At 41.8% G+C, this 1,153,433-nt stretch overlaps 1 protein-coding gene and 2 long non-coding RNA genes across 5 annotated transcripts in view; 2 read left to right on the top strand and 1 right to left on the bottom strand.

Moving 5' to 3' along the window:
• The window catches only part of LOC127529769 (uncharacterized), a 669,280-nt gene extending 519,005 nt beyond the window's left edge, over positions 1-150,275 (top strand). The window contains exon 3 of the long non-coding RNA XR_007936374.1: positions 150,196-150,275. This is a non-coding gene — a long non-coding RNA (uncharacterized LOC127529769). The remainder of the gene's footprint in view (positions 1-150,195) is intronic.
• Positions 1-178,933, bottom strand: part of LOC127529770 (uncharacterized) — a 703,801-nt gene extending 524,868 nt beyond the window's left edge. The window contains exon 1 of the long non-coding RNA XR_007936375.1: positions 178,890-178,933. This is a non-coding gene — a long non-coding RNA (uncharacterized LOC127529770). The remainder of the gene's footprint in view (positions 1-178,889) is intronic.
• A 128,324-nt stretch (positions 178,934-307,257) lies between these two features.
• lrfn1 (leucine rich repeat and fibronectin type III domain containing 1) lies at positions 307,258-941,166 on the top strand. 3 transcript variants are annotated; one of them, XM_028795486.2, is made up of 6 exons: positions 307,258-309,114; positions 441,583-441,689; positions 576,120-576,179; positions 722,592-722,742; positions 855,716-857,108; positions 939,509-941,166. In XM_028795486.2, exons 5-6 carry the CDS (start codon positions 855,736-855,738, stop codon positions 940,416-940,418), a joined length of 2,283 nt encoding a protein of 760 aa, XP_028651319.1. In that variant the 5' UTR covers positions 307,258-309,114; positions 441,583-441,689; positions 576,120-576,179; positions 722,592-722,742; positions 855,716-855,735; the 3' UTR covers positions 940,419-941,166. The 3 variants fall into 3 exon arrangements, with proteins under 3 accessions (XP_028651319.1, XP_051789953.1, XP_051789962.1); XM_051933993.1 differs by having other exon boundaries at positions 722,592-722,732; XM_051934002.1 differs by lacking the exon at positions 441,583-441,689 and having other exon boundaries at positions 722,592-722,732.
• Positions 941,167-1,153,433: the final 212,267 nt, after the last annotated feature.

Below are 1,153,433 nucleotides of genomic sequence, written 5' to 3' on the forward strand. Positions count from 1 at the left end.
ATAGATTCTCTGTCCAACCCCTACAGCCAATAGGACATCATGGTACTTGGTATCCAAGCCAATTCCAAACTGCCATACTTCAGACCAATGGACAGCATCTTAAAACCTGCCACCCCCAAGACCATATGTCTTTATGGCTTTTTTGCGGGGTTGAAAGACTTTAGCAGAGAAACACTCGCCAAACTGGTTTAAGGCACACACCCCCCAACTCTGTCGTAAAATTCAAAAAGAGGGGGGGTAAACACGAATGCCTCTCATCAAAGTAACACTAAATCACATTGCTTTGCCTAAATTACAAATAAAGACATACAAAATATTTATCAAGTTATATGCAAAATCTCACATCACAACAGATGCATAACCTTAAACTAAGGGCAGTCCTTGTCACCTGAACATCTGGTCACTTTACTAAATCACAGTGACAGTGAAATAGCAAATCATTATAATTTGTAGATAGTGGAGCTGTGAACTTGGTTAACTTTGTGTAAGTTAAATGTTTATTAGCTTGGTGTGCAACGGCTTACACTCCACAGAGTACTTTGTTCGTATCTAGATAATCCTTTGTTTTCCTTGCTTGCATTTCATACTTTTCAGGTTAGTAAGATCATTTAACTTACATTGTCACACACGTGCGCTTAGGAGGCAGTCAACAAGCCCTGAGGTGAGTGAAACATCGCGTGATAAAGGGTTGATTTATGGTACTAATGCCTCTCTCTCTTTTTCATCAGATCCAAAGAGGAAAAATAACCCCATTCACTCACCATCACAACTTCCAGATTCACAAAATGGCCGCCCAACATCATTTCCACTCATCTTCTGAAACATCACTACCATCAGCAATTTTTTGTGTAAATACCGCCATGTTCCTGATGTATACTGTCAAATACTTTGGTTTTGATCAATTTCTATTTTCCTTACGTCTGTTGGATGTTATACGGGGTCATTCCCCAACTCTTTATTTTTACGACAACATGTTATGACTTAAAGCATCAGGGACAGGGGAGGGAGATGCTTTAAAAAAGATGGCCGCTTGTCTCATTAATTTATGTTTTTATTTTGTCTTTATGTGTTAGTTAACTGTTCTATGATGGTGTTTCTTTTTCTTGTATGCTTTCTTCTCAGTATTCTTCTTCTGATGGGACTTTATTCAAACCTCCACCCTTGTTTAATTCATCTGAAGACTTCTTTACCTGGACGCCAATATTCACCTGTATGACTGAGCTGGGTTCCCCTCAGAGACACAGACGCTCCCAGCGCCTTCATGGAAGGCATGCTGGCTTTGCTGTTAAACAATGCCTGCTCAATTTTTTTGGATTCTCGATGCCTGGGAGTCGTCTTTGACCCATGCTCTGCACCCCTGGCCCTTGGGCACTGGATACTGGATTTAATTTTTCCATCTCATGGTGGAATCACTCTTTCCCTGTGTGTTCTAGTAGAATAAATGCTGCTAATCTTCAGACGGTCACCCAAGCCTGTCTGGCAGAAAGCTTTTCTATGCCTATCAAGGTTGCTCGCCATAACATGAGGTCAGTGCCCAATAAAAGTCTTTATTACCTCAAAGAAACTGGACTTCATCACCAAGACCTGTATTGTTAATGATGACTCTTCATGTTTTACTAACTTGGGATCACCAGGTTTTTCATTTTGAATTCTCCTCGGCTGTTGCACCATTGCATTGCCACTGTTTTAAAAAGTATGTACTTTTGTCGCAGCCGTACAAGGGGTCAGTTTCCGGTTAGTAGCTTTGAAGTGCAACTTTTCAAAGTGTCTCGCTCTTCCTCTTTGCTGTGTGCTGTGGTTTATAGGCCTCTTGTAATTAATGATACGTCCATTTCTGAATTCTCAGATCTTCTGGCTGATATTACGCTCTCCTATAATAAAGTACTTATTGTTGGCGATTTTAACATACACATTTGTTGTCAATCTAAACCTCTGGTCAATGACTTTTTATCATTAATGAACACATTTGATTTTATCCAGCATAATAATACTGCTATATGTGATTTCCTTTTACTGACCACTTTTCTCTAACGATGGATTTGAATATTACCGTTGACGTTACTACTGCAAGCTGTGCCCCGCGCTTTTCTCGTATTTTTAAATGCTTGTGTTATATCTGATTTTAAAACCATATTCTCCAGTCTTCAGCTTGTGATAGTTAGAGGTAAATGAACCCGTCATGATCAGGGATGAATTTAAGGGTGTTATGGCTTTTTTCTATATTAGATGCCATTTTTATTATCATCGTTAGGGTCTGGCGTTTCTAGGGGTGTGGTCTCTGGAGTCGTGACCTTGATTTCATTAGCATGACGGACTAATAGGTCAGCCTTTGCACCAGGCTTTGTCCAATCTGCAGATAAATCCTTTAAAACTCTATAAGGATTGATATTTGAGGATTGCCTTCTTGCCTGAATTTTGCCTCTCATCTAGGTTTTGGTCACTTTGTTTCTGTTTTATTTGTTTCGTTTTAACTTTTGCGCGTACCTCCCAGTTCGACTCAAAAACAATTAGCTATCTTTTTCCAGCCATTGTGAGAGCCATTTACTTGTTTATTTGATTTGGTTTGTATTTTGGGCTTTCATTTGCTTCTTACTGATTACTGACCTCAGCGTGATAAACAATGACATATTTGACAGCTTTTTTGCTTCTTCCATTTCCTTTTAGTTAGTAAAGAGATACAAACAACCTTGAACACCTTTCTTTTTCTGGTATTCATAATATGGATACAAACCACAAGGATAAAGTACCTCATCTTTGGCAGGGATTCAGATGTTCCATTTGCGTCTATTTTGTTTGAATTTTATGTTAAGAGTGTTAATCATTTGGTTTCTTTATGTCAATGCGTATTTCTTTCTGTTCCTTGTGCTTTATGGGTGGGTTCCCAAGAGACGGGGCCACCTGCCCATTGCTGTCAGGGGACTTCCCTAAGCTTTATGAAGATGATGAAAACCAACAGTCCCCTGCGGTTCATTATGAATGTGTTCATAATGGTGGTGGTGGTGAGTTCTTTCAATTATTCTGTGTTTTTTGTGAATTGGAATTCTATGAGAAGGCAACAAAAGGATACGATCAAAGTGGAGCAGATGATATTATTTATCTGGACTTTCAGAAAGCATTTGATAAGGTGCCACATGAGAGGGTGGGCATCAAACTAAAAGAAATGGCAATTCAGGGTGTGGTGTGCAGATGGGTTGCAGAATTGGCTCATACACAGGAAGCAGAAGGTGATGGTGCGAGGAATCTCATCAGAATTAGCCGATGTGAAGATTGGTGACCAGCAGTAGTCAGTGTTAGGGCCGCTGCTATTTTTAATATATATAAATGATTTAGATAGGAATATAAGTAACAAGGTGGTTAAGTTTTCAGATGATACCAAGATAGGTGGATTAGCAGATAATTTGGAATCCGTTATATCATTACAGAAGGACTTGGACAGCATACAGGCTTGGGCAGATTCGTGGCAGATGAAATTTTATGTCAGTAAATATGAAGAATTACACATAGGAAGTAAAAATGTTAGATTTGAATACACAATGGATGGTCTGAACATTGAAAGTACACCTTATGAGAAGGATTTAGTGGACAGAAGCCATTAAGAAGGCTAACAGAATGTCAGGTTATATAGCGCCTTGATGTGAGGAGTACAAGTCACAGGAGGTTCTGCTCAAGCTTAATAACACACTGGTGAGGCCTCATCTGCTCATCTGGAGTCCTGTGTGCAGTTTTGGTCTCCAGGCTACAAAAAGGACATAGCAGCGCTAGAAAAGGTGCAGAGAAGAGCAACTAGGCTGATTCAGGGCTACAGGGGATGAATTATGAGGAAAAATTAAAAGAGCTGAGCCTTTATAGTTTAAACAAAAAAAGATGAAAAGGTAGCATGATTGAGTGTTTAAAATTATGAAATGGAGCTGAGTTGACCAAGTGGAGGTAATTACCCGCCAGGCCAGGGGGTGGATTGGGGTGCACTAAACCTATGTCTGTTATGTCTGCAGGCCAAATAAGGGAAAACCTGCCTGATTCAGCTTGAATTCCGTTTCTGGCACCCAGACTGACGTCACTTCCAGTTCTGGCCAAATGACATCACTTCCACTTTTCGGCTTATAAAACCGCCATTTTTTCTAAACCTCATCAGTTCAGTTCAGGACTCAAAACAATGCACATGAGTGCTCTTTGAAAACCCTTTTCCAGCCAGGGACAATATATGGGTGGCTGACCCAAACCTTTTTGTGTGTGTCGAGGCTATTCAATTAGTCCAGTGGATTGAGACTGTTATTTTAAAATGAGTTCATCAAGAACACGGGGACACAGTTGGAAACTGTAAATTTCGCCCAAACATGAGGAAGTTTTTCTTTACACAAAGAACGATAGACACTTGGAATAAGCGACCAAGTAGTGTGGTAGACAGTAAGACTTTAGGGGCTTTCAAAATTCGACTTGATGTTTTTTTGGAAGAAATAAGTGGACAGGACTGGCGAGCTCAGCATGACCTGTTCTCGGCTCATGTTCTAATGTTCTAGTTTGCTACATTTTTGTCCTTTGTGCTTTTTTTTTTTATGATTCCTGGATTTCAGATTAGGAGTTATTTGCTTTAGTATTGCCTTTTAGCCACTCCTATCTTTGTATATTTTCGAATTTTTAAAATGAAAACCCTTTCATTGATAAAGATTTTGTGATGTCTTCTGTGCACAAGCCGAGGTTTTCGGTCATCCTCCTCATGTGGGGCTTCTGATATATCTTTGGGATATTTTAAGTGTACTTTTGAGGTTTCACTCCTTCACTTTGCCAAGTTGTTGAAGAATGGTGTAATCCCGCAGCAGGGTGTCTATGTTCATTTTGACAGTAACTGCTCTGTGAATGTTCAAACTACCCACAAACCATTGTGAACGTGTTGTATTGTATCAGCTTTGCATTGCAGTCATTTTCAGATTGCCTTTACTTTTTGATTTACCTTCGTAGTATCTTTTTTATTGTAGATTACTGTGTGTCCAGATAAGTCAGAATCAGAATTTGGCCTAGACTCTTAAGGTTTTATGACTTCAGGTTCAGGTAGGGGGAAGTCACTGAAGGGTCAGGGTCAAGGTTAAGGATGAGAAGTAGAGGATGACAGCAGCTAAGCAAGCCGTATGTCGAGGCATGTCACAGTATGACTGATTTATCATATCGTCTAGTGCCATTTAACTATTTATGGCTCACAGATTTGTAAACAGTTAAAGGCTGCACATACCTTTTTCTTGCACTACAGAGCTTTGTGCCAGGGACACACTTCAGTGCAGAATTGCTCGTTGTTAATATCATGCAGAAGCTTTGGCTCCAGCTTGGCCCATAGAAATTGTCCCAAAAAGAGACCAACAGACGGACACTCGACATCAGACATGACGCTATCAGCCTTGCAGCGGTCTGCCATTACGGAGCATGGTGTGTACAAGTACAGCCAGCAGAGGGTCCATAAAGAGAGAGAGCTGTGGCAGGAGGGCTGTGGAGTGACTCTCATGCTCATGCATGCCAGTAGAGTTTGAATTAAGTAAAAGTTCCTATTGGGTCGTCGAGGCATAGCGTGGCTAGCGTCACTACGTACGGGATGATCACACAGACTCCAAGGGGATTGGTGAGTGAACAGATGCCAGGGGTCTTCTTCAGGCCGATCCAAACAGCAGTGTTGCAACAAGGATTGTAAAAGGTCCCTTGTGAAGTGGCCCTCTGATTAAGAGAATGATGGAGGCACTCATGGGGAGGGGAGCTTGAAGCTGTGTGATTATTCTCATCCTTAATGTTTTTGTAAATACTTGATTTTTCACCTTTTTTATTTCTTTGACTTCAAGAAACTTCCCATGTTTTTAATTTTCCCTATTACCTTCTGTGTGGGGTCTTCAAAATCATGTTTCCTGAATGGAATGATTAATCATATATGGTGGCGCAGCATTATCTTATAATCAAGCAATGTAAGGTTTCTATTCCCATTACCGGTCTGTGGATCCTGGTTGCAAACGGAAGTTACGTAGCATGACACCACGTCTAGCGTCATCAGCATGACCCTTTAAATCCAGCACAAAAAAAAAATATAACCGGCCATTTCATAAATGGGCGAAACTGGCCAAGGATAGGTGTGCCAAGCGTGTGGCATCATATTCAACAAGACTTGAGGCTGTAATTGCTGCCAAAGGTGCATCGACAAAGTATTGCGCAAAGGCTGTGAATACTTATGGCCATGGGATTTATCAGTTTTTTTTATTTTTAATAAATTTGCAAAAACCTCAAGTAAACTTTTTTCACGTTGTCATTATGGGGTGTTGTGTGCAGAATTCTGAGGAAAAAAATAAATTTAATCCATTTTGGAATAAGGCTATAACATAACAAAATGTGGAAAAAGTGATGCGCTGTGAATACTTTCCAGATGCACTGTAGATAGATAGATATTTAGATATGAAAGGCACTATATAATAGATAGATAGATAGATAGATAGATAGATAGACAGACACATATATAAAAGGCACTATATGATAGATAGATAGACAGAAAAGGCACTATATGATAGATAGGTAGATATGAAAGGCACTGTATAATAGATAGATAGATAGATAGATAGATAGATAGATAGATAGATAGATAGATAGATAGATAGATAGATAGATAGATAGATAGATAGAGTTCCATGAAAAAGTTTGAACACGTCTGGCCAAATTACATATTTAAGCGCCTTGAGCATGGGAAAGGTGCTATATCAATAAAATGTATTAATATTATTATTACTTTGAGAACAAACAAACAAAAACAATGGTTGCCATGGAGGTTACATAGCACGACGGCACGTCTAGCGTCATCAGCATGACCCTTTAACACTAGAATTACCAAAGCCTATGAAAAAACTCGTAAACCCGGCCCACCTTAAATCCGTTCACACCTCCTCATAAGCGTCTTTTGTTTTGTAAATGTGTCGATAAGCCCAAGCAGAAAGCAGCCTGCTATCCCATCACCCCTCCCACTGCTGCAGGAAGGGCAAAAAGCTCTCTCAGCTCAAGCCTTGATTATCTGTTAGTGAGGTGCCAGGACCTGTAGAGGGTAAATAATATCTTGTTATTTGGAACACATGCATTTCATGTGTGTTCTGTGTCTACAAAGAAAGATACAGAAGAGAAATGTGTTTTTCTTTTCTTATAGTCTTGAATAAAAGCGCACTTGTTTTGTTATAGGCATACCTTTTGTGAAAGTGTTTATTTGATATTTGGACTTCAGTCTTCACACATTATATACTTCATGTCTACATTTTGTCGTTAGTACTAAAACATGAAAAAGTTTGTCTTTTAGGTATGCGTTCAACATTTCCTGTCATCCTACACTTACACAGATCTTTGTAGACACTGAACACACGTGAAAAGCATGTGTTCCAAATAATGACATACTGTATTATTTACCCTCTACAGCTCCCAATACCTCACTCCCTGATAAACAGTGCTTGAGCTGAGAGCGATTTTGCCCTGGTGGGCAGGGGATGGGATAGCAGGCTGCTTGGGCTTATCGACACATTTACAAGACAAGAGACACTGACGGAGTGGTGCAAATGGATTTAAGGTGAGCCGAGTTTACGAGTTTTTTCGTAGGCTTTGCTAATTCTAGTATTAAATCCAGCACAAGAATTCTTTTGGTATCCATGATTGGGAAAAAAAAACTCTCAAATGAAGCCTGCATGCTTTCTCTTCTTGCTGCTTTCTGATTCTTTCCTTTTTCTGCCTCTGAGGTTTTGAACATGATTAGCCTTTAGTGTTTAGAGTGTGGTCTTTACATTTTCGACTCATTTCTGATTTGAAAAACATTTCATCTCCTGGTCTTTTTTCTCAGTCTCACCTTTGGGCAGAACATCCAGAAAACATTATTTATTTATTTATTTTAAGGAGGAAAACACATTTTTTTTGCTTTACATTATTTTCCTGTGGAACTCCAGAAGTGCAGAACTTTGAAATACTCATTAATAGTTCTTTATTTTTGCACCTTGACTTGTGGATTTACTTGTTTTTCTGTGTGTCTTCACTGAACTGAATACAATACAGAACTGCTTGACACTTTTTTAAAAATTTTATTCTTGCTTTTGTACTTTGTTGTAATAACAGACAGTGGTTTGCACCTCATCAAGTGTGACTCACTCACTACTGGCTTTCATTTGGTTTCCAAACTACAGGAGGCCCAAGGGTCTCCAGTACAGAAGCACCAGACATCACAAACCTTGCAAAGCCCCCCTCACCAGGCACCGCACTTTAAAGTCCTTCAGATGGCCTCCCATTCTTATAGCTGGGAAAGTCAGGCAGAATAACTTGGACGTCCCTGCAGGTCCACCTCTAGTCAGCTTTCAGATGGTTATTTTGTTCTATACAGATTTTGCTTTCGACACTTTAATTACTTCAATCTAAATGTATAAGCCCTCATCTAATTCCTGCTCTAAACTGTTAACATAAGTGAGAACAGATTATGCCTGCTAATATGTCATTAATTTAATAAATTGACTAGAAACAGATGGGGAGTGTCAGGGACTCCTTGATAAAATATCATTCTAATAGTTGTGTTACAATACAAGGGTAGTTGTGTTTTTATGGTTGGAAATGTAAATATTCTGATTCAAATCAATTTGATATGTATTCATAAAATCTCTTGGTTGAACATCCCCAGATATGAGTCCTCTACATATACGTGATAAAAAGAGCAACAAATTAAAATACAAATCCTGATATTTGTACTTCATAAATATATCATGACAATAAATATTGCAATACCCTACTGTAATAGTTTTAACTCCTCTCATAAGAGATGAATGTGAATGGCGCTATCTTTATAGCTTTCTCTGCTCTTCTTTATCCAATTCTCTGTGGTGATGATCTGCACCACCACCAGTACCTGATCAGTCCTTACATTGATGGATGGAAGAAAAGAGGTCCACATGATCAACACTATCCAATAAACCAGGAGGACTGATTGAGATCATTGATGTTAGGGGGGCTGGGTGGTCTCGTGGCCTCGGAACCCCTGCAGATTTGTTTTTCTACGGCCCTCTGGAGTTTTTTTGTGTTTGTTTTTTCTGCTCTCCTGGCCATCGTACCTTACTTTAGTCTTTGTTACATGGTATTGCCTAACTTTTATTTTGTGGACGAAGGTTCGAGGCAAACAGCAGGCAGACAGCAGATGTAGAGTAAAAAAGCAATTTCTTTATTCTTGGTGAGCAGAGAGACTGTACAGAGCCTGTTAGCTTGTCACTAACAGTATCACGTCACAGCCCGCTTTTCCTCTTTTCACAGCAGGCTTTTATAAGTTGGCTGTTACGTACAAATCATGCAAACACCCTAAGTAACAGACACATGACTATAAAATTATGATAGATAGATAGATAGATAGATAGATAGATAGATAGATAGATAGATAGATAGATAGATAGATAGATGATAATTTTTTAAAAAAAACAACTTTATTAAATTCAGTATGAAATTCTTTAAAAACACAAAATCTAACCACAGAAAAAAAACATAATAAAATCACATTTTGAACTTCTACAGCAAATGCCCCCAGTCCATCCCTTCTTCATTTCATAAATACCCACCCAAACCCTTGCCCCTTCATTCGTCCCTTCCATTCCCACAATTCCACTCATGTATTACAATACTCTATAGATTTCTGCTCATATATATTCTATAATAATAAAATTAGAATTAGAATACAAAGTAAAGTTCATCATTGTCATAATTACACAATACATTATTTACACACCACTTATCCTTAAACTGTGGAAGATTTCTAGTAGATTTATAAAAATTCAGATCCACTTCTATTCTACTTTTACAAGTCATTTTAAATAATACTGTGGGGTCTGTGGTGCCTGCTCCCTTAACCTTATTTTTCTGGGTTTTCCATATTCCCAGTTTCGCCTGTACTAAAATGAAGTTAACCAGGTTAATATTTGTATTTGGTTTTTTTTGAGCTCTTTACCTCAAACACAAACATCATTCGATTCTAACAGACCCCCAGACCCTTAATCAGCTGCTTTATCATTTTAAAAAAGCCCCCAATCCGTCACACAACATAAAACAGTGACATACAGTCTCCCTTAAACCACAGAAAGGGCAGGTATCTGAAACCCCTGGACAAATTGATAAAAAGGAGTTCACAGCAACTATACAATGCAATATCCTCCACTGTAAATCCCCTACCCTACTGGTCAATGGTGGTCTATATAGCGCTCTCCAGGCTGGCAGTGTTCCTTCAGGAATGGCAATCTTCTTCCTCCTCGGTGTGTTGGCCTTCAGTGCTTTCAGTTGATCCTGATTCTTTACTTTTATGCAGATCCTGTAGAGCTGTTTTCCTCTGATGGTGTGTAAGGGCAAGTCTCTCAGATCTTGTGTCGAAAGTAATCTGTTGGAGTCACTATTGTCCCAATCTCCTACTGGAGACACCACAAGTGTAGTGAAAGTCGGATCTTCAGGTGGCTTCAGCTGGTCTTTAAAGTTGGTTTGCAGGAGTGTCCTTACTTCATTTCCTAGAGATGCTTTAACTTGTGTTAGGAAATTCCCCACAAGCCGCACTGAGTGCACTTCTGTCTCTGCTGCTACTGTTTCTGTACTTTTCCAATTAAAATCATCCCAGTTGATTAAATGTTTTAATTGTGTAATGTTATTTCTACAGAGACTATGAATAAAGCTTGCAGACTGTCTTATTGTAGTGCAGATATTTGGATTAAATACAATAGGCTCTTCTAGAATCCAAAACAATAAGAGGTCATCACAGTCTCTTTGAATTAATAAAAATTGCCAAGCTTTAAAAAGACTCCTGTAAAAGTCTGGTACTTGTAAGGTCTCAGGTTTCTCAGGACAACATCATATTAAGCTTTTGCTTAGGCGTTGTGGAGTATAACAGTTTTTGCATGGTCTGAAGGCGGAAGGCAATAATTCTGCTTTCAATGTCCATAATCCCCAGCCCACCTTCATCAAGTGGCAAGTATAATACGCCCCTCCTCAACCAGTGAAGTCCGTCCCAAAAAAGTTAACAACAGTCTTTTGAATCTCTTGAATAATCTGTGGTGGAGGCTCCAAACAGATACACAGGTGTCACAGACTCGAAGTCACCAGATTGTTAATTACTAACATCCGACCTCTGTATGATATTTCGGATAGTATTCATTTCCATCTGGCCAACCGAGCTACCACTTTCTCCAAGAGTCCATCCCAGTTCTTCTGGACATAGTGATCATCTCCTAGATGTACTCCCAGGTAGAGAATCCCTCCTGTGCTCCATTGCATCTCTCCTTGTAAACTCGGCGTCTTATATCCAGCCCAGTCTCCAACTAACAAAGCGTTGCTTTTACTCCACTTTATTTTAGCATTGGAAATCAGTTCATATTTCCTTTGGCAATCACTGAGATTATCAAAGTCTTCTTGATTTGTGATAAAAACAACAATGTCGTCTGCGTAGGCCGTGACCTTTACAGGATTCCCAGTACAGTGAGGAATGGAGAGACCAGTCAGCACTTTTTTCAGGTTCACTAAGAATGGCTCTAAGGCGAGGGTGTACAGCATCCCTGATAACAAACAGTCTTGTCGGACTCCTCTTTGGACACTGAAAGGCACACATAAACCACCATTGACTTTAACTATACCAGAAATGTCACAATACAACAGCTGAATGTACTTTATAAATTGTTCCCCAAATCCAAAGACCTTGAGAGTGTTCCATAGATATGAGTGTTTGACTCTATCAAAGGCTTTTTCTTGGTCAATTGAAATAAATCCTGTCCTAAAATTGAACAGTTTTGCTGCAGCAATAATATCTTTGACTAAAAAAATGGATCTATCAGGGATGCAATAGCTCTGGTCAGGATGCACCAGTTTCACTAACACTGTGCACATTCTGTTAGCCAAGGCTTTTGACAGGATTTTATAATCTGTGCAAAGTAAAGACACAGGCCTCCAGTTCTTAATATGGCACAAGTGACCTTTTTTAGGCAGAAGTGTGATCACTGCCCTTCTACAGCTCTGACGTAGCACACCTGATTTAACACTGTGTTCAAACACTTCTAACAAATCCTGGGCAATGACATCTCAAAATTCTTTATAAAATTCAATTGGAATACCATCAATCCCAGGGACTTTTCCATTATGAAGTTCATTCACTGCTACCGAGATTTCTGCCATAGTGAGCTCTTTGTTCAGCTCGATGGCATCTGTTTCAGAAAGCTGTGGTAAGTCCTCTAAAAAGGACTGTAAGTCTTCGTCACTACCACATCCTTCAGCAGAAAACAGATTTTCATAAAACTCATGGACCTCAGTTCTTATCTCACCCAAGTCCTGTGTCTTTTCACCATTAGCTTTACTCACACAGTGTAGAATTTTACTTTGAGAATTCTTTGTTTCCAGACTAAAAAAATATTGTGTTGGTGCATTCATTTGAGTTAACTGCTGAAACCGAGCCCTTACTAGAGCCCCCTGAGCTTTTGTATCTAATAAATGTGAGAGCCCCCTTTTTGTTGCTTTGAGACTCTCTGTAAGTGTTTCATCTGAGCCATTCCCTAATAGCAGTTCAATATGAGATATTCTGCCTTCCAGTTGTCACACGGTTGTTACAGTCAGAAATAACACATTTCTGGTATATTGCTGATACAAGGATCAAATGTGGTTCTTCCCCATTTGCCACCATTGCTGTAAGCTGGTGAACTCCTTCCTCGAACCCCTCCAACCTCTCCAAAAATAATTAAAAATATCTTTAAATTGCTGATCCTGTTGTAGGAGTACATTAAAATACCAGTATGCGCTGCGGGGCCTGTAGGTGCTTGATAGAACTGTACAGACCACTAGGCTGTGGTCTGAGAAACCAGTGGGGACAATGGAGCATTCCTTAAATAGACCCAATAGGTGCTTAAGGGTGTAAAATCTATGGAGCCTCGCCATTGAAAGGATCTCACTAGTTATCTTTCCCCATGTGTACTGCCTGCTGCAGTCTCCATGTTTACTCCTCCACACATCCACCAGCCCCGTCTCCCCCACTATCCTTCCCCATTCCCGTGCAGATTGGGGGTGTGTGCTCCAGGCTGTTTCTGTCCCTCTGAGAGTCAAGGGTACAATTAAAATCCCCACCCAATATCAGCACTTCCTCAGGGTCACACTGACTTAAAACATCTGCCAATACTTTATACAAATCAAGTTTCTCATTCCCATTATTTGGAGCATATACATTAAGAAAAGTGAACCAACCGCCATTTACTTTCGTTTTTACTTTCAGTCGCCTTCCTTTCACTACCTCATGCACATTATGATCCTCCGTTCGAAAACCGCTGCGAAACAAGACCGCCACCCCTGCACTGACATTTGTCCCATTACTAAAGAAGCTGTCCCCCTTCCAGTCCCTGCTCCACTCCCACTGGTTTGTCTCATCTATGTGGGTTTCCTGTAAAAAGGTGACTGTCAGATTTTTCTAGGTTAGAAACTCAAAGAGTGTCAGCCTCTTACTTGGATTCCTCCCACCATTAATATTTAAACTTCCCAATTTCAAGTTCGCCATACTGATTAAATGTAAACAGCAACTTAGCACCAAACCAAGTGACCACCACAGATACAACGGCGGAAAATTCCTAAAAATGTTATCCATTACACTTTTCATTTTTTAGCCTGTTTCCTCAACCTATTCGTCATATTCTTTAATCTCAGGAGCTCTTTGATGTTAAACATTGTGGCCATGGTCTTGTCTTTTCTCAAACTACTCACTGACGATATAAAAAGATTCACATCGGGAAAAAAATACGCTACATTCACTCTTCTCCTGCCCTCCGTCGCCTGTAAAAACTGTTAATGCTCTGGGCGCTGTAACCACCCCTGCCACTTAAATCCTGGGAGTTTGAGATGGTTGAACAGTCTGACATTTCTCCATCACCCTCCTTCCCTGCGCTCACCACGGCACAATCGTCATCAACCGTCTCTGTGAGAACCACAAAAGCCCCCTTAGCATTAAACAGAGGATCAGCAGCATCTCCGCCTTCTACGCCCGATCCCCGACTCGTGTTCATCCGCTTTTTCGTTGTACCACCGTATTCTATTGCATGCCTTTTCCGCCCTGGGCGTCTAAACTCGCTGTCTTTCTCAATACCAATATTTCCATCCTCCTCTTCCACATCCACATCTCCCCATGATTTGCCCGGTACTGTTACGGAAATCTCCGTATTCAAACCACTTTCATTCTCATCTGGATTACCTTTTAGAATGTTTTCCTCATCCCCCTGATGCATTGCCTCCCCCTCGTCTACAATCTCTCGGCTCCCAGCTACTTCATTGCAATATTAAGATTCTCATGCATTCTGTTCAAAACCATGTAAACCTGCCTTCGGACGGACAGAACATGTTTTAATGCTGGGGATTTACACCCCAATGGAATAAACCAAATTTTAGAAACAAGTCTGCCATGGCGCTCCAGTTCTTTATCAATAGTTTCATTCTTTATAAACGGCGGTACATTTGAAATAATTACTTTGCGTGCTGGGGTGCCCAGGGGAGTTACCTGTACGAAACATCCATCAATAACTACACCTCTTTCCACCACTATTGAGACCAGATCTACTGAACTTAAGAATAAAACAATCGAGCTGCTCATTCTGGAAGCCGATTTAATATTTTCACAACCGACCACTTGCCCGAATGCTAAGACTGCCGTCTCCAACGGGACAAACTCCTCTAACAGAAGTTTTATCTTGTGGTGGCGGCTCAAGTCTCTAAATTCACAGCCATACCGGCTGCAGTGTCCAGAACGCCTCTCAGTAGAAACAATGCTCAAAACCTTTCAATAATAGTTTAAAAGCATGACAGAATAATGAAAAAAGGAATGAAAAAAAGAGATAAAGATTAGGAAAAAAACACTCACCACACTCAGAGTCCACCACAGCCACTTGCACCAGATCAAACACCCAGCATGCACAGCGAAAGAGGAAGGAAGTGGATAGATAGATAGAAAGAATGATGTGAAAGGCACTATATAATAGATAGATAGATACTTCTGCTGAATAATTTGTAAGTCCTCTGCGTTTTCGTGTCAGAGATGAGATGTGCAGCATTGTTCATAATGACACTCAGTGTTTGTCCTCATTGTCTCCTCCACTTTTCCCCCCCAGGGGGTCCAGAGTGTGCTCCCTAACTGCCTGCCTTTTTAATTATCTTGTTGATTTGGTGGGCCTCTCCTAATGTTACCAGCCCAGCATGTCACAATGTAGAAAATCAATTTGATTTTAAAGTCAATTAAGTTTGCATGACACATGTGAAAAGTGCAATAATAATAATAATTTTTACGTCATTTCCACACACACACCCAAAATGCTTAAATCAACCTTTCTCGATTTTTTCCACACCATAGAATCAGAATGTTGCTCGATGGCAAGTTTTTGACCCCATCATTAAACTTCCAGTTATACTGAACCTAGAGTAAGGATGGGGCAGCACGGTGGCCCAGTGGTAGCACTGCTACCTCACAGTAAGGAGACCTGGGTTCGCTTCCCGGGTTCTCCCTGCGTAGAGTTTGCATGTTCTCCCCGTGTCTGCGTGAGTTTCCTCCGGGCGCTCTGGTTTTCTCCCACAGTCCAAAGATGTGCAGGTTAGCTGGATTGGCGATTCTAAATTGGCCCTAGTGTGTGCTTGGTGTGTTTGTGTGTGTCCTGCAGTGGGTTGGCACCCTGCCCGGGATTGGTTCCTGCCTTGTGCCCTGTGTCGGCTGGGATTGGTTCCAGGAGACCCCCGTGTCCCTGTGTTCAGATTCAGCGGGTTGGATAATGGATGGATAGAGAAAGGATTGTTTGTTAAAATGTAATTTAAAGACTTTTCTTTCCATAAATGATTTGTATAACCCTGTACCTGTGTTGTGTCCAAACAGACATATTCTCTAATAATTTTGCTTTGCATTTTTTCCGTTGCCCCAGTGGCTGCAGTTTTAAATTTACAATCAAGACTCTACTTAACAGCAGCTATTTACAGAGCAAATGAATGAACACTAAAGTTGTGAAATAAATAAATGTCTGGCATAACATTCAGACGTGTCTGGGAACTTTGTTAGCAGTTTTTAAAAGCTGGAACATTTTAGTTACTTTTTTATGAAAGACAGTTTTGCTTATTAAATATGTATGTAACAACAAGTCATATTCAAACATAACACTGATAACAAAAATGCAATTTCATCCTGTGGATTCAGGAAGTTTTTAGATGCCTTCACTTTCTGCACATCACTTTGGCCACTTTGCCCCCCAGTCTTTGCTCAATAACCCAGAATGACAAAGTGAACACGTGTGACCAGAAAGGCTTGCAAATGTATTAAAAATCAAAAAGTGAAATCTCTTCAGGTCCTTGAAGTATTCAGACCCTTTCCTGTGGCTCTCCAAATTGTGTTCAGGTGCCTCCTTTTTGCTTTCATTCTCCCGATCAAGAACTTGATTGGAGTCCACTTGTGGCAAACCACATTGATTGGACATCATTTAGTAAGGCTCATGTGCATAGAAGATTCCAAAGTTTACACTGCAGGTCGGGACAAAAAGCAAGCCATTAAGTCCAAGGAACTCTCTGTAGATCTACACAATCAGCTTGTAGTAAAGGCTTATCTCAGGGAAAGGGTACACAGCCATTACTAAGGCTTTGAGTGGTCCAAGGAGCAAAGTTGCCTCAATAATTGTGAAATAGAAAAAGTTTGGAACCACCAGGACTCTTTGAAGAGTTGGTCGTCTGGGAGAAACCGAGCAAGAAGGGCCCTGGTCAGGGAGGTGACCAAGAACTCAATGATGACTCTAACAGAGCCTGAGAAGTCCTCTACTGAGATGAACAAATTGTCAAAAGGATGACCATCTCAGCAGCACTCCATCAATTAGACATCTATAGTAGAGTGGGTAGATGAAGCCACTCTTGAGTAAAAGGCATGTGACAGCATTTAAGGAACTCTGAGAGGCTGAAGAAGAAGATTCTCTGGCTGGATGACTCAAAAAATACTCCTTGGGGAGAACATCAAGTGCACTTGCTCATGCACCTGTCTAATGCTATGCCTTCAGTGAAGCCTCATGGTGGGAGCATCACACTGTGGGGGTACAGGGGACAACAAGATTTGCTCAGAACTAAAGGAAGGATCAATGCATCCAAATACAGAAAGGTTCTCTCAAGAGATAGTGCCACCTCCAAATGGGGCAACAGTTCACCTTTCAGCATGAGAATGACCCCAAAGTATACAGCAAAACAATATCTTAGTGGCTACGGGACAGGTGTCTGAGTGTCCTTGAGTGGCCTGGCCAAAGCCCAGACTTAAAACACAATGAACATCTGTGGAGAGGCCTGAAGATGGCACTTTACAGATGATGCCCATGCAATCTAACAAAGCTTGAGAGGACCTGCCAGGAAGAATGGGATAATAATAATAACAATAATAATAATAATAATATATGGTTGAATAAAGGACTGCAAGATCCTCGATCATCTCTGTTTAATCCAACTAAATATAAATAAACAAAAAATGGCCACTATGAGCACAAATGTAGCTGAAAAGATTCAAAATGAAAAGAAAAACCGTCAGGTTTGGCAATTCTTCTGTTTTTGGTCACCAGATAGGAGATCCGTCCTGTGGTGCGTTCTGTTCAAAATGGGACTCCTAATTCCAGTAGCAGTGGGATTTATAGGTGGGGGACCAGAAGGGGTGGAGTCAATTGACCTCACTGGGCATCTTCTCTGTACTGCGATGGAATAGAAGAGGACACCTGGGGCGGTAGTACATACCTTAGATGAGTCCAATAGGTGATCCACAAACGTGCATATGTGACAAATAATAATAATAATAATAATAATATGTGGTTGAGTAAAGGACTGCAAGATCCACAAAGAAATGTTGGGGTACCAACCCAGCCATCTCTATTTAATCCAACTAAATATAAATAAACAAAAAATGGCCACTATTGGCACAAATGTAACTGAAAAGTCAGTTAGGCAATCATTGTCTAACCTGCTATATCATAACTACAGGGTCACGGGGGTCTGCTTGAGCCAATCCCAGCCAGCACAGGGTGCAAGGCAGGAACAAACCCCGGGCAGGGCGCCAACCCAACACAGGACACACACACACACGCACACACTAAGCACACACTAGAGATAATTTAGGATCACCAATGTACCTAACCTGCGTGTCTTTGGGCTGTGGGAGGAAATCCATGGAGACATGGGGAGAACATGCAAACTCCATGCAGGGAGGACCCGGGAAGCGAACCCAGGTCTCCTTACTGCGAGGCAGAAAAGCTGTCAGGCTTGGCAATTCTGCTGTTTATGGTTACAAGATAGGAGCTCCATCCTGTGGTGCATTCTGTTCAAAATGAAACTTCCCATTCTAGTAGCTGTGGGATTTATAGGTGGGGAACCAGAAGGGGCGGAGTCAATTGACCTCACCGGGTATCTTCTCTGCACTGCGAGGGAACAGAAGAGTAGAAAGTTAGCACCCACACCTCCTCTTGACCTCAGATATGCCCAGTATGTGATCCACAGACATGCATGTATGACAAATAATAATAATAACAATAATAATAATACAGTTTATTTATGTAGCTCCTTTTCATATGCTCAAAGTTCTTCACAGATATTCAGAACGATCAACAGGACTTATACAACATTGGATGCAACTTACTATCTACACAAAATCCTAAATAAACATAAATACAGAATATGCAAGGCATCTGCCCAAATGCAGGTGTGTAAAGCTTGTAGAGACTTAACCAAGGAGACTTAATTTGTGTTTTTACAAAGCACTGAATGGAGGGTCCAAATGCAAATGTGAATGAGAGATTTCAGTCTGCAGTTTATAATATAGTTATAAACCTTTCGGAACACAATTTCACTTTGTCATTGTGGGTTATCAAGTAAAGACTGAAAGGCAAAAATATTAAATGTATCCATTTCAAATTAAATCTAAAACACAATTGTAACGGTTGGGTGCCGCTATGATTCACACCATCAATATGACGGTGATGTATTTATTTATTTTTTTGGTGGCGATTCCAGGGATTAACCCAGCCTTGGCCTGACCCGCACACACTCACAAGCAGTGACAAAAAAGCAACCTGTAAAAAACAGCAATTAAAGAATGTATTAAATAATAATAAATGAAACAATGATCCCACACCAGTTCCCCTTATGGCTATGTACAATAAACACGAATTCGACAATAACAAACCACTAACAAAAACGACACACTATGAAGTCCATGAAAACGGCAACTGATGAAATACAATGATGGAGGTAGATAGTCCAGAGATCAGCACACTGTATTTGAATGTAGAGGTCAGTCCTACCGGTATTTCCTGATAAGATGATGGCGTATGAATGGGATCAGGAGCGCGCCTTTCTTCACAAGATGACAACAAATCCTCAGACAGTCCTCATGCAGCAGGAAGACACCAGACAGTCAATACACTCAAAACAGGAGAGAATCGAGGACAAAACAAGAATCCACAGGTATTAAAACAGAAGGCAGATAGACAGGCAACTCCAGACATGAAACACAAAAGATGTCTCCCCTTTTGGTATCACTAGCCCCCTTTTAAAAATCACGCTGGTCTCCTTGTACCCAGCAGCCCTTGCACCCCCAGCAGACGACCAATCAGAGCCACTGCAGAGACTGCTGGGATTTGAAGTCTCAATTCCCAGGAGCACCACTACACAATAAAAGTGTGCAGAAAATAAAGGAGTCTGACTACTTTCTGAATGCACAGTATATTAGTAGAATACCTAAAATACATGCTTTAATTACAATTTCAAGTGTCATGTAGCTAAAAACATGTCCAAAAACCCTTGTGGTAGGTGGATTAGCTTTCAAAGTGAACAGATTTCAACTGAAGTGACGTTAAAATGGCACTGAGTAAAGCACCACTGTTAGTGGTTGCTTGTGGAGGGCCTGTGGTTCATCGTCATTTCCATTTCATAAGCAGAAAAGTTTGAAAAAGCACACCCAGTGAAGAGTTAAAATCCGCCCGCACATGCAGCTCGATGGCCGTTTCAAGCTTCCATTGGGAATCTGTTTTGCCGTTGGGTGCTGTCAGTTGAAGTAACCTCTCTCGGGGAAAATTTGAAAGAGAAAATTAATCAGTAATTGAGGTCAGACAGAATGTTTCTCTGTTCTAAGATAGATGATGTAAAAGTTGGCAATGCTTTTTAAAGTGGATTTTTAAAATGTCAAAAATGTGTATGGTGTACTCTATCTGAGATATTGAAATGAAAACTGAACTTTCCCAACAACTTTCTCTTGAAGAGTAAGTGTACCAAATGTCAACGTAATGAGTCTGCAGGGAGCGAAGCTGTTTCATTCAGACAGACAGATTTGATTATGACAGGAGGCACTTCTTGCAGTTTATGTGAACTTGCTTAAAATAAGAGACTTCAGAAACACCCAAATTATCCTTTTTAACACGTACTGTGATAAACAAAAAACAGATAAATGACTTGGTGCCCAGAGACTGTGAATAGCCTTGTAGTAATAAAAACAGCAGCTCACCACTCAAAATGATAACTGGTGGACCCGGGAAATGAACCATCGACCTGACGACTTAACAAGTCAGCAACTCTTACCGCTGCACCACCCAAGCAGACATGTCAGCCACTTACCCTAAGCCAACTTCTTTTTCTTTGGTTATACTCTTGAATAAAAGCGCACTTGTTCAGTTCTATTTGTACATTTTGTGAAAGTGTTTATTTGATATTTGGACTGCAGGCTTCACACGTTATACACTTCTTGTCTACATTTTGTCAATTATTACTAAAACTAGGGGTCTACGCCCCCTGCTCGCTTCACTCGCCAACCCCTTTCCCCCCACCACCTGCGTTACGCTTCGTTGTGAAGAAGGGGGCTGAATGCACTCCAAGGAGACGCGGTCGCTCCTTCGAAACCCCCTCTTAAACAGTGATTCAATGGGAAACAAATGCATTTTTTTTACCACCTCCTTGTTCAATCAGCTGCTGGCTTGCTGCTGCTGCCGTGCCGCATGATCTACATCTGGTGCGGCGCTTCAAACGTTTAAAAGCCTGTACAGCAGCTGTCCTTTTTTCTCTTTTGTCCCCCAGACATCCTCAAACACTACGCAATCTCTTTTCACTGCTCAGTTATTTCACCGAGTAATATTTTCCGTTTGTTTGTGCTAATGCAATCTTTACTCTCATTTTTTTGAGACTTTCGAATTTTCCTACTTCCATTATCTCTAACCTGCTCAGCATGTGTATAACAGGACTTACTTCCAAGGGTTGTAAGTATGACGTGACTTGTCCATCTCGCGGAACGTGAAAGTGTCTCTCTGCCTCTGCTTCCAAAGATCGCGTCTTGTCGCAAGATTTTTTTTTATAATAGAGAGACATAAAAAATGTTTCTGTTTTAGTGATGTGCTTACACAGATCGCTGTAGACACGGAACACACATGAAATGCATATATTCCAAATGACGATATATTATTTACCCTGTATAACTCTAGGCACCTCACTCCTACATAAAGCTCTGAAAATCTTCTTTGCGACTTGAGCTGAGGTAGTGGTGGGGGGGAGTGGGACAGCAGGCTGCTTGCTGCTTGTGCTGATCGACACATTTACAAAACAAAAGACGCTGATGGAGAGTGAGACAATGCGGGTTCTACTCCATGCTCCCATCTAGGCTTCTGGGGAGCTCTCGAACCCGACACCATTGGTAATGTCACTAATGAGCTAGACAGTGAAGACATCAACAACGAAGCAAGGGGATGGTGCAAAAAATGCAAAGTGCTTTTATTAAAAACAAAACCAAAAACAGTGACCAAGTAAATAAGTGCAGTGTCTCAAATAGTTCTTAAATAAATAATCCATTAAAACAGGTGAACTGTGGAGGTTTAAATACAATAAATACATCCTTTTAAAATGAGGTTAAAATGATAATGGCTGGAAGCAGTTTTGTCTTAAAACTTTGGTGCTTTCTTCTTTCTACTGGCAGCTCCCCTGCTTCTCCCATATGGGCCCCACAACAGGGTAGTCGCCCTAGCAGAAAATGCAAACTCTCTCCTATTCTGACCCAGTAGCACTTCTGATCGCCAGCTACGTAAGGCTACAGCTGGACCGAGACTTGGGTTTCCCTCCCCAGCAGCCAGGGTGCTCACGCTGGGGTGCAACATGCCCAAAGCGTCCTCGAAAGCCGCTCCCTTCAACGGCCAGTCATCTCCTCTGCCACTCACTCCAGCTCCTCAAAACTGCTCAGCTGGAGCGACCGCTTCAGTCTGCCCCCCCGAGAATTGACCAAACACTCCTCCAGGGCTGTCCTACCAGCTGCATTCAACCTTCAACGAGGCTGCTTTCGCTCGCGCTCTCACTCGCTCATGCACCGGCTTTCTCCTTCCTGCCACCTTCTTCTCCCTTAACCTCCATTCCCTTTCTTTCCTTTTTTCTGACCACCCTATATTACGGGGAAGTGGATCAGGTGTGACAATTAGCAGCTCCAGGCATCATTTACAGATGCGCCCGGGAACCTCTCCAGCCACACTACCACGCCCCCTCTTTAAACCGCAAGTGCAGCGATTATCTATCTAAAAAACTGGCCTTTTTTAATCTGAGCTGTGGACCCGCTATACCACAGAGAGGTGCAATGGAATTTAAGGTGGGCCGGGAGTACGACTTTTTTTGTAGGCTTCATTGTAAGATTTCCTTCATCAATGCCTTGACGGATTTTAAATAACTGAGTGATGTCCCCAAGTGGCCTCCTCTGTTCGAGACTAAACAGGTTCAATTCTCTGATTCTGTCACAGTAGGACATGTCTTTCAGTCCTGGGATGCACTTGGTTGCTCTCGTCTGCACAGCTTCAAGTGCTGCTATGTCTTTCTTGTAAGCAAATAAATGTAAATGAAAGATTACAGTTTTGGCAGCCTCACCTGCCAAAAGTGTTTAGTTAATTTAGAGTTGGTCGGGAAAACACGTGAATTGGAGGACCGCATTAGGAACTTGATAGCAATTAGGCAAACTGAAAATTGGATCGACTCGGTTTGTTTAGACAATTCGGCTACTTCTGATTCAGCTTCAATCTCTCCAGGTCCCACTGTAGTCAGTGCACGGCCGAAGTCAGCAGCACCAATTCAGCCACAGGGTGAGTGGGTAACAGTAAGACGGGGGTCTAAGAAGCCAAAATATAGTCCCTCAGCATCCAGGTCAGCAATTCGGACCCAGAACAGATTCTCAGCACTCCGCAGCGTGCCTGTGGAAACTGAGAATAAGAAAGTGGTCATAATTGGCGATTCCATAGTGCGGAATGTTAGAATTCCAAACTGTGTTAAACCAGCAGTTAATGTTAAATGCCTCGCAGGGGCCAAGATTTCTAACATAGAGGCCTCATTGGACCGTGTCACTGACGATGAAGTATCTACCTTATTGCTGCATGTCGGCACTAATGATATTTATTTACAGCAATCTGAGGTATTAAAGAGGAACTTCATCTTTCTATGCACCAAAGCTAAAAGAAAATGTCGGAATTTGGTCGGGGGAAGCCAGCCCCCATTTCCCATGGGTTCAACGGATTTAACATTCGTTTCCTTGACTTTATCACTAAATTGCATAAAATGATTGACTAACCTTGTCTATACTTGTCCTACTTTGAAGCTTTTTTGGGTTTGCAAATGATGTAAAAGTTCACCCTAAAGGGTATGTGGACATATTTCCTGGTGTATTTGGTGTCTAAAGTATCAGAGGAACATTTTGAGGCATAAACTTGCAACAATCCGGTGCCACTGAGATTCACCTCGTTGATGGAACAGTGATTTTTTAATTTTTTTTTGGTGGAGATTCCACTCACTCATGGACAGAAACACAAATGAAATAAATGAATGAGTAATATATTAAACGGAAATTAAATAGAAACAACAAAACAATCAGATAACCCTCCTCTTCCCCTTCGGCGATAACAAAAACAATACACAACAATAAACACCTAAGGTAAAACACAAACGACAATATCCATGAGTCAGTCCCAATGCAGCAGTAACGGAAGAAGTGATATGAAGTGGAAGATGACGGTCCTGCTTTCCGTAAGTAACATAATAAACAGTCCAACCAGTAGTCCTGATGTGGCGATGGGTGAGATTAGTGGGAGCGCTCCCTCCAAAGAAACACGACAACTAATCCACCACTATTCACATGGCAAGCAGACACGAGACAGTCCACACATCCTTATTGGAAATGATCCAGAGTATAAACGATATTCCACAGGAGTTATATTAGGCAGGACGAATGGGTAAATAGAAACAAAGACCCTCCTCTTGCTCTTTCCTTTTCAAGATTCCCACTGGCCCCTCTTGTCCCCAGCAGCCCTTGCACCTGTTTCTCTGTCCCATGAGGGCAATACCCTTCAGGACAGCTGGGAAATGGAGTCCATCAAGTTGTAGCACTGCTACGTCTTGATAATTTCAATTCAAGTACATTCTCTCTGTTCTTTACCATTTTTACAATTCCCTAATTGTAGTCCTGTTTTTTTTAATGCAAACATACAAATGTGATGGAGAAATTAGTAAGCGATGCAGCTCATTTACTGCAAAATAATAACAACAAGCCTTTGGCACTTAAAAATACAATTAAGCCGTAAAATCAAATATTAATAATTGTAAAAATATATATATATATATTTTTTTTTTTTTACAAAATGCAAGGAATTGATTTGATTCATTTAGCATGGAAGATTTAAAGCCTAAAGCTTATTCTACTTATTTATAAAGCTCAGTCAGTAGAGTCATAAGATTAAAATGTTCCAATTTAAGTTAATGTGGAAAAAAATCACATTTTCCAGAATTACTTTGATTAAATTTGCTTACAGTCATCCATTTTGTAGGCCGCTTATATAGTTACGAGTAACAGAGGAGAGAGCTTATCTTGGCGGTACTGGGAGGACAGCAGAGCCATCCATTTTCTGAGCCTGCAACTTCCATATAAGGGCTTCAGGGAGCCAAGGCCTTTTTCTGGGTACAACACAGGAAGGAACCCTTAATGACATACCAGCCAATGACAGGGCAGAATAAGCCACCCACCGTTAACTGTGCGGAAGCACAGAGCGGAGCAGTGAGCGGAAGCACAGAGCAGCAGTGTCTCCCACAGGCACGTAGCCCTTCGCAAACACCCGAGTAAGTTCAACTGAAGTAAAGCCAGCTGCTGACCAGGAGAAATAACTGGTAGTGAGAAATCAAAGTTGATCGCTCAGTGGGTGGTGGAAACTTAAAGCCGACAATCTCTTAGTGATTCAGCTGAACGCGGAAAGCGCTGAAGCACCAAGTTACTACAAAAATGGAGAAGATGACATCAATACTAAACATAAGTTCTATCTGCTCTCTGCCCGTTGAGGGCACATTTATATGTTGTGTGTCCTGCAGCATGTACAGTTCAGGTTTTCCTGCTGACAGTGTAGACAGCTTCACCTGCCAAAAGTGTTTAGTTAATTTAGAGTTGGTCGGGAAAACACGCGAATTGGAGGACCGCGTTAGGAACCTGATAGCAATTAGGCAAACTGAAAATTGGATAGACTCTGTTTGTTTAGACAATTCGGCTACTTCTTGATGGAGGAGGTCTCCAGGACTCTAAACATTTCCAAATCATATTATGTGATATCATCTACTGTTAAATTCTGCTACGTACTTCTAAAATTTTTATTTTTATACTGTATTGAGGATTTGATCTGTTCTGTGTATTGTATTGTATTATATTGTATTGTATTTACCCTCCTTCTTTTTTGACACCCACTGCACGCCCACCCTACCTGGAAAGGGGTCTCTCCTTGAACTGCCTTTCCCAAGGTTTCTTCCATTTTTTCCCTACAAGGTTTATTTTTTTGGGAGTTTTTCCTTGTCTTCTTAGAGAGTCAAGCCTGGGGGACTGTCAAGAGGCAGGGCCTGTTAAAGCCCATTGCGGCACTTCTTGTGTGATTTTGGGCTATACAAAAATAAATTGTATTGTATTGTATTAATTGCTTATCCTCTTCATTCTTCCATCTCATCTTGTTTGCTGTTTTCATGTGCCTCCAACCCACTTGTCCATGTCTTTCTTTACAGTCCTTTTCTTTCTGTTTTGTAGTCTTTCTCTTTTTTCTCTGGGGGAAAGTGCACCAGGGTCCAGAAGACACCCTCAATATATCCATGCATGGAGTGATGAGCTATCTATCTAAGGATGCTATTTGTCGATTATAGCTTGCCGTTCAATACAATCACCCCTAGCAGACTAATCAGTAAGCTGCATAACAGGCATCCCCCCCCCCCCCTTCTTCTTTGCTTAGACAAAGGCTTTCCTTACTGGCCACCTATAAACTGTTAGAATTGGCCCCCTTAGCCCCTCTACCCTCTTAGCTCCACTCAGGGCTGTCTACTTCTCTATGCCCAGTACACTTATGACTGTACATCTAATCACTCCAGCAACCCTATCATCACGTTCGCTGATGTCTCCGCTGTGGTGGGTCTCATAACAGGTGATGAGGTGCAGAAGCTGTCAGTGTGGGGCTCCAGGAACTATCTCTCACTCAACAACCACAAAACTAAAGAGATGGTCATTGACTTCAAGAACCACAGACCAGAGCCAGCCCAAGTTTACATCAATAGAGATCTGGTGGAGAGGGTCACCTACTTTAAGTTCCTGGGAGACTTACATCCCTGAGGACCTGTCCTGGATAGCAAACACTCTGGTGATGGTCAAAAAGTCCCAGGAGTGACTAAATTTCCTGAGACTTCTCCAGAAAGTGGAAATGAAGGGGAAGCTTCTATTGACCTTCTACTGCTCAACCATTGAGAATGTTTTAGCATACTGTATTTCAACATGGTATGCTGGATGTACAGCAGCAATACAATACAATATAACAATGTGTGCAGAATCTTCGAAACCACTATATGTGCAAGAACCTCTCTAAAGGTGCATAGAGGAGACCACACTCATTAGCTTTATAACATCCTGCTAAAGCACCTTTTCAGTCCCCAAAAAGCACTACATATGATTTTTGTTCAGGACTTATATAACACATGATGATTTAGAAGAGCAAACAGTGCTAGTAAAGACCTCAATAAACCTCAACAGGACCATTATTAATTATACCAGGAGATTCAGGGATGACCTTCTTCATCAAGAGGAACCAATCAAGGTTGTTTGGGCATCCAATCTAAATGCCTCCTGGACAGTTCCCCTTTGGAAGTTTTATGGGCACAAGCAAATGGGAGGAGACCCCGGGGAAGACCCATGCCTCCCTGGGAGGATTATATCTCCCAGATTCCCTGGGAACACCTGGAGACCCCATTGTATGAGTTGGCAAGTTTGGCTGGGGAAAGGGATGTAAGGGCCTCACTCCTAAGACTGTTGCCCCCACAATCTGGCTTTGGATAAGTGATGGAAAATGAAAATTAATGAATGAATTAATTGTTCATAGATAGTTTTCAGAATGTTAAATCGCTTGATAAGAACAGACCATTCAGCCGTACCTGCTCATCAATCCTGTTCACCAAATTTCAAAGTTGAGTTTTGAGGTTCCGTAAAGTCTTCCTGTCTTCCAGTGCATGTTCCATGAGTCTGCGCTCCTCTCTGTGAAGTAAAACTATCTAATAATTGTGCAAGAATTGTGCATTTTTGCTGAATGGTTCATTGTCTGAATGTCCTCAGGACTGGTGTGTCACAGAGAGGATGTGTAGCATTGTTCATAATGGCACTCAGTTTTGTCTTCATTCTCTCCTCTGCCACTAGTACCACTCTTTACAGCTCTAGGCCAGTGGAGCATGTCTTTGATGTAGACTCCCAAGTATTTGTAGGAGTGGACCACCTCTACATCGTCTAACTGAATAGTGACCGGACGTAAATGCTTTTGGGTGTGGTGAAAGTCAATAACCAATTCCTAGGTTTGCTAAATTACAGATGATTCTCTTTGTACCATGAAAACAAAGTTCTCCACCTGACTCCTCTCCCTTGCCCCCCCCCCATTATCAATGCACCCCATAAGTGCAGAATCACCAATCATTTCCTTTTAAATAGCCCAATGATTCAGTGGGCCTCTCTTGAAGTGGTCTTACCAGCCCAGCACACCACACTGGCCATCACGGAGTTACAAAAGATGTAAGTTGTCACTTCCCACATTAACCCTTAAACTGCCACATTAACCCTTAAACTGCCACATACTTAGGGGTTAATGCACCCCTGGACGCCAAATACTTTTTTGCTGCACTTTTTAAGTAAACGTCACAATTTGCAAAGAAAATGTGAAATTTTATTGGCACATATTTTTTAGATACAATTACTGCAACACTGATCATGTCACACACTGCCAATGAACTGTAAAAACTTTTAAAAAAAACTACTGCATCCATCCATCCATCCATCCATTTTCCAACCCGCTGAATCCAAACACAGGGTCATGGGGGTCTGCTGGAGCCAATTCCAGCCAATACAGGGCACAAGGCAGGAACCAATCCCGGGCAGGGTGCCAACCCACCGCAGAAAACTACTGCAACAATCTATTATTATATGTACAAGGTGCGACTGACACCATTGATGAAATTCAGTAAATCACAAAGCCAACTGCCTGTGAACTAGCTGCACGCAAGCACACAGAGGTAAACGCTGATGCTCTCAGACCAGTCTAGTGCAGCGACTGAATCCCAGGGTGTTCAACGAATGTAGTTTGCCGAATATACTCTGGTCCGACGTGCTGGCAAATTGCAATGGGAACTGACTATAGCCGGTTCCGGCGGTTTAAGGGTTAAAAGATTGCAGTCTCCTAAAGAAGAAGAGCCCATTCTACCCCTTCCTATGTAGTTCTTCTGTGTTCCACCACCACCTTTACATCCACTCCCTGAATAATGACTGGTGTCGTAAATAAAGATTCTCCACAATATGCAAAGGGTCGGGGAATGACCCTGTATAATTTCCTGTGGACGCAGCAAAGAAATATTTGCACAAATGATCAAAAACCCAAACACAACTGACAAATTGTAACAGTGATATGGCATGTATATACAAAAATATGGCTGATGGAAGTGATGTGGCAGGAGATGATGTCATAACGGGGGACGGGAGTGACGTCATCATCGAGAGACCGGAAATGATGTTATCGTGGTTGTGACAGAAGTGACATCATCATCAGGAGAGCGGAAAGTGATGTCATCTTCGGGAGACTGGAAAGTGAAGTCATCATCTGGAGTCAGAAGTGGAAGTGACGTTGGGCGGCCATCTTGTGAATCCGGAAGTTTGCGTGGTAAGTAAATGGAATTATTTTTCTTCTCTTGGTCTGATAAAAGAGAGAGAGAGGCGTTAGTACCAGAAATCAACCCTTCAGCCCCTGATGTTTCACTCACCTCAGGGCTTGTTGACTGCCTCCTAAGTGCATGTGTGTGACACTGGACATAGAGTCTCTTTGGTGTGGTGAAAGTCAATAAGCAGTTCCTTGGTGTTGCTAATGTTAAGTTACAGACAATTCTCCCCCTGACTCCTCCCATAAGTGCAGAATCATCTGAGAATTTCTGCAGGTGACATGACCTGCTGTTACATTTATAGAGTGAGGTGTACGGAGTGAAGAGTAAAGCAGAGAGACCTGCTCCTTGTGGTCTTCCTCACACAGTCCTTGAGTCTCACAAACTTCAGCCTGCCTGACAGATAGTCCATCATCCAGGACACCACAGGATTATCCACCTGCATATCTCTGAGTTTACCCTTTAACAGAGAAGGCTGGATGGTAATGAAGGCACTGGAAAAAACAAATAAATAACAGGTAAATAAACAGATAGTGTCATTAAAAGTTCCTGCTACACACAGCTGTACAGTCATGCGTCAGCAGAGTCAACAGAAGAGTCTGATAATGCAGCCCTGATGAGCACCAGAGCTCAGTGTGATTATGCTGGAGATGATGTTTCTGATATGGACTGTCTAGGCAGACTGATGCAACAATCTGTCTCATAATGTGGATAAGATGAAAGAGATGATTGTTGCCTTCAGAAAGGCCTCAACCCATTTTACGCTGAGGCCTCTACACAGGGATTGGTCAAGAGCAGCCAGTTCTTTGGGATGAACTTAGCATCTGACATTACTTGGTCAGTTAACATCACCTCCATAGCCAAGAAGGTGAAACAGCGTCTCCACTTCCTTCGGTGGCTGAGGAAGGTAAGTCTACACCCCCACCCCATTCTCACCACTTTCTACAGGGGCCTCCATGGAGAGCATTCTGACCAGCTGATTCACTGGTTTGGGAACTGCGGCATCTCCGAATACAATGTCACACACACAGAGCAGAAAAGACCATTGGGACCTCTGTGCTGTTACTGAAGACACGTTTATTAAGTGCTGCATCAGCAAAGCCCAAAGCATTGTGGTGGACCAATCGTACCAATCTCTTTATCCCACTTCCATCTGGAAAAAGGCTCTGCAGCATTCCAACTAGACTTGTCTTGGTTCTTCAACAGATTTTATACATCTCTAGTTTCAACTTGTGCAATATTGATTTGTGTCTTGCAATTTGACTTTGATGATGGTGCCATTCCTCTGTGGTGTTGAATGCTTTTTTGGTCTTTTTGACAGCATGCCTTCTTCTGGTCACTTAATAAATTCTTGTGAATAATGTTTAGCATAACAGCATCTTAGTGTGTAGTGGCTTATTTACACTTCTTTGGATTCCTGACACTGAAACACACCCACCAGGTAGTGTGGGACAGACTGCACACTCACTGGATATGGCACAGGAAAGGAGATGATGGCAAACTAAGGAGCCATTAAGCATTAATCCTACTGTGGAGTGACAACAAGTGCTACTGGAGCTCTACGGCCATCAGACTCTATAAAGCCTCCTCCCACCATGCCTACCTTGTCCCTAGCCAATTATCACAGACACATTAGCACAGGGGAATATTTCCTTAGAGACATTAAAGGTACCCTGGAGACATTTTATGTTGCTTTTTTAAATGTGTATTGGTGTGCACTTCCCCCAAGAATCATTAAAGTACTTCTATCTATCTATCTATCTATCTATCTATCTATCTATCTATCTATCTATCTATCTATCTATCTATCTATCTATCGATCTATCGATCTATCTATCTATCTATCTATCTATCTATCTATCTATCTATCTATCTATCTATCTTTTTTATAGTGCCTTTCATATCATCTATCCATTTATATATTTATTGTGGAAACCAGGGGCACTCCTGCCACCCCAACCCCGACACAAACAGACAGAGACATGAGATCTAGCATGTTTATTTACAAGTGGGGAAGCGCTTTTCCCTCGCTCCCCACAGCAGCACAGTACAATGGAGCACCAAATACACCGTCCCTACTGTCTTATTTTCCTCTCTTTTCCACCTACACTCCTCCACTGGTAAGCTTCATCCCTCTTCCTCCCGACTCTGGCTCCCTAAATGGAGTGAAGCGGCTCCTTTTCTGTTACACCTGCGAGTGATCCAGGTGGCTCATCAGGATTAACTGAAACTACTACCAGGTGTGAAGGAAATACAAAGTAGTATTGTACAGCTCCCCCTGGTGCCCACCATGGAACCCAACAGAAAGTAGTATGGTGTCACAAACTCCACAAAGAGCCATAGCAAGGTTTGGGGCAGCCACCCATATATTTAGTTTCCTGGCTGCAAATTGCAAGTAAATGGTAAAAAAGAACTGAGGGAATAGGGGAAAGGTGTAGGCTTTTAAAGACAGGAAGACAGGAAGTGAAGTCGGGCTCATAAAAGTCTTCAGCCATAGGCTTGAGCCTGGACATGACATCACAGTTGCTGGAGCCAGCAAGGTCTTCTTCCATAGGCTCGGATCCGAAAGTGGGCCAGGTGGAATCTCCCATGAATGGTCTGCAGGAAAGGGAGAAAAAGAGTCAATGCACTCTGTCACATCCTAGTCTGATTTGGAATTGCCCTTACTCAAGCCCCTTAGCTGCCTCCTATGCGCATGTGTGTGACAATGGACACCTGTCAGAGTCCTTGGATGCCGTTAGGGGGTGCTCTGCGTAGTGGACATTCTTCTTATGGGCAACATCTGTGTGACCCAGAAGTGCTTCCATCATGCAATGCTGTGGTGCCAGAAGTACTCCTGGGTCCAATATAAAAGCTGGCATGTTGCCGCACTCAGGGAGTGTGAGGTTGGATGTAGAGAACAAGGCTTGGCAGGAGGAGAGTAGAGGGATTATTATATTGGACGGAGACTGTGATTTGTATTGAAAGAAGAACCTGTGGAAGGTATTTAGTAAAATAAATTCAATTTATTTGTACGCTATCTATCTATCTATCTATCTATCTATCTATCTATCTATCTATCTATCTATCTATCTATCTATCTATCTATCTATCTATCTATCTATCTATTGTGATAGTTGCCCGGACACCACCAGTCAGAAACCACTTCTTTATAAAACACACACGTTTATTAAACATTAAATAAACAATTCCACCACTACCCACAAAGCACAAAGCAATAATCACCCCAATATCTCAGTCCTTTGCCGCCTCTATCCTCCTCCAGGGAGCTTCGTCCTACTCCCACTCCCAACTCTGGCTCAATGACTGTAAGGAGTCGGCCCCTTTTATTCCTGCCCGGATGTGCTCCAGGTGGCTAATGACGTCCATCCGGCAGCACTTCCTGGTGTGGCAGAAGTGCTGCCCTTTGCCCCGGAAACACTCCGGACTTTCCTGGCAGATTACTCCACCATCTTGCTGAGTGTGGTGGAAGTACAAATATCCGGGTCCCACGAGGTTTATAGCGCCCCCAGGCGGTGGCCACGGGTCCCAACAAGTCCAAGAGGTCTCTCTCCTTTCCCGTGGTCCTCTCCTGATCCATGGCGGTTGTGCTCTCATGGCCCGGAAGCTATTCCCGCCACCTTCCGGTCCTTTCTGGTGACCCAGCCAGGTAATCATCCTGGCCACCTGTGAGACTATCTATCTATCTATCTATCTATCTATCTATCTATCTATCTATCTATCTATCTATCTATCTATCTATCTATCTATCTATCTATCTATTGTCATGTGTGTGGGCCCTGGTGACAGTTCTTCTCCACCACTCCAGGGGTTGGCGCTCTTAGTTAACGCCTTCCCCCTTTCCCCCTCTGCAGGCTTGAAGATTGACAGCTGATGTCACTTCTGGTGTCCGTCCAGCTGACACCAACCTCTTGCTGCTAGAATCGCTCATAACCAGAAGAAGCACCATCTTTGGTAGTCGTAACCAGACTCCCATCTGTAAAGGTGCATCTTAATGCTCTTACCCACATTTCTTTTATTGCTTTTTTGAGATATCAATGGTGTCGGTCCACGGGTGCCCCAATACTTCTTACTGTCTCTGCTGGTTAATTACATCATCTGTCTGTAGTGATGCTTATTGCTAGTTGCTGCACCATCATAAAGTTCAGATGGAGTTTGTCACTTATGAAGAAGTGATGAAAATATCAGAATTAGGTAGCTGATAAAGCATCATCTGAGAAGACCTATTGCTTGACATTGCTAAATGTATAATTTATTTCTTTACTCTTTCTTTTAGCCTCATTATCATATCAATACACAAAAGACAGCAGCTTGACAACAAAAAGAAGAACGAGTATTTCATTTTCCAATGCGGTCAGTTCTGCAGAGAGAATATTCTAATATGGCAGAAATACATCAAAGAACCCAAATCACTTGCTCTTCATTGAAATGATGACTAAATGTGCTCAATTGTGAATGTTTTCTGACCTCTGAAGCAACATCAGCTGAAACAAAAAATCATTTTCAGTTGCCAGCACTCATTCATTCAGCTTACTGCAAGTTGCTGCTGATTGTCAGAGCTGCCAACTCAAATGTTTAGTCTTTAATTTCATAACACTTCAGAACCAGAAAATAGCCCCCAATCCTTGGTGTTTAAGTGTTTTCTCACAAACTGAAACATTTCTATTGATTTTGGTCTTTGTTTTGGCCATTTTCCTACTCTAATACAATGATTTTAAAATACAAAAAATATGAAAAATGTATTATTCTGACTTGCATACTCCAAAAAGCTGACATGGACTCAACTTATATGTATTTTACTCCAAGATTTATATTAGGTCCACCTGCAGTCACTTCAGAAGACCTCCACCTGCTTGTGTGATGTTCCACAGTCAGCCAGAACTCTGCCATGAAGACAAGCAGCTCAATGGAGAACTTCATGATAAAAGTGCAAGGAGCCATAAATCACAAGAAGATGCAAAACTCTGTTATGGTGCAGTCAAATTCATCGTTAGGTGGCACAGAAAACCATAAACACACGAAGTAAATTAGTAAGTAGTGTGGTACACTACTTACATTAGCAATTTGTTCTGTGCTCAAGAACTTTGTCCACATGTAACCCCTCCAAAGTCTCATTCGTTTAACTAATGTGATCACTCCGTGCCAGGCCACCCATACCATGTCCTGGTCTTCTTGGAAGATGTGAGCCTTGGCAAAAGCTCAGTAGTATTCCGACACAGTGTGATCAGTAAATGTGCCCGAGCATGGAACACAGGCATGATGCCAGAACGCAACATCATTTTATTTCATACCATTTGGGTTAAAAACAGGTTTTTATCCTCACCTTACCAATGAATGTGAATTGTAGTTGGCAAGAAAAACTGCAAATTCATCCTTTATCATCATTCATTTTTGTAAAAATCTTCTCGTACGTGCAGCACAATTAATAGCAAAATGCTATGCTACACACTCAATAAATCTGTAACCAGGTAGAACGTTATCCTGCTCTACACAACTCCAAAAAAAACACAAAATAAGGAAAGTCATTTCGATGTGCATGCTGTCTCTCTGTGTTCGGCTCTTGTTTTAGCTTTACACGAAGTCGCATGGTGACGATGAAAGCTTGCCCAGGTCCAAAACGTTAAAGCGCAGTGTGAGTGCAGGCCAATGGGGAAGTATTGAGAGGGGACAATTGTGCTTGGGCACGGAATGGAGCAAACAGGTCTAGTGTGAGTACACCCTAAGACTTTATGGACCTTCAACACTCGACCTGATGTTATTTTAGAAACATTACATGGATAAGACTGGCAGGTTGTCTTGGAGTGAATGGCCTTTTCTTAACAGAATTGTTGTTATTTGGATTTTATTCTGCATATATATCCATCCATTATCCAATCTGCTATATCCTAACTACTGGGTCACGGGGGTCTGCTGGAGCCAATCCCATCCAACACAGGGTGCAAGGCAGGAAACAAACCCCGGGCAGGGTGCTAGCCCACCGCAGTATGTATATATATATATATATATATATATATATATATATATATATATATATTGTCATGGGTGGCCTGGGCCTCTGCCTTGGAAGGACCTGGGGAGCAAGTGTGGACTGAGCATCACCTTCCCCAGAACACTAGATGGCAGCCCCCATGGATGGCAGCGATACCTCGGACTTCCGCAGGGCTTCATGAGAATTGGAGTTCGTTACAGCCCTGTTGGGATCCGGGGGTGCCACCAGGATGTGCTGCAACTGTCCTTGAGCCTGTATGGGCGGTTCTTTCGCCACACCCGGAAGTACTGCCGGAAGAGGGTCAAAGAGCACCTGGAGCACTTCCGGGTGACCTATAAAAGGGACCAGCAGACACTACTCTGAGAGCCAGAGTTGGGAGAAGGGAGACAAAGCTTGCCGGAGAGGAGTGGAGGAGATAAAGAGACAAAGTATTGTGTGTTTGGTGCTTACTGGGACTGTGTTGTGCCTGTGAGAATGAGGAAGGCGTTTCCCACAGGCAGAAGAAAAGAAAAACAAAACATTTATTTGTTTTATCAGTGTGCCTCCTGCGTCTGTCTGTGTCGGGTCAGGTGCTTGTATAGTGCCTTTGTTACAATATATATATATATATGGTTGAAAATAGTTTACTGTCAAATAAATGCAAAGAGTACGCGACACGTGTTTCGCCCTCATTCTGGGCTCATCAGGCATACACACTCCACTGCACTCCCTCTCGGGAATCGAACCTCGGACGTCAGCGCCAGAGGCGATGCCCCTAACGAGTGAGCAGGGGGGCTGATTGCACCCCTAGAGAATATGGATGCTCCACTAAAAAACGCTGAAAGACTACCTTCACATTGCTCCCTTACTTGCGGCTGCTCTGTCGCGCGATATGCTTCCCACACGATACTTCGCATAATTAAAAGCCCGAACAGCACCTGTTGGTTTTGGATTGATTGATTGCTTTTCTCTCTCTCTCTTTCTCTCTCTGACATTCTCTGTTCCTGACGCACACTCGTTTGAGGAGGAAGATATGTTTGCATTCTTTTAATTGTGAGACGGAACTGTCATCTTTGTCTTGTCATAGAGCACATTTAAACTTTTGAAAAAGAGACAAATGTACATTTGCAGTGTTTGAATAAAGTTCCCGTCTCTACAACCTCCTTTGTTTCTGTGCAAATCTGTGACCCAAGTGTGACAAGTGGTACCAGAAGTGGTTGAACAGATGAACGCAGAGGAGTTGTTTCAAATCGTTCAGAATGTTCCGCTTCCTCCCGACCCGGAGGATGATCTGGTTCCTGCTCCACCTGCGAATTCCAAGGATGTGCTGATGAAGATGGGTCCTTCTGATGACCCAGAGATGTTTCTTTTAGCTTTTGAGCATGTGGCAACGTTGATGGGATGGGACAAACAAAACCGAGCGGTTATCGTCACCCCTTTTTTGTCTGGGGATGCCTTACTTGCCTTACAGAATGTGCCTCATGATAAACTCGGCTATTATGATTTCTTGAAGCGACAAGTTGTTTTACATAAAACTACGAGCTTTTTGTCTAAAGGTTTCGCGCTTCATGATGGGAAACTGAACATGGACGGTCCCATTCGTGCGCAAATACAAGATTTGATTCATAAAGTTCATTGCTGGTTTGAAGGAAACGAGATGGAGCGCGTTGTGGAAAAGGTTGTCATGAATATACTGCTGGCAGGGATACCTGCAGTTCTCCGAGATGAATTTCTTCGTCAGGACGATCATAGCCAAACGTTTGGAGGGTTCTCAAACTGTTTGGAGAAAAAGAAGTGGATTTGCTCCTCCTTATCCTGTTTTTCAGCCTCCGAGGGATCGCCCAGGGAATGCTTGTCGGTTTGAATGGAAGTTAGAGCATCAATGAGATGTAAAACTTGAAAATCGGGTTTCATCAGAAAGGCCTCCAGGGGATCCAGTTGTTGATGTAGTGTCCACATCTGGGGAGGCAGGAAACTGTGGACATTGCCGTGGATATTTCGGCAGTGGAACTGAGCGAAGAGGCTTCTGGTGTGATCAACCCAGCCACTTGGTGAGGGTATGTTGCCTATCTCCTGCTCAGTCAATGGAAATTGGTTTCCTGGCCGAGGTTTGTTGCTCCCATGTTCCTTATTCTTCAGATAAAAAGGATGGCTTAATGATCTCAGTTAAGTTGGGGGGTCGTGAAATCTCGGCATTAGTGGACTCAGGAAGTGACCTTTGTATTGTCAGACGGGACTGTCTTGACGACTGGTACCTGTGTAACACTAAAACTGTAAACATACAGTAAGTTGTGTACATGGAGATGTTAAAGACTATCAGACATTGCTTCTTCCTTTAACATATAAGGGTTGGCACTTGAAAGTTCAGTCTGCCGTTTCGGACTCCTGCCCCTGGCCATTACTGATCTGCAGGAGGAATGCCCTTTTTCATAAACTCATGACCGAATGTCGAGCGCCAGTCAGTGAGCCTCCTGTCAGTCTTAGCTGGAGAAGAAGAACTGGTGGCTGTCGGGGAAGATCTTGAGCCCCGATTAAATGTTGAACCTGATCTCTCCAGCGAGACCGAGGGAAACACCCCCAATTTCCTAGAGCGAATGGCTGACCCATTTACAACTTCTCAGCTTGCAAATGCCTCCGAACACAAACCGAGCACTGGTGACCAGACAGATTTTATCTCCTGCTCAGTCAATGGAAATTGGTTTCCTGGCCGAGGTTTGTTGCTCCCATGTTCCTTATTCTTCAGATAAAAAGGATGGCTTAATGATCTCAGTTAAGTTGGGGGGTCGTGAAATCTCGGCATTAGTGGACTCAGGAAGTGACCTTTGTATTGTCAGACGGGACTGTCTTGACGACTGGTACCTGTGTAACACTAAAACTGTAAACATACAGTAAGTTGTGTACATGGAGATGTTAAAGACTATCAGACATTGCTTCTTCCTTTAACATATAAGGGTTGGCACTTGAAAGTTCAGTCTGCCGTTTCGGACTCCTGCCCCTGGCCATTACTGATCTGCAGGAGGAATGCCCTTTTTCATAAACTCATGACCGAATGTCGAGCGCCAGTCAGTGAGCCTCCTGTCAGTCTTAGCTGGAGAAGAAGAACTGGTGGCTGTCGGGGAAGATCTTGAGCCCCGATTAAATGTTGAACCTGATCTCTCCAGCGAGACCGAGGGAAACACCCCCAATTTCCTAGAGCGAATGGCTGACCCATTTACAACTTCTCAGCTTGCAAATGCCTCCGAACACAAACCGAGCACTGGTGACCAGACAGATTTTGTGCGCTTGCAGCATGCCGATAGCTCATTAGAATATGCATTTAAACAGGCTCGCTCTGCTACTGACTCTTATTACCAAGAGCGTGCATCCGGGGGCTTAAAAACCCCGCACTTTCTTGAGAAAGACGGCTGCCTTTTTAGAGTAATATCAGATCATTTAGTGGGGGAATTTATTGAACAGTTAGTTGTACCTGAAGTACATAGGGACATTCTTTTGCAGTTAGCTCACTCCCACATCTTGGGTGGGGACCTGGGGGCTGATAAGACTAGAGAACGTTTATCAAAACGATTTTATTGGCTGAATATGGGGAAAGATGTGGAGCGATTTTGTACTTCATGTCCTGATTGCCAGATCGTCTCTGCTTATGGACGTCCTTGGGCTCCCCTTTCTCCTATGCCTATTTTGGAAGTCCCCTTTCAATGGGTGGGATTAGATATAGTAGGCCCTCTACCAAAGACTGAAAATGGGTATCAGTATTTGCTTGTTTTGGTTGACTATGCAACGCGATATCTGGAAGTGGCTGCTTTGAAAAAATCCAATTCCTTGACTGTAGCCAAAGCACTGTGCGAGATTTTTACTTGTATTGGCATCCCTAGAGAAATCTTAACTGATCAGGGCACACCTTTTACTTCTCGCGTGATGAAACAATTGTGTGACAGCTTTGCTATTATGAAATTGACTACCACTGTTTGCCATCCGCAGACGAATGGTTTGACTGAACGATTTAACAAGACTTTTTAAACAGATGATCAGGCGAGTAGCTCACAATAATCTGACATCTTGGGACTTTGTCCTGACTTTTATTATGTTTGCTGTGAGGGAATCGCCGCAGGCGTCCACTGGCTTGAGTCCATTCGAGTTGCTGTTTGGTAGCTGCCCAAAAGGCATCTTGGATGTTGTATGAGAGAAATGGACAGGAATCGGGACAACAGCTCACGGGACGAGCTTTGCAGATCGGGTAATTTCATTGCAAGATAGAATTTCTAAAGTTTCTTCTATTGCTGTGGAGCATCAGTGACATGAACAAGAAACCCAAAAATGTCTTTACAATAGACACTGTAAGCTCCGTGAATTCAAACCTGGTGATTGTGTTTTGGTTCTGATTCCATCTTACCCAGACAAATTCCTAGCCAAATGGCAGGGCCCTGCCATTATTGAGGAGTGTATGGGGCTGGTAAATTACAAGGTTAGAATACTGGGCCAGTGCAAACCGTTCCGGATTTTACATGTTAATCTCTTGAAGGAGTGGCATGACCCACAGGGGGTTTACGCTTCCTTGCCTGCCGTCTCCCAGACCAATGTTGCCATTGGAGATGATTTGACTGACTCGCAAAAGACAGAGATGTTAATCTTTGATTGAACGGAACACTGATTTTTTTCAGATTTGCCAGGCGTGACTAACCTTGCAGAACATAAAATCACTACTGAAACCGGTGTTAGGGTGCAGATGTGCCCGTATCGGATTCCAGAAGCGCGACTGAATATTGTGTGCGAGGAAGTCAAAAAGATGCTGGCATTGGGTATAGTTTGTGAAAGTAAAAGTGACTGGTGCAGTCCGGTCGTATTAGTCCCAAAACAAAACGGTTTGGTTTGCTTCTGTATCGATTTCACGCGCTTGAATAAGGTCTCTAAATTTGATGCTTATCCAATGCCCAGTGTTGATGAGCTGTTGGAAAAACTGGGTCAGGTGACCTATATCTCCACGCTAGATCTCACGAAAGGTTACTGGCAGGTGCCTCTTGAGGCTGGCAGTTGTGAGAAAACAGTATTCGTGACTCCTGAAGGACTTTATGAATTTACTAGACTCCCATTTGATCTTCATGGCGCACCTCTAACTTTCCAGCGTCCTCATTCCGAATATTCCGGGGCATACCTCAATGATATTGTGATTTTCAGCAATGATTGGCAGAATATCTCCAGGCTGTCCTTGAAAGTTTGAGACAGGCTGGCTTGACAGCTAACCCTAAGAAGTGTAAGATGGGTATGTCTGAGACTCGTTATCTGGGTTATTCAATGGACAGGGGTTTACTCTGGCCACAATTTAGAAAATTGGAAGAGATGCTGGCCTAGCCACGTCCAGAAACGCAGAAACAAGTTTGTGCTTTTCTGGGGCTTGCTGGTTATTACAGAAGATGCATCCCTGACTTTGCAAATAGGGCTGCTCCTCTTTCAGATCTTACTAGAGGCAGGAAAAACCGCCCTGTTTTATGGACAGAAGTTTGTGAACGTTCCTTTTGTGATTTGAAAACCGCTTTGTCTTCTTATCTGGGTTTGCGGAATCCCGACTTCTCTAAGGATTTTGTTGTACAGATGGACGCAACTGCATTTGGTTTAGGCGCCATCCTGTCCCAGGTTTTTGATGGGGAAGAGCACCCTATCGCACTTTTGAGTAGGAAATTGCTTCCTAGGGAACACAATTATTCAACTATTGAGAAAGAATGCTTGGCTATTAAATTAGCTGTGGAAGCGCTTCGTTATTATTTATGGGGTTGAAATTTCACATTAGTGACAGATCACGCTCCACTTCAATGTTACACCATCAGAAAGATATGAACTCTCGTTTCATGAGATGGTTTTTGAGCTTGCAACCTTATAGTTTTACTGTCAGGCATCAACCCGGCTCTGAACACATTAACACTAGAATTACCAGAGCCTACGAAAAAACTCGTAAATCCGTCTCACCTTAAATCGCGTCTTAAATCCGTTTGCACCTCTCCGCCAGAGTCCTTTGTCATCTAAATGTGCTGATAAACACAAGCTACTAGCAGCCAGCTATTCCATCCCCCCGCCGACTTAGAATGAACTTCTCTCCTAGCTCAAGCCTTGCCTTGATTTGATTACCTGGGATTGAAGTGGAGTTTTACAGTGGAAATAATTCTAGCGTTATTTGGAATACACGCATTTCATGTGTGTTCCATTTCTATAGTAGGCTGTGCAAACACATTTTTAAAACAGAAACGTTTTTCATATTCTAATAGTAAATGACAAAATGTAGGCATAAACTATATAACGTATGAAGCCTGAAGTCCATATATCAAAGAAACACTTTCACAAAAGGTACAAATAAGAGAACACGTGTGCCTTCATTCAAAAAATGTAAAAAAAAAAGCAGTGTTAGCATGCCACATTGACACACTTATTACAACTGCCGTGGTAGCGTAATGGTATCAGCTCCTGACTGGGGATCAGAGGGTGGCGAGTTCGATCCCGCACGGCTCCACTTCAAGAAATGAACTGCATTTATTCTTACAATTTTAGAATAACAACATAAATTTGATTTCAGTCTGTAACAGGCGGTGTAACTTATGATACTGGGAAAGGTTAGCTTTTTTTTTTTTTTTTTTTAATTCACTTTTCATTCTCGCAGTCGCATTCAGAATCAATCCATACAACCCCATCTGACACAGCTGGTTTCACATAAATAAAAGTGCACTTTTATTCAAGACTATAACCGAAGAATAAAGAAAGCAAGTTACAGTTGGTGGTTGATACAACAGCTTGCGTGGTGCAATGTTAAGAACTGCTGATTTCCGATCCGTGCTATATAAAATCATCACATTCAAATATTAACAGTTCCCACACACCCAAGGTCCGCCATTCCTACATTTACAACATGTGTACTTGTTGCAGTGTACACACCTCTCTGTGCTATGGTTCCTATTACAGTGAATGAGCACCTGACACTGTACTTTCATCCCTGGGGGAAGCTGAGGTCTTAGAACGGAAGTTTGTTGACGCTGTATCATCTTTTCTTTTTCCATCGCCTTTTCCTGTAAGAAGCGACGACGAAGTTCCTCTGCAAGGTGAGCCATGAACACTCTTCTTTCCTCAGCGGACCCCGTGCATGCCTTATACACTACGTGTGCGTTCATCGCTGCTAGGTCAAGGATGTTGTACAACACAGCAACCGGCCACCTGCGTGTTCCTGTTCGAACTGAACAAGCACGCGCCTTCTGGTCCATGATGTCAACGCCACGCTGGGGAAAAAAGAAAGACAAATATATGTGACATTTTGAATAAATCATTTTATCACCAGAATAGCACCAGAAGCTAAAGTCAGTTCAGTACACGAACAATTCTCCACGCTGGTGTTTAGATCTCCCAGTGCCATGCTGACAGTGTATGTGCCCAAAAAGATGAAGTCTGTCTGCAATCTCAGCACAATGCACCATGATGTGGAGATTGTTTTTTGTTTTTTTTTATCTTGCCCAAACACGGTCACAGACTACAACCACATGAAGGTATGCTAATGAAAAACATATTAGTGTGACGAAGTATTCTGGTGCTATTCTGGTGATAAAATGATTTCTTCAAAATGTCACATATATTTGTCTTTCTTTTTTCCCCAGCGTGGCGTTGACATCATGGACCAGAAGGCGCGTGCTTGTTCAGTGCGAACAGGAACACGCAGGTGGCCGGTTGCTGTGTTCTACAACATCCTTGACCTAGCAGCGATGAACGCACACGTACTGTATAAGGCATGCACGGGGTCCGCTGAGAAAAGAAGAGTGTTCATGGCTCACCTTGCAGAGGAACTTCGTCGTCGCTTCTTACAGGAAAAGGCGATGGAAAAAGAAAAGATGATACAGCGTCAACAAACTTCCGTTCTAAGACCTCAGCTTCCCCCAGGGAAGAAAGTACAGTGTCAGGTGCTCATTCACTGTAATAGGAACCATAGCACAGAGAGGTGTGTACACTGCAACAAGTACACATGTCGTAAATGTAGGAATGGCGGACCTTGGGTGTGTGGGAACTGTTAATATTTGAATGTGATGATTTTATATAGCACGGATCGGAAATCAGCAGTTCTTAACATTGCACCACGCAAGCTGTCGTATCAACCACCAACTGTAACTTGCTTTCTTTATTCTTCGGTTATAGTCTTGAATAAAAGTGCACTTTTATTTATGTGAAACCAGCTGTGTCAGATGGGGTTGTATGGATTGATTCTGAACGTGACTGCGAGAATGAAAAGTGAATTAAAAAAAAAAAAAAAAAAAGCTAACCTTTCCCAGTATCATAAGTTACACCGGCTGTTACAGACTGAAATCAAACTTATGTTGTTATTCTAAAATTGTAAGAATAAATGCAGTTCATTTCTCGAAGTGGAGCCGTGCGGGATCGAACTCACCATCCTCTGATCCCCAGTCAGGAGCTGATACCATTACGCCACCGAGGCGGTTGTAATAAGTGTGTCAATGTGGCATGCTAACGCGGCTTTTTTTTTTGTGCAGTTATACTTTTGAAGAAAAGCGCACGTGTTCTCTTATTTGTACCTTTTGTGAAAGTGTTTCTTTGATATATGGACTTCAGGCTTCATACGTTATATAGTTTATGCCTACATTTTGTCATTTACTATTAGAATATGAAAAACGTTTCTGTTTTAAAAATGTGTTTGCACAGCCTACTATAGAAATGGAACACACATGAAATGCGTGTATTCCAAATAACGCTAGAATTATTTCCACTGTAAAACTCCACTTCAATCCCAAATAATCAAATCAAGGCAAGGCATGAGCTAGGAGTTCATTCTAAGTCGGTGGGGGGATGGAATAGCTGGCTGCTAGTAGCTTTATCAGCACATTTAGATGACAAAGGACTCTGGCGGAGAGGTGCAAACGGATTTAAGACGCGATTTAAGGTGGGACGGATTTACGAGTTTTTTCGTAGGCTCTGGTAATTCTAGTGTTAATGCTGATCTCCTGTCACGTCTGTTTGAACCTGGTTTGGAGAATCGCTTAATTCACGAGAATGTGAATAAAGCTGATGGAGGGGGTGTGAGCAGGGGGGCTGATCACATCCCTAGAGGATACGGGCGCTCCTCTAAAAAACGCTGAAAGACTACTTAAAAGTCCGAACAGCATCTATTGGTATTTGATTGATTGATTGCTTTTCTCTCTCTCTGACATTCTTTGCACCTGACATGCACTCCTTTGAAGAGGAAGATACTGTATGTTTGCATTTTTTTAATTGTGAGATGGAACTGTCATCTCTGACTTGTCATGGAGCACGTTTAAACTTTTGAAAAAGAGACAAATGTTCATTTGCAGCGTTTGAATAAAGTTCCTGTCTCTACAACTTCCTGTGTTTCTGTGCAAATATGTGACCCAAGCGTGACAATATATATATACTGTATATATATTGTGAAAACCACTGGGACGTACAGCTCCCCAAACTCGGACACAGACGGGCACAGAGACAAAAGTCCAAGCACACCCTTTTATTTTCCTTTTACGTCGTGGGAAACACCTTCTCTGTTTCCCACAAGCACAATACAACACTCTATAGCAATACTGCTCAGTCCCTTCTCTCTCTCTCTTTCTTTCTTCTTCCCTTCTCTGTTTTTACTCTGCCACCTCCTCTCCTCTCCCAGCAAGGTTTGTCATCCACCTCCCGACTCTGGATCCCGGATTAGTGTCTGCTGGCCCCATTTATAAGGCTCGTTGATGCACTTCCAGGTGTGGTGGAAGAGCTAGGATGCCCATCTGTCCTCCATGGCAGTCACACTATCTAATTTTTCATTTTTTTAATTTACCAAATACATGCGGGTTCAGTAAATTGGTGATCCTAAATTGGCCTAGTGTGTGGTTGGAGTGTGTGAGTATTTGCTCTGCGATGGACTGGCACCCTCTCTCCAGGGTTAATTCCTACCTTGTACCTATTCTAGTTTGGGATAGGCTCCAGCAGACCCCCGTGACCCTGCTCAGGACTAAGCAGGTTAGTAAACGACTGACTGACTTTTTACCTGTAAATTTGTTACTGTGCTTTGATGCTGTACCCAGTACAGAGTGCTATACAAAACTAAACTGAACTGAAATGAATTCACCACAGCAGCTGTGTGTTGCCTGGTATTGTCCCAGTGAAGGGTCAAGTCGTGTTAGACAGTGTTTGTCAATTACAGGGTTGCCATCGGTGGGTCACGAGTGGCTGTCTTCAGGTCACAAACTTATCCACTGGGAAAAAAAAAAATTGGTTTTAACAACTGAGTTCCTTCCCTTCTGGTCCAGTGAAGTGATCTACAGCACTGCGCTTTATTTTTCCCTGTTTCTAGACTTGCTTATTTACCCAAGGGACCACCCACCCCCCTTTCAAATCGCTGTGATTTCATCACATTGCTTTGATCTTCTCCCTACTGTTCTTACTTAAAAAGGTAAAACTGGCCATAAAGGATTGAGAAACACTGGTGTAGGAGGTGTGAGAGAAGGACCTTTGACAGATTGCCTCTCTGTCAGACCTTCTCCCTCCCTTTCTTGCCCCACTTTGTGTTCTTCCAGCCCATTTTTCTACCAGACATCCAAGTCTGAAATTCTGAAATGGGCCAGCCTGATATTCCAATCCCGTTAGGGAGTGTCTACTCGAGGACAACCAGATCCTGGATATGATCTGTGATGCCAGTCCTACTGGCATAAGAGTGCTTTAATACAGTGTGCAGGGCAATGCTGGAGCACAACATGTCCTCCTGCAGCATGTCAGTGACCATCTCCCTTTAGGGTGACACTACAGATTGCACAACAAAATGACAAAGTGTTGTCCTAGTCTTGCTGTGACCTAAAGCATCTGTTAAATGACCTGATCAGAGACCTCCTTGGGTAAAGGGAATATGAAAAAAGAATTTTGTGTGTTTGGCTTGACAAGCTGCCTTACAGGTCATAGGACTACGAAAAATGGGGAACTTTTTTGAAAATACACACGCTAGAACCAGAGCTTTCCTGGTCCAGAAAATGTTGATTTTCTTTTTTTTGTTGTTTCATCAGTATATGAACCAAGACTTACTGATCTTGACATTGCTAATGATGATGTGATCTTCACGGAGTCAACAGAGGCTCTGATCGGGGCTCTCGAGAGACTGAGCGAAGAGTCTGAGTGTTCTGATAAAAACAAGGTCCAGGCCTTTAATGATCTCTTTGGTACGGCCATCAGCAGTCTACTTTGCAGAGAGAGTGTCAACCTCATTGAGAGGTTTACTTACCTTGGCGGTGACATTCATGTCTCTGGTGGCTCTTCCGATGAAGTCAGTAGACGGATTGGGAGAGCATGGGGAGGTCATTAGTTCTCTGGAAAGGGGTGTGTGACACTCCTGATATCTATGCAAAATGATGAAGGTCCAAGTCTTTAGATTCCTGGTACTTTCTGTCTTGCTATATAGTTATGAGATATGGACGCTATCCAGAGACCTGAGATGAAGACTGGACTTCTTTGGTACTGCGTCTCTTCGGAGAGTCCTTGGGTACCGCTGGTTTGACTTTGTGTAGAATGACTGGTTGCTCATGGAGTCCCAAATGAGGCACATTACCTACAGTGTGTTGGAGCGTCAGTTGCGGCACTACGGCCATGTGCTGTGATCCCCCGAGGGTGATCTGGCTTGCAGGATCCTCATTGTTGAGGGCCTGGGTGGCTGGACCAGGTCAAAGGGACGCCCACGTAAAACACCTGGCTGCAGCAGATAGATGGTCATTTCCGAATGGTGAGACTGGACCGCATGTTCGCCTAGGGGGTTGCCAACCGAAATCCTGAGCTCTTTCGTCGTGTGGTGGGTGCGTCAACGCGTTGTACCAGTGCATGCTCCTCAACCTGACCTGACCTGATCAATACATAAGAAAAATTCAAATCCTCTCAAAGGGACAGCCCTGGTCAAAACCCAGCAAAATAAGAAATGAGTAGCCCTGAAATGACCCCCTAAACGATTACTGCATCTACAATTAACCCCCGTCGGTCAGCTCATTTTTTTTTTTTCAAAAATCCGTTCAATTTTCAGGGCAGCACATTCATCATTTCCTTATCAGTTGCCTGACCCTCTGGCAGAGAGTCCATCAAAGAGTAACACGGCCGCTCCAGGCTCCATTTTGTTGCTCTTTATGCGCCCTTAAGGCAGAATTGTAAAGGATAGCCGGGTGCAGAGCTTTTCCACTGTAGTGGTTTAGAGGTGTTGTGCTCTAGCGGCTGCAGGTAATTAGGCTTTATCCATAATTTAATGCCATTGATGGGCCTCCACCTTTTGCCAATACTGAAAACAGATCACCACAAACACACTCGGGAGTCTGCTGAAACTGCAAGCTTGCATACGGTTTAGGGCTGCCGGTGTATGCCATATACACGTTATATATATATATAAAAAAAAACATAAAATCGCTTTTAGGTGTAAGAGCTCTTTTTGTGCCACCAGTCACGTTTGCAGTGGCATCTCTTATTGGCTCTCTGAGGTCATTAAACCACCCGACTGTGTCTCGCCTTCGTTTTATTTTTAGGATTTAAAATGCATTCTCCTACTGAGAGAGACATGCAGTCGAGGTTTGCTGTGCATGACATGTGATTCATGATGAAGTTTACGATGATAATAAAAATGTGCATTTACCAGTTAAACAAATGGCTGGGGTTTTTATTACAACTGTTATTAAGTGATTTTGTGCCAATGTGAAGCCTGGGATGCTTGTATAAGGGAACTGAAATCCTCGGCCCAAAGCCCCTCAGCTGAAGTATTCGTCTTTTTAATCCAATCCTATTGTTGTAAGGCAGACAACATAAAAAGAGGAACTTCTGCTGAGGTACACTGAAGATTCTTCACTCCAGTAGTCTTCTTCTCTCCTTAGAATATACACTGCTCAAAACAATTAAAGGAACACTTTGAAAATGCATTAGATTTCAATGGGAAAAAAATCCTGCTGGATATCTCTACTGCTATGGACTGATATGGTAATGTGTTAGGAACTAAAGGATGGAAATGAAAATGATCAACCTACAGAGGGACACCCCGAAAATCAAAGGGAAAAAATGATGTGCCAAAATTTCATTGCAGCATCTCCAAATCATACTCAGTAGTTTGTATTCCCAATGTACTTGTATGCATGCCTGACAACGTCCTAATGAGACGATGGATGGTGTCCTGGGGGATCTCCTGCCAGATCTGGACCAGGGGATCACTGAGCTCCTGGACAGGCTGAGGCATCAGATGGGCCGAAAGATAATGTCCCACCCAGAGGTGTTCTGTTGGATTTAGGTCAGATGAGTGAGCGTGGGGGCAAGTCAATAGTATCAATTCCTTCATCCTCCAGGAACTGCCTGCATACTTTCACCACATGAGGCCAGGCGTTGTCGTGCACCAGGAGGAACCCAGGAGCCACTGCACCAGCATAGGGTGTGACAATGGGTCCAAGGATTTCATCTAGATACCTAGTGGCAGTCAAGGTGCCGTTGTCTAGCCTGTAGAGGTCTGTGCGTCCCTCCATGGATATGCCTCCTCAGTCCATCACTGACCCACCACACCAGTCATGCTGAACGATGTTACAGGCAGCATAACGTTCCCCATGCCTTCTCCAGACCATTTCACGTCTGTCACATGTGCTCAGGGTGAACCTGCTCTCATCTGTGAAAAGCACAGGGCGCCAGTGGTGGACCTGCCAATTCTGGTATTCTAAGGCAAATGCCAATTGAGCTCCACGGTGCCCACTAGAGGACGTTGGGCCCTCAGGCCACCATCATGAAGTCTGTTTCTGATTGTTTGGTCAGAGACATTCATACCAGTGGCCTGCCTGCTGGTTGTCATTTTGTCGGTTATGGCAGTGCTCATCCTGTTCCTCCTTGCCCAAAGGAGCAGAGTCCAGCTGATGGGTTAAGGACCTTCTACGAGGGGCCCGGTCCAGCTCTCCTAAAGGAACTGCCTGTCTCCTGGAATCTCCTCCATGCCCTTGAGACTGTGCTGGAAGAGACAGCAAACCTTCTGACAATGCCACGCATTGATTTGCCTGCCATCCTGCAGAAGTTGGGCTAACTTTGCCAGCTCTGTAGGGTCCAGGTATGGCCTCAGGCTACTAGTAGTGACACTGACTGTAGCCAAATGCTAAAAGAGTGACAAAACAGATGAGGAGGGAAAAATGTCAGTGGCCTCCCTCTAGTTGTTAAACTATTCATTCCTGTTTTGGTGGTCGTCTTACTGTTGCCCCCCCACCAGTGCACCAATCAGCTGAAACTGATTAACAAGCCCCTCTGCTACTTAATTGACCAGATCAATGGCCCAGAAGTTTCATTAACTTGATGCTGTACTCTCATTCAAAAGTGTGCCTTTCATTTTTTTGAGCAGTATACAATGCAACATTGTGCTTAGAAAACATTCCTTTATTCCGAAGGCTTTAATTATAATTAAACCCAAACCATGCTGCCAACACACTGCACTCAACATATGAAATAAACGTACTTATTAACCCTTTGAACCCTGACCTCCCCACCCTTTCCCATCCATAACCCTGGGCTGCCCACCAATATTCAAAGATTTTTGAAACATGATATTTTGAACTTGAAAAGTGAAATTTTACTACAGAGTGACAATTTACACTGTTCTAACACCATATTTATGAATCTCAGTACACTCTCTGTAAGATATAACAGGTACCGTCAATGGCGCTGCATTTTGATGACCTATCACCAGAACTGAACCTTTGAATGAAATGCCTCAAAACTATTTTTGTTGCCTGAACCAATGCACAGAAACACCTCGCACAATTTTGTGGAAGAATAATTTTAGAGTAACATTGCATTTGTCTTTAAGAAATAGCATAAAGGGTAAATAAATGTCGGAAACGAGATAAAGTTCAAGGGAACAACAAAATGTACACTGAAATATAAGAATTGGTTTAGGAAAAATACTGAGATGGTCAAAATAAATAAAGAATGTACCAGAAGAAAGGTTTATGTAACATATAAAATGAACTGAAGGATGACGCGGGCTTTTGGGGGATTGGGTTAGGAGCACCAGCTGACTTTGAAGTCAGCAGATGTCCTATAAACTAGAATGGACAGTTGTTATATGCACAGAAATTTCCAGGGTGGTGGCTCATCACAAAAGGTAGAAGAAGAACCAGAATATAATATAATAGATTTTTATTTTATATAAGTCATTTGGGTGTTGTGGCAGATGGCTGGGGGTTCTGCCCAGCCGGGACGTCTGGAGGGACCGAGAGAGGAGCAATACCTTACCCGGGCCACGAGAGGGCAGCTGCCCTGGCCGGCGTGGGGGCCACGGGAGCAGAGCTTGGAGGCTCATCCCAGTTGGGGCCTGTGGTCACCACCAGGGGGTGCCCAGATAATTATGATTTTCCACTACTCCAGGAAGTGCTGCAGGGAGAAGATCAGGAAGCACCTGGAGCACATCCAGGGGATGTATAAAAGAGGCCGCCTCATTCCATTTCAGAGCTTGGAACAGAGGAGTTGGAGGTGGCTGAAGAGAGAGAAGGAGGTCTAAAGGACTGTTTTAGATAGATAGATAGATAGATAGATAGATAGATAGATAGATAGATAGATAGATAGATAGATAGATAGATAGATAGATAGATAGATAGATAGATAGATAGATAGATAGATAGATAGATAGATAGATAGATAGATAGATAGATATATGCTTTATTAATCACAAGGGGAAATTCCCATACTCCAGCAGCAGCATACTGATAAAAAACAATATTAAATTAAAGAGTGATAAAAATGCAGGTAAAACAGACAATTAATTTGTATAATGTTAACATTTAACCCACCCCCCCCCCCCCCCCGCAGGTGGAATTGAAGATTAGTTTAGTGGTGTTGGGAAAGGGGTTGTAAATAAACATGTGTGATTTGAGACATTCTGTGTCTGCCTGTCTGTGTCCGGGTCTGAGATCTCCACAGTGTAAACCAACGAACCAATCAGAGTAAAATGTATGCATTGATTGACACTGAATGTAAATTCAACAGTTTATAGATAGATAGATAGATAGATAGATAGATAGATAGATAGATAGATAGATAGATAGATAGATAGATAGATAGATAGATAGATAGATAGATAGATAGATAGATAGATAGATAGATCCTTTGTTTCTCTGATCATTCTGACCAGGTTGGAACTGATGGCTTTTGAAGAATGCTTCCTCCAAGGTATTTTGCTGAGGAGTCATTAAAAGATACCATGAACAGCTTTCCTCCTGCCTGATAACTGAATTGTCCTGTTAGAGGATGTTTCTTTCTTTAATAAGACTAAGGGGCTTTGCCCCTTGTTCGCTTCGCTCGCTCACCCCCTACCCCTAAACCAAACCCCCCCCCCCCCCCCAGGGCACGCTATGCGCCAGCCACTTCATGTCTCTGACACTCGCGTTGTGAAGAGGGGGGCTTAACGCATGCTAAGGAGATGCTGTCGCTCTTCTGAAACCCCCTCTTAAGTTGTGATACAATGGGAGACAAAAACATTTTTTGTACTTCCTCTTTGCTCTATCAGCTGTTGGCTTGCTGCTGCTGCCGTGCTGCATGATCTGCATGTCGTGCTGCGCTTCGAACATTTAAAAGCCTGTACAGCAGCTGCCCTTTTGTCTCACTGTTTTGTCTCGCGGGACGCTAAAGTGTTTCTGACAAAATCATGTGTTGTCTCCTTCCTAGCCTTCCAAGATTTTTTTAATAATAGAGAGATGTTAAATTTCAATCACAATTTGCACCAGTACACAGTATTACTACACTTTGGGAAGTCCGTGTCACTATCTTCTGGATGCAGTCTCTTTGCTTGCTTGTACTTCTCCGAACAGACAGCATATGTGTTGTTTGGAGTTGCTCCTTGTGGTCGCTCAGGTAAGTGTAGTGGGATTTTGGCTTCATTCTGCAGCCATGGTTCATCTGCACCAGCCTTGTGACATTGTGTCCACACCAAGTCATGACACAGTTCATCAACAAACATCCGGAGCCTATGAATGCTCTTTCCAGGTCTGGTGTGGGGCTTGTAGTGGTTCTGTATGAATTATTATTATTATTACATACGCATTGAATGCACATCACACAAAGAACTTCACCATGAGATGTCTCAGCCACTTGTAGTGGTGTCTGCATCTTTGTAACTTGGTCATTTGGTCATTCTTGTCAGTGCCACCCCTGCAGGAATTGTAAGCCTTCACCAAAGCTGGGCACAAGACTGGCATGCGCTTGTGTTCCTTGGCACCGTAGCGCAAAATGATGATGCTTGTGTCACTGACATATTTGGTCACCAGGAAATAGATTGGTTTCTTGTCACACCAAACAACAGCAGCTGTCTTACTGTTGAAGAGCAGTGAATGAGAACCAAGTTCCATCTTTTTCTTCACCATTTCTTTGGGAGACTTCTTTCTGTTGGTCAGCGCGGTACCACAGAGTCATTCACATTGTTTTTTCAGCAAGTATTCTCCGATAGTTATGTCAGTGTGAAAACGGTCAGTAAATATACAGTGATTTTATACTTTGAAAGGCTTGCACAACCAAGCTACCAAGGAAACAGTCACTCCCAGTTTAGCAGGCAGATGCAAATCATCATTAACACTAAAATTACCAGAGCCAACAAGGACATTAGAGGGTCAGCTCAGGTTGGCAGACAAGAGGCGAGATTGCATTGGTTTGGACATGTAGAGAAGAGAGATGCTGGGTATATTGGGAGAGGGGTGCTAAGGCTAGAGCTGCCAGGCAAGAGCAGAAGAGGAAGGCCTAAGAGAATGTTTATGGATCTAGTGAGAGAAGACATGAAGGTGATGGGTGTGACAGAGCAAAATGACGAGGACAGGAAAATATGGAAGAAGATGATCCGCTGTGGCGAAAGAAGAAGAAGAAGTGTCTGCCATTCCTCCAATTTTAGTGCTATCTGTGATTTCACAAACTATGCTCTGTCATTTAGCAAATCAAAGAAATCCCCAGTCCATTATATAAAATCTTATTAGAGTCCCTTCCTATCAAAGATCCAAGAGGACATTGGGAAAAAGATCTCTTAATTAATATATCAGAAAAGGAGTGAAAGGTAGCATTGCAGAGAATTCATTCGAGCTCCATATGCGCAAAGCATAGAATTATCCATCCATCCATTTTCCAACCCGCTGAATCCGAACACAGGGTCACGGGGGTCTGCTGGAGCCAATCCCAGCCAACACAGGGCACAAGGCAGGAACCAATCCTGGGCAGGGTGCCAACCCACCGCAGGACACACACAAACACTAGGGCCAATTTAGAATCGCCAATCCATCTAACCTGCATGTCTTTGGACTGTGGGAGGAAACCGGAGCGCCCGGAGGAAACCCACACAGACACGGGGAGAACATGCAAACTCCACACAAGGAGGACCCGGGAAGCGAACCCAGGTCCCCAGATCTCCCAACTGCGAGGCAGCAGCGCTACCCACTGCGCCACCGTGCCGCCCCATAGAATTATTCAACTAAAAATTAGATATCATGCTCATCTGTCTTGCTTAAAACTGTCCAAAATGTTTCCAGGGCAAAATCCAACCTGCGAACGCTGCAACCAAGCTCCTACCTCACTTGGTCACATGTTCTGGGTCTGCACCAAACTAACATCATTTTGGACAAAAATTTTTAAGTGCCTTTCAGACAGCCTTGGTGTCACAATCCCTCCTAACCCATTGACAGCTGTGTTCGGTGTTCTTCCAGACGGACTTGAAGTGGAGAAGGACAAGCAAACTGTGATTGTATTCACTACACTTTTGACACGCAGACTTATTTTGTTAAATTGGAAGAATCCTAACTCTCCTCTGATAAGTCAGTGGGAAACCGATGTTTTATATTATTTGAAATTGGAAAAAATCTAATTCTCAGTTAGAGGATCTGTGCAGAATTTTTTCAAAACCTGGCAGGATCTAATCAATATTATTTTAGAATAAGAAGAAATAATTATTTCCGCATTTCTTTCCCTTCTCCATTTTTTATTTATATATATATTTTTTCCTTTCTTTTGTTTATTTTTGTCCTATTAAAAAGCCCTAAGCAATTCTCCTTTGGCTAAGCTCTCCTTCTCAAGGGTTGGGTTTGATTTGTCTTCAATTCTTTTTTGTATAAATTAATCTATTTGTATGGAATGATTACAATAAAATTAATAAATAAAATTAAATAAAAAAAAAAAAAAAAGAAATCCCCAGTCCAAGAACAGACCCCAGAGAGACTCGACTGATGACCTCACTCCATTATTGTCTGCTGCCGGTTAACCAATGAATGTAGCAATCCACTTTTGATTTTTTTTAGAACTAATTTTATTATTAAAATGACATTCAGATTCTTGCATTGGCTCATTTGTGAGTAGAGAGACGCCAGAGCCCATCCCAACAATACTGGGTGCAAGACTGGGAATACTCACAAGTAACACAGTCACATTTACACGTCTAGAAGGCCGAACATTTTTAAAAATAGACTCCGTTAAAATGAAACCCCAAAAACATTCTGCAATATGAACATTTACATTTATTTACATATAAAAGGAAGAGAACAGGCCAAATGAATTCCATTACAATCTGAGAGAGTGGTTCAATGCATAGAAAAATCTAATATATGAGAGTTGGAGGAAGAGGAACAGTAATGAAGAAATGATTAAAAAACAATAAGCAAATATTTTATACATGAATAATGTGTAAACAGAAAAAGTGTAGAAAATAAAATCACAAACCAAAATAAAATATTAAGGCTACAAGTGACACGATGTCAAAGATACGTCAACATAATTACAATCATTTGTGTTTTCAACAAGTAAATGAAATTCCAGAAGTAAATGACAACATTTCTGTGCAGAGTTTACACAAATCTAGTTGTGATAAAAGATGTCAAGAAAATCTACGACTAATAGTCAAATCATCAATGCCCAGTGATGAAAGTCAGTGATAGAAAACACTATTGAAGAAGAATCAGTTGGTACGCTTTGAGACCTACGGTCACTTCTTCAAAGTCAGTCTACTAGAGAGTGTCCAGCGGCAGTCAGGACAGTTTTAGGCCTCGGACAGTCCCAAGCACTTTAGACACTATGAGGTCCATAAATTGATGCCCCCTCCTGGAGCCCCTCTCCTGTTTCGCTGGTGAAACTTATAGCAGGGCCACATAACTGTTGTTTATTGTGTTTGCACTCTGTCTGTCGCTTCTCGTCACATCACCCTATTTAAACTATGTAGCAGTAGAGGCGTGGAGCCACCTCTAACACCCTCAGGTACCACTCCAGACACTGGATAAAAGTCCAAGACTTCTTTATTAAATAACAATAACGTGCACAAAGCACCCTCCACTCCACACTCATAAATCACAATTAACTCTCTTCCAAACCAATCCTCCTCGCCCAGACACTTCGCCCTCCTACCTCCCAGCTCAGCTCAATGTCTGGGCTTTCCCACAATCCTTTTATACATCCTGACTCGGAGGTGTTCCTGTCCAACAGTCCACAGTTCCTTATTCCTTCCTGGTCAGGGTAAACAGTCCTTTTCTTAACCCCGGATCACGTCATTTCTTCCCGTCACGTGACCATGACGTTCTCCCGGGTTATAGGGCACATCTGAGCCTACGAGCCCCCCTACAGCGACGCCTGGTGGCCCCCAAGGTATCCAGCAGGGCTGCGTATAAAAACTACATAGTCCATAAGGCCCTGCTGGAACTCGGGGGATGTTCACGCTGTTGGGAGAGCTCCTCCTGGTGGCCTGGGGGTGAGAGCCGGAATTGAAAGCCGGCAATCCACCACAACTAGTATGTATTTGTTTAAATGTCGTCCCCATAAGAAGATATAGATAGATAGATAGATAGATAGATAGATAGATAGATAGATAGATAGATAGATAGATAGATAGATAGATAGATAGATAGATAGATAGATAGATATGGAAGGCACTATATAAAAGATAAACAGATAGTGTGGCGGACGGCCGGGGCCCATACCCGGCTGGGACGCCCCTTCTGTATATGTTCTGGGGGAGCAGGAATGGGCTGCACAGTACCTCCCCCGGACCACTTGGTGGCAGCCCCCCTGGGTGACTGTGGTGCCTCAGATACCCGCAGGGCTCCATGGGAGATGGAGTTCTCCACAGCCCTGTTGGTATCTGGGGTGGCCACCGGAGGCGCTACAAGGGTTCCTGGGCCCATCTGGACCGTAGTTCAGCCACACCCGGAGGTGCAATCCAAGGCAGGTGGTCAAGCACCTGAAACACTTCCAGATGTACAAAATAAGGAGCCAGCAGCCACCACTCCAGGAGCCTGAGTCAGGAGGAGGAGGAGGAGGAGGAGGACAACGCTTGACACGAGGATGAGTGGTGGTGAAGAGTAGGGTGTTTTTGTGCTTTGCTTTTGGTGCTTGTGAGACTGTGTTGTGCCTGTGGGACAGCTGAGACCCCCGCCTTCATTCCATCATCTCAGGGGGCTGCATGGTGTCCTGATCATAAAGAACCGATAAAGACAACAGAGAACAGTGGAGTTTTTGCGGAACCTTGAAGAAAATGATAATTCCATACCCATTGGGAATACATCTGCCTTTTGGGAATACAACTAAAATGTAGCTATGAAAAAGCCCTAATAAAATAATGAGTTTGTAGCAGTTTTTTTTAAATGTTGCACAATATTAGCCTGGTGAATTTTATAGGTAACGTATTCCAGAATTTAGGTGCATAACAGCAACAGGCCACCTCACCACCTCTTATAAGTTTGGCTTTAGGCATAATAAGCAGACCACCATTTGAGGATCTGAGGTTACGATGTGGAGTGTAGGGAGACAGGCATTCCAAATTATTGGACGGAGCAAGATTATTTAAAGCTTTATAAAGCATTAGTAGTATTTTAAAGTCATTTCTGAACGACACGGGTAACTATTGTTGTGACGTTAAAACTGGTGTGATGTGCTCATATTTTCTTTTTCTAGTTAAGATTCTGGCTGCTGCCTTCTGCACTAATTACAGCCGATTGGTGTCATCAAGTACCACAATAGGACACAGTAATAGCGGTAATTATTAAGAAGCAGTATTAGCAGCTGCAATGAGTGTACGAATTGCTAAACCAGAAATCACTTCACTTTAGTTTAAATGCCACCGATAGCAATGAGGCTTCTGTAATAAAGGCTGTAGTACTAGGGTGTTGTACCGTGTTAGCCATTATGAATGTAGAGAAAAGCCAAGCAAAATGACACCTTTTATTGGCTAACTAAAAAGATTACAATAAGGGGCCTGAGTTGCCTCAAAAGCTTGCATATTGTAATCTTTTTAGTTAGGTAATAAAGGCTGAAAGATCATTCAGAGTGTGACTGCCTTATAGCTACAGGCTCTTCTTACAATAACAATTTTATTAATCTGTAAAAGTTACAGAGGCCAGTGTCTTGTCATTATGCTGTTTGTGATTCAGAATGAAGGCATTTGCAAATTCTGGAAAGTAAAGGTGGAGCTGTGTAGGTCAAAAAGAAGATTGTAAAATTGTATCTAAGCTTAACTGGAACCTAGTAAAGAGTGGCTTGACTTTCTGGTATGTGATGCAGCTTGCTATTGTTAATCAGGTCTATTTCATAAAATCTCTCCCTATTTCATTGAGATAAAACAGGCAAAGAGGGATCAGGAGGTTGATTATAAATTAAATTATCAAAAATAACTGAGGGTTCAAAATAAATTAATGGCTAAACCGATGCTCTATCCAGAATCAAAGTCAAAACAGAATTGTTGGGTCGGGTTATCCTTTACAATCCACTATTTGTTTAGCCAGGGCTTCCAGTTTCTTTGGGTCAGCCTAATAAGGTGCTCTGCCAAACTAATTGTGGTAAGGTAGATGGTTAAATCCACAAAGACATTCAAGTGAGGACGTTCCAATTGACATTCTAGTAAATGACTTGCGGGTAAATGTGGATAGAGGCTGTTTATCTGTTCTCATCTTCCTAGATCTGAGTGCCGCATATGATACCACTGATCACAATATTCTTACAAATCGCCTTGGATGGGCCTCTCTGGTAATGTATTGACAGGTAGAAAATTCTTTGTTAGTTGTGGTAATTATACTTCAAAGACCCCTGATATTCCATATGGTGTCCCACAAGGATCTATCCTGGGTCCACTGCTCTTTTCGATCTCCATGCTTCCATTGGGCTCAACGTGAGCTACCACAGCCATGCTGACGACACACAGCTGTATATATTAATAGCGCCTGATGACCCCGACTCTCTTGGTTCACTAACCCCAATGTTTTACTTGTGTTTCGGAGTGGATGAGTCATCATTTTCTCAAACTAAATGAGGACAAATCTGAAATCTTAGTGATTGAGAAAAATTGATATAGTGGATATAGTGAGGGAATTAGAGATAAACTTGATCCATTAGGCTTAAAAGTCAAGACAGAGGTTAAGAATTTAAGAGTAATTATTGACTCTGACCTAAATTTTATATTCACATATTAGTCAGATCACTAGGACAGCATTTTTTTAATAAAGAAATATAGCAAAAGCTAGATCTCTTATAAGGTAGTACTCTTATAACTTTGCAAGATGCTGAAAAATTACTTCACACTTTTGTTTTTAGACGACTAGATTAATGCAACGCACTCCGCTAAGGACCACCCAAGAAAGACATCAATTGATTGTAGTGAGTGCAGAATGCAGCTGCCAGAATCTTAACTAGGAAAAGAATATCCAAGCACATCACACCAGTCTTAGCATCATTACATTGGTTACCTGTGTCATTTAGAAATGACTTTAAAATACTGCTTATGGTTTATAAAGCCTTCAATAATCTGCTCCATCCTATATCTTGGAACGCCTTTCACCTTGCACACCAAATCGTAACCTTAGATCTTTAAATGAGTGTCTGCTTAGAATTCTAAGAGCTAAACTTAAAAGAAGTGGTGAAGTGGCCTTCTGCTGTTATGCACCTAAAATCTGGAATAGCTAACCGATAGAAATTCACCAGGCTAATATGGTGGAGCATTTTAATAAACTGCTAAAAAGTCATTACTTTAATGTGGCTTTCTCACAGCTTCATTTCCGTGTAACCTTGATATTATGTATATGCATTGAATTATCATTTTATCAAATCTCCACAATCCATTCTATCCCCTACTATTCTCTGCTTTTCTTTTTCCACTTTTCTGTGGTGGTGATCTCCAATCCCACCACCTGATCAGGGCATCATGCAGTCCCTACATTGATGGATTGAAGGACAGAGGTCCACATGACCATCATCATCAAATTCTTCCATGTTAAGCCTGAAAACCATGAGGACTGATTGAGATCATTGATGTTTGGTAGAATGCCCAGTGTGGGCTGGGTGATCTTGTGGCCTTGGAACCCCTGCAGATTTTGTGTTTTTGTTTCTCTAGCCCTCTGGGTTTTTTTTTGTTTTTTTCTTTCCTCCTGGCCATCAGACCTTACTTTTATTCTATATTAATTAGTATTATTTTTTTCTTTTTTCTTTCTTCATCTTGTAAAGCACTTTGAGCTACATAATTTGTATGAAAATGTGCTCTACAAATAAATGTTATTGTTGTTAATCCTGGGTGAACTTGGCCAAGGGTAAAATAGCACTACATTTACAATGAAAAATGTCCACATTTTCGATATTTTGCTGAAGTTGTATTTACTTTTCCAGTTTGTCCATTTGCCTAAGGGTGATAACCTGAATGCTGAATTTTAACAACACTCTTATTATTTTCCACAAGAAGTGCCAGAAGGGAGAAACAGATTGAGGACCCCTGTCAGAAATAATTGATGAAGGAAATTCATGAAGTCTGAATATGTTAGCAATGGAATTGTTGGTCAATTCCTTTTGCTGTTTGGAGCATTTTCAGAGGTACAAATTGAATACTTGGTCCACTATTACTGGGATGGTGGTGTGGTGTCCAGTGTTTAGAAGATCTACTGTAAGATTAATTCTAATGCTTTCCCAAGGTTAGAAGAATGAATTGTCTGTAACAACCCAAAAGTAAATCTGGGTTGCATTTTTTTGTCCTGGCACAAGCTTTGCATGGGATTACATAATCATGTACATCCTGTTACACGTGCTTCCACCAAGATATCTCTGGAGGAGTTGTGGATGTTCTTGGTCTTGATATCCAAAAGTTAAGCTTAAATGTCCACACTTCTTTTTTTCAAATTTCTGGGGGCACATAAAACTTTTGCCAATACTAAAGTGGCCCTCATGTGTGGTTGGTGTGAGTGTAAGGCCGGGTTTATCCTTTATGTGATATGACGTGTGCTTCTCCAGACGCTACTGCTATGCAAGCATTGTACTGTTTACACTTTCGTAAATCTGGAAGATTCCACCAGGTCGCAGTGTGAGATATCATCACAGTGAGAACACATTTAGAGCATTGAAGTGGCTCCCCACTTTAGAGCATTATAACAGTCTGGATGAGAACAGGCCATTCAGCCCAACAAAGCTCGCCAGTCCAATCCACTTCCAAAATAACATCAAGTCGAGTGTTGAAGGTCTCTAATGTCCTCCTGTCCACCATGCAACTTGGTCTCTTATTCCAAGTGTCTGCGGTTCTTGGAATGAAGAAAAACTTCCTGATGTTTGTGTGAAATTTCCCCTTAACAAGTTTCCAGCTGAGTCCCTGTGTTCTTGATGAACTCATTTTAAAGTATTTGCCTTCACTGTGTTGTGAATTGCCTGAAACATCCATTAAACTCCAAGGACGCCTTGCCACAACATCTCTGAAAAAGATGGATGTTTAATTATTAAAACTATCAATCCAGTGATGCGCCCATTCCAGCAAGCATCAGGCACAAGGCAAAAACAATACCAGGACAGTAAATCAAAATCAAGGTACAAGCACTCATATACACTAGCGTCATATTAGCATCACCAAATCCCCAAACCTGTATGTCATTAGAAGGACACTGTCGAAACCCACCAGGAAAACATACAAACTCCAGGCAGGGAACACCTGGGAAAGCGAGGCAGCAGCAATACCGCTCCGCCACCGGGTCGCCCTCACATGTGTCATTACTGACAGTATTCATTATTTAAATGAAGTTAACGATTTATCTGTAAAATGTAACATATATACTTTAACACATTTCATCATTAAAGTGATATCAAGTATAAATCTAAGGATTTTTAAATGTGCCGACAGCCGGAATATCATACATTGAATTTTGTTCTGTGTGGCGATTGCTGCTTGCCGCTGCTGTCAGTTTGGAAGGAATCCTGAGAAGCACGTAGCGATTAACAAGTGGGTCTGTTTTAAGATGATGTTTATTGTGGTCTACTTTAACAATAAAATAAACTACGAGATTAAAGTGGACATTTCAAGATTTAAGACAAAATTTCCACTTTAATCACAAAATACACCTTTTCATTGTATCCTTTGTGAGACTTGCCCGAAGACCACATATTTATACAAAAATGCCCGTTTATTTGCAGTGCTCCAACAAACACAACACTGTCCCGCACAACACACTGTGCTCCTCAGCCAAATCACCTTTCTCACGGGTCTTTCTCTCAATGTCCCTGGGCCACCTTTCCTCTCTCCACGGGAGCTTCGTCTTGCTCCCACTCCCGACTTCATCTCTCTGATTGGAGGGAGGCGGCCCCTTTTATTCTCCAGGTGGTCTGCCTGACCCGGAAGCACGTCCGTGTTCCCGGGTGTGGTGGAAGTAGATGGTTCCCGGGCTCTCTGAGGCTTGGGGCACCCCCTGGCAGTGACCAGAGGCCCCAACGGGCTTGAGCCTCCTTGCTCCCCTTCCGTGGCCATCTCGCGATCCAGGGCGGTTGACCCCCTCATGGCCCGGAGGATGAATACGCCACCTCCCTGTCCTTCCAGGCATCCCGGCCGGGTCTGTCCCCCAGCCTCCTGCGACACCTTCGTTTTTTTTTTCCCCTGTGGCTCAAATACGCCGCCATACATTCTGATGCTGTTGTGAAGGTGCAAAAAAAAAAAGACAGCACAGAAGATGGTATGTGAGACCTTTAAAATGTATTGCATCATTACGATTGGGAATATGCGACGCTTGAATATAAAAGCACAACGAATGCATTTGTATGCTGCCATTTTGCTTCACCTCATCGAACCATCCATCAAACATCAAAGCACACACATCAATCCTCAAAGCGGCTTTCTGTCGCATGTAGATAGGATAGGAAATAGAGACTCTGACGTCATATTCTGACTTGATCACAATGTGCCCCATCCATCCATCCATGTACCAACCCGCTGAATCCGAACACAGGGTCACGGGGGTCTGCTGGAGCCAATCCCAGCCAACACAGGGCACAAGGCAGGAACCAATCCTGGGCAGGGTGCCAACCCACCGCAGGACACACACAAACACACCCACACACCAAGCCCAATTTAGAATCGCCAATCCACCTAACCTGCATGTCTTTGGACTGTGGGAGGAAACCGGAGCGCCCGGAGGAAACCCACGCAGACACGGGGAGAACATGCAAACTCCACGCAGGGAGGACCCGGGAATCGAACCCAGGTCCCCAGATCTCCCAACTGCGAGGCAGCAGCGCTACCCACTGCACCACCGTGCCGCCCACAATGTGCCCCCCCACCCCTAATTATTTTTTGCTGGTACTGCAACTTGTGTATGCATCACATTCATTTTTGAGGACTTGCTCGGAGGACGTGTCAACTGAATGTCAGAAGCGCATGGAAGCCATGATGCGTGCGTGTTCTGAGCATGAAGTATAAACTGGCTCTAAGTGTGCTCGCCCTCCAATGCACTGGCATGCTGTCCAGGATTTGTTCCTGCTTAGCACCCTATGCTGGCTGGGATAGGCTCCAGCACCCCATCTAATAATAATAATTCATTACATTTATATAGCGCTTTTCTCAATACTCAAAGCGCTATCCACACAGGGAGGAACCGGGAAGCGAACCCACAATATTCCACAGTCTCCTTACTGCAAAGCAGCAGCGCTACCACTGCGCTACCTTGTTAACCATTAAGATGTTTGTGGTATGCACAGATGACAAATGGGGACTATGCCCTTCCTAATCAGGCCTTCCATTCTTCTGATTTCAGATTTTCGGCAACAGTTCTCAATCCCCTATAATTCTTCACCACGTACTTTTTTTGCACATGAATGCAATTTATTAGATTTATCAGCCATTAGTGAAAGTATGGGCGGCACAGTGGCACAGTGGGTAGTGCTGCTGCCTTGCAGTTAGCAGACTCGAGTTCACATCCCGGGTCCTCCCTGTGTGGAGTTTGCATGTTCTCACCATGTCTGCATGAGTTTCCTCCCACAGTCCAATGACATGCAGGTTAGGTGCATTTGCGATTCTAAATTGTCCTTAGTGTGTGTGTGTGTGTGTGCCTGCCCTGCGGTGGGCTGGTGCCCTGCGTGGGGTTTGTTTCCTGCCATACGCCCTGTGCTGGCTGGGATTGGCTCCAGCAGACCCCCGTGACCCTGTGGGTTGGATGGATAGTGAAAGTATTATATCTACCCTCATAGTGAAAATATCTACTTCTACTAAAAATTGCTCATCTGGGTCTGACATAGAATAGAGGCTTTCATGAATAATTGTTTCAGTTTTCTCTCTGCTTTAGAAAACCAGATAAATCTTTTATGAAACTTCTTTGTCAATGACGTGATTGGATGGATGACAACCATAAGGACGGTGGAGTTGGAAGTTCAAAAAGTTTCTGTTTTATTGAAAACATCCAAACAGTCAACATAACAGGAGAGCAGCACATGAATGTTAGACAAAGGGAGTGAAGCCAATTCAAAAAGGGCACAATTGAACAATATCTGTCAACTGCCACCAGGCGTGACCCAAAATGAAACAGGCATGGACACAGTCCACATTGAAGTACTTGGTTTTGAGCCAAACACTTTGACATTTAGAGTTGGCTTCGCTCTAAACCTTCTTTTCCTTAAGTGGATTGTGTCACACGCGTGTGCATGGGATGCAGATAAAGGGCTCAACTGAGGGTTATTCCACTCCAGACCAGGGGGTGGCGGAGTAAACTAATCCTTTCTGTCTTTCCACTTCAGACCAGTTACTGTATGGGAAATTCCCCCTGACTCTGATGATGTCACTTCCGGTCCTAGCCCCGATGACACAACTTCCAGTCCTGGGCTCGATGACGTCACTTCTGGTCTTAGTCCCAGTGACATCACTTCCTCTGCCTTGCTTTAAAGCCGCCATCTTTACACTCACCCAAGCAGTTCTGTTTTGGACTCCAATCTGTTGTGACGGGCGGCCAGGACGCCCCTGCTGCATATCTGAGCAACCATGGGCAGCTCAGTACCTCCCCCGGGACGCTTGGTGGCAGCCTCCCTGGCAGACGGTGATTCCCCAACCTCCCGCAGGGCTCCATGGGAGATGGAGTCCTCCACAGCCCGGTTTGGAGCTGGGGTGGCCGCAAGGGGGTACTGCATGGGTTCCAAAGCCCAGCTGGATAAATTTTCAGCCCGACCCGGAAGTGCAATTGGAACCAGGTGGTCAAGCACCTAGAACACTTCCGGGTGGGCTATAAAAGGGGCCAGCCACTACCACTCAGTGGCCAGAGTCGGGAGGAGAGAATGAATCTTTAAGGGAGGAGTGGTGGTGCCAGAAGGGCGTGTTTGTGTTACTGCTTATTAGTAGTGCTTGACTTGAGACTGTGTATTGACTGTGGGTCACGGGGAAGATGTGTGCTCACAGGGGAAGAAAAATAGAACAGTTTTGTGTTATTTTATACGTGCCTTCGAGTGTAATCTGTACCGGGTTGGGTGCTATATAGCATTATTGTTACACTGTACACAACTGTACAATCGATTTATCAAAATTTGCAGCCGGGTTCAAGTATACGGGAGGCTGCCCCAAACCTTTTTGTGGCTCATTTTGTCTTTCTTTGACAATTGATATTGACTGACACAGTTCAGCATTAATTTGTGAGTTAATAAAATTTCCCACAATCCCAGTGCTTTGATCCGTCTCTATTCAATATGACTTCTTTTGAGAGATTTTAGACAGAAATGGACTGTAAGTACTGAAAATTGAAAGTCTGACGGCTGGTTTATTTGATAGTTTAGGGCACGTAGCACCAAATCACCCTGTGTGACCGCAATAGAAGCGGCACCCCTCATCCAATATCCTCTTAAGCTCTAAAGTGCTTATTTGCTTTTCTTTACGGTAGTATTTACAAAAAGATGTGTCTGAGATTGCATCTGATAAATTGTTACTGCCAATCCTACTATATTGGGTGTAATGTACAACATACTGGAATTTAATTCTCTTAATTTGGCTTTTATAGGTTACTGTTCTTTTTGAATCCATTCAGGTTAGTTCAAAAAGATACCCATCTTGCAATCCAGCGTGTAAGATCCAACTTTCTGTTCTGCCATGGGAATAAAAGGCAGGCAAAGCAAAGATTCTTTCAAATGCGAGAGAAAAGAGCTAACAGATCTGATGGGCCACAGCATAGGCAGCGCTCACATGCTTTTTAAATTCTGCACTTCCCTACTACAGGACTGGAGTTGAGGACGCCTGTTGTACAAAAATGGAAAACAGGAGGTTAGGTTAGCTGTGGTGGGCTGGCGCCCTGCCTGGGATTTGTTCCTGCCTTGTGCCCTGTGTTGGCTGGGATTGGCTCCAGCAGACCCTGTGACCCTGTGTTAGGATATAGCGGGTTGGTTAATGGATGAATGGAGGTTAGGTTAGAGTTATGAAGAATTACGCCCTCTCGAGGACAGCATGGCCTGGGCACACTAACTGTCAAAATAAACTCTTAATTAAGGCGTCAGTAGCTTACTCCTCCATCACTCAAAATCTAAAAGTGCTCTTTAAAAATCCTTTAATAAATACCTCTAATAAGTAAAATATGCACATACTGTTTAAGATATCTGCCTCTAAAATAGTTTAAAAGTGCAGACCTTAAAACACAGGAGCAAATGCTTTAAAAAAAAAAGGGTTAACAGTCTAAAAGGCATAAAAAAAAACTGAATTTGATAAAAGGAGCCCCATAAATATTTAAAAGATTTCAAAGAAGGTGTCTTAAAATTACAATAAAAGAAAAAAGGAAGGTTTTAGGGTTACTATGACCCCAAGGAGTATCTATTAACCCCAGGGCCCTAGATAAAGTTATAAGATTAGGGTTAGTTTAAAAGGATTTTAACATAAGCGAAGGGATGGAGAAGGGGGAGACAGCCAAACAACAGTGAGGTTAAGTTAAGGATAAAGGGAGGGGAAGGACAGTCTAAAAAAATAATATATATATAAAAAAATACTTTTTAATAACCACGCTTATATTAAGTTAAAAAGTGTACTAAAAAGTATGCATGGGTGCTTTTGCTAAGATTTTAAGAAGTGTTTTTTGAATGTTGATTGATGAAAAGCCGCCACGCTTTTATTTTACAAATGATGTATGAGAGACTAATTTTTTACTTTTTAGTACACTTTTTAACTTAATATAAGCGTAGTTTTTAAAAAGTATTTTTTTATATATATATTATTTTCAACTTTTTAGTCTTGGGTTTGTTTTAATATAATTTTGTAATCAATATTTTAACACTGCCTTTAATATTTCTATCCGTTACTAGCGCCATCTATTGGTGAAACTATCCTTTATATGAAAATTTAATTTCTTAATTAATATGGATTAATCGATCAGTTAGTGAAACTGATTATTGATTCATGTATTGTCATCGGAAGTGAGTAATTGTGTAAAATTTTAAGTCATTGGAAATTAGGAAGTGGGTTAAATATCGATTACAAGATTTGTAACATAACAGACAACAAACAGGTGAAGTTAAACTAAGCATGGTAATAATAAGAACCAACATTCTGTAGCCAAGAAGTCAACAGGCACCGTGCAGACTCCCGAGTTAATGAATATTCAGTCAGTCAGTCAATCATTCTCCAACCCACTATATCCTAACTACAGGGTCACGGGGGTCTGCTGGAGCCAATCCTAGCCAACACAGGGCTCGAGGCAGGAACAAATCCTGGGCAGGGCGTCAGCCCACCGCAGGGCGCACACACACACACACACACACACACCAAGCACACACTAAGGACAATTTAGGATCGCCAATGCACCTAACCTGCATGGTTTTGGACCGTGGGAGGAAACCCATGCAGACACGGGGAGAACATGCAAACTCCACGCAGTGAGGACCCGGGAAGCGAGTTTTAAGTGATAAAATTTTAACCAAATTACACAGTTTTCTTGAAAGGTGTGAATTAATAGAATCTGTACTATCTGTATATAAATGCAAAGAATTAGGAATGTTCAATAAATACGGAATGGCATTAGGAATGTTTGACTAATACAACACAGCAGATGGAAGCATTTTTTTAGGGCCTTGAGCAGGGCGATAAAATTGAAATGACCCTGCCCTGTTTAAAAACATCCATCATTCCTACCAACACCTCTACTTTTTTAATTTGGGTTTGGGGCTGAAAGTCTTGTAAAAAGGATGTTAAGTTCCCAATAGTAAGATTCCTAATAATCTCCACCTGCCATGCCGCAGATGGACACGCATCCAAAGACCAAAGATTAGCATCTGCATGGACAATACAAGACTCCAAAAAGGCTGGATGCCATTATTCAATACTGGGACATATTTTAATTTTAATTTTTGATTTATTTTTAAAGTTAGCCTTCGGTCTTAGGGGTAGGGTTAGGGTTAGATCTACGGAGCTGTGGGTATAGATAGGCGTGGTGTGGAGAATAAAACCTACTGAGGAACAGGATCAGTTGTATAGAGAACTTTGAATACTGAGATAAATAAAAAAGGAATATCATGTTAGGCAGGACATGTGCAAAGAATGCCAGAAGAAACAATTATGAAGAAGACTTCAAGGTAGACCAGGAGAAAGACGTTTAAAGGAAGACCAAGGGAAAGAAGGAGGATCTAAGAAGAGCAGATGTTCTGATGTGGAGAATCGAGAGGAGAAAACACAGACAATTGTTGTCCTGGAGGCCATGGTCCTTCATGGGTAGTAGCACAGACAATGATGATGATCAAGAAGAATTCAGAAAAATCAACAAATGGGCATTACCCCAAGGACAACACATTTGGATTTCAGAGCTTCCCATACTCATAGTCTCTGGGCAGAAAGAAATGTGTCCCTTTGTAGATTACATGCTGATTTGGGTGGTAGGTCAGTCCCATTCAGGTTGGTCTCCTTAGCCTAATTAAGTATTATTACTTAAAACAATTAGTTAATGGGATATGACCCATGAAATTAAGAAGTAATTATGGGTTTGGTAACATGTTGCAAACCCTCTCTCCACCTTGACATGGCTTTGCTTTGCATCCTGGATTTCTCATAATTTACAGACCATACATTTAATGCCTCAATAACAACTAACTTAAAAATAAACAATTCTGATTAGTTCCTATTAATAACATTGCACATCAATTGTTATTGACCCAGGTGAAGTAAAGGTGACCCAGATATCTACCCTCTGGCATACTCAGTCTAAGTAATACAGATAAATGATGGTGTGACATTAATAGCCCTGTTTAAAACCATTTCACCCATGACTGAGCTATGAAGGATGCAGTCACTCAAGCAATCGACGGTCTTTATTTTACACCATGTCTTTCATGGTGCACTCCACCATAATGAGTTCGTAGACTGTAAAATCAGTTTTTATTACAAGGTAGTAGATTCACTCATCTAATTACTGAAACCCATTACACGTTTGGGGGTCACCACTACCAGAATGTTAGAGAGTAAACACCCCAGACCAGGACAAATTAGACTCACAAGTGAAAGTAACATACACACCCTTGGATGGAAAAATCAATGCACAGAGAAAACCAGCGTGGACACAAGGAGAAGGCAAAGGGCTAGAAACCGACCTCAGGTCCTTAAAGCTATTAGGAAAGAGTGTTAATAAATCCACCAAATAATCAGTAGATTGAAAGCTCGTTAAATCAACATTTCTTGGAAAGACCGAACCTTCATAAGAAGGCTTGAGGACTATTTTAAGGAAAGAGATATATTAGTTAGGTATGTTAGTGAGATGTGTTTCAGCTGCAGTCTAAGGTCCTGTACTCCTACTCGGGTCTGCTGTTGTGTGGTGATTTGATAAGATGTCCGTGACGAAGCATGACTTGAAATACCGTATCTACTCGTGTTTAAGTTCTCCTGCGGATAAGTCGGGGCTTGATTTTACTGTATAATTTCCGGTATTTTATACTGTCTGTCATATAAGTTGTGGTAACTGGCGCCGACACAGACAGGTGGACACTGAATGTTCAACAACCAACACACGTTTATTATACATACTATTTAGTGTGACGCACACAACCCAGTACTCCCATACAAATCACCCACAAAGTTCTGGCCTCTCACAATGCCTCTCTCTTCTGGTCCGTCTCCACTCCTCTCATCCGAGCTCTGTCCTCCTTCCACCTAACTCCAGCCATCGAATGGAGGGAGGCGGCCTCTTTTATCTTCACCCGGATGTGCTCCAGGTGCCTCCCAATGAGCTCCTGCTGGCACTCCCTGGAGTGGCAGAAGTGCCGGCTGTGCACTGTGTCCCTGGTCTTCTCCCCCACAGCACTTCTGGGTGTGGCGGTAGTGCTGAGGACCAGGGCTCTACAGGCATCTGGGCACCCCCTGGCGGTGACCACTGGCCCCTATAGGGTTGAGCTTCCATGTTCCTTTCCCATGGTGCCATAGCCACCAGGGCGGTCGCCCCCTCGTGGTCCAGAGGAGGCGTAATCCCTCCTTCGGTCCTTCCGGGCATCCCGGCTGCGTACTGCCCCCAGGCCGCTCGCCACAAACTCGAATGCGGAAAACTCACGCTATTGGTCCAAGAGATTATGATATGCTAACGCCCATCAGTGAGAGTAACCACAGAGCATACTGCCTTTTTTCTTCTATGTATTATTCCTACATGACCACACGGTAATACCCAAACTATTCCGAAGTGACGCTTGCACTGTTTTGTGTTTTTTGTCGTAGTAGGGCTACATAATAATATGTATTTGTTTCTTTGTCTGTGCTGAGTGCGTTTTGTTTTCATTGTCCCGTTTGCTATACTATATGTGTGTATCAGTAAATGTTGCCCCCATAAGTTAAAAGGGGTAGGATGATGAAGGGAGACCGCAACCCCAAGACGGAAATTACTTGTTGAATCCACCAGTTAAATCCGGGACATGCTGTATTTAAACAAGAGGACTGTAAGGCAGAAAAAGAAGGAGAGGAAAGAGATAGAAGAAAAAGAATAATTTATGCATCCATATTTCAACTCTTTTCCATTACTTGCTTCTTAAGGATCTGGATCATTATCACAACTGAAAGGCAACGAGAAACCCCGGGGTTTGGATACTTATCAACCATTGCCGAGGACACTTATGATGAGGTCGTTTTTTGTATTGTCGGGAGGAAGCAAAATATCACATCTGCCAATATTCAACTATTACCGGACTTTATTAGCTTTTGGACTCACTTTTATTCCAATTGCCGTTTATCATTCATCTGTGCTTGTGTTTCGTGTTTATTCATTTATTATTTGGGGGCAAGGGAGGGTTTCTGTAAATATCATGTATTTGTGTTTTCGTATAATTCATAATTATTCACTGGTGTTATTGGGATAGTGATGGTTTGTGTGCACATATATATAATTGAATATTCATCTGTCCTCGTGTGTATTTATATTTATCACTGTCAATATATCCGTATTTGGTTTTACATATCTGTCTACTGTTTGCTTGTTATTTCGTGTTGGGAAAAATAGGACAATCTGTAAGGAGTATGGCTTGCTATCATCTTGAGAGTCTTCAGGCTAATCCAAGGAAATAGTCTTGGTATTGTGGTGGCCGGTCACACCCTCATACACCATTATTGTAAAAGCATCTCTTATCTCCGATGGAGTGTTTGATCAGATGAAAATGTGAAGCTGGTTTTCAATTAAAAGTCACTGAAGTGGCAAAAGAAATTGGTAACTTTGATGTGTCGATGTGTCTGAGAAACTGGTGTGAGACTGGAGGAAGCAAGAAGATGTAAAAAAGAAATAATTAAGTGTTATTTTTTTAACGGGTGTATAAGTTATGATCTGGTTTTATGATCAATTTTTCAAGACCCAACTTATACGCGAGTATATACGGTAAATAAGCAGCGTACAGGCTCACATGCCACTCTGAAGCTGATTGGCGTGCTTGGCTGATAGCTCATTCACGTACAAATGCAAGTGGGTCAGTCGAATGCTTCGTTGAGATATTGAACTAAGTGGAGGACATCACCTGCACTCAAATCAGGGCTGTAAAGGGAGAGAGGGGAGAACCAAAAACAAAAAAGAAAAGGAAAAACAAAGGCATGGAGATTAACAGAAATCAAATGGAGAAAAGGGAAGGAACGGGTTGGAGCCAAATCGGACAGTGCTGTACCGGTGGGAAACAGAAAGAAAAATAAAAACGTGTGCCTTGAACTTGTGTCCCAAGTCTGTCTGTGTCGGGATTGGACAGCGGTGCACCCCCTGGTAGTTCACAACATGTTGCCCTCCCACCGTTATACTGGCACGTTAATTATGTCATAGGATGAAATTACACTGGTGGGATCCAGACTAAACACCTCCCAATTAATTTTTAATAACCAATGGGTCAAATGAAACAATTATAATTATCCATGTTGTAAACACTCACCATTTTGTTAATTATACAATACACCCCTTCCCTTTTCTGCACATACAGTCAAATGAAAAAGTTTGGGAACCCCTCTCAGACTGCATAATAATTGACTCTCCTTTCAACAAAAAAGATAACAGCAGTATGTCTTTCATTTCCTAGGAACATCTGAGTACTGCGGTGTTTTCCGAACAAAGATTTTTAGTGAAGCAGTATTTAGTTGTCCATCCATCCATCCATTTTCCAACCCACTGAATCCGAACACAGGGTCACGGGGGTCTGCTGGAGCCAATCCCAGCCAACACAGGGCACAAGGCAGGAAACAATCCTGGGCAGGGTGCCAGTATGAAATTAAATCAAATGTGAAAAACTGGCGGTGCAAAAATGTGGGTCCCCTTGTAATTTTGCTGATTTGAATGCCTGTCACTGCTCAATGCTGATTACTTGCAACACCAAATTGGTTGGATGAGCTCGTTAAGCCTTCATACAGGTGTGTCCAATCATGAGATATAAAGGGATTTAAGGTGGTCAATTACAAGTTGTGCTTCCCTTTGACTCTCCTCTGAAGAGTAACAGCATGGGATCCTCAAAGCAACTCTTCAAAGATCTGAAAACAAAGATTGTTCAGTCTCATGGTTTAAGGGAAGGCTACAAAAAGCCATCTCAGAGGTTTAAACTGTCAGTTTCAACTGTAAGGAATGGAATCAGGAAATGGAAGGCCACAGGCACAGTTGCTGTTAAACCCAGCAGGTCTGGCAGGCCAAGAAAAATACAGGAGTGGCATATGAGCAGGATTGTGAGAATGGTTACAGACAACCCACAGATCACCTCCAAAGACCTGCAAGAACATCTTTGCTGCAGATGGCGTGTCTATACATTGTTCTACAATTCAGCGCAATTTGCACAAAGAACATCTGTATGGCATGGTGATGAGAAAGAAGCCCTTTCTGCACTCACGCCAAAAACAGCTTGTTGTATGCCGATGCTCATTTAGACAAGCCAGATTCATTTTGGAACAAAGTGCTTTGGACTGATGAGACAACAATTGAGTTATTTGGTCAGAACAAAAAGAGCTCTGAATGGCGGAAGAAGAACACCACATTCCAAGAAAACACCTGCTACCTACTGTCAAATTTGGTGGAGGTTCCATCATGCTGTGGGGCTGTGTGGCTAGTAAAGGGACTGGGGCCCTTGTTAAAGTCGAGGGTCGGATAAATTCAACCCAATATCAACAAATTCTTCAGGATAATGTTCAATCATCAGTCACAAAGTTGAAGTTACGCAGGGGTTAGGATATTCCAACAAGACAATGACCCAAAACACAGTTCGAAATCTACAAAGGCATTCATGCTGAGGGAGAAGTACAATGTTCTGGAATGGCCATCACAGTCCCCTGACTTTGAATATCCATCGAAAATCTGTGGTATGATTTGAAGCAGGCTGTCCATGCCCGGCAGCCATCACATTTAACTGAACTGGAGAGATTTTGTATGAAGAATGGTCAACAATACCTCCATCCAGAATCCAGACACTCATCAAAGGCTATAGGAGGACAGCGTCTAGAAGCTGTTAGATTTGCAAAAGGAGGCTCAACTAAGTATTGATGTCATATCTCTGTTGGGGTGCCCTAAAGGTATGCGCCTGTCTAATTTTGTTATGATGTGTATTGCATATTTTCTGTTAATCCAATGAACTTAATGTCACTGCTGAAATACTACTGTTTCCATAAGATATGTCAGATATTAAAAGGAAGTTGCTACTTTGAAAGCTCAGCCAATGAGAAACAAAAATCCAAAGAATTAAGAGGGGTTCCCAAATTTTTTCATATGACTGTTTATGTATACATACTAGCCGTGTAAGCCGCTGCTGTAAAAAGCCCTGGCTCCTAGAAACCATGGATTCTAGCACTTCAATCAATCAATCGCATTGGTTGTATATTAGCAGCTAAGCAAGGTTCTCTCTCCTCTGAGGTTTCATTTTGTCGATGTGCTCACCTCACTTGTGTATTAGCGGTTAAGCGAGTTTTTCTTTTCTCGGTGGTTTCACTTTGGTGACAGAGTCACTTTCCTTGAGAGTCATGCTGTAGCCTCGCACTTCCAGTCCGGACAGACAGACAGACAGACACACACACACTTCCACACATAGATATTTATATATAAGACACATTTCATCACTTATTTGTATGCAGTCAGCATATAAGTACCCCACACAATCGTGGAAAGGAAACAAAAAAAATTAAACACATTTATACATATACATAAATAAATAAATAAAAAAGAAATCGTTGGTACGCTTAATTGGAGCTCATATGCAGTACACAAATCCTCAAGAACTCACGGTGTCTTTCTAAAACTTTCGCCAAGCTTCACATGTACATCCGGTAGCTTCATCTTGACGCAGGATTAATTTGCGTTCCCTTTTTCATCTATCTTTTCGCTAGCTTTGTCTGTCTGTCACTTTTTTTTCCCAATGAGCCAGAACAGCTCAATTCCTCCTCTCATTTAAAAAAAATAAACTCTTCTCTTTTTACTAGTCTCACTCTCGTTCTTCCTCCTCAACTTAGTTCAAGCTTTCTTTACCCCTATTTTTCTTACACTCTCGTTTAACACTCTTCCCCGTCGCTCTTCTTCCATACCTTCTCCCTCTCATTCTCTCTCCCTTTTAAAAAACAATGAATGTCATTGGAGAACTAAAGGCACGCTATACTTTGATTGGTAGTAAAGAGCACCAATCACATTTCTCTGCTGTTCCTGCTTTCCCCGAAGAAAAGAAAACAAGAAACGTGTCACTAAGGCTAACTGTTAAGTTTACTATGATATCCAACTAGTAGGGCGCTACAGAGATAACAAAACCATGTTAAATAAAAGTAAACTTTTAAACAGAGGCTCTGATCAGATAGATAGATAGATAGATAGATAGATAGATAGATAGATAGATAGATAGATAGATAGATAGATAGATAGATAGATAGATAGATAGATAGATAGATAGATAGATAGATAGATAGATAGATAGATAGATACTTTATTAATCCCAATTGGAAATTCACAAGGAAATAATAAAATAATTATATTCTCTGGGTATACGATACCAAGAACATTTTTATACTGCAGACATAACTGACACTTGTGTTTCAACATTCTGTTATCTTCTCATTTCTCCCTGATCCTCTGACTCCAGGATGCCAAGCCAACCCCAAATTGTTTAGGGACCTTATTAGCCATTCCTGTCTCCACTGAGATGTGCCCCTCGACCCCTCTCGTCTTCCACTGGTGCCATGCAGACCCTTAAACTACATGAGTGAACGGCACTCTCATGCGCCGTGTGCGATTACCCGGATTTGAACTGTGAGCCCTTGTGAGTCCCTGGACATTGTGTTTACGGACATCTTTATTTATTGTGATTATTGTTATGGCACGGATATATTGGTCATAATTTTCTTGTGATACGAGAACTTCTTTGATTAAAAAAAAAGGGGACGAGTCGGAGCAGTTAAACCTGTCAGCCGCGCTTTATGAGCCCAATATAAAAGCACACGTAAGCCTCCCTTTTTATGAGGTTGCTGATCGCGGACGATATAAATCCAGCTGGGTCCGCGCAGCCCGTCAACGGAGGTTTTTTTTCTTTTACGAGGCCACTTTTTCAGCTCGTTGAAATTCCAGGGTCATTAATGAGCTCTGTTGAATAGCCATTGTGAGCAAGAACAATATCTAGCAACATGTTTAGCCGTGTGAACAATGAGGCGCGCCGCCGAGGGCCTCCGATCGCTCTTTGTTCGCCTCCATATGACTCACCAGAACAATGAGGGAAATGTGAAGTGCATCTTATTTCATTTATTTCTTTTCTTAAGCAACCCTTCATGCAATTCATTTTCTTTTGGTCTTCTTATTTTTAATTTTCTCTGTGCTGCTTAAAGCCTCTGTCTGTTCTCCTCCTGTTTATCTGGATTTCTGCTTCCCTTGTTGTTTGCCATTCTCTCCATTCAGTGCTGTTCATTTTTTTAAAACTCCTTTTATGCTTCCAGCTTTTCTTTATTTTTACTTCTCCCACTAAAAAACTGGTCGTGCAAGACCACTGGCAGACACACATGATGAAGCCTGTTATTCTTGAAGGCCGTGACCTGCTGTCTAAAAAGCAGGCCAGGCGACTGCAGAAAATCTGCTCGTTATTCAGGCGCCTTGTGCAGCCAGGATGAGTGTGTGTGTGTGTGTGTGTGTGTGTGTGTGTGTGTGTGGGATCTGCTTTGTGTTATGCAACTTTTAATGGGACAATCGGAGGAAAGGTGCACTAGAAATGAGGATCTCATCAAGAATTGAGACATCTGTCGGTCCTCACAGTGAAGGCACTATATCCAAAAAAAAAAACAATAACACATAATGCAAAAAAGAATTTGACATAGAAATGACAAATATAACCTAAACATATTCAGAAAGCATTCCGAGCCCTTCACATTGCCACATTTGTGATGTCACAGCATTGTGCCAAAATTGTCAACATTCATTTTCCCTCATCAAGCTACACTCAACAACCCAGAATGATACACAAAAACAAGATTTTGGATTTTTAATTTGTAAAAAATTTGCTCTGCTTGTCAAAAAAGATGGGTGTAGCTGCTGTCATACACATATGCATGGGAGGCAGCTAAAGGGCCTGAATGAGAGTAATTCCATCTCATACCAGGGGGTGCACCAACTCCTTCCCCTCACTTCTCTGCAGACCAGATAGGGAAATTCCGGCTGGCCCCAATGACATCACTTCCGGTTTTCAGTGCCACAGATGACATCACTTCCAGTTCATTGGCCCAATGACATCATTTCTGGCCCCGACCCTATTGATAACATCACTTCTGGTACCCGGCCTCCAATGACACTACTTCCGGCTCCAGCCCTACTGGTGACATCCCTTAAAGCTGCCATCTTTGTGACAAGCAAATCAGTTCTGTTCTGGACTCCAACCTGTACATTTCTGTACAATTATTCATTTAATTTTGCAGCCTGGAAATAATATATGGATGGCTACCCCAAAACAAGTTTGTGACACTGCGTTTTTTTTTTTCAAAATTACCAAAGTTCTGCAGCTTTTAGATGGCTTCATAGGAAGATTCCAGCATCCATCCGCGATCTCCTTATATTCTATCACTGTCTCTTAAGTCCTCATAAATTCTGGTATGGCGACTTTGCTTTCAGTTCCGTTCATGCATTAAATAGAAAAGAAGAGCACAGTACCTCGTAGTAGCTCAGGTCTTTTTCTTTCTTAGATGAGTCCTCAGATGGTAGTTTTCTAACAAAAATGTATCTGCATTTTTCCAAACTTACCAAAGTTCTGCAGGTTTTAGTTTGCTTCATAGGAAGATGCAGACAATAGTGTGGCACATATTCAAATCCATTGACCACATTTTTTCGTTTTAAATGTTTTATTAAAATTCAAGGCAAAGCAGTTCAGAAGCTCCACGCAACTGTTGTTATGGTTCTGCCTTTGTCCAGAAACGGTTTCATAAGCTTTATGACCTTAGTCTCGGAAAGTCTTTCTCCCGTGGGGCGACTGGAATCTTATCCTGAATAAGGGTGTGACAGGAGCTTCCACCTGCAGCTGAAGTCACTTCAGCACACGTGTAGTTTGTCGATCAAACACAGGAAGCTCTGCAGTCTACTTGTGACTTTACGCTGTAGGAAGATAAGTAAATAAATCAAGGTAAATAACATTCGATCTGACTTTTATATAAGTAACATATAAATGTTTTTATATAAAGATCATCACATAATCGCAAACTGAACTTTGCACGATATGTTGGCAAGCTCTGTAAGCCTGTGCTTTTTCTTTGAAGGACAGGTGTGGGGCAGACTGACTGGCAGGATGACGCCCGACCTCTTGCTGCATCCAAACGGTGCCATTTTTTGCCTTTACATCTGGTGCAGCTGTGTTGTTCTTATATATGAGTGGATGTTTCTTGCGGGGAGGGCTTCTGTTCTCTTTCTCCAATGTAGATCTGAGTTCACCTCTGTTAGAGCACATCATTAATTGAAAACAGCAGTGTCAGATTGGGATGAATGTGAACGTGACTGAGAGAATAAAACTGAATAAATAAATAAATAAATAAATAAATAAATAAGCTAACCTTTACAAATACCATAAATATACACTGGCTGTTACAGACTCAAATTAAATGCATGTTTTTATTGTATAATAGTAACAATAAGAGCAGCTCACTACTCAAAATGGTAATTCTGGGAAGCGGCACGGCTCAAACCCGCAACCTTTTGATTATGAGTCACAACCCATGAGGTCATATCAATGTTGTATCTTAACTCGAATTCTTTTTTCTCTGGTTATATTCTTGAATAAATGCACACTTGTTTTGTTATATTTGTACCTTTTGTGAAAGTGTTTTTTTGATATTTGGACTTCAGTCTTCACAAATTATACACTTCATGTCTACATTTTGTCAATTATTACTATCCATCCATCCATCTATTACCTAACCCGCTATATCCTAACTACAGGGTCACGGGGATCTGATGGAGCCAATCCCAGCCAGCACAGGGCACAAGGCAGGAACAAATCCCGGGCAGGGAGCCAGCCCACAGCAGGGCACACACCAAGCACACACTAGGGACAATTTAGGATTGACAATGCACCTAACCTGCATGTCTTTGGACTGTGGGAGGAAACCAGAGTACCCGGAGGAAACCCACGCAGACACAGGGAGAACAGGCAAACTCCACGCAAGGAGGACCCGGGAAGCAAACCCAGGTCTCTTTACTGTGAGGCCTACCACTGCGCCACCATGCCGCCCTCAATTATTAGTAAAATATAAAAAATGTTTCTTTTTGTAGTTGTGTGTTCAACAATTCCTGCCGCGCATTTCATCCTATTACAAGTATTTTCGTAGGCTTCAGGAATTCTAGTGTTAAGAGATTTAGATCTGTTTTTTTTCTATAATTTGCTTGAACATTCCGGCTGATTTTACAACTTCTCTCATCATGCTACGTGTCAGAGTTTACTTGGGGTACCGATTTATTTGTTCGAATGTGAGAGAGACGCAGCAGACTGAGGGGAAGGGGGTGGGGCCCTCCTCACTCACGCACCAGCCTCGGGGTGTACCTTACCTCCGCTTAGCTAGCAAACAAGAGAACTACTTAACGAATTTTTTCTATAATTTGCTTGAACATTCCGGTTGATTTTGCAACTTCTCTCATCGCGCTAACAATCATAGTTTGCTTGCAGGAGCGATATATTCGTACTAATCCAAAACAGAAGCTGCAGGCTGAGGGGAGTAGGAAGCTTGATGTCAAGAGTAGGGAGCCGGGCAGGGCCCTCCTCACTCACGTGTCAGCCTCCGTTCAAGTCAGTCTACCTGTGCCTTTTGGAGTGTACCTTGCCTCTGCTTAGCTTGCGATACCTGTTTGTTAATTACAATACAATACAATGCAATTTATTTCTATAAAGCCCAAAATCACACAAGAAGTGCCGCCATGGGCTTTAACAGGCCCTGCCTCTTGACAGCCCCCCAGCCTTGACTCTCTAAGAAGACAAGGAAAAACTCCCAAAAAAAAACCTTGTAGGGAAAAAATGGAAGAAATCTTGGGAAAGACAGTTCAAAGAGAGACCCCTTTCCAGGTAGGTTGAGCATGCAGTGGGTGTTAAAAAGAAGGGGGTCAATACAATACAATACAATACACAGAACAGAACAAATCCTCAATACAGTATAAAAATAAAAATTTTACAAGTATGGAGCAGAATTTAACAGTAGATGATATCACATAATATGATTTGGATTTGTTTAGATTGATAAATAAAATTTGTCCACAGGAGAAGGCTAGTATATAATATATATAATAGTGACACAGAAGCTTCTCCTCACTACAAAAACAAATGGAAGCCATCTTGGCATTTGCAAAATTGCACCTATAGGTTTATGAGACTGGGAGAAAAAAGATTCTCAGGTCTGATGAGGCCAAAATTGAACTGTGAGGAGGAAACCAGGCACCACTCATCACAATACCATTCCAGCAGTAAAGCAAGATGGTAGTAGTATCAAGGACAGGGAGATGAGGATCAGGAGACATCTAAATAGAGCAAAGAATTGACCTGATCTAGAGAGCTCAAGACCTCAGACTGGAGTGATGGTTCACCTTACAACAGGACAAAGCCATAGGAGTGACTTAGGGTGAACTCTATGAGTGTCCTTGAGTTGCCTAACCTGGGCCCGGATTTGAACCCAATCAAACACATCTGGGGTCTCACATATAACACCGTGCGTAGAATTTGCACTATAACGTGACGTAAGCACAAAAGCCGAAATGTGCTTACACACAGAAAAATCCAGATGGCAGGAATCTATGCGTACGCAAACTTTCACATTCTTTTGCTACATAAATTCCAATCATTGCAAAAAGTAACCCTCGTGCACGCGCCTGCTGTCCCGGCCCAACTCCTCCCAGAATTACGCAATATAAATAGCCCTTAAGCTCAGCATTCTGTGAAAAAGGCAATGGCAAAAGTATGAGGAAAAATAGAAGAATTTCAGTGAATATCAAATGGAGGCAAAGAAAAACGTACTATTTGTTTAAACAGTTATATAAGCAACAAAAGGAAGTTGATCGAGTGACATAGCATGCCGGAGAAACTCGAAAGCTCAAGTTCACAAAGTCACACAGTGCCCAAAATAAAAAAGAAGTTGTCGGCGTGAAAAGGCAACTCGTAGCCCACCATCTGAGTGTCATATGAAAGCTTATTAGGGTACAGTGAAAAAAAGGCACACAGTGTGAAAAAAGCACGAAATGTCAACTTTAATCTCAAAATTTCCACTTTAATCACGTAGTTTATTTTGTCATTGAAGTAGAACATCATAAACTTCATCTTAAAATCGTTTAATTTACTAGTTTCTCAAATCCCATCGTAACTAAAGTAGCACGTTAAATGCTTTGTTGTGTATTTGATCTTATATGTGCTCTATGTGTGTGAATCACTACGTGCTCTTCCTCCGACAGGACACAGAATCCATTACATTTGTAATATTACAGCTCTCTGAATAATTAAAATACTGAGAAGTATACGTGATGATATGAGTTAAAGCATGTTATTAAACATGGGAACACAGTGGCGCAGTGATTGTTCATGTCTCACGCAAGAGGCTTGCTGCGCCATGCGCGACCTTCGATGAAATGCTTTATTACAGAAGTACTGTCTTTTTCAAACATACTAACCCCCAATTCCTGTCCTTACTTTTCTTTCTCCAAATACCCAATCGCCACACAATCAGCTCTGTAATAGACGTTAAGTCATCTGTAAGCTTAGAACGCCGATGCTTCAAAACTTTTAAGGAACATCGAAATATCTTCGTAACGTTTAATTATTCTATCCATCTATCCTTCCAGTGTCGTGCCAGCCACAGCATGAATACAGTGTGAGGCAGGAACAAACTGTGAACGAAGCTCAAGGTCGCTAGCGCTGCGGCACCATTTAGTTAAAGTATTATCTGTATAATATAATAAACGTATTTTGCTGCATTTTATCTTAAAAATTATATCGTCAGGGCAGCACGGTGGCGCAGTGGGTAGCGCTGCTGCCTCGCAGTTGGGAGACCTGGGGACCTGGGTTCTCTTCCTGGGTCCTCCCTGTGTGGAGTTTGCATGTTCTCCCCGTGTCTGCGTGGGTTTCCTCCGGGCGTTCCGGTTTCCTCCCACAGTCCAAAGACAGGGAGGTTAGGTGGATTGGTGATTCTAAAGTGGCCCTAGTGTGCGCTTGGTGTGTGGGTGTGTTTGTGTGTGTCCTGCGGTGGGTTGGCACCCTGCCCGGGATTGGTTCCTGCCCTGCGTTGGCTGGGATTGGCTCCAGCAGACCCCCGTGACCCTGTGTTCGGATTCAGCGGGTTGGACAATGGATGGATGGATGATATCGTCATCATATGTAAATACGCGCTTTATAAAATGGCTCAGGTTGTGCAATATTATAACTGTATCATAAGTACAATTACCTCACGGTAACTTGCAAGTACAAATAGTTCTACAAGGAGATGGACTGATTGAGTGCGTGTATAGTTCTTGGGATGAAACTGTTTGTGAACCGCAAGGTCCGAACAGGAAAGGTTCTGAAGTGTTGGTCGGATGAGAGCAGTTCAAATAGCGAATGGCTGAGGCAGCGTGTGCTTGTTGCTGTATACCGATAATTCTCTTTCCAATCGCTGTAGATCTGTGATTCACACTCAGATACAGTGATATAAATACTCCAAGTGGTGCAGTGAGAGTAATATGGGAAAAGATGATCCGCTGTGGCAACACCTAACGGGAGCAGCTGACAGAAGAAGAAGAAAGTGCAGTGAGAGTAACAACGCTAAAGCAGTTATGGTATTTAGAATAGTTTGACCATTCTGTGGACCATTATATTGTTACAAGTTAATTACAATCAGATGCATTAAACTTATAAACAATATGCGATTAATTTCAATTTATTTATAAAGCCACGTCAGGGATGTGGATCTAAAAAAGAAAGGGAAACCACACTGGAACAGTAGCACTGCTTTGACGCTGGGTGCTGCCAATCTGCAAAACCAAGCAGAGAACTTGTGTACGACAGGGTATGAGCTACCGTGGAAATGTGCGTGGCTTTATGCCAAGTGTAGGTTTTATACATTGCGATTTGAACATGGAAACGTTCTTACGCAACATTTCTCTGCGTATGCAATGTTTATACATGAGGCCCCTGGAGAGACCAGAATACAGTTGCTCACCGATGGTCTCCATCCAACCTGTGAGAGCTTGAGAGGATCTGCAGAATAGAATAGCAGAAAAATCCCAAATTCAGACCCAAGAAGACTTCAGGCTGGAATCGCTACCAAATGGTGCCTACTGCATAAAGGGCCTGAATAGTTGCGTATCAATTTTTAACAAATTTGCAATCATTTCTAAAATCCTGTGTTCGGTTTTTGTCATGTTGGGGCATCAATTGTTGTAAGATCAAGGAAAAAATATGTTTAAATGATTTAACACAAAGCTACAACATAACAAGATGTGAAAAAAATACGAAGGGGTCTGAATATTTTCTGAATCCACCGTATATTTTAATCATTTCCAAAAGGAAACAGCAAACTTCTCCGGCGTATGTTGAACCTCATAACAGAGAAATCGACACAACCAGACAGACGCTCTGCTCTCCTTGTTTCTCATCTTTTTATCTTTTTTTTATAAGCTATGCTCTTACCAATCAAATAATTATTTTATGTAAAGTTAATTTTTCCACTTTGATTTTTTTTTTATCTCATTACATGGAAATCAAATTCTCAACCCTTTAATCACATACAGAGTAGCAAAAAATGGAATTCATTATTAAAATTGAAGTGAGATGTAATCAGATGTAATAGAGTGATGGAAGGCACCAGTGCTCAAGAGGAACAAAAAGCATACAGAGCAGCCCAGCTGACAAATAGCTTTATCTGCTACTGGGAGGGCAGAGGCTGAACACAAGAATAAGAAGAAGAAGAAGACAGACTCGACATACATTTTCAGGTTACAAGTCCTGGAGCCTATCCTGACAGCACTGGACACAGGAGAGGACCCTGGATGGTGTGTGGGCCTATTGCAGTGGTCAATCATGTAGGGCAAATTCACAATCACAACTTAATGTAACCTCAGGATGGTGGAGAATAAACAAAATTCACGAAAGCACAGAGAAGAACATGCATTGTCCACATAAACACTGACCAGATGCAGAACGTGAACACATTGGATACTGGATCCATGAAACATTAGAACTTAAGGACATAAGAACTTTGGTACATGAGAGAATAGGCCATTCAGGACATCAAGCTCATTTATTTATCTAATAGCTATGCTGTCCCAAAGAATCTCATCTAGATTCATCTTAAAGGTTGTCAAGTCTTTTGCTACAACTCCATGGGTTGGTAGTTTGTTTCAGATTCCCAAAACTTTCTCAAAAAAAATTAATAATAAAAATACATTTTATTTATATATCACCTTTTTTCATGCTCAAGTAAAGGTACCCTTAATTTCTACTGATGTCCTCCAGTTAGTGGTTCACCATTAAGTTGTAAGAATTCTGCTGGATCTCTGTTGCCAATGCCTTTGAGTACGGGTGTCAAACTCCAGTGGCTGCAGGTTTTCATGCTAACCATCTTCTTCATTAGTGAGCCATTTTTGCTGCTAATTAACATCTTTTACCTTAGTTTTAATTGGTGTGACTCAGACCCTTTAGTTCATGAGTGTCAAACTCTAGTCCTGGTGGGCTTCAGTGGCTGTAGGTTTTTATTCTAACCATCTTCTTCATTAGTGAACCTTTTTTGCTGCTGATTAACTTCTTTTGCCTTAGTTTTAATTAACTTGACTCAGGCCCATTTGTTGTCTCTTTTTCTTTATTTAGCAGCCACCCAATAATGAGACACAAAACGAGCTGCCACATGACCAGCTCCCCTGTGCCCGTCACACAATATCTGACAATAAAGAAAGGTGAAGGTCTTGGTAAGGTTGATCTCTCAGGTCACCAAAACATTTTGACTGTTCTTAGAAAAAACAGAAAAATCAACAGTTTTGGAAATGTCTGCTGTGGCAGAAAAAAAGAGCAGCAACAAGCCTTGGAATTAAATAATGGCTTTAATTAAAGGTAAGAATCGGCTTCACATTAAGAGATTGGTTGAAGTTTGAAGCTCCAACTTAGCTGGTCATCTGTCGGCTCGTTTCATGTCACATTTATGTTTGGCTCTCACTTAATGAAAAAAAGAATCAATTCAGAGGACTGAATCCTTAAAATCAAGGCTATTTAAATGAAGGGAAAAGAAATGAATAAGTAGTGAAAACTTGTCACTTGAAGCAGCCACTGCGGCCCTCCAGGACCGGAGTTCGACACCCGTGCCTTTGAGGATTGTGAAGGCCTGGATTTGGTCCTCACACAGAGGTTCCAACCTGATCTTAAGTTGATGTGGTAACCACTGTGCCATCAAAAATGGTAATGAAAATAATTATTCTTTACATTTATACGAGGGGGTACCCAAAAATAACTGGAATCTCTACCTGGCATGCAATCTCGACTTAGCTGCAAATTTCGGTGTAGCATACTTACAGTATTCTGTGGCAGTGTGCCAAGTGGCTTTGCTCTGTGTTGTTCGTACACCATTCCAGGTCGGTTTTTCTTGGTGCTTATTAAACGTGTTCTGCGGTTTTTCTGATGGTTGATCATAAAGAACAGCGAGTCTGCGTTAAATTTTGTTTTCTCTTAGGGAAAACAGCTGCTGAAACTGTAGTGATGCTTGAAAATGCTTTTAAAGAGGAGACTTAAAGTACAGTATAACACAGGTCTACAACTGGTTTTCACGTTTTGAATGAGGGGAAATGTCACTTGAAGACCAACCAAGATCTGGTGACCTTCCACAATTAGGAATGACGAAAATCTTGAAAAAGTTTACAATGCAATTTACAAAGATTGGCATCAGACAATTGAAGAGATTTCTGAATTGACTTGTGTGTCTTAGAGTTCTTGTCACCGTTCCTACTCGCCTGGGGCCTCATGTATAAACGGTGCGTACGCACAGAAATGTTGCGTATGAACGTTTCCACGCTCAAATCGCGATGTATAAAATCTAAACTTGGCATAAAGCCACGCACATTTCCACGGTAACTCATACCTTGGCGTACGCAATTTCTCCGCTCGATTTTGCAGACTGGCGGCACCCAGCGTCAAAGCAGTGCTACTGTTCCTGTGTGGTCACCCTTTCTTTCTTAGCTCCACATTCCTGACGCGGCTTTATAAATACACTGAAATTAACTGCATATTGTTTATTAGTGTAATGCATCTGATTGTAATTAACCTGCAGCAATATAATGGTCCAGGGAATAGCCATAGTATTCCAAATACCATAACTGCTTTAGTGTTGTTACTCTCACTGCATCTTCCTCTTCTTTCAGCTGCTCCCGTTAAGAGTTGCCACTGCGGATCATCTTTTTCCATATTACTCTCACTGCACCACTCGGAGTATTTATATCACTGTATCTGAGTGGGGAATCACAGCAGCGGCTGATCGGAAGGAGAATTATCGGTATACAGCATGAAGCAGACGCTGCCTGAGCCAAGGCAAAACGCTTCAGAGACTTCCCTGTACGGACTTCGCAGGTTTAGAAAAAGTTTCATCCCAAGAACTATAAACGCACTCAATCAGTCCATCAAGTGCTCCTTGTAGAACTGTTTGTACTTATAATTACAATCATCTCACTGTAAACTTGCACTACAGTTATAATATTGCACAACCTGCGCCACTTTATGAAGTGCGTATTTACATATGATGACGATATCATTTTTAAGATGAAAGGCAGCAAAATATGTTGATTATATTATACAGATAAAACTTTAACTTCATTTAAATAATCTTTATTGTTAATAATTAAACATGTGAGGACACGGTGCCGTAGCGCTAGTTCAGGGATTGTTCCTGCATTGTGTTGTATTATTGCTGGTGATGACGCGACACTGGAAGGATAGACGGATATAATAATTAAACATGTACTATGAAGATATTTCAATGTTCCTTAAAAGTTTTGAAGAATCGTCATTCTAAGCTTACAGATGGCTTAATATTTATTACAGAGCTGATTGTGTGGCAATTGGTTACTTGGAGAAAGAAAAGGAAGGACAGGAATTGGGGGTTAGTTCATTTGAAATAGACAGTACTTCTGTAATAAATTATTTCATCGAAGGCGCCGCAAGCCTCTTGCGTGAGACATGAACAAGCACTGCGCCACCGTGTTCCCATGTTTAATAACATGCTTTCATTCCTATCATCATGAAAAAGATATCACATATACATCTCAGTATTTTAATTATTCAGAGAGCTGTAATATCACGAATGTAATGGATTATGTGTCCTGTCGGAGAAAGAGAAAGCCCGTTTAAGAAGCAGGTAGTGATTCACACTTGTAGAGTACATAGAAGATCAAATACTGAACAAAGCATTTAATGTGCCACTTTAGTTACAATGGGATTTGAGAAACTAGTAAATTAAACGATTTTAAGATGAAGTTTATGATGTTCTACTTTAATGGCAAAATAAACTACGTGATTAAAGTGGAAATTTCGAGATTAAAGTTGACATTTCGTGCTTTTTTCCCACTGTGTGCCTATTTTTTTTCTCTGTAATAAGCTTTCATATGACACTCAGACGGTGGGCTACGACTCGCCTTTTCATGGCGACTTTGATATGTGATTTCTTTTTTATTTCAGGCACTGTGTGACTTTGTGAACTTGAGCCTTCGAGTTTCTCCGACACTCTGTCACTCGATCATCTTTCTTTTGTTGATTATACCACTGTTTAAACCAACAAATAGTACGTTTTTCCTTTGCCTCCACTTGGTATTCGCTGAAATTCTTATATTTCCCCCCGTGCTTTCCCATTGTCTTTTCACAGAAGGCTATTTATATTGATTTGCATATTCAAAGAGGCGTAATTCTGGGAGGAGTTGGGGCGGGACAGAAGGCGCGTGCACGTGCGTTACTTTTCATGCTGATCGGAATTTATGTAGTGGAAGAACATGAAAGTTTGCATACGTACAGATTCCTGCATCTGGATTTTTCTGTGCGTACGCACATTCCCGCTTTTGTGCTTATACCATGTTATAGTGTGAGTTCTACGCACGGCGTTATACATGAGGCCCCTGATCTTTGCTCCATGCGACTTTTACTTCTTCCTGCATATGAAAAAAGAACTCAAAAGAAAGCATTTTTGTACCGTGGAGAAAGTCAAAGAAGAATTGTTGCAGGCTTTGGACAACGTTCCTCTTCAGTGATTCCAAAAATGTTTCCACCAGTGGGAAAACCTTTGGGACAAGAGCATTCATTCACATGGAGAGGACTTTAAAGGAGACTAAAGTTTCAGTGAGTAAAAATTATTACAACAAAACAGTTATTTTTGGGTACCCCTCGTATAGAGCTTTTCTTGCTATCCAAAGCAGTTTACACAGTGAGTGGGCAGCCATTTCAACCACCACTCATGTGTAGCATTCACCTGGATGATACAATGGCAGCCATTTTTGTGGCAGAACACTCGCCACACATGAACTATTAGGTGGTGAAGTGATGTGTGAGATAGTTAGCCAATTAGAGACAGGGGATGAATTGGGGGCCAGAATGACTAGGTCATGGAGTACATTGGAATGCACCCTATTCTTTGCCAAAGGTACCCGGGGATCTTTAATGACCACCAAGAGTCAGGACCTCAGTTTTATGTCTCACTCGAAGGATAGTGCCGTTTTTACAGCCGGGTGTCCTCATCACGGCACTGGGGCATTTGGATCCCCCTGCTGGCTTCACTAACACCTCCTGCAGAAGCAACCCAAGCTTTTCCCTAGATGGTTTCCTATTCAAGTACTGGCTGGGCCTGAACATGCTTAGCTTCAGGTGGATGACATCTTCTGAAGTGCATGTGGCATGGCTGCTTGATGATGATGATGTTATGAAGTGGCACAACACAGAAATTACCTCTTAATTTTAAAGCTTTATTGTTACTAGGTGGTTGCATCATGCAAAATGTGTGTTGGGAAACTTCCCAGTTGTTATGTATCAATGTATATGTACATATTACATTGTTATTTTTGTCGTCCTTGAGTAACGTTGGTATGGGTAACTTGCAGTGTACCTGAGACAGCACCATACCAGCTGACCAAGACCAGACCATGTAGTATGGTACTCAGTGGAAGAGGAGATCCTCAAGTCTGAGTGCTGTCTCAGTGAACAGCAGACCAAGATCAGTCTATCAGTTTACCTAATCCACAGCTAGTCTTCTTTTGCCCTTATGTTTCTCCTCTGTTTGCTCAGCTAGCCGTCTGATTACCCGTTAACGACAATTAACTTCTTGCCGTCTTTCAATTAATGACGTGCCGCTGCACTTTCCTCTATGTTGAAAGGAGCAGAAAACAGGGAAAAAGTACATCCTCTAGTAAAGTTCATCAAAAATTCTTGCAATTGCTAAGCTACGTTGGATGAAAATGGTTGTCATCATCCCCTGGTTCATTTAATGATAAGGGGGCATTTGAAATGCTAGGTGGGGCGTAGTGTGATAAAATCTTAAAACCCCAACAGTAGGACTGGCACATTAAACAGTACAAGTGTGAAGCCATCAAAAGCTAGCAACTGAGAAGTAGCATAACCATCAAAGTGCTCTTCATAAAGCCACCAGAGATAAGGTGCATTTCTGCAGCCCGTACTAACACCAGATCAGCACAGTATGATCCCGAGCTCACAGAGCAGTGTAACCAACCCATCGTGGTTTTTTTTTACACATTTTCTGTTATGTTTATAACTGCATACTGTTTCTTTATATTTTCTTCTTAGTGGGTTTGAACCCCCTAAAGGAGAGACCATCCTGACATCTCCACACCTTGGTCCTCCCTCTTGCTATATAATTGAGCTGAGAAGATCTAGGAATAGATCAGTCAGTCAGTCATTTCCCAACCCACTATATCCTAACACAGGGTCACTGCTGGAGCCAATCCCAGGGTGCAAGGCAGGAACAAATCCCTGGGCAGCCAACACGCCCACCCACACACCAAGCACACACTAGGGACAATTTAGGATCACCAATGCACCTACCCTGCATGTCTTTGGACTGTGGGAGAAAGCCGGAGCACCCGGACGAAACCCATGCAGAGAACATGCAAACTCCACGCAGAGAGGACTCAGGAAGCGAACCCGGGTCTCCTTACTGCGAGGCAGCAGGAATAGATATCATCCATTTTTCATTATCATTGGAGTAGCTTTTAGTGAGTATTGCTGCTCTTGGTGGATGATCTGGTGTTTGTGATTTCCTGCTCTAAAGGATTCTTCAGTCTGGGGACTGGTTTATTTAGGACTACCTTTTGGAAAACTTCTTTTGTTTCTCTTTTGCTCTGTTCAGCTTTGCCCTGTACATTTCTGTTTATGTTAAATAAATCATTTATTTATAAAGATGTGCCTTATTCATACAAGCCAAAGGTTTACGGTCATCCTTCCTCTTGCGGAGCTTTTTTATAGTTTTTGAGATATTCATAATTATTTTGTCAGCTCCCCATGTTTATGTCTGTTCCAGCAGAACCCAGCAGGTTGACTTATTGATCTGACTGAAGTCCGGGTTGATTTTGCTGAGCAGACTAGGTACGATTCTGGCCTGCTCCCTAACTGTTTTTGGAGGCTTGCTGCCGCATTCCCAAGAGATGGTTTCTGCTTCTCTGCTGAAGTCAACAACCCTGAGACTCCAATGGACTTGGAATGTTTGAAGGTGAGTTTTCTCTTTGCAAACTTCCACAGGGGTCCACAGGGGTCAGTGCTAGGACTGCTGCTATTTTTAATATATATATACAGTTAGGTCCATAAATATTTGGACAGAGACAACTTTTTTCTCATTTTGGTTCTGCACATTACCACAATGAATTTTAAATGAAACAACTCCGATGCAGTTGAAGTGCAGACTTTCAGCTTTAATTCAGTGGGGTGAACAAAATGATTGCATAAAAATGTGAGGCAACTAAAGCATTTTTTTAACACAATCTCTTCATTTCAGGAGCTCAAAAGTAATTGGACAATTGATTCAAAGGCTACTTCATGGGCAGGTGTGGGCAAGTCCGTCGTTATGTCCTTATCAATTAAACAGATAAAAGGCCTGGAGTTGACTTGAGGTGTGGTGCTTGCATGTGGAAGATTTTGCTGTGAACAGACAACATGCGGTCAAAGGAGCTCTCCATGCAGGTGAAAGAAGCCATCCTTAAGCTGCGAAAACAGAAAAAACCCATTCGAGAAATTGCTACAATATTACGAGTAGCAAAATCTACAGTTTGGTACATCCTGAGAAAGAAAGCAAGCACTGGTGAACTCAGCAATGCAAAAAGACCTGGACGTCCACGGAAGACAACAGTGGTGGATGATCGCAGAATCATTTCCATGGTGAAGAGAAACCCCTTCACAACAGCCAACCAAGTGAACAACACTCTCCAGGGGGCAGGCAGGCGTATCGCTATCCAAGTCTACCATAAAGAGAAGGCTGCATGAAAGTAAATACAGAGGGTGCACTGCTAGGTGCAAGCCACTCATAAGCCTCAAGAATAGAAAGGCTAGATTGGACTTTGCTAAACAACATCTAAAAAAGCCAGCACAGTTCTGGAAAAACATTCTTTGGACAGATGAAACCAAGATCAACCTCTACCAGAATGATGGCAAGAAAAAAGTATGGAGAAGGCGTGGAACAGCTCATTATCCAACGCATACCACATCATCTGTAAAACATGGTGGAGGCAGTGCGATGGCTTGGGCGTGCATGGCTGCCAGTGGCACTGGGACACTAGTGTTTATTGATGATGTGACACAGGACAGAAGCAGCTGAATGAATTCTGAGGTGTTCAGAGACATATTGTCTGCTTAAATCCAGCTAAATACAGCAGTCAAATTGATTCATGATACAGATGGACAATGACCCAAAACATTCAGCCAAAGCAACCCAGGAGTTTATTAAAGCAAAGAAGTGGAAAATTCTTGAATGGCCAAGTCAGTCACCTGATCTTCACCCAACTGAGCAGGCATTTCATTTGTTGAAGACTAAAGTTCAGACAGAAAGGCCCACAAACAAACAGCAACTGAAAGCCGCTGCAGTAAAGGCCTGGCAGAGCATTAAAAAGGAGGACACCCAACATCTGGTGATGTCCAGAAGTTCAAGACTTCAGGCTGTCATTGCTAGCAAAGGGTTTTCAACCAAGTATTAGAAATGAACATTTTATTTCCAGTTATTTAATTTGTCCAATTACTTTTGAGCCCCTGAAATAAAGGGATTGTGTTCAAAAATTGCTTTAGTTGGCTCACATTTTTATGCAATTGTTTTGTTCACCCCACTGAATTAAAGCTGATAGTCTGCACTTGAACTGCTTCTGAGTTGTTTCATTTAAAATTCATTGTGGTCATGTACAGAACCAAAATGAGAAAAACGTTGTCTCAGTCCAAATATTTATGGACCTAACTGTACATGATTTAGATAGGAATATAAGTAACAAGCTGGTTAAGTTTGCAGATGATACCAAGATAGGTGGATTAGCAGATAATTTGGAATCCGTTATATCATTACAGAAGGACTTGGACAGTAGACAGGCTTGGGCAGATTTGTGGCAGATGAAATTTAATGTCAGTAAATGTAAAGTATTACATATAGAAATTAAAAATGTGCAGTTTTAATACATGATAGGAGGTCTGAAAATCGAGAGCACACCTTTATAAGAAGGACTTAGGAGTTATAGTGGACTCTAAGCTATCGACTTCCAGACAGTGTTCAGAAGCCATTAAGAAGGCTAACAGAATGTTAGGTTATATAGCGCCTTGATGTGCGGAGTACAAGTCCAAGGAGGTTCTGCTCAAAGCTTTATAACACACTGGTGAGGCCTCACCTTGAGTTCTGTGTGCGGTTTTGGCGTCCAGACTACAAAAAGGACATAGCAGTACTAGAAAATGTCCAGAGAAGAGCGACAAAGCTGATTCCAGGGCTACAGGGGTTGAATTATGAGAAAAAATTAAAAGAGCTGAGCCTTTACAGTTTAATTAAAGATGATTAAGAGGTGACTTGATTGAAAGCAGAAGCCAAGTGGGTGCATGGACATACCAGTCAATAGAGGGGACGATTTTGTGCTCAGACGGGAACCTCCAAGACATAACTAAGACCCTTCCCCTTTTCTAACATACATACAGAAAAATGTTCATATTAAGTAAAATAAACATAAATACAGAGTGAGCCAAAATGAAGTACCACATTTTTCAAGGTAATTGTGTGAAGTAGAGGCAGCCATGTGTATTGAGGGGTCCTTTGATGAGTGATCCCTTGTGATTTTCAGTCAGCAACATGCCTTGGTCTGGTGCGCAATGCTTTCACTGTCAAAGAGTTCTTCAAAAATAACGACTCCATCATCACTACGCACTTCAGCAGTCCCCCGAACAGTGACGTCCCTAATCAGAAAACAATTCTTCAATAGGTGGTGTGACAAGAATGACACTTAGACATAATAAAGGTTTGGGGCAGCCTCCCCTATAATGTCCTTTAGCTGCAAAAAGGTATTTTAAAGGTTAGAGAGTTGTTCACTAGACTGAGTCCAAAACAGAACTGTTGAAGAAAGACAAAATGGCAGCTTTAAAGGCCAGTGTAGCAAGTGACCAAAAGTGACGTCGTCAGAGGCATGATTGGAAGTGACGTCATCGGCGGCACTGGAACTGGACGTGATGTCATCATAAGCATCAAAACTGGAAGTGACGTCATCAGGGACACCAGGGCCAATCCCTGCGGGATTTCCCAAGAATGGTCTGTAAGGGATCGAGTGACACAGTTAGTGCACCCCGCCACCCCCTGGTTGGATGTGGAATTGCCATTATTCAAGCCCTTTAATTGACTCCTACTCGCACGTGTGTGACAGTGGCTAAATTTAGACAGACGGGTACAACATTGAAGAGAAAATCTCCAGGCCATCCTCGGACTGTACGAACACCTGAAAATATCCAAGCTGTAAGAGCATCCACTTTGCAGTCTCCTAGACAACAACAACAACATTTACTTTTATAGCACATTTTTATACAAACAATGTAATAATAATAATAATAATAATTCATTACATTTATATAGCGCTTTGTAGCTCATGACGAAGAAAGAGAAAAAAAAATTAAAATTAGGGAACACTAATTAACATGGAATAAGAGTAAGGTCTGATGGCCAGAGAGGACAGAAAAAAAAAAAAAACTCCAGGCGGCTGGAGAAAAAAATAAAATCTTTAGGGGGTCCAGGCCACAAGACCACCCAGCCCCCTCTGGGTATTCTACTTAACATAAATGACCTCAATCAGTCCTCATGGTATTCAGGGTTCTCATGGAAGAATTTGATGATGATGGTCATGTGTACTTCTGGCTGTGTAATCCACCAGTGTAGGTCCATCACGGTGCTTTGATCAGGTGGTGGTGGCGCAGATCACCACCACAGAAAACTGGAAAAAGAACAAAAGAGAAAGTAGGGGATAGTACGGATTTTGAAGCCATCATGAATAATAATGATAATTAATTGAATATACAGAGCATCAGGATTTAATTAAGATGAAGCTCTGAGAAAGCCATGTTACAGTAATGTGTTTTCAGCAGTGTTTTAAAGTGCTCCACTGTATTAGCATGGCGAATTCCTGTTGTTACCTAATTTTAGGTGCATAACAGCAGAAGGCTGCCTCACCGCTTCTTTTATGATTAGCTCTTGGAATTCTAAGTAGACACTCATTTGAAGATCTAAGGTTACGACTTGGAGTGTAAGGTGTAAGACATTCTGAAATATAAGATGGAGCAGATTTTTTAAGGCTTTGTAAACCATAAGCAGTATTTTAAAGTCAATTCTGAATGACACAGGTAACCAATGTAGTGACATCAAAACTGGGGTGATGTGCTCGGATTTTCGTTTCCGAGTTAGGATTCTAGCAGCTGCATTCTGTACTAGTTGTAATCGATTGATGTCTTTTTTAGGTGGTCCTGAGAGGAGTGTGTTACAGTAATCGTTCCTCCCCCAAACTATGCGACTCTTCAATTCCACCCAGGGGGTAAATGTTAACATTTAACATTATTTAACATTATGCAAAGTTATTGTCTGTTTTTCACCTGCATTATATCAATCTTTAATTTAATATTATTTATTGTATCAGTATGCTTCTGCTGGAGAATGTGAATTTCCCATTGGGATTAATAAAGCATCTATCTATCTATCTATCTATCTATCTATCTATCTATCTATCTATCTATCTATCTATCTATCTATCTATCTATCTATCTATCTATCTATCTATCTATCTATCTATCTATCTATCTATCTATCTATCTATCTATCTATCTAGCCGACTGAAAACAAAAACGTGAACTAAGTTTTCAGCATTTTGCAATGTTATAAGAGGTTTAACTTTTGCTATATTTCTTAAGTGAAAAAATGCTGTCCTAGTGATCTGATTAATATGTGATTTAAAATTCAGATCAGAGTCAATAGTTACCCCTAAATTCAGTGCCCTTCTGCCTTCGGCATTTCCAACACGTCTTTGAGGAGGATTTTGCATGATGATCTAAATTTACATCCATACAAAATGATGGCAGTACAGGAACTTACTGAGAGAGACTGGGAGAGCTGGAGAGAGTTGTGCACCAACATTCTGTGAACTATTCATCGAGACACCATCACCATGTGCACATTTCCATTTGAATGGTTGCATAAATAAACAAAACTTTCGCTATTGGGCTGAAACCAACCCTCGTGAACTTCATCAGAGACCCCTGCACAGTGAGCATGTTACAGTTTGGTGCGCTGTTGCAGAATTTGGCATTGTAGGCCTTTACTTTTTTGAGGAGGAGGGAGCAAGAGTCACTGTCACTTCATAACATTACATTGAAATGCTAAAAAACATTTTCAGCTCCAACTGGAAGAAATGGATGTGGTGGATGCCTAGTGTCAACAGTTTGTATGGCAAGGAGATCCATATAAGTTTTGCAGGGAGATGTTTCTGGGGAAGCTGATCTCCCTGCACGGTGATGTCGGGTTGCTTTCATGTTCAATTGATCTCCATGCGGTTACTTCTTGTGGGGCTCTCTCAAGTCGAAGGTATACACACACCGACCTCAAAACTTTGAATCCCTCAAGGACGCTATTCGTCACGAAATTGCCGCTACTCCCCTTGAAATGGATGAACGAGTCATGCGAGTACTCAGAAATTGTCTTGAAGAGTGTATCGCTAATGATGGCCACCACCTTGAAGACATCATTTTTAAAACACAGTGAAAAAAGTCTATTTTGTATACCCTTTCTTATGTCGTAATGAAGATTATTTTATCTTGTAGCGTTTTTGTAGAATAAACATTTGAAATGCGGTACTTCTTTTTGGCTCACCCTGTACAATTAAATGGTAGAAAATTAAACAAGATAGGCATGAAACACAACTGTGTTTCAGAATGCTGGCTTAAACATTACAGGGGAGGATTTTTTATTTGTGGGAAACTCTTCCCAAGCTTATATACTCTAAGTGTAGAGGAATTGGATAAACCTCTGACACTATCAGAATTACTAGATGCTATAAACTCACTTCAGAGTGGGAAAGCAGCAGGCCCTGATGGCTTAACCTGCTTAATTTTATAAAAAAAAATCAATTAAGTTAGCTCCCCTCTTATTAGCAACAGAGCCAAAAAAAACTGTGGCATTCCACTTAATCAGGTGCTACCCCTCATTTCCAAAAGTGGGGAGGCTTCCCCTTGGTGTCCAGAAAATGCACCCATTCATTAGCACAAGCAGCGCCTTTTTGTGTTGTGGCCTATAGGGAGCTCCCCAAACCCGACACAAACAGGCTCTGGACACAAGTCTTGATAAAACAAGAGGATGTTTTATTCATGAGAAACTCTTCCCAAGCATTTCCCACCAGCAAACACAATGCACAAGCACAGGAATAAACCACAGCAAACACTCAGCAATACTTTTAACTTCTCTTCCTCTCTCTCTGCATCCTCTACTCAACCACCAAGCTTTGTTCATCTCCTCCAGTGTTCTAAAACTGTAGCCTGGAAGCACTTAATGGTGAGGTGAGAGCCAAACAAAGTAGTGCTCTCCAGTCCCCACAGCACCCCCTGGCAGCGCCCATGGAACCCAACAGGGCTGAGTCTGCAAACTCCAACTCCCATGGTGCCCTGTGGGAAACTGCAGTGCTGCCACAACCCAGGGGAGCTGCCATCAAGCAGTTCAGGGGAGACAATGCCTCATACATGCGGTCTCCCCTTGTTCTTCCATGATGAGGGCGTCCCAGCCAGGCAAGAGTCCTGGCTATTTTTCACAGTGTATATACTGTGGACTTTAAGGAGTGACCGTCCCAAAGTGGATATAGAGCATCAGCACTTTTAATTTAATAAATGGCGCTCAGCGGGTAACACTGCCCACTCGGTATCATCAGAGTTTGACATCCTTCTGTGTCCTCCCTTTATCTTTCATAAATAGTGCCGTCAGTTTACTTTGCCCTATGTGGCCACCTACAGTCTGTCACCTAATGGATTGACTGGCTCTGCCTCCACTCAAGCTCTTTAGACAAAAACAAATAACTAAATGAAAAATAAAAGATGAGTAAATGTAACCTGAATACAGTGGAACCTCAGTTCACGAACACATACAAATCGGGTTACGACCAAAAAAGTTTGCCAAACTTTTGCATCTGTTCACGACCACACACTCGGTATATGAACAAGCCAGTTTCCTTTTCGATTTGTGCGCGCCGATGATTTCCGCACATGTTCAGTCTCAACTGTAAAACATAAATAGGTACAAAATGAAGAACACAAATACACACTCGCACACACACACACACACACAAAGTCCAATATAAAAACACCGTAATTACAGGGAATGAAACACGGATGGAAGCCATCAAAATCCAAGTGATCAAACAAATGAGAAAATGCAGTTCCAACACAGTTTTGAAGCAACTCACCAGTGTGTCCAGGCAGCAGTCTGACAGCCCTGGACAATGGATGATGAAAAGTCCTAACCCCCCCTAACGTCATGTGCAACTGCATGAAAAGTGATGATCTCTTGTTCCTTTCAGTTAAATGATGGCAGCGTTACTGAAGCCTCCTTTTCTCTTGAAATGCGTAGCCCCGTTCGTTAAACATATGAAATCCCGAGTCTGACATCTGGAAATTCTCACCTCTAGTAAAGGTCAAGCATCGCTGTTGGTGATGTTGTTTGCAGAAGGAAACCTTTCTTCAGGTATTTTTTTTAAATATACGAGATAAAGGTCAGAATAACACAACACTCATGAGCTTTGAACAAACACCAATGACATTTCATGAAGCTCCGCTGCACGCTGACTTGTGCACGTTTGAGTGCCATTAATTTAAATTGAATTATTTTATAAATATCAGACATCTATTGAAAGTGCAAGTCAAATCTTCTGCATTAACTGAATAATCAAAAGGTACTCCATTAAGATATCAAACAAGTACAATTATTTTGCATTAATTGGAAAATAACACCAAATTACTTATCACTTCTTATTTGTTGCAGTTAATCTTGATCCAGTGTCACACCTCACATGACCACAATGTTTACATGGCCACAATGCTGCCTAGCTATGAATCACACCCATTAACCTCCTTGGCCTTAAACCACACTTTGGCTTGGCCTTGAAATTCTATGTCATTATGGTTAAGCCTGAGTCAGACTCTGGGTGACATACAATACAATACAATACAATACAATACAATACAATACAATACAATACAATACAATTTATTTTTGCATCGCCCAAAATCACACAAAAAGTGCCGCAAAGGGCTTTAACTGGGCCTGCCTCTTGACAGCCCACCAGCCTTGACTCTCTAAGAAGACAAGGAAACTCCCAAAAAACCCTTTTTGGGAAACAAATGGAAGAAACCTTGGGAAAGGCAGTTCAAAAAGAGACCCCTTTCCAGGTAGGTTGGGCATGCAGTGGGTGTCAAAAAGAAGGGGGTCAATACAATACAATACACAGAACAGAACAAATCCTCAATACAGGATAAAGGTAAAAATATTATAAGTATGAAGCAGAATTTAACAGTAGATGATATCACATAATAGGATTTGGTTTTGTTCAGAGTCCTGGAGACCTCAGCCATCAAGCTGTCTCCCCCAATTGGCCATTCCACAGCTGAGACAGAGCTGGGCCAGCCAATCCAATGAAAGGACATCTCTTCCGGACGATTCCTGCAATCCTCCATCGGGGATGACTTTACCTTAGGCAGGCGAAACAACTTGGCAGATGAGTCGAGGTAGATAACATCCTATGCGGAAGAGTTGATCTGAAGGAGATTGAAGACTGCAAAGTGGTGGCAGGGGAAAGTGTAGTTAAGCAGCATAGGATGGTGGTCTGTAGGATGACGTTGGAGATCAAGAAGAGTCAATAATAGGTGAGGGTTAGTAACAAATTATAACTATCATGTTAGTTATGTTTTAGTGCTAATTACTAACAGCAGAGATGCAGTCTGTACAGATAATCAGCAGCTCTAGTCAGGATATGCTAAACTGAAGTAGAGAGTCTTCAGCTGGGATTTGAAAGCTCAGACCGAAGGGGCATCTTTTATAGTAGCAGGCAGACCACTCCACAGTATAATGAGCCACCTCAGATTGTTAAGCACAAGTAACTCCTGGGACTTTATTTTGCTGCCATCTACTGGATAATATAACATAATGCTGCAAAAAGTCATGAATAGCTGTGTTCTGAAACTCTAGTTTAATTTATCAATATTCATGAGTAGGGTGGAGCCTTCAACCAAAACACAATGGCATGTAAATAAGAAGCTGCAAGTTTTAGAACTAAATGAAACTGAGCCATTATTTGAATCGAACAATAGTGGTCCCATGTGAATTTGTCATCAAACTTTGACACAGGTAGCGTAACTGATGCGTACGGCACTGTACCACCGAACTGCTGTCCTATGCCTGGTGAATGTGGATGCCTGAAGGTTCATTGTGATACATGTAGGTCACTGACTTAAAATCTGTCATACGTCTCTAATGGATATCATGATGTGGGCTTGGGAGTACGTCAGTCAGTGTTGTGCAAGTTCATACCTCACAAGAACTAGCTCAAAGTTCAGTTCACACAGATTAAAATGAATAAATTCACGTTCATAGTTCACCTTTTCAATTTTGAACTAGTTCATGCTTAGTTTATTTTGTATTTTTAAGGAGTGACAATAAATGACCCATGAGTTTTTTTTTTCAATTTTGCATGCCTTATATTAGGCAAATACAGTGTTCTTGAAAAAGGGATGCACAAACCAGTGTGTTTCTTCGTGCTGGTCCCAAGCCGGATAAATGGGGAGGGTTATGTCAGGAAGGGCATCCAGTGTAAAATTTTGCAAAATCAATATGCGAACAGCAATACAAATTTCCATACCGGATCAGTCGAGCCCCGGATTAACAACGACCGCCATCAGTACTGTTAGCCAACTGGGTGCTGGCGGAAATTGGGCTACTGTTGGCCGAAGAAGAAGAAGGAGTATAAGAGGGGGGAGACGTGTCTGGAGGCAGGAGGAGAGGAGGAAAGTAAAGAGAGTGGAACTGAGGGTAGGGACTTTGAATGTTGGCAGTGTGACTGGTAAGGGGAGAGAGTTAGCAGATATGATGGAGAGAAGGAAGGTTGATATATTGTGTGTGAAGAGACTAAATGGAAGGGGAGTAAGGCCAGGGGGATTGAAGGTGGATTCAAATTGTTCTATCATGGTGTGGATGGGAGGAGAAATGGAGTACGAGTTATTCTGAAGGAACAGTATGGCAAGAGTGTTTTGGAGGTGAAAAGAGTGTCAGGCAGAATAAAGATTATGAAGCTGGAAATTGGAGGTGTGATGATTAATGTTGTTAGTGCATCTGCACCACAAGTTGGGTGTTCAATGGATGAGAAAGAAGATTTTTGGAGTGAGTTGGATGAAGTGATGAACAGTGTAGCCAAGGCACAGGAAGTGATGACTGGAGCGCATTTCAATGGGCATGTTGGTGAAGGTAACAGTGGAGATGAGGAGGTGATGGGTAGGTATGGTGTCAAGGAGAGGAATGAAGAAGGTCAGAGGATAGTGGATTTTGCCAAAAGGATGGACATGGCTGTGATGAATACGTATTTTAAGCAGAGGGAGGAACATAGGGTTACGTACAAGAGTGGAGGAAGATGCACACAGATAGATTACATCCTATGCAGAAGAGTTGATCTGAAGGAGATTGAAGACTGCAAAGTGGTTGCAGGAGAAAGTGTAATTAAGCAGTATAGGTGGTCTGTAGGATGACGCTGGAGATCAAGAAGAGGAAGAGAGTGAGGGCAGAGCCAAGGATCAAATGGTGGAAGTTGAAAAAGGAAGACTGCAAGGTTGAGTTTAGGGAACTGGTGAGACAGGCAATGGGAGGCAGTGAAGAGTTACCAGACAGCTGGGAAACTACAGCAGATGTAGTAAGGGTGACAGCAAGAAGGGTGCTTGACGTGACATCTGGAAAGAGGAAGGAGGAAAAGGAAATCTGGTAGTGGAATGAGGAAATACAGGAGAGTATACAGAGGAAGAGGATGGCAAAGAAGAAGTGGGATAGTCAGAGAGATGCAGAAAGTAGACAACAGTACAAGGAGATAAGGCGCAAGGTGAAGAGAGAGGTGGCGAAGGCTAAAGGAAAGGAATATGACGAGTTGTATGAGAGGTTGGACACTAAGGAGGGAGAAAAGGACAGATGGGCTAGACAAAGGGGCAGAGCTGGGAAAGATGTGACAGCTGGTTTGGGTGAAAAGATGGAAACGTACTCACAAGCGAGGAGAGTGTGTTGAGCAGATGGAAAGAGTACTTTGAGAGGCTGATGAATGAAGAGAACGAGAGAGAGAAGAAGTTGGATGATTTGGAGATAGCGAATCAGGAAGTGCAACGGATTAGCAAGGAGGAAGTAAGGACAGCTATGAAGAGGATGAAAAATGGAAAGGCCATTGGTCCAGATGACAAACCTATGGAAGCATGGAGGTGTTTAGGAGAGATGGCAATGGAGTTTTTAACCAGGTTGTTTAATGGAATCTTGGAAAGTGAGAGGACGCCTGAGGAGTGGAGAAGAGGTGCACTGGTGCCGATATTTAAGAATAAAGGGGGTTGTGCAGGACTGCAGTAACTACAGGGGAATAAAATTGATGAGCCACAGCATGAAGTTATGGGAAAGAATAGTGGAAGCTCAGTTAAGAAGTGAGGTGATAATTAGTGAGAAGCAGTATGGTTTCATGCCAAGAAAGAGCACCACAGATGCAATGTTTGCTCTGAGGATGTTGATGAAGAAGTTCAGAGAAGGCCAGAAGTAGTTGCATTGCGTCTTTGTGGACCTGGAGAAAGCATATGACAGGGTGCCACGAGAGGAGTTCTGGTATTGTATGAGGAAGTCGGGAGTGGCAGAGAAGTACGTAAGAGTTGTACAGGATATGTACAACGGAAGTGTGACAGTGGTGAGGTCTGCGGTAGGAGTGACGGATGCATTCAAGTTGGAGGTGGGATTACATCGGGGATTGGGTCTGAGCCAATTCTTATTTGCAATGGTGAGGGACAGGTTGACAGACAAGATTAGACAGGAGTCCCTGTGGACTATGATGTTTGCTGATGACATTGTGATCTGTAGTGATAGTAGGGAGCAGGTTGAGGAGACCCTGGAGAGGTGGAGATATGCTCTAGAGAGGACAGGAATGAAGGTCAGTAGGAACAAGACAGAATACATGTGTGTGAATGAGAGGGAGGTCAGTGGAATGGTGAGGATGCAGGGAGTAGAGTTGGGCGAAGGTGGAGGAGTTTAAATACTTGGGATCAACAGAACAGAGTAATGAGGATTGTGGAAGAGAAGTGAAAAAGAGCGCGGGCAGGGTGGAATGGGTGGAGAAGAGTGTCAGGAGTAATTTGTGACAGACGGGTATCAACAAGAGTGAAAAGGAAGGTCTACAGGATGGTAGTGAGACCAGCTATGTTATATGGGTTGTAGACGGTGGCACTGACCAGAAAGCAGGAGACAGAGCTGGAGGTGGCAGAGTTAAAGATGCTAAGATTTGCATTGGGTGTGACGAGGATGGACAGGATTAGAAATGAGGACATTAGAGGGTCAGCTCAAGTTGGACGGTTGGGAGACAAAGTCAGAAAGGTGAGATTGTGTTGATTTGGACATGTGCAGAGGAGAGATGCTGGGTATATTGGTTGGAGGATGCTAAGGGTAGACCTGCCAGGGAAGAGAAAAAGAGGAAGGTCTAAGAGGAGGTTTATGGATGTGGTGAGAGAGGACATGCAGCTGATGGGTGTAACAGAACAAGATGACGAGGACAAAAAGATATGGAGGAAGATGATCCGCTATGGCAACCCTTAATGGGAGCAGCCGAAATAAGAAGACAGTGTTCTTGAATAAAATACAATAATTATGAAGCCTTTTTTATTTAAATACACTTTATTGAGTTATACCCAGCAACAAACACGTATAACATATATGCTAACTAGGGGGTTTCCCCCCTGCTCGCCTCACTCGCCACGGGGCCTGCACTATACTCCAGCCGCTTCCTGTCTCTACCGCTTGTGATGTGAAGAGGGATGCTGAACGCACCACAAGTAGATGTGGTTGCTCATCCGAAACCACCTTCTTAAGTGGTGATACAGTGGGAAACAAATACAGTTTTTTTTTACCTCCTCTTTGCTCGGTCAGCTGCTGGCTTGCTGCTGCTGCTGCCGTGCCACGTGATCTGCATCTTGCGTGGTGCTTTGAACATTTAAAAGCCTGTACAGCAGCTATCCTACTCTTTGTCTTTTATTTCCAGCCCCAGGCGTGGTTAAATCTTTTGGCACAAAGTCTCATCTCGTAGGACCTGAGGTCTTGATATTTTTTAGTTTATAATTTAAAAACAGAATAAGAATCTGAAAATCTAGCAACATCACATTAAAGTTCGATAAATTCTGAAAACAATGATACCAAACATATATATGTAGGTTTTAAAATAAACCTGATTTAAAGCGTGACAGAAAATGTCACATAAAAAGGTCACATAAAATCGTTGTACAAAATCGTTGCACTTTTAGGCTTAGGATTTTATATATACAGGTGCTGGTCATAAAATGAGAATATCATGACAAACTTGATTTATTTCAGTAATTCCATTCAAAAAGTGAAACTTGTATATTAGATTCATTCATTACACACAGACTGATGTATTTCAAATGTTCATTTCTTTTTATTTTGAAGATTATAACTGACAACTAATGAAAGTCCCAAATTCAGTATCTCAGAAAATTAGAATATCAATTAACACCAATGCAAAAAAAGGATTTTTAGAAATGTTGGCCAACTCAAAGGTATGAACATGAAAAGTCAATCAGTCTGGCACTGCTCAGGTGTTATGAGAACCCATGTTGCTCTGATAGTGGCCTTCAGCTCTTCTGAATTTTTGGGTCTGGCGTATTGCATCTTCCTCTTCACAATACCCCATAGATTTTCTATGGGGTTAAGGTCAGGCGAGCTTGCTGGCCAATCAAGAACATGGATACCATGGTCCTTAAACCAGGTACTGGTAGCTTTGGCACTGTTTGCAGGTGCTAGGTCCTGTTGGAAATGAAATCTGCATCTCCATAAAGTTCATCAGCAGCAGGAAGCATGAAGTGCTCTAAAACTTCCTGGTAAACGGCTGCGTTGACCTTGGACCTCAGAAAACACAATGGACCAACACCAGCAGATGACATGGCACCCCAAACCATCACTGACTGTGGAAACTTTACACTGGACCTCACGCAACGTGGATTCTGTGCCTCTCCTCTCTTCTTCCAGACTCTGGGACCTTGATTTCCAAAGGAAATGCAAAATTTACTTTCATCAGAAAGCAGCAGTCCAGTCCTTTTTGTCTTTAGCCCAGGCAAGACGCTTCTGACGCTGTCTCTTGTTCAAGAGTGGTTTGACACAAGGAATGCGACAGCTGAACCCCATGTCTTGCATACGTCTGTGCGTGGTGGTTCTTCAAGCACTGACTCCAGCTGCAGTCCATTCTTTGTGAATCTCCCCCACATTTTTGAATGGGTTTTGTTTCACAATCCTCTCCAGGGTGTGGTTATCCCTATTGCTTGTACACTTTTTTCTACCACATCTTGTCCTTCCCTTCACCTCTCTATTAATGTGCTTGGACACAGAGCTCTGTGAACAGCCAGCCTCTTTAGCAATGACCTTTTGTGTCTTGCCCTCCTTGTGCAAGGTGTCAATGGTCGTCTTTTGGACAACTGTGAAGTCAGCAGTCTTCCCCATGATTGTGTAGCCTGCAGAACTAGACTGAGAGACCATTTAAAGGCTTTTGAGTTAATTAGCTGATTAGAGTGTGGCACCAGGTGTCTTCAATATTGAACCTTTTCACAATATTCTAATTTTCCGAGATACTGAATTTGGGACTTTCATTAGTTGTCAGTTATAATCATCAAAATTAAAAGAAACAAACATTTGAAATACATCAGTCTGTGTGTAATGAATGAATCTAATATACAAGTTTCACTTTTTGAATGGAATTACTGAAATAAATCAACTTTGTCATGATGTTCTAATTTCATGATCAGCACCTGTAGAGAGTAGATATCCTCCCGGTCAAAAAAGAAATAAAATAGATGCAAGTATACATATAAATTGCCACTCTATTTGCAATCATGTGACACAAATGGTGATTGTCGAACCAGCGTGTAGGTGAACTAATCTTTTACACTGCCAGTCAAAATTCAAGTCACATATTGTAAGTCCAATGGAACCCAGCAATAGGGGATGCAAAAGCCAGCGTGTTTCTTCATGCCGGTCCCAAGCCCGGATAAATGGGGAGAGTTACGACAGGAACGGCATCCGGTGTAAAATTTTGCCAAATCAATATGCGGACAACAATTTTGGATGATCTGCTGTGGCACCCCCTAACGGGAGCAGCCGAAAGAAGAAGAAGAAGATTGCATGTCCAATGGGAAAAAATACAAAGTGGCCTCACGAAATACATCATTTTCCTAAAAGCTAAAGCGGAGCTTCATCGCATGCTCATGTCAGTGGGGGTACACCTTAAGCAGAAACAGGCAAACACAGACAGCACCTATTTGATTTTACATTATTTTTTCCGAATACAAATAAATGGCAAAAAATTTGTATGAAATAAATATTCGTAAAAATCCACTATTTGTGCTTATCCGAATACCGTATTCTGATTCGGCTCCATCCCTACGTTACAGGGTAAGGCAAAACGTTGAATCTGGACCTAAACCAGATCCGGAATGTCACCTAAAACTGAACTTGCTCATGTTGAAGTTCTTCACTTGCAAATAAGTTACATTAAGTTCACCGTTCTTAGAATAATGAGCACGTTCAATGAATGCACTTTTTTGAACTAGTTCATGCACAACACTGATGTCAGTAAACCTTTGTCAGTCTACACCATTCTCCGCTGCATCCACAGATGCAAGTTAAGGCTTTACTGTGCAAAGCAGACGCCATACATCAGCACTGTCCTTAAGCGCTATTGACTTCTCTGGGTTTGGTCTTATGGGAGATGGAAAGTAGTACAGTGGAATGGTGTTTTGTGACCTGATAAGTTCTTCCTATAATTACTTCCATTAATTCAGACTTTTAGTAAACATATATGTGTCTTGATGACAAAATGAGAGCACAGGTGGGAACACCTCCTGGGCTTTTCTGCCTAATGCACCTCCAACAGTAACACCTTGCTGGCTGAAAAGTCATCATCTAGCTGCCACCCTTCAGTGATGTTTCACTTCTTTAATCCTGGAACATCTCGAGGTGGTGGACCAGAGATAGGGACGTCACCCTACCACCCCTGCAGCCTTGTTGGTTATCCTTTCTTCTGAGCCACAGCCAGTAGCCTTCCTTTTCTGCCTTCTCCATCAAATGTTTATGGGCCTTCCTCCACTTTGAGCCTGTAATCCCAAGGGACATCAGGAACCTCTGGGAGGATGTTCCACTGAAGCCTCTCCAACCTACCTCTACTGGGAAGATGGAAGCCCTCCACCCTGCTTGTGAGCATGCAGCTAACAGTTCTACATACTTCTCGCTCTTTCTCGCACAGGCGGCCTCCATCCTGTCTTCCCAAGGAACAGTCGATTCAGCCATGATTACCGTCCTATTAATGGTAGACCAGAGCACAATGTCTGGCCGTATAGAAGTTGGGGTGATCTCTTGTGGGAACTTGATGGTTGAGAACAGCCCTCATGGTCCACTCTCCTCCAGGTGACAGGAGGAACCACATCCTTGTGCTACTGCTCTGGGCCTTCCACCCTTGCCTGTCAAACTGGATAAGCCACGGTGAAGTCACTGGGCTGGCTCTGTTTGCTTCTAACCTGTATACCTCCAGGATGTCAGCTAACTTACGCAGTACTATAGAAAAGTATATTCTTAAAGTTGATGATTTGCATATATTCAAAGTGTCTTTGTGCATGCTAGTATAGTAAGGGTTGTGATGGACGGCCGGCAACTCAACGTGGCTGGCATGGCCAAGGAATGGAAGAATCGAGGACGGCAACTACTTTTGGACACTGCCTCCCCCAGGACGCTAGCTGGTGAATTCCCTGCAGCATAGCAGTGCCCCGGAATCCCTCAGGGCACCATGGGATATGGAGTTTGGATTCACAGCCCTGCTGGGTACTGTGGGTGCCGCCAGTAGACGCTGCAGGGAGACCGGTGGATTATTGCTTCTCGTATAGCCCAAGTCACTCCCAAGTCATGGAGATGGAAGTCTCAAAATACTTCCGGGCTGAAGGAAATTCAAGCCCCCCATTTGTCCCGGAAATGCTGGCAAGTCACGTGGGAGGAAGAACAGAAGCACTTCCAGGTCAAGGACTATATAAAGGACTGTTGAGAACCCAGCAAGTGCAGCCGTATTTGGGAGGTAAAGGACAGAGCTTGCTTGGGGGTGTGGAGGACAGAATTATTATTGTTGATAAAAATTATTGTATTTATTAAATATTACTTGGTCTACGGGACGGTAGTGAGATCAGCTATGTTATATGGGTTGGAGACGGTGGCACTGACCAGAAAGCAGGAGACAGAGCTGGAAGCAGCAGAGTTAAAGATGCTAAGATTTGCACTGGGTGTGACGAGGATGGATAGGATTAGAAATGAGGACATTAGAGGGTCAGCTCAAGTTGGATGGTTGGGAAACAAAGTCAGAGAGGCGAGATTGCGTTGGTTTGGACATGTGCAGAGGAGAGATGAGGGGTATATTGGGAGAAGGGTACTAAGGATAGAGCTGCCAGGGAAGAGGAGAAGAGGAAGGCCTAAGAGAAGGTTTATGGATGTGGTGAGAGAGGACATGCAGGTGATGGTTGTAACAGAGCAAGATGACGAGGACAGAAAGATATGGAGGAAGATGATCCGCTGTGGCGACCCCTAACGGGAGCAGCCGAAAGAAGAAGATTAAATATTACTTGCCTGTGTATGCTGCGGTGGGTTGGTTCCCTGCCCGGGAATTTGTTCCTGCCTTGCGCCCTGTGCTGGCTGGGATTGGCTCCAGCAGATCCCCGTGACCCTCTGTTAGGATATAGCGGGTTGGACAATGACTAACTGACTCACTGCCTGTGTATGGTGGCTGGGGTGCTTAGAGGTTCGAAGGAAAGAATTAAAAAAACTTTTTTAGGTTTGTCTGTTGGGTGAGAGGAGCGACAGCGCCCTCTAGTGTCACAGGCTTAAAAACTTCAGTCAAGGACACTGTCTACTTTGAGAGGGCTAAACTGAGAAAAACAGGTACTTGCTACGGCTGGGCTTCTGCCTCCCTGTCTGCCGGACACTAACATTATGTGATAACAAGCCAAGGAGACCATGTTTTATAAGAAACAGCGTGATTGTCTTAGAGATGCAGCTGCCTAGACCTCTAGCCTTGAGGGGTGTGTGTGTGCAACATGAAACTGTTCATTTGAGTGGTCCAGTGCCTTATACAAGGGGGTACCCAAAAATAACCGGAATTGGAAACAAAAATAATTTTTAATTACTGAAACTTTAGTCTCCTTCAAAGTACTCTCCATGTGAATGAATGCACTTGCCCCAACGGTTTTCCCACTGGTGGGAGGAAACAACAACGCCTGCGCGATTTTTCTTTGACTTCCTCCATGGTACAAAAACGCTTTCCTTTGAGTTCTTTTTTCATACCCGGGAACAAGAAAAATTTGCACGGAGCAAAGATCAAATGTGCAGGGAGGGTGGCAAGGACTCCAAGACACACAAGTCAATTCAAAAATCTCTTCAATAGTCCGACGATGATCTTCGTAAATTGCATTGCGAACTTTTTCAAGATTTTCGTCATTCCTAATTGTGGAAGGTCTTCAAGTGACATTTCCCCTCGTTTGAAATGCAAAAATCACTCGCAGACCTGTGTTTTACTTAAAGCTTCCTCATTAAAAGCAGTTTCAAGCGTCACTACAGTTTCAGCAGACTCTCCGTTCTTTATGATCACTCATCACAAAAATCGCACATTTGATAAGCACTGTACTCTTCTCGCATTTGGTGTTTGAACCAGAAACTAAACAGCAGCCAATCTCTACTTCACAAAAGATTCATAGAGTCAGGAGATAGTGCCTTATTTTGATTTTATGAATTTAGAATTTGGGTGCTGTTTAGTTTCTGGTTCAAACACCAAAGACGAGAACAGTACAATGGAAAGGCTTTGTTTTGATGGGACTAATAAAGACTGACTAATCAGAAAACTTGCTGTCTAACTACTGACTTCCTGTAATTCTGTTTCCGCTTCCTTACAATTATTTACATGTATATTCATAAGGTTATGTTAATATTCCTTTGAACAACAATCAACTATTTTGAGAGGCAGAACAAGCACCAAGAAGAAACAACTAAGAAAGGCATATGAACAATACAGAGCAACGCCACTTGGCAGACTGCCACAGAATACTGTAAGTAAGCTACACCTAGCATCCCAATTCACAACTAAGTCTAGATTGACCACCAAGTATAGATTCTGGTTATTTTTGCGTACCCCCTCATGTAAATGTAAAGAATTATTATTTTCATCATCATTTTTGACAGCATAGTGTTTAGAACATCAACTTAAGATCAGGTCACACTCTAACAGGCTCAGAGAATTAAACCTCTGTGTGAGGACCTAATCCAGGCCTTCCCAATCCTCAAAAGTACTAATAATGGAGATCCAGCAGAATTATTACAACTTAATGGTGAATCATGTTATGGAGGACAGCAGTGGAAATTAAGGTAAAGTGCATTTAGGAATGAAGTAAGGAAACACTTCTTTACTTGAGCATGAGAAAGGTGCTACATAAATAAACTGTTATTATTATTATTATTATTATTATTTTTTTTTTTTTTTTTTTTTTATTGTTATTATGCAAAAATTCATAGGAATCTGAAGCAAACTACCAACACATAAAGTTGTAGTAGAAGCCTTGGCAATCTTTAAGATTTTTTGGGACACCTTAGCTATTAGCTAAATAAATTAACTTGATGTCCTGAATGGCTCTCCTCTCATTTATCAAAGTTCTTATGTTATTAAGTTCTAATGTTTCATGAATCCAGTGTCCTATGTTCAGGTTCAGCAGAGAAAAGAGAAAGCAAAATTTAACGCAGACTTGCTCTTCTTTATGTTGAAATGTTACTTGATCTTTGCTCTTTTTTTGTTCCCGCATATGAAAAAAGAATTCAAAGGAAAGTGCTTTTGTACCATGGAGGAAATCAAATAAAAATCGTTGCAGGCCTTCAGCAATTCCAAAAAATGTTTCCACCAGTGGGAAAACTGTTAGGACAAGTGCATTCATTCAAATGGAGAATACTTTGAAGGAGACTAAAGTTTCAGTAAGAAAAAATTATTAAAACAAGATTTTTTTCAATTCCAGTTATTTTTGGGTACCCCCTCATATGTGGGTCCTCCTGATTTCCACTTAAGTTGTATACTTGATCAATGAATGAATACATCTTGGACCCCTGCATAGGGTATGAAGTAATGATGGCAGTTTCTGTCAAGTGATGGAGATTAGGTAATGTTGGGAAGAACTAGAGGGAGGTGAGTGTTTTGCATCAGTGATAAGAATTGTAATAAATGTAAGATCGCAGAATTTGCTGATTGCTCATTTCATTTGAATTGAGACCGTGTATGCATCACACAATAAGGCTTGCTTCTGCTGCCTTCCTGAGACTCCGTGTGCCTTCTTGAGAGTGCCTTCATTTAGCAGCGTATTTTGGCCACAGCAGTACCTGGTTGTGACACCATCTATACCGTGCTAATGCTGCTGTACAGCCAGAGAGGATATGTTACAAATTCGGGTTCTGCGATTTGCAGAGTTGGCACATATCTTCTGAGTCATACTGGAGGTGCAGATTCTGAGGACTCGGAAGGGTGTCATAAATGGCCCTGATCGAGGAGTTTAACCTTGCTTGGGGGCATCCTCCACATGTCCGTCCACGTGACCACCCTGTTGATCGCCACCTCCCTTGTGAAGCTCTTATTTTGTAGCCATCCTCCTCCATCTTCACAACCTCAGATAGCACCAGGTCTTTCCTCTCCTTCTTTGAGGCTTTAGACCACACTTTGTGTGATGTTCCCCATCTAAGACCAGGCCTGACTGGTTGCAGCACTCCAGCTATCTCCTGGTGTTTCAGTTGATCAGTGGCCTGGTCTACTGCCACTTGCGTCCTGTGCAAATCTTCGACTTTGCTACTTTGGATGGACAGGTCAGGTGATTCTTTCAGCTCAAACACAAGCCTCACCTTCACGTGTTAATTATGTGACACAAGTAATGTGGGATTTTTTTTCACGAAATTGTTTGAAAATTATTTGCTGTTTTCCAGTGTTGGTCACCATAGACTCCTTTCATATGAGATTTTTTGCATGAAAACAAGAGATTTAAAATGTTCTCGGCCATCACTACAAACTGCATGATGTAAATAATGTCATTTTTGGGTGGACTATTTCTTTAATGCAGCCGGTAACAATGCATTAGTAACATGGTGACTATTCAGTCACGACTAACTACTAACAACAGCACACCAAATCAATGCCATTTTTTTCAATCACTTGAGTTGGACTCTGCTGTCTGTGAAATCTTTTGAGTCACCACAAGTATATTTGGAGTCCTACTATCTGATGTGCTGTTATAAAGCAGGTTTTCAATGTGTGGCACACTCAAAAAAAAAAAAAAAAAAGAGTGGCCACAATCACCAAAAGTGAAGCTGTTTGGGAAACAATGGGCTCCTGTTATAGAGTGGACTTAGAAAACGGACTGTGGAATTGAGCAGTAATCAGTAGGAATGTGTTTCACACTGAAGTGGTTCCGTCAGGGTTGCAGTAAAGGGATGAACTTCTGCCTGCCCCTCAGACGCAACTTGGACAACAACTGAAAGCGGTGTGCTCTCATTGCTGCTCCACTTTACCTATTCCACAGGTTAGTATACAAAAAATTAGAAGATTTTTCCTTTTAACTGAGAGTCAAGTATACTCAGAACATTATAGTAGTATGCTGATATATATTGCTACAGAGACATGAAGTTAAAACTCGCTAGATACAGGCAGCAAGCTGCTCAGTTGCAAAGACCGCCGCTGTGCTGCAGAGAGATGGCGGTGCTGTGGATCACTACCCAGACAAGAATTTTAAATAGTTGCTTGGCTCCTAAACACTTGGTGCTCTTGTTAAATGTATATCTTGTAAACTGTATTAGGTGTAAATAAGATATAGAATGGCTGAGATGTTTGTGATGAATGGTTATTGCTGTATTCTGTAATACATTGTCACACACGTGCGCATGGGAGAACATTAGAACACTCTAAACGAGAACAGGCCATTCAGCCCAACAAAGCTCACCAGTCCTGTCCACTTATTTCTTCCAAAAAAACATCAAGTTGAGTTTTGAAAGTCCCTAAAGTTCTACTGTCTACCACACTACTTGGTAGTTTATTCCAAGTGTCTATCGAGGCAGCTAAAGGGCTTGAATGAGGGCAATTCCGAGCCAGAGCTGGATGTGGCACAGTGCACTGACTCTTTTTCTCACTTTTCTGCAGATTGTTCACAGGAAATTCCGCCTGGCCCTGTTGACGTCACTTCTGGGTCCGAACCTATAGATGAAGACCCTACCGGTTCTGGCCCGCTAATGTCATTTCTTGGCACGAGCCTATGGGTGAAGACCCTACTGGTCCCGGCCCCATTGACGTCACTTCCTATACTGGCCTTTAACACTAGAATTACCAGAGCCTACGAGAAAACTTGTAAATCCGGCCCACCTTAAATCCGTTCACACCTCTCCGCCAGCGTCTTTTGTCGTGTAAATGTGTCGATAACAGGAAGCAGCATACTATCCCATCCCCCGCCCACCGCCGCAGTTCAGTTCGCAAGGAATTTTGTCAGTGCTCGGTGTTTATCTTCGAGTGAAGTGCTGGAGCTTTATACAGTAAAAAAGTACATTATCATTTGGAATAACATACATTTCATGTGTGTTCAGTGTCATCAACAATCTCTGTAAAAACGTTGTTAACACAGAAACGTATTTCATGTTTTAGTAATAATTGACAAAATGTAGACATAAAATGTATAATGTTTGAAGCCTGAAATACAAATATGAAATAAACACTTTCACAAAAGGTACAAGTGTAACAAAACAAGTGCGCTTTTATTCTCTCAGTTGCGTTCACGCTCACCCCGATCTGAACGCTGCTGTTTTCAAATAAAGACGTAATATAACAGAGGTGAACTCAGATCGGAGAAAGAGAACAGATGCCCTCCCCACAAGAAACTGAAAAAAAACCAGCTAACTTTAACTATAAATTTACAGATGCAAATCAAATGTATGTTTTTATTGTATGATATTAACAATAAGAGCAGCTCACTACTGAAAATGGTAAATTTGGGAACCAGCTGTTATCGAAACTGCGACCTCTTGATTGAAAGGCAACAGTTCTTAGCATTGCACCACGCAAGCTGTCGTATCAACCGCCTACTGTAACCTGCTTTCTTTTTTCTTCAGTTAAATTCTTGAATAAAAGTACACTTGTTTTGTTATACTTGTACCTTTTGTGAAAGTGTTTATTTCATATTTGTATTTCAGGTTTCACACATTATACATTTCATGTTTACATTTTGTCAATTATTACTAAAACATGAAAAACGTTTCTGTGTTAACAACATTTTTACAGAGATTGTTGATGACACTGAACACACATGAAATGTATGTATCCCAAATGATGATGTACTTTTTTACCGTATAAAGCTCCAGCACTTCACTCGAAGATAAACACTGAGCACTGACAAACCTCTTTGCGAATTGAACTGTGGCGGTGGGCGGGGAGATGGGATAGCAGGCTGCTTGCTGTTATCGACACATTTACACGACAAAAGACGCTGGCGGAGAGGTGCGAACGGATTTAAGGTGGGCTGGATTTACGAGTTTTCTCGTAGGCTCTGGTAATTCTAGTGTTAAAAGCCGCCACCTTTCCCCTATCCCCTCAGTTCTGTTTCGGACTCCGATTTGTTCACATCAGTGCTATTTTTTATTTCAACTTTGCAGCCAGAAAATAATATATGGGTGGCTACCCCAAACCTTGCTATGGTTCTTTGTCAAGTTTGTGACAACATGTACGAATATGAAACTGTTAGTTTTTGAAAGTATTTGAAATATAATAAGAGTAGCATTGAAAGTTTTTGGTTAATGTTTAATGCTGTTGTTTCATACCTTTAGAAATGTTATTGAAAAAAAAGAGAGTTCTATAATGAAGAAAATAGTTGTGCCTCTGCATATAATCTAATCCAGGGCAAATGTTTTGGCCCAGGACATAGCTTGTTTGAAATACAGTATTTCTGTAATCTTTTTGTATGTTACCGTACTGGCTAGGGATTACTGACTGTATGCACATGTGTATGTGTATGTGATCCTGGTTATTGAGACTCTTGGTGGAATGAAGAGGTATTGGGAACACACCTGAGAATGTGAATCCAGAATAGGAAATATACTTCTGATGGATATTTATGCTGATAAATCAAAAAGGGGAAAACACTGGAACTAAAATGGTGATATATATATATATATATATATATATATATATATATATATATATATATATATATATATATATATATATATATATATATATATATATATATTCAGGGTTATAATGACTTTATTGAATGTAAATAAAGAGACGCAACTTGGACAACAAACTAAAAGCGGTGTGCTCTCATTGCCGCTCCGCTTTACCTATTCCACAGATAGAAGACTTCAGAGCCAAAGACCCCAATTACATCACCACTGAAAAATTTCAGTTCCAGACCTGGCTAACACAGCTCATCCTCTGGTGGAAGCGAAGTTCACATACACTTTGGGATTTGCTGCTTTTGTCATTTTTGTTGCTGTGCCTCACTTGTGGGGCCCGTAACAAATGTCACCCACTTACACTTGTTGTCACATTCTATTATCACTCTTATTTTTGAATATGACTCACTGTTACCAAAATATTTAACAAACCAAATGTAATAACTAATGATTTGATGAAATCTCTTGAAATTCTAAAAATGCCCCCACTTTCAATGGAGGTAATTCACTCTCAAAATGTAACTGAATTAGGACACCGTGCAGACGTTTCCTTTGCTTGTTTTATTTTTAACTAGTGATAAGACACGTCACCTTGTAAAAAGATTCCATCAAAAGGCTCTCAAACTGGGATGATGAAAAGAGTGAGCAGTCCTTCTGATTTTATTTTAGACCTGAAGTACACCTCACGCATCAAATGATCTCCTTACATGTGTGATTTAAGCCTGGAGATTTCAAGCAGGTTTGTTTGCTTCTGTTAGTGCAGGTGAATAGAAAGCTGAGTATTTATGTTAAGTTGGTCTTGATGGATAGCCCAGGTGACAGATGATACCTTGTTTTCCCTCAGGCATGGAGAATGACAGGGCTGTTGGGGGACTCTGGGAAATGCAAATTGACATGGAGAGAAAAAACAAACTTGTTTGATTGATTTCAGGGTATTGATCGAATAGATCAGCCGGGCTTCCCTTATGACCAAGATCATTGACCTCCACTGTGACCTGAGCGCGTCACTTAATTTGCTTGTGCACACTGTCACAAGCCTCCTGGAGCGGGAGCAGATGCCCTGCTAGTAGTTTTGCGACTGACTAGGACCGAGAGTGTTAAAGAGTGGCATTGGAGAGTGCAGATGTACAAAAATAGAGCATACAGTAAGTTTACAAATTGTGAGTGGTCGTCCTACACATTCTCGTATACTTGGATATGGGGATGGATATTTGAGGAGTAAATCGTAAGACAATGATAATATTTTTATATTATGTACATTAAAGAACCATCAACAACAAATCAAATCAAATTAATATTTTGAACTATTATTATAAAAGTGAAGTTGAATAAATCGGATTCTGCAGCTGCATGAATAAAAAAGTCCCATTTCCAGTTAGTAGAAATAACCCTAAAGTTGATCGAAATCTATGTTTTCTACCTAATACTTATATTTAAAATTTGGTTGATCTAACTAAAAGCATACTTAAGTTATTCTGTTTACATACACCTAATCAAGGACTTTGTTAAATGGTGCGACTCAAACCACCTACACCTGAACACCAGCAAAACCAAGGAGCTGGTGGTGGATTTTAGGAGGCCCAGGCCCCTCATGGACCCCGTGATCATCAGCGGTGACTGTGTGCAGATGGTGCAGACCTATAAATACCTGGGAGTGCAGCTGGATGATAAACTGGACTTGACTGCCAATACTGATGATCTGTGCAAGAAAGGACAGAGCCGACTATACTTCCTTTAGGAGACTGGCGTCTTTCAACATGTGCAACAAGATGCTGCAGATGTTCTATCAAATGGTTGTGGCGAGCGCCCTCTTCTACGCAGTGGTGTGCTGGAGAGGCAGCATAAAGAAGAGGGACGCCTCACGCCTGGACAAACTGGTGAGGAAGGCAGGCTCTATTGTAGGCATGGAGCTGGACAGCTTGACATCTGTGGCAGAGTGACGGGCGCTGAGCAGACTCCTTTCAATCATGGAGAATCCACTGCATCCACTGAACAGTATCATCTCCAGACAGAGGAGCAGCTTCAGCGACAGACTGCTGTCACCGTCCTGCTCCACTGACAGACTGAGGAGATCGTTCCTCCCCCACACTATGCGACTCTTCAATTCCACCAGGGGGGGTAAACGTTAACATTATACAAAGTTATTGTCTGTTATACCTGCATTGTTATCACTCTTTAATTTAATATTGTTCATTATCAGTATGCTGCTGCTGGAGTATGTGAATTTACCCTTGGGATTAATAAAGTATCTATCTATCTATCTATCTATCTATCTATCTATCTATCTATCTATCTATCTATCTATCTATCTATCTATCTATCTATCTATCTATCTATCTATCTATCTATCTATCTATCTATCTATCTATCTATCTATCTATCTATCTATCTATCTATCTATCTATCTATTTAGATAGGAATATTAGTAACAAGCTGGTTAAGTTTGCAGATGATACCAAGAGAGGTGGATTAGAAAATAATTTGGAATCCGTTATATCATTACAGAAGGAAATGGATAGCATACAGACTTGGGCAGGTTTGTGGCAGATGAAATTTAATGTCAGTAAATGTAAAGAATTACACATAGGAAGTAAAAATGTGAGGTTTGAATACACAATGAGCTGTCTGAAAATCGAGAGTACACCTTATGAGAAGGATTTAGGAGTCGTAGTGGACTCTAAGCTACCGACTTCCAGACAGTGTTCAGAAGCCATCAAGAAGGCAAACAGAGTGTCAGGTTGTATAGCGCCTTGATGTGTGGAGTACAAGTCACAGGAGGGTCTACTCAAGCTTTATAACATGCTGGTGAGTCCTCACCTGGAGTTCTGTGTGCAGTTTTGGTCTCCAGGCTACAAAAAGGACATACAGTAGCAGCACAAGAAAAGGTCCAGAGAAGAGCGACTAGGCTGATTACGGGGAGCTACAGGGGATGAGTTATGAGGAAATGATTAAAAGAGCTGAGCCTTTACAGTTTAAGCAAAAGAAGATTAAGAGTTGACATGTGTGAAGTGTTTGAAATTATGAAGTGAATCAGTACAGTGGATTGGGACTGTGATTTTAAAATGAGTTCATCAAGAACACGGGGACACAGATGCAAACTTGTGAAGGGTAAATTTCGCAAAAACATTAGGAAGTTTTTCTTTACACAAAGAACGATAGACACTTGGAATAAGCGACCAAGTAGTGTGGTAGACAGTAAGACTTTAGGGAATTTCAAAACTCAAATCTGTCTTGTTGCAGTGAAATTGAAACAGACAGTGAAATCGAAACCGATTCTGAAGAATCCGAAAGTGACAGCTCATGTCAATTGCACATGTGCAGTGTGCTGTTCAAAAGTTGACCCGTCTGGAAAGGAAATCCGCAAGGAATCACATGATGTGTTTTTAGGAAGAAATAAATGGATAGGACTGGCGAGCTTTGTTGGACTGGATGGCCTGTTCTCGTCTAGTGTTCTAACGCTCTAATGTTACCATCGTACCTTCTCCACGAGATTCCAGGTTTACACAGTCAGTGTCAGATGAGGTCCTTGCACATGTATATCCCTGATACTGTCTAGTAATTCGAATGTTGAGCTGAGGCTTGATGTAAGCAGAGACAGATGGGAACTGAGGAAGACAGCCATGGGGAGGGAGCTTGATTCGCTTATTTAGTTTGGTTTTGGCAGTTTTCCCTTTAAGAAGGGAGTTTTCATTTGTGCTTTATTTTTCTTTAATAACCTGGGTTACGCTTGTTTATGTTTAATGGTGTTTAGGGTTTTGTTATGCCAGTCCAGTGCCCCCCTGCAGAGAGTCATTAGTAGCTCCCTACATGAGTGCAGATTAGCTTAGGGGATTTGTACTTTGTTTATCAGGAAGGGTTGGACTGTCGATCGGTAGAAGATGCAGAATGAGAGTTGGTCAGGCCTTTTTGTAGCCTGGAGACCAAAACTGCACACAGAACTCCAGGTGAGGCCTCACCAGTGTGTTATAAAGCTTGAGCAGACCCTCCTGTGACTTGTACTCCACACATCAAGGCGCTATACAACCTGACACTCTGTTTGCCTTCTTGATGGCTTCGGAACACTGTCTGGAAGTCAGTAGCTTAGAGTCCACTACGACTCCTAAATCCTTCTCATAAGGTGTACTCTCGATTTTCAGACAGCCCATTGTGTATTCAAACCTCACATTTTTACTTCCTATGTGTAATTCTTTAAATTTACTGACATTTAATTTCATCCACCACAAACCTGCCCAAGTCTGTATGCTATCCATTTCCTTCTGTAATGATATAACGGATTCCAAATTATTTTCTAATCTGCCTACCTTGGTATCATCATCATTACTTCTATTCCTATCTAAATCGATAGATAGATAGATAGATAGATAGATAGATAGATAGATAGATAGATAGATAGATAGATAGATAGATAGATAGATAGATAGATAGATAGATAGATAGATAGATAGATAGATAATTTTATTAATCCCCAAGGGGAAATTCACATACTCCAGCAGCAGCATACTGATAAAAACAATATTAATTAAAGAGTAATAAAAACACAGTGCAAGTTAAAAAGTGCAAGGTGGAGAGTGTGAGACAGGTATAACAGACAATAACTTTGTATAATGTTAACGTGTACCCCCCGGGTGGAATTGAAGAGTCACATAGTGTGGAGGAGGAACGATCTCCTCAGTTTATCAGTGGAGCAGGACGCTGACAGCAGTCTGTCGCTGAAGCTGCTCTTCTGTCTGGAGATGATCCTGTTCAGTGGATGCAGTGGATTCTCCATGATTGATAGGAGTCTGCTCAGCGCCCGTCGCTCTGCCACAGAAGTCAAACTGTCCAGCTCCGTGCCTACAATAGAGCCTGCCTTCCTCACCAGTTTGTCCAGGCGTGAGGCGTCCCTCTTCTTTATGCTGCCTCACCAGCACACCACCGCGTAGAAGAGGGCGCTCGCCACAACCATCTGGTAGAACAACTGCAGCATCTTATTGCAGATGTTGAAGGACGCCAGCCTTCTAAGGAAGTATAGTTGGCTCTGTCCTCTCTTGCACAGAGCATCAGTATTGACGATCAGTATCAGTATATAAATCGTTTATATTTATTAAAAATAGCAGCGGCCCTAGCACTGCCCCCTGCTGGACACCACTCTTAACATCGGCCAGTTCTGATGAGGTTCCTTGCACCATCACCCTCTGCTTCCTGTGTCTGAGCTAATTCTGCACTCATCTAAAAACATCACCCTGAACTCCCACTTCTTTTAGTTTGATGCCCACCCTCTCATGTGGCACCTTATCAAATGCTTTCTGAAAGTCCAGATCAATAATATCATCTGCTCCACTTTGATCGTACCCTTTTGTTGCCTCCTCATAGAATTCCAGTATGTTAGTAAAACACGACCTCCCTCTACTGAGCCCATGCTGACTGTTCAGAATAACTCCTGTCCTTGCCAGGTGTTGCTCAATTTTATCCTTAATAATTCCTTCCATTCATTTTCCTGTGATGCATGTTAATCTTACTGGCCTATAGTTGCTTGGATCTGCCCTGTCACCCTTTTTATATAATGGAACGATATTTGCCATTTTCCAGTCTTTCAGAATCTCTCCAGTGCACAGTGACTTCCTAAAAGTATGTGTCAAACTTCCTAAAATTATGTGTCAACTTCCTAAAAAGGGCGGCATGGTGGCTCAGTGGGTAGCACTGCTGCCACGCAGTAAGGAGACCCGGGTTCGCTTCCCGGGTCCTCCCTGCGTGGAGTTTGCATGTTCTCTCCGTGTCTGTGTGGGTTTCCTCCGGGTGCTCCGGTTTCCTCCTACAGTCCAAATATATGCAGTTTAGGTGGACTGGTGATTCTAAATTGGCCCTAGTGTGTGCTTGGTGTGTGGATGTGTGTGTGCGTGTGTCTTGTGGTGGGTTGGTGCCCTGCCCGGGATTTGTTCCTGCCTTGCTCCCTGTGTTGGCTGGGATTGGCTCCAGCAGACCCCCATGACCATGTGATCGGATTCAGTGGGTTGGAAAATGGATGGATGGATGGACTTCCTAAAAGTATGTGTCAAGTCCTCTACCTGAAATTACAATTTCTTCACTGCAAAAGTTAAACACCTGCCTCAAGTTGTCAAAACATTTATACTGCTGCCTGTGCTGACACTCACAAAGAATCTTGCTTCCTCTGCAGTGCTGCTTCTTATCATGGTGGAGACTCAAGGAGGCCACAGTGTCACACACACCTTCAACTTAGGCTCTCGATGTCCAGCATTCAAGAAAGAGAAAGTCCACACATCTGTTTTGCTTCCCCAAGACTTACCTAACAATAACAACATTTATTTCTATAACATATATTCATACAAACAGTGAAACTCAAAGTGCTTTACGAGATGTCAAGGAAGTAGCTACATGCAAAGAAAAACAAAATTAAAACTAATTATAATAAACAGTTTTCAGTCACATGAGCTTGGGTGACAACCTCAAGGCTTATCTAATAGTAATTCAAGGGTTGGCGCTGCTGCCTAATTCTTCTCCGCCTTTCTCCCCAACAAATCAGATGGCCGGCAGTCCCAGTGATGTCACTTCTGGGTCATGGTCCTTTGGCCCAGCCTTCTTCTTAAGGGACTCCATTTTGAGTCAAGCTATTGTTTAACTCCAGTCTGAGAAGAACTTATCGATATATGTTGTTTTATTCTTCCATCGATTTTATGACGTTCGCTTCTCGAGGTGCCCTGACATTTTATCTTATCGTATATTTTACATAATCCTAGGGGACTCAGCCCCCTGCTCGCTTTGCCCACCAATCCCAGAGGGCTAGGTGCTGGGAGCACGATATCTCACGGCAGAGCCTCTCGTAGGGCGTTGGGGTGCCCCTCCATTAGAGACAGCGATTGTATTTAAAGAAGAGTATGCGGGGCAGAGGAGGAAGATGGTTTGGTGCTTAGTTGTTATAGACAGAAAATCTGTTACTTGAGTATTTCACTGCAACTGTCTATTTTAAATACAGGGGTCTGCTGGAGCCAATCCCAGCCAACACAGGGCAGGAAGCAATCCCGGGCAGGGTGCCAACCCACCGCAGGACACACTAGTGTTTTGCTAGTGTGTGCCCTGCTGTGGGCTGGCGCCCTGCCCGGGGTTTCTTCCTGCCTTGTGCCCTGTGCTGGCCGGGATTGGCTCCAGCAGACCCCCGGTGACCCTGTGTTCGGATTCAGCGGGTTGGATAATGACTGACTGACTTTATTCTCTAACTTACCTTCTATAAACGTTGCCTTTTTGCATTTCTGTTCACACATTGTTTGGGATATTTTTGCCTTTTTCATTTATTGGACGATTCTCTTTGTACTTGATTTTTATTATATGCAGCTCTTTTTTGTTCTTTTTATTTTTTTCGATGTTGATTATCAGCTCTTGAATAGGACTAGCAAGCTTTGTTGGGCTGAATGGCCTGTTCTCTTCTCGGTTGTCCTAATGTTCTAAAACTTCAGAGCTATGATGAAGAGGCTTTAAACCTTGTGCCACCATTTTTGGTAATTGCAGTGTGTCCTTCCTCTTCACCATCCGGTTGTCAGTTGTGCTCTGACTTGGCACGTCCTTTCATCTACTATGGCGCTCTTCTTTTCAGTTAGTTACAACACATCTAATAGTCTGCATTCACAATTTAATTATTTAAGCACAATATAATTTTATAGTGTCGTTTGGTTTAATTATTACTTCCAGCAAACACTGTTTCACTTAATATACTGTGAAATTGTTTCAGATTTTATGCAAAAAACAAAAGATAAAAGCTGAGCTGAAGAATGGATGCCAGCAGCCAACCACAATGACTTCTTGTATAGGCACATCCCTTCATTTTTTGTAGGCCTAGGTCTTATATTTAACCTTATTATTGTAGTTAATGTGAAAGGCACTATATATAATAGATTAATTTATTTATAAAGTGTAATAAATCAAAGAGACAATGAGCAAGGTTTGGGGTTTTTAGCCCCGTATACTGCAACAAAAAATTCAGGTCCAATAATATTTCAAAATCATAAGACAAAGAAGGATGGGTGGATGGACAATTTAAAGTGGCCGACCAGAAATTAGGAACGTGGAATGCTGGGAAGGTGTGGTGGTGTATGGATGTTGGACATCATCAAGGGGGGACCAGAGGAAAGGAAGGAACCCGGAAGTGCTGTTCTTTGGGCTGTCCGAGCAGGTTTATGGCAGCGACGCTTCGTCTTTTCTACGGGGAAAGAGAGAGAGAGGTTAGTACGCTGCCTTTGCCCTCTGGCACAACTTGTCACGGTGCGCGTCGGGTCTTTAAACTGCTCCCCATGCACGACAAAAGCTATGAATGTTTTAGTTCTTTAGTAGTATTAGATATTTGGAGAGTACTCTATGACCTCAGGTCTGTCTCATATCATATCATAAATTCACTCACAGTAGCCACACAGCAGCGTTCAGACTTGCAATGGGGGATTGCACTTTATGTAACACTAGCTGTGCTTCCCGTCTAAGACAGGCTGACATGGGGAGAGAGGGCATATTCAGGGCAATACCTCCCCTGGAACACAGCAGGGCCACAGGTTTGGAGCTTAGAAGCTCAACCCTGCTGGGGCCCGTGGCCACCACCAGGGGGCACATGAACAGTTTCAGAGCCCTGGGTTGCAGCATTTCTGCTTCACCCGGAAGTACTGCTGGAAACAGATCTGGAAGCACCTGGGGCACTTCTGGGTGCCCTATAAAAGGAGCCACCTCACTCCAGTTGGGGAGCCAGAGTTGGGAGTAGGAAGACGAAGCTTGCTGGGAGAGGAGTGGAGGCGGCAGAGAAAGGAGAGAAGAAGGATGGAAAGGACTGTGCATTCATGTTGGTGCTTTATTTTGTACCACGGATTGTGAAAATAAAAAAAACGTGTGTTGTGTGGCAACTCGTTTCTCTTCCTGTTTATGTTGAGTTAAGGCGGCTATACATGCACCTGGTGGTCCACACATGATATCTCAAAAAGATGAAAAAAAGGGGCAAAATAAACCCCGCTGCCAGCAGAGCACTGTCCTAGATACCCATGTCTCGGAAAGGATGACACCAAACTTAATTTGTCAATACAACAGACACAGGGGTGGCACGGCGACACAGAGGTAGTGCTTCTGCCTTGCAGTAAGGAGACCAGGGTTTGTAGTTTCTGTGCCGATTTCCCCCAGGTGCTTCAGTTTCCTCTCACTGTCCAAAGGTGAGGCATGTTGGTGGTACTAAATTGGCCCTAGTGTGTGCATGTGTGTGTTCACCCTACAACTGGACTGGTACTCTGTCCAGGGTTAGTTCCTGCCTTGAACCCTATGCTATCTGGGATAGGCACCAGCAAACCCCACCAGCAATCCTGTTCAGGACTAAGCGGGGTTAGAGAACAACTGACTGACTGATGGCACATCACTGGTATTTGTAGAAATGCATTGTATTACTTCAGATGTTTGTGATGCACCATCTGTTAGAATGACAAACAATGCAACTGGACAAAAACAGATGATGAACACATGGACACTTATCTTTTTATTAAGGTGGATAGAATCAGTATTGGCACAATACCATCAGAAAATTAATACTAGAGGGGACAACATACTGGACACGTTTTATGGAAAGATCTCTAGCATCTACATAATGATAAGACTGGTCAATAAGCATTTTGCTACTGGGAGTCTTTCACTATTACTTTAACAGGTTTCACTTGCTGGCTCCAAATCTGAAAACTGTTTTCGTCCAGCACATCCCGTTTTTTAGTTATGATATTCCAGATCTTGGACAACTAGGGTGACTGGACAGTAAAGGCAGATAACAATTTTGATAAATACCCGTAATTGCACTAGGGATGCCATTGAGATAAATGATTTTGCCACACATTACTAACAGCTGTGAGTTGTTTACCTTGTCATTATTAATTTTTTTTAATTATTAATTTTTAATTAGCAGAAAAAATATTTGTTACTGATTAACAAGTCTTATATGACACAACTCAGACAAGACGTTTAACTAGGTAGTTGGTTTTACTGTTAAACTGTCGTAGGAGGCTGGGGGACAGACCCAGCTGGGACGCCTGGAAGGACCGAGCAGTGGCGCGTTAGTCCTCCGGGCCACAAGGTGGCAACCACCCTGGGTCGGAAGAGGGCTACTTAAGGGGAGCAGGGAGGCTCAAGCCCATTGGGCCCTGTGCCCACCGCTAGGGGGTGCCCCGAGCCTCTTGAAGCCCGGGACACATTTACTTCCGCCACACCTACGAATGACGATCCTTCCAGGGACACCCGGAGTGCTTCCGGGTGCTCTCCTGACACTGCCGCCACACCAGGAAGTGTCGTCAGGCAGAGCACCTGGAGCTCATCCGAGTAAGGATAAAAGGGGCCGCCTCCCTCCAATCAGGGAGCTGGAGTCGGGAGCAGGAGCAGGACGAAGCTCAGTGAGAGAAAGAGCCCGGAATAAAGTTGATTGGTGCTGGGAAGCACAGTGTATTGTGCGGGACTGTATTGGTTGGAAAGAAGATGAAAATAAACGTGCATTTTATAAAGATGCGGTGTCTGTCTGATGGTGTCTGGGCAAGTCTCACAAACATAATATTGCATTTCAGGAAATTTCATTCGTTAGAATCACCGTTACTTTGAAAATTCTGTCAAGGCGATGGACAGAAATGGCAATGCATTTAATAAATAAGTTTGGTCTCAAGAAAAGTGAAGATAAAATTAAGGAAGGTGTTTTTGTTGTTCCTGAAATCGGTGAACTGATGTTTGACGATGAGTTCAAAAGGAAAATGAACCCAACTGAATCAGCATCATGGAAAGCATTCGTGTAGGTTGTCCAGAATTTTCTTGGCAGTCACAGAGCATAGAATAATGCTGAGCTTGTGGAAAACCTCCTGAAAGCATATCAGCTTATGGGAATGTCAGCTTAATGAAGATGTCATTTTTTACATTGTCATCTCGACTTTTTTCCACCAAATTTGGGCGATGTCAATGAAGAGCATAGGGAAAGATTTCATCAAGATATAAAGGTGATGGAAAACCGATATTGGAAAAAATTCACTCCGAGCATGATGGGCAACTACTGTTGGTTCTTGCAAAGAGAGACGGATGTGCAGTACAAACGCAAAAGTGAGTGCCTCAAACATTTTGGAGCACGCTGACCTCACTTTTATATTGAGGAAAATTGACATAAATATACTTTAACGTGTCTCTGGCATTGTCTTCTGGTTTGTTTTCAGAATAAACACATCAAAACAATTTTGGTGGGACAGAGTCCAAACTCCAGATATCGATATCGATATATTATATTGATATTGAAAAGTGTGAAAACATCAATGATGTGTTTCCGATTTCATATATGGAATCAGTGTTAAAAACTTAATAAAGAGCTGGTCTGAAGTTCCCACAGCAAACAAAAAATATTTTTTGTTGACCAGTGTTAATTCATGCATTTATTTCTAATAGGATTGACTACTGCAATGCGGTGCTCACTGGATGTTCAAACTATTCTTTATACAGCCTCCAGTTAATCCAAAATGCTGCTGCAAGAATTATTACAAGAACAAGAAAGTATGAACACATAACTCCAGTTCTTAAATCCTTACACTGGCTCCCGGTTAAGTTTAGGGCAGATTTCAAAATCCTCCTTTTAACATATAAAGCATTAAATGGCCGAGGACCGGCTTACTTGTCTGAACTTAACATGACTTACAAACCAGAGTGCACACTAAGATCTCAAGATGCTGGTCTGCTTATGATTCCAAGGATTAATAAAATAACAGTGAGACGTCGAGCTTTTAGTTACAGAGCCCCTAAACTGTGGAGTGGTCTGCCTGCTACAATAAGAGATGCCCCTTCAGTCTCAGCTTTCAAATCCCGGCTGAAGACTCACTACTTCAGTTTAGCATACCCTGACTAGAGCTGCTTATTAACTGTACTGGACTGCATCTCTGTTGCTAGTCATTAGCACTAAAACATAAGTAACATGATAGTTGTAATTTGTTACTCTCACCTATTCTATTTCTCTTCTCGGTACTCAAATGTGGCACTTGGTGCCACGGCCCACCTGTCAAGTTGTTTTGCTTGCCTAAGGTAAAGTCATCCCTGATGGAGGATCACAGGAATCGTGGGGTAGAGGGGTCCTTTCATCGGATTGGTTGGCCAAGCACTGTTTCAGCTCTGGAATGGCCAAATGGGGGAGGCAGCTTGATGGCTGAGGTCTCCAGGACTCTAAACAAATCCAAATCATATTATGTGATATCATCTACTGTTAAATTCTGCTACATACCTGTAAAATTTTTATTTTCATACTGTATTGAAGATTTGTTCTGTTCTGTGTATTGTATTGTATTGTCCTCCTTCTTTTGACACCCACTGCACGCCCAACCTACCTGGAAAGGGGTCTCTTTTTGAACTGCCTTTCCCGAGGTTTCTTCCATTTTTTCCCTTTTTTTGGGAGTGTTTCCTAGAGTCAAGGCTGGGGGGCTGTCAAGAGGCAGGGCCTGTTAAAGCCCGTTGCGGCACTTCTTGTGCGATTTTGGGCTATACAAAAATAAATTGTATTGTATTGTAATGATAAAAATGTAACATGTCTTGCCACTGCATGGGCTGTAGGGAGTGGAAGCAGTGCTGTTGTGGAGTCTAGGGGGAACACTTTTTGTAAGGGCTTGGGGCACCCCCCTAGAGAGACAGCTGAGTGACAAGGACCAGGGTTAATTAATGGTGCGTGGAGAAAAGGGGAGGCGGGGTGGTCGGATGGAGTTAGTTGTTGCTGGAGCGAGAGGAGGACAGCATCAGGTTGAGAAGGGAGCAAACACTTAAAGATCAGGAAAAGGGTAGATAGGATGAAGGCAAGTTATTTGTGTTATTTTGGAGGTGTCCTCGTGACCTCGACAACGGGCAGCGGTAGGGCACCACTTATATCGCAGCATATACAATTAAAAGCCAGTCTGCATTTGGAAGACTCCACCGGACAAGCGGCCCCTGAGTCTGTTTTATTTGACAGGACATCACAATAATAATAATGATAACTAGGGGGCTCCTACCGCAGCTCACTTCACTCACCAACCCACGCAAGCATTTTGCGGCTGAGCCACCTAAAGAGCGTCGGGGTGCTCCTCCATTACAGAAAGCAATTCTCTTTAACTCTTTTAGGGCGGATGTCGACTTTTGTCGACAGGAGGGGTTGAAGGCGGATGTCGACAAAAGTCGACATCCAGGGATAGAGGGCGACAATCAGCTGTTAATGGCGACAAATCTCACTGTCATGTCACAGGCATTCCCTCTGTGCTTGGAGGAATGCTAGACTCGTTGACTCGGCAAATAAACCTTGCGTGTGCGTGAGTTGCGAAATGTAAACAGGCAAGATGGCACCGACATGTGAAAGGCAGCGAAGCAAGTGCAGAAAAGAAAACACTCGCATTATGCGCATTTGCGCATTATCGCGGAGTCGGACTCTTGATTTTTCAGAATCGGACTTTATTGGCAGTGATCAGGAGATCGAGCAAGAGAGTTAGAAGCAGGCATCAGCTGATCAGACACCAGCCGATGCCGCGCCAGCGGATCTGCTGCCAGTTGAGTGCCTTCGCGCAGCAGATGCATCTACGGCAAGGTTCGCATGGGATAAATACACAGACATTGATCCGTTGAGAGCCGATCTGGCTACCGGAGTTTACAAGACGGCATGGCTTGCTTTTGGACACGACAGATCACCAGCTGCTGTACTTCAGGCTGCTCTCTCCTGATGCTGCTTTTCAGCTACTGTCAGACGAGACAAACAGGTAGGCAGAGATTTTTTTTGAATCGCGGGCTGCGTTTGCATCGCATTCTTGTTATTCAAAGTGGAAACCCACAACGAAAGACGAGATGAAGCGCGCTGTGGCATTATAAATAGAGATGAGACAGAATTGGTGATATAACTTCAGGGAGCATTGGTCCAAATGTGTTTTGTCCCCTGGTGGCTTAGGTACGTGCTGCTGCAAAGTTTTATTCACTTCTGTAATAAACAGAAGCAAATCCCATGGGGTGAGCCAGGCTATAATGCCATACATAAAGTTCATAAAGTTTCAGAAGATGAAAAGAGGTGACAATACGGTTTTCATGCTGGCAGAAAACTTGGTGGCAGTGGCATGGCACGATGGCAAATGGGTGACTTGTCTCTCTACAGTACACACTAACAATATATATTAGAAAATGCAGCAACAGACAATTGAAAAATAGGCACCAAAGCAACACGTATTGTAAGGAGTGCAATGTGGCAATGACTGAAATTGGCTGCTTTGAGCGAGATCAGACTTTGCTGTGTAAAATGTATGTGATATGTATGTGAAATCATAGAGTATGCAGGCTCATACAACATGCAAGACAGTAACATTTGTCAAAAGTAAATATTTTTTTGTTGATTTGATATGTTAAACAATTGCTTTGTGTTCTTTTTTAAAAAATGTTAGTTTTTGGAAAAATATTCAGCCCTGGGAGAAAAGAAACAAAAAAAAAAATTAGCCCTAAAAGAGTTAAAGAGATGGAAGACAGTTTGGTCGTTAGTTATTATAGATAGAAAGTCATTTACTTGAATATTTAACTATAACTGTGTAATTTAAATACCAATGAATGATAAAACCTAGTTAAAAACTAAAAGTAAAAAAGTAAAACTAGAAGTAAATAAAAAAATTAAATTACATTAATGCCTCGTTTAAAACAATATTATGAATTACTTTATCCTTTAACCTAACATTCTATAAACATTGCTTTTTTTGCATTTCCGTTCATATATTGTTTGGGATATTTTTCTCTTTTTTGTTCATTGGACGATTCTCTTTGTTCTAGATTTTTATTATGTGCAGCTCTTTTGTGTTCATTTTCTTTTTTTCAAAGTTCATAATGCGCTCTTGCTGCTGTTTTTCTATCCCAATCTAAAATTTGATGTTCCTGAATAGATAATTTGCTTTTCTGCCTTGCCATTATAATTGACTGCATTGAAGGGCAAGTTAGCAGCACCAAGAGTGTGACGGGGTGGGACAAAGAGAGGATGTGTGCAGTAGGAGCAACAATTTGGCGAGTGGTGTGGAGGGGAGTGGTCAAGGTTGAATAACATGGACACGAAGGAAAACATTTTTAATTTAATAGATAATAATAATAATTACAGGCAGCATAACATTCTCCACGGCTCCGCCAGACCCTTTCACGTCTGTCACATGTGCTCAGGGTGAACCTTCTCTGCCCTGTGAAAAGCACAGGGCACCCGCCAGTGGTGGACCTGCCAATTCTGGTATTCTATGGCAAATGCCAATTGAGCTCCATGGTGCTGGGCAGTGAGCACAGGGCCCACTAGAGGATGTCATGTCCTCAGGCCACCCTCATGAAGTTTGTTTCTGATTGTTTGGTCAGAGACATTCACACCAGATACCTGCCTGCTGGAAGTCATTTTGTAGGCTCCGGCAGTGCTCATTCTGTTCCTCCTTGCCCAAAGGAGCAGATACCGGTGGGCCCTGCTGATGGGTTAAGGACCTTCTACGAGGGGCCCTGTCCAGCACTCCAAGTGTAACTGCCTGTCTCCTGGAATCTCCTCCATGCCCTCGAGACTGTGCTGGGAGACACAGAAAACCTTCTGGAAATGGCACATATTGATGGACAAGATGGGCTACCTGTGCCAGCTCTGTAGGGTCCAGGTATGGCCTCATGCTACCAGTAGTAACACGGACCATAGCGAAATGCAAAACGAGTGAAAAAACAGATGAGGTGGGAAAAATGTCAGTGGCCTCCACCCGTTAAACCATTCATTCCAGTTTTGGGGGTTCGTCTCAGTGTTGCCCCTGTAGTGCACCAAAGCACCCAAAATTGATTAACAAGCCCTTCTGCTACTTAACTGACCAGATCAATAGCCCAGAAGTGTCACTGACTTGATGCTATAATCTCATTAAAAAGCGTGCCTTCATTTTTTGAGCTGTATATAATACAATTGATAGATAGATAGATAGATAGATAGATAGATAGATAGATAGATAGATAGATAGATAGATAGATAGATAGATAGATAGATAGATAGATAGATAGATAGATAGATAGATAGATAGATAGATAGATAGATAGATAGATAGATAGATTCCATAGTTTTGACACACAGCAGAATGACCAGAAAGGGAGAAATTTTTAAAAAGAAACAAAAATTTCTGGCTTGGCAGTGCCAGTCCCAGTGAGGCGCTATACAGGCGTATTGCTGTTTGTATAAAGGAGCCCCAGTCATTTTTCTTGACACACTTCTACTGAGTAATTTGTTGGTTCAAAGTCCTGAGTGTTAGCTTGTCAGAAAGAAGATGTGCAGTATTGTTCATAATGGCACTCAGTTTTATTTTTATTCTCTTCTCCACTACTATCTCCTGGGGGGTCCAGGGTGTGTCCCATACCTGAGCCTTCCCTTATAATTAACTTGTTGATTCAGTGGGCCTCAGTTGAAATGATGCTAGCAGCCCAGCACACTTCAGTGTGGTCAAAGACGTGAAGGATGTCACTACTCAAATTAAAGAAACGCTGTCTCCTAATGAAACAGAGCAGGTCAGGTCAAGCCAGGCCAAAAATCCTTAATTCCATGCTATAAATCAAAAAGTCCAGAGGCTCAATGCATTTCTGGACTCCAGTCCTTCATCATGGGTAGAGTTGTGACACACACTATGTGTTCTGTTTTTTTAGCTTGTTTCTTCCTTGTAAAGTTTCCTAAAAGCAATAACATTGATAAAATTAATTTAACCTAAATTATATACGTTTGTATAATGCTAACTTTTACCAGAAATGGTCTCATCACCCTTTTATTATCTAATTCTCACATGCTGATCTTATTTGCTTTGTTACGTGCTCTTCCCCAAATGTCAGCGTTACACAGCTATTTCTATTGTATGTGCATAAAGTTGCATTCTTTCTTATTTCGGCTTCCTTTGACATACAAGACTTCCAGTGAAAGGGACTATAAAATAAAAAGTGATTTTTACGTTATTATCTTGTAGTTATGTCTACTATCCCCTGTAACCCTGAACTGGATTAAGTGGGTTTGGTAATGCATGAATGTATGGACGGACAGATGAACGTCTGCTCTTGCCGTTCCCTTATGCACTGTCTTGTCACACATTTTGACGTAAATAACTCAAACAATTCATTCAAAAAGAGTAAAGTCCGTCAATTTCTGGAGTTTCCATGCAGCGTGAGTTTGCATTTCTGCTGAACTTGTGCCTAACGTGGCTTGCCTCAGGATTATGTCTAATGGCCAAATGCCTATTCAGTTGTGTAGGACTAAAAGACTTTCACTTACAGCTGGAGAGACAGACTAATGGATTTTGCTTCTAAGTTCACTCCTTTCCATGTTGCTGCTTAATGCGTATTTTCTTTTACTTTGTGCATCCAATCGGAAAAAAAAGAAAAAGAAAAGAGTGCCATTTTTGTCAGTCGAGGTGTTTTGGTTTTATTCTTGAGCTTACAACTTACCAGAAACAGAATAAAGGAAGAAATGGATAAAAACCACAGTGATGCATTATAAGAGTCAACACACGACTGAAGAGAGCTTTTGCACATCGACATTTGAGCCCCAGACTTGAGTGTGTCACCAGCAGTAAAGTAAAACTCTTCAGGCAGCTCTCAGTATCTACAGAATGAAAGCATACAATGACCAGTTGCCTCACACCAACAACTGGAATGGCCAGTGATGAGTCCACCTCTGACCATCACTATGGACTGTCCATAACTAAAGATCAAGCAAGGTGACTACTGAGGGAGCTACACAAATACAAGTAGTCAGTCCTCGAGTACTTAAGACCTGTGCTGGCCAAATATGTGGTGTCCTCTGTCACCTGTTCAGAAAGTGCCAGTGCCATGGAAAACATCCTGCAGTGTTCCTGTTCAGAAAAGGCAGACACCTCTTCACCTAATGATTACAGACCAATGGCACATACATCTCATATCATGAAGACTATGTGAGTACATTTGTGGCAGACCACCTGGATCCACTACAGTTTGCCAATCAGCCAAATTTTGGAGTGGAGGATGTGATTATCTATCTGCTCCACAAGGTTTATTCTCACCTGGACAAAGGATGATACTTTTTTATTTCTACAGGGCCTTCAGTGCCATCCAGCCATCTCTATTAAGGGGTAAACTCAAAGATATTCAGGTGGATGAGTCAATGGTGTCCTAGATAATGGACTCTCTGTCAGGCAGACCACAGTTTGTGACATTCAAGGACTGTGTGAGCAACACTGGAGCACCGCAAAGAACAGGCCTGTCTGCTTCTCTCTTCATTCTGTACACAGTAGACTATAAATATGACACCAGGTCATGTCACTGAGATGATTCTGCACTTATGGGGTTTATTGATAAAGGGGATGAGACAGAGGAGAGCAGTCAGGGGGAGAACCTTGCTTCTTGGTGCAAAGAGCGTTGTCTGCACTTTAACATCATCAAAACCAAGGAAGTGGTTAATGACTTTCACAGTACCAGCAAGCCTCTATGTCTGGTCACTGTTAAATGAGTGGATGTAGTGGTGGTCCACTCCTACAAGTACTTGAGGGTTTGCATTAATGACAGGTTGGTCTGGTCTCATAACACAGAGGAACTACAGAAGAAAGAGTACAGCAGGCTCTCATTCCTTAGGAGACTGTGATCTTTTAATGTGGGAAGTGACATTCTTCACATCTTCTACAACTCTGTGACGGCCAATGCGGTGTGCTGGGTGGGTAACATCATTTCAAGAGAGGCCACTGAATTCACAAGTTACTTTAAAGGGCAAGCTCAGTTATGGGATGCACTCTGGAACCCCTGGAGGTCATAGTGGAGGAGAGAATTAAAACAAAACTGAGTGCCATTGATGAACAACGCTGCACATCCTCTCTGTGACACAGAAGATGCACAACTGCAGGTCATTTATACAAAAAACAATATGCCTGCACAGCGTCTCACTGGGACTGGGACTGGCACTGCCAAGTCAGAGGTTTCATTGTTTTTAGTCATTCTTGTGTGTCTTTAGACCATAGTGTGTTCGTAAATTTACTCTTTATGTATGTAATGTATCTATTTATTTATTGGAAGAGCTTTGGTTAAAAGTCAAATTTCCTCCCTGTAGACAAATAAGGATCTATCTATCTAGAATTATTATTTGACTTCTTTGGGTCTAGTAAAAGAGAGAGAGAGGCATTAGTACTCAAAATCAACTCTTCATCTCTATCTATCTATCTATCTATCTATCTATCTATCTATCTATCTATCTATCTATCTATCTATCTATCTATCTATCTATCTATCTATCTATCTATCTATCATATAGTGCCTTTCATATCTATCTATCTATCTATCTATCTATCTATCTATCTATCTATCTATCTATCTATCTATCTATCTATCTATCTATCTATCTATCTATCTATCTATCTATCTATCTATCTATCTATCTATCTATCTATCTATCTATCTATCCCACCAAAGTGTGTGCATATCTTTCTGCATTAATGGTGCCCTCACAGATGTGCAAAGTCAACCATACATGACCAGTGACACACTCCTATACCAAACCCTACAGCTTTTTGACCTGATGCTGATAAGAGATTGGGTGGTCATTTTCTTCTTTGGCCCAGAGAACATCACAAGTGTAATTTTAAACTGAACTACTTTCCAAGTCAGATGAGACTGAGCTCAGAGAAAATGGCAGCACGTCTGGATTGTGATGAAATATGGCTTCTGAATTGCATAGTAAAGCTGTAAGTTGCAACTACAGGTATGGACTGAGCAGCAAATGGCACTAACTGAAGATGGGTTACTGAGTATTCCCGAGCCTGTGTCATGATATTCATGACAGACAGATCACAGTCTTCAAGACTATGATGTCTGAGGGATTGGAGATCATGTGCATTCAGGAGTGGTTTTCAGCTTTCCCCTTTATGCACCAAGACCTGCCTGGGTTCCTTGAATCTTCTAATTATATAGTGCACTGTAGAGTGTGAGATGCCCCAATCCTAACAATTAATCTCTGGGGAATATTGTTGTCAAAGTGCTGAATTATTCAATGACACGTCAAATGATAAGCCTTGACCCATCCTTGCTCTTGAAGTACTCTGCCTTTTTTGGAGTTTCATTATGTGTTGACAAAGCGAGAGAGGTGAGATTGAGATGGTTTGGACACATGCAAAGGACAGATGATGGGTACATCGCAAAAAGAAAGTTAAAGATGGAAACGCCAGGCAAAAGGAAAAGAGGAAAGACAAAGAGAAGGTTTATGGATGTGGGGAGGGAGGACATTAAGGCAGTCGGTGTGGCAAAAAAATGATGTAAAAGACAGGGATAGATGGCGACAGATGATCCACTGTGGCGACCCCTAAATGGGAGCAGCCGAAACAAGATTATGTACCTTAACAGCCTCTTATTTCAAATTGTCATTATTTGTCTGACAACACCACTACTCCCACTTATTTGGAGTGTATTTCAGACAGAATTTCAGAATGTTTATTTTCAAAAACACCATGCAGTTGATTAGGTAAAACAGGAATACCTTGTCTAGTTGGAACACAAGTCAAACTAAATTTAGATATCACCTTTTTTTGCTTCTATTACCATCTTCCATATTGTGCCAACTTTTTTGGAATTGGGAATCATCACAGATTCCACTGATGCACACACACACAAGCACACTCAGAATTTATAACCACTGTAAGAAAGAAACACAAAGAGATCATGTCTCATGCAGCTCTTAAAGGTTGTCAAAGTTTCTTCTTCAACTTGATGGCTCCATAGTCCCACAGTACTTTGAGCAAAGAAGAGCTTCCTGGCTTCAGTCCTAAATCAATTTCCCCCTTAATTTCTACTGCTGTCCTCAAGTCTGGGATTTACAGTTAAGCTAAAAGAATCCTGCTGGATCTCCTTATCAATGCCTTTGTGGATTTAATTTCTAACGATGTCCTTAAGTATACGATTCACTGTTGGGAATGGGTTAATTTGTGATTGGGGTGTGTTTCTTAATGGACACCCTGAGAAGGGAAGGATGGCGGAAGTACGTTTAGTTACTGACTCTCCCAAGACGCTAGATGGGGACTTCCCTGCAGCATAGAGGTGCCCCAGATTCCCACAGGGCACTCTGGGATTTGGAGTTCGGCTTCACAGCCCTGCTGGGTACCATGGGTGTTGCCAGGAGATGCTGCAGGAGGACCTGGGGAGTCGTACTTCCCTCATAGCCCAGAAGTACTAGTGAGTCACAAGGACGGAAATCCAGTAGTACTTCTGGGCTAAAGAAAATTCAAGTTCTCCATCTGACAAGTTCTCCATCTGACAGGCACTATTTAAAGGACTATTGGGAATCCAACAAGTGAGCCAAAGTCAGGTGGAGGTGGACAAAGCTTGCTGGGAGGTGAGGAGGAGAAGAGATAGAATATTGTGATTATTATTGTGTTTGTTAACTTGCCTGTTTTTGTGACTGTGGTGCTTAGGGAAAACTGTTGGAGAAGAAAATAATTATTAGAACTTTGTGCTTTTACTTGCTGTCTGTCTGTTTCGTTTAAAGGAGCAACAGTGCCACCTAGCATTCACATTTGATGTAGTCAGCAGGATTCTGGCTGTCAGAAAACTTAAAAAAATTAACATGGACGCAAACCAACAGGCAGCGCTGTGACACAAAGAAGCCTGCGAGAAAGAATTCACCTTATTTCCGGCCGTAATGGGGAAGAAAAAGATTGGCAATGCTGCCCAGAATCCAGTGCTCGAGATTGTCAGTGTCAAAGAAGAGACAGAGAGCGGCCACCGACTTCAGGATAAAAACGCTCCAGATACTGACTTCCAGGATGAGGTACGTACCGGGGAGGGACTTGATCGATTTTATGAGTTAATAAACTTTGTCCCATGCTCATATCTCATAGAGGAAGATTATCCGGAGGCCTGGTGAGAGAATCTGAATAATCCCGAAGATGATGGTGGTTTCCCTAACAGACGTCTGAGCGCCAAGGAGTTTTACCAGCGGCTTGCCGAAGAGGGACACGTGACCTACCCTGAAGGACAGAGAAGGTCAGTGTTGTCCCATCTGTGAGGTCGTCAATATCCAAATGGACTCGGTCTCCCAGAAGGGGAAGGGGGAGGCGAGCGAGGCACAGCCCGCCACACACGAAGGTAAAGAGGTCTGGGACTTGACTGAATGATCTGCTGATAAATTGAAACAGGCGTATCGCAGTCGGCTACAAGCCCCATCCCGGAAATCCAAAACCCATAGTGCCCTGCAGGAATCCAGGGCACCGCTACGCTGCACGGAAGTCCTCATCTAGTGTCTTGGGGGAGGCAGTGTCTAAACGTAGTTGCCTTCCCCAATCCTTCCCTTCTCGGGGCGTCCCTTACACTATATAACAGATATATAACACAAAAGACGATATCCTTCCCTATTGATATGGTGGTAAGGAGTCACATAGGAGAAATAATGGCTTACACTGCATATAGTACAAAGACAAAGGAAGCCAGTGACAAGACCCAATCCTGGTGTGGGGGCCCGAGGAGTGGAGTCTGTCGGTGTCGTCAATGCAGATGTGGAAGGCATTCTCAGGAACAGGTGACGACATCTTCCATCCATCCTTTGGCTTCAAAAGTGTGCCGGGCAATGTTCCAAGGCATTATACTGTTTTTTCCATGTCCAAGGCCCCCTCAGATGAACATGCAATTCAAAACAAGGCAACAATTCTGTGCTGACTTAACAGATAAAAATAGCACACGGTTACAGCATCCTACAGTCTGACTGCACACGGTTTCCATTTGTTCTCGTCCATCATCTTGTCATGTTGCTTGCCAAGCAGTTCTCCATGTCAGCTTCTGTACTTAATCTGGCTATGGGTCTGCTGTATCACTTGTGAGTAAAAATCAGGTTTTATTAAGAATATTTGCACAGATCCCAGTGACATATTAAACGTATGCTTACATTTGAAAACCTGGATTTAGGGCCCCACGCAGTCTCCTCTGCTTGAGACTAAACAGGTTTAATTCTCAGAGTCTGTCACAGTAGGTCATGTCCTCAAGCTCTGAGATGCACTTGGTTGCTCTCCTCTGCAAAGCCTCATGTGCTGCTATGTCTGTCTTGTACTGTGATGACCAGAACTGCACACAATACTCCAGATATTGTCTCACAAGTGAGTTGTGTATTCTGAGATTAACATTTCTTGATTGATATTTAACTTTTAATTATATAACCAAACATTATATTTGTCTTTTTAATTACTTCTGAACATTGCTTATATGATGAAAATGGTGTGTGGACCACCAAGATGGAGTACCAGCCTCCATACCTGACACAGACAGGCAGACACAAGTTCATGTCCAGCACACACATTTATTCTCCTTTCCCTTTGCTCCGCACTACACAGCCCAGCACAGTACACAAGTAGGACAACACAGACACTCCTTTCTTCTTCTTCTCTTTCTGTCTCCACTCCTCCACTGACAAGCTTCTTATTCTCCCGCCCGACTCTGGATCCTCGAATGGAGTGAGGTGGCCCCATTTATAGGGCACTTGGAAGTGCTATAGGTACTCCCAGATCCCCTTTCGGCAGCACTTCCGGGTGTGGATCTGAAACTGACCAGGCGCCGCCTAGCAGTGGCCACGGGCCACAGCAGGGCTGAGTTTCTAAGCTCCTAACCTGTGGCCCAACTGTGAGCCGGGGTGAGTGGTTGACCACTTGTGTTCAGGGAAGTATTGCCCCTGAATATGCCCTCTCCCTTGGTCCTTCCATCACAGGGACCCCAGCAGTCCACCACATGTGTCAACATAAACCCATAAAGCCCTTTCAGAGGTTGCTTCTTTTAGGAGAGTCTCTTCCTTCTTGTCTTTAAAATGAATGTTCTTTTTGACCAGGGGCCTCATGTATAAACAGTGCATACATCCATTTCCATGCTCATATCGTGATGTATAAAAACTAAACTTGGCGTAAAGCCACGCACATTTTCACGCTAGCTCAGTCCTTTGTGTACGCAAGTTCTCTGCTCGGTTTTGCAAACTGGCAGCACCCAGCGTCAAAGCAGTGCCTTTGTTCCAGTGTGGTTTCCCTTTAGTTTTTAGATTCACATCTCTGACACAGCTTTATCAAATGCACTAAAATTAATGACATATCATTTATTAGTCTAAGGCATTTCATTGTAATCAACCTGTAACCATATAATGGTGCACCGAATGGCCAAACTATTCTAAATACCATCACTGCTTTAGTGTTGTTATTCCCAGTGCACCGCTGAGTATTTAACCCACTGTATCTGAGTGTGGAATCACAGCTGTACAGCAGCTGATCAGATTATCGGTATACAGCATCTTGCACACGCTGTCACAGCCATGCGCATAATCTATTTGAACTGTTCCCATACGGCAGATGCTTCAGAGCCTTTCCTGTAGGGACCTTGCACTTCACAAACAGTTTCATCCCAAATGCTCTAAACACACTCAATGAGTCTATCAAGTGCTCCTGGTAGAACTGTTTGTACAATCACCTCACTGTAAACTTGCACTACAGTTATAATATTGCACAACCTGAGTCACTTTATAAAGCGCATATTTACATATGATGATGACTGGCTTCTAAGTTGAATTAGATTTCCAAGCGCTATCTTCTTGGAGCTCTCGGTATCATTTTAAGATGAAATGCAGTAAAGCATGTTTATTACATTATGCAGATAAGTTTTAAACTTCATTAAAATAATATATGTGTTAATAATTAAACATGTGAGGACATGGTGGCACAGTGTTAGCAACGAGCTGGCGCCCCATTCAGGGATTGTTTCTGCCTCACACTCTATGCTTTCTGGGATTGGTGTGACCCTGGATGGATAGGTGGACAGAATAATTAAAAATGTACTACGAAGATATTTCAAAATTTCATAAACGTTTTGAAGAATTGGCGTTTTAAGCTTACAGATGGCTTGGCATCTATTACAGAGTTGATTGTGTGGCGATTGGTTACTTGGAGAAAGAAAAGAAAGGACAGGAATAGGAGGTTAGTACTTTTGAGAGAGACAGTAGTGCTGCAATAAATTATTTCATCGAAGGTCGCGCAGAAAGCATCTTGTGGGAGGCAGGAACAATCACTGGATGAAGCACCAGCTCATCGCTAATATTGCACCACCGTGTTGCCATGTTTAATAACATGCTTTGACTCCTATAATCATGAAAATGATATCAAGTATACATCTTAAATTGTTCAGAGAGCTGTAATATTATGAATGTAATGGATTCTGTGTCCTGTCGGAGGAAGAGAAAGCCCATTTAAGATGCACATAGTGAGTCACACACATAGAGCTCATAGAAGAACACATACAAAACAAAGCATTTAACGTGCTATTTTAGTTACGATGGGATCTGAGAAACTAGTAAATTAAACGATTTTAAGAAGAAGTTTATGACGTTCTACTTTAATGACAAAATAAACTGTGATTGAAGTGGAAATTTCGAGATTAAAGTTGACATTTGGAGATTTTTTCTCACTGTGTCCCTATTTTTTTTTCTTTTCTCTGTACCCTAATACGCTTCCATATGACACTCAGACGGTGGGCTACGATTTGCCTTTTCACGGCAACTTTGATATCTGACCACTTCTTATTTATTTCGGACACATTGCGACTTTCTGAACTTGAACTTTCAAGTTTCTCCTCCACTCTGTTACTCGATCAACTTCCTTTTCTTGTTTATATCACAGCTTAAACCAACAAATAGTACATTTTTCCTTGCCTCCACTTGGTATTCGCTGAAATTCTTCTCTTTCCCCCATGCTTCTGCCATTGTCTTTTCACAGAACACTGAGCTTAAGGGCTATTTATATTGATTTCCATATTCAAAGAGACATAATTCTGGGAGGAGTTGGAGAGTGGCGGCAGGTGTGTGCATGTGCCTTACTTTTCACACTGACCGGGATTTATGTAGCAGAAGAACTTGGAAGTTGGTATACACACAGATTTCTGCATTTGGATTTTTTTGAGCATACGCACATTTCTGCTTTTGTCCATACGCCATGTTTTAGTGTGAATTCTACGCATGACATTATGCATGAGGCCCCAGGTGTAGCTCTTTGCACTTTTCTGTATTAAACTTCATTTTACAATTGTTCACCCCTTTCTGAAGCTGGTCCCAGTGGTTCTGCTGCCTCCTCAAGTTTATTAACTATACCAGAAACAACATCAATAATATAAATCAGAAAAAGTAACGGCCCAGGGACAGACCCCTGAGGGACTCCACTGATGATGCCACTCCAATCTCCTATTTTCTCTACTCTTTGTGTGCTGTTGTTTAGCCAACATGAGATCCAGTTTTGTCATGTTCAAGGTCAAGGCCTGTTTATTTTCGCATGCACAATAAAACACAAAATCATTAACATTTAACATTAGCAAAAGAATAAGGTAATACTTACATCTAATTTTAATAATAATCACAGTAAATAACACTAAACACATTACGTACAAAAGAATCACAGATGTGGCACTTCATTCACACAGTTGATTACAGAGAGTTTATCACATATGAAAGGTGAGCAGCCGTATTATCTGAGAGTTGAAACTTTTCTTAAAACTCACAGTTCTGGTGTTAATAGTTCTACAGCGTCTGCCAGATGACTAAACCTTATAGTTCTGGAATTCAGTTTCAGTGTGGGACTGAAGCAAAGGCCTTTTGAAAGTCTAAGGAAATTATGTTGTGTGCTTTGCATTTTTGTCAACTATAGCACATGCCAGTTCAAAAATATCTAAAAGATTGGTTGGGCAAGATCTTCCTCTGATAAATCCAAAATGGGCTGTTATTTAGTCTATTTTTTTTCCTTTTGGTAAATTTTCAAAACTTATTATGGTTACCACAATTTCGGATGGCGCAGAAGATATTCACTGGCTGTTCTAATCCTTCTGTATGCAGCTTTCAATTCATGGAAAATGAATTATTACACGAGCCAGAAAATATGAACACGTAACTCCAGTCCTCAGGCCCTTACACTTGCTCACGGTTAAACTTAGGGCTGATTTCAAAATCCTTTTAACTTATAAATCCTTAAATGGCCGAAGCCTTGCATATCATTACCTACAGACCAGAGCACACATTGACATCTCAAGATGCTGGCCTACTTAAGATTCCAAAGATTAAAGAAATAACAGTGGGAGGTTGAGCTTTTAGCTATAGGGTCCCAAAGCTATGGAATGGTCTACCTGCTACTATAAGAAGTGCCTCTTCAGTCTCAGCTTTTAAATCTGGCTGCTCAAGAAAAATAATCTCGACTCCTCTGTTTTTGAAAATTTTAGACCTATTTCTAACCTGCCATTTCTACCAGTCATTACGCAGCTAAATGATCACTTGGATAAACATTCTGTTCTTGACAAGTTTCAGTCAGGTTTTAGAACAAATTACAGTACAGAAACTGCACTTGTTAAAGTAGTAAATGACTTGCGGGTAAATGAGGACAGAGGACTTTTATCTGTTTTCATCCTCTTAGATCTGAGTGCAGCATTTGATACCACTGATCACAATAATCTTAGAAATCTCCTTAGTCAGTGGGTGGGCCTCTCTGGCAGGATCTTAAATTGGTTTGAGTCTTACTTAACAAGTATAAAAGTCTTTGCTAGTTGTGGTAATTATACTTCGAAGACCCATGATATTCTATATGGTGTCCCACAAGGATCTATCCTGAGTCCACTGCTCTTTTTGATTTCCATGCTTCCATTAGGTCCGATTATCTCAAGGCATAATGGGAGCGACCAGAGCTATGCTGACGACACACATCTGTAATTATCAACAGTGCCTGATGATCCTGACTCTTTTCTCTCACTGACCCCCAATGTCTTACTTGTGTTTCTGAATAGATGGAGTAGTAATTTTTGCAAACTAAATAAGGAGAAAACTGAAATCTTAGTTACTGGGAAAAATTGATATAGTGAGTATATTAGAAATAAACTTGATCCATTAGGCTTACAAGGCAAGATGGAAATAAAGAAATTAGGGGTAATTATTGACTCTGACCTAAATTTTAAGTCACATATTAATCAGATCACCAGGGGCCTCATGTAGAAACGGAGCGTATGCACAAAAATATTGCGTATTCCCGTATCCACACTCAAATCGTGATGTATAAAACCTAAACATTGTGTAAAGCCATGCACATTTTCACGCTAGCTCAAACCCTGGCGTACACAAGTTCTCCGCTCGATTTTGCAAACTGACGGCACCCAGCATCAAAGCAGTGCTTTTGTTCCCGTGTGGTTTCCCTTTCTTTTTTAGATCTACATTCCTGACACGGCTTTATCATATGCACTGAAATTCACCGCATATTGTTTATTAGTTTTAGGCATCTGATTATAACCTGTAACAATATAATGGTCCACGGAATGGCCAAACTATTCCAAATACCATAGCTGCTTTAGCGTTGTTACTCTCAAGTATTTATATCACTGTATCTGAGTGTGGAATCACAGCTCTACAGCAGCTGATCAGAAAGAGAATTATCGGTATATAGCATCAAGCACACGCTGCCTCAGCCATGCTGTCTATTGAACTGCTCTCATATGGCAAACACTTCAGAGCCTTTCCTGTACGGACTTCGCGGTTCAGAAACAGTTTCATCTCAAGAACTATAAACGCACTCAATCAGTCCAGTCAGTGCTCCTTGTAGAACTGTTTGTACTTACAAGTACAATTACCTCACTGTAAACTTGCACTACAGTTATAATATTGCACAACTTGAGCCACTTTATAAAGCACGTATTTACATATGATCCATCCATCCTTCCATTTTCCAACCCGCTGAATCCGAACACAGGGTCACGGGGGTCTGCTGGAGCCAATCCCAGCCAACACAGGGCTCAAGGCAGGGAATCAATCCCGGGCAGGGCGCCAACCCACCGCAGTTTACATATGATGACGATATCATTTTAAAATGAAATGCAGCAAAATATGTTTATTACATTATACAGATAAAATGTTAACTTAATTTAAATAATCTATATTGTTAAAAATTAAACATGTGAGGACACGGCTCCATTCGTGGATTGTTCCTGCCTCGCGCTGTATCCTTGCTGGTGCTGTCGCGACACTGGAAGGATAGATGGATAGAATAATTAAACATGTACTACGAAGATATTTCAATGTTCTTTAAAAGTTTTGAAGAATCTGAGTTCTCAGCTTACAGATGGCTTAACGTCTATTACTGAGCTGATTGTGTGGCGATTGGGTACTTGGAGAAAGAAAAGGAAGGACCGGAATTGGAGGTTAGTACGTTTGTAAGAGACAGTACTGCTGCAATAAATTATTTCATCAAAGGTCGCGCAGCAAGCATCTTGCGTGAGGTAGGAACAATCTCTGGACAGGGCACCAGTTCGTCACTATCACTGCGCCACCGTGTCCCCATGTTTAATAACATGCTTTAATTCCTATCATCATGAAAATGATATCAAGTATACATCTTAGTATTTAAATTATTCAGAGAGATGTAATATCATGAATGTAATGGATTCTGTGTCCTGTCAGAGGAAGAGAAAGCCCGTTGTAAGATGGGTTGCTGTATAGCGCCCGACCTGACACAGATTGGGCACGGTAGGCACATGTAAAATTAATAAACTGTTTATTATTCTTCAGCTGGAGGGCACGTCTTCTCCATAATCCCTCCAGCCACAACACAGTCCCAAGTACAGTATACAAGTACCACCAAGCACTCTTCTTCTCTCTCTGGCACCACCACTCCTCCCAGGCAACCTTGTCCTCTACCACCCGACTCTGGCCACTGAATGGCAGTCGCTGGTTCCTTTTATAGTTAACCCAGGAAGTGTTCCAGGTACTTGATCACCGAGTTCCGGCTGCACTTCCGGGTGTGATGGATATGCTGCCAACATGGGCTCAAGAGTCCTAAGCACAGCAACCCCTGTGTTAGGGACCTAACAGGGCTGCACCAAACTCCTATTTTCATTGAGCCCTGTGGGAAACTGAGGCATCCCTCCAACCCAGGGGGGTGGCCATCTAGTGTCCAGGGAGAGGTATTGCACTGTCCAGGGCTGCACCCCCTGAATATAGTGTGCAGGGGCGTCCCGGCTAGGCATGGACCCCGGCCGCCTGTCACACCATTTAAGAAGCATGTAGTGATTCACACACATAGAGCACATAGAAGAACACATACAAAACAAAGCATTTAACATGCTACTTTAGTTACGATGGTATTTGAGAAACTAGTAAATTAAACGATTTTAAGATGAAGTTTATGATCTACTTTAATGACAAAATAAATTACGTGATTAAAGTGGAAATTTCAAGAGTAAAGCTTTTTACCCACTCTGTCCCTATTTTTTTCTTTTCTCTGTACCCTAATAATCATTTATATGACACTCAGATGGTGGGCTACGACTCGCCTTTTCATGGTGACTTTGATATCTGACAACTTCTTTTTTATTTTGGGCACTGTGCGACTTTGTGAACTTGAGCTTTCGAGTTTCTCCGACACTCTATGTCACTCGATCAGTTTCCTTTTGTTGTTTATGCCACTGTTTAAACCAACTAATAGTACGTTTTTCCTTTGCCTCCACTTGGTATTCGCTGAGATTCTTCTATTTTCCCCCGTGCTTTTGCAATTGTCTTTTTACGGAAGGCTGAGCTTAAGGGCTATTTATATTGATTTGCATATTCAAAGAGGCATAATTCTGGGAAGAGTTTGGGGAGTGGCAGCAGCCGCATGGACGTGCGTTACGTGACTGGGATTTATGTAGCGGAAGAACGTGGAAGTTAGCGAACGCACAAATTTATGCATCTGGATTTTTTTGTGTGGAAAAACATTTCCGCTTTTGTCCATACTCCATGTTGTAGTGTGAATTCCAAGCACGGCATTATGCATGAGGCCCCAGGACAGCATTTTTTCACTTAAGAAATATAGCAAAAGTTAGATCCGTTATAACTTCACAAGATGCTGAGAAATGAGTTCATGCTTTTTTTTAATTGACTAGATTACTGTAACGCACTCCTCCCAGGACCACCCAAAACAGACATCAATCAGTTACACTTAGTGCAGAAAGCTGCTGCCAGAATCTTTACTAGGAAAACAAAATCCAAGCACATCACACCAGTTTTGATGTCATTACATTGGTTACCTGTGGCATTTAGAATTGACTTTAAAATATTATTAATAGATTAACAAGCGTTAAATATTCTCACTCTGTCCTATATTTTGGAATGCTTATCACCTTACACTCCAAGTCGCAAGCTTAGATTTTCGAATGAGGGTCTGCTTATAATTCCAAGAGCTAAACTTAAAAGAAGTGATAAAGTGGCCTTCTGCTGTTATGCACCTAAAATCAGGAATAGCTTACTGATAGACATTTTCCAGGCTAATACAGTGGAGCACTTTAAAAAACTGCTAAGAACCCATTATTTTAACATGGCTTTCTCATAGCTCATAGCACACACTAGGGACAATTTAGAATTGGCCAATGCACCTAACCTGCATGTCTTTAAACTGTGGGAGGAAACCGGAGCACCCAGAGGAAACCCATGCAGACACGGGGAGAACATGCAAACTCCACGCCAAAATGAGAGGGGGCACTATTGCTAAACATTTTCTCTTCTTCCATCTGATGCACTGAGAGGGCACATGCCCCCCCCCCCCCCCCCCCCCCCCCCATTCCTTCTGGACGGGGTCCTATAAACAGGGACATCTTCAGATGGAGGCATCTCATCTCAGACCTGAGCCTTATGGAGGATGGAGCTCTTACCAGACCTACGAGAGATAGAGAGAAAGAGAAAGAGAGGCCAAAATCTTTGCTTTCTTATAGCTATTGTTGCTTGTCATAGTGTGGCGAGGGAAATGTTATCGTAACCAGCATCATTATGAAGAGCAAACAGACTTTATGCACAGAAATGAGAGGAGAGGTGCAGTTGGATTGTACGAGTGACAAATCAGATGGAAGGAGGCCCCACAAACCTGAAAAAAAGAGGGACTCATCTGTCATGGGGGGACATGCAATTGTAAGCAGTAATAAGTAATAAAGCTTTCTTTGAGGCCATATCCTTCCTAGACAAAAGGTTTTGAGAAATTCTTTATTTAGTAGGGTATTAACATGTATTTTTGAAATATTTTGGGACAAACAAAGTGATGTTTTGAGCTATGAATACCAGAATCCCTTTTAGGCCTGTGTAAGTTGAAGCCAGCGTGTAGAGTTGGCCTTGAGAAGGCCTTGGTTGTGGAGTTTTTCAATAGAATCTAGCTGTGGACCTCCAGGACTCCACTCTGTCCTCTTTATATTATATGTCATTGATGACACCTGGTTACACTATGATTGAGATTAAGGTTGGGGAAGGGTTATCTAACTCAAGTCAAGTAAACCCAGTGACAAAAACTTGCAATCTAATTGGCTGTGCAGTGGAGGTGCAGAAGTCTGCAGCTGGACCCATCTCAATTTTTGGGAGGCCCACACCTTCTTAGCTGTAGGAGTGCACTTGATTCATAGCACTAGGTGTCATGTTTGCTGAAAGCTGTCCCTCCTGAGTCATCTCCTTGAATGAGCAAACAACAATGAGAATTCATTTTTATGGTCAAATTTATGTTCACATTTTCTGCCAGTTTATATCGTATATGCAGCATAATTTAGTGTCATTGCTGCATGTACAGATATCTGTCATTAAACGTTTGTTGATTTAGTGTAAAGTCTTTCTCTGTGATTCTGTCTGCTCCCTTTTCTTCTGGCATTCTCTTAATTATTTTCTCAGGCTTCCAAAATTACAGAGAACATTTGCCTTTCCAAGGTGGTCTTTATGATGATTGTGCCCTGTGCCACATACTGTACTGTACGTGTGCCTTGGGACATCTTAAAGGATCTGGTGGCGGTAATTCCTTGGCGTCCTGCAAGGTGGCACTGTTTTCTAACACCTCTTCTCTTCCTCCCTCTACAGACCAGATGATTGACAGCCCCACCACATCTAATATCATTTCTGGTATCTGTCTCCCTGGACCCGCCTCTTCCTGCCTGGCCTGTACTTAACTGGAAGTGTCGCCATCTTGGAGCAGACAGCATTGAGACTTGTGCTTGAAAAGACGTTTTTGCTGTTCCTAATGTGTTTACACTTTGTATTTTCTGGTTTTCCTTGCGGGTGACCCAACTCTTTATGCTTGTTTGTGCTTTTTCATTACACCTATGATAGACGGAGTCATCCAGGGATGATGCCTGTCTTGTGCCCGATGCTCCTGTTTTCCTCTGAACCAGATGCTTGAAAAGGTAAAAGACACAGAAGCGTCAGAATGATGATAGATGAATCCTTAATGGAAGACGCTGCAATGCATCTCTAAGAACTGAAACATATCCTCTATGTCAGACAAGCCTGCCTAGCATATATTTACTGGTTCAACCAAGATTCAGAAACAATTTAATGGATAAATCAACAGCAATTAAATATTTATCCCCTAATTGAATTATGTTTCTGTCAGTCAATGCATAATTTAGTATTGCATTATTTAGGATCACTGCATTTAAAGAGCTACCGTGCTGGCTGAACTGAGACACATGGAAGTGTGTGTAAGAGTTACAAAGAAAGATAAACGTGCTGAGTTGCAGTGTACTATGAGGAAAGCGGGCATTCTTGGTGTTACCAATGGATTACCATAGTCCATCCACATGGGCTATGAAATCATCCAAGACCTCTCTCCTCTCCCAACACTTCAGGTCCCAGACAAGTCATCATATAAAGCTCTGGGGTGCCATAAAATACCCCCTTTAACGATAAAGTTGAAGATGGCGAGATAATTAGCTCCTGCGGTGGGTTGGCACCCTGCCCGGGATTGGTTCCCTGCCTTGTGCCCTGTGTTGGCTGGGATTGGCTCCAGCAGACCCCCGTGACCCTGTGTTCGGATTCAGTGGGTTGGAAAATGGATGGATGGATGGAGATAATTAGCACTTGCACCTCAGGTAACATTTTAGGCCACAATAATTGTCCAGAAAAGTTGGCAGATGTTTTCCAGACCTCAGGAACACCTAAAAGACCATTGTACCATTGTAATCCACTCAAATCTTGTTCAATTTCTCTTTCCCCAATAACTTGCATGCATTATGCTGAGTTTGCCGAAATTCACAAGCATTTCAATGGTCACGAGATCTCACAGGACAGCTGGCTAGTCAAATAATCAAGCCAGAAGAAGAACTACCATTAAACAATGACGAAGTCGAAGTTAAACAGGATTGCAGAGAGTTCAAGAACCAGAGAAACAAAACCAAGTAAACATATGAAAAGGTTTGAAGGATAAGAAAGTATTCCCCTTCAATGACCTTTAATGCCTCTGTGTCGTGACTGGCAGTGCCATGACCTCTAGGGACACGCCCACTCCAGGATAGCCCTGGCAACAGGAATTAACAACAACACGGTTGGAGAACAGCAACAATAAAACGACTCAAATCAAAAATCAAACTCATAAACAGAAGTATTAATCAAAGAACAAATTAAGCAAATGGGTCCCTTGGGGTAAAAACAACCCAATAAAGCAAAAGTTTACTCAGAGAACCTCCAGGTAAGATGCAAAAAATATTCATATTAGGAGACCAGAGCCGCCCCGAGGTATAAGTGAACTAAGCAACTGCTTATGGCCTCTGAGGCCACCAGAGGGCCCCCAAGAACACTTGAAATGTCGTAAATGAGAAGGTTTCTTTTTAATTATTATTATTATTATTATTATTTGAATTACAAAGTTCTAACTTGTAAAACATGAAAAGAAGCAGCAGCAAATTTCAAGGAACACAAACAGGTTATTCATAAATTGTTACAAAACACAAACTGCTGTTGTAGCAGTGTCTGCATGTGTTAGATGCTTTCTACAGTTGAACAGGTCTGGTTGCCTGATATGACAGACCTTTCTGTTGTCTATACGTTGTCACCAGAAAATGAATACTTACTTTACCATTCTCATGACAGGATCTTTCCAAGTTCAAATAACAACAACAACAACAACATTTATTTATATAGCACATTTTCATACAAAAAGTAGCTCAAAGTGCTTTACATAATGGAGAGAAGAAAAATAAAAGACAAAATAAGAAATTAAAATAAGACAACATTAATTAACATAGAATGGAGTAAGGTGCGATGGCCAGGGTGGACAGAAAAAACAAAAAAAAAAAAACTCCAGAAGGCTGGAGAAAAAAATAAAATCTGTAGGGGTTCCAGGCCGCGAGACCACCCAGTCCCCTTTGGGCATTCTACCTAACATAAATGAAATAGTCCTCTTGGTAGTTCGGGTTTTTCACGGAGTCACTTGATGCTGATGGTCATACAGACTTCTGGCTTTTAATCCATCCATCATTGTTGGAACATCATGGTGCTTTGGGTAGATGGTGGTGGCGCACGCCACCACCAACAGGACACCGGAAAAGGAAACAGAAGAGAGAGTAGGGGTTAGTACAGATTTTGAATGAATAGTTATTATAATGAATTAGATATACAGAGTATCAGGATTAAATTACAGTGAAGTTATGAGAAGGCCATGTTAAAATAATGTGTTTTCAACAGTTTTTTAAAGTGCTCCACTGTATTAGCCTGGCAAATTCCTACTGGCAGGCTATTCCAGATTTTAGGTGCATAACAGCAGAAGGCCGCCTCACCACTTCTTTTAAGTTTTGCTCTTGGAATTCTAAGGAGACACTCAGTTGAGGATCTGAGGTTATGATTTGGAATATAAGGTGTCAGACATTCCGATATATAAGCCGGGGCGAGATTATTTAAAGCTTTATAAACCATAAGCAGAATTTTAAAGTCAATTCTGAATGACACAGGTAACCAGTGTAGTGACATCAAAACTGGAGAAATATGTTCGGATTTTCTTTTCCTGGTAAGGATTCTAGCAGCTGCATTCTGCACTAGTTGCAAACGATTGATGTCTTTTTTGGGTAGTCCTGAGAGGAGTGCGTTACAGTAATCTAGCCGACTGAAAACAAACTCATGAACTAATTTCTCCGCATCTTTCAATGATATAAGAGGTCTAACTTTTGCTATGTTTCTTAGGTGAAAAAATGCTGTCCTAGTGATCTGATTAATATGCGATTTAAAATTCAGATTACAATCAACGGTTACCCCTAAGCTTTTTACCTCCGATTTGACTTTTAATCCTAATGCATCCAGTTTATTTCTAATAGCCTCATTGTATCCATTATTGCCAATCACTAAGATTTCGGTTTTTTCTTTATTTAATTTGAGAAAGTTACTATTCATCCATTCTGAGATACAAGTTAGACATTGTGTTAGCGAATCAAGAGATTTGGGGTCATCAGGTGCTATTGATAAATACAGCTGTGTGTCATCAGCATAGCTGTGGTAGCTCACGTTGTGCCCTGAGATAATCTGACCTAATGGAAGCATGTAGATTGAGAAAAGCAGTGGACCCAGGATAGAGCCTTGTGGAACACCATATAGGATATCATGTGTCTTTGAGTTATAATTACCACAACTAACAAAGAATTTTCTCCCTGCCAGGTAGGATTCAAACCAATTTAAGACGCTACCAGAGAGGCCCACCCATTGACTAAGGCGATTCTTAAGAATATTATGATCAATGGTGTCAAATGCGGCACTCAGATCTAAGAGGATGAGAACAGATAAATGGCCTCTGTCTGCATTTACCCGCAAGTCATTTACTACTTTAACGAGTGCAGTTTCTGTGCTGTGATTTGTTCTAAAACTAAAAATAAAAATAAGAACAATGTCCTTCGTTTTCTTCATTGAGCTGTAAAAAAAATACTCTAATGCATCAGGTCATGTTTCATGGCGACTCTGCCGAGTCATTTTCAACAAATGGTCAGTCTTGCTGAAAAAACAACTTCAATCAGCAATCTAACTACTACAACACAGGTAGGCTACTTCTCGGGTCTCCCGCTTTGCCAGGATTACAGGGCATGTTATTAAAACGAGGAAATAGTTTGGAGGGCACAATGCTATTCCCCTATTTCTGTATGATGCAATTTACCCAGAATATACAGGAAAATGGCTGCATTTCAGAGTTAAAATATATGTAATTCTACATGGTGTCGGACATAAAGTGTGATACATAAATCTTGGCATTGTATTCTGCCATGGATCCATGTCGCTCGGATATAACATACGAGATTTATTCAAAATCTCATTAATTATACTACGTTTTACGGTCCTGCAGCAAAGCAGTGTGGCCACTTGACAAGGAAAAGGGAAAAATGACAGGTAGAATTTTATAATATTAAGAGAACATATTAATATTTTATCTACATTAATCACACAAAGACACAATGTCATGTTAAGCTGGTGTCACGAATCATGTGCGTGAACACACATTGTAAAGGACATTACATTGGATGCGATAAGTCAGACTAACATTAGGTTATAATCTTCTCTGTAGAAAAGTTATGTAACAGAAAAGGACATACAGTATCCTTCTCGAACAGAGAAAAGAAAGAAGAAGAAAATAGAAGATGAGAAAAAACAGCATGATAAAGGTAAGTTACGTGACAAATTTCAGCATTTCACCGCAATCACTTGCTAAATAGAGTCATTCAGTTCAGTCAGGGTATGTTAGATAGTTGGGGTGTGAGGTGGAGGAATTCATGACAAGGATGTAAACGCATGTGTGTCATCATAAAATCAATATATGCCATAGACCCATTTTCTAAAAACTAAAAAGTAAGTTTATATACTGTGTATTATTATACAAAAGATGCGTCGGTTTAAAACTGCATCTGCTATTGTGAATATTGTGGTAAATAATAGAGCCTTGACAGCACAAAGAGGTTTGGGGCAGCCTCCTGTAGACTTAAAAATTAGCTGCAAAATTTGAAAAGAGATTGAGAAAATGGTATTTACAGACAAGAGTAAAAAACAGAACTGCCCAGGTTGGTAAATATGGTGGATATATAGTGTGTAAAATGATCAGACTCGACACACTTAAAAAGGTTTTATGGCAAAAAGGCCTTTGAAAGGAACAGAGATTTCACAAGACTGAGTCCAAAGCAGAACTGAAGCTGAGTTGTAAAGATGGCAGTGACGTATGGGAACCGGAAGTGGTCATCTTCTGACGTCAATCAAGGCGCCGGAACCGTAAGTGATGTCAGTCGAGGCCCTGGAACCAGAAGTGATGTTTTCAAGGTTAAGTAAAATAGGTTTTCCCACTGCTGATCTGTAGAGACAACAGGAGACGATTTAGTGCTCCCCGCCACCCCCCTGGCCTGCCATGGAATTACCTTCACTGGGTCCATACAACATCCTCCTATTTGCACATGTGTGACAAGTGAAAATTGGAAGTTGTACATTGAATATCAAGAGAAGAATCGGACTAGCTTCTATGGTATTTGGAAAACTGAACAAATTGTGGAAATCCAAGAATACAGCAATCAGTACAAAAGTAACAATGTATGAAACATTGGTAATTCCAGTTTTGCTGTATGGATCAGAATGCTGGTGCATAAGAAAGGAAGATGAAAGAAGGAATAGAAGTCACAGAAATGAGCTGGCTGCGGAGGCTTCTTAAAGTAACTAGAATGCACCGAATAAGAAACAAAGACATAAGAAATAGATCACAGCAGGAACAAACGCTAAATGTGAATGAATTCGCAAGCGACGACTCCTGTGGTTTGGACATGTCAACAGAATGGACGGAAGAGTCATGCACTGCCACATAACAGGAAGAAGAACTAGAGGACAATAACAAAAACTCTGGATTTGATAACATCATTGAAGACCTTGAATCATGGCACATTAGTCCGTTGCAAACAGTGGATTTAAGAGCAGACGGGGCTAGATGGCAACACCGGGGCCACAGGGCAACACAGATAAAACAGAGATGTTAATTGTTGGAGGGAATGACGCTGATCATAACAATATTTTGTCATCATTTAACTCAGTTAAAATCCTCATTTATTTTACTGAATCAGCACGCAATCTAGGAGTTGTCTTTGATTCTAGCATGTCATTTAAAGCATATATTACAAAGTTGTCCAAATCATGTTTCTTCCATCTTAAAAATGTTGGGAAATTAAGGCGTTTTCTAAATAAACAGGATTGTGAGAAATTAATTCATGCATGTATTTCTAGTAGGATTGACTACTGCAATGCGGTGCTCACTGGATGTTCAAATTGTTCTTTATACAGCCTCCAGTTAATCCACAATGCTGCTGCAAGAATTATTACAAGAACAAGAAAATACGAACACATAACTCCAGTTCTTAAATCTTTACACTGGCTCCCAGTTAAGTTTAGGGCAGATTTCTAAATCCTCCTTTTAACATATAAAGCATTAAATGGCCAAAGTCCGGCTTACTTTTCTGAACTTATCATGACTTACAAACCTGAGTGCACATTAAGATCTCAAGATGCCGGTTTGCTTATGATTCCAAGAATTAGTAAAATAACGGTGGGAGCTTTTAGTTACAGGGACCCTAAACTGTGGAATGGTCTGCCTGCTACTATGAGAGGTGCTTTCAAATCCCGGCTGAAGACTCACAACTTCAGTTTAGCATATCCTGACTAGAGCTGCTGATTAACTGTACAGACTGCATCTCTGTTGTTAGTCATTAGTAATATGATAGTTAGAATTTGATACTATCCCTCACCTATTCAGTTTCTCTTCTCACTACTCAAATGTGGCACATGGTGCCACGGCCCACCTGCCAAGTTGCTTTGCCTGCCTAAGGTAAAGTTATCCCTGATGGAGGATCACAGGAATTGTGGGAAAGAGGGGTCCTTTCATCGGATTAGCGCTATTTCAGCTGTGGAATGGCCAAATGGGTTAGGCAGATTGATGAATGAGGTCTCCAGGACTCTAAACAAATCCAAATCATATTATGTGATATCATCTACTGTTAAATTCTACTCTGTACTTCTAAAATTTTTATTTTTATACTGTGTTGAGGATTAGTTCTGTTCTGTGGAGGATTTGTTCCGTTCTGTGTATTGTATTGTATTGATCCCCTTCTTTTGACATCCACAGCATACCCAACCTACCTGGTCTCTTTTTGAACTGCCTTTTCCCGAGGTTTCTTCCATTTTTTCCCTACAAGGGAGTTTTTCCTTGTCTTCTTAGAGAGTCAAGACTGGGGGGCTGTCAAGAGGCAGGGCCTGTTAAAGCCCATTGCGGCACTTCTTGTGTGATTTTGGGCTATACAAAAAATAAATTGCATTGTATTGTATTGTATTTGGTGACCTCATCATTGGCAACAAACTGATTGAAGGGAAATATACAGTATATATATATATATATATATATATATATATATATATATATATATATATATATATACAGTGGACCCTTGACTTACGAAAACTCAATTCGTTCACGAGGGCTGGTTGTAACTCAAGTTGGTTGTAAGTCAAGACTATTTTTCCCCTAAGAAATAATGGAAATACCCATAATGTGTTCCGAACCTCCCACAGCAACACTTACTTAACCTTTTCATAATAAAAAAGGGTTGTATAATGTGCATAATTTACCAAAACACCAATAATTTTTCTAATGTACTAACCAAAAAGTTATAAAAAGTGCCTAGCCTACCAGAAACAACAATTTTATACTATACTCACCATTTTATTTGACATCTTTTGGCTGCAGAAAGGGAGGAGGAGGAGAATAAAATGGAAGGTGGTTATTGTTTGGAAGGAGCCTCCTTATACAAATCTTTTCTTTGTAAAATTGTCGAGATGGTGGATATCGACATGTTGTACATATTAGCGAGATCGGTCGCACGAACACCACTCTCATATTTCGGCACAATTTCCTTCTTCGTTTCGATTGTGATCGCTTTCTTTACCTTCGTTACCTTCTTTTCCTTCACCTTCATTACCTTCTCTTCCTTCCTTAGCAATTATCGAAAAAAATTATATAAATCACTGCACTGACCGAAATTACGTCCACAAACACATGTATCTAGGCTCCGACTGACGCTTATGAACGCTCTCGGCTGTTTGTTTACAATCGCACAAGCGGATACACGTGACCGCATTCAGGTCGTAACGCAAGATGCTGGTCGTAAATCAAAACAAAAATTTTGGTCAGAAATCAAGTTGTTCGCATGTCAGGCCGGTTGTATATCAAGGGTCGACTGTATATACAGTATATATATATATATATATATATATATATATATATATATATATATATATATATATATATATATATATATATATATATATATATATGTATACATATGAAGTGTAACTGCAGGAAGAGGAGGGATCTTGGAAACGGAACCAGAAATTAGGTTATCGTGTTGCGACTTCTTGGAAGGTGGAACCGGAAGTGACGTCTTTCCCGCATTTGGTCTGTGGGGAGATAAGAGAGGGGATTAATGCACTCTGCCACCCCCTGGTCAGATCAGGTATTACCCTCTTTTGAACCCTTTAGCTCCCTCCCATGCTCAAGTGTGTGACAATCTAAATAAGCTTTAACCAAGTGTAACATTTTTGAAGTATTCCAGCTTCAAAATAATACATTCAGAGAGAAACTACTCAGCATAAACACAAGATATATTTGATATATATGTTATTTTATTTTATTTCTTTTGAAGTTGATAGTTGTTCTGCACTTTTACATGTTGAAATTTTTTAACAAAAAGCAATTAAAGTGTCTAACATGTTTACAGTAAATGCAAGGCCCACTGGTTTACTTCTCAACACACCACATTCAGTTTAGAACGTATCACTGCACTGTAGTGAAAGTACTGTATCTCTTTGAATAGGGGTTTTCATCCCAGCCCTCAAGCCCCCCCAGACAGTAAAACTTTTTGCTCTCTTCTAACTCCCCTCTATTACAGAGCCAAGTAATCAGTAATACTGAACAGCTGCTTCAGGTGTGCTGAGAGTTAGAAAAAACAAAAAGGGAAGCCTGAGGAGTGGGTAAGGAAACCTTCACTTTAAATATTAAAGTGCACATGAACAGGAGACCACTTTGGTGAGATGAATCTTCTCTCTATATATCAAATCCTAAGCCTAAAAGTGCAACAATTTTGTGCAACGATTTTATGTGACTTTTTTGTCATACTTTAAAACTGGCTTATTTTAAAATCTACATACAGTAATCCCTCCTCCATCGCGGGGGTTGCGTTCCAGAGCCATCCGCGAAATAAGAAAATCCGTGAAGTAGAAACCACATGTTTATATGGTTATTTTTATATTGTCATGCTTGGGTCACAGATTTGCGCAGAAACACAGGAGGTTGTAGAGAGACAGGAACGTTATTGAAACACTGCAAACAAACATTTGTCTCTTTTTCAAAAGTTTAAACTGTGCTCCATGACAAGACAGAGATGACAGTTCCATCTCACAATTAAAAGAATGCAAACATATCTTCCTCTTCAAAGGAGTGCGCGTCAGGAGCACAGAATGTCACATAGATAGAGAAAACAATCTCTAGCAAACAAATCAATAGGGCTGTTTGGCTTTTAAGTTTGTGAAGCACCGCGGCACAAAGCTGTTGAAGGCGGCAGCTCAGGAGCAGGGAGAGAGAGAGAGAGAGAGAGAGAGAGACAGAGAGAGAGAGAGAGAGAGAGAGACAGAGAGAGATAGAGAGAGACGGAGTTTGTTTTTCAGTCAAAAATCAATACGTGCCCTTCAAGCTTTTAAGTATGCGAAACACTGTGCAGCATGTCGTTTCAGGAAGCAGCTGCACAAAAGATAGCAACGTGAAGATAATCTTTCAGCATTTTTAGATGAGCGTCCGTATCGTCTAGGTGTGCGAACAGCCCCCCTGCTCAATCCCCCTACGTCAGGATCAGAGAAACTCAGCGCAAGAGAGAGAGAAAGTAAGTTGGGTAGCTTCTCAGCCATCTGCCAATAGCGTCCCTTGTATGAAATCAACTGGGCAAACCAACTGAGGAAGCATGTACCAGAAATTAAAAGACCCATTGTCCGCAGAAATCCGTGAACCAGCAAAAAATCTGCGATATATATTTAAATATGCTTACATATAAAATCCGCGATGGAGTGAAGCCGCGAAAGGCGAAGCGCAATATAGCGAGGGATCACTGTATATATGTTTGGTATCATTCTTTTCAGAATTTATCAAACTTTAATGTGAGGTTGTTAGATTTCCATCCATCCATCCATCCATTATCCACCCCGCAGGAACCAATCCCAGCCAACACAGGGCGCAAGGCAGGAAATAAACCCCGGGCAGGGTGCCAGCCCACCACAGGGCACGCACACACACACACACCCACACACACACCAAGCACACACTAGGGACAATTTAGAATCGCCAATGCACCTAACCTGCATGTCTTTGGACTGTGGGAGAAAACTGGAGCACCCGGAGGAAACCCACGCAGACACACGGTTGTTAGATTTTCAGATTTTTATTCCATTTTTAAATTATAAACTACAATATCAAGAACGTCGTGGTTTTTACTTTTGATCGAATAAACTTTCTTTCACAGGAACAAACTATTCAAAATGATCTATTCATAACACCAATGTTTGTATTTCGGTGATTTAGTTAGCTGAAGGTCGAGTTACAATGACCCTTTGCATACCACTTGTCACACACGTGCGAGTAGGAGGATGTTGTATGGACCAAGCAAAGGTAATTCCACACCAGGCCAGGGGTGCACTAAACCTTCTCCTGTTTGTCTCTACAGACCAGCCGCAGGAAAACCTGTCTGTTTCAGAGCTGATGATGTCACTTCCGGTTTGGGCGCCCAGAAAAATGTCAAACGTGACCTCAGAAGTGCATCACTTCCGGTTCTCCTACGTCACTTCTGGTTCCTACGCATCACTTCCGGACTGATACCTTAAAGCCGCCATCTTTGAAAACCCTCACCAGTTCTGTTTTGGACTCAGTCTTGTGAATATCTCTGTTTTACTTTAAAAGCCTTTTTGCAGCCACAGAAATTATACAGGTGGCTGTCCCAAACCTTTTTGAGTGTGCCGAGGCTTATCCTTTTCACACACTTTAGTTTTCACGTGATTTTTCCTGTTATTTAAATGAGATATTTTTTAAAAAAAGTTTTTTTTTATCTATTAGAATCTCAGTTAAAACAAATGGATTGTTGATTTAGTCTCTTATAAATACTTGTCGAGCATAGTGGACCTCAGTTTAACGTGAATACTCCAATCGGTAAGATATTCTCATTTCATGATTTTTACTATGTTAAATAATAATAATTTATCTTTTACATATTTATAGAATTTTGTGATTTTTGACTCCAATAAATAATCATTTTTCTTTTGTACATTTATAGATTTTATTAATATTCTGGCCACAACTGGGGGTTGGGTGCCAAAGGCACCAGGGGACCTTCAAAGATTAAAAACCACAGAAGAGTGAAAACATGCCAGGCTGACATTGGTATGATATAAGCAACAGCAACAACTTATAAAAGTGATCATGGGTGTGTTAAATTTATAGTAGGTGTGTGAATGATCAAGCATCATCAATAGTAGTTTTGGCAGCGCCAAGGTGGTGGGTACCCCCTAATCTGGTTCTGCTTAGCGTCCCATAAAGACTTGGGCCAGCCCTGTAGGAGACCCTGACAAAGGTGAAGCAAATTTAGGAGGTTTTGTTCATCACATCTTTCTCATTTTTGCACTTTGGGTGTCCCAGACACTTTTCTCCACGTTTTGGTTCAGCCTTCCTGGTTTTCTTTTCCCATTTGGACCTTTGTATCTCGCTTCTTGTCTTCTTCCCTCTTTGTTGATATTCCGTGATTGCCTGAAATTCTAATCTTTTTCGTTTCGTCTTCCCTACATCTCACCCTATTTAAGACAGTCTTGCTGCTAAACTTCTCCTTGCTTCATGGTGGAAATCCCCAGAGACCATAGCAAAGCATCCACAAAAACTATTTAGAGCTTGTTTAAGGCTGGAAATCCTAAATAAATAATCACACACAAAAAAAAGGCAATTTAGATGTGTGAATTTTCAGCTGCTTATCTGGTGCATTAAAAACAGGTGATCAAAAGCCGCTTAGGTCTTTGAATGTGTTCATTTTCTTCTAGCAATTCACCTTTTCCAGCTTCGTTTTACTGGGGTAATTTTTCGAAACCCACAGTGTATGTCACAGGACTCGGCATAAAAGATTTTTCACAAAATCATCCATTTAGAATGAATACTTTCTATGAGATACCATAAAACAGTCCAGCAACCCCGGTTTATTGGTTGCAAATGAGATTTGTCAGCACACACAAAAAAAGCAAAACAAAATTGATTTTTTTTTAAATCAGTTGATTTAAGACCATGGTGCAAAAATGAGTCCACCCCAATAAAGGTCTCAGGAATAACACTTGACACAAGGCTAAGTAAGTGGAATTTAACAAAAGATGGGTCTGCTCGATCGTCACACAGGTGCCCACCAGGTAACTGACTCTTAAGGGTGGCATTTACGAACAAGTAAAATCCCCTGTCATTCAATAATGACATGATAGGGACAAGAAATGTCACAAGACTTGAGAAAGAAAATCAGAAAATCATTTTTTTACACAAAAAAGGTTCAAGACTACACTAAAATGAGTAAAATCATTGCCAACCAGTGATTCAGAAATTCAAAAAGGATGGACTTGTGGCAAACTCTGTGAGATGTCCAGGCCGTCCACAGAGGCTAACACTTCAGCATGAGTGTTTCATGATAAGAAGCATGGATACGGCGCATTGCTGTATCCACCACACAACAAATTACCTCAGGACCCCAAATTAGGACCCGAGTGCTGCTGCGCAACGGGTGACACCTCAGCACCACACTAGTTCAAATACAGTGGAACCGCGTTTTTTTTTACACTGGCTGGAATGCCAGTCCTGCCACCAACCAAGTGTTACCTACAAATTGGAGGAAAGTCACCATATGAGTTTATCACAATTAGCTAAAGCAGTTGAAAGCCAAATTAGCTTGTCTAGATGCTACATGGGCTGGACAGGCATCCCAGCCAGAAGAGAAGGTGGTTCCTTACCCGTACTGGAAGCTCCTAGCAGTCAGACAGACATTCTGGCCCAGGAGCAGAAGGGGATCAGACCCAGAAGAGATGGCCAGAATGAATGAATGGACAGCCAACCAGAAGCAGAAGATTTTGCTGGGGACTTTTTACTCCCCCAGCATGCTAGATGGCAGTGACCAGTAGGGAGCCAGCAGGGCATGCTGGGAGAAGTAGTCTGGCACAGCAGCCCTGATGGGGTCCATTGGGTGCCGCAAGAACTGCTCCCTGCTATATTGGACTTCCATATGACCCGGAAGTACTTCCAACGAGCAGCAGCCCTGGCAGTGGAAGTACTCCTCAATAAAAGGGACCACACTCCCTTATCCAGGCGAGATGGAGCCGGGAGGACGGAGAGCAACACTCAACTGGAGGAGGGCTGTGCAGTGGTAAGAGGAGAGGAATTGTGAGAAGTGGATTGCGGAAGAGAGATAACCTGTGCGTTGGGTTTTGCGAAAGCCCTGGAAGAACCCGCTAATGACACCACTGCTACAGAAGGTACAGAAGCATGCAGTATGCATTTGCAAAACTGAATAAAAATATTTTTAGTGGGTCAAATAGAAGATACTGTACATTTTTATTATTTTTAATGTCTATTTTGTGATTTATTGTTTTAAAGCTAATCTTTTTCATTTTTTCCAATATACATTATTTATTTATTTAATGAACTAGCTGTGCTACCTGTCTAAGATGGGATGAAGACTAAATAATCAATGAGGACCTCAGCATTAATGTTTGCAGTGCAAATGCGAATGTCTCTGTTATATGTCATTTGGCATAGGCTATGAGAAAGCAGTGTTAATGTTTGTGACGTGCCATCTATTGGAGTGACAAAATGCAATGCATTGTATTACTAAAAATCTTTGTGATGTGCCATCTTTTGGAATAACAGAGACATAGCAAACGGACAGACACACAGGTAGACACACAGACACATATCCTTTTGTTAAGGTGGATTAATTTCTTTGCTACTTTGTCCATTGTTCTGAGAGTAATTTGTATCACCTTGTACCTTATCGTGGTGGAGGGGTTTGCGTGTCCCAATGATCCTAGGAGCTCTGTTGTCCGGGGCTTTATGCCCCTGGTAGGGCCACCCAAGGCAAACTGGTCCTAGGTGAGGGATGAGACAAAGAGTGGTTAAACAAACCTCCTATGATGGAAAACAATTTTGGACGGCGTTTTCCCTTGCCCGGACGCGGGTTACCGGGGCCCCACTCTGGAGCTAGGCCTGGAGGTGGGGCTCGATGGCGAGCGCCTGCACCCATGGGGCTCGGCTGGGCACAGCCCGAAGAGGCAACGTGGGTCCCCCTTTCCCATGGGCTCACCACCTATGGGAGGGGCCAAGGAGGTCGGGTGCAGTGTGAGTTGGGTGGTGGCCGAAGGCGGGGACCTTGGCGGTCCGATCCTCGGCTACAGAAGCTGGCTCTTGGGACATGGAATGTCACCTCTCTGAAGGGGAAGGAGCCTGAGCTAGTGCGCGAAGTTGAGAGGTTCTGGCTAGATATAGTCGGACTCACCACGACGCACAGCTTGGACTCTGGAACCAATCTCCTTGAGAGGGGCTGGACTCTGTACCACTCTGGAGTTGCCCCAGGTGAGAGGCGCCGAGCGGGTGTGGGTATACTTATTGCCCCCCGACTTGGAGCCTGTACATTGGGGTTTACCCCGGTGGACGAGGGGGTAGCCTCCCTTCGCCTTCGGGTGGGGGGACAGGTCCTAACTGTTGTTTGTGCGTATGCAGCGAACAGCAGTTCGGAGTACCCACCCTTTTTGGAGTCCCTGGAGGGGATGCTAGAGGGCATACCTTCTGGGGACTCCCTCGTTCTGCTGGAAGACTTCAATGCTCACGTGGGCAATGACAGTGAGACCTGGAAGGGCGTGATTGGGAGGAATGGCCCCCCCAATCTGAACCCGAGCGGTGTTTTGTTATTGGACTTCTGTGCTCGTCACGGACTGTCCATAACGAACACCATGTTCAAGCATAGGGGTGTTCATATGTGCACTTGGCACCAGGACACCCTAGGCCTCAGTTCGATGATCGACTTTGTGGTTGTGTCGTCGGACTTGCGGCCACATGTCTTGGACACTCGGGTGAAGAGAGGGGCGGAGCTATCAACTGATCACCACCTGGTGGTGAGTTGGCTTTGATGGTAGGGGAGGATGCCGGTCAGGCGTGGTAGGCCCAAACATGTTGTGAGGGTCTGCTGGGAACGTCTGGCAGAGCCCCCTGTCAGAAGTAGCTTCAACTCCCACCTCCAGCAGAACTTCGACCACATCCCGAGGGAGGTGGGGGACATTGAGTCCGAATGGGCCATGTTCCGTGCCTCTATTGTTGAGGCAGCTGACCGGAGCTGTGGCCATAAGGTGGTCGGTGCCTGTCGTGGCGGCAATCCCCGAACCCTTTGGTAGACACCGGCGTTGAAGGATGCCGTCAAGCTGAAGAAGGAGTCCTACCGGTCCCTTTTGTCCTGTGGGACCCTGGAGGCAGCTGATAGGTACCGGCAGGCCAAGCGGAATGCGGCTTTGGTGGTTGCTGAGGCAAAAACTCGGGCGTGGGAGGAGTTTGGGGAGGCCATGGAGAATGACTTTCGGACGGCTTTGAGGAGATTCTGGTCCACCATCCGGCGTCTCAGGAAGGGGAAGCAGTGCAGTGTCAACACTGTATATGGTGGGGATGGTGTGCTGCTGACCTCGACTCGGGACGTTGTGGATCGGTGGGGGGAGTACTTCGAAGACCTACTCAATCCCATTAACATGCCTTCCAATGAGGAAGCAGAGCCTGGGGACTCAGAGGTGTGCTGCCCCATCTCTGGGACTGAGGTCACCGAGGTGGTCAAAAAACTCCTTGGTGGCAGGGCCCCGGGGGGGTGGGGTGGATGAGATACGCCCGGAGTTCCTCAAGGCTCTGGATGTTGTAGGACTGTCTTGGTTGACACGCCTCTGCAACATCGCATGGACATCAGGGACAGTGCCTCTGGATTGGCAGACCGGGGTGGTGGTCCCCCTCTTTAAGAAGGGGGATCGGAGGGTGTGTTCCAACTACAGAGGGATCACACTCCTCAGCCTCCCTGGAAAAGTCTATTCAGGGGTCCTGGAGAGGAGGGTCCGTCGGATAGTCGAGCCTCGGATTCAGGAGGAACAGTGTGGTTTTCGTCCTGGTCGCGGAACAGTGGACCAGCTCTATACCCTTAGCAGGGTCCTGGAGGGTGCATGGGAGTTTGCCCAACCAGTCTACATGTGTTTTGTGGAATTGGAAAAGGCGTTCGACCATGTTCCTCGGGGAATCCTGTGGGGGGTACTCCGAGAGTATGGGGTACTGGCCCCCTTGATAAGGGCTGTTCGGTCCCTGTACGATCGGTGCCAGAGCTTGGTCCGCATTGCCGGCAGTAAGTTGAACCCGTTTCCAGTGAGAGCTGGACTCCGCCAGGGCTGCCCTTTGTCACCAATTCTGTTCATAACTTTTATGAGAATCAGCACCTCCAAATCCGAGACCATGGTCCTCAGCCGGAAAAGGGTGGAGTGCCCTCTCAGGGTTGGTAGCGAGATCCTGCCCCAAGTGGAGGAGTTCAAGTATCTCGGGGTCTTGTTCACGAGTGAGGGAAGAATGGAGCGTGAGATCGACAGGCGGATCGGTGCGGCATCCGCAGTAATGCGGGTGTTGCATCGGTCTGTCGTGGTGAAAAAGGAGCTGAGCCGCAAGGCGAAGCTCTCAATTTACCAGTCGATCTATGTTCCTACCCTCACCTATGGTCATGAGCTATGGGTAGTGACTGAAAGAACGAGATCGCGAATACAAGCGGCTGAAATGAGTTTCCTCCGCAGGGTGTCTGGGCTTTCCCTTAAAGATAGGGTGAGAAGCTCAGTCATCCGGGAGGGGCTCAGAGTAGAGCCGCTGCTCCTCCGCATCGAGAGGAGTCAGATGAGGTGGCTCGGGCATCTGATCAGGATGCCTCCTGGACGCCTCCCTGGTGAGGTGTTCCGGGCACGTCTAACCGGGAGGAGGCCCCGGGGAAGACCCAGGACACGTTGGAGGGACTATGTCTCTCGACTGGCCTGGGAACGCCTCGGGATTCTCCCGAAAGAGCTAGAAGAAGTGGCTGGGGAGAGGGAAGTCTGGGCATCTCTGCTCAAGCTGCTGCCCCCGCGACCCGACCTCGGAAAAGCGGGAGACAATGGATGGATGGATGGATTTGTATCATGGGAATATTGTATCATGAATCTTATATCACAATGTCTAATGTATGGTAATTATTTGCATTATCTCAGGTCTCTTAAGGAAATATGACGAAAAAGAGGACATTGCGCTTATATAGCACTTTTCAAGAAACTCAAAGCAGTTTCCATAGAGAGTGAGGAGCCACTTCAGCCACTACAAAAGTGCAGCCTCCACTTGGATGATGCGATGACAGCCATTTTGCAGTAGTACGCTCACCACAGATTAGGTTTTAGGTGGTGAGGGGGTGAGAGATAGCCAATTACAGAATGGGAATGATCAGAGGGCCAGAATGACCAGGCCATGAGAGATAATTTAGCCAGGAAATCAGGAACACTCCCTACTCTCTATGAAAGATGCCCAGGGATCCTTCATGACCACAGAGACTATGACCTTGGTGTTACGTCTCACTTGACAGAAGACACCAATTTGTACAGCCCTGTGTCCCTGTCACTATGCTGGGGCATTGGAATTCACACACAGACCGCAGGGTAAGCACCCTCTGCTGGCCTCACCATCACCTCTTCCAGCAGCAACCTAAGCTTTTCCTGGATGACCTCCTATCCAAGTACTGGCTGGGCCCAAATACAGTCCTATGAAAAAGTTTGGGACCCCCTCTCAGCCTGCATAATAATTGACTCTCCTTTCAACAAAAGAAGATAACAGTGGTATGTCTTTCATTTCCTATGAACATCTGAGTACTGGGGTGTTTCCTGAACAAAGATTTTTAGTGACGCAGTATTTAGTTGTATGAAATTAAATCAAATGTGATAAACTGGCTGTGCACAAATGTGGGTCCCCTTGTTATTGTGCTGATTTGAATGCCTGTCACTGCTCAATGCTGATTACTTACAACACCAAATTGGTTGGATTAGCTCAATAAGCCTTGAACTTCATAGAGAGGTGTGTCCAATCATGAGATATAAAGGTATTTAAGATGGTCAATAGCAAGTTGTGCTTCCTTCCCTTTGACTCTCCTCTGAAGAGTGACAGCATGGGATCCTCAAAGCAACTCTCAAAAGATCAGAAAACAAAGATTGTTCAGTCTCCTGGTTTAGGGGAAGGCCACAAAAGCTATCTCAGAGGTTTATCAGTTTCAACTGTAAGGAATGTCATCAGGAAATGGAAGGCCACAGGCACAGTTGCTGTTAAACCCAGCAGGTCTGGCAGGCCAAGACAAATACAGGAGCGGTATATGCGCGGGATTGTGAGAATGGTTACAGACAACCCACAGATCACCTCCAAAGACCTGCAAGAACATCTTGCTGCAGATGGTGTATCTGTACATCATTCTACAATTCAGCGCAATTTGCACAAAGAACATCTGTACGGTAGGGTGATGAGAGAGAAGCCCTTTCTGCACTTATGCCACAACCAGAGTTGCTTGTTGTATGCCAGTGCTCATTTAGACAAGCCAGATTCATTTTGGAACAAAGTGCTTTGGACTGATGAGACAAAAATTGAGTTATTTGGTCAGAACAAAAAGCGCTTTGCATGGCGGAAGAAGAACACTGCATTCCAAGAAAACACCTGCTACCTACTGTCAAATTTGGTGGCGGTTCCATCATGCTGTGGGGCTGTGTGGCTAGTTCAGGGACTGGGGCCCTTGTTAAAGTCGAGGGTCGGATGAATTCAACCCAATATCAACAAATTCTTCAGGATAATGTTCAATCATCAGTCAAAGTTGAAGTTACACAAGGGTTGGATATTCCAACAAGACAATGACCCAAAACACAGTTGGAAATCTACAAAGGCATTCATGCAGAGGGAGAAGTACAATGTTCTGGAATGGCCGTCACAGTCCCCTGACTTCTATGGGATGATTTCAAGCAGGCTGTCCATGCTTGGCAGCCATCAAATTTAACTGAACTGGAGAGATTTTGTATGGAGGAATGGACAAAAATACCTCCATCCAGAATCCAGACACTCATCAGAGGCTATAGGAGGACAGCGTCTAGAGGCCAAAAGGAGGCTCAACTAAGTATTGATGTCATATCTCTGTTGGGGTGTCCAAATTTATGCACCTATCTAATTTAGTTATGATGCATATTGCATATTTTCTGTTAATCTAATAAACGTAATGTCACTGCTGAAATCCTACTGTTTCCATAAGGCATGTCATATACTAAAAGGAAGTTGCTACTTTGAAAGCTCAGCCAATGATAAACAAAAATCCAAAGAATTAAGAGGGGTTCCCAAACTTTTTCATATGACTGTATACGTAACCTCAGGTGGATGATCTGTTGTGAAGTTCATGTGTTACGGCTGCTGGCTAATGAAATATGGAGGAGATGGGGTTTTTCTGCATCACTCTGCGCTGTCCATGCAGCAGGGCCGCAGAGAGCTTAAACCACTTGGCACATCCACATAAAAATGACAAGGGTTGAGCTTTCTTGAAGGCTTTTTCTGGACGTACCTTGTTGTAAACTGAAATATATACAAAAGAAACATACAGGTATATACAGGTGGACAACCAAAGACAATAAATAATGGTGTACAAAGCAATACATAGCAGACAGTATACATCAAACAATAAAGCTTTAAAAGACACTTACAAGGTGAGTGATTTCCACGGTCAGATCGAGACAAAGAGAAGCATGGAGACAGAGGTTCAAATTTCTGCGCAACACAACTAACTAGACCCAGGGGTTTATATACCTTAAAGATACGCTTCGGACGTGACTGAAACAAGAGATACAGGGGTGTCTACGTGAGACTCATGGGGTGTATTGTATTTAAATGTTTATTATGGGACCTACAATCTTGACATGAGTTTCATAGACATTTATGACACCACTGTGACTGTGGGACGTGACCGACAGGTGTGTTAATAAATGACAAGACAAAGGGGGAGCACACCTCAACAAATAACAGCTAATAGCATGTGGGGCAGAACAAGGGGGGTTTGCAAAAATGGACCTACTTAATGTGCCTGCAATGGTTGGATTTGTGTAATTTATTAAATAATGAAAAGAAAGAAAAGAATTTTATATAATTAAAACCAATTAACTTCAAACCAATGTGACTTGAGATATTAAGCTTAGTTGGCGACTGTTGTTGTGCCAGCCTGTATATCCAAGCTGGGTCTATTCAATATGTCAAATCAATATGTAAGGGGGGACCAAGAGATTCCTGGAACTTTAAAATAAAAATACAAAGCAGTTCCCTTTCTGTCACCTTCAAAGCACTCTACTCTTCCAATTTTGACTTAGTGTACTTTTTTCTTAGCGTAACAGGGAGCAGTGGTACTCTACAATCGTGTCCTTCAAAGTTTCACACCCTCCCCATTTACAATTTAATTTTATTGTATTATTGTTCCCCCCTCCGCAGTCTTGAACCAAACGGCATTTTATCGCGGCTCTCAAAGTTTCACGTGGCACCTACATAGATTATTGTTCCACTTCTGTTCTGTAGCAGTGCAGTACTGTAGCAACACTACTTATAGAGGACTACAATTCCCAGCAGTCCCTGGAGTCCCACGCCATTGGAGAGCTTCAGCAAGTGGCCACCAGAGCTGCTAAATGAAACAAAAATGGGGTGCTACTTTTACATTTTGTTGCAATGCTTCATCCCACACCTGGATTACAAATATTACCACTCATTGGATGACACTTTTCTTGCATTTATGTTCGTGTTCTTTGCCTGTTTTTAAGTGTGATTAAGTCTGGATTGGAAAAGTCTTCATCTGGGGAACGCCACCAATTACTACAAATCTTCACTTAGACTGATATCACGGTAGGAGAAAACTTTGCATTTCAATCAGGGGGCTGTTCACACGGGGTTTCTTTCCATTCTTCACTATCATCTGCACATGTGGACTGTGTCATGAATGTTTACCATTGATCGTTTTGTGTGTAGTATATAGTTGGGTTTCGGGTGTTCTGTGTTAGCTAATTAATTTTCGCTCTTGGGGTTATTTGGGTGGGTTTCTGCACCAATCCATCATCCATCCATCCATCCAGTATCCAACCCGCTGAATCCGAACACAGGGTCACGGGGGTCTGCTGGAGCCAATCCCAGCCAACACAGGGCACAAGGCAGGAAACAATCCTGGGCAGGGTGCCAACCCACCGCAGGACACACACAAACACACCCACACACCAAGCACACACTAGGGACAATTTAGAATCGCCAATCCACCTAACCTGCATGTCTTTGGAATGTGGGAGGAAACCGGAGCCCCCGGAGTAAACCCACGCAGACACGGGGAGAACATGCAAACTCCACGCAGGGAGGACCCGGGAATCGAACCCAGGTCCCCAGATCTCCCAACTGCGAGGCAGCAGCGCTACCCACTGCGCCACCGTGCCGCCCCACCAATTCATCAATCAATCAATAAAAGTATAATGTGCAGATATTTGAAAATGAACTTAATGAGTACATCAAGAAAAAGCTTTAAATTTCGTGGTAGCATTGGGCAGAAAAGACCCCCAGAGATACTTCTTAGCACATGGTGGTGGAATGACCCTATGGCTAAAAGTGTTCCAAGTGAATGTCTCCTGGAGGGGATTTTTCATGATGGCATCCAATTTTGCCACAATCTTCTTTTCCACAACACCTTCCAGTGTGTCCAGGGCTTGACCTGTGATGGAGCAGGCTGTCCTGGTAAGTTTGTTCAGACATTGTGCTTCTTTTGCACTCACGTTGCTTCCCCAGAAGACTGCAGCATAGAGCACCACACTGGCTACTATGGACTGGTAGAAAATTTCCAGCAGCTTGTTGCCTATATCAAAAGATCTGAGTCTCCTTAGCAAGGTCATTCTGCTCTGGACCTTGTAAGGGACGGCCGGCAGCTCAGCACCGCTGGAACGCCCCGAGGATGGAAGGATGGGGGAAGGAAGCAACCTTTGGACACTGCCTCCCCCAAAGCACTACATGGCAGCTTCCCTACAGCTTAACAGTGCCCCAGACTCCCACAAGGCATCATGGACTTTGGAGTTCGGTATTGCAGCCCTGCTGGGTACCATGGGCACCACCAGGGGACACTGTGGGAAGACCTTGGGACTCTAATTTCTTACATAGCCTGGAAGTTCTATCAATTCATGAGGACGGGAGTCCAGAAGTACTTCCAGGCTAATGAGAAACTCAAGTTCTCCATCTGATCCAGAAGTACTGGCAAGTCACATGGACGGAAGGACAGAAGCACTTCCGGGTCAGACCATATATAAATGACTGCTTAAAACCCAGAAAACGAGCCAGAGTCGGGTGGAGGTGGACAAAGCTTGCTGGGAGGTGTGGAGGAGAAAAGAGAGAAGAATATTGTGATTATTATTGTGTTTATTTACTTACAGTATATTAGTGGTGGCTGTGGTGCTTAGGGGCACTATACAAGAAAAAAAAATTAAAAATAATTTTTGGTGCTTTTAACCTGTGTCCTGCATGTGTCTGTTGGGTTTAAGGGGCAACAGTGACCCCTAGTGTCCACACCCTTCTAGTTCAGTGGCACAGTGTTGTCAGACCAGTCTAGTTTGCTGGTATCTGTAGATCTGCACCACTTCCACGTCCTCACTCTGAATGGTGACTGGTCTTCTTGGCATGCCAGAGGTCTATGATGTTGAGTTGAGTTGCAGGTTATTGTCACTGCACCACAAGACCAAGTCCTCCAAGACTTTCCTATACTCTGACTCAACTCCATTATTAATGCAGCCTATGATGGAGGAGGTATCTGAACATTTCAGTAGATGGCAAGTGCTGGTGTTGTGCTGAGAGGTCTGTTGTGTGGAGGGTGAACAGGAAAAGAGACAGGACAGTTCCCTGAGGTACTCCAGTATTACACTCCACCATTTCTGTCACACGGTCCCTCAGCCTCATAAACTGCTGTCTGTTGGTCAGGTGGTCCATGATCCAGGAAATTGTGGGGACCTCAACATACAAAGCTTCGAATTTGTTCCCCAGTCGATGAGGCAAAATGATGTTAAAGGCACTGGAAAAGTGTTTAAAAATTCAGTGAATTGTTGGGTTCCCCCCTTCATATGGTTGGAAACCTGATATTTGGATTATGAGACACAATTAACTTGAGATTTGTATATGGATGTTTTCTTGTTGTTCACTGTGAATGAAGCTGGGTTCCCATTTAATTCTTTTGCATAAGGAATTTTGTTATTTATGATCTCTATCAAAGCATGAGGCTAACATTTTTTCCTTGGAAAAGGCTGCAAGCAACGTGGGGTGAATAGCAAATACAATTAATAATTTTTGAGTGGAGTATTCCCTGAAAAACTTGCTGGCAACACCATTTTCTGGCAGCAGTAGGAAAATACGTAGCTGTACGTTGCAAACTGAGAAGACAGTTGGCAGGGCGAGGGTCACAATCTCCATCCCACCACTGGTCTGCATCAGAGCTTCATCTGACATTCCAATCCAAGGACCTCTTGTCCATTTCAGTGAAAGTCTTTTGGTTTCTTTTCCTTTACTAAATAAAGAAAAGTGCAAAAAATTTCTGTCATTTCTCCAGTTTTTCTCGACTCATGATGAAACTTTTAATTCCCTCTAGTCAAATTAGAAGAGTCTGCCTTCTCACTTCAGTTCCCAAGAAGGTGTCCAAACAAGTTTTAGAGACAACTAATGCTATGGCTGCTTCATCCTTTTCTCCCCTACTATCACATCTGCTTAACCTCCCGAACAGGAGAATCTGCCTCTTCTTCTTTAATTCACCACTCGGAGCCGACGATTTTTGACCTCACATCATTCTCACGGTTGAATTTTTTTCAATGACTAATTTTACTTGGCTTTTGCTATTTCTGCTCACATTGCACCCGAGCGCCGTTCCGCTCTGCAAGGCCTTTCCTAAAATTTTCATCGGGTTTGACGTGATTGTGGCCACAGCCCTGAGCTCTGATAATGACATTTACAGCGTCAGGCTAACTGCTTTTGACTCGCCGCGGCTTTGGCTGATGGAAATCTCACAAGCACTGTGATGCATTTTCTATCATGTTCTCCCCAACAGAATTTTAAAGGAAAACTTTGAAGGAATTAAAAAGCACAAAGCTTCACTTTTTTTTTTCTCCTCATAATTGCTTCACTGCAATTTTCAGTGGGAAGACAAACTAATTACATTCTTTAAAATGGCATCCCATGGGGCATCCTTGCCTCTGTCTTTTTTATTTAAATTACTTGCTTTAAGCAATTTTGTAAATTAACTTAAAAAAGCAAAATTAACTTAATACTAAATCTGAATTAAAGAGCACTTACATCCATTTAATAATAATAATAATAGTAATAACAATAATAATAATAATACCAACAACAGCAACAATACCACTACTACTATTACTATTAATAATAATAATAATAAAAATAATAATTACACCAACAGCAACATCAATAATACTACTACTACTATAACTAATAATAATAATAATAATAAATAATGATAGCAACAACAATATTACTACTACTACTATTACTAATAATAATATTAATAATAGGGCAGCACGGTGGCGCAGTGGGTAGCGCTGCTGCCTCGCAGTTGGGAGACCTGGGGACCTGGGTTCGCTTCCCGGGTCCTCCCTGCGTGGTGTTTGCATGTTCTCCCCGTGTCTGCGGAACAGAGATGGGGTGCCGAATAGATGGACAAGCTGGGATAACAAGAAGGCCCACCTTTGCCAGGTTGCGTTGGAGATGGTGTTCCTTCATCCAGGTTGCACTATCAGTGAGAAATGAAGAGATTCACACTGATGCACTATGATCGTCCATAGGAAATGACAGAGACAGCTGCATATCATCAGCATAGCACTGACAAGAAAAGTCATGGAACTGGAAGATAGGGCCTAGTGAGGAGGGGTATAGGAAGAAGAGGAGCACCAATCCATATGGCACCCCCATGCTTGCCTTCTCTCCATGCCAGGGTACACAATAGGATCTTCCCAAAAGGTAGAACTCAAATCACTTGATGGCTGTTCCAGTGAGGGAGATGTTGAAAATGTGTGTTTACTCTCTAAAGATAACCTAGGTAGAGAAACACTTATCATGACAGGGCATTTTCATCATGGCATGGGGGGTCACTCAAAACAATAATGTGAATGGGAGAGATTCTGTCACTGTGCTTTAGTTTACCCAGACCACTAGAGGGCAATATATCATAACTCCATAAGGGTGCTGGGGAAGACAATCAATCTCTGGTACACATCTATGGTGAGGGGAACAGTACAAATACCTGCCATCACCTAAGTGAGTTCTCCTGAAACAACACCAGGGATTAATGGCATCATCTGCAACTCTCTAAGTGCTTACTGTGGGCTACTTGAAAGTACTAATGGGCCACAGCTTTAAAGCTATTCTGTTCCTTGGGTTGTTGACCTTGAGAGTCAAGAGGTAGCTGGTGTGGTCTATGACCCAAATGACAAGAGAGACAAAGAAAACATGAATGCTGGAAGGTTTGTATTAGAACATTAGAAAAAAAACCTTGATGGGAACAGGCCATTCAGCCCAACTAAATTTGTCAGTCCTATCCACTTATTTCCTCCAAACGAACTTTGAGATTTGGATGTCCATAAAGTCCTCCTGTCTACACTGTCTACTTTACTACTTGGTACCTTAACCCTTGTGCCTATTGTTGTCATCCAGATGAATAACATGCTAATACCACAATAAATTTTTGGGGTGCCAACCCAGCTGTGCTCGTTTACTTACAGGAAAAATTAAAACAATGTATGATGGGGTTCAATAAGGGGTTAACCAAAGGTTCCAGAATCTTGTGAGAAGGCTGTGGGGCTCCTCTCCTGGGGTCGCTTAAGGCAGAAATGATGCCTCCTTCTGGGCAGTCAGGGATCAGAAGGGGTGATTTTAGTTGTCCTCACCATGCGGTTTCTCTGTGCTGTGGATGAACAAAAAAATAAGGCATTTAGTGATAACGGCCCCTCTTGGCTAGGAGTTTTATCACATACCAGTGAAGAAGTCAGAAGATGACCCTGTGACACACATGCATGACACAACAGTTATCTATGTGAAGAAAAATGTACCAGAATTTGAGCAGGGTTTAAGTTAGGTTATGGTTAGGTTAGGTAGACTATGTGCTTGCAGCAGAAACATACAAAACATAAGACATTGTCACACAGATAAAACAAATCAACAATTGAAAACTAATGTCATCATAAGTACATACACTCATGATCAGTACAAAGAAGAACACCTTTAACAGAACACAAAATAATAATCTATATATATAATTCACTAAGCCGCCGACAAGTAAGACACCCATGGCACACGCAGGATGGAGCCACGCCCACCAACTCTAAGACCATTGGATACGATGACAACTTGCGGAGCCACGCCCACCAACTCGGACTAGATGACTCGGAAAACACAGCGTCATTTGTGTTCGTCTGTGCTAGAGTCCACATACACCTCTGAGCCATGTTGACTGTTCATAGAGGCATGTTTCTCGCGGATGTGAATCGCTGTATGCAGCGTGTAAAACAGTTTGCGAGGGGTATCTCATGGGATCCTTAAAACACTCCTTTAAAACTGAGGTTAAAACACAATGAAGGAAGCAGTTGTTAAAAACAAATAAGCCCTGTGCCTCTTTTTCATTAGCGTCTCACCTGCTTCACTGATGCAGGCCCTGCAACAGTCGAGACGCTCTCTCAGCAGCTGACCTTCTCTGTGCCTGACTCCACTACTGTCAGTCGCCTGATTAAAAATGGCCTTTTGAAGGGGAGCTATGGACCCGCTATACCACAGGAACACGTTGCCTTCGAGCCTGCTCTCGCTCACTCTAACGTACCGGGTTTCTCTCTCTCCTCACTCGCTCGCACACTGCACAGGGGAGAAATGCCCGCAGCACGACTCCACCTGGAAACCATTTCAGCCACACTTCCACACCCCACGCTACGCTGTGAGTGCAATGATTATTTATTTAAAAATGGGCTTTTGAAGGGGAGCTGTGGACCCGCTATACCACAGGATCACCTGTGACATTGCCTTCACATTGTTTTCCTTTTATTTCTGATCCCGTCGAGCAGATCAAACACCCAGGCAAACAACACTGAATAATCAATAGCTGCAACTACTTTGCCCGCCCCAACTCCTCACCTGAGTCAGTTTCGTCTCTGTTCAGCAGTGTTTGCCAAACTCGGTCCTGGTGAACCCCTATGGCTGCAGGGTTTTGTTCCAACCAGATTCCTAATCATTAATGCCGGTGAAACTCATCCGGGATAAGTCGGTTTTTCAAATGCAGCCGTGTAGCAGATTAGTCTAGCAGGATGTAATAATCCGAGATGAATGCGCGCCCCAAAACAGAACTAACTGCTGAGGTTTTGATTGTGGGTATTTAAAGTGCGCCAGAGGAAGTGAGGTAATTATAACCGGAACTGGAAGTAATGTCATGGAGGCCAGGAGGAATTTACCGTAATGGGTCTGCAGTGGTAAAAGAGAAAGGATCAGTGCACCTCGCCACCCCCTGGTCTGGCGTGGAATTGCCTTCCTTCGAACCCTTTAGCTGCCTCTCATATGCACGTTTGTGACACTACCTATCTATCTAGTATTTATGTAAAACAAGTTCCTACAATATTCAACAATAAGATGCTTTGCCAAAGACTTGTAATCTATCCAGATAGTTTGGTACCTTTCTATCTATACTAGACAAAGTGTGTTAGATGGGCTATACCATTCTGTTTGTGCTGATTGGTGTAAAATGTGACTTATAAGGCTTATGCTATGTATCTGTTATCCTATTATCCTATCTACTGTATTATCCTAGCCTTCATACCTAATGCTCTACCATTTTCCTCAGTCTTTTCATAGTGAACTGAAGTGTTTATTTGCAGGTTCCCTCAGATCTGTTGTAATAAAGGGTGTTCATTGGAACCATTGTAATGTTGATTTCAGCTCTTTATATTAAGAATTTTTTCCACGATGCTCTCAACAAGCTAATCTTAAGATTACATGGCAAAAACCTGACTTATGGCAAAAAGTCCCCATGTGCCAAATTTCAAGCCTCTGGACTGAAAAACAAAGCTGTGCATAAAGAACAAATGAACCCAAATTGTGCTTCATAGATATGGTGACTGTGTCCTGTCAATTGCATTTTACTGTTGCTGTATCGTAACACCAAGATAAATTCCTTACAACTCTATTTAATTTATCTATTTATGTTTCACATTAATTAATACAAACAATGTTTGATTGTTAATGCTATAATAGAGCTGGAGAGAGTCAAGTCAGGTCAATTCATTTTTGTGTGGCGCTCTTCACTGTGTACACTGTGACAAGTTTACAGCTAAAGTGCAAATTACAATTTTTTTCTCAAATAGCATGATGTACACATATAAAAACAGAGATTAGGTTATATGTACTGGTAATATATAGTAGAACAGAGCAATTTTAAATTGCTAATCATAAACAGATCCTGCCTATATAAGTCAATTTTTTATAGTTGAAACATAACTAGGTGACAGCAGAAACATGGAAAACAAAACCTCCAGTCAGTGGAATTCCAGGAGAAATACCATCATTAAGTTTAAGTTTGTGGATGACACAACAATGGAGGGCCAAATCAACCATGGGAATGGGAATGGGATGAGTCAGCTTACAGAAATGAAGAATTGGTGGACTGGTGCAAGTGCAACAATCAGTATCTTAATGTGCATAAGATGAAAGAGGTCATTGTTGACTTCAGGAAGGCCCAGGCTGTCCACATTCCACTGCGTATCGAGGGATCTGCGGTGGAGCACCAAATTCCTGTGTGTGCACCTGGCACCTGATCTTACATGGTCAATTACCACCACCACCACCACATCCAATGAGATGCAGCAGTGTCTCCACTTTCATTGCTGAAGAAGGCAAACCCGCTGTCACACACGTGCACATGGGAGCCAGCCACAGGGACCAACAGAAGGTAATTCCATACCCAGCCAGGAGGTGGCAGGGTGCATTCAACCCTCTTATTTTGTCCGCGCAGAACAGACACAGGAAATCCTACCTGCATATGAAGACATCACTTCCGCCTCGGCTCTGAGGATGTCATATCGTATCCCGGCCCCGAGGATGATGTCACTTCCACAAACCTTCTCTATAAAACCACACTTCCTTCCTCTGTTTATCAGTTGTGTTTGGACTCCGTTCTGTACATTGTTGTGCTGAATGCTTTGCCTTATTTTGCAGGCAAGGTCAAGTACATGGGTGTCTGCCCCAAACCTTTGTTTTGTGTCAAGGCTCTTCATTTCACACCGCCTCTTCTCATTCTCGCCGTTCTACAGTTGCACCATTGAGAGCCTTTAGACTTGCTGCATCATTGTCCGGTTTTGGAACTGCAATGTCTCTGACCCTTAATAAGATCCTGCAACAGTAGAAGTAATCATTGGAAGCTCACTGCCTTCCATTAAAGACATCTTTATAAAGCGTTGCATCCGCAAAATGTACTGCATTGTGAAGGACTGTGTGCACCATTTCCACAGTCTCTTTGTCCCACTTCTATCTGGTAGAAGGTAATGCAGCTCCTGAAATGGTTCTGACAGCCTTGTAACAGCTTCTACCCCTTGGTGGTCCAGACTCTGAAGTCTGTGCTGACCTCCTTCCCTCTGATCTGCTCCTAATAGTTTATTTATATGCAATAAATCTGTTACACTTGTTACTACTATTATATTTTATCATTAGTTGTTCTTATGATTGATTGATTGATTTAAAACTATTAATATCTATTCACTTAGGTTGTATTTATTTATAGTATAGTATCATTCCTGACCTTTCCTGTGTTTATGTGCATGTTGCACCGCAGTCCTGGAGAATGTTATTTTGTGCCACTGTATGCTGCAATATGATGTATAGATGGTATGACAATAGAGCCACTTGACTTGACTTAACTTAAGAAAATAACATCTGGAAGGTTGAGAACTAGTAATAGTAGAAAGTCTGACATAGTCACAATTCTGGAGGCCTAGACCTCTCCTGGACATTTCTAATTTGCCGGTGTGATAATAAAGGGTCCAGACATCATAAAAAAGTTTGGGGGCAGCCACCCGTATAATATCCCTGGCTGCAAAAGGCTTTTTAGTAACAGAGATATTCACCAGACTGAGTTCAAAACAGAGCTGATTACATGTGGCAAAGATGGCGGCTTTAAAGGCCCATATAGGAAGTGATGTCATCAAAGGGCCCCCGGAAACGGAAGTGATGTCGTCTGGACAGGAAGTGACATCTTCGGAGGTGCCGGAACCTTGCAGGATTTCCCGGGAAAGGTCTGCAGGGAACTGAGAAAGACCGTCAGTGCACCCCGCAGCCACCTGGTTGAATGTTTTATTACAATTATGTAAGCCCTTTAGCTGCCTCCTACTCGCATGTGTGTGACACCGGGTAGTCTAATCAATCCTTTAGTCCTTGGATATTAAGTCTCTCAGTATTTATGATGTCTTTCCTAATGTATTTTTCCTTAATTTCCACCGGTGTCCCTGAGTATGTTAATATCTACAGATCACACTGCATGTATCTGTGGAAGTGTACAGTAAAGAATGCTATCAAAAATAGAAGAAGCACTCTTGAAAAGTTCTCTAAATGGAGTCTCCTTTCATCTTAAGTAAAAATGTTGTGGTTATCTGAACAAAAAACAGGTTGGTACAACTTCGAAAATTTTGGGGTGCCAGCCTGGTTGTCCCTGTTTAGTTGCATCCATCCATCCATTATCCAACCCGCTATATCCTAACTACGGGGTCACAGGGGTCTGCTGGAGCCAATCCCAGCCAACACAGGGCGCAAGGCAGGAAACAAACCCTGGGCAGTGCGCCAATCCTCCGCAGTTAGTTGCAAGAAATTTAAAGAAAAAGAATGCACAATGGCGGTCAGCAAAGTTTAAACAAAAGAAGTTTGCCTTTTAGCAATCGGACTAGTTTAAAGACTTCTAACAAACGTTATTTTATGTCATTTTAAATTGGTCAAAGTATTCAACGTTGCCTGAGTGTATTTGTAAGAAAGAAAGGAAAGGTTTAGGAGATGTTTAAATGATGACCCTATTAGATCATTTAGTATTTGCATTATTCCAAAATAACAAAGAAACACTGCGATCCACATAATTAGCCCTGGAAGACAAGCTACCTAATAATATTTGTTGAAAATTCTCCTGTTCATTCTCAGGTTATCTACAATGTTCCAGTTGTTACTATTAAATCAATGCCTTCCTTCTCCTACAAGGATATCTAACTCAGAACACCACTATTTTTATTAATTAGAAACCATTTCTTGCTTTAAATAAAATATGTTATTTAATTCCATGATTTGCTAGTGCTCTCATTCTGCTACACCAGACATTTCCAAAATTGTTAACTTTGTTTTAAAGGATGAGAGCATATCTGCGGCCCACTGCCTGTATTTATTAAAATTACTCCTAGGAATGAGGATTAATCCAAAAATGCTGTCTACAATAAGAATTTGTCCTCTGAATAGGACATAAGAAGTATTTATGAAGTATTCTACACTTACTTCCAGCTATGAGTAAGAGCTCATATTAGAACATGAGAACAATCTGGGTTAGAACAGGCCAACAAAGCATGGTCAGTCGTATCCGCATAATTCTTCCAAAATAACATCGAGTCATGCTTTGAAGGTCCCTAAAGTCCTATTGTCTTTCACCCTACTTCCCTACTGGAGTTTTTTTTTGTTTTTTCTGTCCACCCTGGCCATCGGACCTTACTCCTTTCTATGTTAACTAATGTTGTCTTATTTTAATTTCTTATTTGTCTTTTATTCTTCTTTTCTTCATTATGTAAAGCACTTTGAGCTACTTTTTGTATGAAAATGTGCTATATAAATAAATGTTGTTGTTGTTGTTGTACTTGGAAACTTACTCCATGTGTCTGTGGTTTTCTGTGTGAAGAAAAATGTAAAGGTGGAGCGGTAAGTCTGAGGCTAAGGATCTGTGCTGGTATCTGGAAGGTTGCTGCTTCAAATCCTGTTACTGCCAGAAGAGATCCTTCTCCGATGAACAAGACCCTTAACCTGAAAATTGCTCCAGGAGTGCTGTACAATAGTTGACCCTGTGTTCTGACCTCCAAAGATCATGCTAAAAGACAGTTTCCCCTCAGAAATTCCTACAGTGTACCAAATACCAAAAATAACCCCATAATAAAAATAATCATATTTATGTGAAATTTACCCTTGAAAAGAGTCCCAATGTTCTTGATGAACTCATTTTAAAGTTACAGTCTCAATCCACTGGACTAATTCCTTTCATAATTTTAAACACTTCAATCATGTCACCTCTTAATCTTCTTTATCTTAAACTGTAAAGGCTCAGCTCTTTTAATCTTTCCTCATAACTCATTCCCTGTTGCCTTGGAATCACCCCGCTTTTTTGCCACCCCGCTGCCTGCGCTTGGGAAAGGAGATCATAACCTGGTTCTGCTTCAGCCTCACTACAAACCAAAAGTGAGAGTCCTACCTGTAACCATACGATCATTCAGGAAGTGGACCCCGGAGGCTGAGAATGCTCTGAGACAATGTTTTGGAACTACAGACTGGGATATCCTGCAGGGATCACATAGTGAGAACATTAAGGAGGTTGTTGACTGCACTACTAACTACATCAACTTCTGTATGGACATTGTAGTTCCAGTAAGAACTGTACGCTGCTATGCCAACAACAGGCCATGGATTACAAGTGACATCAAGGGCCTTTTGAACCAGAAGAAAAGAGCCTTTAAAGACGGTGATCAGCATGAGCTCAAGCGCGTGCAGAAGGAACTCCGAGTCCAGCTCAGGGCGGCGAAGGAGCAGTACAGGAGAAAGCTGGAGCAGAAGTTGCAGAACAACAGCATGAAGGAAGTGTGGGATGGGATGAACATCATCACTGGCTGCAGCTCGAAGCGGGGTACCACCATCGAGAGAGACGTGAAGAGAGCAAACCACATGAACATCTTCTTTAACAGGTTTGACCACCCTAACCCACTCTCACCTCTTAGAACTGCACTCTCTACACATCCTTTTGCTGATGCCAACATAGGAGAGACATCCCCACCCACAATTACAGTAGCGCAAGTGAGCAGAGAGCTGAGGAAACTTCGTGCCAGCAAAGCAGCAGGTCCAGATGGAGTATCGCCACGACTGCTGAAGGTCTGTGCATCAGAGCTGGGGGGTCCTCTACAGCGCATCTTCAACCTGAGCCTGGAACAGGGGAAAGTCCCGAGGCTTTGGAAAACATCTTGCATTACCCCAGTCCCAAAGGTATCACGTCCTGGTGAGCTGAATGACTTCCAGCCTGTCGCTCTAACATCACATGTGATGAAGACCATGGAGAGGCTGCTGCTTCACCACCTGAGGCCACAGGTCCAACACGCCCTCGACCCTCTGCAGTTCGCATACCAGGAGAAGGTGGGAGCGGAAGATGCCATCATCTATATGCTACATCGATCCCTCTCCCACTTGGACAGAGGCAGTGGTGCTGTAAGAATTATGTTTCTAGACTTCTCTAGCGCCTTCAACACAATCCAACCTCTGCTCCTTAGGGACAAGCTGACAGAGATGGGAGTAGATTCATACCTGGTGGCATGGATCGTGGACTATCTTACAAACAGACCTCAGTATGTGTGTCTCGGGAATTGCAGATCTGACATTGTGGTCAGCAACACAGGAGCGCCGCAGGGGACTGTACTTTCTCCGGTCCTATTCAGCCTATATACATCAGACTTCCAATATAACTCGGAGTCCTGCCACGTGCAAAAGTTTGCTGACGACACTGCTATCGTGGGCTGCATCAGGAGTGGGCAGGAGGAGGAGTTTAGAAACCTCATCAAGGACTTTGTTAAATGGTGCGACTTAAACCACCTACAACTGAACACCAGCAAAACCAAGGAACTGGTGGTGGATTTTAGGAGACCCAGGCCCCTCATGGACCCCGTGATCATCAGAGGTGACTGTGTGCAGAGGGTGCAGACCTATAAATACCTGGGAGTGCAGCTGGACGATAAATTAGACTGGACTGCCAATACTGATTCTCTGTGCAAGAAAGGACAGAGCCGCCTGTACTTCCTTAGAAGACTGGCATCCTTCAACATCTGCAGTAAGATGCTGCAGATGTTCTATCAGATGGTTGTGGCGAGTGCCCTCTTCTACGCAGTGGTGTGCTGGGGAGGCAGCATTAAGAAGAAGGATGCCTCACGCCTGGACAAACTGGTGAGGAAGGCAGGCTCTATTGTTGGCATGGAGCTGGACAGTCTGACATCCGTAGCAGAGCAACGGGCACTCAGCAGGCTCCTGTCAATCATGGAGAATCCACTACATCCATTAAACAGTGTCATCTCCAGACAGAGGAGCAGTTTCAGCGACAGACTGCTGTCACTGTCCTGCTCCACTGACAGACTGAGAAGATCATTCCTCCCCCAAACTATGCGACTCTTCAATTCCACCAGAGGGGGTAAACGTTGAACATTATTCAAGTTATTGTCTGTTTTTTTTTTTTACCTGCATTTTTTATTACTCTTTAATTTAATATTTTTTGCTGCTGGAGTATGTAAATTTCCCCCTGGGATTAATAAAGTATCTATCTATCTATCTATCTATCTATCTATCTATCTATCTATCTATCTATCTATCTATCTATCTATCTATCTATCTATCTATCTATCTATCTATCTATCTATCTATCTATCTATCTATCTATCTATCTATCTATCTATCTATCTATCTATCTATCATCAGCCCAGTCGCTCTTCTCTGGACCTTTTCTTGTGCTGCTATATCATTTTTGTAGCTTGGGGATCAAACCTGCACACAGGACCCCAGATGAGGCCTCACCCATGTGTTATAAAGCTTGAGCAGAACCTCCTGTGACTTGTTCTCCACACATCAAGGTGCTATATAACTTTACATTCGTCTTAGTGGCTTCTGCACAGTGTTTGGTGATTGATCGTTTCAAGTCCACTACGACTCCTAAATCCTTCTCATAAGGTGGACTCTCGATTTTTAGACCTCGCATTTTATTTTCAAACCTGACATTTTTACTTCCTATGTGTAATACTTTACATTTACAGACATTAAATTTCATCTGCCTCAAATCTGCCCAAGCTATTGTTCTGCTCAAGTCCCTTAGTAATGACTCATTGGATTTTTGATTATCTGCCAATCCACCTATCTTGGTATCATCTGCAAACTTAACCAGCTTGTTATTTATATCCCTATCCAAAACATTAATATATATATTTTAAAAAGCAGCGGTTCCAAAACTACCCCTGGTGGACACTGCTCTTACTGGCAGTCAATTCTGATGAGGTTCTTCGCACCATCACCCTCTGCTTCCTGGGTCTGAGTCAATTTTACACCCACCTACACACCACACCCTGAACTGCCACTTCTTTTAGTTTAATGCCCAATCTCTAATGTGGCACCTTATCAAATGCTTTCTGAAAGTCCTGATAAATAATATTATAATATACAGTGCATCCAGAAAGTATTCACAGCACATCACTTTTTCCACATTTTGTTATGTTACAGCCTTATTCCAAAATGGATTAAATTCATTTTTTTCCTCAGAATTCTACACACAACACCCTATAATGACAACGTGAAAAAAGTTTACTTGAGGTTTTTGCAAATTTATTAAAAATAAAAAAACTGAGAAAGCATATCCATCCATCCATCCATCCATCCATTTTCCAACATGTACATAAGTATTCACAGCCTTTGCCATGAAGCTCAAAATTGAGCACAGGTGCATCCTGTTTCCCCTGATCATCCTTAGCATAGTGGACGAACATCCTGGATGGAGAAATCTCCCACTATCCCATATTTGTGGCCTCCTGTCCGAGAAAGGGACAGCTGACTATTGTAGTTGGGGCAGTCTCGTGCGCAGGTCGTCCCCCATACACTGGTTGGCAGCATCCTTTGTGGGAAGCCCCTGTTAGCCAATTTGACCTGATTGTGGGAGTTTTGAGGGGAGTTTTTGGGGAGGAGGGAATAGAGACCTGATACTAGTTTAGACTTACGAGAAAGGATAAAACAAATGATTACAGGGGAAGAATTGGAATGACCCAACAATTCTTTTAGCCTTTGTCATGGACACTTGCATGAAAAACAGCCTAAGGGCTTTGGTGATTAGTAATGAACCACCAGACCAGGGGTTGGCGTTGTGTACCAATGCCTTCTCTTCTCCTCCCTCTGCAAAATGGCAGATTGACAGCCACTCTATCCACGTCAGTGTGCCTGGGTTCTTCCATTCATGCATTGTGAACTCATAACCCCGTAAATTGGCCATCTTGTTTCACTTCAATTGAGAGCTTGAGTCCTAAAAGACTACTCAGCATTTATTCTGTGTTTTATTTTTTTATCTAATTATACGTGGTCACCAAGGTGGTACCCCAACACTTTACCTTTGTTTTTGTCCTCTTTTGTACCCTCTTGATCACTTTTGTATCCTGTCTTGATGTTGATCGAGATGACTCCACTACAACTTCTCATTAGGTGTTTTTCAAGGTTCCTAATTGTCCATTCAAATTTAACATTTTTACTGCCTTTGTGTATTTGTTAACATTTATGTACATTAAATTTCATCTGCCACAAATCTGCCCAAGCCTCTATGCGGCCCAAGTCCCTCAGTAGCAATTTAGCTGACTCAACATTATTTGCCCGTCCTTCTGAAGAGGATGCAGATTACCAAGAGTATTCATCATAGCACAAGGCTCAGTAACATGCACACATGACTAAGTGATCTAAGTCAGCCATTCATGGTTTTACTGGTACAGTGAAACCCCCCCAACCCTCCAAAGGGCCTCCAGAAAAACGCACTCATTTAGCTTTTTTTTGCCAAGTGAATTAGTTTCATTGACTGAAATTTACACAATGCAGCACAGAGCCACTTAAATAATTTACCTACAATTACTGTAATGCCTTGGCCGCTTTACATTTAAGTTAAATATTACATGATATCTCTTATGTGTGCAGTTTGTACACAGGATGGTTGCCAGGCAGCGATGGCCCATGTAATGTAATGTAACTGATGTGACTGAATTCTACAATTCAGAGCATCATTCTGTTCTGTCAAATTGTGAGAATCTCAAATATGAGGCGAACATGCGATAATGTACTCTGTTGGCATATAGTGCTTATACAATTTTAAAAAAGATGTTAAAAACAAACAAAAAAAATTAAACATTAAAAAACAAAAACATACACAACTATTCAATATGCAGTTTTTCTGTTAATACCCTAATGTGTCTACTGGCGGTCCTGGATGGGACACACAGGTTAAGCACTGCTATGAAAATGAATCAAAGATAGTGTCACAGGTGGCTGGGGGGGGGGGGGGGGTGACCCGGCCGGGATGCCCCGGATGACCATAGGAGGGCTTACGCCTCCCCCAGACCATGTGGGGGGCAACCGCCCTGGTGGCTATGGGGACCATGGGTGCAGAGCTTTGAAGCTCAACCCTGTAGGGGCCTGTGGTCACCACCAGCGTGTGCTCCAAGGCCTTGGGAGCCCTGGACCTCAGCACTTCCACCACACCCGGAAGTGCTGGGGAGAAGAGAATCGGGGACACCCGGAGTGTTTCCGGGTGCGCAGCCGGCACTTCCGCCACACTGGGGATTGCTGGCGGAATATTATCAGGAGGCACCTGGAGCACATCCGGGTGACTATAAAAGGGGCTGCCTCCCTCCATTCGATGGCTGGAGTCAGGTGGAAGAGGACAGAGCCCGGGAGGAGAGGAGTGGAGGCAGTCAGAGACAAAGAAGAGGCATTGTGAAAGGGCCTGGACTTTGGGTGTTTCACCATTTTATATAGTGTTTAATAAACGTGTGTTGGGTGACAAAACAATGTCTGCCTGTCTGTGTCCGGCCTGTGCCCCACAATGTCTACGACAAAAGAGTAAATGGTCAGGAGATCAGAATCAGAATCAGATAGATGTGATGGTATGGGTTGGCGTCACTCTCCTTGGCACACCACTGGGGACCACTTCAACCCTGAACCACTGATAATATGCTCGGCAAAAGAGGACACATCGCAGTCAGCAAGACGTAGTGCAAAGTTCTTCGGTGCTTTTGTTACAGAAACAACACAAAGTGTTCAAAAAGTGCAGTGACATCTTCAATATAAATCAATAGATAAATAAATAATGTGGCCTGCAGAGGGTGCTCCACCAGACAGACGCAGGACAAAAGTTCAAGGCACACACATTTTATTTTTCTCTCTTTTACCTTGTGGGAAACGCCTTCCCCGTTTCCCACAAGCCCAGCAGAGTCTCACAGCAAGCACAACACAATTTCTTCTTCTTTTCTTACTCTTTTTCTCCCCCACTCCACTGGTCAAGCTTCGTCTCCCTCCTCCCGACTCTACTGGCTCTTTGAGTAGTGGCTGCTAGCTCCTTTTATAGTGCTGCAGGTGCTTGATGATTTATTTCCGGCAGCATTTCCGTGTGTGGCGGAAGAACTGCCCATAAGGGCTTAGCAGATCCTGCTGCAGCATCCCCTGTTGGCGCACGCAGGTCCTTTGCAAACCAGAGGGGCTGCCACCTAATGCTCCAAAGGAGGTAACGTTCTGGACACGCTTTCTCCCAAGGTCCTTCCATTGTGAAGGCTTCCCAGCTGGGCATGGGCCCCTGGCCTCATGCTACAATAATCCAAAAGATGTGCAAAGTGGAGGTTAAAATGTCAAATAAATAAATCCAATTAAAATGAGATTCAAATCACGGTCAGGAATCTGTCTATTCATTTAAAACAAACAAGAGCCCCACCAAGTGCAAAAATTAAGAGATGTCCTTTTGAAAAGCACAGCCAACCATTTAATTAGGCTTGGGTCCCTGCTCCTGCACCAAGCATCGCTCCTCCGACTCCTGCTGCCACTCTTTGCTACCTGGAATGACTTGTCACCCCTGCTCTCCAAATACAGTGCATCCGGAAAGTATTCCCAGCGCATCACTTTTTCCACATTTTGTTATGTTACAGCCTTATTCCAAAATGGATTAAATTCATTTTTTTTCCTCAAAATTCTACACACAACACCCCATAATGACACCATGAAAAAAGTTTACTTGAGGTTTTTGCAAATTTATTAAAAATAAAAAAATTGAGAAATCACATGAAATTCACAGCCTTTGCCATGAAGCTCCAAATTGAGCTCAGGTGCCTCCTGTTTCCCCTGATTATCCTTGAGATGTTTCTGCAGCTTCATTGGCGTCCACCTGTGGTACATTCAGTTGACTGGACATGATTTGGAAAGGCACACACCTGTCTATATAAGGTCCCACAGTTGACAGTTCATGTCAGAGCACAAACCAAGCACAAAGTCAAAGGAATTGTCTGTAGACCTCCAAGACAGGATTGTCTCGAGGCACAAATCTGGGGAAGGTTACAGAAAAATTTCTGCTGCTTTGAAGGTCCCAATGAGCACAGTGGCCTCCGTCATCCATAAGTGGAAGAAGTTCAAAACCATCAGGACTCTTCCTAGAGCTGGCCGGCCATCTAAACTGAGCGATCGGGGGTGAAGGGCCTTAGTTGGGGAGGTGACCAAGAACCTGATGGTCACTCTGTCAGAGCTCCAGAGGTCCTCTGTGGAGAGAGGAGAACCTTCCAGAAGGACAACTATCTCTGCAGCAATCCACCAATCAGGCCTGCATGGTAGAGTGGCCAGACGAAATCCACTCCTTAGTAAAAGGCACATGGCAGCCCGCCTGGAGTTTGCCAAAAGGCACCTGAAGGACTCTCAGACTATGAGAAAGAAAATTCTCTGGTCTGATGAGACAAAGATTGAACTCTTTGGTGTGAATGACAGGCGTCACATTTGGGGGAAACCAGGCACCGCTCATCACCAGGCCAACACCATCCCTACAGTGAAGGATGGTGGTGGCAGCATCATGCTGTGGGGATGTTCCTCAGCGGCAGGGACTGGGAGACTAGTCAGGATAAAGGGAAAGATGACTGCAGCAATGTACAGAGACATCCTGGATGAAAACCTGCTCCAGAGCGCTCTTGACCTCAGACTGGGGCGATGGTTCATCTTTCAGCAGGACAACGACCCTAAGCACACAGCCAAGATATCAAAGGAGTGGCTTCAGGACAACTCTGTGAATGTCCTTGAGTGGTCCAGCCAGAGCCCAGACTTGAATCCGATTGAACATCTCTGGAGAGATCTTAAAATGGCTGTGCTCCGACGCTTCCCATCCAACCTGATGGAGCTTGAGAGGTGCTGCAAAGAGGAATGGGTGAAACTGGCCAAGGATAGGTGTGCCAAGCTTGTGGCATCATATTCAACAAGACTTGAGGCTGTAATTGCTGCCAAAGGTGCATCAACAAAGTATTGAGCAAAGGCTGTGAATACTTATGGACATGGGATTTCTCAGTTTTTTTATTTTTAATAAATTTGCAAAAACCTCAACTTTTTTCACGTTGTCATTATGGGGTGTTGTGTGCAGAATTCTGAGGAAAAAAATGAATTTAATCCATTTTGGAATAAGGCTGTAACATAACAAAATGTGGAAAAAGTGATGCGCTGTGAATATTTTCCGGATGCACTGTAGCTCATCAGAAGCGATCTTCAGTCCTCTCTTGAGCAGTGGCCACACACTCCTCTCCTGGGACTCTTCCTGTCTTCCTAATTCTATTCCTTCTCACACCGGCGTTTCTCACGATCTTGCTTTTTTTCTTCTGTCCCTTTAACCTCCGGCTCTCTTCCTTTTTTCATCTTCTCTTGTGCTTCAGCTTCCTTTTAAAACTTTGTAGGATGCAGGTGAGGCAATCGTGAATCCAGCACTAACGAGGGAACAGGACAGTCCTGCATGTGCACATGTGAATGTGCCTCTGAAACTGCTCCCGCAAGCTAAATACACCTCACCCAACCACATTATTTATTTGTTTGTCTAAAATGCACATGTCACAATTTATATATAAACCACTCAAAAAAATTAAAGGAACACTTTGAAAACACAGATTTCAATGGGAAAAAAAATCCTGCTGGCTATCTCTACTGATCTGGACTGATATGGTAATGTGTTATGAATGAAAGAATGGCACATCATTTGATGGAAATGAAAACGATCAACCTACAGAGGGCTGAATTCAAAGACACCCCAAAAATCAAAATGAAAAAAATGATGTGGCAGGTAGGCGAGTCCATTTGGCTGAAATTTCATTGCAGTAAATCCAAATCGTATTCAGTTGTTTGTATAGCCGCCATGTGTTTGTATGCATACCTGACAACGTCCTCGTGAGACAACAAATGGTGTCCTGGGGAATCTCCTCCCAGATCTGAGCTTCTGGACAGTCTGTGGTGCAACCTGGCAGTGTCAGGTGGACCAAAACATAATGTTCCACCCAGAGGTGTTCTATTAGATTGAGGTCAGGCGAGTGAGGGTGGGTGCCAGTCAATGGTATCAATTCCTTCATCCTCTTGCCACATGAGGCCGAGCTTTGTCGTGCACCAGGAGGAACCCAGGACCCACTGCACCAGCACAGGGTCTGACAATGGGTCCAAGGATTTCATCCCGATAACTAATGGCAGTCCTAGCCTGTAAAGGTCTGTGTGTCCCTCCATGGATATGCCTCCCCAGACCATCAGTGACCCACCACCAAACCGGTCATGCTGAACAATGTTACAGGCAGCATAACATTGTCCACAGCTTTTCCAGACCCTTTCACGTCTGTCACATGTGCTCAGGGTGAACCTGCTCTCATCTGTGAAAAGCACAGGGCACCAGTGGTGGCCCTGCCAATTCTGGTATTCTATGGCAAATGCCAATCAAGCTCCACGGTGCCAGGCAGTGAGCACAGTGCCCACTAGAGGACGTCAGGCCACTCTCATGATGTCTGTTTCTGATTGTTTGGTCAGACACATTTACACCAGTGGCCTGCCTGCTGAAAGTCATTTTGTAGTTGCCAGTGCTCATCCTGTTTCTCCTTGCCCAAAGGAGCAGATACCAGTGGATCCTGCTGATGGGTTAAGGACCTTCTATGAGGAGCCCTGTCCAGCTCTCCTGGAGTAACTGCCTGTCTCCTGGAATCTCCTCCATGCCCTTGAAACTGTGCTGGGAGACAAAGCAAACCTTCTGGCAATGACACGTATTGATGTGCTATCCTGTAGAAGTTGGTCTACCTGTACAATCTGTGTAGGGTCCAGGCATGGTCTCATGCTACCCGTAGTGACACTGACCGTAGCCAAATGCAAAACGAGTAAAAAAACAGATGAGGAGGAAAAATGTCAGTGGCCTCCACCTGTGAAACCATTCATTCCTGTTTGGGGGGTCGTCTCATTGTTGCCCCTCTAGTTCACCAAAGCAGCTGAAACTAATGAACAAGCCCATCTGCTACTTAACTGTCCAGATCAATAGCTCAGAAGTGTCACTGACTTGATGCTATACTTGGACTAAAAGTGTTCCTTTAATTTTTTTGAGCAGTTTTTTCAGTTACATATCAGACATCCACACAATTGATATGGAGACTCCTTAAGATCAAGAATGTAAGAACGTGCATACAAAGTGTGCCAGCAGCTCCAAAAGTATCCCTGATGTATAATGTAAGACAACAATCTCATCAATGGAGTGGTGCTCTGGAGGTCTGCAGCTGGAGTTTTTTGGCATTATCCACAGTAGGCAAACTGAAGGGGGTCCAACAGGGGGACGACGATTTCCTTTAGGTGATCTGTAGTTATTCAGTCCTGTTATGCAGGATTTTTTGGGGATTACTATATCTGATCTCCAAAACCAATTGAGAAAAACACATACATGTACAAACATTCAATTATTTCAAGATTCCAGAAATGTGAAGGTTTCCACAACTGACAGCTTATTGTAAAGCATGGAGAGGAGAGGTAATATTGTGGGGTCCTTCCTTAAGACCACTGTTGTGTCTGTAGTTTTGAGCATGTTTAGCTCCAGATGGTTCTGATAACACCAATGAACCAGCTACCAATGAGTGAGTCCAATGAATTGAAAAAATGAATTTTCCGATGCAAATTGTGAATTTCCCCTTGGGATTAATAAAGTATCTATCTATCTATCTATCTATCTATCTATCTATCTATCTATCTATCTATCTATCTATCTATCTATCTATCTATCTATCTATCTATCTATCTATCTATCTATCTATCTATCTATCTATCTATCTATCTATCTATCTATCTATCTATCTATGATTGTTGATATTTGAGTAGTTTGATGATGGGATACATAGAGGTCAGTCAGTCGATAGTATAGAGGGAGAACAGTAGAAGGGAGAGTACACATCCCCGGTGGTCATCAGTGTTGATAGTATGGAAATTTAGATGTCAGTTTCCCCAGTTTCACCTGCTGCTTTATAGTTGTGAGAAAATTAGTAACCATCTAACAGTTGGAGTCAGGGACAGAAAGCTGGGTGAGTTCAGGGACGATTGTGTAGGTTTCTGGGTTATCAAGACGTTACAGGATGTAGCTGTAGACCCATATTGGACTGCATTTATTGAGATGGGTCCAACTGCAGACCTCCGCAGCTCCGCGATTCAGTAGCTCTGCCAATTGGATTACAAGTTTTTGTCACCTGGTTTACTCGAGTTGAGTCAGACAACCAACTCCCCTGACCCTAATCTTAACCATAGTGTAACTAGAAGTATCACTGATGTACTGTACAGTGAACCCTCGTTTATCATGGTTAATCCGTTCCAGACTCTACCGTGATAAATTAATTTTCGTGAAGTAGGATTCTCTATTTGGCGGCACGGTGGCGCAGTGGTAGCGCTGCTGCCTCGCAGTTAGGAGACCCGGGTTCGCTTCCCGGGTCCTCCCTGCGTGGAGTTTGCATGTTCTCCCCATGTCTGCGTGGGTTTCCTCCGGGCGCTCCGGTTTCCTCCCACAGTCCAAAGACATGCAGGTTAGGTGGATTGGTGATTCTACATTGGCCCTAGTGTGTGCTTGGTGTGTGGGTGTGTTTGTGTGTGTCCTACGGTGGGTTGGCACCCTGCCCAGGATTGGTTCCCTGCCTTGTGCCCTGTGTTGGCTGGGATTGGCTCCAGCAGACCCCCGTGACCCTGTGTTCGGATTCAGCGGGTTGGAAAATGGATGGATGGATGGATTCTCTATTTATAAATTGAATATTTTCGCTGTTAGAGTATAGAAAACCTGTTTACGACCTTCTAAATACGTTTTTTAACATTATTAGAGCCCTCTAGACATGAAATAACACCCTTTATTCACCATTACACTCGTATTACCCAATATATTAGACAAAATAATCTAATAAGACATATTAGACGTTACAAATATCATATTATTACTAGGCTCACCCGCCTTTTATCCTCAATTTGTGTGATCTCCATGTGTACATCAGGCATGTAAGTGTAGGGAATGAGAACATCAAAGTACCCATTCATAACATCTCCTGAAAACCTACGTTTTTTTATCACCTCGAGTGCCTGTCCAAAGTCGTACAATGTCAGCCCGAATCTGTACCGCTAAAGACGGAGTTTCATGCACTAAATAAGCTATAGATGAGAATAAGCAGGCACCATCTCCCCTGATATTTACTACACGGTGAGGCATTTGTACTCCATCAACATTAATTATTTCCAGAGACATAATTTTGTCTATTTTTCTAGCGCATCGCGCACAAAAGCAAGGGAACGATGGGAGCACCAGAGCTCTGCTCACATCGAGTCGCTTTGTACCGCAAGCCGCAAGTAGTAAGTCTGTGATAAACGGAATACCGCTACGCTTTGCACTCACGGGACAGAAGGACAATCCTGACCGCTTTTATATAGTAGATTATTGTACTGTACATTTAATTACACACACACAGTTCTTACACACAACCACTAACCTATGACGGCACCAGGTGGTGCAGTATCTTCAGCAGGTGCGTCGTTGTCTTCTTCCGCTGAAGGAGTACTAGGAGTAGGCAGTGGGTGTCTGGGTGTGTGGCTGAAGAACATCTTGATAGGCAGTTGCTGACGCTGTCTTTTCATATGCGTGAGGAGGCTTTTGTAGGGTATTGCCATCTTTGATCATATCCAAGAGTTTCACCTTCTCCTGGATAGTAAGCATCTTCCTCTGGTGCTTAGTTTTATTGTCAGAAGGCTTAGAAAAAGCAGCATGTTTAGGAGCCATCGTGGGGCTTAGATAAAAGTTCTCAGAAAGCGCATGCGTAGTGATGTAAGCGTGTATGAGAAAAAATCGCGATAGAGTGAAGCCGCGAAAGTCAAAGCGTTATATAGCGAGGGATCACTGTATAATGTAAGGTGATAATCTCCTTGACGGAGCTGGAGTTTTTTTGGTATTATCCAGAGTAGGCAAACTGAAGGGGGTCCAACAGGGAGACGGTCATTTCCTTCAAGTGATCTGTAGTTATTCATTCTTGTTATGCAGGATTTTTTGGGGATTACTATGACGGTGGCTTCTGTAAAGACAAGGGCCAGTTGATCAGCACAGATTATCAAGCAGAAAGATGAGACGTCATCCGAATAAAAAGAATTCTAATAGAGACAGGCAAGAAACACAGAACACCAGAGAAACAAACAGAAATAAACGGCAAGGCCAGAGCATTGAGCCAACCTCAAAGTCAAAGTCATGTAAATGGATAGGGTTAGCATTCAAAACATACAGTGCCCTCCCAGAATGTGTGGGACAAAGAGACATTTGTCATGGATTTAACTCTCTGCTCCTCAGTTTAAAATGACAAATCAAACCAATTCAAGTGCACATTGCATACAAGATACTGTATGTGAATTCAGTTTTTTGGTGAATCTCATAGTGTAGTTACATGTCAAACATCCACAAAATTGATATGTAAACCCCTGAGATAAATACAAGACCAAGAATGTAAGAACGTGCATACAAAGTACAAGACAGAGCAAGGAAAACAGAAGTAAATACTGAATTACACATTAGCTTCTATGTAAGAAGTCATTATGTGCCAAGACTGAGCAAAAATGGCCAAATTAAGCATATGTGAGCTTCATGGCCCATGGAATGAAATTGTTGTTATATCTGCTTGTTTTTGGCATGCTTTAGCTTATAATGCCTGGCAGATGGGAGAACTTCAAAAGAAGGTTTGCTGCCAGGATGTCAGGGGTTGGTGATGATCTTCCTTGCCCGCATCATGACTCTGGAATTAAACAGGTCCTGTAAGGTGAGAAGACTGGTGCCAGTGATCTTTTTAGCCTTTTGTAGCCTGTTCTTGTCATGTTTAGCTGCTGCTCCAAACCACACTGTAATGGAAGAACTTCGAAAGGACTCAATGACTGCTGTGTAGAACTTAATCAGCAGCTCCTGCCGTAGGTTGAACTTCCTCAGCTATTGCAGTGCTGTGCCATTTTTGTTATGGAATCCATCCATTGTCTCCCGCTTATCCGAGGTCGGGTCGCGGGGGCAGCAGCTTGAGCAGAGATGCCCAGACTTCCCTCTCCCCGGCCACTTCTTCTAGCTCTTCCGGGAGAATCCCAAGGCGTTCCCAGGCCAGTCGAGAGACATAGTCCCTCCAGCGTGTCCTGGGTCTTCCCCGGGGCCTCCTCCCGGTTGGACGTGCCCGGAACACCTCACCAGGGAGGCGTCCAGGAGGCATCCTGATCAGATGCCCGAGCCACCTCATCTGACTCCTCTCGATGCGGAGGAGCAGCGGCTCTACTCTGAGCCCCTCCCGGATGACTGAGCTTCTCACCCTATCTTTAAGGGAAAGCCCAGACGCCCTGCGGAGGAAACTCATTTCAGCCGCTTGTATTCGCGATCTCATTCTTTCGGTCACTACCCATAGCTCATGACCATAGGTGAGGGTAGGAACATAGATCGACTGGTAAATTGAGAGCTTCGCCTTGCGGCTCAGCTCCTTTTTCACCAAGACAGACCGATGCAACGCCCGCATTACTGCGGATGCCGCAACGATCCGCCTGTCGATCTCACGCTCCATTCTTCCTTCACTCGTGAACAAGACCCCGAGATACTTGAACTCCTCCACTTGGGGCAGGATCTCGCTACCAACCCTGAGAGGGCACTCCACCCTTTTCCGGCTGAGGTCCATGGTCTCGGATTTGGAGGTGCTGATTCTCATCCCAGCCGCTTCACACTCGGCTGCAAACCGATCCAGAGAGAGCTGAAGATCACGGCCTGATGAAGCAAACAGGACAACATCATCTGCAAAAAGCAGTGACCCAATCCTGAGCCCACCAAACCGGACCCACTCAACACCCTGGCTGTGCCTAGAAATTCTGTCCATAAAAGTTATGAACAGAATCGGTGACAAAGGGCAGCCCTGGCGGAGTCCAACTCTCACTGGAAACGTGTTCGACTTACTACCGGCAATGCGGACCAAGCTCTGGCACCGATCGTACAGGGACCGAACAGCCCTTATCAAGGGGGCCAGTACCCCATACTCTCGGAGTACCCCCCACAGGATTCCCCGAGGAACACGGTCGAATGCCTTTTCTAAGTCCACAAAACACATGTAGACTGGTTGGGCAAACTCCCATGCACCCTCCAGGACCCTGCTAAGGGTATAGAGCTGGTCCACTGTTCCGCGACCAGGACGAAAACCACACTGTTCCTCCTGAATCCGAGGCTCGACTATCCGACGGACCCTCCTCTCCAGGACCCCTGAATAGACTTTTCCAGGGAGGCTGAGGAGTGTGATCCCTCTGTAGTTGGAACACACCCTCCGATCCCCCTTCTTAAAGAGGGGGACCACCACCCCGGTCTGCCAATCCAGAGGCACTGTCCCTGATGTCCATGCGATGTTGCAGAGGCGTGTCAGCCAAGACAGTCCTACAACATCCAGAGCCTTGAGGAACTTCGGGCGTATCTCATCCAAACCCCCCCCCCCCCCCCGGGCCCTGCCACCAAGGAGTTTTTTGACCACCTCGGTGACCTCAGTCCCAGAGATGGGGCAGCACACCTCTGAGTCCCCAGGCTCTGCTTCCTCATTGGAAGGCATGTTAATGGGATTGAGGAGGTCTTCGAAGTATTCCCCCCACCGACCCACAACGTCCCGAGTCGAGGTCAGCAGCGCACCATCCCCACCATATACAGTGTTGACACTGCACTGCTTCCCCTTCCTGAGACGCCGGATGGTGGACCAGAATATCCTCGAAGCCGTCCGAAAGTCATTCTCCATGGCCTCCCCAAACTCCTCCCACGCCCGAGTTTTTGCCTCAGCAACCACCAAAGCCGCATTCCGCTTGGCCTGCCGGTACCTATCAGCTGCCTCCGGGGTCCCACAGGACAAAAGGGTCCTGTAGGACTCCTTCTTCAGCTTGACGGCTTCCTTCACCGCCGGTGTCCACCAGCGGGTTCGGGGATTGCCGCCACAACAGGCACCGACCACCTTACGGCCACAGCTCCGGTCAGCTGCCTCAACAATAGAGGCACGGAACATGGCCCATTCGGACTCAATGTCCCCCACCTCCCTCGGGATGTGGTCGAAGTTCTGCCGGAGGTGGGAGTTGAAGCTACTTCTGACAGGGGGCTCTGCCAGACGTTCCCAGCAGACCCTCACAACACGTTTGGGTCTACCACGCCTGACCGGCATCCTCCCCCACCATTGAAGCCAACTCACCACCAGGTGGTGATCAGTTGACAGCTCCGCCCCTCTCTTCACCCGAGTGTCCAAGACATGTGGCCGCAAGTCCGACGACACGACCACAAAGTCGATCATCGAACTGAGGCCTAGGGTGTCCTGGTGCCAAGTGCACATATGAACACCCCTATGCTTGAACATGGTGTTCGTTATGGACAATCCGTGACGAGCACAGAAGTCCAATAATAAAACACCGCTTGGGTTCAGATCAGGGGGGCCATTCCTCCCAATCACGCCCTTCCAGGTCTCACTGTCATTGCCCACGTGAGCATTGAAGTCTCCCAGCAGAACGAGGGAGTCCCCAGAAGGTATGCCCTCTAGCACCCCCTCCAGGGACTCCAAAAAGGGTGGGTACTCTGAACTGCTGTTCGGTGCATACGCACAAACAACAGTTAGGACCCGTCCCCCCACCCGAAGGCGAAGGGAGGCTACCCTCTCGTCCACTGGGGTAAACCCCAATGTACAGGCTCCAAGTTGGGGGGCAATAAGTATACCCACACCTGCTCGGCGCCTCTCACCGGGGGCAACTCCAGAGTGGTACAGAGTCCAGCCCCTCTCAAGGAGATTGGTTCCAGAGTCCAAGCTGTGCGTCGAGGTGAGCCCGACTATATCTAGCCGGAACCTCTCAACTTCGCGCACTAGCTCAGGCTCCTTCCCCTTCAGAGAGGTGACATTCCACGTCCCAAGAGCCAGTTTCTGTAGCCGAGGATCGGACCGCCAAGGTCCCCGCCTTCGGCCACCACCCAACTCACACTGCACCCGACCTCCTTGGCCCCTCCCATAGGTGGTGAGCCCATGGGAAGGGGGACCCACGTTGCCTCTTCGGGCTGTGCCCGGCCAAGCCCCATGGGTGCAGGCCCGGCCACCAGGCGCTCGCCATCGAGCCCCACCTCCAGGCCTGGCTCCAGAGTGGGGCCCCGGTGACCCGCGTCCGGGCAAGGGAAAACGCCGTCCAAAATTGTTTTTCTTCATAGGAGGTTTGTTTAACCGCTCTTTGTCTCATCCCTCACCTAGGACCAGTTTGCCTTGGGTGGCCCTACCAGGGGCATAAAGCCCCGGACAACAGAGCTCCTAGGATCATTGGGACACGCAAACCCCTCCTCCATGATAAGGTGACGGTTAAAGGAGGGGTGACGGTTAAAGGAGTGGAATCTAAGTTGGTCTTTCTCTGTCAAGTCCTGAGTGATTATAGATCTGTAATGCTAGCAAAAAGGTTTTGAGAGGGGATCAAAAGAAGAGGCTTAGCTGGAAATTCAAAAAAGGTCAATACTCTAAAGACAACCACACAGCACCAAACCCAAAATGCAAGGCAAAACCTGAAGTCAAAAAATCAGTCATGAATCCAAAAACTGTAGAATCAAAAAAAATGTGATAATTTTGCAAAGCAAGAATGTGGTTTGCGATCCAATTAGATCGAATCAGGAGGAATTTCGTAGAACAGTATTTTTTTCTCACATCCCAATCTTGACCTTCTTAGTGTCTTTGTGGCCCAGTCCATGATTTTCACTCTTCCCTCTTTCCCACTGGCCATCCATGCCCACCTCATAATCCTCCATTATCCTTAGAGAATCGTCATCATGGCGTAGCAATGTAGATTGCTCGATTGCTTTACCTGCTTGCAATGACCCAATGTGAGACACTTTGCAAACCGTACGTGACACTTTCCCATTGAAAACAACGGTAAGTCATGACCCTGTTTCGCCAAACTATAACCCAAAATGGGTCACGACACATGGTTTAACACTAGAATTCCTGTGTATGTGCCCAAAAAGAAGAAGCCTTTGATTTCAGTCTGTAACAGCTGGTGTAAAGTTTAGACGCATACACTGTCAGCACGGCACTGTCAGATCTAAACACAAGTGTGGCAAATTGCTTGCGTACTGAAGTGACTTTAACTACAGGTGGAAGTTCCACCTTACTTATTGTGCTAAGCAGAGTTGTGTTGCGTTACAGCAGTCTATTCGCTAGCAAAAGCAATGTGAAGAAGCTGTCTGTTGCTTCAGTCCTGCCTTTGTCCAGTCTGATAGCAGTCACGGGCATCCTATCTTTGATTGCCAGTACAACAAACACTTCTGAGAAGGCATCAGCCACAGCACTGCTCTTGTGAAAAGCATGGAGACAAATGGCATCAACTCAGAAAGGGAGAGGAAAGTTTGTTTACCTTGTGAACGTCACTGAGAGAATAAAAGTGAATAATAAAAAAAACATGCGTTAACTAACGGAGTTTTTCCTTGTCTTCTTAGAGAGTCAAGGCTGGGGGGATGTCAAGAGGCACGGCCTGTTAAAGCCCATTGCGGTACTTCTTGTGTGATTTTGAGCTATACAAAAATAAATTGTATTGTATTGTATTGTATTAAATAAGCTGAAATCAAACAAATCACCAGGGGCCTCATGTATAAACGGTGCGTTCGCACAGAAATGTTGCGTACGAACGTTTCCACACTCAAATCGCGATGTATAAAACCTAAACTTGGCGTAAAGCCATGCACTTTTCCACGGTACCTCATACCTTGGCGTATGCAATTTCTCCGCTCGGTTTTGCAGACTGGCGGCACCCAGCGTCAAAGCAGTGCTACTGTTCCTGTACAGTTACCCTTTCTTTCTTAGATCCACATTCCTGACGTGGCTTTATAAATACACTGAAACTAACTGCGTATTGTTTATTATTGTAATGCATCTGATTGTAATTAACCTGCAGCAATATAATGGTCCAGGGAATAGCCATAGTATTCCAAATACCATAACTGCTTTAGCGTTGTTACTCTCACTGCATCTTCTTCTTCTTTCAGCTGCTCCCGTTAAGGGCTGCCACAGCGGATCATCTTTTTCCATATTACTCTCACTGCACCACTCGGAGTATTTATATCACTGTATCTGAGTGGGGAATCACAGCAGCAGCTGATTGGAAAGAGAATTATCAGTATACAGCATGAAGCAGACGCTGCCTGAGCCAACGTTTCAGAGACTTTCCTGTACGGACTTCGCGGTTTAGAAAACGTTTCATCCCAAGAAGTATAAACGCACTCAATCAGTCCATCAAATGCTCCTTGTAGAACTGTTTGGACTTACAAGTACAATTACCTCACTGTAAACTTGCACTACAGTTATAATATTGCACAACCTGTGCCACTTTTTAAAGCGCGTATGATGACAATATCATTTTTAGATGAAATGCAGCAAAATATGTTGATTATATTATACAGATAAAACTTTAACTTCATTTAAATAACCTGTATTGTTAATAAATAAACATGTGAGGACACGGCGCCGCAGCCCTAGCTAGTTCAGGGATTGTTCCTGCCTCGTGCTGTATTCTTGCTGGTGCTGACGCGACACTGGAAGGATAGATGGATAGAATAATTAAACACATACTACGAAGATATTTCAATGTTACTTAAAAGTTTTGAAGAATCGGTGTTCTAAGCTTACAGATGGCTTCAGATCTATTACATAGCTGATTGTTTGGCGATTGGTTATTTGGAGAAAGAAAAGTAAGGAATTGGAGGTGTGAATGCTTGAGGCACGGTCGTCCTCTTGAACCCTCCGATCAGACGTCAGACACCAGATAAAAGTCCAATATGACTTTATTTTATAATAATAATGAGCACCAAGCACCCTTCTCTCCACAATACTCATAAATAAACAATACAAATAAACCAATCCTCCTCTCCCAGACGCGTTGCCACCCTTCCACCCAGCTCAGCTCGACGTCTGGGATTTCCCATAGTCCTTTTATAGTCCTTGACCCGGAAGTGTTTCGCCCTCTCTGTCCACGTGACTAGGAACACTTCCGGGTCATATAAAAATTCTTCACCCTGGAGGCACGTCGTTTCCTGTCATGTGATCATGACGCACCTCCGGGTTATAGGGCACAGCGACTCCTGGCGGCCCCCATGGTATCCAGCAGGGCTGGGCATATAACTACAGAGTCCATGATGCCCTGCTGGAATTCGGAGCATGTTCATGCTGTCGGGAGAGCTCCTCCTGGAGGCCTGGGGGTGAGGGCCGGAATATGTAGCCGGCCATCCATCACAGAGGTTAGTACGTTTGAAAGAGACAGTACTTCTGTAATAAATTATTTCATCAAAGGTCACGCATGGCGCAGCAAGCCTCTTGCGTGAGACATGAACAAGCACTGCGCCACCGTGTTCCCATATTTAATAACATGCTTTCATTCCTATCATCATGAAAAAGATATCACGTATACATCTCAGTATTTTAATTATTCAGAGAGCTGTAATATCACGAATGTAATGGATTATGTATCCTGTCAGAGAAAAAGAAAGCTAGTTTAAGAAGCAGGTAGTGATTCACACACATAGAGCACATAGAAGATCGAATACGGAACAAAGCATTTAACGTGCTGGATTTGAGAAACTAGTAAATTAAACGATTTTAAGATGAAGTTTATGATGTTCTACTTTAATGGCAAAATAAACTACGTGATTAAAGTGGAAATTTCAAGATTAAAGTTGACATTTTGTGCTTTTTTCCCATTTGCCTGTACCCTAATAAGCTTTCATATGACACTCAGACGGTGGGCTACGACTCGCCTTTTTACGGCGACTTTGATATGTGATTTCTTTTTTATTTCGGGCACTGTGCGACTTCTGAACTTGAGCTCTCGAGTTTCTCCGACACTCTGTCACTCGATCAACTTCATTTTGTTGATTATACCACTGTTTAAACCAACAAATAGTACGTTTTTCCTTTGCCTCCACTTGGTATTCGCTGAAATTCTTATATTTTCCCCCGTGCTTTTAATAATAATAATAATAATTCATTACATTTATATAGCGCTTTTCTCAGTACTCAAAGCGCTATCCACACAGGGAGGAACCGGGAAGCGAACCCACAATTTTCCACAGTCTCCTTACTGCAAAGCAGCAGCACGTTTTCCCATTGTCTTTTCACAGAAGGCTATTTATATTGATTTGCATATTCAAAGAGGTGTAATTCTGGGAGGAGTTGGGACGGGACAGAAGGCGCATGCACGTGCGTTACTTTTCACGCTGATCAGGATTTATGTAGCGGAAGAACGTGGAAGTTTGCATACGTACAGATTCCTGCATCTGAATTTTTCTGTGCGTACGCACATTCCCGCTTTTGTGCTTACGCCATGTTATAGTGTGAGTTCTACGCACGCCGTTATACATGAGGCCCCAGAACTAGATAAAATTTATCCTCGAGTTCTTAAGGAGGCTAGCGAGTACACATATAAGCCCTTGACACATATTTTTAGGAAGTCACTGCGCACTGGAGAGATTCTGAAGGACTGGAAAATGGCAAATATCATCCCATTATATAAAAAGGGTGACAGGGCAGATCCAAGCAACTACAGTCCAGTAAGCTTAACATGCATCACAGGATAATTAATGGAAGGAATTATGAAGGATAAGATTGAGCAACAAATGACAAGGACAGGAGTTATTAGGAACAGTCAGCATGGGTTCAGAAGAGGGAGGTCGTGTTTTACTAACATACTGGAATTCTATGAGGAAGCAACAAAATGATACAATCAAAGTGGAACAGATGATATTATTTATCTTGACTTTCAGAAAGCATTTTATAAGGTGCCACATGAGAGGTTGGGCATCAAATTAAAAGAAGTGGGAGTTCAGGGTGATGTTTTTAGATGGGTGCAGAATTGGAGGGTGATGGTGCGAGGAACCTCATCAGAACTGGCCGATGTTAAGAGTGGTGTTCCACAGGGGTCAGTGCTAGGGCCGCTGCTATTTTTAATATATATAAATGATTTAGATAGGAATATAAGTAACAAGCTGGTTAAGTTTGCAGATGATACCAAGATAGGTGAATTAGCAGATAATTTGGAATCCGTTATATCATTACAGAAGGACTTGGATAGCATACAGGCTTAGGCAGATTTGTGGCAGATGAACTTTAATGTCAGTAAATTTAAAGTATTACACATACTTTAGGTTTGAATACACAATGGGCGGTCGGAAAATCGAGAGTACACCTTATGAGAAGGATTTAGGAGTCATAGTGGACTCTAAGCTATCGACTTCCCAACAGTGTTCAGAAGCCATTAAGAAGGCTAACAGAATGTTAGGTTATATAGCGCCTTGATGATGGAGTACAAGTTCAAGGAGGTTATGCTGAACTTTTATAACACAATGGTGAGGACTCATCTTGAGTACTGTGTGCAGTTTGGGTCTCCAGGCTACAAAGAGGACATAGCAACACTAGAAAAGGTCCAGAGAAGAGCGACTTGGCTGATTCCAGGGCTATAGGGGATGAGTTATGAGGAAAGATTAAAAGAGCTGAGCCTTTACAGTTTAAGCAAAAGAAGATAAAGAGGTGACATGACTGAAGTTTTTAAAATTATGAAGGAAATTAGTCCAGTGGATCGAGACTGCTATTTTAAAATGAGTTCATCAAGAATACGGGGAAACAGTTGGAAACTTGTTAAAGGTAAATTTCACACAAGCATTAGGAAGTTTTTCTTTACACAAAGAACGATAGACACTTGGAATAAGCGACCAAGTAGTGTGGTAGACAGTAAGACCTTAGGGACTTTCAAAAGTCAACTTGATGTTTTTTTGGAAGAAATAAGTGGAGAGTACTGGCGAGCTTTGTTGGGCTGAATGTCCTGTTCTCGTCCAGAGTGTTCTAATGTAGATGGAGAGGGTTAGCATTCAAAACATACAGTGTCCTCCCAGAATGTGTGGGACCAGGAGTCATGGATTTAACCCTCTGCTCCTCAGTTTAAAATGACAAATCAAACCATTTAGGAATTGTAATTGAAGTGCACATTGCAGACTTTCATTTAAGGGGATCTGCATACATTTTGGTCACACAACACTTTTTTTTACATGGTCACCCATTTCAGGGCACCATGATGTTTGGGACACAGCAATGGCAGGTCAGTTAAAGCAGTTAGCTGTATATAAAGGAAATGATGTCAGCCCTTTCAATTACATTCTCTTGCCCCTTATCCAAATTTTGTTTGCAACTAATAAAAATCGTCAAGTTCACTTCGTAACTACTTGAAAGGTACTTACCATATATACTCGTGTTTAAGTTCTCCCGCGAATAAGTTGGGGCTTGATTTTACCGTATAATTTCCAGTATTTTATAATGTCGGTCATATATGTCGAATGCGGAAAACTCAAGATATTATGATATGCTGATACCCACCTGAGAGAGTAACCATGGAGCACACTGCCTTTTTTTCTATGTATGGTGCCTACATGACCACACAGTAATACTCAAACTATTCCGAAGCGACGTTTGCACTGTTTTGTGTTTTTTGTATCTCATACCCTCATACACCTTTATTGTGAAAGCATCCCTTATCTACGATGGAGCGTTCGATCACAAGAAAATATGAAGCTGGTTTTAAATTAAAAGTCATTGACATGCCGAAAGAAATTGATAAACTGCGCTACTGCAACAAAATTCGATGTGTCTGAGAAACTGGTGCAAGATTGGAGAAAGCAAGAAGTTGTAAAAAAAAATTAAAATTCAAGTGTCGCATTTTTGAACGGGCGTATAAGTCTGGGTCTGATTTTATGATCAATTTTTCGGTTTTCAAGACCTGACTTATACACAAGTATATACGGTATTTATTCTTTATTGAAATATTTCAGAGCAGAGAGCTTTAATTATGGCACATCTTTAGTACAAAACTTTATGTAAACTACAAACTACAGCTAAGGTGGTTTGTTTTATAGACGTTGGTGTTACACGCGTGTGCATAGGGGACAACTGAAGGACTCTAGTGACTGTAATTCTATCACCGCACCACAAGTTGGTGATGTGTCCTAATGCCTTTCTCTCTTGCTCTCTCTGCAGACCAGTTGATTGGCAGCTAGAACATCGCTGACATCACTTCCGGTGTCGGTCCACTGGACAGGAAGGACTGAAAACCAAACGTTCTGCCATCTTTGTTAGTTCTATTCTGAACTCGTGTCTGAAAAGACCTCTCTGCAATTATTGCACGTTTTTTTTATTTCGCTTTCTATTGAATTGTACGGGGTAACCGGTCTAGTACCCCAACTCTTTATCATTGTCTTCTTGTTTATCTAACACTGGGTAACACTTGAGAATCATAATGACGTTGTTGTGTCTATTAGTCGGGTTGTTTTTAGTGACATGATCTTAACAAGCATCATGTTTGGTGCTAATAAGGCTTGTAAAGCATTAATGACACTTTACTATAGGAACTACGTCCAGTGCGACTATTTGTCATATGTCATTATGTAGCACAACCTCAGCAAAGACTTGGTTATTGTTTAAGAACAATACGTGGGCCATACATGAACTATAAAGCTCCTCTTCTAATGCATTATCCATAAATGTCCCCTTGGCCTCCTTGCGGTTATTCTAGGTAGAAGGGACATTATGCTGTTCTTTCCCCTATGTGACATGATATTTTAAAGAATTGGATTCATGTGCCTCGTCAGTCCCCCTTCTGAAAAGATTTCAATTAATATTTAAATCATCGTCTCTAGTGAAAATTAAAAACTCAGTGTTCTTTTTAAATAAAAGATACTTGGCTTCTTTTTCAGTGCGAGTTAATCAACCCGACTCAGTATGACACTGAAAGACAATCAGCGACTGACAGGCACGGGGGGCCTGCCCTGCAGCTTTGCAAGCCGGGCTGTCATGGGGACACACACGACTGCACTAACCAAACTGTCAGACGAGTTAACCATTTCTCTACTTGCCCTTCACATACTCTTGAACCCTGAAGCTTTAAGCTCCTGTTGGTCGAATCCAAATGAATCCACAAGACTAGTCTCTCAGGTTGCACCAGAAAGTGCAAATATGATTCGATCTCCAACCCTCTCTTTTGGTTAACACAATAGCTATTTTATGTCTTATGCCAGACAAGAGAGCTGAGATATGATTCACCCTGAACAAGCCCCCTCACAGACAAACCACCATGGATCTGTGCCTGAATGATCATTTCCACAGTTAAAAATTATTCTGATGCAACACAAAGGATATAAGAACACTGTTATAGTTTGCCGGAGAACGTTATGTTCCTCCAACTTACTCCATCAATCACTGTGCTTTGCCTTCAGAAAATATTCAGAACACTCCACTATTTTCACACTTTGTTACGTTGAACAGCCTTCTGCTAAAATAATTTCAATTCTCATCAAACGACATTCAGTAGTATAGAATAACAAAACAAAAAACAGGATCTGCAAAACTTTTGGAGAATTATTAAAAATATACAGACACAAACATTCAGACACTTTGCTATGACACTTGAAATCAGGCTCAGGTGCATCCCATTCTATTCATCATCTTGGAAATGTTCCTACACCTTGTCTTGAGTCCACCTGTGGTCACTTCGATTGATTGGACTGATTAAGAAAGGCCCACAGCTGTCTTCAGAAGGCCCAACAGTGGACAACAAAGACAAACAGTCATGAGGTCTAACGAACTGCCTGCAGTGCCAAGAAATAGGATTGTGAAGAGGCACAGATCTGGGCAGCAGCCATACTACGTGCATCTCAGAATGGGTTATCCACCTGAAGTGGACCCGGTCATTACTTGGATGGGAGATCATCTTGAAAAAGCTTGGGTTGCTGCTGGAACAGATGTTGGCGAGGCCAGCAGGGGGCATTTATCATGTGGGTGCCATTAACATAACATTGCATTTCAGGATATTTCATTCATTAGATTCACCATTACTTTGAAAATTGGTGTTGAAAAAGTGTTTTTGCTGATTTATTTACCATTGACCTTTTAAACTAGTTTCCAGGCAAGAGCAGAAGACGTTGTGCTAACCACCCTGACAATTTTTGTTACGTCTACGGACAATTTTACTCCACAAGACCTGCAAGAAAATATCTGCATAGGAGCATCACTTTGGCTGTAAACCTGGTGACCAACTGTGATAAAATAAAGATCAAGTGATGGGGGAATGTCCCGTATAATGTTGATGGACCTTAATTCTGTTTTGGACTGAAGTCACGGTCAAAGATGTGTAAAACAGACATTTGACAATCAGAAAATTACTTTGCAGTGCTTTTATGGGTACATAGCAGGAAATACAATGAAAAACAGGAAACGAAATTTGACATCATAATATGGAGACGGAAATTAAGTCATCGGGATGAGGTCGGAAGTGAAGTAATCATTAGGAGCCAGAATTGGAGTCATCTTCTGTAGCCAGAATGGACTTTAACACGTGGGCGGTACGTAAGGTAGGACTGTTAATCTTCCATTTTTCTGTTGAGGAAGGGAAAAAGCATTCATATTCTGTTCCAAATCTCTACCTTTCGTTCTCTCATGCTCCATCGGGTCCTTTGGGTGTCCCCTATTTGTGTGTGTGTGACACAAGATAAAACATGTAGCATGCCTTACTGCACTATTTGCTATTTAACACAATTTGCTATTTAACACAGTGGCTGAATGGCAAGTGGAAGAAAATGCCTTTTGCTGTACCCATGGTATGGTGGGAACCAGCAAACCATCATTCAGATTGTTATTTTTGTATGAAAGTGTGGCGGGCGGCCAGGTCCCATGCCCAGCCGGGACACCCCTTCTACATATGTTCCGGGGGAGCATCCATGGGCATCTCACTACCTCCCCCGGGACGTTTGGTGGCAGCCTCCCTGGCTGACGATGGTGCCTCAGTTTCCCGCAAGGTTTTATGGGAAATGGAGTTCTTCACAACCCTGTGGGGATCTGGGATGGCCACCAGGGGGTGCTGCATGGATCCTGGAGCCCACCTGGACATCTCTACAGCCCCGCCCAGAAGTGCAATTAGCCACAGGTGATCAAGCACCTGGAAGACTTCCGGGTGGGCCATAAAAAGGGCCAGCATCCACCACTCAGGAGCCAGAATCGGGAGGAAGAGGATGAGGTTGCCTGGGAGGAGTGGTGGTGCCAGAGGAAGAATTGTTTGTGCTCTGTAAAAAATGCTTTGGGACTGTGTTGGGCCTGTGGGACACGGGGAAGACGTGCCCCATGGCTGAAGAGAAAATAAGAAACTCTTTGATTTTAGCACGTGCCTCTGCGTCAGTCTGTGCTGGGTCGGGCACTATATAGCACCTTATCACAGACAGATATTATTGGTTTTGGGAAAGATTTCATCAAGGTATAAAGGTGATGTAAAACCAATATCAGGGAAAATTCACTCCGAGCATGTCGGGTGACTCCTGTTGGTTCTTGCAAAGATAGATGGATGTGCAGTACAAGAGCAAAAGCAATGGCCTCAAACATTTCTGAGCACGTGGACCTCGTTTTTATATTGAGGTAAATTGACGTACATATGTTTTCACACGTCTCTAGCTTGTTTTCAGAATAAACACATCAAAACAATTTTGGTGGGCCAGACTTCAAACCCCAGATATCATGCTAATACAGTATATTGATATTCAAAAGTGTCAAAACGTCAAAGATGAGTATCTCAGAAACCTGATGTGCTAGGGTAATTCTTATTTCGTATATGAAATCAGTGTAAAAAACTCAATAAAGAGTTCCCAGTAGCAAATAAAAAATATTTTTTGTAAACCAGTGTTATAAACAGGAAATTATGTAGAAATGAGCGTACGCCAGGTTTTATAAATCTGATTTTCTTTTTTTGGCATAAGCATTTTCCTGCATTCCTGCATAAGCATTTTTTTTTTGACATGCATATATTTTCACGCTCAAAATCATGCAAAGTTTTATAAATGAGGCCCCTGGAGAGGGCTGTAAAAAAAACGTCTGCAGCATTAAAGGTTCCAAAGACCACAGTGCCTTTCAAAAAACGTAACTTAAATATGTTTGAAACAACCCAAGTTTTCTTAGAGCTGGCCTCCTGGCAAAATTAAGTAATCAGGTGAGAAGGGCCTTGGTAAAAGAGGTGCCCAAAAAATCCAATGGTCACTCTGACTGAGCTCCAAGAGAACCTGTATGGAGCTGGGAGAAACTTCCAGATGGACAACCACAATTCCAACATTCCACTAATCTGAACTTTATGCCAGAGTGGGCAAATCTCACATGAAAGCCCACTAGAACGTTGCAAAAAGGCATCTAAATTACTCCCAGTGTAAGAGCCATTTGCAAGTTATGTAAGTTATATTCAATTTTTGCCTATATATTAGTGCATAGTCCAGGGGAGGTTCTTATATCCCCCACAAGCAGAATTGAATTGGTATATTATAACTATTTCTTGTCCCTCTGATTATACAGTAGATTAGACTTAGTTAGTAACCTGCCTTGCCATAGGAAAGACATGGATGGCACACGGTTTTAAACCGAGCCTTAACATGCTCAGATGTATGTACAGAGCTGTACGTTTATAACGTACTGAATGTGAAGTAAAGCATAGTGAAATAATTCATCCTTAGTTATAGAAACAATTAAAGTTTAACAAGAAGAAACATTTTTCCCTTTTTGCCTTTTACTCTACGAGTGTAACACCCTTTTCTTATATAAAAACGTCTATGCCTGGAAGTGTGTGTGTCTATCCGGCCCGGAAGTGATAGGTGGAGTCGGGTAAGGTCTCCGTCTCTGAGAAAACATAAAACTCACTTAGCTTCTAATAACACAAGCAAGGTGAACACGTCAACAAAATGAAACCTCAGAAGAAAGACAAAGTTGCTTAGCCGCTAACATCGGCATAACCGTATCCCTTTTAGTTTTCCTCCCAGAACTAATGCAAAAGCAATGCGTGCACGTCTGCAAAACGAATCCTCCTTGGAGAGAGATGTACCTGACATGTCTACAATTCAGTTTTTTTTTTCTGACGATTTCAATAGTTTCTTGGACACCTGGCTTTTTACAGCACGGGCTCACACAGCTAGTTCTTAATACTTGTGTGGACTGTTTGCTTTTAATTTTCACAGCTTCTTCTTCTTCTTCTTTCAGTTAGGGGTTTCTCATTAGGGGTTGCCACATCAGATCATCTTTTTCTATATATTCCTTTCCTCTACATCTTGCTCTGTCACTTCCATCACCTGTTTGTCCCCTCTCACCACATCCATTAACCTTCTCTTAGTCCTTCCTCTTCTCCTCTTGCCTGGCAGCTCTATCCTTAACATCCTTCTCACAATATACCCAGCATCTCTACAAACCAACGCAATCTTGCCTCTCTGACTCTGTCTCCAAACCGTCCAAAATAATCCTATCCATCCTCGTCACACCCAATGTAAATCTTAGCATCTTTAACTCTGCCACCTCCAGCTCTGTCTCCTGCTATCTCGTCAGTGTCACCGTCTCCAAATCATATAACATAGCTGGTATTACTGCCGTCCTACAGACCTTGCCTTTCACTCTTGCTGGTACCTGTCTGTCATAAATCACTCCTGACACTCTTCTCCACCCACTCCACCCTGCACTCTCTTTTTCACCTCTCTTCCACAACTCCCATTACTCTGTACTGTTGATCCCAAGTATTTAAACTAATCCACCTTCACCAACTCTACTCCCTGCATCCTCACCATTCCACTGACCTCCATCTCATTCACACACATGTATTCTGTCTTGGTGATCCTACTGACTTTAATTTCTCTCCTCTCTAGAGCATATCTCCACCTCTCCAGGGTCTCCTCAACCTGCTCCCTACTCTCACTACCACACTGGTTTGTGCATCCTCTGTGGCCGGGTTTTGCTTTGATTTTTCACTAAATCTATTAAAACAAACTTTTGGACTGAGAGATATCTTTTGCCACACATTTTTCCCGTGCTTGATCCTGCCTTACTCACCAGCAGCTACACCCAGATTATGAGAAAAAAGATTGTCTGCTCTGATAAAACCAAGATCGAACTGTTTGGCATCAATTCTAATTATTACAGCTGGAGAAAATCAGTCACCTCTGATCTACTGTGCAATACCATTCCAATGGTGAAGCATGGTGGTGGCAGCATCATACTGTAGCAGTGCTACCGTGGGAAGAACTTCATTTCCCAGCAGCCCAAGGGGGTTACCTGCATAGGATGATTATAATGAAAGTAGGGACTGCTGGGAACAGAAGAGGCCAGTGGGAAAGTTGAAAAGGGGAGCCTGATAGAGCAACAGAAAATCAATGTTTTTGTGTATCCTGTCTGAAAAGTCAACTGTGCCGTGGATCGTTTCCCGTTATGATGAATGGACTCTCTTGTGCCTGCCTGTGTCGTGTGTATAGTGGTAGATTAATTGTAACGCGTCTTCAAAAGGAGCGCTTCTGGAAATCTCACCCCTCGCTGCTCAGGACTACTGGTAGGACTGTTTCACTCATTTTCTGTGGAAGCTGTTCTCGGGATTGTCATCTTCATACCATCATTTCATTTCACCAGTTGCCATTTTCATGGACTTCATAGTCTGTGGTTTTTGTTAGTGGTTTGTTATTATTGAATTCATGTTTATTGTACATTGCCATAAGGGGAACTGGGGAGGGATCATTGTAGTTTTCCTGTATTTCATTTATTATTGTTTGATACATTCTTTAATTGTTGTTTTTGTACTGGTTGCTTTTTTGTCTCTGTGATGGAGTGTGTGAAGGTCGGGCCAAGGCTGGGTGCATCCCTGGAATCTCCACCAAAAAATATATATAACTCACCATCTTATCGACTGTGTGAATCTTAGCGGTGCTGGACCGCTACAATACTGTGGGGTTGTTTTTGAGCAGTATGGACTGGGAGACTGGAAAGGATTGAAAGAAAGCTGACTGGAGCAAATTATGGAGATATCCTCAATGAAAGTCTTTTCCAGAGAACTCTGGACTTCAGACTGGTGTGAGTCCCACACCACATGCACTTCAGAACAGGTCATTTCACTTGACGCTAAGCATGTTTGGACCTGACCAATACTTGAATGGGAGACCATCTTGGAAAAGCTTGGGTTGTTGCTGGAAGAGGGGTTGGTGAGGCCAGCAGAGGGCACATTCCCTGTGGTCTGAATTTGGATCCCAAAGCCCCCAGTGCCATGATGGGGACACTGAGCTGTAACAAATGTGCCGTCCTTCGGATATTTGAATTGAGTAGGTTCACAAAGGGTACATTGCTTTACTGCCAATCTGTAATTTACTTGGGTGATTTATGGAAATCTACTATGACAAACCACAATTGGTTGTAATGGATTACTATGTCTACTCTGTTATCTAATGCAGTCACTCCACGAAACTAAAATGCTCACTGGATGAATTGTATTGACTTCAAACAAATTCTGAAATGCCTGCTGATCTGCTGCACCGCAGCATTCTCCGACGTCCGAAGTACATTCACCGAGGGTCTCGTCATCGTTTTTGTCTCAGCAGGAGTAACAGTGTTTCTATTCCTTCACTTTCTTCTGAAGGACGCTCCTTTCGATGTGTTGATCATAACGCGCTGATTCCTCTGGTAAAATCACCGGAATGTGCGTCCATAGACACTTTGAAGTTCGGATTATTTAACATTCTATTTTTCTGTAACAAAGCTCTGCTGATTGGTGATTTTATTATAGACACTAAGATGGACTGTTTATGCCTTACGGATATTTGTGCTCCCTCTTGGGTGTGTCTGCATCTCTAAATCCCGTTCTTATTGATCTCCTACAGACTGAAACTCCCTCTCGCTCCCTCAGATCCTCATCTGCAGTTCTACTTTTTGTACCAGACATCAAACTCTGTTCTATGGAAGAGCTCGAGTGTTCTCTCATAGTGTCCCTCGGCTTGTAAATTTTCTTTCCTCTCATGTCAGTCAACTTCACTCAATAACACAGTTTAAAACTGCCCTCAAAACTTATCTCTTCAAAATGGCACACTAATTATGAATTTGCCCATCACTGCCTGTTATCTTTGATGTTTGCTACTACCTTAGTGCTTTTTGATTTTATCATCCTCTTTGTTTTTATATCTTACTAGCTGTTTCAGCCCATGTTGTAAAAAGCCGGGGTCCTAGAAACTATATAAATCATCAGAAAAATTAACTGAAATGTAGAGATGTCAGGTAATTGAAAGGATCTATCACTCTTCTAGGAGGATTCATTTTGCCGATGTGCTCGCATCGCTTGTGCAAAAGTAAAAGGGATACTGTTTTGCCGATGTTAGCGGCTAAGCGACTTTGTCTTTCTTCGGAGGTTTCGTTTTGCTGACATGCTGGCCCTGCTTGTGTTATTAGAGGCTAAGCGAGTTTTCTGTTTCCTCGGAAGCAGAGTCCTTAACCTGACTCCACCTCTCACTTCCGGGCGGGACAGACACATACACTTCCACACGTAGATGTTTATATATGATTACTGTTGTTTAATTTCCTTGTAAGGTGATTTAGAGTTTTAAAAAAGGCGCCTATTAAATAAAATGTATTATTATTATTATTACTATTAAAACCAAGGTACTGACTCTCTGTGGTCATTAAAGATCCCTGGGCATCTTTTGTAAAGAGTAGGGTGTATCCTGATGTCCTTGCTAAATTGCCCACCACGGTCTGGTCATCCCCCTAATTATCCTCTGTCTATAATTGGCTAACTGTCTCTCACCACTTCACCACCTAACAGCTCATGTGTGGTGAGAGTTCTGGTCCAAAATTAGCTGCCATCATATCATCCAGGTGGATGCCAAACATTCGTAGTGGCATTAAGTGGCTTCCCACTCCCTGAGATGCTTTGAGAAAAGCGCTATATAAATGGAAAGAATTATTATTACTAAGGTTCGCCTTCCAATAGGACAGTAACCCTGAGCATAAATCAAAGACAACACAGGAGTGGCTTACTGAGAACTCTGTGAACGTTCTTGAGTGTCCCAGCCAGAGTCCGGACCTGAACTCAATCCAACAACTCTGATAGAGACCTGAAAATAGCTGTCCAACAGTGGTCTCCATCCAACATGACAGAGCTGAGAAGGTCTGCAGAGAATCACGTCAGACAAAAAGCCCCAAATTCTGGGGTGCTAAACTTGTTGCATCAAACCTACAAAGGCTCCATGCTGCTAAAGGTGCTTCGGCAAAGTACTGAGTGAAGTATCTGAATACTTGTGTCAAAAAGCGCTTTATTTTTATTACATTTGAAAAAAATTTAAAAATCTTGTTTTCACTTTGTCATTCTGGAGTGTTGAGTGTTGCTTGACAAGGGAAAACATGAATTTAAATGATTTTAGAATAAAGCTAGAAAATAACCAATGCCAGCTAAGACAACATCTGCTGAGGAAACTTTAGTATTGCAGGGATGGTGTTTGGAGAAGAGTGCGCGAGAGCAGGATGAGCCTCGAGAGATCAGAGGAGATGGAAAGGTGCTGCAGAAGGGGGAGAGTCAGATGGGATGGCATCTCTGCGGGTAGCAGCTGAGGAGTCATTAAGGGCTTTGAAAAGAATTCAATGTGGTGGCAGTGCCCTTTGGCCCCAGCATTCATCATGGGCTTCGCAGGGGGAGTTTTCCTTGGTAAGTCACATCGTGGAGTTGATTTGGATGGGATTTTTGAAATCTATATTTATTTATTATTCACTTGTGGATCGTTTTAAAGAATCTGCATTATTTATTCTTAAGAAGACTTTCAACACTGTTGGCACTTTCATTCTCTGCTTGAAATAAACCCTGATTAACCTTTTTGGACCATTGACATATTTCTTCCTCCTCACTTGTCCTGGTTCCATCTTGGTCTATGAACTACAAGGTGCCCCATTGGCTGCAGACACGGGGCATGACAGCCCCTCAATTTGTATATGAGGAGGCGGAGGAGGTTGGGAGCATGCATTGATAGCACGTTGCCGCGCGCACCACATGGCAAACCACCCTGGATTGAGATCCAAGTGCAGCCATGCAATGGGTGATGCCACACAGTGTGAGGTATTTTACAGTGGCTGGAGTGCCAATCCTGCCAACCAACCCCTGAGCCCTGTAAGTTAGAGGAACTGCTTGCAGGACTGGATACAAATTAACGTCATAGCCAGGATGGAGAAATTGCAGGTTAAGGGCCTTGTTCAGGGGCCCAATGTAGTAGTGTCATTTCAGGCATTTATGGGATTCAAAATGGCAACCTTGTGATTACTGGTGCAGATCCCTAGCCTCGGAGCAACCACTCAGAGCACCACTCAGAGCCACCACTGTATAAGAGTGCAACACACTGTAACATCACACACTGTAACCTGCCAGGCTAACTTTGAACAAACTTGAACAAATAAAGCAAAGAGAACGTGGACTCTAAGTGCCCTTCTGGATCTGCACATACAAGTGCCATTCTCTGAAGTTCAAATTTAGGACTACACCTTAACTGCTCAGTACATTTTTACATCTTAAATAAAAATACACTGACCTAAATTAAAAGCAACAAAGTCCTTCATGAAACTGATAAATCTTTACTGGGTTAGAGTAATTAAAAACCTAAGGATTTAATAGGTAAAGACGAGAGGAGGAAATGATATCAAAACCAATAAGCCAATAACCTAAATAACACCCAGGTTACAGAACATAATTTGTTTAGCCTTAAATTAAATTTAACAGAAAATTAGTACCAAAAGTAAAGAATAAAAAAAAATCTGGAAAAGAGAAAACAATTATTAGAACTCTGACTAACCTCCCTAAAAATAACACCAAATAAGAGAAGACAAACTCAAACACTGCAGAAACACAAGAAAGACCTTCACTCAGAGCTTAAGACCTAAAAACGTCAGAAACCCCAAACGACATGAAAATCAAAAAGGACGAAGCAAAACAGCAAGCAGACTCGAGAGACCTGAGACTACAGGGCAGATTGGGAAGAATGTTAGAAAAATACTTAAAGGCCATACTCCACTTTGTAAAGTGCTGATACATAAAAACACATGCACCACTCTGATCTTATCCTTTCGTTGCTTCCTCATAGAACTCCAGCTTATTAGTAAAACACAACCTCCCTAATCTGGACCCAAGCTAAACCGTTCAAGCAAAACTCCTGTTCTTTCCATTTTCCATGTGTTGCTCAAATTTTTTCCTTAATAATCCTTTCCATTAATTTACCTGTGATGCAGATTAAGCTTGCTTGGATCTCCAAGGTCACTCTTTCTATTTAATGGCATATAATATTTGCCATATTCCTGTCCTTCTGAATTTCTCCACTACACAGTGACTTCTAAAAATATCTGTCAGGGGTTTATATATGTCATTGCTAACTTCCTTAAGAACTGAAGGATAAATATTATCTGGTCCTGTTGATTTGTTTGATTTCAGCCTATTTAATCTCAGCATCTCTTCTCTCTCTATCATTTCCAAATCTCTCAGTGCCTCCCTTTTACACTGGAAGGTTATCCACTTCCTAACACGTGAAGACCAAAGAAAAATGCAAGTTTTGAGCATTTGTTATTTCACTGTGCCGCACCTCCTCCTTGACTGTTCCCTTGCTACTAAAATGCTGAAAGAATCTCTTAGGGTCGTCTTTCACCTTATCTGCTATATTCTTCTCCAACTGCCTTTTAGCCTCCCTAATATCCTTCCTAATGGTTGCCCTCATGTTCTCATACGTCCTACAATTCACATTGGAGTTATTAGTCTTACATACCATACATTATTTGACTGTTTTTTTCTTGTAGAGCTTCTTTTTCAATTAATTAACACACTGATTTTTGTTTTTTAATTTACTACTAATTCCAAATTTCAGGATGTACCTGTCCTGCATTTATATGTAAAACTCTTTAAACCTGTTCCACTGCTCTTTGGCTGTCTCCACACTTAAAAGGTCATCCCAGTTTATCCCTTTTAAGCTTTGCTACATTTGTTTAAAATGTGCCCCTCCAAAGATAATCTCAACAGTTTTGATCTTTGCCTACACACTTTTCCAGAACACTGGGAATTGTATTTTATTTTACTGATTTTGATTAAAAGCAATCCAGACAATCAAATCAAACTTAACAAAACCAAAATTCAACCCCCACCCAAAAGAAAGAGAGGACAGCCTGACAACAAAGCAAATCAAGGAAGGAAGAGTATCCTTTTCCGTGATAGAGAAGCTTATTCTAAAATGTTATTAATTAGATGCTGCCAGATTTATTTTTTAAAAAGTTTTGAACAGATCCTCTGAGTGAGAATTTGATTTTTTCTAATTTCAAATAGTATAGGACATCAGTTAGCCACTGACTTAAAAGTGGTGAGCTGGGATTCTTCCATTTGAGCAACATAAGTCTACATGTTAGTAAAAAGGTAAAGGCAATTCCACTTTGTTTGTCCATCTGCACTTTAAGCCCCTCTTTGAGCCCACTAACCACAGCTGTTAGTAGGTTAGGAAAGATTGTGACCCAAGGCTGTCTGACAGGCATTCAAAGATGTCTGTCCAAAATGATGATAATTTGGTGCACGATGCCCAAAGCATGTGGCCCAGTGAGGCTGGAGCTTGATTTCAATGTTCACAGGTTGAATCTTGTCCTGGAAACATTTTAGATACGAGGGCAATCCCAAAAGTAAGGTCTCCAAAGCGGTGGGGACGTAGAGAAACTGTTCGTACAGCTGTTGGCCACACTGTTGTGATTGGTGCTTCCTCCACTCCCAAACAAGAATGTGCGGCTTCGCTGGAATGCTCAATCTTGGCTTGGCAGCCCTTGAAAATGGAGCTCCCATTGAACGCTACCGCCAAGTGCGAAGTTCGCGCAGGAGACTGTCAATTTCCGACGAGACAGTCGTGAAAGTTGAGGAAAACATGCGTAAAGATCACCAGTTGGAACTTCATCACCCACCCACCCTATAGTCCGGACTTGACACCCAGTGACTTCCACATGTTCCCTAAGTTGAAAGAACATTTGTCCGGAAGGCGATTCTTCTCTGACAAAGAGGTGAAAGATGAGGTTCAATGCTTCCTGAAGGACATGGCGGCAAGCTGGTATGACATGGGCATTCTAAAACTACCACAGCATCTACAAAAATGCATTGACCGAAATGGCGATTATGTAGAAAAACAAATACGTCTTTAACCTTTAAAATGATGTAAACATTATAGAAAATAAACAGTTGTTTGTATTTCTAAAAAAATAGGAGACCTTACTTTTGGGATTGCCCTCGATGGTAGATTTTAAGTTGAATAACTGAGTGCTTTGCACATATGGAACTCGAGTCTATTCTGTACACGCCTGCCGTACACTCCTTTTCTAAAATACTAAGTGAAAGATATTTTCCCCACAGTGTACCCTGGGATATTTGAAAGGAAGGGACAAGTTTTTATAAATTATAGAGATGCTATCTGAATCTTCTCAAACTGTGGGGCGCATCCGAAGTAACAAAAAAGGGGGCGCGAATGTGCCATATGTGGCGTAATTTTGCTATTCGTAGGGGAAATTTTAAACTTGTAGCAGTGTATTGGCAGCAAAAAAAATATAGGAATAAATTTTATTAGGGTTTCAAAAAATGTTACAGGGCGAGATTAAAACTGTTATGAAAATATGGGTCGTAAATACTTAAAGGTTGAGAAACGCTGTCTTATGGAATAGAAATAGGTAGAAGGTGAGGAAAATTGGGTAGGTTCCATTTAGCAAAGTTTCTAGCTTGAAATTTGTGGAAAAATTGTGTTGATGAGAGTTTAATTGCTCGAATATTGCCAAAACATTATCTATGTACAAGTCTCTAAATGTTTAATCCCAAACATTTTCCAGAACACTTTGAGTTTAATATATTATTGTCACTTGACTCTAGTCGTTCAGTCACCTCAACAGTCTCAATTCTATCCTGATTATTACAAAATGCTAAATACAGACAGGCTTCATTCCGTGTTGGTGCATTAAAAGACTGCATTAAAAACAGTCACTTATACGTGTAAAAAATCCTGCTCTTGCATTCCACTACTTGCAAGGTTAGCCCAGTTATTATTCTGGTAGTTAAAGTCCTCCATTACTATAATATCCCTATGTATACTTGCATTTTTAATATTGTTAAAATGCTGTGCATTACTGTCTACATTTGAAGATCCATTGCATACCTTTAGAATAAGTTGTCTCTCCCTAATGTTTTCCACACAAATCCAGACGTTCTCACTAAGTTGTGCCTCACCGTCTAACTGAAGTTTATTTGCATTTAAATTCTGTTTTACATAAATGGTAACTGCTTCCTTTTCTGTTCAGTCTATCCTTCCAAAAATATGTACCTGTCTATGCTCTGCTCATCCCCATCTTTGTTGTTTAGCGAAATTTCTGTTATTGTTATAATATCATAATTATGCTCAGCTATGTACAGCTTCCACTCCGTTATTTTATTTTTGATATGTCAAGCATTAAGCCAGGCTATCTTTAATGTATGACTTATTTTACTTTTGCACTTAAACTTTGGGTTAAAATTTATGTTAGTATGAATATTTGTTCATACACTATTGTTCATCCCTTAATATACAATTCTAAACTGGGCCTGTCCTTAACTGTCTGTCCCCAAACCTCAACAATCCTACTCATATGCCTTCCCAATCCCAATCCATTGTTTCCCCTCTGGTTCAAAGAACAGGTGCCTTTTGTTTTAATGCCCTTTAAAAATATATCCTTATCCTTATCCTCCATATGCACAAAACATAGAATTATTCAACTCAAAATTATATATCGAGCGCATCTATCTCATTTAAAATTGTCCAAAATGTTTCCAGGGCAAGATCCAACCTGCGAACGCTGCAATCAAGTTCCAGCTTCACTGGGCCACATGTTTTGGGCCTGCACCAAATTAACGTCATTCTGGACCAAAATAATTAGATAGATAGATAGATAGATAGATAGATAGATAGATAGATAGATAGATAGATAGATAGATAGATAGATAGATAGATAGATAGATAGATAGATAGATAGATAGATAGATAGATAGATAGATAGATACTTTATTAATCCCAAGGGGAAATTCACATTCAATGCCTTTCAGACAGCCACAATCCCTCCTAATCCATTAACATATGTGTTTGGTGGGCTCCCAGAGGGGCTTAAAGGGAGAAGGACAAACAAACTGCGATTGCCTTTACTACACTATTGGCACATAGATTTATCTTCCTCAGCTGGAAGAATTCTAACTCTCCTATTCTAAGTCAGTGGGTAACTTATATATTGTTTGAAAATGGAAAAAATCTAATTTGCAGGATCTAATCAATAACATTGTAGAATAAGGATTTAAATTGAGGAAGCAGGTTCTCTCCCCTCTTTTACACCATGTATCTTTATTAATTTATTAATTTATCTATTTACTTATTTTTAGTATCTTTTAAGTTTTACTCTGCTGGGGGTTGATTTGTTTCAAACCTTTTTTTGTAAAACTTGAGTTATTTATATGGAATGTTATTTGATTTTAATAAAATTAATAAAATCAATATGCGTATATTGCGGATAAGTTCTCCCGTGGAAAAGTCGGGACTTGATTTTACTGTATAATTTCCGGTATTTTATAATGTCGGTCGTATAAGTTGAATGTGGAAAATTCCCGCTATTAGTCCAAGAGATTATGATATTCTAACACCCACCTGAGAGAGTAACCACGGATCACATGGCCTTTTTTTTCTATGCAGGTGTGGCAATGCGCTGTATCAGCGTGTGCTCCTAACCTGGGGCGGAGTGGTGGCTCTGAGGCTAAGGAGCTGCGCTGGTATCCTGAAGGTTGCCGGTTCGAATCCCCGTCACTGCCAAAAAAAAGGCCACTGCTCTGCTGGGCCCTTGAGCAAGGCCCTTAACCTGTAATTGCTCCAGGGGCACTGTACAATGGCTGACCCTGCGCTCTGACCCCAAGGGGTATGCGAAAACTACCAAATTCCTAATACAAGAAATTGTATAAGGCGAAATAAAGAACAAAAAAAATAACCTCTCTCTATTGTGCCTACGTGACCACATGGCAATACCCGAGCTATTCCAAAGCAACATTTGCACTGATTTAAGTTTTTTGTATCTCACACCCTCATACGCCTTTATCGTAAGAACATCCTTTATCTATGATGGAGCATTCGATCAGAAGAAAATATGAAGCTGGTTTTAAATTAAACGTTGTTGAAGTGGCAAAAGAAATTGGTAATTGCACTGCTACAACAAAGTTCAATTCATCTGAAAAACTGATGCAAGAAGATTTTAAAAAAAAAATTAAGTGTCGCATTTTTGAACGGGCGTACAAGTCATGGTCTGATTTTATGATAAATTTTTCAGGTTTCAAGACCTGACTTATACATGAGTATATACGGTATATATATATATATATATATATATATATATATATATATATATATATATATATATATATATATATATATATATATATATATGGTTTTATTGAATATTTCACCTCTGAAGTGGACATCATCCGCTGTTCATTGTCTGCCTCCAGCACTCCATTGCTGGATGTTTCTACATCAAAGCCAATGGGCTGCCTTTCCCAGTTCCTCTGTACCACAGTTAAAGAAATTGAGGGCATCAAACAGGGGATGAGACCTTCAACGTGTCCATTGTCTTACTCCTCTGGTAAAAGCTAATGTATCAGATATAAGCCCTCTTATTGCTGATATCATTAATCACTTTCTCCAGAGCAGCTTAGTCCCACTGGCCTTGAAAACCGCAAAAATTAGACCTCATTTAAAAAAATCCTCTTTGGATCCTGAAGTGATAGCAAACTATTGTCCAATCTCCAACCTTCCATTTTTGTCTAAGGTTTTGGAAAAGGTTGTTTTGGTTCAGCTTCAGGATCACCTCAGAAAATTCAATCTGTTTTAAAAATTTCAATCCGGTTTCCGAACTTCACACAGTACAAGCTGAACAGCACCAAAACTGAAGCTCTTTTAATTGGCACCCCCCCCCCCCCCCCCCCATCAACTTTGTTCCTCTGTAAAATTTCGTTTCCTTTCCTGACCGTACCATTACCCTCTTTAGACTCCCATCTGTCATTTGATACACATATCCATCACCTTTGTAAAATTGCATTCCTTCATCTCCAAAACATAGCCAAACTCTGGCCCTACCTCTCCCTCTGTGATGTTGAAAAGCTGGTTCATGCCTTTTTCTCATCTAGGCTGGACTATTGTAATGCGCTCCTCATCGGGATGGATACCCAACAAGAGCCTTCAAAAGCTCCAACAAATTCTAAATAGTGCTGCAAGAACCCTGAGGAGGGTGCAGAAATATGAACACATTTCACCAATCCTTCGGTCACTTCATTGGCTCCCTATCCATCTCCGTATCAAATACAAACTCTGTTTGTATATACCAGTGTATCCAAGGAAATGCTCCACAATATCTCAAGGAACTCCTTATACTACAATCCACTGCAAGAAACCTCCGTTTTACAAATACCCACCGCCTTCGCCCCCCTGGTGACCAAACTTCATACAATGGGAGTCCGAGGCTTTGCAGCCGCTGCTCCACGGCTCTGGAATGGGCTACCAGAGAGCCTGAGAACACAGCAGATTGTGGGCTGTTTTAAAAGAAACACCTAAAGGCTTTTCTATTTAGGAAAGCTTATTAATAAGAATGCTATCATTATTGTTTTTTATCTGTGTTTTTTATCTTGCTTTGCCTTTGTTTAAACTTTTTATGTTGCATTTTGAGATTTACTGCTAATGTAAAGTGCCCCTATAAATAAAATACATTGTATACAGTATATCCTTCTATCCTACATCAAGACCTGAACCACACACTAAGCCTTGTAAAGGTTAAAGTCAATGAACATTTTTTTCTAGTTTTGACATTCTGTATTTCTTATGACTATTTGATACCCATGTCCCTTCCCTGTATCAGACAGTATCTCTGATATATTCCTTTATGGTATTTAATCTCCATCTTTAATCCTTTCAGTTTTATGGCACTTACGTACCTACTAATAAATTATAACAGCCATAGATGTGGAGGAGGAAAAGGAGCAATGAGTGGAACCCAGACCAAACCATACCAATAAAGCCTTTTGCATGATAGATAGATAGATAGATAGATAGATAGATAGATAGATAGATAGATAGATAGATAGATAGATAGATAGATAGATAGATAGATAGATAGATAGATAGATAGATAGATAGATAGATAGATCTTTATTGTCATGCTGAGGTCAGAAGCGATGAGATAGTTAGCAAAATTGACAAAAACCGAAACGTTAGACAAACATCAAAGTCAAAAATAATCAAGAACAAGGATTCTCTAACCTCAAAAACCCAGTTTAAAACCATGTGATTGTAGAAAACGAATAAAAACAATCAAAATGATCCTTCCATAACATAACCTCATGCGAGCCCCTATTGTGAATTAACATGTTTGGCTCTCTTGACAGTTTCCAAGCTACCTGCCCTTTCTAACAGACTTTTGCTTTTGCCTGTCCCATATCAGAATCCTTATCTGCCATTAATTAACCTGAGGGAATTCTCCCCTGGTCTTCCCCAAGGCTTCAGGACCTGTCGTTTTTTTTGGCAGACAATTCCCAGAGGTTTTGTTTAGTTCTGAGCAGCCAAGACTTTAAATGTCTTTCAATACGGGTAGAGCATAACAACAGTCAAATATATAAGCTGAATTTGATACAAAGAATTCCTTTTATCGTTTGACAAGTTAATAAATCAAAACAAAATTGAAAGTGAAAACGCAGAATCAAGGTCTAAAACGAGACTTTCTTTCCCTTTGAGACTGTGAGGTTAAGCTATCTCTTGAGAAGCTCTCTTCTTTGTGAACAAAGTTTTGAATAGTTCTTTATGCATGTCGCCTTCTTCAACAGTGAAGTTAAGCAAAGTGGTTGGCTGGCAATGCTTCACATCCTACACCACAAAACTGACATCTCTCTTTACTGTGGAACCTTTGGTTTATGTACTTTAGAGGCACAACTTGTGCAAAAATGTCTTCTTAATTTAGATACAATGCGGGAAGCACGTATTGCGATAGCTCACGTCTATGTGGCTGCAGGAAACAGCTCGGCCTCTAGAAGACCACAATTGTTGAAATGTGTCACTCTTATTCCTCAAGCAAATTTGTCGAGATGGTTCAATTTTTGCTGAGATATCTTGAACATATTGTACTTGTACAAGATTTTGAAATTTCAAAATCTCCCATTGAAAAGCATTGGTAAATCTGTGAACTGATCTACAGTGGTGTGAAAAACTATTTGCCCCCTTCCTGATTTCTTATTCTTTTGCATGTTTGTCACACAAAATGTTTCTGATCATCAAACACATTTAACCATTAGTCAAATATAACACAAGTAAACACAAAATGCAGTTTTTAAATGATGGTTTTTATTATTTAGGGAGAAAAAAAAATCCAAACCTACATGGCCCTGTGTGAAAAAGTAATTGCCCCCTTGTTAAAAAATAACCTAACTGTGGTGTATCACACCTGAGTTCAATTTCCATAGCCACCCCCAGGCCTGATTACTGCCACACCTGTTTCAATCAAGAAATCACTTAAATAGGAGCTGCCTGACACAGAGAAGTAGACCAAAAGCACCTCAAAAGCTAGACATCATGCCAAGATCCAAAGAAATTCAGGAACAAATGAGAACAGAAGTAATTGAGATCTATCAGTCTGGTAAAGGTTATAAAGCCATGTCTAAAGCTTTGGGACTCCAGCGAACCACAGTGAGAGCCATTATCCACAAATGGCAAAACATGGAACAGTGGTGAACCTTCCCAGGAGTGGCCGGCCGACCAAAATTACCCGAAGAGCGCAGAGACGACTCATCCGAGAGGTCACAAAAGACCCCAGGACAACGTCTAAAGAACTGCAGGCCTCACTTGCCTCAATTAAGGTCAGTGTTCACGACTCCACCATAAGAAAGAGACCGGGCAAAAATGGCCTGCATGGCAGATTTCCAAGACGCAAACCACTGTTAAGCAAAAAGAACATTAGGGCTCGTCTCAATTTTGCTAAGAAACATCTCAATGATTGCCAAGACTTTTGGGAAAATACCTTGTGGACTGATGAGTCAAAAGTTGAACTTTTTGGAAGGCAAATGTCCCGTTACATCTGGCGTAAAAGGAACACAGCATTTCAGAAAAAGAACATCATACCAACAGTAAAATATGGTGGTGGTAGTGTGATGGTCTGGGGTTGTTTTGCTGCTTCAGGACCTGGAAGGCTTGCTATGATAGATGGAACCATGAATTCTACTGTCTACCAAAAAATCCTGAAGGAGAATGTCCGGCCATCTGTTCGTCAACTCAAGCTGAAGCGATCTTGGGTGCTGCAACAGGACAATGACCCAAAACACACCAGCAAATCCACCTCTGAATGGCTGAAGAAAAACAAAATGAAGACTTTGGAGTGGCCTAGTCAAAGTCCTGACCTGAATCCAATTGAGATGCTATGGCATGACCTTAAAAAGGCGGTTCATGCTAGAAAACCCTCAAATAAAGCTGAATTACAACAATTTTGCAAAGATGAGTGGGCCAAAATTCCTCCAGAGCGCTGTAAAAGACTCATTGCAAGTTATCGCAAACGCTTGATTGCAGTTATTGCTGCTAAGGGTGGCCCAACCAGTTATTAGGTTCAGGGGGCAATTACTTTTTCACACAGGGCCATGTAGGTTTGGATTTTTTTTTCTCCCTAAATAATAAAAACCACCATTTACAAACTGCATTTTGTGTTTACTTGTGTTATATTTGACTAATGGTTAAATGTGTTTGATGATCAGAAACATTTTGTGTGACAAACATGCAAAAGAATAAGAAATCTGGAAGGGGGCAAATAGTTTTTCACACCACTGTATCTTAAAACAAAGAAATGTTCTGTGACACTTCCACTACATTTTACTTTACTGTTTGTGACAGGCCAGGTCACAATAAAAGTGTTTTTAACTTTTTATAGCTTTGTTTTCTTTGTAAATAGTTATACAGTGCACTTATGTTGGTGTGAGAAAGTGTGGTGCAAAGAGTATTTGAACAGAAAGGCAATGTAGCGGCGTTGCATAAACGTCCTGAGCGAATCAAAGTGTCAGCGTTGTGCTGAACAAAGCAGGGCAGAAAGCAACCTGAGTCACCTTTATTAGAAGGAGCCTTTGAAGTTAAGAGAGAGTTCAGAGAACTAGTACAGCCATGGAAGGATAGGTGCTCGATGGAGAGTACAGAAGGGATTTCCATAATGTGTCATACCATGAAGTCCGTCATCATGTTAATACGTTAGGGAGGAAAGGCTTTGGTGAGGATTGGACAGAGAATCTCCATGTCCATATTAAACATCCCACCAACCACCAGAGGTCATATTTTGACCAACTACTAGTTATTTGGAGAGTGTAGTGCTTTTTGTGGAATAAAAACCTTTACAGGAGTTCTTTTTTTTAATACATATTTTTTGCATATAATTTTTTGTGTCTGCTATTTCCTTAAACCCTTATCCCTCACAGGGAATAAGAAGGCAATTTCTTTTGAATATTTTAAGATTATTTCATTTTTCATTCTTTTTGTGCATTTTTGTAAATATTTTTTCTGTGTGTGTCATTTGCACTTGCATGACACTGAATGGCACCCTTACTTTTAAATCGTGATTTTTGTCATAGTATTAAGTACTAAGTGCTATGATTTCATCCCAAGAAAGACCACCACAGATGCAATGTTTGCTCTGAGGATGTTGATGGAGAAGTATAGAGAAGGCCAGAAGGAGTTGCATTGTGTCTTTGTGGACCTGGAGAAAGCATATGACAGGGTGCCTCAAGAGGAGTTGTCATATCATATGAGGAAGTCGGGAGTGGCAGAGAAGTATGTAAGAGTTGTACAGGATATGTACAAGGGAAGTGTGACAGTGGTGAGGTCTGCGGTAGGAGCGACGGAGGTGGGATTACATCAGGGATCGGCTCTGAGCCCTTTCTTATTTGCAATGGTGATGGACAGGTTGACAGACGAGATTAAATAGAAGTCCCCTTGGACTATGATGTTGTGATCTGTAGCGAGAGTAGGGACGAGGTTGAGGAGACCCTGGAGAGGTGGAGATATGCCCTAGAGAGGAGAGGAATGAAGGTCAGCAGGAACAAGACAAAATGCATGTGTGTGAATGAGAGGGAGGTCAGTGGAATGGTGAGGATACAGGGAGTAGAGCTGGCGAAGGTGAATGAGTTTAAATATTTGGGATCAACAATACAGAGTAACGGGGATTATGGAAGAGAGGTGAAAAAGAGTGCAGGCAGGGTGGAATGGGTGGAGAAGAGTGTCAGGAGTAATTTGTGACAGACGGTTATCAGCAAGAGTGAAAGGGATGGTCTACAGGACAGTAGTGAGATCAGCTTTGTTATATGGGTTGGAGATGGTGGCACTGACCAGAAAGAAGGAGACAGAGCTGGAGGTGGCAGAGTGAAAGATGCTAAGATTTGCACTGGGTGTGACGAGGATGGATAGGATTAGAGGGTCAGCTCAAGTTGGACGGTTGGGAGACAAAGTGAAAGAAGCGAGATTGTGTTGGTTTGGACATGTGCAGAGGAGAGATGCTGGGTATATTGGGAGAAGGATGTTAAAAGTAGAGCTGGCAGGAAAGAGGAAAAGTGGAAGGCCTAAAAGGAGATTTATGGATGTGGTGAGAGAGGACATGTAGATAATGGGTGTGACAGAGCAAGATGAAGAGGACAGGAAGATATGGAACAAGATGATCCGCTGTGGTGACCCCTAATGGGAGCAGCCAAAAGAAGAAGAAGATTAAGTACTAAGTGCTTTACCACTCGTTTTTGTTGTCTCTGTCTCTACTTACACTGACTGGCGTATCTCAGATATGAACTGCTAGATGCCAAGTGATTGTTTCGTGCAGGGATGGCACAAAGTCAACTTCTTAAATTTTATATTGACAGTGATTACACCAACTTGTCGGCATGGTGGTGCAGTGGGTAGCGCTGCTGCCTCGCAGTTAGGAGACCCGGATTCGCTTCCCGGGTCCTCCCTGCGTGAAGTTTGCATGTTCTCCCCGTGTCTGCATGAGTTTCCCCCTGGCGCTCCGGTTTCCTCCCACAGTCCAAAGACATGCAGGTTAGGTGCATTGGCTTTCCTAAATTGTCCCTAGTGTGTGCTTGGTGTGTGTGCGTATCCTGCGGTGAGCTGGTGCCCTGCCTGGGATTTGTTCCTGCCTTGCGCCCTGTGTTGGCTGGGATTGGCTCCTGCAGACCCCCATGACCCTGTGTTAGGATATAGCCTGTTGGACAATGACTGACTGACACCAGCTTGTGTATTTTATATATTTTCCTCTCCTTCACCTCCAATAACTGCTACTGATGGCAAACAGATCCCCAGTACAAGTTAATGAAACACCAGCAGACTGTGGTAGCAAGTAGGAAGTTTTCTCACCTTCAGTAGCTGCTTGTGCGGGCAGGTCAGCATGCAATCCTCTATCGACAAGTCCAGCTGGGTGTGTGTGGAAACCTCTGCATCAACAAATTGCTTCCACTATATGAAGTTGTCCCAGCTGCTTGCACACAAAAGAAAGTGATCAGTGCACCAGCATTTCAATCCTCCTGATGGTTTATGTCATCACAGGTAACTTAAATAATATTCCTAAATGTATAAAATGTTTACCATGACATTCGCGAGTTGCACAGTGATGTATTCAGTCTCTGCAAGCAAATGGAAAAATTTGCTTCAGACCTTTACGATATAATATTTGATTTTATTGTATCTTTAGCTACAGAGATGAGTGCACTTAAGGGGGACTATGGGGCATTTACTAAAAATAAAAGTGTTCATTATAGGCAGAATCAAATTCTTGTGGAAAACATAAAAAAGAAATACAATACTTTGTTAGTTTTAAAGAAAAGCAATGGAGAAGAGAAAAATTGTCTTTCTATTGTGGTGACGCCTAGCATCTGGAGCTGAATTTCACAAAAACTAGTGTGAAGTTTAAGAATTTGATGTATGTGTGAGTTGGTGAGGTGGGTTTTAGAAGTCAAAACCTCCATAAAAACTTACTGCTGTTTCCCACATTAGTAAATGGCATGGAAGCATCTGCAATAATTAATTCTGGAGCTGCGGAGAAACATCAGTTCGGCTTTATTAGAAGCCCATCAAGTAATATGGCTGTCATAATTTGATATGATTTTGGGACCTCAGAGGCCACCAGTGTTTATTTCCATCATTAGGTCCACTTCCAGTGTTGCTAGGGGCATAGCTTCTGTGGTTGGGACCCACACATAATTGATAAAAATGGATAAAAATACAGCTGTGAGTGCAAATCCTTATCCGATCTGCAGATACCAAATCTTTGAAATATTCAAATTTTATCTTTGTAATCTTTTCTCACTCGTATTTTCAGTTTTGACCCTCTTGTTCTCTTGACCACAATGATTGTCTCTCATTTTGTCTGGATGTATGGTCTATTCATGTAATTTTGCATGGATTAGATACGTCTTCATTAGAGGGAGCGCTCCCAAACACCTAATCCCACACTGCATCAGGAAACCAGGAGGACAATCTTTACATTGGTCACAGTTCACAGGATTTTTTCACTCGCCCATCCATCATTAATTGTATCTAACAATACTGTGTTTTGGACATTGTCAATAGTGTTTATTGTTTTCTGAGCTGTGTTACAATTTGTTATTGTTGTTGAGGAACTGTGGAGGGTTGTTGCATTTGTATTTTCATTTCATTGTATTTTATGTTCTTTTTCCTTAATTTGATTAATATATTTCGTTATTATTTATTGATTCATTACACCAATAACTGTGTCTCTGTGAATGAGTGTGTGCCCACCAGGTGAAGGCTGGGTGTGTTCCTGGAGTCCCCACCATAACATAAATAAATCACTGTGGTTCTGACAGTGTGAATCTTAGCACCACTGTGACCAGTAGAGCCTCTTTTGTGGAGATAAACTGAAAGGAGGGATAAAGGAAAGAGAGCAAGTAACTATTTATCTATTCCTTTTCCTCCCTTAATTGTACGTACCAGCATAATGACAAGCTCCTTAGACTCAACAAAAACAAAGTGAAATCAGTGTCAAAACTAAATCTTGAAATAACACGCTACTTTTAGTTAAGATTACAAAACGTTCTCAAATGTCCAGAAGTATTTATCTGACCAAATATTGAACTTTATAAGCTGGAATGTCAAAGGTCTTAATCATGAGCAAAAAATGTTCTCTCACCTCACAGGCTTAAAGATTTTTACAGGAACCTGACTTAATAAGTACGGACCTGTACTGACTGCAAAGAAACTTGTTTGGCTAATTTTTTCATTACAGCTCTATTAAAAAAAAGAATTTCAACCCATCTTTTATAACTCACTGGGCAATAGATGTTCTGTAGTATTTGAAATTGAAAAAAAACCAACTCATTTTCACTTAGAGGTTCTGTCCAAAACATTTTAAAAACATAAGATTTAATTGAAAAAAAAATAGCATAAGCATTTATACAGAGGGAAGAAAATTCTGTGTGTGTGTGTGTGTGTGTTCTTTAATCTCCCTGCTCTTGGTTCTCCTCTCTTTTTCTCGGGTGGAGGTTGAATTCTTGCTCTGTTAAGCTTTATTTTTTCTATGCTTTCTTTATTTTTTTGGAGCTTTTTTCTTCCTTAAGATTGATTTACAAGTTATTTGTTATATAAGATCTGCAAATGTTATCTGTTTGGTTGTATGCTATATAATTATCTTGAAACAAAATTAAAAACAAACAAAGGAATTCAATTAATTTGGTAACTATGTGCCCCATGATGGGGATACACATCATGAAGTGAAGTGCTGCATCAGAAAGGAGCTAATGTTGCTCACCCTGGAGTCTGGAGACAACCAGGAGTAAATTTTACTTAAAACTGGGAGGGAACAAATAGATGGCTCACTGATTGTCACATTTCTTATCCAATCCAAAGTGTCTTGAAGGTGGCACTTTAAGTAGAGGCGGTGATTTTGAACTGTAAAGACCAGTGCTGCTCTCATTAACCTGATCTGGTTACGATAAACTGTCTACAGCCAAAAATGTCTCCTAAAAAGGCCCCCATTAAACATATAAATGTATGTCACGTGTGTAGAGCGAGAGCACACTGCACATGTTAAAATTAAGCATAACCTGATACAAGGGTAAAGCCTTTCTGTGAAATCAGATCATACATTGGCATTCAAAGACATCAATATACGAGTGTAAAAGTGAATGATTTGTGGTCACAGGTGCTGTGTTTGCTCTCTCTTGTTAAGTTACGACAATACTGCTGAGAAGGACTACCATTAAGAAAGCTGATAATGAAGAGCCACTGGAGAAGCAGATTTCACCACTCAGTACACCCAAATCAACAAATCTGCCTAATGACACCAGTAGAAGTACAAGGAGACTGCACAGCTGCCACCTTCTGACTGACTCCACGTTTAAATGAATAATTTAAGTAAGTTAGCATTACTTTCTAATGGGAAATATAAAGTATCATGTCAGACTGGCCGCAGGGTCTTAATATGTAGTATGACCTGTAAATGCCGCATAGGTTAGATGGCTGTGGTGTAGCGGGTCCACAGTTCACGTCAAAAAGGACACTTTTTAAATAAATAATCGCCGCCTTCGCGGCTTAGAAAGGGGGGCATGGTAGTGTGGCGGATCAGTTCCCGGGGAATTCGTGATGCGGGTGATCCTCACTTAAGTGCACAAGTGAGGAGTCGTCCGCATCCATAATTGTTCCTGGGAGCTGCTAATTGCCACATCTGATCTACGTCTCCGTGATATAAATAGAAGTGCGAGGCAGCTGGGGGGGGGGGGTATGTTGGGGGAGAATAGGAAAAGTGAATGGAGGTTGCAGGAGAAGAAGGCAGGAAGCAGTGAGAGGAAAGCCGGTGCAAAAGTGAGTGAATGAGCAAGCACAGGCTCGCGTGCAGCTGAGCCATGAGCCTGGGTGTTCGGCCGGCACCTGAGGATTGTGGTCGCTCCCGCTGAGCATTTTACTCCATAAGGCTGTGGGAGGCAGCGGGAGTCAGGACTTGGGACGTGAAAGCCCCAGCGTGAGTGCCCTGGTCGCTGGGGAGCCCAAGTCGCGGTTTAGTGAAGCCTACCGGAGCCAGGAATCGGTGAGCCGAATGAACCAACAGAAGAAAGCACAGAGAAGGTCAGCTGCAGGTAGGGTGGCTCCCCTGGTGCATAGCCTGGACGGGAGAAGCAGGCGAGTCACCAGTAGAAAGGCACCGGGTTGATTTTAAAAGACAGCTTCCAGCCATTGTTTTAACCTCATTGTTTTTTTTTAAAGATTTTTAAAAGGATTTTAACCTCCACGGATTCACTTCTGTTTTAATGGATTATTTATTTAAGGATTGTGATGCACTGCACTATTTATTTGGACACTGTTTTGTTGATTTTAAAATAAAAGCACTTTGCACTTTTTGCACCATCCCCTTGCTTTATTGTGCCTCACTGTCTAGCTCATCGGTGACATTACCGACGGTGTCGGGTTCAGAGCTTCCAGAAGCTGAATGGCAGCATGGAGCGAACCCGCATCGTCACATGCACCCTGACCAGGAAAAAGGAAGGAGTCAGACACGGAGGTAATGGCCTGGATGGGATGGACAGACAGCCCAGCAGAAATGAAAGGTGTTACAGGGGACAGGTTATTGCCCCAGGATATGAGATGGCAGCAGCCGTCTGTATCGGTGCATATTTGGGAACCAGCAGGAAATGCTGTTAGATGTAGTCCGGCAACACAGCCCTTCTGAGAAATGAGCTCCCTAATAAGTGGAACTTCCGTATGACCCGGAAGTACTTCAAACAGGCTGTGGCCCTGGCACTGGAAGACTCCCGGGTGCTTAATAAATGGGACCACACTCCCTTATCCAGGTGAGTCGGAGCTGGGAGGAAGTGGAGCAACCCACGACTGGAGGGGGGCAGTGCAGTGCAGAGAGAAGAGAAAGAAAACCTGTGCTTTTGCAACTTTGTGGAAGTGTGTGTAATAAACATTTCTTTATTTGAACCCAGGACTTTTGGTGTGATGGTGTTTGGTGCTCACTGACGCCCCTGGTTCCATCACAACCCATAGACTACAATGCTTATTTAAACTCTGCTCTGTGTTATTGCATACAGTTTATCGATGCAATAGCCAAGATATCGAGCCAGACAGAAGCATTTCTCAAGCGTGTGGAGCCAACTAGCTGTCATCTTCTGTCGCAGCAACTCATTAAAACATACAAATGAATCATTTAGCTTCAGTGACCTTGTGCTATTGAGCTCCTGAACTGATCACAGCAGTTTTAGCAATTTTAATTTTCGCTCAGTGTCAAGTTTCTCATTCAATTTCTTTAGTTCTCTCTCCCTGAACCCCAGCAAATTTCAGTGCACAGACTGGAGCGATTGAGATGGGTTTTAGGAGGAAGCCCAGTGGGCATAGTCTTTGCAGCACTGCATTTCACCTCCATTCACTACAAACCCTTTAACAGGTGTGATAGACCTTGCCCCACCGGGACGCTAAGAGAAGGGAAAGACCGGGAGCTCAACCCTGTGGGGGGATTGGCCACCGCCAGGGGGCGCCGGGACAGCTCTGGAGTCTGGGCATGTTAATTGTGGAGCACCTGGAGAACTAAAAGAGGTCACCTCACTCCACTTGGGGAGCCAGGGTCGGGTGGCAGTGGACAGAGCTTGCAAAAGGAAAGAAGGACTGTATATTGTGCTGCATTGTGCACTGTGTTTGTGCTGTGTTGTGAAATAAACGTGTGTGGTTTTGGACATCATGAGCCTCAGTGTCTGTCTGTGCCCAGGCAGATCTTTCACACAAGTTCCCCAGATATGCCGTGAAACTAGAAAGGAGCAAGACTCTTGTGCTAACCCATGGAGGAGAAATATGAGCTAGGAATAGCTTCACAGTTAAGAGAGCAGATCATTATGACAGTAAATATTTACAAAAAAATCAATAATATGAAATAGAAAGGGAAAGTCTTCAAAACAAGATTACATCAGTCAATGGGTTCACCACCAAAATTGGACTTTACCAAGCAGAAACAGCTAACTTGATCTGTACACCTAAAGACACCAATGACACCAAGCATTCCTTACAGCTCAGATAATGTAACTGCAAAAGGCATGAAGGAGAAGAAAAAGAAGAGAAGACAAGGAGCTGACACAACTAAAAAAGACCCAAAAGTGATGAACGTCACTGGGCAAGATGCTTAAGATGATTGTTAAATTATTCTTCTAGAGAGAAGTATGGTGGAGGGTGCTTGTTACTCTGAAAGGAGCACCAGTGCCAGTTGTGTCACCCACTACTTGACTGAGATTGATTCTGTTTAAAATATACAATACAATAAAAAAAATAAAAACTGAGAAATCAATGGGATGAGTGACAAGCGAGGGGTGATTACTGAGAAGTGATGAACAATGACTGAAAAATGACAAGTGATAAATGACAAGTGAAAAGTGACAAGTCAGAGGTGGTAAATGATACATAACTAAAAATAGGTGACATGGGTCAAAAATGGTGCTGGACAAATGGGAAGTAAAAATATAATGGTGTCCTAAAAAATGTAAAAAGAAAATGAAAACCCTTCTTGTTTTACACTTTAGAATTGTAGTAACTCTAAACTTCTTTAACATGATAATAATTAAAGGAAAATGACAAGTAACATATTTCAAGAACCTTATTATTTTCATAGTAATTTGTGTGTCAGTTCAGTTGTTATGTCTCTGCCATTCCAACAGATGGCATATTACATGCATTTGTGGCAATAAAACACATCGCACTTTATTTTCCAACCGATGGCGCATCACAAACAACAACACTACTTTTATAAATCCAAGTATATGTCCCTGTAACTTGGAGCCTCCACCCTGGATCTTCAAGTAGGGCAGGTTCACTCCTATTAGTGGTCCAAGTAGGTGGAGTTGACTCCAATGGGAAGTTGAAGTAGATGGATTTGACTCCAAAGGGTACCAATAGAGATCTTGCTGCACCTTCAGAGTTTCAGATTAGGGTTGTAGGAGAGTTTCTGACTCAAATAATGGCAAATACTGTTGAGTAAGCTAACTCAACCTACTTGAAGCTCCTGTGGGATATGGCTGGCCGTTCATCCCGGCCAATACCCCCAGGCCGCCAGGAGGAGCCTTTCTTGCAACATAGAGCTACTTTCCCTATAACCCAGAAGTACTTCCCAGTCATGGGAGCGGAAGAAATGATGTACTTCCGGGATAAAGAAAAAGAAGAGTTTTGATCTGACCCGGAAGTACTAGGAAGTCACATAGACTGAGGGATCAGAAGCACTTCTGGGTCAAGGACTATAAAGGACTGTGGGAGATCCCAGACGGGCGAGCTGAGTCGGGAGGAAGGGTGACAACGCGTCTGGGAGTGGAGGATTGATTATTGTTATTGTGTATTGATTTATTTATGAGTATTGTGGAGGGGAGGGTGCTTGGTGCACATTATTGTCCAAATAAAATAAGTTATTGGACTTTTATCTGGTGTCTGGCATCTGGTCCAAGGGTTCAAGGGAGCGATAGCACCCCCTATCTGTCACACTCCATAGTGGAGTCTCCAGGCTGCAGAAATACCTGATTCAAATGGCATATTACAGTCATATGCATTTTATTTGACTTTCCAACTGATGGCACATCCCAAAGATTAATAGTGCTTTTACAAATACAAGTAAATATATTTCTCTAGGTCAAAGCTTCCATCCTGAAACTGTAAGTAGGTGGAGTTGACTCCAATGGGCAATCCAAGTAGGTGGAGTTGGGAACCAATAGGGTCAAGCTGCAGACCTTCAGAGCTCAGCCCAGTTAAATTATAGTTCAAGTATTCTTGAGTAAGTTAACTCCACCTACTTAGAGCTCCATGGTGGAGGCTACAGGCTGCAGAGATACCTGACTCAAACCCATACCAAATAACAGAGTCATATGGATTGCATTTGTCATTCCAGCAGATGGCACATCACAAATATTTGCAGTAATGCATTTTAGTACTACAAATGTTTGGATGCAGCATCTGTTGGAATGACAAACAACGCATTTTGTTACTATATGCTTTACACAATACATTCCAATAGATGGTGCACTGCAAACCTTAACACTGAGGTCTTTGTTGATTAGTTCAATTTCTGTCCTTCTTAGATTGGTAGCACAGCTGTTGTTAATAATTTGTTTACAGAGCTGTTAATAAATGATTTATAATAAAGACTAAACTGTGACCAAACTACTCACAGTGCATCTATTAGTCAATGACTGCTCTGCAAGTTGAAATTTTCTAAATTTCCCCTTGAGAAAAATGAAGCATTTTCAATTCTGATAATATATCCAAATAAAGTTTGTATGATGTTTTAATAAGACTTATTACAGTCCAGTCACATTGCACTAGAAGAAGAACTACTTAAAGCATCTTTATTAGTCAGGTACTGCTTTGTAAGAAGGTCTTAATAAATAGTCGGCTTGGTCTGAAGACTTATAAAGGACCAAAGATGACACATGGAATGGTCTACCCAGGTCTTTCAGGGCTGAATCTGACCACTGATTCATTTCACTAGAACTGGTCTATTCCATGTACTGAAAGGAAAAAGTGAAAAATGATCAGGACAATGATAGTCACTATATGGGCAAAAGGTCAAAACTGGGAGTCAACACAACCAAACATCAAAGTCAAAATCACAGTCACAGTCACAGTTTGGAGAGTATCTTAACATCATTATTCAGAAGTGCAATTGGTCTCTATGATTCACACTGTAATAAGTCCTTATTTTGTTTAGGAAAGACAGTAATTAATGCTTGGCGAAAAATTTGAGGTAGAATTTTATTGTCTCTAGCTTCTGTTAATGTTTGCTAATAGGAGGAGAGTTAGCTGAGTGGAGAACTTCTTATAAAATTCGGCAGGGTAGCCATCGGGGCCTGCTGCTTTCCCACTCTGAAGTGACTTTATAGCATCTAGTAATTCTGGTAGTGCCAGAGGTTTATCCAATTCCTCTGCACTGAGTATTAATTTGTGGTATCTGTAATGCATCCAGAAATGCATTAGATTGTGTCTTGTCTTCTTTAAACTTAGTAGAATATAAGGATTTATAGTAGTCTCTAAATGTGTGCATTATATTTTTATGGTCAATGATTATGTCTCCATTTGTGTTGGTAATTGCTGGGATTGCATTGCGAACTTCTTGCTTGTGGATTTGTTGAGCTAAAACCTTATTAGCTTTCTTTCCATGTTCATAGTAATGATGTCTCGATTTTAAAATGAGTTGTTCAATTTCTTTAATTGTTAAGAGGTTGAGCTCTGAATGCAGAGCCTGCCTTTTCCTATGAAGAGCCTCACTTGGACACTTGGCATGTTCTTCATCTATTCTAGTATTTTCATTGGTTAGCTTTGATACCTGCTTGCTTTCCAGTTTATTTCTGTGGGAAAGATATGAGATTATCTGTCCTCTTAAGAAGGCCTTCAGGGTTTCCCAGAGTGATCTTTGGACTTTTTCTAGTGCTGTTATGTCCATTTTGTAGCCTGGAGGCCAAAACTGCACACAGTACTCCAGATGAGGCCTCACCAGTGTGTTATAAAGCTTGAGTAGAACCTCCTTGGTCTTGTACTTCACACATCAGAGCGCTATATAACCTGACATTCTTAGGCTTCTCAATGGCTTCTGAACACTGTCTGACACTTGACAGTGTATTGAGTCCACTACATCTCCTATGTCCCTCTCCTAAGGCATACTTTCAAATTTAATACCTCCCATTGTGTATTCAAACCTCACATTTTTAATACTTTATATTTACTTACATTAAATTTCATCTGCCACAAATCAGTCCAAGCCTGTATACTGTCCAACTCTCTCTATGATGATTCAACAGATCTGAGATTATCTGCTAATCCACCTATCTTGGTATCAGCTTCAAATTTAACCATCTTGTTATTTATATTCCTATCCAAATAATTTCTATATATTAAAAATAGCAGCAGCCCCAGCACTGTTCCCTGCTGGACACCACTCTTAACATCACCCAATTCTGATGAGGTTCCTCGCATCATCGTCCTCTGCTTTCTATGTATGAGCCAATTTTGCACCCACCCACACACCACACTCCCACTTCTTTTAATTTGATGCCCAGCCTCTCATGTGGCACCGTATCAAATGCTTTCTGAAATCCACATAAATAACATCATAAGCTCCACTTTGATCATATCCCTTTGTTGCTTCCTCATAAAATTCAAGCCTGTTAGTAAAACACGACCTCCCTCTTCTGACCCCATGCTGACTGTTCAGTGAATATATACTAGACATGTACAGTATATTAGACACATATTTCGATATATTCAGTTTCTGCTAATTGAATGTTGTATTCGCTTGGGAGAAACTGTCTAGATATTCTGAAGATCAAGTGAAAGAATTATTAGGGTCTCAACCTAGGCCACCCCTACATTAGATAAACTGTTTCTCTCTGAATGATGAGAGCTATCTAAGCGTAAAAGTACTCTAACATTACATATAACATTTTCTACTAATTCATGTTTAAATCAGCACATCCCATGGGAGTTATGTATTTTCAATAACTAATCAGAACTTGTTTCAAAATGGGGTGCTACCTTAAGTAAATGCCCATTAGATTTAATGTTATTAATATCTGAAAAACCTTAAAAAAGAAATAGAGAGTACAGATAATGAGATTTAAGTTATTGTAAAAGGTATTTGCTGTTCTTGTGATGTAGCCAGTATAGATAAGATCATCGAAGGTAATAATAAGATAATTGAAAATGTCTCTAGGGATCTCCCTGGTTTAAATCAAAAGGAAACAGAAAAAGAAATTACAGCAACGGTTATTTGTGCAAACGGCTTGCCAATCCCAGACATTGACCATGAAGAGCTACATAAAGACAATATTCTCTAATTCTGTCGACAAGGACAGCTACAGTATCTCAGATGAAACTTCTTCCTCTTCCTGGTCAGGATCCACTTCTTCTTCCTCTTCTGTTTTAGAACAGAAATTTTTACAAGACAAGAGCAAACATAACCAGAAATGAAGGTCTATCTCTACTACACCAGATGTAGAACCAGGATAAGATACAAATAATAAGCATCGTCACAAAACAGTTGTCTGTAGATTTGACCACACTGCTAAATCATCATCATCTTTTTAACACTCGTGATGAAATGTTTACATTTTCTTTGGGAAATTAAAATTATTTCAAAAGTTTAAACAGGTCTTGCAGGTTGCTGGTTATTAATTCCACCTTTTGAACATCATGGCCAAACTGATTTGTGCTTTGAAAACATTTGCAAATTTGTTTAACATGATGAAGAGAATGTTGAACTTGTGCAAAGTAAACGTTTCTAGAGGGAATTCCAGGTATTCTCTACCTGTTACATCTCTGCCGGTGCTACAGGGTCATCAGCTGGGTGCCATTCCTCGCAGATGCTTCACTCCTTTAAACCTAGAAAATTTCCAGGTGGTGGGTCAGCCATAGGGATACAGCAGAATATACATTTTATTCCACCTTGCATCTTTCCTTCAGAAACACTCTGGCTCTGTCTACTCAGTCAGCTCCTTGATTGCCTTCTTCTGTCTGGGCCCAGTGATTTCTGGTGCCTTCACAAATTGTTGGGTGGATTTTCCAGTCAAGTCTCTGCAGCCAGCCTCTACTAAATAGGTATATACCTTCCATCCTGCTTCTGTGCATGCCTCTCAAAGGCTCCCTTCATACCATCCTCCCATGGGATGGGGAGCTCAGCCATGACCACTGGGCAGGCAGAAGTGGACCCCAGGAGGATATCTGGTCATAGGGAAGTTGAGGCAATCTCAGCTGCTGGACCAGGTCCACCGGACAAACCACTCCTTCTGGTTGATGTTTTGTGTGCTCGCTCCTTGCCTGAAGAAGTGTATCCATCGCTGGGATGTGAACAGGTTGGTGTTATTCACTTTGTATCTGCAAACTAATTAAAAGGGCAGACTCAGTTATGGGATGCACTGTGGACCCCCTGGAGATAGTAGAAGTGAAGAGAATTAAAACAAAACTGAGTGCCATTATAAACAACACTGCACATCCTCTATCTAACACTGAGGACTTTCAGACAACGAATTATTTAGCAGAAGTGTGTCAAGAAATGCGACAGGGGCTCCTTTATACCAGCACCTTATGGGAACTGGGACTGTCAAGTCAGAAGTTTTCTTTTTTTTTTAATTTTCTTGCTTTAAAGCCATTCTGGTGGGTGTTCTGACCAAAGTGTGTTTGTAAATTTACTTATTTATTACCTACTTACGTATCTACCTAAGCATGTATTTCTTTATTTAAATAGCTTCTATAAATGCCAAAAGTTACTCTGGGGACAAATAAACTTTGCTAAGCTTCACTGTTGAAGAAGGCGACATGCATAAAGAACTATTCAAAACTTTGTCCACAAAGAAGAGAACTTCTCAATAGAGAGCTTAACCTCACAATCTCAAACGGAAAGCAAGTCTCGTTTTAGACCTTGATTCTGTGTTTTGACTTTGAATTTTGTTTTATTTATTTACATGTCAAATGATAAAAGGACTTCTTTGTATCAAATTCAGCTTATGTATTTGACTGTTGCTATGCTCTACCCGTATTGAAAGACATTTAAAGTCTTGGCTTCTCACAACTAAACAAAACCTCTGGGAATTGTCTGCTGAAAAAAACAACAAGTCCTGGAGCCTTAGGGAAGACCAGGGGAGAATTCCCTCAGGCTAATTGATGGCAAATAAGGATTCTAATATGGGACAGGCAAAAGCAAAAGTCTGTTAGAAAGGGCAGGTAGCTTGGAAACTGTCAAGAGAGCCGAACATGTTAATTCATAATAGGGGCTCACATAAGATTATGTTATGGAAGGATCATTTTGATTGTTTTTACTTGTTTCCTACAATCACATGCTTTAAACTGGGTTTTTGAGGTTAGAGAATCCTTGCTCTTGATTATTTTTTACTTTGATTTTTGTCTAACGTCTTGGTTTTGTCAATTTTGCTAATTTTGGAGGATGCCATCATCTATATGCTGCACCGATCCCTCTCCCACTTGGACAGAGGCAGTGGTGCTGTAAGAATTATGTTTCTAGACTTCTCTAGCGCCTTCAGCACATCCAACCTCTGGTCCTTAGGAACAAGCTGACAGAGATGGGAGTAGATTCATACCTGGTAGCATGGATCGTGGACTATCTTACAGACAGACCTCAGTATGTGCGTCTCAGGAACTGCACGTCTGACATTGTGGTCAGCAACACAGGAGCGCCACAAGGGACTGTACTTTCTCCGGTCCTGTTCAGCCTATATACATCAGACTTCCAATACAACTCGGAGTCCTGCCACGTGCAAAATTCGCTGACAACACTGCTATCGTGTGCTGCATCAGGAGTGGGCAAGAGGAGGAGTATAGGGACCTAATCAATGACTTTGTTAAATGGTGCGACTCAAACTACCTACACCTGAACACCAGCAAAACCAAGGAGCTGGTGGTGGATTTTAGGAGGCCCAGACCCCTCATGGACCCCGTGATCACCAGAGGTGACTGTGTGCAGACCTGTAAATACCTGGGAGTGCAGCTGGATGATAAATTAGACTGGACTGCCAATACTGATGCTCTGTGTAAGAAAGGACAGAGCCGACTATACTTCCTTAGAAGGCTGGTGTCCTTCAACATCTGCAATAAGATGCTGCAGATGTTCTATCAGACGGTTGTGGCGAGGACCCTCTAATACGCGGTGGTGTGCTGGGGAGGCAGCATTAAGAAGAAAGACACCTCACGCCTGGACAAACTGGTGAGGAAGGCAGGCTCTATTGTAGGCATGGAGCTGGACAGTTTAACATCTGTGGCAGAGCGACGGGCGCTGAGCAGACTCCTGTCAATCATGGAGAATCCACTGCATCCACTAAACAGTATCATCTCCAGACAGAAGAGCAGCTTCAGCGACAGACTGCTGTCACCGTCCTGCTCCACTGACAGACTGAGAAGATCGTTCCTCCCCCAAACTATACGACTCTTCAATTCCACCCGGGGGGGGTAAACGTTAACATTATACAAAGTTATTGTCTGTTTTTACCTGCATTATTATCAATCTTTAATTTAATATTTTCTTTATCAGTATGCTGCTGCTGGAGAGTGTGAATTTCCCCTTGGGATTAATAAAGTATCTATCTATCTATCTATCTATCTATCTATCTATCTATCTATCTATCTATCTATCTATCTATCTATCTATCTATCTATCTATCTATCTATCTATCTATCTATCTATCTATCTATCTATCTATCTATCTATCTATCTATCCTAGAAAACCTCTGCCATTTTTCACAGGACTCTGTCATGATGCCATTCATATTGGCCCATGGTCAAAGCTGCAAAAGAATGTGCTGCAAGCTGGGATTCTGGGCATCACAGAGGTGGCAAAAATTAATGTCATGTCTTAACAAACCTCAGTATTGATAAACCAATTACTATTTGTCACACATGCGTGCATAGGGGACAGGTGAAGGGCTCTAGTGACTGTAATTCTACTGCTGCACCAGGAATTGGTGTTGTGTCCTAATGCCTTTCTTCCTCCCTTTGCAGACTAGATACAGTAATCCCTCGGTATATCGCGCTTCGTCTTTCGCGGCTTCACTCTATCGCAGATTTTATATGTAAGCATATTTAAATATATATCGCAGATTTTTTGCTGGTTCGCGGATTTCTGTGGACAATGGGTCTTTTAATTTCTGGTACATGCTTCCTCAGTTGGTTTGCCCAGTTGATTTCATACAAGGGACGCTATTGGCAGATGGGTGAAAAGGTACCCAATAATAGCATGTATTACGTATTAAATAAAACTCCTCAAATATATTGTGAGCACAGGGGCTGTTCGCACCCCTAGAAGATACGGCCACTCCTCAAAAAACACTGAAAGATTACCTTCATATTGCTCTCTTCCTTGCTGGGCTTAAATATGGCTGTTTTGTCAAGCGATATTATCCTGCATGGTGCTTCGCATACTTAAAAGCTCGAACGGCACGTATTGATTTTTAATTGTTTCTTTTTCTCTGTCTCTCTCTCTCTGACATTCTGTGCTCCTGACGGGAGGGGGTGTGAGCAGGGGGGGTTGTTCGCACCCCTAGACGATACGGACGCTCCTCTAAAAAAATGCTGAAAGGCTACCTTAACATTGCTCCCTTCCTAGCAGCTGCATTGTCCGGCGGTGCATCGCATACTTAAAAGCCAAACAGCCCTATTGATTTCTGATTGTTTGCTTTTTTCTGTTTATCTCTGTGACATTATCTGCTCCTGACGTGCACTCCTTTGAAGAGGAAGTTGTGTTTGCACTCTTTTAATTGTGAGACGGAACTGTCATCTCTGTCTTGTCATGGAGCACGTTTAAACTTTTGAAAAAGAGACAAATGTTTGTTTGCAGTGTTTGAATAACGTTCCTGTCTCTCTACAACCTCCTGTGTATCTGTGCAAATCTGTGACCCAAGCATGACAATATAAAAATAACCATATAAACATATGGTTTCTACTTTGCGGATTTTCACCTTTCGCGGGGGGGTCTGGAACGCAACCCCCGCGATAGAGGAGGGATTACTGTAATTGATGGCTATAACACCACAGAAATCACTTCAGGTGTCCATCTACCTGGATCCGCCTCTTCCTGACAGAAAGACCCAAAACCGGAAACTCCACCATCTTGGGATGATTCTGTTCTGAACGCAAATCTGCAAAGACATCTCTGCAATACTTGCACTTGTTTTTATTTTCCAAAAACAGTTATACAGGGTGACCAGGTTGGTACCACAACTCTTTATCGTTGTTGTCTCTTTCTGTTATATATTTAAAAAGCTGTTAAAATAGGGGACATGGTAGTGATGGATACGGTGAGGTATGTAGCAGAAAGTTGGAAATGATTACCTGTCATGTCAGAGTTAAAATAGCAACACAGGTAGATCTGATAGATATGCAGCCGGCTTAGTTTTTTCATACCGCTAATCTTTAAATGAAGATGCAAAAGAAAAAACTTCAAAACCCTCCAGGCAGACTGATTGTCTCTTCTGTATTTTCTCAGTATTACAGCCTGTTACCCAAATTATTCATTTTTATTCTCATGAATATATCTGTTTAGCTTTACCATTTATTAGAGACTCAACTGATTTCATATTCCTCATACATTACATACCACACTGTCAAGATTACGTTCTGGTGGCTGTTGAAATCACATCATTACATACAATAAAAATGCACATTAGGAATATTTCATTCTAACCTTCTTATGAAATCAATTGAATTTTAATCACCTGATTTATGATCTAACTAAAATTGCACTTAACTAGAATTATTTTGTGTTTGACGGCTGTTTCTTCAGACAACATAAAGGTGTTAGCATTAAAAATCTGTATGTGGTAAACTTCAAGCAATTATTCATTTGGTAAAGTAAAGAGCAGTTCATCCAATGGGTGTTCTTTTTAATCTGAAAAGGGGACTCTCACCAATTTTTAAATACCTGCGACATTCATTTTTACCCTTCATTGTAACAGGTGAGAAAAATCATTTTTACATCTTCTGCAACATATCAAAGGTATGCTTACATTTCCCCTATACCATAAATCACTAATCACAGCACCCGTTCACTTGTTCCAGCTACCACCCGCCATCTGTTTTGGATAATTTGCCTGTTTCGCAGTTTTAATGTTGTCACAGTTTATTAGATTATTAAAAGATATGAAACGATTATTGGATTAGGACAGCTTACAAATGGGCAACTTCCACAAATAGACAATATTTTTCTCGAGTTTAAGAATTTTCAGATACAGGAAAACTGGAATACATGTTGACGAAATTGTTTGGTAATTATGAAGGAACCAATAACGGCGCACAGCATGATAACGTGCAGTGAATACACTTGACTTCAGCATTCATTGTTTTTATACTCTTTCTTTCTCTGTGCATTTACCATTTGTTTGCTCAGAGGTTAATGCGCTTGCTGCTTCCTGAGCAGCTCTTCTTTTCTCCGCCCTAGCGGCCCGCTACTTCTCTTCTTTCGTCTGAGTCTTTTCAGGTTAAAACTGATTAAGTCAGTGTTTGTGTTGCAATTACTTAGTACGTTTTCTTTCATTTTTCGCTTAACCTGGCAATTAAGTCTTCCAATTTGCCTCAAGAATGATTTAAGAATATGAAGAGGTAGGGGACGTGACGGCGAAGGTGGTAGGGATGAGAACGGCGCCCGTACATATACGCTGCATGGCCGCCCTGCTGGACACTGCCGAGAGTTGATTCTACAATAAAATAAAATAAAAATTAAAAGAGGAATAACCTTGGAGGTCAATCATCACCCAGAAAGCGGATAATAGATGTCACGTAATATATGTTTACCACATTTCAGGTCACCAGGTCAAATGATTTGTGAGCTACAGGTGATTTAAAATCCTGGACAGACAAATGAACAGCCACGGTAGCGTATTATAGATAAAGATTGCTCCATGAAAAATGTCTAGCTTTTATCTAGTGGTTTACAACAATATATTCTCCATCACTAAAATGGATTTTTGTAAGTTAAAGGAAAGAGGTGGAATAAAACATGATCCACTGTTGGTTAACAGGATGTTGGTTTACTCATCGATTTTGTTAAAAGGGATACAAAAAGCAACCAATAAATGCCAAAAAGGCCACTAAGTACAGGGAGAGTCACTCAAAAGAGGCCCTGAATATTCTGTAACTCTCGCTAGGATGAAACAATCTGAACAAAACAACATGCAATGTGCTCCTCAGTATGTGGAGCTTCGAACAAGCTGAGATGCCCCTGTGTCAGAACGATGAGGTAGGTGCCGGACAGCTGTCATGACATTTAACCTCCATTTGCAATTTCAGGGTGCATACTGCCTGTACCCCTTCACTCGGACATTCGACGCCTCATCAGGACGGTGGTGTACAGTATTGAGCAGCGTGTCTTCATGGTGTGAACCTATTGGGTCACCAATTCGTTTAAGCGATGTCAGAATCAACTGGATGATCGTGAGTTAATGGAAGATTACTTCCAGCAAGATGGAGCAACGTGTCACACATCGGCATTCCCTTCTTCGGGAACAGGGTAATTTCAAAGGGGCCTGTGCACCACGATCGCCGGATCTGACACCACCAGACTTCTTCCTTTGGGGTCTGCTCAAAGGAAAAGTGTACGGAAGAAACTTTGCATTGTGGAACATTTGAAGGAAAACATCCAAATGAAATTGTTGCTATTCCCCCGAGACACTTGCCGATACATTCAGAAACATGGAGCGCCCCGTCAAAATGTGTCTGGCAGAAAACGGAAGCCACTCCCAGCATTGCATGTAATGCAATCAATTACACTTATGTCAAGGTATATATAGTAGCATATTGTTTTGGTTCAGATTGCTTACAACAGAATATTCGGGGCCTCTTTCGAGTGAATATCCCTGTATTATCACTTTGGCGTAGTCAGGTGGGGCTTAAGTGGGCTGTCTCTCAGCAATCCCGTGAATCCCCATTAAAACCACATTCAAGGGGACACACAAAAATTCCCAAAATTGGTCAATAATACAGGAGAATGGCATGGTTATCGATTATGCAACAAGATTACAATCTATTTAATCAGTCCGCCAAGTTCATTGTGCTGAGTTGATCGAGATGCTCATTTCTGACATTTATTCAACAATCACATTTGTGATGACGTCTGTGATTCCTCTACAAGCCACTTTCTATTAGATTTCTTCAGTCTGCCATGCTATATTAGCCAGAACTTGCGAGCTCCATTTACAGGTGTAAATTAAGTACAGTAAAACCTCAATTATCTGTCACTCGATTAACCGTCAGGCCCCCCCCTCAAAAAATCGAAATATTACTGTACTACTACTGCCATGCTGTACGCTGCAAGCTACATACGTTGGATCAACTCTCCCTTGTGCTAGTGCGTAGTGTTCTTCCCCAGCACCACGTGTCATGCCACATTTTGAAATTGCAGTGTCAGTTATGTACCTTCCGTTTTAATAGCGTTTCGTAGCTTTTCACTTGTGTGGTGAAGCAAAATACTGGAGTAAAAATGGCTGCCATCACATCATCCAGGTGAATGCTACACACTAGTGGTGGTTGAATTGGCTCCCCATTCACTGAAGTATCATATGCCTAGAATCTTTTTAATGTACCCCTGGATTCCAAATACTTTTTTGCTGCACTTTTTAAGTAAACGTCACAATTCACCAAGAAAAAGTGAAATTTTAATGGAACGCGTTTTTTTTCTTGCAAAGAGCATCACAATTACTGCAACAAACGATCATGTTACACACTGCCAATGAACTGTAAAAACTATTAATAAAAAACTACTGCAACAATCTATTATTATATGTACAAGTTGCAACTGACATCATTGATGAAATTCAGTAAATCACCAAGCCAACTGCCCTTGAACTGGCTGCACGCAAGCACACAGAGACCAACGCTGATGCTCACAGGCTAGTGTAGTACAGCGGCTGAATCCCAGGGACAGTAATGCTGATTCACTAGGGGCGCCAGTGGTCATGAGCTGGCTGCTCAATGCATATATAAGGCACTGACTGATCAGCTCCGGCGTGCTGGAAAATTGCACTGGGAACCAACTATAGCCAGTTGTGGTGTTCAATGAATGTAAGTCGCCGAATATACTCAGCTAAGTTGTGCTTCTGGCAAATTTCATTAGGAACCGAGCATAGCCGTTTCCGGCGGTTTAAGGGTTAATCAGTCCATCAAGTGCATTGTGCTGAGTAGATCGAGATGTGTGTTTCTGACATTTAGTCCTCAATCACGCATGTGGTGACATCTGTGATTCTTTTCCTAAAAAGCCACAAAAGCACATCAGGTCATATCGAGCGTCGAGACCATGAGGATTGTGTTTTTTGACATTAATGGACTTGTTAATAAAATGTTAGTTTCCTCTTGAACAGAGTGCTAATCAGCGATGCTACACTGAACTGTTGAGGTGTCTGCAGGAAAGTATCCGGAAAAAAAAAAAAACATCCAGAATAGTGTGATGGTCTGAGTAAGCTCCCCACACTCAGGCTGTTTCTGGGAGCTGCTTGAACCTCGAACCATTGATAACGTACCCGAGGATCAGCCGGGCAAATGAGGACACACACATTCAGCAAGGGGTTAATGTAAAGTGGTTAAGTTCTTTTATTTTAAATCAACAAACAAAAAAAAAAACAGTGTACAAGAAGTGGAGTTCTTCCAATGAACTGTAAATGAATTATTCAATAAATGATGTGAAATATGAGGCCTAAAAATCAATAAATAATCCAATAAAAACAAGGTTAAAATCCCAGGCAGATTCTTCATTAAAAACAGTCAACAGTCTCAATGCCCTTTATGGCATCTCCTCAGTTTATCCCATCAGAACCTTGCAACATGAGGAGACACCCGCCATTAATCCCGGGTTCGAGTTTCCACTGCCAGTCCCTTGATGTCTGTAGGACTCCCCTCCAAAACCCCACTCACACCCCACCTGCCTACACTCCTTACAGCACTGGCTCCTCACCATCCTGCCTCTTTCCTCACACCCTTAATCTCCATTCCTCCTTCCTCTTTCTTGCATTTTCTTGTTTTTGTTTTTGATCTCCCATTTTGCAGTGTAATCTTTTTTTATTGCCATGAGGTGTGAAAGAAGCACTTGGCTGACCCGCTCGAATCTATCATCAGCCAAGCACCCCAATCAACCTCGGAGCGGTCCATGCGCACTCACACATACACCTGCACCCGCACAAAACCTCCACGCTCCAGGACTCCTGATTATTTATTTAAAATATGGAATGCTACGAACCTTATAACAACAACAACAACATTTATTTATATAGCACATTTTCATACAAAAAGTAGCTCAAAGTGCTTTACATAATGAAGAGAAGAAAAATAAAAGACAAAATAAGAAATTAAAATAAGACAACATTAGTTAACATAGAATAAGAGTAAGGTCCGATGGCCAGGGTGGACAGAAAAAACAAAAAAAAACTCCAGAAGGCTGGAGAAAAAAATAAAATCTGTAGGGGTTCCAGGCCACGAGACCGCCCAGTCCCCTCTGGGCATTCTACCTAACATAAATGAAATAGTCCTCTTTGTAGTTCGGGTTTTTCACGGAGTCACTTGATGCTGATGGTCATACAGACTTCTGGATTTTAATCCATCCATCATTGTTGGGACATCATGGTGCTTTGGGTAGATGGTGGTGGCGCACGCCACCACCAACAGGACACCGGAAAAGGAAACAGAAGAGAGAGTAGGGGTTAGTACAGTTTTTGAATGAATAGTTATTATAATGAATTGGATATACAGAGTATCAGGATTAAATTACAGTGAAATTATGAGAAGGCCGTGTTAAAATAATGTGTTTTCAGTAGTTTTTTAAAGTGCTCCACTGTATTAGCCTGGCGAATTCCTACTGGCAGGCTATTCCAGATTTTAGGTGCATAACAGCAGAAGGCCGCCTCACCACTTCTTTTAAGTTTTGCTCTTGGAATTCTAAGGAGACACTCAGTTGAGGATCTGAGGTTACGATTTGGAATATAAGGTGTCAGACATTCCGATATATAAGCCGGGGCGAGATTATTTAAAGCTTTATAAACCATAAGCAGAATTTTAAAGTCAATTCTGAATGACACAGGTAACCAGTGTAGTGACATCAAAACTGGAGAAATGTGTTCGTATTTTCTTTTCCTGGTAAGGATTCTAGCAGCTGCATTCTGCACTAGTTGCAAACGATTGATGTCTTTTTTGGGTAGACCTGAGAGGAGTGCGTTACAGTAATCTAGCCGACTGAAAACAAACACATGAACTAATTTCTCTGCATCTTTCGATGATATAAGAGGTCTAACTTTTGCTATGTTTCTTAGGTGAAAAAATGCTGTCCTAGTGATCTGATTAATATGCAATTTAAAATTCAGTTTACAATCAACGGTTACCCCTAAGCTTTTTACCTCCGATTTGACTTTTAATCCTAATGCATCCAGTTTATTTCTAATAGCCTCATTGTATCCATTATTGCCAATCACTAAGATTTCGTTTTTTTCTTTATTTAATTTGAGAAAGTTACTATTCATCCATTCTGAGATACAAGTTAGACATTGTGTTAGCGAATCAAGAGATTTAGGGTCATCAGGTGCTATTGATACATACAGCTGTGTGTCATCAGCATAGCTGTGGTAGCTCACGTTGTGCCCTGAGATAATCTGACCTAATGGAAGCATGTAGATTGAGAAGAGCAGTGGACCTTACTTATCACAGACCAGTAACGGCACACTTCTGGGCCAGACAGACAGACAGACGCACACACGTTTTATATTATACCAGTAACGGTGCACTGCACGATAACGTGCTGTGAATACACTTGGCTTGAGCAATCATAGTTTTCCTCCTCTTTCTATGTACGTTTAGCATTCATTTGCTCAGAGGTTGATGCACTTACTGCTTCCTGAGCAGTTCTTATTTTCTCCACCCTAGCGGCCCGGTTCTTGTCTTCTTTTGTCGGCATCTTTTCACGTTAAACTGATTAAGTCAGTGTTTGTGTTGCAATTACATTTTCTTTAAAATTTTCACTTAAGCTAGCACTTAAGTCTTCAATCTGCCTCAAGAATGATTTAAGATATGAAGAGGTAGGGGAAGTGATAGTGAAGGGATGAGAATGGTGCCCGTACGCATGTGCCGCACGGCCTCCCTGCTGGCTGCTGCCGAGCGTTGATTCTAAAATAAAATAAAATAAAAATAAAAAGAGGAATAACCTTTGAGGTCAATCATCACCCCGAAAGTGGATAGTAGACGTTACGTAGTATATGTTTTCCAAATTTCAGGTCAATAGTTCAAACGCCAATCTGCCTCAAGAATGATTTAAGATATGAAGAGTTAGGGGAAGTGACGGCAAAGGTGGGAGGGAATATGAATGGCGCCCGAACACATCTGCCACACGGCCGTCCTGCTGCCCGCTGGCAAGAGTTGATTCTACAATAAAATAAAATAAAAATAGGAATAACCTTGGAGGTCAATCATCACCCCGAAAGCAGATAGTAGACGTCACATAGTATATGTGTAGCAAATTTCAGATCAATAGGTCAAACAGTTTGTGAGCTACAGGTGATTTCAAATCCTGGACAGACGAACGAACAGCCACGCTAGCATATTAAATATTGGCATCATGACGGCACATCTGCACACAGAGCTGCCCCATGACAGCACACCGGCACTCACCATATTATCATTTAAAGAGATTTTGACCAAATAAAATGTGGTTATTGTATTCTACAGATCTCATTCCCTGTGATTTTTTTTGTCTGTTTCTGAAATTAAAATTGGAGTGAAGGAATGACGATTTACTGCCGTGTTAGAAGTCTAGGGAAAAAAAAATCACAGGAGGCTCTAGACACGGTAGCAAAAGATGAGTATAGGAAATGTTTCCATAAATGGATGAAGCGTTGGGAGACGTGTATGGCACCTCAAGGGGAGTATTTTGAAAGTGACTTAAAGGGAATTGTGATATAGCGGGTCCGCGGCTCTGAAAGACCATTCAGTTTTTAAAATAATTCCATCTGGCCATGTCAGTTTTCGTGGGAGCTCTCGTGCAGCCGTGGGGAATTGATGAGGTAGTTGGGGCGAGTCACACCTACACATGAGGGTACGATCTTTCTCAATTGCTTCATGGACTTCTTACGGTGCGTGATTGAGTGGCTGCGGCCACGGAGCCACATAAGGATGGGCCGGCATAGGAGATCCAGGAGAAAGAACAGAAAAGAGACATCTAGAGTGGGGGTTAAGGAACAGAAGGAAAGGCAGAAGTTGGAGTAAGCCGGTGCTTATTTTGGAAGAAACAGGTGAATGGGGACGGTGCTTGACGAGGAGGCACGAGGATCACTCCCGCTGAGCAGCCTGGAACAGGGGTGATTTCTGTGCTCCAGGATGTCTTCTCACCGGGTGGAGCCTGGATTGGTAGTGGTGGGAGGATGTCGCACTTTTGCTGGGAGGAGCATGGATTCGCAGCAGTGGGAGCAGGAGCAGAGTCCGGCAGCTCCCTGCCGAATGGCGTGGGTTGGGCAACAGGGACGCGTAATGGATGTCTGCGTCTGTTGGTGTACGTCTCTCCATGCTGCAAGGCCTAGGAAGGATAAGCCAGAGAGGTGTCAGCTTGAAGAGGGAAGCACCGTGGGAATGGAAGATGTCTGGGGACATTGCCCCACCGGGACACTGGGAGAAGGAAAGGACCAGGAGAGGGGCAATATTTCTCCTGGAACATAAGAAGGCAGCCTTCCTGGGTTGCATGGGGGCCACGGAGCCGGGATGCTTAACCCTGTGGGGGGACGTGGCCGCTGCCTGGGGGGCACCTGGACAGCTCCGGAACGGTGGTCAGTAGCACTTCCGCCACAACAGGACGTGCTGCCAGAAGAGGAGCTGAAGTCGTATGCAGCACTTCCACCACACCCGGAAGAGCTGCCGGATGTTAATCAAGAAACATCTGGAGCACTTCTGAGTGAAGTATAAAGGAGGCCGCTGCACTCCACTCGAGAGTCGGGAGGGAGAAGACAGGAGCTTACGAGTGAGGAGGAGAAGGTGGCTGAAGACAAAAAAGAGAGAGAGATTAAAGGGACTGTAATACTGGTGGTTGATGAATTGTGCTGATTCTGTTGGAAGAGGAAAAGAGAATAAATCGTGTGTATAATCGGGACATTTGGTGTCTGTCTGTGGCCGGGCTGGTCTTTACAACACTTCTGTCAGTATTTTAACCTTGTTTTTAAAGGAGTTATTTATTGACATTTTAACCTCCACTTCACTGTTATTAATGTGATTATTTATTGATTTTTGGTTTACTGCAATATGGACACCATTTTGGTTTGGTTTTAATAAAAACACTTGGACACTTTTCCACCATCCCCTTGCTCTGAGTGTGATTTGTCCCCATTTGCCAGTTCATCTGGTTACATTACCAATGGTGTTGGGTTCAAGGACTCCCAAATCTGGAAGAGGGAGGATGAAACTGGACCTGCACCGTCACCGTCATCTGCACCATTTTTTTACAATTCCTAGAATTTCTGGATCATCTGTCATTGCAGTTTATTTCCCAATATTTTAATAGCTCTTCTGCATTAGAAAAAGATGACTAACCCCTTTTCTGACATATTTTTAACTGTATTAGGGACCTAACAATTTTAACTTGTCATCGATATTTTATACGTTTTCAAACCAAATTAAGCCTTTAATAAGGTTGCGTTACACAGCATTAAGTACAGTACGTACAGGTTACATTTTTCTAAAAGGTTAGCCAATTCTTTAAGATCGTTAAACAGTACCTAATAGAAAGTGCTCAATGTCACAGAAGTAAGGATGTATCTGTTAATCGACTCCTCTTGAAGCAGCGCCCAGCTCATTCTGGAGTGACCTCTACAGTGTTGAGGTGCGTCGGTTATTAGAACTATCAATCACCCAACTAACATGGGGGCTCAGCTTATTGGCTTTTTTGGCTGAATAAAATATGAGAGTAAAGACTTCACTTGAACCGAATGACAAGGCTGTTGGAAAATGTAAGATATTCTGATGTGTTCGCCTTCAGGCCAGACAGTAAGAATGAAAGTTTTTGATATTAATGATGCTACTTTGGATAAAAGTGTATCTCTAATTGCATACAAGAGGCAACTCAAAAATGTTCCCTATTAACAATTAATCCATTATCAAGCCCACTTAGTCTACTCTAGGGCCTTTTGGCTGGAGCTTCGAGAGAGGAAAATGTACTTGAAACTGCCTGCCTGTTTAACTAGGACATCCTAGTATCAGCACATTTAAATTAGAAAATGAGAACATATGCAACATTTCACTTTATATTTTGTTTTCTGATGACAGTTTACATATGAGAAGTCTTATTTCTTTTAGCCAGGTATCACCCATGACTCTTAATAATTAACTATTTTGTGACTTTTAGATAATACATAATAGCAGAGGTGTGTTTCTGGTGTGTACCATTTATCTGTATGCTGATTGGTGTGTTTGATATGCCTCAAAGTCATTACATATTGTCAAACTTGGGTCGTAGAGTTGCACAGGAGACAGGATTTCAATGGAATATCAACTTTATTTAACAGGCAGAAACAGGCATTACGAGCTTATTCAACAGGAGTTTATGAGTGCACAAATAGCAGTTGGCAAAAGACGCAAACCGGCTTCACCCTTCAGCTTAAAAAAAACACAAAGTGTTGAGCAGGTTCATTGTCTCGGAAGCAGCGGCTGGGGCAGACGCGGTCTGGGAAAAAAGGACAGAAGAGTGAGGAATTTGCTGGCTGGGGTTTGGTCTTTTACGTGTTCTAAGCATCGTGCGAAAAGGGTGTTAAGTGATAAAAGAACAAAGCCGCAGGGTGTTTGTTTCCCAGTGAAATATTGTTTTAGAAGGGCAGCTGTGTTTCTTTGCCATTGGTTAACTGTTTAGCAGAGAGAAAACTTGCAGCTAAGAGAGTATCAGCATGCAGCATTACGTGGTAGGAATACTGAGCAGCGGAGCCGACGTCTAGAGCATCCATCCTGGGTGGCGAATTGGCCGGGACACAAGTCACAATGTAAATGAACTTAGCTGATTGAAAGAAGCTTTCTGTCAGATTCCTTCCGTCTGGCATGTTGCATTTAGAAGAACATGTGGGGCTCCATCTGCAGGTGTAAATTAGGTACATCAATGAAGTTCATACATAACAAGGGGCTCAAGAGTCTTCTTTGTTATTTTCCACAACAAGCTTATCACAGTCATGTCAGGAACTAACTCTAGACAAGGTTCCAGTGCCTTGTTCTTCTAGCTATTACCAGTCATACCACATGCAATTCAGTACAAGTCATTCACCTGAAGCTAAGCATGTTCAGACCCAGATAGCACTTGTATGGGAGACCATCTAGGAAAAAGCTTGGGTTGCTGCTGGAAGAGGTGTTGCTGAGGCCAGCAGGAGGCGCTTATCCTGTAGTCTAATTGTGGATTCCAATGCCTCAGTGCAGTGATGGGGACACTGTGTTGTAAAAGACCATGTTCTTCAGATAAGATGTAAAACCGAACTCCTGACATTCTGTGGTAATAAAAGATCCCTGGGCATCCTTTGTAAAGTGTAGGGTGTATCCCAATATCCAGGCTAAATTGTCCACAATGGCCTAGTCATTCTGTCCCCCAAGTCATCCCATGTCTCTAATTATCAATTCACCCCCTAATATCTTATGTGTGATCAGCATACAGAAGAAAAAATGTTTGCATCGCATCATCCAGGTAGATGCTACACACTAGTGGTGGGTGAAGTGGTTCCCCACTCACTGAAGTATTGTATGCCTAGAATCTATTTAACACTAGCATTACCAGAGTCTACGAAAAAACTCGTAGATCCGGCCCACCTTAAAACCGTTCTCACCTCTCTTTTGTCTTCTAAATGTGCCGATTAACACGAGCAGCAAGCAGCCGGCTATTCCTTCCCCCACTGCTGCAGAACGTTCACTAAGTTCTCCCAGCTCATGCCTTGTTTGATTATCTGGGAGTGACTGAAGTGCTGGAGTTTTAGAGTGGAAATAATAGATCGCTATTTGGAACACACGCAGTTCATGTGTGTTCCGTTTCTACAGTAATCTGTGTAAACACATTTTTAAAACAGAAACGTTTTTCATATTTTAGTAGTAAATGACAAAATGTAGGCATAAAGTATATAATGTATGAAGCCTGAAGTCCAAAGATCAAGTAATCACTTTTACAAAAGGTTCAAGGATGTTACAACAGCTTCATTGGCATAGCAGTAAGATTTGCTGACTTGTAATTGAGAGTCCCCGGTTCGATCCCCACTCACTCCTATATTTGCCATTTTCAGTAGTGAGCTGCTCCTTTTGTTAATATTATACAGTACACACATACATTTGGTTTGCGTCTGTAACACATGGTGTGCATTTATAGGACTTGTAAAAGTTAACGTTTTTTTTACTTTTATTCTCTCTAAATCACGATCACGATACATACTACCGCCCTCCCCCCCCCCCCCCCCCCCCCCCCAACCCAGGGATCTGACGCTGTTATTTTTTATTTGAAATGGAATAACTGGATATGTGAGTGGTGTTTTGAGACAATGGAACTGATCATTCTCTCATCTGGAGGGATAAAAGCTGACACACAAACGCTGGCGAATCTGCCTTCTTCGTATCTCACCGTCACTTGATTTTTTTTTTTATTCAGTTTTATTGAGTGTTCCTGCTCATGCTGAATTAGAGTGCACCTTATGGTGTATGATGTCAAAAAAACAAAAAAAAACCACAGACGTAGGTATATATGATATTTGGAATTATTCGTTTTATGACCTGTGTAGTACATTTCGGAAAACCTTGTGGCACGGATGCAACATTATTCATATTCATTCGCATAACATCTTTCGGTTTGTAATCAGTGACTGCGTGTTTTTTTTCCCCATTCTTGCCAGTCCCCACATGTTGCTGTTTCTTTTGTACTCCAGGACATGCAGAGGATAGAATAGTACAGAGCAGTAAGTTCAGCGCTATATGCAGTCATCAGATTCAAATGTTAACTGTTCACACACACGCAAGGATAGTCTTTCCTACATTTACAACGTGTGTACCTGTTACAATGTACACGCTTCTCTCTATGCTGTCGTTCCTATTACACACCTGAAAGAAAGAGACAATATATGTGAAAACATCATCGCACTAATGCAATATTATTTGAAAATGAACAGCGTCAGATCGGGTGTGGGTGCGGTAGTATGTATCGTGATCGTGATTTAGAGAGAATAAAAGTAAAAAAAACGTTAACTTTTACAAGTCCTATAAATGCACACCGTGTGTTACAGACACAAACCAAATGTATGTGTGTACTGTATAATATTAACAAAAGGAGCAGCTCACTACTGAAAACGGCAAATATAGGAGTGAGCGGGGATCAAACCGGAGACTCTTGATTACAAGTCAGCAAATCTTACCACTACGCCACAGAAGCTGTTGTATCATCCTTGAACCTTTTGTAAAAGTTTTTGCTTGATCTTTGGACTTCAGGCTTCATATATTATATAGGTTATGCCTACATTTTGTCATTTACTACTAATACATGAAAAACGTTTCTGTTTTAAAAATGTGTTTACACAGCTTACTGTAGAAACGGAACACACATGAACTGCGTGTGTTCCAAATAGCGATCTATTATTTCCACTCTAAAACTCCAGCACTTCAGTCATTCCCAGATAATCAAACAAGGCATGAGCTGGGAGAACTTAGTGAACGTTCTGCGACGGTGGGGGATGGAATAGCCGGCTGCTTGTGTTAATCGGCACATTTAGAAGACAAAAGAGAGGTGAGAACGGTTTTAAGGTGGGCCGGATATACGAGTTTTTTCATAGAGTCTGGTAATTCTAGTGTTAATCAGTCCACCAAGTGCATTGTTACTGAGTAGATCGAGATGTGTATTTCTGACATTTATTTATCAATCACGAGTGTGGTGATATCTATGATTCTTTTCCTACAAGCCACAAAAGCACATCAGGTCATATTGAACATCAAGACCATGAGGATTGTGTTTTTTAACATTAATGGTCTTATTAATAAAAATGTAGTTCTCCTTGAACAGAGTGTTAATCAGCGATGCTACACTCAACTGCTGAGGTGTCAGCAGGAAAGTATCAGGAAAAAAACATCCAGACTAGTAGAGTGGTAGTGGTGGATGAAGTGGCTTCCCACTCACTGAAGTGCTTTGAGTAGTGAGAAAAAGCGCTATATAAATGTAAAGAATTATTATTTTTATTATTGTTAATTAGCTGCCATACAATCAAGTTTCTAAATCAGAGTGCAAATTTCTATGAGATTGCTGAAGCGCAACAGTTGAAGGAGAAAGAGATGTGAGAATAGGATGGGAATATCTGTTATCTAGCTGGCGGCCAGTAGGGAGCAGTAGCCAGGAAAAATCAGAAATGAGCTGAATCCTCACTCCTCGACTCTCCTTTTGAATGTTACATCCTCCTAACCCATTCTGTCTTTGTGTGATGCCCTGGCGCACCACCTTCTGTTGTGACATCAGTAGTCATAAACTGAAGTGGACCATGGCAAGTGAGGAGACAGTCAAGACTTTATAGTCTGAAGTGCAGCCGAAATTTATTACCGTACAGAATTAAAGTGACACAATGCAGATAATCTTGGAATAAATACTGCTTCTTTTAAAACTAATGCCCGTGAAATACTATGTCCTTGAGTTCTCCATAAACAAACAAATACATATACAGTATATATAAAAAAAAATCCATCTTAATGTAGTCCTATATTTTTTCTGGCAGGATCCAGACATGAATACTTCCTGTTCACTCTCTGCTATGCCAGTCTGCCACCTCTACTGGTGTTGTGGTCAAGCCAGTGTTCCTCCCCGGATTGTGTTTAAAGTGCTTCTGTTTGTGTTCTTTTCATTATTATCTGTTATTTTCTGTTATTTTTATAATTATTGTTATGTTCATTTATTATATGTCTAATGTGAAATATCTGTTAAGTTTTATTCTGTTTAGTTTGTATGCAGTTTCTGTGTGTGAAACTATGTTCTCTGATGTTGCTTCTACTTTGCTGGTGGCTCCCCAAGAGGCAGAGCCACCTGTCCATCAGAATTGAGGGACTTCCCCCAGTCCTATAGCGCCTTATGGGTAATGTAGTCCTTTACTGTTTATTGTGTGTGTTCTTGGTAGTTTGGCAAGTTCTCATTTTGATTATTTGCTTCTTTGTATTTATTGGCTTTTTGTGTCTTTGCTACTGTTTAAAGAATTCTGATTTCTGTTTTTTGTATTGGAACTTTTTTGCTAAGGATTGCCCTTTAGGCAATACCCTTTGCCTCCTTTTTTGATTTTTTTTGGTTAAGTATTTTGTTTTTTTGCAATTTTTGTCAATAAATCCTCTTTTATAAAGATTCTGCTGGGACTTGTTTCTGTTCAAGTTGTTGTTTCACAGTACCCTCTTTTGTGAGACAATCTTCTTCTTCTTCCTCTTTCAGCTGCTCCCGTTAGGGTTTGCCACAGCGGATCATATTTTTCCATCTCTTCCTGTCTTCTGCTTTTGCTCTGTCACCCCCATTACCTGCATGTCTTCTCTCACCACATCCATAAACCTTCTCTTAGGCCTTCCTCTTTTCCACTTGCCTGGCAGCTCTATCCTTAGCCTCTGTCTCCCAATATACCCAGCATCTCTCCTCTGCACAAGTCCAAAACAATGCAATCTCGCCTCTCTGACTCTGTCTACAAACCATCCCACCTGAGCTGACCCTCTAATGTACTCATTCCTAATCCTATCCATCACAACAAATGCAAATCTTAACATCTTTAACTCTATTATTTATTTTACTTTTTGAGACATTTGCCTTTTCCATTTCTCAACTTTGAGGCCTAAACAGGCCTGAAGCCTCCCAATTTCCTAGGGTCAGGCTGCCCTAGAGTGAGACCTATTTAGGGGGCAATCCAGTTAGGATTCAAGCTTACATATTGTGGGTATTTTAAAAGGCAACACCTTTATGCCATTTGTGTGCTGCAGCAATCATTACAGCCTGTACCCGGAGACCCTCTTCCATTGCCTGTCACATCATGATCTGCCACCTCACTCGGTCACCACAGCTCCCTCGGCTTCTTGCCTTTAAATGATGTCTCTCCACTCTCTGTTCCAATGTGCACGCTCTACTATCTCCGCTCCCTAGCTCCAAGTCAATCAGCACAGCTGCAATGTACCACCTCCAGGATCTCATCACAATCATCGGTCCTGCTCCTTCACACTGCTCATTTGACCCTTCTAACAGGAATACATTCCACCAATTATTACTCAATTTAACTCTCCTGCCTCAATACACTAACCCAGGCTTTTATATTGTGACAACCACCAGCTGACTCATGTTAATTGTGCCACTCCTCCCATAATTAACTTTACATGGTTGATTGCACACACGCACACACACACACACACACACACGTGAACTTCTCATCTGAGGTGGTTCAGCCACCAGGAAGGTGCACTTGAACCCATTAAAATCAGTAATAAGTGAATCCCTCAATAACACCCCCAGACTCGTCTCACCATACTTCGGCAGTTGTTAGACCTTGCCTATTTTGGAGAAGTCACATGATGGAGGCAGGATACATTAAACTGAATGAGGCCTTCACTTGAGCACTCAGTACTTTTGTGCTTCTGCAACAGCCACCATTTTCAAGCTATCAGGTGCCTTTTGTTCTTATACTTTTGGTATCTTTTTTTACAGTTTGGAATTTCCTAGACGTGATTTCCTGATTCTTCACATATTGCTATGAGTTTCGAGTTCCACCCTAAATGCATTTGTGCCGATTACATTTTTTTTTTCTGTGGTATCATTGTGTTGTTATTTTGTGTTTCTTTGTTTCCAATGCCTTCACTGCTTTTTTCACTCCTTTTTAGGTGCCTTCACTCATAATGCATGAAGAACCTATTGCGAAAGTCCACATCTGTCTGTCTGTCTGTCTGCCCACATGAAACAACTCGGCCCCGGGTGGACCAATTCTGTTGAGATGGTGGTGTGTTTCTTCTTCACAGAAATTTGTGAAAACAGTTCAAGTTTTGTTCAGACATCTCAAACAGATCACGCTGTATGAAGTTTCAACATTTCAAAATCTTCCATTGAAAAGCATTGGAGAATTAGCAAGCTCGTCTATCTTATGAAAGGAAATGCCTTGACACAAGAAAAAGGTTTGGGGCAGCCACCTGTATACTTGAATAAGGCTGCAATGAAATCAAAATTGGTAGTACAGTGGTGTACAGGTTGAGTGAATTCACAAGTGGAAGTTGACTGGTATTTAAGGCAGTTTGGTGGAAGTGATGTCAGAGTGGCCAGATCAGGAAGTGATGTAATCGAAACTGGAACAGGAAGTGATGTCATTGGGTCCAGGCAGAATTTCCCATGTTTGTTCTGCAGGAATGAAATAAAGAGGTTTACTGCACTCCACCACCTTCTGGCTTGGTGTGGAATTACCTTCTTTTGGTCCATTTAGCTGCCTCCAATGCTCACGTGCGTGACAATCTTAAAGATGAGAAATGTTTGGTGTGTCTTCAACTAGGAATGTGCTTTTTGTTTCAATTTTACCTTGAGAGTGGTTTCTTGAACTCGTATATTTTGTAGATTTTCCCCTTTTACTTGTTGTACAGACACTCGGATGCCCAAAGGAAGTCTGTCAGACGCCGGGCACAAACAGCTCATACAGCAACACCCTCTCCTGGTGTTTTATGTACAAAAAAAAAATCACTTCTCTGCAAATAAATGGAAGGGGAAAGCAATTATGTAAACCTATATAAGACTGACGGAACAATATTATCTGCCGATTATTATTATAAATAACTGATGTTATCAACCTGCAGCTAAACGGTATTTGAACTAATAAATAAAACAGGAAAGGTGGAGCTGTCCTAATTGATATAAACACAGGACAGGTTTAAAAATGGACAGTAGATTCGAGAGGTGGTGGACTTCAGTGACTTAAGCCCCTGATCTCTCAGTCCCAGATATACACGAGCAACCGTAGCAGGCCCATCATCTTCTTGTCCCTTTGTGTACTTTGCATTCTCTTCATATAACTTTTCCAAGTTCTTACTTATTCATAAAGTTTTATCAAATTACTGTGGTAAACTAATATTAATAGATATTTGAGTTCATTTTATCTTTTTACTGGGTAACATTGTGGTGAGAAGTTAAGCAAAATGACAACTTTTATTGGCTAACTACCATATATACTTGTGGATAAGCTCTCTAGTGGATAAGTCGGAACTTGATTTTACCATATAATTTCTGGTATTTTATAATGTCTGTCGTATAAATTGAATGCAGAAAACTCATGCTATTTGTCCAAGGGATTATGATGTGCTAACACCCGCCTGATAGAGTAACCAACAGAGCACACGGCCTAACCTCTCTCTCTCTCTCTCTCTCTCTCTATTGTGTCTACATGACAACACAGTAATACCTGAACTTTTCCGATGCAACGTTTGTACTATTTTGTGCTTTTTGTATCTCACACCCTCATGCACCTTTATCATAAGAGCATCCCTTATCTGTGATGGAGCGTTCGATCAGAAGAAAATATGAAGCTGGTTTTAAATTAAAATATCGTTGAAGTAGCAAAAGAACTTGGTAACTGCGCTGCTGCAACAAAATTCGATGTGTCTGAGAAACTGATGCGAGATTGGAGGAACAAGAAGATGTAAAAAAAAAAAATGAAGTAGCGCATTTTTGAGCGGGTGTATAAGTTGGGGTCTGATTTTATGAACGATTTTTCGTGTTTGAAGACCAGACTTCTACGTGATGTCACACACGTGCGTGTAGGAGGCAGCTAAAGGTCCTGAGTAGTTGTAATACAACTACCGACCGGAGGGTGGTGGAGTGTACTGACTGTCTTTCTCAGTTACTTGCAGACCAATCCTGGGAAATCCCACCAGGTTCTGGTACCCTTGATGACATCATTTCTGGCCCTGACGACATCACTTCCGGGCCCGGCCCCATAAATGACGTCACTTCTGGTCCTGAGGATATCACTTCCTGTTCCAATCCTAAAGATGATGTCACTTCCTGAATGGGCTTTTAAATCTGCCATCTTTACCATATGTGATCAGTTCTGTTTTGGACTCAGTCTTGTCAGCAACTCTTTAAAAATTTCTACCTTTGTAGCCAGGACACATTATATGGGTGGCTGCCCCAAAACCTTCATGATGTCTGGAGTGTTTATTTGTGACAGTGAGTATATACGGTAGTTAGCCAATAAAAGGTGTAATTTTGCTTGACTTCTCACCACATCCAAAATGGCTAACACAGTACAACACCCTAGTACTGGGTAACATTGATGCTGATTTTGTACCATTATTGGTCTTCTTCTTCTTCTTTCGGCTGCTCCCGTTAGGGGTTGCCACAGCAGATCATCTTCTTCCATATCGTTCTGTCCTCGTCATCTTGCTCTGTTACACCCATCACCTGCATGTTCTCTCTCACCACATCCATAAACCTCCTCTTAGGCCTTCCTCTTTTCCTCTTCCCTGGCAGCTCTATCCTTAGCATCCTTCTCCCAATATACCCAGCATCTCTCCTCTGCACATGTCCAAACCAACACAATCTCGCCTCTCTGACTTTGTCTCCCAACCGTCCAACTTGAGCTGACCCTCTAATGCACTCATTTCTAATCCTGTCCATCCTCGTCACACCCAATGCAAATCTTAGCATCTTTAACTCTGTCACCTCCAGCTCTGTCTCCTGCTTTCTGGTCAGTGCCACCGTCTCCAACTCAAATAACATAGCTGGTCTCACTATGTCATTTTGTGCTAATAGATATTTTGCATTTGCAAATTAATGGATGCTACTCTACTGGGTATACTTTCAAAAATGTTACGTTTAAGAGAACTGAATACCAGTTAGCGACTGACTCTCCACCAGTGACACACATCAATCGATGAAATCTTCGAGTCACTTGAGTAGGACGCTGTATATGATAGCCATTGTGCCACCACAAGCCACTTTGTGCTCTGTTTTTTAACTCCATTATAAAGTGCTATTAAAAAGCACGGATTTAATGGAGTCTACTAACACATGTAACTGTATTCTATTATCGCTATTACGTTTGAATATAACTCATTGTTGCAAAACTCTTTGATAAACAAAAATGTAATAGCTGACTCTTGGATGAAGTAAATAAAAAAGAAAAGTAAAATGCTTTCATTTCAGTCAGCTTTGTCACCAAACTCACCTGAATTTATCTAACTTGTTTATCGAAATACGAATTTATTCTTTTGATGTTTGGTATTCTACTTTTTACTTCTTGGTTTTGGTGTTCTGCTTGTTTTATCATGGAATTGCTTTAAGGAACATCTCTCCTTATCACATAAATCCCCTTTTATATGTACAGATTCTTTTTAATGTGGACACGCAATATACTTGCAAACCTTTTGAGATATACAGCTTAACTTACTTACTTAACAGTAAATTCATCAGACTTCACCCAGGTATGACTGTCACTGTAGCTTCCCCTGATTTTTCTTTTTTTTGTGATCACCTTTTTATTAACTCTTTCACGGCAGATGTCGACTTTTGTCTAAATTCAGGGGTAGAGGATGGTAATCAGCCCTAAACTGTGATGAAACTCGCTATGTTTTCGTTCTGCTCTCTTTGCTAGAAGGAAAGTTAGCTTCGTTGAATTGACCTCGATTGTGCATGCATGAGTAGCGAAGAGAAAACGACCTCTAAAATGGCATCGACATCAGGCGAGAGACCAAAGTGAATGCACTAAGCAAAATACTCCACAGACAACATTTTGCGTATTATTGCATAAACGGACTCTGACTTGTCAGACTCCAGTTTTGATGCAAGTGATCTGAAGATGGAGATTGAAAATGAAAGTGAGGTACCGGCTTCAGCTGATTGGTCCCTAGCTGATCGTGTTGCTGAACACGCTTGTACAGCTGATGCACCAATGGCAACATTCGCCTCGGTAGGGCCGCCACTTACAATGGTAAGAGGTACCAACCAGATTGTGTTGTACTGCCATGCATTGCCTGCCACACATTCCTGCCAGTCCGCGAGCTGCCTCTGCACAGCCACCGGAGACGCGGAACAGGCGGCGACAGCACCCACAGCAACAGACGTTTTATGTTGATTTACATTTGAAATTTTTGGTTTGTGTGCTTTTCAGAAAAGTGAGTTGTCTGCAAAAAGTATTCAGCCCTCAAAGTGTTAAGTAAAGACAAATTGACAGAATATATCAATAAACAGAAATAGCATACAAAGTAACCCAACCCACCCAAATTACAAGCCAAGATTTACACAGTTAAGCCACAGCAGACCAGGGTTTAATTAGGTTACTGGAAGTACCATTAATCCACGTTGCAGACAACTCCAAATGTATTAAGTTGTAGAAGGTGGACTGGCAGTTGTCGACAGTGACGCGTTCAGGTGACTTCCAGCGGGAGGCAATAAATAGTTTGGCTTCCAGGGTACCCAGACACAATAACTTGAATTCAGAGAGTTTTAGTGGAATCCTAGAAAGGTCAAAACGAAGGAAGATTTGAGTTAACAGAGGAAGACTGCAGGAGCTTCCCTTGATTTTTCTAGCTGAGAAAAGAACCCATTTCTAAACCCCTGGTGATAAAATAGAGCAAATGTGCAAGCAGGAAAGTAGGCTTTTGAAAATTTTAATGTTTAAGCATTATTCACTCAGATAGTGTAATAAAGGAAAGTAAAATAAAGTGTGAACACCATACATTATGGTAGTGCTAGATGTTTAGTCTTTCCAAATGGCTCATTTCTCGCATTGTGGTAACTCAGAACATTCTTGCTTTGACTTTCCCCCTTCTTCCTTTCTTCTTGTGTTCCTCTTCTCCTTTTCCTTCTTTGATTGGCTCTTTTACTGACCTTATAAAGCTCACTGACATTATCCAAAGCTGTTAAAACTAAAATCAGGTTTCCAAAATTAGCTGCTTTATCTCAGTCTTCTGACATCATAAATTGGAATCAACAGTGCAGCATACTTATCGTGTCTCAGCCATGGGGTTCACATTCATGTTTTATGTCTGTTTTGTTCATTTTAGATTGTTTTATTTACTTTTGTCTCTGTTTATGTATATTAGCTACCCTTGTTATGTTCCATGTGTTTTGTGGGTTGTCCCTCAAGAGGTGAGGCCACCTATCAATCACCACCAGTAACTGCCCTACAAATCTGGAGAGCCTTCCACAGTTCCTGGTGGTTGATTTTGAATGTGCTAGGGAGCAGCGAGTTTATTTGTAATTACTGTGATTCTTTGATTTATTGGATTTCTAGATTTTTCAATCCCCTGTTTTCTATTTTGATGTTTCTTTCATTATCTGTATTGGAGCCAGTTTGATTTTGGGTTGCCTTTGGTGTTACAGATAACTCCTTTTTGGCCTTTTTGTGTTCCTGCGGAGCTTCTTTCTCATTGGAAGCACTTTTGTAAATAGTAAATCTTTTTATTTTTAAAGATTTTTTGTTTGCCCTTTTTACTAGCCAGGGTTGAGGGTGATATCCCCCTCTACTGGACATTTTTGGAAGTTTTTGGGACTACATGTTTTGGGACTTCTAGTTCACAGCAATGCTTCTATAACTTTGAAACAGCTTATGCTAGTAGATCTACATTATACATTTAATTTATACCTGTTGCCATCAACAAAAATAGCCAAGTAATGCTTTAGACTTATAACATGGCTTATTACACTTTTTAATTAAACTAATTATTAAAATATTCAGGTAATGGTTGAGCAAACTCCAAAGCATTAGCATACAAAGTACAACTTCAGTAGTCAAGTGTCATGCAGGCACATGAAGGAAATGTGTTATGGGCTTCAAATCAGGAGCCGCTGACCTCTCTTTGACGATCAATGATGTATCATCCAAGACCCCTGGAATCCCCGCCCCTTATGTTCCAGGCTGTGTGTAACCTGCATAACAGCTGGTAAAGTTATTTAACTATTTCATTATGGATATCCTACTTCTAGAGCCACACTAGTCTGCAGAAGCACAAAAACATTAAGCCCAGGAATGAGCCAGGAAATCCCATTTGCAAGTTTCTATTATCTGCTGCTGCTAATAATCGGAGATCTTAACACTTTATCACATTGAAAAGGAATGAAGCATCTTCATAAAGGTCCACACATCCAATCTTGCAAGAAAATTTTTCCTCCTTTCAGAAAAGTTCTCATCTTTACTTCAATACCCAACAACTACATTAAAGACTCTCCACTATGTTATTTTTGAATTCCCAATGGTCCTCAGCCGGAAAAGGGTGGACTGCCCTCTCAGGGTTGGTAGCAATATCCTGCCCCAAGTGGAGGAGTTCAAGTATCTCGGGGTCTTGTTCACGAGTGAGGGAAGAATGGAGCGTGAGATCGACAGGCGGAACGGTGCGGCGTCCGCAGTGATGAGGGCTCTGCATCGGTCTGTCGTGGTGAAAAAGGAACTGAGCCGTAAGACAAAGCTCTCAATTTACCAGTCGATCTATGTTCCTACCCTCACCTATGGTCATGAGCTATGGGTAGTGACCGAAAGAACGAGATCACGAATACAAGCGGCTGAAATGAGTTTCCTCCGCGGGGTGTCTGGGCTCTCCCTTAAAGATAGGGTGAGAAGCTCAGTCAGCCTTCCAGTCAGAGTAGAACCGCTGCTCCTCCGCATCGAGAGGAGTCAGATGAGGTGGCTCGGGCATCTGATCAGGATGCCTCCTGGACGCCTTCCTGGTGAGGTGTTCCGGGCACGTCCAACAGGGAGGAGGCCCCGAGGAAGACCCAGGACATGCTGGAGGGACTATGTCTCCCGGCTGGCCTGGGAACACCTCGGGATTCTCCCGGAAGAGCTAGAAGTGACCGGGGAGAGGGAAGTCTGGGCATCTCTGCTCAAGCTGCTGCCCCCGCGACCCGACCTCGGATAAGCGGAAGAGAATGGATGGATGGATGGATAAATTAAAAATAAATACCCCATGGATGTGAAATCTACATCCCATATGGCTAAGACCAATCCCTGACAGTGTTGAATGATATATACTATCTGGCCAAAAGTTAGTAGCCACCTCACCATCACATCTATATGAACTTATTGCCAATTCCAAAACCATTAATATGGGGTTGCCCCTCCTATATAACATCCCCTACTCTTCTTTCCAGAAGATTTCAGAATGTGTGTCTGTGTGCCCACTCAACCAAAACAGCATTTGTGAAGTCAGGTACTGATGTTGAATAATAAAACCACCTTTTTCCACCCTCTCAAAAGTATGCAGTTTTTAATGTCTGGAAAACATTTTGGGATTAAATCACTTGGAGATCTGTACATAGACAATGTCTTTGCATCCTACGAACAATTACACTCCAATTTAATTTAATTCCAGCAACACATTTCTTTCCCTACCTTCAAATTAGAAACTTTGTTAAACAGAACCTGCCCAATTTCCCTCACCTCCCACCTAACTCTATGCTGGAAAAAATATTGATCAGTCTTGAGAACTTAGTCAGCATTTCTGTAATATATAAAACCATTTTACAGTCTCTCCCTTTCAAAGATCCCAGAGTACAGTGAGAAAAGGATCTCTCACTCAACATCTCAGAAAAGGAGTAGAAAGCAATGCACAGAATTCACTCGAGCTCCATATGCCCAAAGCATACAATTACTTAACTTACAATTATATATCAAGCGCATCTATCTCATTTAAAATTGTCCAAAATGTTTACAGGGCAAAATCCAACCTGTGAACGTTGCAATCAAGTTCCAGCCTCACTGGGCCACATGTTTTGGGCCTGCGCCAAATTAACATCATTCTGGACCAAAATCTTTAAATGCTTATCAGACAGCCTTGGTGTCACAATCCCTCCTAATCCACTAACAGCTGTGTTTGGTGGGCTCACCGAGGGGCTTAAAGTGGAGAAGGACAAACAAACTGTGATTGCCTTTAATAATAATAATTCATTACATTTATATAGCGCTTTTCTCAGTACTCAAAGCGCTATCCACACAGGGAGGAACCGGGAAGCGAACCCACAATCTTCCACAGTCTCCTTACTGCAAAGCAGCAGCACTACCACTGCGCCACCTGTGAGGACCTTTACCTCACAACTAACACATAGACTTGTCTTACTCAACTGGAAGAATCCTAACTCATCTATTTTAAATCATTGGGTAATCGATGTTATATGGTACCTGAAATTGGAAAAAAATCAAATTCTCACTTAGAGAATCCACGCAAAACATTTTCAAAACTTGGCAGGATCTGATCGGTAACATTTTAGAATAAGCATTTAAATTGAGAATGTGGATTCTCTCCCCTCTGGTTTTATTCTATTTATTTTTGTTCATTTATTTTCTTACATATTTTTGCTATTATTAAAGTTTTACTCTGCTGACCTACCTCTCTTTCTCACGGGTGGGGGTTGATTTGTTTTGAATCTAGTTTTGTTAAACTTGACTAGCAGGTATGGAAAGTTTAAAAAAAAAAATTACAGTAGGCAATTTGGAATCCAGAAGGTAGCCTTCTTATGGGATCCGCCAAACCCAAATACATCGATCAGACTGCCAGATTGTGAAGTGTGATTCATTATTAAATTACTGATCCAGAGTTCAACGGCTTGGCATTGCTCATAGTTATCTTAAACTTGGGTGCAGTTGCTTGAGTATGGATGTCCATTTCACACCATTTTTATGCTGATGTTGCTTCCAGAGGTAGTTTGGACCTCTGCTTTGAGTCATGCAGAACAGGAGAAGCAAGCTTTTTACGCTATGAGCTTCAGCTCTTGCCAGCACCGCTCTTTGAATTTGTGTGATCTACAACTGTGTGGCTGAGCGATTGTTTCTCCTTCACAATAATAGCAATTACAGTTGACCAACGCAGATCTAGCAGAGAAGAACTTTCACATACTTTGCCATACTGTGGCAAAGATGACATCCTAGGACAATGCCATGTTAACTGTAACTGAGCTTTTCAGTATGACCAATGCTTGCTAATGGAGATTGTGTGACTGTGTGCTGCTGCAGCTCAAACACCTAGACCTTATAATTTGGAGGGGTGTCCACATACTCTTGGCCATATCATGAGATTACCCATGCTAAGGTCTGGAGTGTTCTATGAGACAGAACTGACTTCAGTGTCAGCAGTGATGCCCAAGTGGTGATCAGTGGCATACTGCTATGCATTGGGAAGGACATTCAGCCTGCATTTTCTGGCCCTTCATATAACAATAATGAGGATGTCATCCAACAGCACAAGAAGCCAGTATGTCCTAAAGACCCAGGTACACTCAACCCACATCACAGCTGTTACTCTGACCTCACTCCACACATGTCACTTGAATGGCCTCTGCCAGGAGGTGACATGGAATCAGAAAAAAGAATGGCTCACCTTGCACCGATGAATGGTACTCAGATATCAGAGTAAGATGGAAAGAAATAGGAAAGTGAGGGTAGCTTAGGAGGAGATGTGAAAGCAGGCAAGCCAACCCCATAACTAGTCAGGATCTTTTATTCCATGAGTCAACACATCCATAGCTAGATAAAAGAAGTAAAGACTTTATGAAGATCTCTGGTGCAGACCTTCTCTAACTGGGATCTTGTCTGTTACCCTAACACTGACTTTAAGCCAAGTCTTCACTACCTCATAGCTACCCTGGACAATCCTCACACACTTACTGTGGTCCTCCTTTCTCTCTCATGCACCTTCAGACCTCTTGACATGGCCTTCTACCATACTCCTTCTCCAAATCGATAAACACCTGTTGTTCATTTTTTATCAACATGTTCATGTGTACCTTAATAGATAGATAGATATCCATCCATCCATCCATCCATTATCCAAACCGCTATATCCTAACTACAGGGTCACGGGAGTCCGCTGGAGCCAATCCCAGCCAACACAGGGTGCAAGGCAGGAAACAAACCCCGGGCAAGGTGCCAGCCCACCACAGAGATAGATAGATAGATAGATAGATAGATAGATAGATAGATAGATAGATAGATAGATAGATAGATAGATAGATAGATAGATAGATAGATAGATAGATAGATAGATAGATAGATAGATAGATAGATAAGGCACTATATTATACATAGATAAGGCACTATATGATAGATAGATAGATAGATAGATAGATAGATAGATAGATAGATAGATAGATAGATAGATAGATAGATAGATAGATAGATAGATAGATAGATAGATAGATAGATAGATAGATAGATAGTGTAAGTGCCACACGAGGTTGGATGGACATTCCAACCAGGAAGGAGAATGGTTTCTTGCCCGGACGGAAGGCTTAAGGAAGTCAGTCAGGCATCCCAACCAAAGAAGGGAAAGTGCCTATACGCAAACAGGACTTCCCAGATGGACAGTCCGGACAGAGAAAAAGATTCCTGGGAGGCCCTGGGCAAATGGGCAGGCATCTCAACCAGACGTAGTTCCAGTACCTTCCCTGGACAAGGGAAAAGAAGAGAAGATCAGGGAAGGACTGTGTCCAAGGGGTGTTTTTTCTCCCAAGGCACAAGAGAGTAGCAGCCCTCCATATTAGCACCCAGTCAGGAACCAGCAGGAAATGCCAGGAGTTGTAGTCTGGCAGCAGATCTCTGCTGAAGTCCAGGAGTGGTGTAAAAGGTTGCTGCAGGGAGATGCACTTCATAATATATTGAACTTCAATAGGACCCGGAAGTACTTCCAACGGGCAGCAGTTCTGGCACCAGAAATAATCCCACATCCTCAATAAAAGGGACCGCAAGTCAAAGCTGGGAGAAAGATAAGCAACATTCAGCTGGAGAAATGTACTGCAGTGGTGAAAAGACAATTGATTTGTGGAAGAGAGATAACTTGTGCTTGGTGCTTTGTGGGGGTATTGTGGATAATAAATTATCCATTATTTGAACTCGGGACTGTGCTTGTGTCTTTGTGTTTGGGGCTCACTGGTGCCCAGGTTCCATCACGATAGATAGATAGATAGATAGATAGATAGATAGATAGATAGATAGATAGATAGATAGATAGATAGATAGATAGATAGATAGATAGATAGATAGATAGATAGATAGATAGATAGATAGATAGATAGAATACAATATACAATGAAAAAACACCAGAATGACTATACAGTCGACCCTTGATATACGACCGGCCTGACATGCGAACAACTTGATTTACGACCAACATCTTGCATTACGACCTGAATGCGGTCACGTGTATCCGCTTGCGTGATTGTAAACAAACAGCCGAGAGCGTTTGTACGCGTCTGTCGGAGCCCAGATACATGTGTTTGTGGACGTAATTTCGGTCAGGGCAGTGATTTATATAATTTTTTTCGATAATTGCTAAGGAAGGAAGAAAAGGTAACGAAGGTAAAGAAAGTAATCACAATCAAAATAAAGAAGGAAATTGTGCGGAAATACGAGAGTGGTGTTTGTGTGACCGATCTCACTAATATGTGCAGCATGTCGAAATCCACCATCTCGACAATTTTACAAAGAAAAGATTTGTATAAGGAGGCTGCTTCTAAACAATAACCACCTTCCATTTCATTCTCCTCCTCCTCCCTTCCTGCAGCCATAAGATGTCAAATTAAATGGTGAGTACAGTATGAAATTGTTGTTTCTGGTAGGCTAGGCACTTTTTATAACTTTTTGGTTAGTACATTAGAAAAATTATTGGTGTTTTGGTAAATTATGCACATTATACAACCCTTTTTTATTATGAAAAGGTTAAGTAAGTGTTGCTGTGGGAAGTTCAGAATGCATTATGGGTATTTCCATTATTTCTTATGGGAAAAATAGTCTTGACGTACAACCAACTTGAGTTACAACCAGCCCTCGTGAACAAATTGAGTTCGTTAGTCGAGGGTCCACTGTATATTAAGAAAATTAAAAAGACAAGGATATAAATAAGACTTACAGAAGCTCAAGAAAAATATAAAAGGTATAACAAACCAGAATCCCCCCCCCCCCCCCCAAACACAAAGAAGAACATCTGGCTTGGACAGTAAGAAAGCCACTGCCATTTAATAATTGGCTAGCAGGTGAGAGTAAGATGTGGTCAGATCTGCCCAGTTGTGTCACAGGTTTATATACTTTAAGGCATTTGAATAGAGCAGGTCCAGCTTGTTGTGTCCTTGCGAAGTTCCCCCGGTTGAAGTCACCAGTATTCTTGAATGATTTATCAATAGAGTGCCAGTACCAGAGTGAATAATTTCTGTTGGTGTGTTAACCCTTAAACCGCCACATACTTGGGGGTTAATGCATCCCCGGATGCCAAATACTTTTTGCTGCACATTTTAAGGAAATGTCACAGCTCACCAAGAAAATGTAAAATTTAATGGAACAAATATTTATTTCATGCAAACAGCATCACAATTACTGCAACAAACGATCATTTTACACACTGCCAATGAACTGTAAAAACTATAAAAAAAACTACTGCAACAATCTATTATGATATGTACAAGGTGCAACTGAAGTCATTGATGAAATTCAGTAAATCACCAAGCCAAGCACACAGAGGCCAACACTGACACTGGCATACTAGTCTAGTGCAGCAGCTGAATACCAGGGACAGTGATGCTGATTCGCTAGTGGGTGGCAGTGGTCACGAACTGTCCGCTCAACGAATGTACGGCACGGACTGATCATCTCCAGCATGCTGGCAAATTGCATCGGAAACCGACTATAGCCAGTTGCAGCGTTCAAAAAATGTATGTCGCCAAAGACACTTGGCTCCGGTGTTCTGGCAAATTCCACTGGGAGATGACTATAGCCGGTTGCGGTGTTCAATGAATGTACGTCACCAAAGATACTCGGCTTCGGCGTGCTGGCAAATTGCATTAGGAACCGACTATAGCCGGTTGTGGTGGTTTAAGGGTTAATAAACATTAACAAGGATAATTTAACTTATCTCCCTCAGTGGAGTTACAATTTCAATGTCTGGATTACACCTTCTAGTTCTAATTGTTTTGTGCTCAATTGCTCATTCACACAGATGTCTGTTCCCCTGTCTGCCTTTTTCCTCTCCATCCTGTCACATCAGATGAACCCCATCCAGCACTAACATAGCACCTGAGGTAAGACATTTAAGCTGGTTCTCTGCAGCATCCAAAATGTCACAGGATCTGAACTCACCATGACTCACCATGAGATGTGACAGTTCATCTAACTTGTTTAAAAGTGATCAAACGTTCCTCATTATAGTGGAGACAGGCCAGATCTGAAACCTTTCCACCTTGCTTTGATCCTCGCTCCAGATCCTTGCCCTTTTCATCCTTGAAAGAGCTGCTGTTCTGATAACATCTAACAGAGAAATAAAAGCCAACAGATTATTAGAATTGAATTTAAACCCAAATCTATTCTCCCCCTTCTTTTATGTCAACTTAATCCAAATACAGGAAACCGGGGGTCCTGGCAGTACTGGGGTGAAGTAGTAATCAACCTCAGTCCAGTACTGACAGGCATATCAATACTCACTCATACAGAGCCGTCTGTTCACCCAGCACGCGTGTGCAGTAGGAAAACTGCAGTCGTCGGACAGAAATTTGCACAGGTGTGTGGAAAACCACAGGAGACCACCAGGTTAATATTCGAACCCATAACTCTACTGTTATGAGGCAGCAGCACTAACTACCATTCTAATCCACATCTCGCTGGCGTGCTGATCAAAGCAGTCACACAACATGCTGTGGAGTCATCAAAATTTCAGACTCATCTCCTAAGTGCATAAACTTTTCATTTTTTACTCATCTTTTAAATCAGCAGTGAAGAGAATCTGAAACAAGCTATCAAAGCCGAGACATAAATTACAGTTATTACAGGAACAGTATGGAATGATAGCATTTAAAATCATATAATTTCCATAGCCATGCTTTGCAAATTCTATTTTCAAATTTGACACAATTCGACAAATGGGTTGTAAAGGATTTTTTTTTTCTGGAATTAAAATTCCATTTCCTCTGGCCACACTTTTTATTGATTATTCAAATCAAAGGTAAAGACTCATTTTATTAGCACATACACTTGTTAGAGCTGCTACGAACACTCTTAATATTACTTTACTAGTAAAAGCAGCAATTGTTGCTGAGTCTTTGCCATTCTTTGATTCTTATTCTCCTCTTGATGTCCTGCTGATGCCCTTGTAGAACCCTGGAGGGATTTGCCAATGCCAGGGAAGAAGCCAGTCATACTACCTTTGTGATTTCTGAGGAAATCGTATCCAACTACGTGCACCATATTATATACAGCTCAAAAAAATGAAAGGAACACTTTTTAATCCAAGTATAGCATCAAATCAATGAAACTTCTGGGCTGTTGATCTGGTCAGTTAAATAGCAGAGGGGGTTGTTCATCAGTTTCAGCTGCTTTGGTCCACTAGAGGGGCAATAATGAGACGACCCCCAAAACAGAAGCGGTTTAGCAGGTGGAGGCCACTAATGTTTTTCCTTCCTCATCTGTTTTTTCACTCGTTTTACATTTGGCTACGATCAGTGTCACTACTGGTAGCATGAGGCCATACCTGGACCCTACAGACATTGCAAAGGTAGTCCAACTTCTCCAGGATGGCACATCAATACATACCATTTCCAGAAAATTTGCTGTGCCTCCCAGCACAGTCTCAAGGGCATGGAGGAGTTTTCAGGATACAGGCAGCTACTCCAGGAGAGATGGACAGGGCCGTAACCCATCAGCAGGACCAACCGGTATCTGCTCCTTTGGGCAATGAGGAACAGGATGAGCACTACCAGAGCCTACAAAATGACTTCCAGTAGGCAGGCCACTGGTGTGAATGTCTCTGATCAAACAATCAGAAACAGACGTCCTCTAGTGGGCCCTGCGCTCATTGACCGGCACTGTGAAGCTCGATTGGCATTTTCTGTAGAATACCAGAATTGCCAGGTCCACCACTGGCATCCTGTGCTTTTAACAGATGAGAGCAGGTTCACCCTGAGCACATGTGACAGACGTAAAAGAGTCTGGAGGTGCCGTGGAGAACGTTATGCTGCCTGTAACATCGTTCAGCATGACTGGTTTGGTGGTGGGTCAGTGATGGTCTGGGGTAGCATATCCATGGAGGGACACACAGACCTCTACAGGCTAGACAACGGCACCTTGACTGCCATTAGGTATTGGGATGAAATTCCTTGGACCCATTGTCAGACCTTTTGCTGGAGCAGTGGGTCCTGGGTTCCTCCTGGTGCACGACAATGCCCGGCCTCATGTGGCGAGAGTATGCAGGCAGTTCCTAGAGTATGAAGGAATTGATACCACACTCACTTGACCTCAATCCAATAGAACACTTCTGGGACATTATCCAACACCGCCAGATTCGACCTCAGACTGTCCAGGACCTCAGTGATGCCCTGGTCCAGATCTGGGAGATGATCCCCCAGGACACCATCCGTTGTCTCATTAAGGGCATACAAATTACTGAGTATGGTTTGGAGTTGCTGCAATGAAATTTCAGCACAATGGAAGAGCTTGCGTTCCTAACACATTACCATATCAGTAGAGATATCCAGCAGGATTTTTTCCATTGAGATCTGATGTGTTTTCAAAGTGTTTCTTTAATTTTTTTTTGTACAGTTTATTATAGAGTGCCGGTAGTGGGGACTGGTAAAGCCCACTGACCCAGGAGACTTGACATTGTATGAAGCAGAACCAAAAGAGAACACAGAAGATGGCTCTAATAAAGAAATGAAGCCAAAATGTAGACCAGGAAATTAACCAACATGCCTAGAACAGAGTAGACAATATTTTCCATGGAATCCCACATGACCTTTTCCAGAATTGTGGGTTTGTATCCTTGGTGTTCTGGATTGAACTCTGTCCCCAACACTCTAATGATGAATCATTCTGACCTTGCAGTTCTAATATGTGGTTACCTCAACCATGTGATTTTGGACGGAACAATGGCGACCTTCCATCAGTATGTGTAACATTTCATTCAAGGAAACAACAAGCTGGGCCTGCTCTATTCAAATATATAAAGATGCCTTGACACTAGAATCCCTGAAGCCTACGAAAAAACTTGTAATCCCGGGCCACCTTAAATTCTTTCTCACCTCTCCATCAGCAACTTTTATTTTGTAAATGTGTCGATCAGCACAAGCAGCAGGGAGCCTGCTCTCAAACCCCGTCTCCCCCACCATCACCGCAGCTCAAGTCGGTCAAGTCTGTTTATAAGAGTATGAGGTACCTGGAGTTGTATAGAGTAAATAATATATTGTTATTTGGAACGCATGCATTTCATGTGTGTTCCGTGTCTACAACTATCTGGGTAAGTGTAGGATGGAAGTAAATGCAAGAAATGTTGAGCACTTTTTTTACTAGTACTATCCATCCATCCATCCAATTTCCAACCAGCTGAATCCGAACACAGGGTCATGGGGGTCTGCTGGAGCCAATCCCAGCCAACACAGGGAACAAGGCAGGAATCAATCCCGGGCAGGGTGCCAACCCACCGCAGTTACTAGTACTAATGACAAAATTTTGACATGAAGTGTATAATGTGTGAAGACTAAAGTTTAAATATCAAATAAAAACGTATAACAAATCAAGAATATAACCGCAAAAAAATAATCTGGGTTGGGTACAGCACTGACATGACCACTTGGATATGCTGACTTATAATCAAGAGGTCACAGGTTTGATTCTGGCCACTTCCCAGAATTACCATGACTTCTCCCTCTTTTGTATAGTTGAGGATCTCTACAGATTTTTATTCAATGTAGACAATGCGTTCCAGGGAATCCTGCATCAAGTATCCAAGAAGCTGTGGGTTTGGTTTCCTGGGGCCTCATGTATAACGCCGTGCGTAGAACTCACACTATAACATGGCGTAAGCACAAAAGCGGGATTGTGCGTACGCACAGAAAAATCCAGATGCAGGAATCTGTGCGCACGCATACTTTCACGTTCTTCCACTACATAAATCCCGATCAGCGTGAAAAGTAACGCACGTGCACGCGCCTTCTGTCCCGCCCCAACTCCTCCCAGAATTATGCCTCTTTGAATATGCAAATCAATATAAATAGCCTTCTGTGAAAAGACAATGGGAAAAGCACAGGGGAAAATATAAGAATTTCAGCGAATACCAAGTGGAGGCAAAGGAAAAACGTACTATTTGTTGGTTTAAACAGTGGGATAATCAACAAAAGAAAGTTGATCGAGTGACAGAGTGTCGGAAAAACTCGAAAGATCAAATTCACAAAGTCGCACAGTGCCCGAAATAAAAAAGAAATCACATATCAAAGTCGCTGTGAAAAGGCGAGTCGTAGCCCACCGTCTGAGTGTCGTATGAAAGCTTATTAGGGTACAAACAAAAAACATAGGCACACAGTGGGAAAAAAGCACGAAATGTCAACTTTAATCTCGAAATTTCCACTTTAATCACGTAGTTTATTTTGCCATTAAAGTAGAACATCATAAACTTCATCTTAAAATCGTTTATTTTACTAGTTTCTCAAGTAGCATGTTAAATGCTTTGTTCTGTGTTTGATCTTCTATGTGCTCTATGTGTGTGAATCACTACGTGCTTCCGTTCTTTCTCTTTCTCCGACAGGACACAGAATGCATTACATTCAAGATATTACAGCTCTCTGAATAATTAAAATACTGAGATGTATACGTGATATCATTTTCATGATGATAGGAATGAAAGCATGTTATTAAACATGGGAACACGGTGGCGCAGTGATTGTTCATATCTCACGCAAGAGGCTTGCTGCACCATGTGCAACCTTCGATGAAATAATTTATTACAGAAGTACTGTCTCTTTCAAACGTACTAACCTCCAATTCCTGTCCATACTTTTCTTTCTCCAATCGCCACACAATCAGCTCTGTAATAGACGTTAAGCCATTTGTAAGCTTAAAACGCCGATTCTTCAAAACTTTTAAGGAACATTGAAATATCTTCGTAGTACATGTTTAATTATTGTACAGTATTCGTCTATCCTTCCAGTGTCGCGTCAGCACCAGCAAGAATACAGCGCAAGGCAGGAGCTATCCTTGAACCAGCTATACGCTGCGGCACCGTGTCCTCACATGTTTAATTATTAACAATACAGATTATTTAAATGAAGTTAAAGTTTTATCTGTATACTATAAGCAACATATTTTGCTGCATTTCATCTTAAAAATGATATTGTCATCATACGCGCTTTATAAAGTAGCGCAGGTTGTGCAATATTATAACTGTAGTGCAAGTTTACAGTGAGGTGATTGAGTGCGTTTATAGTTCTTGGGATGAAACTGTTTCTGAAACGCGAGGTCCTTACAGGAAAGGCTTTGAGGCTTTTTGCCGTGGTTGAGGTAATGTATGCTTGAAACTGTATACCGATAATTCTCTTTCCGATCAGCTGCTGCTGTGATTCACACTCAGATACAGTGATATAAATACTCCGAGTGGTGCAGTGAGAGTAATATGGAAAAAGATGATCCGCAGTGGCAACCCTTAACGGGAGCAGCAAAAAGAAGAACAAGATGCAGTGAGCGTAACAACACTAAAGCAGTTCTGGTATTTGGAATACTATGGCTATTCCCTGGCCCATTATATTGCAGCAGGTTAATTACAATCAGATGCATTACACTAATAAACAATATGCAGTTAATTTCAGTGTATTTATAAAGCCGCGTCAGGAATGTGGAGCTAAGAAAGAAAGGATGAGCACACAGGAACAGTAGTTTGACCATTCTGTGGACCATTATATTGTTACAGGTTAATTACAATTAGATGCATTAAATTTATGAACGATATGCGGTTAATTTCAATGTATTTGACAAAGCCTCCGCCGTGGATGTGGATCTAAGAAAGAGTAACCACACAGGAACAGTAGCACTGCTTTGACGCTGGGTGCCGCCAGTCTGCAAAACCGAGCGGAGAAATTACGTACGCCAAGGTATGAGTTACCGTGGAAATGTGCGTGGCTTTACGTCAAGTTTAGGTTTTATACATCGCGATTTGAGCGTGGAAAGGTTCGTACGCAACATTACTATGCGTACGCACTGTTTATACATGAGGCCCCTCGTGTTTCCCCGGATTTCTACTCCTGCACTGTGCTCCAACCACTATATCTTGAAACATTTATTAGGATACTAAAAAAAAGTGCTCATCTCCTTCATGTTTTTTCAAAATTTATGAAGCTCTCCTTATTATTTTCCAGGCTATGAGGTTTTGGAAAGTTTTGATTTATTGATGAGCACCCATTTATTGGATGTTGTTAAGTATTTAGCAATTGAGTTGACATTGTGGGGTTTAAGAAAGGGAGAGGCCAAGGTGGTCACTGTCCACCATGACCCTCAGACCATCAGGAAGAGAGACAATGCCACATTCAGGCCATGTAAAAGGCACATTTCAGAGTCTATCAATTCTGTGAAAGAAGGACACACAAAATAGAAAGATCAGTAGGTTTAGCCCCTTGAGCCTTATCTATACTTTCCCAAAAAATTAAAAAATTCTAAAAGTCCTTGTTGAATCTCTCTCTCCTGGATTTCTCTATCTTCACATGCCTGATTCCACAAAAGGCAAATTACACATTTGTTACAGGGATGTTCCTTACCTTCTATTCTTCTTCTTCTTCTTCTTCTTCTTCTTCTTCTTCTTCTTCTTCTTCTTCTTCTTCTTCTTCTTCTTCTTCTTCTTCTTCTTCTTCTTCTTCTTCCCTTTTGCATGTATGGTGGTTCACATCCCCTTTGAAAGTGCATTTATTTCCACTGCCTACCTTACTGGAGTGTGAGACAGAAAGGGCTAATTCAGATTCTCCTATCCAGACCTGTTTTTACTATAAATGTAATTACCAATTGTGATAGAACCAGGGGCGCTAGCAATCCCCAAACCCCCAAACATGAACACACACAGAGTCCCAGGTGCAAATACAGATGTGTTTATTACACCACAAGTTACAAAAGCACAAAAACACAGGTTTTCTCTCCTCACTACAATTTCTCTCACCACCGCACTGCCCTCCTCCAGTCAAGTGTTGCCTTTCTACCTCCCAGCCTGGCCAAGGGAGTGTGGTCCCTTTTATTAAGTACCTGGGAGTACTTCCTGTGCCAGGCCATTGCCTGGAGGAAGCACTTCTGGGTCAAATGGAAGTCCATCACAACAGGACGCTTGTCTCCCTGCACTGCCCTCTTGTGGCACCCAGTGACCCCAGCAGGACTGCTCTGCCTGACAACATCTGCCTGTATGCCCTGCTGGCTTTCCATTGGGCACCGATATCCAGGGCTGCTGCCATCTAGCGTGCTGAAGGAGTTAAAAAACCCCAGAGATATTTTTCTCTTTCCATGGACTGTCTGTCCATCTTTCTCCTTCCGGGCCTGCTCCTTTTCTTCTCCTCCCTGGCCAGGATGCTTATCTGTCCATTAGGAGTCTCCAGTCCGGGCAAGGAACCATCCGTTCTCCTAGCTGGGATGCCCATAAAGCCCATATGACATCTACACACTCTCTATACCTTATTTGGCCTACATTTAACATGTAGGGTCTCTCTCATTCCAAATCCTTTTGTATTTCTCATGCTCTTGATGTTGTTCTACCGTAGGCATAGTACCCCTTTAAAAAACATTTGTAATGTCATACAGGTAAACTGTGCCACACACCAATATATACATTACGTAGTCTGTACAAGCTAGGGCTCTTAACTCACAATCCTAGAAATCAAACTTTACAGTATGGTTGAGAGACATTGCATGAATTATAATACAAATAATGACAAAAAATTGTAGTAATTATTCTGTATAGGGGATACCCAGGTGTGGCTGCATTTACCCAAAATTACGAAAGTTCTGCAGATTAAGTTCGCTTCATGTGATTCTGGCACTAGCTTGACGCATTGAAATAATTCCACAGACAATATACCTTCATTTTTAAAGCATTAGCAAAAATTAAAAGTAAAACAGTTCACACAAAAATAGAGAAAAAATTGATATGGCAAAGAAAAGTTATTGTTTAAGAGAAATTCTGTTTAAAGCTTACATACATATCTTGTTGTATTCTTTAAATTTTCTAATACAGTCGAACCATTTCTAAATGGTCAGAAAACTGTATGTCTAAGAGGGACTACAAGAGAAGGATTGAGGAGCACCTGAACAGTAATAACAGCAGGCAGGTTTGGCAAGGAGTCCTGCACTTCACCAAGTACAGGAGCAGCCATGGAGCTGCTGAAGATGATGCCTCAATGGCAGAGGAACTGAACCACTTCTTTGCTCGCTTTGAGATGGAACTACCAGAGGCAGCTGTTACACACGCAGCAGCAACTCACAACAACATCACCCCATCCCTTAGGGTGGAGGAACATGAGGTGAGACGCTCGTTCCAGGCTGTCAATCCTAAGAAGGCAGCAGGTCTCGTCGGTGTTGAGGAGCTGTGCAGAACAGCTGGCTGTTTAACATGTCACTGTCCCAGGCCTCAGTTCCTCCCTGTCTGAAATCCTCCATCTTACTCCATTTACCAAAAAAATCACCCATAACCTGCCTGAATGACTATCGGCCAGTAGCGCTCACCCTGGTGTTGATGAAGTGTTTTGAGAGACTGGTCTGGAGTCATATCATGTCCTTCATCTCTCCCACCTTTGATGCACACCAATTTGCTTACAGGGCTAACAGGTCTATTGAGGACGATGTTGCTGCTGCTCTCCATGCTACCCTGTCCCATCTCGAGCACCAGGGGAGCTACGCACATCTCCTCTTTATTGATTTTAGCTCTTCTTTTAACACCATCATCCCTCACAGATTGGTGGGCAAGCTGCTAGCCCTGGGACTCCCGTATTCCACCTGCATATGGATTAAAGACTTCCTGACAGACCATATATCTACATATACATACCATAATCTACAGCTATGAGAGAAAATTGTACTCTATTAAACACTAACATGGGTTTAACTTAAAGTGTTAACATTCAGTTGGCTACGATTTCATCAGAAGGCTCTTACGCCAGTTGTATGTCAATCACTTCCACTTAAATCGAGCCTCACCCAACACACCCATAAAAGCATGTAATATGTCTTTGTATATTACAACAGATAGAAATGCCGTACAATGTTACCTGGGTAAGTAATGTTCACCTCTGGTTATTTTGTCTGCTAGTCTGACTTCAGCCTGTTCAGATGTTTCCCCTGCTCTGATCCAGCAGGAGGCACTCATATGCAAACTGTAGTACACAGGTAGAGAAAAAACACTGGGACCCCCAGGGTCACAAAGTTGTCCACCTTGTCCATATTATCCTAGAGAGCAACTATATTCTCAAATGTGGTCCATTTCAGTCAAAGGGTGTAGGTTTGTAATATTTGTCTGTGCCAGCAGGTGGCACTGGTGTGCACACTGTAGTAGTGAGGAAAAGCAAAAACCCACTGGGAATCCCAGGGTCAAAATTTTGGATTCAAAAGTAGTCTGTTGTGTCTGTATGGTCCTAGACAGCAACAATGCCAAATCTGTTCCTGATCAAAGAGTGTAGGATTGCATGGGAAAAATACAGAAAGACAGACAGCCAGACAAATAGAAATATGTATGTATATTGTGATCAACAGAGGGTGCCACAGATCCCAAAATATGAACATACAATCCCAGGTTGAAAATGTAAACTTTTGTTCGACAAAATACCTCCAGACAGAAATATAAACCTCTTTTCTTCTTCCTTCTTTCTGCTACTCCTTCCAGAACAGTATTGCCTGTCTCCTATACATATACATACACAAGGGGGTACCCAAAATTAACTGGAATCTGTACCTGGTGCACAATCTCGACTAAATTGTGAATTTCACCATTAGGAGTAGCATACTTACAGTATTCTGTGGCACTCTGCCAAGTGGTATTGCTCTGTATTGTTCTTATGCCATTCTGTGTTGTGAGTTTTGTGAAGAATGATCATAAAGAATAGCGAGTCTGTGTTAAATTTTGTTTTCTCTTAGGAAAACAGCTGCTGAAAGTGTAGTGATGCTTGAAACTGCTTTTAAAAAGGAAGCTTTAAGTAACACACAGATCTACAAGTGGTTTTCACGTTTCAAACGAGGGGAAATGTCACTTGAAGTCCAACCAAGATCTGGCCAACCTTCCAACAATTAGGAATGGCGAAAATCTTGAAAACGTTTGCAATGCAATTTATGAAGATCGTTGTCGAACTATCAAAGAGATTTCTGAATTGACTTGTGTGTCTTGGACTCGCCTGATATTTGCTCCGTTCCAGCATATGAAAAAAGAACTCAAAGGAAAGTGTTTTTGTACCATGGAGGAAGTTAAACAAAAATTGCTGCAGGCCTTGGACAACGTCCCTCTTCAGCAATTCCAAAAATGTTTCCACCAGTGGGAAAACTGTTGGGACGAGAGCATTCATTCACATGGAGAGTACTTTGAAGGAGACTAAAGGTTCAGTAAGTAAAAATTATTAAAACAATTTTTTTTTTCAATTCCAGTTATTTTGAGGTAACCCCTGGTGTATATATATATTGTAGTGAGATAAGCCACAAAAGATACTCAAAAAAAGTTTGGGAATGTCCTCGTATATTTTCCGATGGACAAAGATGAAAATTTGGTCAGAATAAATAAAAAAAATGATCACAATCAACACACATAATCATTTTCATGGCGTTTATATAGCGATCAAGAAAACATGGTGAAAGGAAGTGACATGGCGGAAAACACGTCATTGTGAATGGCTGGAAATGATGTCATGGGGATTGGCTGGAAGTGACATCTCTGTACGGGAACCAGAAGTAACATCACGGATGTTGCATGGAGTGAGATTTTGTGAACCCAGAAACAAGGAAGGTAAGTTATGATTTTTCTTCTTTATTTCTGTAGACAAAGAAAGAGGGACATCAGTGCACATTAACAACCCCGCATCTCGCGAAACATCACTCACCTTAGGCCTATATATCCATCCATTTTCCAACCCACTGAATCCGAACACAGGGTCACGGGGGTCTGCTGGAGCCAATCCCAGCCAACACAGGGCACAAGGCAGGGAACCAATCCCGGGCAGGGTGCCAACCCACCGCAGGACACACACAAACACACCCACACACCAAGCATACACTAGGGCCAATTTAGAATCGCCAATCCACCTAACCTGCATGTCTTTGGACTGTGGGAGGAAACCGGAGTGCCCGGAGGAAACCCACGCAGACACGGGGAGAACATGCAAACTCCACGCAGGGAGGACCCGGGAAGCGAACCCAGGTCCCCAGGTCTCTCAACTGCGAGGCAGCAGCGCTACCCACTGTGCCACCGTGCCGCCTAGGCCTATATATATATATATATATATATATATCTGTGGTGGGCTGGTGCCCTGCCCAGGGTTTGTTTCCTGCCTTGTGCCCTGTGTTGGCTGGGATTGGATCCAGCAGACCCCCATGTCCCTGTAATTAGGATATAGCGGGTTGGATAATGGATGGATATATATACTGTATATATATATATATATATATATATATATATATATATATATATATATATATATATATATACTAGGCTCACCTGCCTTTTAAGGTGACCACTTCTTAAGGCAATTCAATATGTAGATCAATTTGATATTTTATACAGTGAAAAATAAAATTCATGTACCACAACTCATTAATTTGGTTATATTGAATCTGAGCCGCATTACTTTAATACTCGTAGTTTCTGTTATTTTTGCGACAAAATTTAAACTTTTGTTCTATTAAACTTCCTTGAATACTATATTCGGTGTGAAAACTCTATTAGTGCCTTTTATCAGTTTTCCCTGTTGTGGAGTGTCCACTACATGGACAACTACGTCCTCAGAGCGCTTTGCTCTTGAAAATGTTGTGTCGCAAAAGTCAATGAATGACTGCTAATAAAGTGACCAAGTTAGAAGAAGTAAGGCAGGACAAAATTTCTTTGTATACAAATCTAAAAATAGCCTACCTAATCACCAAGAACGCACACAAAAGCAAGGGAATGATGGGAGCACCAGAACTCTGCTCACATCACGTCGCTTCGTACCGCAAGCCGCAAGCAGTAAGTCTGTGATAAGCAGAATACCACTACGCTTTACACTCACGGGACGGAAGGACAATCCCCACCGCTTTTATATAGTGTCTTGATATATATATATATATATATATATATATATATATATATATATATATATATATATATATATATATATCTATAATAATAAAATGCAAAGCCCTCACTGACTGACTCACTCACAGACTGACTCACTCATCACTAATTCTCCAACTTCCCGTGTAGGTGGAAGGCTGAAATTTGGCAGGCTCATTCCTTACAGCTTACTTACAAAAGTTAGGCAGGTTTCATTTCGAAATTCAAAGCGTAATGGTCATAACTGGAACATATTTTTTGTCCATACACTGTAATGGAGGAGGCGGAGTCACGTATCGCGTCATCACGCCTCCTACGTAATCACGTGAACTAAAAACAAGGAAGAGATTTACAGCACGAGTCGCACGCGGGAACGAAGGTAAATGACATTAATTTTTTACTGTCTTTTAATACTGTGTAAGCATACATATTAACACATGTGCAATTAAACGTGTGCATTTACGGGGTGATTTCTCAGGCTTAAAAGCTGACCTTTTATCAAACGCGGGGAACAAAGGTAACTGACGTTGTTCACTGTCTTTTAATACTGTGTAACCATACATATTAACACATGTCCAATTAAACGTGTGCATTTATGGGGTGATTTCTCAGGCTTAAAAGCTCGCCTTTTACTAAAAAGGTAAATGCAAAACTATTTTCAATCAGTTTATTGAAACGCTCCCGTTAAGGATTGCAATAACATATTCGCGAGATAAAAGAACGAAGTAGGGGGAAATGGAGGAACAGCCGCAAACAGCGAAGAGCAAAAAATTAATTAAACAATTGAGAACGGAGCGAGTTAAGCATACAAGCATGTTCATAAGGGAAACAAACCACGGTGTAAAACGTAAGTTTAAATAAAGTTTATAGAAACGCTCCCGCTGCGGATTGCAATAACATATTCGCGAGATAAAAGGTTAATGAGAAGACACGAGGTATAAACGAACCACACGCCGTGGCGCAACGTTAGGGGCAACAGTTTCAAGCATTCTATGATCTGCTTCTCGCAACTGAAAGACGGCACATGGCGGATGTTAGCCGACTTGCTGACCGCAACGTTAGGGGCTTCAAGTATGGCGCTGACGCCACATCTCAGTGCCAACACTTTGCAGACTGTACTTAAAAGACACGCCCTCCTCACTGGACAGTTAAAAACACCAATCAAACTAACGATGACATCAAGTATTACCCAATCAAAAGTAGGAATGGAGGCATCTTCATAAAATGCGTGTGGGATGATTTGCATGAGACGCTGCTTTAAAAAAAAAATGATTACAAAAATACGGGATAAATCCCGTCCACTATTGATTCAAAACGGGACGCGCAATTTCATTGTCAAACGCGGCACGATTCCGTATTTTAAAGGACGGGTGGCAACCCTACAGTGCCAGGTAACCACCCATACAATCAGATTGTGATTCACACTAGGAATGCAATGAATGTAATTACCCCGATCTACATACAAGGCGAAAGTCTTGCAACATTCAAAGATGATGGATTGGGATAATTAGTACTTATTAAGTACACCATGGAACATAAAAGAGCTTATGAAGCCTTGAACCGAAAAAAGCAACATCTCAGAGATCGTACAAAAAAAAAAGGAGGTAATGTCGTTTTACTCGCTGTAGATTTTAGTGAAACATTACCAGTTATTCCACAAGGGAGACCAGCAGATGAACTCAACGCTTCTTTAAAATCCATGCTTCTCCCACGGTCGGTTATATGTCGCGTGTTCTCGGGTAGGTACACCAAAAAATGTATACATTTAAGCATGTAATGGGCAAAGAAAAAATGAGGTATACCCGAAGGCACTGCAGTAGTACTCAATGTAACTTTACTTCTTAAATGTTAATGTTTTACTGTTTAATAATTTATACGCTTCTTATATATTGTTCAAATTCTTTTATCAAAATACCAGTGACAGCGCAATGCACGATAACATGGAGTGAATACACCATACGCATCTGCCCACGGCCGCCCTGGTGTGCGCAGATAGGAGTTGATTCTAAAATAAAATAAACATAAAAAGAGTAATACAATCATCACCCATAAAGCGGATAGCAGACGTGACGTATTATATGTGTACCACATTTCAAGTCAATAGGTGAAACAGTTTGCAAGCTACAGGTGATTTAAATATCCTGGACAGACCAACGAAAAGCCACGGTAGCAAATTATACAAGAAGATTTTACTGTTTAATTATTTATATTTATATGAAATGTGCTTCTTATATATTACTTCATATTCTCATATGATAATGATGTTAATGTTGTTTATATTGATTTCTATGTTATTGTGAGTGCATCTATTTGTGTATATGTATGTATGTATGTATGTATGTGTGTATATATATATATATATATATATATATATATATATATATATATATATATATATATATAAAAAAAATATATATATAAAAAATATATGTGTATATGTATATATAATATATCTGTATATGTGTGTATATGTGTGTGTATATGTGTATATGTATATATATATGACAGCAACACTCATAACAATGACAACACAATTACATTGACAATCATGTTACGTTATTTTTAAAATGTTTCCTTTACTTTTTCATAACCTCTTTAACACACTACTTCTATTTTGCTAGTATATATATATATATATATATATATATTAGAAAAGGTGCTATATAGGCACCTGACCCGGCACAGAAGAACACAGAGGCACGTATAAAACACAAGGACTTTTTATTTTCTTCACCCGTGGGCACACGTCTTCCCCGTGACCCACAGGCAATACACAGTCCCAAAAGCAATCACAGCAACAACACACTCTTCTCTCCCACCACTCTTCCACAAGCTTCGTCTCCTTCCTCCCAACTCTGGCTCTCTGAGTGGTGGTGGTTGGCCCTTTTTATACCCCACCCGGAAGCGTTCCAGGTGCTTGATCACCTGGTCCTAATTGCATTTCCGGGTGGGGCTGAAGATTTGACCAGCTGGACTGCAGACTCCCTGCAGCTCCCCCTAGCGGCCATTCGAGCCCCCAACCAGGCTGTGGAGGACTCCATCTCCCATGGAGTCATGCGCCAGGTTGGGGAAACATCGTCCACCAGGGAGGCTGCCACCAAGCATCCCGGGGGAGGTATTGAGCTGTCCATGGTGGCTACCCCGGAACAGATGCAGCAGGGGCGTCCCTGCCGGGCCTGGGACGCAGCTGTCCTTCACAATATATATATATATATATATATATATATATATACATATATTACTTTTACATGACTACTTGACTTGGAAGTCATTGTTCATTCAATTCCTCATTTGGATGTGCTCTTCTTTGGTGCAAGCAGAGACCAAAGCTGCCATGTTTAATCCTAGAAAACAACAAGAGCAGCTGACAGCTTAAAGTGCAAATAGTTACCAGTGTGATCAGCGTGATTTACCCTCAAATAAACCACAATGCAATCACAAGCATAAACATCTAAACTAAATGGTGGTGCCAGTGCAAAATCAAAATGGTGTTTCCATATTGTCAAGCTTGGGTCACAGAGTTGCACAGGAGACTGGAAAAAGGAACCAGGTTTCCAAGGTACAAAATCATTATCACTAAACTGGCAGGTACAGACACAAGACTTTTCATTCAGCAATTCCAATGTCTCCAGCAAACAATAAACAGTCAAGAAGCAGACACAAGACTTTATTCAAAAAGAGGATTCTCTTCGGCAGGAAAGCACACAGGCTGAAATTGGCAAACGTCACGGTCCAGCTTTCCATCTTTTTCTTCTTCTTTTGGCTGCTCCCGTTAGAAGTTGCCACAGCAGATCATCTTTTTCCATATCTTCCTGTCTTCTGCATTTTGCTCTGTCAACAGTCCAGCTCCCCTTACCTGGTTAAATGAACACAAAGTCTTCTTCGTCAAGTGGGTTCAATGGCTCGGAAGTAGCGACCGGAGAAGCCGCAGTCTGAGGGAGAGAGGACAGCAGAGTGAGCCGTTAAGTTGGCCGGGGCTCACTCTTTTAAATATTCTAAACCTCGTGAGAGAAGCATGTTAGGCGGTAAGCCTGCAGCTGATCCCACAAAGGGGACAGTTAAGAGTGTGCTTGTTTCTCATTGAAATACTGCTTAAGAGGGAGTTTCTTTGCCATAGGTTTACTGTATAGCAGAGAGACAGCTCGCGGTAAACAGCGTATGAGTGTGCTGCTGCCGGTGCTATGCGGGAGGAGAAACAGAGCAGGGGAACAACTGAAGTGTCTATGAGCGATAGTTGCTGCCCATTAATGGCAGCTAACCTGTGGGGACACCAGTCACAGCATAAATAATCAATAAAATAAAATATAGTTTTGCCTTGTGCAAAGCATAATAAACATTCCAGGTAATCATGATTATTTCATCTGATTTTTACCATTATTATTAATTATTATTTACATTTATATAGCGCTTTTCTCACTACTCAAAGCGCTCTCTGCACAGGGAGGACCTGGGATGCGAACCCACAGTCTCCTTACTGCAAAGCAGCAGCACTACCACTGCGCCGCCTGTGAGGATACCATAACTGTGTTCTAATCTGGCCTCAGCTGTTGTGTTTCAGGCAGGTACCCCGTCCTGGCTGGGGTTCAGATTTCTCATTTAGGACTATTTTGCTCATTTGTTATGTTCACATTGTTGATTATTTTCTTTCATTGTGTCTATGTATCTTTTTTCTTGTGTCATGTGTTTTGTGGGAGGTTCCCCAGGAGGTGGAGTCACCTGCCCATCGTTGTTAAGGGACTGCCATCATCCCCATAAAGGGTGAAGAAAATGGAAAACCCACAGTCTCTTGCGGTTCATTTAGCATTCTGGCATTGGTGAGGTTAGGTGGTGATCATTATCAGCTTTTTGTAAATTTCTGGATTTTTGACAATTTTTGACAAGTGACTGTGTTTGCTTTTGGTGTTGACTTCTTTTGAAGGCATTGCCTTCTGTGTCACCTGTGCACTCCGGAACTTCACTGTTACAGAGGATGTTTGTAAAAAAAATTTAAAATTTTCCACATTTGCCGTCTTGGGACTAGCCAGACGGTTGACAATGACGGCCATCATTCTAGTGGGCATTTTTGAGCCATTTCGTGACTCAGTGTGATGTGGAAGCCCAAGTGCAACAACAACAGAATTGCATTATTTGACCATTGTTGTCATCTTTTCGGGGATCAGAAATCTTCCTGAACTTAAAACAAGAGAAGAGCAGCCCACTTTTGTTCCTATTTATTCTTCATGTATGACCCCCAGGTTGCCCACTCTAGAACTGCTTATTGTACACCGGTGATAGACTCACGAATGGACTCACTTGACAGGAGCTTGAACTGATAGAAAAGTGAAAGAAGAAAAAAAGAGAGAATGAAAAAAAAATGTATTTTATCCTAAATAATTAGTTCTCCATAGTAAGTTAGCAAGCCAACAATTTCTCGAATTACTTGTGGGAAAATTAATTTCATTGTGTCTCTAGTCATGCATAATAAATGATGTAGGAAGAAAGAAGAGTATATTGGTGCGACTGGATTGAATAAAAATGCCTCTGCCTGTCTTTTTTTTAAAACATTTTTGCATAGACAAGGGACTCCATGTTATAGCCGTACATCCAAATGCTGTGAATTTTGAGGTTAATTAATACTGCTAGGGAGGCTCATTGACTACAGAACCATGGAAGTCACCAGGCACTTGGTTTACCCTTTATCAAGGCAAATTATTATTCAGTTTAGCTCTAATCATTTGTATTGCCGGCACAAATTTCCAATTATTCATAACTGCTTAGCCACAATCAGCCGTGAAAACCCGGAAGCAGACAATCTGTGTTACTTTGATTCTGCATGTATTTAAAGTATGTTTTATTGAAATGAACATCCCACCCCCCACCCCACCCCCCCCTTCCCCAGAGTTGATGGGCTATAAATCCGTTCTGGAGCAGGTTGGGGTGCTTAAAAAGTTTATTTCACAGATCTGACTTGAATTTCTGAAAGAGGGGCACTGAACTGGAACCTCTAAATTCATAGCAAAGACACTGCAGTCCAAAGCACTTCTATGGTCCTGCAGTGAACTGGTTTGATTTTTTTAGCCCTCAGAATTTATCAGGCCCACCAATAAGCCAGACGCACAAACTGGGAAGCACCCTGTGTTTAAGATGTAATTTTAAACGATTGGTTTCACTTAAAAAAAAAAAAATGTGTGAATTGTCACATATGCACGTTGGAGGATCCCCTCATGGGCTTGATCGAGGGATGTAATAACCCACAAAAACAAGAGGGGCTGCTGTTGCTAACATTCTCTTTTCCTTCTCTCTACCGCAGCACCGAGAACCCGCCCATTGAGGGCACCTAGCTCCGCCTCCTCCAGTCCCTCAGATATTAGAACCCTTGCTGACTGGAAAGAGGCATCGATTTGGGCCTGAGCAACCTCAGGTAAAAAAACAGAACCCTGAGCCTGAGGCTAAAGAGTTAGGGCAAGAACTTTAGGCACCAAGAGGCGTTCATCTCTTGTTGAACGTTACCATTGATTAAATGAGACAACAAATGGCCAAAAATTGGACAAACGCTTTTCAGATTTTCAGTTTTCCATTGAAAAAAATAGAAAACATTGACATTTTTGGAAAAAAATCAAATCAAATATATTTCATTATCCAAATTCAATTTCAAACACAATCAATTGTCTCAATTTATTTCTTAGATCAGAAAATGATTTACGTTCAGAATAATTCTTGTCCGGTTCAGCCTATATACATCGGACTTCCAATACAACTCGGAGTCCTGCCACGTGCAAAAGTTCGCTGATGACACTGCTATCGTGGGCTGCATCAGGAGTGGGCAGGAGGAGGAGTACAGGAACCTAATCAATGACTTTGTTAAATGGTGCGACTCAAACCACCTACAACTGAACACCAGCAAAACCAAGGAGCTGGTGGTGGATTTTAGGAGACCCAGACCCCTCATGGACCCCGTGATCATCAGAGGTGACTGTGTGCAGATGGTTCAGACCTATAAATACCTGGGAGTGCAGCTGGACGATAAATTAGACTGGACTGCCAATACTGATGCTCTGTGTAAGAAAGGACAGAGCCGACTATACTTCCTTAGAAGACTGGCGTCCTTCAACATCTGCAATAAGATGCTGCAGATGTTCTATCAGACGGTTGTGGCGAGCGCCCTCTTCTACGCAGTGGTGTGCTGGGGAGGCAGCATTAAGAGGAAAGACGCCTCATGCCTGGACAAACTGGTGAGGAAGGCAGGCTCTATTGTTGACATGGAGCTGGACAGTTTAACATCTGTGGCAGAGCGACGGGCGCTCAGCAGGCTCCTATCAATTATGGAGAATCCACTGCATCCACTAAACAGTGTCATCTCCAGACAGAAGAGCAGCTTCAGCGACAGACTGCTGTCACTGTCCTGCTCCACTGACAGATTGAGGAGATTGTTCCTCCCCCAAACTATGCGACTCTTTAGTTCCACCCGGGGGGGTAAACGTTAACATTTAACATTTTACAAAGTTATTGTCTGTTTTTTACCTGCATTATTATCAATCTTTAATTTAATATTGTTTATTGTATCAGTATGCTGCTGCTGGAGAATGTGAATTTCCCATTGGGATTAATAAAGTATCTATCTATCTATCTATCTATCTATCTATCTATCTATCTATCTATCTATCTATCTATCTATCTATCTATCTATCTATCTATCTATCTATCTATCTATCTAAAATGGCACCTTACCTTCCTTTCATTGTGGATGACACAGACGACGAGGCAGAGCTGCACTCGTGCCAATTTTACCTGATGCCTCTGTTGCTCCTGGATGTTAGCCTCTGATTGGTTGAGGAAATCAGGTCAGGGCTTGAATAGTTCTCTGAAATGTCATTCCTATAATATTTTTTTTAGGAATTCCATATATGAAACTACCGTGTAGCTAGAGGCCAAAAAATTGAACCTACCCTGAGAGGAATGTTTGGGCCAAAACCCAAATTTCTCCAAAGTAGTGAAAAGGTAGTTCCATTCAACCACATCGAATGCTTTATCTAAGATCTATGCTCAGATCTAAGACATAAATTGACACAATTCATTGTGTTTGGAATTAAAAATGTTGACTAATACTGAAATAGGGCGGCACGGTGGCGCAGTGGGTAGCGCTGCTGCCTCGCAGTTGGGAGACCTGGGGACCTGGGTTCACTTCCCGGGTCCGCCCTGCGTGGAGTTTGCATGTTCTCCCCGTGTCTGCATGGGTTTCCTCCGGGCGCTCCGAATTTCCTCCCACAGTCCAAATACATGCAGGTTAGGTGGATTGGCGATTCTAAATTGGCCCTAGTGTGTGTTTGGTGTGTGGGTGTGTTTGTGTGTGTCCTGCGGTGGGTTGGCACCCTGCCCGGGATTGGTTCCCTTCCCTGTGTTGGCTGGGATTGGCTCCAGCGGACCCCCATGACCCTGTGTTCGGATTCAGCGGGTTGGAAAATGGATGGATGGATACTGAAATAGATGCTGAAGGCAATTTAATTTTTTCCAAAAATATTAATGTTTTATTTTTTATTTTTTTCACTGGAGAAATGAAAATTTGAAAGGCGTTTGTTCAGTTTTTGGCCATTTGTACCATTTTTGTAGCTAACCTATAATGTAGACATGGCTCATTTTTAAAAAGTACAACTTCTGCTGAAAAAAAAAGTAGCACCAGCATTAAAATTAACATGTAATAAATAGGCAGGTGTAAAAAATACTGCAAAGTACTAAAAAATGTCCGAGACTTTAGAAGGTTCATTTTTATATCTTATTCATTAACATTTTCCCTTTCACAAAGACAGTTAAGAGTTCTAGACTCACAGGATTATAATAACATTTAACATTTTTTTTATTTATTTTTTTGTTCAACGTACCATTTCTTTTTTTAAATTACATTTAGTGACTTTGCCTTTATGACTCCAGATGGGTTGTTATGGGTGTGAGTGATGTGCCATTGTCCTTCAATCCCCCCTGTACAACCTTAATCTGTGGGCATCTTGTACTTCATGAAACAAATGTAAAACCAAAAATAGAATATAAAAACATACAAAAACTAACAAACGAGAGAAGACCATTCAGTCCATTAAGCCTGTTTGTTTAGCTAAAGAGAGCTAAGCTGTTCCAGTTTCTCATCCAGGTTCTTCTTAAAGATTGTCAGGGTTTCTGCTTCGACTTCATGTATCGGTAGTGTGTTCCAGAGTCCGACAATGCTCAGTGCAAAAAGTGCTTCAGTCCTAAATGCACTGCCCCTTAACTTCCAATGATGTCCTTGACTACATGATTCACCCTTAAGCTGAAAGAATGTTGCTGGATCATATATTGTATATACAGTGTATATATGTATATATATATATATATATATATATATATATATATATATATATATATATATATATAATATACTGCTGTGGGCTGGCGCCCTGCCCGGGGTGTGTTTCCTGCCTTGTGTTGGCTGGGATTGGCTCCAGCAGACCTCTGTGACCCTGTAGTTAGGATATAGCGGGTTGGATAATGGATGGATGGAGATATATATATATATAAATATATATATATGTTGCATAGCTTACTGTCAAATAATGTAAAGAGTACGCAACACGTGTTTTGCCCTAATTCTGGACTCATCAGGTGTACACACTCACTGCACCCCCTCTCGGGGATCGAACCTTAGATGTCAGCGGTGAAGCCTCTTTACGTTGCGCCACAGTGTGTGGTTCGTTTATTTGACAGCATGTAGATCGGGGTAATTACATTCATGACATTCATAGTCTGAATCACAATCTAATTGTGTGGGTGGTTACCTACCAGGTAACGCTTGTGGTTGGTCTGCAAGTCGGCAAACATCTGCCATGGTGCCCTCTTCAGTTGCGAGAAGCAGATCATGGAATGTTGCATAGTTTACTGTCAATTAATGCAAAGAGTATGTGACACGGGTTTCGCCCTAATTCTGGGCTCATCAGGCGTACACACTCACTGCACCCCCTCTCGGGGATCAAACCTCGGACGTCAGCATCAGAGGCGAAGCCTCTTTATGTTGTGCCACAACGGTGAAGACTGAAAAAGTCACGTCTCGTCTAATCCCAGGATTTTTTATTAAAATATGTATATTGTAACAGACAGCTGGGATTCATGCCTGGCTGGGACGCCGCCGTAATGGAAGGACCTGGGGAAGGAATGTGCATGGGGCAATACCTCCCCCAGAAATGACAGAAGGCAGCCACCCTGGTGTGATACAGTGCCATGGGTTTGGAGCATAGAAGCTACCACCGGGGGCACATGGAGAACAGCTGAGCCCTCCTCTGCAGGTCTGCTGCCACATCTGGAAGTGCCACTGAAAGGAGATTGTGGAACACCAGGAGCACTTCAAGGTGCTCTATAAAAGGTGCTGCCTCATTCCATTCAGAGAGCTGGAGACGGAAGGTGGAGGATGAAGCTTGAGGGAGGAGTGGAGGCAGTAGAGACAAGGAGAGAAAGGTACCGTGGGCTATTTTACTGTGTTAGCTGGAACCTGTAAATAAAGCCTATCTAGTGCCTGTGTCTGGCATGTTGGGTTAGGAAGGCTGTACAAGCCCTGGCAATCCACTATAATATATATATATATATATATATATATATATATATATATATATATATATTGTCACGCTTGGGTCACAGAATTGCACAGAAACACAGGAGATTGCTGAGTCAGGAACTTTTATTCAAACACTTCAAATGAACATACTGTATGTCTCTTTCAAAAGTAAAACAAGTACCATGTGAAGACAGAGGGGACAGATCCATCTCTCAATTAAAAGGAAACACAAACATCTTCCTCTTCATTGGGGTGCGCGTCAGGAGCGGGACCCCCAACAGGAGCAGAGGATGTCTGGGGGAGGAGAGAGAGAGAGAAAGAGAGAGAGAGAGAGAGAGAGAGAGAGAGAGACAAAGCAAAGCCCAAAAAAGGCCAGGTGCTGTTAAGGCTTTTAAGTATGTGGAGCGCCGCACAAGACGCATACCACACGCCAGAACAGCAGCAGCAGTCCAGGAAGTAAGGGAGCAAAGTGAAGGTAAACTGAATTTTTTCCCATTGTATCAGTGCTTAAGAGAGAGTTTTGGAGGAGCGTCCGTGTCTTCTAGGGGTGCGTTCAGCCCCCCTGTTCACAATATATATAGTCACACGTGTGCATTGGAGGACCTTCTCGCAGGCTCAGTTGAGGTATGTAGTAACCCGCTGAGATAAGAGGGGGTGCCGCCGCTAACGTTGTCATCTCCTTCTTTCCCCACAGTGTCGAGAAGATGCCAAGTGAAGGTGTTTGACCCCACCCCTTCTGGTCCAGCCACCATAAAACTACGGGCATTCTGGAAGTAGGCGTCATTACTGGTCAGAAGTAACTACAACTCTGCTACTTTGTTTTGAAATACCACATATGGGACACACACCTTACAAGCGTTATTTCTTTTGTTTCATTTCGTTTCATTTCTCCATGGACAATATAAGGAACGACCCAGTTGGCATCCAAGAATTTCATCACTGTTTTCCAGACCTGTCGTACCCACACCCAGCCACAATTAATTTTTTTATCCCTGTTTGTTCCTGCTTGTTTTCATTATTTAAGTAACATCATGGCTAGGGAATGCATCAGTATTTACAGACATATGAAAAAGTTTGGGATTCCCTCTCAGCCTGCATAATAATTGACTCTCCTTTCAACTAAAAAGATAACAGTGGTATGTCTTTCATTTCCCAGGAACATCTGAGTACTGCGGTGTTTTCTAATCAAAGATTTTTAGTGAAGCAGTATTTAGTTGTATGAAATTAAATCAAATGTGAAAAACTGGCTGTGCAAAAGTTTGGGTCCCCTTGTAATTTTGCTGATTTGAATGCCTGTCACTGATCAATGCTGAATACTTGCAACACCAAATTGGTTGGATGAGCTCGTTAAGCCTTGAACTTCATAGACAGGTGTGTCCAATCATGAGATATAAAGGTATTTAAGATGGTCAATTGCAAGTTGTGCTTCCCTTTGACTCTCCTCTGAAGAGTGACAGCATGGGATCCTCAAAGCAACTCTCAAAAGATCTGAAAACAAAGATTGTTGAGTCTCATGGTTTAGGGGAAGGCTACAAAAAGCTATCTCAGAGGTTTAAACTGTCAGTTTCAACTGTAAGGAATGTCATCAGGAAATGGAAGGCCACAGGCACAGTTGCTGTTAAACCCAGCAAGTCTGACAGGCCAAGAAAAATACAGGAGCGGTATATGTGCAGGGTTGTGAGAATGGTGACAGACAACTCACAGATCACCTCCAAAGACCTGCAAGAACATCTTGCTGCAGATGGTGTATCTGGACATCGTTCTACAATTCAGCACATCTGTAAGGCAGGGTGATGAGAAAGAAGCCCTTTCTGCACTCACACCACAAACAGAGTCGCTTGTTGTATGGCAATGCTCATTTAGACAAGCCAGATTCATTTTTGAACAAAGTGCTTTGAACTGATGAGACAAAAATTGAGTTATTTGGTCAGAACAAAAAGTGCTTTGCATGGTGGAAGAAGAACACCGCATTCCAAGATAAACACCTGCTACCTACTGTCAAATTTGGTGGAGGTCCCATCATGCTGTGGGGCTGTGTGGCTAGTTCAGGGACTGGGGCCCTTGTTAAAGTCGAGGGTCGGATGAATTTAACTCGATATCAACAAATTCTTCAGGATAATGTTCAAGCATCAGTCACAAAGTTGAAGTTACGCAGGGGTTGGATATTCCAACAAGACAATGACCCGAAACACAGTTGGAAATCTACAAAAACATTCAAGCAGAGGGAGAAGTACAATGTTCTGGAATGGCCATCACACTCCCCTGACTTGAATTTCATCGAAAATCTATGGGATGATTTGAAGCAGGCTGTCTATGCTCGGCAGCCACAAATTGAACTGAACTGAGAGATTTTGTATGAAGAATGGTCAACAATACCTCCATCCAGAATCCAGACACTCATCAAAGGCTATAGGAGGACAGCATCTAGAGGCTGTTAGATTTGCAAAAGGAGGCTCAACTAAGTATTGATGTCATATCTCTGTTGGGGTGCCCACATTTATGCACCTGTCTAATTTTGCTATGAAGCATATTGCATATTTTCTGTTAATCCAATAAACTTAATGTCACTGCTGAAATCCTACTGTTTCCATAAGACATGTCAGATGTTGCTACTTTGAAAGCTCAGCCAATGATAAACAAAAATCCAAAGAATTAAGAGGGGCTCCCAAACTTTTCCATATGATTATATATCTGACATTCTTGCTTTGGTTTGATTTTGTTTTTAATTTTTATTTTTATCATTCCCTTTTTTTTTTTTTGCATTCAAATTTGAATCCATACTACCTGACATGAGTCAGCTTTAAACCCACCTCAGTATTACTTCTGTGCCAAAGCCAAGAATTCAATTTAGAAATGAAGGCACCAGGCTAGAGCTCCCTCTAGTGTTTTATCCTCCAAAATGCTTGTCTTCTTAACAAATTGACTGCTGGACCATTCATATCCAGGACACTGGAGTATAGGTCTATGTGTGTCTATATGTGATAGATAATGAACTCCATGTCAATGTAGTGCTGTCCTGACAGTCGTAACAAGTTTTTACGCCTTGTGATGAAGATAGATAGACAGATACTTTATTAATCCCAAGGGGAAATTCCCATACTCCTGCAGCAGCATACTGATAATAACAATATTAAATTAAAGAGTGATAACAATGCAGATATAACTTTGTATAATGTTAACGTTTACCCCCCGGGTGGAATTGAAGAGTCACGTAGTGTGGCGGAGGAACAATCTCCTCAGTCTGTCAGTGGAGCAGGACGGTGACAGCAGTCTGTTGCTGAAGCTGCTCTTCTGTCTGGAGATGATCCTGTTCAGTGGATGCAGTGGATTCTCCATTATTGACAGGAGCCTGCTCAGTGCCCGTCGCACTATGAAGTTGATCAACTATACTATAACTATAGTACAATTGTGTTCAGGTTGAGTCCAAAACAGAACTGAATTCACAAACGGAAGTTGACTGGTATTTAAGGCAGGTTGGCAGAAGTGATGTCAGAGTGGCTGGAACAGGAAGTGATGTAATCGAAGCTGGAACAGGAAGTGACGTCATTGGGTCCAGACAGAATTTCCCGTGTTTGGAATGCAGGAATTAAAGAGAAAGGTTTACTGCATCCCACCACCCCCTGGCTTGGCATGGAATTATCTTCTTTTCGGTCCTTTTAGCTGCCACCCATGTGCATGTGCACGACGCATCATAATATTCATCTTGCAACAAATCTAGTTGCTATAAAATATCAGCAGATGTATGCCTTATTTGTGATGAAAAACTAAGGACTGCATATTTATAGCACTATTTTCTGTAAGCTGTTGCAACCAAAGGAGAAAAAATCTATGCTTCTCCACTAGATGGCAGCACTATAGTAGGTAACTGGGACATGGAAACAAAGCTCATCAGCAAGCTGGCTGCCTATAGTGGCCTTATGCTGAAATATGATTTCTTTCGTATGTCACATCTTGGCAGGCTCAATGACATAAAACTTAACTCGTACCTCATGTTCAAAATGTTAAAGGTGCACGTTGCCTCCGCTGTTCCCAGTCACTGCCCCGTTGCTAGACCCCTTTGGCCTCACTCCTAAAGGAGGAACTTGCCATAATTTCTCTCTAGCTAGGATCCCTGTGGCTTCCTTTTCAAATCTTGACAAACCGGGTAGCTCTGGTCTTTGACACTGAAAAGAAGAAGTGAGCTGCCATTACCGGTGTAATCGTGGTGTTTTCAGACCTTTCATTACCCTTAAGATGGTAGTGGCCCCCATCTCTCTAGAAGCCATACAATGCCATGTCAAAAACAATTGTGCAGGTCAAAGTGAACTGGTGGAGAATTGTGTTATGGGAAAAAAATAATTACCTCTCTGTCCACCAGAGGGCAGCAAAGGAGCCGTCAGTGGTGAGCAACAATTGTCCTGGAGGGCTGCAGGGGCCTCAAATTTTTATTCCAACCCAGTTTCTTAATGAGGATTCACATTTTTCTGCTTGTTAAGATTCTTAAGAGTCTTAAACAGCTGCATTGTCTCTTTTTAATTGATGCTTATTAGCAATAATATGCAAATGACAAAGGAATTAGCAGTTCTCCATCTAACTTGTCTCCATTTACAACCATGCATATTCATTGTGAACTATATTTGGTTTAATAAAATACTTTGAAGAAAACTATCCAGTGGCAGAATGGCCGTCAATCCACCGTTCTGCAGGTGGACAAAGCGACATAAATAACGTCCATGTCTCGCAACCATATAGCAAGACAGGAAGCAAAAGGACTCTAACGACTTGGACCTTCATCCTTTTGCAGTGATATCAGGAGCGCTACACACTCCTTTCCAGCGACCTCATGACCCCCTCCATGCTCTCCCAATCCATCCACTGACCTCATAGGAAGAGTCACCAGAGATATGAATGTCACTGCCAAGGTAAGTACAGTGGTGTGAAAAACTATTTGCCCCCCTTCCTGATTTCTTATTCTTTTGCATGTTTGTCACACAAAATGTTTCTGATCATCAAACACATTTAACCATTAGTCAAATATAACACAAGTAAACACAAAATGCAGTTTGTAAATGGTGGTTTTTATTATTTAGGGAGAAAAAAAAATCCAAACCTACATGGCCCTGTGTGAAAAAGTAATTGCCCCCTGAACCTAATAACTGGTTGGGCCACCCTTAGCAGCAATAACTGAAATCAAGCGTTTGCGATAACTTGCAATGAGTCTGTTACAGCGCTCTGGAGGAATTGTGGCCCACTCATCTTTGCAAAATTGTTGTAATTCAGCTTTATTTGAGGGTTTTCTAGCATGAACCGCCTTTTAAGGTCATGCCATAGCATCTCAATTGGATTCAGGTCAGGACTTTGACTAGGCCACTCCAAAGTCTTCATTTTGTTTTTCTTCAGCCATTCAGAGGTGGATTTGCTGGTGTGTTTTGGGTCATTGTCCTGTTGCAGCACCCAAGATCGCTTCAGCTTGAGTTGACGAACAGATGGCCGGACATTCTCCTTCAGGATTTTTTTGGTAGACAGTAGAATTCATGGTTCCATCTATCACAGCAAGCCTTCCAGGTCCTGAAGCAGCAAAACAACCCCAGACCATCACACGACCACCACCATATTTTACTGTTGGTATGATGTTCTTTTTCTGAAATGCTGTGTTCCTTTTACGCCAGATGTAACGGGACATTTGCCTTCCAAAAAGTTCAACTTTTGTTTCATCAGTCCACAAGGTATTTTCCCAAAAGTCTTGGCAATCATTAAGATGTTTCTTAGCAAAATTGAGACGAGCCCTAATGTTCTTTTTGCTTAACTGTGGTTTGCGTCTTGGACATCTGCCATGCAGGCCATTTTTGACCAGTCTCTTTCTTATGGTGGAGTCGTGAACACTGACCTTAATTGAGGCAAGTGAGGCCTGCAGTTCTTTAGACGTTGTCCTGGGGTCTTTTGTGATCTCTCGGATGAGTCGTCTCTGCGCTCTTGGGGTAATTTTGGTCGGCCGGCCACTCCTGGGAAGGTTCACCACTGTTCCATGTTTTTGCCATTTGTGGATAATGGCTCTCACTGTGGTTCGCTGGAGTCCCAAAGCTTTAGAAATGGCTTTCTAACCTTTACCAGACTGATAGATCTCAATTACTTCTGTTCTCATTTGTTCCTGAATTTCTTTGGATCTTGGCATGATGTCTAGCTTTTGAGGTGCTTTTGGTCTACTTCTCTGTGTCAGGCAGCTCCTATTTAAGTGATTTCTTGATTGAAACAGGTGTGGCAGTAATCAGGCCTGGGGGTGGCTACGGAAATTGAACTCAGGTGTGATACACCACAGTTAGGTTATTTTTTAACAAGGGGGCAATTACTTTTTCACACAGGGCCATGTAGGTTTGGATTTTTTTTCTCCCTAAATAATAAAAACCATCATTTAAAAACTGCATTTTGTGTTTACTTGTGTTATATTTGACTAATGGTTAAATGTGTTTGATGATCAGAAACATTTTGTTTGACAAACATGCAAAAGAATAAGAAATCAGGAAGGGGGCAAATAGTTTTTCACACCACTGTATATATATATATATATATATATATATATATATATATATATATATATATATATATACAATATATATATATATATATATATAGTATATATATATATATATATATATATATATATATATATATATATATATATATATATATATATATATATATAAATTCCAACATCATTCTGCCTGTCTGTATGTCTGTCTGCTTTTCACGAGAGAACTACTTACCAGATTTAGATTGGGTTTTTTTCTATAATTTACTTGAACATCCATCCATCCTATTTTCCAACCTGCTACATCCTAACACAGGGTCACGGGGGTATGCTGGAGCCAATCCCAGCCAACACAGAGTGCAAGGCAGGAACAAATCCCGGACAGGGCACACACACACACACCAAGCACACACTAGGGACAATTTAGGATCGCCAATGCACCTAACCTGCATGTCTTTGGACTGTGGGAGGAAACCGGAGCATCTGGAGGAAACCCACGCAGACATGGGGAGAACATGCAAACTCCACGCATGGAGGACCCAGGAAGCGAACCCGGGTCTCCCTACTGTGAGGCAGCAGCGCTACCGCTGCGCCACCATGCCGCCCTCTATCAAAAAGTGCCTTTCATATCTATCTATCTATCTATCTATCTATCTATCTATAGTGCCTTTCACTCTATCTATGTATCTATTATATAGAGCCTTTCGTTACCTATCTAGCTACCTATTACATAGTGCCTTTCCTATCTTAATTTTGCAACTATACTCATTGCGCTTATTATCATAATTCGCTTGCGGTAGCGATTTATTTACGTGAATCTGAGAGAGCAGCTGCGGGCCGAGGGGAGGGAGGCGAGGCCTCCGTTTGAGTTGCTCTACCTGTCGCCACTTATTGCACCGTACCTTGCCTCCACTTAGCTAGCGATACCTGACTGCTCAACAAACATTGTAGTCTACATATTGTTAAGGAGTAACATTTGATATTTTTGAGAGAGAGATCAGAGCTACTTGTGTTTTAAAGGGTAGCTGCTGATTACCAGAGAAATCACGGCCATGTGCTTTTCCTCCCCATGTGGTAGACGCTCTCCTGTCAGAGCTGAACGCAATCAGATACGCTACCAACATTTGACAATGGAGTGTACCTCCCTTCCACTTTGCCAGAATTGCATTTTTTTTTATAGATCTTAATTAAATTGATTTTAATTGATATTTCTTGTGACCCACAGTATGCTGAACAAAAAAAAATTTGAATTACTGAAATAGGTTAAGTGAGAATTCAAGCAAAATGACACTTTTTATTGGATAACTAAAAAGAATACAATATGCAAGCTTTTGGGGCAACTCAGGCCCCTTCTTCAGGAGAGATTGAAATGTGATTTAAATGGGTTAAACATTCTCGTACTGTAGATGAACTGACTAACAGAAAGAAAGAAAGAAAGAAAGAAAGAAAGAAAGAAAGAAAGAAAGAAAGAAAGAAAGAAAGAATGTTCTACATTAACTCTAAAGCAATTCACGGTGGTTATTTTAACACCAGTTAAAACAGTTACTCCAAATGTAATGTAAAATATGGACCACATGGATCTCTTAATTGAACAATATGGAAATTAAACTTACAGTAACAATACATTACCATGTTTTATCAATGTATAGCTTTAAATATCATGACGCATGACTGCATAAAGTTAACTAAAATTGTTACGTCTGAATAGGTGTCAAATAATAGTGTGTTGTATAAAACCAAGTTAATTATATTAACTGTATTTAACATTCAAGTTTGCATGGCTGAACTGCCTTTAATCTCAAGGAGGAAAGGCACTTTGGTGCTGGGGAAAGTGTGACAGGTTTAGAAGATCTCTGTAGCCTGAGGCTGCCAGAAAATTGATCTACCTATCAAGAAGTCAGTCAGTCATTCTCCAGCCTGCAATATCCTATCACAGGGTCACGGGGGTCTGCTGGAGCCAATCCCAGCCAACACAGGGTGGAAGGCAGGAACCATACACAAAGGCAGGGCACCAGCCCACCGCAGCGCACACGCACACACACACCAAGCACACACTAGGGACAATCTATCTATCTATCTATCTATCTATCTATCTATCTATCTATCTATCTATCTATCTATCTATCTATCTATCATGTAATCCAAATCAAGGTGGAAATGTCTGATGAAGGAAGGCATCAAGGAGCACAAATTAAAAAGTGATGTAAGGCATATGCGGTGAGCAGAGGTTCATAAATGCACAACACAATTAAGCCAGTCGGACATACATTTAAGTTTGTTTTAATTGATGGGCGTTTCATTTTGCTAGTTCCATATTTTCTGTCAAGTTAAAGATCTCAGTGATGGCAGATGCAGTTCTGCCAAACAGTCCCGTAAACTCTTTGATGTAAGGGTTATGTGGCTCCTTGTAGATCCATCACCTTCACAAAGAAGTCTGTCATTCTGTGAAAAGTTCTTTATTTATGTATCTGGTTCTTTGGGCCTTGAGAAGGTTCCTCACGTTTGGCCACATCTTTAATGGATACTGAAGCAGGCTGCAGGATACAAAAGATCAAGAAAATCTGCACTTTGCCTTTATGATTTTATGCAGCACGAAGTTCTGTAAGAGTCCATTGGTCTTCACAAATCTGTTGCCATCTGCTCATAGCCATTTGTAGAGCCTGTTACAGATCAAAATAAATAAAGGGACTTTCTGGAACTTTCTGGAACTTTCATGTGGAGGGGTCCTTTAGGAGCCACAACTGGTTCAACCAAAGCACTGCTCTGAAGAACCACTTGTAGTTCTGATTGGCCGCTTTATTTGTAAGAGTGCAAAGAGCACTTGTTTATCACAGTGGATTAAAGGATTAAAAAGAAATGATTTACAGATGGATATGAAAGGCACTGTATAACAGAAAAAAGTGTCAAAATATGTTTATTTTAACTTATTATACGTGAAAAAAAGAAAAACAAATGAAAGCATAATACTGAATTTAACCAACAGTGATAACAAATTATGTGGTAAAAAAGAGAATTTAGAATAACAGAAATATAAAAAATAGACACAATCCGAAAGTTTGAGAGTCAGAATAGGCCCCAGTTACCAATCGATGTGCAATCAAACACAACACCTCCCCAGCTAAACATCCTGATATCATTCAAACATGTCTATGATGTGCACGTTGTACTCTAAACTAGCACTCCCAACATTAGTAAAACGTCACTTGTTGAGGTGTTTTCTTTGGTTATCTTTGTTCCTACTAGTTTTTAAAGGTTTAAGTTTTGACTGTCAGTCAGTCATCAGTCAGTCATCATCCAACCCACTATTTGCTAACTACAGGGTCACAGGAGCCAATCCCAGTCAGCACAGGGTGCAAGGCAGGAAACAAACCTCAGGCAGATTGCCAGCCTACCGCAGGGCACCCACACACCAAGCACACACTAGGGACAATTTAGGATCGCCAATGCACCTAACCTGCATGTCTTTGGACTGTGGGAGGAAACCCACGCAGACACGGGGAGAACATGCAAGCTCCACGCAGGGAGGACCTGGGAAGCGAACCCGGATCTCCTAACTGCAAGGCAGCAGCGCTACCCACTGCGCCACCGTGCCACCCAGTTTTGACTGTTCTAGGAAAAATTTGTCAAGTGAGAATATAAGAATTCTAGAAATCATTCAATGAAAAACAAAGGTACTTACTGCAAATTCTGCAATAAAGTTTCTTTAAAAAAAAGACTCAAATAAAGAAGATAGTCAACAACAAAAAGCAAACTTAGGACAGTTCGGCTAACAAACTCTGTGAACCTAACTTGGACACATACATACATCCACCCATCCATTTTCCAACCCGCTGAATCCGAACACAGGGTCACGGGGGTCTGCTGGAGCCAATCCCAGCCAACACAGGGCACAAGGCAGGGAACCAATCCCAGGCAGGGTGCCAACCCACCGCAGGACACACACAAACACACCCACACACCAAGCACACACTAAGGCCACTTTAGAATCGCCAATCCACCTAACCTGCATGTCTTTGGACTGTGGGAGGAAACCGGAGCGCCCGGAGGAAACCCACGCAGACACGGGGAGAACATGCAAACTCCACGCAGGGAGGACCCGGGAAGCGAACCCAGGTCCCCAGATCACCCAACTGCGAGGCAGCAGCGCTACCCACTGCGCCACCGTGCCACCCCATACATACATAAATTCATACAATAAATACATACATACATGCGTACCTTCCATTTTTAAAGATGCTTATTCAGATTAGGGTGACAAGGAAGCTTGAGCCTGTCCTAGCAAGGGAGGTACGAGGTCAGCTCAGGATGAACACACTCACACACATCAGGGGCCAAATTAGCATCACCAAGACACACCAGCAGGATACCTTTGGATTGTAGGAGGAAACAGGAAACCCCAATGGAAACCCACTTGGGGAAAACATACAAATTAATTCTTTATTTATTTGTCAAATACATAGTTATACAGGACAACACGCAGCAAAATGCATCATTTCAACATACCTCTTGGGGTCAGAGCGCAGGGTCAGCCATTGTACAGCACCCCTGGAGCAATTGAAGGTTAAGGGCCTTGCTCAAGGGCCCAGCAGAGTAGCATCTCTTTTTGGCAGCGACGGGAATTCGAACCGGCAACTTTCGGGATGCCAGCGCAGATCTTTAGCCTCAGAGCCACCACTCCGCCCTAAATTAGACATACACGGAGCACCTGGGACTTGAACCCTGCTCTTCTTGTAGATAGATAGATAGATAGATAGATAGATAGATAGATAGATAGATAGATAGATAGATAGATATGAAAGGCGCTATATAATACATATATAGATTTGAAGTTGTATCTAATCTAATGTAATCTAGATATTAAAGGTGCTGATAGATAGATATGAAAGGTAATATACAATAGATATATTGATGTGAACAGTGCTAATAGATTAACATGAAAGGCACTATATAATATAGAGATGTGAAAGGTACTATTAGATAAATATGAAAGGCACTATATAAGAGATACATAGATGTGAAATGTGGTGATAGAGAGACAGATAGACATGAAACGTACTATATGCTAGATATATAGATGTGAAAGGTGGTAATAGATGAATGTGAAATTAGTTATATAATACATAGATGTGAAAGGTGCTGATGGATAGATATCAAAGGCACTATATAATAGATTTACAGATGTGAAAGGGCACAACAGATGGATATGACAGACAATATATAATATAAAGTTGTGAACAGTACTGATAAATAGATCTTAAAGGCATTATACAATACATACACATAGATGTTAATGGTGCTAATTGATATGAAAGGCACTATATAATAGATAGTGAAGTGAGGAAGTTAACACCACAGCCCATAGAGCCCGAGGTAAAAATGCAGCCGCAGTGCACTTCATCTTAATAAATATATGTAAATAGATACAGATGTGAAAGGCATTATATATTAGAAATATAAATGTAAAAGGTGCTGATAGATACATAAGAAAGGTACTGATAGATAGATAGATAGATAGATAGATAGATAGATAGATAGATAGATAGATAGATAGATAGATAGATAGATAGATAGATAGATGTGAAAGGCACTATATAATAGATAGATAGATAGATAGATAGATAGATAGATAGATAGATAGATAGATAGATAGATATGAAAGGCACTATATAACTGGTAGATACCTACACCTGTATGGAAAGCCCTGTTTTGTAATAGTTGGCCTAACAGCAACTTTTAAACTTACAAATGCTAACTTTTAGTTAAATCAGCTTATTGCAGCTGGGTGCTATCGGAAAATTTCATATGCAGCATTTTTTGATTTTGAACAGCCTGTGTGTTTACATAAAATCTTTCTACAGCAGTTAAATAATTACAACAATCCCAGTGAATCACTTATGCCTTTATTTAGAGCAAGGAAATCCTTCAGCTTCATTTCATCTGAAATCAAATGTGTTAACATAAAATCCAAGAGTTGTACAATTTTATATGAGAAGAGTTTCAGTCAAATTAACTTAAGGCAACTGAGTAAAGATATCAAGGTGACCAGTTAATTTCTTAAAGTGCACAGCATCTCCAAAGAAATGATTGATTTTTGCATTCAAATAACATGTTCAGTGGTGTCAAATTTCTTTATATTTTCTGAAAATATTCTGCTTTGTCTGATGGGTGGAGTTTGTTTCATAATACATTAACAATAACGATGATGATGATGATGATGATTAGGAGTAGTAGTAACAACAGTAGTAGCAGAGCCACAAATGGCGTCCCATCCACGGCTGGTCTCTATCCTGCCCCTCACACTCCCGGAGTGGGCTGCAGCTCCCCCACACTCATATTTTGAAAAAGCAGCCTCGGAAAATCAATGAATGGCCGATTTCTTCTGAATCCTCTACTTATCATCGTTACTATTACTGCGTCGTGTTGTTGAATCCCGCTTATAAATAGCGGCACTGAATGTGGGACATGGCCCCTCCGGTCTAATCTGCGGCTGATTATGACCAATAGTGCGGATTTAAAGGCGGTACATCAAAGAAGTGATTAGAGGAGCGCGCCAAAGCGAATTGCTGGGATGTGGGAGCGCATCTGGATGTGTGACGCTAAGCCACTCGAAAAGGAGCCGCGCGGCACAGGATACACAGCGTAATGGAATCTGCTTTGCTGCTTTCCTGTGGCTGCCGCAGGAGCGATTAGAAAAAAAAAAAAGAATTCCGCCATCGGGTGCCACGGGCTTAGTTCAGTTATTGAGCCAATTGAATGGAATCGCGTCAGAAACGTGAAGAGTTAATCCATCCGCATCCTCCTGCCGTGGCTTTCTGACTGGGCGCTCCCGCTGCCAGGCTGCTGCTGCACTTTACGAGACGCGGACCTGTTCAGCATGCGATCGTCCGGGAGAAGCAAATCCTAAATCTACGGTGCTGTTTTGGGGTAGACTGGCAAATAATTTAGTAACACGCTACATTCTAAGAGTTTCACATTTCCCGTTCTATCCCATCTCTTTCACATTTCGGTTAAACTTCTCATTCACCGGTTACTGCAGGGGTCTTTTTTTTTTTCTTCCAGAAATAACCTGCGCCCATCTCTTAGGAATAAGAACCACTGACCGCGCCTGCAGTCCGGCACGCTATTATGATCATCTCAAGCAGCAGTCGCTCGTTAGAGCGGGTTCAACATGCTCTGTCTGTTAGGTTGTGTCGCTAAGAAGACGACAGCTTTTGAGCTTTGCCTTTAAAAAAAAAAAAAAACAAACAGGCAGCCCTCGATTATATTATTATGGGGACCTGGTGGTGCTTTGCGGCGTGTATCGCAGTCTTCGCTCCTAACGAAAAGGAGAAAACGTATCATGCTGCTGTTTCCTCCGCGCTGTGCTCAGCTCCAGTGGGCTTCTCCGGTGCAACAAGAGTTCTTGCGTGAGGATAAGCGGAGAGGAGAACTCTCCGCGGCGGCACGGCTGATCGGAAACACCTGCCTCGCGTGTTTTCTTCTCATTTCCAAGGAATAACGGGATCACGGATCGGAGCGTGTCTGCGGGGAAGTGAAGCACGAAGGATGTTTTTCTCCTGCATGCAGTTTTAAACCGTAACAACCTGGAATTTACCCAGAGGATTGTGAAGATATGATTGTAGCTGCGTGCTTCATCCGAAGGAGGGAGGTGGCGGAATTAATTCGATAACCTTTTTTTATTTTTGTGTGTGTGGACCTCACTGGACATCTCGTTGGGAACTACAGGGCTGGGCTTTTTTTATTGATATTATTTTTAACTATCTACAGATCGGAATTACTATTATTATAATATATTTTTTTTTTACTTCGGCTATCCCCTCTTTCACAGGTTAGCCTGCAATTGACCACCGTTGTCTCAGCAATACCAAACGGTTGTCGCTCGATTGTATAAGAATCTGCCGTTTATAATTCGTCTGAGCGGAGCACCGACTGCACCGGAGAGCATCTCTGCCGTCCCCTCCATGCTCGCTTATCACTGATGGCAGACTGTGCAAGCCCAAGTTAAAGGGATCGTGGATTTTCATGCATTTTGTTTCGTTCGTGAGCGGGGATGCACCATACTGAACAGCCAAATTCGACGACTCGAAAGGGATTCGGCGCGTGAGGCAGGACAGACCACAGCTTCCAGCCTCGAGGAAGGGGTCGATATTAATGTACCACTTCAAAGGTATGTAACTCCTTATGCTATCGAAACAAGCCGGGGTCCACTTTTTCTTTATTTTTTTTTAATCATGAAGCTGTCTAAGAAACGAATTTGGGTCGAAGAATACGGTGCTCAAGTATCCGCATGAAGGCGGCAGATTGTTTTGTAAAGATAGAGAATGCATTTTGAACTGTGTCACATATCCACATAATGTGGGTGTAGGCAGATTTTTTTTTCATTCTGCAGTCCTATGAAATGAAAGTCTATGCGTGTGTTGTGTGATATTGGGGGGGTGTTGGGGGGGGGGGGGGCGAGGGAGAGTGATGGTGAAGAAGAAAAAAAAATCTGTAGTGTCTATAAAGAGTCAGACGTCTTTCGGCACATAGGTGTGCCCCTCACCTGCTCGACTTCAGTGTGAATAAGAAAACGTGACTTGAAGCTTTAGGCGCTATCCAAAAAATATTACCTTATTTGGTGGGGGGGGGGGGGGGGGGTGCGTGTGTTGTATTGGCAGGTGTGGGGAGTTTCCTTGTTTAATAGTTTTTGATAGCTCTGGTAATAATAATAATAATGCAGCGAGAAATCCTTATGTCATTTCTGAATAATTCCTTAAATGAAGGTCGAAGTCTCTCACGGCACGCGCGACACGTGGCTCAAATAAGAGCGTCTAATTAACTTAAAGAGCTTCATCGGAATCATCGTAATAATAAAACTAGCCGATAAAGCTCCATGTCCGCCACACGGGAGCACGCATCGCATCTCAGACCGAATAAGATGTGCTTTGCAGAAATGCGCCAGGTGCTCGTTTTGAGCGGTCATCAGACAAGGGCTGCGCGGCGACTCCACGCCGTTCACGGGCTCAGATTGCGCACCCGCGTCGGCCGAGGTGAACTTGACACGCTGTTGAGCTCGTGCCGTGAAGAGACTCGCCGAGCTTCGCCTGCTGCTGACAGGCTGGCTTTACGGGTTTCACTGGAGTAAGAAGCAGACGCCCACCCTCCTTTCACCACGACCCCCCCCCCCCCATGAAAAAGGTTTGAGCGCAGCTGCCCCACATTCACACAACCAATCCACTGTGTACACCGAATGAAAACTTTAAAAAAAAACAACTGAAAACCCACAGCTCGATGACCTCCGCCAGCACCAGCAGCCTTTTCCAACACATTCTCACCTCCGCCATATCCATCCAAACCCACTAATTTATTCAGCCGAGCTGATCATAACTTTGTAAGAAGCGCCGTTGATGTGCATCACCTACGACCGCGTCTGGGCTTCTAACGCAGTCATAATGTGTCAACCCTTAATTACGTTTACGATCCAGCGGGGCAGCAAGGCGCTTGTTATCAACTCCACCCCCAGAAATATTTAAATCAGAAAGAGCAATGATGGGTGATACATCGTAAAGCAGCCCCAAATGAAATCGGGATCCGAAATACACGCCCACTTGACTCAAAGTATCTTTTAAAAAGAAGTCACACACAGGCGCAGAAAGCATTAAGTAAAAGAAGGCGTGGTCAAGGTAATAGTAATATAACATAATCTTGATGAAGATCCACAGCCCTTTAGACAGAATAAATTCAGCCCTTCTCCCCAAGTCAATGCCAAACTGCAGAGAAAGAAACACGAAAACGTTAAACCTCGAAACAAGAAGATAGATAGATAGATGTGAAAGGCACTATATAAGCAATAGACAGATAGAACACACTGTCCTCTTTTCTGTAAATTACAGTAACACTGCCGCTGCATGATCATGGGTTTTCCTCCCATATCCCAACTGACTTGCTGCTTATGTTAAATGGTGGTTCTAAATCACCAGCATCTTGAACATGGGAATGGCGCTATAGAAATAAAATGTATTATTATTATTATTATTAAATCTGCTGAGCATGAGTGAGAACTGGCATCCCATCTTGGGATGTTTCCTGCTCTTTGCCCACTGCTGCCTGCATAGGTTCAACCAACAAACTGTGAACCTAACTTGGATACATATATACATACATACTGTACATACATACAGCCTTCCATTGTTAAAGTTGCTTATTTGGATTAGGGTCACCAGGAAGCTGGAGCCTATCCTAGCATGGCAGAAACCAGCTTATCGCAGGGTGAACACACGCTCACATCTGGGGCCATTTTAGCATCGCTAATACACATAACCTGAAGATCGTAACTGGAGAACCCAAAAGAAAGAGAAAAGATGGGACGGAGTGGTGGCTCTGAGGCTAAGGATCTGTGCTGGTATCCAGAAGGTTGCCGGTTCAAATCCAAAAACAGATCCTACTCTGCTGGGCCCTTGAGCAAGACCCTTAACCTGCAATTGCTCCAGGGGTGCTGTACAATGTCTGACCCTGCGCTCTGACCCCAAAGGGTATGTGAAAACGAATAAATTCCTAATACAAGAAATTGTATAAGGTGAAATAAAGAACAACAACAAAAAAAAAAAAACATGAAGGGAGCACCTGGGACTTGAACCCTGGTCTTCATGTTGCAAAGTAACTCTGTGTCTACTTTTATTATATATAGAGTGTAAAATATTAGATAGATAATGTGAATGGCACTATATAACCGATAGATCATGTGCTGACAGTAAGAGAAAAACTTTAAAGGTGATATTTGTAAAGATATATATATAAGAAAGGTCCAGTGTGCTGATAGAGAGATATGAAAGGTGCTATAAAACATATAGATGTGATGCACTATATGGTAGACAGACATATGTTTGTGCAGTGGTTAAAGCTTTGGACTTTGCACTTCATACCCTGAGTTGGTGGGATCAAATCTCGCTACAGACACAGTGTGACCCTAAGCAAGTCACTTCAACTGCTTGTGATCCAATAATAAAAACAAATGAAATGCAGCCAGTTGTATCTCAAACATGTAAGTCACCTTAGTGTTGTAATACTACTACTATATTGTTATTATTATTATGGGTTTAAAATATAAAGGACGCTATCTAATACATATAGAGATGTGAAAGGTGCAGATAGATAAACATGAAATGAACTATTATCAGAGTTATATGGATGTGAACAGTGCTAATAGATGAATATGTAAGGCACTATATACTGTAATAGATACAGCGATATGAAAGGTGCTGATCGATATTAAAGGCACTATACAATAAATATATAGAGTTAAATTCCCCCAATAGATTTTTATTAATAAAGTTTTATCTAATCTAATCTAGATATTAAAGATGCTGATAGATATGAAATGTACTATATAATAGATATATTGATGTGAACAGTACTAATAGATGAATATGTAAGGCACTATATACTGTAATAGATACAGCGATATGAAAGGTGCTGATCGATATTAAAGGCACTATACAATAAATATATAGAGTTAAATTCCCCCAATAGATTTTTATTAATAAAGTTTTATCTAATCTAATCTAGATATTAAAGATGCTGATAGATATGAAATGTACTATATAATAGATATATTGATGTGAACAGTACTAATAGATGAATATGTAAGGCACTATATACTGCAATAGATACAGAGATATGAAAGGTGCTGATAGATATTAAAGGCACTATATAATAAATATAGAGAGTTGAATTCCCCTAATTAATTTGTATTAATATTATTAATATAATGAATATAATTTTTATTAATAAAGTTTTATCTAATCTAGATATTAAAAGTGCTGATATGAAATGTACTATATAATAGATATGTTGATGTGAACAGTGCTAATAGATGAACATGAAAGGCACTATATAATATAGAGATGTGAAAGGTACTATTAGATATATATATATAAATGAAAGGCACTATATAGGAGATATAAAGATTTGAAATGGGGTGATAGAGAGACATGAAAGGCACTATATAACATACTGTATGTAGATGTGAATGGTGCTAATAGATGAATATGTAATTAACTATATAATAAACAGACGTGAAATGTGTTGATGGATAGATTTGGAAGGCACTGTATTTTGGCTATATAGATATGAATGGTGCTGATAGATGGATATGAAAAGCACTATATAATAGATGTACAGATGTGTATGGAGATAACAGATGAAAATGAAAGACACTATAACATATAGAGGTGTGGAAGGTGCTGATAAATAGATATAAAAGGCATTATACAATAGATATACATAGATGTGAATGGTGCTAATAGATAGATATGAAAGGCACTATATAATAGATAGTGAAGTGACGAAGTTAACACCACAGTCCGTAGAGCCCGAGGTATTAACGCAGCCGCAGTGCACTTTATCTCGCTAAACTACCAACATCCCACCCCCTACCCCACCCGCAGCTTTCCCACATCGCCCATCTTTTATTTTTAACCGCACTTCCTCCGTCTATTGGACGGTCTCGACGTGTGGATCCCTTCTTGTCGAGATCAGCCACGAGGATGAATTAAACCCTGGTCTGGACACGTTCACCCCAACGCTCCTCCTCACTCGTACCACGCCGGTTTCAAGTTGTCGTTTCCCTTCCTGGTAGGTTTCAGTCAGCAGGACTCCTTGGCTGCTCCTGTGAGATTCGCATCGGTATGATCTTATTAAGATGCCTAGGAAATATGCGAAGAGGGCGATGCGGGTTTAAAGGATCTGCACGTGTGCCGTAATAAAACAGCATATAATGAACCCTCTGCCAGCCCATCCACCGCTCCACTTCTCTACAAACACGACACCCCTGACGGTTCGGCGGACCCAAAGCCCGCTGCGCGAGTCACGGCGAGTGCGCGCCCACGAGTCAGCGTCTCCTTTTTCTACACTGCTGCCGGAGGGACAGCGGAACGAGGCTTTTCTCTCATTGCGATCCGATCTCGTCCCATCGTATTAGAATTTGTCAGCCTGTTAGAAAGACAACTACCGCCTGTCATCTCCTCAGGACATTTATGACCATCGTGTCTTTCACGCCCGTTTCTTCTCTCCACACGCCGGCGCACCTGTCCGTGCGCGTGACTCGCCGCGCTACTCATTTGGCTCCGCACCCGACACATCAAACGCCTTTCTGACACTTCACTCGGTCTGAAGGGGTCGCGACAACATTTACATTCGCATTAACTCGCAGTCAATCACAGCGGTTGCAGGCACACTGGGCGTGTTTGTGTTTTTAGGGGGCGCGGTCCTTATAGGTGGCGCCGCCGAGCGTTCGTTTGGTCACTAGAGGCCATTGATTATTAGAAATGAAGGAGCCGAAAGGAAAGGAGCCGCCGTAGTGCTCTGCTTGGCTCCGCAGAAGAGAAGTCGCTTCATTGTGCGACAGGATGTCTTGAATCGATCGATCTTTGTATAACGAGGCTTCATCCCCAAATGTCTGCCTTATGATCTAAAAAAAGAAAACCCGAGCTAACATGATGTGTTTCAGTTGTCTAGCGTGTTGTATTTCCTCTTTCTTGCTCACATTGACATTTATCTCCATGGAGTTTTTTCATTCCCTGCATTACACGAATTTTCATTTACTGTTGCTAACTCGAGGCATTTTTTTCCTTATATAAAGTCGGTAGTCAAATCATCTCCAGAAGGTTTCACCTGTGATTTACAGCCAGCGGTGTCTTCTGTGCATTCACACTGGCAACTTAGTCTTATTTAGAATACACACATTTCAACGCATTAACCCGATTTGGAGAACAAAAAGACCTCCGTTTAAATGAGTGCATCCTCTGTTTAAGGAGATCCGGTATTTATCTCATTTCTGTGTCTGTACACAACCACTCAGCCCCAGGAGGGGAAACTGCAAAAGTGCGTAAGACACTCGAGTTCCCCAACGGCAAAACCTCAAGGCGGTCACGGCTAACAGCCTCACACACGTTTTAATGGTTAGGACATTCCTCGATAATAAAGGCAACATTCTTCCTCTTATCTCGCTTTCATTTTCACCAGTCTGAGCCTTTTGATTTTCAGCGTCTCTATCTGGTCGCGTGCCTTTGAAGATTAAACAATGAACATCTTGTCTCAGTTGCTTTCTGTTAGATTCCAATAGCCAAACATTTTGGAAATCGCTTTCTGTTGTCTTCAATCCTTTCTTAATTATCTATTTAGTCCGAGTTCACAGTTCATTGACATTCCCTCATATATTATATATATAATATTTATATACACACACACATATACATATATGCATGTGCATATATACAGTAGTGCTCTCAGACTTTTCTTTACATCTGCAGTTTTTGTCCTGCTCACTGTCTCATACAGCAGGTGCAGATAAAGCGATGCATGACTTGGATTGAGACATTGCAATTCCCTTTTAATGAAAATAACAGAATTAATGCCAGCTCAGTGTCGCGTCTTCTGCTAAATATGATCTTCTGTTCTAAAGCTGCCTTTACCTGTGCTGAAATCCATGTTATCTGAACGTCATTAAAGCTCCATGTTCAGAGACGCCTATTGTGCAGCTGCTTCAGGTTTTACTCTTTGAGTTATAATGAGCACGCTATCCTTATCATAGCAAAGTTAGCTTTTCAAAGCTCATTGTGCCAGTTCTTAAAACTGTCATTTTGTATATAAGAGACTGGAATGAAACGGCACAAAGGTTGAAAACACGGGGGTGGGGGTGGGGGTGGGGGGGTGATCTTTTTTTGTGGAGGCAGAGGAGTACGTCTGTCAGCACCCTCAGACCTTGAATGGGATTTAAGCAGCGTTGAGAATTTTATGACAGATTTTCGAGCTTGGAATGGTGGTGACGGGCTTTGTTCACCATGTGTCATGTGCCACTGATGGGCACCACAAGATGAATCTGCTTCATATAAAAGGTGCACACCTTTACACGGAAAACTGTGGCACAACTCAGAAGATCTGACCAGCAACAGATCTCTTAACATTAGCCAAGACAGAACATCGATCTACTGTATCTATCAACACTTTCACAATTATATATCTATTATATAGTGCTTTTCATATCTATCTATCTATCTATCTATCTATCTATCTATCTATCTATCTATCTATCTATCAGTGCCGGATTAACCAATAGGCACATGTAGCATATGCTACGGGCCCCGCAATTTCGGGGGCCCCCAAATGGTGGACCCAATATTTAATGAAAAGTGTAGCATTGAAAAACTGGTCTTTAAAAATATTATCTTTACGTTTTTAAACTGTAAATTTCTTACACAACAAAACTTTAGGGGCCCAACACATAAAATTCACATAAATATTATAGGATTTCTTATTATAATCAAGAGTAAAATAATTATTTAGTCCGGTTTGAACTGTTCAGAATCTAAACTTCAGATGATGCAGACCAAAAGGGCCCCCAAATTTGAAATGTGCTACGGGCCCCCAAAGCTCTTAATCCGGTCCTGCTATCTATCTATCTATCTATCTATCTATCTATCTATCTATCTATCTATCTATCTATCTATCTATCTATCTATCTATCTATCTATCTATCTATCTATCTATCTATCTATCTATCTATCTATCTATTATATAGTGCCTTTCATCTATCTATCTATCTATCTATCTATCTATCTATCTATCTATCTATCTATCTATCTATCTATCTATCTATCTATCTATCTATCTATCTATCTATCAGTATCTGTCTTATGTATCTATCAGCACCTTTTACATTTATATTTCTAATATATAATGCCTTTCACATCTGTATCTATTTACATATATTTATTAAGATGAAGTGCACTGCGACTGCATTTTTACCTCGGGCTCTATGGACTGCGGTGTTAACTTCCTCACTTCACTATCTATTATATAGTGCCTTTCATATCAGTTAGCACCATTAACATCTATCAATTATGTAGTGCCTTTCATCGATGCTAGCTGTGTTAGGCTACAGTCCCCATTTGACACTGAAAATTACATGACTCTAAAATAATGATAATAATATCCATCCATTTTTCAACCCTCTGAATCCGAACACAGGGTCACGGGGGTCTGCTGGAGCCAATCCCAGCCAACACAAGGCAGGAATCAATCCCGGGCAGGGTGCCAACCCACCGCAGGACACACACCAAGCACACACTAGGGCCAATTTAGAATCTCCAATCCACCTAACCTGCATGTCTTTGGACTGTGGGAGGAAACCCACGAAGACACGGGGAGAACATGCAAACTCCACGCAGGGAGGACCCGGGAAGCGAACCCAGGTCCCCAGATCTCCCAACTGCGAGGAAGTAGCGCTACCCACTGCGCCACCGTGCCACCCATAATAATAATAATAATAATAATAAAACTATATTTATATGGTGCTTTTCCTATGTTAAAACTTCTGCTACTACTAGTATTATTACTACTAATAATAATAAAACTATATATATATATATATATATATATATATATATATATATATATATATATATATATATAGTGCCTTTCCTGTGTTACAGCTCAGTTACTGTTTATTAATGAAATGCTTCATATCTCCTATTTTGGTGGTCTATGGTTTTTGCTCTGAATTACACACAGAGGTGCCCCATTTTAACAGCAAGATGAATATGCGAATCTTCAGGTAGACTAATAGAAGCTGAAGTTCAGAAGGACACACAGACAGTGCGTTTCTCTCCGACTGACACCGAGTATATGAGTTGCTTCCCTCAGCTTTTATTAGATGGATATTTATTGAATTTAGATTATAGGGAAGAAGGGACGGTGCCAGCCTGTTAGTTGTATCACCATTCGCTTTGCCAGTTTGTACTTTTCTTACGTGTGCCTACATTAGGTTGAGTTTCACGACCATGTTTATGGGTGCTGCCTTTAGGATCCCAAATCTGCACCCGGTGGGGGACAATACGCCATTTTCTCATGGGTGTTCTCTCTTGCCCCTAATGCTTCCAAGATGAGCTTCAGCCTCCTGTTATTCTGGACACGAGTTGAAGAGCCTCAGGTTATGTCATTTATCAGAAAGAAAGCAGACAGCACAGGGTCCGTCTCCATAGCCCCTGAACGGGTCACCCTACCTTTTGGCACAGTTTGGAAAACACTGGGATGAACATTAAAGCCAGTCTGGAAAAGGGACCACTCTGCAAAGGCACTCTATAAACTGGTATAAAAAGTCTATTTATTGAGCACCAGTGAGGATCTGTGTAACCATAAGTGAGTCACCTCATCAAGCATGAAAAACAAGCAATACCCACCAAACAGGTACGATTAGTATTATCCTTTCGTAAGTCGCTATATAATATCAGATAGAAATTCATTGACCCTGACTGAGTTGCCTCGTGTGTCAGTGCTTATAATTTAGAAACTGTTGTACTGCACACATGAAGCACTTTGGGAGAAGTTTCACCTTGGAAAGGCACTACAGTATATACAGTAAACTGACATAAGCCTGAGACAGTCCCTTCACCAACCTGGTTTCTGATTAGCTGTACAGCATGGCGTAATGCGTTATTCGATGTATGATTTAATGTTAGTGTAAGGGCCAGGATATACTTGATGCTCAGAACGCATCATGGCTGCCACACATTCCCAGAACTCTTTTGGCACATCCTCCCAGTGTGTCTTCAGAAATTAACATGACGTGTGCAGTCGCAATATCAGTAAAAACCTGGGCGGCACGTGTGTTCAAGTTTTGGTACGTGACATTGGAATCTCCAAAGTGACAAACATGCCCGTCAGAAGAGCTGGCATCAAATCACCAGCTCTTTGAAACTGGATGTTGAAACATGTAAGACAAAATAGAAGCAAATCCGAGACAGATATGGCCATGCAAAGCGGAAAATGTCCGAGAAAAGAAGTGAGGATTCGGCCATTGAAAGATAACACAGTGTGATGACAAGCCACATTGCACCACCAACAGGATCGATGTGCGCTCTTCAATGTTTGATCAATGGTTCGATGCAGTGACGTAAATCATCAAACTTGAAGGCTGACATGTGAAAGTATTTCATGGTACTTTTCTTCATCCATTTCTTACACAGGCAATACAAACTTTGTATATTCTCCATCACAACGGCGTGATACATTTAAAGGGCTCACATACTGTACCATCTTTTGTGTTGCTGTTGCCGTCTTTCTTTGCACCTTCGTAACAGCATCTCGCACTGCCACCTGGTGGAATCCCCCAGATTTACATAAAGTACACACTTGTGTATAGTCAGCACACTTCTAGCATAGCAGCAGTATCTTCAAGAGTACACGTCGTGTTGTGTCAAGTATATTTAAAAATTTTAAAAGTAACAGCAAATCGAAAAGCCTGACAATAATGCCAAGACAACACATAGAAACAAGCAATGCATTATGGTGTAGTTTTCATTCGTAAATTTCAGAGTAATCTCAGGGTCTCTATGTACTTGTCCTCCAGACTTATTCATCAGACAGGAATGTATTTACATCATGTATCTACTTATATTGAAGGTTAAAGCCTTGTAATGACGTTATGGTATTAACTCTATTTGCTATAAAAAGCTTTGTGCAAGTGTTATCAATGGGGCACATATTCTCTCTGGTGACTTGCGCACTCCATATCCACCTTGAAATGGACAACTGTCTGTGCATTTTTGCGTCTGTTTGGTTGCTCTGTCTCTTTCTTTCCAACAGATGGCACATCACAAACATTTGTCTTAATCAATTGCCTTGCATATGTCTTTCCAGCAGATGGCACATCACAAGCATTTGTAATAGCAACATGCCTTGCGTTTGTCATTTCAACAGAGAGTGTATCACAAATATTTGTAGTAGTAAAATGCATTGGATTTGTCATTCCAACATAGGACTCATCACAAATGTTTGTTTAAATAAAATGTCTTGCATTTGTCTTTCCAGTACATGCCACATCACAAACATTTATAGTAGGAAATGCCTTGCATTTGCCATTCCAATAGATGGAGCATTTGAAGTAGTAAAATTAATTGTATTTTTCATTTCAACAGATGGTGCATCACAAACATGTGTAGTAATAAAATGCAATTCATTTGTCATTCCAACAGATTGCCATTCACAAGCAATTATAGTAATAAAATGCTTTGCACTTGTCATTCCAACAGATGGTGCACCACAAACATTTGTAGTAGTAAAATTAATTTTATTTTTCATTTCAACAGATGGCACATTAGAAACATTCGTAGTAATGAAATGCTTTCCGTTTGTCATTCCAACAGAAGGTGCATCACAAACATTTACATTGATAAAATGCCCTGCATTTGTCTTTGCAGCACATGCCACATCACAAACATTCGTAGTAATGAAATGCTTTGTATTTGTCATTCCAACAGATGGTGCATCACAGACATTTGTAATAATAAAATGCATTGCATTTGTCATTCCAACAGATGGCACATTAAAAACATTCGTAGTAATGAAATGCTTTGTATTTGTCATTCCAACAGAAGGTGCATCACAAACATTTGCATTGATAAAATGCTTTGCATTTGTCTTTCCAGCACATGCCCCATTACAAACATTTGTAGTAGCAAAATGTGGTGCATTTGTCATTCCAACAGATGGCGCATCACAGACAGTTGTAATAATAAAATGCATGGCATTGTCATTCCAACAGATGGGCATTAACCAGCATTTATAGCAATGAAATGCTTTACATTTGTCATTCCAACAGATGGTGCATCACAAACATTTGCATTGATAAAATGCCTTGCATTTATCTTTCCAGCACACGCCACATTACAAACATTTGTAGTAGCAAATTGTAGTGCATTTGTCATTCCAACAGATGGCACGTCACAAACATTTATAGTAATGAAATGCATTGCATTTATCATTGCGACAGATGGCGCATTGCAAGCATTAACACTGCTTTAACAAATCCCTTACCAAATGGCATTTAATGGAGATATGTATATGCATTGCATTTGTCATTCTAACAGATGGGACATCTCAAACTTTTGTAGTAATACATTTTATTACAATTATTTGTGACACACTATTTGTTGGAATGACAAATGCAACGCATATGTCTCTGTTATATGCCATTTGGAATGGGATTCATTTAAGCAGTGCTAATGTTTGTGATATGCCATCTGTTGGAAACACAAATACAATGCATATCATTAGTGCATGTATCACAAAATACATTCCAATGGGGCACTGTAAATGTTAATGCTGAGGCCTACGTTGATTACTTAGATTCCAAGCCGTATACATTCCCTGTGGTGACTTGGGCTCTGTGTATAAGTAAACAAACAAATAGTGCATTGATGAATTGCTGGTCCTCTCGTAATTATTACCCAAAAATATGAAAAGAAAACTTTAAATAGCATTCACTTAGGAAGGCACTATATGGATCCACAGAATCAAGTCAAGTTTATTGTCATGTATACACACTACACTGAACTGCCACAGAGCATGCCAGAGGGGCTTATCTACTGCTTAAGCACATCAGAAATTCAGGTCTCCCCAGTCAGAGGTGGTGTGCACTCTGGACCTCTTGGTATTTGGTTGCATTCATCCTTCCCTCAATTCTGACCAGTCTTACTGTCCCTGCTGCTCAGAAGCTCCTCCATAACATGATGATGCCACCACCGTGCTTCAGCATAGGGATGAATAAAGGAAGGTGGTCTTTACCGGACAGAGTGTTTTGCCCAAAGGTTCAATTTTGGGCTGTCATATGCCTTTTTACCCAAGAGTGGCTTGCGCCTAGCCACTCTTGCAGTAATTGTCTGACTGAATTTGGCTGCGTTCATCTTCCCTCAGTGGTGACCAGTCTCCCTGTGTCTACTGCTGGGAAGCACCCCATAGAATTATCCAGAACCATCATGCTTCACCACATTCAGAACTTTGTAGAAGACCCTTTGGCAGCAATTCCCCTTTGAGTCTTCTGGGTAAGTCTCTACAGGCATTGCACACCTTCATGTGTGCAGTTTATCACAATCTTTTGATCAGATCCTCTCAAGTGTCCTTAGATTGGATAGAAAGCATCTGTAAAGCTGACATCTTCAGGTCTCTCCGCAGACTCTCGGCCTTTGGCTGGGCCACACAAAGACGGGGACTTGTCTCAAAGCCAGTTCAGCATTGTCTTGACTGTGTGCTTCAGGTCATCATCCTGATGAAAGGTGAACCGTCACCCCAGTCTGAGATCGCGTCCACTCTGGAGCAGGTTTTAATTCAAGGACCTTTCTGTATTTGGCCATGTTCATCTTTCCTCAGTTGTGACCAGTCTCCCTGTGACTTCTGCTGGAAAGCACCCTTATAGCATGATGCTGAAACCATCATGCTTCACCGTAGGGATAGAATTATTGAATTATGGTTTTCTCCAGACATAGTGCTTGACAAAGTCAATTTGTGCCTCATCAAGCCAGAAGATCTTTTCCTCATGCTCTCAGAATCCTTTAAATGCCATTTGACAAACTCCAAGTGAGCTGTCAAAAGCCTTTTACCGAAGAGTGGCTCCTATCTAGCCACTCTACCATAATTACTTTCTTAATGAAGCACTGCTTTGATGATTGTACTTCCAAATCGCTTCTCCTTCTCAACTGAGGACTTCTGAAGCTCTGTTAGAGGGGTCACTTGGGTTTTTATTCTCCTCCCTCACCACGGCCTTTCTTGCCCAGATGATCAGTTTGCCAAGAAAGGCATCTCTAGGAAGAGGCCTGGTGGCTCCAAAGTTCTTCCATTTCACTCCTGGGATCAGTCAAAGCTTAGGATCTATCATTCAGCACAATTTGATCATGGAGGACTGCAGAGAGTTCCTTGGACTTCATGGCTTGGGTTTAGTCGTGACTTGCAGTGTGAATTGTGGGACCTTATAGTATATACAACAGGTGTTATTCAGGTGGACACCAATCAAGCTCCGGACACGTCTTCAGGAGAATTCAAGCAAGCAAGGAGGCACCTGAGCACAATTTGGAATGCCAGGGCTGAAGAGTCCAAATAATTTAATGAATGAGAGATTTCAGAACCTCATTGTAGATTAAAAAAAGGTAACTCAGACATGGCAGTGAAAACTGGACATTAATATGTCACTCCTCTTGTGTATGGGAAGCTTTGACAGAAGACCTTGCTGTTTACTGCTGCTTTTCACTCTTACCAGTTTCCAAGAATTCACGCTTTCATTCCCTTGGGGTTAGAAGTGAAAGCAGAAGGTGACAAGTTGAAATCCCAGAAGTGGCTCACTGTGTGACAAGTCACATTGGCTGCCAGCGTTCTCTCAAATTAGTAACACTTTTTTAAAACTGTACTGAACTGGCACAATGACAGATGTGCTTCAAAATGGCGGGCTTCACGAAAAGGTAAACGGATTTCTTCATGACAGTCCGGGGCTTGTTTTTTTATGACGTGTTTTATTTAGTTAGGCCTCTGTAGTTCATCAGATCAGAAATATTTTTTCAAGCATTCCCAAAAATTCAACTTTTTTTTTCTTTTAAAGACACTAATGGTCAAAACAAATCGGTAGATGATGCAGTAGAATATTTTGGACCAACAACAACAAAAACAATTTATTTCTTCTCATTCATTCATTTAATTCATTTCTCACAAAGCCGTGGGTCTGATTAATTTTAATAAAGTCTAAAATCACACAAAGAATATCTCAATGGGTTTTAACAAGGCCAATTTAATTGACAGACCCCCAGCCTTGATTCTCTAAGACACGGGTGTTGAACTCCGGTCCTGGTGGGCTGCAGTGGCTGCAGGTTTTCATTCTAACCATCTTCTTCATTCGTGACCAATTTGTGCTGCGAATTCACTTGTTTTACCTTAGTTTGAATTAACGTGACTCAGACCCCTTAGTTGTTTCTTTTTCCTTAATTAGCAGCCAAACAATAATGAGATGCAAAACGAGTCGCCACGTGACCAGCTCACCTGTGCCCAGCACACAATACCTGAAAATAAAGAAAGGTGATGGTCTCAGTAAGGCTGATCTGCTCAGGTCATCAAGACATCTTGACGGTGTTCTTAGAAAAAAATAGAAACAGCAACAGTTTGGGAAATGTCTGCTATGGCAGAATGAGAGCAGCAACAAGCCATGGAATTAAATAACGGCTTTAATTAACAGCAGGGAGTGGCTTCTCATTAAGGGATTGGTTGGAGTTTGAAGCCCCAGTTTAGCTGCTCATCTATCAGCTCGTTTCACGTCTTATTTCTGTTTGGCTGCCATTTAATGAAGGAAGGAAGGAATCAATTCAGCAGACTGAATCCTTAAACACAGTTAATTAGCACTGAAAACTGGTCACTAATTAGGAAAAGGGTGAGAATTAAAACCTGCAGCTACTGTGGCCCTCCAGGACTGGAGTTTGACACGCCTGCTCTAAGAAGACAAAAAACGAAAAAAAATAAAACTTCCAAAAGTCCTTGCAGGAAAAAAGGAACAGAATCTGGGAAGGGCAATTCAAAGAGAGACCCCCTGTGCAAGTAGGCTGGAGGTGCAATGGGTGTCAATACAAGACGGATTTTTTTTCCCCCTAAATAATAAAAACCATCATTTAAAAACTGCATTTTGTGTTTACTTGTGTTATGTTTGACTAATGGTTAAATGTGTTTGATGATCAGAAACATTTTGTGTGACAAACATGCAAAAGAATAAGAAATCAGGAAGGGGGCAAATAGTTTTTCACACCACTGTACATGTGAAAAGTAATACATCATAGATATTTAAATGTAAAGGGTTCAGATAGATAGATATGAAAGGCACTATATAATAGATAGATATAGAGATAGATACTAATGAAAGGCGCTTTATAACAGATATGTAAATGTGAAAGGTGCTATATAATAGATATATAAATGTAAAGGGTTCAGATAAATAGATATCAAAGGCACAATATAACAACATTTTTACAACAACAACATTTATTTATATAGCACATTTTCATACAAACAATGTAGCTCAAAGTGCTTATAGATAGATAGATAGATAGATAGATAGATAGATAGATAGATAGATAGATAGATAGATAGATAGATAGATGTGAAAACCACTATATAATAGACAGTGCATTAGAATAGATATGTAAATGAGAAAAGTGCTATATACAGTAATATAATAATAATAATAATATATAAGTACAGTATACTGCGGTGGGCTGGCACCCTGCCCGGGGTTTGTTTCCTGCCTTGCGCCTTGCGTTGGCTGGGATTGGCTCCAGCAGACCCCCGTGACCCTGTAATTAGGATATTGTGGGTTGGTTAATGGATGGATGGATAGATACAGTATATAAGTGTGAAAGGTGATACATAATAGATATTTAAATGTAAAGGGTTCTGATAGATAGCTAGACAAATAGATATGAAAGGCACTATATAATAAATATATAGATTTTAATTTCCCCATGGTATTCATCCATCCATCCATCCTCTTCCGCTTATCCGAGGTCGGGTCGCGGGTGCAGCAGCTTGAGCAGAGATGCCCAGACTTCCCTCTCCCCGGCCACTTCTTCTAGCTCTTCCAGGAGAATCCCAAGGCGTTCCCAGGCCAGCCGAGAGACATAGTCCCTCCAGCGTGTCCTGGGTCTTCCCCGGGGCCTCCTCCCGGTTGGACATGCCCGGAACACCTCACCAGGGAGGCGTCCAGGAGGCATCCTGATCAGATGCCCGAGCCACCTCCTCTGACTCCTCTCAATGCGGAGGAGCAGCGGCTGTACTCTGAGCCCCTCCCGGATGACTGAGCTTCTCACCCTATCTTTAAGGGAGAGCCCAGACACCATGCGGAGGAAACTCATTTCAGCCGCTTGTATTCGCGATCTCGTTCTTTCGGTCACTACCCATAGTTCATGACCATAGGTGCGGGTAGGAACGTAGATTGACTGGTAAACTGAGAGCTTTGCCTTGCAGCTCAGCTCCTTTCTCACCACGACAGACCGATGCAGAGCCCGCATCACTGCGGACACCACACTGATCCGCCTGTCGATTTCACGCTCCATTCTTCCCTCACTTGTGAACAAGATCCCGAGATACTTGAACTCCTCCACTTCGGACAGGATATTGCTAACAACCAAGCTCTGGCACTGATCGTACAGGGACTGAACAGCCCTTATCAGGGGGGCCGGTACCCCATACTCTCGGAGTACCCCCCACAGGATTCCCCGAGGGACATGGTCGAATGCCTTTTCCAAGTCCACAAAACACATGTAGACTGGTTGGGCAAACTCCCATGCACCCTCCAGGACCCTGCTAAGGGTGTAGAGCTGGTCCACTGTTCCGCGACCAAGACTAAAACCACATTGTTCCTCTTGAATCCGAGGTTCGACTATCCGACGGACCCTCCTCTCCAGAACCCCCGAATAGACTTTTCCAGGGAGGCTGAGGAGTGTGATCCCTCTGTAGTTGGAACACACCTTCCAGTCCCCTTTCTTAAAGAGGGGGACCACCACCCCGGTCTGCCAATCCAGAGGCACTGTCCCTGATGTCCATGCGATGTTGCAGAGGCGTGTCAACCAAGACAGCCCTACAACATCCAGAGCCTCGAGGAACTCCGGGCGTATCTCATCCACCTCGGGGCCCTGCCACCAAGGAGTTTTTTGACCACCTCGGTGACCTCAGTCCCAGAGATGGGGGAGCCCAACTCTGAGTCCCCAGACTCTGCTTCCTCATTGGAAGGCATGTTATTGGGATTGAGGAGGTCTTCGAAGTACTCCCCCCACCGACCCACAATGTCCCGAGTCGAGGTCAGCAGCGCACCATCCCCACCATATACAGTGTTGACATTGCACTGCTTCCCCTTCCTGAGACGCCGGATGGTGGACCAGAATCTCCTCGAAGCCGTCCGAAAGTCGTTCTCCATGGCCTCCCCAAACTCCTCCCACGCCCGAGTTTTTGCCTCAGCAACAACCATCGCCGTATTCCACTTGGCCTGTTGGTACCTATCAGCTGCCTCCAGAGTCCCACAGGACAAAAGGGACCGGTAGGACTCCTTCTTCAGCTTGACGGCATCCCTCACCGCCGGTATGAAATACCCATGGTATTAATAAAGTTTATCTTATCTAATCTATATGTTAAAGGTACTTATAGACAGACATGAAAGGCACTATACAAAAGATATATTGATGTGAACAGTGCTAATAGATGAACATGAAATACACTATATAATATACAGATGTGAAAGTGACTTACAAATGAGGTAAACATAATGAAGAGATGTGAGATGCAGTAGTCCAAACCCGACAAGACCAAAGCCTGAACTAAAAATTGTTCTTCATGGTCTTTCAGATAAGGTCTGATCTTTATGAATGTTGTACAGTTTGAACCTGCATGAAGGAGAAATGGTAGCATTGTGGTCAGAAAAAGATAGCTTCTCATCAGTCACCACACTAAGTTTGTGTACTGACATGGCAGGTCTTAGCAGCAGTGAGCCAAACTGGACAGAGATGGGGAGTTGAGCAGACTGGCTGGCCGGGATCACACGAAGCTCTGTTTTTGCCAGGTTGAGCTGTAGATGGTGGTCCTTCATTCAGGTTGAGATATCAGTAAGACATGCAGAGACTCTAGCCCATACCATATTGTTCTCCGGAGAGAATGAAAACTACAGCTGTGTATCATCAGCATAGCTCTGATAAGAGAACCTATAGAATTAGATAATGGAGCACAGTGAGGTGGTGTACACAGAAAATAGTAGAGGACCCAGCACCGATCCTTGGGGCACCCCTGGGCATATCTGATGTGCCTTTGACAACTCCACTCGCCAGGACATGCTGTAGGATCTGCCCAAGATGTAGGACTCAAACCCTCTGAGAGCAGTCCCAGTGATTCCAATTTTAGTGAGGGTGGCAAAAAGGAGGCAGCACAGTGGCGCAGTGGTAGCGCTGCTGCCTAGCAGTAAGGAGACCTGGGTTCGCTTCCCGGGTCCTCCCTGCGTGGAGTTTGCATATTCTCCTCGTGTCTGCGTGGGTTTCCTCCCACAGTCATGCAGGTTAGGTGGATTGGCGATTCTAAATTGGCCCTAGTGTGTGCTTGGTGTGTGTGTGTGTGTCCTGCCCAGGATTGGTTCCTGCCTTGTGCCTTGTGTTGGCTGGGATTGGCTCCAGCAGACCCCTGTGACCCTGTGTTCGGATTCAGCGGGTTGGAAAATGAATGGATAAATGGCAAGAAGGATATTGTGGCTGATTGTGTCAAAGGCAGAAGAGAGATCTAGCAGGACCAGACCCGATGACATGTTGGTAGCTCTAGCAAGTCGTAGCTGGTTGACCACAGTCAGTAGACGCATCTTAGTCAAGTCATTCTGGGAAATTCAGATTTTGCATGATGTATATGACACTGTAAAACTAAACTGCCATGATATGCCTGGTGAATTTGGTTGTGTGACAAAAAGGCTAAAAGATTGCAATCAAGTGGAAGGTCAAGAAAATCATTAGACCCCTGTTCAGAATGCAGCAACTGTCAATGTTCATGTTGGGGGGAGTTGTGGATGTCACTAAGACCGCATCATCATGCAGATCAGGCTTTGACTTTCTCCTCTCTCATGCAGAAGCAACAGAAAAAATATTATAAGAAAAGTACATAAAGAAACACGTTCCTGCTGTCCCAATTGTGACGTCGGACTGTGCGATATGAAGTTTCATTATAGTCAGACAGACACATGGCATCACTTTTCTACATAGTCACCATCATTTGCGATGCAATCTTTTAAATGCTCAATTGCTACTCCTCCTGCTTTCACCGTTTCCAACAAAAATATACAAGTGTGGAAACTTTTTGAACATTCCTCGTACTTTACCTGAATTAGATATAAGGAAAGCTGAGTGGAGAACAATCCAGGTTTTTTATGCTTTACGCGTGGTGCTTTACAAAAGACTGGCAAATTGGCACTCATCAATTCCCTTAACAAAATAACTAACTACTAGCCAACCCGCGGCGTACCATACGCCGCATAATCAGGCCGCTTTTTTAATGATTTTTAAGCACAGGGAAAAAATTAACATTTGAAAAATCAGGAGGAGAGGCGAAGGACGCCCATTACGCCCCATCCGTCATGCTAGTCTGCTGATTTCTCGTTCAGTAACCTGTGAGTAGTGATGGGCGGAGTGAAGCCTCACGAAGCATCAACACGTTTGAAGCAATTGTGTCGGAAATCGTATCGAAGCTTTGAAGCATTTGACACTCACCTCTCTCGTGACACCTCCTGGCCATTTTCATTAACGTTACAGAAACTTATGATACACTTCAATGACGTCTGTTAAAAGTCGTATTGCTTTTATTTTTTCGTAGCTACAGACTGACAACGAAGAGAAGGGTTCGTCAGCAGCTTGTAGTGTGTGATGTCTAAAAAATATAAATATAACTAACGCCGACAGGCAGAATGCACTATACGATAGCAAGAGTTAAACAAAATAAGACGCCTCACCTCATGCATTCCCGGCTCTTTCAATTAGTATTTACTTTTGCACTGTATCATTATAATCGCTCCTGTTATTAGTATTATAATTAACCCTGATCTTTTCTTGAGATCACATTTAATAGCCTTAAATGTTTTCTTTGCTCTGTCTTAATTAAAACGGAGTAGACAGAAAATAAAGGTTTATCCCTGTACTTTGCCATGATATAGGTAAGCACATTTGAGAAAGAAAATGTGAAATCCTTAAATTACAGATGTCATTATTCGATCAAGTATTAAAATCTGCAGTGCTTCGAAAGCTCGACACAGTTTCGAAACCTGAGTATCGAGCGGCCCATCACTACCTGTGAGTCACGTAGAGTTTTCATTGCTGTTTGCGATTCTGGCCGCTTTTCGCGTACTGAGTTGTTCTGGAGTCACATTTGAGAAACAGTTTTTTAATGTCTTTTAAGCACAGGGGAAAAAATGAACATGTGGCCCTGTGCATTCTTTAACTGCCTTGTGGCGCTGTAGTAGTACGGATGCTTTGCAGTAAGGAGACAGTGGAAGATTGTGGGTTCGCTTCGCGGTTCCTCCCTGTGTGGATAGCAAATTATCCGCGACAAACAAACTGTTTTACATGCTGCAAACCAATCCGCACCGCTTTTTCAATGTTTTTTAAGCAGAGGGAAAAAAATGAACATTTGCAAAATCCGTAACGCTGCTTTCAGTAAGTACAATGCACACGCGTTTAATTTGTCAGCCACTTTTTGCCAGCTGTCTTTTCTGGTTTGGGCCGCTTTTGCATTGTTACCTCTTGTGTATATTATATCTTGAAATCCTTCGAGTTGCTAATTAACTAACTAACACCCACCCACTCAGCTTGTGTGAAAAAAATGCGCCCATTCTTTCATCATTTTGTTGCAGCCTATCAAAGACTTGCTGATCATGTTTTGTAGACTCAATATATATTGGCTTTTCACTCAGCGCGAGGACGCGCATTCATCTTGGATTATTACATCTTGCTAGACTAATCTGCTACACGGCTGCGTTTGAAAAACCGACTTATCCCGGATGAGTTTCACCGGCATTAATGATTAGGAATCTGGTTGGAACAAAACCCTGCAGCCACAGGGGTTCACCAGGACCGTGTTTGGCAAACACTGCTGAACAGAGACGAAACCGACTCAGGTGAGGAGTGGGGGCGGGCAAAGTAGTTGCAGCTATTGATTATTCAGTGTTGTTTACCTGGGTGTCTGATCTGCTCAACGGGATCATAAATAAAAGGAAAACAATGTGAAGGCAATGTCACAGGTGATCCTGTGGTATAGCGGGTCCACAGCTCCCCTTCAAAAGCCCATTTTTAAAAAAATAATCATCGCACTCACAGTGTAGCGAGGGGCGTGGAAGTGTGGCAGAAATGGTTTCCGGGTAGACTCGTGCTTCGGGCATTTCTTCCCTGTGCAGTGTGTGAGCGAGTGAGGAGAGAGAGAGAAAGCCGGTATGTTAGAGTGAGCGAGAGTAGGCTCGAAGGCAACGTGTTCCTGTGGTATAGCGGGTCCATAGCTCACCTTCAAAAGGCCATTTTTAATCAGGCGACTGACAGTAGTGGAGTCAGACACAGAGAAGGTCAGCTGCTGAGAAAGCGTCTCGACTGTTGCAGGGCCTGAAGCAGGTGAGACGCTAATGAAAAAGAGGCACAGTGCTTATTGGTTTTTAAAGACTGCTTCCTTCATTGTGTGTTAACTTCAGTTTTAAAGGATTGTGCGGCTCTCCCTTGCGCTGCCTGTGCGTGCCTCTGTCTCTCTCTGGCGTTGCCTCTGTGTGTGTGTGTGTGTGTGTGTGTGTGTGTGCGCCCCTCTGTCTCTCTGGTGCTGCCTGTGTGTGCGCGGCACTCTCTATCGCGCTGCCTGTGTGTGCCTCTGTCTCTCTGTGGCGCTGCCTCTGTGTGTGTGCGTGCGTGGCTCTCTCTCGCGCGCTGCCTGTGTGTGCGCTTGTCTCTCTCTGGCGTTGCCTGTGTGTGTGTGCGCGGCTCTCTCTCACGCTGCCTCTGTGTGTGTGCGTGGCTCTCTCTCGCGCTGCCTGTGTGTGCGCTTGTCTCTCTCTGGTGTAGCCTCTGTGTGTGTGCGCGGCTGTCTCTCTCGCTCTGCCTGTGTATGCCTCTGTCTCTCTCTGGCATTGCCTCTGAGAGTGTGTGTGTGTGCCTCTGTCTCTCTGGCGCTGCCTCTGTGTGAACCAAGATTCCACTGAGGTTGACTAATGAAAAGTCAACATGGCTCAGAGCTGCAAGTGGACTGTGACACAGACAAACAGAAATGACGGCATGTTTTCCGAGGCGTCGCGTCTGAGTTGGTGGGCGTGGATGTGATTTTTTTCGTCGTATCCAATGGTCTAAGAGTTGGTGGGCGTGGCTCCTTCCTGCGTGCGCCATTGGCGTCTTACTTGTCAGCGGTTTAGTGAATCCACGCCCCTTCCGGCGTGCTTTCCATGGTTGGCTACTTGTCTTCTGGCTTAGTGAATTATATATATAGATAGCTGGTATACAGAAGTACACTTCCGATGCTTAGTATGGATCATTGTGACACATCTGGTTTAATAAAAGTTATTAGAAGTTATTATTGCCTTATAGGATTGACGTTTTTTTGGGCATCAAATTTGTGCCTATCTTTTTTACCCAGAACTAAGGGATGTTCTAGAATTTATCCCAACACTTTGACTGCTTTCTGGACAGTTGATTCTGTGATATCGCTGAAGGAGGTTTATCTGTTAAACAAATTATCATATTTCGACATTTAGGTACTGTCTTTCTTGTGTTCCACAATTGTTTTGAGCTGCGTTTTTTTCTTTGAAATTTACTTTTTGCTTTTGCTTTTTTTGGTTTTGTGCTTAAAATACAGTACTTTTAGATGATTTAGTAGTCTTTGTGAAATTTTCTTCAGTGTGCTGTTTCTGAATTTCCATGAACGGTTATTAATTCATTGGCGAAATTACGCAACTTAGTGTTAATAAGTAGTTGTGTTTGATGCTTATCACATACGATTGGCTACATGTGAACACTAACAGTTGGAAAGCTTGTTTTTCATTGTTACATGTTATTTTGTCAATGAAAGAAATTTGTTTTATCGGTAATTACGATGGTTGTCTGAACTAATTTAATAACTCATTAAAAGAAACTCATTGCAAATTTAAGGCAGATGCAACCAACTAGCAATTTAATAAATTGTATTGCGATCATTGTATTGAAATCATTGTTTCATCATTTTTTCTGATAAGAGATCTTTTTAATTAAAGTATAGTGTGGCAGGTGGCCTGAACCCTTACCTGGCCGAGACGCCCAGAGTGTGGAAGGACCTGGGGGGAGAGTATTTTTGGGACAGTTTCTCTACCAGACCGACAGAGGGCAGCCCCCTTGGTTTCCAGCAGAGCCACAGATCATGAGCATGGGAGCTCAACCCTGTTGGAACCTGTGGCCACTGCCAGGGGGCGCATGGACCTTTCCAGGGCCTTATTTGGCAGCACTTCTGCCACACCCAGAAGTGTGGCTAGAAGAAGCATGTTGGGCACCTGGAGTCCTTCCCGGTGCCTATAAAAAGGGTGCCAATCCGCACCATTCTAGAGCCAGAGTCGGGAGGAATTAGCGTCTTTTGGTCCCTTTGGTTGACTCCCAAACACACGTGTGTGACAACATATTCTATAGAGCTGGAGGCGGGAGGAAGAGGACAAAGCCTGAGGAGGAGTGGAGGCGAATGAACTGGCGGCATGGAAGGGACTGTTGTGGTGTGCTGTGTCATGGTGCTGGTGGTTGTGCACTTTTATTCTGTAAATAAACGTGCGCTGGGTGCAAAACATGTCTCCTGCCTGTCTGTGTCCAGATTGGCTTCACAATAGATATTCTTTAAAATTAAAAATTTTGCAATTTACATACCGTACCTTTCTGATTTGTATTATGCATTTATTTATTAAACTAGACATTAAGCCCATTACAATAACGGGCGCTAGAACAGTAGTGTATAAACATTAGTAGGAACAGTCTATATTAAATGGCAAGGGACCTTGACCTCATTCTATTTCTTGTCCTAATTTTTTTTGGTCAAAATTATTTTTGCAAGAAGCCTAAAGTAAAATAATAATAAAAATAAAATAGAAACGTATATGACAATACAGTAAGTATAATTAATACCACAGTTATCCTCTCCTGTGTGGCTGTTGATTGATGTGTTGTGTCTGTTTGAAGATCTCCTATCCTGCCTCTCTTTATTTTAACTTGCTGTGGTGTCTCTCCAGCAAGTACTGTGCAGTTCCCCAGCAAGTATTTTAATCTGTGCTGGCGTGCAGCTGATTATTGTATGTGTGGCCGTCTCCCCAGCAACGGATTTTATATGTGCAAAAATAAATCTACTTTTAAAAGTCATCCTATTGTAATATCATGAAAATTCGTATATGTAGGAAAACCCCTTCAACGACTGACACTTTACCGGGCCAAGCTTCTTATTCGCAAATCTGACATCCTCAGAGTGAACACTTGCACAACCACAAACACTAATCCCACCTCTTTGGGGAAGCTGGTCTCCGCGTCTCAGTACCCGATTGGATTTTTCATGCCTTATGTTTTCGGTGTTAGCTCATTTACCGAAATCCGATTGGAATGGCCGCGCAATATTTTATAGGTCCCGTCCTCTCTGTCTTGTGTGACGTGTCAGGTGGCCTTTGAAGCATCTGCTAGAGGCCAGTGACTCTGCCACTCATTCTACCCTTCCCTGTACTTCCGCCTTGTCCGTAATATGCGTTTAATTTTCTGTCACAACAGTGGGCAATCAGCAGAGTCTCCCCAGGAACTGATGTAATGTGTGGCGTGCAGCTGATAATCTTGGCTGTGGCGTCTCTCCAGCAAGTACTGTGCAGTTCCCCAGCAAGTATTTTAATCTGTGCTGGCGTGCAGCTGATTATTGTATGTGTGGTGTCTCCCCAGCAACGGATTTTTTGCGCGCGGCCGCGAGTACCCAATCAGCACTCTCCCCAGCAATGATGTCCTTTATTAAAGAGTGCCCTGTGCATGCACACTTCATCAGAAGACACACACACACGGACACATGGACGCACACAGGGATTTTATTAAAGAGGATACATTTAATTCCACAAATTGTATTTCATTTATGTTTTGATCAATCAGCTTTGTACTGTTTGTGAATTAATTGACATTTCTTTTCGTGTTCTGTATTTTTTGGATCGTCTGAATTTTTTTTTTTATTACCTACATTTTTTTATTTGAAAATTAGTGTTAAAAAGCAAACTGCATTATAAAAGTAGAAGAAAAAGAATCAGTTGCATTCACATTTACGCTTTGATTTTTCATATAAACAGAATGAAAGAGTTAAAGACAGGGCTAGAATAATATAGAATTTTGGGAATATCTAATTATTCATCTTATTTACTAACAGCTTATTAACTGTGTTGCACATATTATTATTTTTAGCTGTTATTTAACTTATCAACAATGCAAAGAAATTACATGGTACAAACACAAAATATCACCGTAATTGGAAATATATCTAATCAGGTTAAAGGACTATCAAATAAAGTTGAAATTTGAATAGATACATGTTTTGTTTCACAAGCTGACGTTGTGAAATAAACATTTGGACACACACAACGAAGGTTTGGGGCAGCCACCTGTCTACTCTTCACTGGCTGCAAAAACGTAAATCCACAAACACAAATGGATTAGAGATTGGACTTCAAAACCGAACTGATCCAAGTAGGGATGATGGCGGGTTTTTAAGGTTGGTCAGGGGAAATGATGTCATTGGCACCGGGACAGGAAGTGACATCCACGGGGCCAGGACAGGAAGTGATGTCGTCAGACTGGAACCGGAAGTGCCATCCTTGGATTCAGGCAGAATTTCTCGTGTTTGATCTGCGGAGAGAAAAGAGGGAGGTTTAGTGCAACCCGCCGCCCCCTGGTCTGGTGTGGAATTAGCATCTTTTGGTCCCTTTGGCTGACTCCCAAACGCACGTGTGTGACAACATATTCATACAATTATTATGTAATCGGTATGTATATGAGAAAGTCGAGTGGAGAACACTCCAAATTTTTTTACGTAATAATTTGCACGTAGCCAATAGTTTTTGCTTTGCACTCAACCTGGGGCGAGTTTAAACAGGTTCTTAACAAACTCATTGCAAATTTAAGGCAGACGCAACCAACTAGCAATTTAGTAAATTGTATTGCGATCAATGAAATCATTGTTTTATCATTTTTCTGGTAAGAAATAATTTTTAATTAAAGTATAGTGTGGTAGGTGGCCTGAACACTTACCCGGCTGGGATGCCCAGAGTGTGGAATGACCTGGAGAGAGAGTATTTTCGGGACAGTTTCTCTACCAGACCGACAGAGGGCAGCCCCCTTGGTTTCCAGCAGAGCCACAGGTCAACCGTATTGGAACCTGTGGCCACTGCCAGGGGGAGCATGGACCTTTCCAGGGCCTTATTTGGCAGCACTTTTTCCTCACCCAGAAGTGTTACTGGAGGAAACATGTTGGGCACCTGGAGTCCTTCCGGGTGCCATATAAAAAGGGGGCCAGTCCCCACCATTCTAGAGCCGGAGATGGGAGGAATTAGCATCTTTTGGTTCCTTTGGTTGACTCCCAAACGCACATGTGTGACAACATATTCATACAATTATTATACAATCGGTATGTATACGAGAAAGTCGAGTGGAGAACACTCCAAATTTTTTTACGTAATAATTTACACGTAGTCAATAGTTTTTGCTTTGCGCTCAACCTGGGGCGAGTTTAAGCAGGTTCTTAACAAACCTATTGCAAATTTAAAGGCCTACTAGCAATTTAATAAACTAGCAAATGAACTCCTGTCTCTGTTACCCCAAATCATTTTTTCTCCTGCGACTTAATAAACCACTCCTGATAAACTGGTCTGCTAATTTACAGAGTAACTCATGAGATGATCGGGGGCCATCTTTATTTCCTCCATATGTGCTGAATGAAACTTAATCTTTTTGTAATGATGTCTCACTATTGTTGTTTCCTTCCTAATTATCGGGAAGTTAACTATATACTCATCACATTAATGTCAAATGCACCTTAAGAATTTTACATTATTTAATGACATTTATAAAAGAAATAGCATGGAACGTTATGATAAAATGTCACAACAAACTGAAATCCATTAATAAAAGTGCGTTTATCCTCATTTAACAATTAACCACTATAAATTAGTGGATCGATTCATAACTAGGCTCTTTAAAATCACAAAGGTGGCATTATAAGGGAAAATTGGCCCTTAATTGTCTGAGTTAGCAATTAGCCAAGCAAACATGTCTAAGTGGAGCAGAGCTTTCAGTGTATTTTGCACCCGTGTGGAGTTAACATGAAATGAGAAGGAATCCTTAACAATAGCACAGGAGAGCATACTAAACGTCTGTGAGACCCCAAATGAGGCTTCCAGTGGGATTTAGTTAAGTCTTGAGACTCCAGTCAAAGAAAGAGAAGTCTGAGGCACCTGAAATTCCCATGGCTCTCGCTTCCAGCATCTAAAAGTGTGCCCTCTTGTGGAGACATTTATGTAACGGGCTAAATTTTGCCTGTATTCCTACATCTTAATTTTTAGGATGACAGTCCACTTAGGTGAAATATCACTTGTTCGCTGATAATTTGCACTTAATTGCCAGTTGGCACCATTAATCTTTCATCGATTCACTTGTCGGGCAGAATGGCCTGCAGTTGTCAAAAATGTTCTGATGACCGTCCAGGCATTTTTCAAACAGGTGGTGCCAAGGAGGAAAGAGCAGACGTTTTGTTGATCCAGTTTGTCCCTTTAGCCCAAATACCCCACACAGTAAAGGAGAACATGGTGGCACAGTGGATCATACTTCTTCCTTACAGCTCCAGAGCCCTGGTTTGAAAGCGCAGGGTTGCTCACAGTGTAGAGGTTGTATGTTTCTCCACGTCTGTTTAGGGTTTTTCTCCAGGAAGTCCGCTGTCCTTCATAAGAAGTGTGTGTAGGCAAATTATCAAAATGAAATTGGCCCTGTAATTTTGATAGATTGATCCATTGATCCATCCTGGTATGGATTCCATCTTGCACATGTGGATTATCAGATTCATGCCTTTATGTATGTTTTTCCATATGCTGTGTTGTCATCACCTCATAGTAATGGAAAACATGTTTTAATATTTCATGACTCATGTCAGTGTCACAGTGACCAATTCAGTCTGCCTTTTGCCCAGTGCTGCCATGATAAACTCAATCCATGAATGACCCAGTAGTAAAAAAAAGTGTGCCTGATTAATGAATGGAAAAACAGATGGAATTATGAGTATAATGTAAAGCTGTTCACATGTTAAACTCTGTTTTATCATAGGTGTTGGGTGGCATTATGACACAATGGTTAGTGCGCTCCAGAGTCTTGGTTTCAGAATGACTGTATTTTGTGTGTGTGGGTTGCTCAGCTCCCTTTCCTTGAACTGTTCGTTTCTGCAAGTTCTAGTTTGGTTTATTTGGATTTGGGGTTTGCTGTTGAACTTACCTCCATGTAAATGGAAGGTTGGTGATGGGGACCAAAATTTGCTATTGAGTTGAGTTCAGATTCTGATTCAAGAATGTTCAGACGTTTGCGAAAACATGATTTTTAGCACAGTGACGGTATTTGTATGGACATTGTAGTTCCAGTAAGAACATTATGCTGCTATGCTAACAACAAGCCACGGATTAAGTGACATCAAGGGCCTTTTGAACCAAAACAAAAGGGCTCAAGCTCAAGTGTGTGCAGAAGGAACTCCGAGTCCAGCTCAGGGCAGCGAAGGAGCAGTACAGAAGAAAACTGGAGCAGAAGTTGCAGAATAACAGCATGAAGGAAGTTGTGCCGTCTCCTGATTCCATCCTTCTACTCTAAACTGCTGTCATCTGTTTAAGCAGGGCACTGGCCACGCCCCCCATACACAGTGTGCCGTATGGCCACGCCTCCTGCCTTCAGCTACATAACCACGGCTATCACACCACAGACACCTGTAGTCAATCCTTCTCATTTCTAGAACAGGTTTCTGAGCAAATTATGGGGGCTTTCATGTTCTTTGGTTTTCCTTCTTGTTGTTCCAAATACTGCTGTCGGTTACCCTGTAATTTCTGATTGTGAAGATTTTTTCTTATTTTTGATCAGTTCATGGCTGACCTTTCTCGCTTGTCTTCGGGTCATGTGCTGACCTGCTTTTTTTTTAATGCTATTATTTGCCAGTCTATCAATGTGTTGACCTTTTAATGAAAATGTCACCAGAAACTCTCTCACTCTCAAGCACAGGCAAGTCATCTGTGCCCCAGAATGGCTTCTCTCTCAAAGGAAAATTTCACCTTATTGTGCACAAAACAAGTAGAAAAAGGAAAGGCAGCAAGGCTGGGTGTGCCGGTGATGTGACAGCAGTTATCCCTGACGTTTATATGATATTATAAAAGAGCAGCCAGCAGACTGGATATTTTAGAAGAAGAAAAACAAGTGTGAAAATAATGCAGTGATGAGGAAGAAGGAATGCAGGGGTTTTAGTCCTCACAAACAGAATGGGGGCTTGTACAATAGGATGAAGAAAGAAAGATTTGATTTTAAATAAACACTTTATTACACAGCAACAATTGTTACACAAAAACAAACAAACAATCTTTACAGTCATGAACCCTCAAAAAGAAACAAATTTCAAAAGTTAGTATTGGAATTACATACAAAAAAAATAGTTCCTCAATCCTAATTGTGCAACCATTTTACCTAGATCAGTCTCTTTTTGATTATTCACTTTTTCTTTTCTTGACTTATCCATTTTTGCCTGGCCCAACAAACAATTGGCAGTCCTGCTATTACTCTTAATTTCCTTCAAATCAGGCACTCCACAAATAAATACAGACTCATTAAAATACAAATCTAAAGCATTAAAAATAGAATTATGAAGAATTGAAAGTGGCTGAATCCTAAAACAAAACAGAAAACAATGAAATACTGTCTCTCTCTCTCACTCAGAACAGAAAGGACACACATCACAAATCCTTGGATCAATGAGACACGCAAATGAGTTTACGGCGATGATCCCATGCAGGATCCTCCACTGCAGATCACCAGTCCTCTTATTCAATGGTGGCCTGTACAGACTTCCCCAAACTGAGCTGTAATTCCCTAGCAAAAGTCTGTCCCTCCAGGGTGTGTCCAGGGTTTTCCTGAGCTGACTTTGACGTCTCACGTGGACACACAGTTTATAAAGTTCTTTCCCTTCTGCAGCATCTAGGTCAAGTGTCGCTTCCTGTATTCCATCTGGAGTTTGAGTTTGGAAACGCACAAAGTGGTTCAGGAGTGTCCATGTTTTCAAGAAAGAAAGAAAGAAACTGAGTTGAGGTTACCATACAACAACAACAATAATTTATTTCTTGTATAACCCAAGGTCACACAAGGAATGCCTCAATGGGCTTTAACAGAGCACTAAGAAGAAAAGAAACACCCTCTAAAAAAAACTAGTAAGAAAAAAATGGAAGAAATATTGGGAAAGGCAATTAAAGAGACACTCTCTTCCAGGTAGTTTGTGGGTGCAATTATTGTAAATAAATGGGGTAAGCACAACACACAAAACAGAACACAAGTAATCCTCTTTACATAGCTGGATGGCCAATCTATCATGACTAACTCATAAATACAACATAACAGTACAAATGACTTTGTTCTTGCACAGCACTCCTCACCACGTGCAGAGGCAGAGCACCACGTCAATTCTCAAGCCAAAAATGCAAGAATGGATGATACTACTCACTAAAAACACAACCATCACATATTAGGATACAGATTTGTTCAAATAAATCAAAAACCAAAGCAGGAACTAATGAACATAAATGATAAACAACAAGGCCTGTCATTCAGTCCATTGTAGAACCACAGCCAGATTGTAGAAAAGGAGTCAGACAAGCCAGACGCAGTCAGAGTCCTGGAGACCTCGGCTAGCAAGCCACCTATTGGTCATTCTACAGCTGAGTGGGTGCTGGGCTGACTAATCAGATGGAAGGACCCTGGTGCTCCTTTATTGGGGGTGACTTTTTCATAGGCATGTGAATAACTTGGCAGTAGAGCAGCGGCACAGAGAACCACATGAGGATACTGAGAAGAGAAACAAAATCGGGGAGGGTTATTAACAGTTTATAAATCATAGTTATTAATACTAAACTATAAGTAGTAACACCAGAGATACAGTCCGCAAAGATAATCAGCAGCTCTAGTCAGGGTATGCTAAATTGAAGTTGTGAGTCTTCAGCCTGATTTAAAAGCTGAGACTGAAGGGGCATCTCTTATAGTAGCAGGGAGACCAGTCCACAGCTTCAGAACCCTGTAACTAAAGGCTTGAGCTGCCACTGTTATTTTATTAATCCATGGAATCATAATCCAGCTGGTATCTTGAGATCTTAATGTGCGCGCTGGTTTGTAAGTCATGATACGTTTAGATAAGTAAGAAGGACCTCTGTCATTTAAGGCTTTATGTGTGAAAAAGAGAATTTTGAAATCTGCCCTAAACATTACTGGGAGCCAGTGTAAGGATGTGAGGATTGGAGTTATGTGTTTGTATCTTCTTGTTCTTGTAATATTTGTTGCAGCAGCATTTTGAATTAACTGACAGCTGTATAAAGAACATTTCAAGCAGGCAGTGAACACCGCATTGCAGAAATAAATACAGGAATCTGTTTCTCAGTATGCTGCATATTTAGAAAATGCCTTAATTTTAAAGATGGAATAAACATTCTTTGAATTGTTTTGTAATTTGTATTTTAAATGACAAATGAGTGTCAAAAATAATGGCTAAACTAGTCAATAATAATAGTCAATAATGGAGAATCCACTGCATCCACTAAACAGTATCATCTCCAGACTGAGGAGCAACTTCAGCGACAGTCTGCTGTCACCGTCCTGCTCCACTGACAGACTGAGGAGATCGTTCCTCCCCCACACTATGCGACTCTTCAATCTAATTTCATCCGCGTTAAATAACAACAAAATATTGTTGCGGTCAGCATCATTCCCTGCAATAATTAATTAACATTTCTGTTTTATCTGTGTTCACAGTCAATAAGTTCTTATCCATTCACTGCTTTAACTGACTAACACATCTAATTAAAGACGATATCGGATAAGCGTCGTTTGGTCTAAACAAAAGGTATAACTTAGTGTCATCTACATACGAGTAAAAATTCTTCTTCTTCTATCGGCTGCTCCCATTAGGGGTTGCCACAGCAGATCATCTTCTTCCATATCTTTCTGTCCTCGTCATCTTGTTCTGTTACACCCATCACCTGCATGTCCTCTCTCACCACATTCATAAACCTTCTCTTAGGCCTTCCTCTTTTAATCATCCCTGGCAGCTCTAGCATCCTTCTCTCAATATACTCAGCATCTCTCCTCTGCACATGTCCAAAACAATGCAATCTCGCCTCTCTGACTTTGTCTCCCAACTGTCCAACTTGAGCTGACCCTCTAATGTCCTCATTTCTAATCCTATCCATCCTCGTCACACCCAATGCAAATCTTAGCATCTTTAACTCTGCTTTCTGGTCAGTGCCACCGTCTCCAACTTATATAACATAGCTGGTCTCACTACCATCCTGTAGACCTTCCCTTTCACTCTTGCTGATATCCATCTGTCACAATTCACTCCTGACACTCTTCTCCACCCATTCCACCCTGCCTGTACTCTCTTCTTCACCTCTCTTCCACAATCCCCATTACTCTGTACTGTTGATCCCAAGTATTTAAACTATTCCACCTTTGCCAACTCTACACTCTGCATCCTCACCATTCCACTGACCTCCCTCTCATTCACACACATGTATTCTATTTTGTTCCTACTGACCTTCATTTCTCTCCTCTCCTGAGCATATCTCCACCTCTCCAGGGTCTCCTCAACCTGCTCCCTACTATCGGTACAGATCACAATGTCATCAGCAAACATCATAGTCCACGGGGACTCCTGTCTAATCTCGTCTGTCAACCTGTCCATCACCACTGCAAATAAGAAAGGGTTCAGATCCGATCCCTCATGTAATCCCACCTCCACCTTGAATGCATCTGTCACTCCTACCACAGACAGATTTCGTACAAAATTAATGTTAGATTTTCTAATGAGAGTGCCCAGTGGAAGCGCTACTTGTACGGCCTTCGCATGGCCACTTGCTCTGTCAGGATTGCGTTATTGGCTGTCAGTACTGCCTTGAAAATCTCAAGCGGTGCTGGGAAGTCGTTATGCAATCATCTTGGCATACCCTGTGATTTCTAGTCATATAAACTGAAATACTTAGGCGACGAGATCGGCGACAGCAGTGATCAACCCATGGAGTGTGAGGTTGGCTTTAGCTGGCCTTATATTGCATATTTAGGTTCAATTTGATTGCAAGAGATGGACAGTAAACGATGAAGTGACTTTTCTCCTGATTTGTCGGTCTGTCCTAAGTGATTTGCTACAAACACAGAAAAGCTTGCATAGTGAAAGCGAAATGATTGCCTTGCCAGAACCCCACTGGAGAGTGTCTTCAGATTGTTATTATTATTATTTATTCTTTTCCTGAACCATTTCATTTCCAGTGTGATTAAAAGTGGATGTTTGTGAATATTCCCAGAAGTGGTCCGACATTCCATTCAGGTTTAGTTCCTGCTTTATGCCTACTGCATTCAAAACAGACCGTAGCCCCCCATGTAACCCTTATTATTAATTTTCTACTTATCAGCTATGTCACAGAACACTACATAAACATGTGGCCTTTACAAAGCCGTAGCGGTGAGTATTAATGGAGACAGGCCGGGCAGCCCCCAAGGTGCAAAGCAATTGTGTTACCTGACAAAGAAAAACAAAGAAAAGCAATTACTGCGTCTGCATCAACCGCATCAACCGCACCCGCTTTACCGAATAATCACGGAGGCATATATCATCTAAAAAAGAAGTAGGTCACATTCATTTGCATCTATCTGTGCTGCCGTGTGAGGACCCACCTGGATATCTGTTTCTTGTGTTCCACAGAAGGTGCTGATGGAAGCGAAAAAGGAATTGGTGCGGCTGCTTCAGCAGCTGTCGACGCTTCAAGTGTCACAGCCACATGCCATTGCACACACTGTGTGTAAAACTGACTGAGAAAAGACAACGGGTGGTGGGAGCAGCAACCCTCACCTAGAGGCACTCTTGAGATTGTGACAATAAAGAAAGTGATAGGAGGTGACATGTGGGAAGGCATTCACCATGTCGATGTGGGCTTGTTATGCGCGATGTTGATAGTCGACCAGATTTAGCTTCATTAGTTACACTTGCTCTTCCTATTGTGAATCTTTTTACCCATTCATAAACTTTTCATTGAGTCATTTTCTTTTCTCCTCCATAATGAGCCGACTTCCTTCTGTGACTGTCAGCAGGTTTCACCCTCTGCTCATAGAAATCTCTTGTTGTTCAAGAATGGTGCAATCCCACAGTGGAGCATCCATGATCATTTGAATTTGGCTTCAAGTAGATTAATGGCAGAGCACTGACTGTACTGAGTATGTCTGAACTACCCATAAGCCTTTGCGAATGTGTTGTATTCCATCAGCTCCTATCTGTTGCAATTATGGCGTATTTTCAAATTGCTTTTACTTTTTGACCTACCCTCGTCCAGGCCCTATTAGGTACAGGAGTCCATTGCTGCTTTCGGCATTGTGATTCTGGTACAACTACAGGGACCTAGGAGACAGGCACTGTCAAAGGGGGCAGAGGCATCCTGAGAAGCTGGTGGGCAGTTTGTGTGTGTGAGATAAAGAGAGTGAGACAATGGCAGAGAAATGATCGAGCAGATCTTCTGAGACCCATGTCTTTTTCTTTTTTTCTTCTTAAATCCACTGGCCTTGGTACACCGTGGCTGGCAAACTCAGAATGGATTCTGCCTTGGATCAGCTCATGTTGAAGAGTTGGGGAAAGTGAGGGCAGATGGTGTTGCCTGTGACCCCAAGTGAGCAGTGGGAGTCCGCACTGGCAGCATGAAGGTGTCGGAAGGGGACTCAGCATTGGAGCTACCTGGAAGGATCTGTGAAAGATCAGACATGATAGTGAGAGAAGGAGAAAACAGAGCATTTCACTCTCTAATTAGGTTACCAGCACCAGTGATGGTAAAATGTCAGCCAAATATTAAACCCCATTAAAAATGAAGATGTGTCAAAATATTGTCACAGGTACAACCAGCAAAGGAAAGGACCAAAAGATATACAATGCAATACAATTTATTTTTATATAGCCCAAAATCACACAACAAGAGCCACAATGGGCTTTAACAGGCCCTGCCTTTTGACAGCCCCCCAGCCTTGACTTTCTAAAAAGACAAGGAAAAACTCCCCAAAAAAAAAACCTTGTAGGGAAAAAAATTGGAAGAAACCTTGGGAAAGGTAATTCAAAGAGAGACCCCTTTCCAGGTAGGTTGGGAGTGCAGTGGGTGTAAAGAAAAAGGGGGTCAATGCAACACACAGAACAGAACACAAGTCATCCTCAATACAATATAGAGAGAGTTCCCCCCCACCCATAATTACAGCAGCCCAGGTAAGCAGAGAGATGAGGAGACTTTGTGCCAGCAAAGCAGCGGGTCCAGATGGAGTATCGCCACGACTGCTGAAGGCCTGTGTATTGGAGCTGGGAGTCCTCTACAGCGCATCTTCAACCTGAGCCTGGAACAGGGCAGAGTCCCGAGGCTTTGGAAAACATCTTGTATCACCCCCGTCACAAAGGTATCCCGTCCTAGTGAGCTGAATGACTTCCGGCCTGTCGCTCTGAAGTCACATGTGATGAAGACCATGGAGCGGCTACTGCTTCACCATCTGAGGCCATAGGTCCACCATGCCCTCAACTTTCTGCAGTTCGCATACCAGGAGAAGGTGGGAGCGGAGGATGCCATCATCTATATGTTACACCAATCCCTCTCCCACTTGGACAGAGGCAGTGGTGCTGTAAGGATTATGTTTCTGGAGTTCTCTAGCGCCTTCAACACCATCCAACCTCTGCTCTTTAGGGACAAGCTGGCAGAGATGGGAGTAGATTCATACCTGGTGGCATGGATCGTGGACTATCTTACAGACAGACCTCAGTATGTGCGTCTCGGGAACTGCAGGTCTGACATTGTGGTCAGCAACACAGGAGCGCCACAGGGGACTGTACTTTCTCCGGTCCTGTTCAGCCTATATACATCGGACTTCCAATATAACTCGGAGTCCTGCCACGTGCAAAAGTTCACTGACGACACTGCTATCGTGGGCTGCATCAGGAGTGGGCAGGAGGAGAAGGAGTATAGGGACCTAATCAATGACTTTGTTAAATGGTGCGACTCAAACCACCTACAGCTGAACACCAGCAAAACCAAGGAGCTGGTGGTGGATTTTAGGAGGCCCAGGCCCCTCATGGACCCCGTGATTATCAGAGGTGACTGTGTGCAGAGGGTGCAGACCTATAAATACCTGGGAGTGCAGCTGGATGATAAATTGAACTGGACTGCCAATACTGATGCTCTGTGCAAGAGAGGACAGAGCCGGTTATACTTCCTAAGAAGGCTGGCATCCTTCAACATCTGCAATAATATGAGGCAGATGTTCTATCAGACAGTTGTGGCGAGTGCCCTCTTCTACGCAGTGAGTGCTGGGGAGGCAGCATAAAGAAGAAGGACGCCTCACGCCTGGACAAACTGGTGAGGAAAGCAGGCTCTATTGTAGGCATGGAGCTGGACAGTTTGACATCTGTGGCAGAGCGACGGGCGCTGAGCAGACTCCTGTCAATTATGGAGAATCCACTGCATCCACTGAACAGTACCATCTCCAGACAGAGGAGCAGCTTCAGCGACAGACTGCTGTCACCATCCTGCTCCACTGACAGACTGAGGAGATCGTTCCTCCCCCACACAATGCGACTCTTCAGTTCCACTCGATGGAATAAACGTTAACATTATAAAAAGTTATTGTCTGTTATACCTGCATTTTTATTACTCTTTAATTTAATATTGTTTCTTTATCAGTATGCTGCTGCTGGAGTATGTGAATTTCCCCTTGGGATTAATAAAGTATCTATCTATCTATCTATCTATCTATCTATCTATCTATCTATCTATCTATCTATCTATCTATCTATCTATCTATCTATCTATCTATCTATCTATCTATCTATCTATCTATCTATCTATCTATCTATCTATCTATCTATCTATCTATCTATCTATCTATCTATCTTATAATAGAAATGCAATAGAAATATTACAAGTACAGAGCAGAATTCAATAGTAGCTGATATCACATAATAAGATTTGGATACCTCAGCATTAACATCAAACACTCAGCCCTGAAAGCAGAAGAACAAATCAGTATTCACAAATTTCCAATTTTTGATCATTGGGGAAAGGGCTAAATTGTACTGTGTATATGGTGGATTCAGAAAGTATTCCAGCTCTGACGTGTTATAGACTTAACTATAAATGATGACATTTTCCATTTTTGCCCAGCAACTGACTCTCAATAACCCATAATGACAAAGCGAAAAGAGGTTTTGACAAAGGTGTGCAAATGTATTACAAATCAAAAACTGAGCCCCCTCATTCATATTCAAACCCTGAACTTAGAACTTTGTAGAAGCCCTTTTGGCAGCAATTCCCACTTCGAGTCTTCTGTGTAAGTCTCTACAAGCGTTGCACACCTGCATTTGTGCAGTTTATCACAATCTTCCTTACAGATCCTCTCAAGTGTCGTTAGATTGGATAGAAAGAATCTGTAAACTACCATCTTCAGGTCTCTCCGCAGATGTTCTGCAGGGTTTAAGTCTGGGTTTTGGCTGAGCCACACAAAGACAAGGACTTGTCCCAAAGCCTGGTCAGCACTGTCTTGGCTGTATGCTTCAGGTCATTGCACTCTGGAGCAGAATTTCTTTCAAGGACCTTTTTGTATTTGGCCATGTTCATCTTCCCTCAGTTGCGAGGAGTCTACCTCTGACTTCTCCTAGGAAGAAGCCCATAGGATGAAGCTGAAACCATCATGCTTCATCGTATGGATAGAATTAGGCAGATGATGAGAAGTATGTGGTCTTTGCCAACATAGTGCTTGGAGTTAGGTTAGGTTAGGTTTCTTTATTTAGTCATGTTTACACAGGAAAACATGAAATTTGCCTTCTCAGTTGCATCTAATAACAGGTAACAGACAGAATGAAATAAAACAGACAAATAGAAATAAGAAAGGTTAAGGTAAGGCAGTTAGATAAAACATATTTATACCAAAAAAAGGTAACAGGATATATATCAAAACCTTAAACATTATCTCCGATATTTCTTATTGAAAAGTCGTATGGCACTAGGAGTTCTGCTCAAAGAAGTCAATTTTTGTCTACACAGGCCAGAGAATCTCTCAGTGTCCTTTAAATGCCATTTGACAAACAACAAGTGGGCTGTCAAATATCTTTCACTCAAGACTGGCTTCTGTCTAGCCACTGTACCATAGATGTCTTATTAATGCAGTGCAGATGGGATGGTTGTCCTTTCCAACAGGTTCTCACATCTCAGCAGAAGGCTTCTGAAGCTCTGTTGGAGTAAGCTTTCATGTTTTTGGTCAACCCGTATCTCCCACAATTGCTCAGTTTGGCCAGGTGGACACAACTGGGACAAGTTGAAATAAGTTTACTACTTATATATTTTTATGCAAAGCAGTACCAATATTTTATACAGTTGTGAAAAGAAGGACTAAAAATGTGGGCTTAAAGTGGAGAAGGACAAACAAACTGGAATGGCCTTTACTTCACTATTAGCATGTAGACTTATCTAGCCCACCTCTTTTAAGCCAGTGGGGAACTGATGTTATTATACTATTTGAAATTGGAAATAAATCTAATTCTCACTTAGACGATCTGTGCAAAACTTTTTTAAAACCTGGCAGGACCTAATCAATAACATTTTAGAATTAACATTTATATTGGGGAAAAAAGACTCCATTCTCTCATTTACTACTCACAAAAGTTTTACTCAGGCTGTTGGCCTTCCTTTCTTTCTCATAGGTGGCGTTTGATTAGAATTTAGTTTTGTTAAGTTCTGATTTGATTGCATGGAATGTTATATGTTTGTAATAAATTCAATAAAAGATAAAAAAAAAATGTGGCACATATAAGATTTGGTCAGCAGAGCACGTGTACAAAGGTGACTGTGATTACTACAATCAACTGTGAAATTAGAAGAATGTGATGATCCGGGTCAGCTCCGCACTCCTTGGTTGCTTCTGGGGGCCACCTTTACCCAGAACCATGTAACGTGTCCGAGGATGAGCCCTGACGAGTGAGGACGCACACAGTCAGCAAGGGTTGGTGCAAAGGGCTTAGTGCTTTTATTTAACAATGAAAAAAAAACAAAATTGCTGTCCAGTCCAATTCTTCAATAAATAAATAATTCATAAAAACAAGTGAGTGGGGGGGGGGGGTTGAAATGTTCAAACAAACAAATGATCCTTTAAAACAAGGTGAAAATATCCTTCTCTTAAAAGCACGAGCCTCGGTGCACCTCTCCAAAAACCAGCATCTCCTGGATTCCTCAACATGAGGAGACGTCCACCAGGCACAGACAACCCTTAAATTCAGGTTGGGTCCCTGTTGCCAGTCCCTCAGCGTTTACAGGCCACCGTGCCGAGGTTTGCTTCTCGGTCCCTCCATGCCATAGTCCATTAGGCTTTAAGGGGGGAGGCTCTTGGAGCACTTGGTCCCACCAGAGCTTCTGGCCAAATGTTGTTCTCTGGGGGCTCACTTGCCCACCTGCCTCCTTCCCCTCTCTTATCACACCGGCTCCTTCCCATTCCTGCCCTTCTCTCCTTTCCATTAACCCTCTGTCCTCATTGTTCTCATTCTATTCCTTTGTGTCTCAATCTTTTTGCCATGCAGGATCCCTTTATAGCACCGATTGGGTGCTGTGCTGTCCTCTTCCCTGCTCCGAGTTGTGAATGAAGCTCTTGACTAATTCATTCTCATTTGCATGTGAACGCACGATCAGCTAATGAACCTCGGAGCGGCGTGTGTGCGTTCACACATGCACCTGAAGTCAGCACGCTCTGGGACTCTCGATTATTTATTAAAATTGTGCTTCTCCACGGGCCTCTACTATCAAAATGACGCTTTGCTAATTACTTAAAAACAGGAGTTTACTATCAGGATATTTCATGAGGAAAACATGACATCTGAGTGTCCGCAACTTGCTTTGTGAAGCCAAATCTTTGATCTTTCTTAAATTTCTTGCCTGCAGTCTGCTTTCAGCATCCCACAAACCTGTGGGCAATTAGCAGTGTCCCACACCTCAAATTCCAGACAACAACTGTGATGTCTAATAATTTGATGGACCCCTTTCAGTCTGGTTTCAGGGCGCGGCACAGCTGTGAAACTGCTCTGCTACGGGTAACCAATGATTTGCTTATGGCAGCAGACTCTGGACAAACCAGCATATTAATTCTGTTAGACCTCAGTGCAGCATTTGACACTCAGGACAGACATGACATCCTACTGTCCAGAATGGAGAACATGCTGGGTATCTCTGGCACTGCCCTCCAGTGGTTCAAGTCCTATCTGACTGATAGGCAAGAGTTTGTTAGTCTTGGCAACAGCAGATCCAGCTCAGCGCCAGTCACACAAGGAGTCCCTCGGGGCTCTGTCCTCGGTCCTCTGCTTTTCTGTATTTATATGCTTCCCCTTTTCCATATTATTCGTAGCTATGGACTGGGTTATCATTTTTATGCAGATGATACCCAGCTCTACTTCAATGTTAAAAGTGGAACTTCATCAGAGCTTTCTCAGCTCACAACCTGCCTTAGTGAAATTAAAACCTGGATGGAGCAGAACTCTTTAAAATTAAATTGCAATAAAACTGAACTCCTGCAAATTGGGACTAAAATGCAACTTAATAAAATGAGCTCCTTCCCAGTCCATCTTGGCAGTGATCTCATCAGACCTGCCTCTACTGTAAAAAATCTTGGTGTCATTTTTGATTCCTCCCTCACTTATTCTGCCCACATAAATCCCATTAAGAAACTTTCTTACTTTCACCTCCGTAACATATCTCGTGTTCGCTCCTTCCTCTCCTTCTCTAATGCTGAGAAACTTGTCCATGCTTTTATCACATCCCGCATCGATTATTGTAATTCCCTACTGGCAGGTGCCCCTTCTAATCTTATATCACAGCTCCAGCTTATTCAAAACTCAGCTGCAAGAGTCCTTACTCGAACCAGCAGCAGCGAGCACATCACACCCATCCTGCTCCGTCTTCACTGGCTCCCTGTGTCCTACAGAATCGAATATAAAATCCTACTAATAACCTACAAAGCTTTAAATAACCTCGCACCAAACTACATCAGTGACCTCCTCCATCACTATGTGCCTGCCCGCCCACTAAGGTCCTCTGATTCTGGTAATCTTGTTGTGCCCCTCACTAATCTACACTCCATGGGTGACAGCAGGGCCTTCAGCTGTATAGCGCCCAGACTCTGGAATGACCTACCAAAATTAATCAGGTCAGCTGACTCCATGAATTCTTTTAAAAAACAACTCAAAACTCATCTGTTCAGGAAGGCTTTTAGCTCTACTTGACTTTATTACCCTTCTCTCAGTTTACTTCTCTGTCAAGTTGCTCATGTAACCTGTGTGTGTGTGCGAGACCATCGATTATGTTGTCTGTTTTTTTTTCAGAATTTACTGTTTTAATCTTCTTTATTTATTTATCTGGTTTGTACAATGCTATATGCTGTATATTCTGCCGTTCTTTATTATATTCTGTAAGTGCCTTGAGCATGGGAAAGGCGCTATATAAATAAAATGTATTATTATTATTATTATGTCCGGTTTTCCCGCAGCTGGCATACACCTCCTTATACACCATTGATAGTCATGGACTGGGTGATGAGGGCACACAAACAACAAGAGCTGGCTCATCAGAGTGCTCAGTGCTTTTATTACACAAAACAATTCTAACAGTGTTCAGAACAAGTACAGTGCAAGTCTTCTTCGATAAATAAATAAATAAATAAATAATCCTTAACCCTTAAACCGCTGGAACCGGCTATAGTTGGTTCCCAATGCAATTTGCCAGCACCCTAGAGATGAGTATATTCAGCAACATAAATTCGTTGAATGCCACAACCGGCTGAAGTCCATTCCCAGTGCAATTTGCCATCAGTCCGTGCCGTACATTCGTTGAGCAGCCAGCTCATGACCACTGGCGCCCCCTCGCGAATCACTGTCCCTGGGATTCAGCCACTGCACTAGGCTAGCCTGCCAGCGTCAGCGTTGGCCTCTGTGTGCTTGCGTGCAGCCAGTTCAAGCCCAGTTGGCTCGGTGATTCACTGAATTTCATCAATGGCGTTAGTTGCACCTTCTACATATTGTTCCAGTAGTTTTTTTGCAGTTTTTGCAGTTCATTGGCAGCGTGCAAAATGATCAGTTTTGCAGTAATTGTGATGCTCTTTGCCTGACAAAAATAGGTGATCCATTAAAATTTCACTTTTTCTTAGTGAATTGTGACGTTTCCTTTAAAAGTGCAACAAAAAAATGTATTTGGCGTCCGGGGGTGCATTAACACCCCCCCCCCCCAAAAATATGTGGTGGTTTAAGGGTTAATAAAAATAGGATTAAAGGTTAAAACAAGGCCAGGTCCCGTCCTTTAAAAAAACTATCACAAGCATCAGTGCCTACACGTCCTTGGCACTCACGACCCATGCGGTGTGCTCAACAGCAGGTGACGTGTGTCCCTGACTCCATCCCTGGGCCATTCAGTGGGGATACCTCAAGCCCTTCTCCCTTCTCCTGCTACTGTCCCTTGGTGTCTGTGGCACTTCCTAGAGTGACTCCTGCTTTTTGAGCACTCAACAAGAGGACCCTAACCCCGTAACCCCCTATTGCTCAATCCACCCAGGGCCATTCTCGACTACTTGCCTCCACTTTGCAGCAGCAGCTCTATCTTAATCCCGACGTTCCTCTATTACTTTTTCTTTCTGTTTAACCTCCCAGTTCCTTATCCTTCTTTTTGACCTCCTGTCCCTCCTTTTCCTTTTCTTGTCACCTTTTCCGCAGAATCCTTTATTACTCCTGTGAGTGCTGCGTCTATCCTTGAAATGGCAAATTGGAACAGCTGACTTCATCAATCAACCGGCTTGCCTCCACTCTGAATGCCCCACAGCCACACCCATGGAACCCGAGATGCACTCACACGCTGCCACAGACCCCTAACACCTATGCATTGCCACAACAACTATAATGCTGTATGCAGTGCGGCATTTTAACAGAAAAGCACTGTACTTTAATTATAGCAATGAGGAAAGTCATGATTTTATGCTGTTTTATTTTAACCCTTAAACTGCTGTAACTGGATATAGTTGATTCCCAATGCAATTTGCCAGCATGCCAAAGCCGAGTATATTCGATGACGAACGTTCGTTGAACGCCGCAACTGGTTATAGTCAGTTCCCAGAGCAATTTTCCAGCACGTCGGAGCTGATCAGTCAGTGCTGTACATTCGTTGAGCAGCCAGCCCATGACCACTGGCGCCCTGTAGCGAATTAGCATCAGTGTCCCTGGGATTCAGCCGCTGCAGTAGACAAGCCTGGGAGCGTCAGTGTTGGCCTCTGTGTGTTCTGAGTGTTTCATCAATGGCGTCAGTTGCACCTTCTACATATTGTTGCAGTATCCATCCATCCATCCATTTTCCAACCCGCTGAATCCGAACACAGGGTCATGGGGGTCTGCTGGAACCAATCCCAGCCAACACAGGGCACAAGGCAGGAACCAATCCCGGGCAGGGTGCCAACCCACCGCAAGGCACACACAAACACACCCACCCACACACCAAGCATACACTAGGGCAAATTTAGAATCGCCAATCCACCTAACCTGCATGTCTTTGGACTGTGGGAGGAAACCGGATCGCCCAGAGGAAACCCACGGGGAGAACATGCAAACTCCACGCAGGGAGGACCCGGGAAACGAACCCAGGTCCCCACGTCTCCCAACTGCGAGGCAGCAGCGCTACCCACTGCGCCACCATGCCACCCCTATTGTTGCAGTAGTTTTTTTTAATTGGCAGTGTGTAAAATGATCAGTGTTGCAGTAATTGTGATCCTCTTTGCATGAAAAAAAATATGTGTTCCATTAAAATTTCACTTGTTCTTGGTGAATTATGATGTTTCCTTAAAAAGTGCAGCAAAAAAGTATTTGACATCCGGGGGGGTTCATTAACCCCCAAGTACTGCATGCGACTGTTTAAGGGTTAAAGTCTAAAGGGTTTAAGTCTAAAATGGTGGGGCTGAATTTAAAGGGTTAAAATCAAATCCTAATTAAGTACATTAACAGATAATTCTTTCCATTTATATAGCGCTTTTCTCACTACTCAAAGTGCTTAGCAATTGCAGGTTAAGGGCCTTGCGGCATTTTACGGGATTCGAACCGGCAACCTTCCCATTGCCAGTGCAGATCCCTGGCCTCAGAGCCACCACTCCACCTGAAATGTTATTCAGATAACATGAAAGTTAAAAGCAGACTGTACCCCAAAATAGTATCCCCGGCTCCCCCCAACTGATCTTACCAGCAGGACTGAGATCCTAGCAATTGCAATCATTCTCCTTTTGGCTCCCGTATCCCGCCACCTTCCCTTGGCTTCCAGGAGTCCACGATCTCCCATGCTCCGTCTGCTTAGCATAGTCGATCTTTCTGGGAGCACCGTTTCCCCTCAGTCTTCCAAGGGGCTTCTGCGACAACAAGTGGTTCCATCCTGCACCACTGGCTGCACCACCTGGTTCACGTTTCCTTCCTTTGTTCCTTTCTGCAAGGTCCTTGATTTTTTTTCTTTTCCCTGTTTTATTCCTCTCAGATTCTCTGTAGGTCCCCGTGAGTGTAGGAACCTCATGTCAATAAGCGGACGCTAGAGGGCGCTGTTGCCCCGTGAAACCCAACTGACAGATGCAGACACAGGTTTAAAAGCACCTAGAAGTGTTTTAATTTTCTTCTTTACAGTGCCTCAAAGCACCTCCACCACCATAAACACAATCAATAAATACAATAATTCTCCTCCTTTCCTCCCAGCAGCTCAGTCACACTCCCTCCCAACTCCGTCTCCCATAGTCCTTTATATAGTCCTTGACCCGGAATTGCTCCTGTCCTTCTGTCCATGTGATTCAATAGCACTTCCAGGTCAGATGAAGACTTGTATTTTTCTTCAGCCCGGAAGTACTTCTGTTCTTCCGTCCCCGTGACTTGGGAGTACTTCCAGGCAATAGGGAAAATAAAAATCCCCGTGTCTCCCTGCAGCGTCATACGGCAGCACCCATGGTGCCCTGCGGGAATCTGGGGCACCTCTATGCTGCAGGGGAGATGCCATCTAGCGCCCTGGATGTGTCGGCCAGGATGAGCTGTTCGCCGTTTATCACACTCATTATCGAGCACCTACAAAGGAGAGCTGAGCCCACTGCACCCTCGCACGTGAACTGACAATCAGATACAGCGGCTGTATGGCTTCTCTTCATGCACCCACACTGCACTATGACCTGCCCCTGCGCTAATCTCTCATGGACTGCAAACACGCTGTCCCACATATCTTACTTATAGTCTGCAGCCACCTGAGAAGTGTGCCCCTGTAAGGTGCTACCATATATACATCCCATTCTTAGGTCCATAAAAATCTATTCAGGGCCAAGGATGCTGGATCATATCTCACCACTACTGAAGGCAACAACCCAGGAGATGGTGCCAGTCCATCATGGGGCAGGTAATCAAATTATATTTAAAACCATCATGGAGGTTTGTAATAAAAATCAACTGAATAGAATAGAATAGTAAATGGAAGTTGTGAGGCAAAATCTAACAAGGCAATTTTAAGGTGAGGAACTTACGGTTATTATTCCTGCTTGTCTGTTCACAGAAAATGAGAGGAATATGAACAAAAATATTAAAATGGTGCAGCACCACATGTTAGCCAAAGGATATTGGCTTTTTCATATTTATTTACAGCCCGTGAGGAGATAAGAGTTAGTTATGGCATTATTAAGAAAAAAGACAAAACAGTTGGCATCATGTTAATGCGTCTGGGGCTATTACCGGATTGAGATGGGATTGCATTTTAACACCGATAATGGATAAAGCCGTACAGTACGGTTATTTAAAGCACATCAGCAATCACCTTAGCTGAGTGTTTTATTGAACTGCTGTGATACTTAATTACTCACTTGCTGCTTTCTGTGCTGTGAAATTAGCCTGTACAAAAATGTATTGTAAAACACAAGTGGATGGGCCTGATTTGTTAAAAAAAAAAAAAAGCACCTTCTTATACTCAAAAGATCAAATTCAAAAGGTCTATGAAAGAGTGATGGGAAATTGAAATATTTATCAGCCGAACTGACTAACTGTTACATTTACATCGGAAGCTAATTGGGAGTAGTATCGTTCTTTTCTTTTGAGTCAAAGAGACTCTTTAAATGATCATTCCTATTCATGTACACTTGTTAGATTCCTACTACATGTTAATTCTAACATACTCTTTTCAGTCACGTTCATATAAAATGCAAAGGCATCTCCTGTCACCGTGTTCTGTCCACATGAAATGACTTGGCTCCAAGTTGGATAGATTTTTTGGAAATGTGATACCACTTATTTGTCAAGTAAAGTTCAATTATTTGCGGAAATATCTCAAATAGACTGCACTGTACACCATTTCAAAATGGCGTAAGAACACGGAGATCCAATAGGAAGTGTGGGGGCAAACACCTTATTATTGAATTTCAAAGAAAAGACAAAACACGATTAAGCACATTAAAGAAACGTCTTTTTAGACGGAAGTCCTGTTCTGATAGACTAGAAGATGACGGACCTTCTGGTTCTGTGGGATTCCGGCAGGCAGATGGACCCCGGAAGTGACATCGGTGGTGGAGGAAAAGCCACTTCTGGTCTGCAGAGAGAGGAAAAGAGAAGGTGTTATCAGTGCCAACCCCTGGAATGGCAGAGAATTACCGTCACCAGAGCCCTTTAAACGGTCCCCTCTATGCACACACATGACAATGAGCAAAATTCAGACATTAGAAATCTGAAAAACAGAGAAAGCGTCTGTTTCACAATGACCTTGGGAATGGTAATGTCATCTTGTATATTTGTTTTCCAAATGTCTGGCAGTTGCTCCCAATATAAGTGCTATGGTATTACGAGTGTTTATGTAGTTTGTTGTTTTTGATTAATTATGTGATAATGTTGGATTGATGACTTTGATATCAATACCACTTTTCAGACATTAGTACCGCTACCAAGACGGTTCCAAAGCAAATAATGGAAAACTCCAAATCCTCTGTCTTACTCCTAGCCTCCCTGATGCACCACAGCTTCGCTCTTGATTACCGTCCCTGGCCTGGTATTGTTCTTTAAGCCAACCCTGCCAGGATGCCAGGGTACCCACTTCTGTGCTGGCATTATCAGACAAACTCCTGGCTTAGGCAGGAAATGCCCTATGCTACTTTTTTTAGCCAGTTACAGCTGTGTATTATCAGCATAACAATGATATGAGAAACCAAGGGACTGGATGAAGGGATCTAGTGAGGTAGTCTATAGAGAGAAGAGGACAGAACCCAGGCACCGATCTTTAGGGCACCATCATGCTTGTCTGATGCATGCCTGATATTGACATCTCTCCTGTCCAGGACCCACTGTAAGATCTGCCCAAAAGGTAGAATTCAAACCACCTGATGGTGGTCATTTTTACCTTCTCGTATACGAAGTATAGGGAAAGTATTGTAATTGTCTGAAAAATTCAATGTAGAGATTTTGATGAGTCTCGATGTTTTAGACCTCCCTAACTTTCTGATATGCAAAGTATTGGGAAAATATTAGAATCCTCCAAAAATTCCACTTCAAGATTTTGATGAATCTCGATGTTTTAGACCTCGCTGAGTGCAAAAATACAATGTTTGGGATTATGTCTGTGTGTCCGGGGAAGCTCCCTAACCAGGACATCCCGAAGACAGAAGGACCGGGGGAGACGATATACTGGGGACAACACCTCCCCTGAAACATGAGGGGATGAACCCCCTGGAATACATTGGAACATTGCTGGGGCCTGTTGTTACTGCCAGGAAGTGTCTGAGGAGTCCTGGACGGCAGCACTTCTGCCACACTCGGAAGTGCTGCCAGAAGAACGTCCAAAGACACCTGGACTACTTCCGGGTGTCCATGCAGCACTTCCGCCACAATCAGGAGTGCTGCCGGAAAGTAATTGGAGAGCTCCTGGAATACTTCCGGGTGCGATATAAAAGAGGCCGCCTCACTCCATTCTGCGAGCCGGAGTCGGGAGGTGGAGGACAGAGCTTGTGAGAGAGGAGTGGAGGCAAGAGAAAGGAAAGACAGAGGAAGAGAAAATGAAAGGAAGAAGGGACTGAGCAATATCTGTGGGTGATCTGTGCACAGTGTTGTGCTGTTAAAGAAGAAGAAAATTAAAAGCGTGTGTTTTTGGGACTTGTGTCTCAGTGTCTGTCTGTGGTCGGGTTAAACTTCCATGCTGTCTATGTGTGTGTGTGTGTGTATGTAAACACGATGACTTGAGTACGCTTTCACTTAAGTCAACCGAATTTTGCACACCAGTATCAGGTACAAAATGTAGATTTCTATCAACTTTTGGCCTATTTCCGCTAACCGAAAGTGGTGCTTTACCTTTTATTCATGCAGCTGCAGAGTCCGATTTATTCAACTTTACTTTTATAATAATCGTTCAATATATTATTAGTTTGATTTGATTTGTTGTTGATGGTTCTTTAATGTACATAGTGTAAAAAATATAATCATTTTCTTGCGGTTTACTTCTCAAATATCCATCCCCATATCTGAGTATATGAGAAAGTCGTGGGGAGACCACTCCCGATTTTTTGTGATTGTCTCGCTTTAAGCGCGTGGCCACTCCAGACATCCTGCTGCTTTACCTTCACAGTCTTTTGACTCACATTTACTCATCATCTTCATATGTTTTCTTTCTTTTTCCTGCCTTTATGACCTCTTCTTTCTGCTTCTTCCCTCTCTATGTCGTTTCACATCGCCCTGTCTGCATTCTTTGATTTTAGACTTAATTTCAACCGGGTCGTATGATTTCTTCCCACTTGCGTGTTTGGTTCATTTGTTCTGTTGTTCTCTGCCTCTCCAGCATGACTGTGTTCATCTCTGAGCCACTCAGCTAAGCTCTTGTTAAAGTGATGTGTTTCCACAAGCCTAAGAAGCTCGCCGATATGGCCCGATATTGACTCATTCTTTCACTGATTGCATTTGAGAAAGAGGCAATGTTCAACAATAATTAGTGGCTTTGGATTCAAATGATTTTGCCACACTTCCACAATTTAGTTGAAAGCTTTCTCTGCGGGTTTCACCGGTGCAGCTAAGCTACTTAGTAAATTGTGGGTCATTGCAACCATCACGTTCAAGAGCGCCGCTACTTTTCTCTCGTTGACAACCTCATACTGCTCAAGCCTCTCAATAAACGTAGCCCACTCTTGTACTGTGTTATCAAATGCATCTCTTCGTTCCGCACAGCCGCACATTTTCATTTGCTTCAATAGCTCGTTTTACTGAGTTTTATTCACTTGTACTCAAATCACTGATGCTCCTTCATATTTCTTTTCCAGTCATAGCCAGTGACTCCATTACTGAAAGCCATGTAAGATATGACAAGCATAGAAGATGCAGGCAACCAAAGACATTGAGGCACCCTACCACCTTGTGTCACTGCCCAGTATATTATGGGGTGACTTGAGTGCCCATCATCAATTGTATTGTAGTTTTTCTCTCACATAAATAGACACATGTCAACACAGAGTGAACATTAGAACAATCTGGATGAGAACAGGCCACGTGGCCCAACAAAGCTTACCAATCTTATCCACTTAATTCTTCCAAAAGAACATCAAGTCGAGTTTTGAAGGTCCCTAAAGTCCTACTGTCTACCTCACTACCTGATCACTTATTCCAAGTGTCTGTGGTTTTCTGTGTATAGAAAAACTTCCTAATGCTGGTTCAAAAATTAACCTTAACAAGTTTCCAACAGTGTCCCCATGCTCTTGATGAACTCATTTTAAAGGCACAATCTTGATCCACTGGACTAATTCCCTTCATAATCACGTGTGATGATTAGAGCTACTGCTTCGGTTATCAAGAGTCTCAGGCCTGGTCAGTGTCTATGTAGAGTCTGCATGGAGTCCCAATGTCTGTGTGGATTGTTTTTTCCAGTACACCAGTTTTCCTATAACATTCCTTGTTACCCCAATTCTGTATGGATTTTTACATTTACATTTATTTGTTTAGGAGACACTTTTATCCAAAGTGACTTACAAAGAGTTCAACAAATTGAGTAACATCAGTCTGGGGATTGTTGAAAAAAGCATTTGAAAAGGCATCCCATGAAAAGATGGGCATTAAACTAAAAGATTTGGGAGTTCAGAGTGTGTTGTGTAGATGGTGCAAAATTGGCTCAGACATGGGAAGCAGAGGGTAATGATGTGAGGAACGTTATCAGAACTTGGTGAAGTTAAGAGGGGTGTCCATCAGTGCGGGGGCCATTGCTATTTTTATTCTATATAAACTAGCTGTGTAAGCCCATGCTGTAAAAAGCACGGGGTCCTAGAACCTATTGAAATCATCAGAATAAAAAATTGAAATGTAGAGATGTCAGGTAATTGAAAAGAACTACTCTGGGTGCTCTTTCTTCAGAGGTTTTGTTTTGCCAATGTGCTCGCCTCGCTTCTGCATTAGCAGCTAAGCGTGTGACTCTCTCTTTGGAGGTTTCGTTTTGCCGATGTGCTCGCCTCGCTTCTGTATTAGCGGCTAAGTCTTTCTTCGGAGGTTTCGTTTTGCTGATGTGCTGGCCTTGCTTGTGTATGCTCAGAGTTGAAGCCCTTACCCTGACTTCACCTCTGACTTCTGGGCTGGACAGACAGAAACACACAGTTCCACACATAGACATTTAAATATAAGATGATTCGAATAGTAATATAAGTAACAAACTGGTTAAGTTTTGCAGATAATATGAAACTGGGTGGACTGGCAGATAATCTAGAATCTACTGAATCATCGCAGAGGGACTCAGACAGCAGACAGGCTTGAGGAGATATATGGACAATGAAACTTAATGTCAGTAAATGTAAAGTATTACATGTAAGAAGTAAAAATGTGAGGTCTGAATATACAACGTAAGGTCTGAAAATCAAAAGTACACCTTAGGAGAAGGATTTAGGAGTCATAGTGGACTCATCACTGTCAACTGCCAGACAGTGTTTAGAAACCCATTAGCAACAGAATGTCCGATTATATAGCGCCCTGATGTGTAGAGTACTAACCGAAGGAGGTTATGCACAAGCTTTATAAGTAGGCTTATTCCAGAGATACATTATGAGGAAAGATTGAAAGAGCTGACCCTTTTCAGTTTAAGCAAAAGAAGATTGAGTGGTGACATGATTGAAATGTTTAAAATTATGAAGGGAATTAGTCCAGTTGGATCGAGACTGTTATATTAAAATGAGTTCACCAAGAACACGGGGACACAGTTCGACACTTGTTAATGGTAAATTTCTCACAAACGTTAGGAAGTTTTTCTTTACACAGAAAGGTAACTTTGTTGGTCCAAATGGCTTGTTCTTGTCTCGATTGTTCTAATGTTCTAAAACTTGTCATTGGGCAAAATCATTTAGTCTATTCAGAGGTAGAAAGAAGATGTCTAAAATGTTCTTCTCTATGCACCTGAATGCATCCATCCAAATGCCTTATTTTTATTTAACTTGAGCAAAATTACATTGATGGTCTGAAATCCACGTAAATAAAGTGTGATCGTACTTTTATAAGCTCACTGGCCACTTTATTAGGTACACCTTGCTAGTAACAAGTCCCTCTTTTGTCTTCAGAACTGCTGTAATTCTTCATGGCATACTGTAGATTCAACAAGGTGCTGGAAACCTTCCTCAGGAATGTTGGTCCATTTTGAAATGAGAGCATCACACAGTTGCTGCAGATTTGTCGGTTGCACATCCATGATGCGAATCTCCCGTTCCACCATAACCCAAAGGTGGTCTAATGGACTGAGATCTAGTGACTGTGGAGGCCATTTGAGTACAGTGAACTCATTGTCATGTTCAAGAAATCAGTTTGAGATGACATGAGCTTTGTGACATGGCACATTATCCTGCTGGAAGTAGTCATCAGAAGATGACAATCATAAAGGGATGGACATGGTCAGCAACAATGCTCAGATAGGCTGTGGCATTTAAACGATATTCAGTTTTTGTACTAAGGGGCCCCACACCGTTATACCACCAACACCAACTTGAACTATTGATACAAAGCAGAATGGATCCCTGGTTTCATGTTGTTGGTTCCATATTTAACCCTACCATCCAAATGTCTCAGAAGAAATAGATACTCCTCAGACCAGGCAACGATTTTCAAATCTTCTATTATTAAATTTTGATGAGCCCATGTTATTTGTAGCCTTAGTTGCTGCTCTTAGCTAACAGGAGTGGCACCTGATGTTGTCTCCTGCTGCTTTAAGGTTCGACGTGTTGTGTATTCAGAGATGCTCTTCTGCATCCTTCAGTTGTGACGAGTGCTTATTTCAATTGCAGTTGCTGTTCTATGAGCTTCAACCAGTCTGGCCATTTTCTTCTGACCTCTGGCATCAACAAGGTATTTTCATCCAGAGAACTGCCACTCACTGGATATTCTCCCTTTTTTAACCTGTTCTCTCTAAACCCTAGAAATCGTTGTACATGAAAATCCCAGTAAATTAGCAGTTTCTGAAACACTCAAACCACCCCATCTGGCACCCACTACCATCCCACATTTAAAGTCACTTAAATCAAATTTCTTGCCTATTCTGATGCTCGGTCTGAACTTCAGCAGGTTGTCTTGACAATTTTACAGGCCTAAATGCATTGAATTGCTGCCATGTGATTGGCTGATTAGATATTTGTGTTAATAAGCACTTGAACAGGTGTTCCTAAAAAAGTGGCCAGTGACGGTGTATATACATATAATATTATATATATATATATATATATATATATATATATATATATATATATATATAGTGAAATAATAAGTCTTGACACGCACAAAAAAATTTGGGGCAGCCACCCGTATACTTGAGATTTGCTTGCAGAAAGAGAAAATAGGTTGCACAGTTGTGTACAGATTGAGTCCAAAACTGAACTGACCAATAGAGGAAAGCTGGCGGAATTTTAAGGTCGGTCAGGGGAAGTGATGTCATCGGGCCTGGAACCGGAAGTGAAGCAGAATTTCCCATGTTTGATCTGCAGGAATAACAGAGAAAGGATTATTGCACTCTGCCACCCCCTGGCCTGGCATGGAATTACTTTCCTTTGAGCCTTTTATATATATTTTTTTTTTTTTTCTGTTACTTGAGTTAACATTTTCCTTTAACTGCAGTTTTATTATCATTTTTTTTTTTCCCACGAGAAAAGTTGATATTCCATAAGGTTGTAAGTTGAGGTTTTGGAGCGTAAAAAGGGCATCTGTTGCACATAAGAACAATTAGTCCTGTATTTCTCTTGGCACGTTAAGCACTTAACAGCGGGGATGAAAATGATGCTGGGCACTCAGCCGGGCTACATTTGGTCTTAAACACAACCGGCTGGCATTTGTCTCATTGCTTGCTAACGCCAGGCAGGTTTTCCGAGTCATTAGTGCTAAAAGGATTTAAATCCAACTGAGACACAGGGGCATAGACGACGCTCTGTCTCTGGATGACCGGCTTCTGCTTCAAGGTGCCTTTGGCTGCTCTGTTCACAAGGCAGATGACTTCTCTCGTGTCACCTGAAAGTAAAATTCTGTGCTTGTCGGAGTAGCAGTCTATGTGATCTGTCACTGCTCCTGCTGTTGTTCCATGTCTGCTTATTCAGCCTAGAGCCATTAACACTAATGTTTAAGATTATTTGCTGTTCCAAATTCATATATTTTAATAGATCAATAATTAGCCAAGAATAGAACCGCGTTGCAGAGGCTGAAGCTGTAGTCTCACATTCTCGGTATCCTGGATTTAAGTCCTGGCTGAGTTGTTACCTGTATCTGTCGGTGTTTTCCTTCAGGTGTTTCTGGTTCCATCCGCAACCCAAACATATGTGTGTGTTACTGTATATTAATTAGTTAACACAAATGGTCCTCTTGTAATTGTGAATGAGCTCTGTGACAAACTAAGTTTGGTTCTGGTCTTACAAGTTAAGTTTGAGACTGTTATAGACTGTTGGATAATCTAAATGAAAAGAATGGATGAGCTCGTTGGGCTGGATGGCCTGTTCTTGTCACAATTCATAAAAGGTTCTAATGATATCACATGACAGTTAGAGAGCAGGAGACCCAGCAGATACCAAAGAAGGCTGACCCTCTTTATAGAGAAACTGTAAAACCATGGAGGGCTGGGATAAGCACAGAAGACTTCCATACTGACAGACCCTGCACCCTCATTAGCCTTTTAAGAGTAAAGGAAACAAGAGGGTTGCCCTAGACATATGGCACTTTTGAAGGAAATGAAAACTCAAAATTGCAAAGACACCAAGGGCCTTCAGAAGGTGCTGTTTTTGTTATCTTGGGGGTTTTATGCCTACTTTGGTAGGTTTCACTTGAAACAGCAAATCATGGTGGGGCAGGACATTAGTCCTTCACAGGGTGTACTCACTCACTCACTCACTCACTCACTCACTCACTCACTCACTCACTCACTCACTCACTCACTCACTCACTCACTCACTCACGTGGGGACAATACAGAGTCACCCCTTAGACTGGGAAAATAGAGAAAGAATCTCTCTTCCATTTCTCACTCTCTGTTAGTTTAACTTCCATTTTCTAGGTTTATCCAGTTTAGCCAGGAGTCCTCTTCAAAGAAGAATATTGGAGCAGAATCTTTGATGGCTTGCTGCTTTTTCTGCCACCACCCTCCACTAACTGTCATTTCAAACACCAGGCATCGCAACATTATTAAAGACCTCAGGTCATAATGTCATGATTTTGTTTCAGTATTTAATTTTCCTCATGACTCCATGAAGTATTTGGGACAATTGTGAAAGTAGGACAGTTGACAACCAGTTAGTTGCCCTTGATAATGTCCCTAGAGTGCACTGGAGGTTCGATTCACAGGAATATTGGGGAGGACAGACAGTCTGGCCCTCCCCAGTTGCATTCTGTGGTATATGAGGTCAACAGGGAATCCTAGTGTCATTAGGGGGAGCTCCTCAGGGGTACCTGCAGAACATTGAGCACTGGTGAGGGGAAGGCTCATCCAAAAAGGCTTCCTGGATCAGACTTTAAAGACCCATGCAGTCAATATATGGGGGCCTTGGAGTTGGAAGGAAGTGGCTGCTAAATGGCTGGACAAGTACACGAGGCTAGAGGTGAACAAGTATGAGCAGAAGGCTTAGGTTTCTAGTTATTTTAAGCCCCTTATGTGTTTTGACTGTTCATCTGTTCTGGTAATAAAACCCTTTTCTTTTGTTACTTTTGTTCAATTTGGTCATCATTTGGGTATCCTGTACAGTCCACAGCATCTTTTACGGGGCTTTGACGCCTAAAGAATTTGATTCTATCACTTATTTTGTGATTTGAGACTCCTTCAGACAGTGAGTTACTTTTACCATTATGCTGCAACACCATTTTGTTTTTTTTTTGTGGGCGCCGTCATTTTGTGGTGTTGATGGCTGCCACAGCAAGGTGTTCTAGAATTCCCCGGGATTACACTATGTATGATGTCATCAGTGCTACTATGTAAAGGATGGCAAATCAATTACATTGTATCTGAGATTTGGATAAACTGTGTAACAGACGGCCAGAAACATCCCAGTAATGGAAGGATGGAGGAATGTAGTTTTTTTAGGGCACTGCCTCCTCCAAGATGCTAGATGGCAGCTCCCCTGCTTTACATCGGTGCCCACAGGGCACCATGGGACTTGTAGTTTGGTATCTCAGCCTTGTTGGGTGCCGTGGGTGCTGCCAGGGGGGTGCTGTGAATGAACCGGGGGACGTGAGCTATCTGCCTGACACAGAAGTGCTGGGAGGCCATGTGGGCAGAAGAGCAGAAGCGCTTCCATGTTGGACAATATATAAAGGACCACCTTAGGCGCAGTCAGCGAGCCAGAGCCAGAGCCGGGAAGTGGAGGACAAAGCTTGCGTGGAGGAGTGGAGGTGGCAGAGAGAGAAATAAAGAAAGAGAAAGAGAGAGGAAGAGGAAGAAAAAAGAAGAAGGGACTGAGCGATATTGGTTTGGTGATTTGTGCACTGTGTGCTAAAAAGGGAAGAAATAAAGCGTGTACTTTTGGACTTGTGTCTTTGTTGCCTGTCTGTGTCGGGGTTCACTTCCACAACTGTTATTTTCTAGAAATTGTTTCTTTGGTGCTTGTTAAAGACTTTGTGTCAGACAGCCGGGACCCATTGCCTGGCCGAAACACCCCTTTGACACTGGATCCGTGGGAGCAGCCATGGGGTGCACACTACGTCCCCCGGAACTCTTTTTGGCAGCCCATGGGGGCTACAATCATGGAACACAGGAGCTCATCTCTGTTGGGCTCCATGGCCACCACCATGGGGTGCCGCACGGCATAACGAGCCTGGGTGCACTAGAATGCAGCCACACCTGGAAGTACAGCCTGATTAGGTTAATTATCACCTGAAGCACTTCTGGGTAGGCTATAAGAACAGCCTGCAGCCACTACTCGAGGAGCCGGAGTCGGGAGGGGGAGGACGAAGCTGCCTGGGAGGAGTGGAGGAAGAAGAAAATTTTTGATTTGTTTTGTGTGGTGCTTTGTGGGACTGTGCTGTAGCTGAGGGAACCGGGAAAGACGTGACCCCCAGCGGAAGAAAATAAATCTTTTTGTTTTATTTTTACCTGTGCCTCAGTCTGTGTCGGGTCAGGTTGCCTATATAGCGCCTTTCACAAATTCTTGACTTCAATTTTTGTTTCACTCCTTGATCAGATGAAAGATTAATTGGCTTAATTGACAGATTTCGGTCCTTGCATGGCTCTGGTTTACAGCTTTCTCTCTGTCTTTATAACTGTAGTAGTAGGGGGCGCTAGAGCTCCCTTGAACTCACAGATTCCACTTCAAACACCTGGTAAAACTATAATTATTATTTATTTTATAATAATACTGTGCATAAAGCACCCTCCACTCCACACTACACATACAAGTACACTATAATCAATAATAATACTCAATCCTCCTCTCCCAGACACTTCGCCACCCTACCTCCTAGCTCAGATCAGCGTCTGGGCTTTCCCACAGTCCTTTTATATTCCCTGACCCGGAAGTGTTTCCCATCCTACAGTCCATGATTCCTTATCACTTCCGGGTCAGATAAAAAGTCCTTTTCTTCAACCCGGAAGCACATCGTTCCTTCTGGTCATGTGATCATGACGTACTTCCAGGTTATAGGGCACGTACAAGTCCTTGAGCCTCCCTGCAGAGTCCTCTGGTGGGCCTCACGGTGTCCAGCAGGGTTGAGAATAAAAACTCCATTGTCCATAATTCCCTGCTGGTCTTCGGGGCACTTCCATGCTACAGGGAGGGCTCCATCTAGCGGCCTGGGGGTATTGGCCGGGATGAACAGCCGGCCATCTCCCACAATAACACAAAAAAACACATTTACTGTTTGCTTTAGGTAGCCTGTTAAAATCTGAGATATGAGGTAAAAATAGCAACGTGCTTCTTATGTACATTAACATTTACGTTGATTTGCTTGGCAGATGCTTTTATCCAAAGTGATTTAAAAACGAAATGAATGTACTTGAGTAACGATAAGCTAGGGCCTGTTTGTTCAGAGAGTGTAGTAAGGCAGGTAACAAAAAGTTGATTGCCACAAGCGAACAGATGTACTAAGTAATAAATTTACAAATATAGATTAACAATCGATAAGACAATTAAACTTAATATATCAAAAAGTCAACCAACATTATGAAAGTTTTTCTTTTCCAATCAATTAGAGAGATACACACAGAACAGGTGGGTTTTCAGTTGCTTCTTACATACATTGAGGGAGTCAGCAGTTAAGATGGAGGTGGGCAGCTCGCTCCACCAAGTAGGAACTACAAAGGAAAAGAGTCTGGATTGAGACTTGATACCATGCAGAGGCGGCATCACCCAACGCTGTTCAATGGCAGACCTGAGTGGGCGAGAAGGAGCGCAGCACCTCATCAGTGTCTCCATGTACTCAGGTGCTAACCCACTGAGTACTCTGTAGATTAGCATCAGGGATTTGAACTTTAATGTGTGCTGCTGTAGGAAGCCAATGAAGCAACCTGAAGAGAGGATTGACATGTGCCCGTCTCAGCTCTTATAACCGTAAAGAGAATAAAATAGCTTGAATGTTGTTAAAATGTTATGTAACAGTATTTGAAATGTTCCAAGGTTAAAAGTAAAAGCTTATTATCGATTTTACCACATTGACTGCTGGACCATTTATTACAAGGATGCTGCAGTATTGGCCTATGTATTTATGACAAGTAATGAACTCTTATCAAAACTTGTCAAAAATGTATTAGAATTAAAAAGCAACGGTTTTCTTATCAAAAGTAACTCTGTCAAAACTCTGAAAATTTGAATATTCTAATGAAAAATGTAAAGAAACTGATAATTGCTTTATTTTCACCAGCAACATGATGGAAAGTCTGCATTTCGGGGTCCTAGAAGAATGGATCCACATAGAGAACAGGCCTAGAAGCACATGTGCTGTAAATATAGCGCGTTTCTTTGCTTGTTGTACACAACACATTAGGTAGTGTGGAAACCAGGGGTGCTCCAGCTGCCCCCAAACCCGACACAACAGGCACAGACCAAAGTGCAGCACAACAGTTTTATTATTCTTCCTCATGGGAACCGCTCTCCCTTGTTTTCCACCGTTACAGCACAGTTCTAAATCACAGTCCCATTCACACGATAGTTTGTCTTCTTCGTACCACCTCCAATCCCTCTTTGGCACACTTCATCCTCTTCCTCAAAAAGTCTGGCTCCCTGAATGGATTGAGGCGGCTCCTTTTAAGCAGGTCCTGGGAGTGCTCCAGATGGCTCATCAGCATTACCTGGACTCACTCCCAGGTGTGGTTGAAGTCCACTGTAGGGCTCTGCAGCTCCCTCTGGTAGCCCCCACAGAACCCAACAGGGCTGTTCCAAACTCCAACTTCCAGTGTGCCCTGTGGGAATCCGTCATGCCACAGCTTCCCAGGAGGTCTGACCTCTAGTGTCCCGGTGAAGGTAGTGCCATGTGGATACCCTCTCCCCTGGTCCTTCCATCCAGCTGGTGTCCCGGCTGGGTAATGGCTGTGGCTGCCCATCACAGTTGACTGTTTGTGTGCATCGAGCTGCAGAACATCCACATAATGCTGTCCTGACTGTTGTGACCAGTTGGATGCCTTGTGGTGAAGAAACGACATCAGTGGCAGAGCCTACAGGTTCCACATCATCGAACTGATTGTCACTATTTCAACCACTGTCTTTATCATCAAAAAATTAATCTTGCAACAAATCTAGTTGTACCCTGTACTAGTTGTAATCTGTACACTGGTACTGTGAGTGCTGTGGAAAGTGGAGCTAAAACCTCTGTTTTCACCTGTTGATACTGGGGTTCGTCAGCGGTGCGTTCTGCTCCTACTCTGTTCAGTGCTTGCATAGACTGGGTGTTGGGGATGGTCATGGGGTCCATTGGCTGTGGGGCATATTGACTGATCTTGAGATTGCTGATGATGCTGTGATCTTTGCAGAGTCAATGGAGGCTCTGATCAGGGCTCTCCAGAGACTGAGCGAGGAGTCTGAGTGTCTCGGCTTGTGAGTGTCCTGATAAAAATCAAGAGCCCGAACTTTAATGACTTCTTGGGCACAGCCATCAGCAGTGTGTCTCTCTGCAGAGAGAATGTCGACCTTGTCGTGAGGTTTACTTACCTTTGCAGTGACATTCATGTCTCTGGTGACTCTTCCTATGAAGACCGTAGATGGATTGGGAGAGAATGGGGGGGGAGGGGGGGGGGTCAGGAGGTCACTGGAAAAGGGTGTGTGGCGTTCCTGATATCTCTGTAAATGGACAAAGGTCCAAGTCTTTAGAGTTCTGGTGCTTCCTGTCTTGCTATATGGTTGCGAGACATGGACGCTATCCAGTGACCTGAGACAAAGACTCGACTCCTTCAGTACTGTGTGGGTACCTCTGGTTTGACATTGTGTTGAATGACAGGTTGCTCATGGAGTCCTGAATGAGGCACATTACCTGAATTTTGAGGAAGAGTCAGTTACGGCACTACAGCCATGTGGAGTGATTCCAGAGGGTGATCTGGCTAGCAGGATTCTAATTGTTGAGGACCCGAGTGGCTGGACCAGGCCAATGGGACACCCACGTAACACCTGGCTATGGCAGATAGATGGTAATTTCCAGGGTGTGGGACTGGACTGTGTGTCTGTCTGGGAGGATGCCAAACAGGATCCCGAGCTGTTTCGTCATGTGGTGGGTTCAACAATGCGTTCTACCAGTGCACGCTCCCCAATCTGACCTGACCTGATAAGTATGGACTGTCTATTTAGAACACTATTTTCCACAAGCTGTATCCACTAGATGGCAGCACTGTAGTACATAACTGAGACATGGCCGCAGAGATCACCAGCATGTTGGCTGTGTCTATAGTGGTTATATACTGAGGGATGAGTTATCTCATACATCATCTCATTTGGCCATTGTCAGGTCATGAAGTGGCCAGGGGAAATCATCACAGACTCCTCAAATCCAAGCCATAACCAGTTTGAACTTCTCCCATCTGCCAGGAGTTATAGACTAAACACCAAAACAAGCAGATACAGGAACAGTTTCTTTCCACAGGCCATGAAGCTACACAAATGGTTAATTTGACTGCCCTTGTTTAGTCTGGGTGCTCCCCTCATCCCCCTAGTATCTTGCAATATCCATACATACAGCTAAGGCGTAATTCAGTATTTCTTGAACTGCCTTGCACTTTGTATCCATATGTTTATGTTCTTCATCCTGTATTTATCTCAAGTGTGTATGTCTGTCATGCAGTAAAACCTTGGATTGCGAGTAACTTGGTCTGCGAGTATTTTGCAAGACGAGCTAAAATTTTTAATAAATTTTAACTTGATAAACAAGCGAGGTATTGCATTACGAGTAGTACATATACGCTTTGTCTGTTGAGCATCACGTGATCTTCTCTCTTTCTCTCACTGCGGGATTGTGGGTAATCGTCTCCCATTTTCTGTCTCAGTCAGCGTGTCTCACTCATATAGTCAACATCCGTATGAGTGTATACTGTTTACTATAGCATTGTGACCACGAGTGTGTGCTGTAACGTGTGAGTGCCTGTCTTGCACCCCAAAACACGAAGCTGAGTCTCAGTACTTTGGTAACACCAGCTTTATTCAGCTTGAAACAGGAACAGCATGGTTATTTATTGTAGTGGGATCTGCCACTCTCCTATACACAGACACAGCAATCTGGCAGGGTCATGGCCAGGTTAGTGGCCAAGTAATACTGTGCCCTGCGCATTTATAATGTTCATTGTATCACCCGTCAATGGCAGGCGCTTATAGCATGTTAGCAATCTTTTCGGATTCGCTTTTATGGCAAATTGCTTCAGCGCTGGGAGCCTGTGGTTGCTTCTGGACGCTCTTCCGTGTGTCGTTCCGTTGGGTGGAATCCCAAAAGCATTTTTTTTATTTTGTGTCCAGGTGTAGTGACTCTTCAGGCAAAAGCAACTGTCATTGGATAGATTCCTTGTTAAAGTCGCAAAAAAGAAGAAGATTCCAGTGAGCCAACCGATAGCAGGGATTCCGTTAGTTAGAGTGAAAGTCATCCTATACATTAACCCTCCTCTCTCTCGTCTCCCTCACACCAGCCATGATTCTTTTCAAAGGTAAAGTGCAGGTTGATTTGTTTTATGTATTTTTACTTTATATTTTGTATTAATCATTTTTATATAAATAGTTTTGGGTTGTGGAATGAATCTTCCAAGTTTCCATTATTTATTACTAGTCAAAGAGCCCATTTCGACAACGTAAGATGAATCGGGCACGAGTTTCTGTCAGCAGTGTATGAAGAACAAATGATAAGTAACGAAGAAGTTGTTTTGTAATGATTGTAGTCCGCTTTACTCATTACTGTACAGGCTTGTACTGTTAGTTGATGAATTTTCCAGGCCTATAGTATAATATTGAATGATGAATGTTCCAGTACAATATGGAATAGTAATAAGTATAAGAACCACAGACCTGATATAGGTGTATTGAATCAATGCGTAATTGAATCAGAATGCGTAATTAGGCCTCGAGCTGTAGTCGAAATCGCCTTTCAGGCCTCTAGAGCTTTGATCGAAGTCGCCTTTCTCTTTTTGCGGCCATAAATCCGCCGCCTGCTGCGATGTTGGGGTTGGATGTCGGTCTCGTAAGGTTTTTCGGGCAGCTGCGCAAAAGGCGACTGCGCATACGGACGTGAGTGAGTGAGTGAGTGAGTGAGTGAGTGAGTGAGTGAGTGAGTGAGTGAGTGAGTGAGTGAGTGAGTGAGTGAGTGAGTGAGTGAGTGAGTGAGTGAGGAGGCAGGCGAATTATGTATTAAGATTGGGAAATTCGCTTTGATATACAAGTGCTTTGGATTACAAGCATATTTCCAGAACAAATTATGCTCGCAAACCAAGGTTCCACTGCATAACTATACTTGGGGATCGTGATATCCCAGACTTTTCGGCCAGGGTCACCTTCCTTTATCCGGGATATCAATAGTCATGACCTGAGGATGGACCAGGGTGAGGGAGAAGAAAAGCTAGACTTACTTTACAGTAATGAGAAAAAGAGTGAAAAAATGAGCAAACCATCACATTTCCAAATAAATAATCCAATAAATATATTTATGCCATTAAAATCAAACATTGCCTTGGGATGCCAGTAAAGAAATCCAAATAAATATGTTACTCTTTGCTTTTTTGTGTATTTCACATTCTGTCCTCATCGGGACCTCAGTTGCCACATCCTGGTCTGCTACCTCCTCCAGTACCAACAGACGTGAACTGCCACCTCATCTTGTCACTACAGTTCTGAAACTGCCACCTTAGTCGGCCACCACAGCTCCCCAGGATGCCTTGCCTTCACTCCAATGCTACCGTGTCTTGACTCTCTCATCTTCTCCTAGTTTCCAGTGGTCCCTATCCATCCATGTCCTGTCCCTTGATCATCACTCAGCCTATACGGACTTCACCACACACCCGAACCTCTTCGTCCCATCCATAGTCTTGTTCTTTACCTTTTCATTCAGTGATCGCTTTACTCCTCTGGTCAGGGCTGTCTTAACAGCATTATGGGCCCCCTGGCAAAGCAGTGCTCTGGGGCCCCTACCTACACAACCACTCACAGGAGTAAAAATGTAAATGGTCGATAAAATTAAACATATATTTATTATATTGTAGCTTCAAAACAAAATCAGTGTTTAAAGTTTAAAAAACATGCTGTACAACAAAGACAAACGTTTGAACAATAAAACATGAGCCTTGAAAAACGCACAAATTTCAACATATAAATGATGCTCAATTGGTAAACCATACAGACGGAGATGGCACAGTATGAAATTACTATGAATTATTTGTTATTAATCAAATGTTCAACACAAACATTTGCGAAATTTCTTTGCAGAGAATTGAATTGAAGTGACGTTAACATATACGCTTTTACGTGTTGTCGTGTGTGACATCCGTACATGTACACGCACCGGGTACGTGATACTAAATCAGAGGAGAATGTCAATGTCCACTTGTAACACAATGACAAATATTTATAATTTAGTATAGTATAGTATTTATTTATCATGGGGCCCCTATGCTTGCGGGGCCCCCGGGCAACAGTCCAGTGTGCCCGTGAGTTACTGGACTACTCTCACAATCTACTCTTCTTTCTTGGTCTGCACTAACGCCTCTCCCTTTTATTCCACTTGCCTCACAGCTGGTACCTTCTACGGTAATTACCACGCTAATCGGTAATTAACTTAAATGTTTAACTAAAGCATGAGCTTCACGGATGAGTTGTGCTAAAATACACTAAAACCATTAAATAAATGAAACAATTAAAAACACTCCCAGCCTTCGACTCACACCAGAGAGTCATCAGAAAAAAACGGAGTCAAATTCCTTGATGAATAAATGTGAATCTGGTTCTGATTCTGATAGAGACACGTGGAAGAAACTGAGGTAAGAAGGATGTGAAAACAAGGAGACTGTAGCTGCCAGTGAGAAAAGGAGGATCAAGCATGAGCCAAACACGTACCAAAAGAAATCAATCAGCCCAAAAAAAATTGTTATAAAAAAGGTTTAGTGGAATTTCAAAGCAAGAATAAAGAGAGGTTGTTTTTCTTGTTAAACTTCAATTGTTTCTAAAATTAAGGTTGAGTTATTTCGTTATGCTTTATCACATAACCACTGAGCACGTTAAGGCAATGCAGGTCACTAACTGAGACTAATCTGCAATCAGAGGGACAAGAAATAGTTAGAATATTCCATTTCAATTCAGCTTGTGGAGGTTATTAGAACCTCCCATATAATACGCACTAATTTATAGGCAAACATTTAACATGACTAAGAAAATACTTCTATCAACTTACTATGACCAAAATAAATGAGCAAAATAAATAACGAAATAAATGAGCAAATGGCTCATACAAGGACTTTTGCATCTAAAGGGCTGGCTATTTGGAGACATCGGGTGAGTATGGATTGAGCTGTGTGTGTGTGTGTGTGTGTGTGTGTGTGTGTGTGTGTGTGAAGTGCTCTGTGGTGTCAGGGAGAGTCAAATATTGGTGGCTCACCTGTTGATCTTGTGAAGTTTGTCTTCTCAGATGCACTCCGATCAGCAGGGCGACACATTTGCCAGAGCAAAAGCCACAATCAAAAGCTTTGAGAAGTTAATCTTAAGGAATTTAAAGGTTTAGAATGCCTTTTATTTATTGTCACTATACACATGTACAATGAGATTAAAAGCAGCTCCTTCAGTGCAGACATATATGTAGAACACAACAAACAAACAAATAAACAAATGGTGCAAAAAGTTGCAAAAAAAGTTCTGCGACGCTATATACAAATGGAAAGAATAATAACTAAATGGAGTTATTGCACATTATTTAAATACTGGAAAGAATAAATAACTGTTGCCCTATTGGGTTATTGCACATAATTTAAATATTGCACAATAATGATGATCACGTGTAGTGAGTAGTGGATGTTGGACCCTGAGAGTAATGATATTGTACAGTATACCGATATTACACAGTTATTATTCAGTACCATTTAGATATTGGATATTGCACAGTTGATGGATAGAAGGAAGTCCAGGGGTTGGGGGGTTAGACTGTGTAGTCAGTGCATGTGTGAGTTTAGAATGGTTATGGCTTTTGGGAAAAAACTGTTCTTGAGTCTGTTTGTCCTTGTTGTGATGCCCCTGTAGTGCCTCATTGAGGGCAGCAGGACAAACAGATCAGAGCCAGGGTGGCAGCTGTCCTTGGTGATGTTGTTGGCTCTGCTGAGGCAGCGGGAGGTGTAAATGTCCATCAAGGAGGGGAGAGGGCAGCCGATGATCTTCTGTGCTGCCTTTACTACTCGCTGAAACCTCTCCCTGTCTGCCATGGTGCAGCTGCCGTACCATACTGTGATATAGTACGTCAGCAGGCTCTCGATGGACGAGCGGTAGAAGGTCAGTAGCAGGTTGGAGTCCAGGTTGTGCTTTCTGAGGACCCTCAGGAAGTGTAACCGTTGCTGAGCCTTCTTGATGACTGCTGTGATGTTGTCTGTCCAGGAGATGTCAGCGGAGATAAGGACTCCAAGAAACCGGAAGGTATGGACCCTCTCCACACACTCGCCGTTGATGTTTAGAGTCTTTAAGAGGCTCTACTCACTAAGTAATTGGCAGTTTCAGCCTTGTGTGTGTGACAGGAAAAGATTATATTAAAAGAACAAAAATGGCAAAAAGACACAAGTGATGAATTTAAATAAGTTTATTTTCCAGAAATTAAGAGCTGAGCTGGACTCCCCTGGGGTCCCAAGCCTACTCTGTTCTGAAATACAAGATAACCGATATCCAGCTGGTCTACATTTATGGATTTATGGTCCCTGATATCCAAAAAATATAAGAAGGTCAGGGAATTACATACTGTAGATGTATCTGTTGGTCAGTTAATTCTACTGAAACAGGAAAGGCTTCTTAGTTCATACAAAATGTATAATGACAATACATTAGGATAGGGGCTACTCAAAGAGCCCACATTAGTCAGTTACAGCTTAGGAACCACACTTTAATAACGGATTTATTAGGTCTTAAGATTTATAAAGTCCAGTTTACAATGAGGGTACTTACAGTGCATCAATTAGTGATGAGCAAAACACTCAAAGCGAATCTCAGTATCTCACTTTGTAAATAAGTTTGCAACACAAATTGTCTTTTCTTCCTGTAAAATGCATGCCATTGATTCAAGAAGAAAAGGATGTCTTTCCTGCCTGGAAGCAATTTCACGTTGTCACACACGTGCACATGGGAGGCAGCTAAAGGGTCTAAATGAGAGTAATTCCACGCCAGACCAGGAGGTGGCGGAGTGCACTGACCTTTCTTCTTACTTTCCTGCAGATCGTTCACGGGAGATTCTGCCTGGCACTAATGATGTCACTTCCATAGGTTCAGACCCTGACGTGACGTCATCAAAAGGGCCGGAACAGGAAGTCCCTTTGGTCATGGGTTCTTCACTGGAAGTGACATTAATAATAATAATAGATGACTAATACAAACTTCAACGTACAATTCCTGAGATCCTCTTCCTTTAAATAAGCAGAGGGAGGTATCTGGAGTGGTGATATTAGGGTGGTCCCCCCTCTTAGTACACCATTAATGGAAAATAAACAAAAACAAAAGTATTAACATGAACACAGAAAATAATAATTCATATTCAAACAAACCCTAATACATGCAACATTTGCTTAGCAGATTATTTTACTCAACGTAACTTACAAAAGGGTCAACATAATTGAGTAACATCAGTCGGGGGGACAATTTGGGAACAAGTGTTACAGGATAAGGCTGCAAAATTGATCACCACAAGTGAAGAGCTCAGAACAAAATAAGTATACAAGCATTACGCTTCCTTGGTTACAAATGCATAACCATTTTCAATTAGACCGAAATTCACAGAACCAAAGGGAGACTTCCAATGCCTTTTAAGTACACTGAGGGAATCGGAAGTTCAAATGGAGGTGGTCAGCTTATTCCACCAGCTAGGAGCTACACATGAAAAGAGTCACCCACTCATCGCCGTCATCCGATGCGTCTTCATTCACAGTATCATGCAGCGCACGTTGCTGCTCATCATTGTCGCTAAAATCTTCTTCAGAACTGCTACAATCATGATCAGAATTGTCCAAAATCGCCTGCAAAGCCTCACTTGAAGTCAGTTTACTTTTCGCCATATTCACAGCTTTCACTTTCGAATCACATCACGTGATCGGCCAATACAAGCGCAGAGTTGTTGAAATACAACGTAGTAATAATACCCAAGCCAAACTGTCAGTTGTACTACGTGCCAGGCATATTCACATAACCACAGGCAAATGTGCCGGATAATTCTGGCAGTATGGCGATAGCAATAAAACAACGATGCCGGATATATCCGGCCGAGGGCGGTTAAGGGGTTAATTGGTTCCTTTCAGATTTTTACAGAGACGCAGCTCTCTGTGCCACAGACACTCCCACATTTATTGGCAGCAAATTAGTATTGTTTTAGGGTGTTTTTAATCAAATGTGATTGGGCAATCGTTGATAACTGTTTCAGCTTCACAGTTCATAACCACCATTATGTTACTACAGATGAGCAAGCATGACTTTAGGGAGATGGCAACTTCAAGTGCAACTTCAGATATCAAAGAAAATTCAGTCATTTCTTTAACTCTTTTAGGGTGGATGTCGACTTTTGTCGACAGGAGGGGTTGAGAGCGAATGTCGACAAAAGTCGACATCCAGGGATAGAGGGCGACAATCAGCTGTTAATGGCGACAAAACTCACTGTCACGTCGCAGGCATTCCCTCTGTGCTTGGAGGAATGCTAGACTCGTTGACTCGGCAACTAATCCTTGTGTGTGCGTGAGTTGCGAAATGTAAACAATGGCAAGATGGCATCGACATGTCACAAGGGAGCGAAGCGAGTGCAGAAAAGAAAACACTCGGCAGACAATGTTTTGCGCATTATTGCGGAGTCGGACTCTTGATTTTTCAGAATCGGATTTTATTGACAGTGATCAGGAGATCGAACAAGAGAGTGAGAAGCCGGCATCAGCTGATCGGACACCTGCTGATGCCACGCCAGCTGATCCGCTGCCAGCTGAACGCATTCACGCAGCCGATGCATCTACGGCAAGGTTCGCGTGGGAGGAATACACAGACATTAATCCATGGGCTACCGGACTTCACAAGACGGCATGGCTTGCTGTTGGACACGACAGATCACCAGCTGCTGAACTACTTCAGGCTGCTCTCTCCTGATGCTGCTTTTCAGCTACTGTCAGACGAGACAAACAGGTAGGCAGAGAAATTTTTTGAATTGCGGGCTGTGCTTGCATCGCATTCTCGTTTTTCAAAGTTGAAACCCACAACAAAAGACGAGATGAAGTGCGCTGTGGCATTACAAATAGAGATGGGACAGAACTGGTGATATAACTTCAGGGAGCATTGGTCCAAACGTGCTTTGTCCCCTGGTGGCTTTGGACAGGTTATGCAGCGTGATGATAGGTACGTGATGCTGCAAAGTTTTATTCAGAAAACTTGGTGGCAGTGGCATGGCACGATGGCAAATGGGTGACTTGTCTCTGTACAGTACACACTAACAACACATGTGAGAAAGTGCAGCAACAGACAGTTGAAAAGGAGACACCAGTACAACACGTATTGTAAGGAGTGCAATGTGGCAATGACTGAAATTGGCTGCTTTGAGCGAGATCAGACTTTGCAGGACTTTGCTGTGTAAAATGTATGTGATATGTATGTGAAATCATAGAGCAAAACAGTAACATTTGTCAAAAGGAAATATTTTTTGTTGATTTCAATTGCTTTGTGTTCTTTTTTTTAAAAAAAGTCAGTTTTTGGAAAAATATTCAGCCCTGGGAGAAAAGAAACAAAAAAAAAAAATAGCCCTAAAAGAGTTAATGAAACACCCCTTCATATATCATTCACTTGAAGAAAAAAAAGATAAAGGGGCTTGGACCAAACCAACCTGACCTAAATCTTCTACAGCAGGCAAGCGATTGAGGATGAGCTTACACACTGACTTTTTACTGTACAAAGCTCCATAGGCAGTCAAGACCTCTCCATGGAAGACAGATATATAGTCATATGAAAAAGTTTGGGAACCCCTCTTAATTCTTTGGATTTTTGTTTCTCATTGGCTGAGCTTTCAAAGTAGCAACTTCCTTTTAATATGGCATGCCTTATGGAAACAGTAGTATTTCAGCAGTGACATTAAGTTTATTGGATTAACAGAAAATATGCATCATAATAAAATTAGACAGGTGCATAAATTTGGGAACCCCAACAGAGAAATGACATCTATACTTAGTTGAGCCTCCTTTTACAAATCTAACAGCCTCTAGACGCTGTCCTCCTATAACCTTTGATGAGTGTCTGGATTCTTGATGCAGGTATTTTTGACCATTCTTCATACAAAATCTCTCCAGTTCAGTTAAATTTGATGGCTGCCAAGCATGGACAGTCTGCTTCAAATCATCCCATAGACCTGATATTCAAGTCAGGGGACTGTGACGGCCATTCCAGAATATTGTACTTCTCCCTCTGCGTGAATGCCTTTGTAGATTTCGAACTGTGTTTTGGGTCATTGTCTTGTTGGAATATCCAACCCCTGCATAACTTCAACTTTGTGACTGATGCTTGAACATTATCCTGAAGAAGTTGTTGACATTGGGTTGAATTCATCTGACCCATGATGTTAACAAGGGCCCCAGTCCCTGAACTAGCCACACAGCCCCACAGCATGATGGAACCTCCACCAAATTTGACAGTAGGTAGCAGGTGTTTTTCTTGGAATGTGGTGTTCTTCCGCCATGCAAAGCGCTTTTTGTTTTGACCAAATAACTAATTTTTTGTCTCATCAGTCCAAAGCAACTTTCTTCCAAAATGAATCTGGCTTGTCTAAATGAGCACTGGCATACAACAAGCGACTCTGTTTGTGGCGTGAGTGCAGAAAGGGCTTCTTTCTCATCACCCTGCCATACAGATGTTCTTTGTGCAAATTGTGCTGAATTGTAGAACGATGTACAGATACACCATCTGCAACAAGATGTTCTTGCAGGTCTTTGGAGGTGATCTGTGGGTTGTCTGTAACCATTCTCACAATCCTGCTCATATGCCACTCCTGTATTTTTCTTGGCCTGCCAGACCTGCTGGGTTTAACAGCAACTGTGCCTGTGGCCTTCCATTTCCTGATTCCATTCCTTACAGTTGAAACTGACAGTTTAAACCTCTGAGATACAGTGCATCCGGAAAGTATTCACAATTTACAAAAACCTCAAGTAAACTTTTTTCACGTTGTCATTATGGGGTGTTGTGTTTAGAATTCTGAGGAAAAAAATGAATTTCATCCATTTTGGAATAAGGCTGTAACATAACAAAATGTGGAAAAAGTGATGCGCTGTGAATACTTTCCGGATGCACTTGTAGCTTTTTGTAGCCTTCCCCTAAACCATGAAACTCAACAATCTTTGTTTTCAGATCTTTTGAGAGTTGCTTTGAGTATCCCATGCTGTCCCTCTTCAGAGGAGAGTCAAAGGGAAGGAAGCACAACTTGCAATTGACCACCTTAAATACCTTTATATCTTATGATTGGACACACCTCTCTATGAAGTTCATGGCTTAACGAGCTCATCCAACCAATTTGGTTTTGTAAGTAATCAGCATTGAGCAGTAACAGGCATTCAAATCAGCACAATGACAAGGGGACCCACATTTTTGCAGAGCCAGTTTTTCACATTTGATTTAATTTCATACAACTAAATACTGCTTCACTAAAAATCTTTGTTGGGAAAAGACCGCAGTGCTCAGATTTTCATTGGAAATGAAAGACGTACTACTGTTATCTTTTTTGTTGAAAGGAGAGTCAGTTATTATGCTTTTTCATAGGACTGTACATGGAGAAGCTGGCATAAAAGCAGCTCCGTGATCCCCATATTAAAGCACTTTAGATGTGTCTCTGGCTTCTAGAGTCCATCTGTCCCAGGTGAGCCTCACAGGGCTGGTGGATAGTGAGCATACGAGTTGCCTCAGAGGCAGAGATGGGCGGGCAAAGCGGTGAAGCAGCTTGGAGATGCCACCAAAGTGTTCACTAAGTGCCGTGTCTGCAAAAGCTGAAGTCAGAGCTACTTTTTTATTGGCTTTTCCAGTAGCCTCTCCCCTTTGGGCACTTGAGCGAGTGTATGAGATATAATGTACTGTATATGTGTGTTAGTAAAATAGTGGTGTGCCTTAGGATGATTTCGGTTACAAAAAGTGTGTCACTACATAAATAAATATTGGGAAACACTGATCTAGACAATAGTGCAAGGCTAAATTTTATTTGGCAGGCTTAATAAAATGAGTCGATTTAATCAGAAAGTTATGGAGAAATCTTCAGGCCAGAAGGAAAGGAAGGCAAAATTTATGTTCAAGGAAATCTGGGTATCCTGATCATAAAGGCAGAATAAGATTTAGGTTCGACTTTTCCTTTGGGTGTAGTACAAGACAGGTTGAGGGGTGAGTTATGTTTTAAGATGTGGGGGTCCGGCCTTGGTGAGGTAAGCCTGGCAAACTTGCGTAGGATTGGGCAGACTGGCAGCAAGTTTAGAATAGAATCAGGGTAGGAATGACTCTGTGGGTGTACTAAATGATAAACTGGGATGCAAGACTTGAGAGAAATCAGAATACTAGTGATTGTATGATGTGGATTTATGGAATAGAGCGGAAATGACCAAGTACTGGGCATTCTATTAGCAGAATAAGATTTGGATTGGGCTTATGCTATCGGTGTGTTATAGGACAGATAGAAGTGCATATTATTAGAAAATTATAGAAGTAGGGTTGCGGACATTATGCTGTGGGTTTTAGCAGAATGGTGAACTGGGCAAGCTGGCAGAGGACTGAGCAATTTAGAGACAGGTGAAATATAAATTTGAATGGCAGGTGCACCTGTTCCTTTCCACATCTATAGGGCAAATTATGGGAAGAATAAGGGGACTCTGCAGTTTTGGAGTACATTTGAAATGTGAAAGCTGGCATCAGATTGGGCAGCATGGTGGAAAGAGTATAATACATTTTAGCCTGGATACATCTTATGGGTCTGGTACTGAACAGGCGAAGATATGCATTGACACTATGATGAGGACACAAGAGCATGTGGAATGATCAGATAGACAGATATGAAAGGCACCATATAATAGACAGATGTGAAAGGCTCTGAAGTGCTGCTTCAGTTTGTCCTCCCAAAATCTGCTCCCCAACCAAATTTTTTCCACCAGCTTCTACTGTTCCAGATGTGACAAAACCAAAACTTGGACCAGGAGGTTTGTTGCATACTTTGTCAGATATGATCTGAACGTATGGATGATGCAGATTCACTCTATACAAACCAAGAGGGCATGGTTGGTGAAGGACAGCTGGTCACCAATCTCCTCCCCAGTCAGTTGTGCGCTGATTTGGCAGTGCGGTAAATAAACAAGCCTTGACACAACAAAAAAGGTTTGGGGCAGAAATTGAGGAAATAGTCTTTACAGACAAGAGTTCAGTCCAGAGCTGAAACAACAGCACAGGCAAGGTGGTTTTAAAGTCTGAGGGAGAAAATGATGTCAATAAGTAGGAACTGGAAGGGGTGTCTTCTGGGGCGGAGCCAGAAGTGACATCATGGGAACCAGGCGGAATTTCCCGAATTTGGTCTGCTGGGAGATAAGAGAGTGGATTGCCGTACTCTGACACCCCCAGGTCTAACTGGGAATTACCTACTTTTGAACCCTTTAGCTGCCTCTCATGCGCATGTGTGTCAGTAGGTGTAAGCAATAATGAGCTGGGCCGAACAGTGATGCGGTGCTGAAAAGAAGGGCCACCTGGGATAGCAAGGTTTTAGTCTGTCTTTGCCCGACTGAGCAGGAGATGGTGCTCCTTCATGTAGGTTGTAATGTCAACGGGCAGAGATTCTAGCCAATACTGTGGAGGGAATGACAGGTGAAGCTTCATATCATTGGCATATAACACTGACATGACAAACCATGGTACAGGGAAGATGGGGGCCTAGTGTAGAGCTGTACATAGAGAAGAAGACAGGACCCAACACGAATCCTTGGGGCTCTTCGGTGCTTGCCTGGTGCACCCTTGACAACTCTCCTATCCAGGATGCACAATGCAGGAACCTCTCAAATCACCTGCAGTCCAACTGATGCCAAAGTCAAAAAGGGTGGCAGGGAGGATCTGATTGTTGACCGTGCAGTTGGCAGAGGAGAGATCTAGAGAGTTGAGGACAGATGCCATGTTAGTAGCCCTATCCAGCCATAACGTGTTGACAACACGTGAGTAGAGCTTCATGTAATGAGAAGACAGCCAAACAATGCTGTGAAAAGAATTATGGAAGTGAAGGTGTCAGGATAGAGGAGGACAATGGGACAAAGAAAGAGAAGGTGCATGGACTGCATGAAGAGGGATCTAAAGGTGAAAAGGGAAAGTATCAGATGAGGAAGTCTATAGGCTGGTAAAAAATAGTGACCTTATTTGAGTGATCCATGGAAGCACGATAGCTAGTCCCTAAAGGCCTTGTTCTACAATCTTATCAAAATAAAAATGAGCTGCAAACACTTTTATAGGAATATTATAGCCATTCATCATTAGAATTGCTGCTCATTAATTACTTGATGATTCACTGAGGAGTTCTTCTGATTGCCGGCTCATCAAAGCAGCTGATGTTTAATAATTAGACGCCATTTCGGAGCAGTGTGATTACATCAGGAATTAAGCGTTGTGAAGCACGGCCGAGCACCAGAAATAGGTATTAATTGTTGTTTTTCCAACAGTTAATCTACCCCAAGTAATGCAATATGGAAACACCTCACGGGAGCTGTCGGACCTGACGTCAGAAACCTCTAGAATTTTATCAAGACCACTTCTCTTTATTTTTCCCCCTTTTCATGGCTGTCCCACAGTGCATGTCGGGACAGTTTAATGTGTCATAGCCTGCCTAGACTAGATTGTTTGATATTTGCGCCTGTCTATGCTCGATTTCCTCTGAATTTATTCAAGTGTATGAAACGATGCATGAATCTGAGGGAGGACCTTTCTGAGTGCTAAGTGCTTTATCAATTTTAGGGCCCCCCCACCACTCTTCACCCTTTTCGTCTAATGTGAGTTTGGCCTTATTTAGCTGAGTTCCTAAACTACCACAGTTTTTAGAAGATCAATCCAAATTTGCTGTCATAGTGCCAATTAGTAATCAAGAGCAAAAACAGTACATGATGATAATGTACAGTAGATGAAAGCAGGCATATAACATCTTTATTTTATATAGAAACTAGCTGTCTCCCACAGCTCTGCCCATGTAGTAGTGAAACAGGACAAACTTTAAAAATCAATTAAAAAAAATGTAATTCTGGCCACGCAGAAGGCAGGTATACACCCAGTGTCAAACGTTGCCACAGTATCTGATCGTGTTCAGCTCTGACGGGAGAGCGTCACCTGTGTGGGGGGAAAAGCAAGTGCCCGTGATATCTCTGCCAATCAGCAGGTAACCTCTAAAACACACGTAGCTCTGATCTTTCTCTAAAAACGTCAAATGTTACTCCATAACAATCTCTAGATGAGAACGTCTGCTGAACAAATAGGTATCACTAGCTAAGCGGTAGCGAGGTACACTCCAACACATGGCGAGAGGTAGAGCGACTCGAACGGATGAGTGAGGAGGGCCCCGCTCCTCGCCCCTCAGTCTGCAGCCTCTCTCTCAGATTCGTGCAAATAAATCACCCCCACAAGCAAACTGTGATACTTAGCACGATGAGAGAAGTCACAGAATCAACCAGAATGTTCAAGCAAATTATAGGGAAAAACATGATCTAAATCCGTTAAGCAGTTCTTTTGTGAAAAGCAGACAGACAGATGTTGGATTTTATTTATATACTAGGGGGCTCCACCCCCTGCTCGGGTTTGGTTTACCGGATATACAATTTAAAGAGATTGTTATTTTCATGGGAATTGTTACATATGCATTATTTTCATTTTTTTTAAAAAAACTTGTGGAGAAAAGCCAAGCAAAATGACACCTTTTATTGGTTAACTAAAAAGATTACAATATGCAACTCAGGCCCCTTCTTCAGGCAAGATCATTACATCTTTAAAACTTAAAAAGTTCAAAAATTCTTCAATATCGCATTAAATTTTGATTCAGTGTTTGGACTTACATCGTGACAACGCAACGTATAACTTACCTGTGAGTGAATATCGTTTCTTTCTCTCTAATAAATAAAATGACTTTCTCAAATGTTTGTCCATGCTCTTTCTTCTTCGCTTTGTCGTTGACGTGCCATCTAGAACATATAAATTATTGTCCTGATAAAATTTATAAGAGCTGAGAGCACAGGAAGTGTGTCTGACAAAAGCATTCACATGACTGAAAATAGTTGTAAGTAGGGCGTGACTTTAAAGAATCTCATGTTAAAAGTCTCCGTCTCGCAGGAATAAATACCGCGCCGTTTTTTTGGAATCTTTTAATTCTCGCTGGCAACACAAATTAGACGATCTACAAGTCTCTGACTTAAATTTTAAATCCAAACAACATATTTGATCTTTTTTCACTGTTCCGTTATTTCACCAAGTAATAATTTCCATTTGCTTGCACTAATGCAATCTTTCCTATCATTTTTTTGAGACTTTCGAATTTTCATACTTCCAATATCTCTAACCTGCTCTTCTTGTGTACCACGCCAACGTTTTTGAATTCTTTATGATGTTCTACTTTGTCATCTACTCTTTGTGTTTTATTTCCGGCCCTGGGCGTGGTTAAATCTCTTGGCACAAAGTCTCGTCTCGCGGGACGTGAAAGTGTCTCTCTGAGAAGATCACATCTCATCTCCTGTCAAGATATTCTTTTAATAATAGAGAGATAATACAAAATTAGGTTTACAGACATTAGGCAGGGAGGATACTAATTTGTAACCCAATGGCCAGCTACAGTATATTTACAGTACTGTGCAAAAGTTTTAGGCAGGTGTGAAAAAATGCTGTAAACAAAGAATGCTTTCAGAAATATAAATAATGATTGCATTTTGTAAATTGATAACAATAAACAAAGTGAGCGAACAAAAGAAAACTCTAAATCAAATCAATATTTGGTGTTACTACCTTTTGCCTTCAAACCAGCATCAATTCTTATAGGTCCACTTGCACAAAGTCAGGGATTTTGTAGGATTCTAGTCAGGTGTCTGATCAACCAATTCTACCAAACAGGTGCTAATGATCATCAATGTCACACGTAGGTTGAAACACAGGCATTAACTGAAACAGAAACAGCTTCAAACAGGGTGAGGATCAGCCAAACTCTGCTACCAAGGTGAGGTTGTGGAAGACAGTTTCATGTCATGGCAAGATTGAGCACAACAAGACACAAGGTAGTTCTACTGCATCAGCATGGTCTCTCCCAGACAAAGATTTCAAAGCAGACTGGAGTTTCAAGATGTGCTGTTCAAGCTCTTTTGAAGAAGCACAAAGGAACGGGCAACGTTGAGGATCGTAGACACAGTGGTCGGCCAAGGAAACTTAGTGCAGCAGATGAAAGACACATCAAGCTTATTACCCTTCGAAATCGGAAGATGTCCAGCAGTGCCATCAGCTCAGAACTGGCAGAAACCAGTGGGACCCAGGTACAGCCATCTACTGTCCGGAGAAGTCTGGCCAGAAGTGGTCTTCATGGAAGAGTAGCAGCCAAAAAGCCATACCTCCGACGTGGAAACAAGGCCAAGCGACTCAAGTATGCACGAAAACATAGGAACTGGGGTGCAGAAAAATGGCAGCAGGTGCTCTGGACTGATGAGTCAAAATCTGAAATATTTGGCTGTAGCAGAAGGCAGTTTGTTCGTTGAAGGGCTGGAGAGCGCTACAATAATGAGTGTCTGCAGGCAAACAGGCATGGTGGAGGTTCCTTGAACGTTTGGGGCTGCATTTCTGCAAATGGAGATCTGGTCAGGATTAATGGTGTTCTCAATGCTGAGAAATACAGGCAGATACTTATCCATCATGCAATACGATCATCAGGGAGCCATATGATTGGCCCCAAATTTATTCTGCAGCAGGACAACAACCCCAAACATATAGCCAAAGTCATTAAGAACTATCTTCAGCGTAAAGAAGAAGAACAAGTCCTGGAAGTGATGGTATGGCCCCCACAGAGCCCTGATCTCAACATCATCGAGTGTGTCTGGGATTACATGAAGAGACAGAAGGATGTGAGGAAGCCTACATCGACAGAAGATCTGGGGTTAGTTCTCCAAGATGTTTGGAACAACCTACCAGCCGAGTTCCTTCAAAAACTGTGTGCAAGTGTACCTAGAAGAATTGATGCTGTTTTGAAGGCAAAGGGTGGTCACACCAAATATTGATTTGATTTAGATTTCTCTTTTGTTCATTCACTGCATTTTGTTGATTGATGAAAATAAGTGATTAACACTTCCATTTTGTTTACAGCATTTTTTCATACCTGCCTAAAACTTTTGCACAGTACTGTATATTTTTTTCTTCCTCCACTCTATTGTAGTATTGCAAAGATGAAACATCACAATGACATTTCTGCTGTCTCTAAAGTTCCGCGAGACTCTCCTGTCTGGGTGGGTGGTCCAGATCATCTGTTTTTGTTTAATTTCTTGAGACTGCTATTGCAGTTTTCTCTTTTCTTGTAGATTTGATTTGGCTTATCTCAGCCTGTGGTTGTCAGCTCTCAAACAGACAGGTGTTGTATCTCAGCCAGGGTTCTCCCACACTGTGAGGGCCCCTCAACTGGGTATTGAACCATCCATCCTGGGCGAGTATGCCAGCCATTCCATGTCTTTCATGACAGTGATGGCCACCAAATTGCATTCTGCTTTAACTGTAAACTCTGCAAGTTTGACAAAATCATTTCTACAACCCAGTGCTCATGTTTTGTGGTTGCACTCTACTTTCTGCTCCCAAACATGTGCTTATGAATAGGAAATAGCTTAAAATCTTCTTAGATGATTTAATTACACACAGTGACAAAGGTGACATGAATCAGCCGATTACTAAACTGAGTTTAATTTTTATCCAAGTATAATTAAAGTATAAATCAAATTTAAGGTCTACAGCCTTACCTCTGGGAAACACAACTCAATCAATATTCCTTGTTGGATTTTCAGGGTCATTACACTGTTCTAATTTCAAAAACACAAATATTGCTTTGTGGTGGAGGTGCTCCCCATTCAGGGGTTGGTTCTAGTTAAGTAGGGAATTGCTCTGTCTCTCCACGACCCTAAAACTCGAAAATGAAAAATGGATGTTGACCCTCACCATGGTGCCCACCTGCCTTTACCAGGTCAGAATCTCAAGTAACCGTCACAAAAAGTGGAACTGCGGTTAACATCATTGCCTCTCAGCTCCAGGGACCTGAGTTCAGTTTCTGGCCTGCTCAAAATCTTCTAACCCTGTCCTAATTTACAGATAGCAGTCCCATGCAGAGGAGACAGTGAGAGGGAGAGGTAAGCATAAGAGGAACTAACATGCTGGTGGAGAGTGTCATCCAGGAAGGTTTTCCCAAACTTAAATAATCCTAACCCTAACTCTATCCCTCTACCGTTATTTTCAGGGTATCACTGCAACTTCCTTTCTTTGTCCTCCATCTCATGGAAAGAAATACTTAGCAATATCTTTGTGTCATCTAAAAACCCCAATTTCCAGACATTTAAATTTGTACATCACCTGTGCCTCACCCCATGTAAATCTTATGCTGCTGTGTTGCCCGGGCACGTACAGCCACCCTAACCTCGACACAGACAGGCAGGATGCAGGTTCAGCACACTACACACACCTTTATTTACACCTTTCTCTGCTCTACACAGCATGACACAGTACAGCAAAGCACCAACACAGTCCCTTTGCCGCTATCTTCATTCCTCCACACAGGCTTTGTCCTCTTCCTTCTGACTCTGGTCGTTGGATACTGGCGATTGGCCCCTTTTTATAGGGCACCCGGAAGGACTCCAGATGCCCAACAAGCTTCTTCCAGCAGCACTTCTGGGTGTGGTGGAGTGGGTGTTACCAAATAGGGCCCTGTAAATGTCCATGTGCCCCAACAGGGTTTCTATGCTCATGATCTGTGGCCCTGCTGGAAACCAAGGTGGCTGCCTTCTGTCGGTTCAGAGAAGAAACTGTTCTGGAAGTACTCTCTCCCCCGGTCTTTTCATAATCAGGGTGTCCCGGCCGGGTAAGGAGCCCAACCGTCCGCCACACTTCATCTTTGGCTGCTGATCTCATCTGTCACTTGTTTCCTTCAAATATCCCTGCCACTTTTCCACATAAGTTTTGGAACTTTCCTCTAGTTTCTGCATTTAGGATGAATATTTCTATTTATCCCTCCACTTTCAGTTAGTATTCTGCTTTTACCTCATTTATGTTTTCTCATGGACCTCTTCTATCCAGCAAACATTATTTTGTCTGGGTACCATCTCTGCTAAAATAATCTTAGCTCCTCCCTGGGCACCCCCTCTCTGTAAACTGCTGGAATTCCTCTTTCTTCAGTCTGAACTTTTGGAGGGAGCCGGTCTGGCTGCAGTATAGGGAAATGGCAAGCTGCTGTGCATTTGGTTGGGAGCTATTTGCCTTGGGGGGTGGGGTCCGCACCCTGCTAATAACCTTAACCCTTAATGGTCTCCTATTCGCATTCCTCTCTCTCCTCTGTTGCTCACTTTTGATGTCGGGATTCTCTTGATCCTATATGGACCCCTTTCTACAGGGCAATCTTTGGGCAGGCTGGCTGCAGGGTTGTTGTTGACTACTGATATTACAGTTTCTTTGTCTGTGATTGCTGGTTGTTGTTTCTGCTTATGTAGTGGCTTTAAAATGGTTGCCGATGCTTTGAAGGAAGACAGACACACCAATATCCAGATTCTGCCGTTTATTCTGCAACAACGTCATCCATCTATAAGACAAGCAGTAAAGGGCACAGTCAACACATGCAGCGACAGGCGCTCTCTCAGTCTTCTGCAACATCATCATCTAGCATTTATATATATATATATATATATATATATATATATATATATATATTTATATATTGTGATAAATAACGTTCACAACTGCTGCTTTGCAGTAAGGAGACAGTGGAAGATTGTGGGTTCGCTTCCCATTTCCTCCCTGTGTGGATAGCGCTTTGAGTACTGAGAAAAGCACTATATAAATGTAATGAATTATTATTATTATTACAACACGTTGCAAAGGTTTGGGGTTTTGCCCCGTATAATCTCGGTTCTCAAAATTGGTCAAATTGTAATGAAAAAATTACATCAAACATTCAACCTCAACCGTGACATGAGGCTCATTTTTATACAGAGGACAAAATGGCTACAGGAAATGATGTGGCAGGAAGTTGTCGGAGACCGGAAGTGACGCCATTAGAGCGGGACTGGAAGTGATGTCATCCGTATTGGCCGGAAGGAGTTGTTGTTGCGGAGCCCTTTTCAAGTGTTGGTATTGTTGATGATGATTGTGTGTTATTATTTGTCCCCTTTGGTTCTGTAAAGGTAGAGAGAGAGATATCAGTACCACAATTCACTCACCTCCGGGCTTGTTGACTGCCTCCTAAGTGCACGTGTGTGATAATATATATAAATAAATACAATGAAATCAAAATTACACAAAATAAATAACGAAAGTAACGCCAAATGAAACAAATACATTTCAACAGAAATCAAACAAGTGCAAAATATCTCCTTCAAAAACAAAATACGTGTTCCATAAAAATAAATACTTTTAGGTATCCAAATTAACCTTTTCAAAACCATACAGATTTAACAAATGCATATGAACAATAACAACGAAGGACAAAGTATAATTAACGTTGTAACATACCTATAAGACAAGCAGTAAGGAGCACAGTCAACATGTGCAGCGACAGGCTCTCTCTCTCAGTCTCCTGTAGCAAGTGTGACAGATGTCCAGGGATCTTACCCCACCAGGATGCTGGAACTATGGAAGCACCGGAAGAAGGGCAGTGTTTTCCCTGGGCCACAAGGGGGCAGCACCCCTGGATTGTACGGGGGCCACTAAGATGGGGAATCCAACCTTGTGCTACATCGTAGCTGCCGCCAGATGGTGCCTGGATAGCCCCTGGACTTGAGTATGCAGCACTTCCGCCACACTTGGGAGTGCTGCCAGAAGGAGGACTGAATTCCCTTGCAGCATTTCCAACACACCCAGAAGTGCTGCCGGAAGTTAATCAGGGGCCACCTGCGACACATCCGTAGACTGAATAAAAGGAGCCGCCTCACTCCAATCAGGAAGCGGAATCGGGTGGGAGAAGGACGGAGCTTGCCAGTGAGGGTTTGGAGGCGGCCAGAGAAAGCAGAGAGGAGTCAAGAGAGACTGAGATTTGGGTGATTTTGTACATTGTGTGTTGTCTTGGGTTACGGGTTGTTAATAAACGTGTGTGTTTTAAGACTTCTGGTGTCAGCCTGTCGGGGTTCCAGTCCAACATGTCCACACAAGCTAAACAATACACTAATGAGGCTGGATCTCCGTCAAATTGATCACTTTTAAAATCCATTTCTGCCAACCAAAAGTGACAACAGAACCTCAAGATACATCAATAACCACATGACGTGACGTTTCTATGCAGTTTGAGACAGAATACACTATTTCAAAACTTGTCAGCTTACACGAGAGACGGAGAGTATTGAGAAGCGTCTAACCTGCAACAGTGTCATCCAGTTTTTGCCGGGAGTCTGCTGTTACGCTGCGTGTGCGCCCTATGGGTGTTTCATTAATTAACGCCCCCCCCTGCTACAACAGGCAAACAGGAACTATTATACAAAAGATACACTGATTGCATTCATATTAAACAAAATTCACAATATATAAAACAAAAGAAATTCAGTATAAAAAAAAATCCGTAGTTTTGAGAATCTTCACTAAAATAAAACATAATAAATTGACTCAGCCACACTTATTCAATTAATTAAAAAAGATCCTGTCCTCAGGTTTTTCACAATTTGAAAACTTGAAACATAAGGGTTGGATTCTGATTCCAGGTGTACAACAATCATTTGAAAGTCAGAGTGACTAGTGGACAGACTGTGAGAGAGCCGCAGAAAAACAAACAAAATTGATACTTTAGTGCCTTTGCACTCACAAGCGATAACAAAATAACCGTTGTCACACACGTATGCATGGGAGGCAACTGAAGGGCTCAAAAAGGGATAATTCCATGCCAGACTAGGGGATGGCAGAGTGCACTGATCCTTCCTCTTTTTCATCTGCAGACTAACCACGGGAAAATTCACCTGGACTCAGTTATGTCATTTCCGGTTCAGGCCCCGATGACATCACTTCCACTTTAAAACCACCATGCTTGCCTGTCTGTTTGTTCTATTGTTGGACTGAAGTCTGTTGAGACCTGTTTCATTTGAACCCAACTTTCATCGTTGGCAGCCTATTTCAAGTATACAGTCGGCTGCCGCCCCCAAACCTTTTCCTGTGTTTGTCGAATCTTTTCACACCGTCAGTGTGAAGGAACTCTGTCTCCTTTGCCATTTTGTTCCAGAATGTGCCACCATTTTTAAGGAGGACCTACAGGTATTTTTATTGTGTCCAGACCTGAAGGGCGGGGCCACCTCAGGCCTGGAGGCGGGCGCTATGCATTGTTCTGGGGCTGCCTGTCAGAACTGCAGTAAAGAAAGAAGGCAGCATTAGTGACAGTGGCCCCTCATGTTGTGGGGTGGTACTGCTTACCTCGATAGAGCCAGGAAGATGACCCCACCATGAGTGACAAGAGTTAAAGTGAACTAGATACTAGTAACAATGTCTCCATTCTTCACCAAGGACACTAAGGAAATCATTCAGAGGGAATGGTCCACTGACCTTAGTATAACTACTACTAAAAATGAAGCTGGTCATCCTCCTATGGGAAATTTGAATCTTAGTCAGATAGGGAGCCAGTGTCCAGTCCATGCTGAGCTTGAGAAAAAGGAGGTCTGTGGTTCATTCACAATCCACTTGCAGGAATGGTCCATCTGAAGGATTGTGGTCTTAATAGCAGATAACTCAATCAAGAGTCATCTGCTTAGTTGTAAAGTTTATATCAAGTTGGACAATAAGGATGACTTGTAAAAAGCTACAGGCACTTTGAAAAAAGTTTATTAAACTATGATATCTCAAGGTGATTAGGATAAAGGGTGTGGGAACACATCCCAGAGAGAAGGCCAAGTGTAAGCTTCCCCCTGCAGGGATACCAGGTGGTGATTCCGGCAAAAACATCCTTTGAATTACTCAAGAGATATAAATATGCGCCCCTATATAGTGTCAAAGAAGAGACAAGTCAGCCACAAAAAGAGTTGGGGCAGCCACACGTATATTGTTTCCTGGCTGCAAAAGAGTTAAGTTTTGTGTACAACTGAGTACAGATTTAAGTCCAGAACAGAACTGTCTTGATGAAGGCGATTTTAGAGGAGAGGACAGGAAGTGACATCATTAGGACCTGAACCTGAAGTGACGTCATTAGGACCGGAGCTGAAAGTGGCATCCTCAGAACCAGGTGGAATTTCCCATAATCGATCTGCAGTAGAAAGAGAGAAAGGGTCAGTACACACTGCCACCCCCTGGTCTGGTGTGGAATTACCCTCATTCAGGCCCTTTAACTGCCTCCCTTGCGCACATGTGTGACAATATATATATCTTTATCGAATGCTCCCATCGTATATTCACAGTGTGCTGTAGAGAAAGTAATTGAACTCTTTGGTAGCTCGTTTGTCGACAATAAACTCTAACACACACTTCTACTAGATGCTCATCAGACCTGCACAATGTTCTGGAGAAATTTTGGAGTGTTCCTTGTTCCAGAACTACTTCAGTCCTTCCATTTACTTAGGATGTCAGGTGTGCATGGCTCTGGGTTCTCTTTAGGGTTAAGGTTTGGGCCATTTTGTAATAAGTTGTGGCGGGTGGGCGGCTGGGTTCCATGCAACTATGGGCAGCTCAATACCTCCCACAGGATGCTTGGTGGCAGCTTCCCTGGCCGATGGTGATGCCTCAACATCCTGCAGGGCTCCATGGGAGATGGAGTCCTCAGCAGCCCAGTTGGGAGTTGGGGTGGCCGCCAAGGGCTGCAGGGATTCCACAGCCCAGCTGGACAACTCCTCAGCCCCACCCGGGAAGAACAATTGGACCCAGGTGGTCAAGCACCTGGAACACTTCCAGGTGGGCTATAAAAAGCCACCACTCTGGGCCAGAATCGGGAGGAAGAGGACAAGGTTGCCTCGGAGGAATGGTGGTGCCAGAGGAAGAGTGTTTGGTCTGTGCATATTAAGTGCTTTTGGGACTGTGTTGTGGCTGGAGGGTTCACAAGGATGACGTGCCCTCCAGCTGAAGAAAAATAAAAGCCTGTGTCTTTTTACACGTGCCTCTGTGTCAGTCTGTGCCGGGTTGGGCACTGTATAGTGCCATTATCACAATTTGTTCTTCAATGTTTTGGGTTATTCTCCTTCTGCATCAACCAACCTGTACTGAACCTCAGCCTGTGGACAGCCACACAGACATTATCCTGTAGGATACCGTTATAAACTTGGGAAATCACTTGTTGCTCGATGGTGGCGAGCTGTCCAAGTCCTCAGGTTGGCGAAGCAGCCCCAAAATTATGATACTCCATCCTCCGTACTTCACTGTTGGTATGCACCATATGTGCTGTTGTATATTTTTCCTGAGCAATTTAACCTTAGCTTCATCAGTGCACAAAACATTTTCCCAATGGCATTGTAGAGTGTCAAGGTGGTCTTTGGCAAACGTCAGGCACGTAGCGATGTCTTCCTTCCTCCTTCCTGTTCAATGTGTATAGTAAACTCATGAGCAGAGATGTTCACCTCTTCCAATGATTCCTTCAAGCTTGCAACTGTTACTCCAAGGTTCTTTTTTACCTCATTGAGCATTTTACATTGTACCTTTCAAGTCTAACCGAGCTCCCACTTCTAAGGAGAGCAGCCACCATACTAGACCAACTCCAGTTATGCAGTTTGTCAAACTCTAGACTGATGAATATCTAAACCAGGGATCTCCAACCTTTTTTCCCCTGAGAGCTACTTTTACAAAATTAAAATGGCAGAGAGCTACTCTTGTTTTCTAACGTTTATTCTCATAGCTCATTTCAACCCAAACAAACTTAATACGCTTGATTAGACTGAACATTTACAAAATGTTGGTGTCCACAACTCACATTTTGCATTTAAACATCACAAAAAATATTGAGTTCACCTGCAAGTGCATTTTGGATGTCTGTATGCATTTTCTAGTGTATGTCACACTACTGAATTAAAACATGTGACAGATAAGGACGCGCTCGCTCCCTTGAACCCTCGGACAATACGCCAGACACCAGGTAAAAGTCCGAATATTGATTTTATTTAGACAATAACGTGCTTAGCCACCCTGCCTCCCAACTCAGCTTGTCCGTCTGGGATTTCCCAGAGTCCTTTATAGTCCGTGACCCGGAAGTGCTTCTGAACCCTCAGTCCATGTGACTTCCTAGCACCTCCGGGTCAGATCAAAACCCTTCTTTTTCACTGGGACGTACTTCCGGGGTGTAGGGAAAATAGTCACTGCTCCTCCCTGCAGCACCTTCTAGCGGCCCCCGTGGTATCCAGTAGGGTTGTAAAGGAAAACTCCAATGTCCATAATTCCCTGCTGGCATTCGGGGCACCTCCATGCTGCAGGGAGGGCTCCACCTGGCGGCCTGGGGGTATTGGCCAGGATGAACGGCCGACCATATCTCACAACATGAATGCTGTCAAAACAAAACAATGCAATTCCAAATCCACAGATATGACTTCTTCTTTTGTCATTTTGTCACATGTCACTGTGTCACTTTATTCACAGGTCCAGTTGAATGTGTGATGTGTTTTCTAGTTAGTCAGATCACTGGCACTGAGGTATATGGTGGAGTGGAGCCACTCAGGTTCACTCGGATGGAGTCATTTAAATGTTCATCTGTCAGTCTTGTTCTGAACTTTGATTTCATGGCATTCATGTCAGACTCACAGAGGTTTGGAGACCCAAACAAAGCAGACATTTTCAGAGCTGCTTGGTGAAGATTCTTCTAGTTATCTGGCTCTACTAAGCTCCAGAAATGCTGAGAATGCTGTTGAGACTTTAACTGCACATTATTTTGAAGGTTTACTAATATATAATATATAAAATCCAATGTCTCTCTGTCTGTCCACTTTTCACGAGAGAACTACTTAACAGATTTAGATCGGGTTGTTTTCTATGATTTGCTTGAACATTCCGGCTGATTTTGCGACTTCTCTCATTTCATTATGATTCATATTTCACTTGCGGTTCCGATTTATTTGCGTGAATCCGAGAAACACGCAGCGGGCCGAGGGTAGGGGCCTTCCTCCCTCACTCGCCAGCTTCAGGGCGTGGTCCTTAACTCCGCTTAGCTAGCAAACGAGAGAACAATTGAATTCAACTTTGTTGGATATTTAAAATAAAGTGTTACTTAGGTCTTGATGAGTTTGAGTCCGGATATTCTCTTAAGTGTACGCCACATTGAAAAGATAGATTGCAATTCAGATTGTGGATCGTGATTTTATGTTAAAAGGATCGTGATATGATTTTTTGAAAAGATCGCCCACCCCTAATTTGACTAATCAAGATTTCAAATTTATGTAGGATTCATTAACCCTTTGGCGAGCTACTTGGAAAGGGGTTGCGAGCTACCGGTAGCTCGCGAGCGACATGTTGGAGACCCCTGATCTAAACTCTTTGCCATTACTTTGTAACCCTTTCCACCATATCAACAACATGTCTTAGATATTATGAGATCATCTTCTATGTGACACCAGCAGATGCTTCTTGAGAATAGCAATCACAAAATGTTTGAGTCCTTTTGATAGGTCAAAGTATCTCTAAACCACTCCTCCACTCTCGTTTCATTGGTTGGACTCCAGGTTTGTTAACTCCTGACTCCAGTTAGCCGTCAGCCAAGGACTTCACAAACTTCTTACAACCTACACTGTGAATGTTTAAATGATGTATTCAATATGTACAATGAACAATACAATAATTTGTGTGTTGTTATTTAAATCAGATTGTGTTTGTTCACTATTGTAGCTTAGATGAAGATCAGACTGTATTCTAAAACATGTTTCAATGGAAATTTGGTTATTGCCAACAGATTGACTCCTTTTTATGGCCACTGTAAGGTTCAACTTATTTCAACCCTGAATTTGGATTAAGTAGTTTGGAATCTAGATAGATGGAATGTCTTTTGATTGTTCCAAAAAAGAGTCATAGATACGGATGAACCTCCTTTGATGTGTTTCTTATTTGGTAGAAGTGGTGCAAAGCCAAGAGGCTTCATTCCACTTTTGAATATATTAGCTCAGCAGCCCCCTACTTAAAGCTGCAACAGGAGGAGACTGCGGAGAAAAAAAACAATGTCCGTCATACATGCAAACACAACGGGCTGTTTTCGAGTGCTAATTGAACACGCAGGAAACATAAAACCACAAGGAAGCAGTTGATTAAAATAATCGATTCCACTGCAGCAGCACAAAGAAAAGCAGATTTAATTTAAAGTGAGTTTAGGCTAGTGTAGAATGTACATGTTACCTTTGGTCCTCCATTAACCGAATGTTCATCCAATCAACCTCTGTGGCTGGTTCTGGGGTGGGCGGGGCCTAACACAGCAAAACTGAAAGTTAAGGCAGGAACTAATCAAGCGTAGTGTGCACACACACACACACACACACACACACATATGTGCAAACACACACAGTCACCCACACCCATCATTTTTGTCTTTGCAATCAACTGTCATGCATGTGTGTCAGAGCGTCACCCTCCGGGCTCATCTAAGGTACGTAATACAACTCCGGGATGACAGGGGAGCTGGTGCTAATCACGTCTTTTTCCCTATCCCTCCACAGTGAGGGTAACTGACTCCGCCCCTTCTGGTCCAAAGCCTATCAGTTCTGAGGCCACTGGATGGAGGTGTCATTCTATGATCACAGCACCCAGCAGGATGAGACCCTAACTTCGTGACCCATCACCACGAAAAGCCTTCACTTTAAACCCTAAGAGGCAATCTAGTTATGTCTGGATTTCATTTGCACCGCAGAGCACCTGTTTATTTTTGTTTCTATGTAAAGAACCTTTGAGAATTAAACGGAGGTTACCGAATTTGATGACCCAACATTTATTCTCTCTAGATGTGTGGTTCCTCACTCGACTGCACAAAGGTCAATGTCAATGTCAATTTATTTATATAGCACATTTAAAACAACATAGTAATGCTGTGGCCAAAGTGCTTTACAATAATAGAATAAAAGAAAAACAAAACAAATTAACATAAAACATAAATAGAAATAAAATATATGAACATAAAATAAAGTACATAATAAATAGAAGTAATGTTATATACATAAAAAATAGAAGTAATGTTGATAGATAGATAGATAGATAGATAGATAGATAGATAGATAGATAGATAGATAGATAGATAGATAGATAGATAGATAGATAGATAGATAGATAGATAGATAGATAGATAGATAGATAGATAGATAGATAGATAGATAGCGTAGTCAGTAGGATTAGATAGATAGATACTTTATTAATCCCAAGGGCAAATTCACATTCTCCAGCAGCAGCATACTGATACAATAAACAATATTAAATTAAAGATTGATAATAATGCAGGTAAAAAACAGACAATAACTTTGTATAATGTTAAATGTTAACGTTTACACCCCCCGGGTGGAATTGAAGAGTCGCATAGTTTGGGGGAGAAATGATCTCCTTAATCTGTCAGTGTTATATAATCACAAAGAGGAAACCATCAGTATTACTGAAGGTCATGGAATGCAAGTGAGTAGAAATGAGTCTTTAATCTCGTTTTAAACAATTCAATTGTAGACGACTCCTTTATGTGATGAGGTAAAGAGTTCCACAGGCGAGGCACAGCAGCTGCAAAAGCCTTGTCCCTCTTGGTTTTACACTTGGTACGAGGGACAACCAGAGACAGCTGACCAGAAGATCTAAGCACTCTAGATGGCTGATGTAAAACACACAGTTCAGATAAATAGGTAGGAGCAAGCCCATGTAAAGATTTAAAACTAGCAGCAAGATTTTAAAATCAATTCGAAAACTTACAGGCAGCCAGTGTAAAGAAGCTAAAATAGGAGAGACAGAGTCAAACTTTCTTGCCCCAACCAGAAAGCGAGCGGCAGCATTTTGGACCAACTGTATCCTGCGTATCAAGGATTTTCTAATCCCAGAATACAGTGAGTTGCAGTAATCGAGGCGAGAAAAAATAAATGCACGAGTAGCTATCTCAAGATCTCTAGAAGATAAAAAGGCTTGATCTTACCTAATAGACAAAGTTGGAAAAAGCAACTCTTGACTACAGAATTTACTTGTTTCTCAAAAGAAAGGTTACTATCAAAGGTAACACCAAGATTGCGGACTTGAGGTTTGGAAAAGACAGAGAAAGAGTCGAGAAGTCCAAGACCAATTTGGGCTTTAGCTGATGGACCCACTATAAGCACCTCCATTTTATTTTGATTTAGATCAAGAAAATTATTAGCCATCCAGGATCTTAGTTCAGACAGACAGTTGTGGAGTTGATTTGTTGTAGAGTTGTAGACAGGAATATAAACCTGAGTATCATCAGCATAGCAGTGAAGAGAAATGTTAAATTTCTTAAAAATCACTCCAATAGGGAGAAGGTATATGGAGAATAAAATACGACCCAAAATGGATCCCTGAGGAACACCATATTTAAGAGGAGCAGTAGATGAAGAAGAGGAATTATAAGTCACTGAAAAGTGTCTACCAGTTAAATATGACCTGAACCAGTTAAGAGCAGCCCCTTTGAGCCCAACAAGATGTTCAAGCCTCAGCAGCAATGTCTCATGGTCAATGGTGTCAAAGGCAGCGGACAGGTCAAGGAGGAGAAGGACTGCCACATCACCCGAGTCAGTAATAAGAGAGATGTCGTTGAACACTTTCAGGAGTGCCGTTTCAACACTATGATAACGCCTAAAGTCAGATTGGTAGATCTCAAATAAATTATTAGAGTTAAGGTGATCAACCAATTGATTATAAATAATTCTTTCTAGAATTTTAGCCAGAAATGGCAGTTGGGAAATTGGACAAAAATTAGCTAAAACTCCAGGATCTAATTCTGCCTTTTTTAGACGGGGACAGACTGCAGCATGTTTAAAAAATGAGGGCACAACCCCCGAACTAATAGACTCATTGATAATGGCTAATAAGGGTGGGCCCAACACATCAAAGGCTTCCACTAAGAGACGTGGTGGTACAACATCCAGAGGACTGGGGGCTGGTTTAAGGGTGTCAATAGTTCTTTTTAGCTGTGAAAGTGAGACAAGATCAAAGGATTCTAAGACAATGTCATGATTAACAGTAGAAAGTTCATAGCCCGTTTGAACAATGCAACGGCAGATGAGTCTCAATTTTGCTGACAAAGAATGATAGAAACTGGTCACATGAATGAACAATGCTATTTGATCCCATCGGCAGAGTGGGGGTGAATGGCCGCATTAATTGAATTAAATAAGACCCTAGGATTCTTTGAGTGACGGGATACTAAATCTGCAAAGAAGTTTTGTTTTGTTATCTTAACTTCAGCCTGGAAATTGAAAAGAGTAGTCCTAAAAATCTGTTCAGAGACAAGCAGTCCATCTTTTTTCCAACGCCGTTCAGCAGTTCGACAGGCGCGGCGCAGTGATTGTGTATTTTCATTTAGCCATTGAGCAGGTCTACCCTTATTACTGTGTATCTTGGGTGGAGCAATTGAGTCTAAAATCGTTTTACAGGAGGAATTAAATTTTACGACAGAATCATCGATACCATTATTTTGGTCATGCACATAAAGACTAGAGAAAATGGTTTTAAAATCAGATGTAATAGAAGAATTTAAAAAGTGCGAGCAGCATGGGGGACAGCTATTAGTCGGGACATCAACAGTAATATTCAGATCCATCATTATAGAAAAATGATCAATAAAAGAAACATCACATAAATCAATATTATTCACTGAAATATCACGAGTAAGAACGAGATCAAGGGTGTGGCCAAGAGAGTGGGTTGGCGTATTAATATGCTGTATAAAATCAAATGAGTTCAATAGTGATAAAAAGTCATTGACCAAAGGTTTCAATTGACAACAAACGTGAATGTTGAAATCACCAACAATAAGAACTTTGTCATGAGAGAGGGTGATATCAGCCAAGAGATCAGAGAATTCAGAGATGAAAGTATCATTAATTACAGGAGGTCTATAAACCACAGCAAACAGCAGAGAAGGGGAGCTGCACACTTCGAAAAGTTGAAGTTCAAAGCTGCTAAACGGACCCCTTGTAAGGCTCCGACACAAGAACATACTCTTAAAAATAGTGGCAATGCCCCCCCACGACGAGTCAGGCGAGGAGAGTTTAAAAATGAATAACTTGGTAGAGTCAAGTCAGTAAAACAAGAAGAGTCACCATTTAAAATCCAAGTCTCAGTGATGAAGAAGAAATCCAGATTATTTGAGGTAATAAAGTCTTGCAGAATAAAAGTTTTATTAGACACTGATCTCACGTTCAAGAGAGCAGGCTTGATAGAGATAGAAGAGCTCATTGCAGGATGAGCACGGGTGAGCATGCGAAGATTAGCAGTGTTTACTACTCGATTGTAGGCCGAGGAAAAGTGATGCTGTCTTGAAATGGAGAAATTAAATCCGGTGTCCAGCGCCCATGAACCAGTGATGGAGTCCTGAGCAGGAGAAGATGGGTCATAGACGACTCACAGGCATCGGGAAACAAAGCTCTAGGACTTGAGTCGGCGTTGTTTAACGGCAATTCCGGCTCTTTTCCCATGACGGCGGCGGGTGCGTTTGCATCTCCGAAGGGCATTCAACTCACTGATGCAGGTGAACACCGGTGTCCAGGTGAAGAAGTCAGGAGATGAATGAAAGGAACTATATAATAGATAGATAGATAGATCTGACAGGCATTATATAATAGATAGATAGATTAGAAAGGAACTATATAATAGATAGAGATAGATCAGAAAGGCACTATATAATAGGCAGATAGCTTGATAGATTGATCTGAAAGGCACTATATATTAGATAGATAGATTAATAGACAGATCTTAAAGGCAATGTATAGATAGATAGATTAGAAAGGAACTATATAATAGGCAGATAGATTGATCTGAAAGGCACTACGTGATAGATAGATAGATAGATAGATAGATAGATAGATAGATAGATAGATAGATAGATAGATAGATAGATAGATAGATAGATAGATAGATAGATAGATAGATAGATAGATAGATACTTTATTAATCACAAATGTACTTTGAGGGTTACAGCAGTAGACATAAAAAGGCAAAAATCTACAAATACACTCATAGTAACAATTAGGTGGAATGACTGATTCTAGATTCCAGGATCCCATCATCCCTTTTGCTACACCGTTCATTTACCAGGCAAGTAACCTCTGATGGTATCTGTGAATGGCACGTCTGTGTTTAGCCCCTCTACGTCTTTTTCCTTTTTTTCTGTCTTCACGTTGATGAAATGCCTTTGGTGAGGATTTATTTTAATATCAACATTATGCTAATTAGCCGGTGCTGCGTCAGAATTGCTGAGTATCAAATTCAATAAATTTCTTGAACCGTGAAGAAACACAGGGTAGTCATTATAGAGCTGCAGTTATCACTCAGGGTTCTTCCATTTATGTTCTAATTACCGTATCACTATTTTTTTTTCTTTTTGTCAAGTCCACACTCTTTTATATAGCTGGTGTTTTGGGTAAATTTAAATTGCTATGTGGAATGAGAAGAGCAGTGAACATGTTATGAATACTTTATTATCTACCGCGGGAGAGGTACGGATTGTAGGCAGAGACGGAAGTTCATAAATGAAACTATATTTAGCTCTAAGTATGCCGTCTCCTCTTTCCAATTACTCAAGAACACTTTAAAAATAAATGGATGCCTTTGAAGAAAATAATCGAGACCTATCTGCTGCTGCCAGTGCAGTACAGGGTAAAGAAGAAAACGATGTTAGAAGTCATCAGTTCATCAAAACGTTCAATCAGCTTTTAGTTTAGGTCACCAAGTCCCTTTCATGCAATGCCTCTTCACTTATGAAAGTACAGCAAGAAGTTTAACAAATGGAAGGAGACCATTCAGTTCCCTAGGCTTTTTTTTTTTTTTTTAGTTACTAACTAAGCTTTTACAAAATGTAGTCCAGATATTTTTAAAGATTGTCAGGGTTTCAGCTTTAGCTACATCACTCAGGAGTTTGTTCCTTTTATGAGATGGCAGATTTTCAACCTTTTCTGCTCTCAGCATACATTTTTTAAATCCATGCTCTGAGGTATTTTTACATAAGAATTTGATAAGAGGAGGCCATTCAGTCCATCAAGCTCATTTGTTTAGCTATTAGCTAATCTGTCCCCGTATCTCATCCAGATTCCTCTTAACTCTTTTGGGGTGGATGTCGACGTTCGTTGACAGCAGGGGTTGAGGTTGGATGCTGACTTAAGTTGACATCCAACGGCAGAGGGTAATAATCAGCTGTAGACGTCGACAAAACTCACCATCCCGTTATGGGGTAGACCCTCTTTGCTAGGAGGACTGTTAGACTCATTGACTTGACGTCAAATCTGTCTGTGTGTGTGAGAAGCGTAGAGTAAACAACATCTACAATGGCATCGACGTCGGGCAAAAGAGCAAAGCGAATGTGTAAAGCAAAATGCTTTGTGGGCATTATTGATTTTCTTGCTTTTTTGCATATTATTTCTGAATCAGACTCAGATTTACTAAACTCCGATTTTGATGCAAGTGGTCTGGAAATCAAAAACGAAAGGCAGGTAGCTGTTTTTTTTTTCCAGAAAGTGCCTTTCAGAATATAAATGGTTAGACAAACAGGTATGTAAGCCGTGTGACAGTCGATTTTAGAAAGCAACTGTATAATGTTAAATGTATATAGTGTTTGCTTTGTATGCTTTTTAAAAAAATGAATTTTTGGGAAAAATATTCAGACCTGGGAAAAAATGAAAAAAATAATAAGCCCTGAAAGAGTTAAAGGTTCTTAAGGTTTCTTCCTTAACTCCATTAACTCAGTAGTTTCTTCCAGATTCTCGCAACTCTTTGAGCATAGAAGTGTCTTCTATGCGTTTCACGTACAGCTATGCACTGCATCATGTCTGTCCAGGCAACATCTGAGTGCATCAGTGTTTTGTCTTGGTAGAGTTCTCTATTACTCTATTTTCCCCTTTTTGTATTATTAATGTGTAGCCTTTGTCAGAATGCCTCAAATCTCACAGACTTACCACTGTTTATAAGGTATTGTACCATACAACGTCTCCCCACCTTCCCTTCTACATACTGTATATAACTTCAGGCAATTTGGTGTAGTAAAAGACAAGCAGGAGTTAAGTTACACTATAAATAATGTGTTATTGATAAGATTCAGAAATAATAACAATAAGCAAAGTACAAGTGAATATTGGTAACCATACAACCTGATAAATGCTGATGTAGTTTCAGGCAGCACACAGACTTGTTTGTTACTTAAAATGTCTCCAGCTAAGGCATCATTTTTAGTCAGCTTTCTTCAGAACAGGCCACATGCCTGTCTCAATATGGCTGCGAAGCTGTGCTCTTCATTGTGTTGTCCTTTTCATGGAAATGGTGTGAGAGATGCTCCTTCATGATGATGGTGTGAGAGAGATAATTATTTATTTTATTTATATAGCACCTTTCCAATGTTCAAGGAGATAAATAAATAAATATGGGGATAAAACAATTTCTAAAGCTTTGAGTGTTTCCATGAGGCACAGTGGTCTCAATAATTATAAAAAAAATAGAAGAAGTTCGAAATCAACAGGGCTCTTCCTAGAGTTGGCTGTCCAGTCCACACTGTAGAAATATTAGGCAAGAAGGGCTTTGGTCAGGGAGGTGACCAATGGTCACTGTATCAGAACGTTCAGAAGTCCTTCTCTGAGATGTCAGAAGGACAAGCACCCCTAAAAAGTAAAGGTTCAATGAGCACCTGCTTGAAGTGTAGCTTTTTTTTTTAACACTAGGGGGCTCTGCCCCCTGTTCACTTCGCTCGCCAACCACCGGGTTTGGTTAACCGGATATACAATTTAAAGAGATTGTTATTTTCATGGGAATTGTTACATATGCATTATTTTCACTTTTACTTTAAAACTTCAGTTAAAGCAATATTTGGAATTAACTTTTTTTTTCAAGATCGCATTGAATTTTGATTCCGTGTTTGTATTTACATTGTGACAACGCAACATATAACTGCCCATGAGTGAACATTGTTTCTTTCTCTCTAATAAATAAATCAACTTTTTCGAATGCTTGTCCCTGTAATTTGTTAATTGTCATAGCAAAAGCTATTCTCACGGGAAACTATAAACGTTTTAATACGAATGGCATATCAAGATCTCCTTTGGTGTCTAATGTTATCCCCTGAACATGTACTACATTACCTTTCTTGTCGCCTGTTAAAATTTTACATGTTAGAATTGTTTGACCAACTTTTAATACAACTAATCTTGTTCCATTGCATTCCATCACTCGTATATAAATTACGCAATAACATTACGATACACCCTTCTTTCAACAGTAATTCGGCCGATGGAAGACGGGACGGTGTTAACACTTGTAGATATTCTATGAGATGTTGTAAACTGATGTTTCGTCTTCTGCACTATCAACACCAACTGCTTCAGCATAGTCTATTGATACCCATTTAATGAATTTGCTGTGTACCTGATTGACAATTTTCGCATTAATTCGTTTTACTTCATTGTTTCTCGCTGCCATATTTAGATGAATGGGTGATTCTAAACTGGATCTTCGTAAGTGAGTGTGTGTGTTCATAAGTAAGCTCTTTAATGGACTGGTGTCTGTCCAGGTTAAGTGCCGGAATGCACCTGATGACCGTGGTCTTGTTTGAAAATAGTTGTAAGTAGGGCGTGGCTTGAAAGAATCTCATGGTAAAAGTCTCCGTCTCACGGGACTTCCTTCCAAAAAGTCCCTTCCAAAAGTCACGTCTCGTCCCAAGATTTTCTTATTATAATAGAGAGATTTTATTGAATTTATTAAGATCAAACAACATTCCATACAAGCAAGTCAAATTTTACAAAATGTCAACTTTAGTGATACTTTAATAGTAGAAAAGATAAGTAAGTAAATAAATAGAATAAAAAGGGGAAGAGAATCCTCTTCCTCAATTTAAATGCTTATTCTAAAATATTATTAATTAGATCCTGCCAGGTTTTATAAAAGTTTTGTACAGATACGCTAAAGGAGTATTTCATTTTTTCCAAATTTAAGTAGTATATAATATCGGTTATCCAATGACTGAAAAGAGGTGAGTTAGGATTCTTCCAGTTGATCAAGATAAATCTACGTGCCAATAGTGAAATAAAGGCAATTACAATTTGTTGGTCCTTCTCCACTTTAAGCCCCTCTGTGAGCCCACCAAACACAGCTGTTAGTGGATCAGGAAGTATTGTGACCCCAAGGCTGTCTGAAAGGCATTTAAAGATTTTGGTCCAGAATGATGTTAATTTGGTGCAGGTCCAGAACATGTGGCCCAATGAAGCTGGAGCTCGATTGCAGCGTTTGCAGGTTGGATCTCACCCTGGAAACAATTTGGACAATTTTAAATGAGACAGATGTGTTCGATAGATGATTTTAAGTTGAATAATTGTATGCTTTGCGCATATGGAGCTCAAGTGAATTCTGTGCATTGCTGCCTTCTACTCCTTTTCTGATATGTTGAGTGAGAGATCCTTTTCCCACTGTACTCTGGGATCTTTAAAACGGAGGGACTTTAAAACGTTTTTATATGTTAGAGAAATGCTCTCTGAGTCCTCAAGACTGATCAATATTTTTTCCAGAGTAGAAGTATGTGGTAGGTGAGGAAAGTCAGGCAGGTTTTGTTTAACAAAGTTTCTAATTTGAAGGTAGTGAAAGAAATGTGTTGCTGGAAGTTTCAATTTGGAGTGCAAAGACATTGTGTATGTACAGATCTCTAAGTGATTTAATCCCAAATGTTTTCCAGACATTGAAAGCTGCGTACGTTTGAGAGGGTGGAAAAAGTCGGTTATTATGCAGAGGTGCCACAGATAAAAGCTTCTCTATCATGAAGTACTTCCTGCATTGGTTCCATATTCTGAGTCAATGAAGCACAGTTGGGTTGTTAGTATATTGGCGATAATTTGTATTTACTGGGGTACAAAGCAAGAAATATAAAGAAGTGCTGCAAGATTTTATTTCTGTTGCAGACCTGGCCTGTGTATGTTCATCCATTTGTGTTAGTGAAGTTTAGCATTTAAAGGACTCTGACCGCATAAGGAAAAAATTCTCTGGTCTTGAATTTGAAAATTGAACTCTTTGGTCAAATCTGCAAGTACTCTGTCTAACAAAGATCAAACCTTACTCATCACCAGCCCTAATACCATACTTACTGGGAAGGATGGTGGTGGCAGTATTATTTACGTTTACATTAATTTGCTTACTAGACATTGTTATCCAAAGTGACTTACAGAAGAGGTCAACCTAATCGAGTAACATCAGTCTGGAGACAATTTTGGGGTAAGTGTTACAGGATAAGAGTACAAAATCAGTCATCACAAGGGAAAAGCTCAGAACTAAATACCAGTGAGTTACAAGTCCCAGATTTACAAAACCTAACAGCTAATTATCATGTTGGACAGACAAACAAGAGGGTCTGCAGATGCTTCTTGAACACACTGAGAGTCACAGCATCATGTTGTGGGTGTGCTTCTCAGCAGGGGGGAAGAGAAAGACTTCTCAGATTGAAGGAAGGATGAATGCAGCCAAATACAGAGAGGTCTTCAAAGAATACCTGCTCCAGAATGGAGCTGTGGGAGGTCTTCCTACGATGCCACCCTGCTTTGCCCACAGTTTCCTTTATTATTGCCCATTTCCTACTCCATTTTTTTTCTTTTAAAGGGTTAAAGAAAGCTGAGCCTCCTAAGTTGTATAAATGACCAGGCAGATGCTTGGGTTCTTTCTTCTGTCGAGAGTGTGCTGAAGTTTTAAACACAGCTGCTGCACGTGTGCTTTCAATATGCCACTCAGTCTAGTGCACTGGCACCCGTTATTAATTTAAATAGATATAAGGAGAGGAAATAGAAGAGGATGTGGTACTGAGTATTGATGAACATGCAAGTCCTCTTCATCTCTGGACATCAGAGCACTTGCAGTATGAGCCTGCACTCCTGTCTGTGCCTCATGAATCGAGGTGCAAATACATAGCAGATGGCATCACTTTAAATTTTAGAAGGCCTTTTGCAAAATCCTGTCTCCCTAAACATTTTTTAATTCGTCCAGCAACTCGGCAATGGATTAAACTGCTTTGAGAATGTAAATGGCATCCTGTGTACTGCCACAGAGTGAGACTGGAAAGGCAAAATTGATCAAAACCAATTAAAAACAAAAATCAAAGTCAAATACAAGCAGTTGTATTAGCCAGAAGATAAACTTGGATAAACTGCGATAAACTATCCCTGTTCATCCACTACATCCCAACTGCCTGGACTAGGATTGAAATCATTAGCCACCTTGGAAAGGTTGTCTCCTTCCATTACACCATCCATCCATTATGGCCTCCCGATGGGTAAGGTAGAATTCTACAGCCCATTCGAGATACTGTAAAAAATCAAACAAGCAAACCAAACCAAAGGAAGAATCAAAAAAAAAAAAAAAAACAGACTAAGGTGTAAATCCTTAAATTGTTTTGAAATGCTAGTTAATTGCACCAAAGATTTAGAGCAAATCCATAAACTTGGATGCCATCTGGCCTGTATATGTATGTATATATGTATATATATATAGTCACACGTGCACTTCTGAGGTTTGCCTTCTGGGCTCATCTGAGACAAGCACTACCACTCTGTGACACAAGGGGGCGTGGTAGTAGATTCATCTCCCTTTTCTCCCACAGCCTTGAGTAACTGCCCATGGAGGGAAACTAACTCTGCCCCCTGTAGTCTCCCTCCACAATAAAAGCATGACGCTCCCAGCATGGCGTGTCTCACTTTGCACAGAGTAGACCGATGATTGGAGCTCCTTCCTGTAATTGATGCACCCAAGACACGACTGAAGAAGCGTCTTGTTTAATTTTTAATTAACCTGGTTTTTAGTTTTGCTTTATTTGACATGCCATTGCGCGGCTGTTTCTGTTTAAGGCCTGTGTAATGTGGCCATTAGGGGGCATACCAGCACCCCAAAACCCCAGACACTATTGCATCAAAGCAGTCCCACTTCAATTAAAGTGCTTTTAATTTGAACAATACCTTCAGCACAACTCAAAATACAGCAGAACTCTTCTTTTTCAACGTCTTCTCTTCTTTTTCTAGAGCTCCACTCCCTCCTCCTCATCCGACTCCAAGTCCTCCTGAGTCGAGTGGACGGCTCGCTTTCAACTCCTAACTTGGGAGTACTTCCAGTGCTTAATGTATTACACCCGGGAAGCACTTCCAGGTCAGGGCAGGATCGCAACGGTCCTTGTGCCATCACTATACAACAGCTCCTCCTGGTCGCTCCCACAGAATCCAGCAGGGGAGACCCCTGGGACCACAACTCCCATGCTGCCCTGCTGGTATCCATAATGGGGCTCACCAGACGGGAAGCTGCCACTCAGTGCACAGGGGAATGTTCTGAGTTCCCTGTGTAGCTGCTACTGCAGCATCTTCCTGTGTCCATGTCATGGCACTGCAGGGGACTGTCACCACTCCCTAGCTGACCTTCCTTTCCCATCTCCTCTTGGCCAGGTAAGGGAGAAGCATCCATCCCAGCCAGTTGGTCTCGCGCAGTAAATATTAAAAGGGGTGTCCCGGTTGGTGCCCTGACTCTTCCTATGTGACCAGTAAATTTCCTTGGTCAACAATAAGTCTAGGGTTCCAATAATTCATTTCAGCAAATACCTCCACACAGATTATTGTCAAGCACATGCACAAGTACAATTATTTCTTCTTTCTCTTCCTTCCTCTCCTTGTTCTTCTCTTTCCACTCCTCCTAGTGCGTTCTGACTCTCCAAATGGATGTGAGGATTCTCCTTTTATACAAAACCCAGGAGTTGGTGTCAGGGAATAGTCTTTTATGTTTCTGCACTATCTGTGCAGCTACTTTGGACTTTTCTCTTCAATCTAAAAGATAAAAACATCTCATAAATTGTCATCATTTTTTTATTATTATTACTATTATTATTAAGGCTTGTTTTGTGTTGCAGCTGCACATGGCTAATTATGCATGCAAATTAGCCATGTGGTGTTGAGCAAAGACTGAGCTATCATCGATATATGCACAGACACTCAGTGATCAGTGTTATAAATCCAGTGGCAATGCTTATATTATCCTCTATATGGTCAGCTAATGTAGTCCTCAAACTAAAATACTTTTTAGCGCATCATGCATGGGCAAAGCATTGACAAAGCAGATGGGCAGCAACCTTACGGTACGCATGAAATGTGTATGCATGGCTGCTATAGCACTGTAATGTAACACTGGCCTTGCAAAGCATCATGGGGTGCTGGGAAAAAAAGTTTGCCTAAGCCTGTGGCATGGTGAATTTCCAGGAAAATATTCAGCAAACAAGGTCACCAGCAAACAGCATTTTCACCGTGACCTTATTGGGAATGTTCAATGCTGCAGCTTTTCTCAGATCTTATTCTGCATTCTATTTACCGTTATGCCGGAGTTGTGAATGATGTCACATCCAAGTCGACTGCGTTCCAGTAAAACATTCAGAAAACCAATATGGATACATCCAGGAAAACCTTTGCTTTGTTTGCTCCACTGGAGTAAACTGCAGTTGATAGCAACACATTTTGTGGTATTTTGCACATCCAAACACTGTAGCAACATGTCCACAGATAGGAGCTGGACAGTACTGTGTGTACGACTGATATAATGAGACACAAGTATTTAGAAGTGTTAATAAACAATATCATACTACAGCTTCCACTAAAGTGCACGTCTCCATTTCACATTGACGTCATAATCTGAAGTCAGACAAACTTGGACTTGACAGACCATCCCCGAGTTTCTGATGCCATTCCAGTTAAATATTCCAATTAAGAACTCTGAATTCTGTCTTCCCACTTCAAAAGGAACTTTGCATTAGTCTCGACACAATCTTGCTCTATTTCTAAGCTCTGCAGACGATTCCTTTGCCCTCATGTCTTGGTTTTGGCTCACCTGTGAGGCCTTCTGTAGACAAGTATGTAGGTCTTTACTCATCAGTCGAGCTAATTGAATTGACCACAGTTGGACTCCGAAACAAGGTGTAGAAGCATCTCAATGGTGACTGATAGAATGGGATGCACCTGAATCAAATTTTAACTGTCATTGCAAGGGGCTGAATACTTGTGCCAACGGAATATTTCAGTTTTTTTTATTACTTTTAACAACTATGCAAACATTTCTAAAATCCTGTTTTCGCTTTGTCATTCTGGAACAATGAGTGTCTTGGTGTTGTGGCAAATGGCCAGGGCCCTTACCCAGCCGGGACGCCTCTATACTGGAAGGACTGGGGGAGAGAACATATTCAGAGCCGTACCTCCCTTGAAGCAATAGATGGCAGCCCTCCTGGGTGGCGGCGGTGCCTCGGACTCCCACAGGGCTCCCTGAAGTTGGAGTTTGGGGCAGCCCTGTTGGGTTCTGTGGGTGCCACCAGAGGGTGCTGCAGGTACTTTTGAGACTTGTGTGGCAGCACTTCCTCCACACCTGGGAAACGGGGGAATGCGTTTCCCATGTGAAAACGGGAAAAAAAAAAAACGCAAGCGTATGTACTGAACTTGTGTCCTGTGTCTGTCTGTGTTCAGGTTTGGGCAACAGGAGCACCCTCTGCAGGCCACAATGTAAAATGAATTTAAATTATTTTACCACAAGGCTGCAGCATTAGAAAATGTGAAAAAAGTGAAGGGGTCTGAAGGCTTACTCGGTGGACACCAGGGTCCACTGCAGCTCCTCAAACACCCAACATAAACAGGTGCAGACACAAGTTAGAAGGACAAAGAGTTTTTTATTGTGGGAAATTCTTCCACAATATGTGTGTGGCACACTCTTTGTCTTCTTTTCTCTCTCTGTCTTCCACTAGTCACTGTCCCCTCCACTCCAGCTTTGTTCACCTTCCACCCAGCTCAGGCTTGTCCACATGAGGCAGGCAGCTCCTTTTATCTTCCACCAGGGAGTACTTCCAACCTTCCGTACACATGGTCCTAGATGGTGAGATGGAAAACCTATGAAATAGGGATCCCCATTCCCTGCAGCACCCCCTGATAGCACCCAAGGAACCCAACTGGGCTGAATTGAAGAACTTCATATCCCATGTTGCCACTTAGAGCTCCAGGGGAGAGAATGCCCTGTGCATGCTCTCTGCCCCAGTCGTTCCATCTCATGGGCATCCTGGCTGGGTAAGTTTGCTGGCCATCAATTATAGCTGTATATTTAGTATTTGTGACTCTTCACTTTAAACAGGAGCCTGGTAACTTAACACATTTTCATTTGATTCACCATTTTGCCAATTAGACCCATATGTTTTTATGAATCTGAGTAAAATAGCATTACCAAGGAGGATCTCATACAGATCCATAATTAAAACAATGAGGCTTCTCGTTTAACAATAAACTATTTAAAGTACACTTTAGAAATGGCAGCCCTCTGGAATGAAGCCGGCATCTACAGCTTGTCTCACGGCAGCTCCATTTGCTTGTCAGCCTATCACTGAAGCCCCAGGAGCTCTCAGCAGGCCATCCCAGCACACTAAAATGCTGGCTCGGGAACATGCGAGCCTCTCTGATTGGCTGCCTGCTACTCCTGCCAGACTCACACCACACCTGCAGCTCTTAATTGTCGACTCGCACTCTTATTCCTTCAGAGCCTCCGCCATGCATATGCATGTTCTTGCTGCACCGCTCTGACAGCTGAGACAGCAGATGCTGGCCTATTTACTCAAAGTTGGTTTCGTTTATGGAATGAACAGACTTAATCCCGAAATTCAGTGAGTACTGCAAACACTTCTGCTCTTCATGATGGCTTTAAGTGCCTCCATCAAATGTGATCTGCTACGCTTCCCTTTCCTCTGGAGTATAGGCAGTGAATTATCTCAGCCCAAACGCAGTGTCTTCTCCTTGGTTTTTTAATGTGGTCTGCTGAATCCTTTCACTTTTGACCCCTAACTGACTTGGGGCCAGACAGCACGTTTAAAAATGTAAAATCTCTTTTATTTCATCTCCTGTCAGTTAGCAAGCAGTAGAGTTTGACTCAATGCAGTGTAATGAATTGGCCTCGACTGCAGAAACATGCTGATCACTACTGCTCACCTTCCTACCTGTCATAAAAGGCTAGGCCAATATCACCCCTCGAGTGCCCCGCCATATGTCCCCTTCTCTAAATGTTTTAATGAATACATACAATATATGGTGTCACACACGTGTGCTTGGGAGGCAGTCTGAGGGCATAACTAAGGATAAGACGCAAAGTAAGGGGTTGACGAATTGCACAAATGAACTGAAAATCCCATAGATGGAAGATCCCAGTGTACGTGAAGTGTCCCGTGGGTACAGAAACGGGCAAGCGAGAAGGAGGTCTGAGACAGGGGGAACTTCGCATTTTTTTCTTCCTTTTCACCCCCGCACGCTCTCTCCTCCTCTCGCACTATCTGGGGATCTTTCGGTGGTCGTACCCAGGGACAGTCGTGGTGGAGAGCGGACCTACTTCCTTTCTCAACATGATCGATGGGCACTCAGAGTCCAACGAGGGAGGGCCACAGGTAGGTCAACTCAGTCTGGTGCTTCAGGCCCCATGGTTCCTCCCACCCTTCGGATGCAAAGTCTCATGCTGACTTCCGGGCCTCCATCCTCCATGAGGGATAGACTGATTGGCCCTGTCTCTTCTCCTTCTCCAACAGATCACCGGAAGGGAAGCCCAACTAAAACACTTCCAGCGCCCACACTCCCTTCCTGACCACACCTCCCTGCTGACCTCACTTCTGCCCCATTCCTCATGGACCCGCGTCTTCCTGTCAAGCACCTATTAAACCCATCCACCTCATCAAGTCAGTCCTGTTCTGGACTCCACACCAGCCATTACTCTGGCATTTTTTTTGATAGAGAGATAATTGCTGTTGGCAACATATGGGGTGGATCCCCAAACCTTTTTCCTTGTTTGTCTGTTTTCTTACATGCATTTATAAGGCAGTTTCAGTAAGCAGAAAGAAATACTCAAAAAGAAAGACATTGTGATGGAAACCAAGGCGTCAGTGGCTCAAACCCCAACATGAACACACAAGCACAGTCCCGCATTCAAATAAAGGTTTGTTTTATTACACCACACTTCTTTATAAATTACAAAAAGCACAAAACCAAAGGTTTTTCTCTCCTCACTATAATTTCTCTCACCCCCTCGCCTGGATAAGGGACTGCAGTCCCTTTTATTACAGACCCGGGAGTCCGGTGCCAGAGCAATTGCCCAATGGAAGCACTTCTGGGTCACAGAGAAGTCCATTATAACAGAGAGCTTGTCTCCCTGCAGTGCCCTCTCGTGGCCCTCAGTGACTCCAGCAGGTCTGCTCTGCCAGACTACATTTCCCAGCATGCCTTGCTAATTTTCTACTGGGGCTGCCATCTAGTATAATGGGGGAATAAAAAGGCTCCAGCAACATCTTTCTTTCCCAGTGGGCTGTCCATCCATCCCTTTTGGTCCTTCCTCCCCAGACATGATGCTTATCTGCCAATTTGGAATCTCCCGTTTGGGTAAGGAACCATGCCCTCTCCTGGCTGGGAATCCCCTCCAGCCAATGTGGCATCTACAACATGAACAAGAAACACAGCAATGATGCCTTTTCTTTTTTCAAAATACAAAAACACCCTCTACGTGTAAATGAAAACATATACAGCAGAAAATACATGTCCAGCAACTTCTGAATATCACACTTTAGTCCAACAGCTGACCCAAAAGAAATTTAAGTCCTAAATGTAAAATGATTCACAGTCAGTACTGTGGCATGATAAAAAAGGACTTCACAAGCTCACCCCAGTTGAACAGGGTTCACGTTCCTGGAGACGATCGCTGAGCTTCACCTATCTAGACAGGTCTTCTGAAGCTGTAGAACCTTTTTCATGGCCAGTCTTTTTTTGCTGTCTTTTTTCCCCTGATGGCTGTTCTTCCTCTCCTTTTGAAAAACTGAGTGATTTATGTGTACAGATTCCTTGTAAAATCCGGATGTCCCACCTTCAGGGGTGTCGCTGTCCATCACCTGACAATTCCTAACACTGGATGTATGAGCTGTCTTAGCGCCTGCACAATCAGACCAGACAGACAGCGGCAAACACATGACATTTTCTATGTGACAGCGCTATAGCAGAAACAACTGAACGTAGCTATGGACAGCATAAGAAACAACCGGAGGCCAGGGTCTTGAAGAGGACTTGTCTGGCTCCGTCATATCAAACAGTACACCTAAATACAATTAACAAGCTAGAAAATATACGTATGGCGTAACAGTCAGGTGGATTCGGTGACTAAGTTCACAAATATGACAGTTGGAGCATTTCACATATTTTACTTACTTCACCCAAGAGTAATTATTTATCACATTTTTGACTATTTAACAATTTTGCAGCAATGAGTCACATTCAAAGATAACAGTAATACCAAATACCAAATAATAATAGAACGCAATCACGTGTCTTAGAAGACTATATTCAATATGTGCTTTTTCACCTCTTTGGTGTTATTTTTACCACCGGAAAAAACATTTAATTTTTTTCAACAAGAAAATTTTTTTTTATGTGTAACAGAAATATGTAAATACAAAAACATCAACATAAATAAAGTAAGAAAGTTGCACTTCAGTGCTTGTAGAAATTTAGTACACGTCCTTCTTGTGACATGTTTTAAAAACAGTCAGCAACGCATCACCCCAATGTCAAAATCAGGACAGCAGAAGCATATTTCTTTGTACACTTTTCATATAATTTATTTTTTGGTTACTTCTGCATAAGAGGGTAGAATATCAATGCCTGATCCGCACAGTCGGTGCATCCATTTGTGTTACTGTAGGCTACGACAGCTCAAGACTGAGTGGCTTTCACATATTTTTGAGTGGTGGCTTTGAGCCTAAGGCTCTGCGCTGATATCTGGATTGGTCACTGGGTCAAATCAAGTCACTGCCATAAGGGATCTTCCTCCATTGGGCCCTTGAGCAATGCCCTTAACCTGAAAATTGCTCCAGAGGGGCTGTGCAATGGCTGACCCTTCACTCTAACCTCCAAAGGTCATGAGAAAAGACAATTTCCCCTCGGAGATTAATAAAGGATATCAAAAATAAATTTTCCCACACAAAAACAACAGTTGTTGCATTGTGAACGGTGCTCTGGGGACTAATGTCTTTCTTGTCCTTCGACTCAATCACGATCATTTTGCCTTTTTGCCATGCACCTTACTTGCACATTAAAGAAATTTCAGACAACTGAATTAGCCAAATATATCATAGCAACTTGTTTGTACAACTCCGTATGCATCAGTTTCATTATCCGTGACAATGTCTGATGACCAGTTAATGTTGTCATCACTATCGCTTGATTCAACTAATGGTTCACTTTCAGTTTGTTCTAAAACTGGCTTTACAGCTACACACAACTATGTTTTGCCCCACTCATAAATATTGATGATGAGTTATCTTTGAGTGGCAAAACTCATTGAAATGTTCATAACTTTTTTTTTAAATTGCATCATATTATTTTATCTACACAGGATTATAACTTTGAAATCCCGAGAGATCAAGGTTAACCATATTTGCATGGAATTTCAAGCCCCAGAGAGTCTCAGGGTTAATGCCAAGAAAGATAACAGTACTTTGCAAGGGAGCTACAAATGGAGCACAAAGAAGATTACGAGGGGGGACCCAAAAATAACCGGAAATATTTTTAAAACGTGTTTAATTTAATTTTCTGTACAAACTACAATTAGTCTCCTTCAAAGTACTCTCCATTGGCGGAAATACACATATCTAACCGTTTGTTCCATTGTTCGAAACATTTTCTAAATTCGTCTGAAGTAATGGCCATTAATGCTCTGGTCGTTTCTTGTTTTACCTCTTCGATGTCAGCAAAACGCCTTCCTTTCAAGTCTGTTTTCATCCGAGGGAACAAAAAGAAATCACACGGAGCTAAATCCGGTGAGTAGGGTGGGTGGTTCAGGGTTGTCATATCGTTTCTTGCCAAAAATTGGCGAATGTTGAGGGCAGTGTGAGATGGAGCGTTGTCATGATGAAAGAACCAATCGCCCAACTCCCACAAATCAGGGCGTTTCTTTCTCACACTTTTGTGCATCCTACTTTTACAAAAAAATTCATTGAACACAAGCACAACCTTCCAGACTGATGGCACTTGGCAGACTGACTTGTGAGGAGTGTAACTATATTGCCCTAGCGGCCCAACCACGTACTACAAGTACCAACCTAACAACAACAAAATTCTGGTTACTTTTGGGTCCCCCCTCGTATAGTGGCTCAGTAGTTTTTATAGACAATAAGGGTTAAAGTAGCATCACTTGAAGTGTGTGAGCAGTGGAGGGTCTGTGGCGAACTGATTTTCGGTCTTCTTAAACATAACATTTTTAAAAGTATACCCAATCGAGTATAACTAGCAAATGAAAAATTTAAATACGAAATAACCAATGCTAGCATTAAATGACAATCAATATTAGGAAAGAAAGAAGGAAGGAAGGAAGCCCTTATTGTCATTGTACCAGTATAATGAAATTGTAAAAGCTACAACTGTAAACAGTGCAAGAACATCAAACAATGACAAACAAATAATATAAAAAGCACACATCTTATGAAAAATAAATACCATACATTTATAAACAAGGGATAGGAAATTAATATTCACTGAAGTAATCATCATACGTACTGGAGAAAAAACAAATTGTAACAATTAAGAGTTCTTGAAATGTAAAATTCTGATGGCCCAAGGATTAAAGCTATCTGAAAGTCTTTTTGTTTTACTTTTAACTCTCTTGTATCGCCTGTCGGAGGGCAATAGTGTGAACGGTGAGTGGCCAGGCTGAGAAGGGTCTTTAATGAGTTTCCTGGCTCTGCAGAAGCATTGGATGCTTGAAATATCTTCCAGGATGGGCAGAGAGCAGCCAATGATTTTCGCTGCCATGGATATTACCCTCTGCAGAGCTTTCCTGTCTGTTGCTGTACAGCCAGCATACCATGTTTAGACGTGGGTAGAGTAGCCAAAAATTGTACTCAAGTAAGAGTAGCGTTACTTCAAAATAATATTACTCAAGTAGAACTAAAAAGTAGTCATCCAAAAAATTACTCAAGTAAAAAAGTATTTGGTGAAAAGACTACTCAAGTACTGAGTAACTGTTTGAACAGAATAAATGATTTATTTTTTAGAAATGTTGTAATATAAACATTACACCTGTATAAATATAAAATAATGTGCAAATTCTGCAATTTCCAAATATAATAAAAAATGTGTAAGAATAAAAATTGGTGGCTCTGAGGCTAGGGATCTGCACTGGCAATCGGAAGGTGGCCGGTTCGAATCCCGTAAATGCCAATAGGGACTCTGCTCTGTTGGGCCCTTAAGCAAGGCCCTTAACCTGCAATTGCTGAGCGCTTTGAGTAGTGAGAAAAGCGCTATATAAATGCAAAGAATTATTATTATTATTATTAAATAACATTTTTACAAAATAAAGATGCACAAATGACACAAAGTTCCAACTCCCAGTTTTTCACAACAAAGCTTTTGAAGCCAATACCTACAGTAGGTAACATGTATGTTTGAACAGTGCAAACTACTTACAGTGACAAGATATACTGTACACTGACAGTAGAATACTGCATATTCACTTGCCCTCCAAATAGCACAGCTGATAGAAAATAACATTAGAACAAGGCAGCTTGTGCACGTACAAGAAGTCTCACTTTACCTTGACTGTCTGTGTCTGTGCATGTTTGCTTGTTCTTCACTCAGTGAAGTGATGGTTAAGCTTCAGCAGGAGTTGGCTCTCATTTTTCATGTATTCTTTCTTTCCCTGTCTGCTGTCTATGAGGAGTTTGTGTCGCTATGGCACCACAGTTTGTGTGTGGTCATGTGACTGCATGGCTAAGTCTGATTTGTGAAACGGAGCCATATGATTATTGTTGCTACGTCTGATTGGTGAAACGGAGTCTTGTGATTATTGTTGCTACGTCTGATTGGTGAAACAGTCATGCAGTAGATCCACTGGCAGCTTCTCTCTGGCAAAAATATAGCGTATATAATGGAAAAAAAGTAACGATTCGAGTGTTGCCTAATGTAGCGGAGTAAGAGTAGCGTTTCTTCTTCACAAATGTACTCAAGTAAAAGTAAAAAGTATGGTGCAGTAAAACTACTCTTTGAAGTACATTTTTTTTAAAAGTTACTCAAGTAAATGTAACGGAGTAAATGTAACTCGTTACTACCCACCTCTGACCATGTTGAAATACAGTATGCGAAAGCACTCTTGATGGTTGAGCGGTAGAAAGCCAACGGCACCTTCTCCTTCTTTCCACTTTCCTGAGAAGTCTCAGTTGCTGGGACTTTTTTACCACTGCCAGAGTGTTTGCTGTCCAGGACAGGTCCTCAGAGATGTAAGTTCCCAGGCACTTAAAGGAGGTGACCTTCTCCACCAGGTTCCCATTAATGTATAGAAGGACTGGCTCTGCTCTGGGCCTTCTGAAGTCAATGACCATTTCTTTAGTTCTGCAGGTATCGTATGTGAGATTGCTCCTGGAGCACCACACTGACAAATTCTGGACCTCGTCCCTGTATGCTGACTCATTATCGTTGATTATGAGACCTTCCACAGTGGAGTCATTAGCAAAATTGATGATAATGTTCCTAGAGTAATTAAATGTACAGTCGTAAGTGTATTGGCCATAGACAAATAGACTCATCACACTGCCCTGAGGGGAGCTGGTGCTGTGAGGGTGGAGGAGCTGTGGGGGCCGATTCTAATAGTTTGTGGGCAGCCAGTGAGGAAATCCTTTATTCAAGCACAGAAGGAGGGGGAAAAGTTCAGGTTATACAGGTTATCAATTGGTGTCTTAGGAATGATTGTATTAAACACTGAGCTATAATCGACAAATATTATGCTTACATAGATCCCTGAGTGTTCCAGATGGTTCATCACTATATTGAAGGCTGTACTGATGGAGTCTTCCATGCATCTATTTGATCTATAAGCAAACTGGTGAGGGTCGAAGGTGGGAGGGAGGCTGAGTTGAATGTACTGAGCTATAAATCATTCAAAACATTTCTTGATTTCCAATTTATTTTTGAGGGAAAGAGATGAAAGAATATGTCCTCCTAAGAAAGCCTTCAGAGTTTCCCAGAGTAATCCAGCAGGGACCTTTGAGGATGTATTTGTCTCTAAAAAAAATCAATTTGCTTGGATATAAATTCTGTACAATTGTCATCTGTTAATAAAAGTGGGTTAAGACGCCAGCTGCGAGATGAGCATGTGGGGCAAAGTGATTTTCGCTCCATGATCAAAGGGGCGTGGTCGAAGATAACAATAGTGCCGTACTTACAAGATTTAATCGTAGGCAAAAAATCTACAAAGAAATAATCAATTCTTGAGTAGCAGTGATGCACTGGTGAGTAGAATATATAGAATATGCTCTTGAGTTTGGGTTTAGAAATCTCCAGAAGTCTGATAAGTTGTGATAAGTTACAAACTGTGCAATTGTTTTTGCAGTGTTAGATGCTATCACCCCTGTGGCAGGAGACCTATCTAGGTCTGGATTTAAAACACAATTAAAGTCCCCAGCCATTATACTTTTATGAGTGTTCACATTGGGAATGGAGGTAAATACATTTTGGATAGAAGTCCCTATGATCCACATTGTGTACGTAGATATTTATCAAAATCATTTTACAGTTAAATAAATTACCCATGCTAATCACATATCTCCCTTCAGGATCAGATACTACATCTGGTACTACAAATGACATTGTTCTATGTATAAGAACTCCCACACCTCTAGTTTTCTTTGTAAAGCCGGAATGGAATATTTGCTCAGTCCATTCTCAGTGCAGCCGAATCTCATCCTTGCTTAATAAGTGTGTCTCCTGTAAAAATACTATTTTAGCATTTAGACCTGTTAGGTGATAGAATACTTTCTTTCTCTTTAATTCATGATTAAGACCTTTAACATTCCAGCTCACCAAGTTAACTGTTTGGTCATGGAGACATTGCTTCTGAACTTTTGTTGTCATTTTGTGGTCAACATGTCATGGCTTTTGATGTCAATGCAATCGGTCTGTTGCAATCGGTTATTGGTGACTGTTTTATTAGGAATAGGGATGATAGTAGCCGACTTAAGACTGGGGGGGAAGTGTGGCCTGAGTCAGTGAGTGCCTGAGTGGTCAACACAAGCTTTAGATACCATGCCAAATATGCCATCTAGTCCAGCAGCAATCCTCGGATTCACTGTCTTGAGCACCTGTCTGATGAAAATAATAATAATAATAATTCATTACATTTATATAGCACTTTTCTCAGTACTCAAAGCGCTATCCACACAAGGAGGAACCGGGAAGCGAACCCACAATCTTCCTCAGTCTCCTTACTGCAAAGCAGCAGCACTACCACTGCGCCACCTGTGAGGAAACCAACTGAAATGATTTTGCTATCTAGCTATTAATATTAATTCAAACACAGTAATTAACTAAAATTACATAAATAAGAACTTGCAAAGGAACTGATTGATTGTATAACAGGAGTACAAAAGGTGACAATTATGTTAAAGATTTTAATTCAGGTTTGAAGATACACAGAAACAAAAGCCTCTCTTCTGGGACAGATAAATCGCAACACAAGCTCAGGCTGTTGTACATACCGCTAAAAAAATCAGCATGGCACAAAATGTAATCCTGCTTTGTCCTTGTTATTAGCGACCTAGCGTGGTCCTTGCTACATGCCCAGCAGCTCATATTTTTTGCTTGCTAAATTCCCCACTGGGGACAAATAAAGATATCTATCTAACTGCAGTTCATCTTCTAAAACCAACCGATGTTTAAATCAAGGCAGCTACACCTTTGCACGTGATTAAATTAGCTCAAACACCACATAGCTACAAGTTGATAACATTGATTGTTTGTGATAATAATCTGAAAATAATATTAGTTCAATCAATTCAATCTTATATATACTTACATCATTTCTTTCTTCTTCCATTTACTTCCAGAGAAGTGGATTTTTTATTGTTTTGTTTTTGCTTTTTTTTGTACTTCTATGGTTAATTTACCTAAAGCAGCCAAAGATGGCTGCTGCTGTGTGAGTTGCTTGCATGCGAGCAATGTCTCTCCCCAACGTCTGACTCACTTGAACTGAACAACTGAGCAGCTGTCAGACAAGTAAAAGAGGAAAATCCACAACATTTACAAGTTCAAATAACTTCTCTCAAGATAACATTGAAACAGTAAACACAGCTCAAATTGCGGAGAACTTTTCTTGGTTTTAAAATGGATGAGTTTACAAATTTGCCAATGCTTTCTTATGGCAGATTTAGAAATTCCAAAACTTTATACAGCATGATCTGTGTGAGACAGCTCAATGAGAATTGAACTGCTTTGACAAATTTCGGTGAAGAATAAGCATATCATGTTTCAACAAAATTTGTCCATTCGGGGCCAAGTCGTTAAGTGAGGACAGACAGACATGGCAATTGCAGTAGTTACATTGCACATTATAAAAATGGGAGGCGCAATGGAAACTACTGAAATTGTTAGTTTTTAGTATTAGCCTGTAATGAATCTTTGTAGAGCTGCTGCCTTGCAGTTAGGAGACCCGGGTTCGCTTCCCGGGTCCTCCTGTGTGGAGTTTGCATGTTCTCCCAGTGTCTGCCTGGGTTTCCAAACCACAGTCCAAAGATATGCAGGTTAGGTGCATTGGCGATTCTAAATTGTCCCTAGTGTGTGCTTGGTGTGTGTGTGTGTGTGCGTGTGTGTGTGTGTGTGTGTGTGTGTGCCCTGTGGTGGGCTGGCGCCCTGCCCGGGGATTGTTTCCTGTCTTGCACCCTGTGTTGGCTGGGATTGGCTCCAGCAGACCCCCATGACCCTGTGGTTAGGATATAGCGGGTTGGATAATGGATGGATGGATGGTTGGATGAATCTTTGATTTTACATATTGGGAACTATATAGTGATGTTTTTGTACTTTTTAGGGCACTTTCATCAGTGTTTGTTGATCTCTTTGCTGCCATATTGTATTTATTTTTGTATGGCCACAGTTATGTTGCTTATGATTGTTATGCCCCACAATGGCCAAGTCTAGCGATAATGCTTAGCCTATATACAATACAATACAATTTATTTTTGTATATCCCAAAATCACACACAAGGAGTGCTGCAATGGGCTTTAACAGGTCGTTTCTTGACAGCCCCCCATCCTTGACTCTCTAAGAAGACAATGAAAACATTTTTGAAAAAAACCCTTGTAAGGAAAAAAATGGAAGAAACCTTGAGAAAAGCAGTTCAAAGAGAGGCCCCTTTCCAGGTCAGTTGGGCGTGAATTAGGAATCAAAAAAAGGAGGTAAATACAACACAGTACACCAGCGTTTCTCAACCTTTAAGTTTTTCCGACCCGAGTTTTCATAACAGTTTTAATTGCGCCCCCCTAATGTTTTTTTGAAAGGAGCCCACTAATACCAATTTGTTCTTTTTTAATTAATGATATATCATAGATGCATATTTTATTATACCTACTTAACTTTTATCGACATTTATCTAACTCTATATTTATTTTTCTAGTATTAGAATGTAGTTTAAGCTAATTTGTTTTGGTTTCAATAGATGTATTTTTCATATTTTTGATTCTTGATTTCTTTTTTTCACATCTTCATGCCCCCCTAGGGGGGCCCGCCCCATAGATTGAGAACCACTGCAATACACAAAATAGAAACAAGTAGTCCTCGATACAATACAATAGTGCACTCAAATTATTACAAGTGCAGAGAATTTAACAGTAGTTGATATCACATAATAGGATTTGTTTAGAGTCCTGGAGACCTCGGCCATCAAGCTGCCTCCCCCTATTGGCCATTCCACAGCTGAGTCAGCACTGGGCCAGTCAAACTGATGAAGGGACCCCTTTACACAACGATTCCTGTGATCCTCCCTTAGAGACAACTTTTCCTTAGGCAGGTAAAACAATTTGACAATAGGGCCGTGGCACGAAGTACAACATTTGAGTATTGAGAAGAGAAACAGAACAGGTGAGGGTTAGTAACAAATTCTAACTATCATGTTACTTATGTTTTAGTGCTAAGGACTAACAACAGAGATGCAGTCTGTTCAGTTAATCAGCAGCTCTAGTCAGGGTGTACTAAACTGAAGTAGTGAGTCTTCAGCTGGATTTGAAAGCTGAAACCAAATGGGCACCTATATATAAGATGGTGATACCCAGCAGCACGCTTTCGACTTTGGACTGAAGATAAGAAATAGTGTGAGTGCAAAGCAAAAAAAAAGCTAGTTTTAGATAATTTGCTACAATTGAGATAGATAGATAGATAGATAGATAGATAGATAGATAGATAGATAGATAGATAGATAGATAGATAGATAGATAGATAGATAGATAGATAGATAGATAGATAGATAGATAGATAGATACTTTATTAATCCCAAGGGGAAATTCACATACTCCAGCAGCAGCATACTGATACAAAAAAACAATATTAAATTAAACAGTAATAAGAATTTAGGTAAAAACAGACAATAACTTTGAATAATGTTAATGTTTACCCCCCCGGCTGGAATTGAAGAGTGGAGCAGGACGGTGACAGCAGTCTGTTGCTGAAGCTGCTCCTCTGTCTGGAGATGATCCTGTTCAGTGGATGCAGCGGATTCTCCATGATTGACAAGAGTCTGCTCAGCGCCCATCGCTCTGCCACAGATGTCAGACTGTCCAGCTCCATGCCTACAATAGAGCCTGCCTTCCTCACCAGTTTATCCAGGCGTGAGACGGCCTTCTTCTTTATGATTCCTCTCCAGCACACCACTGCGTAGAAGAGGGCATTCGCCACAACTGTCTGATAGAACATCTGCAGCATCTTATTGCAGATGTTGAAGGATGCCAGCCTTCTAAGGAAGTATAGTCGGCTCTGTCCTCTCTTGCACAAAGCATCAGTATTGGCAGTCCAGTCCAATTTATCATCCAGCTGCACTCCAGGTATTTATAGGTTTGCACCCTCTGCACACAGTCACCTCTGATGATCACGGGGTCCAGGAGGGGCCTGGGCTTCCTATATACATCGGACTTCCAATATAACTCAGAGTCCTGCCATGTGCAAAAGTTCGCTGACGACACTGCTATCGTGGGCTGCATCAGGAGTGGGCAGGAGGAGGAGTATAGGAACCTCATCAAGGACTTTGTTAAATGGTGCGACTCAAACCACTTACACCAGAACACCAGCAAAACCAAGGAACTAGTGGTGGATTTGTGGTTTGATTGTTTGATTTTGGTGAACATCATTGATGAGTCTTTTGATTCTTGCCCTTTTAGTATGATTCTGTCAAACCCTTCTACTATTATCCATCCATGTTCATAATAATAAGGAGACAACCAAGAAACTGAAAATGCCAACAGTTGATTAAGGAGAGCACATAAAAACTCCAGCTGGTGAGAAGCAGGAGAAAATAAACGTGCAGGTTTCTAGCACCAAAAGATCACCCAGTCCCCTCTGGGCATTCAACAAAACACAGTCATTCATTACTGTTACGATGTACTGTCATAAAGATTGGAGATTCTGCAGTCCTACAAACTTCACAGCTGGCCGCAGAGGATGTTGATCAGATGGCATTGGCACAAAATGCCAGTATAGAAAATCAGAAAACAGAGAATAATAGAGGTTAGGAATGATTTTAAATAATAGCAAATCTCTAAAGTGGTGGCTCTGAGGCTAGGGATTTGCACTGGCAATCGGAAGGTTGCCAGTTCGAATCCTGTAATTGCCAAAAAAGACTCTACTCTGTTGAGCCCTTGAGCAAGGCCCTTAACCTGCAATTGCTTCATCTTGGCTATGACGTTAATCTGCATCCAGCCCTGAATGTAGGCCCTCCAACCTGCAGGGAAAACCTGGGGGTTGGTGTTAGAATTGGCACTCTAGCCACCATAAAAAAGCTGACAGAGTTCCAGTGTGGTGTTGAGGTGTCACCCATTGCATGGCTGCACTCTGGTCCTAATCTGGGATCCTGAGTTGGTTTGTCATGTGGTGGGTGTGGCAATGAGCTGTATCAGGGTGTGCTCCTAACCTCCTCCACCTCTAAAATATATGACATTACAATAAATGTTTGAGGAGGGATCCAACAATTTTCAGAATCGGTCAAAAGCTCAGAACTTGGGTACAGCTATTGACTATGGTGCTAGGTTTCACATGAACAGTCTTATTAATCAGTCAGACAAGCTGCATTAGATGCACATTTCTAACATTTGTTATATAAATGTTCACATGACTTTTTTTTTCCTCCAAGGTGAAAAAAGCATGAACATCAAAACAACAGTGACCACATTTTTGAAAATTGACAGACTTGTTAATAAAGAGTTTCAGACTTTTAATCACAGCAACAATACACTGAACTGCTGATTTGTCTCTGTTAAAGTATCGGGACAAAAACAAACAAACATCCAGAGCTGTGGCTCACACAAAACTACATTCTGCACCATCACTGATGTCAAAGTTCAAATTTTGAAGCTGGTCCAGAATAAGAAGAATACCTTTATTGACAAGGAAAGATACATGGAAAGATAGGACTGACTTACTGATGGTGGTAACACTTAGATACGCTTCTTAGATATGCTTTGTCAACTACAGAAGTTCATGATTAGTTTCACATCTCATGTCCTTGCTTGTTACTGATAAACAAGACCCTAGCAGCCTGGATTCTGCTACACTAAACTACTGTACTGGTTTTCTTATTAATACTTGTCCTTGTGCTAAAGTGGCACTGGGGTGACCGATCAAGAGGCTTTAATTAAAATCCATTCTAAACACAAAAGCGAACAGTTAACAAGGACAGAAGTCATGCAATATAATTAATATATAATCACTTTGAGCAAAGAAATCATATTTATCAGTAAAACTTTCACATAGCACACTTGCACACACCTCATTGTCAATAAATGTGTTTTTGACACAATAATAATGTGGTGGTTGTTTCACAACAAAGTCGTCTTGTGACTAAGTTGCTACTGTGATAAATAAATAAATAAATAAATGAATTAATTAATGAACAGAAAAAAATTACAGGAAGCTCTAGACATAGTAACAGAAGACGAACAAAAGACACTTTATGAACCATCTGCACTATATGTACATGTATATTGTACTTATATAAATGTAATGAATTATTATTATTATTATTATTATGCCTTCATATTGTATATTTTTAATTGTTATTATCATAGTATTAATATTATTATTATTATTTTAAGTTTATGGAGGATTTGCATACTAAATCTCATTTTACCATACAATAATAACAATAAAGGAATTCAGAGCTAACTTCTTGGAGCTCTTGATATAATTTTTAAGATGAAATGCATTAAGGTATACGTATATATTACATTATACAGATACATTTTTAACTTCATTTAAATAATTTATACTGTTAATAATTAAGAATGTCGGCACAGTGATGCAGCGGTAGTGGTTAGCTGGGATTGGTCCTGCCTTGCTCTGTATGCTTGCTCGGACTGGCGCGACCCTGGACGGATAGATGGATGGAATAATTAAACATGTACTATGAAGATTTTTCAACTTTCCATAAAAGTTTTGAAGAATTGGAGCTTTAAGCTTACAGATGGTTTGACATTTCAGAGCTTATTGTGGAGATTGGCGGTTGGTACTTTTGACAGACACAGTACTGCGGCAATAAATTACTTCATCGAGGGTCATGCCAGTCCCAGCAAGCATGCAGTGCAAGGCAGGATAACCAGCTAACCACTACCACTGCATCACCGTGCCCACATTCTTAATTATTAACAGTATAAATTATTTAAATGAAGTTAAAAATTTATCTGTATACCACTGTACTACTGTGCCACCCTGTCCCCATGTTTAATACATGCTTTAACACATCTTAGTATTCTAAAATGTTCAGAGAGCTGTAATATCGTGAATGTAATGTATTATAAGTGGAGATCAGTGCCGCAAAAGAAAACTCGTTTAAGAAGCACATAGAACACATAGAATTTGAAGCATTTAACGTGCTACTTTAGTTACGATGGGATCTGGGAAACTCTAGTAAATTTAACATTGATTTTAAGATGAAGTTTACAACATTCTACTTTAATGACAAAATAAACTACAAGAATAAAGTCAACAAGTCGACTTTAATCTAAAGTGGAAAATGTTGAAAATAAAGTCGGCATGTTGACTTTATTATCGACATACACTTTTTTCTTTATTGTGTCCATATTTTTTTTCTTCTCCATGGCAATAATACGCTTCCATATTTAATCAAACGATGAATAGGGAAGGTGATATTTATATTGATGTGCATATTAAAATATGCAAAATTCTGGGAGGAGCCAGGGTGGGACTATAGGCGCGTTCACGTGTGTCACTTTTCATGCTGACCGGGATTTATGGAGCTGAAGTACGTGGAAGTTGGCTGAATTTTTTTGTGCATACGCACATTTCCACTTTTGTCTGTATGCCATGTTTTAGTGTGAGTTCTCCGCACGCCATTATGCATGATGCCCCTGATGATTTGTTAGATTTCAGCCTATTTAATCTATGCTGCACTTCTCCCTCTACAATATTCAAGTTTCTAAATACCCCCTTACTTGTCCCTTTTAATTTTGGAAACTAATTGACTTCTTCACTGGTGTAAAAATCAATAAAGTACAAGTTTAGAGCAGTTGATATTTCACTTTCTGTTTATTCTAGTTCACCCTAAGTGTTCCTAATATACTTCACTTCAACCTTGACTGTTATTTGCTAGACTTTAGTCTTTAGGAATTTTACCAGTGTGCCAATAATTTTGAAAAAAATTAATATAAACCATGAGCAAGTGTTTATAAGATCAGACAGACCTCAATAAAGAGTTGGGGCACCACCCTGGTTTCCATCTATAATTGAAGTCAAACACAAAGAAAAAACATGCAATAATTCCAGGTAGTACTTTTTCAGATTGAACTAAACTCAAGATGATGGATCTTTCGTTCTTGGGTCCTTTCTGACAGGAAGAGACAGGTTCCGGTGGACAGACACCAGAAGTGACCTCAGTGGCATTATAGTTTCCAGTCTTCTGGTCTTCAGAGGGAGGAAGAGAAAAGGGATTAGGAAGCAGGACCAACCCCTGGAACAGTGGGGAATTACAATCACCAGAGGCCTTAAGCTGTCCCATATCCACATGCATGTGACAATATTTACTCAATAATATCCTTAAGCCCTTGAGGATGATTGTTATCTGGTTCTGGTTATTTGTGAGATTTCATCCTATTTAATTCAAGCAGCACTTCTCCTTTTACTATTTCCAAATCACTAAGGACCTGCTTAGTAGTCCTTATTATGTTTGGAATGGTATCAAGTTTCTCACACGTATAAACTTCACAAAAGTGCAAATTCAAAGCATCTGCTGTTCCTCTGTCTGTGTATTTTAATTCTTTTTTATCTGTTCATAATACTCTTAACCTCTTCCTTGACTGTTTTTCTAATGCTAAAATATTGAAAGAATCAGTTTGGGTCATCTTTTCCCTTTTCTGTAATCTTTCTCTTCAACTGCCTTTAAAGGTTAATTCCCGTCTGCTCTAGGGGTTGATCCTAGTTTCTAATCCCTTTTCTCTTCCTCCATGAGAGCGATGGGTGACAACGGCATTAGTCAGTCAGTCAGTCATTATCCAACCCGCTATATCCTAACACAGGGTCATGGGGGTCTGCTGGAGCCAATCCCAGCCAACACAGGGCGCAAGGCAGGAACAAATCCCAGGAAGGTTCCTAATGCCATTTTTACCCAATGCTCTCCTATACCTTAAGGGTAATGATGGAATTATTAATCTTATATGCCTTATTCAACTGTATTTTTTTCTTTCGTAACATTTTTAGCTCCATATTTATTCATGTTGGCACCTTATGTATCCAAATACTTCCCTTGGCTTCATTGCAGGCCCCTACATGAATCAACAATAGACAGTATGGAAGTGAGTAATGATAGCATACATTTATTTAGTGCAGAGTTACCATAACCTGTCAAATTCCTTTTATCAGAGGGTCTGAAGCCAGATTCTGTGCTGTTTGCAGTGCTACAAAAGACAAAATCATCTTAGATGCATAACAGTCAGTTGCAAAGGAACTTAGTGTATTGTAGTCAGACGTGGAAATGACCGCTCAGGATCCAGCCAGTCAACCGGGTTATCCCTTTTATTGTCAAGAGACAGAAAAATTAACAAAAAACAACCAAAATTACACTTATTGGCGTGCATCCCTTCAATGGGGAATTCAAAGTCAATAGGAGGTGCTGGCCAGTTATGCCACCTCTTTTCAAGATATCCAGTGTTTTATGGCAGCTGGACCAGAACGGGAGGGGTTAAATGCTTTCGCTGGGCAGCTTCTCAGTGCGGTGGGAAAAGAAGAAGCAGCAGTGCCCCCTCTCATCTTCAGTGGGTTATTACTTACCTTGACTGAGCCTGCAAGGAGGTCCTCTGACGTTCATGTGTGACAGTATTTATCATTATCAAATGACTTAATAACATATCTGGTGTGATAGTTAGAGGCCCTTGCCGTCCTCTTGAACCCTCTGACTCGACTCCAGACACCAGGTAAAAGTCCAATAATTATATTTATTTGGACAATACAGTGCACAAAGCACCCTCCTCTCCACAATACTCAATAATAAATCAATACACAATCAATAATCCTCCACACTCCCAGACACTTTGCCACCCTTCCTCCCAGCTCAGCTCAATGTCTGGGCTTACCCATGAGTCCTTTATACCCCCTGACCCGGAAGTGTTTCTCCCTTCTGTCCATGTGATCATAAACATTTCCGGGTCGGATAAAAAGCTCCTTTCTTCAACCCGGAAGCACGTCGTTTCCTCTTGTCACATGAGCATGACGCACCTCCGGGTTATAGGGCAAGTAAGAGTCCGGCAGTCTCGCAACAGGGACTCCTGGTGGTCCCCAAGGTATCCAGCAGGGCTGTTTATATAAACTACAAAGTCCATGAGGCCCTGCTGGAATTCGGGGAACGTCCACGCTGTTGGGAGAGCTCCATCTGGTGGCCTGGGGGTGAGGGCTGGAATATTTAGCCGGCCACACACCACACTGGACTATTGTGGGGAGCATGAAGTTTCAAAAATGACCTCTCTCTCCCATGGCCACTGTTAGACTCTGAACACATAGCAGATATGCTGCTCATAGCAGATCTAGGGTTTAAATAATGTGATCTAGCCATGCCATCTGCCGTGCCCCCACATACTGTATTACACTTTTTGACTGAGTAAACAGGCCAAAGAGTACAAATCCATCAGTCTTTGGTATAAGTAAGTAAAAATAGCATAAATGAGAATAAAATGTATATACTGTAAAATAAAGTAATATTAAATAAATAAAACATGAATAGCTTAAGGACTTCCTCAGGCGATCCTGAGGCGATGGGGGCCTTGTTCCTTTCCACCTGAGAAGCCCTTTAGCAACTTGATAATTCAATTTGCAGAAGTGCTACTGAAGTATGTGAAGAACTTAGGTGGTGGTAGGAGGATGACACAGAGTGGCTAATGGATGTAATGACTGCAATCTGACCTTTCCTCCTCTTCCTAAAGCATCATCTCATCATGTCAAATGTTTTTTTTTAAACATACATATCACCAACACCCCACTGGAAGCTTTTTAATAAAAAAATAAATTCTTTGGATTGAGCATGTCTTTTACTGAGCCAAAGGGAATTAAAACAATGGAACTGATTTTGCCCAGTTGTTCACATCATTGTAAATTTGTTTGGGATGTACAAAATGGATTGGTGCTCATGAAAAATGTTTCAGCAACTAGGAATGAGCTATCTTCAAGATTTCCATTATAAAAGAACCAGCTTGCCAACTGCAGGCTTAACTCTTTTAGGGCTGAATTTCTTTTTATTTCTTTTCTGCCAAGGCTGAATAAACACAAGAATGGTTTAACACATCAAATCAACAAAAATATTTATTTTTGACAAATGTTTCTGTCTTATATGTTGTATGAACCTGAATACTATGTGATTTCCCATACATATCACATACATGTTACAAAGCAAAGTATGATAATACCACAAATCTCTATATCTCATCTTTTGTTGTGGGTTTCCACTTTGAAAAACGAGAATGCGGTGCAAGAGCACCCCACAATTCGAAAAATTGCCCAACATACCTGTTTGTCTCGTCCGACAGTAGCTGAAAGGCTGTGTCATCTTGTGAAGTCCGGTAGCCAGGTTGGATCACATGGATCAATGTCTGGGTATTCCTCTCACACGAACCTTGCCGTAGGTGCATTGGCTGCGTGACTTGCGCTCAGCTGGCAGCCGATCAGCTGGGGCGGCATTGGCCGATGCCAGTTCCTCACTCTCCTACTCGATCTCCTGATTAGTCTCAACAAAATCAGATTTCAAAAATTCAGAGTCCGACTCAGTGATAATGCGCAAAACATTGTTGGCTGTGTATTTTGTTTTCTGCACTCACTTTGCTCCTTCGAGAGATGTCAATGCCATCTTGCCTAGTGTTTACATTTCATAACTCACACACACGCAGAGATTAAAACAACAACAACATGTATTTCTATAGCACATTTTCATGCAAATGATGTAGCTCAAAGTGCTTTACATACAGTAATGAAGAAAGAGAAAGAAGAACAAAAATAGAATTAGGGAACACTAATTAACATAGAATAAAAGTAAGGTGGATGGCCAGGGAGGACAGAAAAAACAAAAAAACTCCAGACGGCTGGAGAAAAAATTAAAATCAAGTCAAGAGTATTTATTGTCATTTCATCCATATACAGTAGTAAAGCATACAGTGAAACGAAACAACGTTCCTCCAGGACCATGGTGCAACATAAAACACAGGACAACGAAGAATCCACGACACATAACATAAAGACACATAATATATAACAAGGTGCATGTGAGTCAGATGTGCAAACATGTGCAACCATGTTCAACACTGCAGAACAGAACACATGTATCAGATATCAGTCCGGTCCATGAGTGTTCAGGAGTCTGACTGTTTGGGGGAAGAAACTGTTACACATTCTGGTGGTGAGGGCCTGAATGCTTCAGTACCTTTTTTCCAATGGCAGGAGTGTAAACAGTGAATGTGAGGGGTGTGTTGGATCATGCACAATGCTGCTGACTTTGCGGATGCAGCGTGTGGTGTAAATGTCCATGATGGAGGGAAGAGAGACACCGAGGATCTTCTCAGCTGTCTTCACTATCTGTTGTAGGGCTCTGCAATCCCTGACCGTGCAATTTCCAAACCAGACAGTGATGCAGTTGCTCAGGATTCTCTCTATGGTTCCTCTGTAGAATGTTGTTAGAGTAGCTGGTGTTCCAGGCCAAATGAACTCACCAATCAGTCCTCATTGTATTCAGGGTTCTCATGGAAGAACTTGATGATGATGGTCATGTGGACTTCTGGCCTTTAATCTATCAATGTAGGAACATCACGGTGCTTTGCTCAGGTGGTGGTGGCTAAGATCGCCACCACAGAAAACAAAAAGAAGAGAAACTAGGGGTTAGTATGGATTACAGAGCCACCTGGAATGATATTGATAATTAAATGCATATACAAAGCATCAGGATTAAACTTAAACGAGTTTAATAAAAAAAAAAATGAGATTAGATGATGAATCAATGAGTCTAATGTTCCTCCAAACAAAGAGGGAATACCTTTAATGGAAAGGTGAGTTTTGTCACCGTTTACAGCCGATTATCATCCTCTACCCCCGGATGTCGACTTTTGTCGACAGGTGCCTTCAACCCCGCCCATCGACGAAAATCAACATCCGCCCTAAAAGATTTAAATAGCTACCAGCAGGCTGTCTTCAGGTTGTGCCAATCAGGTGTTTGCAAAATCCATGGAACGCTCCTTGTGAGCAAAGTAACTCCCACTGCTGTATGGATTTCACCATCTCCTTTGTCAGCGTCAGTCTTCTTCCCCACCGGTTCTGACTCATCATCCTGTTGCTTAGCTAGGACATGTTGAGTGCCTTTAAAATGACGTACAGCTGCAGAAGTTCTCCTTGCAAAAATGGACCAGAGCTCATATTTCAAAAGGTTTACAGAAAATAGTAACCCAGCTAAAGCTGATGTTATGTGACTTCAAGTTGTGGGGTATTTCAGACTTAGTGACCACAACTGCTAATCTCGTGGCTGAACTGTCTTAATGTAAACAGCTGAAAATCACTGGACATGTCTAATTTAAAGACTGAGTGCTGACGTACCAGTGTAGTTGTGCTTTCCTGTTTAGGTGGAAACCAATAGCGTGCTGTCTGACAGAGCCGCCGCTGTACAAAAGGTTTACAAGTTCAGCCCCCATCACTGCACTTTAATTTCTTTTTCCTTTCTGTTGTAGTATGTGATGATAATTCAGACAGACAAACTTCTCTTCTGTTTGTGAATTCCATGACACCTGTTTTTCTTATTCCTCATTGCTGCATTGTACGAGGTGAGACACAAAAATAACCGGAAAAAGGTTGGAAATAAAAATAACAGGTGCAAAACTACGGCATCTACTGTGATCAAAGCAAAGAATCTTCAAAAGAAAAAAGCTCTTCTGAATCAGAGCCCGTCTTCCTCAGACACGGAACCTAAAATGAGCAGCAACTCCTGTTGGCTCTTAGATTTGTGAACATTTTGTTTTTTTTAAATGACTCTTTTCAGTTAATCGTGGGAATCGATTCACAAGTGTGAGCAAATTGAATCAAAGGGAGTGCTGAAGTGCGTTAGTGTCATCTGCCTCTTTTGTTTAGATGTTTAAAGCACATGGGTAGGACGTCCCGTTTGATTCATGATTCTTGTTCATATCACTTCTAGCTAGAGCATTATCAGCACACAAGAGCTCTACCACTGATTCTCTCATTTATCATACAAGTACAATACAGCAACAACACAATTATATTAGAAAGTTTTAATAACTTATATAAAACTATTGAGGATTACTTGTATTGTATTGTATTGTATTGACCCCCTTCTTTTTGACACCCACTGCACGCCCAACCTATCTGGAAAGGGGTCACTCTTTGAACTGCCTTTCCCAGAGTTTTTCCTTGTCTTCTTAGACTGGGGGGCTGTCAAAAGTCAGGGCCTGTTAAAGCCCATTGCGGCACGTCTTGTGTGATTTTGGGCTACACAAAAATAAATTGTATTGTATTGTTTAATTTGTTGTGTGCAATTCATTATTGTATTTGTTTTAACTCTTTTAGGGCTAATTTTTTTTTTGTTTCTTTTCTCCCAGGGCTGAATATTTTTCCAAAACTAACTTTTTTTAAAAAAGAACAGAAAGCAATTGTTTAACATATCAAACCAACAAAAAATATTTATTTTTGACAAATGTTACCGTTTTGCATGTTGTATGAGCCTGCATACTATATGATTTCACATACTATGGTTTCACATACTGTACATATTACAAAGCAAAGTCCTGCAAAGTATGATATCGCTCAAAGCAGCCAATTGCATGCATCAGGAGAGAGCAACCTGAAGTAGTCCAGCGGCTGGTAATCTGTCGTGTCCAACAGCAAGCCATGCCGTCTTGTGAAGTCCGGTAGCCAGTTTGGCTCCCACGGATCAATGTCTGGGTATTCCTCCCATGCGAACCTTGCATCGGCTGTGCAAATGCGCTCAGCTGGCAGCCGAACAGCTGGGGCGGCATCGGCTGGTGTTTGATCCGCTGATGCTGGCTCCTCACTCTCTTGTTCGATCTCCTGATCGCTGTCAATAAAATCCGATTCTGAAAAATCAGAGTCCGACTCAGAGATAATGCGCAAAACATCGTCTGCTGAGTATTATCTTTTCTGCACTCGCTTCGCTCCCTTGTGAGATGCCATCTTGCTTTTGCTTACATTTGTTGACATTTCGCAAACTCATGCATACTCAAGGATTAGATGTCGTGTCAACGAGTCTAACATTCCTCCAAGCAGAGAGGGCATGCCTGTGACGTGACAGTGAGTTTTGTCGCCATTAACAGCTGATTGTTGCCCTCTATCACAGGATGTTGACTTTTGTCGACATTCGCCCTCAACCCCTCCTGTCGACAAAAGTCAACATCCGCCCTAAAAGAGTTAAAGAACATCTGTGAACATAATATGAAACTAATACATTTATGTCCCTTTGTGCATTCAACAAATTAGACACGCAAACCTCAACCTTATAAAAATATGATTATAATTCCTAACAATTATCTTGTTTTCAAAATTTGCTTTTTATGGCTCACTGAATGCACTGAGCAGGTACCATTCAATAATTCTTTCAAGTTCGAACTGAATCATTACCCGAGAATGAGACACACAATTCTCATTCGTTTGATGCACAGACAAGTCGTTGTTCATTTGATTCGTGAAATGAATCACACAGTTCTTAGTCTTATTTTAATTATGCAGTTTCAGTATGTCATGCTTCCTGCTTTCAAAGAGGTTCATAAGAGGATATAAATTATTACCAGAATGTTCAATATATACTGTAATAAATATAAATTATATTTTATAGTTGAATAAGTAATTCATTTTTGATTCAATCAATTGGACATCCCTTCCTGAAAGGTTTTATTGATGACCCAAATGAATCAAATGGATTGATTATCTTATCAGATATGAGGATTGTTTGCATCTCTCGGGACGGACCAGGACAACCTGACTATAGACCCACATTGTATTGAAAAACTCACCAGAAACTTCCCAAGACTTTGTTGGGCAGTTCTCTTATCCAAAGATCTTGACCATACATTGTTCTACTCTCTTGCTGAATGAATCTTAGCCTAAAGAGGCCTGTTATTTTTTTACATTTAAGATGTCTCGCTTAAAGGTTTTCCAATTTTGTTATTTGTCCTAGTGTGTACATGAATAATACATTTTTATTTATATAGCGCCTGTCCCATGCTCAAGGCACTTCACAGAGTTTAAGATAGAATAGCAGGGTATACAGTATATAGCATTGTACTAAACCAGATAAATAAATAAGAATATTACGACAGTAATTGATGGTCTCGCACACAGACACACACACACACACAGGTTACATGAGCATCTTGACAGAGAGGTAAATGGAGAGAAGGGTAATAAAGTCAAGTAGAGCTATAAGCCTTCCTGAACAGATGAGTTTTGAGTTGTTTTTAAAAGAATTCATGGAGTCAGCTGACCTGATTAATTTTGGTAGGTCATTCCAGAGTCTGGGCGCTATACAGCTGAAGGCCTTGTCACCCATGGAGTGTTAATTAGTGTGGGGTACAACATGATTGCCAGAATCAGAGGACCTTAGTGGGCAGACAGGCACATAGTGATGGAGAAGGTCACTGATGTAGTTTGGCACGAGGTTATTTAAGGCTTTGTAGGTTATTAGTAGGATTTTATATTCAATTCTGTAAGACACAGGGAGCCAGTGAAGACGGAGCAGGAAGGGTGTGATGTGCTCGCTGCTGCTGGTTTGAGTAAGGACTCTTGCAGCTGAGTTTTGAATAAGCTGGAGCTGTGATATAAGATTAGAAGGGGCACCTGCCAGTAGGGAATTACAATAATCGATGCAGGATGTGATAAAAGCATGGACAAGTTTCTCAGCATTAGAGAAGGAGAGGAAGGAGCGAACACGTGATATGTTACGGAGGTGAAAGTTTCTTAATGTGATTTATGTGGGCAGAATAAGAGAGGGAGGAATCAAAAATGACACCAAGATTCTTTGCAGTAGAGGCAGGTCTGATGAGATCACTGCCAAGACTGACTGGGAAGGAGCTCATTTTATTAAGTTGCACTTAATAGTCCCAATTTGGAGGAGTTCAGCTTTGTTGCAATTTAATTTTAAAGAGTTCTGCTCCATCCAGGTTTTAAAATCACTAAGGCAGGTTGTGAGCTGAGAAAGCTCTGATGAAGTTCCACTTTTAACATTGAAGTAGAGTTGAGTATCATCTGCATAAAAATGATAACCCAGCCCATAGCTACGAATAATATGGCCAAGGGGAAGCATATAAATACAGAAAAGAAGAGGGCCGAGGACAGAGCCCTGAGGAGCTTCTTATGTGACTGGCGCTGAGCTGGATCTGCTGTTGCCAAGACTAACAAACTCTATATGAACACAGGGAACTCCAGTTTCTGTATTTATTACATCTTGCCTGAAGCAAGGGTCTGAGTTGCCTCAATAGCTTGCATATTGTAATCTTTTTACTCAGCCAATAAAAGGGGTCATTTTTTTTACTTCTCACTAGATTAGATAATTTGAAAGAGAATTGAAATGCCCAGCACTAGTGACTAGCAGGGTTTTCTAGTGTCCTCCAAGATGGGACATATCTTCCTAGGTTAAATAGGAGGTGAGGTCACTCGTATTCTGGCTGGCGTACATCTTAACAGTGGATGGAAAAGGAGATGGCGTTAGCCACAGCTCCCCCTTCTTTTAACTCAGGGTAGAATTATTTACCTGCCAGGAGCCTTCAAGATGTCCCCTAAATGCCCGTACTTGACCCCTATCAGTCACGGTATGAAGGATGACCAGACACTTTTATCAGCCCCTGCACTTTGTATAAACCATAGGGAAATCAACAAATAAATTCATGACTGGTTTCTAATTTTGTCTTTGTTTTTAACGTAGCCCTTGTTGTGGAGAGCAACATTTTTCTTAGTCTGCACTGACCTCATTGCTTTTCTGATTATCTGCAAAGAAAGACACCCAGACCTCTGTTACACTCATTAAAAATAGCACAAGAGGACCTGCACAGAAAGTTCACATCAGTCAGCGCAGTTCCCAATTAGTGCGGTAGAGAGAAGGACCTCCGTCACCTTTAGATCTGACTTGCCCACCTTTCAGAACATTAGATGAATAAGAAGTGATAAGCCTCAAGGAAAGAGGCTAAGTGGTCTTCTCTTGTTGGCTATTTTTAGCTTCTAATTTTAGCATTAAAGTTTATTCTGACATTCACCTTTATATTTCATATAAAGTGATGGAAACAGAGAGCATCGGCTGAGGGTTTCGTACACTGCTTATAAAAAGTATAAATCCGCTAGGAAATTTAATTCACACACAATTTCTTGATTCACAACATTGAATCGTTTAGAATTTAATGTCAAAGTGAAAACAGCGCTCTTAATTAATTACAAATATGTTCGCCCCCTTTAATATGACACCCCTAAAATCATCACTGGTGCGGCCGTCTGGTTTCAGCAGTCACATAAGTAGTTCAATGGAGATCATCCTGTCTGGGGTTTCATTGGACTGTAGTAGGAATGCACCTGAATGTGAAAAGGCCAACTTGTGGTGAGTCAGCAGAGTGGATGAACCTACGTGGTGAAGATGAAAGAGATCTCCAAGCAACTCCATGATAAATGGAATTGAAAAGTACGAGTCCGGAGATTGAGACACAAAAATGTCCAAAAACCAGTGTCACACATTTGACAAAAAGCCATAGAAAGGTTTGGGGCAGCCACCCGTATATTATTTCCTGGGTGCAAAATTGGATAAATTGTTGCACTGATGTGTACAGATCAGAATCCAGAACAGAACTGACTTGATGCCACTTTTATAGGCAGATAGGAGGAAACGCCTCCGCCAAATTTGGGCATCGGTATCGGTCAGCACGCCCATCAAGATACGCCTCCTCAACACCATTGTTATTCTGACGGCCATCTATGCTAGCGAGACGTGGAAACATACGAAGCGGGTCGCAAAGAAAGCTGAACACATTCCAACAAAGCTGCCTGAGAAAAATTCTTCAAATCTCCTATCACGACTGCATCACAAACGATGAAGTTCTAAGAAGAGCAAACACTCGCCGAGTGGAAGCGATTGTCACTGAGCGCCGAATGTGCCTTGCAGGACATGTTCTCCGCCTACCAGAAAATCGGCACCCGAAGACCGTGATGTACTAGGTTCCCCCGGGGGGAAAAGGAATATTGGACGACCAAAGATCACCGGGAGAAGAACCCTGCATGAAGACCTCAAGAACATCGACATCAGTTGGCAAAATATGAATGCTATCGCTGAGGATCGACCTCGTTGGCAGATGCTTGTTGCCCGATGTGCGGAAATGCACAGTAGGAACTAAGTCCTAAGTAAAGAGGAAATGAAGTCACCTCTGGAAGTGATGTCATTGAGGCTGGAAACCGGAAGTGACATCATTCTGCCCAGGACCAGAAGTGACATCATCTCAGGGCCCGGAACAGGAAGTGCTATCATCAGGGCCAGGTGGAATTTCCTGTATCTGCTCTGCAGAGGAGTGAGAGAAAGAGTTAGGGCCCTCCGCCACCCCCCCCCCCCCAGTCTGGCAAGGAAGTACTCTCATTCAGGCCCTATGGCTGCCTCCCATGCGCACTTGTGTGACACCAGTTAAATCAGTCATGAAGAAATGGAAAGAGCATGGCACAGCTGTCAATCTACAAGAGCAGATCATCCACAAAATCTGAAGAAGATGAGAAAGGGAGGCCACCAAGAGAACTCTGAAAACTCTGAACTCTGAGTCAGACGCAGACAAGTTCTTCACCAGTCACAGCTTTATGGAAGACTGGAAAAGAGAAATGCATCATGGGATAGTCTGAAATCAGTTGGAAGAAGATTCTATGATGTGATGACCATCAGACTGAATGTCATGTTATGCTGCACATTATCACAAACACATCATCCCCATGGTTGATGGCAGGATCAGGTTGTGGAAATGCTGCCTTGGAAGCCTTGTGAGGGTAAAATGAATGCAGTAAAATATAAGGAAAGACTGAAGGAAAATGTGATGGTGCAAGAAACCCGCACTTTGGAAGAAGATTTTTTTTCCTGCTAGACAGCAACCCCTCAAGCATTAATCCAAAGCTATACATGAATGACTTCAAAACAACAATGTGAATGTCCTGGTGTGGCCGAGTCAGCAATTCAGATTTCAATCCAATAGAGAATTTGTGGCAGGACTTGACAAAGGCTGTTCACTCATGATCACCATTAACACCTGACAGAGATGGAGAAATTTGGCAAAGGAAAAAAATGGCAGAGATGATAGGAAGAGACCCACTGCACCAAACTCGCTGGACAAGTCAAATACAGTGGCTTTGTGATGGCTTTCTGACGCATTCTTGCTAACCCCATTTTTGTGACAGTCAATAACTTGCTGCCTGATGGAGTCGGTGCTGTACGAAGGTTTAGCAGGTACGACGAGTTCAGTCACAATCTCAGCCCTTTAATTTCTTTCTTTCATTCTGTCGTGCTCCCCTTCTCTTTGTGACGTCCATTGCTGCATTCTACACATAGTACATTGCGCATTCATTGCTTGTCATCTCTTGTGTACGGAAAGCCTTCCCCTACGGCCGAAGACTTGGGTATGTCAAACAAGATGACAGCCCTTCACGGTAGCGAGCTGACGACTGCAATGAACTCATTAAGAATATGTTAATTAAACCTGTGATTGAAAATAGCTGTAAAGGTCACCTAATGTGACAAGGCCTTAAAGAATTAACATTTGGACTTACACTCTTACAATCCCAGCTTTGGCCACTAGGGACCACAGTGACCTCATGCAGTTCTGTTTAAGGGGGCATATGTCTGATAACATATGCAGTAAAGAGAAAGTTAAGTTAGTCAAAATAAGAATTTTTTTTTGTTTTATGGTGTGCCCAAGACCTCAACTGCAGACTTTAGGGGGTGAAAAGCAACCAAATAAATACGTTGTCAAGCATACATGCTTAGGGAACATAGTCAAGGCTCCTAAAAGCAATAACACCCTGAGCAGAGAGGGGGCATTCTGACTAATTCCATCTCTTTTTTTCAATCCACAGTTTGGGCGCTCACCAACCAGACGACAAATGACCCAGCTTACATTTCTTTGGTGTAAAAACCACGAAGCCACTAGAAGAGGGCATTCACTTGAGGATCACCACATAAGGTAGAAGGATTTATCTCTATTTTGTTTTTCTTTTCACTGGCATGATGCCACTTATTTGCAGCCTCACGTGCATTTTTCTTTGCCCATTTTTATTTCCCCTCATCTTTCATTGGTGTTTTATTCTGGTGTTGAAAATATTAGACATCCTAAAAATATTTTAAATTAGGGTTATGAATGATAAAGAATTCAAATGCTTTTTTTTCTGACAATTTGTTATTGAGCTTTGTTAATTTTATTATACCTATATTTTTGAATTTTACTGTTACATGATTTTGTAAACCTGCTGTCGTAACCAATCAACTGTTTTCTTGGTGGTGCGGTCCTGAAAGGCACAAGTGATAACATCACTAGCACAACTATATAAAGATCAGTGTCACATTTGGCACTTTTGTTATAATGCAGGGAATTCTTCACGACGAAATACTCAAAGGTCTCCACACTGGCCGAGGAGCAAGCCAAGATCCTCACTGATGCACCCAGCAGCAGCACACTTGATACGGCCAAATCCAAAATAAAACCTGATGGCTTTGGGGGGTGTAGACCCTCAAAAAAGGGAAATTCACCGCAAAAGTCCAAAGATACTGTAGGAAATGCCCCAAAACTGAGAAAGGGTAACCTTTGGCTGTAAATAGCAGCAGACGAAGGAACTTCATATATAAAATCTTTATATATAATCTTCATTTGGATCTTGATCTTTGTTTGTCCGCGAATTCCACGCATGTGTAGACCACCTTCCAGTTTAGTACATTGTTGTTACTCACGGATGTCAACAATGTGCCGGAATAACGAAAGGGGTGGTGGACAGTGTTACGCTGGTTAGGTCCTGAGGCCTGGTTAGAGAATGAGATTGCTGAAGATAAAAGGTACGTGCCTACGTAACATATGAATGAAAGAAAGACAGTGGGTACAATGAATGACAACGTAACAGCACGTTCTGGAAATTATTATTGTTACGTTGTAGCCGGCGAGTGCTGCGCGTCTCACAGTTGTACCGTGGCTTGCTCACATGTCAGTGAAGTGATCCCTATTTATGCTTTAAGGAGCCTGGATACCTATGTGTCCCCCTCTTATAACCATTGCTCCATGTATATTGCCTTACTCTTTGGATTGCCACAAAGCAACCTGCGAGATTGGAGAAAGATTGAGAATCAATGTCCAAGGGTTTTCTTTTGTAATTTTGTTTCCCTTATAAAAAATCATAATGCTGTGCGACGAAGGGCCCAGTTCACAACTGGCAGCCGCGTTTAAACAGGGAGCCCTTCACAGACAACTTTAGCACGCGCAACGTAATTGGGCGCACATGGCTAGTAAAATTTATATTTTCACAAAAGCTCAAACACAGAAATGCTCCAGAAAATGCAAAAGGGTACAAATGGATATGCTTAAGAAGACAATCCAGTAATGAACAAAGCCCCCACACAGTAATCCAAGAATTGCGATTTAAAAAGCAAAGCAGAGGTCAGAAATCCATTAAACGAGGATCCCGGCTGGTTCCCTCTAACCCTTGTTATGTTCTCTGCTTTGCCTTGGAAGCTTTCATTTACAAATCACACTTTCCTGTTGCCCCACCTGGAGGCCTGGAGAAGCAGGGGACCAGGAGAGGGGCAATTCCTTCCTCAAGATGTAAGAGGGCAGCCATCCTGGATTGTGTGGGAGCCACGGAACTGGAAAGTTCAACCCTGTGGGGATCTGTGGCCACTGCCAGGGGGCACCTGAAAGACTAAGAAGCCTTGGACTGCAGCACTTCCGCCACACCAGGAAGTGCTGTCGAACCAGGAAGCAGGTACACCTGGAGTGTTTCTGGATGCCCATGCAGCACTTCCGCCACACCAGGAAGAGCTGCAGGGAGATCATCAGGGAGCACCTGGAGCACATCCGGTGTGATGGACGACCGGCTATGGACTCCGGTCACCACCCCCAGGCCACTAGGAGGAGCCCTCCGGACAGCATATTCGTGCCCCGAGTTCCAGCAGGGCCTCATGGACTTTGTAGTGTTGTGACACAGCCATGCTGGATACCTTGGGGGCTGCCAGGAGTCGCTGTAGGGGGGCTAGTGGGATCTTGCGTGCCCTATAACCCGGGAGTGCGTCTCAGTCACGTGACTGGAGGAAGCGACGTGCTCCCGGGTTGAAGAAAAGGACTGTTTACCCTGACCCGGAAGGGAAAAGGAACTGTGGACTGTTGAATGGGAACACCTCCGGGTCAGGGTGTATAAAAGGACTCTGGGAAGCCCAGTACACTGAGCTGAGCTGGGAGGAAGGGTGGCAAAGTGTCTGGGAGTGTGGAGGATTATTGTTTATTGATTATTGTTATTATTATTATTGAGTATTGTGGAGAGGAGGGTGCTTTGTGCACTTATTTATATTAATAAATATTATATTTGGACTTTTACCTGGTGTCAGACGTCTAGTCTGAGGGTTCAAGGGGTCACGGAGACCTCAAACTATCACACCGGGTACATTATAAAAGGGGCCGCCTCACTCCATTCAGGGAGCCAGAGTCGGGTGGAAGAGGACGGAGCTTGCGAGAAGTGGAGTAAAGGCAGCAAAAGAAATAAAGATAAGGACTGAGAGTATTGTCTGCACTGTGTGATATTGTGTGCTGTGAAGAAAAAGAGGAATAAAACGTGTGTGGTTTGGACATCTGGAGTCTGTCTGTGTCCTGGCTATCTTTTACACTGTGTCCAGTGTATTTTTGCCAGAATTACGTTATTTTCAATCAGGAGGAATTTTCACTTTTTTGTACTTCGTGATAAACCAAGGACCACATCCAAAATTTTTACCTTTCATACTGAGAATTAATTCTGGGGCCTATTATTATATTTTCGGTAGAGCACCCGGAATCTGATTATCTGATAAAACCGTCATGAAGCTCAGTTGTAGTCGGTAAACTGAAAATGGAAAGCAGAGCCGGCGCGGGATCAAATTCCAGACTAAAAGGACTCAAACAAGATTATTATTATTACAATACAGAAAACGCAATGGAATTAAATTTAAAAATAAAAAATGAAATGGAATGAAACTTTAGCGGTAGCTTCTTTAGAGTGGCTCTCAGTGTGCCTAATAAGTTTCAGGGCATCGTAAAATGTATTTGGAGGAAAATCGATGAGGAGGCAGAATATAATTAGCAACAAATCAGTCTATCATTTGTATAGCATCTTTAGGAGACTCAGCAAATAAAAGGAGTTCCAGTGGAATCAAAGCACATCCCACAATGCATTTCTTCATTTTTTTTTTGTTGATTCTGCTTAGTTGTCCACTTCCACTATCCTGATGATTCTACGGCTCTTATTCTGACATCTGACATCGTTCAGCTCAAAACTTTTATATCCCAACCCACTGCTGTTACTTCAGGTGGGCTCTGTCCTGGGGACCCTCCATTTCATTATTTACCTCCTTCTCCTCGGCAACATCTTTTGTAAATATAACATTAGCTTCCACTGTTACGCTGATGACACCCAGCTCTACCTCACTAGCAAACCTACTTCTTCCTTTCCACCTTCCTCGCTTATTAATTGCATAGCATAAATTAAATCCTGGTTTTCTTCAAATATTCTTAAATTAAATAGTGACAAAACTGAGGTTCTCCTCACTGGTACAAAATCAACATTATCCAAAACTGATCATTTTTCATGTGTTATTGATAATTCCTCTGTCTCCCCTTCCTTAAGAGCCTGGGTGTCATCCTTGACAGTACTTTATCCTTTCAGTCCCACATTAATAACATCTCCCAGTCTGCATATTTTCACCTGCGTAACATTAACCATATTTGCTTCTCCTTCACTCCCCACACTACTGCTATCCAGCTTCATTGGCTCCCAGTTATGTCAAATTTCCTGTTAACATTTAAGGCTCTCCACAACCTTTGCCCCTCCATATCTGTCCGACCTCCTCCATGTTGCCATTCCCTTCCGCACTCTTAGATCCTCTTCTTCCATCTACTTGACTGTCCCCTTCGTTCGACTTACCACCTTGGGGAGTAGAACATTCAGTTGCTCTGCTCCCCAGCTCTGGAACTCACTTCAATCTGAGCTTAGAAATATTGAATCATTTTCACTTTTCAAATCTAAACTTAAAACTCATCTTTGTCTCTTTGATTACATTTGCTCTGTCTGATTTTAATTTTTGTATTTTTAGTTTTGTTTATAATGTGTGTTTTATCTACTGTTCGGTTTTCTTGAGTGTTTAGAAAGGGCCTATTAATAAATAAAATGTATTATTATCTTTTTCTTTAGTAGGGTATATTATTTTTTTCAGAGTCGTCTTTCTCTCTGTTCATCTAATCAGCACTAAAGTGTGTTTCCTAGATAGATAGATAGATAGATAGATAGATAGATAGATAGATAGATAGATAGATAGATAGATAGATAGATAGATAGATAGATAGATAGATAGATAGATAGATAGATAGATAGATAGATAGATAGATAGATAGATAGATAGATAGATAGATAGATAGATACTTTATTAATCCCAAAGGGAAATTCACATTTCCTATTCAATTTCATAGAATGTCCGAGTCATTTATTCTCTTTCTCTTCAGTACTCTTCCAAAATGATTTTCTTAATCTACTTGTTTAATGATTTTCTGTTCTCGATATCTTGATCCCTAATGTTTGCTCCACCACACCCTCATTTCTTTACGTTAAATTGCAAGACTGTGGCCAGGATTGTGCTCTGATCAGTCAGCCAGGCAGTACAGCTGCCATATTCTGGGATAAGAATAAAAGATCCCCTCCAGTTAGGATGAAGACCACCTCTCTTGAAAAATACAGAACTTTCTCAAAAATCATCCCCGTAATTCTTATATTTGCACACCAGTTCTCTAACACACCAAGAAAATACAGTAAAAATGAACTGCATTTGACCTGTGGGTCCCTCCAGACTTTATAGAGCTGGGGACGGGTTCAACACTGACAGACAGGCGGCTCCGCTTCTTGGGGGGACCACCTACAAAATTCACAAGGGATCTGAGAAAACACGTGACCACAAATAGAAACACAATAATGAAAAGTGACACACATTACATAAATAAATATAATAATCTTATAAAAGATACTAGAAATTAAACAAAGAAGACATAAAAAAGGAACTTAAACAATGAATGCAGAACATAAACAAAAAGAACGGTAACACTTTACATTAAGTGTCCATAATTACACTGTAACTACTATGTAATTACCTGTATAAGTACAGTGTTAACTACGAGTTATTACTCCTTACTTACTGTGTAATACAAAGTAACATTATAGTTAATTACTCAGTTCTCATTGTTATTCCACAGTTTATATAATTACAATGTAACAATTTATCACTGATCCAAAAACAAGTGTACTTAAATAGTTACATTGTATCTGTACTTTCAAAATGTAATAAAAACATCAGGGCATGTAACTACAACTATGTAACAGATTTTACAAGGTCTGGGCAATCGTAATGGAGAATTGCAATGATAACTGCATAGGTTTTCGATGATATTTCAAGATATTTTTTAAATGATGAAAACACCTTTGCAAAATGGTTAACGCTTTTGCCTCACAGATCAATTATCCTGAGATGGAATTCTGTCTGGAGATATGTATGTAAAATTTGTGCGTTCTACCCATGTCCCCCTATGTCTTCTTCATGGGTTTTACTGCCACACCTCAGGGACATGTAGGCTGGGTTACGTGGCCATATGTGTGAGAGCATGAATGCTGGTATGTTTGTCAGTGGGCCCTGCAATGGGATGGCCCCCCATCCTGGGCTGTTTCCTGCCTTGTGCCCGGTCATGCTTGGAATGGCTCTGCGACCCTGTGTACCTTGATTGAATAATGCAAGTTTGGCAGAATTATGTTAGGGATGGATATAATAATTCAATTCAATTCTCCATTACAAGTGCCTAGACCATGGAACATCTGTTACATAGTTGGAGTTACATACCCTGATGTTTTTATTACATTTTGAAAGTATAGATACAAGGTAACTTTGTAAGTACACTTGTTTTGGGATCAATGATAAATTGTTACATTGTAATTATATAAACTGTGGAATAACAATGACAACTGAGTAATTAACTATAGCATTACTTTGTATTACACAGTAAGTATGGAGTAATAATTCGTAGTGTCACAGATGACTGAGGTCATTACCTGGCCGGGATGCCTGGAGGGACCGGAAAGGGACATTAATAGCTTCCGGGGCACAAGGGGGCAGCCGCCCTGGATAAAAAGAGGACCACGGGAAAGGGACAAAGAGGATTTGACTTATTGGGAACCGTGGCCACCGCCAGGGGGCGCTTTAAGCCTCAGGAGACCCGGATGTGATTACTTCCGCCACACTTGGCAAGATGGCGGAGGGATCGGCCAGGGACGCCCAGAGTGCTTCCGGTTCAAAGGGCAGCACTTCTGCCACAACAGGAAGTGCTGCCGGATGGACATCATCAGCCACCTGGAGCACATCCGGGTGGGAATAAAAGGGGCCGCCTCCTTGCAGTCAGTGAGCCAGAGTCGGGAGTGGGAGAAGGACGAAGCTCCCAGGACTGAGAAAGACTTGATTTTGGGGTGATTACTGCTTTGGGCATTGTGTGGTGTGAGGAACTGTGTTTATTTAATGTTTAATAAACGTGTGTCTTTTATAAAGATGTGGTCTCCGACTGGTGGTGTCCGGGAAAGTCTCACAGTAGTTACGCTGTACTTATACAGGTAATTACATTGTAGTTACAGTGTCAAGATTGCAGATAACTGAAATCTTGTGTGTGCTCTTCTTGTTTTGTTTTCGTGACATTTCTTCTACTTGGAGTCTGGTGTAGAGTTTTGGGTTCTGATGCTAAAGTCTATGTCATCGTAAAGTCAGTGGGAACGTTTAATGGGTTCATCTATTCTCACCCTTGAAGATTAACACACACACAAATACACATAGTGACCCCATCCAGACAAACTCTTGAGTTATGTCAAGTCTATACTCTGCATAAGATTCTCTGTATAGGGATTCACTATCAGCAGCACTAACTGACACGCGGGTGTTATCGTGACTCACATAAAAGCACAGCTCTCTTGGTTATATATCACTTACTTACCAAACTATGTCTTACGATTACCACAGTTGTTCTGATTATTGAGGAGCGACCTCAACAGCCTTGATAACTCCAGTGAATGAGACAGTAGCCATCAATCTCACACTTGGTACCCTTTTATTATCTGAATCACTCTAGATAAAAGACAAAGTATAGACTATATAAAAAGCAACTTGGTATTTATAAATGTATAACAAAATAATTAGCATAGTCTGGATATAAAAAGTGTTAGAAAAGTTTATTAAAAATCAGAAATACAGTATCAAAGGGGTGAATATTGTCCTGGGCTGCTTTTGGTTTAGCAGTCGGTGTTACTCATTGGTTACGTTTCCTAACGTCCAAATCAGGTGATCTCATGTCTCTTGATCTCTGATGTTACTTTCTTTGTTGCCCTTCTGTTGTTGTTTTTTTTTTTTATTTTGGTCCCTCGGATGAGCCATATTTATGTTAAAATGTACACGTGGAGTTTTGGGACATGTGACAATACACACATTTGATTGGCCCTCTTGTCCTGATGACTCTAGACAAAAGTGTTGGATCTTTTAAGTACCTCCACACTCCTTCCTTTATCAAGATGTAAACTAATTCTGTAATGCCCAGCCCTGTGGCATCCAACCGTTCCCAAGTTTTAAATTCATTAAAACGGGTTCTGTGGCATCTGTACTTATTTCCTAGGTTATAAACTGATTGGATAAGAAGTATAAGAATGCATACATTATTAGTACAATACAAAAGGATACTTACAATGCCCGTAAGTAAAGTCCCGTAAATTCAGTTCACTCTGGTTTGTTTGAGCAGAATTATTAAAATGTAATATAAACAGTCTGCTCGGTACTGTGTCTCTTCAGAGAATCCTTGGGTACCGTTGGTTTGACTTTGCGTTGAATGAGCAGTTGCTCACGGAGTCCCGAATGAGGGCACATTACCTGCATTGTGATTGAGGGTCAGTTACGGCACTGAACCCATGTGGCGCGATTCCCAGAGGGTGGTCCAGCTCTCAGGATCCTTATTGTTAAGGACCCGAGCGGCTGGACCAGGCCAAGGGGACACCAATGTAACACCTGGCGACGGCAGACACATGGTCATTTCCGGAGGTGGGTGGGACTGGACCACGTGTCTGCCTGGGGGATTGCCAACCAGGACCCCGAACTGTTTTGTCATGTGGTGGATGCGGTAACGTGCTGTGCTAGTTGTGAAAAGATCAGACTTGACACACTTAAAAAGGTTTGGGATTAGCCACCCATATATTATCCCTGGCTGCAGTGAGATTTGGAAGTAAGACAGCAGTGTCTTTGATGGAGTCCAGACAAGAACTGATGAGTAGTGGTTAAGATGGCGACTTTAATTGCCAAGATCAGAAGTGATGTAAGGGAACCGGAAGTGGCCTCCTTCTGACGTCATAACCGGAAGTGACCTCCTTCTAGGCACCAAAACCTGAAATGATGTTCTTCTAGGCGCTGGGACCGGAAGTGACGTCTTTAGGGATGAGTCAGACAGGTTTTCTCGTGTTTGGTCTGTAGAGGTAACAGAAAAAGGTTTAGTGCACCTCACCATCCCCTGGTCTGGCGTGGAACTATCCTCACTTGGTCCATACAGCTTCCTCGTACTCGCACATGTGACACAGTGCATGCTCCCCAACCTGACCCTGACCTGAGTCTGCACTTCAAAAAAATTGAAGAATTTCAATACCAGGACAAGGCTGAAAGGATATGTACCTCTTGCTTTGCATGTGTCTGTTTCTTATTTATTTGATTTCCTAGTTTTGACCCTTCACTGTTTTTTTTTTTTTAACACGATTTTTGCCACTGCCATCTCCTGGCCCTTTTTTATATAAAATATTGCTGTCTTGTAATTTATGGCACAACATTACACAGCACCTTACGTGATCCGCGCCTATAGTGATAAATAATTTAAAATAAGATGTCTGCTGACATTTCAGGCTGTTGAAATATGGAGTTATCTGACACAACATCTGCATTAGACCTCAGGGCACAAGGAAGTCGTCAGCTGGCTGCTACCTACCTCGATCGTAGTGATGCCAAATTGAGTTTTATGCTGTGCTTGTCCATTGACACTGTGCATCACCACGCAGCACAAGCTGAAATAAAAATTGGTCTTAGAAATTCAGTGTTCTCTACTTGGCATAAATGTTGGAACAGGAGATGGAGGCTTGCAAGGAAAGCTCTTTATCAGCTGGAGGTTCAGTGAAAAAGGTGGATGACAAAGCAATGGGCAGTTAACTGTTTTGGCTCAAGGAATTATTGAACTAATTACAGCAAAAAAGTACTGAAACAAATTCTAAATAAAGTGAAATTAAATAAAAATTAGGTCACATTTACTTAACCATGTAGCATCCTTAATTAGCTAATGCAAGCGATATTTTAAGCAGGCAGCTCTCTGGGCTTCTCTTCAGCAGGGCCTCATAATTAAGGAAACACCAGGCACAGACATGATTTGAGGCCTAATTAACACCGTTCATTATCTCAGAAAGCTCTTGAAACTGCCGCAGCGGCCAACTTCCAGTTCAGATAACAGTGCCAGCTTTTTTTTCCTTATATTTCAAACTCGGTTGAAAATCATAATTTAATTCCGTAGGTGGACTGTGGATAGTCCGTGGGACCAATGTAAGAGTCGATATAAATTCAAAAACGGCATTGTCACTCACACACTTGATCATTTGATAAGCATTTCATAAGGTGCCACATGAGAGGTTGGGCATCCAACTAAAAGAAGTGGGAGTTCAGGGGCTTGTGTGTAGGAGGGTGCAGAATTGACTGAAACACAGGAAGGGTGATGGTAGGAGGAACCTTATCACAACTGGCTGACTTTAAGAGTGGTTTTCATCAGGGGTCAGTTCTGGGGCCGCTGCCATTTTTCATACATTATCAATGATTTGTACAGGAATATAAATAACAAGCTGGTTGATTTCGCAGATGATACCGAGTTGTGCAGATTGGCAGATAATTGAGAATATATTGAATCATCAGAGATGGACTTGGACAGCAGACAGGCTTGTGCAGATTTGAGGCAGATGAAATTAAATGTCAGCAAATATAAAGTATTACATATCTATCTATCTATGTATATATATATATATATAGTGATAGTTGCCTGGAGACCACATCTTTATAAAAAGCACACGTTTATTTTCCATTAATAAACACAGTGTCACACAACACACAATGCACAAAGCAATAATCACCACTGATTCTCTCTTTCTCAGTCCTTGGCCGCCTCTGCTCTCCTCCTGGGAGCTTCGTCCTACTCCCACTCCCGACTCTGGCTCTCTGATTGTTAGAAGGCGGCCCCTTTTATTCCTGCCCAGATGTGCTCCAGATGATTGATGACGTCCATCCGGCAGCACTTCCTGGTGTGGCGGAAGTGCTGCCCTTTACTCCGGATGTCCCTGGCAGGTTCCTCCGCCATCTTGCCGAGTGTGGTGGAAGTAACAATATCCGGGTCCCACGAGGTTTAACGTGCCCTCTGGCGGTGGCCACGGGTCCCAGCGAGCACGAATCTTTGTTCTCTTTTCCCGTGGTCCTTTCCTGCTCCATGACGGTTGTGCCCTCGTGGCCCGGAAGCTATTCCCGCCACCTTCCAGTCCTTTTAGGTGTCCTGGCCAGGTAATAACCCTGGGCATCTGCGACAATATATATATATATATATATATATATATATATATTGTGGTACCCGGCTGGGGTTCATGCCCAGGATGACCGGAGGAGGGCTTGTGCCTCCTCCAGAACACGAGGGGGGCGTCCTCCTTGGTTGCTTTGGGGGCCACGGGTACAGAGCTTGGAAGCTCAACCCTGTTGGGGCCCGTGGTCACCGCCAGGGGGTGCCCCGATGCCTTGGGAGCCCTGGACCTCAGCACTTCTGCCACACCTGGAAGGGCTGGGGGGAAGAGGATTGGGGACACCCGGAGGACTTCCGGATACATCGCCAGAGCTTCCGCCACACAGAGGTGTGGCCACAGAAGCTCATTGGGATGCACCTGGAGTCCATCCGGGGTGGATAAAAGGGGCCACCTCCCTCCAGTCATTGGCAAGAGTCTGTTGGAAGTGGATGAAGCTTGGTGGAGAGGAGTGGAGGCGGACCAGAGACTGAAAAGGCATTGTGTTGTGGCCAAGGACTTAAGGGGTGATTGGTGCTGCAGCACTGGTTTTGTGCACTGTAAATATGAATAATAAACGTGTTGGGTGAAACCATCGTGTCTACCTGTCTGTGTCCGGGCTGTTCCCCACAATATATATATATAGTTTTACTGTCAAATAATGCAAAGAGTACACGACACGTGTTTCACCCTAATTCTGGGCTCATCAGGCGTACTCACTCATTTAACTCCCTCTCGGGAATCAAACCTCGGCGCTAGAGGCGAAGCCCTTAACGTTGTGCCACGCCATGTGGTTCATTTATTTGACAGCATGTAGATCGGGGTAATTTCATTCATGGCATTCGTATTCTGAATCACAATCTGACCAACCGTAAGTGTTACCTGGTAGGTAACCACCCATACAATCAGATTGTGATTGAGACTACGATTGCATGAATGAAATTACCCAGATCTACATGCTGTATATATATATATATATATATATATATATTTATATATATATATATATATATATATATATATATATATATATATATATATATATTGTAAGAAGAGCGCTATATAGTGCCCGACCTGACACAGATTGACACAGGAGGCATGGGTAAAATTAAACAAACTGTTTATTTTTCTTCAGCTGGAGGGCACATCTTCCCCGTAATCCCTCCAGCCACAACACCGTCCCAAGCACAGTACCACAATAACACCAAGCACTTTCTCTCTCTTTCACCACCACTCCTCCTCAGCAAGCTTTGTCCTCCTCCCACCCCACTCTGGCCACTGAGTGGCGGGCGCTGGCTCCTTTTTATTGGGTACAAGAAAGTGCTCCAGGTGTTTGATTGGCGACTTCCAGCTGCACTTCTGGGTAAGGCAAAACCAGTGCCCAAAAAGGCCCAGCAGCTCCTGCTGTAGCACCCTCTGGTGGCGCCTGCGGAACCCCACAGAGCTGTACAGAACTCCAACCCCCATGAAGCCCTGGGGGAGTCAGAGGCACCGCTGCAACCCAGGGAGCCTGCCATCTAGCGGCCAGGGGGAGATACTGGGCTTCCCACCCTTGTCCCCCTGGCAGATGTGGTAAAGGGGCATCCCGGCCAGGCATGGACCCCGGCCATCCGTCACAATATATATATACAAGCTGTGTAAGCCCATGCGGTCCTAGAAATGATTGAAATCGTCGGAAAAAAAATGTAAATGTCGAGATGTCAGGTAATTGAAAGTTTCTTCAGAGGTTTTGTTTTGCCGGCGTGCACACCTCGCTTGTGTATTAGCAGTGGGAGGAAAAGTAAATGGGATACGGTTTGCCGATGTGCTCACCTCACTCCTGTATTAGCTGCTAAGCAAGTGACTCTTTCTTCGGAGGTTTCGCTTTGCCACAGCAGAGTGAAGCTGCAGATGTGCTGACCTCACTTGTGTATCGTCAGGGGTGGAGCCCTTACCCCGACTCCACCTTTCACTTCCAGGCCGGACAGGTACATACATTTCCACGTGTAGACATTTATATATATAAGATATCTTTATATACATGGCTGTTTGTTTGTCTGTGCAGGATTTTAAGTCACCTGTAGCTCACAAACCATTTGAACTATTGATCTGAAATTTGGTACTCATATACTACCTGACCTCTACTGTTCGCTTTTGGGGTCATGATTGACCTCCAAGGTTATTCCTCTTTTTATTTTTGTTCTATTGTAGAATGAACTCTTGGCAGCGGCCGTGCGGTGCATGTGTATGGGTGCTGTTCTCATTCCCTACAACCTTCGCTGTCACTTCCCATACCTCTTCATATCTTAAGTCATTCTTGAGGCAGATTGAAGACTTAAGTGCCAGCTTAAGTGAAAATTAAGGAAAACGTACTAAGTAATTGCAACAAATACACTGACTTCATTAACGCAAAAAGATGCAGACAAACAAAGAGAAGAAGCGGGCCGCTTGGGTGGAGAAAAGAAGAGCTGCTCAGGAAGCAGCAAGCACATCAACGTCTCAGCAAACGAATGATAAATGTACAGAGAAAGAGGAGGAAAACTAGGAATGCTCAAGTCAAGTGTATTCCCTGCATGTTATCCGTTACTGGTATATTTAAAAAATTCAACATCTGTCTGTCTGTATGTCTGTCTGCCTTTCATGAGAGAACTGCTTAACAGAATTAGAGCGGATGTTTTTCTATAATTTGCTTCAACATTCCAGTTGATTTTACATCTTCTCTCATCACGCAACGTATCATAGTTCACTTGCAGCACCGATTTATTTGCATCAATCTCAGACAGTGGCTGCGAGCCAAGGGGACAGGGCAGGGCCCTCCTCACTCACGTGCCAGCCTCCGTTCGAGTCGCTCTACCTCTCACCACGTGTTGCAGCGTACCTTGCTTCTGCTTAGCTAGCGATACCTGTTTGTTCAGCAGATATTACCATCTAGAGATTGGTAAGGAGTAACGTTTGACTTTTTTGAGAGAGAAATCAGAGCTGTTTTAGAGGGTAGCTGCTGATTGCCAGAGATATCACGGCCGTATGCTTTTCTCTCCACACGGGGGATGCTCTCCCCTCAGAGCTGAACACGATCAGATTCAGTGTAAATGTTTGACATTTAAAGTGTACCTACCTGCTGCTTGGCCAGAATTATATATATATATATATACAGTGCATCCGGAAAGTATTCACAGCGTATCACTTTTTCCACATTTTGTTATGTTACAGCCTTATTCCAAAATGGATTAAATTCATTTTTTTCCTCAGAATTCTACACACAACACCCCATAATGACAACGTGAAAAAAGTTTACTTGAGGTTTTTGCAAATTTATTAAAAATAAAAAAAATGACAAAGCACATGTACATAAGTATTCACAGCCTTTGCCATGAAGCTCAAAATTGAGCTCAGGTGCATCCTGTTTCCCCTGATCATCCTTGAGATGTTTCTGCAGCTTCATTGGAGTCCACCTGTGGTAATTTCAGTTGACTGGACATGATTTGGAAAGGCACACACCTGTCTATATAAGGTCCCACAGTTGACAGTTCATGTCAGAGCATAAACCAAGCATGAAGTCAAAGGAATTGTCTGTAGACCTCCGAGACAGGATTGTCTCGTGGCACAAATCTTGGGAAGGTTACAGAAAAATGTCGCTTTGAAGGTCCCAATGAGCACAGTGGCCTCCATCATCCATAAGTTGAAGAAGTTCGAAATCACCAGGACTCTTCCAAGAGCTGGCCGGCCATCTAAACTGAGCGATCGGGGGAGAAGGGCCTTAGTCAGGGAGGTGACCAAGAACCCGATGGTCACTCTGTCAGAGCTCCAGAGGTCCTCTGTGGAGAGAGGAGAATCTTCCAGAAGGACAACCATCTCTGCAGCAATCCACCAATCAGGCCTATATGTTAGAGTGGCCAGACAGAAGCCACTCCTTAGTAAAAGGCACATGGCAGCCCACCTGGAGTTTGCCAAAAGGCACCTGAAGGCATCTCAGACCATGAGAAAGAAAATTCTCTGGTCTGATGAGACAAAGATTGAACTCTTTGGTGTGAATGCCAGGCGTCACATTTGGGGAAACCTGGCACCATCCCTACAGTGAAGCATGGTGGTGGCAGCATCATGCTGTGGGGATGTTTTTCAGCAGCAGGGACTGGGAGACTAGTCAGGATAAAGGGAAAGATGATTGCAGCAATGTACAGAGACATCCTGGATGAAAACCTGCTCCAGAGCGCTCTTGACCTCAGACTGCGGCGATGGTTCATCTTTCAGCAGGACAACAACCCTAAGCACACAGCCAAGATATCAAAGGAGTGGCTTCAAGACAACTCTGTGAATGTCCTTGAGTGGCCCAGCCAGAGCCCAGACTTGAATCCGATTAAACATCTCTGGAGAGATCTTAAAATGGCTGTGCACCGACGCTTCCCATCCAACCTGATGGAGCTTGAGAGGTGCTGCAAAGAGGAATGGGTGAAACTGGCCAAGGATAGGTGTGCCAAGCTTGTGGCATCATATTCAAAAAGACTTGAGGCTGTAATTGCTGCCAAAGGGGCATCGACAAAGTATTGAGCAAAGGCTGTGAATACTTATGGACATGGGATTTCTCTGTTTTTTTTATTTTTAATAAATTTGCAAAAACCTCAAGTAAACTTTTTTCACGTTCTCATTATGGGGTGTTGTGTGTAGAATTCTGAAGAAAAAAATGAATTTAATCCATTTTGGAATAAGGCTGTAACATAACAAAATGTGGAAAAAGTGATGCGCTGGGAATACTTTCCGGATGCACTGTATATATATATATATATATATATATATATATATATATATATATATATATATATATTTTTTTTTTAAAGTTTGTTCTGTTCCACTACTGTGTGGGTGGAGCCGCCGGGGACAACTAGTAGGAAATAAAAATGTGAGGCTTGAATACATAATGAGAGCAAAAGTGCAGATTAGGAGAATGATTTAGAGTTTAGAGTTGTAGTGGACTCATGACTATCAACTGCTAGACAGTGTTCAGAAGCCATTATAAAAACTAACTGAATGTCAGGTTATATAGCGCCCTGACATGAGGAGTACAAGTCGCAGGAGGTTATGCTGAAGTTTTATAACACACTAATGAGGCCTCATCTGGAGTACTGGGTGCAGTTTTGGTCTCCAGGCTACAAAGAGGATATAGCAGGACTAGAAAAAGTCCAGAGAAGAGCGACTAGGCTGATTCCTTGGTTACAGGGGATGAGTTATGAGGAAAGATTAAAAGAGCTGGTCATTAAAAGAAGATTAAGAGCCAATATAATTGATATGACTAAAATTATGAAGGGAATTAGCCCGACGGATCGAGATGGTGACATTAAAATGAGTTCAACAAGAACACAGGGAAGCATTTGGAAACTGGTTAAGGGTAAATTTTGAATACGCATTTGGAAGTTTTTCTTTACAAAGGGAACCATAGACGCATGGAATAAGAGACCAAGTAGTGTTGTAGACAGTAGGACTTTAGGAACCTTCAAAACCAGGCTTGGTAATTTTGGAAGAATTAAGTGGATAGGATTGATGAGGCCTGTTTTCATCTAGATTGTTCTATTGTTCTAATTTCCATTTTATATTGGGACTTTCAGAGGAAGTGCTGTCACAGAAGACTTTTGGAAGCAAAAGTATAGTGTAGTTTTATTTATCTTATCGAGCTTAACAAACTGAATGGTTTTCACTTGCTTGTTTACTTACTTTGCTCTCATATGTATAATAAGCACCAGGGCCATTCTGGGGGCCCCTATAGCTATGACGAGGGGAGTTCAAACCCTTTTCCCATAAGATCATCCGTGGCGATGCATCAATCTGTCACACTTTAAGAAGAAAACAGTCAACATTTGTAAATCTAAAATTCAAATTAGTGATCTCAAGTTGACCCAAGCAACTTAAACCTACGGAAAATAACAAAGAAAGGTAAAAATGATGCTCCTCTACATCCATAAATTCAATAGATGCAACATTTTCCTCAAATTTTCAGTTGTGTCACACTAATACAGAATTTTTTTTAAATACAACTAAACATTGCAATATACACAGTGTCCTTTTAAAGCAGGCACCCAATTTGTCACTTTCAGTCTTCTGCTTTTATCTCATTAAAGTAATAAAAACAAGATTAAATTAATATAGAGTGATACAAAGGGAGAGAATCATTATGATCACAGTGATCAGCAATCAGAGAGAGAAACAGAGACAGACAGACAGAGAGGTGAGTAGCAAGGCACTGCACAGCTTATAATCAAAAGATTTGCAGAGGTTCCAGGAGTACAGAAATGCATTACTTAAGTAAAAGTGCAAATCCTCATCTATAGAAATACTCTGGTAAAAGTGAAAAGTCAAAGTATGTGTTAATCATATTTACTCAATGTGTAAAGAACACAAAAGATACACAAAAAAGGTTTGGGGTTCCACCCCATAAATTAAGTGTCTTCTTAGTGATATTTTGCTATAAGAGTGATCAATAAAAACTGAGTCCAGATTGTGACTGACTGTGGGAGGCGAGTGGTTGACCCTATAGGCTGGGGACAGGAAGAGGCGTGTCCAGCGGGATTCGGCGGAAGTGAGGTCAGCAGGTAGGTGGGGTCCAGAGGCGGATGTGGGATCCAGTAGGTGCTTAGGTATTTTTTCCTTCCAGAGATCTTCCAGAGAGATTAGTAACAATAGTCACCTTCTAACTCAGCTACTTAACGTTAGTTGAGCCCCTCGACTGCCTCCCATGCCCATGTGTGTGATATCAAGTAAAAGTATAAAAGTTCATGTTTATAAATTTACTTTGTAGCATTTAGTTGAAAATTTCTCTGATTAAGAATCAAGTATAAGAAAGATGCTTAATAAACAATTATTTATTTCAAGTGGTAAAAGTGAAAATACATAATGAGAAATACAATGAAAACAAAGATGCGTTAAGTGCTTCGGTTACAAAAATCGGTCAAGAAGTCTTATAAATTACTTATCTGATAACTAATCTTGAATTAATTAATATTAAACAATATAAAAATTAATTGGCCTTGAATATACCTTATTTCTTTGGCTTCCATTCCAATTAATTATCTTCCCTTATCTCTGCCATCTGATATCATTATCAACATTAACCTATATATGTGTGTGTGTATGTGTGTATTTATATATATATATATATATATATATATATGAACATAAAGAAAAATCTGTTCTGTATGCTCATGCTCTCACCAATTTCAGATTAATGTGGCAATACATTGTAATCAGCAAATGCTCCCAACCTTTCTCTCTATGTCCCAATAATGTTATTGAAAAATCATATTTCTCTAATATTCATGGTTTAATTAATTTTTAGTTATGGTTTTAAAAATCAATATATCATTAAATTCAAACAAAATTTCATGTGAGCACGCTTACCTCTGTGTGTTTTTTAAGATCAGAGGATGAATTTAGAACGCTATCACCTTGTGTTTTTATGGCTGACACAAAAGGCAACGCATTTGCCAAGGCTTTTTTTTTGTACCACCCTCTTGCATGGGGCATATTTTCTGTCTTATTTGTATATTCAGTCCCAGCACTGCTTGACATTGGTTTGAAGATACCTTCACTGTTTAAATCACCACAGTTGCTGCCTGTGCTGATCCTTTCACTTCTTTTAAAGTGAGCTTAATGTTTTGTATATGAAGAAATCAAAGACGTAAAATGTGCAAATGAATATATAAGTGGTGTGACACTAGGGGTCGCTGTTGCCCCGTTAAACCCACAGACAACATGTCCAGGTAAAAGTCCCCGTAATATTTTTAATAACTTCAATAAAGTGCACAAAGCACCTCTACCTCCACAATACTCAATAATAATGCAATAAATCACAATAAATCAATCCTCCACTCCCAGCAGCTCCGTCACACTTTCTCCCAACTCCGGCTCTCTGTGCTGGGTTTCCCACAGTTCTTTATATAGTCTGTGACCCAGAAGTGCTTCTGTCCTTCTGTCCATGTGATTCCATAGCACTTCCAGGTCAAATGGAAACTCTTATTTTTCTTCAGCCCGGAAGTACTTCATTTCTTCCGTCCCTGTGACTAGGGAGTACTTCCGGGCTATAATAGAAACAATCGTGTCTCCCTGCAGCGTCCCCTGGCGGCCCCCACGGTATCCAGCAGGGCTGTGAAACCGAACTCCATTGTCCATGATGCCTTGTGGGAATCCGGGGCACCTCCATGTTGCAGGGAGGACTCCATCTAGCGGCTTGGGGGTGCTGGCTGGGATAAGCTGCTGGCCATCTCTCACAGGGGATATTCCCTCAATTTCGCATATACTGTATATGCAAATAATTTAATAAAATCAGGTCTGCAAAAGAATATTTTTTGTTGCTACTGTGAACTTCAGGCCAGCTCTTTATTGAGTTTGTTACTCTGATTTCATATATGAAATCGGAATTAAGCTATCACGTCGGGGTTTTGAGATACACATCATTAATGTTTTGACACTTTTGAATATCAATATAATATATGAACACAATATCTAGAGTTTGAACTCTGGCCCACCAAAATTGTTTTGATGTGTTTATTCTGAAAAAAAAAAACCAGAAGACAATACCTGAGACACGTTAAAACATATTTATGTCAATGTACCTCAATACAAAAGCGAGGTCAGCGTGTTCAGAAATGTTTGAGGCCCTTGCTTTTGCACTTGTACTGCACATCCATCTCTCTTTGCAAGAACCAACAGTAGTCACCCATCATGCTCGGAGTGAATTTTCGCCAATATTGGTTTTCCATCACCTTTTTGTCCTGATGAAATCTTTCCCCATGCTCATCGCTGACATTGCTCAGATTTAGTGGAAAAATGTTGAGATGAGAATGTAAAAAATGCATCTTCAGTTAGATTCTGGCTCCCATGAGCTGATATGCTTTCAGCAAGTTCTCCGCATGCTCAGTGTAATTCTCTGCTTTGTGATTGCCAAGAAAGTTCTGTTTTCCCCTGCTGCTGATTCAGTTGGCTTTAGTTTCCTTTTTGAACTCATCGGGAAGCATCAGTTCACGGATTTCAGGGCCACCTTCCTTAATTTTGGCTTCACTGTTGTCGAAACGAAACTTATTTCTTAAATGTTGAAACACATCAACGTTTCTGTCCATCGTCTTGACAAAATATTCAAAGTAACGGTGAATAGAACGAACACAATGTCCTGAAATGCAATGTTATGTTAAGGAAACAGTAAAACCGACTACCTACTGCAGCGTCATGTCTGAGTTGTGTCATTATGCGTTAGAGTCAAATAAGACTTGGTAATCAGTAACAAATATTTTTTACGCTAATAAAAAATGAAAAGATTTAAAATTAATAATAACAAGGAAAACAACTCACAGCTGTTAGTAGCAAATGTGTTTATCTCAATGGCATCCCTAGTGGAATTACCGGTAAAAATTAAAATGGTTATCCGCCTTTACTGTCCAGTCACCCTAGTTGTCCAAAACCTCAAACGTCATAACGAAAAAAACGGGACGTGCTGGACGATAACGGTTTTCAGATTTGGAGTCAGCAAGTGAAACTGGTTAAAGTACAGGTGAAGGAATCCCAGTAGCGAAATGCTTGTTGACCAGTGTAATCTGACCTAGTTTCCCCTGTTTTTCGGACACAGAAACTTGTTGGCAAGTGTAGAAGGGTACAGCCCGGACCAATCGTTGGCGGGAGGACAGGACACGCTGCCCAATCCCGTGCCTGCTACGAGGAGGGACGTTCGGTCTGCGGCCTCCTCACCCTCATTCCACACTCGAGGGCGAGGTTCTGGGCAGCTCCGCGGCTGCTGCGGCTGCAGCATCTCCTTCCAGGCAGCTCTCCTAGCTGCCGCCGCGCTCCCAAGCTGCCCCTGAAACACAAAGACTGAAAGCAGACCGCTCATGGTCTGCGACTCCACATTTCTCTGCGGGGTTCGGTGCACGCCGCCCCTGCGGCACGTGGGTGAGTTCGCCTGCTGTGCCGGGCCTTCCACAGACAATTTACTATATGCAGGTCCGCACCTTGTGCCAGGTGCAGCATCCTGCCGACTACGCCACTGTAGAAGGGTACAGCCCGGACACAGACAGGCAGACATGTTGCAGTCCATCACCACACGTTTATTTACACTACTCACTATTTACAGTCACTAAGTGCACCGCCACCAAACACCCCCCCACAGTCTCTTCACTATCCTGGCTTCTCCTCCAAGCCGTCTCTTCACTGCACACACACACTCAGGGCCTCTCCTTGCCGCCTTCTCAGACCTCGTCCACCTCCTCACCCGACTCCAGCCTTGATTGCAGGGCGGCGGCTCCTTAAATAGGCGGCTGATTGAGGGCCGCACCCGGCCACCTGCCACACAAGATAGTAGGTTACAGATGTTTTTTATTGTAGGGGGCACAGAATTTTTTTTCTTAGAAATGTAGTGAATTAAAGTGAAAAGTTTCAAACAAATAAAATACTGAAGTGAAGATACAGATATCCTACATAAAAATTTTACTTAAGAACAGTACCAAAATTGCTTTACTTCATTACTTCCCACCTCTGATCCATTGCAACATTGCTAGCAAATGCTTTACTTTATTCTGTGCACAGTTTTCTTCTCCAAGTTTCTTCTTTTTACGTTTTTCAGCACCAGAGGGATAAGCCCAATTTGATGCCATCTTACGTATTGTGGAACATGGCCTGGACACAGACAGGTAGACATCGTTTAAGCACCACAACACGTTTATTCACAGCTACTACAAGTGAACACAGCACACAACCCCAAAACTCCCCCAAAAGTCCAGGCCTCACAATGCCAATGCCTTTGCCTCTTCAAGTCCGCCTCCACTCCTCTCCACCAAGACTTCCTCCTCTGCACTCTCGACTCCAGCCATTGAACGGAGGGATGCGGCCCCTTTTATAATCACCCAGATGTGCTCCAGGTGCCGCCCGATAATCTTCCGCTGGCACTCTCCAGTGTGGCGGAAGCACCGGCCAAGCACCCGGAAGCACTCCGGGTGTCCCTGGTCGTCTTTCCAGGCATCGGGGTGCACCCTGGCGGTGACCACAGTCCCCTACAGGGTTGAGCTTCCAAGTTCAGTTCCCGTGGTCCCCAAAGCCACCAGGGCGGTCACCCCCTCGCGGTCTGGAGGAGGCGTAATCCCTCCTCTGGTCCTTCTGGGCATCCCGGCAGGGTGCCACCCCCAGTCGCTTGCCACAGTATCAATGGGGCCTTGGCTACCGTTACTTTCCTCCTCACATGATGGATGGCTGTCAGTAGACATCACTCATTGCGCGACATGACAGCCTGATGATAATCATTGATTTTGAGTTGATTACCCTACAAACACAAGCCAAAGATTCCCGGTCATTGCAGCTTAGTCTTGTTTATATCCTACATTTAATTTTTAAAACATATAAGCTTTAAGATGGCTGCAAAGAGACAGGCAATGTTAATACTCCTCAAACATATTAAGGCTGAACTTGCAGCTTGGAGGGCCCCTAGTGGCTTCGGGTGCACTATGCATCTTCATAGTCTGCACACTAGGAAGGAGCGGCTCTGATAAGCACAACTCTAAAATATGTTAGAAATTGTGAACATTATGAGGAGCTGAGTCAACAAACGTTCAAGACCACAGAATTCACAATATACACAAGGCCATGTCAACAGCCAGCTGCACTTTTGTGATAGTATCGTTAGTGTTGGCTGCACAACTTTCCCAGCACACATGTGGAAACATGGTGGTCAGTTGTGGCATACCTGAGACAGTACTGAACTAGCAGCAGAGATCAAGACCAGACTACGAAGTACGGTACTAGGAGGGCATGGTCCTCAGGGTTAAGCGCTGTCTTGTGAACAGTGTAACATGATCAGTTCCAAATTGAACTAATCCACATCTCGTCTTGGTTGGCCTTGTGTTTCTCCTTGGTTTGCTCCACCGATTGTCTGATTTCCCATTAACGGTGGGGCGCCGGCCATCAAGATCTCTCCCTCTCTTAATTAACGATGTGCCACTACACATTCCCCTCAATTTAAAGGGACATAGTGCAGGAAAAAAAGCATGTTCTCCTGTATGCTTATCAAAATATACTGCTCAAAAAAATTAAAGCAACATCTTTTAATCCGAGTATAGCATCAAGTCAATGAAACGTGTGGGCTATTGATCTGTCAGTTAAGTAGCAGAGGGGCTTGTTCATCAGTTTCAGCTGCTTTTGTGCACTAGAGGGGCAAAAATGAGACGACCCCCAAAACAGGAATGATTGGTTTAACAAGTGGAGGGAGGCAACTGACATTTTTCCCTCCTCATCTGTTTTTTCACTTGTTTTGCATTTGGCTACGGTCAGTGTCACTACTGGTAGCATGAGGCCATACCTGGACCCTACAGAGCTGGCACAGGTAGTCCAACTTCTCCAGGTTGGCACATTAATACGTGCCATTGCCAGAAGGCTTGCTGTGTCTCCAAACACAGTCTCAAGGGCATGGAGGAGATTCCAGGAGACAGGCAGTTATTCCAGGAGAGCTGGACAGGGCCATAGAAGATCCTTAACTCATCAGCAGGACCAGTATCTACTCCTTTGGGCAAGGAGGAACAGGATAAGCACTGCCAGAGCCTGCAAAATGACCTCCAGCAGGCAGGCCACTGGTGTGAATGTCTCTGACCAAACAATCAAAAACAGACTTCATGAGGGTAGCCTGAGGGCCCAACATCATCTAGTGGGCACATCATGGAGCTCGATTGGCATTTGCCATAGAATACAAGAATTGGCTGGTCCACCACTGGCAGGCACCCTGTACATTTCACAGATGAGAGCAGGTTCACCCTGAGCACATGTGACAGACGAGAAAGGGTCTGGAGAAGCCGTGGAGAACATTATGCTGCCTGTAACATCATTCAGCATGACCAGTTTGGTGGTGGGTCAGTGATGGTCTGGGGAGGCATATCCATGGAGGGACACACAGACATCTACAGGCTAGACAATGGCAGCTTGACTGCCATTCAGAATCGGGATGAAATCCTTGGACCAATTGTCAGACCCTGTGCTGGTGCAAATGGTCCTGGGTTCCTCCTGGTGCACAACAATGCCAGGCCTCATGTGGTGAGAGGATGCAGGTAGTTCCTGGAGGATGAAGGAATTGATACCACTGACTGGACCCCATGCCCTGCTCTCCTGACCTCAATCCAATAGAACACCTCTGGGTGGGACATTATGTTTCGGTCCATCCGACGCCATCAGTTTGCACCTCAGACTGTCCAGGAGCTCAGTGATGCCCTGGTCCAGCTCTGGGAGGAGATCCCCCAGGACACCATCCGTCATCTCATTAGGCATGCATATAAGCACATAGCGGCCATAGAAACTGCTGAGTACGAGTTGGAGTTGCTGCAATGAAATTTTGGCAAAATGGACCCGTCTGCCTGCCACATCATTTGTTTAATTTGATTTTTGGGGTGTCTTTGAATTCAGCCCCCTGCAGGTTGATCATTTTCATTTCCATCAAACAATGTGCCATCCTTTCGTTCCTAACACATTACCCAGTCCATATCAGTAGAGATATCCAGCAAGATTTTTTTCCCCATTGAGATCTGATGTGTGTTCAAATTTTTCCTTTAAATTTTTTATCAATTTATAATTTTGCAAACAAGTTTTATTCAGTGTTATATTAATGAACATAATATAAATCCCACAACAAGTCCTTGTCCACATGCACGTTTCTTCCCACGTCAGTGTGGATTCTTCTCCCACATCCAAAAGGATCATGTTGTAAGTTGACTTAGACCTCTAAATCAACCCCAGGGTGAATGGGTGTGAGTGGGTGCCTCAGTGGTTTTTATGATGGAGAGCGATAGGGTCCAGTCAAACCCCCAAACAAAACCCTGAATTGGATCAAGCGAGTCTGAAAAGGTTTGGGTTGTAATTCTAGAGTGTCTCTCCTGTTCAGTTTCATTTATCTAGTAGTCATACCACATGCAATTCAGAGCTGGTCTATCTACCTGAAGCTGAGTCTGCTAAGATCCAACCAGTCCCTGGATGGGAGATCATCTGGGAAAAGCTTGGGTTGCTGCTGGACGAGGTGTCTGTGAGGCCAGTAAGGGGCGCTTACCCTGTGGTCTGAATGTGGATCTCAATACCACTCTGCAGTGACGGGGCACTGTATTGTAAAAATGGCACTGTCCTTCGAATGAGATGTCAAAGTGTCTTCCTGAGTCCTTCGGAAGGAGTAGGGTGTATTCCGATGTCCAGGCTAAATTGCCCATCAGAGCCATAGTCATTCTGGCCCCCTAATCATCCCCTTTCACTAATTGACTTTCTCTCTCTCACCCATTCACCACCTAATAGCTCATGTGTGGTCAGTGTACTGGTACAAAAATGGCTGTCATTGTATCATCCAGGTGAATGCTACATATTGGTGGTGGCTGAAGTGCCTTCCCACTCATTATGGAAATGGCTTTGAATGGGGAGAAAGTGCTGTATAAATCTAAAGAATTATTATTATTATTATTGTTATTATTCAGTTTTGCTGTTTCTAATGGGTTTTCTAGCTATTTGTAATTATTATTGTTATTAACGTGACATCACTTAAGTGTAACTTTGAATATCTTTTTATAATAGATGCTGCTATTTTATGGTCATTTTGCATAGCCAACTATGACACCATTGCTGACCACATGATTCATGACCTCACTATGAGTGACATCATCATGCAGAACTTTTGAAAGATCACTACAAAACTTCGACCCATCACGCAAAAACCACTCAAGCACTCATCACACCTCCTCACACTGGAGCCAAATTATAGGCACAAATCAACCTACTAACATGTGGGGATGTGGGAGGAAAAGCCACTCAGACACGGGAAGAACGTCCTCATGGATGATGACTGGTCATGGGATTTGAATCCAGGCTGCTGTTGTGTTATATTCAGTAATATCACTATTTTATTCAGTGTAGTTAAGATCTCACAACACAGCGCAGGAAGAAAATGAGCTAATATGAGTATTAAGTGGCAGGTATGGAATGAACTCTGCCATGCATTTACACTGCAAATACAATAAAGAGCCTAAAGAGCCTTCTTACTGGAAGTGCTTTGAAAAATCAATCACTACACACAGAACAGAGTATGTGCCACACGCTGTATGACATGCTTATTAGAAGGTGAAATGAAATAGTAATTCTCTGATCATTGTACCATGTTTTGAACAGTGCAGTTTCAGTAGAAATACAAAAAAGAATTAAAAACATTGAAAAATAGGATTTATAGTGTGAAAAGAACAGCACCTGATAATGGCAAAGCCCCTCACAACGACAAGTTAGACAAAGAGTGGGCCTTATTTTGACTGGCCATTCCTGTTTCCTAAATTCTTTTTGTGGCTGTGGTTTCCTCAACAGGTAGTAATGCTATGGTGATTTTAAAAGGGTAAAATGGATGCATTTCTACTGTAATTTGCTGTAGTCCTGATGTGCTTTCTGTTATGAATTATGCCTAAAAAGTACTAATTGAGCTGACCTTCAGTTGTACACAACATGATGCATCTATGGATCTTTTTAAAAAAACAAACCCTCTGTCTGTATGGGCGAAGCTTGAAAGAAACTGATAAATCATTTCTGAAGTAGAAAGACCTCTGAATTATTTACAGATCTGGTTTGACTCGCCTTGTAAAGAAGATGTATTTTACTCTCAAATATAAGCACACAATAACATCATCACAGGTCATTTAATATATTCTTATACAAGAACTGCATTTGAATCAGCCATTTCAGGGCATCAGAAATAGACCCACCTTTGCCAAACACTTGATAAAGTGACGAGCTTCTATTTATCAGTAGGTGACTTACTGGAAGGGTGTATGGATAAAGAGTAGAGTAGATTAGACAGACAGATACTGTAGATATGAAGAGCACTATACAATAATCAATTATACTCTATCTATCTATCTATCTATCTATCTATCTATCTATCTATCTATCTATCTATCTATCTATCTATCTATCTATCTATCTATCTATCTATCTATCTATCTATCTATCTATCTATCTATCTATATTATTTACCCTGTACAACTCCAGGCACATCACATGCAGATAAGGAGCCTTGGCTTAAGCTGGGAGAACTTTTTGCCTGAGTTGAGCTCCGTCAAGGTGGGTGATTGGATAGCAGGCTGCTTGCTGCTTGTGCTGATCGACACATTTACAACACATTATCTATCTATTCTTTTCATAAAACTACCTTGCTCAGTATGATGTACAAAATGACCAGGAGACACCCATAGTCAGAACAGAAATATGGGCAAAACTGAAAATCGATTCTGAAGACAAAAGATACATATACAGTGCATCCAGAAAGTATTCCCAGCGCTTCATCACTTTTTCCACCTTTTGTTATGTTACAGCCTTATTCCAAAATGGATTAAATTCATTTTTTTCCTCAGAATTCCACACACAACACCCCATAATGACAACATGAAAAAAGTTTACTTGAGGTTTTTGCAAATTTATTAAAAATAAAAAAACTGAGAAATCCCATGTCCATAAGTATTCACAGCCTTTGCTCAATACGTTGTCGATGCACCTTTGGCAGCAATTCCAGCCTCAAGTCTTGTTGAATATGATGCCACAAGCTTGGCACACCTATCCTTGGCCAGTTTCGCCCATTCCTCTTTGCAGCACCTCTCAAGCTCCATCAGGTTGGATGGGAAGCGTCGGTGCACAGCCATTTTAAGATCTCTCCAGAGATGTTCAATCGGATTCAAGTCTGGGCTCTGGCTGGGCCACTCAAGGACATTCACAGAGTTGTCCTGAAGCCACTCCTTTGATATCTTGGCTGTGTGTTTAGGGTCGTTGTCCTGCTGAAAGATGAACCGTCGCCCCAGTCTGAGGTCAAGAGCGCTCTGGAGCAGGTTTTCATCCAGGATGTCTCTGTACATTACTGCAGTCATCTTTCCCTTTATCCTGACTAGTCTCCCAGTCCCAGTGAATTGAAACGATTTCAGTACAATGCTGCAACATAACAAAATGTAAAAAAACTGAAGGGGTTTGAATTATATATACAGTAGGTAAGTACCGTATGTATAATTTTCTTTTCTTTTCTTTAACTAGTTCATCAAAATATAAAATGATTGCTTAGTGTCATCACCCTAAGGACTTCTTGTAAGTTTTTGGATGAAATGCTCACTCTTTTGAGGTCTGTTTAAACAGGATGACTCCATTTTTGCTGATATTTTCTCAGTTGCCAGTTGCAAAGATTAAGTCCGTCACCCTGAACCGAACACACACAAACACACACACAGACACACACTCCGCCATGTGGTTCATTGGTGCCTTATAATGTTAATAGCCAGAAATATGACAGCTCAAGGCAGGTCTTATTAATACAACTTGCGATGCTTGTCTGCATTCTTATTTTGAAGGTTGTTCTGCTGCTGTGGTGTCTTTCGATCTCAGACCCTTTAAATATTCCTCTTAAAGCTGACTCTTCTGATGGCTTCGTGATAATGAGCATAGTTTCTGTACGTGACACTGACGCCCCCTCCTCATAGGCCGTCATCAGCAGGAGGACTTTGTCAGTGTTAGCGCTGGGTAATGAGGAGTTTCTTGTTAAGCCGACCGGGACAGCACACATATTTCGAGTGTTGGGGTCTTTTTGTGCAGCCTGAAACTTCAGAAGTTGTCTTCCTTAAAATTCGTCACTTTCATTTTGTTGAGCTCATTTATAGAACGTGCATGTGCTTGATGTACCACGGATCCAGAAAGTATTCAGACCCCTTCTCTTTCTGCACATTTCATTTGCATTGTAGATTTAATTTTAATTAGATGAAGTCGCCATTTTTGCCAGTTAATCTACATTGAATTACCCATAGTACATTAAAATTTGTTTCTGCAGGCGCTATCGCAGTTGCGAAATGTGGATATCAATAAAGAGATGTTTGGAGCTGAATTTTCTTTTTCTAGGTGGTAAGCAAGGAATACTGCTCCATAAAACCTCATTCACATGTTTGGGTTTGCCTGTGGTCTTTCCTACATTTGTGAATGTCATGTAATTTATACCACACCAGAAACTTTATTAGACACGGCACTGTTGTCATAAGCAGTGTGGCAGCATCCATGAAAAAAATAACTAGAAGATGGCAAAAAAAAGCAAAACACCAACAAGATTATATTGATAACAAAAATTACCAATAACAATAATTCAAAAATTCATTATGGTGCTGAATCATGATGTGGAGTCTGCAGGTCTCCATCTCCTTACTGTGTATGTGGTCAATACAGACACACGGCCTCATCCAGGCAGGTTTTTAACATCTTCAACTGTTTAATACTTATTAACTGCTTATTACAGTATCTATTAAAGACAGACAATAGATTACATTAAAAAATATTTAACATTTAGTATCTCTAGCATTATATACACTGTCAAAGATGAGACAAAAGAGTCACAAAATGGTTAGGGGCAGCCACCCGTAAAATTTTTCCTGGCTGTGAAAGAGTTAAATTATGAGTGCATTGTGTACAGATACGAGTCCAAAACCGAACTGACTTAAGGAGGCAAAGATGGCGGTTTTAAGGGAGAGCAGAGGGAGTGAGGTCATCGGGGCCGGAACCGCAAATGAGGGCAAGAACCGGAAAGTGAGATATTTGGGGTCCGGAACCAGAAAGTGAGGTCATTGGACACAGGTGGAATTTCTCATAATCAGTCTGTAGTGGAAAGTGAGAAAGGGTCAGTAAACTCCGCCACCCCCTGGTCTGGTGTGGAATTACCCTCATTCAGGCCCTTTAGCTGCCTCCCATGCACACGTGTGTGACAACAACCTCAGCATTTGTCATACGCCTTTTTTTTCGGTATCCTCGTGTGTCTTGGCCTTTCCGCTCTCGATTGCTTTCCCGTAAAGCCTGCTTCTCAGACTTTCTTGTCTTCTTTTTTGACTGCCAGCTGTGAAAACATCATTTGAGTTCTTGCAAATAAATACTTCTCATTATTGAAAGGGTCTCTCAGTGTTCCTCTTTTATGCCATTCCTTGGTATCCTAATGCGTGTCAATATGTCTTGGCTGACCCTTCCCCTCTCTTGATCACGTTCCTGTAAAGCCTGCTCTTCAGAGTTTGCTATTTTGAGGCACCTTTCTTGGCTCCTGTCCAATTTTTGACTGCCGCCAATGGCAGATGGGATTCCATTTCCTGCTGTGAAAACATCATTCATATTCTTGTGACTACCTCCTATTTTTGAAGGTGGCTGTCTTAGCGTTCTTCTTATGCTGTTCCTTGGTATCTTCATGTACATCAAACTGTCTTGCTTGGTCGTGAGCTCCCAGACTTGATCGTGTTTGACTGACCAACCAAGCAAAACTGACTAATCAGACCAAAGCCAAACTGACCAATCAGATTGCTCTGAGCGAACAGGCACGCACAAATGCACTCTCACACAGAGAAGATAGAATATTATACAGGGTGAGCCAAAAAGAAGTACCGCATTTCAAATGTTTATTCTTGCCACAGGTGGCTGGGGGTAGTACCCAGCCGGGACACCCCAGAGGACTGGAGGAGGGCTTATGCCTCCCCCAGACCACATGGGGGCGACCACCCTGGTGGCTTTGGGGACCACGGGAACTGAGCTTGGAAGCTCAACCCTATAGGGGCCCGTGGTCACCGCTTGGGGGCGCCCCAATGCGCCCAACGCCGGCCACACCCAGACACCCAGAGTGCTTCCGGGTGCACAACCATTACTTCTGCTACACTGGGGAGTGCCAGCGGAAGATAGTCGGGAGGCACCTGGAGCACACCCGGGTAGGGATAAAAGGGGCCGCCTCCCTCCATTCGGGGGCTGGAGTCGGGAGCGAAGGAAGACAAGGTCTTGGATGAGGAAAGGAGGCGGCCTGAAGAGTGAGGCATTTGGATAAGCCTGGACTTTGGGGGAGTTTTGGGGGTTGTGTGTGCACTTTATTGTATATATTTGTAAAATAAACGTGTTGTGGGTGAACCAACGATATCCACCTGTCTGTGTCCGGGCCGAGCACCACAATTCTACAAAAACGCTACAAGATAAAATCAATTTCATTACAACACAAGAAAGGAGATACAAAATAGATTTTTTCACTGTTTTAAAAATTATGTCTTCAAGGTGGTGGCCATCATTAGTGACGAGATGATTTCTGAACGCTCACACGACTCGTTTGGCCATTTCAAGTGGAGTAGTGGTGATTTTGTGACCAATAGCATCCTTAAGGGCTTCAAGGTTTTGAGGTTGGTGTGTGTATACCTTTGACAAAAAGAAATCACATGGAGATCAGGTGAACGTGAAGGCCACCCAACATCACCGTGCAGGGAGATCAGCTTCCCTGGAAACATCTCCCGCAAAACTTGCATGGATCTCCACGCCGTTTGAGCTGTTGCTCCATCCTGTTGAAACCAGGCATCCACTACATCCATTTCTTCTAGTTGGGGCCGCAAAAAGTTCACTACCATTTCAATGTAACGTTATGAAGTGACGGTGACCGTTGCTCCCCCTCCTCGAAAAAATAAGGGCCTACAATGGGAAATTCTGCAACGGCACACCAAACTGTAACATGCTCACTGTGCAGAGGTCTCTGAAGTTCAAAAGTTTTGCCTATTTACACAACCATTCAAATGCAAATCTGCCTCGGCGCCACACATGATGATGGCATCTCGAGGAACGGTTTGCAGAATTTTCGTGCTGAACTCTCTACGGCTATCCTGGTCTCTCTCAGTGAGTTACTGCACTACCATCATTTTGTATGGATGGAAATTAAGGTCCTCATGCAAAATCCTTCTCGAAGACGTGTTGGAAATGCCTAACGCAGAAGCATGTTTTGCGAGGTGAATGTCTAGGAGACTTCAAAATTGATGCCCTTACGGCTTGGATGTTTTTAGGCGTTCCTACACTGCAAGGACGGCCTGGAGATTTTCTGTTCAATGTTGTACACGTCAGTCTAAATTTAGCCACCCACTGAAGAATTGTTTTCCAATTTGGGACATCACTGTTAGGAGGAATGCTGAAGTGCATTCAGATGGAGCGTTGCGTAGTGATAATGGATTAGTTGTTTTTTGAAAGAACGCTTCAACAGCAAATGCACATTGCGTACCGGACCAAGGCATGTTGCAGACTGCAAACTACAAGAGATCATCTATCAATGAACCCCCACCCACCCAGCTACCTCTACCTCACGCAATGACCTTGAGAAATGTGGTACTTTATTTTGGCTCACCCTCTATATTAGATTGACCTAATAATGACAATGGGCATTTTCAACCATTTAGCTGTTTTCTTACAGCCATTTCCAGATTTGTGCATCTCCTTGTGATGGATGACCAAGGGAAATTAACCTGCATGTCTCCTTATATTTATACCCAAGTGAATGTCAGTCAGTCAGTCATTTCCCAACCCGCTATATCCTAACACAGGGTCACAGGGGTCTGCTGGAGCCAATCCCAGCCAACACAGTGCACAAGGCAGGAACAAACCCCAGGCAGGGCGCCAGCCCACAGCAGGACACACACACAAATTTAGGATCACCAATGCACCTAACCAGCATGTCTTTGGACTGTGGGAGGAAACCCACGCAGACACGGGGAGAACATGCAAAGTCCACGGAGGGGGAGGACCTGGGAAGCGAACCCAGGTCTCCTTACTGCAAGACAGCAGCGCTACCACTGCGCCACTCCCAAATGAATGTACTTATGTGAATGTCCAATAATCATCCATCCATCCATCCATTATCCAACCCACTGAATATGAACACAGGGTCACAGGGGTCTGCTGGAGCCAATCCCAGCCAACACAGGGCACAATGCAGGAACCAATCCTGGGCCGGGTGCCAACCCACCGCAGGACACACACAAACACACCCACACACCAAGCACACACTAGGGCCAATTTAGAATTGCCAATCCACCTAACCTGCATGTCTTTGGACTGTGGGAGGAAACCGGAGCACACGGAGGAAACCCACGCAGACACGGGGAGAACATGCAAACTCCACGCAGGGAGGACCCGGGAATCGAACCCAGGTCTCCTTACTGCAAGACAGCAGCTCTGCCACTGCGCCACTCCCAAGTGAATGTACTTATGTGAATGTCCAATAATCATCCATCCATCCATCCATCCATTATCCAACCCGCTGAATCCGAACACAGGGTCATGGGGGTCTGCTGGAGCCAATCCCAGCCAACACAGGGCACAAGGCAGGAACCAATCCCGGGCAGGGTACCAACCCACCACAGGACACACACAAAGACACCCACGGGCCAATTTAGAATTGCCAATCCACCTAACCTGCATGTCTTTGGACTGTGGGAGGAAACCCATGCAGACACGGGGAGAACATGCAAACTCCACGCAGGGAGGACCCGGGAAGCAAACCCAGGTCCCCAGGTCTCCCAACTGCGAGGCAGCAGCGCTACCCACTGCGCCACCGTGCCGCCCCCAATAATCGTGGCCCACATATATATAACTTCTTCCTTTCCATTATTTTAATTCAATTAAGGATTATATTTTGGTGAAAGATGAAGAGGACAAACTTTTTCATTGCCCATTTTGCTTTTATTTACCCGGAATGCCAATATCAGTGGAATGCAGTGTAAGCCATGTAAAAATTAGTTTTGTCATTTAACCGCTCATCCTATTCAGCTGCTCCTCAGTACACAAATACTGATGCTATGCACTTGTGGCAGAGTTTCCAGCACATACTGAAGACCCTGCAGTCCTAATGCACTGGACTAATGGCTGACCCTGGGCGTGTGACCGCTGGACTTTACATCCGCAAACCTGCTAGTCATTCTTCTGCTGTCAGCCAGGCTTCATTAATAATGCACAGGGTCTCGTTCGGGTACATTAAGAACAACGAATCTCTCCAAAGAGCTTGCTAAAATCACTCTGCAGTAGCTATAAAAGATGTAGGAGGCCATCCAGCCTTGGCTTCTGTCATCATACTTGGTGATGCACGGCCTGTCTCTATCCTCTGACACTCGCTCTCTTGCTGAACCTTTGTGATTAAAAAAAATGCCTAAGCTTCAAAATACCCATAGCTATGTAATGGATGTAAATTTCCATTTCCATTTATGTGCTTAGCAGACACTTTTATCCAAAGTGGCTTGCAAAAGAGGTCAACATAATCGAGTAAACGTTAGTCTGGGGGATTTTTTAGGACCAAGTGCTTCAGGACAAGGGTACAAAATCGATCTTCACAAATGAAAAGCTCAGAACAAAATACAAGTGAGTTAAAAAACCTAACAAAGACATTGCCAGTTAGGCAGAAATCAGAAATTCACCAAACAAAAGAGTCTTCGAACACATTGAGGAAGTCAACAGTTCAAATGGAGGTGGGATGCTTGTCCCACCAGGTAGGAGCTACACATTGTCACACACGTGCCCATGGGAGGCAGCTAAAGGGCCTGAATGAGAGTAATTCCATGCCAGTCCAGGAGATGGCAGAGTGCACTAACTCTTTCTCTCACTTCTCTGCAGACCAGTTACAGGAAATTCCACCTGGCCTCAATCACGTCACTTCCAGTTCCAGCCTCAATGGTGCCATTTACGGTTTTGTCCACAAAGATGACGTCACTTCCAGTCCTGGGCTCAATGGCATCACTTCCGGTTTAGCCCCCAGTGAGAACGTCACTTCCGACCCCCGTCTCTATGACATCACTTCCAGTTCCAGCCCCTATGATGACATCATTTGCTCAACTCCCCTTTAAAGCTGCCACCTTTGTGCCAGAAAATCAGTTCCTTCTTGGACTTGACCTTGTACACATCGTACTTGCTTAAAACCCAATTTTCAGCCAGGGAATAATATACAGGTGGCTGCCCCAAACCTTTTTGATGTCTCCAGTCATTTCTTGTAACAACATGAAAAAAACTTCAATCTGGATTGAGATTTGATACCACGCAGAGCTAGCATTACAAGATGACTTTAATCAGCAAGCAAACTTGTGGTCAAGAAGTAGCACAGGACTTCACAATTGTCTATATATATATATATATACTGTATATACTGTATATATATATATATATATATATATATATATATATATATATATATATATATATATATATATGAGTACAATGGGACGCTGTATAGCACCCGACATGACACAGATTGGACACGGCAGGCACATGTAAAATTAATAAACTGTTTATTATTCTTCAGCTGGAAGGCATGTCTTCCCCGTAATCCCTCCAGCCACAACACAGTCCCAAGCACAGTATACAAGTACCACCAAGCACTCTTCTTCTCTCTCTGGCACCACCACTCCTCCCAAGCAACCTTGTTCTCCACCACCCGACTCTGGCCACTGAGTGGTGGTTGCTGGCTTCCTTTTATTGGGTACCTGGGTGAGGCGAAACCAGTGCCCAAAAGGGGCCAGCAGCTCCTGGAACCTCTGTGGAGCTGAAGCCCTGGGAGAGTCCGAGGCACCCAGGGAGGCTGCCATCTAGCATCCAGGTGGAGATAATGGGCTTTCCACCCTTGTCCCCCTGGCAGATGTGGTGAAGGAACATCCAGGCCAGGCATGGACCCCGGCCATCTGTCACAATATATATATATATAATATATATTGTCATGCTTGAGTCACAGAATTGCATAGAAACACAGGAGATTGTAGTGACAGGAACTTTATTCAAACACTTCAAACAAACATGTTCCTTCCAGAAGTAAAACGAGAATGCAGCTAGTTCTCGTTTAAAAGAACAGGCAAACATCATAGGGGAGCACAACGGGAGTGGGACCCGCAAGAGGAGCAGAGGATGTCTGGGGGAGAGAGAAACAAAGCAATCAACCAAAAAGGACAGGTGCTGTTCAGGCTTTTAAGTATGCGTACCGCCACACGAGAAACATATCACGTGACAGAGCAGCCGCAAGAGAGCCCAGAAAGTAAGGGAGCAATGTGAAGGTAGCCTATCAGCGTTTTTAAGAGGGTTTTTTTTTAGGATTGTCCGTGTCTTTTAGGGGTGTGTTCAGCCCCCCTGCTCACAATATAGGTATATACTATATATCTTGTGACAGAAAGGTGCTGACAGACACGGGAGGCACATTTATAAAACAAATAATTATTTATTTTCTTCGTCTGTGGGCTACGTCTTCCCTGTACCCACAGACAGAACACAGTCCCCACAAGCACAACTCCACACAATAGTTTTATATTTCTCTTATTCTTCCTCCACTCCTTCATCTTCCTCCTCCCAACTCTGGCCTCCAGAGTAGTGGCTGCTGGCTCTTTTTATAAGGCACCCAGAAGTGCTCCAGGTGCTTGATGACTTCCTTCCACCAGAAGGACTACCCATAAGGGCTCAGCAACTCCAGCGGCACCTGCAGATCCCAATAGGGCTGCACCAAACTCCAACTCCCATGAAACCCTGCAGGAGTCTGAGGCACCGCTGCAACCCAGGGGGCTTGCCATCTAGCATCCCAGGGAAGGTAACTTACTGGCCACACTTGCTCCCCTGGTCCTCCTAGCATGGAAGGGTCCCAGCCACACGCTATAATCTATATGTGTGTGGGCAGAGTGGTGGCTCTGAGGCTGGAGAATCTGCACCGGCAATCCAAAGTTTGAATCCTGTAAACACCAGAAGTGACTCTGTTCCATTGGGCTCTTGAGCAGGAACCTTAACCTACAATTGCTTCATCTTGGGTATGAAGCTAATCTGCATCCAGCCTTCAAGCAGGTTCTCCAATTTACAGGAAAAACTTGGAGGTTCGTGGCAGGAGTGGCACTCCAACCATCGTAAAAAAAAACACACACTGTCCCAGGGTTGTGCTGGGGTGTCACCCGTGGCACTTGGGTCCCAATCGTGTGCTGGGTGCAGTAACATGCTATCAGCGCATGCTCCCAAACTATATATACTGTATACTGTTTTAGCACACAGGTTTTATTTTTTCTTTGTGGTAAACACTTTCCCCTGTTTTCCACCTTTACAGCACAGCTCACAAGCACCATACACAGTACAAAGCACGTTTTTCTTCCTCTTCTCTTTCCCCCCTCTCTTATTCTTTTCATCTCCACTCCTCTAGCAAGCTTTGACCACCTCCTCCCAGCTCCTCAAGTAGTGGCAGCTGGCTCATTTCATAGGGCACCCAGAAGTGCTCCAGGTGCTCCGTGACCTTTTCCGGGATCACTTCCGGGTGTGCTGGAAGTGCTGCCACAAAGTGCTCAACCGTACTTGCAGCATCCCCGGCTGCGCCCACAGAACCAAACAGATATTTTTTCTTCCTGTATATATTTTGATAAATATCTCTTGATTAGCTTTAGTGGAGGTACTGTATTTATAAGGCTAGAGTTAATGGGGCACTATTTATTTTCGTAAATACACATTTTCCTTTTTCTGTATTTTGAATATTTTTGTGGTTAAACCTTGTACTGCACGTTGTTTGGAGGAGCAGCCTCCTGACTTGGATCATGGTGGAGGAAGGCAGCTTTATTTTTTTGTACATATGGGTTTCACTAGATATTGTGCAGTTTTCTTTTTCATTTGGGACTTTCAGTCAACAGTAAATAGCGTATATCAGGGGTCCCCAACTCTGGTCCTGGAGGGCACCAGTTGCTGCAGGTTTTCATTCTAACCCTTTTTTTAATTAGTGCATCTGTTTTTGCTGCTATTTAATTTTCTTATTACTTCTTCCTTATTACTGCCTTTATTTTAAATGACTTGTTTCCCTAAATTTCTTCATTTCTTTCCTTAACCCCTTCACTGCCCTCTGCCGGATATATCCGGCACCGTTGTTTAATTGCTAACGCCATACTGCCGGAATTATCCGGCACATTTGCCTGTGGTTATATGAATGCCTGGCAAGTAGTATAACTGACGGTTTGGCGTGGGTATTATTACTACGTTGTATTTCGACAAGTCTGTGGTTGTTTTGGCCGGTCATGTGACGTGATTCGCATGTAACAGCTGTGAATATGGCGAAACGTAAACTGACTTCAAGTGAGGCTTTGCAGGCGATTTTGGACAGTTCTGATCATGATTGTAGCAGTTCTGAAGAAGATTTTAGTGACAGTGATGAGCAGCAACGTGCGCTGCATGATATTGTGAATGAAGACGCATCGGATGACGGCGATGAGTGGGTGTATCTCCAGCATCTCAGCTGGGCTGCTGCCCGTGGTGAACTACCTTTTCTGCATTCGTTTGAGGGAACGTGTGGCTTTATTGTTGATGTAAACAATTACACTGCTGAGCAGTTTTATGAGCTGTTTGTGTCACCTGATTTGATCAGACATTTTGTTCATCAGACAAATCTGTATGCAGCACAGTTTATTGAGAAAAATCCCAATTTACCTCCACATTCCCGTGTTCGTGCTTGGTTTGACACTGATGAAAACGAAATGAAAAAATTCATTGGGATTTTGATGTTGATGGGAATAATCAGAAAACCAGATATTGAGATGTACTGGTCTACAGATCCTATGTATGCAACACCTATTTTTGCAGCTGTCATGACACGTAACCGATTCTCTTTGCTGCTGAAATTCTTTCATTTGAATGACAACAGAAACGAGCCAGATAAGAAAGATCCAAACCGCGACCACTTGTTCAAGCTACGTCCTTTGATTGATCATTTATTTGAAGCATTTCAGTTGCCCTACATGCCAGGACCGTCAGTTGCAGTTGATGAAAGTTTATTGTCGTGGAAGGGCCGCTTACAGTTTCGACAGTATCTACCATTGAAAAGGGCACGGTTTGGTATCAAGATGTTTTGCTTAGCTGAGCATTCAGGTTACATTTATAGATTTCGTGTATACACTGGCAACTTGCACAACATTTAGTGGTCAATACTGCTTGAATAAATGTAAAAAATGTAAAAAAAATGTAAAAAAGTAAAAAAACAAAAATTGTTCAGATTTCGCCTGGCGTGGGGAATATTTAGGGAGTTGGTGGTTAAAGGGTTAAATGTGAGGTTAGTGAGCCAACATTAGACAAACTAAGTCAGAGCCTCAAACTCCAATCAATTTCACTCCAACCAGTTGCTTAATTAGGTCTTGTTGCAGAGCCCGTTCTTTAACTCCGTGGCTTGTTGCTACACTCATTGTGCAGCAGCTGACATTTCCAAAATTGTTGATTTTCTCTTTTCTCAGAGCAACGTTAAAATATTTTGGGGACTTGAGCAGATCAGCATTCCTGAGACCTTTACCTTTCTTTATTTTCAGATATTGTATGATGGACACAGTTTGCTGGTCATATCTTGGGCCATTTTACATCTCATTATTGTTTGGGCTGCTAATTAAAGAAAAAGAAACAATTAAGGGGTTTGAGTCCTCAAGAACAAGTCAAAAGATTTTAATTAGTAGAAAAAACAGGTCACTAATTAAGAAAAGGGTTGGAATGAAAACCTGCAGCCACTGGGGCCCTACAGGACTGGAGTTGGGGACCCGTGGCGTATATATTCATTATTTTTGGGGTCAGTTTCATAACTGTTTTTGGGGACTGTGTATTTAGATATATATTCCACAGGACATTATTTAATTATTCTTCCTTGTATACACCTGTAAATAAAACCCTTTTGATGTCCATGTCTCCCTGTTTTACACCACTGTCCTGGTCACAGTCGGTCCCGTATATTAGACCCCTAGAGTGTACACAAGTGGCCCCATTCACACATTTGTGAATTTCCCATTGGGATTAATAAAGTATCTATCTATCTATCTATCTATCTATCTATCTATCTATCTATCTATCTATCTATCTATCTATCTATCTATCTATCTATCTATCTATCTATCTATCTATCTATCTATCTATCTATCTATCTATCTATCTATCTATCTATCTATCTATCTATCTATACCATTTACCACTACACGGAGTGTCACAGCATCTAGACACCACAAGTGATGGCAGATGTGTTACAACTGTCAGTCATCTGGTCTAGGCATTAGAACACAGTGCCAACCCCTGGATCGGCGGGTAATTGCAATCACCAGAGCCCTTAAAGTGTCCCCTACGTGCACACATGTGACAATGTGCTATTTGTTCAAGTAGATCACCTTCATCTGGAGGCTCTGTTTGCATGAAGATCTACTGTTTTCCTGTTCAAAAATACTTAAAAGGTCAACAATTTCAATTTATTTACTTCAATTTCAATTTAAATATATAGATTTTCACACGACTGTGTATTTTACCGGACGGCACGGTGGTGCAGTGGTACCGCTGCTGCCTAGCAGTTAGGAGACCCAGGTTCGCTTCCTGGGTCCTCCCTGCATGGAGTTTGCATGTTCTCCCCATGTCTGTGTGGGTTTCCTCCCACAGACATGCAGGTTAGATGGATTGGAGATCCTAAATTGTGCTTGGTGTGCGTGCTCTGCGGTGGGTTGGCGTCCTGCCCAGGGTTTTTTTCCTGCCTTGCGCCCTGTGTTGGCTGGGATTGGCTCCAGCACACCCCCGTGACCCTGTGTTCGGATTCAGTGGGTTAGATAATGGATGGTTGGATGTGTATTTTACTAATCTCATTTGGTAAGTTTCTTACTGTAGCATAATCATGTTGATGCATACTGTTAATGGCGGCAAGTAAAACAGAGATGGACTGAGTGATCTCCTGCAATAATTTATAATGACCTTATCAGATGGTGTTTAGCATGGTGGGGCAGAGAGTGGAGTGCTCAAGGGTCCTGGCTTAAGATCCTGTGTTCGGTTATTTTACCTGGGTTTTTTACTAAGGTATTTTGTTTTTACTTTCCCATGTACAAAGTATAGAGAAAGTGTAGTAATCATGAAAAAATTCGACCTCGAGATTCAGATGAGTCGTGACGTTTTAGACCTCCCTGAGTCAGAAAATACAGTTTTTTGGCATTATCTTTTTGTGTGTGTGTGTGTGTGTGTGTGTGTAAACACAATAAATCTAAAACGCAACTAGATAGATGGATGAAATTCGGCATGTGGTTGTTACACTAAAATTGTACATTTGAGCCAAATCCATCAACCAGAAGTGGTCCTTTACCTGAACACAGACTCAATATTTCTTTTTATTCATGCAGTGGCAGAGTCCGATTTATTCAACTTTACTTTTATACTAATTGTTCAATATAATATTAATTTGATTTGATTTGTTTTTGATGGTTCTTTAATGTTGTGAGACTTGCCCGGACACCACCAGTCGGAAACCACATCTTTATAAAAGCACACGTTTATTTTAGCACAAATAACACTGTCCCACACAGCACACAGTGGTCCCAGCACCAATCACCCCTCTTCCGGGTTTCTATCACTGTCCGTGGCCACCTTTCTTCTCCTCACGGGAGCTTTGTCCTGCTCCCACTCCCGACTCAAGCTCCCAGACTGTAGTGAGGCGGCCCCTTTTATCCCTACCCGGATGTGCTCCAGGTGTCTTATGACGTTCTCCCGGTAGCACTTTCTGGTGTGGCGGAAGTGCTGCCCTTTGCACCGGAAGCACTCCAGGCATCCCTGGAAGGATCTTAGTCCATCTTGCCGGGTGTGGTGGAAGTAAATATTTCCCGGGTCTCATGAGGCTTAAAACGCCCCCTGGCGGTGGCCGATGGGTTGGAACCTCTTTGCTCCTTTCCCATGGTCCTTTCCTGACCCAGGGCGGTTGCCTCCTCGTGGCCCGGAAGATATAAATGCCACCTTCCTGGTCCTTCCAGGCATCCTGGCTGGGTAAGAACCCCAGCCATTTGTGACACTGTGAATGTGAATTTCCCATTGGGATTAATAAAGTATCTATCTATCTATCTATCTATCTATCTATCTATCTATCTATCTATCTATCTATCTATCTATCTATCTATCTATCTATCTATCTATCTATCTATCTATCTATCTATCTATCTATCTATCTATCTATCTATCTATCTATCTATAATATAAAAATACTAGGGGGCTTTGCCGCCTGCTCACTTCGCTCGCCAACCCCCAGGCCTGCACTACGCGCCAGCCACTTCATGTCTCTGCCGCTCGCGTATGTGGAGTTCACTTTCACCAAACAACAAATCTTTTAATTCTCGCGGATACGCCTCTTCATTGGGAAGAAGCACTACTTTTCCCTGATGGCAACACGAATTAGATGATCTACAAGTCTCTGACTTAAAGTTTAAAAATTTCTGCTTGTTTGCGCTAATGCGATCTTTACTATCATTATTTTGAGATTTTTGAATTTGAGTACTTTCATTATCTTTAACCTGCACTGCATGTGTATCGTGCCAACATTTTTGAATTCTTTACGACGTTCTATTTTCTCATCTACTTTCTGTCTTTTATTTCCGGCCCCGGGCGTGGTTAAATCTCTTGGCACAAACTCTCGTCTCGTGGGATGTGAAAGTATCTCTCTGAAAAAGTCACGTCTCGTCCCAGACTAAAAAGTCTCGTCTTGTCCCAGGATTTTTTTTATCATAATAGATAATCATATGTCTTGTGGATTACTCCTCAAATATCCATCCCCTTATCTGTGTCTACGGGAGACCACTCCCAATTTTTTTTCTCCTAAATTACCAAAGATGTGCAGATTAGATTACCTGCTGATCTGAAATGTGCCCCCTATGAGTAGGCCCTATAATGGACTGACGCCCCCTCTAGGGCTATTTCCCGCCATTTGGTTGACTCTTATGAATTGGAATAATATGAACATGAATTGGATTAACTGGGTTGGAGAACATTCTGTTCTGTTCTATTGTTGGGAGCCTAAGATAATAAAAGCAGTGTGCCCCCTGGTGCCTAAGGTGTGGTGCTGCAAGTCACAAAAGTTTCATTTCATAAACACGTCTCATAAATCTTACTGTACGTAACTCTGAGCTCCGTGTCTGACCGATCCATTTTGTGTATCTACTTCATCTTTATTCATCCTCAATTTTGCTTCGCCAACTGTACTCTTCGTGTTTTCTTTAATTTTAAATAAAATAACACTACAGACCCGCTTGTACCAGTGTCATTTGCCGTATCATTTTCCTGATTTCAGTCTCACACAATGGCAGGGGAGTGAAGAGCAGACCTGCTGCCATCCATCATCTCATTTAATCTACTCTGGGTTGAGACGCCTCGGCTAGGAAGATGAATACAATGGATTAGAAAAGTAGAAAGCTTGGGAAAAAATGCTGCTGTTCTGTGGCAGATAAATCGGCTGTCTGATAAAGCAACTTTACTTAAAGTTTGTCTTGCCGCACTCATTTTGTTTTTTTTTTATTGTCTTCTAGCCAGCATTCATTTGATGCTGTTTAAAATACAGCATGTGAACATTCATCTCTGCAGTTTAATTTAATAAAAACTAAATAGGAGCAGCATGGATGTGCATTTGTAAGTGTTACTGCCTTGTGGGTCCAGCACCCTGAGTTTGGGTACCGTGCCCATCCTAAGATGTCTCAACTTCAGTGACCTTTGGCCTGGAACTGATTTGGAGAGACTGTGCCCACCCCTTTCTTTCTTTCTTTCTTTCTTTGACCATTTTGGCTGTGCAGGGAACACTCTTCCACCCACCTTGAACAGCCTCCCTTGCCACTTATCCCAATAAGTCTTAATACTTGGTGGTATAGGAAAGACAAAATAAGAGTTGGGGAGTTGTCCTCGTATAATGTCCAGCGATCTTCAATGAAAAGTATTTGATCAAAAGCATAACAGTTCCATGACAGTAGAAGGTGGTATTTAAACAAAATGGCAACCGGAAGGAAGTATTGGTGGAAATGACGTCATTACTGTGAGACCGGAAGTGAGGTCATCAAGAGGAGACCGAAGGTGATGTCATTGGGGTGCTACCGGAAATGACATCACTGGATGTGGTGTGTGCAGAAGTGACATCATCAGGTAGGACTAGAAGTGACGTCATCTTTGGGAGTCAGAGGCGGAAGTAATAAACCGGAAGAGGAGCTCATTTTGGGAATCCAAAATGAGCTTGTTTATTGTTTTCTTTGTGGATTCTGACGAAAAAAGGAGAGAGGTGTTAATTCCCGATACAACCCCTTTGTCTCGTGAACTTTCACTCACCTCTGGGCTTGTTGGCTGCCTCCTAAGCACACGTGTGTGACAGTGGCTTTCATCTTGCGGGATTCTAGTTGCACAGTTCGATCAGGTTGACCTTCCTCACCTAATGTGAGCAGATAACAATGTCAGGCTTTAGACAAATTTGGACAATTGGAGGGAACTGCAGCATCCTCATCTGCCATCCTTGTGCCTTTTGTCTTTCTTGCAGAAGATGGCTTCTCCCCTGCCCTGATGAACTAGATAGAATGTGCTTGTTTCCCATGGGCACTCAGGGGCGCCACATTAAATTTAGGTTCAGATTTATTGTCATGTTTGCTCTGTACACTGAGAATCTTAGTTGTCACAAGTGGAGTGCTCAAGTGTCCTGGCTTCTGATCCTGCGTCCGGTTATTGTATGTGGGTTTTTGACTAAGGAATTTTGTTGTTTTTTCTTTCCCCTAAATTACCAAAGATGTGCAGATTAGATTACTTGCTGAATTTAAATGCGCCCCCTGTGAGTAGGTCCTATAATAGACTGATGCAATTTGGTTGACTCTTCCTAATTGGAATGATATGAACACGAATTGGATTAATTGGGTTTGGGAACATTCTGTTCTGTTCTCTTGTTGGGAGTCTAAGATTTTCCCAGGACAGTGAGTACTGAGCACATTGGCTATGCAGGGAACTAACTACAGCCCACCTTGAATAACGTCCCTTGCCACCATTTATTCCAGTAAGTCAATCAGCCCTCTTCTGCCACCCTTGTGCCATCTGGATGGTGTTGCTTTTTTGTCCTCCTTGCAGAAGATGGCTTCTCTCCTGCCCTGGTGAACTAGATAGATAGTGCTCATGTCCCATGGGCTCTCAGCGGTTCCACATTAAATTTAGTTTCAGATTTATTGTGTTTATTTATGTGAATTTCCCATTGGGATTAATAAAGTATCTATCTATCTATCTATCTATCTATCTATCTATCTATCTATCTATCTATCTATCTATCTATCTATCTATCTATCTATCTATCTATCTATCTATCTATCTATCTATCTATCTATCTATCTATCTATCTATCTATCTATCTATCTATTGTCATGTTTGCTCTGAAATTTTTAGTTGTCTGTCCAGTGACAGTATTGCAGTTTCATTAACAGAGAATGGATATGACACAATACATTAAATTCAACTATACATGGTAAATATGAGAAACAATGATGAATTAATATTGGCTCTGTACCAAATATTTTGACTCTGGTATCAATACCAGCTTTCAGACTTCAGTACTGGTGCCAGAATGGTTCAGAAGGAAATAACAAATAACTCCATAAACCTTCAACACACTACACAGTTGTCCACCTCCTTCGAGTGCCTCTGCACTACTCACCGCTTTCCTCTTGATAGACGTGAAGTCCTGGTCATGTCAAAGCAATCGAGTGGCCCCCGTGAAGTTCAGATCTTATTGAAACATATAGTTTCATTTTATGAAGTCTGCAAGTACAATAGTGAGTGTTGAGAGAAGGGTGGAATGAAGGGAAAATTAGGGGAAAGTGGACTTTTACTTCCAGTACCAAAAATCCCAAAATGCTGGTAGTGTACTGTTTTCATATTTGGGTTTTTCTGTGCTTTTCCAGTACTCGTATTCTGTACAACCCTACAGTATGAAGTTGTTATAATGAGTCTCTGTTACATAGCCTTGTGGCCTACTGTGGTGAAATGGTGACACAATCATGGCAAAAAAGGGGGAAAAGCCTCTAAACACACACAAAAAAAAACCCAGACCAAAGCCTTCACGGATCTCCCTAAAGATAGGCCTCACTGCAAGCAGCCTGGACCCAAATTTAACATGCAGGCTTTTGACCTGAACAGGCCCAAATTGAAGAAATTGTTACAGTCAAGCCATGGTTCATCCACAGGCTTTTCTTTGTCCTTTTCTCATTATTATTCACTGTTTTGTTTGTTTAACTCTTAAACAGCCGTAACAGGCTATATTCGGTTCCCAATGCAATTTGCCAGCGCACTGGAGCCGAGTATATTTGGCGATGTACATTCGTTGAACTCCGCAACAGGCTATATTCGGTCCCCAGTGCAATTTGCCAGCTCACCAGAGGTGATCAGTCCATGCTGTGCATTCATTGAGCAGCCAGCTCATGACCACTGGTGCCCCCTGGCGAATCAGCATCACTGTTACTGGGATTCAGTCACTGCACTAGACTAGCCTGCTGGCATCAGCATTTACCTCTGTGTGTTTGTGTGCAGCCAGTTAAAGCGCAGTTGGCTCGGTGATTTACTGAATCTCATCAATGGCGTCAGTTGTACTTTCTACATATAATAATAGATTGTTTGCAGTAGTTTTTAATACTTTTTACAGTTCATTGGCAGTGTGTAAAATGATTGTTTGTTGCTGTAATTGTGATGCTCTTTGCATGAAAAAAATGTGTTCCATTAAAATTTTACTTTTTCTTGGTGAATTGTGACGTTTCCTTAAAAAGTGCAGCAAAAAAGTATTTGGTGTCCTGGGGTGCATTAACCCCCCCAAGTATGTGGCAGTTTAAGGGTTAATGATTTTGTTCTACAGTGGACCCTTGACTTACGAACTCAATTCGTTTGCAAGGGCTAGTTGTAACTCAAGTTGGTTGTAAATCAAGACTATTTTTCCCATAAGAAATAATGGAAATACCCATAATGCGTTCTGAACCTCCCACAGCAACACTTACTTAACCTTTTCATAATAAAAAAAGGGTTGTGTAATGTGCATAATTTACCAAAACACCAATAATTTTTCTAATGTACTAACCAAAAAGTTATAAAAAGTGCCTAGCCTACCAGAAACAACAATTTCATACTGTACTCACCATTTAATTTGACATCTTTGGGCTGCAGGAAGGGAGGAGGAGGAGAATGAAATGGAAGGTGGTTATTGTTTGGAAGGAGCCTCCTTATACAAATCTTTTCTTTGTAAAATTGTCGAGATGGTGGATTTCGACATGCTGTACATATTAGCGAGATTGGTCACATGAACACCACTCTCATATTTCCGCACAATTTCCTTCTTCATTTCGATTGTGATTGCTTTCTTTTACCTTCGTTACCTTCTCTTCCTTCCTTAGCAATTATCGAAAAGAATTATATAAATCACTGCACTGACCGAAATTACGTCCACAAACACATGTATCAGGGCTCCGACTGACGCTTACAAACGCTCTCGGCTGTTTGTTAACAATCGCGCAAGCGGATACACGTGACCGCATTCGGGTCGTAACGCAAGATGTTGGTCGTAAATCAAATAAAAAATTTTGGTCGTAAATCAAGTTGTTCACATGTCAGGCCGGTCGTATATCAAGGGTTGACTGTATTTGTTTTATTATATATTATCCATTAATTGTAATAGAGTTGACAAAGGTGGATGAGTTTAAATACTTGGGATCGACAGTACAGAGTAATGGGGATTGTGGAAGAGAGGTGAAGAAGAGAGTGCAGGCAGGGTGGAGTGGGTGGAGAAGAGTGTCAGGAGTGATTTGTGACAGACGGATATCAGCAAGAGTGAAAGGGAAGGTCTACAGGACGGTAGTGAGACCAGATATGTTATATGGGTTGGAGACGGTGGCACTGACCAGAAAGCAGGAGACGGAGCTGGAAGTGGCAGAGTTAAAGATGCTAAGATTTGCATTGGGTGTGACGAGGATGGACAGGATTAGAAATGAGGACATTAGAGGGTCGGCTCAAGTTGGACGGTTGGGAGACAAAGTCAGAGAAGTGAGATTGCGTTGGTTTGGACATGTGCAGAGGAGAGATGCTGGGTATACTGGGAGAAGGATGCTAAGGATAGAGCTGTGAGTCAAGAGGAAAAGAGGAAGGCCTAAGAGGAGGTTTATGGATGTGGTGAGAGAACACATGCAGGTGATGGGTATGACAGAACAAGATGATGAGGACAGAAAAAGATGGAAGAAGATGATTCGCTGTGGCAACCCCTAACGGGAGCAGCCGAAAGACGAAGAAGATCCGTTAATTGTATTCTATCACCTTCTCTAGTATCTATATGGTATGTGTCTTGCAGTTCTCTCGTGCCGCTCGTATTTTATGGGTGTCTGTTTCTCGTACTACACACTCTGATGTCCTTCTCCTCTTACACAGTTGTCCTTTTCTTTTTCTGTACTGATTAGTTCCAGTTTTCCTTCTTCTCTCAAGACAGTAATAGACACCTTTGTATGAAAATCTTCAATTTCTTGACAGTACGTCACATGGAATCGCCTTCATGTTGCAAGAAAACAAGAAACAGACTGACGTGTTTCAGTGTAAAGTGGTTTCATATTTTAACCCAGAATTAAACTTTAGGAATGGGTTGCAACCCATGCAAAGAGAATCGCGGGTTTCAGCTGCGCTAATGCAAATACAGAGCTTCCACTAATAAACAATTAGCATTTAAAATGACTAATTAAAGGGAAGCTTGAGGAGTTGACCATTAGGGATGGCTGTAGAAGATGGTGCTTTACAGTTGTATGCAAACAGTCAATTCAAAGTCAGTCATTTCAAGCTTTAAGTCATTTAAATTGACTGCTGTCTTAACATTCCCTCTGTATTACTGCGACTGAGCAGACTGACTGCCTCTTCAGGCTTGTTTTCTGTTTTGCACTAGGAGAAATGATAATACCTTGCAAATGTTTACTGGATGTGGTGATTTCTGAAAATATGTCTAATGTGTAGAAGCTGAGATTTCCTACTGCTGAAAAATGAAACCTTTTAGTGCAGGCCTTTAGTCATACCTGGAGTGACCAGATGGGAGTCGGATTGACCTGTGTATTGTGGATCTAAGCAGGATGTAAAGTATAATCTATTTTTTTATTGCTCATTAAGATCACATAACATTAAATCAGGGGTCCCCAACTCCGGTCATGGAGGGCCGCAGTGGCTGCAGATTTTCATTCTTTCTAATCCTTTTCTTAGTTAGTGACCTGTTTTTGATGATAATTGACTTCTTTTGAATTCATTTTGATTGACTTGTTTTTTAAAATATGTTCACCTGAGTTTCTTTATTGTTCCTCTGAATTGCTTCATTTCTTTCCTTAAACGGCACCCAAACAGAAATGAAACGTGAAGTGAGTGAGCCAACTAAGTCATGGGCCTCAAACTCCAACCAGTTTCTTAATTAGGCTCTGATTCTTGTTGTTAATTAAACCCGTTCTTTAATTCCATGGCTTGTTGCTGCTCTCATTGTGCAATAGCAGACATTTCTGAAATTGATGATTTTTTCTTTTCTAAGTGCACTGTTAAAATGTTTTGTGGACCTGAGCAGATCAACATTCCTGAGGCCTTCATCTTTCTTTATTTTCAGATACTGTATGATGGTCACAGTTTGCTGGTCATGTTTCGGCTCATTTTGTAGCTCACTATTGTTTGGCAGCTAATTAAGGAAAAAGAAACAATTAAGGGGTCTGAGTCTTCAAGAGCAAGTCAAACAAAATGAATTCAAAAGAAGTAAATTATCAGCGAAAACAGGTCACTAATTAAGAAAAGGGTTAGAAATGAAAAACCTGCAGCCACTGGGGCCCTCCAGGACCGGAGTTAGAGAACCCTGATTTAGTGTTATGTGATCTTAATGAGCAATAAAAAGATAGATCCTACTTTACATCCTGCTTAGCTCCACAATGCACAGGTCAATCCGACTCCCATCTGGTCACTCCAGGTATGACTAAAGGCCTGGAGGCTGAGTGTTAATGTCAGGAAGGCACTGAGATCACAGCTCTCCCACATTTCTCAGCTTTTCCTCTGCAATGTGCTGTAGTGGTGTGGCTTGTTTCTCACCTTGCTTCTAAGCAACCATCTGAACCAGTCATGAACATCAACCACAAGATAAGAAAGATGAAGGAATTCTCAGTGGAATGTGCTAGCAGGAAGTGACAAGACAAGATAAACAGTGCGTAGCGGGCCACAAGCAGCCCCTTTTTCAAATAATTCTCAGAGTAACCCTGTCATGATGAGGGGGCTTTCCTTGTGGCAGCCCTACACACCCAGTACAGCAGACAGGTGGCACAACATAAAATTTCAAACATAACTACATGGAAGGATACACAAAAGGGAAATGTAAAAGCACTGCTGCTCCGCTTGACCCACTTTTATTAGTAGGGTGACTTGCCCACCTTCTCATTATAGTAAAGTACACCCCACTTCCACTTACATCTTCCTTTCTCTCCCAGTCCTTCAGCCAGCTAAGTGTTCACTCCACTCTCCTCCCAGTCTAAACTGGTGAAAGTTATAATCTACCCCTAATGAGGTGGTCGAAAGAAACAGAATATCCATCCATCCATCCTCTTCCACTTATCCGAGGTCGGGTCGTGGGGGCAGCAGCTTGAGCAGAGATGCCCAGAGTTCCCTCTCCTCGGCCACTTCTTCTAGCTCTTCCGGGAGAATCCCGAGGTGTTCCCAGGCCAGCCGGGAGACATAGTCCCTCCAGCGTGTCCTGGGTCTTCCCAGGGGCCTCCTCCCAGTTGGACGTGCCCGGAACACCTCACCAGGGAGGCGTCCAGGAGGCATCCTAATCAGATGACCGAGCCACCTCATCTGACTCCTCTCGATGCAGAGGAGCAGCGGCTCTACTCTGAGCCCCTCCCGGATGACTGAGCTTCTCACCCTATCTTTAAGAGAGAACCCAGACACCCTGCAGAGGAAGCTCATTTCAGCCGCTTGTATTCGCGATCTCGTTCTTTCGTTCACTACCCATAGCTCATGACCATAGGTGAGGGTAGGAACATAGATCGACTGGTAAATTGAGAGCTTTGCCTTACGGCTCAGCTCCTTTTTCACCATGACAGACCGATGCAGAGCCCGCATCACTGTGGACGCCGCACCGATCCGCCTGTCGATCTCACGCTCCATTCTTCCCTCACTTGTGAACAAGACCTCGAGATACTTGAACCCCTCCACTTGAGGCAGGATCTCACTCCCAACCCTGAAACAGAATAGCTTAGGAAATTTGACAAACATCCAGATACTCCTTAAACTCACTAGCGTTAATCCCAGGTGTCACTTGCGCAGCTGTATAGATGCGTCTCATGTAAGCATTAGACCCGAGGATTACTTGGGCTATTAAAGTGCTAACAGTGTTAGTCTCAAATATTAATTGGACAACGGTAAAGACACGTCTCGTGTTAGCGTTACACCGAAGGATTACTAAGGCTGTAAGCATGCTTGCAGTGTTAGTCCCGAATGTTATTTGGGCAAAGGTATAGGCACATCTTCATCATAACATAATGGCAATCTGGTAAGAAACATTTTTCAGCACTTCAGGTGCTGCACTCTCTTGACAGCAGTATGAGAAGGGGTGAGATTTGTCTTCAGGCAGTGAAAATGAAACAGACAGTGAAGCCGAAAACGATTCTGATGAATCTGAAAGTGACACTCAATCGTGTTTGGGTTTCTGTTGACCCTGCTTCAAATAAAGCAGCACCACCTCGGATTGATTCTGTGGTGTAGCCAGGGATAAAAGTGAACATTGACAGATAAGATCCACTTATTTGCCTGAAGTTATTTCTTAATGATGACTTGATTGAACAATTGTTGTCTAGTGTGACAGATGGCCAGAACCCATGCCCGGTCAGGACGCCCCTTTGACACTGGATCCGGGGGAGCAGTCATAGGATGCACACTGCATCCCCCAGAACACTTGTTGGCAGCCCCCCTGGGTTGCATCAGGGCAATAGTTTGGAACACCAGAGCTCATTCCTGTTGGGCTCTGTGACCACCACCAGGGGGAGCTGCACGGCCTAACGAGCCCGTCTGAGCAGGAACGCAGCCACACCCGGAGGTGCAGCCGGAAGTAGATCAATGAGCACCTGTAGCACTTCCGGATGGGCTATAAAAGAGGCCCACGGGCACCAGAGTCGGGAGGAGAAGGACGAAGCTGCCTGGTAGGAGTAGTGGAGGAAGAAAAAGAGTGTGATTTGAGGTGATTTTCCTTTGTGTGTTTTGGGGACTGTGTAGGGCTTGTGGGACACGGGAAAGACGTGCCCCACGGCTGAAGAAAAAATAAATAGTTTGTTTTTCCCGTGCCTCTGGTGTCAGTCTGTGTGGGGTCGGCGCCAATAAAGCACCTTTGTCATACTGGAACAGAAATGAGCTCCTGTGTTCCAAACTATTGCCCCAATGCAACCCGGGGGAGCTGCCAACAAGTGTTCCGGGGGATGTAGTGTGCATCCCGTGACTGCTTCCCCGGATCCGGTATCAAAGGGGCGTCCTGACCGGGCATGGGTTCTGGCCATCTGCCACACTAGATTAACCGTTATGCTGAAGAGTGTTGTGTAAATGACCGTACAACTAAGCAGTTTTAAAATTCAAACATCATCATCATTATTATTATACAACATTATACTTCTGACTTTGTACTTTTAGTGTTTTGCATGTCTTTGACAGTATATACAGTATTAGCATCATCATCATCATTATTATTATTCATTATTATTATTATTTGTATCATTTTTACATTTTTAACACTTATGATGACGTGATTAAATAATTGTTGTCGAGATTAACTATTATGCTGAACAGTGTTGGGTAAATGGCCGTACACCTAAGCAGTTTTACCATTCAAACATCATCATCATCATTATTATTATTTTTATTATTATATAACAATATTATAATTATTTGCATCATTAGTATACTTTTCACACTTCTGACTTTGTACTTTTAGTGTTTTGCATGTCTTTGACAGTATATACAGTATTGGCATCATCAATCATCAACAGTCCAAAGACATGCAGGTTAGATGGATTGGCGATTCTAAATTGTCCCTAGTGTGTGCCTGGTGTGTGTGTGCCCTGCAGTGGGCTGGCGCCCTGCCCGGGGTTTGTTTCCTGCGTTGCACCCTGTGTTGGCTGGGATTGGCTCCAGCAGACCCCCATGACCCTGTAGTTAGGATATAGCGGGTTGGATAATGTATGGATGGATTCAATAAATTATACGTTTTTCAGAAATTCACTGATACACTTCACAAGTACATCAGGTGGAAGTACTGAATTGCCTGATAGCTGTGAACAGAAGCGCTTCTTAGCACACTGGGGTGGAATGAGCCGGTGGCTAAACGTTCTCCAAGAGTGCTCCTCCTGGAGGAGATAGAGGGGATGTTTTTCCTGATGATATCCAATGTTGCCATCATCCTCTTTTCCACAACAGCTGGGTTATGGATTATCAGGTGTGGATGAATGGACTGAAGTGGCAAATGTATCTATTTTAAAAATTAATTCTACAAGACAATAATGCACACAGAAAGTGAAGGGGGTCTATTTGAAAGCAAAAGAGTCTGAATACTTTCTGAATCCATTGTACATCATTAGTTTTGGGTCATTTTAAGTTATCATTTGAAAGTATGTGTTTAAGGTGGGTTTCCGACTATAGGATGTTTAAAAACTAAAAGAAGTGGGAGTTCTGGGTGATGTTTGAAGATGGGTACAGAATTGGCTCAGATGCAGGAAGCAGGGGGTGATGGTGTGAGGAACCTCATCAGAATTGGCTGATGTTAACAGTCCAGCAGGGGTCAGTGCTGGGGCCGCTGCTATTTTTAATATATATAAATGATTTAGATAGGAATATAAGTAACAAGATAGTTAAGTTTGCTGATGATACCAAGAGAGGTGGATTAGCAGATAATTTGGAATCCGTTATATCATCACAGAAGGACTTGGACAGCAGACAGGCTTGGGCAGATTTGTGGCAGATGAAATTTAATGTCAGTAAATGTAAAGAATGACACATAGGAAGTAACAATGTGAGGTTTGAATACACAATGGGCGGTCGGAAAATCAAGAGTAGAACTTATGAGAAGGATTTAGGAGTCATAGTGGACTCTAAGCTATCAACGTCCTGACAGTGTTCAGAAGCCATTAAGAAGTCTAACAGAATGTCAGGTTATATAGCGCCTTGATGTGAGGAGTACAAGTCACAGGAGGTTCTGCTCAAGCTTTATAACACACTGGTGAGGTCCCATCTGGAGTACTGGGTACAGTTTTTGTCTCCAGACTACAAAAAGGACATAGCAGCACAAGAAAAAGGTCCAGAGAAGAGCGACTAGGCTGATTCCAGGGCTACAGGGGAAAGATTAAAAGATCTGAGCCTTTACAGTTTAAGCAAAAGAAGATTAAGAGGTGACGTGACTGAAGTGTTTAAAATCATAAAGGGAATTAGTCCAATGGATCGAGACGGTGACTTTAAAATGAGCTCATCAAGAACACAGGGACACAGTTGGAAACTTGTTAAGGGTAAATTTCGCACAAACATTACGAAGTTTTCTTTACGAAAAGAATGATAAACACTTGGAGTAAGTGACCAAGTAGTGTGGTAGACAGTCAGACTTTAGGGGCTTTCAAAACTCGACTTGATGTTTTTTTGGAAGAAAAATGTGGACAGGACTGGCAAGCTTTGTTGGGCTGAATTGCCTGTTCTTGTCTAAATTGTTCTAATGTTTCTACTGAAAATAGAGTTGGGGACCATTCCCGTATAATGTCCAAACGAAAATGAATGTAAAAAGGCAAGAAGTTGGATCAAAGTACTTTACAGTAATTGAACAATGTACATGAGAAAAGATGGCGTTTTATACAGAGAAAAAATGGCTGACGGAAATGAGTTAGCTGGATATGACGTCATAACTGTCAGACGGAAGTGACATCATCATTGGAAGTGAGGTCATCGGGGTGGAGCCAGAAGTGACATCATGTCAAAGGCGCCAGAAGTGACATCATGGTGAGGACGCCGGAAGTGACTTCGCCCTCGGGAGTTAGAGGTGTAAGTGACGATTGGACGCCATCTTGGGAACCCAGAAGTACGGAAGGTACTTTCTATTTATTCTTTTTGTCTGACGAGAGAGAGAGATCCCCCTGTCTTGCGATATTTCACTCACCTCCCGGTTTGTTGACTGCCTCCTAAGCGCGCGAGTGTGGCATCTTCTAATGTTCTAAACAAAATGGATGGAAGAAACTGATGTTCCACTTTCAAGAAATATTGTGGCAGATGGGCTCAGGTTAAAATTATCCAAGAAAGAGTCAAAACAAAATAAAACCAGGCAGAAAACACATCAACATTTATGGAAACAAAAAAAAAAAACGGACTTAATGTTTTATCCGATCCAGTTAAAAGGATATTAAAGAAATGCAGCTGACAATTAAAGAGAAAGTGATGTGCTTATTAAATAATAAAGGAGACGGCGTGTGGAGAAATGATCTTATGATTTGTCTTTGCTGGAGGTGCCGTTTGGTTTCAGCACAAATGAGCCATTTTATGGACGTGTGTGGGTTTTCTTCCTTTATTTTATTTCATGTATTTACTGTGTTGGGTCTGCAATTATCAGGTGTGCAGTGGCTTTTATTGCAGGCGAGATGCTTATGGTATGTGGAGCAAAAGACACCATAAACTGTGAAAAGCCCTGAGAGTGTGCCGAGAAATAAGACATACTGCCTGCGATCGGCCGGCAATTTGTTTGCCGTCTATTCACATCACTGGGGCTTAATGGCCTGTGTTTTGCTGCAGGCTCTATTCTCATTCATCTCTGCAACAATGTTTTCCAGCCCCTTATGCCTCACTTATGCACAATGTGTCTGCGTGACTTTGCTGTCTCCATCAGCCTTCATATCAAGGCGATGTCTGGTGCATCTTTCCACCGCCTGTAAATGCTATTAATGGCTCGATAAAGTGCTTCTCAGGGCTGCCTAGAGCCAGGGGTAGCCATAACTGAAGTGCTTTCTAATTATCATCTTTGAGGGGTGAATACAAAGCTGTGAGTCTGACCTCTTGAGAGAAATGCCAGGAAAACCAAACAAGGCTCCTTTTACAGCCCCATTCCCCCCCCCCCCCCCCCCCCCCCCCCCAAAAAAAGAGCTAAGACAAATTGTAGACTGCAAATAAAAACAGATAGTAGTGATTTGTAAATCTCTTGTACCCATGTTTAATGGGCTGCTCACAAAAATGATCCCACACTCCCACGGTTTTCCTATAACATTATTACAATGGGGTAACGTAAGACCCCTGTCTAGAGGGATACCCAGGGTATACAGTGCATCTGGAAAGTATTCACAGCACATCACTTTTTCCACATTTTGTTATGTTACAGCCTTATTCCAAAATGGATGAAATTCATTTTTTTCCTCAGAATTCTACACACAACACCCCATAATGACAACGTGAAAAAAGTTTACTTGAGGTTTTTTGCAAAGTTATTAAAAATAAAAAAACTGAGAAATCCCATGTCCATAAGTATTCACAGCCTTTGCTCAATACTTTGTTGATGCACCTTTGGCAGCAATTCCAGCCTCAAGTCTTGTTGAATATGATGCCACAAGCTTGGCACACATATCCTTGGCCAGTTTCGCCCATTCCTCTTTGCAGCACCTCTCAAGCTCCATCAGGTTGGTTGGGAAGCGTCAGTGCACAGCCATTTTAAGATCTCTCCAGAGATGTTCAATCGGATTCAAGTCTGGGCTCTGGCTGGGCCACTCAAGGACATTCACAGAGTTGTCCTGAAGCCACTCCTTTGATATCTTGGGTGTGTGCTTAGGGTCGTTGTCCTGCTGAAAGAGGAACTGTCGTCCCAGTCTGAGGTCAAGAGCGCTCTGGAGCAGGTTTTCATCCAGGATGTCTCTGTACATTGCTGCAGTCATCTTTCCCTTTATCCTGACTAGTCTCCCAGTTCCTGCCACTGAAAAACATCCCCACAGCATGATGCTGCCACCACCATGCTTCACTGTAGGGATGGTATTGGCCTGGTGATGAGCGGTGCCTGGTTTCCTCCAAACGTGACACCTGGCATTCACACCGAAGAGTTCAATCTTTGTCTCATCAGACCAGAGAATGTTCTTTGTCATGATCTGAGTGACCTTCAGGTGCCTTTTGGCAAACTCCAGGTGGGCTGCCATGTGCTTTTTACTAAGGAGTGGCTTCCGTCTGACCACTCTACCATACAGACCTGATTGGTGGATTGCTGCAGAGATGGTTGTCCTTCTGGAAGGTTCTCCTCTCTCCACAGAGGACCTCTGGAGCTCTGACACAGTGACCATCAGGTTCTTGGTCACCTCCCAGACTAAGGCCCTTCTTCCCCAATCGCTCAGTTTAGATGGCCGGCCAGCTCTAGGAAGAGTCCTGGTGGTTTCGAACTTCTTCCACTTATGGATGATGGAGGCCACTGTGCTCATTGGGACCTTCAAAGCAGCAGAAATTTTTCTGTAACCTTCCCCAGACTTGTGCCTCGAGACAATCCTGTCTCGGAGGTCTACAGACAATTCCTTTGACTTCATGCTTGGTTTGTGCTCTGACATGAACTGTCAACTGTGGGACCTTATATAGACAGGTGTGTGCCTTTCCAAATCACGTCCAGTCAACTGAATTTACCACAGGTGGACTCCAATGAAGCTGTAGAAACATCTCAAGGATGATCAGGGGAAACAGGAGGCACCTGAGCTCAATTTCGAGCTTCACGGCAAAGGCTGTGAATACTTATGTACATGTGCTTCCTCAATTTTTTTATTTTTAATAAATTTGCAAAAATCTCAAGTAAACTTTTTTTCATGTTGTCATTATGGGGTGTTGTGTGTAGAATTCTGAGGAAAAAAAATGAATTTAATCCATTTTGGAATAAGGCTGTAACATAACAAAATGTGGAAAAAGTGATGCACTGGGAATACTTTCCGGATGCACTGTATGTCTCTACAGAATGTTCTGACGAGTGATCAGATGAATTGCAATTAACAACAATAACAACAACATTTATTTCTATAGCACATTTTCATACAAATGATGTAGCGCAAAGTGCTTTACATGATGAAGAAAGAGAAAAAAGACAAAATAAATAATTAAAATTAGGGAACACTAATTGACATAGAATAAAAGTAAGGTCCGATGGCCAGGAAGGACAGAAAAAACTAAACAGCTGGAGAAAAAAATAAAATCTGCAGGGGTTCTGAGGCAACGAGACCACCCAGCCCCCTCTAGGCATTAATCCTCACATAAATGAACTCACCAATCAGTCCTCATTGTATTCAGGGTTCACATGAGATGGTCACGTGGATTTCTGGCCTTCAATCCATCAGTGTAGGGACATCACGGTGCTTTGATCAGGTGGTGGTGGCGCAGATCACCACCACAGAAAACCGGAAAAAGAACAAAAGAGAAAGTAGGGGTTAGTATGGATTATGGAGCCATCAGGAATAATATTGAAAATTAAATGCATATACAGAGTATCAGGATTAAACTAAAATGAAGCTATGAGAAAACCATGTTAAAATAATGAGATTTTAGCAGTTTATTAAAGTACTCCACCGTATTAGCCTGGCTAATTTCTATCAGTAAGCTATTCCAGATTTGAAGTGCATAACAGCAGAAGGCCACCCCACCACTTCTCTTAAGTTTAGCTCTCGGAATAATAAGCAGCCCCTCATTTGAAGATCTAAGGTTACGATTTGGAGTGTAAGGTGACAGACATTCTGAAATATAAGATGGAGAAGATTATTTAAGGCTTTGTAGACCATCAGCAGTATTTTAATGTCAATTCTAAATGACACAGGTAACCAGTGTAGTGACATCAAAACTGGAGAGATGTGCTCGGATTTTCTTTTCCTAGTTAAGATTCTGACAGCTCCATTCTGCACTTGTTGTAATCGAGTGATGTCTTTTTTTGGGTGGTCCTGAGAGAAGTGCGTTACAGTAATCTAGCCAACTGAAAACAAAAGTGTGAACAAATTTCTCAGCATCTTGCAATGTTATAAGAGGTCAAACTTTTGTTATATTTCTTATCTGAAAAAATGCTGTTCTAGTAATCTGATTAATATGTGATTTAAAATTCAGGTCAGAGTCAACAGTTACCCCTAAATTCTTTACCTCCGTCTTGACTATTAATCCTAATGCATCAAGTTTATTTGTAATAACCTCATTAATTGCAAAGTCCCTCTTTGCCATGAAATTTAAGTTAATCCCAAAAAAACCCATTTCCACTACCAGCCCTGCCACATAAGGACCTGCCGACGTCATTTCAGTGATCCTCTCATTAACACGGGTGAGGGTGTCGACGAGGACAAGGCTGGAGATCATGCTGTCATGCTGATTGAGTTTGAATAGAGAGGTTCAGTTGTTGTGAAGAAGACTTCTGGGCACCCAAGAAAGTCCAGCAAGCACCAGGACTGTCTCCTAAAGTTGATTGGCCTGGTGTCAAGAAGGGCAGCCAAGAAATACATCAGGTACAGACTGATATTCTGGGATTGGACTGCTGAAGTCTGCTGGGGTCAAGTCATTTTCTCTGATGAATCCCTCTTCCGATTGTTTGGGGCATCCAGGAAAAAAGAAAAGGTGACCGGTGCTACCATCAGTCCTGTGTCATGCCAACAGTAAAGCATCCTGAGACCATTCATGGCACGTGGGGTTGCTTCTCCACCAAGGCAGTGGGCTCACTCACAATTTTGCCTAAGAACACAGCCATGAATAAGGAATGGGACCAAAACATCCTCTGAGAGCAACTTCTCCCAAACATCCAAGAACAGTTTGGTGACCAACAATGCCTTTTCCAGCATGATGGAGCACCGGGCCATAAGGCAAAAGTGATAACTAAGCATTGCAATTTGGGGTCCATGGCCAGGAAACTCCCCAGACCTTTAATCCCATTGAGATGCTGTGGTCAATCCTCAAGAGTCGGGTGGACAAACAAAAACCCACCAATTCTGACAAACTCCAAGCATTGATTCTGCAAGAATGGGCTGCCATCAGTCAGGATTTGGCCCAGAAGCTGATTGACAGCCTGCCAGGGTGAATTGCAGAAGTCTTGAAAACGAAAGAAGGGCCAACACTTCAAAAACGGACTCTTTGAATAAACTTCATGTCATTGTCAATAAAAGCCTTTGAATCTTTGTGAAGTGCTTATAATTCTACTTTAGTATACCAGAGAAACATCTGACAAAAAGATCTAAAAACACTGAAGCAGCAAACTTTGTGAAAACCAACACTTATGTCATTCTCAAAACCTTTGGCCAAGACTGTAGTGGACAAAAGGAATTATTGGACCTTGAATATCTTGACTTGATGTTATTTTAAACAATCCAGGTGAATAGGATGGACAAGCTCAGTGGGCAGAATGGCCTGTTCTCATCACAATTTTTCTAATGTTCTAATTGTAAACAGTGCAAAGACAAAATATGTAAAGTTTCAATTAATCATCTTCTCTTACAGTATTTTGGTGAATAAACACTCATTCTAAATGTGATACCTGCTACACAGGCCTTACTTTATGAGTGCATTGTAGACCCCCCAAATGTAGACAGTAATTGCAATACACATTTTTTTAATAATATCAAAAATGTAAATTTAGAAGGGGTTATTATAGTCATGGGGGCTTTAATTACTCAAATATTAACGTGGCTAACTTTTTCGAAAAGAGCAGTGTAGGAGAAGAAGTTCTTAGATGGAATTTTTTAATAAACTCAGTATGCTAAAGCACCAGTGCATGGGGAAAAGCTGTCCGGATTTAATATTTCGTAATAACAAGGATGGGAGGAATTTTTAAGAAGAAAATCGAGTAACAAAGGGCAAACAAAGGAATTTTATAGATGAATCAGCATGAGATCCGATGTAAGAGGACATGTTTTACTGAAATGATGGAATTAGATGAAGAAGCAACTAAGGGAAATGACCAGAGTGGTGCATAGGATATGATGGGACGATGGGCATCAAACTAAAAGATGTTTGGGTTCAGGGTGTGGTGTGTAGGTGGGTGTAAAATTAGCTCAAGCACAAGAAGCAGAGGGTCATCAGAATTGGGTGAAGTTAAGAGTGGAGTCTAGCAGGGGCCAGAGCTAGGTATATATAAAGTATATTTAATATATATAAATGATTAGGTTAGGAATATAAATAACAAGCTGGTTAAGTTTGCAGATGATACCAAGATAGGTGGATTGGCAGATAATCTCAAATCCATTGAATCATCACAGAGGGACTTGGACAGCAGACAGGCTTGGACAGATTTGTGAAAGATGAAATTAAATGTCAATAAATGTAAAGAATTACACATATGAAGTAAAAATGTGAGGTTTGAATACACAATGGGAGGTCTGGAAATTTAAAGTACACCTTATAAGAAGGATTTAGAAGTCATGGTGGAGTCTAAGCTATCGACTGCCAGACAGCGTTAAGAAGGCTAACAGAATGTCAGGTTATATAGCACCTTGATGTGTGGAGTACAAGTCACAGGAGGTTCTGCTGAAGCTTTATAACACACTGGTGAGGACTCATCTGGAGTCCTGTGTTCAGTTTGGGTCTTCGGGCTACAAAAAGGACATAGCAGCACAAGAATAGGTCCAGAGAAGAGCAGCTAGGCTGACTCCAGGGGATACAGGGGATGCGTTATGAGGAAAGATTAAAAGTACTGAGCTTTTTCAATTTAAGCAAAACAAAATGAATGATTAAAGTGTTTAAAATTATGAAGGGAATTAGTCCAGTGGATCAAAACTGTTATTTTAAAATGAGTTCATCAAGAACACGGGGACACAGTGACAAACATGTTAAAGGTAAATTTTGCACAAACATTAGGAAGTTTTTCTTTACACAGAGAACCACAGACACTTGGCCAAGTAGTGTGGTAGACAGGAGGACTTTAGGGACTTTCAAAACTCACCTTGATGGTATTATGGAGGAATTAAGTGGATGCAACTGGTGAGCTTTGCTGAACTGGATGTCCTATTATCGTCCAGATTGTTCAAATGTATATTTTGGAATTTTTACCCTCTTGCTGTTTTTTTGACCACTCTATTTGGATTCTCTGCTGGGACTTTCTTCGACTTGGATTACCTTTGTTACATTCAAGTCCATTTTGCCTTTGTGCTCCATGGAGGTTCATCCATCCATCCATTTTCCAACCCGCTGAATCCGAACATAGGGTCACGGGGGTCTGCCGGAGCCAATCCACAAGGCAGGAACCAATCCCGGGCAGGGTGCCAACCCACCGCAGGACACACACAAACCAAGCACACACTAGGGCCAATTTAGAATTGCCAATCCACCTAACCTGCATGTCTTTGGACTGTGGGAGGAAACCGGAGCGCCCGGAGGAAACCCACGCAGACACGGGGAGAACATGCAAACTCCATGCAGGGAGGACCCGGGAAGCGAACTCAGGTGCCCAGGTCTCGCAACTGCGAGGCAGCAGCGCTACCCACTGCGCCACCGTGCCGCCCATGGAGCTTCATTGTGATTGGAATACCTTTTGTGAAAAAGAAATCTTTTATTTTATAAAGATTTGATGCTTTTGCTTATTATTAGCTGGGGTTTGATGATGATATTCCCCTCTAATGGGCATTATTATATGCGATTGGGACTGCATGCTTTGTAACTCTTTAGTGCTTAGGACTCCTAGTTCATGACACCTTGACAACATTAATTACAATTACAGCATATAGATATCTACTACAATAATTGACAATTTAATAATAGCAAACTCAAAATTATATACAGTAACAACAGTACAGTAAGAAATACTGGAAATATGTAACATTCATTCTGAAAAACAGAGATTTTAATCATTGTAAGAGATTAGCAGCTCAGCCCAACCAGGACGCTCTGAGCATAGAAGGATAGGGGAAGGCAGCAACTTTTGGACACTGCCTCCGCCAAGACGCTGGATGGCAGCTCCCCTGGAGTGTAGCAGTGCCCTGGATTCCCACAGGGTATCCTTGGATTTGGAGTTTGGTATTTCCACCATGTTGGGTGCTGTGGGTGCCACCAAGAGGTGCTGTGGAAGGACCTGGGGAGTCATGCTTCCCATATAGCCTGGAAGGACTAGGAACTTCCGGGCTGATTAAACACTTGAATTATCCATCTGACCTGGAACTGCTGGCAGGTCACGTGGACGGAAGAGCAAAAGCTCTTCCGGGTCGAGTAATATATAAAGGACTGCAGAACACCCAGCATGCGAGCCAGAGTCGGGTGGAGGTGGACGAAGCTTTCTGAGGTGTGGAGGAGAAAGATAATTGTGATTATTATATTTATGTACTTGTGTATTGTGGCTGTGGTGCTTGGAGGACACTGTCTAAAGAAGAGAATTATTAAAAGATCTTCTTGGGGCTTTTACCTGGTGTCCTGAGTGTCTGTCTGCTGGGTTTTAAGGGGCAACAGTGCCACCTACCATCCACACCATCCCTTTTTTAAATTCAAACCTTATCCTTGTGTAGCTGCGGGTGCGTAAGGTAGGATCAAGCACGGGTAAAATGCATGCTGAAAGAAATCTCTCAGTCCAAAAGTTCATTTTAAAAAATGTAGTGAAAATTCAAAGCCAAAAGTACACACACGTATAATAAAAGGCAAAAATAATATGTGAAAAAATGTTTCTTCTATAAACTTAGCTTTTCTTGTCAAACTTCAGTTGTTTCTAAACTTAAAAATGCTTTACTGTACGGCACTGTATGTTTAATAGAGCATATTAACTTTCATACTATTGAGCACATAAGGCCCAATTTAAAACTGTGTGCCTTCCATGCCTTACACACGGCAAGGCAGATCACTAACTGAAACTATTCTATAGTCAGATGGGCAAGAGGTCGTTAGAATATACCAATTCAATTCAACTTATGGGGGTTATAAGAAACTCCCCTAGACTATGCACTAATATATAGGAAAACATTTACTATAACTTCAATAACTGGCAAATGGCTCTTACACCTTGTGTACCCTGAAAAGATGAACTTAGTCAGACATTAATGCTCATCGAATGGGACAAAGTGTGGCCCTGACATTTTCAAAGGAGTTATCATCAGTTCCATATTCTGTTAAGGATGAGGCTGACAAATGTCATAAAAATCCCAGGAAAAACACACCCTTGGGATCTCATCCATCCATTTTCCAACCCGCTGAATCCGAACACAGGGTCACGGGGGTCTGCTGGAGCCAATCCCAGCCAACACAGGGCGCAAGGCAGGGAACAAATCCCGGGCAGGGCGCCAGCCCACCGCAGGACACACGCACACACCAAGCACACACTAGAGCCAATTCAGAATCGCCAATTGACCTAACCTACATGTCTTTGGACTGTGTGAGGAAACCGGAGCACACGGAGGAAACCCACACAGACACGGGGAGAACATGCAAACTCCATGCAGGGAGGACCCGGGAAGTGAACCAAGGTCTCCTTACTGCGAGGCAGTAGCACTACCACTGAGCCACCGTGCCGCCTACCCTTGGGACCTGTCAAATTAAAATGCATAATTATAGAAAGATTGAGCAGAGATATAATAACAAAAACATTCCCTTCTGAAGAGAGAGCTCAGAATGATTCTCTACACCATCATACAGACCAAACATGTCTAAGAAGAGATCACATATGCCATAGAAATGTTCTTTTTTCGGCTGCTCCCATTTGGGGTCACCACAGCAGATCATCTTGTTCTGTTACACCCATCACCTGCATGTCATCTCTCAGCACATCCATACACCTTCTCTTAGGCCTTCCTCTTTTTTTCTTGCCTGGCAGCTCTATCCTTAGCATCCTTCTCCCATTATACCCAGCATCTCTCCTCTGCACATGTCCAAACCAACACAATCTCGCCTCTCTGACTTTGTCTCCCAACCGTCCAACCTGAGCTGACCCTCTAATGTTCTCATATCTAATCCTATCCATCCTCATCACATCTAGTGCAAATCTTAGCACCTTTAACTCTGCTACCTCCAGCTCTGTCTCCTTCTTTCTGGTCAGTGCCACCATCTCCGACCCATATAACATAGCTGGTCTCACTACTATCCTGTAGACCTTCCCTTTCACTCTTGCTGATACCTATCTGTCACAAATCACTTTTGACACTCTTCTCCACCCATTCCTCCCTGCCTGCACTCTCTTTTTCACCTCTCTTCCACAATCCCCATTACTCTGTACTGTTGATCCCAAGTATTTAAACTCATCCACCTTCGCCAACTCTACTCCCTGCATCCTCACCATTCCACTGACCTCCCTTTCATTTACACACATGTATTACAATTTATACAATACAATACGATTTATTTTTGTGTATCCCAAAATCCCACAAGAATTGCCACAATGGGCTTTAACAGGCCCTGCCTCTTGACAGCCCCCCAGCCTTGACTCTCTAAGAAGACAAGGAAATAGTCCCAAAAAAACCCTTTTAGGGAAAAAATGGAAGAAACCTTGGGAAAGGCAGAACAAAAAGAGACCCCTTTCCAGGTAGGATGGGCGTGCAGTGGGTGTCAAAAAGAAGGAGGTCAATACAATTCTGTCTTCTGCATTCTGTCTTGTTCCTACTGACCTTCATTCCTCTCCGCTCCTCCTCATATCTCCACCTCTCCAGCGTCTCCTCAACCTGCTCCCTACTAGCGCTACAGATCACAATGTCATCAGCAAACATCATAGTCCACGGGGACTCCTGTCTAATCCCTCAACCTCAGAGCCGATCCCTGGTGTAATCCCACCTCCACCTTGAATGCATCCATCACTCCTACTGCAGACCATACCACGGTCAGACTTCCCTCGTACATATCCTGTACAACTCATACATACTTCTCTGCCACTCCCGACCTCCTCATACAATACCACAACTCCTCTCAAGGCACCCTGGCATATGCTTTCTCGAGGTCCACAAAGACACAAATCCATATGCCATAGAAATCCTTATATTAATTCCAATGATCTAAGAGAGAGAGAGAGGTTGGGATCAGGCACTGATAGCGTGTTGCCGCACCCACCACACGACGGGATTGGGACCCGACTGAAGCGGGTGACACCTTTGCACCACACTGGAACAGTGTGAGGTTTTTTTTACAGTGGTGGGAGTGCCAATCCTGCCACCAACACCCAAGTTTTCCCTATAAGATGGAGGACCTGTTGGCAGGGCTGAAGGCAGATTAACGTCATACTCAGGGCAAAACAATTTCAGGTTAAGGGTCTTGCTCAAGGGCCCAACAAAAGTAGAGTCACATGTGGCATTTGCGGGTTTCAAACTGGAAACCTTTCGATTGCCGGCCCAGATCCCTAGCCTCAGAGCCGCCACGTCTAAGAAGATAACAAAATGGCTGACTGTCCATTTGGTGAAAGATGAAAGACTTTCAACAACAGCGGTCTTAGGAAGAAGGTCCATCTTCTCCTAAAGTAAAACTTCTCACGTGAGAGCAGTTTATTGCTGTGGCTGTGACCTTCATATTTTCAGTTTCTTACATTTTCAATTAAACATTGATAAAAGAGCATTTTCAAATCACTGCTTTCTGTGTGTATTTGAATTTAACATTCTGTCCCATCTCTTTTGGAAATGGAGTTGTACAAAATAATCCCTTCCAACCCTAATTTACTTGTTAGCAGTGGTCACGAAGCATTTCTGTTCCACACAAATAAGTTTTGTCTTTCTTGTGCTGCCACTCTTGACATCTTCATCATTGGTGTAGCAAAACACATTTGACTTTTTGCCTCCCTTAGTCAAGTGTTTTCCATTTATGAATAATTTAGATGTTTATATCTTCTTCATGATTTATTTCTTGGTTATTATGGTGACATGACACTGGGTTTTGCGTGTTGTATTCTTGCTTCCATTTTGTGACTGTCCTTACCCAAGTCTTTTTGTTTACAAAGACAGAGCAGTCATGTGATGCACTTTGTCATTGTGTTCCACCAGCAGTGTGTTATCAGAGTACTGGATTCAGTTTCCTTGCCATTCCCAGCCCACGGATAGCCCCCAACACCTTAATGATTCTGCCCCATTTCTCTCTGTCTCTTAACTTTTTTTGTTCTCCATCCTCTCACTTGAAGTCACCTCAGATTTGCTTACACGTTCTCCATTCACCCCTTTCTTGGTCACCCAACACTTCTGCTGCCACGTGGGTTACGATCTATTCATTTCTTAAGGGCTTTAACACCATCTAATCTTTCCACGTGTCCCAGCCACTGCAGTCTTCTGATTTTCACTTCCGTCATGATATCGATGTTCTTATAAAGCTTCAAGTTTCAGCATTAATCCTCATTTGCCTCATGCCAATCTACATTTACGGACCCAAATAGCTTCCTCAAGACCTTTCTTTACCGGGTTTACAGCAGGTTTTCTTCACTCTCTTTTTAACCCTTTGAACCCTGCCCTCTCCAGCATTTCGGCACTATAGCCCCAACCTCCAGCAATTTTCAACAATTTGATAAACAAAACTTTGGATTTATAAAAGTCAAATTTTAATATATAATAATAATGTGATAATAAGCCCTAATGATATAACAGCAGGTTGATACTATAGAACAAGCCGTATCACTTGGAGTCTTGCAGTTTTCATCATTTTCTACCATCCATTGCCAGAAGCAACACACAAGAACACTTCACATGATTTTCACCACCTTCTGATCTAACGTTCCATGTCTCAAGTGCCTGAACTCCCTTGGATGCGATGCGACCCACTACAGAAACAGTGGTAGCTGGGGAGTTTCACTGGGGTGGTCAGTCTGTCACACGCTAATGCAGATGTTGTATATTGAGCTCAGGATGGAAAGAAACCTCTGGTGAAGCAGAAGGGCAAACGTCCCCTTTGCCTGCTTGTACAGTACTTCTCAGCACACTACGTGTCTGTTGTTTTCTGTTTTATTCTGGAAACGTAGGAGCAAGAACAAAACTAATTCACTGCTGAATAAAATAGTAGTGTAACTTGTGTAAGTAGTGAAACTAGACAGCAGCAGATTAGAGTAGATTAGATTAGACTAGATCAGACTATACTGGAATAGATTAGATTGGACTAGACTAGATTAGATTAGACTAGACTAAATTAGATTAGATTGGACTAGACTAGACAAGAACTAGACTAGATTAGAATAGATTGGACTAGACTAGAACTAGACTAGATTAGATTAGACTAGATTAGATTAGATTAGACTAGACTAGATTAGATTGGACTCTTCTACGCGGTGGTGTGCTGGGGAGGCAGCATTAAGAAGAAAGACGCCTCACGCCTGGATAAACTGGTGAGGAAGGCAGGCTCTATTGTTGGCATGGAGCTAGACAGTTTGACATCTGTGGCAGAGCGACGGGCGCTGAGCAGACTCCTGTCAATTATGGAGAATCCACTGCATCCACTAAACAGTGTCATCTCTAGACAGAAGAGCAGCTTCAGCGGCAGACTTCTGTCAATGTCCTGCTCCACTGACAGACTGAGGAGATCGTTCCTCCCCCAAACTATGCGATTCTTCAATTCCACCTGGGGGGGTAAACGTTAACATTATATAAAGTTATTGTCTGTTTTTACCTGCATTATTACCAATCTTTAATTTAATATTGTTTTTTGTATCAGTAAGGTGCTGCTGGAGTATGTGAATTTCCCCTTGGGATTAATAAAGTATCTATCTATCTATCTATCTATCTATCTATCTATCTATCTATCTATCTATCTATCTATCTATCTATCTATCTATCTATCTATCTATCTATCTATCTATCTATCTATCTATCTATCTATCTATCTATCTATCTATCTATCTAGACTACATCAGACTACACTAGAATAGATTAGATTAGATTGGACTAGAACTAGACTAGACTAAATTAGATTAGATTAGATTGGACTAGACAAGAACTAGACTAGATTAGAATAGATTGGACTAGACTAGACTAGACTAGAACTAGACTAGATTAGATTAGACTAGACTAGATTAGATTGGACTAGACTACATCAGACTACACTAGAATAGATTAGATTAGATTGGACTAGAACCAGACCAGATTAGACTAGACTAGACTAAATTAGATTAGAATGGACTAGACAAGAACTAGACTAGATTAGAATAGATTAGACTAGACTAGACTAGATTGGACTAGACTAGATTAGATTAAACTAGACTAGACTATATTAGATTAGATTACATTGGATAAACTTCAATAAACTTCAAATTCAAATGCAGCAGAAACATGAACACAGGTGGACTCCAATCGAGTTCTAGAAACATGCTGTGTGAATTGTTGGACCTTCTATACACAGGCACACATGGGCATTTCTAAATGACGTCCAATTTGCCACAGGTGGTCTCCAATCAAGTTCTAGAAACACTTCAACAAGAATGAAAACGAACAAGAGACACCTGACCCCAATTTAAGATGCCACAGTGAAGGCTCTATGAATGAGAGATTTCGGTTTATGATTTTTAATTAATCTACAGACCTTTCTGAAATGATAGCCTCCAAATTTTCCCCATCCTTTTTTCCACAACAGCTGCCACTGTGTTCAGGGTTTGCCCTGTGATGACGCTGGCTTTCCTGAGAGGTTTGTTCAAGTATTGTTCATCTTCTGAGCTCAAGTTGCTTCCCCAGGAAACTGTAGTGTAGAACACCACACCTCATACAATGGACTTGTAGAACATTTCCAGCAGCTCTCTGCATACATCAAAAGACCTGAGTCTCCTTAGCAAGTCCAATCTGCTCAGGCCCTTCTTGTCCAGCACCACTGTGTTGTCAGACCAGTCCAGTTTGTTGTTCATGTGAACCCCCAGGTACTTGTAGCTCTGCACCACTTCCATGTCCTCCCCCTGAATGGTGACAGGTCTCAGAGGCTTTCCGGCTTTTCTGGAAGTCCACCACCAGCTGTTTTGCCTTGATGATGTCGAGTTGCAGGTTGACATCCCTGCACAACAAGATGAATTCCTCCACTACTTTTCTGTACTCTAACTTTTCTCCATTTTAATGCAGCTGATAAATGACGAGTCATCTGAAAATTTCTGTAGATGGCACGTGCTGGAAGTCTGTTGTGTGGAGTGGTAAACAGGAAGGGGGACAGGAAAGTTCCCTGAGGTACTCCAGTATTACACACCACCATTTCTGACACACAGTCCCTGAGTCTCACAAACTGGTAGTCCATGGTCCAGGACATTGTGGAGGCATCAAGATATAAAGCCTTGAGCTTCTCCCCCAGTCAATGAGGCAGAATAGTATAACGTAGTCTAGCATAGCGAAGGGCAGCCAACTGGGGTATGACAATAGAGACTTGTAGTGGCCTTTTGGGAATATGTCTCTATGGCAGCATTCTGCAACATTTAGAGAGAAAAGTATTGTACCAGTAGTTTATGGAATCAGGAGGGCGACTGAAGAATTAGTGCAAAAGTGAAGGGTAAAGTGCATAAAGCAAGTGGTCATGTTATGGTCAAGGCAGGGCTCCTTCTGCTGCTCCCATTTAAACTGCTTCTTTTTGTATTCTGTGGTGGCCAGTCGTGGTCCTTGCCCAGCTAGGATGCCTTTATACTGGAAGGACCAGGGGAGAGAGCTTATCCAGTGCAATACCTCCCCCTGAATTATAGAGGGCAGCAGTACCACAGGTTTGGAGCATGGCAGCTCAACCTTGCTGGGTAGAGTGGGGTCAGTTGCACTTATTGGGTGGTTTCTGTAGACTGTGGATGAGGAAAATGACAATGACAGTTAGTGACAGCACCCCTTGTACTGGGTAGAGCATGAATGGTGACCCTCAGATGTGCATGTGTGACACATTCTATGAGTAACTGCTTGAAGTCAAGGTCAAAATAAATGACCAGAAAATGAATTATACTTAAAACGGTTCAAGAAAAAAGGTGGCATGGTGTAATAAGTACATAAGTTTAATATGTCACTGTGCTCTGTATAAAAAATATTTTATAAATCCATTCACATGTACAACTAACATGAGGCCAGATTTAGCACACAGGGGCTCATAATTTAGAACTGCTAGGCAAGCATTAGAAGACAACAAAAAGGACAACTGCAAAATGGGCATTGTACTATTTCTGGTTGTCAGAGTCAGCATGACATTGGATCTTGTTTTCCTTGTTTGGAATGGCATGATTCACCTAAGTGGGGGCCTGCACATGGAGAAAGAGTATAAAGCCTTGGAACATTGGCCGGCACACCTTTGAAGCTGACGGACGGATGGGAGATACCATCATCTGATCCTGAAAATCCTTCCAGCGCAGAGACGAAAATGGCAGACTCTCCCACTTTGGTGACGGTCTTGTCAAGGCTTCCACGTAAATCATCATTAAAGAAAGTTATTTTTCCTATGTGATTTCTTACCGCCATATCAATAAGGGAGGGGTATCGCCTTTTTAAATTATATCCATATAGTTTCGGGTTATGTAACATGCCGCGATTACAAAAGAACTTATTCCAAAAAGGGAGCTAGCGCCCCCTGCTGGATTCACATGGGAGCACTCAAAGTTCATCATATCTTGAAGAAAATCTCTATATATATAAAAGTCAATGTGTGCATGTAAGTATGTTCCAGCATCACTTCTGAACGGCTGGAGCGATTTTCTTGAAACTTGGTACACATGTTTCTCAATGGTCGACTAAAAATACTGTAGGGTGAAATCAACCCTAACCCACCCCCTTCTGGGTAGGGTGGGGGGTGATCTTGCGGTCTTGTATGCATGCTATCATGCAGTTGACATTCGGAACGACCACCAGAGGGTGAACTGGAGGTGTCTGCCAGCATTCTTTATGTTTAAGCAGCACCGCGCCCCTGTTGCTTTTCAAATTAAATAGAGTTGGCCGGTTCCGAGCGTCAACTGGATGATAACATACATACAAGACCGCAAGACAAGAACATTAGTGAATCTTTATTGTTTATTAATTTATTTTTATTTTTAAAGTTGTGTTTTTTTTATTATGTTTTTCTCAAATGATTTAAAAAAAAACACTTTATTTTCCTCCCGGGCAATGCTGGGTAGTTCAGCTAGTAGATGATAATAATGATTGCCAAAAACTCAAAAAAAAATGTTGGGCAAAATTTGTGGTGAGAAAACACAACCAGATGTTTAAATACAAAAAATCTGTCAATCCATAACAACATCTCTAGTAGCAAAGTTAATTTTTTAGAGTTTTTAATTGAAAACTAGGACATCTAAATTACCCTGCCATGTCTTATACACCATTGTTGTAACGATTTGATGCATAGCTACGTCAGTTCATGTGACTAGAAGCTGCAGACATCAGAGGTAACCTTAAAATCTGGATCTGAGGTTTGTTAACTGACAGCAGACAAATAGTACAGATAAGAGGAGAATAATAATAATAATAAATAATACATTTTATTTATATAGCGCCTTTCCCATGTCCAAGGCACTTACAGAATATAAGAAAGAACGTCAGGGTATACAGTATATAGCATTGTACAAACCAGATAAATAAATAAAGAAGATTACGACAGTGAATTCAGAGACAAAAACCCTAACAGACAACATAATTGATGGTCTCGCACACACATACAGGCTACATTGGCATCTTGACAGAGAAGTAAACTGAGAGAAGGGTAACAAAGTCAAGTAGAGCTAAAAGCCTTCCTGGACAGATGAGTTTTGAGTTGTTTTTTAAAAGAATTCATGGAGTCAGCTGACCTGATTAATTTCGGTAGGTCATTCCAGAGTTTGGGCGCTATATAGCTGAAGGCCCTGCTGTCACCCATGGAGTGTAGATTAGTGGGGGCACAACAAGATTACCAGAATCAGAGGACCTTAGTGGACGGACAGGCACATAGTGATGGAGAAGGTCACTGATGTAGTTTGGCGGACGGTCGTTTAAGGATGTGGGTTATTAGTAGGATTTTATATTCGATTCTGTAAGACACAGGGAGCCAGTGAAGACGGAGCAGGATGGGTGTGATGTGCTCACTGCTGCTGGTTCAAGTAAGGACTCTTGCAGCCGAGTTTTGAATAAGCTGGAGCTGTGATGTAAGATTAGAAGGGGCACCTGCCAGTAGGGAATTACAATAATTACAACAGTTTCTCAGCATTAGAGAAGGAGAGGAAGGAGGGAACACGGAAAATGTTACGGAGGTGAAAGTAAGAAAGTTTCTTAATGTGATTTATGTGGGCGGAATAAGAGAGGGAGGAATCAAAAATGACACCCAGATTCTTTACAGTAGAGGCAGGTCTGATGAGATCACCGCCAAGATGGACTGGGAAGGAGCTCATTTTATTATGTTGCATTTTAGTCCCAATTTGCAGGAGTTCAGTTTTGTTGCAATTTAATTTTAAAGAGTTCTGCTCCATCCAGGTTTTAATTTCACTGAGGCAAGTTGTGAGCTGAGAAAGCTCTGATGAAGTTCCACTTTTAACATTGAAGTAGAGTTGAGTATCATCTGCATAAAAATGATAACCCAGTCCATAGCTACAGATAATATGGCCAAGGGGAAGCATATAAATACAGAAAAGCAGAGGGCCGAGGACAGAGCCCTGAGGGACTCCTTGTGTGACTGGCGCTGAGCTGGATCTGCTGTTGCCAAGACTAACAAACTCTTGCCTATCAGTCAGATAGGACTTGAACCACTGGAGGGCAGTGCCAGAGATATCCAGCATGTTCTCCATTCTGGACAGTAGGATGTCATGTCTGTCCTGAGTGTCAAATGCTGCACTGATGTCTAATAGAATTAATATGCTGGTTTGTCCAGAGTCTGCTGCCCTAAGCAAATCATTGGTTACCCGTAGCAGAGCAGTTTCTCAGCTGTGCTGTGCCCTGAAACCAGACTGAAAGGGGTCCATCAAATTATTAGAGGTTAAGTAGTTGGTGAGTTTGGAAGCTACAACACACTCAAGAACTTTTTACAGGAAAGGTAAGTGGGAAATAGGCCGGAAATTGTTAAGATTGTCAGCATCAAGGCCAGACTTTTTTAACATTGGGGTTACAGAAACAATTTTAAAAGTGAGCGGCACAAAGCCAGTGTCAAGGGATAAGTTGATTATTGAGCGTTTAAAGGAAACCTCCTTATGTTTTAAAGGAGCTGTTTTATCTAATGCTGAATGAAGGGCTGTGTTATAGTGGTCAACAAGACTATCTAGTGTTGATGGAATAGGTGAAGACAGAAAAAGATCAGAAATGGATCCAGAAAGGATAGAGGGACAGATATTTTTAAGGTTTCTGTAAGAAATTTTTCATTTACAGGTAAGAGGAGGGAAAGGGAGTGAAACAGTGAAAAATACTGCTTTATGGTCAGAGAGTCCCAAATCAGTGCTGTGAGATGGAAGTCACTGACCTACACGAAGTGACCTCTGGAAAAGATTTAGGGGTTTATATTCACACAAAATATTCACCTTAGAAAGTAGGGTGAAATGACACTTTTTATTAGCTAACTAAATAGATTGCAAATACAAGCTTTCGAGGCAGCTAAGGCCCCTTCATCAGGCAAGGTGTAACAAAGAAACTGAAAAATACTCTCGCTTATATTGGGACAGCAGAGTGATTTTTTTCTTTCATCTTAACAACCTTTTTGTTCAAATGTTAGCAAAATAAATACACCTGAGATGAATTAACCCTGAAAGAAGAGAACAATGAACTAATAAAATATAGAGATAAGATAACCATCACTAGAGAAAGTCCTGTAAGGATTTTGTTGAAGTGCATTGCCTGTAAGATAGGCCTCTGATGTAGTCAGCTGGTCAGTCAGTCTGTTAGTCCACATATCTGGTCATAAAACTCTTGTCTCTATTCAGACCATTTTGTGTTGAATTTAAGCATAAGTTTGTACAGTAATCCCTCACTTATCGCGGGAGATAGGTTCCAAGGCCGACCGCGATAACTGAATTTCCGCGAAGTAGGGACACCATATTTATTTAATTATTTAACGTGTATTTGGACGTTTTTAAACCCTCCCTGTATTGTTTACAACCCAACCTTTACTCTATTAATAACAGGGACAACTGCTAAGCAATATGAAATCAGTAGATAAGTTTACACTTACTGTATAGCGAAGTACACGTAGCAGCTTGTAGGCGGTCATGACGTCGTCGACCTTGTTGCAAAGATTCCTAAAGCAGATTCCATCCAGACTACTGCCTTATTACGTCCACTTGCAACTCGTTTTGTGCCCTGGTTAAAGGACACTGCGGCCGTAGATCTTATATGCTTTTCCTCCTTTTTAAATAAAAAATAATCGTGGACTCATTGATGCTGTAATGGTGCCCTGCATTGGTGTAGCTGTTTCCTTCCTTCAACATATCCAAAACTTTTACCTTTTCTGCAATCATTTGCATCTTCTGTTGGCGCTTGGACACGGCCCCTGAAGCAGTAGCAGGAGCATGTTAATGCTGAATGAGTGAGATGAGACTTCCTGGTTAATGCAGCACTCCGTCGCTGAGCCAATCAGCAGCACACAGGAACTTAACTGCGTGCTCTGATTGGGTAGCTTCTCAGCCATCCGCCAATAGCATCTCTTGTATGAAATCAACTGGGCAAACCAACTTAGGAAGCAAGTACCAGAAGTAAAAAGACCGGCGAAGCAGTGAAAAATCTGCGTTATATATTTAGATATGCTTACATATAAATTCCGCGAAGTCGTGAATCTGCGAAAAGTGAACCGCAAAGTAGCGAGGGATTACTGCATTCCCATAATCTCCAACATATTCACCTTGTAAGCAAAGTGCAGACGTGATTAAAAAGGCAAATAAAATGTAAGGTTATATCATACAAATTGTTGAATATAAATCAAAGGATGTTATGCTCAGGTTAAGTAACACGCTAGTGAGACCACATCTGGAGTATTGTGTGCAATTCTGGTCATCACGCTACTAGAAAGACATAGCAGCACTTGTGGCTCTGAAGAGGAGAACAGCCAAGTGCATCTTGGGACTTAAGGACATGTCCTACTGTGACAGAATCAAACAGTTAAATCTGTTCAGTCTCGAGCAGAGGATACTTTATGGGGACCTAATCCAGGCCTTCAAAATCCTTAAATTATCGATAACACAGATCCAACAGAATTCTTTCATCTTAAAGTTGAATCACGTGTTGGTGGACACCAGCGGACATAAAGAGGAAGTGTACTTAGGACTGAAGCCAGGAAGCACATCTTTACGCAAAGAGTTGTGTGAATCTCGAGCAAACTACTGACACATGGAGTTGAAGAAAAAACCTTGAAAACCTTTAAGAAGAATCTGGCTAAGATATTGAGATGGCTAAGCTATTAGCTCAACAAATGAGCCTGATGGACTGAATGGTCTCCTCTCGTTTGTTCGTTTTTTGTAGAGACTTTTACTATCAACAGCATGACATGACTGAAGGGTTTAAAGTTATGAAAGAAATTAGTACCGAGGACCCCATTTCTTTAAAATAAATTCCTCTACAAGAACATGGGAACCCAGAAAGTTGGGTAATAATCAAAAGATGCAAAGACCCACAGACACATGGGATACATTATTAGGGTATCACTTATATTAGGTGTCCCTAATTACGCTGTACTTACCATGTAATTACCGGTATAATTACAGAGTAGCTAGTGTGGATGCAAGGAGTCACTGTTGCCCCTTTAATTCCAACAGACAGACTCTCAGGACACCAGGTAAACACACCAAGAAGATCTTTTAGTAATTTATTTCTTTAAACAGTGCCCTCCAAGCACCACAGCCACATTAAACAGGCAAGTAATTATAATAATAATAACCACAATTCTCTCTATTTCTCCTCCACACCTCCCAGCAAGCTTCATCCACCTCCACCCGACTCTGGCTCAATTACTGGGATTTCTGCAGTCCTTTTTATAGACCTTGACCTGGAAGTGCTTCTGCTCTTCCATCCATGTGACTTGCCAGCACTTCCAGTTTTTAATCAGCCCAGAAGTACTTCGGGGTTTCCATCCTTGTGATTACCTAGTAGTTCTGGGCTAGGTGAGAACTTCGTCTCCCACCATCTTCCCACAGCGTCCCCTGGCAGCACCCTCGGTACCCAGCAGGGCTGTGTTGCTGAACTCCATGTGCCATAGTGCCCTGCGGAAATCTGGGGCACCGCTGCAGTCCAGGGAAGCTGCCACCTAGCGTCTTGGGGGAGGCAGTGTCCTAAAAAAGCTGCCTTACCCCATCATTTCATCTCAGGGTTGTCCAGGGCTGGTTGAGATGCCGGCCGTCTCTTACACTTGGTATTATTACATTGTATTTACTATGTACCAGAATGTAATGCTGTGGGTAAGCACTCAATTGTAATTGTTATTACACAATTTATATGCATACATACTTATAAATATTGTGGAATAACAATTACAATTGAGTACTTACTTATAGTATTTGTCACACACATGTGAATAGGAGGCAGCTGAAGGGCTTAGAGAATAATGGTAACACATCTGCCCAGGGGGTGGCAGATGTTCCCTGCAGATCTTTCCCGGGAAATCCCACCAGGAGCCACTGCCTCGACTCGGGACATGCCACTTCCGGCCCTGAGGACGGCATTATTTCCAGTCCCGACCCCGAAAACGACATCACTTCCCCCAGATTTCCTACAAAGCCTCACTCCCTTCCTCTGGAATTCAGTTCTGTTTTGGACTCTGTCTTGTAAACTTTACTTGCTACCAACCTTTTTTACTTTTGCAGCCAGGACTACATTATACGGGTGGCTGCCCCGAACCTTTACAATGTCTCGGGTCTCTTCTTGTCACATCTTACACTCTGTTACACAGTACGTACAAGGTAATAACCCAAGTACCTGAGTTATTCTGTAATCCATCCATCCATTATCTAACCCGCTATATCCTAACACAGGGTCACGGGGGTCTTCTGGAGCCAATCCCAGCCAACACAGGGCTCAAGGCAGGAAACAAACCCTGGGCAGGGCGTCAGCCCACTGCAGTACTCTGTAATTATACAAGTAATTACAAGGTAAGTACAGCGTAATTAGGGACACGTAATCTAAAGTGATACCATTATTAGGTGGTGTGCTGGACAGTAGGACATCAGGGTCCTTCAAATCTCAACTCGCTTTTATTTTGGAGAATCTTCATCGATAGGATTGGTGAGCTTGTTGGGGCTGAGCGTCTTTTTCTCATCACAATTGTTCTAATGTTTTAAAATGGAAGAAAGCTGTAAAGTTCCAAAAGAAGATTCCTGCCTGATGTCAATACACGTGTCTAGGACTCTTGAGCAGACAGCCGTTTAGAGAATCTGTCAGGAATAAGCTGCACAACCTCATTTACAAGAAAGTGGTCAGTGCCCGCAGGCGGAGAGTGTACAAAGGATGACAGGAGGGCTGTCAGGGCCAATGTGGGTCGCTGACATGATCTGTCATGATGCTCCAAGTAAACAATGCTTTGGAACTTGGCATCCTATCCACACTCAGTCTGCAAACTTTTATTTTTTTTCAGAATGTATCTCAATTAAAAATGGAGAAGACTTTGCTGCTTTCATCCTGAATTTTATTAATGGCCTTGGCTGTCATTTTGTCTGATATGAAGTTCCAACAGAGTGAATGATCCGTCTCAAAGGCATCCCTCCAAAACGGGATGTGATATCACAAACGGCCTTCTCCTTTGATTGAACTGAAAGGCCCGGCTTTCACATGCAGTGTTTATGTGGTTGTACCCGCCTTTATCGCAGCCGTCAGAACTGCTCTTGATCTGCTCAGGCACCACTTTTTCTGTCGCTAATTAAAAGCCTGTCACAAAAAGACAAAAAGAAAAAGAAAAAAATCTTAGAAGTTTTCCAAAGCCCTTCTTTTATGCCATAGAGCTCAGATGTTCCTGTCTGTAGAGATGTTTCTGAGGTGAATAAAGGATGCTTAATGGAACTCCTGTGCATCACCATGGTGTAAATTGCTTATTTTTGTTCATTTATATTAAAAAGTATGAAAGATGGATTTGAAGATCTGATTGATCAAGAATAAAAACAGAGAAGGATTTTCAGATCTGATTTGATTATAATAACTACAAAGGTAGTGTAGTGGAGGGGCTAAGGCTTTCACACCACATGGCTGGTGGACTGTGTGACCGCAATTAAAATTCTTCACCTGCTAGGAATGTAAATGTAAAGAATTAGCATGAGCTGCCCTAATTTGGGGTGTTCATCAAAATGTTTTTCATGAGGTGGGAGTACATAGTAGGCAAGAATAGTTATATGAAAAGTTACAATATTTAAAGTCTAATATTCTTCATTGTAATAGAAATTTGTCATTTTTTAGCCTTGGATAGTGGTCCGTAGATGGCTAGATTTCTTGTAAAGGATTGAAATTTTAAAAAACACCATTTTTGTAATCACTGGCTTTGAAATAGTCTAAAATGATACCTCATTTGCTTAAATTTGAAATTTGTCATTTTTTAACTTTAGAACATTAGAACAATCGAGACGAGAAAAAACCTCCTAATGTTTGTGTGAAATTTACCCTTAACAAGTTTCCAACTGTCCCCATGTTCTTGATGAACTCATTTTAAAGTTACTGTCTCGATCCACTGGACCAATTTCCTTCGTGATTTTAAAAATGAATATCACCTTTTGCTTAAACTTTAAAGTCTCAACACTTTTAATCTTTCCTCAACACTCATCCCCTGTAGCCCCGGATGAGTCTGGATTTCTCTGGACTTTTTGTCCTTTTTGTAGCTTGGAAACAAAAACTGCACACGGAACTCCAGACGAGGCCTCACCAGTGTGTTATAAAGCTTCAGTAGAACCTCCTTGGTCTTGTACTCCACATATCAGTGCGCTATGTAACCTGACATTCTGTTAGCCTTCTTAATGGCTTCTGAACCCTGTCTGGAAGTTGATAGTGGTAAGCCCACTACGACTTGTAAATCCTTCTCATAAGGTGGACTTCCGATTTTCAGACCTTCCATTAGGTTTATAAACGTAGCATTTTTATTTCCTACATATAATAGTCTTACTCAAGCCTATATGTTGTCCATGATGATGGATGATGATGTTGTTTGTGATGATTCAACGGATTCCAGATTATCTGCCATTCCACCTAGTTTGCCTGGGCTGGACAGGCAGACATCCACACACTTCCACATGTAGACGTTTATATAAAAGATACGTTGTGTACTTTTGCAGCTTACAATAGGGCTTAAGGGTACACCAGTTTATAGGTGAAAGAAAAATCCTTAAACTTTACCGAATACATCCACTCTGAACAGCAAATATTTCAAGTTAAGAAGATGTGCCTTCCACGTTTATCTTGTTGACGACGAAAGAAAACTAGAAATAATTGTTGTATTGTTGTGAACTCATTTTCTTCAAGTAAGAATCCATTTCCCAATCATTTGTTTGTTCACTGCCACCATCATGGTTGGAGTTATGACAACCTAAGAGCCCCCAGCGCCAAGATAAATTCCTTCAGCCCATGAAAAGCAGATCACTGCTCGCTGCTCCTCTTTGATGACAGTGGAGCGGCCATGATTATTCCTAGAAAACGACAAGAGAAACAGACCGATCAAAGTCAAAACTTTACTACTGTGGCCCCAGACACACCAAGTTTCCACAAGTGCTTGGGGGAAGCTGTTTAGCTAAACCAAATAATCATTGACCTATCCTCATAGCTTTGTACAGATTTGAGTCTGCAATCCAATAAGAGTAATCGAAAAACAAACATCTGAAAAAACTAGTCAAAAACGTATACTCTTATTTATAGTGCAAAGTGTCAGATTAAAATAGCATGTGATTTTTTAAAAAATATGGCTCCCACCTTACCTTCTGCCCACCTTTTTCTACTTCCGATAGCAGTTCTTGGCTTCATACATGCCAGAAATAAATTAACATGAGCCTCTCTGTTCTTCTTCATATTAATTTGTCTGTCATACTTTTGTTTCAGAGCTCAGCTAATTTGGACCTGCAAATGTATTAATAGTTAATTTATTCATTTCTTTCTTCTTTTTTTTTTTTGCCATGTTCTACTTTGTGAACCCTGTCATAATAGACAGCTGCTGGCTGAAGGGCTAAATAGCACAGTGAGACCAGTGTGATTGTGAGAGCTCAGACGACGAGCTAAACTTGTCAGATTGCCTGTTGCTGTAATGACAGCTGAAATCCAAATCTCATTTCTTTAATTGGCTTCCACCACTAGATGCAGGTGAACTGAAAATCTGCTTTCCTGTCACCCTGAGTGTGGGTGACACTAATCTTCCTAAGAAAAGTGTGTGCGCAGTAATGGAAAGGAGAAATAAAAAGTGTTATTCCATATGTGAGGAGGACACGCTAACCCCAAAAAAACAGTCATTGCTTACATAGATAAAGAAGAACTTAGAGCTACTGTCATACCCAGAGGCAACCTTCTGGAATTTAAAAACAAAGACAATAAGAACTGCATTCTCCTTGTTGTCACCTATAACCCACATCTTGAAGCACTTGAAAAATTATAAAAGAACTTCAGCCAATGCTAAATAATGACAAAACACTGAAAAATGTATTTTCAGAACCTCCCCTCCTGGCATACAGACAACCGCCAAACCTGCAGCAAATAATTGTCTGAAACTCCCTAAGTGAACCAACAAAAAATGTCACATTTCCCTGCCTACAGAAAAATGTAAAACGTGCTCACATTTGTAATAAAGATTATGTAGTTATACCACACTGGCGATTAGAACATCACATACGCATAAAGGGATCATTTTCCTGCAGATCATCTAATGTGGTCTTCCTAATTCTCTGTATGAAATGTCCCGAAACTGCACTCTATGTGGGAGAAACTGGATAAACACTCGGCCAGAGAATGAATTTGCACAGGTGCCACATCAAACCTGGCAACGCAGATGTTCATATAGCAGCTCACTTCAACAGCCATGGAGAATGTGAGAGGGACTTTAAAGTCACAGAGCTTATGGGCAACTTCAGAACACAGTAAGAGAGAAAAGAATGGGAAGTTAAACTCATGCTAAAACTGAACACATTACAACACGGTTTAAATAGAGACATGGGTCTTATGGCCAGATATGAGGATTGTTCACATCTCTCAGACTGACTCAGACAACCTGACTACATACCCACATTGTATTGAAAAACTTATCAGAAACTTCAAAAGACTTTGTTGGATAGTCATCATATCCAAAGATCTTGCCTATACGAAGTGAAACACAAAAATAACCAGATTAGTAAAAAATATATATTTATTGATGAATTACAGCATTCTAAACATTGTCACCTTCTATATACTTGCCCTCCTGATCTCTACACTGCTCCATACGTATCTTCCATTGATTCAAAAAGTGCTGGAAATCTTCTTGCTCTTCAACAGGCTTGCTGTTATTGTCTAAACTTCATCCAATGAAGAAAAATATGTTCCCTTCAGGTCACTTTTGATTTTCGGGAACAAGTAAAAATCACAGGGAGCTAAATCGGGTGAATATGGAGGGTGATCGAGGACAGGAATGTTTTTTTTTAGACAAAAACTGCTTTACGGAAAAAGACATAATTAGCAAGACATTTGATGTTGATTTGCTGTTCAATTTTTTTCACAATATCGCTGCAACTTGTGTAGCAATTGTTGTGCAAATACTGACTGAGCTATTCACAGGATATACCTAGCTGGTCAGCGGTTTGAGAAGGCATGTAGGAGGAGATATGGTTCATTGATTCATGCCCAGCCAACCTCCAGATGGTTTTCCAGGAAAACCCCAAGCCCAGTCCGGTTATTTTTGTGTCTCACCTCATACATTATTCTCCTCTCTTGCTAAATGAATCTTAGCCTGGAGAGGTATATTAATTTTTTGTATTTAAGATATCTCACTTTAAGGTTTTCCAATGCTGTATCTTTCCTAGTGTCTATATTAACACAGAGAACTCCAGTTTCTGTATTATTTCTTGCCTGAAGACGGGGCCTGAGTTGCCTCGAAAGATTATTTAGCCAATAAAAGGTGTCATTTTGGTTGACTTCTCACATAGATAAACAGCAAAATATATTTTCATAAAGAACATTTCATATATTAACTGCTTGGAAGTGCTGAATAGACCTACAGAAGCGAAACCATCAAACGGGGTCCTAGAGTTCAGTTGCGGAGGACTTCAGTGGCATCAGGTTCTGCTTACAAACCAGCTGCTTAATTAGAAGACAAATCCTGGCTAAATACAGAACGGAATATCTAATCGGGTGTCTCTTAGTGTCTACCAGTGTTGATCGGTGAAATTCGCCCGATCATTTTTCACAGTGATTATGTTGTGTTTACCAGTGACCTTCTTAGACAAATATTTTCCTAGAAAATCTGACATGTGGCCCCCCCTTAGATTATTTTTTTTTCCCAGCACTCTTGGTGCTTTGTGAGGCCACAATGATATGACTGAGCTATAGCATCCAGTGTTGGAGGGGAAAAGCCTCCTCCCGAGTGCACAGTGGCCTCCGTAATGTTTGGGACAAAGACACATTTGACCTTTGCTCCCCAGTTTAAAATTACAAATGAAACAATTCAGACGTTGTGATTAAAGTGTATATTGCAGACTTTCATTTAAGGGGACTTGTAGACATTTCGGTCACACGACACTTTGTCCACATAATTCCCCCATTTCAGGGGACCGTAATGTTTGGTACAATTGGCGTCACATGTATTTGTGATTACTCAGCTGGGTTTCATGGCTTCATTAGATACCTCAGCTTGCTTCTACTCCTGGCATGGAATTACCTTCTTTTGGTCCTTCTAGCTGCCTCCCATGTGCATGTGTGACCATATATATATATATATATATATATATATATATATATATATATATATATATATATATATATATATATATATTCATGGCATTCGTAGTCTGAATCACAATCCGATTGTATGGGTGGTTACCTACCAGGTAACGCTTGTGGTTGGTCAGCAAGTCGGCTAACATCCACCACGGTGCCCTCTTTCAGTTGCGAGAAGCAGATCATAGAATGGTTGAAATAGTTTTACTGTCAAATAATGCAAAGAGTACACGACATGTGTTTCGCCCTAATTCTGGGCTCATCAGGCGTACACACTTACTGCATCCCTTCTCGGGAATCGAACCTCGAACGTCAGCGCCAGAAGCGAAGCCCCTAACACTGCTCTACGGTGTGTGGTTCATTCATTTGACAGCATGTAGATCGGGGTAATTACATTCATGGCATTCATAGTCTGAATCACAATCTGACTGTATGGATGGTTACCTACCAGGTAACGTATGTGGTTGTCTTCCATACCGGTACATACATATATACATATATACACATGTATATTGTGAAATAATCAGCCTTGACACACAAAAATAGGTTTGGGGCAGCCACCCGTATACTTATGTTGCACAGATGTGTACAGAGTTGAGTCCAAAACAGAACTGAATTCTAGTGGAGGTTGTCTGGCTTTTAAAGCAGGTCGGTGGAAGTGACGTCATCAAGGGGTTGGAACCGGAAGTGAGTTCTTGAGGCTGGAACTGGAAGTGACGTTCTTGTAGCTGGAACCGACAGTGCCATTCTTGTAGCTGGAACTGGAATTGACATCCTCAGGCCTGGACCCAGAAGTGATGTCATGAGGCCAGAAACGGAAGTGTCATCATCAGAATCAGGTAGACTTTCCCATGTCTGGTCTGCAGAGATAAAAGAGAAACGTTTACTGCAGCCCACCACCCTCTGGCCTGGCGTGGAATTACCTTCTTTTGATCCTTCTAGTTGCCTCCCATGCACACACATGTGTGACACTAGGCACAAAACAAAACCCCAGGATGATCCAGGCCATTGAAGAGGAACAAGCTGAAAACAGACACTGTGTATTATAGGGGAAATGTAACGATTCTGGCAGATGGAGAGGGGGGCCTATGTTGTAGCCTGACTGATAGACATAATGAGGCTGTAATAGAGGAATACCAAAAAAAAAAACCTAAGTAGTTTATTGATAAATTTAAAGTGAACTTTAAATTAATATTTTAATAAAGACAAGTGTAGTTTCTGCTTTTAAAACCCATTACATCCTTTTATTATTTCTCCCTTTTTGAAAAGAATACATTGACATTCCAAAGTAAAGAAGCCAAGTAAAACAGAAAATGGCCCTTATATACTCTGCAATAATATATGAATTAGGCTTATAAAAATTATAAAGTGGTTTTTCATTTTTCTACATGGGTGCTTAATGTGATTTGCACGCCTTAAGTGTTCCCTCTATAATTATTTTTCGTTTCTGCGACTGTCCTCAAAGACCAGAAGTGCAAATCATCATTAACCAGTTGGCGATAAAGATGGATTTCTAAGAATGAATAACCTGTACCATATGATCATGTCCTTCTTTTTAAAGAATCACTGAAATCATTATGAGAGGGTTGAAGAAAAAAAACTGCATTTGTTACAGAAGATCTGCTGAGGACAGCAAGTGAATGTCTGGGTCGGCTCCATACTCCCTGGCTGCTTCCAGGAGCCTCTTGAACCCGGAACTGTCGACAGTTCTAAGCCGAGATGAGCCGAGAAAATGAAGGCACACATAGTCAGTTAGGGGTTGGTGCAAAGTGCTATTATTAAAAGCAAATAGTGTCCAAATAAATAAATAATTAATCCATTAAAAGCAATGTGCCAAGTGGAGGTTAAAATCCAGTGAGTAATCCACTAAAAACGAGGTTAAAAATCCAGGCAGGTTAATTCTTCTGAAATAGACACAAGCCCCGATGCCTCTTTCTAAAAACTGGAGTCTCCTCAGATTATCCCAACAGGACCAATTAATCCCGGGTTTGGGTTTCTTCTACCAGTTCTTCATGTCTCCCCCAGCCAGTTCATTGGCATCAAAAGGGAGATGCCATACAACGGGGCCGCTCCTACTCCTCTGTGTTGTTCAATAGGGGCGCCTCCTCGCCAGTCCCACACTTGACTGCAGGCCTGTCGCTCGCTTCCATGGGTCATATTCCCAACCTCTGCCTCCTTCCCTCATCATCCTGTCTCTTTCTTCTTCCTTAACTTCCATTCTTTCTTCCTCTTCCTTTTTCTTTGATCTGAACTCCCCCTTTCTGCCATGCAGGGTCCTTTTATAGTGCCTGATTGGGTGTAGGTGCTTTCCTCAACCTGCTCTGAGGTGTGAATGTAGAACCTGAGTGACCCACTCACATTTGCACGTGAATGTGCGACCAGCCAAGACACTCCAATCAGCCTCGGAGTGGTGCCAAAACCAGCTTGGAGCATGTACACTCCGGGACTCCCCATTATTTATTAAAATTGTGCTTCTCTCTGGACCCCCTATCACTCCAGCATGGATTCTCACTCTTTAGGAACACTCCCTTTGGTAACTCACACTCACTCGGAGCCTTGCACTCTCTGGGACCCTCGATTTATTTATTTATACTGAATGCCACAAACCCCTTTCATCACAGTGAACTCGAGGGTTTTGCTTGGCTGTTCCGAATAGACAAAAGAAATACTAAACTTTGTGCAAACAGAACATGGCTTCAACCAAGAAATGTTGAGTCAGCCGATAACCCCGTTTACTACTCCAGGAACTGCCCTGTTATGGACTGGCACCCTGTCCAGGGTTTGCTCTAGCTGAGATAGGCACCAGCACCCCTAGTGTCCCTGGCCTGGATTAAAACGGGCTGGAAAATGACATGGCAATCCTGCAGGAACTAAAGATGATCAAAAGTAACAGGCGCATAAGGGCACAAATAAGCACAGCCAAGGCTGTAAAAGAGCGTCTAGTGGTCAGATCGATCTCCTGGTACTGAAAGAAAACCCACTTGTGATTGCGCTGGTCCTTTTATCTGGTGATTCCAGAAGGGGTGGGGCTTGGTGGAGGATTCAGAAGTGACCCCACTGCTCTTCCAGTCCAGAAGCTTCTGGACTGTGGATAGAAAGGAAAAATGCGTTAACTTTAGTGCCACCTCTTGGCTCGAGGTGGAACTGCTTACTTTTGTAGAGCTCTGACGATAACTCTGAATTTCTCTTGCCTGAACAATGACACAGACAAAAATAAGAAATATACGTCACAACAGAATCAACTTGGCCTAGCTCTCTTTCTCATGAGTGGAGGTTGATTTTTTGTAAAATTTGACTTGCTTATATGGAATGTTGTTTGATTTTAATAAATTCAGCTCGGCGTTTAACACTATCCTCCCACAACGACTGGTGCCTAAACTGGTAGATCTTGGACTTCCATCACTCACCTGCAGTTAGATATTGGACTTCCTGTCTGGTCGCTCCCAGAGGGTCAGGCTGGGTCCTCACACCTCCACTGCTCTCAGCCTCAACACCAGGATGCCGCAGGGTTGGGTGCTCAGCTTGCTCCTCTACACTCTCTACACATATGACTCTGTCCCTATTCACCATAGCAACAAGATTATAAAGTTAGCGGATGACACGACGGTGGTCGGACTCATTTCGGGCAAGGAGGGTGAGCTGGTATACAGGGACGAGGTGGAGTGGCTGTCAAAGTGGTGCAGAGTCAATAACCTGCTCCTCAACAACAGAAAAACGAAGGAGCTTGTTATTGACTTTAGAAAAAAACAAAACTTACATCCAGCCATTCATCATTGAAGGGTCCCGGTGTTCAGGTTTCTGGGCATTGAGATGGAAGATGACCTGACCTGGAGCGCCAACACCAAGGAGCTGCTGAAGAAGATGCAGCAGAGACTGCATTTTCTGAGAATCCTCAGAAAGAACCATCTCCCCAAAAATCTGCTCCTTGCCTTTTATCACTGTTCCATCGAGAGTGTGCTCATGTACGGACTGTGTGTGTGGTATGGTAGCTGCACCTCCTCAAAAAGGAAAGCGCTCCACAGGGTTGTCAGGACAGCGGAGAGAACAATTGGCTGTACCCTCCCCACTCTGGGACAAGTCTACACTTCCCGATGCTGCAAAAAAGCAATAGACATTTCACAGCATTCATCACAAATGCCGGTCATTGCCTCTTCCGGCTTTTGCCATCAGGTAAGAAATACAAAGCAATGAAAACCAGGAGAAACCGCCTTAAAAACAGTTTTTATCATCTCATCCTTAATAATTCCTTCCATTCATTTCCTGTGATGCACATTAATCTTACTGGCCTATAGACGCTTGGATAACATCAACAACAATAACATTTATTTCTATGGCACGTTTTCATACAAATGATGAAGCTCAAAGTGCTTTACAGGATGAAGAAAGAGAAAAATTAGGCAATACTAATTAACATAGAATAAAAGTAAGGTCCGAGGACCAGAGAGCACAGAAAACAAACAAACAAAAAAAAAAAAAACTCCAGAGGGCTGGAGAAATCAAATAACATCTACAGGGGTTCAGAGGCCACGAGACCACCCAGCCCCCTCTGGGTATTCTACCTCACATAAATGATCTCAATCAGTCCTCATTGTATTCAGGGTTCACATGGAAGAACTTGATGATGATGGTCATGTGGACCTCTGGCAGTGTAGGGACATCATGGTGCTTTGATCAGGTGGTGGTGGTGGCGCAGATCAACACCGCAGAAAGCGGATAAAGAACAGAAGAGAAAGTAGGGTTTAGTACAGATACGGAGCCACCATGAACGATAATGATAATTAAATGCATCTACAGAATATCAGGATTAAACTAAAATGAAGCTATGAGAAAGCCATGTTAATGTGTCTGCCTAATCACCCTTTTTTATATAACAGGCTAATATTTGTCATTTTTGAGTCCTTCAGAATTTCCCCAGTGTGCAGTGACTTTCTAAAAATATGCATTAATGGTGTATATCCGTACTTGCTAACCTACTTAAGAACTTGAGGGTAAACATTACCTGGTCTTAGTGATTTGTTTGATTTCAGCCTATTTAATCTGAGCAGCACTTCTTGCTCTACAATTTCTAAATCACTCAGAACCTCTTTTGTAGTCCCTTTCACCGCTGGGAGGTTATCCACTTCGTTCGTGTCAGTTGTTTCAAAGCTCTGGGGCTTATTGACGCCCCTTTCATCCACGATGGTGATTTCAGGGTGGCAATCTGGCAGAGTTTGAGTCGCGTTCACGTGTGCATCTTTAGAGGATGGTTGTGATTATAAAGGGTAAGTCGCGTACAAATGTCCCTATGGTGAACGCCTTTTCCTGTTTTTCAATGTACAAATTATTTCATGCTTAAATCCACGTAAAGTTTTGTAAGTGATGCTGTTAATCTTAACTCTTTGAGAGCTGAATATTTTTTGCAGGCAACTATGTTTTCTGAAAAGCACACAAGGCAAAGGTTTCACATGTAAATCAATGTAACATGTCTGTTTCTGTGGCTGCTGTCGGCACCTGTTCAGCGTCTCTGGTGGCTGGTCGATGGCTGGTAGGAATGTGTGGAGTGCTGGCTGCCTGGCCCGTCTTCACGTGGCAGTGCGATGCACTCTGACTTGTACCTCTTGTCATCGTAAGTCGCAGTCCTCCCAGGCGAACATTGCCGTAGGCGCATCAGCTACACAAGCCTGTTCAGCACCATGATCAGCTGAAGCCAGTCCCTCACTTTCATTTTCAATCTCCATCTTCAGATCAATTGCATCAAAATCAAAGTCCGACAAGTCAGAGTCTGATTCAACAATAATACGCAAAATGTCGTCCACAGAGTATGTTGTTTTGTGCATTCGCCTTGGTCTCTCGTCAGATGTCGATGCCATTTTAGAGGTTGTTTGCTCTTCGCTTCTCATGCATGCGCAGGTAATTGAGGTCAAATCAATGAAGCTAACTTTCCTTCTAGCAGAGAGAGTTGAACTAAAACGTAACAGTGAGTTTTGTTGCAGTTTACGGCTGATTACTGTCCTCTACCCCTGGATTTCAACAAAAGTCGACATCTGCCCTGAAAGAGTTAATCCAGTCTGTGACATTATTTGAAAATTGAGGTGCATAAGCATCAGCTGACTAACCTGATAAACCTGGAAAAAAATCTGCCTTGAAGAACGGGAGCGACGTGAACAAAGGGCGACGCTGGGCAGACCTGCTGCAGAAGACATTATGGCTGCAGAGGTTTAATATTTGGGGATTTGAATACTATGCAGATTATTTTAAATATATACAGTATATATATATATATTTTTTTTTACATAAAGCAATGATATTTTAAAAAGGTTTCAGCACTTTGAAATAAAAAATACCAAAGAGAAGAAATTACAGAGTAGGATCTGTGATTTAGTAAAATTACAGAATTGACCGAAAGACCAAATGATTCTGCATGGCACTCTATCTGCTTATTTGCTATGCATATGTATGTATGTATGTACAGTAGATGCTATGGCAACATCAGTGCAAAACTGTCTGCTAATAAAGGTTTGATTGAACAAGCTGAAGCTTAAAACTTTGCACTTAAACTGAGAGTTGCCCCAGCATGCACTTGATGGACTTAAATGGATGCCTGCTGCGTTTAAAAATAATCATGTCATGTGGGGGGTTCAAATTTTGAGAAAGTAAAAAAAGACCACCTGAGGAAGTCACTCTAATGTAGTAACTGCTTCTCACTTTTAGTGACCTGCTAGTCCAAAGGAGCTGTCTGTGATGATGACTGTTTTGTCTTGGTAGAGTAATATATTGCTCTACTTTCCCCTATTGTATTATTAATAAGTAGCCTTTGTCAGAATGCCTAATCTCACAGACTTACCCGTTTATAAGTATATAGCTTATCCCCACCTTCCCTTCTATATCTACTGTATAACCTCAGGCAATTAATTAGGTGTAGTTAAGTTAAGCAGAAGTTAAAATAATGCATTATTGATAATAATCATAAATAATAACAATATGCAAAGTACATTTGAATATTGGCAACCATACAACCTGATTAAAAGGTAGTTTCAGGCAGCACACAGACTTGTTAGTTACTTAAAAATGTCTCTAGTTAAAGCATCATTCAGCTTTCTTCAGAACAGGCCGCAAGCCTGTTCAATATGGCTGCCGAGTTGTGCTCTCTATTTTGTTGTCTTCTTCAGTTCAGTTCATGGTGTGATGGTCTTCATCAGTTTGGTAAGAGGTGTATCGCGCAGCTGTCCTCTCTACATTGCTCTACGGATGTGAAACGTGGACAGTATATCAGCGTCACACCAAGAAATTAAACCACTTTCACACAACCTGCCTCAGAAAGCTTCTCAGCATCAAGTGGCAAGACAAAGTGCCTGACACGGAGGTTCTTGCCAGAGCGGACCTACCCAGCATCTTTACCACCTTGATGTAGTCTCAACTCCGATGGGCAGTACACGTAGCCCGTATGGGTGACAATCGGCTTCCTAAAAAGCTGTTCTTTGGTGAACTCACGCAAGGCAAGCGCTCCCAAGGAGGTCAACGTAAGCGCTATAAAGACACACTCAAAGCAGCCCTGAAAGCCTTCAACATTAATCCTACTAAATGGGAACAGACAGCTCAGGACAAAACCAAATGGAGATCAGCTATCAAGAAGGGGGCTCAATCTTATGAAACCAGCAGGACCGTAGCAGCTGAACAACGCAGACAAGCCAGGAAAAACAGCATTAGACCATCGTCTGCCGCAACCATTCCCTGTCCACATTGCCAGAGACTATTCCGAGCACGCATCGGACTAGTAAGCCACCAACGCACCCACCCAGACCCACCCCACCCTTAACCAGATGACTAGATGGTCCTTGTCGATTCGACGGACGAACGAGAAGAGAGATACTTCTTCATCATATGTTGGTTAGTAAGAGAGAGAGAATGTGGTTGAACAAGCAGCTTTATAGATTCTCTGTCCAGCCCATACAGCCAATAGGACGTCATGGTACTTAAAAGCTTCTGATAGAAGCCAATTCCAAACTGCCATGCTTCAGACCAATAGGGCAACACCTGCCATAAACCAAAACCATATGCCAGCTTGGCTTCCTTGCGGGGGTTGAAAGACTTTAGCAGAGAAACACTTGCCAAACTGGTTTAAAGCTCATCCCCCCAACTCTGTCGTTAAATTCAAAGAGACCCATTCCTATAATGTGGGGGGGGGGGGTGGGGGGGGGGGGGTTGTAAACATGAATGCTTCTCACTAATGTAACACTGAATTACATTGCTTTGCCTAAATTACAAATAAAGACATACAAAATATTTATCAAGTTATATACAAAATCTTACATCACAACAATGACGATCATTGATTATACTTTTACAGCCACAGCTAATACAAATAATGAATTTTAATTATAGTAAATTGAGTCAGTTTTGAGAAAATTTAAATAAAACACAGTAATTAATTGTGGGAGATACACAAATCATTATCTTGTCCATGATCAATCAGTTGGAACTGACGTTAATTATGTTTTGGGGGATTACAACCTGAAATTGACTTGACTACATCAATTCAAGCAGGACTCTACTGGGAATATGGAGACAAAATTAGTCACTTCTGAAATGAGATAAACACATACAGTAAATATGAGGACAAAGTAGAGAAAGTCACCTTCTGTTTCTAAATTCTGCTGCAAAAATATGTTTCCGTGTTTCACAATAATCCCACTTTTGGTGCTCCATTCCTCAGAAGCATTGGGCCAACTGACTGGCAGGTCTTTCTTATTACTGAGATGTGAACTTAACTTTAGTTGTTAGAGAACAGGTGTTCCTTTCAGCTTAGATTGTGATGGTGAGGTCTAACACAGGTCCATGGTGTGGGCCATGACAGATCCTGGACCTGACCATACTGGGGGGAATCTTACTTTACTTTCCAAACAAAGTCAACCCCAAGACCATGGCTTCCAGGTTCACTGTTCCTATCACCACATTTCCTCTTAATATACCTGAATCATCTTAAGAAGAATGTAAATAAAAACCAATTAAAGGAATAGTCCAACCAAAAGAATATTTTGTTATATGTCAGTCAGTCATTTTCTAGCCCAGTTAATCCTGAACAGGGTCACAGGGGTTTGCTGGAGCCCATCCCAACCAGCAGAGGGCACAAGGCAGGAACAAACCCTGGCCAGGGTGCCGGTCCATCACAGTGTGGTTTGATAGAATTGGCATCTAAGGAGCCAAAGCTGGACCACAGGAAACAATATGAAAAACGTCTATGGAAAAAATCTCATGTTACTTGTGTCTCAGGATGAATATGTTAAGTCTTCCTGCTGTTTTGTGTCAATATAAGAGACAGTGAAAAACATTTTAATTATTAGGATCAAGAGATGAAAAATGCCCAAAAATTATGACCAAAGGTCAATACCAAAATGATAAAATTATCTTTGGCCAAATCAAACACGTAAGGTAAGAATCAGAAACTGCTGTATAAAGTCTGAACACTGAGTTTAGAAAGATGAAGACATCACATGAAAAGTATTTTTATCCAATACAAAGATAAACTAGAATAGCAAGTAAAAAAACATATAGGTTGTGCCAATGGCAACATGCAGTACTCAATACTGTGGAACTCTGGGAGAGCTGGCAGTGTCACTCCTGCCACTAAATAGCGGCACCTGTGAAGAATGCAAAATGGATTTAAAAGAAAGTCAGAGAAAGAAAAAACTAATGCCAAAATCAGATTCCATCCATCCATTTTCCAACCCGCTGAATCCAAACACAGGCTCACGGGGGTCTGCTGGAGCCAATCCCAGCCAACACAGGGCACAAGGCAAGAACCAATCCCGGGCAGGGTGCCAACCCACCGCAGGACACACACAAACCAAGCACACACCAGGGCCAATTTAGAATCGCCAATCCACCTAACCTGCATGTCTTTGGACTGTGGGAGGAAACCGGAACGCCCGGAGGAAACCCACGCAGACACGGGGAGAACATGCAAACTCCACGCAGGGAGGACCCGGGAAGCGAACCCAGGTCCCCAGGTCTCCCAACTGCGAGGCAGCAGCGCTACCCACTGCGCCACCGTGCCGCCCCAAAATCAGATTCTCTGGGTGTAAATCACCACGTAATACAAAGGAAAAGACACAAAAAATAGTAAAAAGTATCAGTCATAACAATTGTATCCTTACAGCTTGCACAACAACATTTTGTGTTAAAATATTGTTAAATAAATATTTTTGGCAAATCAGAGCAGTAAACAAAGAAGAAACACATTCACATGGGATACAAGACAGGATAATTGACCAATGAATGGGGGAGGAAGAAAGGTACAATGGCACACTCTTTACTTTGTTCATCTGGACAGCATACTGAGGTAGTTAGGAAGACCAGTAGGACGTTAGATTTTACAGGGCGTGGCGGACCTGTGGCCTCAGTTGGTGAAGCAACAGCCTCTCCATTGTCTTCATCACATGTGATGTTAGAGCGACAGGCCGGAAGTGGTTCAGCTCACTAGGACATGATACCTTTGGGACAAAACATCTTGCATCACCCCAGTCCCAAAGGTATCACGTCCTAGTGAGCTGAATGACTACCGGCCTGTCGCTCTGACATCACATGTGATGAAGACAATGGAGAGGCTGTTGCTTCACCAACTGAGGCCACAGGTCCGCCACGCCCTCGACCCTCTGCAGTTCGCATACCAGGAGAAGGTGGGAGCGGAGGATGCCATCATCTATATGCTACACCGATCCCTCTCCCACTTGGACAGAAGCAATGGTGCTGTAAGAATTATGTTTCTAGACTTCTCTAGCACCTTCAACACCATCCAACTTCTGCTCCTTAGGGACAAGCTAACAGAGATGGGAGTAGATTCATACCTAGTGGCATGGATCGTGGACTATCTTACAAACAGACCTCAGTATGTGCGTCTTGGGAACTGCAGGTCTGACATTGTGGTCAGCAACACAGGAGCGCCACAGGGGACTGTACTTTCTCCGGTCCTGTTCAGCCTATATACATCAGACTTCCAATTCCACCCATTGGGAGTGGGTAAACGTTAACATTATTCAAAGTTATTGTCTGCTTTTACCTGCATTTTTATTACTCTTTAATTTAATATTGTTTTTTATAGTATGCTGCTGCTGGAGTATGTGAATTTCCCCTTGGGATTAATAAAGTATCTATCTATCTATCTATCTATCTATCTATCTATCTATCTATCTATCTATCTATCTATCTATCTATCTATCTATCTATCTATCTATCTATCTATCTATCTATCTATCTATCTATCTATCTATCTATCTACAAGTCAAGGGAAGTTATACTTTTACTATATAACACAGTAAAGAGGCCTCATCTGCATTATAGTGTGCAGTTTTGTTCTGCATGTTACAAGAAAGATATAGCAGCACTAGAGAAGGTCCAGAGGAGAACAACTAGGCACATTGAGGACTGAGAGGAATGAGCTGTGAAGAGGTGAACCTGTTCAGTCTAAAGACATAGAGGCTAGGTGAAAGGCACTATATAATAAATAGATAGATGTGAAAGGAACTATCTATCTATCTGTTATATAGTGCCTTTCACATCTATCTATCTAACAGAATGACAAAACAGAAAGAAAACTAAAAAGAAACTAAACTTCTAATTTGGCTAAAGATAACAAGTTAGAAGATATACGCATGATGTTCAATTCAGGTGTGTTAAGTGATTAAGTTACATTAAATATAAGTTGACGCATTTCACATATTTTATTTACTTCATCCAAGAGTCAGTTATCAAATGTTTGTTTTTTTAAATATTTTTGTAATAATAAGTCATATAAAAAATAGAACACAATACAATTCCATGTGTTAGTACCCTACATTACATACAGTATGTCCTTTTGAACAGCACTTTATAATGGAGTTTAAAAACGGAGCACAAAGATGCTTGTCTTTCATACACAGCAGATTCCGATTCAAGTGATGTGAAAATGGTAGTTTGTGATTTATGTTAGTAGTGGAGGGTCCATGACTAACTGATGCTCAATTTTCTTACACATAACATTTTGAAAGTATGCCCAGTAAAGTATTATCCATAATTACCAAATGAAAAATAACTATTAATATGAAATGACTAATACTAACATAAAATCATCATCAGTATTACTAAATGACAGGAGAAAAACAAAAGAAAAAAGTTCCCCATCTTGCTATCGATATTACTTTAAACACAGTAATTTGTTAAAATTATATAAATAAGTATAAATTTGGAAAGGAACTGATTTATTGTATAATGGGAATAAAAACGGTGACAATTATCTTAATGATTTTAAGTCCATTCTGAAGATGCACAGAAGAAAAAGTGTCCCCTCAGGTACAGAGAAACCGTAACTCTCAGTCGCTCTGCTGTACCGCTAAGTAATCAGCACAGCACAGCACAAACAGCAGTCCTGCCCTATCCTTGCTATTAACGGCCAGCAACTCCAATCTTCTGATCGCAGATCAAATGCAGTTCCATTTCTATACCCGTCCTGTGTTTATATCACTTAGCACAACTGCACCTTTTCTGTGTAATTAAAGAGTTCAGCCATTGATTTACTGCAAGCTGATGATGTCGGTTCTTTACAATAATATAAGTTCAATCAATTCAGTCTTATTTAGGCTCACATAATTTCTTTCCTCTTCCATTTACTTCCAGAAAAAGTTACTTTTTTTTCTTTTATGTGCTTTATCAGTTAACCTAAAGCAAAATGAGTCGAGTGCAGCTGTGTGAGCTGTTTGTGTGTGCGCTCTCTGTGGTGTGTGACTCACTTGCATTAGGCATCTGAGTGGCTGTCAGGCTGGTACAAGAGGAAAATATACAATATATAGAAGTTTACAATATACAATATACAAGGTAAAATTCAAAACTACAAACTAATTTATAGTTGAAGTAAATATGGAACGTTTTCTGTGTTTGAAAATAGAAAATTAGGCAACCGTTCTCAAACAGCAAATTTGGTAGTGGTTCTCAAAGGGAGATTTTGAAAATTCAAAACTTTGCACAGCACAATCTGTTTGAGATATCTCAACAAAAATGAAAGTGCTGTGACCAGTTTCTTTGAAGAACAAATGTGACAGATTTCAACAAAAATAAGTTCACGGCTGAGCCAGGTTTTTTCATGCAACAGACAGACATAAATGGCTATTGCAGTAGGTGCTTCACGCAATACGTCTGAACACACCTAAAAACCACAAAAGGAATAAAAATGTAGGTAAACTCACCACAGAATCTGTAGGAAATCCAAATAAACTATAGAGGGACTCACTTTCCCAGATTACCTGTAATGGCTGGGGGTGGTTCCTAGTAGTGATGCAAGGTGTGGTACCACCTCTGGTGTTCCACCAACAAAACACAAGGAACATAATACTATTAAAAGAAACAGTACATAAATAATTCTAAACATAACAAAAACAGTAACACATTAAACATAACAACTAAAAGATAAATGAATAGAATAATATGAAAACAAATTAATATAACTAAAAAAATGAATACAAAACACAAATAAAAGAAATTTAAATATATGCCATGGAAGGAATCCAGAACTGAACAATACAATTAAGAAATAAACAACAGTTTAAGAAGAATTTTTGTGGTTTGGTCTGTCTGGAGGAAATATAAGAGTTAATGGCAAATTTTGGGAGATACTGTTATTAGAAATTATGGGTAAATCTTCTCATGTGAGAACATTAGTAACCAAACAAAATAAAAAGAAAAGGGGAATAAAAGGGGAACAACAAATATAGCATAGCAAGAAATAGGACTGCGTCTCGTCAAAAGTTGCATTTCTTACACGTGTTCTGGGAGTGTCCCACGGTTGGGGTTCTTTAGGGCAATGTGTCAAAATTTATCTCATCTATTCTCTCTTCTAACATTTTTATGGCCTCAATTATTTCTTCTTCTGGACTTTTCTGCTGTCTCTTTTTCTTCTTCCCAGCAAAGGTTATTCTCTGTTGGCATAATTGCTGCAAACTTAGCCTTAGCCTCTTGCTGGAAATCTTCTAGTTTATTATCTTTTGATTTATGGGAAACCTCCTTTTTTAAATTTTATTTTGCTTGAATTGTCTGTAGCACGGATTAATGGTTCATCTCGCACCTGGATCTTAAACTGGCAGTCAGCCTCGCAATTTGTCCTAAATCATATAGAGGGAAACTGCATACCAAAATTTACTTAGGTTATAGATCAGTTGCCATCTTATGCCATGAATCGGGCATGTATGGCAAATAAAATGATTGTGTGGTTGCCTAATGTTTTACCCTATCCTACCATTAATTTAGATCGTGTCTCAGGGAATCCTAAATATATACTTCCAGGGTCAGCAATAAAAATGATAGAATGGTGGGTGACTCATTTTTTAAACAATTCTTTTTACTTCTTATTTTTATATGTCCTTTCCCATCCCTATTCTAAACTTAACCCCAGATGACGGAGCTCTAATTTTAATAGTCATTATAGGTGGCGGAGTGGTGGCTCTGAGTCTAGGGATCTGCACTGCCAATCGGAAGGTTGCTGGTTCGAATCTCCTAAATGCCAAAAGAGCATTGGGCCCTTAAGCAAAGCCCTTAACCTGCAATTGCTGAGCGCTTTGAGTAGTGAGAAAAGTGCTATATAAATGCAAAGAATTATTATTATTAGGTTATGCCTAATGTTAAGACTTTTATTAGTAGCATTAATGTTAATATTAATTTTTTAGGTTACTTTTAGATGGCCTTCCCCAACCCTATTCTAAACTTAACCCTTGGTGACGGGGCTCTAATGTTAAGTTTTATTAAACCTGATGCCTAATCTTAAGACACTCACTAGTAGCCCTAATGTTAATGTTAATTTATGGGTCATATGTATAAAAATTTTTTTTTTTCTTTTTAAACTTCTTTTTATTCTAATTTTAGTATTATAACCCTAATAAAAAAAAATTTCAATCCCTGATGTTAAGCCTTTTTGACCTATTATTTTCTTAGCTGTTGAATATTTATTTATTTTTTCAGGAAATATCTTTTAAATGCTAAATACTCTTTTTTGAATGATTCCATATTTATAAAGTTTTTTTAATATAATTCATATTGATACATTTTTGAAATCAAGTTTGAAGTGGTGTAGTTAAAAATAGTTTTACACAACTTTCTATAACAGACAGTTAATATTTATTATTTTAAAAATGATTTAATAAAATTAGTTATCAGTTTTATGCATGGATAGATGAAACGTGGAGTATTTATAATTGGGGTGATAACGACAATATGGGTACATTCAGACTTTCTTTTTCCTCTACCCTAATGTTAGTTATTTATTTAGCTTTTCTTTCTTTTCCATTGTACCTTCCACTCCAGGGCTATCTTTGTTCATATAAGGCTATGGGTGGGCACCGTGGGGTGGGTGGTTTATTGGTATATATAACAATGTATACATTTCTGTGAGCTGTTGCAATTGTTTACAATTTATACTTTATTAATAAAAAAGTTGTTCTTCCTAGGCTAGCTCTCATTGGCCGCTCTTGTTGTGCTTCAGCAGTACCAAAATGGTGTCCATCCAACCATCCATTATCCAACCCACTATATCCTAACTACAGGGTCACGGGGGTCTGCTGGAGCCAATCCCAGCCAACACAGGGCACAAGGCAGGAAACAAACTACGGGCAGCCCACCCCAGACCAAAATGATGTGTGGCTTTTAAAAGACCCAAATAACCATTAGAAAATGCCCACTAGAAGGGTAAATCCATCAAACCCCAGCTACTAATAGGTCAAATGCAAGACCTGTATGAATAAAATATTTTTTTTTTCCTAAACTGCAGTGTATCAGAAAGGTTCCAATGCAAAAAGGAGTTTCCCACAAAACCATCCAAGGAAGTCAAAGTCCCAATTCGAAATCCAAAGTGGAGTCATAGAAAAACAGAGCAAGGAGGTCGAAATCTAGAATATCACATTAATAAAGAAAGCACAGAAAACAGAACAGAGACTCGCACACACCTCTAGCACATTTGAATGAGCCCACCAGGAACTGTGGGAAACCTTTGCCCTTCAGTGAAGGGCAGAAGGCCCCGCCTCTTGGGGAACCTCCCACAAAACTCACGGAGCATAACAAATATACATAGAAACCAAGTAAATAACAATATTCAAAGAAACAGAAAAATCCAAATTGAACAAAACAAGAATTTGAACCCCAGCTAGGGTAGGGACCCAACCTAACACATTACAGACCTTGCGATTGCCCCTTCGATCACCTAGGCCTTAGCCACTCCATTCGACTGAAGCTAATTACTCCGCTCTGGCATAGAAAATTGTACTTTTTTTTTTTTCCCAGCTTAGGCTCCTTGACATATTTATTTGCTGATGCATGGCGAGGTGTCTCAGTTCCCTGAGCGCCGGTTCTTTCCAGTTAAACACATCATTGAACACATAGATGCAAACCTGACAGAACCAAAGAGGAAAAACAGCATGTAAAATGTCAGGAGAGGCAAAAATCATTTATTACTCAGTAACACAGCAAAGACAGATAATGTAGCCTGGCGAGCAAAGGAAATTACAACATGATCAGTACGAAGTGCAGCGCGAGCAGTCGCGGTGCAGAGGCAACAAAAGGAGGTCACTGGAATGGAGGAGGCCGTTTAGAGCATCAGAGACTGTCCTTGACTTCGGATTTAGCTGGCAGGTTAACCCTCCATGCTCTGAAGGCTTCAGGAAGACAGCCATAACACAAACTAGAACTTCTCATGAGTATAGAAAGCAGGCCACTGCTTGGCAAAGCAACCCAACGATCAGCAGGTTGTGAAACGCACTTTACAAAACCAAATGTCAAACTCGGACTCCTTGTTGTATTCTATTGCCAGGTGACATCGTCTTTGTCTTTGACTTCCAGGCCACCGTTAGAAGTCGTTAGATGTCAACATCACTTTGCGTTGAGTTTACCAACATGAGACAGGCGTGTAGGCATCCGCAGGAAGAGGAAGACCATGCAGCACTTTACTTCTGGCTCCATTCCTCGACCAGTCAAGAGAAGATTAGTTGACCAATATGCATGCTATATGAAGCACAACTGGCCACGAAGTATTGGTACAAAATTTTGCCCATAATGCAAGGAGCCAGTTGGGTACAAAAGGCAAATTAACTGAAAATTAAGTATCAAAAATACAAAATTAGACAAAATCAGAGTACGAAGCACACCTCCCCAGGGAGCTGTCCATTAGACTTCCTAATCAGACTGCCTCAACTGTCTTTTTTCGATGTCGAGGAGCAGCATCTCTACTTTGAGTTCCTCCCGAATTTCTGCACTTCTCAAGCTATCTGTACGGCTGAGTTCTGATGCCTTGTGGTAGAAACTTTTACTGGTATGACATGGCCTACAGCAGGGGTCACCAACTCCGGTCGTGGAGGGCCCCAGTGGCTGCAGGTTTTCATTCTAACCCTTTTCTTAATTAGTGACCTGTTTTTGATGCTAATTAACCTCTTTTGAATTAATTGTTTTTTTAAGATTTGTTCCCCTGAATTTCTTCATTTCTTTCCTTAAATGGCACCCAAAACAGAAATGAAATGTGAACTGAGTGAGCCAACAGAAGACCAGTTAAGTCGGGACCTGAAACACCAACCAGTTTCACTCCAAACTGTTGCTTAATTAAGCTCGGATTCTTGCTGTTAGTTAAACCAGTTCTTTAATTAAAGAAACAAGGGGTCTGAGTCTTCAACAGCAAGTCAAATAAAATTAATTCAAAAGAAGTTAATTACCAGCAAAAACTGGTCACTAATTAAGAAAAGGGTTAGAATGAAAGCCTGCCGCCACTGGGGCCCTCCAGGACCAGAGTCGGGGACCCCGGTTTAAAGTATAGATACAGATGTTTATTAGACATAATGGGACAACCAGCCTCTACGAACAGCCAAGCTTGGCACCCACCCCTTATTTTGCAGAAGAGACCCCCTCACAATCATCACTTGAGCTGATTAGACTCAATCGGCCAAAATGGTTTCTTTCCAGAATCATCCTTGGCTTTAGTTTCATGAGTTTGTGTCCCAGGAACTCACTAGGAATGTACTTTGAAAGGAAATTTGCATAATACTGAAGAGTACTGTGAGAATAAGCAACCAGGAGATAACTAAGAAATAGCAATCACTGTCAAAAAGACAAGCAAGTGTCCAAGTACTGAGTAAATGAGAATGGGTGACCAGGATTATAGGGCTAAAAACAAAAATTGCAAGTAACACAAGAGGATCTTAACCAAAATACACAATCCTAATGCTAGGGCAGACATAGAAATAAAACTAACTATCGCTTTGAAGATCAGAAGATTTCTCTTCATCTATTGAGAGATAACATAAAGTTTGCAGCGCATTCCCACACCCACCACACAATGAAACACCTGCATTGGGACCCGAGTGTAGCCATGCAACGGGTGACACCACAGCCATGTGACCTTCAAAATGGCATCACGTGAAAGAAGAAAACTAAGACGTAAATGAAAATGAATTTTTATATCACAAAACAAAACGTGAAAAGAATTGACAGAAATGAAACCCTCATCAGCAAAAAAAAATACACAAAAGAGCAAACATCAATATTGTACAATGCGAAAGTGAAGAGGAGCTGGTTACACAGGTAGCATGACCAGGATATGCCAAGGACGTTCATTTTGGAAGGTGAGATTTTGAAAGCTGACAGTGTATCGGGATTCAAAAATGGTAAAGAGCCTAAAGTTGGGATGCTCTCCTAGTCAGAAGCCTGATGAGTCACTTCAGATGACAATGCCTTCCTTAGGCTGAACTTGGTGGGTTGGTTGCTTTCCGTAAGTTGCACTGGGTTGCAGACCCGAGCTGTTAAAGGAAGTGATGTCATAGTGAGGAGAATTTGGAATCCTAGTATGACTGGTTGACAGAATATCACAAGCCACTTCAAATGTTGGGGCACCAGCTGCGTGTACGGTGGCACAAACAAGAAAAGGGTATAACATCCCAACAAAAAAAGGTTTTTCAAGGTTGGGGAGGTACACAGGTATATTCAGCAGGGGACGTTAGCTCCCTGGGAATGAGTTCTTTTATAATTGTGGTGTGTTAAATACCCCAAATCTATATAGATATAATATAAAAAGGCGATACCCCTCCCTTAGTGATAGGGCAGTAAGAAATCACATAGGAGAAATAACTTAGCTTTGTTTAATGACGGCTTACGCTGCATAACAAACGAAGGAAGCCAATGGCAAGAATCCAGTTAGGGAGTGGAGGCCCAATATGTAAAGTCTGCCATTTTCGCTGTTGCAGTGGAAGGATGACGTTATCTCCCATCCGTCCATTGGCTTCAAAGGTGTGCCGTGCAATGTTCCAAGGCTTTACACTCTTTCTTCACGTACAGGCCTCCACTTAGGTGAATCATGCAATTCCAAACAAGGCAAAAGAGGATACAGTTTCATGCTGATTTTGACAGACAAAAATAGTATACAATGGTCCTCAGTCTGGCTGCCCGTTTCGCAGTTGTGTCTATCTGTCTTGTCTTATAATGCTTGCCTAGCAATTCTATATGGTGAACCCCTGTGCTAAATCTGGCTCTTTGTCAACTGTGCATATGAGTAGAAAAATGCAGATTTATAAGATATATTTGCACAGTGTACAGTGACATATTAAATTTATACAGTAATCCCTCCTCCATCGCAGGGGTTGCGTTCCAGAGCCACCCGCAAAATAAGAAAATCCGCGAAGTAGAAACCATATGTTTATATGGTTATTTTTATATTGTCATGCTTGGGTCACAGATTTGCGCAGAAACACAGGAGGTTGTAGAGAGACAGGAACGTTATTCAAACACTGCAAACAAACATTTGTCTCTTTTTCAGAAGTTTAAACTGTGCTCCATGACAAGACAGAGATGACAGTTCAGTCTCTCAATTAAAAGAATGCAAACATATCTTCCTCATCAAAGGAGTGCGCGTCAGGAGCACAGAATGTCACATAGGTAGAGAAAAGCAAACAAATCAATAGGGCTGTTTGCTTTTAAGTATGCGAAGCACCGCGGCACAAAGCTGTTGAAGGTGGCAGCTCACACCCCCTCCGTCAGGAGCAGAGAGAGAGAGAGAGAGACAGATAAAAAAATCAATACGTGCCCTTCGTGCTTTCAAGTGTGCGAAGCACCGTGCTGCATGTCGCTTCACGAAGCAGCTGCACAGAAGGTAGCCAACGTGAAGATAATCTTTCAGCATTTTTAGACGAGCGTCCGTATCGTCTAGGTGTGCGAACAGCCCCCCTGCTCAATCCCCCTACGTCAGGATCAGAGAAAGTCAGCGCAAGAGAGAGAGAGAGAAAAGTAAGTTGGGTAGCTTCTCAGCCATCTGCCAATAGCGTCCCTTGTATGAAATCAACTGGGCAAACCAACTGAGGAAGCATGTTCCAGAAATTAAAAGACCCATTGTCCGCAGAAACCCGCGAAGCAGCGAAAAATCCGCGATATATATTTAAATATGCTTACATCTAAAATCCGCGATGGAGTGAAGCCGCGAAAGGCGAAGCGCGATATAGTGAGGGATCACTGTACTCTTATTACAATAGATAACACATTAGAACTTGTTCCAGGTTGAGTTCTAGGCCCCAAGTTAGATGCCATACTCTGGGGAGAGTCCAGTTTTATAGATCTCTAAATGGTAAGGGTGGTGCCAGCTCTGGATGCTGTAGCCGGTTTAGTTGTCCACCACTGGATGGCTTCTTGGAGCTGTGGATGGAAAAGGAGAAATTGCTAGTGTGAGTACCTCCTCTCATCCTGCAGTAGTACTGAATACCTGTGATCCCATGCGTGGCCATAGGCGCATACCAATTTGAAGTACACTTCCCAAATTCCCCCATGTGGTCACCAGTTGACAGATGAATTTTGTTCTACTGCATGGCAATACAACACAAATGAGCCATACCGACCTGGAAGGAACCTTCTGGTTCTGAAGGCTGCGATTTCCTACTCCTTTTATTTTCAAAGTGAATCCTAACAAAATGCCGGGTTACTAGTGGTTAACCAGATTTCCAATTCACAGAACAGATTTCTGATAGCTTGTGATTTTCGCTTTGAAATAAGCGTGATGCTCTTCGATCTTGTTGCTGCTTCAGTAACTTCTTCGCATTGTGAGAGTGAAGCAAAACCTCTTAAGGGAACGATTGTGAGAAAGAAAGATAGCTGATGAAGGTGCTGTCTTCAGAACTCAGGCACTCATAAAAATTCCCAAGCCAGACTATTTTTAGAACATACACATCCAAGGCAAGCGGTAAAGGGAAGGCAGCTTCGGATTGAGCAGCTATTCCCTATTGGGGTCACTGCTTTTGCTTGGCAATCTTGTTTTTCATTAAAGCAAAGGCTGTGCTAATGAGGCAATTAAAGGGGGCTAACAGCGCTTAGTGATAGGCTGTGCAGAGGGGAGGACTTTGGGAAACATGGCAACCCTGGGGTCGTTACACAAAGAGCAACCTTCTAGACAATTACAAATTAATACTGTTATCAGTAATAAAAACTGTGGAAGTCTTTTGAAGCATTTTGTGGTCTTTACCATTACCATTAAATAGTAAACACCGGAATAAGACAATTAGCTTTATACTACAAAAAGCTTGCATCGGCCTCAAATGAAAGAGCTTCCGGGTTGATACCACAATAATTTCACAAATAGCATAGTGGTTAGCTTTGCTTTCTCATACCTTCCGAGTCCTGGGTTCAGGTCACTGTCTCTGTTTACACACTCCCTCTACTGACTTTCAAACACATGAGACATCCCTGGAATTTCCTAAATTTGAATTATTCCTACACCAGCTGTGTAAGCCCGTGCTGTAAAAAGCCCGGGCTCCTAGAAACTATTGAAATCGTCAGAAAAAAAATTGAAATGCAGAGTTGGCAATTTCATTTTGCTGATGTGCTCGCCTCTGTTGTCTATCAGCGGCTAGGCGAGTTTCTCTCTCCTCGGAGGTTTCGTATTGGTGATTTGCTCGCCTTGCTTGTGTATTATCGGCTAAGCGAGTATTCCTCGGCGGTTTCACTTTGGCGACAGAGTCGCTTTCTTTCAGCTTCATGCTGTAGCCTTGCACTTCATTCTTTTTCTAACATGTTAACTTGGGGCTCTTTGAGCTTCATGTTGTAGCCTCGCATTTCCAGGCCTCCTTGCACTTCTGGGCTGGACAGACAGGCACACATAATTCCACGGGTAAACATTTATATACAGTGCATCCATAAAATATTCACAGCGCATCACTTTTTCCACATTTTGTTATGTTACACCCTTATTCCAAAATGGATTAAATTAATTTTTTTCCTCAGAATTCTGCACACAACACCCCATAAAGACAACGTGAAAAAACATTTACTTAAGATTTTTTCAAATTAGTTAAAAATAAAAAAATTGAGAAAGCACATGTACATAAGTATTCACAGCCTTTGCCATGAAGCTCAAAATTGAGCTCAGGTGCATCCTGTTTCACCTGATCACCCTTGAGATGTTTCTGCAGCTTCATTGGAGTCCACCTGTGGTAAATTCAGTTGACTGGACATGATTTGGAAAGGCACACACCTGTCTATATAAGGTCCCACAGTTGACAGTTCATGTCAGAGCACAAACCAAGCATGAAGTCAAAGGAATTGTCTGTAGACCTCCGAGACAGGATTGTCTCGAGGCACAAATCTGGGGAAGGTTACAGAAAAATTTCTGCTGCTTTGAAGGTCCCAATGAGCACAGTGGGCTCCATCATCAATAAGTGGAAGAAGTTCGAAACCACCAGGACTCTTCCTAGAGCTGGCCTGCCATCTAAACTGAACGATCGGGGGAGAAGGGCCTTAGTCAGGGAGGTGACCAAGAATCCGATGGTCACTCTGTCAGAGCTCCAGAGGTCCTCTGTGGAGAGAGGAGAACCTTCCAGAAGGACAACCATCTCTGCAGCAATCTACCAATCAGGCCTGTATGGTACAGTGGCCAGACGGAAGCCACTCCTAAGTAAAAGGCACATGGCAGCCCACCTGGAGTTTGCCAAAAGGCACCAGAAGGACTCTCAGACCATGAGAAAGAAAATTCTCTGGTCTGATGAGACAAAGATTGAATTCTTTGGTGTGAATGCCAGGCTTCACGTTTGGAGGAAACCAGGCACCGCTCATCACCAGGCCAATACCATCCCTACAGTGAAGCATGGTGGTGGCAGCATCATGCTGTGGGGATGTTTTTCAGCGGCAGGGACTGGGAGACTAGTCAGGATAAAGGGAAAGATGACTGCAGCAATATACAGAGACATCCTGGATGAAAACCTGCTCCAGAGCGCTCTTGACCTCAGACTGGGGCGAAGGTTCATCTTTCAGCAGAACAACGACCCTAAGCACACAGCCAAGATATCAAAGGAGTGGCTTCAGGACAACTCTGTGAATGTCCTTGAGTGGCCCAGCCAGAGCCCAGACTTGAATCCGATTGAACATCTCTGGAGAGATCTTAAAATGGCTGTGCAACGACGCTTCCCATCCAACCTGATGGAGCTTGAGATGTGCTGCAAAGAGGAATGGGCCAAACTGGCCAAGGATAGGTGTGCCAAGCTTGTGGCATCATATTCAACAAGACTTGAGGCTGTAATTGCTGCCAAAGGGGCATCGACAAAGTATTGAGCAAAGGCTGTGAATACTTATGGACATGGGATTTCTCCGTTTTTTTATTTTTAATAAATTTGCAAAAACCTCAAGTAAACTTTTTTCACGTTGTCATTATGGGGTGCTGTGTGTAGAATTTTGAGGGAAAAAATTAATTGAATCCATTTTGGAATAAGGCTGTAACGTAACAAAATGTGGAAAAAGTGATGCGCTGTGAATACTTTCCAGATGCACTGTAGATAGATATTTGGGCCAAATAACAATTTCTCAGTGTGATATCATTAGCATGTAAATGTTTCATTGCAGAACTATTGGTGTAGAAACTTCATGACCACCAACCACATCTTTATCTTCCTTCTTTAACAACAACCACAACAACATTTATTTCTATAGCACATTTTCATACAAACAATGTAGCTCAAAGTGCTTTACATGATGAAGAAAGTGAAAAAAGACAAAATAAGTAATTAAAATTAGGGAACACTAATTAACATACAATAAAAGTAAGGTCTGATGGCCAGGGAGAACAGAAAAAACAAAAAATACTCCAGACAGCTGGAGAAAAAAAAAATCTGCAGAGGGTCCGAGGCCATGAGACCACCCAGCCCCCTCTAGGCATTCTACCTAACATAAATGACCTCAATCAGTTAGTTTAAGAACACTAATCGGTGAACAGCACTGCTCAAATGCATTCATTCTATTTATGTATTTAATTATTGTATTAGACAATGCACAAAGCGTTACTGAATAGAAGCACATTAGCAAAAACAGGTGAGGACTACAAAAAGTCACAACAAAGACTGACCAGAATCTTGCCTAAAACAGATCTCACCCTAAGGCCACCTGGCAAATGGAAGGCTTCAGGCCTGGCTAGGCCTCAAGATGAAGGACATGTGTTCAAAAATGTTCAAAAATCATTAGAAGTGTCCCAAGATATAGCCCAAAAGAGTGAGGATGACTGTAAACCTCTGGCTTAAAGATTATGTTATGATCTCGAAATTTTGGAAATTTTTGTGTGAATTCCTGTTTTATCAATGTCCCACTTTTGTTTTTGTTTCTGAATGTTCAATTATTATTTTGGCTTTAACAAAAGATTCCCATGCATCCTGGTTTTGACCTTTGGCCCCTTTGTTTGACTTTCAGTTCTCCTGGTCATGTTCATTTCCTCTACACTGTCTCTTGGAAGTCAGTATAGATTGTGACCAGAACAGAAGAGTAGAGTTGCCTCAAATGTTGGTGCACCGGTCAGGTGACCCTGTTTAATAACAGAAGTATACATACATACGAAATCTGACAAATGAGGAGACCATTCAGTCCATTAAGCCCATTTGTTTAGCTAATGGCTAAGCTGTTCTAATATCTCATCCGGGTTCTTCTTAAAGGTTGTGAAGGTTTCTGCTTCAACTCCATGTCTTGGTAGTTTGTTCCAGAGTCCCACAACTCTTTGTGTAAAGAAGTGCTTCCTAGCTCCAGTTTTAAATGCATAATCCCCTTAATTTCCACGGATATCCCTCAGTTCTGAACATGATTCGCCCTTAAATTGAAAGAATGTTGCTGGAGTAAGCAAAATTAAACAGAAACAGTGCACAATGGCACAAACACCAAGAATAAGTAACCCAGTAATGCCGTATCTCCCAGGGTTGGGAAGTGCAGGACCTTCGCCGGAGCTCAGTCTAACTCAGGTTCCAGGGCCAAAGTCAGACACTATTCTCTCGGATCATCTGGTTTTATAGAGCTAGACCTGAAGAGGCAGGGCCAGTTCTTGGCACTTACTTGCCCTCACTTGACAGGCTCTCTGAGCTGTGGGTGGGAAAGGAGAGATTGTTTGCAGCACATGGGCTTCTAAGCTGTTCTCTGAGTGGTTCCATCCTTCTAAGACTCTCATTTAACACTTTCAATGTGACGTACAAGTTAAGTCATATCTCATCGAACCTGTCAAGAAGCCACTTATGATAAATTGTGTATTTCAGTATACATCCACTATAGGCACAGTCAGCTTGCTGCTGAGCTTTGCTGCTGCATCTCAGTTATCTCCACCCAAAGTACTCATTATTCTTATTTATTTAATTATTAATCAAATGATTGATCAATTGATTGGCTATATTATCTGTCCTGAGAGTCTGTATCCTTGTTTTTTATGTTTCTTCTGCTATATGTACTGTATGTGAATTTCCCCCAGGACATTAATAAAATGTATCTATTCAAGTCTACTATAGTGCTGCCATCTAGTGGATAGCCCTAGAATTATTTTTTTTTAGACGCAACAGCTTGCGGAAAATACTGTTATTAAATAGTCCGCAGTTATGTTATCATGAAACGGTATAAAGCTGCTAATGCTTTGAAACAAGATACAAGATAAATATTTTATTTTTTTTTATATTTTAAAATTTTAATATGTTTTATGTTACAAGATATATATTTTGATGATAATGACAGTGATTGAGATAGTGATAATCAACTGGATGATGTGGAACCTGTAGGCTGTGGTACTAACCTGTAGGCCCTGCCCCCAAGGTGTTTCTTCATCACAAGTCGTCACAACTGTCAGGACAGCACAACATGAACATTCTGCAAATTGTGTTGTGTGCAACAAGTAGGACAGTGCAAAGAACCGCATTATATTTATAGCACATGTGCTTTTAAGCCTGCATGCACACACTCCATCTTTCAATGACTCTCATTCCATTGAAGACTTTGAGTCATGTGGCTGGTCAAAATAAAGTAATTAAGAGTTTCTTTACATTTTTGGCAGAGTCACCATTGCTTTCTAATACATTTATTTACATTTTACTGAATTTTGATAGAGTTCATTATTTATCATATATGCATAGGCCAATACTGCAGCATCCTGGTAATAAATGGCCCAGCAATCAATGTCATATATGATTTTTAGCAGCATAGAAGGTTGGGAGCATGCACTGATAGCACGTTGCCAAACCCACCACACGCTGAACCACCTGGATTGGGAACCAAGTGCAGCGGGTGACACCTCAGTACCACACTGGAACAGTGTGAGGTTTTTTTTTTTTTTTTTACTGTGGCTGGAGTGCCAATCTTGCCACCAACCTCCATGATTTCCCTGTAAGTTGGAGAACCTGCATACAGGGCTGGATGGGACAAAGCAATTGCAGGTTAAGGGCCTTGCTCAAGGGCCCAACAGAGTAGAGTCACTTCTGGCATTTATGGGATTCCAACCGGGACTGAAAACCTTCTGAAGGGACTGTATGTTCTCGAACCTTCCACTAATCTTTGTTGTACTGGTGGCCATGGGTGAGGGTAGGGGGTTTTGTTTTGTCTTGCAGCCTCCAACCTGTGGTTAATATGTCAATACAAATGACCCCCCTCAAGTACCTTTTTGAACTGCTTTTGACCAGTGGTGCAGTAAGCACAGCAAGCGGACAAGTTCTTATTATATATTGACTACATAGTTTACAGTGCACTGTCTTCTTTTAACTCTTTTAGGGCGGATGTCGACTTTTGTCGACAGGAGGGGTTGAAGGCGAATGTCGACAAAAGTCGACATCCAGGGATAGGGGGCGACAATCAGCTGTTAATGGCGACAAATCTCACTGTCACGTCACAGGCATTCCCTCTGTGCTTGGAGGAATGCTAGACTCGTTGACTCGGCAACTAAACCTTGCGTGTGCGTGAGTTGCGAAATGTAAACAAAGGCAAGATGGCACCGACATGTGAAAAGGCAGCGAAGCAAGTGCAGAAAAGAAAACACTCGGCAGACGTTGTTTTGCGCATTACCGCGGAGTCGGACTCTTGATTTTTCAGAATCGGACTTTATTGGCAGTGATCAGGAGATCGAGCAAGAGAGTTAGAAGCAGGCATCAGCTGATCAGACACCAGCCGATGCCGCGCGAGCGGATCTGCTGCCAGTTGAGTGCCTTCGCGCAGCCGATGCATCTACGGCAAGGTTCGCATGGAATAAATACACAGACATTGATCCGTTGAGAGCCGATCTGGCTACCGGAGTTTACAAGACGGCATGGCTTGCTGTTGGACACGACAGATCACCAGCTGCTGTACTTCAGGCTGCTCTCTCCTGATGCTGCTTTTCAGCTACTGTCAGACGAGACAAACAGGTAGGCAGAGATTTTTTTTGAATCGCGGGCTGCGTTTGCATCGCATTCTCATTTTTCAAAGTGGAAACCCACAACGAAAGACGAGATGAAGCGCGCTGTGGCATTACAAATAGAGATGGGACAGAACTGGTGATATAACTTCAGGGAGCATTGGTCCAAACGTGTTTTGTCCCCTGGTGGCTTAGGTACGTGCTGCTGCAAAGTTTTATTCACTTCTGTAATAAACAGAAGCAAATCCCATGGGGTGAGCCAGGCTATAATGCCATACATAAAGTTCATAAAGTTTCAGAAGATGAAAAGAGGTGACAATACAGTTTTCGTGCAGGCAGACTTGAGTGACTTGTCTCTCTACAGTACACACTAACAATATATGTGAGAAAGTGCAGCAACAGACAATTGAAAAATAGGCACCAAAGCAACACATATTGTAAGGAGTGCAATGTGGCAATGACTGAAATTGGCTGCTTTGAGCGAGATCAGACTTTGCTGTGTAAAATGTATGTGATATGTATGTGAAATCATAGAGTATGCAGGCTCATACAACATGCAAGACAGTAACATTTGTCAAAAGTAAATATTTTTTGTTGATTTGATATGTTAAACAATTGCTTTGTGTTCTTTTTTAAAAAATGTTAGTTTTTGGAAAAATATTCAGCCCTGGGAGAAAAGAAACAAAATTAGCCCTAAAAGAGTTAAACCACATGGATTTTGTCTAGTGCAGTACATGCTCTATGAATAGAAAGTGTGGTGAGTTACGGGAATGTCAGGTCAAACTGCAGTGAGGAAATTTTGGGGCGTCAACCGGATTGTCCCTTATCTTGTCTGGAGAGAGTAAAAATAAAATGAAACAAACACAAATGACACTCATAGATGGGCATCCCTTCAGCAGGGGTTTCAGAAAAGAATGTTGGCGGTCGCTCTAGTTGGACCTCATTCTGGTGGGCTGTTGTGGCCAGTAATAACGCCTTCTTCTGGGACACCTGGGATTTTATGGCAGCCTGACCAGATTGGGGGGTGGGGAGGGGGGGTTAAATGCCTGTGTGAAAAGGATAATAATAATAATACCTTTGTTTACAATATATAGCACCTTATCATAAATTTACATGCAACTCAAGGTGCCTTCAACCGATTAATCAACAAAAAACAAAGATATTCCACATTTACTTAGATTATTATCATTAATTAATCTTCTTCTTCTTCTTTCGGCTGCTCCCATTAGGGGTTGCCACAGTGGATCATGTTCTTCCATATCTTTCTGTCCTCGTCATCTTGTTCTGTCACACCCATCACCTGAGCGTCCTCTCTCACCACATCCATAAACCTTCTCTTAGGCCTTCCACTTTCCCTCTTTCATGGCAGCTTTATCCTTAGCATCCTTCCCCCAATATACTCAGCATCTCTCCTCCGCACATGTCCAAACCAATGCAATCTCGCCTCTCTGACTTTGTCTCCCAACCGTCCAACCTGAGCTGACCCTCTAATGTCCTCATTTCCAATCCTGTCCATCCTCGTCACACCCAATGCAAATCAACATATTTAACTCTGCCACCACCAGCTCTGTCTCCTGCTTTCTGGTCAGTGCCACCATCTCCAACCCATATAACATAGCTGGTCTCACTACTTTCCTGTAGACCTTCCCTTTCACTCTTGCTGATATCCGTCTGTCACAAATTACTCCTGACGTTCTTCTCCACCCATTCCACCCTGCCTGCAGTCTGTTTTTCACTTCTCTTCCACAATCCCCATTACTCTGTACTGTTAATCCCAAGTATTTAAACTCATCCACCTTTGCCAACTCTACTCCCTCCTTCCTCGCCATTTTACTGACCTAACTCTCATTTACACACATGTATTCTGTCTTGTTTCTACTGACCTTCATTCCTCTCCTCTCTAGAGGATCGCTACAGATCACAATGTCATCAGCAAACATCACAGTCCACGGGGAATCCTGTCTAATCTCGTCTGTTAACCTGTCCATCACCATTGCAAATAAGAAAGGGCTCAGAGCCGATCCCTGATGTAATCCCACCTCCGTCACTCCTACCGCACACCTAACCACTGTCACACTTCCCTCGTACATATCCTGTACAACTCTTACGTACTTCTCTGCCACTCCCGACTTCCTCATACAATACCACAGCTCCTCTCGAGGCCCCCTGTCATATGCTTTCTTCAGGTCCACAAAGACGCAATGCAACTCCTTCTGACCTTCTCTATACTTCTCCATCAACACCCTCAGAGCAAACATTGCATCTGTGGTGATCTTTCTTGGCATGAAACCATCCTGCTGCTCACTAATCATCACCTCCCTCTTAACTGAGCTTCCACTACTCTTTCTCCAATGCATCCACTAAATAATGTCATCTCCAGACAGAAGAGCAGCTTCAGCGACAGACTGCTGTCACTGTCCTGCTCCACAGACAGATTGAGGAGATCGTTCCTCCCCCAAACTATGCGACTCTTTAATTCCACCAGGGGGGGTAAACGTTAATATTTAACATTATACATAGTTATTGTCTGTTTTTTTCACCTGTATTATTATCATTCTTTAATTTAATATTATTTATTGTATCAGTATGCTGCTGCTGAAGAATGTGAATTTCCCATTGTGATTAATAAAGTATCTATCTATCTATCTATCTATCTATCTATCTATCTATCTATCTATCTATCTATCTATCTATCTATCTATCTATCTATCTATCTATCTATCTATCTATCTATCTATCTATCTATCTATCTATCTATCTATCTATCTATCTATCTATCTATCTATCTATCTATCTATCTATCTATCTATCTATCTATCTATCTATCTATCTTTCCCATAACTTCATGTAAGTATACCAAATACAAAATCAACCAGCTATTGTTAATCAAAATTTAACCACTAAAATGCAAAACAGACCTTCACTCTTATCAGAAAAAGGTTTTCAAATGAAAATATTTATACATTACGGTAGACAACAGAACATCTAGATCTAACTAATCTACTCTCTATAAGCCTAAAAGTGCAACGATTTTATGTGATTTTTTTATGTTACGTTTTTTGTCACGCTTAAAATTGGGCTTATTTTAAAACCTACTGTGGGAGATGGCTGGCTGTTCATCCCGGCCAGTACCCCCAGGCCGCCAGATGGAGCCCTCCCTGTAGCATGGAAGTGCCCCGAAGACCAGCAGGGAATTATGGACACTGGAGTTTTTATTCCCAACCCTGCTGGACACCGTGGGGCCCACCAGAGGACGCTGCAGGACTTATACGTGCCCTATAACCCGGAAGCATGTCATGATCATATGACCAGAGGGAACGGGTTGAAGAGAAGGACTTTTTATCTGACCCGGAAGTGATAAGAAATCACATGGACTGTAGGATGGGAAACACTTCCGGGTCAGGGAATATAAAAGGACTGTGGGAAAGCCCAGATGCTGAGCTGAGCTGGGAGGTAGGGTGGCAAAGTGTCTGGGAGTGGAGGATTGTTGGTGATTATTGTACTTGAATGTTTAGTGTGGAGTGGAGGGTGCTTTGTGCTCATAGTTATTATAAAATAAATAATAATTATAATTTTACCCGTTGTTTGGAGTGGTACCTGAGGGTTCAAGGGAGCTCTAGTGCCCCCTACTGCTACACCTACATATATATATGTTTGGTATCATTCTTTTCATATTTTATCAAACTTTAATGTGATGTTAGATTTTCAGATTCGTATTCTGGTTTTAAATTATAAGCTAAAATATCAAGAACTCATGTCACGCTAGAAGAGACTGTGCCAAAAGATTTACTACGCCCGGGGCCGGAAATAAAAGACAAAGAGTAGGACAGCTACTGTACAGGCTTTTAAATGTTCGACGGCACAGCAGCAGTAGCAGCAAGCGAGCAGCTGATCGAGCAAAGAGGAGGTAAAAAAAATTGTATTTGTTTCCCATTGTATCAAAATTTAAGAGGGGTTTCAGAGGAGCGGCCGCATCTCCTTAGGGGTGTGTTCAGCCCCCCTCTTCACAACATGAGTGGCAGAGATGTGAAGTGACTGTAGCATACCGCATGCTGGGGGGGGGGGGGGGGTTGGGGTTGGCGAGCGAAGCAAACAGGGGGTAAGCCCCCTAGTATATATATAAAAAGAAGGAAATGACAGTGTCAAGGTGGGTTATTACATACCCCGCCTGAGCCTGTGAGGCGTGACAAAGGACACCAGTCAAATGGCTGATTACAACATGAAAGCAGATGCACCTCAGAAATTGTAATCAGAATGGACTTTTGGACTTTGAGAGCAAGTGGCATTCAAGATGTGTGCATCTTAAGAAGTTGCTTTAATTTTGAAAGATTTCGAACTTGTAGGAAGTGGTTTTTGAGCGTATAAATGTGACGACTAAAGCTTAAAGCCCTTTCATGGGGGGGATACAGCTAAACTAAAGTTCAAGCCAATCATATTAAATTTATGAGATGGACGGATGAAGAAAATAATAATGTGCCAGTGTAAAAGTAAAGTAAAAATATAAATAAACAGAGTATATATCATTGTATTCTGTAGTCCCAAAGACTAACATATCCCTATGTGAGTGTAAATATATTTAGACAAGAGCATCACTGTCATGTCAATCGATTATCAGTAAGAAAAACGATGTGAAAATGAAACAACCCCAGAGGAAAACAGCCATTTAACACATTCTAGCAACGCACAGACAGATCCACACCAGCCACAGATGGGAGAAAGTTTCAAAACATGACGGCTGGTTGTCACTCCATGCCATTTTTCACAGTTTCTTTTTTATACAGAGAGACGCTCTGCACTAAGACCGTCTAATACGACATACTGTATGCCCCCATTCATGTAGATGAAGTGTAATCCTTTCAAAAGCCTTTGAGCAAAGAACAATAGGGGTATTGTTCTGGAAGGATCTATTTTAATAGCTGCAATACCAAGCATTTTGTATCTGATGATAGTCGCCTCTTGTCATTATTATAGAGAAGATAATTAAAGTCATGTTCATGAGACCAGGATCACTCTCGTGGGACTGTGAGGATGGTTGGGTCTCTCCACGATCTTATTGGGCACTGTGTTCATTTCAGATTCTGCCGAATTTGTCTCCATCAGCTTTAGTGTACACAGTTTGTTGTTTGGCCACGTTTCTCTTTTCTGTGCTCAACTCCAAGCTTCAGAATGAGTTGCAAAAGACAGCCAATGACAGCCAGTAACAAGTGTGGCCACAAGAGGGTGTCTCAGAACCCCAAACTTTAACAAAATACACAAACAAAAGTCCCGGGTTCAAATAACCATTTTTATTTTGAAGGCTGCTTCCTTACAGGCCTCTCGAAATGAGCAAACACACACACGATTCAGTGCGCTTTTCTTTTTCCTTTTCATTTATTCCCTCAAATGTCAAATGCAAGATTGGTCCTTTAACTATCCTGACTTCCTTCACCTCTCTCATTCACCGTTCTCATGGTGGTACTTTTTAAGCTGGGTCTCGAAGTATTTCCAGTGCCACAGCACTGCACAGAGGAAGCGCTGCTGGGTCAGGCGGAACCTCCTCAGAATATGAAAACCCATTGTGAGCCGATTGTGTCACCAATGGGGCCTAGGAGGACTACCAACAGGACTGCAAATCAAAAGTCACAGATCACAGAGTATCCAGCCAAGGGGTGCTGCCACTTTACGCAATTTATAAGGCACTGGTATGCAGTCTGCCCCATCCTTCCATTTCATTGTCCCATCCAGAAAAGGTAATACCATTAATCCAAGTCAGAACATCCATCCTTCACCACCTTTCATCCACTAAATGGGTCCTTCGGCCAGTCAAGGACAAAGAAACTGGTCTATCCCTGCCTTCATCTACACATGACAAGCAGCAATTCTCTGGCCACCCAGTGGCCCCACAGTTCCAGCAAACTCTAACTGTGGACCCCCAGAGCTCCCCTCCATCGAGGAGGTTGTCGCTTTATATTAAAAGTCAGTGATACCACCTGGTTACCTTATGGTTAATATTAGGATTTGGGGGGGGGGGGGGGGGGAGTTATCTGATGCAAGTCAATTGAACCATGTGACAAGAACCAGCAATCCAATTGGTAGTCCAGCGGAGCTACTGAATCGCAGCACTGTGGAGGTCTGCAGCTGGACCATCTCCACAGTTCACTAGAAAAGACAAAATTTAAGACTGCCCTGCAGACCTCCGTGGCAGGTTTTGTGATTTTGTTAGATTTTACTTTTTTTGTGTAATAATATTTAATAATCCCCGTGACCCTGTAGTTAGGATATAGCGTGTTGGATAATGGATGGATGGATGGATATTTAATAATAATTTTAATTAATATTTAATAATATGTTTTCTGTTTGTTTCCTTTAGTATGTGTATTATCCTAGTATTTCCCTCTGCTTACCCTTTATCTGTTTTCTTCGGGGTAAGTGTACTCGTGAAGTTTGTTATTGGGTTGGTCTACTGTCGCACCTTAAGATTAACACACACATATATAGCTATACGCATACACACAAATCCTAACCACAACTGTGCCCAATGAATGACACACACACAGCTGATTAACCTTTAGCACTTTAAACCACACAAGTGCCTTAAGAATAACACAGCTTGTCACTCTCTCAGCACTTCCAGAAACTTACTTATTATCGGCACGAACACCATATGATGTTTTAGTGATATCTCAGACCTAAATATTACTTTTGGTTTACAAAAATACATTTAAACATACAAAGGCTCGGCACTCTTAACTATAGACCATTTATCAGCCAAGAATACCTTACTTTACATCCTTTTCCCTACTATTGGGTGGTGCTCTCACCCTCAACCTTAATAAACCTCACAGCACAGAGGTAATGGCAAACCTCCGGTCTCAACAAGTGCTCAAAGAAATCTAACTTATTACTTCAGTCACTCTAGACATTAAGACAAAGCATAGAAAGTTAAAAGCATTGTGGTATTTATTACAAGAATAATAATACCAGTGGAACAAAGAATAATAGAAAATAGAACTGATAGAAAAGTCTGGACATATATAATCTTTAGAAAAAATTTACGAAAAAGTTACAGATGACAAGGATGAATGTCGCAGGCGGCTTGTGTTCTAGCACTCATGATGCTTTTCTGACGACCAGTGACGTCTTTAATCCTTCTTCTTCCTCCCTCCTTCCTTACTTCCTTACTCACTTACTCCCTTACTCACTGTATCGCTCCCCAGACGAGGCATATTTATTCTAAAATTCTACTGGCGGGTTTTGCAAGATGTGATTGTTAGATATTCTGATTGGCTGGCTGTCACTATGAAGAATCACTTCACTGTCTGTTTTCCCAAACAATAAAACTTATTTATCTTCTCTGAGCTGTCACTATGTCTTCCTTTCCCAGGCTATAAAATAATTAGATGTCCATCCTTTCTCAGGTTTAAAGTATTTGAGCCACTAGCATGTCTTCCTTTTTTTTGTTTGAACAGCTGTTTTAAAAGTGAGATATAACTGGGAAGAAGGCATGCTTTGATTTGTCCTGAATGTAGTTCATCTGTTGTCTTGTCTTGAACAAAATATAAATCTAAATATAAACCAAAATGTACAGATTTTGTACCCCACAACAGTGTGGAAGTGAAAGAGGTTAAGGAAACAGTCATTAAATTTATTTTTGGATTTGAAGTGTTTTTCACAATGATAAAAACAAACTACTTTGCCCACGGTGCCATTTTGTTTTTGTTATGGGTGTTGTCACTTTGCGTTGTTCGTTGTCTTTGCTGCTAGGCATTTGGTACTTCAGATGGGTGATGTCACGAGTTCATGGGTATAAAGGTTGACATTGGACACGTCATGGTTTGGGGATATTGTAACTTCTCTTTGCACTTAACATACTTGATTTCTTTATATATATAAAAATCCAATGTCTGTCTGTTTGCTTTTCATGAGAGAAATGCTTAATGGATTTAAAGCTTTATTTTTCTATAATTTTCTTGAACATTCTGGTTGATTTTGCGACTTTTCTCATCGTGCTAAGTATCATAGTTCGGTGGCAGCACCGATTTACTCGTGCAAAACCGAGAGAGACACAGCTGGCCAAGGGCAGGGGGAGGCAGGACCTCATGAGTAGGGAGCCAGGCGGGGCCCTCCTCAGTCATGCGCCAGCCTCCGTTCGAGTCACTGGCCCTCTCTCCACTTGTTGGAGCATACCTTTCCTCCGCTTAGCTAACAATACCTGTTTGTTCAGCAGACATTATCATCTGGAAAGTGTTAAAGAGTAACGTCTGATGTTTTTGAGAGAGACATCACAGCTACGTATGTTTTAGCGGGTACCTGCTCATTGGCAGAGATATCACGGCCATGTGCTCTTCTCCCCATGTTGGGGACGCTTTCCCATCAGAGCTGAACACGATCAGATACAGTGGCAACGTTTGACATTGGAGCGTACCTATCTTCCGCTTGGCCAGAGATACCTTGCCAAATTCTTACATTTTTGGCAAACAGATCACAGCTACATTCTCGCCCCTGATAACAAAACCAAAAATATTGTATATCAAGACGCCCTCGGATACAAAAGCTATCAATATAAATTATTCTCAATACAAATTATTATTATTATTATTTTTTTAAATTGATATTTAAAGTTTGTCCTGTTTCACTACTATGCGGACAGAGCTGCAGGAGACAGCTAGTATCATTATATAATCCTTCCCTTTTCTTTCACCCTCAAAATATACTGCCAAAAGGTGGTAAGATGGCCCTAAAAGGACAAATCAGAAGATGGAGTGAGAATTTATAAGTGCAGGGCTCAAAACCAGAAGGCCAATCCTATCTCTCATAAACACCAAATGTTAACCAAAACTCCTAATCAGAAAAACAGTCATTATTCTTAAATCAAAACCTGAAATATTTAGAAAGAATGCTTGGTGTTGATGAAGAACCTCTCAGTAGACTGAGGGCTGAGCACAGAGAGAGCTTAGCTTATGTCACCAGAAACCACTCCGCTTACAGCTTATTCTTCAACCTGGAGATAAGGGAAGTCCTCCATTACTTCACGCTGGCAAGGAGGTTGATTCAGAGATTGTGGGTTCACGGCTGGCCACTAGCAGTTACCACAGTGTAAATCTGCGAAATGAGAAGGCTCGTGCCATGTATGTACAGTATGTGTGTGTGTGAACCCATGACAGAACACTAGTGGTGGTCTTGTGTAGAAAAGGTGGGAACTGAGAGAGAGCTCAGCTGATGTCTCCACACAATTTGTCCAGTATAGGCACCCGCAGGGCTGCAAGGAACAAGAGTCCAGAAGTACAGCCCTGTAGGGGTCCTTGGGGAACGATAGAGGGCACTGCCAGGGGAGGATCCAGAAGTGCTTTCAACAAGCCACAATGTGGCAACGGAAGTAATTCTGGGTCCAATTTAAAAGAAATCCTCAGCCATATGTCAGTGAGTCAGAGTCGGGGAGAAGAGGAGAGTGAAGAGACCCAAAGAATGTTTAATATTTAATCTGTGCATTGGCTGTGATTAATTGTCTTATTTGAGCTGTGTGGATTAAAAAGTTGTGCATTTGAACCCTGATTTGTGTTGGGTCTTGTGTGTTTGGGGTTTGTGGGTTCAGTGGCTCCCCCTGCTGTTCACATCATGCAAAGCATGAATTTAAATATTTACTACGGCTATTATACGATCACTGTAATTTTCTTTTGCTAAGAGATATATTATTGATGTCAGTATATTTGAGATACACACTGCTACCTCATAGCCCCAGATACCTGGATTGAAATTATGGAGCCTTCACGGTCTCTGTTTTTACATTCTCATTTTTACAACTCGGGTCATTTGTGGGTTAACCATCTCCGGAATTTACTTGGATTTGTTTTTTCACACACTACAGGGTGACCCAGCAAATTCCTGGGTCAATTCCATTTCATCCCAGGAAAGTAGACATGGATTTTAAGCTTAGGTCTATGACTACTCTTTGTAGTTTTTTCTTTATGAAACAATAAAAATTCGCAAGCAGTTAGCCCTGAGTTCTGCATTCCCTTTGTTTATTCGTGTATTTCATTATTTTCACAATACACAGACACCTTCAAGATCCCTTTCCCAGCCACAAATAATGCAAAATGACCAGAACAAAAATTAAATTAACAGATCTGTTAGAAAGAAACAGAAAATAAATTACTGAAAAGGTTAATATAATTGCAAACCAATCTGACAGTATTACGGCACCAAATGCCTTTCTGTGCTTTTGCCACCTGGGTTCCTAGCCCCTAACTAGTTGTGGGGTGGCTGATCTACCTTACCCATGTGCCCCAAGTTACTCCTAACCACTACATGAACTTCTTCACGTTCTTCTCCTTGTTCTTTTTTCTTATCACTTTTCTTGTCAGAGATCGAGTATCCACCTCCATCTCACCATCTAATTCTACAGCCACCCAGCCTCTAACAGGAAGGTGGCTTTGAAGTCCCTGCCAGGTCACTTCTGGTCTTCCCTGACTCATGTACAGGAACCATAGACTACAGCTCCCTCTAGCGGTGCAAAATGAATTGTTACTGTATTTTTGTGTTAACTGTATTAGAATGTAATTGACATGATGTTATCACTTTGTTATTATTTCTGTAAATTTGCTGTCGGCACTACCATTTTGTGAGTTGATTTGTATTGATAGTTGTGAATGTCACTATTACTAAAATTATTGCTTTACTATTTTGATTTTTGATATGCACTGCAATTTTTTTAATCAGAAGTCAAGATGCTCATCCTGGTTGCCAGGGGTGTGTTTTTATGCAACATAACAGCTGACGTCATTTGCTCGATACACCATATACCAACAATACAATGCACATCATGTGTCGGGCTACTTTGCTTGGATTTTCTGTTTTTGATTTTCTGCCGTGTCTTCATCAACTTTGAGTTTGCTTAATTATTTTTGATCTCTCTGCCTGGTAACAATTATTGCTTTCATCCTTGACCTCCTTTCATTTCTAGGTCTCAGTCTAATTCCTTTTCTTCATGTTTGGCTCAGCCTTTATGACAAGACAATTTCTCCAGGGATTATAGTGAGAGACCAACTTGAGACAAAAATTTAAGTTAACACCAGGCCATGTTGAAACCAGAAGATCAAAAAGAAGCATGAGCGAACAAGGCACTGGCGCAAACCAAAAATCAAAGACAATGTCAAAATGAACGTGGTGATTCTGTGGCTAAGGGATCTGGGCTGGTAACTCGAAGGTTGCTGGTTCAAATCCCAGCAGTGACAGAAGGAATACTACTCCATTGGGCTCTTGAGCAAGGCCCTTAACCTGCAATTGCTCCAGGGATGCTGTACAAATATCTCGCCCTGTGCTCTGCCCCTAAAACTCTAAAAAAGTAAGTTGGGGTATGCAAAAAAAGAGAATTTCACCCCAGGGATTAATACAGTATACCTTACTATTTTCTTCTAGCAGGGTTTTGTATACAACTTGGTCAGCAGTAACTTGTTTAATGACAGTAGATTTAATCCTAGCCTTAAAGACCGAAGAACAGTCGTAGACTACTAAGCACTGTTGTAAGTCGCTCTGGATAAGAGCGTCTGCTAAATGATGTAAATGTAAATGTAAATGTAAAATGGAGATAACATTTTCAAAAGGAAAGCAAACAGTTGGCCTGCTTCAATTGGGGTTGGGATCGTGAACGCGACTGAGAGAATAAAACTGAAGAAAAAAAAAAACAAAGCTAACCTTTACAAGTATCATACATTTACACCGGCTGTTACAGACTGAAATCAAATGTATGTTTTTATTCTAAAATAGTAAAAACAGACTCGTCTGGGGTTGAACCTGTGAAGTTTTGATTACCAGCCAACAACTGATACCGTTGCGCCACTGAAACGGTCGTAGCAAATACGTGTCAATGTCGCACCCTAACGTGGGTTCTTTTTCTGCAGCTATATTCTTGAATAGAAGCGCACTTGTTCTGTTATATTTGTACCTTTTGTGAAATTGTTTATTTGATATTTGGAATTCAGGCTTAACACATTATACACTTTATATCTACATTTTGTCAGTTATTACTAAAACATGAAAAACATTTCTGTTTTAACGATGTGTTTACTGTACATAGATTGTTGTAGACACGGAACACACATGAAATGCATGTGTTCCAAATAACCGTATAATATTTATAAAAGGTGTCATTTTGCTTGACTTCTCACTCTATACAACTCCAAGCAACTGACACGCAGGTAAACAGACTTGAGCTGAGAAGACTGTGTGCCGGTGGGGGATGCGATAGCAGGCTGCTTGCTGCTTATCGACACATTTACAGGACAAAAGACGCTGATGGAAAGGTGCGAAGCAATTTAAGGTGGGACAGATCTACGAGTTTTTTCGTAGGCTCTGGTAATTCTAGTGTTAAAGACTTTGGAATGTTATCTAGCCGTGATGATGCTTGCATTACAATCACAACAATGATCGTGATCATGTGACATGTCTGCCATGTTGCATAAATAAAATAATGGAACGAATCAAATTTAGAAAAAAAACTTTTTGAAAACAAATAAAAATGATTAGAAAGCTCCACAATGATAAAAAATTAACAAAGATACAAAGCCCAAGTATAGAAATGTGTAATTATGTCGTGTGTCATTGCACTGGCATATTTTGTTATCGTGTTGCTGTTGTGGTGGTGCTCAATGCTAATTATTTAACTGAGAGAATCCTTCAACTGAATTTTGAGGTGTTCGTGGAAATCACTTTTACCTTTGCTTACATCTGACTTTGGCTTCTGAGATTTGTTTATATTGTGATTTGTACCAACTTGGCAACACTGGAGGAGTACAGAGTGAAGAGAAAAGCAGACAAGACTGTTCCCTGTGGTGCTTCAGTGTTGCTCACATTCATATCAGAAACACAGTCATTGTGTCTTACAAATTGAGGCCTGATGGACAGGACACCATAGGCTCATCCAACTGCATATCTCTGAGCTTACCCCTTAACAGGGACGGCTGGATATTACTGATTCTCATCTTTGTTAATGTTCTGAACTGAAAGATGGAAAATTAGCAGACTAAAGAGAAACAGACCAAGAGACGAGGAGAAAAAAAAAACACATAAATCTTAGCCAGAAAAAAGGAGCTTAAAAACCTGAAAGTTCCAAAAGAAAATTCTGCCCAATATGTAAACCAAAAACCAAAGTCAAAAGAAAACCTGCAAGAAGTTGTGAGATTTGAGAACACTAATAACCAAGTACACCAACAGAACTTCAGAGTGTATCCACAATATTGGACATAAAACATAGTGTGCCACCATCTTTTATAGGCAGGGAGTCATGACACAATATATCATGTGACATAAATAAATGAATACAGGAGCCTCCATCATGCACCTTGACACCTCTGAATAATCTGTTGACTGTAAAGATTATGTAGCCCAATATGTGGAGTACAAGTCAAAGGAGGTTTGCTCATGTGTTATAGCACACTGATGAGGCCTCATCTGTAGTATACTGTGTGCAGATTTGGTCTCCGGGCTATAAAAAGGACATAAAAGTGCTAGAAAATGTCCAGAAAAGAATGACGATGAATTATGAGGAAAGATTAAAAGAGCTGAGCCTTTACAGTTTAAGCAAAAGCAGATTAAGAAGAGACATTATTGGATCAAGACTGGGACTTTTTTATAGCACTCTCCGGCAAAATGTGTAAATATAAATTTTACAAATTATTAAATAGAAAATTAGTATACATAAAGACAAATTTGTTAAAACCCATAGAAAACAAAGTTGAAACTGATTAATAATAATCAAAACCAACAATATCTGTGCATCAATTAACTGATGAACCATGGCCAGTTGACAATGGAGGAGAGGAAAACAAAAACTCGATTAGCAGCATCAATGGAGAAAATAAACCTCTCTGGGACTCCACGGTCAATGGTAAGAAAGAAAGTCAAAGTCAGACATGGTCACAATACTGGAGACATCTGCATACTAGCCATTCATCCTCTCCTGATCATTCTATAGTGGAGACTGTGGAGGCCATACAATCTGATGAGAGTATCTTTCCATCCTATGATTCACAGTAGCTGAGATGACCTTTCCTTGGGCAGGAGAACAGCTTGTCAGTACAGCAGTGGAAGCAAGGGTCACATCAAAATAACAAGAAGAGAAACAGAATATAGGAGGGTTAGTTGTGATACTTATATTTCTGTAGAAATTACTAACAAACAGATATGCTGTAGGCCTAGCTAATCAGTGGCTCTAGTCAGGGTAGCCCAGACTAAAATCATGAGTCTTCAGCTTGATTTAAAATCTGAGACTGAAGGGGCACCTCTTGCATTAGCAGGCAGATCAATCCACGGGTTTGGGGCCCTGTAACTAAAAGCTCGACCTCCAGCTGTTATTTTATTAATCCTTGAATTTGTAAGCAGACCAGCATCTTGTGATCTTAATGTGTGCTCAGGTTTGTAACTAATGATAAGCTTCAGACAACTAAGCAGAGCCTCAGCTATTTACGGACTTATAAGTTAAAAGGAGGATTTTAAAACCAGGCTCTAAGTTTAACTGGAAGCCAGTATAAGGACTTGAGGACAGGAGTTAAGTGATTATACTTTCTGCTTTTTGCAAGGTTTCTTGCAGTAGCACTTTGAATGAAAGCTGCATAAAGAATTATTTTAAAAGCCAAAGATTGCAGTTGTTAATCCTACTAGAAATAAATGCATACATTTATTCTCACTATCTTGCGTATTTAGAAAAACTCTTAATTTTCCAACATATTTTATATATAAAGAAACCTGTTTTAGCTGTGAGCTGATTCAGTAAAACTAATGGTGATTCCAACTGAGTTAAAAAGAGACAGAATGTTGTTGAAGTCTCATCATTCCCCCCAATAAATAACATTTCTATTTTTTCTGTATTCAGAAACAAGTCATTCTCATCCATCCACTCCTTTAACTCACTGACACATCTAATTAAGGATGGAATCAGAAAAATGTAATTTGATCTTAAAAGAAATGTATAATTGGGTGTCACCTGCAAACAAGTGAAATTTAATGTGTTTTCTAATGATAATTCCCAATGAAAACATGTCAAGTGAAAGAAGTAAAGGTCCCAGTACTGAGCCCTGCGGGACATCATATTTAACTTCTGAGTATAATGATGGAGTCCTATCGGCACGTTACTGTACCTACTGGAATCGATTTGATAAATAAGAACTACATCAGGCAAGCACAGTGCCTGAGAGCCCAATGTCATTTTCCCTCCTGTGTAAAACAACAGAATGGTCAATGGTGTCAAACGCGGCACTTAAATCTAACAACATAATTGCTGTGGAATTTCCTTCATCAAGAAATTATTAGATTGTCAATTACAACGTGGGTTAGTGCAGATTTTGTACTGTGACTGATGCTGAAACCATACTTTAATTTCTCAAATAAACTGTGATGTGTAAAGTGAGACTGTTTGGTGAATACTTTTTCAAGTAATATGGAGAAAAAGGGTAAATGTGAAATTGGTCTGCTGTATAATTATTAAGCGTATGTGGGTTTAGCACTGGCTTTATAAGTTGTTTGATAGCTGAAACCTTTAGTGTATCAGGAACTGCACCATTCAGTAATGTGTTATTGATGATGGTAAGAATAGGTGCTGCCAAAACATCCATTTTAGAAATGAATGTTATAACTTCCTGTTCTGTTACCACATTAAAATGACTAAAGTGGTGCGTGCAAGGGGAGACAGGGTTTGCCAGTTTACCAATAACTTTGCATGGAGACATGGAGATCTGGAATCTCATATTGTCAATTTTCTCATTAAAGAAGTTCATAAAGTCTGCACTGCTAATGTCTGTCAGTATTTTGCATCTCAGTTCATAATTCCTATTTCGAGATAAGTCACTGCTCTAAACAGAATTATGACTGCTGTTATCTATTGTAACAGATAGCCCGGCCACAGACAGACACGACACCAAATGTCCACAATACACGTGTTTATTTACAAAGTGTACAAACTGGTTCCACCAACTCACACATGACTACTCAGTCCTTTTCCTCTCTTCGGCCGCCTCCACTCCTTTCTCTCAAGCTCTGTCTTCCTCCTCCCGACTCCGGCTCCCCGAATGGAGTGAGGCGCCCCAGATGTGCTCCAGGTGCTCTGAGATGGTCATCTGGCAGCACTTCCTGGTGTGGCGGAATTGCTGCCCTTGCACCCGGAAGCACTCCGGGTATACACAGTTCCTGGAGCAGCAGCATCTCCTGGTGTGGCAGAAGTGCTGTCCTCCAGGGCTCGGGGACCAGCCAGGTGCCCCCTGGGGTTGGCCACGAACCCCCACAGGTCCTTGATAGAAATCAGGGGCGCTGCCCTCTTGCGCCCAGGGAAGATATTGTCCCTCTCCCGGCCCTTCCCCGATCCCTGGGTGTCTGTCACACTATTAACCTACAATATCAGTCAGAGTTTTATAAAGAGAGCATTTTTATATTTTTTAACAATGTTTGTCCATGCAACTCGAAAGACCTGCAGCTTTGTTGCTTTCCATCTGCGCTGAACTTTTCGACACTCTAATTTAAGAGCTCGAGTATTCTTATTAAACTAGGATGAGTTTCTATGCGCTTTAATCACCTTTGTTTTAAGGGGAGCTACTGTATCCAAAGCATCTTTCAAAGTCACGTTCTAATTTGATGTTTGCAGATCCAAATGGTTTTCTACAATTATACTTGAGTTTCTCAAAATATCTACAAAATTTGATAACAGAGTTCCAACTTGATGTCACACTGTCCTAGTTTTAATCTGTGAGTGTATTCAAGCGTAATTAATTTGTGATCAGAAATAACTTCATTTAAAGGTGTGATATGTACTGTAAGTCTAAGTAATAATTGGATCTAAAGTGTGGTTATATCTATGATTCAGGCCATTGACAGTCTGGTAAAACCCTACTGAGTTTAACAAATCTGTAAAACTTTTGCTAACAGTGTCAGAGATCACATCAAAATGTATATTAATGCACTGGCACCCTCTGCTGCTGGTTATAGGACCCTAGGCACTGAATTGGATCAAGCGATGTTCAAGAATGTTAACATCCTAAGATATCCTGGCAGTTCCAGGTACAAGACAGGATCAAGTAACTAACTGCGACAAAAAATGGCGTACGTAAGGAAAACAAGCCCACACAAAGGGAGAACTAGCAAAGACCACTCTGTGACCAGACTGAGATTTGAACTCCGTAGCATTAACCACCGTGCCACTCTGAAGATGAGCAGTGATGGATTTTTTTTCTTCAGTGTGCTTTTCTGCTTCTCTCAATTCATTTTCCATCTCTCAATCCAAGTGGACATGGCTACACCAACAAACTGTTAGGAGACTCTAAAGAAGGTCGAGGTGAGCAAAAAGCCCTCATACCATGGGTGGGTGAGACCTTTGGACTAATCCTTAAGAGCAAATATGTTATTAGAAGTCAAAACCAGCTGAGCTTAGCAACATTTATAAATAGCAGACCTACTTGATGGAGTTTGAGACAATGAGGATGCTCCGCAGTAACAGGACATGAGAGTTTTTGCTGTAGTACACCGTCAGCAGATCTGATATTAATGCTTTGGGCAGCCCGCCAAGTTGTACTCCGCGACTTCCAGAAGCCCATCTCCTTTTCGTTTGTCCTTGCCAGGAGTCACTTGTGAAACTTATTTGGTTTCATCCCCTCAGATCAATGTACAATGTTAATTTTACTTTGGTTCCTGCAATGCAGCCCACAATCTCTGTCCATTAGTTTGGCTAATGTGAAGTCATTTCTGTTTTTTCTGACTGGCATCTTAAAAAGCCAGAAGTGGTGAAATGAACTCGAACTACCCATCTCAGATGCAGAAGTTTTCCCCCCCTTGCATCTCAGCTCTTGTCAGTAGTGTATCGGCCCAAAGAGTTGACAGGTTCAGACTTTGAACCAGCCATAGTAATCACCTTGACTTTCAGGTGGCCCATTTATGTAGGCTTCCTGTCTGTTGCAGAGTCACCTTCAGGAGCACATGGCCCACTCAGAATGTGCTCTGAAATCCATTTGTCATATCCTGGTGGCACCTTCCCTTTCTTATTCTTAAATAAAACTCCCATCCTCCTTTGTGGCTTCGATTTGTTCAAAGCCTCTGCCATCGTATGTCCATTTTGAGGCTGAGTCCTTTTATAGCTGACCTGAATGTGTCTGATGTGGTAATAATAATGTCTCTGTACCATCAACCATCTTTAACTGCCAGTAAACTCATTGCAGACCCTGACCAGATATAATTATTAATATGAGGGAAGGCCAATAATCATGGGCACTTTTGTGATAATTTTGTTTGGGCTGGCTTTATAGCTTTTCTTGCACACATGTGGAAACATGGTGTGTCTTTGGTCACAGTGGCAAACTTTCAGCCTTAACTAGTTGGTTTATCTTTCTGCCACATTTAACTCCTTTCTTTGATGGCATAAGAACACACGTTAATGAAAAGTTATGGAAAACTGGGCATTTTCATAAGCAAAAGGCCATATTTAAATATCAGTAAGCAAAGAATAGCTCTGGAAGCTAATGGGGGGCACCATTAACTGCTTTTCTCTGCATTCAACAGCTTTTCTTAAAGACTCTGTAGCCACAGCAAACCAGAACAACTAATGTGTTGAGAACCATCCAACAATAGAAGCTTTGGTTTCTAAACAATTTCTGAAGGAGAAGCCAGTGGTAGCCTTTCCTCCAATTCCGGGGTCTAGTTCTGCATCTCTTGTGGCTCTCGGTCTCTTCGGTCAAAAAATACCCAGCAGTCTGTGCTTTGCTTTGCAAGATATAAGCATAAGCCTCACATAGCATTCAGTGACAAAATAAAAAAATTCTCCTATTTCTGTTGTGTTTATTTCTGTGTTTGATATCAAGTGTGTAAAAAAGAATGTGGTACTTGGGCCTGTAGTGTATTTAATCACTTGATATATGCAGACAGAAATGAAGGAGTGACATCTTCAATAAGTTGTGCAAAGGTGAAAATACATGTAGATAGGCACAATATCACAGATAGACAGATATATACATATATAGATCTGAAAGGCACTATATAGATAGATAGAATTTAATTATAGTATAGTAGATAGATAGATAGATAGATAGATAGATAGATAGATAGATAGATAGATAGATAGATAGATAGATAGATAGATAGATAGATAGATAGATAGATAGATAGATAGATAGATAGATAGATAGATAGATGTTTTGCCTGACTAAGGACAAGTCATCCCAGATGGAGGATCGCAGGAATCATGGGAAAGAGGGGTCCTTTCATCGGACTGGCTGGCCCAGCACTGTTTCAGCCGTGGAATGGCCAAATGGGGGAGGCAGCTTGAAGGATGACGTCTCCAGGACTCTACACAAATCCAAATCTTATTATGGGATATGTCATCTACTGTTAAATTCTGCTCTGTACTTCTAAAATGTCCATCCATTTTCCAACCCGCTGAATCCGAACACAGGGTCACGGGGGTCTGCTGGAGCCAATCCCAGCCAACACAGGGCACAAGGCAGGAACCAATCCCGGGCAGGGTGCCAACCCACCGCAGGACACACACAAACACACCCACACACCAAGCACATACTAGGGCTAATTTAGAATCGCCAATCCACCTAACCTGCATGTCTTTGGACTGTGGGAGGAAACCGGAGCGCCCGGAGGAAACCCACGCAGACACGGGGAGAACATGCAAACTCCACGCAGGGAGGACCCGGGAAGCGAACCCAGGTCCCCAGGTCTCCCAACTGTGAGGCAGCAGCGCTACCCACTGCGCCACCGTGCCGCCCCACTTCTAAAATGTATATTTTTTATTTCTTACTATATTGAGGATTTGTTCTGTTCTGTGTACTGCATTGTATTGTATTGACCTCCTTCTTTTGACACCCACTGCATGCCCAACCTACCTGGAAAGGGGTCTCTCTTTGAACTGCCTTTCCAAAGGTTTCTTCCATTTTTTTCCTTTTTTTTTGGGAGTTTTTCCTTGTCTTCTTAGAGAGTCAAGGCTGGGGTGCTGTCAAGAGGTAGGGCCTGTTAAAGCCCATTGCGGCACTTCCTGTGCGATTTTGGGCTATACAAAAATAAACTGTATTGTATTGTATTGTAAGATCTATAGATAGATAGGTTTTATTTATATAACACCTTTTTCCAAAGCTTTTCACAAATGTTCTATATTGTATGAGAGCAACGAAAGCATAGAAAAAGATTCAATAAACAACAAGTGATACAAACAAATATCAAACATTAAAAATCGTATAGTACATTAATGACTAGTTATGAATTAGTAACTAGTAACAAGTTTTGAACTACAATTAGAAATAACAAGCAGGGATAAGAATACAAAAAAAACAAACTGCTAAACTGAAACCATCAACAAGTCTAATTTGTGTAAGCTAATGTGTGGTTATATCAGTGTAGATGTTGGCACACATGTGTGGCAAACGGTTGCCTTCCAGGCTCATCTAAGGTATGTGTTACCACCCTGCCTGCTTTTTCCTTCACAGTCCCTTGAGGGTAAGAGAGTCAAGGAAGCCCCGCCCCTTCCACTCTGCTCAGAATTAAAGGGAGACGCTCGTGGAAGTTGGCATCTCACTTCTGACCTGAATGTCATACAGAACGAGAGAGAGAAAGAGTGCATCCTTTAAAAAGAGCACTGTTTCATGGGAATTCTCCCAGCCAGAATGCGCCATTGAGTGCGTGTTTAACATTTTTCTTTTTTTTTTCTTTGTTTGTTAGAATTAAACAGAGTTTTGCCCAGGCGGCACCCAAAGCTTTTGCCTTTTGTCTTCCCTCATCATTTGCCTTGCTATAATATTAAACTACCTGTAAGAATGACTGTTTGCAAAAGAGAACTTAATTAGGTCAGTTGTGGCTCAGCGGTGGACAGTCTGTGAGACTATTATATTATTACTTGTTGGCATTTGAGCCAAAGTTTACTTTTATCACTTTTTCTCTCATAAGAGGTAGCAAAATAATGACCAAATTGGGCAATTAAAGAGAGTAAATGACATGCTTTGTTAAACAGAGCTCCATCTCCTTTTAGTTCATTTGGTTCCAGAATAAGCCCCCATCCTCTGGGGGTGGTCTGTTTGTATTGTATCCAGACCAGAAGGGACGGGGAAATCTCAGAGCTGAAGGTGAGTGCTAGACAGAACTGCGAGAGAAAAAGAAGGCAGTGTTACTGACAGCGCCCCCTCTTGTTGTAGGGTAGTATTGCTTACCTCAGCAGAGCCATTACAATGCATGACACAATTATAAAGTAACATCACTTTAAAAAGACCCCTTGTATTTTGGAGGGCAATAAAGAAGAATTAATAGTAAAAGACCAGACCCTAAAAAGGGCAACGTCCACTAAATGGCTATTATTTTGATGTTCTGTTCAAATCTAATAAATGCAGCCAGAGTCACTGAAATGCAAGCAGACCAAATGGAGTTTCCCCATTTAGAGATGCAAACCCATCTGTTTTTGTAATATTTCAGATAAGCCAAATATCCAAAGATTGTGGGGTGTAATAAATTCAGGCAGTCCTAGTGCTTTACTTGATGGACCTTGTGTTCAGTAAGGCCAGGCTTGCTGCACACAATTAACCAACCAGAGCTTATTTCAAAAGAGTGTGCACTGGACAAATCTGTATGATTTGTGATCTGAACCCTGCGCTGGAGTTTTTACGAGTATTTCAGGCTGACATTTGCTCTTACTGGAGTGTTTAACATAGAAGAGTTCATCATCAGAGCACCTCACCATAGTGTAAATGCAACCCTTAGCTGAGAAACAGCAAGGCAGAAGAAAATACAGAGCATGAGGTCAGTAAGGAACAGCAGTTCTTCAAACAAGGATGGCAGGCGTGTGTATGTAGCAAGTAATGTGGGGTGAGGTGGCAGTAGTGCTGCGAGTCTCCAGAGAAAATACTGTATGTGGGTAAGTAATAGACTGTATGATGCATGGAAAATGAATTCTCAGAGAACGTCAGGTTTCATTATGAACCTGGGTGTAATACACAAGTGATGGTCTTAGTGCTGTAACTCTCCACGGGAAAGCGAATGTCAGCGGGATAACAATCCACTCAAATGTCCAGAAATATAGCATGAGACGCACAGAATGCAGTCAGAAGAGTCGGCACGGCTGTCACATAACCGAAAGAATCCACAGCAGGTGTTAGTGCAGCAGGTCTGGAGATTTTAGTTAAATCAGAAATCCAACGAAAATTCAAATACGAGATAAAAAAAGTATTAAGTTAAATAAAAGTTAAAAATAGATAGATAGATTAGATAGATAGTTAGATTAATAATGTTGATTAGTAATCAACATAGACCTCATGTTTTTTATTTAATACATGGGTTGCCCATTTGGTCTGGTATGTACCCGATCCCTCTCCCTCATGATGGCCTTTTCCTCTTTGTCTAAAGCTGTCTGTGTTTCCCTGGGCGTCACTCATTCAACTCAGAGTGTTGTGGTTGCTACCGCATTGGCCTGGTCTAGCCTAGCTATATTTGATCTTTGGTTTCTCGATGTGCAAGACAACTTACTGTTATTTTCAATCATCTGTTGCCCGCCATATGAAGTTATCAGTCATTAGCAATACAGTTATGCACTTTGATCATGTGGCCTAAGCGCGGGTGCAAGAAAGTCGCTAAATCTCTGTTGTTGCCAGTGTATAAAGTCAAACAGCAGAATAAGTTAAAAAGATCAATGTTCTTGTTTTTAGTTTCCTTATTTGGTATTTTATTATAATTTTTTTACTCTTCTTCTACATGTTTTGCTATTTTTTAATTTTTTCTTCATAACCCTAGAACACAAATACACAGACACTTCTTCTTTTATCAGTGTTGATAAGCTGATTTCTGTCCTTCTGGCAGTGCATGATCTATTGGAATGTATGTTGAATCACATGTAGTAATAAAATGCTTTGCATTTTTTATTCCAACAGATGGTGCATCACAAACATTAGCACTGTTTTCATGAATCCGATGCAAAATGGCATATAACAGAGACATTGCAACTGACTGGACACACAGATATACAGACACACACAGACACTTGTCCTTTTATTAAGGTGGATTAGATGAGCTGGGCTGTCTGTATATCTAAGAACAGCAGATACACATAAAAGGCACTATACAATAAATAGATAGATAGATAGATAGATAGATAGATAGATAGATAGATAGATAGATAGATAGATAGATAGATAGATAGATAGATAGATAGATAGATAGATAGATAGATAGATAGATATGAAAGGCACTATATGATAGATAGATAGATAGATAGATAGATAGATAGATAGATAGATAGATAGATAGATAGATAGATAGATAGATAGATAGATAGATAGATAGATAGATAGATAGATAGATAGATAGATAGATAGATAGATAGATAGATAGATAGATAGATAGATAGATAGATAGATAGATAGGTGTAAGGCAGGAACCCACCATGGAGAAGATGCCATCACAGGGCCAACTCACATATGCCCCTTAACAGTTCACAATCATCATTTAAGAAGACAGGTTCACATCTTTGACATGAGTCCCCAAATTCAAAACAAAAGAAAACAAAAATATGACAGCCCTGGTTCTTCATCCACAGTGGATTCCATTTTGTGTTCTGGTTCCCCTTGACCCTGAATTGGAGTAAGTGGGTATAATAGTGCTGTATTATGTTGTGTTACAGTTGTAACAAATGACAAAGAGATCATTGTATAACTGTGGACAGAAACAACAAACTCAAATTCACAGTAATCGTGAGAACGCCTTTTCAGACACAAGTCCAAGATGGTGGATCTTCCAGCTGGATGGACATTGTAAGTGACATCAGCGGTGGTATTGCCATCAACCTTCCGGTCTTTAGAGAGAGAAAGAGAAAAGGCATTAGCACACAGTGCCAACCCCTGGAGCGGCAGAGAATTACCATCACTAGAACCCTTAAGTTGTCCCCTATGCTCGTGTGTGACACAGTCGATATCGCCAAGCATGTAATGACAGATTAAAAGGTGTTACTTGGGTGGTACTCAATGCCATTTTTTTTTTCTGTTTTTTTCTTTCAGCCAGAAGGAGAGTTGACATTGGCCAAGTCTGGAATACACAGCAGAGACCTGCTAATAAAGGTTTGTTTATTTTCTAGATGTTTCCAATTATTTTCTGTATTAAACAATTGCCACCCACTTTGCAGGCAGCACCATTTTACTATTTCCATTACTAAAACTGAAGTACCCTAAAGAAACAACAATTTTTCTGGCATGTGTCTGCTATTGGCATCTTAATTTAACATATTAGCAGCATGGTGTTGAAGGTGCAGCGGTACCACCTCACAGTTCTGGGACAGTGTACTGGAGGGGTCTCTGCTTTTCATCAGTGGTGTCTCCATACCGCAAAAATTGCTCTTTAGGAAACAAATAGGTAAAATTCACCATACGACGCATTAAAATTCATTTCAGATCTACTCATCCTACTTCAGCCAGCCATCTGCATGATTCTACTTGGAGCTGTGAAAGTGACAGCTTTGAAGTTCTCCGAGAAATGAAATTGCAGAGTTTCACGTTGCATTACTGCTGGGAGATTAAGCTTTTGTTCCTGCTGACAAGGAGCTTGTTAGCCATGAATCCTGATGAGGTGCCTTTATTTTAATACGCTTCCTTTGTTCCCATCTCCGATCAATACAAACCTTTGGTACCAACTGCTGACCATGGATAGAGATGTGCTCGCTCATTATCAATATGGGGTTGTCTAAGAATATGTGCAAGCAAGCTGTGGAGCAATGCAGCTCAAAACTCCTTAAGTTACATAAAAAATGTGATTTGGGTTAGAACTTCTTTTAGCCCATTCATTGGCATGGAAAGCTTTGACGTGAATGAAAATTTAGGTCATGAGTACCATGGACAGGATATCCTCTCCATGTGTAGCATAACAGCTGGGGCCACAAGAAGGTGTGCTTTTCTCCATTCATCCATTCATTGAATTTATTCTTATATAGCGCCCTTCACTGTGTGGCGTAGTGGTTAAGGCTTTGAACTTCAAACCCTGAGGTTGTGGGTTCAAATCCTGCTACTAATACTCTGTGACCCTGAGGAAGTCACTTGACCTGCAGAAAAGTACTCAACTGTATCATAAATACTGTAAGTCGCCTTAGATAAAGGCGTCGGCCAAATAAGTAAATATAAATGAGCAGAGGACAAGAGTGCTTGTGGAAGTATTCAAGCTAAATTGCGTTTCTCCACTTCCATTGACGTTGAGTGACAATATCAGGTCTGTTTTAAATGACATCTGTCCACTTGACAATAATGGTGGGCATGGGCGGAGTTTGACATTTAAATTAGGGGTGGGCCAAATGACCCATAAAAATTTTTTTTAAGTCACAGTCATAACCATACTGCTGCATATTTATTTAATAATCCTAAATAAAATATTATAAGTTGTTTGTAATGTAAAACCACAATATCAATTAAACCTTACATCAATTTGTGTAAAACCGTTTTACATTTTTCAAACAACTTTTTCAAGGTTTTGAAGACCAACAATCCATTGGTTATGTTTATTTTTTGAATTGCAAAGTGCTTTTTTGTTGGAAATTAATCATGCTCTCCCACGGCATTGTATTGCTTTTTCCTGATGGTTTCTGTTCAGTTACCCGGCAAGACGATCATGATTCCGCAATATGTGATGTCATCAACGTGACATCTGTACATTTCCCATAATTGTTTCAGATTCATTCATTTATTTATATTCCACCACTTATCCAAATATTTGGGATCCAAAACCAGGTAGTGTCAGCAAGTCTTTGCAGTGAGGCCCATACGTCCTTTTCCCCAGCCACATTTGCCAACTCATACTGTGGCATCCCAAGATGTTCCCAGGCCATCTTGAGATATTAATCCTCCTGGTGTGACTCGGGTCTTCCTTGGTGTCTACCCCCACCTGGTCGTGCCTGTAAAACCACAGAACCACTGAACCACCTCAATTGGCTCCTCTAGATGCGGAGGTTCAGCGGCTCTACTCTGAGCCTCTCCCAGATACCTGCATTTCTCACCTAATCTCAATGGAGAGTACTGCTACCCAAAATCTCGTTCTTTCCGTCATTACCCAAAGCTCATGGCCGAGGGTAAGGGTAGGGATGGAGATCGGCTGGTAAATCAAGAGCTTTGCCTTCTGAGTCAGCTCCCTCTTGACCACTATGGACCACTATGGATTGGTATAATGACCGCATAACTGCACTGTGCCTGTCTGTCTCACCATTCCTTTTTTCCCCAACTCGTGAACAAAACCCCAAGGTACTTAAAACTCCACCACTTGAGACAGTAACTCACTTCCATCTTGAAGAGGACATTCCACCTTTTTCCTACTGAGGACCATGGCCTCAGATTTGGAGGTGTTGATGCTTATCCCTGCTGTTTCTCACTCGGTCACAGATTCCACTTAAAAAAAAAATAGTGATTATTATTAATATATTTCGATTAAAGATTCTTCTTCTGTTCTTTAACATCTGGCTATGATTACATGTCTACTTTTGGCTATAAAAATGGAGCACTGCATCGTGATTTTGATCTTTGATTCACATCTTGAACTTTATTCATTTTACATTTTTACTGGTTTCAAACTTTAGTTTGTTATTTTGACATTGCAACTGTTGGGGTTCAAATTCTATTTTTGATGTCTTTCTTATTTAAATGTGATTTCTTTGAGTATGTTAATATTTCTTTTGTTTATATTTTGCATTATTCTTTGATTTTTATGTGTCCACATTTACGCCTTTGCTATGTGGTTTGTATTTTGTGGTTGATTGTAACCCATAGTCCTTTGCAGTTCATTCAAATGTGTTTAGGAGTGGTGAGTTGTTGCATTTGGGATTATTTCTGGATTTTAGACCCCTTTGCTCTGTATTTCAACTGTTATATTGGATTTGTGATTTGGACTTGTTCGCTGTGGATTGCTTTTGCCTTTTCAGGCAATTCCTTTTTTTGCATTTTGTGCTCCATAGAGCTTCTTGTTGTTACAGAGAATTTTTGTGAAGAATAAATCTTTTTATTTATTAAGATTCTGTGTTTGCCCTTGACACTAGACAGGTGTGACAGTTTTTCCCTCTAGTGGGCATTTTGGAAGTTTTTTGGGACTTTCAAGTTCACAACAGCAATTTCTCCTGATTCCTTTTTTCATTTGAAACTACTACTACACAGTGCAAGGAGAACAAATCCATGTTGGGGTGCAACTGTGAGAAATCTCAAGAAACAAATGATTACTCTGATTTCTCTGGTCTAGACAAATGTGTCCAATATCAGGATGCAGTTCTCAGGAATCTGAAGTGTAGGCGATCATCTTCTGTATTTGAACACTGGTTGTCCCCACAGATACACCTCATCTGATAACCACCAACGAGGTGTGCATAAATGACCCTGGAAAACCAAGGGAAGACAGCCTGTAATTACCGCTAGTAGGGAGAAACAATCCTCAGTACCTGATCGATCTCTCTGTAAGGTTTAGAGAAATCGACATCTTTTATCCTCTCAGTGTTGCATAAGTCTGTCACTTACATTTTATCAGTCCTGTACAGATGTGTGCTATTTTCTTGAGCAGGCCTTTCCTTGACATTTCCAGCCTGAAACAAAACGTTCACCTCTTTAAAATGTGAAATGGTTCTGAGTTCATTCAGGTTAAGGGTAGTCGCTGGACCACCACCACGATAATAGCTGACTTCCTGGGTGACTAATGGGAAGAGACTCCACGTAAAAAAAAAAAATCCAGATCGTCAGCGGAAAAACAGAATTTGGTTTGTTGAAAAGAATGAAAGCTTTGAGGACTGGAAGAGAAAAGTTTGGAAGGGCACAAAAAAAGTTAATTGTTAGTTTAGTAGTTATTGGTTATTATTAAAAGTGTGTTATTATCTAACAATCTAACATACCTATTAGATAGATAGATAGATAGATAGATAGATAGATAGATAGATAGATAGATAGATAGATAGATAGATAGATAGATAGATAGATAGATAGATAGATAGATAGATAGATAGATAGATAGATAGATAGATAGATAGATAGATAGATAGATAGATAGATAGATAGATACTTTATTAAAACCCCAAGGGGAAATTCACATACTCCAGCAGCAGCATACTGATAAATAAACAATATTAATTAAAGAGTGATAAAAAAGCAGTGCAAGTTAAAAAATGCAAGGTGGGGAGTGCAAGACAGGTATAATAGTCAATAACCTTGTAAAGTGTTAATGTTTACCCCCCCATTCCCCCCCCCCCTCGTGGAATTGAAGAGTCGCATAGTGTGCCGGAGGAACGATCTCCTCAGTCTGTCAGTGAAGCAGGACGGTGACAGCAGTCTGTCGCTGAAGCTGCTCCTCTGTCTGGAGATGATCCTGTTTAGTTGATGCAGTGGATTCTCCATGATTGACAGGAGTCTGCTCAGTGCCTGTTGCTCTGCCACAGATGTCAAACTGTCCAGCTCCGTGCCTACAATAGAGCCTGCCTTCCTCACCAGTTTGTCCAGGCGTGAGGTGTCCCTCTTCTTTATGCTGCCTCCCCAGCACACCACCACGTAGAAGAGGAAGCTCACCACAACTGTCTGATAGAACATCTGCAGCATCTTGTTCAGGTGTAGGTGGTTTGAGTCGCACCATTTAAGTCCTTGATTAGGTTTCTATACTCCTCCTCCTGCTCACTCTTGATGCAGCCCACGATAGCAGTGTCATCAGTGAACTTTTGCACATGGCAGGACTCTGAGTTGTATTGGATGTCCGATGTATATATGCTGAACAGGACCAGAGAAAGCACAGTCCCCCACAGCCCCGAATATGTACATAAATACTGTGATGGACGACCAGCAGTTCAACACAGCCGAAACCCCCAGGATGCTAAATGGTGACTTTCCTGCAGCTTAGTGGTGCCCTAGATTCCCACAGGGCACTATAGGAGATGAGTTCAGCTTCACAGCCCTGCTGGGTACCGTGGGTGCCGCCAGGGGACGCTGCAGGGAGACACGGGGACTTCTGTTTCCAATATAGCCCGGAAGTACTCCAAGTCATGGGGCGGAAGGACAGAAGTACTTCTGGGCTGAAGAAAATACAAGTCTCCATCTGACCCGGAAGTGCTGGTGAATCAAATGGTGGAAGGACAGAAGTGGACGCTTGGTGGTGCTGTTGCTCGCCTTTACTTCAACAGACAGATAAATACAAATCTAAATAGAGAAATAATAAACCCCCCAAAACTACCTTCAAAAGCTGAGAGTAATAAATTTGTACTGTAAATTTCTTAAAAGTTGCCAGCACCAGAATTGTGTATACATTTGTCCATTTTCTCTGCTAAGAATACATTTTACTCTGAGTCTTGTTGCCTTTTTTCCCAAGGCTTGACATTATGGAAAACGTTAAAACTGAGACATCAAAAATTCTTCAGAGCAAGAAGAAATTTCAGAGCAAAAGATTTTTTTTTATTTAATTTTATTGATATTATTTGAAGAAAATAACATTCCAAATAATCAAGTCATACTTAACAAACCAGAATTCAAATCCTACTGAAGAGAAAGAGAGGAGAGACTACAACATGAGAAAATTTATAAAATAAGCAAAGAAAGGAGAATGTCATTTTCCCCAACATGTGGTCCATTGAGGCTGGGGCTAAATTGCAATGTCCACCGATTGAATCTTGCCCAGTTTTGGTTGCAAAGAGAGCGGTCTGGACAAATTTTTCATTCTAGCTATACAAAGAAAACCAGGGGTGTGGGAATCTTAATACACAAAACTATCCCATTTGTAGTGTCAGATACAATATCTGATTCTGAAGGGCGATATATCATGGTGACTGGCAATTTATCTAATGCTAAAATGATTTTGATTAATATCTATGCACCTAATGCAGATGATAGAGCTTTCTTCCAAAATGTAATTGCATCTATCCCTAATGTGAACACTCACAAAATTATAATGGCCAGACACTTTAATTATGTTTTAAATCCATACCTGGATAGATCCTCAGATACAACGCCGATAACATCTAATACTGCAAAGGTTTGTAATGGATCATAACTTATCTGACCATTGGAGGTTCTCAAATCCTAACCTAAGAACATACTCCTTCTCACCTGTACCTCATTGTTACTTAAAAATTGTTTATTTCTTCACTGTTTACCCACTATCAAATCTTGTAAGTATGACACTATCATTATCTCTGACCATGCCCCTCTGATCATGGAGCTTAAATTACTGCATCCTACACACTCATCTTGTAGCTTTCGTCTTAAGCCCCTGTCACTAGCTGATGAGAACTATACAGAATTCATATCCAAACAAACTGATTATTATCTTGAGACAAATGCATCCTCAGAGGTCTCAGCAGGTATACTCTGGGAAACTGAACGCATTTTTTAAGAGAACAAATTATTTCATATCTTTCTCACAAAAATAAACTAGAAACCAAGAAGGCTTTTGAGTTAATCAGCCAAATTACCAGAATTGATTTAGAAATCGCCAGGGGGGTATTTTTCATACGTGGATTACTCGTTTAGCTGGATGTAATTGTTGATGATTTGGCCTGATCCTGGATCTGTCGGTTTTTCGAAACTCTTGCTGGAAGTGTTGTCATAGCAACACATCCTAATCCTCAAACCTGCTCGGAGCAGGTTTGTTCGATGTAAACAAGGATTTGCTCACACACTTAATCAGTGTCCGTGCATGGAATTCATTCAGACATGACTTCGCCGTACATGAATGAGCGACCAGTTGATATCGGTATGCAAATTATACGAAGAGAATTTCATATAGAGAGGGGTTTGCGCGATCGGCAAGATCCTTTATTACTCCCGGAGGAAGTTCTTTTCGAAAGATACCGCTTTAGCCGAGGGGGAATATTGTACCTCAAAAATTTATTAGGACCTTATATTCGAAGTCAAACTCGGCGAAGTCGGGCTCTCACAACCACACAGACAGTATGCATTGCTTTGAGGTTTTTTGCAAGCGGCACTTTTTTTATATACTGTAGGCGATGCGGAAAATCTATCTAAAAGTGCAGTTTGCCAGGCAATTCATAAAGTCTGTTTGGCTCTGAAATATTTCCTTCGGGTTTTCATTGTGTTTCCTGGACACCTGTGTGTGCAGACAAAAGAGGCGTTTCATGCCATTGCAGGTAGGTAATACACAGGTAAAAATACCCACAGTTCCATAAAGAATCTCACAATCAGCCTAACATTCTCATTACCCAGGGTTTCCAAATGTGATTGGGGCACATGGGACCGATCAGAGTGGAGTTTGATTTGGAAAAAGTACCTCTCCTCCTGATGAATAATCAGACACAGTGTCTTCATCAAATATTTCACCTTTGTCAATATCTTGTTGTTCAGACACAGGTTCAAGGGATATGACATTCCCTGCAACTGACCCAACAAAAAAGAGGGCTATATGGAACATACCTATGGCACACAGTGAGAACAAATATATGCAATGACCATCCTTTACCTGAAAAGAAGTGACCACTGCATCCTGCCACTAGTTCTGAGGAGGAGCTTCCCCCTGGAATACCCTCAGAAACAGGGCGATGGGCATTTTGCTGGAGAGCCAACTCTTCTGCAGGGGTTAGGTCTGGACCACATGGACCTCTACCTGTTTTTTTGCTTGTCTGCCTTCTTATTAGCTTTAAAATTAATATTCTTTACATTATATATGATTCTTTATGTCAACAATTCTTTAAATAGTTATATACCAATATTTACCAGTTTGAAGTATAGTCTTGTACTTGAATTATGACATATTAAATAATAAATAATCTGACACATAAGAAATGAAACGTTGCTTTCAGTAAGTACAATGCACATGCATTTAATTTGTGGGACACTTTTTGCCAGCCGTCTTTTCTGGTTTGGGCTGCTTTTGCAGAGTTACCCCTTGTGCATATTAAATCTTGAAATTCTTCATGTCCTTCGAATGAAAGGTCTTGCTCCGCTTGTGTGAAAAAAAAATGCGCCCGTTCTTTCGTCATTTTGTTACGGCCTATCAGAGACTCGCTAATCATGTTTTCTAGACTCAATATATATGGGTTTTTCCATCAGCGCAGGCACGCGCATTCATCTCGGATGATTAGATCCAGCTAAACTAATCTACTACACGGCTGCATTTGAAAAACCGACTTATCCCGGATGAGTTTCACCGGCATTAACTCATCCAAGATGAGGCATCTGACCTCGGATGATTTAAGCGATGTATGGAAAATACCCCCCAGGTCTCCAAATGAGGCACTCCATTGGAAAAGACAGGATTTGTAATCACAATTTAACCTCTTGACTACTAAAGATTCTTATCCTGGATACATTTTAAACAAGATAAATGTGTTCAATAAAAGATTTTAAGTTGGGTGATTGAATGCTTTGCACATATGGATCTAGAGTGTGTTCTATGTATGACTGCCTTCCATTCCTTTTCAGTGAAGTTAAGTGAAAGAGCCTTTCCCTAACGTACTGTAGGATCTTTGAAAGAAAGAGACTTTAAGATGTTTTTGCTTAGAGTTGAGATGCTGTTTGAGTCTTCAAGAATGATCAGAATGATCTTGAATAGGAATGGGTGGGAGGTGAGGAACATTAGCGAAGTTTCTGATTTGAAAGTAGTGGAAAATTTGTGTTGTTGGGAAGTTAAATTTGAAGTGTATTTGTTCATAAGATGTAACAATATTATCTATATACAAATCTCTAAGTGTTTTAACGCCGGATGTGTTACAAATATTAAATATTTTGTATGTTTGAGAGGGTAGAAAAAGGTGATTATCATGTGAAGGTACAACACATAACAACTTCTCAGCCTTAAAGTTCTTCCTGCATCGGTTCTGCATGTGATGAACAATTGCATTATCGGTATATTGACGATAAATTGTATTTACTGGGGCACAAAGCAGGGCATCTAAAGAAGTACAGCAAAATTGTATTTCTATTGCAGACCAGGCTTGTGTATTTTTAAATTTTGAAAACCTTTTCACTTTCTCATTGTGGATTATCAAGTGCAGATTGATCGGACAAAAATGGAAACTGCATCCATTTAAAATTAAATTCACAACATCGTAAATGGGCAGACACTGAAGGGGTCTGAATACTTTCTGAATCATTGAACTCCAAAACCCCCAAAGAGAAGGTTCAAATATTTTTACTGTAGAAAATTCAATCAAATCAATTCATGGCATCCTTCTGCTGGTTTCCTGACTACTCTCTGTTTTGGCCCCAGAACCGGACACCTCCTGGTCACATTCTTTATTTTGTCCTGCTGGGCAGATCATCTTACAAAACCATTGCACGGGTTTGGCTTCAGCACCTCGCAATCCTTAAATTGGATTAAGTGGATTTAAAGTGCAGGTGGATTTTGTGCTATGAAAAGAGTTCAGTGTCCATATCATTCTTACTAACAGACAGAGGTCTTTAGCACATTTATTAAAAAGATAATATGAAGGATTATAAAAAAAAATGAAGTGTATATAAAAATGAGGCTTCACTACTCTTAATTTGTAAAATTTGTGTTTAAACCGATTATCTCCAGTTAATCTGTCCATCCAAGTCTAAAATCCAATTAATCTTTTGCTTTGGAGCAAGATCAATGTTCATTGTAACAGAACTTATTACGGAAGAAATGATAGCAATATAAAAAAGTGTTAATGACTGTAATTTTCATATTTCAAAAAGGGAATGTTTACAGATATAAACACAGTGGAAGAAAAGAGCAAATTCCACATTTCTTTCTATTCCATTCTAAAGGCCTTTTTTTTTTTAATTTCTTAATGACATTTAATCTTCAGAGAATTCTTTTTGAAGGTGAGATTTAATTTTAAATGTAATGAACAGTTTCCTTTTTGGGCTGCAAATTCTAGAGGGGCCTTAGCAGAATTTCCTCTATATGTGATTTCTCTAACCCGAACATTATTAATACTACCTGTCCATCTTTTGCTAATGACTAGCAAAACATACAAGTTCCTGTACCTTTTATTTCACAAACAAAAACAATTGAACACTGGTTCTGATCTGTCATGACCAGCATCAGCTCGTTGTGATACCCACTGATATCGTCGTCATCTGATAAAACACAGCCATGGAGATTTAAATGCATAAGTAAAGTAAGTTTTACAGCCACCCACTGCTCATGAAAAGATGGTACAGGGAGATTCACTCGAAAGAGGCCCCGAATATTTTGCTGTAACTCCCGTTAGGATGAAGCAATCTGAACCATAAAAATATGCTATATACCTTGATGTATGTGTAATCGATTGCATTACATGCAATGCTGGAAGTGGTTTCCATTTTCTGCCAGACACATTTTGATGCAGTGCTCCATGTTCCTGAACATATCGGCAAGCATCTCAGGGGGAATAGCAGCAACTTCATGTTGGATGTTGGATGTTACCACACTACTTGGTCACTTATTCCATGTGCCTGTGGTTCTAACATCCTAATGTTTGTGTAAAATTTACCCTTAACAAATTTCCAACTGTGTCCCTGTGTTCTTCAAATCTTCTGCAGGCTTGTTCTGATAGAATTTTCCTTTGATCATACCCCAAAGGAAGAAGTCTGATGGTGTCAGATCTGGCGACTGTGGTGGCCAAAGCCCCTTTGAAATTACCCTGTTGCTGAAGAAGGACTCAATTTCTGCCATGCTCCTTGCCAATGTGTGACACGTTGCTCCATCTTGCTGGAAGTAACCTTCTGTTAACTCACGATCATTCAGTTGATTCTGACATGATTCTGAAATGAATTGGTGAGCCAATAGGTTTGCACCATGAAGACACGGTGCTCAATACTGTACACCACCATCTTGATGAGAAGTCAAGTGATTGAGTGAAAGGGTACGGGCGGTAGCCACCCAAAAGTTTCAAATGGAGGTTAAACATTGCGACGGCTGTCCGGCACCTACCTTATTGCTCAGACACAAGGGCATCATAGATTGTTCGAAGCTCCGTATACTGAGGAGCACATTGCACGTTGTATTGTTCAAATTGCTTCGACCTAGCGAGAGTTATTACAGAATATTCGGGGCGTCTTTCGAGGTAAACTCCCTGTATATTGGCTACGCATTTCCGAAATTGAAAAGGCAACTTCTCGAATTCAGAATAGAGTGGCTTTGAGGGGAAAAAGTACAAGCCACAATAGGACACAGAGAGTGCACAGACACAAAGACTTAAACTGCACACTGCCTGTCTCCTCGAAGTCTGGCCAGGTGTTTGATGCTCTCTGCAAGGCCAACAAATAATTGAAAATAAAACAATTTTCTATATGCAGACTTGTTCTTTCTGAACCAGAACGGTGCACTTACTTGAAACAGGAGCATCAGACTGCTGGCTTCTTTTCCAGGAGGCTTTCTTGGTGGCATGAAATTAGAACATTAGAACAACCTGTTTGTGAACAGTCTTTTCAGCCCAAAAAAGCTTGCTTGTCCTATTCACTTAATTCTTCTAAAATAACTTCAAGTCAAATTTTGAAGTTCCCTGAAATCCTATTGCCTACCGCCCTACTTGGTCACTTATTCCATGTGCCTGTGGTTCTAACGTCCTAATGTTTGTGCAAAATTTACCCTTAACAAGTTTCCAACTGTGTCCCTGTGTTCTTGATGAACTTATTTTAAAGTCATAGTCTCGATCCACTGGACCAATTCCCTGCATAATTTTAACACTAGAATCCCTGAAGCCTACGAAAAAAGTCATAATCCAAGGCCACCTTAAATTCCTTCGCACCTCCTCATCAGCGTCTTTGTTTTGGAAATGTGTCATTCAGCGCAAGCAGCTGAAGTTCTCTCAGCTCAAGTCTGTTTATCTGCATGTGAAGTGCCTGGAGTTATATAGGGTAACTATCCATCCATCCATTATCCAACCTGCTATATCCTAACACAGAGTCACGGGGGTCTGCTGGAGCCAATCCCAGCCAACACAGGGCGCAAGGCAGGAAACAAACCCCGGGTAAGGCACCAGCCCACCGCAGGGCTCACACACACACACCAAGCACGCACTAGGAACAATTTAGGAACGCCAATACCCCTAACCTGCATGTCTTTGGACTGTGGGAGGAAACTGGAGCACCCGTAGGAAACCCACGCAGACACGGGGACAACATGCAAACTCCACGCAGGGAGGATCTGGGAAGCGAACCCAGGTCTCCCAACTGCGAGGCAGCAGCGCTACCCACTGCGCCACCGTGCCGCCCACTTGCATTTTTACCATTTTAAATTCATTGACCAACCATTAGCAGGAATTGTAATCTAGCCCTTTGGTGAAGCGCGAGCAATCAGGGTATCCCTTGGTGAAATGAGCTCAGTTAGAAACTGGAAAACATATTGAGCAACGTTGCCGACGCTTAGAAGACCCACCACGACACTTTTGCCAACAAATGACAACTACCTGTGACCCACAAGTGGCGTCTTGGGTCGAGGCCCAGTGGTTGAGAATCACAGGCTTACACTGTGATACAATTGCAAACCAATGATGGCAACCTGAAGCCAACTGGCAGCATGATCCAGTGGTTGAGAAATGCTGCCTTAAGAACAATCTAGGTGAGAACAGGCCAATTCAGCCCAATAGGGATCTCACACACACATTCAGCAACCAAGACACAAAGATCTGTATGGGGTGCTCTTTACTGGTAGTTAAAGAATGTGTACCAGTGACCCACACCCCACCCAAAGAGCGTCGATTGCAATGACCTGAAGACTTTGTGACCAACCTAAAGCAAATCTGACCGATCATAAATGCAGATCCCAAATGGAGCCATATGTCGTCACATGACTACATCGCGTTTGGACTGTTTTGTGATTTACTGGACTTTTCACTTTATGCTGTTTTTGACTGCATTTGCTAGATTTGTGATTAAGATTTGTTTGTCTTGGATTGCTTTTTCAGACAATTCATGCTGTGCCCTTTGTACTCTTCAGAGCTTCACTGCTTAATAGAGCTTTTTTTCACCAAATGAATCTTTTTATTGTAAAAACCCCACATTGAACTTTATGTGACTAGCTGGGTTTTTAATGGTATATCCCTCTTTCATAGGAGTTCTGAGTATTTTTGTGACTTTTGCACTTGGGATCCCTCATAAATTATAACAGACTGTTGTCAATAGCGGAAGTGATGTCACTCATCCTCCAAATTGTTCTCCTCCACTCTAAAGCAAATGGAAATTGCGTTAGCAGCAGTGTCATATCCAAATCCTTCCCAACATTACTAGCTGACACCATACCCATGACAAATGGGCCAACTGTCAAAGACAAATCTGAAAGCCAGTTCAGGATGGGAAGAATGCCTGTATTGACATGTATGTGAAGTCACTCTGTACGTGGAAAGATATGACTGACTTGCAGATGGTGGTGACACTTCTTAAATACACTTGCCAATTACACAAGTGCATAATTAGTTTCCTTTCACATGTCTTTGCTAGTTACTGATAAACGGGACCCTCTGAGTCAGGATTGTGCAGCACTAGATTATTCTGGTTCTCTTATCAATACTTGTCTGAGTGGTAAAGTAGCAGCAGGACTGGGTCACAGATCAAGAGGCTTTAATTAAAATGTTTTCTATGAGTGCGAAAGGCAAAAGCTAACAATTAACAAGGACAGAAGTCATTTAGTGTATATAATCAAAGAGCGAAAATCATATTTATCAGTAAAAATTAACTTTCACAAGTTGCATCTCTGGTAGTGACGCTTTAAATTTAATATGGTCCTCCTCTGCGATGGGAGAAAATGAAGATGCAGCCTAATGTCTTGTGTTTGATGCAGTACTATTATCAAATCACGTTGTATTTTGCACCTACAATTATACACAGGTAGTGAAATGCTAAGTCGCTGAACTCCAAGACTGTTCATTAGAAAGAAGAATATAACTAAGACAATAAACAATAAATACAATTGTATCAATATCAAATCATTTCCATTTGATGGAAATGAAAATGATCAACCTACAGAGGGCTGAATTCAAAGACACCCCAAAAATCAAAGTAAACAAATGATGTGGAGGCAGGCGGGTCCATTTTGCGGAAATTTCATTGCAGCAACTCCAACTTGTACTCAGAAGTTTGTATGGCCGCCATGTGCTAGTATGCATGCCTGACAATGTCCTAATGAGACGATGGATGGTGTCCTGGGTGATCTCCTCCCAGATCTGAACCAGGGCATTACTGAGTCCCTGAACAGTCTGAGGTGCAACCTGGCGGCGTCAGATGGACTGAAACATAATGTCCCACCCAGAGGTGTTCTATTGGATTTAGGTCAGGTGAGCAGAGCGTGGGGGCCAGTCAGTGGTATCAATTCCTTCATCCTCCAGTAACTGCTTGCATACTTTCACCACATGAGGCCGGGCATTGTTGTACACCAGAAGGAACCCAGGAGCCACTGCACCAGCATAGGGTCTGACAATGGGTCCAAGGATTTCGTACCAATACCTAATTGCAGTCAAGGCGCCGTTGTCTAGTTCGTAGAGGTCTGTGCATCCCTCCATGGATATGCTTTCCCAGACCATCACTAACCCTACACCAAACCGGTCATGCTGAACAATGTTACAGGCAGCATAACGTTCTCCACGGCTTCTCCAAACCCTTTCACGTCTGTCACATGTGCTCAGGGTGAATCTCCTCTCATCTGTGAAAAGCACAGGGAGCCAGTGATGGACCTGCCAATTCCGATATTCTTTGGCAAATGCCAATTGACCTCCACGATGCCCACTAGTGGACGTTGGGCCCTCAGGCCACCCTCATGAAGTCTGTTTCTGATTGTTTGGTCAGAGACATTCACACCAGTAGCCTGCCTGCTGGAGGTCATTTTGTAGTCTCTGGCAGTGCTTATCCCGTTCCTCCTTGCCCAAAGGAGCAGATACTGGTGAGTCTTGCTGATGGGTTAAGGACATTCTACGGCCTTGTCTAGCTCTCCTGGAGTAACTGCCTGTATCCCGGAATCTCCTCCATGCCCTTGAGACTGTGTTGGCAGACACAGCAAACCTTCTGGCAATGACACGTATTGATGTGCCATCCTGGAGAAGTTGGACTACCTGTGCAACGTCTGTAGGGTCCAGGTATGGTCTCATGCTACCAGTAGCGACACTGACTGCAGACAAATGCAAAACGAGTGAAAAAGCAGTCAGAAAAGATGAGGAGGGAAAAATGTCAGTGGCCTCCACCTATTAAACCATTCCTGTTTAGGGGTCATCTCATTGCACCTCTAGTGCAATGGTCCCCAACTTTTTTGACAGCAAGGACCACTTTACTAGAAGCAAATTTTTCCATGGACCGGTGGTGGTGGTGGCTGTGGGGGGGTATGGGGGGTTGAGGATTCGGGGTGGGTTCGTAGGGCAGTTTTATACACAATGTACATTACATTTCTATTATTATGAAGTTATAATATCAAAATAGAAATTATACAACTTACCATAATGCAGAATCATTGTGACCCCAGAGCTTGTGTTCCTGCAACCAGGCAATCCCATTTGGGGATGATGGAAGACAGTGACACACAAAGTGTGTTGCTTATGTTCAGTCTACTCCGTAATCTCATTTTGGTTGCTGTCACTGCAGAAAACACTGCCTTACAAAGATAGGATGTTGGAAATGGAAGCAGACTTTTCAGTGCTTTTGTGGCAACCTCAGGATATTCCGCCTTGACTTTAACGTATGGAGATTTGAAGTTGTCTCAAACATACTTTTAAGGCCACCATCATTTGCAGCCTCAAGCAGTTGATCCTCTTCAACCACAGACAAAGTTGTTTCACCTGGCTTATTCACAAATGGTGTCACAGATCCATCCGTTTCCATTTCAGGGGTCTTTTGTGGTTGGGAATAATGTTCAAACTCTATTGAAAGCTGAGATAGGTGATCATGCACGCGCTGGGAGAAAGAAGGCCCTGGTTTGGTATCTTTAACAATCTCTGCTAACATTTGAAACATATCAAAAATTCCAATGTTCACTTGTCGGCCCCATAAATCAAGTTTGGCTTTGAATGCAGCCACTTTATCTGCCAACTTGAACAACTGGTATCTTCTGCCTCTGCCCCATGAGCTGCTGCTCCACCACTGCCTCAGATTTTCCTCCTCAGGCTCCTCCAGCCTGGATGGATACTGAGTCTGCAGAGTGGGTAAAGGTGAGGTGCCCTAGTGTCTGAATGCCTGTTCATATTGTGAGGTTTCTGAACTCTTTTGGGATCCCCCCCACCCAACGGAAACATCACGCTGAAGTGCGTCCCGAAGCGCGATTGCTTCACAGTAGAGCTGCGAGCCTGCTGTTGCCCCGGCAACAGATAAACAGTCTTAAACAAACGTGGTGATCGCACTTCAGGATGCTCTTCGGCGTGTTGTCCCGTTGACGAAGGTCCCAAGAGAGATTAGAAACCTCACATTTTCTTGAATGAGTGCCACATTAATAGGAATGTTTCTTGAACGACCATCACTGAACCACATAAAAACTGTCTTCAAATGCAGCAGTTCGGATACGTTTGCAACCCAAGATTTTTCTTCTTTTTTGCATATAACAAAGACATATGCGTTGCATTTGTCATTCCAACAGCTTGCACATCACAAACATTAACACTGTTATCGTTTTTTCGGTCTGCCGTTTCTATAGGAGGGTGACAATGAGTTAAATTCCAATGGATGTTTTTCAAATGTTGACAAGCAATAAGCAAAAGGTATCACTGAAAACCACAGAAAACAAAAACAGCAAAAAAAATAAAAACAGTACGAGGAAAGTTCAAAGAAAGAAATTGTTTTTACAATGTTTCTGTTTGGGGGTCGTTGTGCAAATGTGCAGAACTGAGCTGAGACCACAGATCTAACTGCTCTGTGGATGATTCATTCAAGCATTTCCAGGTCACTTCGTTGTAATGAAAGTATCTGCTGAATGTACTTCGTAGTAACGAGATTTCTATAGACTCGTGTCATATGGGGAAACTGTCAGAATACTTTGTTGTAATACTTTCTCATCTCGGTCTCTCTGAGCCGCTGCAAAGCTCCGCCCGCCAAGCGTTCTGAAAAGCCTGAGTGAGTCTCCATTGCCAGCAGAACTCTCGCGGCCCGGCTGTCAGACGGCTGCGGCCCGGTAGTGGGCCGCGGACTGGGGGTTGGGGACCCTTGCTCTAGTGCATCAAAGCAGCTGAAACTGATGAACAAGCCCCTCTGCTACTTAACTGACCAGATCAATAGCCCAGAAGTTTCATTGACTTGATGGTATACTCGGATTAAAAAGTGTTCCTTTCATTTTTTTTGCAGGTGGGTGGGGGGGGGGGGGGGGAGGATTACAACGGTGGGGCAAAAGAAGGGAAGGAAAGGTGAGAGGAGGTGCTAACTTTTTTAGCATTAATGTAGATGTCCAGGAAGTTATAGAGCCCACACCCAGTGATGTATTCATCTGAACACACCACTCCCTACAGAGCCTTGCTGTTTTCCAGACTGGGTGCCAATACTTCCTGTTAGGATGTTTTCATCAGTAATTGGGATTGCAGACTGAAATCCATCTGAAGTGGTATAAACATTGTTGTGTCTTCTTCGCCAAGGTGTGAATGTGCTTGGAGTAAGTCGGGTCTTCTGTGATGTGGACACGGAGGTATCTGAAATTGTCCACCCTCTCCAATATCTGAGCATTGGTATTACTGAGTGGGTAGTAGTGCCTCTGCTGTTTTCTCCCACAGTCTCCCACAATCAGCCCCTTTGTCTTGCTGACATTCAGGAGTAGACTCTTGTCCTGATACCAGTGTGACAGACACTTCATCCCTGAGAGCTCCTCATTGTTGTTAGAGATCAGGCCTACCACGGCTGTGTCACCAGCAAATTTGACATTGATGTTAGAGTCATGTGCAGCCATGTTCTTTATTTATACACTGTATGAATTGATGGAGTTTATCAGAGGACTCAGCACTCAGCCCTGTGGAGCCCCTATGTTGAGGGTGTGGGATAATGAAGTGTGGCCACCTACACCTGGGATCTGCTTTTAAGAAGTTAAAAACCCAGCTGGATGATGTTCAGATGCAGGTCTCTGAGCTCGGTGACAAGCTTCTCCACAAGCAGCATTCACTCTCCTGCTCTCCAGGTGGGCTAGGACTGTGTGCAGGATCAAGGTGATGGCACCATCCATTGATCTTCTGGAAATGTCAACTGTAATGGATCGAGTTCTTTTGGGCAATGAAAAGTATATCAATATTATATTTATTTATTTTCAAAATTACTGTGACTTACCTTTAAAAGACCAAAGGAAAATGGGCAACACTCGGCACAAAGACAACGTCACAGACTGCAAGCACTCATATTTTTCTAGACAAGTAATTACTTTGAGCATATGGTAGAAAATTAGAAAAAAATTGCTTAACCAAACAAAGTTGAGGGTCATTCTTAACATTCTAATAATACGTGGTATTGCAGAGGGAAGCTTATTATTTATTTTCCACAACATCTGCTGGGGCTGTGCCCCAATGGACCTTTAATACTGAAATGACATTGGTAATAAATTTTAATTTCACAAATACAGTAAAAAATCTAAACGGTACGTGCTCTTATTTGAATATTGTGCAACTCAAAAGAGTTTTTTTTTTTCAAATAAGTCTAATATATTTTAGCAAAAGGCATACTGGGTAGTGATGGTAGGACACCGCTCTGGACCCAGGGTAGAGTTTGCTTTAATTGTTTTATTTTTAAACCCTAATTTCCTTCTATAATCCTAGGTTAGGTGGACTGGCAATTTAAAATTCACTATACAGTCAAAATTTTGTGGACACCTTCTGTATATGAGCCTGTTGGACATCCCATTCCCAAACCATGGGCATTTATATGGATTGCTCTACCCCTTTGCAGCTGTAATAGTCTCCACTCTTCTGGCGAGGCTTTCCATAAAATGTTGGAAATTGTGAGCCCATTCATCCAAAATAGCATTTGTGAGGTTAGGTACTGATGTTGTATGACAAGACCAGGCTCATACTTACTTCGTCCTAAAGGTGTTCAGTAGGATTAAAGTCAGAGCTCAGTTCAGGCCGCTTGAGTTCCTTCGTCTTCATGGGCCTACTTTTTCCACACGGTGCAGTCATGCTACAACAGGAAGGGCCTTCCTCAGTCCTTTGCCACAACGTTGGAAGCGCACAATTGTCTAAGATGTTTATGTATTGTGACTGGTGGCCGGGTCCCATGCCCGGCCGGGATGCCCCTTCAACACTGGATCCAGGGGATCAGCCATGGGATGCACTCTATGTCCCCCGGAACGTGTGGTGGCAGTCCTCCTGTGTTACTTCGGGGCCACAGGTGTTGGACTTCAGGACTCAGACCTGTTGGGCTCCATGGCCACCACCCGGAGGAGCTGCACGGCTTAACGAGCCTCTGTGGGCTGGAATTCAGCCACACCCGGAAGTGCAGCCTAATTAGGCCAATTACCACCTGGAGCACTTCTGGTAGGGCTACAAAAGGAGCCTGCAGCCACTACTCAAGGGCCAGAATCGGGAGGAAGAGGACGAGGTTGCCTGAGATGAGTGGTGGTTCCAGAAGAAGGGTTGGTTGTTTTGATTAAGTGTTTGGGACTGTGTCAAGCCTGTGGTGTTCACAGGGAAGACGTGCCCCACAGGTGAAGAAAAATAAAAGTCTTGTGGGTTTGACACGTGCCTCAGTGTGAATCTGTGCCGGGTTGGGCGCCTATATAGTGCCTTATTTCACAGTATGCAGTAGAATTAACAGTACCCTCTACTAGAAAAAAGGTGCCTAGCCCAAACCCTGAATAACAACCATTGGCCAATATCCCTCCTTCACTAAACTTTACAGAAGCTAGCATCCACCAAAGCTGGTTTTATTCATCAGACTGCTGGATAGTAAGGCATAATTCATCACTCCAGAGAACACGTTTCATGCTCCAGAGTTACAGATAATTTTAAAGAGGGCACACTGAGTGCTGTGCAGAGTGGAAGAAGAACCTCAGCATTTTTCCCAGTTTATTCTATGGTTTCTCAAGGGTGTGTTCTGCTCCTACTCTGCTCAATGCTTGCATGGACTGGGTGTTGGGCAGAGTCATGGGGTCCATCTGTTGGTGAAGAAAGATCCACTGATCTTGACTTTGCTGACGATGTTGTGATCTTTGTGGAGTCAATGGAAGCTCTGATCGGGGCGTTTGAGAGACTGAGTGAGGAGTCTGAATGTCTGGATAAAAACCAAAACCATCAGCAGTGTGTCTGTCTGCGGAGAGAGTGTCGATCTTGTCGAGAGGTTTACTTACCTTGACAGTGACATTCTAGTGACTCTTCCTATGAAGTCAATAGACAGATTGGGAGAGCATGGGAGGATCATGAGATCGCTGGAAAGGGTTGTGTGGAACTCCCAATATCTCTGCAAAAGGATGAAGGTCCAGGTCTTCAGTCCTGGTGCTTCCTGTCTTGCTATATGTTTTGAGAGACATGGACGCTATCAAGTGACCTGAGACGAAGACTGGACTCCTTCGGTACTGTGTCTCTTTGGAGAATCCTTGGGTACTGCTGGTTTGACTTTGTGTCGAGTGACTGGTTGCTCAGAGAGTCCTGAATGAGGCATATTACCTGCATTGTGAGGGAAAGTCAGTTACGGCACTACAGCCATGTGGCGATTTTCCCCAAGGGTGATTCGGCTCACTGGATACTCATTGTTGACGACCCAAGCAGCAGGACCAGGCCAAGGGGATGCCCACATAACACCTGGTTGTGGCAGATAGAGGGTCATTTCCGGAGGGTGGGACTGGACTGCATGTTTGTCTGGGGGGTTGCCAACCAGGATCCAGAGCTGTTATGTTGTGTGGTGGGTGCGGCAATGTGCTGTACCAGTGCATGCTCCCCAACCTGACCTGACTTCACTGGTAGCTTGGGTTTTTCTACCATACAAGACATGCAAATTTTTATAAACCAATAAATGGATTTTCTCCTATAAGTTATGATTTTCAAACACCATACTTGGTACAATTTCTCAAATAATGTGCTGTCACAGCAACTGTGTTAAACTTCTCTCTTTTCGGACAGTTGGCTACTTAGGGTGTACTCAAAGTTTGTCAGCATGTAACCCCCCAATGTCTAGTTTGTTTGACTAGTGTGATCGTTCCGTGCTGGGCCAACCATACCATGCCCTGGCCCTCTTGGAAGAGGTGGGCCTGGGAACAGTTTAGTAGGATTCAGGAACAGTGTGACTGCTAAACCTACCAGAGGGCAAAACACACACGTGATGTCAATGATGTGAGAAGTCTTATTACTTTGTAGATAGTGCAATTCTCATTTCATTTGATATCATTTGGGTTAAAAACAGGTTTTTATTCTCTACGTACAAATGAATGTGAATTGTAGTCATCAAGAAAAACGACAGATTCCTTCCTTAACATCATTTGTCTCTGTAAAAATCTTGTACTTGCAGCACAATTAACAGCAAAATACTGATAGATAGATAGATAGATAGATAGATAGATAGATAGATAGATAGATAGATAGATAGATAGATAGATAGATAGATAGATAGATAGATAGATAGATAGATAGATAGATAGATAGATAGATAGATAGATAGATAGATAGATACTTTATTAATCCCAATGGGAAATTCACATTCTTCAGCAGCAGCATACTGATACAATAAATAATATTAAATTAAAGAATGATAATAATACAGGTGAAAAAAAACAGACAATAACTATGTATAATGTTAAATATTAACGTTTACCCCCCCTGGTGGAATTAAAGAGTCGCATAGTTTGGGGGAGGAACGATCTCCTCAATCTGTCTGTGGAGCAGGACAGTGACAGCAGTCTGTCGCTGAAGCTGCTCTTCTGTCTGGAGATGACATTATTTAGTGGATGCAGTGGATTCTCCATAATTGATAGGAGCCTGCTGAGCGCCCTTCGCTCTGCCACAGATGTTAAACTGTCCAGCTCAATGCCAACAATAGAGCCTGCCTTCCTCACCAGTTTGTCCAGACGTGAGGCGTCTTTCCTCTTAATGCTGCCTCCCCAGCACACCACTGCGTAGAAGAGGGCGCTCGCCACAACTGTTTGATAGAACATCTGCAGCATCTTATTGCAGATGTTGAAGGAAGCCAGCCTTCTAAGGAAGTATAACCGGCTTTGTCCTTTCTTGCACAGCGCATCAGTATTGGCAGTCCAGTCTAATTTATCATCCAGCTGCACTCCCAGATATTTATAGGTCTGCACCATCTGCACACAGTCACCTTTGATGATCACTGGGTCTATGAGGGGTCTGGGCCTCCTAAAATCCACCACCAGCTCCTTGGTTTTGCTGGTGTTCAGGTGTAGGTGGTTTGAGTCGGACCATTTAACAAAGTCATTGATTAGGTCCCTATACTCCTCCTCCAGCCCATTCCTGATACAGCCCACGATAGCAGTGTCATCAGCGAACTTTTGCACATGGCAGGACTCCGAGTTGTATTGGAAGTCCGATGTATATAGGCTGAACAGGACCGGAGAAAGTACAGTCCCTTGTGGCGCTCCTGTGTTGCTGACCACAATGTCAGACGTGCAGTTCCCAAGACGCACATACTGAGGTCTGTCTTTAAGATAGTCCACGATCCATGCCACTAGGTATGAATCTAATCCCATCTCTGTCAGCTTGTCCCTAAGGAGCAGAGGTTGGATTGTGTTGAAGGCGCTAGAGAAGTCTAGAAACATAATTCTTACAGCACCACTGCCTCTGTCCAAGTGAGAGAGGGATCGGTGTAGCATATAGATGATGGCATCTTCCGCTCCCACCTTCTCCTGATATGCAAACTGCAGAGGGTCAAGGGCGTGTTGAACCTGTGGCCTAAGGTGGTGAAGCAGCAGCCTCTCCATGGTCTTCATCACATGTGATGTCAGAGCAACAGGCCGAAAGTCATTCAGCTCACTAGGACGTGATACCTTTGGGACTGGGGTGATACAAGATGTTTTCCAAAGCCTCGGGACTCTCCCCTGTTCCAGGCTCAGGTTGAAGATGCGCTGTAGAGGACCCCCCAGCTCCGATGCACAGACCTTCAGCAGTCGTGGCGATACTCCATCTGGACCCGCTGCTTTGCTGGCACGAAGTCTCCTTAGCTCTCTGCTCACTTGCGCTGTTGTTATTATGGGTGGGGATGTTTTTCCTATGCTGGTATCAGCAGAAGGATGTGTGGAGGGTGCAGTACTCCGAGGTGAGAGTGAGAGTGGGTTAGGGTGGTCAAACCTGTTAAAAAAGTTGTTCATTTGGTTTGCTCTCTTCACGTCTCTCTCAATGGTGGTACCCCGCTTCGAGCTGCAGCCAGTGATGATCTTCATCCCATCCCACACTTCCTTCATGCTGTTATTCTGCAACTTCTGCTCCAGCTTTCTCCTGTACTGCTCCTTCGCCGCCCTGAGTTGGACTCGGAGTTCCTTCTGCACGCGCTTGAGCTCATGCTGATCACCGTCTTTAAAAGCCCTTTTCTTCTGATTCAAAAGGCCCTTGATGTCACTTGTAATCCATGGCTTGTTGTTAGCATAGCAGCGTACTGTTCTTACTGGAACTACAATGTCCATACAGAAGTTGATGTAATCAGTAGTGCAGTCAACAACTTCCTCAATGTTCTCATTATGAGATCCCTGCAGGATATCCCAGTCTGTAGTTCCAAAAAGTTCTCTCAGAGTATTCTCAGCCTCCGGAGTCCACTTCCTGAATGATCGTTTGGTTACAGGTAGGACTCTAACTTTTGGTTTATAGTGAGGCTGAAGCTGAACCAGGTTATGATCTCCTTTCCCAAGCGCAGGCAGCGGGGTGGCGCTGTATGCGTCTTTAACGTTTGCATACAGTAAATCAATAGTCTTATTTCCCCGGGTGTTACAGTCCACATACTGGGAGAATGCAGGCAATGTTTTGTCCAGCGTCACATGGTTAAAGTCTCCAGCGATTAGCACAAGCGCCTCAGGGTGCTGCGTTTGTAATTTAGCAACAGCGGAATGGATGATGTCACTCACTGACTCCACGTCTGCCCGAGGAGGAATGTATACAATAACAACAATGACATGTCCAAACTCTCTGGGCAAATAGTAGGGACGTAAACTTACGGCCAACAGTTCGATATCCCTGCAGCAAGTGGAGATTTTGACGTTAACATGTCCAGAGTGACACCACCGTGTATTAACATAGAGAGCGAGTCCTCCTCCTTTGTGCTTACCACAGGTACTTGCATCTCTGTCCGCTCTAACTGTGCTAAACCCGGGTAGCTCCACGTTGGCATCTGGGATGGTGTTATTTAGCCACGTTTCGCAGAAACACAACAAACTGCATTCTTTGTAGGTCCTTACATTTTTCACCAGCGCAGCCAGTTCGTCGATCTTATTTGAGATTGAGTTTACATTCCCCAGAATCACAGAAGGCACCGAAGGCTTGAAACGCCACTTTCTCGCAAGCCGCTTCTTTTTTAGCTTAGTGCCGGCTCTGCTGCCACGATACCGCCTTCTTACCTCGTCGGGTAAATATGGAACCACACCGGCACTGGCATTTGTTCTCAGCGCCCGAAGTTGAGTACTTGAATAGGCGAGTCTCGGCGTGTTAAAATCCATGCCCACGTTGTAAAAGTAAGTGTGTCCAGGGAAGGAATCCACATAAAATAAAGTGGTAGGAGTGATCAATAAATAAAAATAGAAAAATAAAAGTAGAAAAGTACACATACATATACAGTCATACACGGAGCTGCTGAAAAGGCTGCCACTCACGGCGGCGCCGGATGCATTATATGCTGCACACTCAATAAATCTGTAAGAGGGTAGAGCGTTATTCAACCCTGCATGACTCCAAAAAACACCAGAAAATAAGGGAAATTGCTTTGACATGCATGCTGTCGCTCCATGTTTAGATCTTGTTTTGGCTTTACACAAAGTTGCATGGAGATGATGAAAGCTTGCCTGGGCCAATGACGTTAAAGTGCAGTGTGAGTGCAGGCAGGCAGGGAAATAGTCATGGGGGGACAATCGTGTCCGGGTACGGTACGGAATAAATGTGCCTAGTGTGAGTACAGCCTAAGATGGATTAAGTGTTTAAAAACTTCCAAAGTATCTCCAGAAATGGCGATTGCCAGGGGCTCAGTTAACTTGATGAGGATATCCTGGACAAGGAATAGATGATTAGTAAAGTTTTCTTTAAATAATTAATGTTGTTGCAAACAAGCGATCTGCCATACTGGTTTCCATTTGAAATGGAAACCTGTTCAATCCTTTGGAGGTTCCCTCCCCTTCTCCTATTTCCCCTGAAAACATACAATGGAGGCACATGGATAAAGCTCAGCTGAAGCCTTTTATTGCCTGTTTTGCAGACGAATTTATTGAAAGCAGAATTATGATCTGCAGGCCAAGCCCTGGGTCTCTTATGCTCCTGTGCTATTAGAAATGGCATTTCAATGCATAAATATTTTAGTACTCTAAGAAAATGGTTTGGGGGGCTGCTTGATCAGTCACTCCAGAATGACTTTCTCACAGCTTGTAAGAAAAGCGGGCATTACCAGCTGTGACGGGCTCCCGGGGATGCCAGCCTTTATCCTGGATCATTCAAATCAATTTCAATCTCTCTCTGTTCCCTTTTTACTATGGAAGAAAATAATGATTATGACCCCCATCATCACAATATCTCTCCACAGTCTAAAAAAAAGCTGACTGACATAATTTTGCATTTGTTTCTCTGTGGCAGTTAGATTTTGTTCTCAGCTTTTTCATTGCCTGCCTCCCACGGGCTACTGGAATTTTAATGATACAAGTGTGCTTTGCCATGTTTCTTTTAACGTTCAATCTGTATAATTACACACACAAAAAAAGAGATTTTTTATTTTGTAAATCAGCCTGATGGTACTGCAGAAAGTTAGGGACTGAAATAATCCATATAGAGATTAAAGTGCCGATCTATCTATCTATCTATCTATCTATCTATCTATCTATCTATCTATCTATCTATCTATCTATCTATCTATCTATCTATCGTTATGCATACACTTCAGTGGATCACCTTATCGACTTAGACCAGTTATGCAATACCAGTCCATGACAAGAGGGGGCACTGTCACTTACAATCTTGTCTCTTCTGGTCTGAACCATATAAAGGCACCCATTCCATTTCTATCAAATTTACAGTTCCAAAAGCATTGGGATGCCTGCCTTTACACACACATGAACTTTAATGACATCCCATTCTTAATGCATAGTCTTTAATACGGAGTTGGCCCACCCTTTGCAGCTATAACAGCTTCAACACTCCTGGGAGGGCTTTTCACAAGGTTTAGGAGTGTGATTAGGGCAATTTTTGACCATTCTTCCAGGAAAGCATTTGTGAGGTCAGGGACTGATGTTGGACACCCAAAGGTGTTCTGTCGGGTTGAGGTCAGGGCTCTGTGCAGGCCAGTCAAGTTCCTCCTCACCAAACTTGCTCCTCCATTTCTTTATAGACCTTGATCTGTGCACTGGTGCATGTGCAGTCGTGTTGCCATCCCCAAACTGTTCCCATAAAGTTGAGAGCATGAAATTGTCCAAAATAGCTTTGTATGCTGAAGCATTAGGAGTTCCTTTCACAGGAACTAAGAGGCCAAGCCCAACCCCAGAAAAACAACCCCATACCATAATCCCCCCTCCACAAAACTCTACACTTGGCACAATGCAGGCAGGCAAGTACCGTTCTCCTGGTAACCACCAAACCCAGACTTATCCATCGAATTGTGTGATTCGTTACTCCAGAGGACACATCTGCACTGCTCTAGAGTCCAGTGGCAGTGTGCTTTACACCAGTGCATCTGACGCTTTGCATTGCACTTGGTGATGTAAGGCTTGGCTGCAGCTGCTCGGCCATGGAGACCCATTCATCCCATGAAGCTCTCTTTCTACACTGCACTGTTCTTGAGCTTTTGGAGGTCTGTAGCTATTGACTCTGCAGAAAGTTGGTGACTTGTACACTCTGTGCACCTCAGCATGTGCTGTCCCCGCTCTGTGATTTTACATGGCCTACCACTTCATGGCTGAGTTGCTGTTGTTCCCAATTACTTCCACTTTCTTATAATACCACTAACAGTTGACCATGGAATATTTATTATCGAGGAAATTTCACGAATGGACTTATTGCACTTGTCTATCAGCTGATCATGGTGGCATGCTGTTCTTGCATATACAGAGAGTTCTGCCCATCTAATTCTTATTTAATTGAGTTTGGCCACTGCAGTTCAGCCTCACGTGGATCTCTCATATTTCACAAATGGTTTCCTTAGTGATTGTCTCATCTGATGTGCACTTGTGAAAGCCGTTTAGGTAGATTGCGATGGTAATCAGGACACGCTTTCACTGATGATAGCGTTTTCTATTATTATTGGCTCCAATGGCTGTTTTTGTGTTTGTGGCTGAGGACTATTATTCCCAGTATAATCCTGATGTTTAGGGAATGGCTGAAAGCTAGCAATTGAAATGCTAGGCTATGTTGGGGTAAAGAAAAGGGGGAAAATGCATTTAGGCAACAAGGACCATTTTTTTCCATCAGTTTTGGCCCAGTCATGTACTTGAAGTGGATGTTTTTGCTACAATATCTTGCATCATCACAGTGAAACTGATGGAACAAAGAATATTTTGTTTCATTGCACCTTCTTTCTTAGTTTTTTATAATTCACCTTAGGAACTCTCTTTAACTTCTTACTGTTTCTAAATTTCAGGATGATCTTGTCTTCCCCATGCTTTTAACAATAGAATCCCTAAAGCCTACGAAAAAACTTGTCATCCTGGCCCACCTTAAATTCCATTGCACCTCTCCATTAACATCTTTTGTTTTGTAAATGTGTCAATCAGCACAAGCAGCAGGCAGGCTGCTATCCCATCCCCTCCACCGCCTGAGCTCAACTCGAGCAAAAAGTTCTCCCAACTCAAGTGTGTTTATCATGGTGTGAGATGACTGGAGTTGTAGAGGGTAAATAATATATCATTATTTGGAACACACACATTTCATGTGTGTTCCGTGTCTACAACAATCTGAGTAAATGTAGGTTAATAGGAAATGTGAGAAATGCAAGAAATGTTGAACACATAACTAAAACAAACTTTTTTGATGTTATAGTACTAATGACAAAATTAGAAAACAGCAGTGTCAGATCAGGAGGAGCCTGAACGTGACTGAGAGAATAAAATTGAAAAAAATACCAAAAAAAGTACCATACATTTACACTGGCCATTAGACTGAGATCATATGTATGTTTTTCATTTTATAACAGTAACAATAAGAGCAGCTCACTACTCAAAATGGTAATTCTGGTTAGTGGCTGGGCTCAAACCCACGACCTCTTGATTATGAGTCTGTAGTTCTTACCGCTGCACCAACCAAGCGATCGTGTCACCATTGTACCCTAAACCGATTTCTCTTTTTTTGGTTATATTTTTGAATAAAAGTGTACTGGTTTGTTACATGTGTACCGTTTGTGAAAGTGTTTATTTGATATTTGGACTTCAGGCTTCACACATTATACACTTCATGTCAAAATTTTGTGTTGGTACTGTCACAAGAATAACGAGACATCAAAAAGGTTTGGAGCAGTCACCATTATACTGTGCCCTAACTGCTAAATGGATTTGTTTGATGAGTTCTGCTCAGGTTCAAGTCCAAAACAGAACTGATTTTAAGGCTGTAAAGATGGCGGCTTTAAAGACCGAGTCAGGAAGTGATGTCATTGGGACCAGGACCGGAAGTGGTGTTGTCTGGACCAGAAGTGACTTCGTCAATGAACCCAGAACCAGAAGTGATGTCGTCAATGAGGCCGGTAGCGGAAGTGACATCATTGATGGAACCAGAACTGTGCCGGATTTCCCATGGATGGTCTGGCAGAGGATTATGAGAGAAAGTCAGCGCATCTCGCCACCCCCTGTTCTGGCGTGGAACTTCTATTATTCAGGTCCTTAAGTTGCCTCCCTATCACATGTGTGTGACAACTGTAACATGAAAAAATTTAGTTTTCTTGCATTTCTCACATTTTCTGTCAATCCTACATTTACATATATCTTTGTAGACACGGAACAGACATGAAAGGCATGTGTTCCAAATAACAACATACTGTATTATTTACCCGATACAACTCCAGGCACCTCACACCCAGATAAACAGACTTGAGCTGAGAGAACGTTTTGCCCGAGTTGAGCTCTGTCAAGGGAGGGTGTGATGGGATAGCAGGCTGCTTGCTGCTTGTGCTGATTGACACATTTACAAAACAAAAGACGCTGATGGAGAGGTGTGAAGGAGTTTAAGGTCGGCCGGGATTACGAGTTTTTTGTAGTCTTCAGATATTCTATTGTTAATCCACCTTTGCCTTCTCCTTACTTGATTGCATACTGTACTTGTATGTTCATCACCTTCTGCTTACCTTATGTTTTAGTTTTTTTTTTTTTTGGTTTTTGACAGTGTACTATCAGAGAATTTCTACCTCCATGAATCAAGCAAATGGCATGAACTGCATTCTTTAAGACATGAATCTCAAATTTGATGATATGCTTAAAGGCAAAGAAGCTGCTGTATTCAAGCCAAATTGTGACCATCTCACCTTACAATGTTGTTGTGAAATTTGAAACGGTTTACTGAAGTAGCGTAACATAAAAAGCAATCAGTCCAGTAAACACAAAGGTAACATTGGTCTTCAGCACTTCCAACGTGGTGTGAATCCATACGGCATACCCAGGGAAATACAAAGAGATCCCTTCAGCAAATCCAATTTTAATGCAGCATGATGGAGGATGTGACTCATCACTGTGTGTCAGGAACACACCATGACAGATGAACATGAATAAAAATGCGTTCATCCCGCCTGATAGCTGTCTTTACTTCCCCAGCTGGAGAGCCCAGTGTTTACAGCCAGGTGAAGATTCATACACAGTCACTTAGATAAACACATCCAAGCCCTGTACAAAAAAATACAAAAGTGTAGTGAAAGAAAGGCCTGGACTTATTTAATGAATGATAAGATGAGTGAATAACCATTCATTTTAAAAATTGATTTTTGAATAAGTGTTCTGCAGTGGTGCTCTGTCCAGAGTTTGTTCCCTACCTTGCATCCTACGCTAGCTGGGATGGGCTCCAGCAGACCCCCAGCGACCCTGTTCAGGGCAAAGCGGGTTAGAAAATGACTGAATTGATTTTTGCATAAGTCACACGTTCTACAGATTATGTGACGCAAAACAACTGTTCTTGGTTTTGTGTTTCCTAAAGCTGATGTCACACTACGAGACTTCTTGTCGTTGGGTACGTCAGACTTTCTGCATGTTGTTGCTGATGTTGATAATTTACACGACTGGCAGTCACTGGCAGTAGTGACTGCATGACAACGTTCCAGAACAGTTTCACATTTCCAAAGTATCACAAACTCGCCCCTTTATCTGAGCGCCAATGGCATCCCAATGCCAAGTTTTTAAAAAAATTTTTCCAGAAATAATGGACCTCAACCAAATCAACTTCTGAGACCCTGACCCAGTGGTGGGACATATCCAAAACAGAACACTTTTTTCAAATTGCCTTTACTTTTTAACTTACCCTCATATTTAGGGTGGGAAGCAAACTACTGGTGAACTTCTGCACTGTTGAAAGTATCCTGGCAAGATGCACCACAGTGTAGTTTGGTAACTCGACTTGCCAGGATCACAAGCTCCTCCAAAGGACAGTCCATACTGCTTCTAAAATGAACGAGGCTGACCTTCCACAGCTTTATACCATCTACTCTTTACAATGTCTCAGAAGGTCTGAGTCCATCATCTCTGATGCAGCTCATTCCCTGTTTTTACTTCTACCTTCCGGTAAATGCTAACAGAGCCTCACCACACACTCCATCCCCTTTAGGGACACCTTCTCCTCCCAGGTCATAAGGTCACTGAACTCTTAGTCACCTGAATTTACCTGTCCTGTACTGCACCCACCTGCTGGTCTACTGTATGTGTAATTCTACTGTATGTTGCAAGTGGACTGTCATCTGCATTTTTTCCCCTCAATCTACAGTATATGTTTGTATTGTCGTGTTCTGTAATACATACTGTACATTACACCTTTCTTGTGCTACTCTTATTTATTGTAATTATTCACTTATACTTCATCTCATTGTCTTATTGCCAGTATATACTTCCCTGCTTCCCATTTCCCCACAACTGTGCAACAAGAATATCAATATATCCTCACAGTGTACTGTATGTGACAGTAAAGATCTAATCTGATCTAATTGCTATGAAATGAGAGAACTGAAACTAAAGAGTTCCAAAACCACTTTCAGAAGTTCCCACTGGTTTGGAATGTGCTGTTAAACCCCAGCTAGATATAAAAGCAAACACAGGATCATTATAAAATAAAAGAGTTATTTCACAAAAAGGCTCTGTTACACCTCTGATGCTCCAAAGAGCACAAAAAGCATACAATGCCTGGAAGAGGCAATTCCAAAAGTAACCATGTCCCAATACCGTACGCCACAGAATGGTCAAAAACAGAGCAGAAGGTCAAACTCACTCTGTTATAGGGCCGTTGGCACTCGCTGGTTATAATAGAGGCAGATGGTCCCGTCTCTTGGGGAACCACCCACCCAACGCAAGGCACATAACACAGGCATAGAAAAACACAGCAGAATATAAACAAAAGTAGCATCAATATAAATAAATTCCACAAAAATGAATCAAAAGGACATGGAACAAGGAATTGAACCCCAGCCTGGTTGGGGGGCACTGGATTAAATCTAATCTAATCTAATCCAAAAAGAAAAAAAAATCTAATTTTATCTAGTCCACTCTAATCTAATCAGATCAAATACAATTTAATCTAATCTAATTCAATCAGATCAATCTAATTGAATATATTCTAGATTCAATTAAATTGAGCTGATTAAATTAGATTGAACTAAAGATTTAAACTACTTCAATTTAATCTAATCTAATCTGGTAAATGGCTAATATAATTTAATCTAGTTTAATCCAATATGGAACAAATCTAATCTAAGCATATTCAATTTAGTGTAATATAATCTAATCAAATCTAGAAAATAGCTAATCTAATTTCATATAATCTAATCTAGTTCAATCCATTTAAATCTAATCTAGCCAAATCTAATCTATTCCAAACTAATTAATTCAAGTCTATTTTAATCTGCTAAATAGCTAATCTAATTTAATCTAGTTTTATCAAATAAAGAGCAAATCTAATCTATCTAATTTGATTTAGTCTAATCTAATCTTGTTTAATCTAATGGAATCTAATCTAGCCAAATCTAGTCTAATCTATTCCAGTCTAACCCATTCTAATTTAATCTAATCTAATTCTGACTATTGTTTAATAAATACGTTTGAAAAATCTGAGCAGCGCATGCAGACAAAATGCAATCTCACAGGACTGAGGTTTTGAACTGAAGAGCCGCCTCTACCCTTCATTCATTGGTGAGGAGTCCTGCCTCCAGTAAGGTAATTCGTATAGATGGGCTGCTTTATGCTGAATGGCCTGTCCTGGTCAGTACTCTTCTAATGTCCCATCTAGTGGACATTTGTATGTAAATTTGATCTGCAAAGGTCTACTTTCCTTTCAAGGTTTGTTTCTGCACTTTTCAGAAAGGCTCCACTTCCTAGGAATTCTAATAGTTCAGTTAAAAAAATTGTATATGTGGAAGAAATGTCTCTTAAAAAGTCTGTTTGTTTGCACTGCGGATGAACATAAGATAACACAAACAACTGCTCAGATTTTATTTAGAACAATAGCAAATCTGACAAAATAAGTGACTGTCTGTCAGTGCCTAATTCTAAGTTCAGCCCCTCTCCCTCATTGGGAATTTGTTACCTCCAGGGCAGATGTTGTAATCTACATTAATTAGTGTTACTTTTTTGATTATTTTTTTTAATAATAACTCAAGGATATGTAAATGCATCAAATCATAGGCCTATGGTAAATGCATGTTTTTGGCCACAATCCACATTCCACCTTCTATTTTATTAATGACTAGACAAAGAGCCCGTTTCGACAACATAAGATGAGTTTGTGTCAGCAGTGTATGAAGAACAAATGATAAGTAACGAAGAAGTTGTTTTGTAATGATTGTAGTCCGCTTTACTCATTACTGTACAGGCTTGTACTGTTGGTTGATGAATTTTCCAGGCCTATAGTATAATATTGAATGATGAATGTTCCAGTACAATATGGAATAGTAATAAGTTATAAGCACCACAAACCTGATATAGGTGTATTGAATGAATGTGTAATTGAATCAGAATGCGTAATTAGGCCTCGAGCTGTAGTCGAAATCGCCTTTCAGGCCTCTAGAGCTTTAATCGAAGTCGCCTTTCTCTTTGAATTTCTGCGGCCGTAAGTCCGCCGCCTGCCGCGATGTTGGGTTTGGATGTTGGTCTCATAAGGTTTTTCGGGCAGCTGCGCAGAAGGCGACTGCACATTCGGCTTCGGACAGACGTGAGTGAGTGAGTGAGGAGGCTGGCGAATTATCCATATTACTAACCGAAGGTTGTAAACCGGATGGGCGCAGGGTTCACCGGATGTACGGAATCCCCACAGGTCCATGCTGTGACAACGCGCGCGCCCACAACGCGCTTGCGAAAGGAGTCACGGCTCAAACCAAAGAAAACACAGAAACGAGACTACGACCTGTGAACTACACCTGAGGGTAAAGCGTGCACGCCAGGTTGTACAGCCTCCCGGACGCGACCGCCCACACCACCGCATATACCCTCCATGATATGTCTTCACGCAGCGGCTTCCCACCGAGGCGCATATTGCGCTGTGGCACTCACCCCACAGTCAGACGCAGCGGCTTCCCAGAGTCAGTAGGTGGCCCCCAAACAACACAACCTGTTCAAGCAGTCGGTGTCAGTGAAGGCAACGACTCACGTCTCCACAAAACGAAACCACTTTAGTACAGATGTGCTTACTGGATTAAATTCCTCAGACGCACCCGCCCTCCATGATATGTCATCCATCCACATATCGGACGGAACAGAAACTGATTGCCATTCTAGGATTTCCGATTCGCTAGCAAATCGCGGGCTTACTTGTGTATTAAGATAGAAGAGGTGAGTGAAGCACTTCCACCCCTTAATATTACATCATTCCCTTGTGGATTTACTTTTTCCCATTTTTTGTTTTCTTGTGATATTATTAAGATGGGCAGGCAGTCTACCCTCTAGTGAGTAAGGCTATTGGATTACAAAACAGAAGGTCACTGGTTCAATCCCCACCAATGGGTTTCTTTGTAACCCTCACATATTCTTTAAGGTGTGAAAAAAAAAACGATTGCCTTGTGATTTGAGTGATGCTTTGGGTAAAGAATTGTGTGGGATTCAAAAGAGTTAAAAGAGCGAAGCTGGAATGTAAACGTCTGTCTCCTCTAACATTCTGTTTCTACCTCTGGATCAACACCTCTGAGTCTTGTGGGAAGAATTTCATTAATAAAGTTTAAGGTAGTTACCAGTGAAAGTTCAAAGTATCACACCTAAGTTGCCTCAGTGGGCCAACAGTGGTGGAAGTGTGAGCAGCATGGCCCCTCGGCACCTACTCTTCAGCAGGTAAGCACCGAGTGAAGCCATGTGCATCAAAATGTAATGGTAGATCGTGGCAAGATAACAACGTGACAAGTGGAAAATAAATGTCTGCGGGTTAATGCAATAACAAGGGACAGGTTGGCAGTCAATCACAGTGTTGCAACTTGTTTTTGCTAGTGCTTGTGTCTTTCTTATTAGGAAGCTTTTTAGAACGTTAGAACAATTTAGACGAGAACAGGTCATTCAGCCCCACAAAGCTCACCAGTTCTATTCACTTCATTCTTCTAAAAAACATCAAGTTGAGTTTTGAAGGTTCCTAAAGTCCCACTGTCTACCACACTACATGATCGCTTATTCCAAGTGTCTATGGTTCTTTTTTAATGAAAAACCTCCTAATTTTTGTGTGAAATTTACCCTTAAGTTTAAAAATGTGTCCCTGTGTTCTTGATTAAGTCATTTTACAGTTACAGTCTCAACCTACTGTACTAATTCCCTTTATAAATTGTGTTTATATTTTTATTATGGTAATAGTTTGTATTATGTTTATAAATTTGTTATTTTAAAAGGTATTAATTTTTGAGCATTACATTTAGTGATTTTCTTGCCTGGCACTTTCTGTCTTGATCTCATTTGATAGAGAAACCAAAGTGAAACTAATCAATCAGACCAAAGCCAAACTAACTAATCAGGTACTAATCAGGTTCTGAGGGACTAGAAAAAAACACATACACATACATACACACACAGACTGTAGAATTTTATTATTTAGTAGATAAAACTAGCATGTCACACAAATGAAAAACTCTAAAAACACAAGAAATCAGAGGTTCAGCCTTTCCTAAATGGCCGTCTCTTTGTGAAACTAACATTAAGTCTGCAGTCCTTGTGCCCTGCCACCACGCATTGTTTTAGTAGGCCGCCGTCACAGTTTTTTTTACTAGATTTTATATTTGGATTGCTTGAGAATCAGAAAGAGCAATTTTAATTGAGAATGACTAATTGCCTTGGGTTCCTTTGGAAGATGTTTACACAATTAAGAGCTGGCTTGTGTTAGTTAAGGACTGGCCTGCTTCTATTAGGCAAGGTCCCGACCACTTGACACTAATGAAAGATAATGAAGAACTTATCTGGCAAAGCTTAGCTCTTCTTTTTGAAAGATCCAAAAGTTCAATCATAAATAATTCAAATGAGTACTAAATTAAAAAATAAACACAGTGCCTTAGAAAATTGGACATTTTTCTCATTAAAAAAATTACATATTCACACTTTTGTCCAGACACAACATAAAACTTTCTGACTTTAGGCAATCCGTGTGCAAACAGCCCTCATGCTCAGTCATACAAAGATAAGAACAGCAGTGGCGTTAGAAGGGGGGCAACTTGCCAAGGAAAGACAATTATCAGTCATAGGGATTAAACTGCTGACCCTGAGACTTGATATACCGTAACACCATCCCATAATGAACACCATCGAAAGACACCGGAAAAACATTTTTATATTTCCAAACCAGAAATCAGCCAAATAAATGAGAACATAAACATTGTTTTAAATTGTATATTCACTGATCATGGCACTGGAGAGTGGCAATGCAGGGCATGCTGGATAGATAGATAGATAGATAGATAGATAGATAGATAGATAGATAGATAGATAGATAGATAGATAGATAGATAGATAGATAGATAGATAGATAGATAGATAGATAGATAGATAGATAGATAGATAGATAGATAGATAGATAGATAGATAGATAGATAGATAGATTATGGTCTCAACAAACACCAAACTGCCTAAAAATGAAGAAAATTTTTTAAATAGGGAAAAGAAAACATCTGACTTTTGAGGTGCTATGCAGACATATTGCTGTTGACACAAAGGACACTCAGTTGTGTTTCTTGTCACACTTCTGCTGAATGATTTGTAGCCTGAAAATCATCGGTGTTGTTGTGTCAGAGACTGGATGAGCAGCATTGTTCATAATGGCACTCAGTTTGGTTTTCATTCTCTCCTTTGCTATGACGTGCAGGGGGTCCGGAGAGCATTCCTTAAGTGAGCCTGACCTTTTAAATTGTTTGTTGGCTCAGTGAGCCTCTTGTGAAGTGATGTTATTGCCAGCCCAGCACACCACATTGGCCATCACAGAGTTGTAGAACATATGAAGGATCTTGTTTCCAACATTCAAGTAATGCAGTCACCTAAGGAAAAAGAGCCTACTCTGCCATTTCTTCTCTTAGTTCCTCTGTGTTCCAAAACCAGCGCAACTTGTCATTAATGTGGACCCCCCAATAACTTGTAGCAGTGTATCACCTGTATATCCACTCCTTGAATAATGACCAGACATAGAGGAACTTTAGTGTGGTCAATGTCAATAAGCAGTTCCTTGGTTTTTCTGATGTTAGAGTTCTAGAAAGTTCTCATCTGAGAACGTCTGTAGGTGACATGCACTGCTGTTGTATTTGTAGTCTGAGATGTACAGACTGAAGAGAAAAGCAGACAGGCTTGTTCCTTGTGGTGTTCTGGTGTTGCTCACACAAGCCTTGAGTCACACAAACTAAGGTCTGCCTGACAGATAGTCCATTATCTAGGACACCATCAGCTCATCCACCTGCATATGCCTGAGTTTACCCCTTAACTGGGATGCCTGGGTGGTATTGAAGGAACTTGAGGAATCAAATAATATCATCCTCATAGTGCTGACAGCTTTGTCCAACCTTGTGGAGAAGATAGATAATTGTATCCTCCACACCAACTTTTGTCTATTAGACAAACTGCACTAGGTGCAGGTGTTCTACCACAAAAGAACTCATATAGTCCAGATCCAGCCTCTCAAAGGTCTTCATGATGTGAGACATAAGTGCCACTGGTCTTTAGTCGATAGGTGAAGAGGTGCTTGCCTTCTTTGGAACAGATAAAATGGATTTCTGAAGCCTTAGGGACAGAATGAACAGGTGACAGAGGACACCGCAAACTTACTCATAACAGGCCTTTATGATCTCAAGGACCTACTCCATTTGGTCCTGCAGCTTTTGCTGTGTGCAGCTTCCTCAGTTGACTCCTTACTTGGACTTTAGTTATCTTCAGTCCACACTGATGTTCAGAGGTGGACTAATCAGTGGCCATTCCCAATTAGCACATGAAAACAAAGGATTTCACTGCTGTCATCTCTAAGACCAACTGAAGACAACACACTGGAAAACAAGGGATTCTGTTGAAATGCATTTTCTTCATCCAGTTTAGTCAGCTCAGGCCACAGGCAAACACACGGTCCAGTCCCACCCTCCAGAAATGACCATCTATCTTCCGCAGCCAGGTGTTATATGAGCGTCCCTTTGGCCTGGTCCAGTCACTCAGGTCCTCAACAATGAGAATCCTGTGAGTCAGATCACCCTCGGGGAATCATGCTGCATGGCCATAGTGCCGTAACTGACGCTCCTTTACAGTGCAGATAATGTGCCTCATTCAAGACTCCGTGAACAACATAAAGTCAAACCAGCGGTACCCCAAGGATTCTCCGAATAGACACAGTAATGAAGGAGTGCAGTCTTTGTCTCAGGTCACTGGATAGCGTCCATGTCTCACAAACATATAGCAAGGCTGGAAGCACCAGGACTCTAAAGACTTAGACCTTTGTCCTTTTTCAGCGACCTCATGACCCCCCCCCCCCCCCCATGCTGTCCCAATCCGTCTACTGAACTTCATAGGAAGAGTCACCAGAGACATGAATGTCACTGCCAAGGTAAGTAAACCTCTCAATGATGAGGTCGACACTCTCTCTGCAGACAGACACACTGCTGATGGCTGTGCCCAAGAGGTCATTAAAGGCCTGGATCTTGGTTTTTATCAGGACAGTCAAAGGCCCAGACACTCAGACTCCTCACTCAGTCTCTCGAGAGATTTAGAATTAATTTTAGAAGGAATTTAGAATGAAGCAAAATCTGTAAGCAAAGAGCAAGATGATGGGAAGTGAAGCAGAAAAGGTTGTCGACATTTTGTTTCTTCAAACAGTGGATTCTGAAAATATTCAGATCCTGTCACTTTCACAAATCAAAGCTTTTCTTCAGTCATCAAAATAACCAGAATTGAGTCATCAGCGTTACAGTTTGACTGTAAGTTTTAATCCTTTTACACATCAGACATCTAAGCCACATTATCCTATATTATTAAACACATGAATTTATAACTTAATCCCACCTCTCCTTCCAATTCCCCACACAGAAATGTAATACCTCCAAATAAGAAAAATAGAGAAAAAAAAATGTAACAGACCATGACTCACATACTCAGTCAACAATCAACAGTATCAACGCAGCACCCTTCACATGCTAGACACCTTCCTAAGGTGTTTTCATACCAAGCGTTGACCCCCTTAGTCCAGTTCGTTTAGGTAGATGTGAACACGCCACTCGCACTCAGGTTGTAGACCCAACCAGAGTTGGTTCATTACCAAGAGAACAATGAAATGGATCACCTGAGGTATAAATGTGATGCAGCAAGGGATTGATTTGACTACAGGAAATACTGTGCATTATGGGAAACATTTCTATCGCTAATTAGGCAATCTCAGTGTAATGACATAGCCACACATGCATTCAAATTCACGTAAAACATCTCACACAATCATATTAACCCTATCCCCCGGATTCAGCCTCAGAACCTCTTTTTCTCTCGCGCTAGCGGTTGACCATGGAAAAAAGAGGCGTAAATTCACTTATGATCAAGTAGATCAAACCAGCCACAAGTAAAGTTGGTGAGAAGCGAAGGCTTTTTGCAGCTGATGATCAAAACCCCTCAAACACACAGCTGGCTTGTCCTCTCGATGGGATTGCACAATACAGGCAGCGGAGGCGCATTCACATTAATGCTATGTACGGAGTGAATGTGTATCAGAGATTCCCAAGTGAACATTACTAACAAATATTTACAGGCCTAAAGGCAGCAGACAAAAGATTTGAGATAACCTAAATGGAGGTGATGTTCAGACTACTGGAAAGTAAATATGCAACATCATACAGTGAAATGTAATTCACCTGATATGTCTACCGTGGGAATGAAATTTAAGGCACATCACTGCATGTCCCCAGCAGAGCTTGTCATATCGTTTTGAAGCTTGTAAAGTACCACATCTTCAAGCTCTCTCATAATTATCATATAAGCAGAGAGCTGAGGAGACTTTGTGCCAGCAAAGCAGTGGGTCCAGATGGAGTATCGCCACGACTGCTGAAGGCCTGTGCGCTGGAGCTGGGGAGTCCTCTACAGCGCATCTTCAACCTGAGCCTGGAACAGGAGAGAGTCCCAAGGCTTTGGAAAACATCTTGCATCACCCCAGTCCCAAAGGTATCACGTCCTAGTGAGCTGAATGACTTCCAGTCTGTCGCTCTGACATCACATGTGATGAAGACCATGGAGCGGCTGCTGCTTCACCACCTGAGTCCACAGGTCCGCCACGCCCTCGACCCTCTGCAGTTCGCATACCAGGAGAAGGAGGGAGCGGAGGACGCCATCATCTACATGCTACACCGATCCCTCTCCCACTTGGACAGAGGCAGTGGTGCTGTAAGAATTATGTTTCTGGACTTCTCTAGCACCTTCAACACCATCCAACCTCTGCTCCTTAGGGACAAGCTGACAGAGATGGGAGTAGACTCATACCTGGTGGCATGGATCGTGGACTATCTTACAGACAGACCTCAGTATGTGCGTCTCGGGAACTGCAGGTCTGACATTGTGGTCAGCAACACAGGAGCGCCGCAGAGGACTGTACTTTCTCCGGTCCTGTTCAGCCTATATAGATCAGACTTCCAATACAACTCGGAGTCCTGCCACATGCAAAAGTTCGCTAACAACACTGCAATCGTGGGCTGCATCAGGAGTGGGCAGGAGGAGGAGTATAGGAACCTAATCAAGAACTTTGTTAAATGGTGTGACTCAATCCACCTACAACTTAACACCAGCAAAACCAAGGACCTGGTGGTGGATTTTAGGAGACACAGGCCCCTTCTGGACCCCGTGATCATCAGAGGTGACTGTGTGCAGAGGGTGCAGACCTATAAATACCTAGGAGTGCAGCTGGATGATAAATTGGACTGGACTGCCAATGCTGATGCTCTGTGCAAGAGAGGACAGAGCCGACTATACTTCCTTAGAAGGCTGGCGTCCTTCAACATCTGCAATAAGATGCTGCAGATGTTCTATCAGATGGTTGTGGCGAGCACCCTCTTCTACGCGGTGGTGTGCTGGAGAGGCAGCATAAAGAAGAGGGACGCCTCATGCCTGGACAAACTGGTGAGGAAGGCATGCTCTATTGTAGGCATGGAGCTGGACAGTTTGACATCCATGGCGGGGTAATGGGCACTGAGCAGACTCCTGTCAATCATGGAGAATCCACTGCAGACAGAGGAGCAGCTTCAGTGACAGACTGAGGAGATCGTTCCTCCCCAACACTATGTGACTCTTCAATTCCACCAAGGGGGGGTGTAAACGTTAACATTATACAAAGTTATTGTCTGTTTTACCTGCATTTTTATCACTCTTTAATATTTTTTTTTATCAGTATGCTGCTGCTGGAGTATGTGAATTTCCCCTTGGGATTAATAAAGTATCTATCTATCTATCTATCTATCTATCTATCTATCTATCTATCTATCTATCTATCTATCTATCTATCTATCTATCTATCTATCTATCTATCTATCTATCTATCTATCTATCTATCTATCTATCTATCTATCTATCTATCTATCTATCTATCTATCTATCTATCTATCTATCTATCTATCTATCTATCTATCTATCTATCTATCTATCTAAAAGACATTCTGCTCACAGAACTCTGCTTGGGAAGCTGGCCAGATGATCATCACAAAAGTGCTGGTGCTCAAGCGAACCTTTATGACTGTTCTTCTAAAACTGTTTCTTCCCGATGAATGAAGTCCACAACGCAGCTGTTGGCCGTTTATTGTTACTTCGGGTTCACTTAAACTTTTGCTTTGTGAACTGCAACCAAACTAACTGGAGATTTGAAACAATAGAAATGAATCAACCCCTGATTTGGTACAAAAGCAAAAGGACTATGAGTGTGAAACTTTTTCTTTCCATTCCTTCTTTTTCGCAGTGATTATAGTCTTATCTTTGGCAAAGCAAAGGGAAAGCAACTCAGATGACCGAGTTGTGCAAAGTTGATCTCTCACCAGTCCTCCAGTTAAAATTATTCCAACAATGTGAAGAAACACTGACATCCACAATTAAAGCGCTGATCGGACGTCCAACGTCTTTTACAAAATTTTTTTATCATCACCTTTTTGACTGTAATCCAGATTTATTTAGACCAGTTGTGGCACATGAGAGGTTCAGCATCAAACTTAAAGAAGTGGAAGTTCAGGGTGTGGTGTGTAGATGGGAGAAGAATTTGGTCAGACGCAGGAAGCAGAGGGTGATGATGAGAGGAACTTCATCAGAATTGGATGACAGTATGATTATTGTCCAGCAGGGGTCAGTGCTTGGGTAAATGCCATTTTTAATATGTTAATGATTTGGATAGGAATATAAAATTAACAAGATGGTTAAGTTTGCAGATGATACCAAGATAGAGGGATTGGCAGATAATCGAGAATCCATTGAATCATCATAGAGGGACTTAGAGCTTGTGCAGATTTGTGGACAATGAAATTTAATGTCAGTAAATGTAAAGTATTACACATAGGAAGTAAAAATGTTAAGTCTGAATAAACAACGGGAGGTCTGAAAATCGAGAGTACACCTTATGAGAACGATTTAGGAGTCATAGTGGACTCAACACTATCAACTGCCAGACAGTGTTCAGAAGCCATTAAGAAGGTTAACAGAATGTCAGGTTACATAGCACCTTGATGTGTGGATGACAAGTCCAAGGAGGTACTGCTTAAGTTTGTATAACACACTGGTGAGGCCTCAACTCGAGTCATGTGTGCAGTTTTGCTCTCCAGACTACATAAAGGACATAGCAGCACTAGAGAAAGTCAGGGGATGAATTATGAGGAAATATTAAAAGAGCTGAGCCTTTTCAGTTTAAGCAAAAGAAGATGAAGTGGTGACCTGATTGAAGTGTTTAAAATTATGAAAGGAATTAGTCCAGTGGATCATGATGGTGACTTTAAAATGAGTTAATCAAGAACACGGGACGCAGTAGGAAACTCGTGAAGGGTAAATTTCACACATACATTAAGAGGTTCTTCTTCACACAGAGAACCACAGACACATGAAATAATTGACCAAGTAGTGTGGTGGGAGTTTAAGGACTTTTAAAACTCAACTTTATGTTATTTTAAATTAATTAAGTTCATGGGACTTTGTTGGGTTGAATAGCCTGTTCTTGTTTAGATTGCCCCACGAAGTGTGAAGTTTTAGATTGTCTGTTAGATTGTCACACCTACCACTGACCTCCATTGTGACTAAAAGATTTATCATCCATCCTACCAGCAATTTAACTGTAAAAGTAGAATAACAGTAACATTTAAGCACTGTATAACCTCACATACTATTAGCCTTCTTAATGGCTTCTGAGCACTGTCTGGTAATTGATAGTCAAGACTCCACCATGACTGCTAAATCCTTTTCCTAAGGCACAGGTGTCGAACTCTGGTTCTGGATGGCCACAGTAGCTGCAGGTTTTCATTCTATCCTTCTTCTTCATTTGTAACATGTTTTTGCTGATTAACTTCTTTTGCCTTCATTTTAATTAACTTAACGCAGACCCCTTAGTTGTCTTTTTCCTTAATTAGCAGCCAAACAATAATGAGACACAAAACAAGCCGCCACGTGACCAGCTCACCTGTGCCCAGGGGGTATTTTTCGTACGTGGATTACTCGTTTAGCCGGATGTAATTGTTGACGATTTGGCCTGATCCTGGATCTGTCAGTTTTTCGAAACTTTTGCTGGAAGTATTGTCATAGCAACACATCCTAATCCTCAAAGCTGCTCGGAGCAGGTTTGTTCGATGTAAACAAGGATTAGCTCACACACTTAATCAGTGTCCATGTGTGGAATTCATTCAGTCATGACTTCGCCGTTCATGAATGAGCGACCAATTGATATCGGTACGCAAATTATAAGAAGAGAATTTCGTATAGAGAGGGGTTTCCGCGATCGGCAAGATCCTTTATTGCTCCCGGAGGAAATTCTTTTGGAAAGATACCGCTTTAGCCGATGGGGAATATTGTACCTCAAAAATTTATTAGGACCTTATATTCGAAGTCAAACTCGGTGAAGTCGGGCTCTCACAACCACACAGACAGTAGGCATTGTTTTGAGGTTTTTTGCAAGCGGCACTTTTTTTATATACTTTAGGCGATGTGGAAAATCTATCTAAAAGTGCAGTTTGCCAGGCAATTCGTAAAGTCTGTTTGGCTCTGAAAGATTTCCTTCGGGTTTTCATTGTGTTTCCTGGACACCTGCGTGTGCAGACAAAAGAGGCGTTTCATGCCATTGCAGGTATATAATACACAGGCTAAAACACCCACAGTTCCATAAAGAATCTCACAATCAGCCTAACATTCTCATTACCCAGGGTTTCCAAATGTGATCGGGGCACATGGGACTGATCAGAGTGGAGTTTGATCAAACATTATTTGGAAAATGTACCTCTCCTCCTGATGAATAATCAGACACAGTGTCTTCATCAAATATTTGACCTTCGTCAATATCTCGTTGGTCAGACACAGGTTCTAGGGATATGACATTCCCTGCAACTGACCCAACAAAAAAGAGGGCTATATGGAACATACCTATGGCACACATTGAGGACAAATATATGCAATGACCATCCTTTACCTGAAATGAAGTGACCACTGCATCCTGCCCCTGGTTCTGAGGAGGAGCTTCCCCTGGAATGCCCTCAGAAGCAGGGCGGTGGGCATTTTGCTGGAGAGCCAACTCTTCTGCAGGCATTAGGTCTGGACCGCGTGGACCTCCACCTGTTTTTTGCTTGTCTGCCTTCTTATTAGATTTAAAATTAATGTTCTTTACATTATATATGATTATTTATGTCATCGATTCTTTAAATAGTTATATACCAATATTTACCAGTTTGAAGTATATTCTTGTACTTCACTTTAACCTGTTCCCATGTTCTCCTTGTGCTCACGTTTGATCTTGAATTATGACATATTAAATAATAATTAATCTGACACATAGGAAATGAAACACTGCTTTCAGTAAGTACAATGCACACGCATTTAATTTGTCGGCCACTTTTTGCCAGCCGTCTTTTCTGGTTTGGGCTGCTTTTGCAGTGTTACCCCTTGTGCATATTAAATCTTGAAATTCTTCATGTCCTTCGAATAAAAGGTCTTGCTCCAAAGCACCATGATGTTCCAACAATGATGGATGCATTAAAAGCCAGAAGTCTGTATGGCCATCACCATCAAGTGACTCCCTAACTACAAAGAGGACTATTTCATTTATGTTAGGTAGAATGCCCAGAGGGGACTGGGTGGTCTCGTGGTCTGGAACCCCTACAGATTTTATTTTTTTCTCCAGCCGTCTGGAGTTTTTTTTTTTTTTTTTTTTTCTGTCCACCCTGGCCATCGGACCTTACTCCTTTCTATGTTAACTAATGTTGTCTTATTTTAATTTTGTATTTTGTCTTTTATTTTTCTTTTCTTCATTATGTAAAGCACTTTGAGCTACTTTTTGTATGAAAATGTGCTATATAAATAAATATTGTTGTTGTTGTTGTTGCTTGTGCGAAAAAAAAAATGTGCCTGTTCTATCGTCATTTTGTTGCAGCCTATCAAAGACTTACTGATCATGTTTTCTACACTCAATATATATGGGCTTTTCACTCAGAGCGGGCGCGCGCATTCATCTCGGATGATTAGATCCAGCTAGACTAACCTACTACATGGCTGCATTTGAAAAACCGACTTATCCCGGATGAGTTTCCCTGGCATTAACTCATCCAAGATGAGGCATCTGATCTGGGATGGTTTTAGCGACGAACGGAAAATACCCCCTGCACATCCATCCATCCATCCATTTTCCAACCCGCTGAATCCAAACACAGGGCACATAATATCTGAAAATAATGAAAGGTGAAGGTCTCATTAAGGTTGATCTCTCAGATCACCAAAACATTTTGACTGTGTTCTTAGAAGAAACAGAAAATCAACAGTTTTAGAAATGTCTGTCGTGGCAGAATGAGAGCAGCAACAAGCTGTGGAATTAAATAACGAGTTTAATTAACAGCAAGAATCAGCTTTTCATTAAGAGACTGGTTGGAGGGAAAATTGGTTGGAGTTTGAAATCCCAATTTAGCTGGTCATCTGTCGGCTTGTTTCACATCTCATTTCTGTTTGGATCTCATTTAATGAAGAAAGGAATAAATTCAGAGGACTGAATCCTTAAAAACAGAGCCATTCAAATGAAGGGAAAATTAGTTAAGTAGCAATGAAAACTGGTCAGTGATTAGGAAAAGGGTTAGAATGAAAACCTGCAGCCACTGCGGCCCTCCAGGCCTGGAGTTCGACACCCCTGTCCTAAGGTGTACTTTCGATTTTCAGACCTCCCGTTGTGTATTCAAATCTAACATTTTTACTTCCTTTGTGTAATACTTTACATTTACTTCCATTAAATTTCATTGTCCACGAATCTTCCTAAGCTTTTATGCTAAGTCCCTCTGTGAAGACTCAGTGGCTTCTTGATTATCTGCCAGTCCACCTATCTTGGTATCATCTGCAGACTTAACCAGCATGTTACTTATGTTCCTTTCCAAATCATTTATATATATTTAAAATAACAGTGGCCCCCACACTGACCCCTGCTGGGCACCACTCTTAACATCGGCCAATTCTGAAGAGGTTCCTCACACCATCACCCTCTGCTTCCTGTGTTTTGACTAATTTTGCACCCATCTACACAGCACACCCTGAACTCCCACTTCTTTTAGTTTGTTTCCCAACCTCTCACGTGGCACCTTATCGCCTTATTTTGCCAGTCATATTACATGGTAAGAGTTCAGCACACACTAAATAGTCCAATTTATCACAAACAAACTCTAAACTCATCACAAAATTAGCCACCCATCAGAAAACGTTATTTTGTTTTTTATCCTCTGGATGCCATTTAAGAAAAATGTCTTTGTTTTGACAGGCCCAAGATTGCACAGCAGAGATCTTCACCCTTGGCCCGGTTAGAGCCGTGGCTAGACAGAGATGAATCAGAAGGATGACTTTTTGTCAGTTTGTGTCGTACTTGAAAAATTTTAGCAGAAAAATAAAACTGCAAAACAGCTGCGGTTTCATATCCTTTATTTGAGCAGGTCAGAACCCTAAATTAGATTAAGTGACTTTTATAATGGTATATTAAGTCATATTGAGATCAAAATTGTTTTATCAATGAAAATCGAGCCAACAGTCACTTATCTATTAATATAACCAGAACAGTCAGAGTCCATGTCAATGAGAAGGATTAGAGCATAAGAAAGTGAATGAGACAAATGAAAGGATGGAGAAAGCAGCGTTTTGGTCTTCACAGCTCATTCATTCACTTCTAGGTGACAGATATGAGAATCTCACTACGACTTTGTTGATGGAGACCTGCATTCAACTCCAACCCTAGACCGTCCTGATACCTACTTTCACTCTCTTACCCCTTACATCTGTGTCTGTTCCTTATCAACCTCTATTATGCAATAAAGGGGTAACAAAATCTTCAGAATGAACACAAGTGAAAACTTTACACTTACATTTGCATTTCTTTGCTTAGCAGACTCTATTACCCGAATACTAATTGAGTAAATGTCAGTTGGGGGACAAGTGTGACAGGACAAGGACAAGTGGAGATCTCAAAACAAAATACAAGCTAGTCACAACTCCCAGGTTACAAAAACCTAACAGCTAATATCAGTTTGACACAAATTTAGTAAATCTACAAACCCTTCTTGTGGACATTGAGGGAGTCAGACATTCAAGTGGAAGCGGGCAGCTCATTCCACCACCTAGGAACTGCCAAGGAAAAGAGTCTGGACTGAGATTTGATGTCACACAGAGGTGACAGCTCCAGACACCTTTCATCAGCAGACCTGGGTGGTTGAGAAGGAGCATAGGACCTGACAAGTCTCTCCAAATGTATAACATACGTGCTGACCGATTGACTACTCTGTAGACAAGTATAAATGATTTGAGCTTAATATGTTCTGCCAAAGGGAGCCAAGGTAGTGATCTGATAAGAGGGGTGGCCTGTGCCTACCTCGGCTGGTTGAACGCCATATGTGCCGTTGCATTTTCAATCATCTGCACATGCCAGTAGTTCTGCCACTAGAGAGTTCCTGGTGTCCGGATGTGACAAGATCCAATCCTGGACTAGGAGATATGCAGTATACTTTATCTATTTTTGCAGATGTGTGGTGTAGCGGGTCCACAGCTCACATCAAAAAGGCCACTTTTAAAATAACTAATCGCCGCACTTGCGGTGTAGCGAAGGGGCATAGTGTGTGGCCGAGCGGTTCCCGGGGAGTTCGTGATGCAGTCGGTTCTCACTTAAGTGCACAGGTGAGGAGTCAGTGAGGAGGAATTGTTCCCAGGAGCTGCTGATTGCCACAGCTGATCCACGTCTCCATGATATATAGAAGCGCGAGGCGGCTAGTAGGGGAGGATAAAGAACGAAAAGACAGATGGAGGTTAAGGAGGAGAAGACGGCAGGAAGCAGGAGGGAGAAAGCAGGTGCAGGAGAGAAGGAGAACGAGTGAGCGCAGGCTCGCGCCGATAACAAGCAGCTGGGAGAGGCGAGCCCGAGTGGTATGTTTGGCCGGCACCCAAGGGCCGACGGTAGTGGTTGCTGCTGCTGAGCACTTGTTTGGAGCAGGAGTGACCAGGAGAAGAATGGCTCGCCACAGCAAAGGCAGCAAGAGTTGGTGATTTGGAGTAGAAGCCCCAGTGTGAGCATCCTGGTCACTGGGGAGCCCAAGTCTCTGTCTAGGTGAGCAGAACCAGAGCCACGGATCGCAAGGCCACCAGACCAGTAGAGCAAAGAAGGTGAGCTGCATGTAGGGTGACTCCCCTGGTGTACAGCCTGGATGGGAGAAACAGGGGGAGTCACCAGTAATAGAAGGCTCCGGGCTTTGTGTTTTTAAAGAGACTGCTTCCAGCCATTGTTTTAACCTCGTTTTTTTTAAAGGCTTTTTTCTGTTGGATTTTAACCTCCAGCTTTCACTCGTTTTATTGGATTATTTATTTAAGGAATTGAGATGTACTGCACTATTTATTTGAACACTTGTTTTGTTGTTGCTGTTTTTACTAAAAGCATTTAGCAGTTTTGCACCATCCCCTTGTTTCATTGTTTGTGCCTCACTGCCAAGTTCATCGGTGACATTACCGATGGTGTCGGGTTCAAGGGCTCCTGGAAGCAAGATGGGAGCGTAGAGCAGAACCTGCATCGTCAGAGGATGTTGGATTGAGTGAATCTACATGAGCAAGAGACTGTTGCAACATGGTCAGTGAAGGACAGCTAGTCATTAATCACCACCCCAAGGCTGCAAACAGATTTGGTGGCGTTTTGTGATGATGATCCGAGCAGAACAGTGATGGGGTGCTGAACTGAAGGTGGAGCTGGGATCACAAGAAGGTCGAGCTGGAGTTGGTGTTCCTTCATCCAGGTTGCAATATCAGTGAGACATACAGAGATTCTAGCTGATGTTTTGTGATTCTTTGAGGGGAACATCACGAACAGCTGCATAATATAAGCATGATATGAGAATTCATGGGATGCAATAATATGGCCTAGTGAGGACAGGCATCATTATTGATCCTTATGGCACCCCTATGCTTGCTTGGTGAACCCTTGACATCTCTCGTCAGCAGGACACATGGTAGGATCTGCCCAAATAAGTACATTTATTGGTATAAACAAACATACAATTGGGCACCTAGTAGCCTTAGCCAGTGTCCTCATTTAGGATATGGATGGACTGTGGAAAGAATCTCCTCCTCAAATTCTGTGAATCGGTCTTTGGGCAGTGGTAGTGTTTCAGTAGAGCTTGTTTTTGGGATGGCTGGCATATCTGACACTTTTCTTTTCTCTGGTTCAACAATAACTGGTATAGATGTTTTAGGAATTGAAGAGAGTACACCCAGTGATGCATTCAGTTGACCACGCCACTCGCTGCAGAGCCGTGTGGTCCTGCTGTGGGCTGTTTCCAAACCAGTTGGTACTGCTGTTCCTTCATCCACGATGCAATATCAGTGATACATGCCGAGATTCTAGCTGATACCATGTGGTCAAATCATCGGGGTGGCACTGAGAAGAAAAATCACAGGAATGGATGATAGGGCCTGGTGAGGAGTTGGACAAAGAGAAGAGGAGAGGGGCTAGCTCCAGATCCTGTGCTTGCCTGGTGCACCCTTGACATTTTTTCACTTCAGTAAAGTCCCAGTGATGCCAAAGCCGAAGTGGTAGCAAGGAGAAACTGGTGGATGACTGTGTTGAAAGCAGAGGAGAGATCTAGTGGGATGAGCACTGATTTCATGTTGGTATCTGTAACCAACCATAACATGTCTACAATGGTAAAGTGAGCTTTCCCAGTGGAATGCCCCCCCTTGAAGCTTAACATAACTGATTAGCAACACAGATATTCAAATCCAATTGATATGGACCTTTCCACTCATTTTACCATTGAGACTTTTGTTGCTGTAGGATTGAGGAGGCAGCTGACTCCTTTGCTGCCTTCCATAGATGATACCTCTGTGTGGTGATGTTCTTGGAACTACTAGTGGTCGGGGGGCCCCTATTTAATTCATGATCTGCATTTCCCCCTGTTTGAATCCCTGGTTACACTCATATCTTTTCCCATCATAGTTACCAGTTAAAGCCAGTGGTGCGCTCCCAGGACTTGCACGTGGCACAACAGCTTGTTGGAGGCATCATATGATGTGTTCAAACTTGGCACAACCAATTGAGAGAAGTGTGCCATATTATACAAAAGTGCTGCATAAAATAAATGACCTTTTCTTTGAGTCACTTAATGTCTTGTAAAACATGCAATAGTCTACAGTAAATGAGGTCCAACTAGTGGGTTGCGTAACTTGGGAAACCATTCCTAGATAAGACTTTAACACTTCTTCCTACACGCGGTATCCACACATTTTGTTGCTCTTTTTAACTGCTTTCCATATTATGTTGTATTAATATGAAATTATTAACATATCTTGTCTACGCTTCTTGCACTACATGCCTGTTCTTATTTACATATTGCAAAAGAAGAAGATTTTTACGTTTAATTACTTGGCTTCTTTACTGTGGCTTGCCTGTGACAAAAGAACACTGGAAATTGAAAGTAAGCCATGAAAAATTCCACAGTTCCTTGACATGTTCATCACAGCGTGGTTGATCCTTCCAAATGGTGTTCTGTTCTTCTTGCTTGTTTCGCTTCATGTTACCTGGTTATGTCTCTACTGTTTCATCGATATGGTGAAGTTATAGTGAAGTTTATATGATGTCTGGTGATAGAGAATTGGTTAGGATTTGGGAATTTGTCAGTGTGGTATTACTGCCCTTGTTTTATGTCTACCTCAGCTTCAAAGTGAGGTACTCTTGACAACCTATTCAGGTTTTTGCTCCAGATCGCCAGCTGTCGTTCTGCTATCTCATCATGGATGAACGATCATTACCTTAAATTTAACCTTTCAAAGTCAGATATCTTGGATTTGCCTTCTGATTCACGTTTGGAATTGTCTCAAAGCATTGCCAGTTCTGCATCAGTCACAGTCAGGAACCTTGACACAACTCTGGACTCCTCACTTTCAGTCATCAAACATACTTCTTAAGCAACCCAATCCTGTTGTTGCTTTCTTCATAATATTCAGTGGATTTGCCACATCTTTACTAAGTATGCCATGCAACTCCTTGTTCAGGTGTTGATCATCTCTCGGCTGGACTATTGCAACTCTCTCCTGGTGGGATTTCCTTCAGCTGCTATTAGACCTCTCCAGTTCCTCCAAAATGGAGCTGCTTGAGTGGTCTTCTTGTTTCCTCATTTCAATTCTACTGCTCCTCTGCTACAGACTCTTCACTGACTTCTGTCAAAGATAAAAACTTTCGTCCCTCTTTTAAGAAGGAAGGCAGAGAGCCCTGATAAAAATGCAGAACATTCCTTTATTTGTAGAGTTATGTACAAATGTTTCAGTGCATGGAGTGTTTTTTTTTTCTGATTTTTAATCCTTTATTCGTTTATTCACTATATACAATTTTTTGTATTAAGAATTTGTCATTTTTTGTATACTCCAACTTACTCTTCAGAGAAGTTTTTGGGGTCAGAGCGCAGAGTCAGCTATTTGTACAGCACCCTTGGAGCAACTTTGCTTTGCTGAAGGGCCCAACAGAGTAGCATTCCCTCTGTCACTGCTGGGGTTGAGCCTGCAACCTTCGAGTTATCAGCCCAGATCCTTTAGCCATAAAGAACCATCAGTTAAACAATTCATCTGCTTTTATACCTTTTTACATATTCCCATTACCTAAATGAATACATCACATCATCTGATTCTTAATATGCAGAACTTTATCACCTCCTCCAATCAACTAACACCACCCGTAATTTCTGACTTATGTTGATTCTCCCAATGTTCTAAACACCACTTCATTAAGAATGCTGTTTAGCAGATTCTCCCATTGATCTTAGCAACACTCCATAGAAGGGGTGTATGGGCTTTCCCATCAGTTTATCCCCATTTTCTAGAATGGTGTTCACTACTTATTTATCTCATTCTAACCTTGGAAAATTACGTTATCTTGTTCTTTAAGTTATAAGTTACATTTAGTTAACCCTTGAGTTACACTCCTTTTCCTTGTGTCCTTGTTATGACTTCATATATATTAAAGGAACACTTTTTAATAGCATCAAATCAATGAAACTTCTGGTATATTGATCTGGTTAGTTAAGTAGTAGAGGGGCTTGTTAATCAGTTTCAACTGTTTTGGTACACAAGAGCAGCAACAATGAGATGACCCCCAAAACAGGAATGGTTTAACAGCTGGAGGCCACTGAAACTTTTCCCTTCTCATCTGTTTTTTCACAAGTTTTGCATTTGGCTATGGTCAGTGTCACTACTGGTAGCATGAGGCCATACCTGGACCCTACAGAGGTTGCACAGTTAGTCCAACTTCTCCAGAATGGCACATCAATACATGCCATTGTCAGAAGGTTTGCTGTGTTTCCTAGCACAGTCTCAAGGGCATGGAGGAGATTCCAGGAGGCAGGCAGTTACTCTAGGAGAGCTGGACATGGCCATAGAAGGTCCTTAACTCATCATCAGGAACAGCATCTGCTCCTTTGGCCAAGGAGGAACAGGATGAGCACTGCCAGATCCCTACAAAATGACCTCCAGCAGGCCACTGGTGTGAATGTCTCTGACCAAACAATCAGAAACAGACTTCATGAGGGCCCGATGTCCTCTAGTGGACCCTGTGCTCACTGCTCGCCCAGGATCGAGGAGCTTGATTGGCATTTGCCATAGAATACCAGAATTGGCAGGTCCACAACTGGCACCCTGTGCTTTTCACAGATGAGATCAGGTTCACCCTGAGCACACGTGACAGATGTGAAAGGGTCTGGAGAAGCCATGGAGAATGTTATACTGCCTGTAACATCGTTCAGCATGACCAGTTTGGTGGTGGGTCAGTGATGGTCTGGGGAGGCATATCCATGGAGGGACTGCCATTAGGTATTGGGATGAAATCCTTGGACCCATTGTCAGACCCTATGCTGGTGCTGTTGGTCCTGGGTTCCTCCTGGTGCATGACAATGCCCGGCCTCATGTGGTGGGAGTACGCAGGCAGTTCCTGGAGGATGAAGGAATTGATACCACTGGCCCCCACACTCGCCTGACCTAAATCCAATAGAATACCTCTGGGACATTATGTTTCGGTCCATCCGATGCCACCTGGTTGCTCCTCAGACTGTCCAGGTGCTCAGTGATGCCCTGGTCCAGATAAAGGAGGAGATCCCCCAGGACATCATCCGTCGTCTCATTAGGAGCATGCCTTTGTTGTCAGGCATGCATACAAGCACATTGGGGCCATACAAACTACTGAGTACCATTTGGGGTTGCTAATGAAATTTCAGCAAAATGGACTAACCTGCCTGCCGCATCACTTTTCACTAGAATGCTAATGAGGAAATCGGCACAACAGAGCATGTCTACACATGGATGCAGACTTGTCAGTTCCTCCATAAACACCCTGGGATTGCTTTAACACACTATCATGTGAACCTGTGCCCACCCAGGCCTAAGTGCACCATGAGAGCCGGTGAAGTTGTGGAGAGGAGGAAGGTGATTGAGAAGTGGCCCAGATGGCAATCACAGGGCTGAGTAACCAAGGAGCAGGAGTGACCAGCTACTCCAAGTGACTCCCTGCTGAATGCAGTGGGACCGTGGTGGGACTAAGGGGCTGGACTTGTAGGCATCCCAGCTGAATATCCTGGATTGTGGTGGGATCCTGACAAAGAAGTAAGGGATGACTGAAACTCACAGGAGACATATGTTTGTAATGAGGAGACTCTAAATGTAAAGCAGAGGAGACGTCAGTTTTAAAATGGAAGCAGTTATGGCTTTAGCATTTTGTTGTGAACACATTTAGTAATGGATAGTGTTCCATAACTAATTATTTAGGGGCTATTTTTTCCAAAATAGGGAGTAATATTGGAATGTCTTTCTGTGATTTTAAATACAAATTGGCTTTGGTCACTGGAAAGAAGGCCTCAAGACAGGCCTAGGACAGACGTGATCTCAATAATGGTTTATCCGGAGAAAAAGTGGGGGCTGAGTGAGAGAGAGCTTAGCTTCAGCTTTAGCACGCAGTGTTCAGAAGTGGTCTCTGTGTGACTAAACAAGGGGTTTTTCAATTTGCTTGCACCATAAGGAGACTGCTTCTGAGCCAGATGTTGCAGGTTCATAACTGTGACCCCCAGCAATTCACCAAAGTGTCGTGAGTCCACAGACAAAAATGGGAATTATATTGTGGACAAGTGGAGCGTAGTGGCAGTGTTACACAGAAAATGTGAAGGCTGAGACAGAGAGAGCTTGACCCTTAGATATTCTCCACTAACAGTGTTCAGAAGCAATCTTAGCACCACCGAGATCAGGAGTTCTCCCATCAGGAGTTCTCCTATTAGCTCCTGCTGCAAGAAGACTGCTTCTGAGCCAAACGTTGCTGTTTCACAGTTGACCACCAGTAGTTCAGTGCCGTGCAAATCTGAAGACCAAAGTTACATGAGTCAACAGCATCAGTCTTGATGAAAAGGATGGGATTTGCATTGTGGACCAGTGAAGTGGGGTGGAAAGTGTTGACCAGAGAAGGTGGAGACTGAGAAAGAGAGGGCTTGCCTCTTGGAAGTTCTACGCTTACAATGTTCAGAAGCAATCTTAGCATATCAGAGATTAGGATTCCTCCAACCAGGAGTTCTCCTATTAGCTCACACCACAAGAAGACGTTTATGGTTTAGGGCTGACCATCAGAAGTTTACCACAGTGCCAATGTCTGAACAGTGTAAGCCCACAGAAATAACAAAAGAATGTTGTCATGAAAGGAAACTTCATCAGAATAACCAGTTGGGAAGTTGTGGTATGGATGGCAAAAGCACATCTGGCTGCGAGATGCCAGGCTAGTGTAGTATTTTGACGGTCTCTGGAAGGCTCAGAGAATTGTAGGATTTCTTACATTTCGTTCTTCATCTTCTTTCGGCTGCTCCTGTTAGGGGTCACCATATCGGATCATCTTGTTCCATATCTTCGTGTCCTCGTCATCTTGCTCTGTTACCCACACCACCTGCATGTCCTCTCTCACCACATCAATAAACCTTCTCTTAGGCCTTCCTCTTCTCCTCTTACCTGGCAGCTCTATCCATAGCATCCTTCTCCCAACATCTCCAGCATCTCTCCTCTGCACATGTCCAAACCAACACAATCTCATCTCTCTGACTTTGTCTCCCAACCCTCCAACCTGAGCTGACCCTCTAATGTCCTCATTTCTAACCCTGTCCATCCTCGTCACACCCAGTGCAAATCTTAGCATCTTTAACTCTGTCTCCTGCTTTCTGGCCAGTGCCACCGTCTCTAACCCATATAACGTAGCTCGTCTCACTACCATCCTGTAGACCTTACCTTTCACTTTTGCTGATACCCGTCTGTCACAAATCACTCTGGACACTCTTCTCCACCCATTCCACCCTGCCTGCACTCTCTTTTTCACCTCTCTTCCATAATCCCCCTTCCCCATATTGATCTGACAAAAGTTTACACCAGATGCCCTTCCTGACATAACCCTCCCCATTTATCTGGGCTTGGGACTGGCATGAAGAAACACGCTGGTTTGCGCATCCCTTGTGGATGGGTTAGGATTCCTTACATTTTATTGCATTTACATTATTTAGCAGACGCTGTTATCCAGAGCGACTTACAACAGTATTTGTTAGTTTTTCGCATACCCCTTGGGGTCAGAGCGCAGGGTCAGCCATTGTACAGCGCCCCTGGAGCAATTACAGGTTAAGGGCCTTTCTCAAGGGCCCAGCAGAGTAGGATCTCTTTTTGGCAGTGACGGGGATTCGAACCGGCAACCTTCAGGATACCAGCGCAGATCCTTAGCCTCAGAGCCACCACTCCGCCCATATTATATGGGGTGTTTATTTTTCCTCTTTTTATAATATCCTGGCAGTTTGTTTCTATTTTAGTTCATAATGTGTGTTTTTTGTTTTACTTAGACAGTTGGTTTTGTTTAACAGCACCAGCTACAGGCCACATGACTAATGAAGTGAATGAAGGCAGCACATACATTCTGCCTGCAAGCCATAAGATGTCTGATTTCTTCAGTCAGCACTCATAGCTTGTTTTAGGGCAAGCAGAGTTATGAAACCCAAATGAAATTCACACTTTTGGTCAAATAAATCCCGAGTAAAGCACAGCCCACAAAGAGGATCATCAGCCATTTCCTAACAAAAGCCATCCAAGAGCTCAGGTGGACCACAGAGAGCAGGCTGATGTAAGCTTGTCCAGTTGGCTTCTTCCCTCAGTGGTATCAGTAGGCAGACGGTTAACGAGCAGGAATCAGCTTCAGACACTTTATGAATCTAATATAATCTGACTCCCGGAGGCTTTTGTAATAGTAATAAAAAAATCATTACTGAATAAAGAGGCTTCAGTTGGCAGAATGGCTGCATGCAACATGAGGTCCATTTCACAGGTCCATTTTCAGGGTAAATCTGAAAGTGATACCTCACAGTCGACTCCATTGAGATGTCAGATCCTTTCTATTGCATTGATTTCCTGATTCTGTGTATCATTTTTGCTCGCTGAAACATTAGTAGGCTTACAGCGCAATATTGTCTCTTCCTGTTGGGCTAAATAGAAAATGTAATTTATGAACAGTAAGAAATGCATGGACTGCAAAGACACCAGGCATGAAAAGATATTAAGTTAATTCCACATTTAAATAACTGCGGACTGAAAGTCATAGCAGTCTTCAGGCAGTAAAGTCTTTTTAGAAGGGAAACTCGATACAGGGACAGTGAAAATATGAAATTGGCTAAGGAAGTGTGGTGCAGTGGTTAGCGTGGCTTGTTACGATGCCATTGAACATTAAAACAATTGTGACAGGAACAGGACACTTAGTCAAACAAGCTTGTCCATCATATTCACCTTGGTTGTCCAAAGTAACATCAAGTCAAGATCTGGAGATTCTTAAGGTGCTACTCTGCACTGCACTACATAGTAATTTACACCATAGTTCTTTGCCATGAAAATTAATTTCTAACATTTGTGCGAAATCTGTCCTTAACAAGTTTCCAGTCATGTTCTTGTGTTCTTGCTGGAGAATTTATTTTAAAGTAATATATCTGAGATCCACTGGACTCACTCTCTTCATAATTTTAAAAAGTGAGGTCTTCTGGGAAAGCAACTAGAGCTTAAAAGATGCACAAAGCCTGAATACATTTATCAGGAAAGAATGGTTCATTACAGAGCCAAAACTGGACACACTGGAAGGTGTTGTGGAAAGGAGGGTGGTGGCAAAATTTGATGCCATCATTTAAAATCCCCTTCATCTGTGATATAGCGGGTGTGACAAAAAGGTGCTATATGAGTGCCGACTCGACACAGACAGACACCGGAGGCACACTTATAAAACAAATAATTATTTATTTTCTTCGTCTGTGGGCTACATCTTCCCCATGCCCACAGACAGAACACAGTCCCCATAAGCACAACTCCACACAATACTTTTATATTTCTCTTATTCTTCCTCCACTCCGTCCTCCACAAGCTTTGTCTTCCTCCTCCCAAATCTGGCCTCCGGAGTAGTGGCTGCTGGCTCTTTTTATGATGCACCCAGAAGTGTTCCAGGTGCTTGATGACTTCCTTTCCACGTGTGGTGGAAGGACTGCCCAGCAACTCCAGCTGCAGCACTCACTGGTGACATCTGCGGATCCCTACAGGGCTGCACCAAACTCCAACTCCCATGAAGCCCTGCGGGAGTATGAGGCACCGCTGCAACCCAGGGGGGTTGCCATCTAGCATCCCGGGGGAGGTAACATATTGGCCATGCTTGCTCTCCTGGTCTTCCCAGCGTGGAGGCATCCTGGCTATGCAAGGGCCCTGGCCGCATGCTATACAGGTCTGCGGCTTTGTGCAAGTCTGTTGAATGGCCCAACCGTGTTGTTACTGTCGACAACTCTGACTAATAGGCATGTGTTATATGAATTTTGTTGATCATTTTTTATTCCCCTTTGTTTGTCTATCAGTATGATCTTGTACTAGATTTAGGGGTGCTGATGTGTTTGATCAACCTTCTCCATATGGCTTGGTCCTGCACTTCCTCTTCAGTCAAGCCCTTTTCCTTCAGATCTTGTTACTTTACTTTACTCCCTCACTTGGACTTCCATTCCCATCGTTCTTTTTCTACATCTTCATTGTCTCTCCTCATCACGTCAATACCGCTTCAACCTACTTTCCTATACTTTCTTAGATTTCTTTCCCACTTATGTAGTACATCTGATAATCTCATCTGTTATTCAGTCAAGTTTAATAACTACACACATCCATCTCCAGATTCTCATTTCTGACACATCCAACTTCTTCTCCTGCACTCCCTTTACTACTCATGTCTCAGCTCCATACATCATTGCAGGTCTTGCCAACGTCTCAAAAATCTTCAACTTAAATTCTTTGATCACTCAATCCTCCTGATACCTTCTTCCATTTGTTCCATCCACACTGCACTCTCTGGGTTGTGTCTGCATGTAATTCTCCATCTTGTGCCACCACTGATCCTAGATATTTAAATGTATCCACTCTTTTCAATATATCTTTCTGCAGGCTAATTTCTGAATCATTAAACCTCATATATTCTTTCTTATTCCTGTTCATCTTCAACCCTTTCTTTATCTTCACAGGCAGAGTGGTGGCTCTGAGGCTAGGGATCTGTGCCGATAGTCAGATGATTGTGGATTCGAATCCCATAAATACCAGAAGTGGTTCCTCTCCATTGGGCCATTGAGCAAGGCCCTTAACCTGCTATTGCTCCATCCAGAGTATGATGCTAACCTGCATCCAGTCCTGTGAGCAAGTCTTCCATCTTGCAGGGAGAACTCAGGGATTGGTGGCAGGATTGGCATTCGCGCCACTATAAAATAAAAAAAAAAACTCACACTATTCCATTGACACTAGTGTGGTGCTGAGGTGCCAGCTGTTCAAAGGGTCCTAATTTGGGATCCTGAGGTGGTTCATCATGTTGCAACGTGCTGTATCAGTGTATGCTCCCAACCTCTCGCTCTTTATCTTCCAAAGCCCCTCTCCATTCTTTCAATCTCCTCTCCCATGAAACTTTGAGAAGTGTGGTACAACAGCATTCTATCAAAGAGTGTAGCTGGGGGGTTCCCCATGAAACTTCAAGCAGATACAATGACTTAAGATTGTGAAAATTCATGGGCTCTAGGTACAGTAAGGTACTTTGCCGGTTACTCTGTGTAGAAAGTGGAAGAGTTTCTGACACTATGGTAAGCATTGGCATTCAGCACAAGACAGGATTAAGCACTGCTGGGGGAAAACTCTGGTCTCGTCCGTTACGAGAGATGGATGTCTGAGATGGTGCTCTTCGGGCAGCGGTGTTATTTGGCTTTTTCTATTATCTATCCAAGATATTTAATCAACCCAAGAGGAATCGAGTATAAGTTTCATCAAAGTCCAAGCCGGTCATTAAGTTCATGAAACGGCCTGCCACAGACTGAGCTGAAAGAGACAGTTGAAGGAATGGATCAGTCAGGAATTCACGATGTAAGATCAGCTTAGGCCAACAGCAAATGTGGGAGCAAAACTGCGAGTGAGGTGAATGCTGAGAACTCACGGAATATCAGAACCGAGCATGGCCTCTTTATCCCTGGTAGCAACACTAACACCAGCATCATCTCCAATGGTTTACGAAACTCTGGCTTCGAAGCACAGAGTAGATGGAAATGATCTGTCTGAGCTGAAGGTATTGATCACTGCACTCGGGGTAAAAATAGATGATATAAAGGAAGATAGAAAGAAGGATATAGCACAAACACATTAAAGAAGAATAGACATGGTGCTCCCAGATATATAATACCAGGAGGTACATTTAAGCAATGACTGTGATGTAAAGCTAAAAAAAAAATCTAGTAAAAATTGATGAAAAAAACAGAAAAATATGAAGAAAAAGTAAGCACTGATGGGGTAAACATGCAGAATTCAGTTGAAAATCCTTGAGATGTACCCTTGGACCCTTGTCCCGTACTGTCAAATTTCAAACCACCTCATAACTAAGGAGAAGGCACCCAAATCCCCCCGCTTTCAAATCAGACGTGTAGGCACAAATTCTGGAGCTATTCTCCACACGACAGAATGGCGTTTAAGTGCATCTGAGATGTGGGAGTGTAGCAGCTGATCTTGGCTTTTAAGAATATTCCAGAGCCCGAGTACAGAGGGAAATGTGAAGTCGGCAGAAGCGCACAATCTGATTGTGATTAAAGGAAGAATGTGTGTCGCTGTTTACATCGAGACAAGCAAAGGAGCTCAGTGAAGAAATGAGAGATGGCAGGAACGTATGTGCCCTAATGGCGAGAGCTTCGGTGACCAGAGTTTTCGCATGCTGCAGCACATGTGAACAGAATTTTTATTTGTAAATTGCAGTAATTAATCTTTCATTTTTTTAATAGTACATCACGTAGCATGAGTCCTTCCACAGCTAATTAAAAATAATCCAGGTGGAATAAAGGAGCCCGGAATTTGCTATCTGTTTACACTCACGTAAGTGTTACTCAGAGTTAATGTGCATTAATAAAGCTCATTTGGTAACTGCTAATCATCAGTTTATGAGCAGTAATAAAGATCATTGTGTTGACATCAATACCAGCCTGTCTCTATTCAGCACATGATCTTCTGCAATGACACATCTCTTTGCTCATAATAAATAAAGTCATAAGAGACTGATAATATCTGACGATTCACTTTCTTGTCACTGAAGGCCTGCAGATGGATTGGCAACATCGAAGGTGTGGGGAGAAAGATCAGAGTCTAAATGAGTCACGTCAGAGAATGTAATTTACTTGGGAGCAAACTGAATAACCGCGCCACGTGTACCGCACGTGTCATTTAATGGTTTCATGTGTCTGTGCAAAAAAGCCGGTGGCCGCCTTGTTCCCAAAACACTCAGCAACAGGAATAACAGGAATAACCAGACCCCTGCAGCTGTGATGCGCTTTCGTCTCCGCTCAACCACCCCTTGTTACTGTCATTGCTCTCTGGCTCGGTCTCACGAAGGTGGCAGCAGTCCAGGGTGCTGGAAGCCACACTCTGTGCCTGGCATACATACTGCACACTCCCCAGCACTTGTCATCCTTACTACCCTTTCTATATGCATCTTCTAGAGCCTGCCGTATATAACCCAGTCCCCCAAGCCCCTTGAAGCCTCTTCATGTCACCTCTTCACATCACCTCTCTTTCTCTGTTCCTGACTTTAAAAATCCAACCTTGGATTTCAAGATTCAAAATTGCATTCTGGCAGTACTGAGGCTGTCTGCTCAGACCTTCATCTGATAGATTTGAGTATCTCCCTGTTCCTCAGTTGTCACTTGAAGGATGAGGCACACAGGGTACCTGCTGTCTTTAATCTGTAATCACATCCAACCTGCCACACATGGGGACTGTCGGCTGCCAGCTCATGGTTTAGAGGAGTTCTGCCAGCCTTCTCTTCTTCTAAGGAACTCTTTAATTGTCTCACACCACCCCTGGTGACTGGCACTTGGAGGGGGTTCATCAGTTACTGGAGTGAGGTCCTTTTTTGAAGTGCAGAGTTTGCTCCCCTATTAATGATAAAGATTTGATTTTTTGTAATCAATTATATATCACAGTAAATTAAAATAAATTAAAATTAACAAAGAATGGCATAGGTGTCTTTGACTTTCATTGCCAGAGCTGTTGCCCTCATGTTGAACAATGGCAACTACACACTCCAAAGAGTAGAAGCAAGGAAACCCACCTGATGAATCACAAACACCTGTGACATCAAACATTATGGCAGGGGTCCCCAACTGTGGCCCCAGTGGCTATAGGTTTTCTTTCTAACCCTTTTCTTAATTAGTGTTTCTGCTGCTAATTAACTTCTTTTGAATTCGTTTTAATTGACTTGCTTTTTAAGATTTGTTCCCCTGAATTTCTTCATTATTCCTCTGAATTACTTCATTTCATTCCTTAAATGGCACCCAAACAGAAATGAAATGTGAAGTGAGTGAGCCAACAGAAGACCAACGAAGTCAGGGTCTCAAACTCCAACCAATTTCATTCCAACCAGTTGCTTAATTAGACTCCGATCCTTATTGTTAATTAAACCCGTTCTTTAATTCCATGGTCTGTTGCTGCTCTCACTGTGCAATAGAAGACATTTCTGAAATTATCGATATTCTTTTTTCTTATTTTATTGATTTTATTGTAATCATTCCATACAAATAGATTTTTACAAAAAATAGGATTGAAAACAAGTCAACCCCCACCCCCAAGAAAGAGAGCATGGCCAATGGAGTAAAACTTAAAGCTAGTAAAAATAAGTAAATTGATGAGTTTAATAGCAGATAAAGATAAATGGAGAAGAAAAGAAAAAGAAATGGGAAGAGAATCTGCTTCCTCAGTGCTTTAAGAGCTCATTCTAAAATGTTACTGATGAGATCCTGCCAGGTTTTGAAAAAGTTCTGCACAGATCCTCTAAGTGAGAATTTGATTTTTTCCAATTTCAAATAATATATAACATCAGTTACCCACTGATGTAAAAGAAGAGACTTAGGATTCTTCCAGTTTAGCAAGATAAGTCTACATGCCGATAGTGTAGTAAAGGTGATCACAGTTTGTTTGTCCTTCTCCACTTTAAGTCCCTCTGTGAACCCACCAAGCACAGCTGTTAATGGGTTAGGAGGGATTGTGACACCAAGGCTGTCTGAAAGGCATTTAAAGATTTTGGTCCTGAATGATGTGAATTTGGTGCAGGCCCAAAACATGTGACCCAGTGAGGCTGGAACTTGATTTCAGCATTCGCAGGTTGCGCCCTGGAAACATCTTGGACAATTTTAAACGAGACAGATGTGCTTGATATATAATTTTGAGTTGAATAATTGTATGCTTTGCACATATGGAGCTTGAGTGAATTCTCTGCATTTCTACCTTCCACTCCTTTTCTGATATGTTGAGTGAGAGATCCTTTTCCCACTGCCGTGAGTGGCAGCCTTTTCAGCAGCTCCGTGTACGACTGTATATGTATGTGTACTTTTCTACTTTTATGTTTCTATTTTTATTTATTGATCACTCCTATTACTTTATTTTATGTGGATTCGTTCCCTGGGCACACTTACTTTTACAACATGGGCATGGATTTTTACACGCCGAGACTCGCCTATTCAAGTACTCAACTTCGAGCGCTGAGAACAAATGCCAGTGCCGGTGTGGTTCCCTATTTACCTGACGAGGTAAGAAGGCGGTATCGTGGCAGCAGAGCCGGCACTAAGCTAAAAATGAAGCGGCTTGCGAGAAAGTGGCTTTTCAAGCCTTCGGTGCCTTCTGTGATTCTGGGGAATGTAAACTCAATCTCAAATAAGATTTTTTTTTTTTGTGAATTTCCCATTGGGATTAATAAAGTATCTATCTATCTATCTATCTATCTATCTATCTATCTATCTATCTATCTATCTATCTATCTATCTATCTATCTATCTATCTATCTATCTATCTATCTTTGAAAGGGAGGGACTGTAAAATGATTTTATATATTGCAAAAATGATGTCTGAGTCCTCGAAACCGAGCAATATTTTTTCCAGCATAGAGGAAGGTATAAGGCGAAGCTCTCAATTTACCAGTCGATCTATGTTCCTACCCTCACCTATGGTCATGAGCTATGGGTAGTGACCGAAAGAACGAGATCGCGAATACAAGCGCCTGAAATGAGTTTCCTCCGCAGGGTGTCTGGGCTCTTCCTTAAAGATAGGGTGAGAAGCTCAGTCATCCGGGAGGGGCTCAGAGTAGAGCCGCTGCTCCTCCGCATCGAGAGGAGTCAGATGAGGTGGCTCGGGCATCTGATCAGGATGCCTCCTGGACGCCTCCCTGGTGAGGTGTTCCGGACACGTCCAACCGGGAGGAGGCCCCGGGGAAGACCCAGGACACGCTGGAGGGACTATGTCTCCCGGCTGGCCTGGGAACGCCTCGGGATTCTCCCGGAAGAGCTAGAAGAAGTGGCAGGGGAGAGGGAAGTCTGGGCATCTCTGCTCAAGCTGCTGCCCCCGCGACCTGACCTCGGATAAGCGGAAGAGGATGGATGGATGGATGGATAGAGGAAGGTGGGAGATTAGGAAAATAGGGCAGGTTCTGTTTAACAAAGTTTCTGATTTGAAGATAGTGAAAGAAATGTGTTGCTGGAAAGTTAAATTTGGAATGTGTTCATAGGATGCAAAGATGTTGTCTATGTACACATCTCTAAGTAATTTAATCTTTAATATTTTCCAGATATTAAAAACAGCATATGTTTGCGAGGGGTGAAAAAGATGGTTCTCATGCAGAGGTGCCACAGATAAAAGATTCTCTATCTTAAAATGTTTCCTACATTGGTTCCATATTCTGAGTGAGTGAAGCACAATTGGGTTGTTAGTATATCGGCGATAACTTGCATTTATTGGGGTACAAAGCAGGGAATATAAAGAAGTACTGCAGGATTTTATTTCTATTGCAGACCAAGCCTGTGTATGTTCATCTATTTGTGTCCATGTCCAGATTTTTATAGCTTGTATATTTGCTGCCCAGTAATAAAACAGAAAGTTAGGTAGAGCCATGCCAACTTCTGCCTTAGGTCTTTGTAGGGTCGCTCTTTGGATACGAGGATGTTAAAGTTCCAAATAAATGTGGTTATGGTTAAATCTAATTGCTTAAAAAATGATTTATTGATGTTTATTGGAATGTTTTGAAATAAAAAGAGAAGCTTAGGAAGGATATTCATCTTAACAACATTAATTCTTCCAGCTGGAGTGAGATGAAGGGTTGACCATTTATGCAAGTCTTGCTTAATTTTTTCCATACAGTCGGTGAAATTTTGTTAACAAAGAGTTTTATGTTTACTTGTGATATTTGCCCCTAGGTATTTAAACTGATCTGCAATGATAAAAGGGAAGGTGTCCAATCTAATATTGTATGCTTGAGAATTCACTGGAAAGAGCACACTTTTATTCAAATTAATTCTGAGACCAGAGATCTTTTGAAATTCTGTAAGTGCTGTTAAGACTGAAGGCACAGTATTTTGTGGGTCTGATATATACAGTACCATATCATCTGCATATATAGAAATTTTCTGTTCAAGTCCTTCTCTGATAATCCCCTTTATCTGATAAGCATTTTGACAGTGAACTGCCAGGGATTCAATGGCGATTGCAAATAGCTGTGGTGACAAGGGGCATCCATGTCTGGTACCACGTTCCAGTTTAAAGTAGTCTGAATTAATGTTGTTAATACAAACTGAAGCTTCTGGATTGGTATACAGTAGTTTGATCCATGCACAAATCTTCAGGCCAAACCCACACTTCTCTAATGTAGTGAAAAGGTAGTTCCATTCAATCATATCAAATGCTTTTTCTGCATCCAACGATAATAATATATCTTGGGTGTTTGGCTTTTCAGGTGAATATATTATATTAAACAGGCATCGAAGATTGGAAGCTAAGTGTCCTTTAATAAATCCAGTTTGATCTTGTGATATTACTGAAGGCAGCACTTTCTCCAATCTTCTAGCTGCGACGTTGGAGAGTATCTTAACATCATTATTCAGAAGTGAAATTGGTCTGTATGATGCACATTGTAATACATCCTTGTTTTGTTTAGGAAAGATGGTGATTAATGCTTGGCGAAAAGTTTGAGGTAGAATTTGCTTGTCTCTAGCTTCTGTAAATGTTGCTAATAAGAGGGGAGCTAGCTGAGTGGAGAATTTCTTATAAAATCCGACGGGGCAGCCATCAGGGCCTGCTGCTTTCCAACTCTAAAGTGACTTTATAGCATCTAGTAATTCTGATAGCGCCAAAGGTTTATCCAATTCCTCTGCACTGAGAGTATCTATTTGTGGTATCTGTAATGTATCCAGAAATGCATTAGATTTTGTGTTGTCTTCTTTAAACTCAGTAGAATATGAGGATTTATAGTAGTCTCTAAATGTGTGCATTATATTTTTATGGTCAATGATTTTATCTCCGTTCGTGTTGGTGATTGCTGGGATTGTATTGCGTACTTCTTGCTTGTGGAATTGTTGAGCTATGAGCTTATTAGCTTTCTCTCCATGTTCATAGTAATGATGTCTTGATTTAAAAATGAGTTGTTCAGTTTCTTTAGTTGTTAAGAGGTTGAGCTCTGAATGCAGAGCCTGCCTTTGCCTATGAAGAGCCTCACTTGGATACCTGGCATGTTCTTGATCTATTCTAGTAATTTCGCTGGTTAGCTCTGATACCTTCTTGGTTTCAAATTTATTTCTGTGGGAAAAATATGAAATAATCTGTCCTCTTAAGACGGCCTTCAGAGTTTCTCAAAGTATTCCTGCAGAGACCTCTGAGGATGTATTTGTCTCTAGGAAGAAACTGATTTGTTTTGATATAATTTCTGTACAGTTCTCTTCTGCTAATTAAAGTGGGTTAAGACGCCGTCTGCGAGATGACTATGTGGGGCATAATGATTTTAGCACCAAGATCAGAGGGGCATGGTCGGAAATAACAATAGTGTCGTACTTGCAAGATTTAATTGTAGGCAAGAAATTATTATCTGTAAAGAAATAATCAATTCTTGATGAGCAATGATGCAATGAGAGTAGAAGGAATATGTTCTTGAGTTTGGGTTTAGAAACCTCCAAGAGTCTGATAAGTTGTGGTCAGTTAAAAATTGTGTAATTCTCTTTGCAGTGTTAGATAGGTCTCATCTAAGAGTGGATTTAAAACACAATTAAAGTCCCCAGCCGTTATAATTTTATGAGTGTTCACATTGGGAATGGATGCAAATACATTTTGCATGAATTCCCTATCATCTAAATTGGGTGCATAAACATTTATCAAAAATCACTTTACAGTTAAATAAATTGCCCATGATAATCACATACCTCCCTTCAGGATCAGATACTACATCTGATACCACAAATGAGACTGTTCTATGTATAAGAATTCCCACACCTCTAGTTTTCTTTGTAAAGTTGGACTGGAACATTTGGTCAGTCCAGTCTTTTTGCAGGCAGAACTGATCCTTGCTTAGTAAGTGGGTCTCCTGTAAAAATACTATTTTAGCGTTTAGACCTGTTAGGTGAGAGAATACTTTCTTTCTTTTTAATTCGTGATTCAGGCCTTTAACATTCCAGCTCACAAAGTTAACTGTCCCATCATGGAGACATTGATTCTGAATTTTTTATGTCATTTTGTAGTCTTAACTGGAAGTGAGACAGCTTTAACCTTAATTTCCAATTTTCCCATGAGTTATTGCCATGCAGCCTATTGTTATGTTGGTAATTATAATTCTAAGGATTAAAAGGATAGATTAGATATAGTTTGCTCTCTTTCTCTCCCCTGCTTATCCACCCACACCCCCATTTTGCCTCCCCACATGAGGCTGGACCCTACTTCACAAAGTCCCAGTCTTCTGACATACCTAGAGACAGAGCACGTCCAAAACAAAACAAGCCCCCAATGTTGAGGATTAAAAAATAGAGATATCTATTGGAAATAATGTCTAAATACTCTAAAATATAATCTTCAACAGTCTTGAAATATTAAGATAGTAAACCCAGGGAATGGTGTTAAAAAGTGGCCCTGGATAAGCATAGTAAACCCTAATGCAATAAACTAAGGGTATGATGTTGAACAGTCTCCTTTAGAATAGGAAAAAAAAAACTACTTTAATTTCTTCCACACATACGTGTATAACTGTAATTAAAACATAAACAGAAAGTGTCCGAGAACAGAAAAGGATGTATAATTATGGTACCAGTATCACTGCAAGTGGATCAGACAGCAGGTAATATCTTATTGCCATGCCATGACAGGATGCGACTCACAATCAGATTTCAAAAAAGTGTCTCCTTTTCTGCTTCCTCCATAGTGGTGAAGATGTAATATTTGTCTTGAATATTCACTTTTAGTTTGGCAGGATACAAGAGGCTGTATCTGATATCGGCTTTCTTTCTGTAACCGTTGTTTAATGTTGTAAAAAGTGGCACATTTAGGAACTGTTGAGGGTGAGAAATCAGGGAAAATACGAATGTGGTTATTTTCAAATATCTCTTGTTTCTGTCTGAGAAGTGACATTACATTAAGCTTAAATTGTAATCTATTGAAGCAAACAGTTAGAGTCCTAGGTTTAGAGGTATTTGATCCACGTATGCAATAAGCTGCAGCTATCTCAGTATCTGATTTAAAGTTCTCTCCAATTATTTTTGAGAATAGTTCAGCTACGAATTTCACTGGGTTTGGACTTTCACAATTATCAGGTAGACCTTCGATTCTAATATTTTTCCTTATGCATCCATTTTCCAGTGCAGCAAGTCTGTCTCCGAGTTTTTTGCATTCGGAATTCGCAGTTGTAGCTTCTCCATCAGCGGTAGATGCCAAATGTTCAGCTGTTTCAATTCGAATCGTGAATGTCTGCTTAACGTCTTCCAGCTGATTGGCAAGTGCTCTCAGTTTGGACGCATTTTCCTGAATGTGTTCCTCAATTTTTCCCAGCATACCTTTAAAGGCTGCATATGAGCAATTATATACATGTTTTTCCAAGTCTTTATTATCCTGCTGCAGCTCCCGCATCTCCAGTTTCTCGTTTGTCTTCTTGCTTTCTTTCTTTATATTTTTCTGAATGTCTTCCTTGAGCTCATTTATGGCCGTGGCGATCATTGTTGTGTTCGGACAGATTGTTTCAGCTTTCGTGCTCCGCGGGTGAAGTTGCACGCACCGTTACAGCTGATACTTCCGGCTCGCGAGGAGTGATGAAAGCACAGACTGCAAGGCCATTTCCAGTTTCAAGTGATCTTCAGGAATCGGCGAGCAATCGTGACCTGCATCATTTACACATTCACTCCCATTTTTGCTCTTGACATGAGACGATGCAGCGAAGCAGGGTCCTGGGGACTCTGTGCTTAAGCCTGTCTGTTCCAGGTCAGTTTCTGAAAGGCCGTACGTTGCACTTGGACTTAATTCCTGTCTAGACTTGGATGTAGCTTTAGGTTTCTTTTCCGTTTCTTTCTGACCCCCTTTCTTGTTGCTCATGTTTATATACTGTAGTAGAAACTCCTCAGGTTGGGTAAATAGAATAGAATAGAATGCCTTTTATTGTCACTATACACATGTACAATGAGATTAAAAGCAGCTCCTTCAGTGCAGACATATATGTAGAACACAACAAGTAAATAAACAAATAAACAAATGGTGCAAAAAGTTGCAAAAAAAGTTCTGCGACGCTATATACAAATGGAAAGAATAATAACTAAGTCGAGTTATTGCACATTATTTAAATACTGGAAAGAATAAATAACTATTGCACTATTGGGTTATTGCACATAATTTAAATATTGCACAATAATGATGATCATGTGCAGTGAGTAGTGGATGTTGGACCCTGAGAGTAATGATATTGTACAGTATGCAGATATTACACAGTTATTATTCAGTACCATTTAGATATTGGATATTGCACAGTTGATGGATAGAAGGAAGTCCAGGGGTTGGGGGGTTAGACTGTGTAGTCAGTGCATGTGTGAGTTTAGAATGGTTATGGCTTTTGGGAAAAAACTGTTCTTGAGTCTGTTTGTCCTTGTTGTGATGCACCTGTAGCGCCTCCCTGAGGACAGCAGGTCAAACAGATCAGAGCCAGGGTGGGAGCTGTCCTTGATGATGTTTTTTGCTCTGCTGAGGCAGCGGGAGGTGTAATTGTCCATCAAGGAGGGGAGAGGGCAGCCGATGATCTTCTGTGCTGCCTTTACTACGCGCTGAAGCCTCTCCCTGTCTGCCATGGTGCAGCTGCCTTACCATACTGTGATACAATACGTCAGCAGGCTCTCGATGGACGAGCGGTAGAAGGTCAGTAGCAGGTTGGAGTCCAGGTTGTGCTTTCTGAGGACCCACAGGAAGTGTAACCGCTGCTGAGCTTTCTTGATGACTGCTGTGATGTTGTCTGTCCAGGAGATGTCAGCGGAGATAAGGACGCCAAGAAACTGGAAGGTATGGACCCTCTCCACACACTCACCGTTGATGTAAAGGGGGGCTAGGTCGGTGCTGTGCCTCCTGAAGTCGACAATGATCTCCTTGGTTTTCCTGGTGTTCAGAGCTAGATTGTTCTTTGAACACCAGGCTGCCAACTTCAGGACCTCCTCTCTGTAAGCTGCCTCGTCTCCCTTTGAGATGAGTCCGACCACTGTGGTGTCATCAGCAAACTTGACAATGAGGTTGTTGTTGTGGACCGGACTGCAGTCGTGGGTGTAGAGACAGTACAGAAGGGGGCTCAGCACACAGCCTTGCGGGGGACCGGTGTTCAGTATGCGAATGGAGGAGAGGTGGGGTCCGAGTCTCACAGACTGGAGCCGGTTGGTAAGAAAGTCTTTTATCCAGACACATGTGAGAGGGGGGAGGCCAAGAGTGACCAGTTTGGTGATGAGAATGTCAGGAATGATTGTATTAAAAGCTGAGTTGTAATCCACAAAGAGCATCCGGACGTAGCTCTGCTGCTGCTCCAGATGGCTCAGCACAGAGTAGAGAGCTACAACAATGGCATCTTCTGTGGATCTGTTTGTGCGATATGCGAATTGGTAGGGATCGAAGTCTTTGGGGAGATAGTCCTTGATGTGCTGGAGAACCAGTCTCTCGAAGCACTTCAAGATTACCAGAGTGAGGGCCACAGGGCGATAATCATTTAGGCTGGTGATGGGAGACTTCTTCGGCACTGGAATGATTGTGGCTGATTTTAGGCAGGATGGAATGACTGCCTGGGCTAGGAAGAGGTTGAAGGTTTTGGTAAAGATAAAAGTGAGCTGGTGGGCCGGCAGCCTTCTTGGGGTTCACTGTGTGGCACCCGGCTGGGTTTGTTGCCCGACCGGGATGCCCAGGAAGAGCGGAGGAGGGCTTGTGCCTCCTCCAGGACATGAGGGGGCGTCCTCCTTGGCTGATTTGGGGGCCACGGGTACAGAGCTTGGAAGCTCTACCCTGTAGGGGCCCGTGGTCACCGCCAGGGGGCACCCCGATGCCTTGGGAGCCCTGGACCTCAGTACTTCCGCCACACCGGGAAGTGCTGGGGGGAAGAGGATTGTGGACACCCGGAGGACTTCCGGATGCACCGTCGGAGCTTCCGCCACACAGGGGTGTGGCTACGAGCCCCAGGATGCAGCTGGAGCCCTTCCGGGGTGAATAAAAGGGGCCGCCTCCCTCCAGTCAGGGGCAAGAGACGGGAGGAAGAAGGACAAAGCTTGGTGGAGAGGAGTGGAGGCGGACTAGAGACAGTACGAGGCATTGTGTTGTGGCCAAGGACTTAAGGGGTGATTGGTGCCGAGGCACTGGGTATGTGCACTGTATATAATAGAAATATGATGAATAAATGTGTGTGTGGTGATAACATCGTGTCTACCTGTCTGTGTCCGGGCTGTACCCCACAACTGCCAGGAGCACCCATCTGACATTGTGCCCCTTTACAGTGAGTGGAGTAGTGCAGGAGCCCGGTGAGGGTGGGAGCAGGGCTGGAGCAGGTGAGTGCTGCTGTTATGATGACTCAAAGTGAGAAAAGAAGCAGTTTAGCTCCTCTGCTAGCAGCGCACTCAGATCTCCTGTTGTTGCATCACAGCCTCTGTAGTTTGTGATGTTTTGTATTCCCTGCCACACCTCCCGTGTGTTGTGGCTGGACAGGTGGGACTCTATGCTCCTTTTATGGTCCATCTTGGCTTTTTTAATTCCACTTTTCAGAGCGGCTCGGGCAGCCCTGTACAGAGCTCTGTCACCTGACCTGAAGGCAGCGTCGCGGTCTCTGAGGAGTGTACGGACCTGGCTGGTCATCCAGGGTTTCTGGTTTGGGAAAACCCGAATGTTTTTGTCCACAGTCACATTCCCAATGCAGAACCTGATCTAGTCCAGTACCGTTCCTGTGAATGTTTCCTGCTCTTGGTGTTCAAATATGTTCCAGTCCGTCTGTTCGAAGCAGTCCTGTAGTTTGGAGAGTGCATTTTCAGGCCAGGTTGTAACAGTCTTTATGGTGGGCCCGGCACTGCGTCTGAGGGGGGTGTAGGCTGGGGAGAGCAGGAGAGAAAGACGGTCGGACTGTCCGAGTTCGGGGAGGGGTATGGCTCTGTACGCGTGCTTGATGTTGGAGTAAACATGGTCCAGAGTGTTCTCCCCTGTAGTAGAACACTTAACATGTTCATAAAATTTCGGGAGTACAGTCTTCAAGTTGGCCTTGTTAAAGTCTCCTGCAATTATATGAGCACCGTCAGGGTGGGCTCGCTGCTGTTCGTTAATGGTATTCAGCAGGAGAGAGCACGCCGTGTTTACATTGGCGTCGGGTGGAATGTACACAGCCATGACAATCACTACTGTTAGCTCTCTCGGTAGAAAAAATGGCCGGCATCTTACAGACATGTACTCAAGGTCAGGGGATCAGTGTTTGTCTATAATTGTCCCGTTGTTGCATCAGTTCTCATGCATGTAAATGCAGAGCCCCCCTCCCCTGCTCTTACCAGATTCCTTTGTCCTGTCCCAGCGGAGCAGAGTGCGACCTGCTAGCTGCATACAATCTAAACACAGCAGTCACGAACATAGCGATTTCCAGCGAGTTGTAATTCCAAGTCAACTGTTTTATGCAACAGGGTTCTGGCATTGGTGAGATACAGGCTCGGTGGAGGTGGCTTGTGCGGTTGTTTCTTTAGCCTTAGCATAACGCCGGATCTGCGGCCCCGCTTCTGCTTCCTTTCCCTCCTCCTAGACCCGACAACAATCCACGGACAGCCCGCTGGTCTCGCTATGTTGTCTGGGATGTTGTGTGTGTGATGAAAAACACTCGAAACAGATGTCTGGCACTGGACACCGATGTCTATAAGGTTCTGACAGGTGTAGCGGATGTTCGCCGGAACCGATCGTGCACAAACAAGCAAGATAAAAGTACAAAAACAACAGAAAAGTACACTGAAAAGGAGAGCTGTGAGCCGCTGTGACCATGCGCGCCGCCATTGCTGCCTCGGGATAATAAGAAATAACAGAAAAAAAAAAAAAAACGCTGCTAACAGAGCTCCGCTTCGGACGTCCATCTCCCGTAACGGACGAGACTGTTAAAATGTTTTGGGGGCCTGAGCAGATCAACATTCCTGAGACCTTCGCCTTTCTTTATTTTCAGATATTGTATGATGGACACAGTTTGCTGCTTATGTTTTTGCTCATTTTCTATCATATTATTATTTGGCTGCTAATTAAGGAAAAAGAAACAATGAAGAGGTCTGAGTCTTCAAGAGCAAGTCAAATAAAATGAATTCAAAAGAAGTCAATTAGCAGCAAAAATAGGTCACTGATTAAGAAAAGGGTTAGAATGAACACCTGCAGGCACTGGGGGCCCTCCAGGACCGGAGATGGGGACCCCTGCATTATAGTATCCTGAAATGGGGTGGGGGGGGGGACTGTTTAGGAAACATATTGTCATATCTACATGCTGTGACCAAAATGAATGCAAAAATCCCTTAAAATGAAAAGTCTACAATGTGCACTGCGTCTGAATTTTTTGATTTATAATTGTAACATGTGGAGCAGAGGGGAAAATCAAGGACAAAAATGTCTTTGTCCCAAACATTATGGCTTTATGTGAAGTTGGCTGCATGTCGGTTAAAAAGTGTTCAGGTTACAGAGGATCTACAGGTCTGGTGTGGGTCAATGCTACACATAGTTTAACTGCCGGTATGGAGCAGCACAAACTGATCTTCATGTCTTGGAGTCCACACACTGGGTCCATGTTGAGTGGTGCTTCTCAGCATTTGTGTTGCAGATAGGTCAATGGTTGCCATCAGTGGTTTGCAAATGGGTCATTGTGGGTCACGTAAGTAATCGGCAGTGCTGCAAGATATGTTTCCCCATTTCCAAGTGAGTACATGTCACCAATAGGAACCTTTCGATTACGCTCATTTCATCAAGGGTATGGTTTACAATTTCTGCTAGTGGATTGTCAATGAACTTAAAAAGGCAAAACTGGGGTGTGAGACAATTAGGATTGAGAAACAGTGATGTAAGGGTAGGTGCTGCAGGCTGATTGGAACGGTGCTGATTAAAACAAACTTTAAAGGGCTCTCCAAGAATTAGGAAACATATGGCACCTTTTGAAATAATAATGATAATAAAAGATGTATTACTGTTACTGGCTTTGGCGGTTTTTAGAAGTACCCTACCCTACTACCCTATTGTTTTCCCATGGCCCTTGGCCATAAGTACAAATCGTCTCAACTTGGTTGGACATAAGTGTCCGTCTTATGACTGAATATTATGAGATTTTTGAACTCTGTTGAGACCCTCCCCAATGGGGTGACACACCGAAACGTGATTGACACGTCTGTCGAGGGTTGCTTGACCATTTTTGAGGCAATCGTGATTCACAGCGCCCTGCAGGTTCACAGTACATCGAAGGTTCACCGGCACCATAGAGGCACCGAAAAGTTCACCGCCTCCTTGCGCAACGCCTCTGTTGCATGATGGGTGATGCGGGCAACACTATAACTTGTCCACTGACCTGGCCCCAGCCCTGCCCGTTTGCTGTGTCTGTGTGTAGTAGAGCGGTAGCTCCCACTGCAATAAATAACCTTGCTGTTACTGTTTCAAGCAGAATAAGGCTGATTTTCCTGAAATCCTTAGACTCAGTCTCATGTTTTTGGTGCAAGGCAGTGACTCACGCGTCACAATATGTATTACATACAATACTAGCTGTCCCCAGTGGCTCCGCCCACATAGATTTTAGGCGGAGTGGTGGCTCTGAGGCTAGGGATCTGCACTGGCAATTGGAAGGTTGCCGGTTCGAATCCGTAAATGCCAATAGGGACTCTGCTCTGTTAGGCCCTTGAGCAAGGCCCTTAACCTGCAATTGCTGAGCGTTTTGAGTAGTGAGAAAAGCGCTATATAAATGCAAAGAACTAAAATTATTATTAGTAGTGAAACAGGATGAACTTTGAAAACAATAAAAAAAAATGTAATTCTGGCAAAGTGGAAGGTAGGTATGCTCCAATGTCAAACATTGGCACTGTATCTGATCGTGTTCAGCTCCACGTGGGGAGAAAAGCACGCAGCCATGATATTTCTGGCAATCAGCAGCTACCCTCTTAAACACATGTAGCTCTGATCTCTAACTCAAAAATATCAAACGTTACTCCTTAACAATCTGTAGATGATAATTTCTGCTGAACAAATAGGTATCACTAGCTAAGTGGAGGCAAGGTACACTCCAACACGTGGCAGGTGAGGTGAAGGATTTATATCGGCCAAGTGTGACAAACTATTGCCTATTAGAAAGATATGATGTGATCCGAAGAGGAACAGCATTTTGTCATACGCTTTTTTGTGGGTGCCGGGAGCACAAATTCATCTTCACATGAGTGCTCAGTATGGGGATAAAGTTCTCTCTCGTGGAGTCGTCTATGAGTTGATTGAAATGTTCGAAAATGGCCGTACTAGTGTGACGGATGCAGAGCGTCCAACCAAATTTCCATGTGATGATGATGTGAAAGTAGCGGGTGCATCAGTGGCTACATGTTCAACCAAAAACATTTTTTGCTGATGGCATTAAAAAAGTTGGTAGGACGCTGGGAAAACTGCATCGCAAAGGAAGGTAACTATGTACAATACAATACAATACAATTTTTTTTGTATAGCCCAAAATCACACAAGAAGTGCCGCAATGGGCTTTAACAGGCCCTGCCTCTTGACAGCCCCCCAGCCTTGACTTTCTAAGAAGACAAGGAAAAACCTTTTAGGGAAAAAAAATGTAAGAAACCTTGAAAAAGGCAGTTCAAAGAGAGACCCCTTTCCAGGTAGGCTCCTCGAAGCTGTCCGAAAGTTGTTCTCCATGGCCTCCCCAAACTCCTCCCACGCCCGAGTTTTTGCCTCAGCAACCACCGAAGCCGCATTCCGCTTGGCCTGCCAGTACCTATCAGCTGCCTCCAGAGTCCCACAGGACAAAAGGGTCCTGTAGGACTCCTTCTTCAGCTTGACAGCATCCCTCACCGCCGGTGTCCACCAACGGGTTCGGGGATTGCCGCCACGACAGGCACCGACCACCTTACGGCCACAGCTCCGGTTAGCCGCCTCAACAATAGAGGCACGGAACATGGCCCATTTGGACTCAATGTCCCCCACCTCCCTCGGGATGTGGTCGAAGTTCTGCCGGAGGTGGGAGTTGAAGCTACTTCTGACAGGGGGCTCTGCCAGACGTTCCCAGTAGCTCCTCACAACACGTTTGGGCCTACCAGGCCTGACCGGCATCCTCCCCCACCATCGAAGCCAACTCACCACCAGGTTGTGATCAGTTGACAGCTCCGCCCCTCTCTTCACCCGAGTGTCCAAGACATGTGGCCTCAAGTCTGACGACACGACCACAAAGTCAATCATCGAACTGAGGCCTAGGGTGTCCTGGTGCCAAGTGCACATATGAACACCCCTATGCTTGAACATGGTGTTCGTTATGGACAATCTGTGACGAGCACAGAAGTCCAATAACAAAACACCGCTTGGGTTCAGATCGGGGGGGCCATTCCTCCCAATCACGCCCTTCCAGGTCTCACTGTCATTGCCCACGTGAGCATTGAAGTCCCCCAGCAGTACGAGGGAGTCCCCAGAAGGTATGCCCTCTAGCACCCCCTCCAGGGACTCCAGAAAGGGTGGGTACTCTGAACTGCTGTTCGGTGCATACGCACAAACAACAGTTAGGACCTGTCCCCCACCCGAAGGCGAAGGGAGGCTACCCTCTCGTCCACCGGGGTAAACCCCAATGTACAGGCTCCAAGTCGGGGGGCAATAAGTATACCTCTCACCGGGGGCAACTCCAGAGTGGTAGAGAGTCCAGCCCCTCTCAAGGAGATTGGTTCCAGAGTCTAAGCTGTGCGTCGAGGTGAGTCCGACTATATCTAGCTGGAACCTCTCAACCTCGCGCACTAGCTCAGGCTCCTTCCCCTTCAGAGAGGTGACATTCCACGTCCCAAGAGCCAGCTTCTGTAGCTGAGGATCGGACCGCCAAGGTCCCCGCCTTCGGCCACCACCCAACTCACACTGCACCCGACCTCCTTGGACCCTCCTATAGGTGGTGAGCCCATGGGAAGGGGGACCCACGTTGCCTCTTCAGGCTGTGCCCGGCCGGGCCCCATGGGTGCAAGCTCGGCCACCAGGCACTTGCCATCGAGCCCCACCTCCAGGCCTGGCTCCAGAGGGGGGCCCCGGTGACCCACGTCCGGGCAAGGGAAAACGCCGTCCAAAGTTTTCTTTTATCATAGGAGGTTTGAACCGCTCTTTGTCTCATCCCTCACCTAGGACCAGTTTGCCTTGGGTGACCCTATCAGGGGCATAAAGCCCCGGACAACAGAGCTCCTAGGATCATTGGGACACGCAAACCCCTCCACCACGATAAGGTGGTGGTTAAAGGAGGGGGAGTTGGGGACGGTCCCCATATATTGTCCAACACACAAAGTAAAGAAATGAATGCAAAAATAGTGATCAATGTACTCAAACAGCAATTGACACCAGAAAATACAGACATGGCATTTTTATAATGGAATAAAATAGCAGGTGGAAATGATGTGGCAGGAGATGATGTTGTAACTGCAAGACGGATTTGACATCATCAAAAGGAGACCAGAACTGATGATATGGCGGACATGATGTCATCTTCAGGAGACTGGAAGTGACATTATCAAGATGTAGCCGGAAGTGACATCATCAAGATGGAGTCAGAAGTGTCGTCATCAAGATGGAGCCAGAAGTGATGTCATCAAGATGGAGCCAGATGAGTAAGTGACATTTGGCGGCCATCTTGCGAACCCAGAAGTGTGTGAGGTAAGTTTATTGGGTTACTTTTCTTCTTTTGGTCTGATGAAACAGAGAGAGAGGCGTTCGTACCGTAAATCAACCCTTCATCTCGCGATGTTTCACTCACCTCAGGGCTTGTTGGCTGCCTCCTCAGGGCACATGTGTGACAGTATCCATATGGCATTGACATGTTCTGCCAGTGGCTGTGTTGCTTTTCCTTCGGATATCCCTGGATTAGTTTCCCACCTTGTTCTGTTTCTACCTGTCCTCCTTGTGTGGGTTTTCCTTTAGAAGTTCCCAGTTCCTCCCACATCTTAATGAAATTAAGGTCTGCTTGACAGGTGTCCCTATATGGGTGAGTGCAATGGGTAGAATGGACTGACACCCCAAGCTATGGAGTACGACCCTGGAGCAGATAAATAATGGATTATAAAAAAAGAAGAAAAACAGATGCATGACTTGTACCTGAGAGAATGAATGTAGATGATTTTTAAAACTTTGTTAGCACCACATTTTAAGGGTTCGTTTCATTAATTCCAGTACTTTGAAAGTGAGGCTGCCTTCTTAATGAATGAACGAGAAAGGCAATAATTAAAAAGCTGAAGATATATTTGTCTGAAACTCCTCATTAGCAACAGGAAAAAAAATGAAATCTCAGCTAATTCTCTCCTTTTTTTTTTTCTTAGACCAATTCCACTCTAACTCCAAATGATAACACTTACACTACCATTAATATAGAAATGCATTTTTCACACAATCCAGTCCCTCAGCCTAATTATCAGGGAATAAGAGCAACATAACCGGAGCCACACAGTTAAATAGTGATGTACGGCAGGTTGAACGAGGGCTATGCTTCTAGTTTATTTCATGAGGACATCTAATCTTTGAATGAGGTCTGACCTTCAGGGGTCTGCTTACCTGCATGCAGGGTGGTGGAGACTGATTGACTGCTGGACAGGTGAGTCTGGCCGCCTCCGTCTCTCTCCATTTCTGAGTGCCTGTTTGATGTGTTCCACCACATACTTCACAATTGATTTCAAACCCTTTTGAACTCTTCTTGAGAGTGATATAAATAATATATAATATGAAGCACTGCTGTACGGAGGGGGTCGTGGGGGGGGGGGTCTCTTCAGCACAGAGCTATAAGAAAATAAAAATGAATGCTTTCCTAATGGGGACCTGCTGACCTGAGTGAAGAAGAGAGTGTATGAGGGGATTTCAGTTTGCACCAAAGGAGAGAACCTGAGAGTGTGGAAAAATCAAGTCGCATATTAAATGTTAAACTTGAAACCTCCACAGAGTGTGTGTGTGTGGTGGGTGGTTAGGTAAGAGGACACAGAGGTCGTCAAGAGGTGGTGTCATCTGCAGTTTGGTCTATGGATACGTCAACAGACCTCCACTCTTTAAATAGGCATAGTGTATCTTGAGGTTGAAGACTTGGCAATAATGAAGTTCATAATATGGAAGGGGTTATAAGGCATTAAACAGAATGAACACCTCCAGTTTGCACATCATCACAACTGGTCCACAGAGAATGCCGTACCCCTGCACTCCATAACCTATTATTACAGCTGGATAATAAAAAATCGGGAGTGGTCTCCCCTGGACTTTATTTTATACTCAGATATGAGGATGGATATTTGAGGAGTAAACCGCAAGACAATGATTATATTTTTATATTATGTACATTAAAGAACCATCAACCACAAATCAAATCAAATTAATAATATATTGAGCAATTGTTAAAAAAGTAAGGTTGAATAAATCAGACTCTGAAGCTGCATGAATAAAAGGTAAAGTACCACTTCCGGTTAACGGAAATAGCCCAAAAGTTGATAGAAATCTACGTTTTGCATCTTATACTTGTAAGCAAAATTTGGTTGACCTAAGTGAAAGCGTACTCCAGTTACCATGTTTACACACACACACACACACACATAGATAGGCACATAGATATAATTCCAAAAATGGTATTTTCGGACACAGGGAGGTCTAAAACATCGAGATTCATCAAAATCTCAAAGTTAAAATTTTGGAGGTTTCTAATACTTTCCCTATACCTCATATAAGGGAAGTCTAAAGTGTTGATCCATCCATCCATCCATCCATCCATCCATCCATCCATCCATCCATCCATCCATCCATCCATTCTCTTCCACTAATCCGAGGTCGGGTTGCGGGGGCAGCAGCTTGAGCAGAGATGCCCAGACTTCCCTCTCCCCGGCCAATTCTTCTAGCTCTTCCGGGAGAATCCAGAGGCGTTCCCAGGCCAGCCGAGAGACATAGTCCCTCCAATGTGTCCTGGGTCTTCCCCGGGGCCTCCTCCCGGTTGGACGTGCCCGGAACACCTCACCAGGGAGGTGTCCAGGAGGCATCCTGATTAGATGCCCGAGCCACCTCATCTGACTCCTCTGAGCTCCTCCCGGATGACTGAGCTTCTCACCCTATCTTTAAGGGAGAGTCCAGACACCCTGCGGAGGAAACTCATTTCAGCCGCTTGTATTCGCGATCTCGTTCTTTTGGTCACTACCCATAGCTCATGACCATAGGTGAGGGTAGGAACATAGATCGACTGATAAATTGAGAGCTTCGCCTTATGGCTCAGCTCCTTTTTCACCACGACAGATCGATGCAGAGATGTACTCTTCCTAAAGTGTTGAGATTCATTAAAATCTCAACATCAAATCTTTGGACAATTGCAATACTTTCCCTATACACGAGAAAGTTAAAAAGTTACCCCATAGTGCAGCTTGTATACCGTGGTGGGCAAAGTCGTTCCTGGAGGGCCGCAATGTCTGCAGGTTTTTCTTCCAACCTAACTGTTTATTAAAGAAGCCCTCATTGCTCAAGTGACACTTCTGCTTCATTTTTATTTGTCACTCATTAGGATTTTTAACCTTTATTGCTTATTTTAGGCTTAAAAAGATATATTCTCGATTTTTAATTGCTCCTTTTTAGCAATAAGATTCAAATGACAAAAGAAACCAGCAGTCATCCATTTAGCTTGTTTCCATTTACACCTGTGTGTATTTATCATGCACTATTTGGTTTAATTAAATTAATAATTAAGCAACTGGGTTGGAACGAAAACCTGCAACCACTGCTGCCTTCCAAGACTGACTTTGCTCACCCCTGTTGTAGACCCTAACTCTAACCCATGGGGACAAATAAAGATCTACCTACACTGTTTACCGTCTGGCTTTGGCTTTAGCTCCATCCTCTGCCACTGGATTTGGGACTTCCAGCAGTGCAGACCTCAGCATTGGAGGATTGCCAGCATTACATCCTCCATGTTGACTCCACATGAGTAATATGCTGAGCTCTCTTCTGCTCTACTTGTTCACCTCTGTGTGTACTGATTCAGCTCAAACTCCAACATTAAATTTAGAGATGACACCACCATGATAGGCCTGATCAACAACAATGATGAGACAGGCTTACAGAGAAGGGGTATACCTGTTGAATTAATGGTGCTAGGATAACAAAACTAAGGAGTTGGGAAGAGACTTCAGGATGCCAGAAGATAGACCACACTGGCACTCGAAATTGGCAGGGATGCTGTCAAGATGTGAGGACTGCAGCAGGGTGATGCCTTCATCTGACTGAATGGGCCGTAGGGGGTGTAGCATGCTGTGTTTTGATAATCCACACATTTGCAAAACAAAAGCAGACTGTTAGTGCCGTGATAAGGAGCTACGCACTTCTTGCTGTATGTCAGGAAAATTTAAGGAGGTCAGGGACAATGAAAAAAATCGTAAGCTTCAGGGATTCTAGTGTTAAGACCTCATTACTAATTTCAGGTCAATGGAGGTGAGAGCAGACATCTTGGGCGAAACAGCAGTATAGGCAAGGGTTGTACCTTTGTGCCTGAATTTCCAAGAGCAAAGTGGCCACGCAATGACTGACAGTCTTTGAGTCTGATAAGCAGAAATATGAACACCCTGGTTTAATGGATAGTCTATGCGAAGTGTAGCTTTGGGTGAAACAACACCACAGACAAACCACTACCTTTGTGATTGAAGCCCCAGTTTTCTAGTGGGCACTTTATGGCAGACAATCATGTCCAGGTGAAATTTATATTACAGTTTAGAGCAGTTTTGAAAGCCCCTAAAGTCTTACTGTTTACCACACTACTTGGTAGCTTATTCTAAGTGTCTGTGGTTCTTTGTGTAAAGAAAAACTTCCTAAGGTTGGTGCGAAATTTACCCTTCACAAGTTTCCAGATGAATTCATTTTAAAATAACAGTCTCAATCCACTGGACTAATTCCCTTCATGATATTAAACACTTCAGTCAGGTCACCTCTTAATCTTCTTTTGCTTAAATTGTACAGGCTCAGCTCTTTTAATCGTTCCTCATAATTCAACCCCTGTAGCCCTGGAATCAGCCTAGTCGCTCTTTTCTGGACCTTTTCTAGTGCTGCTATGTCCTTTTTGTATCCTGAAGACCCAAACTGCCCCCAGGACTCAGGATGAGGCCTCACAACATAGGTGGGTCATATTGATCATCATCAGTTTAAAAAAAAAAAATCAGCAATTGCTTTAATGTTTTCAAAAGACTACCAATTGCAGATTTTAGTTCTGCAACCAGTGAAATGAACATTTTACTCCTGCATTCTGGGGAATTGAAATGTCTGACGTAAGTCCAGTTATGAACAGATGACAACCTGTTATATACCATGCTGCATACTTCATTAAGAAAGCCTACAATGTCCTGTAGCATCACCTACTCCACACTCTTTCAATTCTGTATCAACCTCAACCTCGTTCCCTAAGGAATGTTAGAAGAACATATAATCCAGTTTTTCTGAGATATAGATTTACTTTAACCATGAAGCATGGTGAGCAATGGCTGATCTGCATTATCTGCCATGTGTTTTTTTAAGTACAGAATACCTAATACAATGCAAATTCTAAGTAAACAGTTCTACTGTAGTGTTTATGGAATAATAGCAAGAAGAAAAGTTTCTGCATGTTCAGAATAGAGGCGACTATTGTAGGCCTAACTAAGTAGTACACGTCAGCAGCCTGGACCATCCATCTTGGAGCCCCAAGTAAGTGGAGTTGACTCCAGTGGGCAGTCCAAGTAGTTAGAGCCGACTCTAATAATAATACAGTTTATTTATTTGTAGGCGCCTTTCTAAACACTCAAGGACACAGAACAAGAGATAAAACACAGAGTATAAACAAAACTAAAATACAAAAAATAAAACCAGACAGAGCAATTGTAATCAAAGAGAAAAAACAGTCTTAAACAAATGAGTTTTAAGTTTAGATTTGAAAAGAAAATGATTCAATATTTCTAATCTCAGATGGTAGTGAGTTCCAGAGCTGGTGGTAAGACAGACGAAGGGGAAAGTCAAGTGGATGAAGGAAGAGGATCTAAGGGTACAGGAGGGAATGGCAACATGGAGTTGGTCAGACAGATATGGAGGGGCAAAGGTTGTGGAGAGCCTTAAAAGTTAACAGAAGAATTTTGATTTGAATTTGGAACTTAACTGGAAACTAATGAAGCTGCTGCAAATTGGGAGTGATATGGTGAATAGAGGGGGTTCTAGTAATGATGCAGGCAGCTGAATTCTGGACCAGTTGAAACTTATAAAGAGATTTGCGAGAAAGACCAAAGAAAAGGGAATTTCAATAATCCAGACGAGAAGTGACAAGACTATGAACAAGGATAGAAGTGGTGTGGGGAGTGAGGGAGGGGCGAATACGATTAAAGTTACGCAAGTGGAAATATGCAGACTGGGAGATGTTATTGATGTGGGACTGAAAGGATAAAGTACTGTCAAGGATGACACCCAGACTCTTAACCTGTGGGGAAGGGGAGACAGAAGAATTATCAATAACACATGAAAAATGATCAGTTTTGGATAATGTTGATTTTGTACCAAAGAGGAGAACCTCAGTTCTGTCACTATTTAATTTAAGAAAATTTGAAGAAAACTAGGATTTGATTTCTGCTATGCAATCAATAAGTGAGGAGGGTGGAAAGGAAGCAGTAGGTTTGCTATTGAGATAGAGCTGGGTGTCATCAGCATAACAGTGGAAGCTAATGTTATATTTACGATAGATATTCCCAAGGGGAAGGAGGTAAATAATGAAAAGGAGGGGCCCCAGGACAGAGCCCACCTGATGTAACAGCGGTGGGTTGGGATGTGAAAGTTTTAAGCTGAACAAACTGAGTGTGGCCTGAGAGGTAGGATCTGAACCAATCTAGTGGAGTGTGGGTAATGCCAGAGTTTAGCTGTAGATCTCCAGAGCTACACCCAGTTACACTGTGGTTAAGATTAGGATTGTGGGAAGGACTATCTGACAGACATAATTCTAAGTACTGTCAAGTAAGTCAACTCCACCTACTTGGAGCTCCAGTATGGAGGTCCCAGGCTGCAGAGATATCTGACTCTAGAATTCTGAGCCTGAGAGTCACTCATTGTTAACACCAAGGAAGATAATCATCCATGTATCAAGTTAATTTTTGGATGAGTTCCATGCATATTTCATCTATTATGTACACTGTACATAAATGCTGGATAGCCATCTCTTAGTGTCTGCAGGGGATTGGTTCCAGAACTTACCGTGGATATCAAAGATCTGAAATAAAAGGGTGTAATATCTGCATAAAACCACAGACATTTTCTGGTATATTTATACTCTAGATTACTTATAATACCCAATACAATATACAGTGCATCCAGAAAGTATTCACAGCGCATCACTTTTTCCACATTTTGTTATGTTACAGCCTTATTCCAAAATGGATTAAATTCATTTTTTTCCTCAGAATTCTACACACAACACCCCATAATGACAACGTGAAAAAAGTTTACTTGAGGTTTTTGCAAATTTATTAAAAATAAAAAAACTGAGAAATCCCATGTCCATAAGTATTCACAGCCTTTGCTCAATACTTTGTCGATGCACCTTTGGCAGAAATTACAGCCTCAAGTCTTGTTGAATATGATGCCACAAGCTTGGCACACCTATCCTTGGCCAGTTTCGCCCATTCCTCTTTGCAGCACCTCTCAAGCTCCATCAGGATGAATGGGAAGCGTCGGTGCACAGCCATTTTAAGATCTCTCCAGAGATGTTCAATCGGATTCAAGTCTGGGCTCTGGCTGGGCCACTCAAGAACATTCACAGAGTTGTCCTGAAGCCACTCCTTTGATATCTTGGCTGTGTGCTTAGGGTCGTTGTCCTGCTGAAAGATGAACCGTCACCCCAGTCTGAGGTCAAGAGCGCTCTGGAGCAGGTTTTCATCCAGGATGTCTCTGTACATTGCTGCAGTCATCTTTCCCTTTATCCTGACTAGTCTCCCAGTCTCTGCCGCTGAAAAACATCCCCACAGCATGATGCTGCCACCACCATGCTTCACTGTAGGGATGGTGCCAGGTTTCCTACAAACGTGACGCCTGGCATTCACACCAAAGAGTTCAATCTTTGTCTCATCAGACCAGAGAATTTTCCTTCTCATGGTCTGAGAGTCCTTCAGGTGCCTTTTGGCAAACTCCAGGCGGGCTGCCATGTGCCTTTTGCTAAGGAGTGGCTTCTGTCTGGCCACTCTACCATACAGGCCTGATTGGTGGATTGCTGCAGAGATGGTTGTCCTTCTGGAAGGTTCTCCTCTCTCCACAGAGGACCTCTAGAGCTCTGACAGAGTGACCATCGGGTTCTTGGTCACCTCCCTGACTAAGGCCCTTCTCCCCCGATCGCTCAGTTTAGATGGCCAGCCAGCTCTAGGAAGAGTCCTGGTGGTTTCGAACTTCTTCCACTTACGGATGATGGAGGCCACTGTGCTCATTGGGACCTTCAAAGCAGCAGAAATTTTTCTGTAACCTTCCCCAGGTATGTGCCTCGAGACAATCCTGTCTCGGAGGTCCACAGACAATTCCTTTGACTTCATGCTTGGTTTGTGCTCTGACATGAACTGTCAACTGTAGGACCTTATATAGACAGGTGTGTGCCTTTCCAAATCATGTCCTGTCAACTGAATTTACCACAGGTGGACTCCAATGAAGCTGCAGAAACATCTCAAGGATGATCAGGGGAAACAGGATGCACCTGAGCTCAATTTTGAGCTTCACGGCAAAGGCTGTGAATACTTATGTACATGTGCTTTCTCAATTTTTTTATTTTTAATAAATTTGCAAAAACCTCAAGTAAACTTTTTTCATGGTGTCATTATGGGGTGTTGTGTGTAGAATTCTGAGGAAAAAAATGAATTTAATCCATTTTGGAATAAGGCTGTAACATAACAAAATGTGGAAAAAGTGATGCGCTGTGAATACTTTCCGGATGCACTGTAAATGCTATGCATATAGTTATACTCTACTGTTTTTGGAATAATGACATGAGGACAAGTCTCGGCATGTTCAGTACAGAGGCGACCATTGTAGGTCTCACTACGTAGTACATGTCAGTAGCTTGGAGCTCCAAGTAAAGGGCCTCTAAAGTATTTAGGCAGACTAACATATTTCTAACTATAACAATCATTTTCAATATTTGGTTGAAAATCCTTTACAGTCAATGACTGACTAAAATTTGAACCCCTGCTGGATTTCCACACTAGTGATGCTCTGCCAGCTCTTTACTGCAGCTGTCTTCAGGTACTGCTTGTTCGTTGGACTTTCTGCCTTCAGTTTTGCCTTCAACAAGTGAAATGCATGTCCAGTTGGGTTGAGGTCAATTGATTGACTTGGCCTTTGAAGAATGTGCCACTACTTTGCCTTGACAAGCACTTGGTTTGCTGTCACAGTATGTTTTGGCTCATTGTCCATCTATACTGTGAAGTGTGGTCCTATCCATTTTGCAGCATTTGACTGAATCTAAGTGGACAGTATAGCACTCTGTACACTTCAGAATTCATCTTGCGATTTCTGCCAGCAGTCATATCATCAATAAACGCCAGTAACTGACTTCCATTGGCAGCCATGAATCACAATGCTATAACACTCTCTCCACCATGTTTCACAGATGATGTGTTATGCTACAGATCATGAGTCAATTTCTTGTCTTCTCCATACTCTTCTCTTTCTTACAGTTTTGTAAGTATTGATCTTAGTTTGTCCAAAAGAAAAATTGTTTGGGACAGGCTTTTAAAAAATGATTTCTGGCGAAGCTAATTTATCCTTCCTATGATCTTCGGGTTCAACTTCCATTGAGAGCTCTTTGGACCTCATATTGAGAGTTCACAGTGACAGCTTCCAAATTCCACCCTTGGAATCGACTTCAGACTTTTTACCTGCTTCATAGTTAATGAAATAATGAGGGACCTGCTCACACCTGGCTATGGAACAACTTCAGTCAGTGCAAATGTCCAAATACTTTTGGGCCCCTAGAAATGGGATGGGGGCTATTCAGAAAAATGGCCGCCATTCCTAAACGGCTCAAGTGATATTTTGGGTAAACCCCTGAATTTCAAGCTGAAAGTCTACACTTCAATCAGATAATGATTGCTTTATTTCAAATCCATCCATACAAAGCCAAACTTTTGAAAATTGTGCCACTGTCCAAACACTTATGGACCTCACTGTATATTGACATATTGTAGATGCCACAGGGGCTGGATGGGCATCCCGACCAGAAGAGGGGATGGTTACTTATCTGGACGGGACGGTCCTGACAGGAAGATGGGCATCCCAGCTGGGGAGGAGAAAGGGTTCAGACCCAGAAGGAAGGACTGGACAAGATGGATGGACTGCCCACTGAAAAGGAAACATGCCGCTGGGGGATTTTTTGTCCCCCAGCACAACAAATGGCAACAGCCCCGGATATCCATGCCCAGTGGGAAGCCAGCAGGGCTGCCCAGCTGGACTACATTTCCCAGCTGGGTGGCGTGAGAGGGTGCTGCAGGGAGACAAGCTCCCTGTTATAATGGACCTCCGTGTGACCCGGAAGTGCTTCCATTGGGCAGTTACCCTGGCACTGGAAGTACTCCCGGGTCTGTAATAAAAGGGACCTGGGAGGAAGAGAGGCAACATTCGACTGGTGGAGGGCAGTGCGGTGGTGAGAGAATTAAAGAGAGGGAGAGAAAACTTGTTTAGTTTGTGCTTGTGACACTTGGTGGAGGTGAATTGAAAAAAACTTCCATTATTTGAACCCAGGACTCTTTATGTGTTTGTGTTTGGGGGTTTGGAATCTCGTCTGATGCCCCGGTATCCTTCATAATATATTGACATGAAAAATCCGTAATCCAGGCAGTTCTTATCTGAATAGATAAGAAGCTGTAAGAATGATAAGGTCCTGATATTTTAAGACTGAAGCAAACAGCAAAAACATTTTTCTTAGATGAGGAGGCCTCTGTGGATTTGGTTAAAAGCTCGATTTTATTGTTCTGACATGCTTATATAGATTTACATTTAAAAGTCATGTCAACATATTGAAACTTCCAGGAAAAAAAAATATATTAATGGCTTCTAAATTCGAAGTGCAAATGTCTGCGGTTAAAATACTTAGTTCTCAAAAAAAAAAAAAAGAAAATCCTATGGATCTGTTTATATCTGTAAAGACTGGTCATTGCGCTGCTTGTTCTTTATTGTTACTTCTGTGTAAAATAGCAAGTCTCCGGGACGTTTAATCAATATGACGATAAAAAAGAAAGACAATCTAAAGTTGGAGCTGCAGATCTATGAGGGAAAACTCGGAGTGAGTGATTTTCTTAATTTACAAAAGTGCTCTGTAGTAGAAAATGATGTGGAGGTCTATCATTTGAAAAGCCTTTATCACCGATTCTGTTGTTTGTCTTCTTCTCAAATTTGTCTGGCACGTTGGGTTAACTGGTGTTAAAATGAGATTTTTGTTTTTCTCCCCTTTTTTATAGACAGCTACAGAATGTTAAAGTTTTCACACAGAGGCACTTACAAACGATAGGAACAGAATGTTTGTTCTTGACTTTCTACAGCATGAGGCAGCGGCGGGTGAAGTCGTTCAGTCAGACTCAGGCTCAGGTAGAGGTGGGATCGTTTCTGATATTACAATGCCATGTGACAGTATTCGTCCCCCCTCACTGTTTGTCTTGTTTTGTTCACATTACAACCTGGAATTACTTAAATGGATTTTTGGGGTGGATTTTTCGGAGGGATTAGCACCATGTGATTTGCACAACATGACTACCACTTTGAAGGGGCAAAACAATAATTAAGACAAATTCTGCAATTCCAGCTGCTGGTCTCTTGTTGAATGTCTCTATTTGCTTAACGTATCTCACCTCTGGCATTGTCGGCCCTTCCTCAAAGCCAAACTGCTCCAACTTCTTCAAGTTTGAAGGGTTGCATTGGTTGTCCAATAATCTTCAAGTCGTGCCACAGATTCTCCATCAGATTGAAGTCTGGACCTTGACTCCACCATTCCAAAACATTTCAATGTCTCCCCTTTAACACTAGAATCCCTGAAGTCTACAAAAAACTTGTAATCCTTGGCCACCTTAAATTCCTTCGCAACTCCTCATCAGCGTCTTTTGTTCCGTAAATGTGTTGCTCAGCACAAGCAGCAAGCAGCCTGCTATCCCATCACCCCACCGCCAGAGCTCAACTTGGGCAAAAAGTTCTCCCAGCTCAAGTGTATTTATCTTGGTGTGAGGTGTTTGGAGTTGTAGAGGGTAACAATATACCGTTATTTGGAACAGATGCATTTAATGTGTGTTCTGTGTCTACAACAATCTGGGTAAGTGTAGGATGACAGGAAATGCGAGGCAAGAAATGTTGAACATATAACTAAAACAGAAACTTTTTTCATGTTATGGTACTAACGACAAAATTTTACTTACAAAAATAAACACTTTGACAAAAGGTATGCGTTTAAAAAAACAAGAAGCTTCCCATTCATTAAAAATGATTAAAGAAAAAATCATTTGCAAAACACACAAACTAAAAAGCAAAAAATAAAATATAGAAATTTTTTTTTTAAGTAAGTCGATTTTATTTGCTTTAGTAATTTTTTCTTTAACCACAATCTTCATGCTTGTATGTGACTAAATAAAATCATAGGGTGCACATAAATTAATTAATTCAATCAATTAATGGAATAGCTAGAACAACATTGTAATTCTCCACCATGCTAAACAAGTTTCAAAAATTTACCATAGCATGTCATTTTCTAAGCACACTTAATCCTGAAAGAATGGTTGTGCGGGGCTGGCGCCTCTCCCAGCAGGTACAGAATTCAAGATATGAAGTGCCCACCTGGACAGAGCACTGGTCCATCGCAAGGTGAACACACAGATACACAACAGGGTCAGTTTAGTGATGCCAGTTCACCGAACCTGCACATCTTTGGACTGTGGGAGGTAACCGGAGCACCTGAAGGAAATCCACACAGACACGGAGAATGTGCAAACGCCACACAGGGAGGACACGGGATGCAAACTCTGGTGACCTTACTGCTTAATTCTATTTACTTCAGCTCAATTTACTTTAATTACTCAGAACTTGCACAACGAATCAAAAATGAAATAACAATAATGTCTCTCTATTATAAAAAAAATCTTGGAAGGAAGAAGACGAGACGTGATTTTCTCAGAGAGACACTTTCATGTCCCGCGAGATGTGTCTTTGTGCTAAGAAATTTACCCACACCCGGGGCCGGAAATAAAAGATAAAAAGTAGATGACAAAGTAGAACGTCGTAAAGAATTCAAAAATTTTGGTGCGGTATACATGCAGAGCAGGTTAGAGATAATGGAAGTACGAAAATTCAAAAGTAAAGATCACATTAGTGTAAACAAATGGAAAATATTACTCCAGTGAAAAGAGATCGAATATACTGTATTGTTTGGATTTAAACTTCAAGTCGGAGACTTGTAGATCGTCTAATTCGTGTTGCCATCAGAGAAAACAAAAGTAGCGTTTCGACCCAGTGAAGAGACGTATCCACGAGAATTAAAAGATTTGTTGTTTGGTGAACGTGAAATCCCGCAAGAGAAAATTTCAAGCCCCGTGAGACAAGAGCTTATGCAAAAAGATTTGGAAAATTCCTACCCACATAACCACGCACATGGTTCAATCATTTCTCATTTGTGTGAATGCCATTGTCAGACACATTTTTTGTAGAGAAAGAACCAATATTCACTCACGGGTAGTTATATGTTGCGTTGTCACGATGTAATTCCAAACACAGAATCAAAAATCAATGCGATATTGACGAAAAGGTAAAAGCTAAAAGAGATCGAATATATGGACATAGGTGATATGACAGAAGTGCTCCGCGCGAGATGCAGATGATGCGTCACGGCAGCAATCCAGCAGCTGATCAAGCAAAGAGGAGGTAAAAAAAAACTATTTGTTTCCCATTGTATCACCATTTAAGAGGGGGTTTCGGAGGAGCGACAGCATCTCCTTGGGGTGCGTTCAGCCCCCCTCTTCACAACACGAGCGGCAGCCTGGGGGGAGGCGTTGATGAGTGAAGCGAGCCTAGTATGGGAAAAGGTATATTATATTAACACAAAATATAACAATAAAACATAAGTTTCATTTCAATATACAGAGAATAATACACACAAGCAGTATACAGTTTATATATTGGCACTCAATGGCCACTTCCTTAGGTTAATAAAAAAAAGTCTGCTCCTCCAAACAACCAATCACATCGCAGCATCCCGTCCAACTGAGGCAACGGTGCCTGGGTGGTCTTGAAGTTAGCATCAGCAAAAATGTCAGCTAAATAAATAATGACAAATCAGCTGGAATGCTTTGTATTTCTTTTCTTTTCCATTAAATTCTTCTTTCAGGTTACACAAAGCAAAAATTGATCATTTAAACGCAAACTGTCAACCTTCTTCTTTTTTTGTTGGGCTTTCGAGTGACTCCCAGCAAATCAATGAAACACTGCCACTTTTCTCCTCCAAATATCCCTTTAGGGGAATTCAGACATTTATAGGTTAATGAAGATTGGTTGTCATTTAAAATCATCTTCAAAATGTGAATATTTTGAGGTGATTTGAATACATTTATGCAATTTATAGGCAGCAATGATTGAAATGTCAAAAAGTGGTTAGCAATCAGCTTCGTAAGCTCAAATCCCATCTGACATCATTTTGAACAGTTGAATGTTCTTCAGAGCGAAGACACACAACCTACTGGGACACGTTAAGAATGGGAACTCGATGCAGGCAATTATGAAGGGAAGGATTTAGAACCAGTAACTTCTTATAATGGTAAAAATAGATACATGGGTATGAAAGGCACTATAAAATGGACACTAAACACAAGATGGGCACCAATTATTTTTGTCAGTCAGCCATTTTCTAATCCACTTATCCCTGAACAGGGTAACGGTTTGGGCTGTGGGGGTGCTGGAGCCTATTCCAGCCAGCATAGGGCTTCAAGACAGAAACAAAGCCTGGACAAGGAGCAAGTCCATTGCAGGGCTACATTTGTCAGTTATTTCAGGAACAATTGTTGGTTCTTCTTTTTTCATGAAGGGGTAAAAATACATTTGTCCATGTCTGGCCTGTATAGGCACAAGATAATCAATAGAAAGAAGGAAATGCCATAAATTAATTCTGCAACCTAAAAACAAAGACTTGATTAGAAGGAACAGTAAAAAGATACTCAGAAGAACTAGTAAAAAATGAATAAAGAAAACTGATCCGAACAATCTGGATGGAGTCCCTTCCCTTAATTGGCCAGAAGACCCAGGTGGCAAATGGCCAGAAAGAGTGGCAGGGTGTCCATGCCTTATCAAGTTATCGGGCTGAAGATATCACTGCAGAAGTGGGCACGCTGTCATCCTGGCAGGGTGGCACCACAGAATAATACCCAGCTTGGATGCTAGTGTGATGGACAGGAGAAGATAACCTGTCAGGACTACAGGCCCCCCCAGTACACTAGAAGGGAACATCCCTGAGTCAGGATTGCCTCATGGACACCTGCAGGGAATGCTGGGACTTGTAGTCCTGTAAGGCAATCCTGGTCTGTGGGGTGAGTTACTGGGATTAATGATCCCTACTTTGTGGGCCTTCTATTTGACCTGGAAGTGCTTCCAACGCGCTATGCCATAGCACTGAAAGTACTCCCAGGTCCAAGATAAAAGAAACCACTCTACCTCATCCAGGTTATTGAAATTTGGGTATGGAGGACGATCAAACCTCACCTAGGGGGTGTAGGGTGGAAGGAAAAAGAGAGAAGAAGAATTGTGTTTAGGTCACTTTTGGAACTTTTGTGCAAGTTAATTGTGAAGATAAACCTTTTATTTAAACTGGGAGTTGTGTCTGGAGGTTTGGGGTGTTTCAACGCCACTTAGTGGTCACAATTGTTTGTACTTTTTATGTAACTTGAGACCACGTGACTGTGGAACCAGCGTGTTTGTGAACTAACCGATTATGCTGCTGCATGTCCAACAGGGAAAAATATAAAGTGGCCTCGCAAAGTACAATGTCTTCCTAAAAGCGAAAGTGGAGCTTCACCGTGTGCTTGTGTCAGTGAGGGTGCATCTTAAGCACAAGCAGACAGATACAGACAGTGCCTATTTGATTTTACGTTATTTTTTCCGAATACAAATAAATGCCAAAACATTCATATGAAAAAAATATTCATAAAAATCCACTATTTGTTCTTATTCCAATACCGTATTTGGATTCGGCTACACCCCTACATTGCATGGTAAGCCAAAACATGTAATCTGAACATAAACCAGATATAGAATGTCACCTAAAACTGAACGAGCTCATGTTCAATTTCTTCACTTGCAAATACATTACATGAAGTTCACCATTCTTAGAGAAATGAGCTTGTTCAATGAACGCACTCTTTTGAATTAGTTCATGCGCATCACTGACAGTGACCTTCTACTTCTACTTCTTCACAAATGGACTCAATGGATTACTGACAGACTGAGAATCATCACTGATCACTTGGCATCATGAAGGGAAGTTGACTTTTCTTGTATCCTCTTCCGTTGTTATCATTTGGTTTTCTTTCATACATTTCTTGGCTTCTAGTGGACCTTTTTTGCTGTAAGGTTTTTTGACATTTCTTGAATCCGAATTCTGCTCTTTATAGTTTTATTTTCAATGTGTTTAAAGAGGTGTGTTAGTTTGTTTTTGACGTCATTTAGTTTTGTGTTGTTGCCTAGCTACTGTTTTAGGAACCTGTGTAAGCGGTGAGTGTCACCCATTGTGCAGCGATATAAAAGGTCACCACCATGGACTCTCAGGTCATCCGAGATTGGATAAATATTCTTTTACGAGTGGTGTGTACTTTGTTTTATGCTGATTTTGACTTTCTGAAATGCAGATTTCTTGTGTAATTCAGGTTTGGCTAAGGTTGACTAATCATTGAAATGACATCTCACATTGAACATGTAGTCACTTGGAACAGTGCTAAATTAATGTGTCTCTGTGCTGACATTTGTTTTCCTTTATAATGCTGTTGAAAAAATGGAAAGGGAAACAGTAAAGCACGGCACAGTCTACTTGAAACAACACTTGTCTCTAAGAGACCCTCATAGCTATACCTGTATTTACAGAAAAAAAAGTACAGTAAAACCTCAATTATCTGCCAGGGCCAAAAAAAAGAGCACGTCAGCACCTACCTATTACAGTACTACTACTGACGTGCGATACGCTGAGAGCTCTACACTCTCTTCTGCCAGTGCGTAGTGTTCATCCTCAGCACCACGTGTCAGGCCACATTTTGAAATCCCAGTATCAGTTACGTACCTTCAGTTTTAATAGCATTTTGTAGCTCTTCTATTTTGTTATAATTAACCTACTATACATTGTTATGGCTGATAAATGTAAACTTGTGATACTGGAATTCAATTGCTTCAACTTACGGAGTATATATTTATATGTATATAGCCAGGACCTCAATTGAATGGAAGGACCAGGGGAGAGAAGATCGCTGAAGCAATGCCTCCCCTGGGACGCTAGAGGGCAGCCCTCCTGGGTGGCTGTGGCACCACGGATTCCCACAGGGCACGCTGGGAGCTAGAGATTGGTGCAGCCCTGTTGGGTTCCGTGCGGGCCACCAGGGGGAGCTGCAGAGCCATTCAATGGATTTCCACCACAGCTGGGAGTGATTCCAGGTAATCCTGATGAACCACCTGGAGCAGTCCCAGGTGCTGAATAAAAGGAGCCACCTCACTCCATTCGGAGAGCCAGAGTCGGGAGGAGGTGGACGAAGCTTGCAAAGAAGGAAGGAAGGAAGGAAGGAAGGAAGGAAGGAAGGAAGGAAGGAGTGGAGGTGGAGGAAGAAGAAGGAAAGGAAAATGTCTTTTGGTAATGGCACTTTGTCGATATTGTGCTGTGAGAACCGAGGAAAATCGCTTCCAGCTGTAAATGAAAGGTGTGTTGTGTGGCAAACTCATGTCTCTGCCTATGTTTGTCGGGTTAGGGCAGCTGCACATGCCCTTCGGCATCACAATATATATAAATATCTATATACTAGACATTAAGCGTGTTACAATAACGAGCACTAGAATAGTAGTGCATAAACATTAGTAGGAACAATCTATACTAAATGGCAAAGGACCGTCTATTTTCTGTTACACTAATGCTGGCTTGTTTGTGGCTGTAATATGCGTCACTGTATTGTGTGCCTTTAATTTTCTCTCACAGTAATACATCTCTCCAGCAAGTATTTTAATCTGTGCTGGCGTGCAGCTGATTATTGTATGTATGGCGTCTCCCCAGCAACGGATTTGATGTGCGCGAAAATAAATCTACTTTTAAAAGTCATCCTATTGTAATATCATGAAAATTCGTATATTTAGGAAAACACTTTACACTTTACCGGGCCAAGTTTGTTAATCGCAAATCTGACATCCTCAGAGTGAACAACAAACACTAATCCCACCTCTTTGGGGAAGCTGGTCTCTGCGTCTCAGTACCCGATTGGATTTTTCGTGCGTTATGTTTTAGGTCTTACCTCATTTACCGAAATCCGATTGGATGGGCTGCGCGATATTTTATAGGTCCCGCCCTCACTGTCTTGTGTGACGCGTCAGGCGGCCTTTGAAGCATTGCACCGTGCCCCGCGCATGCGCACTTCACCGGAAGACACACACACACAGACACATGGACGCACTCAGGGATTTTATTAAAGAGGATATATTGTGAGAACCAGCATTGATGGGGACAGACACCAAGACTGATTATGTCCGAAATAGATAAGTTTATTTTCTCGGACAATTACAGTGCACCACTCACTCACAGTCCTTCCCTTTCTCTTATTCTTTTCTTACCGCCTCCACTCCTCTCTCATAAGCTTAGTCTCGCTCCCTCCCAACTCCGGCTCCTCGACTGGAGTGAGGTGGCCCCTTTTATGCAGTACCCAGATGTGCTCCAGGTGCTTCTTGACGGTCTTCCTGCAGCACTTCCCGGGTGTATTTGCCTCCTGGCCTAGCAGCACTTCCTGTTGTGGTGAAAGTGCTGCAGTCCACGTCACCGGGAACGTCTGGGCAGATCCTGGTGGTGGCCACATGCCCCAATCGGGTGGAACTTACCAGCTCCGAACGGGTGGCCCACCTCCGAACCAGGGTGGTTGCTCTCTCATGTCCCGGGGGAGGTATTGGTCCTCTCCCGGTCCTTCCACCTTCCTGGCATCCCAGTGGCACAGACGCCCCAGCCGTCTGTCACAATATAACTATATCTATATATATATATCTTCCTCCCCCTGCAAGACTAGATGATGTATTTATAAGGAGGGGAAGAGATAAGGCATTAGGACACAACACTAAACTCTGGTGTGCTGGTAGAATTACAGTCACTAGAGCCCTTCAGCTGTAACTATGTGCCCCATGTTTATATTTACATACAGTATAGCCATCCATTTTCCAACCCGCTGAATCTGAACACAGGGTCACAGGGGTCTGCTGGAGCCAATCCCAGCCAACACAGGGCACAAGGCAGGAACCAATCCTGGGCAGGGTGCCAACCCACCGCAGGACACACACAAACACACCCACACACCAAGCACACACTAGGGCCAATTTAGAATCGCCAATCCACCTAACCTGCATGTCTTTGGACTGTGGGAGGAAACCCACGCAGACACGGGGAGAACATGCAAACTCCACGCAGGGAGGACCCGGGAAGCGAACCTAGGTCCCCAGGTCTCCCAACTGCGAGGCAGCAGCACTACCCACTGCGCCACCATGCCGCCCACATACAGTATATATTGAATTAATATATATTATAGTGTGTGAAGGACAGCCGGGTCCCATGCCCGGCAGGGACGCCCCTGCTGCATCTATTCCGGGGGAGCCACCATGGGCAGCTCAGTACCTCCCCTGGGACGCTTGGTGGCAGCCTCCCTGGTGGACGATGATTCCCCAACCTGGCGCAAGGCTCCATGGGAGATGGAGTCCTCCACAGCCTGGTTGGGGGCTTGCATGGCCACCAGGGGGACTTTCCAGCCCAGCTGGTCGACTCGTCAGCCCCACCCGGAAGGTCAATTAGGATCAGGTAATCAAGCACCTGGAACGCTTCCGGGTGGGGTATAAAAAAGGCCAGCCACCACCACTCGAGAGAGCCAGAGTCGGGAGGAAGAAGACAAAGCGTGTTGGAGAGGAGTGGAGGCGGACCAAAAGACATTGAAGGCATTGTGTTGTGGCCAGGACTGAAAGGGGTGATTGGTGCTTTGTGCATTGGGTTTGTGCACTTTATAATGTATAATAAACGTGTGGTGGACTTTAATATGGTGTCCGTCTGTCTGTGTCCGGGCAGCTTATCACAAGTGTTATATATTATACAGTGAAGAACGACCTGTAAATAATCAAATATCAAGAGTATGATCAGCAACCTTAAACTAGCTCAAAATGACTCCCCACCCTCTGATGTTACCGAATTCCATTTTTTTTTGTTTCTGTGAAAAGACTCCTCATTATCCCTTGTAGCAGGGTAACATGTCCTGCACAACTTCAAGTTCTTCTCATCATTTTTGCTGTTGGCTCACTCTTTATCATAAGGGTGTCATTTCCTGAACAAATCATGGTCCAGAAAATGGCCTAAAAATTATGTTTTGTTTTATTTTTCCAGGTCTAGTGGGCCAAAAATAGGGTCCTTAAAAAGCTTGACATCTTGATAACGAGACATCAAGATGAATTGAACAGCATATCATATGTGGGGGTTTTCTTGTACCAAGGAAAACTGAATTGATTTCAAAGCGTGCATAAGTAATGAACGTCTCAGGCAAGCCAACAAGAAAGAAATGGGCACAAACACTTCAGATGATTTGAAACGATTGCAAATCTTGACTATATAACCAATCTGGATAGAAACACTCATAAGGATACTCATTAATAATATTATCTGAACAAAACTGAAAAAAAATAGAAAGCCTAAAAAAATCATGTAAATGGAGCACAACAAACATTCAGGGAGCAGATTTTCCAAACCACATTAGCTGTGTCCTCCCACAATCACTGCTGCTCTCCAAGCAATTTTGTCATACGGCGCAGATTAAAAATATGCTAATATTGCAGTAAATGTAAAGGTTAAAAGCACCTTCTACAAAAGCACGAGCGAAATCCGATTTCCTGAAGGGTTGCAAGTCATGCATGTGTAGCAATCAGGAGCTCTTTACAGATTCACACTTCATAAATCTAGCAGACTGTCACAGCTCATTAAACTATTAATTACCAGGTGAAGAGTTTTTGTGTGTTTACACAGCTGTGATTTTTATTTATTTATTTTTTCTCTTTGCCACATTTTTAACATTAAGCAACTTCATGGTTTTGATCAATTCTTTATTTTTAATATAAAGTGGTAAGTAAAGCTTAGTTTGGAAGCTTGCTGCCTTTTTAATTAAGTCACATTTATGTGATTTTCTTTTCCCGAGGAAGCCTCAATTAAATGGATTCAAACTGTGGACGCCATACAGAGAAAAAGATTCACATCATGACGTCGACATTTAGACCACGCGGCTTTGTCAGAGGGGGCTTCATCGGCAAGGATACTCAAAATTGGTACTGCGGATCTTTATTAGGGGTTTGTTTTCTTTTTCCTCTAATTGGATATTTCTGGCAGCTTTTAAGTGAACGCATAAACCCTCATTATAGTAACAATAAAGCAGCTGAAGGAAAGAGCAACGCAAGAAGGCAGGTGTGCTATTGTCGTACGGCTAGTGACCGTGAAAGTGAGTGTCTGGGTAAACGAGGGACGGAGAATATCCTGAAAGTTTAGTCCTTTGCTATTATCTGTCTGCTCCACAAGGCTTATTCTTACCTGGTCAGACCTGGCCACACTCGGAGGATGTTGTTTTTTGATTTCCCCAGAGACTTCAGAACCATCAAGCCATGCCTGTTTAGCGGTAAACTCAGACATATGCAGGTGGATGAGCCTGTGATGTCCTGGATGATGGAATATCTGTCAGCCAGACCGCACTTTGTGAGGCTCAAGGACTGTGTGAGCAACACAAGGAACAGGCCTGCCTGCTTTTCTCTTCACTTTGTGTAGAAATATAACAGCAGGTCATGTCACCGGCAGAAACTCGCAGATGATTCTGCACTTATGAGGTATATCGATAAAGGGGATGAGACACAGGAGAGACAGTCAAGGGGAATATTATGTTTCTTGGTGCAAAGGGAATTGTCTGCATCTTAACATCAGCAAAACCAAGGAACTGCTTATTGACTTTCACTGCACCCAAGAGCCTCTGTGTCCAGTCACTATTCAAGAAGTGGATGAAGAGGTGGTCCACTCCTCCAAGTACTTGGGGGTCCATATGAATGACAGGTTGGACTGGTCTCATAACACAGAGGACCTAGAGAGACTTCCTCTCATGTGGGAAGTGACATCCTTCACATCTTCTACAGCTCTGTGATGTCCAGCGCGATTTTCTAAGCTGTGGTGTTCTTGTCTGTTAACATCATTTCAAGAGAGGCCCACCAAATCAACAAGCTAATGAAAAGGGCAGGCTCAGTTATGGGACACACTCTTGAACGCGGGATGTACTGTAGTGGCAAGGAGAGAATGAATAATAAAACTGAATGCCATTATGAACAATGCTACACATCCTCTCTATGACACAGCAACACTGAGGACTTTCAGCCAACAAGTAATTCCACAGAAGTGTGTCAAGAAACACAATGGGGGCTCATTTATATCAACAGGGATATTTCTGTATAGTGCCTCACTGGGACTGCCAAATGAGAAGTTTTCTTTCTTTTTAATTTTCTTGCTTCTTGGTCATTCTTGTGTGAGCTCAGACCAAAGTCCTTGTGTGTATATTTATTTATCTACTGTCACAAAGATGAGTCACAGACATCATGAAGGCAGCAGAATTGAAGGAAAATTGAACAGAGATGTTCACAGGTTTGAGTCCAAAATAGAACTGACAGTATGGAGGTAAGATGGCGGCTTTAAAGGCCGTTAAAGGAAATGACATCATCGGAGACAGATACGGAAGTGACATCGTTGGGACCAGATGTGACATCATTATTGGCGCCGGGAGCATAAGTGACATCTTCATTGCCACTGGGACCGGCATTGACGTTGTCACAGGTGGTCTTTGGATGCGGTCAGCAATCAGCCGCCTATTTAAGGAGACGCCTCCCTGCAATCAAGGCTGGAGTCGGGTGAAGAGGAAGACGAGGTCGGTGCAGAGGAGGCGAGGATCAGATTGTTCTGATCGGTTTTCTTAATTAATTTTTTACTAGTTCTTCTGAGTATCTTTTTACTATTCCTTCTAAGAAATTCTATTTATTTATTTATTAGATCGCAGAATTAATTTATGACATTTCCTTCTTTCAGTAATGTTTTCAAATAGTTTCTTGGTGTTCCTTTAAAAAAAAAACTGTGTATATGTATAGGTGGTATTTTTGTTGTTTTTATATAACATTTTTTAATTGTGCACTGTCATCTTAAATGTTGTTATGTTACTAGTGGGTGGGGCCACCCTGGCATCACCTCTCCCTCAAGCTATTTAAATTGGCTAGGAAAGCTCAGGAGTTGGGACTCATTCGTTTGTTGCAGTTTTCTATAAGTACTGCTGTTTTTCATTGGAGTTTCTGGATTTATAATTATATCTCGATTTTTCAAATGATTCTGATTTTTAGAACGTCATGTAGGACTTGTTTGCTGTGGATTGCCTTTGTGGCAACTACTTTGTACCTGTTTTTTGCTCTTTTGAATATTTCTCTGTATTTGTTAACAAATACCTTTCTTTTACTGTATAAAGTTTCTTTGTTTGCCTTTTTCACTACAAGTCAATGGTTTACAGGCATTCCTCCTCTTTTGAGGCTTTTGTTATACATTGTTATGCATTGGTGATATTCACAATAATGTGAAAAAGTAAGTGCATCCCACGGAAATTGTCGTTTTTGAACCTATTTCAACAGAAAAACAGTAGACCTTCATACAAACAGTCCCTACAGATAAAGGTGATAGACTTCAATAAAAACACAAAGAAACCTTTCCATTTCAATCATTTATTCAATAAAAGTCTCAGCTGATGTAATGGTCAACTGAGGAAAACGGAAGTGCACCCTTGGCCTGAGAAGGTGGTGTCACCGCCCAAAACTTGACAGCTGCGACATTGACTTGGTGACATTTCTGACCGCCCCTCCATGCAAAATTCCTTTCAGCTGTAAGATGTTGGTGGGTTTTCTGCCCATTTCTAACTCCCACCCACCCCCCCAACATTTCAAATGGATTCAAATCAGGACCTTGACAAGGTCAATCTATAACCATCCATTTCTACTTTTTGATCCATTCCTTGGTGGAATTCCTAGTGTGCTTTGGATCATTACCATGCTGAACGGCCCATTTTTGTTCAATTGTCAGAAAAATGGCCTCATATTCTCTTCAAGCACACTTTGATTTGCTGTAGAATTCATAGTTGACTCAATGACTGCAAGCTGCCATATTTCTGATTTTCATTTTATTATTATACCATCTTTAAAACTGACACTTTAAAGTGCATTTTCAGTGTTAGGAAAGTGTACTTAGCTACTCTAACCAACACATGTCTTTTAGAGGGTCCTGGCTTGGCACATAATACCTACAAGTAAAATGAATGTTAAATTAAAAATAAATATTAAGGTTACATGTGTACCTATAAAAGCAGTAAAGAATTTAGTTTAATCCTCAGCCCGCAGCCTCTGTCTCAGATTAGCGTGAATATATTGTTCCTGCAAGCAAACTATGATTCTTAATCACAAAATCAACCAGACTGTTCATGCAAATTCTAGAAAAAAGCCCAATATAAGTTCGTTAAGTAGTTCTCTTGTCTGCTAGCTAAGCAGATGTAAGGCTGGCGCGTGAGTGAGGAGGGACTAGGCCCGCTGCGTCTCTCTCGGATTTGTGTAAATAAATCGGTACCGCAAGTGAACTATGATACATAGTACGATGACAGAAGTCGCAAAATCAACTGGAATGTTCAAGCAAATTATAGAAAACATCCCGATCTAAATCCGTTAAGTAGTTCTCTCGTGAAAAGTGGACAGACAGACAGATGTTGGATTTTAGATAGATAGATAGATAGATAGATAGATAGATAGATAGATAGATAGATAGATAGATAGATAGATAGATAGATAGATAGATAGATAGATAGATAGATAGATAGATAGATAGATAGATAGATAGATAGATAGATGTGAAAGACATGATGTCCGACTCTATGGACCAGAAAGACTCTTGGCTGACTGGAGAGAAGGGTCTGTATGAGGAACTGGGGGGGGGGGGGGGGGACTCGCAAAGCATCATTTTGTCTAAGACAGCCTCATACTTACTGCCCAGGAAAACCCTTATTAAAATCCAGCTATGGTGAAAGAGCACAGGACTCAAACTCTCCCTGCAGGCCAAAATGTTGGTGTCCCCACTGGGATTTCCATTTAATTGCACCAATCCAAATACACACAAAGAAAAATGAAAAGGAACAAAACATTAAATTGTTTCAGATCATTTCAGTGATCTAGATTGCTTCTGCAGGCTGTCTGGCTCAAGCAGAATGAATGAATGCTGACTTTCGGTTGCATTGTATCTTAAAGTATATAGCAGGATGGCTAGAAGGGGCAGGCCTTCCTGAATGGAACAGAAGCATCCCCTCAGCTCTTTAGAGGTCTCTTCCTTCAGTCTAGGGCCAGAAGAGGAAGAAAGGTTAGGAATTGGTTTTCACCTAAAGTTAGGCACCAGTTTACCTAATGAGGACAGCCCCCTCTCAAAATGCAAGTGTGTGACAACAAATAGAGAGATAGATATGAAAGACACTATATGATAGACAGATAGATAGATAGATAGATAGATAGATAGATAGATAGATAGATAGATAGATAGATAGATAGATAGATAGATAGATAGATAGATAGATAGATAGATAGATAGATAGATAGATAGATAGATGAAAGGCACTATATAATAGATAGATAGATAGATAGATAGATAGATAGATAGATAGATAGATAGATAGATAGATAGATAGATAGATAGATAGATAGATAGATAGATAGATAGATAGATAGATAGATAGATAGATAGATAGATAGATAGATAGATAGATAGATGTGAAAGACATGATGTCAGACTCTATGGACCAGAAAGATACTTGGCTGACTGGAGAGAAGGCTCTGGATGAGGAATTGGCGGGGGGACTCACAAAGCATCATAAGACACTAGGGAGAACATTTTGTCTAAGACAGCCTCATGGCGAATTTTCAGGAACTCTTTCAGGAAAGAAGGTCACCAGCAAAGTCGCTGTAAAACATGATCTTTTGGGGGCCCCCGGGCTACTGCCCAGGTAAGCCCTTATTAAAATCCAGCTATGGTAAAAGAGCACAAGGCTCAAACTCATGTTCCTGGAATTGTGAGGCAGCCATCTTAACCACCAAGCCACCATGCTGCCCAAATAAGAAACATCCATCCATCCATCCATTATCCAACCCACTGAATCCAAACACAGGGTCACGGGGGTCTGCTGGAGCCAATCCCAGCCAATACAGGGCACAAGGCGAAGAACCAATCCCGGGCAGGGTGCCAACCCACCGCAGGACACACACAAACACACCCACACACCAAGCACACACTAGGGACAATTTAGAATCGCCAAAAATAAGAAACATGAAGAAAGTAATTCATCTTTCATATGAAAAGAAGTATTGTCAGCAGAATCAATTAAATGAATGGAGATTCAATACTTCAGGATTGCACTTGAGCCCCAACTTCACAAGGCAACGCCTGGAGATTCAAATGTAAATCCCACTTGGTGTTCCCAGCCGACGCCACTAATTAACATGATCTGTTTGAATATAAATATGAAATCCACAGTGTGAACATTTCAAAAGAAACTCTTGCCAGTGCAAACTGCCAGCTATGACAGCAAGGAGGCTGTGTGGCTCTCGTTGCAGCTTCAAAGCATTCGGCATCCACTTTCCTTCACCGCCATACACCACATACCTGGCACCGGCTGTACTGTTATTCCAACTTGATAAATTGTCCTATCCCAGTATCTCAGTTGGAGATGGTATCAGTACAGCAGGTCAGAACACTCATTAAGAATATAAAATACGGTAAATGTCAGTACTGCTAATCAGAAATAAAATGATTTAAAGATTTAACACAGCATTCTAAAGAAAAGAATCCACCTAAGAAAGGTCTGCCATGAAGATAATGCTTCTATTTAAGATTTTTGGTAGTTTTATACAAGGTAACCCAAAGTCATGAAGAGGGGGGAATATTGCTAAAAAAGTTATATAGTGCCTTTCACTCTGAAGGAAGACTCAGATAGACATATTCACACACGGTTAAAGTAGGCTAAGTGCATAATGTGCCAATGTCTACTCATTGAGGTTAGTGGTAGACACTCTTCTTCTATGTCATTCTTTTCATTTCTACCCAGGATTCCTTACCCTGTGGGGAGGGGTGGTGGTTCTGGGGCTAGGGATCTGCACTGGCAGTTGGAAGGTTGAAAGCTCAAATGCCATAAACGGCAGAAGTGACTCTACTCCGTTGGGCACTTGAGCAAGGCCCTTAACACTAGAATCCCTGATACGTATGAAAAAACGCGTAATCCCGGCCCACCTTAAATCCCTTCGCACCTTTCCATCAGTGTCTTTTGTTTTGTAAATGCGTCAATCAGCGCAAGCAGCAAGCAGCCTGCTGTTCCATTCCCCCACAAGCAATGGAGCTGAAGTCAGTCACAAAATTCTCAGAGCTAAAGTGTGTTTATCTGGGTGTTGTAGAGATGTAGAGGGTAAATAATACAGTATATCATTATCTGGAATATATGCATTTCATGTGTGTTCCATGTCTACAAAGATCTGGGTAAGCGTAGGATGAAAGGAAATGCGAGGCAAGAAATGCTGAACACATACCTATAGCAGTCATACTAATAATGATGTGTATTGTATAATGTGTGAGGACTTTATGTCCAAATATCAAATAAACGTGTGCTTTTATTCAAGAATATAACCAGTTAAAAACCCAAGCTCAAATGTCAATCGACAGAAAGGTGATACATATTCTTGAATGGTGCAGAGGTAAGAACTGCTGCCTTATAACCAAAAGGTTGCGGGTTCGAGTGCTTAGCGTTTTGAGTAGTGAGCTGCTATTATTATTACTATAATATAATAAAAACATACATTTGATCCGAGTCTGTAACACCCGGTGTAAATTGTGGCTACTTGAAAACGTTAGCACTTGTTTTTTTATTATTCAGTTTTATTCTCTCAGTGACGTTCACGTGGTACAACAAACTTGCCTCTCCCTCTCTGAGTTGATGGCATTTATCTCCATTCTTTTCACAAGAACAGGACTGTGGCTGATACCTGCTCAGAACTAGTTGTTGTACCGGCAATCAAAGATATGATGTCCCTTGACCGCTATCAGTCTATCATGTGGCATTTGCACTTTGACAACAAAGACTTATGGAGCCGTTTCTGGACAAAAGCAGAACCATAGCAACAGACAGTTTCTTTACGTCCCTTTCGCCGGCTAATAGAGTGCTGCACCGCAACGCAACTCTGCTTGGCACCAGAAGTAAAATGAGACTTCCATCTGTAGCTAAAGTCACTTCAGTACACAAGCAACTCTCCACGCTAGTGTTTAGATCTGGCAGTGCCATGCTGATGGTGTATGTCCTAATCTGGGATCCTGAGGTGGGTTGTCATGTGGTGGGTTTGGCAACATGCTGTATCAGCATATGCTCCCATCCTCTTTCTCATTCTCTTCATGAAATTTCCTAGATCTGGGCTCAGTTCCAGGGCCATGCATGGCTTGTACAGAACAGCACCAGACTGAATCTTTATCAGTCCATTACCAGAGTTCCATTGGTTTTATATAAATGGGCCAGCAGGTACCTATCGAGGGATGTGGAAGATGAAGAGATCTATTACTGCTGATTTAATGAACAATAATATCACCTAAGCATGTTTGGGCCTGGCCAGTACTTGGACAGCTTGGGTTGCTGCTGGAGGTGTTGTTGAGGCCAGCAGGGGGCACTTACTCAGTGGTGTAATGTGGATTCCAATGGCCCAGTGCAGTGATGGGGACACTATGCTGTATATATGGCATTGTCCTTTGGATGTCCTGTCTGTGATCATAAAAGATCCCTGGACATCCTTTGTGAAGAGTAGGGTGTATCCCAATGTCCAGGCTAAATTGCCCTCCATGGCCTAGTCATTCTGGCCCCTGAATCATCCCGTTTCTAATTGGCTGTCTCTCTCACCACTTTACCACCTAACAACTAATGTGTGGTGAGCTTACTGGCGCAAAAATGGCTGTCGCCCCATCATCCAGGTGGATGCTACACATTAGTGGTGGTTGAAGTGGCTCCTTAAAGTCCTGCTTTATTCATTTATGAAGCCGAGTCAATCAGTTGAGCTTAGGGCTACCATGAGGGTATTATGATTATTATTCAGGTCAGGTCAGGTTGGGGAGAATGCACTGGTATAGCACATTGCCACACCCAGCATATGACAAAACAGTTCGCATATTGATTGACAACCCCCCAGGCAGACACACAATCCAGTCCCACCCCCGGGAAATGACCATCTATCTGCCACAACCAGATGTTACGTGGACGTCCCCCTGGCCTGGTCCAGCTGCTCAGGTCCTCATCAATGAGGATCCTGTGATCTGGATAACCCCTGGGGAATCGCGCCACATGGACATAGTGCCATAACTGACACTCCCTCACAATGCAAGTAATATGCCTCATTTGCTCATTCGACACAAAGTCGATCCAGTGATAACCAAGAAGAGACACAGTACCAAAGGAGTCCAGTCTTTGTCTCAGGTCACTGGATAGCATCCATGTCTCACAACCTTATAGCAAGACAGGAAGCACCAGGAGTCTAAAGACTTGGATCTTTCTCCTTTTTCATGGATATCGGGAGCGCCACACACCCCTTTCAAGCGACCTCATGACCCCCCATGCTGTCCCAATCCGTCTACTGACTTCATAGGAAGAGTCACCAGAGACATGAATGTCACTGCCGAGGTAAGTAAACCTCTCGACGAGGTCGACACTCTTTCCGCATACAGATACACTGCTGATGGCTGTGCCCAAGAGGTCATTAAAGGCCTGACTCTTGGTTTTTATCAGGCCCAGACACTCAGACTCCTCACTCAGTCTCTCGAGAACCCCGATCAGAGCCCCCATTGACACAGCAAAGATAACCTCATTGTCAACAAAGTCAAGATTAGTGAATTTTTCTTCACCAACAGATACCCCACAGCCACTGGACCCCACAAACCTGCACAACACCCAGTCTATGCAAGTATTGAGCAGAGTAGGAGCAGAACAGACCACTGATGGACCCCAGAATCAACTGGGAAAAATGCAGAAGTTCTTCCTCCACTCTGTACTCAGCAGTCACAGTACCAGTGTATAGGCCGGCCATAACATCTAGCCAACTTTGGAGGGACTTCGGGGGGATCCCGTGAAATCTGAGGATGTCCCGCAGGGCAGCTAGATCAACTGAGTCGAATGCTTTATGAAAATCAGCAATGAGCTCATAAAAAGATATCAATTGGACAGAGATGTAATAATATTTGTTACAAATCTTGTCAGTTACGTGATTGCCCAGTTACGTGGAGAAGACATTTGTTGTCATCCAAAATGAAAGTATTGGTATTGTAACGTTTTTGCGCCAGCAGGAAAATGCTGGTTTTGCAGCTGTTGCGATTGGTTTATTTTATTCATTTTTTGTGGTTTTACTACTTGGTTTCTGAGACTTCTTTGTGGCTAATCAGGGTTTTCAGAAGCCAAAGGATCTAATTTGGCCTCTCATATTTTCTGAAGAAGTTGTAGTTTTTACCGCTTTGTTGTGACACCATTTTGAATCTTAACAGGAAGCCCCGTATGCAGATATGTCCATCATCAGAGTGACCCTAGCAATGGACACACTATGCACCATTTAGACATCTGTGTTTGGATAAGCAAGTTTACGTGTGTTTCTAAGTGCCTGTTTTTGATGTTCTTTTCATTCTACAGTTCCGATTCTTGTCTACGTTACTGGCTTGGAAAAAGATCAGATTGACTTTTTAGTTTCAATCTCATGCGCACTTCATTTTTTTTTATTATGATTAATTTCCTGATCCTTTAATTAAAATTTTCTCTGCTGAAGCAGAACAGCAGTAAAGCTGATACGGTATGCCACAATCAACCATTTTTCAAACTTTACTCCAAACTTTGAACTCCTTACAGCTCTGAGGTAATATGTGGCATAGGTGCCAGGGAAGAAAGACTGGCATCCTGGCCAGGATAAAGGAGGGTTGCTTGCCTGGCCAGGAAACCATAATGGATGAACTAAGCAAAAGTCCATGCTGGGAGCAGTTAATTCCCCCAAAGAACAGGTGGCAGTGTTCCTCAGGGCTAAACCTGATTAAGACACCCGCAGTTGGAATCCAGAAACACAGTCCCGCTGGGGTCTTTGGATACCACCAGAGTGCGTTGCTGGGGGAGGACTGCCCTGGTATCCACATGACCTGGAAGTGCTCTGGATTTCTTGGGCTTATTACTGGAAGCAGTTTCTGGGTCGGAGTTGAAAGTGAGCTCGCCGCCTCACTTGAGTCAGACTTGGGAGGCAGTGGGCAACACTCTCTTGGAAGTGGAAGGAGAAGGTTTATATTGGTGTATTGTGGCTGGTAATTCTGTCAAAAGGAGTTGGAAACAAATAAAAACCCTTTATTTGAACCCAGAGTTGTGCTTGGGCATTACTGTGCCTGTGGTTTGGGGTTCAGTGGCGACCCCTTGAAGTTACAGCAGTTTTATACAATTACCCTCCACTCGACGTGAAGTAATGTTAAAAGTAAGCTGCATTCGTGCCAATTGCAGGTTTTCTTAAAGTTGTTGTTGGAGTTGATGACACACACATAAAGATCATTGCCCTAAGTGTGGATGAGCATGCATATGTGAATCACAGTATCAACATACTTTGTGGTTAAGTATGCAAACTGCATTATTCTTGATGTTGTTGCAAAGTGGCTCAATTCAACGCATGACATTAGAGTACTCCATGACAGTGGTATAAACCTTTCATTTGAAAACAGTGACATCCCTCTGGCAAGCCATCTTCTTGGGGATAAGCAATACACACATAAAAGGTGGTTGATGACTCTTTTTGTCAAACCAAAATGTTGGTGCTCAACTGTCCTACTTTGAGCATTATTATTATTATTACTGTTATTATTATCATTATTATTATTACTGTTATCTTTGTGTGGTGAAGTGGTGGCTATGAGGCTAGGGATTTGCGGTGACAATTGGAAGGTTGCCGGTCTGAATCCCGTAAATCCCAGAAGTGACCCTACTCTGTTGGGCCATTGAGCAAGGCCCTTAACCTGCAATTGCTTTGTCCTGGGAATGATGTTAACCTGCATCCAGCCCTGCAAGCAGGTCCTCCAACTTGGGGGTTGGTGGCGGGATTGGCACTCCACCTGTTCAGCGTGGTGCTGAGGTATCACCCTTTGTATGGCTGCACTCTGATCTCAATCCGGGGGGTTTGCTGTGTAAGGGGTGCGACAACACTCTATCAATGCATACTCCAAACCCCTCTCTCTATTACCTTAGTGGAAAAGAAGAAAACTACAAAATGTCATCATGAATTCCATGAAAACTACAAAATACCTTCATGAGTGCCATTTTGTGTCTCGTGGTGTCGTAAAATCGTGATGTCACTGATTCTGAAACACAAACTTCTACTTCTTACTGGAGGTATCTACAGTATTATAAAAGGAAATCCCGGGACGAAACTTCATCTGAGATAATTTCAACTCCCGCGAGAGATAATTTCAGGTCCTGCGAGACGAGACGTTTCGCCAAGAGATTTTGAGAAGTCCCGCCCTCTTCTCAAACATTTACAACCACGGCCATGGTCCAATCACTTCTTACTTGTCCATCCATCCATCCATTATTCAACCTGCTATATCCTAACTACAGGGTCACGGGGGACTTCTCATTTGTGTGAATGCTATTTCTGCGGCACAGTTCTTCAGCTCTAAGCGAGGTCGGAAATAAAACACAAAGAGTAGAAGACAAAGTAGAACATCGTAAAGAGGTTCAAAAACGTTGGCGTGAAACACATGCAGAGCAGGTTACAGATTATGAAAGTACTAAGATTCGAAAGTCTCAAAATACTGATAGTAAAGATCGCATTAGAACTAACAAACGGAAATTATTACTTGGTGGAATAACATAGGTGATATGTCAGAAGTATGTAGTTATTGTTCGCATTTAAACTTTAGGTCAGAGACTTGTAGATGGTCTAATTCGTGTTGCCATCAGGGAAAAGTAGTGTTTCTTCCCAATGAAGAGGCCTATCCGCGAGAATTTAAAGATTTGTTGTTTGGTGAAAGTGAAATCCACATATGCAAACGGCAGATATGCAAAGTTGCTGGTGCATAGCACAGGCCTGGGGGGTTGGCGAGCGAAGTGAGCAGGGGGCAATACCCCCTAGTTTAATAAACCAACATGTGATGAATTGTCAGCGATAATAGTTTCAAAAGACAGAGATATCAAAGACGGAGTTGATACTCGTGTTTATCCAAAAGCACAGCATGATTCATCGCAAGCGGCAGATCCGGAAAATGACTAGCACGTATGGCCCGTACGGGGGTTGGTGAGCAAAGCGAGCAGGGGGCAGAGCCCCCTAGTTATGGGACAGGACAAATTCTTATCCTACTCCGAGTTTTAGTGCGATTCCTACCAGTACTTCTGAGATGCTTAATAATTACAAGCACTGAATTCTTAAAACATCCAAAAATCGATAAAATACATAAAAATGTCCTTCTGGGAAAAAGAATTGCAAAACTCTTTGATTAGAAACTCCCAGAGCATAATCTTCATCAATGAAAAACCAACAACAGAAGCAAAAGTTCCAATAAACCAGAAAATCCAACATTGACAGATGAATGCCCTCAATGAACTTCAATGGACGGCCGAAGGATTTGCTCTCAGCTTCAACGGATAAAGGCTGTGGGCGGACCTTCAGTAGTGACATCAGGGCAGTCCCGCCTCTTGTTGCTCCACCCACAAAGTACAAGTACACAACAGAACAATTCACTACAGATAAACAGAAAATAATAACCAAAGTTTAAGGGTCAGCACATACCTAACGGATAATAATAAAAAAGACCAAGAGAAATAACACAAAGGCAGGAAAAAAATATATATTCAAAGTTAACAAAGCAAAAATACAAGTTAGGTAATGAACTAAGTGAATTCTGTCTACTGCCTCCTTCCTCCTCAGCTCACAAAGGCGATGACTGAGGTGTTTCATCTGCATGGCGTTTGATTTTCCACATCTCTTCACTTCTTTCCCAATAGAACGTTGTCACTGAAAGCAAACACAGGCCGACCTTTCCACCAAGGTTTTAGAATGAACTCCTTTCACTGAATGCACAATGGTAGCTCTGCTTTGACATTTCTTGCAACTTCTCTGTCCCCAGCCTCTTCTATTGTGAATCTGTACTGTTGGAATGTCATCTACTGCCTGGTGGTGGATATTGTGATGCTTTTTGAAATGTAATACCTCATCACTTTCAGTCAGAGATGCTATATAAAGTTATATTTTAAAAGTGAGTCATCAGAGGGGCTCTAAAAGAGGTGAAAGAACAGGCAGAGTCATAAAGCAAAATTGAAAGACAAACCCAAAACATATCAGATACAGAGAATTCCTTCAGTATACGCCTTTTAAAATGCCCCTCAGAGGAAGCCACGGGAAATCATAAAATTACCAATTTACTGAGCTGCTTGATCTCATCATAGGGCTGGCTGAACCAGGGACAATCCCATCAAGCTTTAGGTGCTAGGCAGGAACCAGCACTAGACTATGTACCAATACCTCAGGCAGACAGTGACCAGAGGTCGAGATCTGATCTGTAAACCCCAGAGCTAACAGGTAGCAGCTTTAATCAGCACCCCACAGCCCCAAATTAAAGGAAAATGGCAGAAGAACAAAATGGTAAACTTAACAATACAGGAGAAGGCAGCACTATGGAGACGTGGTCTGTATGGGATTTTCAATAGGAAGTCCTATTTTCCTTCCCATGTTCCAAAAATAGAATCATCTGTCAGTCCCTCCATCTTTACATGGTGGGAGAACTAAAGACAACTCTGAAATGGCCAGAGAGAAAGCCCCCCTACCACCACCCACTCATTCTCACCAGCTAACCTGCCACATGCCAGAAGCAGTTACAGAGGCGAGGGCTGGCATGAAGACTTATGCAAATGCAGATAATTACAACATCATTACTGAAATAGAAACATGGCTACATCTAAAGAGACGGGGAGGAGGATCACATAATTGGATATGCATTATTAAGAAAAGACAGCAAAGATAAAAATTGTGTGACGGGATTGGCACTTAGGATATGTGAAAAGAGAAATGTGCGTGAGTGCTAAAACGTGTATACATATTATACATACACACACACACACACACACACACACATATATATATATATATATATACAGTTGTAAGAGAGTGGACGCTAGGTGGCACTATTGCCCACCTTTTCCCCAACAGTCAGACGCTCTGGACACAAGTTTAAAGCACCAAGAATTGTTTTAATTTTCTTCTTCTTCACAGTGTTTTTTAAGCACTACAGCCACCATAAACACAATAAATTAACACAGTTATCTCCACACCTCCCAGCAAGCTCTGTCATCTACCTCCCAACTCTGGCTCGCTTGCTAGGTCTCCAGCAGTCCTTTATATGGTCCTTGACATGAAAGTGCTTCTACTCTTCCGTCCATGTGACTTGCTGGCACTTCCGGGTCAGACGAAGAACTTGTTTTCTCTTCAGCCCGGAAGTACTTCTATGCTTCCATCCCGGTGACTCTGGAGTACTTCCGGGCTATGTATACAGTAGGGACTCCCCAGTCTGCTGCAGCGCCTCCTGGCGGTACCCACGGCATTCAGCAGGTCTGTGAAGCTGAACTCCAGATCCCATGGTGCCCTGCGGGGATCCTGGGCACCACTATGCTGCAGGGAAGTTGCCAACTAGCATCCTGGGGAAGGCAGTGTCCCAAAGCAGCTTCCTACTCCCATCCTTCCACTTCAGGGGCGTCCCGGCCAGGTTGAGCTGCTGGCTATATCCTACACTAATATATATATATATATATATATATATATATATATATATATATATATATATATATATTGTGATGGACGACCAGCTATGGACTCCGGTCGCCACCCCCCTCCGGCCGCTAGGAGGAGCCCTCCGGACAGCATATTCATGCCCCGAGTTCCAGCAGGGCCTCATGGACTTTGTAGTGTTGTGACACAGCCCTGCTGGATACCTTGGGGGTCGCCAGGAGTCGCTGTAGGGGGGCTAGTGGGCTCTTGCGTGCCCTATAACCCGGGAGTGCGTCACAGTCACGTGACTGGAGGAAGCGACGTGCTCCCGGGATGAAGAAGAGGACTGTTTGCCCTGACCCGGAAGGAAATGGACTTGTGGGTTGTGCTTGGAACCACTTCCGGGTCAGGAGCTATAAAAGGACTATGGGAAGCCCAGAACATTGAGCTGAGCTGGGAGGTAGGGTGGCAAAGTGTCTGGGCGAGGAGGATTGTGTTTATAGAGAGGAATTTATTGAATATATGAGTGTAGTGTGGAGAGTGCTTGGTGCACTGTGTGACAACAAAATAAAATATTGTTGTACTTTTACCTCGTGTTCAGAGTGGTACCTGAGGGTTCAAGAGGTGGCTCCACGCCTTAACTGCTACAATATATATATATATATATATATATAAAAAATATATATATATATATATATATATATATATATATATATTGCCACAGTTGAGGCCCCTGTCGACCACTTGAACCCTCAGATACCACTCCAAACACTGGGTAAAAATCCAATTATTATTTATTATTAAAATCCACTGGGTAAAAATCCAAAGCACGTCGTTCCTTCCGGTCATGTGTTTATGACGCACTTCCGGGTTATAGGGCACATAGCACTCTGTGAGCCTGCAGCGACTCCTGGCGGCCCCGACGTTATCCAGCAGGGCTGTGTATTAAAACTCCATAGTCCATGATGCCCTGCTGGAACTCGGGGCATCCCTATGTTGCAAGCAGGGCTCCATCCGGCAGCTTGGAGGTGTTGACCAGAATATATGGCCGGCAATCCCTCACAATATATATATATATACATGTATGTGGAGATGGAAGGGCTGGGGAAGAAAGCATGCACAGGGCATTATCTCCCCCAGAGCACTAGATGGCAGCCCTCCTGGGTTGCAACAGTGCCTTGGATTTCCACAGGGCTACATGGAAGTTCAAGTTCAAAACAGCCCTGTTGGGTTCTGTGGGTGCTGCCAGGGGGTGTTGCACAGATTGCAGAGCCCTACTTAGTCAGATTTCTGCCTCACCCGGAAGTACTGTCGGACCACACCAACAGGCCATTGGAGTACTCCCAGGTGCAGAATAAAAGAAGCTTACTGCCACTGCTCCAGGAGCAAGAGTCGGGAGGTGTAGGACACAGCAGTACTGGAGGAGGAATGGAGGTGGAAGGACAGAGACTGAGAATGAGAGATGAAAGAGTCATTACTGTGTGCTATTTGTACTGTGCTTACTGTGAGGGAAAAATTGAAGTGTTTCCCACAGCAAAATCAAAGCTGTGTGTGAAAGAACCTGTGGCTGCATCTGTCTGTGTCAGGTTTGGGGAGATAGTGCACCCCCTGCAGGCCAAAATGTTGGTGTCCCCACTGGGATTTCTATTTAATTTTAACAATCCAAATACACACAAAGAAAAATTAAAATTAACAAAACATTGAATTGTTTCAGATCATTTCAGTGATCTGGATTGCTTCTGCAGGCTGTCTGGCTCAAGCAGATGTGGTCCAATGAATGAATGAATAAATGCTGACTTTCGGTTGCATTGTATATTAAAGTACTGTATATAGCAGGATGGCCAGAACGGGCAGGGCTTCCTGAATGGAACAGAAGCGTCCCCTCAGGGCTAGGGCTGAAAGAGGAAGAAAGGTTAGGAATTAGTTTTCAACTAAAGTTAGGCACCAGTTTACCTAATGAGGAGAGCCCCCCTCTCAAAATGCAAGAGTGTGACAACAAATAGAGAGATAGATATGAGACACTATATAATAGATAGATAGATAGATAGATAGATAGATAGATAGATAGATAGATAGATAGATAGATAGATAGATAGATAGATAGATAGATAGATAGATAGATATTTTAATTGTCCCAAGGAGGTAATTTAGCATACTGCATCAGAAGGCTAATTTCTCCTTTGTTGACTGTCTCCTCATTGTTGCTGATTGGACCTACAATGTCAGTGTCTTCAGTAAATGCAGTGATAAAATCGAGGACTTGTTTGTCAACGTTGACATAGCTTTGAACTCAGTGCACTACTCTTTGTTGAGGTTTAGTATGAAATTTGTGTTGCTGCCTTTCCACATATGCAGAGGGTGGCATTAATTCTAGGAGGTTGAAGTTGTGCTGTAGTCTCTAGGCTGCCTCCTTCCCATCTGTTATGCATACTGCTGCCCAGATTTAATGCCCTTCTGAGCTACACACCATATATGTTACTTATAAAAGTGCCCATTGTCCCAAGCTGACATTTTCATGACATTTGCTTTGGTCTGGGACCTTCATGTAGAAGGTAGCCATGCCCATTCTGGAGGTATCCATTCCCTTGACAGTGGCGTACACCTAATATTTATAACATTTACAAATGGATTGTATACAGCATCAAAAATGCGTACACCTATTATTAGGTGCTGAACAACTTCCAGATTTGCTTTCTTTCTTAGATTTTTTTTTTTTTTTTGCCGTGATTGGTGTTCTAAAACAAAGCACATTATGAAAAAAAGAAAAGAAGGAAAGCTACAATGCAAACAGCATCCAATAAAGAGCAACCAAGCAGTAAATAAAACAGAAGAAACATTAAGCAGTCATCCCCAGGTGTATTGTGACACATTACTTTAAGTGCATTATTATGGAGTAATTTATTTAAGTGACTAAACAAAAAGGAAAACTACATTTAAAAGAATTCAGTGAAGACAGAAGGACTGCTAGAGGAAACTGCATTGTGGAACAATACAAATACTGTATATAGTGATAGAGCGCCTCCTCATGGACACCCTAAACTGTAGGATAAACATCCAACAGGCAGTCTGAATGTCCCAGAGGGACTGCCAATGCTTTCTAATTAGTTTTGGCTTTGCTCTGTTAACCTGGTCTGGAGCAGTTTGTGGGTAACCCCAAGGTGTAATATTCAGAGTGGCCTGTGGGTGGCGCCATTGAGACATCCCCAGCACAGCATCATTACAAGTAGACCAAAGTTGTTTAAAAATAAGTTGCTTTGTTGAAAAATAATACAAAAAAAGCAATAAGTGGTGATGAAAGGGACAGCTCAAATTACAATAGATTTAAAAAAAAGTAGAGTTCATTGTGTTGTACACTGACATGCAAATGGGTAAGATTACCATTTTTGCCCATCAGTCTACACTTAATAATCCACCATGACAAGGTGAACATGTTTTCAGAAAAGTCTGCACATTTTATTAAAAATCAAAAAACTGCCATCTCTCATTCAAAGAAGTATTCAGACCCTTTGCTGAGGGTCTAAACTGGGCTTGGTTGCATCCTGTTGGCTTTAATCCACCTTGAGATGTGTCTAGAACTTGATTAGAGTCCACCTGTGGAAAACTGAATTAGTTGGACATTGTTTAGAAAGGCACAAATGTTCCTTTGTATTTCGGGTCCAACATTTCACACTTCAGGTCGGGACAAAAACCCACCCATGAAGTCCAGGGAACTCTCTGTAAATGTCCAAACTCGACTTGATGTTATTTTGGAAGTATTAAATGGAAATATTAAAATTAAATGGACTGAATGAACTGTTCTCGTCCAGATTGTTCTAATGTTCTAAAGATTAAATTGTGATGAGATCATAGATTGGGGCAAGGAGATAAGGGCATTTCTAAAGTTTTGAGCGTTTCCAGGAGCACAGTGGCATCAAAAAATTAGGAAATGGAAGAGGTTTAGAACAACCAGGACTCTTCCAAGAGTTGCCCATCTGAGTAACCAGTTATGAAAGACCTTGTGTCAGGGAGGTGACCAAGACCCCAATGGTTACTCTAACAGAGCTTCAGAAGTCCTCTTGTGAGATGAGTAAATATGTTGAAAAGCACCACAAATGAACAACTCTGACAGCATGAAGAAAAAACACACTTTGGTCTGATAAGACACAAACTTGAACTCTTTGACGGAGAACTTCAATTATTATGTCTGGTAAAAACCAGGCAGGACTCATGACCTGTCTAACACCACCCTTATGCTGAAGCAGGTGGTGAAAACCTTATTCCATGGGAGGCCGAGAGAAGGGAGATTTCAGCCAAATACAGAGGTCCTTAAAGAAAACCTGCTCCAGAGTGCATGTGACCTTGGACTGGAGCAACGGTTCTCCTTTCAGCATGTCAATGACCCGAATCATGCATTCAACACAATGGTGGAGTTGCTTCAGGACAAGTCTCTAACTGTCCTTGAGTAGTCCACAGGGACGTATGGTCAGGGGAGGCAGTTGAGGCAGAGCCTCACCTGTCACCATGAAAAGTAAAAAAACTAATATTGATAACATAAAATAAATTCATCCACTGGTCTGTGCTATAAATTTGTTTTCTCTATGATTCCAAAAACTTTGATAATTTTTATAGTAAAACACGCTGAATTGACGCTTTTCCTGACCAAATACAGGGGAGAAACGTGAAGTGTGGCAGCGACGAGCCTCACCTCACCTCGGACTGCGCTGTCCCTTACCCACCGGGTTGATGCAGGTGATTGGCACGTGCCTGTCGCTGTCTCTCTGTATGTTGCCAATATCATGTTTGCAGACATGTTTATTATAGATAGATAGATAGATAGATAGATAGATAGATAGATAGATAGATAGATAGATAGATAGATAGATAGATAGATAGATAGATAGATAGATAGATAGATAGATAGATAGATAGATAGATCTTTATTGTCATTGTCACATTTACAAAAGAACAACAAAATTGAAGGTGCTGTTGACTCAGTGTGAGGTATAAGAGTTAAAAAACAAGAAATGGAATAGTAATAAAAGTACATTACAAATATATACAAATTACACTTGTCATATATACAAATTGCACTGGTTGACTTAAGGTCTATATTACACAATTAGAGAATGATACGGAGCAGTTTTATTTGAGTTCAGGACCATGATTGCTTTTGGATAAAAGATGTTTTTAAGACGGTTTCTCCTGGTTTTCATTGCTCTGTATCTCTTACCTGATGGCAAAAGCTGGAAGAGACAATGACCGGGATGTGATGAATCCTGTGAAATGTCTGTTTCTTTTTTGCGGCATCGGGAGGTGTAGACTTGTCCCAGAGTGGGGAGGGTACAGCCAATTGTGCTCTCTGCTGTCCTGATGACCCTGTGGAGCGCTTTCCTTTCTGAGGAAGTGCAGCTGCTGCACCACACACACAGTCTGTACGTGAGCACACTCTTGATGGAACAGTGATAAAAGGCAAGGAGCAAATTTTTGGGGAGATGGTTCTTTCTGTGGATTCTAAGAAAATACAGTTTCTGTTGTGCCTTCTTCAGCAGCTCCTTGGTGTTTGCTCTCCAGGTCAGGTCATCCTCCAGCTCAATGCCCAGAAACCTGAACACCGGTACCCTCTCCATACAGACCCCACCAATGATGAGTGACTGGATGTCAGTTTTGTAAAGTCAATAACAAGCTCCTTCGTTTTTGTGGTGTTGAGGAGCAGGTTATTGACTCTGCACCACTCTGACAGCCGCTCCACCTCGTCCTTGTATGCCAGCTCACCCTCCTTGCCCGAGATGAGAGACCACCGTCGTGTCATCTGCGAACTTTATGATCTTGTTGCTGTGGTGTGTGGGAACACAGTCATATGTATAGAGGGGGTAGAGGAGCGGGCTGAGCACACAAACTTGTGGCGTTCCGCTGTTGAGGCTGAGAGCTGTGGAGGTGTGGGGACCCAGCCTGACCCTCTGGGAGTGACCAGACAGGAAGTCCAGTATCCAACTGCAGGTGAGTGACTTTCCACAGTCTGGCTAATATCTTTAATGAATGTGTGTGACAAATTTAGTCTTGCTGATCGGACATAAAACCGCTTTGAAAAGGCACAAGGTGAGGCAGACTGTGAACCCAAAACCTTAGGCAGACAGTGACTAGAGGTCGAGATCTGATCTTTAAACCCCAGAGCTTACAGTTAGCAGCTTTAATCAGCACACAACAGCTCAAAATAAAAAGAAAATGGCAGAAAAATGAAATGGTAAACTTAACATTCCGGCTTGTTTGGAGCTCCGTATACTGAGGAGCACATTGCACATTGTTTCAATCAGATTGCTTCATCCTAACAGGAGTTACAACAGAATATTCAGGGCCTCTTTCAAGTGAATATCTCTTTATTTTGCCCTTTTTTCTGTGCAGTTTTCCCCTTTGTTGTATCTTATTAATGACAATTAAAAACGAGCAGGGCAGACACCCAGGCAAACAACACTAAATAATCAAAGGCTGCAACTATTTTAGCGTCAGACCCACAAATCGGTAAATAATGGATTAATTAAATAATTAGAACACCTGGAAAAATAGAATGAAAATATTAAAAAGAAAAAAAAGACATTATTCCTGTATAACTGCTTGGTACATTTTAATTTTTATATATATTGTGAACATTTCAGCTCAGATCATAGACAGACACCAGGACACACAGAAGTCCCAAAGCACACATGATTTACTTACAAATTTACAGAGTCCCAGCAAGCACAAACACACTTTCTTTCATTTCTCTCTGTTCTTCTTTCTCTCTTTCTCCTCCACTCCCCTTCCGACTCTGGCTCCCGGAGTAGTGTCTGCTGGTCCCTTATATAGGGCACCAAGAAGTGCTCCAGGTGCTCGTTGACCTATTTCCGGCAGCACTTCTGGGTGTTGCACAAGAGCTGCTCTCCAGGGCTAAGTAGTAATTGTAGCACCCCCTGGCGGCGCCCACGGATCCCAACAGGGCTGTACCAAACTCCAACTCCCATGAGGCCTTGCGGGAGTCCGAGGCACCACTGTAACCCAGGGGGGGCTGCCATCTAACTTTCCGGGGGTGGTAACGCTCTGGCCACGCTTGATTCCCCCGGTGCTCCCAGCGTGAAGGCATCCCGGGCCAGCCAAGGGGCCCAGCCGTCCACTACAATATACTGTATTTCCATCCATCCATCCATTTTCCAACCCGCTGAATCTGAACACAGGGTCACGGGGGTCTGCTGGAGCCAATCCCAGCCAACACAGAGCACAAGGCAGGAACCAATCCTGGGCGGGGTGCCAACCCACCGCAGGACACTACTGTATATCCTCTTTAATAAAATACCTGTGTGCGTCCAGGTGTCCGTGTGTGTGTGTCTTCTGGTGAAGTGCGCATGCGCGGGGCACAGTGCGATGCGCGATATTACTGTCAGGGAAAGTTACAGGTGTTTTACGGAAATACAAACCAGTATTACTGCGAGAGGAAATTAAAGGTACACAATACAGTGACGCATATTACAGCCACATACAAGCCAGTATTACTGTCAGAGGAGATTAAAGGCATATTACCAACGCGCATGCCTGTATTACCGCCAGAGAAAATTAAAGGTATATTACGGACGTACAAGCCAGTGGACGTACAAGACAGTATTACTGTCACAGAAAATTAAAGACACACAATACACGGCGGCAGTCCATGAAGAACGGTCAGCTCAGCAAGTAAACATCAACAAAAGAAAGGCTGACAGAAAGAAAAATAGGACCAACAAAAAGAATGAGGTCAAAGTCCCTTGCCATTTAATATCGACTGTTCCTACTAATGTTTATGCACTACTGTTCTAGCGCCCGTTATTGTAACGGGCTAAATGACTAGTATATATATATATATATATATATATATATATATATATATATATATATATATTGTGGTGCCCGACGGGCATTCATGCCCGGCCAGGACACCCAGGAGGACCGGAGGAGGGCTTGTGGATCCTCTGGAACACGAGGGGGCGTCCTCCCTGGTTGCTGTGGGGACCACGGGTACAGAGCTTGGAAGCTCATCCCTTGGGAGTGTTGGACCTCAGTACTTCCGCCCCACCGGGAAGTACTGGGGGGAAGAGACTTGGAGACACCCGGTGGACTTCCGGTTTCACCGCTGGAGCTTCCGCCACACAGGGTTGTGGCTATGAGCCCCAGGATGCAGCTGGAGCCCTTCTGGGGTGAATAAAAGGGGCCGCCTCCCTCCAGTCGGGGGCAAGAGTCGGGTGGAAGAAGAACGAAGCTTGGTAGAGAGGAGTGGAGGCGGTCCAGAGACTAATAAGGCATTGTGTTGTGGCCAGGACTTAAAGGGGTGATTGGTGCTTTGGCACTGGGTTTGTGCTCACGATAAGTGTAAATAGTAGTTGTGAATAAACGTGTGTGGTTTAAACATCATGCCTACCTGTCTGTGTCCGGGCTGTTCCCCACAATATATATATTATTTTACCAAACTTAGTTCACTTAATTAGCCCAGTCCAATTAAAAATAGAAGCTGGTTGGAACAAAAACCTGCAGCCACGGTGGGTCACTAGGACCAAATTTGGCATTGCTCCAATCAATGAGAGATTTCAGTTTTTAATTTTAATAAATCTGAAAATCTTTACAACAACATGTTTTCACTTTATCATTATGCGTTACTGAATATAGATTGATGAAGGAAAATGGAATATATCTCTCTAATATAAAAAAAAAACTTGGGACGACACGTGATCTTTTGAAGGGACACAGAGACGGGCGAGTCATGTCATACTTACAACCTTTAGAAGCAAGTCCCGTGATACACATGCAGAGCAGGTTAGAGATAATGGAAGTAGGAAAATTCGAAAGTCTCAAAAAAATCAGAGTAAAGATCACATTAGCACAAACAAACAGAAAATATTACTTGGTGAAATGATGGAACAGCGAAAAGAGATCAAATAGTGTTTGAGGATGTCTGGGGGAGAAGAGAGACAAGGCAGCGACTTTAAAACATTTGGAGCGTCGTACGGGTACAGCAGTAAGCCAGCAGCTGATCGAGCAAAGAGGAGGTAAAAAAAAGTATTTGTTTCCCATTGTATCAGTGTTCAAGAGGGGTTTTGGAGGAGCAGCCATGTCTCTTTGGGGTGCATTCAGCCTCCTTCTTCACAATGGCGCATAGTCCTGGTGGGTGGAGGGGAGGGGTAGGCGAGCAGAGTGCAGATCACGTGGTACGGCAGCAGCAGCGAGCCAGCAGCTGATCAAGTAAAGAGGAGGTAAACAAAAACTGTATTTGTTTCCCATTGTATTACCATTTAAAAGGGGGTTTGGGAGGATCAACCACGTCTCCTTGGGGTGCGTTCAGCCCCCCCTCTTCACAACGGCGTGTAGCGCTTGGTGCGGGGGGGGGGGTAAGTGAGCTCTGGACAAAACCCCCCTAGTACCCCTTAAAAATTAAACATACATCATAATAAAGTGTGCAGAATGTGAAAGGGTCTCAATGCTTTCTGCATCCACTGTAGTTTATGCTGCTGCCTCACCGATTCAGGGTCCTGGATTTGAATTGTGCTGCCAGTTTTTTTCTGTGTGGACTTTACGGAGTCTCCCACTGCCTACATGGGTTTATTTCCAGGTATTCTGGTTTTCGTAACACATCCCATAATATTGCACATTAAATGATCTCTCTAAATTGTCCCATTGTGGCTGAGCGTGGGTGTAGTTGTGCCCATTTGAGTGTTGGTTCCTGCCTTATATGCTTTTGCAGGTGGCATACACACCAACTTCCATGACCCCAAGCTGAATAACCAGGTTAGGAAATGAATTTATTAGAGTCCAGAAAACGACTTCTCTTGCTAGTGGCAATTCCCATACATGTTAACAAAGGTTAAACGACAAGGAATAAATGATCGGTGAGATCTCCAAGCCTCATCCTTGACAAGGTCACTTCAAAGCTCCCTCAAATGCGGCTCATGGATTCTGTGCTTTCCTGTCAGAATCATGTACACAAAATGCAAGAAGATCTGTGTGTGCCGGCACTGCTAATCACTGGAGTGAAACATTTTTCAAGCTAGCACATTAAAAACAAATTTATCCCTCGTCTGTTTTATGATATTGCAGCACAAGGAAATGGATTTAATGATCCAAAATAACAAAAAAAAAAAAAAAGAAAAATACCTGTGTAAATTAAGGAAAGAAACCCTTCTCTTTTTAACATTCATCTTTTCTCCTGATTGGAAAGGCCAAGGTATCCATTTTTTAGCTGCTGCCTGTAAGAGCCCCTCTAAGACAGCTTGTTCTTATTATAATAAGATGTGACTCATTAGAAAAGCTTCTTGGAAATGTGCTTATCGAGATTCCTACTACTTGTCAACTTACATTTTAATTATTGCAAGTAGATAAATCCCAGCATGGATGTTGTCACAGCGCCCTCATGGGGTCCGGTCAGGATGCTGAACATTATCGTTATAAGCCACCAAATATAAAAAAAAAAAGAAGATTTTTTTTTTCATTATACTGTGAGCAAGACTGCTAACTGATGGCTCCCTGGTGGGTCTCACCACACAGATCTTAACAATTGGCCTCAATGGCCATCACCCTAGAGCACTCAAATGGTCAACACGATGTGCCTTGACAGGCTGGCCTTGGGCAACCTGAAAACCAGACTTCCCACAACTCATGACCCTCTCCAAAAACAACAACAACATTTATTTCTATAGCACATTTTCATACAAATAATGCAGCTCAAAGTAAGAATTAAAATAAGACAACACTAATTAACATAGAATAAGAGTAAGGTCCGATGGCCAGGGAGGACAGAAAAAACAAAAAAACTCCAGACGGCTGGAGAAAAAAATAAAATCTGCAGGGGTTCCAGGCCATGAGACCACCCAGCCCCCTCTGAACATTCTCCCTAACATAAATAAACAGTCCTCTTTGTATTTAGGGTTCTCATGGAAGAACTTGATGACGATGGTCATGCAGACTTCTGGCTTTTGATCCATCAATGTAGGAACATCATGGTGCTTGGATTAAGTGGTAGTGGCGCAGGTCGCCACCACAAAAAACCGGGAATAGAAACAGAAGAGAGAGTTGGGGTTAGTACGGATTTTAGAGCCACCATGAATAGTCATGATAATTAATTGAATATACAGAGCATCAGGATTAAACTAAAATGAAGTTATGAGAAAGCCATGTTAAAATAATGAGTTTTTAGCAGTTTATTAAAGTGTTCCACCGTATTCCAGATTTGAGGTGCATAACAGCAGATGGCCGGCCGCCTCACCACTTCTTTTAAGTTTAGCTCTTGGAATTCTAAGCAGACACTCATTTGAGGATCTAAAGTTATGATTTGGAATATAAGGTGTCAGACATTCTGATATATAAGATGGAGCAAGATTATTTAAGGCTTTATAAACCATAAGCAGTATTTTAAAGTCAATTCTGAATTCTGAATCCAGTGTGCCTATTGCCCAAACCTTTCAACTAAGGATGCTATATCATCTGTTATTCATTTACCTCGCTCTCATATGGACAAAAGAGACCCTTATACCAGACTGCTGGTCTTAGACTTCAGTTCAGTGTTCAACACCATCATCCCTCAGAGACTCATAGGGAAGTTGAGCCTGCCAGGCTACAGCAACTCCCTATTCAATTGGGTCTTGGAATTCATGATAGAGAGACCCCAAAGGGGACATCTATATATATATCTTCTTATATAATACGCTACCGTGGCTGTTCGTTTGTCTGTCCAGATTTTTAAATCACCTGTAGCTCGCAAACCGCTTGACCTATTGACCTGAAATTTGGTACACATATACTATGTGATGTCTACTATACACTTTCGGGGTGATGATTGACCTCCAAGGTTAATCCTCTTTTTATTTTTATTTTATTTTTTTGTAGAATCAACTCTCGCCAATGAGCAGTAGGACAGCCGTGTGGCGCATGCGTACGGGTGCCATTCTCATTCCCTACCACCTTCGCTGTCACTTCCTGTACCTCTTCATATCTTAAATCTTTCTTGAGGTAGATTGAAGACTTAAGTGCCAGCTTAAATGAAACATTAAAGAAAATGTACTAATTGCAACACAAAGATTGACTTAATCAGTTTTAATGCGAAAGATGGCGAAGAAAGAAGAGAAGAAGTGGGCCCCTAGGGTGGACAAAAGAAGAGCTGCTCAGGTAGCAGCAAGCACATCAACATCTGAGTAAACTAATGCTAAACATACAGAAAAAGAAAGAGGATGAAAACTAGGAATGTTCAAGTCAAGTGTAGTGCGCTGTTTCTGGTACACATATAAAATCCAATGTCTGTGTGTCTGTTTGTCCGCTTTTCACGAGAGAACTACTTAACGGATTTAGATTATGTTTTTTTCTATAATTTGCTTGAACATTCCGGTTGATTTTGCGTCTTCTATTATCGTTCTAAGTATGATGGTTCGTTTGTGGTAGCGATATTTTTGCGTGAATCCAACAGAGAGGCTGCAGGCCAAGGGGAGGGGGAAGCAGGACCTCAGGAATGGGGAGCCGGACAGGTACCTCCTCACTCACATGCCAGCCTCCGTTCAAGTCGCTCTACCTCTCGTACCTTGCTTCCATTTAGCTAGTGAAACCTGTTTGTTCAGCAAACATTCTCATCTAGAGATTGTTAAGGAGTAATGCTTGACGTTTTTGAGAGATAGAACAGAGCTACGTGTGTTTTAGAGGGTAGCTGCTGATTTCCAGAGATGTCACGGCCACGTGCTTTTCTCCCCACGTGGGGGATGCTCTCCCATCAGAGCTGAACATGATCAGATACAGTGGCAATGTTTAATTCTTTGCATTTATATAGCGCTTTTCTCACTACTCAAAGCGCTCAGCAATTGTAGGTTAAGGGCCTTGCTGAAGTGCCCAACAGAGCAGAGTCCCTTTTGGCATTTACGGGATTCGAACCAGCAACCTTCCGATTGCCAGTGCATATCCCTGGCCTCAGAGCCACCACTCTGTTTGATGCTGGAGTGTACCTACTTTCCACTTGGCCAGAATTACATTTTTTTTGTTATTGATTTTTAAAGTTTGTCTTGTTTCTCTACTACATGGGCTGAGCCATGGGGGACAGCTAGTCAATTATAAATACAAGACTGGAGACACTGTCCAGGATTTAGTGGTTTATGTTGATACAACATGTTCATCATCTAAGCAATGTGCAGAAGTGATTAAAAAAGCCAATAAAATGTTAGGTTATATCATTAAAACTATTGAATATAAATCAACAAGACAATATAACACACTTTGGAGACACTCCAGAGACCACATTGGGATTATTGTGTGTGATTCTGGTCACCGCACTACAAGAAAGACATAGCAGCACCTGCAGCTGTGCAGACGAGAACAACCCAAGACTTAATGACATGTCTTACTGTGACAGACAACGAGAATTAAACCTGTTTAGTCTCGAGCAGACGAGGCTGTGTGGGGACTCCATCCAGATATTTAAAACCCTTAAATGCATTAATTAAAGAGATCCAACAGAATTCTTTCAATTTAACAGTGAATCATGCATTTAAGGAGATCAATGGGAAATATGGGGAAATGCATTTAAGCCTGAAGCCAGGAAACACTTATTTACACAAAGAGTTGTGGGAATCTGAAATAAACTATCGAGACATGGAGTTGACGAAGAAACCTTGACAACCTTTAAGAAGTATGTGGAAGAGATACTGGGACAGCAAACAAGCCAGATAAACTGAATGTTGTCTTGTTTATGTAACACCACCACCAGCACCGTCATGCTTAGCACTGGCGTCCCCCAGGGACAGTCACTCAGCTCACTTCTGTTCACTTTGAAGACTGACAACAGTACAGCTGCATACAACTCTAGCACCATCATGAAGTTTGCTGACGACATAACAGTGGTGGGTCTCATCAATAATGGGGATGAGACAACTTACAGAATGGAGATATGGTGCAAGTGCAACAATTTGTCTCTGCAGAAAGGCTCTTCAGAATTTGACTCTTCACAACCCACTCTGCATCGAGAGCACTGCATTGGAATTGACAAAGAGTTACAAATTCCATGGTGTGCACATCCTTCCTTATCATCATGATGCATCAGACAGTACAGCGTACATCCACTCCAGATCAGGCATCAAACAGAGCATAAACCGGGAAACACTCTGCGGTCAGTCCTTTTTAAAGCCAAAAGCAAGAAATCGGCAGCAGAGACAAGGAATGCATTATACAGTATACATTGCAGTATATGCCCAGCTGTATATGTTGGTCAAACACCTAAAGCACTCACAACACATAAACAAGAACAACACAATGCTGTCAGAAGGATGAACCCATGGTCTCTGATATTTGTTCAACCAGGCACACATTTAATTGGGAGACGGTGCAAGTGAGATTCTGGGCTAACGCTAAAAGCACCAGAGAGCTGCCTATCAAATGAAAACACCATGAACAGACACCTGAACATCAACCCAGCATATGAAGAATATCCACATATTAAATAAGACCTTATGACCAACAACCTCTGAATTCCACTTTATTATTTCCTGCCCCTTACACCCAGTATCATTTGCTATATATTGCCTTTGATTCCTGTATATGTAATCGTTTTCCTCTGATGATGACTCCTGGTAGGGGTTGAAAGCTTAGGAATAAAAAACTATTTTGAGATACGTGACTCAACTTCTCCTTTTACAGATTTCTAGCTGCAAATCTGGAAATATCACAGACCTTCACTTCTATTATATATACAGTTGTGCTTGAAAGTTTGTGAACCCTTTAGAATTTTCTATATTTCTGCATAAATATGACCTAAAACATCATCAGATTTTCACTCAAAGTAGATAAAGAGAAACCAGTTAAACAAATGAGACAAAAATATTATACTTGGTCATTTATTTATTAAGGAAAATGATCGAATATTACATATTTGTGAGTGGCAAAAGTATGTGAACCTTTGCTTTCAGTATCTGGTGTGGCCCCCCCTTTGCAGCAATAACTGCAACTAAACATTTCCGGTAACTGTTGATCAGTCCTGCACACCGGCTTGGAGGAAGTTTAGCCCATTCCTCCGTACAGAACAGCTTCAACTCTGGGATGTTGATGGGTTTCCTCAAATTAACTGCTCGCTTCAGGTCCACAACATTTCGATTGGATTTAGGTCAGGACTTTGACTTGGCCATTCCAAAACATTAACTTTATTCCTCTTTAACCATTTTTTGGTAGAACGACTTGTGTGCTTAGGGTCGTTGTCTTGCTGCATGACCCACCTTCTCTTGAGATTCAGTTCATGGATAGATGTCCTGACATTTTCCTTTAGAATTCTCTGATATAATTCAGAATTCATTGTTCCATCAGTGAAGGCAAGCCGTCCTGGCCCAGATGCAGCAAAACAGGCCCAAACCATGATACTACCACCACCATGTTTCACAGATGGGATAAGGTTCTTATGCTGGAATGCAGTGTTTTCCTTTCTCCAAACATAACACTTTTCATTTAAACCAAAAAGTTCTATTTTGGTCTCATCCGTCCACAAAACATTCTTCCAATAGCCTTCTGGTTTGTCCACGTGATCAGACGAGCAGCAATGTTTTTTTTGGAGAGCAGTGGCTTTCTCCTTGCAACCCTGCCATGCACACCATTGTTGTTCAGTGTTCTCCTGATGGTGGACTCATGAATCTGAACATTAGCCAATGTGAGAGAGGCCTTCAGTTGCTTAGAAGTTACCCTGGGGTCCTTTGTGACCTTGCTGACTATTACACGCCTTGCTCTTGGAATGATCTTTGTTGGTTGACCACTCCTGGGGAGGGTAACAACGGTCTTGAATTTCCTCCATTTGTACACAATCCGTCTGACTGTGGATTGGTGGAGTCCAAACTCTTTAGAGATGGTTTTGTAACCTTTTCCAGCCTGATGAGCATCAACAACTCTTTTTCTGAGGTCCTCAGAAATCTGCTTTGTTCGTGCCATGATACACTTCCACAAACGTGTTGTGAAGAGCAGACTTTGATAGATCCTGTTCTTTAAATAACGCAGGGTGCCCACTCACACCTGATTGTCATCCCATTGATTGAAAACACCGGACTTGAATTTCACCTTCAAACTAACTGCTAATCCTAGAGCTTCACATACTTTTGCCACTCACAAATATGTAATATTCGATCATTTTCCTCAATAAATAAATGACCAAGTACAATATTTTTGTCTCATTTGTTTAACTGGTTTCTCTTTATCTAATGTTAGGACTTGAGTGAAAATCTGATGATGTTTTAGGTCATATTTATGCAGAAATATAGAAAATTCTAAAGGGTTCACAAACTTTCAAGTACAACTGTAGTACCTGCCAAATAATGCAAAGAGTACACAACAAGTGTTTTTTGCCATATTGTGGGCTCATCAGGTGTACACACTTTTGCTTCCCCTTGCAGTGATCAATATATATATATATATAATATTTATATATATATAATAAATGACATCGATGATGGACTGTCATCCCGAGTAGGAGTCCTGCCACGTGCAAAAGTTCGCAAAAGTTTGACACTGCTATTGTGGGCTGCATCAGGAATGGGCAGGAAGAGGAGTATAGAAACTTAATCAAGGACTTTGTTATATGGTGCAACTCAAACCACCTACAACTGAACACCAGCAAAACCAAGGAGTTGGTGGTGGATTTTAGGAGGACCAGGCCCCTCATGGACCCCGTGATCATAAGAGGTGACTGTGCGCAGAGGGTGCAAACCTATAAATACCTGGGAGTGCAGCTGGATGATAAATTGGACTGGACTGCCAATACTGATGCTCTGTGTAAAAAAGGACAGAGCCGACTATACTTTCTTAGAAGGCTCGCGTCCTTCAACATCTGCAATAAGATGCTGCAGATGTTCTATCAGACGGTTGTGGTGAGCGCCCTCTTCTACGCAGTGGTGTGCTGGGGAAGCAGCATAAAGAAGAGGGACACCTCACGCCTGGACAAACTGTTGAGGAAGGCAGGCTGTATTGTAGGCATGGAGCTGGACAGTTTGACATCCGCGGCAGAGCGACGGGCACTGAGCAGGCTCCTGTCAATAATGGAGAATCCACTGCATCCACTAAACAGTATCATCTCCAGACAAAAGAGCAGCTTCAGCGACAGACTGCTGTCACCATCCTGCTCCACTGACAGACTGAGGAGATCGTTCCTCCCCCACACTATGCGACTCTTCAATTCCACCCGGGGGCGTAAACGTTAAAATTATACAAAGTTATTGTCTGTCTGTATACCTGCATTGTTATCACTCTTTAATTTAATATTGTTCTTTATCAGTATGCTGCTGCTGGAGTATGTGAATTTCCCCTTGGGATTAATAAAGTATCTATCTATCTATCTATCTATCTATCTATCTATCTATCTATCTATCTATCTATCTATCTATCTATCTATCTATCTATCTATCTATCTATCTATCTATCTATCTATCTATCTATCTATCTATCTATCTATCTATGATTCTTTGCCTGGACAGGAGGCCACAATGGATGGTCAGCATGAACACAGGTGTAACCCTGGCCAGGACTATTTGCTAACACTCCTATTTTAGGCATGTGCTGCTCCATTGTTTTCTTAATATTTCCATTGATTAAAATCCTGTTTTCGCTTTGTCATTCTGTGCTACTGAGTGTTGTTTGTAGAGGGAAAAAACAAATGCAATTGATTTTAGCATAAGGCTGCTCCATAACAGAATGTGTAAAAAGTGAAGGGATTTCAGTGCTTTCTGGTAGGCCCGTAAACAGCGGGTTCTGGTACTCATTGTTTATCTCCCTGTTCAGCCTATTTGTTTTTTTAAGACTCAGTTCTCTAGTGACTCGTGCTTGTTACACACTGAACATCTGACTTTGGACATGTGTAATGGAGAAACCTCCCAGTGGTGAATCAGTCTTGGGATTGGTGGAAATTTTGTTTTTTGGATGCTTCATCATTACTTGCATTGGCATTTGATTTTAAACAGGAGACATCTTCTAAGCTATATGCACACATTCCTTTTGATTCAGTGAGTTTCAATAAAACACAAACAAATATTTGTCAGTTTGGGGGGGAAAGTAAAAGCTCTGCAGTGTTTACATCTGATGGCAAGTGCTAAACCTATTAGAGTGCACTCTCGGTGGGCTGATAGTCAAACAGCAGAGGCCTCCATCTGTTATAAATAAAATTTACACAATATATCAGGCCAAACACATTGGCCTACACAAAAATCATTTTAGGAGTTTCAGTAACCCCAGTGGAGAAGAAGAGAACCTTGGCTGCTGGTTTACTGCTTGAGCTGATCAAATAAATGAGGGAGGTATCCTGATTAAAGAATGAGGCTGACAGAAGCGCACCAACTCCACGGAGGAGCTGCAGAGGCGTACAGATTAGGTGAAGGGTACAAACACAAGGGACAGAGTGGAGAAACTGGGTAGGAGGCTTCTTTGCAGTGGAAGAGAAACGATTGCAACTTAATTTCCAGCTTTAAATTCCTGGGCAACCACATCTCCGAGGACCTTTATTGGACAATGAACACTTCCAGTATGGTTAAAAAAGCACCACAATGACTTTACTTTCTGAGGAGGCTAAAGAAAGCCTGCCTGTCTCCTCAGAATCTGTTGAACTTTTACCGTTGCACTCTTGAGAGCATATTGACAAGCTGACAGGAAGGCACTGCAACTGATGCTGAAAACTACCCAGGGCATCATTGCCATCCCGTTGCCAACTATTGCTGACCTGCAGCATACACTGTGTCTGCGACGAGCTCACAGCATCATCAAGGATGCCTCGCAAACCAACCATGGACTGTTTACCCTCCTACCATCATGGAGGCGCTACAGGAACCTTTGGTCTCACACCAGCAGGCTCAAAAACATAACACTATTCTGAACTCTCAACCCTTACCACTCTAGTTGACCTTTCTAAATATCAATAACTTCTGACTGTACTCCATGTATATTTTCACCTGTTTACAGTCATATGAAAAAGTTTGGAAACCCCTCTTAATTCTTTGGATTTTTGTTTCTCATTGGCTGAGCTTTCAAAGTAGTAACTTCCTTTTAATATCTGACATGCCTTATGGAAACAGTAGGATGTCAGCAGTGACATTAAGTTTATTGGATTAACAGAAAATATGCAATATGCATCATAACAAAATTAGACAGGTGCATAAATGTGGGCACCCCAACAGAGATATGACATCAATACTTAGTTGAGCCTCCTTTTCAAATCTAACAGCCTCTAGACGCTGTCCTCCTATAGCCTCTGATGAGTGTCTGGATTCTGGATGGAGGTATTTTTGACCATTCTTCCATACTAAATCTCTCCAGTTCAGTTAAATTTGATGGCATGATGGATCCTCCACCAAATTTGACAGTAGATAGCAGGTGTTTTTCTTGGAATGCGGTGTTCTTCTTCCACCATGCAAAGCACTTTTTGTTCTGACCAAATAACTCATTTTTTGTCTCATCAGTCCAAAGCACTTTGTTCCAAAATGAATCTGGCTTGTCTAAATGAGCATTGGCATACAACAAGCGACTCTGTTTGTGGTGTGAGTGCAGAAAGGGCTTCTTTCTCATCACCCTGCCATACAGATGTTCTTTGTGCAAATTGTGCTGAATTGTAGAACGATGTACAGATACACCATCTGCAGCAAGATGTTCTTGCAGGTCTTTGGAGGTGATCTGTGGGTTGTCTGTCACCATTCTCACAACCCTGCACATATACCGCTCCTGTATTTTTCTTGGCCTGCCAGACCTGCTGGGTTTAACAGCAACTGTGCCTGTGGCCTTCCATTTCCTGATTCCATTCCTTACAGTTGAAACTGACAGTTTAAACCTCTGAGATGGTTTCTTGTAGCCTTCCCCTAAACCAGGAGACTCAACAATCTTTGTTTTCAGATCTTTTGAGAGTTGCTTTGAGATTCCCATGCTGTCACTCTTCAGAGGAGAGTCAAAGGGAAGTACAACTTGCAATTGATCACCTTAAATACCTTTATATCTCATGATTGGACACACCTGTCTATGAAGTTCAAGGCGTAACGAGTTAATCCAACCAATTTGGTGTTGCAAGTAATCAGCATTGAGCAGTGACAGGCATTCATATCAGCAAAATTACAAGGGGACCCACATTTTTGCACCGCCAGTTTTTCACATTTGATTTAATTTCATACAACTAAAGCTTCACTAAAAAGCTTTGTTCGGAAAACACCGCAGTACTCAGATGTTCCTAGGAAATGAAAGACATACCACTGTTATCTTTTTTGTTGAAAGGAGAGTAAATTATTATGCAGGCTGAGAGGGGTTCCCAAACTTTTTCAAATGACTGTATATATATATCTATTCTGTATATAAAAATGTTTAATCTATGCTATATTTATTCATACCATGCATCTGTACTTCTTCTTCTTTTGGCTGCTCCCTTTAGGGGTTGCCACAGCGGATCATCTTGTTCCATATCTTCCTGTCCTCGTCATCTTGTTCTGTTACACCCATCACCTGCAAGTCCTCTCTCGCCACATCCATAAACCTTCTCTTAGGCCTTCCTCTTTTCCTCTTGCCTGTGCACCTCTGTCCTTAGCACTATTCTCCCAATATACCCAGTATCTCTTTTCTGCACATGTCCAAACCGACGCAATCTCGCCTTTCTAGCTTTTTCTCCAAACCGTCCAACCTGTAATATGACCCTCTAATGTCCTCATTTCTAATCCTGTCCATCCTCGTCACACCCAATGCAAATCTTAGCATCTTTAACTCTGCCACCTCCAGCTCTGTCTCCTGCTTTCTGGTCAGTGCCACCGTCTCCAACCCATATAACATAGCTGGTCTCACTACCTTCTTGTAGACCTTCCCTTTCACTCTCACTGATACCCGTCTGTCACAAATCACTCCTGACACTCTTCTCCACCCATTCCTCCCTGCCTGTACTCTCTTCTTCATCGCTCCCCGTTACTCTGTACTGTTGATCCCAAGTATTTAAACTCATCCACCTTACCCAATTCTACTCCCTGCATCCTCACCATTCCACACACATGTATTTTGTCTTGGTGGTCCTACTGACCTTCATTCCTCTCCTCTCTAGAGCATATCTCCACCTCTCCAGGGTCTCCTTAACCTGCTCCCCACTCTCGCTACAGATCACAATGTCATCATCGTTCACAGGGACTCCTGTCTAATCTCATCTGTCCATCACCATTGCAAATAAGAAAGGGCTCAGAGCCAATCCCTGATGTAATCCCACCTCCACACTGAATGCATCAGTCTCTCCTACCTCAGACCTCACCACACTTCCCTCGTACATATCCTGTACAACTCTTACGTACTTCTCTGCTGCTCCCAACTTCCTCATACAATTCGACAACTCCTCAGAGTGTCATATGCTTTCTCCAGGTCCACAAAGACGCAATGCAGCTCGTTCTGGCCTTCTCTGTACTTCTCTATCAGCATCCTCAGAACAAACATCTCATCTGTGGTGCTCTTTCTTGGCATGAAACCATACTGCTGCTCACTAATCATTACCTCCCTTCTTAACCGAGCTTCCATTACATCTATATACTCTTCCTTTTGCAAACTACTACCTGTAAATTCAAATATCATATAGATATTTATTCTCATGTGTATGGTGCCTCATTGCATTTAAATGTGCTATTTGCACCCACTGTCTTTTGCATTTTAGTCTACTACTATCAATTTCTAGTTAGATTCTAAACTGCATTTTGTTGTACCTGTACAATGACAATAAAGTTTAATCCAATCTAATTTAATTTTTGAAGTTACTTGTTTGAATTGTCTATAATTTAGATTTAGAGGAAAATATTTATATACTAGCTGTGTAAGCCCATGCTGTAAAAAGCATGGGTTCCTAGAAACTATTGAAATCATCGGAAAAGAAAAACTGAAATGCAGAGATGTCAGGTAATTGAAAGGAACTACTCTGGGTGTCTCTCTCCTAGGAGGTTTCGTTTTTGCTGATGTGCTTGCATTGTTTGTGAATTAGCGGCTAAGCGACTTTGTCTTTCTTCGGAGGTTTTCTTTTGCCGGCATGCTCACCTTGCTTGTGTATTAGCGGCGGGAGGAAAAGTAAAACAGATACCGTTTTGCCAATGTGCTCACCTTGCTTCTGTATCAGCCACTAAGCGAGTGACTCACACACTTCCATGTGTAGACATTTATACATATTATAAATATTTATGTACTTACAATATATATATGCTCAGCAAAGCATTCAACACAATCAACCTCTTTAAATTGATGGACAGGCTTTATAGCCTTGAATGTGATCCTTCCATTTGGAGCAGGATGTTGGACTTTCTTACTGTCATGACAGAGTCTGTCAGAATCCTGAATTCTCACTTCCACCTTACTGCTCATTAACACCAGCACTCAAGGTAATGTCCATAGTCCTCTATTTTGCATTCTTTTTCTTCATGAACGTCTGACTATCTATAACAATAACACGATTATCAGTCATAGGACTGATCAATGGGGATGATGAGGCAGCCTACATAACAGAGGTGGTAGACCTTGGGCAATAATCCGCCGCAGCACATCACAAAAACAACACAGTTATTATGGACTGGTGAAAAACCCACAAACCTCTAATGCTGCCATATGGTGCCTACAAAATGTAATCACCACCTTGGAAGATTTACATTTTATTGTTATACAATATTGAATCACAGTGGATGTAATTTATCCTTTTTGACTCCGATCAGCAGAAAAAGGCCACGAATGCCTCCTACCTAGTTTCTCCATTTTGTTCTTTGTGTTTGTACCCTTCACCTAATCTGTACGCCTCTGCAGCTGCTCCATGGTCAATTGAGTTGGTGCTGTCAAACTTAAAATAGATTTCTGCAAAGTGGCCAAAATTAATGACAAATAGACAGTAAAACACAAAAATAATTCACATAAACAATCACACCGTTCAAGTTAGTACTAAGTCGATGCAACATTGGCAACCATGACAGCCTTGAGTCTGTGTGAAAATGCCCAAGTGGTGAACACTTTTTACAGGCACTATATATTGGTGACTCTGAACTGAAAAGGGTGAACAACTTCATCTTCAACTTCACCCTGGATACACAAATCTGCTCACTTGGGAAACAAAGCAAAACCAATGGCTGAATTTCATCAAAAGACAGAGGAAATACCAAACCTCTGTCAGCTTCTATAGGCACACAATCAAGAGGATTGTGCCAGATATTGGAGAAGTCCTTTTTAGAATAGCGAGAATGTTGAAACATGAGTACATTAGAACACCTGTGACCTAAACAGGCCATTCAGTCCAAGAAGCTCCTCCATCCTATTCACCTTGCTTGTTGAAAATAACATCAAATTGAGATATGACAGTCCCTAAAGCTCTGCTTACCCTCATACTACTTGGAAATGTATTCCATGTGTCTTTTTGTGGTCATTTGTGTAAAGAAGAAAAGTCTAATATTTGTACAAAATCTGCTCTTATCAAGTTTGGAACTGTGTTCCTAGTTTTGTTCTTGAAGAACCCCACTTAGGATTAAGCTGGCTCAGAAAATGGTATGGTATGGTAACAGATTGGGCAGACTGAACAGATCTACTGTAACAATCATAATTTTAAACACTTCAGTCATGTCACCTCCTAATTTCCATTTGATTAAACTGAAAAGGATGAGCTTCTTCAGTCTCCCCACATAGCTCATACCTCACAGGTCTGAACTTTCTCTAGTAATGTTACATGGTTTGTGTAATATGGAGACCAAAATTGAATTGAGTACTTCAGGAGTGTCCTCACTAGCATTTTATATAGCATAAGTACTGTGAAGCCCGATGTGTACAGGCACCCTAACCCGACACAGACAGGCACAGAGACGAGATTTGCACACACACACGGTTTATTTTCAGTTCAGCACAGTTCCCAAATCACCACACAAGGCACAGAGCCCAACACAACACAGTTCTTCTTGCTTCCACCTCCACTCCTCCTCAGGATTTGTAATCTTTCTCCCATCTCTGGCCTTTGAGTGGTGGTGACTGGCTCGCTTTATAAGGCACCAGGAAGGACCCCATGTGCCCAATGAGGTACTTCCAGGTGTGTCGGATTTGTGGCCATATAGGGCCCTGAAAATGTCCATGCACCCCATGAGGGTGGCCACGGACCCCAACAGGGTTGAGTTCCCATGCTCATGACCCGTGGCCCTGCTGGAAACTAAGGGGTCTGCCCTTTGTCAGTCTGGGGGAGAAACTGTCCTGGAAATACTCCCCTGGTCCTTTCATTCTCAGGGCATTCCAGCCTGGCAAGGGCTCTGGTCGTCTGCCACAGCATACATTATGATACTGTATATAACCCTACATCCTATTGACCTTCTTGACTCTTCTGTTTACTGTTTGAATGCAGATAGTGATGAGCGTACTTTCAATTTTCAGACCTCTCATTGTGTATTCAAATCTAACATTTTTATTTCCTACGTGTAATAAATACTTTATATTTACTTACATTAAATTTCATCTGCCACAAGTCTGTATGCTGTCTAAGTCAAAAAGAATATCTATTTCATATCTGATTACTCAGCACTGGCGCAGTACTTTGCTATATACTGCAAATATCTATATATATATATATATATATAGTATATAGTTGTGTCTGGATTACTTAGCTGCACAAAGGACAGACAGGAAAGGACTGAGCAAACAGATCTTTATATTTTGCCACTCCCCTCCCCCAAAGTCTCCCCTCTCCTAAGCAATCCCCCCCATAATCTCCAAATGCAAGAAATCACTCAGGGTTCCTCTCCTCTCCATTTCACATCCTTACATGGAGAGGCTGGCCACAAAGTCTGTTGATGAACTGGACAAATTTTGGCTTACTACCATGGGGTTCATGGCCAGGCCTCTCTGTGTGAAGACATGCAACAAGGAAGGGTAGTACCCTGAGTGATTTCTCAAAGGTGGCATGTTTGTTCTGGTTAATCAAATAGACACCTCAGTGGTTGTGTTTTATGAGAAGTGGGCTGCAGATTAAATGAGCCATAACTGACCCATGAAGTCCAAAAGAACAAATCCTCCTTGCCCATTTCCAGTTATCTGAATCTCTACTCTGTGTCTTATAATTTAATATGCAAGGTCCTGAACAGCTTCATGGTTGCCCATCTTTATTATATTTAAGTTATCTTCTGCTTTCTGGTATTCACTGCTAATATCCATAGACTAGGGGGAAGTACGCTGGGCCTGATGTCCTTCTGTAAGAATTTCTTACAGGAGAATATTCAGACCATTAGCTATCAACCAATCTGCGTTAAGCAGGGTTCTCAGACTCTATAACGTATCACAGTGTGCTCCCTATAGCATCTCATTAGGAGGCAAAGAGTCTCAAATAAAAGAATACAAAATGTCTTTTTATGAGGTAGCATTTCCTCTCAGAATTTTGATTATTTTCATTGTTTTGTGTTGAAGAGAAGCTAACAAAATAAACTTGGCAACTTATGGCAGGCTAAGAATGCTGCATGCTCTACAACATGGCTGTTCATTTAGTGCTGCCCACCCTGTACAGGCTGTCAAATCTCAGCAGCCCTAAAGATGTCAGTTCATTGTAAAAGATAGAAACTTCATGAATTCCTCAAGCCACTGAACCCCACATCTGTTCTCGATAAATGGACTTGAGGTCAAATCATTTATGTAGTGCTACAAATCTTATTAGTGCCATGAGGTAGCTTGAGCAGCCAACGCCAAAAAGAATTTCTCTGAATAATTGTGTTCATTTAGGTCAGTGACTTGGGCAGTCGCACTGATGGAATTATTTAGCTTTGGTGAGATTTCACAGAATAGGAGAGAAAAACATGACAGACAACATTCTTTGTTTAAATTATTCTATTTCTTAAAATACATCATCATTATTTTCTTGCCCACTTAATTTAGATCAGGGTTATGGAAGGTGCTGGAGTCTATCCCAGCTAGCATAGGACACAAGGCAGGAACAAACCCTGGAAAGGGTACCAGTACATCGCATGTTCTTAAAATACTATTTATACTGTATATATTGTCAAATAAAATGAGAAACACTGCGAAAAGGTTTGGGGTAGCCACCCCGTATACTTAAAAGACTGGCTTGAAAATAAAAGAAAAAAGCAACAATACCTCTTTACAGAGTTGAGTCCAGAAAAGAACTGATGTCAAACAAAATGGCTTTTCTAAAACCAGGTGGAGGAAGTGACGTCATCTGGCCTGGAACCGGAAGTGATGTCTTCAGACCCAGGAGAAATTTCCCTGCAGAAGAAAGAGAGAAAGGGTCAGTGCACTCTGCCGCACCCTGGTCTGGCAATGAATTACTCTCTTTCGAGCTCTTTAGCTGCCCTCCATGCATAAGTGTGTGACAATATATATTACTAGGGGGTTCACCCCCTACTCGTTTCACTTGCCAAACCATCCCCCCACCCCACCCTACACACCAGCCACTTCACGTCTCTGCCGCTCACGTTGTGAAGAGGGGGGCTGAACGCACCCCCAGGAGACGCGGTAGCTCCTTCCAAACCCCCTCTTAAATGGTGATACAATAGGAAACAAATAGTTTTCTTTTTACCTCCTCTTTGCTCGATCAGCTTCTGGCTTGCAGCTGCTGCCGTGCCGCATGATCTGCATCTCGCACGGCGCTTCGAACATTTAAAAGCCTTTACAGCAGCCGTCTTTGTCATCTACTCTTTGTCTTTTATTTCTGGAGTGGTTAAATCTCTTGACACAAAGTCTTGTCTCGCAGGACATGAGTTCTTGATATTTTTTAGTTTATAATTTAAAAATGGAATAAGAATCTGAAAATCTAACAACATCACATTAAAGTTCAATAAATTCTGAAAAGAATGACACCAAACATATATATGTAGGTTTTAAAATAAGCCCGATTTAAAGTTTGACAAAAAAATGACATAAAAACGTCACATAAAATCGTTCTACAAAATCATTGCACTTTTCGGCTTAGGATTTTAAAAATGCGACACATAAATTTTTATTTATCTTCTTGCCTCCTCCAATCTCACACCAGTTTCTCATATGCATTGAATTTTGTTGCAGCAACACAGTTACCAATTTCTTTCACTACTTCAACGACGTTTAATTTAAAACCAGCTTCATATTTTCTTCTGATCGAACGCTTAATCGTAGATAAGGGAGGCTCTTACGATAAAGGTGTATGAGGGTGTGAGATACAAAAAACCAAATCAGTGCAAACGTTGCTTCGGCACAATAGAGAGAGAAAGAGAGAGGGGTTAGGAGCACGCGCTGATACAGCGCATTGCCGCACCCACATACAAAAAAAAGGCACTGTGCTCCGTGGTTACTCTCACTGATGGGCATTAGAACCAATAGCGTGAGTTTTCCACATTTGACTTATATGACCGACATTATAAAATACCAGAAATTATATGGTAAAATCAAGTCCTGATTTATCGCGGGAGAACTTATCCACGAGGATATACGGTATATATAATATAATAATTAATAATATATAATCCTCAGTACCTCCCCCGGGACGCTTGGTGGCAGCCTCCCTGGGTGACGATGGTGCCTCAGTTTCCCACAGGGCTCCATGGGAGATGGAGTTCTCCACAACCCTGTGGGGATCTGGGGTGGCCGCCAGGGGATACTGCATGGATCCTGGAGCCAACCTGGACACCTCTACAGCCCCGCCCGGAAGTGCAATTAGCCACAGGTGATCAAGCACCTGGAGCACTTCTGGGTGGGCTATAAAAAGGGCCAGCAACCACCACTCAGGGCCAGAATTGGGAGGAAGAGGACAAAGTTTCCTGGGAGGAGTGTTGGTGCCAAGGTGGAGTATTGTGTGTTATGGGTTCAGTGCTTTTGGGACTGTGTTGTGGCTTGGTGGGGTCACGGAGAAGACGCCCCCTCCAGCTGAAGAAAATAAAAGTCTTGATTGGATTTTACACGTGCCTCTGTGTCAGTCTGTGCCGGGTCGGGCACTATATAGCGCCTTTCCACAATAGATGTAGTATAATACAGCTATGCACTGCATAATGTCTGACCACATATATGCCTGTGGTTAAATAAGGAATAACAGGGTTTAAAAATTGTGATCAGAGAACAGGATGTAGCTGACGTAACTGTACATTTATTTCATGTCTTTTGTATACAAAAAGACTCCTGATTGCCGCACCTGCATCCCACAGTTTTTATAGAGAGCTGAAGCACGAAATTTAAAAGAAAGAGAGAAGCAAAGGACAAGAAAGAAGACATGGAGGTTAAATGAAACAACGACAACATTTTTATTTTTATAGCACATTTTCAAACAAGAAATGTAGCTCAAAGTTCTTTACACAATGTAAGAGTTACAAGAGAATAAACAGCAAGTTAGAAATGTATGTAACTATATATATCTTCTTATACCATGGCTGTCCATTTGTCTAGCCAGGATTTTAAATCACCTGTAGCTTGCAAACCGTTTGACCTATCGACCTGAAATTTGGTACATATATACTATGTGATGTCTACTATCTGCTTTCGGGGTGATGGTTGACCTCCAAGGTTATTCCTCTTCTTATTTTTATTTTATTTTATTTTATTGTAGAATCAACTCTCGGCAGCTGCCAGCAAGGCGGCCATGTGGCGCATGTGTATGGGCGCCATTCTCATTCCCTATCACCTTCGCCGTCACTTTCCCTACCTCTTCATATCTTAAATCATTCTTGAGGTAGATTGAAGACTTAAGTGCCAGCTTAAGTAAAAAGTTAAGGAAAACATACTAAATAATTTCAACACAAACACTGACTTAATCAGTTTTAATGCAAAAAGATGCTGATGAAAGAAGAGAAGAAGCAGGCCGCTAGGGTAGAGAAGAGAAGAGCTGCTCAGGAAGGAGCAAGTGCATCAACCTCTGAGTAAACGAATGGTAAACGTACAGAGAAAGAGTATGAAAACTATAAGTCAAGTGTATTCACTGCACGTTATCATACAGTCCTCCCTTACTGGTAGTTATATATAACCAAATAAATAATGTATAAAAAATAATGGTAACACTTTATAATAATGTCCATTAATAAAGCATTAAGAAGTATTAAGTAATGTTTAACAGATCATGAGCTCATGTTCATTCAAATAGCTATAAGCATCATTAAATTACAATTCAAACATTAGGTAACGTACTTTAAAACATTTACAAATTATTTAACAAATGGCTAGTAAGGGATTCTTTACCATTTGTTAGAACATTACTCGTGTTGAGACGGCATTCTACAATGTGTAGCTGATTGGTGACAAATATCTTTACATATTTGTTACACCCGTTTTATTCATCATATGCGAGTGTGCTGTTCATGAGTTGTACAGTCTGTAAAACTGCTTATTAATGTTCTGGGCTGCTAGTATCACTGCAAGAATTTTTGCCTGCTTTAACCCTTAAACCACCGGAACCGGCTATAGTCGGTTCCCAATGCAATTTGCCAGCACGGCGGAGCCGAATATGTTCGGCAAAGTACATTCGTCGAATGCTGCAACCGACTAAAGTTGGTTTCCAGTGCAATTTGCAGCCGAGTATATTTGGTGACATACATTTGGCGACGTACATTTATTGAACTCTGCAACCGGTTAAAGTTGTTTCCCAGTGCAATTTGTCAGCACGCCGGAGCTGAGTATATTCAGCGACGTACATTCATTGAATGCCGCAACCGGTTATAGCTGCTTCACGGAGCAATTTTCCAGCACGCCGGAACTGATCAGTCAGTGCCGTATATTTGTTGAGCAGTCAGCTCATGACCACTGGCGCCCCCTAGTGAATCAGCATCATTGCCCCTGGGATTCAGCCGCTGCACTAGACTAGCCTGCCAGCATCAGCGTTTACCTCTGTGTGTTTGCATGCAGCCAGTTCAAGTGCAGTTGGCTCGGTAATTTACTAAATTTCATCAATGGTGTCAGTTGCACCTTGTACATATCATAATCGACTGTTGCAGTAGTTTTTTAAATAGTTTTTACAGTTCATTGGCAGTTTGTAAAATGATCAGTTGCAGTAATTGTGATGCTCTTTGCATTAAAAAAATGTGTTCCGTTAAAATTTCACATTTTCTTTGTGGATTGTGACATTTACTTAAAAAGTGCAGCAAAAAAGGATTTGGCGTCCAGAGGTGCATTAACCCCCAAGTATGTGGTGGATTAAGGGTTAAAACTGGTTTTATTCATTAGTTGTAGAGGTTTTTGTATTACCTAATCTACAATTACAACTATTCATGCATTATAAAGGTGTGTAAATGGATAATTAATACATTAATGGGCACTGGGATTCAACATGAGCAGGTTTATGCCCTGCTGAAGAAAACAATGTCATGTAAGAAGGAGTTTGTTGAACAGTTTAGTTATAGCAGGAAACAAATTTATGATAAAATATTACACTAATGTTGTATCAGCAAGTAAGTTTTTTTAGCAGTGGTATTTTAGAGCTTTTCCTCAATCTTAAATATTTTCTATAATTTATAAAAATTGCAAGGAACAGCAAATACAGTAAAAAAAATCTTTGGTAACACTTTATAATTAACTTTCATTAACTCTTTGAGCGCTGAATATTTTTCCCAAAAAGTTGTTTTCTGAAAAGCATACAAGGCAATTGTTTCATACGTACAGTAAATCAACGCAAAATGTCTCTTGCTGCACGTGCTGTAGTGGCTGTCGGTACCTGGTCACTGTTGTTTGTGGCCAGCGGTGGCAGTCGTAGTGCAATACAATCTGGTTTGTACCGCGTGTCATCCTAAATGGCGGTCCTCCCAGGTGAACATTGCTGTAGGCGCATCAAGTTACACGAACGCGTTCAGAGCCACGATCAGCTGATGCTTGTATCTCACTTTCGTTTTCAATCTCCAACTCCAGATCACTTGCATCAAAATCGGAGTCTGAGAAGTGCAATTCAATGATAATACGCAAAACGTCATCCACGAAGTATTTTGCTTTGCCCATTCGCTTTGGCTTCTCGCCAGATGTCAATGCCATTTTAGAGGTAGTTTGCTCTTCACTAGTCCTGTAAGTGCAGGGAATCGAGTCAGATCACCGAAGCTAACTCACCTTCTAGCAAAGAAATTTGAACTAAAACATAATAGCGAGTTTTGTCACAGTTTACAGCTGATTACCATCCTCTACCCCTTAATTTCGACAAAAGTCAACATCCGCCTTGAAAGAGTTAATAAAGTACGTGAAGAAAAAACAAACACACAAATTAAGGGTTGGGGATTCCGTCCCCGTATACTGTAAACTACAGTAATAAGTATTTCAGCAACAGTCAGTATTGAATGGTACAATCAACTGACAATGGGTGCAACACGGACGTATTTATAAGGTGGGAACGGAAATGGGAATGCTGGGAAGGATGATGCAAAGGATCTTGGGATGGTGATGACATCATCTGCAAGGGACCGGAGGTGAACAAGGAACACCGATGCGGCTCGGACGTCTGTAGTAGGTTTTCAAAACGAACTCAAGGTGTTGTGCTCTTTTGTTGTTCATCTTTCCTGCAGAAATAAAGAGAGATCTCTTAGTACACCATCTCAGTCCCCTATCTTGTGGTTTTGCGCTGCTCGTCATTTCCTTGAACTGCCCTCTAGTTGCTCGCGTGTGACAAGTATTAACTAGCATTATGTAATGTTTAACAGATCATGAGTTCATGTTCATTCAAAGAGTTATAAATGTCATTAAATGATAATTCATACATTAGCTGATGCGTTATGTATTGCAATAGAGCACTAATAGAGCAGACTATTTCATGACATTTCAGGACAATACTAATAATAATAATACTCTCTTGAACTGCCTTTCCAAAGGTTTCTTCCATTTTTTCTTCCAAGTTTTTTTTGGAAGTTTTTCCTTGTCTTCTTAGAGAGTCAAGGCTAGGGGGGCTGTCAAGAGGTAGGGTCTGTTAAAACCCATTGCGGCACTTCTTGTATGATTTTGGGCTATACATAAATAAATTGTATTGTATTGTATTGTAATAAGAATTAAACGCACCAATTTTTTGTTCTAATTGTCTAGGTATTAGCTTGTTCATTCTTAAACCAACATATTCTGTACATTTTTTGGTCATTTTTTTTCTACCTATTTTCACCAAAGTAACAGTATATTTCACAAACTAGTAAAATTTGATCTAACATTGGCTGACAAATACTACTTATGATTAATTAATAATAATAATAATTTTGCATAAGCCAAAAAGCTGGGAAAGAGCTACAACACAAGATTACATAAAATACTAGAGAAGCTTAACCAGAGATGGTTCTCCTTTATGATCCTTGCTCTTCCCATCAAACTAGTGTTGTGTGACAACCTCACAGTGTCATAATCATTCGCTGGTTGTTCAGGAATTATTATTAATAGGATGTCAAAATAGGACACAAACAATGATAAAGAGTCAGGGCACCACCTCGGTGAGCCTGTCTAATCGAAAGGCGTAAAACAAAAGAAAAACACGAAACGATTGTGGAAACGTCTTCACAGATGTGAGCTCATAACAAAAGTCACTCAAGATGGCTAACGTTAACATTATTCAAAGTTATTGTCTTTTTTTACCTGCATTTTTATTACTCTTTAATTTAATATTGTTTTTTGTATCAGTATGATGCTGCTGGAGTATGTGAATTTCTCCTTGGGATTAATAAAGTATCTATCTATCTATCAGTCATGCAGTAGATCCACTGGCAAATTCTCTCTTGCAGTTTAATGTATGAATGGAAAAAAGTAACGAGTCGAGTGTTGCCCAATGTAGCGGAGTAAGAGTAGCATTTCTTCTTCACAAATATACTCAAGTAAAAGTAAAAAGTATGGTGCAGTAAAACTACTCTTAGAAGTGCAATTTTTTTAAAAAGTTACTGAAGTAAATGTAACGGAGTAAATGTAACTCGTTACTACCCACCTCTGCCTTCCAGTCTGATTTGCCTTAACCCGCGCTGTGTTTTCAGTTCCTGGTCACCTACTGTTTAACAAACCTTCTTTAACAGGCACGGTGTTTGGGAATTATGGGTAACAAATCTGTAAGAATGTGCTCCAGAAGCAGAGATAAGTCACCCGTCTTGCATTCTTCTTACTGCTTATTTGTATTACAATTTTTTATCTTGTTAACATTAGTCAAAGACCACCCTATTCATGCCACATCTCATGAATTTTAGCAGGGGAGGACTGTTAGAATTATGGTATGCTCTTGAACTTAAATGAGTCTTTTTTCCTGCTTTTAGTGGTCCACCCAGGAGCGGATGTTGCTCTGAAGCTTGACTGCCACCGGTTGATTACATGTTCTGAAGGACTGGCAACTACAGAGAAAAAATCCTGTGACAGGGGTTTGCCCACCTCAGGCAGAAAGCACATCGAGGCAGCAGGTACTGTATGGTGAGTCAATGGGCAAGTCTGCTTACTAAGCATGCTAACCCAGTCTTGGCTGCAGGGTGATGGTGGCACAACACAGATATATTGAGGGATACAGCAGCCCAAAGCAGGAGGGTCTATACAAGATGGCTCTACCCTCATCATCAAGGCCTTAGCACATTAGCTTTGACAGGCATTGTGGCTTTGCAGCAGCTAAGACATTAGATTAAAAAATGATGAGATACTGCCATACGACACTTCCAGACTCTCTTGTTTTATTAATTATCTTCCTTGTACTTTGTTGATGTGTATAAACACCTGCTCCATACCTAGGATAGTGCTAATTTTAGAAAGCATAGTCAGCTACGGTTTGTGTTTTTTGTGTAAAATGGCTTCTGTTAAAGGGAGATCTGGGTATTGGATTAAAATTTATATGATTTTCCTTGCATTCATGATGATTTCCACCAGGTGTTGTGAATGTCCCCTGCTGTTTCTTTACACATTTGTCAAACTAGAATTTGCAAATCTCCCATACAATGTGTCATGTAAAATATTCATTCTTGCCAAATGAAACTGAACATGAAAAAGAAAAGTTGAAAATTACACACTAAGTAGTTCTAAATTTGCAGAAAACTTTCGTTTGTATGTTTATTAAACTGTGTAGTTGCTTAAAAACAAAGTTCATACAAAAAGACAATTTTCCATTGGGAGTTAATATAGCATATCAAATCAAAATTAAATACAACAAGATGTCAGTGATTCAATATGTAGAAGGCTGCTTATAATTTTGGTCAGATTGTTATGTGAAGATGCAGCTTGTGGAAAGTAGCTGGGGCATTCTCAGAGTCAAAGGGTCAGACAGGTGGGAGATGTGCGACTTCCACATACACTGTAAACATGTGCCGGTGAAACAAAAGACGCAAACGACATCATGCATGTGCTCTAGCACCCCTGTGGAACTCCACTGAATCAATTTGTTTGTGTGTGTGAATTGATTCCTATTACTTGTTCAAAAAGAATGAATCGTTTGCGAACTGACCATCATGATTTAGTTGGTAGGACGATCAATGAAAGGATAAGCTGAGAGCACTCAAGAGTCAGTAGACGGACAAAGGCTGCCATAGATCTGCTGCAGGAGTACTTACAAAATGGAGAGAATTGCAGAGCTTAAGTATTTGGAGCTGATTACTCTACTAGAGTCCATTAACAGAAACAGTATCATCTCTAGACAGAGGAGCAGCTTCAGCGACAGACTGCTGCCACTGTCCTGCTCCACTGACAGACTGAGGAGATCGATCCTCCCCCAAACTATGCGACTTTTCAATTCCACCCGGGGGGGTAAACGTTAACATTATATAAAGTTATTGTCTGTTTTTACATGCATTATTATCAATCTTTAATTTAATATTGTTTTTTGTATGAGTAAGGTGCTGCTGGAGTATGTGAATTTCCCATTGGGATTAATAAAGTATCTATCTATCTATCTATCTATCTATCTATCTATCTATCTATCTATCTATCTATCTATCTATCTATCATTGACTGGGAAGATTCTGACGATGGAACGTAACTGTAGGTGTGGATTTAGGGAATTAATTTATTTAATTATTTATCATAACCATACCACATGCACTTCAGAACAGGCCATTCACCTGAAGTTAAGCATGTTTGGGGCTTGCCAATACTTGGATTGGAGACCAACCAGGAAAAAGCTTTGGTTGCTGTTGGAAGATGTGTTGGTAAGACTAGCAGGGGGCGCTTACTCTGTGGTTTGAATGTGGATCCCAATGCCCAAGTGCAGTGACGGGGACACTGTGCTTTAAAGATGGTGCAGTTCTTCAGATGAGATGTAAAACCGAGGTCCTGACTCTCTGTCGTCATTTAAGATCCTTGGGTGTCCTACGTAAAGAGTAGGGTGTATCCCGATGTCCTGGATAAATTGTCCACCATGGCCTGGTCATTCTGGCCCCCTGATCATCCCCTGTCTCTGATTGGCTAACTATCACTCATGCCTTCACCATATAACAGCTAATGTGCGATAAGCACTCTGGCAAAAAAAATGCTGATGTCACATCATCCAGGTGGATGCTGCACATTAGCGGTGGTTGAAGTGGCTCCCCACTCATTATGTAGAGTCTTTGAGTACCTTCAAAAACATTATATAAATGTAATGACTTATTGTAAATGTAATGACTGAATTATTATATGCTCTTCTGTTCAGGGGTATTTTGAATGGTACAAAAGATGTTAGTAGATGTTCTCATTGCCCACAGATTGATGTACAGTATTAAATATTAGAGCATTAGAACTATCTAGATGGTAACAGGACATTCAGACCAACAAAGGTTAGCAGTCCTATCCACTTAATTCTTCTAAAATAACATCAAGTTGAGTTTTGAAGGTCCCTAAAGTCCCACTGTGTATCACACTACTTGGTCACTTATTCCAAGTGTCTGTGGTTCTCTGTGTGAAGAAAAACTTTAGAACATTAGAACACTCTAGATCAGAACAGGTCTTTCAGCCCAACAAAGCTCGCCAGTCCTATTCACTTACTTCTTCCCAAAAAACATCAAGTGGAGTTTTGAAAGTCTCTAAAGTTCCACTGTGTATCACACTACTTAGTCACTTATTCCAAGTGTCTATCATTCTTTGTGAAAAGAAAAACTTCCTAATGTTTGTGTGCAATGTACCCTTAACAAGTTTCCAGCTGTGCCCCTGTGCTCCCATTTTGATCCACTGGGCTAATTCCCTTCATAAACTTAAAACACTTCACTCAGGTCTCCTCTTAATCTTCTTTTGCTTAAACTATAAAGGATCAGCTCTTTTAATCTTTCCTTATAACTCACCCCTTGTATCCCCAGAATCACCCCAGTTGCTCTTCTCTGGACTTTTCCTAGTGCTGCTTTTGCTTTTTTACCTGGAGACCAAAAATGAACACAGTACTCCAAGATGCAGCCTGACCAGTGCAAAATAATAATAATAAAAAACAAAACAAGCAACCAGTCAACTGAGCTAAAGGTAGACTCTATCAATTCAGTCTCAGGGAAGAAGTGGTGACATTGTCACTCTCTTGCAAAAGGGTTCTTGTGACCAGCAGGCAATTCTTGCCATGAACTAGATGTCCCAAAGCATATAAGTTTTTAATGTAATTCCGAAAATTTCCACTGGGGTGGCTGGGGGAGATTTTTTTATAAAATAAATAAAGATGTATTTTTCTAAAACAATGCTCTATAATACTCCAAAGAGCATCAAAGACATGAAGGAGATGCCTGAAACAATAAGACAATCCAAAAGCACACTTTGAGAACTGCTGCAAGTGACATGACCTGGTGTTAGATTTCTAGTCTGAGGTGTGCAGAGTGGAGAGAAAAAACAAGACAGGATGGTTCCTTGTAGGCATAAAGGAGTTGCCAGCAAGGCAATCCAAGGCAAACAAAGATAGATAGATAGATAGATAGATAGATAGATAGATAGATAGATAGATAGATAGATAGATAGATAGATAGATAGATAGATAGATAGATAGATAGATAGATAGATAGATAGATACTTTATTAATCCCAAGGGGAAATTCACATACTCCAGCAGCAGCATACTGATACCAAAAACAATATTAAATTAAAGAGTAATAAAAATGCAGATAAAAACAGACAATAACTTTGAATAATGTTAACGTTTACCCCCGAACACAATGATACAACACAGAATCCAAACGAAAGTCAAAAAACAGAGCAGAAAGTTGAAAATCCAGTAAATTACAAAATAACAATAAACACAGGTAAACTCACTGACTCCCTAGTGCGTTCACAATGAACCGCCTGGAATTGTGGGAGACCCCCTTGGATTTATAGAGGAGGACAGTGACTGGCCGGTGGCCCTACCTCTTGGTGGAACACACACAAAAAACACATGGAATATAACACAGGCTTAGATACAGATATATAACATGTAAAAAATACAGTAAATCATACAGAAAAGAAATGGTAATGTAATGTATCACAAGCGTACAATAAAGACACAAAATAAGCATTTGAATCCTAGCAATATACAAATTCTTTCATAACCGGTGAAACAGACAAGTGACAGAGGTTTGCAAATAACAAAGTCAGTAAGAGTAAATTGGCAGGGGTCAAACGATCCGCTAAACTGTCATAAACGAAACATAACCAAAGCCCCAAGTCAAGAAGAAGCTGTTATTATAATTTGAACGTGAAATGGCAGATCTGGTGTTGCTTCTTGCAGTTTGTTTTGGATAGCTGGTATTCTGTCATTATAGAAAATAACACAATGTCCTGAGAAGGAGAGTTAAAAAATATATATATATAAAAAAAATTAAGTAAAACAACTTTTTTTACTTTATCTATAGAAAGGACGAAATAAAATTTTCTTTAACCACAATTTTCATGGTTATATGTGACTAAATAAAATTGTGGGCCGCACATAAATTCAAGCAATTTTTGAAACTTGTTTAGCATGCTGGGAAATTACTTTTTTTTTTTTATATATTTTATGTTGAAAGTAGCTATTTTATTAATTGGTTGAATTAATTCATTTATGTGAGGGCTATGATTTTATTTAGTCACGTACAACCATGAAAATTGTGCTAAATTGTGCTTAAAGAAAAATGTATTTTTTCTTTTCTAGTACAGTTATAAGTAAAGTAAATAAAATTTTTTTGGTCTCTATTTTTCTGTTTAGGCTCTTATGGGATTAGCGCTCAGTCACTGAAAAAAAAAATCAACGATAGAATGGCAAGCTTACGCCAATACTTCATCACCATGATCATCAAGGCTACTCCTTCGTAAGAGTAAACAAGTAAAGTCGGCACTCGTATTTACTGACTCCGCTCACTGGAAGAGGCAAGTGAGGGTAGGCCGATGTGTCTCACTTGTATGCTCCTATATCGCACTATATTCTCTCTCCATAATTGTTGTGTCTGCATTAATTGGAATTGCCTAACCATTGATTTGTTACAATTGCAACAGTTTTGATGGATTATTGTATTGTCATCGATACTGAACACATACGCAAAATTTGAAGAAATTTTGGGTTTAAAATCAGTTGCAAGATTTGATCCAGACAAACAAACAGAGGAGTCATGTTTAAAAAAATCATTTAAAGACCAACGAATGAAGGACAAAGAAAAATGGCAGGCAGAAGGTTGACACCAGTAAAGCAATAATTAAAACCAGTGAGCCAAATCAAGTTAATCAAAAATAAAACAAAGTGACATATTCAAAGCTAGAAACAAAAATTCAAACACTAGAAAACAGGCACAGGATTTGTGGATTCTATTATAAACGGCCCAATTCTGGAATGCTGGAGGTGCTGATGATATACAGCACATGACCATACTATGTTAAGGTTAACGTGTTAAATAGGACAGTTGACATACTTATTAAACAGATATTATGGTGAGCAGCAGAGATTTTAAACTGTTTTCTTTTCAGGGAAAAGCAGAAGAGAAGTCAAGCTCATTGGCGGTTATTGTTGCATTGAATATGCCTTTTATATTTCATCATATTAAAAGGAAAAAGCCAAACTTGTACTGAAAACAACATTCTATTTAAAGCCAGTAAATTTGTCGCTAAAGTTTTACCGCATTAAAAGGACAAAATCCAACCGTTCTGAGAGAAGCTTTGTTTCTTCTGTTTGCTCGAGTGCTGAGTGTATCACAAAGGTCTTTTCTTCGTTTGGTGTAGGCTTGAACACTTCACAATGTACGCTGCTCTCTTTTATAGCACAAGTGTGCCAGCTATCAAAAAAGGCAAATCACATTGGCACACTAGCTGTTGTAGTTTTGCCCAAATGAGATGGCCAAAGACCAATCTAAAAATGTTACTAACAAAATTGCTCAAAATATTTAATTAAATGTGTTAAGTAAAGAATTTAAATATGCAAATAAAAAACAATTAATAGAAATAGAACTTTTAAAAAAATGCAATAACGATGAAAGGAAATGAACTAAGAAAGTTGTTAGTCAGCAGAGGTCATCAGCCTGGAGGCTAAGCATGTTTAGGTCCAGCCAGTACTTGGATGGGAGACTATCTAGGAAAAGCTTGGGTTGCTGCTGGAAGTGGTGTTGGTGAAACCAACAGGGGGCACTTACATGTGGTCTGTGTGCGGATCCCAATGCCCCAGTGCAGTAAAAATGGTGCTGTCCTTCGGATGAGACATAAAACTGAGGCCCTGACACTCTGTGGTCAGAAAATATCCCTTTGCATCCTTCTTAAAGAGTAGAGTTTATCCTGATGTCCTGGCCAAATTGCTCACTGCAGCCTAGTCATTCTGTGCTGCTAATCATCTCCTGTCTCTAATTGCCTAACTATCTCTCTGCCCTTCACCACCTAACAGCTCATGTGTGGTGAGCGTATAGTACCTGTGCGATATTGGCAGAAAATTATATCTTGATATTTTCTGGGACTCTGACGATAATGATAATTAGACGATATTTTGTGTCCTTTAAAAATGCTTTTGTAAAAGTCTTATTGATCGAGCTTGGTCTTGTTAATAGGATATTTATTGTAACTTAGTAATAGATTAATGGAAACAACAGTTAATGAAAACAGGTCTTATTTATTTACTTAAGACTGAAGTTAAATAACACGAAAACATTAAAATTACTAGGGATCAAACAGTACAAGTAGGAGTAAACCATTTCAAAGTGGCTTAAAGGATTTACACAAACAATTTTACTAAGACAACAACAACAACAACATTTATTTATATAGCACATTTTCATACAAAAAGTAACTCAAAGTGCTTTACATAATGAAGAGAAGAAAAATAAAAGACAAAATAAGAAATTAAAATAAGACAACATTAGTTAACATAGAAAGGAGTAAGGTCCGATGGCCAGGGTGGACAGAAAAAACAAAAAAAAACTCCAGAAAGCTGGAGAAAAAAATAAAATCTGTAGGGGTTCCAGGCCACGAGACCGCCCAGTCCCCTTTGGGCATTCTACCTAACATAAATGAAATAGTCCTCTTTGTAGTTCGGGCTTTTCACGGAGTCACTTGATGCTGATGGTTGTACAGACTTCTGGCTTTTAATCCATCCATCATTGTTGGAACATCATGGTGCTTTGGGTAGATGGTGGTGGCGCACGCCACCACCAACAGGACACCGGAAAAGGAAACAGAAGAGAGAGTAGGGGTTAGTACAGATTTTGAATGAATAGTTATTATAATGAATTGGATATACAGAGTATCAGGAATAAATTACAGTGAAGTTATGAGAAGGCCATGTTAAAGTAATGTGTTTTCAGCAGTTTTTTAAATTGCTCCACTGTATTAGCCTGGCGAATTCCTACTGGCAGGCTATTCCAGATTTTAGGTGCATAACAGCAGAAGGCCGCCTCACCACTTCTTTTAAGTTTTGCTCTTGGAATTCTAAGGAGACACTCAGTTGAGGATCTGAGGTTACGATTTGGCCAACAAAAACTATTTTGACCAACAGACCAACAAAACTATTATAATGAGAGCATTTTAAACAGTCCCTTATCCTTAATGTCAACAAGATATGAGTCCAAAGGGAATAAAATAAAAATCACAATTGAACTACAGGGCCTGAACATTACAGTGTGGATAAATATAAACTGCTCTACTGTAAGATGAATTGTGCAGCACACAAGCCTGAACAAGAACATTTAATAGATAGATAGATACTTAATTTATCCCTGGGAAAAAATGTGTCTTTTTAGAGAAATTAATTAATAAATAGATACATTAAAAGTTACAGTATACACACATGAACAAATACACCAGAATGACTAAAAAGGAAGATAATTAAAAAGAAAGAAAACTTCTGATTTGACAGTCCCAGTCCCAAGAGGCATTATGTAGACATATTGCTGGTGGTGTAAGGAAGCCCCCATTCACATTTCTTCTCACACTTTTCCTGAATAATTTTTTAGCTGAAAGTTCTTTTCATCAGCATGCACAAAGTTTTGTAGGGCACAAATAAGAATCACCCCAGCTAGGTACAGCATTTTCATCTCAATTTATTATTAAGTGTGTTTACATAGAGTTTAATAACCCAGTTATTCACAAGATACCTGGTTTCAAAAATTCCATCTATATTCTTTTTCCGGTTAAAGAAACCAGGATATCGGTGTCTGAGAAAACTGGTAGCCAAAATGTGGCTATGTAAACTTTAAACAAGTTTCAGTTTAAGATTTTGCATGTATTTGTTGGCCTCTGTTAGCCTGAACATGCCTTTGATTCATACAAATACAAAAAATCATGATTAATCCAGCAGCCACAAGTAAAGAGCGGTGGAAGCATCTACAATGAAAATTTCCTGAGGTAAATGCTTGGTCAATCGCATTATTCCTTTTACTGGCTGAAATAATGTGCCTCAATATTTTCAACTTAACACTAGAACTCCTGAAGCCTACGAAAAAATTTGTAATCCTGGCCCACCTTAAATCCCTTTGCACCTTTCCATCAGGGTCTTTTGTGTTGTAAATGTGTCAATCAGCACAAGCAGCAAGCAGCCTACTGTCCCATCCCTTGCCTTGATGGAACTCAACTCAGTCAAAAAGCTCTCTCTGCTGAAGACAAGGCTCCTTATCTGCATGTGATGTGCCTGGAGTTGTACAGGTTAAATAATACAGTATATCATTATTTGGAATAGATGCATTTCATGTGTGTTCTGTGTCTACAACAATCTGTGTAAGTGTAGGATGAAAGGAAATGTGAGAAATGAAAGAAATGCTGAACACATACCCAAAACAGAAACAGTTTCCATGTTATACTAATAATGACGAGAAGTGTACAAAAGACGCTGACTACGAGGTGCGAAGGAATTTAAGGTGGGCCAGGATTACAAGTTTTTTCGTAGGCTTGAGGAAATCTAGTGTTAAATACACACATGGATGCAAACGCCTTTATTTTGTACCAACTGATATTTGGACTTGAGTTTTTACACATTCACAGCAACATGATATTTGTACAATTTATTTTTCTTTGCTTTTATTATTGAATAAAATCTTTTGTGAATGTGTTTTGTTTTTATATGTGGACTTCTATCTTCACACATTCTACACTTCCTGTTAACATTATAATGTTATTACTATAATATATGAAAAAAAATTCTGTTTTACCTATGTGTTCAACATTTCTTGCCTCACATTTCCTGTGTCATCCTACATTAACACAGATCATTGTAGACATGGAACACATCTGAAATGTATGTATTTCAAATCATGATATATAATTTCCTATATAATTCCTTACAACTCATTGGCAGATAAAAACTTCAACGCAGGCTTGAGCTGGAATTTAAAGTTCTGCCAGGTTGATTGCTTTGGCTGGTTGAATGGGGGATTGGTGAGTGCAGGCTGTGTGCCGCTAGTTGACACATTTGCAAAACAAAAGTGCTTATCATCTGTAAAATGGTGCATTAATAAGAAGCTACAAGTTTCCTTGCATATGTCAGGTATGATAGGATGGTCAGGGACAACAAAAATTTTTGCAGGCTTTAGGGATTCTGGTGTTAACCAGGTTACTCGCCTTATCCTGGTTTTGTGTGTACAAGTGAAACACACTCATTGTCTTGCAGGATTACAGTTTATTTTTATTATTGTGGGTTGTGTTTAGCCATGTTGAATTTACAGAGGACAGTTTTTCCTCCATTTTTTTATACCCAAGCAAAGCTGAGTAGATGAATTAGAAGAAAACTGAATCTAACAAGTAAGGCTGTGTGTCCTCGTTTACTAGAGCGAAGCTCAGGGATAAGGGTTCCAACTTCTCCGTCAGTTTTCTGGGTGAGCCAGTGAAGTTCACTCTTTATGTGTTAGACTTTCAGCTAAACAGGAGAGTTAGATGACCTGAACTAATCCTATCAAGCACAGAATTTGAAGTTTTTATACTGTGTGGTTTTGTCCCAAATTCACAAACAACAGAGATGTCAGCTGTGCTATAGTGGTGGACAAGCATAAATAACACATGACAGGTAAGCTTTAACAAGTCAGAATAACAACTGCTCAGCTTGATTGATGCATCTTGGCAGACATCAAAGTTGTTAAAGGAAATGTGAAGAGTGGCAGAAACAAAAATCTCTTCCAATTATGAAAATAACTAAATACTTTCATTATGTGCCATGTAATTACAGAAAAAAAGCCCCTTTTAGGTGAAAAAAATCAGAAGCTGTTTATGGACCCTTACTGGATAGTGAGCTGAACCTGTCAGCTCAAACATTCTAGTTGTGCAACAGAAATATAGTCATGGTTTTACAACACAAGTTTTTAATGACAAAATACATCACAAAGGTTTCTTCTTCTAACATAACTCCAATCAATTTCTTCTTCCTTTTCTTCTCTTCTCTTCATTCGCCATTCTCATCCCTCCTGTGAGTGTTGCCTTCCTTCCTCCTGACTCTGACTTAACTGGAGGAGGGTCAACAGCTTCCTTTTATGTTGGACCCAGGAGTACTTCCAGTGCCAGGGCATAGCCCTATGAAAGCACTTGCGGGTCAAATGGAAGACCCAAAAAACAGGGATCACAAATCCCCACAGCATCCCTCTGTGTCACCCATGGGATCCAGTAGGGCTGACTCATGGTACTATAACAGCTGTCATGCTCTGCAAGAGTCCACAATGTTACTGGAGTCCTGAGATGCTGCCATCTAATGGATGTGGGATACATATTTTCTCCCACTGGTCCTTTGTTTTACCCTCCTGTCCGGGTAAGGGTCCCATACGCATACTGGAAGGGATTTCAGTCCATTGCTCTGTGACAGTGCGGTTCCGGCTCCATGCCCCCTTTTCCTGTTTTGGGAGCTTCTTGAACCCGGCACCATTAATAACATAACTGAAAGAGCTGGCAGATGAAGACAAAACACATGCTAAGCAACGGGATGGTGTAAAGTGCAAAAGTGCTTTTATTAACAATAAAAAAATCAAAAGTTCATAATTAATTCGTAAAAACAGTGAGAAAATCCAAATGTTTAAAGCCAGGCTAAAAACGAGAATAAAAACCAACAGACACTGGGTCAAATGAGTCGAGCCCAACTCCTTCCAACTCTTCCAGCTCACCCATTGCTCGTTCAACTGGGGAGACTTCAGCAGCCGCAGTCCTCAATCCTGACCCCCATCTTGGCTGCCTCCGTTAGTGTCTGCCAGACCGCTCAGGGTTGTTTGTCCTCTCGCCGTCCTTCATGCCCACGCAGTTGTCCCTCGGATCCCTGGAGAGGACGCCACCTCGATCGCACCTACTCCTCAGCACAGTCAATGGGTACGATCCGTCCCGAGAGTGCGGATCCCTCACTCCATCATGGAACCCCTGACTGTGCTGCCTTCTCTCTTTCTCTAGCTGGCTGGCTTGTCCTCTTTCTCTGCCCCAATGCTGCACTCTCATTCTGCAAGCCTTTCTCTCGCTTTTGTTTTTCCTTTTTCAATTTTTCTCTTTCGTCTCTTCCATCTTTTGTGCCGACCCATACTTATATGGCGCTGTGGGCGCAGTGTCTCAATCACGCACTGCAGGAAGCTGATGAAGCAATTGAGAATGATCGCACCTTTGCATGCAGGTGCGTCTTGCCCAATTACCCCATCAACTCCCTGCGGTTTGCGCGAGCGTAGCCCACGGTGACTGACACGGCCAAACTGATTATCTTTTAAAAAAAATGCCCATTTTTTCAGAGCCGCAGACTCGCTATAGCACGAGTTGTCCTTCCTTTCCAGCTTCCCTTCTTGGCAAGGGACCCCCTTTTCTCCTAGGCGGGATGCCGGTTAATCCTGCCTGGCACTTACAGGGTTCAGCTCATTGAGTGACCCATTTCACCTGTCAGTTCTGCACTTATTAAGTAAACTGAACCCATAATGTACCTAGAGGTGGTACTGCTTTGAAAGGAGCTATATAAAAGAAACCTTGATTGATTGATTGACTGATTGATTGAATCCAAAGATGAGTGGGATGTGCACTCAGGGGGAAGCTGACTAAACCATCTAAATGTGTTTTACAGCACATTGAACATAGCTATCTAAAAAAGAAAATGGCCTGTCGCTGGTGATGGAGCTGTCAAGTTTATTATGCCTGGAAACACAATGAGCAGTAAAGTGAACTTTTACATTTTAAAAAGAAATAAAAAATGCAGCATTTTTCAAACAGAGCCACGTCTTTAAGTGCTGTGCTGACATCACGGCTGTGCTTGTGCATTTAAAAAGGAAGAAAAATAGGAGAGCATCTAATCTTTATTTATTTAGTGCTCCCTGTCCCCGGTTGTAATACAAAGATATGAATCACCCCTGCCCCCCTGGAGCCGACCCAAAATGCTTTGCGAATCGGGGTCTGAAAGGGTTGCCATTGCACTAGGCACACAAGGTACAGTTCACCTTGAAAAATGTACCAAGTTATATAAAATTCCTTAATAACATTTCTGACCCTTCATACTTTTGTGAAAATTGAGCAACACATACAAGAGACCTGCATCTGTGCTGGGCTGTTTAAGCAACTTCGTGTTTGTAAGAATTTCATTGTCCTCTGTACACATGACAACAAGGACCCTATAAACATGTAATCCTTACATTTTTATTGCTGCTGGCATCGTCAGGTTACAATTTTGAGTTGAACTCATTGTTTCTGTCTAAGAGTGCAAGTTTCCAATACCACAAAAAAAAAATATGCAAACATTAGGAAGTTTTTCTTTACTCATAGAGCCACAGACACGTGGAATAAGTGACCAACTAATGTGGTGGACAGTAGGACTTCAAGTCGAGTGCTGAAGGTCCTTAATGTTATTTTGGAGGCATTAAGTGAATAGGGCTGGAACGCTTTGTTGGACTGAATGGCCTGTTCTCGTCCAGATTGTTCCAATGAATCAGTCCAGTGGATTGAGACGGTTACTTTAACATGAGTTCATCAAGAACACAGGGACACTGTTGGAAACTTCTTCAGGATAAATTTTGCAGAAACATTAGGTAGTTTTCTTCACTCAGAGAACCGCAGACACATGGAATAAGTGACCAAGTAGTGGGGCAGACAGTAGGACTTTAGGGACTTTGAAAACTCGACTTAATGTTATTTTAGAAGAATTAAGTGGCTAGGACTGGAAAATTTTGTTGGATTGAATTGCCTGTTCTATAGATAGATAGATAGAAAAGCGCTATATAAATGTAATGAATTATTATTTATTATTATATGATAGATAGATAGATAGATAGATAGATAGATAGATAGATAGATAGATAGATAGATAGATAGATAGATAGATAGATAGATAGATAGATAGATAGAACTTTATTTGTCCCTGGTGGAAATTTAGTGTTTTACAGAAGCTCTTCAGTACAGTAGATCTCAGTTTGTACTTGGGGACCCTTAACAAATTTCCAACTGTGTCCCAGTGTTCTTAATGGACTCATTTTAAAATAAAATCTCAATCCACTGAGCTAATTCCCTTCATAATTTTAAACACTTCAATCATGTCAAGTAGTGGGGAAGACAGTAGGACTTTAGGGACTTTGAAAACTCGACTTGATGTTATTTTAGAGGAAATAAATGGCTAGGACTGGCGAGCTTTGTTGGATTGAATGGCCTGTTCGTGTCCAGATTATTCTAATATTGTAATGAAGCATTTAAAATGATGAAAGGAATTAGATAGATAGATAGATAGATAGATAGATAGATAGATAGATAGATAGATAGATAGATAGATAGATAGATAGATAGATAGATAGATAGATAGATAGATAGATAGATAGATAGATAGATAGATAGACAGACATTAATGACCCTTTCTTTTTAAATTCATGTTCTCATGAAAGTGTAAACTTGTAGGATACAGGCACAGAAATTACTTGAGCCCCACGTAATAAAAACAGAAACAGTTTATTTCTTGTATAGCCCAAAATCACACAAGGGATGACTCAATGGGCTTTAACAGGCCCTGTTTTTTGACCCCCCACCAGCTTTGACGCTCTAAGATGAAAAGAAAAAATTTCCAAAAACATCAAGGCAAGGTAGGCAGGTAGATTGGAGGGGGACAATGGACATCAGAAAATGGGGTTAATACAACACACAAAGCAGAACACAAGTAATTCACTCCAAAAAGCTAGAAGGCCAATCTATCATGGCCACCTCAGAAGTACAATACAATAATACTAACCACTTTATTCTTCCACTGCACTTCTCAGCCACATGTAGTCACAGAGACATGACAACTCTCAAGGCAAAATGCAAGAACAGATGATACCACTCACTAAATACACAACTATCATGTATGAGGAAACTGATTTGTTCAAATACATCAAAACAAAGTAAAATGAATAAACATAAATGACAGACAACAAGATCTAGCCATCAGCTCATTGTAGAACCATGGCCAGATTGTAGAACAGGAGTCAGACAAGCTGGACGCAGTCAGAGTCCTGTAGACCACAGAACAAGAAGCCCCCCCCATTGGCCATTCTACAAGTGAGTCAGTGCTGGGATGGCCAATCAGATGAAAGGACACTTCTACCCGCTGATTCTAGTTCTCCTTTATCTGAGATGACGTTTCTGTGGCAGGCAAACGACTTGGCTGTAGAGCAATGGTACCACATGAGGGTACCGAGAAGAGAAACAGAATAGACGAGGGGTTAGTAACAGTTTATAAATATCATATTACTTATATTTTAGTACTGACAACTCATAAACATAAATGCAGGAGGCACAGCTAATCAGCAGCTCTACTCAGGGTATGCTAAACTGAATTTGTGAGGATTCAGCCAGGATTTAAAAGCTGAGAGTGAAGGAGCACCTTTTATTGCAGCAGGCAGACTTTCCATCCTGGCCCAGATTATGAAGCGTGGGACTTCTCTCTGAGAGCTTCATCTTTTTAGTTTTGTACTGCATCTCAATAGTTTGTAGAGTAGCGCCGACATTCAGAGCCAAGCGAGGAGATTGCAGTAGCTGTGCCCTGTTGCTACCACTGCAGTCGACAGTGGCTGGGGTTGAGTGAGTTCATTGTGATTTCTAGGGCTGCCCTGTAAGTGTGTCTGTCCTATTTGATTGTAGTTTATGGCTCATTCAATTTCTAATAAAGACATTATTTAGATAAAACAAATAAAGTTATTGTTATATGCAGCGGAGTGAAGTTATTTTACCTCCTCAATGAAGACAAAGGACCATTATCGCTCGTTCAGAATCCGTTAAATTCACATCACAGGTTAGCAGATGCACTCTCTGCACTCAAATTGCCATAAATTGTTTGTGTGCCCCCTTCCTCACCTCCTATTAGATGTATGGTCCACTTTATGTCATGGATGCTTCCATGAGCAAAGTAACGAAGACCTCTTTTATTCCGCTGCAGTGAAAATGGAGCAAATTTATTACATGTGAAAATAAAATTCATCTGCAAAGAATATGGATAAGGAAAGAGCGGTGGAGAAAAGAGTACTGTATGGTTATAAGTATAAAAAATAAGGGAGAGGGCTCCTTAATTGGGCATCCTGCTCACCTACAGCTGGCTGAACAGTAAGCAAGCGACAAAACAAATAAGGAAAAACTGATCAATATTAATGACACAAGAGGTTATTAGCTTTTTGTAAAATTGAAATCTAGTTTCTCTTTTTTAGAAAAGCTTTGCTGCAGATGTTCAGAGTGGATTTGGAAAGTTTTCACACTCCTTCACTTTCTCCAGTCCTTATTGTGTTGTACATTTAACTTTAACTGGACACATTTGTCATTGCTGTTCATCAATCTACACTCATTAACTCATAATGACAATGTGAAGATCTTCTTTTTCTTCTTCTTTTTGCTTTACCACTTTAGGTGAGGGTCGATATGCTTGATCAACCTTCTCCAAACAACTCGGTCCTTCACCTCCTCCCCAGTCAGACCGTCTTCTTTCAGATCTTCTTTTACTTTTTCCATCCACCTCCATTTTGGCCTCCCTCATTTTCTCTTCCCCTCTACTTCTATTCCCGTCACTCTTTTGCCCACATGTTCCTTTGTCTTTTCTCATCACATGTCCAAACCATTTTAACCTTATTTCCTGTACTTTCTTACATTTCTCTCCCACTTTCGTTGTACCTCTCATTGTCTCATTCCTCATTTTGTCCCCTTTTTTCTTCAGAAAAGTTTGCAAATTTATTAAGGATCAAAATCTGAAATCTCTCTTTCGTATGAGTATTCAGGTGCCTCCTGTTTGCTTTATCACTAGAATCCCTGAAGCCTACAACAACAACAACATTTATTTCTATAACCCGTTTTCATACAAATGATGTAGCTCAAAATGCTTTACAAGATGAAGAAAGAAAAAAGAAAAATATAAAAATTAGGCAATACTAATTAACAAAGAAAAAAATAAAGTCTGATGACCAGGGAGATCAGAAAAAACAAAAAATACTTCAGAGGGCTGGAGGAAAAAAACAAAATCTGCAGGGGTTCCAAGGCCATGAGACCGCCCAGCTCCGAATGGGCCTAACATCAATGATCTCAATCAGTCCTCATGGTTTTCAGGCTTCACATGGAAGAATTAGATGATGATGGACATGTGGACCTCTGGCCTTTAATCCATCAATGTAGGGACTGAATGGTGCCCTGATCAGGTGGTGGTGGCGCAGATCGCCACCACAGAAAACCAGAAAGAGAACAGCAGAGAAAGTAGGGATTAGTATGGATTTTGAAGCCATGAATAATAATGATAATTAAATGCATATACAGAATATCAGGGTTACAGGGTCTTGATTACGAGGCAGCAGTTCTTAGCCCTGCACCAGCCAAGCAGACATGTTGCCTTTCTGTCAATTGATACTTGAGCTTGGGTTTTTACTCATTGACAGCAACATGTAAATTGAATGATTTGTTTTTATCGGGTTATATTCTTGAATAAAAGCTCACTTGTTTTGTTATACCTTTTGTGAAAATGAAAGTGTTTATTTGATATTTGGACAGTCTTCACACATTATACACTTTACATCGGCATTTTGTCAATTATTACTATAACATGAAAAAAGTGTCTGTTTTAGTTATGTGTTCAACATTTCTTGCCTCACATTTCCTGTCATCCTACATTTATATAGATTGTTGTAGACATGGAACACACATGCAATGTATGTATTCCAAATAATGATTTATTATTTACCCCGTACAATTCTAGACACCTCACTCCCAGATAAAGAGACTTCAGCATCTGACTTGACTTCAGCTGCCTTGGTGGGGGATGAGTAAGCAGTTGGTCTGCTGCCAGTGCCGATTGACAAATTTGCTAAACATAAACAGTGATGAGAAGGTGCAAAGGAATTTAAGGTGGCCCGGCATTACAACTTTTTTCATAAGGTTCTATTGTTAAGTTTCCTTGAGATGTTTCTAGAACTTGATTGATGTCCATCTATGACAACCTGAATTGATTGGAAAACACTTAGGAAGGCACACATGTTCCTGTGTATAGAAGTCCCACAATTCACACTGCATGCCAGGACAAAAACCAAACCATGAAGTCCAAGGAACTCTCTGTTGACCACCACAATCACATTGAGTGGGTGAGGTATAGATCAAGGCAGAGGGATCAAACCGTTTTTAATGCTTTGATAGTTTGCAGGAGTACAGTGACCTCAATAATTGTGAAATGAAAGAACTCTGGAACCTTGGACTTGAGCTCACTTGTGTCCTGATTGCTTTAATCCTCCTTGAGATGTGTCTAGAACTTGGTTGGAGTCCACACGTAGCAAAATGAATTGACTGGACTGACGTCATTTAGAAAGGCTCTTATTTATGTATGTATTTAGGGTCCGACATTTCACACTTTGTGTCAGGACAAAAAACAACCCATGAAGTCCTGGGAACTCTCAGCAGACCTCCAAACTTGACTTGGTGTTATTTAGGAAGAATTAAATGGATATGGCTGCCAAGCTTTGTTGGATTGAATGGCCTGTTCCTGTCCAGATTGTTCTGATGATTAAATTGTGGTGAAAACATAGATTGGGACTAGGAGATAATGTTATTTTGAGTGTTTCCCAGAGCACAGTGGCCTCAGTAATTGGAAAATGGGAGAAGTTTAGACTCTTCCTGGCCACCTTGCCATACTGAATAATCAGGCACTAATAGAGCTTCAGAAATCCAACCCTGAGATGAGAGAACCTGTCAGAAGGATGACCATCTAAGTAGCACTCCATCAATCAGGCATTTACAGATTTAGTCCCTCATAGAGTTTGCCAAATGACATTTAAAGAACACTGACAGCATGAAGAAAAAAGATTCTCTGGCCTGATGAAACAAACACGAAACTCTTTGGGCAGAATTCCAAGCAACATGTCTGGTAAAGACTGGGCACTGCTCAACACCATCCAACGGTGAAGCATGAAGGTGGCAGCATCATACTATGGAGGTGCTTATCAGTGGCAGGGACAAGAAAAGAGAGGTTGGGAGCATGCACTGATTGCAGAGATCCGAGTGCAGCCATGCAATGGGTGACACCTCAGCCCCATACTGAACAGTGTGAAATTTTTTACATTGGCTGGATTGCCAATCCTGCCACCAACTCCTGAGTTTTCCCTGCATGTTGGAGGACCTGGTTGCAGGGCTGGATGCAGATTAACATCATTGCCAGGACATCTGTCCATCCTGAGACAAGAAGACTGGTCAGAATTGAAGAAAGGATGAATGCATCTAAATACAGAGAAGCTCCTGAAGAAAGCCTACGCCAAACTGCATGTAACCTCACACTGGGGCAACGTTTCACCTTTTAGCACCACAGTGACCCGAAGCGTACAATCAAGACAACAGTGGAGTGGCTATGACACAAGTCTCTGGCTTTCCATGAGTGGCCCAGACTTAAACCCCATAGAACATGTATGTGGAGAGACCTGAAGATGGCAGTTTGCAGACACTTCCCATTCAATCTAATGAAGCTTGAGAGGATCTGCAAAGGAAGAATGAGATAAACTGCCCACAAAGCTTGTAGAGAGTTACCCAGATGACTCGAATCTGGAATTGCCCCCAAAGGGGCTTCTAACAAAGTACTGAATTAAGGGTATAAATTCTTCTAGTATTTGTTTTAACTTTGCCATTATGGGTTTTTGGAGTATAGATTGATGGGCAAAATTGGCAAATTTATCCATTTAAAATTAAATCGCCCATACAAAAAAGTGTGCAGAAAGTGAAGGGGTCTGAATACTTTTTGAATCCACTGGAAGACATTTTCTCAGGGACGCAGTGGGACACGGGAATTGAACCAGCAGCCTTGTGGTGGAAATGTCCATGGCCACTAAAACCCTCTGCCCATTAAAACGTGGATGTGAGGTATGGCCACATCTGTAAGCACTCTGGTCATTTCAGCTTTTATGAAATGTAAGAGACATTTAGAGAAAGATGGAGGGGAACTATTTTTTGCTCATTAGTCAGAATTTTATTTCCTTTTATTCAGTAGACACTCTCCAGTAGTGCCTGTGCATATTTTCCATACATGAGAGTTTATGCTCATTGCAGCAGAGGCGTTAAAAGTCACCTTTTGCTGCAAATAATCCTTTTTTCTTCGTCCAAAACATATTCAGCCAGCACACAACTTTCTTTGGCAATAAGAAACGCAGCACATGATATCCACAAACACGTGAGTGACATTCATCTCAGCCCCTCATTTGCAGCCATTCAATTGAAATTACTCGGTAAAAGTCGTGCAGCATGGCACAGGACAGATTTTCATTTGATCGCTGGGGAGTGAATGAGGAAATTCAGTGGGATATTTCAATTACGGACCTGTCATGACCTTCTGTTAGCCATGAAAGCCTGTGGCTCGTGGTTTGCGTCACGTTGACCCTGCCGTCGAATTTCCCAATTACTGTTTGACACTTTGAAGGCCACAGGAGCAGGTGCAATTAAGTCAGCTTTGATCAACTGACATAAAGGCGCGATAGAAGGAGAATGCGGTGTAAATGAGACAACAAGGGGAAGGGGCTCCTATGGCGGCGTGCATACAGCAGGAAATAAAGGCAGTGCGGTAAAACCAGCTGAAGGGTACACCACTATATGTGCAAAAGGACAGACTCATTCGTGGGAAAAAATAATAATAATAAGGCAAAAATGAGACTGGAGGAGAGAGCTCAAGTGTGAAATATTGAATAGGACCCCATGGATAAAATCCTAGAGCTTTCCTCTGTCATCGTTTTATAAATCCATGTTGAAAAAAATGGTCAGCATCTTGTTAGTGGTGGGTCCATTGCAGGTTTTTTTTCATTCCTTACTTACAAATATCACTTTTACTTGCTTTCAGTGCCCAGGGCAGGTTCACCAACTGATGGATCACACAGATGTCAATCTATCCACTAGCCTGTCATGTTTCGGCCATGGTAACGGCTGAGGTTCAAGAAGCTCACTGATGTCTGCTTTGTTTGTTTTTCTACATTAATATTGTTGATTATGTAGTTCCTTTACGTTAATGCAGCTGTTGCTATGTTTCTTGTGTTTTGTGGGGATGCCAGGCCACCTGCCATAACTGAAAGGGACTGCCCTCGGCCCTGTAAAAGATGAGGACAACCCACCGTCTCTTGCAGTTCATTGTGAATGCGTTAGGTGGTTGCTGAGTTTTCCTGTGTCTATTGCTTTATTTTTTATTTATTGTGACTTATTAGATTTTTGTGATCTTTTGATCTGTCTTTTGACCACCCTTTGGATTTCATATTGGGACTTTTTTACATTTCGGGATATTCTACGGGCGACACGGTGGCGCAGTGGGTAGTGCTGCTGCCTCTCAATAATGAGACCTGGGTTCGCTTCCCGGGTCCTCCCTGCGTGGAGTTTGCATGTTCTCCCCATGTCTGTGTGCGTTTCCTCTGGGTACTTCAGTTTCCTCCCACAGTCCAAAGACATGCAGGTTAGGTGCATTGGCGATCCTAAATTGTCCCTAGTGTGTGCTTGGTGTGTGTGTGTGTGTGTGTGTGTGTGGCCTGCAGTGGGCTTGGGCCCTGCCCGGGGTTTGTTTCCTGCCTTGCGCCCAGTGTTGGCTGGGATTGGCTCCAGCAGACCCCCCGTGACCCTGTAGTTAGGATATAGTGGGTTGGATAATGGATGGACGGATGGATATTCTGCAGTGTGTTTTTTGTGCCCTTTGGAGGTTCACTGCTTCCTTAGCATTTGTTATAATAAATCTTTTTATATACTATGGCGGATGGCCACTTCAATGTATGTTCCTGGGGAGCAACCATGGGCTTTTCAAAACCTCCCACGGAATGCTTGTTGGCAGCCTCAGCTTCCTGCAGGGCTCCATGGGAGATAAAGTTCTCCACAACCCTGTTGGGATCTGGGGTGGCCACCAGGGGCCGCTGCATGGGTCCCTGAGCTCAGCTGGACTAATCTTCAGCCCCACCCGGGTGTGACACCGGAAACAGGTGATCAAGCACCTGGAGCACTTCCGGGTAAGCCATAACAGGAGCCAGCAACCACCACTCAACGGCCAGAGTCAGGAGGAGGAGGACGAAGCTTGACAGGAGGAGGAGGAGGAGGAGGAGGAGGAGGAGTGGTGGTGGTGGTGGTGGTGCCAGTGCCAGAATGGAGTATTGTGTTGGAGAGTGTTTTTAGGACTGTGTTGTGCCTGTGGGGTTCACGGGGAAGACGTGCCCCACAGGTAAGAAAAATAATAGTCTTTTCTTTATTTTATACGTGCCTCTGTGTCAGTCTGTGTTGGGTAAGATTATAGGCCTTCCTGGGTTCCCTTCTTTGTGGATTTTAGGAAGCATGTAGAAGCCTATAATCTCAGGAATTGGCTCCCTTACAGAAAATATTTCAGGTATTCCAAATCTCTACTGGAATAGAAATTGATGGGAGGTGAGGAAAATTGGGCAGATTTCGTGTAGCAAGATTTCTAATTTGGAGATAGGGGAAAAATTGTGTTGATGGGAAACTAAATTTGGAGTGTAATTGTTCATAGGATGCAAAAACATTATTTATATACAAATCTCTAAATGATTTAATCCCATTTGTTTTCCAAACATTAAAAAATGTGTAAGTACAAGAGGATGAAAAAAAGGTAGGGGTGCCACAGATAAAATATATTCTCTGACTTGAAGTGATTCCTACATTGGTTCTATATTCTGAGTAAATGAAGCACAATTGGTTTGTTAGTATATTAATGATATTTTGTATTTACTGGGGTACAAAGCAAGGAATATAAAGAAGTACTGCAGGATTTCATTTCTAATGTAGACCAGGCCTGTGTCTGTTCATCTATTTGTGTCAATGTGCAGGTTTTTATAACTTGTATATTTGCCACCCAGTAATAAAATTGAAAATTAGGTACAGCCATGCTGCCTTCTGATTTAGGTCGTTGTAAGGTTGGTCGCCCTTTGGATGCTTGGGTATTTTGAATTCTAAACAAATGAGGCTATGATTGAATCTAATTTCTTAAAAAATGTTTTGTCAATGTTCAGTATTTGAGGATGTTTTGAAATAGAAACAGAAGCTTAGGGAGAATATTCATCTTGATAGTGTTAATTCTCCCTGCTAAAGTAAGATGGAGGGTATGCACGTCTTGTGTTAATTTTGTCAATGCAAACCGCAAACAGCTTTATATTTGCTTGTAATGTTTACCCCTAGATATTTAAACTGTTCTGCAATGATAAAAGGGAAGGTGTCCAATCTAATGTTGTTTGCTAGAGAATTCACTGGAAAAAGAACACTTTTGTTCAAATTAATTTTGAGTCCAGATATGTTTTGAAATTCTGCTAATACAGTTAGGGCTGCAGACACAGAATTTTGGGGGTCTGATATATACAGTGCCATATCATTTGCTTATAATGATATTTTCTGTTCAAGTCCTTCTCTGAAAATCCCCTTTATCTGCTGATGCATTTTGAAAGTGAACAGCAAGTGGCTCAATGGCAATTGCAAATAGCAGTGGTGACAAGGGGCATCCTTGTCTAGTTCTGCATTCCAGTTTGAAGTAGTCTGAAATAATGTTAATACAAACTGAAGCTTCTGGACTGGTATAAAGTAGTTTGATCCATGCACATATGTTTGGGCCAAACCCAGATTTATGCAAAGTGTTGAATAGGTAATCCCATTCAACCATATAAAATGCTTTTTCTGCATCCAAAGATAATATGACCTCCAGAGTTTTAGACTTTATGGGTGAATATATTACATTAAATAAGTGTTGAAGATTGGAAGCTAAATGTCTATCTTTAATAAATCTAGTTTGGTCTTGTGATATTACCGAAGGAAGCACTTTCTTAATCCTTCTAGCTATGACTTTGGAGAGTATGTTAATATCATTATTTAGAATTGAGATTGGTCTGTATGATGCACATTGTAATAAGTCCTTACTTTTCTTAGGAAAAACTGTAATTAATGCTTGGAGAAAAGTTTGACGTAGAATTGTATTGTCTCTGGCTTCTATAAATGTTGCTAATAAAAGGGGAGTTAACTTATTTGGAATTGTTTAATAAAATTGCGCAGGGTAGCAATCAGGACCTTCTGCTTTTCCACTCTGAAGTGAGTTTATAGCATCAAGTAATTCTGATAGTGCCAGAGGTTTATCCGATCACTCTGCACTAAGAGTATCTAGCTGTGGTATCTGTAATGTATCAAAAACACATTAGAATGTGTCTTATATTCTTTAAAATGAGTAGAATATAAAGACTTATAGTAGTCCCTAAATATATGCATTATATTTTTATGGCCAATGATTCTCCATCTGGGTTGGTGATTACTGATATTGCATTGCAAACTTCCTGCTTGTGGATTTGTTAAGCTAAGATCTTATTATTTCTCTCTGTGTTCATAGTAATGATGTCACGATTTAAAAATTAGTTCTGTTTCTTTTGTTGTCAAAAGGTTGAGTTCTGCTTGCAAAGCCTGTCTTGCAAATATCCAGATGCATAAATCTGTGCGTTCGCCAACTTCCACGTTCTTCCACTCCACAAATCCCGGTCAGCATGAAAAGTAACGCACGTGCCTGCTGCCCCACCCCAGCTCCTCCCAGAGTTACGCCTCTTTGAATATGCAAATCAATATAAATATCCCTTAAGCTCAGCATTCTGTGAAAAGGCAATGGCAAAAGCATGGGGGAAAATAGAAGAATTTTAGCAAATACCAAGTGGAGGCAAGGAAAAACGTACAATTTGTTGGTTTAGACAGTGGTATAAACAACAAAAGGAAGTTGATTGAGTGACGTAGAGTGTCGGAGAAACTCAAAAGCTCAAGTTCACAAAGTCGCACGGTGCCTGAAATAAAAAGGAAGTTCTCAGATATCAAAGTCGCCTTGAAAAGGCGAGTTGTAGCCCACCATCTGAGTGTCATATGAAAGCTTATTAGGGTACAGAGAAAAGAAAAAAAAAATAGGGACACAGTGAGAAAAAAGCTCGAAATGTCAACTTTAATCTCGAAACTTCCACTTTAATCACGTAGTTTAAATCTTTAAATCGTTTAATTGACTAGTTTCTCAAATCCCATCGTAACTAAAGTAGCACGTTATATGCTTTGTTTTGTATGTGTTCTTCTATGTGCTGTATGTGTGTGAATCACTACGTGCTTCTTAAATGGGCTTTCTCTTCCCACAGAATTCATTACATTTGTGATATTACAACTCTCTGAATAATTAAAATACTGAGATGTATACTTGATATAATTTTCATGAAGATAGGAGTTAAAGCATGTTATTAAGCATGGGAACACGGTGACGCAGTGAAAGTGAAGAGCTGGCGCCTTGTCCAGAGATTGTTCCTGACTTCCGCAAAATACTTTGCTGCACTGTGCACGACCTTCGATGAAATAATTTATTGCAACAGTACTGTCTCTTTCTCCAAGTAACCAGTCGCCACACAATCAGCTCTGTAATAGATGTTAAGCCATCTGTAAGCTTAGAACGCCGATTCTTCAAAACTTTTAAGGAACATTGAAATATCTTCGTAGTACATGTTTAATTATTCTATCCGTCTATCCTTCCAGTGTCGCGTCAGCACCAGAAAGAATACAGCGCAAGGCAGGAACAATCCATGAACTAGATAGCGCTGTGACACTGTGTCCTCACATGTTTAATTATTAACAATATAGATTATTTAAATGATGTTAACATTTTATCTGTATAATGTAATAAACATATTTTGCTGCATTTCATCCTAAAAATGATATCGCCATCATATGTAAATACGCGTTTTATAAAGTGGCTCAAATTGTGCAATATTATAACTATATCGCAAGTTTAGAGTGAGGTGATTGTACTTATAAGTACAAACAGTTCTACAAGGAGCACTTAATGGTCTGATTGAGTGCGTTTAGAGTTCTTGGGATGAAACTGTTTCTGAATCGAGATGTCCCTACAGGAAAGGCTCTGAAGCATTTGCCGTATGAGAGCAGTTCAATAGATAGTGCACATGGCTGAGGGAGCATGTGCTTGATGCTGTATACCGATAATTCCCTTTCCGATCAGCTGCTAAAGAGTTGTGATTCCACACTCAGATACAGTGGGATAAATAGTCTGAGTGATGCATTGTGAGGAACAATGCTAAAGCAGCTATGGTATTTAGAATAGTTTGGCCATTCCATGGACCATTATATTGTTACAAGTTAATTACAATCACATGCCTTAAACTAATAAACAATATGCAGTTAATTTCAGTGTATTTATATAGCCGTCTGGTATGTGAATCTAAAAAAGAACAAAAGCACTGCTTTGACGCTGGGTGCCGCCAGTTTGCAAAACCGAGTGGAGAACTTGTGTATGCTAAGCATTTAGCTGACGTGAAAATGTGCATGGCTTTACACCAAGTTTAGGTTTTATACATTGCAAGTTGAGGGTGGAAACGAGAGTACACAACATTTTTGTGTGTACGCACCGTTTATACATGAAGCCCCTGGTTTGTTCTTGATCTATTCTGGTAATTTCACTGATTAACTCTGAGGCCTTCTTGGTTTCCAATTTATTTTTGTGGGAGAGTTATGAGGTAATCTGTTCTCTTAAAAATGCCTTCAGAGTTTCCCAGAGTATTCCTGCAAAAACCTGAGGATGCATTTCTCTCTAAAAAAGTCAATTTGAATATAAATTTTGTACAGTTCTTGTCAGTTAATAATAAGCAGTTAAGACGCCAGCTGCAAGATCAGTATGTGGGGCATACAATAGCATCATATTCGCAACATTTGATCATGGGCACGAAATTGTTATCTCCATCCATCCGTCCATTTTCCAACCCGCTGAATCCAAACAGGGTCACGGGGGTCTGCTGGAGCCAATCCCAGCCAACACAGGGCACAAGGCAGGGAACCAATCCTGGGCAGGGTGCCAACCCACCGCAGGAAATTGTTATCTATGAAGAAATAATCAATTCTTAAGTGACAATGAAGTACTGGTGAGAAGAAGGAATATGCTCTTAAGTATGTATTTAGAAATCTTCATGGGTCTGATAAGTTATGATCAATTAAAAACTGTGTGATTATTTTTGCAGTATTAGATGTTTTCACCCCTGTAGTTGAAGTCCTATCCAGGTCTGAATTTCAAACACAATTAAAGTCTCCGTCCATTATAATTTTATGAATGTTCAAGTTAGGAATGGATGGAAAATACATCTTAGATGAAGTCTCTGTCATCCACATTGGGTGTGTAGATATTTATCAAAATCACTACAATTAAATATCTTACCCATAACCATCGCATATCGCCCTTCAGGATCTGATACTACATCTGATACTACAAATGAAATCGTTCTATGAATTAAGATTCCCAAACCTCTAGTTTTTTTTTTTGTATAGCTGAAGTGGAATATTTGGCCAGCCCAATCTCTTTGCAGGTGAAACTGATCCTTGCTGATTAAGTGACTATCCTGTAGAAATACTATCTTGGCATTTAGACCTGTTAGGTGAGAGGATCCTTTCTTCCTCTTTAATTCGTGATTGAGATCTTTGATATTCCAGCTCACAAAGTTCACTATTTGGTCACAGAGACATTGCTTCTGAACTTTTATTGTCATTTATTTTGTTCATTAATTATCCAGTTCTGGTCTAGGAATTTTAGTTTTTTTTTTTTTTACTGCCATCCCTGTCACTAGCATGTTAGCACTTTTTCTTGGGATTTAACACCCGAACATCTATAATGACAATGCTAATTGTACAGTGCACTAAACAAGTAAAATTTGAAATTATTTGATAAAAATAGCATACTGTAGAAAAGAACAGGAAGGCAAAAGACTTGTCAGAAGTTGTCAACCACCTTGAGAGTTTCTATAGACCATCATAGGAAGCCATGCTGGCATTTGAACAGATGCTAGAGGTCCATGGTGGTTTGTTTTGAATTAAGCCATAGGTCTTAGTGACCACTGGACCACCAATATCTGAAGCTCATCATGAGGGATTAGGTTATCCCACCAGCTGAGAGATGTAGCAGTGTGTGGCCAACTCCTGTGGTGTCTTCAGCACTGATGATGGGTGAAGACAATTTAAGGTGCTGAGTCACCAGCAAAGGCTGGGATGGAAATGAAGAATGGCTAGTACTGGATACTTGAAGACCATTTGGAAAGAGTCACAAGCACTGCCAATTTCAACTGTGAAACAAAAGATGCAAGGTGGTCTTGTAATAAATGCTGGAGCTCTCCTACCATCTTGTTCACTCACAGTTAGGTCACATTGGTTGTTTTCATTCTCCTCACCATTTCTTGTATTTGTGTAGCTGGCATTATGGCCTTGGCTATGAGTTTTCCTGATTGAATTTGTGTGTCTCCTCAATTCTCAAGCACTTGTCATGAATAAGTACCAATTCTGAACAGGGCATTAAAATCATGAGACATGCCAATTAATGATGGCAATTATTGTTTACTGGAAAAAGGAAGATAATTGCATTTGAATTGCTGAAGATTTGATTAATCAGGCGGCTGGGGAAGTGCAGAAGCACAGGCTTTGGGTAACCTTTGAAATATTTCACTATCAATTTTGGGCTGAATTTTTAATCCTGCACATTTGTTTTCCTATTGATGACTCCTTAAATTATTCAGCACATCAGCTCCTTTAAGCGCATTTATGGACGCCTGCTTAAAATAATGCCCCAAGTGTAAAACCCAAGTGAAGAGGCCTCTCCTCTTATGTGAAAAATCAAAGATTTGTTGGAAAGTCTTCTTAAAGAAGTAAAAACAATCACAGTACTTCACTGAGTCTCATTAGCTGTGTAACCCAAAACAAGGCGAAGTCGATAATTATCTGCACTTTTGCGATGATTTTTGTGTGGTTTAGCCATACAGCTTTCTCCGTGCCGCTGTAGAAACATGGCAAGCTTGGTGGTAATATTTTTGATCTTCATTTGTCAGTTTCTCTTGCTGTTTTCTAGGAGTACACATGGCCTCTCTGCTCTTTATTTGCACCAAAGAAGAGCAGGGAGCAGTGATCCACTTTCTATAGGTGGAAGATGTACCAGGGGTATAAAATCCACTAAGGAATTTCTACACAATATGTGTTTACGAATAGATTGAGTGTTAAGCACAAAGAAGGTGGGGGAAACATGTCAACATCCACTACCAATAATAACATTAAGCAAATCCGTATAACGATTCTGAAAAAACGAAGAAGATTTCTGCCCCAGGAAAAAGTTCAGCCCACTGCTCATTGCTTTATTGCTCAATGCTGACTGACCAAGGTCAAAGTTTAACCACAGTGACCACAGACACATTGTGTTTCCACATGTGTTTGGAGAAAGACAACCCAAAAACAAAATCACGAAAATGTGGATAATTATTGATGCATTCTTCTTATATAAAATATGATTGTGACAACTCTTAAGCTAATTGGAATCACTGAAATTTTTACATACATTTTCATGGATGGCATCCAGTGCAAGGTCATCTATGAAACATAAGAAATCTGACAAATGAGAGGCGACCATTCAATTCATCAAGCCAGTGTGTTTAGCTGTCCCAATACCTCATCCAGATTCTTTTTAAAGGGTGTCAAGGTTTCCACCCCATGCTGCCAGTTAGAGGTGACACTATCTGAGCCACCCTCAGAATAACACATTCAGAGTGGTGGCTCTGAGGCTAAGGATCTGTGCTGGTATCCCGAAGGTTGCCGGTTCGAATCCCTGTCACTGCCAAAAGAGATCCTACTCTGCTGGGCCCTTGAACATGCCCCTTAACCTATAATTGCTCCAGGGGTGCTGTACAATGGCTGACCCTGCGCTTTGACCCCAAAGGGTATGTTAAAACTAACAAATTCCTAATACAAAAAAATGTATAAGGTGAAATAAAGAACAAAAAAAAAACATTGTAAGGACCCAAGTGTCTGAAAGAAAGAGGAATAGAATTAAACACTTTATTCTTATGACTGAATGTGACTCTAAAAGAGTCTGTTGGCTTCTTGAATAACCATTTTTGCAGGCCGCACAGGTCAGTAGTAGTGGCGCACTTTAAAAGTTGCTGGTTCATACACATTTTTCACCTTCTCCTGACTCTGCTCACCCGGTTTGCAACACTTTCCCCTTGGCACCATGAGCCAACACAAAGCCAGGGTCCATACATCAAGGACCCATACCGATAAGCTTTAGCAATTGGAAGACGCATACAAAGTGCCGTCAAAGTGCTGTGTCTGTTCTACCACTGCTCATGGTGCTGTTTTTATAGCTGGCTTCTCTAGGAATTCATGCCCCCTCAGACGGTTTGTGTCCAGCCAAGGAGCATGTTCATTTCAGGTCTGAACCCAGGGGTGTTATGCTATTATTCTGTTTTGTAAAAGCTCTCTCTGAGTCATAATTTTTCCAGATGAATTCATTCATTTCATAGTTTGTTGATGGTAGTTGCCTACATTGTCTCTGATGTTTTCTGGTAAATGTTTGCCTTGAGTCAGGTCAAGGATTTGAGGAAATTGTACATTTATATTGATTGTCTCTGACAACACAAATGTTCCACATCCAACTAGTAGATATTACAGTCAAGGCAGAAATGTCTGTTATCACTCAGAATCTGGGCTGGTCGACCCATCAGATGTCATAGGCAGTCACTTAGGGTGCCTTTTAGTTAACTCAAGGGTTGAATTTTTTTTTCAATATAGTGTAGCTGCACATACCTAACCCTCAATGCAATGTGGTGGATCATACAAGAAACTGCATATTCTTCAAATACCAATACTAGTCCACTCCTCATATGACAGACGGCACACTCATAACATCAAGGGAACAAATGCTGTGCGATGTACGCCTTCATAATTACGAGATATGGGTGCAATATGAGTTCCAAGTTTGTTAGCAACATATTAAACAAAGTCATCTCTGTTTTTAAAACATTTACTTTGAAATTATTTTATTGGGGAGTTGGGGGGGGGCATCAGTGGTGAACCTTGCCTTGAGCTCCAGATGGCCTTCGACCGGCACTGCTCAGAATTAACAGGTTATCATCTGAGGTGGCCTTACCTTCTTAATGAATGCAAATTATGACAGCAAAGTATACCACGTGACACTGTGGAGCTGCCAGAACCTTTCATCGTTGGAGCTGAACCTTCTGACTTGATCTGATATGTAGAAGTGATTCAGCACAGAAAATGGAGAATGACTCGCCTCACTAGATACAGTGAGAACATGCAAACACTACAGGGACAGTGACCATGGGACTGATTTGGATTAAGCTAAAGTGAGGGCAGCATGGTGATACGGTCATTAATGCTGCTGCCTGGGAGATCGAGTGGTCTGGGTTCTCATCTCACATCTGGTCTTTGTCTTTGTGAAGTTTACACTTTCTGGTTTCAGAACAGCTGGATCCTCTGCTGTTTACCTATCAGACATATATACTGTAGGTGTGGAGGATGCTCTCATACCCATGCTCCACAGAACCTACTCCCACTTGGACAAAACTGGCATCACAGTCAGGATTATGTTATCTTTTCCAGGGCTATTAACACCATTCTGCCTCACTGACTGGGAAAAAAGCTCAAGGCTTTGAATCTTGATGTTCCCACATTCTCCAGGATCATGAACTAACTGACCAGCAAACAGCAGTTTGTGAGACTGAGGGCCTTTGTGTCAGAAATGGTGGTGTGTAATAGTGGAGCACCTCAGGGAGGTGTCCTGTCTCCCTTCCTGTTTACCCCTCTACTCAACAGACTTCAAGCACAATACCAGCGCTTGCCATCTACAGAAATTTTCAGATGACTTGTCCATCATAGGCTGCATTAATATAGGAGAGTCAGAGTGCAGAAAAGTTGTGGAGGACTTTGTCTTGTGGTGCAGGAAAAGCCAACTCAACATCAGCAAGACAAAAGAATTGATAGTGAACTTCCGGCATGCTAAGAAGCCTCTGAGACCAGTTACCATCCATAATAATAATAATAATAATTCTTTGCATTTATATAGCGCTTTTCTCACTACTCAAAGCGCTCTTGGGGAGGACATGGAGGTAGAGCAGTGCTACAGTTACTTGGGGATTCATATGAACAACAAACTGGATTGGTCTGGCAACACAGTGGGACTGGACAAGAATGGAGACTCGGGTCTTTTGATGTACACATCAAGCCACAGGAAATGTTCTGCCAGTTCATAGTAGCCAGTGTGGTTTTCTCCTGGAAGAAGCAACTTTTTTTGTGAATTTCCCCTTGGATTAATAAATTATCTACAGTATCTATCAACTTGAGCTCAAAAGAACCACAAGGCCTGAACAAACTTACCAGGACAACCTGCTCCATCACAGGAAGAGCCCTTGACACACTGAAAGCTGTTGTGGAAAAAAGGATGACATTATGAACAATCCCCTCCATCTGTTCCAGGAGGCACTTTCTTGGAGCAGTTTTAGCCACAGGCTCATTCCACCATGGTGTGGTAAGAAGTGCTTCTGGGGGTCTTTTCTCTTCACTACTATCAGGCAATCCAATGCTTCCACCCAATGTATTTCTTAAATTTATTTATTTACTTATAGACTGATTGAATAGCTGTATTACTTGTCCCATGAGTCTGTATCCTTGCTTTTTTTGTTTCTGCTGCTGTATGCATCTGAATTTCCCCAATGGGATTAATAGAATTGGACTCATCTAATCTAATCTAATCTAATCTAATCTAATCTAATCTAATCTAATCTAATCTAATCTAATCTAATCTAATCTAATCTAATCTGATTTGATCTGGTCTAGTCTGATCTAATCTAAATTTGTCTGGGCATTACTCTCTGGTTTGTGAGTAAATAAAATAAGCAGTCCCATTTGGGCCTTTATTGACAAGTAGACACTGTCATGTCCAGGATTGATGCCTGCTTTGTTTCTTAGCTTTGGCCCCTTTCATTTCCAAATTGGTGTGTTGTACAGTATATACAGTCATTTACAGTCATGAAAATCTGTGAAGTAGCGATCTATATTTATTTTATTATTTATATATATTTTAGATAGATAGATAGATAGATAGATAGATAGATAGATAGATAGATAGATAGATAGATAGATAGATAGATAGATAGATAGATAGATAGATAGATAGATACTTTATTAATCCCAAGGGGAAATTCATATACTCCAGCAGCAGCATACTGATAAAGAAAATATTAAATTAAAGAGTGATAACAATGCAGATATACAGACAGTCAATAACTTTGAATAATGTTAATGTTTACCCCCCCGGGTGGAATTGAAGAGTCGCATAGTGTGGGGGAGGAACGATCTCCTCAGTCTGTCAGTGGAGCAGGACGGTGGCAGCAGTCTGTCGCTGAAGCTGCTCCTCTGTCTGGAGATGATCCTGTTCAGTGGATGCAGTGGATTCTCCATGATTGACAGGAGTTTGCTCAGCGCCCGTCGCTCTGCCACAGATGTCAGACTGTCCAGCTCCATGCCAACAACAGAGCCTGCCTTCCTCACCAGTTTGTCCAGGCATGAGGCGTCTTTCTTCTTAATGCTGCCTCCCCAGCACACCACTGCGTAGAAGAGGGCGCTCACCACAACCGTCTGATAGAACATCTGCAGCATCTTATTGCAGATGTTGAAGGATGCCAGCCTTCTAAGGAAGTATAGTCGGCTCTGTCCTCTCTTGCACAGAGCATCAGTATTGGCAGTCCAGTCTAGTTTATCATACAGCTGCACTCCTAGGTATTTATAGGTCTGCACCCTCTGCACACAGTCACCTCTGATGATCACGGGGTCCAGGAGGGGCCTGGTCCTCCTAAAATCCACCACCAGCTCCTTGGTTTTGCTGGTGTTTTAAGGCTTTATAAACCCTTCCAACACTCTTATAAACCTTCCTCACTCTCTTCTTAACCTTTCCCACACTCTTATAAACGCTTCCTATGCTCTTAAACACTTTCTACACTCTTAAACACCGCAGAGCAACACGTCGATGTGTCTGCCACTCGCTTTGTGAAGGGGGGCAGCTGAACGCACGCTAAGCAATAGTGGACTTTGTGCTGCTTGTCGCTCTGCGTGTCAATAATTTAAAAGCCTGTACAGCAGCTGTTTTCCTGTCTCACTGCCTTGTCTTACATGAAATTAAAATGCTTTATAATAGAGAGCTGTTACTCATATCCTTAGCCCGACATCCACATATCATATGTGTTAACAAAGTGTGTTTTATAAGTTTACATGTGTTTAAAGCGTGTGGGATGGGTATTTTAAGGCTTTAACTATAAAAATGTTTATTTATATGGTCTTTCTATATTCTTCTGCGATAGGCGGGCGATCACTTGTATTTAAACAACCTGCGATACAGTGAAGCCGCAATAGGTGAACCGCGATATGGTGAGGGATGACTGTACATTTAAATGAGTAATGGATTTAGTTAATTGTTAAAGTGTGAGTGTGAGGGGTCTACTGCATGTCTGTACCCCTTTTATGGACTGGCAATCCCTTCAGTTTTATTAACGGTGCCAGAATGGACTCGGGATCATTATGACCCAAGCATCGCATTAGATGATTTGAGCATAAGGATGAACAGATGTAATAATTATAATTACACAGAAAAAGTACCTACATTTTATAGAGCTTCTTAAAGTGAACATTACTGTGACATGTATATTTCTTATGGCAGGAGTCCAAGCAGGGTGTGTGAATTGCACAAGGGCATGCAGAGCAACTCATGTGGAGACTGAACATCGCTATGATTTAACGCCTTGATGCCTTAGCCTCTAGGCCCTGATACGGACAAAGTAGACACAGTAACTTCACTCTTTAACACATTCTGAACTTAATAGAAAAGTGATAGAAACTAATTTGTGAGTCACGTTCCATAAACTACGGCACTTTTTTTTTTGTATGCTTTCACTTTGTTTTAGTTTAAACAGCTGAGCGGCACAATGACTCCATCGAACGGCTCCAAGGGACTGGTTTTTGAATCCCTTAGTGAATGTCTGTGGTTGCACTTTCCACCTTGGATATTTGCATGATTTTGTCCAGGTATTCCAGTTTCTATCATCCCTGTTGATTTTTAACTTTAAACTGGCACAGTGTGAATGTGTGCATGAGCATGTCCTACAACGGAGTCGCACCTTGTCCAGGGTTAAATGCATTTTAAAGTTTTCTGAGTTTCATCTCCTCGTCCTGCCATATATACATTTGTACATTTTTACTTTCTCGTATACAAAGTATAGGGAAAGTAATTGTAATCATCCAAAAATCTCAACGTTTTAGACCTTCCTGAGTGCGATTTACTTTCTCGTAGGGAAAGTGTTGTAATTGTCCAGAAATTTGATTTTGACGAAAATACCTTTTTTGGAATTATATCTGTGTGTCTGCCTGTGTGTGTATGTAAACACGATAACTTGCTACGCTTTCTGTTAGATCAACCAAATTTTGCATACAAGTATCAGGTACAAAACGTAGATTTCTATTAACTTTTGAGCTATTTCCACTAACCGGAAGTGGTACTTTTTTATTCATACAGTTACAGAGTCCGATTTATTCAACTTTACTTTTATAATAATAGTTCAATATATTATTAATTTGATTTATTTTTGATGGTTCTTTAACGTTCATAATATAAAACTATAATCATTGTCTTACGGTTTACACCCCAAATATCCATTCTCATATCTGAGTACATGAGAAAGTCTAGGGGAGACCACTCCCAATTTTTTCTCCACAAGGAAATGAGCATGTAAGGAAATCACCATATTCTCTGCAAATGACAATTGTACTTCTACTATTACTACTACATAAGAACCTAAGAAATATGACAAATGAGAGGAGACCATTCCATCCATCAACTCCGTTTGTGTAGCTAATGGCTAAGCTGTCCCAATATCTCATAGAGATTCTAAAGGTTGTCAAGGATTCTGCTTCAACTCTTGGTACCTTGTTTCTGATTCCCACAACTCTTTGCATAAAGAAGTGCTTTGTGGCTTAAATTCTTAAAGTCTTAACTTGCACTTCCCCTTCATGTCCACTGATGTCCTCGAGTACGTGATTCACCCTTAAGCCGAAGGAATATTGCTGGATCTACTTTATTAGTGTCTTTGAGGATTTTGAAGACCTGGATGAGGTCCCCATACAGTCTCCCCTGCTGAAGACTAAACTGTCTGTCATAGTAGGGCATGTCCTTTAGTCCTTGGAAGGACCTGGCACATGGTCAATGTAATTAGAACATTAGAACAATTGTGAGGAGAACATGCCGTTCAGCTGAACAAGTTCATGCATCATATTTACTTAGATTTGCCCATAAATATACCGTCTGCAAAAATTACAGTGAGAGGAGAAGGAAAAAGAATGGAGTTAAAGGGCAAAGCAGGAGTTGAAACTGTAAATCAAAACAAAGAATTAAACAGAGACAATTCATGAAACAAAAATCAAAGTCTAAAGGAGGAGCTTTGTTTCAAATTACCACTAGTCAGAAATTCAGAGAAAGTGAGTCGCTACAGCTTGTCCAATCTTACTTACTTGCATACTGCTTTGGGGGTGAACTTTATACCTACGTACCTATGACAACATTGCCATGCTGTCTCGATGCATCTTGGGATACAATGTCATGTGAAGAGCTCACACCAAGCACCCAACATAGTGGAGCCCATGGGCAAAACAGAATAGCAAAGAAAGACATAAAATAAATGTAAACTTCTAAACAACACTTCTCTTATCTAGAAAATAATACCTGGTTGTAAAAACCTCCAGAACATTAGAGCAGGCCAAGAAAAAAATGAAATGCAAATCATAGCAGAGAATCTTAACAAAAATGATATGAAGTTGAGATTGGAAGGTCCTTAAAATTCCTAATTCTCTCACAACAATTAATTAATTAATTAGATAAATAATAATATATATTCAATGCGTAAAATAAATTTAAAAATAAAATAAATAAGTAACTACTTGATCATTTATTCTGTGTGTCTGAAAAGCTTTATAACGTGTGTGAAATCTGCTCTTAACAAGATATTCAATGGTGTTCCCCTGTTTTTGTTGAAGAATTTATTTTAAAGTAACAGCTAAGATCCACTATACTAATTCCTTTCTTAATTCCATAATCTCCATTTACTTAAACTGAAAAGGCTTAACTCCTTCAGTCTCTCCTTATAGCTCACACGTTGTTTGAGAAGCAGCCCACTTATTCTTCTCTGGACTTTAATCTCATGAGACCATCTAAGAAAAGCTTGGGTTGCTGCTGGACGAGGTTGTGGTGAGGCCAGCAGGGGGCGCTTACCCTGTGGTCTGTGTGCGGACCCCAATGGCCCAGTGCAGTGACGGGGACACGGTGCTGTAAAAATGCCACCGTCCTTCAGATTAGACGTTAAACCGAGGTCTTGACTCTCTGTGGTCATAAAAGATCCCTGGGCATTCTTCGTAAAAGAGTAGAGTGTATCTGGCTAAATTACCCTCTATGGCCTAGTCCTTCTGGCCCCCAATCGTCCCCTGTCTCTAACTGGCTGTCTCTCAATCCGTCACCATCTTATAGCTCATGTGTGGTGAATGAACTGGTGCAAAATGGCTGCCATTGCATAATTCAGGTGGATGCTAGACATTAGTGGTGGTTGAGGTGGCTCCCCAGTCACTATGTAAAGTGCTATAACATTATTATTATTATTATTATTATTATTACTATTATTATTATTATAAGAATGGCCAAAGCAGCACCTGCATTTATTCCTCAAGACCATTGTAATAAAAGCAGCAGTGTGTGGTTTGTTATACAATAAGTCAGGTTGTATAGGAGATGTGAGCAGAAGGCTTCTGATTGGTTGCCTTGGTCTAAGACCACACCAGCAACATGGACCTGTCTCTCACTATCCTCCCATTCATTATGTCTGCCAGCAGTTTCCTCACCAGCCTGGGTTGCAGATCTAAAGAAAACTTTCAAATGTACCGATCTTCTCTGGTGTCATCATTCAACAGTAATCAGACCTTGGTCATTCAACTGCCAGTCAGTTTTCCTGCTGATCTGTTGCACCCTGGGGCACAATCCATAGTGTATGGTAATTCTGGTACCGCAGATGCCTTCCTGCATCCCTCTCACTTACCTTTAGTAGCATTCAAGGCAATATGGAAGAACACAGTAAACTGACCACGTGTGGTCTTTTTCTTTCTTTGACCTGGATGGAAGTAATTTTCTGTTGTTCCTCCTGAATCTTGTTAGGTAAAAGAAAAATTGATTAACTTTATGTATTTGGCAAATTGCATTTCCTCACTGGACACGTTGAATTGCTGCTAAGAGGGCCTAAAAGAAACGGACATCTTTTTCGTCAGAGCTAAAACTCAAGTTTTGCTGTTCTGGGAAATATTGCCCTTCTTTTCTTCATCAGTATGTATAATTTTAGCTCTGTGAAGGACTGTTCTATAGCTTTGGTTATATGGTTTCCTTAACATGTGATTATACTGTTTAATATTAGCCTGAGCACTCCTTAATTTGCTTATTTTATAAAAATATGCAATGCCTCTGACTCCTCTCAAGACAGAGAGCTGCCATGCACCATGACGGAGATGGACATGACCCCCCAGAAGCTCCATCCGTTCACTATGGCAGCCTCCCATCCAGTCAAGGAATCATCCATCCTGTACAAGATGTCCATCCTTCCATTAGAAACATCCATTATGAAGGCATCCAAACTGGGTAAGAAACCAATGATGCTAGATGGGGTGCACATCCATCTATTTGGATGGTCCATTATAAAGGCATTCTAGTTGGGTAAAATTCCATCCATCTCAGCTGGGATACAAGCCGGTTCGTATCCTGTCTCCTAAGAACCTTACCGCTTTTGTGTATTAAGAGTCCCTAAATCTTCTGGTGTGAGTGCCAATTGTCAGAAAGGAGGATTGGGAGAAGCAGCCGTGTAATATGGCTGATGTTTTTCATTAAACTGTTTGTCTCTCTAAGTCAGTGAGTTTTGTACAGGTCATGTATAGATGGCTGCAGACTGTTGGTCAAATTCTGTGCCACCTTCACTACCCTCTGCAGTGCTTTACACTCTTGAGCCAAGCAGGTACCGATGTTACGTTGCCATTGATGATGGACTTCACCCTGCGCCTGTAGAAATTTGTGAGAACAAATGCAGAATTGTGAGCGGTCTTCTGACATCTGAAGAAGATTCCGTTTAGGGCCCCAGTTTGGTTAGGCACTGATGACCATTGTGACTTTACAAAATATGACAAAGCCCATACCACAGCACTAAAAAATGTCATCTTTGATTAAAACAAAATGGCAAAAGTGTAAAAATAATTAAAAAAAAAATCAAAAATGATCTTCAATTTATAAAACCGAGAAGTGTTCCAGTAGTATCTATTATGTGCATGCATTGAAAGGTATGGGCTAGAAATAAAGAGTAGCATATCATCTTTGTCCATCCATCCATGCATTTTCCATCCATCCATCCATTTTCCAACCCGCTGAATCCGAACACAGGGTCATGGGGGTCTGCTGGAGCCAATTCCAGCCAACACAGGGCACAAGGCAGGAACCCATTCTGAGCAGGGTGCCAACCCACAAACACACCCACACACCAAGCACACACTAGGGACAATTTAGAATCGCCAATCCAACTAACCTGCATGTCTTTGGACTGTAGTAGTAAACTGTAGCACCCGGAGGAAACCCACGCAGACACGGGGAGAACATGCAAACTCCATGCAGGGAGGACCTGGGAAGTGAACCCAGGTCTCCTAACTGCGAGGCAGCAGTGCTACTACTGCGCCACCATGTGCACCATGCCGCCCAGTTCATTATGTCTGCCAGCAGTTTCCTCACCAGCATTGGTTGCAGATCTAAAGAAAACTTTCAAATGTACCGATCTTCTCTGGTGTCATCATTCAACAGTAACCAGACCTTGGTCATTCAACTGTCAGTCAGCCGTCCTGCTGATCTGTTGCACCCTGGGGCACAATCCATAGTGTATGGTAATGCTGGTACCGCAGATGCCTTCCTGCATCCCTCTCACTTACCTTTAATGACATTCAAGGCAATATGGAAGAGCACAGCAAACTGACCACGTGTGGTCTTTTTCTTTCTTTGACCTGGATGGAAGTAATCTGCTGTTGTTCCTCCTGGATCTTGTTAGGTAAAAGAAAAATTGATTAACTTTTTTTTTTATTATTTTATTTGTTAATTTTATTAATCATTCCATACAAATAGATCAATTTATAACAAAAAAAAATTGAAGACAAATCAAACCCCACCCCTGAGAAGGAGAGCTTAGCCAAAGGAGAATTGCTTAGGGCTTTTTAATAAGGCAACAATAAACAAAAGAAAGGAAGAAATATATAGGTAAATAAAAAAATGGAGAAGGGAATTAAATGCGGTAATAGTTATTTCTCTTATACTAAAATAATATTGATTAGATCCTGCCAGGTTTTAAAAAAAATTCTGTACAGATCCTCTAACTGAGAATTTGATTTTTTCCAATTTCAAATAATATAAAAAATCGGTTTCCCACTGACTTATCAGAGGAGAATTAGGATTCTTCCAATTTAACAAAATAAGTCTGCGTGCCGAAAGTGTAGTGAATGCAATCACCGTTTGCTTGTCCTTCTCCACTTCAAGTCCATCTGGAAGAACACCGAACACAGCTGTTAATGGGTTAGGAGGGATTGTGACCCCAAGGCTGTCTGAAAGGCACTTAAACATTTTGGTCCAAAATGATGTTAGTTTGGTGCAGGCCCAGAACATGTGACCCAGTGAGGCAGGAGCTTGGTTGCAGCGTTCGCAGGTTGGATCTTGCCCTGGAAACATTTATTACAGTTTTAAGCGAGACAGATGTGCTCGATATATAATTTTTAGTTGAATAATTCTATGCTTTGTGCATATGGAGCTCGAGTGAATTCTCTGCTTTGCTACCTTCCACTCCTTTTCTGATATATTGATTAAGAGATCTTCTTCCCAATGTCCTCTTGGGTCTTTGAAAGGTAGGGACTCTAATAAGATTTTATATAATGCGGAAATGGTGTTTAATTCCTCGAAATTGAGCAGTATTTTTTCCAGCATGGTGGAGGTACGAGGTGAGGAAAATCGGGCAGTTTCTGTTTAACAAAATTTCTAATTTGAAGATAGTGAAAGAAATGTGTAGCTGGGAGGTTGAATTTGGAACGTAATTGTTCAAAAGATGCAATATGTAGATATCAGAAGTAAACATAAAGCTCTTTATCAACAAAATTTTGCCGTCTGTATGGAAAAAATTAAGCAAAACTTGCATAGATGGTCAACCCTTCATCTCACTCTAGCCGGAAGAATTAACGTTGTTAAGATGATTATCCTTCCTAAACTTCTTTTTTATTTCAAAACATTCCAATATATATCAATAAATCATTTTTTAAGCAATTAGATTCAACAATAACCTCATTCATTTGGAACTCAAAACACCCACGTATCCGAAGAGCGACCCTACAAAGACCTCAGGCAGAAGGTGGCATGGCTTTACCTAATTTTCAGTTTTATTATTAGGCAGCAAACATACAAGCCATAAAAACCTGGACACAAAAAAATGAACATACACAGGCTTGGTTCGCAATAGAAGTAAAATCCTGTAGTACATCTTTATACTCCCTGCTCTGCGCTCCAATAAATGCAAGTTATCGCAAATATACTAATAACCCAATTGTGCTTTACTCAGTTAGAATATGGAACCAACTTAAAAATTGATTAACTTTATGTGTTTGGCAAATTGCATTTCCTCACTGGACAAGTTGAATTGAATCTTTTTCGTCAGAGCTAAAACTCAAGTTTTGTTGTTCTGGAAAATATTGCCCTTCTTTTCTTCATCAGTATGTATGATTTTGACCTTGGAAGCAAACCCAGGTCTCCTAACTGCGAAGCAGCAGCGCTACCACTATGCCACCATGCCGCCCATCATCTTTGTCTCTGCACCATTTTGCAAAATGACAGCAGCTCATTAGTGCTGATAAAAACATAGAGTCAAATGAGGACAGCCTGGTCTTTTGCCATAATATAAAGGAAGAAAAAAGTACGTATTCACACCATCAGTAAAAATCAAGGCTTCAGGATCTCTATGGTGCCTTAATGAAGGCTCTGGTTTTTGGAATAACTATGCAGTGTGCGGAAAATATCATCCCTTTCTACCCCATTAAGGCCATCTCTGCATCTAAAAACCACTGTACTCCTGGATGTTCACAAATTGATGAGCTGTAGCTTATATTAAACATGCAGAGTGAATTAAACAATACTACCAATATGATTCTAAAAACATTATAGAAATTTGTTTTAAATTTGCTCATTTTTTCTTTTAAATGTGACTTTTTGGGAATTTCAGATAATAGAAAAAAATCCAAATACAGTGGAGAAGAGGAGGTTGGGAACATGCGATGATATAGGGCGTTGCCGTATGCGCCACATGACAAACCACCTCAGGATCCTAGATTATGACCTGAGTGCCAGCCATGCAATGGGGGACACCTCAGCACCACACTAGTTCAGATGCAATAAAGTGGATTCATAAAGTATTAAGACCCCTTCACGTTTTACAAATTTCTTGTGTTGTAGATTTTTATTTTTTTTATTTACCAGCAGCCATACCACATGCACTTCAGAACGGGTCATCCACCCGAAGTTAAGTCTGTTAGGTCCTGGCCTGTACTTGCATGGGAGACCAATATAAAGTCCATGCAGAAAGACAACTTCCCATTAGAGGTTAATATAGTATATCAAATCAAAATCAAGTACAATAAGGTGTCAGTGATTCTGCATGTAGAATGCTGTTTGTAAATTTGGTCAGATTGTCACGTGAAGATGCAGCTTGTGGAAAGTAGCTAATGTATTCTCAGAGTCAAAGGGCATCTGCCCAGCAGTCATACCACATGCACCTGAAGCTAAGCATGTGCGAGTCATGATAGTACTTGGATGGAAAGTCCATCTAGGAAAAACTTGTGTTGCTGCTGAAAGAGGTTTTGGTGAAGTCAGCAGGGGGCACTTACCCTGTGGTCTGAATGTGGACCCCAATGCCCAAGTACAGACACAGGGACACTGTGCTTTAAAAATGGTGGCGTCTTTTGGATGAGATGTAAAATCGAGGTCTTGACTCACTGTGGTCAAAAAAGATCCTTGGGCATCCTTCGTAAAGACTATGGTGTATGATAAATGTCCTGGCTAAATTTGTACTCCATTGCCTAGTGTGACAGATAGAAGGCGCTATCGCTCCCTTGAACCCTCAGACACCACGCCAGACACCAGGTAAAAGTCCAATAATTATTTATTTTATAGTAATTATGTGCACCAAGCACCCTCCTCTCCACAATCGTCATATAAATCAATACACAATACAAAATATCACTACAATAATCCTCCACTCTCCCAGACGCGTTGCCACCCTTCCACCCAGCTCAGCTCGACGACTGGGATCTCCCACAGTCCTTTTATAGTCCTTGACCCGGAAGTGTTTCTCTCTCTCTGTCCATGTGACTAGGAACACTTCCGGATCAGATAACAACTCTTCTTCTTCTTCATCCCGGAAGTACGTCATTCCTTCTGTCGCTGTGACTAAGATGTACTTCCAGATTATAGTGCACGTAAGGGTCTCTGGGCCTCCCTGCAGCGTCCTCTGTTGGCCCACCAAGGTATCCAGCAGGGCTGTAAAGGAAAACTCCACTGTCCATGATTCCCTGCTGGTATTCAGGGCACCTCTATGCTGCAGGGAGAGCTCCACCTGGCGGCCTGGGGGTATTGGCCGGGATGAATGGCCGGCCATATATAACACTAGACATTATACCCCCCTAATCATCCCCATCTCTAATTATTCACATTAGAACATTAGAACAATCTAGACAAGAACAGGCCATTTAGCCCAACAACGCTCGCCAGTCCTATCCACTTATTTCTTTAAAAAAAAAATCAAGTCGAGTTTTGAAAGTCCCTAAAGTCTTAAATATGGGTTTGCCTGTGCTCTTTTAGTGGCTTTTAAACACACTTTCCTTCACAGATATTCATAACATTAGAACATTAGAATATTAGAACACTCTAGAAGAGAACAGGCCATTCAGCCCAACAAAGCTCACCAGTCCTATCCACTTGTTTCTTCCAAGAAAACATCAAGTCGAGTTTTGAAAGACCCTAACATCTTACTGTCCACCACACTACTTGGTTCCTTATTCCAAGTGTCTATCGTTCTTTGTGTAAAGAAAAACTTCCTAATGTTTGTGTGAAATTTACCCTTCACAAATTTACAACTGTGTCTCCATGTTCTTGATGAACTCATTTTAAAATAACCATCTCGATCCACTGCATTAATTCCCTTCATAATTTTAAACACTTCAATCATATCACCTCTTAATCTTCTTTTGCTTAAACTGTAAAGGCTCAGCTCTTTTCATCTTTCCTCATAACTCAACCCCTGTAGCCCTGGAATCAGCCTAGTTGCTCTTCTCTGGACCTTTTCTAGTGCTGCTATGTCCTTTTTGTAGCCTGGAGACCAAGACTGCACCCAGGACTCCAGATGAAGCCTCACCAGTGTGATATAAAGGTTGAGCAGAACCTCCTGTGACTTGTACTGCACACATCAAGGAGCTATATAACCTGACATTCTGTTTATCTTCTTAATGGCTTCTGAACACTGTCTGGAAGTTGATAGCTTAGAGTCCACTGTGACTCCTAAATCCTTCTCATAAGGTGGACTCTTGATTTTCAGACCTCACATTGTGTATTCAAACCTCACATTTTTACTTCCAATGTGTAATACATTACATTTACTGACATTAAATTTCATCTGCCACAAATCTGCCCAAGCCTTGCTATCCAAGTCCTTAATTAGATATCTCTCTCTGTCACCTCTTCACCACCTTACAGCCAATGTGTGGGGAGTGCACTGGTGCCAAAATGACTGCTGTCGCATCATGCAGGTGGGTGCTACACATTAGTGGTGGTTGATGTGGTTCCCCTCTTTCTAAGCGCATAGCAAGCACATAGCACTATATAAATGTAACTAATTGTTATTATTATTATACTAGTCATTTAGCCCGTTACAATAACAGGCGCTAGAACAGTAGTGCATAAATATTACTAGGAACAGTCTATATTAACTGGCAAGGGACTTTGACCTCATTCTTTTTGTTGGTCGTATTTTTCTTTGTCTTTCAGCCTTTCTTTTGTTGATGTTTACTTGCTGAGCTGACCGTTCTTCGTGGGCTGCCGCCGTGTATTGTGTGTCTTTAATTTTCTGTGACAGTAATACTGTCTTGTACGTCCACTGGCTTGTATGTCCGTAATATACCTTTAATTTTCTCTGGCGGTAATACAGGCATGCGCGTCGGTAATATGCCTTTAATCTCCTCTGACAGTAATACTGGCTTGTATGTGGCTGTAATATGAGTCACTGTATTGTGTACCGTTAATTTCCTCTCACAGTAATACTGGTTTGCATTTCCGTAAAACGTAAAACTTTCTCTGACAGTAATATCGGGCATCGCACTGCGCCCCGCACATGCGCACCTCACCAGAAGACACACACACACGGACACCTGGACGCACACAGGGATTTTATTAAAGAGGATAATTGATATGGCAAAAATTGCCATTTTTGTCCATCACTTGACACTCAATCTATATATATTAAAGCCAAATGCCACTGACTCACTCATCACAAAATCTGCCAAACCATGAGGACTTGGGACTTGAAATTTGAAATGTATCTTACCCTTGGTTTTAAAAATTTTATGGTCCAAGTGCAAAATTTCTCATAGTTTTTTAGACCTGTTTGTATGTCTGTCTGCTTTTCACGACAGAACTACTAACAGATTTAGATCGGGTTTTTTTCTATAATTTGCTTTAACATTCCGTTGATTTTGCGACTTTCTCATCACTCTAAGCATCATAGTTTGCTTGCAGGAGCGATATATCCGTGCTAATCTGATACAGAGGCTGCGGGCCGAGGGGAGGGGAAGAGTGATGTCAGGAGTAGAACGCTGGGTGGGGCCCTCCTCACTGTCCTGTTTCACTGATACACGGGCGAAGCCACGTGGGATGGCTAGTAACCTATAAAAGCAAAACATAGACATGTTTTCAGAAAGGTTTTCAGATTTATTAAAAATCAAAAATTGAAATCTCCCTTTAATAGATGTATTCAGACGCTTAATTCCGTACATTGTTGAAGCCCCTTTGGTGGTAATTACAACTTCATGTCTTCTTAGGTAATTCTCTTTATGCTTTGCACACTTGGACTCAAGTGGTTTACCCCAGTCTTCCTGGCAGGTCCTCTCAAGCTCCATTAGATTGGACAGCAAGTGCATGTAGACCACCATCTTCAGGTCTCTCCACAGATGTTCTATGAGGTTTAAGTTTGGGCTTTAGCTGGGCACTGAAGTGTAATCAGAGACTTGTCCCTAAGCCAATCCAGCATTGTCTTGGCTGTATGCTTTACGCCATTGTCATGCTGAAAGGTGAACTGTCACCCCAGTCTGAGGTGGTGTGCACTTTAGAGCAGGTTTTCTTCAAGGATCTCTTTATTCTTTACTTCCTTCATTATTCCATTAATTGTGACCAGTCTCCCTATCCCTTCACCCTTATAGCATGATGTTGCCACCATCATGCTTTACCATGAGGATAGTATGAGATTGGTAATGAGACGTGCATGTGTCTTTACCGGACATAGTGCTTATATTTCACTCCAAAGAGTTCAGTTACTATCTCATCAGACCAGAGTATCTTGTTTCCTTCTGCTCGCAGAGTCCTTTAAATTCTCATATACCTTTTTCTCAAGAGTGGCTTCCATCTAGCCACTCTACCATAAATATCTGATTGATGGAGTGCTGCTAAGACGGTTTTTCCTCCAACAGCAGAGGACTTTTCAAGCTCTGTTAGAGTAGTGACTGGTTTCTTTGTCACCTCCCTGACACAGGGCCCTTCTTGCCTGGTTGTGCAGTTTGGTTAGACGACAGACTCTAGGAAGAGTCCTGGTGGTCTCAAACTTCTTGTGTTTCACAAACAATGAGGCCACACTCACAGCTTTAGATATAGTTTTATTCCCTTGCTGGCTTGGTTTTTGTCCTGAAATTCAGTGTGAATTGTGGGACCGTACACATGGGTCTTTCTAAATGATGTCCAGTCAATTCAGTTTGCTGCGGGAGGTCTCCAATCAAGTTCTAGAAATGCCTCAGGGAGAACTAAGGCAAAGAAGAAGCATCTGAGAACAATTTGGAGTGCCATGGCAAAGGGCCTGAACACTTCTATGAATGAGATATTTCCATTATTAACGTTTAATCATTTAGGAAGCATGTTTTCACTTTCTCATTATGGGTTGTTGAGTGTAGATTGGTCTTTGGACATCACCAATTTATCCACAATAAACACCATAAAGTAAAGGAGTCTGCATACCTTCTGAATCCACTGTATACCATTAATTTGTACCTGACTTCTAGAATATTTGCACTTTTTATTGGTTATGATTTACGAGTCTTCCACATGGCCATTTTATTTTTTTATGGGCGCCGCTCATTTCTGTCTGTGTTTCCATGAGGTGACAGGCTGTTTTCAGAAGATGCTTTTTCAGCTTGACTTATGCACCATCTGTCAAGCAGCATCATTAAGTCTGTGACAAATCTGAAACTTAAAACTCTAGCGTCATTGTTATTAAAGATCTCTCTGGCTAGGAATTGTTTTCTGTTCTTTGATTAACATCTTGCATTTTGGCTTAGGCTATGTGAAATATTCTGGTTGTTGTCTCTCGAGATAAATCTCTCGATTTACAATTTTGTCTCACGTGTTGATCACTGTTTATTTGAAACTCATCTGGCTTGTTATTATTATTACATTCCATCTTCTGATTCCAGCCTAATTAACACTTTAATTTCCTGGATCATTTATTACCTGGACACTGCAGTATTCCTCTATGCATATACAGTATGATAAATAATAAACTCTAACAAAATTTGTAAAAAAATAAGTAAAGAAATGTGTTAGAAAGCAACGGTTTTATTATCAACAGTAATTCTGTCAAAAATGCAAAGAAACTGCTAATGACTTTATTTTCACCAGCAACACAACTAAAGGTCTCCATTTGAGTAAGAGTCTTTAAAGCATGGTACCACGCAGTTTATATAATGCGTTTCTTTGCACTATTGTGATGTTTGCGCTCCGTGAGCAACAGAATCTTCATGTCGTGCTGTCATGACGAGTCGGACGCCTTGTGATGAAGAAACACCTTAGAAGCGGCGATCTGCAACAGTGCCACAGCCTGCAGGTTGATTGTCACTATCTCGATCACTGTCATTATCATCCAAAGATTCATCGCTCAACAAATCTAGTTGTTTTAAAACATTTTCATGATGACATATCCACAGACTGTCTTGATATAACACTATTTTCTGCAAGCTGTTGCGACTGAAAAAAACAACTATCCACTAGATGGCAGCATTAAAGTAGATAAGTGAGCCTCGGCAGTAAGCTGAGATACGAGTTCTCTCATACATCGCACCTTGACTGGCATAATGAGATACAGCTTGTTAAACATACAGAGTTTTAAAACTGCTGCCGCCCCAAGCAGTCATTACAAATACCGAGTGGCTAGTTCAGTGCATTTGATAATTTGTCTTGGAGTGTAGTAGAGTCATGTTTGTTAGTGTTGCTGTTTTTTTAGATGGGTAATTCATTCATCCTGGTGAATATCTTGCTACACAATAATTCTTAAGTGTCATATTTAGTTAACTTTCTTTAATAGTTCTTCATCCATTTCTGGTAGTAATTATAATAATGAGGTTAGAAGCCAAGTGTTGTAACCACGTTTGTGCATTTTCTGTTTATTTGTAACAGGAAAGACCTTATTTAATAACAGCATTTCTCCATTTTTGGGAAGAAAAACAATCTTAGTCTATGCAAACCACATCTTATAAAGATCAGTTTCATATACATGCATATCCTTCATTCAGTTTTGTTAACTCCAAAATCCCCTTTGAGTGTTCCTTCCTTTTATATAAAGAGTGGGACATTAAATGGCCTCTCAGGTGTGCTGTCAGAGATTCCCAGAGAGATGTACTGTAGGTGTCATGAGCCGGCTCTTGTTATATGGGTTGCAGACGGTGGAACTGAGCAGCTTGAGGTGGCAAAATTAAAGATGCTAAGATTTGCATTGGGTGTGGTGAGGATGGATAAGATTAGAAATGAGGACATTAGAGGGTCAGCTCAAGTTGGACAGTCAGAGAGGTGAGATTACGTTGGTTTGGACATGTGCAGAGGAGAGATGCTGGGTATATTGGGAGAAGGATGGTAAGGATAGAGCTGTCAGGCAAGAAGCAAAGAGGAAGGCCTAAGAGAAGGTCTATGGATGTGGTGAGAGAGGACTTGCAGGTGATGGGTGTGACAGAACAAGATGACGAGGACAGGAAGATATGGAAAAAGATGATCCACTGTGGCAACCCCTAACGAGAGCAGACAAAAGAAGAAGAAGAAAAAGAAGAAGTATGTTTTGACAGACAGACAGACAGACAGACAGACAGACAGACAGACAGACAGACAGACAGACAGACAGATAGATAGATAGATAGATAGATAGATAGATAGATAGATAGATAGATAGATAGATAGATAGATAGATAGATAGATAGATAGATAGAATTAACTTTATTTTTTCCACAGAGGAAATTTGGCTTTTTACAGAATCTATTTAAAAAAATAAACACATAAATAGGTAGATAAGTAAGTAGGAAAACAAATAAATACAAATACACACACTTTGACCCAAAAAGAAGAAGCCTTTGATTTCAGTCTGTAACAGTTGGTGTAAAGTTTGGGTGCATACACCGTCAGCATGGCACTGTCTAAACACTAGCGTTGCGAATTGCTCACATACTGAAGTAACTTTAGCTGCAGGTGGAAGTCCCATTTTACTTTATGGTGCCAAGCAGAGTGCAGCAGTCTACTAGCCAGTGAAAGAGCTGTGAAGAAGATGTCTGTTGTTACGGTCCTGCCTTTGTCTAGTTTGATAGCCGTTACAGGACATTGTATCTTTGATTGCCAGTATAAGTTCGTTGTACCACGTGTTCCCTACGAGAAAGTAAATTATACGCAGGGATGTCTAAAATGTTGAGATTCATCAAAATTTTGAGGTTGAATTTTTGGACAATTACAATACTTTCCTTATACTTCGTAAATGAGAAAGTAAAAAGTGTGATGGTTTGAGAAGAGTTCAAAACCCCATATCATGAAAGAGGAGTGCGTCTCCAGCCTTCTCACACAGTTGTGACTGAAGGGGCACAAAAGTTCATAAGCACTTTGGGTAAGATGGAGTCAGAGCATGGGAGGCTCTTGTCTGGCTGATTCATGCTTTGCCACAAACCACAGTTTCATTTTATTGTGAGATTCTACCAACAGATTTAATTACAAGTTAGGCATGAAACATGCACAAAACAGAAGTTCACACCTCAGCCTTTGGAAATCGCTCATTAAAAATCACTTCCTCTACCACAGAGAAACGGTGTGTGTAGGAAATGAGAAGGTGCTGCTTTTCCAGGGGCGAGGATCTCCTTTGAAACACACACAGATGTTCAAAGTAGACAGTATTGAGGGAAACCAGAAAAAAAAATGTATCAGGGAGACAAATCCGATTAGATGCAAATATATACAAAAAGAAAGCAAATAAAATCCCAGTGTTAAAATGTCTGCTTCTAAACGTGAGTTGCATCCAAAATAATGTACACGTACAAGAGCTGGAGGGAAGAGTATTACCCTGGGATTACAGCATTCCTGAAATATGAGAATCACAGATTAAAACAATGATGGCAGAAAGGCAAAAAAGGCAAGAAAGGAGAAGGAAGGGGAGATGGCATGGGCTTACGGGTGGGTGTGGGAATTTACAGTCCCACAAGAGCTTTGATGTCATGAGATGTTCATTACTGTAATAAAATGTATCCTCAGGATTAAATTATGTTTTACATCTATCTATCTATCTATCTATCTATCTATCTATCTATCTATCTATCTATCTATCTATCCATCCATCCATCCATCCATCCATCCATCCATCCATCCATCCATCCATCCATCCATCTATCTATCTATCTATCTATCTATCTATCTATCTATCTATCTATCTATCTATCTATCTATCTATCTATCTATCTATCTATCGTGGCCTGCTGATTGCACTCCTGATGCCCAAACCTGACACAGACAGATGCAGCACACAAGTTCAACACACACAATTTTATTTCTTTGTGGGAAACACTTTCCATCATTTCCCACCTGCACTGCACAATAAACACCAGAACAGAAAACACCTCAATTCTTTTTATTCTCCCTCTCTCTCTCTCTTCACCTCCACTCCCCCTGGCAAGCTTCCTGACTCTGGCCCTCGGAGTAGTGGCAGCTGGCTCCTTTTATAGGGCACCCGGAAGTGCTCCAGAAGTCTGGTAAACTTCTTCCAGCAGTACTTCTGGATGTGGTGGAAGTGCTGCTACACCGGACTCAACAGTACCTGCAGCACCCCCTGCCAGCATCCACGGAACCCAACAGGGTTGCACCAAACTCTGACTCCCATGGAACCCTTTGGATGTCCGAGGCACCGCTGCAATCCAGGGGGACTGCTATCTATAGCACTGGGAGAGGAAAGGCTCTGAATATGTTCTCTCCAGTATAGAGGCGTCCCGGCCAGGTAAGGGCACTGGCCATCCGCCCCACTATCTATCTATCTATCTATCTATCTATCTATCTATCTATCTATCTATCTATCTATCTATCTATCTATCTATCTATCTATCTATCTATCTATCATATACTGCTTTCAATATCTATCTTATAGCACTTTTCACTTCTATCTTTATATTACGCACTACATTTCAAGCTGTGTTTTCAGAAATTATTCAGGCCTCTTCACTTTTTGCATACTTTATTGTGTTGCAGATTTAATTTTAAATGTACACCTTTCTGGCAATCCATTTTCACTCAGTAACCCATAATGACAAAGTGTTTTTCAGAAGGGTTTGCGTCTTCATTAAAATCATAAGCTGACATCTCTCATTTCTTGAAGTATTCAGACCCTTTTGCTCTGTCTCCTCAAACTGTGCTCCATTGCCCCCGATTGCTGTAATTCTTCTTGAGATGTGTCCAGAACTTGATCGGAGTCTACCTGTGGCAAACTGAATTGATTGAAATATCACTTACAAAGGCCTATATGTGCCTTTGCTTTTAAAGTTCTGCAGTTCACACTGCATGTGATTACAAAACCCAACTATGAAGTTCAAGGAAGTCTCTGCCGACCTCAGCGATTGAATTGTGTGATGCATAGATCAAGGAAAGGGGAGACAATCATTTCTAAAGTTTGGAACCACCAGGACTCTTCTTCAAGTTGGCCATCTGGTGACCAAGAACCCAAGGCCAACTATAACAAAGCTTCAAGAGTCTTTTGTAATTCTGGTGTACCTGTCAGAAGGGCAGATGTCTTCACAGTACTCCACACATCAGGCATTTATGGTAGAGTGTCTAGACAGAAGCTTAAAAGTTTGCCAAACAATATTTCAAGGACTGTTGAAGGAAAAAGAAAAAAAAACAATATTTCAAGGACTCTTCACCATCTTGGTAGGTCACATGCCTAATATCATCCCTAAGGTGAAAAATGATTGTGGGACTATCATGCTGTAAAGGTGCTTCTTAGCAGCAGGGACCGGGTCAGAACTGAGGGAAGGATTAATGGAGACCAAAACACAGGGAGGTCCTCGAAGAAAACCAGTTCCAGAGACTTCAGAATGGGCAGACAGTTCACAACAATGATCAGAAGCATACAGCAAAGACAACACAGCAGTGGCTTCAGGACAAGTCTCTGACTGTCCTAGAGTGGCCGAGACTTAAACTCCATAGAGCATCTGTGGAAGAACCTGAAGATGGCAGTTTACAGTCGCTTCACATCCAATTCAATGGGGCTTGAGAGGATCTGTCAGGAAGAATGGGGTAAACTGCAATAAATCCAGGTGTACAAAGTTTGTAAAGGTTTACTGAAAAAGACTCAAAGATGGAATTGCTGCTTCCAAGAAGTCTGAGAACTTAGTTTATATGAAATGAGAGAGTTCAGCTTTTGATTTTTAATATATTTTCAAACCTTTGTGAAAACAAGTTTTCACTTTGTCATTATGAGTTATGCAATGTAGCTTGGTAGGTACAAAATGCAGAATGTATCCATTTAAAATTAAATTTGCTTTTTTTTTTTTTTACTGGTGTCTCTATGGAGGCGACCTGCGCAGTGCAGCCCCTACATTGATGGACTGAAGGCCAAATCGTATTATGTGATACCATCTCCTGTTGAATTCTTCTCTGTCCTTGTAATATTTCTATTGTACTATTATATTGTATTGGGGATTACTTGTGTTCTGTTCTGTGTATTGTATTGTATTGTACGTACCCCCTTTTTTGACACTTAGCGCACACCCAAACTACCTGGAAAGGGCCCTCTGAACTGCCTTTCCCAAGTTTTCTTCCAATTTTTTTGCCTACAAGGGTTTGTTTTGGGAGTTTTTCCTTGTCTTCTTAGAGAGTCAAGGCTGAGGGGCTGTCAAAAGGCAGGGCCTGTTAAAGCCCATTGCGGTACTCCTTTTGGCCTATACAAAAATAAATTGTATTGTATTGTATTGAATGTCCTCATGTCCATCATCATCTAATTCTTCCATGTGAAGCCTTAAAACCATGAGGACTGATTAAGATCATTGATATTAGGCAGAATGCCCAGTGGGGACTGGCCAGGTGGTCTTGCGGCCTTGGACCCCCTGCAGATTTTGTTTTTTTCCTGTTTTTTCTGTCCTCCTGGCCATTGGACTTCACTTTATTCTTTGTTGCTTAGTATTGCCTAATCTTATTTTTATATATATATTTTTCTTTCTTCATCTTGTAAAACACTGAGCTATATCATTTGTATGAAAATTTGCTCTAGAAATAAATGTTGTTGTTGCTGTTGACACAATAAAAAGTGCAAAAAGTGCAGGGCCCTGAATACTTTCTAAATCCGCCATAAATGGGGACTCGGTTCAACATAAAACTTTCATTAAACGGACAACTTGTTTCATGTTTTAGAACGATCCTCTTCCACTTGCATTTCTGTAGGATGTCAGGCACGTGGAGTGACTTGCTGAGGCCGCACAATCTGGCACATGACAACCCAACGGCGTCTGCCACTAGAGGGCCCCACCGCCAGCCTCATTAATCACTTTTTGAGATTCATTTTGCTCTCTGCCGCGCTTCTCTTAGCTATCTGCCAGCCCTTTGATGTTCATTTGCTTTTTTTAGCTCCTACCATGTGGTGCTCGATATAAGTAAGTTGCACTTTGTTTCAGTAATTCATCATGCATGATGTTGCCAGTGGAATCATTAAGCACTGCTATATCTCGACGCACCGCTGCACTGAGTCTTTGGCCCTTTCCTGTTAAAGGTCTCCCTTTTGATGTAAATATTGTCCTTGGGTGGTGCCTCTCCAATCATTTGTTTGGAGGATTCACTGACCCATTAGCATGGCTGACGTTCTGTGTATCCAAGAAATTACCAGAAGCTGCATATGGCACATAGCCAGTGCGTGAGGAAAGGCCCTCAGGAATTCACAGAATGCATTTGTCAAACAGAAATAGAACGTAATGAAATAATGGCATCATTAAATTTGAGATCCGCGTAATGTAAGGAGCCCAGAAAATAATGCAAAAAAACTGCTGAACTAAATAGAAAGAATGAAACGAGAGAAACCAATCTATATGTAGATGTGGCTGAGAAATTAACTACAAAAGGAAAGAGTGCGAGAAAAATGTAAAATACTCCGATTATGGGGACGTGCAGAGCTAAGGCGTCTCAAAGGTTATGTTTTATTTACTTTCTTAAATGAGAATTCATAAATAGAATGGCTTACCTCTTCTTCCTCAATGCACAGTGCCCACCATGTTTGAGACAAAGACACATTTTTCCTTGACTTGCCACCTTCCCCCCGACTCCACAATTTACAACAACAAATCAAACAATTCAGACTTTGTGATTAAAGACTTTCACTTCAGGGGATTTGCAGACATTTTGGCCACGCAACACTTTATCTGCATGTCCTCCCATTTCAGGGCACCATAATGTTTGGACACAGCAATGGCAGGTCTATTATCAGTCATATTTAGGACTTTGTCGCATATCCCTTGCATGCAATGACTGCTTGAATTCTGCGATTCATGGACATCATCAGGTGCTGAGGGTTTTCTCTGGTGATGCTCTGCCAAGCCTCTAATGCTGCCATCTTCAGCTCCTGCTTGTCTCCTTACGTTTTCATTCTATTGACCCTATATAAGGCCTACTCAATTAGATTTCAATTGGGTGACTGGCTTGTCCATTCAAGAATCTTCCATTTTTTAGCTTTGAAGAACCCCTGCATTGCCTCAGCAGTATGTTTGAATCATTGTCTTGATGTAGGATGAAGCGCCGCTCAATGATTTTGGATTCATTTACTGGAACCTGAGCAGATCAGATGTTTCTACACACCTGAGAATTCATTGTGTGACTGCTGTCAGCAGTTCCATCATCAGTGAAGAGACGTGTACCAGGACCTGTGGTAGCCATACATACAAGCCATAACACCCCAGCACCATGTTTAACAGATGAAGTGGTCTGCTTTGGATCTCGAGAGGTTCCTTTTCATCTCCACAAGATCTTTTCCCAGAATTCTACAGGCTCTTTAAAGTCCTTCTTCACAAACTGTAATCTGGCTGTCCTGCTTTTGTGCTTTGCATCATGCAGTGTGGCCCCTGTATTTCTTTTCATGAAGTCTCCTGCTGACAGTCGTCTCTGACACATCCACATCTGCCTCCTGAAGACTGTTTCTGATCTGTCGGACAGGCATTGGGGGCTTTTTCTTTACCACAGGCAACAAAAAAGCACAAATACAGACTGTCTCAATCCTCTGAAAATCGAACCATTGAAGAAGATCCATAAAAATTAAAACATGTAAAAATATGTTACATGTTTATAACTCACTCTGTGCCCATTGTACTGGGTTTGCAAGAAAGTACTGTAGTGGTTGGCAGAGGCCTCTTCACTATCTGGGCAATGCTCAGTGCTGGAATGGTAGCGTGATGGTGCGGCTTAATTCTCATGTGATACCAGGTGTCCAGAGATGAAGAAATATGTACCCTTTGATACGCTTTGAGAGGATTTACCAAAAGATGAGACTTTCAGTGGAAAAGAATGAAAGGGAGACCCATGCAGGTGTTACTGTGTTGCCATCACTGGCCTCAGCGATGCTACAAAGTGTTAGGGGGGCCAGCAAAAACTGAAGGCCATTGCTCTTCCCATGGCGCTAACAGTTGCATGGAGATTCCATAAAGGTGTTATGATTTGCAATCTTCTGTCTTTTAGCCACAGGATTTTACTTGTAAATAAAAATCTAACCATTTTGCTGTGTCAGCGTGCCCGTGTTGATCAAACAGAGTAAGCTCTGTAGTCTACTTATATTTCTACAGTGTAAAGTCACAAGTAAATAAATCAAGGTAAGTAGGTAAATAACACTGGAATCCCTAGAATCCCTGAAGCCTACGAAAAAACTGGTAATCCCGGGCCAGTTTAAATTCCTTCGCTTGTCCTCATCAGCATCTTTGTTTTGCAAATGTGTCGATCAGCACAAGCGGCAGGCAGCCTGCTCACTCTTCCACCACCCAGGCAGCTGAAGTCAACTCAGACACTCAAGTCTCTTTATCTGGCAGTGTGGTTTTTGGAATTGTAGAGGGTAAATAATATATCGTTATTTGGAATACATACATTGCATGTGTGTTCCGTGTCTACAACGATCTGTGTACATGTAGGATGACAGGAAATGTGAAGCAAGAAACGCTGAACACATAGCTAAAACAGAAATATTTTCATCTTACGTGAACATGACTGAGAGAATAAAACTGAATAAAAAAATGCTAACTTTTACAAGTAGTAAAAATTTACACCGGGTGTTACAGACTCAAATCAAATATATGTGTTTTTGTTATATTATAGTAAAAATAAAAGCAGCTCACTACTCAAAACGGGAATAACCCAGACTCGAACTCACAACCTGTTGATTACAAGGCAGCAGTTCTTACATTTACACCAGTCAAAGAGACATTTCAGCTGCTATTTGGGCTTGGGTTTTTACTCCTTGACAGCAACAAATAAATTGAATATTTTTTTTTCTTTTGTTACAGTGCATCCAGAAAGTATTCACAGCACATCACTTTTTCCACATTTTTTTATGTTACAGCCTTATTCCAAAATGGATTAAATTAATTTTTTTCCTCAGAATTCTACACACAACACCCCATAATGACAATGTGAAAAAAGTTTACTTGAAATTTTTGCAAATTTTTTAAAAATAAAAAACCTGAGAAATCACATGTACATAAGTATTCAAAGCCTTTGCCATGAAGCTCAAAATTGAGCTCAGGTGCATCCTGTTTCCCCTGATCATCCTTGAGATGTTTCTGCAGCTTCATTGGAGTCCACCTGTGGTAAATTCAGTTGGTTGGGCATGATTTGGAAAGGCACACACCTGTCTATAGAAGGTCCCACAGTTGACAGTTCATGTCAGAGCACAAACCAAGCATGAAGTCAAAGGAATTGTCTGTAGACCTCCGAGACAGGATTGTCTCAAGGCACAAATCTGGGGAAGGTTACAGAGAAATTTCTGCTGCTCTGAAGGTCCCAATGAGCACAGTGGCCTCCATCATCCGTAAGTGGAAGAAGTTCGAAACCACCAGGACTCTTCCTAGAGCTGGCCGGCCATCTAAACTGAGAAATCGGGGGAGAAGGGCCTTAGTCAGGGAGGTGACCAAGAACCCAATGGTCATTCTGTCAGAGCTCCAGAGGTCCTCTGTGGAGAGAGGAGAACCTTCCAGAAGGACAACAATCTCTGCAGCAATCCACCAATCAGGCCTGTATGGTAGAGTGGCCAGACGGAAGCCACTCCTTAGTAAAAGGCACATGGCAGCCCACCTGGAGTTTGCCAAAAGGCACCTGAAGGACTCTCAGACCATGAGAAAGAGAATTAGTTGGTCTGATGAGACAAAGATTGAAGTCTTTGGCGTGAATGCCAGGCGTCACATTTGGAGGAAACCTGGCACCATCCCTACAGTGAAGCATGGTGGTGGCAGCATCATCATGTGGGGATGTTTTTCAGTGGCAGGAACTGGGAGACTAGTCAGGATAAAGGGAAAGATGACTGCAGCAATGTACAGAGACATCCTGGATGAAAACCTGCTCCAGAGTGCTCTTGACCTCAGACTGGGGCGACGGTTCATCTTTCAGCAGAACAACGACCCTAAGCACACAGCCAAGATATCAAAGGAGTGGCTTCAGGACAACTCTGTGAATGTCCTTGAGTGGCCCAGCCAGAGCCCAGACTTGAATCCGATTGAACATCTCTGGAGAGATCTTAGAATGGCTGTGCACCGACGCTTCCCATCCAACCTGATGGAGCTTGAGAGGTGCTGCAAAGAGGATCCAGAAGGTTAATAGTATATTAAGTTGTGTATCATGATGTGTGGAGTACAAGTCAAGGGAGGTTATGCCTAAATTATATGACACACTGGTGAGGCCTCACCCGGAGTACTGTGCTCAGTTGTGGTCTTTAAATTCCAAAAAACGACATAGCAACACTAGACAAATTGTGGAAGAGAGTGACTAGGCTGATTTGTGGTCTAAAAGGTTTGCATTAAGAGGACATATTGAAGGAGTTGAACCTTTTCCATTTAGGCAAACAGGTGTTATAAGGGGAGACCTGTTTAAAATGTTAAAATTATGAAAGGAATTGGTACAGTTCACAACAAGAGCACAGGGATGCAGTTGGCAGCTTGTTCAGGGCAGATTTTCCAAAAATGTTAAAATGTATTAATGGAAAGAACCACAGACACATGCAATAAACTGCCAAGTAGTGTGGTGGAGAGCAGGACAGGACTTTAGGGACCTTCAGATCTTGACTTGATGTTCTTTGGATAATCTTGGTGCATAGGTTGGACTGAATGGTGTGTTCTAGTCACAATTTTTCTAATGTTCTCATTTATTGTATGTAACCTAAAGTACCAGAGCAAGATTTCAGGGTTCCCCCTGATTACCACGGGGTATTTTGCACACTACTTAGGACCCTTCCCCTTACTTTGTAGACCTGTTGACAGATAAGGGGGCTTTAATTTCATCTCAAGTCAATGAGATCTGCCTTTCTCGAGTGAGTGCTCTGTGCTTCCATCTGACATTCTTATCAAATTCATTATTAACTTGGTCATGTTCATGGTAGACCCTTAACCCAGGAGGGGTTGCTGTGCTTTGATCCCTGCTTCCTGAAATGAAAAGACTCTTTGATGCTTAGTGCCACATCCTTTATGACTGTATTTCATTTTAATGAGTGCTTCACTTGTTTCATAAAACATTTCAATCATTCCGTGCCTAAATGAAGAAAAAAAGCCATACTGCCGACAGATTCGCTTCGTAGTTTGGCTTTAGAAATCCCTTGAAAATTGCAAAATATGATGGAAGGACCTCTTCTAGGCCTACTCATTAAAGGGCCTCAAACAACTGTTTTACTAGAGAGTTTTTCAATTTTCACAGGTCAAGAGACTCCCTATTAAAGTGTGGCTTTCATTAAGAACCTGCACTTTGAACAAGACCGAAATTTTAAAAAAAGCCATTTAATTAGAGTGTGAGATCAGTCAGGCTAAATGCCTTTATATGACTTTGTGTTTTCTCATTCGAAGTGAAAAAAAAAATGCTGCCATTGTTAGTCTGATGAATAATTTAGAGAAGAGCTTGGATTGCTGCCCTCCTGTCAGCCATGAGTTGCAGTTTGTTTGCTTGAACTGTTGCGGCTATGCTAATTCTTTACACCTCTGCACCTCAAACAGTTTTGGCTTTGGCAAAGTGGCCACATAGCACTTTTTGTAGCCTTATTCCTTTTGGAGAGAAAAGTTAGCACAAGTCCAGTGAGTGAATCATTGAGTGTGGGCTGGCACTTCTAGTAGTGACGTGGGAATGTCAAACAATTCATTCTTTTTGAGCAGCTCTTTTCAGTGAGTCGTTGGAATCGATTCACAGGCATGAACAAATCGATTCAATGAAACTCAACAGGCGTGCTAACCCGCACAGGTTTCCTGTGTGATGTCACCTTGTGTCACTAACGCTAGCAGATGTTTAAAGCGATGTTTTAAGAGTCACGAATTGTCAATTCTTTAGTCGTTTCAGTTCACTTCTGATTCTGTTGAGTTTAAACTATATCAATAAATTTGTAAATGATGATTCTACCATTCATCATACTAGTACAATACAATAACAACACATTTACAGTGCATCCGGAAAGTATTCACAGCGCATCACTTTTTTCACATTTTGTTATGTTACGGCCTTATTCCAAAATGGATTAAATTCATTTTTTTCCTCAGAATTCTACACACAACATCCCATAATGACAACGTGAAAAAAGTTTACTTGAGGTTTTTGCAAATTTATTAAAAATAAAAAAAACTAAGAAATCCCATGTCCATAAGTATTCACAGCCTTTGCTCAATATTTTGTCGATGCACCTTTGGCAGCAATTACAGCCTCAAGTCTTCTTGAATATGATGCCACAAGCTTGGCACACCTATCCTTGGCCAGTTTCGCCCATTCCTCTTTGCAGCACCTCTCAAGCTCCATCAGGTTGGAATTTAAAGACCACAACTGAGCACAGTACTCCGGGTGAGGCCTCACCAGTGTGTCATATAATTTAGGCATAACCTCCCTTGACTTGCACTCCACACATCATGATACACAATTTAATATGCTATTAACCTTCTGGATCCTCTTTGCAGCACCTCTCAAGCTCCATCAGGTTGGATGGGAAGCGTGGGTGCACTGCCATTTTAAGATCTCTCCAGAGATGTTCAATCGGATTCAAGTCTGGGCTCTGGCTGGGCCACTCAAGGACATTCACAGAGTTGTCCTGAAGCCACTCCTTTGATATCTTGGCTGTGTGCTTAGGGTCGTTGTCCTGCTGAAAGATGAACCGTCGCCCCAGTCTGAGGTCAAGAGCGCTCTGGAGCAGGTTTTCATCTAGGATGTCTCTGTACATTGCTGCAGTCATCTTTCCCTTTATCCTGACTAGTCTCCCTGTCCCTGCCGCTGAAAAACATCCCCACAGCATGATGCTGCCACCACCATGCTTCACTGTAGGGATGGTATTGGCCTGGTGATGATATGTGCCTGGTTTCCTCCAAACGTGACGCCTGGCATTCACATCAAAGAGTTCAATCTTTGTCTCATCAGACCACAGAATTTTCTTTCTCATGGTCTGAGAGTCCTTCAGGTGCCTTTTGGCAAACTCCAGGCGGGCTGCCATGTGCCTTTTACTAAAGAGTGGCTTCCGTCTGGCCACTCTACCATACAGGCCTGATTGGTGGATTGCTGCAGAGATTGTTGTCTTTCTGGAAGGTTCTCTTCTCTCCACAGAGGACCTCTGGAGCTCTGACAGAGTGATCATTGGGTTCTTGGTCACCTCCCTGACTAAGGCCCTTCTCCCTGATCGCTCAGTTTAGATGGCTGGCCAGCTCTAGGAAGAGTCCTGGTGATTTCAAACTTCTTCCACTTATGGATGATGGAGGCCACTGTGCTCATTGGGACCTTCAAAGCAGCAAAAATTTTTCTCTAACCTTCCCCAGATTTGTGCCTCGAGACAATCCTGTCTCGGAGGTCTACAGACAATTCCTTTGACTTCATGCTTGGTTTGTGCTCTGACATGAACTGTCAACTTTGGGACCTTATATAGACAGGTGTTTGCCTTTCCAAATCATGTCCAATCAACTGAATTTACCACAGGTGGACTCCAATGAAGCTGCAGAAACATCTCAAAGATGATCAGGTGAAACAGGATGCACCTAAGCTCAATTTTGAGCTTCATGGCAAAGGCTGTGAATACTTATGTACATGTGCTTTCTCAGTTTTTTTATTTTTAATAAATTGCAAAAATCTCAAGTAAACTGTTTTCACGTTGTCATTATGGGGTGTCGTGTGTAGAATTCTGAGGAAAAAAGTGAATTTAATCCATTTTGGAATAAGGCTGTAACATAACAAAATGTGGAAAAAGTGATGCGCTGTGAATACTTTCCGGATGCACTGTGTGTATATATATATATATATATATATATATATATATATATATATATATATATATATATATATATATATATATATATATATGTGTGTGTGTGTGTATATATATATATATATATATATATATATATATATATATATATATATATATAGCGAGCGAGAGAGTGATGGAACCAGGGCATCAGTGAGCCTGAAACTCCAACACAATTACACAAGCACAGTCCTGGGTTCCAAAAATAGATGACTTATTAACACAATACCTTGACAAAAGCACAAGTTATCTCTCTTCACAATTCATTTCTCCTCACAATTCCTCTCCTCTCACCACTGCACTGCCCTCCTCCAATCAGGTGTTGCCTTCTTTCCTCCCAGCTCTGACTTGCCTGGTTAAGGGAGTACAGTCCCTTTTATTGAGGACCCGGGAGTACTTCTGGTTCCAGGGCTTTCCCTGTTGGAAGTGTTTCCCGGTCACATGGAAGTCACATATGATAGGGAGCACATCTCCCTGCAACACCGTCTTGCAGCACCCACAGGTCCCAGCAGGGCTGCTCTTCCAGACTATATTTCCCAGCATTCCCTACTGGTTCCCAAATAGGCATCGATATGGAGGGCTACTGCCATCTGGTGCCTGGGGGGAATAAATAGCCCTCAGAAACAGTCCTTCCCTGTCCTTTTCTTCTTTCCTCCATCCAGAGTAGGTACTGGAACCACATCTAGTCAGGACGACAGTCCATTTGCCCAGGGCCTCCCATCCAGGTAAGGAATCTCTTTCTCTGTCCGGGCTGTCCATCCATCCCCTTGGGAAATCTTATGACCCCTTTCCCTTATTTGGTCAGGATGCCTGACTGACCTCCTGAAGCCTCCCGTCCAGGCAAGAAACCATCCCCATTCCAACCCGTGTGGCACTTAATATACATATTGTGGAGAACAGCTAGGGATGCTGCTGGGCAGGGACGCCTAGAAGGACCGAGAGAGGGACAATTCCTCCCCTGCACCATGAGAGGGCAGCCGCCCTGGTCTGCATGGGGGCCACAGGATCAGAGCTTAAAAGCTTATCCTTGTTGGGGGCCTGTGGCCACCGCCAGGGGGAGCCCGGAGGATTATGGAGCCCTGGACTACAGCACTTCTGCCACAACTGGAAGTGCTGCCGGAAGAGATTGCAGGCAGTCCCGGAATGCTTCAGTCAGAAGGTCATCAGAAAGCACCTGGAGCACATCCGGGCCAGTACAAAATGGGCCACCTCACTCCATCAGATGAGCCGGAGTCAGGAGGAAGAAGACAGAGTTTGTGAGAAGAGGAGTGAGGGTGATAGACTTGGAAAACAGAGAAGAAGAGACTGTGAGCATTTGGGCTGTTAAGACATTATGTGGTGGTGTTAAAGAAACAAAAGAAATTAAACGTGCGGTTTGGACATTTGGTGTCTGCCTGTCTGTATACGGGGGGCTGTTCTATCACAATACATATTGTGGAAAGCATACCGCCAGACACAGACAGACAGACACCAGAATGTCCAAAACACACTTCTTTATTTCCTCTTTGCACCACAATGCCTTCCTTCACCAAGTCTTTCTTCTTCTCTTTCTCTTTCTCTCTTCTTCTCTTTCTTCTTCTTTCTCTTCTTCTCTTTCACCTTCGCCCTCCTCACAAGCTTCGTCTTCTTCCTCCCAACTCCGGCTCTCTTAGTGGAGGGAGGCGGCCCCTTTTATTATGACCCTGATGAGCCCCAGGTGCTCCTCCTGACATCCCTTCCTGGTGTGGTGGAAGTGCTGCCATCCAGGACTCTCTAACTGTCCGGGCGCCCCCTGGCGGTGGCCACGTCTTCTCACAGTGGTGAGTGTCCTGGCTGCATTCCTGTGGCCCCCAACTAGGCCTGGGCGGCTGCCCTCTCGTGGCCGAGGAGAAGTATCATCCAACTAGAGGACTGTATGTACTGTATATGTAGTGTAACAGTTGAGGTATTTATCAACCTCTCGAACCCTCAGGTAGTACGCCAAACACCAGATAAAAGTCCAAGACTTTTTATTTTTATGATAATAATGTGCACTAAGCACCCTCCACTCCACACTACACATACAAATATGAATAATCAATAATAAATCACAATAAACACTCCTCCTCTCCCAGACACTTCGCCACCCTTCCTCCCAGCTCAGCTCAATGTCTGGGCTTTCCCAGAGTCCTTTATACCCCCTGACCTGGAGGTGTTTCCGTTCCATTACTCACAAGTTCTTATTCCTTCTGGGTCAGGGTAAACAGTCCTTATCTTCACCCCGGAAGCATGTCGTTTCTTCTTGTCATTGGATTATGACGCACTTCCGGGTTATAGGGCATATATGAGTCTATATGGGCCTCCCTACAGTGACTCCCAGTGGACCCCAAGGTATCCAGCAGGGCTGTGTATAAAAACTACAAAGTCCATGAGGCCCTGCTGGAATTCGGGGCACGTCCATGCTGTCGGGAGAGCTCCTCCTGGCGGCCTGGGGGTGAGGGCCGGAAACTCTCGCCGGCCATCCATCACAGTGTGAAATCAGAACTTTCCAGAAAAGATTTACGCTGCTCTTGGAACAACTGTTTTACATCCATACCTGTCCCATCGCACTCTCACCAGTCCTTTCATACTGTATCTCACATGTTTCTGTGTATAGAACACCAGGAGTAACAAATATGCACAAACCAAAAGTTCTGATCTTCTGTCTCCTGTTTTTCTTCATCATCATGACAAGTTTAAAAATTCATAGATATTCTGGACTGAAAGAACATAAAGTACAGCAACTGTCTGACAAAATCAGAAAAGGACAATAGCTCAAGGCCGTGGGCACCTGGGGCACCACAGAGGTAAAATCAGGACACAGTCACTTTTTGTTACAATGTGAATGTAACTGTTAAAGACACACATTTCTGCTAAATGTGTGGAAACACTAAATATGGGAACGTTAAATCAGGCCTCCAATTCGTTTTGTTCAAGGAGGGAACCCCAACTCCGCTACTGCAGATGAGACACACAAATTTTGCACTGCAACAGTGGAGAGCTCTTCTCTATGTAAAAACCAGCAGACTGGCTGCCTCATGATTTACTGAAGTGTTTCCACTATTTTATCTTTATCAACATGTGCATGTCACTTAGGGGAAAAGGTTAATTTAACATTATGGTGTTTGATAGAAATTGGCGCCTCTGTTGATCTTCATTACTGGAAAAGCCTATCCTGCAGTGTTAAAACAGGTCTGAAGAGTAAAAATCTCCCAATCAGCTTAAGGAATGGAAATATTAGCATGCATTATTACATTTTAAAGACATGACCTCTCACTGTGTGACAACTGGGGTGCCACTGGGAGAGGCACTTGAGCCAAATTGTAGGGAAATAAATAAGTGAGCCTTGCTGAAGTTCTTTACATCATGTGATCAGCTTCAGGGTTATGTCAAAAGATTGTGGCATCGTTTCAGGGGAGGCACTGCCTGAGTAAAGAAATATGTACACTCCTCAGTCTTCTCTGGCACAACACGTAGTTGCTCAATGAGAGCCGCTCATGACACGCTAGTGAAGGCAACAGAGAGTGCTTGTCGCCCTGCGCCCATCAGCTTTTGACAATGCCCGAGGGAGCAGTAATGTGAGACGCCACTCCTTATTTTAAAATTCCTCCTTCCAATTCTCTCATTAATTTTTTTGAGATTCTTTATATATCAAATAGATGGATGGATGGATGGATGGATGGATGGATGGATGGATGGATGGATGGACGGATGAACAGATTTTTCAATACCCTGCACTAGCTGTTCAAAGTCATTTAAGATGATGACAGAAGAGCCCTGATTTAGACAGACAGACAGACAGACAGACAGACAGATAGATAGATAGATAGATAGATAGATAGATAGATAGATAGATAGATAGATAGATAGATAGATAGATAGATAGATAGATAGATAGATAGATAGATAGATAGATAGATAGATAGATAGATAGATAGATAGATGAAAGGCACTATCTCTCTATTATAAAAAAAATCCTGGGAGGGAGACTAGGGATAAGAGACGTAATCTTCTTGGAAGACAATTTGACATCCTGTGAGAGACACTTTAACGTCATGCGAGACAAGGCAGTGAAACAAGTTCATGGATATCTAACCAAGCAGTTGTTGGAATGCTTTTCGCAGACAGACATCATGTGCTCCCAGCTCTTAAAACAACGACAAGCGACACGCAGCTTACCAGCAGCAGCAGCAGGAAGCCAGCAGATGATCCGACCACTTCTCCTTATCATGCGTTCAGCTGAAAACCCCCCTTTCACAACGTGAGCGGCAGAGATGCAAAGTGGCATAAGGACAGGTGCTGTACAGGCTTTGAAATGATCAACGCAAAGCACGACAAGCAGAAAACACAGCTCGCCAGCAGCAACAAGCCAGCAGATAATCCGATTGCAACTCCTTAGCTTGTGTTCTGCATCCCTTTCACAATGCAAACAGCAGAGACACAAAGTGGCAAAAGGACAGCTGCTCTACAGGCTTTTAAATGATCGACGTGCAGCATGACAAAAAGAACACACAGCTCGCCAGCAGCAGCAGAAAGACAGCAGATGATCCAACGGCATCTCCTTAGCATGTGTTCAGCCACCCCCCCTTCACAACACGAGCAGCATTATATGTCCTGCAAGAAAGAGATTGAACCTCGCCCGGAACCAGAAATAAAGGACAAGTATTGTTTTTACAAAAGTTTTAAAGTAAAAGTGAAAATAATGCATATGTAACAATTCCCATGAAAATAACAATCTCTTTAAATTGTATATCTGGCAAACCAAACCTGGGGGTGGGTGAGCGAAGCGAGCAGGAGGCGGTATAAGATAGATAGATAGATAGATAGATAGATAGATAGATAGATAGATAGATAGATAGATAGATAGATAGATAGATAGATAGATAGATAGATAGATAGTGTAAGAAAAGGTGCTATATAGCACCCGACCCAACACAGATTGGATACGGGAGGCACATGTAAAATAAACAAACTTTTATTTTTCTTCGTCTGTAGGCTACGCCTTCCCCATATCCACAGACACAACACAGTCCCAAACACTAAGCACACAAGTAAAGCAAAGCACTCTTCTCTCTCTCTCTGGCACCAACTCTCCTCCCAGGCAACATTGTCCTCCACCACCCAACTCTGGCCGCTGAGTGGTGGTTGCTGGCTCCTTTTTATTGGGTACCCGGAAATGCTCCAGTTGCTTGATTGGCGACATCTGGCTGCACTTCCGGGTAAGGCGAAACCAGTGCCCAAAAGGGGCCAGCAGCTCCTGCTGCAGCACCCTCCTGACGGCGCCTGCAGAACCCCACAGAGCTGCTCAGAACTCCAACTCCCATGAAACCCTGGGGGAGTCCGAGGCACTGCTGCAACCCAGGGAGGCTGCCATCTAGCGTCCAGGGGTAGATACTGGGCTTCCCACCCTTGTCCTCCTGGCAGATGTGGTGAAGGGGTGTCCCGGCCAGGCAAGGACCCCGGCCATCCGTCACAATAGATAGATAGATAGATAGATAGATAGATAGATAGATAGATAGATAGATAGATAGATAGATAGATAGATAGATAGATAGATAGATAGATAGATAGATAGATAGATAGATAGATAGATAGATAGATAGATAGATAGATAGATAGATAGATAGATAGACCACCTCTACATCCACTCCCTGAATAGTGACCGAACACAGAGGCTCTTTGGTGTAGCAATATCCAGTTCCTTGTACAATTCTCTTTACACCAATAAACCAAGTTCTCCCCCTGACTCCTCTTCTCTGTTTCATCCCCCTTATCAATACACCTGATAAGTGCAGAATCATCTGAGAAATTCTGCAAGTGATATGGCTGGCTGTTATATTTGTAGTCAAAGGTGTGCAGAGTGTACAGAGAATATTATTATACAGTATTCTTATATAAAGAGGGTGATCAAGCAGAGTTGGAGGTGGCAGAGTTAAAGATGCTAAGATTTGCACTGTGTGTGACGAGGATGCATAGGATTAGAAATGAGGACATTAGAGGGTCAGCTGAGGTTGGACAGTTTGGAGACAAAGTCAGAGAGGTGAGATTGCATTGGGTTGGACATGTGCAGAGGAGAGATGAGGGGTATATTGGGAAAAGGATGTTAAGGATAGAGCTTCCAGGCAAGAGGAAAAGAGGAAGGCCTAAGAGAAGGTTTATGAATGATAGATAGATAGATAGATAGATAGATAGATAGATAGATAGATAGATAGATAGATAGATAGATAGATAGATAGATAGATAGATAGATAGATAGATAGATAGATAGATAGATAGATAGATAGATAGATAGATAGATAGATAGATAGATAGATAGATACTTTATTAATCCCAGGGGGAAATTCACATATTCCAGCAGCAAACAATCTACACGGAGCTGCTGAAAAGGCTGCCACTCTCGAATGTGGTGAGAGAGGACATGCAGGTGGTGGGGGTGACAGAGGAAGATGATGAGGACAGAAAGATATGGAAAAAGATGATCCGCTGTGGCTACCCCTAACAGGAGCAGCCGAAAGATGAAGAAGACAAAGAAGAAGTATGTTTTTATTGACACAGACAGACAGACAGACAGACAGACAGACAGATAGATAGATAGATAGATAGATAGATAGATAGATAGATAGATAGATAGATAGATAGATAGATAGATAGATAGATAGATAGATAGATTTTTTTTTTTTTTATTTTTAAAAACAAACTTTATTGACAAAAAAAAAACCATCAGTCAACTATACAACAACTTACACATTATATTATTATAAATACATTTTCATGTTAAATATTTTTGGAAAAACACAATTGAACCCACAAAACTCCCCTAAAAAACAAACCGCAGTTCTTCATTAATACAGTCACATAATATACTATTCACACACCATATTGCTTTAAACTTGTCCAGATTCTTTGTAAAAATTAAAATCTATCAAAATGCGACTAATGCACAGTATTTTAAAAACTACAATCGGATCTTGTAAACCACTCTCTACAATTTTGTACTTTCTGGTTTTCCAAATGGCTAATTTACTTTGCCCCAAAACAAAGTTTGCCAAATTTACATTGTTTACATTTCTTTTTGTTTTTTTAAACCCGAACAGAAAGCCCACCCTGGTGTACACCATTTCCAATCCCCCAACAAGCCTCTCTATTAAAAAAGGCTCCAGCCTTGTACAGAACATAAAGCAGTGAAACACAGTTTCTCTTTCCCCACAGAAACAACAACTGTCAGACACCTCTGGCATAATAATTGACAAGAAGGAGTTCACAGCTAAGATCCCATGTAAGACCCTCCACTGTAAATCGCCCACCCTACTGGTCAATGGTGGCTTGTATAGCGACCTCCAGGCTGGCTCTGAGAATTCTGTGCATCTGATCTGTCTCCTCCATGGAGTGTCTGTTATCGTCCTCAGGGAGTCTCGGTGTCTCACCTTTACACACAACCAGTACATTTGTTTCCCTGTAGCCGTTGGCAAAGGCAAGTCCATCAGCCTCTGTACTGAAAGAAATTTACTCTGTTCCACCGTTGTCCAGTCACCCACAGGAGATACCAAAAGTGGTGGAAAATCAGGATCTGCAGGTGGATGAGTCCGTTCATTGAACATGTCTCTCAGGAGTGCCGAGCTCTCAGCTGACAGTGAAGCCTTTATTTGTGATAAAAAAGTCTGCACCACTCGCAGTGACCGCACTCCAATCTGTTGTGCAATTTCTTTTGCATTCTTCCAACAGAAATTTTCACAGTCAATAAACTCTTTTAGTTTTGTACAGCCTCCACTTTTAAGATGATTAGTAAAAGTTTGAGACAGTCCCACTGAACTACTGAACTTCAGATTGTTTACAATGGGCTCTTCCAAAACCCAGAACAATGACAGGCTGTCCTCATCCCCTTTAATTGTCACCATCTGCCAGGCTCTAAAAAGACTCTTATAAAAGTCTGGTAAGTCTGACATCTCAAATTTATTCACCTGGCATAGCAGCAGAGTTTTTCCAAATCTCAGGTGTTCAATGTGATCAAAAAAACGAAGTGCAAAATCCATCCACGGTTGGTGCTCAGAAGGATACAACAATTTCTGTATAGTCTGTAGCTGGAATGCAGCAACTCTTCCGACCACATCTATAATTCCTTGCCCACCTTCATCCAGTGGCTAAAACAGGACACTTCTCCTAAGCCAATGCAGGCCATCCCAAAAAAAGTTGATTAAAACTTCCTGAATACTCTGAAGCAGCTGTGCAGGAGGCTCTAAACAAATGCATTTATGCCACAGTCCTGAAGCTATGAGATTGTTAATGATGAGCATCCTGCCCCTGTAGGATAACTGAGGTAGAATCCACCTCCACCGTGAAAGCCGATCCTTCACCTTCTGCAGTACTCCATCCCAGTTCTTTTGTATGAAGTGTTCATCCCCAAGAAACACTCCTAAATATAACAGCCCTCCAGATGACCACTGCAGGCCACCAACCAGTTGTGGTGGTTTTAAACCAGTCCAGTTGCCCACTAAGATAGCACTGCTCTTTCCCCAGTTTATTTTAGCTGAGGAAACAATTTCAAAAAATCTCTGGCATTGAAGCAAAATGTCAACGTCCTCCTGATTTTTAATGATGATAATGATGTCATCAGCGTATGCTGAAACCTTAACAGGCTCCGCAGTGCAACATGGAAATGATAGACCAGTCAACACTCCTCTCAGTTTAACCAGAAAAGGTTCCAAGGCCAACACGTAGAGCATTCCTGACAAGGGGCACCCTTGCCTGACTCCTCTTCTGACAGCAAAAGGTTCACACAAACCACCATTGACCTTAACTACACCAGAAATGTCACTATATAATAGCTGAATATATTTAACAAACCGGTCCCCAAACCCAAAAGCCTTATCACTTCCCATAAATATGAATGCCTGACCCTGTCAAAGGCCTTCTCTTGGTCGATAGAAATAAGACCAATCGGAAAATGAAAGAGTTTAGATGCCGCCAAAATGTCTCGAATTAAAAAAATATTATTGAAAATTGTTCTATTCGGGACACAATAGCTCTGATCAGGATGCACCACCTGAGCTAAAACAGTTCGCAATCTGTTAGCTAGCGCCTTTGACAGGATTTTGTAATCAGCACACAGGAGGGACACAGGCCGCCAGTTTTTGATATTTTGTAGGTCACCTTTTTTTGGCAGTAGTGTTATTATCGCCCTGCGGCAACTCTGAGGTAACACACCTGTTTTTATACTGTGGATGAACACCTCCAAAACATCGGAACCAATAACATCCCAGAAATCTTTATAAAATTCCACTGGAATGCCATCAATTCCTGGGACTTTTCCATTATTCAACTCCTTCAGTGCAGCAGTGAGCTCTCCTAGGCACAACTCCTTCTCCAGCTCTTCGGAGTCTGCATCACGAAAGTGCGGTAAATCCTTCAAGAAGGTCTGCTGTTCCTCAGCCTCACCTTCCTCTGTTGCAAAAAGAGTCTCATAAAACCTCCGTACCGCCCGCCTTATCTCACCGGGGTCCTGAGTCTCCTCACCATTATCCTGTCTTATGCAATGCAAGATCTTACATTGAGAGTTCTTTTTCTCAAGTCCAAAAAAATACTGGGTTGGTGCATCCATGTCAGTTATCTGTTGGAATCTCGCCCTCACTAGAGCCCCCCGAGCCCTTGTTTCCAATAAGCTGGCAAGGCCCTTCTTTTTAATCCCAAGGGTTTCCAATAATTGGACATCTGGGCATAGCTCTAAAAGCTGCTGAATCTGAATTATTTCAGTTTCTAACATTTCCATGTCAGACTGTAGTGACTTTGTGACATTTCTGGTGTACTCCTGACATAATAAACGAATGTGGGTCTTCCCAACCTCCCACCACTGCTGTAAACTGATGAACTCCTTCTTCATGAGTCTCCAGCTTTCCCAAAAAAAATTAAATAACTCTTTAAAACTTTGATCTTGAAGGAGGAGCGTATTAAAATGCCAGTAGGCACTACGAGGCTTATAATCACTTAAGATCACAGAACAAGACACCAAACTGTGATCTGAAAACCCAGCAGGGGTAATATGACAGTTTTTAAATAAACCGATATGGTGTTTGAAACAGTAAACACGATCGAGCCTCGCCATTGAAATAATCCCCCCATTCATCCTCCCCCATGTATATTGCCTAGTGTCCCCATTTTTATTTCGCCATACATCTTCCAGTCCTGTCCCACTCACAACTCACTCTAATTCCTGTGCTGAGCGTGTATGCGGCTCCAGCCCGTTATTCCTATCTTTTTGTGTAACAAGGGTGCAATTAAAATCCCCACCTAGAACTAGAACCTCATGTGTGCCACATTGTGTCAGAACACCCTCCAACTTCTTAAAAAAAGCAATTTTCTCATTTCCATCGTTCGGGGCATATACATTAATAAAAGTGAAAGAATTGCCTTGAATTTTGACACGCACTTTGAGCAGCCTCCCCTTCACTATTTCTTCAACATCACAAAGTGCTACTTGACAGTTCTTGGAAAACAAAATGGCTACTCCAGCACTAATATTCGAACCATTACTGAAATAAATGTCCCCTTTCCAATCCCTACTCCACTCCCATTGATTTGTGCTGTCTATATGAGTTTCCTGTACAAAGATAACTTTTAAATCTTTTTGCTTTATGAATTCAAAAAAAGCCAACCTCTTATTATTATTTCTTCCACCATTAATATTCAAGCTTCCTACATTAAAGCAAGCCATGTTAACAGAAATTATAAAATTATTCAAGATAAACCACAGTTCCCAGTATATACAGGACCTTGTAAATGTTCCAGTTGCCCTCTCCATTATTGCTTATTTTGTTTTAACTGTTTCTTCAGTCTGCTTGACAGATTCTTTAATCTGAGAAGCTCTTTATCAGTAAACAGGACAGATGAGGACTTTTCTTTTCTTAGGCTTTGAATTGATGAGATAAAAAGTTCCACATCAGGAAAATAATCGGTCACATCTACTCCCCTTCTGCCCTCAGTTTCCGTCACAAAAGTTCTAATACTTTGTGCGCTATACCCCCCTCTGCCTTTACATTCTTGCAGGTCAGACAAAGTTGAACTATCCGACATTTCTCCCTCCGCCTCCTCATCTCCCTCACTCAGCCCAGCCGCGTTTTCACTGTCTGCCTCAGCTAGGGCCGCGTACCTGCCCTGTGTAACCGGTGGGGCTGCAGCAGGACCCTCGCCTTCCTCAGAAGCACAAGCCGTAACATTACTGCGTTTTCGCGCGGTTCCTTCCTCCTCCCCTGCTTGTCTTTTTTTAGCAGGCCGTTTAAACCCATCGTATTGCTCAGAGGCATTATCGTCCCCTTCCTCCATTTCAATCTCTCCCCACACACTTCCCTGTGCTGTAGCAGAATCTTGTGCTGCACTTTCATCCCCGGCAACTCTCATCGATACTGGTCTGTGCATCTCCCCATTAAGCAACTCATTTTCCTTATTTAAAAGTTCAGAAACATTGACACTCTCCTCGTCCCGCGCTTCCTCTGGTATTTTGGGTTTTTCATTACCATTGAGTACTAAAGGTCGATCTTGTAAATCGTCATGACTTACATGTAGGTTATCACGAGCAACTGCTCTATTCACTTTGTCTGGACAATTTTTAACCAAATGCTCCTCACTTCCACACCCAAAACATTTCATTTCATCCGAACTCAGGAAAATCACATAATCGAAACCATCAATTTTAAACCTCATAGCAACATTTAAACTTTCGTCCATTCTGTTGAGTACCATGTAAACTTGTCTCCGAAAAGACATTACATGTTTTAACTCCGGAGACTTACACCCCAAAGGAATATAGCGGATTTTTGACACCAAACAACCGTGACGCACTAATTCCTTTTCTATCGTCTCATTTCTCAAAAATGGGGGGACATTTGATAAAGTTACTTTACGTGCCGGCGCCGCCAACGGAGACACCTGCACGAATGAGCCATCGATCACTACACCCTTCTCTACAATTGTCTGCACCAGATCGACAGAACTCAAAAATAATACGATCGAGCCGTTCATTCGTGAGGCGGACTTAATATTCTCACAACCGATCACAGTGCCTACCGCCAACACCGCACTTTCTAAGGGGAAAAAAACATCACAAAGAAGTTTTATCCCATGGCGGCGGCTCAACCGTTCTAAATTCGCAGCCATTACGGCTGCTGTGGCCAGATGCCACTACACACAAGAGTGAAAACCTTGCAAACAATTCACCAAGAAAAAGAAAATGAAAAAGTTAGGAAATAGAAGGAAAAAATATTCAACAAAACACTGCACTCACCAAACCTAGAGCCCACCACCAGCACTCGCGCCAGAGCAACCACCCACCATGCACTGCAACAGAGAAACAGGAACGAAGCAGCATAGATAGATAGATAGATAGATAGATAGATAGATAGATAGATAGATAGATAGATAGATAGATAGATAGATAGATAGATAGATAGATAGATAGATAGATAGATAGATAGATAGATAGACCACCTCTACATCCACTCCCTGAATAGTGACCGAACACAGAGGCTCTTTGGTGTAGCAATATCCAGTTCCTTGTACAATTCTCTTTACACCAATAAACCAAGTTCTCCCCCTGACTCCTCTTCTCTGTTTCATCCCCCTTATCAATACACCTGATAAGTGCAGAATCATCTGAGAAATTCTGCAAGTGATATGGCTGGCTGTTATATTTGTAGTCAAAGGTGTGCAGAGTGTACAGAGAATATTATTATACAGTATTCTTATATAAAGAGGGTGATCAAGCAGAGTTGGAGGTGGCAGAGTTAAAGATGCTAAGATTTGCACTGTGTGTGACGAGGATGCATAGGATTAGAAATGAGGACATTAGAGGGTCAGCTGAGGTTGGACAGTTTGGAGACAAAGTCAGAGAGGTGAGATTGCATTGGGTTGGACATGTGCAGAGGAGAGATGAGGGGTATATTGGGAAAAGGATGTTAAGGATAGAGCTTCCAGGCAAGAGGAAAAGAGGAAGGCCTAAGAGAAGGTTTATGAATGATAGATAGATAGATAGATAGATAGATAGATAGATAGATAGATAGATAGATAGATAGATAGATAGATAGATAGATAGATAGATAGATAGATAGATAGATAGATAGATAGATAGATAGATAGATAGATAGATAGATAGATAGATACTTTATTAATCCCAGGGGGAAATTCACATATTCCAGCAGCAAAAAATCTACACGGAGCTGCTGAAAAGGCTGCCACTCTCGAATGTGGTGAGAGAGGACATGCAGGTGGTGGGGGTGACAGAGGAAGATGATGAGGACAGAAAGATATGGAAAAAGATGATCCGCTGTGGCTACCCCTAACAGGAGCAGCCGAAAGATGAAGAAGACAAAGAAGAAGTATGTTTTTATTGACACAGACAGACAGACAGACAGACAGACAGACAGACAGACAGACAGACAGACAGACAGACAGACAGATAGATAGATAGATAGATAGATAGATAGATAGATAGATAGATAGATAGATAGATAGATAGATAGATAGATAGATAGATAGATGTAATAATGTAAATACATCTATCTATAAATAAATGTAAATCTGCATCACAGGAAAATGAATGGAAGGGACCAAAACTGGCCAAACCTCAGGAAAGCAGTGGCTGATGAAGGAGAGAGACAGAGAGAGAGAGAGAGAGGTTCAGAGCATGCGCAGATAGCATTGTTGTTACATCAACCACATGATGAACCTGGATTAGGACCCAAGTGCAGTGGGTAACACCTGAGCACCACACTGGAACAGTGTGAGGTTTTTTTATAGTGGCTGAAGTGCCAATCCTGCCACCAACCCCCAGGTTTTCCATGTAAGTTGGAAGACCTGCTTGCAGGGCGCCATGCAGATTAACATCATACCCTGGACAAAGCAATCGCAGGTTAAGGGCCTTGCTCAGGGGCCCAACGGAGTAGAGTCACTTCTGGCATTTACAGGATTCAAACTGGCAACCTTACAATTGCCGGCGGGCACAGATCCCTAGCCTCAGAGCCACCACTCCACCACACAGGGTAAGGAATCCTATTAGAATTGGTTGATATTAAGAGTGGTGTCCCTCAGATATCAGTGCTGGGGCCGCTGCCATCTATCTATTATAAAAAGAAATCCTGTCCCCTGTCCTGATAGTCTACGATATGTGATCTTTCTCGGAAGATAATTTAAAGACCCGCGAGATGAAAGAGACCTGCCACGGTGCGTCTCATAGAACATAGAACGAGAGTCTTGCAAGATAGATAGATAGATAGATAGATAGATAGATAGATAGATAGATAGATAGATAGATAGATAGATAGATAGATAGATAGATAGATAGATAGATAGATAGATAGATACTTTATTAATCCCAATGGGAAATTCACATATTCGCAAGACACACCCTACTTACAAGCAATATCAAAAAAAAAACAAATCAGTAGTGTAAAGGCAGTCATGCAGCACACACAGCTCCAGGGCTCTCAGTGCATATAAATTGTATAAGGTCAATACGGTAGAAATGAAATGAAACGATTAAAAGAAGAAGAAAGAAAAGCGCTGAGAAAAGAGACTCAAATGCGTTGGACAGAAAAAAGAGCAAAAAAGAATAATCGAGGTGCAAATTCAGAAAATAAGGAAAGTAATTATCAGCCTGGAACAAGTGGAATTGAAACAAAAGCACGTCCAATCCGGCTCTTAATTAAATGACAGTGAGTAAAAGATAAAGTAGAACTTCATAGAGATGTTTACACAGTCCTCACAGGTGGCACAGTGGTAGTGCTGCTGCTTTGCAGTAAGGAGACTGTAGAAGATTGTGGGTTTGCTTCCCGGTTCCTCCCTGTGTGGATAGCGCTTTGAGTAGTGAGAAAAGCGCTATATAAATGTATATTTTTATTTTATTAATTTTCATTGTAATCATTCCATACAAACAGATCCATTTATAACCCAACAAATTTGAAAACAAATCAAACCCCATCCCTGAGAAGGAGAGCTTAGCTAAAGGAAAATTTCTTTAAGCTTTTTAATAAGGCAACATTAGACAAAAGAAGGGGAGAAGTAAATATCTATATAAATAAGAGATGGAGAAGGGAGTTAAATACAATAATAGTTAATTCTCTTATTCTAAAATAATATTGATTAAATCCTGCCAAGTTTTGAAAAAATTTTGTACAGATCCTCTAACTGAAAATTTGATTTTTTCCAATTTCAAATAATATAAAACATCAGTTTCCCACTGACTTATAAGAGGAGAATTAGGATTCTTCCAATTTAACAAAATAAGTCTGCGTGCCAAGAGTGTAGTGAATGCAATCACCGTTTGTTTGTCCTTCTCCAATTCAAGTCCATCTGGAAGGACACCAAACACAGCTGTTAGTGGGTTAGGAGGGATTGTGATACTAAGGCTGTCTGAGAGGCACTTAAAAATTTTTGTCCAAAATGATGTTAGTTTGGTGCAGGCCCAGAACATGTGACCCAGTGAGGCAGGAGCTTGGTTGCAGCGCTCGCAGGTTGGATCCTGGCCTGGAAACATTTTGGACAGTTTTAAGCGAGACAGATGAGCTCGATATATAATTTTTAGTTGAATAATTCTATGCTTTGCGCATATAGAACTCGAGTGAATTCTCTGCTTTGCTACCTTCCACTCCTTTTCTGATATATTGATTAAGAGATCTTCTTCCCAATGTCCTCTTGGATCTTTGAAAGGTAGGGACTCTAATAAGATTTTATATATTGCGGAAATAGTGTTTGTTTCCTCGGAATTGAGCAGTATTTTTTCCAGCATTGTGGAGGGTGCAAGGTGGGGGAAATCGGGCAATTTCTGTTTAACAAAATTTCTAATTTGAAGATAGTAAAAGAAATGTGTAGCTGGGAGGTTAAATTTTGAACGTAATTGTTCAAAAGATGTAAATATGTTGTCTATATAAAGATCTCTGAGCATTTTAATCCCAAAACTTTTCCAGGTATTAAAAACTGGATATACTTGCGAAGGTTGAAAGAGGTGGTTCCCTTGCAAAGGTGCCACTGATAAAAGATTTTCCATCTTAAAATGCTTCCTAATTTGGTTCCATATTCTGAGTGAGTAAAGCACAATTGGGTTATTAGTATATTTGCGATAACTTTCATTTATTGGAGAGCAAAGCAGGGAATATAAAGAAGTACTACAGGATTTTACTTCTATTGCAGACCAAGCCTGTGTATGTGCATTTATTTGTGTCCAGGTTTTTATGGCTTGTATGTTTGCTGCCCAGTAATAAAACTGAAAATTAGGTAAAGCCATGCCACCTTCTGCCTGAGGTCTTTGTAGGGTCGCTCTTCGGATACGTGGGTGTTTTGAGTTCCAAATGAATGAGGTTATTATTGAATCTAACTGTTTAAAAAACGATTTATTGATATATACATCTTGCCTGAAGAAGGGGCCTGAGTTGCCTCAAAAGCTTGCATATTGTAATCTTTCTAGTTAGCCAATAAAAGGTGTCATTTTGCTTGGCTTTTCTCTACATTCATAATGGCTAACACGGTACAACACCCTAGTACTATTGATATATATTGAAATGTTTTGAAATAAAAAGAGAAGTTTAGGAAGGATATTCATCTTAACACTGTTAATTCTTCCGGCTAGAGTGAGATGAAGGGTTGACCATCTATGCAAGTCTTGCTTAATTTTTTCCATACAGACGCCAAAATTTTGTTGATAAAGAGCTTTATGTTTACTTGTGATATTTACCCCTAGGTATTTAAACTGATCTGCTATGGTAAAAGGTAGGGTGTCTAATTTAATATTATATGCTTGTGAGTTCACTGGAAAGAGTATACTTTTATTCAGATTAATTCTAAGACCAGATATCTTTTGAAATTCTGTTAGTGCTGTTAAAACAGCAGGGACAGTGTTTTCTGGGTCCGATATATATAAGACCATATCATCTGCATATAGAGAAATTTTCTGTTCCAGTCCTTCTCTGACAATCCCCTTTATCTGATGAGAATTTCGGCAGTGAACCGCCAGTGGTTCAATAGCGATTGCAAACAACAGTGGCGACAAGGGACATCCTTGTCTGGTACCACGTTCTAGTTTAAAGTAGTCTGAGCAAATTTTATTAATACAAACTGAAGCTTCTGGACTGGTATACAGTAGTTTAATCCAAGCACAAATATTCGGGCCAAACCCAAATTTCTCCAATGCAGTGAAAAGGTAATTCCATTCGATCATGTCAAATGCCTTTTCTGCGTCTAATGATAGTAATATCTCTGGGGTGTTTGATTTTGCTGGTGAATATATAACATTAAACAAGCGTCGGAGATTTGAAGATAGATGTCGGCCTTTAATAAATCCAGTTTGATCTTGTGATATTACCGAGGGCAGCACTTTCTCCATCCTTCTAGCTAGGATTTTTGAGAGTATCTTAACATCATTATTCAGGAGTGAAATTGGTCTATATGATGCACATTGTAACAAGTCCTTATTTTGTTTAGGAAAGACGGTGATTAATGCTTGTCGAAATGTTTGGGGTAGTATTTGGTGGTCTTTAGCTTCTGTAAATGTTACCAATAAGAGTGGAGCTAGCTGAGTGGAGAATTTCTTATAAAACTCTACGGGGTAACCATCAGGGCCTGATGATTTCCCGCTTTGTAGTGACTTTATAGCGTCTAGTAATTCTGTTAGCGTTAGAGGTTTATCTAGTTCCTCAGCACTTAAAGCATCTATTTGTGGTGTTTGTGAATTATCCAGAAATGCATTAGATTGCGTGTTGTCTTCTTTGGGCTCAGTGGAATATAAAGACTTATAGTAATCTCTAAATGTGTGCATTATTTTATTATGGTCGATGATTTCTTCTCCATTCTTGTTGGTGATTACTGGTATTGCATTGTGAACTTCTTGTTTATGAATTTGTTGAGCTAAAAGCTTATTAGCTTTTTCTCCGTGTTCATAGTAATGCTGTCTAGACTTATAAATAAGTTGTTCAGTTTCTTTAGTTGTTAAGATGTTAAGTTCTGTATGCAAGGCCTGCCTTTTCCTGTGAAGAGCTTCACTTGGACGCCTGGCTTGTTCTTCATCTATTCTAGTAATTTCATTTCTTAGCTCTGACACTTTCTTGGTTTCTAATTTATTTCTATGGGAAAGATATGAAATAATCTGGCCTCTTAGGAAGGCCTTTAGAAGCGCTATATAAATGTAATGAATTATTATTATTTATTATTATCATTACAAACGTTGGCGCTAAACACATGCAGAGCAGGTTAGAGACTATGAAACCAGTGAAATTAGAAAGGCTCAAAAAAAAAAAAAACGGCACTATACACATGTGGAGAAAGTTAAAGGATATGAAAGTAGGAAAATTAGAAAATATAAAAAAGTAAAGATCGCAGTAGCGCAAACAAACAAACTGCCTCATTTAACTATGCACCAGTCTAACTTTGGTTTTGCACAATAATTACTACACTATTGCACCTTAACACTTAATTCTACTTTATTCACATAATTTTACTTATTTATTATGTTCTACTATACTGTTATCTTTCGATCTATGACTTTTTGTTAATCTAACTGATATTCTTCTAACTTTGCACAGTTTTTGATAAGCAGATCACGATGCATTTCACTGCGTGTTGTCCTGTATAACTATGCATGTAACAAATAAAGAATCTTGAGAATTTCAAAAATGGAGTTTACCGCACATGCATTTATTGGTTACTTTGTTAATGTATATATATATTTATCTGTCTGCTTATTTAAAAAGCTACATTTACCCCAGGAGTCAAAAACATTCTGTCTAGCCCTTGTCCAAAAACCTAGACAAAAGCTGGGGTATCACTTTGGTAACTCCATGTACTTTTGGAACTGTGAGAGTAAAATAGCACAACTTTACAGACAGGAGTCCAATGCAGAACTCTACTTATTTTGTTATTTTGTAAAAAAAAATTATTAAATGCTGATGATGTGGATCGTTTTGGTCTATGCTGAAATTCCAAACAGAGAAACTTATCCTGACCTCATTAAAAAGATTCAGCATATTGGGACTCGCAAGATTACAAATATTGTTTTTATAGAAGTTCTGAAATAAAAGTGAAACTAATGAAATAGCAACAATTCAAAGAAAAAAACAATCTTAAAAGTGCGTATCCGGAAAACCAAATACGGGGGTTGGCGAGCGAAGCGAACAGGGGGCGAAGCCCCCTAGTTTTTAATATATAAATGGTTTGGATAGGAATATAAATAACAAGCCAGTTAAGTTTGCAGGTGATATCAAGCTGGGTGGTTTGGCAAATAATCTTAAATGTGTCACAGAGGGACTAAGAGGGATTAAGGCAGCATACAGCTTCAGGCAGATTTGTGGCAGATGAAATTTAATGTCAGTAAATGTAAAGTATTACATGTAGGAAGTGAAAATGTTAGGTCTGAATACACAACGGGAGTTTTGAAAATCAAAAGTCCACCTTATGAGAAGGATTTAGAAGACGTAGTGGGCTCAACACTATTTACTACCAGATAGTGTACAGAAGCCATAAAGAAGGATAACAGAATGTCAGGTTATTTAGCACCCTGACTTGTGGAGTACAAATCCATGGAGTTTATGCCTAAGTTTTATAATGTGCAGATGAACATCTGGCCTACAGAAAGATATAGCAGCACTAGAAAAGTCCGGAGAAGGGCAACTAGACTGATCCCGATGCTACATGGAATGAATTATGAAGTTGAACCTTTTCAGTTTAAGCAAACTTCAATTAAGAGGGGACATGCTTGAAGTGTTTCAGATTATTAAAAGAATTAGTACAGTGGATCCAGGCTGTTGCTTTAATTTGAGTTCAACAAGAACACAGGGGTACACACAGGGAAAATTATTAAGGGTAAATTTTGAACAAATGTTAGGAAGTTTTCCTTTACTCAGAAAACAATAGACATGTACAATATGGGACTAAGTAATGTGATAGGCAGCAGGACTCTTGGGACCTACAAAACTCTTAGGAGGAACTAAGTGGATAGGACTGGGAAACTTTGTTAGGCCGAATGGCTTGCTCTTGTCAAACGTTTTTCTAAAGTTGCAAATGAGAAGTCAAGCAAAATTACACCTATATTAGCTAACTAAACAGATGACAATACGCAAGCTTTCGAGGCAACCTAGGCCCCTTCTTCAGATAAGGTGTAATTACATTATGGTACAACACCCTTGTACTAAAGTTGCAAATGTGACTCTAATCTTGAAGAAGGGAGACAAAATGAATATTGGAAATTAGAGACCAATAAACCTTACTTCTGTACCATGGAAACTATAATAGGAAATATATTTGAAAAATATTGGGACTGGGTAAAACAGACCAGGGATGCCAATGAAATGTTGGGGTGCCAACCGAGCAACCCCATCTAATTTAAAAAATTGAAAAAAAAGAAATAATGTCCATGGGCTGTCAAGGTTGATAAGATTTCAACAACCAAAAAGCACACTTTAGTGAGAGCTTTGTGTCCTTTGTGGGTCAGGTTTGGAATGAACGGCTCTTTCCATGGACTGCTGGTTTTTATATCAACAAGGGTAGAAAGTGCAGAGCCTTTTCTGGAGATTGTGAGAGGAGCTATGTGTGACCATGGGATGTCTTCCCTGAACTGGGGTGAAGAGAAGGCATCTCCTCTTGTCCTAAGTTGGTATTACTTATTATTTTGGAGCCTGGAAGGTGTTTCTCATTCACACAAGTGTGATAATATCCCTAAGAATATAACTTGCTAAATAACAGACAGCATAAGTTAACCACAGGGACATGTTACCAAACCAATCATTTAGATTTTTTTTCAGCAAGCTACTGCAGTTGTTAACAAAAGCAAATCATACAACCTAATTAGACTTTCAAAAAGCCTTGGACTCAGTCCCACATCGAAGATTGATTTAGAAGCTAGAAGACATTGGCATCAGAGATAACCAACAATTCTGAATCTCAAGCAGGTTAACTGACAGGAAATCACAGGAGAATGGAGTGCGGTCATCGGTGGAGTTCCTTGGGGTCTGTCCTGGGACGGTTGATATTTCTGATTTATATTAATGATATCGTAAGAGCCATTTGCTAGTTGTTTAAGTTGTGTTAAATGTTTGGCTATAAAAAAGCGCATAGTCTAAGAATAACCCCCCACAAGCTGATTTGAATTGGTATATTCTAATTATTTCTTGTCTCTCTGATCATAGATTAGTCTCAGTTAGTGACCTGCCTTGCCGTGTGTAAGGCATGGAGGGCACACGGTTTTAAACCAGGCTTTAACGTGCTCAGTTTATAATGTACTGAAAATGAAGTAAAACATAGTGAAATAATTCTTCCTTATTTATTGAAACAATTGAAGTTTAACAAGAACAAACATTTTTCCTTTTTTGCCTTTTATTCTACGGGTGTGTTTTGTCTGGGTAGAGTAATATATTGCTCTACTTTCCCCTTTTATGTTATTAATATGTATCCTTTGTCAGAATGCCTCAAATCTCACAGACTTACCATACTATAAAGTATTATAGCATATAACTTCTCCCCACCTTCCCTTCTACATCTATAACCTCAGGCAATTAGGTGTAGTAAAAGACAAGCAGCAATTTAAACAATGTATTATTGATAATATTCAGAAATATTTACAATATGCAAAGTACATTTAAATTATGGCAACCATACAACCTGATAATTAGTGATGTGTAGTTTCAGGCGGCACACAGACTTGTTAGTTACTTAAAATGTCTCTAGTTAAGGTATCATTGGTGGTCAGCTTTCTTCAGAGCAGGCCGCATGCCTGTCTCAATATGGCTGCCGAGCTGTGCTCTTCATTGTGTTGTCCTTTTCAGTTCATGGTGTGAGATGGTCATTCGTCAGTTTGGTAAGAGAGAGAGAGAGCTGGGTAAAGCAAGCAAATTTATAGGTTTTCTGTCCAACCCCTAGAGCCAATAGGACATCATGGTACTTAAAGGCTTCTGATACAAGCCAGTCCCAAATAGCCATACTTCAGACCAATGGGGGAATAGAACATCTTCACACCTGCCATACTCCAAAACCATAAGTTAAGGTAAAACTTGGCAGTTAGGCAGCCTGACTTTCCTATGGGGGTTCACTGAGAGACTTCAGAGAAACATTAGCCAAACTTGTTTAAGGCACTTCCCCCAACTCTGTCGTAAAATTCAAAGAGACCCATTCCTAAAAGGCAGGAGTAAACATGAATGTTTCTCACTAATGTAACACTAATATTAGATTGCTTTGCCTAAATTACAAATAAAGACATACAAAATATTTATCAACTTGTATGCAAAATCTCACATCACAACAGCGTGTAATAACCTTTTGCCCTATTCTTGTGTGGACTGTTTGCTTTGAATTTTCACTAAACTTTTGAAAATTAACTTTTGGACTGATCCTGCCTTACCTACAAGCTGCTACACTAAAACTTTAAAACCTGCCTGTTTAAGCTTGATGTTGGTACGCGACAGAAGAAAACAGCAAGGATTTGAAAGACTGGACAGGTACTTTAATCTCTGTCTTTTGATCGGATTTGAACATTTGAGAGCGCTCCTTGTGTGACTGTATAAACTAAGATTAAGGAGCTTAAATACCTTAAAGGGAGCCTGCCCTCATGCATGATCGACATGATATCTCCATGCGGAAGCCCGAGAAGTTATCAAACTGCACACGGAAGCCTAAGTGGTCATCTTGTCATCTGTGACACAACAGAGGAGGATCATCTCCAGGACGACAGCAAGCAGCTCACTGCAGCCCAGGTTGATCTCCAGACGCATGTTACTGGCCAACCCTTCAGGACCATGTGTTGATCTTCAGTCGGAAATAGATGATATATATATATATATATATATATATATATATATATATATATATATATATATATATATATATATATATATATATTTATTATGGTGGACGGCCGGGGTCCATGCCCGGCTGGGACGCCCCTTTATTATATGCTCAGGGGGAGAAGCCATGGACTATGCAATACCTCCCCCTGGATGCTAGATGGCCGCCTGCCTGGGTTGGAGTGGCGCTTCAGTTTCCCGCAGGGCTCCATGGGAATTGGAGTTGGGTGCAGCCCTGTTGGGTCCTGCAGGCACTGCCAGGGGGTGCTGCAGCTGGGACTCCTGATCCCGTATGGGCAGCGTATTCACCACACCCAGAAGTGCAGCAGAACTCGGCAATCAACCATCTGGAGCACTTCTGGGTGGACTATAAAAGGGCCTAGCAATCAACACTCAATGGCCAGAGTCGAGAGGAGGAGGACAAAGCTTGGAGGAGTAGTGGTGGTGCCAGAGAAGAGTGTGTTTTGAGTGCTTTATTTGTATACTGGGGACTGTGTTGTGCCTGTGGGGGTCATGGGGAAGACTTGCCCCACAGGTGAAGAAAATAAAAAGTTCTTTTGGTTTTATATGTGCCTCCGGGTGTGAGTCTGTGTCGGGTCAGGTGCGTATATATATGTAGAAAAGTGCGCAAAGTGCTACATGGGAGCAAAAGGAACATCAATTATAAAAGCAAGATGGGAGACAGTGTCTTACAGGAAGCAAACGTATGAAAAGGATTTAGTGGGTTTACATTGATACAACATTTCCATCGTCTAAGCAATGAGCAGAAGCAATTAATAAATGCCGTTTTGTAAAAATGGAATATAAATAAAGGGACGTTATGCTCATATTTTATAATGCACTACAGGTCAAATTCTGTTACAACAAACATCGTTACGACGAAATTTTCATTACAACGAAGTATTTTTACATTCCCAACAGTTTCCCTATAAGACAGAGTCTATAAAAATCTCTTGACTATGAAATACATTGAAATACCTGAATGAATTATCTACAGAGCAGTTAGATAGGTGGTCGCAGCTCAGTTGTGCACAACGATTCCCGAACAGAAACATTGTACATTTTTCTCTTTCTTCGAACTTTCCTCGTACTGTTTTTTTGATGTGTTTGTCTTCTGTGGTTTTCAGTGATATCTTTTGCGGATATCATTTTTGTGGCTCTTGTTTCCAGCAAAAAGAAATTTTACCATCAACAATGACAACTTTCTTGAAAGACCGAGCAACAATAGAAGAAAAATCTCAGGTTGGACACCTTGGGCCTCAGCGAAGTGGTTTATGTGGTTCAGTGATGCTCGTTGAAGAAACATTCCTATTAGTGAGCCACTCATTCAAGAAAAAGCAAAGTCACTGGGAGAAGAATGCTAAGGATAGAGCTGCCAGGGAAGAGGAAAAGAGGAAGGCCTAAGAGAAGGTTTATGGATGTGGTGAAAGAGGACATGCAGGTAATGGGCATAACAGAAAAGATGTAAAGCACAGAACGATATGGAAGAAGATGATCCGCAGTGGCAACCCCTAATGGGAGCAGCTGAAAGAAGAAGACTGTTGTGAGGTTTTTAAACTCTTTTGGGACCTCCCCTAATGGGACAACACGCCGAAGACCGTCCTGAAGCACGATCACCATGTCTGTAGAAGACTGTTTATCCATTTATCCTCACAGTGCTGCAGTGGCTCGCCGCCGAAGCAACTCCAAAAAGATCTCGATGGGTGATTTGGGCATCATTCGCACCCTGAAATGTATTATCATAAGGAAATGCTGAGAAATATTCTCATCAGCATAACAGGAGGAGATGAAAATTAACATGAAAAAACCTAATGATATGATTGCAAACGCCTGGACGCAAGTTAAAGAAAGCACTACAGAGACACATTCACAATCTCATTACTATGAAATTTTTATTACAACGAAATATTTGTTAGGTCCCTGGCACTTCGTTTTAACGGAAGTTGACCTTATTGAGATTGCATCTAGGTCCTCAATATTCTCAAAGTCAATGATAAAGTACTGTAGATCCAGTAGATTTCTTTCAGCTTCACCGTGAAACTCGAGGACATCAGTGGAAATTAAGGGGAAACACATTTAGGACTGAAGCCAGGAAACACTACTGTGCTCCACGAGACTTGTAAGAATCTAAAAGAACTACTGAGCCATATAGCTGAAGCAGAAACCTTGACATCCTTAAAGAAGAATCTGGATGAGAGATTGGGGTGGCTTTGCTATTAGCTAAATAAATGGGCTTCAAGGAGGGAATGGCCTCCTCTCATTTGTATTGGCTAAACAAATGAGCAGCACGTGAAATGAATGGTCTCTTCTCATGCACCTTACTTCTTATATTTCTGTGTACTTATGAAATACACTGAAGCCCCCTGCAAACCTGAATTGAGAATTAATGTTTGTCAGACGACTTCCATAATGACAACACCTGCTCCTTACCAATCCATTCCATTACACATTCATTTCCATGGCCAAGAATATGAGCATATGCCTTTTACACAACCAAAATCCTATCCTACATCCCCAGTACCACCCATCATCCATATCACATCATGATTAGCCGCAACTGAAGAATACACAAAGAAACGCCATCCAAACCCATGGGTGTAAGATATCAGGGAGGCTAAAAGACAGTTGGAGAGGAATATAGCAGATAAGGCGAAAGAAGACCCTAAGAGATTCTTTCAGTATTTTAGTAGTAAATGAACAGTCAAGAAGGAGGTGAAATGCATCAGAAATAGTAAAGGGGAATTAAAAGATACAGACAGTGAAATAGCAGATGCCCTAAACTTACATTTTTCTGAGGTGTTCACAAGTGAGCAAGTGGATAACCTTTCAGAGGTAACAGGGGCTACTAAGGAGGTACTGAGGGATTTGGAAATTGTAGAGGGAGAAGTGCTGCTCTGATTAAATAAGATTAAATCAAACAAATCACCAGGACCAGATAATATTTACCCTCGTGTTCTTAAGGAGGCTAGCGAGTACACATATAAACCTTTGACACATATTTTTAGGAAGTCACTGCGCACTGGAGAGATTGCAAAGGACTGGAAAATGGCAAATATCATCCCATTGTATAAAAAGGGTGACAGGGCAGATCCAGGCAACTACAGGCCAGTAAACTTAACTCACATCACAGGAAAATTAATGGAAGGAATTATTAAGGATAAGATTGAGCAACATCTGGCAAGGACAGGAGTTATTCTGAACAGTCAGCATGGGTTCAGAAGAGGGAGGTCGTGTTTAACTAACATGCTGGAATTCTATGAGGAGGCAACAAAAGGATATAATCAAAGTGGAGCATATGATATTATTTATCTGGACTTTCAGAAAGCATTTAATAAGGTGCCACATGAGAGGATGGGCATCAAATTAAAAGAAGTGGGAGTTCAGGGTGATGTGTTTAAATGGGTGCAGAACTGGCTCAGACACAGGAAGCAGAGGGTGATAGTGTGAGGAACCTCATCAGAATTGGCCGATGTTAAGAGTGGTGTTCCACAGGGGTCAGTGCTGGGGACACTGCTATTTTTAATATATATAAATGATTTAGATTGGAATATAAGTAACAAGCTGGTTAAGTTTGCAGATGATACCAAGATAGGTGGATTAGCAGATAATTTGGAATCCGTTATATCGTTACAGAAGGACTTGGATAGCATACAGGCTTGGGCAGATTTGTGGCAGATGAAATTTAATGTCAGTAAATGTAATGTATTACACATAGGAAGTAAAAATGTGAGGTTTGAATACACAATGGGTGGTTGGAAAATCGAGAGTACACCTTATGAGAAGGATTTAGGAGTCATAGTGGACTCTAAGCTATCGACTTCCCAACAGTGTTCAGAAGCCATTAAGAAGATGTGTGGAGTACAAGTCACAGGAGGTTCTGCTCAACGTTTTTAATGCACTGGTGAGGCCTCATCTTGAGTACTGTGTGCAGTTTTGGTCCCCAGGCTACAAAAAGGACATAGCAGCACTAGAAATGGTCCAGAGAAGAGTGACTAGGCTGATTCCAGGGCTACAGGGGTTGAATTATGAGGAAAGATTAAAAGAGCTGAGCCTTTACAGTTTAAGCAAAAGAAGATTAAGAGGTGACATGATTGAAGTGTTTAAAATTATGAAGGGAATTAGTGCAGTGGATAGAGACTGTTATTTTAAAATGAGTTCATCAAGAACACGGGGACACAGTTGGAAACTTGTGAAGGGTAAATTTTGCACAAACATTAGTAAGTTTTTCTTTACAGAAAGAACGATAGACACTTGGAATAAGCTACCAAGTAGTGTGGTAGACAGTAAAACTTTCAAAACTCAACTTGATGTTTTTTTGGAAGAAATAAGTGGATAGGACTGGCAAGCTTTGTTGGGCCTAGAGTGTTCTAATGTTCTAATGTGTACACCGCTATAAAGATACAACATCTTTGTCCAGCTGGTGAACTGCCATGGTATGGACACATATTGTGCTATGGGTTGGATTTGCTCATATTCAATTGTTCAATGCATTTCATGGACTCTGTTCTCTCATATTGTTTGGGTTATTTAAATGAAAAACACTATATAAAAAAGAGTAATTGCCAAATATATTCACCTTGTAACCCCTGAACAGTTGATTCCATTATTTGCATGCCTGCCTTGTTCTTCTTCCGCTTCTCACAGTTTATAATTAAACTAATGTGCCAGCGATATTTGTATGGCTGTTGTTTGGGGGTTTAGAATCTCATTCAAAGAGAGGACATGGTTAATAAAGCAGCACGGGAATGGAATAAAACAGATTTAAATCAATGGCAGAGATGTAAGTCATTACTGAAGGGTGGGAGGAGACGTGTTACAGTGAAAGGGGAGAATGTGAACAAACCGCCATCAGAGTGGATGACACCCAAGCGGCATGTCTGTCAGTAGCTGAAAACAAGGTCATGGTGCCTTGTTCAAATAAATCAACTGTTAAACACTTACTCATCAAATTTGATTTCTACACCGTGCAATGTAAGAGGGCTCACCAAGGGATGCTTGATATCTCTAGCCACACGCTGTCAATATTTAGAGGAGAGCCTGAAGCAAACAATCTGATACGCTGCAAGATTTTTAAAGATGTTGTGTTGATAACAGATATGAGAAAATGAAAAAAGTAAATAAGGAAATTGCACTGTAGAGAAATGGAATATCCGGTCAGCTTAGTGATAGAGCAGAATAAAAGAAACTCAGGAGAGGTGGCCATACAGGTTCAGCCATCTCTTTTAGGTCAAATTCCAGCAAAATAAGTGATTGTGACTGAGTGTGCATTTGAGATGGAAACCAGGAGGCACCCTTTGTTCGTGAACATCTAGAACTAAGTCATCCAATTTTAACACTAGAATCCCTGAACCCTACGAAAAAAGTCATAATGCCGGGCCACAATAAATTCCTTTGCACCTCCTCATCAGTGTCTTTTGTTTTGCAAATGTGGCAATCAGCACAAGCATCAAGCAGCCTGCTATCCCATTCCCCACTGACGCAGCTGAAATTCTCCCAGCTCAAGTCTGTTTATGTGGTAGTGAGGTGTCTGGAATTGTACAGGGTGAATAATATCTCGTTATTTGGAATATATACATTTCATGTGTGTTCCGTGTCTACAACAATGTGGGTTAATGTAGGATGACAGAAACTTTTCAACATTTCTTGTCTCGCATTTTCCTGTCAATATGCAAACTCCACGCAGGGAGGACCAAGGATGTGAATACTGGTCTCTTTACTGTGAGGCGGCAGCACCACCACTGTGCCACCATGCCATCCAACCAAAACACAATACTTACTTAAACTCCAGCGCAAAACTCAAAGCACCTCTGCTGGGTCGAGCTTCTAACTGAGTGTATAAAAAACAAAAGGAGGACCCATGAGTAGTGAAGTCAGGGTGACCCCAACTCTTTGGGCTCCACCTACAATGCACATGGAATGAACGCCACTAAGTAATCTTAATACATAATTCGCCTGCCTCCTCACTCACTCACTCACTCACTCACTCACTCACTCACTCATGCCCGTCCAAAGCCAAATGCGTAGTCGCCTTCTGTGCAGCTGCCCGAAAAACCTTACGAGACCAACATCCAACCCCAACATCGCGGCAGGCGGTGGATTTACGACCGCAAAAATTCAAAGAGAAAGGCGACTTCGATTAAAGCTCTAGAGGCCTGAAAGGTGATTTCGACTACAGCTCCAGGCCTAATTACGCATTCTGATTCAATTATGCATTCATTCAATACACCTATATCAGGTTTGTGGTGCTTATACTTTTACTGTATACACTGCTGACACAAACTCGTGCACGTTTCATCTTACGTTGTCGAAACGGGCTCTTTGTCTAGGTTGTAATAAATAATACCAACAGAATATTACAAAAACAACCTTAAAACAGAAAAACTACAAGCCGATGATCTAAAAGCACAAAAGGGTTTCTTTGAATCCACAAACTCAGATAATAATGTGCTTTCACATATGGCCTATTAAGCACAATGGCACAAAATAAATAAGAGAAACAAAGCTTTAATTAAATAAAAAGTTATGTTAGACTTGGATATTAGGACTCAAATAAAAACCATAAAACCAGTGCTAGATCTTGTAAAAAGCTGGTGAATAATTTATAATAGTGATGTAAAACTAACTAAAGTGTAAATTCAAAACACTTGATGTCTAACCACCCAAAGCTGAGGATGTTTGGGCTCGGCCAGGACTTGAACGGGAGACCATCTAGGAGAAGCTTGGGTTGCTGCTGGAAGAGGTGTTGGTGAGGCCAGCAGGGGGTGCTTACCTTGTGGTCTGAATGGGGACCCAGTGCTACTTCACGGCTCTATGGTTCTAAGTTCATTTCTTAGCACTTCTTTACTGAAAGGAATTTGGAGCCTGCGATCAAACCATTGAGTTGAAGCAGAAACTTATGCTTCAACTCAATGTAACAAATGATACATTAGGATAATTTAAGTATGTGATAACAAAAATGGACTGTGCTTCACATCAGGTCATCCACATGAAGCTGAGCATGTTTGGGGCCAGTCAGTACTTGGATGAGATACCATCTAAGAAAAGCTTGGGTTGCTACTGGAAGAGGTGTTGCTGAGGCTGGCAGGGAGTGCTTACCTGTGGTCTTTGTGTGAATCCCAGTGCAGTGACAGGGACATGGGTTCAGTAAAAATGAAGAGTAATGTGGTTTCAGTCACTCCAGTGGAACTCTGTCCGGCGGCTTGTTCTTACTCCTTCTTGGACACCCAGGGTTTTATGGCAGCTGGACCAAAAGAGGCAGGATCTAATGTCTTTACTGGGTGGCTCCTTGGCACTATGGGGAAAGAAGGAGATGACAATGTTAGCGGTAGCACCCCCTCTCGTCCCCGTCTTGGGTTATTACCTGCCTTAACTGAGCCTGCAAGGAGGTCCTCCAACTCGCATGTGTTACAGTCCAGTATGGCACTGATTTTCTTATTTGGGTCCTCAGATTTAAACGTTTAAGACCCCCTGATCTATCAGATTACAACAATTAAAGGTTTATGGCATTGTGATATTGCATATAAGCTGGTGGTCCACAATGTATATGTGGTTGGAAAAGTGATTGTTGGCTACAGGCCAAGATGATTTTGTTGTTTTCTCTACATTTCTTACTTTTTCACTATTTAAATTTTAGTTTTTTGGCAGCTGAGGGGGACTGTCAAAAAACAGGGTCTGTTAAAGCCCATTAAGGCATTCCTTGTGCGATTTTGGACTATTGCTGTTATTAAATACATTTCTGGTGTTATCTTTGAAAACGTTTCCCTGTGTATGCCTATTATTTTGATATTGATATTAATTTCATATGAACTGTGCAAAATATGACAGCAGACAAGAAACTGACCAAGCAAGTGTTGTCTGGGACACGAGGAGGCCTCGTCCACACTTTGCCCCATTCTATTGGTCATCATTGGACTCCATATAATAATCACAGAAGTCTGCCCACCATTACAAGAAGCATTCTGTGCCTTTAACATTTTAGGCCTTTTTGAATTTTTCATTAAAATGTACATTTCTGTGTCCTAGACAACGCGTACCGATTAGCTGACTTGTTACTTTTAGCCGTGAATGAGATGCCCTCACCACGACCTCTTCTCAAACACAAACGCTGTCAAGGCCTCAACCTTTGCCATTACAGAGCAGAATAAATAAACAGAAGCTAATTTCTCTCTTAACATGAGGAATGGGATCAATCTCTAATTGCTTCATCTGTTTCCTTCAGAAGGAGGAGATGAGCTGGCAGTTGAGTGGTGTCATTAATTTTGCAAACCAATATATCTCAGCTCACACATCTCCATTATTTTAATCAGTGATTTGGGAGACCCGGAGCTCAATTTAATAAACACAGTACTAATTGCAATTAGACCTTTGCTTCCTGTTCTCTATTAGTAATGCTTGGACTTGCTCTAGTAGAGCGCACGCGCCTTGCCTCGCAGAATAAAGTAAATAAGGCGCAATCTCCCAAGGTACCCGGCTGTTCTCCTGTGCTGAGAAGTTCTTTCTGCGTTGATTCTGTTATGAATGCCCTGAGGCTCCGCCCCAATGTTCACCTAAGGCCCTTGCCCCTCCCATCTGCATCTGTTGCTATGCTACGCTTATTAGACTCCAATCATGTGATGTGTGGGGGCAGAAAATATGAACTGGAAGCCCTCAGACAGTGCTCTGCTCAAGCCTTGTTTTTATACTGTAATTATTCTGCGTTGTGGCTTATGAGGAGTTAGCTTGTGTTATTTAGAATTTTTATACCTTTTTACTCTATTGGTTATTTATGTTATCGTAATGATTGTGAAGACTCCAAGTCTCCATTTTAGAGTAAAATTTACAGCTATTGCATCAAGTTGTATCTCTTCTGAAGACCACAGTGATGTTGTGTGTAGCAATTGCAGCTGCTACAAGCCATGTGATAAGGAAGTCGGTGACATAATTACTTCTTCATAGTCTGTCTATATAAGATGGCAGGGTGACCCTGTCAGTGTTGTAGTGTCCAGTGCCAAGTGGATTCTTTGCTCTTTAAATCACACCTTTTGGTAATTTGCTATTCTTGAAAGGATAGATAGATAGATAGATAGATAGATAGATAGATAGATAGATAGATAGATAGATAGATAGATAGATAGATAGATAGATAGATAGATAGATAGATAGATAGATAGATAGATAGATAGATAGATAGATAGATAGATAGATAGATAGATAGATAGATAGATAGATAGATCCAGATCTAATTATGCAATTTTCATTATGCTATAACTAATTACGTTTATTACATAGAGAATTCACAAAAAAATATTTTTGTTGCAGATAGATGGCAGCACCTGCCATGCATTCCAAAATGGCGGGAAGATGGTTGTCAGTTAAACAGCGGGTGCTTTCCTGCATTGCATTAAAAGTTGCATAATTAGATCTGTACCACCCTGTAGATAGATAGATAGATAGATAGATAGATAGATAGATAGATAGATAGATAGATAGATAGATAGATAGATAGATAGATAGATAGATAGATAGATAGATAGATAGATAGATAGATAGATAGATAGATAGATAGATAGATAGATAGATAGATAGATAGATAGATAGTGTGGTTGGGTCAACCCATTTAACTTCAACAAATAAACTCAAACAAAACCAAACACACAATGAGGCTTATCTTGCTTTGGAAATGCTGCTCAATTGAGTGAGTCTGACCTTGAAGAGGTCCATTTACCAGTCTGGCTCAAGCAAAGCTGAGACAACTCCATCCAGGGATGTTCAGCTTTACAGAACCTGGCCCTGGCCTTTACTGGGTGTCTTATCAGAGCTGTGGAGGTAAAGGAGGTGATGATGTTAATGTTTATTTCAATTTTTTCCCTTTTTGCCATGTAGATACTGCAGATCATTAAAATTGTCTTCCTCACGCTGATGATCCTTTCCCCGCCTTTTCAATGAAGTTTGTTAATGCCCATATGTCCATCTAGTAATTTTCTATTTCCCGTAACATTTTTGCAAGTTTTCCACATTGATGTAATATCCGTATATTCCATGTTTACATTTGGGTAGTTGTTTTGTCACTTTGGATATTCGATCCCATCAAGTGCTAGACACCCACATGGATTCCGTCCAGAGCCACTGATTGGTTGGTGATGAATGAGCACTGCTCATTATCTCAACGTGTTCATTCAACTGTGCCCGTGATGAATACTCGACATCACCTAACTGCATAGGTTTTTGATGATATTTCAAGATCTTTTTTAAATGGTGAAAACACCTTTGCAAAATGGTTAACACTTTTGCCTCATGGATCCATTATCCTGAGATGGAATTCTGCCTTGAGATATGTGTGTAAAATTTGTACATTCTACCCATGTCTCCCTATGTCTTCTTCATGGGTTTTACTGCCACATCCCAGGGACATGTAGGTTGGGTTACGTGGCCATATGCGCTATTATTATACCCATCCCTAACATAATACTGCCAAACATGCATCATTCAATCAAGGTACACAGGGTCGCAGAGCCATTCCAAGCATCACTGGGCACAAGGCAGGAAACAGCCCAGGATGGGGGACCATCCCATTGCAAAGCCCACTGACAAACATACCAGCACTTACGCTCTCACACATATGGCCAAGCAACCCAGCCTACATGTCCCTGAGGTGTGGCAGTAAAACCCATGAAGAAGACATAGGGAGACATGGGTAGAACGTACAAATTTTACACACATATCTACAGACAGAATTCCATCTCAGGATAATGGATCTGTGAGGCAAAAGCGTTAACCATTTTGCAAAGGTGTTTTCACCATTTAAAAAAGATGTTGAAATATCATCGAAAACCTATGCAGTTATCACTGCAATTCTCCATTATATTTGCCCAGACCTTGGAACATCTCTCACATAGTTGTAGTTACATGCCCTGATGTTTTTATTACATTTTGAAAGTATAGATACAATGTAACTATGTAAGTACACTTGTTTTTGGATCAGTGATAAATTGTTACATTGTAATTATATATAGTAAACTATGGAATAACAATGACAACTGAGTAATTAACCATAGTGTTACTTTGTATTACACAGTAAGTACGGAGTAATAACTCGTAGTTACACTGTATTTATACAGGTAATTACATTGTAGTTACAGTGTAATTATGGACACACTGTAAAGTGTTACCAAGAAAGGAGAGAGAAGGGATTGAGCAGTTTTGCTGGGAGTGTGTTAAACTCATGGGGAAGGGGGAAGACGTATCCCACAAGAGAAAAAAAGAAATAAATTGTGTTGGTTTTGCACTTGTGTGTCACTGTGCCTGTTTGTGTCCGGGTTTGGGGAGCTGTACGGCCCCGGTATTCCACAGCAGTTACTAATTGTTATGGGATTAGAATTGTACATACTTATCAGTTACACAATTGGCACAGTATATGGCACTAAGTGCTATTATCTGTTAAAATGTCCACCTGACCAGCTCAGTACCATTCAGCAAAACAGGAAACAATACCTCCTTGACCAGGGGGGTTAGGTAAAATCGACTCACTTTGCCAGAAGGACAATTTCAGATTCATCGATTTGACCTCGACTCCCTATGTGTGCATGAGCAAACATCCTCTAAAATGGCATCGACACCTGGCAAGAGAACAAAGAGAATGCACAAAGCAAAATACTTAGGATATTTCGTGGATGACATTTTGCCTATTTTCGCTGAATCGGACTCTGGCTTGTCAACATGTTCGAGTAGAGTAGAGCAACGTTTGCCTGGGAGGACCACCACTTATGATGACAAGAGGCACACACCAGATTGTGTTGCACTGCAACTGCCACTACTGTCGACCCGCTATGTGAAGAGAGCCAGGCAGCCGGCCCGCCACGTATTCCTGCTGGCCATTGAGCCAACCCCGCGCAGCCGCTGCTGCCAGAGACACTGAACAGGAATCGACAGCAGCCACAGCAACAGACGTTTTATGTTGATTTCTGTGTGAAGCCATTGCTTTTTGTGATTTTCAGAAAACTGAGTTTTTTGGAAAAAATATTCAGCCTTCAAAGAGTTAAATAGGGGGTGAGAGTCGTAGTCCAGGATAGTAAGCAGCTTCTTGAGTGACCATCTTTTCTACCACTTCCATCCTGACTCCCAAAATCGACCCAGCCTTGTTTATCAGTTTATTTAGTCTTCTGGCATCATCAGCACCAATGCCATTTGTACGAAAATCTATGCATAAACCAAATGACCGCAATCCTCTCAGGAATAGACGTGACTCTGACCATTCTTGTGTACAGATGGCCTCTGTGTTGGAACTCCAGTCAAGCTGGTTTGTTCAGATGTAGAATGAGGTATTTGTATGTCCTCGCCACCTCCACATCTTCATCATTCACCATCAGTGAGAATTGGGGGGAGAGTGGGCTTGACCCTCCTGAGGTTTACGATTAACACCTTTGTCTTACTGATGTTGAGGTGCAGATGGTTCAATGTGTACCATTCAAGAAAGTCCTTCACTAGGGCCTTGTATTTATTCCCCTGCCCACCACTGATAAACCCAACTGTGGATCAGAAGATTCCTGCAAATTTCTTTTTTTTAGGGTTCCCCTGCAACTGCCTCTTTACCTCATACTTTTGGTGACTCAACCCCTTGTTGGCAGCATCTGAATGTTGGATTGATTTGGAATAAAAGTAAAGATCTTACTGGCATTAATAGTACCAAAGTTAGTTGTTAGGTACCGAAAACTGCTTCTGTCTTTGACCATTTTTCTGCTTTCCGCTCTTGTCCAGGTGTATTGCTTTACATTCTTCCTCCTGCATTTTTTAACTTATTGCCCATCCTATAAATATGGGTTTGCCTGTGCTCTTTTAGTGGCTTTTAAACACACGTTCCTTCACAGATATTCATAACATTAGAGCATTAGAACATTAGAACACTCTAGAAGAGAACAGGCCATTCAGCCCAACAAAGCTCACCAGTCCTATCCACTTATTTCTTCCAAGAAAACATCAAGTCGAGTTTTGAAAGACCCTAACGTCTTACTGTTTACCACACTACTTGGTAGCTTATTCCAAGGTTCTATCGTTCTTTGTGTAAAGAAAAACTTCCTAATGTTTGTGCGAAATTTACCCTTAACAAATTTCCAACTGTGTCCCCATGTTCTTGATGAACTCATTTTAAAATAAGTCTCGATCCACTGCACTAATTCCCTTCATAATTTTAAACACTTCAATCATGTCACCTCTTAATCTTCTTTTGTTTCAACTGTAAAGGCTCAGCTCTTTTAATCTTTCCTCATAACTCAACCCCTGTAGCCCTGGAATCAGCCTAGTTGCTCTTCTCTGGACCTTTTCTAGCGTGCTATGTCCTTTTTGTAGCCTGGAGACCAAAACTGCACACAACACTCCAGATGAGGCCTCACCAGTGTGTTGTAAAGGTTGAGCAGAACCTCCTGTGACTTGTACTCCACACATCGTGCTATATATCCTAACATTCTGTTAGCCTTCTTAATGGCTTCTGAACACTGTCTGGCAGTCAATAGCTTAGAGTCCACTATGACTCCTAAATCCTTCTCATAAGGTGTACTCTCGATTTTCCGACTGCCCATTGTGTATTCAAACCTAACATTGTTACTTCCAATGTGTAATACTTTACATTTACTGACATTAAATTTCATCTGCCACAAATCTGCCCAAGTCTGTATGCCATCCAAGTCCTTCTGTAATGATATAACGGATTCCAAATTATCTGCTAATCCACCTATCTTGGTATCATCTGCAAACTTAACCAGCTTGTTACTTATATTCCATATAAGTAGTGTATAACATATACATTCTAGTGTATATATATATACACTATATATATATATATATATATATATATATAGCGTATAACATATACACTCTGTCGACTAAAGTTTGTGGACACCTGACTATCATGCCAATACAAGTTTTTTGGACAAGGGCATGAATATGGCATTGGCTCCCCCTTTGTGGTGATAACAGCCTCAACTCATCTTGGAGTGTGAAGTACATCAGTGGGAATTTGTACCCATTCAGCCTGAAGAGCATTTGTGAGGTCAGGCAGTGATGTTAGATGAGCAGACCATGCAGTCTATGTGTTATACAGCCTGTTGAATGTCTTGTAAACAGTCCAAGTCATATCTGAACTCATTATGTTTAGAACATTAGAACAATCTAGACAAGGACAGGCCAGTCAGCCCAACAAAGCTCGCCAGTCCTATCCGCTTAGTTATTCTAAAATAACACCAAGTTGAGTTTTGAAGGCCCCTAAAGTTCTGCTGTCTACCACACTACTTGGTCACTTATTCCAAGTGTCTGTGGTTCTCTGTGTAAAGAAAAACTTCCCAATGTTTGTGTGAAATTCACCCTTAACAAGTTTCCGACTGTGTCTCCGTGTTCTTGATGAACTCATTTTAAAGTCACTGTCTCGATCCACTGGACTTATTCCTTTTATAATTTTAAACACTTCAGTCATGACTTCTCTTCACCTTCTTTTGCTTAAACTGTAAAAGGCTCAGCTCTTTTAATTTTTTCTCATAACTCATCCCCTGTAGCCCTGGAATCAGCCTAGTCGCTCTTCTCTGGACCTTTTCTAGTTCTGCTATGTCCTTTTTGTAGCCAGGAGACCAAAACTGCACACAGGACTCCTGATGAGGCCTCACCGGTGTGTTATGAAGCTTCAACATAATCTCTCTGGACTTGTACTCCTCACATCAGGGCGCTATATAACTGGACATTCTGTTAGCCTTCTTAATGTTTTCTGAACACTGGCTGGCAGTTGATAGCTTAGAGTCCACTATGACTCCTAAATCCTTCTCATAAGCCAGGGGTGGGCAAAGTAATTCCTGGAGGGCCGCAGTGGCCGCGGGTTTTAGTTCCAATCCAGTTTCTTAATTAGAAAACAATCCTTGCCAATAATTACATTTCATGGCTTGTTAGTGCTTTAACTCTGCTATGTCAAGTCATTCTCATATCCTAGATTTTTTTTCCATTCTAAGGATATCATCCAAATACTCTGAAGTGTAAAACGGACAGGTAATTCTCAATCCTTCACTTTTTTCTCTTCTCTTTCCTTCCAAGTATTTAATTAAACCAAATAGTGCAAATAAATACACACAGGTGTAAAGGGTAAGAAGCAAAATGGATAACTGCTGGTTTCTTTTGTCATTTGCATCTTATTGCTAATAAGGAGCAATTAAAAACCAAGAATGCAGCTGTTTAAGACTTAAATAAGCAATAAGGGTTCAAAATCTTAACGAGGGAGACAACTAAAATGAAGCAGAAGTGTTTCTAGAGCAATACGTGCTTCTTATTAAGCAATTGGGTTAGAACAAAAACCTGCAGCCACTGCGGCCCTCCAGGAATGACTTTGCCCACCCCTGTCATAAGCTGTACTTTCAATTTTCAGAGCACCCATTGTGTATTCAAGTTTCACATTTGTACTTTCTACATGTAATACGTTGCATTTCCTCACATTAAATTACAACTGCCACAAATGCCTGTATGCTGTCCAAGTCCCTCTGTAATAATTCAACAGATTCATAGTTATCTGCCAATCCATCTGGCTTGGCATTATCTGCAAACTTAAACAACTTTTAATTTATATTCCAATTTTTATTATTATTGCTATTAGTGCATTTCTCAATTGGATTAAACAGGTTTGAGAATTATCTGCCATTATTTGTTCAATTAATTGGTACTACAGAGGCTGCATGTGTCATACTTTCAAGCTCTCTGCAAACTCTTTATTGTAACGAGCTTTTGTAATAATAAATTAAAATAATAATAGGATATTGCAATCTTATTCTATATTGTGTCCCCACACTAGCACTCATCTAAATTGCACTTGAAATTCCAGTTATAAGGCAGTATGGAGACAGAGTGGTTAGCACTGCTATTTCACGGCTTTAGGATTCCAAGTTAATTTCTTAGGACTTCTTTACAGAAAGGATTGTGAATCCTGAGATCAAACCTCGGAGTTGAAACATTTTTTCTTCACCTGTGGGGCACGTCTTCCCCATGAACCCCACAGGCACAACACAGTTCTCAAAACACACACAAAGAAAAATCACCCCAAACCACACTCTTTGTCTTCAACTCCTCCCAGGGCAGCTTCGTCCTCCTCCTCCCAACTCTGGCGCCCAAAGTAGTGGCTGCAGGCTCCTCTTATAGCCCACCCGGAAGTGCTGCAAGTGCTTGTTGACCTACTTCTGGCTGCACTTCCGGGTGTGGCTGTGCTCCCGCCCAGACAGGCTCATTAAGCCCAAACAAGATGAGCTCTGGTGTTCCACAAAAGTGGCCCCGACGCAACCCAGGGGGGCTGCCAACAAAGGTTCCGAGGGACGTAGTGTGGCTCCCATGGCTGATCCCCCGGAATCTAGTGACAAAGGGGCATCCCGCCACACTCCTCCATATTTCCCAGGAAGCTTCGTCCACCTCCACCTGACTCTGGCTCGCCTTCTGGGTGTTCCACAGTCCTTTATATATAATTCGAACTGGAAGTGCTTCTGTTCTTCCTCCCACGTGACCTGCCAGCACTCCTGAGTCAGATGAAGAATTCAAGTTTCTGATCAAGCTATAAGGGAAGCATGACTCCTCAGGTCCTTCCACAGCATCCCCTGGCAGCACCCAACAAGGTTGAGATACTGAACTCCAATTTCCAGGATTCCCTGTGGGAATCTGAGGCAATGGTACACTCCAGGGGAGCTGCTATCCAGCATCTTGTGTGAGTCCAAAAGTAGCTGCCTTCCCCATCTTTCCATTTTCTGGGCTGAACTGCCGGCAGTCTCTTACTATATATATATACAGTATATATATATATATATATAGGAAGATTCACTCAAAAGATGCCCTGAATATTCTGTGATAACTCTTGCTAGAATGAAGCAATCTGAACAAAACAATGTGCAATGTGCTCCTCAGCATATGGAGCTTCGAACAAGCCAGGATGCCCCTGCATGAGGAAGGCGCCGGACAGCCATTGCAATGTTTAACCTCCGTTTGCAACTTCTGGGTGCATACCACCCATACCTCTTCACTCGGTCACTCGACTTCTCATCAGCATGGTGGTGTACAGTATTGAGCAGTGTGTCATCATGGTGTGAACCTATTGGGTCACCAATTCATTTAAGCGAGGTCAGCATCAACTGGATGATCGTAAGTTAACGTAAGGCTACTTCCAGAAAGAAGGAGCAATGTGTCACACATTGAGCATGCCCCAAAGGAAAAGTCTATCGGAACAAGCCTTGAACTGTGGAAAATCTGAAGGAAAATTTTCTTGCTGCTATCAAGAGACGCTTGCCGATATGTTCAGGAATATGGAGCGCCGTGTCGAAATGTGTTTGGCAGAAAACGGAAACCACTTCCAACATCGAATGTTCGATTACACATGCGTCTAGGTATAGAACGTATTATTTTGGTTCAGATTGCGTCATCCTAACGGGAGTTACAACAAAATATTCAGTCTCTCTTTTGAGTGATTCTTACTGTATACACAGTATATATATATATATATATGTATATATAAATATATATATATATATATATTTGCAGCTGGAGATCCACGAAGGGAGAAAAAATTAATCACGTATCATAAAGTAGTTTTTTATTCCTGAGCTTTCAACCCCTATCAGGGGTCTTCATCAGAGGATAATGCTTAGACTTACAAGAATCAAAGGCAATATATAGCAACACATTAAGTGTGGTGTGGGGGGGGGGGGGGGGGGGAGGTGACTAAGTCCGTATACTCAGGGGGGGGGGTTTGTATAGTTTATTTATTATGTACATGTTCTTCTTAAGTTAGCATATGCTGGATTTATGTCCAAGTGTCTGTTGATGGCGTTTTCATCTGATAGCCAAGACTTGGCCAACTCTCTGGCACTTTTAGTACTGGCCTTAAATTTTACTTTTACATTGTCCCAGTTGAATGTGTATCCTGTCGATTTAGTATGTGCATAGATCAAAGATAGTGCGTCCTTTCTTCTGATGGCGTTGCGATGTTCCTGCACACGTGTTGAGATTCTTTTTGACGTTTGTCCTATGTATACCGCTGAGCAAGAATTGCATGGGATACTATAAACTGCGTTTCGTGTTTCTGCTGTCGATTTCTTGTTTTTAGCATTAAACAGGACCATGCACAGATCGTTCGTGGGTTTGTGTGCTATTCTGATGCCCCACTTGGTCAGGATGCGCACTGTATCTTCTGACACATTGTGGTGATAAGGGAGTGAGTGAGTGATAAGGGATATATATTAATTCTGTTGTCTTGTAGCCTAGCTGCCTGTTCTTTTAGCCTGTGTTTTGTGCATGTGGTGGCACACGGGCACAGTGCAGTTGCAATACAGCTCCAAAGTTCTAGGTTTAACTGCTATGTCTGCTCGCTGTTTCTAATGAGTTTTCACATTCTACCCATGTCTGGTCAAGCTTATCTCCAGGTATTTTGGTCACCACATCCTGAAGATGTTTATGTTTGGTTAATTCGGAACTCAGAATTGTCCCAGATCTTCACCCTGTGTGTATGAGTGTGTTACATAATGGAATGCCTTCCCATTCAGCATTGCTTCCTGCCTGGTGCCATAAATCTAAGTTGATTAGTTAGATAATGAATAGAAGGATGGAGATTTGCACTTTTGCATTTTTTATTGGAGCAACCAAAGCATGAATTATTGTGGAGCTGCTGTGTTTGCTTTGAATAAAAAGGGAAAAGTCTTAATAATGGATGTAGAAGAATTTGTTTTTTAAGTCTTATTACAAGTATCCATCAACTTATGTACAGGGAAACACAGTCAACACAGGCATATCTTGATAATTCTAGGGGTCTCCTATATATTATAGGGTTCAAATATATTGACAGCATCCATCCATCCATTTTCCAACCCGCTGAATCCGAACACAGGGGTCTGCTGGAGCCAATCCCAGCCAACACAGGGCACAAGGCAGGAACCAATCCCGGGCAGGGTGCCAACCCACCACAGGACACACACAAACACACCTACACACCAAGCACACACTAGGGCCAATTTAGAATCGCCAATCCACCTAACCTGCATGTCTTTGGACTGTGGGAGGAAACCCACACAGACACGGGGAGAACATGCAAACACCACGCAGGGAGGACCCGGGAAGCGAACCCAGGTCCCCAGATCTCCCAACTGTGAGGCAGCAGCACTACCCACTGCACCACCGTGCCGCTATTGACAGCATAAGATGCAATAATATTGTGCATATTTAAGTAAACCTCCTTGTTTTACAGAATTGTTCTTATGGTAGAATGGAAACAGTCAAAGTCGTGCAACCGAAAATTCACTGCTTTGCCACTTTCATTTTGTTTGATAACTTTGAATTTTGAGTAGCAATTCAGCCTCTGACAGAAGAGACAAGTAAGCCTGTCAGGGGCTTTAACCCTTAAACCTCCACAACCAGCTATAGTCAGTTTCCAATGCAATTTGCTAGCACGCCAGAGCCGAGTATATTCAACAACGTGAATTCATTGAACACCACAACCGGCTATAGTCGCTTCCCAGTGCAATTTGCCAGCACGCCGGAGCTGATCAGTCAGTGCCGTGCATTCATTAAGCAGCCAGTTCATGACCAATGGCGCGCCCTAACAAATCAGCATCACTGTCCCAGGGATTTAGCCGCTGCACTAGACTAGTATGGCAGTTGCAGCGTTGGCCTCTGTGTACTTGCGTGCAGCGAGTTCAAGCGCAGTTGGCTCGGTGATTTACTGAATTTCATCAATGGCGTCAGTTGCACCTTGTACATATAATAAGAGATTGTTGCAGTAGTTTTTTTAATAGTTTTACAGTTCATTGGCAGTGTGTAAAATGATCAGTGCTGCAGTAATTGTGATGCTCTTTGCATGAAAAAAAATGTGTTCCATTAAAATTTCACTTTTTCTTACTGAATTGTGATGTTTCCTTAAAAAGTACAGCAAAAAAGTATTTCACATCCGGGGGTGCATTAACCACCAAGTATGTGGCAGTTTAAGGGTTAAAAGAGCAGCAGACCGACATAACCTGTTTAATGGTCCTAAAAAAGACCATTTATTGTCTCTTTAAGATATACGTTTGTCTCATCTGTGCACAAATCCTTTTTCCAGGATTCTGCTGGCTGTTTTAAGTCCTTCTTCACAAGTTGTATAATCTGTGGTGTTCATCTTGCAGGGTGTCCTCTGTATTTCTGTTCATGAAGTCTTCTGCTGATAATCCTCTCTGACACGTCTATATCTGCCCCCTGAAGTCAGTTTCTGATCTGTCGGACAGGCGTTTGGGGCTTTATCTTGACCATAGTGAGGATTCTTCTGTTCTCAGCAGTGGAGGTCTTCCTTGGCCTACCAGTCCCTTTGTGATTATTGAGCCCCCCACTGTGTTCTTTCTTCTTCATGATATTCCAGGCAGTTGATTTGGGTCATCCTAAGGTTTTCTCATCGTCTCCAATGGGGTTATTCTTATTTTTCAGCCTCATAATGGCTTCTTTGACTTTCATTGGCACAGTTCTTGTCCTCATGTTGAACAATGGCAGCTACAGACTCCAAAGGGTAGAAGCAAGTTGAGGTATCGTATTTAGTGATGAAAGACAGCCAAGGAATCACAAACACCTGGGATGCTAATTGTCTCAAACATTATGGGGGGGGGTCATGTAGAAAAAGTATGACCAAAATGTCTGCAAATCCCCTCAAATGAAAGTTTGCAATGTGCACTTTAATCACAAGTCTGAATTGTTTGATTTGTAATATTAAACTGTGGAGCAGAGGGGGGAAATGAAGGAAAAAAGGCCTCTCCAAATATTATGGAGGACACTGTAGCAATGCCTATAAGTATAGAGCATGAAAATGACTCGTACTCGGATTATTAAGAAAGTGAATTGTTTAAAAAAAAAAAAAGAATTATGTCTCCTTTTACGAACACATGTTGGCCTTGCCAGCCAATCAAGATGAAACATTTTTGCATTACAATTGTTTTCCAGCTGGGTGGCGATCAATCACTCGGCCTTTATTGAATAGCCCATTGTGAACATTACCCAAATTCATTTTTAACAAAGAAGCAATAATAGCTGTGACACCGGCAAAGTAATATTAAAGATAATATTTAATATGAGCGCATAACATGAGAAGGAGAGTGAATAAAGCAGCCTAATGAAGCCTTGCTGATAAGGACAAAGACATCTATGGCTGAAAATGAAAGGCACAAATTGCTGTAGGTGAGAAAGCGCTGCTCCTGAGATAAGGGGGGCAATTGCACAGCCTGTGTGTCAGTGAGGGACAACCATAAAGAAAATAACATCCCTTCAACTCAGTTTTAAATGAAGAGAGAAGAATCTGAAGAGAAAGACACAAGACTCCCACACCAGGCTAACATCTCCTGGTGTCCTTACATTTAGATTTTATCCAAAGCGAGTCACAAAAGAGGTCAACATAATCTAGCAAACTTCAGTCTGTTTGGGAACAACAGGAAAAAATTGATCACCACAAGTGAAGTCCATCCATCCATCCATTTTCCAACCCGCTGAGTCCGAACACAGGGTCACGGGGGTCTGCTGGAGCCAATCCCAGCCAACACAGGGCACAAGGCAGGAAACAATCCTGGGCAGGGTGCCAACCCACCGCAGGACACACACACACACACCCACACACCAAGCACACACTAGGGCCAATTTAGAATTGCCAGTCCACCTAACCGGCATGTCTTTGGACTGTGGGAGGAAACCGGAGCTCCCGGAGGAAACCCACGCAGACACGGGGAGAACATGCAAACTCCACGCAGGGAGGACCCGGGAAGCGAACCCGGGTCCCCAGGTCTCCCAACTGCGAGGCAGCAGCGCTACCCACTGCGCCACCGTGCCGCCCACAAGTGAAGTCCTCCGAAGAAAATGCCAGCTAATTACAATTCCTAGGTTACAAGACCCATCAAAGCCATGAACAGTTGTGTCTTTCTAAGTTCTTTTTCCATATCAATACATTAGTTTGGTGGTTTATTGACCCAAGGAATCCAATATTTTTTATCATTATGTGTATACTTTTCGATTTCATGGGCTCTTTTTGCCACCATATGTGTTGATTCCTGGAATACTCTATTTTTTTCTCCCATTGTTAGGACTGCTCTTGTGTTTTTAGGGTTGTGTCCTCCATTGTCATGAAACGTTGCTTCCAATGGGATAGAATTAAAAGTCCAACTTTTGCTCATATCCATCTCTGAGTTCATGGATTCCCAAAAATTTTACTATAAAAAAATCTTCTTTGGCTTACCTGATCTTTTGTCGCTGTCGACTTTTGAACCTTTTGTTTTTAGTTCCTGTCTCGTGTTTTGATTTTGGCTGCTGTGCTTTCCATCTCTCAGTATTCAATCCTTTTCTGTCCTTTTGGACCGTCTTCTCTTCTGGTTACGTTACAAATATTAACGTGATTCCAGCTTACCACGACAGATTGGACCTCTTATGCAATGACGGAGACATCTCCTGTGGTCCAGCAACAGCAGGAAAGTGCAAAGAGGGACATTAAACGTTGCAAGGTACAGAGGGACAGTTTGATATTGTTGAATAAATGTGGCAAATATTGGTCTTATCTTCTCTTTGGTGTGTGCGTCAGTTTTCCAATCTTATTGATGGAACATTTTGAGACTCGAGTTTTATTATTTACTTATTTCTGTTTAAACACTGTATATTGTTATTTCTACCTGGGTCAGGGACTGACTGGTCACTCAGCACATTTATATTGACAGGCTTGTGGTTTGTCTGCAATGCAAAGAGATGGGCAGGGGGAAGAAGCCTTCAACCTCGAGTCCTGATCTGTTCTCATCTGGGGATGACACCAGCAGCATTTTTAAAATTCCACCGTCCACTGATAATTTAAGCAGAAATTTTACCTTATGTAGTTTGGCAGTGGCATGCTGTGGCCATTACTGATAGCACGTCTGTGAGTATCACTTAGATATTTGATGGAACTCTTCATTATGTTTTGGCAAAGTTTAGCAGATGTCAGATATCACACTCACCCATTTTTGTAGCATGTGTCATCACATAATGTGACACGCCAGTTTCTCAGTGTTTATTCATTTATTTTGTAGCTTATAATAAAATATAGAATGTTTTTTTTCAGAAATTAAATATATTTGTGGTTGGCGTTCTGAATGTCTGATGATAGATAGATAGATAGATAGATAGATGAAAGGCACTATATAACAGAGCTCTTCATGAGCGCAAGCGAGGTATGTGATAGCCCACTGGGGCGAGGGGGGGCAGGGCTGTTGCTAACATTCTCTTCTCCTTCTCTCCCTGCTGTGAGGGCACTTAGCCACACCCCTTAGAGAATTTCTACCCAGAAGGAGCTGCAGGTGGTGACCCCCAATTATACGATGAAGAGCTGAGTACTCGTGTTATTATTTGCCCAAAGGGCTACTTGTACAAATGATAAGAGGCATGCTGTTGGTTGGACTTCATTCAATTAAATGCGATGATAGATAGATAGATAGATAGATAGATAGATAGATAGATAGATAGATAGATAGATAGATAGATAGATAGATAGATAGATAGATAGATAGATAGATAGATAGATAGATAGATAGATGAAAGGCATTATATAATATATATATAGAGAGAGACAGATGAAAGGCACTATATATCAGATAGATAGATAGATAGATAGATAGATAGATAGATAGATAGATAGATAGATAGATAGATAGATAGATAGATAGATAGATAGATAGATAGATAGATAGATAGATAGATAGATAGATAGATAGATAGATAGATAGATAGATAGATAGATAGATGAAAGGCATTATATAATATATATATAGAGAGAGACAGATGAAAGGCACTATATATTAGATAGATAGATAGATAGATAGATAGATAGATAGATAGATAGATAGATAGATAGATAGATAGATAGATAGATAGATAGATAGATAGATAGATAGATAGATAGATAGATAGATAGATAGATAGATAGATAGATAGATAGATAGATAGATAGATAGATAGATAGCCATTACGACATCCAGGTGTGTTTAGTGGTTTGTTGAAGTTTCTACCCAACTCTCTATGGAAAGTGCTTTAAATAAAAAAGCAATATAATTATTATTATTATAATTATTATCTCTCTATTATAAAAGAAAATCTTGAGATGAGACTATTTGCCAAGAGATTTTTTCAAGTCCTGCCCTCCTCTCCACCATTTCCAGTTCACGGCCCACGCCCGCGGTCCTCTCACCTCTCATTGGCGTGAATACTTTTGTCAGACTCAGTTCCTGCTCTCTCAGCTCTTATAAATTTTTATGTTTTCCTCACTTTAAGTTCCCAATAACAGAAGACTTATTATGTCCACATCTTATTGAAGAATTTCATGCCAAAGGGTTATCAACAGAAGAAATGAGTACACGGGCAGTCCTAGAACCGAGAAAGTCAAACGAGTTAATGTGAAAATTTTTGATCGGTTACATGGCAGATTGGTTAAATGCGTATCAAAAGACTGCTGAAACAGTTGGTAGTGATCGTGTGGAAGATGAACACATCAACTTACAATATCCCATAGAATATCTACAACCGTTAACACCGGCTGAATTACTGTTGAAAGAAGGATGTATCGTAATGTTATTGCGTAATTTATGTCTGAGTGATGGGCTATGCAATAGGACAAGATTAGTTGTATTCAAAATTGGTCGAACAATTCTGACATGTAAAATTTTAACAGACGACAAGAAAGTTAATGTAGTCCATCTTCCACGGATAACATTAGACACCAAAGGAGACCTTGATATGTCATTCGTATTAAAACATTTACAGTTTCCCGTTAGAATAGCTTTTGCTATGACAATTAACAAATCACAGGGACAAACATTCGAAAAAGTCGGTTTATTTATTAGAGACTCATGGGCAGTAATACGTTGCGTTGTCACAATGTAAGTCCAAACATGGAATCAAAATTCAAAGCGATCATTGACAAAATGTTAATTCAAAAAATTGTTCTTACTGAACTTTTACAGTAAAAGTGTATTTGCGTGTTAATTTCAAAGCCAAACAGAACAAATACATATAGAGCAACGAATACCTCTAATGCAACATGAAATATAATTTTCTTTCAATTTATTACGTTTTACTATTTTTTACTATGGTTAATTACTCGCTTTAATGTAAAATAGTTAGTTCTATTATGCATATTGTGATGGATGGCTGGGGCCCATGCCTGGCTGGGACGCCCCTTTGACACTTGGAACTGCCATGGGCTACACACTACTTCCCTCGAAACACTTGGTGGCAGCCCCCCTGGGTTGCATCGGGGCCACAGGAATGGGACTTCGGAGCTCAGCCTTGTTGGACTCCGTGGCCACCGCCAGGGGGAACTGCATGGCTTAATGAGTCCGTGTGGGCTGGAAAGCAGCCACACCCGGAAGTGCCACCTGAATTAGGTTAATTATCACCTGAAGCACTTCCGGGTGGGCTATAAAAGAAGCCAGCAACCACCACTCCGGAAGCCAGAGTCGGGAGGAGGAGGACAACGCTTGAGAGAAGTGTGTTTTGCTTTGTGCTTTTGTGTTGCTGTTTTGTGCTCGTGGGACTGTGCTGTGCCTGTGGGACGTGGGGAAGACATGCCCCATGGGTGAAGACAATAAAAGTTTATTTGTTTTTATACGTGCCTCCTGTCAGTCTGTGTTGGGTCGGTGCTGGTGAAGAGCTTTTTCAACAATATGTAACAATTCCCATGAAAATAACAATCTGTATAAATTGTACATCTGCTTCCCTGTACGCGAGTGGAAGAGCCGCGAAGTGGCTAGCGCGTAGCTCCCACCCGTGGGTTGGCGAGTGAAGCAAGCAGGGGACAGAGCCCCCTTGTTATTATTATTATTATTATTATTAATGTATGATGTTTTCCACAGGGTGTTTTCCCTTTGGGTATGGATGTTATCTTCCCATCTCACGTCAGTTGTGGGGGTCATCTCCTAAGTCAATAATAATAGGCTCTATGAAATAGTTTAAATCATAAATCAAATTGGATGCTACAGATTAGTGGTGGCAGAAGTGGCTCCCCACTCTCTATAGAAAGTGCTTTGAGTAGTGAGAAAAGTGCTATATAATTGCAAATAAATATTATTATTATTATTATTAATGCAGGATGTTTTCCCTTTGGGTATGGATGTTGTCCTCCCACCTCACATCAGCTGCAGGGGTCATCCCTTAAGTCAGTAATAATATGCTCTATGAAATTATTGAAATCATAAATCAAATTGGACGCTCTTGTGCTAATTTTATATTTACCAAGTAAAGGCTTGGATGTGTATGAAATCACGGCCTTAGTTTTTGTTTTAATTTTAATCACTTTCAGAAATATCCAGAATATTTTCTGTTTTCTTCAACTGTGTTGTCAAGTGAAATCAAACCCCACAGAAATGTTTTTGAAAATCAGCTTGCAAAATAACAAAACGTGAAAACTGACACTATTTATACATTGCACATCAAGGACAATAGTGAAAAAGAAAAATGGGAACAAGCACAAAACAAAAGATAAAAGATTCACAGATAAAAACCAAGCAACAAAATGAAGACCTCCATTCATGCGTTACCAGTAAACTCCCCATCTGAAAGAGGAGAGAAATCCAGCCCAGCTCCCGCAGCCTTGGCCGTCATTTGCCATTTGCTCTGCTGCTCTCCACCACGAGCTTCTCACGGCTCCATCTCATTAATCTCTGCTCGCTTTCTCCTTGGTACACCTTTTTTTTTTATTATTGAGAATAGCAGGCTGAAGGCAGGAAGCCAAGAGTGAAACATTCAATTACTTCAATTCCTAACAAGCGGATCATTTTGAGAGCGAAGTTAAGAAGCTGTGGCACAAAACTGTCAAATTAGGGGAAAAAAAAATTCATACCACAGAAAAACAATAACATTGTTTACCGCTTGTTACTTTGTCTTCCGTAATGTTTGTTTGGCTAATGAACAGGAGAGGAGCCAATGTGGAGTGGGGGTTAGGGAGAGAATGGGAAGGGAAATCAGGGTGAAAGGCTGTGGAGAGCAGAGCAACAAGAAGCCAAAGGTTGCTCACTGAAGCATGTCATGGGAAGGGTTAAATTCACTCTGACTGCTTGCAAGCTTAGCATCCTGATGAGGAGCTGATTAGACACCAGTCTGCCTCTCAGATGGAGCAGTGATGTGATCCGTGTCTAATAATCTTCACCTGGGCCTCCATTGCGTGTGCCTCCAGCTCAGCTTTCAGCGTGTTGATCTTGAGTTGTGATTCCCAGTCCATCTTGGAACTTGATACCCAACACATTCTGGCTTCATTATACTGGTGTGACCAAATGAAGGGATGGCAGGTTGTGGAAAGGATGAAAATCACTGAAAGCCAAGTAAGCAGACAACTGAGGGAGCTATACACAGGACCAGATGGAGTCCATCCTCGAATGCTTAAGGCCTCTGCTGAACAACTTTGTGGTGTCCTCTGTCACCTGTCACCACTCTGTCAGTCTGTCACTAAGGCGTCAGAAAGTGCCACTGCTCTGGAAAACATCCTGCATTGTTCCTTTTCTATAGAAGGCAGGCAGCTCTTCACTTCGTGACTACAGACCAGTTGCACTAACATCTCACATCATGAAGACCATTGAGAGGCTGGTCCTGAACTATACTGTGGAGGTCCGGTGCCACTAAGATTCACACCGTCGAAGAGATGGGGATTTATTTGTTTTTTTAGTGGAGATTCCAGGGACGCACCCACCCTTGGCCCGATATTCATGCACTCACAAACAGAGACAAAAAGCCAATGGAAATAAAACAGCAAATAAAGAATGTATTAACACTAATAATGAAAACAACGATCCCACCCCAGTCCCTTTACGGCGATGTACTATAAACATGAAAACAAACCACAACAATAAACACTCACTATAAAGTCCATGGGAAATGGCAACGGATGAAATGTAATGATGAAGATAGATAGTCCAGAGATCCGCACGTTGAATGGGAATGTAAAGATTGTCCTACCGGTATGTCCTGAAATGGTGAAGACGGGTGGAGGGGTTAAGGAGTGCTCCTTTCTTCACAGGATGGCCATAAATCCACATACAGTCTTCATGTACACAGGCAGATGGCAGACAATCCAGACCTCAACCAAGAAACTATCCGGGACAAAATGAATAAGCACAGGTAACCCAACAGAAGGCAGACAGACAGGAACTTGAAACACAAAATATAAAATACCTTTTTTCCTTTTGGTCACCAGCTCCTTTTTAAAAGCTGCGCTGACCTCCTTTCACCCCAACAGCCCCTGCACCTTCAGCAGAAGTCCAATCAGAACCACTGCAGGGACTGCTGGGAGTTGCAGTTTCAAACTCAATATGAGTCCTCTTGTTGTAGACTACTTGGGTCCGCTTCAGTATACCTATCAAACAAAGACTGGAGTGGAGGAAACAATTATTTCTTTGCTCCACAAGACTTATTCCTGGACAAAGCTGGCAGCTCTATGAGGATTCTGTTTTTTGATTTCTTCTGGTGCCTTCAATAAATCCAGCCATCCCTGCTAAGGAGTCAACTCAGAGTTACGCAGTTGGATTAGTCTGTGGTCTCCTGGTTGTGAGGCTCATGGACTGGGCTTGTGATATGAATGTGAGCAACACTGGAGCTCCACCAGGAACAGGCCTGTCTGCTTTTCTCTTCACTCTGTACACCTCTGATTACAAATGCAGAGCTATTCAAAATGAAAGAGCAGATTTCAAAAATTGGTTTCAAACAAACTGTACAAGACAGAAACACATTCTGCACTGGATGGAGGAAAGTTCTTCCTGTTCTTTCGGCTGCTCCCGTTCGGGGTTGCCACAGCAGATCATCTTCTTCCATATCTTTCTGTCCTCGTCATCTTGCTCTGTTACACCCATCACCTGCATGTCCTCTCTCACCACATCCATAAACCTTCTCTTAGGCCTTCCTCTTTTCCTCTTGCCTGGCAGCTTTATCCTTAGCACCCTTCTCCCAATATACCCAGCATCTCTCCTCTGCACATGTCCAAACCAATGCAATCTCGCCTCTCTGACTTTGTCTCCCAACCGTCCCACTTGAGCTGACCCTCTAATGTCCTCATTTCTAATCCTGCCCATCCTCATCACACCCAATGCAAATCGTATTGTTATCCACATATTGATTTGGCAAAATTTTACACCGGATGCCCTTCCTGACGTAACCCTCCCCCATTTATCTGGGGTTCTATTCAATAAGGGCGCGCACAAAAAGGCGAGCTTCAAAAGGGCGACCTCAATTGGGCACAGCAAATAAAGGCAAATGCAACAAAATTATTACAGAAAATTTATTAGATAAAGGCAATGATTGAATGTATAAAAAGGCGAAAGCAAGAATATTAAAACATTCGCTCAATTGAGGTCGCCCGTTTGAAGCTCGCCTTTATTTACGCGCGTCTTTATTCGCCGCACCCAATTGAGGTCGCCCTTTTGAAGCTCGCCTTTATTTACACGCATCTTTATTCGCCGCGCCCAATTGAGGTCACCCTTTTGAAGCTCGCCTTTTTGTGTGTGCCCTTATTGAAGGATACCTTTATCCGGGCTTGGGATCGGCACGAAGAAACACACTGGTTTGTGCATCCCCTTTGGCTGGGTTGGATAGAGGAAAGTTCAAAGTTTAAAAATTCAACTTCAAGAAGATTTGAATGACTCACAAAACATTCCATACAAATACATCAATTTTTACAAAAATAAGATCGAAAAACAAATCAACCCCCACCCCTGAGAAAGAGTGCTAAGCCAGTAGAATAAAACTTAAAGCTAGTGACAATAAGTAAATAGATGAATTAATAAGTGAATAAAGATAAGCGGGGCATGATGGCGCAGACATGTTTTTTGGTTGAGTTCCACCCTTGGTGGATGTGGCTCCACAACACAAATGCATTATATGCAGACACATCAAGGATGTTGTAAAACACAACCATTGGCCATCTTCTGGTCATTCGCTGGCATGTGTATGTGGCTGTCAGTTTGTCCAGGTTGTCCACTCCTCCTTTGTTTTTGTTATAGTCATGGATAATTGTCGGCTTTTTGTCACTTCCTGATGATACAGCTGCATCTTTGTGAAGAGTAGACATGAGTATCACATTCCGGTTTCTTCTTGGACAATATGAGACAACAGTGGTGGTGTCTGTAAAAGCAAACTTTGAGGAAAGTGGAGCCCTGCCCTTCACCTGCAAGATTTCAGCAGGCAACTCAGGTTTATTTTTCTTCTCTGTTCCCACCATGGTAAGTTTCCTCTTGAGAAGTTCTTGTCCAAGGTCATAGCTGGTAAAAAAATTGTCACAAGTGATATTGTGACCCTGCAGTCCAGTGGTCATATCGAGGACCACACGTTTTCCTTGGTTTTTCTCAGGGATGCCACTCGCAGCTTTGCCTGTGTAAATCTGTAGATTCCAGGTATAGCTGGTTCTTGCGTCACAGGCTGCCCGGATTTTTATGCCGTATTTCCCTGGCGTATTGGGTATGTATTGCCGGAAGGGGCATTTTCCACGAAAAGGGACAAGACGTTCATCCACTGTCACCTCTGGCCCTGGGTTGAACATCAGCGGAAGGAGCTGCACCCATTTCTCCCAGACATCCCTGATGGGACCAAGCTTGTCAGATCTCACTCTGGTCTCTCTGTTGTCAAATCTGAGGACTCTTGATATCATTTGAAATTTCTGAAGTGACATTGTTGCCCGGAAAATATTTCTGCCTGTTGATGCGTCCCATAGACTATCAGTGGCCTCATTGCAAGGTCTGTACACTCCAACAAGAAGAAGAACACCAATGAAAGCATCCAGGTATTCCTCATCAATGTCTTTCCACATGTCGCCATGGACTTTTTTTCCTTCAAGGTTCGTCATAGTAATGATGATTCTTTTTAGTGACAATGGCATAAATAGCTCAAAACATGTTTTGATGTCACTGACTCTGGTCAGAGCAAACCTTGTGATTCCAGGGGTCATTTTGATGACATTTGCAGCAGCTGCCCTGCCATGTACATCATGAGGTACTGACCTCCAAAAGATCTTACCATTTTTGGACTTGAATCTTTCAGCAGGAGCAGCTTCAGCACCAGTGACCTCCTCATCCGACTCATCAGATGTGTCTGTGTCTTCTGGATGATACTCCACATTGTCTTCCTCCTCAGAAACCTGCTCATCTGAATCTCTATGCTGCTCTGTGTCCTCTCCTTCATTTTCACCAAAAATATGGTCCAGAACTTGGCTCACTGTAAATCTTCTTCTCATTTTTGCATGCTGCAAATTGTAAATGTGCACTTTGCAAGTCAAATGGCCACTCAAATGAGTGAATTCACCACACATGTCTGGACAGGCCCGTCTTTGTGCAGGTCTACTGGAAAGCCACGCAAAATGAGAAAGCTCACATGAATAGGAGAGGAGCTGGTGGTCAGTGTGTCAGCTGACAGTGCACTTAGGATTTCAGTTTTGGCTCTAATTATTGCTTTATCATCGTATTATCATAACTGGGTCGAAACCAACCCTAACAACACAAAGGTCATAATTTCAACCAGAGCATTTTATAATTTAGTAAAAATATATATTTTTTTTGCTTTATTTTGTTGAAATAGAGGTTCCTGACAAAGTCAAAAAGCCTTGATGCAATAAACAAATTTATGTTATTCTTCTATGCTTTTAAAATTTAAAACGGGTCGGTGCAGACCCTAACACAAGAGGAAGGTTAAAAAATGATTTATTGATGTATATTGGAATGTTTTGAAATAAAAAGAGAAGCTTAGGAAGGATATTCATCTTAACAACGTTAATTCTTCCAGCTAAAGTGAGATGAAGGGTTGACCATCTATGCAAGTCTGGCTTATTTTTTTCCATACAGACAGCAAAATTTTGTTGATTGAGAGCTTTATGTTTACTTGTGATGTTTGCCCCCAGGGTGTTTAAACTGATCTACAATGATAAAAGGGAAGGTGTCCAATCTAATATTGTGTGCTTGAGAATTCCCTGGAAAGAGCACACTTTTAGGCAAATTAGTTCTGAGACTAGAAATCTTTTGAAATTTTGTAAGTGCTGTTAAGACTTCATTTTCATGCAAGATGGTGCCCCGCCTCATTCCATTTGCAGGTCCGGTGTTACCTGAATGACACCATTCCAGGAAGAGGCGGACAACAAGATCTTGCTCATCATCTATGGCCTCCCAGGTCTCCAGACCTTATCCCCTGCGATTTTTATCGATTGGGGTACATTAAAAAAGAGTGTTTGTTCCACCTTTGCCTGCTAATCTTCAAGATTTGTGACATTGAATTGAGGAAGCTGTGAATTTAGTAACTAGGGAGCAGTTGATCATGTGTGGCAAGAAATGGTCTACTGTTTTGATGTTTGTCGCGCTACACATGGTGCTCATGTTGAGTGCATGCAACCTCAAGGACCATACAACCAAACTTTGAACTTTCCTCTATCCAGTGATGTGCGGAATGTGTTTCTGTCTTATACAGCTTGTTTGAAATACATTTTTGAAATGTGCTCTTTCATTTTGAATAGCCCTGTATAATAGCAGGTCATGTTGCTTGCAGTAAGTATCAGCTGACTCTGCACTTGTGGGGTGTATTGATGAGGGGGAGAACTTTATTTCTTGGTGCAAAGAGAATTATCAGCAACTTAACATCAGCAAAACCAAGGAACAGGTTATTAACTTTCAACGCACCAAGCAGCCTCTATGTCAAGTCACTATTCAGGGAGTGAATGTAGAGATGGTCCACTCCTACAAGTACTTGGGAGGGTCACATTAATGACAAGATGGACTGGTCTCGGAACACAGAGCAGAGCAGAGCAGACCCTTTAATTAGGAGACTGCATTCCTAATGTGAGAAGTCACATCCTTCACATTTTCTATAACTCTATCATTGCCAGTGGGATTTTCTACCCTGTGGTGTGCTGAGCTGCTAACATCACCTCAAGAGAGGCCCACCAAATGAACAAGCTCAAAATAAAGGGCAAGTTCAGTTATGGGATGCACCAGGGACACCATGGAGTTCGCAGCAAAGTAGAGAATTAAAACAAAACTGAATGCCATATGAACAATGCTGCACATCCTCTTTCTTACATACCAACACTGAGGACATTCAGCCAACAGATCATTCAGCAAAACTCAAATTCAGTGTCAAGAAACACAATGATGGCTCCTATATACCAACAGCAATACGTCTGTATAGCACCTCATGGAGACTGCGACTGCTAGGTCAAAACTTTCTTTTTCATTTTCTTGCTTTATGGACATTGTGTGTGTGTATTTATTTGTACTTATCCATTCATCCATCCATCCATTATCAAACCATGCTATATCCTAACTCAAGGGTCACAGGGGTCTGCTAGAACCAATCCCAGTCAGCACAGGGTGCAAGGCAGGAAACAAACCCTGGGCAGGGCGCCAGCCCACCACAGGGCACACACACACACACACACACACAAACACACTAGGGATAATTTAGGATCGCCAATCCACCTAACCTGCATGTCTTTGGACTGTGGGAGGAAACTTGAGCACCCAGAGGAAACCCATGCAGACACGGGGAGAACATGCAAACTTCACACAGGGAGGACCCAGGAAGTGAACCCAAGTCTCCTAATCTATCTGTTATATAGTGCTTTTCATCTATCTCACTCTCTCTATTATATAATCCCTTTCATCTATCTATCTATCTATCTATCTATCTATCTATCTATCTATCTATCTATCTATCTATCTATCTATCTATCTATCTATCTATCTATCTATCTATCTATCTATCTATCTATCTATCTATCTATCTATCTATCTATCTATCTATCTATCTATCTATCATCGCATTTAATTGAATGAAGTCCAACCAACAGCATGCCTCTTATCATTTGTACAAGTAGCCCTTTGGGCAAATAATAACACGAGTACTCAGCTCTTCATCGTATAATTGGGGGTCACCACCTGCAGCTCCTTCTGGGTAGAAATTCTCTAAGGGGTGTGGCTAAGTGCCCTCACAGCAGGGAGAGAAGGAGAAGAGAATGTTAGCAACAGCCCTGCCCCCCCTCGCCCCAGTGGGCTATCACATACCTCGCTTGAGCTCATGAAGAGATTAGATTCTCCAACATGCATGTGTGACACTGGGTAGACATGTTGTTATTTATTTATTTTATCTAAATTTTGGGAGACATTTACTTTTCCACTTTTTAATCAACATTTGTTTCAGCTTAGTTTATGTTTGCATTGTGCTCTTCACTGAATTCAGGCTCAGAGTGCTCTGCCTGTCAAGATCAGTTTTAAAATTTAGAGCAAGTTGAGTCTGCTAGGCCACAGCACATCCCTGTGCAACTGGATGCTGGACCTCCTGACTCAGAGAGAAAGACCCCTGACAGTCCATGTCAGAAACATCACCTCTGGCACCATCACGCAGAGCAGTGGGCTGCTTACTCAGCCCACCTAAATTCAATTTGCTGACCCATGGCTGTGCAGAGGTCTAACACCATTGTTAACTTTGCTGACAACACAATGGTGGAGGGTCTCAGCAGCAATGGGGTTGACTCAGCTTACAGAAAGGAGATATAATGACTAGCAAACTGGTGCAAGTGCAACAATCTGTCTGTTAATATGGACAAGACAAAAGCAGAAGCTAGAGGAAGATCCATGCTGCCCACACCCCATTGCACATTGAGGACTATGCAGTGGAATTGGTCAAGAGAACACAATTTCTGAGTGTGCATCTGGCAGCTGATCTTTGTGAGTGCCTCGGAGGACAGATGGGTGACCTGGCTGGGTGATGGTATGACCTCTGGACAAAATGGAGGGTGCCAGGGAATGGAAAATCAGGAACTATTCCACACAACTCCATATTACCTGGAACAGCTTCCGGTGATTTGCATGACTTGTTGGGAGCACTTCCAGGTAGTCCTCTCCTAACAGGGCTGCACTTCTGGTGAACCTTTGTCGGTGGGATGCCTCCTGCGGATCACTGCCATCTAACGTATAGGGGATGGAACTGTTCCTGGCCTCCAGTTTCTGCTTGTCCATCCCCTAGCACCCTCCATTTGGTCCAGAGGTCATGCAGTCATCCAGCCGGGATGCCCATCTGTCCCCCATGGCTCTCACATCTTATTCGCTCAATTAACACCATCTCTGCATTCTCTCTGTAGCACAGTAGTGTCTCCACTTCCTTCAGCAAGTCTACCTTCCCTCCATTTGCACCACATTCTACTGGGGCACCATCAAGATCTTTCTGACCATCTGCATTGCCATCTGGTTTGGGAACCATAGTGTCTCTGACCGCAAGGTCCTACAGACAGACAGAACACACAGCAGAAGAGATCAGTGGCACCTCTCTGAAGTAAATTAAAGACATCTTTTACAAAGTGTAGCATTATGGAGGTCTGCTCCCACCCCCCATGGTCTCTTTGTCCCACTCCCACTGGTGCTGTACCATCCAAGCCTGTTATGTCAGGTTTGGAAACAGCTTCTACCCTGTTGGTGGTCCAGATTGTAAACTCTGTGCTGCCCCCCTACCCTCACATCTGCTCCTAGTAGTTTATTTATATGCAGCGCATTTGCTACTGTGGTTGTTTTTTATGATTATTTATTTATTTACTTATTTATGTATTTATTTATTACTATCTATTCATTATCTGTTATTTATTTATTATTCTAATATTCATGTATAGCATAGTACGTTAACTACACTTGCCCTGTCTTTATGTGTATGTTGCCCAGGGGAACGTTATTTTGTGCCACTGTATGCTGCAATAAAGTGCATTGGCAGTATGGCAATAAAGCAACTTAACTTGACTTTATTTAAAAGTATTTCAAAATCTTCCAACAATGCAATTGTGTTTCTCATGGATGCCATTATTTTGTGCTGTATTGTTGCTGCAGTTGCTAAGCCGTTGCTATGGGCGATGTCTAAGGTCATGCTGCTCTTGTCACCAGGGTCAAGGAGATAAAGGGCAGCTCCATGCACGTCCTGGTATCCTTGATTAGATGACAGACCCTTCCTTTTTGGTGTGCACTTTAGTGTTTCATTCTCTTCTTTAATGGAGTCCTTGCTTTGTTCTCTGAATTAGATTTTTCTTTATGACGCTCTCTGTCAGGGAGTTTTGGTGAAAGACAAGACGGTCTTTTGCTTAAGGAATTTTGGACTGGCATGTGTAACGTTTCATCTTTTGGTTCAGTCTTTTCTTTCCTGTTCCTGCACTGGTGATAACAATTAACAAAGTTTGCGGGTAAAATAAAATTACAAGCTTTACAAATTACTAGTTTTACCACTAAGGGGTGTTGCAGCACCCCAAACCCCAGACACAACCTCACTAACACAAGTTTTACAGAGCAGTCATCATGGGTTTCTGACAAGGAAGGCCGTGTTTCACAAATATGCTGGAAATCTATGAGGAAGCAACAACTGAATGTGATCAGTGGGGTGCATATGATATTATTGGTCTTGTATTCAGACCCTTTGCTATGAGACTTAAACATCAAATTTTATTGATCATCATTGAGATGTTTGGAGGACACCTGTGGTCAATTTAACCCTGGGGGGGGGGGGGTTAATGCACCCCTGGACTTTTTTGCGGCACTTTTTAAGGAAATGTCACAATTCACCAAGAAAAAATGAAATTTTAATGCAAACACATATTTTTTTCATGCAAATAGCATCACAATTACTGCAACACTGATCATTTTACACATTGCCATTGAACTGTAGAAACTATAAAAATCTACTGCAACAATCAATTATTCTATGTACAAGGTGCAACTGATGCCATTGAGGAAATTCAGTAAATCACAGAGCCAACTGCGCTTGAACTGGCAGTACGCAAACACACAGGAAGGTCAACGCTGATGCTGGCAGGCTCGTCTAGTGCTGCGGCTGAATCCCAGGGACAGTGATGCTGATTCACTAGGGGGCACCAGTGGTCACGAGCTGGCAGCTCAACGAATGTACGGTACTGACTGACCAGCTCCGGCATGCTGGCAAATTGCACTGGGAAGCGACTATAGCCGGTTGTGACATGCAATAAATGTACAGTACTTTGCCGAATATACTGGGCTGCAGTGTACAGTAATCCCTCCTCGATCGCGGGGGTTGCGTTCCAGAACCCCCCGCGAAAGGTGAAAATCCGCGACGTAGAAACCATATTTTTATATGATTATTTTTATATTGTCACACTTGGGTCACAGATTTGCACAGAAACACAGGAGGTTGTAGAGAGACAAGAACGTTATTCAAACACTGCAAACAAACATTTGTCTCATTTTCAAAAGTTTAAACTGTGCTCCATGACAAGACAGAGATGACAGTTCCGTCTCACAATTAAAAGAATGCAAACATATCTTCCTCTTCAAAGGAGTGTGCGTCAGGAGCAGAGAATGTCAGAGAGAGAGAGAAAAGCAAACAATCAAAAATCAGTAGGGTTGTTTGGGCTTTTAAGTATGTGAAGCACCGCCGGATAAAGCAGCTTCAAGGAAGAGAGCAATGTGAAGGTAATCTTTCAGCATTTTTAGATGAGCGTCCATATCGTCTAGGGGTGTGAACAGCCCCCCTGCTCACACCCCCTCCGTCAGGAGCAGAGAATGTCAGAGAGTGTGAGAGAGACAGAGAAAAGCAAACAATCAAAAATCAATACGTGCCGTTCGAGCTTTTAAGTATGCAAAGCACCGTGTGGGAAGCATGTCGCTTGACAAAGCAGCCACAAGTAAGCCCAGCAATGAAGGGAGTATTGTGAAGGTAGTCTTTCAGTGTTTTTTGAGGAGCGGCCATATCCTCTAGGGGTGCGAACAGCCCCTGTGCTCACGATATATTTGAGGAGTTTTATTTAATACGTAATACGCGCTCTGGTTGGGTAGCTTCTCAGCCATCTGCCAATAGCGTCCCTTGTATGAAATCAACTGGGCAAACCAACTGAGGAAGCATGTACCAGAAATTAAAAGACCCATTGTCCACTGAAACCCACGAACCAGCGAAAAATCTGTGATATATATTTAAATATGCTTACATATAAAATCCGTGATAGAGTGAAGCCGCGAAAGTTGAAGCGCGATATAGCGAGGGATTACTGTACTGGCAAATTGCACTGGGAACTGACTATACTGGTTGAGGTGTTCAATGAATGTACATTACTGAATATACCATATATTAAGGGTTAATTGATCAAGCTGCCTTTTGAAGGGCCCACTGTTGAGTTAAAACTAAGCAATGTGGTCAAAGGAATTGCCTACAGATAGAGGTGCAGATCTGAGGAACCCTACAAAGAAATGTGAGCATCATTGAAGGTTCCCAAGAGCACAGTTGCCTCCAAAATTCTTAAATGAAAAAAAAGTTTGCACAATTCATCTTACAACTGTCTGACTTCTGCAATGGCACTGAGACTCTTACAAATGGCAGAGTGGTCTTCCCTTCGCTTGTGGTTGAATAACAGATCATGAGGGTACAGCAGCAGGGAGGTTGAGAGTTGTGTTGTCATGTAGCACCATTATAAGGATATCCTTGTGTGGAACTGCAAAGGTAAAAGTCTTGTGATGCTAAAACTGACATTCCAAGTCCTAAGTCTCAGTTTTGTGACTCCTTCAGCAACCCTGGAGAGCACAGCAAGTCCATTGTTGGGTCTACACAGCGATCGTCACTTTGTGAGGAATGTCACCTGAAGCAAAGTACACTTTTGGTGCTCATCTAACCACCTCCATATATCATTACTTTACATGAGATGATGTGCAAAATTCTCATACACTAAGTATTGTTAAACAGGCTAAACAGTAATCCAATGCGTTCTCTGAACACCAGGCAAAATAAATAATAATGTAATGTATATAAATAATAATTTAATGATAAAATAATATATTAATTTTGGAAAAAATGTGAAATAAATAAATAAAATTAGCTTTAAAACAATAAAACATGAAACAGGCATAAAAGCAATACAACAACAACATTTATTTATATAGCACATTTTCATACAAAAAGTAGCTCAAAGTGTTTTACATAATGAAGAAAAGAAAAATAAAAGACAAAATAAGAAATTAAAATAAGGCAACATTAGTTAACATAGAAAAGGAGTAAGGTCCGATGGCCAGGGTGGACAAAAAAAAAAAAAAACTCCAGAAAGCTGGAGAAAAAAAAAAAAAACTAAAAAAAAAAAAAACCAATACACTTAAATAATATATAATATTACATGTGGAAAATAAAAAATTTATGTTTGAATACACAATGGGAGGAAAATTGAAATTACGAATTATGAGAAGGATTTAGGAGTCATAGTGGTCTCGACACAATCAACTGGCAGCCAATGTTCAGAAGTCTTCAAGAAGGCAAACAGAATGTCAGGTTATATAGCGCCTTGATGTGTGGAGTACAAGCCACAAGAGGTTCTGCTGAAGCTTTATAACACACTGGTGAGGCCTCATCTGGAGTCCTGTGTGCAGTTTTGTCCTCCAGGCTACAAAAAAGACATAGCAGCACTAGAAAATGTCCAGAGAAGAGCGAGTAGGGTAATTCAAGGGCCACAGGAGATAAGTTATGAGGAAAGATTAAAAGAGCTGAGCCTTTACTTTTTAAGCAAACAAGAACACATGGACACAGCTGTAAACTTAAGGGTAAATTTCGCACAAGCGACCAAGTAGTGTGGTAGGCAGTAGGACTTTAGCGACTTTCAAAACTAGACTTGAAGTTATTTTGAAAGAATAAGTGGATGAAGCTATGTTATATGGGTTGGAGATGGTGGCACTGAACAGAAAGCAGGAGACTGAAGTGGAGGTAGCAGAGTTAATGATGCTAAGATTTGCACTGGGTCTGACGAGGATGGACAGGATTAGAAAAGAAGACATTAGAGGGTCAGCTCAAGTTGGACGGTTGGGAGACAAAGTCAGAGAGGCGAGATTGTCTTGGTTTGGACTTGTGCAAATTAGAGATGCTGGGTATATTGGGAGAAGGATGCTAAGGATAGAGCTGCCAGGGAACAGAAAAAGAGGAAGGCCTAAGAGAAGGTTTCTGAATGTGGTGAGAGAAGACATGCAGGTGATGGGTGTAACAGAGCAAGATACAGAGGGCAAAAAGATATGGAAGAAGATGATCTGCTGTGGCAACCACTAACGGGAGCAGCCGAAAGTAGAAGAAGAAGTGGATGGGGCAGACAAGCTCTTTTGGGCTGAATTTTCTGTTCTCATCCAGGTTGTTCTAATGTTCTTATGTTCTAAAATGAAATTCAGTACTCCACATGCATGCTTCACTTGGTTCTGTCCTCCAAGCTAAAAGGTGCTTATACTTTTTAATTAAACATGCATGGTGCAAAAATTTAATAGACAATGTGATTGAGAATTTAAACAAAGCAAAATTTTACAAAATAATATAAATAGTCATTTTGCAGTATGTCATAATCAGTCATCAGTATGATAAGTATAGGGAAAGAGGTGGAAAAAATATAGGCTAGAACATAGATAATAATCCAGTAACAGCAACAATAATAAGTCAAGTCAAGTCAAGTCAACTTTATTTATAAAGCACTTTACATACAACAGCCGCTGACCAAAGTGCTGAACATAGACTAAAATAAATTTTAAACAAAAACAAAATAATAAATAAGTAAATACAATACAATAAATAAAACTAATTAAAACATAGTAAACACAACTAAACAGAGTTAAAACAGAGTAAACTCAACTGCTCACACAGGATCAAACACCAAACCAAAGAGGTAAGTCTTAAGAGCAGACTTAAAAATGGGCAGTGAGGAGGCCTGTCTAATGTGGATCGGCAGTGAATTCCAGAGCTTTGGAGCCACAACGGAAAAAGCCCTATCACCCTGAGCTTTCGCTGAGTCCTAGGCACATCCAGAAGCAGCTGACCAGCTGATCTGAGTGAGCGGGAAGGAGAGTGCATATGCAGCAGCTCAGCGAGGTAGGACAGAGCAAGCCCATTTAAGGACTTAAAAACAAATAAAAGAATCTTAAAATGAACTCTAAGCTGAACAGGCAGCCAGTGCAGTGAGGATAACACAGGTGTAATGTGCTCATTCTTTTGCGTGCCAGTTAAAAGGCGTGCAGCAGCATTTTGCACCAGCTGCAGCTGAGACAGGGTGGACTGGCTAACACCAACATACAACGAATTACAATAGTCCAACCGGGTTGTAATGAAGTTGTGGATTACTGTTGTAAATTGATCTTTGGAAAGAATGTTTTTTATCTTCGCCAAACGTCTTAGCTGAAAAAAAACAGATTTCACCACCACACTGATCTGACCGTCCAGTCTAAAATCCTCATCTATCCTAAAACCCAAATTTGGAATAACAGGTGTACCATATTGTGCAAGGGGACCCAAATCCACAGGAGCAGAAGTAGAAATGGAGCCACTGGTGCCCCCAGGACCAAAAACTATAACCTCTGTCTTGTTTTCATTAAAATTTAAAAAGTTCACTGCCATCCAAGCTTTCACCTCTTCTAGGCACATAACCAAAGTTTGTATGGAGTAAGCATTCTTGTGTTTGACAGGTACATAAACCTGAGTATCGTCTGCATAACAATGGAAAGCAATTTTATGCTTTCTAAGAATAGAGCCAAGAGGCAGGAGATACAAAGAAAATAGCAGAGGACCAAGTATGGAGCCTTGCGGAACCCCACATGATAGTGAAGCAGAGGAAGATCTAAATTCATCTAGCCTCACTGAAAAAGTTCTTTGAGTCAAGTATGATTTAAACCACGCCAAGGCAGTACCACAAATGCCCACACAATGCTCCAGGCGAGATAATAAAATACTATGATCTATAGTATCAAAAGCAGCTGTTAAATCAAGCAGAACTAAAATCACATAATCCCCTGAGTCTGTTGCCAAAAGGATATCATTAAAAACCTTCAGTAATGCGGTTTCAGTATTGTGAAGCGGTTTAAAACCAGTTTGAAACACTTCGAGCACATCACTTTCATCTAAAAAGGCTTTCAATTGAATATACACACTTCTCTCAAAATTTTGGAGAGAAATGAAAGCTTGGAAATCGGTCTAAAACTGGATAGCACAGTGGGATCTAGGCTTGGTTTTTTGATCAATGGTTGCACTATGGCATGTTTAAACAAATTAGGAACTACACCTAAGGAAAGGCTGCTATTGATAATAGCAAGAACAGATGGCCCTAAAACAGAAATAATCTCTTTAAAAAGAGAAGGTGGGACAACATCAAAATAATAATAATAATAATCCTCTGACAGGTATAGCATAGAAGACACAAACAAAGTAAAAACGATTAACAATGCAACAAAACTGAAACTACATACTTTGTGCCATTGCTAAAATTCAAAATAGAAACATCTCTGAAATGGGCCTACCTTAAAACTCAGATCAAAACATAGCAAATCCTGTCTTCTACTGTTCACCAACATCAATGATTTGAATTTTATACTCTTCATATTCTCTCCTGGCATGCTAAAAAACGTTCTCCATACTAAGGCGTTCACTGAACGCTGTGCATTGATGGAAGAGGATACTGCATTCTTTGCATACATTAGTGAGGATACAGCAAACCTTAATCCTTTGTAAATGTTTAGAGCTAATCATTGTAGTTTGATTTCATTCAATTTTGTGATTACTGTATATTAGGCAGGCCAGTTTAGTTCAAGGGCCTAAATATAATCTATATGGTTATAGTATATGGTTATAGTGTATGGAGCTGCATAGTAAAATTATAATTGTGCTGTCACAATCACTGTAAATTACCTGGTAGGCTGGTGGGATAAATGAGCACTAACTGTATGAGCCTTGTTTATACCGCCACTCAATGACGATATATTTTTCACTGAAGTGATATACAGTAGATTTAATCTATTTAGAGAAATGGATAATAGAAAAAAAGAAATGATGTGTACAATGTTACACCTCAAACATATATATTTATGAGAGGGAGTCTTGCAGACATATCCATCAGTGATGATTCCAGCTTTAAACACTGGCCATTAAGAGCTGACTGAGTCACAAGCTTCCTGCACTGTAAACATTTTAAAGTCAACAGGTAGCTGGTTTCTTTATTAGGTTACATCCATCTGGTGAATTAATTATCATTAATAATTGCACATTCAGGTTAACTATTGTATTGGTACACTTTCATATCGTCATTTTGGTGTTGAATCACTTGCAAAATTAATTTGAAAGTCAAACAAAAATATTGTATATGAGACAAAAAGAAAAAAAAAAAGCAGGATTGAGACTCCACTTTTAACTGCAGTCTGAATTTAGTCTTTAGTAGGCTGTAGAGTCAAATACAGCCAGCATGGAATTTTTAGTCGATTTTTACCATTGTGGATTTTCTCTAGCATTGTTCCAGGATTGCACTCTGATAGACAGTAGCTATGAAAAAAAAGTACAACTCAGGAAAATGAACCTCAATACCACGTACTGATATGCGGCTTTCAAATGCACATGAGCTGTTACAATTCTTGGTGAGGTGCTGTGAATTACATCATGCAAAATTAAAAACATTTTTAAAATGGAAATATTCTTTAAAATTTAGAAATATACAGAAATAAGGATTTTGGATTTGTATGTAATTCCTAAGATTCAAATTTACATGACAAAGCTGCCATAGCTGCGCTTTCCCAAAATGACCAAAGTTCAGCCGCTCTAGCATGTGAAATGGGATTTAGCAAAAGCCTGACGCATCAAAATGATTCCACAGACAAAATATCTTTGTTTTTAAAAGCTTTAGTAAAAATTCGAAGTAAAACAGTTCACACAAAAAAGAGAAAATTGATATAGCAAAAAAAAAAGAAAAGTTCTGTTCAAAGTTTAAATCTTGTTTCATTTCTAATAGTTATAAATCACTTCTAAATGTTTCTGAACCATTTCAGAACGGTCAGAAAACTGCATGCCTATCCCATTTCTATGTTGAAAATGGGTCTTTTAAGTCTCTGTGTACTGGGACCTGTTCTAAACAACAACTGACTCTGTGAACTCACTGTATCTTAATTATAGCAAGAAAGTTTTATCTCTCATTAACTCACAGGGAGTAAAAGGCTATACCATTGTCTATGGCTCTGACTAAGCAAACAATAATATGAATTTAAATGAACATAAAGCATGGCTTTCTAAGATTGGCTCTTACAGCTGCCCTTACCAAAGCAGTACCTGAGATGATCATCTCGTCGCCTCACTCCACGCACTGACCCTGAGTTGGACTTTATGTGTTCTGCGTATCCCACTTTTAAAACAATTGTAGCGCCATACACCTCAACTAGCTGCATCGCACCCCAGCCCGACTGACCCAGTCCTCAGAGCCAATCCTTAGCCCAAAGTTACGAATCCGGTTTGCCAGCTTCCCTTACCTTCATTTTTCTAAGATGCAGGTCACCTCCGAGACCTGCTGCGCATATCGGTATGGCCCATTTCAAGTTTTACACCATCTCCCCCAGATTTTCAAGGGCCAGTAAAAGTGCATAGTAGGCTATGTTTTGGTGGCCCAATGGACTTTCACTCATTTAATTTCTGCATTAGGTAGCTTGCCATCCTTAGGAGGACAGCTTGTTGTTTGCCACACCTAGAATGGAAATTAAGCCCTTTTTATAGGCTACCTTGATGGAATGTCAGCTCATGCTTCTACTGACTCCATGCTGATATCATCCCTGGCTAATGCAAGAATCAGTGTTCAATTTTACTAAAAATTTCAAATTGACACATTGCTCAACTTTTAAACTTAGCATGACTCCGGCACACGAGGGCAAACACAACCGCATTAATGGTGACTGACAGTCAACTACAGTTAGGTCCATAAATATTTGGACAGAGACAACTTTTTTCTAATTTTGTTTCTGTACATTACCACAATGAATTTTAAATGAAACAACTCAGATGCAGTTGAAGTGCAGACTTTCAGCTTTAATTCAGTGGGGTGAACAAAACGATTGCATAAAAATGTGAGGCAACTAAAGCATTTTTTGAACACAATCCCTTCATTTCAGGGGCTCAAAAGTAATTGGACAATTGACTCTTTGGCTATTTCATGGGCAGGTGTGGGCAAGGTCGTCGTTGTGTCCTTATCAATTAAGCAGATAAAAGGCCTGGAGTTGATTTGAGGTGTGGTGCTTGCATGTGGAAGATTTTGCTGTGAACAGACAACATGCGGTCAAAGGAGCTCTCCATGCAGGTGAAAGAAGCCATCCTTAAGCTCCAAAAACAGAAAAAACCCATCCGAGAAATTGCTACAATATTATGAGTGGCAAAATCTACAGTTTGGTACATCCTGAGAAAGAAAGCAAGGACTGGTGAACTCAGCAACGCAAAAAGACCTGGACGTCCATGGAAGACAACAGTGGTGGATGATCACAGAATCATTTCCATGGTGAAGGGAAACCCCTTCACAACAGCCAACCAAGTGAACAACACTCTCCAGGGGGTAGGCGTATCGATATCCAAGTCTACCATAAAGAGAAGACTGCATGAAAGTAAATACAGAGGGTGCACTGCAAGGTGCAAGCCACTCATAAGCCTCAAGAATAGAAAGCCTAGATTGGACTTTGCTAAAGAACATCTAAAAAAGCCAGCACCGTTCTGGAAAAACATTCTTTAGACAGATGAAACCAAGATCAACCTCTACCAGAATGATGGCAAGAAAAAAGTATGGAGAAGGCGTGGAACCGCTCATTATCCAAAGCATAGCACACCATCTATAAAACACAGTGGAGGGAGGCAATGTGATGGTTTGGGCGTGCATGGCTGCCAGTGGCACTGGGACACTAGTGTTTATTGATGATGTGACACAGGACAGAAGCAGCTGAATGAATTCTGAGGTGTTCAAAGACATACTGTCTGCTCAAATCCAGCTAAATACAGCAGTCACATTGATTCATGATACAGATGGACAATGACCCAAAACATACAGCCAAAGCAACCCAGGAATTTATTAAAGCAAAGAAGTGGACAATTCTTGAATGGCCAAGTCAGTCACCTGATCTTAACCCAACTGAGCAGGCATTTCACTTGTTGAAGACTAAACTTCAGACAGAAAGGCCCACAAACAAACAGCAACTGAAAGCCGCTGCAGTAAAGGCCTGGCAGAGCATTCAAAAGGAGGAAACCCAACATCTGGTGATGTCCAGGAGTTCAAGACTTCAGGCTGTCATTGCCAGCAAAGGGTTTTCAACCAAGTATTAGAAATGAACATTTGATTTCCAGTTATTTAATTTGTCCAATTACTTTTGAGCCCCTGAAATGAAGGGATTGTGTTCAAAAAATGCTTTAGTTGCCTCACATTTTTATGCAATCGTTTTGTTCACCCCACTGAATTAAAGCTGAAAGTCTGCACTTCAAGTGGATCTGAGTTGTTTCATTTAAAATTCATTGTGGTAATGTACAGAACCAAAATTAGAAAAAAGTTGTCTCTGTCCAAATATTTATGGACGTAACTGTAAACAGCAGAGAGTGTTGTCGTTTGTCATGCAGGTTTAGACAGGTTTAAACCGGCATGGCAAATGCTCATAATCCGTTCTCACTGCTTTGTTTTAGAGATAGAAACACAGTCTCGTTATTTAATAGACAGACATCATATCATTTGTAATTATTTTTCTTGATTTTATTGAAATCAAATAACATTCCAAACAAATAACTCATAGTTTTACAAAAAAATGTTCAAAACAAATCAACCCACCCCCAATTTGATTTGATTTGTTTTATTTTTCACCCTTTTACTTTTCCACTGTTTAAATTGAGCAACACAAGTAATAAAAATAAAGGCCGCTTTGGTTCATTACCGGGGTTATGGGTGGTCTGAACAGTGTAACCCAACCACGATGTCCACTATCGAGACTTCTTGATGGCATGAATCCGCAGAGTACTGATTTTCATTTGCTCGTCTGGTTAGCTTTCCAGATCAATCTACTGTACAGACCTAATGAGGTTACAGAAGTACGTGCAACTGACATCATATATAAAAATATAAAAAAAAAAAATAAACAGAAATAAATAAAAGCAAACCCACTCAGAGACCATCAACTGCAATTTGTTGCTGGATGTAAACTCATTGCAGTGTGAAGAAATGCAATAATTACATTTAAAATGCAAGAAGGAAAAAAAAAAAGAAATACATTGTTTGCACTTTAACAGATTAATCCATGCAAACATTTCCATCAACAAAGCCAAGCAAAAGGTTATTTTTAAAAGCCTCTCTGTTAACGTCTGCATTTCAATGACACCTTTTTCTTAACATCTTCACAAATGAGTGCTAAAATTCAGTGCAGTCTGCTAAATTCTAAACTAACATGAATCATGGCCACCAGAGGAACCTTCAAACTGCAGAGCTACGGACCAATTTAGATTCTTATTGATAGGTTGCTCTTTTTTTCTCAATCTTCCCTAAATGCAAAATATTTCAGTTTTACTTGTGTTAGTCCTAAGCCTTAGAAGAGATGTAAGTATAAAGAATTCTGTGACTTCAATTAAACATCTGAGCGAGACAAAGCAGATTCAAATCGTATTTTATGTAATGGCTTTCAAAATGGAAAATTAGGAATAGGTTGGGGTCTCAGGTGGGAAAATGCCCATTTAATGTAATGAGTGAGGAAAGGACAACATGCATGTACTCTGCTGGGCAAATCACCAGTGATAAATTGGATGTATATAAGGAAAGAGTGCGCCAGTGTATACACCAAACAGGGCTGTTCTTAGGTTTTTGGGGGCCCTAGGCAAAGGTACCTTTCAGGGCCCTGCTGTTTCTATCCGTTTGAATGTATGATAATTATTTTATTCAAAAAAATGCATAATACAGTGGACCCTTGACTTACGAACTTAATTCGTTCGCGAGGGCTGGTTGTAACTCAAGTTGGTTGTAAGTGAAGACTATTTTTCCCATAAGAAATAATGTAAATACCCATAATGCGTTCCAAACCTCCCACTGCAACACTTACTTAACCTTTTCATAATAAAAAAGGGTTGTATAATGTGCATAATTTACCAAAACACCAATAATTTTTCTAATGCACTAACCAAAAAGTTATAAAAAGTGCCCAGCCTACCAGAAACAACAATTTCATACTGTACTCACCATTTAATTTGACATCTTTGGGCTGCAGGAAGGGAGAAGGAGGAGAATGAAACGGAAGGTGGTTATTGTTTAGAAGGAGCCACCTTATGCAAATCTTTTCTTTGTAAAATTGTCGAGATGGTGGATTTCGACATGCTGTACATATTAGCGAGATCGGTCACACGAACACCACTCTCATATTTCCTTCTTCGTTTTGATTGTGATCGCTTTCTTTACCTTCGTTACCTTCTCTTCCTTCCTTAGCAATTATGCGTCTTGCTTGCCATGGTCTTAGTGAATTATATATATAGATAAATCACTGCACTGACCAAAATTACGTCCACAAACACAACTGACGCTTACGAATGCTCTCGGCTCTTTTGTTTACAGTCGTGCACGTGACCGCATTCAGGTTGTAACGCAAGATGTTGGTCGTAAATCAAAATACAAATTTTGGTTGTAAATCAAGTTGTTCGCATGTCAGTTCGCATGTCAGACCCATATATCAAGGGTCGACTGTAATTATTTTATCCATATAAATATTTATATATAATATGCTACCATGGCTGTTTTTTTGTCTGTGCAGGATTTTAAATCACCTGTAGCTCGCAAACCATTTTGCCTGTTGACCTGAAATTTGGTACACATATACTACATGACGTGTACTGTCCATTTTTGGGGTGATGATTGACCTCCAAGGTTATTCCTCTTTTTATTTTATTATATTGTAGAATCAACTCTCGGCAGCTGCCAGCAAGGCGGCCGTGCGGCGCATGCGTACGGGTGCCGTTTTCATCCCTACCACCTTTGCCGTCACTTCCCCTACCTCTTCATATCTTAAATATTTGACATGTTCCTGTTCTGCCTGCAAGTATAACGTTTTTGTGGCAGTGTTAAATTCATTTTTCTTGCACTTCAGTAAATCTAAAATGTCTTTTTTTTTTGCAGGACCAGTAAGCTGATATACCATGGAAAGGCTCGTCTTCTGTGTGCTGGTGTTTGGTGTGTTGGTGAAGGCTCATAACTGCCCTGGCCGCTGCATTTGCCAGACTATCTCCCCTACCTTGACCCTGCTCTGCGCCAAAACTGGGCTACTCTTTGTACCACCAACCATTGACCGGAAAACAGTGGAGTTGCGCCTTACAGACAACTTCATCACTGTCATCCGCAGGAAAGACTTTCTTAACATGACCAGCCTTGTCCACCTCACCTTGTCCAGGAATACCATCAGTCAGATTATGCCTCATGCCTTTATGGATCTGAAAGCGCTGCGAGCTCTACACATGGATGGCAACAGATTAAACCTCCTTAAGAATGAGCATTTTAAAGGACTTGTCAACCTACGGCACCTTATTTTGGGGAATAATCAGATTCACCATGTGGGCCCAGCTTCTTTTGATGAGTTCCTAGGGACCATCGAAGATCTGGACCTGTCTTATAATAACCTTGAGACACTTCCGTGGGAAGCCATTGGCAAGATGGTCAATATTAATACACTGACCCTGGATCATAATCTCATTGACCACATAGCTGAAGGAACGTTCTCCATGCTTAATAAGCTTGTAAGACTAGATATGACATCTAACAGACTGCAAAAGCTGCCTCCGGACACATTATTCCTCCGTGCTCAAGTGCTGGCCAATGCCAAGGGTTCCAATCCATCCTCTTTAGCAGTCAGTTTTGGGGGTAACCCCCTACACTGCAACTGTGAGCTGCTTTGGCTCAGGAGGTTAACCAGAGAGGATGACTTGGAAACATGTGCTTCCCCAGAACATCTGATGGACAAGTACTTCTGGTCTATCCAGGAGGAGGAATTCATTTGTGAGCCACCTCTCATCACAAAGCATTATGCCTCCACACCATTTGTAATGGAGGGCCAAGGAGTGACTCTGAAATGCAAAGCTGTTGGAGATCCAGACCCTTCCATCCACTGGATTTCTCCGGATGGGAAGTTAATCCACAATTCTTCCAGAACGATCATTTTTGAAAATGGAACTTTGGATATCATGATCACCACTCTTAAGGACAGCGGCTCTTTTAATTGTATCGCAACTAATGCTGCCGGAGAGGCCACAGCTCCAGTGGAGGTCACCATTGTCCCTCTGCCCCTTTTTGTAAACAATACCAGCCACCTAAAAGAGTCAGATCCAGGCTTATCGGACATCACTACATCCTCTAAGTCAGGTTCCAATGACACCAAAAACCAGGACAAAAAGGTTATGGCAGGAGAGTTGACTTCATCATCAGCCATCATCCACTGGCCCTCAGAGAGTCATATCCCTGGCATTCGCATGTATCAGATCCAGTACAACAGCACTTCAGATGACACTTTGGTCTACAGGTAGGATGCTGACTTCTTCTTTTACCAGTAGAGAGTATGTCATGTGTGTTGTTTAGCTTGATGTGTGAAGGTATGTAAACGCAACAGACTAAAACAGTAAGGAGGATCCAGCATTCTGGTGAAAATGTTACCCTTCATATTGTTGAGAACAGCCAGGTGCTCAGTATTCTTACACGTAAAGCTGTGATTTGTAACTCCTGTACACTTTGTTAAGGAAAATATTTATCAAAACAGAATGCTTAAATGTATAGAGTCAGACCTCTAATTAATTATACTAATTTCTAATGGAATCTGTGATGAGCTGCCTGGTGGGTATGGTGGAAAGGGCATCGTAGAAAAGGATATGATCTAGCAGAGCTGTTTGAAAAGAATGGAAAACCAAATTAGTGGACCAGACGTAAACAGTCATGCCAGTATGATAAGAAGGGCTTTGCCAGTGGACAAAAGCTCTGGGTGGTGCAGGTGAGAAAAGGAGATGTCACAATCTTCTAACAGGATTCTGTAGAGTAGACGTCGATATTTAAAAGTCAATGTATGAGGATGTAGAACACATGTAAGGTAAGGAGAAGGACAGAATGCACCCTTACCAGTTGAGTGCAGCACACGTGAATAGAAATTTGACCATGCTGCCCTTTTAATTCACATCTAGAAAGACATTGGGGGCACCCTATGATCTCTTTAAGAGTTAAGGCTCAGAGCTAGAGAAGCATAAGGAGCTGCCAAAGACAATTCATCCCTGTTGGAAAGTGAGACAGGGTGGGTGCTCACCGGTTGGAGCAAGAAGCCAAGGGAAGTGAAAGCAAGACAGAGAAAGAGAGAACAAGAGAGATAGGAAGTGATAAAAGGGAGTCCTTGAAAGGTATGGAAGTAGACTCACCACCAAAGCTGGTAGAAAGGAATTCTTCCCCAGACCATGTGGGGATGACCGCCCTGGTTCCATTGTGGGCCACGGTTACAGAGCTTTGAAGCTCAACCCTGTAGGGGCCTGTGGTCACCGCCAGAGGGCGCCCCAATGCCTTGGGAGCCCGGGACCTCAGCACTTCCGCCACACCCGGAGGTGCTAGGGGGAAGAAGAGCAGGGACACCCAGAGTGCTTCCGGGGATGCAGCCAGCACTTCTGCCACACTGGGGCGTGTTGGTGGAAGATTGCCGGGAAACACCTTAGCACATCTGGGTGATTATAAAAGGGGCCGCCTCCCTTCATAGGATGACTTGAGTCAGGTGGAAGAGGACGAGGTCTCTGGAGGAGGCAAGGAGGAGGCCTGAAGAGAGTGTAAGGCATTCGTAGTTGGCCTGGACTTGTGGGGACTTTTGGGGTTTGAGTGCACTTTATTGTAAATATCAAATGTATAATAAATGTGTGTTGGGTGATATGAATGTGTCTGCCTGTCTGTGTCTGGGCCAGCCGCCACAACATACATCAGAGGTCTGTATCATGTATCTATCTTATATCTGCCCTAACGTCTGATTGAACATACGTTTGCTGGCCATAGTGGGCTAACCTATCTCCCCGCATCGCAAATGCTCTAAACAAAACTAGTCACGCTTCCATCCATATGAGGGTACAGCAGATATATGACTTATAATACAGTACATACTGTATATGTATTTAACAGCTATGATAAACAGATATGTTTCAGATATATGTGTGTACTTTTACTGTTATATGTTAAGTGTACTTTCTCTGTTTACTAAGAATAAAGAACTCTGTACTGTATAACACTCTGCTACCAGTCGAAGAAGATGCAACAAAAGGATATGATCAAAATGGAGCATATGATATTATTTATCTTGACTTTCAGAAAGCATTTGATAAGGTGCCACATGAGAGGTTGGGCATCAAAGTCGGAGTCGGAGCTCAGGGTGTGTAGTGTAGATGGGCACAGAATTGGCTAAAACACAGGAAGCAGAAAGTGATGGTTCAGGGAACCTTATCAGAATTGGGTGAAGTTAAGAGTGGTGTCCAGCAGGGGTCAGTGCTGGGGCTGCTGCTATTTTTAATATATGTAACTGATTTGATAGATAGATAGATAGATAGATAGATAGATAGATAGATAGATAGATAGATAGATAGATAGATAGATAGATAGATAGATAGATAGATAGATAGATAGATAGATAGATAGATAGATAGATAGATAGATAGATAGATACTTTATTAATCCCGATGGGAAATTCACATTCTTCAGGATAGGAATATAAGTAACAAGTTGGTTAAGTCTGCAGATGATAGCAAGATAGGTGGATTAGCAGATAATCTTGAATCTGTTGAATCATTACAGAAGGACTTGGACAGCATAAAGGCTTGGGCAGATGAAATTTAATGTAAGTAAATTTAAAGTAATACACATAAAAAGTAAAAATGTGAGATTTGGATACACAATAGGAGCTCTGAAAACTGAAAGTAGACCTTGTGAGAAGGATTTAGGAGTCATAGTGGATGTGTCATTATCAACTGCCAGACAGGGTTTAGAAGCCATTAAGAAGGCAAACAGAATGTCAGGTTATATAGCGCCCTGATGTGTGTAGTACAAGTCATAGGAGGTTATGCTGAAGCTTTATAACACACTGGTGAGGCTACAAAAAGGACATAGCAGCACTAGAAAAAGGTCCAGAGAAGAGTGACTAGACTGATTCCAGGGCTACAGGGGTTGAATTATGAGGAAATGTTAAAAGAGCTGAGCCTTTACAGTTTAAGCAAAAGGAGATTAAGAGGTGACATGAGTGAAGTGTTTAAAATTATAAAGGGTATTAATCCAGTGGATCGGGACTGTTATATTAAAATTAGTTCAACAAGAACACAGGGACACAGATGGAAACTTGTGAAGGGGAAATTTCGCACAAACATTAGGAAGTTTTTCTTTACACAAAGAATGATAGACACTTGGAATAAGTGACCAAGTAGTGTGGTAGACAGTAACTTTAGGGACTTTCAAAACTCGACTTGATGTTTTTTTGGATGAAATAAGTGGATCGGACTGGCGAGCTTTGTTGGGTTGTATGGCCTGTTCTTGTTTAGATTGTTCAAATGTTCTAAGGTTCAGTCTCATAGCATATCCGTCCATAGCTCCTTGAATCCAATCTTGTTCATGTGTCACTCCTGTGTGCACATATTATTTTGTAGTTTCCATATTTCTATGAAATCAAGTGCATTATGGCCTCAAAATGCCAACAAGATAAGAGTTTGAAGTAATCCAAGAGGAAAAAACATGTCATTGATTTAGAAACAAAGTTGAAAGTTATCAAACAATATGAAAGGGGCAAAAAATTGTAAGTTATCACACGGCGACTTGGGTTGGTCCCACTCTCCAGTAATGAGAATTTTGAGAAGCAAAGACAAGGTAACGGTGGCTTTTAATGAATCTGCACAAAAGAAATCCACAATAGCGTAGCACTCCTGGGTCCAGACCTGACAGAGTATTGATCTTTAAGTAGCCAAGATCAACCTGAGGAACCTGGAAAAGCCGACATAAAAGCAGGTCCATAATTTGCATTGGGAGGGCTGCAGGCACAGCACATAGAAAGCACTTCAGATGGATCTCCTAGAGTCCATCAGCTGTGATGCATAACTGTCAACGAGTCCCACACCCCTCAGGTCATTTAATTATTAACTAAGCAATGAAAGGGTCCTATAGTTGATAGGGAGAAGTTGCTTGCAACTTGGTTTGAGAACCAGAACTAAGTGCATCCCTAAGCATCATGACGATCACAGCAAAAGCGATGTGCTTGTTTAAAATGCTTAAGGAAAAGCATGGACCTGAGTACGAGTGTATTTGACTTGTCCCTTATAATTATCGAGATACGCCTGTGCTGACTTGCATCCCCAATGCCGGGGTTATAGATCAGACATAAGATAAAGGATACTTGTAATTCATGTCCGAGAATCTAAATGTTAAACTTTCAGTATGATTAAGTTAATGCATTTTAATGTTAATTTATTAGCATTATATTGGCAATATTTGTTTTGTTTCCTTAGAGTGCTGCCATTTTTCATTTGATTTTTATGGTCACAGCCATATTGTTTATATCTTTGCCAGTCATATGACATGCGTAGTATTAGAAAACAGTTTTCCTGCATATTCTGGGTTTTGACACATAAGGTGTAGTTTTCACATGTTGCCTTGAAATTTTAAAGTTGATTATAATGAACACCTTAGTTTTCTTTATTCACAGGATGCAGTTTTGTAAGTCACATGACCTGGATCATTGTAGTGATGACATAACGAAAATTACATTATTAATAAGGTGGAATTCACACTACTCATTATGCATCGATGGATAAAACAACTTCATGAAATCTTTAGCAATGTTGTCATTTCCCTTTTTCGATATATTTTGTGCCTTTTCCTGAAAAGAACCTGGCAATTTATGTGTGTTTTCAGGAGTTTTTGATTTTGATTTTGAGGTTTAACACAATTTTGAGGAACTTGTTATTTATTAGCATTTTTCCACAACTGTTTTTTGTTTTTCTTTGAGTGCTACTATTTAGTGAATCGTGTTGTCCTCATGTGAACTTTGGTTGCAAGGGGTGTGGCCTTAGGGGGTCACAATTTCAAGGAGCCAATTGGTGAAAGGTTAAAAGGTCATCTCGATAGCCATTTTGTGTCCAAGTTTGTGGGAAAAATTACGAAAAAGTAGTGTATGTTTAGTTTATGCTTCTGGCATCAATTTTTGTTTTAGATATTAATTCGACTGCCATTTTGAGTTTCCGATTTTGGCTTGACAATTTTGCTTTATTGACTTCCTGGCTGCATTTATTTGTTAGATTTTTATTTTTATTTCTTCTTCTCATCCTTCATTTCAGTGTCAGAACAGGAGTTAGCTTATATGTCAAGTATGGCCTAGTGTTGGGATTTTGTTTTTGGTTTTATCTTTGTTTTGCCTTTGACTCTCGAATATGGCCTTGTCTTTTTGTTTTTTTTTGGTATCCCTGGTTTCTTTTGATCTCACGGTTCAGACTCTTACTTTGCTTGAGAAGGTTTTGTTCTTAATTATCGTATCTCAGTATTTTTGTAAACTCACAATAATCTTGGAGTACTTCTGTGTTTACTTAACAACATGGAAGTCAAATTACAAATGGTGTCAAAACATTATTTAAGATTACAGTGTGCAGTACTGATTAGGATGCATGCACAATTTTGTATAAATATTTTCTTTTTTTATTATTACTAGGGCGCTCTGCCTCCTGCTCTCTTTGCTCTCCATCCTCCGGGCGGGTGCTACATGCTAGCCATTTCACTGCTCTGCCACTCACGTATGGAGAAGCAGATGTACAATTTAAACAGATTGTTATTTTCATGAGAATTGTTACATATGCATAATAGAACTATTTTACATTACAGCAAGTAATTAACTGTAGTAAAAAAAAGTAAAACGTAATTAATTGAAAGAAAATTATGTTTTATGTTGTGTTAGAGGTATTTGTTGCATTATACATTTTCGTTCTCTTTGGCTTTGAAATTAACACAAAAATACTTTTTAAACTTACTGTTTTACTGTAAAACAATTTTTTGAATAAACTTTTCATCAATATCACATTGAATTTTGATTACGTGTTTGGACTTACATTGTGACAATGCAACGTATAACTGCCCGTGAGTGAATATCATTTCTTTCTCTGTTTGTCCCTGTAATTTGTTAATTGTCGTAGCTAAAGCTATTCTAACGGGAAACTGTAAACGTTTTAATACGAATGTCATATCAAGATCTCCTTTGGTGTCTAATGTTATCCGTGGAAGATGGACTACATTGTCCTCACAGGTGGTGCAGTGGTAATGCTGCTGCTTTGCAGTAAGGAGACTGTGGAAGATTGTGAGTTCGCTTCCCGGTTCCTCCCGGTGTGGATAGCGCTTTGAGTACTGAGAAAAGCGCTATATAAATGTAATGAATTATTACCTTTCTTGTCGCCTGTTAAAATTTTACGTCAGGATTGTTCGGCCGATTTTTAGTACAACTAATCTTGTTCCATTGCATAGTCCATCATTCATACATAAATTACGCAATAACATTACGATTCATCCTTCTCTCAACAGTAATTCGACCAGTGGAAGACCGGACAGTGTTAACGATTGTAGATATTCTACAGGATATTTTAAGTTGATGTTTTCATCTTCCACACCATCACCACCAACTGTTTCAGCAGAGTCTATTGATACACATTTAACCAATTTGCTGTGTAACCGATCAATAATTATCACGTTAACACGTTTGACTTCATCGTTTCTCTGTGCTAGGATTGCCCGTGTACTCATTTCTTCTGTTGATAACCCTTCGGGAAGAAATTCTTCAATAAGATTTGGACATAATAAGTCTTCTTTTATGGGAACTTAAAGTGAGGAAAACGTAAAAATATATAAGAGCTGAGAGAGCAGGAACTGTATCTGACAAAAGTATTCACGAATGAGAGATGAGAGGACTTTGGGCGTGGTTGAAAATGTTGAGAGGAGGGTGGGACTTGAAAAATCTCTTGGCAATAGTCTCGTCTCAAGATTTTCTTTTATAACAGAGAGATTTATTCATTTATTTTTATTGTTATTTTTGATGACATCATTACATCGCTATTTCATGGATATTTTCATCATAGTGTTTCCTTATGGCCGCAGCTATATTTCTGATCAGTCACTGGGACCGTTGCCACCATATGACTGAAGCTTCCCTGAGTCACAACAGATGGGAGGACAAATCCTGCAACAAGCTTTGATATGTCAAATGTAAAATCATAAAGAGGAAAATTGAACAGTTAACTATTTACAATTATGTATAAATCTCTCATTGTTGTGGCTGTGAGAAACATCCTAAAAGACACTCCAGTTCCCAATACACAATCCTCCTTTTTTCCTGCAATTATACCCCATCCTTATATACCTCACCTACTGTTCCATGAACTGTCCAGAAACCCCACCTCCATTTCCAGTTCCTCTGTTCAAGATACCACCCCTTATCTTCCATCTAGCATCAATCATTTCCCTGAAGGCAACTCTCCATCCACCCTCCCTACTGGACTCAACAGTCATCCTGCCACCAGGCTTCACCCCAGACAGGATGCTATTATAATCTTTTATATAAACATCTACGTGTGGAAGTGTGTGTATCTGTCTGGAAGTGATAGGTGGAGTCGGGGTAACGGCTCCACCTCTGAGGATACACAAGCAAGGCCAACACGTCATTGCAAGCACTTCATCAAAGCGAAACCTCCTAGGGGATAGATGCCCAGAGCAGTTTCTTTTAAATTATCTGACATCTGTACATTTCAATATTTTTTCTGATGATTTCAATAAGGCTTTTTACACCACGGGCTTACACAGCTAGTATATATATTATATACATATATATATATATATATATATATATATATATATATATATATATATATATATATTGTGGCGGGCCCCTTCTACGCATGTTCTGGGGGAGCAAACATGAACTGCTCAATACCTCCCCCGGGACACTTGGTGGCAGCCTCCATGGCTGAGAATGGTGCCTCAGTTTCCCACAGGGCTCCATGGGAGATGGAGTTCTCCACAGCCTTGTTGGGATCTGGGGTGGCCGCCAGGGGGTGCTGCATGGGTCTCTGAGCCAGCCTGGACAACTCTACAGCCCTGCCCGGAAGTGCAATCAGAAGCAGGTGATCAAGCACCTGGAGTACTTCCAGGTGGGCTATAAAAAGAGCCGGCAACTACCACTCAGGGCCAGAATTGGGAGGAAGAGGACAAGGATGCCAAGGAGGAGGACTGGTGGTGCCAAACAGGAGTGTTGTGTTGTGTAGTTTAAGTGCTTTTGGGACTGTGTTGTGGGTGGGGGGTTCACGGGGAAGACATGCCATCCAGCTGAAGAAAAATAAAAGTCTTGTTGGATTTTACACGTGCCTCTGTGTCGGGTGCTATATAGCACTATTATCGCTATATATACATATATGGAAGAGAAGGTCTGTAATACGGTTTGCATATTTGCAGTTGGAGATCCACAAAGGGAGAAAACTGAATCATGCATCATAAAGTAGTTTTTATTCCTGAGCTTTCAACCCCTACCAGGGGTCTTCATCAGAGGATAATGCTTAGACTTACAAGAATCAAAGGCAATATAGAGCAAAAAAATTACGTGGAGGGGGTGGGGGGAGGGTGGCTAATTTAGTGTGATCGGTGGGGTATTGGGTGTACAGTTTATTTATTATGAACATGTTCTTCTTAAGTTTGCATATGCTGGATTTATGTCCAAGTGTCTGTTGATGGCGTTCTTATTTGATAACCAGGATTCAGCCAGCTCTCTGGCACTTTTGGTACTGGCCTTAAATTTTACTTGTACATTGTCCCAGTTAAATGTATGTCATTTTGATTTAGTATGCGTGTAGATCAGTGATCGTGAGTCCTTTCTTCTGACGGCGTTGCGATGTTCCTGTGTACGTGTTGCGATTCTTTTTGAAGTTTGTCCTATGTATACCGCTGGGCAAGAACTGCATGGAATGCTATAAACTGTGTTTCGTGTTTCTGCTGTCGATTTCTTGTTTTTAGCATTAAAGAGGACTGTGTGTGTGTGTATACTGTCACACACATACAATTGGGAGGCAACCACAGGGCACATTTGACAGTAATTACTCACTGAGTTAGGGCTTGGTACTGTCATTTAATACCAGTCTTCTACCGCCCTCAAAAGAAAAAATGATTGACAGACTGACCTCCAATGATGTCACTTCTGTTTTCCAGTCTAACAAACCCGCCTCTTCCTCTGAGTTTCCAGTAAATCTTGGGGTGGTCGGGTGACAACCATCTGAAGAAGACTTGCTTTGTCTTTGTTTCATTTACAAACATCATCATAATATGTGGTGATTACTTCTGTGCCCCAAGCCTATGAGGCCTCTTTTCATCTGTTCTTTTATAATATATAGTGTTTTCATATTAATGTAGATACCAAATAAGGTAGTGAAAAAAGAGAACAAACACAGAAAGTGTTTTGGAGCACTTTGCAGCCAATTCCGGATAATTAAAAACGATAACATCCATCCATCCATTTTCCAACCCGCTGAATCCGAACACAGGGTCACGGAGGTCTGCCGGAGCCAATCCCAGCCAACACAGGGCACAAGGCAGGAACCAATCCCGGGCAGGGGGCCAACCCACCGCAGGACACACACAAACACACCCACACACTAGGGCCAATTTAGAATCGCCAATCCACCTAACCTGCATGTCTTTGGACTGTGGGAGGAAACCGGAGCACCCGGAGGAAACCCACGCAGACACGGGGAGAACATGCAAACTCCACGCAGGAAGAACCCGGTAAGCGAACCCGGGTCTCCTAACTGCGAGGCAGCAGCGCTACCTCTGCGCCACCGTGCCGCCCTAAAAACGATAAAATTTAAAAAAAAAAGTATATTAACAACGCAATAGTCTTTCTGTCATCAGTACCTGGCGGACTGTGCAAGATGGCATTTCCTCGATTTATGAGGCATTCTGGGAGGAAGAGGTGGGTCCAGGTGGACAGATCCCGGAAATGATGTCATAGATGAGCCAGTGCCTATCCTTCTTGTCTTCTGCAGAGGGAGGAGAATTGAGATCATTATCATGCAGCACCATCTCATGTCTCGGTGGAGAGTTACAATCACTCAAGCCCTTAAGCGTTTTCTCATGCACACCCATGTGACAGTAGTAAACAACAGTAATTGGGTTTCCTTCAAAATCTCAATTGGATGTTTTTTTTCAAAAAGTTACAGGAACACAGCTGTACAGATTGACTTAGCTGGAATTACATATTTTCTGGCCAAAGTTTTCTGATGTTCTGCTATCCATGTTAATAAATTGCCAGAGAACACATTTACCATATGCTTATCATTCTTTATTATACTGATTTTTTTCACATTCATAATTGTGAATAAATTAGGTTAATAAAATGATGTGTCAATGCATTTACACCGCTCTGAGCAGAAACGCTTTGACACACACTTACCATCTGTGAAAACGGTGGAGCTAGACGTGCAGAGTAAAAAAAAAAAAAAAAAAAACAGGCAGGTCCAAAAGAGTAATTGAATTTATAAGTGTGAATGTAGGTTTGGATTTATGCTTGGAAGATCCCCCTCAGGTGTGTCCATGCTTTATATTGTAGAGCTGTTTTGAAGAGAAAAGACCATTCATCCCAACATAGCTCGTCAATCCTATTCACCTAATTTTTCCAAAAATAGAGTCTTGAAGGTCCTCAAAGTTCTACTGTCCACCACGCTACTTGGTTATTTATTCCATGTGTCTATGGCTCTCTTTGTGCAGACACCAGTCCCAGCAGATAGTAAACAGGAGGTAAATAACTCTAGTAATGTTTCCCAAGTTCTAGTGGTCCCTAAACATCATTTTGAATCACAAGAGCAGGCGTGGTAGTTTTTCACATTTCCAAAAAATGCTTCAATTAAAAACACCCTAACCCTAACCTTAAAACCATATCTGTTCAGCTCGTCCATATGTTCCTCCTTCATCCTTTCCTACTTTTTTGGTAATCTCCTTCAAAAAATGATCTGTCATCTGTTTTTTCTATGTGATCTCTCATTGAGCAGTCATAGAGATGCCTTTAGCTTTGCACTTCAGCCACTAGTTTCTCTTCAAAGTTGTCCAATATTTTTCATGTCCACATCACCAATTTTGGATTTGCAATACATGGCCAAAGAACCTTCTGCATCTCTGCCAGTGTGATTTTTTTCTCCATTGCCCTCAAGACACTTGTGGGTTCTGCAAGCATAAATCTGAGGCTATATGTCCTCTCAATTATTTTGACTTTGGTTCAGCAAAGCGTCAGGTCAGGTCAGGTTGGTGAGCATGCACTGGTACAGCATGTCACTGCACTCACCACAGGACGAAACAGCGTAGGATCCTGGTTGGCAATCCCCCAGGCACCCTCCGAAAATGACCATTTATCTGCCACAGCCAGGTGATATGTGGGCATCCCCTTGGCCTGGTCCAGCCACTCAGTAGTGGGGATCCTGTTTTTTGGTCTGGTCCGATTCAGGAGATGGACGTCTGAAGTGGAACTCCGTTAGCAGCAGTGTTATTTTTTCTCTTATATTTTATCATCATGAGGTATCCTGTATTTAATCAACCCGAGGGGGTTCAATTACAGTATATGCAAGCACATATAAACATGACCGGCAGAGGAATCGTTTAGAAAGAAATGGAAAGGACAGCTAAAGCTTCATCCAAGTCTAGACAGGCATCAAGTCCATACTCATGGTACAGCCTTTCAGAAACTGACCTGGAACAGACAGGCAAAAGCACAGATTTCTCGGGACCTGGATCTGCTGCATTGTCTTCAGCTGAGAGAGAAAATGGGAGCGAATGTGCAAGTGAGCCAGGTTAGATTCATTGAAACTGAAAATGGCCTTACCTTCCGCATTGTCGTCTACTCCTCGCGAGCCGGGAGCATCATCTCTAACCAGGTTTGGCACTTCACCCATAGAGCACGGAGAAGACTAAAATGATCTCTCCAAACTGAAAGTAATGATCACTGCAATGGCCACCACCAGCACTCAAAACATAAAGGAGCTTAAGAGTGATTTAAAGAAAGATATAAAGAAACAATGAGGATCCTGCAAGCTGGTTCACCCTTGGGGATTCATGCCACATGGCCGTAGTGCTACAACTGACACTCCCTCCCAATGCAGGCAATGTGCCTCATTCAGGACTCTGTTAGCAACCACTCATTCGACACAAAGTCAAACCAGAGATACCCAAGGATTCTCCAAAGAGACACAGTACTGAAGGAGTCCAGACTTCATCTCAGGTCACTGGAGAGCGTCCATGTCTCGCAACCATATAGCAAAACAGGAAGCAGCAGGACTCTAAACACTTGGACCTTCATCCTTTTGCAGAGATATCGGGAGCACCACACAACCCTTTCCAGTGACCTCATGACCCCCCATGCTCTCCCAATCTGTCTACTGACTTCATAGGAAGAGTCACTAGAGACATGAATGTCACTGCTGACGTAAGCAAACCTCTTGATGAGGTTGACACTCTCTCCGTAGACAGACACACTGGTAACGGTTGTGCCCAAGAGATCATAAAGGTCTGGATCTCGGTTTTTATTCAGGACACTCACAAACCGAGACAAATAGGAATAAAATAAATAAGTAAAATAAACTGAATTGAATTGAACCTTCACAAGGACTCTGGAGACTTCATGGGAGTAGTAGCCCAACCAGTCTACATGTTTTTTATGGACTTGAAAAAGACATACTGTACAACCATGCCACTCAGGGTGTCCTGTGGGAGTTGCTTCAGGAGTACGGGGTACTAAGCCTGCTGTTGTGAGTTTTTTAGCCCTTGTACAATTAGAGTGAAAGCTTGGTTTGCATTGCCGTCCAACAGCTGGGTGTGTGACTACACCAGGGCTGCCGCCTGTCAGCATTTTGAAGTGCAGCCAAAGTGGGAAGGTTGTCTAGTTTTTGGTGACCTCAAGAACACATTTCTGCTTTTTGCAGATGGTGTGATCCGGTTGGCTTCACTGGTCTGTGACCTCAGACACCCAAATGTAAAGCATCTGGGATGAGGATCAGCACATCGATGTCGGAGGTCATGGTTTTTAGCCGGAAAAGACTGGAGTGACCACTTCAGGTTTAGGATGAGGTGTTGCCTCAAGCAGAGGAGTTTATCTGGGGTCTTGTTTATGAGTGAGTGAAGAAGGGAGTGAGAGATTGATAGACAGTCAGGGTGAAGAACGATTCAAGCTAAAAGGCAAAGCTCTCAATTTCCCAGTTGTTGTGCATCACTGTTCTCACTTATAGTCACGAGCTTTGAGTAGTGGAAAAAAGAACTTGATCAGGGATACAAGTGGCAGAAATGAACTTTCTTTGAAGGGTCTCTGGGCTCAGGCTTAGAAAGAGGGTGAGGGGTGCAGACAGTTGGGAGAAGCTGAAAGTAGAGCTGCAACTCCTCTGCATCATCAGCTATCCAGATGATGTGGTTCGATCATCTGACTAGGATGCCTCCTGGATGCCACCCTGGGGATTTGTTTTGGGTATGGGCAACCAGGAGGAGACCTGGGGCAGACCCAGGACATACTTGGGATATTATATCTCTCAGATGGTCAGGATCCTTACATCAGGAGTTGACAGAGGTGACGGGTCTTTACTTAGACTATTGCCAAAGTGATCCAGGCCCAGATAGGTCTGGCAAAAAATGAATTGAATTCTGTGAAAGTCTCACCTCAAGGCACTATATACTTCTAACACTTTTGCTTTAGAAAGTCCAGACGGTAACTCTAGAGATCAAACAAGAACTTCCTCCATCATTAAAAATGTTTTGCACAGCCTGTGGTGCTGCATTGTGTTTTCAAACTCTACTTTCATATTTTCAAGCTTAGTGCTTTACTTTAGCAAAGTGACTCACATCTGACCCAAAGTTCCCACTCCACACCTCATATGGAACCACTTGCATTCCCAGCCCTGACTTGCTCCTTCTGTTCTGACTCAAAATTATTGTTGGTTTAGTAGACACCTTCAAATCCTCACAATGCACATAACGGATAGAGAGACAAGCAATAAAAAAAAAAAAAATCTAAAGTAGGCACGGCACAGTATGCAATAACATTGTCATACGCTAACTTTGTCTGGGAAGTTTTTTAAAGTTCAAAGTCCTGAAACTTTGAAAGAGCAGAAAATGCTAAATCTCATAAAAAAGTAATTACGAATGCATTTCCTCAACTATATATAGAAAATATGAGACAAGAATGAAAGCTCAAGGCCAAGTACACCTTGAATGATGTTTCTCAGGAGAAGCCCAATTTAATATCCAGTGAAAAATAAAGCTTTCATTGTATTAGTTTATGAGTTGCATTTTATTTCTTTTTAAATATATGTCTATAAAACACTAAAATGAGTGTGGGCTTTCGGTGATTTGTAAAATATCAGTAGAAAATGGGATGTAGGAGAACGGTTTGTTTGGTTGCTGCACTCTAATTGGATAATTTTCCATCCATCCATCCATCCTACAACTGAACACCAGCAAAACCAAGGAACTGGTGGTGGATTTTAGGAGACCCAGGCCCCTCATGGACGCCGTGATCATCAGAGGTGACTGTGTGCAGAGGGTGCAGACCTATAAATAAATAAATATAAATATAAATAAATAAATAGCTGGGAGTGCAGCTGGACGATAAATTGGACTGGACTGCCAATACTGATTCTCTGTGCAAGAAAGGACAGAGCCGCCTGTACTTCCTTAGAAGACTGGCATCCTTCAACATCTGCAGTAAGATGCTGCAGATGTTCTATCAGATGGTTGTGGCGAGTGCCCTCTTCTACGCAGTGGTGTGCTGGGGAGGCAGCATTAAGAAGAAGGATGCCTCACGCCTGGACAAACTGGTGAGGAAGGCAGGCTCTATTGTTGGCATAGAGCTGGATGGTTTGACATCCATAGCAGAGCAACGGGCACTCAGCAGGCTCCTATCAATTATGGAGAATCCACTACATCCATTAAACAGTGTCATCTCCAGACAGAGGAGCAGTTTCAGCGACAGACTGCTGTCACTGTCCTGCTCCACTGACAGACTGAGAAGATCATTCCTCCCCCAAACTATGCGACTCTTCAATTCCACCAGAGGGGGTAAACGTTGAACATTATTCAAGTTATTGTCTGTTTTTTACCTGCATTTTTTATTACTCTTTAATTTAATATTTTTTGCTGCTGGAGTATGTGAATTTCCCCCTGGGATTAATAAAGTATCTATCTATCTATCTATCTATCTATCTATCTATCTATCTATCTATCTATCTATCTATCTATCTATCTATCTATCTATCTATCTATCTATCTATCTATCTATCTATCTATCTATCTATCTATCTATCTATCTATCTATCCATCCATTAACTTTCTACTGTTTGTCCACGCTGGGTCGTGGGGGCAGCGGATGCCCCTTTTTCTCAACACCTCCTCCAACTCCTCCAGAGGGGATACTGAGGTCTTCCCAAGCCAGGTGGGAGATATAATCTCTATGGGAGAACGTCCAGAAAGTATCCTAATCAGATGCCTGAACCACTTTAAATTTTATTACATTAATTTATTATCTAAATCAGGGGGTCTTCAGTCACGCTCCTGGAGGGCTGCGGTGGCTACAGGTTTTCATTCCAGCAAGTTTCCTAATTAGAACTCCGTCTCAGTCAGTTGCTGATAATGAAACTTGGTATTTAACTCTATGCCATCGTAGTACTTTAATTCATCAATGACAAATTTTAGTTACCTTGCATATCAGAGGACCTCAATTACAATCCCGGAGGTCCACAGTGGCTGCAGGTTTTGACTTTCTTAATTGGAACCTATTTATTTACTACAAAAGCAATGCCATTTTTTGGGCTCAATTTTACATCTTACTTGTTAAAGTTCAGTACTCTTAATTGCTTATTTTAGTTTTTAGCAGCTGCATTTAAGTTTTAATTGTTGCCTGTTTTCTTAACCATAATAATGAAATGGAGACGTGCAGTAAACCAGCAGCTCTCCAGCTAACATGCTTCCTTTAAAACCTGTGCATGTGCACCCTGTAGTATCTGTGTTAAAAAAAATGTTTAAAAGTAAATGAGGGGAAATGAAAAGACCAGTAAGTTTAAATCTTTTCTGCTCCATAAAACACATGGATAATATTCCTAGAGAAGGAATCTCTACAGTGCAATTAAAATTTCTCTTTGATGAATGAAAGCAATAACAAGCAAAATACTTAAATACCAAACTACACTATCAGCAAGGACCATCTTCTAATTAGGAAACTAGTTGGAAAGAAAACCTGCAGCCACTGTGGCCCTACAGGACCGTGATTAAGAACCCCAATCTAAATGGGGTTTACATTGGTTGCTGTAAAGTACTGTGTATACGATTTTGAAGAGAATTAACCTCCCAACTGTTAGCCCCAATTGTCACTCGGGCAATGGTATAGACACTTCTTGCATAAGTGTAAGACCTGAGGATTACTCGGTCTGTAAAAGTGTTAATCGAATAAGTCTCGAGTGTAACTCAGCCAACAGTATAAGTGTGTCTGACATAAGCATTAGGCCTGACTGTTACCTTGGTAACAGTGTGGGCATGTCTTTGTAATACCATAATGGGGTCTGGTAAGAAACGTATCAGCAGACCAGGGGCATCATGTATAAACGGTGCATAGCACAAAAATGTTGCATACTCCCGTTTCCACGCTCAAATCGCAATGTATAAAACCTAAACTTGGCGTAAAGCCATGCACATTTTTTTTTAATTTTATTGTAATCATTTCATACAAATAGATCAATTTATAACAAAAAGAAAAAAAATTGAAGACAAATCAAACCCCACCCCTGAGAAGGAGAGCTTAGCCAAAGGAGAATTGCTTAGGGCTTTTTAATAAGGCAACAGTAAACAAAACAAAAGGAAGAAATATATATAGGTAAATAAAAATGAAAATAAGGAAAATAAATGCGGTAATAGTTATTTCTCTTATTCTAAAATAATATTGATTAGATCCTGCCAGGTTTTGAAAAAATTCTATACAGATCCTCTAACTGAGAATTTGATTTTTTCCAATTTCAAATAATATAAAACATTGGTTTCCCACTGACTTATCAGAGGAGAGTTAGGATTCTTCCAATTTAACAAAATAAGTCTGCGTGCCAAAAGTGTAGTGAATGCAATCACCGTTTGCTTGTCCTTCTCCACTTCAAGTCCGTCTGGAAGAACACCGAACACAGCTGTTAATGGGTTAGGAGGGATTGTGACCCCAAGGCTGTCTGAAAGGCATTTAAAAATTTTGGTCCAAAATGATGTTAGTTTGGTGCAAGCCCAAAACATGTGACCCAGTGAGGCAGGAGCTTGGTTGCAGCGTTCGCAGGTTGGATCTTGCCCTGGAAACATTTTGGTCAGTTTTAAGCGAGACAGATGAGCATGATATATAATTTTTAGTTGAATAATTGTATGCTTTGCGCATATGGCGCTCGAGTGAATTCTCTGCTTTGCTACCTTCCACTGCTTTTCTGATATATTGATTAAGAGATCTTCTTCCCAATGTCCTCTTGGGTCTTTGAAAGGTAGGGACACTAACAAGATTTTATATAATGCAGAAATGGAGTTTGATTCCTCGAAATTGAGCAGTATTTTTTCCAGCATGGTGGAGGGTACGAGGTGAGGAAAATCGGGCAGTTTCTGTTTAACAAAATTTCTAATTTGAAGATAGAGAAAGAAATGTGTAGCTGGTAGGTTGAATTTGGAACGTAATTGTTCAAAAGATGCAAATATGTTGTCTATATAAAGATCTCTGAGCATTTTAATCCCAACACTTTTCCAGGTATTAAAAACTGGATATGTTTGCGAAGGTTGAAAGAGGTGGTTCTCTTGCAGAGGTGCCACGGATAAAAGATTTTCCATCTTAAAATGCTTTCTAAGTTGGTTCCATATTCTAAGTAAGTAAAGCACAATTGGGTTATTAGTAGACTTGCGATAACTTGCATTTATTGGAGAGCAGAGCAGGGAGTATAAAGAAGTACTACAGGATTTTACTTCTATTATGAGCCAAGCCACACATACACAAGTTCTCTGCTCAGTTTTGCACACTGGCGGCACCCAGTGTCAAAGCAGTGCTGCTGTTCCAGTGTGGTTTCCCTTCCTTTTTTAAGATGCACATCCCTGATGCGGGTTTATAAATACACTGAAATTAACTGCATATTGTTTATTAGTTTAAGGTATTTGATTGTAATTAACTTGTAACAATATAATGGTCCACAATTTTAAAATGAAGTTTATGATGTTCTACTTTAATGACAAAATAATCTATGTGATTAAAGTTGACATTTCGTGCTTTTTCCCCACTGTGTGCCTATTTTTTTTCTTTTCTCCATACCCTAATAAGCTATCATATGACATTCAGACAGGGGGCTACAACTCGCCTTTTCACTGCGACTTTGATATCTGACAACTTCTTTTTTATTTCGGGCACTGTGCGACTTTGTGAACTTGAGCTTTCGAGTTTTTCAGACACGCTATGTCACTCAATCAACTTCCTTTTGTTGTTTTTACCACTGTTTAAACCAACAAATAGTACGTTTTTCCTTGCTTCCACTTGGTATTCGCTGAAATTCTTCTATTTCCCCCTGTGCTTTTGCCATTGCCTTTTCACAGAATGCTGGGATTAAAGGCTATTTATATTTATTTGCATATTCAAAGAGGAGTAATTCTGGGAGGAGATGGGGCAAGACAGCAGGCGTGTGCACATGCATTACTTTTCACGCTGACAGGGATTTATGTAGCGGAAGAACGTGGAAATTGGCGAACACACAGATTTATGCATGTGGATTTTTTTGAGCGTACGCACATTTACGCTTTTATCCTTACGCCATGTTTTAGAGTGAATTCTTCGCACAGTAGTATACATGAGGCCCCAGATGTTGCATGCTACAAGCAGACAGTGATGTTGAGGAGACTATCATCAACAGTGATAACGAAGTGAATCTGTCTTCAGGCAGTGGAATTAACCCTTTAACCGCCAACTCCCTAAATATTCCCCACGCCAGGCGAAATCTGAACAATTTTCGTTTTTTTACTTTTTTACATTTTTTTTACATTTTTTACATTTATTCAAGCAGTATTGACCACTAAATGTTGTGCAAGTTCTAGAAATGGGCAAACACATAATAAAGCACAAAATGTACCTTTTCTCGGGCTTCTGGATTTATTGTCAACTACAAAAACGGAACAGTCAAAAGTAATTCAAAAGTCAAAAGTAGTTCAGTCAATCATAGTTTCATTCCCAGTTTTTGAGTTTGCTGTGCCACAGGCCAAAGCAGGGAACTGCACAAAGTCCTGGATTGCTGGGACACTTTGAGCAGAAGGTCTTGACGTCTCTACGCTGACCCTTCTTTGAACAGACATGACAGCGTTTTTCTGAAAGTCCAAAGTCCTTACATTCATCTGGCAACACTGCTGAAATACTACTCATAGGATCCTCTTTGCCAGTGTATACACAAAATCTATAAATGTAACCTGAATTCTCAGCTAAGCAAAATATCTTGATACCAAACCGTGCCCTTTTCAATGGTAGATACTGTCGAAACTGTGAGCGGCCCTTCCACGACAATAAACTTTCATCAACTGCAACTGACGGTCCTGGCATGTAGGGCAACTGAAATGCTTCAAATAAATGATCAATCAAAGGATGTAGCTTGAACAAGCGGTCGCGGTTTGGATCTTTCTTATCTGGCTCGTTTCTGTTGTCATTCAAATGAAAGAATTTCAGCAGCAAAGAGAATCGGTTACGTGTCATGACAGCTGCAAAAATAGGTTTTGCATACATAGGATCTGTAGACCAGTACATCTCAATATCTGGTTTTCTGATTATTCCCATCAACATCAAAATCCCAATGAATTTTTTCATTTTGTTTTCATCAGTGTCAAACCAAGCACGAACACGGGAATGTGGAGGTAAATTGGGATTTTTCTCAATAAACTGTGCTGCATACAGATTTGTCTGATGAACAAAATGTCTGATCAAATCAGGTGACACAAACAGCTCATAAAACTGCTCAGCAGTGTAATTGTTTACATCAACAATAAAGCCACACGTTCCCTCAAATGAATGCAGAAAAGGTAGTTCACCACGGGCAGCAGCCCAGCTGAGATGCTGGGGATACACCCACTCAGCGCCGTCATCCGATGCGTCTTCATTCACAGTATCATGCAGCACACGTTGCTGCTCATCACTGTCGCTAAAATCTTCTTCAGAACTGCTACAATCATGATCAGAACTGTCCAAAATCGCCTGCAAAGCCTCACTTGAAGTCAGTTTACGTTTCGCCATATTCACAGCTGTTACATGCGAATCACGTCACATGACCGGCCAAAACAACCACAGACTTGTCGAAATACAACGTAGTAATAATACCCACGCCAAACCGTCAGTTATACTACTTGCCAGGCATTCATATAACCACAGGCAAATGTGCCGGATAATTCCGGCAGTATGGCGTTAGCAATTAAACAAAGGTGCCGGATATATCCGGCAGAGGGCGGTTAAGGGGTTAAAACAGACAGTGAAACCGAAAGCGATTCTGATGAACCCGAAAATGACACTCGCGTTTGGGTTTCTGTTGACTCAGCTTCAAATAAAGAAGCACCACCTCGTTTTGATTTTGTGGGGGAGCCAGAAATAAAATTGAACGTTGACAGCCAAGATCCACTTACTTTCTTGAAGTTATTTCTTGATGATGACATGATTCAAAGAATTGTTATTGAGACAAATTGTTATGCTGAACAGTGTTGGGTAAAAGCAGTTTTACCGTTTGACAGTATATACTGTATTATTATTTTCCAAATCATATTATGTGATATCATGTACTGTTAAATTCTGCTCCGTATTTGTAAAATTTTTATTTTTATACTGTATTGAGGATTTGCTCTGTTCTGTGTATTGTGTTGTATTGACCCCCTTTTTTTTGACACCCACTGCACACCCAACCTACTTGGAAAGGGGTCTCTCTTTGACCATGCCTTTCCCAAGGTTTCTTCCATATTTTCCTTACTACTTTTTTTTTTTTTGGGGGGGGGGGGGGGTTCCTTGTCTTCTTAGAGAGTCAAGGCTGGGAAGCTGTCAAAAGGCAAGGTCCATTAAAGCCCATTGTGGAACTTCTTGTGTGATTTTGGGCTATACAAAAATAAATTGCATTGTATTATTACTATTATTTTTACAGCTCTGACATTTTTCTTTTACTATTTTGCACATTTTACAGTAGACAAATGGGATTTAATAAAAAAATGTAATTTTTCAAGCCAAAATCTGTGTTTTGAAGAAGAAGAAGAATACAAGAACTGGTTTATATAGCAGATGACAAATTGTAAGGAATTAATGGGGGACTAAGGTGGTGCAGATGAGTTTCATTCATTGTTGTAAATTGGCATATTCCTAAAGTCAGTATTAACTGTGTTACTTTTGATTGAACTTTTAATTCCTTAATTTCATTTGGCCTAAATTTTCAAATGACATCTATGAACTTCTACATCTTGTACAGGACTGGATCTTTTGTCTTGCCGTAACCTAACCAGTGATTAACATTTCAAATTACTTTACTAATTAGATTCTTTCAAACCGCCTGTTTGAGTGAATCGATTCTTTTGATTCATTTGATTAGTTTGATTCATCAGTACATTCAAATTTGGCAAGTCCCCATAGGCTTGGCTCAGATCAAATTGCAAATATATAATTATACATAATAGCTCGTACAATATTGTCTGAGCATTAAGCCTTACTCCGGTACTGACTGTATCAAAACACCACTTGATGGTGTAGTATTTATCACTGATTCTTCATAACTCCAGACACCTGGGTTCCAATCCATTTCAAGTTAATGTAAATGAACGATGGGTGGTCTGAAACTTGAATGGACCCCTTATGAGAACAACAACAAAAACATTTATTTCTATAGCACATTTTCATACAAATGATATAGCTCAAAGTGCTGTACAAGATGAAGAAAAAAAAAGAAAAATATTTAAATAAGATTAGGTAATACTAATTAACAAAGAATAAAATAAGGTCCAATGGCCAGGAGGACAGAAAAAAACAAACAAACAAAAACAAAATTCCAGAGGGCTGGAGAAAAAAAAAACAAAATCTGCAGGGGTTCCTAGGCCACGAGACCACCCAGCCCACACTGGGCATTCTACCGAACATCAATGATCTCAATCAGTCCTCATGGCTTTCAGGCTTCACGTGGAAAAATTAGATTTAGATGATCATGTGGGCATCTGGCCTTCAATCCATCAATGTAAGGACTGCATGGTGCCCTGATCAGGTGGTGGTGGCACAGATCACCAGCACAGAAAACCGGAAAAAGAACAGCAGAGAAAGTAGGGGTTAGTACGGATCGCAGAGTCATGATAAAAATGATAATTAAATGCTGTCAAAAAAATAGCCAAGAGACATTGGGAAGGTTTGGCGCAGCCACCTATATAATATTTCTCAGCTGCAAAATCTGTCAAAAGACAAAGACATGTTCATACAACTGAATCCAAAAAAGAACTGAGTATCTTCTTTAAGATAGGCGGCTTTTAAACCCTCACGGGGGAAGTGATGTCATCAGGACCAGAACCAGAAGTGATGTCATTGGCTACCCCAAAACAGGGTGGGATTTCCCAAGAATGGACTGCAAGGAATTAAGGGAGAGAATTAGCGCACTTCGCCACCCCCTGGTCTGGCGTGGAACTGCATTTATTCAGACCCTTTGATTGTCCCCTAAACACGTGTGTGTGACAATGCATATACAGAATACCAGGGTTGCACTAAAATGAAGCTATGAGAAAGCCATGTTGAAGTAACAAGTTTTTAGCAGTTTTTTTAAAGTGCTCCACCGTATCAGCCTGGTGAATTTATATCGGTAAACTATTCCAGATTTTAGTTGCATAACAACAGAAGGCCGCCTCACCACTTCTTTTAAGTTTAGCTCTTGGAATTATAAGAAGACCCTAATTTGAAGATCTATGGTTACGATTTGGAGTATAAGGTGACAGCCATTCCGAAATATAGGATGGAGCAGATTATTTAAGGCTTTATAAACCATAAGCAGTATTTTAAAGTCAATTCTAAATGGCACCGGTATCCAGTGTAGTGACATCAGAACTGGTGTGAAGTGCTTGGATTTTCTTTTCCTAGTTAAGATTCTAGCAGCTCCATTTTGCACTCGTTGCAATCGATTGATGTCTTTTTTGGGTGGTCCTGAGAGGAGAGAGTTACAGTAATCTAGTTGACTATGACTATGACTAAATTATAAGGGATCCAATTTTTGCTATATTTCTTAAGTGAAAAAATGCTGTCCCCGTGATCTGATTAATATGTGATTTAAGATTTAGGTCAGAGTCAATAATTACCCTTAAATTCTTTACTTATATCTTGACTTTTAAGCCTAATGGATCAAGTTTATTTCTAATATCCTCATTGTATCCATTTTTGCCAATCACTAAGATTTCTATCATGGTGGACTTGTCACTATCTGCATCCATAGTGTTCAGAAGCGAAAAAGAAAGCTAAGAGGGCATTAGGTCATATATTATAAGGTATGGAATGCAAGTTCATGGAGGTTGCTGTTGAGAAACATCAGCCAAAGTCTAACTATTCTTTCTGGAGTTTCCCAGGGGTCTCTACCTGGACCCATTTTATTTTTGATTTATTGGTTACCTTTAAGTAAATTCTCACATCAGCATAATGTCTATCTACTTCAATGCTGTTGATCCTTACATTTATCTCAAGACTATTCCCGATGCCCAAATTTGACAAACTCAAGATGTATTTTTGTTTTGTTTTTTTTGATATTCAGAATTGGATCAAAGAAAATTACCTACAGTCACACTGCAATAATCAGATATTATACTTGTGGGCAATCCTTGTCAGGTAAAAAAAGTCCAGCATAAAACATTAGTGTTGATTGTTACTTGATTCTCGTTTCTGCCCTGGTTTACTGATCTTGGGTTTAAATTTGATTCTTCACTTTCATTTCAAAGTCACATTGTTCTCTTGTCCGATTTACCAAATATATCAAGAATTAGATCTTTTTATTGACTGTGTGACCCAGAGGAGTTAGTTCATACTTTTATCATATCGCGTCTTGACAGCAGTAATTTCCTGTTTGTTGGTCTTCCAGGAAGGTCCATTTAGAGGTTACAGTTTAGATGTTTTAACAAAAACTTGTAAATTCATTCATATACAGTTTTGCACTAGTTGCCTATTAAAGAGATGATCCGTTTTAAGATCCTACTCTTAGTTTATAACAATATTGCTGGTATTGCTGGTGTATCTTCAAGACTTACTTATCACACAGAAGAACTCCAGTAGTTTGTAGGCTTTGCACAAGATGTGACCGAGCATTTTGTTCTTTTGGGCTTTGCCTATAGAACAAGCCCTTGACTTATTTGTTTCAATCTGCTTTTAATAATTTGTAATAGGCTGTGATAAAATATATGGTAGTAGGCTGATAAAGGTTTGGGGATGACCACCCCGTATACTGAAAAATCAGCAGAGCAAAAAAAACACGGTTTACAATTGAACTAGCTAACCAACTGAGACTGCTCTACAAATATGGTGGGTAGAAGGAAGAGGTGGAGTCAGGACAACCGGAACTGGAACTGATGTGGCAGGAAAAGGAATTCTGGGTGGAGGAAATGATGTCATCAGGGTTGGCCGGAAGTCATTTCAGCAGGGGTAGATCAATGAGTCAGGGTCCTCGGCTGGGTTGCAGGGGAATAAGAGGTGAGAGGGTCAGGTGAGAGTACCAACCCCTGGTCTGGCTGACAGTTACCACTACTGTATTTGAGACTGCAAACTGTTCCCATTACACTCATGTGTGACAACATATATTTGTTTTATCCTTTTAATTTTTGTTATATAGAATTATAACACAGTAATTCCTCGCTTTCTGTGGATTCCATTCCTGCAGATTCAGTTATCTACTATTATAAATGTGTAACCCATTTCATGACACCTGATGTCTAATTGTGCCTATTAATGGATAAGGTTCTCGCTGCAGAACATGGGATGGAACAGGGACAGATATCAGGCGGTGAAATTTGTGCCCATGCAAAGCTGAAAAAAAATTCTGAAAGGGCTATCATGCTTGAGAGACACGTGAGATTGAACCATAGCAGGTCAGTGATGTCTGGGGCAGCATGCACGCTACACTTTGTGACCAGCACCTCAAATCCCAAACACAACCACACTACACAAGTCCTGGATTCAAATAAAACAAGTTTATTAACAAACGTACACTTACAATAAGGTTCTTATATGTTGGTTTTTTACCAATATTCTCTTCTTCTCTCTCTTGTTCAACTTGTCCAACTCTCTCCCAACTCCAACTGACCTGGATAAGGTCAAGCAGCCCCCTTTATCCTAGACCAGGGAGTACTTGTGGTTCTAGGGCATGGCAAGCACTTCTGGGGGTCAAGTGTCAGTACCTGAAAGTAGAGATCCCAAAACCTTCACAGCCCCCTCTCTTGGCACCTCTGGAACCCAACAAGGCTGCCCCATGTGACTATAATTCCCAACATGCCTTATGGGTGTCCATAAATAGATAATGCTACCTAATGTATCAGGGTATCACAATGGCCTCTTGGCCAGGAGTTGTTCCTCAATCTGACCCTGCTGGGATGCCAGTATACCCAGCTCCAAAATAGCATCTTCTGACATATTCCTAGCTAAGGTAGGGAACACCCTGTTTTTCCTTCTGAGCTTCAAATGGACTGGCCTCCTATCCAGGTAAGGAGCTTTGTGCCATTCTGGCCGGGACACCTGCCTAGATGCATTGTCCTTTACAAGCGAATGGATCAACATTTGTCTACCTGGCACCAAGAGGAATGCAAAATTTCATTCGTGATGGGGACCAGAGCTTGCAATTGGTCTCCACAAATGAGAAATTCCTAGTTCTGGTTAGGCCTTTATATACAGTGCTTGTCATTAATACCGAATGGATAGTTTAGTGTGGTCCTCAGACCAGTCCTGTTGTGGTCATGCATGACCTCTGGTAAAGCACAGAGAAGATGATCAAACTTGACTACAGTGGAACAAGATTTGAACCTCTGGAAGGATCATTACTGAGCCTCAAGGGACATCTGCCCAACCTCATCTCCTCTGTTGAAGGGTCTGCGGTTTTCCCACCCAATTGGGCTATATTTGATCAGCCTCTTTTTCAACCCCGGTCCTCCCCATTATCACCATGTTTTTAATCAATTTGACAACCATTCTCCTGGTTTTCACACTTATATATGTATTTTATCGTTGAAAAATCTCCGAGTGGGAACCGTTCTGTGATAGTATTTACCCATTATATTACTCAGAAATATCTCTGGGGGGACCTCCCCCCCCCCTGTGTTGATGGTATTTACCTGATCCTCTGACCCCTCACTCTCGACACTGCCCCACCACTTTCTGGTGTGTCATTTTGTCTACCTCAGGTATTGAGCTATTTGTAGGGGCAAAGTCACAAAATTGAAGCACTGGCAACCCTGCCCATTTCCCTCCATGGGCACTCCCCACAAGTCAGCAACTTCACCTTATTTTCTCATGCTTCAGTATCTGAATTTTCTGTATTAACAAAGTTTAACCTTCAAGAAGAATTAGAATTGACTGTAGCAGTGCTACTACTAGTTAAAACCATAACTCCCAGCAGTCCCTGCAGAGGCTCTGATTGGTCCTCTGTCTGGGGAGCAGGGTGTGCGTTATTATTGTTTTTATGTATTTATCGTGATTTGTAAAGAACCTAGAGATAACTATGTTATACACAGTTTGCTATATAAATAAAATCTATTATTATTATTACCAGTAATGGCGCACTGCTATAACGATAACATGCAGTGAATACACTTGACTTGAGCATTCCTAGTTTTCATCCTCTTTCTTTCTCTGTACATTTAGCATTCGTTTGCTCAGATGTGGATGCGCTTGGTGCTTCCTGAGCAGCTCTTCTTTTCTCCACCCTAGCGGCCCACTTCTTCTTGTCTTTCCTCGGCATCTAAAACTAATTAAGTCAGTGTTTGTGTTGCAATTACTTAGTACGTTTTCCTTCATTTTTCACTTAAGCTGGCACTTAAGTCTTCAACTTGTCTCAAGAATGATTTAAGATATGAAGAAGTAGGCAAAGTGACAACAAAGGTGGTAGGGAATGAGAACGGCGCTCTGCTGGCCATTGCTGAGAGTTCTACAATAAAATAAAAATAAAAAGAGGATTAACCTTGGAGGTCAATCATCACCCCGAAAGCAGACAGTAGACATCAAGTAGTATATGTGTACCAAATTTCAGGTCAATAGTTCAAATGGTTTGCGAGCTACAGGGGATTTAAAACCCTGGACAGACAAATGGACAGCCACGGTAGCATAATATATATAAAGATTATTATTATTATAAGAAAAAGGAAACTGTTTGAAAGAAAAAATATTATAAGCTATAGCTTAAACGTAACTTAACACAAGCCTGTGGTATACCGGCAGCTTACACCAATTGTTGACTACAGGTGGGCACAGTGTAGGTGTGTGCATGAATGTTCCCCATCATGAACTGGCATCCTGTCCTGACTGGTCCACTTCTACTGGGATAGGCTGTAGCTCCCAACGATCATACAACTACAGTAAATGTGCACAGTCATTAAATGGATCAATAGATTTTATATAGCTCCTTTTTATTTGAGCCCTATGTTATTAAAAGAGCAAGAGCATTAAAAACAATGAGGTACAGCTAATCTCCGTCTTTTAGTCAAAATCAAATGGCCCTCAGTTTCAATGCTTGCTTATTAGTATTATATTTTGTAAGAAGCTTGCAGATTTTTTTTTCCTTTCATTGAATTTCATTTCTTCAGCAGCACAGCAAGTTGTATTATGGCTAATGAGTGATTTCAAAGGGTATTGATGCAATTAGGCCAGTTAGGGATAATGATGATGAATGCTAGATGCTCTTTGTATGGAGACTTCGTTATGTGATAGCGCTCTTGAAAAAGCTTTACTAGATGGCACCCTAGGCCGTTCTTCCAAATTCCACATTCAGCATCACCTCAGTTATTAGACAATTGCATAATTGCTACAATGTTCTCAAAGAACAATCTGCATTTCCCTTAATCCGTCTTGGTCCGCTAGCCTTACATTCTTCTATATTTGCAAACGAATCTCATAAAACATTGTTCTCGACCTTCAGAAAGGACCCACTTTGGAAAGTGCTGTGTTCCTTTTGTTAAGCTCAACAACAGACATGGAAAGTGCTGCAGTGCTGTGCTGTCCTGGAGGGTTAATTATGTGCACTGGTGACCCTGGTCCCACTTACATGAGCTAGCAGAAATAGGAAAGCTTACAGACAGATTCTATAGGAAAAAAAAAATCAAACAACAATAAGTAAATAAATACAATAGAAGGCTTCTGTAAACAGTGCAAAGACGTGCAGATAGGAAAACACTCACCTTCAAATTGAAATGGCTGGATTTAGTGAGTGGATAGATAGATAGATAGATAGATAGATAGATAGATAGATAGATAGATAGATAGATAGATGATAGATAGATAGATAGTGAGATAGATAGATAGATAGATAGATAGATAGATAGATAGATAGATAGATAGATAGATAGATAGATAGATAGATAGATAGATAGATAGATAGATAGATAGATAGATAGATAGATAGATAGATAGATAGATAGAGTCGCTCATTCTGGAAGCTGATTTAATATTTTCACAACCAACCACCTGACCGACTGCTAAGACTGCCGACTCCATCAGGACAAACTCTTCTAACAGAAGTTTTATCCCGTGGCGGCAGCTCAAGTTCTCTAAATTCACAGCCATACCAGCTGCCATAGCCGAAATGCCACTCAGTACAAATAATGCTCAAAACCTTTCAATAATAGTTCAAAAGCATGACAGAATAGTGAAAAAGGAATGAAAAAAAGAGATAAAGATTAGGAAAAAAAACACTCACTGCATTCAGAGTTTACCACAGCCACTCGCACCAGATCAAACACCCAGCATGCACAGCAAAACAGGAAGGAAGTGGATAGATAGATAGATAGATAGATAGATAGATAGATAGATAGATAGATAGATAGATAGATAGATAGATAGATAGATAGATAGATAGATAGATAGATAGATAGTGCCTTTCTATCTATCTATCTATTTAATAGATAAATATGAAAGGCACTATATAATAGATAAATAGAAAGATAGATAGAAAGATAGATAGATAGATAGATAGATAGATAGATAGATAGATAGATAGATAGATAGATAGATAGATAGATAGATAGATAGATAGATGAAAGGCACGATATAAGGAAGAGAATGTGTACTTGTGCGGAATCGAGCTCCATAATCAGGTATTTTAAAAATAAACCTGGACAGGAACAGGGTATTCAACCTAACAAAGCTCACCAGTCCTATCCACTTAATTCTTCTAAAATAACATCGAAGAGTCGAAGTCGAGTTTTGAAAGTCCCTAAAGTCCTACTGTCTACAGTACTACTTGTTCACTTATTCTAAGTGTGTGTGGTTCTCTTTGCAAAGAAAAACTTTTAATGTTTGTGTGAAAATTTCCCCTTAATAAGTTTCCAACTGTGTCCCCAAGTTCTTCTTGAATTCATTTGAAAGTCACCGTCTCAATCCACTTGACAAGGGCTTTGTTTGTGTTACATGACAACAAGTACTAATAAATGCCCTGTAACAAGCCCCTTCAGGCTCACATCCAAACTGTTACCAGTAAAGACACACTACAGCACGTAGACATATAGGACATACAGCAAGGGATTCTTCAGTGATTTGATGTTGGACGTCTGAAGAGGACATTATACCTGCACTCCTGGGACCCCGTAACTGAGAGACTGTTTCACTGATTCTCTAAAAATCTGTCATGAATTTCCCACACTGAGTGATCGGGTAATGTGTGCGATGGCCTTAACATTAGCCTGCTTGCCACCAACCACGAGCTGACCTACTTTCTTCTTTAATTATCCTACAGTTTGTTGAATCCGCACAAACAACTCACTGCTGTCTTTTATGCTGGAGCCGCTTTCAGGTAAACTCGCTGGTGACTTCAGCTCTACAGCACAATGCAGAAGTGGCGAGAGCACTCTCTGCATTAGTGCAATGTCGGGGATTTTATATAATAAACGTCATGAAAAGAAGCACACGTCAAATGAAGGACCAAAAGCAGCAGGAGTTGCCTGCAGCACGTTAAGAGCGAGCAGACTGAATGCAGAGGATTATTCTTAAGCACTTATTGAGCTCCTTGGGGTGCTAATGTTTCCAATGATTCTAATTATAATCTAAAAACAACAGATTTTTTTTTATTTTTATACATAAAGAATAATTATAATCATCTCAAAAAATGAATACCAGGTGTATATTATGCATTCAGCCATAAATTAACAGACAAGTGTTCAGCTATAAAGAGGGCTGACTACTTCCGCAGTGAGAATCCAGAGAAATGCAGACTAAACAAATCTAAATACTGAAGGCCGCAGATTTTAGTAAGTCATCTATAACTGGGTGTAATCACCCCCATGCCACTTTACCAGAAACAGCAGAACCATAACCAGGAATTAGAAGGAAGCAGATGGCCCATTTTTACAACGTTTTTCCAACACTGTTATGCATTAAAGTGGCTTTAGATTTTTGTTTTCTTTGTATTTTGTTTCTCTTCAGGCCCGGCCTTAGGCATAGGCGAAGTAGGCGACCGCCTAGGGCCCTGGCGTCCGGGGGGCCCCGGATCGACGGCAGCCAGGTCCCCGGCCCGCCCCTCCCCTCGCATGTTTAAATCACGTGGGCCAGCAGGGGCGTGTCCACGTGGGCGGCTGTCTATAAAAGCGGAGCGGTTTGAGTCAAGATCTCTATGGGTCGAACGTTCACATCAGTGAATCAGCCCTCATCATCATTCGTCGAAGAAGAAAGAAGAAGTCAAGATCTCATAAATCCTTCCACCTCGTCAGTGGCAGCAGGTGGCACTGGAGCGGGAAGGCAGAACTGCAATCTGAGTTGCGAGAACGAACGAAACCCCTGTCTGTCAGTATGTCCTCGAAGCGTAAATACGAATCTGGAGCAGCTATGCGAAAGAAAAAAGCCGATACTAATGCTTTCATTGCGTCTCAGACAGGAGCTTTGCTCAATTTTGTGAGAGTTGGTGCTGGTAACAGCGGTAGTCGCACCAGCAGCTAACTACTCAGGGCGAAAAAGGGACGCAGGGTGATGACCTCGTAACGTTACAAGAAAACGTCTCCTTGGTCTAATTTTCACGCATTTCGCAGAGCTTCCAGGGGGGCTCTCCATCCCTCAGGATGCCCCTGGACCCCCCTTTCGCCTAGGGCCCCATAATACCTAAGACCGGGCCTGTTCTCCTTTCCTTTGTTTTAAGGTAGGAGTTTCCTCTGCACCCACTAGAGGGTGCTCCAGATGCCCAAACCCCAACACAGACAGACGCAGACACAAGTCTTACCACACAACACGGCTTTATTACTTTTGTCTTGTTCCCCACTGCACAGCACAGTAGAAGCACCAATAACACAAGGCAACACAGTCATTCTTTCCTTCCTTTCTCTTCCTCATTCCGCCTGCACTCTTCCTCTGGCAATTTTCATCCCTCTTCCTCCCGATTCTGGCTCCCCACGTGAAGTGAGGCGGCTCCTTTTATGCTGCTCCTGGGAGATATCCAGGTGGCTCGTTGGCCAGATCTGGAATCACTCCCAAGTGTGGTGGAAACACAATGTAGGGCTCTGCAGCTCCCCTGGTGGCCACCATGAAACTCAACAGGGCTGTCCCGAACTCCAACTCCCATGAAGCACCTGTGGAGCCACAGCAACCCAGGGGGGCAGCCCTCTAGTGCTCCGGGTGAGGCAGTGTCCTGTGCACATCTGCTCCCACGGTCCTCCCAGCAGGGCAGGGGCCATGACCGTCACACCTCCAAAGCAAAATGGGGTGAGGTCTCCAAAAGAAGATAGGGTGTAGGCCATAATCTTACCTGGTCTGCCCAGCAGAAGCTCACCTGACTTCAGAAATGATTCAAATAATGAATCAAATTTTACCCCTTTCTCCTCTTTGACTCATCCATCCATCCATCCATTTTCCAACCCGCTGAATCTGAACACAGGGTCACGGGGGTCTGCTGGAGCCAATCCCAGCCAACACAGGGCACAAGGCAGGAACCAATCCCGGGCAGGGTGCCAACCCACCACAGGACACACACAAACACACCCACACACCAAGCACACACACTAGGGCCAATTTAGAATCGCCAATCCACCTAACCTGATAGGTTAACCACCTAACCACCTAAACCTAATAGTTTTGAATTCTTACTATATTGTTTTTTAGGCTTATTTTTGGATATTAAATACATTTTACTAATTAACTTCTTTGTGTGCGATCCTTTCAATTTTTGATTTGCAGCAGGGCAGACTTCATTCCTTAAGTGTGGATCGTGATATTCTTCAAGATATACAAGTATTGCTGTCCAAGTTACTTCTCTGGTTGGGGTTGAAATTGCTGTTTCATGTCTTTTTTCTTCATTCTTGAGTCATTTACTTGTGTTAATGTTACTTATTCTTTGCATTACTCTTTGTTTTTGATTGTTTTTGTGTATTGTGGCCTGCAAGGTGGCTCACGAGCTCCCCAAACCTGACACAGACAGACACCAGGCCTAAGTCTCTGCAACACATAAAGCTTTTATTTCAGTGGGAGACTCTTTTCCTTTCATTTCCCACCTGCTCAGCACAGTACAAGCACAACAAAACAGCACCTAGCAATGCTTTTTCTTCTTTATTCTTCTCTCTTTCTCTTTCTCTGTTTTTTTTCTGCCTCCTCTACTCCTTTGGCATACTTCGTCCCTCTTCCTCCCGACTCTGGCTCTCCAAATGAAGGAAGCTGGCTTCTTTTATGCTGCACCTGGGAGTCCTTCCTGTGGCCCATTAGTGAGGTGTAGAAGCACTTCCCGAGTGAGGTGGAAACCCAACAAAGTAGAACTCTGCAGCCCCTGCAGCACCCCTTGTCAACACCCACGAAACCCAATATGGCTGTGCTGAACTCCAACTCCCATGGATCCCTGTGTGTATCTGAGTTACCGCTGCAACCCTTGTCACGCTTGGGTCACAAAGTTGCACAGATACACACAGGAGATTCTAGAGACAGAAACTTTATTCAAACACTTCAAACAAACATAAGTCCTCTTCAGGAGTGAATCGAGATCCATGTGTAGGCGGAGGGCACAGTTCCGTCTCTCAATTTAAAGAATAGAAAATCTTCCTCTTCTTAGGGTCACGCCCCTGGAGCAGGAGCCCCAACAGGAACAGAGGATGTCTGGGGGATAAGAGAGACAAGGCAGTGAGACAAAAGGACAGCTGCAGTACAGGCTTTTAAATATTCAAAGCTGTGATGAACAGCTGGGTTCCATGCCTGGCCGGGACGGCCCTGCTGTGTATGTTCCAGGGGAGCAGCCATGGACAGCTCAATACCTCCCATGGGGCACTTGGTGGCAGCCTCCCTGGCCAACGCCGATTCCCCAACCTCCCGCAGGGCTCCATGGGAGATGGAGTCCTCCACAGCTTGGTTGGAGCCCGGGGTGGCCGCTAGGGGGGGCTGTCTCCTTCCAACAGCCCGGCTGGACGATTCTACAGCCCCACCCGGAAGGGCAATTAGGACCAGGTGGTCTAGCACCTGGAACACTTCCGGGTGGGTTATAAAAAGGGCCAGCCACCATCACTCGAGAGCCAGAGTCGGGAGGAGGAGGACTATCTATGTATCTATCTATCTAAGTCTGAGGAGAAGTGGTGGTGATAGAAGGATTGTGGTGGTATTTGTGAGTGTTTTGGGACTGTGTTGGGCCTGTGGGACACGGGGAAGTCGTGCCCCACGGCAGAAGAAAAATAAAAATCTGTGTTATTTAAGTACATGCCTCTGCCTCAGTCTGTGCTGGGTCGGGCGCTATATAGCGCCTTTCACAAAGCACCGTGTGAGATGCAGGTCACGCGGCACGGCAGCAGTAGCAAGCCAGCAGCTGATCAAGCAAAGAGGAGGTAAAAAAAAACTGTGTTTGTTTCCCATTGTATCACCGTTTAAGAGGACCAACTCTTTCTCCTTGGGGTGCATTCAGCCCCCCTGTTCACACGCCTTCCCATGGATCCCTGTGGCTATCTGAGGCACCGCTGCAACCCTGGGGGTTGCCATCTAGCTCTATCGGGGAGATAATGGCCAGTGAAAGTCCTGTCTCCCAGTCCTTCCTTCATGAAGGCAATCCCGGCCAGATAAGGGTCCCAGCCATCTGCCACAGAATGTAGACCTCAGTTATGTGCCTTGGTTTCCCAAGAGATGGAAAAATATAAGGGACTGGCCTCATCCCTATATAGGCAGAGTCAAATGACAGTCCCTTGCAGATCATCTGAATGTGCTTGGAACTGATAAATTTTACGGTTTGTGATTTTTCTGTGCTTATTGTAATTTTGTGGATTTTTGACATCTGTGTTCTGTATTTTGACTATTCCATGGATTAGTAATTTGGATCTGTGATAAAGATTCTGCGTTTGCCTTTATTATTAGCCAGTGTTTTATGGTAACCCAAACTGGGCATTTTTGGAATATTTCTAAATTTTGTGTTTATAAACTTTTGAGAATCATAATACTTTACATGTTCTGTGACTCATGCTGAGGTATGCTGGGCCAGGGGCATCACTTCAAGAGTGGCTCACCAAATCAACAAGCTGAATAAAAAATTGTGGGATGCCTTCTGGACCCGCTGGAGGTAGTAGTGGAGGAGAGAATGAATGGCATTATGATTAATGCTGTGCACCCTCATACAAATTTGACCATCACAAATGGGGGGCTCAAAACAGAATGCAAGCTAAATTAGTTAGTTACAAGAATAGAAGAAGGCTGCAATATCAGTGAGACATGCAGAGATTCCAACAGATACTGTGTGGTCATCTGGAGGGAATGATAGACACATAGCACTAATATGAGAAAGCATGGGTCTGGATAATAGGGCATAGGATCTGGTCTAGGTAGGATCTGCCCAAGAGGTAGGACTCAAACCACCTTAAGGAGGATCGGATGGTTGATGGACACAAAGGAAGAGAAGAGATGTAACATGACAAGGACAGACTGTAGAGGTCTGGTGCCGCTCAGATTCACACCGTCGAGAGGACGTTGATTTGTTTATTTTTTTGGTGGGGATGCCAGGAACACACTCAGCCTCAACTCAACTTGCATCACTCACACACAGAGACACGAACTAATAGCAAATTGAATAAGTAAATAACCTAGAAATATTATAAATGAAAAGGAAATATGAATAACTAATAACAAGATAACATTCCCACTTCCCCGACGGCAATTACAAATAGTAACACACATTAATAAGCAACTAACCATAAATACTCGTGACAAACTTCTTAACATAGTCCCAATGCAGCAGTAACGGAAGAATTGGTATCCAGAGAAAGAGCTTACCAGTAGTCCTGATGCAGTGAGGGGTGATGAGATTTGGGGAGCACTCCCTCCGATGAAGCATGATGACCAATCCAACACTTTTCTCATGACAGTCATGCATGAGACAGTCCATACATCCTTACAGGTTCAGCAATCCAGAATAGAAACGATATTTCACAGGTGGCATTGGAGACGTGACAGATGGGTGAATACAAACACAAAACAACAGGGGCTTTTGCTGCTTAGCCGGCTCCCTTTAAAAGTTCATGCTGGCCCGTCTTGTCCCTAGCAGTCCTTGCTCCCGTTGCAGATGTCCCTCAGGGTAGCTGGGAAATAGAGTCCATTAATCCATAGTGCTGCTACAAGATGGCACATGGCTGTAACCCCTTGACAACAGAGAGCAGAGTGGTCTCGGTGGAATGGCCCCTCTTGTTGCCTAACTGTATAGCATCAAGAAGTCTGTTCTGTAGAAGAAAGGAAAACACTTGGTTAGAGACAGTATGTTCATGTGTTTTGAAAAGACAGAGGAGGAGAGAGACTGGTCAGTAATTTCCTACTTGAGATGGGATTAAGTGTGGGTTTTTTGAGAAGAAGAGTTTTTAATGTTTGTTTTAACAGAGTAGGGAAGGTGCCTGTGCTGAGTGACGCATTGATGAGTTGAGTCTGAGTTGGGGTTAGGCTACCTATGGTGAGGGCTACTCTGGGAAGTCGGACCTGGATATAGAGCTTGTACTTTATTGCAGCCTGCACCCCATTTTTTGTTCATCGTGGTGGCAGAAAATTGTAACAGTTTCACTTGTCTATCTATTTCAGCCAAATTCTTTAGCAAATACAATTTTAAAAACAAAAGATTGTTCCTGTCAGACAAAAATCTAATTTTTCCCATCAAGCTTTCTTTCTGATCACAACAAGGTTGTTGTTTGCGTGATAACACCAGCAATAAATCAGTCAGTAACTGATACATCGTCTTTGTCTTACTGAGGCATTCCTAGGTCAACTCAGATACCCTATAGAACAAAGAAACAATGCAATTATGGTTAATTCTAAAACAACTTTAAAACAAAACAAAAAAAATGATTAACGAAATCAAGCTGATTGATTGACTCCTCTCGATGCAGAGGAGCAGCGGCTCCTTTGCATGTTCTCCCCGTGTCTGCGTGGGTTTCCTCTGGGTACTCTGGATTCCTCCCACAGTCCAAAGACATGCAGGTTAGGTTCATTGGCGATTCTAAATTGTCCCTAGTGTGTGTGTGTGTGTGTACGCGCCCTGCGGTTGGCTGGTGCCCTGCCTGGGGTTTGTTTCCTGCCTTGCGCCTTGTGTTGGCTGGGATTGGCTCCAGCAGACCCCGGTGACCCTGTAGTTAGGACGTAGCGGGTTGGATAATGGATGGATGGATTTGCCCTGTATATTATTGTAATCAAAAAGAATGAAACCAGTCTGTAAGCTGTAAAACAACAAAAGATGAGTGATAAATGGCAAGACAGAGGATTTATATTTTGGCAGCAGGAAGACAGGGATAGAAGTGAGGCCATCAAGGTGGGATGGAAGTGAGGTCTTCAAGAGGAAGCTGAAGTGTGGTCATCAAGAGGAGATGGAAGTGAGATCATCTGAAAGGGAGGAAAGCGACTTAATTCTCTGTGCTTCTGTGGAAAATGAAGAGAGAAGGCATTAATGCTCTTTTCCAACCCTTTTCCCAATGTTTTCACTGCCTGAATTGGACCCTTTGGCTGTCCCCTAATTGCACGTGTGTGACACTCTATTGTGACCCACAGTGCCCCATTCAGTGTTGGCCTAGGCACCAAGTTCAGTACAATTCTGATAGACTCCAACTCCTTGTGATCCTGATATTGGATTGACAGTATTCAGAAAATTAAGAGATAGATGGAAATGCTTAAATATACCAAGATGGAAAATTAGATGCAAAGATAACTCATAGAGTGCAGTGAGGATGGAACAATTGGAAGAAGATATCAGGAGTATAGTGGGATCGAAGAATTAAGGCAAATGTTAACAGTAAAGTTGTTAAGACTGTGGTAAGACCAGCAATGATGTATGGAGGTGAGACCTGGGCAGTAAAGGGAACTCAGGAGGAGAATAAGTTAGATGTTGCAGAAATGAGAATATTAGATGTGTGGAGGACAGAATAAGAAATGGGACCATCAGGGGTACAACAAGAGAGAGAGAGATATCTAAGAAGGTAAAGAAAAATGGATAAAAGTGGTATAGATATGTGATGAGGAGTGTCAAGGAATATGTGGGCCAAAGAGTGATGGGAAAGTAAATATGAGGGAGAGAAAGTAAGAGAGGGTCCAGAAGAGGTGGATGGACAAAGTAACAGAAGATCTGAAGGAAAACAATCTGACTGGGGAAGAAGGACCGAGCTGAATGGGAATAGGGAAAACATGCAGATGAATAAGAAGAAGAGGAGGAGGAAGAAGAAGAAGAAGAAGAAATAGATGGAAACAGATGTTAAAAATATATAAAACAGGGCAACTTTCTAATTGGCTCCTCATTCAGGGTTGGCTCTTAACTTGTACCTGAATCTGCCACGATATTCCCAGCCTCCATCACTATGAAACAGATTAATGAGGGATGATTTTTAATGGATGGGTAACTTTTGAAAACTTTCTCAACTTTGTACCTCATAAAGAGGATTAAAAGCAGAATTTTGAGAGCATAGAAGCAGTTTCATTATTCGCTTCCAAACATGGACACCGCTCATTTTTCAAATAGAGAGGACGGAGCTCTTATAATTTTGTCTGCTGCATTACTTCTTTTTAAAAAAATCCCACCAGCTCGGTTCCAGATGAGCAGAATTGTTGATTGTATAATTTGCTTTGGAGAGCCAATTGCAACTATCATTTAAGTCATAACAATTACTGTATAAAATGTTCTTTTTGTTTGGAGCATCAAGCAGGCAGCATATTTTCAGATGCTTTTTTAGGTATTGATTTTACTCATAGAAATGTATAAATTGTAGAAGTGCAATACAGTTATTACAATAATTTCCATATTTCGCCATTAGCAGCACTGGCAGGTTATGCGACTCACTCAGGAAAAATGCAAAGAGTGCTGGAAGAACTCAAACCACCATCAGTGTAGTGTGACACTTTAAACACAAGGGGGCCACGTTCTTCTTAGGCATAAAATGGAGGAGTCAATGGAGGCTCTGATCGGGACGCTCGAGAGACTGAGAGAGGAGTCTGATTGTCAGGGCTTGTGAGTGTCCTGATAAAAACCAACACCCAGGCCTTTAATGACCTCTTGGACACAACAATCAGCAGTGTGTCTGTTTGTGGAGAGAGTGTCGACCTCGTCGAGAGGTTTACTTACCTTGGCAGTGACATTCATGTCTCTGGTGACTCTTCCTATGAAGTCAGTAAATGTATTGGGAGAGCATGGGGGGTCATGAGGTCGCTGGAAAGGAGTGTGTGGCGCTCCCAATATCTATACAAAAGGACGAAGGTCCAAGTCTTTAGAGTCCTGGTGCGTCCTGTCTTGCTTTATGGTTTTGAGACATGGACACTCTCCAGTGACCTGAGATGAAGACTGGACTCTTTTGGTTTTTTGTCTCTCCGGAAAATCCTTGGGTACCATTGGTTTGGCTTTGTGTTGCTCATAGAGTCCCGAATGAGGCACATTACCTGCATTGTGAGGGAGCGTCAGTTACGGCACTATGACCATGTGGCACGTTTCGTAGAATCATCATTGTTGGGGACCCAAGTGGCTGGACCAGGCCAAGGGGTCACCCACGTAACATCTGGCTGCGGCAGATAGAGAGTCACTTCCAGATAGTGGGACTGGACTCTGCCTGGGTGGTTGTCAACCGGGATCCCGAGTTGTTTCGTCGTGTAGTGGGTGCGGCAACGTGCTGTACCAGTGCATGCTCCCCAACTTGAATTGATTTGACTTGGAACCACGTTGTGATCCTACTGATGGATGGTTTGTAGCTTCTGTAGATGTTATGCTTCTGTGAAGAGGATGACTTGTGTTCTGTTTTGTGTGTTATATTTACTCTATTATTTTGACACCCATTGCATGCCCAACCTAACTGGAAAGGGGTCTCTCATTCTGAATTGCTCTTCCTAAGATTTCTTCCATGTTTTATTTTTCCATACAAGGGTCTTTTTTTTGGTGAGTTTTTTCATTGACTGCTTTTGGAGTCATGGCGAGGGGGGAACTGTCAAAAAACATGGCCTGTTAAAGCCCATTGCGGCATTCCTAGTATGGTGTGGGCTATACAAGAAATAAATTGTTGCTGTTGTTATTATACAAAACACAAATTAAACAAAATATTGCTGGTATCAATCCTTGTACAGCAGCCAACTCTGAGTTTTCCTCCTGTGCCTGCTGGAATATGGCTGCCGTGATACCTTTCAGTGTATTCAGTGCTTTATTTTTTTTGTGCTGTACAACATTCAGCCACAGTGGCCTTCTAGCAAATTGGCCGCAGTTCTCAAGAAAACAAGGCAATCAGCACTAGAATGGTGACCTCCGGTTCTGAGCTGGATGATGAACTCATACCCCTGCAGTGCTTCTATCCACATCACCACCTGTCTCTTGGGCTCTTTGAAATTCTGAAGCCAGAGAAGTGTGGTCCTTCTGGAGGCCAGAAGTGCCACAGACTGCAGACCACCAACAGAGCTTTCACACTAACTCCAATCCGGTCAACTCAAGACGTGGCTGTAGTAGCCAACTCACGCTCTTCGTCTCTGCTTCTCTTTGGCCCTGGACTGCTTTGATGCTTTGATATTTGCTACAACTGGAGCCCAAGATGAGCTGCTTCTTGAGATCCAGCTATGCCAGGTCAAGTGCTGATGTCAGGGGGTCTTTTGTTTGACAAATCATGGAATTAACTCATTATGTCAGTTGATCAGTACATGTAGTGTCGCAGACGGCTGGGGTCTTTCCCCAGGCAGGACGCCTCTTTGCAGAGAGCACCAGGGGAACAAGCATGGGCAGAACAGTACCTCCCCCATGGGTTACAGTGATGCTTCGGACTCAAGCAGGGCTTTATGGGAGATGGAGTTGTCTGCAGCCCTTTTGGGATCCTGGGGTGCCACCAGGGGGGCACTGCAGCTACATAATCCTCTTTAATAAAATCCCTGTGTGCATCCATGTGTCCGTGTGTGTGTGTCTTCTGGTGAAGTGTGCATGCGTGGGGCACTCTTTAATAAAGGACATCATTGCTGGGGAGAGTGCTGATTGGGTACTCGCGGCCGCGCGCATAAAATCCGTTTCTGGGGAGACGCCACACATACAATAATCAGCTGCACGCCAGCACAGATTAAAATACTTGCTGGGGAACTGCACAGTACTTGCTGGAGAGACGCCACAGCCACGACTATCAGCTGCACGCCACAAATTACATCAGTTCCTGGGGAGACTCTGCTGATTGCCCACTGTTGTGACAGAAAATTAAACGCATATTACGGACAAGGCGGAAGTACAGGGAAGGGCGGAATGAGTGGCAGAGTCACCGGCCTCTAGCAGATGCTTCAAAGGCCACCTGACGCGTCACACAAGACAGAGAGGGCAGGACCTATTAAATATTGCGTGGCCGATCCAATCGGATTTCGGTAAATGAGGTAACACCTAAAACATAAGGCACGAAAAATCCAATCGGGTACTGAGACGCGGAGACCAGCTTCCCCAAAGAGATGGGATTAGAGTTTGTGGTTGTGCAAGTGTTCACTCTGAGGATGTCAGATTGGCGATTAAGAAGCTTGCCCTGGTAAAGTGTAAAGTGTCAGTCGTTGAAGGGGTTTTCCTAAATATCCGAATTTTCATGATATTACAATAGGATGACTTTTAAAAGTAGATTTATTTTTGCGCACATAAAATCCGTTGCTGGGGAGACGGCCACACATACAATAATCAGCTGCACACCAGCACAGATTAAAATACTTGCTGGGGAACTGCACAGTACTTGCTGGAGAGACGCCACAGCAAGTTAAAATAAAGAGAAGCAGGATAGGAGATCTTCAAACAGACACAACACATCAATCAACAGCCACACAGGAGAGGATAACTGTGGTATTAATTATACTTACTGTATTGTCATATACGTTTCTATTTTATTTTTATTACTATTTTACTTTAGGCTTCTTGCAAAAATACCGTTCTAGCGCCCGTTATTGTAACAAGCTTAATGTCTAGTAATAAATATTTGTTTTTTGTTTGTGCTGAGTGAGTTTTTTTTTTCATCATCCTGTTTACTGTCCGTTATTATGTGCGTCAGTAAATGTTATCCCCGTAAGTGAAGAGGGGAAGGATGATGGAGAGAGACCGCAGCGCCCGAGATGGAAATCACCTGTTAAACTCACCAGATACATCTGGGACATTCTGTATTTAAAAAAGTGGAGCAAAGGTGAGGAAAAAGGGGAGGAGAAATCGAGAAGAGAAAGGAAACAATTTACCCGTTCATTTACAAACTCGTCACTGCCGTTTATTCCATCATTCCACTGCTTGCTTTTTCAACATCCGATTCAACATCACGACAGCCAGAGCCGTGAAACTCCGGGCTTCGGATTCATACCAGCCATTGCCAGGACTTTTCATGGTGAGGTTGTTTTGTTTTCAGGAAGGAGCACAAGAACACTACAGCCAGTATCAATACCGCCGGACTTTATTTTGGACTCATTTTTCACCACATTTCAATTGCTGTGTTTTTTACTAATCTGTGTCTGTATTTGTGTTCCGTGTTTGTTTAGGGGCAAGGGAGGGTTCTTTGTAAATATTTGTATATTCCTGTCTTATATAATAATTAGTCACTGGCGTCATTGGAATAGTGGTATTTTGTGCGCACATATCTACGTTATTGAATATTTGTTTGTCTTTTCCATTTACAATATATCCGTGTTTGATTTTACATTCCTGTCTACTTTTTCGTGTGGGAAAAAAGTACAACTTGTAAGAAGTATGGCTTGTTATTATAGCAAGAAACCTCAGGTGATCCAAGGAATACAATACAATACAATTTACAGTGCATCCAGAAAGTATTCACAGCACATCACTTTTTCCACATTTTGTTATGTTACAGCCTTATTCCAAAATGGATTAAATTCATTTTTTTCCTCAGAATTCTACACACAACACCCCATAATGACAACGTGAAAAAAGTTTACTTGAGGTTTTTGCAAATTTATTAAAAATAAAAAAACTGAGAAATCCCATGTACAGAAGTATTCACAGCCTTTGCTCAATACTTTGTCGATGCACCTTTGGCAGCAATTACAGCCTCAAGTCTTTTTGAATATGATGCCACAAGCTTGGCACACCTATCCTTGGCCAGTTTCGCCCATTCCTCTTTGCAGCACCTCTCAAGCTCCATCAGGTTGGATGGGAAGCATCAGTGCACAGCCATTTTAAGATCTCTCCAGAGATGTTCAATCGGATTCAAGTCTGGGCTCTGGCTGGGCCACTCAAGGACATTCACAGAGTTGTCCTGAAGCCACTCCTTTGATATCTTGGCTGTGTGCTTAGGGTCGTTGTCCTGCTGAAAGATGAACCGTCGCCCCAGTCTGAGGTCAAGAGCGCTCTGGAGCAGGTTTTCATCCAGGATGTCTCTGTACATTGCTGCAGTCATCTTTCCCTTTATCCTGACTAGTCTCCCAGTCCCTGCCGCTGAAAAACATCCCCACAGCATGATGCTGCCACCACCATGCTTCACTGTAGGGATGGTGCCTGGTTTCCTCCAAACGTGACGCATGGCATTCACACCAAAGAGTTCAATCTTTGTCTCATCAGACCAGAGAATTTTCTTTCTCATGGTCTGAGAGTCCTTCAGGTGCCTTTTGGCAAACTCCAGGTGGGCTGCCATGTGCCTTTTACTAAGGAGTGGCTTCCGTCTGACCACTCTACCATACAGGCCTGATTGGTGGATTGCTGCAGAGATGGTTGTCAATCTGGAAGGTTCTCCTCTCTCCACAGAGGACCTCTGGAGCTCTGACAGAGTGACCATCGGGTTCTTGGTCACCTCCTTGTCTAAGGCCCTTCTCCCCCGATCGCTCAGTTTTGATGACCGGCAAGCTCTAGGAAGAGTCCTGGTGGTTTCGAACTTCTTCCACTTATGGATGATGGAGGCCACTGTGCTCATTGGGACCTTCTAAGCAGCAGAAATTTTTCTGTAACCTTCCCCATATTTGTGCCTTGAGACAATCCTGTCTCTGAGGTCTACAGACAATTGCTTTGACTTCATGCTTGGTTTGTGCTCTGACATGAACTGTCAACTGTGGGACCTTATATAGACAGGTGTGTGCCTTTCCAAATCATGTCCAGTCAACTGAATTTACCACAGGTGGACTCCAATGACGCTGCAGAAACATCTCAAGGATGATCAGGGGAAACAGGATGCACCTGAGCTCAATTTCGAGCTTCACGGCAAAGGCTGTGAATACTTATGTACCTGTGCTTTCTCAATTTTTTTATTTTTAATAAATTTGCAAAAACCTCAAGTAAACTTTTTTCACGTTGTCATTATGGGGTGTTGTGTGTAGAATTCTGAGGAAAAAAATGAATTTAATCCATTTTGGAATAAGGCTGTAACATAACAAAATGTGGAAAAAGTGATGCGCTGTGAATACTTTCCGGATGCACTGTATTTTTGTATTTCCCAAAATCACACAAGAAGTGCCGCAATGGACTTTAACAGGCCCTACCTCTTGACATCCCCCGAGCCTTGACTCTCTAAGAAGACAAGGAAAAAGTCCCAAAAAAAAAAACCTTGTAGGGGCCCTGGTCACTTGTAACCTTGTAGTCTTGGTAGTGTAGTGGCCGGTCTGGGTAAGGGGTCGGCCGTTACGCTGTATGGGCGATCCTTTCATCACATCCGAAAGTGCTGCTGGGAGTAGGTCATCAAGCACCTGGAGCACTTCCGGGTAACATATACTGTAAAAGGAGCCAGCAGACAGTACTCGGAGAGCCAGAGTCGGGAGACGAAGCTTGCCGGGAGGAGTGAAGAAGATAAAAGAGACGAAGAGGATTGTGCTTGTACTTGTGCTTATTGGGACTGAAACGGGGAAGGCGTGGCCCACAGGCGAAGAAAATAAAATAAAATTCTTGTGTTTTTATCAGTGTGCCTCTAGCGTCTGTTTGCGTCAGGTTAAATGCTGGTATAGCGCCACCTATTGACAGTAGTCACAGTGCTATATTCTCAAATCACTTTAAAAGTAACACACTGAACCTAGGAAGTAGCAGAGCTCCTGCACGTTACAGGGCTATGGATGAATATGGTGTCTCCCTACAGCAGATGGCACTTTTCTGGATTTTGCTTAAGTCAGGTGACACATCAGATGACTTCAAAATCTTTCCTCATATAGGAGAAGGAATGTACCAAGAGGACATGTATATGGATCATGCAGCAGCTTGGTGGAATTTCACCCAGCCTTCTGTGGTCGAAATTTAACATCTTATTAGACAAAGAAACATCCTCTAACAGGACAATTCAGTAATCAGGCAGGAGAAAGGCTGCTCATGGTATCTTTTAATGACTCCTCAGCAAAATGCCTTGAAGGGAGCACTCAGTTACAACATGGTCACAATGATCCGAGAAACAAAGAATAGAGGTTTGTTGTATAAACTACTGAATTTACATGCAGTGTCAATCAATGCATACATTTTACTCTGGTTGGTTCATTGGTTTACACCCAAATGATTTATATAAAATAAAAGTCTTTTATATTATACTAGGGGGCTTACCCTCTGCTTGCTTCACTCGCCAACCCCCTTTACTGCGCTACGTGCCAGCCACTTCGCATCTCTGCCACTCGTGTTGTGAAGAGGGGGGGCTGAACGCACCCCAAGGAGACGCGGCTGCTCCTCCCAAACCCCCTCTTAAACGGTGATACAATGGGAAACACATACAGTTTTTTTTACCTCCTCTTTGCTCAATCAGCTGCTGGCTTGCTGCTGCTGCTGTCGTGCCACATGATCTGCATCTCACGTGCCACTTCAAACATTTAAAAGCCTGTACAGCAGCTGTCTTTTTCATCTATTCTTTGTCTTTTATTTACGGCCCCGAGCGTGGTTAAATCTGTTGGCACAAATTCTTGTCTCGTGGGATGTGAGTTCTTGATATTTTTTAGTTTATAATTTAAAAATGGAATAAGAATCCGAAAATCTAACAACATCACATTAAAGTTCGATAAATTCTGAAAAGAATTGTATCAAACATTTATATGTAGGTTTTAAAATAAGCTCGATTTAAAGCGTGACAAAAAAGTGACATAAAAATGTCACATAAAATCGTTGCGTTTTTAGGCTTAGGATTTTATATACAGAGGAGTAGATTCTGGTTTTTCTTATACCTTTGAGTTGCGCTACCTCCCTTGAAATTTCTGTGCATATAACAATTGTCTGTTCTCATTTATAGGACATCTGCTGATTTCTTAGTCATTCTTCGGTACATTTTGTATATTTCTTCTGGTACATTCTTTATTTACTTGACCATCTGAGCATTTTTCCTAAACTAATTCTTATATTTCAGTGCACGTTTTATTGTTCACTTGACCTTTATCTGGTTTCCTGGTGTGCCTGAACAGGTTTCTGACATTTATTAACCCTTTATGCTATTTCTTTAAGATGAATGCCATGTTGCCCTAAAATTATTTTTCCACACCTCCAACCCTCCAAACCTCCGTGAGGTGTTCAGAGGTGGCTGGGACAAAAAAATCCAAAAAGCATGACCGTGAAATGCAAAATAATCCACCTCCTCTGGCCTGATTTGCACATGATGTCTGTTCTCCTAGTCGAGTCCATGAGCAGCGCCAGAAAAGTTTACCTTAGACCCCCTTCACACAAACTAATAATAATGACAAGTGTAACGTATTTACTTTTAAAGTCAGTCAGTCAGTCAGTCATTGTCCAATATATATCCTAACACAGGGTCACGGGGTTCTGCTGGAGCCAATCCCAGCAAGCACAGGGCGCAAGGCAGGAAACAAACCCCGGGCAGGGCGCCAGTCCACCACAGTACTTTTAAAGTTCAAAATAAAAACACATTTCTGGTATAACGTATATATGGAGGCTGCAGTTTTCTCCCTTTATTTTTATTCTTATTATTGTTCCGTTGCCAAGACTTTGATGAGAATCCCTGTAAACATCTGTATCTTTCTGTGAACATGAATTCTGGGTGGTGTTCCTGTTGCTGGATGAAAACATCTGCCCTGGACCACTGCCACAATTTCTGTTTTCTTAATTAGCAGCCACTGCAGCTGGAGAGGGGGATGCCAATACCCAAACCCTTCAAGGAAGCAATTTGCTTTCTTTAACACTTTTATCAGATGAATACCCTTCATTATCTCAATTGGCCCAGGTCCCTTTATTTATTTTTTTTGTTTTGTTTTTTTTATAGTCAAGCTTTTTTTATTACTATATAATAACGGACACAGAGAGAATGTTGTTGTTGCAATCTACAAAAACTTAGTTCATTGAGAACACAGCTCTGAGATTGTTGCAAATTCGACAAAAGCCACAGAAAGGTTTGGGGAAGCCACCCGTATATTATTTCCTGGCTGCAAAATTAAATGAATTATTTGTGACAGTTGGTTATCTGCAAGAGTGAAAAGGAAGATCTACAGGACGGTAGTGGGACCAGCTATGTTATATGGGTTGGAGACGGTGGCACTGACCAGAAAGCAGGAGACAGAGCTGGAGGTGGCAGAAGTAAAGATGGCTAAGATATGTTTTGAGTGTGATGAGGGTGGACAGGATTAGAAATGAGGACATTAGAGGGTCAGCTCAGGTTGGAAGGTTGGGAGACAAAGTCAGAAAGGTGAGATTGCGTTGGTTTGGACATGTGCAGAGGAGAGATGCTAGGTATATTGGGAGAAGGGTGCTAAGGATAGAGCTACCAGGAAAGAGGAAAAGGCCTAAGAGGAAGTTTATGGATGTGGTGAGAGAGGACATGCAGGCGGTGGATGTAACAGGGCAAGATGTAGAGGACAGGAAGATATGGAAGAAGATGATCCGCTTTGGCAACCACTAACAGGAGCAGCCAAAAGAAGAAGAAGATTGTACTGAAGTGTACAGATTGGAGTCCAGAACAGAACTGAGCAGTTTTACAGGCAAGCAGAGAAAATGACATCATTAATGACGCCGGAACTGGAAGTGGTGGCATCAATGTGACCGGAAGTGACGTCATCTGGGCCAGGTGTAATTTCTCTTAACTGGTCTACAGAGAAGTGAGATAAAGAGTCAGTGTACTCTGCCACCCCCTGGTCTGGCGTGGAATTACTCTCATTCAGGCCCTTTAGCTGCCTCCCATGCGCATGTGTGTGACAAGATATACAATGGGCAGAAGAGGCGACACTCAAGTAGTAGAATAATCTGTACTTTATATAAAACTAGCTGTCCCCCGCGGCTTTGCCCACATAGTAATAAAACAGGACAAACTTTAACAATCAATAAAAAAATGTAATTCTGGCAAAGCAGAAAGGTAGGTACGCTCCATCGTCTAACATTGGCATGGTATCTGATCATGTTCAGCTCTAACAGGAGAGCGTCCCCTGCATTGGGAGAAAAGCACATGGCCGTGATATCTCTAAAACTCACGTAGCTCTGATTTCTCTCTCAAAATCATCAAACGTTACTCCTTAACAATCTGTACATAATAATGTTTGTTGAATTAGATAAGCGGAGGCAAGGTACAGTGCAACAAGTGGCCAGAGGTAGAGCGACTTGAACGAATGCTGGCACGTGAGTGAGGAGGGCCCAGCCCTCTCCCCTTGGCCTGCAGCCACTCTTTCAGAATCGCGCAAATAAATTGGTAATGCAAGTGAACTATGATACTTAGTGCGATGTGAGAAGTTGCAAAATCAACCGGAATGTTCAAGCTAATTATAGAAAAAAGCAATCTAAATCCATTAAGTAGTTCTCTTGTTAAAAGTGGACAGACAGACAGACGTTGGATTTTATATATATATATACAGTGGTGTGAAAAACTATTTGCCCCCTTCCTGATTTCTTATTCTTTTGCATGTTTGTCACACAAAATGTTTCTGATCATCAAACACATTTAACCATTAGTCAAATATAACACAAGTAAACACAAAATGCAGTTTTTAAATGATGGTGTTTATTATTTAGGGAGAAAAAAAATCCAAACCTACATGGCCCTGTGTGAAAAAGTAATTGCCCCCTTGTTAAAAAAAAATAACCTAACTGTGGTGTATCACACCTGAGTTCAATTTCCGTAGCCACCCCCAGGCCTGATTACTGCCACACCTGTTTCAATCAAGAAATCACTTAAATAGGAGCTGCCTGACACAGAGAAGTAGACCAAAAGCACCTCAAAAGCTAGACATCATGCCAAGATCCAAAGAAATTCAGGAACAAATGAGAACAGAAGTAATTGAGATCTATCAGTCTGGTAAAGGTTATAAAGCCATTTCTAAAGCTTTGGGACTCCAGCGAACCACAGTGAGAGCCATTATCCACAAATGGCAAAAACATGGAACAGTGGTGAACCTTCCCAGGAGTGGCCGGCCGACCAAAATTACCCCAAGAGCGCAGAGACGACTCATCCGAGAGGTCACAAAAGACCCCAGGACAACATCTAAAGAACTGCAGGCCTCACTTGCCTCAATTAAGGTCAGTGTTCACGACTCCACCATAAGAAAGAGACTGGGCAAAAACGGCCTGCATGGCAGATTTCCAAGACGCAAACCATTGTTAAGCAAAAAGAACATTAGGGCTCGTCTCAATTTTGCTAAGAAACATCTCAATGATTGCCAAGACTTTTGGGAAAATACCTTGTGGACTGATGAGACAAAAGTTGAACTTTTTGGAAGGCAAATGTCCCGTTACATCTGGCGTAAAAGGAACACAGCATTTCAGAAAAAGAACATCATACCAACAGTAAAATATGGTGGTGGTAGTGTGATGGTCTGGGGTTGTTTTGCTGCTTCAGGACCTGGAAGGCTTGCTGTGATAGATGGAACCATGAATTCTACTGTCTACCAAAAAATCCTGAAGGAAAATGTCCGGCCATCTGTTCGTCAACTCAAGCTGAAGCGATCTTGGGTGCTGCAACAGGACAATGACCCAAAACACACCAGCAAATCCACCTCTGAATGGCTGAAGAAAAACAAAATGAAGACTTTGGAGTGGCCTAGTCAAAGTCCTGACCTGAATCCAATTGAGATGCTATGGCATGACCTTAAAAAGGCGGTTCATGCTAGAAAACCCTCAAATAAAGCTGAATTACAACAATTTTGCAAAGATGAGTGGGCCAAAATTCCTCCAGAGCGCTGTAAAAGACTCATTGCAAGTTATTGCAAACGCTTGATTGCAGTTATTGCTGCTAAGGGTGGCCCAACAGTTATTAGGTTCAGGGGGCAATTACTTTTTCACACAGGGCCATGTAGTTTTGGATTTTTTTTTCTCCCTAAATAATAAAAAACACCATTTACAAACTGCATTTTGTGTTTACTTGTGTTATATTTGACTAATGGTTAAATGTGTTTGATGATCAGAAACATTTTGTGTGACAAACATGCAAAAGAATAAGAAATCAGGAAGGGGGCAAATAGTTTTTCACACCACTGTATATATATATATATACAGTATATATACTAGCCTTCCCCTGTGACTCCGTCTGCATGGTAGTGAAACAGGACAAATTTTAAAAATCAATAAACAAAAAGTTATCGCTAGCTAAGCAGAGGCAAGGTACATTCCAAAACTCAGAGTTAGACCGACTCCCCACTGCTGACATCACGCTTCCCCATCTCCTCTGCCAGTAGCCTCTGTCTCGGATTAGCGTGAATGTATCACTCCTGTAAGCAAACTGTGATACTTAGTGCAATGATTGATGTTGCAAAATCAACCGGAATGTTCAAACCCAATCTAAATCCTTTAAGTAGTTCTCTCATTCGCTAGCTAAGCAGATTTAAGATACTCACTGAGGAAGGTGCGTGAGTGAGGAGGGTCCTGCCCCCTTCCCCTTGGCCTGCTGCGTCTCTCTTTGCACAAAGAAATCGGTACCATAAGCGAACTATGAGAGAAGTCACTAAATTAACCGCAATGTTCAAGCAAATTATAGAAAAAAACTCAATCTAAATCCATTAAGTGGTTCTCTTGTAGAAAAGTGAAAAGACATAAAAACAGGCAGACGGACGTTGGATTTTATATATTTATATATATATATATATATATATATATATATATATATATATATATATATATATATATATATATATATATATATATATATATATATATATATGCAGCTGGAGATCCACAAAGAGAGAAAAAATGAATCATGTATCATAAAGTAGTTTTTATTCCTGAGCTTTCAACCCCTGCCAGGGGTCTTCATCAGAGCATAATACTTAGACTTACAAGAATCAAAGGGAATATATATCAAAAAATTATGTGTTGGTGGCTAAGTCCGTGAAAGCTCAGGAATAAAAACTACTTTATGATACGTGATTCATTTCTTCACCCTTTGTGGATCTCCAGCTGTAAATATGCAAACCGTACCACAGACCTTCTCTTCCATATATATATATATATATATATATATATATATATATATATATATATATATATATATATATATATATACTAATAAAAGGCAAAGCCCTCATTCACTGACTCACTGACTCACTCATCACTAATTCTCCAACTTCCCGTGTAGTTAGAAGGCTGAAATTTGGCAGGCTCATTCCTTACAGCTTACTTACAAAAGTTAAGGAGGTTTCATTTTGAAATTCTCCACGTAACGGTCATAACTGAATCCTACTTTCGTACATATAGACGTAGCTCGGTCGCCGTGTGAGGCAGGGTATCGTCCTGAATCCTGCGTCCCCCGGCCTCCCACGTAGTTGGCTGCCTGCCTATTTTACACGTTTGGAGAACCGCCAATGCCTCTTAAACATCTTAGATTCACAGGTGACAATTTGAGTAGTGGACACTTTGATGTTTATGAATGTTTCAACTCTCAAAAGCTGGATGCAAAGTTATCAATGAAACCGGTTGTATGCTTACAACGCTTGACAGATGCCGAATGTCACTTCAACACAACAAGTCCTGCAAATACTAACGTAATTGAAACAAACCATGAAACTCAAACCAATTATGACAGCAGCAATCCAAGCTGTGAGAAAACAGTAAAAAGGAGGCATGTCAGACGTCGTGGTACATTTTGTGATGCAGCTAGACGGAAACAACTTCGTGACGCTGCTGCCAAATACTCACAGATAAATCCACAAGTTAATAGAGATGCTGTCTCTAAATATTTGCATGCAAATCCACAAGTTAATAGAGCTTCTGTTTCTAGGTACGATGCCAATAATAAAAAGCTCATACGAAAACAACAGGTTTAGCTCAAAAAAGCCGATTGTGGATTTGCGTACAGCCACCAAAACTTTGTAACGGCACGAGACTTCAGGTCACGTGTCTGCAAAAGAACCTAATTGAGGCAACTTTTTTTACTGACAGTGGCTCAGGGGAGAGAATTTTTATTCCTCGCATCCCCGTTATACCCTCTGATCTCCCATTTCAATTCAAACGCATCCAGTTTCCAGTAAGGCTCTGCTTCGCAATGACAATTAATAAGTCTCAGGGACAAACCCTACAAAAGGTTGGCATTGATTTGAGGCAAGATTGCTTTTCACATGGCCAACTGTACATTGCATGCTCAAGAGTAAGCTCAGCGCACAGCTTGGTCATATTACAACCAGAGGGCCAAACTGACAGCGTGGTATACAAAGAGATCCTTAACAAATAATTATTTGTATATTTTCCCTCAGTTTAAAAAGCTTTACTTTTCTTCTTCATAACAATGTTAAGGCAGTACTTCACCGCTGCGAAGCACGGGTATTTTGCTAGTATATATATATATATATATATATATATATATATATATATATATATATATATATATATATTGTAATAGCTAGCCCGGCCACAGACAGAAAAGACACCGCAATGTCTATAACACACACGTTTATTTATACAATAGTATAGAATAGAATAGAATGCCTTTTATTGTCACTATACACATGTACAATGAGATTAAAAGCAGCTCTTCCAGTGCAGACATATATGTAGAACACAACAAATAAATAAACAAATGGTGCAAAAGTTTGCAATTATTTACACAACTATTTACAGTTTGCTCAGTCCTTGGTCCTTTGGGCCACCTCCACTCCTCTCTCGCAAGCTCTGTCCACTTCCACCCAACTCCGGCTCCCCGAATGGAGTGAGGCGGCCCCTTTTATAATGCCCCGGATGTGCTCCAGGTGCCTGATGATGAACTTCCGGCAGCACTCCCCAGTGTGACGGGAGTGCTGCCCTTGCACCCGGAAGCACTCTGGGTGTACACCATCCCTGGTCTGTCAGCACTTCCTGGTGTACCAGAAGTGCTGTTCCCCAGGGATCAAGGACCGTCCAGGTGCCGCGGGAAGAGAAGTGCCGCTCTCCCGGTCCCTCCTTCCTCCAGGCGTCCCGGCAGAGCTGTCTATCACAATATATATGTTGTAACAAGGACTGCAAATAATACTCAAGAATGAAGAGAAATGAACTCATTTAAGAAATGTACTAAAAGCATTTGTGCTTCATTTAACATTCTTTTATTATTGTTTCAGTTTGCTTCTGTTTATTTATAACATCTTGAAGTTTATGATAATTGTCTGTATAATGTTTGTAAAGGATGAGTTTGAACTGGTTGCTTGAAGGAATACTCAAAACAAATATATTTTTTTAATATGTTACTAACCCTATGAAGTTTGTAGTTATGACTTAGAAAAAAGTTTCATCTCATGCTTTCAAGGTGAATGAACATGACAAATTGTAGTTGTGAGTTGTGACACGTCTGAGAGGCGAAGAATATTTGAGACATCAACTGGGTTGTCCTATTAAAGTCCAAAAAAATAGAGCCTTCCTGGTGTCAATAAACAGCCCTTTTGGGCGAAATTAAACAGCACAACTAATCTGCCGTATTGCCATTTGCAATTTCTAGAAGAGCTCTGTCCAACAGTTGACTCTGCTCATCAGAAGTCATCATCTCCTTCTGGCTTCTTATGTTACGTGGACTGGAAGGGGCAAGGCTAAGTACCCTCCCTGGGACATTTCTTAGTGCTGTGGGGAGAGAAGGAGAAAAAAACAGTTAGCAAAAGCGCCCCCTCATGCCCGTCAAGTTATCACATACCTTGAATGAGACTGTGAGGAAACCCTCTGACACAGTGGATCATCTTCTTCCATATCTTTCTGTCCTCGTCATCTTGTTCTGTTACACCCACCATCTGCATGTCCTCTCTCACCACATCCATAAACCTTTGCTTAGGCCTTCCTCTTCTCCTCTTCCCTGGCAGCTCTATCCTTAGAATCCTTCTCCCAATATACTCAGCATCTCTCCTCTGCACATGTCCAAACCAACGCAATCTTGCCACTCTGACCTCCCAACCGTCCAACTTGAGCTGACCCTCTAATGTCCTCATTTCTAATTCTGTCCATCCTCATCACACCCAATGTAAATCTTAGCATCTTTAACTCTGCCACCTCCAGCTCTGTCTCCTGCTTTCTGGTCAGTGCCACCGTCTCCAGCCCATATAACATAGCTGGTCTCACTACCGTCCTGTAGACCTTCCCTTTCACTCTTGCTGATACCCGTCTGTCACAAATTACTCCTGACACTCTTCTCCACCCATTCCACCCTGCCTGCACTCCCTTTTTCACCTCTCTTCCACAATCCCCATTACTCTGTACTGTTGATCCCAAGTATTTAAACTCATCCACCTTCGCCAACTCTACTACCTGTATCCTCACCATTCCACTGACCTCCCTCTCATTTACACACATGTATTCTTTCTTGTTCCTACTGACCTTCATTCCTCTCCTCTCTAGAGCATATCTCCACCTCTCCAGGGTCTCCTCAGCCTGCTACCTACTATTGCTACAGACCACAATGTTATCAGCAAACATCATACTCCACAGGGATTCCTATCTTATCTCGCCTGTCAACCTGCCCATCACCATTGCAAATAAGAAAGGGCTCAGAGCCGATCCCTGATGTAATCCCACCTCCGTCACTCCTACCGCAGACCTCACCACAGTCACACTTCCCTTGTACATATCCTGTACAACTCTTACATACTTCTCTGCAACTCCAGACTTCCTCATACAATACCACAGCTCCTCTCAAGACACTGTGGCACGTGGCTGGTGGTGGTACCTAGCTGGGACACCCAGAAGGACAGGAGGAGGGCTCATGCCTCCTCCGGACCGCCAGGGGCGTCCCCATGCCTGGGGAAGAAGAAAAGAGGCACACGGAGTGCTTCCGGAAAGACAGCCGGCACTTCCGCCACATAGGGGCGTGTCAGGGGAAGATTGCCGGGAACCACCTGGAGCACATCCGGGTGACTATAAAAGGGGCCGCCTCCCTTCATTCAAGGCTGAAGTCGGGTGGAAGAGGACGAGGTCTGAGAGTGAGAGATAGAGGAGAGAAGGAGGCGGCCTGAAGGCATTGTGGACTGGCCTGGATTATTGGGGTGATTGGTGCTGTGGCACTGGGTTGTGCATATTTGGACTTTGTGCATTGTGCAAATAAACGTGTGTTGGGACTTTAAAATGAAGTCTGTCTGTCTGTGTCTGGGCTATTTCCTACAACACCCTGTCATATGCTTTCTCCAGGTCCACAAAGACGCAATGCTCTCTGCCGTATTTGTTGTAAATCAAAAATAACAAGGCCTTTATTTGCACTATAATCAAGCATATGCCCCCTTGTGACAATCCAGTGCCGTCTTGTTAAATTTTTCCTGGCACCGACCCTGAGTTGGCAGATAACATTTATTAAATGCCATGTGATGTAAGTATATGGTCAGAAAAAGAAGTTTTAAAACATTGACATTGGAAGAGATGTTCAGAACACTATTCTATATGCTAACTGGAACCCCGGGAAGATGTTTTCACATTATTTTATGTAAGAAATAAAATGATCCAAGCTAAGGAGAAATGTCATATAGCAGACAGAATGTGGAGGTCTTAATCTAAGTCTGAGACCCTGCTTCATCCTTTCTTGCTTATTTTATGTTTTTAATGGTAGGTTTCGGCAGAACCAGATATGACCAGAGATGATTCCTTACATATCTGTCTCCTTCTGAATCACCACCATGAGAGAGTATCAGGATAAATGATTTAGTAACACTAGCTTTGTATAACAATAAGATTTCTATTCTATTCCATTAAGTATTCCTCACAGGTGGCGCAGTGGTAGTGCTGCTGCTTTGCAGTAAGGAGACTGTGGAAGATTGTGGGTTCGCTTCCTGGTTCCTCCCTGTGTGGATAGTGCTTTGAGTACTGAGAAAAGCGCTATATAAATGTAATGAATTATTATTATTCCTTTAGTAGACATCAGTTTGTTTCTTGGTTAGTATTTGTCATACAGTATGGTGGTGATGCCCACAACTCAGACTGTGTAGTGGTTTCTGAGGACTTGCCTACCATTGCTGGGTGCTTGTGGATGCAAATTGACTATCTTGGCCATTTTATGTATGGAAGCTATGGAAGATGATTTGTGCCAATGTGTCATGCAATCCAGCATGTTAATTACATTTCAATTCATATTGTATATGTGTATGTATGTACTGTAATTGCACTGGCAATCACAGAGCTGTCTAAGACGTAATGGATGTCACTTTCCGCATTAAAGGAATGGAGTCTCCTAAGGAAAGAATAGTCTGCTTTGCCCTTTCTTCTTTAGTTCCTCTGTGTTGTAATACCAGTACAACCTATCATTAATGTGAACCCCCAGGTACTTATAGGTATGGACCACCAATACTTTCAGTCCTTGAATAATGACCACATGTGGAGGGCTCTTTGGTGCGGCAGAAAGTCAATAATCAGTTCCTTGGTTTTGCTGATATGAAGGTGCAGACATTTCGCTTTGCATCAAGAAACAAAGTCCACCTGACTCCTTCACTCTGTCTCTTCCTCCTTATCGACAGAATACCACTGAACCTACTTAAGATGCCTCATGTGGTGTCAGGAGCAACTTGATCAGCCATACATTTTCCCGTCTCCATGTGCCTAAAGTTCCACTTGTGACAGGGCATCCAATCACAACAACATTCATTTCTAGAGCACATTTCCATACAAAACAATATAGCTTAAAGTGCTTTAAAAGATGTCAAAGTTACATAAAAACAATCAAAATTAGACAATAATATTAAAGATTAAGCAACAAAAAAAATGTAAGGTCAGATGGCTGGGAGAACAGTGTAGTGTGTTCCTTTAATTGCAATACGAAAAGCCTGACACACATGAGAACCTGCTACCCTTCGTAAGAGATTACTTTTAACAGGTTCGGAAATGGACAGAACCCTAATCCTAATTTGATCCCCTTGATGATGGTGTCCTTTATAAACAGAAAATAATAACCACCACACTACATTAACCCAATTAAACAAACTTTCCACATTAAAGGAACACAGTCTCCTAAGGAAAAAATGGTCTGCTTTGCCCTTTCCTCTTTAGTTCCTCCTGTCCAACCTATCATTAATGTGGACTCCCAAGTACTTGTAGGTGTGGACCACCTATACATGCACTCCTTGAATAGTAACCACACATGGAGGGCTCTTTGATGCGGCAGAAAGTCATTAACCAATTCCTTGGTTTTGTTGATGAGAAGGTGAAGACATTTCGCTTTGCAAAGTTCTCCAACTGACTCCTGTACTCTGTTCTCATCCCCCTTAGTGATAGACCCTACTTGGAGGAAGAGTGTCAACCTGATAAAAGAGAATTGGTAGAAAGCAAGTGTGTGGACAGAGTAAGACTGAAGAGCCATGGGAGGTGAGATGGTGCATGACCACAGTGAGCAAGTGAAGCAGCTGTCCCACGGAATAGTCAATGACACTAACCCTGATGAGAAGGCCCAGAAAGGCATTGGCATTATTGTTTTTACAACTTTTTACACTTTAAGTCTGTCCCTGAGCTTATCTCTCTCTGTGTGCGCCATTTTGGTAATAAGTCAGCTTTCCTTATTATTTTGGTTTCTGTTTGGCTTCTTTATGGGCCTGGGCTGGAGAAACAGAACTGAACTAGAGAACCAGAGTTGAACGCTCTTCTTATAAGCCCACCTTGTTAGACACAAAGCAGACAACTAAAAAAGCTCAAGCCATTACAGATTTAATGTTGGAAACAGAATTAGCTTCTGGAATAAAACCGTTTGACACCTTCGGTCTATGGACCTGTTTCTTTATTGCTTTATGCAGTGCAAGCTGTGGCAATCATCATCCTCCCAAAAAGAATCCAAACATCTGCTGGCATTTCTTAATTTTCAATCATTTCTGAACGCTTTAACTCTTTAAATGTTAATGTGTGCAGCTATGTCTTTGTGTCACAGTTTGATGCTGATAAATTTCATTTATTATATACCGTAGGTCGAGTCTATCCAGCATCATTAAATTGCTTTGGATTATTTATGTGCTGTTATGTATAATGTCGCCACTCTGCTCTTCAACACAGTTATTAAGCCGCCAGATGGGAAATCAGAGTTACTTATCTTCTCACATTCATTTTTTGAATAAGTAGTGCGAATTTCAGTTCTAAAGTAATTGTGTGATCAAGTGAACGCGTTATAACTGAACATGAAGTCTTCATCGGAGAGACATAGTTCTGTAGCTTGAGTTATTAGTAATGGGTTCATTAATTTCATCTTCAAGGCTCCTCGAATTCCTTTTAACTATTACATCCTGAAAAGAAAAGATAAATGGAATAATTGTATGTAATATTTTTGTGTTAAATCAGAATCATAGCCAATTAGAGGCTCTGGGAAGAAATTACGAGATATCCATTTCTATACCTAATTCAGGGTTTTCCACGGAAGGGCACGGGCTGCATAGGACAGGACCCCACCAAAATGATGTTGTTCAGGTTTAACAGTTCTACTTTGGATGGGGGGGGGGGGGGGTGTCATCCTTAAAATGGAATGTCAGAATGTCTGTGGGTTCATACATCCCATCTGTCTCTGGGTGCTCACTTGCTATTGGAAGATCAGGTGTCCACTCTCAGCTAGAGCGATTCTGACCATTTTTTCCCTTTGGGATATCATCAATGTTTGGTTGCCGAGTGTCAATGGATTCTCTGTTCTTTATGTCACCATCTTTAAAAAGACCACTCACTTTTTCCACACTAAAGGAATGCATATGCGTCTTTGGAGGGCTTGTTATTTTTCTGGGCTCTCCTGCAGCTGTCTCTGAAGCTGCTTATTTGCTTCACAGAATACCAGTTCATTGCAGTGATGACTTATCCCCAAGTAACTTGTCAGGATTGTTACAATATTTTATCATTATAACAATCATGTAATTTTAAGACCATCGTAGACACAGTCCTTTAACCCCACAAACCGTGGTCTGATAGTCCATTATCCAAGCTTATCCACCTGCATATCTCTGAGTTTACCCCTTAACTGTGATGGAGGTATGGAATTGAAGGAGCTGGAGAAATCAAAAAACAGAATCTTCAGAGTGCAGCCAGCTTTGTCAAGTAAGAATAAGGCTTGTGGAGCAGACAGATAATTTCATCCTCCACTCCAATCATTGTCTGATAGACAAATTGCAGTAGATCCAGATGGTCTACCACAAGAGGACTCATATAGTCCAGGACCAGCCTCTGTAAGGTCTTCATGATGTGAAATGTAAGTGCTAGTTATGTGCAGTGAACTAACAAACTAGTTCTTTTGTACTTGTCTTGGTATCTGAACGAACGTACTGCTTCACTGACATTAAACAGTGAATCTTTTTGAGGCATGTGCAGTACATGATACGTTTTAAATAACACTCCATGATAGTCCAGAGCTATCATCTTAACGTTACTTTAAAGGCTGCCGTCTTTGAGAAATAGTAATCACTAATCTGTTTCAGCAAAACGGTTGTGATGACACTTGACTGACTTGGCAGATGACACCAAGGTCCTCCCATTGATCAGTTCACTCTGACTGATTTGACTATGACCGCCTCAGTACATGGACTGATTGAATGAACTGGCATGCCCCCTTTGTGATTTTCCTGTCATTTAGGGTGCGTGTCTGTATCATCATTTGCCATGAGAAGGACCCAAAACCCAATTACATGGACAACTGAGCGCACTCCTCCAATTTTTGGGTTGTTTTATGCGTGTCACATTATAAGGTCTCGATTAAGACCAAGATCAAGGTTTAAAGTCTAGTCGTTTGAGAGTTTTTGCATGACAGATTAACAACACTTAGGTTTTTATTTTTTGGTGATCATTTTTTTATTAGAATGAAAGGAAACAAAGAAATGAAGCTCTACAGGCACAAGATAAAATTTATCTACCCTTCAGCATCCACCCCACCAACCCTTCAATCCCACCCTACTCAGTTCAGGAAAATACAAAATGTCATGTGTCACACACGTGCGCATGGGAGGCAGCTGAAAAGTTCAAAAGATGGTAATTCCTTGCCAAACAATGGGATGGCTGAGTGCACTAATCCTTTCCCTTTTCCATTAGCAGACCTTCTTCTTCTTCTTCTTTCAGCAGATCATCTTCTTCCATATCTTTCTGTCCTCGTCATCTTGCTCTGTCACCCCCATCACCTGCATGTCCTCTCTCACCACATCCATAAACCTTCTCTTAGGTCTTCCTCTTTTTCTCTTGCCTGGCAGCTCTATCCTTAGCACCCTTCTCTCAGTATACCCAGCATCTCTCCTCTGCACATGTCCAAACCAACGCAATCTCGCATCTCTGACTTTGTCTCCCAACTGTCCAACTTGAGCTGACCCTCTAATGTCCTCATTTCTAATCCTGTCCATCCTCGTCACACCCAGTGCAAATCTTAGCATCTTCAACTCTGCCACCTCTAGCTCTGTCTCCTGCTTTCTGGTCAGTGCCACCGTCTCCAACCCATATAACCTAGCTGGTCTCACTACCGTCCTGTAGACCAATCATGGGAAATTCCGCTTGGGTCTGAGGGCGTTACTTCCGGTTCCTGACTGATGACATCGTTTCCCATTTACCTTACATATAAGCGCCATGGTTTCCTGTTCTTGTTCTTTGTTATGGATTGATCTATATCAATTTGAACCACATTTTTGCTACATTTTTGGAAGCCAATTGCAAGTATATGGGCAGCTGCTCCCAAACCTCTTTCCGTGTTGTTACACATACTATTGTAGTCCCCAGTCCCCCTGCAATTGTAGTCCCCGGACAGCCCAAATAAAGAAATAGTGAGAAAGGAAATATATATTTTTTTAAAAAGTCACCAAGGCTTGCCTATCCAACCCTCCACCAAATGAACAGAAACTATCCACTCATCAATGTTGGTGTAGGATGAACCATTAATCCTGGATATGGAGAGTTCTAGAAGAACTAGATTTTATAAAGTAGATCATCAGTGATTTGGAGACAGAAAGTTGAATGAGATGCCACTTCTACGGCACTTGAAGGGGCCTGGTCAGTTGACCTCAGTGGGTATCTTCTCATCTTCTCGGAGCTGTGGGTGAGAAGAGAGATATAAGAATTAGCGTCCCAGAGTGATTACCTCAGATGAGCCCAGCAGGTGACCCTTGGATGCCAACATATGACACAACTTAAGAATGAATCATATACTTGAGGACATCAGTGGAAGTGCAGTTTAAACTGAAGCCAGAAAGCACTTCTTAACGCAAAGAATTGTGTAAATCTGGAACAAACTACCGAGACATGAAGTTACTCCACTGGGATAGCTCAGCCATCGGGTAAATAATCAAGCTTGACTGTCTCCTCTCATTTGTCAGATTTCTTATGTTCTGATGAAACTTGGTTGTTTTGTTCATCATGAGTCATTGTAAACTAAGGTAATTTGAATCAGGTTAAATAACCCTTCATTACTGTATATACTCGTGTTTAAGTTCTCCCGCAGATAAGTCAGGGCTTGATTTTACCATATAATTTCCTGTAATTTCTAATGGCGGTCGTTTAAGCAGAAAACTCACGAGAGTAACCACGGAGCACATAGCCTTTTTCTCTTTGTATCGTGCCTACATGACCACAAGATAATATGCAAACTATCCTGAAGCGACGTTTGCACTGATTTGTGTTTTTTGTATCTCACACCCTCATACACCTTTATCGTAAGAGCATCCCTTATCTACGATGGAGTGTTTCATCAGAAGAAAATATGAAGCTGGTTTTAAATTAAAAGTCGTTGAAGTGGTGAAAGAAATTGGTAACTGCGCTGCTGCAACAAAATTTGATGTGTCTGAGAAACTGGTGCGAGAATGGAGGAAGCAAGAAGATGTAAAAAAATAATTTAAGCGTTGCATTTTTGAACGGGCGTATAAGTCGGGCTCTGATTTTATGATCGATTTTTCAGCATATAAGTCGGGGTCTGATTTTATGATCGATTTTTCGGGTTTCAAGACCCGTTTTATACGCGGCTATATACAGTAATATAAAACACTACGTGGTAGTGTTTTGTAGTTTGCATCCTACATTGTCTTAAGAGAGTCCCATCCATTTCAAAAAAATAAGTAAGGTCTAAAATTAACAAAAGAACATTCAGCAATCTAGGGCTTTCACTTTATTTGCGGAAGGTAAGGGAGGCAGGTGCAAAAGCAATGCAGTAAGTAGATACAGAAATGTAATGGGACACAATCGTTCTCCCTGCTGACCTCCTCACAGCTCACCTGGAGCTCTGCTGCCTCATTACCAGCACCACACAGTATTTGATTCCCACCCGTCTCCACCAAGCAAGCGCCACAAACTTCTGAGGCATGTGCGTGTGCATGGCGCTTTGTGCTTGTATTGCTTTATCCCATTTGGCTACATTTTCAAAAAAACCTGAAAAATGTTTCATATTTTGTGCAGCTGGTGCAACTTTCCTCCAGGTCTCTCTCATCTCCACAGCCTTGAAGCTGGGCACTTCTCCCAACACCCTTCATTTGTTACTGAGCAGCCTGTCATCTTTTGGAAAAGTTCACAGGCTTTTGCCAAGCTTCCAGTAGTGCCGATTGGCCCCCAAGGTGCTTTTATTGTCTGTCGGCCTCGATCCTTAATTCTCTAGTGGGCCGGTGTCATCCCACAGTTTATCGTTTTCTTTCTAAGCGTGTCCGCAGGCCCCGTGACAGAGGGAGATAGAAAGAGAACGAAAGAGAGTGTGAGCATTTCATCCGATCGCAGGAATCACTGACATTTCCTCTGACCTCTTTTGCATCGATGCCTTTTGACAGGGAAAGGGAACAACATTATTTTTTTTTTATTTGGTTATTGGGGACTATTTATTCTTCCATGTGAACATTTTCATTTTACTGGAGTGGAAGGCAGCAGCAGGTGTCTGTGTACCCGCCATTACACATTAACTTAACTCTCCTCCAGCATAGCACTTTATTCAGGATTTACACATCAGTAATTCACAAGATATTGTTTGTACTGAAGTAAAGAAAGAAAGAAAGAAAGAAAGAAAGAAAGAAAGAAAGAAAGAAAGAAAGAAAGAAAGAAAGAAAGATCTTTCCAATTAAATAATTAGGATAATTTAATAATAGTAATAATTATACATTATGGTCAAGTACAAAAAATAAATGTTGGGGTGCCAACTGGGTCGTCCCTTTTAATAATGGCCTTGAAAACAAAAGAAAAAGCACTCGATGGCATGGATTTAAGCTAAAATGACAAAGCTACAGTGTCTCTTCTAGGAAGACAGATGCTTGTCTGGGTGGTCAGCCTAGGGTAGAGCTCCATCTTATGGTGGATCTATGTCCAAATGAGATGACAGAAGGGGAGGAGTCAGTCACCCTCATTGGACACAAAAAGAAATTACACCATTAGTGACCATGTCCCCTTGTGTCCCGGGGTGGTATTGCTTACTGTAATAGTCAACATAGGTTGGCTGGCATCCCGGCTGGGAAGGATGGGTCCTTACCTGACCAGATGGCCCTTTTAATGGAAGTGGGTGGATGGGCATCCCAACCAAGTTGGTTAATGGTACCTTACCTGTCAGAGGGGCCATTATAATGGATGGACATGGAAAGACTGCTTCCTGGGAACATGTGCTTGCCTGGTACACTGGGTGGTGATATACCTCTGGACACCTGCGGGGCTGCTAGGGGGTTGAAATTTTGGTGGGCAGCCATATTGGGATCCTCAGGTCCCAGTAGGGAGAGCTGCTGGAGGCAGACTCTACTATCACAGGGAGGCTCCATCTGACCCAGAAACATGATAGCAGCGGAAGTACCCCTAGGCTCCAGCCGGACCGAGACTTGGGTTCCCTCCCCAGTGGCCAGGGCACTCATGCTGGGGCTCAACACACCCAAAGCCTCCTCCTCACTCTCGCTCACACTCTCACTCATGCTTGATCACGCACCGGCTTTCTCCTTCCTGCCACCTTCTTCTCCCTTAACCTCCGTTCCCGTTCTTTCCCTTTTTCTAACTCCCCTATCTGCCTTGTGCTTCTACTATATATTATGGGGACATGGATCAGGTGTGGCGATTAGCAGCTCCAGACATCAATTACAGATGCTCCCGATAACCGCTCCAGCCATACTACTACGCCCCCTCTAAGCTGCCAGTGCAGCAATTATCTATTAAAACTGGCCTTTTCAATTTGAGTTGTGGACCCGCTATACCACACTCTGATAGAAAACACACACATCTCTGGTCCTCATAACATATTTGGTCCTGTGATGCCCTGATTTCCCACAGCTATGGATATCTTCCATCTCCTGGGTCATCAATAGTCATAACCCGAGGATGGACTAGGGCAGTGATTCTTAACCTTTTTGATGCACACACCCCTTTAAGAATCTGATGAAAGCTATGGACCACTTTCCATAGAAATATTTACATAAACACAACTTTGCATGTAATGAATATAATGCACTTTATTTATCGAGATTTGATTGTCTCACACATATATGATATACACAAAGTATTATTAAACTTTAAACAATATTAAAAAAAAACACTCCTTTTTTTATCCAAAAAGTAATGGCCACTCCTTATAATTATGAAATACAATCCTCTTGTGCAAATTAAAACAGATCTACTACTACTATGTTTTTTACTACATTTACTACTACTACTATTACAATTACATCTCCTCTCTCGTTATCTACTTTATTTCAATGAGAAGGTTGTTCTTGTTTGCCTTGAATAAGAATATGAAACTGTGGAGTGGTCTTTGACAAAGTGACACACATATCATCTTTGACATCTAATCTATTTCAACGTTTTGTTTTAATAGAAATGAGTCCTGAAAACCCTGATTCACAAAGGTATGTAGTAGCAAAGGGAATCAGAGCACTCATAGCTCGCTTTACCGGATGAGGGTAGGCTTGCATCAATGCACAGCAGAATTCTCCAAGACTGTTCGCATTGAATTCATTTTGTAACATCTTCTTTGTCCTCAGGTCAATGAGGTCATCTTTGGCAAGGTCTTCATCACTGATCCAGTCTATGTTGGCTAGGAAAGAATTACAAATCCATTTTTCAACTTTAAGGTCACCTGAGCCAAAGTAACCTTGCAGAGTATCCACATGTCAGCAGAATTCTGCCTGCAGAGAAGCTGATAGGACATTGTTGCTTTCACTTCCATCCTGCTGAAGCCTTCTTCTAACATTGGAAAGATTGTGTAGTTGTCTGCCTCCAACCCCCTTTTCCAAAAATCAACAGTACCAGGCTGTATAGTGAATATAAATATTAATTTTTATCTGACCCTCACGGACCCACTGAAACTCATCCATGGACCCCCTAGGAGTAAATGGACATCAGGTTAAGAACCCCTGGACTAGGGCAAGTGAGGACACACCAGCAGAGTCATGGAACAAAATAGTACAAAGATACAGGTTTATTTTGTGCATAAGGAAAATGCTAAGGCAAATTAAAATTTTCAAAAATAAACAAGATTAAAAATGATCATAGAATGTGTGGGGAACAGCCCGGACACAGACAGGTAGACATCATTTGAATCATCACACACGTTTATTTACAACTATCATTTACAATTATGCCACACACAACCCAGTGCCGCAGCACCAATCACCCCAAAGTCCTGGCTTCTCCAAATGCCCCTTTCTCTCTTCTGGCCTCCTCCACTCCTCTCCTCCGAGCACCGTCCACTTCCACCCGACTCCAGCCTCCGAATGGAGGGAGGCAGCCCCTTTTAAGCTCACCCGTATGTGCTCCAGGTTCCTACCAATAACCTTCCGCCGGCACTCCCAGGTGTGGCGGAAGTGCCAGCTGTGCAGCTGAAAGCACTCTGGGTGTCCCTGGTCTTCTTCCCCCCAGCACTTCTGGGTGTGGCGGAACTGCCGAGGTCCAGCAATAGTAGGGAGCAGGCTGAGGAGACCCTGGAGAGGTGGAGATATGCTCTAGAGAGGAGAGGAATGAAGGTCAGTAGGAACAAGAAAGAATAGATGTGTGTGAATGAGAGGGAGATCAGTGGAGTGGTGAGGATGCAGGGAGTAGAGTTGGCAAAGGTGGAGGAGTTTAAATACTTGGGATCAACAGTACAGAGTAATGGGGATTGTGGAAGAGAGGTGAAGAAGAGAGTGCAGGCAGAGTGGAATGGGTGGAGAAGAGTGTCAGGAGTGTTTTGTGACAGACGGGTATCAACAAGAGTGAAAAGGAAGGCCTACAGGACGGTAGTGAGACCAGCTATGTTATATGGGTTGGAGACAGTGGCACTGACCAGAAAGCAGGAGACAGAGCTGGAGGTGGCAGAGTTAAAGATGCTAAGATTTGCATTGGGTGTGACGAGGATATACAGGATTAGACATGAGGACATTAGAGGGTCAGCTCAAGTTGGACAGTTGGGAGACAAAGTCAAAGAGGCGAGATTGCATTGGTTTGGATATGTACAGAGGAGAGATGCTGAGTATATTGGGAGAAGGATGCTAAGGATAGAGCTACCAGGGAGGAGAAAAGAGGAAGGCCTAAACGAAGGTTTATGGATGTGGTGAGAGAGGACATGCAGGTGATGGGTGTAACAGAACAAGATGACGAGGACAGAAAGATATGGAAGAAGATGATCCGCTGTGGCAACCCCTAACGGGAACAGGCGAAAGAAGAAGAAGACATTATAAACAAAACTAAAATACAAAATTTAAAATCAGACAGAGCAATTGTACAGTATTTAAAGAGAAAAAGCAGTCTTAAACAAATGAGTTTTAAGTTTAGATTTGAAAAGTGAGAATGAATCAATATTTCTAAGCTCAGATGGCAGTGAGTTCCAGAGCTGGTGGTAAGATGGATAAAAGGGACAGTCAAGTGGCTGGAGGAAGAGGACCTTAGGGTGCGGGAGGGAATGGCAACGTGGAGGAGGTTAGACAAATATGGAGGGGCAAGGTTGTGGATGGCCTTTAAAGTTAACAGAAGAATTTTGAATTGAATTTAGAACTTAACTTGAACCCAGCTACCATTGCTCCAAGCTCGGCCTCAGCACAGCTTCTCCAGCTTCACACATAGATCAGCCCATACCCACCCGATACCAAGCCCAGGAGGGTCTGGTCCTTTCCTTCTGTAAACTATCCTGCCTTCAATGCTACTTGGAGAATGACAAGCAGATCCTGATGTTTCCCAGCAGCTTGTCCTCAGCTCTAGGACTCCTACCTTCAACCTGCACTCCACTCTGCTCCCTGCAAGTTCTCCTGCCTCTCTCATTACTCTTCTGTTCAGCCCTCAAGTGCTCGTTGCTGCGATGTCCTCGGGTGCCCTCCTGTCAATGAACGTTTTCTCTTTTATCCAAGGTGCCCTCCTGCCGTGTAAGACTCAATCTCTGCTTCTCCTCTGACTAGCGCTCACCTTGTACTTTAACTACTTACGGCTAATTAGCGCTCGCTCTTTTGTCAATTCAAACCCACAAATGAGTTACATGCCAATTAACCTTCCACCACATGGGGACCAGCTGCTTTTTTTAATTTTCTCCATAATAAGGGGTACCACAGGTTCTAATAGAGCAGGCTGAACATTTCCATTTTGGCTACACGTTCTTTTATTTTCAGTATGAAAAAATACCACCACAGAGTGAGCACACGGCCGATCGAACTTTCATAAGTGGTGTACTTCAAGCAAACGTTAATGTTAAGGATGTAAAAACAAAGTGTGCATATGAGCAGAAGATGTGAGTATTTATTCGTGTTTGGCATACATTTCTCTGCCATCTTGAGGTGTCAGTCAGCTGTTCAGTAGCTCTGTTTCAATGCTTACCACTTGTCATTCTTTGCCACTGAAGTGCCTCCTGTGTTTGGGCTGGTGCTCCGGAGATGTCGCTGCTGGAGTTCTTTCTTGGGCCATCATGGTGTGTGGTACTCATCACAACAGTCACTTTAGTGTGAGCAAATAAACACAGGTCAGTTTGTGCAGAGATGTATCTGTCTCTGTGAAGCATGCATTCTGTATCCCGTACATGACGCTCAGCAAATGGCCCTGATCATCATCATCATCATCTTCTTTTTCTTCTTCCTATAAGCAGCCTCAGCGATTTGCTCCACTTTTCAAAAGTCAAAGATATGGTGGACAGCTCCGGCAAGCAGTGAACTTATTGGTGTATCTCCAACATACGCAATACTCTGTTTATTCTACTACATGTGGTGCTCCTTCATTTTTGTAATGTTAAATGTCAAAATAATTTACCACTGGACCAGGGCTGGTTTCATTCTCATCAAGTAAGCTCACAATCACTGAATTAGCAACAAATTTTACAATTGTGGAATAACAGGGCTGTACGGTTGCCCTAACCCAACACAGACAGACGCAGGAGACACAAGTGCAAGCACACGCTTTTATTTTTTCTTCTTTCCTCGTGGGAAATGCCTTCACTCGTTTCCCACCGATACAACACAGCTCACTAAGCACAGCACAACACAATACTCTTCTTCTTCTCTTTCTTTTTCTCCTCCACTTCTCCTGGCAAGCTTGGTCTCCCTCCTCCCGACTCTGGTTGATAGAGTAGTGTCTGCTGGCTCCTTTTATAAGGCACCCAGAAGTGCCCCAGGTGCTCATTGAATGCATTTCCAGCAGCACTTCTGAGTGTGGCGGAAGAGCTGCACTCCAGGGTTCAGCAGTAGCTGCAGCACCCCCTGGCATTACCCACAGATTCCAACAGGGCAGTATCCAACTCCAATTCCCATGGAGCCCTGCGGGAGTCCGAGGCACTGCTGCAACCCATGGGGGCTGACACCTAGTGCTCTGGGGGAGGTACTGCTCTGAAAATGCTCCCTCCTGCAGTCCTTCCAGTGTGAAGGCATCCCGGCTGGGCAATGGCCCCGGTTGCACACCACACAATGAATTTGATGAACCTCTTTTCAAATTTACTATGACACCCATGAGTGTAGAGCAGGGGCAGGTCCGGTGGGCCACAGTGGCCATAGATTTTCGTTCCAACCCAATTGCTTAATTAGAACACAATCCTTGCCAGTCTCAGACCTTATTTAATTTTATGGCATGTTAGTCTGCAATGTTCGGTTCTTCTATCAGTAGAAGGTACAACAAATGATGATATCTATCTATCTATCTATCTATCTATCTATCTATCTATCTATCTATCTATCTATCTATCTATCTATCTATCTATCTATCTATCTAATGTGATATCACATTTTTCTCTTGAGTGTTTTATTAAACCAGATATTACAGGATGAATCCACAAAGGTGTAAATGGAAACAAGTTAGATGGAGAACTGTTAATAAGAAGCCATTAAAAATATTGAATGCAGCTGTTTAAGATTAAAATAAGTAATTAAGGATGAGGAACCTTAATCAGCGAGACCACTAAGGTGAAGGGCTTCATCAGCAATAACTGACCTCTCATTAAGAAACTGGGTTGGAAGAAAAACCTGCAGGCACTGTGGCCCTCCAGGACTGCTGCTGCCCACTCCTGGTGTAGAGCTTGTACAAAACAACGATGAAACAACAGACTGTTGTGGATGAGGACAGCATGTCAGGCACACAGCCATATATTTTCATTCTTGTATATTAAAAACTCAATCAGCCACTCCACCAAATGGAAATCCAACTCAAATCTTTAATTAGTCTCACTGAAAGAAGGTGAAGCTGGATGGGTTTAAGATGAAGATGAGAAGTCTACAATCCAAAGCCTTGTGTGTATCTTGATGCCCTATAAGTGATTATACAGGGTGGCACAAGGAAACGTGAAATTTTTAATTGCCGTTCAATGCACGAATAAACACATTACAAAATACATTTAATGATGCAATGTATTGTACAAGATATGCAGTTAATGATGGTGATCCATATTCATTCAATATTCATTTTATGCTTTGAAGAAAACATCATGAAGGTGTTGTCCATTTCTCTGTCCACATTCTGACAGCCTGTTGTGGAAATTCTGCATTGCTGGACATCACACGTCAAGAAGAATGCCAGCGATTTCCTCTTAAATCCTTCTTTTTAGTTCAGCAATGGTTGCAGGATGTGTGCAGTACACTTGGGTTTTTAAGATGTCCCCACAGAAAAACAAAATCACAAATAGTGAGATCTGAGGATCTCGGAGGCCATGGAATGTCATGGTTGCATGAAATGACACACCTACCAAACAAACGTATCGATTGTCGGACAGTATGTGAAGTGGCTCCACTTGGGGACTTCTTTTTTAAGGCTGAACCCATTTCTTTGAAGTTACGCACCCGTGTTATGACGTCTTAACTGGTAATGAGGCCTTTGTGCAGCAGCCACACTATCACCATTCTTATAAAAGTCTTTCACAGTGAACGCTCGTTGTGCACCACTCCACTGCTCCATTATAACTAATGGCAAGGGGTCCTAAATGAGGTCGCATTGGTCCCAAACAACCACTCCCCCAGGATCACCAATACCTAGTTCCCTGTGCCACCCTGTATAACAGATGAAGCAAAGTGACAATGGTGTTCTCTATGCCAGGGTTTGCCAAGTCCGGTCCTGGAGGACCACTGTGGCTGCAGGTTCATTCTAACCCTTTTTTAATGAGTGCCCTGTTTGTGCTTCTAATTAACTTCTTCTGAATTCATTTTAATTGACTTGCTTTTTTAAGATTTCTTCCCCTGAATTTCTTCATCCTTCCTCTGAATTGCTTCGTTTCTTTCCTTAGATGGCACCCAAACAGAAATGAACTGTGAAGTGAGGGAGCCAACAGAAGACCAACTAAGTCAGGGCCTCAAACGCCAACCAATTTCACTCCACCCAGCTGCTTAATTAGGCGTCAATTCTTGTTATTAATTAAACCCGTCCTTTAATTCCATGGCTTGTTGCTGCTCTCGTGGTGCCAATAGCAAATATTTCTGAAACTGTTGCTTTTCTCTTTCTAAGAATACTCTTCAAATGTTTTGTGGACCTGAGCGGATCAACATTCCTGAGACGTTCATCTTTCTTTATTTTCAGATATTGTACGATGGACACCAGTTGTTTTGGCTCATTTTGTATCTCATTATTGTTTGGCTGCTAATTAAGGAAAAAAAACAATTAAGGGGTCTGAGTCTTCAAGAGCAATTCAATAAAAATGAATTCAAAAGAAGTTAATTAGCAGCAAAAACAGGTCACTCATTAAGGAAAGGGTTAGAATGAAAATCTGCAGCCACGGTGGTCCACCAGGACCGGAGCTGGCAACCCTTGCTCTATGCCTTGTCACACATGTGTGACTGGGAAACATCTTCCTGGACTTCACTGAGGTAAGCAATACCACTCCAGCCGAGAGGAAGCGCTGTCCCTAATGGTATCTTCTGTATCCCCTTAACTATGAGAAGACATCTAATGAGAGTGGGCTAGGTTTGACGGTGAAACACAGTGTCCATAGTGGCTAGTCAGTATTAGATTTTTACAACAGTGTCTGGCGCGTGCACCCCTTCAGTTACATAATTGGCACCTCTATGTGTATATAATGCAGATTTTATGGAGCGTGTGCCCCTTGTTTCCTGGACTGCGCGCCATGTAACTTTTATAAATGACATCCCTAATGCATCGATCGAGGCTGTAATCATCATTCCAACTTTTTTGTTGCAGACGCTCCATACTGGCCCTGGAATGATGTGGCTCTGGGCGACTGCCCATGTCATCCATGCCTAAATCTGCCACATCTTTTCTTCTTTTTTTTTTTTTTATAATTTATTGATTTTATTGTAATCATTCCATACAAATAGATCAATTTTTACAAAAAAATAGGATTGAAAACAAATCAACCCCCACCCCTGAGAAAGAGAGCATGGCCAATGGACTAAAACTTAAAAATACTAAAAATAAATAAATTGATAAGTTTATTAGGCGGATACAGATAAATGAAATAAGAAAAAGAAAAAGAAATGGGAAGAGAATCTACTTCCTCGGTGCTTTAAGAGCTTATTCTAAAATATTATTGATTAGATTCTGCCAGGTTGTTAAAAAGTTCTGTACAGATCCTCTACAGTAAGTGAGAATTTGATTTTTTCTAATTTCAAATAATATAAAACATCAGTTACCCACTGAATATAAAAGATGAGAGTTAGTATTCTTCCAGTTTAGCAAAATAAGTCTGCGTGCTAATAGTGTAGTGAAGGCGATCATAGTTTGTTTGTTCTTCTCCACTTTAAGCCCATCTGGAAGAACACCAAACACAGCTGTTAGTGGATTAGGAGGGATTGTGACACCAAGGCTGTCTGAAAGGCAGATGTTAATTTGGTGCAGGCCCAAAACATGTGACCCATTGAGGCTGGAGCTTGATTGCAGTGTTCACAGATTGGATCTTGCCCTGCCATATCATCTGCATATAGAGACATTTTCTGTTAAGCATTTCAACAGTGAACTGCCAGTGGTTCAATGGCGATTGCACATAGCAGTGGTGAAAGGGGCATTCTTGTCTGGTACCACGTTCTAGTTTATAGTAGTCTAAGCAAATGTTGTTAATACAAACTGAAGCTTCTGGATTGGTATACAGTAGTTTGATCCATGCACAAATATTCAGGCGAAATCCAAATTTCTCTAATGTAGTGAAAAGGTAGTTCCATTCAATCATATCAAATGCTTTTTCTGCATCCAACGATAATAATATCTCCGGGGTGTTTGACTTATATATACATTAAACAGGCATCGAATATATTAGATTAAACAGGCATCAAAGATTGGAAGTTCAGTGTCAGCCTTTAATAAATCCAGTTTGATCTTGTGATATTACCGAAGGCAGCATTTTCTTCATCCTTCTAGCTAGGACTTTGGAGAGTATCTTAACATCATTATTCAGCAGTGAAATTGGTCTGTATGATGCATATTGCAATAAGTCCTTGTTTTGTTTAGGAAAGACGGTGATTAATGCTTGGCAAAAAGTTTGTGGTAGAATTTGATTGTCTCTGGCTTCTGTAAATGTTGCTAATAAGAGGGGAGCTAGCTGACTGGAGAATTTCTTATTCGACAGGGTAGCCATCTGGGCCTGCTGCTTTCCCGCTCTGAAGTGACTTTATAGCATCTAGCAATTCTGATAGCGCCAGAGGTTTATCCAATTCCTCTGCAATAAAATTATCTATTTGTGGTATCTGTAATGTATCCAGAAATGCATTAGATTGTGTGTTGTCTTCTTTGAACTCAGTAGAATATAAGGATTTATAGTAGTCTCTAAATGTGTGCATTATATTTTTATGGTCAATGATTTTATCTCTGTTTATGTTGGTGATTGCTGGTGATTGCTGGGATTGTATTGCAAACTTCTTGCTTGTGGATTTGTTGAGCTAAGAGCTTATTAGATTTCTCTCCCTGTTCATAGTAATGATGTCTTGATTTAAAAATGAGCTGTTCAGTTTATTTGGTTGTTAAGAGGTTGAGCTCTGAAAGTAGAGCCTGCCTTTTCCTATGGAGAGCCTCACTTGGACACCTGTCATGTGCTTCATCCAGTGCCAGATTTATATGAAAAGAGGCCCTAGGCTATTCCACTTATCAGGCCCTTTCACCTTCCATTTTTAAGTTTGTAAATTACATGAGAGATAATAAACGTTTGCTAACAATTTGAATGTAGGCCCCTCTTGATCTTGAGGCCCTAGCCTGAAGCCTGGTTAGCCTATAGGAAAATCCGGCCCTGGCTTCATCTATTCTAGTAATTTCACTGGTTAGCTCTGATACCTTCTTGGTTTCTAATTTATTTCTGTGGGAAAGATATGAAATAATCTGTCCTCTTAAGAAGGCCTTTAGAGTTTCCCAGAGTATTCCTGCAGAGACCTCTGAGGATGTATTTGTCTCTAGGACATCCTTTCACCAAGTCAAGATTTAAATGCCACTAGGAAGTCAATTTAAAGAGAACAGAATGCAATTGGAGTCAGCCGAAGAAGAAGGCAGAGGATAGAGATGACTGGAGGAACTTTGTTAGCGGCCTATGCCCCAAGAGGGGTATCAGAATATGATGAAGGTCTGACTCTCTACCATATTACTTGGCAGTATATGGCAGGTGTCTGTGGTTCTGTGTGTGAAGAAAAACTTGAATAATGGCATTGATTGTTCTCTTTGTACTTTTGGTAACAAGTGGCGGTAATTCTGAATAGTTTAACGCTGGCCTTTTCACAATGCATTTTATTTGAAGCGCAACACCCAAATGAGTATTCACCAAATTGTAGCAGCGATTAGATTTGGGGTGTAATAAAAAGTTCAAAAGGGGGATTTCAGGTTCTCCCTGTTAGTTTCTGCAGCCAGATTGTGCTTAACCGTCAAATAATTGTACTTTATCGCATTTTCATTTTCTTTCTTTTTATTTTTGTGCAGCTGCAGCTCCTGTTTAAGTGTTTCATCTACTGGTGGTGTTTTATGTTGAGTCAGTTTTCACAAAACTCTGATGGAGTAAAAAAAAAAAAAGAAAGAAAGAAAGAAAATTTTGCTGCAATACATAATTTATGAGAGAATTCCACCATGATTTAAAAACGTTTCAGGCTTTTGTGACTTTTTTCATCTTTTTAATCATTAATAAAGTCAATACAAATTTTAAGAAAAAGTGAACAGAGGAGATTTTTCAATTTCTCCTGGGCATGCTAAAAACGATTCTTTTCTCCCAATGTATTCATTGCAAAACACAGCTTGATTTATGGAGAAAGAAAACGCAGGAGAGACGCAGTAGGTGAGTGGGAGCGAGGACGGGGGCCATTTCACAAAGAAGAATGACACAGGGCCTGCTAATGGACCCTTCAAGGAAAAGAAGGGGTTCAAGAGGAACAACAACCCAGCTGGGAGGCTTCATTCAACGTCTGAAATCGCATTTGCTTTTCCTGCATTTTCTAAATTATGGAGCAAAACTGATTCATCAGCATTTCTGGTTCTCAAAGAGAGTACAAATCAATGCCATTTATTATTTTTATATTGTGCTGGTGGCTGAGGTGTCTTTCTTTTTATGTAGTTATCATGTATTTATTCCACATCCACTCAATAAGCTTACATACAGTGGATTCAGACCCCTTCAATTTTTTCACTTTCTGTTTTGTGTTAAAATCAAATTACATTTATTTTTTTGCCATATCACACAGTACCCCAGAATGACAAAATAAAGGATATTCAAAATATTTCCACATTTATTAAAATTAAAAAAGGTTGCTGGAAAGGGGTATATGGCGCTCCTGATATTGATGCAAAAGGATGAAGGTCCTGGCGCTTGCTTCCTGACTTTCTCTATGGTTATCGAGACACGGATGCTGTCCAGTGACCTGAGATGAAGACTGGGCTCCTTCGGTGTTGTGTCTCTTCTGGGAATTCTTGGTTATCACTAGTTTGACTTTGTGTCAAATGAGCAATTGCTCACAGAGTCCCGAATGAGGCACATTATCTGCATTGTGAGGGAGTGTCAGTTACAGCACTATGGCCATGTGGCGCCATTCCCCGAGGGTGATCCGGCTCACAGGGTCTTCAGTGTTGAGGAGTGGCTGGAGAAGGCCAAGGGGACGCCTAAGATGGTCATTTCCGGAAGGTGGGAGTGGACCGCGTGTCTGCCTAAGGAGAAGGCCAACCAGGACCCTGAGCTGTTTTGTCATGTGGTGGGTGAGGCAACGCACTGTACAAGTGCATGCTCCCCAACCTGACCTGACCTGATTAAAAATAAAACTGGAAATATCCCATGGGCCCCTTAGATCCCTTACTCATATATACTAGCTGTGTAAGCCTGTGCTGGAAAAAGCCCAGGCTCCTAGCAACTATTGAAATCATCAGAATAAAAAATGAAATGCATAGTTGGCGGTTTTGTTTTGTGGACGTGCTCGACCCCCTTGTTTCCTTCTCCTCGGAGGTTTCATTTTGCCAATGTGCTCAGCCTCACTTGTGTATTCGCCGCTAAGCGAGTTTGTCTTTCCTCGGCAGTTTCACTTTGGCGATGGAGTCACTTTCTTTCAGCTTCATGCTGTAGCCTCGCACTTCTTTCTTCTTCCAAATCATTAAATTGGGGCTGCCTTCCCAGCTCTTTGAGCTTCATGCTGTAGCCTTGCACTTCTGGGCCGGACAGACAGACACACACACTTCCATGCGTAGATGTTTATAATATAAGATATATATATATATATATATATATATATATATATATATATATATATAATTCACATGAGTCTACACCCTTCTCAATGCAGTTGCGCCACCTGCCTGGCAGTGCCAGGATTCCAGCAAAATAACTTTCTTCAAGTCGTCATCTGTCTTGAATCAACCACCTATTTGTTTTTTTAGTGATCCAAAAAGATGGAAATCCCACGGTGCCAAATCTGCCGAATAAGGAGGATGTGGCAATACCTCAAACTTCAGTTTCTCCAGACAAGCCTTGGTGTTTTTAGCAGTGTGTTTCTCATTGTCTTGCAGCAAAAAAGACCACTTGAGACAGCAGTCCCTGCCACTTGGATCGAATAGCAGGCTTCACATTGGTCTCCAGCAAGTCACAGTAACTTGCAATAGTGACTGGAGTACCCCTTGGCATGTGGTGTTTGAAAATAACTCAGGTGCACGAGTGGTGGCGAGGACAAGATAAAACCTTTTATTCTGCTGGAATCCAGGCATTGCCAGGCAGGTGGCACAAGTGCATTGAGAAGGGTGGAGACGACATTGAGAAAAGACATTATCAGTTTTGTGAAGGTTCGTTTCATTTTCTAATAAATCCTATTTTATAACTTTAGCTTGACTCTCCCTCGTATTTTATATATATATATATATATATATATATATATATGGCGGCACGGTGGCGCAGTGGGTAGCACTGCTGCCTCGCAGTTGGGAGACCTGGGGACCTGGGTTCGCTTCCCAGGTCCTCCCTGCGTGGAGTTTGCATGTTCTCCCCATGTCTGCGTGGGTTTCCTCTGGGTACTCCGGTTTCCTCCCACAGTCCAAAGACATGCAGGTTAAGTAGATTGGCGATTCTAAATTGGCCCTAGTGTGTGCTTGGTGTGTGGGTGTGTTTGTGTGTGTCCTGCGGTGGGTTGGCACCCTGCCCGGGATTGGTTCCTGCCTTGTGTTCTGTGTTGGCTGGGATTGGCTCCAGCAGACCCCCGTGACCCTGTGTTCGGATTCAGCGGGTTGGAAAATGGATGGATGGAGATATATATATATATATATATATATATATATATATATATAAGGATTGCAGAGAATTGTGGGAAAGAGGGGTCCTTTCATCAGATTGGCTGGCCCAGTGCTGTTTCAGCTGTGGAATGGCCAAATGGGGGAGGCAGCTTGATGGCTGAGGTCTCCAGGACTCTAAACAAATCCAAATCATATTATGTGATATCATCTACTGTTAAATTCTGCTACGTACTTCTAAAATTTTTATTTCTATACTGTATTGAGGATTTGTTCTGTTCTGTTCTGTGTATTGTATTGTATTGTATCGACCCCCTTCATTTGACACCCACTGCATGACCAACCTACCTGGAAAGGGGTCTCTTTTTGAAGTGCCTTTCCTGAGGTTTCTTCCATTTTTTCCCTACAAGGTTTTCTTTTTTTGGGAGTTTTTCCTTCTCTTCTTAGAGAGTCAAGCCTGGGGGGCTGTGAAAAGGCAGGGGCCTGTTAAAGCCCATTGCGGCACTTCTTGTGTGATTTTGAGCTATGCAAAAATAAATTGGATTGTATTGGATTGTATATATACAGTATATATATATATATATATATTTGCAGTTGGAGATCCACAAAGGGAGAAAAAACGAATCACGTATCACAAAATAGTTTTATTCCTGAGCTTTCAGATGTGGATTGTATATATATCGACAGCCGAAACACGAAACGCAGTTTATAGTATTCCATGCAATTCTTGCTCAGCTGTATACATAGGACAAACGTCAAAAAAAATCTCAACACGTGTACAGGAACATCGCAACGCCGTCAGAAGAAAGGACGCAATATCTTTGATATATGCACATACTAAATCGAGAGGACACACATTCAACTGGGACAACGTAAAAGTAAAATTTAAGGCCAGTACAAAAAGCGCCAGAGAGTTGGCCGAGTCTTGGCTATCAGATGAAAACGCCATCAACAGACACTTGGACATAAACCCAGCATATGCCAACTTAAGAAGGACATATACACATTAATTAAACTATACAACCCCCCCCCCCCCTTGATTATACTGACTTAGTCACAAACCCCCCCCCCCCATGCCCCCCCCATACTGAATGTGTTGCTATATATTGCCTTTGATTCTTGTAAGTCTAAGCATTATCCTCTGATGAAGACCCCTGATAGGGGTTGAAAGCTCAGGAATAAAACTATTTTGTGATACGTGATTCGTTTTTTCTCCCTTTGTGGATCTCCAAGTGCAAATATGCAAACCGTATCACAGACCTTCTCTTCCATTCATATGTATATATATATATATATATATATATATATATATATATATATATATATAGTAAGAAAGGCGCTATATAGCACCCGACCTGACACAGATTGACACGGAGGCAAGGGTAAAATAAAACAAACTATTTTTCTTCAGCTGGAGGGCACGTCATCACCGTAATCCCTCCAGCCACAACACAGTCCCAAGCGCAGTACAGTACCACCAAGCACTCTTCTTCTCCTCTCTTCCACCACCACTCCTCCTCAGCAAGCTTTGTCCACCTCCACCCGACTCTGGCCGCTGAGTGGCGGTCGCTGGCTCCCTTTTATTGGGTACCCGGAAGTGCTCCAGGTGCTTGATTGGCAACATCCGGGTAAGGCGAAACCATTGCCCAAAAGGGGCCAGCAGCTCCTGCTGCAGCACCCCCTGGCGGCGCCTGCAGAACCCCACAGAGCTGCACAGAACTCCAACCCCCATGAAACCCTGGGGGAGTCCGAGGCACCGCTGCAACCCAGGGAGGGTGCCATCTAGCGTCCAAGGGGAGATACTGGGATTCCCACCCTTGTCCCCCTGGCAGATGTGGTGAAGGGGCGTCCCAGCCAGGCATGATCCTGACCATCCATCACTATATATATATATATTTAACTTGCTTTAAAATGCAGCCTTCACTGCAAATATACAACGTAGTATAATCATTGATACACACAGATCCAGGCCAAAGAGAAGCCATTGTAGAAATACAATCATTGTCCACTTCTTCATTGGAGAATGGAGATGACTGTAGTTCTGGTTTGGTGGAGTGTAACAGGCATTGTTCTTGCAGTCAACTTCTAGCTTTTAGAAGGTCCCTGACCATTATAAACACCCACACATGTTTTATATTCAATATGCTTTTAGTGAAAATCGCAAGGTAAGGGCAACTACCATCTGACCTGATTGAATTTGTTATATATGGATGTGCTCTTCTAAGACCCCACCAACATCACTTTCTTTTGACTATCTGTGAACGGTTCACTGGCCCTAATCACTTAGGCCTGCCTGAACGATCTTTTTCATCAATTATCACATAGTTGTTTTTCAGTTCTGGTTACACACACACACACACACACACACTTTATTCACACATGGTGACTATTTGCAATTGGCAATTGACATAACATAATGAATTCCTTCTTTGCTTGAGCAGGCCTGGTTGTAGTAATTTTCCTAAAGTTGAACTTGCAAAGCTATGACATGTTATGACAAATGTTAAGGAATAATAGAAGTGAAAGGCAAGTGACCGTTATGGAAGATGTATCTCTCTGATGGTAAATTATGGGGTGACAAGAATTTCAAATTCACAGGCCGGGGCACTTGTGTAGCATGTATGCCAACATATAAAGCATAAATCCCATCCTCATTTGTTTAAGGCCTGTTTTATCTCATCATCATCACAAAAGAATCAGGGCACTGGAAGAAAAACCTTTTCAGAAATAAATACTGTGGTCCTCTGAGTGAAGAAAAGTCAACAAAAAGAAGAGTATATTGGGATGCCAACATGGCCCTCCCCATTTATTAATAAAGTCCTAAACAAAACCATGCTTGATGGCATGAGAAAAGGTAACAAAGGTAAGTGCCATGTTGCCAAGTGGAGTCAAAAAGTTTCAGCTCTGCTGAAGGGTCCTCGAACTTGGAGCTCCTCTCGTTAGGTTATCTCTGTGATCAATGGCACCTGTCCCTAGGCGGTTGTCCCTTAGAAGCCCCGGAATCGGAAGAGTTGGAGTCAGTTGCCCTCACTCTGTGATTTCTCAAGACATTGCTTAGGAAGAAAATGATAATGCTGTTATAGGCAGTGCCCCCTCTTGGCCCGGGATGGTATCACATGCCTGGGAACAGCTTGGATGGTGCATGCGTGACAATGCACAGGATTCTGCACAGTGCTTGACTTGTAAAAAAATAAGTAGTGGTACACTCTGTTTTTGCCTGCTTCTTGTTTCTCCTCGAGGTGCTATTCAAATTTAACACAAGAAGTTAATCCAGCAGGGTTGCCCGTTGGAGTTTTGTGCTCACTGTTGTAAATATGCTGTGATGATGTTTGTTTCGGCTAAGCCATGTTTGTGGCACTAAAAACAGATGGATGGCCTGTTAAAACGGGACAGCTAGTTTTTCTTCTATCGGGACGCATAGCCTGAAATTGGGACTGTTGCTGTCGCCAGTACATCTGGTCAACCTAGAAGATCCATCTCAGTGAGTTAGCCTGAGGGAGCTGTGCCCATCCAATCAGACTGCTAGACCCTTCTATTAATAATTTTTTAATGAGGGAAAAAAATCTCTTTCATTTTATACATACAAGGGGGTACCTAAAAATAAGTACATGAAAAAAGAAATTTAAAAATTTTTACTCAATGAAACGTTAGTCTCTTTCAAAGTAATCTCCATGTGAATGAATGCACTTGTCGAAACGGCTTTTTCACTGGTGGAAGCATTTTTGTAATCACTGAAGAGGAATGTTGTCCGTTGACTTCCTCCTTGGTACAAAAACTTTTCCTTTGGGTTCTTTTTTCATATGTAGGAACAAGAAAAATTCACACGGAGCAAGGATCAGGCAAGTAGGGAGGGTGGCAAGAACTCCAAGACACACAAGTCAATTCAGAAACCTCTTCAATAGTCCGACGACGATCTTTGTAAATTGCATTGCAAACTTTTTCCAGCTTTTCATCATTCCTAATTGTGGAAGGTTGGCCAAATCTTGATTAGTCTTCAAGTGACATTTCCCCTCATTTGAAACGTAGAAACCACTCGCAGACCTGTGTTTTACTTAAAGCTTCCTCTTTTAAAGCAATTTCAAGCATCACTAGTTTCAGCAGCAGTTTTCCCTAAGAGAAAACACAATTTAACGCAGACTCGCTGTTCTTAATGATCTCTTTATGATCACCCAGTACTTGTAGATTTGCAAAGAACTGAACAGGGGACTTTTTAATTGATAAGTGCCCTTCTAATGAGCATGATGACATATCATAATCAAATTGGTTAATCGTAACAGACAGTAATTCTGCATTACCGTCGACAAGAGGTTGTGCGTACATCTGAATTCACCAATTTTGTGGATCCCTAATAATTACAAAGCCCAGCAACATCAGTTTCAAAAAATTGCAATATAAATTGTGGAAAATGTCAGACACTGTCCCTACTCCTTAATTTCATGACTATCGACCTAATATTTTATCGGAAGATCCCCATATTGGCACCAGATTTAGTCTATCAAGCATTAGGAATGGGTCTTGCAAGACGAAGGCACCAGATAGAGTCAGACTGAATAACGTGTCAAGTTTGAAGACATGAATGATCTACACTTGGACAATCCTAAGCAAGCTGTAGGGAACAATTACTGAGGGATCTCCATTTGGGGCAAATTTTCACTTTAATTTCTTTTCTGTGCTTTGCTGGGCATTGGTACATGTCCCATGGCCGCTGTGTTGTCTCCTTTGTTTTATACGTAAAATGTTATCTGGCTTGGTGATGCACTATTCTTACGTTGAGTGTATTATTAATATAGTCTGTAGGATATCTGAATAATATCCTATAAAATACCATGCATTTATTGGCTTGTTTTATTATTAGTTTGGTGGCCTCAACTTAATGCTGTGTTTTGTTGTGGTGTGGCGTCTGAGCATGAGCTCTGTTGATTTGAGCTCGTCTCCTGCTTAAAGTGGCACTGATTTCTTGTTACAAATCATCTCAATAAACTAGCACTCGACTGTTTAGCGTGTCGGCAGACCTCTGCCGTTCATTTATTTTGAAACCAATGCAATAGGATTCACTTTGTTTAAACTGGAAGTTCATATTGACTAGAAATGCAAAGGCCCACGTTACGATTTGGTTTGGCACCTTTGTAAATTATAGAGTCAGCGAAACAGTGAGTCATTATAAACTGCAGATACTGTAGCTGTCAGGCTGGTTTAGTCTAAAGTTAATACTGAGTAAATGTTTTAAATGTATGTCACAACGTACACGCCACGAGGTGCTTCATTCATATCCTTCCTTGAATTGTATACTTTTATGTTTAGGAAGATCATTTAATTTACCTATTTCAACTTAAAGTTTTGGGAAGAGGGAAATGTGGAATCACTGGTTCTCTTTCATTTGCACTCGAAGTTGCTGGGAAGGCTTCATAAAGCAGAAACAATTTGCTGATGCAGTGTTTTCCTCACATACCCTGCTGTACTTGCATTTCCATGGTTGGCTGCTCACCAGCCCACCCAAATATGAAGAAACAGCTTGTTTCTGCTACATGTGGTTTGCTGACATGACATGAACTTGTATTGGGGATCTGTTTGTCGTCAGTAGCGAATATCAATGAAAAAGAAGAAAATATACCAAATATACAATCTGGTTTAACTGTAAAACTGGTAAAACTGTAAACCAATTTGCATTTGAAGTTAGGCAAAATGTTTCTCCATAAAAAAGATGAGTTTGCTAATTTCCCAATGATTTTCAATGGCCGATTTTGAGGTTTCTAAACTTTATGCAATGCAATCTGTCTGAGATACCTCACCGAAAATTGAAATTTGAAACAAACAAAATTGGTAGACGGCTTGGTTTGATTTGAAAATGCAGACAGACGTTGCTGTCGCAATAGGTGGTTCATGCATTATACAGTATGTGAATGTATCTAAATAGAGTGAGAAATCAGTAAAGAACTGTCCATAATGTATCTCTCACACCTTTCTTCCTTAGCTAAAATACTGTCGGCCTTTGATTATGTCATGTGTTGGAAATGAAAATATGATTTGGAAATTCACAGTAGTAATATGTCTTTTATTTTTTCTTTTGTTTCAGGATGATTCCTTCCACCAGCAAGACATTCCTTGTAAACGATCTGGCGGCTGGACGAGATTATGACCTATGTGTCCTAGCAGTCTATGATGATGGCATCACCTCACTGACGGCCACCAGGGTCGTGGGGTGTGTCCAGTTCACAACTGCCAATGAGAACAGCCAGTGCAAGTTTATCCACAGCCAGTTCCTCGGTGGCACCATGATCATTATCATTGGGGGCATTATTGTGGCCTCTGTACTGGTGTTCATCATCATCCTGATGATCCGCTACAAGGTCTACAACAGCCACGATGACCATTGCAATGCCAAAGTCAGCAACGTCTACTCGCAGACTAATGGCAGTCAGGCAGCTATGCATCGTTCCTCTTCCAAGCAGCCAGAGGAGAAGATGGAGCTGCACATGAAGGAGTCCTCCACCAAAGATCTCAAGGCCTTGGTTCTGAAAGTAGACTGTGAGAGGCAAGAAGGGCAAACGCAGACCACTGCCGTCATTTCAGAGGGCCAGTCTACACCTTTACCTCTTGAGAGGAGAAGAACGCGTGCTAGCTTGGATTTGCAGCAAGCAGCTGCTTTATTGTCTTCAGAGGAAGGACAGACTGACAGCAGCATCATGGGATCCACAATGTCCCTCTGCTTGATAGGCTCCACAAGTAACATGGAGCCATCCAAAATCAGAGACAAGAAAAGGGCGTTGGGTAACATAGGTCTTCTGCCCAGTGACATTGCAAGAACTCGGCATCGGTTCTCCTTTGACGGAGACTACTCTCTGTTTCAGAGTCATAGTTACCCAAGGAGAGCAAGGACAAAGAGACACATGTCCTCCACTGCTTTAAATGTGGAGTCTTCTCCTTTGGGGAATCGGCGTGTAACCTTCAGCAGCACTGAGTGGATGCTGGAAAGCACGGTTTGAGTTTTGCACACATGTGACAGTTAGAGACATCTCTGTCCGGGGAGTTGCAGAGAACAGTACAGGCGCATGTCACTTCAGATGCAGCTGTGCCTTAATATAGCAATGCACCTTCCGGGGGACGCTGCTCAAACTGTTTTAGAAATTCTTTCAAAGCAGGATGTGCTAAAGGGGTGAAATTTCTGATGTGCCAATCATGTGCCCATTATCTCTATATAAATATAATGTAACTTCCCATATGATTGGGGCACGATAAACCAATGAGTCAAGGGTCATGTAGGCGAGGATCACGCGACCAAGGGAACGGCAGCATTTTCCAAGGAGCTTCTCCCCAGAGTGCACAGAAGAAACCGAGGACTTTAAATTCACTCAGTCAGTAAAATGACGGCAGAGGAGGTCTACACATCCAGTGAAAACATTCATTAATAGGGCCTGGGAACTCAACAGAAATGGACTTCATGTTCCCAACGACAAACTCTGTGAACTCATGAATATTTATTGTATCTGGCTGGTCTAGATAAAAAAAACAAAAGAACAAAAACAAGAGAGGGAGTCTGTGTATGTGTATGAAATATAAAATCGTTAAGTCAGAAGACTTGTGGTGTTTAGGGGGAAAAGGGGCATTTCAAGTACTGATCACAAATTTTTACATTAAAAATCTGTGCCAGCTCACGGCCCCTTTCGTAACTCTATTCAAGTCTGGAGCACTGATACTTTTAAGGGATATTAAAGCTTTTGTGTGGGTCAAAAATGATGAGTTTTGGTCTCTTTTGTTGTGTTTCTTGTATAATCATATTCCATCCATCCATTATCCAACCCGCTATATCCTAACTACAGGGTCATGGGGGTCTGCTGGAGCCAATCCCAGCCAACCCAGGGCGCAAGGCAGGAAACAAACCCTGGGCAGGGCACCAGCCTACCACAGGGCGCGCACACACACACACACACACACACCAAGCACAATTTAGAATCACCAATGCACCTAACCTGCATGTCTTTGGACTGTGGGAGGAAACCCACGCAGACACGGGGAGAACATGCAAACTCCACGCAGGGAGGAGGCAGGAAGCAAACCCAGGTCACCTAACTGCGAGGCAGCAGCACTACCCACTGCGCCACCGTGCAGCCCATAATCATATTAAATTGGTTAAAAAAAATGAAGCCCTGATCCCACTATTAAGACTGAATTTAGTGAATTGAACTCAGTACATGGCTTACAGACACACAAAATAGTGACGCATTTAATGGCCACAATAAAGTCCCTGTCATTACATTCATTACTAAGGTTTCTTTTCACACGGGCACTTATCTCTCTACTGCTCTAATAGGACCTAAAGGACACAAAAAGACTCCATAAGTAGAAAAAGGGACATTCAGACATTTTTCAGTACCCAGTCAAAGCAAAGCAGCCATTATTTAGATGGTATAATAATAATTCATTACATTTATATAGCGCTTTTCTCAGTACTCAAAGCGCTATCCACACAGGGAGGAACTGGGAAGAGAACCCACAATCTTCCGCAGTCTCCTTACCGCAAAGCAGCAGCACTACCACTGCGCCACCTGTGAGGTATGGTGACAATAGAGGTCATCCACCTGAAGCTAAGGGTGTTACTCGGATGGGAGGACATCTAGGAAAATCTTGGGTTGCTTCTGGATGAGGTGGAGGCCAGTAAGAGGTGCTTACCCTGTGGATCTCAATGCCCCAGTGAAGTGACAGGGACCCTATGTTGTAAAAATGGCGCTATCCATCGGATGAGACGTAAAACCGAGGTCCTGACTCTCTGTGGCCATAAAAGATCCCTGGACATATTTCGTAAAGAGTAGGGTGTATCATGATGTCCAGGCTAAATTAATCAACGTGGCCTAGTCATTCTGCCACCCTAATCATCCCTGTCTCTAATTGGCTATCTCACTCACTCTTTCACCAGCTAATAGCTAATGTCTGGTAAGTGTAGTAGAACAAAAATGGCTGCCATCGCCATCATCCAGGTGGTTGAAGTGGCTCCCCACTCACCACGTAAAGTGCTTTGAGTAGTGAGAAAATTGTCATATAAATGTAAAGAATTATTATTATTATTAATGTAATTAGTGCTAAGGCAGGATTGAGTACAAATCAGAGCCCAATTACCATCTGTGCTCAATATAAGAACACAAGAAATTTGACAAACGGGAGGAGGCCATTCCATCGACCAAGCTCCTTTATTCAGCAAATAGCTAAGCTGTCCCAGTAACTCATCCACATCCTCTTTTAAAGGTTGTTAAGTTTCTGCCTGAAGTTTATGTCTCTATAGTTTGTTCCTGATTTCCACAACTCTGCTTGACAACTTCAGTCCTAAATGCTCTTCTCATTCATTTCCACTGATGTCCTCAAGTAAGCGATTCAACATTTAGCTGAAAGAATTTAGATGGCTATCAAGGCCTTTGAGGATTTTCAAGATGTGGATTAAGGCTGCTGCTTTTTATTTTACCTCAGCAGTCAGACGTTGGAGCTGGGAATAAGCTGTCCGTGTTCCAGTAAAATATTCGGAAAGTCAATATGGACGAATCCAGGAAAACGTTTATTGTGCGTGCTCCATTGGAATAAACAGCAGTTGATCAAAAATGATTTGGAATATTCAAACATCGTAGCAATGAGTTCACGACAGAGGTTGGACAGTACTGTGTGTATGACTGATTAAATGAGACACAAATAGACAGAAGTGCTAATAAACACAGTAAAGTATATGTTGCCATTTTGGACTGCCGTCATGATGTGAAGTTGGACAAACTCTGGCTCGACAGACCAGTACCAAGTTTCCAAGCTGGAAATCCAACTTAAGTGGGCATTCTAACTGAAAATTCCAACTTCCCAATTCAAATGACACATAGCATAAGTCCCCACACTGTCTCCTCTGCTTAAGATTAAACAGGTATGATGGAAAGCAGGGTGCCAGCAAGCCTCAAACCCCATCACGAACACACAACCACAGTCCCAGGTTTAAATAAAGGATGGTTTATTATCCAATTCCTGAGTTAAGCACAAAGCACAGGTTCTCTCTCTTCTCAATACCTCACAATTTCACTTCTCTCACCACTGCACTTCCCTCCTCCAGTCGAGTGTTGCTTCTGTCCTCCCAGTTCTGATTTCCCTGGATAAGGGACCCTTTTATTTTGGACCTGGAAGTACTTCCGGTGCCAGAGCTGCTTCCCATTGGAAGTACCTCCAGGTTGTATGGAAGTCCAACATAACAGGGAGCACATCTCCCTGCAGTGCCATCTTGGCACCCACAGACCCCAACAGGGCTGTTCTGCTGAACTACATCTCCCAGCATGCCATACTGGTTCCCTACTGAGCACCGATATCCAAGGCCACTGCCATCTAGCATCCTTGGGGAATAAAGCATCCCCAGCAACATCTTCTTCTTCCAGTGGGTTGTCCATTCATCCATTATTGGCCATATCTTCTGGGTCTGGAACCTTTCATTCCCCTAGCCAGGATGCTTGTCTGCCTGCTAGGAGCCTCCTGTCCCAGTAAGGAACCATTCCCCCTTCTGGTTGGGATTCCCATCCAACCCACGTGGCATCTACACAGGTTTAATTCTCTGAATCTTCCAGAGTAAGTTCTGGGATACACCTGGTTGCTCTTCTCCACACAGCTTCAAGTGCTGCTATGTCTTTGTAGTAGCATTGTGACCTGAACTGCACATAATACTAAAGTCACAGTCTAAGCATAACATCCTTTCAATATCATTCATTTTTTTATGAAGGAACCTAACATTTCCTTTGCTCTTCAATTGCTTCCACACAATGCTTAGATAATGGAAATGTTGTGTCAACAACATTTTGCCCTTTGCCCCCAAATCCTTCTCAGAGGTTACTTCCTTTTGGACAGTGTCCTCCATCTTGTATTTGTAATTGGCTTTCCTTTTGCCCATGTGCAGCACTTTGCACTTTTCTACATTACAATACAATACAACTCATTTTTTGTATAGCGCTCTTCACTAAGTGAACAATTCTCAGTTAAAATGCAAGTATCAGTTATACTAATTACTAAATATAGAACTGGAACACATATAAATACAGATTGGTTAAATCACAGCGGAGAACAAGGTTTTTCACTGACTTGGAAACCAACAATATGTTTCTATTAATTCATTGATGAATTATGGCCAGTTGACAACAGAGAAAGTTAGAAGACTGGCGTCCTTCAACATCTGCAATATGATGCTGCAGATGTTCTATCAGACGGTTGTGGCGAGTGCCCTCTTCTACGAGGTGGAGTGCTGGGGAGGCAGCATTAAGAAGAAGGACGTCTCACGCCTAGACAAACCAGTGAGGAAAGCAGGCTCTATTGTAGGCATGGAGCTGGACATCCGTGGCAGAGCGACAGGCACTGAGCAGACTCCTGTCAATCATGGAGAATCCAATGCATCCACTAAACAGGATCATCTCCAGACAGAGGAGCAGCTTCAGCGACAGACTGCTGTCACCGTCCTGCTCCACTGACAGACTGAGGAGATTGTTCCTCCACCACACTATGGGACTCTTCAATTCCACCCGGGGGGGGGTAAACGTTAACATTATTGAAAGTTATTGTCTGTTTTTACCTGCATTTTTATTACTCTTTAATTTAATATTGTTTTTTTGTATCAGTATGCTGCTGCTGGAGTATGTGAATTTCCCCTTGGGATTAATAAAGTATCTATCTATCTATCTATCTATCTATCTATCTATCTATCTATCTATCTATCTATCTATCTATCTATCTATCTATCTATCTATCTATCTATCTATCTATCTATCTATCTATCTATAAGGTTACAGACCTGGAAACCTCGGCCACCTGGCCACCTGCCTGCTCCTTGGTTTTCTATTGTGGAGTCAGTGCTGACCGTCCAATCTAATGAGAGATTTCATTCTATCAAATGATTCCAACGCAACTTTATCTGAGATGACTTTTCCATACATAGGAGAGCAGCCTGGCAGTAGAGCATCAGTGCCAACAGCTTCATTAAGATACCAATAAGAGAAACAGATCAGAGGAGGGTTAACATCAGTTCAAAAATATTGTATTACTTAAATTTCTGTACAAATAACTAACAAAAGGAAATGTTTTAATACATTAAACTGTACTTTCCAAGTGTTTGTCCAGGTCTTTTTTAAATTTTATGCTGCCTCCTCAGCATCTAACATTTCCCAAATTTTAGTGTCATCTGCAAATTTCACAAGTTTACTAACTACACCAAAATCAATGCCATTAATGTAAATCAAAGAAAGTAATGGACCTAGGACAGACCACTGAGGGGCTCCGCTGATGACCCCATTCTCCTCTTATCTGTACTCTTTGTCTCCGGTCAGTTAACCAAAATTGTGATCCACTTTTGTAGGTTACCACTGATGCCTGCAGCATCGACTTTCAAAATTAATCTTTGGTTTCTTGAAAGTCTAAGTAAATGATGCTGTATGCTTTGCTTCTGTAGTTGTCTCTTCAGTAAAATTTGACAGGTTAGTGTCACAAGATCTTCCTCTCATACACCCATGCTGGCTGTTATTTCATACAGGTACTTTTCTAATTTACTTCTTATTATAGCTTCCATAGTGTTGCATGGCACAAAAGTAAGACTCATTGGTCTGTAATTACCAGGATTCATTTTGTCTCCCTTCTTGAAGTTTGGAGTCACATTTGCAACTTTCTAGTATTCAGGTATTTCTCCTTTTTCAAATGACTACTCAAATACACCCAATAAAGGTTTACAGATGTGGTCTTTCATTTCTTTCAGTAAAATTGGTAAAAGTCCTTCAGGTCCAGGGGTTTTACCATTTGTTAGCTTGAGGCCCATCTGACTGTACTATTTTAAAAACTGGTAACTCAGAGCTTGTTTTTACTTCTGTTTGGAGCATTCCATTTGTCCATCCATCCATCCATTTTCCATCCCGCTGAATCCGAACACAGGGTCACGGGGGTCTGCTGGAGCCAATTCCAGCCAACACAGGGCACAAGGCAGGAACCGGGCAGGGTGCCAACCCATCGCAGGACACACACAAACACATCCACACACCAAGCACACACTAGGGCCAATTTAGAATCGCCAAGCCACCTAACCTGCATGTCTTTGGACTGTGGGAGGAAACCGGAGCGCCCAGAGGAAACCCACGCAGACACGGGGAGAACAAAAACTTCTTCTTCTTTCTCCTGCTCCCGTTAGGGGTTGCCAAAGCGGATCATCTTTTCACATATCTTCCTGTCCTCGTCATGTTGCTCTGTCACACCCATCACCTGTATGTCCTTTCTCACTACCTCCATAAACCTTCTCTTAGGCCCATCTCTTCTCCTCCTGCCTGGCAGCTCTATCCTTAGCATCCTTCTCCCAATTTACCCAGCATCTCTCCTCTGCACATGTCCAAACCAACGCAATATCCCCTCTCTGATTTTGTCTCCCAACCATCCAACCTGAGCTGACCCTCTAATGTCCTCATTTCTAATCCTGTCCACCCTCGTCACAACCAATTGCAATCTTAATATCTGTAACTCTGCCACCTCCAGCTCTGTCTCCTGCTTTCTGGTCAGTGCCACCATCTCCAACCCATATAACACAGCTGGTCTCACTACTGTCCTGTAGACCTTCCCTTTCACTCTTGCTGATATCTGTCTGTCACAAATCATTCCTGACTCTCTTCTCCACCCACTCCACCCTGCTTGCACTCTCTTCTTCATGTCTCTTCCACAATCCCCGTTACTCTGTACAGTTGATCCCAAGTATTTAAACTCATCCACCTTCGCCCAACTCTACTCCCGGCATCCTCACCATTCCTCTGACCTCCCTCTCATTCACACACATGTATTCTGTCTTGGTGGTCCTACTGACCTTCATTCCTTTCCTCTCTAGAGCATATCTCCACCTGTCCAGGGTCTCCTCAACCTGCTCCCTACTCTCACTACAAACCACAATGTTATCAGCAAACATCATAGTCCATGGGGTCTCCTGTGTTGACTTGTCTGTTTTCTTCCACAAAAACACTAGGGTGAAATATTTATTCAGTTCATTCTATCACAAATCTAAGCAGTGTACTTTGTCTGACCAAGAGAAGACCACTAGTCATCAGCAGTCATTGCACTGATGGTAATGTATACCCTTGTGCACATCGACTGCACACAGTCTAGACAAGGAATCATTCGAGGAACAGTTGTGTCAAGTGATTTGTTTCTACCCACACCTGTATAATCCCGTGTTAAAAGCACACAGAGATTACCAAATGTTCACAAATTCATGGTGAGCAGTTGCCTAGACCTTAAGCAAAGATGAACATTTGTGCAGGTTGAAATTTGATCAATGTGGAACAAAAAAGAAACTGGCCAGTGCCGCTCACTGAACACTTGTACTATAAACAGACCTAGGTACACATCATCTGTGCATGACCACGTCCGCAGCTGTCTGCGCCCGAATATAAACTAGCCTTAAGTGGTTTGTGATCTTCTTCTTTTAGTACTGGAAGTGAAACAGAAATGGAAGCTAAGACTTTAGATAAAATTCTCTATTTATTAGTGAACTTCAAGCTAGGTTTACTACTTCTGAATAGAAATGGCAAGAACAAAGTCATTTACTGTATACTCTTTGAGGTGGCCAAACTAAGGTCCCTTCACTCAACATATGAGCGGGTAAGGAGATCAATAATTCCTCTGAATCTCAGAGTATAACTGCTGCCTTTCTGAACTTAGAAGAGCTGGATGAAGTGGTTTGGTTGTTTAGTGAAGATGTCCTGCTATCACCTTCTTAGGAAGCTATAACAGATGTTCAACACTAGGAAGAAACTCAGGAAATACTGGAAGGTTTATATCAGTCAATTGGCGTGGGAGTGCCTGGGAATGGAGCGGTCTGGTCTGATTGACACCCTCCTTGGTCGCTATGGTCTCCTTGGGAAAATCAAAAAGAAAATATGATGACATGAGTAATTTCATTGGTCTGAAGCTTCAACTAGGCTGATAAATGTAATAATGCCAGGCTTTAGCACTTAAAGGGTCAGACAGATCTGAATGTTAGATTGTAGTTGACGGATTTGGAGTGATAATGGCTGTTCATTTTTCTGAAGAAGAAAAAAAATGCTTTTACACCTATAAAAAGGAAAGGTTGGTAAGCTCTTTGGAAAGCAAAGTTCATCAGCAGTGTGACTATTCCAATATATTTACCATTATAGTTCTTTTCAAAAAGATTTCCCTTCATAAAAGTGTATTTCAGAGTGATGATGGATGAGGTGGGTACAATCCTGGTGAGATCTACTAAATTTAAATGAAAAAGCCAAGGTGAACAGCTGACTCAGAGTATAGAGAATAAGGGGAGTAGCATAGGCCTCAGACCACTGCAGTTAATTAGGTCAGCACTGAACTCTCTGGTAAATACGTTTGATAAGCTATAAATAAAATCTATTATTATTATTATTATTATTATTATTATTAAGCTGTACAGAATTATATAGCAGAAGGTGGGGGGCATAGTCAGTCATCCTCTGACTGGGGTCCTTAGGAACTCTGGATGGAAAGATGAGGTTGTTAGTGATATTGCCTCCACTCTTCTCATGGTAGTATTGCTTACCACATCAGAGCCTTGGAGGCCCCACTATGTGCACATATGTGACTATCTCTGTTGTCACACATGTACACTTGGGAGTCAACTTCTGGGCTCAACTAATTGTAATTCAGTTGCCATCAGTCAGCATTGGGCCCAGAAGTTGATTGACAGACAGCCTGCCAGGGTGAATTGCAGGGGTCTTGAAAACGAAAGAAGGGCCAACACTGCAAATATTGATTCTGTGCATAAACTTCATGTCATTGTCAATAAAAGCCTTTGAAACTTATGAAATGCTTGTAATTCTACTTCAGTATACCAGAGAAACATCTGACAAAAAGATCTAAAAACACTGAAGCAGCAAACTTTGTGAAAACCAGCACTTATGTCATTCTCGAAACTTTTGGCCACAACTATACTCGGGCACCGTGTAACATGACATTGGCTGAAGTGGACAAACAAGGACATTTCAAAGCACAGAGATGAGAATCCATGACAAGTCTGCTGTATTGCTTTGATTTCTCTTTTTCAGGTATCCCACTTTCCTGTCGCTTTAAGCTGTTTGCAGCTCCAAATTTCATCTTGGTCTTCTTATTCTGGATTTGAGGATGACTCTTGAACGTCCCCTACCTTCCATAGCCCTCTGAATACCAGATATGACATAGAATAGTTGAAAAAAAACATAAAATAAAAAATCGAACACCAGTGAGTATGAAATGTTTCAATCCTAAGGCAAATGATCTATTATTTATTTATTCCATTTTATAAGCATGGGGGTCTAAATACAACATTTCAGAAAGTTTTTACAACTTCCAACTCCTACATGCAGCCACTTCAATTTCTGCATCTTTGACTTTTCCCATCTTGTTTTCAGCTTCCAATTCTGTCATCTTGTTCTCAAAGCATCTGGCGATGTAAGACGACCATTAGTGCTGTGTAGGTGTGTAGATCTTCTCTTTATTATTATTATTTTGCAAACCTGCTTGTTCAGTACGAGTTCAGAGAAGCTGTGTTTGTAGCTTCAGGTGTTTCTGATACGGATGTGAGCAACAGTGAAGCACCACAAGGAACAGGCCTGCCTGCTTTTCTCTTCACTATGCTCACCTCTGACTATAAATACAACAGCAGGTCAAGTCACTTGCAGAATTTTTCAGATGATTCTGCACTTATGGGGGCTACTGATAAGGGGGATGAGACAGAGGAGAGAAGTCAGGGGGTACAAAAAGAATTGTCAGCATCTTAACAAGAGCAAAACCAAAGAACTGGTGAGTGGCTTTCAGCACACCAATGAGTCCCTATGTCCGGTCACTATTCAGGGAGTGAAAGAAGAGGTAGCTCACTCCTACAAGTACTTGGGGTCCACATTAATGACAGATTGGACCAGTCCCAGAAAAAGGGCAGAGACAGGCTCTTTTCCCTTAGGAGACTGCATTCTTTTAATGTGGGAAATGATATCCTTCAAATCTTCTGCAACTACAATTAAACTCAGGGTTGTTATAAACAATTTAATCGTAAGTTAAATTTCTGAGGAAAACTTACTACCAGTTTTGAAAAACATTTGGCCCTACCTACTATATTATTATGGAACCCCTTTGAAAGATGATCATTTCAGACTTTAAAAGACAAGCATTGTTTGTCATTATTTGAGATACAGCACTCTCCAGAGTTTTTGAATTGAGTATTCTGTTTCTCAGGTATAGAATCATAATAATAATAATAATAATTGTAAGAGCAATTTGTTAGTTATTTAAGCTATATTAAATGTTTGCGTAAATACTAGTGTACTAGTATCTTAATATCTTACATATCTTAAAAATGTTAGGAAATTAAGGTGCTTTCTAAATAGACAGGATTCTGAGAAATTAATTCATGCATTTATTTCTAGTAGGATTGACTACTGCAATGCGGTGTTCACTGGATGTTCAAACTGTTCTTTATACAGCCTCCAGTTAATCCAAAATGCGGCTGCAAGAATTATTACAAGAACAAGTAAATACGAACACATAACTCCAGTTCTTAAATCCTTACACTGGCTCCCGGTTAAGTTTAGGGCAGATTTCAAAATCCTCCTTTAAACATATAAAGCATTAAATGGCCAAGGTCCGGCTTACTTGTCTGAACTTATCATGACTTACAAACCAGAGCACACATTAAGATCTCAAGATGCCAGTCTGCTTATGATTCCAAGGATTAATAAAATAACAGTGGGAGGTCGAGCTTTTAGTTACAGGGCCCCTAAACTGTGGACTGGTCTGCCTGCTACTATAAGAGATGCCCCTTCGGTCTCACCCTTTAAATCCCAGCTGAAGACTCACTACTTCAGTTTAGCACACCCTGACTGGAGCTGCTGATTAACTGTACAGACTGCACCTCTGTTGTTAGTCATTAGCACTAAAACATAAGTAACATGATAGTTATAATTTGTTACTAACCCTCACCTATTCTGTTTCTCTTCTCGGTACTCAAATGTGGCACTTGGTGCCACGGCCCACCTGTCAAGTTTTTTTGCCTGCCTAAGGTAAAGTCATCCCTGATGGAGGATCGCAGGAATCGTGGGAAAGAGGGGTCCTTTCATCGGATTGACTGGCCCAGCGCTGTTTCAGCTGTGGAATGGCCAAATGGGGGAGGCAGCTTGATGGCCGAGGTCTCCAGGACTCTAAACAAATCCAAATCTTATTATGTGATATCATCTACTGTTAAATTCTGCTCCGTACTTCAAAAATTTTTATTTCTATACTGTATTGAGGATTTATTCTGTTCTGTGTATTGTATTGTATTGTATTGTATTGTATTGTATTGTATTGTATTGTATTGTATTGTATCGACCCCCTTCATTTGAGATCCACTGCACGCCCAACCTACCTGGTAAAGGGGTCTCTCTTTGAACTGCCATTTCCAAGGTTTCTTCCATTTCCCCTACAAGGTTTTTTTGGGAGTTTTTCCTTGCCTTCTTAGAGAGTTAAGGCTGGGGGGCTGTCAAGAGGCAGGGCCTGTTAAAGCTCATTGTGGCACTTCTTGTTTGATTTTGGGCTTCACAAAAATAAATTTATTGTATTGTATTTTACTAGCTGTATAAGCCTGTGCTGTAAAAAGCCTGGGGTCCTAGAAACTATTGAAATCGTCAGAAAAAAAAAAAACCCTGAAATGTAGAGATGTCAGGTAATTGAAAGGAACTACTCTGGGCGTCTCTCTCCTAGGAGGATTAGTATTGCCAATGTGCTCACGTCGCTTGAGCATTAACGCCGGGAGGGAAACTAAAAGGGATACCATTTTGCAGATGTTAGCGGCTAAGTGACTTTGTCTTTCTTCTGTGGTTTTGTTTTGCTGATGTGACAGCCTCGCTTGTGTTATTAGCGGCTAAGTGAGTTTTCTGTTTTATCGGAAGTGAAGCCCTTACCCCGACTCCACCTCTCATTTCCGGGCCAGGCACACAGACACAAACACTTCCATGCGTAGATGTTTATATATAAGATGGGACATTCTTATAGCCCCCACAAGTTGAATTGAATTGGTATATTCTAACTACTTTTTGTCTCTCTGACCAAAGATTAGTCTCAGTAAATGACCTTTCTTATTTGCAATGGTGATGGACAGGTTGACAGACGAAATTAGACAGGAGTCCCCGTGGACTATGATGTTTGCTGATGACATTGTGATCTGTAGCGATAGTAGGGAGCAGGTTGAGGAGACCCTGGAGAGGTGGAGATATTCTCTAGAGAGGAGAAGAATGAAGGTCAGTAGGAACAAGATAGAATACATGTGTGTAAATGAGAGGGAGGTCAGTGGAATGGTGAGGATGCAGGTAGTAGTGTTGGCGAAGGTGGATGAGTTTAAATACTTGGGATCAACAGTACAGAGTAATGGGGATTGTGGAAGAGAGGTGAAGAAGAGAGTAATAATAATGATAATCTATATATATATATATATTGTGATGTGCACATAGCCCCGCCGCATTACACATCCTACTTTAACCGCGTCTTTGCAGCCCCGTTCGCACAGCGCATCAGTTGGCCATAGAAGGCTCATCACCGCGATGAGTTCACTCACAGCCCCGCTGCTGCAGAGTGTCCGTCGGCCGGGGACCGATCACCGACCTATGGGGTACTTTAATTCGGCCAATGACCTGGCCCACTTTCTCTCTGTCTCCACTCCTCCAGGACGATCCGATCCGCTGCCTCAGAATCAACCTGATGAGGAAGATTATCAGTACCTGAACTGACGGAGTGAGCCAGGGCGGAATGACTAATGAAGTCACTGCTTGTTTGCTGTGTTTGTGTGTCGTGGAGTGGGAGCTCCCGCTTCAATAAAAACACTTGCTGTTGCTGTTTGAAGTCATTTTGAATAAAGCTGCTCGTTCTGAAGACTAAGACTGAGCCTCGTTTTTTGGGTGCAGGACATTGACTCACACATCACAATATAAAATAGTAATGTCCTCAAAAAATGGGGCTAGAACCATGATCTTGGTCTTAATCAAAACCTTATGACCTAATAGTGACAGCCAGTGTTCAGTTGTTAGGTGTTTACAGCAATGTGATTAAAAAAATCAAATGATAACCAACATAATGGCAAAAAGAAAAACAAGAGCAGCAGCATCTAATTAGCATTAAGCAAATGACAAAAGGTGATTCAAAGTGATAAAGAATGAGAAAGAAAAAGCAGACAAGTTGCACACGTACAATGATAAGCACAATGCAATACTGAGTATAGCCTTATACTAGTAAGCCCGCGATTCGCCAGCTAATTGGATATCCAAGAATGGCAATCAGTTTCTGTTCCGTCCGATATCTGGACGGATGACATATCATGGAGGGTGGGTGCGTCTGGGGACATGTCATTAAATTACATACGCATATCTGTAGTAAAGCGGTCTCGTTATGTGGAGACGTGATTCCGTTGCCTTCACTGACACCGACCGCTGGCAGAGTGGAGCACAGCAAGTTCAGCTCTGCGTCCTGCGTCCATATCCAGTTTACGCCGTGTAGTTTGGACGTCTGGGGCTTCCGTACTGTAATACTGTAATGTGATTCACATATGAGCTGAATCCTCTCGTGTTTGTTTTCTCTATCATGGAGGTTGGGTGCGTCTGGGGACATGTAATTTAATTACACACGCACATCTGTAGTACAGCGGTCCTGTTTTGTGGAGACGTGATTCCATTGCCTTTGCTGACACCGACCGCTGGCACAGTGGAGCACAGCAAGGTCAGCCCTGCGCCCTGCGTGCTGAATCCTCTCGTGTTTGTTTTCTCCATCATGGAGGGTGGGTGCGTCTGGGGACATGTCATTTATTTACATACGCACTTCTGTAGTAAAGCGGTCTCGTTTTGTGGAGACGTGATTCCGTTGCCTTTGCTGACACCGACTGCTGGCAGAGTGAAGCACAGCAAGTTCAGCCCTTCGCTCTGTGTCCATATCCGGTTTACGCCGTGTGATGCGCTGCAGTGTGGCAATGCGTGTGCGCCTCGATGTGCCCAGTACCCTGCATCCATATCCGGTTTACAACCTTCGGTTAGTAAGATGGATGTTCCAGAAATTCAAAACAAATTTTGTTGTGCCAACCTGTTGGTTGCTTTTCTGTAAATCACGGTGGTGTGGATGGACTCCTCTGAAATGTGTTACATTTTGCTTGTTTTGTTAGAGTATTTGTTGAGCAGTGTAATTATAACTTCAGCGAAAATGACATATAACCAGAAAGACCTACTAAAGTCTGGAACTCTATGCAGTGAAATGAATTTCAGCATGGAATTCCAACAAGAATGCATCCCAAACGAGATCATACATGCAGCAGGGTCTCCATGGATTACGATACCATTCCAGATACGCAGGAGGCGGTGTGGGGACAGGAAACAGAAACGCAGTGTGATGGACGACTGGGGTTCTGGCCCAGTCGGGATGCCTGGAGGAGGGAAGGTCCAGGTGAGAGACGATACCTTCCCCTGAACACGAGAGGGCAGCCTCCCTGGTTTACATTGCGGCCACGGAAATGGAGCTTGGAGGCTCAACCCTGTTGGGGGCCGTGGCCACTGCTAGGGGGTGTCCAAATCATCCCAGAACACTGGATGGCAGTTCTTCCACCACACCAGAAACAGCTGCAGGAAAATCATCAGGGTGCTCCTGGAGCACATCCCGGTGCATTATAAAAGGGGCCGCCTCACTACATTCAAGGAACCAGAGTCGGGAGGCAGAAGACAGAGCTTGCGGGAGAGGAGTGGAGGTGGCAGAAGAAAAGGAGAAAGAAAAGAAAAGGACAGTGAGCATTATTGGTGATCTGTGCACTGCTTCTGTGCTGTAAAACAGATGAGAAATTAAACGTGTGTGTTCTTGGACTTGGGTGTCCTGTGTCTGTCTGTGATCTGGGCTGGAATCTCCACAGTGGTTACTGGGCTGGTGTACGGACCAGGCTAAAAAATGCTCCTCACAAGCCTGTGCTGCCCAGCATTTACATTATTAATGCCAGATAGCTCAGCAATAAAATGGAAGAATTGGTACAGAAGTCCATGCGGGACTATTCAGTCATGATAATAACTGAGACTTGGCTGACAAAAGCTATTGTGCTTGAAGGCCGCACAGCACACTGCACCGAAAGGAATAAAAACTCCAGTAAGAGCAAGGAGAAGGAGGGCTGTGCATTTATTTAAATAATATGTGGTGCACTAATGCAACCATCATAGACAGGCACTGCTCACCAGATTTAGAGTACATGACAGTAAGATGCAGACCTTCTTATCTGCCACAGGAGTTCACAGTCATTATTGCTGTGGCAGTATATATTTCAGCAAGTGCTAACACCAAGACAGCATTAGACACTCTGCTAACAGCAATCAGCAAGCTACAGATTGCTCAGCCTGATGGGATTTTTATCATAGCTGGAGACTTTAAACAAGCAAATTTGAAAACAGTCCTCACTAGAGTCTACCAAAATGTGACCTGTCCCACAAGAGGCCAAAGCATATTGATCAAAGTTTACAGCAACATTAGGGAAGGAAACAGCATCTCCAGCCTCTCCCACTTAGGCCAGTCTAACCACTTTTTCTCACACCTGACCTGGCCTGAAGGGGCTTCGATTCAACTCCAGGACTGTCTTGAGCATATACACTGGGACTTATTTGCACGAAAAGACACAGAGGAGTACATATCCACTGTCCTGTTTTATATACAGAACGGTACAGATAGCATTACTGTTAATAAACACATTCGATTCTTCCCAAACAGTAAACCATGGATGACCAGAGATGGCAAACTTCAGCTAAAAGAGCATGTGATGAAACCAAGGCAGCAGTGAACCCCAAACCCCCAACACAATCACACAAATGCAGTCCAAGGTTCAAATAACCAGGTGTTTATTACAAAAATATCTCACAAGTTTTTGCTCCTCAATACCTCACTGCACTGCCCTCCTCCAGTCGAGTGTTGCCTTCCTTCCTCCCAGCTCTGACTTGCCTGAACAAGGGAGTGTGGTCCCCTTATTAAGGACCAGGGAGTACTTCCTGTGTCAGGGCTATTGCCCAATGGAAGTACTTTCGGGTCAAATGGAAGTCCCATATATTGGGAAGCGCCTCTCCCTACAGCCGGACTACAATTCCCAGCATTCCCTGGTGGTTCCTGAATGTTCACCAATATGGAGGACTGCTGCCATCTAGCACCTCTGGGGAATAAACACCTCTCAGAGACAATCCTTCCCTATCTTCTTTTATTTCGGCCAGGGAAGGTGTTACACATGTGCCCTGTTGGACACCTGTCCATTTGCTTGGTGGTTACTATCTGGGTAAGGAATCACTCCCTCTATTGGCTGGAATGTCTGTCCATGCCTTAGGGTTGGGATAAGTCACCTTTCTCTCTCTCGGTCAGAATGCCTGTCCATCCAGGTAAGGAACTTTCCCCTTCTCCTAGGAGGGATGCCCGTTCATCCCATGTGGCACTCACAAGCGCAATACAGCCTTGAGTTCTGGCAATGGTGAACTGTATAGTTCTGCCACAATCAATTTGAAGAGATAGCCATCGAGAATGCAAAAACAGATTACAGGCAGAAGGATGAAGGTAATTTCAATAATGAAGACTCCCGACGCATAAGGCATTGAGCACTTTACAAACTATAAAGGCAGCAAAGACCCAACCATCAGCAGCAGCGACTCACTAGCAGCGAAACTCAGCCACTTTTTTGCCCGTTTTGAGGTGAATGAGGTGACTGAGGCAGAGACTGGGACAGCACTGTCATCAGTTACTAACAGTATGGCATTTACTGTTAGCAAGAATTATGTCAGAACAGCCCTCCACAGTGTCAGGAAAAGGAAAGCCGCTGGCCCAGAAGGAATTCCAGGGAGGGCACCCAGAGACTGTGTGGATCAGCTGGCAGAGGTGTTCAGCCACATCCTTAATCTCTCTCTGTCATAATGCAGTCCACAAATGCCTTCAGTCTGTCATCATAGTGCCTGTTCCAAAGAAGACAGAAATCAGCAGCCTTAATGATTATGGATACTGTAGCTCTCACCCCCACTATAATGACATACTTTGAGAAGCTAGTCCTGAGACATATTAAATCTACCCTCCCACCCAACTAGGACCAGCACCATGTGACGAAGGCACAGTGAGCCAGAATTTTACAGGGACTGGGGGGAGTAACTGAAACTCCAATTCCGTTCCAAGATTTATTTTAAAAAGACTGCCAGAGATAAGGTGAACACAGGAAGGACTTTCATGTTGATGGAATGTATAACAGGAAGCTCATCATCCTGAGGAAGGGAGGAACAAAAAAAAGAAAAACTAAAACTGGAAAAGAGGAAAGAGAGAGGAGATCCTCCATCTTGGGGAAGATAGGCCTGGAAAGTAGGCTGCTGGGACTAGTCGTGAGGATTACAAAGGACTTCAAAGTATTACAAAGCGGTTGTGGAGTTCTAGGTGGAATGGAGAAGCTTCCAGATAACAAATAAAACAGATTACACTTACTGGATGTTCCCTGACTCTAGATGAAGAAAAAAACAACCAGCTTTGGATGGAGTTAAGAAAGTCCACAAGAAATGGGTGAGACCAGTCCTATTTTGTAATTAAAATGGAGACTATTCCCTTGTTTAGCGGAAAAGTAGAAACATTTATTGGAAGAAATAAAGTTTCAGGTCATTACTGACCATGCTGCCTTAACCTGGGCCTCCAACTGTCCTAAAACGTCATCGCGACTCACTCGCTGGGTATTGAGGCTACCACAATTTGACTTTTTTACCACCTACTGGAAAGGGGAATTAAACGTTATCCATCCATCCATCCATTCTCTTCCGCTTATCCGAGGTCGGGTCGCGGGGGTAGCAGCTTGAGCAGAGATGCCCAGACTTCCTTCTCCCCGGCCACTTCATCTAGCTCTTCCAGGAGAATCCCGTGGCGTTCCCAGGTCAGCCGGGAGACATAGTCCCTCCTGCTTGTCCTGGGTCTTCCCCGGGGCCTCCTCCCGGTTGGGCGTGCCCGGAACACGTCACCAGGGAGGCGTCCGGGAGGCATCCTGATCAGATGCCCGAGCCACCTCATCTGACTCCTCTCGATGCGGAGGAGCAGCGGCTCTACTCTGAGCCCCTCCCGGATGACTGAGCTTCTCACCCTATCCTTAAGGGAGAGCCCAGACACCCTATGGAGGAAACTCATTTCAGCCGCTTGTATTCGCGATCTCGTTCTTTCGGTCACTACCCATAGCTCATGACCATAGGTGAGGGTAGGAACATAGATCGACTGGTAAATTGAGAGCTTTGCCTTACGGCTTAGCTCCTTTTTCACCACGACAGACCGATGCAGAGCCCGCATCACTGCGGACGCCGCACCGATCCGCCTGTCGATCTCATGCTCCATTCTTCCCTCACTCGTGAACAAGACCCCAAGATACTTGAACTCCTCCACTTGAGGCAGGATCTCGCTCCCAACCCTGAGAGGGCACTCCACCCTTTTCCAGCTGAGGACCATGGTCTCGGATTTGGAGGTGCTGATTCCCATTCCAGCCGCTTCACACTCAGCTGCGAACCGATCCAGAGAGAGCTGAAGATCACGGCCTGATGAAGCAAACAGGACAACATCATCTGCAAAAAGCAGTGACCCAATCCTGAGTCCACCAAACCGGACCCCCTCAACACCCTGGCTGCGCCTAGAAATTCTGTCCATAAAAGTTATGAACAGAATCGGTGACAAAGGGCAGCCCTGGCGGAGTCCAACTCTCACTGGAAACGGGTTTGACTTACTGCCGGCAATGCGGACCAAGCTCTGACACCGGTTGTACAGGGACCGAACCGCCCTTATCAGGGGGTCCGGTACTCCATACTCCCGGAGCACCCCCCACAGGATTCCCCGAGGAACGAACGCCTTTTCCAAGTCCACAAAACACATGTAGACTGTTAAACGTTATCCGTGCCACTATATCACGTAGCCCTCCAGGTTCCTCTGTTATAGCACTTGTGACCTGTCCAGAGATAGTATCTCTCTCTACCTCCCTGTATGAGGATAGGAAGGCTCAGGAAGATGACAAAAGCCTTTTTCCCTTGTTTAAGACAGCTGACGACCCGGATCAGAGGAACAACCATATCTCCTTCATGGTAAATCAAGGAGTTTTATATAGGAAGGTTCCTTTGAGCAACCAGGGAGCACAGTTCCAGGTAGTTGTACCTTCCTCCCTGATTAATAATATCTTGATAGCCCATTGAGAGGACACCTAGGGCGACTTAAAACTTTGCTTAGGATCTTGGAAATAAGCTGGTGGCCAACTGTACGCAGATATGTCTGAAATTATGTCAAAACATGCGTCACATGCCAAAAATATAAACCAGACTCCCAGAGACCTTCAGGGCTAATGCAGACAACTAAAGTGGAAACAGCAGGAGAAACCCTTCCCTAGGAGCAAAAAAGGTAATACCTTTTTGTTAGTCATGGCTGACTATTACACCAGATGGGTAGAGATTTACACCTTACGGGACAGCAACCCACCCCGACTATTTAAAATACTTCACTCGATGGGGTGTACCAAAATATCTTCTTTCAGATCATGGGCCTCAATTTACCAGTGACCTCTTGAAAACTCTTTGTCATGACTGGGGAGTTACTCAGAAGCTTACTACTAGCTACCATCCACACATTAACATGACAGAAAAAGTTAACCGCTCTCTGAAAACAATGATAGCCTCTTATGCACAGAGCCAACAGGTCAACAGAAGATGCCATTAATACAGCTCTCCACATTGCACTGACTCACTTGGCACACCAGGGGTCATATGTGATGATGATATTTGTGGACTTCATGATCATCCCTAGCAGAGTGGTGACCAAACTGTTCAACCTGAGTGTCAATCAGCACACATGTAGATAGATCAAGGAGTTCTTAACAAACCAGCCACAGGCTGTTAGGCTGAGGATCCAATACTCCCCGACCCTGACACTCAGCACTGGGGCTCCACAGGGCTGCGTGCTGAGTCCTCTTCTTTATTCCTTACTAGGGGGCTTCGCTCGTCAACCCCTTTCCCCCCTGCCAGCAGCCACCTCTCTGAAACCCCTCTTAAATGGTGATACAATGGGAAACAAATACATTTTTTTTAACTCCTCTTTGCTCGAACAGCTGCTGGCATGCTTCTGGCGTGCTGCTCCCCTCACACGTGTTCTGCAATTTGCTGGCCTACTTTTCTTCCCCTCCCCCCATCAGTGTTAGGTGCCGGTGTGAAGAAGGGGGGCTGAGCGCACCCCAAGGAGACATGGCCTCTTCTCCGAAAACCCTCTTAAACGGTGATACGTTGGGAAAGAAGTAACAGTTGTTTTTTTCACCTCCTCTTTGCTCGAGAAGCTGTTTGCTTGCTGTGTGATGCATTTCTTGCAGAGCTTCGGAACATTTAAAAGCCTGTACAGCACCTGAATATTCAATCTCTTTTCGCTGTTCCATTATTTCCCTAAGTAATATTTTCAGATTGTTTGCGCTAATGCGATCTTTACTCTCATTTTTGGAGACTTTCGAATTTTCCTCATTTGACACCATTGATCATAATATTCTGAGAAATCGCCTTAGTCAATGGGTGGGCCTCTCTGGCAGGGTCTTAAATTGGTTTGAATCCTACCTGGCAGGGAGAAAATTCTTTGTTAGTTGTGGTAATTACAACTCAAAGACACATGATATCCTATATGGTGTTCCACAAGGCTCTATCCTGGGTCCGCTGCTCTTCTCAATCTACATGCTTCCATTAGGTCAGATTATCTCAGGGCACAACGTGAGCTACCACAGCTATGCTGATGACACACAGCTGTATTTATCAATTGCACCTGATGACCCCGATTCTCTTGATTCACTAACACAATGTCTAACTTGGATGGATGAATAGTAACTTTCTCAAGTTAAATAAAGAGAAAACTGAAATCTTAGTGATTGGCAATAATGGATACAATGAGGCTATTAGAAATAAACTGGATGCATTAGGATTAAAAGTCAAAACAGAGGTAAAAAGCTTAGGGGTAACTGTTGACTGTAATCTAAATTTTAAATCGCATATTAATCAGATCACTAGGACAGCATTTTTTCACTTAAGAAACATAGCAAAAGTTAGACCTCTTATATCATTGAAAGATGCTGAGAAATTAGTTCACGCATTTGTTTTCAGTCGACTAGATTACTGTAACGCACTCCTCTCAGGACTACCTGATGTTCCAACAATGATGGATGGATTAAAAGCCAGAAGTCTGTATGACCATCAGCATCAAGTGACTCCGTGAGAACCCTAACTACAAAGAGGACTATTTCATTTATGTTAGGTAGAATGCCCAGAGTGGACTGGGTGGTCTCGTGGCCTGGAACCCCTACAGATTTTATTTTTTTCTCCAGCTTTCTGGAGTTTTTTTGTTTTTTCTGACCACCCTGGCCATCGGACCTTACTCCTTTTCTATGTTAACTAATGCTGTCTTATTTTAATTTCTTATTTTGTCTTTTATTTTTCTTTTCTTCATTATGTAAAGCACTTTGAGCTACTTTTTGTATGAAAATGTGCTATATAAATAAATGTTGTTGTTGTTGTTCCTACTTCCATTATCTCTAACCTGCTCAGCATGTGTATCCTGGGACTTGCGTCTGAAGGTTGTAAGTATGACGTGACGTGTCCGTCTCGCAGGAAGTGAAAGTGTCTCTGACTCTCTGTCTCTCTTCAAAAGATCACGTCTCGTCCCCGGGAAAAAGTCTCACCTCGTCACAAGTTTTTTTTTTTTATAATAGTGAGATATACCCACAATTGTGCACCAATACATAGCACAAATACAATCATCAGACTTGCAGATGACACCAATGCGGTTGGTCCGATACACAACAGTTTTGCCTGTAGGGATGAGGTCAGCAGACTGTCTGAATGGTGCTTTATTAACCCCATGGCACTCAACACCTCCAAAACAAAGGCGCTGATTATCAGCTTCAGGAGGCAGGAAGAGGAACCTTCTCCTCTATACATCAGAGGAGGCATAGTGGAGAGACTGCCTAGCTTTAAGTTCCTTCGCACACACATCTCCCAGGACCTCACATAGTCTGTTAACAAAACTTCTCTGGTGAAGAAGGCACAGAAGTGCCTCTATTTCTTAAGGATGCCAGGGAAGGCTAGCCTGTCCAAGCATCTCTTGGTGTTCTTCTATTGCTGCTGTGTGGAAAGCCTACTCACCTGTGGTGTCCTGGTATGGTATGCTGGCTGCTGTGTGGCTGATAGGAAGGTTCTTCAGAGAGTCATCAGACCAGCAAAAGAAATTATCAACACCCATTTACCTTCAGTAGAGGACATATACAGAACTCGATGTTTATGAAGGGCCAGAAAAATCATTAAGGACCTTTCTCACCCAGGCCACCACTTTTTTACTCTGCTGCCTTCTAAGAGTCGTTATAGTTCTATTAAGACGTACATCTCCAGACTAAGAAAAGGAGCTTCTACCTGAGTGCTATTAGAGAACTACATCTTTCTTAAATAACTTTTTACTGCTTCTAAGTGCTTTTGATCTTATGCCTTTCATTGTCACCAATGGCATCAATGGGACAAAAGTGCAACATCTCAGAGATTCATTGTAATTGCTGTAACATGGAACTACTTCACTATTTACTGTTTATGTTTTCCACTTTCAGTGTTTTATTGGTTTTATTGTTTTATTGGTTTATATTAATACGTGTGCCAAATCTATTGAAGAGTCTGTTTTTATTATATTGTACACATACTATTCAGGGGACACATAAAAATTTCATTGTACATCTGTGCAGCCCTGCGCTGGGCTGGTGCCCTGCCCGGGGTTTGTTTCCTGCCTTGTGCCCTGTGTTGGCTGGGACTGGCTCCAGCAGACCCAGGTGACGCTGTAGTTAGGATATAGCGGGTTGGATAATGGATGGATGGATGGAGGTACAACTGTGCAATGACAATAAAAAGTACTCTACTTTAGTGGTGTCCAGAAAAAGAATGCAAACTAATGGTGCTGGACCCTTGATCTTAGTGTTAAAAGCTTATGATCTGATATGTTCTGGTAATTAAAAGAAAATTAGCTGTGGTAACCAGTGCAGTCAGGTCTTTATATTGAAGTGATCGAACATAATGACCATAACCGACTATACTTCCTTGGAAGGCTGGCATCCTTCAACATCTACAATAAGATGCTGCAGATGTTCTATCAGACGGTTGTGGCGAGCGCCCTCTTCTACGCAGTGGTGTGCTGGGGAGGCAGCATTAAGAAGAAAGATGCCTCAGGCCTGGACAAACTGGTGAGGAAGGCAGGCTCTATTGTAGGCACGGAGCTGGACAGTTTGACATCTGTGGCAGAGCGACGGGCGCTGAGCAGACTCCTGTCAATCATGGAGAATCCACTGCATTCACTGAACAGGATCATCACCAGACAGAAGAGCAGCTTCAGCGACAGACTGCTGTCACCGTCCTGCTCCACTGACAGACTGAGGAGATCGTTCCTCCCCCACACTATGTGACTCTTCAAGTCCACCGGGGGTTCAAACAGTAACATTATGCAAAGTTATTGTCTGTTATACCTGCATTTTTATCACTCTTTAATTTATTGTTTTTTATCAGTATGCTGCAGCTGCTGGAGTATGTGAATTTCCCCTTGGGATTAATAAAGTATCTATCTATCTATCTACAGTGCATCCGGAAAGTATTCACAGCGCATCACTTTTTCCACATTTTGTTCTGTTACAGCCTTATTCCAAAATGGATTAAATTCTTTTTTTTCCTCAGAATTCTGCACACAACACCCCATAATGACAACGTGAAAAAAGTTTACTTGAGGTTTTTGCAAATTTATTAAAAATAAAAAAAACTGAGAAATCCCATGTACATAAGTATTCACAGCCTTTGCTCAATACTTTGTCGATGCCCCTTTGGCAGCAATTACAGCCTCAAGTCTTTTTGAATATGATGCCACAAGCTTGGCACACCTATCCTTGGCCAGTTTCGCCCATTCCTCTTTGCAGCACCTCTCAAGCTCCATCAGGTTGGATGAGAAGCGTCGGTGCACAGCCATTTTAAGATCTCTCCAGAGATGTTCAATCAGATTCAAGTCTGGGCTCTGGCTGGGCCACTCAAGGACATTCACAGAGTTGTTCTGAAGCCACTCCTTTGATATCTTGGCTGTGTGCTTAGGGTCGTTGCCCTGCTGAAAGATGAACCGCCGCCCCAGTCTGAGGTCAAGAGCACTCTGGAGCAGGTTTTCATCCAGGATGTCTCTGTACATTGCTGCAGTCATCTTTCCCTTTATCCTGACTAGTCTCCCAGTCCCTGCTGCTGAAAAACATCCCCACAGCATGATGCTGCCACCACCATGCTTCACTGTAGGGATGGTGCCAGGTTTCCTCCAAACGTGACGCCTGGGATTCACACCAAAGAGTTCAATCTTTGTCTCATCAGACCAGAGAATTTTCCTTCTCATGGTCTGAGAGTCCTTCAGGTGCCTTTTGGCAAACTCCAGGTGGGCTGCCATGTGCCTTTTACTAAGGAGTGGCTTCCATCTGGCCACTTTACCATACAAGCCTGATTGGTGGATTGCTGCAGAGATGGTTGTCCTTCTGGAAGGTTCTCCTCTCTCCACAGAGGACCTCTGGAGCTCTGACAGAGTGACCATCGTGTTCTTGGTCACCTCCCTGACTAAGGCCCTTCTCCCCCGATCACTCAGTTTAGATGGCCGGCCAGCTCTAGGAAGAGTCCTAGTGGTTTTGAACTTCTTCCACTTACAGATGATGGATGCCACTGTGCTCATTGGGACCTTCAAAGCAGCAGAAATTTTTCTGTAACCTTCCCCAGATTTGTGCCTCGAGACAATCCTGTCTCGGAGGTCTACAGACAATTCCTTTGACTTCATGCTTGGTTTGTGCTCTGACATGAACTGTCAACTGTGGGACCTTCTATAGACAGGTGTGTGCCTTTCCAAATCAGGTCCAATCAACTGAATTTACCACAGGTGGACTCCAATGAAGCTGCAGAAACATCTCAAGGATGATCAGGGGAAACAGGAGGCACCTGAGCTCAATTTTGAGCTTCATGGCAAAGGCTGGGAATACTTATGTACATGTGCTTTCTCAATTTTTTTATTTTTAATAAATTTGCAAAAACCTCAAGTAAACTTTTTTCACATTGTCGTTATGGGGTGTTGTGTGTAGAATTCTGAGGAGAAAAATGAATTTAATCCATTTTGGAATAAGGCTGTAACATAACAAAATGTGGAAAAAGTGATGCGCTGTGAATACTTTCCGGATGTACTCTATCTATCTATCTATCTATCTATCTATCTATCTATCTATCTATCTATCTATCTATCTATCTATCTATCTATCTATCTATCTATCTATCTAACCAACATAATGGCGGAAAGAAAAAATAAAAAAGAGGGCAGCAACATCCATTGAGCATCAAGCAAATTGCAGAAGGCAATTAAGTGATGAAGAATGAAAAAGAATAAGAAGATGCTGAAGCACAATGAGAAGCAAAATTATTTTCTGAATACATTCTGCTGCATTCTGGAAATCTGAAAATGTTTAGCTAGTGGCATTACAATTAATCCAATTACATATAAACAACAACATCATTTAATTTAATATTGCAATTTCATATAAAGAATGTAGCTGAAAGTACTTTACAAGATGTAAAAGAGAAAAACAAAAAAAATTAGGTAAGAATAATAATGAATAAGAAACAAATAAAGAAAAGCCCATATGAGCTTATATAGCATTCTTACATACAATATTATATTATAAGTCTTTACAGATGAATACGATGATGAGGTCAGATGGCCAGGAGGACATTAAAACAAAACAAAAAAAAGTAAGCTTCCCACAGGCCCATCTATTGATAATCCCCAGGACACTGTACATACATATTCAGAAATCATAATCACGTGTCAATATTATGTTATTGATCATTCAACAGCAAACATTATTAAAAGTAAATAAATGATGGCACAGTAACTTTTGGTGGTGTGTTTTTAACAAAGTGATTGAAAAAGCAGAAGTGATAACCACCATAATGGTAGAAAGAAAAAGAGGAGCATTGACATCTGCTGAGTGTCAAGCAAACAGGAGAAGGCAATTAAGTGACAAAGAATGAGAAAGAGTAAGAAGACAAGACACTGCAACTGAGTCCCAGACAAACACAATGGTTTATAGGCATTCAAGATAAAGTCCAGGATATGGAACACAAAAACGAAAAATAGAAATGCACAGCGACAATTGAGAAGATTGTCAAATAGTCAAAAAATGTATCGTAATTTTACACCCAAAGATCAAAATTTCTTTGAAGACAACTACTTAGCAAAGTTACATTAGCAATGTCCTCAATGGCAAGCTGTGTTTTTTTCATGCTGAAGGCAAAAGAGTGTGCTGTCACACTAGAAAGAAAGCACAGAAAAGTAGGCTGAATTGGTATGGACATGTGATGAGGAGAGACAAGGAATATGTGTGCAAGAGAGTGATGGGATTGGAAGTGCAGAGGATCAATAAGTGAAGCAGGTGGATGGATAAAGCAAAAGAAGATCTTAAGCAAAAGGGGCCTGACTGAGGAGGAGGTGAAGGACCGAGTTTTAAGGACAAAGTTGATCAAGCACATCAACCCCACATAGAAATGGGAAAAGGTAAAGAAGGAGCAGGAGGTAATCAGTGAAAATTTTTTTGTATGAGAAAGAAATGATGTGCAGGACAAAACCAGAATTCAGGATCACAATTGACAGAACACACAACGCTAGCCAGTGTCACACACGTGTGCATGGGATGCAGCTAAAGGGCCTGAATGAGCGTAATTCCATTCCAGACCAGGAAGTGGCAGAGTGCACTAACTCTTTCTCTCACTCCTCTGCTGACCATTTACGGGAAATTATGCCTGGCCCTGATGATGTCACATGCAGTTCTGAGGACAATGACATCACTTCCGGTTCGGGGCCCAGAGATGACGTCACTTCCGGCCACAGGGTTAGCAACATCACTTCCGGCTCTGGCCCGAGAGATGCCATCACTTCCTCCTGTCTGCCTTAAAACCACCATCTTTTTGTCCAGCAAGGCAGTTCTGTACTGGACTCCAACCTATTCACATCTGTTGAGATTATTGTCTCCATTTTGCAGCCAGGAAATAATTTATAGGTGGCTGCCCCAAACATTTTTTTTGTCTCTTTGTCAAATCTTTTGTGACACCAGAAATCAAAGTCAAACAAGAATACACAAGAGGTTAAGTACCAGAAGAAACCAGAAGATCACAAACAAAAAGTAGTAATTTTTAGTCCAATCAGGAATAGCGAGGAACAACTCGGGTGACATTTAAACCAGTTAAGTGCTGGTGCTGGTGATGCCATCCAAATGCGATAGATAGATAGATAGATAGATAGATAGATAGATAGATAGATAGATAGATAGATAGATAGATAGATCATAACAGACACCAGGCACCAGTTCAGTACAACACTCAACAGGCATCTTCTCATTTTCCAAGATTCCATTAAACAATCTGGTTAAAAACTGCCATCTCTCCTAAACACCTCCATGCTTCCACAGGTTTGTCATCTGCACCAACGGCTTTTCCATTCTTCATCCTCTTTATTGCTGTCCTTACTTCCTCCTTGCTAATCTCTTGCACTTCCTGATTCACTATCTCCACATCATCTAACCTCTTCTCTCTCTCTCGTTCTCTTCGTTCATCAACTGATGTTGAAAAATTTTAAAGGTTTAAACAATATTTTCAATCAATAAATTCATTTCAGAAATGTATTCTTTGCGTATGAAACACCCGACAAGCATGTATAACTCCAGAAAAAACATTTTTGGAAAATGTCAATCACAACAGTAGGTTTATTGGTGGCTTTTTCCAGGGTCCTCCTCAGCAGTGTTGAAAATCAAGATGAAGTGGGATGTCTTTTGCTCAGTGCATACCTGATACTGATCGCCTTTCTTTTTTATTTCATAAGACAAAATAGAAAGGTTCCGCTTGCTCTTGATGAGCCCCAATAAATAATAAAATATATTATGACTTGTGAAATAACTAGTGTACTTAGAAATATCCAAAGCTTATCTTTAACTTAGTTTTTAATTGCATTTCATTTTAGTGCTGTACATCTGTGTGTTTCATTAGTAAATACATTTTTTATTAAGTTTCTATTTCAAGTAGAAAATGAATATTAATAAGAAGGAGAACTTACTATTATTATTGTTATTATTATCAGCAGCACTCACAGAATGCAAGTTCTTGCAGCTAATCAATCCAAATCAGATGCTATAGGAATTCAGCTTAATCTGGCCAATACTACAGTCATTCATTCATTCAGTTTCATTCTTACAATCACATTTTTATTAAATGAAAAGTCAAATAAATGTGCTAGAGAAATGAACACATTGAAGATTTATTAGAAACGTATAAAAGTACAACACAAAAGCCATTCCAACCATGAGAGTGTAAGAATCTAAGGTGTTGTCAGGTAAGATGCAAAGAGCAGATTACAGAAAGAGGACAGAAAATGGGAAGGGAACATTGTGTTCACCACAGAGCAATTATTTCTGAGCCATCAACCACTTACGCATCTGGGCCACAGCTAACAAACACCTTTTTAATGTTGGTTGCAGGAGCACAGTTAATTTTTATTTCAGAAAACATGAGGAGCATTAAATTATAAAAAGACTTCCAGGAGGCTGCAGAAAGGGAATTAGACCTCCTCCGGCAAGAGACTACCTAGACAGAAAATTTCTTTGCTGAAGGGAATTAAGGGAGGGAAAGGAGAGGAGAGATCCGAGAGAAATAACAGAAGAGAAGAAAGGGGAATATTAGTGGCCAGGAGAGATGAAAGAGATTTTGAGATGTAGGACCAAAAGCCTGTGAACAACATCCTGTTCAGGGTAAGATCAAGCCAAGGATTTAAGGCTGATATGGCCTGGGAGAGTGTGTTTGGGAAGACCTTAGCACAGACCTTTCGATAGCACACCTTAAACCCAAACTGGTGGAGGTACAACATTCACCTGGTTAGCCCTAGATGTTGCCTTCAGGCAGTTGAACACCTAGGTCAGAGACTTATGGTTGGTATAGATTTTAAAAATGGTCCCCTCAAAGAAATGGTGACTGTAAATGGCTCACATGTAAATGAGACTCAGTAGACTCTTTAGTACGCGAGCGACTGTCCATGCTATAGCTACAGGTGGAAGCTTCTGCAGCACTTTTTATGGCATTGCACACGTGCAGTACTTTGTCAGCATGCCCGTGTTGTTCAAACACAGGAAGCTCTGCAGTCTACTTGTGACTTTACACTGTATGGAAATAAGTAAATAAATATAGGTAAATATCCATCCATCCATCCATCCTCTTCCGCTTATCCGAAGTCGGGTCGCGGGGGCAGCAGCTTGAGCAGAGATGTCCAGACTTCCCTCTCCCCGGCCACTTCTTCTAGCTCTTTCGGGAGAATCCCGAGGCGTTCCCAGGCCAGCCGGGAGACATAGTCCCTCCAGCGTGTCCTGTGTCTTCCCCGGAACACTTCACCAGGTATATATATAGTAGGTAAATAGGTAAATAATATTCTAAACATATAAATGTTTTTTTTTTATATAAAGACCATCACAAACAGAACTTTGCACGATACCTTGGCGAGCTTGGCATGCCTTACTCGTCCTCATCTGAGTTCACCTCTGTTATAGCTCCTCTCAGCGAGCTCAATCCTATTATCTGATTCACCTTGTCTCTCTCACAATCGGATCAATTAGCAGTTGACCAGATCAGATCATAGAGCAATTGAACATGTTAAAAAAGATGGTGTCGATTCACTTTTGAGCAGGTAGATCGAACTGACCATACACAGAGTTGATGAGAAATGGATGCTCTGTTTGACCTATGATCAAACCCCCTAATCTTACACCACAAGTGGTATAGCTCATCTTTATTTGAAAACAGCAGTGTCACATCAAGGGGAGCGTGAATGCGACTGAGAGCATAAAACTGAATAAATAAAAAAAAGCTAACCTTTACAGACTCAAATCAAATGTAAGTTTTTATTGTATAGTAGTAACAATAAGAGCAGCTTACTACTCAAAATGTTTATTCTGGGAAGTGGCCAGGATCGAACCCACAACCTCTTGATTATGAGTCAACAGTTCTGCACCACCAAAGTTGTCGTAGCAGTGTCATACCCTAACCCGATTTTTTTCTTCTTCGGTTATATTCTTGAATAAAAGCACACTTGTTTTGTTATACTTGTACCTTTTGTGAAAGTGTTTATTTGATATTTGGCCTTTGACACTTCATGTCAAAATGTTGTTGTTAATACTATAACATGAAAAAAGTTTGTGTTTTAGGTATGTGTTCAATATTTCTTGCATTTCTCGCATTTCCTGTCATCCTACATTTACACAGATTGTTGTAGACAGAGAACACACATGAAATGCTTGTGTTCCAAATAACAATATATTATTTACCCTCTAAAACTCCAGACACTTTACATCCAGATAAAAAAGTCATGAGCTGGGAGAACTTTTTGCCCGAGTTGAGCTCCGTCGGTAGGGGGGACAGCAGGCTACTTGTGATGATAGACACATTTAAAAAACAAAAGACGCTAATGGAGAGGTGAGAAGGAATTTAAGGTGGACCGGGATTACAAGTTTTTTCATAGGCTTCAGGGATTCTAGCGTTAAATATGTAATTATTTCATCCACATTCATGACATGCTCATGTACAAGTACATCACATACTTTCCCCAGATTGCTGCATTTCAAATTCTCACGTGGTTGTAACTTTAAAATTTTCACTCTGAAAGCGTGGCTGAAGATATTTTCACTGTTTTTGTACATGAAAGATCCCTTGTTACTACCACTAACAACATTATTGAATGTTGGTATCCAGGTGTGATTCGCTGCTTGTCTCCTCCTCCTTGCACTTGACTTTATTTGCATATCCTTTTTATCTTCACAAACCATCTCCTACTATTCTTATAAATATTAAAACATATTGTTGACCAAATGTGAATTTCTGTCTTTTTTCAGCAGACAACTAGAAAACAATTGCCAAAACTTACACTTATTGCATTGTTTCACTTTGTGTTATAAAGAAAATTGACAAATCTCAAAAAAACTATCAGCTCTGCAGTTACTTCATTTAGGTTATAAACGAGTACAAACCTCATCTTAAAAGGCCTCACAATGTTTTTCACACAATGTGGAATGCAAAGTATGCAGTAAGCATCAATTTGATGTAAGGAAAGGAGAACACACGAGATGGCACATTGTGGAAAGAGAAAGCTGCGAGGAAGATGGCAGATTTCATGGACATGGCAGACCCTACAATGTATACGAATGTGAGGATAAACATTGCAGCTTTCTTTGGTTGCCGTAGAAGAAAATACAAACACAGGTCCAAGAACAACAAAAAAAAAAAGATTTGATTTGAGTACAGCCATTTTGAAATGTTAATGGTTGCATTGAATTTATGCATATATAATGGTTTGATACTGGACACATATTCAAATTATGTTTTTTTTTATTCTAAATTGTGCCTCCTTCACAGAAAAATCCAAAGTTTCGCCAGTTCTTCCAATTACAGCACAATCAGGTACAATCTCAGATGTGTATAAGTATCTTTATAATATGAAGCACATGGTAAGAAAGCCAACATTATTATTACATTTGCATAGTGTTATGGTTCTGCCAGGATTCTTACCCTGGCTTAGTTTATATTTGGTATATTTAATGGTTCTCTAGTTATACGTATAGTTTTCAATGTGTTCTTTAAGTAAAGTAATATATTTATTTGTTCTTGCTTTCTTTGATTATTTAAATGCATAAATATAATGTCCATATGTGTAATTGGTGGTATTGCACCAAGATTTGGTGTAGTGGTTAGTATACCTGCTCTTAAACTGAAAGCTATGGGTTTAATTTCCAGCAACGATGGAATTTACTGGGAGAGCTCAACTATTACCCAGAACAAATTAGCTTGATGAACTGAATGGTCTCCTCTCATTTATCAGATTTCTTATATTCTTATGTTCTCTTAATTCTCTTGTATTTTGTGGGTGGTAGCCCAAGAGATGGAGACATCCTCATGTCGTTACAATGATGCATCAGAGTTGTAAAGGAGCATTGTGTTGCTTTCTGTTTATAACTGCTGGTTTCTTGTTATACTTTTGCACTGTTTCTTGGATTATTTTTTCGGATTATATATTAGAAAGTGTTTGCTGTTGGTTGCCGGTTTAAGAAACTCCTTTTGGTTCTTTTGAGCTTTTTTTTGTATTTTTCCTTTTTTCGATAAATTCTTTAGTTACAGTATAAAGATTCTTTGGTGGATTGGCCTCTGCAAGACAATGATTTTTCACAATGTCTCTTGCAAGGCATTTAGATGATTTGGAACATTTTAAGTTTATTTTTATGAGCTTCCCATTTCAGGTTTACATACAGTAGGCCATAACAGACCATTATAGTTGGGGATAAGCTCTTTGGGGTGAGGCCTCTTCTAGACAGGCAAAGGAGACCTGGCCTGGCTTGTGGAGCCAATAGAAGTCCTCACACCCTTGTGAGGAATCCATTTCACAGCACATATGTTGAGTGTATGTGTGTGAGTCTAAAGGCGTTGTCACACACGTGTTCATGGGAGGCAGCTAAAGGGTCTAAATGAGAGTAATTCCACACCAGAACAGGGGTGGCGGAGTGCATTGACCTTTTTTCTCACTTACCTGCAGACCGTTCACGGGAAATTCCGTCTGGCCTTAGTGACGTCACTTCCGGTTCTAGACCCTTGGATGACGTCACTTCCAGTGAAGAATCCATGACTGAAGAGACTTCCTGTTCCAGCCCTTTTGATGTCATCACGTCCCCGTCCGAACCTATGGAAGAGAACCCTTCCACTTCGGCCCTCAATGACTTCACTTCCTTTTCTGGCCTTTAAAGCTGCCATATTTGACTAACCTAATCAGTTCTGCTTTGGACTCTGTTCTGAGCACATCAGTGGTAGCAATTTACCCATTTGCAGCCAGGGAATATTATACGGGTGGCTGCCCCAAACCTTTTTATGACTCCTGTGTCTGCTTTTTGTGACAGCGTTTTCACACATAGCTTATTTGGAGAAGATTTTTCATACTCTGGAGTGATTGCCCCTAAAATCCACTTGATTTAAGTAGATATGAAAATAACAAATGCACTCTGGTGTGGACCAGAACAACCTTGGGTAAGTCAATCTGCAGTGATATTTGAACTTTCTATCCTGTTGCCTGCAGTGATGGCTGTGTGGGCATTTATGAGACATTTAGGAAACTGTAGCCTTAGTGCAGTACCAAGCGAATCTTGCAGTGGTTTGTGTGAAGTATGAATGTGATCTGACGCAGAATTGATCTAATTACAGGAAACACTGTTAATATAATTATAGGAAACATTAATACCACTAACTATGCAATGTCAGTATAAAAAAATAAATCCACGTATGCATACAAGTTCACATAATACAAGTCGCACAAGTACCTTTTAGCGAGCTCAATCCTATTATCTGATTCACCTTGTCTCTCTCACAATCGGATCAATTAGCAGTTGACCAGATCAGATCAAATAGCAATTGAACATGTTAAAAAGATGGTGTTGATTCACATTTGAGCAGGTAGATCGAACTGACCACACACAGAGTTGATGACAAATGGATGCTCTGTTCGACCTATGATCAGACCCCCTAATCTTACACCGCAAGTGGGGCGTCTTCTCAATGCTATCGTACATCAACTTTGATGTTGTGAAGTGCATGTGAAGCAAACATTCCCAAGTGAACATTTTAAAGAGATATTCACAAAGAGCAGACATCTGATTTGAGATAATCTGAATAGAGGTGACATTCAGGCTACAGAAGAGTAAATGCACAACATCATACCATGAAATTAAATTTAACCAATAAGACTAATATCTAAATGAGATAGTGGTGCCAAGATGAAATGTGCCTTTATTTTCAGGCTCTCTTCTAATTGTTAGATAAAAGACATTCTGCTCAAACAGCTCTAATTGCTAAATAAACCACATACTCATTGTAAATGTGCTGGTACACAAGAGCAGCTCTTGTCGAAATCATCATGATAATTTTTCCAAGAAAAATTAATAAAATCTATGTCACAACCATGTGGTGTTCATTGTTACTTCTGGTTTGCTTGAAATTTTGCTGTGTGAAATGTAACGAAACTAATGGGAGACTGAAACAAATTAGCAAATCATCTCCTGATTTGGCACAAAGCAAATGAGTGTGAAAACAACATAACACAGTGACTGCTGGATCATTTATTACCAGGACACTGCAGTTTAGGTCTATGGTGGCGGCCCACTAAGACATGGTTTCTCTCGTATTTCATGTTTTGACAGGCTTAATGAGATACGGATTAACTTGTACCTTGCGTTCAAAGTCAAGACAAAAGAGATAATCATGGACTTCAGAAAATCATATCTTGCCCACATCCCACTCGGCATCAACGGTTTAGATGTGGAAACTGTTAGGAGTACCAAGTTCCTCGGTGTGCACATAACTGAGGAACTTACGTGGACACATAACACCTCATCACTAATCAAGGAAGCCCAGCAGAGACTACACTTCCTGAGGTGGCTGAAGCGAGCAAGTCTTCCCCCTTCCATCCTCACCATGTTCTGCAGAGGCATCATTGAGAGTGTTCTGAGCAGCTGCATCACTGTCTAGTATGGCAACTGCAACATATCTGACCGCAAGCGCTTGCAAAGGATAGTGAAGAGAGCAGAGAACATTATTAGTGTGCCTCTCCCTTCACTACAGGACATATTTCAAAAACACAGTGTCCGCAAGGCCTGCAGCATTGTACAGGACCCCTTACACCCCTCACATGGACTTTTCACACTTCTGCCATCCAAGAGAAGATGATGCAGCATCAGAGCCAGATCTGCCAGGCTGCAGGAGTGTTTTTACTCCCAAGCTGTTAGACTCCTTAACACCAGGCTGCCCCCTGGGATCTTCCACACGGCCTCAACCACCTCTAAAAACAGAACTTTTATACATGTGAGCCACTGTCCTGCAAAGATGAGTGTGCAGGTAGAGAAGAACTGGAAATCTCATGCTGACCTTTAAGTATTTTGACACTCTTGATATCCTTCTGCTGTGAAACATTCTGACCTGTCATTGTTTACACGTCTTAAACAACTATTATCATACACTGATCATTTCTGTATTATCTATATCTATTATTCATTATTTATTTATTATATTACATATCTTACACATCAATATTGCTGCTACTTCTTTGTCTTGTCTTTGCACAAGGTCTTGTCTTGTTTGTGTTTTAATTTTAAATTTAAATTTTAATTCTATTTTTAATTTATTATTTGCACGTCATGTTGTTACACTGTGGACCCTGAGCTTCGCACTTTCGTTTATCTGTATACTTGTATATGGTTGAGATGAAAATAAAGTTCACTTTGACTTTGACTTTTGACTTTGACAAAAGTGTGAAGTCTTTACATGCAGCTCCCCCTGCTGGCCAGGTGAAGTCATTGATGGAGATGCCAAAGAAGCTTTTAAATTGGGTTGATACTACTACTCAGGCTTCTTCCTCTTCTTCTTAAGTTATGGTCTACCTCACAGCCTCTAGCCTTCTTAAGATAAAACAAATTGCTCCATTAAATTCAACTTCCATTTTATTTATTTTTTTGATTTATACATTTAACTAGCTGTCCCCTGCGGCTCCGCCCGTGTAGTAGTGAAACAGGACAAACTTTAAAAATCAATAAAAAAATGTATACAGTAATCCCTTGCTATATCGCGCTTCGACTTTCGTGGCGTCACTCTATAGTGGATTTTATATGTAAGGATATTTAATTATATATCACGGATTTTTCGCTGGTTCGTGGGTTTCAGTGGACAATGGGTCTTTTAATTTCTGGTACATGCTTCCTCAGTTGGTTTGCCCAGTTGAGTTCATACAAGGGAGGCTATTAGCAGATGGCTGAGAAGCTACCCAATCAGAGCATGTATTAAGTATTAAATAAAACTCCTCAAATATATTGTGAGCACGGGGGGCTCTTCACACCCCTAGAGGATACGACCGCTCCTCAAAAAACGCTGAAAGATTACCTTCACATTGCTCCCTTCTTTGCTGGGCTTACTTGTGGTTACTTTGTTGCGCGATATGCTTCCCGCACTGTGCGTCACATACTTAAAAGCTCAAACAGCCCTACTGATTTTTGATTGTTTGCTTTTCTCTCTCTCTCTCTCTTGCTCTGACATCCTTGGCTCCTGACGGAGGGGGTGTGAGCAGGGGGGCTGTTCGCACCCCTAGAGGATAAGGACACTCGTCTAAAAAATGCTGAAAGACAACCTTCACATTCCTCCCTTCCTTTGTTGCGCGATATGCTTCCCGCACGGTGCTTCGCACACTTAAAAGCTCAAACAGCCCTATTGATTGTTTGCTTTTTTCTCTCTCTCTCTGACATTCTCTGCTCCTGACGCACACTCCTTTGAACAGGAAGATATGTTTGCATTCTTTTAATTGTGAGACGGAACTGTCATCTCTGTCTTGTCATGGAGCACAGTTTAAACTTTTGAAAAAGAGACAAATGTTTGTTTGCAGTGTTTGAATAACGTTCCTGTCTCTCTACAACCTCCTGTGTTTCTGTGCAAATCTGTGACCCAAGCGTGACAATATAAAAATAACCATATAAACATATGGTTTCTACTTCGTGGATTTTCACCTTTCGCGGGGGGTTCTGGAACACAACCCCCGCAATCGAGGAGGGATCACTGTAATGTAAAATAATCTGTATTAAGAAAAATGTATATTGATAGCTTTCGTATCTGAGGGCCTCTTGATATCCAATATTTTTGGTTTTACTATCAGGAGCGAGAATGTAGCTGTGATCTCTTTGCCAAAAATGTAAAAAGTTGGCAAGGTATCTCTGGCCAAGTAGAAGGTAGGTACGCTCCAACGTCAAACATCACCACTGTATCTGATCGTGTTCAGCTCTGATGGGAGAGAATCCTCAACATGTGGAGAAGAACATGTGGCCATGACATCTCTGCCAATGAACAGGTACCATGTAAAACACACGTAGCTGTGATCTCTCTCTCAAAAACCTCAATCGTTACCCTTTAACAATCTGTAAATGATAATGTCTGCTGAACATACTGGTATCGCTTGCTAAACAGTGGCAAGGTACGCTCCAACACGTGGTGAGAGGTAGAGTGACTCAAACGGAGGCTGGCGCGTGAGTGAGGAGGGCCTGCCTGGCTCCCTACTCCTGAGGTCTTGCCTCCCCCTCTCCTTGGCCTGCAGCCTGTCTCTTGGATTTGTATAAATAAATCGGTGCCACAACTGAACTATAATACTTAGTGCGATTAGAGATGTCACAAAACCAACTGGAATGGTCAAGCAAATTATAGAAAAAAACCCAGTCTAAATCCGTTAAGTTCTTTTGTCAAAAGCGGACAGACAACAGATGTTGGATTTTATATACAGTATACAGAGATGATGATTTTTTTTTAAATCTTTTATTGAATTTATTAAAAGCATGTAATGTTCCATACAATCAAGTCAAACTTAACAAAACTAAATTCAAATCAACCCCCACCCATGAGAAAGAGAGGAAGGCCCACAGCTCAAGTAAAACTTTTAAGTGTAGTAAAGAGAGAAATGAGTCTGTTCCCCGCAATTTAAATGCTTATTCTAAAATGTTACTGATCAGGTCCTGCCAGGTTTTAAAAAATGTTTTGCACAGATCCTCTAAGTGAGAGTTTGATTTTTTCAAATTTTAAATAGTATATAACATTGGTTACCCACTGACGTAAAAGAGGAGGGTTAGGATTCTTCCAGTTCAGCAAGATACGTCTAAGTGTTAATAGTGTAGTAAAGGCAATTATAGTTTGTTTGTCCTTCTGCACTTTAAGCCCCTCTCTCTGTGAGCCCACCAAACACATCTGTTAACAGATTAGGAGGGATTGTGACACCAAGGCTGTCTGATAGACATTCAACAATTTTTGTCCAGATGTTAATTTGGTGCACGCCTAGTGAGGCTAGAGCTCGATTGCAACGTTCTCAGGTTGAATCTTGCCCTGGAAACATTTTAGACAATTTTAAATGAAATAGATATGTTTGTTAAAAGGTTTTAAGTGATGGTTGTGTGTGCATTTATGAGACAGGTCTAAACAGGTCTGCTTACTTACGCAGGTATGCAAAAGTAAATTCTTAAAAAAACTGTTTGAATTGTGAATACTTATTTTCATTTGCATTCGAGAACACAATAAAAATGGAATTGGAATCCTTCCATCACATCACGTAAGTAGAAAATTGAAAAGAAACTTAATTCAAATTTAACAAATGACACAATTTACTCATGTATAAAATGCCATTCAAAATCAGTGTTTCTCAACAGGTGAGTTGCTACCTGCAATCGGGTCATAAGTCATCATCGATGGGTTTCCAACCTCATGAACTTCCCCCTGATGTATCTGCACTTGTTGGACCAAAGGAGACCACCTGCTCCGCATTGTTTGATATAAAAGATGTATACCAATGTGCTCTAAAGTACCAGGGGGGATTTTTATTGTATACCTGTCAAAATTAAGCCATCAAATATGGATAGGAACACATTTCATTCAAGGTTCAAGGTTCAAGGTTGCTTCATTTAGTCCTGTTTACACAAGAAAATATTAAATTTGCCTTCTCGGTTGCATCTCGTAACAAGACAGAAAGAAATGAAACAAACCAAATAGAGACAAGACAGGTGAAGGTAAGGCAGTATTGATAGTGCATATTTACACAATAATGGTTACAGGGCACATATCAAACCTTCATCATTTTTTTTCGATATTCCTTATTAAAAAGTCATATTGCACTAGGAAGAAAGTAATTTCTGGAGCGATTTGTGTAGATTTTCAAAGCGACTCTCCTTCCTGATTTACTGAAGTTCAGTTCTACATGTGATGGATGTCTGTCATCAGTTGAGATGATTTCCAGTTTCTTTAGCATTGTCCTCTGACACGCACCTGCCAGATCATCTCCATCAGTCCCAATAACTTTAGCTGCATTCTTAGTAATCTGCTGAAAGTGAAAGTGATAACAGACGGAATCAGACTGATAAAAGGACAACATGAGCTCCTTGTCTCCTTTAAATAGTTTGAGTTTACAGAGGAGAAATAAATGTTGATTGCACTTTGAGAATATATTATTTGTATTCACATTCCAGTTAAGATTGTTATCTAAGTTAGTTCCTACGTTTTTATGTTCATTCACTATTTCTACCTCCTCCTCCAAAACAACAATGTCTCTTAAAATCAAATATCATTTCTTTGGTCTTTTTTACATTCAGAGTGAGAAAGTTTTTATTACACCAATTTACGATTCAGTCCACTTGATTTAGATGGTGGCTTTCCTCCTCCCCAGATATGCACCCTATGAGCAGGGTGTCATCCACATACTTGATAATGGAGCAGCGGTCGTTGTTCTGTCTCAGGTCACTTGTGCACAGAGTAAACAGTAATGGTGATGAGACACAACCCTGTGGACGTCCTTTGTTTGAATGAATGACTTTTAAAAAAGCGTCCTGTACCTTGACTGCCTGTGACAGTTCTGAATCTTGTCACAAAGAACACACAAAGTCATCAAGAAGGTTGAAGCACCCACCCGTATATCATATCCTGGCTGCAAAGGGTTAAAGTTTTAGTAGATCTTTACAGATCAGAGTCCACAACTGAACTGCTGGTATAGAATCAAGATGGCTGCTTTAAAGCCCAGTGGAGGAAGTGATGTCATCAGAGGTGGGACCAGAAGTGAGATCATCAAAGGTGATGGAAACGAAAGTGACATCATTGAAGGCGCCGGAGCCCTGCAGGATTTCCTGAGAATGGTCTGCAAGAGATCAAGAAAGACAGTTAGTGCACCTTGCCACCCCCGGTTGGCTGTGGAATTACCATTATTCAGGCCCTTTAGTTGACTCCTACTCGCACATGTGTGACAATCCATAATGTGATAAATGGGTTTACATTCATACTATTATGTTTTCCAGTCAGTATATGAAGCTGGATGGTATTGAACGCTGAAGAAAAATCCAGAAATAGTGTTCTCACATACAGAATGTACCAGGCTGATCAAGAAAAGTTTAGATTTGACGTAAGATAACAAGCAGAGCATCTTCAACATTTCTGGTTGCACAGTAAGCAAACTGGTGGTCATCTTGAAAGACTTTGTCTTTGTCCTTAAAATGTTTTTCACCAAATGTTCAAAACATTTCATTGGAATAGAGGGGAGTGCCACTGGTCTGCAGTCATTCAGAGAGCTTAGCCTGGAAACCATAGAAACTGGAGTCCTGACTGATTGTTTCCACAGCTTAGGTACAACGCCACAGGTCAGAGACCAGTTAAAATGCAAATGAGAAACCGGAGAGAGCTGCTTGAAGCAGGACTTTAAGAGCCAACCTTATTGGCCATCTGGCCCCCTGCCCTGTTTGTTTTAACCCCAAGCCTTTCTCCACTTCAGATAAACTAAACATCATCACCACAGAATTCAGTGAACACTATTAAATATTACAGTGGAAAATGAGCACTGAACAAAAATTGATAAAAAATGGCAACAGAGGTAAAAAAGATAGAGAAAAGTTCAGTCAACTTTAATAGTCTTAAAACAACACATTAGTACAAGGGTAACCCACCCCCCTTTCCTAGTAATACACCTGCCTATGTGAGACCTTCTAGCATAACTTTTTACCTTTATTAAGTTTAAAACCACTACTGCATCTTTCATTTTAGCTTCAAGACAAACCCAGAAACGTTTATCACAGATGAATAAAGGAGACTCCATCTTTTCGGAGTGTTTTCACAAACTGCATCATTTAACCAAGTGTAACATGAACCAAATATTTGGATCCACCAAGCTGGGGCTGAGGACGTTTTTAGCATCAAGCTGTAGCTTTTTTATAGTTGGCCATTTCTTCCAAAACCCAATTTCAATTCCTGGCTCTGCTGTCCCTACCTGCTGCTATGACTCATCACTGTATTCAATTCCAGATATCTTCTGACCTTATTATCAAATAAAATAACTCTTTTGCTGTAAACATAAATTTTAATACTATAACATATTCAAGTCAAACAAATTAATATTAAAATAATTTATTGATATCTTTTATATAAACATCTACACGTGGTAGTGTGTGTGTCTGTCTGTCCGACCCGGAAGTATGATGCTACAACATGAAGGTCAAAGAGCTGGTAAGGTGGCCCCGAGTTAAAGAGTCGGAAGAAGAACGAAGTATGAGGCTACAGCATGAAGCTGAAAGAAAGCGACTCCGTAACCAAAGTAAAACCACAGACAAAAGACAAACTCGCTTAGCCGCTAATACACCAACGAAGTGAGCACATCGGCAAAACAAAACCTTAGGGGAGAGAGAACCTCACTTAGCCGCTAATGCACAAGCGAGGCTGAGCACATCAGCAAAACGAAACCTCCAAGGAGAGAGAAACTCGCTTAGCCGCTGATAGACAACAGAGACAAGCGCATTGGCAAAACAAAACCGCCGACTCTGTATTTCAATTTTTTTTCTGATGATTTCAGTATTTTCTAGGAGCCCAGGCTTTTTATTGCACAGGCTTACACAGCTAGTTATTTAATAATAGCACAAAAATAATAACATAACTATAATTGACAACTAAAAGGTGTTATGTGAAAAAATGTTATGTGTTGGAGAAAAAATGCTTTTAATTTTGGAATTTGGATACCAAGATATTTAAAAATTGCATGAAACAATCAAAGCAATTTTTCTATATTTGAAACTTTTTTGTAAATTTGTGTGATTGACACGTTATGCCATTGTTAATGTTGGTCACTGCCCATTCTGTTTGCACCAAAAAAGAGGTTGTAAGCATTTTACCTCTGCAGGTGTCTATGAATAGCTCGAAAAAATTGAGAATTGCTGCACAATTGTTACAGACAGTCAGGCGCTCAAAGCCCCCTTGGAACCCTAGGTGGCGTGGGAGAACATCACCCCTCCTTGTCTATTATTAGTCTCTCTTCATGTCCGAAGCGCACGCTCCTTCAGTAACACAAGTGGTGGCCCTTTGTGTATGTTCTACAAACTTTGAGGAGCACACGTCCTTGGTGTATGGAACATGCACACTTTTACTTTCATAAACGGCACCCAGCGGGTAACAGCACCCACTCAGTACCATCACAGTTCAATGAAATGGGGTGACTGTGTATAAAAAGTGTTGTCATTTCTACAAGTTGTGACCGAAATGTATACAAATCCCCTTAAGTGAAAGTCTGCAATGTGCACTTCAGTCACATTTAAATAGTTTGGTTTGTAATTTTAAACTATGGAGTAGAGGTAGAAGTCAAGGAAAAATATGTCTTTGTCCCAAACATTATGGACGACACTGTATTTACATTATTGGCTTATCTATTTTGCACAATAAACTGTGTAACCTTTTTGCATTTGTGTAACAGAAGTTAAAGTATATACATTATTTCTCCCACTGTGTCCATCCTCAGTTTAACAAATTACTAGGAGGTCAATACCATATCTGAGTGTCGGGTATGATCCGGCACGGGAAGCCCTGAGAACCAGAACAAGCATTAGAAAAAATGACAGATTTCTTCATGTATTATAAATAATATCCAAAATAGAGCATAATAAGTGTGACAACATATTAACACAACACAGATCAAGTTACGCATCCAACATGCTTAATGACCAGGTGGCTCTTTGTCTTAGTATGTTTATTGGTCTTTGGTCCAATGTTGTCTCTTCCCATTTGGGTTTGGGTTGCTGATGGAAGTGGTGCTGGTCAGGCCATCGAGGGCACTTACCCTGTGGTGTTTGCATGGAGCCCAATGCCCCACTTGAGTGACAGGGATACTGTGCTTTAAAAATTTCCACCGTCCTTTGGAGGAGATGAAAAACTGAGGTCCTTTGTGTTCATAAAATACCTTTTTCAAAAAGAAAGGGTGTTTCCCAGTGTCCTCACTAAATGTCCACCATGGCCTTTTCCATTATGGCCCCCCTAATTGCCCCCTTTCTCTCTTACCCCTTCACCACCTAATAGTTAATATGTGGTGAACGTACTGGATCAAGTATGGCTGCTGTTGCAGCATCCAGATGGATGCTACAAATTGGTGGTGGTTCTCCACTGTCTATTGTGAAAATGATCAGACTCGACACACTTATAAAGGTTTGGGGCAGCCACCTGTATAAACTCCCTGGCTGCAGGGGTTTTGAAATCAACACAGATGTGTCTTTGATTGAGTCCAAACAAGAATTGAATCATTGCCGTTAAGATGGTGGTTTTAAATGCCAAGACCGGAAGTGATGTAAGGGACTGGAAGTGATGTGCTTCTGAGCGCCTGAACCAGAAGTGATGTTTTGAGGGATGAAACAGACAGGTTTTCCCATTTTTGGTCAGCAGAGATAACAGAAAAAGGTTTAGCTCACCCCGCCACCCCCTGGCCTGATGTGGAATTACCCTCACTTGGTCCATACAGCTCCCTTCTACTCGCACATGTGTGACACTACGCAAAGGGCTTTGAGTAAGTTAAAAAAGCACAATGTAAATTTAACTGATTGGTAGATAACAATTAACAGATAACTGATCACAAAAAAAGCTCACATTCTTTCTAAAGAAAGTGAACAAGTTGATGTTCAAAGTTATCAAAAATATTAACTTTGTTGATGGCGAACACATGACGCTTCGCTTAAAGAGATTAACTGTAATCAGGGGTGTAGAGAGGACCAGAGCTGCCATAACATATTGTAGTGCCAACTCCCAGAGGACACCCGTCCATCAGGGTTCAGGATGAGCAGTTACAAATGGAGCATTCACTTTAACCACCTCACCTTTGGCAGCTGAGCAGAGCCTTCTCAGTTTGAAGTGTGATGCGGAGCCTGCTATGATAGCACAGGGAGGGTTCACCATCTGCCTAATTATGACGGCCTGTTTAAAAAGCCAACCCCCAGATCCCCGCCACCCTGCATTGTGCTTTGAATTCACTGGCAGAGAAGTGCTGAGATAACCTCCATCGATGACTGCATTGTTTATTAAGACAGCTACTTTACATGTTTGCCTTATCTGAACCGTTTATGAGGATGTGCAGTAGGAAATGAAACAAAAAATTGAAATCTCCATCTTAATAGATTGCTTGGGTCTTGTCTGGAGTGCTCGGTGGAATGCCTCACAAGTGTCCTGCCACTTTACACGTGTACAAATATATACAGATTTAGAGAGAGAGAGGGAGAGAGAGAGAGAGAGAGAGAAAGGTCACAGAGCTAATATGATAGAATTTATCAAAATTCTTTATCTGCAATGCAGTTCCCATGGCAACCTTTTGTGAGCCAATGAAAGTGAAGGAGACTTGATTTAAGAACCTGCTGTGCTTTGAAAGGAGAGGTCTGACAAGCCACAAGTGAGAAAGTCTAGGGTACGTGTGCAAGCGGTTGGCAAGGGGGGCATCTCATCAGCTTGCATTTATATATATGTATTTTTTTTTTTTACTTCACTCTCTTATTCTTTTGCACCCTTGACGTTCTGAGATTTAATGACCTTCATGTGGAAGCGAAACTGCAGGCGTAGGGTCTGCATGCTGTAAGAAGGGATAATATGAAACTATGCTGTATTATATGCTTGATTTTTATGCACTCTTTATTTTTACCAAATCAATGAAATGAAACGAAATAAAATAATGGCCATAACATTTTTGAAAAGGTCAGTCATCATAACAGTCAAGATTGGTTGCCTGCTTTAGAGTGCAGAATAGCAGGACATCTTGGAAATGCTTTACTTAAAGATATATGGGCCATGTATTATTATTATTATTGTCCATTTATTCATTTTCTGACCTTCTTATTAGGTTTCCCAGGAGGTGGTACTTATATTGGCATTACGGGGTCCAAGGTGGAGACCAACCCAGAAGAGGATGCTAATCAAACTTAAGTTTATAATTATTGCTGTTTTTAATCAAGTTATTTGCAGCATAATGACCGAGTGTGAATACTACCCAGTGTGCAGTGAAGCAAGGCCAATGGACACATAAGGTATTGAAAAGCAGAGGCTAACTTCGATGAATTTATGGACTAAAGAGAGTAGCTGCTTTCTCACATGCATATCAGTGGATGACTCTCTGGGCTCATCTGAGGTATATACTACCACCCTGGGTCGAGAGGGGGAGCTGACACTAACTATGTCCTCTTCTGTTCTGACCACAGTACAGAGAAGATCCTCAGTAAGGACATTTGACTCCACCCCTTCCATTCCCCCAGCTATATATCCCATGGTCACTGGAAGGAGGGGGTCATTCTGTTAAAACAGCACACCACAGGATGAAGCTCCCACATGGAACAAGGCATCTCAAGCTTAGACAAACCTTTTGTGGAAACTTTTTTATTCAAAGGGAATACTGGGTTGGCATCCCAACATTTCTCCTTGTGGACTTGCAGTACATCATTTGACCAGACTGCCTAAAATTCATCTTGAGAGCTTCATCACATATGATGTCCTTCTGACTCAGAACCTCAGGCAGTGGGGTAGATGAAGATGAATGTTGTCTGCTATGCAACAATACAGACTAAATGATACACATTTTGTTAGAATACAAGGTTGGTTTAACTCAGGGATGTTACATCTGGCATCATAACCAAATGCTTAGGTGTCTTGCTCAGGTGTTGGAAGGAGACACGCACTGAGCTGAATGTGCTTGCTGGCAACAGTAATAATAAAATAATTGAATTTGTATGAGAGGGTCAGGGGTAAAGTGGCAGAATTAAGTCAAGTGCTAGTAATGGTAAGTGGTCTGGAAAATGGAAGTTGCCTTTAGACATTGGTAAACAGCCATAGGTTCTGTAGATAACTGTAGTAACAATGCCACATCCTGATATGTTATTGTATTCAGAGGTAGAGCAGATAGTTAATTTTATTAGATCATAAGGACTCTGGTAAATCAGAGGAGATCATTCAGTCTATCAAGCTTATTTGGTTCACCAATAATTAAGTTGTCCCAACATCTTATCAAGGTGCAGTGAACCCTCGTTTATCACGGTTAATCCGTTCCACACTCTACAGCAATAAATGAATTTTCGCGAAGTAGGATTCTTTATTTATAAATCAAATATTTTCGCAGTTAGAGTATAGAAAACCTGTTTACGACCTTCTAAATACGTTTTTTAACATTATTAGAGCCCTCTAGGCATGAAATAACACCCTTTAGTCACCATTACACTCGTATTACCCAATATATTAGACAAAAATAAGACATATTAGACGTTACAAATATATTATTATTATTGTACTGTACATTTAATTACACACACACACAGTTCTTACACACAACCACTAACCTATGAAGGCACGAGCTCAGTGAGAGAGTCTTCAGGTTGTAAGCTGAATCGCTGATCGCACCCTCAGAGGACACAGACGCCCCTGGAAAAACCCCTGAAACAGCTGACAGTCTACCTTCACATTGCTCCTTACCCTTCTTACTTGCGCTATAACGCACGATAAACCTCTCACACGGTACTCCGCTTACTTAAAAGTATTGTGCAGCGCCTCTCAGCTTTGGAATTGGTTGTTTTGTTTCTCTGTCTCTCTCTTTCTCTCTCTCAGACATTCTCTGCTCCTGGCGGAACTGTCATCTCTGACTTGTCATGGAGCACAGTTTAAACTTTTGAAAAGGGACAAATGTTTGCTTGCAGTGCTTTGAATAAAGTTCTTTTTTTCTACAACCTCCTGTGTCTCTGTGCAAATCTGTGACCCAAGCGTGACAAGGTGGTGCAGTATCTTCAGCAGGTGCGTCGTTGTCTTCTTCCGCTAAAGGAGTACTAGGAGTATGCAGTGGGTGTCTGGGTGCGTGGCTGAAGAACATCTTGATAGGCAGTTGCTGGCGCTGTCTTTTCATATGCGTCAGGAGGCTTTTGTAGGGTATTGCCATCTTTGATCATATCCAAGAGTTTCACCTTCTCCTGGATGGTAAGCATCTTCCTCCGGCGCTTAGTTTCATTGTCAGAAGGCTTAGAAAAAGCAGCACGTATAGGAGCCATAGTGGGGCTTAGATAAAAGTTCTCAGAAAGTGCATGCGTAGTGACATAAGCGTGTATGAGAAAAAATCGGGATAGAGTGAAGCCACGAAAGTCGAAGCGTGATATAGCGAGGGATCACTGTACTTCTTAAAGGCTGTCAAGGTTTCCATGAGTCTGTAGTTTGTTCCAGATTCCCACAACTCTTTGGGTAAGAAGTCATAAATGCACTTCCCCTTAATTTTCACAGATGTCCTCGTGTATGTGATTCACCATTAAGTTAAAAAAATTCTGCTGGATCTACCTTATTGATGTCTTTGAGGATTTTGAAGGCCTGGATTATGCTCACACTCAGCCTTCTCTGCTCAAGACTGAAGTTTAATTTTCCGAGTCTGTCACAGCAGGACATGTCTTTTAGTCCCATGATGCACCTGTTTGGTCTCCTCTGCACAGCTTCAAGTGCTGTTATGTCTTTCTTGTAACTGTGGTGACCAGAACTTCACACAATACTCCAGATGTGGTCTAACTAGTACATTATAAAGTTTGAGTCCAACATTCCTTGATTTTAACTTAACAGTTTTTACAATTTAAACTAACATTTTATTTGCCTTTTTAATTGCTTCTGCACATTGTTTTAAATCAGTGGTCTGAAACTCCAGTCCTGGAGGGCCACAGTGGCTGCAGGTTTTCATTCAAACCCTTTTAATTGGTGACCAGGTTTGCTGCTAATTAACTTCTTTTGAATTAATTTTAATTGACTTGTTTTCTTAAGATTTGTTCCCCTGAATTTCTTCATCATTCCTCTGAATTGCTTCATATCTTTCCTTACGTGGCACCCAAACAGAAATGAAATGTGAAGTGGGTGAAGTAACAGAAGACCAACTTAGTCAGGGCCACAAACTCCAACCAATTTCACTCCAACCAGTTGCATAATTAGGTGCAGAGTCTTGTCGTTAATTACACCCGTTCTTTAATTCTGTAGCTTGTTGCTGCTCTCATTGTGCAACAGCAGACATTTCCAAAATTATTGATTTTCTCTTTTCTATTAAAATGTTTTGGGGACTTGAGCAGATCAGCATTCCTGAGACCTTCATCTTCTTTATTTCCAATATTGGGTGTTGGACACAGTTTGCCGGTCATGTTTTGTCTCAATTTGTAGCTCACTATTGTTTGACTGCTAATTAAGGAAAAAGAAACAATTAAGGGGTCTGAGTCTTCAAGAACAAGTCAATTAAAATGAATTCAAAAGAAGTTAATTAGCAGCAAAAACAGGTCACTAATTAAGTAAAGGGTTAGAATCAAAACCTGCAGCCACTGCAGCCCTCCCAGACCACTGGTATAGATGATGAAAATGCTGTATCAACGTAAACCCCTAAATCCTTTTCAGAGGTTGCTTCGTGTAGTTCAGTGTCTCCCATCTTTTATGTATAATTCATGTTCCTCTTGCCCACGTGTAGCACTTGTGAGAGAATAATTTTAGGGTGACACGGCATTCATCTTAAAGAAATAGAATAAAGGGTTAAAAAATGTCAGAAACCTGCTTGGGCATATCAGGTAAACAGATAAAAGGTCAAGTGAACAATAAAGGCAAAGAAGTAATACACAAAATGGACTTAAAGATGACTAAGAGATCATCAGATGTCCTGTGTGGGAATCAGCCCTTGATATAGACAGACACAAGGACACACAAAGTCCAAAACACACCCATTTATTTTGCCCTTTTCCTTCACACAGGACAAATCACCAACAGTAACACTCTCTGTCCTTTTCTTCGTTTCTCTTTCTTTCTTTTCTCCTGCCACCTCCACTCTTCTCCCACAAGCTTCATCCTCTTCCACCCGACTCTGGCCCCCGAATGGAGTGAGGCGGCCCCTTTTATGGCACTCTTGGATGTGCTCCAGGTGCTCCCTGATGATCTTCTTGAAGCACTTCATGGTGTCGCCAAAGTGCTGCATGGACACCCGGAAGCACTCCAGGTGTGGCCGATTCCTCTTGCGGCAGCACTTCCTGGTGTGGCGGAAGTGCTGCCATCCAGGGCTCTGGAATGGTCCAGGAACCCACTGGCGGTGGCCACAGACCCCAACAGGGTTGAGCTTCCAAGCTCCAAATCCGTGGCTCTGATGTAATCCAGGGGGACTGCCCCCTTACACCCCGGGGAAGATATTGATCCTCTCCTGGTCCTTCCCTTCTCCTAGCGTCCCGGTGGGGCAAGGGCCCTGGTTGTCTGACCACACCTGTAAGCATGATTGGACATTTGTCACATACACAGAAAGTTCATGGATAATAGCTAAATCTAAATATTTAGGAAGAATAAGGATATAATAAAATAGACTTTTACTTTATATAAGTCATATAAGTCACTAACAATCCAACCAGAGTAAATGTAAGCGTTGAATGACAATGTATGTAAATTCAATAGCTTATAAAACGAATGTCTACCTCTTGAATCATTCTGACCTTGCTGTGACAGCTTGCTGTGATGGATGCTCCCTCTTCAGCCTGGTGCTGCAAGAGTAATAAACGACACAGATGGACAAGCTTTTTGCCTGCCTGATTACTGGTTCAAAAAGGTTTTATCAAACTTGTCCTGGTAGAGGATAAGTTTCTTTCTTTAATTAATTAATATGTTTCATTTCTATCACACTTTGCACTTTTCTATATTACATTGCATTTTCTAAGTGTTTGCCCAAGTCTGAGGCTTGTCCAGGTCTTTGTAAACCTCAGAATCTGCCATTCCCACAGTTTTATTATCATCTACAAATTTCACATTTATTTACTATGCTGGAATCAATCATTCATTAATAAACTGTAAATCAGAAAAAAAAAAATTATTAGAACTATCTAAACGAAAACGAACCATTCAGCCCAACCAAAGCTCACCAGTCCCATTTATTTACGATAATTCTTCTAAAATAACATCAGGTAGAGTTTTGAAGGTCTCTAAAGTCCTCCTGTCTGCCACACTACTTGGAGTAAGTGACGGAGTAAGTGGCCATGTGTATGTGGTTCCCAATGTAAAGAAAAACTTCCTAATGTGTGCAAAATTTACTGTTAAAAAGTTCCTAACCGTGTCCCCATATTTTTTTAAGTCAGCAGTCCCTTTGAAGATATTTTTAATTTATTTAATACAGTGCATTTTTTAAAATATACTGCAATTATATGATAGATATTTTGAAATGTAAACTATTAAATGTTTTGAACAATATATTATAATAATCACATATATTTTAAAATATATTGCAATAGTTTTATAAAATATGTTACATCATTTTTTTTCTAGTGTTTAAAATATATTAAGAAATATATATTTTGGAAAATATATTGCAGTATACAAAAATGCAATAATTTACATATTTTACAAAAAAATTCAATATACTATGAGATACTTTATTTATCTTTATATATTTATACAAGGGGGTTTGCACTCTGCTCGCTTCGCTCACCAATCCCCCATCCTGCGCTACACACCAGCCACTTCACGTCTCTGCCACTCGCGTGGTGAAGAGGGTGGCTGAATGCACCCCAAGGAGCTCCTCCTAAACCCCCTCTTAAATGGTGACACAATGGGAAACAAGTATTTTTTTTTTTTTACCTCCTCTTTGCTCGATCAGCTGCTGGATTCCTGCTGCTGCTGTACCTCATGATCTGCATCTTGCGTGGCGCTTCGAACATTTAAAAGCCTGTACAGCAGCTGTCCTATTCTTTGTCTTTTATTTCTTAAGTCTCGCAGGATGTGCATTCTTGATATTTTTTAGTTTATAATTTAAACACAGAATAAGAATCTGAAAATCTAACAACATCACATTAAACGTTGATAAATTCTGAAAAGAATGATGCCAAACATATATATGTAGGTTTTAAAATAAGCCCAATTTAAAGCATTACAAACAACGTAACTTAAAAATGTCACATAAAATAGTTGCTCTTTTAGGCTTAGGACTTTATATACTGTATATAGAGTAGATACTGTATATTGAGAGATGCTAGGGGTCGCTCTCCCCCCTTTAACCCCAACAGACAGATACACAGGACACAGGTTAAAAGCACCAAGAAGGTATTTTAATGCTTCCTCCAAAGCACCCTAGCTGCAATAAACAAGCAATTAAATACCAAAACGCAAATATTTATAAATCAAATCTCTCCTCCACACTTCCCAGCAAGCTCTGTCCTACACCTCCCGACTCTAGCTTGCTTGCTGGGTCTCCAGCAGTCCTTTATATAGTCCTTGACCCAGAAGTGCTTCTGTCCTTCCGGTCACATGACTTGCTAGCACTTCTGGGTCAGAAGGAGAACTTGCTTTTTCTTCAGCCCCAAAGTACTTTGGGTCTTCCATCCCCATGACTTTGGAGTACTTCCGAGCTATGCAGACAGTTAAACCTCCCAGGTCCCCCTGCAGCATCCCCTGGTGGCACCCACGGTCCCCAGCAGGGCTGTGATGCTGAACTCCAGATCCCATGGTGCACTGCGGGAATCCGAGGCACCGCTATGCTGCAGGGAAGTTGCCATCTGGGGTCTTGGGAGAGGCAGTGTCCTAAAGTAGCTGCCTTCCCCATCCTTCCATTCCCTGGCCAGGTTGAGCTGCAGGCCATCCATCACAATATATATCTTCTCTATTATAATAAGAAAATCCTGGGACGAGACAAGACTTTTTAGCTTGGGACGAGACGTGACTTTCTCAGAGAGATACTTTCATGTCCCACGAGACGAGTCTTTGTGCCAAGAGATTTAACCACGCCCGGGGCCTGAAATAAAAGACAAAGAGTAGATGACAAAGTAGAACGTCGTAAAGAATTCAAAAACGTTGGCGCGATCCCCATGCAGAGCAGGTTAGAGATAATGAAAGTAATAAAACCCGAAAGTCTCAAAAAAATTATAGTAAAAAATGATATTAGTGCAAATGGAAATTATTGCTTGGTGAAATAACGGAACTGCGAAAAGAGATTGAATATATTGTTCGGATTTAAACTTTAAGTCGGAGACTTGTACATCGTCTAATTCGTGTTGCCATCAGGGAAAAAAAAGTAGTGTTTCTTCCCAATGAAGAGGCATATCCATGAGAATTAAAAAATTTGTTGTGTGGTGAAAGTGAAATCCACATGCACGAGTGGCAGAGATGCGAAGTGGCTGGCACATAGCGCAGGCCGGGGGAGTTGGCAAGCAAAGCGAGCAGGGGGCGATATATTTAAAATATTTATCCTTATAGTATTTCAGAACATATTGTAAGATATACTTAAACAAGTGGTAGTTAATTTCTTAAAAATATATTTTACATATGTAAGGGAACAACTAGTGTAGGATCATAGCACAGTTGTCCCTCCAACCTGTCAGAGTAGCTTGTAACTCCTTCAGAGTTCTCGGAGGTCTCTTAGTGGCCTCCCTCACTCAGCTTCTTCTTGAACAATCACTCCATGTTTGTGGATGTTCTGCTGTAGAAGACTTCCAGCTGTGCCATACTCTTTCCATTTTTTCATGACTGATTTAACTAGATATTCAGTGACTTGGATATTTTCTTGTCTTCATCCCCTGACTTGTTGCTTTTGAATCCCTTTTTCATAGAGTTGCTTGGAGTGTTCTTCTGTCTTCTTTGTGCAGATCGGGCCACCATACTGACTCTCCACAAGCTGGTCCTTCTACATGCAGGTACATTTAGACTGCAATCAACTGAAACCCCAGACATGTGATCTCCATTTCACAAATTCCATGAGCTGGCTGCGCTAGTGAATATTCTTGGACGATCAGCGTCAAAAAAGCCAAATTAAATTTGCTGTCTTTGAATGTTTCAAAGCAATGAAATATGACATTACAATTATATTTTTTAAGGGTATAAAGAACACTTTGTATAGTCCTCTATTTGTGGTAAACTAGGTTGAAATAAAGTAATGAAAATGAAAATGATGTACGAATATAAGAAAATTGACAAATGAGAGGAGACCATTCAGTCCATCAAGCTTTCTTGTTTAGCTAATAGCTAAGCTTGTCACCAAGCAGTGTGCCATTAGTGGTCCTGAGGATTGGATACACAGGGTACAATAAAGAGAGGGAGACAGGTAAGAGGTGACAGGTACATGGCTGGGTTTGACATTTCTTCCAATTCCCCATTAAGAAAACAACACATCACAGGTGGCGTAATGTCACGATAAAACACTCTGGAATCTCCAGGATCACCTTTGCATTCCTTTGGCCATTCAGATTTTAAATCAGTCAATAAATACAATTAATAAAAATACTATCAATGATACCCTAACTAATAGTTAAAACACAATATTTGATTTAGATTATAATACAAACACAGTAATTCAAAACTAATTAATATATATTGTATCGGGTAGCAGTATTCATAATAACAATACTAAATTGTGAAATGAAAGTGGCCTTTCCCATTAAATGTTATTTTCATGTCATGTTCTATTTCTCATTTTCCACAGTTCACAAACGGCACTGCATCCAGGTGTTTGTTTCCCCCACCCGTTTTTTCCTGTAATGGCAGGGCACTTTCACACGAGAGGAGCATTCTCTGATTGTGACTGACTAGCAACTAATGCATGAGGGTAATTGTAAACTCCCTAACATTGGAAGAATATTTATTTTTACAAATGACTCCTCTTTGCATACCAGCAATTATTGTAATTGATTCTGTAAATTCTAATTACCCTCCCAGCCTTTCATTGGATTTGCATTGGCGTCTTCTTACAGTCAGATTGAATCACAAATGCTATCGAGCCAGTAGTGCCCAACTCCTGTTCCTCTCAAATCCCACAATAATGAAAATCATTATACGCCATACACGCCTCCCTCCAGCTACTTTCTGTTCTTGTTTTATCTCACTTCAGCCTGGCATAATGATGACAGTGAGCTCAAACATGGCTGTAATGTCCTCTCAAAGAAGCTGTGACAATTTGGTGAATGCACTTAGACAGGTAGACAGGACTCTGTAGGCAGCAGTTACGCACACACACACACACACACACACACATGCAAACACAGCAAACAGCAAATCTAAACACGGCAAAGTGGAAAGGAGACTTTAATTTTATATGCAGTAAACAGTGTAGTTGGGTCCCTATAATCAGATTTATTGTGACCCATTCATGTTGCACTACATCCCCTAGACAGCTTTGGCTACAGGAGAAACAGTCTTTTATAAAGCATTTTAATACCTATATACTGTAAACACCAGTGGGATGTTCCAGTTCCAAACAACCAACACAAACAGGCTTAGATACAAGTATAAAAGGTAAAAGAGTCTTTTATTGTGGGAATCTTTTCTTGGAGAAGCGTTTCCCACAACCACAAGTACAATTAAGCATAATCATAGCACAACTCTTTGTCTCTTCCTCTGTCTTCCACTGTCTCCCCCACTCCTCTTCGCAAGCTTTGTCCACCTGTCACCCGAGTCTGGCTCATTGATTTTGAGGCAGGCAGCTACTTTTATCTAATCCTAGGGAGTGCTTCCAGGGATATGAACCTGCAACTCCAAAACACTTCCAGGTGTGGTTGGAAACCTATGGAGTAGGGATTCCCAAATCCCACAGCTCAATAATGCAATACCCAGCGTGCCTTGTGGACAACCAAGGGGAATCCGAGCCTGAGCTCAATGCCATCTAGGATACAGAGAGAGACAAAGCTCTGTGTAAGCTGTCTTACCCTGTCCTCCCATCCTGAGGGTGTTCCTGACAGGTAAGGGCATCGCATGGGGTCACGACTGCTCTTCAGAAACTCCCCCTTAAACAGTTTTTCAATGGGAAACAAATACACTCTTTCACCTCCTCTTGTTCAGTTGCAGGCTTGCTGTGCAACGAGCTCCTCGTGTGGGGCTTTGAAAATTTAAAAGACCATGCTGTGGCCATCCTGAGGTCTCACTCTCCTTCCCTCAGACTCCCTCTGCTCTGGTCGCTGCTTCCGAGCTTCTGTACCCCCTTGATGAGGAAGACTTTGTATTCTTTGACCAGGAGTTGTGGCCAAGGTGTAAAGGTTCACAACTGTTCCTTGTATATATATATATATATATATATATATACTCAGCTTTTAAATCAGGCTGAAAACTCCTGACTTTAGTCAAGCATACCCTGACTAGAGCTGCTGATTAGCTGTGCCTGTACTGCATTTCTGTTTGTTAGTCATTTGTACGGAAATATAAGTATGATGATATTTATGAGCCATTACTAACCGTCCTTTATACTGTTTCTTTTCTCGGTATCTGGATGTGGCATTTGTGGCACTACTGCCATGCTGTTCTCCTGCATATGGAAAAGTAATCACAGGTCTGTTTGACTTTCTCTTTAACAATTTAAATCTCCTCCATTCTCAACTGGCCATGGATCATTAATTAATCAAAGGACAGATATTGTTGGCTTCCATTTATGCCATTCAGATTCTACTTTGTTTTCTGTGTGCTTTAACAAATTTGTATTTTATATGTACTAATTCTGCACTTATTATTATATTCTATACTTGTATTTTACCTCAGAGTTTGTTCACAGCATTCTGCGGCTGCACTCAGCGAAGAGCGCTACACAAAACTAAGTTTGATCGGATTGTATGTAATTCATGTCATTCTTCAAGATAAGAATGGACTGTGGACAGAAGCTCCTCCACAGTCTCTCTGAATTGGACTTTAGGCAGCCATAGCATTTACCTGACCATAGCACAGAATAGATGCAATTGTTGGGGTGACCTGAATCATTGATCATTTTCTTTGCCATGGCCCCACATCGCTTGGTGTATATGTTCTGGAGGTTTGAGACTGCACATGCACTAATGTGTTTGCTAACCACACCACTCTGCAGAACCTTGTGGTTCTACTGTGTGATGTTCCCAAAACAGTTACTGTATACTTCCTGTCAGAATATTTTCAATGGTGCATAAGATGGCAACCTGAAATCCTCTCAGACATCCGAGATGGTAAATACGTTGGTGTGCCTTCTTCACCAAGGTGTTGATGTGTTTGGACCAGGGGCCTCATGCATAATGCCGTGAGTACAATTCGCACTATAACATAACGTAAGCACAAAAGCCGAAATGTGCTTACGCACAGAAAAATCCAGATGCGGGAATCTGTGCGTTCGCCAACTTCCGCGTTCTTCCGCTACATAAATCCCGGTCAGTGTGAAAATTAACGCTCGTGCACGTGCCTGATGCCCCGCCCCAACTCCTCCCAAAATTACGCCTCTTTGAATATGCAAATCAATATAAATAGCCCATAAGCTCAGTGTTCTGTGAAAAGATAATGGGAAAAGCAAGAGGGAAAATGAAAGAATTTCAGCAAATACCAAATGGAGGCAAAGAAAAACGTACTATTTGTTGGTTTAAACAGTATATAAGCAACAAAAGGAAGTTGAACGAGTGACATAGCATGTCGGAGAAACTCGAAAGCTCAAGTTCACAAAGTCACACAGTGCCTGAAATGAAAAAAAAGTTGTCACATATCAAAGTCGGCGTGAAAAGGCGACTCGTAGCCCACCGTCTGAATGTCATATGAAAGCTTGTTAGGGTACAGTGGAAAAAAAGGCACACAGTGTGAAAAAAAGCACGAAATGTCAACTTTAATCTCGAAATTTCCACTTTAATCACGTAGTTTATTTTGTCATTAAAGTAGAACATCATAAACTTCATCTTAAATTGTTTAATTTACTAGTTTCTCAAATCCCATTGTAACTAAAGTAGCATGTTAAATGCTTTGTTGTGTATTTGATCTTATATGTGCTCTATGTGCCTGAATCACTATGTGCTCTTCCTCCGACATGACACAAAAACCATTACATTCGTAATATTACAGCTCTCTGGATAATTAAAATACTGAGATGTATACGTCATATCATTTTCATGATGATGAGTTAAAGCATGTTATTAAACATGGGAACACAGTGGCGCAGTGATTGTTTATGTCCTACGCAAGATGCTTGCTACGCCATGCGCGACCTTCGATGAAATGTTTTATTACAGAAGTACTGTCTTTTTCAAACGTACTAACTCCCAATTCCTATCCTTACTTTTCTTTCTCCAAATACCCAATCGCCACACAATCAGCTCTGTAATAGATATTAAGCCATCTGTAAGCATAGAACGCCAATTCTTCAAAACTTTTAAGGAACATCGAAATATCTTCGTAATGTTTAATTATTCTATCCATCTATCCTTCCAGTGTCGTGCCAGCCACAGCATGAATACAGCGCGAGGGAGGAAGAATCGGTGAACGAAGCTGAAGTTTCTCGCTACCGCTGCGGCACCGTGTAGTTAAATTTAAAGTTTTATCTGTATAATATAATAAATATATTTTGCTGCAATTCATCTTAAAAATGATATCATCATCATATGTAAACATGCGCTTTATAAAGTGGCTCAGGTTGTGCAATATTATAACTGTATCATAAGTACAATTATCTCACTGTAACTTGCAAGTACAAACAGTTCTACAAGCAGCATTTGATGGACTGATTGAGTGCATGTATAGTTCTTGAGATGAAACTGTTTGTGAACCAGGAGTGTCCACAAGTATACCCTCATTTATAAGCAGGACCAAATTTGCATCATTCTGAGATTTCTAAACCAGTTAGGATTGTTTCCTCAATTTAAGACACATTATAAATACGGGCACTGGTCTTTAACGCTGTGAATCAGCAACAGTAATCCTTTCACTACTGTGTCACTCAGATGTAAGTCATTAAACTCTAAAACAGCTGAAGTCCGAACAGGAAAGACTGTGAAGTGTTGGTCAGATGAGAGCAGTTCAAATAGCGAATGGCCTAGGCAGTGTGTTGTTGATGCTGTATACGGATAATTCTCTTTCTGATCGCTGTAGATCTGTGATTCACACTCAGATACAGTGATATAAATACTCCGAGTGGTGCAGTGAGAGTAATATGGAAAATGATGATCCGCTGTGGCAACCCCTAACAGGAGCTGCTGACAGAAGAAGGTACAGTGAGAGTAACAACGCTAAAGCAGTTATGGTATTTAGAATAGTTTGACCATTCTGTGGACCATTATATTGTTACAGGTTAATTACAATCAGATGCATTAAACTAATAAACAATATGTGGTTAATTTCAGTGTATTTATAAAGCCACGTCAGGAAAAGAAAGGATAACCACAAAGGAACAGTAGCACTGCTTTGACGCTGGGTGCCGCCAGTCTGCAAAACCGAGCGGAGAACTTGCGTACGACATGGTATGAGGTACCATGGAAATGTGCGTGACTTTACACCAAGTTTATGTTTTATACATCATGATTTGAACGTGGAATCGTTCTTACGCAACATTTCTGTGCGTACGCACCGTTTATACATGAGGCCCCAGGTCAGGCTCTTTGTGATGAGGACACCAATATATCTGAAGCTGTCCACTCTCTCCATGTTGTTAATTCTGAGGGGATATTAGTGCCTCTGCTATTTTCTCCCAAAGTCTACAATCAACTCCTTTGTTTTTCTGGCATTGAGGAGTAGACTGTCGTTGTAACACCATTTTGACAAACTCTCCACTTCATCTAGTGTAAAATGAAAGACCTTAACACAAGAAGAGGTTCGGGTCAGCCACCTGTATACTTGAATAAGGCTGCAAAATTGAGGTTTGGTAGCACAGAAGTATACAAGTTGAGTCCAAAACAGAACTGAATTCAAAGTGGGAAGTTGTCTTGCTTTTAAGGCAGGTTGGTGAAAGTGAGGTTATCAGGGCCGGGACTGGAAGTGACATCATTGGGGGCCGGGGTCTGAAACTGGAAGTGATATCATCATCTCCGGAACAGGAAGTGACATAATTGGGGCCAGGCAGAATTTCCCGTGTCTGGTCTGCAGGGCTAAAAGAGAAAGGTTTACTCTACCCCGCCACCCCCTGGCCTGATGTGGAATTACCTTCTTTTAGTCATTTTAGCTGCCCCCCCCATGTCCACGTGGCTCATTGTTGTTATAGATCAGGTCTACCATAGCTGTATTAACAGTAAACTTGACAATGATGTTAGAGTCACGTGTAGGATTTGTTATGAAAAGATTAAAAGATACAGGACAGTGACACAGTGGAATAGAAGTTAGAGACTGTACTGAAATCCTGATATGGTAGCTGTCAAGGAGATTACATGTACTAACCAAATCACTCAAAGTAACACCATTGTGAATGAGTGAATATGCCCTGTGATGGACTGGCACCCCATCATGTGTTTGTTCCTATCTTGTATCTAATGACTGCCCTTCAGTCCCTTCAGTTGAATTAAATGGTTTGTGTGGATGGATGATTAATTCTGAAAAAGCCTCGGTTTTATCCAGAATTCCCAATCCTCAAACATTTCTTTCATAATCCTACGATCCTCAGCTCCACTACAAATGAACACTAGGCCTGAAAATCATGATAATTTAACCCCGCGGTCCCAAGATCCATTCAGTGACCTGTCTGTTCTGCATGATTACTTCTTATTTTCAACACGCACACTTTGGAAGTGTAATTACATTTGGAACCACTTGACCCTTTGATATATTGTTCGTTTGCCCAGCAATCAAACGAGAATCAAAAAAAGCAAAAAAAAAAGAAACAGAAAACTCATCAGTCAGCAAAGCATTTTTTGGTGTTATTTTCTGTAATCTTTAATTACAGGCCTGCTTTATCTTTAGCCATGTATTGATTTCAGATCTAGGGGCTCACAGCCGAGATATCAGATCTCACAGTTTCCTGATGTAAATTGATGTTGTCGTCCAACTGTCCTAAGCTTTTGAAATGAGGTGTATTTAGTCATTGCAAAATCTGCATAAAACAATACTAATTAACACAATTTTGAAATGTTGTTTTGCTTTCTTCCTTTTTCCGAGAAAATGAGTTATTGCTTTGTGTTAAATAAGGAATTTCATGGAGGATTCCAGGACTCTGTTGATTTCCTTCAGGGTAAAATCAATACTTTCCTTTCCTCACCATCCTCTACCTCACCCCTTTCAAATCGCTCGCTGTACACCATCAGTCTGTCATTATCATCTACCCATCTATCTGATGGTGGTGACCTTCATTGTCATTCTAGACCCACTTCTTACACCCCCACCATCTTCTCAGAGCTCTTTGTCAATGAATTTGTTAATCGAGGTGTACACATTTCTCAATGAGAAAACGCTTTTAATAGCTCTGTCCCGATGTCACTTCTTTTACTAAACATACGCCATGTGAGTTCCGGCAGTCTGATTAGGTTACAGCCGCCTTCACAATTAAGATAATTAGCGCTAAATCATTGTTGGATGGTACAGAGTCCAGGAGCTGAGAAGGTCACAGTGGAGGACAGGCAATGTTGTGGTATGCTGCTAAGGAAGGTTTGTGCTGTTTGGTACTCATCTATCCATCGACTTTATGGACTCACTTTACTCATGAAAGGGCCACAGAGGGCCAGAGAGTTGCCCATCAGCATTTTGCAAAAGGTAGGAAGCAGTGGAATGCCAGTCAGCCTAATATTCTTGTCTATGGGATATTCTGTCCTCCCTGGCCATCAGACCTTACTCTATTCTTTGTTCATTAGTATTGCATAATTTTCTTTTTTTTCTTTTTTCTTTCTTTATTTTGTAAAGCACTTTGAGCTGTGTCATTTATATGAAAACGTGCTATAGAAATAAATGTTGTTGTTGTCTGGGATATGCAGAAAACCAGAATGGTTGACCTGAGCAGGATTTTAAACAAGGCCACTTGGAATTACTCCTGGAAATTACACTAAAAGTCTCACTAGCATAACAATTTGTCCTACCTCAGCGTAGGATGAAGTCAGTAGACAGATTGGGAGAGCATGGGGGGTCATGAGGTCGCTGGAAAAAGGTGTGTGACGCTCCAGATATCTCTGCAAAAGGACGAAGGTCCAAGTCTTTAGAGTCCTAGATAAATGGTTGCGAGACATGGGTGCTATCCAGTGACCTGAGATGAAGACTGGACTCTTTCAGTACTCTGTCTCTTCGGAGAATCCATGGGTACCGCTACTTTGACTTTGTGTCACATGAACGATTGCTCACGGAGTCCTGAATAAGACAGCCATGTGACGCAGTTCCCCGAGGGTAATCCACATTGTTGAGGATCCAAGTGGCTGGACCAGGCCAAAGGGACGCCCACGTAACACTTGGCTGTGGCAGATAGACGGTCTTTTCCAGAATGTAGGATTGGACTGCATGTCTGCCTTTTTGCCAACCAGGATCCCGAGCTATTTCGTTGTGTGGTGGGTGCCAGCCTCACCAATGAATGCTCCCCAACTTGACCTGACCTGACCTGAGAGTAGAGCATAAGAAATATTGATGAAGCATCCTAAACTTACTCCCAGCTAGGAATATAGGTTCATGTTTTGTTGAACTCATAATTTTATGGCACTCCAATCCACAAAGCGGTACCGATGATGTTGCTTTGTAGTTTCCTTGGAAATCCAGATGATACTATATAGTTTTCTCATACTAAGGCTAAGGTTTACCACAAGGATTATACAACAGTATTCAAAAAAGAAAAGGAAATGGAAGGAAAACATAGTAAGGTAAGATATTATGTTAAGCGCATAATTGTTGCCATTTGGCAATAACATCAAGGATAATATTGCACCAAGATGGAAAAACTGAAACACACATACTGAATGAGAGTAAAGCCCAATAACAGGCATGTTTATTTAACAAGGAATGATCCACAGCCATTCTTTAAGAAGAATCACTTTCCTGGTGTTATGGCCATGGGAGATGCCTCGTAAAGTAACAGTTGTACTTGAACTAAGCAGGGCACTGTTTCTGAGATTGTGTTCACTCTTCCAATGTTCCCGTTCTTCAACTAGAGTTGCATCCTCTCGTATCTCTATCTTTGATCCCTTCTTATTTTCTGCAAGGCTGTGTTTATAAGTGAATTATAATAATTGTAAGAATTATGTTTCTAGACTTCTCTAGCGCCTTCAACACCATCCAACCTCTGCTCCTCAGGGACAAGCTGACAGAGATAGGAGTAGACTCATACCTGGTGGCATGAATCGTGAACTATCTTCCAGACAGACCTCAGTATGTGCGTCTCGAGAACTGCAGGTCTGACATTGTGGTCAGCAACACAGGACCGCCGCAGGGGATTGTACTTTCTCTGGTCCTGTTCAGCCTATATACATCGGACTTCCAATACAACTCGGAGTCATGCCACGTGCAAAAGTTCGCTGATGACACTGCTATCATGGGCTGCATCAGGAGTGGGCAGGAGGAGGAGTATAGAAACCTCATCAAGGACTTTGTTAAATGGTGCGACTCAAACCAACTACAACTGAACACCAGCAAAAACAAGGAGCTGGTGGTGGATTTTAGGAAGACCAGACCCCTCATGGACCCCGTGATCATCAGAGGTGACTGTGTGCAGAGGGTGCAGACCTATAAATACCTGGGAGTGCAGCTGGATGATAAATTGGATTGGACTGCCAATACTGATGCTCTGTGCAAGACAGGACAGAGCCGACTATACTTCCTTAGAAGACTGCCGTCCTTCAACATCTGCAATAAGATGCTGCAGGTGTTCTATCAGACGGTTGTGGCGAGCGCCCTCTTCTACGCAGTGGTGTGCTGGGGAAGCAGCATAAAGAAGAGGGACGCCTCACGCCTGGACAAACTGGTGAGGAACGCAGGCTCTATTGTAGGCATGGAGCTGGACAGTTTGACATCCGTGGCAGAGCGACGGGCACTGAGCAGACTCCTGTCAATCATGGAGAATCCACTGCATCCACTGAACAGGATCATCTCCAGACAGAGGAGCAGCTTCAGCGACAGACTGCTGTCACCGTCCTGCTCCACTGACAGACTGAGGAGATTGTTCCTCCCCCAAACTATGTGACTCTTCAATTCCACCGGGAGGGGTAAACATTAAAATTATACAAAGTTATTGTCTGTCTGTATACCTGCATTGTTATCACTCTTTAATTGCATATTGTTCTTTATCAGTATGCTGCTGCTGGAGTATGTGAATTTCCCCTTGGGATTAATAAAGTACTACGGTGGGTTGGCACCCTGCCCGGGATTGGTTCCTGCCTTGTGCTCTGTGTTGGCTGGGATTGGCTCCAGCAGACCCCCGTGACCCTGTGTTCGGTTTCAGCGGGTTGGAAAATGGATGGATGGATTAAAGTATCTATCTATCTATCTATCTATCTATCTATCTATCTATCTATCTATCTATCTATCTATCTATCTATCTATCTATCTATCTATCTTATCCAATGCCTTCTTGAACCCTTCCCTGGCTTCTAAAATGTAGCATGAATGTTCAAGGGGTTTGTGGAGTGAAGTGCAGAACTTTGTTATACCTCTGTGACATTTCGCCCATCCTGCTCCACCTGTCTTCAGACTTTTATGCTAGCTTCTACACTAAACTTTGCATCTATGACTTACCTGTGTGCTGATTCTCTGATATCACTTGTGATTCACATTTGCATGGTCTTTGAACCATGATGACATATGTGTGTGCTGACTTGCATGAATGCAGATTGCAGATTGCTTTAACATTACCTCAAAGGCAGCGGTTTGGAAAATGTGTGACTCTTCATATTACATTTACCTTTACCTTTATCCAAGGTGACGTACAACATTTTCGATACAATTGGGTACAATACTTTTGTTTTTCCAATTGGAGCACAGGCAGGTCAAGTGACTTGCTCATGGTCACATAATGTCACTAGCAGGATTGGAACCCACAACCGCAAGGTTTGAAGTCCAAAGTCTTAACCAGTACAGCACACTGCCTGCCATTGGTTGTAACTGTCTCCCCTGTTTTCTTTTGTCCTCGTGTTTATAAAGAAATGACCCAGATGAAATTGATGAGTGGACAAGGAAAATGACCTCGAGAGGTCACGGTTCCACAGCACTCTCCTCCCCCCTTTGTTTCCAGGGGGAAAACATTTAAACAGACACAACAGACTATACAAACAGGACAACACTATAAAAGACGTGACTCAGCACAAAACACCCTTAAGACGCGTGGCACCGCTACAACTACTTGGTGTTATGCATTCCTAACAAAGATCTAATTCTTGCTATATTCTGTAAGTGACTGAATGAAGCTCTAGAAAGGATGCAATGTGACTATGAAATGAAAGTGTAGAGTGTAGAAATTTAACCCCAAGATTTGTAACCAACAAAGAAACAGGAATTGAGTGACCATCCAAGCTGACATGTTTTATGTTGGACTTTTTTACCTGACAAGGAGTGTCCATATACCCTCAATTATAAGTTGGACCAAATTTGCATCATTCTGAGATTTCTAAACCAGTTACGACTGTTTCCTCAGTTTAAGACACTTGATAAATACGGGCACTGGTCTTTAACGCTGTGAATTAGCAACAATAATCCTTTCACTACTGTGTCACTCAGATGTTAGTCATTAAACTGTAAAATAGCTAAGAACACACCAAAGAAAAATACAAGGTACAACCCAAAAGTTTTTAGACGAGTTGTTTTAAAAGAGTGTGTTACATCGAGCGGCCGATACTTTAACTACGTAGTATTATGCTTCATGTAACATGTAATTCATCGAGATTTGGTCCCTGAAGGGCAGAAAGTAAATGCAGAATTCTACGTGGGTGTTTTGGATCAGCTACTGAAGAGAATTTGATGAGTTAGAAGGGCCATATTCCAATCCAGTGAGTGGTTCCTTCTTCACGATGACATGCCATTTCATAATGCTGCAATTGTAAAGAAGTTTCTAGCAAACAGGAACGTTGGTGTTCCTCACCACCCACCTTACTCACCAGATCTTGCACCTGCTGACTACTTTCTCTTCCCTAAGTTAAAATTTCCCTTTAAGAACACAACATTTTCAAACATGGGAAGAAATTCAGTGTGCAGTAACAAGGGAGCTTAACAACATTTCAAATACTGCTTTCCTGGAGGGCATGAAGAAGTTGAAGGAACATGCAAACAAGTGTATTAATCAAGGAGGAAAGTATTTTTGAAGAATAAAAATAAATGATGTCCATATAAGAAGTTATCTGTGTTTTATAACAGTTGTCTAAAAACTTTTGGGTCTCACCTTTGTGATAAAAAAACAAATCTTGGAAGTCCAAAAAGAGTTGTGGAATGACCCTGTATATTGTCCAATGGAAAAAGATGAAAAAAAAATCAAAAATTATTCAAAATTGATCATAAAGATAACAACATTTGTTTCAAAAGTGTGTATATAGAAAATGGTGGGCGGAAATGAAAATGAGGAAGTGTGCTCCAGAGAGAGAGAGAGTCTCGCACGTTGTGTTGCCTTCCGGGAGCACAGGTGGGAGACCTCCCTGGAAGGGTGGATAGGCTCTTGGCCAGAGTGGGGGTGGATCCAGTTGTCATTGTCCATGAACAAATGACATACATGAGGGTAGTCTGTCAGTTCTGTGATCCAAATTCAAGGAGTTAGGTGCCAAGCTGAGGAGCAGAACTGACAAGGTAGTCTTCCCCGAAGTTCTGCCTGTGCCATGTGCCAGTCCAGGTAAGATTGAGGAGATTAGAAGACTTAACACGTGGCTCAAATCTTGGTGCAGGGTAGAAGGGTATAGGTTTATGGGGCATTGGGACTCCTTTTGGAACAGATGGGACCTGTTCTGCCGTGACGGGTTACATCTGAACTGAAGGGGCACCAATGTATTGGGGAGGCGTATGTGTAGGCTAGTCGAGGATTTGTTTAAACTAGGAAATGGGGGTGCAGGGAGTTTAGGACAGGCCAGGTTTAGATCTATACGTGAAAGAACAAACTATGGTGTAGAAATAAAAATGCATAGTAATGTAAATTCTAAGCAAACATTTAAATGCAGAAGGAGTAACACATTAAAAATAGCTTGTCTTAATACTAGAAGTATCAAAAATAAGGTAAGTGAGTTGGAGTTGTATGTAGCAGAGCATAATTATGATATTATAGCAATAACGGAAACCTGGCTAAATAACAAAGATGGGGATGAGTGTAACATAGAGGAATACACATTTTTTAGGAAGGATAGACAGAACAGAAAAGGAGGTGGGGTTGCTGTTTATGCCAAATGGGATTTAAATGTAAGTCCTCTTCAGTTGGATGATGAGTCCCATCTTAGTGAGGACATCTGGCTTCGCCTGGAAAATATTAGGGAAAGAGGTCTGATTTTAGGAGTGTGTTATAGACCACCCAATTCAGACAGTAATTTAAACACACATATTTTTAGTAATATCAAAAAGGCAAGTTTACAGGGAGATATTATAGTCATGGGGGACTTTAATTATCCAAATATTAACTGGGATAACCTTGCAGATGGAGGACCACAAGAGCAGGAGTTTTTAGAAGTACTCAGTGACTGTTTTTTAACACTGCATGTTAAAGCACCAACATGGGGTGAAGTCTGTCTGGATTTAGTATTTTGTAATAATCAGGATAGAATTGAGGGTGTAGAGGTGATTGGACCACTAGGGTCAAGTGACCATAATGTAATACAATTCTCAGTATTTTGTAAGAGTGCAGATGCAAAGACTAAAATTGTTAAGTTGAACTTTGGTAGGGCTAATTTTGAGCAGATGCGACAAAGTCTAAGTAGGATACACTGGGATAAGCTTTTAAGTGTGGAGACAGTCGAGAAGCAGTGGAACAGGTTTAAAAATGTTTTACATGTAATGCAGGACAGATACATCCCTAAATTTGGAATTAATAGGATAAAACTCCACGGTGGATTAATAAATACTTAAAAAAGAAGTTGCAAAGGAAAAAACTGCTTTATAAGGCATATAAGACTAATGACTGCAAAGTGAATTGTAGAGCGTATGAGAACATGAGGGCAACCATTAAGAAGGATATCAGGAAGGCTAAAAGACAGTTGGAGAGGAATATAGCAGATAAGGTGAAAGAAGACCCTAAGAGATTCTTTCAATATTTTAGTAGTAAAAGAACAGTCAAGGAGGAAGTGAAGTGCATCAGGAATAGTAAAGAGGAATTAAAAGATATAGACAGTGAAATAGCGGACACCCTAAACTTACATTTTTCTGAGGTGTTCACAAGTGAGCAAGTGGATAACCTCCCAGAGGTATCAGGGACTACTAAGGAGGTACTGAGGGATTTGGAAATTGTAGAGGGAGAAGTGCTGCTCAGATTAAATAAGCTGAAATCAAACAAATCACCAGGACCAAATAATATTTACCCTCGAGTTCATAAGGAGGCTAGCGAGTTCAGATATAAACCCTTGACGCATATTTTTAGGATGTCACTGTGCACTGGAGAGATTCCGAAGGACTGGAAAATGGCAAATATCATCCCATTGTATAAAAAGGGTGACAGGGCAGATCCAAGCAACTATAGGCCAGTAAGCTTAACATGCATCACAGGAAAATTAATGGAAGGAATTATTAAGGATAAGATCGAGCAACACCTGGCAAGCACAGGAGTTATTCTAAGCAGTCAGCATGGGTTCAGAAGAGGGAGGTCGTGTTTTACTAACATGCCAGAATTCTATCAGGAGGCAACAAAAGGATACGACCAGAGAGGAGCAGATGATATTATTTATCTGGACTTTCAGAAAGCATTTGATAAGGTGCCACATGAGATGTTGGGCATCAAATTAAAAGAAGTGGGAGTTCAGGGTGATGTTTTTAGATGGGTGCAAAATTGACTCAGACGCAGGAAGCACAGGGTGATGGTGCAAGGAACCTCATCAGAACTGGCCGATGTTAAGAGTGGTGTTCCACAGGGGTCAGATGATACCAAGATAGGAGGATTAGCAGATAATTTGGAATCCGTTATATCATTACAGAAGGACTCGGATAGCATACAGGCTTGGGCAGATTTGTGGCAGAAGAAATGTAATGTCAATAAAAGTAAAGTATTACACATAGGAAATAAAAATGTGAGGTTTGAATATACAATCGAGAGTACACCTTATGAGAAGGATTTAGGAGTCATAGTGGACTCTAAGCTATCGACTTCCCGACAGTGTTCAGAAGCCATTAAGAAGGCTAACAGAATGTTAGGTTATATAGCGCCTTGATGTGTAGAGTACAAGTCACAGGAGGTTCTGCTCAAGCTTTATAACACACTGGTGAGGACTCATCTTGAGTACTGTGTGCAATTTTGGTCTCCATGCTACAAAAAGGACATAGCAGCACTAGAAATGGTCCAGAGAAGAGCGACTAGGCTGATTCCAGGGCTACAGGGGATGAATTATGAGGAAAGATTAAAAGAGCTGAGCCTTTACAGTTTAAACAAAAGAAGATTAAGAGGTGACATGATTGAAGTGTTTAAAATTATGAAGGGAATTAGTCCACCGGATCGAGACTGTTATTTTAAAATGAGTTCATCAAGAACATGGTGACACAGCTGGAAACTTGTTAAGGGTAAATTTTGCACAAACATTAGGAAGTTTTTCTTTACACAAAGAACGATAGACACTTGGAATAAGCTACCAAGTAGTAGACAGTAAGACGTGGGAACTTTCAAAACTCGACTTGACGTTTTTTTGGAAGAAATAAGTGGATAGGACTGGCGAGCTTTGTTGGGCTGAATGGCCTGTTCTCGTCTAGAGTGTTCTAATGTTCATTATGGCCACACCGGAATTGATGTCATTGAAGATGGCTGGAAGTGAAGTCATATGGCAGCGCCGGAAGTGATGTCATCAGGGATGGCCGGAAAGTGACGTCACTGTGCAGGGACTGAAAGTGACGTCACGGAAGTTGCATGTGTTGTTGTTGCAGCCATTTTGTAGACCCGGAAATAAGGTAAGAGCGTTCTTATTTTTCTTCTTTAATACTGGAATTACCAGAGCCAACGAAAAAACTCGTAAATCTGGCCCACCTTAAATCCCTTCGCACCTCTCCGTCAGTGTCTTTTGTCTTCTAAATGTGTCGATAAGCCCAAGCAGCAAGCAGCCTGCTATACCATCCCCCCACTGCCTCAGAACAGGCAAGAAGTTCTCTCAGTTCCTGCCTTGATTGATTATCTGGGAGTGAGCTACCCAGAATTGTAAGGGTAAGTAATTTGATGTGTGTTTTTGTCTACAACAATCTATGTAAACACATCGTTGAAACAGAAACGTTTTTCATGTTTTAGTAATAATTGACAAAATGTAGACATGAACTGTATAATATGTGAAGGCTGATGGCCAAATATCAAATAAACACTTTCACAAAAGGTGCAAGTACTATACACCAGCTTCAGTAGTGAGCTGCTCTTATTGTTAATATTATTTTTGTTACATCTGGACTGCTGGCAGAAGAGGCCCCATAGTTGATATTAAACCAGCAAGTCACTTACAGAACTCTGCCCCAATCATAAGATGTCCTTCATCACCTAAAATGACCTTGTATTGTAGGAAATGCACAAGAACATCAGAAGTTGAACAAATCAGGGGAAGCCAAACAGACAATCAAAACTCGTCCGGTTATATAATTTGTCCAAAAATGTCATTCAGATAAGTTTTCCAGTTCTACTATATGACGTGTACTTTATTTCAGATTCCTATGTCTTTATTTTGAATATTTTTTGTTGCTCCCTCTGGGTCCTGATGGGCCCTACTTCTGTTCTGTCCTGCCTTTATATTTAGTAAGTCAGTTCATCCAATTACACTTTGATTTTTTGCATTTTGCTTGACCACTCCTCATGGGTGGAGCCATCCACACCTTATCTTATTGCATGTTGTCTTATTTGCATAGATGGCTGTTCCCAGACTAGGAGTATGAGCAGCAGTAAAATCTAATGGAGTCGGTCGGCGCTCTTGAAGAGGCAGGAAAGAGATTAGTGCCGATTGGAACGGATGATGGATTGTGGATGAATTTTCAAAACATTGTGGTGCGTGACTAACGGACTCATGTTTTATAACTGCATCTCCATTTTCAAATAGGCACCATTTTCTTGCCGCACAACAAAACAAATTATGCTATTACCTTTTAAATGTATTAACAGGAATTTACACATAACGTCATTTATTATAGGTGGGCTTATTTTATTAGAATGTCTCACAGCTTATTCTCCTGGCTGCTGCTTGAGCTATTCTATTATTTATCAAAGAAAAAATCTAAGGGTTATAGAGGCTGTCTTTTTAAAGAAGTTACTGACAGGACTCGATGGAAACATCGATTGATCTTTATTATCCAAATTAATATTTTAATTTATTTCATTTTAATGTATTTCACTGCTTCCCAGCCCTGATCTGGGTTACTAAGGCTTAGAAAATGAACAGGTGGAAATATTTCTGTTGCATATTTCAAATAAAGCACAGTGGTTTCCCACAGCAATCATAACATCCTTGAAGCTGAGACATTGGTAGACACAAATCGAGGATGGACTTGGATGATTGAGCATACTACAATGGTATGAGATGGCGGAAATCACTGCATTGTACTTTTAAGTAAAGTGCTGTGCCTCTATCAAATGAAAAAAATAAATATGCCAGTAAAATCGGTGCATTTGTGAGGCAGTAAAAGATACAATTCTAACATAAAAAGTTGGACATTGGGTTCCCAATCTCCTGCTAGCCCGGCACATCTTTCTCTAGCACCTCCCCAGCTCACCCTTCTCAGGTCTTGCAACCAGGATGAGATGCTGGCTCTCATCTCTGCCACCTCTGCTGGTCAGTGCTGAAATGCTTGCAGCCAGACCTCCATCATCATCATCCTGCCACCAAAGCAGGACCTGTGGAGCTCGCCGCTCCTTCGAGGTGCTCAGTGGGTGAGGCCCACTCCTGGAGCGCCATTCTTCTTGCTTTCTTTCTCTCAACCACATCTTCTACTATGCTGGCTCGCTCTTCTTCATTCTGTCCTCTTTCAATCCTCCATCCAACCTATCCAAATCCCTTTAAGCTCTTGTCGGCGGGGTGTCCTAATTACAACCCATGAAGAGTTGATGAGGAACCTGGAACCAATTGCACACTCACATGCAAGCACAGCTAGCGCCATTCTTACGATTAAATACACCAGGATTGCATGGCCGTGCACACATAAAGAGCCTGAGTGGCATTGTTTTATTCAACAACTAATACACTGCCATGGACCCCTTGCCAACTTTACTACACACCGTCAGAAATTAGAATTTATTCATCTTCTGATGTTTCTTTTCCCTACGTAGAAAGTATCAAGAGCACATTTTGAAGTATCTGCAGGCCAGCGTCTTTTCTCGTATTGTAAATCAATTTTGGCAAAAAATTTTTTGCCAAGCTTTCAAATATCTCTCAATAAATTATCAGCAGAATTTATAGTATTCTATCTGATGGGATTAAAGTACCCTATGAGAAATCGACTGTAGTTTCCAACATCACAATTACAAAAAAATAATTAAATATAACTAGGGGGATCTGCCCCCTGCTTGCTTCGGGGTGGGTGCCGTTCTCCTGCTATCTTGCGGTTGAGCCGCTTGAAGGGTGTTGGAGCGCCCCCTCTATTAGAGAAAAAGATGGTATATAAAAAAGTATGTGGGGCGTGGGAGGAAGACGGTTTGATCCTTAGGCTATTATAGATAGAAAATCAGTTACTTAAGTATTTCACTGCAACTGTCTATTTTAAATACCAATGAATAATAAAAAGTAAAAAAATAGAAGCAAAAAAGTAAAACATTATAAAAAAAGATTAAAAAATTAAATTACATTAATGCCATGTCAAAAACAATATTATGAATTACTTTATCCTCTAATTTATTCTATAAACGTTGTTTTTTGCATTTCTGTTCACATATTGTTTGGGATATTTTTCTCTTTCTCGTTTATTGGACGATTCTCTTTGTTCTTCATTTTTATTATATGGAGCTTTTTTTTTTGTTCATTTAATTCGAAGTTCATTATCAACTCTTGTCACTGTTTTTCTATTGAAAACTGAAATTTGACATTATTGAATAGATAATCTGCTTTTCTGCCTGCGTTCAAGGGTGAGTTAGCAGCACCGAGAGTGTCAAGGGGTGGGACAGAGATAGGATGTGTGCAGTAGGAGTAACGATTGGGCGAGCGGTGTGGAGGGGAGTGGTCAATGCTGAAAATCACGGACACAACGCAAAAGTTTTTTAATTTTTAGAGAGATAAATATGGTGCCTTCAGTGTGCATTCAGACCCCTTCAGTATGACATATCACATTGACAGAAGTATTTAGACTCTTTGCTATGACACTTGAAATATGGCTCAAGTGCATCCCAATTCTTATTTCATTTCTTTAAGTTTGCTTATACAGTTGAACCATTCCTAAATGTTATAAAATAATTTCTAAACGGTCAGATAACTGTATGCCTATCCCATTTACAAAATGCAAATGGGTCTTTCAGTCCATGCTAGCAATGGGACTAGTTCCAAAACACACACTCACTCAATTAACACACTGTATCTTAGTTATAGCAAGAAAGTTCTATCTCATATTAAATTACAGGGGTTAAAAGGCTATACCACTATGAAATGACTATAAAAGGAAATTATATTCTATTCAGATTAAGAAAACACTAATATGAGTTTAACTCAAAGCTTTAACTTTCTAAAATTGGCTCTTACACTCGGGTTCAAAGAAAGTTATTTTATTTGCCAGAGTACATTGGGAGGCTTCTTTAAATCAGTCCAGTACAACAAAATACAATATATAATGTAATCCTTCCCCTTTTTTAACATTCCACTCTTTCCCAGCAAGCCTTGTCCAACTCCATCTCCCCAGGTGAAATGAGATGGTGACTTTTTAGAACATTAGAACAATCTAGATGAGAACGGCCATTAGGCCAACAAAGCTCGCCAGTCCTATCCACTTATTTCTTCCAAGAAAACATCAAGTCGAGTTTTGAAAGTCCCTAAAGTTTTACTGTCTACCAAACTACTTGGTAGCCTATTCCAAATGTCTATTGTTCTTTGTGTAAAGACAAACTTCCTAACACTTGTGTGAAATTTACCCTTAACAAGTTTCCAACTGTGTCCAAGTGTTCTTGATGAACTCATTTTAAAATAACAGTCTCGATCCACTGGACTAATTTCCTTCATAGTTTTAAAAACTTCAATCATATCACCTCTTTATCTTCTTTTGTTCATAATTCATCCCCTGAAGCCCTGGAATCAGCCTAGTTGCTCTTCTCTGGACCTTCTTCTTGTGCTGTTATGTCCTTTTTGTAGCCTGGGAGACCAAAACTGCACACAGGACTCCAGATGAGGCCTCACCAGTGTGTTATAAAGCTTGAGCAGAACCTCCTGTGACTTGTACTCCACACATCAAGGCGCTATATAACCTGACACTCTGTTAGCCTTCTTAATGGCTTCTGAACACCATCTGGAAATCGATAGCTTAGAGTCCATTATGACTCCAAAATCCTTCTCCTAAGGTGTACTCTCGATTTTCAGACCTCCCATTGTGTATTCAAACCTCACAATTTTACTTCCTATGTATAATCTTCTTATATAATACGCTCCTGTGGCTTTTCATTTGTCTGTCCAGGATTTTAAGTAACCTGTAACTCACAAACCGTTTGATCTATTGACCTGAAATTTGGTACACATATACTATGCGACGTCTACTATCTGCATTCGGGGTGATGTTTGACCTCCAAGTTCAGATGTCAACCCAGGAAGGTGAAGGTTAAAAATCAAATAACCTGTAGCCTGAAACTTGGTACACATATACTACGCTGAAACTCTGCACTACAGCTTTGTATAAAAAGCGAAGAGTTTTGGAATTATTACTCTTTTTATTTTTATTTTATTTTATTGTAGAATCAACTCTCGGCAGCGGGCAGCAGGGCGGCCGTGCGGCACATGTGTACAGGCGCCGTTCTCATTCCTACCACCTTCGTCGTCACTTCCCCTACCTCTTCATATCTTAAATCATTCTTAAGTGCCAGCTAAAGTGAAAAATTAAGGAAAACGTACTAAGAAACGGCAACACAAACACTGACTTAATCAGTTTTAACACGTAAAGGTGTCGATGGAAGAAGAGAAGAAGCGGGCCGCTAGGGTGGAGAAAAGAAGAGCTGCTCAGGAAGCAGCAAGCACATCAACTTCTGAGCAAACGAGTGCTAAACGTACAGAGAAAGAAAGAGGATGAAAACGAGGAATACTCAAGTCAAGTGTGTTCACTGCACGTGCCAATACTGGTACTTTATATTTACTGACATTAAACTTCATCTGACACAAATCTGCCCAAGCCTGTATGCTGTCCAAGTCCTTCTGTGATGATTTAACGGATTCCAAATTATCTGCTAATCCACCTATCTTGGTATCATCTGCAAACTTAACCAGCTTGTTACTTATATTCCTATCTAAATTATTTATATATATTAAAAATAGCAGCGGCCCCAGCACTGACACCTGTGGAGTATTTCCGATGTCAAAACACTGCGTGGAAGAAGCACCTCCAGGTTAGGCAGAAGCCTCACTAAGTAGAGACAGTCATCCTCTGCATCCTTGTGGCACCCAGAGAATCCTGCAGCGCTGCCCCAAGGGACCACATTTCCCATCATGCACCTCCTGGAAAGCCGGCCTCTAGTGAATCGGGGTGGGGTGGGAGGGAGGCATATAGTCTTGCAAGGCTGTCCTCCACATCCATCCACCACATTAGTCTCACAGCCAGGTGAGGGCATGAAAGTATGCGCCAGTCCAGCCCTGCCATCCGTCACAATACCGAAGTCATATTGTCATCGAGGAATTCCATTTAGTAAGGCTGTGTAGGGGCTAATTTACACTAAAGCAGCAGCAAAGCAGAGAAACAGGTAAGCGTTTATCCACTAGTCTGAGTGAAGACGTATGTCTGTATATCTTGGGAACAAACAGAATTATAAAAAAGAAAAGTAATCTTTTCGCTCAGCCAAGCTTAAAATTAAATGGATCTGCTTCTTTATTTTAAACAATTCTCTTGGTACCATCACAAGCACTGTGGTGGTGGTGGCGAGCGGGAGGGTGGGTTTGGCACTGATTATCCATCACTAGCTGTGTAATTTCTAAGTTCACACTCTTCATTGCCATCAGGCCTCCATGGAATGCTCTGATCATTTTTAAGATTGCCGTCAATTCACTCTGCTCTTCCTCCCAACTGCATCACGCTGTTACTCAGCCGGCTACGGTCTGCATATGATGGGGGAGCTGGTGGGTCTCAAAAAGCTGGGATGAGTTTGACAGAAATGATGAGTGCTGCCAAAGGCGTCTAGCTTTCCTGTGATGCAGCCATTTACACAGACAAGCTCAGGCAATAAATTGTTGGCTGAAAGCAGACAACGCCAGCAGAGACTCCTTAACGGTGCCCACATACGGTACACCTGCCATTCAATTATACAACAAGAGATCGAGAACAAAAACGAGGGGCTAGCATTTGTCTGAACACTAAATTGTGCTGGCCAGAAGAATAACTTTTTCTATTCAAAACCAAAAAAAAAGACAAAATCAAATGTAATTAATAAAATAAAATGTATAACATCTACACAGCAAAATCTTGCCAAAGGCTCCATCTGCTTATGAGGCACTGTACATTTTGAATTATCCAAAAAAGGCATTGCTGTAAAAGGCCCTATACTAACAGATAAGTTGCACTGACATGAAACCAGGAGAGTGACAGGGACATGAGAAGACTTGTGACAAGAACAGGCCATTCAGCCCAATGACCACGTCCACAATATTCACTCAGAAGATTCAAAAAAACATCAAGTTGAGATCTGAAGGACCATAAAGTCCTGCTCTCTACCACACAACCTGATCAGTTATTCCTGGGGTCTACGGTTCTTTGTGAGGAAGACCTTTCTGACACTTCTAAGAAATCTGCCCTTAAAAAGTTTCCAACTGAGTCCCCATGTTCTTGATGAGCTCCTTTTAAAGTCACAGTCTTGATCCACTGGACTAATTCCATTCATAGTGTTACACACTTCAATCACGTTACCACTTAATCTCCAATTGCCCAAACTGAAAAGTCTCAGTCCTTCAGTCTCTCCTCATAGCTCATATCGCTTAGTCAGACAGAAGAGCAGCTTCAGCGACAGACTGCTGTCACTGTCCTGCTCCACAGACAGATTGAGGAGATCGTTCCTCCCCCAAACTATGCGACTCTTTAATTCCACCAGGGGGGGTAAACGTTAATATTTAACATTATACATAGTTATTGTCTGTTTTTTTTCACCTGTATTATTATCATTCTTTAATTTAATATTATTTATTGTATCAGTATGCTGCTGCTGAAGAATGTGAATTTCCCATTGGGATTAATAAAGTATCTATCTATCTATCTATCTATCTATCTATCTATCTATCTATCTATCTATCTATCTATCTATCTAGTCCTGGAATCAGCCTAGTTGCTCTCCTCTGCTCTTTCTCTAACACTGCTATGTCTTTATTCAAATATGGAAACCAAAACTTTTTATAGTCCTCCAGTTGAGGTCTCGCTACAGTGTTTTGTGTAATTTATGAATAGTCACTCTTGACTTGTTCACTACACTTCAGGGCACTATACAACTTAACTAACTATTGGCCTTCTTCCATACAATGTCTTTACGCAGGTAGTGACCAGTCCACCATGACTCCGAGATCCTTCACATAAGGGGTACTTTCAAGTGTCAGATCTTCCATTTTGTTTTCATATCTCACATTTTAATTTCCTACATTTTGTACTTCACATTTATTTCTTTCATATCTGTCCAAACCTGTATGATGCCAGTGTTTTACTGTAACAGTTTATCTGATTCTCCATTAAAACAACTGAGACGAGAACAGCCCATTCAGCCCAATGAAGTTTGTCAGTCCTTCCCACTTAATTCTTTTTAAAAAACTTGGCTGTTTTCAAAGTCCCCAAAGTCTTCCTGTCTACCCCACTACTTGTTCACTTTTTCCAAGTGTCTGTGGTTCTCTGTGTGAAGTAAAACTTTTTAAAGTTTGTGAGAAATTTACCCTTAACAAGTTTCCAACTGTGCCCCCGTGTTCTTGATGAATTCATTTTTAAATAACAGTCTTGATCCACTGGACTAATTCCCTTCATAATTTTAAATATTTCAATCATTTCTCCTCAGCTCTTTTAATCTTTCCTCATAACTCATCCCCTGTAGCCCTGAAATCAGCCTAAGTCGCTCTTCTGAGGCCACAGGTTCAACACGCCCTCGACCCTCTGCAGTTTGCATATCAGGAGAAGGTGGGATCGGAGGATGCCATCATCTATATGCTACATCGATCCCTCTCCCACTTGGACAGAGGCAGTGGTGCTGTAAGAGTTATGTTTCTAGACTTCTCTAGTGCCTTCAACACAATCCAACCTCTGCTCCTTAGGGACAAACTGACAGAGATGGGAGTAGATTCATACCTGGTGGCATGGATCGTGGACTACAGGGGACACAGGAGCGCCACAGGGGACTGTACTTTCTCTGGTCCTGTTCAGCCTATATACATCAGACTTCCAATACAACTCGGAGTCCTGCCACGTGCAAAAGTTCGCTGACGACACTGCTATCGTGGGCTGCATCAGGAGTGGGCTGGAGGAGGAGTATAGGGACCTAATCAATGACTTTGTTAAATGGTGCGACTCAAATCACCTACACCTGAACACCAGCAAAACCAAGGAGCTGGTGGTGGATTTTAGGAGGCCCAGACCCCTCATGGACCCCGTGATCATCAGATGTGACTGTGTGCAGATGGTGCAGACCTATAAATACCTGGGAGTGCAGCTGGATGATAAATTAGAATGGACTGCCAATACTGATGCTCTGTGTAAGAAAGGACAGAGCCGACTATACTTCCTTAGAAGGCTGGCGTCCTTCAACATCTGCAATAAGATGCTGCAGATGTTCTATCAGACGGTTGTGGCGAGTGCCCTCTTCTACGCGGTGGTGTGCTGGGGAGGCAGCATTAAGAAGAAAGACGCCTCACGCCTGAACAAACTGGTGAGGAAGGCAGGCTCTATTGTTGGCATGGAGCTGGACAGTTTGACATCTGTGGCAGAGTGACGGGCGCTCAGCAGGCTCCTATCAATTATGGAAAATCCACTGCATCCACTAAACGGTGTCATCTCTAGACAGAGGAGCAGCTTCAGCGACAGACTGCTGTCACCGTCCTGCTCCACTGACAGACTGAGGAGATCGTTCCTCCCCCAAACTATGCGACTCTTCAATTCCAGTCGGGGGGGGGGGGGGTTTGTAAATGTTAACATTATATAAAGTTATTGTCTGTTTTTACCTGCATTATTATCAATCTTTAATTTAATATTGTGTTTTGTATCAGTAAGGTGCTGCTGGAGTATGTGAATTTCCCCTTGGAATTAATAAAGTTTATCTATCTATCTATCTATCTATCTATCTATCTATCTATCTATCTATCTATCTATCTATCTATCTATCTATCTATCTATCTATCTATCTATCTATCTTCTCTGGACCTTTTCTACTTTGTCCTTTTTGTAGCCTGGAGACCAAAACTGCTCACCTGTGCATTATAAAGCTTGAGCATAAACTTCTTGGACTCTACAAACCGTGCCATATAACCTAACATTTTGTAATAAAACCTGACATTCAATTATCTCTCCTTCTGCCTAGTTTGGTATCATCTGCAAACTTAACCAGTTTATTGATGATATTTTTGTCCAAATCGTTTATCTATATCATAGATCATATGTGTCTGTAGATCTGATTATTAAGATAGATAGGTAGTGTCACACCTATCACCTGAGGTAAGCAACACAACCCTGGAGCAAAAGGGGCTGCTGTTGTAATAATATCATCTCTTCTTTCAGCTGTAGTGGTGAGAAGTCACCTTGTGAGGGCAACTGACCCCCCACCCCCCCTTCCCTTCCAGTCAGATTCCTATAAGAACTCAGAAGCCCCAGAGAGAGATATCTCATTCTGGATTTCAACTGCACAGAGCTCTCAGTGGAGACCCACACTACTGAGCTGTTAGTTCACAAAGCCCTGAAGGCTGATGTTTATTTCTGTTTTCTTTAATGATAATCAAACTATGAATAAAAGGGGCAACTCAGCTGGCACCCCAATACATCCTTGAAGTCTTTGTTTGTCTTTTAACCTGTCCACAATAGATAGATAGATAGATAGATAGATAGATAGATAGCAATTAACATACATTCATTCATAAAGTGATTTTTCTTTGCAATAATTTGCATTTATTTTGCAAAAGTATGTTATTGATACGAAATACAAAAGGCAAGACATGCAATAATTTGAGGCCTGAGCTCACAGGACTGACCTCACCCCTTGCAGCCTGGCCCCAAACTCAAAAGGGAGGCCTTCTGGCAAGTCAAAGAATGTTCACAAAATTGGAGAAGCTGTGAAAACTCTGGTCTAACACAAATCAAAACAAGATGCATAGATAGATATTTTTATTTTAAAAAGTACTTTATTGAACCAAAATAATATAACAAGAACAAACATCAATATATTAAAAGTACACATACAACAAAAACTGTTATAAATAAACTATACAAAGAAATGAAGAGTAGAAAAAAATTCCAAATATTCAATCCCTATTAACTCCGTGTAACCCCAGACACAGTTATCATATAAATATTTTATATTTTCTCATCTCCTCCCCAGTTCCCTCCTCATTTATGTTATGTAAATACATACAACTAAGGCCCATTCAGCCCCGATTCCCAATGTTGTTCACAAAGTATCACTTGCTACAAATAACTTCCATTTTTACAATTTTTCAACAGTGAGTTATAAATTGATTTTCAGTTCTCCCTCCTCTATAGCACACAGTACCCCTTTCGTACATCACACATCCTCAAAAATGTCAGTTTTGTGCATTAGTTTATAGTAAGCAAATTCCAGTTTGATTTTTGAGTGAATGTTCAGCTTAAACAGTAAGTGGATGTCCACACTTCCTTTCCCACACTGTTTATTTTTTCTGCTTTTTAAAATTGCTAGTTTTGCTTCACCAAGCAAGAAGTTCACCAGTTGTGTCCTGTGCCTGTTGTTCTTATTATAAGTGGCACCATAAATAAACATCATGGTATTAAAATCTGATCTTAGTTTTGTACACAAATCAGTTAAAAACTTGAAAAAAACTCCCAGTCTTATGCATGATACAAACAGATGAAAAATGGTTTCCCTTTGCCCACAAAAATCACATCTGTCATCCTCTGTAAGTCTGATTCTCTTTAAGAAGGAGTTTGTGGCTATGATGCCGTGCCCAATCCTCCATTGTAGGTCGGCTGTCCTTTTGTTGCTTGGAGGCTTGTACAGCTCCCTCCAGGCCGGCACCCTCCCACCTACTACCCCTAAATGTTCCCTCCATTGCGAATCGAAAATTGTCTTCAGGAAAAGAAAATGAATCACTTTCACACAATAGTGATTAAGTTCTTTTTTGGACAGAGTCATAAATGACACCATATTTCCTTTCTCAAATGTGATAATTGAGTTTTTGGGGATAGAGTTGAGATCGACAGCAGGACAGAACCTGTAGATCTGTGCTGGTGGTGCTGATGGAGTCCTCAAGTCTGTGATGTTCTTTGGCCACAGAAGAGAGAAAGCCCTCGATCATCCTCACTGACTTTCTACCTAAAATTGAAGCCAAAACTGAAGCCTCCACAAATGTCTGTTGCTCCTTATCATATATGTGGCTGATTTTTAAAATCCCATTTCTAATCAATAAATCCCTTAAACTTTTACTCATCAGTTGAGAGCATGAGAATAGCGAGTTAAAAATCAAAGGCTCATCGTGCAACCAACCTGATGTACTGAAATGTCTTTTAAAAACAAGATACCAGGTCAATAAAGCACCCCTATAAAATGTGGTTAACACTGAAAGGTCCATTTCATTAATTTCCATTACCAAAACCTGCTTGTCAAATCCATAATCCCCATCTCGAAAAAAGAAATGAAGTGTCAAATCCCTTCAAATCAGATGGTGAGAACCAAATAAAAGCTTCTGAATTACCAGGAGTCGAAAGCCTGCGACCTTTGAAGGCACATCAATGAGTCCCTGACCTCCTTGTTCCACTGGTAGAAACAGCACACTCTGTCGCAGCCAATGCAGACCATCCCAAAAAAAATCAACCAACAATTTTTGGATCTCATGTATCATCCCTGGAGGAGGATCTCAACACATAAGTTTATGCCAAAGCATCAATGCAACTAAGTAGTTCAATACAATTACCCTTCTTCTAAAAGACAGTTTGGTCACAATCCATCTCCATTTGTTCAGCCGAGCACTGACTTGATCCAAAATGCCCTCCCAATTGCTCTCATCCAGCCCTTCACCTCCCAACATCACTCCAAGGTAACGAAAACACTTCCTGTTCCAGGTCAGATTTTGCAGGCAGCTTTGGCGGTGGACATTCAACCAAAGAGCCAAGTAGGAGACCATTGCTCTTAGCCCAGTTGATATTAGCTGAGGAGATGCTTTCAAACGTTGTCACGAAACTACCACATTGACATCATTGTCAGATCTGACAAATATGGACACGTCATCTGCATAGGCCAAACATTTGGCAGAGACCATTGGGGAAGAAGGGATATCCACACCTTGCAGTCTCTGAATAATCTGATAAAGGAATGGCTCAATCGACAAAGAATACAACATCCCTGATAAGGCGCACCCCTGTCAAATCCCCCTCTTGACCAGGAAAGGGGCACTCAACGTGCCATTAATCTTTAAAATACCAAAAACCTTAGTATACAAGAGTCTGATCATTTTGATAAAATTTTCCACAAACCCAAAGAATTTCAAGGTGTTAAACAAATATCTGTGATCAACTCTATCAAAAGCCTTCTCCTGATCAATAGATAAAATTCCCAGATTGACACCATATATTTTGGACGCTGCAATCACATCACGCATGAAGAAACTTTTATCAAAAATTGAGCGGTCAGGTACACAGTAAGCTTGACAGGAATTAACCACCAAACTTATTACAATCCTCAGAATGTTTGCCAAAGTCCTGGAGAAAATCTTGTAGTCTGTACAGAGCAGACTCACGGGACGCCAGTTCTTTATTTGGCATAGATCTGCCTTTTTCAGAAGCAGAGTGATCACCGCTCTTCTGCAGCTCAGAGGTAACTCCCCATCTTTTAAGCTTGCCATGAACACTGCATGCACGTCAGCCCCAGTAATGGCCAGAACTGTCTGTAGAACTCAATGGGAAGGCCATCAATCCCTGGAGACTTTCCTGTGTTTAGACCGTAGAATTAATCTGACATTTCCTGAAAAGTTATTTCAGAGTCCAGTTTTAGCTTAAACTCATTTGGGAAGTCCATTGAGAAAATCATCCATTGCCAAATTATCAATAGAATCGTCCTTAAATAAATTTGTATAAAAAGAAACAACAAAGTCTCAGATGTTTTCAGTGGTGCACAGTTCTCTCCACTCTGTGTCATGCAGTATGTGAATTAGTTTGCTTTGGGCTTCTTTTTTCTCCAACCCAAAGAAAAATTTTGTAGGTGCATCCAAATGATTAATGTGTTGAAAACGTGACCTCACCAGGGCCCCTTGTGCACGTTAATCCAAAAGATCAGCAAGGGAACTCTTTTTAGATGTGTAAAAGAACAGAACAGCCACCCATATAATGTTCCTAGTTGCAAAGGTTTTCTTTTTCATATAACAGAGTTGTTGATCGTACTGAGTCCAAGACAGAACTGATGAAGTTTGGAAAAGATGGCGGTTTTAAGTGGTCAGACAGGAAGTGATGTAGGGAACAGGAAGTGACGTTCTTCTAGGCGCCAGAACAGGAAGTGATATTCTTCTAGGCGCTGGAACAGGAAGTGACGTTCTTGATTCAGATAGGTTTTCCCGCGGCCGGTCTGCAGAGACAACAGGAGAAGGTTTAGTGCACCCCGCCCCCCAGGCCTGGCATGGAATTACCTTTACTTGGTCCACACAACGTCCCCCTACTCGACAGATGTTAGAGCAGAAAAAATCTCCTCATCAAATCCCTTTTGTAAAGCATCCTGCAGTCTCAAAATGTCTTCTTCCAAGGCTTCCATGTTCAGCAGGCACTTTCGAGTGACTTCCTGTGTGTATTGTTGACAAAAGCCTTTATCTGAACTTTCGAAATGTCCCACCACTGCTCGAGTGAATCAAATCTAGATTTGGTAACAGTCCACTGCTTCCAAAAAAATTCAAGACATTTGATAAAATGTGCATCTTCTAGTAATGAAACGTTGAAATACCAGAAAATTTTGAAAAAGGTTTTCTTTTTAGGGATGACAACTTTCAACCCCACCAAAGAATGGTCAGAAAAGCCAACAAGAGAGATAGAGGCAGAAGTGACAATGTTCAGACTGTGATACTCTGTGACTGGAACAGTAAAAGCGATCTAATCGAGCCATAGAAATATTTCCATCCCATCCCTTCACCCAGGTGTACTGTTTGTCTGATGGGAATTTATGATGCCAGACATCCACAAGATCTGCCTGTTTTAAAAGGGCTGCTAGGACTTGAGCAGAGCCAGGATGAGGTTCAACGCCATTACGATCCAACATGAAATTAACTGTGCAATTAAAATCACCATCCACCAGCACCAACTCACCATTAACAAAAGAATCAACTACCTTTCGTAACAATTCAAAAATACAAATCCTTTCTCACTCGTTAGTAAGGGCAAAGATATTAATGAACACCACATCGTGATCCCCGTCTTTGACCTGAACCACTAGCAATCGTCCAGCCAACACCTCACTGATGGCAGTGACCTGGAATTGTACATATTTCGAAAACAATATAGCCACCCCAGCACTAAGACTTGAGCCATGGCTAAGAAAAACCTGACCCCCCCCCCCCCCCCCCCCCCCCCCCCCCCCCCATTCTCGTAGCCAGTCTGGTTGATTCTGAAGGTCAGAATGGGTCTCCTAGAGCAGGCTGACATGCAAAGCTTTCTGTTCTAAGAACTTAAAAACCACAGCCCTCTCTGTCCCTCCTCTACAGCCATTAACATTCAAACTCCCAATGTGAAGTGACTGCTAATGGGAGTCCACAGTAAAAGACACCACACCAAACAAAGGAGCTGACTAAAGAGACGACCCATTATTTTGGGTTGAGTGACTTGCGCACTTTGCTGATAACATACTTTAATCTGGTTGCTTCTTTTTGCTCCATGCCTAACTGAACTGCTTCACGCATAACTCTTTCTGCAGATACGAGAAATAACTGAAGATCTGGAAAATGATCTTCAACTCTCACTCCTTTCTTGCCAACAATAAACTCCAAAAAAGTCCTAATACTGGCCGTACTATAACTGCCTCTTAGCAGATACTTTGAGGTCTCAATGTCACTCTCACCCTCCACATTGTCCCTTAACCCATTTGCGATGTCACTTTGGTTTGTCACACCCTCCCTATGTTTCTTAGATGACTGATTTGACACAAGGCTTTTCTCTGTCCTCTATCCGTTGATTGCTCCTTCCTTTTTCGAGTGAAAACTTTAACGGGCTTGTTGCTCACACTCACTCCTTCACCCACCACTGCACTGCCGCTCACCACCGCAACCACTCAGCCGTCAGTCTCGGCTCTCTCGCATCTCTGCACCTCAGCAGCCCCCTTCAAAGAGCTCTCTGGCAGGAGACTGTAATCGGAAGTGTTCACTTCTACAATCGTATCAGTGATCTGAGGCTCATTTATAGCTGAGACCAGTGGTGCAACTTCCCTCTAGTGAACGGCCACTGCCGCCACCCCAGTGCTGTTGATCTCAGGCGATACGTCAACTTTAGTCGATGTGCTCTCTGCCGGCTGGCGGAGCTCAGGACTGACTGATAGGCGATCAACTGAACCGCCGGCCTTGACCAACATATCTGTAATACTTTGAAGCAGACTCTTCTCAGGAGCCACCGTCACCAAAGTACTAAGAGGCTAATCACAAACAACACCCGCTGCAGCCATCGCCTCCTTCATATCAGTCTCACACTCATCCATACTTTCAACCTCATCGCCACTCTCAGAGTCATGCTCACTATCTTCAGTGTTCTCGTCATCTAAATTCTCCTCAGGGTGAATAGGAGAACCCACAAATACCACTAATCCAGTTTTACACTGTGAAGCCTTGTGTCCTGCTCTACTGCAACTGAAATATTTCATGGATTCAGACGTGACAAAAACAACATAGTCACTGCTGTCCACTGTAAATCGGAGGGCTACATTGATATCGTCATTCGTGTTGTTTAATATCATATAAACTTGTCTACGAAACGAAACAACGTGTTTTAATTCATGCCGTTTGCATCCAAGAGGGATCATTGTTAATTCTGAAACGATCTGGCCATAACGCTTCAGTTCATTTGCCAGAACATCATTCTTTAAAAATGGAGGAACATTTGAAACTTTTACTTTTTTTGCTGGTGTTGATAAAGGCAAAACAGGAACAAGCGCCCGGCTTATAACTAACCCTCCCTCTACCAACAGATTCACCAGGGATTCCTCATTTACAAAAGCCACCACCGATTTATTCATTCTTGATGCCGAGCGAACATTTTTATATCCAACTGCTCTCCCAACTGCCTCCACACACGTCTCAACAGAGACCATCAGATCCGCCAAGATCTTAGCACCATTGCGGCGGGAAAGATTCTCATAAAACTTTGGAAATAAACCCGTGTCTTAACTAACAACAAACTTTATAACAATAATATAGCTAAGAGAAAGGAAGAAAAAAAAGATAGAAAAATACAAATACTCACAGAGACCCTCCACGAACGAAGCCGGCCAGCAACCCACAACCACGCCCACCCAGACCAGAGCAGTCAACTGACAGAGATTCGACAGACAGAAAGGATAGATAGATAGATAGATAGATAGATAGATAGATAGATAGATAGATAGATAGATAGATAGATAGATAGATAGATAGATAGATAGATAGATAGATAGATAGATAGATAGTGGCTCTGAGGCTAGGGATCTGCACTGGTAATCGGAAGGTTGCCAGTTCAAATCCTGTAAATGCCAATAGGGACTCTGCTCTGTTGAGCCCTTGAGCAAGGCCCTTAACCTGCAATTGCGAGTGCTTTGAGTAGTGCAAAAAGCACTATATAAATGCAAAGAAAAGCATTATTATTATAGATAGATAGATAGATAGATAGATAGATAGATAGATAGATAGATAGATAGATAGATAGATAGATAGATAGATAGATAGTGTGAATAAATTCAGCCTCGGACACACAAAAAGGTTTGGGGCAGCCACCCACATATTATACCTGGCTGCAAAGGTTTAAATTAGCACTGAAGTGCATAGGTCGATTTCTCAAGTTGAACTGATTTTTAAGACAAAATGGCGTCTTTATAGACTAGGTCCCGGAACTGATGTCATCTTGGATGCCGGGACTGGAAGTGATATTTCAAGATGGTGCCGGAACGGGAAGTGACATCTATCTGGGTGCCGGAAATGGAAGTGACATCTTTCGGGGCACCAGAACCAGAAGTGAATTCTTTCAGGGTCACCAGAAACCGGAAGTGACATCTTTGAATTGAAATCAGGCAGGTTTTCCCATATTGGGTCTGCAGAGAAAACGGAGGAAAGTTTACTGCACCCTGCCACCCCCTAGCCTGGTGTGGAATTACCTTCTTCCGGTCCACCCAGCTTCCTCCTATTCGCACGTGTGTAACAACAGATAGATTAATAGATAGACATGAAAAGCACTATATAACAGATACATCCAATTCAATTAAATTCAGTTTAATTTTGTACTAACTGTGTTATTTATCTAGGATGGGTTGAAATCTAACTAATCAACATAGACCTCAATGTTAATGTTTGTAGTGCATCCATCTATTGAAATACATTTTGTAACACAAGCTGTAATAAAATACATATTATTTGTCATTCTAGCAAATGGTGCATGACAAACATTTCTACTAATACAATTCATTACTACAAGTGTCTGAGATGCACCATCTGCTGGAATGAAAAATACAATGCATATGCCTCTGTTATATGCCAATTGGGATAAGATTTGTAAATGCAGTGGTAATGTTTGTGATGTGCCATCTGTTGGAATGACAGAGACATTGCATCCTAATGTACACAAAGATACATGGACACACAGATACTTATCTTTTTATTAAGGTGTGTAGGTCTCCTCACTGAGTCCAGACACAGAGTGCTGTGACAACTTCTCAGATAAAATGCAATTACAAACTTTACTAACTACTGTACATAATAAGTACATGACAACATACAGTAATCTGAAAGTTGAATCATCTTTTCTGTGTTGGCATTTGGGGTGTATTTAAAGAAGAAGCCATCTGAGGACAAGCAAGGCATTTGTTTCCCCACATTTTAAACTCTTATGTTCTTATCTTCCTATGCTGTTATGTATCTGGGCTTTCCTTTTTTTTTCTAAGCTGGTTCAATACAATTTGCCCTTTTCTCTCAAGACTCCTTTTTATGGTATCTTCAGTTTCCTGGCAATCTGTCATATGGGCTAACTTTTATTTAACTATAAATAAATAACTATATATATATAAATACATATAATTAACTATATACAGTATATATATATATATATATATATATATATATATATATATATATATATATATATATATATATATTTATATATATATACTGTATATATATCTATTATATAAAAAAATCTTGGATCGAGACGTGATCATTTCGGAGAGACACTTTGACGTCACGCGAGACTAGACATTACAACCTTAGGAAGCAAGACCCGTGAGATGGTTGAACGTCATGCCCTACTTACAAACAATTTAAAACAAGTTCACGGACATCTAACCTCACAGTTGTTGGAATGCTTTTGGCAGACACACTTCATATACTCCTAGCTCTTAAAAATGTTATTTGTTCTAGATGGCATGTGAACAACTAACCGAAGAAGAAAGAGCAACGCTTCAAAAAGAGACACAAAAGAGTTGGAGAGAAAAGAAGGAAAAAAAGGATGCACAAGAGATGTGCAAATTCAAAAATACGGAAAGTATTAATGAGGCCAGATGTCCCGCGTAGAGACACTTTAACGTCCCGCAAGACAAAGCAGTGAGACAAAAGGACAGCTGCTGTACAGGTTTTGAAATAATCGACACGCAGCACAAGAAGCAGAACATGCAGCACAGCAGGTGGAGCAGTAAGCAAGCAGGTAATCTGTCCGCATCTCCAAAGCGTGCAATCTGCTGTCCCTCTTCACAACGCAAGCGGCAGAGATGCAAAGTGGCTGGCGCATGGCGCGCCCCGGGATGAGGAAGGAGGGGGTGGGATCGCAGAGTGAGCAGGGGGTAAAGCTCCCAGTGTGTGTATATATATATATATATATATATATATATATATATATATATATATATATATATATACAGTCATGGCTGAAATTATCAGCACCCCTGGAATTTTCCCAGAAAATGCACCATTTCTCCCAGAAAATTATTGCAATTACAAATGTTTTTGTATACACATGTTTATTTCCTTTATGTGCATTGGAACAACACAAAAAAACAGAGAAAAAAAGCCAAATCTGACATCATGTCACACAGAACTCCAAAAATGGGCCAGAGAAAATTATTGGCACCTTTTCAAAATTGTGGGTAAATTGTTTTATTTCAAGCATATGATGCTCGTTTGAACTCACCTGTGGCAAGAAACAGGTGCTGACAATATAGCAGTCACACCTGATGCCAGTTAAAATGGAGACACGTAGACTCAGCCTTTCTGTTGTGTGTCTGAGTGTAACACACTAAGTATGGAGAACAGAAAGAAGAGCAGAGGATTGTCTGAGGACTTGAGAACAAAAATTGTGGAAAAATATCAACAATCTCAAGGCTACAAGTCCATCTCCAGAGATCTTCATGTTCCTTTGTCCACTGTGCGCAACATAATCAAGAAGTTCACAACACATGGCACTGTAGCTAATCTCCCTGGACGTGGATGGAAGAGAAAAATTGATAAAAGACTGCAAAGAGGGATAGTCCAAATGGTGGATAAACAACCACAATCAACTTCAAAACATATTCAAGCTGTTCTGCAGACTCAGTGTGCAACGGTGTCAGCTCGAACTATCCGTCGACATCTGAACGAAATGAAACGCTATGGCAGGAGAGCCAGGAGGACCCCACTGCTGACACAGAAACATAAAAAAGCCAGACTGGAGTTTGCCAAAATGTACTTGAGGAAGCCAAAATCCTTCTGGGCAAATGTCTTGTGGACAGATGAGACCAAGGTGGATCTTTTCGGTAAAGCTCATCATTCTACTGTTTACAGAAAACGGAATGAGGCCTATGAAGAAAAGAACACAGTACCTACAGTCAAACATGGTGGAGGTTCTAAGATGTTTTGGGGATGTTTTGCTGCCTCTGGCACTGGATGCCTTGACTGTGTGCAAGGCATCATGAAATCTGAAGACTACCATAAGATATTGGGGCGCAATGTAGGGCCCAGTGTCAGAAAGCTGGGTCTGCGTCAGAGGTCATATGTGTTCCCGCAGGACAATGACCCCAAACATACCTCTAAAAGCACTCAGAAATGGTTGAAGACAAAACGCTGGAGAGTCCTGAAGTGGCCAGCAATGAGTCCAGATCTAAATCCAAATGAATACTTATGGAGAGATCTCAAAATTGCTGTTGGGAGAAGGCGCCCTTCAAATCTGAGAGACCTTGAGCAGTTTGCAAAAGAAGAGTGGTCGGAAATTCCAGTTGAGAGGTGTAACAAGCTTGTTGATGGTTACAGGAAGCGCTTGATTTCAGTTATTTTTTCCAAAGGGCAAGCAACCAAATATTAAGTTGAGGGTGCCAATAATTTTGTCCAGCCCGGTTTTTGAGTTTTGTGTGAAATTATGTCAGATTTGGCTTTTTTTCTCTGTTTTTTGTGTTGTTCCAATGCACAAAAAGGAAATAAACATGTGGATACCAAAATATTTGTAATTGCAACAATTTTCTGGGAGAAATGGTGCATTTTCAAGGAAAATTCCACGGGTGCAGATAATTTCGGCCATGAATGTGTATATATATATATATATATATATATATATATATATATATATATATATATATATATATATATATACTGTACATATATAGACTGACACTTTTCATTTTGTCCATATCTGCGTCCAGATCTAATCTTTAGGAATGCCAGTACCTTGTAACCCCAGTGGAGAGAATCACAGCTTTCAGTGATGCTTATGAAGTTCCAGAGGTTTTCTAATAACCAGTTAGCATGTAAACCTGACTAAGGGTAAGCTAAGGGAGTTGACCATCAGGGCACTGAAGGAATGTCGGCTGAAAATGGGGCTTTGCAGTCATATGTGAATAATAAATTAAAAATAATTAATTTCAAGCAGTAATGGCCATTAGAAACATTAAGAATATCTTGGCTTTATTTTTAAATCAGTTTAATGGTATCATCATGATTAAAGGTATCAATTTCTATCAAAAACATTAAAATTTCTGAGTGTGTCCAAGCTTTTAAATGGAAGTGTAGCTGAAGAATTCCATCACAGGTGCTTTACCTTTCCATTTTCCAGATGTGTTCACATGTTTGCTGACCTGGAAATGTTGAGAAATACTATACAGATGAGCAAAAACAATTAAAACACAATGATAAAAATTAATAACGCCATTGGACGCCTGTTTATTTTGTTAGAATGATTAGTTATAAATAGGGGGTGACCCGGCTGACACCCCAACATTTCTTTAGTGAGTGAGTGTGTTCCCTCTGTTGATGTCACATCATACAACTGCCAATAACCCTAATTTTCCTAACCTTGTAGCTAAATGTGTAACCCCTGAGAGGAGTCAGAGGTGATGAGGGCACCTGTGAGGGTCTCAAATTCTTAAAAAGCTGCTTTTTCTACACAACATGGAACAATCAAAACATCCAATGTGAGTCCTTCTTGCACGGTTTTTTCTTTAGCCACCGTGTTTTCCATCTTCCTTTTACAATAACCCAAGCGCAGAACCTACTGTATCGTCTGTAGTGTTTGGTGTTGCTCTAATGTCCTCCCTTGGACCTGCTCATCACGTACTACTTGCTCTTCTGGTTGTGTCACTCAGGAACTTTGGCCATGCAGATATAAACTGATGGAGGAGACAGAGCACTTTTTTTTTTTGTGCCCATTTTCCCCACTCTTAATTGCCAGTTGGAATTCCTGCACTGAAGCCTGTTAAGTATTTCCTACCCACTCGCCTAAAGGCAATGGGTTCCTAACATTCAGCTAAAGGGGGGGGGTCCATCTCCTTATCTTCTCTTTAGTCCTACACATACACTATCTTACCTCCATCTCACACATCCACATGGATTACATGTAAACTCTTAAACAACAACAAGATATAAAATACATGAACAAGTGGAATAAACTACTACTATCCCCGCACTGCAGCTGCTATCCCCCTTTCCCGTTTCGTTACTCCTCACTGTTGCGAAGTCAGCTGCTTGCTGGCTTTTAGTAGCATAAAGGGGAGTACGCAGCCACACGTGCGCAAATGAAAACTGCCCATCAACTGACCACTAATGCGGCTAGTCTGCTGAAGAAGAGGACTCCGCCAAACTGGTAAGTGAAGGCATTATCTAAAATCAAAAAGTCTGATATTTATCGGAATGATGCGCTGACATTAAGTGTCTTATGGGTGTGGACGAATGTTCGAGGCAAACAGCAGATGTAGAATAAAAAAGCAATTTCTTTATTCTTGGTGAGCAGAGAGACTGTGCAGAGCCTGTCAGCTTGTCACTAACAGTATCACGTCACAGCCCGCTTTTCCTATTTTCATAGTAGGCTTTTATATTTTTTTCAATCACGTAGGCATCATGCCAACACCCTGAGTAACAGACACGTGACTTAGATAAAATCATCACTTCTAGCTTAAAGTTTACACAAGCATTTCTGATTATTATTGAGTGATAAGACTTTTCCCTTGAAGCGTGCATTTTAACGATTACTTCTTTGCATATAATGTTCGCCCGAAATACAGTTACTGGTAATCTTTGTGGTTAGGCCTACTTCCCTTTATTTTTGAGATATGCTGTTCTTGTTTTAGCTATTTTCTACACCTAGGCTTTAATGCTTAATAACCCTTAACTTTCCCACATCACATACCTTAACAATCTTAATGCATTCATATGGTTAACACAAAGAACTCTTATACTTACATTTTCTTAGCAATCAGCTGGTTTGCATAACATATTTTCCATCCACCCAAACGCACATAGATAGTAATCATCAGGCGTTTTAGACTTGTTTATCTAAGTACAAAAATATCTGTTGCACTAAGGTGTAGTCACGAGATCTTCTTCCCCTCCCTTTGACTAGGTCAAAAGGCCCTCAGCCCAAGATTCTTTGTTCAACTATTATTTAATATATTGATTCAAATTTTTATTATTCCACATGGGCAATCGTTTAAACTTTATGAATCTTGCAGCACTGGGCCTGTCAACTCTTTACTGTATTAAATTTGGCTAAATAGCAGCTTCTGCTGATTCTTCCAGCTGCCCACACCAACAAAAGACCCGGTGATGGTTGTACTACCATCACAATGCGAGGAGGTGCACAGACAGGGATTATTTGTGCCAACCCCAAAACTCTACGAAAAAGGCACAGCGAATACAAAAGACTTTTCTTTTGTCAACCAAGAGGAAGACAACAAGAACCTCTGAGTGATGATAAAAGGGGTACTAGGACAGTGTTGAGTCCCAGAGCGTTTTTTTGGAGGGGTAGGCAAAGTGCTGGAGTTTCTTTTTTGTAAATAGCTTTTTGTGTTTTCTCATTGCTGTGTGTCATCTGAACTGTTTGTATTTTTTTTGATGACACAACAATGAATTTTGCTTTCTGTTTTAGTTTGTCCAGGTGGCTGTCACAGTCTAGGTTCACTCCATGTTCTCTGGTTGCCTCTTGAACCTGAACCTACGACAGTCTTTAACCAAGATGAGCGGGGCAAATGAGGACACACACACACATTGAGCAAGAGGTCGGTGCAAAAGTCCCAAGTGCTTTTATTAAAAACCAGACAAAAGTCATCCAAGTGTAGTGCAAGTGCTACCAATAAACCAATAATTCATAAAATCAAGCTTGTAGTGGAGGTTAAAAGCAATCAATAATTCCAATAAAACAAGGTTAAAATTTTACTATTAAAATGGGCTTTGGGGCTATCACATGCTCCTGTACCTCTTCCTAAAATCTGCTGTCTCCTCAACTTATCCCATCCCTGCTGACTGGTGCAGTCATCCACTTATTTCAGGTTCAGGTTCCGATTGTCAGTTTGTTGGCCCCCATAGGACTCCCCGTCGAACTCCACTCACGTCTTCCTCAGTCAGTCAGTCAGCGTCAGCAGGGAAACGCTGCACCACGGGGCCGCTCCTACTCCTCTTTGTTTCTCTAAGCAGTGGCCATTCACCCAGCCCCACACTCGCGCACAGACCTGTTGCTCACTTCTTTGGGGCCTACTCCTGGACACCTGCCTCCACTCTTCACCGTACGGGCTCTTCACTATTCTGTCTCTATCACTTCCTGTAACTTCCAATCTTTGATTCTCTCTCTCCTCTTCATTTCATTTTTGATCTCATTCTTTGCTTTGATCTGATTTCTTGCCCTCCTTTTCTGATTGGTCCCCTCTCTCTGCCATGCATGCTCCCTATATACTACCTAATTGCGTGCACCTGACTCATCCATTTGCATTTGTATGTGAATGCCAAGCACCCCAGTTAACCCTGGAGCGTCACTGACATGTGCACACTCTGGGACCTGATTATCTATTTGAAACTGGGCTTTGCCACGGACCTCTTATCACAGTGGCCCCACCCCCTGGGGAACACACATGGAACAAAGCACACAGTTAATGAAAGTAACTGTAACATAGAACAATGGCCAAAAAATAGACAAAAACTACATAAAACAAGGATATGATCCCTAGTCAGGGGAGTAACCATGGCCGAGATACAACACAAGGTAAGGCGGAACATTTAAAGACACAGCACATCAACACCAAATAATAAACCACAGAAACATGAACAATAATAACTAAACAATAACAGAAACAACAATAGAACAGAAAATACAGAGACTCCAGAGACAAAGACCTGGCTGGAACATAACCCAAGACGGATATCGACAAAAGTCGCCATCCAGGGTTAGAACCGTGAAGTTGCTTTTGAACATCAACAAAGATCGTTTACAATGAACTGTTTTGATTTTATCTGGCGGACGGCAACAGATACCATGAGATAAACGGAGCCTTACACACTTGAGGTGTCTGTTCTCCTTCCAGTGTGCTATCAAATACCATCTGCTGATGTCTAGTGAGACTACTGACTTTATAACAACAGACAGAAAAATCTGTTATCGGTACAACAGTGCTTTTAATGTTTGGCCTGCCACAGACATGCTTATCTTTATAGGGACTACCTGTTCTGATGTCAAGAACTGTCTTTGGAATGCCAACACTATTCTTCTAGAGTTTCCTCTAGCAGCCCAAGGCATTACTATTTGCCACAGTCCTACCTTCTCAATAAAGAGCCAGGAGGTCAGCTACCCATTCCATTGACAAGCAGAAGACAATTCATAGCATGCAAGACCATCCTGTTACCACCTTTCTAAATTTTGGAAGGGCATTTTGCATGGAGTATAACGCCGCCTGGTGGTGGAGGCTCATTGTCACGAGTCAAGTCGTATTTGTTGGCAGCATCAGTGGTCTCTTTGTCAAAGCACGACTCCTGCATGACTGCATCTAATCCACATCCCAAAAAGCATACCCTCCTTTAAATCACTAAAAGGTAAACAAATGAGGACAGATTAAAATGTGAGGATAATGACTAACTTACACAACCAGCAACAGAGAGAGGCGCCCGGGATGCAATCGTCACTACGATTTGGTCCTAGAGCACCGTCATTACAGGAAACATCATTCATGTGCACCAGCAGGGACACTAAAGTAAAGGTAGCAAAACTGAATAGTCAGCCGTGTGTGTCACAACCAGGTGGAATGCAATCTGCATATCAGCCTTGGCTTCGGTTGCCATTGGCAACGTCTGTTTTTGTATTGGGTGCATCTCTCTTACATAGGCAGCATCCACAGTGACAATAGCAAGGTCATTACAGAGAAAAGGACTTTGCCCCTTTTCCATTTCTTATATTCGTAAATGTAATCATTCAAGGTAAGGCAGTATAATACTCTCTGTTTACTTTCTTGTAATAAATTCATCACAAGCAGAGCTAATATTACATTACTGAGGGCTCCAAATCCAAGCAGCAGAAACAAAACATAAGAATGTCACTCCTCATCTTTCCTCCCACATCTTTGGCTTCTATTATTTTTATTCTTATGAGTCATCAAGCCCCGCTCATTCTACATTTTCAGGGCCAGTTTCATGTACACAGCAGCCGCCCCTCTAAGCCATTTTTAAATACAGCCAGCCTGAGGGCTACGGAGGGATTTTTGCCACGGAAGACATCAGCAGTGAATCATAGAATCACACTGAAGTTCAGTTTGACAGCTAATGATAATTTCTGTTATGGATGATAATTAATACTGGGTTGTTTTTGTTTATACAATATGGGGACGGTTTCAGTTATTGCCTTAGGTGGCCCCTATTTAACTAATGTTTAAGAACAAGACATAAATAAGAAAGTTATGATAGATAGATAGATAGATAGATAGATAGATAGATAGATAGATAGATAGATAGATAGATAGATAGATGTGAGGAGTGCTATCTAATAGATAGATAGTGTAGCAGTAGAGGCCCCTATCGACCCCTTGAACCCTCAGGTACCATGTCAAACACCAGGTAAAAGTACAATTATTATTTATTTCATAATAATTACGTGCACTATGCACCCTCCACTCCACACTACTCATACAATACAATAATCAATAATAATACACTATTCTCACTCCTCCTCTCCCAGACACTTAGCCACCCTTCCTCCCAGCTCAGCTCAGCTCAGCGTCTGGGCTTTCCCAAAGTCCTTTTATATCCCCTGACCCGGAAGCGGTTCCAACCCTGCAGTCCATGATTCGTTATCCCTTCCGGGTCAGGTTAAAAGTCCTTTTCTTCATCCCAGAAGCACATCATTCCTTCTGGTCATGTGATCAGGACGTACTTCCGGGTTATAGGGCACGTAGCACTCCGCAAGCCTCCCTACAATGGCTCCTGGTGGGTCCCCATGGTATCCAGAAGGGCTGTTTATAAAAACTACAAGGTCCATGAGGCCCTGCTGGAATTCGGGGAGCCTCCATACTTCTGGGAGGGCTCCACCTAGCTGTTTGGAGGTGTGGGCCGGAATATTTGGCCGGCCATCCATCACAATAGATAGATGGATGAAGGGCACTATATAATAGATAGATAGATAGATGTGAAAAGTACTATCTAATAGATAGATAGATGTGAGGAGTGCTACCTAATAGATAGATAGATAGATGGATGAAGAGCACTATATAGATAGATAGATAGATAGATAGATAGATAGATAGATAGATAGATAGATAGATAGATAGATAGATAGATAGATAGATAGATAGAGGGAGGGAGCATTTTGGCTTTTTACCAAAGCTCAATTTTATATTACAATACAATACAATACAATACAATTTATTTCTGTATAGCCCAAAATCACACAGGAAGTGCCACAATGGGCTTTAACAGGCCCTGCCTCTTGACAGCCCCCCAGCCTTGACTCTCTAAGAAGACAAGGAAAAACTCCCAAAAAAACCTTGTAGGGAAAAATAGAAGAAACCTTGGGAAAGGCAGTTCAAGAAGAGACGTCTTTCCAGGTAGGCTGGGCGTGCAGTGGGTGTCAAAAGAAGGTGGTCAATACAATACAATACACAGAACAGAACAATTTCTCAATATAGTAAGAAATAAAAAATATAAATTTTAGAAGTACAGAGCAGAATTTAACAGTAGATGATATATCCCATAATAAGATTTGGATTTGTGTGATTTTGGGCTATACAAAAATAAATTGTATTGTTGTATTGTGCTATAGAGGTGTATTCCTGTTTGTAAAAAGGAAACCCCGTTATATATACACACTATGCGACTCTTCAATTCCACCCGGGGGGGTGGGGGGTAATCGTTAACATTATTCAAAGTTATTGTCTGTTTTTACCTACATTTTTATTATTCCAGGCTCATCTGAGGTAAACGCTATCACTTTGGGACATCAGGGAGCACAAACGCTAACTCTTGCATCTCTCTTATCACCCACAGCTCTGAGAAGACACCCTTTGAGGGTAACTGACTATGCCCATTCGAGTTATAAAAGTGAGGCGCTCCCGAGAAGTGGAGTCTCGCGCAGAAGTTTAAGTGCACCGCCTTAACAGAACTCCAATTCAGAGCCTGAAGCTTTAGCATTTGTTACTCCTGCGTTATTACAGGCCTATCGCTTTGTGTTTTTTAATTTTAAGTAAATAGGGTGGCCCGGTTGGCACCCCAACATTCCATTTGAGTCTTTTTCTTTTCTTGACTGACGACACTCGTTTATTGTTCAAAGGAAAATGAAAGCTAGCAGAGTAGAGAACCGTGTCACAGTCAGTGAGGAGTTGTTGAATCGAAACTTTTGGGTCCATCTCGTAACAGGTAATTAAACCTGGGTTTACATCCCCTGTGTATGGGAGATATATTCTTCAAAAAAGGAAATGACGATGAAAATTATAAAATGAAAATGTAATTTCTCTTTTGCAAATTCATTTTCAAAGTCTGTGTTCAAAAATGCTGCAAAAATTCAAATTGAAATGAAATACCTGAAGCACAATGAAGCTGCAAAAAATGAAAAGTAAAATGCAAATAAGCACTGGCGCCACCTGCTGCTCATTGAATTTTCATTTTCCACTTTGCATTTTCATTTTCAAGCTCTCAGTATGCAAATAGCAAGTGTCAATGGGTGGGGTTTGACGATTTTCCACAATTTTTTGTCCTTCGTAGCCATATCGATTCGATTGATGGAATACTCCTCACGTCGACTGTGTTTAATTCATGCGATTTTGATCTTTTCACCCTGCCAGCTTCACAGTAAAACTGTCTCACAAAATCCGAAGACTACGCATAATTGTAGATTGCATTTTCATTTTATAATTTCATTTTCATTTCCGTTTTTGCAGAAAACACCTCCCATACCTGTGAACTTTCTTTTGTTCTCTAAGTTGACATTCACCCTTGAAAGGTTGATGAGACCTATGAGACATTCCACCAAAAGAGTTCTAGAAATGGAAAAACTGTTGGGAGTGGTGTATAAATAGAGGAGGGAAATACTTTGAAGGAGAAAAGTTGGATAAAGTTAATTTTCTTTTTGTTTTTTTCAATTTTGTTCTTTTTATTGACAGACGATGTATAAGGAGGGCACATTGTCCATGAAAAAAATCTCACATTACTCATGTCACATATTCCACATGTGACGTCATCCTGCCCTATGTTCACAATGTCCCAAATGTGTTTTTTTTTATGAACATAGTACCAAATAAGTCACTTCTGGAAAATGATCTTCTGAACTAAAATACAATGTGCTTGGACTTACATGAGCATTTGAAGTCTGAATGTGGAGATTTCTTGAAGGACCAGGTTATAGAAAGAGGATTTCAAGAAGTTTGAAGAGAGAGAGAGAGAGAGATGCTTGGGATTTTCCATAAGAGGCCATTAGCTTCAAGAGTGCCTGTTCGGCTAAGGAATAGCAGAAAAAATTTGAAATAAAGACCAGTGACCTTGTGCATAAAAAACTGGCTTACACTCAGAAAAATTTGCGTGAGCCATTTCTTACATAAAAGTCTGGATTTATAAAACACAAACTTGCCATTGCAATTTGGAACTTTAAGCTCAATAAGTAGAAAAACATAATTGGGAATCAAAGGAAAACCAATCGTAACCATAAAAGACAACAACATACAGTTGCTGTGGGAAAAAAAAGCAGGGATCCATATAGGGTGTAAGTGTCCTAAGAGAAGGACCGGCACCCTGACTGGAATGCGATTCCTTTCCTTGGTGGGAGACCAAAATGGATGCCCACTATATAACCCTGAGTGGTGCTGGATTATTATCCCGGTCATGGTGGAAGATTAATGGATGGAGATTGATAAGAGCAGTTCCTTCCCCAGTGGCAGTGGTCCACTGGCATGGCCCCAGTATGGACACCTGCAAGAATCCATGGGATTTGTAGTCCTGCGGGACAACACTGTTGGGGTCCTTGGGTGCTGCCAGAAGGAGCTCCAGGGAGATCTCCTTGTTTTGCAGGGCTTTTGCTTGACCCAGAAGTGTTTCCCACCTTTCAGTGTTATGGCACCAGAAGTACTCCTGGGTCATAAAAGAACCTGCTCAACCTAAAATAGGTGGGTTGGAGTTGGATGGAAGAGGGCCAAGGCTCACCTGGAAGAATAGAAGCAGAGAAAAAAGAAGAAAGGAGAAGAATTTTTGTGTTTGTGCCATTTTTTAAGCCTTTATCACTATAAACATTTTATTAAACCAGGATGTGTTGGTGAGGTTATGTCTGGGGTATAGGTTGCTGCAATGCCCCCTAGTGGTCAAAAGGGTTAAAGTTACTGATGCATAGACTGGTCAGACATAGCGAGCCCCAGAGGAGAAAAGGTAGTAAGAAATTAAGGATTAATTAGTGGCATTGCATGAATCCCCCCTGCCAACCGTTTCCAAAGTAAGTGCTCAGCAGCTTGCCACTTCTTTATATAGGGGCCAGATGAGCCATTGATCTGCACACTGAAAGATCAAATAAGGTTAGATTATAGAAAGGAGAATTCCAGGAGTTCACAGAGAGTAAGTCAGAAGATTTCCAGCAAGAAGCTAAAGTTTAGTTTAGCAAAGATGGTTCAGAAACAAACATAAAAGTCAAGGTAAGAGAAGGAAGGTCCTGGAGAAGAAATATATGAGGCAAAAGGGAAATATTAACCTAAATAAATACTGACTAGGAAATTGCAAACACTTGTCCAAAACATAGAAACTGGAGGGCAGTCACAAACCATATGGCATAAAGTTACAATAAAACTCAATCCTCCATAGATTCTCTGCAGATTTTTTTTGATTTGGTCTTCAATTGACTCCGTGTGGCAGGACAGTGAAGTGAATCTATCTATCTATCTATCTATCTATCTATCTATCTATCTATCTATCTATCTATCTATCTATCTATCTATCTATCTATCTATCTATCTATCTATCTATCTATCTATCTAAAGCAGAGGACACAAAGTCAATGAAACACAAGAACTGTGTCAGCAGCTCCATGATGTGTTGTGTGTCTGCAGATTCCTCTGACTCAGGCACACTCTGCTTTTGTGTTTCTTGAAGTTTCATCCATCAGTGGCTCTAGTATAAAGGAGACATCTGGGATATTGAAACATGTGAACATTAGGCAGGAAAATTGTTGGCAATGCAAGGAATTTAAGGTACCACTTTGTCTCATTCTGGACAGGAGCTATTTTGAACAATGGATATGAAAATTATTTCCTAATTTTCTGATATAAGCGATACATGTGCACCATTTTGGGCGGCACGGTGGCGCAGTGGGTAGCGCTGCTGCCTCGCAGTTGGGACACCTGGGGACCTGGGTTCGATTCCCGGGTCCTCCCTGCGTGGAGTTTGCATGTTCTCCCCGTGTCTGCGTGGGTTTCCTCCGGGCGCTCCGGTTTCCTCCCACAGTCCAAAGACATGCAGGTTAGGTGGATTGGCGATTCTAAATTGGCCCTAGTGTGTGCTTGGTGTGTGGGTGTGTTTGTGTGTGTCCTGCGGTGGGTTGGCACCCTGCCCAGGATTGGTTCCTGTGTTGGCTGGGATTGGCTCCAGCAGACCCCCGTGACCCTGTGTTCAGATTCAGCGGGTTGGAAAATGGATGGATGGATGGATGTGCACCATTTTGAGTTTTGTGTTCGTGTTTTGAGTGAAAAGTATTGATTAATGCACACTGAAGACATATCTTTGCATCTTTATTTTGCCAAAACTGTTGAATCTGTCAATATTTTGTATTTTTTTTAATGAAGAACTGAAAATTTGAAAAGTGTTTGACCAATGTGTGGTCATTTATACCACTTTTTCTATCTAAACTGTATTGCCTCTACTCGTTGTTTTTGAAAGGTACAATTTCTGCTCAAGAAAATGATAAATAACACTTGGGTTAAAATTCCAGTTTTATGCAATAAACAGGCAGAGTTCAAAAAAACATTAGAGGGTTAAGAAAAGATAAAACTATTTTTGATCTTAAAATTGGAGTAAATTGTTAATGCTATTTTTAGAATTGTTATCATTTTTTAATCATTATTTTTACAATTGTTGTAAATTGTTACTGTATTGGGTAGCCAAATGTCAAAGATCATAACGTATGTGAGGGTGGGAAAGTGAATGAGAATGCTAGAGGTGGAAACCCCATAGTATAGAACCCGGGACCCTGCACTCATGCAGCTAAGGTGGGCTGCAGGGGTTTCAGTTCCGCCAGATTGTCCGGTGAGCACATTGAATCACAACTGCAGCTCTTTTTCCTGTTCTTACTTAAGTGAGATCTACGCATTAAACTGCTGCCCAGTGCAATAAACTGGCTGATCGGTTAGTGGATAACAACGAGCAATTCATTTGAATCAGTAATTAAGAGTAAGAATGACAATGCCAGGGAGCAGAACAAAAGAGAATTACACTTTAATATGTGCTTGAATGATACATGTATTCATAAAGACGATTTCTCACAGCGTGAAAGGGAATTAGGATTTATTATAATCAACACCTTCTAAATAAATATTTTGTCAGTTTCTGTTTATCACGTTTTTCTCCAGGGTGTAATTTGCACTACAATTTGTGAAATGAAATTATAAATAATAAAAAAAGATCTGTTGAGCCTTAACTATCCTCCTTCTCCTCGTTTTCATTTTCTTCACGTTTTATCCTCAGAATATATGCAAATTAATAATGGAAACATCTTTAATTCTGTGGAAACAGTTTTCTCCCTGAAAGCATTATGTCTTTAATTTAACTTTTTTTTTTCTTTTTTTTTTCCCATCCTTAGAAATTGCCTAACAGCTAAAAAGAGAGGAATGGCAAACCAAGCCAATTAATCCAGCAAAGTGACAGTGGGGTGGCAGGGTGGCCAGGCAGGTCCCCTTCTTACAACACCTCACCAAAGTCTTTACAAGCTTTTACATTTTCAGGGTCACTTTTAATATTTTATTTGATGCGTGTAAGAGCATTGGAATTTTTATTTATGATTAGTCTAAAAATATAATGTGTAAAAAGAAGGCAGACATCACTACTGCACACTACAGAATGTACAACACAAAAGAAAAAGCTTTGTCAAATCCACTTAATCCAATTCAGGATCACTGGAGTAGGAGCCAACCCTGTCAGCATCAGGTGCCAGGCTGGAAACTGCCCTGGAGAGGGGATCAGAACATTGCTGAGCCCACCTATTCACACACACCCACTCTCACACTTACACAGAACCAGTTTGCAATCATCATTCATTGTGTGCTGGAGTCAGGAGCCTCTTAAAAGGACCAAGAAGCAGGCCAGGAGCTTCACTGACCAGCCTAGAAGAACCTCACCCAGTCCAGCTTCCTCAGAACTATCACCTGTAGGCCACTACAGTAGGACGTGTCAAGGGCTTACTTTAAGGCTATACAGTGCATCCGGAAAGTATTCACAGCGCATCACTTTTTCCACATTTTGTTATGTTACAGCCTTATTCCAAAATGGATTAAATTCATTTTTTTTCCTCAGAATTCTATACACAACACCCCATAATGACAACGTGAAAAAATTTACCTTCAGATTTTTGCAAATTTATTAAAAATAAAAAAATTGAGAAAGCACATGTACATAAGTATTCACAGCCTTTGCCATGAAGCTCCAAATTGAGCTCAGGTGCATCCTGTTTCCCCTGATCATCCTTGAGATGTTTCTGCAGCTTAATTGGAGTCCACCTGTGGTAAATTCAGTTGACTGGACATGATTTGGAAAGGCACACACCTGTCTATAGAAGGTCCCACAGTTGACAGTTCATGTCAGAGCACAAACCAAGCATGAAGTCAAAGGAATTGTCTGTAGACCTCAGAGACAGGATTGTCTCGAGGCACAAATCTGGGGAAGGTTACAAAAAAATTTCTGCTGCTTTGAAGGTCCCAATGAGCACAGTGACCTCCATCATCCATTAGTGGAAGAAGTTCGAAACCACCAGGACTCATCCTAGAGCTGACCGGCCATCTAAACTGGCTATCGGGGGAGAAAGGCTTTAGTCAGGGAGGTGACCAAGAACCCGATGGTCACTCTGTCAGAGCACCAGAGGTCCTCTGTGGAGAGAGAAGAACTTTCCAGAAGGACAACCATCTCTGCAGCAATCCACCAATCAGGCCTGTATGGTAGAGTGGCCAGACGGAAGCCACTCCTTAGTAAAAGGCACATGGCAACCCACCTGGAGTTTGCCAAAAGGCACCTGAAGAAAATGCTCTGGTCTGATGAGACAAAGATTGAACTCTTTGGTGTGAATGCCAAGCGTCACGTTTGGAGGAAACCAGGCACCGCTCATCACCAGGCCAATACCATCCCTACAGTGAAGCATGGTGGTGGCAGCATCATGCTGTGGGGATGTTTTCCAGCAGCAGGGACTGGGAGACTAGTCAAGATAAAGGGAAAGATGTCTGCAGCAATGTACAGAGACATCCTGGATGAAAACCTGCTCCAGAGCGCTCTTGACCTCAGACTGGGGTGACGGTTCATCTTTCAGCAGGACAACGACCCTAAGCACACAGCCAAGATATCAAAGGAGTGGCTTCAGGACAACTCTGTGAATGTCCTTGAGTGGCCCAGCCAGAGCCCAGACTTGAATCCGATTGAACATCTCTGGAGAGATCTTAAAATGGCTGTGCACCGATGCTTCCCATCCAACCTGATGGAGCTTGAGAGGTGCTCCAAAGAGGAATGAGCGAAACTGGCCAAGGATAGGTGTGCCAAGCTTGTGGCATCATATTCAACAAGACTTAAGGCTGTAATTGCTGCCAAAGGTGCATCAACAAAGTATTGAGCAAAGGCTGTGAATACTTATGGACATGGGATTTTATATTTTTTTTATTTTTAATAAATTTGCAAAAACCTCAAGTAAACTTTTTTCACGTTGTCATTATGGGGTGTTGTGTGTAGAATTCTGAGGAAAAAAATGAATTTAATCCATTTTGGAATAAGGCTGTAACATAACAAAATGTGGAAAAAGTGATGCGCTGTGAATACTTTCCAGATGCACTGAAACTTTTCTACTATTTTTATGAGTAGTTTAGGTACTTACCTCAATGGAAAGAGGAGTTGTGGTGTTTCCCACAAATTTGTTAAGTGGTTCAGTGTGGGGTGACAATGAGGGTGGCTGAACAGCTAAACAGAGGTACATCATGGGTGGAAGTTGTGGACGGGTGCATGGACTTCAAAGGTTTCTCTAAACAGGGGTGAGTAAGTACCAACATCCTGGCATTACTATGGCATCTGCTGACATAAAGTGCCAACTAGGGAAGAGCCCTTCAAGACAGTGAAAGGGCCTGGCAGGAGAAAGAGAGTTCAGGAGAGGTCCCAGAACAGCAGATTAGTTGGTGTATTGGCATGCGTGTGAATTTGAAGATCCACATTAAAATATTAGAACACCAGAACACTCTAGACGAGAACAGACCATTCAGTCCTCTCCACTTATTTCTTCCAAAAAAACATCAAGTCGAGTTTTGAAAGTCCCTAAGGTCTTACTGTCTACCACACTACTTGGTACCTTATTCCAAGTGTCTATCGTTCTTTGTGTAAAGAAAAACTTCCTAATGTTTGTGCGAAATTTCCCCTTAACAAGTTTCCAACTTTGTCCCGTGTTCTTGATGAACTCATTTTAAAGTCACCGCCTCGATCCACTGGACTAATTCCTTTCATCATTTGAAATACTTCAGTCAGGTCTCCTCTTAATCTTCTTTTGTTTAAACTGCATAGGCTCAGCTCTTTTAATCTTTCCTCTTAACTCATCCCCTGTAGCCCTGAATCAGCCGAGTCGCTCTTCTCTGGACCTTTTTCTAGTGCTGCTTTGTCCTTTTTGTAGCCTGGAGACCAAAACTGCACACAGTACTCCAGATGAGAATTATAGGAGTGGATGCATGAAGAGTCTCAAGCATAGTGATATGCGAGCCTATAGGTGGCAAGGAGAGACTTGCTCAGTGAGGACTGGCTGCAGAAAACTGGCCAGAGTTTATAGAGCCACTGCATTTGCTTGAGGTGGAGATTGTTATCTTCTGTTCTGCTGAGTCATTCTATCTGTCGGTGAAATTCACTCCTCTGATTTGTTTATTGAAGTGGAGACAGAGTCTAGAGTTGGAATAGCATGGCAGGTGCTGGAGGAGTTCGACTCGACTGCTATCTGCTAATAACCTTCTGCCAGCTCCGTGTTGGGCATATTGGGTGAGAAGGCAGTGCAGTGCCTGCCAATGATTTCCTCCAAACTACCCGTGAAGTGAAGGCAGATTTGTGAATCGCTGTGGTGAACTAGTCATCGTCTTTTCATAGTACACAGTAAAGTCTCTTTGCCCAGAACAGTTTTGGGATCTTTTGGGAGAGTAAAGAGTGGAAAGAAATTAAACTGTTTTTATCTGTTTTTCTTTGCACCTTGTTTTTTGATTGATCATTCGTTGCATGGCACATGACTAAGATAATTCTGTAGTAAAGAGCTTTAATACTTTTCATAATATCTGACATCAATTCTCTCACCATGGTCGCTTGGGTATGACTCCAGACGCCATGTACATCACATCTGCAATCAAGGCTGGCAAAAACTGGGCTAGAAATTTCCTAAAATAAAGCAAAAGCCCAACATCCAGGTGGATAACCATAAATCCCTGGCTTGGACACAAAAGGGGAAACAAAAGATCTTTTATACATTAGGACAAAAATACAAAAATGACAAAAATTGTTCAAAAGAACGAAAATAGAAAGCAAGTGCTGCCTGAATGGAAACAAGTCCAAATTCATAATCCATAAGCAAAAATCAAATGACAGACGCAAAATAAGTCCAAGAAAACCCAGAAAAAAACATCCAAAACAGCAAGAATCTTCCACAAACGCAATGCTTTCCTACTCCTGAGCCTTCACTGCTCTGAGGCGCATTTAAAGGAACGGGGCATAATTACAAAAGCAGAACAGAAACTGCATAAATATATGAAAAAATAATTTTAAAAAATAGCAATAAAGAAAACAAACACCTAAATACAGACCCATACAAAAAGCCAATTAATATGAATATCTTTAGGAATGTGGGAAAAAAAAACCCCGACAACAATAAGCCAGTTCATCATGGATGACAACTAGTCATGGGATTCAAGCCCCGGACCCTGGATTCAAACCCGGTGCTTACCACTTCCCACAACTAACAAGATTATATAATATATGGCAGAACTCTAGAACAATTGTGACTGGAACAGAGCACTGGTCCATCCTGTTCACTTCGATTTTTCTAAAATAACATCAAGTTGAGTCCCACACTCCACCATACTACTAGGTCATTTATTGCATGTGTTTGTGGTTCTTTGTACAAAGAAAACGTTTCTAACATTTGTGCCAAATTTTTCCTGGAGAAGTTTCCATCTTTGTCTTTGTGATCTTGATGGTCTCATTTTAAAGTAACAACTGGGATCCACTGGACTGATTCACTTCATAATTTTAAACACCTTGGTCTTGTCCCCACTTAACCCTGAAACCGCTGGAACCGGCTATAGTCAGCTCCCGGTGCAATTTTCCAGCACGTCAGAGCCGATATCTTCAGTGACGTACATTCGTTGAACACTCCAACCGGCTGTAGTCAGTTCCCAGTGCAATTTTCCAGCACGCCAGAGCTGATCAGTCAGTGCCGTACATTCGTTGAGCAGCCAGCTTGTGACCACTACGCCCCCCCCCCCCCCCCCCCCTAGTGAATCAGCATCACTGTCCCTGGGATTCAGCCACTGCACAAGACTGGCCTGTAAGCATCAGTGCTTACCTCTGTGTGTTTGAGTGCCGCCAGTTCAAGCGCAGTCGGCTCGGTGATTTACTGAATTTCATCAATGGCGTCAGTTGCACCTTGTACATATCATAATAGATTGTTGCAGTAGTTTTTAAAGTAGTTTTTACAGTCCATTGGCAGTGTGTAAAATGATCAGAGTTGCAGTAATTGTGATGATCTTTGCATGAAACCAATGTGTTCCATTAAAATTTCACTTTTTCTTGGTGAATTTGTATGTGGGGGGTTAATGCACCCCTGGAGGCCAAATATTTTTTGACAGTATGTGGCAGTTTGAGGGTTAATCTCCATTTTCTTAACACATTGATTGCTGGATCATTCATTTCTAGGATGTGGCAGTATCGGTCTATGCATATATGATAAATAATGAACTGTGTCAAAATTCATAAAACTGTAAAGCAATGCTTTTATTTTTAACACTGTCAAGAATGTAAAGAAACAGTTAATTAGTTTATTTTAACCAAGAACATGACTAAAAGCCTGCATTTGAATGAGAGTCCTTGAAGGAGCGCACCATGTAAAGTGCAGGCTGAGTACAACAACTAAAAGCACATTTATTTCTATAGCACATTTTCATACAAACAGCTCAAAGTACTTTACAAGATGTCAAAGAGAACGTTACAAAAAAAAAAAAAAAATTAGGCAAGATATTCAAGAATAAGTAACAAAGAAAAAATCAAATCTATACAATCTTAAAAAAAAACAGATAAATATCAAGTAGAAGAGCAGAATCCTTATATACAATGTCATGATGTAAGTCTCTAAATATGAATCCAGTGATAAGGTCAGATGGCTGGGAGGACACAAAAAAACAAACAAAAGAAAAAATCAAAATCTGCAGGGGTTCCAGGGCTAAAAGACCACCCGGCCCCTACTGGGCATTCTACTTAACATAAATGTACAATAAAATACAATACAATTTATTTTTGTATAGCCCAAAATCACACAAGAAGTGCCGCAATGGGCTTTAACAGGCCCTGCCTCTTGACAGGATCCCAGCCTTGACTCTCTAAGAAGACAAGGAAAAACTCCCAAAAAAAAACCTTGTAGGGAAAAAATGGAAGAAACCTCCAGAAAGGCAGTTCAAAGAGAGACCCCTTTCCAGGTAGGTTGGGCGTGCAGTGGGTGTCAGAAGAAGGGGGTCAATACCATACAATACAATACAAAGAATAGAACAAATCCTCAATACAGTATGAAAATAAAAATTTTAGAAGTAGATGATATCACATAATAAGATTTGGATATATTTAGAGTCCTGGAGACCTCATCCATCAAGCTGCCTCCCCCATTTAGCCATTCCATGGCTGAAACAGTGTTGGGCCAGCCAATCCAATGAAAGGACCCCTCCTTCCCATGATTCCTGCGATCCTCCATCAGGGATGACTTTACCTTAGGCAGGCAAAACAACTTGGCAGGTGGGCCATGGCACCAAGTGCCACATTTGAGTACCAAGAAGAGAAACAGAATAGATGAGGGTAGTATCCAATTCTAACTATCATGTTACTTATGATTTAGTGCTAATGACTAACAACAGAGATGCAGTCCAGTACAGTTAATCAGCAGCTCTAGTCAGGGTGTGCTAAACTGAATTAGTGAGTATTCAGCCGGGATTTAAAAGCTGAGACCGAAGGGTCATCTCTTATAGTAGCAGGCAGACCATTCCACAGTTTAGGGGCCCTGTAACTAAAAACTCGACCTCCCGTTGTTATTTTATTAATCCTTGGAATCATAAGCAGACCGGCATCTTGATATCTTCATGTGCACTCTGGTTTGTAAGTCATGATAAGTTCCGACATGTAAGCCGGACCTTGGCCATTTAATGCTTTATATGTTAAAAGGAGGATTTTGAAATCTGCCCTAAACTTAACCGGGAGCCAGTGTAAGGATTTAAGAACTGGAGTTATGTGTTCGTATTTTCTTGTTCTTGTAATAATTCTCACATCCGCATTTTGGATTAACTGGAGGCTGTATAAAGAATAGTTTGAACATCCAGTGAACACTGCATTGCAGTAGTCAATCCTACTAGAGATAAATGCATGTATTATTTTCTCAGAATCCTGTTTATTTAGAAAGCGCCTTAATTTCCTAACATTTTTAAGATGGAAGAAACATGATTTGGATAACTTTGTAATATACGCTTTAAATGACATGCTAGAGTCAAAGAATGTACTTAATTCATTCCTCTTTGTTTCCAGGCTTCATATGAGAGGATTTGATGAAGGTGGTCTCGTGAACAGCTGAGACACCCGCCTTCATTCCATCATCACAGGGGGCTGCATGGTGCCATTGCTGAATCTGAAAACTCATTTATCTTAAAAAACAGAAACATTGTGTGTGGAACTTCAGCTACACATTAGTTTACTGTTTCGATTTTACTTTGACAGCGGTTAGACAGCCACATTTGGAATTCAATGCCAGGAAAAGGGGGAGCGTACACAAGCAGCTCATACAGCAGCACCCTTCTCCTGCTACTTTACAGTAGGTAAATTAACCATAAAAGTACAAAATGAAAAAAAAAGTAAGTTTACCAGAAATTAATGGAAGAGAAAAGCAATAATGTAATAATAAATAGGACTGAATTGACTGAATTAATATTATCTGTAAATTATTACTGTAAAGAAGCAACGTTATCATCCTGCGGCTGAACAGTGTTTGAACTAATTCATGACAAGTGACATGAGGTAGAGGTAGAGGTCAATGATATAAACATACCGTTGGTTCACAAAGGGAACCATGCTTGATATGTGGCATGCAACAAGGACTGTGCCATAGTATACAGTATCAATGGTGAACAAAGAAACTGATTGTGCCACAAACACCAAGGATGCGGCAACATTGCAGTTAAGGCATGCTGAAAGAGTTAGTGGCAGTAAAATATACAGCAGTCTGAGCTGGCACTACGGTTTATGAGTGCCCAAAGAGCTGCTTTAGCTTCTGTACGTCTTCAGACTGGAATTAAAATCTTTAAGGTAATTGTTACATTTAATATTCCCATTATATGATAAGTCAGTTCCTTTCCAAGTCCTTGGTCATTTATAAAATATTAATAAGTTACTGGAGTTTAATTAATATTAACACTTGGATTAATATACATTAAGTGCTACAACAGCAACAACATTTATATAGCACATTTTCATGCAAGCAAAGTAGTTCAGAGGGCTTTACAAGACAACAGTTATATGAAATGAAAAACAAAAAATATTGAAGGGAAAAGGTATGGTCAGATGGCTGGGAGGACAGGAACAAATAAAAACTCCAGTTAGGCTGGAGAAGAAAATAAAATCTGCAGGGGTTCCAAGGCCAAAATGACCACCCAGCTCCCACTGGGCATTCTACCTAACATAAATGTTTTTAAATCAGTTCTCTTTGTTTTCAGGCTTCACATGATAGTATTTGATGATGGTGGTCTTGTGCACAGCTGGGACACTCACCTACATTCCATCAACATAGGGGGCTCAATGGTGCCTTGATCAGGTGCAGAAACTGGAATTACTTGGGCTTCTCTGCAGAACAGGAAAAAAACCAAGATTCTAAAACCCTTACGAGAGGCATCTTTAGTCTCAGGTATTAACAGACCTCTCCAACCAAAGATTCATTCAGCAAAAGAGAATAACAATGTACAATCAAGATCTCCTGATAAGATAACTTCCCTTCTTCTTCATCTTTTCCCTTTTCTGTGTGCGGTCAATGTGCTTGATCAACCTTCACCTCCTCCTCAGTCAGACCCTTTTCCTTCAGATCTTCTTTTACTTTATCCTTCCAACTCCACGTTGGCCTCCCTTGCTTTTTCTTCCCCTCTACTTCCATTGCCATCACTCTTTCACTCGTGTATTCCTCGTCTCTCATCACATCTCAATACCCCTTCTTAGCTGTATCTCCTCTGATGGCCTCATTTCTTATTCAGTCCACACGTCCATCTGAAGATTCTCATTTCTGCCACATCGAACTTGTCCTTCTGCTGTGCTCCCTTTACTGCACACGTCTCGGCTCCATACATCATTGCTGGTCTTACCACTGTCTTAAAAACTTTAACTTTCGCCTTAATTCTTCAATCACACAACACTCCTGATACCTTCTTCTAATTGTTTCATCCACACTGCACTCTGTGGGTTATCTCTGCATCTAATCCATCTTGGGCTACCACTGATCCTAATTATTTAAACTTAATTAATTCATCGCAGTAGCTCTCCTTGCATCTATCTTACAAATCCTGAATCCTCATTAAACTTCAGATATTCTGGCTACTTCCTATATATCTTTAAGATAGCTGCCCGACAAACTCTTTTGAAATTTTGGATGAGTTTTCCTTACAATTTGGATCTGTGATCAAATCAACTGAGTCAGTCAGAGAGATTTAAATAGTCCTCTTATCCAGTTATAAAACTCTTGTTACATTGTAGCATCCGTTCAACTTCCTGTTTCTTTCTCTCTTGTTATATCTTGAGGTTGCCCATAAACTCTGTGACCTTATAATCATTCTTAGTGTCCATTGCTGCTGGAGTGAGCTTCTACACAACACAAGAATACCTGATGCCTATGAAAAAACTCGTAATCCCGGCCCACCTTAAACTCCTTTTCACCTCTCTATCAGCATCTTTTGTTTTGTAAATGTGTCGATCAGCACAAGCAGCAAGCAGACTGCTATCCCATCCCCTCCACTGCAGCAGCTCAAGTCAGAAAAAAGGTTCTCCCAGCTTAGGTCTTGTTAATCTCAATGTAAGGTGCCTGGAGTTGTAAAGGGCAAATAATACATCGATATCCGGAATATGTACATTCCATGGGTGTTCCGTTTCTACAACGATCTGTGTAAGTATAGGATGACAGGAAATGCGAGAAATGCAAGAAATGTTGAACACATACCTAAAACAGAAACTTTTTCATGTTATAGTACTAATGACAAAATTTTGACATGAAGTATATAATGTGTGAAGACTGAAGTCCAAATATCAAATAAACACTTTCACAAAAGGTACAAGTATAACAAGTGTGCTTTTATTCAAGAATATAACCGAAGAAAAAGAAATCAGGTTAGGGTACAATGCTGATACGACCGCTTGGGTCGTGCGGAGGTAAGAACTGTTGATTCATAATCAAGAGGTTGTGGGTTCAAGTCCGGCCACTTGCTAGAATTACTGTGTCGAGTAGTGAGCTGCTCTTATTGTTACTATTATAAAATAAAAACATACATTTGATTTGAGTCTGTAACAGCTGGTGTAAATTTATGGTACTTTTAAAGGTTAGCGGTTTTTTTTTTTATTCAGTTTTATTTTCTCAGTCGTTGATACAGCCATCTTGTTTCCAGTTCTGTCCTGAACTCGTGTCTGGGAAGACATTTTGTAATTACTTCATGTTTTTTTGTTTTTCAAACTCTCCAGTCATACAGAGCTGCCAAGGTGGTGCCTCAACTCTTTTCACACCACATTAGACGTTCTGCAGGAGGATCATCCTTTTATTCGATGTTCTTGTTGGCTGTTATGGTTAAAATGTCCAGACCTGTAGTGTAAATGTGAGCACAGGCTTCACATCTTTTCCAATGGCAGGTAGATGGACCATTTTCTGTTGGTTCACTCAGGGAGCCCCAGACAATTAATTGGTACAGGATGGGTGGTTGCTTGTATGCCAGGAGTTGAGGATCTGGGGAAACATCTCTCAGCTTGTTATCCTTGTTTAGAATGAGCTAACATTCTTTTATAATTTTGCAAAGATGGGGATAATATGGAAAGTGATCTTAGGCCAGTATTGATCATTTTATATTAATTGTTAACTTTTTTCTTTTGGCAATTATTGGGTGCTACTCCGTTGGCTGTACTTTCAAAAATGTTATGTTTAAGAAAACTGAGTATCAGTTAGCCAAAGAGCCTCCACCACACATCACTCGATGCCATTTTCACATCACATAAATTGGAATATGCTCTCTATAAAAACTACTTCAGGATTCTTTATTTGCCATTTGTACAGATGTGCATAATAAATCTTACATTTTATACAATACAACAGTGTAAAGTGCTTTTAAAAAGCAAGTGTCTAATGTTGTCTACTAACACATATAATTGCATTCTATTATCACCGCTATTTTTGAATACGACTCAAAAATATTTAATAAACATAAACGTGATAACTAACTCTTGGATGAAGTAACTAAAAAAATGTGAAGTATCAGTGAACTGAGTCCTTGAATGCACTTGAATGTCACGCCATGTGTTCTATTTTATAACTTTATAAAATTGGCTCCGTATAATTTTTAAACACCAATTTTCACCTGAAAGCCACACATGCTTTAGCAGTTCACAGTCAATCACTTCCAATAATTATTTGCTACTTGCTAAGTCATTACGTACCTGTACAAAATAATGAGGCTAATTGCTCGTGTTTACTAGCAACAATAGTAATCAAATTTATTGTAAAATTATTAAATTAATGAAATAGCAAAACGCTGCTATAGTGCTGTAAATTATAATTTACGTTGGTTAATTAAAACACCTGTTTAGCAGTGAATATATTTTAATAGAAGCTAGAAGTAATTCATTTGAACTTAACATCTTGTTTTGTGTGTATGAGCGCCATGTGGTGTTGCAAAGTCATACAAAACAGTTTTTTGGACACATCAGGGGACCTTACAGAATATGATGGATCGCCACCTTCTCCTCCCCTGCCTCCATCCTCAGTGCAGAGACAACACAGGACACAGAAGGAAGGAGAAGTTTACGAGGTTTTAAGGAGAGTTTTTACTCAACAATGTCCACAATTGAAGGGAAACCCATTTAAACTTTATAAGGCTAATAGCGGGAACTTAACATCACCCATGTTCCTCAGTAGGAGGCCTTCTGTATTTTCAAGCATGGTAGTAGGATGATCATCTGTCACGAATGGATGAGCTTTAAAGTTTACACAGAGTATGCCTGCCTTTCTATAATCTTAAGTTAGTCTTAGTTTCCAGATCAAGTCAGTGTGATGAGGAGGGTGGAGGTTATTGGTTGGTCTGTTGTTTTTTTTATTATGAACATGTTCTTCTTAAGTTTGCATATACTGGATTTATGTCCAAATGTCTGTTGGTGGCGTTTTCATTTGATAGCCAAGATTCGGCCAGCTCTCTGGCACTTTTGGTATTGGCCTTAAATCTTACTTGTACATTTTCCCAGTTAAATGTATGTCCTGTTGATTTAGTATGCATATAGATCAGTGATAGTCTAAGCATTATCCTCTGATGAAGGCCCCTTGTAGTGGCTGAAAGCTCAGGAATAAAAACTACTTTATGATACGTGATTAATTTTCTCCCTTTGTGGATCTCCAGCTGCAAATATGCAAACCATATTGTAAGAGCCATTTTCCTTGTTCTATAAGACTCATGAATATTTCTTAGATGACAATGCATAAATAACGGGAAGTTCCTATAACCCCCGTAAATAGATTCGCAGTGGTATATTCTTACCATTTCTAACAGCTTGGAGTAAACATTATTAGTCATTCAGCTAGTGATAGCCTTGCCTTGTATAAGGTACAGAGGCATACGGTTTTTAACCGTGATCGCACGTCACCGTGCCTGGGCACTTGCACTGTGCCAACCAGCTTACGAGCCTTTTGAGTTTGAAGCAAATATGGACTTAACAGCACTTAATTTATGTGTTGTGCCGTACGTAAAGCGTACAGAAGAAGAAGCTAAGAACCTTTAAGTAGAGAAAAAGAAATTAACCTTTAAGTAGAGAAGAAGAAACGTGACCGCACGTAACAGTACTCGATGGCCTATGGGCTCTTTGAATGTGAGAAATAACAAGTAAAGAAAACTTGTTCACTTAAGTACCGCACCGTACGCCAAGGCGTACAGAAGAAGAAATTAAGAACCTTTAAGTATAGAAATAACTAAAGTCTTTCGAGAAAAGCTAAGTTTAAAGAAGATACTTTTTTCCTTTTTTTTTGCCTTTTATTCTACGTGTGTAACTATTTTTTCTTTTATTCTTGTGTGGACTATTTGCTTTTACCTTTCACTAAATACCTTTAAAACGAACTCTTGGACTCTGAGAATTCTTTTGACACGCGTCTTACCCGTGCCTGATGACACCTTATATATTTCAGCAGCTACACGTATCACACACCTTCTCTTCTATATGTATATATATATATATATATATATATATATACAGTGCATCCGGAAAGTATTCACAGCGCATCACTTTTTGAACATTTTGTTATGTTACAGCCTTATTCCAAAATGGATTAAATTCATTTTTTTCCTCAGAATTCTACACACAACACCCCATTATGACAACGTGAAAAAGTTTACTTGAGGTTTTTGCAAATTTATTAAAAATAAAAAAACTGAGAAAGCACATGTACATAAGTATTCACAGCCTTTGCCGTGAAGCTCGAAATTGAGCTCAGGTGCATCCTGTTTCCCCTGATCATCCTTGAGATGTTTCTGCAGCTTCACTGGAGTCCACCTGTGGTCAATTCAGTTGACTGGACATGATTTGGAAAGGCACACACCTGTCTATATAAGGTCCCACAGTTGACAGTTCATGTCAGAGCACAAACCAAGCATAAAGTCAAAGGAATTGTCTGTAGACCACCGAGACAGGATTGTCTCGAGGCACAAATCTGCGGAAGGTTACAGAAAAATTTCTGCTGCTTTGAAGGTCCCAATGAGCACAGTGGCCTCCATCATCCGTAAGTGGAAGCAGTTCGAAACCACCAGGACTCTTCCTAGAGCTGGCCGGCCATGTAAACTGGCGATCGGGGGAGAAGGGCCTTAGTCAGGGAGGTGACCAAGAACCCGATGGTCACTCTGTCAGAGCTCCAGAGGTTCTCTGTGGAGAGAGGAGAACGTTCCAGAAAGACAACCATCTCTGCAGCAATCCACCAATCAGGCCTGTATGGTAGAGTGGCCAGACAGAAGCCACTTCTTAGTAAAAGGCACATGGCAGCCTGCCTGGAGTTTGCCAAAAGGCACCTGAAGGACTCTCAGACCATGAGAAGGAAAATTCTCTGGTCTGATGAGACAAAGATTGAACTCTTTGGTGTGAATGCCAGGCGTCACGTTTGGAGGAAACCTGGCACCATCCCTACAGTGAAGCATGGTGGTGGCAGCATCATGCTGCAGGGATGTTTTTCAGTGGCAGGAACTGGGAGACTAGTCAGGATAAAGGGAAAGATGACTGCAGCAATGTACAGAGACATCCTGGATGAAAACCTGCTCCAGAGCGCTCTTGACCTCATACTGGGGCGACGGTTCATCTTTCAGCAGGACAATGACCCTAAGCAGACAGCCAAGATATCAAAGGAGTGGCTTCAGGACAACTCTGTGAATGTCCTTGAGTGGCCCAGCCAGAGCCCAGACTTGAATCCGATTGAACACCTCTGGAGAGATCTTAAAATGGCTGTGCACCGACGCTTCCCATCCAACCTGATGGAGCTTGAGAGGTGCTGCAAAGAGGAATGGGCGAAACTGGCCAATGTTAACATTTGAATGGCGGAAACAATTTATTTACAAAACATACTTCATATGTGCAAGATGATTTTCAGGATTGTCTCAACCTGTTTGCCATCATATTCAACACATGAACCATATGTGGCACATAAATTGTCCACACAAATAAGTGTATACATAGCAGTACCTTTATTGTTAACATAATTTTGTTATACACAGTATACACAGTATATAATGACACTGTGTGATCATCAAAGTCACTTTACCTGCCAGAAATGTGCCAAATTGTATCTCCCATGTTGTAAGTCGCCTTGGATAAAGGAGTCTGCCAAATAATAATTATGTACCTTTAAAAAGAGTTACTTGCTATCAAATCTAGTTGAGTAGCCGAGTGTTACTAAACAATCTGAAGGATAAAGAATTGCACCTGTGTGCTCAGTTTATCACTAATATAAAATATTTGTTTTTTTTGCACAGCACAGGTTCCCTTCCACTTACACGGGTTTGTGGTCTGTCTTTATTTGTTGTATGTGTAGAGTATTTCTCTTTATTGCTATTTATACTTGCTATGCTACTTACATCTTTCCAGAAAATAAAATTTGTTCCAACAGGAGGTTATTACCTGTGTGCATTTGTCCCAATGTGCATTTGTCACCTTGTACTTTTGTTGTGCCATCATGTCTTCCAGAAGTGCCTGAGCATCAGGAAATTGGGAGTAATTTGGGTGGTAATGGAAAGGTCATTCTCAGAAACATCTGTAAAGCCCAAATTCACAACAATATTTGAAATCTCTTGGATGTGAAGATTCATCTTCATTTTTAGGTCTTATTTTCACATATCCAGTTCTTCTCAAAAAACTCTATGACTGCATAGCTCCTTACTAAAAGGAAAATGAAATCCCAGGTCATGCATTGACTTATCAGGCAGTTGAGTGCTGAGAGGTTAGAGCTGCACTTCACTCCATCTTGTGCGATTTGTGATCAATTTTCTTTTCATGCTAAAACCATAATCACAGCTGAAATCCAGTATGGTGCATGTCATCTAAGTACAATTTTACTGTAGGCCAAAATTCCATAAAGCAAGCTTAATGTCGCAGGGTGAAGTGGATTTCACAGTCCATGCTACATTTGTCATGTCTGTGATTTGAGGCTGCAGCTTAGAAGAGCTGTTTATAATGGCTCAAAGCTTTTCTGAAGAGAAAAAAAATATGAAGAAAGAAATAGAGAAGATCAAAAGTAATATCCCATTTGACAGCAATAGTAGAAGGTCAGCTGTCAGTCTATCTGTCAGCAAGGTGAAAAAAGTAGAAATGAAACGAGCCCCAGAAGTGAAAGACTGGCTTCTGGATCAGAGGTTCATGAATTGTCCGACTCCAAATATTTCTACAATCACAGCACAATCCTCTAGTTGAACAAATAACATACATTCATTCATAAAGTGATTTTTCTTTGCCCTAATTTGCATTTATTTTGCAAAGTATGTTATTGGTACGAAACACTAAAGGCAAGACATGCAATAATTTGAGGTATGAGCTCACAGGACTGACCTCACCCCTTACAGCCTGGCCCCAAACTCAAATGGGAGGCTAGTCAAAGAATGTTCACAAAATTGAAGAAGAGGGAAACGGTGAAAACTCTGCTCTAACACAAATAAAAACAGTATCCAGATAGATAGATAGATAGATAGATAGATAGATAGATAGATAGATAGATAGATAGATAGATAGATAGATAGATAGATAGATAGATAGATAGATAGATAGATAGATAGAACTTTATTTGTCTTTTACGGAAGCTCTTTAACACTAGAATTCCTGAAGCCTATGAAAAAACTTGTAATCCCAGTCCACCTTAAATCCCTTTGCACCTCTCCATCAGCGTCTTTTGTTTTGTAAATGTGTCGATCAGCACAAGCAGTATGCACCTAAACTTTACACCGGCTGTTACAGACTGAAATCAAAAGCTTCTTCTTTGTGCGCACATACACCGTCAGCACGGCGCTATAAGATCTAAACACTAGCGTGGTGAATTGCTCGCGTACTGATATGACTTTAGATGCTGGTGGAAGTCCCATTTTACTTTATGGTGCCAAGAAGAGTTGCATTGTGGTGCAGCAGTCTATTAGCTGGAAAAGTGCTGTAAAGAAGCTATCTGTTGTTACGGTTCTGCCATTGTCCAGTCTGATAGCCGTTACAGGACATCAAATCTTTGATTGCTGGTACAACAAACAGTTCTGAGCAGGCATCAGCCACAGAGCTGCTCTTGGGAAAAGAATGGAGATAAACAGCATCAACTCAGAGAGGGAGAGGCAAGTTTGTTGTACCACGTGAACATCACTGAGAGAATAAAACTGAATAATATGAACACGACTACTAAGTTTTACAAGTAGCCAAAATTTACAGCGGGTGTTACAGATTCAAATCAAATGTATGTTTTTATTATATTGTAGAAATAATAATAATAGCAACTCACTACGCAAAACACAGAGCTCCCAGTCTCGAACCTGAGACCTTTGGATTATAAATCAGCAGTTCTTACCTCTACACCATTCAAGAATATGTGTAAACTCCTTGTCGATTGACATTTGAGCTTAAGTTTTTAACTCATTGACAGCTATATGTAAACCGAATGCTTTTTTTTTCCTTTTGTTATATTTTGTTATATAATCTTATGTTTTATGTTTTATATATATTTTGTTATATAATCTCAAATAAGATCGACGAACTGGCTGCGCTGGTGAAAAATGTGAAAAATGTCAGAACCTACAGAGAATGCAGTTTGTTGTGTTTCTGCGAAACGTGGCTAACTAACACCATCCCAGATGCTAATGTAGAGCTACCCAGGTTTAGCACAGTTAGAGCGGACAGAGACGCAAGTACCTGGGGGAAGCACAAAGGAGGAGGACTCGCTCTCTATGTTAATACACGGTGGTGTAACTCTGGACATGTTAAAGTAAAAATCTCCACTTGCTGCAGGGACATCGAACTGTTGGCCGTAAGTCTGCGTCCCTATTACTTGCCTTAGAGAGTTTGGACAAGTCATTGTTGTCATCGTGTATATTCCTCCTCGGGCAGACGTGAAGATAGCGAGTGACATCATCCATTCTGCTGTTGCTAAGTTACAAACGCAGCACCCCGAGGCACTTGTGCTAATCGCTGGGGACTTTAACCATGTGACGCTGGACAAAACATTACCTGCATTCTCCCAGTATGTGGACTGCAACACCCGGGGAAATAAGACTATTGATTTACTGTATGCAAACGTTAAAGACTCATACAGCGCCACCCCGCTGCCTGCGCTTGGGAAAGGAGATCATAACCTGGTTCTGCTTCAGCCTCACTACAAACCAAAAGTGAGAGTCCTACCTGTAACCACACGATCATTCAGGAAGTGGACCCCGGAGGCTGAGAATGCTCTGAGACAATGTTTTGGAACTACAGACTGGGATATCCTGCAGGGATCACATAGTGAGAACATTGAGGAGGTTGTTGACTGCACTACTGACTACATCAACTTCTGTATGGACACTGTAGTTCCAATAAGAACTGTACGCTGCTATGCTAACAACAAGCCATGGATTACATGTGACATCAAGGGCCTTTTGAACCAGAAAAAAAGGGCTTTTAAAGACGGTGATCAGCATGAGCTAAAGCGCGTGCAGAAGGAACTCCGAGTCCAGCTCAGGGCGGCGAAGGATCAGTACAGGAGAAAGCTGGAGCAGAATTTGCAGAACAACAGCATGAAGGAAGTGTGGGATGGGATGAAGATCATCACTGGCTGCAGCTCGAAGCGGGGTACCACCATCGAGAGAGACGTGAAGAGAGCAAACCAAATGAACATCTTCTTTAACAGGTTTGACCACCCTAACCCACTCTCCCCTCGGAGTACTGCACTCTCTACACATCCTTCTGCTGATACCAACATAGGAGAGACATCCCCACCCACAATTACAGCAGCGCAAGTGAGCAGAGAGCTGAGGAAACTTCGTGCCAGCAAAGCAGCAGGTCCAGATGGAGTATCGCCATGACTGCTGAAGGTCTGTGCATCAGAGCTGGGGGGTCCTCTACAGCGCATCTTCAACCTGAGCCTGGAACAGGAGAAAGTCCCGAGGCTTTGGAAAACATCTTGCATCACCCCAGTCCCAAAGGTATCACGTCCTGGTGAGCTGAATGACTTCCGGCCTGTCGCTCTAACATCACATATGATGAAGACCATGGAGCGGCTGCTGCTTCACCACCTGAGGCCACAGGTCCAACACGCCCTCGACCCTCTGCAGTTCGCATACCAGGAGAAGGTGGGAGCGGAAGATGCCATCATCTATATGCTACATCGATCCCTCTCCCACTTGGACAGAGGCAGTGGCGCTGTAAGAATTATGTTTCTAGACTTCTCTAGCACCTTCAACACCATCCAACCTCTGCTCCTTAGGGACAAAATGACAGAGATGGGAGTAGATTCATACCTGGTGGCATGGATCGTGGACTATCTTACAAACAGACCTCAGTATGTGCGTCTCAGGAATTGCAGATCTGACATTGTGGTCAGCAACACAGGAGCGCCGCAGGGGACTGTACTTTCTCCGGTCCTGTTCAGCCTATATACATCAGACTTCCAATATAACTCGGAGTCCTGCCACGTGCAAAAGTTTGCTGACGACACTGCTATCGTGGGCTGCATCAGGAGTGGGCAGGAGGAGGAGTATAGAAACCTCATCAAGGACTTTGTTAAATGGTGCGACTTAAACCACCTACAACTGAACACCAGCAAAACCAAGGAACTGGTGGTGGATTTTAGGAGACCCAGGCCCCTCATGGACCCCGTGATCATCAGAGGTGACTGTGTGCAGAGGGTGCAGACCTATAAATACCTGGGAGTGCAGCTGGATGATAAATTGGACTGGACTGCCAATACTGATTCTCTGTGCAAGAAAGGACAGAGCCGCCTGTACTTCCTTAGAAGACTGGCATCCTTCAACATCTGCAGTAAGATGCTGCAGATGTTCTATCAGATGGTTGTGGCGAGTGCCCTCTTCTACGCAGTGGTGTGCTGGGGAGGCAGCATTAAGAAGAAGGATGCCTCACGCCTGGACAAACTGGTGAGGAAGGCAGGCTCTATTGTTGGCATAGAGCTGGACAGTTTGACATCCGTAGCAGAGCAACGGGCACTCAGCAGGCTCCTATCAATTATGGAAAATCCACTACATCCATTAAACAGTGTCATCTCCAGACAGAGGAGCAGTTTCAGCGACAGACTGCTGTCACTGTCCTGCTCCACTGACAGACTGAGAAGATCATTCCTCCCCCAAACTATGCGTCTCTTCAATTCCACCAGAGGGGGTAAACGCTGAACATTATTCAAGTTATTGTCTGTTTTTTACCTGCATTTTTTATTACTCTTCATCCATCCATCCATTGTCTCCCGCTTATCCGAGGTCGGGTCGCTTAATTTAATATTTTTTTGCTGCTGGAGTATGTGAATTTCCCCTTGGGATTAATAAAGTATCTATCTATCTATCTATCTATCTATCTATCTATCTATCTATCTATCTATCTATCTATCTATCTATCTATCTATCTATCTACAGTGGTGTGAAAAACTATTTGCCCCCTTCCTGATTTCTTATTCTTTTGCATGTTTGTCACACAAAATGTTTCTGATCATCAAACACATTTAACCATTAGTCAAATATAACACAAGTAAACACAAAATGCAGTTTTTAAATGATGGTTTTTATTATTTAGGGAGAAAAAAAATCCAAACCTACATGGCCCTGTGTGAAAAAGTAATTGCCCCCTTGTTAAAAAATAACCTAACTGTGGTGTATCACACCTGAGTTCAATTTCCGTAGCCACCCCCAGGCCTGATTACTGCCACACCTGTTTCAATCAAGAAATAACTTAAATAGGAGCTGCCTGACACAGAGAAGTAGACCAAAAGCACCTCAAAAGCTAGACATCATGCCAAGATCCAAAGAAATTCAGGAACAAATGAGAACAGAAGTAATTGAGATCTATCAGTCTGGTAAAGGTTATAAAGCCATTTCTAAAGCTTTGGGACTCCAGCGAACCACAGTGAGAGCCATTATCCACAAATGGCAAAAACATGGAACAGTGGTGAACCTTCCCAGGAGTGGCCGGCCCGACCAAAATTACCCCAAGAGCGCAGAGACGACTCATCCAAGAGGTCACAAAAGACCCCAGGACAACGTCTAAAGAACTGCAGGCCTCACTTGCCTCAATTAAGGTCAGTGTTCACGACTCCACCATAAGAAAGAGACTGGGCAAAAACGGCCTGCATGGCAGATGTCCAAGACGCAAACCACTGTTAAGCAAAAAGAACATTAGGGCTCGTCTCAATTTTGCTAAGAAACATCTCAATGATTGCCAAGACTTTTGGGAAAATACCTTGTGGACTGATGAGACAAAAGTTGAACTTTTTGGAAGGCAAATGTCCCGTTACATCTGGCGTAAAAGGAACACAGCATTTCAGAAAAAGAACATCATACCAACAGTAAAATATGGTGGTGGTAGTGTGATGGTCTGGGGTTGTTTTGCTGCTTCAGGACCTGGAAGGCTTGCTGTGATAGATGCAACCATGAATTCTACTGTCTACCAAAAAATCCTGAAGGAGAATGTCCGGCCATCTGTTCGTCAACTCAAGCTGAAGCGATCTTGGGTGCTGCAACAGGACAATGACCCAAAACACACCGGCAAATCCACCTCTGAATGGCTGAAGAAAAACAAAATGAAGACTTTGGAGTGGCCTAGTCAAAGTCCTGACCTGAATCCAATTGAGATGCTATGGCATGACCTTAAAAAGGCGGTTCATGCTAGAAAACCCTCAAATAAAGCTGAATTACAACAATTTTGCAAAGATGAGTGGGCCAAAATTCCTCCAGAGCACTGTAAAAGACTCATTGCAAGTTATCGCAAACGCTTGATTGCAGTTATTGCTGCTAAGGGTGGCCCAACCAGTTATTAGGTTCAGGGGGCAATTACTTTTTCACACAGGGCCATGTAGGTTTGGATTTTTTTTTCTCCCTAAATAATAAAAACCACCATTTACAAACTGCATTTTGTGTTTACTTGTGTTATATTTGACTAATGGTTAAATGTGTTTGATGATCAGAAACATTTTGTGTGACAAACATGCAAAAGAATAAGAAATCAGGAAGGGGGCAAATAGTTTTTCACACCACTGTATCTATCTATCTATCTATCTATCTATCTATCTATCTATCTATCTATCTATCTATCTATCTATCTATCTATCTATCTATCTATCTATCTATCTATATTCTTGAATAAAAGCACACTTGTTTATTTGATATTTGGACTAAAGTCTTCACACATTATACACTTCACATCATTATTAGTATAACATGGAAAAAGTTTCTGCTTTAGGTATGTTTTCAGCATGTCTTGCATTTCTTGTATTTCCTTTTACTCACACTTACCCAGATCTTTGTAGACACAGAACATACGTGAAATGCATGTATTCCAGATAACGATATACTGTATTAGTTACCCTAAACAACTCCAGGCACCTCACCTCACAGATAAGGAGCCTTGGCTTGAGCTGGGAGAACATTTTGCTCGAGTTGAGCTCCATCGGGGTGTGGAGGAAGAGCAGGCTGCTTGCTGCTTGTGCTGACTGCCGCATTTACAAAACAAAAGACTCTGATGGAGAGGTGTGAAGGGATTTAAGGTGGGCCGGGATTACGAGTTTTTTCGCAGGCTTCAGGAATTCTACTATTAAATAAATAAATATATAGGTAGATAATTAAGTAAAAAATTAATAAATATACACACACATTTGGTCCTGAACACACACCAGAATTAAAGTCCTCAGTGTTAGTCTGTCAGAGAGAGGATGTGCAACATTTTCATTCTCTCCTCCTCTACTATCTCCGGGGGGTCCAGATTATGTCCCATAACTAAGCCTGCCATTTAAATTAGCTTATTGTCTTGGTGGCTCTCACCTTAAGTGATGTTATCAGCCCAGCACACCACACTGACCATCACAGAGTTGTAGAAGATGTGAAGTGTGTCACTTCCCACATTAAAGGTATACAGTCTCCAAAGCAATGAGAGTCTGCTCTGCCCTTTCTTCTGTAGTTCTCCTGTGCTGTGAGACCAGTCAAACCAGTCATTAATGTGGATTCCCAAGTACATGTAAGAGTGGAGCACATCCACATCCACTCCTTAGTGACTGGAGATAGAGGCTGTCTGGTGTGGCGAAAGGCAACAAGCAGTTCTTTTGTTTTTCTGATGTTAAGGTGCAGACAATTCTCTTTGCACCAAGAACTACTCCTTTGTCTCATCCCCTTTATCAATACACCCGAAAAGTGCAGGATCATCTCAGAATGTCTCTAAGTGACATAACCTGCTGCTCTATTTATAAACACAGAGAAAAGGAGACTGGACTCTTCCTTGTGGTGTTCCAGTGTTGTCAACGCGGTCTTCTAGTCTCTCAAATTGCAGTTTGCCTGATAGATCATCCATTATTCAAGTTACCATAGACTCACCCACCTGCATATCTCTGAGTTTACCCCTTAACAGGGACGGCTGGATGGTATTGAAGGCACTGGAGAAATCAAAAAACAGAATCCTCACAGTGCTACCAGTTTTGTCCAAATGAGAATAAGCCTTGTGCAGCAGATAGATGATTGTATCCTCCACTCCAATTTTTGTCCGATAAGCTAACTGCAGTGGGTCCAGGTGGTCAACCACAAGAGCGCTCATATAGTCCTGGTCTTCATGATATGAGATGTTAGTGTCACTGGTCTGTAGTTTTTAGGTAAAGAGGCACCTGCCGTCTTTGGAACAGGAACAATGCAGGAAGTTTTTCACAGCAGGAACAGACTGAACAGGTGACAAAGGACACCACAAAGTTCGTCAGCACAGGCCTGAAGAACTGAAGGACTGACTCCATCTGGTCCCACAGCTTTTCCCATGTTTAGCTTCTTCAGTTGTCTTCTTACTTAGTCATCAGTTATGGACAGTTCACAGTTGACGTAGTAGTAGTTGTTGATGTATTCGGGATCTTGCTGAAGGTGTTAGTTTGTCCACATCCCCTTCTAGCACCTGAGCCCTGGATTGCTTAAACCGCATTGAATAAAAACATTTAAACAAAGAGCTCAAAATTAGAACAATAAAAAAGAAAGACAGGAGCAAAAAGCAACTGAATCAGAATCAAAAGACAGAACCCATAAGATGAAATGCAGAAGTCAAAAGGCAGATGTCCAAAAGAAATCAAACACAAATTCTTAAGGGGCAAACAAATTTTCTCAGGATTCAACACCTGTTAGAGTTTCCAAATTTTAAAGCAACAAAATATGGAATGCCACCTGTTAGACGAACATGCATCTCTGAAAATATTTCAAAGGCCCCAGAAGTTGTTACTCCTAAATAACTAGATAATTAGTAAAGAATTAAAGACTGGTCCTTTAAGAAATACTTGGGTTTAGGAATGCATGAAGGCCTCATGCTTATAGAAGTTAGCTTTGCCGAGAAGTCTACAGGACTGCTTTGGGGTTGTTCCAGACCACAGAAGTAGTTTTTTGGGGATTGCCCAAAAAGTGCCTTCTCATGATTGTATAAAACCAACCAGTGAGGAATTTAGGTATGGGCAAAATGGGCAGCCATACAGAGAAAAACCTTTTCAGGGTGGCACAGGGTGCCCTAAACAAAAAATCAGAATGGAGAGTACAGCCTGAGCCGGTCAATCCACTAGAGGTGCCATTTATAAAAGGTATGGGGCACAAGCATTATAAAGATCTCATTATGTATTACAAAGGGTGCCAATTATGTAACAGAAGGGCGTGCGCTCCAGACACTGAGTGGGATCCCCACTCCCACAGTCGTGGAAATCTAGTAATGCAGTTTCCGTGCCATCACGCAAATCCAAGGGTAGCACATTCCAGACTTAAGGGGAACTCCTGGTTGTCAACATCTATTTGCGTGCCGTCACCAGATGAGGTGCTATATATGAAAGTAAGGGTCTCACACTCCATAAATACAGTGGTGTATACAAAGAGGGGTGTGCATTCCGGACACCAAGGATGAACCCCTTGCAAGCTGTCAGAATTTAATATTGACCACCTGCAAGGGACACCCAGGGGTGCTGTCCCTACTCCCCACCTAGGGTTCCAAATGGTCTGCAACCAAAACTGAAGCCACCCCATCACCACTGAGCCTGGAATATGGTGGTATGAACAATGGTGAAGGGTCCACTTGGCAGGGAGGTGAAGTAGTCAGGTTTTATGGTGGTGAATTAGGAGAGTCGATTGGGTGCTTATGGACTATACATTTTTGAAGGTTCTTGTCATTTGTATTTGTACCACTTGTACCCTTCCTAGTTGTTACTTTGTGCTAATAAATCCCTTTTTCTTTACTTTTCTCTTTTACAGAGGTTCCCACATCACATTGAGATTGATAATGTGGCTCACACCATAAACCTGGGAAAGACGTCATGGGAAAGGCAATACATAAATAAATTGCATTATTATTACTAATAATGTGTTAATTCTTAAACTTTAGGTTTATTACTTTAATGAATGAAATATGAAAAGTGACTTGAAACCACCTAATAAATTATCAACAAATGCCAGCTTGTCATCATGCCTTCCTGTCATTTATGTGTATTAGTACAATTTGACTTTAATTAAATTTATCCATGAAATAAAGCTCATTCCAGGGGCCAAGAATAATTACATTTATCCATGAAATGAAGCTCATTCCAAGGGCCCAAGAATCTAAGTAATTTCTTTTGATTGATGGCAGTTCCGCAAGGTGGATTTATTATATGTTTATGAATTAGCTTGTCATTAGCTAGTGAGTCCAGAGTAATTTATGCAATATGTATGTATCAGCAATGGGGCTAAGACAATGTATCAACGGGACAGACAAGAGTGTGTGGCGTGACTCGAAATAGACCTGAGCAGCAATATTTTACGGAGGTTTTCTTGCTTTATGTGCCTTTACTACTATCATAAGGAACACAAAGGATGTAGTTAACGTTGAAATGGATTACAGAGAATCCTTAATAATCCTCTGATCTAAGGATAGCTGGTTATTCGGCCGATGCAACTATCGATGGAGGTACAGAGCAAGAGAGTCCCACGTCTATAAAGTGAAGATGTATGGCCAGGCCACAGCTCGCTTTAACTTTGGAAGTGTCTTGATTTTGGGTTCGGTACCACAATATTTTATTTTATTTCAAGAACCCTGATGAGGGTTGTAAAAGATTAAGGCCTCCGTGACCCCTTGAACCCTCGGATCAGACGTCTCACACCATATAAAAGTCCAAATATTGCTTTTATTCAGACAAATATGTGCACCAAGCACCCTATACTCCACTACACTCATATAAATAAATCAATAATTAATAAATCAATACAATTCTCTCAATAACCAATCCTCCTCGCCCAGACACTTTGCCACCCTACCTCCCTGCTCAGCTCAAATGTCTGGGCTCACCCAGAGTCCTTTTATAGCCCCCGACCCGGAAGTGGTTCCTGGCCAAACCCCCAAGTCCTTATCCCTTCCGGGTCAGGGTAAACAGTCTTTCTTCAGCCCGGGAGCACGTCGTTTCTTCCTGTCACGTGGTGATGACATACTCCCGGGTTATAGGGCCCACTAGCCCCCCTACAGCGACTCCTGGCGGCCCCCAAGGTATCCAGCAAGGCTGTGTAATAACACTACAAAGTCCATGATGCCCTGCTGGAACTCGGGGCACGAATATGCTGTCCGGAGGGCTCCTTTCACCAATCCTTTGGTCACTTCATTGTGTCCGTATTGAATACAAACTCTGTCTGTTTACTCACCAGTGTATCCAAGGAAATGCTCCACAATATCTCAAGGAACTCCCTATACTACAATCCACTGCAAGAAACCTCCGTTTTGCAAATACCCACCGCCTTCACCCCCTGTGACCAAACTTCATACAATGGGTGACCGAGGCTTTGCAGCCGCTGCTCCACGGCTCTGGAATGCCCTACCAGAGAGCCTGAGAACACAGTTAAAGACTTTTCTATTTAGGAAAGCTTATTAACAAGAATGCTATAATTATTGTTGTTTTATCTTTGTTTTTTATCTTACTTTGCCTTTGTTTAAACTTTTTATGTTGCACTATGAGATTTACTGCTAATGTAAAGTGCCCTATAAATAAAATGCATTATTATCATTATTATTATTATTATTATTATTATTATTATTATTAATATTTTACTTCCTGTTTGTTTCTCTAGTTTCTGTTAGCCATTTCATTTGTGTAGTAAATTTTACTGCTATGTTGTAAAAGTCTAATTTGACAGGTAGACAGTTCTTTGTCAGTTCTGGTAATTGTAGTTCGGGGTGCCATGATATTGTGTACTGCGTGCCACATGGAGCTGGACAGTTTAACATCTGTGGCAGAGCGAAGGGCACTCAGCAGGCTCCTATCAATTATGGAGAATCCACTGCATCCACTTAATAGTATCATCTCCAGACAGAGGAGCAGCTTCAGCGACAGATTGCTGTCACTGTCCTACTCCACTGACAGATTGAGGAGATCGTTCCTCCCCCAAACTATGCAACTCTTTAATTCCACCCGTGGGGGTAAACATTAACATTCAACATTTATACATAGTTATTGTCTGTTTTTCACCTGCATTATTATCATTCTTTAATTTAATATTATTTATTGTATCTCTATGCTGCTGCTGAAGAATGTGAATTTCCCATTGGGATTAATAAAGTATCTATCTATCTATCTATCTATCTATCTATCTATCTATCTATCTATCTATCTATCTATCTATCTATCTATCTATCTATCTATTCTGGGTCTGCTATTATTTTCAATTTCCTTGCTCCCATTAGACGAGATTATACTGATATACAAGGTGATCTACAATAGTTATGCAGCTGACACTCAGCTTTACTTATCTACCTGGTTTACTTTACATAAGCTTTACTTATCACATGATAACCGTGACACTCTGGGCTCTCTGATCCAATGTCTTATTTGTATTTCTGAATGGATGAGCAGTATTTTCCTCAAGTTAAATGATGAGAAAACAGAACCCTTTGACAAAGAATGGAAATAGTGAGGGTCTTTATCCCTTAGCATTAAAATTCAAAGTGGAAGTAAAGAATTTAGTTGTAATTATGGACTCCGAGCTAAACTTTAAAATGCATGTTAATCAAGATTACTAGGATTTAATTTTTTCATTGATGTAATAATGCACAGGTTCAACATTTTCTAATATTACAAGATGCTGAGAAATTAATTAATGCTTTTGTTTATAGTCGACTAGATTACTGTAGTGGACTCCTAACAGATCTACCTAAGAAAAACATCAATTGGTTGCAATTAGCTTAGAGAAAGGCCAAGCAAAATGACACCTTTTATTGGCTAACTAAAAAGATTACAATATGCAAGCTTTCGAGGCAACTCAGGATTAGATCTTACCTGAAGAAGGGGCCTGAGTTGCCTCGAAAGCTTGCATATTGTAATCTTTTTAGTTAGCCAATAAAAGGTGTCATTTTGCTTGGTTTTTTTCTACATTCATAATGGCTAACACGGTACAACACCCTAGTATTGCAATTAGCTTGGAAGAAAGCATCTTAACGAGGAAAAGTGAATCTGAGCACATCTCACCAAGTCTAAGGGTTATTACAATGGTTATCTGTGTCTTTTAGAATTGTTTTTAAAATACTAATGATAATATAATGCTCTGAATAATCCTGCCCAGTCGGGATGCCTGGAGGATGGAAGGACCGGGAGAGAAGCAGTACCTCCCCTGGAACGTGAGAAGTCAGCCACCATGGTGGGTGTTGGAGCCACGGGAACAGAGCTTGGAAGCTCAACCTTGTGGGGACCCATGGCCACCACCAAGGGGCACCTGGATGGTTCAGAAGCCATGGTATACAGTATTTCCTCCATACCAGGAAGTGCTGCCAGACCAGGAAACAGGCACATCCAAAGTGCTTCTGGGTGCCCATGCAGCACTTCCGCCACACCAGGAAGTGCTGCAAGAAGGTCATCAGGGAGCACCGGATGGCATTATAAAAGGGGGCGCCTCACTCCATTCAGGGAGCCGGAGTCGGGTGGAAGAGGACAGAGCTTGCAGGAGCGGAGTGGAGGCGGGCAGAAGAAAAGAAGGAGAGTCAAAGGAAAGTAAAGGAGTGAGCACTGTGAGTTGTTTATGGTGCATTGTGCTGTGTGAACTGTAAAATAAAAGCATGTGTTTTGATCAGAGTGCCTCCAGCGTTTGTCTGTGTCGGGTTAAGCTCTGGTATAGCACCATCTACTGTCACACTATATTTTGGAGTACCTGTCTCCTTTCATTTCCAGTCATAACCTTAGATCTTCTAATGGTGGTCAGCTTATCATTCCAAGGACCAAGAAGGAGTGGCAAGGCAACCTTTTGCTGTTATGCACCAAACATTTGTAATACTTTAGCAAGAGAAATATGCCAGGATAACATGTTGAACATTAAAAAAAAAAAAACTTCTAAAAACTCATTTTTTTAGTTTGTCTTTTTCATAGCTGTATTTTATTTGTATTTCTAATAGATTATACTGTATATTGTGACCAGTACTGCTGCACATTCCTGCCATACATCACCAGCAGCCGCACACACCTGCACATGGAGACTCTGTTAAAACGTATTTCAATGAGGAACAAACACACTTCTAAAGAAGCCCTGTGTGGGATCAGCAGCACCCTTACCTGCTTAACATGTTTGTCTCGTGATGTTTAGAAGATTTAAAGCTGAGCCTCCACTTATGCTTTTGCTCTCTCCCTCCTGCCCTCTCTTCTTCAGACTCCGTCTGACCCTGCCGATGCTTCCCAACTGCTGAACCTGCTTGTCAAAGAGGGCTTTGTGTTCTTTTAACCCTTAAACCGCCAGATCTGGCTATAGTTGGTTCCCAATGCAATTTGCCAGTATGCTGGAGCCAAGTGTATTCGGCAAAGTACATTCGTGGAACGCTGCAACCGGCTAAAGTCAGTTTCCAGTGCAATTTGAAAGCATGCTGGAGCCGAGTATATTCGGCGACGTAGATTCATTGAACTCCGCAACCGGCTAAAGTTGTTTCCCAGTTCAAGTTGCCAGCACACTGTAGCTGAGTATATTCAGTGACGTACATTCAATGAATGCTGCAACCGGCTGTAGTCATGTCTCAGTGCAATTTTCCAGCACACAGGGGCAGAGTATATTCGGTGATGTATATTCATTGAACGCCGCAACCGGATATAGTCGCTTCCCACAGCAATTTGCCAGCACGCCGGAGCTGATCAGTCAGTGCCGTATATTCGTTGAGCAGCCAGCTCATAACAAATGCTGGCCCCAGCAGAACTGAAGCATCACTGTCCCTGGGATTCAGCCGCTGCACTAGACTAGCCTGCCAGCATCAGTGTTGGCCTCTGTGTGGTCTGCGTGCAGGTAAGCTCAAGCGCAGTCGGCTTGGTGATTTACTGAATTTCATCAATGGCGTCAGTTGCACCTTGTACATAGAATAATAGATTGTTGCAGTAGTTTTTTTAATAGTTTTTATAGTTCATTGGCAGTGTGTAAAATGATCGTTTGTTACAGTAATTGTGATGCTCTTTGCATGGAAAAAAATATGCATCCATTAAAATTTCACATTTTCTTTGTGAATGGTGACGTTTACTTAAAAAGTGCAGCAAAAAAGTATTTGGCATCCAGAGGTGCATTCACCCCCTAATACTGTATGTGGTAGTTTAAGGGTTAACCTGAAGAAGTAAGCTAAAGCAGGACGATTGCCACGACACTTCACATGTGATGAAGAAAAACTTGAATAAGCCTTGGGACTGCTGCTGCCTTTTCAACGATAAAGTTATTTTATTGGACTCACTTTCCTGTCTCTGGTGTAACTCTGTGACCCAAGCTTGACAATGTGCATAGGAATATCATATATTTCATGGATTTGCAATTATTAGTTCATCTCCTAAACCAAAATCTCGGTAAAAATCTTAAAAGTAAGGTACAAAGTAAGTTTGAACAGAACATTGTGCTTAGCTCAATGGTTAACAGAGCAGATAAAAGACCAATAATAAAAATCTCATTTTAAAATAAATACTCAGCGACTCCTGAGAAGAAGCGTGTGGTGAAGAAGTTCAATTGAAACCAAAAATGGAGAATAAGGTGGTTAACTGATTAATTAACAAAAAAAAAAATAGCATACACATGCTTAATTTAAATATTCAATTTTCTTTTATTTTTTCTTCTTTTTTTATTTACAAAGAAATAAAGAGACAGTGGGAAGCACCTGCAAATGGCATGGCTTCAAATCAGCTGTGAAGTGCAGTGGATGTCTGTCAGAGTTAATTTAGTGACAGGCAGCACCGCAGTGTCAGCATCAGCACAAAACAGTCAGTTTTAATAGAATTAACAGTAATAATAGTGGAGATATCACGCTCATTTTGAAAGATATGACAGATTTAGCCACACGAGCAGATGAAGAGTTCCACATCCCATGCTGGGATACTGTAGAGATCAAGGAGAGTGGACCTACGGTACAGCAGAGCATCAGAGAATCTCAACGACTTTATATATTTATGCAACGCAAAAATGGAGACAGAGACAGAGAGGGCAGTTCACTGTTAAGAATTCTCATTCAAGAATTTTTTTAATCAAATTTATAAAATGCATATAACATTCCATACAATCAAGTCAAACTTAACAACCCCCACCGATGAGAAAGAGAGGAAGACCAACAGCCAGAGCAAAACTGTTAAAAGTAGTACAGATAGAAAGGAGTCTTTTCCCCCAATATAAATGTTTATTCTAAAACTAGTCATTTAGCCCGTTACAATAACGGGTGCTAGAACAGTAGTGCATAAACATTAGTAGGAACAGTCTATATTAAATGGCAAGGGACTTTGACCTCATTCTTTTTGTTGGTCGTATTTTTCTTTCTTTCTACCTTTCTTTTGTTGATGTTTACTTGCTGAGCTGACCGTTCTTCGTGGGCTGCCACCGTGTATTGTGTGTCTTTAATTTTCTGTGACAGTAATACTGTCTTGTACGGCTGTATTCAATAAGGGCGTGTAGATAATTTAGTTCAAATGGCTCTGGAATATGTGAAAAGCAACATGTGCAGATCTTTATTTACGCGCGCCTTTATTCGCTGCGCCCAATTGAGGTCGTTCTTTTGAGGCTCGCCTTTTTGTGCGCACCCTTATTGAAGGATACCGTCTTGTACGTCCGCTGGCTTGTATGTCTGTAATATATGTCCGTACGTCCGTAATATACCTTTAATTTTCTCTGGCGGTAATACAGGCGTGCGCGTTGGTAATATGCCTTTAATCTCCTCTGACAGTAATACTGGCTTGTATGTGGCTGTAATATGCGTCACTGTATTGTGTACCTTTAATTTCCTCTCGCAGTAATACTGGTTTGTATTTCCGTAAAACGCCTGTAACTTTCTCTGACAGTAATATCACGCATCGCACCGTGCCCCGCGCATGCGCACTTCACCAGAAGACACCCACACACGGACACCTGGACGCACATAGGGATTTTATATATATAGATATCATTGAATAGATCCTGCCACATTTTAAAAAGGTTTTCTACAGATCCTCTAAGTGAGAATTAGATTTTTTCCAATTTCAAATAGTATATAAGATCAGTTACCCAATGACTTAAAAGAGGTGGGCTAGGATTCTTCCAAGTTGAGTAAGATAAGTGTACGTGCTAATAGTGAAGTAAAGGCAATTACAGTTTATTGTCTTTCTCCACTTTAAGCCCACTTGGTAGGCCATGAACCACAGATGTTAATGGATTAGGAGTGATTGTCACACCAAGGCTGTCTGATAGGCATTTCAAAGTTTTCATCCAGAGTTTTGACATCATTACTCTGAACACAGAGAGAAGGCTAAGGTGAGGTTTATACTTCACGAGACGCGACGCATACTCCAGATGACGCTACTGCTACGCAAGCATTGTACTGTTTATACTTGCATGCATACCTTACATAAATCTGGAAGATTCCACCAGGTGGCAGTGCGAGATATCATCATGGTGAGAAAACGTTTTGGGTTCGCTGTGTTCTGAATTGCCTGAAACATCCATTAAATTCCGAGGACACCTTGTCGAAATATCTCTGAAAAGGATGTTTAATGATTACAGTACATCCATCAATCCAGGGATGTGCCCATTCCAGCTAGCATTGGGCACGAGGAACAAACAATCCCTGGATGGGGCATCAGCGCATCGCAAGGTGAATACAAGCACTCATATACACACTGGCGTCATTTTAGAAACACCAGATCCCCAAATCTGCATATCTTTGGAAGGAAACCGGAACACACTGTGGAAACCCACCAGGTAAACATGCAAACTCCAGGCAGGGAACACCAGCGGCGTGACTCCCTGCGAGACAGCAGTGCTATCGCTCCACCACAGTGTCATGTGTGTAATTATTAAGAGTATTATTAATGATTTATCTGTAAAATGTAACATACGTACTTTAATGCATTTCATCATGAAAGTGATATCAAGTATAAATCTAAGGATTGTAAATGTGCAGAGAGTTGGAATATCATACATTTAATGTGTTCTGTGTGGTGATCTATTGCAGCTTGCCGCTGCTGTTAGGTCAGGAGGAAGCCCCAGAAGCACATAGTGATTGACAACTGGCTTTATGACGGTTTACTTTAATGATAAACTACGAGGTTAAAGTGGATAATGAGATTTAAGCCGAAATTTCCAGTTTAATCAGAAAATACACCTTTTCACTGTGTCCTTAATTTTTTTCTCTGTTGCTCAAATACAGTGCAGTACATTATGTTGCTGTTGTGAAGGTGCAAAAAAAAAGATGGCATAGAAGATGGTATGTGAAACTTTTAAAATGTATCGTGTCATTATGATGGGGAATATGCAACGCTTCAATATAAAAGCAGCACGATTGCATTTATATGTCGGCATTTTGCTTCACCACATCGAGCCATTTATCAAATATCGAAGCACTCACATCGATCCTGGAGGATCCTCAAAGCAGCTTTCTGTCACATGTAGATAGTAAACAGAGACTCTGATGTCACATTCCAACTTTTATCACACTGCGCCCCCCGACTTTTTGCTGGGACTGCAACTCGCACGCACGTCACATTAATTTCTGAGGACCTGCTCACAGGACGCGTCAAATGAACACTGGGAACGCATGGCAGCCATGATGCGTGCGTGTACGCGTTCTGAGCGTGAAGTATAAATGAACCCTAACAAGATCTAAGTGCAACAAATCCATAAGCAGGAAGTTTGTAGTGCAATATCATTAATCACCACCACAGATCGGAGATAGAATTATTGGCCATGAAAATATAATGCCTACATTTAGAGACAACTATAAGTCTTTATATTCCACTCAGTTTAAAGAACACAAGACATAATTTAATGCGCTTTTTGATACATTATGAATACCACAACTATATACTCAAAGTGCAGAGGAACTGGATAAACTTCTGACATTATCAGAATTACTAGATGCTATAAACTCACTTCAGAGTGGGAAACCACCAGGTCCTGACTGCTGTCCTGCTGAATTTTATAAATAATGTTCAGTTAAGTTAGCTCCCCTCTTAATAGCAACATTTATAGAAGCCTGAGACAAAAAAATTCTACCTCAAACTTTTCGCCAAGAATTAATTACCATTTTTCCTAAGAAAAATAAAGACATTACAATGTGCATCATTCAAGTACTTTTAAGGGCTGTTTGTTCACATTTTGTACTTCTCAAACATTCTTTTAGTTTATTTAGTTTATTGTAGCAATGATGATGTCAACACAGTGTCATTTTGGAATATTTTTTTGACACCATTTCCAGACGTTTTCTGATAGCAGAAGCCACGTTGTTGATGGCCACTCATTGTTAGTCACATGACATGAAGATCACATGGTGTGCCGTCTCATCGCATGCTGCCTTTTAAAAATGGCAAAGCCCAGCAGTTAGGTATCCATGTATTGGATCAAAGAAAATAACACAATGATTGACTTAGTTAGGAAAAGGAATATTAGATAGTTTAAGAATGTTTGTTTTTCTTTGAATTATTTTATTTATTTTCAAAATGAAGAACATTAAAACAATCGAACAAGTGATACAAAAATAACAGATACAATAATATACTACAAAATCAATCCAGAGAAAAGAAAGGAGACATAAAAATGAAACAAAAAACAAATTCACGCAAGGATGAAAGAAAAATGTAGAGAAAAAACTCCATCTCACTTTTTACAGGGCCATGCAAAAGTATTCAATCCCTTTGAAACTCATACTAATTTTCTGTATGACAGAAGATTTGTACACATATTTATTATTTCAGTATTTTTAATACAAACTCCCAATACATTTCCAAAGTGTGGTAATGTGCCTCACTGGCATTACCAATGGTTAAATAAAGTTAGTATTGTGTCCTCTGCAGTGTTCAGAAACAGGCATTAGTTTGGAAGAAAATGGACAAATCTTATAAATAAACGTCTACGCGTGGAAATGTGTGTGTCTGTCCGGCCCGGAAGTGAGAGGTGGAGTCGAGCTAAGGGCTCCACCACCGAGGATACGCAAGTGATGCCATCACGTCAGCAAAACGAAACATCCGAAGAGTCACTCGTTGATCTGCTATTACAGAAGTATCCCTTTTATTTTTCTGCCCATTGCTAATAAACAAGCGAGGCAAGCACGTTGGCAAACGAAACCTCAGAAGAAAGACAGTCGCTTAGCCGCTAATGCACAAGCGAAGCAAGCACATTGGCAAAGCAAATCCTCCTAGAAAAGAGATGCCCAGAGTAGTTCATTTCAATTACCTGACATCTCTACATTTCATTTCTATAGTTTCAATAGTTTCTAGGACCCCATGCCAGAATGGGGTTCCACAGCTAGTGAAGTATAAAAAAATAACGCTTGCCTTTTTTGTCCATTTAGAAAGTGCAGAGGGACTTCCTCGCTGACAATATGAACGGAATCTGGAGAGCGTCCTGGTGTGTTTTGTGTGAGAGTGGAAAAATGAGTCTGCCATTGTCCGGCTGGTGTGGCGTTGTCTGTCTCCATAACTCCCACGACCTCATAGCACTGGAAGAGCAAGAGACAGTGTGAAGAGCCTTATTTTAGGTCTGCAGCGGCTTATATAGGAATCCGGTATCAGCAGTTGTCTGAGCTGTAGCTCAGAGGAAGAAAGTGGGCTTACCTTCAGTTTTCAGAGAAGCGCAGCTTTAGTCTCAAACGCTGGCATAGCTATGTGCAAGCGAGCTGGCCGCCTGCATTTTGATAGAAATTTTGCTGGGCGGGAGACGTGTACACGTCATCGTGTGCACGTAGAAAGATGAAGTTCAACAGGTTAATTGATCAGCACGATGGCGCCAAATACAAAAGAGAACTTCCAGCGTCTCGAAGGGGTCTTCTGGCTAGACCACACTGACAGAGATACTTGGTAAAGCATTGTCTTGAGTTTGCCGAGCACTATGGCTTGTGCCTTGATTTTTGTAAATATTTTTTCTTCCTGTATATATTTTGATCTCTTGATTAGCTTTGGTGGAGGTATTTATAGGGTTGGGGTTAATGGTTCACTGTCTATTTTTGTATATACACATTTTTGTCTATAGATGCATTTCACTCATTTTTGTGCATTTTCCTTTTTTACTTGCGAGTTTCAGTCAGCACTGTAAATAGTGTATATATTCATCATTTTTGGGCTCAGTTTCATAACTGTTTGTGTGTATTTAGATTTAAATACACATTATTCACTTATTCTTCCTTGTGTTCACCTGTAAATAAAACCTCACTTTATTTTTGCAAAACCTAACCCTTTTGGTGTCCATGTCTCCCTGTCTTACACCTCACCACCATCCTGGTCATGGTCGTTCCCGTATACTAGACACCTAGAGTGAACATTAGTGCTCCCATTTCCCACTCCACAGGGTGTCACACAAAGTCCATGTACACCATTTTCTGTAGATATTTAACTGAAGAAGAAAAACTCCAAAGTTAGTGTTTGCATAAATATTCAAGCTCTACACATTCTTACTTTGCTGAGAACCCTTAAGCTGCAATAACAGCCTTCATTCTTTTGGCTCAGTTTTGCATGCTGTACAGGAGGGTTTGCCCCCTGTTCTTCTTGGCAGAATTGATTGACATCCTCGAGGTTGTTGGAATGGCACCTCTGGACAGCACTTTTCAAACAGTGTCACAAATTCTCAATAGGATTAAGCTCAGGGCTTTGACTTGGCCACTCCAAAACATTCACCTTTCTGTTTTTGAGCCATTCCAGTGTCATTTTGGCCTTATGCTTAGGGTCACTGTCATGTTGAAAGATGAATCTTCTCCTGAGCCACAGTAGGTTCATAGCAGACTGGAAAAAATTCTACTGTAATATTGTACAGTATTTGTGTCCATCTATTGCCCCTTCAACTCAGTCCCAGCACATGAAAAGCATCCCCATAGCATGATGTTGCCACCACAATATTTCACCGTAGGTATGGCATTTCTTGTGGCATGGGCAGTGTTAGTTTTACGCCATACATACCTCTTTGAAGTCTGGCCAAACAGTTCTATTTTAGTCTTATTTGACCATAAAACCTTCTCCTACATCTTAACTGGGTCTTTCTCATGCTTTGTAACAAATGCCATACATGCTATGATGTAGACCTTCTTAAGAAATGTCTTCTTTCTTACTGCACCCCCATAGAGGCCAGTTTTATGGAGAATATTTGAAATTATGGTCCCCTGCACCTTCACTTCAATTTCAGACAAAGAATATTGCAGACTTCTGAGAGTGACCAGTCAACATCTTGCTCTGATGTTTAGTTTTGAAGGACGGCCTGTTCTAGTAAGAGTTTGGGTACTGTGAAGAACCTTCTACTTTCTGATGATGGATCCAGTAGTGCCTAATGGGACATTCAAACTCTTTAATATTATTTGTAGTAATTTCCTGCCTTGTGCATTTCAATGACTGTGTTTCTCTCATCAGCAGGATGCTCCTTTGTCTTCAATATTGCAGTGATTGTCCAACAAAGACTATGGCCTTATAAAGAGGACTTTTTATATCCAGTGAGATATGAAGAACTCAGAGGTAGTAGCTCATTATGTTTAAATATGGCTGTCATCTTTGTGTTTTTTGATTCATTTGCTATTTGTGTAAACCTGGAGGTTCCAAAGCACAGAGGTTTAAATCCTTCTGCAAACAGGAACTTTGGAGTTTTTCTTCTTCCGTTAAATATCTATAGAGAATGGTTTATTTGGACTTTGGAAATGCAGTGTTACAGCATAAGAGTTCATATTAAAAATATTGAATGGATAAATATGGGGATAATTATGATGACTTTCAAGGTGACTGAATACGTTTGCATGCCACCATATAAAAAAAGGGTAAACCAATAATTAGATTAGATTACATAGATTTTTATTATCCCAGAGGGAAGTTTGTTTGCAGCAGGTAAGTACAAAAAAAGACATTCAGTGGGCTTACTGCACACACATAAGTGGGTTAAGGTGAATAAACCAGTTAAAGCAGAAACCTGGTTATTGAAGAAATCTACATTTACTGTACATGAGCAAGTAATCTTCTGGTTGATAATTTTGATTTCCATCAAATAATGTGGCATCCTTTCGTTCCTAACACATTACCCAGTCCATATCAGTAGAGATATCCAGCAAGATTTTTATTCCCATTGAGATCTGATATGTTTTCAAAGTGTTCCTTTAATTTTTTGGAGCAGTGTATATAAACCAAAGTGGTCATGCTGAACGATGTTACAGACAGCATAACATTAGCTTCCACTGTTATGCTGAAGACACCCAGGTCTATCTCACTAGTAAACCTACTGCTTCCTTTCCACCCTCCTCACTTATTGATTGCATGGCAGAAATCAAATCCTGGTTTTCTTCAAATTTTCTTAAATTAAATAGTGACAAAACTGAGGTTCTCCTCATTGGTACAAAATCAACATTATCCAAAACTGATCATTTTTCATTTGTTATTGATAATTCCTCTGTCTCCCCTTCCCCACAGGTGTCATCCTTGACAGTACTTTATCCTTTCAGTCCCACATCAATAACATCTCCCGGTCTGCATATTTCCACTTGCGTAACTTTAATCGTATTCACCCCCCATCACTCCCCACACCACTGCTATCCTTGTTCATAGTCTTGTCACTTCTCATCTGGATTATTGCAATTACCTTTTCTTTGGCCTTTCTCGCAAATCTCTTTATAAGCTTCAACTTGTCCAGAATTTAGCTGCCCGCATCATTACTAGAACCTCCTCTACTCACCATATCACTCTTGTGCAGCAGGAGCTTCATTGGCTTCTAGTTCAGTTCCAAATTCAATTCAAAATTCTCCTACTAACTTTTAAGGCTCTCCACAACCTTGCCCCTCCAAATCTGTCTGACCTCCTCCATGTTGCCATTCCCTCCCGTACCTTTAGATCCTCTTCCTCCATCCACTTGACTGTCACCTTCGTCCGTCTTACCACAGCTCTGGAACTTACTACCATCTGAGCTTAGAAATACTGAATCATTTTCACTTTTCAAATCTAAAACTCATTTGTTTAAGACGGCTTTTTCTTTTTGATTACAATTGCTCTGTCTGATTTTAACTTTTGTATTTTACTTTTGTTTATAATCTGTGTTTTATCTATTGTTTGGTGTCCTTGAGTGTTTAGAAAGGTGCCTACAAATAAATAAAATGTATTATTATTATTATTATAACGTTCTCCACGGCTTCTCCAGACCCTTTCACGTCTGTCACATGTGCTCAGGGTGAACCTGCTCCCATCTGTGAAAAGCACAGGGCACCAGTGGTGGACCTGCCAATTCTGGTATTCTATGGCAAATGCCAATCGAGCTCCACGGTGCCTACTAGAGGATGTTGGGACCTCAGGCCACCCTCATGAAGCCTGTTTCTGATTGTTTGGTCAGAGAACACTCACATCAGTGGCCTGCCTGCTGGAGGTCATTTTGTAGGCTCTGGCAGTGCTCATCCTATTCCTCCTTGCCCAAAGAAGCAGATACCAGTCAGTCCTGCTGATGGGTTAACGACCTTCTACGAGGGGCCCTGTCCAGTTCTCCTAGAGTAACTGTCTGTCTCCTGGAATCTCCTCCATGTCCTTGAGACTGTGCTGGGAGACACAGCAAACCTTCTGGCAATGACACGTATTGATGTGCCATCCTGGAGAAGTTGGACTACCTGTGCCAGCTCTGTAGGGTCCAGGTATGGACTCGTGCTACCAGTAGTGACACTGACCGTAGCCAAATGCAAAACAAGTGACAAAACAGATGAGGAGGGAAAAATGTCAGTGGTCTCCCTCTACCTATGAAGCCATTCATTCCTGTTTTGGGGGTCATCTCATTGTAGCCCCTCTAGTGCACCAAAGCAGCTGAAACTGAAGAACAAGCCGCTCTGCTACTTAACTGACCAGATCAATAGCTCAGAAGTTTCACTGACTTGATGCTATACGCTGATTAAAACATATTCATTTAATTTTTGAGCAGTTTTTTTTTTGCTATGCAAAGTATATTTTTCTTGTTATTGAAATTCAGTAAGTACAAAGTCACATCACTGCTTAGCAACACACACCGCATTAACCTTTTGCCAGTGACATTAAAAAATATAACTTGAGGAGACAGACATGGAATCTTTTTATTTTTATTTTTTTTAAATAATACATCGCAAATCGCTTAACACAGCTAAGTGAGATTACATCTTTTGAGACTCCCGTATCAGATATTAAAACACAAGTAAGTACAACTGTAGAAATAATTTACAGACCTTCTGGGCCATACTCCTCATTGATGAGTGAATTTGTGAGCCCTTCATCTGACCTACAATTAAACTCTGATACAGTAATCTTGTTGGATAATTTGAATACATACAGAGATGTGGAAACAGGCACCTTTACCAAAGCACTTCGACACGTTGGTAGGGTTTCGCAAAAATTGTGAAAGGTTAGGCGAACTCTAATAATCATACATCAGCTTTAATTATTGCTTGTCATTTTGATATTGAAAATGTAATTATCACTCCTCCAAATGAAATCTTTTTAAATCACCACTTAATTCCTTTTGATCTATTCCTGCTCTTCTTCAAAGATTCAAGGCAGGCTTAAACCCAGAACGGTATGACATCTAGTTCAAAATTCATAAATATTGTGAAGAACTGTAGGCTTATTCTAGAGAGTATAGATCAAGCAGCTTGTGATTATAACTTGTCTCTGAAACCAGTCTTGGATATAGAATCTGCTCTCAAAACAAAAGTACTTAGAGAACAAAGAAACTCCTCATTGTTTAATGATAGCACATACACACACTTAATTATAAGACTAGAGTGTAGGCTGAGAGCAACTAAATTACAGGTTTATCAAACATCTCAAACTGGTGGTATTCTAAAATATTTCAATGGTGCTTTCTTGTCCCCCTTGAAACTATCAAGATGAGAAATTGTGAAATCGCACAAAAACTTTCAGTCTTTTCAATGCGTTTTTCTATAGACCTCCAGGATTCTAAGTGAATCTTCCTGCAGTTAGACCAAAGGAACACCTTTAACTCTTTCAGGGTTGATGTCAACTTTTGTGGAAATTCAGGGGTAGAGGACGTTAATTGGCTGTAAACTGCGACAACACTCACCCTTTCATTTTAATTCGACTATCTTTGCTAGAAGGAAAGTTAAGTAGCTTTTCTGATTTAAACTCTATTTCCTGTGTGTGCATGAGTAGCGAATAGCAAACAACCTCTAAAATGGTTTCGACATCTGGCAAGAGACTAAAGCGAATGTGCAAATTAAAATACTACATTGACGTTTTAAGTATTATCGTTGAACCGTATTCTGACTTGATGGACTTGGAATTTGATGTAAGTGATCTGGAGGTCAAAAACGAAAGTGAGGTACCAGCATTGGCTGATCGGTCCCCAGCTGAATGTGGTGCTGAACATATTCGTGTAGCTGATATGCCTACAGCAGTGTTCACCTGGGAGGACCACCACTTATGATGAAAAGAGGTACAAACCATATTGCATCACATTGCAACTTCCACCACTGCCCACCTGCTGTGTGAAGACAACCTGGCAGCCTGCCCACTGTGCGTTCCTGCTGGACATCAAGGCACCCCAGCACAGCCACTGCTGCAGAGATGCTGAATATGTGCCAACAGGTGCACAGTTTTATGTTGAATTATGTATGAAACCATTGCTTTGTGTGCTTTTCAGAAAACTGAGTTTTTTGGAAAAAATATTCAGCCATCAAAGAGTTAAGATAATGGAGCACTCTGCTCTTGTTTCCTATACATGATAACAATTTGTCTTTCAGTACCACACCCCCATTGTGTTTTTTAAATTTTATTATAGTAACTTCAATCTCTCTCTCTCTCCGAATCACTCTCAATGCTTCTTTAAACTTTCAGACTCTCTTTTCCAACCACCAAAAGTGTCTGTGAAGTTCATTTTGATCTCTCAATAGAGGACTTCTGCTTAAGGTCATCCCGTTGGGTGTATCAATGTTGACAGTCTTCCAACCACTACTATTTCAAAGTAATACAAGAAAATATTCTAAAAGAAATATTGAGAACATATTGCAATGTGGTGACACACAGATACCAGAAGCATTTAATAGTCCTTGGAAAGATTGGCTATTAGTTGTTTTGTGAGAGACCATCGGTACATTCTGGACCTCCATCATGAGGTTTCTACGTGATGTTTCTTCCCTTTAGTCCAGTCTGCCAAACAGTTTAGGGTACTCCAGCTAACTTGGCTGAGCTCCCCAGCAGACTCTCATCTGCATGTTTCTTCAATATTAGCACTCCTTGATTACTATTAGAACATTATCTAATCCAACAAATGAGAAATCTAAACTGTCATGAGAATTAATTTTGATTTATTTTTTCAATAAACTAGACACATCAACTGAAAAACAAAATCATGGAAACAATCTATAAAATTCAATTAAATTTATTTATTGTACCGCTCTTATGTAGGTTTTATTGATTATGTGAAAACATTTGGTCATGTGAGGCATGAACCATTAATTGAAATGCTTGAATCTGTTGATGTGGATGGACAAGACTTGGAATTATTAAAGAATTTATATTGGGATCATAAAGTTGCTATTAGATTAAATGGGCTTATTAGTGAGTATACAGAAGTGAAGAGAGGAACAAGACAAGCTTGTATCTTGTCTCCTGATCTTTTTTCATTATATACAGAAATGATCATGCTGTATATCAGAGAACTTAAAGGTTAGTGGTGTGAATGTAAGCAATTTGCGGTACGCAGATGATACGGTGCTGTTAGCCAATAAAGAACAAAAACTGAAAAAACTCTTGGATGTGGCAGTAGAATAAAGTGATAAGAAGGGTCAGGATATCAACAGAAAGAAAGTTTATGTGCTGATATTCTCAAAGAAAGCAATTACAGTAATCCCTCCTCCATCGCGGGGGTTGCGTTCCAGAACCCCCCGCGAAAGGTGAAAATCCGCGAAGTAGAAACACAGGAAGTTGTAGAGAGACAGGAACTTTATTCAAACACTGCAAACAAACATTTGTCTCTTTTTCAAAAGTTTAAACTCTGCTCCATGACAAGACAGAGATGACAGTTCCGTCTCACAATTAAAAGAATGCAAACATATCTTCCTCTTCAAAGGAGTGCGCGTCAGGAGCAGATGATGTCAGAGAGAGAGAGAAAAGCAAACAAATCAATAGGGCTGTTTGGCTTTTAAGTATGCGAAGCACCGCGGCACAAAGCTGTTGAAGGCGGCAGTTCACACCCCCTCCGTCAGGAGCAGAGAGAGAGAGAGAGAGACAGAGACAGAGACAGAGAAAAACAAACAAGCAAAAATCAATACGTGCCCTTCGTGCTTTTAAGTATGCGAAGCACAGTGCAGCATGTCGCTTCACGAATCAGCTGCACAGAAGGGAGCAACGTGAAGATAATCTTTCAGAATTTTTAGACGAGTGTCCGTATTGTCTAGGTGTGCAAACAGCCCCCCTGCTCAATCCCCCTACGTCAGGATCAGAGAATGTCAGAGCAAGAGAGAGAGAGAGAGAAAAGTAAGTAGGGTAACTTCTCAGCCATCTGGCAATAGCGTCCCTTGTATGAAATCAACTGGGCAAACCAACTGAGGAAGCATGTGCCAGAAATTAAAAGACCCATTGTCCGCAGAAATCCGCGAACCAGCAAAAAATCTGCGATATATATTTAAACATGCTTACATATAAAATCCGCGATAGAGTGAAACCGCGAAAGGCGAAGCGCGATATAGCAAGGGATCACTGTAGTCCTACCTGTAAAGCTTTGGTGAAAGGAGAAGCCCTGGGGCAGGTGGATCAGTTTATATATCTGGGAAGCATGTTGACGGCTGATGTGAGTGATGGAGATAAAGTGCCTTATTGCCAAAGCTAAGAGTACTTTCAAAAAGATGCAATGGGTTTTGTTGTCAAAAAGTGTGTCCCTAACTACTCAACAGCGAATACTGAAATGTTATACTAGGTGAGCCAAAAAGAATTACCATATTTAAAAAGTTTATTCTACAAAAACGCCACAAGCTAAAATACATTTCATTACGACTCAAGAAAGGGTACGCAAAATAGATTTTTTTCTCTGCGTTTTAAAAATGATGTCTTCAAGGTGGTGGCCATCATTACCGATACACTCTTCAAGACGATTTCTGAACAGTCGTATGACTCGTTTGGCCATTTCAAGGAGAATAGCAATGATTTCATGGCAAGTAGCATCCTTAAGATAGCCACACAAGAAGAAATCACACGTGAAGACCACTGGAAATATCTCCCACAAAACTTGCATGAATCTCCACGACTTACAGTATGAGCTGTTGCTCCATCCATTTGAAACCTGACATCCACCACATCCATTTCTTCCAGTTTGGGCCGCAAAAAGTTCTCTAGCATTTCAATGTAACATTCTGAAGTGATGGTGACTGTTGCTTCCCCCATCTCAAAAAAGTAAGGGCCTACAATGCCAAAGTCTGCAACGACATACCAAATTGTAACCCGCTCACTGTGCAGGGGTCTCTGATGAAGTTCATGGGGGTTGGTTTCAGCCCAATAGCAAAGATTTTAAAGACATGTTGGAAATGCCTAAGGTAGAAGCGAGCTGAACGTCTAAGAGATTGCAAAATTGATGCCCTTACAGCTTGGATGTTTTCAGGTGTTTGTACAGTCCAAGGGCAGCCTGGAGATTTTCTGTTCAATGTTGTACTTGTCTATCTAAATTTAGCACCCAGTGAAGAATTGTTTTCTGATTTGTGACGCCACCATTGGGAGGAATGCTAGAGTGTGTTCAGAAGGCACGTTGTGTAGTGATGAAGGATTTGCTGATTTTGAAGAACACTTCAACAGCGAAAGCATGGCGCGCACCGGACCAAGGGATGTTGCTGACTGATAACTACAAGGGATCGCTTATCAAAGGATCCCCACCCCAACCCACTTGGCTGTCTCTACCGCACGCACAATGTCCTTGAGAAATGTGGTACTTCAATTTGGCTCACCCTGTATTTGTTCAACCCTTCTGTGTGGTTGTGAGAGTTGGACGATTAGCAAAGCTATTGAGGCACAATTAGAAGCAGTGGAAATGTGATTTCTCAGAAGGATGATGAAAATATCATCCACTAAAAAGATTACAAATGTAGGGGTGTTGCACAGAGCTGGAACGACTCAGGAATTGGTAGAAGTGATTGTGAAAAGACAAATTCAGTTTGTTGGCCATGTGTTGCGAAAAGAAAAATTTGGAGGAACTAGTATTGACCGGATGGATAGGTGGTAAATGGCCTGGCTACAATGAGTAACTGGAATGAAGGCACTTGACATATTCTTATACAGGCAGTCCCCGGCTTATGTATGAGATAGGGACTGTAGGTTTGTACTTAAGTTGAATTTGTATATAAGTCGGAACAGGTACATTATTTTAATAATTGCTATTTTTGGCCGTCAGTAAAAAAGTGCCCTGCCAATGAATGATGGAGTTTCACCTCTCTCTGACCTTTTTATTATTTCTACTTTATTTTCAATGGTGATGGTTTTTCTCTTCTTTACTGTATCACCAGCACTTGCATCAGATTTGTGTTTCAGAGACATTCTTGAAGGGTGAAGACAAAAGGTTAAGATGAGCACTTCTGCACAGCACTGAACACGTTATCACAGCAGGAAGGCACCAGTCATCAACACGTCTGATGTACTGACAAGAGACAACTTCCTGCTATGTGCGTAACAGTACAAGCAGGCTTGCTATTGAGAATGAATGGGGGCGGCGAGGGGCAGTTCCTCATCAGCCCACCTCACAGTCACCTCCACTACAGTATGCTGTAGAACGAACATGGTGCGGCCAAAGGCGAGTAGTGAATCACCCAACCCCAATTCAACAGGCAGCCATCCGGGTCACCGCTTGCAGCATTACCAGCCGTGTGTCCTGGGCGGGCAGTGAAATGCCCCCCTCCGCTCCATCCAGCCCGTGCCTAGTCAGGAGCAGTAGCTGCGGCGGCGTAGTGGGCGGGAAGCGAACCATCGTCCTGCACATGAGTGATAGCTGTGGCCCCGGTGACTATGGACCACCGCTTGCTGCCGGGAGCTGCCCAAGGGACAGTACACTGCGCGAGCAGCAAAATTGCCCCCCTCCAGCCACCGCTTGCAGCATCCCCAGGCTGAAGATGACGGAGCAGCAGTTATTGAGGCGCATGCGTCGCAGTTGCGACCTCGTTCGTAAGTCGTAGGTCGGGTGTCCGTAACCTGAGGACTACCTGTATACAGAAATAAGAAAGAAGCCGTAGCTGCCCCCCACATCAGGATTTAGGCACAACACTTTGAAAAGTGCTCTTTACTGATTACAGAAGGACTTAGATAATTAGATCTAAAATGGACTGTACTGCTTTCCCAGGACTTGGATTATACGAGGGGTTTCACTTTTGGAAACATTTCCTGTTCTCATCTATGTGGTTGAAATGAAAGCTTTAGATTTGTCAAAAATCAATATCTCGATGATGGGTGTGTGTCTGTCTGTGTGTCACAGTCTCTTGAGGATGGTCTACAGCAAAGAAAAATGGACAGAAAAATACCAAACTTGAAACTTAAGCCTTTTATGAGATGACAATGTGCTGATTAGTTTTTGAGCCAAATTGTGCAAGAGAAAGAGGCACTCTAGAGGAACCCTCAAATACTGTAATTTTGTAATTAATTATGAATTCTTCTCATCAATTGTTATTGTAATGATCTATTTTATTATCGGAAAGCTCAACATCACAGTGGTAAATAATTACTGAAATGTTATAGAATAGTTTAGGTAACTTGGTTCCTGGGGCTCAAAGCCTGCAGACACTCACGTCCAAATTTTATTTACTATATTTAGAGCCTACTGCATTATTTTCTGAATTTCTTCCATGATAGCAAATCTTCTTCTCTTATGTCTCCATTTTAATTTTGGGAATAAAAAGAAGTCACAGGAAGTGAGACCTGTTAAATCTGAAAGAGTCAAAGCAGCCAACCACTTTGTTTTTAGTTCAAAACTCTGTGACAGCACGATGTGTGCACTTTTGAATGTGCCACTTCTCTAGACTTTTCTTCCTGATGCTTCCCCATAGATGCCTCAGCAGTTCAATGTAATGCTGCTAATCAACAGTCAGTCCAAAGGGAACAAGCTCCTCATGAACAAGTCCATCACTGTTGGTAAATACAATCATCACTTTCTCTTAAAAATCTGCTATGGTGGCTTGGAGAAAAAATCAATCACTGAAGTCCTGTGCACAACTGTAGAATAAACAGCAAAAATACACACTCGATTAACTCAGCATGCCACCACTCAGCCGACTGAATAACCAGACTATAGACATACGATACCCAGCATGATATTTTGATATCTATGCATTACTACTGGGCTATTGACTGATTATGGGAATTTTTGGTACCCAGTCACAACGGCACAATTAAAAATGGCTATCTCACTCACAGAACAATTAAATGATAATTAAAATAAAAGTATGGAGCTCAGTAGTCTTGCTGTTACCATATAATACTGTATATAGAGTGCCCTCCATAATGTTTGGGACAAAGACACATTTTCCTTGATTTACCCTTCTGTTCGACAGTTTAAAATTACAAATCAAAAATTTAGATGTGAATACATTTCAGTCACAACATGCAGAAATGACGACTTTTTCTATACGCAACCACAAGTTTTCAGGTTCCATAATGTTTTGTTTGCCACTTGCCCATCACTCAAGGCACTTCCTTTAGCCCAATGAAAGATAAAGAAAACCTACAGTCCCTTGCGGTTCATTGAATGCACTTGTGTTGGTGAGTTCTCTGGTGTATTTTTTCTGCTTTGTTTTTAAACATTAATTTTCTGTATTTTTGAATTTGGTAATCCACTCACCAAACCAGCATCCAGTGAAAATAATACTTAAAAACGTGTATTAATGACTCTGGACACAAAAAACACAATTACTTTACAAGACAAATCCTCCAAACAACAAACACATTCCCAACATGAAGCACACATTTGAAAAATGATGTTACACATGAAATCACAGTTATTAAAACGAGTCAACAGATGAACTGTTGAAAACAACAGTCACAACTGGAAATGTTACAGTCCTGCATGAGGACATAGGCCACAGTGTTCTTGGAGTTCATAAACCCAGATAATAATAATAATACTCAGTGAAGAGTGCTACACAAAAACAGATTACAGTGGACTGAAGTTAGAGGCAGAGTCTCTTAGGGCTTTCTGCGTTATACAGTAACTGTAGGAGAGTGCTTCAAAATATAATATTCACTTTCATGTGGACGACACTCAACTATATTTATCAAACAAGCCAACAGCTGTTTCTCCTGCTGTGTCTCTAATTGATTGCTTCTATAATTTAAAACACTAGATGAGTAATAACCACTTTAGAAAGGAAGAAATTAAAATTGTATTAGTTTTTGGGAATGTTGCAGACAATTGTAAGATACTTATAACTTAACTCAGTGGGCCTGAATATTAATTTTGTTGATTCATCCCATTTGAACCTACTGATATATATATATATATATATATATATATATATATATATATATATATATATATATACTGAGTTATGACAGGTTGAATAATATTTCTTACACTCCTTATTTGTTAGCTGCCAGTAATACTTTTGAGTGAAATTAGAAGGACGGCTCCTACTTACCAGAATGCCTGGACCTGTTTGAGAAAGGTTGGTCTTCTACCACAGTTATTCATAGCAGTTGTGCTATACAGATTTTGTAGGTGAGAGATTCAAAGCCTATGCCGTTATATAGTACTGTAACAAAAGACAGTAGTTGCCATCTGCAATGTAAAGTCACCCTGACATATACAGTACATATATCACACATATGTGCAGAGCTACGCCTTCCTATACACAGATCATGCACTGTGCATGGGGCCCCGTGATCGCAGGACTGATATGGAGGGGATTTGCAGACCTTCAAGATTCAGCCAATTGGATTTCATGTTTTTGTCACTTGGTTTGCTTGACTTGAGTCAGAGAACTCCTCCCACAACCCTAATCTTAGCCATATAGTGTAAGCAGGAGTATCATGTAATATCACTTAAATATAATGCAAAGCAACAACCTCCAGAATGGAGCGGAGCTCTGCAGGTCCGCAGCTTGACTCTGTTTCATGAATCATCAAATTAATGTCTTCGACTGTCACTTGTTGTGATTATTTTCCATTAACAAGCAGAGAGAAGTCAACACCAATCAGGAGCACAGAAAAGAGAAAAACAGAAGTATGAAGAAGCAGCTTGTACTGCATCGGCAATTAGTTGTGTTTGGAAATCTAAATTTGTGTAACTTCCAGTAAGTGAGCTAACATTACATTAACTGCCACTACGCCAAAGCTAGCGGTTTCCTGGAGTAAACAGATATGAAAGATGCTATGGTAGGTATCTCAACTCATCTCATTCTAAAGCCCTCTTAATTCAATTTGAGTCTTAGCAGCCCTGAGGCTATTCCAATTGTAACAGCCGACCCCTTACCCAAAGCGGCCTCTACACTACCAAGACTATTTCTTGGATAACCTGAGGCTTCTTGATCTAGTAGCAAGCTGTACTCCTTACAAGTTGTACTTTTTCCCCACACGACGAAATAACAAGCAATCAGAAGACAGGTCCGGCAAATGTTGAATATTGGCTGGTGAGAAATTTTGCTTCCTCAAGACAATACAAAAAAAAAAAAAACGACCTCACCGTAAGTGTCTTCAGCAGTGGTTGACAAAAGTCCAAACCCCAGGGTTTCTCAGTGCTGGCTGTTGTGATAATAATCCGGATCCTGATGAAGCAAGTAATGGACTGGTACGAAGATTGGAAATATGTCATTTGCCTTTCGCTCCCTTCGTTTAAATACAGAGTGTCCCGGATGTAACTGGTGGATTCAACAGGAGATTTCCATCTCGGGGCTGTGGTCTCCCTCCATCATCCTTCCCCTTTTCACTTACAGGGAACAACATTTACTGATGCACACATAACAGACAGTAAACAGGACAATGAAACAAAACACAACTCAGCACAAACACAGAGTATACCTATTATTATGTACTGTAGCCCCGCTACACAATGAAGGTGTGAGGAGCAATCCAAGACCGTCACAGCCACTGCCTTTTAATGCTAAGCAGTCAACTTTTATTATATCCTTGTATGCCAGCAGCCAAGATTTCCATAAATGGCTCCTTCTGATTCGGCTTTACTCTGTCTGGATTCCACAGCATCACAAATTTGGCCCGAGAGCAAGTAGGTGATTACTAGGGAGAAGTTTTAGAAATAAGAAAACAATTTCAAAGAAAGTAAAAATACATAAACAAAAAACATAATAAAGACTAAAGGGAAGGACATTTATTACTCACGTCATCCTCGTGTTAAACTTGTTTTTCAGTATTCTGTAGTGGCTCAATTCAATATGTGTACAGTGAACAGAAGAGACATCACATAGTATTGCCACAATTAAAGGACTAATCCACCCAGAAATTATATTTTTCTATTATGCTACTTACTCCATGCAGTTTGCAGTGATGTCCGAGAAGACATTTTTAATCTCATATTTTCATTTTCGTTGCATGATCCACAGGTCAGGTCATTGACTCATATGCCCATACAGGGAAAAACACATGTAACACAGTTAAATAAGTAACTCCAAAAAATTAAAATAGTCCACAAAAAAGAAGGCCCTCCACATCGGATCACAGTTCTGAATTGAAGACCTGCTTCGCCCCCTTATTCACTGTTCAAGAACTTTGTCTTGAATTCCAAAGTGCAGTTCTTGAATGGGAGACCATCTAGGAAAAGCTTGGGTTGCTGCTGGAAGACATGTTGGTGAGGCCAGTAGTGGGCGCTTATCCTGTGATCTGTGAGTGGATCCCAATGCCCCAGTGCAGTGACGGGGACACCGTGCTGTAAAAACGGAGCCGTCCTTTGGATGAGAATTAAAATCGAAGTCCTGACTCTCTGTGGTCATAAAACAGTAGGGTGTATCCTGATGTCCTGTCTAAATTGTCCATCATGGACTCATCTGTTCAGGCCCCTTAATCATTCCATGTCTCTAATCTTTCTCATCACTTCATCACAGCTAATTTGTGGTGAGCATCATGGTGCAAAAATGGATGTCATCGCATCGTCCAGGTGGATGCTGCACATTAGTGGTGGTTGAAGTGGCTTCCCACTCACTGAAGCGCTTTGAGTAGTGAGAAAAGCTCTATGTAAATGTAATTAATTTATTATTATTATTATTATTAGTGTGCGGTATGGTGGCGCAGTGGTAGCGCTACTGCCTCGCAGTTAGAAGATCTGGGTTCGCTTCCTGGGTCCTCCCTACGTGGAGTTTGCATGTTCTACACGTGTCTGTGTGGGTTTCCTCATGGTGCTCCGGTTTCCTCCCACAGTCCAAAGACATGCAGGTTAGGTGCATTGGTGATCCTAAATTGTCCCTAGTGTGTGGGTGTGTGTGCCCTGCAGTGGGCTGGCGCCCTGCCCGGGGTTTGTTTCCTGCCTTGCTGGCTGGGATTGGTTCCAGCAGACCCCCGTGACCCTGTAGTTAGGATATAGCGGGTTGGAAAATGGATGGTTGGATAGTATAAATAATATTTTATTATATAAAAAAATCTTTCAACACAACGAGACTTTTTGGAGACAAGACTTTTTGGAAGAGAGATTTTTTCAAGTCCCGCGAGACTAGACTTTTACCTTGAAATTTTTTTCAAGTCACGCCCTCCTCTCAGACATTTTCAAACAAGACCACAGACCTCTCAACTCTCATTCGTGTGAATGCTTTTGTCAGACACACTTCCTGCGCTCACAGCTCTTATACATTTTAACATTTTCCTCACTTTAAGTTCCCAATTAAAGAAAACATATTATGCCCAAATCATATTGAAGAATTTCATCACAAAGGGTTATCAACATAAAAAATGAGTACACATGCAATTCTAGCACCGAGAAACGAGGAAGTCAAACAAATTAACAGCAAAATGTAGATCGGTTACACATCAAATTGGTTCAGTACATTAAAAATGTTGAATGGTTACACTGGAGATTGGTTAAATGTGTATCAGTAGACTATGTTGAAACAGTTGGTGGTTGATCGTGTGGAAGATGAAAACAACAACTTACAATATCCCAAAGAATATCTACAACCCTTAACAACGTCCGGTCTTACAATGCACGAATTACTGTAGAAAGAAGGATGTATTCAAGAAAGGTAATGTAGTACATTTTCTGCGGATAACATTAGACAACAAAGGAGATCTTGATATGCCATTCGTATTAAAACGTTAACAGTTTCTTCTTAGAATAGCTGTTGCAAAGACAATTAACCAATCTCAGAGCCAAACATTCGAAAAAGTTTTTTTATTTAATAAAAAGAAAGAAATAAAATTCAATCACAGGCAGTTATACGTTGCGTTGATGCATACAGTATGTAACAATTCCAATGAAAATAAAAATCAGTTTAAATTGTACGTCCGCATCCCTATACATGAGCAGCAGAACCGCAAAGAGGCTAGCGTATAGCACAGGCCCAGGGGTTGGCGAGCAAAGCAAGCAGGGGGCAAGGCCCCCTTGTAATACATAGTTTTGTGTGGATTAAAACTAGAATTACCAGAGTTTACGAAAAAACTTGTAGATCCGTCCCACCTTAAATCGCTTCTTAAATCCATTCGCACCTCTCCGCCAGCGTCTTTTGTCTTCTAAATGTGCAGATAAAGACAAGCTGCAAGCAGCCGGCTATTCTATCCCCCCACCAACTTCGAATGTGCACGAACTTCTCCCAGCTCATGCCTTGATTGATTATCTGGGATTGAAGTGGAGTTTTAGAGTGGAAATAATAGATCGTTATTTGGAATACACGCATTTCATGTGTGTTGCGTTTCTACAGTAATCTGTGTAAACACATTTTTAAAACAGAACCGTTTTTAATATTCTAGTAGTAAATGACAAAATGTAGGCATAAACTATATAATGTATGAAGCTTGAAGTCCAAGTATCAAAGAAACACTTTCACAAAAGGTACAAATATACTGTAACAGAACAAGTACGCTTTTATTCAAAAATATAACTGCAGGAAGCATGCATGCATGCGACATTGACACATATTTACTATTACTGCCGCCGTGGCGTAACAGTATCAGCTGCAAACTGGGAATCAAAAGGTCACGAGTTTGATCCTGCACGACTCCCTTTTGAGAAGTGAACTACTCTTATTGTTACTATTTTAGAATAAAAACATACGTTTGATTTCAGTCTGTAACAGCCGGTGTAATTTATGATACTTGTAAAGGTTAACATTGTCTTTTTTTTTTTATTCACTTTCCATTCTCTCAGTCGCGTTCAGGATCCTTCCCCTCCCCTCCCCATCTGACACTGCTGTTTTCACATAAAGACGCGCTATAGCTCTGCAGTGTATCACGATACATACTACCGCTGTTTCTTTTGTACTCCAGGACATGCAGAAGAAAGCATAGTACAGAGCAGTAACGCTATATGAAATCATCAGACAGTCCCCATCTGACACTGCTGTTTTCACATAAAGACGCTCTATTATGCAATATTTTTTAAACAAACAGCGTCAGATCGGGTGTGAAGTTATACTGCCCTGTTAGAGTCAGATCAGAAGCTGAATAAGCTGAATAAGCTCCTGTTCTGACTCTAAGTAAAAAGCATGAATTAATCAACAGAAATAACCGCAATCGACATTTTAAACTTAACGATTTACAGTGCATACCAATTTATAAATTTTATGTCCGTTTGAGGTTAAAAAGAAAAAAAAAAAAGTAACACTTTCTCCCCAGCTGGGAATCGAACTCTGAGGCACAGTAAGGTTGCTGCGCGCTAAGTCAGCAAGTCTTAATGTTATGCCACAGAAGGTGTTGCATTGTTCTTGAACCTTTTGTGAAAATGTTTATTTGATCTTTGGACTTCAGGCTTCACACATTCTATAGTTTATGCCTACATTTTGTAACATTATTACTAAAATATGAAAAAAGTTTCTGTTTTAACAATGTGTTTTACACAGATTACTGTAGAAACGGAACACACATGAAATGCGTGTGTTCCAAATAACGATCTATTATTTCCACTCTAAAACTCCAGCAGTTCCCTCACTCCCAGATAATCAAACAAGGCATGAGCTGGGAAAACTTAGTGAACGTTCTGTGACGGTGGGGGATGGAATAGCCGGTTGCTTGCTGGCTTGTCTTAATCGGCTCATTTAGAAGACAAAAGACGCTGGCAGAGAGGTGAGAACGGTGTTAAGGTGGCCCGGATCTACGAGTTTTTTCGTAGACTCTGGCAATTCTAGTGTTAAGCGACATGTGTAACATGACATTTTTTCATGGATGTTTTGATATTATGTACTGTTATCCAGCATTAGTCCCATCAGAACATCAGGTCTGTCAGAAACTTTATGTCCATTCTCCACAAAGATATGAGATTATTTTTTTTCTTGGCCATCATTACAAACCACATGTAGTAAGTAAATTAAAAAAAATGAATGCACTTTTCCTTCAATGGCTGGCATATTTGTGAAGAATAAGATAAAATGACACTTTGCTATGGTGTACAATTTCAGTCCAAAAATGCATTTAAACGGCACCGTCTACATAATTCTACAAAGTTGATATTTCCAATGATGAAAACTGTGGCCCCACAAACAACCTTTGTTTCTCAGTAGTAAACACACAGGCATTAACCGCATTCTTTATTTAGCTCTTTTAAATAGTTTGTAGGTGTTAAATGAAAAAGAAATAATCCTTCCACACAAAATAATGAGATTTCTCATATAATTTCAGCTGTACATATTACAGTTGATGAGACAAACAAAAACCGATGACAATTATATCTCCATCTGGTTAATAAAAGAGAAAACTTCAGAGGGAACAGCAGCACTGTCAGGAATGCATTAATATTTTTTTAATATCCTGTTTAACATTTTTTGTAAATTTTACTTCAGTTTGTTTCTATTTTTCACTATGGTACTGGCAGGATATGGACTTGTGGGGGGGTACTTGACTTAAATCATCATGTTTTGAACCCCACCTTGGTGTTCTGTGTGAACCATGGAAGAATAAGTATGTAATGTTAATGGATAGACAGAACTTTATTTCTCCCCAGGAGGAAATTGGACTTATCACAGAAGGTCATTTTATAAAAATGAGTACAGAAATGACACAATAAGGACTTGGGGTCACAACCCTAGTGACACCATATAACTGAAGTGAAACAATCACAAAAAAAAAAAAAAAAATCACACTATAATTGCAGAAATGTCTTTGCAGATGTGAGTCCAGCCTGTTGTCAATGTGGACCCCCAAGTACTTCTAGGAGTGCACCACTGCTTCATTCATCCACTCCTTCAATAGTGACCGGACATAGAGGATCTCTGGTGCAGCAAAAGTCAATAAGCAGTTCCATAGCTTTTCTGATGTTTAGTTGTAGACAACTTTCTCTGCACCAAGAAACAAACTTCTCCCCTTGTCTCCTCTCCTCTGTCTCATTCCCTTATCAATACACTCCATAAGTGTGGAATCATTTGAGACTTTCTGTAAGTGACCTGACTTGCTGTTATATTTATAGTCGAAGGTGTGCAGAGTGAAGAGTGAACGTGACAGTTCCTTGTGGTGCTGCTCACACAGTCCTTGAGTCTCACAAACTGTGCTCTGTCCGACAATAGTCCATCATCCAGGACATCACAGGCTCATCCACCTGCATATCTCTGAGTTTACCGCATAACAAGGATGGCTGAATGGTACTGAAGGCACTGGAGAAGTCAAAAAACAGAATCCTCACAGTGCTGCTAGCTTTGTAAAGGTGAGATAATTGCATCCTCCACTCCAACCTTTTCATATAGGCAAACTGCAGTGGGTCCAGGTGGTCTACCACAAAAGGACTCACATAGTCCAGGAGCAGCCTCTCAAAGGTCTTCATGATGTGAGATGTTAGTGCCACTGGTCTGTAGTCATTAGTTAGAACAGGAACAATGCAGGATGTTTTCCGCAGCAGTGTCACTTTCTGTAGCTTTATGGACAGACTGAACAAGTGATAGTGGACACAACAGGTCAGGTCAGGTCAGGTTGGGGAGCATGCACTGGTATGTTGTGTTGCCGAACCCACCACATGACGAAACAACTTGGGATCCTGATTGGCAACACCCCCAGGCAGGCACGCGGTCCAGTCCCACCCTCCAGAAATGACCCTCTATATGCTGCAACCAGGTATTATGTGGGCGTTCCTTTGGCCTGGTCCAGCCACTCGGGTCATCAACAATGAGGATCCTGCAAGCCGGATTACCTTCGGGGAATTGCACCACGTGGCCATAGTGCCGTAACTAACGCTCCCTCACAATGCAGGTAAAGGGCCTCATTCAGGCAACTGCTAATTTGACACAAAGTCAAACCAGTGGTACCCAAGGATTCCAGTCTTCATCTCAGGTCAGTGGATAACGTACATATCTCGCAGCCATATAGTAAGACAGGACTCTAAAGACTTGGAGTGACTCTACTCCACTGGGCCGCTATGTTTTAGTTGAACTCTCTTTGCTAGAAGGAAAGTTAGCTTCATTGGTTTGACTAACATTCCCTTCACTCACGTGACTAGTGAGGAACAAACGACGGCAAAAATGGCATCAACGTCTGGCGAGATTTAAGAAGCGAATGCGTAAAGCAAAATATTCCGTGGATGATTTTTTGTGTATTAGAGGCTGAATTGAACTCTGACTTGTTGGACTCCAATTTCTACACAAGTGATCAAAAACAAGTGTGAAGTACCAGCATCGGCTGATCGTGACACTGCAAGTGTTTGTGTAGGGGATGTGCCTGCAGCAACGTTCGCCTGGGAGGACCGCCACTTACAACGACAAGAGCTACAAACCAGATTGCAATGCATTGTGACCATGACCACCGTTGTCACACAAAGACAGCCTGGCAACCAGCCTGCCACATCCTCCTGGAAAACTGGAAGCCACCGCACACAACAGACATTTTAGGTTGATTTCTGTGTGAAACTGTTGCTTTGTCTACTTTTCAAAAAAACTAACTCAAAGAGTTAATCTGCATCCAGTCCTGCAAGCAGGTCCTCCAACGTGCAAGGAAAACTCTGGGGTTGGTGGCAGGGTTGGCACGTTAGCCACTGTAAAAAAAACCTCACACTGTTCTAGTGTGGTGCTGAGGTGTCACCCGCTGCACTTTGGTCCCAATGCAGGTCGTTTGTTGTGTGGTGGGTGCGGCAATGTGCCATCAGCGCATGCTGCCAACGCTCTTTGGCAGTGTTTGACCATTCAGTTTTGATCTGTGTCTCTTCTCGTCTCTGATCCCTTTCGGCCTGTGATCAATCAGATGTGCAGAGTGTAGGGTGGAGCCACTTTCCCACTACACAGGATATCACAGTGTGTAGCTTCCTCAGTTGTCTAATTACTTGGTCTTCAGTTATCAACAGACTGTACTGATATTCAGAGATGGACTCACCACTGGTTGTTCTAGTTGAAATGGCACTAGTTGTTGATGTAGTAGGAATGGTGTGGGAGGACTGGTCATTTACAAAGGTGGTAGTGGGTGTGAAAAATCTGTTAAAAAATTGCCAAACCTTAAATGTCACCTAAACATGAACAGGCTCTGCGCAAGAACAGCAATTAGTACAAAACACAGAAATGGCATCTGGGATACAAGTGATAGACAGCAAGAGAGCGAGAGAGCATGCAATGTAAAAACTTAAAATTATACTTGATAGCCATCAGAGCACAGCATGCCATGTCAAATATTAAACAGAAGGAGAGTGTCATCCATTTCAACTGTATATCAAAGAAGTATCGGGCGTGCTAATTGATAGTATTCTTGACATAGTAAACTCGTCATTAGATACAGGGGTCTTCCCAGACTGTCTAGGTTTAGGTTTAGGTTTATTTGTCATATATAGGTTAACACAGGGTCAACATACAATGAAATGTGTATGACGAGAAAAACAAGTCACTCAGCCTAGATCCAATAAAGCTTAAAAAAAGATTACAAGTTAAAAATAGACAAGCCATATAAAATAAAATGTGTATGTTTTAAAAGAAGTTATAGAGCAATATGAGTTGAATGAGCAGCAAGTACAAATGACAGTTATTGCACAGATAATGTTTTATAAGTACAGATGCATATTCCATAAAGTGTAGATGCATGTTCCAGTCAGTATTCAGAGTGTGTGCAGGTACAGTTTGTGTGTGAGTCGTGCAATGTAGATGTAATGAAAGTGTATGTAAGTGTTCAGGTGTTGCTGTTGAGGAGTCGAATGGCCTGGTGGTAAAAGCTGTTCTTAAGTCTTGTAGTCCGAGCAGCCAGACTCCTGTATCGTCTGCCAGATGGTAACAAGGAGAACAGCTGGCGTGCTGGATGGCTGTGGTCCTTTATGATGCTGCTTGTCTTACGCAAGCACCGTTGGAGGTAAATGTCTTCAATGGCAGGAAGACTCTTGCCCGTGATGTGCTCTGCTGCCTTCACCACTCTCTGTAGTGATTTCTGGCTGCTGGCAGAGCAGCTCCCATACCAGACGGTAATGCAGCCCGTCAGCAGACTCTCGACCACACTCCTGTAAAAGTTTGAGGTGATGTTGGCATTCATGCCAAACTTCCTCAGCCTCCTCAGGAAGTAGAGCCGCTGGCGAGCTTTCTTGACCACAGTGTCTATGTGAAGGGTCCACGAGAGATCCTCGGTGATGTTTACTCAGAGGAACTTGAAGCTGTTAACCCTTTCAACTTCTATGCCGCTGATGTAGATGGCCTGGTGTTCACTGCCTTGTTGTTTTCAATAGTCCACAATCATCTCCTTGGTTTTGCTGACGTTAAGAAACAAGTTGCTATCTAGGCACCAATTACTCAATGCCAGCACCTCCTCTCTGTAGGCCGTCTCATCGTTGTCAGTAATAAGGCCTATGATGGTTGTGTCGTCTGCAAACTTGATGATGGTGTTTGTGCCGTGTTTTGCAACACAGTCGTGGGTGAACAAGGAATACAAGAGGGGGCTAAGCACACAGCCCTGCGGCGCTCCTGTGTTTAAAATGAGTGATGAGGACGTGTGTTTGCCGACTCTCACCACCTGGGGCCTGTTTGTGAGGAAAGAGAAAATCCATCTGCAGATGGTCGTCCCCAACCCAAGGTCGTCAAGCTTCAAGACGAGTTTTGAGGGGATGATGGTGTTGAATGCTGAGCTGTAATCTATGAACAGCATTTTTACATATGTATTTCCTCTTTCCAGGTGGGTGAGGGCAGTGTTTATTGTTAGCGCAACGGCATCCTCTGTTGATCTGTTTGCTCTGTAAGCAAATTGGAGAGGATCCAGCGTGTCAGGGAGGGAGGAGCAGATGTAACCTTTGACTAGTTGCTCGAAACACTTCATAGGGCGGAGTGGTGGCTCTGTGGCTAAGGATCTGCGCTGGTATCCCAAAGGTTGCCAGTTCGAATCCCCGCCACTGCCAAAAAGGCCACTGCTCTGCTGGGCTCTTGAGCAAGGCCCTTAACCTGTAATTGCTCCAGGGGCGCTGTACAATGGCTGACCCTGCGCTCTGACCCCAAGGGGTATGCGAAAACTACCAAATTCCTAATACAAGAAATTGTATAAGGCGAAATAAAGAACAACAAAAAAAATAAAATAAAATAATGACCGATGTCAGTGCAACCGGGCGATAGTCATTCAGACAGGAGACCACCGGTTTCTTTGGGACAGGAATGATGGTGGATGCCTTGAAGGAAGTGGGGACCACTGACTGCCTCAGGGAGAGATTGAAAATGTTGGTGAACACACCTGCTAGCTGGTCAGCACATGCCCTGAGGGTACGGCCTGGGATGCCATCTGGTCCCGGAGCTTTGTGAGGATTGACCTTTTTGAAGGACCTTCTCACATCAGACGTTTCAAGGATCAGAGTGACAGACTCACTGCCCCCTTGAGGATATAGCACCTGTTCTTTGTTGGCTGCATCAAAACGAGCATAGAAAGTGTTGAGCTCGTCTGCAAGGCATGCAGTGGGCAGAACAATGACTGTGTTTTTCTTTTTATAGTCAGTGATGCAGCACAGTCCATTCCACAGGCGCTTGGTGTCAGAGCTGTGGTAGTTTGACTCCACTTTGTCCCTGTAGTCCCGTTTGGCCTTCTTGATGGACCTCCGGAGGTCGTATCTGGCTGCTTTGTATGCATCAGAGTCCCCTGAGCCAAAGACAGAGGTCCGCGCCTTGAGCTTAGCCTAGATCTCCCTATTCACCCAGGGTTTCTGGTTAGGATATATGCAAACGGTGGTTTTAGTGACAACATCGTCAATGCACTTGCTGATATATCCTGTGACAGAGTCTGTGAATTCATTGATGTTGCCATCAGCTGCATCCTCAAACATCTCCCAATCAGTTGTTTCAAAGCAGTCCTGTAAGACCCCCTCAGCTTCACTGTCCCATTTGTAGATGTTCCTGTAAACCGGTTTTTCCTGTTTAAGTCTTTGTTTATATGCAGGCAGCAGCAATACAGAGCAATGGTCTGCTTTTCCAAAAGCTGGTCGAGGGAGAGATTTGTAGGAGTCCTTGAATAAGGTGTAACAATGATCCAGTGTTTGATCACCTCTTGTGGGGGGAGAGATGTGCTGATAGTATCTAGGGAGAACTTTCTTCATGTTTGCTCTGTTAAAGTCTCCCAACACAATAAATGCTGCTTCTGAGTTAGCGTTCTCTAGTCCACTGATAACATCATACAGTTCATCCATAGCCGAAGCTTTATCAGCTTGTGGGGGGATGTAAACAACTGAAAGAAGAACTGAACTGAACTCCCTCGGGAGGTAAAAGGGTCTAACTTTAATGGTCAGCAGCTCAAGAACAGGTGAGCAGTGTGTTTTTAAGACACACACATCCGTAGCCCATGAAGAGTTAACCATAAAGCACACACCCCCTCCCCTTGACTTGCCTGAGTCCTTCGTTCTGTCTCCCCGATAAACTGTGAACCTGTCTGGTGTGACTGCTCAGTCAGGTACGCTGGGCTCCAACCACGTCTCTGTGAATGCCAAAACGCAGCAGTTCATGATGTCTTTCTGGTGCTTTATCCTTGTGCGCAGCTCATCTAATTTGTTGTCCAGAGACTGAACGTTAGCGAGCAGGATGCTAGGCAGAGGAGGCTTGTTGTTTCTCTGTCGGGTTCGGCACAGAACTCCGGTGCGTTTCCCCCTCTTTGTTTTCCTTCGGCGTCGCGCGAGTAAGCAAAAGGCTCCAGGCAGTACAGTGTCCGCGATATCAAAAACTGTTGAAAAATCCGAACTGGCTGATGAATGTAATTCCAATAGTGTTTGCCGGTCATACTGAAAGTGTGATAAAGTAGTACGCACAAAGAAAGTGAGTAATAAGAAAATAAATAATAACTTTTTGCTGAGATGACTCGGAGCTCTCGTCGGTGCAGCCATCTTACGGCGCAGACTGCTGTAGTTAAACCCCTACTCAAGAAAAAGAATCTTGACCCCTCTGCTTTTGAAAATTTTAGACCCATTTCTAACCTGCCTTTCTTAAGTACAATTCTAGAGAAGGCAGTCATTATGCAGTTAAATGACCACCTCAATAAACATACTATTCTTGATAAGTTTCAGTCGGGTTTCAAAACAATCATAGTACAGAAACTGCACTTGTTAAAGTAGTAAATGACTTATGGGTAAATGCAGACAGAGGCCATTTATCTGTTCTCATCCTCTTAGATCTGAATGCCGCATTTGACGCCATTGATTATAATATTCTTAGAAATCGCCTTAGTCAATGGGTGGATCTCTTTGGCAGTGTCTTAAATTGGTTTGAATCCTACCTGGCAGGTAGAAAATTCTTTGTTAGTTGTGGTAATTACAACTCAAAGACACCTGATATCCTATATGGTGTTCCACATGGCTCTGTCCTGGGTCCGCTGCTCTTCTCAATCTACATGCTTCCGTTAGGTCAGATTATCTCGGGGCATAACGTGAGTTACCACAGCTATGCTGATAACACGCAGCTGTACTTATCAATTGCACCTGATAACCCCGATTCTCTTGATTCACTAACATGATGTCTTACTTGTGTTTCTAAATGGATGAATAGTAATTTTCTCAAGATAAATAAAGAGAAAACAGAAATTTTAGTAATTGGCAATAATGGATATAATGAGGTTATTAGAAACAAACTTGATGCATTAGGATTAAAAGTCAAGACAGAGGTAAAGAATTTAGGGGTAACTATTGATCGTAACCTGAATTTTAAATTGCATATTAATCAGATCACTAGGACAGCATTTTTTCACTTAAGAAACATAGCAAAAGTTAGACCTCTTATATCATTGAAACATGCTGAGAAATTAGTTCACGCACTCCTCTCAGGAATACCCAAAATAGACATCAGTCGATTGCAACTAGTGCAGAATGCAGCTGCTAGAATCCTAACTAGGAAAAGATAATCCAAGCACATCTCCAGTTTTGATGTCACTACACTGGTTACCTGTGTCATTTAGAATTGACATTTAAAATACTGCTTATGGTTTACAAAGCCTTAAATAATCTGCTCCATCTTATATTTCGGAATGTCTGACACCCTATATTCCAAATCGTAACCTTAGATCCTCAAATGAGTGTCTGCTTAGAATTCCAAGAGCTAAACTTAAAAGAAGTGGTGAGGCGGGTGGCCATCTGCTGTTATGCACCTAAAATCTGGAATAGCCTGCCAGTAGGAATTCACCAGGCTGATACGGTGGAGCACTTTAAAAAACTGCTGAAAACTCATTACTATAACATGGCTTTTTCATAACTTCAGTTTAGTTTAATCCTGATGCTCTGTATATTCAATAAATTATCTTAACTATTCATGGTAGCTCTAAAATCCGTACTAACCCCTACTCTGTTCTGTTTCTTTTCCCGGTTTTCTGTGGTGGTGACCTACGCCACCACCACTTAATCAAAGCACCGTGATGTTCCTACATTGATGGATTAAAGGCCAGAAGTCTACATGACCATCATCATCAAGTCCTTCCATGAGAACCCTAAATACAAAGAGGACTGTTCATTTATGTTAGGTAGAATGCCTAGAGAGGGCTGAGTGGTCTCGTGGTCTGGAACCCCTGCAGATCCAGCTATCTGGAGTTTTTTTGTTTTTTCTGTCCTCCCTGGCCATCGAACCTTACTCTTATTCTAAATTAATTAATGTTGTCTTATTTTAATTCTTTTTTCTCTTTTTTTTCATCATGTAAGGAAAGCACTTTGAGCTACATTATTTGTATGAAAATTTGCTATATAAATAAATGTTGTTGTTGTTGTTTGTGAGAGAAGGAAAAAGGGAGGAAGTGAAAATATTATGTTGGCACCTCATCAGGTGCTATGGTAAAATTAAAAAAAAATTAAAACAAAAATAATATAAAATCAAGGTAAGAAATGCATCAGCAGATTTAGTTTTTCACCAGTGTTAGAGCCATTTGCTTGTTATTTAAGTTATGTTAAATGTTTGCCTATATATGTGTCATAGTCTAAGGGAAGTTCTTATAACACCCACAAGCTGAATTGAATTGGTATATTCTAACTATTTCTTGCCCTCTGACCACAGATTAGTCTCAGTTAGTGACCTGCCTTGCCGTGTGTAAGGCATGGAGGGCACACAGTTTTAAACCAGGCCTTGACATGCTCAGTTGTATTAGCAGAGCCGTATGTTTATAACATACTGAATGCCACAGAGTTATAATTTAGGACTGAGTCTAACAAGTGTCTTACTGACTAATGATAGGAATATGGTGACTTTATAGTGGGACATGAGGAAGAGGCATGTCTCTGAGGCAGGAACCAGAAATGACGAGAGCCTTGGGAGTGGGTGGGAGTTCTGTGGAGGCGGGGCCGGAAGTGCACTCTGTGGAGTGTTGTTAAGTGGGTTGTCCTTCTGGGGATCTGCAGAGGAAGAAAGAGAACTATTAGTACACCCTGTCAACCCCTGGTGTGGCATTACCACACACTTAGTCGTGCCCATTGACTGCTTCCCAAGCAAACGTGTGTGACACTATCTATCTATCTATCTATCTATCTATCTATCTATCTATCTATCTATCTATCTATCTATCTATCTATCTATCTATCTATCTATCTATCTATCTATCTATCTATCTATCTATGGATTATGGTATCTGTAGGAGGTCCTGGAACCAAACCCCTGCATATAAGGTGGTCCAACTCTACTGTATATAGCGATTCTTCTGGAAGGTGCAGCACTTCTGGGGCTAGATGGGAAGTGAAGTCGCTCATCTTCTTGGCTTTGTGGAAGAAAAAGAAGAAGGTGTCAGTTGCAGTTTCCTCTGTTGTCCCGAGACAGAATTGCTTACCTCACAAGTGTCCCCTAAGTGCACGTATGTGACACTATCTATCTATCTATCTATCTATCTATCTATCTATCTATCTATCTATCTATCTATCTATCTATCTATCTATCTATCTATCTATCTATCTATCTATCTATCTATGGATTTTGGTATCTGCAGGAGGTCCTGGAACCAAACCCCTGCATACAAGGAGGTCTGACTGTATATAGCGATTCTTCTGGAAGGTGCAGCACTTCTGGGACAAGATGAGAAGTGAAGTTGCTCCTCTTCATGTCTCTGTGGATGGAAAAGAAGAAGATGTCAGTTGCAGTGTCCTTTGTTGTCCTGAGACGGAATTGCTTACCTCGCAGGTGGCGCCTAAGCGCACGTGTGTGACATCCTGCAGATGTTCATATTTCAAAGCACTGCAATGTGTAAATCACTTTTGGATAAAAGCATCAGCTAAAGAAACATTTGTAAATGATATTTGTTATCTTTGTGTCAGTATAAATTACACATATTTAAATATTGTGTCATTTTTGGTACAATTAGTTAAGAAATAAGCATACAGCTTCATGATTTTTATATGTCTAATCACTTAATGAAAGTTTAAAGTGTAAGAAAAAAAAAAGTGTGCTTTCTTTCCGGTGGAAGTTTTGACACATCAGGTGAGTTTTTTCCCACCTAATTTTATTCCCTTGAAAATGTCTTTTATTCACGTTAAAATGTTAATCATATATACATTCTGCATGAAATATTTAACAAAAACTACCCATAATATGTTCTCCTCCGAGATGTAATTTGAAACTTTGATGTGACATAAGAATGAATGAGAAAGAAATTCTCAAATTTGGTTTAAATCTTTTTTGAATTCAGATGTTCATTTACTGCACAAAAAGACACAACCGAGAGCAGACAAAAAGCTGCCGGAGTCATACAATTTGGTGAATTGTAATTTAAATAATGCACTCTTCAGCAGAATCTACATGTTCATTATGTAACCAAAGTAATACTTTATGAGAAACTGACTGAAGGAGAACCCGATCATTTAGGGAAAAAAGGCAAAATTAAAAATGAAAAGTTATATGAATGGTAAATGCTGATTGTGCTAAAGACACAGTTATGGAGGAAGAAAAGCAAAGCTTCCCAGCTCACAGATTCTGTTGCTTTGAGGAGAATGATCGCCAAGTCAGGAATCACGTGGCTGTACTTTACTTTACATACACTTTCTTGGCTAATTATTAGGAACACCTGTATACCTACTTATCCATGTAATTCCCTCATCAGCCAATCACGTGGCAGCAGGCACAGGTCAGGAGCTTCAGCTCTGCAACTGCTGATTTGCAGGGATTTTCACGCCCAACTGTCTCTAGAATGGTACAAAAGAAAAAACAACACATCCAGTGAACAGCAGTTTTGTGGACTCAGACACCTTGTTGAAGTGTGTAGGACAAAGTGGGCATTGCCCATTTTGCTTTGGTGGCACATCATGCCTCTTAGGAAAACAGATTTTATAGGGATGTGGTCATCCAGCTGCACAAAACCAATTGCATTCCAAACTAATTGACTGACCTCCAGTTTGTACCAAGATCTGCTTGGAGTTCATCGGATAACAAAGGTGCAAATCAGAATGGCCCTTCTGCAGACCTCTTGAACCAGAAGGTGCTAAATGGACTTAAGCAAGGGCAATGACCTATAATTCAAGGGATGACAACTAAGATGGACAGAAGAACTCACGTGTTACTGGTTACTGAATTTGTACCTTGACTTTAATCCAATTAGGAGAAAGTTCAACCTTCCTTGAAAACCACATGCACCCCATCTTTAAAAGTATGTGAGAAGAAGCAAAGAATGGAGAGACTACAGAGAAGTAAACTCTGTGAACTGAACACACTCGCTGTCATTCTCTAGGGAATCCTAGGAAACCCTGGGACTCTCTCCAGGGGCACTCTGTGCATCTTCTCCAAAATGATCTTCTAAAATCTTCTCTCCTACTAAAAGCTATGAGAGCTGCTCTTCCTTGGAGAACCTATTATCATTGTGGACCAGAAGCCGTGAGCTGGTCTGTCAAGACCAAAGCTGGTTGCCAGTAGTCTGATGAGGCTGAGCAGCAGCCATGACTTCAAGATGGGAACTTCAGCATCGAAACTCTTAGGCCAGAGTGAGTAACGACTATAAAGTGGCAAAAGGCAGAAGAAGGCAAGCTGAGAAAGCAGCAGCACAGCACTGACAAGGATCATGCAGCAAAGAGAAAGAGTGCACTCCAACACATTCTGGACCACCTGGGTGCATACAACCGTCCTAAGCCGACACACAACACACGTTTAATTTACAGACAGGTAGCGCTTTTCTCTTGCTCCCCACAGCGCAATACAGTCCAAAGCGGCAATAAATAGTACAGTCCTTTTCATTTCTTTCTTCTTCCTCCACCTACCTCCACTCCATCCCCGACAAACTTCATCCACCTCCTCCCAACTCACTCTGGCTCCCTGCATGGAGTGAGGCAACTCCTCTTATTCAGCACCTGGGAGTGTGCCAGGTGGTTCATCATGATTACCTGGAATCACTACCAGGTGTGGTGGAAGTATAGAACTCTTCAGCTCCCTGTGGTGGCCCCCACGGAACCCAACAGGGCTGCACCAAACTCTAGATTCCAGCATGCCCTGTGGGAATCCATGGTGCCACAGCCACCCAGAAGGACTGCCCTTTAGTGTCCCAGGGCTGGTATTGCCTCAGCTATGCTCTCTACCTGGTCCTTTCATTTCATTGGTGTACTGGCTGGGTAATGGTCAAGGCCACCAGTCACAGTGTGAAGAACCTTTGTACTTGAACCCAGAGCAACAACAAAGCAACAATTCCACACAACATCAGACATCATCCATAAAAAACTTGGCATCATAAAACTATTTATCTTTATTACTTTATTATCGATTCATTTGAGCCTCTTTATACGTGTCTCTTTGTGTGTGGGTATGTGCGCGCCAGGTCAGGGCTGGGTGTGTTTCCCGTAATAAAATAAAATAAATCACAGTTATCGTTCAGTGTGAATCTTAGTGTTTCACAACCACTGCATTCATAATCCAATAGAAAGCCTTTGGGATGCGGTAGAACAGGAGATTCTTAGCCCGAATGTGCAGCTAACCCACAGAAATTAGGCGATGCACTCATGTGAACTTGGACCAGAATCTCAAAGGGATGTTTCCAACATCTTGTGGAATCCATCCCATAAAGAGTCAAGAGGCTGTGGTAATGTGCCTTACTGGCATTACCTATAAGTAAATAAAATTTGTCAAGTGTCCTCTGCAGTGTTGAGAGGCATTTGTTTGTAATAAAAAGTTAACGTTTAGAGAAAGGAAACTTGCCTTTTTCCTTTTGTATACAATGCAGATGGACGTCTTCTCTGACCTTATTAGCGCCTTTTGGAGAGTGTTGCGGTAGGTCTCGTGTAGTATGGAGAGACAGCCTTGCCATTAACTGGCCGGGATGGCATTAACGGTTTTCCACTCTTGCGTGTACCTCCTGCGACCACATAACTCTAAAAGTGTAAAAGAAAGGGTGAAATGTCATAATATTAGTTTACCGTGGTTTAGAAAGGGGATCCCATGTGTGTAGTTGTCTGGGCAGGAGCTCAGGGGAAGGATGTGAAAAGTTAAAAGTGCTTACTGTAACTTAAGGCAGGAGCGCAGTTGCGTCTCAAAAGCCGGCACAGCTATGCGCGCGCGCGCCAGTTGCTCGATTTAATATAGCATTTTTGCAGGGCAAGAGACGCCACTTCTCACCGACGAGTTCTCGTCATCGCGCGGTTGTAGAGGGATGACAATGGACAGTTTAATTGGTCGGTACAAGGGCGCCGAATATAAAAGGAACGCATTGCCCCAGAGCATGGTGCTTTTCTGATTAGACCCTCTAGGAGAAAGGTACTCAGTAGAACGACTTAGATTTACCAAACATTACGGCTTGTGCATTGTATAAAATATCTCTGGAATACTTTTCGGTGGAGGTATTTATTTGGGTTATGGGTTTTGGTGCACTGTTTATTTTTGTATATAGTCACTATTTTTGAACATCATTTATTTACTGTTTTTGTGTGTCTTTTGCGGTGTTGAACTGTGTTTTAATATATAAATTCCGCAGGACATTATTTTTGTTAGTGCACCTGTAAATAAAACTTCACTTTATTTTTAAAAACCCAACCTTTTTTGTGTCCGTGTCTCCCTGTCATCCATTATCATCCTGGTCACGCTCGGTCCCATTTACTAGACATCCAGAGTGTAGATTGGTGTTTTGATTCCCACTACACGGGGTGTCACAGAGGCCTTACCCACCATAGCTCTAGTGGTCCTAAGAATTTATTCAGTGAGTGTTGTCACTTATGGCCAGGGGCTCTGTTCAGCTGGGATGCCAGTTGGATGGAAGGACCGCAGGAGGGAGCAGGGCATGTTGGGAGTTGGAGTTCGCTGTAGCCCTGTTGGGTTCCATGGGGGCTGCCAGGGGGAGCTACAGAGACAGCAGAGCCCTACTGTGTGGGGATTTCACCACACCTGGGAGTGATTCCAGACCGTGCTAACGAGCCACCTGGAGCACTCCCTGGTGCAGCTTAAAAGGAGCAAGCTGCCATTACTCATGAAGGCAGAGTCGGGATGGAGTTAGACGAAGCTTGCCAGAGGAGGAGGAGTGGAAGCAAAGAGAAGAGAGAGAGAGAAAGAAGAAAGAAAGAAAGTACTGTATTTATTCATGTTTATTGGTGCCTGGTGTACTATGCTACTGAGGGAATCCCCTGGAAACTAAACATGTGGTGTGGTGAAACTTGTACCTGGTGTCTGTTTGTGTCAGACTTGAGTGGCTGGTGTGCCCCCACAGGCCACAGTGTAAATCATAATTCTGTTTGCAGGAAACACTGTGGTACGGGGGATACTTTAAACTTATCAGCTGACACAGGCTTTGTACTTGCCGTTACTAGTTTAAATGCAAATAAATAACGACTATTAGTAAGCTGGAAGGTTAGATTTCTTGTTCCTTTTCTACATACCTTCTCTAAACCACAGCATACTGGGAACATCCCACAAGATCTTTCAATTAGGAGATATTCTGACCCAGTCACCTAGATGTCACAATTTGTTCCTCAGCCACTCGGGTCCTCAGCAATGAAGCTTCTGTGAGCTGGATCACCCTCAGGGAATCATGCCACATGGCCATAGTGCCGTAGCAGATAATGTGCCTTATTCGGGAATCCGTGAGCAGTATAAAGTCAAACCAGTGATACCCAAGGACTCTCTGAAGAGACACAGTACCAAAATAGTCCAGTCCTTATCGAAGGTCACTGGATAGTGTCCATGTCTCACAACCATATAGCAAAACAGGAAACACCAGGAATCTAAAGACTTGGACCTTTGTCCTTTTGCAGAGATATCAGGAACGCCACACAGCCCTTTTCCAGCAACCTCATGATGCAATTTGTTGCTCAGATCCTTATGCTTGCCTTGAAGAACTGGCTGTTCACTCCCAGTCTAATACATTCCACCCTTTGACATCTGCCAATGTAATGAGATCCGTCCAAACATAATATCTGAATAATGAAGCATTAAGTCAAATTTGGAGACTTTAGTAGATGCCCAAGCTGCATAGATACAGTACATAACGTAATATACACAAAAATGCATATAATAATTATAATAATAATTACTTTATTTGTATAACACTTTTTTAAGCTGGGGAGCATAAAGTGCTTCACATTGAAGATGGAAAACACAAAATAGGTTGTGGTGGAGTTGTAAATGTTGGAGTTCCCATCCGGCTATCCCCCATTTAATCCAAGCGACACAAAATCCAAACCAAGTGTGCTATGGTGTGGGATCGAAAATTAAAAGAAACCAAATAAAGAGCCGATTTTGGGCTTAAGATGTTCTTTCTTTGTCAAAGTCACAGGATAGGATCTCCGTCCCTAAAGGGTGCTCTACTATGAGAGTGATGTCTCCTTGGCTTTATAGGGGCGGAGTCAGCTGCCGTCAATGGGCGTCTTTTCGGCACTCTGGAGGGAATAGAAGAGGACATGATTCGCACTAGTGCCCCCTCTCATGCAGTGTTACTACATGCCTCAGAAGAGCCCAGAGCGTGATCCACTGACACGCATGTTTGACAAGGTATAAAAGTAAATAAATAATAATGCTATCTGGAACAAATGAAAAAACAATAGTAAAGGAAAAAAGTATAAATAAAATTTAAGGAAATAAGCAGGTAAAATGATTAAAAATACTAAAAAGAGACTTAAAAATTGCTACTGAATCAGCCAGTTTAATGCTTGACGGTGAGCTGTTCTATAACAGAAAATGCTTTGTCACTGTTAGTCTTTAACAAGATTTTAGAACAACAAGTATAAATTTGGATTATTTTTTCACAAGCCAACTGAATTTCTGCCAAACATATAATTAAATATAGTTTAAAGGCTGCGGTGGGTTGGCACCCTGCCCAGGATTGGTTCCTGCCTTGTGCCCTGTGTTGGCTGGGATTGACTCCGGCAGACCCCCGTGACCATGTGTTCAGATTCAGCAGGTTGGACAATTGATGGATGGGTAATGTAAAGGAAACAACATTTATTTATTTGACTAAAAGTTAAGTATTCACTTCTAAGTAAGTATCGATGAAGTCATTTCCTTTGAGATTAATAAAATATTCTGATTCTGATTCTTATCTTGTGCTGGTAAAAAATTATACTGTGGTGTACCCCAAAGCTCCATATTAGGGCCCATTTTATTTCTTGTAAGTATACTTCTGTGATGATATTAAGTTTATAGTTTAATTATTACACAGGATTGAAAGAGACTATACTTTTTTAATAATAGTGTTTGGAGGAATTACCTTTAATACAAGCTTTTTTAGTCAAACTCTGCTGATCTCGCTTACATTGACATCAGCACACCATGCACACAAAACATTACTAATCCTACTTGTCATTAATAGATCTTACTAATCAACTATCATTACAACTTCCACTGGGGAATATTATTCATAATTCACATTTACGATTCTTACTGTTTCAACGAAATTTCCTATTGAATGAGTTTCAATTTTATGCGTCTAGAAATGGACAAAACTCAGGTGTACAAGAGTTTGGAGAATGACACAAATATGAATTTTCACAAAGTTTGCTGCCTCAGTTTTTATGATGGCAATTTGCATCTACTCCAGAATGTTATGAAGATGGATCAGATGAATTTCAATTAATTGCAAAGTCACTCTTTGCTGTGAAAATGAACCTAATCCCATAAAACCCATTTCCACTGCATTTCAGCCCTGCCACAAAAGGACCTGCTGATGTCATTACAGTGATCCACTCGTTAACACGGATGAGAGTGTTGATGAAGACAAGGCTGGAGATCACTCTGTCATGCTGATTGAGTTAGAATAGAGAGGTTCAGTTGTTGTGAAGAAGGCTTCGGGGCGCCCAAGAAACTCCAGCAAGTGCCAGGACCGTCTCCTAAAGTTGATTCAGGTGCGGGCACCACCAGGGTAGAGTTTCCTCAGGAATGGCAGCAGGCAGGCGTGAGTGCATTTGCACGCACAGTGAGGGAGGTGAAGACTTTTGGAGGATGGCCTGGTGGGTGTCAAGAAGGGCAGTAAAGACGGCAAAAAAAACCATCAGGAACAGACTGATATTCTGCAAAAGGTACAGGGATTGGACTGCTGAGAACTGCTGGGCTAAAGTCATTCTCTCTGACGAATCCCCTTTCTGATTGTTTGGGGCATCTGGAAAAAAGAAAAGGTGAACGGCGCTGCCATCAGTCCTGTGTCATGCCAAAAGTAAAGCATCCTGAGACCATTCATGTCACGTGGGGTTGCTTCTCAGCCGAGGCAGTGGGCTCACTTACCATTTTGCCTAAGAGCACAGACATGAATAAAGAATGGGACCAAAACATCATCCAAGAGCAACTTCTTCCTACTATCCAAGAACAGTTTGGTGACCAACATGCCTTTTCCACCATGATGGAGCACTGGGCCATAAGGCAAAAGTGATAACTAAGTGGCTTGGGAACCAAAACATTGACATTTTGGGTCCATGGCTAGGAAACTCCCCAGACCTTCATCCCATTGAGAACTTGTGGTCAATCCTCAAGAGTCGGATGGACAAACAAAAAAACACCAATTCTGACAAACTCCAAGCATTTAGATAGATAGATAGATAGATAGATAGATAGATAGATAGATAGATAGATAGATAGATAGATAGATAGATAGATAGATAGATAGATAGATAGATAGATAGATAGATAGATAGATAGATAGATAGATAGATAGATAGATAGATACTTTATTAATCCCAATGGGAAATAATCCTTATGCAAGAATGGGCTGCCATCAGTCAGGATTGCGCCCAGATGATTGATAGCCTGCCAGGTCGAAATGCAGAGGTCTTGAGAAAGAAAGAAGGGCCAACACTGCAAATATTGACTCTTTGCATAAACTTAATGTAATCTATATATATAAAATCCCTATGTGCGTCCAGGTGTCCGTGTGTGGGTGTCTTCTGATGAAGTGCGCATGCGCGGGGCACAGTGCGATTCGGGATATTACTGTCAGAGGAACTTAGAGGTGTTTTACGGAAATATAAACCAGTATTACTGCGAGAGGAAATTAAAGGTACACAATACAGTGATGCATATTACAGCCACAGACAAGCCAGTATTAATGTCAGAGGAGATTAAAGGCATATTATCGACGCGCACGCCTGTATTACCGCCAGAGAAAATTAAAGGTATATTATGGACATGCAAGCCAGCAGACGTACAAGACGGTATCCTTCAATAAGGGTGCGCACAAAAAGGCGAGCCTCAAAAGGGCAACCTCAATTGGGCGCAGCGAATAAAGGCGCGCGTAAATAAAGATCTGCACCTTTGTTGCTCTTCACATATTCCAGAGCCATTTGAACTAAATTATCTACGAATGCCTTTATTCGCCGCGCTCAATTGAGGTCGCCCTTTTGAAGCTCGCCTTTTTGTGCGCTCCCTTATTGAATAGAGCCGTACAAGACAGTATTACTGTCACAGAAAATTAAAGACACACAATACACGGTGGCAGCCCATGAAGAACGGTCAGCTCAGCAAGTAAACATCAACAAAAGAAAGGCTGAAAGAAAGAAAAATACGACCAACAAAAAGAATGAGGTCAAAGTCCCTTGCCATTTAATATAGACTGTTCCTACTAATGTTTATGCACTACTGTTCTAGCGCCCGTTATTGTAACGGGCTAAATGACTAGTTGTCAATAAAAGTCTTTGAAACGTATGAAATGGTTGTAATTCTACTTCAGTATACCATAGAAATATCTCACAAAAGATCTAAAAACACTGAAGCAGGAAACTTTGTGAAAACCAACACTTGTGTCATTCTTAAAACTTTTGGCCACGACTGTAATGTGAAGAGGGTTGGGCGCCTGCACTGATACAACGCATTGCTGCTCCCACCACATGACAAATCACCTCAGGCTCTGAACACAGTTGTGCAACGAGTGACACCTCAGCACCACACTGAACAGTGTGAGGTTTATTAACAGTGGCTGGAGTGCCAGTCCTGCCACCAACCTCTAAGTTTTACCTGCAAGTTGGAGGACCTGCTTGCAGGGCTGGATGCAGGTTAACGTCATACCCAGGACGGAGCAATTGCAGGTTAAGGGATTTAATCAAGAGCCCAACGGAGTGGAATCCCTTCTGGCATTTATAGGATTTGAACCGGGAACCTTCTGATTGCCTGCTCAGATCCCTAACCTCAGAACCGCCACTCGGCCTCAAAAGTGTAGGACCAAGTAAAAATGTGAAATCAATATCAGACAATTGTTTAATTATAGGTAATAATAAATTACTAATTAATAATAATTAGGTAAGTAATAATAAAATTAATAAGGAGAGAAAAGCATTAGTGCCCCATTCCAGTTCCCCTTCTCTTGTTCTTTCACGCACCATCAAGCCTTTTGACTGTCCTGTGTGTGACAGGGGTAAATTAAAAAAAAATGTGTCTTTGTCCAAAATATAATGGAGGGCACTTTAACTGACCTCTAATGCCAATGAAAATAAATGTTCAGTTCAGTATACTGTAATATCAAAGAATTTGTTTTCTTTTTACTAGTCTAGCTGCTTGTTCCAAAACGTTGTAGCACTTGTTTTTGGCAGATCTTCCTCTCATGAAAATGTGTTTCCATAATTTTGGGTTTCATGGCTTAAAATTACGGGGATCTATTTTATTTTTCTCCTTTGTAGACTGGAGTGCCATTGGGAACTTTCCAGTTATCAAGCACCTCTCCTGTCTGAAGTGCCTGTTGGAATGGGCTTAGTAAAAGTTTATAAATATCCTCTTTCATTTCTTTCAACACTACTGGCAAAATCCCATCAGGCTGTGGGGTTTATTCGTCTACACAGCACCAACGTGTTTTATGTTAATTTGCATGATTGCTTAGATTTTGTATTTGTTTAAAAATACAAAAATAATGATTAGGAAAAAAAAAAACAATTTATGACTGCGGTGGGTTGGCACCCTGCCCGGGATTGGTTCCTGCCTTGTGCCCTGTGTTGGCTGGGATTGGCTCCAGCAGACCCCCGTGACCCTGTGTTCGGATTCAGCAGGTTGGAAAATGGATGGATGGAAAACAATTTATGATTAGCTATATTGCATACGTACAGTAATTCATAATAGCATTTGATATAATTGATTCAATGTTTTACCTTTTGAATTTCACTTTGTTTCATTGGGTGTTTGCTGGTGAACAGGAGGAGAGTCAATCCACAGGCAGCCTTATTCCTTGAATTGCTTTTGCTTTGCTGAGTGATTTTTGTCTTATTTTTTGTTTCTTTCCTTCCATGTATCATACTTTTCTCCCACACTTAAGCTGATCAGAAGAGGCTCTTATTCACCATGATGATAGTCAATAGATGCCCAAAGGGCAGTTCTGTCACCCTGTTGTTCAACTTGACCTACTTTAGCCTCTTTGTGTTGATTCAATTGTCTCAGTTCGCTTTGCTTCATTCCTTTAATTTTACTTCTCTTAAATGCATCCCATTGCCTTCGGATGAACACTTCACTGAAGGAGTTGGTGTGATGCTTAGTGGGGTGCACACCAAATACTTTCCATTACTTTTTGGTCCAGTTTCATGCACAAGGTAAGAGTTACTTCCAGTGAAAGGTGCTATACAACGTAATATTCTGCTTGATAATATAATATTCTGGTAATGATAATGTTGTAATGTGTTCGACTCAGTTGATCGAGCTGCCTTGTGGGACATCTTGAGATTTCACAGGATCTCCCCAAAGTTGCTGGATATCATGGCCGGCCTGTACACTGGTACTGTGAGTGCTGTGCAGAGTGGAGGCAGAACCTCTACGTTTTTCCCATTTGATTTCCCAGTGGTTTCTGCTCCTACTCTGTTCAATGCTTGCATGGACTGAGTGTTGGGCAAGGTTGTGGGGTCCAGCAGCTGTGGGGCATCTGTTGGTGAAGAAAGATTCACGGATCTTGAGTTTGCTAACGATACTGTGACCTTAATGGAGTCAATGGAGGCTCTGATCAGGGTGCTCGATAGACTGAGTGAGGAGTCTGAGTGTCTGGGCTTGCGAGGGTCCTGATAAAAACCAAGAGCCAGGCCTTTAATAACCTCTTGGGCACGACCATCAGCAGTGTGTCTGACTGCGGAGAGAGTGTCAACCTTATCGAGAGGTTTACTTACCTTGGCAGTGACATTCATGACTCTGGTGACTCTTCCTGTGAAGTTAGTAGACGGACTGGGGGAGCATGGGGGATCATGAGGTTGCTGGAAAGGGGTGTGTGGCGCTCCTGATATCTCTGCAAAAGGACAAAGGTCCAAGTCTTTAGAGTCCTGGTGTTTCCTGTTTTGCTATATGTTTGTGAGACATGGACACTATCCAGTGACCTTCGATAAGGACTGGATTATTTTGGTACTGTGTCTCTTCACAGAGTCCTTGGGTATCACTGGTTTGACTTTGTACTGCTCACGGATTCCCGAATAAGGCACATTATCTGCTACGGCACTATGGCCATGTGGCATGATTCCCTGAGGGTGATCCAGCTCACAGAAGCTTCATTGCTGAGGACCCGAGTGCCTGGACCAGGCCAATGGATGCCCACGTAACACCTGGCTGTGTCAGATAGGTGGTCATTTCCGGAAGGTGGGACATGACTGTGTGTCTTCCTGGGGGGTTTCCAACCAGGATCCCAATTTGTCCATGTGGGTAGCTGCTGCAGCATGCTGTACCAGTGCTTACTCCCCAACCTGACCTGGTAATGTTTTGTCTCTTTGTAATTAAGAAAAAAATAGTCACTTTATATAATCAAGTACCTCCTGCAGAGAAATTGATTTTAAAAAATTGGGGCAGGAGGCCAAAGATTCTTAGAATTATCGATACTATTACCAAAACATATCAATAAATCAAGGATAAAGATATCTTGAACTAGATAAGGAAATTATTAAGTAAGAGGCACTAAACTCAACTACAGAACATTAAGGTGAGTAGCAATAGCCATATAAAGAGACCTTTGTAGACAAATGTACGACTAATTACTATAGTTACATACAATCAACAAGTTTATACAGAGGAATGTTTTAAAATGCTAAATAAATAAAAAAGAATGAAAAGAATAAAAAGAATGGAAAAATGTTGTAGGTGCCAGGAAGGAAAGACAGACATGCTGGCTGAGCTAAAGGAAGAATTCAGGATGGACTGAATGAATGAGCATTTCCAGGTTGTGCAGAAATTAGACCAGCACTCCTCTGATGTCACCCTCTGGCAGCGCCCAAAGACCCCAACAGGGTGGCATTTCCCAACTCCAACTCCCATGCCACTCTGTGGGTGTCTTAATTGGGTTTAGTCCTGAGCAACACTGCCACCTGTTGTTTGGGGGACTGAACTGCTCTCAACAAGCTTGTTCATTCAGTTCATTCTCCCTGGTCCCTAGAATGTATTAAACAAAAATATAAAAGAAAGTATTATTAACAAGTACAGCAAATGGCTTTAACAAGAGATAGTTAAACCACAAAAAATATATACATATATGGAGAGGTATTACAAATAAATACATCAAATGTTTATTAAGAAAATGTAGTTGGAACATCAACAAGGACAGATTAATATTCAAAAGTAAATTAAGATAAAGAACTGAGCAGGTAATGTGTAAACCACATTTAGTGTCTTTGGTATGAGTACTATAACCTCAAATACAACAAAATAATGGGCCTCACTGATCTATACTAATAAAACAACAACAACAACATTTATTTATATAGCACATTTTCATACAAAAAGTAGCTCAAAGTGCTTTACATAATGAAGGAAAGAAAAATAAAAGACAAAATAAGAAATTAAAATAAGACAACATTAGTTAACATAGAAAAGGAGTAAGGTCCGATGGCCAGGGTGGACAGAAAAAACAAAAAAAAACTCCAGAAAACTGGAGAAAAAAATAAAATCTGCAGGGGTTCCAGGCCACGAGACCACCCAGTCCCCTCTGGGCATTCTACCTAACAAAAATGAAATAGTCCTCTTTGTATTTAGGGTTCTCACAGAGTCACTTGATGCTGATGGTCATACAGACTTCTTTGATGGATGCTTTTAATCCATCCATCATTGTTGGAACATCATGGTGCTTTGAGTAGACGGTGCCACCACCAAAAGGAAAAGGAAACAGAAGAGAGAGTAGGGGTTAGTACAGATTTTAAAGCCACCATGAATAGTTATTATAATGAATTGGATATACAGAGTATCAGGATTTAAATTACAGTGAAGTCATGAGAAGGCCATGTTATAGTAATGTGTTTTCAGCAGTTTTTTAAAGTGCTCCACTGTATTAGCCTGGCGAATTCCTACTGGCAGTCTATTCCAGATTTTAGGTGCATAACAGCAGAAGGCCCCCCGCCTCACCACTTCTTTTAAGTTTTGCTCTTGGAATTCTAAGGAGACACTCAGTTGAGGATCTGAGGTTGCGATTTGGAATATAAGGTGTCAGACATTCCGATATATAAAATGGAGCGAGATTATTTAAGGCTTTGTAAACCATAAGCAGAATTTTAAAGTCAATCCTGAATGACACAGGTAACCAGTGTAGTGACATCAAAACTGGAGAGATGTGCTCGGATTTTCTTTTCCTGGTAAGGATTCTAGCAGTTGCATTCTGCACTAGTTGCAAACAATTTATGTCTTTTTTGAGTAGTCCTGAGAGGAGTGCGTTACAGTAATCTAGTCGACTGAAAACAAACGTGTGAACTAATTTCTCAGCATCTTTCAATGATATAAGAGGTCTAACTTTTGCTATGTTTCTTAAGTGAAAAAATGCTGTCCTAGTGATCTGATTAATATGCAATTTATAATTTAGATTACAGTCAACAGTTACCCCTAAGATTTTTACCTCCGTTTTGACTTTAATCCTAATGCATCCAGTTTATTTCTAATAGCCTCATTGTATCCATTATTGCCAATCACTAAGGTTTCAGTTTTCTCTTTATTTAATTTGAGAAAGTTACTATTCATCCATTCTGAGATACAAGTTAGACATTGTGTTAGTGAATCAAGAGAATCGGGGTCATCAGGTGCAATTGATAAGTATAGCTGTGTGTCATCAGCATAGCTGTGGTAGCTCACGTTGTGCCCTGAGATAATTTGACCTAATGGAAGCATGTAGATTGAGAAGAGCAGCGGACCCAGGATAGAGCCTTGTGGAACACCATATAGAATATCATGTGTCTTTGAGTTGTAATTACCACAACTAACAAAGAATTTTCTCCCTGCCAGGTAGGATTCAAACCAATTTAAGATGCTACCAGAGAGGCCCACCCACTGACTAAGGCGATTTCTAAGAATATTATTATCAATGGTGTCAAATGTGGCACTCAGATCTAAGAGGATGAGAACAGATAAATGACCTCTGTCTACATTTATCCATAAGTCATTGACTACTTTAACAAGTGCAGTTTCTGTGCTGTGATTTGTTCTAAAACCTGACTGAAATTTATCAAGAATAGCATGTTTATTGAGGTGCTCATTTAACTGCATAATGACTGCCTTCTCTAGAATTTTACTTAAGAAAGGCAGGTTAGAGATGGGTCTAAAATTTTCAAGAGCAGAGGAGTCGAGATTATTTTTCTTAAGTAGGGGTTTAACTACAGCAGTCTTAAGACAGTTTGGGAAGACCCCCGTATCTAATGACGAATTTACTATGTCAAGAACATTATCAATTAGCAAAGCCCTCACTCACTGACTCATTCATCACTAATTCTCCAACTTCGCGTGTAGGTAGAAGGCTGAAATTTAGTAGGCTCATTCCTTACATCTTACTTACAATAGTTTAGCAGGTTTCATTTCGAAATTCTACGCATAACGGTTATAACTGAATCCTACTTACGTACATATATATGTCCATAGCCTGCAGCTCGTTCGCCGTGTGAAGCGGGGTTGCGTCCTGTGTCCCCCGGCCTCCCACATAGTTGGCTGCCTGCCTATATTGCGTCCCCCATCCCCACGCCTCCCACGTAGTTGGCTGCCTGCCTATTTTACATGTTTGGAGCACCACCAATGCCTCTTAAACATCTTAGATTCACAGGTGACTATTTGAGTAGTGGACACTTTGATGTTTTTGAATGTTTCAACTCTCAAAAGCTGGATGCGAAGTTATTGATGAAACCGGTTGTATGCTTACAACGCTTGACAGATGCCGAATGTCACTTCAACACAACAAGTCCTGCAAATACTAACATAATTGAAACAAACCATGAAATTCAAACTGATCATGACAGCAGCAATCCAAGCTGTGAGAAAACAGTAAAAAGGAGGCATGTCAGACGTCGTGGTACATATTCTGATGCATCTAGACGGAAACAACTTTGTGACGCTGCCGCCAAATACTCGCAGAAAAATCTACAAGTTAATAGACACGCTGTCGCAAAATACTCGCCTGCAAATCCACAAGTTCATAGAGACTGTGAGCTGCGAAGCTAATCCTACCCCCAAAAAGTTACAGACGCCCCTGGAAAAAGCCCTAAGAAACCCCTAGGAAACATAAACAGACTACCTTCACATTTCTCCTTTTCCTTCTGGCCGGCTCTGTCGCGTAATCTGCCTCTCGTGCGCTACTCCGCCTTGTCAAAAAGCCTGTGCCGACTTCTCTCTGTGGTTATAAATTGATTTTCTGCTTCTCTCTCTCTCTCTGACTTCTGGTGCTCCTAGCATGTATTCCTCCGAAGAAGAAGAAATCCTTGGTTCCTTTTAAATGACAAGCGGAGGTGTAAACTCTTTCAAGGAGCATGTTTGAAACAGTTTTAAAAGATAAATGTTTGTTTGCAGTGTTTTGAATAAAAATTCGAGTTTCTTCAACTTCCACTGGTCTTCTGTGCAATCTTGTAACCCAAGCGTGACAAGACGCTGTCGCTAAATACTTGCAGGCAAATCCACAAGTTAATAGAGACGCTATCACTAAATATTCGCACACAAATCCACAGGTTAATAGAGCTCTGTTTTTAGGTACGATCCCAATAATAAAAAGCGGCTCATACGAAAACAACAGGTTTGGCTCAAAAAAGCCGATTGTGGATTTGCGTACAGCCACAGAAACTTTGTAACGGCACGAGACTTCAGGTCACGAGTCTGCTAAAGAACCTAATTGAGGCAAATATTTTTGCTGGCAGTGGCTCAGGGGAGAGAGTTTTTATTCCTCGCATCCCCATTATACCCTCTGATCTCCCATTTCAATTCAAACACCTCCAATTTCCAGTAAGGCTGTGCTTCGCAATGACAATTAATAAGTCTCAGGGACAAACCCTACAAAAGGTTGGCATTGTTTTGAGGCAAGATTGCTTTTCACATGGCCAACTATACGTTGCATGCTCAAGAGTAAGTTCAGCGCACAATTTGGTCATATTACAACTGGAGGGCCGAACTGACAATGTGGTATACAAAGAGATCCTTAACAAATAATTATTTGTATATTTTCCCTCAGTTTAAAAAGGTTTACTTTTCTTCTTAATAACAATTTTAAGGCAGTACTTCGCCGCTGCGAAGCGCGGGTACTTTGCTAGTCACATAATAAAAGTATTAAACTGGAAATGCAAACAAATGTCAATATGCATCTCGATGGCCAACGCATTTCGGAAAATGTCTCAGTTGACTTAAATAGGATCATTCGGCAAGCTATTTTATGGAGAAATAAACAAAAATGAACAGTCAATACTGAAATATTTCTAAGCAAGGTATTTTAGATGATAGAAATACCAACATGATTACACATGTACTGTATGTGTGTATTGCAGGAGTTGAATCTGAACCCTGGTCCAATATGCATCTAATTTTGTGATGCCAGTGCACTGTTAAAAGGAACTTAGCTTCAGATTTGCTGGGTCTCATATTCATCTGAGCTTATGCTTAAAGGCTGAAGGTGTTATTTTGCTGTTCGCTATGATAAAGGTATGAATTATTAGGAAAAGGCATTTTAAGTAACTTTATAGCAAAAAAGAAAAAGCAAGCCTTAGTATAAGAAAAAGGTCATCTTTGATAGTGTGCTGCTTGCTTTATTGTTATGCTTGGGCTAAGTTTCCTGTGGATGGAATATGGCTGAACTAAGAAGGAAAAGAAGGACACATATGGTCACCTCCTAAGTTACCAGGACTGTCAATCAGCCTAGTGGACCGTGTTAATTGTGTCCATTTAATATATCAATTGTTTTGTCATATCCCGTTAGCAACTGGATATAACCAATTATGTTAAAGTTTTTCTGATGTAATGAATTCCTTGGAATTGTGATCTAATCAATGAAGTGTATAAATAGAGCCCGACAGGCACCCTCCTTTGCAACACTTGCTAATAAGGTGCTTGTAAGACTTAAGATAATAAAGAAGACTGATTGATGCATTCTCCTGCCTGTGTTTTATTGCCTGTACGAGGCACCCAGTGAGGGAGGTGCCAGTAAATTTCTTCAACAGTATTGTAGTGGGGCAAATAAAGAGGCAAATGTCCAGTGTGCCAATCGGGCAAAACCCCTTTTAATCGGAATCAAAAATATGCACCTTAGTATGCCTTTTGGAAGATACAGTCTTCCTCTCTGCAATGACTATGCAACAGTTTCCGACTTAGGTCTGCGCAGAACCGAGGTCAGCATCGAAATGAGACGCTGCTGTCTGGGAATGTTCTGTTTTTATTTCGGGTGGACCGTAAGAGGTTGGGCTTTCTTTTTATTACTGCCCTCAAGGGTCAGTTTCTTGAGGCTGTGATGGAAATTGGACACAAGACTTAGCATCAGCGCCCCCTCTCGTGCCGGGGTGGTACTACTTACTTTAGGCAAACCTGGAAGGTGACCCTCTGGCACAGGTACATACAGTATATAACATATACAACTATTGTGGACACTAGAGGGAACTGTTGCTCCTCAAACCCAACACAAGAGACACCAGACACAAGTTAAAAGCACAAAGGCCTTTTTATTTTAAGGATTAAGGAAACTCTTCACAAAGTGTTTCCCACCACCACTGCCATAAGTAAATAATAATAGCACACACAATTAATCTTCTTTCTCTGTCTTTTGTCCTCCACTCCTCCCACAAGCTTCGTCTACCTTCCACCCAACATTTCTGTGAGGTCAGTCCTGTCCTTTTATATTGGCCAACCCCGGAAGTGCTTCTGCTCTTCCGCCCACGTACTGTAGTTTGCAAGCACTTCCGGGCTGGGCAGAAATTTTTTGCCCCATGTCTCTTCTACAGAACCCCCTGGCAGCACCCACGGTACCCAACAGGGAGGAGATACTGAACTCCAACTCCCATGGTGCCCTGTGGGAATCTAGGGGCACCACTGCAAACCAGGGAAGCTGCCATTTAGTGTTTTGGGGGAAGCAGTGCCACCTTCCCCCATCCTTCCATCTTTTGGGTGTCCCGGCTGCATTGTGCTGTGGCTGTCCCTTACATTATATATACGCATCTATTTACACTTACAGAGGTGGGCAATTTTGTTGGTCCCCCTTCCAGCTCATTGAAAAATTGCTTTCTGCCTCATGAAAACCGGTACACCTGCATACCTTTGATATGTTATTGAATAAAGCAAAGCAAGTGAGACAAGACATTGTCACACACGTGCGCTTAGGAGGCAGCCAACAAGCCCTAACGTGAGTGATTTATCGTGAGATGAAGGGTTGATTCCGAGTACTAATGCCTCTCCCTCTCTCTCTCTTTCATCAGATCTAAAGAAGAAAAGTAATGATCCTATTCACTTACCTCCACCATTTCTGGGCTCTCAAAATAGCTATCCAACATCATTTCCGCTTCTGACCCCAAAAGATGGAGATGTCTGTATGGACATTGTAGTTTCAGTAAGAACAGTACGCTGCTATGCTAACAACAAGCCATGGATTACAAGTGACATCAAGGGCCTTTTGAACCAGAAGAAAAGGGCTTTTAAAGGCGGTGATCAGCATGAGCTCAAGCGCAGAAGGAACTCCGAGTCCAGCTCAGGGCGGCGAAGGAGCAGTACAGGAGAAAGCTGGAGCAGAAGTTGCAGAATAACAGCATGAAGGGAGTGTGGAATGGGATGAAGATCATCACTGGCTGCAGCTCGAAGCGGGGTGCCACCATCGAGAGAGATGTGGAGGGAGAAAACCTGATGAACAACTTCTTTAACAGGTTTGACCACCCTAACCCACTCTCACCTCAGAGTATTGCACCCTCCACCCATCCTTCTGCTGATACCAGCATAGGAGAGAGTCCCCACCCCCCACCCACAATTACAGCCGCCCAGGTAAGCATAGAGCTGAGGAGACTTTGTGCCAGCAAAGCAGTGGGTCCAGATGGACTATCGCTATGACTGCTGAAGGCCTGTGAGTTGGAACTGGGGAGTCGTCTACAGTGCATCTTCAACCTGAGCCTGGAACAGGGGAGAGTCCCGAGGCTTTGGAAAACATCTTGCATCACCCCAGTCCCAAAGGTATCACGTCCTGGTGAGCTGAATGACTTCAAGCCTGTCGCCCTGACATCACATGTGATGAAGACCATGGAGTGGTTGCTGCTTCACCACTTGAGGCCATAGGTCCGCCACACCCTCGACCCTCTGCAGTTCGCATAACAGGAGAAGGTGGGAGCGGAGAATGCCATCATCTATATGCAACACCGATCCCTCTCCCACTTGGACAGAGGCAGTGGTGCAGTAAGAATTATGTTTCTGGACTTCTCTAGAGCCTTCAACACCATCCAACCTCTGCTCCTCAAGGACATGCTGACAGAGATGGGAGTAGATTCATACCTGGTTGCATGGATTGTGGACTATCTTACAGACAGACCTCAGTATGTGCGTCTTGGGAACTGCAGATATGATATTGTGTGGTCAGCAGCACAGGGGACTGTACTTTCTCCGGTCCTGTTCAGCCTATATACATCGGACTTCCAATACAACTCAGAGTCCTGCCACATGCAAAAGTTTGCTGATGACACTGCTATCGTGGGCTGCATCAGGAGTGGGCAGGAAGAGAAGAATAGAGACCTAATCAAGGACTTTGTTAAATGGTGCGACTCAAACCATCTACACCTGAACACCAGCAAAACCAAGGAGCTGGTGATGGATTTTAGGAGGCCCAGGCTCCTCATGGACCCCGTGATCATCAGAGGTGACTATGTGCAGAGGGTGCAGACCTATAAAAACCTGGGAGTGAAGCTGGATGAAAAATTGGACTGGACTGCCAATACTGATGCTCTGTGTAAGAAAGGACAGAGCCGACTATACTTCCTTAGAAGGCTGGCGTTCTTCAACATCTGCAACAAGATGCTGCAGATGTTCTATCAGATGGTTGTGGTGAGCGCCCCTTCTACGCAGTGGTGTGCTGGGGAGGCAGCATAAAGAAGAAAGATGCCTCATGCCTGGACAAACTGGTGAGGAAGGCAGGCTCTATTGTAGGCATGGAGCTGGACAGTTTGACATCCATGGCAGAGCGATGGGCGCTGAGCAGGCTCATGTCAATCATGGAGAATCCACTGCATCCACTAAACAGGATCATCTCCAGACAGAGGAGCAGCTTCAGCGACAGACTGATGTCACCATCCTGCTCCACTGACAGACCACACAAACTATGTGACTCTTCAATTCCACCTATGGTAAACGTTAACATTATACAAAGTTTTTGTCTGTTATACCTGTATTTTTATCACTCTTTAATTTAATTTAATATTGTTTTTTATCAGTATGCTGCTGCTGGAGTATGTGAATTTCCCTTTGGGGATTAATAAAGTATCTATCTATCTATCTATCTATCTATCTATCTATCTATCTATCTATCTATCTATCTATCTATCTATCTATCTATCTATCTATCTATCTATCTATCTATCTATCTACTTCCGGTCCCCCTCTGATGACATCACTTCTGGCTCCTTTTGATGAGGTCACTTCAAGTCCCTCCACGATGATGTCACTTCTGGTTCCTCTATGATGAGATCACTTTGTATATATTTTTATTTTATACACAATTTTGTATATATATCTCCAATTCACTACTGTTGTCTGTCAAATGCTTTGGATTTTTGATCCATTTCTTCAACCATTTTCATCTAGTCCACTGGACATTATACGGGGCAATTTCCCAACTTTTTTTTTGTATGTGTCAATTCTTTTCCTATTACAACATCAAGTATTGTTTATTCTACAAAGATTTTCTGAAATGGTCTGGACACATTTGTTGGTGCCCTTAGAGGAGATCTTAAATAATTGGATTGAAGTGATTTTTCAAACTCACTGTTTTCTTGAATTCATATCACACACGTCTCCAATCAAGCAATCAGTCATTTGGCCAATTTAAATGAAAACTGTCATCACTATGTTGTTTAGTATCATCATGTGTTCTACACTGAATATGGACCAGAGAAAGCAAAGGAGAGAGTTGTCTGAGGAGATCAGAATGAAAATGGCAGACAAGCATGTTAAAGGCAAAGGCTAGGAGACCATCTCCAAGCAGCTTGATGTTCCTGTGACAACAGTTGCAAATAATATTAAGAAGTTTAAGGTCCATAGGACTGTAGCTAACCTCCCTGGACGTGGCCACAAAAGAGAAATTCAACCCCAGGAATGGGCAAAAGAATAGTGAGAATGGTAGACATAAAGCCAAGGACAACTTCCAAAGAGGTACAAGCTGAACTCGAAGGTCAAGGTCCATTACTGTCTGATCGCACCATCAGTCACTTTTTTGGGAGGACCCAGGAGGACTGGAATTTGCTAAATTGCATATTGACAAGCCACAATGCTTCTGAGAGAATGTTCTTTGGACAGATGAGACACAACTGGAGCTTTTTGGCAAGTTACATCACCTCTATGTCCACAGATGATAAAAAAGGAGCTTTCAAAGAAAAGAACATCATACCTACTTGTGAAGCATGGAGGAGGGTCAATTATATTTCTTGGGCTGCTTTGCTGTGTTTACGTCTGTGCAGGGAACAATGAAATCTCAAGACTGTCAAGATGTTTTCGAGCGAAAACATACTGCCCAGTGTTGGACAGCAGGTCATAGATCCTCCAGCACGATGCATCCAAAAATGGCTAAAATCAAAAAATTTGACTATTCTGAAGTGGTCTTCTATGAGCCTTGATTTGAATCCTACCAAACATCTGTGAAAAGAATTGAAACATCCAGGAAGGTCTACAGGATGATAGTGAGACCAGCTGTGTTATAAGGGTTTGAGACGGTGGCACTGACCAAAAAATAGGAGACAGAGCTGGAGGTGGCAGAGTTAAAGATGCTAAGATTTGCATTGGGTGTGACGAGGATGGACAGGATGAGAAATGAGGACATTAGAGGGTCAGGTCAGCTCAGGTTGGATGGTTTGGAGACAAAAACAGAGAGGCAAGGTTGTTTTGGTTGGATATGTGCAGAGGAGAGATGCTAAGGATAGAGCTGCCAGGCAAGAGGAAAAGAGGAAGGCCTATGAGAAGGTTTATGAATGTGGCGAGAGCGGACATGCAGGTGGTGGGTGTGAAGGAGCAAGATGTAGTGGACAGGAAGAGATGGAAAAAGATGATCTGCTGGCTGTGACAACCCCTAATGGGAGCAACCAAAAGAAGAAGAAGAAGTCTAGAGAAGACCACCCCCCCCCCCCACCCCCCCTTTTATACCTGACACAGCTGAAGCAGTTTCTTACGGAAGAGTGGGCAGGTGCAGAAGTGTCATGGACAGCTCCAGGAATGGTTTGTATTCATTGACTGCAAACTCTAAAGGTTGTGCAACAAAATATTAGGTTAAGGGCCCCCATCATTTTTGTCCATGACATTTTCATTTGTGCTATTAAAGGAAATATTTAATAGAATCAAAACTCTAAAAGAAAGTCTGATTTTTGGTAAATACGACAAAAAAAAGTGTAGGGTGCCAATTAGTCAGATTCAAGTTATTTCTAAGACAATTGTGGGTTCTTCTTTTTTTGTGGAGGGGTCCCAACAAATTTGTCCACATCTGTATATACAAATATGCATAAAAACACAACTACCAGAAAGGATTGTACCCGCTGTGCCGTAGCACGCCTCACAAGTTATACATTATTTAGTTCCTTATAAGTACAGACGTATTTCATGGAGTGCAGTGATCCCAAAGAGAGACCATTTTCACTTAGCTAATAGTACTGCTGCCTATAACTATGATATTTTTTTGCATTGTTAGACAGAAGCTTTATAATAGATGATAAAAAGAATTTTGTTTTGCAGCCTTGTTGTGAGATTCAAAGTCAGGCTCACATCAAGTGTGACTTCAAGGCTGGTCACATATGACATGGGATAATTGTCTGATCAATCCTACAAGAAGTAATTTTGTTTGGTTTGATCTGAGTTGGATGAGTTTTGCTGACATCCTAGTATTGAGATCACTGAGGCAAGAAGACAGCTTTTCCATACTGGATGTGAAAAATGGGTAATGATTTTACTCATATGGCTAGATGTTGTCAATATAAGAAGGTGGTGCTGGCAAATCAGACATCCTTGTGTGTATAGTTGTGAAAGGGGAGTGTGATCAAGTAGAGCATTTTGAGGGTGTAGCCAGCAATGAAGTTCAATCAATATTCAAAACACTGAATTCAGAAAGTATTCAGACCCCTTTCTTCACATTTTGATATGTTGAAGCCTGTGAATAAGGCGCTATATAAGCGTCCGACCCAGCACAGATTCACACTGAGGCACGTATAATTTGAACACAAATCTTTTTATTTTCTCTTCAGCCATGGGGCACATCTTCCCCGTGTCCCACAGGCCCAACACAGTCCCACAAGCACTTAACACAACACAAATAAATCTTTTTCTTCACCTGTGGGGCACGTCTTCCCCGTAAACCCCACAGGTATAACACAGTCCCATAGTACCTCTTTCTCAAGACAGCAATCCTTCCGTTGGCACCACCACTCCTCTCAGGCACCTCATCCTCTTCCTCCCGATTCTGGCCCTGAGTGGTGGTTGCTGGCTTCTTTTATGGCCCTCCCGGGAGTGCTCTTGGTGCTTGCTCACCTGTTCCCAATTGCATTCCCGTGTGGGGCCCACGATTAGACCAGCTGGGCTTGACTACCTCTGCCTCGCCCCCTGGCGGCCATCCCAGGTCCCCACAGGGTTGGGAAGAACTCCATCTCTCATGAAACCCTGAGGGAAAATGATGGCATCATCAACCAGAGAGGCTGCCACCAAGCATCCCGGGGGAGGTATTGAGGAGTCCATGGCTGCTCCCCCAGAATACAAGTAGAAGGGACGTCCTGGCCGGGCATGAACCCTGGCCATCCTCCACAAGCCTTATGCTAAAATTGTCCCTCATCACACAACTCTCAATATCCCAGAATTACAAAGTGAAAATTTTATTACAACTCAAAAACAAAAATGCAAGAATTTGCTAAAGTCAGGTCAGGTCAGGTTGGGGAGCATGCACTGGTACAGCTCATTGTCGCACCCACCACACAACGATCCTGGTTGGCAATTTCCCAGTCCCACTCTCCGGAAATGACCATCTTTCTGCCGCAGCCAGGTGTTACTTGGGTGTTCCCTTGACCATGTCCAGCCACTCGGGTCCTTAACAAAAAAGGATCCTGTGAGCCAGATCACCCTTGGGGAGTCGTGCTATAGTGCTGTAGTGCCATAACTGATGCTCCCTCACAATGCAGGTAATGAGACTCTGTGAGCAACTGCTCATTCAACACAAAGTCAAACCAGCAGTACCCAAGGATTCTCCAAAGAGACACAGTACCAAAGGAATCCAGTCTTCGTCTCAGGTCACTGGATAGCGTCCATGTCTCACAACCATATAGCAAGACTTGGACCTTCGTCCTTTTGCAGAGATATCAGGAGCGCCACACACCCCTTTCCAGCAACCTCATGATCCCTCATGCTCCCCCAGTCCGTCTACTGACTTCATAGGAAGAGTCATCAGACACATGAATGTCACTGCCAAGGCAAATAAACCTCTCGATAAGGTCGACACTCTGTCCGCAGACAGACACACTGCTGATGATCGTGCCCAAGAGGTCGTTAAAGGCCTGGATCTTTGGTTTTTATCCAGGACATTGGCAAGCCTAGACACTCAGACTCCTCACTTGCTAGTCTAGCGCCCCGATCAGAGCCTCCATTGACTCCATTAAGGTTACAGCATCGTTAGCAAAGTCAAGATCCGTGAATCTTTCTTTACCAACAGATGCCCCACAACCTTGCCCAACACTCAGTCCATGCAAGCATTGAACAGAGTAGGCGCAGAAACCACCGGGAAATCAAATAGGAAAAACACAGAGACTGTGCCTCCACTCTGCACAGCACTCACAGTACCAGTTTACAGGCCAGCCATGATATCCAGTAACTTTGTGGAGATCCTGTGAAATCTCAAGACGTCCCACAAGGCAGCTCGATCAACTGAGACGAACGCATTACGACATTATCATTACCAGAATATTATATTATCAAGCAGAATATTACATTGTATAGCACCTTTCACTGGAAATAACTCTTGCCTTGTGCATGAAACTGGACCAAAAAGTAATGGAAAGTGTTTGGTGTGCACCCCACTAAGCATTGCACTAACTCCTTCATTTAAGTGCTCATCCGAAGGCAATGGGATGCATTTAAGAGAAGTAAAATTAAAGGAACGACACAAAGCGAACTGAGACAACTGAATCAACACAAAGAGGCTAAAGTAGGTCAAGTTGAACAACAGGGTGACAGAACTGCCCTTTGGGCATCTATTGACTATCATCATGGTGAATAAGAGCCTCTTCTTATCAGCTTAAGTGTGGGAGAAAAGTATGATACATGGAAGGAAAGAAACAAAAAAAAGACAAAAATCACTCAGCAAAGCAAAAGCAATTCAAGAAATAAGGCTGCCTGTGGATTGACTCTCCTCCTGTTCACCAGCAAACACCCAATGAAACAAAACGAAATTCAAGAGGTAAAACATTGAACCAATTATATCAAATGCTATTATGAATTACGTATGCAATACAACTAATCATAAATTGTTTTTTTTCTAATCATTATACAAAAATATTTATTTAAACAAATACAAAATCTAAGCAATCATGCAAATTAACACAAAACACTTCCAAGCCCAGACACTCAGACTCCTCACTCTGTCTCTTGAGAGCCCCGATCAGAACCTCCATTGACATCACGAAGATCGGAGCATCGTCAGCAAAGTCAAGATCAGTGAATCTTTCTTCACCAACAGATGCCCCACAGCTAACCCAACTACTAAGACATTTAAAATATGGCTCAAGTATAGTTGATTCTATCGATCATCATTAAGATGTTTCTACACCTTGTTTGGAGTCCACTAAAATGAGTAAACAAGACTTAATCAGCCATGTGGAGGAAATAAAACTGAGCAGGAACAGCCATGTGAAGAAAGCGACATTGAGGTGGATAAACCTGAAAATCTTACACTAAGGGGAAAGCAAGCATAGCAAAATGATACAGGGTGGTCATCCTGAAATGAATAATAACAATAATGAATTTAACACCTTTCCCATGCTCAAAGCACTTCACATAAATACAGAATGAATGTACAACACTGGATACTTTAAGAAAAAAAGTAAACACAGATTTGGGGCATGTCCATGACCCCTTATAATGGAAATGAATTGAAAGCAAAATTATCCTTTTTAAGAAAGGGAAAAACAATGTCTTTTTAGATTAGATTAAACTAGATACACTTCTATTATTCCCATGGGGGCATTTTGATGCATACAGCAACAGAAATATTAAAAACAAGGTGTCACACACACACAAGGAGGAAGTCAACAAGCTACAAGGTGAGTGAAATATCGCAAGACAAGGGGTTGATATGTGGTACTAACGCTTCTCTCTCTCTTTTGTCAGACCAAAAGAAGAAAAATAACATACTTCCCATACTTCCAGGTCCGCAAGATGGCCACCAAACGTCACTTCCTCATCTGGCTCCCATTGATGACGTCACTTCCGGCTCCATCTCAATGACGTCACTCCCGGTCTCCTGAAGATGACGTCACTTCCACCATTACATCACTTCCAGTTCCTTCTGATGACACCACATCTGTCTGCAAGTTACGATGTCATCTCCTGCCACATCATTTCCGTCTGCCATTTTGTTCCAGTATAAAAACGTCATCTTTGCAAACCACATTTGTCAATTGCTGTTAAAAGTATTTGAACCACATTTTTGCCATTTTTGCATTCTTTGTCCATTGGACATTATACAGGAATGGTCCCCAACTCTTTTCTGTTGTGGAAGGTTCATTATTTTATGACAAAGGATACAGACAGGACAGATAATACAGCCAATCAATCAATCAATCAATCAATAAGAGCGCGCCTCCTGAAGGGCATGGAGGGGATTTTTCCAATCAGTTCATTGCAGAACTAATTTAATACGAGAATACATGAAGCCTACAAAAAAAGTTGTAATTCTGGGCCACCTTAAATTCCTTCTCACCTCCTCATCAGCGTCTTTTGTTTTGCAAATGTGTTGATCAGCACAAGCAGATCTCATCAATCTCATTACTCATCGACGCAGCTGAAGTTCTCCCTGCTCAAGTCTGTTTATCTGTGTGAGGTCCCTGGAATTGTATAGGGTAAATAATATATTGTTATTTAGAATACATACATTTCATTTGTGTTCTGTGTCTACAACCATCTGGGTAAATGTAGGATGACGGGAAATGCGAGGCAAGAAATTTTGAACACATACCTAAAACAGAAACTTCAGGGATTTTAGTGTTAAAATGGCCAGACTTCTAGGCAAGAAGGGACGGGTCCAGGAGAGTGGACATGGGACGTGATGTCATCGGTTGAACTGCCATCAGTCTTCCATTCTGCAGAAGGAAAGCATTAGAGTACAGCGCCACCCCCTGGTTTGGCAGGTAACTACCATCAGCAGAGCCCCTAAGCTGCATCCCAAGCGCCCTCACTTGACAACAGTAACAATATCAGCATAAAACACTACATACAGTAAAGATAAATACAGGAAACACAAAGCTTTGACTGCGGTGGGCTGGTGCCCTGCCCAGGGTTTGTTTCCTGCTTTTTGCCCTGTGTTGGCTGGGATTGGCTCCAGCAGACACCCGTGACCCTGTAGTTAGGATATAGCAGGTTGGATAATGGATGGATGGATGGACAAAGCTTTGAATTATAAAAAGCGATGATAAATCAGAAAAAAAAAATTAAAAAGTCTTGCAGAACCGAGTTGTTTGGAGAAGGTTGATCAAGCACATCGACCCCACCTGGAAGTGGAAAAACATGAAGATGAAGAAGAAGAAGAATACAAGTTAAGTAAGAGCAGAAAATTGTTCAGACTGTCAACCTCAAGACCAGATGCTTTTAACACTGGTGTTATAGAAGTGATTTCCAAAGCAGCTGTCAAGGGATTTATTGGTTACCAGCTGTGTAAGCCTGTGCTGTAAAAAGCCTGGGCTCCTAGAAACTATTGAAATCGTCAGAAAAAAATTTGAAAAGCACAGTCGGTGGTTTCATTTTGTGGACGCACTCGCCCCCCTTGTCTATCAGCGGCTAAACGAGTTTCTCTCCCATCTGAGGTTTCATTTTGCTGATGTGCTTGCCTCACTTGTATATTAGCGGCTAAGCGAGTTTGTCTTTCGTCGGTGGTTTCACTTTGGTGACACAGTAGCTTTCTTTCAGCTTCGGGTAGCCTTGTATTTCTTTCTTCTTCCAATTTGTTAACTTGGGGCCACCTTGCCGGCTCTTTGAGCTTCATGCTGTAGTTTCTCACTTCTGGGCCAGAGAGACAGATACACACACTTCCACGCGTAGACATTTATATATACGATTGTTCCAACAGTCAAGATTATGATGTGAAAGCAAGCAGGTGGGGATAACTTGAAAATCTGAGGCAGTGAACTAAATGTCTTTCAAATTAATGGAAAGATATGTTAAATATTATTTCTAGCCCTCAGGTTCAGTTGAATGACCTAATTACAGCACCTGAGGGAAGTTATCTAATTTGGGATCTTAATGCAATTTATAATTAAATCAAATGGGAAGTATGACACTGGACGAATCTAAAACATCAAATGAAAACACCACAAGTCCAACTGGAAACAACAAAGCAGACTGATGAATCAAAAAACAAAGAAAATCAAAGAACTAATCCACAGGAGAACGTAAAAACCGGGGTAAATCCAACTAGCAATTTGGCATCCAGAGACTGGTGGCACTCTAGTGTAAAGCATCAACGGCACGTCAATGAAACAAATGCCATTCAAGAAGTGACCCGCTTATATACCATAGCTATTAGCTAATGAGACTGTCTGAAAATTTAAAAGCTTGCCTTGCTTTTTTTTGTTTCTCTTTTTTGAAAGCACATCTTCACTTTCAGTTAATCTGCTCGCATTTGTAATTGTGGCCACTGGCACTGAGTAGTTGCCACGCATGAATGGAAGCCTTGAGATCTGAGATATTGACAGGCCTGTTCTTCCCCCTTTCTCTTCCGGAGAGCACAGTGAGATAAGTAAGCAGTTCTATTGAGAGCGACAACTTAAATTCCCCAGCCCGCTGTCTATGATTCAGTGATAAGATGATGTCTGACCTTGTAAATTGTGCGGCACTCTGTGGACCCATGTCGATGCCCTATATTTTGCTTGATTGGCCTCTCTTTGAAGAATTTTTGCAGTTTTCATTGAATTTGTATGTTACATGGCATTCTGTGGAATGAAAGGTCAGTCAGCCACCTTAATTCAAGTTTACTGGGACAATTAGGTGGATTGGCGATTCTAAATTGGCCTTAGTGTGTGCTTGGTGTGTGGGTGTGTTTGTGTGTGTCCTGCAGTGGGTTGGCACCCTGCCCAGGATTGTTTCCTGCCTTGTGCCCTGTGTTGGCTGGGATTGGCGCCAGCAGACCCCCGTGACCCTGTGTTCGGATTCAGCGGGTTACAAAATGGATGGATGGATGGGACAACTGTTCATTTCAAATGGACCCTGTTCTCACTGTACATACTTTCATCCTGGATGAAAACCTGCTCCAGAGCACTCTTGACCTCAGATTGGGGCGACGGTTCATCTTTCAGCAGGACAACGACCCTAAGCACACAGCCAAGATATCAAAGGAGTGGCTTCGGGACAACTCTGTGAATCTCCTTGAGTGGCCCAGCCAGAGCCCAGACTTGAATCCGATTGAACATCTCTGGAGAGATCTTAAAATGGTCGTGCACCGACGCTTCCCATCCAGCCTGATGGAGCTTGAGAGGTGCTGCAAAGAGGAATGGGCGAAACTGGCCAAGGATAGGTGTGCCAAGCTTGTGGCATCATATTCAACAAGACTTGAGGCTGTAATTGCTTCCAAAGGTGCATCGACAAAGTATTGAGCAAAGGCTGTGAATACTTATGTACATGGGATTTCTCAGTTTTTTATTTTTAATAAATTTGCAAAAACCTCAAGTAAACTTTTTTCACGTTGTCATTATGGGGTGTTGTGTGTAGAATTCTGAGGAAAAAAATAAATTTAATCCATTTTGGAATAAGGCTGTAACATAACAAAAGGTGGAAAAAGTGATGCGCTGTGAATACTTTCCAGATGCAATGTAGATCACAATAATGGGATAAAAACCATTTCTACAGCTTTGAGTGCTCCCAGTAGCACAGTGGCCTCAATAAATGTCAAGATTGGAACAATCAGGGCTCTTCCTAGAGTTGGCCATCTGACCAAACTGAGTTAACCGGGCAAGAAGGTTTTTGATCAAAGATGTGATCAAAAATTCAATGGCCACTTGAACGTTGCTTCAAAAGTCTTCTGCTGAGATGGGAGAACTTGTTGGAAGGACCACCATCTCATCAGTACTCCATCAATAAAGTGTTTATGGTAGTATGGCCAACCTGTTTGCATGCCAAATGGCTTTTTAACTCCTTAGTGTTAGACCCGAGTGTCACTCAGGCTGTAAAACAGAGCTAAAAGTGTTAGTTCCAAGTGTTACTTGGGCAACAGTCTAGGCAAATTTTACGTAGGACCCAAAGATTCTCGAGCTGTAAATGTGCCACCAACATTAGTGCTGAGCATTACTCAGGCAATGGTATAGGCATGTCTTGTGTAAGAATTACCCTGGCAAACAGTGTAGATGCTTCTTCTCCTATCCTCATAATGGCATCTTGTAAGAAATGTGCCTCATTAACAGTGATGACGAAGTGAATCTGTCTTCAGGCAGTGAAATTGAAATGGTCAGAGAAACCGAAAGCGATTCTGGTGAATCCAAAGGTGACACACATGTCACTCGCACATGTGCAGTGCAGTGTGCTGTTCATATTATTATTATTATTATTATTATTATTATTATTATTATTATTATTATTATACTTTCAACACTTCTGACTTTGTACTTTTAGCTGTTTTGTACGTTTTACAGTAGAAAAATAAGACGTAATAAAAGTGTCACTGTTCAAGCCAAAATATGAAACACTTTTTATATGTTTTTTTGAAAAAAATGTAACTAAGGAAGTAAAGGAATGTGTTGATCATCCCTGAGATGTTTCTACACCCTGGTTGGAGTTCACCTGTGGGCTATTAAGTTGATTGGACATAATTAGCTGTCTATAGAAGGTCATACAGTTGAGTAAAAACCAAGACATGAGGTTAACAAATTGCCCACAGAGCTTAAAGACAGGATTGTGTCAAGGCATAAATCTGGGGGAGGCTACAAAACATTCTGCAGCTTTGAAGGTTCTCAAGTGTACAGTTCATTATTCTTAAAAGGAAGAATTCCTAGAGCTGGATGCCTGGCCAAATGAATAATCATGGGAGAAGGGCCAAGGCAAGAACAGGGAGTCAAGTACCCAATGGGTACTATGGCTAAGCTGCAGAGAACTTGTGTGTAGATGGTAGCAAGGACAACCATTATTGCAAGACTCCACCAAGCTGAGCTTTATGACAGAGCAGCCAGACAGAAGTTTCTCCTCAGTAAAAATACATATGGAAGCCCACTTGGAGTGCACCTAAACTTTAAAATAACATTCTCTGGTCTGATGAAACCAATATTAGTGTCATGTCTGGAGGAAACCAGGCACTACTCATCTCCTGTGCAATACCATTACATAGGTAATGCACGGTGGTGGTAGCCTCATGCTGTGGGGTTGTTTTTCAGCAGCAGGGACTGGGAGACTAGGCATGGGTTGAGGAAAAGTTGAACGGAGCAAAGTACAGAGTTATCTTCAAAGAAAGGCTGCCCCACAGTATTCTGGACCTTAAACTGGACTGAAGGATCACCTTCCAACTGGACAATGAGCCTAAGCACAAAACAAAGATAGTACAGGAGTGGCTAAGGAACAATTCTGGGACTGTCCTTAGCTGTCCAGACAGTGCCCAGACTTAAGCACAAAATGAATATCACTGGAGAGACCAGAAAATAGATTTCCACCGACAGTCTCCATTCTACCTGACAGCTTGAGAGAATCCTGGTGTGTGAAGCTTATAATGGCAGACCCAAGAAGACTCCAAACCCTAATCTCTGCCAAAGGGGTTCCAACTAAGAACTGATGAAATTGTTAGAATATTTGGTGTCAATGTAATATTTCTGTTACTTATATTTAATAAATTTGCAAAAATTCTAAAATTCCTGTTTTCGTATTGTCATTCTATTGTCACTCACTATCAAATAAGATCAACGAACTGGCTGCGCTGGTGAAAAATGTCAGAACCTACAGAGAATGCAGTTTGTTGTGCTTTTGCGAAACGTGGCTAACTACCACCATCCCAGATGCTAACGTGGAGCTACCCGGGTTTAGCACAGTTAGAGCGGACAGATGCAAGTACCTGCGGGAAGCACAAAGGACGAGGATTCGCTCTCTATGTTAATACACGGTGGTGTAACTCTGGACATGTTAACGTCAAAGTCTCCACTTGCTGCAGGGACATCGAACTGTTGGCAGTAAGTTTGCGTCCCTATTACTTGCCCAGAGAGTTTGGACACGTCATTGTTGTTATTGTTTACATCCATCCTCGGGCGGACGTGGAGACAGCGAGTGACATCATCCATTCTGCTGTTGTTAAGTTACAAACGCAGCACCCTGAGGCGCTTGTGCTAATCGCTGGAGACTTTAACCATGTGACGCTGAACAAAATATTACCTGCCTTCTCCCAGTATGTGGACTGTAACACCCGGGGAAATAAGACTATTGATTTACTGTATGCAAACGTTAAAGACTCATACAGCGCCACCCCACTGCCTGCGCTTGGGAAAGCAGATCATAACCTGGTTCTGTTTCAGCCTCACTACAAACCAAGAGTGAGGGTCCTACCTACAACCACACGATCATTCAGGAAGTGGTCCCCTGAGGCAGAGCAGGCTCTGAGAGAATGCTTTGGAACTATGGACTGGGATATCCTGCAGGGATCACATAGTGAGAACATTGAGGAGGTTGTTGACTGCACTACTGACTACATCAACTTCTGTATGGACATTGTAGTTCCAGTAAGAACTGTACGCTGCTATGCTAACAACAAGCCATGGATTACAAGTGACATCAAGGGCCTTTTGAACCAGAAGAAAAGGGCTTTTAAAGGCAGTGATCAGCATAAGCTCAAGCGCGTTTAGAAGGAACTTAGAGTCCAGCTCAGGGCAGCGAAGGAGCAGTACAGGAGAAAGCTGGAGCAGAAGTTGCAGAATAACAGCATGAAGGAAGTGTGGGATGGGATGAAGATAATCACTGGCTGCAGCTCGAAGCGGGGTACCACCATCGAGAGAGACGTGAAGAGAGCAAACCAAATGAACAACTTCTTTAACAGGTTTGACCACCCTAACCCACTCTCACTCTCACCTCGGAGTACTGCATCCTCCAGACATCCTTCTGCTGATGCCAGCATAGGGAAGACATCCCCACCTATAATTACAACTGTCTTAAAGACAGACCTCAGTATGTGCATCTCGGGAACTGCACATCTGACATTGTGGTCTGCAACACAGGAGCGCCACAGGGGACTGTACTTTCTCTGGTCCTGTTCAGCCTATATACATCGGACTTCCAATACAACTCGGAGTCCTGCCATGTGCAAAAGTTCGCTGATGACACTGCTATCGTGGGCTGCATCAGGAGTGGGCAGGAGGAGGAGTATAGGAACCTAATCAAGGACTTTGTTAAATGGTGTGACTCAAACCACCTACAACTGAACACCTGCAAAACCAAGGAGCTGGTGGTGGATTTTAGGAGGCCCAGACCCCTCATGGACCCCGTGATCATCAGAGGTGACTGTGTACAGAGGGTGCAGACCTATAAATACCTGGGAGTGCAGCTGGATGATAAATTAGACTGGACTGCCAATACTGATGCTCTGTGTAAGAAAGGACAGAGCCAGTTATACTTCCTTAGAAGACTGGCGTCCTTCAACATCTGCAATAAGATGCTGCAGATGTTCTATCAGACGGTTGTGGCGAGCGCCCTCTTCTATGTGGTGGTGTGCTGGGGAGGCAGCATTAAGAAGAAGGATGCCTCACGCCTGGACAAACTGGTGAGGAAGTCAGGCTCTATTGTTGGCATGGAGCTGGACAGTTTGACATCTGTGGTAGAGCGACGGGCGCTCAGCAGGCTCCTGTCAATCATGGAGAATCCACTGCATCCACTGAACAAGATCATCTCCAGACAGAGGAGCAGCTTCAGCGACAGACTGCTGCCACTGTCCTGCTCCACTGACAGATTGAGGAGATCGTTCCTCCCCCACACTATGCGACTCTTCAATTCCACCCGGGGGGGTAAACATTAACATTTAACATTATACAAAGTTATTGTCTGTTTTTACCTGCATTGTTATTACTCTTTAAATTAATAGTTTTTTTATATCAGTGTGCTGCTGCTGGAGTATGTGAATTTCCCCTTGGTATTAATAAAGTATCTATCTATCTATCTATCTATCTATCTATCTATCTATCTATCTATCTATCTATCTATCTATCTATCTATCTATCTATCTATCTATCTATCTATCTATCTATCTATCTATCTATCTATCTTCTTGGGTATTGAAGGAAAAATAAATTTAAATGATATTAGCACAAGGCTGAAACCTGGAAAAATGTGAAAAAGTGAAATGGTCTGATTATTTTATGAATCTGCTGTATAATAAACAATTCACATTCTTGCTAGATGCATGGCCTCATTCAGAATTGCCTGCATCTCGCTATTTATTTATTTATTATTGCATCAGAGAGAAGCTCTTCAGCACTCATAGACATGAGAGTTATGCAGTGTATGAGTGGCATCCATTAATGGCTCCATTCGCCTTTAGGGACATAGAACATTACATGTCACCATCATCTAATGCACACCAGTGTAGTAATGAATGTCTCTATAAAGATGGAATCATAAAAGAAAGTAGGAACTTTTCCAGTCAAACTAAAGTCAAATGTCAAACTTTCTAACAACAGAGCCAATTGTCATTATTCAAGTGTTACCATGCACTGGTTAAAAGTGTAAACAGCAACCTTGGCTTCACATTTTGGTTCTCCCGTATAATTAAGGTCAGGAGCCACATGTGCCAAGCTCTTAGTATTGTGAAATTTCATGGAGTGAGAAAAAACAAATGCAAATTTAAAAGAAAGACTTTTTGTGCAGGCGATAGGTGTTGTGCTGAGAAGAATCGTATTAAATTACAATGAATATGTGGCACGATTGCTAGAGAGATGCACCAAGACAGAAGTGGCAGAGATGAAACCAACTAAGAGAGCGGCCAAATAAGAAGAGGTTGGCGGTAGTGTTAGACAATATGGAAAGAATGAGTCTCACCCAGGACCACAGATAGTAGAGAAACAAGATTTAGAACTAACCTGAGTAGATAGATAGATAGATAGATAGATAGATAGATAGATAGATAGATAGATAGATAGATAGATAGATAGATAGATAGATAGATAGATAGATAGATAGATAGATAGATAGATAGATAGATAGAGATACTTTATTAATCCCAATGGGAAATTCACATTCTTCAGCAGCAGCATACTGATACAATAAATAATATTAAATTAAAGAATGATAATAATGCAGGTGAAAAAACAGACAATAACTATGTATAATGTTAAATGTTAACGTTTACCCCCCCGGATGGAATTAAAGAGTCGCATAGTTTGGGGGAGGAACGATCTCCTCAATCTGTCAGTGGAGCAGGACAGTGACAGCAGTCTGTCGCTGAAGCTGCTCTTCTGTCTGGAGATGATACTATTAAGTGGATACAGTGGATTCTCCATAATTGATAGGAGCCTGCTGAGCGCCCTTCGCTCTGCCACAGATGTTAAACTGTCCAGCTCCATGCCAACAATAGAGCTTGCCTTCCTCACCAGTTTGTCCAGGCGTGAGGCGTCTTTCCTCTTAATGCTGCCTCCCCAGCACACCACTGCATAGAAGAGGGCGCTCGCCACAACTGTCTGATAGAACATCTGCAGCATCTTATTGCAGATGTTGAAGGACGCCAGCCTTCTAAGGTAGTATAACCGGCTCTGTCCTTTCTTGCACAGCGCATCAGTATTGGCAGTCCAGTCTAATTTATCATCCAGCTGCACTCCCAGATATTTATAGGTCTGCACCATCTGCACACAGTCACCTTTGATGATCACTGGGTCTATGAGGGGTCTGGGCCTCCTAAAATCCACCACCAGCTCTTTGGTTTTGCTGGTGTTCAGGTGTAGATGGTTTGAGTCGCACCATTTAACAAAGTCATTGATTAGGTCCCTATACTCCTCCTCCAGCCCATTCCTGATGCAGCCCACGATAGCAGTGACATCAGCGAACTTTTGCACATGGCAGGACTCCGAGTTGTATTGGAAGTCCGATGTATATAGGCTGAACAGGACTGGAAAAAGTACAGTCCCCTGTGGCGCTCCTGTGTTGCTGACCACAATGTCAGACGTGCAGTTCCCAAGACGCACATACTGAGGTCTGTCTTTAAGATAGTCCACGATCCATGCCACTAGGTATGAATCTAATCCCATCTCTGTCAGCTTGTCCCTAAGGAGCAGAGGTTGGATTGTGTAAATCAGTAAATCTGATGTTGTGTGGCACCACGAGTAGGGAGCGTCCAGGTGACACCGCTAAAATAAGGAGCCACGACCTGGGTTCTGGGATGCATGATCACCAATAACCTCTTTCCTTTTGCAAAACTTGTGTATGTCACCTCCGGATCGGTTCTGGAGGTCTTGCCTCTTGTATCTTGTAGGTTACTTTAAAATCGAAACCAATGGAAGTCAGTGTTCAATGCTGGACCGGATTCTAAAAATCATGGAGCTGCACTATTGGGCTGAAAGATGCGGCATCCCAGGATGAGAACATCTGTGGAAATTTCCAAAATTACTTGGACTTGGCTTTATTTTGATTTTAATTTGCCATTACTAAATGGGAGACTAGCTGTTCCCAAACCCTTTATCTTCTCCCTCTTTTTCTTTTTTATATGACACCAATCATCGATTGTAACGATGAACAAAGAAGATGAATGTGTTATAATAATTTAATATGTATGTCTTAATGATGCACATTGTCTCCAGTACCGTTCATGAATGATATCAAGTCACAGCCAAGGTGTGCCAAGACATGGAGGGTATCAAGTGTCGGAACCTAACGGTTGCGTTTCTGTTGTTAGCAAATGACGATTTCTTCTTTATGTCATCTGATCGTGATCCCCTGGAATGGATCACAACTTAGTGTGACGCAGATGAGATAAGAATTAGAGACTCCAACTGTGAAGTCCTGGACAAGAATGTCACACTTTCTGAAGGTAAAGGGTGAGAAGCTGCCCCAGTGAAAGGTAAAGTCTTTTGGGGGTCCTGTTCATTAGTGAGGGTAGAAGGGATTGAGATTGATCAACAAGTCAGTACAGAGGCAGACATTTTATAAAACTTGTGCTGAACCATGGAGTTAAGAGAGAAGCTATTTCCAAGGACAACATTGGGTTGGTCAATGTCCTCATTCTTATCTATGTGACTTATAGATTAAGCCAAAATGAGTTGCCTCTGGGGTGCTCCAGTTTTCCACCCACAGTTCAAAGACATGCAAGTTAAGTAAATTGGCGTTGTTAAATTGTTTCATGTGAAGGTGTGTGCATGCTTGCCCTGCGATGGACACCCTATCTAAGTGTTGTTTCTTCCTTGTGCCCTATGATTGCTGAGATGCCCCCCAGCTGCTCTGCAAACCCTACTCTGGATAATCTGGATAGGAAGATGGCTGGATGGATGGATGATTTTATAGAATAAATAACTTAAAGTATATTCATTAATGGCATTGTGGGAATATATTTTTGTATTATACTGAACATATGATGTGCTGCTCAACACAAAAGATGCTAGGAAGTAATCAAGTAATGGTTCTTCAGTGAATTTCATCTTCAACAAATGCATAATTAGCATCAGATTTACAAACGACATGAGGTCTGCAGGATGCACATAAGTAGAAGACTACTGACATGAGTGAATGCAATGTTAGAAGGAAGACTGAAGGCAAATCGCTGTTGAGTGTATCTCTGTCATGAGCAACAGAACAAGCCTTCCTTTCAGGTGAGCAAATGATGAGCGTGTTCCTCTTCCCAGTAGCCGTTCAGAGAAATGAGAAGAAATATTCACAGGCCATGAAAATCAGCCCCATGCCTCATAATTAAGTGGATGAAGTGACAAGGCATTTGATTTGTGTTTGGTGTCCTTTAATTTGTATTTCACTTTTAATTTTGAACCAGCTGAGATATGCATGGTTGCCATGACCAAACTGTGCCTCGGAGAGATGTTGAAAGAAAAAGACAAGCGAGCGCAAGTCCCATGGGGTGCTCTGTCTCACTGCATATTTCAGTAATGTTCAACCTAACAGGGAGAGCAGCCACCCCAACTTATTATGTGTTTCACTATCTTGAGTCTGCCCAATTCATTTCTTGTCAAAGATTTACATTAATATTTATTAACAGTGTACATTCCCATTACTGCTTCTGTTTTACATAAATTAATGCAGAGAAATAGCATTTGTCAGCTTCCGTATGCATGTGACATTTAAACTAATACAAAGATGCAAATCAGACCTGAAGTTCACAAACACTGAAGGCAGACAAATAATCTCTCTCCCTGTTTATGGATATTGTCATCGGAGGCCCCCTGTGGTCACTGCAGAAGGCACCGAATATGACGAAGCAAACAAAATGAAATGAGCAGTTTTAGATCCTCCGTATGTGCGGCCTCAGCCACTTAGCTGATGAGTGATAATTTAATAAAGCTCCAGCACACACTCCTAAAACACATTCTTTAACAGGCAGGAAAATGTCGGCATGGCAGAGCATTCAGGTGAGTTCGGAGACTTGCTTAACCTGTTTGAAAGTTGGAGCTTTTTTACATTTTCCAGACACTTCATCAATGAATTGGTTATTAAATATTTTTGTAACCATGAGTCATATTCTCTGGATGTTCCTTGGAGATGGTGGTCCTGAAACAGCTCTGACCCCCTGGTTTCAGAACATCTTCATCTTCTGCAGTTTGCCCATCAGGCCCACATACAGTGCATCCGGAAAGTATTCACAGCGCATCACTTTTTCCACATTTTGTTATGTTACAGCCTTATTCCAAAATGGACTAAATTCATTTTTTTCCTCAGAATTTTGCACACAACACCCCATAATGACAACTTGAAAAAAGTTTACTTGAGGTTTTTGCAAATTTATTAAAAATAAAAAAATTGAGAAAGCACATGTCCATAAGTATTCACAGCCTTTGCCGTGAAGCTCAAAATTAAGCTCAGGTGCATCCTGTTTCCCCTGATCATCCTTGAGATGTTTCTGCGGCTTCATTGGAGTCCACCTGTGGTAAATTCAGTTGACTGGACATGATTTGGAAGGGCACACACCTGTCTATATAAGGTCCCACAGTTGACAGTTCATGTCAGAGCACAAACCAAGCATGAAGTCAAAGGAATTGTCTGTAGACCTCCAAGACAGGATTGTCTCGAGGCACAAATTTGGGGAAGGTTACAGAAAAATTTCTGCTGCTTTGAAGGTCCCAATGAGCACAGTGGCCTCCATCATCCATAAGTGGAAGAAGTTCGAAACCACCGGGACTCTTCCTAGAGCTGGCCGGCCATCTAAACTGAGCGACTGGGGGAGAATGGCCTTAGTCAGGGAGGTGACCTAGAACCCGATGGTCACTCTGTCAGAGCTCCAGAGGTCCTCTGTGGAGAGAAGAGAACCTTCCAGAAGGACAACCATCTCTGCAGCAATCCACCAATCAGGCCTGTATGGTAGAGTGGCCAGACGGAAGCCACTCCTTAGTAAAAGGCACATGGCAGCCCGCCTGGAGTTTGCCAAAAGGCACCTGAAGGACTCTCAGACCATGAGAAAGAAAATTCTCTGGTCTGATGAGACAAAGATTGAACTCTTTGGTGTGAATGCCAGGCGTCACGTTTGGAGGAAACCTGGCACCATCCCTACAGTGAAGCATGGTGGTGGCAGCATCCTGCTGTGGGGATGTTTTTCAGCAGCAGGAACTGGGAGACTAGTCAGGATAAAGGGAAAGATGACTACAGCAATGTACAGAGACATCCTGGATGAAAACCTGCTCCAGAGCGCTCTTGACCTCAGACTGGGGCGACGGTTCATCTTTCAGCAGGACAACGACCCAAAGCACACAGCCAAGATATCAAAGGAGTGGCTTCAGGACAACTCTGTGAATGTCCTTGAGTGGCCCAGCCAGAGCCCAGACTTGAATCCGATTGAACATCTCTGGAGAGATCTTAAAATGGCTGTGCACCGACCCTTCCCATCCAACCTGATGGAGCTTGAGAGGTGCTGCAAAGAGGACTGGGCCAAACTGGCCAAGGATAGGTGTGCCAAGCTTGTGGCATCATATTCAACAAGACTTGAGGCTGGAATTGCTGCCAAAGGTGCATCGACAAAGTATTGAGCAAAGGCTGTGAATACTTATGTACATGAGATTTCTCCATTTTTTTATTTTTAATAAATTTGCAAAAACCTCAAGTAAACTTTTTCACATTGTCATTATGGGGTGTTGTGTGTAGAATTCTGAAGAAAAAAATGAATTTAATCCATTTGTAACATAACAAAATGTGGAAAAAGTGATGCGCTGTGAATACTTTCTGGATGCACTGTATACAGAGTGAGCCAAAAGGAAGTACCACATTTCAAATGTTTATTTTAGAAAAACACTACAAGATAAAATAAATGTCATTACAACACAAGAAAGAGTATACAAAATAGATTTTTTGTCACTGTGTTTTAAAAATGATGTCTTCAGAGTGGTGCCCATCATTAGCGATACATTCTTCGAGATGATTTCTGAACACTCACATGACTCATTCAGCCATTTCGATAGCAGTGATTTTGTGCCGAATAGCATCCTTGAGGACTTCAAAGTTTTGAGGTCAGTATGTGTATACCTGCGACTTGAGATATCCCCACTAGAAGAAATCACACGGAGCGAGATCAGGTGAACGTGAAGGCCACCCAACATCACTGCGCAGGGAGATCAGCCTCCTGGAAACATCTCCTGCAAAATGTGCATGGATCTCCACGCTGTACGAGCTGTTGCTCCATCCTGTTGAAACCAGGCGTCCACCACATCCATTTCTTCCAGTTGGGGCTGCAAAAAGTTCTCTAGCATTTCAATGTAACGTTATGAAGTGACGGTGACCATTGCTCCTCCCTCTTTAAAAAAGTCAGGGCCTACAATGCAAATTCTGCAACGGCACACCAAATTGTAACACGCTCACTGTGTAGGGGTCTCTGATGAAGTTCACGAGGGTTGGTTTCAGCCCAATAGTGAAAGTTTTGCTTATTTACACAACCATTCAAAAGGAAATGTGCCTTGTTGCTGCACAGGATGATGGCATCTCGATGAACGATTTGCAGAATGTTCGCACACAACTCTCTACGGCTCTCCCAGTCTCTCTCAGTGAGTTCCGGCACTGCCATCATTTTGTATGGATAGAAATTAAGGTCCTCATACAAAATCCTCCTCAAAGACGTGTTGGAAATGCCTGAGACAGAAGCACGCTGAACGTCTAGTACAACAAAATTGATGCCCTTACATGTTGGATGCGTTCGTACAGTCTGAGGACAGCCTGGAGATTTTCTGTTCAATGTTTGTACCTGTCTGTGTAAATTTAGCCACTCACTGAATATTGTTTTCCGATTTGGGACATCACCGTTAGGAGAAATGGTGAATTCCAGGGACACCGGGAGTGCTCATGCAGCACTTCTTCCACACCAGTAAGTGCCGCTGGAAGATCGTCACAGAGTACCTGGAGCATATCCATGTGATTATAAAGGGGGCTGCCTCCCTCCAGTCGGAGAGCCGGAGTCAGGAGGAAGAAGTCAATGCTTAGGAGGAGAGGGGTAAAGGCAGCAGAAGGAGAAGTCCAGACGGGAGAGACGGACTTATTACGGGTGTTTGGTGCACTGTCATTGTGTGGTGTGCAGAACAGAAAAATAAAACGGCTGTGACTTTTGGAACATGTTCGTGTCCGAGCTGGTCTACCACACAGTGTATAGTTCTTCATTTGAGTAAAATCAGGTCTTATGAGATAAACTTCACAGATCACAGGGACATATTTCACTCCCTTTGATACAGTGTATCATCTTCCTGGATGGTGCGACAGCAGCCATTTTGCTTCAGACTTCTCACCACACATTAGCTGTTAGGTGGTGAAGGGGTGAGAGATAGTTAGTCAATTAGAGACTGGGCATGATTAGGGGGCCAGAACGACTGGGCCATAGTGGCCAATATGGCCAGGACATCGGGATAAACCCTACTCTTTATGAAGGATGCCTAGGGATCTTTTATGACCATAGAGAGTCGGGACCTCGGTTTTACGTCTAATCCAAAGGCAACATCTTTTTTACAGCAGTGTCCCTTGCACTGGGACATTGGGATCCCCATTCATAGCACAGGGTAAGTGCCCCCTGCTGGCTTTTCCAACACCTCCTCCAGTAGCAACCCAAGCTTATCCTGTTTGGTCTTCCATCCAAGTATTGGCCAGGCCCGAACATGCTTAGCTTCAGGTGGATGACCTGTTCTGAAGTGCATGTGGTATGGTTGCTGGCACAATGGTGAAACATGGTGGTAGCAGGATCAACATGCTATGGGCATGCAGGGGCATGGAGACTGGTCAGAATTGAAGGAAGGATGAATGCATCATGATCAGGGCTGAATTTTAGGTTCCTGTTAATTTTTCTTTATTAGAAACCATTTTGAATAATTGTTGTTAGGGTCCTGCATTTCTAGCGGTGTGGTCTGCAGGTTTGTGACCTCGAGTTCATCTGCACGATAGGAAAAAAGATCAGCATTTGCACCAAGCTTTATCTGATCTGTGGATAAATCCTTAAACTAAAAAAAAATGCTCTATGTGTGATGTTTGTGTCTTTCCTGGTTTTGACTTCTTGCCTGATTTTTTGATTTTGCTTCTTGCCTCTTCTCTGAGTTTCTGTTGCTTCGTTTATATTTCATTTGTTTTGATTTGCATGCATCTCCCGGTTTGTCTTAAAAAATTAGTTTCCTGACGAAGCAGGACAGAATGCAGCTAAATAAAGAAAGGTCCTTGAAGAGACTGGGGTAGAGACAGGTCAGCATGACAATGACCTGAAGCACACAGCCAAGACAAGGTGGCTTCAGGACAAATCTGTGACTGTCCTTGAATGGCCAAAAACATTAAACTCTATCAAACATGTGTGCGGAGACCTGAAGATGGCAGTTTACGGAGGTTTCCCATCCAATCTAATGGAGCTTGAGAGGATCTTCCAGCAAGAATGAGATAAACTGCCCAAATCCAGGCATGGAAAGCTTGTAGAGACTTACCAAGAAAACTCTAAGCTGGAAGTGCTGCCAAAGGGGCTTCCACAAAGTACTGCGTTAATGTTCTGAATACTCATTTGTAATAAATTTGCAAATCTTTCTGAAAACACGTTTTCAGTTTTTGAGTGCAGATTGATGGGAAAAATGGCAAATGTTTCCATTTAAAGTTGAATCTACGAGACAATAAAAGGTGCAGAAAGTGAAGGAGGTCTGAATACTTCCTGAATCATCTCGGTTTGCTAGGATTTTGCTCACTTACGTCTTTCTTGATGATCTTGACTTAAAGCAGACAGGTAATGATGAGCACACAGGTGTGTGAATGAACAGTTTTTATTATTTGCATCAGTGCCTGTCATTTGTCGATTGTCAATTTGGAAACTTATTTATGGGGAAAATGCAGCTGACAAGAAAGTGACTTCCTAAATTAAAAAGACATAATACGTGTATATCATCTTAAAAGCGATGGCATTAGTCAGCGCCACATGTGTAATTCCAGGAGTCTGTGTGTGTGTATAGCGGGCCTTCTTGATCTTGGCGTTGTAGCTAAACACACCTGGTAAGCTGCTGCTTTTACTGTTGTGGAACCTGGCCTGGACACAGACAGATGGACATTGTTTTAAGTCACCCAACACACGTTTATTTACAGTTCAATCAAGCACAACCCAGTGCTGCAGCACCAATCACCCCACAAGTCCAGGCCCTTTCACAATGCCTTCTCTCTCGGGACCACCTCCACTCCTCTCCTTCGACTTCCGTCCTCTTCCACCCGACTCCAGCCATTGAATGGAGGGAGGCGGTCCCTTTTATATCCACCCGGACGTGCTCCAGGTGTCCTCCAGTAATCTTCTGTCGGCACTCCCCTGTGTGGCGGAAGTACCGGCTGTGTACCCGGAAGCATTCTGGGTATCCCCGATCCTCTTCCCCCCAGCACTTCCTGGTGTGGCAGAAATGCTGAGGTCCAGGGCTCTCCAGGCATTGAGGCGCCCCCCTGGCAGTGACCACGGGCCCCTACAGGGTTGAGCTTCACAGCTCTGTATCCGTAGTCCCCAAAGCAACCAGGGCGGTCACCCCCTCGTGGTCTGGAGGAGGCGCGAGCCCTCCTCTGGTCCTCTTGGGCGTCCCGTCTGGGTACCACCCCCAGCCGCATGCCACACTGTTTATTTATAGCAGCAGCTTAATAATGAGACATTATCCATGTTGGGTCTAGATCTTGAGACAGCCCTGCACACCCAGAATAATCCCAGGGAGCCTACAAAACAAATAAAATGGCAAAGCAGTTAGAGGATGACACTGTATTGCAGCTTTGTAACTGTCTGAATGATCCATTGTCTTGGGCTCAAAGATCTTGTCCATGTCAGCTTTACATGTTCTCCCAGTCTCTTCAAGTACACTGGTTTTACTTCCACATTCCCAGAAGATGTATATGTAAATGAATTTGACAATTCTATATGGGCTCTGCATTGTTGCTTGTGTGAGTGAGCCCTGCGATGGACTGAAAGGTCGTGTCTCTTTCTCATTTTTCTGAATGTTTGTGTCAGAATTCTGCCTACCCTGTACACACCTGGCTGTGCTCCTGCCCAAAATAATTGTTTGCCAGCCAGGAACCCATTCATGATATACACAGTGGGCTCAGAAAGTATTCAAATGCCTTCACTTTTTTCACATTTTGTAACAAGATGCATTTAGGTTTGCAGCAATATGCTATTTGAAATTAAAACGGTGCAGTTCAGCCTGCAATTTCCTCATCGGCATTCTGGTGGCTGTAATTAGGACATGGCACTCATGGAAAGTATAAAGGAGAGCCTGATCAAGATGAAAGGAAGAAAAGGGAAAGAAAAAGTGATGGTGGGGAATGGAACAGGCAGTTGGGAGTGTGGTCCTGAGATGAGCAAGTGGCCAACGTTCAAAAGAGACAGGGGGTCACTCCTGCTGAGCACCCCAAGGAGCAGCAGCAGCTGAGTATTCGGAGTAAGCTCTGGCAGATGCAATGTGATGGCACTGGGCTCATGGAATCCTTGGGACACCGAGGGTTGGCAGAAAGGGACACAAGCCAGGATTTGATGGTTGACTGCCAGAGAGCTGAGGAGATGTCAGTTTTTGAAGGTAGCACTATGGCTTATGGTTGTTTTTAAAGAATGGACCACTGCCAGGGATTTTATCCTCGTATTTTGGATATATTTATTTATATATATATAAATATCTGCTCTGTTTGGCCCTTGAGCAAGGCCCTTAACTTGCAATTACTCCGTCCTGGGTATGACGTTAATCTGCATCCATCCCTGCATGTAGGCCGTCCAACCTGCAGGGAAAAACTTGGGGGTTGGTGGCAGAATTGGCACTCCAGCCACCATAAAAAATGTCACACTGTTCCATTCCATTTGAACTAGTGTGGTGCTGAGGTGTCACCCATTGCATGGCTGCACACGGGTCCTAATCTGGATCCTGAGTTGGTTTGTCGTGTGATGGGTGCGGCAATGCGCTGTATCAGCGTGTGCTCCTAACCTCTCTCTGTCATATCAATACACACTCAAAACTCCAGAATGACAAAACAGAATTCAGGATTTAGAATGACAAGGCAAAGCCTCTTTGAGAAAGTCAGAACCAGCTTGTTATAGAATAAATTACTTTTTATTAGTGAAGTCCATGCCTCAAAGATTTCAGGTCATCATAAAAGACAGAGGAGGAGCAACAAAGTACTTGTAGCTGCTTTTTCACAAAATTACCAAAATTTAACAGCTCTAACATAAAAAATGGGATCCAACAAAAGCCTGACACGTTGAAATGATTCCACAAAGTATCTTAGTTTTTTAGAGTTTTAGTTAAAAGTTAGAGAAAATTGAAATATCAAAAAAAAGAAAAATTCTTGTAAATCT

This window comes from Erpetoichthys calabaricus, chromosome 1, assembly GCF_900747795.2.
Source record: "Erpetoichthys calabaricus chromosome 1, fErpCal1.3, whole genome shotgun sequence".
NCBI lineage: Eukaryota > Metazoa > Chordata > Cladistia > Polypteriformes > Polypteridae > Erpetoichthys > Erpetoichthys calabaricus.

What these genes read in the sequence shown, in the direction of transcription:
- lrfn1 (XM_028795486.2), top strand. Translation starts at nt 855,736, where the DNA reads ATGGAAAGGCTCGTCTTCTGTGTGCTGGTGTTTGGTGTGTTGGTGAAG. An exon ending in GATGACACTTTGGTCTACAG is followed by an intron (nt 857,109 to 939,508) that starts GTAGGATGCTGA and finishes CTTTTGTTTCAG; the next exon opens with GATGATTCCTTCCACCAGCA.